The sequence below is a fragment of the Actinia tenebrosa genome, unplaced genomic scaffold, assembly GCF_029948245.1.
Source record: "Actinia tenebrosa isolate PJP-AT-01 unplaced genomic scaffold, QUT_ActTen_1.0 PGA_scaffold9__36_contigs__length_13948895, whole genome shotgun sequence".
NCBI classification, from domain to species: domain Eukaryota; kingdom Metazoa; phylum Cnidaria; class Anthozoa; order Actiniaria; family Actiniidae; genus Actinia; species Actinia tenebrosa.
In genome coordinates, this window is record NW_028292586.1 from 235,412 (window position 1) to 1,233,051 (window position 997,640).

Genomic DNA, 997,640 nt, shown 5'->3' on the forward strand with positions numbered 1-997,640 from the left:
CGAATGAACAATAAGAGAAATAAAACAATCATTAGCGATTTTTTATCTATTTTAGCCTTTAATTTCTTCGCCATTTATACATCGTGGCAAATACGTTTGCATATAACTGAATCACTGACCACATTTAGCGATAGTGATAGTTGCCACATTTCTCTGGAGCCCTTCCATTAGCAACTGCGTTCTATAGTGACAGAGCAATCCCTTGTCGTCTTGCCTCAGCCCGATCGTTCGTATGTTGTTGGATCTCTGGACGGCTGAGGTCGGCTTTGATTGCTGCTTTAAGTGAGCTAACTGCTATTCTCCTACGCAGCCGCTATTATGGAGGCAGTTACCTGAGTTTTTTTATACGTTTTAAAGTGATAAACAAAAATCGCTAATGATTGTTTTATTTCTCTTATTGTTCATTCGAATCATGCAAATGTTTGTCGAACCACGCTATAGAATATAACATTGACCCTCATGATTGTCCAAACGCATTATAGATTGTCAATGATTATGCTAATAGCACTAATGAATTTTCACTTTTGGGTAAATGATTGTCCATAAATGCAATTGTTTGTCATTTGGTGTTATTGAAGTTGAATTTCGCGCACAAGAAAATACAATCCGCGCATATGAATGTACAAACGCGCTATTGATTGTCCATTGATGCCTATGAATGTACACGCATATTCAAATATCGTTATTGAAAGTTGATCCGCGCTAATGATGTTACTTGTAGTGTTGATGAAAGTACATTACACGTTATTGATACAACTATTGGCACAAATGAATGTACATTTTCTGTTAATGAACAGCAAAAGGTGTAATATTTGATCGATACTTGAAATTTTCAAAATGGTTATTTGCACGTGTTTAGTTTACATTTGATATTTATTCGTAAACCATAACAATGTTGCCGTAATATTCCAAATTTGCTTGGATAAATGACCACGGAAGAATAATTTATAGCATTGTTGGTTAATATGTTTATTTTGTATTATTTAAGGTAAAGTAGGCCTCGAAGAATGGTTTATAGTATTGTTGAAAACATTGTTTATTTTTGTATTTTCAAAGAATGTGGAGCAGCTATGTGCCACAATAAATCCCTCGTGTGAAGATCCACCAAGTATGGAAACACCAGAGTTCTCTCCTGAACCACTTTGTAAGGAGATTGGTGTTCAGTGTTGCCTTGGTTGTAGATATGTTGTAACATCCACTGCATCAACTCAGACAGAGCCTGGATACTATAAAGATGCCGACACAACAACAGTTTACAATCCCTCCCCTTCACCAAACATCAGTAGAGATGAAATACTCAGTGTGAGCTTCCACGACCACAGCTACAGTACTAGCTATCACCCCTCACCAGTAAAGTCAATGCCAACAGTGTCTCCACAAAAGTCAGAAAAGTCTTTGTTTTCAGAGGAAGAGGGACTCCCACTAAGTGACGATGATGATGGTTTCATTGTTTCATCGCAAGAGACAGTTTCAACAACGGACAGTGAATTAGAGCCAGAAAACAAAGACTGCAATAAAACTCTTGAAAACCATATCAAAGAACCTAAATATTTGGTATTTAACTCTTGTTTGCAACAGTTATTCAAGTTTTGTAGAAGCTGTGGAGCACCTGTCGCTGATGTCAACTTTGTATGTCAAGGCAGCCTACTTATTGTGACAACTACATGTATGAAACATCATGCTTTGACATGGTACTCACAGCCAATGTTAAATCGCTTAGCTATTAGGAACTTGTTGATTTCCTCATCAATATTATTTACTGGTAATACTTTTACCAGACTTCAAAACTTTGCATCCTGTCTTGGCCTAAAATTTCTGAGTGAGAGGGTCTTTTACAGACATCAGGAACGTTACCTATTTCCTGTTGTTAATGATGCTTGGAAGAGAGAGGAGGCTGCTATAATTGAAGAGCTGTCAAATAAGGACATAGTAAATCTCAATGGTGATGGCCGAAGTGACAGTCCTGGCCATAGTGCTAAATATGGCACATATACTATGATGGAGACAAGCACAGGGAAAATTGCCACCTTCAGCATTGTTCAAGTCTCTGAAGTAACCAGCTCCAATGCTATGGAGAAAGAGGGGTTTCTAAGGTGTTTGAACACTTTAGAAGACACGGTCAGTATAAAATGTATCACAACTGACAGACACACATCCATCACCAGCACTATGGCAAAAGATTTTAGCCACATCAAACACCAGTATGATGTGTGGCATCTTTCCAAGTCGATTGTAAAAAAGCTGAACAAGAAAGCAAAATTGAAGAAAAACCAAGAGCTGGCACCCTGGATACAATCCATTTCAAACCATCTTTGGTGGTGTGCTGCTACATGTAATGGGGATGTACAACTTTTGAGAGAGAAGTGGAAATCTGTTGTTCACCATTGCGTGAACAAGCATTCCTGGAAGGATGCAGAGGTATTCAAAAAGTGTGCCCATCCTCCCCTAACCCACAGACAAGTGCGCACCACACACTGGATCAAGCCGGGGTCACCAGCTCATGTGGCCCTAGAAGAGGTTGTCCTTCAACCAAAGTTACTTAATGACTTGGCAAGATTGACCGACTTTTGTCACACAGGAGGGCTTGAAGTTTATCATTTGATGATGCTGAAGTATTGCTCAAAAAGAGAGCACTTCTCTTACAAGGGAATGGTTGCTCGTACTCAACTTGCTGCCATTGACAACAATTTCAATACAGCTAGAATTCAAGCAATTGTTCAAAAAGGCCCAAGGAGTGGAGAAGCTCGTTATCGCAAGTGCTTCCCTAAGATGCACAAGCGCTGGGTTGTTAAGCCAGTCTTACAAAGAAAAAGCTATGCTTTCCTTCCTGAGCTACAACTGAAAGTACTCGAAATTTGTGAGGGTGGCATGGAGGCTGCAGGGGTTGACCCAATTGAAGAGGTTGAATTACCAAGAAACATTGCTACGCCAGCGAGCCCGTTGTGCCCGCGGACATTTGTGCCTGTCATGCGCGCGCGCCCGCGCCAGTGACGCCTGTTCATTACTGTTGTTATTGGTCGGCCATCTTGCGACTACGTTTCATTATTAAAGCTTGTTCATTCGTTTACGTCGTTCGTCGTGTTTACTGGCGTGGTGGCAGCGATTAAAGGACCCACGAACAACAGTATAAATACAACGATCAATAGCAGAAGTCTCGTAACGAGCCAACCTGTACGGTGGTTGGAAAACGAACAGCAAGAAACGTACACAAGAGCTTACGAAACACATTCACACGGCCTCATCAACAATCACCCAAACCATCGACTCCAAAAATGACTTCAACAAGAGCACCAAAACAATGGACACTGACTAAAAACGAGACAATCACTTCCTTCGAAGCATGGAGACAAAACCTACAGTATACATTATCTCTCGACGTAAATTTCGCATCCTTCCTTGGTGATACCGTGACGTGGCTAAAGAAATCTTGAGGCCCTCTAAGAGGCTTTACTGATGACGGTGAAGCAGTCCCTGTCGCTAGACGTCGAACAGCACAGCAAAAGTGTACCCATCTGGAGTTGATGCTTGGCCAAATCGCTAATTATTGCCCAGTTATCTCTAGAAATTCAATTGTCAAGAACTCAACATCTATCAACTCCATCTGGCAAATGATTCGCATGCATTATGGGTTCCAGTCCACCGGAGCACACTTTATCGACTTTAATAACATTAAACTGGAACATGACGAACGCCCAGAAGACCTCTTTCAACGACTGATGTCCTTCGTCGAAGACAATCTCCTCATCGCTAATGGCAATATCACCCACCATGGCGAGATTATAACCGCCGACGAGGAATCAACACCCAGTCTTGAAAATATGATCGTTCTCACCTGGCTTAGACTAATCCACCCGGACTTACCAAACCTCGTAAAACAACGATATGGCACGGAACTTCGCTCCAGAACCCTCGCATCGATAAAACCAGAAATCTCCCAAGCGTTGGACTCACTGCTTGACGAACTACGCACAGCCGCTGATTCCAAGATACTACGCGCTACAGCGTCAAAATTTAGATTCCCTGCCTCACGTGAACCAAACAAATTGCCAAACAGTCGCCGCCCAACGACTTCCAGACGCCCCAGGTCATGCCCACTATGCAAAGAAGCAGGCCGCGCAGATCAACAGCATTTCCTAAGTAAGTGCCCTTACTTACCTCCTGAGGACAGACTCTTCCTCGCCAAGACTCGCTCGACAACCAACTATGAAGAGGAAGTAGAAGAAGACGACGATAACCTAGATCTGTACGCACCTGATCAAGTTGACAGTGAAGCGTCAGCCCTTCCGTCCGCACGTTCCATCTCCCGAAGGGTCAGCACCAGAAGGTCACCCCTACTCAACGCCTTCTATCGACAACACCCAGTGAGGCTGACCCTCGACACCGGCGCCGAAACCAGCATGATTAAAGCGTCCGTTGCCCAGACACTTGGTCTTACCGTCGAAAAGTCTTCCCAACAAGCATAGCAAGCCGATGGTACGACACCGCTGACCGTTATTGGCGAAGTACACGTCCTGCTCTCTCGTTCCAACAAGAAACTCGCGCTCGACGCCCTCGTAGTAGAGGACATAGATGTTGACATACTCGCTGGAATACCCTTCCTCATCGCGAACGACATCTCAGTTCGCCCAGCCACTCAACAGATAACTATACAAGGCTCCGAAACCATCTTGTACCACACCGATGAAAAACACAGCACTCAGGCTCACACCATACGCCACGCCACGTCGTATGTGTTACGTTCATCGTCGCCCACCACCGTTATCTGGCCTGGAGATTACCTAGAAGTTGACGTCCCCCCCGAGCTGGGAACTGACAACACTATCGCCATTGAACCCCGTAGTGATACGTCCCAACTCAAACGCCCTCCACCCAGCGAAAACCCATGGCCCCAACCACGAGTCATAGATACAGTCGGAGGTAAAGTGCGAATTACCAACACGTCCGACGAACCATACACCGTCCGACGCCACGACCACATCTGCTGGGCCCGCCCAACCGTCCCAGCGACTCCTCCCGAAGCGGCTCCACCCTCAACACTCCCCGTTACAGAAGTAAAGCCTACCCCGCCGTCCTCAGGCAGCGTAAGTCTAGATCCAGACAAGCTACTTACAAGTTCCATGCGTGACCAATTCCAGAAGGTCCTACAGAAATACGACAACGTCTTCAAACCGGACATTCCAGGGTACAACGGAGCAGCGGGCCATATAGAAGCCCGCGTAAACATGGGACCGGTACAGCCGCCCCAACGTAAAGGGCGCCTTCCTCAATACTCTCGAAACCAACTAATAGAGCTGCAAGAGAAGTTTGACGAACTGGAAAGAGACCAAGTCTTCCAAAAACCCGAAGATATCGACGTGGCAGTAGAATACCTGAACCCCTCCTTCCTCATAAAGAAACCCTCTGGCGGTCATCGCCTCGTCACTGCCTTTGCAGACGTGGGACGGTACAGCAAACCCCAACCATCACTCATGCCAGACGTTGACTCCACACTACGCACCATTGCACCATGGAAGTTCCTGATAAAGTCTGATCTCAGCCGCGCCTTCTACCAAATACCCCTTGCTAAAGAATCCAGGAAGTACTGCGGCGTAGCCACACCATTTCGTGGCGTACGCGTTTACTGCCGCTCCGCAATGGGAATGCCCGGCTCAGAAACAGCACTCGAAGAGATGATGTGTCGAGTACTTGGTGACTTCATCCAAGAAGGCTGCGTGGCAAAGATAGCAGACGACTTGTACTGCGGAGGAGCAAGCCCCGAAGACCTTCTACCTATCTGGGCACGGGTCCTGGAACAGCTTGACAGGTGCAACCTTAGACTCTCACCAACTAAAACGGTCATCTGTCCAAAGTCCACCACCATATTAGGATGGGTGTGGTCCCAAGGCAAACTATCTGCAAGTCCTCATCGCGTCGCGGTTCTTGCATCTTGTCCTCCTCCAACTACCGTCAAAGGCATGCGCTCTTTTATCGGGTCCTACAAAGTCCTTAGCCGCGTCCTACCAGAGTGTTCCTCCCTAATCGACCCCCTCGAAGGCGCAATCTCGGGTCTCCAGTCACAAGACAAACTTACGTTGAACGAAAGTCTTCTCCACAAGTTTAAAGCTGCTCAGCAGGCCCTCACGTCAACCAAAGCCATCGCTCTACCACGTCCATCCGACTCCTTATGGATCGTAACAGACGGCTCCGTAACCAAACGTGGCCTCGGAGCAACACTATATGTGTCCCGTGAGAACAACCTCTATCTTGCCGGATTTTTCAGCGCAAAACTCCGCAAACACCAAGTCAACTGGCTGCCCTGTGAAATTGAAGCACTGAGTATCGCCGCGGCCGTCAAGCACTTCAGCCCGTTTATAATACAGTCTGAACACCGTACTTGCGTACTCACTGACAGCAAACCATGCGTCCAAGCCATCAATAAACTCTGTCGCGGCGAATTTTCCGCAAGCCCTCGGGTAACATCATTCCTAACTACCGTTAGCCGATATCAAGTCACGTTGCAGCATTTGGCCGGTACGGCTAACCTCCCTTCAGACTTTACGAGCCGCAACGCTCCAGAGTGCCAAGAACCAACATGCCAGGTGTGCAGTTTCATCAAAGAAACAGAAGACTCTGTCGTCCGTGACGTGTCCGTTCAAGACATCATCGACAACACCAAGTCACTTCCATTCACCACGAGATCAGCCTGGCGAGAAATCCAAAACGGATGTCCCGACCTCCGCAGAGTCCATGCCCATCTGAAACAAGGAACTAGACCCTCGAAGAAACTGACTAACATAAAAGACATCAAACGCTATCTAAACGTAACGTCCATCTCCAAAGACGGCATTCTAGTAGTCAAACGCAACCAACCTTTCACCCCCTCATCTGAGGCAATAGTAGTACCACGGTCCGTACTTGATGGTCTTCTCACAGCTCTCCACGTTCGTCTAAACCATCCATCTCGCAACCAGCTTCAGATGGTTGTACTACGCCACTTCTTTGCGTTAGACATGAACAGTGCCCTAACCAGGGTATCCTCGTCATGCCACCCATGTGCCTCCTTACGGAAGTTTCCAAGTTCTCTCGTAAACCAATCATCTGAAGAACCACCCGACGTCGTCGGCATATCCTTCGCTGCTGACGTTATCAAACGACAACGACAAGCAATCTTACTACTCAGAGAGTGTTCGACATCCTACACCAACACTTGTTTAATACAAGACGAAAAGTACGACACCCTGCGCGACGCCCTTACACGCCTCATTGTGGAACTACACCCTTTGGACGGTCCAAGAGCAGTCATTCGAGTAGACCCTGCACCAAGCTTCTTATCTCTTAGCAACAACGACGGTCTAAAACACTTGAACATTTGGCTCGATGTTGGTCGCATAAAGAATAAGAATAAGAACCCAGTCGCCGAAAAGGCTATTCAAGAGCTAGAAGAAGAGCTTCTGCGACAGGAGCCCGGAGGTGGACCCATTACTTCTACTGGCCTCGCACTAGCAACAGCTCGTCTCAACTCTCGCCTACGCCATCAAGGTCTCTCCGCTCGTGAACTATGGACACAGCGCAGTCAATACACCTGTGACCAACTCCCACTATCTGACTACCAGAATATAGTAGCGCAGCACCAGAAGAGGTCCACTAACCATCCCCACAGCGAAAAGTCCAAAGACAAACACGGAGTTGCCGCACCTCAGCCACAGATTCGAGTGGGAGACATAGTTTATTTGATCGCTGACCGCGACAAACTACGTGCTCGTGACCGCTACATCGTTACAGAAGTGAGCGACCCTTGGTGTTACATTAAGAAGTTCACCGGATCCCAACTTCGCGCCACATCATACAAGGTCAAGCTATGTGAGTGCTATGCCGTTCCCGCTCCCCTCGCCTCCTCCCACACTAGTACTCAAGTAATCCACAACGATGCCGACGAAGACTTCGCCACCGTAGACCCAACGTTAGCGTCAGAAGAACCAAGTCCACCAACACCCCCATCGGAACTTATCCGCCCATACGAAGTTGACTTACCAAGCTGGTGTAAACCAAACAATCAAGACAACGCATCGGAAGAAGACACCAACACAACCCCAGAAACAACTGAGCAAGACCCACCACCCTCGCAAGTCACTCTCACCGTCCCACTGCCCATCAACAACGAACTCAGCAGCGAAGAATCTCCCTCGAGACCACAACGAACACGCAAACCCCCAGCCTACCTCAAGGACTACTTCCTATATTGAGACATTATGCGACCTGTAGATGTATGAACCATAATAACTTTGTTATCCAGTTAATTAACAGAAAATAAGGAAGAAGAAGATACTGCGCCAGCGAGCCCGTTGTGCCCGCGGACATTTGTGCCTGTCATGCGCGCGCGCCCGCGCCAGTGACGCCTGTTCATTACTGTTGTTATTGGTCGGCCATCTTGCGACTACGTTTCATTATTAAAGCTTGTTCATTCGTTTACGTCGTTCGTCGTGTTTACTGGCGCTAGTGTTCCTGCCCCAGACAAACAGGAATTGATTGAACGACACCGGTCAAGATTTTCTAGGTAATTAATTTAAATGGAATGTAGTAGAGACTACAAACACTAAAATGTGTAGTGTTAAGTGATGCCAATTCTAACCATTTCCTATTTTTAATTAACACTATCTAGTAGAAAATAATGCAAAGCATCATTGGCACTCTTTTAGTGATTGTACTCTAGTGAATAGCTGTTTTGAAAGAACTGTCAAGTAAGCCTGTCGTCCCAATCCCCCTCATCTTTGAACAGTTGTGTTCATTACTGGTAATAATTACAATGCTTCTACAAATGGGAAGGTACATGACAGACCCAAGTAAAACTGCTATAAACAAAATATGTAATTAATGTGAAGGGGACCTGATTAAAGTGGTAGATAAGTTTGCAGTTTTTAGATGTTCAGATGAAAATTTTATTAAAATATCATTACCACTTAGGAAACGATTGACTTTTAAATGAAATCTTAAAAGAGGTCTTTTCTTTAACTATCTACGCTCCATTATATATGAGGTCTCTCCCAGTATGATAGTATAGAAAAAATTCCAGCTGAATAGTGACTTTCGCTTTCACTCATGGGAATCAAGATGTTCATTCATTTGCTCTCAGTGAATTAATCAGCACATGATTACTGAGCTGCAAAGGGCCTATTTGCCTGGGGAAAAAATATATGAGCCATAAATGGCTGACAAGCCTGGATGCCAAGATTTCCTAGTGCCAATTTGTCTGACAATGAGACTAGTCAGTACCGAGATTCTAAGATGGGGTGGGATTCTATCACCAAGAGAATATTTTTTTCATTTAGCACAATTTTTGAATCCATTATAGCATGCTACTTCAAGGCAAATTCTTTATAAACAATACTGACTAGCCTTGTTTTCAGACAAATTGGTGCCCAGGAAATATTGGTTATCCATGTCTAGTATAACTGCAAAATTTGCTTGGTTAGCTCATGATTTTGTCCACTAGTGCTTTGTACACTAGGTTCTCTATTCAGCTGGACATTTTGTCTAGGTGTAGTTGTTTTTAAATAATAAAATTTGCAAAACCTACAAAACATTTATATAAACAACTTTCTATATGTATTTCATCTAAAAGTAAATTCATGACTACTCTTATACATTTTGGTCTCAGCCTTTCCATGTTTTCCTTTTCAATTTATCAATTCAGAAATCCTGATAGAAAAAAATCCACTCTGTGTATATGAAATGAAGTAAGGAATAAATAAAATGTATATAATAACTCCATGTAACTTTAGGCCAAGCTAATCATCTGCATAGTGAAAACCTTCAAATTCAAAGTCCTCCTCTAGTCCAGGGGGAGGGAAGTGTGCTCTGATGCACATGACAGCACAAGAGGGCAGAACAACCCTAACTTCCTTTCCAAGAACTCCCCAGCACCATCTTGCTAGTTGCCTATATGCAATGTGTCTGTACTGAGCCCATGCGGTTCGAAGAACATACTTATTGGCACAAACAGGTAAGAATCCAGGATGTTGAGTAATGCATGGTGGTGGTTCATCAGCATCTCCATCTTCAACAACAGACTGGCATGTTGCAACCACTTTTTCGATTTCTTGGCAACAAATGCATTCAGATATTGAATCCATAATTTGGCAGCTACCACAGGTACACCTATTTAACAGAAATAAAACAATTCTTAGTATCTTTGAACATTATCAACGATTGTCCCAAGTGAGAATATACATACACAACTTGTGACACAACTATATCCCTGTATCTATATCCTGCAGTATATAACTTATTGACTATCAAGCGATGTTTTTAAACATATTTTTAATTAAAATTGTGAAAGTTGGTATTGCTTTTGGTCGCAAACTGGATTCATGCATACCAATATCTAAAGAACAGATTGCAAGAACACGAGTGGCAAGATACGATTTTATATAAAATGGATATGTAGTTCAGTTTTGTGATAAGACAGAAGTACGACTTACCAATCTGAATTTGTAAGTCGATTGTTCTCTTGTTCATCGTCTTCAATAATGTCACTGTCAGATCCTTCTCTGAACTCTTCATCTGAGGAGATTTCTATTTCTGGTTCAAACTGATATTAGTCAGGTCTCTTATGGCAAAATATAGGTCCCATCGTTACAGAAGTGACAAAAGCGCCAAATTTGGCAGAGATGTTCCTTAGGATCCACTAAATAATGTTAGAGGGGGAGCCCAACGCAATTCTCACAATTAAGGGGGATTAAGGGGTTTTTAAAATTTACCTTAATTACGAATTGGGCTACCTGTGGTGGTTTGCAGTTTTCAAGTAAAACAGCTCACAAGAAATGCAGTAGTGACATTTATTGACTGAAACTATTATGCTTACTCATTTCTTCGCATATACATTACATAAGGCTTTTGGATATTTCTTCGCATATACATTACATAAGGCTTTTGGATATATACTAGTTCCCAGTCCCTTCTCGCCAAAGCTTATTGCAATTCACGTTCCCTTTCTCAAATTCGCATTTTGAACCTAAATTACTGCTGTTAGATCGATATATGTTCGCGAAACAAATGTACTTTTAAATAGCGCTAATAGAAACGCCAAGAGATAACTATATTATTTGAATTAAGTTAGGGCTACATAACGGAAACAATGTTCGATCGCTGAAACTCTTCAGATTGTTCCTTAAGCTTGATGCAATTACTTTGTTAGCATTGGCATCTACAAAGGGGGGTACATCCCAAGGAAGCCTTGGCACACTTGCATCTTGTACAGGCACGTTTGCAAGAGCACTTAATCAGTGCACTGCAAGCCTTGGATACTTCAGGAATAGTGATCCATTTCGGAACCCATTTGCCATCAACTTCAAACCACGAGAACTGCCCTGGTGATGGCACAGGTGGCTGTGGCTGATTGCTAACTGTCCAGATACCGGCCTGGTAAACGGTGCGCTGGACATGCTGCAAAAGGGCATGGCCTGCAAATAACAACATTGTCGATGTTATTAAGGATTATTTAGAAAAAGATTGATCCTAGTTTCATGGCAGCGGGTTAGTTCAAACTTGTCATTGCAAGTATGTGTCCTGTTAGCGTCCTGGCCCCCTGACTCTTCCTCTCATAAGTGAATTGGAGACAAATTGTGATAAAGAAAAAAGTAATATTTACCTGTGTAGGCGGGAGCTTGTCCATTGCTCTGCTGTTCTTGCAGAATAGCTCCATCCGGGTTAGATTGATGTCGGATAAGGGACTGAGCTTATCGTACAGGATTACCGTGTATCTCTCGATCTGTTTGAAGAGGGGCGAGTCTGTCGTAAGCTGCATAAATGGCGTTTTGGCAAGCATTTCGAATGTGGGCGTGACTTCTGGAAATCTCTCCCATGCCTGCCAGGCTGACTTCTTCCCTTTCCCAAAGAAGCAGGAGGTGGTATCGCATCCAGTTAATGCGTGGAATACAGGCAGGGAAGTAGATCGTGGTTTACCAAGTACAGCACAAATAGAGTTGACGCTGACGAAGCGAAAGTTTCGACCCATACCAAAGGCAAGCCACAGATCAAGTTCCGGCTGGACTTCTCTCAGGTCATGAAATTTTCCCACCAAGATGAGTAGGACATCGGTATCCACGGTTCGGACGAGGACAGTTTTCACCTCTTCAACTTGGATGGTGTGAAGGATATGGACCACAACCCTCGTATCTGCCTCCTCGTCAGTACAATCTGTCATAGCGGTTACAGAGCCAATGGAAATCACAGAAGTACCTGGAGAAAAATCATTTCGGTAGTTAACATTTTTTGTGTGATTCCAACATAGGTTATACACATTAGCATGATTGTTACCACTTTTCAATATGTCTTAGTAAGAACACTTAGGGGGGTCGCTTAGCCGAAAGATTTGTTAGTTAATTTCCTTTGTTGTATTACACATACAGCATTTTTTGTTTGAGTATCATAGCTGACATATGTGTTGCATGTTATCTGATGTAACGTAGATTGTCTTCGTTTCTGGCCAGTTATGTCCAGCAACCTTCAACGATAGGAACTGAAACAACTCTTGTTTGTTTAACGCAGGAATGACAACCAGTTGGATGGTAGTTCAGTACCAAACCACTCAGGATCGTAGAAATGAGCGACTTTAGACTTGCTGGGGTGGACATTTCTTGACAATCTGTAGTAAAACTTCCAGAAAAGTTGAAACCTTTATGCTCAAGTATGTCTTTTCTTACAATTGCGGAAGCCTTGGCCAGTATCGTGGCGTCCTCGGAGAAGTCCCTTTTAGTCTTGATTGTATCTTTAACCATGCCCTTCAATGCTTTCGTGAAAACTATGACAACATTTTTTCCATCATTTTGCTCTTGTGCATCATGAAACTGATCTAACAATGAATTCTTCAGTCGAGTCTTATTTACAGTCTTATAAACGCCCAAAGCTTCAAGACGACTTATATAAAGTGCATGCAATTCAGATAGCATAAAAAGAAGCTTGTTTTCCTTAACAGAAATCTCAATATACTCAACCAACTCAATGGATGCTTGAGATTCCATAATCCTCTCATCCTCTTCTTCACAAGATTCTTGCCGTTTTCTAGTGAGATGACTTCTATACCGATTTCTTAGATCAGTCAAACATTTAAGGTAATATTTGGCCTCAGCAGCTATGAGATTAACTCCCGAGATCTTTGGCATTAGCGTAGCATCGTTTATTTCAGTAATTATGCGACAGATATTCTGGTCAGTCGAAAAAGTTGTGACCTCATGTAGCTGTCCCCCCTTACCGCAGAAGATGCAGTCCACCTTATTGTGTGTTACTGATTGTCTGGGTGGTCTTCTTCTTTCTTCCTTTTCCTAGATACTCTTTCTTTGGCTTTTTGTAGCTTCGACAAATTGAATTTCAAATAGCAAGACTTGTGCCAAGCAGCAGTAAGGGGGACTCGCGATCACCATTCGGAATCGCCCGGGAATTACCCGTGTTTACGCACTAGCGTCCCCCGCGGGAATTACTCGTGTCCCGTTATATGTTGCGCGAATGTTAAGATATTTGTCTTATATATGCATGAATGTAAAAAGTTCACCAATGACTTCTGTATAATTTGCCTAAGATCCAAAGTTAACATACCTAAGCCCAAGGGTTTCTGGTGTTGTGGTAAGAAAATGCAAATAGAAGACGACACGTCAGCGCAGTGTTACGAATGTGGTAAGAATATTCGTAATGCCGTACCAAATGCTACCAGAGAGCAGTATTACGCCAATGGAGGTCGTAAGAAAACGCCATATAAGAGAATAAAATACTTCAGGGACTGGATGAGTCATATCCAAGGTTATCGACCGGTATATTTAAGCGACGAAGTAAAGAAGAAAATCATAGACCATTTAGAAGAGCCAACCCCACAAAGCCTACGGAAGACATTGAAAAAATTAAAACTAGGGAAATATTACAAAGCTATTCCCTATCTTTTGTCTGAAATTACCGGTAAGTCTATTCCTGAGGTTTCTGATATGACAAAAGCCGAGTGGATGTTTTGTCGGCTGGATAAGGATATTCCTTATTACCCTAACGTAATCTACGAAATATTTTATGAAATAGACCTCAGCCACCCCCTGTTAGGATGGATTCCGAGGCGACAATAACATATTACGCGTAATTCGTACGATGAATTTATATTACGCGTAATAATTTGCCAAATAAAGTCATGCAAATAATTTATATTACGCATAATAATTCGCTAAATGATTCATATTACGCGTAATAATTCGCCAAATAATTCGTATTACGCGTAATAATTCGCCAAATAATTCGCCAAATAATTCATATTACGCGTAATAATTCACTGAATTTATATTACGCGTAATAATTCACTGAATTTATATTACGCGTAATTTCTAGACTGACGTTCGATATGTAAATAGAATCCCGTCACGCTCTTTTCAAAGCAGATGTTTACTGAGCAAGCTTTCTTTGAAGCTCTTCTTTTGCCTCCTGGTAGATCTTTTTGCGAGATTCCTCGGAAAGATCTTTTACGACTGTTTTTTTATTCCTTATGTCCGACTTTAATTTCTCGTATTTGTCTTCTTCGGTCAGAATAAGCGAGAATTCTACGTCGTCTATCTTTCTGTCACGCAAAGCCTTTGAGACGAGGTCAGTGATAGTATTTACTTTAGCCCTTGACAGAGCTATTGTAGTGTCATGCTTGGATATTTTGCTTGACAACTGTTTCATAATACCCGTAGCAACAGCCGAAATAATACCACAGGCTGCCCCAACGCCGGCCAAAGGAACTCCAACGATTATTCCCGGCCCAGTAAGCGAAGTAGCAACGCCGGAGCCCGTTAACACGACAGATATGGATCCTGAAGTTATCGCAATCTTATGTAGCGTACTCCGGGCTCTGACGTACTTTTTTCGGACTTTTTCGTAGTGTTTTGCCTGCCCTTCCAAGTAAGCCAAGATTAAGTTCGCTTTATTCAGACGAAAGTTTTCGGCGTTTAGTTCGTTAGGCGTAGTATAGGGAACATCTGGGTACAACTTAGGTGCTGATGGTATAACATCCATTATATATACTAATGTACGACGCTTTTGGGAATGATATACAGGAGCAGCCGCATCACGACAACCGGGATTACTGGAACTGGAGGGCCTTTAGGAAGATGTTTCCGCATGCAGACCCTAGTAAGTTCGAAAGAAGACCCGATGGGATTTACTATAACGGCGAAAGAATGTATAGTAATGAGGATTTGAAACCTACGCTGGTTAATCAGATAGACAATCAGTTGAAGAATCCTGGTTACGTTAAACCAAAACCCACGCCTACGGTATCTGTGCAGCATCCCACGGTAACGCAAGGTTGGTCAAAGGAATTATTGCTTGGTACCAGTACTTATCCGATACCCGCAGTTTCATTTGATAAACACCCAAGCCTGGACTTAACGTTGAACATGCGGGTCTCTAACAACCATTCCTTTCCGTTAAAGGTGCGAGATATCTTCAAAGAAGTTCCCATTGTTCATACCACCGCTAAGGAATCTCATGAATGGTTAAGTGGTCCTAACATGCGTTATTGGCCGCAGCAACTAAACTTTGCAGTTTGGTGCGCCACCAGTGGCTGTGGGGTAAGCGCGAACTTGATGAAGAATTCAATATTTATGTTTCATTTTCACTTCACGGTTAGAAGAATACTGCATGAGATGGGCGTTACTGCATTGCCGGGAGATGCCACGTTTTATGCAAGAGATAATAAATACAACGTTCCGGCCTATAACAGGCTTTGTAAGGAGTTCGGTGTTGTAGGGAAGGATTTTAGATGTACTGCCAGTGCTAACAATGGTTTGGGACATATTTGGGCTTATTGGGGGATTGGTGGACACGAGCTAAGTGATAAGGAAGTTCATGCATTGAATCTACGATGGAACACTGGGTATCATAAAGAAACTCACGACAGTAGCACCTTCTTCGAACCAAATGCTAAGACCACTAAGGAAGTCAGAGACGGACCTCTGTTCAAAGACGAGGGTGGTAAGTATGCAGGGGCCAATCCACTGATTATTAAGATTACCAACGACGAGCAAACGAAGCAATATCTTAATTTCATACCCCCAGAAGGTAAAGGACTAACCAAAGCCGGCCTTGCCCGTTTGAACCGCAGCATAGAAGCTTACGTGTATTCTATCCTTGGAGCCCAAGTAAACACCCGATCAAATATAGTGGGGAATACCGGCGCCGCAGAAGAGACGCGAGCCGAAGCCTTGATCTTATTCGAAAGTTCGATCTTGGAGGGCGACATTAGCAAGGGCGTACAGCGTTACCAACTAGCTATACAAAATTCTAAGGCGAGGTTGGACTATGCAGTAGCCCCGGGTTGTTGGTTAATGCCTAGTAATTTATCTATAAATGCTGGTTCTGTAGTAGGATACAACAACAAACTTCAACGAGCTACTAAGGATATGAAGTTTGGGGTGAACGACGTGAACTCTGACACTCTTAGGAACATTCCTCACTTCGTAGAGAAGCCAAAAAAGTCACACGAAACGAAGCTACCCGTAGTTAAGAAACCATCAAAGAAGGTCCTGCCTGCGATACCTGAGGAATATGACCATAACTTACTAAAGGCCGGCTTAGCAGCTGCAAGCATTGGTCTGAGCTATTATGTATGGCGATGAACAACCCCTACGTAGCTGGAGTAGATTGTGTTTATACGACTTACACAGGTGAAAAAGTATATACCCTACCATCTTGGGTTGACGTCACGGGGATGTCCGTGGATTTGAACTACTCAGGAAAGAAGTTAATCCTTTGTAGCATTTGCATTGGTACGAGCGGTCATGTTAACGTGGGCTTTAGGTTCCTGGATGAGAATGGCATACTGCAGCCCATGCGTACGAAGACGAACAATAGGGAGCCTGCGCATTTTTCCGTAGAGCCCAACCCCAACAGCGACGAAAATCATTCCGTTTGGACTTTCCACATGGTCGCCGATTGCCATGGGAAGGTAAAGCTGCAAATGCGCGTAGATGACACCGGGAGCGTTTGCATGAATAGCATAGAAGATCAGAGAGATATGGCTTATAATCACGCCACCATTAGCACCCTTACGGTGGTGAGCCTTTAGGAGGAAATTTATTTCCCGTAATATATGAACCCACACTTAAAAGAAACATATTATACCTACTATTTAGATCAAAAGTCGTATGATGAAGGAAATAAGTGGCTTGATATCGGAATGTGGGTTAAAGTTGGGGGTTTAGCATTGATAATGTGTACTATTAGCATTAACACGGGATCGGGTGCAAACGCAGCGTTTAGGCTTGTTGACGAGAATAACCACCCATTACTACCCTACAGAAAAAAAGATAATGATAGGAACCCAGCTCATTTTTCGTTGGAGCCCCAACCGTTAAGCGGAGAAGACTTAACGCCGGCTACTTTTCATATGATAGCCAATTGTCAATATGCCAAGCTGCAAATTCTCCCCCACGATGGTGGCGTAAGGATAAATCATGTTGGCGGCACCGCTGTCGTTTCCAACGCGGTCTGGAATCATAAGCCCATTAGCACCATGACTGCTATACCCTTGATACCAAATTATCAAGGCGGTGCGAATACTATCTTTACTTATCCCCAGTCGAGGACGCCTCGGGCGCCTGACGACGATAAGCCTGACATAATATACAAGGATAAGATTAACCCCGCATCTTCTTCAGGAGTACCACGCCAATAGCGATGACTAATATCCAGATGTTATTCCCCACGAACTTCAACAGTTCGCCGCCGGCCCTAAGTGCCAGGCTAAGAACGCTACCCAGCAGCCCAGGAAGACCGGCTGCCATCTTTTTTCCCAAGTCCGTTAGTCCATTGCCTAATTTCTTTACGCCCGCGCCTGTAGCCTTAAGCGTGGATAGGATAACTCCTACTACGCTCGAAATAGCAACCGCAAATGCCAGCGGAATACCATACTTCACCAGAGCTCTTTTTATTTTTTCCTTGGTGGTAAGCCCCAGCTCTTTTTCCAGGTTGTCCTTTTGCGCCTGTAATTCCGCAAGGCGTACCTCGAGGGCCTCTACTTCCCTTTGGGCTGCCTCCCTTTCTTCTTCGGGGCGCGCCTGGTCATTGATTACTTCTTGCTGCCGCTCTATTTGCCCCTCCAGGTCTTCGATGGCCTGATCTCTTTGCCGGATTTGTTCCTCCTTAGTATTGATTTCAGCCATTAACCGTCGCCGTTCCACTAAAGAGCCGGCTATGGTGGTTTGCAGGTTATCGGTATCGTCTTTAATTAGATCCAACTCTTGCAGGGCGAGGTTAAGAGCCCTTTGAGCCTGATTTCTTTCACGTCGAATTCGGGTTCTTTGGTCTACCAACTCACTTATTTCTTGATTTTTAAATTCGACTTCCCTCCTATGCGCGTCGGCAAGCCGCTGGTTTTGCTTCATGTATTCTTCCTCCCTTTCTTCCAGCGTTTCCCGCAGTGCTTCCACTGAGGCGCCAGAGCTTTGGGCTTCTCCTAAGTCCTCCCGTGCTTTGTCTAATTCGCGCAGGGTTTTATCCAACTGGTTTCTCATTTCTACCATTCTTTCGTTGCCGAACTTCTTTTCAGCATCGACAATTAGCTGAGTTTGCTTTGCGTATTCTTCCTCCCTTTCTTTTAACGTTTCTTGTAGTTCCTCGACGCGTTTTTCTAGCGCAACCTTTTCATTCAGGGTTTGCAGCCTTTCTAACAGGCTTCTAGTAGCACGCTGAAAGCCTCTTAATCTCAAGACGTCACCCCTAACGTTGCCCTCCTCATCAAAGAGGTTTTGCGGTTTTGTCCAGCGGTCTTTGTCAGGAAATCTTAAGTCTTGGACGCTTATGAGGACTTTGTTTCCCTTTTCCGTGAGCTTTACGTCGTCAGCATCAAAGTTGTCGTAGCGCAGCTCTAGCTCCCGCGCTGCCCACTCTACGGTTTCCCGCGCGGCTGCTTCCGGCTCGCCCATGTTTTGAAGCTCTATGTGCTCACGCGGAAACGTGTACTCGCGTGCTTTGGGATGTCTTAGGGCCTTTGCAATCCTATCCCTTAGGGAATCGTCGACTTGTTGGGTGGGAAGCAGCGGTTCTTCATCACCGTCGTTAATGTCAGCCTGACCTTCCTCAGTGGTGGGATCGAAGTCGGGGTCTGTTCCTTCTACTTCCATTATATATGATAAGCTCAAAGTTAAATCCCAACGTATTACCTAAGCAGGTTGGCGGACTGAAAGCAGAACGCACCTTTCACCGGGTCACATTCACGCCATCCAGCGCAAAGCCAGGGGAAACCCTGTACGTAGGCGTGCCCCGCCTAACGGATAACCTAGTCTTAGTTCCTGGCACCTTGGCGTTAAGGTTCGACCTAGCGGTGCAGTCAAGCCCCACAGACGAAAGGATTATCGTTAACAACGTGGGTCGCAACATTGTTTCTAAGATGCGCGTAAAGTTCGCCGGGGAATCCTTGCTGGACTTAAATAGGTACGATCTGTATACCACGTACAAAGACTTATGGTTGACAGCCTTTGACCGCGCGCAAAGGATAGAACAAGGAATTGGTAGTGTCATTCTACGTAAGGTCCGCACACCTACGAAAACACAACCTACTGACGGCAGCGGAGAAACCGCAGTGGCAGACGCAAAGCGAATAAAGACCGCCTATGGTAGCAAGTATGTCATACCACTGGACTTTGAAGTAATCACGAATCACGGCGCGTATTACCCAAGACAGTTATCCGAACTGCAGTTTGAAGTAACTTTAGCAGATGCTAATAACATTATTGGTGGGCTAAGCAGTGCACTTACCACGACAACCCCATACTCTATTACCAACTTAGAGCTACAGTACGAAACGGTGTACAGCGAAGAGCTGGCCCGTAGCGCCGGTATGGAATATAGTGCCGGAAAGGCATTCCTTTACGACCACGTAGTGATGTATAAGACATTTAGCTTCTTGGATAAGACGGATGAGGTTATTAACCAAAGTATTAACCTCCCCCGAAGAAGTCTCACGGGGTTGATGTTGGTGTTTGCCAAACCCTACGAGGCTGGTAAGCGCGACTCCGAAGCCTTTCACAACCCTAACATTACTAACGTAGGGGTCAACATAAACGGAGTCCCAAACAAGGTCTACTCCCAGGGGATAAAGCCCGCAGACGTGTACAGAGAGGCCATGCGCAAGTTTGGCGACCAAATTAGCCCCGAGGAATTCTTTAAGGATAAGTATGCGCTGTGGATTGACATGCGCACCATTAACGACGAAGACCTACATGGCCAGGGTTTACGTCTAGTAAATACGCAGGATGGCATAACATTGGAGATCAAGCGCACCAAGAACACCGATGCCGGCGACGGCGACAAAATAAACTGCTACGTCTTCGTCGTGTCTGACGCGCAACTGAGCGTAGAAATGAATCAGCTAAAGAGCGTTGCCTATTGATCCACTCGCTCATCCTTTTGATAAAAAAATATCGTTGGTATATAATGCTTCGCGTATTCGAAAACAACGAAACCAAACTGCAATGCATAGTGCAAGGCGATAAACTATACTTCAAAGCAAAGGAAGTGGCGCTGGCGTTGGGTTACGAACGCCCAAAAGATGCAATTAAGGTGCATGTTCGTGAAAAGTATAAGGTAAAGCTTAGCGAACTTAGAGTGGAGGTGAATCGCCTCCCCTCGTATTCACAGCCTAATTCCCTGTACGTAACCGAATCTGGGTCGTATCAACTAATATTTAGCTCTAAGATGCCAACGGCAGAGACATTCCAGGATTGGGTTCTCGAGGACGTTCTTCCCGCATTGAGAAAGACAGGTAAGTATGAAATAGAAAGGCGGTTCGATAGTCCTAACAAGTTAGTCTTCAAAATGGAAAATGAGTTTGACCTGCATAAGAAAGTCGTGGACTACATACGCCGCTTCTACCCACAGATGCTCATAGCGCCCGGCTTAGGGGAATTGCAGGATTCTGACAGCAAACGCATAAAATGCTGGCAGAAGGGTTATCAAAGGGGTCAACCCGACCTCTTAATACTGAACGCGCATTTAAGGTATGAAGGGCTTTGCATCGAATTAAAGACGCCGAAAGGAAATGGCATACTCTCCGCAGACCAACGCAAGATAATTTCGCAGTATGACGCGAATGGTTACCTGACCATGGTTAGCAACGATTATGACGTCATCTGTCGTGCCCTTAGCAACTACGCGGAAGGCATCCGCATTCCCTGTCGGTGGTGCTGCAAACGCTTCAAGACTACGGAGACAAGGGCAACGCATTTAAGAATATTTCATAGATATAATGATCGTCAACCAAATACACTGGCGTGACCTGATTTGCGGTAAAGCATACGAAATAAAAAATTACGTCGTCTTCGAAGACATCGACCGTTTACGGTTAGTCCTCAAAGACTTAGAAGGCAAGGAATATTCCCTTTGGGCGCCGGATTGCGTGCGGTACGTAATTCAGGGCGAGGAATTCACCCACTTACGCAGCTATGGTAAGGTAAATGGCCGATGGAAGTTTGACATTGAAAGAAGAGTCACTCCATCTCCTCTTTGTAGTTAAGCGCGTCTGCTAAAGTCCGCTGCGCTTTAGGATCCGCGGAGCACCAATGCCCCACAAAGGATCCTTCGGAGAATACCCTGTCGCAATGAAGGCAGGTGTATTTTTTACGCGGTTTGGGTATCGGTGGCTTACGAGGGGTAATGCAGTCGGCAGGTAGTTCGCAAGTAATACAGTCCATATATTGAAAGGGCGATTAGGAATGCCTCCCAGAAAGGCAGCTGCGTAGGCTAGCATATACCTTTAAAAGGGGTCCTTATTTTCATTATGCAAGCGCCCTTAAAAGGGGTCTTTATTTTTATTTATTATTCATTATCCTTAATAATAATAAATAAAAATAAGAATGGGATTTGAGACTCTTTGCACAAACCCTACTTTACTATCTTAAGCCGCCTACTAATCCTTACGGGCTTTCCTGGCGGCCTCATTGCCGGCATGCCAAGCTTCGAAGCGATCTAAGTACTCCTTAAAGCCGCCTTGGCCGTCGTAGAGGCACTGCCAAATATGTTGACCGCTCCTTTGACAGCCGCAGCGCTCACAAGTTGCCTCCCAATGTTCTCTATCCTCCCACCTTACGCCTTCGACGCAGTCAAACTCCGCAAAGCGCTGGTCAATTTCCTTCTTCCGGCACGTTAACTTCCTTTGGGTTTCCTTTGGGCAACATCGTGCAGCAACGTCGCCGTGCTCCTCGCAAGCCACGCTCAGCAGGTCGTAATTGCCGCGGCACCGATGTCGATGCCATTCGTCGTTCTTGTCCTCCTCGCAGCGCTCACATACGTTCTTTAGGCAAACGCGGTTATCCACGTGGTAATCCAACATCTGCGCGCTGCTAAAGAGGCGATTACACTCCTTGCAACGCCTTTCGCGTGCCTTCTTAGCGCACACCTTTTTTTCAACGTGGTATTTTAACATTTGCTTGCTGCTGAACTCCTTGTTACACCGCTCACACTCCATATATGATAAGGATTTAATAACCACTATAAGGGATACCGCATGAAATCCTTAACGGCCAGAAACTATTTCAAAGAGTGTCTCAGAATGTTGACGTTTAGGTTAAATCTTTGTTAAGGATACCTGGAAACTATTTCAAAGAGTGTCTCAGAATGTTGACGTTTAGGTTAAATCTTTGTTAAGGATGCCTGGAAAGCCCGTAATGGTTAGTAGGCGGCTTAAAATAGTAAAGTTGGGTTTGTGCAAAGAGTCTCAAATCCCATTCTTATTTTTATTTATTATTATTAAGAATAATTAGGGATATTTAATAATAATAAATAAAAATAACAACCCCTTTGAAGGGCACGTCTTAACAAAGATTTAACCTAAACGTCAACATTCTGAGACACCTTTTAAATAGTTTCTGTGGTGTCTTAACAAAGATTTAACCTAAACGTCAACATTCTGAGACACTTTTGAAATAGTTTCCAGGCATCCTTAACAAAGATTTAACCTAAACGTCAACATTCTACAGGGGATATCGCATGAAGTCCTTAACGGACTCCTTAGCCCACGTTGCCATAGTTATCAGCGCGCCAAACCGTTCTGCGCGCTTCAGACCGCACATTTCATCGTACAACTCCTGCACGCGCTCTTTTAACCGGTCTATCTCCTCCCTTTGCATTTCTATGGTGTCTCTTTTATCTTTTGCGTCGGTGGCAATCCTTCTTACTGCGTCCACTGGGTCCATCGTATATATAATGGATCCGAACCATATTCCCTGCAATGCTCTGATAGTAGGACCCACCGGCTGCGGAAAGACCCAGTTCGTCGTGGAGCAGCTATTAGGACCCTTTAGATACCGCTTCGACTATATCGTGCTACTTTGTCCCACCTACGTGAATAACCGCACCTGGACGGGCATAGGAGTGAAAGACGACGACTTCTTCGTAGATATCTTAGACCCTAACGAGTTATCCAGCCATCTTAAGTTCTGGCACAAGCAATTCCCTAAAGATACACAGACTTTACTCATATTGGATGGCATTGCCTGTGGGGACGACGTAAAAAGACGCACTTCCGAGCTCGTTAAACTCGCCTTCAGCGGTAGGCATGACAATATCAGCGTTTGGTTGCTTTCCCAGCAGCTTACCAATGTCTCTAAACCCTTCAGGGAAAACATAGGCTCTCTCGTAGTATTTTATACGCCCAGTAAGTCTGACCTGGAAACCATCTTAAGCGACTACGGCGGTGAGATAAGCAAGGAACAGTTACACGAATACATGCGGCACCTAAAAACGCACCAACATTCCAAGATGATCTTCTCTTTGAGGTTTCCGTATTCCATAAAGATCTGCGATCTTTAAAGTCTTTGATTCCTAATGTATATGGATATTGAGCAGCTCTTAGATGAAGTCCCCACGCAGTTAGACGAAAGTAACCTTAAGGAACAACTTAACATCCTGGTGTCTTCGGGGAAGTGTAAAGAAATGATAGGCAAGGAACTTACCCATGAGCAGGTTAATAAGTTGTCAGAAGAGGAAGTTAAGAAGTTCCATAAGAGGTATGAGGCTGCCCTTGCAAGTAAGACCACGGACGCCGTAGCAGACTCAGCCATTAAGCTGGCCACCAAGCTTCTCGGACTTACGCTGCCCATAGACGACGTGGAGCAACTGCGGAAGGACATAAGCGAGAACTATGTCATCGCCCAAGAACTTAAGATAACCTGCGGGTGGTTGTCTTTGAAGTGCGGTAAGTTAATGGCAGTCGCCTCTGCGGCACTTCACGTAGCTCAGCACGTCGACTTGAAGGAGGTACTGGTGTCTTGGAAGGACTTCAAGAAGGACAGAGAAGTCGAAAAGGTCTTCCAGGCGGCACTTGCTGAGGTACCTGATCACTTAGTCAAGTCGTCCTCAGGAATTACCCAGGTCGCCTCAAGTACTTAGTCAAGTCGTCCTTAAGTACTTAGTCAAGTCGTCCTCAAGTACTTAGTCAAGTCGTCCTTAAGTACTTGCTCAGGTCCTATAAGTTACTTATCAAGTCCTTCAAGTCCTTAGATATAAATGGAACCAGAGTCGAAGGTAGAGCAGCCCCAAGAGGAGCAAAAGATTACCAAGGCTAAATCTCCGGGCAGAGTCGCTGCCGGTAAGAAGCTCGCGGAGATGAATAAAAAGAACAAAGCCAAAAAAGAAGAAAAGGTGGAGGAAAAAGAAGAGGAATCCTTCATTGATCCTGGGTACGTCATCGGCGCGTTAGGAGTTGCTATAGCAGCAGGCAGCCTTTACTTACAATGGCGGGCTACGAAAAAGGTAGAACCACCAACATATCACGCGCCCGTGCACGCACCTGTGGAACCAGCTGTTAGAAAAAGTAAGATCCCTGAAATGGAGTAATAACCTTCTCGCTCTGTAATATAATGTCGACCGCGTTGTTGAAAACTGTTGAAGAAGCAGCTATTATTACTTCCATCGTTGCGGGTATTGGTTGGGTAGGTAAGAAAGTGCTCAAAGAAGACTTTACTGAAGACCCAAGCAAGAGCTTCGCTAATTTTGCTAAGATGACCGCTGCCGTAGGCGGGGCTATCATGGTAAAGGATTACCTACGGAAGGAAAAGTACCTGCCAACGACATAACTCGCGAAAATCCCTGTGATTTTCTAATATATAATGGCTAGCGTGGTCGCAGGTGGAGTTATTGCAGCTTTAGCATTCACTGGAGCTAATTATGGTGGTCAGTATTTGGATAGATTAGTTAGAGGTGATCGCAGCGGAGATTTAGCCGCCGAAAGGAAGAGACACGACTTAGCGCTGGAGAAATATCAGCGAGACGTGGCGGCTTGGAATGAAAAAAGACAAGCTTACAGGGATTGGTTGGACAAGAATTACCAAGACAAAATGCAGGCGGATAAGAACTTTGAAAATACAGACTACGCCTTTAAGCTGTATGCGCAAGCACACCCCGCGGCATTAACGGGGTTAAAAAGGCCTCAGTTTAAGAATTACTACCAGCCTTCTAAGAAACAAAAAGATAGCGAGTTGGTCTTCGTAGGAGTTGCAGGGCTGGCAGGAGGCGTAGCTTTGGCGTATCTGCTCTAACGAAGGAAACTGTGTTTCCTGAAATATATGATCGTCTTTTTGGAAAGCGATAAAAATAACTTTACCACTTATCTGAATCCCCCCATCAAAGCCCATAAGGTTCGGCTGGTTAGTTGTTCTTTGTACAATTCTTGGTATAATCTAGTCAATGGTATGGTCACCGTGCATAAGGGGTCTAACAATTACCAAGGCGTAATGCTGCCCGATGGACATTACACGCCAATCACCCTTGCTAAGGAATTAGCAAAACACGGTTATACTCTCACCACGGGATTGCCGCACGAAATGACCTTCAAACATAATTTTCCTAACAATTTCTCGGTAACCCTAGGAAAAACTGATGCATTAGGATCTTTACTAGGTGTCTCAGGCAAGAAAATTACCAACACAGCCATACCTGTGAAATGGAAAGTCGCATCCTCTTACGAAGTCTATTGCGACTTGGTTCATAGTTACAACAATGGAGAAAAGTCTTCTCTTATGTCCAAGTTTCTACCCAAAGGTAATCCATTTGACTCAGAAGAATACACTCCCATTTCTTTAAGCTATGATTTGTCTAATTTGGTAGAAAGCATAAACATCACCATCAAAGTGGACGGAAAGACGGTGGATTTTAACGGACGTAAGATCAATCTTGTTTTGGAATTCATATAATGGGCCGCGTAGAGGACAAACTTAAAAGGATTTACTATGGACCTGAGGGCTATTGGAAAGGAGCGTCGGCCATCAAGAAACTCGCGACCGCGGCCAGGGTATCAGAAGAAACGGCTAAGAACTGCCTAAGAAAACAAACCCTCTGGCAGGTTTATCTTCCCGTGCCCAAGTACATTCCCAGGCCCAGCTTCACCGTAAATACCCCCAATGAAGTTCATCAGGCGGATTTGCTTTTCTTACCGCACGACAAGGTGAGAAGAAAGACCTATAGATACGCTTTGACCGTAGTTGATATCGCAAGCAGATACAAGGACGCCGAACCCATAACCAGCAAGGATTCTGGGGAAGTCGCAGAAGCCCTAGGTAGGATTTATAAGCGCGTTTTGAAATGGCCTAAGCTGCTGCAGGTGGATGCGGGGACGGAGTTCATGGGCGTGGTTACTAAGACCCTGAAAGACCACGACACTAAGATTAGGAGAGCCGAAGCTGAGTACCACAGGGGTCAGAGCATCGTTGAAAGATTCAATAAAACCCTGGCTGAGCGTCTCTTTGGATACCAGTATTGGAAAGAGCTGGAAGATCCCTCCAAACGCAACAGGGAATGGACTCAGAGGCTCCCCCAGGTCATCGTGGCTTTGAACAACGAGGCGGCCAGGGCTACGGGAATGAAACCCAAGGATGCCATAAAAAAGAAACACGTGGAACACAAGTCCTACGTCAGAAGTTCGAGGGCGGTCGGACTGAAGGAAAAAAAGCTCCCCCGCAACATAGTGGTCAGATACCTCTATCAGCCGGGGGAACTCGAAGGTGGCAGTAAGAGAGCAACGGATCCTAACTGGTCTTTGGAAACGTATGAGATTTCAAAGTCCGTCACCAAGGAAGGGCAACCTGTGTTGTATTACCTAAATGGCCCAAGTCGTGGATTTGTCAAGGAAGAGTTGCTCATAGTCCCCAAAGACTCAGAGTAGTGCTGCTCCACGCGCCCGATTACACTCTAGGCATGTCAGTCTTACGTTGCCTCTGCAATGCCCGCGTTTGTTATTTATACGATCCACGGAGAACTGCTGATCGTCATTTGGGTCAAACCTCCATAGTAAAGGTATGTTACATTTGGCACACCTTGCCCCTTTCTTATAGACGTCGTCCACGCATAGGTCGAATTTGACCCCCGCATAGCGGGGATCCGCACTCTTTTCTTCGTCGTGCCGCTTGTAGCGAAGGAGTTTCTTAGCAATGTTCTCCTTAGCTACGTCCTCTGGCGTCTTATCGTAACGCAGTTGCGGCCCCCAGGCTCTTTTCAACTGCTTGGCATATTCTACGCGGCTTACGGCGGTGTAGATAAGGTTGCTCCAACACAACCGCTGGTCTATGATCCATAAGGTTTCTCTTATGGTAAGCCCTTGCGCGCTGTGGACTGTCATGCAATAGCCCAAGCGCCAGTCCGGGTGGGAGGTTATTTTTTCCACCTTTTCTATAGGTACCCAGGCTTTATCGTGCGTTACTGCGTTCTGCAGTTGGATGTCAGTACCAGGTACCCAGACGTCTCTTTTTTGCATGCGGGTGTCGTGGGGTTTATAACAAACAGGTACGGGATGCGTAGGGAAGCGCTCTCGGTGTATATTTAGCAAATCCTTTTGTATGCGAGACTGTGCTGCGCGTTTGCTGCTCAGCACCAGATCCTTTGGATGCCATGTGTAAAGGAAATCCTCGTATTTCTTCGCTCGTACGCGTTTGCGCAGTGTTTTGCATTGGTCGGCGTCACTAAGGCCCCTTAATTCCGCTTTCAGGTTTCTTACTTGATCCTTACTGCGGTAGTCGGTGTTAATTTCCTCCGCATGGTCTACGAAATCTTTCAGCCATTCGTGGGGCATCTCTCCGGCTATTGGAGGAGGCTGGCAGGGATCTCCGGCGAATATTACTTGACACTTTCCACGGAGGAATTCTATGAATTCTTTGAGGATTTCAGAAGGTACGGTGCAAATCTCATCCCAAAGTATCACCGGAGGTATGTCGTGGATGGCTTCAGGTACCCACTTTTGGCCATTCCAACGGAAGAAGCTGTGGTACGTTTGAGCGTCGTGGCCCATTTCGCAGAGTTCTCTTTCCAAACGGTGCGTTGGCGTTAGCACCTTTATCTTAGGAAAGAGTTCTAACACACGCGTCGTCTTACCGCTGCCTCCCGTACCGTAAAGGTAAGAGAAGCGTTGGTAGGAAATAGGGTCGGCAACTGAGGGCAGTGGCTCTTCCGTCGGCGTAATGGAACCGCGGGTGTGTTCTCCGTGATATTCTACACGTGCCCTCCAGGCTTTTATTTCTTCATCTTTGACGCGCCATTGGCCACTTTCTGCAAGTTCATCGGCAGTGTAGAATTCCTTCATCTTTTCCAACACGTGCGGCTTCACATATAAGGAATCCGTGGCTACGCGTGGAATGTCTTCTTTGTCAAACCGCAGTAGCATCGCCAATAGGTTAATGTGCGCATATGCGAGCATGCTGGCACGCAGATGGTAATACTGCGGTCGATGGTCCTGGTAATAACACAGCGCATTCCATTCGTGTAGCTTATCGTCGACAATGTAGTCCCATTTCTCTACGGATACCATCGTTCCTTTGTCATGCGCACGTTTTATGAGGAAGCTTAACTCGCCGGCGTCCGTTATTAGGCGTCGCTTCATATGTTTTTCACCTTCTTTTGCGCCCTGCGTGAATTTACCTATGACCACACGCGCTGTGGGGTTATGCTCCGGTAACCATTGCGTGAAGGCGCTGTGACAAAGTATGGCTTCATGCGCTGTGTATTTTAAAAGTTTGCGCTCTTCAAAGAACTTCAATAAGGGTATGGGTATCCATTCTTTCTCCTGCAGGTGCTTCCCATACCACGCATAGATTATGGGGTGCAGACCCGCTGCTAATTTCCAGGTGGTCAACTGTACAAACCCCGTTGCTGGGGCGTCGTAGTGACCATCCAACGCAACACGAAAGAACTGTGAATCTGGATGTCCGTAACGGTCGTAATATTCCTTACAATCTCCTAGACCTTTAAAGCTTGCAGGGTAACAGTGTTTCATATCCAAAGACACGTATTGGTCTTCGTCGTATTCCATGTTCCACAGACCACCGTGACCGTGTTCTACACAGGCTTTGGCTATGTCTTTGAACTCCTCCGGCGTGGATTTCCAACCGTTTCTTTTCTTTGCGGCTAAGAAGTCCAAACTGCGACTGCTAAGCACTTCGTCGGAGAAGTCTTCTCCTAAAGTCTCACAGGCGCTTTGAATGCGCAGCTGTTCCACTTCAGGACGATACAAAGTACCATCTTGGGTCATAAATTGACTTCCCTCCGCATCCATTAACCAAATAGAATTCTCGTGCATTAGTTCTGCAAGCGGCGACTCCTTGTAAACGCGCGTCTCCTTCTTCTTTGGGAACCTTAACTCCCTCCACGCATGTGCGTTATGCTGGTAAATTACGATAGGCGCACCCCGGCCCCCATACTTGTGCGTCCCGGAGTAAATGAAGCCGTCGGTGATGTCTTTCACGTGTATGCGCCTTTCTAAAGCAACCTCTAACTTCTTGATGTTTTTAATGGTGGCTCCTGCCCTACGAGTAGCATGCTCCCATTTCCTGATGGCTTCTCTTCTCTTCAACGTAAGCTTACCTCCCCTAGAGGAATCCTCGAAGAACTCTCTAACTAACTTACCCACGCAGTTACCCGGATGCCGCATTGGTTTGAGCTTCTTAACGTCCGGGTTCTTAATTTCATACGCACCGTAAATAACCACGGTGACCGGGTAAGCAACTTCGTAGAACAACATGTCGATGCCCACCAGCGCCCCATGACGTGTGTCCTTGTTTAAAACGAACAGGTCCTTCTTGCCAGACGCCCGTATTGGATTCCTGCCCTTTTCTATTATCCACTCGCCGTCTAAATACTTTATAAACGTCAACTCCAGGCGGTAATTACCTTCGGGCATTAAGTCAATTATCCTTTCTGCTCTTTCCTCGCTCATCGTCTCATCTGTATCCCTCCATAAACGTTGTGAAGGCAAAGTCGGCGTCTAAGCGGTCCAGCACCTGAGTTCGCAGTCGGCGCACAGTCTTGTTACTAATGCTTTTGATGGTGTCCATCTATATCTAAGGAATATTTTATCCTCCGTTTGCGACACAAATATTTTAACCTTCGCAAACATAGCAGCAGTAAGGAAATCTTCGCGCAACATATAACAGAACACGGGTAATTCCCGCGGGGGACGCTAGTGCATAAACACGGGTAATTCCCGGGCGATTCCGAATGGTGACCGCGAGTCCCCCTTACTGCTGCTTGCCAAGACGTCTTGTTTTTAATTAAAACTTCAGTGTCTATATCAAGAGCGAAGGGAACATTGACTGGCAGGGCACCTAGTGAGCTAAACTCGAGAACATTCTGAAGAAAAGAGGCATAGACTGATGCAGGTTCATAACAGCAACCAGATGCTCTAAGAGGACATCTTAAATCTTCTGTTGTAGTTGTTTGGCATATGATGCATCGATTCCAAGATATTTCCATTTCCGATTCTGAAATAATTATATTTTCGATTAATTTTAGCTAATTAATTCGAAAAACAACTTAGAATTCAAAGAAAGCCTGTTAAACCAAACTTTTAGATATATTGCAATATAAAAATAGCAAGATTACGGCCTTTTAAGAGCAATATACTTACAGGTTTTGTAGGTAAGTCTGGGGGCCGCCATCTTGGATTTAGCCAATGGCCGAGTGGGACTGGCCACTAGTGTTTGAAAGAGATGCCGAAAAGTAGCTTTTTTGTTAACATTTGGGGTTGTAATCGATAGCCATGACAGATAATGCATTCCAATGGGTAGATAGCTGTTTTAAAATTTATTCAAAACGATTTTACATATTTAATGAATATATTCAAAAAAAGAAGCACAGGGAGCCCAATTCGTGAAATCTGAAAAAGTAAATCCTCCGTAATTCCCCTTAAAGGACAATTTACGTTGGGCTCCCCCTCTAACATTGATAGTACCACCATAAGCTACAACTATGCCAAGTTTGGTGCTTTTGTAAGCTCTGTAACGATCAAGACCATAAGAGACCTGACTATATGGCCGTAAACCAAATTCGTCGTCCATTCCGAAAAATTCTTGAGCGAAATCGTCTCCCGAGCTGTCCGAGCCTTCGGAAGAAGAATTAGATTCTGACATGCCTTTAATTTGATGACCAAGTTGTATTTTTTCGCAAAATATTGAGTAAAACGTATAAGAAACTGAGGAAGAAGTCAGGCAAACAACTGGAAGCTTGAACTCTTGTGACGTTGTGACGTCATTACGCTATTTTTCTGAGCCCGCGATAAAAGCGCAAGATGGCGGCCACCAGAGCGATATATGCGATGTTTTCAAAAAATTGTTTTAGAAAAATGGATGCTCTATCCCCTTTAAAAACTGGATTTTTGGACTTCTCAAATGATGTAGTTCCTCTTAAAAATGGGTCATTTTGGAGGGTCAGTTGTCTTTTAAATACCACTCAACGTTCACTGAGCTGTCTGTATTTTTGTTATTTTATTCATTCGAACTTGAGCTGGAATCAGAAATCGTATCTGCCCATTTTTAAATGGCCAGTCTTTTCGTCTGGCTGCATTATTTTAGTTAGGACATGAGTACGTGTTGCCAAGCCATCCGTACCACCTTGTGCATGTGACCAAGTGGATGTTGAACGGCAAAGATGATGAAACTCATTGCAGGTCTTTTCCAAGATAGGTCGCAGGAAAATAAGTGAAACTAAAGCTAAAACTTGGACTAAACAAAAACACAACTAAACAGCACAAAATCTGGAGCAGAACTGATTTATTTTTCAAATTACGAATACTGTTGCGTGATCACTTACATCCGGCATTCCAAATATGGCTAGTACAAACGTAACGCAACAAACTCGAATAAATCTTCAACCAGTATGTTATCAACCAGTTTTCAACTTGGTTACATGCATCAACAGAGAATCTCATATCGTTGCTGTCAATATCAAGACGAAGAGAAGCTGCGTTCTCATTGTCATTCCGTCTTCCGCGGAAGATTCAAGGTCGTCATCTGCTTGGCTTCTGTCACATTCTTCCTCTATATTCGTGTTCACGTTATTAGATTGATTCGGTTGACTGGATTATTGGTACCGCGATTGATTGAAACGAAGAAAAGGGCAGAAAAAATAATATATTATTTAACTACACAAACTATTAGCTAAACTTTATGTTTGATGGTGTCGTAGGTATAGTAACAGTAAGAGTAACAAAAATCTCAGCACAAAATTTTAAACCTTTCTTCATTTGTATAAAGTATTATAGTCTTTATCTTGATAATTACCTTTATGTCGAAACATTCTATAAATTTATTTAGACTAAAGTTAACTACCGTCCAAGCCTTGCATCGCGACGCACTAGTTTGCGAAAGAGAAGACAGGAGACATTGGTTTTGGAATAATTTTGGCCACGCTAGTGGCAAGTTTAATAATCAATAAACCTCTATAATCGTACAAAATACCAAAACCCAAAGAAGCTATGTCTTCGGCAAAGGTGGGGCGAGAATAAACACGCCACAAGCCACATACTGTGGCGGCCCCAGCAAGGCGCGATGCAAGGTGCGGACAAGGAAAGAGAGAGTTAAAATTAAACCATATAACTGGACCAGAGATTGACCTGTGAAGAAGTAGCCCCTGTCTAACCAACTTCACGAGCCAGAGATTTAGCGTATGCGTTCCTTGCCTGCTAAAGCAATCTACCTAAATATGATATAGTATATATAACACGAAATATCCGATACAGATAAACAGCCCTTGACTGACCCATTAAATTGTACAAGAGATTGACCCTTGAAGAAGTAGCCCATGTCTAACCAACTTCAAGAGCCAGAGATTTATCGTGTGCGTTAATTGCGTGCCAAATACTCTACTTAAATATAACATATGTAACACGATATATCCGGTGGCGATAACACAGATAAGCAGCCCCTGACTGACCCTACCTGTGTCATCAAGCGGACGCGTGAACATGTTTGAAATTCAATTGGTCTGAGCAGTAGGTGACCTAAGATAAATTTTAAAAGCGTCGGATTTCCAGCGGCCCAGAGTACGTATTTGGGCATCAGAGAAGCCATTGTCAGCAGCGTGGCAGGCGGCGCCGATGCGAAAGCTGTGGCTCTTGTACCGCTTTGGGTCGAGGCCACAGAATATCAAACACCTTTTAAGATCGGTGTTAAACTGTGACACCGTAACTGGACTTCCATCTTGATGGCAAAAAAGTGGCCCCGCCAGCCCTCCTCTAAGATGACAATATTGTGAAAGAGATTTGACGGGACAGAATGGCTGGGAATCTTCACGATCGATTAACACGTCAAAAGGCCGGCGCCTCGTGTTATGTTTGTAATCAATGATGGTAATCTTAGCTGAGTGGAGGTTACCTTGGGTCATCAGGAAAGATAAAGCATTAAATTGAACAACCGTGCCTCTAGACTGTGCACTCTTGGCAGCTAACTCTCCTACACGGAAAAACCCGTAAAAGGCTAGCAAAAACATAGCAGAATAGAGGACTCTTTGAAATGCAGAAGAGTTGGTATGTCTGAGGGCCTGTACTAAGTCGTGGAGCAGTGGGCGAGTGATTGGCAACCGTACATCAAACGGACGCCGACGATTTAAAGCTGTCACGAGCTTTTGAATTAAAAATGCTCTTGTCGGATCTTGAAGCCCTTGCAGCTTGTGTAAATATCCGATCGCGGATAAATATGATGAAATAGTGGAACAAGCCAATTTCTTAGCCGAAAGGTATGAAATAAACAAAGCTATTACATCGGGCTTTAGAGGTAAATTTGGTTGAGGAGATCCGTAGAATCTCTGGTGAAAAGTACTAAAAACCGACCAAGCTCGCCGATAAGAAGCACGAGAGCCCTTAGACAAAGCCGAGCGTAAGAGAACACCTAAGTTAGAGACCAACTCTCCGGCAGAAGGTTCGCGGGTATCGCCGTAGCGCACTCGTCCGCGTCGGGCATGAGCTGTTTGAATTTGTCTACCTGTAAGCGGGAAATTAAATCGGCACGACTATTACTTAAACCTGGCACATGTTGTGCTCGAAATAAGATATTATCGCGTAAACAACTTAATACGAAGTCACGTGTCAACATCATAATTATCTTATCTTTTGAGGTCTGTCGATTAATGATTTCAACCACTGCTGCGTTGTCAGTGAAAAACGTAACACACTTATTAGCCATATTTGACCCCCAGATATGTATGGCAATAACAATAGGAAAAAATTCTAGAAATGCGATGTTAAAGGATTTCCAAGAAGCCGGCCAAGCGCCGCAAAACCAATGCTTACCAAAGATAGCCCCGTAACCAAGTGATGCCGCGGCATCTGTGTATAGTTCGAGGGTAGAAGACGTCTCCCATTTTTCCCCCAGAAAAAACGATTTGCCGTTGTAGGCGTCTAGAAATTGACACCACGTTATAATATCTTTTTTGACTTCCTGAGTTAAACGAATATGATGATAGGGATTAAGGCGACCCTTGGTAAGATCAATCATGCGGCGCAGGAAAGCGCGACCTGGAACGATCACAGAGCAAGTAAAATTTAAAAGGCCTAGTAAGGATTGTAATTCCCTTAGCGTGACTGACCGCTTTTTATAAAACGAACGAAGAAGAGTGTGACATTTTTGAAGCTTATCATCAGGTAATCGGGTCTCGCCTTTGACAGAATCTAAAGTAATACCCGTGAATTGTAGAGCTGTCTCAGGGCCCACCGTTTTCTCTGGAGCTAATGGGACTCCAAGGTAATCGCACATGCCCATGAAATTATTGAGATCTGTACGACACTTATCCTCGGTAGGTGTAATGAATAAGAAATCGTCTAAAACATGTAACACAGCCGACGCACCGAGACGTGTCAACGAGAGCCATTCTAGAGATGTACTGAAAGCTTCAAAAATGGCACATGAAGAAGAGCAGCCCATAGATAGACATTTGTTAAAATAATACATGCCATCCCACTTGAGCCCCAGCAAAAGATAGTCAGTAGGATTAATTGGAATAATCCGAAAAGCTGACTTAATATCAGTTTTCGCCATAAAACAGCCTGCCCCCACACGTTTAATGGCAGAAATTGCCTGACCGATTGAAGCATATTGTACCGAGGAATAAAATTCGGGAATAAAATCATTAACTGAAGAGCCTTTAGGATATGATAAATGGTGTATTAAACGAAATTCCCCAGGAACTTTCTTGGGAACTACACCAAGGGGCGAAGTCCGAAAATTAGAGAATGAAGGCACCGAAAAAGGCCCAACAATTCTGCCGGCTTCGCATTCCTTACGCAACTTAGATAAGGTGACTTCCGGTTGCTCAAGAGCGCTCTTGAGATTCGGTGAGATGAAAGATAAGCGTTTACCCAGAAAATTAATACGAAAACCGAAACGAAAACCGTTGCACAAGTAAAACTTTAAAGGTCGTGGATATCCATCCAAGAGATTTTCAAGCCTTGCCACCTTTATTGGTGTTACTGGCTGGGTGTGAAGGAGAACGTTAGTCGTTGGTACAATTGCTGGCGGAGTGTTTTCCACCGCATCTGCAACAAACGTGCTCATACTGACACCCTTTACAAAATTTTCCGCTCTGAAATGCCCAACACGTTCCCTTGGGGAAAGGGGGGTTGGTATTGCGAAAACGATTTCGCTGAGCCGGCCCTTTCTCGGCGCCTTGTTGGGGTTTCCGAAAATTTGTGACCGCCCCAAGCCATAGCTCCCAATGGATTTGGTCCCAAGGAAAGGAGTCGGGGGCAGACTGTCGGAGATAGCGAAACTGCTCGTCGTAAAACGACCAATCACCCGACTTGTGAGCTATATCCCTAATAGTCTCACAGTATTTCATTAATGGCGCGGTTTGGTCCGAAAATTTTTTACAGAAAATGGCTACAAAAGTGTGGAAAGCCGTCAGCCATAAGTCAATACTAGTAACTTTCTTGGGCTGGTGACTGGGTAGACTTGCCCCAAGTCGACCTCTCTTGTTTTCTCGGCGTTTTTTTTAATTCGAGCGCAGCGAGCGAGCGACGAAGTCGCGAGAGGTCGACTTGTCGAACTTGCAGGATATTCAATTGCGTTTCCCGCCATTTCCGAATTTGATACGGGAGTGTCGGCTTTCGGGGGGGAAGCTAAAGAATTGTGGTTTTCATTTATTTGTTTCTTCATGTTATATCCGGAGCAGCAAAACATGGTTTATCAATAATAATGGTTGATGCTATAACTCCAACTAAAACTGTTGAAAGGATAGCGATATCTCCAGCGTCCAAACAAAAAATATGCTTTCTTTGCGCCAGTCAAGTTCCGAACAATGACTATAGACGGAAATTGTTTAGTCGTCTCCAACATAGGAAGCAGAGATCCAATTCGATTTCGAAATTTGATTTTAAAGACGTTACTTGGTCTTTCATTAAAGAAACCAAAGGGACAACAACAACAACAGTCTCGATTAAGTTTTTTTCACCGAACCTCATAAAATCTAAGGCGAATGGAGCGATCTCAAATGTCAGGCTTTTTCCCGCTCCTGTAGGTGCAGATATAAAAATATCTCTGTCTGAAAGATACGCTTCTATACTTTGTTTCTGGTATTCTCTTATAGTTTCGTATCCTAATTTACTTTTACCCTATGATATGGCTTCAGATATTGATCTCATGTTGTCAGACAGATGTTGTGTTGACAGATGCCGATGGGAATCGTAGAGATAATCTTACTAATATTACATTGTGACTGACAGCTTTGATTTCGAGCATTGTGATTGGCTATAATTTACCGACTGATTTTTGGGTCGGTAAATTTGGCGGGAAGCAAGGTCGAAAAGTCCGTCGTGCGCCCAGTAAAAAAAAACAAAGCGGGCGGCGGACTTTGCGAAAGTCTGGTGACTGGGCTCCAGCGTAATTTGTGGATCGCGTGAATTTTCGGAGGGTTTCCCTACTGAAAGCGAATATTTTTCGGGTGTAGGGGAGTTATTAAGAAGGGCGCCAAAATCGACATACTCGTTAGCCCAAATTTTGGATTTAATCTTAGAAGTTACGCGCGAGCCCAGAGTCACTGCAGCACTAGTAAAGACTTGGGATGGCCGCGGATCAGACCTCGTTGATATACCTGGTGTCTCATTATTCGTGCGAATATCAGCGACCTCGTCCTCTACAATTGGGGGGACGAGACCCTGTTCCTGTCCAACTCGTGGTTGCGACATGGCTGCCTGAACAGCATTGGTGACCGCTGTCGATAAAGAGGCAGTCAGGGCAGCCAGGTCCAAGGTGAGGGGCCCTGCAGGCCGATTACTAGGAACATCACGCGCTGGCACTTCTATTGCATCAGCTCTCGATGGCCTCGTGCGTCGAGTCGCTCGCTTGGTGGGAGGCATAACTTAACAAAGTGCACGATAAAAGTGTAAATACATAAACTATCTCGCAAAAACACGAACTAGATAAATTAAGCGCTTGTGCTTTTGCGAAAAGTAAAACATACAAAAGAGAAGGGCAACGCGTAAAAGCGAATACAGAAAGCGAGCCAAACGCCGTCCAGCATTATCTAAAAAACCCGACAAAGCCGTAATGTATGTAATACGATATTAAAAGCATCTGTACGCCGAGTGACAGTATAAATTAGAAAAAGGGCAGAATAGAAAACCGAGTGCAATGGACACACCGTAAGACGGCGATCAAGGGATTGTACACTCAAAATGGTTTCTGAACACCCACAGTTAGGCTAAGCATAAACAACAAAGCACGTATTGTGCCACTTGTAGACCGAGAAACTAAAAACCCCACATGCCACACCGCATGTAATTCTAATCTTGACATGCCACACCGCTGTCAAGATAAGGAGGGGTGTGGTCCCGGTCTAACATTTTTAGCTAGCCAACAAGACTGCACTCAAATAAGCGTAACAGATAAAATAAAAATAGTGACAAGAGATCACTCAATTACAAGCATGGAACGAACGAAGACTTTTAAGAATTGCCCCTCTCAAACTGCGATAAAATTTTGCGCTGTCCCCAAGCTATTTAGATGAACACCATCGTATGCGTAGAAATTAGCCTTTGTATGCCAGAAACCTCTATGACCCCAATAAATTGCATAAGGAATTGGCTCCAAAACTACGCGTAGATAGCGGGTTAAGATATCGACATTTTGGTTAAAAGCTGCTGACGCCTCCCTATAGAGTGTTTGGCAAACACAAACGCGCTCAACCCCATATTGGTCATGTAACAAACAAACTAGATCCTCAATACTAGAACCCACTAGAACAGGGGTAAGATTGGCACGGGTTAGGTCGTTTGTTCCAATTTGTAAGATAACAATGTGGGGTCGAAAAGACTTTACAACATGTAGGTCATAATGGACAAGTTTTTTGAGAGTTCTGCCCCCAACACCGTGCCACCTTACAATTACATTATTCTCGCAGTGAAAATAAGGGGTAAGATCGGAATTACGTTCGATGAAGTCGTGGAGACGACGAATAAAGGAATGTCCCAGAATAAGAATGCGCTTGTCAGCCATAATACAGTTAGGGTGTAAAAGTAAAATAACTTGCCTGATAATTTTACAGTGAACTTGCTCGACTGCTAGAATAATAGGAAAGAGGCCTCGTGGTAGTAAGGCGCGCCTTAAGTACTGCTACGTAATAACAGTAATCATATCCTATTGGTCGACTTGAGATATGCGGATTCATCTAGTTGGATTACCGGATCTTACAACAGTATAATGTTTCGACATAAATGTCATTATGCTGTCAGCATAATGTTCTGTTTTTCAACAGCAATTTTGCAGCTCTTTTTCGAACTCTTTCCGTGGCCTTTTTGAAACCAGAATCTCCCGCTTCAGAGTAAAGTTCCTTTAGACCCATAACTTCTCCATTTCTTTGGAGGAACAACACAACAGCTTTGAAATCTCTTTTGTAAAGCTCCATTCCTTTTGTTATCAACATATTTTCTACGGGAGTGGCTCATAGACGCGAACACTTTAGTTGGTTGAGACATCTCAATGCTAAATGCTAATAAAAACAGTTGTACAAAACATGCACATGGACACCTGAGCATTATGTGTACACAAGGCACGTGAATATTGTATTTTTCACGACTCAGCGTTTATTAGCAGAATGAATTAAAGTTCATCATAATGAAACGAGTTTTATAACGTGTATTTGAAGCCTGAAATTTGAACATTATAAAGGTTGCGAAAGAGAATTCGAAGCCTGCTACAATTCTTTGACGTCGATCAAATTTAGTTGTGCAAACTGCAACTGTCATTACATTTGAGTTTCCCATGACTGCACTTTGAATTTTATTATTAGTTTAAATATTTAAATTCGTGCAAAATTTGACATGCATCCAGCATTTCCTGACCGTGAAGACTAAGATCATCCTAAAGTAATTATGGTTCCTCCACCGTTTCCTTTATTTGCATATCTGACGATAACGGTTGTTGGTGTTTGATGATATCATATCACCTCCACCTTTTCCTACCTTTATTTGTAATCCTCTTGTGATAATAACAAGCCTGTTCAACATCGTGGAGCTATTGACTTTTCCCGGCTTTGATATTTTCAAAGAATAACGTTGCATTATATAATTTGTACTTAACTTTTCCATGGATACATGGCATGCTTAATATTTTTTGAAAATAATGATAAACACGAGCTACAAATAAAGCCATTTGACACATGACATGCAGTAACTAATATATAATGTTATGCCGACTAAAAATGATGATGCGTGATTTTAGAAAACCAGGATAAATCAGTAATTTTGAAACCATATCTCAAGGTTAAATAAAAATGGCATACTAAACTCTATTATTTACTGGTATTCGCATTACGAAATAAGTTGTGACTTTTAACTAAAACGTAACTTGAGGTTAAAGTTTTTTTGGTATTAAGTCTATGGAACTAATAGTGCCAAGGCCGGTAAATCGGAAAACTCTACTAGGTCCATACTTCACTACCATGTATGCTAAGACGTTATTCGTTTTCTTACTTTCCAACCATACACATTTGGTCCTACTTGTTGCATACTTCTCTACCATGTATGTTAAGACCATGTATGTTAAGACCTTATTCGTTTTCTTACTTTCCAACCATACACATTTGGTCCTACTTGTTGCATACTTCTCTACCATGTATGCTAAGACGTTATTCATTTTCTTACTTTCCAACCATACACATTTGGTCCTACTTGTTGCATACTTCACTACCATGTATGTTAAGACCTTATTCGTTTTCTTACTTTCCAACCATACACATTTGGTCCTACTTGGTCCATACTTCTCTACCATGTATGCTAAGACGTTATTCATTTTCTTACTTTCCAACCATACACATTTGGTTCTACTAGGTCCATACTTCTCTACCATGTATGCTATAACGTTATTCATTTTCTTACTTTCCAACCATACACATTTGGTCCATACTTCTCTACCATGCATGTGTGACGAAATAATTGAAGCCCCTCGAGAGTTAAAACATAATAATCTAATGGCAGCGCTTTAAAAGGATTAGTAAGGATTAGTATAAGAAGAAAGAAATGACATAATCCATTATATTTTAGGATTTTCTATTAAGTCTTTCTATTGTTAGAATTTCATTAAATATGGAACAATATTTCGTAAGCAAGTTCAGTTGGTTTGGAGTCAGTTGTTCTGTTCAAAGAAAGATCGTACAAGAACTGTGAGGAGCAGGAGCAGGATATTAAGGAACCTCGTCAACTATCCAAAGACAGGATAGTGGGTTAACAGATACAGAAGAAATTGTTGGTTAAAGTTTGGGTGAGCATGCAGTTATTGAACATTGAACATTGAACATTGAGTATTAAACCAGAACTCTGAATCAAACATAATAAGTTAGTATAATAAGTTTCATAGTTTAGCGCTTTATTTAAGTTTATCGTTTATCATTAAGGTTCGTTTTCTTATTAAATGCTGTCATTAGAATATCACTTCTGTGTTTCTCTTAGTTTCCCTGGGAAGGAAGGCGCAATACTTAGTAAAAACAGTACCGGTCTGAACAGCGTCACATTCATTTTCTTACTTTCCAACCATATACATTTGGTCCTACTAGGTCCATACTTCACTACCATGTATGTTAAGACCTTATTCGTTTTCTTACTTTCCAACCATACACATTTGGTCCTACTAGGTCCATACTTCACTACCATGTATGTTAAGACCTTATTCGTTTTCTTACTTTCCAACCATACACATTTGGTTCTACTAGGTCCATACTTCTCTACCATGTATGCTATAACGTTATTCATTTTCTTACTTTCCAACCATACACATTTGGTCCATACTTCTCTACCATGCATGTGTGACGAAATAATTGAAGCCCCTCGAGAGTTAAAACATAATAATCTAATGGCAGCGCTTTAAAAGGATTAGTAAGGATTAGTATAAGAAGAAAGAAATGACATAATCCATTATATTTTAGGATTTTCTATTAAGTCTTTCTATTGTTAGAATTTCATTAAATATGGAACAATATTTCGTAAGCAAGTTCAGTTGGTTTGGAGTCAGTTGTTCTGTTCAAAGAAAGATCGTACAAGAACTGTGAGGAGCAGGAGCAGGATATTAAGGAACCTCGTCAACTATCCAAAGACAGGATAGTGGGTTAACAGATACAGAAGAAATTGTTGGTTAAAGTTTGGGTGAGCATGCAGTTATTGAACATTGAACATTGAACATTGAGTATTAAACCAGAACTCTGAATCAAACATAATAAGTTAGTATAATAAGTTTCATAGTTTAGCGCTTTATTTAAGTTTATCGTTTATCATTAAGGTTCGTTTTCTTATTAAATGCTGTCATTAGAATATCACTTCTGTGTTTCTCTTAGTTTCCCTGGGAAGGAAGGCGCAATACTTAGTAAAAACAGTACCGGTCTGAACAGCGTCACATTCATTTTCTTACTTTCCAACCATATACATTTGGTCCTATTAGGTCCATACTTCACTACCATGTATGTTAAGACCTTATTCGTTTTCTTACTTTCCAACCATACACATTTGGTTCTACTAGGTCCATACTTCTCTACCATGTATGTTAAGACCTTATTCGTTTTCTTACTTTCCAACCATATACATTTGGTCCTACTAGGTCCATACTTCGCTACCATGTATGTTAAGACCTTATTCGTTTTCTTACTTTCCAACCATACACATTTGGTCCTACTTGGTCCATACTTCTCTACCATGTATGCTAAGACCTTATTCGTTTTCTTACTTTCCAACCATATACATTTGGTCCTACTAGGTCCATACTTCTCTACCATGTATGCTAAGACCTTATTCGTTTTCTTACTTTCCAACCATACACATTTGGTCCTATTATACTTGGTACACACATTTGGTCCTAATCAATCAAAGTATAGTAATGTCTTCAAAAATACATGCAATGTATGCTCTTCAAATACAATCCTTTTAAGGTATTTTCACTATATAATGTATAGACATGTGTCTCGATAACTCGTGTTACGTCGCGTGAAGTCGATACTTCGCTACGATCTTCCAGCAATGAGCGCGCGCGTTCTTAGGAAGTACACAAGTTGGTATATACTAATGTGATTATTGAACTATATAAACTATTTCATCTACGTCCGGTTTGACGTCATGTCTGCGTCATCCAGAACAGGAAAAACAATAGCGTTAAAGTGCTATGATATTAGTAATGATGAAAAGGTAAATTATACACCGTGAAAAGATGAAAAAACTTACTGACGTTTCGGACGCTAGTCTTTCGTCGGAGTAAAAGAGAAAGAAGTGGTAGAAAGGAGTGTATATATGATAGAATAAGACAAAAGAAACCAATGAGAGCAAGGTAGGCAAGGAAACAAAAACAAACAATCAAAAGACAAAAGAAAAGGTTAGTTGAAAATAAAGCGTTCATTAATCCTAAGAGTGCCAACGGGATTAATGAACGCTTTATTTTCAACTAACCTTTTCTTTTGTCTTTTGATTGTTTGTTTTTGTTTCCTTGCCTACCTTGCTCTCATTGGTTTCTTTTGTCTTATTCTATCATATATACACTCCTTTCTACCACTTCTTTCTCTTTTACTCCGACGAAGGACTAGCGTCCGAAACGTCAGTAAGTTTTTTCATCTTTTCACGGTGTATAATTTACCTTTTCATCATTACTGTTTCATTAGAAACACCGACGCAGCTCACACTAGTTTTTAGCTAGTTATATCTTTTTATTGCTATGATATTACTTAATTATCAAAAATGTCTGACGGCCTATTTTTTCCGCTTCACTTGTCCTTGGACGAAGTCAGGTCACGTAGCGTAAATATACTTGATCACATCATGGCAATTATTGGAACTGAACGAGCGGTTTTCTATAAACATAGATCAAAAATAATTTGTTCGTTCGACTAGAACTTGTTTAGTGAAAAAAAGTCATATCTCGTGCCTTCTGCTGATGAGGACGCGCAGTGCTAAAATTCCTCCAAATCATTTAACTCAGGCTTCACGTATCCGGATTTTTTTGAAAAAGTTTTTTTTTTCTTTGCGTCACACGTATCCGGTGAATACGCCACTTGAAAACGCAACTTTTCGAAAACTAATACGTAATGTTTTTAAAAAATCTATTAAAAAAATTAAAAAAAAACTGGTAGAACAATTTTTAAATAAAGAACAGATTATTATCAGTATTTTCCCCATATATTAGCTTATAATTTTAGTAATTTGTTCTTTTATAGAGTGAAGTGATTAAACCCGTGAAATAGATATTGATTATACACACTAGTAAACCCTAATTCCATTGTTTTCTTTTGTGTCTATTTGACTATTACACATTGACTAATAATTTTTATTTCACGGGTTAAATGCCTTCACTCTATTATCACTATTGTACTTTATTGTATATAGATAATCATTATTAGATTTTTATAGATTTTAAATTTGTAATTATTGTGTTGTTCACTGTGGGGAATGTTGAAGCAAGGCGAGGAAAAGAACAACTCATTAAAACACACAATGATGTCTCCGCAGGAAACTCAGGCACTGTCCACATGTATCCGGATATTTTTGAATTCGGAATTTTATCTTTAAATTTTCAAAATTATTCTCATCCACACGTAGCGTTTTCGAATCGTTTTTGCCCGTCCACACGTATCTCTCTTTCGAAAAGTGGCTCATCTTGCAGCGCCAAAAAAGACCCCGAAATGTTGCGTTTTCGAGGGCAATCTGAAAATTACGATTTCAAAAATATCCAGATACGTGGTCGAACGGGTCCTGAGTGGGCTATTAAAGTGCCAAAGTGAAATCCAGTACTCATACTATTTAATAAGTTAACCGTTATAAATCTAGCGTTCTAATTGGTTGGGAACGCGTGCTTTATGAGAGCACAGGTTTCAAGGTTTCAAGGTTTTTTTATTTCCCAGAATGAGAATTTTATACTTTACATCACTATGGGTGCGCACTTTCTATTGCGCCATCTCTCCAAATAGAAAATAAAAAAACCTGCTTGCTATACTTTGTGTAGTTTCAGTGTTACAAAGCACTTGGGAATTGGCAGAAGGTTCGGACTATGTTGGAATTTTTCTCAATGAATAATATGCCGGTTTAGAAATTAGCAGTTACCTTTGAATAAATAACACAAGAAAAATTATGATTCATTGCAAAAGTATTTTGAGTACGTCAAGGCTAGAGAAACAAGTTTTTCCGCATTTTCTGTAGGTCGACCCTTGAACACATCCCAAGTCATTTGAAGTCGACATCACGACTCACGATGGCTTCCAAAAGGAATGTCGTCGCTTACCTTGGGATTTTGCTCGTTTACGCTTTTTTGGCAATTGCCTCATCGAACGGTAAGTAAATAGAAAATTAGCAACAGTTACCTAACTAAAGTTTTAGTTAAAAATCGTGAGGAATTTTCAAAAAGTCTATATGTTATTCTTTTGAGGACCGAAATATTTATTTGTTAGTACATGATATTGGGCTTCAAAACAAAAGTTCGTGTAAAGCAATATTTTATTATCTAATTGAATGGTTAAGTGCTCTAAGTTTGGATACTATATATTGCTCTAGACTGACTAACGACTGACTACTCTCTCATACGTGAAAACGCTTTTATGTTTCCACGTGAACAAGAGGGTCAAGAGGGTTCAATGCTGAACAATAGTGATTGTAATTGTTCGCCAAGTTTCCATTCTGCGTATAAATTTCAGGCATAATAAAGCTCTATAAGAAAATAATATACAGCAAGAATAAGAAATAGAAATATATACATCTATACTTTTACTTAACGTCTGTTTGCTATAGTTCGATTGCACGTTACGTCGGTCATGTTGGTGCCATTTAACAAAAGATTTCTCATTAGCATCCTTTGTTATAACGACACCACAATGGCCGCCATGTTTTTGTATTTTGACTCGTTGGGAATGCTTTCAATCCATCAATAACGTCAGAGTCAAATGCATCTATTATCACGATATTCTTCGTTTGCGCGTTACGTCATCGCGGCCATGTTGGTACCATTTAACAAAAGATTTATCATTAGCATCCATTGTTAACGGTACCACAATGGCCGCCATGTTTTTGTCTTTTAACTCTCTTGGGAATGCTTGCAGCCCATCAATTGCCTATGAGGTTTATTGGAATGACTTTTAAAATGTTATGTAACAGTCTTTAGAATTCTACAAGTCCGGAATTACCTTAAGATCAAGAAAAAGAAAAAAAGTACTGCACCTCCAAAATAATCATTATAATCCAGTCAAAACCAAGGAACTAGCGTGAATTTGTTACTAATTGTTGGTGTTGGCAATAAAGTCATTTTCTAGAAGGAATTTGTGTCCTTGGAAACAAATCATACAGTGTTAAGGGTTTTCAATTTGACCCCCCAAAAACAAATAACCTATAAATGAAAGGAATATTCAAACTAAGCATTTTGAAAAAAACATTTCAGAGCGTTTGCGAGCCTCAATGCAGGAAAACCATCTCTATAAAGGTTTTGCACCATCACTTGCCGGCGCCATAATCCAGCTTGGACTGCCTGTGGTTAGATGGCAGAACAATAAAACCCTGTGCTCTCGAGATTCGAATTCTTTCTCATGTAAAACGATTGTATTGTTTCTGCCATCTAACATGACTGCCGTCACGCGATGTTGCAAAACCTCTATACACAGGGAACCCAAACAGCGCACTAGGCTTTTAAATACTACACATATCGTATCATACATATTTAGTTAATGGGTTATTAGACTAAAAGCATTCCATAAACGTTGAAATTACAAGATACAGTCGTGCTGTTTAGAATTAAACTATCAACCAACCGAATAAACCTTTTGATTATATTGGAACCAAAATGGCGGATGTGACGTCATAAAGTGGCCATTTACTGATCGAGTGCGTGAAACACGAAATTTATCTGAAAAAATAAAGTGAAAATTATATCGAAAAACAACTCTCAAATTATTAGCCTATTATCAATTAATCATTATTTCATATCTTAGCTTAATTTAATCTTAGTTCCATCAAGTATTAATCTATTAGGATTTTAGAAGAGAGGGCGTGCTTGTAATTTGGTAAATGTAAATAAATTCAATACTGAAGAACTGATTTGATTAAGCTATGAATCTAAAAACCAATTATTTCAATATTATTTAAAAACATCCCAATACATCTGACTAACACATCTGGCATGCAAGCGATAGTGCCTATTGTACGTGCTTAAGAGACTGTAATAATACTTAATGATGTATGGTTCGGGATTTATCGGTACTTAAAGATTACGAAAATAACAGGTTACGTTCGAGATAAAATTGTAGCATGATAACAGTCCAAAATGCATGAAACCCTAAGATCAATGGACTTTTTTCGAGTTCTAAATTACGGCTGTGTTCCTTGATTACAGACTCTATTACCCAGGGTTAGTCTCGAATCAGTGTCTGAATATTCATAAATACCAACGGTAAAATAAAAAATGCACAAATTCAACAATTTAAAAACTCAAAATTCCACGGACTTCACTGGAATAATGAATATTCTGCACAAAGTCGAGGTTAAACCTGAGCAACAGAGAACTTGAAACTGGAGTATAATGTTGTTGAGGAGTACAACTGACTAGCATTTCTACCAAAACAAATTCTGATAATTGTGTTCAAGTGGAACGAACAAAATGATTTTTCGAATTAGTAAAAATCAGAATCTTGCTCTCAATGATTTAAATCTTTTGAATTAACTGGCCCCCTAATGTGTTAAACAGTTTACTGACCGAACGCAATTGTTTTTAAAAGTACTATCAAAGTATGCTGCAAAAGATTGTAATTCTAAACACACCAAGAATTGTATAATCACGTGGGTTTACAAGAGTGATTTACCGTTAATCCAGTGAAAAGAGACGCAAAAGAAAATAATGCAATTAAGGTCTATTATAAAATAACTAAGATATAACTCAACATAGGTCGTGAGGAAATGACGTCAGCTGCGCGCGCGATGTTTTGCTTGTTTCCTATGTTTTTTATTATTCTTTTTGAGTTAATCGTTAGTTATATCTTAGTCATTTTATAAAAGAGATAGAAAACTCCCCTTGCTTGTGCTATGTTGAGTTATACAAGCACGCGGGAAATTGCGAGAGTCCGAGAGAAGCACGAGCCGTAGGCGAGTGTTTCTCGGCACTTCTCGAGGGCTCACGCAATTTCCCGCGTGCTTGTATAACTCGCAATTTCCCGCGTGCTTGTATAACTCAACGTAGCACAAGCAAGGGGAGTTTTCTATCTCTTCACTAACTTTTAAACGGGTTTTATAAAACCATTTTAATAGAACCCGCGGTCAAAAATGATTGGTTACATGTTTTTCCACATGGCAGATTCGGGGTAATGTGACATTTTGAGCAAGGCCAAAAATAAATCAATTCGTCCTGTCCTAGCATGGACTCTCGCACTCACTCCTACTGACGTTAATTTCTTATGACACTTAAGATGACAAAAAAATTTGTTCATTTATGATGGGAAATTTCTCTCATAGCTTTTGAACCCCTCTTGTTTTTCTATTCAAGGTATGCAAAGAACTTTCGAGTTATTATTAACAGGTTCACACTGTGTCGTATTCTTCGATTGCACGTTACGTCTTCGCGGCCTCTCGGGGGAGCGTTGGTGCCATTTAACAAAAGATTTCTTATCACCATCCATTGTTAACGGCACCACAATGACCGTCATGCTTTTGTCTTTTAATTCTCTCGGGAATGCTTGCAACTCATCAATTGGAACAAACTAGAGTATGTGATATTAAAAAGGTTGTTTACTAGTAAGGCGACTCCTACCTTAGGATGAACTCTTTTATCTATTGTGTTCAGTAAAAGTGAGTAAACATGAAAACGTCAAGGGAAAATATCTAGCGTCGAGTTGTAGCCAGATTTGGATGATGTTTTAGGATCATAAGATGGTAGTGGAATATGTTAGAATGTTGTTGCATGATATGGTATGATGTTGAGTGATGTTGTATGATGTTGAGTGACTGTTGTATCAATGTAAGATTTGGATGATGTTTTAGGATCATATGATGGTAGTGGAATATGTTAGAAAGTTGTTGCATGATATGGTATGATGTTGAGTGACTGTTGTATCAATGGTTAGATTTGAATAGTTTGACTGCAAAGCTATCGCTATTGCCGGACTATGATTTGAGTGTCTTCAAGGTCGGGTAAGTCAATACCGATAGCTTTGTAGTCAAGCGTTTAAAATTCGGAGTCGGAATCCTGTGACATTTTTAAGAAACTCTTTTGATCGATGTCCACCAAAACTCAATTTTTCGTTTGTGATGAAGGTCAAGTAGACTGGGAATCGCAGTAATGCACGAAAACTAACAAATTTTACAAATACAATTACATAAGGTCTTGTATTTGACTACAAAATGCAACTGAGGAGATAGCAACAGCATTTGTAGTTGCTTTTTTTCCGAATCCTTTTTCTCAATGACAGTATGTATTTATGAAAGACTGGAAAATCTGCTTTTTGTAGCCTGGGTCACATCCGCCGACTTTTTTCTCGGTTAAGTCCAATTTTTACTGAAAATTTCAGTAAAACAGCTCAGTGTTCCGACTTTGTTGTTTGTGATTCGTTTAAGATATCACGCCACCAGCTTTTGTTTTCACGTTCTGATCACGTGCACCGTTAAATTTGCCATTGGATAAACCGCATATGCATTATTGCTGCATGGGTGACCTAGATTCTGCGTGTTAAGCTCATCAGCTGCATAGGTTAGGTTAGGTTGGGTTAAGTTAGGTTATGATTGAGGTTTGGAATTTTTCGAAATTGAAATATTTTTAAGTAAGACAGACTTTTAGCGTGAAATATTTTAAAAAGGATTTTAGTCACGATCAAAAAATTTTAATTTAAAAAAAAATGCTTGCGTAAGTAAGTTGCAGTAGACCTGAACCTCACGTTTGTTATCAAGTGCATTGTCACATCTGAACGACTACTAACTTTAAGGGTGAGAACCATTTCGTGAATGTTGCCAAAGGCACGAAACTGTGATCATGGCAGCTACACAGAAATTTGCCGGCGAATTTCGAGTTGCGTTAAGTTTTGCCCTTTTTACGCTTGTCATTGGTAAGTAAAAATTAATGATTTCAAAGCATTATTGCAAAAAAATATTTAAAATAGCTTTGATTATTAGTAATAGAGCTTTTAGAATGTAAACGATAAATATATATGCGGACAACTTGGAAAGAGTATGATTGCGTGTGTATAGCAACTGAAGTGTTTTTTACCAACGGTTTTTTTTTTCTGATTAAGAATTTTAAAATATTTTCCATTTATTTCTTTTGACGAACATTTCAACGTAAGAATATTTCAACAGTTAGATATCTTGAAAGTTTTAAATAGCATATTTTCAAAGTTTCAGTCTCTAAATACTGAACTTTAAGATATAAATCAAACTGTTGATCTAATGACTGCTGCATTTGGTCACTCGGCAAAGCCTTTTTGGGGGGGGGGGGGGTCATTTTTGAAATAAAATCAATATAGATAAATCAAATTAGGTTAAAGAAAAACCTTGGCATAAAATCGCTTGAGAGATTACTACTACTATTACCCTTCTATTAACTATGTATTAGCAGAAAAACGTGAAACGTTTTCCACAACAACCATCAGTAATTATATTATTGCTTGTTGGATACATTTACACATGTTTTTTTAACGTGCTTATGAACAAAACACCAAGTAACTCGCCTAACACAGTTTTTCACAGCGGTATCTAAAATATTCATACTTTGAGTAACTTTTCGTATAAATATACGCCGCGATTAAACTATTATATAGATACCGCATTATTCTTTTACCTGCAACGAGATAACTCTGATAACTTAGTTACTCGAGAATATGGTCTCGTTCCCACATTATTCAATGACCCAAGATCTAGAGTAAGAAAAGCCTAAAACATCTTTAAGTTTTGAATCAAATTCAAACTATTTGAACTATTTATCAAATTCCTCTTCTGTTAGAAATTTCTTTTTCGTGGTTACATGCTCGACGAAATATTTAATTTAATTTGTAATTGAGTAACTTAAAAAATTCTAGATATGTATATGACGTTATGGTTATTCAAGCAGATATTCGACCAATAGCTTCAATATCAATTGAAAATAAATATTTAAAAATTAATTTCGTTTCAGAACATACTCTCTAATACGAGTGGAAGGTGCGTTATAGACGTTAATAGATGTTATTTCCATTTTTTCCCTGATTTGACTTTTACACATTATTGACAAGGAATTTTTATTTCAAAAGTTAAATAAAACCACTCTACACATGATCGCATTCCAAGATTAATGATTCATCACTTTTGATTTAAAATGGTCTCTGACTTGTGAAATTTCAAACACAAGTAAATCACAATCATTTAGAAGGATTGATTTCGTGTCTAAATTTAATCGATTTTTCACAGATTCGTTGGATAAGATTACTTATCAATCAAATGCAAATTCTGTTGTATGCCTATACGTCGCAGACTAATACTATTGTTTAGAGATAATAAGATCTTTTGTTCAATTTTTAATGAGAAAAAACATAACGTCAACTATCAAATTTTCCGTTTTGATTTTTGCCATATTTTTTTTATCTTTCTTTTTGGTTTTCCTTCTACGTTTGGCTATGTTATATATTTTCATTTTTATGTCTTTACTTTCGTTTTTTACGCTGTGTTATGCAATGTTATACAATGCTGTTGTGCATACCATATATTCGTGAAAAAGTTAACTGTTGCGTAAATTCGTGAAAAGTTTTATAGGTCTAAGGTCTACTAAACTTACTAATATTGTAAATTTGCGCAATTACTTTAAATTTTTTTAACGATATGGTATGCACTTCACTGTTAATTATGCTATTTTATACTATGTCTTTGATCAACCATTTTACTTTTCGTGTCATGAGTCAAGTCCATTGTTAACAACACTGACCGACACCGAAGGAGTGTTTATTTATGCATCTCTCTCCCTCGAACACTGGCCCCCTCCATCCCTAATTAATATCCCTTGCCAAAGCAAATGAGCCCGAGTCACTAACAATAAACCTTCGAATAAACTAGAACGTTATCGAACGTGCGTACGTGATTTCATTGCAATTTTTCATGAACCGTTACGTTACGTCAATCAATTAAACTCAGCTCACTTGAATTCAAGCACCGTAAATTCCATTCTTAAGTTCTTAGGTCATGATAATTTAGGGTACAATATTTTATAGGTCATGATAATTTAGGGTGCAATATTTTAGGAACGGGGGAAAGGGATTAATGGGGTTTTATATAGTTTTAATATATATTAGATACACGACCTCACCTCTCCGCTGTAATCATAATTTTACACGCTGTGTTTTAAATAAAAGCCATTATAAATAATAAGTGATTTATTTTAATTTAATTGACTCTTAACATTTAACTGGAAAGATTTCAATGATTTAGCAAGTAGAGTCTCCGCTGGTAGACTGTTCAACAAAGGTAATATCTTAGGAAAAAAAGAAAACTTATAGGTGTTTGAATGTGCATGAATATGTCTAAATTTGAAAGGATGATTTGCTCTAGTTTTGGAATGTGAAAATTGCACAGAACTTGGAAGATATAGATAAATTAAGTTATTTAACGACCTGTACATAGATCCTAAGTTTCTCTGTTTTTCAAGGCTGACCCAACCCAGGGAGTGTGTCATTGCTGTTATACTTGAATACTAAGGATAATCAGAAAATACAAATCTAGCAGCAGACCGATTGATGGACTCCAAGGAGTTAATATGCTGCTTTTCAATTGGTGACCAACAAGGTGAAGCATGTTCGACACTTGATCTTACTAATGAATTATACGCTTGCTCTTTACATATTTACTACAGCTAGATAAATTTCTACATAATAGTCCTAGTATCTTAGAAGCTTTAGAACGGACTTCTCTAACCTGTGTGTCCCATTACAGATCATTTTGAATAAAGATGCCAAGATATTTATGGAACGAAACTACCCCTATACGTTGTCTTGCCATTATATAATTATTATTGATAGCATGATCTGACCTAGATCTAGTTATAGTCATAATGTTACATTTATCTAAATTAAGGGTTTATCTGCCAGGCATTTGCCCATTGAGAGATAGAGTCAATGTCATTTTAAAAGATGACTTGATATTGAGGGCTCCGTATTTCACGGTACATGACAGCATCATCAGGAAAGAGCTTTATTTCCGAATTTAGGCCATTTACAATGTCATCGATGTAAGTGATGAATAAGAAGGGTCCCAGTTCAGATCCTTGAGGGACGCCTGATGTCGCGTCGGCCCAGTCTGATTTCTCACCTCCAACTTGATTATTAAATCATAAATATACAGGAGGCTGTGAAGGCCAACGTCCATTTTTAAGGTTGAGGGCACAGTTTTTCCCTATCTAGACCTACTTAAAACGGTAAATAACTTATTTTCATTTCGAACTTATTTTATTAACTTAACTTAATTTCAATATTTTCAGAATTGATTCTTTAAATAGTGGATAGTTGATTGTGAAAATATTTCGTCATTTGAATGTCGGGTCTTTAAGATATGAAGATTTATATTCCCAATATGTTAATGACTATGACGTAACATAAGGGATCATTTAATATACAATACTGCACTCGTTCTGGAATACAGTATTTTAAAAGCATCACCCTTTTATTCGTGACTCACGTAAAGGTTCTTACAAATTTGTTTTCAAAAAATGTCCAGCGTTCGATATTAAAAGTTGCCACAAAATGACTCAAATCCCTTGTTACGTCATAGTCGTTAACATATTGGAAATATAAACCTTCGTATCTTAAAGACCCGACATTCAAATGACGAATTATTTTCACAATCAACAATTCACTATTTGAAGACTGAATCAATTCTGAAAATATCGTGTAAAGGCTTATAAGCACTTTAACTTCGCCATGTAAAAAAAGACGAGTTAATTAACATAAGCATAGAGGTTTGGCAGGGATTCTGCAACAGCGTTAGCCAATTACTGCGGGCCCAGTTAGAAAAAAGTACTTTAACTGAAGAAAAATTAATGAGAAAAAGTAAAAATATATGTACAAAAATATAGTTATTGTAAAAAGTATAAGTTAAGTGCAGAAAGATACACTAGCATTCAAGCTGCGCGATGTTACATTTTAGACATATTGTCTTGAAAGTACGTGGATTTTCACAGTTATAATGATCCAGTGAATTAAAATAATATTTCAGTTTATTCAGTAGTTTTGAAAGAGTTCAGATTATGCATAGAGAGGTTTAGTTCATCAGCACGTCTGCACCATGCTCTTGTTGCTCTGATAAGAAAGGACTTCTGGTCTTGACGACTTTGCTACTTGATGATCTTGAGAAAATACCGCCCACCCAAACTGCCAATCAGAACGCACGATTTTTAGAATACCGGTTTGGAAATTATTATTTTTTTAATCGACAAGTGAGTCAAATTTACAAGAAGGATAATGCCTAATAAGTAAAATTTACAAAATGCCAAAGCTTAACATTAGGGCACGGATGTACGAAAGTTAGATAGCGCAATTCGACGGATAAGCCTTATTCAGTGCATAAATTTATTGGATAACAGCATCGACTTATCCAATGGATAAGGATTAATTCTTTGGATAGTGCTATGCAACGGGTCCAGTTCTTTAACTTAGACTATTTCTTTCAAAAACAGCTTAAATTTCTTTCATATGGTCTTTGTTAATAAAGTATCGCAAAAGTATATAATCACGAATTATTTTGGATATTCCGCGAAAATTAACATTTATTTGTTCATAAAAACTCTAAAACATGTTGAAATGCACTATCGTGCCTATAATACTCCACTTCAATGCATACCGCTGCTTTCGAGCACCACAGACTCACTTGTACACAATTAGCCTCGATCGGTTTTCAGTCAGCTATTGATAGATACCATTTGAATTCCATGGGATTTTGAAACATTGGTATTGTTCAAGCTGCATATTCTTTCAATTACAGTTGACTTTTTGAAAGATGATTTGTTCTTCAACGAGGCAAAAACCTAGACAAATGAATCTGTAGTCATACAACACAGCGGTATTTACTGAAAGAGAAAAATATATTTATATTTACGATTATCTTTTGTTTCTTTGGCAGCGTGTTCAGATGTTGATCCCTGTTTGAATGGTGGTACTTGTGCGAGCAGTAATAACACAAGTTTCTGTCAATGTCAACCAGAATTCACAGGCCCTCGCTGTGAAACACGTAAGTAATATAACTATAATAATGTCATCAACACGTTATCAATCTAGGAATTCAAAATCAAAACAAAATTAATAATAAAACTACTTATAAATACATATATGACTTAAAGCTTTGTACCCAACTACTCTACCCTGCACTTAATGGACCTCTATAGCTTAGGTGTAATGCTTTCCCGTTTACGAGAACATGTTCCATTATTTCTGAAAAGGCAAGAACATTTAGCGGTCGTGAATGAAAGGATAAATGAATATTCATTTTATACATCACACGTGGTCAGAAATGAAAAAACAATTCGTCCAAGACAAGAAGGTCCATTGTGCGTGCGTCTGTGTCCTCAACAACCGATATCAAATATAGAGTCAAAAATTTGGTAGCGGGTGTTTTGTTGTGATGTGTCGTCTTCTCAAACATTTTCAGACTATGGAGAGGGTAATTGTAGTTCTTTGACACGGAAGTTCTTACTCATTTTCACTTAAATGACCAAATCTGTTACACACTGTAATGTGACGTTATTCAAGCAAATCACTACTAATAGGTTATGTAACTCTTTTAATGAAGCAGCTGTTCGAAAATAAACCAATAAAATGTAAACAGTATTTGAATGTTTGCATGACTTTCATGGGAAACGGAAAAAATTTGCTCCACACTCAACCATCAAGTTATACTCGAAAAACAATAAATACCAGCGCACTAACGAGTTTGTTTTCTTGCAGTTGCGAACCCATGCGTCTCCAATCCCTGTCAAAACAATGGAACGTGTAACAACTACACAATTGGAAACTACACCTGTTCATGTACACCACCATACACGGGAAGCCAATGTGAATCCAGTAGGTCACAGGACCATTCTAGTTTTCTTACTTTCCCAACTCTTCACCACTGTTTGGCTAAACAACGAAAGCACTTCCTTGTTTATGTCATACATATTCCCATAACACCTCTTCAACATCTTCTCAATCTCCACCACCATAACTTCAAATATTAATATGCAACATTATTTTCACAGACAATCCTCCTACTACAACCACTGGTATTCCTATTACAACAACTAGTCCTTCTACTACAACCACTGGTCCTCCAACTACCACAACTGGTTCTCCAACTACAACCACTGGTCCTCCTAGTACGACCACTGGTCCTCTAACTACAACCACTGGTCCTACTACGACCACTGTCCCTCCTACTACCACAACTAGTCCTCCTACGACCACCACTGGTCCTCCTACTACAACCACTGGTCCTCCTGATATCACCACTGGTCCTCAAACTACAACCACTGGTCCTCCTAGTACGACCAATGGTCCTACTACGACCACTGGTCCACCTAGTACGACCACCGATCCTCCAATTACAACTACTGGTCCTCCTACTACGACCACTGGTTCTCCTACTACAACAACTGGACCTCCTACGACCACCACTGGTCCTCCTACTACCACAACTGATACTCCAACTACCACCACTGGTCCCCCTGCTACAACCACTGGTCCTCCAACTACAACCACTGGACCTCCTACGACCACCACTGGTCCTCCTACTAAAACCACTGGTCCTCCTGATATCACCACTGGTCCCCCTGCTACAACCACTGGTCCTCCAACTACAACCACTGGTCCTCCTAGTACGACCACCGATCCTCCAACTACAACTACTGGTCCTCCTACTACGACCACTGGTCCTCCTGCTACCACCACTGGACCTCCCACGACCACTACTGGTCCTCCTACTACAACCACTGGTCCTCTGACTACAACCACTGGTCCTCCTAGTACGACCACTGGTCCTCTAACTACAACCACTGGTCCTACTACGACCACTGTCCCTCCTACTACCACAACTAGTCCTCCTACGACCACCACTGGTCCTCCGACTACAACCACTGGTCCTCCTACTACAACCACTGGTCCTACTACTACGACCACTGGTCCTCCTACAACAACCACTGGTCCTCCTACTACAACCACTGGTCCTCCTTCTACGACCACTGGTCCTCCTACTACAACCACTGGTCCTCCTTCTACAACTACTGGTTCTCCTACTACAACCACCGGACCTCCTACTACAACCACTGGTCCTCCAACTACGACCACTGGACCTCCTACTACGACCACTGGTCCTCCTACTACGACCACTGGTCCTCCTACTACGACCACTGGACCTCCTACTACGACCACTGGACCTCCTACTACGACCACTGGTCCTCCTACTACGACCACTGGTCCTCCTACTACCACCACTGGTCCTCCTACTACGACCACTGGTTCTCCTACTACAACCACTGGTTCTCCTACGACCACTACTGGTCCTCCTACGACCACTACTGGTCCTCCTACTACCACCACTGGTCCTCCTACTACGACCACTGGTCCTACTACTACGACCACTGGTCCTCCTACTACCACCACTGGTCCTCCTACTACAACCACTGGTCCTCCTGCTACAACCACTGGTCCTCTTACTACCACTACTGGTCCTCCAACTACAACCACTGGTCCTCTTACGACAACTACTGGTCCTCCTACTACCACCACTGGACCTCCTACGACCACTACTGGTACTCCTACTACAACCACTGGTCCTCTGACTACAACCACTGGTCCTCCTACTACGACCACTGGACCTCCTTCTACAACCACTGGTCCTCCTACTACAACCACTGGTCCTCCTACTACGACCACTGGTCCTCCTACTACGACCACTGGTCCTCCTGCTACCACCACTGGACCTCCTACAACCACTACTGGTCCTCCTACTACAACCACTGGTCCTCCTACGACCACTACTGGTCCTCCTGCTACCACCACTGGACCTCCTACGACCACTACTGGTCCTCCTACTACCACCACTGGTCCTCCTACTTCAGGTTAGACTAAGGGATTATTAAATTGGGGCTTTACATGATATATCTAAATATCAAGGACAAGGTCCTGTGCCATAATAGATCAAACCCAAATCGTACTAAAGATACAAGAGTACGGTACTAAAAGATAAATACGTTTTTATCTAGCTTTCCTCGCTTCTAGTTTACATGAAAGGTGAGTTCTTATATAACGGGGTACATTTCACATCGTAGCCGCTATCTTATCGGTTGAAGATAACAAAGCATTCCTCATCAGCTTCTCTCGTAAGATCAACCAACATGGCGGCTGTTTTACTGTTATTTATATCTCGAGGGATTTTGAAATATATGTCTGTACTCTAAGAATAGAACACATTACCATCAACCATGAATGCCCTTTACATTTATAACAAGTGGAGGACTTTCACGGGCTGTATATTAAGGCGCTGTTAGCTGCCGTGTAGTTTACAATCATCAGTAAACGATTTTTTTACCTTTATCTTTTGCTCAGCTTGTTCAGAGAATGATCCATGCCTCTATTACGGTACTTGTTTGAGCAATAATGGCACAAGCTTCTGTCAATGCCAACCAGGATTTACAGGCCGTCGCTGTGAAACAAGTAAGAAATATAATAATATTAGTAGAGACTTTCCACCATCACGTTTGAAGCAATATCAATATCATGGTATATCTTGGTCAACCATGTTTGAAAGCAATATCAATATCATGGTCAACCACATTTGAAGCGAAATCAATACCATGGTAAACCATGTTTGAAGCAATATCAATGTCATGGTATATCATGGTAAACCATATTTGAAGCAATAGCAATATCATGGAATATCATGGTCAACCATGTTTGAAGCAATATCAATATCATGGAATATCATGGTAAACCATATTTGAAGCAATATCAATATCATGGTATATCATGGTCAACCATGTTTGAAGCAATATCAATATCATGGTATATCATGGTCAACCATGTTTGAAGCAATATCAATGTCATGGTATATCATGGTAAACCATATTTGAAGCAATATCAATATCATGGTATATCATGGTCAACCATGTTTGAAGCAATATCAATATCATGGTATATCAGGGTCAACCACATTTGAAGCATAATCAATACCATGGCATATCATGGTCAACCATGTTTGAAGCAAATATCAATACCATGGTATACCATGGTCAGCCATGTTTAAAAGCAACATTCTTGTGGCTCAGGTGCCCTGCAACATCAATAAAAAGACACATTTCCCAAGAAATATGTCCTGTTTGAGTAATCATTCACCAATCAAGTACTTTCAGAGGCACTTTCGATTCGATACTTTTTAATCTTGTATTTCCGTTTCATTTTTGCAAAAGTTCACCTTGTTCCCGCGGATCGAACATGGCATTTTTGGGGCCTAGGATCGAGAGGAGGGGGATTCTGGCACGAAAGCTTGGGTAGTGCATTACAGCAAACGATTCTTATTTGGGCCATAAACTTACTTGTTACTTCAGAAATAAATTCCTTTAAATATATCAGGGTTTTAACACTCGTTCTTTTTCAAGAAATACCGGGGAACGTTGTTTGTGGCAAATACACAAAAACTAATACTTCACTGAGTGGGGAAACAGTGGAACCGCTGAAGATCATTACTTGTCACTACGATCAAAGATGCATCAATCTGACATACGAGGGAGTATCATCATCTCCAAGCTACAGCATTAACGTAGCTACACGAAGATGCGTCAACGTATCATATTGCAGTCAGCTGTGTGCTCACTGGAAAGAACAGCAACAGCATGGTGTGAATATAACTACATGTGACGGTGCTTGCTGCGATGGTGATTTCTGCAACGTTGGGGATTTGTTGAACATTCCATTAGGTACGTCTACTTAGTGTTAACATATTGATGCGCCATCAAGTTAAGCCCAAGAATTCAAAACAAAAACAAAATAACGTAAAATTTCAAATTTGTGCCCAAGTTCGTTAGCTAGCAGTTAGTACCCCTTTTTTACGGTCTCGTTCAGTGAACACTAAAAATACTTCCAAGTTAAGGTTAAAGTTGCCGTGCATAGCAAAACTGTGGTTTATCCTGCACGGTAACTCCAACCTCGAATTGGAGCTGTTTTTAGTGGGGGAGTATGGACCTTTTTGGCTTGGGCGTGATGTTGTCCCATTTCAGACCATGTGTCATTTCTTAGCCGCATTTCTTTGTTTAACGGTTGAGAAGACACGTATGAATATAGATACAACTCATACAGAAGAATATTATTCTCAAGAGAATGACACGTGGTATGAAATGGAAAAACTTTACGCCCAAGTTAAAAAGGTCAACTTGTCCTTAAAAACCGACATTACCGAAGAGTGGTTAGTAGTGGGTCCTTAATTGCGATGTGTCTTCTCAAATTTTTTCAGCTTATTGAGGGTAATTACAGTTCTTGACAAGGAGGTTCTAACTCATTCTCACATAAAGCGCTCCATTCTGTTACAAACTGTCACGTCACGTTATTCAAGCAAATAGCTCATTAACAGTAATAGGTCACGTGACCTAACTTCCTTGATTGAGCAGCTGTTTGAAAATAAACCAATGAAATAGTAATCAGGCAAAAGTTAAACCCATTATGTAAAATATAAGGAAAATGGCAATAATTGAGAAAAATATTATAATTTTTATAGGCAATAGTCCCATTTACAGTTCCCTGCGCCATCTTGGAAGGTAGCCGTGCCTTTGCATCGAAGCGTAACGAACGGTGAGCTTACAATGGTAGAGAAATGTGAATAATTGTCCAAGGTGTTAAAAAAAAGGTCTCTATCATTGCAAGCTCACCGTTCGTCTCGCTTCGATGCAAAGGCACGGCTACCTTTCAAGATAGCGCAGGGAACTGTGAAAGGGACTATTCTGTTGAACACCAACAACCTGCGGAGTTGTGGTCGAACGCAATAATGAGCAACGCACTAACGAGATCGTTTCCTTGTAGTTTTGAACCCGTGCGACTCCAATCCATGTCAGAACAATGGAACGTGTACCTACACCAATAGAAACTACACCTGCTCCTGTACACCACAATACACAGGAAGCAACTGTGAAACAAGTAAGTTCCCAACACTAAAACCACGAAAATATTTATTTCTTTATGTCCTAAATATTCTCCAACAACCTCCTTCTGCAGCTACTCAATCTCTACCACCACAAATTCAAATATTATTCAAATATGTGACATTATTTTCACAGACATTCCTACTCCTACTACCACCACTGGTCCCCCTTCTACGACCACTGGTCCTCCAACTACGACCACTGGACCTCCTACGACCACCACTGGTCCTCCTACTACGACCACTGGTCCTCCTACTACAACCACTGGTTCTCCTACTACGACCACTGGTCCTCCAACCACGACCACTGGACCTCCTACGACCACCACTGGTCCTCCTACTACGACCACTGGTCCTTCTACTACAACTACTGGTCCTCCTACTACGACCACTAGTCCTCCTACGACCACTACTGGTCCTCCTACTACCACCACTGGTCCTCCTACTACGACCACTGGTCCTCCTACTACAACCACTGGTCCTCCTACTACGACCACTGGTCCTCCAACTACGACCACTGGACCTCCTACGACCACCACTGGTCCTCCTACTACAACCACTGGACCTCCTACTACAACCACTGGTCCTCCTACTACGACCACTGGTCCTCCTTCTACAACCACTGGACCTCCCACGACCACTACTGGTCCTCCTACTACGACCACTGGTCCTCCTACTACAACTACTGGTCCTCCTACTACGACCACTAGTCCTCCTACGACCACTACTGGTCCTCCTACTACCACCACTGGTCCTCCTACTACCACCACTGGTCCTCCTACTACAACCACTGGTCCTCCTACTACAACCACTGGTCCTCCTACTACGACCACTGGTCCTCCAACTACGACCACTGGACTTCCTACGACCACCACTGGTCCTCCTACTACAACCACTGGTCCTCCTACTACCACCACTGGTCCTCCTACTACGACCACTGGTCCTCCTACGACCACTACTGGTCCTTCTACTACAACTACTGGTCCTCCTACTACGACCACTAGTCCTCCTACGACCACTACTGGTCCTCCTACTACCACCACTGGTCCTCCTACTACCACCACTGGTCCTCCTACTACAACCACTGGTCCTCCTACTACAACCACTGGTCCTCCTACTACGACCACTGGTCCTCCAACTACGACCACTGGACTTCCTACTACCACCACTGGTCCTCCTACTACAACCACTGGTCCTTCTACTACAACTACTGGTCCTCCTACTACGACCACTTGTCCTCCTACGACCACTACTGGTCCTCCTACTACCACCACTGGTCCTCCTACTACGACCACTGGTCCTCCTACTACAACCACTGGTCCTCCTACTACGACCACTGGTCCTCCAACTACGACCACTGGTCCTCCTACGACCACCACTGGTCCTCCTACTACAACCACTGGACCTCCTACTACAACCACTGGTCCTCCTACTACGACCACTGGTCCTCCTTCTACAACCACTGGACCTCCCACGACCACTACTGGTCCTCCTACTACGACCACTGGTCCTTCTACTACAACTACTGGTCCTCCTACTACGACCACTAGTCCTCCTACGACCACTACTGGTCCTCCTACTACCACCACTGGTCCTCCTACTACCACCACTGGTCCTCCTACTACAACCACTGGTCCTCCTACTACAACCACTGGTCCTCCTACTACGACCACTGGTCCTCCAACTACGACCACTGGACTTCCTACGACCACCACTGGTCCTCCTACTACAACCACTGGTCCTCCTACTACAACCACTGGTCCTCCTACTACGACCACTGGTCCTCCTACGACCACTACTGGTCCTTCTACTACAACTACTGGTCCTCCTACTACGACCACTAGTCCTCCTACGACCACTACTGGTCCTCCTACTACCACCACTGGTCCTCCTACTACCACCACTGGTCCTCCTACTACAACCACTGGTCCTCCTACTACAACCACTGGTCCTCCTACTACGACCACTGGTCCTCCAACTACGACCACTGGACTTCCTACGACCACCACTGGTCCTCCTACTACAACCACTGGTCCTCCTACTACAACCACTGGTCCTCCTACTACGACCACTGGTCCTCCTACGACCACTACTGGTCCTCCTACTACCACTACTGGTCCTCCAACTACGACCACTGGTCCTCCGACTACAACCACTGGTCCTCCTACTACAACCACTGGTCCTACTACTACGACCACTGGTCCTCCTACAACAACCACTGGTCCTCCTACTACAACCACTGGTCCTCCTTCTACGACCACTGGTCCTCCTACTACAACCACTGGTCCTCCTTCTACAACTACTGGTTCTCCTACTACAACCACCGGACCTCCTACAACAACCACTGGTCCTCCAACTACGACCACTGGACCTCCTACTACGACCACTGGTCCTCCTACTACGACCACTGGTCCTCCTACTACGACCACTGGACCTCCTACTACGACCACTGGACCTCCTACTACGACCACTGGTCCTCCTACTACGACCACTGGTCCTCCTACTACGACCACTGGACCTCCTACTACGACCACTGGACCTCCTACTACGACCACTGGTTCTCCTACGACCACTGGTCCTCCTACGACCACTACTGGTCCTCCTACTACCACCACTGGTCCTCCTACTACGACCACTGGTCCTACTACTACGACCACTGGTCCTCCTAATACAACCACTGGTGCTACTACTACAACCACTAGACCTCGTATGTTTATTGCTGATATATATGTTTCTTAACCCGATATGATATTTGATTTATATATATATATATATTTATAATGTGTTTTGAATTGTTTACATTAATTTTTTTATCAATTGATCAGAAATTTGATATGGGTTTTTTTGCTGTTGTTGTTGGTAATGATTTTTAAATTTGATTGTCTTTGTCTTCTCTTTTGTGCGTTCTTGCAGGGGTTTTTTTTTCTGTTTTTTAATATTTTTTTTCAATATAGTGTGTTTGTTGTCTGTCTTGCAATTGTTTGTTTTCTTTTTTTCCGAAATGGTTGTCGATTTATATGGAAAGATTATTGCCTTCTTGGATCACCACTAAATAGATTTTAAGAACACTCAATACTAAAAGGTGTTAATAGCACACAAATTAAAAAGTAACACACAAGAAAATGAAAACTGTTCCATTCAAATCGTTTCTGGTCTTTTTCAGAGGTCAACGAGTGCATCAGCAGCCCATGTGATAACGGAGGGACGTGTAGTGATCGAGAGGTTGGTTTTAATTGTCAATGTCATCAAGCTTTCTTTGGCAGCACATGTCAGCATAGTAAGTATCGATTATATTTTTAATAAGCATAATAGTACTACATCAATTGTATTCTTAATAAGAAAAAATCTCGGTAAACATTTTGGTAGCAAGACTGCCTCTCACTGCTGAGATGAATCAGTGAACCCTAACAAGAGTACCCTGGTCACACACGGCTTACCGCCTTATCTCTCCTGAGAAGAGTACCCTGTTCCCAGAGGTTTCTTGTTTCTTGTTTCTTGCTTGTTTTTCTCGTTTTTCGTTTTCCGAGTTATTTTCTGGGTCACAACAAATGTAATTTAGGCAATAGGTTTATTTCTTAGCTCAGCTATGATATCTTACTCTCGTAAAACAAGCGTTATCAATGTATTTCGAAATTGGGGACAAACTTATCTTCCTGGACCCACAATCGTGCGAGCATAGACGGTTGCTTGTTAGTCCTTTTATGTCTTCCAAGAATTTGTATTCTAGAATTTTTCTGCTTTGCATTTTTTATGTAACCATAGCATCGTACTACGACATTTTTCTAGAAATACTGACCCCTGGAAAAAAAAACAATCTGAAAGATGATCTATTCAGTTTTGTGTTATTTTTTCCTTTTCGAACATTTAACTTACTATGGGAAAAACTAAAACATTTTATTTCATTTACTTCTATATTAACTTAAGTTCTGAATTTTCGACAAAGAAATAATACTCAAGAGAATATCAAGTGATTTAAATTGCGGGGAAAGCGAGAAAAAGAAGATAGAAAAGAGGTTTCTTCTGCTCTATAAAAACTCGCTAAAAAAGTTATTTCCAAACGGAATGAATGACACAGACTTTCCCCTCTTTTTCTAGTCAATCCCTGCTTTTTTAATCCATGCGAAAACAACGCAAGATGTGAGCCAAATGTCAGCCGTCCAGAGGAGTACAATTGTGTCTGTCAGCCTGGTTACAGCGGAGATCGATGCGAACAAGGTATGTATGTAACCATGATGTGACTAGCAGATTTTCTTATACCACGATACTAAACCTAACCAAACTATTAAGTGACCTCTATAAGACTATATCAAAAAATAGCCAATTTTCTTTTCTGCCTCAGACCAGACGAGTCGCTAAATGACGGGGGGCTGAGGGCTCACTTTTTAGGAGATTGACATGTTATATTGTCTTAGTTTAAGTTACGTTATGAAGAAGAATAGAGCCCCCTAGCTTTGAAAAAATGCTTCTTCGCCCCCCCCTCTCTCTCTCCGGTGTTCTATAAAACTTAGTTACCTTTACGTAAAAGCTCTCAGCGAGGCACAGGTTACCAATTGTCATTTATTTCCTCAGACGCTTCCTTTATGAACAACATGTATCCATTTGGAACGGGTGCAGGCGATATGTTGATGCCGGAGGACTTTGTGTACAACTATAGATGTCTGGAGCTTGGTATCCCTGAACCAGGGCTGGAATTCTTTGGAAGAAAACATGAAACATTTTCGGTTAGTAATAGAATCAACTGATCTACAATTCAAAAAGGGAATACCTTAGCATTCTAGTTTGTGCAGTGCATTGTTGGACTGTTTTTGGGGACGAAATATACGCCATCTCGGAAACTTGTCCCCTAATAGTCCCACAATGCAATGCAATGCCAACTCGACCCAGTTTTCTCCCCAATCTCAGAACAGCTAATCATTACAGCTGTGAAGTGGGCTGGTCACAGGGAGCCACTCCTTAGTTAAGACGTTTCGAACTGAAAATTTATTCATTTATCTATTGTTTACTTCTGGTTTAGATTTGCAGGAATGGCATGATATCGTTCGATGGAACCTACTCTCGTTACTGGCCGCGCAAATTCGGTCTCCGCTTTTGGGATCGTTTTCTGCCAACTATAGCACCGTACTGGTCTTTAGTTGAACACCAACTCTTTGACTCAACGACAGTGTTTCAATTCGAGGGGACTGTTGTTGATGAAATAATGAACAACAGAAACAGACGTTCGGCTCATTCAGGGTAAGTACTTCAAACATACGGGAAGCTTGGGTAGCGCGAGTGAATGATGTCGCTTGCTCCCTTTCCTCTTACCATTGCGACCTGGCATCAATAGCGAAATTGGAGGTCGTATGTGAGTTGAGCTGTTTGGTCTTAGTTTCATCCGGGACATCGATAAAACAACTTCTACATTTTAATAGACTCCTTCCTTGAGACACCAAAAGATTTATTAGAGATCCATGTCAGTTCTAGTCGCTAGACGGGCGACACTCATGCAAATTTATTGTACTTTGATATTCAGAAAGAGATACAGCATGCGTATTGATCCTAAGAGACAGTCCAAGGTATATTACCAACTGTACAGCAGATGGAAATACACTAACGCTGCTGCAGCTGTGTTGAGCAAGTCTTCTGATGACGTCAAAAAGTACACCAAAAGCAGCTTGTACAACGATTTTAGAGCTAGCTTTGTCGCTGTGGTAACCTGGGTCAATGTTTATCCTAACCGCTTACGAAACTTTCCGTACTTCGGATTGGTAAGTTCTTACTTCTGAATTTTATTTATTTAAAGTATCCCTTTGGGTATCACATTGGCATAGGACAATTCAGATCTCCTTTATATTTTTTATCGAGACTTTGAAACAGCCTCTGGGCTGATCAAAATTACAGCTAATTCAAAGATCAAATTAGAATCCGAAACACCATTCTATCGAGAGTTGAGATATCTTACGAGTGAGCACAGCAAGTAAGATATTCTCAACACGATAAGATAGAATCCTTATCTCCAAGCGCCCATATAATATTCTGTTTAATATATAATTATCGATGAAATACAATTTGAATAGATTTTTACTAATTCATGCGATTCCTAAGGATTCTTACCAATAGTGTTATCTTCACATGTGAAATTAACTTTTTTAGGAATAGAAAAATAATAGATAATTCATTGATGATTATATATTATTAAAAACATTTAGTATCATTTATTTTGTTTATTTTTATATCGTCCCTTTATTATCATTAGAGCAATACTTTTCAAACGGTCATCATTACGGATGGAGTCTATACATTCATCATGTTTAATTATCCCAGTGGGGGAATACAGTGGGCCGCACCACTAGATAGGTAAGTTGGGTACTCATCATTCTCAATTCTCGACTTTCACGTCCCCATAATCCTTTGCATCTTTGGGGGGTAACCAGAGGGTAAAAACTCACTTATTTTGCCGAAGGCTGATCAGACAATGTTGAAAATAACTTGTTTGGTATCCAAAGATAAAATGAAGAAGTAAAACACAGAAAAAGATAGAAGCTTGAAGACATTTAAGGTAAATTTTAAAAAAATTTTCGTAAGTCAATACATTTTCTGGAAGACCAAAACTCTTCATGATCTGTAAACGCAAAAATAACTTGGAATAAACTGATAATCAGTATTGTACAGATAAAAGCAGGTATAGTATAAATTCAATTAAGAAACCTGTCAATTTGGGATACTTTTTTGATTGATTACCCCCCAAAAACGCAAGGCATTATGGGGTTGTGAAAGTCGAGAATAGGTTATTATACAATCATTTACTACGAGACGCCATTGCGCACTTTCTTTTGTCCAGTTAATTAGCACCTATTATCTTATTATTCAGTGCAAATACACTTAGGTTCAGTCTAAACACAAATCCCACGTGACGAATCTGATGCAAATGAATTTCAACGATTTGCATTATTTTTGGCACATGTGAAATTCGAAATTCAAAAACTAGGCCTCAAATATTGTTCTTGCTTGATTTTTTATTCGTTCCAAAATTCAATATCCATTCTTTCTGTTTAATTACTTTACAGCTCTCAGTCTTCTAGGGTTAACTATTGGTATCGTCAAAGTGGTTTACCTGTGGCGGGATGGAACTCTGGCACCGATGACAAAAACCGCTACTTCAACATCAAGCAGTAAGTGCAATTGTCTTTTTGGTCTCTGTCAAGAAACGAATGCCTCAGGACCAATACTATACTCAAAATCAATATTTTAGCGGCGTCTACGTTTCTTCGAAGATACCAAAAGGAGCGCGGGGCCGCCTGGGAAGGAGAACACGGATAACGTCAAAAAAATGCGCGTGCGTGCGAATTGTTTATCGATGAGTATAGGCCTTTTTACATAAATCTCACAATGCTTTATATTCCGCGCTTTAAAACGTCTTATTTATTTTAAAATTTCATTTCTTTTAATTCAAAACAATTAATTTGATGTCAAACATAGAAAATAATGCATTGTCTATACCCTACTTTATTGCAATTCTTTGTTTGCACGTTACGTCGTGACAGCCATGTTGGGGGTATTTAACAAAACATTTTCATTAGTCTCATTTGTTAATACCACCAACATGGCCGCCATTTCTTTGTCTTTTGACTCTCTTGGGAATTGCTGTACGTTACGTCATCGCCGCCATGTTGGTGGTATGTAACGAAACTGATTTCAAAAGAATCCTCTGTTAATACCCCCAACATGGCCACCATGACTTTGCCTTTTGTGTCTCCTCAATGCATTGAATGACTACAAATCATCAATTTCACAGTTTGCATCGAACCAAATATATACTAGGGGCTAAATAACCTAACATTTTATTAAGGTCTTCAACATTGGTCATGGCGCAGCTCAGTCGGTTGCCAGGAAACACCCAAGAAACCGGCCGATGGTTCTTCCAATTAGACAAGTCTAACATGGTGCGGAAAGCAGAGACAAAGTGCTACACCTGGTATCTACAGCAACCCACATCACCCGTTTCATTTCTGCCACCATGTCCATGTTGGAGGCGCCAAGCATTCTTCGACAGAAGATTCAGGTACGACAGAACACTCCATCGTGAATTCTCTGTATCATCTCGTGGGGTGTGCTACATATCGAGATGGAGATTCCAAAGAATGCCTTACAATATTATTGACGAGAACACCAACTTGAGAAGACCTGTTGACAGAAGATGGTCGGCACAGCGTTGTTGCTATGGCACTGACTTTTTGGACTTCCTATTAGAAGGCCCAGAGAGAGGTGGTCATGCACGGCAGCTATTTTCCCCTCCTATTCCAGGTTTCCTGAGCGATGAAGAGGCTTACAGCGCCTGTTGCGTGGAATCCGAACTCTGTCGTCTTTTCTACGAAAAAAGACCTTCTGACGATTGCAGATCCTACCGTCCACCAAGAAGGAGTATGTTGAATTCTTGTATAAATTTGATAGGTCTTATTCCTTTTGGATCAGTTTTAAGCTTGCGAATGAGTGTTTTTTTAATGATGTCGTCTGTCATTAAGTCTATTATAACATTCATTCGGCTGATTGAAACAAAGCAATAGAAACCTCTCTGGTTGATAGCACATGACGGGCAGTGTTTCCCATGATATTCATTTAGATGTTTGATACCATGCACATGACGGGCAATGTTTACCCATGAGATTCATTCAGCTGATTGATAAAAGCAATTAAATACTCTCTGGTTGATAGCAACATGACTCCTAGACAATGTTTGCTTGTCATTTTGGGCTGTTATTGTAACGAAAATCATAACTCAAAATTTCTTGTCATTTTTTCTTTCAGGATGGTTCTGGGGTGATCCTCACATTGTCACAATGGACAACAAGAACTACACTTTCAACGGTCTCGGCGAATACATTATGGCTGATGTTCAGAACGGGTTTTTTCAGCTGCAAGCCAGAACTGCAAAAGCATTAGGAGACATAGCAACGGTCTTTTCTGCAGCCGTTGCTCAGGAGCAGAGTACAAGTAAAATTGAAGCTCGATTGAAGAGTTCAGGAGGTAAAAGACTATGGTTGTATCAAAGGGGCCAAGAATATTTAGCCGATTGCCGAAGGCCTTTCCCACGAAGAGATCCGAGTGGATCGTACGGACTCTGTATAATTTATCATTTATTTATGCAAAACCTGGTCGCTTTAGCATTACAAGAACACTCCAACACACATTTTATCGTCATCATCATCACCATCATTATCATGTCATTATCATTATATCATAATCATCATCATTATCATCATCACTATTATCATTATTATTATAGTTATCATTATTATTATTATCTCTAAATATCTCTCTTATTATTATCATTATCTCTAAATAAAGAGTTAACGACGGCGCTGTCACGACACGGATTTGAGCTACATGCTTTCATAGTAACAAGAAGTTTGCCTTCTTAATTCTGTACTTTATTTTTCTTGTAGATGGTCTAGACTTTTTTATCGATGGCTTAGCATCCGATTACAGCAGCATTACGAATGGCTCCCAAGATATCGGGAATTTGTCCATCTCTCGCGACGAAAACGATGGATTAACAGCCACCTTCCCATCAGGCATCTCTGTCTCGTTCAGCGAAGTTAAAGGGATGATGGTAATCGTAATCGCGGCACCTGAATCGTTTAAGAACAAGACGAGAGGACTTCTTGGGGTCTGGAATGATGATTCTAATGATGACTTTACTCTTCCTAATGGCACGATTATTCCCGAGTCCTCTAGCGACAGAGACATCCATCATAAGTTTGGTCTTAAATGTATGTATCGATAAAACTGCAGGTTATCTAAACCTTTCCATCTGAATGAAACCAGAATTAAGCTCCTCATTTCGATTAGTTTTTTTCTTTCTTCTTTCTTTCTTTTTTCTTTCTTTCTTTCTTTCTTTCTTTCTTTCACTCATCCATCCTTCCTTCTTGTTAGTGTTTTTCTACATTTCATACCATTTTTCAACCACTTAAATATTTTTACTTTCTTTACCAGTTACGCTGAAAAACACATGCTAATATGACTATGACTTGAGCACAACAATGTCACGCTCTAACATTTTATTGCCTTGACAGTTTAAAAACTCTAACGTTCGGAAAAGACACTGAGTACTAGTAAATCTCATACTTCATTGATACCTTTTTGCCTTATATTATTAATAGGGCAAATCACTGCTAATCAGTCGTTATTTACCTACGCGGCTGGTCAAGGTGTAGACACGTTCAAGAACACTTCATACACACCCCTATTTGCTGATGAGCTCAAATTCAATGACTCGGCACTTGAAGCCAAAGCAAGAGAAATATGTGGTTCTAACCTGGCCTGTTTGTTTGATATTGCTGCTACGAAAGATCTCTCTGTTGGACAAGCCACCTTGAAGACATCCCAGAACCTTGTTAATGAGTCAAATCAACTTGGTGAGTGCATGTCAATGTGCGAAATAGATCTTATTCGTCTTGGTGCAATGTTTTTCATTACTGAACACGTGTCATCCCCTAGAGTATCATTTCTTGTGCATGAGAAGACATGTGAATATGGATGCAACTCAAACGAAGAATCCTATTCTCAAGAGAATGACACGTAGTCTGTAATAGGAAAACATTGCACAAAGACGAATAAGGTCAAATACTTGTCATAGGCTTTTGATGGATTCAACAATAAAAGTACATTGTGGTCTAGCTTGGGTGCAAACAACAAGCCATAAGGCAATACCACAAAGCACCATGTTCGATATCTCAGAAAAAACCTACAAACAAGATTCCACAACAATGCACCCTTCTTAAAACTGTCTCGAAAGCGAGGCTAACATGGAAATACGAAAGAAAATGCCACAAATTCCATCAAGAAAAGTGTGATTTCTTTCGTATTTCCATGTTAGAAGAAGGTTCCATTTCAGACATGAATAACGGTTTATCCCTATACCTGGATCTATAATTCAAAACCAAATGGAAGTTTTAATCTTCAGGACATGATTATTTTTCAACGTTTCGAGTCATTTCACAGCTGATCTTGAGCTGACTGACCCTCGAGTTCGACTGTTTGATCGCCTTTTTCTTCTTTTATACTCATGGACTCAATACATGAATTTTTCTTGCAATTTCTTTCAGAAAATTTCCCTCCAACATTGGTGAATTCTAGCTCTACGATCATGCTGAAACTCGGAGAGACGAAGGAATTTGTCTTGGTTGCTAATGACACAAATGGAGATCCAATTGTTTTCCTGCCGCCATCTTTTCCTGGATTACAAACCTCCTTAGCGTCTGAAAACGCCTTGAATATCAAACTGAAATTATCCACTACAAATAAGGTATCTTTGCAATTACGGAAAAGACTATCTTGTTTTCTTTTCTTCGTTCATTGATTCTTGTCCATCATGTGTCCAAATAGACACAAAAGAAAACAACGGAATTAAGGAGTAACAACGTGTATTTGTTGAAGAAATAGGAAACGCGCGCGTGCGAGTGCTGTGTGCAGTTATAAAGCACGCTGGGGTTGGCAGAACACGAGAGAAGTGTTAGGAGAAGCACGACGACTAGCGGAGTGCTTCTCGACACTTCTCAAGTGTAATGCCAATCCCCAAGTGCTTTATATTTCCACACAGCACAGCGAGCAAAATTAAAATACAAATTACATTAACTGTTATTTTAGATAGGAATGACGCAACTGAAAGTGCGCGCCCCTGCTGTGTGCTCTCATAAAGCACGCGCTTCCAACCATTAAGAACGGAAGATTAATAACAGTTATTTTATAATTACTCTATAGTGTATCTTTCACCCTAAGACTAGATAAAACTTTTTAGTTTCTAACTAACTAAAATCACGAAGAATACAACGAAGAAAGCTACACACGAATCAAAAGTACTCCACTCAGTGCTGTTTTAAAAGTACTCAAAGAGGACCTTCTATGTCATTTTACTTATCATTTTTTCCTCTCTACAATCCTTAGGTTAATTTCACCATCGTGGTAAGGGACTCGAAAGGCGCATCACTGATCTGGAACCCGACTCTAACATTATGCGCATGTGAAAATGGGGCAAACTGCTCTCAACCAAACAATCTCAACGGTGATAAGTTCCTAGTGATGTCATGCAAATGTGCAAGTGGTTACACTGGCAAGTTTTGTGAAAGCGACCTCAACGCCTGTGATTTCAATAGTGGACCTTGCTATCCTGGAGTTAACTGTACCGATCTTCCTCCCCCTAGCGGCGTGCAGGGCTATACATGCGGACCTTGTCCCGGGGGATACTCAGGCAATGGTGCCAATTGCACAGGTAGACGAGGCACTAGACTAAGGTCAAGCGTCGAACATGACGTGAGCCGAACCTAATGGCATCATAGAAGACCGCCTTGTTATCCATTGATTTAATTAGGTTCGGCCCATGTGAAGTTCGACGTTTGACGTGAGCCCAACGCAATTCTTAACCAGTTTTCGATAATCAAAGAATCACTATTTTATCCGTGCAATTTGTTATTTAGTTTTCCATTAAACTTTCTTATTGACATTCTTTTACCCAGATATCGATGAATGTCTCGATTCTATAACGTGTTCACAACTGTGCATAAATACTCCGGGCTCATACTTATGTCAGTGCAAGGATGGATACAAACTCAACACAGACGGGAAAAAATGTGATAGTAAGTCTTCATCTGTTACGTCATTACAAAATTATTCTAATTCTTCCTTGATTCTGTTAGAACCAATAACCACGTGGAATTAAAAAACTGAGTTATTCTACATTTTTGGTGTGAGAGTGTCGCCATGGCCGCCATCTTGCCTGAGGCCAAAATGATTACTTTTGTAATTTCAGTTTTTATCTATGGTTTTATTTTATTTTATTTATTTATTTATTTTTCAAGTTCAATCCTTTTTTCTCCTCCACGCCCTTAACCCCAAAGTCTTATGAGTTTCGCAAGCGAGAAGAGGAAGAATTACAAAACCTAAACGTAATGGTGCAATATTCAATTTTCTTCCTATTTTAGACATCGACGAATGTCAAAGACCAGGGACATGCATGCAAAGATGTACCGATACTGTTGGGAGTTATATCTGCACGTGTGACCCTGCCTTCAAGGTGGATCCAGCCGATCCAAGTAAATGTGTTCGTAAGTATCAAGAAATTGAATGGATGGATGAGAAATGAAATTTTAAAATGCGAGAAAGAGAAAAATTGATGAACTGACTAAATGATGGAAAATGATTTCTTCCAAACTAACATGTGTTTTTCCAAAAATCGGAGCCAGAATTACAACCTTACTATACTATTGTTGTTCCTGTGCATTCGTGGGCTTATCATGTCTACACTCTGAAAAAACAAACATCAAACGTACCACTGAAAAAAAACTTCCTCACCTTTTTGGTATTTTTCTTGATGTCCTTAGCAAAGTCTCCGTGTTCTCCAAGAGATAATGGCTGCCAGCATGTCTGTTACATGGAAAATAATCAAAAGAAATGCTCTTGTAACAAGGGATACAAACTACAGGATGACGGAAAGAGTTGCAAAGGTACTTTTTAAAGTTTTGACACATTCAACATCTAAATAAATATTGACATCATTAAGAATCGGCTTCATCATCATCATATCCAGCATGTGCACCATTGCCAACAGCAGCAACAACATCATCATCAGTACCATAATCATCATCATCATCACCATGATCACCAACATCATTATTATCATTAATATCATCTGATTACCATTACCACCATAATCTAGATCCCCATCATCATTAACATAATCTGATTACCATGACCATCATCGTGATTACAATCATCACCATCTTCATCACCACCACCCCCATCATCATTATCACCATTTTGATCATCATCATCTGATCATCATCACGATTATCCTCATCATCGCCATCATCAGTACCACCTTCTTCATCACCAACTTGATCACCAATAACATCTGATTATCATTACGATCATCATCTCATCATTATCATCATCATCATCATCACCATCTCGATCACCAATATTATCAGATCATCATCACGATCATCCTCATCATCGCCATCATCAGTACCATCTTCTTCATCACCAACTTGATCACCAATAACATCTGATTATCATTACGATCATCATCTCATCATTACCATCATCATCACCATCTCGATCACCAATATTATCAGATCATCACGATCATCCTCATCATCGCCATCATCAGTACTATCATCATCCTCCCCATCACCATTATCAGCACCATAAGCAGCAGGTACATCATCACCTTCTTAATCATCATCATCATCAATCATCGTTATTAATTTTTTTCATTTGCACCACTATCAATAAACCCCCTTTAGCAACACTAACACCCTTCTTTCTCCCATGAACAGACATCGATGAATGCCTGGAGAAACCTTGTAGTCAGAAATGTGACAACACTGACGGCGGATATAAGTGTATCTGCATACAGGGATATAATCTCAAAGGAGACAACTATACTTGTGAAGGTAAGGTGAAATGGAAAAATTCCATTTCATAATTTTTCTTACAATTTTTTCACGAGTTCTATCCCTTAATTAGCATAAATACACACAATTCAATAAATAGCATTTTGTGTGTTTTTTAGATATCAACGAATGTGCTCAAGGCAATTACAGCTGCAGTGACCCCTTCCAGCAATGTATCAATATCAACGGTGGATACAAGTGTGAATGTGAACAAGGTTCTTACTGGTCTGGTAGCTCTTGCAAAGGTAAAAACGGATTTCATCAGCACCTTATGAAATCTAGAACGAGGGTAAGGCCGTTTATCATGCGTCACCACGCTCATTCAAATGAGAAAATCATTTGTCCTGAACACATGTAAACTCTCGGCCTGAAGCGCTTGAATGTAAAGCCACGTGGGAAAACAATTCACTGTTTCTTGGCTGTCCGTGAGAAAGGTCAATAGACCTCTACACCTTGGGCGTAATGTTTCCCATTACAGACCACGTGTCATTCCCTAGTATAATTTCTTTGTTTCGCGGTTGTGCATAAGAAGACACATGGATACGACCCAAACAAAGATTCTTATTCCCAAGAGAACGACACGTAATCTGAAATGGGAAAACATTATGCCCAAGCTAGAGGTCTATTGAAAAGAAAGTTTCAGAATTGCATTTTAATGAGGAGAGAGATCTGAAAACTGGAGTTACTTCTCGTCCTCTTGATCGACGTGAATAGCGTGAAATTGATGAATATCCCGTGTTTATGGGAACACATCGACTTTCGTTATCCACACATTGAGGATCTCGTTCTACATTTCTAGTTACACAATGTCCGTATTAAAGGAAGAAAGCACGTTCTTAAATAGCAATCGCAATGAGCCGAACCTAAGAACATAAAAGAAGACCGCCTTATTATCCATTGTTTTAATTAGGTTTGGCTCATGTGAAGGTCGGCATTTGACCTGAACCAAAATCTGTCTAAATCTTGAGATTTAACTGAAATAGGAGCTGTTTAGCCTCCTTAACAAGAGTTCACTCCAGCCGAATAAAATGCATAGATATTAGAACAATTAATAATTAAAATAAGAACGCGCGCCCTTGAATGGCAATCGCAATAGGGCTAAGACTAAGATCAAGCGTATAACTTCGCATGAGCCGAACCTAATGGCATCGAAGAAGATCGCTTGTTATCCATTGTTTCAATTAGGTTCGGCTCATGTAAAGTTCCTTTTAATTTGAGCCTAACGCAATTCTTAACCAATCTTCGATACTCAAAGAATCACTATGTTTTCCTGAGCCTAAATCTACTTGAGATTTAAACAGGAGCTGTTTAGCCTCCTCCACAAGTGTTCACTCCAGCCGAATAAAATGCATAGATATTAGAGCAATTAATAATCAATATTGTCGCTCTTAGATATTGGAAACCAAACGGAAGTGGAGTCTGAAGCACCAACGCCACGAAATGCAAGCCTAGAAGAAGAGGACCAAAGTGTGGAGATTCGAGTCAAGGACATGCCAAAGAATAAGGTATGACAACTTTTGGTAATATTTTCAATGGAACCGGCCATTTGGCAATTCATGATTCCAACTCCCCTTAGTTACTGTTGCTATAGAGTTGCTATAGACCAAACAATGTATAACAGATTACACCAGATTCCTGCTTCCTATCATGGCTGCCATCACGTGATTGTAAGACTACGGTACGAGAGGGATGTCTGCAGCGTTGAGTTCGTTTTATTGATCCCTAACGTAGAATCTACTTACAAGTCGAGAGTTTCGATCTAGCTACACTAACAAAGGCAAAGCCAGGCTGACCAGAAGGGCTTTCATTAGTCGGCTTGGCTGTCAGTCGGGATACCTTACTCGGCCACTCCTTACTCACGTCTGTACCCCCCAGCACGAGTACAACCCGAACTACAACCTTAGCCTTGTTCGCAACTGAGTACTCAAATACATAGTATCAGCTAAAACAAATTAATTTCCACTGGGAAAACTGCTGCAATTGTGATTGCTTCGCTATTGTTGGAGTTGGAACTATAAATTCTCAGCGTGCAACAATCCGAACTAAAAAATAAGTTCTAATCGCTTCTAATTCTACATATGAATCTGGTATTGAAAGGCTAGATAGCAATGGTAGCGCTGTCATACCTTATTATGCAACATACTCTCCCTGTGTCATTGGTTCGACCACTATTAATTGCCATCGATCTAATTGCATTGCAGTGGAAAGCTTCAAGAGACAAAGCATTCAAGAAAACTGTGGCTTCATTAGTCTCTGCACACTGCAAGATAAATCGAGAAAAATGCGGACTTCCAAAGGCAACCCCAAAAAGAACAAGGTAATACTACATTATAATACACTTGTTTAGCCACTTTGTCTGAGGGAAATTGAGAAGACATCCGTAAAATTGGTAGATTCACTACATCCATAAAACGGGGGCGTTGTATATTATAATGAATTTTAATTGATTAAGCTTCTTACCTGTGTGATTGGATTGGTTGTGCGCTTAAAAAATTCATGATTGGTCCAGAGTGGAAAGCGAGTCACACTGAGAGTCACTGACAGGAGATGTTGCGCAGCATTCTATTACTGTATTGGATCAGGCTTGCGCTTAAAGTTCATGATTGTGCGCTTAAAGTTCATGAGTGGAAACCATTTGAGAGTCACTGACGTAAGATGTTGCGCAGCATTCTATTACTGTGATGGGTGGGGCATGCCTTAACTAAACTACTTATTATTAACATCCCATAGTACAAAACGACATAGAAGTGCGACTTTAAACAATATATCATTATTTTTCATTATTTCAATATTTAATAATTTTTCAAAGGCGTGCAGTTGAAGAAGATTTGTATGCTCAATACACTGAAAACCAAGTTCACCTGTTGCCTGGATATCCAAAACAAGATGGCGTAGATTTGATCATTGTATTCTATGTTCAAAACCCTCCTGGTGTCATTGGGGCTACTGTGGTGGTACCAGCTAATGTCATGGTAGAAATCCTCAACAATAACAAAGGAAAGGTCGAGGATTCTTTGGAGGGCAGAACAGTGGCTTACATAAGGTCCTATAAGCAAACCAAAGCTCCTGATGAGACCACAAAGACCTGGGTCTGGATTGTGGTTGGTGTCTGTTGTGGTGTATTCGTTATCTTGGTTATTGTCTTGCTTTTCATTCTTATGTAAGTTATGAGTATTCTTATGTATGTTTTAGGTATTTTTATGAAAGTTATAAGTCTATTCAGCTTTGGTGTACTGTTGTACCGGTTTTAGACCATGTGCAAAGCCCTATCCCTGAATCAAACTTTTAATATTGATTGATGGCTTAGAGTGAATAAGGGTACATAAGGATACATAGCCCCCCTATATTCAAGACCTTCCTAATCCCCTTGAGGACAACACCCTCACTATTTATCAGGTGTAGACACATTGTATTCCCTTAGGTGTGTATGATAAGGGAGGAAGGGAAGGAGCCAATGTAATAACTATCATTGGTTGAACGTATTATTTTTCAAAAAATAAAATGAAAAATTTCACCCTTTCTTTTACAGAAAAAAGAAACGCAGAAAGACCAGGAAAATAAGTGTAGCATCATATAAAACTTCAAGTTTTGGACTAACCAACATAGGTTTGGTTAAAGACCATGACAGAAATGGAACAGAAATCAAGACTGCTAGTAGTGAAGACATTGAAATGGAAAATCAAAATGGTAAATACAGCTTTTAAAACACATTAAAAGCCATATTCCCACTCATTAACCTCAGCTAATTTAAAAAGCATTCTAATAGTTTTCTCCTTACCAAATTGGTTAGTTCTTCTATCTGCTATTTTGGCTGAAATGAAGAAAAGATTTCTCATAAGTATCTTTTGCTAAATCAACCCACCATATCAGTTTGTCATTTCAAACACTTGGGAATGATTTTGAGATTCAGGCCTTTCTAAGATAATATCCCATTCAGAACTAAGGCACGGGGATTAAAAGATGTTTGTGTCAGTACTAAGACCAGAATTTACCATGTTCAATGCCTCCAAAAACCTCTCCATTAAAGTACACCAAGCAAAAAAAAATGGGGATATAAAATTGAGTAATCAATCTCTCCACCTCCCAGATCATATTTCTCATAATTCAATGAGGGCTAGTTTGTTACCAGTCACTTTTACAAAGAAATCAAAATTAATTACTTAATGAAAGACCTTACATCATGTTTAAAAAACTTTCTAAAGAAAAAAATCAAAAGTAGCTTTCCTTTTTTACTGACTACCCTTATTTACAGTTGCTTTGTCCCACAAGCTCGACAAATCAGCTAGTATCTCAGAATTTAGAACTCTGATTAATTCATTATAAATTGTTTTTAATGGTTTACTGTCCTTTGAAAATGAAAAAATATATATTATATACCAATCAACTGAGCACAGCATTTATCTATAATCATATCGTTTTTAAGAAAAACATTAATATACATTGCACTTATTATATTGCATTTTCATGGAAAACTTGAAATTTGAAGTCTATATCTGTAAGTTTCTGAAAACATGTCTGAATTTCAAAGAGATTTTGTTATTGTGAGTCTTAACTTTAAACAGTTGTGCAATGGTCAAATGTTCTCAATTTTACCAGAACAAATCAATAATTGCTCCTGCTTAAAGTAACATCCCACCGTTCAAAAAGGTGTTGTTGATCGACACAAAATATTATAACTTTCTGCTGGTCTTAATCGCTGCAAAACATTATCATAAAATGTATGCAATATTCTGAAACCAATTCCATATTTCAGTAAAACATTTCACCTATTGAACTGTAATGAATTGGTTCTACAGAATCAATTATCTATAAATTAATCTAATAAACACTATAAGTAAATAAAAAATGTCTAAGGTTTGTTTTTGTTTTTCTAATTTGTTATGGTCTTTTTGAATTTTCTTTTGATTGTCCTAACTCATTATCAATATCATTCTTATTTACATTCCTCCATTTATTCCTATTTTTATTCTCATACCTTTATTTCACAGTAATATCCTCATTTTCAGTCTCATTCGCAATCCCTTTCTTTTTTATACATATTCTAATTCTTTCTCATTCACGTTCTCATGTTATCCCTTTTTTCTCAGTGCTATTTTCAATCTCATTCCTACTTGCATCCTTATTCTTATTTTCTATATCTGATCAATTTTAGATTTAGTCTGATAAATGCCTCTTTATTTCCAAATACTTGGTTCAAAATATCACAAGCTGCTGAGTTAGAAGGGGCTGGAATACTTTAGCCAATGACAGAGCTACAAGTCCTCTTGCCTCCCCATGCACAACATGTCCCCATGCACTTCATTTCCCTGGTATCCAACCAAGTCTAGCAACCCCCAACCCCACCCCCATTAATTGTGGTCAAAAGAGAACCATAAGCCCAAGGGTTTTATTAGTCTCTTACACAGCCACTATTAGTGTCGTCACGCAACGCTCACTTCAACTTAGGGGAGTGAGCGTTGCGTGACGACACTAATAGCAGCTAAGGTTTCATAGAAAAGGAAAATTATAAAGCAAGACAAACGCATGAGCAAAAAATATATATTCTAGCGACTTGTTATGGTTTTTTTTACTAGTTCGTATTTTGGAGGACATTATCTTTAACTTGAATGAAAATAAATTAATAAAGTCGATTTTTTACCTTTTTGTATATTTTATATCTTTTATATTTTTCTTTCTTCAAACATTTTGTATGTTTTCTCGAGACCTTGGTCATAAAGTTAATAAATAAATAAAATAAATAAAATAAATAAAATAAATAAACTAAAGTAACCTGAACTGAACTGAAAAGATCATGTCATTCACAAGAACTCTCTTCAAATCGGAGCTGCACTCGATCTACTGAAATAACGTAAGGATGATTTCTGGACTTTTTATGCCATAAATCACATGGAATGTATAATAAAGTGGTTAAAAAACAAAACTAATAAGGTTTCTCGTTGAAGGCGTAATGGTTTTAAGTCTTACCTGAACTTAAACATTGTGTTTTGAAGAGTTTCTGAAAACAGCTTCGTCCATCTTGTCATCATTCAAAATGTGCAAGCGCGGCGATGATGACGTCACTAAGGCGCGAAATTCCTCCCCTAGATCCCTAATCCCGATTAGTTTATCTACTACCCCTCCCCTTCACGTCCTCTTCCGGCTATTATTAATTTCGATAAATTCAACATCTTTAATTCAATCGATCGTAAAACTTTATTTAAGATAAGGTAGGTAAACACTTCTATTTACAACATATAGATACATTGATAATCCTGCTGTACATTTACTGGAAATGCTCAAAACGTGAATATTAGTAATATATCCTCACTGAAGCCATTATCACGTCGCAGTATGATTAAGTTATGGGGCGAGATCCGCTCCTTGTCCCCGACAATACAACGAGATGGTATATAGCCAAACTCCAGTCGTAGTAGTGCATAATAACTAATCCAGTAGTAATATATCAACCTTTAATCTTACTATGCTCAACCCCATATACCCAATACTCAAAAACCCACATCCAATACTCAAAACCCACCTCCAAAACTCAAAAACCACATCCAAACCCAAAAACCCACATCCAATACTCAAAACTTAAAGCATAAAGCATAAAGCCGGCTAATAATTCCACTATCCACTACTCAAATATCCTGTATAATCGGTGTGAAATAGGCGCTGGGACGTGTGACCAAAGGAACAAAGCCCAACGAAGTCCAAAGCAGTAAAAAGCAGGACCGAAACAAAACAAAATACCAAGAAACAAGTTTATACAGCACTCAGTAAATTATCAGGGTGAGAGACCGGGACGTCTGCCAATGCCTCCGCCCTGGACCAACAAAGGGTGGGGTTTCCTCGGTAATGCACCTCAAGGGGATCGCCCCTTCGGGGATTAGCTTTTGAGCAACGGGAAGTCTCGAAGCAAATGGGGAACCATTTACCTAGAACGCAACCAAAACCAAACAAGGGTGAGCGCGACTAGGTAACCCCGGAAACCCGACCCTCTGTTGCCCCCAGGCTCTGAACTAGGTCCGGAATTAGAGCACTGAGAAGGCCCCCCCCCAGGGCCAACGGAGGACGCGACAAGATAATCCCAGATGATGAACAGCGAGAAAGGGGAGAAAGAAATTTCAGGGTTTCAGGGAACCAGGAAACCAGGATTTCCAACAGCTCAACAGCTTCGTAACGGTCAAACAGCGACGCCGGCCTATTAAGGTGTCTCCTTAGTGCGACCGAGGCGTTCTCGCAGGACTCAACGACTTTTTCTCTTTCCAGAGCCTTAACCTTCTGCGGGCTGTAAGAATACGCAGAGAGGGATTAAGTCAGTACTCTTAAACTACGAGACAAACTTCCGGCCTAATTCTAAAAAACGCATTGTACAACCATGGCTTCCTAACCACGCGTGCCGAAAAGGGGGTTACGCTCCCGTGGCTCTCCGAGCCCTTTAACGTACTATAGTACAACACAAGTATTTGATACAAAACACCCTGCTCACGGCTCTCCAGGCAGCATTGGTTCTCCAGGCCAATCTAACTCAAAATATTACGCGACATACTCGCGGCTCTCCAGGCCGTTAGCTCTACTCACATTGGCTCTCCAGGCCAATCTAGATAACTCAAATTATTACGCGACAAACTTGTGGCTCTCCAGGCCGCTAGCCCTACTCGTATTGGCTCTCCAGGCCAATCTAACTCAAATTATTACGCGACATACTCGCGGCTCTCCAGGCCGTTAGCTCTACTCATATTGGCTCTCCAAGCCAATCTAACTCAAATTATTACGCGACATACTCGTGGCTCTCCAGGCCGTTAGCTCTACTCATATTGGCTCTCCAGGCCAATCTAACTCAAATTATTACACGACATACTCGTGGCTCTCCAGGCCGCTAGCCCTACTCGTATTGGCTCTCCAGGCCAATCTAACTCAAATTATTACGCGACAAACTCGTGGCTCTCCAGGCCGTTAGCTCTAATCGTATTGGCTCTCCAGGCCAAACTAACTCAAATTAATTACGCGGCATATTCGCTGTTCTTTAGGCCGACACAAAACTTACTTTAAGAAATAAGTAACCGGAATAATAGCCCCAAGAAACTGCACAAACTACGAAGATAAATATCACACAAAAGCACTAGGACCGCGTGAAATAAAAACGCTGAAGCAGATCCGTACACCAAAAGACTCCCCAGGGCAAAAAAGTGTAACCTACATAAAAGGCTAAAACCGATGAAACCAAGGGCGCTAAAGAACAAGCCGTGAACAAAGAACCAAACCAACCAAGTGTGACGAGGGTAGAAATAAATGCAAATCTGAAGGGTAAACTACTTGAGTAAAACTATAACTGCGCCCAAAAATACCATGTAATAACGCATAAAATAGTAGTAGCATGCCTTGGATGCAAATCTGAAGGGAAACTACTCGAGTAAAACTATAACTGCTCCCAAAAATACCACATAATAACGTATAAAATAGTAGTAGCGTGCATTAACAAAACCACGAGGTCCAGATAAACTGGCAGGCAAAAAATAGCGCCAACACGAAGGGAATAACAAACTCTCCCAGATAAAAGAACTGCAGCAAAATTACCTGCTGCTCGCCAACCGGTGGAACTACTGCTCCCGGCGCTTGCTGTTCAGGGTTTCGAACCCCATCTCCTGCTGCCGCTCCTTGCGCCACGTGAACTCTCAGTACAAATTATATCTTTGAAATTTTCTTTGCACTGGCAAAACGAAACAAATAGAATACAACAAACCTAAACTTTTTCCCACAATATACAAGCCGTCAGCATAAGCGCCTCAAGTCCCGTCTGTGTTTCATCAGCATGCATAGAGCACTAGAATGTTGGCTTATGGCTGGTGGCGGTGGTGGGGACAGCGAGAAAAATTCGTACCTCGAAGGTCCAAACGACGTTATGCAATGAGTCATGTGTGTTGACTTAATTTATACTGCTTGGTGATAATTTATTCAGTGAGAATAGTATAATTTTAGTCTTGAATATAGAGTTTCTCGAGCTGTGATTGGTCAAGCGACCATTGATTATGAGGTTTTTCAAAGTTTCCCAGAACGGAAGTAATACTTAAACGTTTTTTAATCCTGAATTTCGACTTTTCTCTGATATTCAAGTCTAAGATTATACTAAAACAATTATTCCCCGCAGTGATTTTAGTGATATGTATGTGACACATTTAAATATTTCACCGATAATCACTTCGCCTTCGGCAAATAATTGTTAAATATTAATCCGTCAAGCGGCTGCCATGTTTATTCTCAACCTTCGTTTCACCCGCATGAATTTCTTCTCAAGCACTTGAATGCGAGGCCACGTGTAGTGGAATATAAAAAGACAGAGAAGATTTCACTGTATGAAATCTAGCGGTGCATGTGACGTCATAGTCGCCATTTTGACAAAAGATTCTGAGTATGTCAACGAAAATCACGGCCACGTCTTTTGTCCTTTTATTTTCATGGAAAAGGATGCACACCACCAATAGGCGTGACCGTGACATGAATTTCAATTGTCACGAAATCTGCCGCATTACTTCCACGCACACTTCTTATTACTTAATCCACACTTAATCATTGGTCCTTATTCAGTGGTTCTTACTTTCCCACTATATACATTTGGTCCAGTATACTTGGTCCACACATTTGGTCCTACTTGTTTAAAGTATATTGAATGTCTTCGAAAATGCATGCAAGGTATATTCTTACGTGTTACGTCACATGAAGTCGATACTTCGCTACAATCTTCCAACAATTCGCTACGAAGCCATAGAGTTTATGCCATATATAGTAATGTTTTCAACAAAAAATGCAACCCATGGTCTTCAAATACATGTCCTTTTAAGGCACCGTTTACCATATAAGGTGTATTTGCCATTTTAGAGCAGTTTCCGTATGACTGTGATAAGCTCACGGCACAAGCGCGGTCGTGACACTGCAAGGCATACGCCAAACCAATCACATTGGCCGAGAATTTACTTCCGAAACACGGCACGAATACGGCGCGGACAAAATCACGCCAAAGTCACGACACAGCCAGACCAATCAAATTGCGCAATGAAAAAATCAGCCATTCAAAATGCTAAAAAACATCACGGTCGCGGCAAGGCACGCATACGGCACCAAGCTTTTCACAGGTACCAAAAATAAATCTATGTCTATGTCTATGTCTATGTCTATACGAAAACTGCTCTAAGGCATCTCGTTCTAAGAATCATAGTTATGAGTAATTACGATGGATTCGAGTTCAGAACCTGTACATTGATAACTTCCACTTTTTTCGTACTGGATTCACATCCTTCATTCTCCACGTCATGAGTGATTAATGTATTACCAGCTATTCTATCATCTGTCTCATCATTCCCTTGAGGTGATATCTTTTGCCTTCTGGATTTTTTACTCCTAGCAAAAGAAGGAGAACATGATTTGAGTGAGCAAATGGAGTACAACAATAAACCCCTTTGCTTTGGGTGAAATGTTTTTTTCCCATATGTTAGCTTAAGAAGCTGAATTCATATATATATAATACAAAAAGGAAGCTTCTTTCCAAAGCGTAATTTGGAATGGGAAAATGGAGAACGGTAGCAAGGAGAGAAAAGGAGAAAACATTAATGGGGGAAGGATAGATATCTCTTATTAGAGGTCACCCGAGGTCACCCGAGTAATTTTCATCCAATCCCATTCAAGATAGCAGATGCAACCTCTTTCCCAAGGCACTATAACTTATCTATATTTCTATATCTAGATGCAATCTCAATCGATCAGAATCAGTGTTTGCGTAGATCTTGTGGTCTCAGCCTATGGGAAGCTTTTTTTGGGGGTGGGGGGGGGGGGGGGAGGAGATTTTAGCCACAAAGCTAGTTGCCAGTTATTTTTCAGCCAGTCATTCAAAATAGCTGATGAAATCTCAATTGATCAGAATCCGTGTATACGTGGATCTAGTGGTGTCAGTGTATTGGGCGGCTGTTTTTTGGTTGTCCAGGTGACTATAGTTGATTCTCATGATGAGCTACTCATGTTGAAGCTAAAGGTACCTGATGCGGTGATCTCAATCCATCAGTGAGAATATTAACTACACTTACTTGACTATCTTCACGAAAATAGCGGTAATCACTATCGAGAAAAGAGCTCCAAAGAAAGTCCCAATTACAAGCTCCACAGTATTGTCTTTCTCCCCATCCGTATTAGTCCGCGGTTCTTCGAACGTGGACAACTTAGAAATCTTCTTTCCAGAGGCTTCTTCAATCTTTTGAATTGAATCCCGAATCGCCGATAAGATGGCCTCTTTCGGTATCGCCATTGCAACGTTCGTGGTGTTACCAGTCGGAAGTGCTGCTCCATTAGGTAACTCGACAAAGAAGGCAAGAACGAGCTGTCCGTTTACCTCCTTAGGGTACCCGGGTAAGAATTTTATGTTGTCCTTCGTAATATTAAAAGTACTTGTTGTTGGTGAAGCAGAACGTCTACAGCGAGAGAAAAAGGCAAAGAGAGTGGAAAAAAATTATTATTATTTACATAGCAGTGTCTCAACAGTGGCTTCTTTTCCACTTATTCCAAGTGGAGTTTTATCAAAAGATGAGTTTTTAAAGGGAGGAAAACCGGTGACACAGAGAAAAACCCTTGAAGCACTTACACCGACGTCAACTTTGATAATCAGATCATCTTTTATACGTTCATTGAATGAGCTATTCCGAGGTTGAGGGAAAAAACTGAATCAAGTTGGCATTGCAGTGCATTTTGGGGCTGTTTTAGAGGACATATTTCCATATTTATTTTTATATTGCATGACAGATGCATGAAAGTATTGCAGGTGTACTCGCCACATAATGGATTCTAGTTATGATATTATTCTTTGTAATGCATCGAAAATCAGATATCGCAACACCATGTTTATTTCCCACGAGAAATGTCTTATTCATGTCTCGGTAAGCTCATCATGAAGCACTCGATTGCGAAGCTAACAGGGGGGAATCTATATTCCATCCAACGCAAAATGACTGCCAAGGGCATTTGATATTTTTCTCTTATTCCCTCTACTTGACTGTCACATGCATGAGAAAAAGGAAAACTGTGCTCACCTTTTTCTTCTGTTTTCTTGTTTGGCTTTACATTTTGAAGCTGTGGACTCACTTCTGCAGTATTTCACAATACTATCAACTATCGCCTGTAAGACTTTGTCCTTCATCCCCTCGTTCCACTGTTAAAAACGAATTAAAATAAACATTCTAGTTAAAACGGAATTACAGTACAACACTGACAGAACAGGACAAGAGAACTGATTGACTTTCATTTATTCAATTCTTGTTTCATGAGAAGCAGACACCTTTTCATTCAAGATCGATTAAAACAATTATATATTCGGAATTAAAAGCAATATAGAAAGCAAATATACAGTCACCTGTACAGGATGAAAAGGAATTTTCTTAAGGTGTAATCCGATTTTAGAGCTTTTAGAGATTTGCTAGGGGCGGTTCTAATAGATGTATTGCAATATACAGCGAGTTATATTGTCTTTCATCTCCTCTTTTTGTAGACATTTTGTTGACACAAAGTGGCTTGTCATTTTCTCGGAAACATTAAAAGAACGTCCACTAATGGCCTCGTTCCTTGTAACGAAAATTTAATAAATTAGAATATGGCGTGATTTGTTGTGCATATGGGAAGACAAAAAAACTGTGGCAGAAGGTAAGATATGAACTTAAAATAACCTTTTTAAAACTTTGAGTTCCTAAAACTTTAAATACTAACTAACTGCTTAAAATATCGACGAAAACAATAATCATTTACATGATGTTGCTCAAACATTTCAGTGGAGTTTTGAAAGAGCATTGGCTTGTTGAGAACGTAATTCAAGATCATTTATATTCAAAACATTTAAAAACTTGTAAAATCGTACTAAAAGCCACCTTTTTGCAGGTGGAAAAAATTTGGGTTTTAAATTTATGCTACAAAATATTAAATTCTGTTTCTTATTTCACAGTTTCATTTCCACTTCATTTCCATTTCTATAAAACTCGATACATTTACGACCCTAACTGAACAGTTTCAGTAGTCAATCTCTAAAATTTGGCAATTTTGCCTTTCATTTTATTCTCGTCTGCCATCTAAATCAGGGTGAACCTCGGTCATGCATTCCAAAAATGGATTTTACATCAAAATACTACTAATAGTACTAATGCCTCGTTAGCATTTTCTAATAACAGAATGATTCGTGTCAAATTCAGTGGCTATTTCGTAATCTTATTAAACTCTATTGAAAGGGATAACAGCCACCAATATCGTCCCTTTCCCCTGAATATATTCCGCCGGCCTTAAAAATGGTAGTAGTTAACGTACCAGCTCTTTAAAATTCAGAATATCTGATTGATTGACATTTTTTTCAATATGCAGGGTCGTATTCATGGGGCTCATCCGGTTAAACTCCCTAAACCACGATCGAACCCCCTAAGTGACAAATGCGAATCCCCTAAATAGATCACTTTGGATAAAAGCTTTTTTCGTTTTGCTTCATCAAAATTACAGACGTTTTTTTCTTTTTTTTTTTTTTTTTTTTTGGCTAGGTCCACCAATTCAGTCGAACACGACTTGGATCCTCCCCTTGATATGGCTGCTATGTCTAGTTTACTTACGTTTGATAATGAAGTGTTCTGGAAGATTAGTTCTATCGCATCGGCTTTTTGCTCCTTGGTAACTGCGTTCAAGAAAATAACAGATCTAAACGGTCTCTTATTATGAATCTAATAACTTTGGGGTAAGCTGAGCATTCGAAACAGGTGCAGAGGGACTAGCTCCAGCCCCAAAATTGTGGCTAAAGGGAAAATGAGCGCTCGATTTGGAGCGGGTGTTCCAGCCAAATCCCCAGGACCTTTAGCATTATAAGCCAGGCAGAGAGAGCGCCATTTAATCATAAAAGGCTTTTCTATTATTCCGACATGAAGCAAACACAAATCAGTGGAAAGCTGAATTTTATGATGAGACGTTCGTCTGTTTCTTGTCTCTTGTTATGTGCATGCCAATAACCAGCGAAGTATGTGCGCTTCTGCCAGCAATATGTAAGATACATAATTTCACATATTTGGAGTTTACCTGTGTTGTTGACGGCTGTGTAAGGAACAACTGAACTCGAAGACAGGCTTGGTACAGCTGTAGTACTCGTAGGGTGAAGAATCGTTGAACTAAAACCATTTACTCTGGTTGCTAGTTGACTCGAAGAAGGCATGACGGTGGGTATAAAAGTCAATGACAAGGACCTTGAAGATGATAAACTTGCTTTCACTGACGTTGTAGACAAGAAAATTGGAGATGGTACTGTAGATGATGTAATTCCAGGTAATGTACTTGAAGATGGACTAATTGAAGGACTTGAAGATGATGAACTAACCACTTGTGATGATGTAGGCAAGGAACTCATTGATGAAGAAGATACAGCTTGTGGCACTGTGGATGATGTAATTCCAGGTAATGTACTTGAAGATGAACTGATGGAAGGACTTAGAAATGATGATGAACTGGCCACTTGTGATGTTGAAGGCAAGGAACTAATTGATAAAGAAGTTACAACTTTTGGCACTGTAGATGATGTAATTCCAGGTAATGTACTTGGATATCTACTTATTGAAGGACCTGGAGATGATCGAATGGCCATTTGTGAGGATGTAGCTACGGCACTCATTGATGAAGAAGGTAAAGCGTGTAGCTCTGTGGATGATGTTAGAGGTAATGCACTTGGTGATGTACTGATTAAAGGACTTGGAGATGATGAACTGGCCATTTGTGATGATGTAGCAAAGGTACTCATTGATGAAGAAGCTTCAGCTTGTGACACAGCGGATGAGGTTATTCCAGGTAACGCACTTGATGACGAAATGATGGAAGGACTTGGAGATAACAAACTGGACACTTGTGGTGATGTAGGCAAGGAAGAAGGTAAAGAAGAAGGTAAAGCTTGTGGTAATATACTTAATGACGAAATGATGGAAGGACTTGGAGATAATAAACTGGACACTTGTGATGTTGAAGGCAAGGGACTCAATGTTGAAGAAGTTTTAGGTTCTTGCACCATGGATGATATTATTCCAGATGATGTTGATTGCTCGTTGGAAAGACTTGAAGATGATGAACTAGCCACTCCTACCGCCGTAGGCAGGGAACTTAATGTTGAAGAAGGTGAAGTTAGTGACATTGTAGATGATAATACTCCAGATGTATTTGAACTTGCTATGACGGTCGACAATGAATTAGAGGATTCATTGAATGAAACGGTAGCCGATGTACTTAAAGACAGGTTGGAAGATGATGTTTGGCTTGAATATGATGAATTTTCCATGACGGATATCGTAGACAATGAAACGGTAGCCGATGTACTTAAAGACAGGTTGGAAGATGATGTTTGGCTTGAATATGATGAATTTTCCGTGACGGATATCGTAGACAATGAAACGGTAGCCGATGTACTTAAAGACAGGTTGGAAGATGGTGTTTGGCTTGAATATGATGAATTTTCCATGACGGATATCGTAGACAATGAAACGGTAGCCGATGTACTTGAAGACAGGTTGGAAGATGATGTTTGGCTTGAATATGATGAATTTTCCGTGACGGATATCGTAGACAATGAAACGGTAGCCGATGTACTTAAAGACAGGTTGGAAGATGGTGTTTGGCTTGAATATGATGAATTTTCCATGACGGATATCGTAGACAATGAAACGGTAGCCGATGTACTTGAAGACAGGTTGGAAGATGATGTTTGGCTTGAATATGGTAAACTAGCATCATCCGGCGTCTTCGGCGAGGAGGAGGTAAAGGTAGGTGTAATGTCTATAGATGTCAATCCAGCTGTTGAAAATGATGACGACATTGAACTTACAGCCAAGAAATGTGAAGAAGAAGTTTGAGTGGTCGGGTCTAGCGTTGAAGAGGTCGCCACTGAAAAAAAAAATCTTATCAGTCTAGACAATAGTTATCATTTTACATGACAATTCATTCGTAAGCATTCGTCGCCAAAATTAGATCATAATTTAGGAAATAAAAAAAATTAGCTTTAGAGAAAAAACCCGCAGTTCTATAGCTTGCCGCTTTATCCGAGCCGAAAAAAAGATATTGACTAAGCTGAATAATTTCGATTGAGCATGTAATATTTTCGACAAGATTACCTGATCATACAATTAGGACATCCTTCTCTACGAAATTCTCCTCAACTGAACGTCAATCGCCTATAAGAGTGCTCTGTCTCAGCCTACTCTAAAAGTTATGTTAAGTGCCTCCTGGCGAACACGAAAATAAATAAAAATCTGCCCTCCCAAATTCTCCAGTGTATGATAAGTATTTCGTTTATAGTATTGTATTTTCATCTTGGCTCCATTTCCAAAATAATTTTATATTGGTCGAGAAATATTTTATTTGAAGTGTATTCGACAAAAAATATGTCAAAATAAAAGGGCAAATCCAGAGTTTGGCTTTGTAATTGAAGGTGACAAGTCAAAGAGCAATGAAAACAATTTCAGCTTATTTCTGAGTCAAAATAAATTTAATATTATTATTATTACGGAATATTTCCATTGCGAGCCTGAAGCTTAGGCAATACCAACATGAAACAAGATAAATTAATAAATAATGTAAAACCCAATTAAAAAAATAAACTAATAAATAAATGCTATCAATATGTATTTATGTTTATATTATATTATAATTTTCGGTACCAATGTTTTGAACTACAAAGCAAGACGAAGTTCGTCATTCGTTAATCCGCGGTCGCACGTTTTCCTGAAATACTTGAGTGAGGAAAATAAATTTTAAGACAATATATAGACTAAGTCGAGGATGAATCGAGCTTAAACTCGATTTAGAGCTCCATTAAGGATTAGAATAATTGTCATAAAAATGCGGTATCAAATTTCGCTTTAAGGCAATTCATATTTAAAAGTTCTACCTTTAGAAACGGACGAAGTTTTATACTTTATTTATTCGGCATTGATTTTATCAGTTATTATTTCAGCCTTGATACGCAAAAATGATCCACGTTTTGTGAATTTTCGATGTTATTATTGCACTATAAAGCTCTGGGTGTAGTAGCTCAGTTAGCTATATCTCAAGCAATTCAGTGTTAAGTCTTGGAAAAAACAAAAACAGGAAAAAAAAAAAAAAAAACATCTGTCGTTTTCTCGAAGCCCCGTACACAAGAGTCCATTCGAAATATAAAGCAAAATATGCGACGGAAATTTATTTCAATATTCTAACAGAAATAGTAAACACGTAAATCTTACAGGAAAAGAAAAAAAATAGTTTAATATCTTGTAGCTTTAGGGAATTTGATTATCATCTTTTAAACTACGTTTGCAAGCATCATGCAAGAAAGGTTGCGAAAATTATTCTTGGAAACACAGAAACGGAATATCTTTCCCATGAGTCGCTTTTATATTTCTTCGCACACAACTGAAAAAAGGTTAATCTGTCTGAAATACGCTACTTAGCTTACAGGCGGATTTCAATCTGATTCGTGTAAGTTTAGGTATCACCCCGACGAAAATTGCATCATTGACGAGGCAGTTTTTTACCTTTCTCGTCGTTTCGCTGGCAACCCTTGTCAATTTTTTTCTTTTTTCTTTTTGTTTTTTGTTTTTGTTTTTGTTTTTGTTACGGTGTCAGTTTTGAGTTTTTGCATTTCTTCAATTTTGTTAAAACTAGCCCTTTACTGAAATTAAACTTTATAATCAGCTCTTAAAGGTTTCCTTCGCGTTTATTAATATTACGTCAGTTTATCGGCCAGCAAGCAGAACCATCAAGTCGAAAGGGATGTCTTTTCATCGACAATATCCAGCATCGTCCTTAAGTTTTAACTTTAAAAGTCGTCAATACGTCAAACGTTTTTACATTTTTTGAAAAGAATAGAATCCATATTTTCTTCTTCTTATATTAGCCAACCTTTAACAATATTTTTAATATTAAATTTAAAAGGAAAGACAGAAGTTTAGTTTGTGCTTACCGGTGGATTCTACTCGGTATAAGATCGCAGCGAAGTTAATAAATATGACAATCAGGGCCATTCTCTTTTTCTTACTCTTTTCCTATCTTGTGAAGGTAAGAGTACAGACAAGAGTCTAACAGAGTCTAACTTTCGATCATAATAGCAGTTTGGCTATGAAGAGAATCATTAGTTCAGCATGGTCGTGATTGGTCAAACGCGGGTAGCCACGTGATTGGGGAAAAGGTATTTTGACAACGCGTTAAAATCTGCGCGCGATCTCGCTCAGTAGTTTCCTTCATGAATAAAGGCAATGGAGAAGAATGTAATCTCGAGAAAAAGGAAAGTAAAAGGAATTTTAAAAGTTACAGCAAAATCTTATTAATGTTAGTAATGATGCTATTAACTTTTCTAAGAATTGGAAACGACATCCGGGTATTTTTTCTTTCGAGTGGTTTTCTCTTTTTTTTTTTTTATTAATGCAGACCGTCCAAAGTATTAAAAGAGTATAAAAACGTTTAAAAATGTCATAGATGAAATATATGTCTTCACAAAACATAGCATGTTACGTAGTAAAATAAATGAATTTGACAGCTCAAGAACGAAAAATATAGCACTTGGACAGAAGTGAAAAATGATTGCCTAAAATCATTGCAAGTTGATGACACAATTTCACGATTTCCTATAATGTCGCGTGACTGATTGCGCGAATCAAGATTAATTACGTAATCAGACGAACGCAATTGAATACGTGTCAGCGTTTATTTTTATTATTATTATTCTTTTTCTTCTTCTTCTTCTTCTTCTCATTTTGTTTAATTTATTTCCCTTCGGTAATACAAAATACTTTCAAAACTCGACAAAAATGCTACCTAAAAAGTTGCCTACCTCAGAACATTTTCTTACAGTAATTCTTTAAAATCTCATCTATTGATACGCTTGAAATGTGTTAGAAAACTTGTGGGTTTTTTTCCTTTTTTGTTTGTTTTTTGTTTTGTTTTCTTTTCTTTTTCTTTTTTCTTTTTTTCGTTTTTTGTTCTGTTTTGATCAGTTGTTTTGTTTTTTGTTGTTGTTGTTGTTGATGCTAACAAATATTTATTCACTTTCTATAAAAAAAAGGTTGCTAAGACGCTGGTCTATTTAAATTAAAAAGCCAAGGATAGACTACTGAATTTAGGGACTGTTCATGATCCATGGATTTGGGGAGGTGGAGGCTATAAGCATTTTGAGTGGTTGGCATCAATTTTTGTTCCAAAATTTAGAGGGGGCTATCAAAACATTGAAAGGCCCTTAAAATTCAAATTCCACATGAAAATTAATTCTTGCAAGACTTACTTCTGAAGAATGTTTCTTTGGATTAAACGTTATGACGGGAGAGTCGAAGGAGGAAGTAAGCTTAACTTAATACGGCGAATGCAAAAATTTTTAACGCGAGAGGGAGCCGAATACGTGCTTTTTTTTTTTTTGTTTTTTTTTTTTGTTTTTTTTGTTTGTTTTTTTTGTTTTTTGGAGGGGAGCCAAACAAAAAAAAAACAAAACGGAAAACTACTTTTACATGAAGAAAATTCAAAATTTTAAAATTCTTACTAAAGTTGAAACGCGGCAATTGAAATGTAAATCTTTGTATTTTTGAACAACTAATGCAATAGGTGCAAGCTAGTGAAATGTATATATTTGAGTGTATACCACATCATATCATAATGTCAAACAAATAAACCAACTTTAAAATATGATCACTAAAACTAATTTAATATTTACCTATACTTTGTGCTGTAGACAAATGGTTAATCAACGTTGCCAGAACACTTAGCACGATTCTACGACAATCATGCATGACTCGTTGGGGAATTTTCTTAAGACGTCGGTTAACTCAAAGAAATATAATTGTTACAAATTGCTAAAATTCTCGCTTGTCTCGGGTCTCCTAAACGACTCGCATACGTGTCTCTTAAGTCACTTAATGATCAATGATTTTCCATTTCTAAATTGTTTATGCACAGCAAGTTTTCTTTTTAATTTTATTTATAGAATGTTGTTCATGTTACTAAGACACTGAGCAAAACAAACGCTAACACATAATACCCTCAAGTTTGAAAAACAACTTTGGATTGAATTCACTACAAATAGTTATAAATAATTCATTGTTTAGTGATATCCTCCCCATTTGGTTCGCAGGGTAAGATTCTAGAAAATGAAAGAATCTTATAGAAAAATAAATAAACAAATCTTTTTGCCATGGCAATACTTAAGAGAAATTAAACGTCTGTTATTCAAAAGGAGATCCTTTTTGCTGAACGTAAATCGATTTTTAAGAGAAAAAAGAATTGCTCCAAAGGGGGGTAGGTTAAACTTCCTTGATCATTTGAGTGTAACGTTTTTTGAACATTCACTTTGAGATTATCAAAATCTTAAATCGACTTTTAAATTCCACTTTATTATACCAATTATTTTTGCTTTATCACATTTTGTTCTTTTTTTATTTTCCTTTCATATTTTATTTCATCTCATCTCATCTCATCCTATTTCATTTTCAATTCATTCAATTAAATCTTATGCCATATGCAATCGAGGCTAACCCTATACAACAGAGGATTCGAAACTGGAGTATTTCACAATCTGGAATGCCTAAATACTTGACTAAACATAAGAATTAGCTGATAGAACGTCTTTGTTAATTAGATACTTATAAATAATATCGTAACCAAACCGCTCAAATGGTGTACATGACGTTCTCGCTTTGTATTTCTCATGATTACGAAGATTTAAAAATAGACCTGCATGCATCAGCCAATCAGAAGAGAGCATATGTCCATAATAAGATTAGCCTCCAAGTTTGTGAAAGGATGCCTTGTTTAATTTTTTATTCCGTAACTATGGGATCATTGACAACAGTCACGAAAACTTAACTGAATACACTCTAAATCACGTAGAATACAATTATGAAGATCAAAATGCATAAATCAAAATAGTAGAAGAAAATACTTATATTACGACAGCAAAAAAAGTGAAAAAAGATTTTTTAGCCCTTATTAAATTAATAGAGTGTGTCTGGTATTTAATCATTCCCGGTAACATGAAATAACTAAAGACACGACGGCCATAATAATAATTAGTATATGTAATAGGACTCCATGCTGTCCAATTAAGAAATAATTGGACAAGGAAAATTCTGAGGACTGACAAAATTGGATGAGGCCGTAGGCCGAGTCCTATTTGGCAGTCAGAGGAATTTTTCAAGTCTAATTATTTCTTGATTGGGGAGCATGAAATCCCATTACCTATTAATTATATAGCTGCCTAATTAATCCCATATCAAAACAAGACCTGCCCAATTAAGAAAACAATTGGACAGTTACCTATATGGGATTAATGAGAAGCTGTATAATAATAATAATAATGATAATAATAATAATAATGATAATAATAATGAATAGCCTTTATCTATAGAGGGTAGCACCTAGTGGCCCTATGTTGGTTAATATAACAAAATATTTCATTGACGATTCTTTTGTTAAATTCAACCAAGATGGTGGCTATGACGTCATTTGCTAATGAAGAATACGATCGTAGATTTCGGCATGCCAACGAGGTCTCGACCTCGTTCCCAGGGCCCTCCCACACAGAGGAGAGAAGACCCTGGCGTTGGCTGGTCAAATAAAGGTTTGATTGGTTTACTTGATCCTGAATTTTGATAGGTTGTTGCTTCGTTAAAATTTTTTGGTGCGCCATGTCACGCCTGAGCGAGAAATAGGACAGATTCAAACAAGTTTATTCTAAGCCGCATAATGTACCGTATGAATGTGTAAAATATAAACTATGGTGAAATACACGTTCTATCAAGGCTTAATAAAAATATCACATATAAATATATATATATTGTGTTATCGTAAAATGATTCTTGACCTTCACCAAAAACGTTTTCGATAGGTTCGCAGTTTTCAGCAAGTTGTAGCACATCAGAGGATATATTCCTGTTTCTCAAAACTCTAAGCTGGTCCTCAATGATTGAGTTTAAAGGAAATATCACAATTACAATGTTTTTACTTTTTCTGAAAGGAATGATAGAAGTGGTAGTAAGTGAAAAAGCATGAACTTTCCAAAACCGGTTGGTAGGACACCAATGACATCCTGGCCTTTGACTATATTCAAAGAAGGAAAATTGTCTTTTTTTATAGCAAATTTCACACGACGAAGCACTGTTAAAAACTCCACCGGTTTATTCGATTTGACAGCCATATTCAATTTATGCTTATTCAACGTGCCCGCATTCCGTCCAGTTATTTCTTCAGCGGTATTTTCAAAACGCCCGAATATGCTGGGTGTCGGATTTGTCACGTGACCAGCCAACGCCAGGGTCTTCTCTCCTCTGCTTGAGAGGGCCCTGGGAACGAGGTTGACGAGGTCTGCTAATAATCTAACGAGCTGTGTGGAGCGAATATTTCGGACAAAAAAATTTCGGTGAACTAAAATCAAATCGCTCTTTGACGATAGTGGATATTATATTCAGTTATGCAGTGTACGAAAAAAAAAAGTATAGCTTGTATTGGCCATTTCAAAAACGAGCAAGAGAGCATGTCATTTGTGTGCTCAAAATCTTTTGAGATATGAATGATGAAACGGCCGCCATGTCAGTTGATCTAACAAGAGAAGTTAATTTTATGCTTTGTTATCGTCAACCAAGATTGCGGTTATGAAGTAACATGCACATGCTCTATTTTAGTAAGTCTATAGCAAATTTGAACATGTTTCAATGAAAAGAAATCAGAATGCACCGAATCTGGCTATGCTTGAGTGCCCACCCAAACAATGGGTAGTTTTCCCAATGGACTACAGCATGTCCGATCAACAAACTCGAATTCATAAGATTATTTATTAGTTATCGATTTTTTCTTAATTAAAGTACCTTTAGAATGCATTGATTCTAAGACAGACATTAACGATTATCAGTAATTATCAGTCTGTTCCATGCTGTATATCAAAAACAAATTTTAGTTTGTCCGACGTAGCAAAAGTAAATAGGGAGGTTGAACAATGAATGCGGGATCGGTGCAGTACACAAGCTTTCAACAGCGTCAAAAAAGTCACGTACTTCATTACCTCTGTTCAGACCTCTGTAAACATGGGGAGATTATTGAGCATCCGTCGGAAGTTTAAGTCAAATCATCTATAATCTGTTTGGGATGACTTGATAGATGACTGACGCCGTCCAATACATCTGTAGGTGGTAGGTTTCAGTTTTTTGAGTTTCTGACAAATAGAATAGCTAATGTAGTAAAATCATTAACTATGCATGTAACAGCCGACAGCCATATTGGTTTGCCTGCCAGGAGAATTTGACTAATAAAATGTCTTAAGTCTATCAGTTAATTTGCAATCTAGGCGCGCAATGCATTATTGGTCATAGCAAAAATTTCCAAGTATTCTCCATCGTATTTCCTCGTCACTACGAAACATACATTAATGGCAAATCTTTCTACGAACGAGTCTTGGATTTAGAAAAATAAAAATAAAATAAATTTAACAAATCTTATCCAATGGACAGACTTATTAATATAATAATAATGGAGACTATATTGAGTTTTTCCCCGTAACGCAATCGTAAATCTCGCTACGTATAGGTAATTTACAATTGGCTACTTGAATCGAATAGAAAATGTGACAAATGACAAAAAGAAAAGAAAAGAAGTAGAAGAAGTAAGAAAAAAGGATATAATAATAATAATAATAATAATAATAATAATAATGATAATAATAATAATAATGATAATAATAATAATAATAATAATAATATATGGCTTATATAGCGCTTGTACAAGTCTGTTCTAAGCGCTTAGTAACATACGTAAATAAATAAATAAATAAGATAGATAAAATGATTATAAAGAAAAAGCTAATTTAAATAAATGAGTCTTGAGTTTAGAGTTAAATAAAGATAAACTGGAAATATCTCTAATTAAAGAAGGTAACAGCATCGATTTATGGATAAGGACTGGATAAGGATTTAATTATTCGACGGATAGCGCTATCCACCCGTCGCACATGGGCACTGGTACCCATATAAACGCGGTGGAGAACTAAACTATAATCAAATTGTATAAGTTAAAGGTCGCTCAAATTTTAAGTAAGTAAGACTCCCTTCTGAATAAAAACTGGTCATTTAAAGAGAGTGAGAATTTCAAGAACGGAAACAGAAATAATCTTACCTCAACCATATCGAAAATACTGCAAACCAATCAGGACATGCTTTGTAGAAAACGTTTCAAATTAAGGGATTCCCGCGGGATTTCGCGGGATTTCGCGGGAAGCTTTACGCACCACTAGCTACTTGAATGAAACTGCGTTTCATTGCTCAAAATTTCGAGGCCGGAAGGTAAGCAGAAAACACGCCATAATTCAAGATAAATCAAGAACCATACAAGTATAGCTGATTTTAAATCGTAAGTTTTTAACTTAAACTAGGTTTTATGGCCCAGTTTTGAAAGTAGCTAGGTTTTACGTCCCAGTTTTGAAAGTGTAGTCATAAAGCTTAATAACTTTTTTTAAGTCAAAGCAAAACAAAACATATGATATTTAATTGAATAGATATAGAGAAGCTGGAAATACGTTTTCAATTATTATTCGCATTTGAATTTCAATATTCTACTAAACTAAAACACAACAAAATAAATAGTTTATAAAGCAAGTTGTTCAAGGCTTTTTGTTTTAAGTACGTAGAACTATAAAAGCCGTTCAATGCATCAATAATTCAAAAATTATCTTTGAAATACCTACATTAAGAATGAAGCAATATTTTCAAAATTTCTAGATCTTGTTTAAGAATTAAATACCGAAACATTATTTTTTGCTCGCTTATTTTTTTGTTTTTGTTTTTGGAAATATTTGACAGAGCATCTTCACGCCGGACTGTTCGCTTCAGATTCCACGCCGAAAAAAAATATCCGTTTAACTCACCAATACGTAGACGAATTCCTCTCTTCCAATAAGATAAATAGATAAAACGACCTACATGAGTCTTTTTGATAGATAGAAGTTCAAACATTTTCAAGCTATCTCTGTATTTTTATGTCAACTGGGAACATGCTCGACAGAAGTGATTGCAAACGCGCCACAAATTAGAGTGTTTGACATGATGTTTCGTAACGCGTTTGCACGGTTCACGCTTGCCACGATTCTATCACGAAAAAAATTCTTTATTTGCGCGAGCTGAATCTAGATAGAGTGCAAACAATTAATCCGTGAAACACTAATTAATAAATAGTGCTAGTTAAACAATAGAAACAATGGAATTTGCATGAAATTGTGCTATTTAATATTACTAAAGTTTCACGGTTATATTGTTTGCACTCTATTACTAATGCATCTTTTCAAAATCTTTCCCTAATTTTATCAATTTTATCTTTTATTTATTTATTTGTCAAAAGAATAAAGACCGACATGATAAAGTAAAGGGGATGAAATTTTAAAGCAAAATTTGCATCAGCTTTGCGGAAACGAATTTAAAGTTTTTTGTAGATGATGGCTAGTAAACACTAGCGTGGACTGCGTCGGTGTTCCTAATAAAACAGTTATCGTAAAATGATAAGTTATACACCGTAGTGAAAATAGTAACTGACGTTTCGGACGTTAGTCCTTCGTCGGAGTCAATAGCACGAAGTCAATAGACGAAGGACTAACGTCCGAAACGTCAGTTACAATTTTCACTACGGTGTATAACTTATCATTTTACGATAACTGTTTTAAAGTTTTTTGCTTGAACAAGAAACCATGAAGGGCAAAGGCCTTCATGTTCTTTTGTCGCGAACAAAGGAGGATATTTATGTCGTCCCACAATGCATCGTTCGAAAATTCGCACCTCCTATGCTTCAGAGAAACAAGATTGCGCCTGAAAAGGGCTGTTTTGGTGATCTTTTGGAATAAAGAAATCTTGTGCTTTGAAACTACTATGGTTAGTAGCCGGTTGTTTGTGTTTTCTTTGGTTATTGATCTTGGATTTTTTTTTTTTTTTTTCAACAAAAATATAGCAAAGAAAGGCTGATTTTAGATCAAAGCACTCGTAGGGGCGATTTAGTGGAAGTTGTTGTCGATTTAGTCAATTCCTAGAGTGGTAAAAAGGCAGAATTATATATATTATATATTTGAATGAGTACAGACTGCCTTCCATCGTAATGACTGCTTTTTCAGCGTGCGGACTATTTATCGACAACTAATGTTTTATAAAACTCTTAAAAGTTTGATAGAGTGAAGGCATTTAACCCGTGAAATAAAAATTATTAGTGAACGTGTAAATAGACACAAAAGAAAACAATTGAATTAGGGTCTACTAAAGTGTATTAGTCTAATATCTATTTCACGGGCTTAATGACTTCATTCTAATTATATTCAAAAAGGTTTAGCTTACCTCAATATGACAACAAGAAATTATGTCAATAACACAGGGCGATCTCTGTTGATTGAGTTCACGCACTTTTTCACCATTGGAAAAACAACAATTCGGCGTTCACGTAAATGCATAGAGACATCACTGGAAGATTTTTGAACTAAACTTCAAATTGGAAAAGGTTATCAACACAGTAAACATAGAGTAATTTGGATTGTGGAAGGAAATCCAGACTGCTAGCTTCGACAGTTATGGCACCATTTTGAATTTCGCGGCTCGTACCCGCGTAGCATTCTGGGACATATATATGACAATATGGTCGTGGCGCAATGCATTGTTGGACGACATAAATATCCTCTTTTGTTGCGAACTATTCCCAGTTTTCGAAGCCACCCAGCAGAGAGCCTAACGATTGGCGCTTTTTCTAGCTCTCTGATTGGTTAAAACATGGATGTGATTGTTATAGTTATATTTAGTTTTCGATCTGTAAACCAATCAGCCGAGGACGCTTTGGAAATAACGCTACGATTGGTGCTTATCCAAGCGTTCTGGTTGGTTCAAATGCAAAAGTGTTTGAAGAAGGTATTTGTTTATTTATTCATTTATTTTATTTATTTTATTTTTTTATTTATTTATCCCAAAAATATTCATACAGCGATGTATCATTTAGCAGAGCTAGTTCAAAGAGAGCCCTGTTAAACCAAAAAAATTCTGTAACAGATATACATGATGTCTTTTGTTCTCGAGAGACGAAACAATAGAAAAACAAAAGACACACACACATACATATATGTAAAGTTGCAGAATGTTTTGGTTGGGTATATATATATATACCTAACCATAAGAATTCTGCAACTTTACCTTTACATATGTCTTTTGTTTTTCTATTGTTTCGGCTCTCGAGAACAGAAGACATGAAGTTACAGAATTTTTTTGGTTAGGTGTGTGTATATATATATATATATATACACTTGATTGCAGAAAGGTTGTAGTATACATTTATACATATATCTAATGAGACGCAAGATATCAAATGAGATGCAGAACGTAAAAAGTAACTTATTTGGTCTTATTTATCTTCTATTGTATCATAGACATTATAGATATTGCACAAAGTCAAGTTAAAAAAGTATTTTCCACAAAATGTCGTGGTTAAGCAATCGTATTAACGCATGTTTTACATTCTGCATCTCATTTGATGTCTTGCATCTCATTAGATATATGTATAAATGTGTACTACAATCTTTTTGCAATCAAGTGTATATCCAAGAAACGCAGCCTATCAAATGTTGTTCAGTATTTCAAGGGAGGTTGATGTAAGTTTTGTCGTATAACAAGTTTATGTTAATGCAATCAGCGAAAGATCACTACAATATGTCAGTAATTTTGATGAACTTTTTCTGCACGTTTATCCCGACATATTTTCTTCTGTGTTTACATGTAATATATACAGTATGAATATAACACATTTCAAGCAACAGTAAGCAACATAATGATAATGATGATCATGTTGATGATGATGATAATGATGATTATGATGATAACGGTTTAATGATGGCACATCTACTATAGCAGCTTTACATTCATCATGCTAAAGTTAATGTAATAGTAAATATATTAAAACTGCTAAAGTATAAATAAAAATAAGATGAAATATATATGTATATAAATAAATATACATATGACCAAATATTTGATGGGGTTCCCCGTGGAGCCCAAACCGCAGAATGAACAGCAACATGAAACATGCCAGAAAGCATTCACCACTGAAATGTTTTTGAAACAGCTGTATATAGTCAATTCAAAAAACGTTGTCGTCGACCATCTCAAGCCTACGCGACTAAACCGAAAGGAACTCTGGGTAGCAATCTGACTAGTTATGCTTGGTTCACGAACCTTCGTAGGCGAGCGGATAGACTTGCCCCAAGTCGACCTCTCTTGTTTCCCGGTGTTCTTTTAGATTGCGAAGTCGAAGTCGCGCGCCAGTAAAAAGACAAAACAAAGCGGGCGGCGGACTTTTCGAAAGTCTAGCGAGCGAAGAGAGCGGGAAGTGTTGAAGTAGACGTTTTTTTAATGCCTTCATATTTTCGGAATTGTGAACTGAATCATAAGTACTTTGTTTTTGTTTCCCTAAACCCAAAGAGACATGCATTTGATGGATTGTTTCTCGCCATTATTATCTTATTACTAGCGGTAACAATTGATTCAGAACGAATATTTAACCGCTTCAGTAATTTTTACCCATATTCCTTTCGGTCCAGTCGCGTAGGTATGAGCCGGTCGACCATAACGTCTTTTGAATTGACTGTATATACACCTAATCGCAAGAACTTTGTCATGTAAAAATAAAAAATAAAAAATAAAAATTAGACATATCTTTTTATTTTGACTAATGGAACGACATGAAAAATATGAGATATTACTGAACAAAAAGTATTTGAAGCGCGTTTTATCACTAAGTCTTTACTGGGTTTCCAGTTCCTTGAAAGGTGCTGTTTAGGAAAACCTGTGTAAATTTTAACTGGTGTTTAGCGACGGAACCTTTTAAAACTTGCGTTTTGTTTACTTTTCCTAGTGTAAACACTTTTACCCTATAATTTTAAACGTAGTTTATATCTTTATGATCAGCCATATGTTTGTACGGATAAACTCAAAATATTTCCAATAATTTAGGAAATTGGTTTACAATTTTCAGGAAGGAACTTGCGCAACATTTTGTCTGACATTTTAAGTCTAGCTCGGACATTTTGAATATTAATGAGTAAGTGACGTCATCATTGTCATCTGACATCAATACGGACTATATAATAGTGTTCCGTTACTTTACCAGTCTTATTGAGTGATCTAGATGACTGTTCGATATAGATCGAGCTAGACTTATGAAGATTATATCTTTCAGGTGCTGACAATTATTGTTTAGAAATATTGGAACGAAAGAAAATACCTTTCACGACGACATCTTCAGCGAGAAAACATGAAAAGCAGGACTCAATTCATTCTGACGTTTTCAGTATTTGTGGTATGTATTTTTGAACATTTCAGTACGTATTTTTGTAGCATTTCAGAACGTAGATACTAAAGCCATTTTCAGTTACGACATACTAATTAGTGCGTAGCTGGTGCAGTATCATGCTTAATTTAAACTTCGCTCTACTGGCAGCATTTTGTTTGAAGAAAACATTAAAAATACAAAACCCGGCGTTTGGTTAAAAAATACTAAAAGTTCGAAATATATTTCGTGATGACAGTTTAAAAGACAAACCTTACTAAAAACGATGAGACGTTAATTCAAGAAATTCTTCAGTCATTTGTTTCGTAGATTATCTTTTAAAAAACTAATTGCAAATGAGGCACAAATTTTATCAATTGACGCAACACTTTCTTATGTAATTATCTATTTCAGTTGTACCTTTTTGGGCTGCATCTTTATCTTTATCTTTATCTCTGCATCCCTTCCTTCTCTCCTTTTTTCCTCCTTATTTTCTTTCGCTCTTTATTTCTTTCCCTATTTTTTGGCTTTCGATCTAACTTTTTTATTTCTCTATCCTTCTCATTTCTTTTTCTTTCTTAAAATTTTTGTTTACAACAAGTCGCATGCAAGAGAACTGTAAAACTGATTTCAGTAGAAAGAAGATAGTTAAAACGCAGTTGTCAGGGAAATATATCTCATGAACAAGAGTTTTAAATTTTCAAATTTTATATTAAAATTTCAACATTTCAAATTTTTGTTTACAACGAGTCGCGTGCAAGAAAATTGTAAAATTTCATTACAAAGAAGATAGTTAAAACGCAGTTGTCGGGAAAATATATCTTATAAACAAGTATAAACAAGAGTTTTTATTTTCAAAGCCCTTTCTTCGAGAAACTATTTTATTCAACCCAAAATACCTGTTGTGTGCAATTTTAATGTCGAGAACAGAGAACTTGTTAGTAGAGAACTTGTAGAGGAGAAAGTCAAATACTATCAAGATGACAAGCAATTTCACCAAAGAAAACATCATTTATTGAACCCAAAAAGCTGTTTGAGTTTTTCATCATCATTTATTGAACCCAAAAAGCTGTTTGAGTTTTTCATGTAAGACATAACAATTAGCAATGGTTGCTTTAGACAGGAACAAAGCAACTTGATTAATATACTTCTCGTTGGTATCGTCTATTCATGTTCCGGCCACGTTTGGGGCTGAGTATCAAATTCACCAGAACAATATGAAGATCTCTCGAGAAAGATCCCACGACCTACCTATTCAATAACTAAACACAACGTTTACAAATAAATTCATTTTCTAGTTTTAGTATTGACCGATTTATCTGTCGAGATATTTCGAGTAAAAAAATAATGTTTCAACCCTAAACACAAAAAGATGAGAAAAGATGGGAATCTGATATCAATTTCATTTCATTTCTAATTTATTATCATTGACAATAAAATTGTTACGAAGCATCTTTAAATCATTATATTTTAACATCGAAAAATAAAAACCCTTTAATTTTACTTCACTTGAAATCTATTGCCTTTATATGCTAACAAAAGGCAGTAATTTAGTACTGTTTAATAAACGAGCAGGAGTGTTTTATCGGGTATAAAACACGAGGCGTAGCCGAGTGGTTTTAGACCCGATAAAACACGATCTGCGAGTTTATTGAACGGCTTAGAAAACTCATGATGTATGTTCTCATACTGTACCGAATTCTTTAGGAAATGAACCAAGTTTGATAGAGAAAATCAAAGTTAAAGTTTATGCAAATGAAGACGAATCTATATCAGATATAAAACCTCCTTCATGGTCATGATTTCTATTGTGTTTCCTTCATGAATTATTAATGAGTTTTCTAATGAATATTTAATAGCTTATATTATTTCATAATGTAACAAGTATCTTTATTTAATTCTTTTATTTGACAACCACGAAGCAAAATAATGCCTCAAGGCTTAAACTCCATTAGTAATGTTTTTCTTGATTTATTAACATTTCAGTAATACTTTCATAATGTGAAATCTATCTCTCCATTCAAAACAGAGCCGTTACCAGGGGGGAGCACAGGGTGCAAGTGCACCCCCCATAAAAGCTTGATGTCCGCTCATCTATCTCCTTTTGCTTTAAAATTGCATGTAAATGTTTTTAGATTAAATAAAGGCCACTTGCAATCTGCATATTGTAGCATTGTGAAGAATCACTCACCCATTTTCCCTTTTTTTTTTGTTCTGCTTGTTTTTGGTTACTTTTATTTTTCTTCTTCTTCTTCTTTTTTTTTTTTTTTTTTTTCTTTTTTTTCTTTGTTTCTCCAAATCATTGCCTGTGCAACTCCCCTCCAAGATCCCTGGTCACGCCACTGTAAAAACCTTAAATTTTAAATTCATTTCTATTATTTTCTCTTTCACTTGAAAAAGCTAATTCATTATCATTGAGTTCACATTACAATCATTCAATTACTTTTTTCTAACGTCGACAAAAAAGTTTTCTTTCAGCTTCTAATTTTTTACCATTTAGTAGCTATCTATATTTTCCTCTCCATACACATCAGTAATACCTGACTCATCGCTCTTAATAGTTTGAGCAATTTCAGGGCAATTTATCTACAAAATATAACGTCAATATGCTCTCGACTTTCATAGAATATTGGTACTCTTGACTTTTACGATACCAAATCCAATATCGACGATTTCTCGTCTCATTTTCAATGACTTAACAGCTTCGAGGGGGTTTTCTCCGCTAAATTCAATCCAATTCGTCACGATCTATGAGTTAGCCGTGCTCTGACTTAGATCAGCCCAGAGGTTGTTTCAGAGTTTCATCTTTGAGTCAGCCGTGCCCGGCTGACGTAGACAAGCCCAGAAATGTTTTCAGAGTATTGATCAGTAAAAATTGATGTTTGATGCAAGTTTTAATTATTTATGATATGGTTGTTTTCAGGTGTCCATCTTGACTCAAGTTACAGATACATCACTCAAAGGTAAATAGCTATATCGTAGAAACTAATTAATTGTAAAGATCATGTCATGAATGAAGATCGAGGCAACTATTTTTTGTTCAAAGTGATAAAAAATCTTTCTCATGGGTTTTTTAGTCAATTTTTCTTTCTTCGTTTTTTTTTTTTTTTTTTTTTTTTTTTTCTTTCTTTCTTGTTTTTTCATATTTCTTATTATTTCATTCTTCTCATAAAATTTGGTTAAATTACTTTCTAAAATTAAAGTTGATAATTACAAAAATTACAAATTATCAGTATCAAATCTCAGAAAGAAAAGAAAAAAATACACAAAAAAACACAAATAAATTGACTAACTAAATTAACTAACTAAACAACCAAAAGAAAGAAAGAAGCGAAAAAAAAAAAACAAACTTGGTGATCATGAGCAAGTCTCTCTCTCTGCTTCCTTTTCTAAGGGCTAGAAACGTAAACCAATGAACGAGAATTTTTGTGTCCTCGACATTTTGGGCGTAGCGCCTTTCAGCAGATTTTCGAGTCGCCAAACTTTTAAAGTTTTATCAGTGTACTCCGAAATAAAGAAAATATGCAAAAGTCTAACTGCAAACACGATCCAATGTCTTTGTTGGAAGAAACACTAATAGAATGATTGGGGAATCAAGAGTGACATAGCTGTAGCACACTCACCTCTCACCTCTACGGTCTCAGGTTTGATTCCTGGACTCGGCGTTACATGTGTGTACAGCCTGTTTGCTCTCTCCCTTGATTCGAGGGTTTTTCTCCCTCCACAAAACCTAACAAGTTAAGAGAGAATTCTTTTCGTATTCAAGCAGTGAGCGCCAAAAAATATTTTCTTGAAGAAAGGCTGTTGTACAAGGCTAAAATCTTGTTATTCAGAAAGTTTAACTTGTTTGGAAGTGGAGATGACCGATGAAAGTGAAATCACAGTGTTGACCCAAAGCAAAAATTTTATTCGAAAATGAGATTTAGGCCTTCATTTGCTTATTTCCCCTATATTTTCTATAAAAAAGCCTGACAAAGCAACATTCTAACACAAATGCAACAAAACATCTTTGTACAATAATTGAAAATACCGCTTCAAACAGGCATTTTATCAAAGTACATCAGTTCCTAACTGTTTAAAAAAGATTTTGAGTGTTAACCCAAAACGAAAATTGGATCAAAACTCATACTAAAGTCTAGTTTTTGGCGCTTTTTGCCATTATTGCTCATTATTGAAAAAAATTTCCTCTTAATATCAATTCATTCAGGGAGTTACCCATGCCCTGACTTTGATCAGCCCAAAGATTGTTCAATTTCAGGATTCGATATGTGAGTTAGCCGTGCCCTGACTATTGTCAACCAAGAGGTCGTTTCAGAGTATTGAACAATTTTGAATACCCGGAATGTTTTCATTTTGAAAAACAATGCACTTCGCACTAAGATTCGGAATCGCCCGTAGCCAGAACAAAGACTCAGTCCTCAAAAGGACCCCTATAATTACGTCACATGATTGATTGCTTGGATGATCATATTGTGTTCTCAGTTTGTATTACGTTCGTTTCAAGGAGGCTAATTAAGAAAAGAAATCAAAATATAATAAATAATCTTTTTTTCTTTACCTAATGACGGAGGTGAGATGTTCTAGAACATGTATGGACTAACGTTGGTGGTCATATTTTTAGTTTTGCATACAAATTTCGTGTCGGATCCAAAATAAATGACTAGGATGTTTTGGCTGGCAATTATATTCAACCGTTGTTGTTTAAGACACTAAATCAAAAATATTTTGCTAAAAAATCTTTAATTTTTGCATAATGAGTCTTGATATCTTTAAGTTGACATGCAAGAAGTACAAGAATCAAAACGCATTTTGGAAAAAGACAAATCGATTCTAATTTTATATATTTTTTAACATAAAACTGGGTTGGAGAAATGACGAACAAATGCACAGCAAACATCACTCTTGGGAATTTAAATACATAAAAACAAATAAATAAAATAGAAATAGATAAAACATTTTGTCTAATTCTGGAAAAACCTTGCGAGTCACAAAGTTAAGTCTGGGGTCTTCTAGAGCGAGTTTGAGTGTGATTTAAAAGTAGTTAGGATCTAACCGCCAGTTTCGAAGACATATTGTTTTATAGCTATAATAGCTTTGACGTCAGTTTTAAGTAGGTTTTTCACTCATTAATGTAATTTGGCATTAGTTAATTAACTTCTTGATTTGGTTGAAAGGAAAACAAGCGAGCAGACCCTTTGAACTCAGGTTTTCTTAACTATTCTACTGAGTTTTCAACCAGATTGAAGAACTTTGATTTGAGATTTACTACATTTACTCACAAGAGTTCTATTGCAGTGGCCAAAAATTATTCATGTTGAACTAAAAATACTAGGATTGGCCGTATCGTTGATTCCAGTAAATCTATTGAATGACATTAGCCCTTCTGTAGTAACTCGATACTCGATAAATTTCGATACTGTTATATCAATTATTCGGTAAGGCGGTTTACGTATGAGATCGATGAAGCGTGGGGAGTGGGGAGTGGGTCGAGTTCTAGACGATGGTCTGAAATACCGTCAAGTTTTTTTAAAAAATTCAAAAGTTTAGTTTGAATTTTCTAATTTCACGGGTAGCCCAAGCTAGGCTAAGATTTCTTTAATTTTCACATTTTGACGATTTTATTGAGTAAGTATCGCCATACATTTTCTTATAACATGACACCACAGAAACCTAGCTTGGGCTACCTGTGAAAAATTCATAACAGGAATCGACTCGGATGGTGCAGCCAGATTTTACGATTCGTTAGTATCGCTCATAAAGAATTTTTTCGCCCCGTCCCGTACCATTCAAGTTTGGATGAACCCTTCCTCGCTTAGTCTCCCCGTCATAGGCGGGGTGGCGGAGGATCACAGGCACTCCCAATTTTTGGTCATGAATTTACAACGGCCTTTTCTGAGTTTGATAAACAGGATACATTGTGGTGTAGGTTCGGTACAAACAACTCCATATAAGGCATGATGAACAAAAGATGTTTGTACCGAAGCTAGACCACAATGCACCATGTTCGCTATCTCAGGAAAGGTCTATGTAACTTCGCATTTTGTGACGAAAATATAAACTTGTTCAGCATATATGACTAATCCAAGAAAGAGATTTCTGTATTTTTACGATCATTTTTTGAAAAAATTTCTAACTGGAACCAACATTCTGGACTGACAAAAGATAGACCTGGTTAAACCGGTAAAACTGGTTTCGATGTAATTAGACATGCATGGATAACGTAGACAAGAAAAAATGTAGTCAAAAAAATTCATCGAATTAGTGAACTCTGATGAAGGTTATATTTTTGGTCTTTCGACTAACATAGGGGTACACTGTTTACTACGAGGGAAGGAGAATGTTTCAGATAAATCTGAGAATGTCGTGATCAGGCACCCCCTCTTTTCAAACCGCTTTGCTGGCTTTGTCGTGCCGGGGTTGGGAATTCTGAAAATAGCAATTATTTCCGAAGCCTTTTTTATTGTAGAAAGAAATTAACCAATCTACTGTTCAAAGAAACCGACCTTACATTCTTTTGTGTTACGTTCAGGCAACATCCTTACGTCTTTAGGGCACGCACTTTAGCTCTAATACTTTCATTTCCCGTCTTAGTCTTAAAGAACTAAAAACTACTTGAAAATATCGACAAAATTTTTATCTTAAGATAAAAAAACTTTTGATCTTAAGATCTACTTTCCGACTTTCTCGAATCTTTAGAGAGGATTCATACGTAACTTCGATATCAATCAATCAACAAACTTTATTTTATGGGGGTAACACTAAATAGCAAAGCTGCAAACAAACAGTGTCCGTATTGATGTACGACTGCAGACGAGCCGCGGAAAAGGACCAAAATAGCTGAGTCCCCAACGTATTGGCCTATTGAAATAAATCTAAGTGCACCTGAAAGGTGTGCTCCGAATAAAAGATCTGGATTGCTGTCGCCTTATTATTTGCCTTGTCCATATGACGTCCCTAACTCAAGGATTTCTATTCTACTCCTAAGTATTTCTTGACTCGACATCAACAAGCACTCAAGCACGTCAGAGCTTTGGAAATCCCTAACAGGGCTTCTTCAAAACAAAATGTAATAATATAGAAATAAATTCGTTCACTTCCAATAAGATATAATTGAAGAGAATAGAGAGTTTTAGAATTACGTTCACGGCAAACGCGAAACGTCAGTTGACCATTCAAAAATTATTCCAAATAGCTTAAAAAGAATCGCAAAAAAGTCCAAATAGTAGAAAAACAAAAGAATATTTGTCTTTGGTGAGAAGGTTTGTAAAAGGTAAAGTAAAATACAGGAAAACGATAAAAACGTGGTCACGTTTGGCTTTTGCGGGGAGAAAAAAAGTCAATCTAAAACTCTCTAATGTTAGAAATTATCGCCAAGAAAAAGGTTTGCTACGATTGGCTATAGTTTGATCATTTACTTTAGGGCCGATATTTACAGAAGCGTTTCAAAGAGAACTCATTTGTTCGAGAGGCTCTTGCTTAGCTTGAACACAAGTAAATTAAACTCAAGCTGTTTATCTTTAGGAGGGGATTTTTTCGATGATATTCAAACGTTAGCGAAATCAGCCCCCGCTGGGATCCTCCACTAGTAACAATTGTAAATTTGAGCGGCATTCGCTAATGAGCTCCATTTCACTCGCCAATCGTTGATTCGAGTGAAATTTTTTTTGTACCATTTTAAAAACAAATGAACAAAACACCTCCCTGGCTAGAATAATAGCTTTTCACATATCTTTTTAAACGACCATTGTCTTTCTTTTTTAAAAATTGAATTGAATTACGTTTGAGGATTTCGCGTTACGTGGTTTTCATATCCTGTTCAAGGGAATAGAATTGAAACTGTGGTGGTTTAATTCATATAGTTTTCCTCTCCTTCTCTCAAAGCGTAGAGATCTTTCTACGCTCTATGAGTCTCGGCTAGACTCATTTTCTCATCTTTTAAGACTCACTAAGAAGAATGAGGTTCCTATGTTTAAAATTAGCTGTCAAATTGTTCTGTTTCTTCTGCCTTATCAAAATCGAAGTAGCTTCTCTTCAAGGAAAGGATCCAAACAACCAAGCAGCGTTAAGCGGTAAGAAAATGATTCCGACGAAGGACTAACGTCCGAAACGTCAGTCTATTATCTTTCGTATTTACGGTGATAAAATTATCTACTACGGCACATTTGTTTCAAAATGATACACTTACTTTAAGCGGCCTCAGTTCTTCTTCTCATTGATTTTTAGTTCTTCTAAAACAATTCTTATTTATCATTGGCTGAATTTGGCATCAAAAATGATAGGTTCCAAGAGTATTCTGAAACCTTTTTAGACTTCAGCCAGTTTGTGCAATCAGTGAAAAGTCTCTTTTTAAGTCTAAAAAGTTCCAATCTAGAATTTTTTATTAGAATTTGGATCAATATCCTATTTTTCTTCGCTTCTTCCTAAACTACTTTTTCATCCATAACACAAAAAAAAAAGATAAACAGCATATCAATTTACGCAATTTCGTCTTTAAAATATATCCTTAGAAATTAGCGTAACTAGTGTTTGGCTTGCGGCGATTAAAGACGGTAAACGAAGAAAAAAGATTAAAATAATTTGTTTAACATTAAAGTAAGTTTTAATGTAAAATTCAGACAGTCATTCAGATATTTACCGCAAAAAATGATACATAAAATCTTTCTGTATCGAATAAAGTGAAAATGTTTAATATTTTGCAATATTTTAAAGTTGAAAAGTACAGTATGTGATAAATAGCTTGTAAGAATTTCTATTAGAAAATACGATAATGTAATGTAGTATGAAAATGATAATTATAATGATCATGACTTTAATAGTTATTACATAGGTCTTTATATTTTTTCAACTATTCGAAACACCCTGTATGTTATCACTCTTCTAGCTGGGTCTGCATGAAAAGTGTCACGAAAAATCTTAGATGACGAGAAGTCAAAAAAATCGACAATTGAATGGTATTAGTGAAGAATTTGAATGCCTACAGAGTTTTCGCTGCGGGCTAACAAAGTTACTTCCTCGTTAAAGAAAAACACAATTTAATTAGATATGACTTTTTTTAGAGAGGATGTTGGTCTGTTCATTTATTGAATTTTTTTTTTTAAATTGCATGCGAAAGCTTTTTTTCTCAATTGAATCGTCTCACAGGATCTTTTGTTATTCAATATCATTCAAGAAAATTCTCAACTCTCTTGAAAGAAAAAAGGAATAGCAAAGTAGACACTTTAATTGCCGGAAAAAAGTATTTTTTAACATAAAAATATCGTCCAGTGACATGAAATTCGTAGACATTATTTCATGTATTTATATATATATAATATATATTGGAAGTATAAACCTTGATATCTCCAAGATGCATCACTCAAACCATATAAAGATATTTTACCATTCAACTTTTCATTTAGAATGAATACTGAAAATTTTAAGTTAGGTGTCATAGGCACTTCAAAGTGAAAATTCAACACTCTTTGTTATTCAATATACATATATCTGCAACACCAAAACCTCTTGATGTTCAAAACATGGAACTTTAATTAACTCAGAATGAACTGATAATCAGATAAAACCCGTGGAAGGGGGGGGGGGGTACTCGCATATATGGACTATACGGGGATGATCCGCTGAACAGAGTATGGTTTTTCGAGCTTCTTGTCATAAACAGGGTATGCAATTTCACTCAAGTTCCAAGTTCTTCCTGAGTTTTCTGTCATATTCAGGGTTTCTACTTTCGTATTGACCGAAACTGGTTATTATGGTCGTAAAAAAAAACAATACGCGAGATGACATGATAATTGAAACGGGAACTCAGTGCAATGAATTGTATCTTTTGTCATAAACAGGGACTACAAATATGGTTTTTTTTGTCATAAACAGGGTACCCCTTTCAGAATCCCACCTTTCAGAATCCCAGCGGAACACCCCTACCCAAATTCTGGCGGTGTACCCCCCCCCCCCCCCCCCCCGGGAGATAAAAGTAGGTACAATGTACATTTGATTGAAGAGCCTTTAGTTTTATGACAGTATTTTTAAACGGTTACTCCCGCTCCCGGCTCGCCTTCCTACAGGGTATGATCGCGAGGATGGAGAGAATGTTCTGGTATCTTCTTCACGCAGAATGAATGTACACGCGTACTTAATTACAACGAATGGAATGCTCTTTAAAATGTTTTCAATTAGCTAACTCTAAATGAACCACACTCTTCTATTAAGGGATCATTTCCACCGCTTAGAAGTAGAAAAAAAAACTCAACATCATTTTTCTTAATTTTACGATAGGTTTGGATGATTAATACCCGCTTGCAAAACTGTGGTCAGCACTTAATTTCATTTTCTGTCTCGTTTGTTTGATTGTCAACTAATTTTTTCACGTTTGTTGCATGCACTTGGGTTTTTAGTTCATATATATATATATATTTCATTTTTGTTGGTCATTTTCATACATTCATTAATTTGTAATTTCTTTGATATCAATTTGATTATAAAAAATTGCGACATTAAAGGCACGGACACAATGTTGCTGAAGTAGGAAAGTTTTCTACTTCAGCGCGCAATGTTGCGCCGTGTGTCCGTAGCTTAAGCTCTTTAAATTTGATTTTTTACCAAGTAAAATTTTAAGAACATAATTCAATCTTCAATCAAATTATTTTTCATATATTGTTTATATGGTTTTGTAATTCATTTGTTTGCGGTTTATTGGCATGCTTCATTAGTATAGCCCACACATTTGTTTACATGTTGTTGTGTGATTTATTGGCATGCTTTATTAGTATAGCCCACACATTTGTTTACATGTTGTTGTGTGATTTATTGGCATGCTTCATTAGTATAGCCCACACATTTGTTTACATGTTGTTGTGCGGATTATTGGCATGCTTTATTAGTATAGCCCACACATTTGTTTACATGTTGTTGTGTGATTTATTGGCATGCTTTATTAGTATAGCCCACACATTTGTTTACATTTTGTTGTGTGATTTATTGGCATGCTTCATTAGTATAGCCCACACATTTGTTTACATGTTGTTGTGCGGTTTATTGGCATGCTTTACTAGTATAGCCCACACATTTGTTTACATGTTGTTGTGCGGATTATTGTCATGCTTCATTAGTGTAGCCCACACATTTACAAACAAACATCAATAAATAATCACCACCATTGAATATAATTTTCCTTATTCCTAAGGTTGCGTGATCTTTAACTTCGAAAGTCCCCTCCAAGGATGGCTCTTATCAGGACAAGCCTTCAACAACCAACCAGTCTTCGGGGGCAACAGTACTGCCCCTGGTCACTATGGCAACTGGCTAATCGATACCAATAGTAATGCTACGTCACCATGTCAAAAAAGTAGGACGGTGATTGGAGGATCCCTTAAGGGGTTGATGACGTCACCTCCCTTTCAAATACGAGCTTCAAACTTGACTTTTTTGATTGGAGGTAAGACACTGAAGATTTCTTTCGCAAAGACTTTTCGATTTTTCAATCTTTTTCAATTTTTCAGGATGTCTATTCCAGTGTTGTATAGACCATTTTCGAGTTCCAAATTACCGCTGTGTTCCTTGATTACAGACTCTTTTACTCAGGATTAGCCTCGTATCAGTGTCTAAATATTCACAAATACCAACGGTACAGTAAAGAATCGGATAGACAACTTTAACAATACAACAAACACTTTAAAATGGTTTTCACAGCCGCCATGTTGGATGAGTTTAACAAAAGATTCGTCACTACGATTCCTATTAACAAATATTTTGACGCTGAAATAAGGTTAAGCCTGAGTGAACGAGTGGTATTTTAAGATCCAGATTTTTTATATTGAAAATGCTACCCAATTTAATCGTTATAATGTATTTTTTAGGAGGATGCAATGCTTCAAAAGTGAGGGTCGAGTTGCTTGTTGACAACAAAACGTTGTTTGAAGAAACGGGTAACTGTAAGGATTCCTTGGTCCGTAAATACTGGGACGTCAAGGGACACCAAGGGAAAGTTGCGCAAATCAGAATTGTGGATGACAGCCTTGATGACGTTTGGGGATATATTGCCTTTGACGACCTACGATTTGCTGCTGAATGTGAAGGTAACAATAATGAGAATAGCTCGATGAGATGGATGGATGGATGGATGGATGGATGGATGGATGGATGGATGGATGAAAGGATGGATGGATGGATGAATGGATGGAAGGATGGATGCATGGATGGATGGATGGATGCATGGATGCATGGATGCATGGATGGAGGGAGGGAGGGAGGGAGGGAGGGAAGGAGGGATGGATGGATGGATGGATGGATGGATGGATGGTAGAATGGGCGGATGGATGGATGGATAGATGCTTAATATAAAGGAATAGATGAATGGAAGGATGGGATGTAATGGATGGAAGGATGGAATGTAATGGATGGAAGGATGGGATGGTTAAATGTATAGCAATGAATAATAGATGGTATCGCGATTCATTAAACAGTCTCTTATATTTTTGAGACTACAATATTTTGAGGTATTGTCGTTTCAAAAGTAAGGTTTCCGATTGGCTAACGCGCGTGATTGCGCTATAGCGCGCGCCCGTAAGGAGAATTTCGCTTTTAATCAACGAAAATCGGTCAGTTTTTTTTCCTTTTTTTGTGTATGTTAAATTCTTTAGAATCGCGATACAAAACTGACTACGATTTTGAGACGACAATACCTTGAAATATTGACGGCGTTGGAAGAAAATATATTTGGTATTGGACGGAGTCGCGAAATACCGAATATATTTTCTTCCAACGCCGTCAATATATTTCGTGGTATTGTCGTCTCAAAATCGTAATCAGGTTATAAAATGATACACGATTCATTAGATAACTGGATATAAAGGAATATCTCAGTCTACATGTTTGTCTTTTTTTATCAGAACTACAGTCATGTTCAGTCAAACAATCTCTGTGTCTCGAGGGGAAAGAAATGTCAAAAGGCTTTGTTTGTCGGTGTCAGTCAAACCAACTCGAATCTTTACCATGTGAAAACGACAACTGTACTATTACCAATGGCAACTGTCAGACGTTTTGCACCACGAATGACTGCAAGTGCCAGCAGTGTACATGCTCCAGCGGCTACACATTCAACGCTAGTAAATTAGCATGTGATGACATCAACGAGTGCGCTAGGAATTCTGGTGGCTGTAAACACGCGTGTGTCAATACTCCAGGAAGCTACCGCTGTACGTGTCCGAGTGGGTATCGCCTGGACAATGATAACAAAGGTTGTGTTGATATCAATGAATGTGACTCTCCTAATCAAGGAGGATGTAAGAACGCAGAATGTGCTAACACTGAGGGCAGTTTCAACTGTATATGTAAAGATGGATATAAAAAAGAATCTAGCGACCCCTTAAGATGTAATGATATAGACGAATGCGCCGAGTACCAGCCATGTGATTCAAGTCAACAATGTGTCAACGTGCCAGGGTCCTTCCGGTGCGACTGTCCTGCTGGACTCCATTGGAGCTCAACCAAGTGCGTCGATACTAATGAGTGCGCCACGTCTAATGGCGGCTGCGAACAAGAATGCGTCAACATGGAAGCTTCATATCATTGCTCGTGCCGGGCGGGATATAAACTCAACCCGGACGGAAAAACCTGCCAGGACAAAAACGATTGTGAAACTAACAACGGCGGCTGCCAGCAAACGTGCCGAAAAATTAATGGAAGCTTAGAGTGTGACTGTGAAATTGGCTATCACCTTAGCAACGACAACGTCACGTGTCTTGACGTCAATGAGTGCGAAATCGACTCCAAATGTACTCACATCTGCAACAACACCGTTGGAGGCTATAGCTGCTCTTGTCACCATGGCTACCAACTCCAGCCTGACAATGTCACGTGCCTTGATATAGATGAATGCTTATTGGACAAAGGCAACTGTAGCCAACTGTGTGTGAATACTAACGGTAGCTATAGCTGTTCTTGTTACCAAGGTTACCGCCTGTCCAATGACGGCTTGACATGTGAAGGCGTTAAGGAGTGTCAGATTTCTAATGACTGTGAACAAATCTGCACCAACACAAACGGAAGTCATAAATGCTCTTGTTTGCCTGGGTATGAGTTAGAAAAGGACAACAAAAAATGTCGTGACATCGACGAATGTTCCACAAATCCCAAAGAACTGTGTGAATACGCATGCGTGAACTCCCCAGGAAGCTACGAGTGCGCATGTCCAGCGGGCCTTTTTCTAAATCCAGACAACCGAACGTGTAGTAGTGATATCGATGAGTGTAAAAGCAACAACAAGTGCCAACACAAATGCACCAATCTGACTGGTTCCTATAGCTGTAGTTGTTTCGAAGGATTCGCCCTGAAACCAGACAACCATTCTTGTGAGGATATCAACGAGTGTCTTCAAGACAATATTTGTGGATACAAATGCAGCAACACTCGGGGTGGCTATCAGTGCTTGTGCCCAAAGGGGTTCAAGTTGACTGATGATCGGCGGACGTGCGCGGACATCGATGAGTGTCAAGTGGAAGGCACGTGTGAGGAGAACTGTACGAACTTAGTGGGAAGTTACCAGTGCTTTTGTTCTAAAGGGAAGGCTCTTCAGTCAGATGGAAAGTCATGTGAAGGTACACACTGTAGAAATGGATTGGTTGAAACAACCAATATTAATGGTTATAACCATTTCAAATTGGTTGGAACTACCAATTATAATTCGATTGTATTTTTGACCATTGCAAATATGAAAAACTATACCAAAATAAAATGGTTATATATATACTCATTATTATTGGTTAATATGGCCGTTAATAAAATGGTTGATATTTTCACGGCAAGATCAACAGTTCAAAAGAATCAAAATAAATTGGTTAAAACATTCTTATTTCGACTCCGATTTAATGTTTCGATTTAATCAAGATTTGTTACTCAGGTGTTCTTAGTCAACGGTCGGAGGTGACTTTGTAAAGAATACTTCGCTGGAAAATCCAGTGGCTTCTCATGTTGAATACGTTGATCCATGGTAATTTTCCTGTTCGAAAACCAAATCACTTATCATAAGAGAGATGCTCTAAATACGATGGCGTTTAGCGTTTTCTTTGTGCCAACAGTGAAGCACTTGTAATTATTCAGATTCGCTCTAAAAAGCAACACGCGGGAATTATCGTGAACCTTGGACTTTTGAAAGTTTATCTGTTTAGCTTCTGCTGTACTTATGTCAACAAAGAAGCGTTCCTTGGGTTCTGATTCGTCGTTTTTGTGATTAACCTGGAATCAAAACCACGATAGCAAATAATCTTGGTCTCTTTCTTTTCAAGTCTCGGACGAGTTAGAAGCTATATTTGGATTAAATTTTTTGATTATTGTTAATTTAACCATTCGACCAATTCTTCGATTGCACGTTACGTCATCGCGGCCATGTTGGTGCCATTTAACAAAAGATTTCTTATTAGCACCCATTGTTAACGGCACCACAATGGTCGCCATGTTTTGTCTTTTGACTCTCTTTGGAGTGCTTGCAACCCATCAATTGCTTTTAACCAATTAACAATGGTTGGAACCGAAACAGCTCAACCATTTTAAATTGATTACCACAGATCCTCCCATGGTACAACAATTCTAAATAGGTTGAAATAATCTATTATGATGTGGTTGAAACTACCATGAATTGGTCATTATAGCCAAATATTAATGGTGTATTTTACCACCATAAATTGGTTATTATAGCCAAATATTAATGGTGTATTTTACCACCATAAATTGGTTATTATAGCCAAATATTAATGGTGTATTTTACCACCATAAATTGGTTATTATAGCCAAATATTAATGGTGTATTTTACCACCATAAATTGGTTATTATAGCCAAATATTAATGGTGTATTTTACCACCATAAATTGGTTATTATAGCCAAATATTAATGGTGTATTTTACCGTCATAGATTGCTTATTGTAACTAAATATTAATGGTGTATTTTACCACCATAAATTTATTCATTTATTCATAGGTGACGTAGTGGAAAAAACGTTTGCTTGGTGTGTGTTTACTGGGTCGATTCCTGCGGACGCAATATGTGAATGCAGTTCGTTTTATGTCTTGTTTTACCTAAGTAAACTGCAAAATACAACCGAGTTACTTCACTAACAAGTATTGATAATATTCTTTTCATTCTCCAGTACCGGCTGTTCTTGACAAAGCTTTGGATACAGCGAAGAACGAGATCAAGGTGGGTGCTACTAAGAATGAAGATTTTCTTCATGAAATCTTCACTAAAGTCCTTCAAACTTTCACAACCTTTGTATAGACAAGTCCTCATGTTGCACTTTGGAATACAACTCCATCTGGGGGGACAAAACAATAGGTTCCAATTCTCAGGAGATTGGAATTCTTTTGTTTTATCCTCCAGATCGGGCTGCTTTGACGTTACATTCAAGGAGTTTATATTGAAACAACCCCTGGGCTGAACATAGACAGGGTATGACAAACTCACAGATATCGAACCCTGAAACAACCTCTGGGCTGATCAAAGTCGCATGACTAACTCACAGATATCGAACCATGAAACAACCTCTGGTCTGATCAAAGTCGCATGACTAACTCACAGATATCGAACCATGAAACAACCTCTGGTTTGATCAAAGTCGCATGACTAACTCACAGATATCGAACCATGAAACAATCTCTGGGCTGATCAAAGTCGCATGACTAACTCACAGATATCAAACCCTTAAATGACCACTGGTTTGATCAAAGTCAGCGTAGGCTGACCCACAGATCGTACTAGACTAATTTGTTAGGTCTTGTAGGAAGAGAACCCGAAGACCCCGAAGAAATACCCTCTCTTCAAGGGATCAAGTTTTCGATACCTTACAAACTCTACTCACATGTGATGCCGAGTCCAGGAATCGAACCTGTGATGCCAGAGGATCAGAGGCGAGCGTACTACCGCTGCGCCAGCTGTGGACTGAAAAAAAAATCCAGTTAAAACAAATATGCAATCACATTTTCCCACCTAATTTTCAGGATGCCAGTAGTACAACAGATCTGGTAGAAATCACCAAAGCCTTGTCTGACTCGCTGACCGAAACAAAAAAGATCAGTAGCAAAGAACTAAAGGACACGGTACAAGTGCTGGACCAACTGCAGTCAAAAGTCATCAAGGAAAACATCAATTCTTCGGTAGTTTACGCCAAGTTGTTATTAACGGTGAGTCAAGAAAGAATATATAGGTTGTGACTGTAGGCTGGCGCGTATCCATATAAAAATCAAGCGCTTTTTTCATGTATCAGTAAATCACTTTTATTTCAGTGTCTAGTCGTTCTAGTCGTGTCTAGTCTAGAAGTAACCCTAGGCAGCATTTTTTACGCGACTTTGTTGTTAAAGGCCCATTGGCCCTCTTCTTCAGTCGTTTCATACAAGGCTCGTAATTTACCTATTGCGCATGTCTTGTATGATTTCCCATCCCATCCCACCTAGCTTACCGCCTCATCTCTCTAGGCAGCATCAGTAAACCTAAGGCTTACTTTGGAAAAAAAATCATACATAAATGTTAGAAACTAGCCTAGATTTGCGTCGGCTCAGTAGATGTCTTGGAGTTTGTGAATGGATTCCAGGGGAGGAAGTGTTAAAGTTAATCAATATGCATATTCTGTTGCGTGACAGTCTTTGTGTAACTCTTGTTGAGTGATTCAGCCTTTGCGCTTCTCTTATCGCGTGACTGCGATTGTGTCTCTTTTTGCGTGACTGTATATGCACATCCTGTTGCGTGTCTGTCTTTTGAAAACTAAATAATACCAATTAATAATAAGTAATAATGCTAAATGCTTTCATTTTCAGAATTATATGAAGATAGTGAGCAATGTTCTACAACCAGACAACAAGGAGTCGTGGCAAAACATATCTGGGGTATGTATTTGACAAACTTTAATCCAATATGGCTGCCACTTTTTACAAAACCACCTATAGTAAACATCACCCAACATGGCTGCCACTTACAAACCACCTATAGTGAACATCATCCCACATGGTTGCCACTTTTATTCCCTTAGGAATGATTACAAACCACCTATAGTGAACATCATCCAACATGGCTGCCACTTTTATTCCCTTAGGAATGATTACAAACCACCTATAGTGAACATCATCCAACATGGCTGCCACTTTTATTCCCTTAGGAATGATTACAAACCACCTATAGTGAACATCATCCAACATGGCTGCCACTTTTATTCCCTTAGGAATGATTACAAACCACCTATAGTGAACATCATCCAACATGGCTGCCACTTTTATTCCCTTAGGAATGATTACAAACCACCTATAGTGAACATCATCCAACATGGCTGCCACTTTTATTCCCTTAGGAATGATCATAAACCACCTATAGTGAACATCATCCAACATGGCTGCCACTTTTATTCCCTTAGGAATGATCATAAACCACCTATAGTGAACATCATCCAACATGGCTGCCACTTTTATTCCCTTAGGAATGATCATAAACCACCTATAGTGAACATCATCCAACATGGCTGCCACTTTTATTCCCTTAGGAATGATCATAAACCACCTATAGTGAACATCATCCAACATGGCTGCCACTTTTATTCCCTCAAAATAATTTTTGCAACATAAATCATTATCATTCGTAATGGTATCCTTTTTCTTGTTATTCATCCAGAAATCGTCTGGAGTCGCCAGCCTACCGGCAAAAGTTGAAAAAATGTCAAAGGCCATCTTCAAACTCGTCCAAAACAAGAACATGACAGCTCTCAATGTTACAGTTAACAATGAGAACATAGGTAAGCAATATCCATTGGTCACTTGTATAATACGGACATCTCTGTATTACGGACACTTTTTTTGGTCACTGTTGCACTTATTCTGGGCACTTTCTTTGTCTAGCATTAAGCTAATCTCATCTGTATTGTGAAGTGACGAATAGACCCCTTGCAGCACGTTGGAATGCAGCTCAATCTGGGGGACAAAACAATAGATTCCAATTCTCATGAGATTGGAATTCTTTTGTTTTGTCCTCCAGATCGAGTTGCTTTGACGTCACATGCAATGGGTCTAAACTAAACTGAAACCAAGCTAAAGAGGTCTATTTAGTATAAATACTTGATTTTCAGATCTTCAGTTTGAAGTGGCTAAAAGGAAAGATTTTCAAGGCTTGGCATACAGTGGTAAAACAACACGAGTGGAACTGGGCAAATCTCTCGTACACGACGACTCAAGAAACAATCAAGATGGTAAATTAGGATATTATTTAATTATTATTAATTATCTTCTATGATTTGTGAATTTTTTAACTGGGAGTTTTATCAGCTGGACACGATAAAATCTATACTAAAATCTGCGATTGAGAACCTAAAAGTATAAATATAAGAAAGGAGAAAATTAAGTATAATATATACATATATACACAGAAACACGAAAACCCCGCATCCACAAAACACATATATCCATTGTATATACATATTATATATACATTATTATTTTTGTCGTGTTTCATGTTTGTTTTTCCCTTTTTTTTTTCCTCTCAGTTTTATCGTTGGGATGTTATCTCTCGAAGCATACTTTTTATTTCATCTCTTATTTCGTTCATTCATTCATCCATTCATTTATTTATTTATTTTCTCACAGTCTCGTTTGTTCTCCTATGCAATCAGCTATTCACTCGTCCTTCCCCTTATTCCTTCGTTCATTCTCGAGTTAACTCATCCATTAATTGATTATTTAATTTGTTTCATCCAATATTTACATCACTTTGGCTGACAAACCATTTTTATTCGCTGTTGGAAAATTGATAGACTGTACAGCTTTCAGGATGTCTTTTTATATACTTTACGCTTTCCAATGAAAAGCACTGACATCTAAAAAGCAATTGAATTTGCTGGTACATAGTTGGAGTGAACAATATGCAAAACACCAAGACTTCAAATTATTTGCCACTCTATGCTTTCTAAATTTTCTACGTGTTTGCCCCCTCGGCATCCCATAATTCAAGATGGCCGCCGTACCAGTAAAAAGATCTATTACACTTTGAGAAGACACAAAAGGCTATCGATCTCGTAATCACTACCTATTAACCAATTATCATTTTATCTTACAGATTTCGTCGGGGTCACTATTGTCGTCTACAAGAACCTTGACGTACACATGGCCGCGAATGGTGTCCCTGCACAAATGTAAGTATGTTAAACAGTTGCTATGGCAACCAGAAAAGGTCACTGAAACCTTACATTTAATATTTGTTGGTTAATGGCTTTTCACAGGGTGACCGATGGTGAACCAGTGGTCAATTCTGATGTTATTTCAGTTAAAGTGATCAACGTGAACCAGGAATACCTAGCAACGTTACAAGATCCTGTAACGCTGCATTTTTCACACAAAAAGGTGAGACTTTAGAGCTTTTGAGTCGGTGACATCAAATCGAGTGGAAAAAAGAAAAGCAGTTGTATAAGGATTTTATTTTACTTTTTCTTCATGACAGCATTTGTTGTGAAAAGTTCTAATTGTTTCAGGTTAAGATTAAATCTATGAGAACTACATTTTTCCTTTATTTTAGTGATTTTCGTGAGCAGTTAGTTAGACCCCGAAATACGAAACAACTTAAAAGTTCTGTATCGACTGATTGAGGGTGACTGAACACCTCAAAGAAAAAATCCAAAAATGCAAGGTCATGATAGTCTTAATTTCGTTTCTTTCGTTGTAATCAGTTAAACATTGCGGTAGCGAACCCATGTTTGGTAAGCGATATACGCCATATTTGTTAACAAAAACTAAATAAAGTCATTTCCCCCCGAATATCTAGTTTCATTATATCAATTTTCATATAATTAAATCGAGTTTTGAATGGTTTTTTTTCTCAGTGGTCCAATGCGCAGCCATACTGCAACTTTATAAACGACACGGCTGCTTCTCTGTGAGTATAGTATTTAGTATTCTTGGAGTGGAACCTTGAACGAAAAATCCCTTGAGATATAAACAACAACGAAACAGCCGCCATCTTGGTTGATCTAACAAGAGAAGCTTAACGAGGAATGCTATGTTCTCGTCAACCAACATGGCGGCTATGACGTAACATGCACCCCAAGAATTCCCAATATTGTTAGAGAAAACCCAGGAAGAAGAAGGAAGGAGCCTTAGGAAGTGTTTCGATCATGGACTCATCATGTTAAAGAAATTCACCTTGAATTTCCCATTTCTCTCCGTTTAGAATCTCGAATGACAATATGCTGTGGGCTTCCGAGGGATGCTGGGTAAACAGTTCCCATGGCAACGTCACCGTCTGTCAATGTAACCACACAACCAGCTATGGGTTGTTGATGGACGTTCATCAAGTATATGTGAGTATGCTAAGCACGCAATGCATTGTTCGACATGCCAAAAAAAAAAAAAGAAAAAAAAATCAAGTGTTTTCTATTATCTCTTGTCAAAACAAAATACTTTTAGCAGCAACGAAAAACTTATTTGCAAACGAAGAAATATATTTGGTGAATCTTTACACGAATTAGTTCTACTTTCTTTATCTTCGAGTAAATGCTGTTGTTTATCGAGCCGCGGAAAACCTGGAACTAGGAAATAACAAACTGTTCGCTGATTGGTTAATTCATTTGGGCTGAAAGAGAAGCAAAATCAGTTGATAAAGAGACCAATCGGATCGTACTGTCATGGGTTGCTTACGTCATTCTCTTTTATCAGGATAATCTACACAATACACATAAAGAGGCCTTGAGGTACATCTCTCTGATTGGCTGCTCGATATCCATTATCTTCTGCTTTTTGACAGTCCTGGCTTTGACACTGGCAATGTAAGTACCTTTCAGTTGAAACCTTAGTTATTTAATCAACCTCTGACACAAACTGATTCTTTTAGTATATGTTTCAAGGAATGCTAACATAACACTTCACTTGTATGCAATCATCGGACAAAGTTTGGGGGCGACATTTGACAACAAATGCTTTTTATTGGACTCTACATAAAATGACCCACAATTCCATGCGAGAATAATCCATCTCGTCCCCAGTCTCCATGTTATTTGTTATTGTTATTTCTGTTGTTTTTAAACATTCCTTTAAACGTGTATCAAAATTTCAAATTTCTCCACGACTGATTATATTATTTCAGGCGTCGTCCACTGGAGAAAAAAGCGAGGTTCGAGACGTTCAAACTCCACATCAACCTTGTCATTGCGATAGGATTCGCGCAGATTTGGTTTGTCGTTGGATCCTTCTTAGTCGACGTTGAACTGGTAAAGATATATCACGATCTCTTGTTTGCTAAACATACTTTGATTCATAGAACTATCATTTGTGACGTCACTCGTTTTCATAACGGTTTTTTAATTTGCGTAGCGTTATAAGGAAGAAAATCCCGTTTTAAAACGTATTTTGGTTGCAACGTCGAAAGACCTCAACTATGTGGTGCAAACTGACTCACCCTCCCCTCCCTTCGCTTCCAGGTGGCATGTCGCGTCGTATCCGTCTTTACTCATTATTTCCTGACTGCATCGTTCTGTTGGATGTTGGCCGAGGGAATCAACGTCTACAACAAGATCGTTAAGGTCTTCAGTACCAAGAAATATGGAAAATTCTACTTCACTCTTGGATGGGGTAAGGACAGTTCTATTGCCTATTCTTGTCTAGCTTGGGTAGAAACAACACCATATAAGGCATGGTGAACTAAAGATGTTTGTACCCAAGCTGGTCCAGCATGCAATGTAATTGCTATATTAGATAAGGCTTAAGATATAAATCAGTGAATGATAACATAGGCACGGGTATGTAGAACACTTGTAAAGAAGTCGTTATGCTTCGTAATTCAAATAAACCCTGTCAAGTGAAGAAATGAGAAGGGGGGAAAAGGTCCTCGTATCGAATGTTCAACAATAATTACTGATCTTATCAAAATCCATTGTTTTCAGTCTGCATTATCCCAACGAATGCATAGAGGAAAATCAGACATTCATTATTGGCTTTGTTTCTATGATAAACAAGCTAGAAAGAAAACAATTGGATTTTGATAAGATCAATAATTATACTAGATAATCACTTCGGCACGCAGCATTCGTAGGTATAATGCAGTAATTATCTATTAAATAACTAGGTATATACTCTTGCTCTATTAATCAGGTGTTCCATTGGTCCTGGTTATAGTCACATCTGCGGCCGTGTTCAACAAGTACGGACCACAAAATATGTAAGTAATAGAGAGTTACCCGAAATCATGATGTGGTATCCCTGTGTTACAATGCATGGTTTGTTGCATGCCTTCTAAGTTAGTCTGAAGCTCAAATATCTGTTATAAAGATAGTTACATAAAGGACTACGCAAAGATACAAGCCATCAGGGGACAACTAACTTGTAACAGAAACTTATAAGTTTCTGCTAGTCCGACATTTGTTCTCCCACAATAGCCAATCTCGTACCAAAGCCTTACTTCTTACTGCGCATGCTCGACAAAATAATTTCATTGAGCATGCGCAGAAAAAAGGCCTTGCGAAAGATTGCGAAAGTAGATAGAGGATTTCAAACGTTGACATCACACTTGTCGCAGATCTAAATCTTGATTGCAATAATTCCTTTCTTTATCAGCTGTTGGCTACAAGAAGAGGTCATCTGGGTGTTTGCTGTCCCAGTCCTTGTCATCATAGTCGTGAGTATCAACTTTTAAGAAGTCACGTGATTATTGTCCACGATGACAGTCTGTCCTAGTCAGTTCTTTTTCTATATCCATGCACATACCGCTGTTCTTAATGACCTCAGACTTATTTATATTTAAATATGTCGCGGCTAGTTATTTCAATATCACATCCCACATGGAAAGGAGTAACTAGGTCATCAGCGATACAAGCGACTATTAACGACTATTGGGTCTGCTGGTCATAGCAAGGGGTTAATCATCCACGGTCTAGGGGCCGACTAACCTCTCCCTAAGGCTCCGGCCGAGCTTCCTGATCAGTCTGTAAATCCAGGGATAGCGGTGTCGGGGCCGAAATCTCCGGCGTAGCCGTAAATACTTCGCGCTGCCATACGACGGTTCAGCACTCGATGTCTGGAAGTATAGTCCTAAACTTATCACCAAAAAAAAACTAAAAAAAACCCTTAAACTAATCTTTGGTCGCTAACAAACAAACTTGTTTAAATATAAAGACAAAAATTTGGTTGAAAGAGTAGGGTCACTCTACCTTTACGTCAAAACTCTAAAAAGTCGACAACATACTCTTAACGATTTTCTTTTCTTTTTCAGGCCAATTTCTTCGTCCTCTTGTCAGTTGTCTATGTGTTGCTGCGAAAGACCATGGCATTCACTTCTCTTCCAAACAAAGCAAAAGAAAGTCCTAAAGTCAAGTAAGTATCAGATTCGTCTGTGAAACTTCAAAATGGTTTGTAATCTAGCCAAGTTCAGGCATTGAATCCCCCTGACCCTCTGACCACTCAAGTTTAGTACTCGGTGAGCTATCCTTACTTTTCTAGGAGTGTCCAGTATCTATAGACTATTCACTTTCCACATTGATGGTTTTCAACCATTCCCAAGAGAATTAAATAACTAGACATGCCTGCCATGTTGGAGGATATAACAAAAGAATTAATTGACAATTCTGAAAACCATCAATAGAATTTATCATATAGCGATATTCACGGTTCACAAACATTAGCATCAGGAATCTTTTCTCATTCAAATTTGCCAACCATTAAAACAAAAGATCTCTTTGTTTTAGTAACCAATAGAACTCCGGTTGGTACATTAACATCAATAGGTGACGTCAGCTTAAAGTATAGCTATCCAGTGCTTCGCGGTTAAAACCTACCGAAAAGAAATGAGGCGAGAGTCTCTAGAACCCAGGGTAACCAAATAGTGACCTAGCAACAGTCCCAGAGTTGGGAAATGTAGGGAGGGGGAGGGGGGGGGGTGCGAATTTTAGCCACGCCCTCTCATCCACCCTACCAACTAATTGACAGATATTGTTCTTTTCGTCCTTGTAGACGCACCTTCAAGGTTACGGTGGTTCTCCTTCCCCTTCTTGGTCTGACCTGGGTGTTTGGTTTCCTTGCCATTGACGAAAACTTCATCGTATTCCATTACCTCTTCGCCATCATCAACTCTCTTCAGGCAAGATGAATGTGTTATTGAAATTTGTATGGAAAATGCGCCACATCGTGAGAGGTTGTCGCTCAACATTTTTCCATTCAAGTCCTTATATCATGGTCAAGCGAGATTTAAAATCAAATATTTTTTCTTTAACCACAGGGCTTCTTCATATTCGTCGCTCATTGCTGGATCAACGACTCGGTAAGAAAATAATGTTTTATCACTTGAAATACGCCATTCTCACGAGAGAATGCTCCAGCATGGTGATTTTTAAGCAAGGAGGGAAAGATGCGATAAATGAGTAAATGAAATCTCAATCATTCACGAACGATAAGTAAATGGCATACATGAAAAAATCTGAATAATTCAAATTCGTAAAACTCTATGCCTAAACTACCTAAATGGACTCCTCTTTTATAACGAGAAAATCTTTTTCCCCCAGATAAGGGCAGCACTGCTGGAAAAATTGCCATCATTCCCAGACAAGTACAAAGGTGGAACCACGAGTGCTGAAGGCAGCCAAAAGGGTACAACAGTGGATTCAGCCACGTTCGACACACTCACTCAATCTGTTCCAATGCCTGTGCACATCACCATGTCAACTGTACAACTCCTGAACCTCGGTAAGAACGCCGATTGCAAAACCTCGAGCGAGGCTGTCAATGACTGCATGGATATGGAGGAAGACAATCAACTACCTGGACTTGCCCAGTAAGAACACCGCAAGAACTAATTATAATTGAAAGTTATAAAACGACTTTATGTTAGGTCCTTCCCCTTTGACCAAGGAACCAGTTAGCTCAATTTCGACTTCGAAATGGTTTTGCCAACTGTCCTTATAGTTTAACCTCAAACTCAAGTAACCTATTTACATTTGAGTGCTATTACCACTTAAATCTGGCATCCTCAATTGTGAACTAGGGACCAGGTAGTTCGACTAGTAGGATATTTTTTGATAGATATGGAAAGATATCTATTTCCGTCCCCATGTAAAGCTAGATAATTACTGGGATACCTGTGGTATCACAGTCGTAAAATGTCTTTTTTTTGTATTTTTACTAGATACATTAGGGTGTTTAGGGCAAGATATACCTGTTACATACATATACTCATTTCATCCAGTTGGGTCACTAAGCATTATTGCACATTATTGCATAAGCATTTTAAAAACTCGGTTAGGTTAGTCATTTTTATCTGCCGATAGTGTTCAAATGGACTTACTGCGGTATTCGATATTCTGTAAACTACAATATTTCAACGGCTTGTTGTAAAATTGGTTTTCACTACCGCCAGTCAAGAACATGAAAGGTACCGACTGATTATTTTTGATTGATGGCAGCGAAAAACCAAATTTCAGCGTGCAGCTTGTAACCACCGAGTTTGCAGAATACCGAAGAAACCTTTAATTTTTTGGGGTTGGTCTAAGTTAGAGCATGGCTAACACACAGATCAATTTAGTTAATTACTTACTTACAGATATTTACAGATAGTTAATTAACATACAGATGAATTTAGTTCGTGAAGTTTTTTGTAGCGATGAAAACCAGAGAAACTTAAGGAATGTCCACGGTTCGAGGGCGAGACCTAACGAACTGTACTCACAGGTCAAGCCGCGTCCAGGAATCGAACCAGAGACCAACAAGGTGCAAACCGAGTAACCAATCGAATAGGAAGCAAATGTAAATAATCGGTGTTTAATATAGTAATCTGTAAATTGTGGACGGTAATTATTGGATACTTACAGCGCTTCTTAATTCACAAGCTTGAAATCGTACAATTTGGGGTCGTCACGAAGTAGGTTTTTGTGGACGCAATGAAGGCGTTCCATGACATTCCATAGGTATGTACATTTGAAAACTGTTGAAAACACTTTGATTTGATTAACGTCTACCCGTCGCAACTGCCGGGAAGCTGTACTATTTCACGCGAGTGATTGGGAAGTGCTGTAAAGTATTACTTTTATAGCCTAAAAAAATAACCCCTTTTCGAATATGACGCCCTTTTGACATCTAACCACAGGCAGCCCAAGCTGTATTGTGGGCGTGGGAAAAATGGTGCAAAACCTCTATAGGAAAGCATGTTAGCTTAGTACATACCCGTCAAGAACTTTAAACAACTTTGTAAATAATATAATCAACTGTCACCGTCTAGTAAAAGTTTGAAGATGTAAGAAGTAAAAACAAAAAAGCTCCATAAATAAATGTTTGTAAAATTCACCTGGTTTGGTGATCGAATAGAATCAAATTCACGAATAGGATGTAGAAAAATGAGCAAATTCATGGGAGTATTTCGGTGTTTTGGGAAGAAAATTTCAAAATTTAAGGGAGTTTTCAGCCAGGTAGAAAAACGTAAAATGAGTTGCATAAATAAAATGTTTGTAAAATGTACGGATGTTTGTAAAATGTACGGATGGTTTCTAGGAGTCATTGACGATAATCCAGTTTGGAGTTCTCTGTTGCTCAGGTCAAGCCCCGATTTAAGAATATTCACCGGGGGCGGATTCAAGAATTTTAGGAGGGGTGGGGGGAGGGGGTGTGACCATTACAAAGGTTTTACCAGGAATCCGAGGAAAAGGGGGTGACTTTTATCAACAATATACTGTGAAATTTGAGCAATAGGAATATATAAATGAGCTTCCAGGTATAGGGGAAAAAAGGCAGTTTATGACTGCATGTATCTACGGGGTAACGAATTTGAAGTGGTATAGAACAGAGTGGCATGGTGACGACTGTTAAAAATGAGTTTGCTTTGAATAGTTCAGGTTAAAATTCTAATAATCAGAAAAAACGAATAGTTTAGGTTAAAAATCGAATAATCTGAAAAAAACGCATAGCTCAGGTTAAAAATCGAATAATCAGAAAAAACGAATAGTTCAGGTTAAAAATCGAATAATCAGAAAAAACCCACGATTGTTCTTGTATCCGTTACGAATACTTTCCGAAGATTTGTACTATCTACGACCTCCACAGGAATCCCGTAGATACAAAAATGTGCCAAGTGATTGATTGAATAACCTCCAGATTAAACAAGAACATTTTATTGTTTGACCAAACATGATAAAACTTCGTACACCAACATTTTGGTTGTAAAGTGATTTCCTTGGAACATACCTGAAGAATATAAACAAAATGTGAACACAATAGCAATAATAGGCAATTTGCAACAAACAGTCACATGCTGATATAGTCTTTTGACTTAACGTTGTCGTTTGATCGCCTTCATCCCTACGCGCCTAGACCGAAAAGGATCATGGGGATAATTAATTTACAGTTACTAGCTGCCGCATATGTTATCTAACACGTCTTGAGCTCGCTGTTTTCGATTCCATTTAATTTGCTTAAAACCATGCCTCGAGCATACGGCGAAGATTTAAACTGGCGAGCAGTTTGGATGACGCAAGTTCTGGGTAATTTACCCGTTATGCTTTTCGGTCTAGGCGGGAAGGGATGATCCGATCGACTACAACGTTTAGTCAAAGGACTGTATCACTTTGATAACGAATCAATTCAGCTCAAGGTCCCTTGGGGAAGGATCTGCTGGATGGCAAAAAACTTTAAACTACTTCGTATCTCGAAATCGAAAGTATCTTATAATGGAAAAAAAAGTATTTTTGAAAAGTTTTTGGATATGACATTAGTAAGGTAGGGACCATTAGATTTTTGAGGGGGGTGGTGTAGGGTTGGGTAAAAACCCAAAACAATTTCGAGCACAGCCTCAAAGAGTGAAAAAAACAATCGCGCATAAAAAAAATTGCCAGAAAAAAAATCAAAATCATATTAAAAAAAAAAATTCCTGCGCAGCCATGAGGCGTAAAAAAATTCCTGCACAAAATAAATTGCCCAACCACCCTCCCCTCAAAAATCTAATCGTACGTTCCTAATCCAGCCAAAAATCTTTAAATAAAGAACTTCAATTTTTTTTGCCATCCAGTAACAATCACGTTGTTTGTATTGTTACACCTGCAAGAAATCACAGGGTGGAACAGGGAAAATTCGCGCAGTCTCTGCAAAGGAATGTTATTATGTTTGTCTAAGTACAGTAGTACTTGTATTAAGCGGACACCTTCGGGACCTTTCCAGGTTTCCGTTGAAAAGAAGTTCATTTAACAGTAAATAGATGTGAAAATCTGTACTCGTTGCAGCTGTCCGTTTAATATAGGGGTCCGCTTAATAGAGGTTACAAGTCGTTTACGTTGCCCCTAATAAAGACCTTTAGATCCGATGAGTACGAGAATAAGTACGAGTTTTTAACTTTAAAAGAGAGGCACTATCTTTTTGTAGTCGTGATCGAGTACGTAGATCGAAACTTTGGATTGTAAAAAATCGTAAATCAACTACGATTCAGTGTTAACCACGTGCACAGGACCAATTTTAAAACTCGTACTCGTTCTCGTCGTCGGATCTGAAGGTCAATAATATTTCCCTAGACCAAACTTGATCAGTTCATCCATCCATCATTCTTCCCCCTCAAGTCTGCCTTACCTTTGACTGAGAGCACAATACTTTTCCTGCGAACAGACTGATTGATTAGTAGACACAAAATTAGTACAACGTACATAGAGTCGAGAGTAAACTTATCCAAAACAAACATCTATATTCTTGAGGTGCAACCATATGGCCCAAAATCCCTCGAGAAATGAATAATGAAACGGCCGCCATGTTGGTTGATCTAACAAGAGTGCTTTGTTATCGTCAACCAAGATGGCGGTTATAACGTAACGTGTACCCAAAGAATAAATGAACATTTGCGAACCAAATTTTATGGAACCTTAACCCATTACAGGCCAATTTTCAAGTGCGCACCAGTGGAAAGGGAGTGGGGTGGGGTTCTGGCGGTGCCGATAACCCAAGGCTAGGATAAAAGGTTCAACAAAAAAGAAAGGCAGAAATCCAAGAACTCGCTTCAAGTATTAACAAATATCAAGGTTCTTTTTTTGGGATCTAAAGACATTACACAGAAATGAAGAGATTATATACCACATTGCGCGATAATTTTCAATACAAACATTATTTCGTTGGTGAGCTCCACGCACAGGTAATCTTCTTCGACGATGAATGATTGGCAGCGCTTCGAACTTTAAGTTTATTTAGTAGTGATAAATTCATTAGTATCATGCAGAACACTCTTGCTGTGGCGGTCTGAACATCCAGTGATATACATCTCAGGCCACATTGGTGACAATGGATGTCCATTGGCGTTTATTAAGTACGCCAAGACATTCTGAATACAGTAATGTCGGGAGAATTCTGTGGCCAATGTAGAAGTACCGTGCTTCCAAGCGTTACTTTCCGAGGCCGCCAGTATTTTTTAGCAATTTTAGCAACGAAGAAACAGAGTTTGCGCGCTGTAAGGCAATCATTTTGGAACCGCTTTCATGAAGCGAGATTTTCTTTTCAGAATTGTGCTCGACTGCTGAGACTCCGTGGTTGCAGAACTAAGGTACTATATGCTAAGGATATTGAATCAGAACTTGCGCGCATTTTCAAGAATTCCTGAAGTGGTTCCAGCGCCATAAAGTCATGACATTATCTGACGACTGACTCTTTAATTCCAGCATTAAGGTAGACGGCGTCTACATTGGCGTCTACAAGGAAGCTAACACGCTCTAATCTTTATTCAATTAATAGGTTAGAATTACCCTACAAACGAGAAAAATAAGCAACGCGTGACTCTAATTAAAATGGATTTAAAAGGGAAAAGAAACCAAAGTTAAATTGCTAAGTTCTTAAAAATGTTCTTAAAGTTCACATCTAAGGCGTTTGATATTTGGTTGATTTTACAGTTGATCAGCAACTATGAGAGTCATGTTGACAATCTTGCAATGATCTGCATCATCCAGTCTTTTAACAAACCGTTCAAAACAAGTCTATTTGTTTAATATCTCCTCATTCCACTGCTCCTCTGAGCTGCAGCTTTGTATGGGTCGAAGCGGACATCAGTGCCTCCTCCAGAGTGTCTTCTATCAGGACCCGCACCAGCACCGTAGGTACCACGCACGTCAGCAACAGGCATCGAGCCTGCAACAGCCCACCCAGAGGGGACAGCTTCTCTTGGGAGGGCAGAACCACGTGATCTGTCGTCTATCATCCCTCGACCTGGAAGCGGAGGTCCCGAAGGGTGGAGGGAATCTCCTCCCCAGGCCCCGCGAACAGCACTAGAGTCACGTGACAAGACAGCACGGTCGCGTATCTCGTAGCCATGAGGGGTAGACTTTGAGTCCATTCCACGGGCTCTTGACCGAGTTCTGCTCGCAAGTAATTCCGCACTGGGTTCACCACGCCAATCGCGTGAGGTCACTTTGACTTGGTCAGCAGCTGCAGCTGAAGGGCGATGCGCATGCTCAATGGCACCATAACGAGAATCAACTCCACCAACAACAGGCACGTGTTGTCCTCGGTCTGCTGACATGACAGATGGTCTGCCATCTCGCAGATCTGCCTGACGCCAATCACCGCCACGGTGATCAGCTGACAGAGATCGTCCGATATCGAGATCCATGCCTTTACCAAGATCCCCTCTGACTCCAGGGGCATTCGCCCCCAGTATTCCACTGACACCAGCCCGTTCTAGGAGTATTGATAAGCTTTTCTGTGGATCAATGGGACCCATATTCCCAGCGTTAGCACTTGCTATTCTCTCAGACCAACCTTTGTCACGATCGCTCGGGTGACGAACATCTTTACGGGAGTCACGCACTTCACCTCGTCGACTGTGATCATCTTTTCTGCGCCTGTCGTCACTGCGGCTGAAGTCATCATCATGTCGGCCATCTCTGCTGCCAGATCTTGAGTGCCCTCGAGCATCATCACGATGGCCTTTACTATCACGCCGATCTATCTGTACCTTGTCCTCTGACCGCCTCGAGGAAACTGCATCATGTGACCCAAGACTACCGCCAAAAAACGCGCGAGTATCTGGTCTGCTTCCTTCAACAGCAGCACGTTTAGGATCTTGCCAAAATCCAGCTCTTTGAGAGGCAGAAGTGTCTCTTTCAAAAGGCGCTGCCGGACGCTTGATACCTGACCCACGACGTTCGCGATCCAGTCTCTCTAGTCGTTCACGATCTAAGCGCTCACGATCAGCTCGTTCACGTTCCAATCTCTGTCGTTCTAAACGTTCGCGTTCAATACGCTTCAGTCTATCGGTCTCGATTCGTTCACGATTTAGCCTTTCACGTTCCATTATTAGTTCACGTTCTCGGCGTTCACGCTCGAGACGTTCGCGTTCTTCACGCTCACGACGAAGTCGTTCCAGTTCACGACGTCGTTCAAGTTCACGTTGCAATCGCAGTCTCTCTTGTTCCTGCTTCTGTCTTTGTTCACGCAAAAATTGTTGTCTTCTTCTTTCTCGTTCTTTCTCGCGTTCCCGTTCTCGTTCCCTCTCGATTGCTCGTTCACGGGCGATACGTTCTCTCTCGCGTCGAAGCCTCAGCGCTCTTTCACGTTCACGTTGATCTCTCATTTCACGAGCACGATCTTGTCGCTGCTTCTCCACCCTCTGACGTCGGATCTCCTCCAAAGACTTGATGGGCGAGCCGGCACTTTTTTCCGAACTCTTGCTCTTTCGACCACGGGACTCTGACCTCGACTTGCCGTCTTCCTTTTGTTTGTTCGGCACTACCACTACGGGTTCGCCCTTGTTATCGTCCATCACCACCGTCCGCTCGCTCGCGTCTTCGGTCTTCTTCGCATCGCCTTGAGTGGTATCGTCCTTTTTGCTGGCGGATGGTGAGCTTCCTGTGGTTATTGTTAGTCACAAAACAGAAAAGTGAAACACTAAGCAAATGCAACAGAAACTAAACAACAGTTTTAACCATCTATGGAGAAGGCATTTAGAACGTCTACCGGGCACCCAAACAACTCACTGAGAACGTCTACCGGGCACCCAAACAACTCACTTAGAACGCCTACCGGGCACCCAAACAACTCACTGAGAACGTCTACCGGGCATCCAAACAACTTATTTCCCTGGCGTCACAAGAATGACAACAAAATGATGGAACACGTTCGCAAGGGCAAAAAACGTAGAGGTACTATCCCCTTGCTTACCGAGGACATATCTCATGAAGCGCAATAGCCTTGTTATATACATGGCATGCTGGTTCGCGCAGCAAACAAGGTGTGATGTGAGGAACTGCACATATTCCCAATCCTTGCGCACACACAACACAAACCCCACTCGTACATTGCACAACGATGAGGGATGGAGGGATGTGAAAGATACAGACGAAACCACCATTTCTACTGTATCTGACGAGCGCATCAGTAAGGGACTAGTGAAACAGGATTGCTTCATTTTGCACATAAATTACAGGTAGATTTTTAAAAGCATTCAACGTCTTTGAAGAAAACACCAACACACGCTTTTCAAATTAGATACATCTCCGCAAAATCAGGATGAGTGGGAGAGTTGGATGGGAAAGTTTATTTTTTTTATGCAAAATGGAACGAGTTTTGACCATTTAAAACATTTGCCAACATGTTATCTAAATTCCAGGCTCAGTCGCAATGTTTTCAGATGTGATTTTACAGTGACAACACAGGCTCGAACAAGTGAAAGGAAGCCAGGTCTGCAATAATACCACATTGGTAAAATTTACCCCTGGCTTGTTGATGGATAACCGAACTACCAAATATTGTGAAGTCATAATATGAGCATGATCTCGAAGATGCATTCATTTAGTGCCTCACTGTGGTGATTAACTTAACTATTGGAACACTAGAAATCTCAGAAAACTCATCGTAATATCATTCCATTATCATCATCATTAATATTGTACTTGGTTAAGTAAAGACAACTGGTCAAACAAGGTTGGACTTAGGTACATAAGGTTTTGTCATAATATGAGTCTTAAAGAGGATCTAATTGACCATTATTTAATAGAGGCTCTACAGAGGACTCCCTTTAGTAATGAATCAAATTAGGGTGTAAAGGGACAGATCAACGAATATTAATAGAGAGAGTCTTATTTGAAGGTGATGGTGACTATTGAGGTAATGATAATACGTTGTTTAGAGAGAGGTAGAGAGAGAGGGAGGAGGGGGGGGGGGGGGGGGGGGGGAGGTTGAGGGTATTTTAGGAATATTAAACATTTTAGCAAGAGAATGACCAACCACTTAGTCTGATTAGAAGCAACGAAAATAAGCACAAGCAGAAGAAGAAGAAGAGGAAGAAGGGAGAAGAAGAAGATGAAGAAGAAGGAAAAAAAATTAAAAGATAACCAAGTAAATTTTCATTTCTTGCTCAGGAGAAACTGTAACAATGGGCAAATAGGAAAAGAATATTTCTGAAAGGACTCATTACATCTAGACAAAATAGGAAGACATTAACAGAATATTCCAGGGGTTAAACACACAGGTATTAGCAAGCAAATAATCAATATTTTGGAGTGATACACCTTTCTCATATGACTGATAAGCACAATAAAACAAGGTCACCCAGTCATTAGTTCAATAAAAGATGTAAGAACACAATCATGAAATGTGTTTATAGAAGAAAAGTATGGAAATGGACCTTCTGTTTTGACCTGAAATTGTGCTATCCATCCTTATTTTGAATGGGCAGCCTTGCTATCAGCCTTGCAAGATGACTGACTGACCTTGCTTTCATGTACCAGTCAGCCATTATGAGAAGAGTGTATGAAGGTACTGTAGCAACAAACAACAGTATTGTCCCTTACCTGAAGACTGTTTACCAGAGGGTTTGGTGGTCTTTTCGTTTGTTTTTTTACCTTTGTCTGTTTGTTTCTTCTCATCAACCTTTCCCTTCTCTTGTGATTTGTCTGCTGCTAAGAAAAAAGAATTGCAAAATTAATGGTGATGTAAGGATGAGAATGGAGAAAATGATGATGGTGATGACAATGGTAAAAATAATGATGATAAATTTACATGAAAACATTGTGCGACAAACAATACAAGAGTAAGTATTAGGTGTTAATGTGCTTGGTAAATTATCAGAGATGTGGTTAGATGAACTGACAGAAGGTCATAGGTTCAACTCCTCCCTGAAACATTGAATTCTTTTTCCACAACGTTTGCTGAAAGTTTTTGATATCTGGGCATCAATATTACCTTTCTTATCAGCCTGTTTCTTGTCTGGCTGTTTCTTTGTTGCACTTGCTCCTCCCTGTGAAGGGATACGATCCCCCTTTGCCTATCAAAACAAGTAAATAAATATTGACATAAAATCACATGTAAGTAGAGTATGTTAAGTCTCCCTTGATTTCAGGTTTTTTCCTGATTTTACTCCCTCCACAAAGCCTAAGAAATAAATAAAATAAATAAAATGGGATTTAACAGTGTCATTTCTACAGAGTAGCTATTCATCCACTGTCATTCCAATTGGAATTTAGAAGTTAATTTTTGCGGAGGGAGGAAAGCCGGGGAACCCGGAAAACCCTCGAAGCACAGGAGAGAACCAACAAACAACTCTACTCACATACGACACCGAGCTCAGCAGGACTCGAACCTGGGTCGCATTGGTGGGAGGCGAGCGCTCTCACTGCTACACCACCCGTGCTTCCCAAGAAGCTAAATTCTAATTTGATCTGTGAGTTAGCCGTACCCTGACTTTGATAAGCTGAGAGGTTGTTTCAGAGTTTGATAAAGTTTGAAGGACTATTAAAGGTAATTTGGAATTGAATCTCTTATAAATAATTATTTGCAAAGGCTCATAAAATACATTGAAGAAAATTTCATTTTCCAAAAAATAGTGACCAAATGCCTAGCAAGGTGTAATTTCAAATAAACATTTCTTTACCCTGTCAACGGTTATCGTCCTTCCATGTAGTTCTGTCCTATGGAGATGAGATATACATTTGGCTGCCTCTTCACTGGTTGACATGGTAACAAGGCCAAAGCACTGTGCTCCTGGGGCTTTTGAATTTGTTACTATCTTTGCACCAACAACCTATATCGTTCAGAATCATTTTAGTGAGAAACATTTCAACTTAAATACCAATGAAGATTAAAATATCTCCAGGAAACACAGATTATATTGACATAAAATTCATGCATTTTTACGTGAAAAAAGGGCCAAAACATTAATTTTTTTCTGATGCACCCCATGGGCTACTTAAATATGGATTGGCACCCACAATACTATGCTTGGAACCAAAATGTGTCCCAGGACTCATTTCACTTGTGTTGACAAGGGCTTTTTAAATACTGATTGGTGGCCACAACACAATGTATTTCAGACCCCAAATGTAAGCAGTTACATGTCCCAGATCCAGGCTGAAAAATCCCCAGGACATTATACTTACTTTGCCGTGCTGACTGAATCTTGTCTTGAGGTCAGCGGCACGTGTAATAGATGACAGGTTGCTAACCCATAGACTTTTACCACTTTCTTTCTTCTCTTTGGCTGCAGCTGCACCCTTGGCTGTGGTGGATTTTTTAGCAGTGCTAGGTTTTTTATCTGGAGTTTTCTTTGCACTAGACTTGGATGTATCCTTGCTGTCAGTGCTGAAACATAGCATAAACATGATCAAGGTGGAGAAACCAATAGCGGCTTAGAAAAATTAAAACAAGGAAAATAAACCAATGTTTCGAAGGTAGAAAAACATTTGAAAAAATATTGTTTTTTGTTTGTGAAGGTTATATATTGTACTTCACAAGCCAGTGGCTCATGTTAAAGTGTTCAAAGGTGTGCCTAACAACAAGAGATAACTAGCTAAAAACTAGTGTGAGCTGTGTTGGTGTTTCTAATGAAACAGTAATGATAAAAAGGTAAATTATACACAGTGAAAAGATGAAAAAACTTACTGACATTTCGGACGCTAGTCCTTTGTCTGAGTAAAAGAGAAAGAGCACTCCGACGAAGGACTAGCGTCCAAAATGTCAGTAAGTTTTTTCATCTTTTCACGGTGTATAATTTACCTTTTAAGGTGTTGCCAATAAAACTCACATAATGCAATATAAATACCTTGATTTTCCTTCACTCTTAGAAGCTTTTTCAGATTTTTCTGATGTCTTTTCTTTTTTCTCCTCTTTCTTGTCAGTTTCCTTGGATTTATCCTCTTTACTCTTTTCCTCTTTTTCTTTCAGTTTTTCTAAAACATGAAATCAAAGACATGGTCAGTTGCTGATAACATCTTAAGAACCTGGCTTGGTTGCATACTGTTTGGCTTACAGTGCAGACACAGTGGGACCACTTGAACGAAATTTAAGATTTCAATAATATTAGCTAATCTGGAAAGAGCAAAATCTGTATCAAGTAGAACTAGCATGGACTGCATCAGTGTTTCTGAATAAAACGGTAGAAACTTGTAGATAAATTGGATCACCGTAAAAAGCTTTATGAAACTAAAAATCTGAAAATTGGTATCATATTAACCTAAACCAATCACAATCTCACATTCCCCAGGTAGTCAATAATATCTATTATTTGCTCAGATATCTAGGCTTCAATGCCTCCTCCTGATTGGTTCATGACTGATTCCCTTGTTTTCACTTTATGTTGTGATTGGGTAACTTTCATCAAGTGGTTAGTGTATCCACACAGTAAGTTGAAACGCTTTGTTTTCCCTTTATATCATCATTGGTTAATTTCGTAGAGTGGTAGTGGTAGAGTGTCTGCGCATTACGGTGAACCATCAGCAAGGACGCACATATGTTCACATACCTTGTTTTTGCTCTTCTTTTTTTTCTTTGGCAGCTTCCTCCTCTGCCTTCTCTGCAGCCTTCAATTCCTCATCAAGATCATCTTGGATGCCGTCTGTATGGACAATCAATGACACTGACCAACCATTTTCATTTTTGGACGAGTCTGCCTCAGAAACATCCATGGTTGATGTGTCTCCCTTGATGGAGTTGGCACTATTGTTGCCCAGGCTGATGGCATCTTTGTAGCTGGGTACCTCCTCAGAACCAACGGCAGCTGCATCTGTTAATATGATTATCGTCCATCATTAATCATAATGAACTGAAGCAATGTAACATTACTAATTTTCAATAACCAGGGATCCTTGTTGTAATGATCATAGTTTCACTTGGTGTCAATAAGTATTTCCATTGATTTACACAATGAAGAGAGGTATTACTTGGGAGGTATCAATGGAATCCCATGGAAACCTTTCAACATTCTACAATTCTGTACATGTTATTGAACATGAGTGAACCAGAGGTGACAACAAAGGCTAAATGTGGGAGGACAAAACATTTAAAAAAGGAGGGAAAATACAATAGGCTTTTCCTTTTCCCTTTTTAGCACTATAAACATAGACCTTGTGGGTGGTCTTGATATGACTTTAATCCTTTGTCCTGATAGATAAGTCCCCTACCTTTGTTTTTGTCATCTCCAACTTCATTGCCAGTCTAGAATAAAAAGCAGTGTATATCATCAGTACACTATTCATCAAAGAAACCCAGAACAGCTCCTAAATAAGTGTCCACTTTATAAACTTGAAAGTCTCAGTCTTTCATCAGACAATAAATTGTCCATTAATCGATTTGTAAATGCTTCTTCTGGCTAGAGAATGACTCATTATTTTGATACGATGAAGAAAGAATGGGTTCTTCAATCTGATGACACAGGCCTCTGGGTGGGTAAAAATACATGTCTGGTCTAACAAATGATTGTATATAGACAACTATTATTTTCACACTTACTAGTAGTAGGTACTGATAACTAGTTTATGCTTACCTCCATGTTTAAATCACTATCACCTAAACTGAGTCCAAGTTCATCTTTCCTTTCTTCTCCTTCCTCAGTCTTGGGATTCAAAGACTCATCCTTGAATAACTCGTCAACATCAGTAGAATCATTGACTTCCATTCCTTCAGGATGGTCACCCTGGTCATCTTGACATTCATCTATTATTTTCATTATAACTCCTTCACCATCAAAACTTTCTTGGAGCAAATCATCTTCACCATTATCTTTCTGATCTACTTTTTTTACCTGTGATTAATTTTAAAATATTTTAAGGTCAAAAGAAAAGAGTGGGAGAGTTTACTATAGCCTTTTACAAGATAAATAATAATCTAAAGACCATACTTTTTTATTACTTAATATTTTAGTGTAAATAAAATCTAATACCACATTTCTTCTAAAACTCATTTATGACGATACAGGGTTGCTATCAAAACAAAATATCAAGGGACTGTCAAGAATAGTTTTGAGTATAGACTGATCCAAGGTTAATGGATGCAAGCTTGCCGGGGGTGCAAAAGCATTGGGGCGAGCGCAGGGACACATTATGCCAAAACATGCTCCCTGTTGCGTTGGTTATTGTGATAATGACAAGTGGCTTCCCAATCTTTGGACTGTAAGATCGCATGTTAAAGACCTGAAGTTCCATAAGTGGCCGAGAACACCCGGCAAGATGGCGTCCATTAACCTTGGATCTGTCTATTAGGGACTATGGGGGAACTACCCTTCCTGTTCCCTCCCCCCTCATAATTTTGAAATCAAGGCTCTCAGAAATAAAATGTGGTTTCCAGTGTTTGGAGCCACAATTGCAACATATTTACTGTGTTAAAGCCAAGTCAAACTAACTTACTAACTAGGACACTAACAATTTTTGAACATGAAAGACATTCATAATGTAGAAAAAATAAAAAATAAACAACTTACTGGTGTTTCTTTTTCAGATGTTGCCTTCTTTTCTAAAAGATACATAACGAATCAAATAAGAAATGGAATAAAATGGGTTTTCCAAAAAGTGTTATATAATGCATATCCTGGAGTAGTCAATCGATAAAAATCGATATCGATTTTGCCAATCGATAAATCGATACCGCTGATTTGATTGATATGGATTGTATCTATCAATCGTTAAAAATCGAACTCACACTAAATTTTTGAATCAATTTTTATCGATTGATTGATTATATACATATCGATTTTTTTCGATTTATGTTCTTGAACAATTTCTATCGATGATCGTACGAGGGCCGTGTGGCTACGGATTTACTCCACCGGAAATTACTCTTTCGTAACCATAGCTTGGCACAAACTAGTGATCAGTGAACAGACAGCAAAAGTACTTGGATAATTAGCTGCCTGATCTACATATTATTACTCGTGAATTAATAGTTATAAAATCTATTGCACTATCATCGATATTTTAGAATACTTTCCATGAAATAAAGCTGATTATATGATTGTACTCATTATTGGATCGAATTAAAGCTGTCAAATCTTGATGGATAAAAATCGATTAAATCGATAAAAATCGAACTCACACCAATTTGTTTTATCGATTTTAAACGATTTCCCATAAAAATCGATACAAATCAGCTGATTTCTATCGATTTTTATCGATTGACTACTCCGGGTGCATATGTATGCAGACAATCCTAAATGTCAATATTTAATGAACTTCTTAGAATATCATTTCCTGGTGCTGTAAGATAAATTTTGACTATATTTTGCACTATCAAAATATAATAATAAACATCTAATAATGAAAAAATCTTTTTAGTACAACGATTTTAGACTTATAAATATAAATTGTGAGTATAAAGAATAATGCCCTATTGTCGCGTCCATCCCTACGGGATATCACCGATGGCGGCCAATTTTAACCATTTATATTTGAGCCAAAAGGGCGAAGAGATATTTAGGAAACTACATAGTGCTTACTCTGTGTTTTTTTCGAGGGTTTTACAGACGAACGCTTCGGTGGTGTAGGGACGACAGCGGTGTCTGGCTCCCCTGGTTCGCTTTTGGTTTCGCTTTTAGTAATCACTTCTGTGAAAGTTTCAGCCGATTCTTCCTGGTTGACATCTTCAGGCTCTTCATTAACTTCATCATTAGCCTCATCTTTTACTTCTATCGAGTCTTTTTCTTCGGCTGCTTGAGCTTCTAAAGCCTGTTGGTACAAGAACAACAACATGTTAGCGACACCATTGTTTTCTTCCGCTCTTCAAGTTTTTCAACATCGATTTGGAAACAAAATAAAGCGAAACAAACCTTTTGGAGACGCTCCACTAAAACAGCCTTTACTCCGCTTTTCTCTAAACCTCGATTTTCAAGCTCTTGTCTTAAATCAACGACTCTAAGCTCAGTTAACTTCTTCCCTCTTAAGGTTTGTACGTCCGCCATGTTTCTTCTCTTCGCAGCACATGTGCATGAAGCGTTCCCGGATGAAGATCAAACCCATGAAGCTACATGGGATAGGTTAGCAAAAAATTAGCATATTTTGATTCCCGCGAGATTCCCGCAACTTCGTGGTTCAATATACGATATACTGATCGACACTCTTGTGTTTTCATGTTTATTTCCTCGTCATATTTCCTATTGATAGATACTTCGGGCATCTACATGGCGTAAAAGGAATGGAATATCTTTCTAGTGAATCTTTTGGGCAATGATATGTTCACTCATATGGCAAAGCGACTTCCGGGTCCATTAACGGTAAGCAGAAGCTATTAAAGATTTTTCTTGTTTTCCTTCACGACATGATATTTTGTACCAAGTTATAATCGTTTCAGGTGAGGTGGAGGTTAACTCATTGAGAAATTTTTTTTCGCTTTATTTCAACTGTGTTTGTGAAGCCAAACGTTTGCAATATTTTTGGAGAACGACAAATCACTTTAAAAAATAACTTCTTCCTTCATATTTTTATGAAATTTTTTGAGCTTCTCGCGAGCTTCATGAAATTTCAATTTGAAAAGTATATTTTCTCGAATTCATTGTGTCAAGATGTCTTGTGTCAAATCATTTCCGGGTTTTCCTTAGTGAATGGGTTCCCTGTGGTAAAGTCGTTAAGCAAAAGCGGGAAGGCACGTCAAGATCAAGTATTCACTGTTGTTACTCATTCATTCATCTTCGTTCATGGCGTCCACCAAATGTTATGGAGGGGCCAGAACATCCCGTGTTCTTGTTTTATACACTGGAGGCACAATAGGGATGGAGAAGACAGAAGCAGGTAAGTTTTTTTTTTAATTCAGACGTTTTTATTCCAGCAACTTCCAGTTACGCATTAGTGTTTTCAACCATATCAAATTGAAATGAAGCTCAATCCAACAAATATTTTTGAAAATTTCGTATAGTTTAAGACCTGTTTCCATATCTCTAGGGTATCAGCCAAAGGTTGGGTTCTTGCAGAAGCAAATCAAGCGCCTGCCAATGCTTTATGATGAAGAATACTCCAAAAAGAACTCATCCATTGAGACAACTATTGACCCTCAAGAAGAAGATCAGGGCAGCTCAAACAGCAGCGCTCTCGAGGAACTAGCAATGCCGTAAGAATATAACCTAATTATCGTCTTGTCAAACAATAGACGTCAAACAATACACATAAACATTTCAATGTTTTCGGCACTTTTCAAGTAAATGGATACAAGAAAATATTAGAACAATTTCACATTGCAAGAGTCAATATATTTATTTACCCCAAGCTAAACTGTCTATCAATAATTCAGAGCGTTCAGTTTTGTTATGATGGAGAAATAATATTGCTGAAGGCTTTTAAAATACATTTTTTGATTCTCAAACCACGACGTGTTCAAACAGCTGAGTCTTAATATAAGATCATAAGTTGATTTCTTTGCATTTTATTGTATCATTCTCTTCTTATCTTTCATCACACTGCCACATGTACATCCATTATTTCCCAGAAAACTGCATATTTTTATGGCTGACTGACTCTTGGATTCAGTAGTTGTCCCTAGTTTCAGGCTCAAGAAAAATTTGAAGATAATTCTTACTATACTGTTAAACAAATGTCTGTTACAGATTTATTAGTTGCAAGAGAAAGAGTAGCATATCTCAAGAGTAGCTATCATTAAGATACCATGCCCATTTAATATTTTTTTGTGCTTTGGCTTCTGTCCATCAAGCTTATGATGGTCTCTAAATAGCACTGTCATTTGCATCAAGCCATGAATGCCAAACATCAAAACAATAATTATTGTTCTGATTAACTGCGTTTTACATTGACGTTTTAGCCAACAAACATATGAGTTTCAGAAGCCAGTAAGAACATGTTTTGATGTCTGGTATTTATGGCTAGATGCAAATGATAGTAAGTTGATTGATTGAAGCAAAAAAACACTGGAGTCATGTATATGTATAAGTTTAATGAGTAAGAAGGTAGTTTGAAGAGATTAAATAGACCTCCTCGGCTCTGACGTAATGTTGTCCCATTTCAGACCATGTGTCATTCCCTAGAGTATCAATATTTTGTTTAAGGTTTGTGCTCGGTTGCACATGAGAAGACACATGAATATGAATACAACTCAAGCAAAGAATATTATTCTCAAGGGAATGATACACATGGTCTGAAATGGGACAACATTACGCCGAGCTGAGGAGGTCTATTGTTGGTGCTAAATTATTGAAATTTTCTTTAGGATATCTCAACATGGAGTAAGGATCATATACTTCATAAAGGAATATGTACCTATTAAGGACTCTTCTAATTTGACGATTGAGGACTGGGTAACAATATCTCTGGATATTAAACAGCATTATGCAGATTACGAAGGCATTGTTGTCATTCATGGGACAGACACTATGGCATATACAGCATCAGCGCTGTCATTCATGCTGGAAAACTTGGGCAAAACTGTCATATTAACAGGATCACAGGTGAGAAAGCCTGACCGATTTTATTGAAACCTGTTCAAAACAAGCTCTCTGGGCTGAACTAAGTTAGGGCATGTATATGATTAGTCTCCTGTGCAGCCACTATTAGTGTCGTCACACTGCTAGAGTGCAAACAATATATCTGTGAAACACTAATTAATAAATTTTTCAAAATAGTGCTAGTTAAACAAAAGAAAACAATAGTATTAGTATGAAATAGTGTGAGTAAGTATTACTAATATTTCACGAACATATTGTTTGCACTCACTATTATTTTGCTAACTTAAGATCAAACCCTGAAACAACCTTTAGGCTAATCAAATCAAGGCATGGTTTACTCACAGTTTATGTGCTATTTTCTCTACAGGTTCCTATTTATGAACAGAGAAATGATGGACGTGATAATCTTCTTGGTGCACTCATGTTCGCAGGTCACTATGTTATACCAGAGGTAGAATATTAGTATTTACTTATATTGTGTGGTTCTAGAAAATATCCATACCCCCACCATGGAGGAAATTTGTAAAGAACCCCCCTACCCCCAGGAACTTCCAATTTTCTTCCATACAAACTCTGTAATTTTGTTCTTTCTCTGGCCCCCCTCCCCTCCAGAATTTCCAGTTTCCACCATGGGTGGATATGGACATTTCAATTTTGGACAAGCCATATTATATCTGTTCCTTTTTGCGGCCCATTTCTTCAATCCATTCTAGGACACAGGACCCCCTATTTCCTTCCCTTCCTTAAAAATTCTGTTATCAGCAAAAATGAATAAAATTATTCTTTCCAGGTTTGTGTTTTTTTCAATGGCAAATTATACAGAGGAAACAGAACAACCAAAGTGAATGCTGACAGCTTCAGTGCATTCAACTCTCCAAATCTCCCGCCATTGGCAACTATGACAGTCAAAATTGAAGGTATTCTTTCAACTCACATGTACTTCATCAATGCCCACCATCCACTTCCCTTTTAGGTTGTGGATAAATGGTGGCTCGACCAACTATATGGTGACCGGCCGGCCAGCCAGCCGACCGACTGACTGACTGACTGACTGACCAAATTTTTCATGCACGCACGCACGCACACAAATGTTAAACTTGGGTGACCACAACAACGACAGTGATTTGAACCTTTCTCGCCAACACCTGTTGCTTTTGCACCCAAGTTTTAGCAAGAAGTTTCACCCTGTAACAGAAACTAATGAAGATGATGAATGTGTAACAAAAGTTACACACTAGTGCAAATAGATTTCTCCTAACATTCTTTACCTTTCTGGAGTCAAAAATCTATCAGTTTCTGATGATTATACTAGAGGCTTTGCACCATCACGTGATGGCAGCCATGACACAGGAAGCAGGAACAATTGAATCTGGTCTAATATGATTTATATGAGAAAGAATTCAGTTTCCCAGGGGTCGAGAGTCTATTGTTGTGCCTCCTGTCATGGATACCATCAAAGTCTCTTTTGGCTGCTTTTTAACAATAAAAGGCTTTATGTTTTATTATCTTATTTCTCCTCAGTTCAATGGGATGCCATCTTCAGATGCAATAATAACACTAGATTCTGTGTTCACACCCAGATGAATCCTAATGTTGGGCTATTGAGGCTGTTTCCTGGCATCACGGCATATACTGTAAGTATAAACATGCATCAGTGCTAGCGCTAACAAGTTAAGGTTGCTATAGATTGCTGGGTTTCAATCAACTGAAAAAAGTCTTTAAATCTCATTACTCCATATGGCAGTCAAACATTAACCACCATGTGCTGTCAGTCAGAAAGAATCCTAAGAATCCTATTGAAAACTTGTGATTCAACCTATGAACATTTTGCAGACTGCAGAAATGTGCATACTGTAAGCTTGGAGGGCAGTGTTGTCACTTTGCTAAAGCCTGGTAATAAGATCCATTCAGCTGATCAATACTGATGATATGTTACTGATGTCATTGGTTTGATATATTTCCATGGTGTGTATTCTTTAGGTAAAAGCATTTCTTCAAGAACCAATGCAAGGAGTTGTTTTACAAACCTATGGTGCAGGGAATGCCCCTAATAATCGTGACGACCTCATTACCGAGATCAAGAAAGCCTCTGAAAGAGGTGTCATTATTGTTAACTGTACCCAATGTATCCATGGATCTGTTGCAGATGCTTATGCAACTGGAAGGGTAGGTTAATACCATTACACTGTGGGATAGCTGTGGTGACATATCTTCTTCAGCTTTATGGGTTTCCTGTGTCAAGTATCATACTGCCATTTTTGTTGCACAGTCCTATGTTGTGAATACATTGGTTTGAATGGATAACAGGTCAGATTCCTGTGAAGTGCTTTAAAAATTTGACACTAGAAGTTGAATATGTGTTTTTATTATTAATGAAGGATAACAACAACCATTCTATTCGTAGACATTATTGGAAGCTGGTGTTATTCCTGGATCTGACATGACGCCAGAGGCTGCTTTGACTAAGCTTTCTTATGTTCTCGGCAAAGAGCACATGACGAACAAAGAAAGAAGAGAGGTACATTTCAACACCTTCAAATTTAAATGATACATACCCTCTTACAACACCAGCTAAACAAACTCAGCTTTTACTTATTGCTGAGCTAAGGATGATTTTCTGAAATCTTTTGTACATCATTTTCAGCTCGTGAAACATAACTTACGTGGTGAGCTGACTGTAGCTCAGTCACAGGAACATTTTTCACTGAAGGACAGTGAGTTTATTGAAGCTGTTGCTGTTTCATTGCATGTTGGATCTAGTGAGGTAAGCTGGTCTTTGAACTCCTTGCTCAAGAACTGTTAGCTTGAAAACAGCTCACCCCTCCCCTTGCCTCTCTCCCATTGGCATCCTGACTACCAACAACTAGGCAATAGCAACTACTTGTAAACCACAAACACAAGCTTGATCTTCATCTTTATATGACTCAATTTGTAGGAAATGAAGTACATCAGGAAAGCTCTTCTACCAGTCTTAATGTGTTCCGCAGCCAGCTCTGGTAATGTTCCTACCCTTAAAAAACTACTGGAACAGGTTTGTATGTTACAATCATGATTGAATTCAGATTTGTATACCTTAATGTTAAAATATCCTACACATACCCCAACTTAGATCCACCTACAATTGGTTCAAGGTTCAATAAGATTAATCTTCAGTTTGTTATTTTCCAGGGTGCCGATCCAAATGGAACAGTAAACTATGATGGCAGACGGCCTCTCCATATTGCATGTCTTAATGGCAACCTTGAGGTAGTAAATTTTCTGCTGTCCCAAGGTGCATTTGTTCATGTGCAGGACATGTTCAATAATAGCCCTCTTGACGACACTATTAAATTCAGGCATAAAGAAGTGGTGAAAAGACTCATTGAAGCTGGAGCTATTCTTAACAAACAACAATCACAAGTTGCTGCTGAAGTTTGCTGTCTTGCTGCTAAGAACAGAGTGGATGATTTGTATCTGTGGTTACTGGCAGGGGCTGATTTAAATGTTAGTGACTATGATGGCAGAACACCATTGCATGTGGTAAGTACGCTGATAGTTACTGTTATGTTACTTTCTTGGACAAAAACCTAAAACCATAGGCCCTGTCTCCAAACCCTTCCTAACCTACAGTAAAAATGGGGGATATAAAAGAACCTGTTGAATTATTTGTATGAGAGTAGGGGATTGTCTCCTGGTTCAACAGCCTATCCCAATTTGGAGGCATAATACTAATCTACTAAAAATTCACACTTGTAATTGTAAGCTGCAAGGCTGCTAATAGCGCCTTAATATGCAGCCCGTAAAGTCCTACACTGGTCATAAATGTAAAGCATTTTGAGATATTGCGTTATATATTAAGAAAGTCCCATTATTATGGGTTGTCCTTGTTGGTTAAACTTGGGGTGTGGCTGGGGGCTGGTATATCAGCTTAACTCTAAGACGCATTGAACAACATTTTTTGAATATAGGCTGTGTGTCGCAACAACATCGAGACAATCAAGTTTTTGCTGAAGAATGGAGTAGACCGTACCCTCAAAGACATCTTTGGGCACACACCATTGGATAATGCAACTACTTATGGACTGGACAAGGTTGCGCAGCTATTGGATGAATGCACTGGCATTCGGATATAGAGACCTGTTGCTTCAAGTTAATAAGAAAAGAATTGGATGATGATATGCTAATTTGTATATAGGTGTATATTGATGTGGGGGAGAGTGGGTATACTAGGCTGCCTTGTTGGATGACACGCATAATGTTATCAGAATGAACCAATGACAATTGTTTTTATGACGGGATATTGTTAAAATTACTGAGTTTGCATGGAATAAAATTGGGATTTCTGGGGGGGGGGGGGGGGGGGGATTGAGAAATTCTGGAGCTACACAATAACTACACACAGTTAGCCTAGTCCTCCATATCTATCCACCACTTTTCATACATCAATGAACTGGTCACACATGAAGCATTACATCAAGGCTTTGAAAGATCATTCTAATTTGAACTTTGTGACCTTGATTTTATGCTTCGTGTTTGACCATTGAACAATGTATGAAAAGTGGCAGATAAAAGGAGAGAATTGAATTCTTTCATCTCTTTATATTATCATTATCACTAGTATTATTTTTTCTATTATTTATAATTTCTCTAAGTCTCTTCAGAGTTTGTAATTTTATAGCAAAAGTTTTGTTCAATGGTGTATACCTGCACTTTTGTTTATTTATTTAATTTTTTGGGACAATGGACTAAAGGATTTGTAAGATATTTACTTTATAACAGTCTTTATGACAAAAAACCTGGTATTTTATCAATAAATATTAAGAAATAATTTCTCTGTGTATTTATGAAACAGTTGGGGATGCACAAAGTACCTACACCCTCCCCATTGAAGTTAATAGTCAAAAGGTGAAATATTTCTCCATTTGAATGTTGCGTCTTTAAGTTATACTCGCAATATGTTATGTACTGTGGTGTCATAACAGGCTTTTGAGTGTAATTCGTTTTAATTTTTAATACTAAACACTAGCCATTATAAGACATCAGATTTAAATTCAAATCGTTGAACTTCTTCAGCTTCTTTTACAAGCTAGTTATTTGAGGCTGCTACAGAATTCAAGTAAGAGGGCTTTGACGGGTCTGGATACTCCTGCATGTACTGCCCCACCCACCCACCACCAGACAATCTCAAAATGACATAGAAATGACGTCACTGCAAAACTAAAGAAGCCTGCAAAAATTAAACAGAAAAATCTAAAACATCACACTCATCCATTTTGTATTAAAAAAGAAACATTGTGTCGATGTTATGAAGCACGTATTAGTAATGTTATTTTTTTCATTTAGTGGCTTTGAAATCCATGATAAGTAACACATCAGTTTTGCAAATTTTCTCGATTGTGATTGGCTAACATTTTCTCTCAGATAAACTGGCAGTAATGGGGCATTAACAGAAGTCCATGTATGTGGCAGAGTTTACCTTTATGTATAAATAACACATCAGTAGGCTATAAAACCTCGATCACCTGACTCCCATTGAGGTGTGCCCCAGAAGCTTGGGTTACCTGTGGTTACCCAGAATGCACCACCCTAAATATTCTGGTAACTGGTAGGGATGGTTCGTCTGATCAAAATATGAAACGTTTTTGTTCGTAAATAATTCATCTTTACATCATTTACTACTGATGAATGGATTAGAGGACTCTAGCATTGGTTCTGCGCTAAAATGATGCGAATCGAGTAAAAAATTGCAGCTCTGAAATCGACGTGAAGTTACGATAGATTTTCGAGCCAAAAAATCGAAGTTTACCGTGGAATTTGGAAGAGAATAATTAATATATTCAATGCAAGATATTTTAATTTAAATTTAAAGACAATGAGTGGAAGTCAGGACAATTATCCTGCGATACAAAAACAGATGGAAAAAATCGGGATCGGAGAAAACACTTCAAATCCACCCGCAAGTGAGTTTAAGACTGATGTCACAAAAGTACCTCACGCTACCCCTACTGGGGACACACCAGACTCCAAAACAACTTCTGCTGGTGGTCGTGTCAAAGATCCTTTGAAAAGACAGTTTTCTAGGAAACTTCTACGACATGTGTCTTTTAGTGGGGAGCTACCTAAGGACGCGAAGCCTCAGTTGAAGTCTAGTGGGAGAATGGGATCAATTTCTGGGGACCTCGATGAGGGCACTTCTAGAACCCTTGTCAGAAGGGTGAACGTTCTTCTGTTATATACTGGAGGTGCTCTGGGATGGAAGTTAATTCCAGGAGGTAGGAAAAGGAAGTGAATCAGTCTATATTATCTGTTACAGATTTGACAAGCATACTGTAGTACTACTGATAGCTTGTAGTCATATTTATACTTTCAAACTTACAGAGTATATTCTGATCACAACTCCATATATTTCTAACAAAGTGGCATAAAAACCACTTGGTCCCAATGTGAAGGACATACAAGCTGCTACGAAATTGAAAATACAATTCAAACACGTGATATTATTTGTATCATGTAACTTGAGTTTTAACAATTGCCAGAAAAGGTGTTAAGACTTTTTTATGAGTAAATTATATTGTATTCTTCAACCAATTTATTATTCATTGTCTACGTCTCTCAGCTTTAAGTGCTTCTTTGTGTTTCTCTTCTTGTAATTTTAGTCAATCTGTTATTTTTAAAGAATGATTTTAACAAATTGTAAAATAATAGATATTAGAGTTTTGCTTTTCTAACTCCAGGTGTTTATAAAAAGATACAAAGAGATAATTCTTCCTGTCGTAAGAACAATTTCTTAATTTATGCAAAGATCATTGTCATATTATTTCCATTTTTGAATATCATTTGCAAAAGTGAGAGAAATAAAGAAGATAAATTGCAATTAAAAATTTTTAAGAAAATAATGAGTAATCATTTGTTAAATTCGACCAACATGGAAAAAGAAATTTAGTAGTTCAATTTTGATACTGATATGAATTTAATCAACTGATTCTAACAGGTTTCCGAGTGGAGAAGAATTTAGTGTTAAATGAGTTGAGGAAGCTGCCGATGATGCATGATGCTGATTATGTCAACAAGATTGAAGAAAACCTGATGGATGATTTACCAGAGGAAGAGATTAGAGAGGACCAGATAATAATGCCGTGAGTCATGATGATGATGGTGATGATGATGATGATGATGGATGATGATGATGGTGATGATGGTGATGATGATGGTGATATACTGTATGATATATGACAATGATGATGATGACTGTTATGATGGTAATGATGGTGATGATAACATGATGGTGATGATGATGTATGATACATGATGATGATGATGATGCAGGGATGGCACAGACAGGAGCCCTACCACTTTTTAGTATTTTTATTTTGTCTAATTTTTGGGTGTGTGGTATAGGGAAGGGGAGGACTGCAGTCCCCCACTTTAAAACTGTCCTGCAATCCCTGTGATGATAGCATGAATGTGATGATGATATATATGATACATTATGATGGATGTGAATGATGATGCGATGGTGGTTGTGGTGATACTGATGATGATAATAGAATGATGGTGATGTTAATGGTAATGATGAAGTTGACTGATGGTGCTTAATGATGATAATAATGTTGACGATGGGTGTTATTGATGATTAAATCATTGATAATTAATAGTAATGTTGCTATTTTCTAGTTAGCATGTTACTTATGCAATTAATTGCCTGAAAAATTATTTCATTTATTTTACAGTGTCTCAAAATATAGTGTTCGTACATTTATCGACGTCAAAGAAATGACAGACGACATGGTTGGACATTCCCAAGACATGGACATGAATGGATGGATTCATATTGCCTTAAAAATCAAGGAAAACTATGACAAATACCATGGGTTTGTGATTCTCCACGGCACAGACACTCTCTGCTACACGGCTTCTGCTTTATCCTTCATGTTTGAGAACCTTGGAAAATCTGTCGTCGTCACTGGATCTTTGGTATGGAATGGGAGTGGTCATTATTTATAGGGGGTTCAGTTGGTACAAAAAGGGGGGGCAGGTAAACAACATTAATTATACAGGAAAAAAAGGGGGCCTGTATAAAGCTGGGGGAGGGAGGGAGGGAGGGGGGGTCTGAAGGGGGTCTGAGATTATTGTGGGGGGGTTCGGGTAAAAACGAAACATGGCATTCCTAATAGCCCCCTCTTAATAATGCAGGTCCAAAATTCTTTTTGGTATTCAACATCAAGTGTATGTTTACTGTACAGGCATTTGTAGATAGAGATTTTTTCCTTTTTATTACCTTTCATTCTTGTCTTTGTTGCATCTTTTTTTCTTTTGTTCAAAACCTAATATGAAAAAATTCAATTTATTTTAGCTGTGGCCTGACTTTGCTCAGCCCGGGATTTAAAGAATTTTCCATTCATTTCTCTAGTTATTGCATGATTTCTGTTCACTGTTTTTATTCATTTATTCTTAGAGCCCAATTAATGAGCATCTTAATGACGGCAGAGATAATATCCTTGGTGCAGTAATGCTTGCTGGGCATCATGTTATACCAGAAGTAAGTGATGTTGAACCAAACTGTGCCATACATGGTTGGGACTAAGGAAAGTCTATGGAAGCAAGGTCATAAAGGCCTCATTTCTCTACACAATGCATCATGGCGTCCAGTGCTAGTCTTTTATCAAGTATCCCGTAAAAAAGCAATAGACCTTGACAAAGATAACCGCACACATGTAGACTTATGTTGTTAACTAATGAGGAAATTATGACCTTTCTTGCATGTGCTTGTGTTCAGTCCCAACTGTTTTTGGTGACCATTATGGGAAAGTGCATCTCTACAGTAGGATGTAGCAAATCACAAGAGATATTATTGCAGTTATTAATATTTCTACCTTCACAATTGCAGGTGTCTGTTTACTTTCATGGCAAGCTTTACCGCGGCAACAGATGTCTAAAAGTGGATGCCAGAAGTTTTGGAGCTTTTGACTCTCCAAATTTCCCACCAATAGCAGCAGTTCAATCAGGATTAAAAGGTTAGTAGACAAACATTTTACTGGGGGAGGGGTGGGAGATCACTGACTACCCCCTCCCCCCCCCCCCCCCCCCCCCCAGGAGCATTTTGAAGTTTTTTTGATCTTTGATTTTATATTAAGGGCCTGCTTTTTTTTTTTGAGATTTGAATATTATTTCATTTCAGTTGAGTGGGACGAGGTGTTCAGGTGTAACCTAAGCAGTCGTTTCACTGTTAGGACAAATCTTGTACAACATGTCGGAGTATTAAGACTTTTTCCTGGAATAACCAATGCTACTGTGAGTATTGTTTGTGAGATTTGTTTGCTAGGTCGTGAGACGTGGTTGCATGGAGGAGCTTGTCATGTTACCTAAAGATGGTAATTTACGAGAGATGGCTCAACAGCATGTCCATTTTATTGCTCAACAGGTGCGGACCTTTCTTCAGCCTCCTATACAAGGTGTTGTCCTAGAGACCTACGGCAGTGGTAATGGACCAGATTCGAGGCAGGACCTGATGGATGAATTAAGAACTGCATCATCACGTGGTGTAATCTTTATTAACTGTACTCAATGTCTGTATGGTAGTGTGGTTGATTCGTATACTACCGGGAAGGTGAGTAATGACACTCCACATCCCCTCCCCTCTCAGTCCCAATACCCACCAAACCTTAAACACGGGGAACAAAAAATGCCATAAATGAAGAATATATTAAAATAAATTACCCACATGAAGAAAACCCAACTCACCTATATATAGTGCCGATCAAAGACAAAGGTGCAGCCCATGGCACCATAGAATAATGCCGATACTGTAGGCCGAATGTAACATGCCTATGCCATGGTTTCTTAGTTGCCATCTAGGTTAGACCTTTTACCTTGGGCCTAATATTTCTCATTTCAGCCCACGTGTCATTCTCTTGAGAATAAAATTCTTTGTTAGAGTTGTATCCCTATTCATGTGCCTTCTTGTGTGCAACCAAGCGCAAATGTTAAACAAAGAAATAATACTCTAGGGAATGAGGCATTGGTCTGTAATGGAAAAACATTACGCCCAAGGAAAAGTGACCTATTTTGACAAACAACTACGAAGTAAAGTGGTTAACAATGTGGCTGCATGTATTTGGTTATTTTTTTTCTTGTGAATACAGTCTGATGGTGAATTGTTTTTGTATCCTCAAGGCTCTTCTTGATACAGGGGTGATTCCTGGTGCTGACATGACAGTCGAGGCAGCTCTTACGAAACTCTCCTATGTACTTGGACTCGACATCTCAATAGAGGAGAAAAAACAGGTATTTTAAAATGTCTATTTCAATCCCTGCTTGGGCCCGGCACCAGCACAGTTTCTCACTGTCATATGAATTATGCTCTGATATTACAGACCCGGGAGGGGGGGGGGGGGGTACTCCCATAATTATATGGACTATACGGGGATGATCCGCTGAACAGGGTATGGTTTTTGGAGCTTCTTCTCATAAACAGGGTATGCAATTTCACTCGAGTTCAAAGTTCTTCCCCGAGTTTTCTGTCATATTCAGGGTTTCTACTTTCGTATTGACTGAAACTGGTCATTAGGGTTGTAAAAAAACGATACGCAAGATGACATACTTGAAACGGGAACTCAGTGCAATTAATTATATCTTTTGTCATGAACAGGGTCTACAAATTAGGGTTTTTTTGCCATAAACAGGGTACCCCTTTCAGAATCCCAGTGGAACACCCCTACCCAAATTCTGGCAGAGTACCCCCCCTGGGATTGCAAATGAGTATGAATGTCATCAACAGTTTTGGTCACTAATTCTTTATCGGGAATGAAAGTAGTAATAGAAAATAAGAGAATGAATTTTATGATCTTATGAATTATTTTCCTACTGGTAGTTAATGAGAACGAACCTTCGAGGTGAACTGACTGAGTACAGAAACCAAGATAAAGAACAGTTTTCCTTAAGAGATAATGAACTCATTGGACTTGTGGCGTCTAATCTAAAAGTCGCATCTTGTGAGGTAAGAATTCTGCACAACTGACCAACGGTGGTCAGTTTTGCCATGTTCTCAAACCATTGAGTCCCTCCTGAGACCTCAGATTATTGACCCACACTAATAGTGGCTGCAAAGAATAGCCAACTTTCAATATTCTGGTTGAGTGATCAAGTAACAAAACAATCCGGAGTCAAGGCTCTGAGGAAACAATAAGAGACCCCTTGCAGCTCTTTGGAATGCAACTCGATCTGGGGGACAAAACAATAGGTTCCACTTGAATCTCAGGAGATTGGAATTCTTTTGTTTTGTCCCCCAGATGAGCTGCTTTGACCTCACATGCAAGGGCTCTATAATCATAATATTATTATTAGTTTGTTTCCCTGGAGCCTTGACTCGGATTGTTTTGTGCTTGATCACTCAACCAGAATATCAAAAGTTGGCTATTCAAATAATATTTGCACTGTTTGAATATCCAGAGAAGACTCAGGGATATTGAAAAAGAGGTAGTGAAGATGTCAGAAAACCCTTCACTTTAATATAAGAAGTTTTAGCTGTCATCTGAAATTTCTTGCTTTTCTTTTTTAAATAACATTGTATTTTTTATTTCTGTAGGAGGTCAGGTATATCAAGCAAGCGTTATTTCCAGTGCTGATGTGTTCTGCTGCAGCGTCTGGTGATGTCAGTGCTATCGAAGATCTTTGTAAGCAGGTGAGACAATCAACCTTGATTCCCTTAACCCCAAGTCTCACACACCACAACAGCCACCCCCCCCCTCATCAATAGCCCTTTTAGCTAAATGGTTTCTAATTTCAGACAAACTCTTTGTGTTGTCCATATTTATGTGTCTTCTCATGCACAACCGTTAAAAAAAGTAAAGATACACTAGTTTTGAAATGATAAGAAGTTACCCCCAAGGTTGTCTTTAACCCCAAGTCTTTGTTTCTCAATAGGCTGGCAGCAGTCCAAATTGTGCCACAGACCATGATGGCCGCACCCCTCTACACATTGCATGCACTGAAGGCCATGTTGACGTAGTTAGATACTTATTACTACGCAGTGCCTCGCCTCATGTTCAAGACAAGTACGGCCAAAGACCAGTGGATGACGCGATAAGACAAGAACACGCAGAGATCATCGAGTTACTGATAGACAGTGGAGCACATGTAGGTTGTACAACTATGGATATGGCTCGTGGGCTGTGTGCACTGGCAGCCGGGAATAAGGTCTCTAAGCTGAGGGCCTGGCTCCTAGCTGGTGCGGATGTTAATGTTGGAGACTACGATGGGAGAACTCCATTACATGTGGTAGGTAATCAGTGCATACAGCTAAAAAACTGTACTACTATGCATGTTTGGAAGACCAGTTACTGCAGCTGTTGCATGCAATATTGGTGGTGAAGAGTTTTCGAAAGATGTTACATGTAGCAAGTTACTTTCTAAGAAAAGCTATCTGCAAATTTGCTGAGAGCAATATACAATTATCAGCAATGTTGTGATGAGAGATTCAATGCTTGCAACATTGTAGAAGTCCAATCTTGATTCTACCACTGTTTTTGTTTCAGTCGAATTAAGATACAATTTCATTAATGAAAAAAAGGCCCATTGACCAAAACACAAATGTTTTTTAGAAAGGATTTGTAGAATGAATACTAAAAAAATACTGAAAAAACCCTCAAAAATGCAAAAGTAAAAGGGTTAATATTTTCTCTGGAAAAGCAAGAGCATTGTCACTGATGCCAATAGCTTGGTCTATTACAGGACTTTTCAGACCCCTTTTTTACTTCTCAATTTTGTTTCATCTTCAGGCAGTGTGTAGAGGTAAAGTTGAGGCTGTTGAGTTTCTACTTGAAAGCGGAGCAGATACGAATATAACAGATGTGTATGGACAATCAGCTTTGGATAATGCAGAATTAATGCGAAATGAAGAAATCCTCCATCTGTTGAAGAGTGACTCCCCTTCCAGACATAATACTGACACGTAGTCTCATGTAAATACTTTCCCCACTCCTTCCCTTCTTGGAAAAAATTGGAAAGGTGGCACCAAATCTTTTCCGAGATAGCAAACATGGTGCATTGTGGTCTAGCTTGGGTACAAATATCTTTTTCCCTTATATGGTGTTACCTGAATCCAAGCTAGACCAGAATGCATCATATTTGTCAAACTCAGAAACAGTCTGAGAATGCCCTCCAAAAATGCCCTTAAACTATTTCTATCAAATGATAAAATTGTTTGACTCGTAATGATAAAATCACACTACAATTTTATTTTCTTATAGAATGGAAACATACTAGTACTTTTTACATACACCTTTTTCAATATAAAACGTGGTCATCGACAAAGCTGATAAACAAAAAGCAAAAGGAAATAAGTTATTCGAAGATCCAAGAACAGCTGGAATGACCTGTGTTTCTGCTTCTTATTCTCGTCAAAAACATGGACCTTTGTGTTGAGACTGATTCAATGTTCTTTTTCGCCTATAGTTTTCAGCAATGATAACATTTTTTGAAATAGGTGTATAATACTGTTCTAGTATCAATCATTGATTACAACACACTATTCAATAACCATGTTTTATCTTTATAACTAATTTAATTATATATTAAAAAAATAGGTGGAAGTTTGAAAAATCAAAAAAATGTATAGTATTGTTAATAGTATTGTTCATAAAATTATTTTATTTAGATAAACAGTCATTAACCATTAAGTTGTAGAGTACAAACACTAAAAGTGTGCAACACTTTGCACTATTTAGTAGCAAATAGTGCTAATTAAACAATAGGATTAGCATAATTTAGCAGTATTTAGTGGTATTTATGTTGCACACTTATAGTGTTTGTACTATAATTCTGTATTTTATTAGTGGCAAAAAAAGCTTGATTTAATTCTGATGCTGAAAATTATTAAATTATCATTTTTAATTTGCACTCAAACCTGGGATACAAAGTTAAAAGAGGAAAACTTCATGGTTATTTTACAGCGAAACTGCCAATTATTATCATGAAATGGGAGATTTATTCAGCATGTCACTGAAAGTACGGGAACCAGTTAAAAAATTCTCCGATGGGAATTGAGCACATCGCCTTGTGTTAATTCTAGATGGATGCTCTATTATCACAGAGAGTTATTCTACACCTTGACACAAATTATCAGAGCAATATTCTACATCTTGACAAAGATTATCACAAAGCATTATTCTATTACTTGATACAAATGATCACAGAGCATTAGAAAGAAGACATTTAACTGGTGAAATAAGAAATACTAGTAGACAAAGGGAAAAAATGGAATTAGAGTCTACCAATGGGTATTAGGCCTAGGGCAAACGTCGAAGATGCACTGAACTTAATTGCATCAAAGAATGCTGCCTCATTATCACCTGATATCCATTGTTTTTAATGAATTCGGTGCATGGAAAGTTCGACGTTTGCCCTAGGCCTTAGTGTAATAACAGGTTCGATGACTTCACTCTATTTTACATTTTGACAAAAATAATAAAATGTGAAAAAAATTCAAAGGAGCGAAATGGAAATTGGGAATAATTTCTACCGTATTAAGTGATTTTATTTGAAATGTACAACTAGGTAAAATGTGTTTAAATAATTATTGTAATGTACAACTAGTGCAATGAATTACAATGACCTGAATCCCATTATACCATAAGAGAAGAGAGATCATAAACCCAATCCTCTAGAGGATAATGTTCAGGCATGCCATTCCTTTGAGTATGAAATCCTGTTACTGACAAACAAAGTAATACTCAAGGGAATGACACATGATCTGAAAAGGCAAAACACTAGATTCATTTGATTTCATAGAGGATATTATGGCCTCTGTACCTGGTCTTTGTTTTGTGCCATTGATGAATGATAATGTATTATTTCATTTTGATTTCAGCTTTCGGGAGTATTTAAGTTGTAGGATATCACCAACTTCATCAATTGCTTCCAATGCCTATAATAATCATAAATAAGTCATTAAAAATTAAATGAAGGGAAGCATTGGGCTCGCTTTGATATCAGCATTGTCTGTGTCCATATAGATGATGGTTAAGAATTCATAAACTAAATAATATTCGTAAGTTTTACAACAGCAATAAATTTATAACCGATTGCTCACAAAACTGTTGCCCTCCCTATGATCAAATTGCGATTTGGAAATTGATTTTTGTAGAGGAAGAAAAACAATGGAAAATCCAGAATAACACCCTGTAAGGAAGAGAGAGAATCTACAAGGTTATTCCATTCACATATGGTGGTCTTGCAGTAATGGGCATCACCTTTGCAGGACCTCCACACACGTAGATGTACAAGTGGTGAGAAGATTGAGAAATATTCCAATATTCAGGGGTGAAAATGGCTGTGATAATTGTAATATCTAACCTTATCCAACATCTCTCTTGTGTGCGCTGCAGACAAACAGAACCTTGCTCTGGATTCTATGATAGGCGTGGCGGGAAAACCAACGACTACCACTCCTATATTTCTTTTTAACATCTCACGACCAAATGCACTGTTGAATGATTAAATCACAAGACAATTAGTCTCTACCAAGGCTGAAGAACGGTACTTTGTGCAGCATTTCATTTATTTGATTCTTAAAGTTCAATCCATTCCATAGAGTTCTGATCTGAGGGATAGTTGGTAAACTATCATTAAACATCTCAACATTGCCATAATAAAATAAATAAATAGGATTTGGTAGTGGCATTTCCACAGAATGGCTTTTCATCCACTGTCATTCCAATGGGAATTTAGAAGTTACTTTTTACAGAGGGAGGAAAGCCGGGGAACCCTCAAAGCACAGGAGAGAACCAACAAACAACTTTACTCACATACAAAACCGACCTCAGCAGGGCTTGAACCTGGGTCACATTGGTAAGAGGCGAGTGCTCTCTCTACTACGCCACGCATGCTTCCCTTAATCACATTGTATCACAAACATTACCATCATCAATCAACCATCATCATCATCATAATACTTGAATACAAACAAGGCTTACGCTATTTTAGCAGGCATGTATAGTAATAGCGGCACTACTGGAGAAGCATCATGACCATATATGATGAAACCCATCTCCTTTAAACGGCATCTGAAGTACCTAGAATCAAGATATTCTGTTAGACTAGTCATGTGGCCATTCATACATTATATATATATATTGTGTAGTTCCAGTAATTATCTATAGCCACTCCACAGAGGAATTTGGAATTTCCAAAGAGTGGGAGTGGGGGGGAATGGTTGGGGGTCAGAGAAAGCACAAAATTACATAATTTGTATGGAAGGAAATTGGAATTTCTGGGGGTGGGGAGGTGTCTTAAAAGAATTCCTCCGTAAAGGGTTGTACAGATAATTTTTGGAACTACACATTATTTATATACTGTATATATTGTTTCGTACACCATATTTATATTTCTGGGAGAAATTTGGAAGACTAATGCTGTTAACAAGACTGAAATAAGACTGGCTATATCATTTCATGTTTATCATCATCAGTCTCACATAGTGTTATATAGACTTACTTTGTGTTATCTGCCAATGTTTTAATTCTTTGCATTCCTAAAACCAAAAAAAAACAAATGTCAGCCTTTATGAGAATATCTACGGCCAATGATATCATTACTTTAGTGATAAATATCTAGAAATATTTGCCAACTGGCACTGTAGTTCAAAGCCTTGTTTTAATGTACAGAAATACTGACCTTTATTAGTACCATCTTCACCGAGAATGATTTTCATACTGGTGTAGATTTGTTGAACAACAGGAGGTGACATGGAGCAAGCATAAGCAGCACTGTGCGAACATGCTCTGATGTGACTTACAATGTCCTGAGGGGAATGAAACAACACTTCCTGGTTATTAGGAATATTGATTCCTTGAACATGATTGTCTGGTTCCTTAAAACATCCTTGTTAAGAGGGTTGAGGGGAATGAAACAACACTTCCTGGTTATTAGGAATATTGATTCCTTGAACATGATGGTCTGGTTCCTTAAAACATCCTTGTTAAGAGGGTTCCCTCAACACTTGAAATTCACTTGAAGTTCCCCTCCATTGGGGAGGCATGGATATTTTCCAGAACTATTTTATCACCTCCTCAGACCCTCCCCTCTCTGATTCTGACCCCACCCCTTGGAAACTTCTATCCCCCTCTATGGGGGAGGTATGAATATTTTCTGGAACTACACTATACCCTCCTCTGACCATCCCCATCCCTTGGAAATTTCAATCCCCCTCCATGGGGGAGGTATGGATGTTTTCTGTTACTACACAATATACCCTCCTCAGACCCTCCCCACCCCTTGGAAATTCCAATCCCCCTCCATGGGTGAGGTATGGATGTTTTCTGGTACTACACAATATACCCTCCTCAGACCCTCCCCACCCCTTGGATATTCCAATCCCCCTCCATGGGGGAGGTATTGATATTTTCTGCAACTAACCAATATACCCTCCCCACCCCTTGGAAATCCCAATCTCATCCACAGAGAAGGATGAATATATTCTGGAACTACACAATATATTCCCTCCTCATTCCATGAAGTTTCATCCCCTCCCCAAAACACAGTGAGAAAGCATGCACGTATATATTCTGATACATCATATTCTATGAGAAATCAACAGTAATAGTCACATTAGGAGTATTCACCTTTGAAGCAGCTATATAACCTCCAGCAGCTCCAAAACTCTTGGTAAAAGTACCCATCATGATATCAATATCGGCAGTGTTCACACCAAAATGTTCTGCCACTCCTCTTCCCGTGGGTCCTATAGCACCTATGCTATGAGCCTCATCCAGGTATAGATATGCTTTGTATTTCTTCTTCAGTTCTACTATCTCTGGCAGTCGCACAAGGGATCCTTCCATACTGGTTAACATGAAAAAACAATGGAAGTTTCAGTCAACAACACTTTCAACTTTTATTGAATTCGGTTAAGCAAAGATAAAGAAAAGAAATAATATTATTTAGACTGTAGCTTCATGACAATATTGTCAAAAATTAAATCAAAATTAACGGCAATGCAGTATGAATTCATTCGACAATATAAAACACAACAATATATCTATAATAAGATAGGAAGTAAATCTAGACTGGGTTCTTTAGCATGTGGCAGTAATATCATCGCTATCCCTCTATGAATAGTTGAAGTAATTTATTCTTACCTGTATACACCTTCTACGATAATCAATATTTTTTTCCATGGGCGATGAGTTCTGGGTTGACCCTGGACTACTGATGTCCTTAAAATATTTTCTAAGCTTTTCATATCTGATGATATATAAATATGAAATCAGTTATTTACATCATCACCACCATCATTATCATCACTACCACCATCATCATCATCTCTACCACCATCATTATCATCACTACCACCACCATCATCATCTCTACCACCATCATTATCATCACTACCACCACCATCATCATCTATACCACCATCATTATCATCACTACCACCACCATCACAGCTCTACCACCATCATTATCATCACTACCACCACCATCACATCCTCTACCACCATCATTATCATCACTACCACCCCATCTCTCTACACCACATATCATCATACCACCACCATCACCTATACACCACCATCAGATCACATACACCACAGCACCACCACACATACCATCAATACACCACCATCATCGCTACAACCATCATTATCATCAACCACCACCAGCATCATCCACCACCATCATTATCACACTACCACCACCATCATCACTCTACCACCACATTATCATCACTACCACCACCATCACACCATCTATACCACCATCATCATCATCACACCACCACCATCACATCATACCACCATCTTACACACTACCACCACACCATCAGCGAGACCACCATCCACACATCACCACCAGCATCACGCCACCACAATCACACACCACCACCATCCATCATCTCTACCAACCATCATATCATCACTACCACCACCCACCCCACCATCATCTCACTACACACCACACAACCCATCATTATCCACCACAAGCACAACGCACCACACCACCATCAGCTCAAGCAGCACGACCACCACCATCAATCATCACTACCAGCATCAGCACACCACCAGCATCATCAGCGCGACCACATCAGCACGACCACCATCACACTCACCATCACTCATCACTACCACCACCATCATCATCTCTACCACCACCACCATCATCTCTACCACCATCATTATTATCAATACCACCATCAATATCATCACCATCATCTTTACCATTATCTTTGTTATTATCAGCACCACCACCATCATCATCTCTACCATTATCTTCGTTATTATGAGCACCACCACCATCATCATCTCTACCACCATCATTATCATCAATACCACCACCATCATCATCTTTACCATTATCTTCGTTATTATCAGCACCACCATCATCATCATCTCTACCACCCTCATTATCATCACCACCACCAACATCATCATCTCTACCATTACAACCATCAACATTACTACAGTCATCCTCACAACCACCACCATCATCATCTCTACCATTACCACCATCAACATTACTACAGTCATCATCACAACCACCACCATCATCATCTCTACCATTATTACCACCATCAACATTACTACAGTCATCATCACAACCACCACCATCATCATCACCACCATTATTACCACCATCAACATTACTACAGTCATCATCACAACCACCACCATTATCATCACCACCATTATTACCACCATCAACATTACTACAGTCATCATCACAACCACCACCATCATCATCTCTACCATTATTACCACCATCAACATTACTACAGTCATCATCACAACCACCACCATCATCATCACCACCATTATTACCACCATCAACATTACTACAGTCATCATCACAACCACCAACATCATCATCTACCTACCATTATTACCACCATCAACATTACTACAGTCATCATCACAACCACCACCATCATCATCACCACCATTATTACCACCATCAACATTACTACAGTCATCATCACAACCACCACCATCATCATCACCACCATTATTACCACCATCAACATTACTACAGTCATCATCACAACCACCACCATCATCATCACCACCATTATTACCACCATCAACATTACTACAGTCATCATCACAACACCACACCATTATCATCACCACCATTATTACCACCATCAACATTACTACAGTCATCATCACAACCACCAACATCATCATCACTACCATTATTACCACCATCAACATTACTACAGTCATCATCACAACCACCACCATCATCATCACCACCATTATTACCACCATCAACATTACTACAGTCATCATCACAACCACCACCATCATCATCACCTACCATTATTACCACCATCAACATTACTACAGTCATCATCACAACCACCACCATCATCATCACCACCATTATTACCACCATCAACATTACTACAGTCATCATCACAACCACCACCATCATCATCACCACCATTATTACCACCATCAACATTACTACAGTCATCATCACAACCACCACCATCATCATCACCACCATTATTACCACCATCAACATTACTACAGTCATCATCACAACCGCCAACATCATCATCACCACCATTATTACCACCATCAACATTACTACAGTCATCATCACAACCGCCACCATCATCATCACCACCATTATTACCACCATCAACATTACTACAGTCATCATCACAACCACCACCATCATCACCACCACCAATATCATAGCCATCACATTCATTATCATTAAAATATTCTTCTAATAATTCAATTTAATACAGTATCTAACAATAATTACCATTATTAACTCACCATTGTGTCTAAATACTTTAATTTTTGCATTAGCAAGTCTGGCACCCAGTACAAGTGAGGAATGATTTAACTCATCACTGATAATAAGGTCACCAGGACCAACCAGGATGGGTATATTAGTGGAGTTGGTAGCAAAACCCATACCAAACACCATTGCTGATTCTTTTCCAACAAATCTGGCAACCATTTTCTCTAACTCAACATGAATATCAAGGGTACCTAGAACCAACATTGTCAAAAAAAGTTTTATCAATACCATGAAATAATGTCTGGGCTGATCAAAGTCTAGGAATGGAGAACTCACAGTTCAAATTAGAATTTATCTTGTTTTGTAGAAAGAGGACTGGAAAACACGGACTGAAAAAAACTCTTGAATCAAAAATGAGAACTAGCAAACTCTATTCACATGTGATGCAGAGTGTAGAAATTGAACCCGAGACCTTAGAGGTCATAGAGGCAAGTGTACTATCACTAAATGTACACCACCAACAAAATTAAAGTGCCTATCACCCTTCTGACAATATTCACAGTATTGATTCTACATTGGGTAAGATATTGAATAACCCGAAAACAATTATAGTTTGAGTGTGGCTTCTTGAAGTTATAAAGGTTTTTCCATGCCATGTGCTAATGAAGTGACGTATGAGGAGTAATCATTTCAAATACAAAACATTACTGGCACAGATAAATTAAATTTGAAATACGTCATTGTTTTCTACATTGCTCTTATAGAAATTATTGCAAGTTAGTTTTCACATAGAAGCCGGTGTTTCGAATTACAAGGAACAACAAACAACTATAAATGCCTCCTCATACGTCACAACATTAGCATATGGCATGGAAAAAGCTTTATAACTTCAAGAAGTCTCACTCAAACTTTGAAATATTTTTGGGTTATTCAACATCTTACCCCATGTAGGATCAATACTGAGAATATTGTCAGAAGGGTGATAGGCACTTTAACTAACTTTTTGATTCTCTGGGAATTTGATTCAGTCACATATCTCTTTTCTTTTCATTTCCAATAAGCACTAAAATATTATAATAGTGATATCTATTTAAATAGCACTCTTTTCCATATGCATATGTTCAAAGGCGCTTCGCAATGAGTTTTGAATGAGAGGTGGTTAGTATGAGGCGTGGGCACTGAGGATTGTCACTGCCAGGGTTTCTTTACGTCCTCAGTGGTTCTTTTACATCCCTCCTAAGTTAGTTAGTAATGATGAAGTGTGGAGAGACGAGACCGCCATTTAAAGTGGTCATCTGAGCCATTGGGGTCTAACCATTTGCAGATGTAATTATAAAGGCAGCACCTTCTTCTCATTTATATTAAGACCCTGAGTGTTGATCTGGTTGATGCTTTAATCACAGCCTACCACACAACAGACTGACGCTCTTACCAACTGAGCTAACCGGATGGCGGTTTATCCAAGGGAATGATAATAATGAAAGGTGTAAATGGGGAAACATTGGAGCCATTACTGTCTTCTTACCAAATTCATGTCTAGTACTGCAAGCAGCTATTCCATTCTCTTTAACTGCTGTTTCAGCAGAGTCTGCACACAGTCCTTCATTTTCAGCAAATCCCAAATAATTATACGAACCCAAATTCAAGGCCTTGGTTTGTGTACCAGGAAACCTGTTGACAGAAAAGTCTTCATCAAGCAAATGCAATAAATGTACAACAAAATAATGATGTCAATAGCTAATGGATGGAAGTCGTTTGCCTGGATAAAATACACTGGACATTATTGTTTGTTGTCTTTATGGAATGTTAAATCATTAGAAGATTATTCCAATAGTCCAGTTTAGAGTTCTTTTCAACCAATCAATTCAGCTTTTCAACCAAAACCTGTGGCATTTAAATCAACTTGTATTGTTCCATAGTACGTATACACCTAATTCAAAAAACGTTGTCATCACCAAAGGCGATAGGTGATAGGTCATTCGGACATGGAAATGGTTTCATTGAATACAAAGAACATTGAATCAGTCTCAACACGAAGGTCCATACTCTTGACGAGAAGAAGAAGAAGAAACACAAGTCATTCCAGCTATTCTTGGATCATGGAATGACATATAACCTATTGCCTATCGCCTTTGGCGATGATAGCGTTTTTTGAATTAGGTGTATTCCTTACTATACGATGGACCTTGATGAAAGAAAAGAACACCTAGTTATACACAATCGAGGCTAAGACCAAAGGCAAACTGGAGATGGGATTATTAGTTTACCTGAATGTCCATCCATAATTATCAGTTGCTCTGTCAACAATATCAATCTGTGCACCAGGAACACTTCCTATCGGCCTGTTCCAGCAATCTCTTATTCTTACGTATAAATTCCTTGTATAGAAGCTTTCAAAGTCTGAATATAAAGGAACAAATCCCTGAAAAAGAAAAAAAGGAATTTAAAATCAGAATGAGAAGGGCATGTAGCTTTGCACTGACGATATGGTTCTTTATGAAAAGTCTGGAGGGGAGGGGAGGGGGGATTAGGCACAAAAAGTCTGGAGGGGAGGGGGAATTAAGCAAAAAATGTCTGGAGAGGGGAGGGGAGGGGATTGGGATTAGGCACAAAATGTCTTGAGAGGAGAGGGGAGAAGGCAAAGAATGTCTGGAATTTGCTGTGTTGTTTATGACATGGATGGGTGCCTTGAAATTGTTTCAATTCACTGACTTCCAAAATATGTAAAGTCAAGAGCTTGATATTGATTTTATTCATGCATCTTCCATATCAGATTGCGAAGGATTGAATCTATGTCTATAGTGCGTAAATTGAATAAATCCTTAAATCCTGCAAACAAGTGAATGATAATGTGAAAAACAATGAATAAAACAATATCAAGCTCTTAACACACGATAATTTGTTTATTACACATTTAGGATTGATATAATAACAAATTTTCTAGCTTAACGAGAAGCAATATCATATCCCTTCATTAAATTGGTCTTTATTTGAGGCTGGTATTGACCCTAAATGACTGTATTAGCTATAAGTTAGATAACGTCACCCTCTTTAAATAAAGTACATTGTATCGTATCATATAGTGTGTATAATAAAACATTATTCATACAGCAAATAAATGCACTTTTGTTATTTAATTGACCACACAAAGAATAAAATATATTATTTCTGAATGTTTCATAAATTGAAAAAAGAAAAATACAAATGTTATATTTTGTCGAAAATAATACTGAAATACTACTGTTTTAGAGTTATTGTAAATATTATCGATACAATCTTGTATTAATTTGTAAGAATGTCGAATGACGACAACCATTTTGATTCAAAATTTCTTTTAAAAATTTCTTTGATTCTATGTAAAAAAAAATTTTTGATTTTTTTAAAATTTATAATATTAGCCATAAGTAGTTGTATTTATTTTAATTTATGAATCGTTCTTTAGATAAAATTTGAGGGACGTAAGTAAGTCTAAACGTTATGTCACACTGTTCGTGACAACATTACGAAACAATGATAAACACACACAACAAGCATGTGTTTATGTCGAAAAATATGTACAAAAAAGAATACCTTTTCCTCTAAAAAAATAAATAAAATCTCAAAAGAGTTTTATAATGAAAAATTCTACGACCCTGTTGCGTAGTATTTAGGTTTCTTTGATGTTAATTTTAGATGTTTTTAGTGGTTTGAGAGACGCGGACTTCAGGTCAACGCCTTCACAGGTTTGAACGAGACGTCAAATTTGAAAATACAAAAATGCGCATTTTAAAAATAGAATAATTGACTTTGAGGAAATATTGAGACTAGAAATGAGATAAAAAGATAAATACTTACCTCATTAGCGTATTCCTTGCTAGTTTTGGATTTTTCTATTCCGTAATTTCGCATAAAATCTCGAAGGTAACCGAAGACGACCAGGACGAAGTACCCAATGTACGTCAAAACTGCCACCAAAAGCGGAGTTTCTTCAAACTCTTCATGGAATTCGACAGCATCTTTCTTGACTTCACCGTTTCTTCTAGGTACATAGCCGTTTTCTTTAGTGTGATATCCATTAACAGGGCGTTTTTCAGGTGGTTTTTCTTCGAGTATTTTATTCCTTGATGCCATCTTGAAGCCCATCTTGAAGGTAGTATTGGTCACGTGGGGTGGGGCGATCGCTAGTGCTCAGTCTACTGTGACACTCTGTCACACTGGAACGTCACGGAGAAGATTGATGGAGGGGAAAAGGAACAGAAAAAGAGAGAGATTAAGTACAACGTGCAAATGCTTAAGAAAATGGATGGATAAATACTAGTAACGTCTAATTTACATAAAATGTTCCTCAAGTTAACAATTTATATAAAGTGAACCTCCAACTCTCACTCGCCGAAATCCTGAGGGAGGCAGGATGGATTGTTGAAGCGGTAAATAAAGCTAAAAAAGAAAAAAATGGAAAAGGAAATAAATGCAAAAATCCAAGACAACAAGAAAATGAGAGACCACATCTTGTATAAAAAGACTGAAGAAGAGGACCAATGAGCCTTTCACAACTTCAAGTCGTGTTAAAAATGAGCCAGCTCAACTAGAAACCGTGGACAGCTGTTTCAGCCTGTATTGGGCCTCGTCATCACAGTATATCTAGTGAGTTCTTAGATTCCCACCAAAAATTAGTACATGAGAGATCAGCCCATCCCACACGGCTTACCACCTCATCTCTCATAAACTCAATATTTATATATTTTTTGCAACATATAACGTAAAATATATCACAAAACTATTTCATTATCAAGAATAGCGACTGAATTCATCTCGATTTTAATTGAGCATATTTATGAATAACATCTTATGACAAAGCTATGTACATAAAGTTGATAGTAATATATCCTCACTGAAGCCATTATCACGTCGCAGTATGACTAAGTTATGGGGTGAGATCCGCGACGATGATGAGGCAAACAGCGAGAAATAGGGAAAACGAGAACACCACCGCCACCAGGCTTAGGGGTGGGTGGGTGGGGAAAAATTCGTACTTCGAAGGTCCAAACGACGTTATGCAATGAGTCATGTGTGTTGACTTAATTTATACTGCTTCGTGATAATTTATTCAGTGAGAATAGTATGAGAAAAGAATCACACTTGGGATGGGTCCGCCTGACCTAGAAGGCTCTTCGTCCTCTGTAGACTGGCGGATGACGTTTGATTTTCTAAATCATGACGTCATTTTTGGTTACATCAATTCCCCTGACACAAAAAAAAAACCCTGACACAAACACAAGTGATAGATAAATGTCGAACACAGACTTCAGTTAACACATAAAATCTTTTCGAAGTCAATAGGGCCGACATCATCCAATCTGTACTGCAAATTTCCTGAGTTAACACTGATAGTAGTTAACACTCTATTAGTAAAAGCTAATGCATTACGTATTATCTATTTCTAAAATCTGCTATATACATCAACACTGTTTTTATTTACAGAAATCTCAGGAGTCAGATTCGATTATAAATGTTTGTTTGTATGGCGCATGCGCATCACTGTTTGCCTTTTTATGCCGGAGGTGCCTCTCGTGCGCCCGCTTTCATATTGTCAGCGACTATCCCATAAACAGCAAGCCAAGCCTCTCTGGTCTCTGATGTAAACTTGTCTCCCAGGCCTTTTTCTAAGGCAAAGATCAGTGCTTCACCGACGGGCTGGAAATGATACAAACGCGTAAACTAGGTTAGCGTCAAATATGTAATAGGCCATTTGCAACAAACAGTCAACATGCTGATATATCACTTTGCTAACGAATCAATTCAGCCAAAGGTCTCTTTGGGCAGGCTCTGCTGGATAGCAAGCAAACTTTAAAAGCTTCGTGTCTTGAAATCGAAAGTATCTTATGAGGGGAAAAAGTATCTTGAAAAAAGGTTTTAGATATGACATTACTAATCCAGCAAAAGCTATTTAAATAAATGAAGTCCTTTTTGTTTTGTTATCCAGTAACGGTCATTTATTATTTCCCGCAAATGGCCTATTTATTAGGAATTAGCCGTTCCCCGGACTTTGATTAGCCAATAGGTTGCTCATAAGGCAGAATTGATCACGTGACCATTTGGTGCATACTGACATTTAGTAAAAATACACAGGTGATTACTGAAAATCTCGCGAGCCGATTGATCGAGAAACTCACACTATCACACGATAATCACCTCCAGCGATAATCCAAAATGGCGGCCAGCCGCTTTGTTGCTGTTACCGGAAAAATGTCTTTTATCTTCTTTTTTTTCCCCTCTTTTTTGAAAGGATTACCTGTGTATTTATACTAAAACAATTATTATAATCATCTTACCCCATAATGTTCTTCCTTGACATTATACTTGACGTGTGTAGAGCCCAGAGTCTTCAGAACGACAGCGAGAGCAGGAATGTCATCCAGTCCCTCCACGGCGCTCCCCACCATCTCCATGACGCGCCTGGCCTGGTTCTGGAAGCGTTCGTCATCTTTCAGTTTGTCGATTCCTTCGACATCTTTGAAGGAGAATAACTGCTGCATTTCGGGATGCTCGGTAAATAGCCTGAAACAAAATACGTCATTATATTAAAGTGGCTATGACCCCTAATTCAATGTTTTCAGCATTGATTCTACATGAAGATAAAAGTTAAATAATTAGCCCAGGAAGAATAAACCTTGATATCCCCAAGATGCATCACTCAAATCATATAATTTTTTTTTACTATTCAACTTTTTACTTCATGTAGAATCAATGCTGAAAACATTGAGTTAGGGGTCATAGACATAATTTACCATAATCAGCTTACCAAAGGGAACACAGAATCTAATAACGTTATTTTTTTAAATTGATAAATATAGGACCACACCTTCAGACGCAGTGCTGAAGCGTAGTATGGCAGCGCGAAGCATTTACGGCTATGCCGGAGATTTCGGCCCCGACACCGCTATCCCTGGATTTACAGACTGATCAGGAAGCTCGGCCGAAACCTAAGGGAGAGGTTAGTCGGCCCCTAGACCATAGATGATTAACCCCTTTTTGTTTTAGCTTCGCACCAGTGTCCCAAGATGTGCAAAAGGGACAGCATGGTGGTCTTTAGCAAGGGGGGGTCCTACATGGACGCCAGAGACACGCCGGGGTAATGAGCCCGCGCCCAGCATACCCAGTTTGTGTCTTGATTTAGGTGATGACTTTACACGCATTGTTACTCCTTTCAATGTGGGAGAGGAATATAGCCGTGAAGTAGCTCGTTGGCCTACAGCTCTAAGATATAACTGGCAAGTTTTATTTAGTTTTCACCTACAATATTTTTGAACCGCATCAATCTCGTACCAACAGCTCCTCTAACAAAATCAAGAACGAGATTGGTACTGCATTTTATCGGTTGCGCATGCGCAGCTATAACAACTGAAGCATATCAGTTACTTACTAGTCTGCCATCAAAGAATATAAGAACATGCGCAATAGGTAAATTACGAGCCTTGTATGAAACGACTGAAGAAGAGGGGGCCAATGGGCCTTTCACAACTTCAAGCCGCGTAAAAAATGAGCCAGCTCAGCTCAGCACAGCTGTCCACGGTTTTTTAGTTGAGCTGGCTCATTCTTTACGCGACTTGAAGTTGTGAAAGGCCCATTGGCCCTCTTCTTCAGTCGTTTCATACAAGGCTCGTAATTTACCTATTACGCATGTTCTTATAATTATGACTTCCAAGAAAAATTCCACACGGCTTAACGACTCATCTCTCATCAAAAGAATAATCTATTGATGAAAAACAACCTTTCCTTCCGTTTTAATATCTTTTTAATATGCGCAAACAGTTTCTATCATCACTTGTTTTGGAAAGTCATAGCTACTTTGGCCCAAACTGAGCCCTTCACTCATCCTCGTAGCAAGACTAGCAATGCCCTCCCGCCTAGTCCTTGATTTTTGTTTGAACTTGTTTAGTTCTATGTAGCTACTTAAAACACACTTAAATGATTGCTGAGGGTTATCTTATGACATTCTTAACCTGAAATCAAGACGTTAAGTCAAAGATTATCTCTGTTTTACGTCTTAGTGAGGTCCACCTACTGTAGTGAAGGTATCCAGTTCTACTTTGAATTCAATGGTCTTGACCTCATTGAGAATAGAAAACGAGTATACAAGCGTTCTAGAAAATTCGTTTCAGAAAATTTTGTAATACGGCAGCTTTAGAAGAAATAATTGCCCAGTGAACTTATAATATAAAGCAACAGTTTCTGTTTAGAGTGCACTCACTAAAACCGTGAACATTAAATAGTACTAATTAGTACTATTTCATACAGAATCCTTTGTTTTCTAATGTTTAATTATCACTATTTAGTGCTAAAAATTAGTATTTGTTTCACGGATTTTGTGTGAGCACTCTAGCAAAAAATAAACTAAATTGCAGAGATACGAAGCTCTGAGAAAGTTTTGCTTTGGCAAGACTGTAGAAAAGAAGTAGGTCAAATCTTTAATTCGAAATTATTCTCACGAACCTGGGCTAAGTCTTGACTGTTTTTGTAAGTTAGATTCAAGAACAAGGACTACGCGATGTAAACAGAAGCTATTATTACCAGTTTTCTGGTATCATTTATATATATATAGGTATATATGATTTGTAAATAGTTATCTTTATTTTTAAGATTGTAAAACGTCATGAGCACAGGATATGTGCACTATATAAATAAAATTATTATTGTTATTATTATTATTATTATTGGTTCTACAACACGCTTAAAACTGATAAGTTTGCAAGAAAGATTTAAGATGTCATCGTTAAAAAGAGTAAATTTTGCAGCTTGCATTTTATTGTAATACCGCAAAACGCAGTAAATAGGTCGTAAGCAACGAGACAGAAATATTTGCAAGGCTGGCCGAGTTCAATTCGTTGTCGAGTCAAATCGAGCTAAAACTTAATGCTAAATAAAAAGAGTCTGATTTAGTTAGAATTAAAAAACGCTATTGCTGGGACCGGTACTAACACTGGCATTCGTTGAATTGCGTTCAATATTTATTCGGCATGTGATTCGTTTTTATGGCAGGAAAAAAACTGAGAACACTATTGTGCGAGCTTCTTGTGGAAAGGTGAGTATTCCTGAACTGTTCCCGCTCGTTACTAAGTCATGCTCTAGTTTTTCTGATTCAGGAACAAGGTATTCTACTAACTTCCTTACCTTGTGTAAAACGTCATACCATGGTTACTGATGTCAGGCTTGACAAGCTCCCATGACTCTCTCACCAAATCAATCTGTCGCTTCTCGAGTGATCCAGAATTAGTAGTAGAATTCTTTGTTTTTACGCTCTTGCTTCCACCACATCCCATATTTTTCTTCCTTCGATGAACAGAGCAAGAAAACTATGATCATAAAGATTTAGGGTAAGCATAGGAAGCAAGTTGGTTTGGCCGCTGCAGTGTTCTTCACCGTTTGGTCAATAAATGTTGAAGAGCACTGATAGATTGCAAGATAAGTTGAGTGCTTACAGAAAAACACGTTAAAAGTGATTGCGCTGTTTACGAGTTGTAGAATTGTCCGATATAAGCAATATTATAGTGACAAATCCATCAGCAGTCGAGCAGTTGTGTTATTTGATAGTTCACGCCTGTAATAAGCACTTATCTCATGTAAGGTCAAAAAACGCGCGTAAGTGCAATACGCATACTAGTAAGGGAGCTTTCTTATTTTAGGAGGGGTGGTGGGCCGTATGAATCCAAAGGAGAGCCATTAAATTTATACTCAGTCAAAAAGGGGAGGTCATCAAATATTTCATACTTAAAGAAAGGGGAGGGGTAAGAATTCAACAAATTTCAGGGGGGGTCATTTTTTTATGCAGACAGAAGAGAGGGGGGCTAAAGATTTTACATTACTGTTTATAGGGATTCCTCCGGCCTACCTCCCCCTCCCCCGCTTCCTAAATAAATAAATGCTCCCTAAACGTATGTAAGGATACATCCCTTACGTAAAAGAAACCAAAACCAGTGCAACCCCCCTTCCAATATAATAAACAAAACAAAACAAACAAAAAAAAAAAAAGAAAAATAGCGCAAGAACTAGCGCATGCGCATTAGCATCCAGAATGCACTGTTCTTCCGTTCATTCTGATCAGTTTCTTTACTGACCAGGAGAAACGCAGGCTCATTGGACGAAGTTGTTACGGTCGTGTATTGAGCCAGCATCCCTACTGATAAGCAGGACACGAAGATAAAGAGTTTGAACTTTTTTCGATCAAGTCTCGTTTCCCCCCACATTTTCTATTATTTTAACGTAATTTGGCCTCGTAGTTAAAACACAACTTGTATTGCATGCAAATGAATTCTGCTAGTTAATTATAACCCCATCGTTCCCTTGTAAGCTCAGGTTTTTCAAGAAACAAAGTGCATCGCGCGCATGCCTTGCTGTAAAGGCCCACCTGCACCCAACTTCAACTCAAAGACGGCTTTGCAAACCAGAGCAAAGTCCTTCTGTTAAAATTTTGATAGAAATATGCCAAGTTTTAAATGATTGCGACAACTTTTTTTCTTGTTTGTACAACCAACACTCGATGTGCATGTAGTTGTTTATCAACCAAAGAATTACAAATGACAATAAGCTTTAAACAAACTCTTCCAAGACCATATCAACAAAAAAAGATCCTTATAACCAAACACTCACCTTCGTCCAAAAGTTTCCACGTTCGTGTTTTCCGAATGAAGTTCTAGTCTATTCGGCAATAGTTTTGATACGACGCTTGTTGCCTTAAAAATTATCAGATTTAATTCATTATTTACTATAAACAAACTTTTGAAGCCTTGGAAACGGTGAGATTACGACGACGGTTCTCCAAACCTATAAGCAATTCTTGAATTGTTACTTGTCAGGATGAATACAACGGTTGTCAATAAAGACATTAATTTTTGTTTCAATGCATAACCTCGTCCGAATTTGAATACCAAGATTATAGTAATGAAACTGAGGACAGTTTCGTTTTAATTAAATATTGTTATAAATCAAAGTTTGTCGTAACAGGGCGAAAAATAAAACAAGTTGTCATCTTTTAAATTTTCTGTTCTTCTTTATAAGAAAAATAAAATGATTTTCTCTGCAAAAGGTTCATTAAAACAAGTGGTTTAAGCCAGTTTAGTAGCTTTAATTTCATATTTATTGACTTTTCTAAAAACGTAATAAACGAGTAAAGAAAAAAGGTGTATTTTTCGATGACTTTAAACAATGGTTAGGTCATTGAACTGGGATTAATGTAAATCAAGTGATAAAAATACTGCAAAAGGAAAAAGTTTAAAAATAAATGCTTATCCAAGGCTCTCGGGAAATATAATAGTCTCTGCTTCTTTAGCTGAAATTTGCGAATGTTTTGCCGATCAGCTCGAGTGAAAAATATAATCTTTCCAAACTGCATATGTCAGCTAATGGACGTCAAGAATCTGGACATTCATAAAACCCTTCCAGCAACGATACAACGGATTTGAAGACATTTCCCCCGTAGTGTACGGCATCGTACCGCCGTCCCCTGTGCCACCGGGGTACGAGTTTGGCATCAAAAATCGGGCCCTCCATAAAACCTTTCCAGCAGTGAAATAACTGAATCAAAGACATTTCCCCTGTAGTGCACGGCATCGCGCCCACCGTGCCGGTCACCTGTTCCATCGGGGTACGAGTTTGATATCGGGTACACATCAAGGACCTTGATGCCCGCGCGACACATCGCCCATGTGGCGTATGAATTGAACAGAAGGATTCTCTATGAAAAAAAAAATTAGTATCACATTACATGACTCCAAAAAATGTACAAATGTTGATACATTGGTCGCCAAATAGAGCCAGCTGATCTGAAATAGTGACATAGCCGGAAATGACGTCAATGAAAAGCTGAGGTGTCATGAAGCCTGCCAAAATAGCCTGGATAAGATTTATCTTTCGGATAGCACTATCTACTCTTCGTACAACCTGCCCTTGTCGCTAAACTAAAGGCAATCCTTTCATTTTGTCGTAAACATTACGTTGCTATGGATACAAACCTGTTGTGTCATGAACCTCCTTCCCTGGTAAAACGGATTCTGTAGCTTATATCTATTTATAGCACTTGTTGATTTCCAAACCACGTTGCCTTGGAAACGCCGCCTTGAAATCCCGTCATCCTGCAGAGTCTCTGCTAGTAGATCAATCGTTTTGTTAACAAGCCTTTTGTAGCTTGTGAAGTTGATAGAAGCAACGAAGTGAAGACCGAAGTTTAAAACGAGTACACTTTTGCTTTCGTTCACTTCTGGTCTATAGAGAACAGTTTTAAGCTCTTGAATAATTCGTTCATGGTCAATGTCCATAAAGTTTCGCCTATTTTTTTCGATGGTCGAATTGTGGATGTTGTAAACCCAGTTGTACGTGAAGTTGCAATGCTTGAAGATTAGAGTACAAAGATGGCGGTATTGGATGGACTTGTAGAAGCGGACAGCATTGGAATCCCCGTAGATCCAAAGTACTCCTTCTCGCCTGCGAGGAACTGGATCACGAGGTATTGGTTCTATCGAGAGATACATAGTTACAATATAACGTGCGCTCTGATTGGGTGAATTAGATCCAATACAAACGTCGGACTTATGAGCCGAACCAAAAGGCATAAAAGAAGACCGCCTTATTACTATCTATTTGGCTCATGTGAAGTTCGACGTTTGCCCTGAGCTTTAATATACTCTACTTTAAGGCGTTTTGAGTCGAAAACAGCAATAGTACCCTTCAAAGTTCCCTGCGCCATCTTGAAAGGTAGCCGTGCCTTTACAGTGAAGCGAGACGAACAGTGAGCTTGCAATCATAGAGACTAATTCTTTGAGGTTTCGGATACCTGTGAAGACGGCGTATGGGAACAGTGAAGGGGACTATTGAATGATTTTTCAAACAGAAGGGAACCTGTCGGAAAGTTGCGGTGGACGCCAATCAAAATCATAAATTCTTCTTTTCCAAGTTACGTCATTTCCGCCAAGTTGGTGGTATTTAAGAAGATATTTTGCAAAAGCTTCCTTTTTTAGTACCACCAACATGGCCGCCATGTCTTCTCTGACTCTCTTGGAAATGATCGTTAACCATTAATATTATCAAATGAAGAACAATCCCCTTCACATCCCATCATCAACAAACCCCTCCCTCCCCTCCCTTACAATCACGATCCAAAAATATTTGTGATAAATACTAACCCGATATATAAGGAGCCCACGTTCCATTCGTCCAGCGTCCATAACCATCCCACAACAAAGCGCACTGATCGCCGCATGACACGTGGCTGTAACTGAGAAATTCTTTTAGGGGAAAAAAATGTATGAGAGGCTAGTCAGTGCAGAGCCGGTAGTGGTTATTCAAATTGGTCGCCATATTTCGATTCGATTTAAAAGTCAACAAATTTATCATTCTGTACTATGTACTCTTCTTATTCGTTTCTACTCACCATCCTTTCGCAGAGGTCCCCTCGCCTGTGGTACCTCTATAGCCAGGGGTATCCCTTGCCATAAAGGCTGATGGAGATAGTGACGCTCACTTCCCAGAATGCCTTGTTGCTGATTACTGCCGTGTTCATTTCCTGTAGAAAGAAAAATTGGTGAACTCTCGCACATGCGTGGTTTGTTTTCCCGCTTCTCGGGCATACGACAAGAAACAACAAATTCTGGGTATTCCACACTTCTACTGATTGTACGATTGGCTAATACAAGTACTAAGATTTGCCTTAAAAATTACGAAGCAGACTAAAGCTGGCTTCTGATTGACTTTACTACCCAGGCTTATTTCTCTTTCTTAATTTTCTTTGGCGCTCGGGATTTCTGTTTGCCTACCACAGGTAGCCCGACAATCATTCAAGAAATCCAGGTCTTAATTCCCCTTCTGATGATGGCCTTGATTTCGTCACACCATCCACTATTCTCACTGCATACATAATTAGCGTGTCACGTAGGAATTTAGCAACCCCCCATTATGGACATTGGAGTTTGCGCAGTGCGGGTGTAATGCTTTGCGACCCCTCCATATATAAGCGCCACACCCATATCCTTGAATCATTCCGTCGGAAGCTGCCTAAGGAGAGAGTATAAGATTTACCCCACCCACCTCCCCTGGTGGCGGTTGACGACGCATCGCATGCTTTTCGCATGCTCATTGCCAGCAGTCGCGGTCACCTTCCATATCTTAATTCCCGTGGCTCGGTAATGAGTATGCAGTGAGGATAAAATACTACTTCCCCCCCCCCCCCCCCCCCCCCCCCTTCGCCACCCCCCTTAAAAAAAACTTAACTAGAAGTTAATTAACTTACCCTTAGCAAACCAATAATCCGGCGGATCTTTATACCCATTACAGAGTGTATAATCAAGATATACATGGACCCAGTATTTCCCAGGTTCCATCACGAGGAACAATGCCTCGTAAGTCCCATTTCCATGGTCTATGACAGTCGGCGCAAGCGTGGAAGGTCCTCTGACGTGAACTACCCAAGAATCTCCTCCGATAGACTTAGGGTAGCCACTCGTGGTCTGGCTTTGAATACTGATTCGACTGAACTCGCCGGCAGGGTTAATGGTCATCAGAGAAATGTAACTCATGATGGGGTCTGTGCTGTTCTCCTCTGACCACCCCTCGAGTTGGTTACCCCACCTAGTGTTCCCGTCACAGGGCGACAGCAACGACAACCACTTGGTTCTTGCCTCACGAACACGACACCAGTCACCCCGAAATTCTTCTAGAGTATTTCGACTGACAGTACTGATCAAATAAAGAGGAAAATACAGCTTTAAATAGATGAGAAGCGAAACCACGATTATCCAGTATAAGCAGAATAATCGTCGAAGAAGAAAAAGTCTCGGGACGCCACGAATGGTTATCGATCGATGGATCCGTATTCGGATTTCCCTGCACATTTGACATACGTTGTTACGAAGTTCTTGCGGACAGCGGAGGTAAGACGACAAGCCACCTTCATCGTCGTTGGTTCCGCGACTTTGCGCGTTTCCCGCGGGACTCCTTGTGGTATCTACGTTTCTGTGTGCGTTACCCGCGGGACTTCGCGCATTACCAACGCGATCCCGTGCATCGTCTTCGGGATTGCGCTCGTTACGAGCTGCAGAGCTCAAATTCAACAAAGTTTCGAAATCATTTCCAGTGTTGTCATCTTCGTGTAAAACACTTGGCAGCGCGTTGCTTTCCACATAATAACTCATAGACCTGATTGCATTTAGTCTTGCTCCATTCGCAAATTTTCTTTTAAATTTAAATCTGGAAGAAAAAAAGTGTCAACCTGTGCTGAGCAATTTGCTTGCAAAAATATTATTAAACTTAGGACAAATCACATCGGATAATTAAGAATAACTGATGCATGTCCAGCTGTGAATTCCAGAGACATGACAGTTCTCTTTCACCATACTACACATTATGCCCTTATTATGCGTACTTTCTTGCGCATGCGCAAAGCCCACATTCCAAAGAAAACCATTGTTATGCAAATAGCAAACAGGTATATAATGTGAACGCCGGACAGACCAGGCCTCTCCTTTCTTTGTGCCAGCGCACAAGGTAAGCTCACGTTCCTTGCTCGTTTTACTTGATACAATTTTGTAAACGAGTTGACTATTAACGGGACTTTGTTCCTATGCCTTTATATTTCTCAGCAAATTTGCCTGAAGAAAAATGCCGAAGACTACCGAAGAGTCTCTCCATGCAGATAATACTGACGATTTGTCGCTTCTACAAGATGACGGTCCATCTTTGTCGACCGAGCTGTTCACAGGAGAGTCGCTGTCCTTCCTACAACAGAGATTAGGAATAGACTCCATTGTGTCGGCGATAGATGATTTGTCTAACCTCGTAAAGAGATCTCAAAACGTTAAGGTTGATGAACCATCGCCTAAACGTGCTCGACTGAGCTATGATCCGAGTGCCTCACTCGGCGATTTGGCAAGCGATATATTATCTGACGACGCCGAATTTGAACTCCCGCCCTCCATCTTCGATGATCAAGAGAATAAAGGTCCCAAAGTCAAAGAAGCTTTGGCGAAACGAGTAAACGAATCGTTTACTACTAAACCTATTGAAGACAAGATGAAGCCTCTGCTTCAGAAATATCACACGCCTGAGAATTGCGAACTCTTGTGCGTGCCACGGGTGAATTCACCTTTGTGGAACGAGCTTCCACACAAAGCAAAATCTGTGGACCTTGGCGTCCAAGAATTACAAAAGATGATTGTTAAAACTGGTCAAGTTTTAGTGTCTTTGGCTGAATCAGCCATAAAGGCCAAGAAGGAGAAAGAACTCCTTGAAACCACAAGAGCTCCTTGGAGCCCTTTCTGATGCTCTTGCATTCATTGGGAATGCTGGTTTTCAGACATCACTCAAGCGGCGAGATTTGCTCAAGGCTTCTCTCAGCAAAGACTACCAGTCTTTATGTTCCGCTTCTACTCCAGTTACAACTCATCTCTTCGGAGATGACTTGTCTAAGAAAGTAGACGATATTGCTAAGGCGAACAGAATTGCCGTCAACTCACCAAGAATCCTGATACTCGAGCAAGTGGTGGAAACAGAAACCGCAATCGTCAAGGACAAGGCTCTAAGGATCTTTTGTCCTCAAAGCCGGGCCCAGCCCGGCGCAACAACAATTACAACAGATTCAATCAGAACCGCTCGACGCCTCGTTACGAGAAAAAACAGTCGACAGAGTCAGACACTGCTGCTTAGAAACACAAGTAAATGATGTAAGTGTTTCTCCTTTTGCTGGTAATCTAGCTCATAAAGTCCATGAATGGTCTAAGATCACCACAGACCCTTGGATTCTACAATCTATTCAAGGTTATCGTCTTGAATTCGAGACAAAACCACGGCAATTTCGTCGTCCGGTCTCTCGACCTCTTTCTGACTCAGATCACGCTTTAATTGCCTCTGAGGTCGAAAAATTGCTCTCTAAACGAGCGATCGTTAAAACGAACCATCTTTCAGATGAGTTTATCTCGAATTTATTCTTGGTTCCCAAAAAGACAGGTGATCTTAGACCAGTCATCAATCTTAAACCACTCAATGAGTTTGTTCGTACTATCCATTTTAAGATGGAAAGTATAGATTATGTCAAGCATTTGTTGCAACCAGGCGAATTTATGGCAACAATTGACTTAAAAGATGCTTATTTTAGTATTCCTATTCATCCTAATGATCGGAAATATTTACGGTTTACTTGGGAAAATTCGCTTTACGAGTTTTCATGTCTCCCGTTTGGGTATAAACTAGCCCCTCGTACATTTACGAAAATTCTCAAACCCGTCTATGCAGCTTTGAGATTCCGAGGCATTAGGGTTGTATTCTATATTGACGACACTTTGGTGATCGGCAAAACAGCAGAACAATGCTCTATTCATTCGCAAGAAGTGTGTGAATTTTTGACACGCTTGGGATACACCATAAACATTGCTAAATCCCAGCTCAACCCTTCGAAAACAATAACATTTCTTGGGTTTGTTATCGATTCAAAATCCATGACTATATCGCTTCCTGAGAGTAAGATTGAAAAGATTGTCTCTCATTGTAAACGGCTTTTATTGAACTCCGCTCCTACTGTTCGCGAGGTCGCCCAAGTTTCGGGTCTCTTAGTTTCTGCTTTCCGAGCTGTAAAGTATATGAAACTGTTCTATCGCTCGACCGAAATGTGCAAATCTGAGCTTATTTCTCGTGGCGTTTCTTTTGAAGACCCATGTCCACTGAGTGTCCAAGCACGCGACGATCTACAGTGGGTAATCCATAACATTGCTGATCATAACGGTTTAGCCTTGATTGCATCCGCACCCGATATCACTATAGCATGTGACGCTAGTGGTGTGGGTTGGGGAGCGTGTTGTAATACACTCATCACATTAATTATCTCGAAACCTTAGCGGCGTTTTTCGCTCTGAAATGTTTCACTAAAGAATTGCGCAATGCTCATGTCCAGTTACAAATCGATAATGCGACGGCCGTTTATTATATTAACAACATGGGTGGAATTCACTCTCCCGCTATTAACCAGCTATCAAGAACTATCTGGGAATGGTGCATAGCTAGAAACCTAATGCTCAGTGCCGTCCATGTTTCGGGTATTCATAACGAAACTGCGGACTTTAACTCTCGCCACTTTAATGACAGAACGGAATGGAGCCTCCATCCCACTGTGTTTAAGTGGTTGTCGCAGGCAACGTTCGATCCTGATATAGATCTTTTTGCCTCGCGCCTGAACGCCAAAGTGCATCGTTTTGTGTCGTGGTCACCAGATCCGTCGACTTTTGCATGTGACGCATTTTCTCTAGTTTGGAAAGATTTTAATGCGTACGCCTTTCCTCCTTTTAGCCTTAATTGCTCTAGTTACTGCCCAAAGGTGCCAGTCACTTCATAATCTCAGCCTCGATAACATGTCGGTCTATGAAGACAAGATCGTATTTCTAATAAAGGACCGTATTAAGACATCTCGACCAGGAAAGACTTTTCCAAAGGTCGAGATTCCACGCTTTGCTGAAAACATTAATTTGTGCCCACGTGCACACCTCTTGCATTATATTGCTCAAACTGAATCCCTAAGAACTTTGGATGAGGGTTCAGTGAATCAGTTATTTATTTCATTTTGTAAGCCCCATAGGGCAGTTCGCTCGTGCACCATAGCTCGTTGGCTTAAGACTGTGCTTCAGCAAGCCTCTGTAGACATATCAATCTATAAGGCTCATAGTTTTCGTTCCGCAGCTAGCTCTGCAGCCCTACTTAAAGGAGCCTCCATTTCAGACATTTTGAAGCTAGCTGACTGGTCGGCTGCCAGCACGTTTAATAGGTTTTACAATAAACCTGTCGTTACTACAAGCAAATCTGTAGGTGCTATTGTCTTGTCATAATAATAAAGACTATGACCAGTACATTTTGATTGCATCTTCTTACTAATGTCATTTGGCATCATGTCTTTAAACACGCATAATAAGGGCATAATGTGTAGTATGGTGAAAGAGAATTGAAAATTAGACAAGAGGTAGACTTACCTTGAAGGATAATTGTAATTCTATGAGCCATATGGAACATTATGACCTTATTTTCCCACCCGGGTCGGAGCATGATATATGACTTCCCAACCCCTACTAGTGTTATGATACCAAATGTTCTTGTTTGTTTTAATCTGCACATAAGAAAAGGAGAGGCCTGGTCTGTCCGGCGTTCACATTATATACCTGTTTGCTATTTGCATAACAATGGTTTTCTTTGGAATGTGGGCTTTGCGCATGCGCAAGAAAGTACGCATAATAAGGTCATAATGTTCCATATGGCTCATAGAATTACAATTATCCTTCAAGGTAAGTCTACCTCTTGTCTAATTTTCAATTTTCCAGCAATACTCATGGTTTGATTTGCCTTTGGTAAAAATGAATTGTTTTTCGCAACTAATCACAATTTTAATCGAGAACAAATCTTTAAAATATAGATTATAACCCAAACATGCACTTAGATCTATTGAGTAGCTATGTCCTTACTTAGAACAAACCAGAGTCGAGGTTGTTCAGGGTATCGATAAAATTAAAATCCAAAAACTGCTTTGAAATTGTCTCTAGTTTACACTAGGATTTTATAATCAGATACCAACTTCCATCGTCCACTAATGGAGATCTAATGATTCGATTTAAATCGTATTTTACCCAGAGCGAAGAGAATCTGTTCTTCAATATATCAGTGCGCTAATTACACTTTACCTCGAAATCAAATAAAAAGCAACAGTTCTTTCTCAGCCATGCTCCTTGAACCTTGTATCACTTCTTGACGCACTCCTCGAAAAAAAGATAGCTATTTTAATTTAGGTTTCTTGCTTTCTTCTTTTTGAAATGTCTGGATTTCGTTTCCTTTGTTTAGTCTGTTGTTTTGATTCCTTGACAAGACAGGCTTAGTGGTCCGAGGTCGAACCGAGGTCACGTGATCCTGGTTACTAGCAAGGCCCCCTAGTGACCCCCTAACCTGCTTGTGATCTGGTGGTTCATTCATGGTGTTCAGGTGGAACTACACGGTCCAGAATGTTCGAACTCTAAAACAAGCAATGTGTAATATTATCACAAGTGGATCCCCAATAACGAAATTGTATAGCCTGGGTAATAAGTCTTTTTGGCCGCGTAGGACTAATAGAGGGAAGTTTCCCTTGTTGTCATGGAAACATAGGGTAAGACGTATTTAAAAAGCTTTAAATATTGAATTTTGGCGGGAATCAACTCCAAACATTGTAGCACGGTTTCATTCTAAACCAATAAAAAATAAATAAATAAAAATAAAATAATAATAATTAAAAAAAACCAACACGAAAACGTTAACATCGTTCAATAGGACGTTTGCAAGATGACGTCATTTTACTACCACTACCATAATGCTTCGCGAATTTTTCTCTTATTTAAATTTGTATTCTCTCATGAGGATAGTAAGATAATGAGTGCTAATGAACTGAACAAAAGAAAGTGTGCAAGGGAGTGTGGTAGTAGAGGTCAATGACGCCATCTTGCAAACGTCCAATTATTACATTGGATTGCAGGAGGACAGATAGCCCATAAACAGAAAAATACCAAAGAAAGAGAGAAATGTCTGCGGTGAAGGCTACCACAGGAAGTCCAACAAAGATAAAAATGATAAATACAAAATTCAATCGCATGATATACCACAGGTAGCCCAGTTCATAAAACGACATATACAATACTTAAGGGGACTCATATATTTTATTTTCATCTAAAACTTTTATCGAAATAGGGTTCCTTGGGATCAAACAAGTGAATTTTTTTTAAACTTAAATTTCTCGAATATCGCATAACATTCACTGCGCATGCGTTGTTATGAAAAATTCTTCCAGTAGTCTCTCCACGGACTCAAAGACAAAGTGTTGGTAGTGAACTGCGTCTTTAGGTCGTTCAGGTTTTCCTGTTCCGTGTGGGTACGAATCGGTCAGCGGAAACACATCAAGAACCTTGAATCCAGCGCGACACATGGCTTGAGTTGCGTATGCGTTGAATAACAGAACACGCTGCTGGCGAGAGACAAAAAATATTGAATGTCATAAAAAATGGAATCAAGAGTATTTGTAGTGCCCTTGCTTCCAGCTTCGGGGGTCTCAGGTTAAATGGACTTCGTCATACTGATCATATGTGCAAGTAGATGATAACTAGTAGAATACTAGCGTGGACTGCGTCGGTGTTTCTGAATAAAACAGTTTGGACTTGTACAGTAAATTGAATCACCGTGAAAAGGTTGATAAACTGACGTTTCGGACGTTAGTCCTTTGTAGGAGTAAATAACGAAGGACTAATGTCCGAAACGTCAGTGGTTCTATCAACCTTTTCACCAGTTTCGTATTCGATGCATACCGCTGTTTTTGAAGACCAAAGACTCATTTTTCGCACGCTTAGCCTCGTTTATAAGTCAGCTATTCACAGACACCATTAAAAGTCCATGCGATTTCAAAACATTGGTATTGTTCAAGGCTAAACCTGTGCAAAATAGTCTTCGTACATAAAAAAAAAGGCGGTATGCATCGAAAACTGGAGAATCAGGAAAATCAAGAAAGCCGGAGACCTACAAACTTAGTTTTTACATAGAATCTGCTCTAGTTAATAATAAGCAGTCGATGACCGACCTGTGAAGTGAGGAACCTTCTCGCTTGCAAATGTTTGCTGTCCAGTTTATCCTTGTATAACGATGTAGTAGTCTTCCAGATCATCTCTCCAGGAAACACCTTGACCTCGTGATCACCACCAGTAAGCTTATCTCTTTGAAACAACCGAATAATACTATCTACAACCTTCTTGTAGTTCGTAAAGTTCGAGCTCTCGAGGTAATGCAGCCCTGCGTTGACCAATATGGCGCTATTCTTGTCGAAAATTGAATTACTTATGACGTCATCGAGTTCATTGATGACTCTGACGTCATCAAAATCGAGATCGTCATCTTGGGATTTTGCCATGGTTAGGTTACCTTGGAAACGAAAAAAGGTCGTACTAAGTGGAAAGATGTGATAATAAAGGATTTAGCAGCAGAATTTTTAAGTACGCGAGTAGAGTTTATTAGGTCTCTCCCTTGATTCGATTGGTTTTCTCTAGGTTCTCCGGTTTTCCTCCCTCCGCAAAACCTAACAAGCTTAATTCCAATTCAACCTGTGAGTTAGCCATGCCCTTACTTAGATCAGCACAGAGGTTGTTTCAGGGTTTAATCTGTGAGTTACCCATGCCCTGACTTTGATCAGCGCAGAGGTTGTTTTAGGGGGTATGCATAAATTTTGAAGGTTTTTAGTTTTTTTTTTTAGAAAAGCCCAGTTTGTGTTTCTTGGCTTGTCACTCACCATTCAGTCTGTAGACCCAGTTATACGTATGGCCGCACCATCTGAACACTCTGCTACACAGTGGGTGCTGGCGGATTCCCGAGTAAAACTGCTCGGAAACTGAGTCACCATAGATCCATAAGATGCTGTTCTTGCGCACGCGATCTCCAAACCAGTTCGGGTTTGTTGTTTTATCTACGGTGAGTAAAGAACGACGTGTAAAGTCAGTGACTTTTTTCTAAGGACAATGCTCGATATATTATCGTTGGGTTTCCTATACACTTGAGAATGAAGGGCAGACAGACAAAGCGATACACGACAGAAAGAACGCAGGAAAGAAAGGAAGGAAAAAGTCAACGAACAAACGAACGAACGAACGAACGAGAAAGGGAAAGACAAAGAAGAAGTAAGGAAGCATAGGAGAAAAAAACTGGAAGCAAAATGAGGGAAAGGTAAATATAAAAATGGGATAAGTTGAAATAAAAAATTTATTTAAGGAAAAGATGAATAACAGGCAAAAACTGGGCATTCTGTGGTTGAGGTAGAGGAAAAAACTAGGTCGAGTTCACATTGCAGTGCATCATGAGACTATTCAGGGTACGAAATAGACCCCATCTTGGAAAACATGTCCTACAACAGTCTCACAATATCAACTCGACCCATGTTTTTCCTCAACCTCGGATTGGCTAAATCACTCTTACCGTCTCCTGGCACAAAGGGTTTCCACTGCATAGTGTTGCCAATAGCAACCCAGTTACCAAAGCCGTCCCAAAGCTTATCGCACTCAAATCCGCAGCCGAGGTCAAGATGATCTTTGTGAGCCATGACCGCTGGAAAACAAAATAAACGGAGCAGATTTCACCCAATTATCAGTGGTGCAGTCTAATGTGCTTTGTATCAAACAAAAAACCATTGCGATGCTGTGACTCTCAAAGTTTTTGTCTTTTAAAGGCTTTAGTGTCAACCCCTGTGATTGGATAATCAGAGTTTTCCAGCCCGATATTGGCGCAGAGTGGAAGCCTGTACAGTGGCGTGGCTCTCAAATGGGTTTTGTATCTGAAGCAATTTATTGTATGGCACGCCTTTCTTGCTCTTTAATTGGAGGGAAGAGGGCAGAGGGGAAGCCTACATAGTGCGGAAGATCGTTGCAAATTGATTAGATTCTCATCGCTATCCTACCCTTTGATTGATGCAGACTGAGAAAGCCTATACAGTGCCATGACTCTCAAATGGCTTCAGTATTTTTAAGCAATTTGATTGGATCATTATGAGCCTTACTGTATTCTGATTGGATCACAGTCGTTACCTGAGAGGACGCTCGGTTGTTTTGGAGCAGGATATGGAATGGTAATGGTGATTGGACTTCCGCCCCAGAGCTTCTTGAATAGGAATGGACGATTCTTTGTTGAACCAAGAATTCCTTCTTTCTGATATTTTCCCTGAGAATTGCCTGTAGTTCAATCAATCAATCAAGTTATAAATCCTAGGGGGAGGGGGAAGGGAACATACTCATGTGAGTGGGCGTGTGGACAAAAGTGTGCATGAGTAAGCGAATAAATGAATCCATTACCGCCGCCATGTTTGGATACATAACAACAGAAACCAACGACGCATCCCTTGTTGATTAAGTCCGATGCAACATGGCGGCAATGACGCCACACATACTTGGAAATAGAAATAGTATTACAGCTAATGCGGCGTGCGGACAAACCTGTTTTAAACCAGTTTGGCGGTGGGTCTGTATAGCCGTCACACAGTGAATACTCCAAGACCACGTCAACCGCGTACACCCCAGGCACGGTAACAAGGAACAAAACTTCATAGGTCCCATTGGTGTGGTCAAATGACGTCCCAGCGACGGAGCTTGGACCAATCAAGTGAACCCTCCACGAGTCGCCACCAATTCTCTTCACTTCCCCTTTGGCCGTTTTGGACTGGATGCTAAACTTGCTGAATTCACCTGCAGGGCGGATATCCCATAATGATATCAAACTCGAGTCGGGGTCAGTTCGTTGATCTTGTCTCAGCCCCTTGGCGTTTGTGTCCCAGGCGGTCATACCATCACATGGTCTAAGAATTCCTTCCCAGTCCACGCTCGCTTTTCTGACTCGACACCAGTCTCTCATGAAATTTTCGATTTTTGGATTGTCAGAATATTTTGGTAAAAAAAGTTTTCTAAAAATGGCTACAGTGATTACTAAAAATATTATAAAAACAAACAAATTTCTTCGTCTTCTTGTCCTTGATTTTGTGACATAAAAGCAATCTATTTCTCTTGCCATTTGAGCGGCTTTCAAGCAATCTCATAAACCAAAATTGACTGGATCAAAAGGATAAATCCACCAATGATAAACGTTCTTCTTTTGACCTTTTGCTGTTATAAGTTCCATATTCCTTGTCTTTTGCCTTCCAGGATCAATTCTCTTTTTACCATTTTAAATTATTTGAAAAGTATTTTTGAATGTGTCGGTGTTGAACAGGTTAGACTCAGAGACATCTTAGCAGGTAGCATGGTAAAACTACCAGTAATATATGATACAAATATACCACAGGAATCCCATATGAAAAGAAAACAAACTAGAGAGTTTGAAGTAAAAATAAAAAAAAAAAGAAAGAAAGAAGAATATAGACAAGAGAATAGAAAATGAATTTACAGGAAGGATGGAAGAAGGGTAAAGGAAGTAAGAAAGAGAGAGAGTTTTTTTTATTCAGTGCCAGTTTTGACTCAATTCATGTCATTTTTTCCGAATGATACCAAAGTCGAATTTTTCCGGGTTTAGAATCGAATATTCGACTTGAATTTGGCCTTTGCAACGCGTTTATGTCACGCGCCTTGATCGACAAAGCAGGAAGTACATTCCTATCATTTCTTCCGATAGTTAGGCAGTCAAAGTGAAAGGCTAGTCTCGTCCACAGACATCTCAACAACATTTTAGGGTCCAAAAATTATCTTTTAAATAAGGAATACGAAATTTCCTATGCAAGTACTGTTGCAAAAGAACTGTACGTTTCACGGTACGGCCACTTCCCCCGTCCCCTCCCCTCACCGTTCCCAAATTTTCATGGCACGGGAAGTTAAGGGCTGTAGACAGACCCAAAGTGTCTTCTAGTACAGTCCTCTCTAAGCTTCCATGTCATTCAATTAGCCTGCGTTTTGGGACCGTCCTAAAAATCCCTCGCCAAAGGACGTCTGCAAAGGAGGCTAGCGTTCAGCCAGTTTAATTTCTCTCGAAATGATATAATAATAATATTCCTACATTCAATACACAGTCTTTTTTTCCTCAATTTTTTTCCTCCAATTTGGAGCAAATAAGTAAGCATTTCACAAAATATGACTTCCGTTGCGTGAGCTCGTTGCATGAGATACTGGCTACTCCAATCACACGAAGGCTTATATCTTTGATAACTATGACATCATCAAGACTTGACCAAGCAGACCTTCATCAGTAACTAAGACTGTAGTCTCCCTCGCACCCGTTTTTAGTGTGAGCGTTGCGTGACGACCGACACTAAGAACGGATGCGAGGGAGACTACTAAGACTGCATCAGCTGCAGTAAATGATCATGAGTTCTATATATGTCGTGACTTTCTTAATTGAAATTTAACTCCGACCTCATAGGAAAGCGATATCAATGGATGTGCATTTGTTAAGGAAAGTTTAATTATATTTCTGATGTTCTTCAAACGGATCGCTCGGGTGTGAAGACCACGTTCTCTCGAGGTAAACCAAAACCAATCGATCTGCACTGTGTTTACAGACTACATAACATATTGCTCCACAAACTGCATATATTGAAACCTGTAAAGGTGTTAAATATCGCAGCTGTTAACAGTACAGTAATAATAGAAGTGCTAGAGGGATTCGGTTAAGGTATGAGACCTGAGTTGTGGCTGAAAAAAAATCCTCACTTTTTAGTAACTAGTTAGCTTGTTTACGATAATATGAATCCATATTCTCGATTTCTCGGAGTTTAGTTGTTCCGTTTTCTTAGAAAACGGTGCTAAACTTTGTATCGAAGGAAGCCATTTTGTTTACTTCGTGTGTAATGCGAGAGTATTTCACTGGTAATTGATCCTTTTGAACATGCGCTTTGAGATGAACAACACGGGGCCCACGCGGAGTAAGTAACATCGAAATTTGAGTCCGGCTAGCGGCTAAAATTGGTTCGAATTCGCTTGCGTTTGTTTCTTGTTCGATTAAGTATTGCCTCACCGCCTTCGATGAATAATAAAATTTTGCTTGAGTAACTGCAGTAAAATTAAAAACTTTGCCGGACCTTTCGACTTCCCAACCACGTTCTTGAAGCTCTTGGTTTGAGAAGGACAGACGCGAAGGGTTTCCAATACCATAAAACCATTTCTTGACCTTCGAACTTTATCCTAAGCAACGCTGCAAAACTTATTGCGTCTGAATATATACTTCTATTGTTATTATACCTTTCAGGCTCTTTTCTCTAATGCATATTTCTGTTACATTCATTAATAAGCTAAATAACATATACTTTCTATAACTACTGTATAAAATGCTACTATATATTATTAAAACACTCGAAGAAAGTCTGATGATAAGTATATTGCTGTTTGTCGTCAAATTTATGGTGTGGTTTCGTGTTTCACTGTCGAAATACGCATGCGTTCAGGCCGTTGCTATGGATGATGTCATTTGTTTGGGACGCGTTACTGGATTCGGATGAAGCGACGCGTGGGCGATATAAAACCGACGTTTTCCGATAGTTTTTGTGGCTCAATCGGCTTGATATTGTGAGTCATGACGTAGTTCAATGTCAGAAACAATATGGCGGCGAATTCTTTCGTTTGAATCCAAATTTGAAGAATTATAGCGACTTTAGCGCATTAAAGCACCACTCTCCCTCACGCGTTCTTCGATAAACTCTTTTGTATTTATCATGCTATCCTTAAATTTTTTTTGACACCTTAGGTGTGAAATTTCACACTTTTGACATGCAATTTGGAAAGAAATTTTATTTATATATTTATTACGAAATACTATTTTAGGTGTATTGGATACAGTGTAAATGAATTTTGTAGAAATGACAGCCACTTTACCCAGTTCTCATACCTTAATCTTGGAGATTAGACAAATTAGGAATTTTAACGAAAGATTCTGCAGTGAAATTGCAAATCATGAACAAGCAGCTTCCCTTAGCTTCCCTTCGACATGTTTACAGCTTGTTTACAGCCAGTTTATATTCATACCAATTATTGGCGTCATTAGTTTTAAAAGTTGGTTATTCCAAGTTATTCCAAAGAAAAAAAGTTTTTCTCTCCTAACTTCCTGTACCATTATTTGACACAAGAATTATAAGATGCCATTATCGAAAATGGTTCATGTAATGAAATATGTCGTAACGCATGACCAAGTATAAAATCGACTTAAATCACTATAAAAATAATTTTTTATCTGCTATTACAGTTTTCAAATATCAACAAAAAAAATAACTAAGAAGTTTACCTTGTCTTCTTCTTTTTTTTTTAGGTACGAAGCTTGTTTTATTACTAAAACTGTGGGATTGTTTTATATGTAAACAATATGATTTAAACACTGATGACATTACAGAGAACTTCCATTCCTGGACTTCATCAAGATCTTACTAGACCTTTTTATCCATTTTATTCCGGGTTGTAGTGGCAGGTTAGTGCAGGGATTTAAGAAGGAAGTTTCTAAGCAAATTACACGATTTTTTTTGTATATAATATTACAGTATGAGTGGCCGTGTCGTATCCGATATACAAACTCGAGGCGTAGCCGAATACTGTAGATTATTTGTGTTTCGCTAAAATTTTAATTCAAGATAAAAGTGAATCTGGCCAAGAAAATCCATCTTAAAGTTTATGCAAATGAACAGGATTCTGTATCTGATTTACAGAACTCTTCACGGTCGTGATTTCTGTTGTGTTTTCCTCATGAATTATTAATGAGTTTAATAAATATAACTTACGGACTTGTAATCGTTATTGACCCCACGGCTTAAGGTTTCCCTATATTAAACAGCGCTTCCAGACGAAAACTCTTCACTTTAAACAATTCAAGGAAGTAGGAAAGAATTCCACATTGAAACACCGTTCTCGCAAGTTACATTTCCTTGAAATTCATTTACAAAAATTGTAGAAATTTAGCGTTTAGTCTATCGAAGTTCGGTTTACTCATGTATGTATCACAGTGGGCCACGTATTTCTAAGCGGAACTTAACATGGAATCTCTCAAGCAAAACAACTCCAGACAAATATTCAGGATTGATGTTGTTTTGGGTAAAAAGCGTGAACAAAAGACAAGCAATATGAATTATATTCTTGTTCTATGTCGTTAGCAAAGAAAAGTAGCGAATATTATGTTGATCCATAACTTTGCGTTCCGCTTCAGTTGCTGACAAAATTGTCTGAAAACTATGGTAAGGGGCATTGCTGAAAAGCTTATCAAAGTCAAATGACTTTCCGTACTGAACTCGCCTATACCTGTCATTTTTACAGAGTCCATTTTTACTTGTTAGGGACGGACCATTAGATTTTTGAGGAGTGGAGTTTGGGCAAAAAAAAAAAAAAAAACAAAAAAAAAATCCTGCAAAGCCATGAGGCGTAAGAAAATATTCCTCCACAAAATAAATTGCCCAACTCCCCACCCCCCTCAAAAATCTAATGGTCCGTCCCTTATGCAAAAATGAGAAGGGATCGGAGATACAAGGGTCATGGTGTAGCAGTAGTAAACTCTCATCCGCGGCTAACCACTGGGGTCTAGGTTCGATTCCAGTGGATTCAGTGTCTTGTGTGAGTAGAGTTTGTTGGGTCTCCCCCTTGATTCAAGGGTTTTCTTCTCGACTCCGGGTTCTCGGGTTTTTCTCGCGTAATAATGTTATGCAAATCTGATTTTACTAATGTACGGCTGTTTCAAACATGGTTGATGAAGGTTGTGTTTCATAAGAAAGCGAAAGATTACAACTGACTGATGATATTACATTTTACCAAAGTTTTTCTGCACGTTTTTCCGGCGTATTTTTTTCTCGCATATCTGAATACAACACACTTCAATCTTGGTATGCAATGTGAAACAAAAACTTCACCAACCTCTTTTGAAATAGCTGTGCTAATATTCATTATTCCACTCCAGGCGCTTCATCGAGTCACAATGCAAGAGTCTTATCAGGAAGTCCAAAATTTTCTTTCAATGGCCAAAGAAGATGACGAAGGAGGCTTAGCTCTGGATTTGACCCAAGAATCCTATAAAGTCTTCCCCTTTGCCATCTTAGAACTGAAGGATCTTCGAACACTGAGGCTTAATTTTAGTAACTTATCTTCAATTCCAACCTCTATCAGTCGTCTCATAAATCTTAAAGTGCTGGAGTTAAAAAGTAATGACTTCAAGAAATTTCCACTTGCACTGTGCGAGTTAACAAATTTAGAGCTCTTAGATTTGTCCGACAATGAAATTGTCACGATTCCAAGTGAAATCACGAAGTTGAAATCCCTCAAGACGCTAAAACTTCGTAACACGAAGCTTAAAGGAATCTTGAGTGAGTATATATCTGCACTAACATCACTTGAGTATTTGGATGTGTCCAAAAATGCTCTGAATGCCTTCCCTGAATCTTTCGCAAACTTAAAGGAACTTGAACGTTTGAATATTTGGCAGAATTCATTCGCCAAAGCTCCTTCTATCCTGATTGGACTTACAAAATTGAAAATCCTGGATATTTCGTACAACAAGTTAGAAGTGTTCGACTTGGATCTCTTTACCTCAGGGATTAAGGTTGAGGATTTGGACTTGGAGGGAAACGAGTTGACCACCTTTCCCGAAAAGGTGTGCTCTTTGGATAGTCTTCAGAGACTGGACGTTGGACGGAATAAAATATCAGACATTCCTGAAGATATCAAAAATCTTCGAAAGCTCGAAGAGCTTTGGATCAACAACAACAACCTCAATGCTTTTCCGAAAGTAATCTGTAAGCTACTTTCACTTGAAACTTTCAGTATTTCGTACAATAACATTAAGGCTGTACCTAATGAGTTGGCCTATTTGAGCGAGTTGAAGAACTTGGAGTTGGACCATTGCGGTCTTGATGTAATGCCTCTTTCTATATGCATGCTCAAGAACTTAAAGAGGCTTTCTCTTGGAGGAAATAACATCCAGAAAATCCCAATCGTAGTGAATTCCTTGCACGAGCTTTTGTTTATCAATCTGATTGGTAACAAGGACTTAAAGATACCATCACAAATTCTCAAGAGAGGAATCAAGGCAATTTTCAATTACCTGAATGAGACTGAGGTCAAGAAGACAATATACCAGAAAGTCATCTTTCTAGGTAACGTCAGAGCCGGGAAGTCTAGTTTGTCCAACACATTGATCCAAGGATCCTCGCAGCTGAGTGATGATAGAAACAGGACCGTAGTGTTGGACGAAATGGCATGGACACCTGAGGAGAATTTGAGCCTACAAGTGTATGATTTTGGTGGCAGTGCTTGGTATGACATCGTGCAGCATTTCTTCATCGACAAGCATTCAATCATCTTTCTTGTCATCAACTTGGTTGATTATACGGAAGACAGTTACATTGAAAATGTGGAGAAATGGCTTCAAATCGTTCAAGCGAGAGCTCCTCGTGCCTATCTCTTCATAGCTGCAACTCATATCGATTTGTTGTCACAACAAGAAGTTGCTGCTAAGAAAGCAAGTATCTTGGAAATCATGAAAAGTAGAGAGGAAAGCCAAGTCGAGAACGTCGAAAAAGAAATTGAGAGGCTGAAAAACCTTGGAAATGAAGGCAAGACTGCGTTTGACCGCGTGAAGAATTCCCTAATGAATCGACTAATCCTTCCCACGAAGATTTACTCTGTGTCTTCCAAGACACTTCAGAACATGACAGAGCTGAAATATGATCTTTTGGAAAAGGCAAAAGAACTTGGTCGTGTTATCCCGCTGTCTTGGCAACGACTTTACCATAGCTTACACACGTCAGACCTGTCGAAATCCAAAAAGTTCCTTACATACAATGATGTGGCGAAGTTGAACTACGAAACGACGAACGCAACCAAGGCTGGGTTCGTGCACAGTCCTTTTATTACTCGAAAAGAAAACCAACACTCGCCTGAAACAGCAAAGCCCAAACTTTTGCGAACACCGACTGGAACCCAAATGGAATATTCAAAATTTAAGAAACCTCGGAAAAAGACTTCAGAATACAAGGCTCCACCTTCCAGTGCTTTCCGAAACCCGACCGAAAACGATGAAGATCGAGAAATCGGATCAATGACTCGATTCCGAGTTCAAATCCTCAAAGAAGATTTTCCACAATTGAGTTTCGACAAGGATAGAGTTCATGATATTTTGGCATTCTTTCACAGTATCGGAGATGTGCTCTGGTACGAAGGCAAACCAGAGATTAAGAACTTTGTATTTCACAATCAAAGTTTTCTGATCGATTTGTTGAAGCGTATTTTTTCAGAAAGGCCCGATGAGCTTGAAGTAAGAGGTGCTGTATTAATGAAACATGGACTAACGTCAAAGACACTTGAGGCAGCTCGACAAGAACTTCGTACCAAAGGCATCATGTCAATCAAGTATCTGAGGGGCCTTTTAGACGACTTAGACGTCGAGAGTAAAATGATCGATGCAATAATGCAGCTCCTAGTCCATTTCGATCTTTGCTACAAAGTGCAAGACGAGGTTCAAGAGAACCGCATAACAAAGCTGCATTTTCCTTGGTTTTTGAGTGACACTGTCGCCCAAGAAGCCACCATGATGTTGGAGCGTCCTCCAGCGTCTGGGAATTGGAGATTCATCTTGGAGTACGAGTTTCCACTTGGGTGTCCTCGAGCACTTTTTGAGTCAATGGCAGTACGTGTACATCAAGTGGTCCCTGACCATGAGAGCATCAAGCACTGGAAGAACGGAGTCTACGCTAGAATCCGGGATACCAAGATTATGCTTTATCGGACATTTGACGAGTTGGATACGATTACTATCAGTTTTCACGTGGAAGGCAAAGTGATACCTGATTTATGGAGTAATCTCGCCAGGCTGCATAGGGAATTTCGCATCTTGATGATCAGATGGCCTGGTATTCTGCACGAGATATGGCTGGTCTGTCCGCACTGTACTAACGAAGGGTCGACGAATCCTCATCGGTTTCAAGGAGAAAACATTGAAAGGTGTTGTCCAGAAAATGAAGAAAATTTTACCTGTCCTCACGCTGGTGAACAAGGGAGTATTCCTGGAAATTTAATCTTCCCACAACAAGGTATGTAAAAAACTTTATACTTTTGATAATCTCTTGCTGGTTAAAGTCAGGGCACTGTTAACTCACAGATCGCACCTTGAAACAGCCTCTGGGCTTATCTATGTCAAGGACGACTTACTCATAGTTAAAGCCCTGAAACAACCTCTAATAAAAGTCAGGGCATGGATAACTCACAGATCGAATTGTATGGCTTTACGGAGGGATAGCCGGCGGAGAACCCGGAAAACATTCCTCGTGAATCAATGGATCTGTGATGGGTCCCCCCTTTCATGGACTTAAATAAATGTAGATGTAGATGAGAGCAGGACTCAAAAAACTCTACTCACATGTAATTTCAAATCCAGGAATCAAACCGGAGACCTCAGAGGTGAGATTCAAGTGCTGGCTTCCACTACACCACCCTTGATTCCCAACAGGTCACCTGACCCGCTACCCCCCTAAGCAGCTGTGTCGAAATGAATTCCAAAATTTTTTCCAATAGCAACATGGGGCATATGGCAAAAAATATATTCAAAAATTTCTTATTCGCAAATATTTGAGCGGCCGACCTCTATATAACGACCACCTTATAAGCATAAAAGCCTCTATTTAGCGACCACATGACAAGCTTTATAGAAATTTTACCGCATTTATAATACACTCTACAAAATTACTCGATTCTGATTGGACAAGCGGAGCACAATTAAATCCCAAATTGTATTCTATAGAGTCCCAATAAAGTTGCTTAATTTTTTTGAGTGTATTATGAAAACAATCGCACAATCTTCTCGTACTGATTCGGAATTTATAGATACTCGTGATGTTTTGAAAGCTCTCAAATTGAACTCACTTAAAGACTCGTCTAATTTTGAAAGCTTTCAAAACATCACTCGTACCTATAAATTCCGAATTGTACTCGAGATTGTGCGATTTCCTATACAAATTAAAAAACACATTATAAGACTGGCACAATACCTTATTACCTAGAATTGTCTGAAATTATTTCAGCATCAAGCGACGTCCCAACCGATGCAGAGTTATCCAAAGTCGCTTACATGGTCGGAAGCGATTGGAAACTACTCGGCCGAGCACTGGGAGTAGATGACTACGAAATAGATCAGGTGAACACCGACTATGACCAGCTCTACGAAAAGGCGTATCAAATGCTGCAGCAGTGGAAGAGGGAAAGAGGATCCAAGGCGCATTGTGCACGTTTAATAATTTACCTTTTCATCATTACTGTTTCATTAGAAACACCGACGCAGCTCACACTAGTTTTTAGCTAGTTATATCTTGGTATAGTTCGTACCCAAGATAGATTCACAAAGCACTGAATTATCGATTTCAGGAAGGGTATCCAGCTGAGCGGTAAATTTTATTTCAGCCAATCACAGCGCATTTAGCTGTTTTGCCATCCGGCCCGCTAAGAAATAAATAAAATACACCTATTTCAGTCAACGTTGTCATCGCCAAAGGCGATAGGCGATAGGTCACTGACATGCGCCGCGTTCATCGCTCAGCTGGATAATTGAGAGTATTCAATGAAGAGCCTTCGTTCCTTTTGGTCACTAATATATACTTATCGAAAACGAAACCAACGTCCATCGAATTCCCAATAAAATGTTTACATTTAGTACTGTATGGGCGTAAAAATTCTAAATTTCAACGAAATTATAACTTTGGAGAAAAAAATAAGAGATGTAATCATTAGTTTTTCGAGTTCTTCTGATAAAGATATTGATATAATTCTGATTACTGTAATTTTTATCGCTACTTTTTAACGATCGTAAAAAGATTTCGTTAATTAATTTTGAACAATATCATTTCAGTGTTACTAAAATCTTTCTCAAGTTTGCTTAAAGTGGGGTAAGATGTGGGGTAAGATGTGGAATAACCCGAAAATATTTCAGTTTGAGTGCGGCTTCTTGAAGGCATTAATAGGTATTTGTTGTTCCTTGTAATTCGAAACACCGGCTTCTATGTGAAAATTAATTTCTATAAGAACAATGGGAAAAACAGCGACGTATTTCAATTTTTTTTTATTTATGTGTGCCAGTAATGTTTTGTATATTAAATGATTACTCCTCATACGTCACAGCATTAGCATATGGCATGGAAAAACCTTTTTAACTTCAAGAACCCGCACTCAAACTATATATATTTTTCGGGTTATTCCACATCTTACCCCATGTAGAATCAATACTGTGAATATTAGAATTAGAAGGTTGATAGGTACTAGCACCGTATAGCAGAGCAAGTCAGTCCACTATTTCCGAAGATGAACTTGATATTTTCTGTAGTTTATTTGTATTATACTTTCTTTAATTCCGCTTTATTTCAAAGGTAGAACAATAAACAAAATATGAAATAGCAAAACATTGTAATTTACTGAGGCAAAATTCATTTAATGAAGAATTCATCATTGAATACTAACTAACTACCTAGTAGGCCACTGTATTAAGTTTACATTCCAGTTTCGCCCCGAAGTTTCTACGTTAGTGAAACGCAGGGATAACCTACTTAAATAAATTAGACCAACTGGAAGCTAGTCTCATAAAGGAGTCAATATTGAACGAGTTAAGTATGTTACAACGGAAAACCCGTGAGAATAACAACAATTGTTTCGTGGTATTTCAAAAATATCTTGACTCGATGACATGGCAACCGTTGCCTGTCAAACTCGGCTATCAATGCTGCTATTTGCCTCATTAAATCCTTTGAAAACAGTACTAATAGTCCTTATTACCTTCAAAATCTACTTCAACAATTCAAATACGCCAACAATAGTATAGATCAAACAGCTGAATACAGAAAAGTAAATTTTGGGAGCTTATAATTTGAGTGAGACGCCGAAGACTTCATACTATCGACGAGTTCTTAAAGTCTTAACGAGCAAGTATGGCTCTAAATTTGTACTGTGGTATCCTAATGGCTATTAGCTTTGCTGTTTTGTGCAAAGGTTAGTTTATCTAGTATATGAGTGTTTTTTTCTTCCAGCTTTTAAATACTTTTTTGCTTCAAAAAAACAATAGTTCTTTTAAAGCTGGCCCCTTCACAACTTTTTAAAAAAAGAGTAAACGAAAAATATCGCAAAAGAACCAGTATTTTCTTTTTTTTTTAATGAAATCATAGCTTTTAACTTTCTTTTCGAATTGATCGATTTTAATGTGGTGAAAGAAAATCGGTTAAGTATACAATTTTTTTAATGACTTTTAATGAAGTTGATCTTCGGTCAAGTAACGATAAAATTATCAAAATCAATTAAAAAACTGATATAATTTTATCCCTTGCATTTTATTATCCAACTTTTGTTAAAAACGTTTTTTTTTTTTTACAATTTTTCTCGCCAAACTTTGATTCATAATACTTTTGGTGCGTCTTCCGTCGCTAAATGCAAATTGATCCCGCCTAAGGTGTTGGCACGTTTACCGAGCGCGAAGTGTTCTGAAAACGAAACAGCTCTGCTCCCCTTTTTGGTGGGAAAACTATTTAAATCACACTAATTTTGGGGCCAGCTTCGTCTAATAAATTAAGAATTCTAGAAGCGACGTCATCATTTACTTATTTAGTCTTACTTGTAGGTTGTCCTCATTAAAGGAAAAACGAAACTAACAAATCATTTTAATGCCATTTTTTTTGTCTTATAGGAAATGTGAGAAGGGATAGGCTAACAGGTAAAAAAACTTGGTGGTTGCTTCATGAATGAAAATTTTTCAAAATGTCATTTTCATATCAGCAAAAATATAAATACCTTTTATAAATGTGGAAAACGCCTAAAGAAATTTCAGAATGACAAAAAACCAAAAACACGAAAACAAATTGGCTGTTGTTTTTTTTTTTACCCCAATCAAAGTTATCAGGAATTTATTCATTTTTTAACAAGCGTTTTTATTATTGTTATTGGTTTCTGATTCCCTTAAAATAAGTGTCAGCTGTTTAAATATTATAATTTTCTTCATTTAAGTCACTTTTGGAAAATTTTCTCCGCTTCCTCTAACGGCAAGACAAGCAGTGCAGGAAGGATGGAAAGGTGACGCGAACTGTCGTAACGGTCAGTAAAGGTTTTGGTAGGGCTATTCTTAAGCTTTAAGATATCAGAAATAATGCCCAACTTCTACTATAATCAAGTGGATTTGAAAGGAGGAGAAAAAAAAAAAAAAAAAGAGAGAGAGAGAGAAAAGAGAGAGAGAGAGAAAGAAATTGAAATCCTTCTCTTTTTTCCCTCTTCACCCTCACTTTCTTTCTTTCTCCTCCTCTCTCTTTTTAGTCGTTTTCCTTTTTTCTTTTAATCCATTTTGTTTAATTATTCCGCCAACTTGGCTTTAGCCATTCATAACGAGTTCTTTTAATTTATGCCTTCATTATAGCACATATCTGTAGATATGTCATCATTAAACCGTTATTATTATTATTATTAATATTATTATTATTACATTCTATTTATCTAGTACGTAAGCGTTAAATGCGGATTATTTAGTTTTCCCGTCACCCTCCTCCTCTTTTCTCCTCTCCTTCCCAGAAACGTCGACTAATAGCGACAATCTTTTACTGAGAAAAGAAGCCACACCACCAGATACTAACTACCGTCTCCTAAAAATAAGATTTTGAAATTTTCCTCGCGGCGTTTAAAAAAACCTGAAAAAGTCTCCAAAATTTTAACAGCTGCTGTTTCAAAAGTGAATTTCATAAATAATAGTTGTTTTTACCACACGTAGTTTACTTGGCACTAATGTGTGGCACTAATCTGTAATTATCCCCCCTCCCCCGCTATAAAGTCAAAACGTACCGCGCATGTCCAAAAAATTGGCGGGAAAACGAGGAGCGCCTGTAAAAAAGCTATTTTTGAAACTTTAAGATTTTCCTGGTATATCTTAGTAGATGTACCTTGGGCAAAGGCGGATATAGGGAGGGGGTGGGGTGGGGGGTTTGACCGAATTTCGCTCGACTTGTAAGTAGCGGCTCATTTTACTGTAAATCCATTACTTTGATCGAATAAAACTATATATGGCTAGAGGCTTTACCCCTCCCTGGATCCACCCCTGCTGGGATGCCGAAATGATTTGTTAAATTAATCAACCAACAGGTCCTTCGGCAAACTTCTTTAGAGGAAACCGTTACGTGCGATATGATGATAACACGACAAAAATCTTGTACGACTGTTGGGGACGCGTCGCTGGGATACAAACTACGGTAAACACTAACATTGATTCATAACTCAACAGGGACCGGTTGTACAAAGGGTGGATAGTGCTATCCGTAGGATAAATCTGATCCAGTGCATAAGTCGATGTTGTTATCCAATACATTTATCCACTGGATAAGATTTGTCCAGTCGGATAGCACTATCTGCCCTCACGTTCTGCTAATAACAACAAACGCAAATTTTTGTTTTGGCTATCAGGTGTAAGGAACTCTGTTGCCATGGAAACAGACTGGGAGATGAATGATATTGTTGATAATGATGGTGGAAGTGTTGATGATGATGAAAGTGGTGATAATGCTGCTGCTGATGCTGGTGATGACAACGGTCGTTGATGATGGTGGTCGGATGATGGTGATGATGATAGTGATGTTAATGCCATGTGAACAAATGCCTAACTCAATATCTCCAGCCAACCTTTGCATAAAAACATCAAGATACAACAGAAACTCAAACCACCTGACTGATAACCCTATTTTTCAGATTGAACCTACATCAGATTTTCCCACACAGTACAACTATGGTCCTTGGCACAGGAATGCTGATGGTACAATAACAGCTACGGCTTATTTTCGCAACCCCAACAGGATTTGTTCTTGCAGATGTCATTCCAAGAAGGCTCCTCCAGTTGGTGACCGACTCTGGATTCAACTTGGTGACATAACCGGAAGGAAGAGCACAAACAAATTCATGGTAGTTCCGCTCAACAAAAAGAAAATAGCCAATACTCCATGGGTTGAGGGAAAGTGTGTTAGTGCTATGGGTGAGAATTAATTGTCTTACGGCAATGAAATTTTTTTCGTTCATTTACTGTTTCATGGTTTTAGGGTTAATTGGCACATAAGTTTAGAAAGTTTTGTGTTATTCATTTTTGTCTTCATTCATTTCATTTTTTGCTTGATCTCCTCTAAATAGAATAATCTTTCTTCCTTGTCAATAACCATTTTATTCATTCATAAATTTATGGTTCAGTTTAACTACTTCAATTCAGCCATCCTTCAATCATCTAACCATCCACCCATCCATCCATCCATCTATCCATCCATCCATTTATTCATCCACCCATCCATACATCAATAATACATCAATACATCAAATATATCCTTTCTTCCCTTTCCTTACCAACTTCTTTTTTATATTTAAATTTAATTTCAAATTTTAAAAATATTTTACACTTTTAAAATGTTTTATCTATCTAGTTATCTATAGTTATTTTAATAAATTATTTGCAATTATTTTCAATATTTAATTATATTATACATTTTCATCTCCTTATCCTTCCCGCAGGAGTACATTATCACTATAACATATCCAAGGACTTTGACTGTAACTATGCTTTTCCTGTTTTTCTGATTGCCAATAAATACAATGGAGATGTTCATGGATTTGGTTGGGGAGTACCAGTGGTCGTAAACAGTCCAAGATGGGAGCATCCAGCACCTGAGCTATTTGCGGTATTAAACGTTCTACTCAATATACCTATTTTCGTAACTGTACCTATCCTCCTTGCGCCTAAATGGCATATAAGGCCTTCACAAAGCTCTTCTGCCCTGTCTGTTTCCCTGTCAGCAGCCACAGTTTGTACCCAGCCCAAACAATTAGATCTAATTAACTACTTTGATAAAGTGATTATTTTCCAGTCTACCCCCATAAATAAGAAATGTGCCCTTCCTAACTTTAAATTTATTAAATTTCAGAGATCAATAAAGGAAGAAAACATACCATCTTGCATCTTGAAATACAAGGCCGTGTCTGTTCAGCACATCTATTTTGTTGATCCACTGAAGATTACCTGTTTTTAGTAGTGAAAATTAATGTGTCTTGTTTACAGCCAAAACAGCTCAAGCTTAGCCCCTCAGGTTCCATTAATGGTTTCATTATTTGAATATTGACTATATATTCCTCATATTACTCAAAGATTCATTGCAGTCTTCCTGTAAAGCATTACTATATAAAATACACTGATTGTGAAATAATCCAATCAGAATTCAAATTTTGAATTAGCTATTCAGTTTTGAATTCTGAGTCTTTGTTGATCTTTGTTTTTTAATATATTCTCAGAACTAGGAAATATAATAACTACAGTATTGGAATAATGAAAGCATTAATGGAAACTAGTGGGGTAAGCTTGAGTCATTTTGACTGCAAGAGAATCAATAATTTATCATGAAATAAATATTGAAATCCTATGATAACCTAATATCTGTATCAATAAATGCTAGATTATTTGAACATGAGGTGAACATTTAATTTGTGGAAACTGAATGTCAGAGTGAATAAATGATTAGAAAAATATGAAATCTTCCCTACATTAATACACACAATAATTTTGACTGAGCACTCTAGTACTAAACAGTGCAAAACCCTTTATTTTCTATTGTATTCAAGTCATAGAAAACACTAAAACAATATTATTGTTTATTATTATTTATTGTTATCTAAAGATAATGGTTTTGCTGTTTAACTCAATTTAGTATCACTGAGTTTTAGAATTTTTCAGAGGTTACTGGATTCTTTACTGAATAAATTGTCTAAAATTTCAATTTTAAAATACCATCCCAAATTGTGAAGAAAAATCATAAAATTTCATTTTTTTATAACCCATCTAGTTATCTATACATTTTCACTACCATACAAAACACCCCTTCGAAAAACATTCTTGATATTCTATTTAAAAATCCCTTACCACATAATCACTCTTTGCTTTTACCATGCGTTCTTCATGCTTCGCTTCAAAATTGGCGGGAAAACTATCTGCGCGCGCATTCATTTTATCTCGGCCTGAGCCCGCGACAATCAAACCAGCCCTAGTCCTTCTCGTTTTCTAATATTCAAGATGGCGGACGATGGACGAAGAACGTAAAGAAGACGAAGTTTTTCCAAACGTTTCGTCTCAGAAATTCTTATTTCCTATTTCCAGCAGTGGTTCTGCGAGTGTGGAATGTCTTTCAAGACCAGCAGCTTTGTTTCCTTGCGTCAGAGCAATAGAAAGCGATAAATCTCAAGGTAAAGATTGTAAAAAAAGTTGTACATAATTTTTGAGACAACTTTGTTTACTTCATGTTCAAAAAGTTACCATGTAAGAAATATGGAGATTACTATCTAATACCTACGAATATAGCTAAAATAATAGCAAGCAAGTGTTTACATATACTTACATGCTATTTTTTACAATTTGTGCTTCGGCGGAGAAAAAAATCTTTTTCTTTTTAGTATTTGCAGTACCCTGGTCCCAGAGGTTTCTCGTAGTTTTGTTTTTCTCTGTAAAATCGTTGTCGTCGCTTCGCGGCGATTTTACAGAGAAAAAAAAACTACAAGAAACCTCTGGAACCAGGGCATATTTGCAGTTATTTCAACAAACTTTATTTCATTTTTACTTCGTTTATATTTTTTGTCTTATTTTTGTCCACAGAAACAGACCTGAGCTGGCTGAAAAATGAAAGCTATATTCCAGAAAATTTCCAGGGGAAAACTGAAAATGAAAGTCTATCAGAGTCACCATCGGAAGGTGAAGAATGCTCAGAGAAGATACTAGAGGTAGAAGCGAAGAGGAATACTGCAAGAGAGAGAAGGATTGAAAAGGGTTATGGCCATGAAAAGAAAAAAAAGAAGCACACCAAGAAACGAAGATATAGCAATAGTGAAGGTAGCAGTTCTGAAGAAGATGTAAAAAAATCAAAGCACAGAAAAAAACACAAGAAACAAAAACACAAAAAGAAAGGAAAAGTTGAATTAAAATCAGAGGATGAAGAGACAATCAGCAAACCTGACACAATATGGCTTGAAGATTCTGGTTTGAGTACAGAAGAAGCTTTTAGGATTCATCGGAAACCTGATATGGAAAATTTAATGTATGGCTCTCTCTACAGACTTGATGTTGCACTGTTCAAAATTAGGAAAAATACTCATTGCCTTGGTCTTGGTAAACGATATATTGCAAATGGTGATAAGAAAAGGAACAAAAAGAAAACATTAGATTCAAGGTATTGTAGAAGTACAGACGTATTCTCAGAAATACCTGAATTTATAAAACCTTGTAGAAAATCCACCAAATTTTTTGTTGGTAATATTGAAAATTATTCCTATTTGCCAATTGATCTTCTGAGCAAAAGAGAAGAAGAGAATGAAAGTGAAATAAAGGGAAAAGAAAGAGAGAGAGATATTGAAAGCGCTGGTGGGTTTGAAGATGGTTTGATGACCCAGAAGACTGCGGAATTGAATAAGGTATTACGTGAAAATCCTCATGATGTGAAGAGATGGATCGAGCTGGTGAAATTTCAAACAGAGGCTATTAACAATGAGGATATTGCAAGAGCTGGTTATACTGTTTCTGGGAATGAAAGAAAAAAGAAAAACTCAAAGGTCATTAGAGAAAAACAAATATCTATTTTAGAAAAGGCTCTGGTAGTAAATCCTACTTCAATTGAGCTTGTTATGTATCATTTAGAATTATGTAGTGATGTATGGGAAGACATTCAACTCATGGAAAGATGGAGGAAAGTTGTCTTTGCATATCCCAACAAAACTGTGCTGTGGAGGAAATACCTTTCTTTTGTGCAGTCCAGATTTTCTACATTTACATTCAGGAAGGCACAGAGAGTTTACGACAAGTGCTTTAGTACGTTGCTGCCAATCAAGGAAGAAACTTTTGTGTCGCATCAAGCTGAGGAGGGAATCGAGGAAGACATGCTGGATCTTTTTGTTCAGCATTGTAAATTCATGAAACAATCAGGTGATTGCATTTGAATTTTATGCTTGGTAGACCTAGTTTGTCTTGGTACAATGTTTATCCATTTCAGACCATGTGTCATTCCCTAGAGCATTATTTCTTTGTTTAACGGTTGTGCTTGAGAAGATACATGAATATGGATAAGACTCAAACAAAAAATCTTATTCTCTTGGGAATAACATGTTAATTTTGTGAGCAAATTCCATGACATACAGATCAAGTGTGTGGACCACTAGCACCATTCTTATGAATTGAACCAATCATATTGTAAAATGGAAACAATATATAGCAGCATAGCCAATCAGAATTCAGTATTTGTGATAAACCACTGATATACCCATCACTACGAATTATAAACTGTTGAGCTGATCAAGATGCATTGTCTTTTTACTGTAGGTCACACAGAAAAGGCTGTTGCCTGCTTCCAAGCAATGATAGAGCTGAACTGTCTGTGCCCAAGTGAACTGAGTGAAAACACCCCAACCACTGGACAGTTAGCTTTTTTGGAGACATTTTGGGACAGTGGACATGCAAGGTATAGCAAAACATTCATATACATTGTCAAATCCAACCGATAGTCTTTAAACCCCTAGGAAAATTCAGATTATTACTCCGATGGCTATTTTCTGGAATTGCAAATCCTCCCCTGACCCTCCCCACCCCTTGGAAATTCCAATCCCCATCCATGGAGGAGGTATGGATATTTTCCTCAACTACAAAATATGCCCTACTCAGAGCCATCCCACCCCCCTGGAACTTTGGTCACAAAGGAATAAAAAACCAAACAAGATATTTTGTTTCGCAGGTTTGGTGAAACCGGTGCCGTGGGATGGACCACATGGATGAACAAGTCGCTAGTGGACAAGAAACCCCTGGGTTTAGAAAACCTAGATCTGAAGAAGATCTTTAAAGCTCTTGATCCCACTAAGAGGACAGACAATGAACTCCAAAGCACTGCAGAAAAAGAGGAACAGATGGTCAAAGGAATGCCAAAATGGAAAGCTTGGATCAAGGTTGAAATATCCCGTGACAACTCACAACTGAAACCATGGCAACCAGACACTGAGAAGGGAGAAACAGATGAAGACTGTGAGGATCCAGAAAGATTGGTGCTTTTTGACGACATTAGTTCTTATCTCTTTAAATTGGAAAAGGTGGACAACAGATTGAAACTTGTTTTACACTTTCTCGAGCTTCTTGGAGTTCCAATCATGCCAAGCTCTTCTTCTCAGAGCTTTGAGACACAGAGATACTTTGAGCTGTCAATTCATACTCCAGGACAGCTGATCAAAGGACAACAGCAGTTTCTCACTCCTGGTTTAGGATGGCAGATGTGTGAGTATTGGCAAACAGATGAAGATATACCAACCAATGCCAGACCCACTGACGAAAGGTTACAGTTAGTTCGCAACATATTTCTACAGTCTCTATCTCTTTTCCAGGGACGGAACAGAGATTATCTGATGATCACATGGTTGTGGTATGAGTTCAATTTATCTCAGGTGCTGGAATCAGTGAAAAGTAGAAAGCAAGCATTCAAAGAGGTTTACAAGTTGGCAAAAGGTCTTCTAAAGGAGCCTAGCAATAGGTAAGGGATTGTAGAACTATAAAGCATTGAGTGTACTGACTTACTAATAGACTGGCGGATGGACAGTTATAAAAGCTAATGGACAGATGGACAGGTGAACAGAGTGACTTACTGATGGACTGACTGACTAACGGACAGACGGATGGATGGACAGATAGACTAACTAAAGGACAGATTGACAGACTGACTCACCTTACTGACTTAATGACTGTCTGACAGATGGACAGACAGAAGAACAGACACAGGCTGACAGATAGACACTGTCTGACTGACTGAAAAAGTTTGTTATTCAATATCTTACAAATTATAGTCAATTCATTGGTTTCTATTATCCAGGAATAACCTCAGTCTCTGGCAAGTGTTTGCGAGCATCCTTTCAATGTCTGGAGATGTTGCTGAAGCTCGTCGTGTGTTTGATTCTACACTCTCAATGGCAAGCCAAGTGATGGAAACTGATAAGAAGGATTCCCTTGCATCGTTATATAGGTATATACAATATATCTACCAAGGGATAATTTCATAATTTATGAATTGGAATGGCTAACTATATATTCAGAATTTCTGAAGTTTAAAACAAAATGTTGTGGTAGCCCCCCCCCCCCCCCCCCCCCACTCTCTCTTTGCAAACCTAATATTTTTGTGCTCCTTACAGACCATTCATTGCATAATATCAATGGTCAAAAATAACATATAAAATAATAGTTTGGTTGGTAGTTCACAAATACTATTTAATAACCCCCCTCTAAGTATTGCTTTAAATAATTGCTTCACCCTAAAAATCCTTATAGCCCCCCATCCCCCCCCCCCCCCCCCCCAGAGATCGACACAGACAAACATAAATTATGAATGGTCTACATATACACTGTTTTTTTTACTACAGTAGAATTATACAAAGGTGCTTTCACCACTATTGTACATGTACATTCATGCATTAAGATCATTGTTCCTTGGAATACACTTCATTTGGTGCAGCACTGTCTTCTGCACAGCACAACCATATCAAAATTGTACAAAATCTGATCTTGCAAGCCTTTATATCAAGGTTGATTATTCCTCCCTTCCATTAATAGGGCATATGCTGAACTAGAGCTCAAAGAGTCAGACAAACCCCCCTGCGCATCTGACATCAAACCAACTCTCATGAGTCGCAACAAAGTCCTTCATTTGCTGATCAGTTTTACTGAAGACGGCAAATATGAACCAATAAATGAAGACGCTACGTCAAGCACCATTCCTCCTGCAAGGATCCTCAAAGCAAAAAAGAACTATGCTGAACTTTGTGAAAATATTATCCAAAGAATGAACAATAATTGCAGTGAAAGTGAAGATAAGGTCTTTCTTGATGTTGAGCCTAGCGTTCATACCCTAGTGTGCTGTGCTTTGTTTAGTTATGTGTCATCTGGTATTCAAGCTGCTTCTGTCATCTACGACAAGGTGCTGCCATCATTATCATTAGCAAATGATGCCTCAAATCTGAAACAAGAGCATATATATAACTTGTATTTGAATCTCTTGAATCTACATGCCAAAATAGAGCCAATTCCTTTGAAAAACATCCGCAGTGTTCTTCATAGAGCATTGAAAGAATTTCCAAACAATCCCTTCTTTTTGGATCACTTTCTCCAAGTAGAGTCCAAATCAAACCTAACAGGGGAGGTGAGGAGATTTTTTGACCACCTTACTAATGATGCCAGCAGCCCAGTGCCATGGATTTATGCCGTTCATTATGAAAATATGAGGTCTAAAGCACTAGTAACGACTATGGATTGTGCAGAATATATAACCACTTCTGCAAAGCAGCCATCTTCAGTCCTTGTTACATCACTGCCAGTCACTGGTATCAGTCATCGGCAGAGAGCCTTGTTGGACAGGGCAACATCCAGTGTGGCTGGACGGCAGTGTGTTGCTCTATGGAAAATGTACATGGAATTTGAGGTATGCAAACTTGTGTTTTCCAAAGGTATTCCCATCTGCACACTAAACAAATTTACTTAATTTCTTTCCACAGTTGCAGCAAGGGAACAATGAACAAGCGAAGGCCATCTTCTATCAGGCTCTACAGCACTGTCCTTGGGCAAAGGTATTTATCACATGTCCTTATACTGTATTCTCATGGGACCATACCATCTATATGTGACGCTAACATGGTGTGCTATTTTTATTTTTTTAGACCCTTTATCTTGACGCTATCAAGTCATTCCCTGATGATCTGCAGAGAACCATTGATTTGATGGATGAAAAGGAACTTAGAGTCAGGACACCTTTGGAAGAGATAGAAATTCTATTGGAAAGCGAATAGAACATCAGCTGGAACTACACAATATACCCTCCCCACCCCCCTTGGAAATTCCAATCCCTCTCCATTGGGGAGGTATGGAAAGTTTCTACTACTCCGATATACACAATTAATCAAAAATTAGTTACACTTTATATTCCAAGATTTTTTAAAAAGCATTGACAATTTTTCTTACAACCAAGTAAAATATGTTGAAAAGGAATAATATTATTACTTAGATAGCAACTTTTTCTTGTTATGACAAGTAGAGTAGTTTCTATATAGGTGGGAAATGTACATAACATGTGTAAGGTGTGATATGCCAAAACACTGAAATGTCTCGATGTTGTCTCCATGAAAGTCATTCAATCTCAACGCATTGTAGTTTTTTTTGGTGTTCAATCTCAACGCATTGTAGTTTTTTTTGGTGTTCAATCTCAACGCATTGCAGTGTTTTTTGGTGTTCAATCTCAACGCATTGTAGTTTTTTTTGGTGTTCAATCTCAACGCATTGTAGTTTTTTTCATGTTCATTTGCAATATATCTGCAAAATTTCCTTAGTTTATTACTAACTCATACAAAAAACTGCTCTACTTAAGATAACTGGGCCCGGTTGTACGAAGGGTGGATAGAGCCATCCGACTGATAAATCCTTCCCCAGTAGATAAATTTATTGGATAACGACATCAAGTTTATCTGCTGGATAAGGATTTATCCATCGGATAGTGCTATCAACCCTTTGTACGACCAGGCTCTGGGGATCATAACATTCACCATGCTGAAGACATGCTTTGATTTCAGGAAATAATTATTACGCATGACCTATAATAATCTATATATATCGGTATAGATGTAGATATCTGATATAGACAATAGAGTGATTTTACTTGGCCATAAAAAAATATTAAGTATTAACATAGTATAGGATATAATAGTGTCGTTGATTAGTGTTAGTTACCCAGATTATTGTACTACATGTGGTATGCCAACAGAAGACCGATAGAATAATAAAATTCATATCATATATAGTAGACAAATACTATTCCATTGGTTTCTTGTTTTACTTTTACTTTTAGTCATTATCTTATGTGTTATACATTTTATTTTTATGAATATGTTACATATACTGATTGTCATCAGTTATACCAAATGCTCTAAGGGAACTGTTCATTTTTGATCAGGGGATAAGCAGTGATTTTTTAAAGCATCCAAATAAAAATAAAAACTTTTCCTCCCTCTTCATAATAGTAAAAAATGTCCCCCTGACTTCAAAAAATATACCAACCTTGCCTATTAGAGCACCATATTTTTACCCCCACCCTTCCCCTGATGCAATATGAACAGGCCCTGAGAAAGGCAGCTTGTATAGATGAGTTGAGAAACACTCAATAATTGGAAACCAAATATTACTTGTGTAATATAAAATATACTTGGCCTCTTGTTTTAAAAACATTGCTTAGAAGCATTTGTTAAAGTATTCCCGTATATATATTTACATGTTTTAGTTAGGAGAAATAAATGTACTTATAATTTATCAGTTCTATACGTAACTTAAAGCAGTATAGGTCCTATTAGCTTCAGTATTTAGTTTTCTTTTTTGAGACCTTGGGACATTCTCACGAGAGTAAAAACTCTGCTCGAGATGTATCCATATTCATGTCTTCTTGTGTACAATGGTATAGTATCACGATTCTCCTATAAGTTTGATTGGGAGAGAGCTCCCAATTTGAACCTGTATTGTCAGCTCAAAACTACCTCGAGATAGGAGAATGGCTATATAAAAGTTATTTTGATTTTGATGTCAGTGGAAGAAAATATCCCATATTGGCCTTTGCTTTGCAACTACAGACAAGACTATATTTTTCCCCAACTAGTTTCCAATTAGACCCCTATTGGCAGCTCAAAATCACATGGCATATGGCATAAGGTGCAGGCCAGCCAGCAGTCCAGATGGAAATGTAGCAATCTGATTGGTTACTGGAAGCAGTCAATCTTTCATTCTGGACTAGCCTCCCAAATTTTAAGTTCTAAATTTCTTTTGTTTCTGCTGAACTATGATAAGCACTAATTGACCATACATATTCCTTTCAGATAGGGAAATATTGGTCATATTCATTTTTTAAAAGATTTTATAGGCAGGTTTGATGGCCTTTGGCTTGGTTCATAGAGACAAAACCTGACCAACCTCTATCTATAGCTCGCACTAGGTCTATAGTATTATTATAGTTTGCTCATTTAAGATTATAAAGATTTTAAGCTTTTTGACTCAGATTACAACAAACAATTTCTTTTTTTGAATCACAACGTGCGTCCTAAAGTGGAGCAAACTTTTCACACAAGAGTCTGTGTGGGAAAACCTCAAAATATACCTTTTTGCTACAAAGTGGCAATGAAATGATTCACTGCTCTCTCATACTTCATTCTGATTTTGAGAATTTGTCATTTCTTCTTTAGGCGATGTATCATCATTCATCGATGATTCATTCACCATATTGTGAACATCATCCGGAGCCTGTGTCCCACTATTTTCAGTGACGACATTTTGACCATGATAATTTGACGTCATGTGATCAGATGTGACATGAACACCTGAGAGTGACAAAGTCCCAGCGAGTGAGTGAGACACTTCAGATCCATCACCCTGCAACTGATGATTCTGAACTCCTGTGTGGTCGCCGTCACTTAGCTGTGAAACTGACATGATTCCTGACGATTGCCCAGTATAATACATGACTGGTATCTGACCGGCCTGGGTAGTGAGCATCATAGATGACGGCACTACATTAGCGAGTGATACAACTTGGGTACCTTCACCTTGGTGGGTAGCTATCGGCACCATTAGGGTGCCCAGTGATTGGACATGTGCTGGATTTCCTTGGATATTCTCAACAGCATGTTCTTGGGTGTTTTGTATCTGGCCGTCACTTCCTATGTGGACAGTTGTGATGGTTGGTGTTGAGTGACTTGATGTTGTTTGCACCTGTCCTCGCTGCAACTGCACCTGCTGGGTAAATAACTAACAAATTAAACAAAAATGAGAGAAAGTTATTAACTAAACGATATACTTGTCTACTAAACCTATGTAAATTGCTATGGTTTAACAGATCAAAAACTGTTTTTGATTCGTTTTATGAAATAACAAACGCACGAAAAGATGGAAGAAACCCAAAGCCTAAGTAAATTCTCCCTACGTGCCGTCTTTTCCAAACTATGACCTTTTATCTTACCTGCACACCATGTTGCTGTGTTCCTTGAGCTAACGAATGTGGTATCTGAATAGCTGTACCAGCAATATTAGATCCAGGGGTAAATATCGTAGTGAAGGACCCACCACCAGGCATTGCTTGCACAGAGTACGATGTCGAATTAGAAGACGATTTACTGACCGCTTGCTGTGGGATGTATGTTGTTATTGGGAAAGAATGGCCAGATGCGGGCATTGCTGTTATACCAGTCATTGATGTACTTGTCAAGCCCATTTGATGTTGTCCATCCAACTGTTGTGTAGTGTAAATACCACCTCTATCCTAGAAGGTAAATATAATTGAAATGATTAAATATTTAATGCGTAGTTCCTGAAAATATCCATATACCCCCACCACTGAGGGAATTTGTAAAAGGCACCCCCCCCCCCCCCACCCACAGGAAATTCCAATTTTCTTCCATACTAACTCTGTAATTTTGTTCTTTCTCTGACCCCTCTTCCCTCTGGAACAAAAAAAAACGTGGATGGGTCTACTAAGTTAGCCTTGAGGACAACCACAACAACAAAACAAAAATATAGTTATAACAGCTTATCTTGAACATGTTTCTAACATAATGACTATGTATGAATTTCCTATTTTGACAGCTGTTTGGCAAGGAAAAATTTGATATTCAATATCGGTGAATAATTAATCTCATGGGCAATACTATGCTACACCACTTCTTTCATGCTTGCTTTAACAAAGGAAAACATTGTTCTAGACATGCACTAGCAGAACCACTTGTCTAACACGAAAAATTAAGCGTCTGAATTATTAAAGATACCTTCAAAACTACAGCACAAGAAATTATAATTAAGGAAATGTAGTCTTTTTCAATCGAATCGAAAGATTGCAGGGTAAAATGATTTCAATAAATGAATAAAAATTTCAAAATATTTGGAACGATATCAAGATCTTTGGATAAAGAAGTGGAATTTTTCCCATGGAAGAAAGGCTAAGGATAAAACTATAACATACTGTATGTGTAAAAGGTCTAAAGATTTTCCTACATCGTAAGTATCTATTTGTTTGCCTTTCTATGTCCAAAATTGGAAGAAAAGCCGAGGTCCAAAAATAGTCAAGGCCGCCTTATTTGGATGGAATGTAAAAAATACACGTAATTTGAAATTCGAAAAGTCACTGGGATAAAAATCTTTAGAAGTATTAACTCTATCTTCCGTTTTGCCCACAAGAACAGAGAAAAATATTTAATTTTTTAGCTATAATGAGAATAATTTTAACTTGATGTCTTCGCGATGGCTCGATGACATCGAAAGGGTGATTTCAGAAGGATTGCAGTTTCATGTCGTAAGTCTTTGAATTCAACTCAACTTTTCTCTTTAAAATGCGCTATTTGTTTAAATAAAATAAGCTATAGAATAATAATAATAAGTTATATTTTTCATATCTGGGGAATAACGAGAATAAAGAGTTCGGAATTTAGAAATATAGGCGAAATACATCAATGCAATTAGTTAGCTTATGAATGAAATTCCATAACGTAGCTTTGAGGTATACCTTTTCTGCATCATTCTCGTTGACTGTGTACGTTAAATCTGTCTCTTCGTACCCTGTAGCAGACATTCTCTGATCAGGGTTAGGGATCTGAGACACTGGTGGATCAGGAGAGTTCAAACAAGTTTGGATTAAAGCTTTTCCACTGTCAGACGTTATCATTGGTTGTAGTTTTCTTGTGGCGAATGTATAAACGTGGCCCGTCTCTGAAGCTACGAGAAGCATGACTTGTGTTCCTGTTAACGTGCTAAGCTCATAAGCCTGGAAAGAAAATAAAGTTGTCAAAGTTTAGAAAAAATGATTTTGGAATATATTCAAAAGAATGAATGATCACGAACTGCAGTAGAGGTATGTTGATTTTCAGTCACCTTTTTCATAATACCCGTCTTTCTTTTACTAAACGTCGTATACCGCCGAAGTTTATTAGTTATAAACTTCATATCAATCTTAACCCTCCCTCGGGTCTTTTTAGTAGCTGGTTTAACAGAGTCAGCTGGGACCTGACCGGTCGAATCATCATCATCGTCGTCGTCGTCGTTCTCGAGAGGTCGTTTCAGTTCGCCCATTCCTTCTTGTGTAAAACTTTGGTTCTCTGAAAGGCTTGATCCGTCAAGAACAACTTGAGGTTGGCCTGAATAATGAAGGTTTTCGAGGGAATCCGTCGAGTTTTGAGTCCCCTCTGCTTGCATTGCACTTCGTTGTGTATAGTACGATTGCCTTTTATGGAGTCTCTAGTCGATAGAGGACGATTCCTTTTTAGTCGATCCTTCGCTTCCAAATAAAGGTATATGGAGAATGACCCAATATGGCGGACTTTCAAGCCTCAGTCTCGTGATGTCTGACATCACAGACACTCCTTCAAGTATTCGTTTCTCATTGGTTCATTCAAGGTTCCGTTTGAACGATACCAAAAATATTGCCCGCAGCTCAGGCACATTAACTCCGATTAAAATCCAAAAATTTGACCCCTTTACCTAAATTACAACCGAATGAAAAATATAATAATATTTATCATGGGTCATTAAGCAATAGAGCTGTCAACGAAATCATTTTTCTTAGATATTCGTGTATTTTTATAACCCGAATTTTACAGAACTCGTCGTCACAGATAAAATACCAGGGGTTTCCAGCTCAGGAGTTCTCTGAAAATATACTCCAACGATGTATTTCATAGTTTTATTGCTATATAAAATGCAATGATAATGAGATCTTTAATAATCTGTTCTAGATCAATATTTTTAATTTTTTCTGGGCGATTGGTTTAAGTGATTTTTCATTGTGATAATTCAGTATTATCAGATTCGTGATTAATCAATGAAAAGGGCTTTAACCTGTTGCTAAACTTACTACAGTCCTTAAGAATTAGATAATATTTAATATCTATCTTCGAATAAAATAGAATTCTTAATCTACGACTTTTTGTATGCAAAGGGCGTTTCTCAATATTTCACTTACGTTGACAATACAAAAATATATTTTCTATGTCACTTGAACTATAAATATCGATAACTTTGAACGTTTATAAGCATCGTAACTGTCATTTAACGACAACCATCGATACTTCAAAAAATAGACGAGTTTCACAATCAACACAAGACTAGACTTTTTTCCCTACAGTTTGGCCGTTTGACTCGCGTCTTACTCACAGCGTCTTCAAGTAAACGTATAGTTTTAATGCTTCCCCATACACTAGGAACTTAGCAAAGGACTTTTATATACGGTAGTTTAATACTTATAACTTTAATGAGAGAGAAAGAGTGATACAGAGAAAGAAAGAGGCCGAGAAAGGGAGAATAAGTTGTTGATTATTGTTCTACTCGGTTCTCGAACTACACAAGTTCCACCTGACAAAACTTTCTCACGGTCTAGACCAACACAATCAGCTGATTTACAGACTTTAATCGTCTATGACATAGTATGAAGACACTAACTCACAATTTAGAGCAATTATATGTGACGATGAATATCGGAGCATGCAACAAGTTAGAACTCGAGTGCCAAAATATAACGTTTGTGCTAGCGTTTCAGTTACAATAGTGATCATCAGTGATTTCGAAATTGTTGAGATTTCGTGACGAAAATTTATGTCAATATGGAGCCGGAGCGTTTTGATGTTTTGCTTTTTCATGCAAGACTCATTAATTGCCTCTTTGTCTAATTTCATGATTGCTCGCTACAGTAAGCTCTCATCTCTAGCTACCTCGAGTTACTGGGCTATCTGTGGCTATCCTGCTACAGGTAGCCCATTAGCTAGAGCCTATACAGAAGCAAGGCCGTGAGGTTACAGTTAAAGTTAGAACTTTTGTTTGGGCTGTGGCAAAAAGAAAAATCAATATAAACTTATTGTTCCTGCAAAATGGCGGGGAATATCACGTGACCAATTGGCTGGTTCTAAAATTAACCATTTCTGATTGAAAAATTCGGAAAGTTGAACCCTACAGTAAATACTGAGGAAATATTTTTTAATGCTCTACCACTTTCATTAGCGACCCAGAAACGTATTAGCGAGCGGTTCCGTAAGTTGAGAATCGGAAAGGGTGTTGGCAGGTCATCATACCAACATCTGCCCTCTAAAGCAAGATATAAGAAACATCGAGCTGATAGATCTGAGAACATCAATGCCTTATATGGTTGTGGGAAAAAAGTGTGCGATAAAATGTATCTACGTAGCTTCTCCATATGATTATAACGATCGAAACAGGTAAAATTGGCAGAATGTAGTTCACGAGTGTCAAAACATTTAAAGCATGATTTCCTACCATATCTTTTAAATAAATTTTTTTAAACATCCATATTCATGTGATGTCAGGCAGTTCCGGGAAACAAGGAAATGATACTCAAGCGAATGGCGTAGTGTGTCGGACTGTGGCATTATTCCCAAACTGACACGGTAATCATTGTTCATTACAATATTTCTCACACAAATTAACACAATAGAAAGAACTGGAGAAAAAAAGATTTTGTCCGATTCTCCATGTTTACTGACAGAAACCGGCAATGTGATGATGATATGTCAACCATTATCACAAAAGCTCTTTACAAGTTGCTTTGGGTCGCAAGCCAATCGATTCCTGGTTGGCACACGAATAACAAAGGCTTAGTATCGAAGTATCGCTGTTTCGATCTCTGAAGTATTTTTCTCATACTCATTAATAATTCATGAGTAAACCAGCCAATCAATGGGCTATTTTTGGGTCACATGATGTTACTTGAAACCTGGTAAAGTGCTGTGAAAGGAATGCATTCAGTCTGGAGTAACTGGAACAAAATTAATTCAGTCCTAGGATTGAATTAATTTTGTTCCAGTTACTCTAAGTCGAATAATTAATGAGATGAGAAGTCATTTCAAAGCCTCCAATATCGGACTGGACGGGATTTCAAGTCTAAGCAATTAGTTCCAGTCCTCGGTTGTGCCTCGGACTGGAACTAATTGCTTAGACTTGAAATCCCGTCCAGTCCTCATTGTCGGCTTTGAAATATTACTTCTCATCCCATTTAAACACATACACACTTTTCCCATCCCCCCTGCCCACGAGAAAACACGACTTTAAGAAAACTTCATAGAATTTAATTGTACTTTTGATTTCGTTTTCAAACATGGTCACCAACTAACCCAATGAATCTTATCAGCAAACCAACTAATTTGGTATCTATTATCTGGACTACCTGTGGTGTGGTGGATGCACGTATATTTTTATATAGTTCCGGCTTATTTTTACTTGCTTTGGTGGCTAATGTCTTATCAACCTAAATAGGCTCTAGAAAGAGAGAAACGTTATGGCAAATATGGAGTGGCACAGAGTTGCCAGGCCTCTACGATCCTCAGCCCTTGGGCTCACCCTGTGTTATAACGGCTGACAATGCGGGTTTTTTTTGTTTCGTTCAGATTAAATCTTGAACAATTATTCCAACAATGTGATATTAAGATAAACCTATGAACATATGGATTTCCCTATTTAAGGGGAGAAAAATATTAATTTTGATAGCATTCTATTTATAGCAATATAGTTCCAAAAATTGAACGACTGGATTGAAAGAATTGGAAGAGATGCATGGAGTTTACACTCAAATTAGTTTCCAGCTCCAGCTGGTCGCAACAACAAGTCTTCTTACAAATATTCGTAGCCACACACAGGATCTTTGTAAGTGTACTGGTCGTAATTCAGGAGTCTGCATACACGTAGTGGTCGCAAACCACAGGTCTTTGTACAGGTATTGGTCGTAAATCACAGGTCATCTAACACCATAGATTTTCAAAATAATCGAAGTGACTGCTCACTAAAGTCAGCGAGGCTTACTTATTTTTATCAGATTAGAAAATTCAATCCCACTTGTATTTACAAAATAATTACAAAAGAGAACTAAGTGTTCGATATGATTAACGGCTGTGATTCGTTGATTGATTGCTCGTCCTCAGAGACACTCAAATTCAATCCTTCCCGTGATGAAGTGGGATCAGATTCAACCAGGCTTTCCTCAGACGAAAGAGTATTCATCACAAAGCTTTCCTGTGGTTGTTCACTAGGGGTCTCCCCCTGATTAGCAACTTGACTAAGTAAGGATGTTCCCTCAGACGAATTCTCGTTCATAGGATTATTGACAATATTTATGTGCTGGTCAGCGGAGTTCTCATTTTGAGCATGCGCACTCGGATTATCTCTGTCATCTCTCCCTTCTGGATTCGAAGCAACACCAGTGATTGGCAAGACGGGCGAATTATTATTTGTAGGTCCCACTCCATTCGATTGGACCACGGTTTCAAAAGGCGGAGGATCCCGCTGCACCTGACTCATAGCTTCATCATAAGACGGCAGAGCAAAGTGCACGTCCTCCCGGCATGTGGCAATCAAAGTCACGTGGTCATCATCACTGTAGAAACGACTGCGTATCGAATGATTCCTGAACCTTCGACTGCGATGAAAACGACGCACAAACACCATGACGCTGAGCAAAATGACCAAGGCACCCAAAGTGGAGCCCGCGCTGGCAGTGACTATGGTCAGCGTGTCCAATTCTCTGTCGGCTTTCCTTTCACCTTTCAAGTGTGTCGCTGTTGTGGCTGAAAGATACAATAAAGATATTTTGATATGTTTCTTACCTGTCAGTTAGAGTTTTGATAGAATGGTTTTCATAAACCCGTGGAATACACACTAGTCTAATACAAAAGCTGGGCAACCACAACAGCATGACCAAGCACACTTCATTCAAAGCTCTATTTAAAACAAATGCATGAAAATGCATGCATAAACATGTTAACTGCTTTTAACTACTGAGTCGTGCGATAAAGCAGATATTCATTGACTGCAGGTACGAACGTGCTGTAATGCGACCATGATGTGCTGCGTCTGAGCTTTCTGATTGGATAATCGTTTATTTTCTGCACTATGATCGGTTAAATTGTCGAAATTTACTCTATTTTTTCAGTGTGCTCGTTTTATTTTTTCCTTTGTATAATAATAAAATTGTATTCCTGCGCTATACAATCGACATAATATCTTGTTATAAATTAAAGAAAAATTTAATTATTCCATCTCACAGGATTTAAGTGGAGAATGTTTAGTAAATGTCACAGGAGGGGTTAATGGTGTGCTAGAACTACCGTCTAGAATAAAAACAAATCATTGTTAGATTGAAAGTTCTTTAATTGGGTAGGGGTGTAGACAGGTGCGTAGAGCGTAGACAGGGGGGCCAAGGGTGCCAGCCTTCCCCCCTCCCCCCCTCATGGCAACCAAAATGGCGGCTTTTTAGAACTTATATGGCGGTAATTTTCGATTTGTCATTTGGCAAAAAAAAAAAAAAAAAATGCAAAACGTAATGCGGCAGGGTTTTTTCTTGGTTCGGGAGCTCAAACAAAATGGCGGATCTTTGAATTTGGGCCTTCCCTTTCGGACAATTCTGGCCACGCCCCTGAAAGTGCTTAAGTGCTGGGGTAGGTCAGGATCAAAGTTAGTGTTTTAATTTACAGACCCCATTTTTGGGCTTTTTCTCGTTCTCACAGCAAAAGTTTTAATTATGCAAAATTAGAATAAGTTTTACAAAGAGAATTGTTTTTGGATAGGTGGGGAGGGTGGAATATCAACCACGGCCACACCTATACCACAGGAAACCCATGGACCAAACAATTCACTCCCTGCACAAAACACTGCAAGTGAACTAAACAAGCTATGATATAGAGAAAAACACTGGTTTTAGAACCGCTTAACATACCTGGAAATAAACAAATAGGTCGGCCATGTTCCACTTTAAACTTTCCTTTCAGCCTGACACACTTCTCTTCAAAGCGAGGCAGAGTCAGACAACTTGGTATTGACCCTGACCAGTAGGTTAGGCCAGAGCTAACAGCTTGACAGGTTAATGTAGCATTCCCCCAGAGGTAATACCGAGAGTCGCATGAGTAACTAACTGAGGAACCATAGCTGTACTTGTCGGAATGCTTATCATGACTGCCGTAAAAAATGTTTCCTGGTTCTTCACAAAATAGAACTGTGATAGAAAGGAAAAAGATGACATAAATATTATACAAAACACCAAAATTACTATGAAAATATCAACAATAAAAATACCAAGAGTAACCACTACCATCACCTTCAATGAAAACTATAAACACTATTACCACCCACACCCATAACCATAAAAATCAAAAGAACCCACTACCATCACCTTCAATGATAACAACTACAAACAATAAATATTATTTTACCAGCTGATGTCCGCTTCACACATGCTACCACTGCACTTAGTATTTACAAACACTCAACTCACATCTTGATTTTTACAAAGGAAAGGAAACCGTGGAACCTGGAGAAAAACTTTCGTGGCAAGGAAGAAAACAACACATCCAACAATCTTAACTCACATATGTAGCTCAGCAGGAAATAGAATTCAGGTCTCCTAGCATGAACTACACAGCAGTTAGAGAGAGCACTGTAGCTGTGCATGGCATCCCACTCAACTACCACTTCCAACAACTACTAGAGCAGTTTTCACATAACTGTGTAAAGCTAATAGCCATAATGCCATGACTGTGATGTTTTCTAGAATTTTTGATTGGGTCATTTTTTCTCATGCAATATGTGAATGGTCTGGCTGTGCTGTGACCTCTGCAGGACCATGTCTGTGCCATATTTATGCTGTGTTCCAGGCATTCGATTGGATGGAGAGTAAATTCTTGGGAAATGTGATTGGTCTGGTGTATGCCTTGTCACTTACATGTTGGTGCCATGACCTTTTAACATTCATACAAAAAACTGCTCTAAGGCTGCATTCATATGTATGCCAAATGGGGGGGGGGGGGGGGGGGGGGGGGGGGTGTCAGGTGAAAATTTGAAATGTCCAGAATAATATTCTTAAGACTCCCCTTAAAGTCATGCAAAAAAATACGATCCCCCCTAAGCAAGGCTTGTAGCTTCTTCCAGCAATTGTGCATCCCCCCCATTTTTCTGACAAAAATTTGCCCATCCACCCCTTTTTCCTACCAAACTTTTCCTGATCCCCCTCAAATTCACCTGCCCCCCCCCCCCTGTCAAACGTTATGAATGCAGCCTAAAAAACTGCTCTAATGACAACACTGCTACACTACTCCCATCACCTCAGCACAAAAACAACAACAAAAATGTTAGGATTAAACCAAATACTAACTTTTACATGTTGGGTTCTGTATCCCAGTCCAGTGCCCATCGTGCATGCACGTTCTTCTACTCACATCACCAATTAACTTATAACCAGAATGACAGCTAAAGTTCACGACTGTTCCAATTATATAATTTGGAAGGCTGCTTGTCATGACCCCATTGGAAAACGGCCCAGGTGAGCCGCAGGTGTTTATTACTATAATAAAATGAAGGAAACAATGAAAAAGTAAGCACAGCTAGAAGCAAATAAGGGAAAAGTAGTTGTGTTTACGGGAATCAAGGGTGGAGTAGTAGTGTACTCACTTTTTACCTCAGGGTTCTCAGGTTCGATTCCTGGACTTAGCGTCACATAAGTGTTTGCAAGCTGTTCCTTTATTCAAGGGCTTTCTTTAGGTATATGTATACCCTTGACATCTGGGCTGATCTAAGTCAGGGCATGGCTGACTCACTGATCAAACCCTGAAACAACCTCTGGGCTGATCTAAGTCAGGGCATGGCTGACTCACAGATCGAACCCTGAAACAACCCCTGGGCTGATCTAAGTCAGGGCATGGCTGACTCACTGATCAAACCCTGAAACAACCTCTGGGCTGATCTAAGTCAGGGCATGGCTGACTCACAGATCGAACCCTGAAACAACCCCTGGGCTGATCTAAGTCAGGGCATGGCTGACTCACTGATCGAACCCTGAAACAACCCCTGGGCTGATCTAAGTCAGGGCATGGCTAACTCACAGATCAAACCCTGAAACAACCCCTGGGCTGATCTAAGTCAGGGCATGGCTAACTCACAGATCAAACCCTGAAACAACACCTGGGCTGATCTAAGTCAGGGCATGGCTGACTCATAGATCAAACCCTGAAACAACCCCTGGGTTGATCTAAGTCAGGGCATGGCTAACTCACTGATCGAACCCTGAAACAACACCTGGGCTGATCTAAGTCAGGGCATGGCTAACTCACTGATCGAACCCTGAAACAACCCCTGGGCTGATCTAAGTCAGGGCATGGCTAACTCATAGATCAAACCCTGAAACAACCCCTGGGCTGATCTAAGTCAGGGCATGGCTAACTCACAGATAGAACCCTGAAACAACCCCTGGGCTGATCTAAATCAGGGCATGGCTAACTCGCTGATCAAACCCTGAAATAACCTCTGGGCTGATCTAATTCATGACATGGCTAAATCACAGATCATATCCTGAAACAACCTCTGGGCTGATCTAAGTCATGGCATGACTAAATCACATGGAACCCTGAAACAACCTCTGGGCTGATAGAAGTCAGTGCACGGCTAACTCAGAGTATGAATTTAGAATGGCAGATTTTGTGGAGGGAGGGAAACCAGAGAACCATAAGTAATGCAAAGACCAGCATTAAAACTGGAGACCCCAAGCAAGTGGACGCACTGCTGCTACGCTACCCTTGATCTACTTACCACACTTTGGTTGCTGTCCTGACCACCTCCCATTAGCCTCACACGTCCTGAATTTATTGCCTCTCATTCTATAATTCGGGTTACATACAAATCTTATAGTAGCACCAACTTCACGAGATGCAAGGTAATCCACGAGGTTCTTGATGTAGCCATTGGTTGGTGCCGATAGCTGTGGACACAGCCTTACTAATAATCAAATATAAACAAGCTCTTTCAGTAACAGACATCGTGTTCTGACCAATCACATGCAACAGTTAATTACAAATGAATTCATTATCGCATGTGGTTGGACAAACACATACACAACTTGGTTAATAAGAGCTATGTATTGGGAAAAATGCACTGGTGGACAAAAGAAAACTAGTCTAGGTCAACTTACAGCACAGAGGAGTATTTCCAGACCAATGCCCACTTTTATCACATATTCTTATTGGCTGTCCATTCACAGCATAACCTTTATCACAGGTATAGTTGGCTACGCTGCCATAGCCTAATGAGCTATACGTTACATTACCATAGTTAATGGATGGTAGAGGACAGACAATGCCTGGGGAGGGAATATAGCATAAAGAGGATGTAAATATTGATGTTGGAGCCCTTCTCAGATCTACCTTTCTTTGTGGCAAAGGTATGGGTGTTTTTGAAACTACACAGTGCCATGACCTTCTCATGGCTGTGTCTGTGCCATGTTTGTGCCATGTTTTGGGTATTTTGGTACAAACAAAAATATGAATCTCAATTTGAATCTGTGTCTCCATTTTGATTGTTGAAATACCACTGACCAAGATTTTTGTTGGAAGGTAAAATCCTAAAACAAGGTTGATGATAATGATGACAACTGATGATAATGACGACAACTTACGATGATGACAACTTATGATGATGACAACTGATGATAATAATGAGGATGATGATGATGATCAAGATGATGCAACTGATGATGATGAATGAATGAATCTTTATTTATACAGGGTAGCCCTTTCAGTTACATAAAATAACTGTTATCAATAGGAGCCCTGATAAAATTCATAATAATATATATAATTTAAGTAAAATACTAAAATATGGTACTAATACTATGCTAATAAAATATATAATATAACGCTAATGACGATAATGATGCTGCTGCTGCTGATGATGATGACAACTGACTGTGACGATGATAATGATGATAACTGATGATGATAATGACATAATGATGCTGAGCACAGTATTTAAAACAAAACACATATTTGAACCAGTACCTACCCACACATGTCACATTTCCTTCCCAATACCCGTTCTTCTGGCATATCTTATTAGAGCTGCTAGAACCAAGCTTAAATCCTAAATTACATCTATAATTGATTCTATTTCCAAAGTTGTTGGTCCCCCCAGGGATTATAGTGGTCAGTAATTGAGCATTTGGAACAGATGGACCAACAGCTGGGCAGGCAGAAGCTGAGAAGAGAGAGAAAAAATTATCAAAATTATAGATAAATGTGTGGTTTCTGGGATAAAAGTATCGGGTATGCTCATCGGAAATTTCAAAAAAAATACCCCTAAAAAATCCCAAAAGTCTTTTAAGAGGGGCGTGGTTGGACGATTTGTAGCCCAAAAGATACCAAGACATATGCCGCAATTCTAAATTTCAATCTTCACACCCTAAAAGATACCAAATTGCTGATTTTTACCCATAAGAGATATGACGAACATACACAATTCTTTTACCCCAAGACCACGTGTCATTCTCTTGGGCATAGGCTTCTTTGTTTGAATAGTATTGATTACATATTCATGCGTCTTCTCGTGCTTAACCATTAAATAAAGAAATGGTAAAACTCTAGGGAATGACACTTGGCCTGAAATAGGAAAACATTACACCCAAGGTACTAAATGGTTTTATTGAAGTTCACAGAGCCACTAGAATTCATCAGACCTCCATTGACTTGGACCCCTAAAACTGTGATTTTATTACCAATAGGCCTGAAGCGAGATGACGTTTTACCCCTGACTCTATACCATAATAGTTTTTAAAATTCTTTCATATTAAAATTTTGATTCCTTAGAGAATACAGGAACAATAGTCATAATTAAAGAACAAAAGCAGTGTCAAAAGGATTATGGTCTAGAGACGGGGGTAAAACGCTTCAGGTTTATTGCTTGGTAATTTTTTTCATAAAAACTTACCAGCACATATTGGAATTTTGGAGCTCCAGGTTCCATCCTTTTGACACTCAATCTTTATTACTCCCTTTAGTTTATAGTATGGTTTTGTTGCACCACTACTTTCACAGTGAAATTTTAAGACATCGCCTGCACCAAACCATGTTGAAGAACCTACATGCCTTGCTTTCAATGGTAACTTGATTGAAAGAGTACTGCAAGTAGAAGCTAAAAAACAAAACAAGAAAAACATTTTAAAACCTTCACATTTTAACATTTTATCGATATCCCCAAAAACAACCTCTGGGATGATCAAAGTCAAGGAATGGCTAACTCACAGATCGAGCCCTGAAACAACCTCTGGGATGATCAAAGTCAGGGCATGGCTAACTCACAGATCAAGCCCTGAAACAACCTCTGGGCTGATCCAAGTCATGGCATGGCTAACTCACAGATTGAACCCTGAAGCAACCTCTGGGATGATCAAAGTCAGGGCACGGCTAACTCAGAGATGGAACTCTGAAACAATATCTGGGCTGATCTACGTCAGTGCAGTGCAGTTAGCTTCCCCCCATTGATTTGCAGGGGTTTTCTTGAAGTTCTCCATATTACTTGTCTATGCAAAACCTGACATTCTAAATTCTAATAGGTGGGCGTACGATGATGTCATTTGTTTTGATCAAGAACAAGAAATTCTTGGAAATTCAAGCAATAAACGAACAAAGTCAAGAGTAGCAAGATCGTATCCCTTTGGAAGATATCTGAGAATTTGAGGACAAATCTCTTGATGGTTTTCGAGTTAACGTTGTAAAATTTGACAGTAAATCTATGTTGGTTGGCAAAATGTTGGCCAACCAACCTGCATTTACTGCAAAATTTAGCAACTTTAATTTATTATATCTCCTGAACTAATGAAACAACTGCTCTCAAATTGATAAATATTATCACCAGTTATGACTTCTTTATTTAAGTCCAATCGTTTATGGCTAAAAAGTTGATTTTTGGAAACGTTAACAGTACGCCCACCCATGTGACGTGTGAGTTATAGCCATGCCCTGACTATGATCAGCCCAAATTTGAAGGTTTTTCAAAAGGTTTTCAAGACTAACCAAAATCCACTCTGTTGGAAATTATGAACAAGGTGTAAATGCATGTTCATAAAAACGTACAGTAAGATAGAAATAAGCCTATATTTCATCATATGTTGTTGTACATATTGTACAAACGTTTGAAGAAAATAAATTGAATTTTAAGAGATGAAAATTTTGTGAACAATTTCCTCAAGTGACTTAGTGTCTTTAGAAATTATTACTCTCAAGAAAATACCCTATACTTATAAATTAAGTTCGGTTCACATAAAATTGTACGTATTTTTAATCGAGTTGGAAAACAAAAGTAAACAAGCTTAGGTAGGCTTAATAGTCAATAATCGCGACCATCTTGCTAAAAAATTATATAAAATTCCAGAAGAAATGCCATTAGAGTCTATGAAAACAGACTATGATTTAGTAAGTAAAACATATACACTTTTTATAAAACGTTAGAATGTGTGAGAAGGACAAGATTCAAAGAATATACTTTTACACAACATTACACAATTTTTAGTTTCCTGAATATATTTATTGGAATATTTTTACGACTTACCGTCAGTTTTTGGCTTAAATAAAGCAAAAACGAAGACCATTAAAACAAGCACCTTTTCTTTCGTGAAGAGCATGCTTCTTGTAGACAATAAACTCGATAATTATGATTAAATCTCTTGAAGAACGAAACTTGATATTCTAGACTACCGTAAGATCACACCACTCGCTCGCCTTTGCGAAGTAAAAATTATTTCTTCTTGACGTTTATACTTCTCTATAACGACGAAATAATAAGCGAGAAGATAATGTAAGCTTTCGTCTTCGATTGGGCTGGTAAATCGAAGTTATTTGTGCCGTAAGATGGTTACAAAGTTGAGGTTTTCGTGGAAATGCTCAGATGACTTCCGCCATCTTTTCGTGCACGTAATGATGCCCAGCTCACATATTAAGCTTCACGGTCGCAGCATGGGCGTGTCCCGCGTGATTCCCGCGGGAACTCATCCAGTGAAACTCAAGTATCGTGAAACTCTGCATGAACGATCTTATATACAAATCCCTTATTTGGTATGGCCTATCTGGGTATGCATAAATTATACATGAAATGTCAAAAAAAATTTAAAACAATTTACAGTTTTTCTGTGAAAATCCCATTACGTCAGATCATTTTTAAGCATAAATTTACTGACTCGCTTAAAGAAAAAAGATATCGGATATGTAAGGAAAAGGTAATTTTATAAAGTCGTTCAAACATTAAATTAATTTATCTTGATTGGAATTTTTTTCATTTTTATCTCACGTAGGAGGATATTTTTTTAGGGAGGGGGTGGGTAGGGCTAAAATCTAAACTAGGTTGTTTAGCAAATTTGATTTGATTGATATATGCTAGCATAGCAAATGCTATAGCTACTAGCGTCTACATTTTCATTATTTTTGAACATAAGATTTTAGTTTCATATTTCTCAAAAATTGTGTGTATGGGGGGAGGGGGGGGGGGTTGCAATAGCCCCCCTAGCTCCTACGTCCCTGTTAATATTAGCTTTTAATGGATTTATTAGTTGGAAATTATTTTCGTAATTCCATGCAGGGGAATGGTAAAATTTGCAATATGTCAAACTTCAATGATTTTAACCAGCATTTAATTAACTTCTTTTTAGCTTGGGTGTAATGTTCTCCCATTACAGACCATGTGTCATTCCCTAGAGTATCATTTCTTTGTTTAACACACACAAATATGGATACAACTCACACAAAGAATTTTATTAAATGGTCTATTTAACACAAAAAATTAATCACCAAAATTCTTTTTACCTTTTATTAATGAAACTAATATTCAGGGCTCAAACTTAACCTTGTCCACTAGCAGATCATGTAGGAAACATTATTACTTGAAAACGTTTTCTCAGTAGCAGATTTTTTTAAATCGTAAAGCAAAGAAAAGTACTTGCACTTTTCTAATTATTGCTAGTGCTTACTACGGATCTCACCGAACTGTGGCGACATGCCAAACATTTGTCTCCTTACCACACCCTAATTGGTCTACTGACATGCCTACTTTTGTTACATGTATTACAGTGAATACCTTGCTGGCAATGTGCTAGATCCAAGACATTGACTAAAGTAGGTGTGTCAGTAGATAAATTAAGGTGTGGTAGCGAGACAAATTTTTGGTGTGTCGCCACAGTTCGGTGAGATCCATAGTATTTGAGCCCTAAATGTTGTATAATACTGAGTATGCTAATAAATATCTAACACTATAGATCTCTTGCCTCACATCCCAAACATGGAGTCAACATAAAAAATAGTACATCAAGGGGTCTTTTCTTTTCAAGAGAAGAAAAATCTTGTGAAAATATGAAAATAGAGGCAAGGAATTTTTTTGGGATTTCTCACAAAATACAAATTTATTTATTTTCCCTCAGCTCCTCAGGACAATCAGGCTGCCGAGAAGGATGAGCCTCCTTGAATGCATCAACTTGAGCTAAGGCATCATGAATCCTTGAAATGACTGGAAACTGTGCCATGTCTACTTTAAAACGGTTGGCATTATAGACCTGAGGGACGAGACACAGGTCTGCCATGGTGATCTGGAAAGAAGAACACATTTTATATTTGCAAATGCACAAGAAAAACTAATAAAAAACATTTCCATCATACCTCATCTCCAACGCAGTACTTTCCAGATGTTCCTTGTAGCACCTTTTCCAAACCTACAAAAATTATTGAGTTTGGGAGTAAGACTTAGAAGTTGAAAAAATGAAGGAGATACAATAAAGACCAAAGGTAAAAAAACTGGATAAAAGGAATAGAGTGGGAAATAAATGAGACAAAAGAAATGAGAAAAAGGACCAAAGCAAACAAAGAGATTAAAGAAATGAAACAAGAAAAAAGAGTAAATTGGATTTTGGGAAATAAATTTTGATCATCTTTTCTAACAAGATGGAAAAAGATTATGGGAGAAAATGAGGAAAAAGAGAGTTTAACAGAATAACTCATTGAAAGGAGCAGGGCTTAAAATATTGTCTGGAAACCAGACAATGTCCACCCAGAATTGGAACTTGTCCAGTCAAATCTTTGCCTTGCAAGTTATTTTGATTAGTAATTTTGAGCTAGAAATAAGGTATGACCAGCTAATACTAATTTGGACCATCATCTTGACTGGCAACTAACCGGCCATTATTTTAAGCCCTGAGGAGGTAAAAAAATGTTTTCAAATGAAATTTAACAAGAGACTCACTTTGGAAGCCTCTATCAATCCAGTAGTGGCCCCACTCCATCTTCTTCTCGGCACCAACATACTGAAGAACTTTCAAATTTTGAATGGGTTGTATCCCAGCAGCTATATGAAGACTTACTTGGCGCACCTAACAAACCAACCAAGAATATAATAATAGGGACTCAATGAAGTTCGTAATAACTCAGACAGCCCAAGTTCTGTTTATCATCATTAATATGATTTAAGAAAATACTACTTATTTATTAAATCTATAAGTTATGCTTACCAGTGCACGCTTGTGAGGGTCTCCCTTTGGAAGCAAGGGTGGTTCTGGTCTTGTCTCATCCAAATACTCAATTATTCCTAGCTGATGAACATCAAAACAATATGCTGATTTATATTTGTTGAGTTGATGATTGAAAAGCACAGAGACCTCATGAGGAGAGTTGGGAATGCATTATAGAAAAAATGTGGGGACCACCTAGTCAAGAAGTAAATATACATTTAACTGCTAAGCTACTAATAACTTGTTCTTAGCATTTTAGGAGATGATCAGTGCATTTGCACCCCTTTAAATTTCCTGATAACCAGATTACCACTGTTGTCATTGTTACAAAGCCATTGTTACATGCTGTATTCTAGAGACCTACAGACTGGGTTAAGGTGTGTCCATCAATGACTAGTATTGGTATTTGACTAGTGACTAGTGTTGGTATTGATGTGTAACAATGAAAACAGTGTGTGGTAAATGAATTAGAGAATGATTCATTCCATATTCTAGAGACCTACAGACTGGGTTAAGGTGTGTCCATCAATGACTAGTGTTGGTATTTCTCCAATAGGATTTAGTTTCTTGTAGTCGTCCGAGTGCTAAACAAAAATTGAAATTATTTGTATCAAAATAATAGAATAATACTGCATAGGTCCTGAAATAATCATGTATCAATATCTTCCATAGGGAATGATGTTACAGTAGATATTCCACCCCTCACTAGACCCATAGACTCACTGTGACCTATTCCTATTGGCAATTCATTTGTAACATCCATGTGTTGGGGGAGATGGGGGGGGAGGGGGGAGGGAAGGAAAAAATGATTTGTTGAGGTGAGTGGGGAGTGTCCCCTATCATGTAACATGCATGTGTTTTGGGGGAGGGGAGAGAGGAGTGATTTGTTGAGGGAGTGGGGAGTGTCCCTTATAATGTAACATGCATGTGTTTCGGGGGAGGGGAGAGAGGGATATTTTATTGAGGTGAGTATGGAGTGACGTCCTCATGGAAATTTATAAAATAAAAGTCCTTCTTCCTACTCGAAATTTAAATTAATTTTATCATCATATGAAACATAAAAATAAAACATAATACTAGTATAGACAGCCCAAATTATTATTTATATACCTGTTCTCCTCCATTTTTGATAAGGTTCACAGGATGGTATTCATATTCAATTCCCTTGAGAGCAAGTGCTAAATTAAAAAATGAAAAAGAAAAAAATGAATGGATTTTTGAGTACTAATAAGTAGACACTACTAAATCTCCCCTACCCCCACCCATCCCCCCATTGGGGAAGATATTTATTTACTATAACTGCACTAGATACCCTCCTCAGACACTCTCAAATCTGGGGATTTCACTGAAAGGCAAAGTTTAAGAAGGTTTTTGGAATTTAACAGAATGTTACCTGTCCTGACTCTCCATGAGCATGAACTTCTAAAGTACGAGTATAGAACTGGCTGAAATCAAAAAGACATATCATTCTATTTTTGTTTCATTTCCCTCTTAATCTTGCATTCAATGTTCAATATTTCAAGGCAAGTTTTTATTGTCTTTAATCTAATGCTGTCTTACAAACAAAACAACAACATTTTGCTGCCCGCATTAATAAACAATAATATTTCTACACGAAGGGTAAAAATAAAGAAGAATAGGTGTCAAAGAAGCCCGCAAAGAAGCTGTAAAACGAAATTGTTGGGAGCGATAATTTTTTACAACGTGTCAAGTGGAAAACACCCTGTTCTCTTTGTACTGTTTCAGACCAAAATAAATAACATCGTTATATTATGAACACTTATTATTATCAATTTTAAACATACCTTTGAAGACATGGCAAAATAATTAAATAAAATCCCTATAAATATATATATATATATATATATATATATATACGTGTTTTGTTTAGAAAATGGAATATTTCGACTAGTACCCAGACCTCCCCTGCGATGAATTATACAGGTAACCCAAGGATCGTTATCAAGCTCGGGGATAAATGAGTGGACGGGAGTGGAAGGGAAAAAATGTAGCCCGTCGGTACGGTAGCCCATGCTAGTGGTTATATAAATGAGCAAATGGGATGGTAGGATGAAATGTAAATAATAAAGCTTTTGGAGCTTTTTGGGATAATGAAAAATGAAAGATAACGGGTGGATTGGACAGGAGTGGAGGCTAAGTCAAAATAGCTGTGATTTCTGCGCAACTGGTACTATTTCGGAGCAACTACTGTGAAGCATGGTACGTTTGTCAGTTCTGTCACGCAAAGTATAATGCTATAAAGCAATCAATTGTTCCTCAAATTCTTCGATCGATTACCCGCCCCAAAGAGTAAAAGAAGGACAACAAAGACCAGCAGCAGACTATTGCTTGTTTTTAATTGAATTACGTAAACTTTGTCTGCTGGTACCTGAAGCCTAAATCTTTATGAAAGCTTTAAACGATTTCATAGCGGGATGGTTTGGAGGTTAGTTACTCGATATATACGTCTTGCAAACTTTTTAGTTGATCCTCACTTTTGGCATGTTTACTTGTAATCATTTTTCATGTCTTATTAATATTATTTTTTGTTTATTCAAGGGTAGAATAAGGTAATTCACCAAATAAATCATGCATTTCGCAAATTGTTTGTAAATTTAGATGGGGTCAAGACTCAAGCGTGCTTGTGAAATTCCTAGCCGGAAAAATGACGTTTGAGTTTTGGAAACCTTATCTGGTTTTCGTTCCTCCCGACTTTATCCATCGTTATGTGACGTTGACCTACCGTGCACAAAAATTTGTGTGTGATATTTAGTCTCAAAAAATCTTTATCTATAATTCTTCATTGTTTTAACAGGTTGCGCAGGTGTGGTAGTAGGTCAGCCATTGGACACAGTCAAGGTATAAAATGATGAATGGTGATGATGTGATAACACATGGAAATATCCAGGAATTTTTGAGAGGGGTATCCAAACATTGAGAAGGGGGTCCAAACGTATACTTCATGTAAAATTTACTTCAAACCTGTACATGTAGTCTCCTATGCAGCTGCTATTAGTTTGTCACGCCACGCTCACTCCCCTAAGTAGGGAGTGAGCATGGCGTGACAACACTAAAAACGGCTGTGTAGGAGACTACTGTACATGTGGCAAAACTAAATTTTAGGGTAAAACAATCGATTGAACCTCAGGAGGGGTTCAAACACCTTTGATTCCCACACCTGGATTCATCCTTGTGACAATGATGACGGTAATGGGGATGGTGGGGATGATAGTAATGATGATGATATCAAATGATGGTGATGATGATGATAATGATGTTTACGATGGTGGTGGTCAGGGGGGAATCTGGGGGTGGTTCTTTGGAATTAATATTTTCTAAATAAATTAAAGAGTACGACTTAATCTAGCTGTTAATAATGTCATTTAAAAACAAAAAAGATTCTCAGTTGTGTGGGGAGAGGGAGGGACGAGGGCAGCTGCATGCAGTTCCACAAAATACAAAATATCTATTTTGCTAAGAAATATTGAAAACATCAATGCAATAAACAAACAAACTAAAAACACAAAAATATTGCCCCATTAATACAAACTCCAATTTTTTTTACCCAACCCCCCCCCCCCCCCCCAGCATTATTTCCCTAGTTCCCAATCCCTTGGCCTTTCAATTATTATTATTTTTTAATTTATGTACATTTATTGTTCAGGTCAGAATGCAAGCTGCTTATGGAAAAGGCAAAGCTACAAAGACACTCGACTTCAAGACAGTTTTTTCTAGTACTATCAAGAATGAATCTGTAAGTATTGGTAGATTTAATTTTTTATGGGTGTTAAAATCAAATCTGGAGCTATGATTTGTCCATCTCGTGTCCATCTTCTAGCAGGGCCATGCTTGCAGAATTCTGATGTACTAACTGGAGAGTGCTTCTCTTAATCTGCATATTCTCAGATCAGGAGTGTCCATCTCCTATATTGATTCTGTCAGCCAGCATATTCTCAGATCAGGAGTTCATTAACAAGAGCATGCATCTCCTGGGTGGGGGGGAGGGTACTCCCATATAGAGATGGCGGGGATGATTGTTGAAAAAAATAAAATTAACCCCTAAAGAGAGAATGAAGGCCGTGCGTGTCCTGGGTTTAATCTTAGCACTTAAAGATACCACTTTGGAACACAAGAAAAATCCTAGGCGCTATACCTTTTTTGCCAATTAAACAGGGAGTGACTTAGGATTTTATCATCCTGCTTCATTATGTGAGATTTAAATACCCCCCCCCCCCCCCAACCCCACCCCCATCTGGATCCTTATGCTCTACTTGGTCTGTGAGCACCTCAAAGTCCCAGTTCCAGATCAAGAGCCCATATCTGGGAACATCCATTACCAGTCAGTAGGTCTGTGAGCCAGCAACACACTTTTTACCAGAAGTTGTTATTATTATGTAAGGTTTCAGGGTTATTCAAAGGAATGGTTCCTCCACTCACTGCTGTTGCCATTCAAAATGCCATTCTCTTCGGGATTTATGGTAACACCCTCAAGCTTTTCAAGAGCCAATCAGATGGAAGTTATTTTGCTGGGTCATTGGCTGGGCTAGCACAGTGCTTTATAATTTGTCCACTAGATCTTGTTAAAGTCAAACTTCAAATGCAAACTGAAGGTAAGCTGAAAACCATTTCTAGAAATACAATTGACCATTTTTCATCCATATTTTCTTTACTTGCCCTGGGCAACGTGCAAGAGATAATCAGTTATTCATCCCCCCTGAATTTTAAAACAAGCTGCAACTCAAGAGTGTAAAAAGTATTTTCTTTTATTTGAAATCCATTTGAAAAAGTCTAAAAAACTAATTATTAGAACTAAGTACAAAACAACTTTTAGAGGATTTTGAAGGAATTCGAACAAAAAAAATTTTTTTTTAAAGGGAGCTTTGCAACATTTTAGTAGCTTTAACGTTATACACAAAGATAAATTATTCATTCAATTTTGAAGCGAGTTCAAGAGCTCCAACTCAAAAGTGTAAAAAATGCCTTCCTTAGTTCCAAATGGTTTTGGAAACGTCTTTGAAAATTAGAACTTAGTTTTATAAAACAATTTCTAGAGGAATTTGGAAGATAAATAACGAATTTGCAACAAAAAAAAAATCTATTTATCTCTCGGAAGCGATCCTTGCAAGAGATAATTTCTTCATACTGCATGCATTTTGAAGGCAGTTCAAGAGCTTCAACCGAAGTGTAAAAAGTGCGTTAATTCTTTACAAATAGTTTTAAAATATCTTAGAAAATTAAAACTCAGTTTCGTAAAACAATTTCTAGAGGAATTTGAAGGTTTAATAACGAATTTTCTAAAAAGGTGAGCTTTGCAACATTTTATCGGCTTCAACGTCACTCACAGAGATAATTTATTCATCGCACATGAATTTTGAGGTGAGTTAATGAGGTCCATTGAATTCATTCATCATAGCAGCTTTATTTAATTGATTTCCTACCGCTGCATTTTGGATTAGATTAAATTTAAAGATAAAAGGAAATGATCATTGCACGTAAAGCTGTAAAGCGTTCTACCTTCGTGAAATAATTTATGCTTTTCACGTTTTTAAGCCGTCCAGGTAGGTGTGGTACGACAAAGGAAAAATGCAATAAATTCATATCTTTTTTCTGCTCTTCTTTGATTTCTTCCTTCCACGGGTGCGTTTCTTCTTCTCTCGTGATTCAGACACCGCATCGGTATACGTGGGCACTCTTCAGGTCAAGTAATCCTATCTCTATTTCAATTTTAGCAAAGAGAGTAAGCAGTTTATACCGAGGCTCACTAGACTGTCTTCAAAAGATCTTTAAAGCTCGAGGGCTTGCCGGATGCTTTCAAGGCTTTTCGGTCGTACTCCTCCGCGATGTTCCAGGATTTGGGGTCTATTTTGGTACCTATGAGTTATTTACGCATTGGTTGTCCAAAATAACGTCACAAAGTAGCGTACTAGTGCCTCTGATAGCCGGGGGTCTCTCCGGGGTCGTGTCTTGGGTATCTACTTTTCCGCTTGACGTCATCAAGTCACGTGTTCAAGCTGATGGTAACCGTGGTAACTACAGGTATTCTGGATTTGTGGATTGTGCGGTAAAGAGTTACCGTTCAGAAGGATTGGTTGTATTCACACGAGGGCTTTTGCCGACCATTTTAAGAGCGTTCCCTACAAATGCCGCAATTTTCTACGTTCATGGTCTTGTACTAAAGATTTTGCACAAAAAGGACCAAATTCCTTCTGATATTTCTCTAGTGGAAGAACAGTAATACTAATTTCAAAGAAAATACCAGCGTCCCATTGATCGTTAATATCGTTATCATTATTCAGTGCATGACAAATGTTTATATGTGGTCTCAGTATTTTGGACTGAAGGGTTTTCTATGGTTATTTTAATGAACCGAGAAAGAGAAAAACAATAGCAGTGAAGAATGGTCAAACTAGCAAGAATTGACGTCATCACGATGAGCGCGCGCTCACTAAATCCATGAGAAAGGATGAAGAAATAATAAATAAAGATGAAGATATAAGAAATAAATATTATTATCATAAGAATTGTTCGCAATATACTTTGATGAGTATATAGGCACATAATACCACATAAAATCGAATGAAAGTTCCTACAATTATATTTTCGTATTAATAAAAAAAATCATATTCTGTGAAATAAACAGACTAAATATAGTTCATAATCTTAGCTTGAAATATTTCCCCTTTTTTTCGGAAAACCGGTCAGGTTTTTTTAGGGCTTTTTAGCGCAAGGGGATTTCCCATGATTGAACACGAGGTCGAGCGCCTAAGCGCGGGAAGGGTGAAAACGGGACGGAACAAACGGGCTTTCGTCACAGAAAGTAATCAAAAACACGTTTTCAGAAACTTAAAAGATAGCGTTTTGACTTTCATTCAAACTTTATTATACGGGGCAGCCTTAAAACTTCTTATTTATTTTCTTCTACTTTTTTCGGCTCTATTCTTTATGACATTCAATCTTTGGCTGTTAAATAGTACTTGACAACGTGGTAGGTGGTAGATCAGTCTTTTGCCGACAAAGCAGGCGATCAGTATGAAGCATCCGTTGAACGTGTTTTCTTTGATGAAAAGGTACTTAAGGTCACTAAGGGGATCACACACACACACCGAAACCTACGATAACAAAGTGTTTTTTATCTGTAATATTATCGCTTAGATGCTGAGCTTAGAATTTCGTGAAGTTTGTAATGAAAATAGTGCAAGAAATCTGGTCTATGTTTTATCATAAATTTTAATTAAACGAATGAAAATAGATACTGATTAATAAGAGTAAACAAACAAAAAACAAATATATTAATACATGAATAAACAAATATATAAATGATCGTATCTGAATTTTATTTAAGATGAAAAAAGAAAACAAAATCATGAGTAAATTATGAATGATTTATTTATTCAAAAAAAAAAGTTGATGAGAAAATGAATAAATGATGAATGGATTGGAATTGAATGAATACTTATTGTCCAACGGTTTAGCTATTCCACATGGATTAAAGTTCATGGCTTTCACTTTGGATCAAAGCTCTAATTTGAATATGTTATATGCATATATATCAAAATACCTGAAGAACCTTTGAGTATCCTAGGAAACACTTGCTTTTGCCTCAAAATCATACGTTTTCGATTATTATCTATCCAAAAAGGATATATTTATAACTATTTCATTTTGGTACAATTTCTGTACAAATTTCTCTTACAGCAAGTGCTGAAAAGCTTGTTGAAAAAGCCTTCATTGTCCAATCAGATTTCAAGATATCGATGACGTAGTTTCCGGTTTCTATTATTATCTCTGGTGAAATACATAAACTTGGATTCACGAAAGGAAGTTCGGTAAAAAGTTGCGTAAAATTGCATGGATATCAGCTTTTTAGGATGTCATGGATTCGAAAAATGACAAGGAGCCACTAGTAAGGAGAAAGAAAGAGAAGGCTAGCTTGAAATGTGTAATAGTTGGAGATGGTGGTGTTGGGAAAACTTCTCTTCTAGTGAGCTACCTTATGGACGGATTTCCCAACGATTACATCCCGACCGCATTTGACAATTACCAAGGTAAAACTTCTTATAAACTCAATTGATCAATGATAAATTATTTCATTAATATAATTCTTTTCTTTGGTTTTAATAGTATCCGTTGAAGTCGATAAAAAAGTTTGCACTGTTGAATTTTGCGATACCGCGGGTCAGGTAGGTAAACATTGAAGAGCCAACGTGTCGAAACGCAACGATTTTTATCTATATTTTTCTTTGTCTTTGTTAATCGATTCTTTCACGTCCACAAGGGATTAGGGTATCTCAATTTGTGATAATTTATTTTAAAAGTGTTTCGATTCTGAATTAACCAATAAAATACGTTGATTCGGTGTTTATTTTGTATGTATATTACATGCGTGTTTGGTTTCGTGCGGTCACACGGGTTAAAAAAGTCTGCTATGCATGACATGACACGCTCACCACCCGACAAGAACACACTCTTGGATTCAAAACGTGCTTTTAAGCCATAATAAAGACAACTATTACTCTATCTACAATTTAATAATAAAAACTCTTACAAAGACTGGAATGTTCTTTTGCTAACATTTATCCGCCCAGCGATGAGAATTATTTATATTATTAAATTATGGATTTCATGCAAGTCAATTTTCTTATTTATTTATTTAAGCTTATCTATTTTAGTTCCGTTTGGAATAGTTTTAATTATAATATGAATTCCTTTTTTTCATTCGTTAACAGGAAGATTTCGACTCACTCAGACCGCTATGCTACTCCAGCACCGACGTCTTTATAGTTTGCTTCTCTGTAGTTTCTCCAACTTCGTTCTCCAACGTTGCATCAAAATGGATCCCAGAAATACGCGAATATAATCCCAAAGCTCCAATAATCTTAGTCGGCACTCACTCTGATATGAAAAATTGTCTGAAAGTATTACTAGAGCTGTCTGAAAAGAATAGAGAGCCAGTCACTATAAAAAAGGCCCAAGGACTGGCAAAAAAGACTCGCTGTATTTGCTATGTGGAAACTTCGTCTGTCACACAAAAGAATCTTAAGACTGTTTTTGATGAAGCGATAGCTAATGGCATGTGGCCTCCGAAAACTTCAAAGGCGTTTGATTTACGAGGCTGTGTTTGTGGAGTAATGTAGCTCTCGGCGTTTCCGGTCAATAGCTGATAGTTTTATAATTCATCTAGAGTGCATTCAGCCAAACTGTTGAATAGTTGACGTCACCTAAATTAGATGAGTTAGTTACTATTTTAGCTGACCTCACATAAATTTGAAACTACGAGTAATAAACCGCTACTGAGATCAGGGGGACAAACGATGATACAAATGAATGTCTATGCACTCATTCTCTGGTAAAACTACCCCCCGGATTAGCATGACCGTTATTTGGCGCGGTTTTACTATTTTAGGTGATGTCAACTAAATAGTTATCTAAGTTAGATACATTTATCTAACTATTCAACAGTTTGACTGAATGCACTCTATATAGTTAGGAAGACGTTATCATGTTACTGTGCGACTACACCAACCAAGGCCACCCAGACAAATTTTCATACAAATTAGCCAATCACGATTGAGTATTTAAATAATAGAATTTATACAAATATTCACATTTTCCTCTTTAAAGTGCCCCTTGGACGAAAAATGCTATCTTTTCGTACAAACTTGAAACTTCGTCCAAATAATCCATACTACCCTATTAATCACCTGTAGAAATTTTTTCTTCATATTCCGACGGGAAGTTTGAAAATTTTGCGTTTTTACTACCGGCCGCCATTAATTTTCTTGATCAATGATTTGGCTCAGAAGACTGGGGATGAGTGAGGGCTATGACGTCATTTACTCTACTCATTCCAAAACACTCGTGGCTAATCAGTATACAAACTCTGTCAAACTTTCGTGTTATAGTTACAAATAATTTCTAGAGAGCTCACGGCGAGTAAAATGCCAGCAAATCGCTGTGTGGTTTTTGGTTGTAATAATTTCGCCAACAAATCGAATGGTATATCGTTGCATTATTCGCCGAAAAACAAGCAAGACGGCGACAAATGGAAAAGGTTTGTGCGTCTTCACAGGGCGAACTTCAACCCGCCAGGAAGATTCGTTGTGTGCTCCCTACACTTTGAAGAAAAGGTTTTCGCAAGGGCACTACATATCGAGGGAATGCAAAGAAGTTTGCTTCCGAGAGCAACTCCAACGATCTGGCTTTCAGAGCAGCAACAAGAAACTTCTGTCAGTGACAGAAGCCGCCGCCACGTGAGTATAACTAAAACTTTGTTTTTCTTCTTTGCGTTATCAATTATCCGTAAATGAAAAATTTTTTTGACATGTCACAAAAGTAAAAAAAAGCATCTGCTTATTCGTCAAACCAATCAAAGCGTTACATGTGAACGACGGCCTTTACAAGAAAACTTGTTTCTAGACAAACATGTCGCGCGGCTGCTTCAAAAATTCACTAGTGCGGCATATCAAAGTAGCAATTATTCGTCGGCGTTTTTATTTTGATTGTGGAACAATTGCTTCAATGAATTGGCCTCGTTGAAAATGGAAGTATTTTTTGAATGTCTTTTTCAGGCCCTCAAAAACATCCTTCAGCCTGCTAAAAATGTTGAAGAAGAAGCTGAACAAATGGCTGCTAATAGTCACCTAGAAGTGGACGAAGTTGAAGACCGAAATGACCAGGAGTCGCCCCAAAATGAACAGCAACAAAACCTCGGGTTGGACTGCGAAAACAATACCAGAATTGAGAGTACACATGAAGAGGTAATGATCATATACATAACTTTTTTGATTTTGCAACAACAAAAAATGAAAACTACAGCGTAGGTATATTAAGGCTCAGCTACATTGTTACTCTGTTATAGTGATACTTATTATGAACGACCTGAATCAATTCTTGCTTATCATTTTTAGGAACTTCTGGTCCCAAGCACAACAAGCAAGTCCACATCGTGTGAGGAATGTGTGTACTTACAAACAGAAGTCTTGCAACTTAAAGCAGACTTAAAATCCATGAAGACACAGGTGAAAAAGTTGGAGAGAACAGAAAGTCAGCTGCTTGCTGCTCTTGAACAAGCAACTAAAAAGTCTACAGTGTTTTCACAAGGTAAGCTAGAGGTTATTGTCATAAAAAATATTAATAAATATTACATAATAATGATGATATAATGACAACGATGAAAGTATATCAAAGAAATATAAATTTATTTATCTTTTTTGCACAACATTTTAAAAATAGGATGTCAGACTGATAATTACAATCATGAACCTGAATCTGATGATGAAGAAATGGACATTGAGGAGGAGGATATCTGTGACCCTGAGTGGCAGGAAAAAGTACAGAGGGAAGTTGACAAAGTCTTCAACCAAGACAATGAAGTGGCCATGGAGGAGGAACCTCTCATTGCCAATGATGGCAAGTACAATGAGCTGGGTGAAGACAATCCAGAATATAGTAACCCCGAGAGTGACAATCTTGACCCCAGGTAACTACAAGCACAAACTGCGCTAAGCAAGGTTGATACACCACATCATTCATAATAATATAATATATAAAATGTATTAACTTTCATCAATCATACTCGAGTGCTTGCACTGATCCTGTGAATTTCACTTGTTGCTGAATGTTTTATGCAAGCACTCAAAGCAACACTCTATGGTAGCCCCAGAATGATTTCAGGGGGGGGGGGCAGGGCTTTTACCTTGAAAAGGCATCACAGTGTTTATATATATATATATATATATTTTATTTTTTTTCCACTTCAGATTGACCACAGAAGGAAAAGATTGTAGAGAGCAACCAAAGTGTATTGTGTTTCTATCTAACCTGCTCTTGTTATTTCAATTTTGCCACCTGTGTTGTCACCCCAAGCCATCAATTTCCACGAAACAGACTGGGACAATGATAACTGTCACTACACTTTGCAGTAAATGCAAAAAGACCAGCACTTGGCTTAGTCAGCCCTTAATATTGGGAAAATTCCCAGCCGTAAACATTCTTTTAAGTTTTGGCATTTTGACAGCTGGGGCCTCCATCAGGAAAGTGCTACTGGTGCTGAGGCACATCAACGTAATGGTCTATAATGAAACGACCTACTATTATCATCAGAGACATTTGTTAATACCAGCAATTGTCTCATTCTGGCGGCAGTACCAACAAGGTCTAATAGACAAATTAAATGGGGTAGAAGTGGATTTGGCAGGAGATGCTCGCCATGATAGCATGGGACACTCGGCCAAATATGGCACTTATACTATCTTCTGTTGTACGTTGGGCCTCATCATCAACATAGTTCTCATTCAGGTGAATTTTGATCACATTTATAATTTGTAACTACAGGGACAGATTGGGGGGAGGGGATATAGCTTATATTTTTTTTACTAAGTTCCACTTATTCTAATTCTTATTGTTGTTAATATTTTTACTATAACATTGCTATTATTATTAGTACAGCTAAATGTAATAACAACAATAGTAAAAATATAATAACAATATTAAAGGGAATATTTGTTTTCTGTTAGTGGCCATTTATTATTAGACTCATGATTTTATTCTTACAGGCAAATGAAGCTGGAAGCAGTTCCCAAATGGAATTCCTTGGCCACCAAAGGTCCATCATGTACCTCCTCACCACAGGAATGCTGATAAAACAGTTCATATCAGACCGTCACACATCTATCACCAAATGGATGAAAGAAGAATGTCCAAAATTATGCAAAGACAATGGAAAGCCTACAATCTGCCATTACTTTGATTTATGGCACATAGCAAAAAGTATGTGGTAGTGTATAGTACACATACCTATATTGTGTTGGCATTAACTGTTGTTTCCATTTCAAGCCAAATTTATTTCTTGTTCTTGTATTTATGAAAACTTGTTTTTTTAGAAATACAGAAAATCATCACCAAACTTGCCAAAGAAAAATCATGTGAAGTAATAGGTCGTTGGCGTAAAGCATGTGTTCGTCATTTTTATTGGGCAGTAATGTCAACACCAGCGCATTTAGGTGCAGTCAAGTTGGCAAAATTCCAAGCCTTCCTCTATCACATCATCAACAAACACACTGGCCTGCCAAACCAACTGTTCAATAAATGCACACATGGAATCCTAGCTACTCCTAGAGTGTGGCTCACTAAAAGTAAATATGACAATGCTATTTTTAATGTAACTTATGATGAAATTATCCATGCTATAATTTAAATAGACCTTATGATGAAATTATCCATGCTATAATTTGAATATCACTTCCATAGGTTCAGAGGCATATGAAAAGATATTTGAAAAACTCACCAAAGTCAGTCTAAGCAAAGCAATCAAAAATGCTTCTCCCATTGCACAAACAAGCTCCCTAGAAGGCTTTCACTCTGTGGTCAACCAGTTTGCGCCAAAGATGCTGTCATTCTCTTATTTGGGCATGTTTAGTAGGTAAGTTACTTGTTTGTTGACAGTATTTGTACATTGATGCTCCCTTACCAATGACTTGCACCTTGTTGCAAGAAGTTTGTCATATGAAAAATGAGCAGTAGCATGTATATTTAATTTAGTGAAAAGAAATAATGAAGAGATAAAAGACTTTTCATGTCTTTCTTTTATCATTTCATTCATGCTTCTGCAGGTAAGAATACATTTTCACATATGATGTTTTTCCAATATAGGTTTAAACGCACTCCACCAATACAAAACACTGAAGTTTGTCCTTCCTTTACAGCAATAGCTAAAAATAACAAAAGGAGAAACTAAAATGGTTAAATGTACTTCCTTTCAGGACAATACTAGCTGCCCTTCACTTTAACTATAATTGTGACAGAGAATCAAAAATTGATGATCATGGAGATAAGAAGTTGAAAGTAGTCTATGCCAAATACAAGAATGGGGAAGGGACAGTTCGTGAAGTGAGAGTACCCCAGAATTATGGTAAGTACAAAGTATTTTAAATCTGATTTTTCCCATGAACTAGAACAAGTGCAAAAAAAAAAACTTTTTTCTAGGAGGTCGCAGTGAGAAAAACAGAAATAGTTCAGTGGAAAAGTTCTATACCAACTCCACAAAAAGTAAATAACTCGTAATGCTCTATCAATGAAATAGTTCTTAGGAAAAAAAATGAAATAAGTAAACAAAGTTGTAAACTTTTTCAAAATCTGTACTATAAGAGAAAAAATGTCTCAAACTTTATTCATATTATTTCAGACTATGTGGACGATATATTCAAATGCCTGGTTGAAACACCTAGAGCTGATCTTAAACAGTTGAGAATAGAGCTGGAGGAGAGTGTGCCAGAACCTATGCATAGTATGTTGGAAAAAGAAACAAAGGAAGAGGCAATTAACAAGCATCAAAACAGAAAAGGAAAAGAAACACAACTTGTCCCACCCACATGTACAGGTAATATATTCGTATTTCTAGAATAACATGACTGTTCAATATTAAAAAAGGTGAAAATTTGCAAAGTTAGAATCACACTTGCATAAAAATGGTAATAGAATAGTACCTCACATGGAAGGTTTTGTAATTGTTGAATGAATAATGTCTCTGTATTCCCTAAGGTTCTTATATAATTTTATTTCAGAGGAACAATTGCAAAACTTGACACAAGAAAGAAATGCTGCACGAAATGACAGAAGAGCACCTCACTGCAGAAAATGCGGGCAACCAATGAAGGGCCATGACAAAGAGGAATGCAACCGTTTATATAACCAGTAGCATATGAAGTAATCGTAAAAAATCATCAAAAAAATGTTGAATACCATTATGAATTTGCTTATGGATGTCAGATGGTATAACATATTCTTGAAAGATTTATTACTCACTATCTTACTATTGTTCATAGGATTCGTTTTAGTTTCAGTTCATTCATCTGATTGTTCTTCACTTTCCGACTCTTCGTCTGACACTACTTGTCCTTCGTCTTCTTCCAGGAAGCCTTTATAACTTCCATCTTCAGATGGAAATGCTCTTCGTATGCTATTATAAACACAACAGGGCAGAGGTAGTCTTTTTGAATTGCCAGTGAAATCCCATATGAATCGAAAAAATTGTCTGTATGCAACAGATCGAAGAAATCTGAAAGATAAAGGAGTATTTATTAAACATTTTGATTTTTTCATAATCAATTCAATTACGATACAAATTTCAAAATAATTATATACTATGCTAGGTGTATTAGCATATTGAATGCAAGTATAGGTAGACCGAGTACAAAATCTAAGAAGTACTGGGCCAAAAAGTCTACTAGCTATTATTCATTTTCATATAATGCATATGCTGGATTAATTCAGTCCCAATGAAATAATTGGTTCTGGGTATGATTCGTATTATATTATTTGGGCTTTTGCCAGCTATTCTTATTACTGTATACATAGTATAACAAAATATCGGAAATATTCTGTTAATCCTGGAGCCTGAAGAGACCTCAATAAAGCTCAATCAATACTTACTCTGATTCTTTAGCAAAGCCCTTTTCTCTAAGAATAGTATAACTCCTGTTCCTTCTTGTCTTCAGTCCCACTGCAGCGGTTTCCAGAACATACTTGTCTAGACACACAGATTCAAAGCCAGGGTGACATGTAATACATTGAACTTGTTGATCCAGTTCATTCAGTTTGTCCATGCATCTCATGATGTCATTGCAACAAAAGCACTCTTCTTGCTTTGTTACTAGAGTTAGGCAACAATTATAACAAGTGCACCTAGGTAAATAAAACAAAGATCGTATCAAAACAAATGTACCTATATATCCTTATAGAAATATCACGAAACTCGGATTTTCTTCATCATAATTTGCACTTGTCCTTTGAATAAAAAATGTTCAAATGAGAGCAACATCACCTAACACAAACAAAGAACCCCACTAGTTTGTTTTTTAAACAACTCAAGAAAACTTAGAACATACAGATTGGCTCTTGTTTTTATACGCGTTCCTTAATCTTCCGATGAAAATTTGTTTGCTGCTTCTGCGTATTCTCGAAGACGTCTTAACTTCACTTGTGATTTGTCCTTGCTTAATTAAAGTTTTAAGTGTCTTACCATTGCCTGGACTCCCCACAAAATCTTCTTCTTAGCATCTCTTCTTCTTCGAGCTCGATTCTGGATTGCTCGTTGAACTCAGCGATCTCTTCTTCGTTGGCAATAGGTTCGAGCTCTTCACAGTCGTATATCTCGAAGCTGTTGACATTTTCCATGTTTTTGAAGCAACAGAAAGGTCGACAAGGAAAATATCGTACTCGGTCGCTGATATGAGCGTGAAAACTTTAAAAAAATCTACATTAAACTAGCTTCTAACTTCTCTAACTTTACGAAGAAACAAGAGGAAAGACGCCAGCGTTTTGGAATGAGTAGAGTAAATGACGTCACGAGAACACCGCTGACCGAAAATAATCCTTTTGGCCGTGTACTGAAAAATTAATGGCGGCCGGTAGTAAAAACGCAAAATTTTCAAACTTCCCGTCGGAATATGAAGAAAAAATTTCTACAGGTGATTAATAGGGTAGTATGGATTATTTGGACGAAGTTTCAAGTTTGTACGAAAAGATAGCATTTTTCGTCCAAGGGGCACTTTAAAATCATTTATTATATGACCGTGAATCTTAGAGCCAGGACACTAACAAATCAAGTAATCTGATTGGATAGATCGCATCGCGGACTGGTCTAGAGTCTCCGGTATATTAACCGGTCCGATCGCATATTAATCTTACGGCGAAAACATTTTGTCCTTTTCAATGAAAAGTGGTCATATAATAAAACTCTTATCAACCGAGCTTGGTCGGTCGTAGACCGACCAAGCTCGGTTAATAAGATCTAAATATTTTACGTGTGTGTGTGTGTGTGTGTGTGTGTGTATGATCAGGAGTGAACAAGAAACAGTCAAAATCCAGAATTCACTAATTCATCTTTTATGCAGCATTAAAAATGTAATTTGTGAATTTGATTTAAAAAATTTTTGGATGGCCTTGGTTGATGTGGCCGCCATGTGATGAATAGCAATTTATAAAAATAATTGTACATATAAGAGGAAGTTTTGAAAAGCGAAAAAAAAATGGAACTGGCTTATACTTATTCGTAATGGTTTTCGTGCTTGTAACCGGAAGGGCTTACATTCATGTGGGAAGAAACGGTTGTTTCTATTTTATTTTTCCCATTTTTTGTTTTATCACTGTAATGATGGCTAGAACTGGTCAGGGGTGGGCTTATAACCGGGAGCTTATAAATGGAAGGATATTTGTTCAAACCATAGTTAATAGAGGGGACAAGAAAGCTGTTGTTGATAGTATAAACGACTAAAACACGTACCATCAAAAGTGCTAAATTACAATTTGTAGTCAGCCCTCACTACGCCCCTATCATTGATGCATCATGACAATTTGTAAGTCCGTTAAACCAATGTCCAGTCGCTCCTGCAAATGGCCATCCACAAGACGTAGACGCATTCACGAAGAAGGCCAGTTGGAGGATCCGGTACACCAGGAGCTAATGGTTCTCCTGGTTCAAATATGCAACAAGACTTGAGACACTGACAGCAGACACAGTACTTCCACCAATGAAACAACCAAGCAAGGGCAGTGATCCAATCGACCACCAATGAAACCACAAGAGCACCATTACGAGGATTTCCTCGATCGGATGCGACGATAATCGTGTAGATAATGGAAAGAAGCACCACCATACACTCCAAAAGGGCAAACATACGAACAAGGAGGAGAACGAAAAGCGGTCTTCCCACTGTGGTTGGAGAAAGTGACAAATACACCCCACCACAAAAAGTCAATATTCCGAAAAATGCAGAAAGAAATGGAAGGACGAAAAGATCGGCTTCATCGCCATTAGCAATACAAAGAGTGCTGATGAGGGCGACGGCACCAGCCGAGAATAAGTGAGCTGAACTCCATATTCTAGCGCGAGTGAAGTTGACTCTTCCACGCTTGACACCAAAGTTACCATTCCTGTACGTGTCTCGATAGGCATTTCCTCCAAATCTTATGTTTCCGAACTCTATTTCTTCGACCAATATCGTTGGCTCAGGGTCTGTATCTTCATTTACTGTTGCCTGTGTTGATTTATCAGCGATTGTTTCTTCGCCACAGATTTGATCAGACTGGTTCTGATTTGATGCGTCGTTTTTTCCCTCTTTTTCCGCCATCGCGCAAAAACAACTTACCGACTTGAAAAAGACTAAAAGGTCACGGAGTAGGATTCTATTCCTATAACTCTTCTTTTCTCAATGTCGGCCTTTGTTATTTAATGAAGGAGTGAAACCTTTTCAGGAATAGACCGTGGCCGTTGAAGCTCCACTGGTTCTGCTCGATCCTATTTCTGAATATTTTCCAACACTAAACAAGTGGGTACGATGGATGACTGACACCGTTAGTAACTAACTCTTTAGTTAACGAGCCAATTCATCTCTTTCTAAAAGTCGCATCTTATTGGCCGCGAACATGCCATTACCAGAAATGTTGCAAATATGATTACACGCGGGTACAGGGACATCGTCCGCTGGAAACGACCACCATTAAAAAGAAAAATCAGTCTTTACTATTCCTATCATTCTCTAAGTCATGCAATGTCTTATCACTTAAAATGACCTAAGAATAGGTCACGGCACTATAGTATTCAAATAAAAACATTCCCTCTCGTATATGAATACAGCGTCTAATAGGAATTAACGCCACAGAATGAGTCTCAAAAGGGATGTGACAAGCTAGGATTGGACAAACACCCTCATATAAACAACTCACGCGAGCAAACGGCTGGCACGTCACTTTATACAGCTAAGGGGAGCACAACCACGAAGACACTGTGCAGCGCGACCGTTTCCTAAACTAAAGTCCAATCTTCCTATTTATTAACCAGCACACGTAGGCACATTCACGAAGAAAGCCAGTTGGAGGATCCCGTACACCAGGAGCTAATGGTTCTCCTGGTTCAAATATGCAGCAAGACTTGAGACACTGACAGCAGACACAGCACCTCCACCAATGAAACAACCAAGCAAGGGCAGTGATTACATCGACCACCATTGAAATCAAGAGATAAATGCAGAGTATGATAAAAGTCGTGAAGTTTCCTCCCCCGTAGCGACGATTGTGTTCTGTCGGTTCTGTTCCATCTTCCCTGGTGTCATTGATAACTTTTATTGTCAAAATAATTCCAACGCCGACCAGCGTACACTCCAGGACAGCTATGAGACGCACAGCGAAGAGAACAAGAAGAGGTCTTGGAGTGGTAGCGATAGAACCAAGCAAGTAAATACTACAACAAGCCATTACGAGCCCACAAATATCACAGAGTATCGCCACTGCTGAAAATCCGTAAGCTGATTGGCTGTCAACTCCATATTCGTTGTTATCCAGAAGCTGGATACAGGCAGCCGTGAAGCAAGTCATGATCGCAGCTGTCAAGAAGTGAGCAATACTCCATCTTTTAGCACGAGTGAAATTCATTCTTCCACGTCTAACGCCAAAGTTTCCATTTCTGTACGCTTCGTGGTAAGCATCGAGTTCAGACGAGATGTCTTCAGATATTGTATCTGCGGAATCTTCTACTTCCGCAAGGCTGGTAAACATAACTTCGATACTTGATTTTCCACTTCGTGCCTTTCCCTCAATGCTTTCTTTCGTGCCCGCCATCATTTTCTGTTGCGTTATCTTGTTATCCACAGGTAACCCAAATCTGTTGTTCAACCAGACAAACCTAACACCGAGGGCCGGCCACAAGATCGATTGCATCTTATTTTCATTCTCGTTTTCAGATCCTCCTCGGTTGTCGTTCCTTCACGTCAGAGGCTCTGGGAAACCCTACAAATTCTCGCAATTTGATTGGCTTTTAAGAAGAACAACAGATCTACTTTTTGATTGGATAATCGAAGACAAATAGATGTTTTGCTCGCCATTTGTAGATTTTACAAAACCAAAGGCTTGTCCATGCTTGTCCTGGCTTTTCTTGGAAAGAGTTCGAGCATGCGCCGTGAGGTCGTGATATATTTCTTGCTTCCGGCGTAGGGTTTCCCAGAGCCTCTGACGGGGAGGACGAAGGACAACCGAGGAGGATCTGGCAACGAGAATGATCTTATTTTTAAATGATCAAAAAACAAACAAACCAAACAAACAAAAACAAATTATAACCCAACTAACAAATTTTAGCCAACTTCTTAATTTTTTGGGGGGAGAAAAAAACTTTTTGCACCCCTCTCCTAGAAAGCCACTCTCGCTCTTCAACTCCCCTCCCTTCCCCTCCCCCCGTTGCTTGCCAGACGTTTGACAAAAGCAGTCGTGAAGCAAGTCATGATCGAACGCAGCCGCCAAGAAGTGAACAATACTCCACCTTTTAGCACGAGTGATTGAAATTCATTCTCTTCCACATCTAACGCCAAAGTTTCTGTACGCTTCGTGGTAGGCATCGAGTTCAGACGGGATGCCATCACATATAACGTATGGGGAATCTTCTGTTTGCGCAATAACTTCAACGCTCGATTCTCCAGGTTGTGCCTTTACATCGTTGCTTTTTTCCGTGTTCGCCAATCTACAGGTAACCCAATGGGTTGGACAACTGTGGCTGTGATTTCTTCAGCAAATACTTCACAATGAGACCGGGCAATAAATTTGACAGTGCGAAATTGATTGAACAGGAGCATTCGATACCATGTGGGATCAGCTAAAACATAATACTGAGCATGCGCGATGGTCCATCCAACCCGTATTTGAATGAAACTACCTCTGGGCTGGTCAGGGTACGGCAAAATTAAATCATAGTTAATCTATTAACTATGATTAAAATGGAATTGAGCACGTTATGTGGAGGGAGGAAATCATAGAAAAAAGACCTAGAATTAAAAGAGTCCCAAACTAATATGTGATGCCGGCCGAGTCCGGGAATCGAACCCGACAGTTTTAATGACTTCACGGGTGTTCTCTACAGTACAAAATTAATACACTTTACTTGTGAAGTAAGCACACGCAAATAACTTGAAAAATATGACTGAACATATTTTTAAAGAATTATATTACTACAACACGCTTGTACATGTCCAGCTGAAAGTATCTAGCACACCAGTCTTTGCAGGAATTGCAAGTATCAGTGGTTTAGTAGCGTTTGATTCATTCAACGTGTTGTTAATTTATCATCTCACGTTCACCTGCAAAAAAAAAAAAGATTTGGTGAACCATAATTAACCTCTACTTTGGCGTGATTTTTTCTCATTTCAGATTAAATGGTTATTCACTTGAGCATATTAGATTCTTTGTTTGAGTTGTACAATGTATTTGTATTTGTGTCTTCACACGTGCAACCGTTAAACAAAGAAATAATACTTTCGGGAATGACACGTGTTTTGAAATGGGAAAACATTTTCAAGGTGAAGAGGTCTTTACCACACATAATGACAGTACAGTTTCAATTACACGCATACAATACATACGCAGTCAGTAACATATCGGAAGTATAAACGTTCATGATTTAAAGATGCAACATTCAAATGAAGAAATATTTCACCATTCAACTATTCACTTTATGTAGACTCAATACTTAAAGTATTGTATCAGGGGTGAGGTGCACTTTAAAATTTCCAGCACCTGTCACTCTAAAAGAACACAACACATTTCTATGCATGACTTACGATATCATCAATCTTCAGAATACTTCGCACTGTCTCGGCTGCCAACTGAATCGCACTGGTTGATACCAGCAGAGGCTGAAGAACATTCTCTTCTAGGATGTTGGTAATAGTACCCTAAAGATGAAAAACTAGGAATTAAAAAAATAGTTTTTGTGCATCAAAACCTCACGAATTATATATATAATATATAAATATAATATATACACCTAATTGAAAAAACATTGTCGGGTTCAAAAAAAGGTTATATCATCAAAGCTAAGACAGAAGGGGAGCATGGGGAAACAAACGATTATGCTAATTTCATGCGTATTGCAGTTTTCCCTTCCTGTGCACATTTTATGCATAATGGCTTTGGCATGTTGTTAATCTAGGTCAACCGACTTTGTTCTAATGTGCATTTTTACATGTCTATATAATACACATTTCGGAGTACCCAAAATCCTTTTCGGTCTTGGCTTTGATGATATGACCTTCTCGAACCCGACTACATTTTTTCAATTAGCTGTATATATATATATGTTGTAAATACAGAATTTTTCAGTGTATATATAATTTTATCATATAATTATCCATAAAATATCTATATTTCTCCTTCTCCTTCACATGTTATTTTCATATGTGAAAATATCGTTACCATGTGTATTTAAGCTATTAGTTTATAAATAAAAACTTTTTATAATCATAAAAAAAAAATTGCGCGCGCAATTAATTCTCCCTTCGTAACATACGCGCTCCTAGCAACTGATACATTTAACTTTAGCACGTGCACATTGTTATGTTGCGTGTTTCTTGTAAAACTGTCACAACCGTTTGCCCTGATGAAGAGCAAGATGCTCGAAAGCTTGGCTTAATTTATAATTAAAAAGCTGATGAATCATAACTATCATGCATAAAAAGCTTGTTAAGTTGATTTTATGGATAATTATATGATAAACAGAATATTACATGCGTGCTTGGAGATACGAAATTTATCTTCTCGTGTTCAAAATCTCTCACTCGTTCGCTGCGCTCACCAGTGGGAGATCTTTTCAACACTCGAAGATAAATTTCGTATCTCCGTGCGCCCATGTAATATCCTCTATATTATTATTAGGTTGATTATTCATTCCCACTTTTTCTACCTTTTTACGTTTTCAGAATTCATTAATAATTAATATATAATTATCATAATGATAAATACATGTCAAAACATTTTAAAATATTAATGGTCTAGTCTTACTTTTCGAACATTAATACCAGCAGCGATCTCTCCCTGGGCATGTCTGTTTCGTAGCTCAGTCACAGTAGCGATTGAATTCAGGCCTGCATTCTCAGCGAGGGTGTAAGGGATGATTTCTAAGGCCTCGGCAAAAGCACGCACACAGTATGCATCTGTACTAGTTAGTGTCTGGGAATGCTGGGCTAGTCGTAAGGCAACTTCTATTTCAGGGGCTCCACCTCCAGCTATGAGTGCCCTTTAAGGTACAGATGTATCAATATCAGAATATTACAAGTTTCTATATACCCCTTAGGTGTCCCATGATGCATTTGGGTTACATGGGTCACATGAAATAATAAGAGTAACTATAGACCACTTGCATCAAACCACTAACTGGGGTCAACATAAAAAAAGATGTATCAAATTGAGCTGATCCTTGCAGTATATGAAGCAACTTATGAAGCCGCAATTTGAAAGACTCTGAGTCTTGAAAAATTCTGAGTCTTGAACGAGATTTGAACCCCTGCTCTGGCGACTCCGGCGCCATGCTCTAACCACTGAGCTTCCAAGTCTCATATGAGACTTCAAGGACACATTAGGTGGGTTTATCAGCCTGAGAGGAAATATATGTTCTCTTACACACACACAAAAAAAAAGACAGTCCTCAAAAGAAGGGAATTCTTTTGTTTTGAACCTCATTAGAAATTGATGCAAGTAAGGTCCATAGTTTATCGTTAAAAGAGGTTCTTACTTTTTCTTGACTAGACATCTAATGACGCACAGAGCATCATGAATTGATCTATCAGCTTCTTCCAACACAAGCTTGTTCGAACCTCTCACTAGTATGCTTACTGTTTTACCAGGGTTTGTTACTCCAGTTATCTGAAGGACAAAAAGGTATTTAACACCAATGGGACAAAAAATGTAGCATAACAGCAAAATTAGCAAAGATCCAAGAATAATCTAAGGTCTAGCTCAAGGGTGGCTGCCCGGTAGTTCACTAGCCTGCCATCTCTGGGATCTCAGGGTTTATTCCTGAATTCTGCATCACATATGACTAAAGTTTGTTAGGTCCTCCTTGATTAAAGGGTTCTTCTTTGGTTTTCCCCACTCCAAAAGCTACCAAGTTGCTAAACTTTGGTCCAATATGTGAATTATATTTAATTGTCCTGACTTTGATCAACCCAGAGAGTTTTTCATGAATCCAAAAAGTTTTGAAAGGTGTTTTTAACAACTAATGGAATTTACAGACTAGTCCTTTTAATTTTGCTCTCTCCTGATTGGCTCCAGTTTTCACTCAACATTGTGATTGGTTAACTTTGTGTCACAAGGTAAAAGCCCTGACAAACTAAGAAAATCAGAATCATCTTGTTTGCAAGCTGGTGTATTCTGCAAATAATTTAGGTTTAAATACCTTGACTACTTTGGTAGTTCCAACAGGAACCTCTTCAACTAGTTCAGCAGATGCTAGCATTTCAGGTGTGAAATGATCCAAACTAGCAACAGGTTTACACCCAATGCTCTAGAATTGACGAGAAAATATGAAGATTATGTAAAGTTATTTAGATTTGATGAGAAATTGTGGTAATCATAAATACCTAATGATGACAACGATGATGATGATGATAATGAGATAGTTAATATTAAAAAATTGATAGATGCGCTGAAAATGGTGATACTCCTAACAACTGATGAACCATTTATGTGGTAGTCAATCTCAAGAAAAAATCAGAGATTCAGATGTGTCAACCTTCATTACCTTGCAAATGAATTCTATTTCATCCCTCTCTATATCGCGGACAACAAGAATCTTCATTTTATTGAGGAAATGCAGCGCAAGATCATTCACAGCATCCCTGAAATCACAATTCAACTATATTCAAGAGAAATTTCATTTTGTTCCCTTCTTTGTGCCCTGCTGACAATTAAAAAAAATTAAGAATTTAATGACCATAAAAAAGCAGGGATAAGAGACATTGTTACTGATATCAAAGCAATAGTGAAATATGCAACCTCTGAAATCGTACAATAATTGATGTGTCAAGAAAATTTCATGTAATAATCTATTCAATTCAGATTTTTTTCTACATTTTTGTAGGTAAGCTTTCTGCAAATATTTTTATGCTGTACATGGTGCAGGTACTCAAATTAAAGCTATACCTGATTGTACCTTGTTACACAAGTTCAGAAAGAGTCTAGACAGTGTTACAAGGTTGACTACTAAAAATGTGCACAAATGTGAGAACAAAGATTAAAAAATTAGTAAAGAAATACCTCAATATAGACTTTTGAATAAGAAGCACATTGCATCCAGCCTTTTTGATCTTCTTGCAGATCTCCAGGATATATTGCCTTTCTTCTCTCAACACACGATCCATCTGAGTGTAGTCACTAACTATAACTTGGTTCTCCATCTGTTTAATCACAAGAAGAGGGAAAATAAGTATGGACTTTTCTTATGAGGCTGTCATGTTAGCTGAAACGTGTGCAAAGGTCATTAACGAATATTACCATATGCCCTGTACAACCCTGCTGACTTGCTCTAATAAAACCTTTGGAAAAATCCATGTGATGGGGGATGGATATTTTTCTGCCATCCCTTCCACTCGGTCAATAAGTACATAAGAAATAAGTTCTAGTTTTATCTGGGATATAATATTAATGGCTGCTTGATAGCCAAACATGATGACCGACCATATTGGACCGATCAAAATGTGACCAGTCAATGTTTCCAACCAAGAGTCTTTGTACGGTCAGACAAGTGCAGATGACCATCCATCATTTTTTATCCCTCTAAGATTAATGCAGATCTACGTACATCAGTTTTGGGTGGTGAGATACAGAACTGAATGAGACCAATCTTTGCTTTTTCTACTTGGGATATACCACCAGCCAAATGAGATATCTTCTGTTCCAGAACCAATCCTTCTATTAGCTCTGTGTCCTCTACAGTACCGCTGTTAAACAGATGAATAATTCAAATATCAGTCTTACAAACCAGACTCTAGCCTAGGGGGTTACACTTCAACTTTAACTTTGGTTAAGATGGTCTGTAAGAACAAATTGGCATACAGCCAATTATACATACTACTTGGACAATAATGCAGCCATCTTGGATCGCAAGGCATTATGTGGTGTCCAGGGATCCAATAAAGTTTTGTTACAGTAACGGCATTGATTGATTGTGAATACATGCTTGGGGTCCAGAACAGGGAAACTTTCGCTTTTCAGACCATCTTAATTCAGGCAAATGAGACTCTGGCATTGAATATTATGACAAATAAACAAACTTTTCGAAACAAATGTGGATTACTCATTTACTTACCCAAGTTTTTTGACAATTCTTATGTCCCTAAGGTCAACATTATCTGATATCTTAGGGTCCACTACTTTGAGTACAGCATCAACAGCGATTGGGGCCAGGAGATTTGAATTCTGTGACACAACCTTTAGATAAACAAAATAAAAGCAATGCAAAAAATATCTACCTTAGCACAGACAAGGAAAAGATAAATCGATTCAAGAGTAAATGTAGTTGCAGTTGTTGGTGATTACAATGTCTGAAGCCTAAATTAATGTCAAGTAAAACTTCAAGTTTCATTGATACCCTGATACCCTGAATTGAGCTTGAGCCCCTAGGGGTGAGAGCAGAATGCACTACTACTACTCCACCCTTGATTCACTAACTCTAGTAGGAAAAACGTAGCTTAATAACTAGAAGTCTTGGGGGTACTATTTTTAAAATTATAATGTACCTTGGAATTGAGTGCTGTGGTGGCACTCTTTAGTAATGATTCTCGGTCATTTAGACTAAGAGGAGTTGACATGTTGGTGAGGATCTCAACAGCTTTACATGAGGCTTTTTGGAAAGCTTCTGAGACTGTCGTGGGGTGGATACCTGGAAAAAATAAGAAGTTTATGTTATTGAGATGTTTCAGTTTGAGTGAAGAGTTCTTTATATATACTCGTATGCATTACCTTCCCAAATTTCATCATTAATTTATCTAGAAGGATTCTGAACTGAAACTGAAAATATTCAGACTAGAAGTGTGCAGGCTGTATGTCATAATGAAACCATCATAATTAAAGTCTTTTCTGTATTTCAATAGTAAAGCATCTGACCGGCATCCAGAAGGTCATGGGTCCGACTCCTATCAGTGGCAAATGATAGATTATTCTATACTTCCTTTCTAGTTTATAATAAAATTTTGTCATTAAAGAGTTCTTTAATTCAAATTCATACGGTAAACAATAGACCTTTCTAGCTTTGTATACAAATTGCCTATTTTAGATCACATAACATTCCCTTGAGAATTGCTCTTTTATGATGAACATGTTAAGATGTTTACACATGAAAGAATCAACTCCCAAGAGTGACATCACATGGTCTGAAATGTGCACAACAAACAACGAAGCTAATGAGGTCTATTTGGTACCTTTTTCTAACATCTTAGCAGCTGCACTAAGAAGACTTCCTGCGATAACAACAACAGTTGTTGTACCATCTCCTGCTTCTATGTCTTGTGCTTTAGATAGCTCAACAAGCTATAGGAATGAAGTAGAAAACGCAGTGTTAGAGGTGTGGAACTTCTTTTCTTAGCTATTATTCTGAACTACACCCCTTGAAAATTCAAATCCCACTCTATGAGGGAGGTATGGATATTTCCTGAAAATACACAATATATCCTCGTCAGACCCTCCCAACTCTTGAGGAAGGCTGACAAGCAGGTCATTTGTGAATGGCCAGTCAAATGTTCAGTCAAGCAGCCATTTTTCTGATTAATGGCATAAATTTGCAGCCCTTAATCAGGGCCGTAGCCACCAACTTTTGATTGGTTTAGTTTTCAAGGGAGGGGGAGGGGTAGGGGGATAGGAACAAGGAAAAGTATAGGGAAGACCTCCTACACTTAATATCTATTCAAACTCATCCCAAAGTACTCAGATTTTGAATGTTGCCGAAGTACTTTTTCTTGACTCTTTCTCGTTCTAATCATTTTTTTAAATCTTTTTTTCAATGATTTTTCTCATTGTTTTTTTTATCTTTTTATTTTTCTTAAATTAAAAATTTTTTTTTTAAAAAGTTGGTTCGGTTGAAACCAGAACAACCGTACCGGTGGCTACGGCCCTGTTAATGGGAGAGATCTGAACTGATAATGACAACTGTGATGATCAGTAATTATGATTTATTACAATGATTTATTTACCATTCTTGCAGCAGGGTGAAGGACTTGCATTTGTTTTAAGATTGTTGCCCCATCATTGGTTATAGTCACGTCCCCATTACTAGCCTGAATCTAAACATAGAAACAAAAATACTATAACAACTAACATCATAAAATTAAACCAAAATACCAACTTTAGTCAACTTTGAACACATAAAAATTAACCTAGCTTGGGGGGGGGGGGGGGGGGATTGAACAACACTTGCACTCAGAATATCCATTTTGATGAAAAATAAGTTGGTGCCTTGTTTATAACAATAAATCTGTCACATAGCACATCCTTGATTTTAAATTTAAAAGAAACTTGTCATCTCTAATCGCCACCATAAAGTACAGCAGTGGTGCAGCTCAATGGGGTCAAACTGAAAACATGTGAAGGTGTCTCTAGCAGCCGCTATACGGTCTATGTATGACCCCAGAGCACAGCTTTAATCAGTTTTAATTAGATAGGGTTGATTTGAAACAAAAAAAAAATTAATCAACCCTTTATAATGATATTTTTTGTAAAAAAAATATTCTTTTTCCAGTACACACCTTCAAAAGGGGATGGGCACAAAGCACTCTTTCCTATTTCTACACAAATTTCTAAATTTTTTTGATAAACTGGTATAAATAACATTAGATGTAACAAAATTTTCCTGATTTGTCAACTTATAGAAGTACAGTTTAATGTTGAAAGACCACGGTAAAATTTAGAATCACAGGTTGAAAGTGCCCCATGTGTGAAAGTACGTCTGACGACTACATCTCTCAAAACGATTACATCAAATCAAAATTTAGCCATTTTGCTAATAAATTGAAGGATATAGGGAGATGAATGGCTAAAGTAACAATCCATAGCACAACACTGTACAGAATATGAGTAAAATATCTCAGCTGTCAAATTATTGCAGTAACTTTGAAGTATTTACCATTTTATCCATTCCTTTTGGACCAAGACTCGTGCGAACAGCATCTGCAACAGCTAAAATAAAACGACGAACGTTAAAACCATATCTCGGTTTATTTGATATCTTAGGAAAAAGACAACAAATCTACCTTTTGCTGCAGTAATATTAGTCATACGAATCTCTGTTGGCTTCTCCTTGTCTTTGAAGGCACTCTTCTTCTGACCACCATTTGGCTTCGCGGCTTGCGTAGACTTAGCTTCTGGCATTGTACAACGTTAGTTCAAGGAGTAAGGATGATATATTCTAGCTAAAATTTTTAAAAACTCCTTTGATAACGAGGATGAATTTGGATTGCTGTACGAGTGTACCGGTATTTTCTTGTACACTTTACCAAAGATGGCTACCCTTACGAGCCCACAAACATTTCCAATTCAAGCAGCGGTTAAACTTTTAAGCGGGACTTTTGAGGGATTTTCGCGGGACTTGGAAGGGAACGCCTGGCTAACTCTGTTTTGCATGCTGTTGTAGGGTTGTATTCATTCACTCTTTTCTAAAACGTTTTCTTGAGAAGCTATGTGAAAGATGCCAGCAGAAGTATCAGAAAAGAAAGAGGTAATGTCATAAAAGCATAAGATGAAAGAATATTTTGAAAAAGTGTTCATTACATGCAGGCTTGCAAAAAAATTGCACCAGTCTAAAATCATTATGGTAATAAATTGTCGAAAAAGAAAAACAAAAGGGATTTGATAAAGCACGTTTTGAGGCATTTTTTATAATTATTATACACTGAAGATGATTGTTTTTGATTATTATTTATCTACGAGGTAAATCCTTTTTTGTTGGGCTTATTAATTGTTGAGAAGGTTTCACCTTTCACACATACCCTTCCCCTGTTCCCAATCAATAATCAATCGAATAAATAGGATGCAATCACATGATTAGATTCAATTGCATTCGGCAATCGAACGGAATAGAATGCTAAAAAAATTGTGAATTCTATTGCATTTGATCGAGCATAATTGAATGTTCGATTGTGTTCCATTTACTGATCCAATCAATCCTAAATAACAATTAAGCGTAATCAAAAATTAATGCTCGTTAGTGTTAATAATAATAATAATAAATAATTTATATAGCGTTGATATCCTTAAGTTCAAAGACGCTTTACAATATAAAAATGTGACTCAAAAAATAAAATTAAGAAAAGAATTACTTTTTCATGAATGTGTTTGATTGGCTCTAATTACGTGAATTTGATTTCATTCGATTTCTGAATGCCATCCAATCTTTCCATTGGATTCGATTGGATTCTATGGAACCAGACATTTGATTTTGTTTGATTAATTAGAATAGAAAGAACCACTGAGGACATAGAAAAATCCTCCCAGTGACCACTTTCATTGTCTGGCTTTTACTTATGATTTCTTAATGGTATATGGGGATTTTGTGCAATGCACCTTCGTTGTGTTCTAGGTTGTGCAGCACCAGCCTGTAGGAAAAATATAACTTGTAATCAAATTGATGTCTGTAAATTAAATCATTTATCGTATTTTTGTGTCAGATAGAGAAAACTACTTGGGAGAAGCTTCAGCTTCCATATGATCCAGACTGTGTTAGCTGCAAGGTTATTGGAATGTTAACCTTATATGGTGCAGGAATACTGGTCTTGAGCAATGTGAAAAGAGTGCCTGAAGCCAACAAAGCTGGGAAATTTGCTATGGGTCTCTTTGGATTAGGTATATTTATAGGAATCATACCCTTGAATTTATCAAACTTTGAAACAACCTTTGGCCTGATCTAAGTCAGTGCATGGTTAGTCATAGAGCACTGGAAAAATAAAACAATATGAATTTATATATTCTTGTTTATTTTGTAGGTTTACTTGGCACTGGAACGATGAGGCTCTTTGTATAAACACTTTGAGAAAATATCCATATTTCTCCTCAGAGGACTAAAATCTTAAAGGAGTGGGGAGGACCTTATACTTTATTTAAATGAAAGTTTTCAATAGAGCTGATTAACCAATTTCCCCCAGTTTTCTGTAGTATGTCCTTACTTACCACATTTTTCATCATCTAGCCGTCCAAATGTTGTGGAAGTGGTAAATGAGAGAAAAAAGAAAACTGGGGGAAATTGGTTTCTTACCACAGAAAATTTGCGATTTTACCACAAAAACAAGGGAAAAATTTGAAAGAAAAATGGTTTGAATGTGTGTGTGATTTGCTGGGGTAATTTATCAGTATGTCCTCCTATTTCTCTTGGCTCTAGACCAATCAGAAAGTGAGAAAACTCACAAATGTGGCAAAATAAAAAATTTGACATTTGTCCACACTTCTGGAGAAAGTATGGGTGTTTATTATCTACCCTGTTGGATTAAGAAAATAAATTTCACATATATTTTTGGAGCAAAACACTGAGGTAAAATACTTTTGTATGCTAGTTTTTGTATAAGATTTAAACACTTCAAATTTTAATTTATAGGATGAAGTTTTATTTTGATTCTTGGGCTTGATAAGAAAGTTATATCCGATTAAATGCAACAAATATTGTTTCAAATGTAAAACGAGAAAACTTTAATGTGATGGATACAAAGAAATAAAAGAAAACTATAGAAAAAAGGTAAAAATAAATGACATGATTTATTTTATTTTATTTTATTTTAATTCATTTTATTTATTTATTATTTTATTTTATTCTATTGTATTCTATTCTATTGTATTCTATTCTATTCTATTTTATATCTTCCTTTCTTTCTCTTTTTTTTTTTTGGCTTCTTCAAAAAAATGTAACTTTCATTTTTCTTTATTTCATTCCTCTATTTTTTCTTTCCATTCTTTAATTCATTTTAATAATTTTGAAGTTTACTTTTACTCAGATTTTCTTTTAAAATCATCTTTATTGTTGCTCTTACAAACAAAAGAACTGCAACTTGTCTAAAAAGTTCACGTTGAAAAAACCTCAAAAAATCAATATTTTTCAATTCATTACGTCATGACTAAAAATATACAAATCACATAATCTAACTATCGTTTTAAAGGGCCACTTGGACGAAAATTGTTCCAAAATTAAAACTCTTTGATTCGAGCTGGAACTTTGCTGAAATAATCTTGAACACATTAAGAACCTCTCACTGAAATATCTTTCTAATATTCGAAAGGGAAGGGCCAAAATTTTACGATTTATTTTCGTCCGCCATTAATTTCTTTGTGTCACGGCCAACGAGTCATTATGTACAGCAGTTTTACGCTGTGACGTCATTTACTCAACACTGTCATGTTAGCGTCGTTTTGACTATACATTTCTTGTTAAATTACCTGAAGTTTATTTGATGTTTTAAACGCGTTATCGTGAAAAGAATCTCTAAACAGACTTTTTTTAAACCTTTGATACCTCTTCAAATATGATGGAAACTCCTTTGGACGCTCGCTTTGTCAATCCTGAAGAGTTAGAACCATAAATTATAATGTATGAAGATGAAGCCGAACTAGAAGAAGAAGCAATGCTTGGGAAGAGGTTTTCATAAAAATTCCTTACGTTCATTTCATTATTTGTATTTGCTACCTACTGTCCATGATATAAAGATCTTAAATTTGAAGTTTCAATGTAATCTAATAGTGATTGATGTTATGAAAACAACCGATTGCCTTTTGAATTCTGCGTTGTGATATAAAGATTTGTGACAATATACTTAGATCTATGTGCCGAATAATTTAGAATGTGAGCTCGTAATTCTCCTAGCTGATTTACTACAGAACGGTTATTATTTGCTTCAAAATGTTTATTATGCATTGAATAGGTACAAACATACGATTATCTAATATCATCTTTGTAATAGAACATGTCAAAGGTTTCTTATTTATTACTCGCGCGACAGCGGCGTCTGTCACTCAGCTCGTAGATTTTTCTTTCATTGTGTCGGATGTCTCGCGGACCCAAATTGTGGGGTTGTTCTTTGCCCTTGTATGTAAATATACCTTGAAAAATTGTTATCCTTAAAATGATTCGAATCCCGAATATCTCAGTCACTTCGCGCGATGGAACCGCTAGAATCTCGTCCATGCGTCCTACTTTGTTGTGATTCTTGGCGTGCCGAGATGTATTGAAATTTTCGAATTATGATCGTCAGTATTATTGAAACTGAAAAATTTCAGCGCCTAGACATTGTTTGGCCATATAGTAGTTAGGAAACCGAATGAAACATTATATATTTTCTGAATAAACCAAATAAACCGAGTTTTACGAACATGGCACATACATTACCCACCAATGTTTTGGTTTGGGTTGAGTAAATGACGTCATAAGTACTCGTGCCAGTCTTCTTGAGTCGAATTCTGTGATTCAAAGAAATTAATGGCGGACGAAAATAAATCGTAAAATTTTGGCCCTTTCCTTTCGAATATCAGAAAGATATTCCAGTGGGTGGTTCTTAATGTATCCTAGATTATTTCAGCAAAGTTCCAGCTCGAATGAAAGAGTTTTAATTTTGGAGCGATTTTCGTCCAAGTGGCCCTTTAAGCTTCGTTGTCATGGAGACGGAACAGGGAAACACCCGGAATAATCTCGCCACTTTTTTTGATTGACACTTCCCTGCCCTATTGCCATATAAGGATAGGGTCGGGTGCAGCTGCCTCGGTCTCATATTTATGAATCTAATTTGGGTCCCTCCTCTTTACTGCAGCAACATGGCTGTCGAGTGAGACGCTCTCATTCCTCATCTTTAAACACCTCAAACAATCCTCTAAAACTCTCAAAATGCTCCGTGCTTCTGCAGACCCTTACCTTGTGCTTCGGTTTCAAAATTTCTGCGGGTTAAAAGAAAAAAAAGGAGAGGAAATACCCGGTGAGAAGGACGAGAAGGACGAGAACGGCGACCTCTCTCCCGCCAAATACAAGAACGGCCATGTTTCAAACGGATTTGTCAATGGATATGCTAAGAATGGACTCATAAAAAATGGCCACTGGAAGCCTGCGAGTGAAGAAAAGCTGCTAGACAGCCGAAAAATGGACTCCCCGAGGCTTCAGGACTACGAATACAACCCTCTATGGCATGCAGTCTTCACCTTCGGCTCCACTCTGGGCAACGAGATTTTCTACATAACCTTTTTTCCCTTTCTGTTTTGGAATATTGACGAGTATGTTGCTCGTAGAATGGTGTTTTTGTGGGCTTTATTCATGTACTGTGGACAAGCTGCTAAGGATATTATTCAGTGGCCTAGACCACCAAGTCCTCCTGTCATTTCTGTTGAGAAGCGATACCAATGGGAGTATGGAATGCCTTCAACTCATGCAATGGTTGGCGCTCTTATACCATTCTGTTTGGTTTATTATAGCTACGATCGTTATGAGGTAGTGTTTTCTTTCCTATCACACCTACAAATATACCTTTATTTTTAACCCCGCCATTATAAAGTCAAAATCAATTCACTGTCCCTCATACGTGCAGTAATTCATTTATTCCACCATTAATAACGGAAACTGTCCGATGACTAAACTTTATAAACTTTAAAAAATTATTTGCTCAAAAATCAAAAAAACAGGAAAAATTACCTGCCAGAACATAGCTATATCCCTAGTGTTAGAAGATATCATGTTTTCAGCATATCAATTTTCCTAAGCAAAACGAAAATTTAAGATGTATCTCATGTGACGTTTTGAATATTAATTCAATTATTGTCCAATTACATAACTTACACATTACATGTGTTTAAAACAATAGACGTCTTCAGAGCCGTATGAAAATCCAGAATTTTAGTACAAATTTGCTGTATGGGTTGTTAGATCTCCATTACATGTTATCTATACCATGGGATTTGATATATGAGATGGCTTGATCTGGATGTCTCTGACAATATATATGTTTGGTGTGCTGTTTCATGCTCTGCAGTTACATGTTTGTTCTAATCATTATGCTGTCCAATGACAAATCCTTAGGCATGTCACTACCCATATACCATTATGCCTAACTCAGTGTTTGATATTTTATTACATAATTTGCGTTAAATGTCCAAATGGTACTGTGATGTTTAAGGGTTTTCAGTAAATCTATGATTCTGTTATGGAAAGGAAATTATAACAAAAAATAAGAGCTCATTCATTGCAGGGGTTTGTAGCAGGGTTCAATGAAATGGATCTTTGCTTTTATATACAGTATTTGAAGTTAGTACGAAGTCTGTTCTATACTGATTTATTCCACCTTGTTTTGCAGTATCCTCTTCCCCTGGGTATTGCTTTCTTCACATGTTGGTGTCTTTTAGTGTGCAGCAGCAGGCTATACATGGGCATGCATAACTTACAGGTAAGTACAGAATGCAGATGGCCTTTCAGGGTTTTCATTAAAGGTCAGAGATCTGAGAAAGCTCCCGAAAAAGCAAACTTCTCTGGCTTAAACTACTATAATTTTCTATTATTCAAAAAGATATAAAAACCCTGGCCTTTACGCTGCAATAGAATCTGCCAAAAAGCCTGGAATTGACCTACATGTGAAAAATTTATGATGAATTGAGGCCATAGTGAGAATGATGGTGATGACAATGATAATGGTTGTGGTGATGATATATATTTTTGATGGTGGTCATCGTGATGAAAGGTGATGATGATTATTGGAGTGAAAATGGTTACTGACAGTAACGATGTTGATGTTGATTGATGATATCAATTACTGCTATTTTCTTAAACATGCGAACTTTGTTAATGAGCTGCACTCTGAAATTTGTTTTTTCGATGCCACTAGTCAAAGATATGAAAGTTGCCGACTTATTAGTTCCGATTAATATCAGCAAAAAACAAAATTTCAGATCGCAGCTAGCGAGTACACATGTTTATGAAAATAGAAGTAATAATGATGATGATGATCAATGATGAAATAATAAAGGCAAATAAATGCTTTCATTTTGCCTTGCTTTAGTTACTCAAATCTAAAGCTTTTTAATCTTTCTCTTTAGGATATAATTGCTGGCCTGTGCCTGACGGCCATATTGCTGATAATCGTCATTCCAGTGCTTGACTTACCAACAGAGACATGGGTACTAACTGCACCGAGCTCACCCATATTCATGGTTGCGATACCACTTGCAATGTGTGTGGTTTACCCAACACCACCCTTGCAAACAGAAACCCGTGCTGACACCACCATGGTCATTGGAACTTGTGTTGGAGTACTTCTTGCCTCATGGGCAAGATTCGCACCCACTAAAGTCCCAGACCCCTACATTGGCACACCTTTTGCAATCATCTTTCCAGGACCAGACAGGATAATGACCATGATTTGCAGATTTATTCTTGGAATTCTTGTATTAGCTCCATCGCGCAGCTTCATGAAGGCCTTAATACACAAAGTTCTACCAAGGGTTTTGCCAAAAAACTCAACAGACTCAATGAGTGATGAAGAATTCATAGAACTGGTCCACCGTTTTGTTACTTACTCATTTGTGGGCTTTAATGCTGTATTCGTGGTTCCAAAATGTTTCATTTACTTTGGGATCTGATTCTATTTAGTAAAAAAAATATTCTAGGCACAAAATAAGAGTTTGATCTTGGATCATGAAGGAGTCGTGAAGACAAGATGGGAAAAAAAATGTTCCCCCCACTTGTTGATCATTTATCAGAATGATTGGAATTATAAAAATCTGATAGAAATGGAGATGAAATCTCAAGCTCTGATCTTGAAGATCAAGACTAGTAATGAAGAAAAGGACAGAAAAATCCTAAACCTCATAAAATCTACTTATATTGCCATTCAAAAGTGATCTAATTTTAATATTGAGGGACGGTCGATTCAAAAGAAGAAAGCAATATTCAAAATCTGTGGGATGTTCCTTGATTTTGATGTTGGCTAGTTGAGACAATAATTATTGAACAATATTCATGAGGTCTACAATCTAAGATAACATTGTACATTAAGCACAGATGTGCTAGTACTCCAAATAAACATTTTTAAATTAAATATTGAGTGATTACTTACTGGATTCTAATGGAAAGGGTAATCCCTGCTGCTTGCTGAATTAAGGGTGGTCAAGTGAAATGCACTTTTCTCTCACCTCTAGGGTCTTGCGTTTGATTCCTTGACTCAGTTTCACAATGCGATAGGTCTCTCCCTTGATTTCTCCAGTATTCCTTCCTCAGTTCAAGCTGCCAATACACTCTGCAATTTTTTCTTGCACTGGCAATGCAATCTCAATTCTTTCGTTGCATTGCCAGCACGAGATACAATTTCAGCGTGTATCATGCACTGCGACTTTGACAGCAACGATGTCTCGCAACGCAAAAATCGAATCAAAAAGTTTGAACTTTTCTCTGCAACATTTTAGGAACTGCATGCCTAAAAATAGCGAAAATTGCAGCGTCTATCACCCATGTTTACTCGCAATGCAATAATCCTATTCAGACTAGCCAATCAGGATTTAATACTCATTTTGTTGCAATTTTTAGCTGCAACAAAAATGTGAAATTGTGTTGTCAGTGCAAAACAAAATTGCAGTGTGTATTAGCAGCTTTACCAAATCAAAATATGGTGACCAATTTGAATACCACTATTGTTCCGTACTGACTAGCCTCTCTTACATGTGAAAATGCTTTTGTATTTCCACATGAACATGAAGAAGCCAGTCAGTCCAGAACAGTTATTCAAATTGGTTGCCATATTTTGATTCCCTGTTTAAAACCTAACAAGCTAAATTCCAATTTAATCCATTAACTAGCTGTGCCCTGACTTTGAGCAGCCCAGAGAGTGTTTCAGGACATATCCCTAAGATTTAAAGTTTTTGTTTTAGGTAGAAGGAACCATGGTCAAAAAACAATCCACCTCTTTATGGCTATTTTATAATAAAGTTTTTTCTCATATCTGAGTTGTTAAAGTGCTTAACAAATATTTTCATCCATTTCAAAACAGTTGATTTAACAGCAGCTTTAAAATCTGTTTTCCTCATGACTCCCTCCAAAATTCAGTCAAGTTTTAATCACGTGGTGTAAAAAACTTGTCCTCGTGGTACAGCATTGGCATCACGTGGTCGATTTGAAATGTACTTGCGGATAACATAACAGATGCTACGAAGGCGATTAAAAAATCACAACTACCTCCGTCTACTGGGAAAAGTAGTATGAATACTGGGGGGATTGCTAATGATAATTATGTGACTTTTAAGAACTGCATGGTTGGATTAGTTTCTTGCAAATGATATGATCTGCTCCTAAAAAAAGAGAAAACGAAAGAGTCAAAATTCAACACAAAACAATGGATCCAAGTTAAGGTTGGACTTTATTTGTTCATACATTAACGTTAGTAAATATTGATTGCAATCTATTGAAAAACCGTCTTTTCCGTCTTTTAGTCTGGGATAGGGTGTACAATTCTTAGTTTTAGTCTGGGGTAGGGTATGTAAAATCAAAATTTTAGGTCTGTGATAGGGTCAGGCTTTTGAGGTCCTGGCGGCACACCCATACCCAAGTTGGGGTGGTAGTACCCCCAGACACACCTACGACCTAGAGCTCTCAATAGGATGCAAAGAATAATACGATTTGCTGTTGTGAAACAGAGCGTGGGTTTTGGTGGGTGTCAATCAAATATTGTTTCTGACACTTGGAAAACAAAGTTTTGAAGGGCACATGCTTAAGCAATGTCATGGAAACACCTCAATTATTGATGTCCACCAAAACCTACTTCTCTGTGCTGATTCATTGAGCATGATCTATACTATTATACTGACAGCATCGTCAAACTACACCTTTTGAAAGGAACTGACTTGAAAAGTTGTTGCCTAAGTAGTTGCTGTTAGTGTTGTCATCCTACATGATGACACTAATATCAGCTGTATAGACTCCTTGCAGTACATTAGAATGCAGCTCAAGTCTGCTGAGGTTGAAATTTCTTTTGTTTTGTCCTCCAAATTGGGCTGCTTTAAGGTCACATGCAAGGAGTCTATACGAGACTATATTGTCAATTACCTTTAGTGGCATTAATGCATTAGTTGCCAGAAGACCTGCAGTCCTTGCGGCAACAGGTAGAATGCTGGAGGTTGAAAACAGCCTATTCAACAGGTCTGTTGCAACGATCATAGGTACAACAGCCCTCTGCCGTTCTGTCTCGTACTCTTGTAGATGCGCAACATTGCCTATAATGTAATTTGGTAGAAAATTAAAATAATTAGACAAGTAATGTGTATGGATATATCTAGATGGTTATCTAGATGGTTGGTTTGATGGAGGGATGGATGAACTGAAAGATATGATTGATGAAATGAGATGGGATAAAATTAAATAAGATTGATGCATGAAATGGATAAATGGATAAATGGATGGATGGAGGGATGGATGGAGGGATGGATGGATGGATGGATGGAGGGATGGAGGGATGGATGGATGGACGGAGGGAGGGAGGGATGGATGGATGGACGGAGGGAGGAATGGATGGATGGAGGGATGGATGGGATGAATGGATGGGATGGGATGAATGGATGAGAGGGGGAGGGAGGGAGGGGGGATAAATGAATGGATGGATGGATAGATTGGATAGATGCCTATACATACCTATGTCCTGCCCATGGTCCACTGCCTGCAAGATCTTGTTTGTCAAACTTGTAACATCACCAAACCCTAGATTAACTCCCTGTCCTGCAAGAGGGTGAATACGATGGGCAGCATCCCTGCAAACAAACAACAAAGTAATACAGAAATATTTATCAATTAACTCCTGTAGCAGCTATGTATACTTTTGTCATGAAAGGACCTTCTTCAAATTCATAAAACATTCTCATTAACTCAGGGTTAGCATCATTTCAGTGTCAAAATATTCAAAAATACAAACAGGAATGTAAAGAATGCATAACTTTTACAATCCAAAAAAATCTAATGCATTTCCCACTCCTGGGTGTAAAGCATAATGTCAGGTTTTGCAACCCAAAATGATAAGGCAGCCAGTAGATCAAATTAGAATTTAGAAGTTGATTTTTGTGGAGTGAAGAAAAACTAGAGAACCCGGAGGAAAAACCCTTGAAGCACAGGAGAGAACCAACAAACAACTCTACCTGCATACGACACTGAGACAAGCAGGACTCAAACCTGGATAGCATTGGTGAGATGTGTATTAGCACTGCACGCCAACAGTGCTTCAACAATCAGGAGCATAAAATGTGGGCAAAACTCATAAGGGGTTGAAATGTGTAACACTATAGCCATGCTCCAGAATATTCAGATATGTAAATTAGGAGCTTTAATACCATATTATTGAAATTGTACGCTTGATTAAGGAAAGCCGCTTCTATCACATATCAATTTTTTTGCTGAATTTCTTGACTTTCAGAGAAAAATTACTGAATCTTTCAATCAAAAAAATCGGATTCTGTCTTTATTCAGTTTTGGTAATTTTTGAATCAATCAATCAATCAATCAATAAACTTTATTTAAAGAGGGTAAACACGTAACAGTACTAAAAACTGACAAACCTGTGGCCCTCTATAAAAGAAAAATCAATATCTAACACTCTCTCTCTCACACACACACTCTTACTCTAACTCACTCTCTATATATTAAATATTTATTTACATATATATATATATAAAAGTATTCTAAAATGGTAATAGAATCTAAATCTTAAAAATTGAAACCTAATAAAATTGAAACCTAATAAAATGCAAAACCCACACCAACACAAGGCTCAACCTGTGAACAAAGCGATCCGGCGCGATCTGTGACTTTAGCGCCGGAACCCTCCGTCCACAAGCCAAGCCCCACACCAGTGTGAGTTTTGCACTTGGTCTATACTAATCGTTAATTAGTTAATTACAATAATTATGAATGGAAAATTAGGTCTGTTTTCTGTTTCTTCATCAAACTGTTGAAAAGGCTCTTCTTAAAGGATTTAAAACTACTGGAGTCCTTTAAACTCTTATTATAACAATTCCAATCCTGAATTGACCTTACAGAAAAGTACGACCGCCTTCGGTCATTTCTTGAAAAGTGGGCAATTAAGATTAAGCTTACTAAATCTAGTATTACGATTATGAACGTCGGAATTGATTCTTAGAGTTTCATTAAGATATGGCGGCGTAAGGCCATTTACCCTTTTAAAAATTAATGCAAGACGATTTATATAAGAGTCAGCAAAAAATGGTATCCAGTTTAAAGAATTAAATATAGTTATTGAGCTACTATAGCGATCAGAACTAGTAATTATCCTAGCTGCCCTTTGAAGCAAGAGGACATGTAGCATTGTACAAAAGATATGCATAGCTGTTACATGTTTTAACCCTCCTATGTGTGTAGGTTACTATGGTTACCACAGTGCTTACCCAACTAAGGCTATTCTAGGCTGGACGTAGTGCGATGAATGTCCAAGACCCAATGGAAACATTGCTCTACTGCCCTCTACCAGTTTGGATGCACTTGGTGGTATCTGGGTACCAGACAGTGTTCCTAAGTAGACAATGTGATAGACCAGATAAACATATGAACAAAATAATGTGCACTACTGGGAAAAGCTATAAATGTTTTCTAAAAGCACATTATGCACTCCACAAACTCTCCCCATCCCTTGGAAACCATTAATAAACCACTGTAATTATTACAGTACCTCCTGGCTGAAATAACGAAGAAATGGCCTGTCCAATCTTGGATGCTGTTTCAACTAAAGGACTTCTATCCAAGTCTTCCCACTAGTATGTACAAAAATGCGTGATTAGAATCAATTTTTATTGGTAATTAATCAATTGATAATCATTTATTTTGATATTCTAATAATTATAAAATGTACATTTCATCAACCAAAATTTTTATCGAGACAATGCTTTCCAACAGAGTTAATTGAATAAATAAACCATACACATTTTTTTGCTGTTAACAATTTATGCATTTGTAAACCTAATGATAGGCCATCAGCCCGAAAACTTGATTAGTAAAAATCAGTAATTTTGGTTGAAGACATTCATTTTACAATCTCCATAACAACCAACAAATATTAGATTTAATCTAATGATATACTTATTATTATTAAACACAAATGACAATAGAATGCAAACACTAAAAGCAAGCAACATAAATATCACTAAATAGTGCTATGCTAATTCTATTGTTTTCTTTTGTTTAATTAGTGCTATTTAACTAAATAGCGATAACTATTGCACACATTTAGTGTTCGTACTCTTTTTTTTAATAACTAATATTAACATAATAAGAAGGACAATGATTCATTGGTGCTCACAAATCCATTGTTTACTGCATCAATGAAAGCGTCTTCTGGTAAATTGACTAGTGTCTTGGCATGCTCTGTGGTCGTGGTCCATACTAAGGAACTCATATTTTCAGACAACTGTAAATAAACAAATGAATCAATGAATAAATGAATGAATTAACAGGCTGATGGATTGAAAGACAGAAGGACCATTGGACAGACGGACAGATGGATGGAAGCCAGAATGGAGTGATGGATGGACGGACAGATGGACGGACAAATGGTCTTATGGATGGACAGATTTATGTTTGGTACATGAACAGACAGATAGACAGAGGGGGAGGAAGACAGACACACAGTTGGATATATGAAAATAAAAGCAGAGAAAATTAAGGAATGAAAGAAGGAAGGAAGGAAGGAAGGAAGGATGGAAGGAAGGAAGGAAGGAAGGATGGAAGTAAGGAAGGAAGGATGGAAGGAAGGAAGGAAGGATGGAAGGAAGGAAGGAAGGATGGATGGATGGAAGGAAGGAAGGAAGGAAGGAAGGAAGGGAGGAAGGAAGGAAGGAAGGAAGGATGGATGGATGGAAGGAAGGAAGGATGGAAGGTATGAAGGAAAATACTGAATCAAAACTCAATCATAAAACATAGATAGCACTTACAGGTAATAATGCCATTGGTCCTGTTGGTAAAAACTTTTGCCAAGCAACAATATTTTCTGTTATCTAGAATACAAAAAAAACGTCATTGTGCAAACAACGAAGAGACAACCTATCCAACGCCAACCAACCAACCAGCCATTTAGCCAGCCAGCCAGCCAGTCAACCACTTACATACTAATTTAAGATAATTTTAATTTATGTAAATCAACTTTTTAATCTATATACTACCTAATAAATATTGTCATTGTCATTATCATTACTTAACCATCTTATATTTCTTTAAAAAATAAATACAGATTTAAAAATGACTTCAAACACTCACCTCGCCAAGTTCCAAAGTAGCCACAACACCAAACTGTCCATAACTCCAAGTCAAATACTTTGTGTCCATTACTCCTCTCACTGTTGAGCGAACACCATCTGCACCAACCTGTACACCAGTATTCATAACATTAACTTTATACAGCTTTTCTGGGTTTGATAAACATGATGCATTGTGGTCTAGCTGGGGTACTAACAACATCATTTAACAAATGTATGATGAACAAGAGATGTTTGTACCCAAGCAAGACCACAATGCACCATGTTCCTTATGTCAGATTTGCTTTATAAATAGCATTATAAATAAAATATAAGCTACCCATGCACTGCCCTGGCAACCCTACTATACCACTGAGCTACTCAAAGTAAGATAACTCCTAAAATTGTGACGACCCCCCCCCCCCCCCCTGCATTCCCTAATAAATAAATACCTTGTAACTTTTTTAGGCACATTCAAAATTTATGCATGTGACAGTTGTTACACAGTCTGTTTGCTTACCAGTAGTCTGGAATAAATGACAGATCCATCGTCCAGCTCGACTCCTGCCCATGGATTATGTTCTGGTTTGTCCTGAAACCAATGCAATAAAACTTAAAGCCCATTATCAATTGTCATCATCACCTTTGAACATCATTATCATACTTCATCATCATCATAATTTTTATCATACTTTCATCACTATCATCATCACTAATCACATTAGCAACTCTGTCACCAAGATCCTCACTTTTGTTTGATAATCATCCTCATCTATTTTTCATCATCATCATCATCGTCATTATCAATATTGTCATCATCATCAATAAATAAATAAATAAATAAATGGGATTTAGCATAATAGGGATTTGGCTATTCATCCACTGTAATTCCAGTAGGAATTTAGAAGTTGATTTTTGCAGAGGAAGGAAAGCCGGAGAACCCGGAAAACCCTTGAAGCACAGGAGAGAACCAATAAACAGCTCCACTCACATACAGCACCGAGCTCGTCAGGACTCAAACTCGGGTCGCTTTGGTGAGAGGCGAGCACTCTCACCGCTATGCCACCCTTGCTTCTCAATAGATGGATGTCAACTTTGTCATTATCAACATTATTAATCAACATCAGCAACTCTGCCACCATCCTAACATAATTTTTGATTTTCCTAAATCATTATCATCATTACCATCCTCAGCATCCCCATTGCTTTTGCTGTTAGTGCAGTTTTCGTATGACTGTGAAAAGTTCACTGCACGAACACAGTCGTGACACGGCAAGGGATACGCCAGACCAAACACACTGCACAAGAATTTACTCTCCATCCAATCAAATACCCGGAACACAGCATAAACACGGCACAGACACGGTCACGCCAAGGCCACAGCAATGCAAGACCAATCATATTGCGTGTGAAAAAATTAGCCAATTAAAATTGTAGAAAGCATCATGGTCACGGCACGTCACACTTACAGAACTGAGCTTTTCACAGTCAAACGAAAACTGCTCTACTATAAATGAGTTCTTACTAACCATACTCCAAACAGGATCAGGTGGAATGACATTCTTTATTCTTGCATTATATTTAACCTCTACATTCTGATCTAACTGTTTCAATTGTTTATCAAGAGCAGCAGTAATCACAGAGTTTTCTATGATGTATGCCATTTCAGTCTTACTGCTGACATCTTGTGAGGTATCAAAAGCTATATGGCCATCACCACATGCATCCCACACCTTAAAGAGAAAAAATGGAATGGATGAATAAAATAAATGAATGAATGTGAGAATTGGATGGATGAGGTTGGGTATAATATATAATGAATAAATAAGATGAATAAACAAACTAACAAGCGAACAAACGAACAAATGAATGCATAAATTGATAAATGAGTGGCTGGGAGAAAGATAAATGGGATCAATAGAAAAATAGGATACAGATAAAATGAGATAGGATAAGACAAAATAAGATTTATGGTTAAAATGATAAATGAATGGACAAATGGATAAATAGATGGATGAGTGGATGGATGGATGGATGGATGGATGGATGGATGGGTGGGTGGGTGGGTGGATGGATGGATGGATGGATGGATGGGTGGGTGGGTGGGTGGGTAGGTGGGTGGGTGGATGGATGGATGGATGGATGGATGGATGGATGGATGGAGGAATGGATGGATGAATGGATGGATGGAGGGAGGGAGGGAGTGAGGGATGGATGGATATATGGATGGATGAATCAATGGATGGATGGGATGGGATAAATGGATGGGAGGAGAGAGGGAGGGAGGGGGGATGGATGCATGGATGAATGGATGGACTAGAGGATAGATGGATGGAAGGATGACATGGCATGAGACCAGCATAATGGGGGGAAGGGAGGGGGAGGGAATGCAAAATAATGCAAAGATACTCACATGCATCCTCTTATAAGGTTTCATTCTCATGTTACAAATATGATCCCAAGCACCCAAGCCTATCAACGAAAATAGGGTTTCATAATTAAAAAAAAAAAGATTCACATAGCAAGTGTAACCAAAGATGATCACCTTATTATTACAATAGGCCATTTATAGGACATAATCACATGACTGTTACTGGATGATGGAAACATTTAGACCTCCTTTATTTGAAGGGGGAGTAGTATGTAATTTGATAGAAAAACTGAAAATGAATAACATTATTTCAAACAACTTCTGTCAGAAAGTTTTTGCTTTAAATAAACTCTCCGTAACTTTTATTACATAAAATTTCACAAGAAAATTCCCATGAGCACACCCGAAACTTTTACCCCAAAGTCCCTCTCCCCTGGGTGGCTAGCCACCCAATTCAACCCTTTGGGTGCCCCAGGGGCATCTCCCCTATGTTCTCCCCTATATTTGCTATATGTGCCACCAAACAGGGTATGGTTTTCAGCGATATTACTCTGGAAGAGGGTATATAAAATCGCACTCCCTCTGGGACAGGGTGTATGAAATTACGCTCTCTCCTCTCTAGAACAGGGTATCCATTTTCGCAATACCGGAAAAGGGTATGATTTTCAGTGATCTTGCTCTGGAACAGGGTCAGGGTTCAGTGGGCTCAGCAGCTACATCCCTACCTTAAACGGGCAAGAGTACCCTCCCCCAGGTTGGATGCGCCCTTGTTACTGTATCTTGTTCAGTTCTGTGTGTTCAACTTACTTTCTAACAGACTTTTGGAGCCTGGTGTGATGGAGCTCACTCTATTTTCATATTTTGCCGGAAGAACATAATGTTTATCAGGGCCAGCTTCTAGAACTAAAACCTTGAGCTCTGACAGGGAACTCTCCATTCCTAAACAAGAAAATTCCCTTTATTTTAACAAGTAGTCACTCATTTATATCTCAAGTAATGTGGTTCACCCCAAGAATAACGTTGGCTAGTTGACTTTAAAAAAAATCTTAATAGGGTACTCAAGTGTGACGTCACGACAAATAAATTTTGACTTAATCATTTTTGATCTTCTATAGACATTTCTATAGACAACCAAAAAAGACATTTATTTGCATACCAAAATTGGTCAAATATCAGCTGAGATATAACCATTTGAATATATAATTATCCCACACAAATCACTGTTTTTTCAGCTTCATTCAAAACGTTTTGAACTAGCCGAAAATACAGTGACTTGTATGGGATAATTATATAGTCCATTGACCATATCTCAGCTGATGTTTGTCCGATTCTCGTTAAATTTGGTGTGCAAACGTCTTTTTGATTGTCTATCGAAATTGTTCCCTGCTAGCAGAGTCTCTCTTCTCTTTCTCTCCCTTCTTTCTCTCTCAACCAAAACAAAAGGAAAATGGGCTCTGCTAGCAGGGAATACGAAATTGTTGACCAAAAATATAATCAAGCGAAAAATAATTTTTGTGACGTCCTCACTTGAGTGCTCTATTTGTAGAAGATAAGCTTGTACAAACTGCATCTTTCAAAGTAATACAGTAATACCAATAATAACGATTTTAGAGGGGGTAGGGAGGGGTGTACTCTTACCAAGTGCACATGCCAGACTACCTCCTACCATTCCACCACCAACAATCGTTACGTCATAAAAATCATCCTTTCTTTTGCTCGCTGATGTACGTATTCTACGAATGCTGCAGCTCTGGATGCCAAAATTTCGTGCAGAGCGTCGCAAAACTGCAAACATTTTGGACAAAATTTTTTTAGGTATTTTTTTTGTTGCTCTGGAAATTTTTGTTATTGAGAAGCACTGCTGGGATTTAGTATTGCGGGCTTACGTATCACACCACAGGAACTCCAATTTTTTATACACTTTGCAAACCTTAATTTATTCGTCTAAATTTGACTATTAGACAGTTAAATTAGGTCCTAAATACAACAAAAATTAAATTACATGGGAAAGAAGATCATATTTGTTTTATAAGTTTAAGATGTTTGATGTTTTGATGCGGTAGGAAAAAATGCCAATGCGGGCTTCCTTTATATTGGTGACTTCCTTTCCAAGATGGCGGCCGCAGTGAGTGCAGACAAGAATGTTGTAGGCCTTCTTAACGGCCTCGCCAAGAGACAATTCTTCGGAGAATCCGAAATTACAGATAGTTTTCTTAAAGTAGAGCTCTTTCCCGACCTAACTGATGAAGAATTTGAAGCAATGCTAGGGAAATACGAGCTTCTTTTACGGAATATTGTTGCTTCTGACATGGACTTCAACCAACTTGAGGCGTTTCTCACCTCGCAGACGAAAAAACGCGAAGGCGCTCTAAAATTAGAACAAGCTGCTGCTTTCATGAAATTCTGGAAGTCCCAGAAGACTAAGATTCACGACAGTTTGGTGCAGAAAGCGTCTTGGAATAATAAATTGAAGGATGTTAGTTGGAGGATTGATTTGAAGACTCAGGCAAGAAGTATTGAGCAGATCAACACTCCTGTTGCTATAGTGGAAATGCAGGTTGAGAATGCTGCAACTAGACATAATGGGAAAAACGGCAACAAGGTGAGAATGGAAATAAGACAGTCTCATATTTTTTATCCTATATTAGATCATGGTTTCGTCCCATCTCAGATCATGATTTTGTCCCATTTTCAGATCGCATGATTTTGTCCCATTTGAGATCATGATTTTGTCCCATTCTCAGACCACATGATTTTGTCCCATTTCAGATCACATGATTTCATCCCATTTCAGATTATGATTTTGTCCCATCCAATTTTGACCCTATGAAGTTTGAAGACAACCATTCATCACAAAAGCTTGTAATGGATAGCATTGTTTCACCCGCCCTCAACTCATTATTGCATTTTCTATTTCTCAACAGGATGTGGACATATTCCAATTTGAAATGGATGAGAGCCAAATTAACAAGTTGGTTTCAAATATTGAAGACATTGAAAAGCAGCTTGCATCATATGCCCAGTCCTAAACATAACAGCTTATCTTACTAAAGATATTATGATTGCTGTCCATGAGGACTTAAATACTTTACTATGAGCCAGAAACAAGGCATAACCAAACTTACTGCGGTTTTCAATATTCTGCGAACTGGGACAGCTTGTGTTGAATTGGTTTTTACTGTCACTAGTCAAGAATATAAAAGCTATGCCTTTAATTTTTGATTGACTGAAGCGAAAGCCAAATTTCAGTGTGCAGCTCACAACGACCAAGTTCACAGGATATCTAAAACCACAGTGAACTAATTTGGCCAGTGAACATGAGGTAGTGACTGATTGGCAAATATTTTAACCCCTGCAGTCTTAACAGTTAATTTACTGACAATATAAAACTTGTCGCACAAAACTCTAACATCGTAAGTTGCCTGGCAGCTTTTCATGATTTTTTTTTGATTCTGAGAAACCTGCTAAATACCTGGATTTGTATTGAGATAAGATACCTGGAATTGTATTAGGCTAGTGATTTCAAAATTAAGGGTTGATAAATTGTAGTGGGACAACATACAGTGTAAAATGTGTATAATAGAAACAAACTAAAGAAATTGTACATCAAAATTATCATTTTTGTAAACAAAAAATTACTAAATTCTCCAAGGTTAGATAGATTTTTAATAGTACAAATAAATAAGAGAAGCAGTCTCTCAATAAAGTCCATAAAAAAACTCATGGTACAAGAGGTGCCCTGACGAAGACTCATGGCTAAAAATAACAGCTAGTCAGTTACCAGTCATGACGTCAAACCAAAATAGTTTTAGTTCAATCATACTATGTTTCTGGCTCTCAACTTTACTCGTCAAAATCAGCAAGGCAAAGATTTGACTGGACAAGTTCCAATTCTTGCCAGACATTGTCTGATGACTCGCTGTTATTTTTAGCCCTGGAGATGGTCTCGTGCTCAAGCTTTTTCATTGGATGGGTAGCCATCTCACACACCATGATTGGTTAATTTTAAGGATGTCATTGGTTCTGTACAGAAATCTTTTTTAAAATTTCGTCCAAGGGTTTCATAAAGTTTTGATATGATGGGAGAAGGTCATGAACTAGCCAAAGACTCTATAAAGTGAACATTTTATAAAATACTAATCTATAAATCATAATTAAAACAATTTTTACTGCAGCATTCTCTGACCCTTAGAGAAACCCCTTTTCACCTTTAAGGGCTTAGTACTGTCGTAACACAATGTAAGAGTTCAAGTTCATTATAATTTACAATATTATTTTGATTTTGCTTACTGTACCTAAATGTGGTCAGGTGGGAAAAGGAACAGCTTGCAATGCAATATAATGATTAATCCTTTAAACACATAGTTTATTGATGAAATTCTATGACTGCATACGTCCCTGTAATCATCCAGTCTTTATCTACTGCTTCGACAGCATCGTCCTTTCCTTCCTCTAAACCAACAACAACCTCAGCCTTGATTGTGCGCAAAGCACACAGCGGAGCTGGATAGAAGCCCCACAGCGCCTCAGCAAAGGGCATTGTGTGTGGCCACTTACGATCACCTACTAATTTACGGTAGCTCAAGTCACCTTTAAACAGCAACAACTTTGATTTGGCTAATTCATCATATAATTCACTGGCTGTTGATTTCATTTGGCTAAAATCATGACATAATGTCCAATAAAAGTGTTTCTTTAAAACAAATGAACCATTTTGGATGCGTTCTTCCCATCTGTGCCCCAGTTTGGAGAGAGATTCTACATCAGATTCTTTCAATTTCTTAAGTGTCCAGAAAAAATCCTCTTGGGTCGTGTCTGAGACAAACCAAGGAAAATCTTTCAGATGAAGGAAGATCACTTGTGCCTTATTCAAATTTAGCAAGGTTTCAGCTAGACAAAGGTCTGTGAAAAGTTCAAAGCCAGCATTATCTAAGATGAAGTCAATCCTCTGGTTGCTTTGATCTTGAAGTGTTTGCCAGATTCTACTAGTGTTGTTGACAAGTATATGTTTTCTCAGATCTTCAAGCTTTAATGACAGACCAGCGTTCTCAGCAACAACTTCTCCACCAGAAATTGAAAGATCACACTTGTTGCCCCAAAGTGAAAACTAAAAAGAAAACATTGGAATTGTTATTTAAGGCCCTGTCCACACGTATCCGGAAATCTTTGTATCCGCAAATTATTTTTTGCGGATACCAAAATGTTTGCGTCCACACTCAGCGTATTCAAATTGTTTTCACCGTCCACATGTATCCGTTTTCATAAAATTTGCGGATACGGAGACAAAAATTTGGGGACATGTGTTGAAGCAACCCATATCTGTAAAAAAAATTGTGGATACAAAAATTTGTGGATACGTGTGGATGGGGCCTAAAGCTTGAAGGCTCTCCTTGTCTACCTACATAAAAGCACTATAGTTACAGTTGAAATTAAAATGAAATTTCCCAATGGGACACACGGCACAATTTCAATTACCCCACCCCTTCCTTCCATCCTTCCCCTTACACTACACCCACACTGCCTTTCCCTACAAGTATTTGGTAATGCTTTGCTTTTTGGAAGCCACTAAAATAAAATGAGCAATTCATGGTTCCCCTTCAGGCAATAATGAACCAATCACCTTTGCAGCAGTTTTCCCAGTGAAATTAAAATCTTGTCCCACAAACTACGTAGTATTTGTTTTATAAAGTACTACACAAGGATTACAAGGCAAGTTTTATTTATTTTCAAAGGACAGTAAATAATTGAGGAACACTGTAGAACCCCTAAGATTTCATGAAAAATTCCATCATTATTCAGTGTTTTACTAGCTCTTCATAATCAACTATCTTCTATTCTAACGATAAAAGTTAATAGATTAAATAAATCTGCATTATTTACTTACCTGCAGGAACATTTCAAAGTGTAGTTCTTGTGTTTTAGAAATACTAGATTCTGAGAAAGCATCAAGACTAGCTACAAGAATATTGGCAAGGGAAGCTATGTTGTCCTGCTGCGACATGAAAGACGCTTGTTTCTGTTCCCTGAATGGGTCAAAATCTTGATGAAGTTTACTGCAATTGAACAACAAATATAAACAGATGATAAATAGCAAAGCACAAAGAGTCTGTGTTTTCAAGCTTTCCTGACAGTCATGTTGGCTGGAATCCCCATTGTTCTTTTGTGTGTTTAGCCTTGCACTTCATGTGCTTCAGAAAGTTGATTACGTGGGTTTGCTGTGTGATCAGGTCCATGTTGTCTTGAAATAAGCTTTTATCATGTGGTGGTATGTTTATTCCCATGCGAATAAAGATCTTGGTTTCTGCCTATGAAAACCCATTCTGAAGCACACAAATACAAGTCTATGTGGGTGAATTATTTACGAAGGAATTTAAGAGTGGCAAGAAACAAGAAATTTTTCAAAAAATTTGGGCTTCCTGTGTGATTCCACAGGGAGTCTACTATGAGTAAAACCTTGAGAAAGTAAAGATTAAGTGGAAATGAAATTAAAATAATAGTAAGCAATAGGAATGTATTCTTTTATGTATGGCAAAATTGATTCAATAATAAAGGTGAAATGTTTCAATTTTGGGCTTCCTGTGTAAAACCACAGGGAGTCCACTATGTGTAAAACCTTAAGAGAGAAAAAGAACAAAGGAAAAAGAAAAGAAAATTCTATACCTCAGTGCTAATGCCTCATATATTTTGCGATACATAAAACATTCACAAGTGAGCCAAGCTCCAGAAAACCAAGAAATCTTGCTTCCATCCACCAAGGATGTGGCGTTTTTTAAGAACTCATTCCAGAGATGAGCATCATTTTTAGTATCTTCAACCATTGACAGCTTCTTGTTAGTTTTCATTTCATAATTCAGTTTTGAAAGCCGACCTACAATATCTCTCGCATCTTGAGCATGTTCCTAAAAAGAAGAAGTATTTTTGAAAGATCAAAAGACCATAAAACAATAAGAATAATAAGTAGGGAGTTACAGTGGATTCCACAGAGTGGCTCTTCTTCCACTGGATTCCGATTGGAATTTAGAAGTTGATTTTTGTGGAGGGAGGAAATTCAGAAAACCCTTGAAGCACAAGAGAGAACCAACAAACAACTTTACTCACATATATGACACTGAGCCAGGTAGAACCCGAGCCTGGGTCCTATTGGTGAGAGGAAAGTGCTCTCATAGCTATGACGCCCATTTTTTCAATAAAAGAATTTACTTAACATTTTTCAATCATTTGTGGGGTGGGGTTTGGGGGGTGGGGGAGAGGGGAGGGGAGGATTTGCTGCCTAGGAATATCTGCAAAATCTGTACATAATCACCATCATGGCCTGAATGAATATGAGCTATGGAAAATATTATTCAATACTCTAGGACAGCAAAGTTTATTGGTTATAGCAAGTCTGTCATGAGAATGACAGATTTGAATGTGCAATCACAGGGAAAAGTCCTAAATTTATCCCAAGTGTTTTGATGGGTTGCGAGCAATCCCAAGAGAGTTAAGGGACATGGCGGCCATGTTGGTGCTGTTAACAATAAAAGTTTGATGAAAAATCTTTTTTGTTAAATACACCACCAACATGGCTGCGATGACTAAACGTAACTTGCAGTCCACCCTGTTGACAAATTACCTGTTTGTTTTCTCTGGTATACTCTGTTGCCTTACGGTGGATGCAATCTATCACCTTGGTAAGGATGGTTGGCATTCTGTCTCGAATCGTGAGGTAAGCATAGGACCTATACGACAATCATATCCTGATTCAGTATTAAATAAGTCATGCCTCTTTAAAAACCAGTCTTAGAGGTACAACTGATCAATACCACACATGTAAGGTCGACGGAGAGGGAGAAGGAGTGTGGGAACTCTGGCTTTCCAATTTTTCGCTGATATTCATTGAATTTTTGGCCCAATCAACTATAATGATTCTTGATTTTTTTGTGTGTAAATCTTCAGCTACAGTGCGTGGCCACGTTCAATGCCCGTCCATTGCTCACGAATGTTGATAAAAATAATGGTAATTTGTTTATGTCTTAAAAATATAGTATCTATTCTTACCCTTCGTCTTTTCCTGAGAGCGGTTCTGGTCTTTCAGACGACATCTTTTACACAGAAGAACAAGTTTAGGTTCAAATGTCAAGCACGAGACGATAATCAGGAGACATTAGGAGATCATGGGAAAACACAGGGAGCCCAAAACAGACTTTCACGAAGCTACGTCCAAATTCGAAAAAGAAAAATACGCAAAAAATAAAATGAAATAAAAAAGAAATAGAAATAAAACGTGTTCTCGTTTATGTTATTTGGACATTCTATATATATTCACTGGAAGAGCGGCTTCCAACGCATATATTATATAGCCTGAATAATCAATAAATTATTTATATAATATTTTATTACCACCACCTCTTTGTGAGAGTACATTAGTTTAAGTCTAATAACCTAAGATGCCTGTTGCTACCTTGGAAAATAGGACTACATACTACTCTTATTCTGATTGGCTAATTGCCTGTGCTCCATACCACGCGCGGTTACCACGGTATGACTTGACGCTCGCATCCGTGATGCGTTGGGATCTTTTTTTTCCTGTTAAGTAGTTTGAGCTGTCTATGTATATTACTATTCTTTATACTAAGAGATTGCTCCGGCAGTAATGCTTTGAGAGTCGACTAACTATTGAAAGATAAATGGCCTCGCATCTTACTCACTTCTAACGTGGATAGATGGATTCGTATCTTATGATTATATCTATGTGAAAGGTTTTTTTAATCAAAAGATTTAATAATAGTAATAATAATAATAATCAACTTTGTTTATAGAGGATAACACTTGACAGTAATTTGACTGATAAACTTGTGGTCCTCTGTTAACGTCTCTAGTTAATTAGGGACTGGACCGCCACAGACTCGTACCCAGTCGCTTCTCTTGTCTTATTGATCTCACGCTGTGGTTGATGGGAAGGATTTAGTAAGTTCCCGGTGCATCAGGGGAAGGACGGAAGAGAAAAGCGAAGTCACTTTTTCTCTCTCCTTCCCAAAAGCCACCGCGCGCAAAAAAGCCTGAAACAACTGGGACCGCCATTAACGTGATCATCCGAGCCACGTGAAGGTCTAACCATTTGCAGATGTAATTACAAAGGCAGCACCTTCTCCTCAGTTATTTTAAGACCCTGAGTGTTGGTCCGGCCGAGATTTGATTTATATCACAGGATTTTTAGGCATGGAGTGGTTGATTTCACCTAATTCTTCTTCCTTGGGTGGGATTCTCTTTCTGCGCAGCGCTCTGATCAAGCAACTTGCAAGAAAGTCCAAGAACTCGAGCCCCGTGAGGATACTAGTGCCGAGAAATAGACCAAGGGTTCCACCAACTGCACCTATGAAAGGAAACCATAGCAACACAATTAGGCTATACTCTAACCCTCCCGCCCTTTCCTGGGTAGGAGAGATAAAAGGATAGTACGATAATGAAGAAACGGAAATCAGTGATTACTTTTGTCGCAATCAATCAAACTGACAGGAATAACCTTCTTTCTTTCTTTTTCAATTTATAATAGTAATGATGAGAATGATGATGATGATGAAAATGGTTGTGGTGATGATGATGATGAAAGATAGTGAAGGATCATGAATGATGATGATTTTGATATGATGATGAATGATAATTATTTTGCATGATGGCGATGATAATGATTAATAATGACAAAAGATGATGATGGTAATGATGATGATGACGAAGATGATGAAGGATCAAATAATAACGACTATGATAACTTTAATTTAATAATAAAATAAAAATAAACCAATAACCATCATATCGAATTTAAGCCGTTATTTTCCATGACCAAGGGATGAGGGCAAAACAATTGTCATCTCACGGTACCCGATTTAGGGGGGAGGGGTGGTGTTACCCGGTACCCACCACCTCTGGAAGTGAAATCTTAGATTTTGTCTCCAAATATCTCCAAAACTAAAAGCCAAATCACATAAATGAATGGACTGTCTGTCTGCATGTGCTAAAAAACATATTTGTGTATAGAAATTGCCACTACAGACCCCCAGTATCGAGCATTTATCTCGGAGGGGGGAGAGGGTATGTACCGGTACCCACCACCTTAATTCATAAAATCGGGTCCCTATTTTCGACCACTGTTTTGACCTAGTCCCCAACTTATTAATTATAAGAGAGTACTGTGTTACCTATCAACGCCCAGTCGTCAAACACAGGTTTCTGTTCAATGACGTCATAACCAAGCGACTCAAAGAAAACGTCCAATGACACAACGTTGTTCCTGAATTAAAAATGCTCATTATTTCCAAGCTCAACCATTGGGTGGCTACGAGTTTTAAAAACAAGGGACAAAGAGTTATGTAAGATCTAAAAAAAGAGCTATATACTGGCGGGCTTTCTAGGTAATATTGAGCCACCCCCCTCCCTCCTCAAATCATCCTGGATCACTTTGAGTTTGCCTTTGATTAGTGTAGCGAGAGCACAAGAGTTGGAGGGACGAGCACACACGTTTTGGCGCGAAGATTCCCGCCAAATCCATAGGTAACCCAACAAAATAGGGAAATATTTTTATGATCGTGGATCCAGCACGAGAACTTCACGACCACAGAAGTAAGAGACAGCACAATAGCCGTTCACAAAACTTATCGTTTTCTCTATAGCTAGTGCATTTTCACCTTTACCTTATTACCTTATAAATTCTTGTTTGTCCTTTTCAGTCCTGTTCAGAAATGTTTTAAAAGACTCAGACGTTAGGTTGGTAATCAGCCGTGATGAAGAAAAGGCGCGAGAGAATGCGTTGTCTACAGGAGCAGCGTAGGATAGCTTGGCCTCGTACTTCGTGTATTCACATGGTTCTGGACAGGTATTGGAACATTTCACCACGTTGTCTGGAAAATCGTCTCAAAAGAAAATATCTATACATGTGAATGGCAACTCACTTTAATATCGTGCGTCGTTTCTCTTGACACCTAAATGGGTTTCTGATAGTAGCCAATTAAAACAGAGAAATAGCACGATCGAGCCAATCACGTCACAATGCTCGAATATAAAAGGTTGTGAAGTAAAGTAATAGGCAATGCTTAACGTGCGTATATCCATTCTCGTTCCCAGAGCCAGCGCTATTGCCAGCCAGCAGAGGGCAACGAGCTGACAATAGCGCAGGCTCTGGGAATGAGAATGGCGTATATCCAGTTCTGGATGCACGTGGAAGGTACTTAGTTGGTCGACGCTTTGGGACAGAAAATGACAGAAAATAAGATAAGACTCATATTTTACTTATATTTTACAACCATCACTCCCCGTACGGAGCTCTTCCGTGAGGTCCCCCCCCCCCCCCCCCACACACACACACGTGCGGCACATTACCACTACATTCGATATTTACTATAATGCTAAACCAAGAGAAAATGAACTAAAAGAAGGAATCCCCGTGCCCCATCATGTGCACACTTTGATGCTATTTTTAGAATCACTGATGCTATTTTTAACTCGTTACCATGCCTGCCCGATAATCATGCTTCCCTTTAATGCCTCGTTTTAGGACACGAAAAGCGCCATATTTCGCTACGTCCACGACAAAAGCACAGGCTTTTGTTTACTGCAAGACTGGAAGCCGCCTACCCTCAAGAAATCAACCAATCAGGTTCTTCGCTCAAAATATCTCCAAGCTAAAAATAGCATCAAACTGTGCACATGATGGTTACAAGGCTATATAGGTAGGATTCCTTCTCTTAGTTCATATTCTCTTGTCTAAACCTTTTAATAATCAACACAGATTCCAGGTGTTATAACGCTCTGTCTTACTTGGTATTGTAGGATATAAGCAATCAAAAGCATCTTTCACTGAACAAAGCTCGACTCCATCTGGAAGTAAAAAGAATGTAAAGATTTTAAACAACGGCCAAAGTCAATATTGGACTACTCACTTAACACTAAGAAAGTCAAAAACAAAACTCTGCAAGCTTTCCTGAGTTTTTTTAATTCGCAGGTTCAAAACACCAGCAAATAAGTCGAGTTCGGGCTAGCTGTGAATGAACTATTGCGTCCGCGACATTGCCGCCATCTTGACTATAACAAAGCATTCCTCATTAACTTCTCTTATTCTTGTGTCTTCTAATGCCCAACCGTTAAGCAGAAAATCAATTGGGCTGAATGAAAATAATACGTCCAAGGTAAAGAGGTACACTTACGAATGATGTTATCTAAAGCCTGACAGCCACATTTCCCGATAATATATTCGTGCATACATTGTTTGAAGCAGGCGTTGATCGAGTACGAGAAGCTAAAATACTTGTTGAACGGTTGATCGGGTGAGGCGCAATTGGTCTTGTATGGCGTGGGAAGATTCTTGAACTGAAAAACAAGGGCTACTTGTAAGGGATAAATCAGAAGGTTTTTGATAAAAACGGTTGGTAATGATGATGATGATGGTCACGATGATAGTGATGATGAAGATGATAATAATGATGAGATTAAGATGATAGTGGTGATGATAGTGGTGATGATATTGATGATGATGATGGTGCAGGTATGATGAAAATAATGATAACAATAATAATGATGATGATAATAACGATCGTGATGATGATGAATTACATTTAAAAAAATTATCCAACATGGCGGCTATGATGTCAAACATGCAGATATACAGTGGAGAAAGTAAACATCTCCCATTTACTGACGTCCTCTTAATAATGGTGTCTACTTAATAGATTTATCACTGTATTACCGATTGCCAATCAAAAACGTGATACCTAGTCTGCAGAGAAGGCGTTCTTGTGGTTGGTTTGAGGAAGAATCTGGGTTTTGGGGTTCCTGTTTCAACTACATGTCCGCGAGAAAAATGGGACCAAATTTCCAAAGTTCCCCCAAAACCCCGGTTTTTACTCAAACCCACAAGAACGCCTGCTTTGCATGCTATGTGATACCTAATCTCAGTAGCTGCCGACACGAGTGAAAAGCGTCTGCGCATGCTCTGAATCCGTATGCAAATTAGTCAAAACATAAGTAAATTCGACTTTCAAACATGCCTGATAAATTGGACTTCACAAAATGCAAAATAATGCAGTATCTTGGTCTGACAAAAGTATACTCTCGAACTTTTTTGTATACTTGGAGAAAACAAACATTTATTTTCTCACTCAAACTCTTCAAAATTCTTAGAAACGTTGCTGAAGCGCACGCATGCGCAAACGTTTTTCTCTTGTGTCTGCATGGCCGCCATGTTGGATGACGTCAGAAACCAACCCACTGCATAAGCTATGACGGCATAGCATTATTCTACTCACACAACGATTAAAACCCTGCATAATTTGGTCAACATTTACTAACGGTGCAGAACTGTTTTTTAAAGTTGCAATCAACCGCATCAAACGTGCCAAAAAGCAATAGATTGTTTATGCTTTTAAATAAATTACATCTAACGAACGTCAACAGTCTTCACCAGCAATGATAGACTCTAGTTTTTCTTTTGTAAACTGATAATCAATGATTTTGTAAGCGGTAAGGGTGGTAAAGTGTTGGCGTTTTGGATGATTTGCGCAGTTAAGTGTTTTACGTAAAAAAGCGCACGCAAGAACGCGAACGCCACAGCTCAAACATTTGGCAAGCTTTGTCGTGCTTTTGACCGCTTTTTACTTCGAACAAATTCACATTGCAAGTCTGGAATATAATAATTGGTTCTTTTGTGTATTTTTAAAAGATGTGTAATAGTTTGGAAATAAGCGAACCAATTTTAAATGTGTTCTCGATTTATTTATTTATGCGATACAGTAAGTAAAATTTTCGACGCTTTTACTTTTGGAAAGAAAAAAATTACGGTTTAAGACTTACTCTCTTTTCCCGAAGGGCAGCAAATGTGTGTGTCCCAGGCTGTAGAGCAAATCCTTCAGCCCCTTCAATCATTGGGTATTCATTCTGATCGTGTACGAGCACCTTAAACCCTGACTCCAGCACGTAATCATTGCTAACATGGTCCTCCTCTTCCAAGTTGAGTTTCAGTCGAAGTCCATTCGTAGGCCCAGAAACAACACTTTTTAACTTCGGCTGTCCCTTTTTGCCAGAATTAAACGTATAACACTGTCCCATTTTTAAGTTCACGAAAGATGTAAAGTTCAAAGGACTACAAGTCTTTCCTCGCCAAGTACAAGGGCTAAGCCAGTCTAGGGAAAGGATCCCTTCGATACCGTGAGAAAGTCCTTTCAAAAATTCCTTAAAATTCGGCCCTCGCTCTTCGAAAAGAGGGTTCGAGAAAACTTTTATTCGAAACTTTTGCAAATATTCTGCTTTGAATTCTCTGTGAGAAAATATAGACAACATCGCTTGGATTTCTTCTCGGAGCTGTTCTTTAGTTTGGTTTTGTGATCCAGGCAATTGCCACTCCTTTGCTGCTGTAGAATACTGCTTTTTACTTATCATATTCATGTTACATAACGTAACTGCAGGAAAATCCATCACCGAAGCTCTTTGTCTTGTAAGTGTCGTAGAAAATGGTCGTCCATAAAAAGCATGTAGTGTGTCATAAACCTGCTTGCCACACACGCCAATAGCTGCTCCTAAAGCCAAGAACCAAAAACACTTTCTAAAGACACTTTTCTCGTTGAAATATCTCACTCCGTGAAGACTTGTGTTACCGAAGAACTCGCGGACTTGGGAAACCTCTTCGGGGTTCTGTTGTTTACAAACTGGCTTTATTTCATTGTCCATTTTTACGATAAATCTAGACTGAAAGGTTGTGTTATTCACAGTACTTAAACTCACTGACTCATTCAATCGACTTCAAAGGCTATATTGAAGCGGAACTCACTTAGCGTGAACAAGTTTAGAGATAACTGTTCTTCCGAACTTGGATGCTAATGCAGAACAAATTAAACCATGGTTAATATTAATTATGATTAAACTGACGAATCGTAGATAAACTACTTTAATTTTATGAAATGTGTTTTTGAGACCCCAACTGAGGCAGGTTTTTTTAATCTGCTTATACACTCGATGTAGCATACACTTAACATATACTTTAATTTTATTTGCTTAGGACCAAGTTTGTTTTGTCATGACCAAGCTACTTATTTATAATTTAGCTTGAAATTTTTACTAGGGATTTACTAATAACCTTGTAATATATAAACGTGATAAATAACTCATTTTTGTAAAAGTAATTAATTGTAATAAGTGTGCAAAAATAAAATAGAATTGAATTTTAGAGCGTGCGTATATCATATAATTTGGGGGGGTAGGGTGGGGGGCAGAGAAAATATCTAGCAGCTCAAAGCAGAAATTCGTAAGGTTTTAGCATCTTTATTTACAGCCAAGTATCACTTTCCTTCAGTCTATTTTTTTATTTAATATTCCCCGCAATCAATCAATCAATCAATCAATCAATCAATCAATCATTTATTTAAACACGTATCGTCCAAGAGCTTATAAATCTCGTTCAAAATACGAACGTATATTAAAAACTATATTACACTATATATTAAGTATATAAATTATGGAGCTAATATCTAAACAAGGATTCTATACTATTGAAGAAATAATTACTATAGTAATTATTTCTTCAATAGTATAGAATCCTTGTTTAGATATTAGCTCCATAATTTATATACTTAATATATAGTGTAATATAGTTTTTAATATACGTTCGTATTTTGAACGAGATTTATAAGCTCTTGGACGATACGTGTTTAAATAAATGATTGATTGATTGATTGATTGATTGATTGATTGCGGGGAATATTAAATAAAAAAATAGACTGAAGGAAAGTGATACTTGGCTGTAAATAAAGATGCTAAAACCTTACGAATTTCTGCTTTGAGCTGCTAGATATATATATATATATATATATATATATAAGTAATTAAAGAGAAAAGAGAAAAGGACCCCCCTCCACCGGACCTTATTGCGCGAGCACCATGAGTAAAGAAGCCTAAAGAAGGGATAGAAAGGAAAGAGACTCTTCTCGCAACGAAAAGAGGATTCAGTGTATTGTAAATTTTAATTTCCCATTAAATTGGTCGAGAACTGTTCTTTACTATTGAACGCGCAATCGCGAGCGAAGCAAACTCTTTTGTTTTTTTCCCGGACGGAACTCGTATTCACGAAAAAGAAGTAGAAGATTTACTCAGATTAAGTGATTAACTGAGCTCGAGATCACAGGAAGAGTGCGAATATTCGCGTCTCGGTAAATTTTCACCAATAGAGAGTTTTAGATTTACGTTCACGGCAAACGTGAAACGTCAGTTGACCATTCAAAAATTATTCCAAATAGCTTAAAAAGAATCGCAAAAAAGTCCAAATAGTAGAAAAACAAAAGAATATTTGTCTTTGGTGAGAAGGTTTGTAAAAGGTAAAGTAAAATACAGGAAAACGATGAAAACGTGGTCACGTTTGCCGTTTGCGGGGAGAAAAAAAAGTCAATCTAAAACTCTCTAATAATCACTTCGCCTTCGGCGATGAATTAGCATATTGAAAGTATAAACTTTGATATCTTCAAGATGCGTCACTCAAATCATATGAAGGTTTTACCATTCAACTATTAACTTCATGAAAAATTAACACTGAAAATATTGAGCTAGGCGTCGTAGGCAGTTTAATTTAATCGTCATCCGTCAGACGACTTAAAAGCTTAATGTCGGGTACCATGGGCGGAGTGTTCTTAAAAGTGGGGCCTATAACCCAGGAAAGAGTGTAATTGTATTTAATTCTCGCGGTGAAAATCTTCATAAACGTTTCTTTGTTAGTTAACGCGCTAAAGTGCAGACTAAGTTTACAAACACTGCAGTCGAGGGCGGAAAAAGATTAAAACGAGTAAGAGAAAGATTACGGAGCATTAGGCATGATTTTAGTTGCCATTATTATACTACGAAGCTCAATAATATGAATAGGAATAGGAATATCCAGCAAACAGAAAAACACTTAATTAAGGAAGTGAAGATTTTTACTCAGTTCGAAAAACAAAAAATATATAAGAAACGAGGAAATCCCATCAGCGATTTAAACAGCGTTAGTCCCTTACATATAGCATTCTGGCAATAGCCGAGGTAAAAAGATCGTTGGGGCGTTGGTCCTTATTCGAGTCTCAGTCGATTTCCAATGATCATGATGGATTTGGGCACCAACAACTCCTTCCACAATTCAACAATTCAAAGAAAATATATTTTCTTACCTTTTGATGGTCGTGTGAAGATGGCCATGTTTATAGCGATGGGTGTTCTTTGTGTCTATGGGACCGCAGTTAATTCACTGGTCTTCTACCTCCAGAAGAAGAAGAGAGATCAGAGACGCAGATTTAACCCAGCGGAAAAGCCTTTCGATCGCAATATATTAAGAGTTTTTACTCAAAGTTTGTCGGTTTGTCACATTCTGTTCTGCAGCATAGCGTTCCTTGCACAAGTAATATTCAACTTTATCGACGTTAAGAGCAGCAACTGGCTGTGTAAACTGTCATGGTTCCTTCGCCTCGCTTTTCCAATTATAACTATAAACCATCTTTTGGTACTAGCCATTGAGATCTACTTGTCTATAGTCCATCCTTTCGTCGTGCTTTCTGCTCCTGCCGCCAAGAGAATAGCCGTTGCCACCTGGGTTGCTGGAGGTCTTGTCGTACTTATGCCAAGCGCTACGTTTACCTGGAAGCCCCAAACCACTGGACCTCACAGCTACACTCTGATGTGCCTCTTCGACAACACGGTCTTCTCATATAAGTTATTTGTCCTTCTTGTCATTGTAATTAATATAACATTGCCAGCCCTCGTTTTGATTTTTTTATCATATCGCATTATCACATTTTTGCGAAGAAGAAACTCGGCGGAAAAAAATCCCCTTTCACGGAGGAAAGTGCTGGCATCTAACAGTGCGAGAGGGATTGTAACTGTACTCATTATCTTTTTCTGGCCCTACGGTCTTTTTTCGGTTGCATCGATCTTGAAAATTGTACTCAAAAGCCAGGAAACGTTCGCTAGGGAGTACCTATTTCTGCTTGTAAATAGTATATTGGCGTATTCAAATGCGGCTGTTTGTCCCACCGTCCTGTTAATGCGAGAGTCTGACCTTCAAGAATTTTTCAAAAATAATGTAAAGTTCAAGTTATTTTCTCGAAAGAGCGAAGTCGGAGTGCAACCCAAATCTAGTGCGACTTTTCAAACCAATGGTACAAGCAGTAAGGAATATACTTCTAACCGTTTCAGAACAGAACAGAACAGAACAGAACAGAACAGAACAGAACAGAACAGAACAGAACAGAACAGAACAGAACAGAACAGAACAGAACAGAACAGAACAGAACGAATCCGGCGGAACGAATCGGAACGAAACATGTTACAAAAGTAATCAATCTTCCTGAATGTTTGCCAACCAACTAAGAAGAAAGTTTCATTTTTTTCGTAGTCTACATTATGCTTAGAAAAGGTTGAAATTATCGCCTTTTTATGCCGGATTGTTTTACGAAGAAAATTAGCTAGTCGAGACTGATTAAATAGAGAAGTGACCATTATTAAACCTTTTCTAAAGTGTTTTGCATAACGGAATTAAAACAGCCCAATATATGTTTTATTTAGAGAACCTCCATAGCACTCAGTTGATGTAATATATTCAGAAAATCTATTGTATTTGCATTTTTATTACATAAACCGCGTAGGGTCTCCCATGTTTTATTTTGGTCTACAAGCTGTAAAATTATTAATAATTTACTCGTCAAAACCAACCAAGAATAATATTCTCACAGAAGCTACAAAAAGACGAGGAAATACTTAGAATTTTTGGTTAAGCAAGTCTCAAGAAGAAAAGACAACCCAATATGGCAAGCTCTGAACTCACAGATCAAGAAAAAACACAGAGAAACGAAGCGAATGATAATACGGAGCCGAATGAAGGTGCAGAGAACATTATAAACCTTGTAGCTGCAAGAAAACTATGCGACTTGAAGCCTAAATTTATGTACAATTGTCTGTTGGTTGGAGTTTTAATTTCGTACGGCCTTGCTGGTGGATTCGTTTTCAAGACTTTTGAAGCAGCTCCGATTGATTTTGAAGAGAAAACTGAAGCTATTAAAGCTACTCCAAGCGCTGAAGACTTACTAAATGAATTGCTGAAGACCCAAAACAAAAACACGGAACCGTTTGACGAGGAATGGCGACGCTTCGCCATAGCAAAGATTGACGAGTTTGTCGACGTGAAAACAAAAGCTGGACAGGTCGAACTGAATCCAGTGGAATGGAGTTTTGCAGATTCATGGCTTTTTGCCTGTACCATTTTTACGACAATTGGTAAGAAAACCTTTGCAAATACTGTTATTTAATTTGAAAAACTATTCGTTTTTCACATATACAATACTCTACATAATTTGAGAATACGAATTTATTTTTGATAAAAAATCTCGGTGTAGAAATCACCGGATGTAGTTATTTCTTAAATTTCTGGAAAATTAATGAGAATGCCTTGAAACCTTTTAAATTTCGCCAAATTATTTTGATAAAACTGTAAATACAGAAATAGAGTTGTGTGAGCCAATTTTGAGGAAATTTAGAATTAAATTTAATACTGAGTTTACGCGCCTAAATTATATTCGAAAAAGGTTTTCATGGGAGAGGGGGAGGGGAGGGTGTCAAAACGTTTGGCCATACTGTTTTAAGAAACTCAAATTAAAAAAAAATAAAAAAATGAGGGGATAGGAAAGTTGTAGAAGGCATTCATTTTTTTATTTTATACAAACACGAGAACTGTGTACTGACCTTATTTGTTCTTGTAGGATATGGCAACATCGCCCCGTTGTCCATAAAAGGAAGGTTCTTTTGTATGCTGTTTGCTACTATTGGGATCCCTTTGTTTTCGGTAGTCGCGGGTAGTCTGGCTTCATTTATCATGGAGTAAGTTCAGACCTATTAAAGTTAAAAACAATGACAGACCATAAAATCAAAACTCGCAATTTTTGCACCTCCCTCTAAGTTACGGGACCCGACCCAAATATGAATCCAAAATCACATACGATTTAAAAATTTCTTGAATGTTGTATTTTGCAGTTTAACACGCACACTTCACGCAGAATACCACAGACGAAAAAGGCGCGCACAATCTGCGCAACAGAAGAAAGACGACACCTCGTCACCTGACGTTGAAGGCGAGGTTCCTGAGCTGGAGATAACTCTGAAACATGTTGCCATGGTTTGTTTTGGGTACCTTTGTCTTGGCTCCATGTTTTTCTCGCTGGGAGAAGGTTGGAGTTTGTTCGAGTCGTTTTATTACTGCTTCATTACGCTGAGCACTGTTGGTAAGTTGTCAAGTACTCTAGATTGCAGAATGGTCCCTTGATTTACTTACTTCGGGGGAGGCATTAATAATGAGGCTCGGTGGGGGGGGGGGGGGGGGGGGGGGGGGGAGCGCACACACTAAGAATTTGAGTTGAAAGGTGATCAATAAAAATACCCAACACTTTTACAAGAAACATAAATTTATCAACAATAGATTTCGGATAGCCATTTAGTAGGGAAAAAATAGAGGTTCAAAAAAGATTTACCAAGCGAATCCTAGCACCCCTTCCCTCCCCGATAAAAAATAAACGCTCCCCTACTTTTGTGGTACTGACTGCTGGAGAAGTCATCTCGTGCACTTTAACTGGTTATTCACCAGGTGTCGTAATTTGTTGTAGTATGACTAGCAAATATTATTTCTAAATCAAATAGTTCCTTGTTGGTTGTTGTTACATTCATGATAGTTTGTTTTATCAACCATTAATTTAATCAATATGATCCGAGCTTTCGGCCTACTCGGCATTCTCAGGGAAATGAAAAACGTTACAATTGACAAAGAAATTATTATCAAATTATTATTATTCATTAATTTTTTTATTCATTTTTAATTTATCAATTTATTTGTTTTATTTTTTCCTAAGCATGCGCGAATTTGTTTAATTTAATGCGCACGCACATATGCCATGGTTTGATCGCGTTTCTCTTTGTCAGTTGTAATGTTTTTTATTTCCCTGAGGATGGCCGAGTAGGCCGAAAGCTCGGATCATATTTATTAATTAATGGTTGATAAAACAAACTATTATGAATATTATTTCTATTTCCATCCACAGGGCTTGGAGACTACGTACCAGGTCATGTCCACCACACTTCCTTATTTGGCGTGTACATTTTGGTTGGCCTTGTCCTTCTCATCATGCTATTTGGTGCACTTGAAGAAGTTATCACCAAGCACTGCCAGAAAATCAAAGACAAGTTGAAAGTTGTTGACTGATGTGGTGTGCCTCTAGCTCAACATTTGGTCCTTTTTGTTCTTGCCATGCATGCATGCATGCAACAGTTCATAAAGAACAAGGATCAGTGGAATTCAAAAACTGATATGGGTTGCCTCAAGGATCACCCTTAGGTCCCAAAACAGTTTTTTTGTAATTTAATATCTTATGACTTACAAGTTTTAAATGTTTTCACAAAGTAATTAATAGTGCTGTTTTCTTGCTTACCTGTTTTATTTCGTCACCAAAGATGAATAGTTCATAAATAGAATAGATGAGCCACTTATCAACGCTTAGCTTAGATTGTAATCGTGATGGCTAGAAAGAAAAAAAATTATTACATTCCAAGTATTTTTATTAAAATTGTTAATTCATCTTTTACCCGTGATGTAATGTAACTTTAATAAATTTTATCTTAGTTTAAAAATAGACTAATTAAATAAAAATTTAGATCAAAAATTTTTATTTTAATTAATTAATTACAAAACAATGAAAGATAAACTCATACCTGTCAAAAGCCGAAGTGAAATCATAGCAAAGTTTTACATCTTAATCTAGGAACATCTGACATTTGTAAAACAGTAAAACTTCTCGATTTTTCAATTTATCTTTTTCCTTTAGCTTTCTTTTTTTTTTTACACAGCAAAAGTCATTATTTTTTTTATTTAAATTTTTTTATTTGTTCTTTATCTTTTTTTTACACAGTGAAAGGTCATGATTTTTTAAAAACACAGAATCTTTATTTCTAAGCAAATCTTATTTGTACAACATTATATTATTTTTTCTGTTATTTCTTTTTAAACTTTGCTTTGCTCTTTGACCCAGAGTCCTGGCCAAGTCCTGCAAGCGCACGAGGGTCTTTTGGGTGTATTCCAAGCCTCTTGGCTTCTAGCGACTTCAATGAAGATACTTTTCGCTCTTCTTTTCTCTTGGCTCTTAGCTCTCTCATTCTCTTTCTATATTCTTCAATTATTTTTGGCATGTTTTTCATATTTTCTTCAATTTTTGCCAACCTACAGATTATTATACGAAAAAGAAGTTAGTCAGAGTATTCAAATAAAGGCAATATGCATGGATAAAGTCTGTGCCAAAAAAAAAACAATGCCATGTTTAACAGTACACAAGACAAATTACAAACTTTCAAGATATGCTTTTCTTGTCACACACAAGTATGAGGCACTTTGCTAAATTAAATTAATTATTTTCTCCTGTCACTAATTACTGAGCATTGAAACTGTGCATGACAAGTGAAGCCATATCTTGGAAGTGGGCTATACCTGTAGGTATGCCCTGTAGGTATGCCCTGATCAGGACTAAAGCTGAAGCTAGTTAATCATATGAATGCACAATCCCACAGTTTCTAATTTGTACCTTTATGTACTGAAATAATATGTTTGATTGATGGTAGACTATTACTGATTACAGTCAACTCTTGCCTTACGGACACCCTAATATTACGGACACCTTGCTATTACAGACAGGAGAAAAATCCCCGACAAAAATATAGAGAAAGAAATGACCGTAATAAATTTCCGCTATTGCGAAAGAAGAAAGTGTATGCATGTCTAGGTGAGCTTTAAGGATGAACCACACCCACTTACTTCTCCTCTTTTTCCCTTTCATATTTGTGTCCCTTTGGAGTCTTGTCCATTTCTCTGTCCACTAGTGGTCTTTCTGGCCAAAAATATCCCTGAGCTACATACTTTTTTCTAAGTTCAGCAACTCGTCTTGCACTGAGTTTGGGCTTATGCCAGTTATTGCCCACTAATTTTGGTCTTGATTTTTCAAGAATTTCGACAATTTCTGGATGAGCTAAAAATAGCAAAAGCACAAAAATTAGGCAATGTGGTATGCATATTGTAGGTAAATGTCAGCTAGCTTTCTTGGCCTTAAATTTGGAGAACAACAATTATACCATAGATCCAATGGATCTCTCTAGTTTTGGCATGATATTTTCCCATTTCAGACCATGTGTCATTCCTATGAGAATAAGATTTTTTGTTTCATTGTATCCACACTCATGTGTCTTCTCATGTGCAACCGTTAAACAAAGAAATGATACTCAAGGAAAAAACATGTGATTCTAAAATGGAAAACAGTGATGCATGATATTTCCTACAGCTTCAAATTAATTTGATTCGTACTTGTGTTTTTGTAATCTGTAGGATCTTGTGACAGGGGGAGGGTGTCTGATTTCAAAGGCTTGATATTTTCTTGTGAAGGAAGGGATTCTCCGTTTGAAGTTGTGAGATATCTAAAATAAAAAGTGTTAAGGAATAAGTTACATCCTCAAGGGTTAAAATATCTAATATGAAATAAATAATATTGGTTAATAAACTGACCCATATACTATGGAGAAAGGAAAATTGGAGAAAACTCCCAATTTTCTTAAGGGCAAGATCCAACAAACTTTGCTCACATGTGGTTCTGAGTCCAGGAGTTGAACCACAGACACCAGAGGAGAGAGATGAAGGCACCACCCTTGATTCCAATTTTTGCAGCATTCTTATGTTATTGCAATTTTGAGATTGTTAAAGTTAAGTTGAAGTTAATTTTTGTGGAGGGAGGAAAACCAGAGAATCCAGAGCAAAAACCATCCAACCACAGGAGAGAATCAAAAAGCAACTCTACCTCAATTACGACACCGAAATAGAAGGACTCAAACATGGGTCACATAGGTGAAAGGTGTATAAGCATCATATGCGCCAGACAGATGCTTCACACAATACGGGTATATATTGGAGGCTAGTTGGGATGAAATATATCCCATATTGCCTGTTGGCCATAGTCACAAAGCGATGAAGGTCAATATGGGATACACTGGTATTTTCTTCCAGCGCCATCAATATAAACCTGTATTTGATGACTCAAAATTGCAAGTTTTTTATTTTGATTCTCCTATTGCGAAGTATTCTAAGCTGACCATAGATTTATAATGGCAGCTTTTTCCCAATCAACCTAATAAGAAAACCAGGATATTTTGTGAATAGCATTCCAGAAAATTGTCTTTTAAAATGAAATATTTCAAAACAAAATACAATAGTACAGTCACGTGCTGAAGCACAGGAGGTCAAGACAATCAAAGAGAATTTAAAAGTAAAATAGTTTCATTCCAAGACACCTTTCAGACACCTCTTTAATGTGATCAATTAACCTTGCATATTAAATTTGAAGAAGATCAATTACTCTTTGAGTTGACATTTTCAAGCTAGAATGAGCATGTGGTGTCTCGTGCTCTTACGATGACTCATAACTATCTCAATTCTCGGAATTCCAGCCCTAAAATTTTCCAGCGCCAAGCTAAGGAACCTACCTGAACAGATTTCGTTGTCCTAAAAGACTTCTACCGTTAAAAAGTCGTAAAGAATTAAGCAAAAGTTTGCTTCGCGCGAGACAACTCCAGCAAACTTCGGCCGCCATTTTGAAATGTTGTGCCAACTGCGCATGCGCACAAGGGGAAATGTTAAATTCGATTGACCTTATAAGGAGAGGATATCCTTATTTGGGAGAAGGCCTGCTCGTTAAAACATAGGTGACGGGTTTGGGCAGCAAGACATGATGGCTGCTGAAGGAGATCTTAACATTGACAGCATTATATCTCGCTTACTAGAAGGTTAGCACCCTAATATTTTATTGATTACTATTATTTGATCCCTCTACTAAGCCCTGAACTCATTTTTACAGCCCGGGGACGGCCAGGGAAGAGTGTGCAGCTCGCAGAATCCGAGGTGCGAGGACTTTGTTTGAAGTCTCGAGAAATCTTTCTCAACCAACCTATCTTGTTGGAGTTGGAAGCTCCGCTAAAAATATGCGGTGAGTAGATGGTTAATGAGGCCGTTGTTTATGCGTCGAGGTTTTCCAGCGTATTTTTGTACAAATGCATAGCTGTTATTGTGAGAATAGTTCAATCTCAAGCACAGTTCTGTCAAGGATCAGTGTTTTGTAGCAGCTAGTATAGCAGCCGGTGTTGACTTGAATTTTGCGTCAGGAATGTTGATCTCGAGCATCTGTTTTAACCCTTAGAAAATTCCCAACACGATAGCCAAACTTCTCACTTCCCTCGTCTTTAATTTATTGGAATCTATTGTCCATTTGATACCTCTTTATTTGTGTTTAGTGGTCGTTAAGAACAATATAAATTTTAAAAACGCTTTCTACAAAGCTGGTGTGAAAGCAAAATGGCAGGAAAAAGCAAGCATGATGTTTATTCTTCTCGACGCCCTCAAATGTTCCCTTTATATTCCACAAAAATTACACAAAACAAAATCAAATCCTACAAATTTAAGATCTTTTTTAACCCAACATAAAAGATTTGGTAATTTTTGCAAGCCATTTTGTTGCTTTCCTTAGAGGGTTTTTCTGATCAGCCATTTATTGCCGACCGTCGACAGCTCTTCCTTCATGTGGGAAAAACTCTTCCTATAACAAAACCCTGTTTACTTTAGTCAATTTAACATCTTGTAATCTTCAAATCCTTTTTTCTTTGGAGAAAAAAACCTAGTACTCAAATTTTACGTTGTTATTAATATGTTAAATAGGTGTGACATAAACTCTCCTTGGGCATAATAAAAAATATTTTCAAAAGCTATTGTACTTCGTACTAATCTCAGAGGGAGATTTCGCGTTTTTATTCCTTCATACATCAACTCCTGAAAGACAGATATCTTTAATTTTTTTAGCTTGAATAATTCCTAAAAATTAAAGAAATTTCGCAGACGTGTTGGCGTGTTTTTTTTTTCGGGATAAAAAGTTATTACAAATGTAACATAATATGATCGTTTACCAAAATTTATAAACTGGGTTTATATTATGTTTTTTAAGTTGTTGTTGTTGATGTTGTTGTGGTTGCTAATGTCCTTGCGCTGGTTTTGGAGTTTTTAAATATTTGCGCAAATTTAGCGTCATGCTTTCAAATGAACTTGTGTTTACATATAAATTTCAATAATGGCACGGATTTTGTAAAGATTTCACGAATTATTTCACACAGCACGCTTTTATTGTTATAGTCATCATAATTTCCCAAAGCTTATTCAAATAGTAAGTCATGATCTTTGCAAATAAATCCCACATGAAGTGTGTTCTAGACAAAACCAAGATGTCAACACAGCATTCATATTTATAGCAAGGTTTTTCCAAACCTAACTTCTCTATATAATACACTTTGTTATATTGGTTGTATAATAAATTGTTTTCTTGCTGAAACCATGATTATAAAACATTTTCATAGATACTAGAATTCAATGCTAGGAGGTGAGGTTATTAGATACCTCTATCTTATTTCTCTTCCTCGACATTAGTATTATTGACATTTCTGTAATTATAATGGACATTTAATTGAAAGATTTTAACATTCTAAAAGGTTTCATTTTTGTGATCAAGAACGAGGAGTACAAAGCACACTAGGAGATGGGGATTAATAATATTGAGCTGTTTCCCACAAACAACAGTATAAAACCATCAAAGTTTTAAATATAACAAGCTCTATCAAATTTATGCATTTTATCCTTATCTTAAATTCAATAAGCTATGAAATAATTATTGATTGTCAGACCAGTTCAATGTTTGTTTTTGAGTCACGTCCACAGAAATTTTTTTTTTTTTTCATTTAACTGAATAAGATTTTATGCAACTGAGAAGATATAGTATGATCATCTTTCAACTATATTATATTTTTATATAATGGAATACAGAATTTTTTTAGTTATAGTTATCTATATTTTTCTTAATGTACCTTTTGAATGCATTGATTCTAAGACAGACATTTACGATTTTCAGCAATTGGTGTCTGTTCCATGCTTTATATCAAAAACATGTTTTAGCTTGCAACAGTAACTAAGAAGGTAGAACAATGAATGCGGGATCAGTGTATTATTATTATTATTATTATTATTTTTACTACCATCTATATACACACAATTGAAAAATTGTTGTCGGGTTCAGAAACATAGGATGGCACATGGGAAGTATGTTAATGATTAGATGCATGCTGTGACCAGCGACCCGTGGCATCATCAACTATTTTTAATACTCATTTGGCATTCTAAAACCCTGTTTACACCAGCGATTTTTGCGGTGATTTTTGCTGCAATTTTTGTGGCAATTTTCAGAAATATAAAATCTTTTGTCTCATCCTTCAAAAGAGACATTTGTCTAGGAAAATCTTGGTATCCTGAAAAAAACTTTACAAGTAAATTCTTTACCATTATTTATTATGGACAAAATTGCAAAAAAACCGCAGCAAAAATCACTGCAAAAATCACTAGTGTAAACGGGGCTTAAACCAACTGCATGGATGGCGCTAATGAATAAATTATAATATAATTATATTATTTAACGTGTGCCATTTCGGTCTCAGCTTTTATATTCTATGTTTCTGAACCTGACAACAATTCTTCAATTGAGTGTATATATACTATAATATTATTATACCCTCATTTCAGGTGATATCCACGGACAGTACACAGACTTACTCAGACTCTTTGAGTATGGAGGATTCCCTCCTGAAGCAAATTATCTCTTCCTTGGAGATTATGTTGACCGTGGCAAACAGTCCCTAGAAAGTATCTGTTTACTGCTGGCATATAAGATTAAGTACCCAGAAAACTTCTTTTTATTAAGAGGAAACCACGAGTGTGCAAGTATCAACAGAATATATGGCTTTTATGATGAATGTAAGTCGCATATTGTAAATATGAGTTGTGGTGCATTCTGATCTAGCTTGGGTACAAGCAATACCATAAGACATAATACATACGTGTACTGAAGATTTTACTGAAGGCCATTGGTAAATGGTCGAAATGTCTAGTTATCATTAATTAAAATCAGAGACAAAACAAATATCATTGATATTTTGAATCCTGAATGCAAATTTAAGATATTTATGTACTGTGAATGCTTCACCCGAATTCACCCAAATTTCCCAGACTGACTTTTTGGAAAACACCTACAGCCAACTTAATAAAAATGGAGAGAGGATAGAAAGGAGAAAATAGGAAAATGCAACTTGCACAGATAACACATACTGTATTACCACAGCCTTTAAGTGGACAACATCCTTTGTACCAATGACAGTGCAAAAGAACATTAATTACCCAACCAAAATGCCCAATCACAGTGAAAACCTTGGTCAAGGCATGGCACAGCATATGTCTCTAACCATGAGTTTTTCCATTCGTACAAAATCCACCAAGGGTTTGACTTGTTATCACATTGACTTGATTTTACTCTTGAAATAGAAGAAGAATCCTAATGTTTTTTTTCCCATATGCCAGGCAAACGGCGGTACAACATCAAACTTTGGAAAACATTCACAGATTGCTTTAACTGTTTACCGATAGCAGCTATCGTCGATGAGAAGATCTTCTGTTGCCATGGAGGTGAGTTCAAGAGCAAAACATTTGATGCTCACGATTTTAAGCTTTTCAAAATGTGATCAACTAAATCTAAATTCCAATTGGATCTGAAGTACTACCCTCGTAAAACAAGGACTATTTACAATCTTATTCTATTTTATTTCAAATCATAGTACATCACTAACCTTGATATTCTTTGTATCATTGTTAGGCTTATCACCTGATCTACAATCAATGGAACAGATCAGAAGGATTATGAGACCAACAGATGTTCCTGATACAGGTACTACTTGGGGCACTCTTCCTGATCTCCACCCCTACAAAATGCCTTGCGTCTTTTCCCTTCACCATTTATTTTGAAAAATAATTCTCTACTGAAACCATTAGTAATTTTGATGGCAGGAAGACAAAATGCCATAAACTGTGTTTGGAGTTGTGTGGGTTCCAGAAATGTGGGGCTATAAATAGATAGTTTGTTGAATTTGGTGCTTAGTTGAAGTGGAATAGCCAGGATGGAATAGCCTCAACAAATTGTCAATGGACTCTCCCTCCCTCCCTCCCTCCCCTCCCTCCCCTCCTTCCCATCCCTCCTCCCCTCCACTACAAAGGCATGCACTAAACAATTAAATTGTCAGTGATGGGCAAAATAAGCATTGTACTATTCTTGTTTACATTGCTTTTTTTATATGGTAGGTTTATTATGTGACCTGCTATGGTCAGATCCTGACAAAGACACCAGTGGATGGGGAGAGAATGACCGAGGTGTCTCATTTACGTTTGGAGCAGATGTCGTCAGCAAATTCCTTAACAGACATGATCTGGATCTTATATGTAGGGCACATCAGGTTAGTTTGAACACACTCAATCGAGCTATGTGTTCAATGAATAAAAAATAAATCATGTTTATTTAAGTGTCTAGTCGTTCTAGCGCTTTCACACTAATTGGGGACACTTTTCACTCACACACACTACCACTACATTTAATATTCTATGCACACAACACTCAACTCACATGTTAATTTGTATGGAGGGAGGAAACTGGAGAACCCGGAGAAAACCCTCGTAGCATAGGAGATAACAACACATCAAACAAACTCAATTCACATGTGGCGACCGCAGGGCTCGAACCAGCGACTCGACCCGTTGGACTCACAGCAGTGAAAGACGACGCGAATGCCACCCATGCTACCCAATGAAAGTAGAAAGAGAGCTATAAGAGCAAGAAAAGAAAAAACAACATTGATTCTAAATTTCATTGACAGTAAATCTTCACTCATATATTTGCTTGCCTCTACAAGGTGTATTGTGGTCTAGCTTGGGTAAGACCATCAACAAAAAGATGTTTGTACCCAAACTAGACCACAATGCACCATACCAAAAAAGTCATATCCCTTGCATTACTAGTGGAATGAAAGAAATCTAAGGGAAGGGCAGCCTATGGTTACCTAACTTTGCCTTCATATATCTTTGTCAAAGGCTAACAATTGTGATATTTCATTAACATTCAGATATTTGTGTTTATTTGTTAGGTCGTAGAAGATGGTTATGAGTTCTTTGCTAAACGCCAGCTAGTGACCTTATTTTCTGCGCCCAACTACTGTGGAGAGTTTGACAATGCAGGAGGAATGATGAGTGTTGACGACACTTTGATGTGCTCATTTCAGGTATGTAACTACTAGAAAATGATATAGAATTGATGTGGGTTAGTCCAGAAAATATTTCTAATTCAATTTCTGCAAAGACAGTTAGGTCCTTGCCAAAATGCAGTTAGTAGTATCAATCGATAAACATAATATTGTGATGATTTATACAGATTTTGAAGCCCTCGGAAAAGAAAGCCAAATACCAGTACGGAGGCCTGAACTCTGGTAGACCTGTGACTCCACCCAGAGGGCCAGCAAACAAGAAGGGAACGAAGAACAAGTAAGAGTAAGATAGGAAGGTCTGTTAATCATCTTCACTTGCCATTATGGTCTTGCAACCCTTATCGGTAATCATGTACTAATGACTGTATGGCACATGTTGGTCGACAGTCACAGTACATGATTACCAGCCTTATCATTACTTTAGATCTAGGATGGATAAGTTGAGATCAAGTATCTTAACTCTGTATATTAATGTCTGATGGTTTAGAAAACTCTGCGAAGTTTTGGTTCTATAATATGCTTTGCGCACAAATTGTTCCTTCTGTTTAAGTGAAAGATTGTGGTTTCTGGATCTAACACATACATATACACTGAATTAGACAACGATAACTTTCTTATGGTTTTCCTCAATCAGGGAAGGCGTATGTCAATCCTCTTACCTAGTCTTGTTAAACTTGATAAAGTCTTTGATTGGCCAAATCAGCCAAAACATGTAGATGATTTAGAAACTCAAAGATGACGAGAGAGGCTAGAGCATTTTTGCTTATGTGACAAGGAAGCCATATTGGTGTACCAAACAATAGAAGATTCTGCACAGTTTTTGCATAAAAATAGAGTCCAAAAATACAGTTCCCCAAGGATAGAAAATGTATTGTTTTGGTACTCCAACATGGCCACTGTGACGTCATGTGAAAAGGCTCTATAGGAGATCAGCCATACTGAAATGGCTTTCTCTATAACCCACTGCTATTAAAACTGTCTAAACTGTTAGATATGGATTTGGTCAATGGTAGATCTTGTTTCTCAATTCTTGCAAACAATATAAACTTGGGAGCATTTTCTGTGAGTATGATTACATTTAAGCCATGAACAGAATTTTGGTTATTTCTAAAGATTGAATGAAAAGAAAAGAAAATTATTATTTTTGAGTTTATCTTATTATTAGCCATTATTATTAGCCTGCTTGTTTTATGGATTAAATGAAATCTAGTGAAAACTTAACAAAATTGCTCAAGGATTTGCTCCATCACAGTTGAGATACAAAATCTCCCAAGGTTTATAGGTGCTGTGAAGGTGTGTCCAGGATTTTCCATAAAGAGAGAGGGGGGGTCACTCCTTACTGATCTTTAACATAGCCTATCCCTTCCTCTGAATACATTAACTGCATACATGAATTGCCAGTGGGAAGAGGGATCTTTAGCACCCCCTGGACACACCCTTTAAGTACAATACAGACCAAAGAGGAAAGTTAAGAATGAACACCATACCGTTATAAATGCATCAACCAGTATTCATCAAGAAATGTATATATTCCATAGTCATTCATTCCAGCACTAAACAGAAGGGACAGGTTTTGCTATCTATAGGTTAGTAATGTGTACAATAGTCATATTATAAGTCTGAGGTGTAGTGGTGTTAGTCAGTGTATGGTATTGCCTTAGATGAAATTATGGTGACCCCAGTACTAGGCATAATAGACCATCACCTTGAGCGTAATGTTTTCCCATTTCAGATCACATGTCCAGTTCTCTACTCTAATTCTAGTCCACTATGGATTACTCTCCTGGGCTACTGAATTTATGGGCCTATTATTGAAAAAAGATAGTGTCCTTCCCTTAAGTATCATTTCTTTGTTTAATGGTCATGCAGGAGAAGACACATGAATGTGGATACAACTCGAACAAAGAAACATATTCTCAAGAGAATGACACTTGGTCTGAAAAATGTCTCGAAATGGGAAACAATACACCCAAGCTGAAAAGGTCTATTTACTGTCCTTCGGTCACCTTAATTTCATAAAAACAGGGCCCATAATAATAATAGCAACTATATAGTAGCTAAGTCTTGACGTACGAGTGAAAACTTAGGGTATTCAGAACTCGTGACCCAACACGATATAACTTTTTACAACTAGTTTCAAAATCAACTGAATGACAGTGCGTGAAGTATGTTGCTCCTTTCAACACAGTACAATAGCACATCAGAGTATTCCTAAACTTCAGTGACCAAAAATTAGTTTCAAGTCAGTGACTCCTAAATTAAAAAAATACATTATTGCAGAAAAACCTCAAGTACCTTGGTTTGAAAGAATATTTTATGGTTATTGATGCTAGTACGATGGCACCTTGGAGTATTCCATAACTCCAGTGACCAAAAATTATAGTTTCAAGTAAATTAGTAAATTAAAAAAGAAATACATTGCAGAAAAACTCAAGGACTTTGGTTTGAAACTATTTTTGGTTATTGATTTTCATTGGTGTCAGTTTAATTTTGGAGTTTAAAAATCACACAATTATTTCTTGCCCATCTCCAGAATGAAGAGAATAAGTGGTAGTGTAAATTAATGAAGCATTAAATAGCTTGGTTTCAATAGCTTAGTCATAAATATGAATATAGTGTACAATTTATTTTTTGCGTATTTGATGTGCATAAAAATGAAGGTTTGGTGAAACAATTCCTTGTAGTTTTGAGTTTTGTTGTTTGAAAATATGTTCATTTCTGCTGGTGTGGAGTTTGTGCAACTGAATTTTGTATTTAGAGCCATGGCCACTGAGGCAAGGGAGGCTTGGAAAAATGTCACAAATGCCCCTCAAAACTCTGTAAATCACCTTCCCAAGGGTCTCTATTTTAAACGCTTTGTAGATGTATGCCCCAACCCCCTAATCCTTCGCTGCCTGTTTGCCTGGGTAAACAATTTAGTCTAGCTATGGGACTGGTATTGGGCAAAAAGTTTCACATTGTGGAGTGAAACACCTCTAATGTCAACCCCTTTTCACAATGACATCGCAACACAAGTTTTAGCTTTACAGTATACTTATTATCATTAGAGTAAACTCTTGTTAGTTGTGTACAACATAAAAAATTTGTATAGCATAACACATGTACCTTTCCCAAATTTAATTGGGTGACCATGATACTATAGTTTCAATTCAAGGTTGGACTTAATAATAGAGTAAATGTATTAGTACATCAAACAGTCCAACCTCATCATTGTTTTGTGGTTACTTGAGCGAATCCAGGAAAGTTCTATTTCAACCAAAATAAAGAACCTCTCCCCTTACCATTTACACAATTAACTACTTTGATGATTGATAACCAAAATCTTGCTATTTACTCAGGATTTTATTCACAAATATACATAAAGGCTTGCCAAGTGCTTAAGTATTGTAATACAGTGTATCTCATCTGCAAAAAGGGTGACTTTAATATTATAATCAGACATTTTCTTGCTCAATAACAGTACTAGACAGATAGAGCTGTACACGAATATTATTTATCTTGAGCTGCTTCAAAATTTGCTATTTTATGTCCAAAATTGCACAAAAATGCAAGAATTCCTGGGGTCTTTATGATCATATACTTAGTGTTACCTCAAAACACAGAGTGAAGCAAAGAAGGTCAAGTTTGTTAAATTCCAATATCAAACAAGATACAAACTTATTACTTTTATCATGGACTTGGCCATGAATTTTGAAGGAAGCAAGCAAACGCAATATGCTACTAGAAATATAATTTCTTTAAGCTCTCTCTAAACATCAGACATAGTTATTTGCAAGATGGTTTAGTACCATATCCAGTTTTGCACTAAGCACTGAGTGCTACTTGACCAACGTGGTAACCTTGAATGATCATCGTACACGATAAAGGACCTTGCGCTGTAGTCTGTGTTCAACTTCACCTCTACGTAACATGAGATAGAGAACCATTTGGATAGCACGCTGGGAGTAGTTCTGTTGGAAAGAAAATTATCACAATGGTAATTAATTATTACAATTATAATAAATATTATTGCAATGGTAATCATTAACAGTTCATGAAAAGTACAATGAATAATCCAGAACTGACCTGTTTCAGAAAATCACCAATTATCCTTTGCTCAGAAACCTAAAAAAGATATTGAAATGCATGAATGAATGGAGAGAAGGAATGAATGAATGGGAATGGAGAAATGAATGACAAACATGTCACTTAGAAAGAATACTCGAGCGGAATTATTAATGAAACTTAAGAAAAATCAATTGAAAGAGGGAGTTTGGAAGTCATTGTGACACTATCATTATCAAGCTATGCTTTTCTAAATGTTTTGTAAAGAAGGAAGAGAATAATTGGAATTTAGCGTGGTGTAATGGAGGCAAGATCTTGATAAAAGACCAATAAAAAATTTGAATGAATGAGATGAACTTTAGGAAAGAAAATTAGGACATTTTTTGAGATATGCAAAAGCTGGGGAAGGGGAGGGTTGACGAAATGATGGATAGTGTCAAATAAGTAACAACAGTATTCCTTCCGGATCACATACCTGTGTTCCTATAGCAAATCTCCTCTTGATCTGTTTTTCTATTTGTCTGATTTCTTGCATGTCTTGTTCTGGTGTGAAATCTTGAGCACCTGTCAATCAAAAATGAAATGAATATATTGAGTGAATGAACAGAATGAATGGAATGGATAGAATAAATAAATAGAGTGATTGAGCTGAGTGAATGAAAAATGAATGAACGAATAAATAGGAAAAATGAATAGAAAAATGAATGGATGGATGGAAGAAAGGAATGAATGAATGAACAAAAAATGGAACCGAATAAAAAGCACTTACCTGCAAGACTTCCTGACATAGCAGCATCCAGGGTTGACACCTGAAACAACCTTAGAGCTTCATCAACATGAGCTTCAGTAGCAAACGGCTCTAAGCTCATCTTGGCTAGAGATTCAGATATGCGGATTATAGCCTCCAACTGCCTGTTGACACAATATACCCATCACGTTATATATAAGGTGGTCCAAAAAATGAATAGTACAATGTGATTGCTCCGTGGGTCTGAGGTAATAAGTAGACTGCTATCACCTGATAAAACACGCTGTTCAAACACTGACCACCATGTGTTGTGATATGCAAATTGCATCCTCATAATAAAATAAAAATAATAAAAATAATAAATGGGATTTAACAGTGGCATTAGAGGCGAGCGCTCTCACCACTATGCCACCTGTGCTTCCTGTAATAATTGCTGGTTTGCAAACCTTCAAATGCTGGTCAAACATTGAACAACATGTGCTGTCAACCAGAAAGAATCCTATTGAAAATTTGCGATTCAGCTGATGAATATTCCACACAAGACAGGAAATGACGTCAAGCAACACCCAGCAATAATATTTTATTAAAATTTACGACATCTTACCTGACAGTGATTGGTATATTAATCTTTTTCTCTGTATCTCTCTCGTGCTCTCTTGCTCCACTTCTCATCAGCACATAACGATTTTTTAACTTATCTGCTGCAGCCTCGGAAAGACGTGGTCCACATTTCCTATTGAACGAGTTTAATTCTTGGTAAATAACTTTACTTAGCAAGGGTGGATCCAGCCAAAAATTGGGGGAGGGGCTAATTGAGTTTCTTCCGTCAACAAAACAGAAAACAAAAAAAACATCTAATTCTTCAGTTTTGTTTTTTTCTTCTGCTGAAGGGGGGTTCAGCCCCCCTTTGCCCCCCTGGACCCGCCCTTGCTTAGAAAATCTAGAAACTTGAGTGGATACAGCGGCATTTAGATCAAGACATTTTGATACTATGCATCATGGGATATATCGGGTAAACAGTTACAACACATTTTGTGCGACTCAATTTACTCAGGAAAAGACTCTAAAATTAATAAAGTAAGAGACGTGTTGCTAATAAACTTAAAAGAAAAACTGCAAGGGATTCTGGTAGTGGTGGTATATGACACTATTGCTTTTAATAATATGCTTACAGTCGGCAGTATGTGATGTACTTCTTCAAGAAGTTCAAGCTCAGTTCTCCCTCTTGTGCTTGTGTTGTCTGAGCTGCATTCAAGTGTACTTGCATAACATGCTTGGCAAGATGCTGTAGAATGAAAAAAGATCATTGTGAGTGAAACTCTGAGATAAATTATTATAAATAAGTATTGAAAACCAGGGGCGTAGACAGAGGGGCCAAAGGGGCAAGGCCACCGATTTCAGAATTAATGCCGAAATTTTTTGTACAAAATAAAACGTGTAATTTGCTTCCTCCCACAGCTTTGTAATCCAAATATAATCCTTCATAACAAAAATAGCTTTGATCATTACCATATCTTTGGCTTGGTTGTGCTCATCTTTAACGATGAAAATTGTGTCAAAACGGGATAGAATTGTTGGCATGAAGTCAATATTCTGAAAGCATCAAAAATATTCTGTTAATCTGAGAAATGTCATTTAAAAATAGAGGACAAAAGTTCTCAATACCTCATCTCCTTTTGTGTCATCCCACCTCCCAAATACTGAGTTTGCAGCTGCAAGTACAGCACATCTTGAGTTAAGGGTGGTAGTTATGCCAGCCTGTGAAGAAATGGTAATTAATTTGATGTCTCATTCTCTCCATTGCACAAGTTTTTTTTCCCCTGCTCCTCCTGTTTTCCTCATCCCGTAAAAATCAACATGTGAGTTGAGTGTTTAGTGCAGTTTTCGTATGACTGTGAAAAGTTCACGGCACGAACACGGTTGTGACATGGCAAGGAATACGCCAGGCAAATCACATTGCACAAGAATTAACTCTCCATCCAATCAAATACCCGGAACATGGCATGAACATGGCACGGACAAAATCATGCCAAAGTCATGTCACTGCCAGACCAATCAAATTGTGTGAGAATAAAATCAGCCATTCAAAATGCTAGAAAACATCACGGTCGCAGCAAGGCACGCATATGGCAGCGAGCTTTTCACAGTCATACGAAAACTGCACTATAGTGAGAGTAGTGGTAGTGCATGTGGAGTAAACTGAACAGAAGATCCCATTACTGGGAGTCATGGTAGTAAAATGTATATATGGTGTATGCGGTGGAGAGAAAGTTCATCTGATTTAAGCTATGACATTTAATCATTTACTTACTTTAGCAATTGAAATAGTTTGTTGTTCCATGGCTTCATGGATTGCCACACGATCATCTTCCCTCATCTTCAAGAAATAAAATAATATTATTAATTTCACAGATTTTATTGATACAAGTTTAGTGTTATACTGTTGAAGAAAGGGCTTTATTGTCGGAGATATTCACAGAAATAGTAAAATAAAATAATGCTGGTACTCATGCACTTGAATCTCAGCCCCTCCCAGGGTCTTTAGGGAACAAAGGAACAGGAACATTTATTTTCATGGAACAGGGGGATATTGTCAAACTTTTTAGGGAACAAGGGAACAAATTTGTGAAAAATTATATTTTTAAGGAACAAATTGACAAAATTTGTATTTTGACTTGTAGGGAACTACAGGGAACAAACTGAAAATTATTGGGGAACAAGGGAACTTTGACCCCTCTGGGAGGGTCTCAAATCTACCTCATTAAAACAAGTACATTACCTTGTCAAATTCATCAATGCAAACAACTCCCCCATCGGCCAAAACCATGGCTCCGCCCTCCATCACAAAGTTCCTTGAGACAGGATCTTTCATTACTGATGCAGTTAGACCAGCAGCACTGCTGCCTTTACCAGATGTGTAAACACCAATTGGAGAAACTTTTTCAACAAATTTTAAGAGCTGACTCTTTGCTGTTCCAGGGTCACCGAGGAGCAATACATTGATATCCCCTCTCCTAGTCAAGCCATCAGGAAGCCTGTAAATCAAAGTGTCATTTGTAACATTAGATTTTTAAAGTATTAGTGTATGTATAGCTCATGTTAGATTGGATATTCTGAGGTTTTGGAAAAAAACTGGATAGGGTTGGAATTGCAGTGCATTGTGGGAATGTTTAAGAGGCCATATTTCAAAGATAGCATCTACATCATCCCTTTAAACAGTCCAACAATAGGCCCATTGCAGTTAACGGTCAAATGTCCGTACTGGTAAGCAATTTTTTAAAATTTATTCTAAATTGGTGATTCTTTTTAGCTACTTGTAAAGAACTAAATGAAACAATGTGTAACCAGTGTGTTACGAAATGAAGTTTTATGAAGTGTTTGCTCGCCAGTATATTTCACCCATGGGAATCAAAATGTTCATTCATTTGCTCTCAGTGAATTAATCAGCACGTGATTGCTTAGCTGCAAAGGGCCTATTCACTGCAATGCTAACTTAATACAGTTTCTTCCTCGTCTTCTAAATGGTTAATGAAGAAGTTACTAGACCATACTCCCTGGAGACCTCCTTTGTGGGGGAGGTATGGATATTTTCTGGTGCTACACGATATACCCTCCTTAGAATCCCCTACCCGAAACCCTTGGAAATTCCAATCTCCCTTCATGAGGTAATTATGGATATTTTCTGGAACTACAAATTCTCTCAACTACTAATGTTGTTAGCTTAATTCATCACACCTTTTCCTGGACCCTCCAAAGAGCAGACAAGCAATACACTTTTTGATGTCTTCAGAGCCATAAATGGAAGGTGCAATACTCTTCGCAATGACATCAAACACATCAAGTCTCTTCGCAAGTCTTCTGAACTCTTCCTCCTCTTCTGATGTCACTGAAGCACCACCTGTGCTACGTCCTGAACCATCTGTGTCTACCGTGATACCGACGACCCTGAGGTAGGGTTTCCTTATGCCGACACCTACACTGTCATTGGACTGTAACAAATATCAATTAAAATTGCAATCAGGTTCCAGTATTTGATAATTGTTGGACAAGGCTAAGCATAATATCCTAAGTTATCAAGACTGAGGTTGTGTTAACTACCAAAGCCGTAGGATAAAAATACCTCACTAACATACTTACCTTACTAGATTTTTGCATCACTTTTTTGATGGAGTATATCCCAATTACTGTCACTCTGTTGCCTGGGACAACCTTCTCTGTGAAGTATCTGTGGGAAAATAAAATAATTGTGGGCTCAACCCTCTCCTTGTACATCAAATTACATGTGTCTTACTCAAACAAAGATTGCTAGGTAATGGGAAAACATTGTATGCTAATAAAAATTGCCTATAGACCCCTTGCAGCATGTCGAAATGCAGATAAATTTGGAGGACCTAACAATAGGTTTTCAATCTTCAAGAGATTAAATTCTTTTGTTCTTTACTTCAAATTGAGCTGCTTTGACGTCACATGAAAGGGGTCTATATCTTTAGGGTGTTTTTTTGGGGGGGGAGGGGGTAAGCAGGTACTTGGTCTTCGTCCCAAAGATACCAACCTGTCACAGTACAACTGCATGTGCCTTGGCATTTCACCATTCGGTACGGCGTCAGGAGACTCCTGGAGTTTTAATACCTGGAAGTCGACACATTTGCACTTGTCCGGCATAATGTAGAATGGATCCAATGGGCAGGGCAACCTTCCTGTCTGATCGCTAAAAAAATAATCCAAAAAATTAAACCAATGACAACTATGTTTCCTGTTTGTTTACATGTGAGTAGAGTTTGTAATGTTCTCTGTTTGTAATTCCAATATAATCTGAGTTACCCATGCCCTGACTTAGATCAGCTCAGAAGTTGTTCCAGGGTTCTATCTGTGAGTTAGCCGTGCCCTGACATAGATCAGCCCAGAGGTTGTTTCAGGGTTCAATCTGTGAATTAGCCATGCCCTGACTTAGATCAGCTCAAAGGTTGTTTCAGGGTTCAATCTATGAGTTATCCATGCCCTGACTTAGATCAGCCCAGAGATTGTTTCATGGTTCAATCTGTGAGTTATCCATGTCCTGACTTAGATCAGCCCAGAGGTTGTTTCAGGGTTCTATCTGTGAGTTAGCCATGCCCTGACTTAGATCAGCCCATGGATTGTTTCAGGGTTTAATCTATGAGTTATCCATGCCCTGACTTAGATCAGCCCAGAGGTTGTTTCATGGTTCAATCTGTGAGTTAACCATGCCCTGACTTAGATCAGCTCAAAGGTTGTTTCAGGGTTTGATCTGTGAGATAGCCATGCCCTGATTTAGATCAGCCCAGAAGTTGTTCCAAGGTTTGATCTGTGAGTTAGCCATGCCCTGACTGAGATCAGCACAGAGGTCCTCTTAGGGTTTGACCTGTGATGCAAAAATTAAAGGATTGCTCTACATCCTTCTAACACTTTTCATGTTCTACCGGCCCCAACATGGTTTATGACTGCGCACAGCCCATTCCTGAATTTTTAATATTTTTGACAAACTAACCTTGGGCATCTCCGAGGCATAGCATATCCTTCAAGTCCTGGTTTAAGTGGAATATTGGAAATAGTATTCTTACAGGATCTGCATTGAATAGAAATACTAGTTGCCTTTGCACGAATCGCAGATGCACTGATGATTATGCCAGGGATTTTGACCAACTTTGCCATGTGCTCAGACTAAAGAGATAAATAAATTTGAGTAAGAAATTTTTGTTGGGGTCCGTAATCACCTCTTGCTCTCAGAGAGATGTTGAATTGCTCAATACTGGGTGTCCCTAGTTACTATACACAAATGTTTTTCGGCATACATGCAATCAACAGGGAGTAAATTCTTTTCTGAGGTCTGTATTTTAGTTTTAGAGTCATTTGAGGACAAAAAATCCCCTGCAAATAATAATAAAAAGAAACTTACCCTTAAGTCTCTGACTTGAAGAGGGTTTGACCCAGATCTTAACATGATCTGAATATCTTGGATTTCTTCTTCGCCATCAGGACGAGGGTGTGTCACTTCATCTGCGACCTCCTTTGCTGCCTCCTCAAACTGCATCATAAGATTGAGTTATCTCTGATTGCAGAGTGCAGTTTGCATGATAAATACATATGCAAGATGCAAGCAAAACTATAACTTGCGTAAATTTGAAAACGAAAATGCAAGGGTAAGAAATGTTTTTTATTTAAAAAATTTCCAATGCACATACTAAGTTTGCTTCCATTTTCATGTTGCGCATGCACACTGCTTGCATTTGCACTGCTTGTAAGAATCAAGCTATATAAAGGACGATTTAGATGGTACGATTTTCACCTACAACTATCGTATACAACACGCTCACTCCATCAACAACTCGAGTCATAGCGTGTAAATCAAGCCTACAACACCTACGACAGACGCGAGCGTGTTGTATACCATAGTTGTAGGCAAAAATTGTACTGTCTAATCCAGCCTAAGAATAGTTTTCTTATGAGTGGGAATCACAGGATGCTGATTTATAGCATGTACATGGTACATGCTGAAACATTGAAATGGCTCCTTATTTTCTTACACTAATGCATCCAATCACAAAGCATAGTTATGGTTACAGTATGACAATGATTGTGATGTATCATTCCCACTCAACCAAAAACTAGTCTAATGGTTTTAGCAGAATGCACTAAATGCAGTGCACTGTTGGGCTGCCATTTTTGCTTGCTGATAATAAAAAGTTATAGAAAACCTTAATCAAAGTGCGAACTCTAAAATTTCTTTCATTTCTTGATGTATAAAATGTCAAATGACTGACATAGCATCTCCAGATAGGCCAAATTTGCTGACTTAAAGTAAAATCAATTTTACATACCAGAGGAAGAAATTCTGCAGGATTCTTATTCAGTCTATCTGCAAGTGTTTCATCATAGCTACTGAGGTCCTCAAGATCAACCTCTAGACAATACTTTCCAAGGTTGTAATGCTGTTTGAGCTGGTCGCTGGTAACAAATAAAGACATTACTATCAATGGCAGCAATTGATTGTACATTCATGGGATACCTGTGGATGGCAGCCATGTTTGTCCTTCATATAATTTTGTGGAATTCGCATGACAAATTACTCCTGATTTGAGAAAAAACTAACTCCCCAGCAGTTCATTTCATAAGAATAAGGTTTATCGTTCTCAATTACTCATTCAAACGCTATCAACACTGTGGACAAATGCACATGGCTCACGATTGGAAACTCGACTCACTTTCCTCTCGTTTTGTTCTCTTTAAACGTAATTTACGCCAAAAAACCTTAATCGACATTGACTAGAAGTCAAATCTTAAGTATGAGCTTTAAATCTTTAACTTATATCAACCCAAAAAGCGCCAAACTTCAGGCTTATTTTGAAGATATGGCAGCTAAACCTACCGATACTTGTAAGCGAAAGTTCCCTCGTGGAATTCTCTCAAGAACTCCTTGAATTTCTTTCTCGCGGAGATTCTGTTCACGTCTCTCTCATCTTGCTGGTCTTCTGACCCAAAAGGATCACTAACGAATATTTCTCCTTGGTCAAAACCTGACATTTTTCGAGGATAATTGTGGATCCACAAAGTGAGACCTTCTTGTCCTTTTACTTCTTCCCGCGAAGAATGAAATTTGGCGCGAAAATTTCTACTTTGATTGATTTGATTGGCTAAGCACCAACACGTGAAATAGTCACATGTGATCATCTTTTTCAGGGGGGAGGGTAGGAACTTTAATAACATTTTATTCGAAAAACACAGTTATTTCAAAATATTGATTTTTTTGTTAAGACAAAAACTTAAGAAATACCGTAATAAAAATTGTCTTGGATTAAAATGATATAAATCGGTAGACCCGTTATTAAGGTTAATTTTTTAAATTAGAATGTCTTTCTGTCCTCCCCCCCCACAGGAATAGTTTTGCCACGCTTCGAGAAGATCCTTGTACAAGCTTTAGAAAGAAGCTCATTGTCAGGTGTTTTGTTCAGTTATTAAAATGGCTAGTGTGGATGCTAAACGGCTCAAGCTGGACATGGAAGAGAGAAGCACTCTTCTGCCAAGTCTTCGTAATGCAGGATGGTCAGAAGTCGAAGGAAGAGACGCCATTTACAAAGAATTCTTATTCAAGGATTTCAACGAGGCGTTTGGCTTCATGGCGCGAGTGGCGCTCAAAGCAGAAAAGATGGATCACCATCCCGAATGGTTTAACGTCTATAACAAGGTTCAAGTCACGCTAAGCACACACGAATGCAGTGGATTGTCTCCTAGAGATATTAAACTTGCTACTTTTATGGAAGAAGTCGTCAAGTCTCAGAAAGATTGAAGCTTGCATATTAAAGACACAGACTGGCCCTCTTTTAACCCTGGGCATAAAAGAACCTTTACTAAAAAAGAGACGTTAGTTTATCTAGCTGTTCGAGGTCGTGCATTCCTAGGTAAATCTCAAGTTTTCTAAAGTAAACGTCAAGAAAGATAGACAAAAAGAAAACCTTTTTTAAGTTTAAATATGGTGAATGGAAAAGTTAAAAGTTATCAAAAAATTTAAATTAAAGTAGCAATAAAAATTGATCTTTAAATCAGTCCATGTTTTTACTGCTTCTCACTTACCTATGATCGTTTCTGATAAATTATGAGCGACATTTTTTCGATTTTTCCGTTGAGGTGATGGGCTTCCTGTGGGCAGAGAAACACAGGCAACCCAGCAAAACTTTTTATGTACCAAGTAAAGCCGAGGGACGAACCAAATAGATGCGGTTTTTACGTTTTCCCCAGTTTTCTTCATCGAAGTATTAGCAAGCATATATTTGTGTTGTTTTGAAATAATTTCTATGACTTTATTCGAGTGATTTACAATTATTTTTGGTTATTTCCTCGAGTTATTTATTCACAATTCACAATTTAAAAAATATCCTATTAATCCTACATTTTTCATAAGAGATAATTTCCGATTTTCGTATTTTGAACTTAGTTTAAATATAAAAATAATATAGTCTATTGTATTCATAGTATAATATTCCATCATCGGTCATTTAGTTTACGATCACCAATATGGCGGCGATGACGTCACATGGAGGCAAAGGTCAGCGGTTGGTTGCCCAGCAACTTCAATAATTAACCAATCATCAGTGTTCTCCAATCATTAAAACTTAACTTTGCACTCAGTGGGGTTTCCCCTGCTTGAGAATTTTCCCAGCTCAAAAAATTTCACTAACTATAAATTTCACTACACTTTATCTTAGTTCTTAAACTGCAATCGTTCGGACTTTCCTTGATTTATTATTTGGCCTGACGTCGTTGCATCATGGGTGATCTCTCCTCAGTTTCCTCCTTTTTCTGGTGTTGCTCCAACCATTTCTTGCACAGACTAAGTGTCTTGGTTTGTCCTGTTTTCTGCGCCTCTTCTGCGATCATTTGGATGGCTTCCACTCGTTTTTCTTTCACGGCTATCAGGTACGCAGATTTGAGCTTGCCGCAAAGCAGATATGCGTCGATCTGATGAAAAAGAAAAAAAATATATCAGAAAAAAATTTCATGCTTCAGCTTCTGTGTTTTGACTTCCGTCCATCTAACGTACAGTGGTCTTGGCTTCTTGTGCTTACTGTATTTATCGCTTGTTACCATAAGATATCAGTGGCACAGCTCAATGTGGTCCAACTGAAAGCAATGAGTAGCCGCTATACAGTCCATACATGACCCTGGAGAGGTGCTTCAGCCAGTTTGAGTTAGTTTAGACAGGTTTAAGAGGAGTTTTTTCATGTATGGTCACACATAAAATAAACAACGGTAACTTAGCAAAAAGCATATCAGATATTGGATTTTGAGCCTACCATGTTAACGTCGCTTCTCAGAAGCTTGATTAAGTTATCAACATGTTTAGCCTGAAATGAAGGTGAATTAGCAGATTAAATGAATGCCTTAAAAAATAATATTAATAACTGGGCTTCAAGTGGTTTAGCGTGTTGGGTTTTGAGGAGGGAGAAAATCCCTCAAAACACGGGAGACCCAACACACTCTACTTAAATGTGACATCAAAACGAATTTCTCCCAGACTCACGCAGCAGGGTATAGTCGAAAGAGACCTGGAAAACAGAACCAAGTTCTCACCTGATTTTGATCAGCGGATGCGATGCGCACGCAGGCCAGTATGATGTCATCGTGGCATTTGTCAGTGACCAGTCCTACTTCACCAACACATTTCAGCAGCTGTTGGATGTGGTTAAACCTGTACTGACGAGCGAGAGCCCGACCAGCGTCCACATAAACGCGGGACGCGGGTAGGTTATAGTCCTAGACGAGGAAAATAAAAATAAACAGATACGTTTATTATTACTGTATCTCTATTTTGCGGGAGGTTATGGCGGGGCAGTCACTCAGGGTCTTCGAATATCCGAGTAAAAGGTGCTTCCTTTGCTCTATAAATATCAGCAAATGGTTAGACATTCGCCGTGTCTCGGATGACCACGTAAAAGGGCGGTCCCATCTCTTTCAACAGAGGACCACAAGTTTATCAGTTGCGACTGTCACGCATTACTCTTTCTAGAGTAAGTCGAATATTAATATAGTAGTATGAACGAATGAATGCTCTAATAAGAGGTAAAGGTACTAGTTGTCGGTGACATTTAGTGCGCGCGTTTGAAACAGGGTGATCCCTGACTGGTTCAGTTAAGCAATCAGGGAAGGCCCTGCATCAAACACGTGACAAAATTTCTTGTATTTTCTCTCCTGTGCGTCGAAGATGTCATGGATTTTCCTTGATTGAACAAATGATTATATTCTTGGGATCAATGACACGTGGTCTGTAAGTAGAAAACATCGCACTCAAGGTAAAGAGGTCTATTGGACAGAATACCTGGATGATGCGACACGCAAGAGAGAAACCATCTTGTATCGTAGAACCGGATAACAGAACCTGAAAGAAAAAAAGCCGACATCACCGCTGGTTTTCACAGCCGCCATCTTGGTTGAGTGTAACAAAAGATTCGTAATTAATATCAACCAACATGGCCGCCATGTGATTCGTTTTATTCCCTTGGGAATGATTGCAAACCACTGATAGGAAGAGCCTGAGCAATCCATTTGTTCTTATAAATTTGTAACAAGGATTTTCGGCACAAAGGCATCAAAGCATGTTGAAAAACATTCATGAAAAAAGTTTTCATTATATTGACCAGAAAAGATTTTATTATGAGGTCATAAACTAGTTATGACGACAATTGTGACGTAGATTCCACATGGAAACGCTTTGCCCAGTCCACGCGCAGCATATAGTACCCAACCTTCCGCTCGTTTCGTTAATTGTGAGACGTCATCAATCCAAATACTGACGTCAAAATATGAAGACTACTGCGAAAGAGGTCGTATCTCTTGTGTGTGTAGAAAACGAAAATGGCGAAAATTGAGTATAAAAACTACAATTTCAAACCTGGATAGCCAGTTCAGCTCTAGCATGACCATTTCCAAATAACGTCGGCAATCTGGTATCGTCATTCGACCTGAGACTAGAAGCACTCGTCCCCTCCACCAAACATTTATGAATAAAATTCGTCACTTCGAATTGCAGGTTGATGGTGTTCACGTGACTGTTGAGGTCTGACAACGTGACCGTCACGTGCTGCATCTCTTCTTGAGACTTCCTGCGCATGCTCCCATGGCTGCGAAGCCATGCGCCCGCGCTCAATGCCGAACCACGTGGGGATTTTTTCTCGATGATGACCGTCTCGAGATGACCACGTGCTTTGCTGAGGTATTCAAGGCGGGAAAACAGATTCTCGTAGGTTGACACATTGCCTCCAGCAGCACCCTCGAAGAAACGAATACACGTCTGAGCAGCACGAAAATAATCCTACGACAAAAACAAGATAATAGCTTGTAAAGCAGGTTTTTTGAGGAGGGTCGGTACTTCATTTTAGTGTTGCCTCTTCTATGGTTCTTCTCTTTATTTTTTCTGGCAGATGGGGTGCCTGTGTAGTGATTTGGCCGGGAGGGATGACGAAACTAGACGTGAAAGCTGCGCGTGGTCCCAGTCCTCTTTCCACCAATATACCACAAAGGAAACCCATGCACACCTCTAGTACACATAACTTACTTTCATGAAGAGCTGTAAATCATAGAGCAGATGGTGGTAGCCTCGCTTGTGAAAGTACCGACAAGCAGCTGTTAGATGCGTCATCCAGGACTGCAGTGTTGGGTCAGCTGTTTCCATTTGTTCTTTAAGCGCGGTCAGATTGCCTTTACTAACCAGACGCATGAGCAGACTCTCTACGAACACCTCTGGAGAGGGTTTCTGTTGAAATGTGAAAAACCGTATTTATGGTAGCTCTCCTTAAATATCTCATGCCTTATAGACTTGTTTAAAATTACAACTGTGGTCCTTGATCAAAGACTCATTTACTCAGGGTTAGCGTCATTTTAGTGTCACAAATACCAACGTTAAATATTAAAGAATATATTCATAATATGACAATATTTATAATATAATAATATCTAATAATATATTTATAATATGATAATTACCTAATATTTTTATACTATAATAATAAAATGTAATAAAATTTTTATAACATAATATAGTGCTCGCACTACACCCGTGAAACAAATTAGTACTAATTTTTAGTACTAAATAATGATAATCAAACAATAGGAAACAAAGGATTATGTATGAATTACTACTAATTAGTACTAAATATCATTCACGGGTTTAGTGCGTGCACTCTACCAATATCTAATAACATATTTATAATATAATAGCATCTGAGTATATAGAGGATATTACATGGGCGCTTGGAGATACGAAATTTATCTTCGAGTGTTGAAAAGATCTCTCACGAGTGAGCGCAGCGAACGAGTGAGAGATTTTCAACACGAGAAGATAAATTTCGTATCTCCAAGCGCCCATGTAATATTCTGTTTATTATATAATTATCAATGAAGTATGTTTTGGCTTTTTCAGGCAATTCTTTCCGATTATTTTTGAATAGCCATCGCAATGGTGTTATCTTCACACGTGAAAATAACATGTTATTTTCACGTGTGAAGATATCAATTTTTCGAAATAGAGAAAAATAGATATTTCATTGGTAATTATATAATAAATATTTATAATACCATGATAATATCTAATAATGCAATAATAGTATTACCTTTTCTAGTATGTATCTACAGGCTAATCTGATTTGCGCGTGGCGAACATAGAACGCTACAATAGAAGCATCATTGCCATAGGTGTGCAGATAATACAGACACTCGTCAAACCGCTTGCTGTCGAGAACGCTTCCATGGGATACATTCTGATTTATGAGAAAAGAAGTGTATCAGGTTGGTGGGGGTACTTAAAATGTCTTGTTTGTTGTTGTGGTTTTGTAGCAGCACAACGTGCGAGACAATGATCCATGGTGATGGTTATGGTGGTGATGATAATTACGAGATAACGATGGTGGTGATGATGCTATTGCTGACGATTCTTTATGATGACTGATGATGATGATAATGGTGGTGGTGGTGGTGATGAAGATGATGACGATGATTGTGATGATGATGGTGGTGGTGATAATGATAGTGGTGATAAATGATAGTGATGATGACGATGATCGTAATGATGATAATAACAATGATGGTGATACTGATGATGATGATGATGACAATGATTGTGATGATGACAACGATGATGGTGGTTATAGTAATGATGATGCTGTAGCTGAACGTCCTCATGACACATGATAACAAGGATGATGCTGATGATGGTGATGATAACAATGTTGATATTGATGATGGTGGTGCTGTTGCTCACAATGCATGATAATGATGGTGATGATAATAATGTGCACTTTCTGGGTTATCTATTCTGTTCCACTAACCTTGGCGTGTTCAGCAAGACAATGGAGTGGTGACAAAAGTTCGTTTGTCGTCTGAAAACATGTGGAAGATAACATTAAACATTGATTCTTATAGTACCGATAATACCTGGAAACATTACCTGAGGAAATGAGATGAGAGGAGAGTGTTGTAAAATATCCAATACTTTATCCAGGAACTGGGAGTTTTGTTGCTGCTTTCCTTCATTTGGCTGAAGAAGAACGAAAATTATAGCAACTCGATATTATGAACGCGACAGACAGATGGATATACAGACAGATTGACAGCTAGACAGACAGACAAACAGCGGTAATCTCTGTTAGCTATGTACTCTAGCTATGTAGTAATATGTAGCTATGTATTCATTCTATGCAGTTAAGTTTTTTTAATTTCATTTATTCCTCATTCGCTCGTTCATTCGTTTGTCCATTTCTTCTATTCCTTCCTTCCTTCCTTCCTTCCCTCCCTCCCTCCCTCCCTCCCTCCTTCCTTCTTTCTTACTTACCTTCATACATTTGGCAAACTTGTCTCTAGCAAAGGCCAGATCACCAGCCTTTAAACAGGCAAAGCCAGCAGCAGCCCAGACACCAGAGGGGTCCAGACCACATTTGGTTGATACCTCCATGGCAAGGGTGAGACGTTCATCTTCTATGAAACGATCACGAAGACGCCTAGGTTGACAGGAAGAATAAATGAATGGATGGGTTAGTTGATGGATGGATGGACGGTTGCACATGAAAAGACAAATGAATATGGAAAAAAATCCAAACCAAGAATCTTATTCAAGAGGATGACACGTGGTCTGCAATGGGAAAACATTACAGCCTAGGTAAAATGGTGTGTAGGTCCTTTACATCAAACAGTCAGACGCTGATATTGTTGAAATAGGATGGGATGGGATGGGATGGATGAGATGGGATAGGATGGGGTGGATGTATGGGATAAGATGGGATAAATAAATAAAACGGGATAGCATGAAATGGATGGATGGATGGATGGATGGAGGGAGGGATGGATGGAGGGAGGGATGGATGGGTGACTAGATAGATGGGTGGATGGATGGGATGGATGAATGGTAAGAGTGCATGGATTGAAGGATAAATAGATGGGATGGATGGGATTGAAGGATAGATGGATGGATGGGGATTGTTGATGGATGGATTGAGTGTAAAAATTACCTGGCAGAGTCAGGACGTATCAGGTCCTGTAACGAAGGAATGTCTCCACAATTTGATTCCGCAAGGAACTTCATCAGTTCCACGTGGCCGAGATACCTGAATCAACCAAAAAAAACACACAACCAAAATATCCAATCATATATAATTTTGAAGAGATAACTAGCTAAAACCTAGAGTGTGAGCTGCGTCGGTGTTTCTAATGAAACAGTAATGATAAAAAGGATAAATTACACACCGTGAAAAAATGAAAAAACTTACTGACGTTTTGGACGCTAGTCCTTCGTCGGAGTAAAAGAGGGTCATTCATTGTGATTACAGTACATTAAGACTTACGTGTCACACAACTCGACTCCTTGTGTCTCGCCTGCTTTGATCATTTTGAGTTTGGCGTTGAAGAGTAAATATCGAATCATGCTGTTCAAAATGAATATGAAAAAATAAAAATGTAATTTGACATCCCAAACAGTGGCTAGGGGAATCGCTGCAATGCACATTTCAAGTTACATTCCTGCGCTACCTCGAATAGTTTTACCAGAGTAACAGAACACTTTAGTTTTGGTGTATAAATGTTTTTCCATTTCGGACCACGTGTCATTCTCTTGAGAATAAGATTCTTTGTTTGAGTTTTATCCATATTCATGTGTCTTCTCATGCGCAACAGCAAACGAAGAAATGATACTTTAGAGATTGCAACGTGGTTTGAAATGGGAAAACATTACGCCGAAGGTAAAGATGTCTGTTAGCCATTCCGAGGTTGAGGAACAAGACTGGGTCGAGTTGGCATTGCAGTGCATCGTGGGACGGTTTCAGGGGACATCGACCGAGTCCCCCCCAACCCCCTAGAATTGCAGCAGGGAGCACGCGCTGATTCCAGAGGAACCCTATCAGTACTTTATTTGCAAAAACCTGATAAAAGTAAAACTACCTGAACATTAAATTACGAGTACATATTGCGCACGCGCGCCCAGTTACCTGATAATAAGATTATGGTCCACCTCTTCGTTCCTCACCCCTGGTCTTATAGCTACGAGTTTCTTCGATAACGTGTTGCAGAGATCCAGTAGAAGGCGACCACAGACCGAGTTATCGCTGTGAAGGTCTAGGATGGCGATACACAGAGACGAGCTGGGGGCCTGCGAAACAAAAAAGTTACTTAAAAATTGTTGGACGAGTTGCCATAAAAAATGTTTGACAATTTGTGCCGTGACAATGATGGTACCATGTTGAAGATTTCTGCTTAGGAGATAAGTGGTTTCTGAATCCTGGTGCGCCCCTGGTTGATTAGACGTTTAATAGCACGGTTATTGTATGGGTAGGAAACATACAGCACGTAGATTGTATGATATGGCATAACATCGAAATGGCTTCCCATAAAAATGGTTATCGTATGCGTGGGAAACATATGGTACTGACTTAAAGCATGTACATGGTACGATATAGCATAACATCGAAGTGGCTTCCCATAAGAATGGTTATCGTATGCGTGGGAAACATACGGTACTGACTTAAAGCATGTACATGGTACGATATGGCATAACATCGAAATGGCTTCCCATAAGAATGGTTATCGTATGCGTGGGAAACGTACTGTACTGACTTCAGCACGTACAAGTTACGTTATGCCGTACCATGCCGATGGCTTCCAATGGTCTTCCGGTATTTTATCCAGTCACAACGCATAGTTACAGCCGGTCAAGATAGGATGTCAAGATACCGTGCGGCTACACTACGGCTACCAATTTGTCCTATCTGTTGTGAATAACATAACATAAAAGATAGGTCCTAGTTCATGACGTCGTGTTTTATTGAGGATCGAGTCAGAATACGCTTGCGCGCGTTATGACAGTGTTAACAATGATCAATTAACATATTAGAACACAGGTAGCCCAAGCGAGCGATATTTATGACACTATCGTTTCCCGCTCATACGAAAACCCCTCTAAATGAATACCAAGATGACTGAGGTCGGAAATTAATTTTTCCAAATTTAATTCCAAAGGTCTTTCGCCCGGAATAACCTCGTTCCCAAGCACTATAACTTATCTATATTTCTATATCTAAATGAATACCGTATCGTTACCATTCCGTGCCGTGCCGTGGAAAGAAAGCATTCCACAGAGTGACGGCACTAACTTTATGTGAAAGAACATAGGAAATCGAAAGTGCAAGACATTTTCATCCAAGTTTTTTTACCTGTTCGTAGTAAAACTCGTCTCGTACGGACAGATTGTTCTCTGGCTCCAGAGTTAATTTCCATTTATTGACAACTATAGGGTCTGCTTGAGCCTCGGCGACGTAAGCACCGGTATAGCTACCAACCACGCTGTCCTGCGCCACGCTTCTCTCCAGGGAACCAACACCTCCTTATATGGGCATTAATCACAAATGATTTGTTAGTTAACATTAAGTGCCAAGTCTTAACTTGGATAAGAAGAATAATAACACAGGGAGCCCAGAAGTAAAGTGACTGGGACGTACCTGGACGCGCAGGGCTTTTGGAGGCTGGAGAAGTGTGGGCGGTTTCTACTTGTTCTTTATGCAGCCTTAGGAAAAAATTACATTGGATAATATTGATATCACTATAATCATCATCATTATTCATCATTAGCATCACATCCATGATCATCATCATTATGCATCTTAGTATCAACACCAACTTCAAGCATCATCATCATATCCATCCATCCATCATCACCATGATTCCCTAAAGCTTGGAAATCACTATCTTTATACACCATTATCGTATCCAAAAGCTGGGCAATTAAAAAAAATATGACATGGTTCAGACAGACTAGTAGTACCCTGGGTGCCAGAGGTTGTGTGGGGCTTGGGGGCGAGAGAGAGAGAGAGAGGGAGGAGGGGGCCGGCACCCAGGGTAGACTAGTAGCGTACGGTGTAGTTAATGACTTACTTCTTATCGTAGAAGTGTTCATAGCACGTGTTACACACGCGCACCGGTGTCTTACCAAAACCCTGTACAACACAACTATGCTTGGAGCACGTGCCACACACTACACGACCACAACGACGACAATGATGACGACGATTAAACTGGAAGAAACAACAGGAGAGGGGTGGGTGAGATTATTGATAACGAGCTATAGAATCAGTACTCTCTGGTTGTTAGCACATGACGGGCAGTGTTTGCCTGTCATTGTAGTCTGGTAATGAGATTCATGAGATTCATTCAGCTGATTGATACCAAGCAATAGAATACTCTCTGGTTGATAGCACATGACGGGCAGTGTTTGCTTGTCATTGTAGTCTGGTAATGAGATTCATGAGATTCATTCAGCTGATTGATACCAAGCAATAGAATACTCTCTGGTTGATAGCACATGACGGGGAGTGTTTGCCTGTCATTGTAGGCTGGTAATGAGATTTATTCAGTTGTTTGATAACGTCAAGCAATACAATAGAACTTTATATTTGTATTACAAATGAATATACACACTTTAAAATAAAAACTGCTAACTCACCATACCAAAGGGCTCCTTACATATGATACAGTCAAGAACTTGAGCGTCTGGCATCCATTCTTCCTTGCGCGGAGGAATGGCCGGAGGAACATACGATGGCTGACCAGTCCTTCTGAGGGTGTCCGCGGTAATCGACGATACCGATCGTTGCAAGCTGCCACGCCCATATTCTTGGTTCGCTATCTTGTCCTTCAAGATGTCTTTATTTGGATTTGGTGTCTCACGGCCTGAGATTGGTATTGGGGTGTGACGACCTCCGAAGCTTGTTGCGGAAGGCGTTGGCGATGAGGGAGGAGTGGGTTGAAACACTTGAGACCCGGTTGGGATTTCTGAAAAAACCAAAATAGATGGTTTATGTTAATGTTAAATAGTCACCATCATCAGAGATGGGTACACTTGAAAGTCGGTAAAACAGTGGTGAAAAAAGTCATTTTAGAAGGCAGAAAATTAGAAGCTCTTTACTCTGAGGAACTGATGTTTTTCTCTCGTTCAAAATGGAAGTCGGATGATCCAGCCATTCAGCATGGCCAACGTCACGAGATGGTCCAAAACTTCTATTGTGGGGAACCGTAACAAATAGTTTTCATTTAGGCGGGAAACATGCGATACTGACTTATAGCAGGTACATGGTACGACATGTCGTAACACTAAAATGGCTTCCCATACGAATGGTTGTCGCATGAGTGGGAAACATACGGTACTGACCTACAGCACGTACACGGTACGACGTGCCGTAACATTGAAATGGCTTCACATTGTTTTCAAGCAATTCATCCAATCACAAGACGTAGTTACGGCTACGCTAAGATACAGTGTAAATACAATTTTATCGTATCATTTCCCACTCGAAAACTGCTCTTAGGTTCATTGAAACTTGTTTACCTTGTCTATTCTCTGCTTGCACGACTTGAAACTCCAGCGCCTTTGCAGCGTATCGAGCAAGGAGGCCATCAAATACCTTAACAGTACACCCATGACGCCTTGCACCTTCATCGTCGTCATTTTCCTCTCCCATTAAAGCTAGGTCAACTTGAAGGCGGTTAAACACGCGCGCTGCCCACTCAACTTTCAGGTTCATGAGAAGCTGTTCGAGCAGTAAGTTGGGCCTGGAGAAATAACGAAAACAATGAGACTCGACAAGGAATGCGAACAAAGGCAATCCCTTTTACAGTTCCCGGCGCCATCTTGAAAGGTAGCCGTGCCTTTGCATCGAAGCGAGACGAACGTTCAGCTTGAAATGATTGAGACCTTTTTTTAACACTTTGGACAATTATTCACATGTCTCTATCATTGCAAGCTCACCGTTCGTCTCGCTTCGATGCAAAGGCACCTTTCAAGATGGCGCAGGCAACTGTGAAGGGGACTATTTGCACGATGGTGTCATTTTACTACCACTTCCAAAATGCTTCGGGACTTTTTTTCTTATTCAAATTTGTATTTTCTGGTGAGAATAGAACTCTATTTTTATGCAAAAAATTGTACAGAAAGTTTCTGTTGTTTGGTAGGCCAATATGGCTGCCTTATCACGTGAGCGAAAACGCTCTAAAATTCAGCCGACTACTAACCGAGACACTAGATGTTCATATGCTGGCCTAGCCATATCTGGTATACACAGTAGTGCCTTGGCACCCATCTTTGTCAGAAGTAGTTCTTCAATCCTGATGGGGGAGAGGTGGGGACGTAGATTGGTCAACATGAACTGGATGATGAAGAGGGTCTGACTGACGTGAAGGTTTTGTTGCAGTAAAGAATCACAGACTTCTAAGGCCATGTGCTGTTCCTGGATACCTTCGAGGATGCGGTACGCCTTCATGGTGTCTTCTGGGCTGCTTTCTAGTAGGTGTTTGAGATGGCTTTCTTTGATGGCCTGAAATACAACAAACAAACAAACCCAAATTTATCGCTAATCAACAACGAGAAAGTACATCAGTGGCGCACCTCAACGGGATCGAACTGAAAGCATGTGAAGGCGCCTCTAGCAGTCGCTATACAATCCATGTATGACTCCGGAGCACAGCTCTAGCCAGTTTGAATTAGTTAGAGGTGGTTAAACGTTGGGATAAGGTAAAAAAAGTTGTCATTTTGGATTTGTCCATGAGTAAGCGGCCTAGGAACACAGCGTTGAGTAAAAAAATAGAACACAGGAAAAAGGAGTTGAATCTACACATTAAGGTGAGAAGCTTATGCGCAATCTCCACCAACAGGACGCCCTAGAGTAGGGGTGTGTGGAAGTGAAATCCTGGATTTTGTCCTTAAATATCTTCAAAACTAATAGGCAAATAGCAAACAAGACTGCACTGTTTGTTCGTATGTTTGCTAAACAACGTGTTTGTGTATAGAAATCATGGTTACTACGAACAATTAACCAGTATCGAACATGTTCAGTATGTTGTGGGGCAAGACAATAGATAATTTTCTCCTTTAGGCCATGAAATGTCTTGTCCTACAACATGCCTGCTGTAAAACAACTTCTATTGATTTGACTGTGGAAGCTGTTGAGAACGATGGGCAAAAGAGGGTCCGAAGGGGGAGGTTAGGGGGTTTTTATTGTCTCTGTTTTATAATTCTAATTGTCGTTACCTTATGAAATTCGTGCGGCAGCGCATGCATCTCGGCCCAGTCCGCCGCCAGGTCGTACTGTTGTATAGACAACAAGAAATTCATCACGTGATCAGGTTCTTCAGGAGTAGCGACTGCCACGCCCTGCCACTGTGTCAAGAGCGCGAAGGAATTGGCGTTAGGTGTCTTGTACTGATGAGTCTTGGCACAACTAGCAATCTGAGTTAAGAATAAAAGACGCCATGTCATTGGTTAGTACTAATAAACTCTGTGATTGGTCAATATTTTGCCACGTGTTGGTTACCAGATTTAAAAAAGATAACAGTAAAAAAACCTGCTTTTTGATTGTCTAAAGCACCTCTTCTGTTAGGTAGGGTTTTGTTTTACTGTTTACTGCCTTTTCCCCCACATACCCCCGTGCGCCTTGTTGTTTTTTTTTTACATCATGTCCGCGCCGTGCGCCTTGTTTTTTTTTTTCACAGTCACATACCCCTACTCTAGGGCGTCCTGTTGGTGGAGGTTGCGCATAAGCTTCTCACCTTAATGTGTAGATTCAACTCCTTTTTCCTATGTTCTAATTCTTTTCTCAACGCGGTGTTCCTAGGTGACCGACTCATGGCCAAATTCAAAATGTCTGAAGCATCTTTAGCCTTATACTCTCTCATCTTGCTCAACACGAGCTGCGCCAAGTGATCACTATCCTTAATCTGCGCCAGCAGACTCCAAGGTTTCTTCTTCCACTTATGAGTAAACCCAATCGACGGCACGTTCAAATCACTTAACACCGCATCTATTCTCTTGACAAACATGCTACTCAGCCCTCCCCTGCTTAGAACCGCTGATGTCAATAAGAAATCTACCGGTTTCGACCCACTGCCGTCTCCATGGAAACACGAGGTGTTGATTAATTCAAGAAGAATGTCGAAGTTGCCTTGCCTAAGGTAGTAGTCACTAGACTCTTGACATGCGTACTGCTGCTCACACGCATCTTCGGCTGACAGCGCTAAAGAAGAGAGATAAATCTGCGGAGATGAATCATCGAGGTCCTCGCGGGAAACTCTCGAGTCAAGACGAACAAATTCATAGCTACCAGTCACAGAGTCGCTCTCTACTGCGGCTCCCACGAGTAGTTCAGATAAGCAGTAGAAGCGAGCGGCGAGATAACGCTGAAGAGTCGGGAACGATGCGGTTCGTTTAAGGATAGAGCTGAAAACCGATTCGTTTGAGATGTTGGGTTTGTCTTGAGCATCTGACTGCGCCTCGGGTGCTTTTTCTTTAGTGATTACTTCATGGCTTGGACTTCTGGACTTCGGCTCATTTCTCGACTCACAAACGAGTTCCACTAGCGTGAACATCAAAGGAGATGTCTTTTGAAGGTATTCTAATGTTGCTTTATTAGGACTGAATCGTCCCCTCGTATCTAAAGACTTCAAAGACGAAGTACTGTACTCCATACTAAGGTAAAGACTGTCAGGTACAGAGCTCGACCGCTGGAAATTCGAACTAGAATCAGAATGATCCAGAGATGAGATCTCGAATTTGTAACCAAAGGTCCAGCAATATGGTCGATAGGTGACCTCTTTGATCCCTGCGAGGACAGCATGGAGCTGATTGGCTGTGTTTGGGAGGAGAAATGGTTCTAATTGGAGGAGGAAGGTGATGTCTGGTTCCTGTGAGGATTGACTTTGGGTGAGGTCGAGTTCGTTGAGAGAACCTTGGTGGAAGTCATTCTTGTACCAAGAAAGGTATTCAGGTAGTAAGACCTAATGAAACATCAAAGAAAATTCCTTCATCTATTCATCCATCGATTTGTCCCATCCCATTTTATCTATCCCATCAGTTTTCCTTCACATCCCATCTCAACTATATCAGCATGTGACTGTTTGATGCAAAGGACCCATAGACCTCTTCGGCTTGGTGTAATGTTTTCTGATTTCAGACCACGTGTCATTCCCTTGAGAATAATATTCTTTATTTGAGTTGTATCTATTCACGTGCCTTCTCGTGTGTAACCGGGCGCAAGCGTTAAACAAAGAAATAATACTTTAGGGAATGAAACGTGCTCTGAAATATAAAAAAAATACACACAAGGCAAAAGGGTCCATTGAGATATTTTTACTCCACTTCCCATTTCTACTTCACTTCCCATTTTTACTCCAATTCCCATTTTTACTCCACTTCTCATTTATACCCACAATTATTCACTGTTCTTAACGGTGACGCGGTTACCTTTCCAGAAGCGACGTCGATTGTGATTCGAGGATTGATGTACGTCACCACGGCGTCGTTTAATTGGGCGTCCAAACCATTGACGTCATACACCTGCGAAAACGGAAATAATGTGACTAAAAGAGAATATCGTATGTTTTCTATCGGTATACTGATCTACCCCTTCCCCTCCCCACGTCAAAAAGCGACTTCGATACCCCGATTGACTACTGGGTGAGTTTGCAACATTAGGGCACACTGTGGAACTTCGGTACAAACCTGGAGATCTGGGGAGGAAATGCAGCCATCACAGATGGCAAATATCAGTCTTTTCTCGGGATTGGTCAGTTTGTACTTCCTTTTTGGGTCATCTGCGGGACGTTCTGTGTAGAAACGAAAATATTTGGTTGTCTTTGATGACTATGATGTATGATGATGATGATGATGATGATGTATGATGATGATGTATGATGATGATGATGTATGATGATGATGATGTATGATGATGCATGACGATGATGATGTATGATGATGATGATGTATGATGATGATGATGTATGATGATGTATGATGATGATGATGTATGATGATGCATGATGATGATGATGTATGATGATGATGTATGATGATGATGATGATGTATGATGATGAATGATGATGATGTTGTATGATGATGATGTATGATGATGATGATGTATGATGATGATGATGCATGATGATGATGATGCATGATGATGATGATGTATGATGATGATGTATGATGATGATGTATGATGATGATGATGCATGATGATGATGATGTATGATGATGCATGATGATGATGATGTATGATGATGCATGATGATGATGATGATGTATGATGATGATGATGATGTATGATGATGCATGATAATGATGATGTATGATGATGCATTATGATGATGATGATGATGTATGATGATGCATGATGATGATGATGATGTATGATGATGATGATCATGTATGATGATGATGTATGATAGTGATGATGATGATGTATTAGATGATGATGAAGTATGATGATGATAATGCATGACATAATGATGCATGTACGATGATAATACATGATAATGTATGATGATGATGTATAATGTTGATGAGGTATGATGATGATAATGTATGATAGTAAAGATGATGGTGAATGGTTAAAATACATGAATATTGCACAAATGATAATGGTATATTAATAAATGATAATGGCAGCGACCACTCACCGGGGTAGCACAACTGAATTGCTGGCCCGAACATTGCCGGTGGTTGCATGCCAGAGCGGAGAATCACGAAGAGTATGTCAAAAGCGCTGAAAAAGAAAAAGAGATTTAAAAAATCAGACATAGACCTCCTCGGGATTTTCTCCCATTTCAGAGCACTTGTCATTCCCTTGAGCATCATTTCTGTGTTTGACGGTCACGTATGAGAAGACACATGGATATGGATACGACTAAACTCTCAGAGAGTTCAGAGAAGGATTTCGTAGTAGACACCAACCTTGTGGGTCCAATCTGGCCAATATCATAACAGTTATGCTTGAGGAAAGAAATCCTATCCAGTGCTGAAACACGTCTTGGTTTGTCCAGGTCCTCGACATCACAGCTCAGACTAGTGATTGACAGCCGACTAAGTGACCCATGTCGGGTCAAGGTGAACTTTGGGTCCCAGTCTTCTCCATCGTCACTCTTGGAAAAGTGGACGAGAGAGGCATGGGCGAATAAGAGGTTGAGGACGTTAATGAAGAAACATATTTTAGATTCATTTGTTTGAAGAAGATCCAAGTCAATTTTTTTAAGTTCGCTTGTTCCTTGAATGACTGCATGAAATTCTGGGGATTTTGTTATTACAGCCGCTGACCGGGCGTCGACCAGTCCTTCATTGTTTTTTGCTACATCTGAAACGAAGAAATGTTTTAAGTAAAGTAAAAATCTTCGTATTAGAGGGAGCTTTGTATGACTGGAAAATATTGCAGTAACAAAGTGTCAGCTTGTGCTTCGTGATTGGCTCAACGGATGTCACTAGTACGCTTACTCCCACTCTCTTACGAAACGGATTTTAGCGTTGTCGTGGTAACCAGCACGGCTTACCTGTGAGTAGGTCGATCATTTTGGTCAGCAGCTCCTTGGCCACGAGGTTCGGCTCCCTTGCTTTCTCCAACCACTGACTCCCATGATTAAGTACTGTGGGCTCAGAAGAGGGCCAACGAAATACTGTCAATGAATAGAAAAGACATCAGTTATTACTTCGTATTTGTTGAAATGACAACCCCCAAGACGATAAGTGACTCTTTTTCCTTCCTCTGCAAAACCAACAAACTCGCCGATCTGTGAGTTAACTCAGCACTGACTTAGATCAGCCCAGAGGTTGTTTCAGGGTTCCATCTATGAGTTAGCCATGCCCTGACTTTGATCATCCCAGAGGTTGTTTCAGGGTTTAATCTGTGAGTTGGCCATGCCCCGACTTAGATCAGCCCAGAGGTTGTTTCAGGGTTCTATCTGTGAGTCAGCCGTGCCCTAACTTTGATCAGCCCAGAAGTTGTTTCAGGGTTTAATCTGTGAGTTAGCTGTGCCCTGACTTAGATCAGCCCAGAGGTTGTTTCAGGGTTCTATCGTCTATTCTATCCAATTCTCAGGAGATTGGAATTCCGTTTTATTTTGTCCATTAAATTGAGCTGCTTTGACGTCGCATGCAAGGGGTCTATTTGAGCCTACCTTTGCTGTTGCCCGACCCACTTGCTGGTATGTGCGGACAACAGTTGTGTACTATGACTTTCACAAGGTTAATATTTAACTGTTTACAGATTCCTTCCAGCCTAAAGAAAATGTAACCAAGGTCACGTTAAGACAATGGCAGTGCTAGAGTTTCCAGTTTTCCTCCCTCCATAAAAACCAACATCTGAGTTGAGTGTGGTGTGGTGTGGTGTAACGTGGAGTAATGTGGTGTGGTGTAATTTGGTGTGCTGTAATGTGGTGTGATGTGGTGTGGTTATTGTGGTGTGGAGTAATGTGGCGTGGTGTGGTGTAATTTGGTGTGCTGTAATGTGGTGTAATGTGGTGTGGTGTAATGTGGTGTGGTGTAATTTGGTGTGCTGTAATGTGGTGTGATGTGGTGTGGTTATTGTGGTGTGGAGTAATGTGGTGTGGTGTGGTGTAATTTGGTGTGCTGTAATGTGGTGTAATGTGGTGTGGTGTAATGTGGTGTGGTGTAATTTGGTGTGCTGTAATGTGGTGTGATGTGGTGTGGTTATTGTGTTGTGGAGTGATGCGGTGTGGTGTGCTGTAATTTGGTGTGCTGTAATGTGGCGTGGATAATGTGGTGTGGTGTAATGTGGTGTGGTGTAATTTGGTGTGCTGTAATGTGGTGTGATGTGGTGTGGTTATTGTGGTGTAGAGTAATGTGGTGTGGTGTGGTGTAATTTGGTGTGCTGTAATGTGGTGTGGATAATGTGGTGTGGTGTAATGTGGTGTGGTGTAATTTGGTGTTCTGTAATGTGGTGTGATGTGGTGTGGTTATTGTGGTGTGGAGTAATGTGGTGTGGTGTGGTGCGGTGCGGTGTGGTGAGGTGAGGTGTGGTATGGTGCGGTGTGATGTGGTATCGTGTCGTAAATAAAGTGAACGTAGAGGTAGTCCTTATGGAGTGAACCATACGGAAGAGTTGAACTTTCCCAAATTTGCTTGACTGATCACAAAACATTGGTGTCCTTACCTTTTAGGGGAGACGCTTCTCTCGAACATTGGTTTCCCCAGCGTCTCTGCTATGCCCTTGTTTAACACGACAAAAGGATTTGATGCCTTCATCAAGACGCCTCGATTCTTCTCAGGGCTGTCCATAACGCCTGGTAAGTCTGATCAAGAAAGAAGGAAATTGAAAAAGAGTGTGAATTTGGAGGGTTAGAAGCGGAGGTGAATTTCCACCATACATTTTTAATGTGTTATTTTTAGTGAAGTAGAATTTCTAAACTCTTTGGAGGTACGCCGGAGGATGGGGGATTGTGCTTGATTATCTCTGTAAGTGACATTGAAGCCGAATGTTGCAAAGTCCACATGAGATTTTTTTTTTCTTATGCAAACTCGCCATTTATCCCCCATATTAAGAAAAGAGAGAACGTTCTTTTAACACTTTTAAGTTAGACCTTATAGACGCGGTCACGTTCAAAATTCACGAGGGATGAAAAATGTATCTCTGAGTGACGTTATTGCGACTAGAATGTAGGAAAGCTCACTTCAGAGGACTTCAGAGAGATAAATTTATCCTAATGCAAATTCGTCATTTATTCTTAAAATTCCCCTAGAAAATAGTTTCATAAGACATTTCCAAAACTATTTGAGAAGAAAGAACGCGCTTTTTATACTTTTGAGTAGGAGCTCTTGAACTCGCTTCTAAAATTCATGTGGGATGAATAAATTATCTCTTTGAGTGACGTCGAAGCCAATAAAATGTTGCAAAGCTCACTTCAGAGAGATAAATATATTTTTTTCTCGTGCAAATTCGTCATTTATCCTTCAAATTGTTCTAGAAATGGTTTTTTAAATGTAAGTTCTTATTTTCTAAGTCATTTTTAAAACCATTTATAAGGAAAGAACGCACTTTTTACACTTTTTTGTTTGAGCTCTTGAACTCGCTTCTAAATTCATGTGGGATGAATAAATTATCTCTTTGAGTGACGTCGAAGCCAATAAAATGTTGTAAAGCTCACTTCAGAGAGATAAATATATTTTTTCCTCATGCAAATTCGTTTTTTATCCTCAACGAATGGTTTTTTAAAACTAAGTTGTAATTTTTGAGACATTTCCAAAACCATTTGTAGAGAAAGAACGCAATTTTTACACTTTTGAGTTGCAGCTTTGCAATTGTAACTCTTGAACTAGCTTCAAAATTCATGTAGAATAAATTATCTCCGTGAGTGACGTTAAAGCCAAAAAGTCTTGCAAAGCTCACTTGAGATAATATTAAAAAATTCTCATGCAAATTCGTTATTTATCCTTCAAATTGCTCTAGAATTTGGTTTATAAATGTTTCGGCGTGTAAAATATGTATTACGCTAACTTTTCCAATTAGTGTTTAATTTACGGTTTAAAAGTAACACTCACCATCTGGTTTGGTTTGCCAATGGAGTAAGAGAGTAGCAAGAGTGTCAACATGATATACCAAAGTTCTTAAATAATCTAATCTCTCCTGACTTCTAAAACTTTCCCCTCCTAAAACGTCATCAACACCAGTTGTACAGTCAAAAGACTTCTGTAATTCTGTTAAAGCAACGCGTACAGCAAGAGACTTCTCGACTAACTTGAACGACGTCAAAGAGCCAGAGCTTTTTACTTTAGTTTTTTTACGCCGAGTAGCAACCTCTTCTACTCGAGCGATAACAGTGTCGCCTTCTTCTAAAGCTTGTTCCATGTTCTTCAGCGATTCATTTTGTTCTTTTGTTCTCTTCCTAGATGTCTTTCTGGATTGGTACTGGATTGGTCGAGTGCTGGACAAAAGGTCGATGAGATTTGGCTTTTGTGAGAGTAGGATCGTGAGCTTTGTCTTTGGTTTATCGTCTGGTTGGAGCAAGAGCTGGGAAAGGTCTGAAAGCATACTGACTACACCAACTAGACAGCTATCGTGCTTGGATGAACCATCTTCTTCTGAAAATAAAGGAAAACTTTACAATGAGATAAGTGGTAAAAAAGAAATGTTTAATGAATTCCTTTTTTGATGTCAGTCCTAACAGAAGTGTCCGTAAAACCCGCACCACTTTTTTCATGAAAATTTATTTATCAACTTTTATTTACCGTTAAACAAAGGAATGATACTCTAGGGAATGAAACGTGGTCTGAAATTGGTACTACACCAAAGGCAAAGCGGCTTATTATGACGACCAAGTACATCACTCGTGAATCCTACCACGTGACCTTCTTACCTTGTACGAGTCTGCTATTCGCTGTTTCAACAAGACTTTTACACATCTCCCACGAGACATTGGCAGTGCAAGCCAAGTCCAAACAAACCATAACTGGAATTAACTGGGGAGACACGAATCTGTAAAACAAAGATTTCTTGATGGCTTCTTCCTCACAGTCAACATCTGGCAACAAAATGCAGGCAAGATTCGGTGACGTCAGTAACTCGTCAATCAGGTTTGACACAACCGATGACGTCACGCCTGAAGCTGCTGCCATGGCAACCGCGCCTAATGTTCGTGACGGGGCTGAGCTTCGGCGGGAGAGACTTTGGCGCGCTTTTGGTTGAAGCTTGGTGAGCTCTTTGAACGCACTGGAATATTTTTCAGCGAAGATGGCGGCTTGGGCACTGGGCTTGGAGTGCATTTCGAACATCTTGATGACTTGCTGAGCTCGGTCGTAGCTGTCTTTGCGCATACACATGAAGATGAGGGTTTCAGGAGAAGATAACATGCGTGCTACAGTGCTTTCATCCTTTACTACGAGGCCTGCTTCCGACACTGATCCTCTTCTGGTTTGTTTTGGTCTTTTGGAACGCTTTTGTCGAACCTTGGTTCTTCCGGTGTTGTCTTCAGTGCCTTCAAATGAAAAGAACAACAAAATGTTTAGGTTACTCAAAGCACTGTAGAGAGCTCCGAGTATCGAACCACAGCAGTGAACAGCGCACACAACACCGTGCTCACGGAGAGTGCTATGCACTTCAAAACTAAAATTAGCTGTTTTAATTTCAAGCAATTCAACCATCAGTAAATACCATTTCTTACCAGTTGTGAGTTCCTGGCTATGATACGAACTTGACTCCTCGGAGCGAGCATCCAAGTCCTCTTTCCGCTCAACATGATCGCCTTTTGGCTTCGCTGTAGACAAAATTGAAAATAATCCCACATTAGTTGATTCTATTAACATATGGATGATTCTTTCAAGTAAATTTGTAAAGAAAGCTTTAAAACCTTGAGCTCGTAGAGCGCGCTTAGAAAGAATAGGATTCAGTGGTCCTTGCTATTTTCCCGTCAATTTTCCAGGCATTTTCCAGGGGTTTGAGCACATACGCTATTGTTTTTACCTACATGTATAGTCAGCACCTTGTTACCAAAGGTGCTGCAGTGGCACATGTGTTTATGTACGTGTGTTTCTTGTCACGGGCCTTTTTGAAAGCAGGTGTATGTATAGTATATTTTATCTTAGATTTATAGTTAGATTTGTATTTATATTTAACTTTAAATCATATTGTAATTTGTATTTGTCAATGCTTCTGAAAAGCCCTGTAAAGGGATGAAGTAATAAAGTATGTAAAGTATGTAAAGTATATTAATAATAGCTATTTCTAAAAAACTAAAAGAAAACAGTGACAGAGTAAATGCATTTTCAAGCAAACTTACCATCTTTATCACCTTCTTCACCTGTACCTTCTTCATCTGATGCATACTCCGCCTTATCTTCCACTAGTTCTCTTCCTCGCTTCTGCTTGTACTTACGACTGACCTTCCTTGACTTTTCATTCCTTGGTACCTTGGTGGTATCTGTCCATGTAACGAGTTGATGCCTCCACTGGGCTTCTGTGATGTACTGGCCCAGCCTGGAAGCGCGTTGTTCTAAGGTACTGCTCGCTACAGATGAACGCAGCCAGTCTGGGCTGTCCCTGACGTCAGGTGTCCCTGTTACGTTAAAGAAAAATTGTAAACCATTTAGCAAACAAGGATGGTGTAAAGATGGCTTTTAAATTCCAATACATTTTTGGGAAAACCGCAAAAGGAAAGAAAGGAAATAGAAGGGAAATAACAAAGAGGAAAAATGAGGAAAGGAAGGAAAGGAGGTAGGTGGTAGGTAGGTAGGTGGGTAGGTAGGTGGGTAGGTAGGTGGTAGGTAGGTAGGTGGGTAGGTAAGTAGGTAGGTAGGTAGGAAGGTAGGTAGGAAGGTAGGTAGGAAGGTGGGTAGGTGGATGGGTGGGTAGGTAGGTAGGTAGGTGAGTAGAGAGGTAGGAGGGTGGGTGGGTAGGTGGGAAGGAATGAACAAAACCAATGAACAAAAGAAAGGACAAACAAAGGTGGTAAGAAAGAGGGAGAGAGAGAGAGAGGAAGGAAAGTGAAAGTAAGAAAGTTATATTGACATCAAAATATTACCTGATTTGTTTTGCTTTATTTTCGCAGTGTTCAGATCCATCAGACAATCTTTCAGCACATTCAAATACTCAGCTACTATCTCATCAGAAGCAATAAACCCTATCTTAGGCTCTTCATCATTCGTGTCTTCCCTATCCCCTGTCTGTGTGCATTTTACTTCTTTCTGCAAGCTCTCTTGTTTTCCTTCGTTCTTTTCCACAACAAGAGGAACCAAACCACGAATCCTCTGAACTCTATCAACACCAGAAATCTCGGTCATCCTCTTCACCCCTTCTTCTAAAGGAATTGGGTCTAAATCAGATTTATTACTCTGGAATAACTGCTTTTTACTCCCGCGAGAACCATGACGTGAATGTCCCTTGATCTTCGAGGGAGAATTTGGCGTAGAAGTTGAACCAGGAGGGATGAAGCTTCCTCGTTCTTGATCTTGAAAAGGGCTATAATGCCCAGAGTGCTCAGCAGCATTGAGATCTGGAGTGCTTGTAATACTAAGAAGACTTTCTACACTGCCTGTCAGACTAGTTGTTATGCTCTTCGTTTCATCATCTCCAGTGTCAAGATCATCACTGTCATGGTGTATCTTTTCCGAGTAAAGATCCTCGTACGTGGCAAACAGTAAGCTAAAAATATCTTCTAAAATCTCCACGCGGTAAGTCAAGGGATACACGTGTGTTAAATGTTCCCTGCCATCTTGTAGCTTCTTCAAAAGGACAGAGTTTTCGTTGGTTGTAGAGTCAGAGGAGTGGCAAATGTCAAGTTTGTTTGGCAAATGAAAAGCAACACCTTCCATAAAATTTTTTAAACCACAAAAACTGTGGTACAGAATAAGATCTCTTTGGACTTCCGGGTGAATGCACTTTGTTTCATCTTCACTTTGAACAAGAACAACCTCACTTCCAGTACAAGAGTCAGCTTCTGTTCCTTTGTAAGTAGCTCCTTGTGTTTTACATTTCCCTAAAATGGCCGGTGTGAAAACTGGTCTCTTTCTTAGAAGACTGAAAACCTCTTTCTCAGGCAGCTGTTCCAGGCTTATGGACTTGTGCAGAACGTGAAGAACAGAATGAGATTCAAGACCCTGGAACATATCACTTGCTTGTTGATGGTGAGTGGATCCTGACTCATTGGATGCAAGCAAAGTTCTAAATATGAAATCAATGTTTCATGTTATTTTGCTACAACTGTACCATATCAATGGGATTTCTATTTGCTTTGTTGTATGATGGCTCAGCACTTTCCTTTGTTCTAAGATATTTATTCTGATGTCTCCAGATACTGGACCATCTTTCCTGTAGTTGTTACTCATGTGATAACTAACCCCTTCCATAATCCAGTTGTAGTAATGACAAGACCACTCCTCCCCTTATCTGTCAAAATCAGTTCTATGATAATCCATCACATCCCTCCCCTACTGTATGTACCCATCCCCACCCCCTGGGGTTTACTGATATGTTAACCTACCCCTCCCATACTACTTACCCTGCTTTCTCCAAACACCACTTGACTAGTTGTACTTGATAAGCTAATTTTTGACAAGCTTGATACAGTAAAGGGTCACACAACTGGGCCTGGAAATATATAATCATGGCAGAATTAGTGACTGACAGATAAATATGTTTAATATGGGCTTAAAAGAATTACCTGACTATCCCAGAGAGCATCCAATAAGTGCCGAGCATTTTCACAGCTGTAACAATACGGCCACCCAAGAAGTAACACCAGGGGCTTTAGCAGCTTGAACTCTGGTGGATTCAACAGCTGAGTGACTTTATCAAAATCTCCATCTTTAATAAATAATAAAGCTGTTTCCTAAAAAAAAGATATGAAAAGACTCATCGGTAAACTACTGCTGGGAAAAGATTGTAATAAAGATGATAATAAAGATGATACAATAATGGTGATGCTGATATGATGATGATGTGAGGTTGATAAGGTGATGATAGCGAAGCTGGGTTATGACAATGATGCCGGCGTTGCAGCTGCTGCTGATGTTGATGATGATGGTCATGATGGTGATGAAGTTGATGATGATGATGCTGATGCTGACAATAATATTGAATTTCCATCAAGTTTTAAGAAAATAGGTAGGAGAACATCCTGAACTAAGCTGAAAGTCCTGGCAGGATTTTGAAATAATAGGAGATCATAGTATAACATTTTTTGTGTACCATTTAGTAGCTTTTCCAACGGAAGTGGAAACTGTCATAAAAGTCCATAAAAGATCAACATGCTACTGTACAATAAATGCCCATGTCCAAAATACAAGAAAGAAACAGAGGGAAGCCGCACCATAAGTGTCTGCTGTGCGAAAGAATGGAACAAATTAAATAAAAGTATCAAGGAATCCTCGTCGATCAGATTACAAATTTATATCTTAATTCAATTAAGTTTTATTACATTATTGAATACTAGTAGTATGATACTCTTAATATCTTATATTTCTTATACATTCATTATCTTTCATTTTTAAAATATTATATATATATATATTTATTTATTTATTCCTATCTATTAATTTAATATTTCTTTTTTATGCTTATTTCGAGGGCCACTAGTTTATCAGTACCTTGCGTATCTGTTATGTGTTTTACCCTCTTGAAATAAAGTTGATTATTATTATTATTGTTATTATTAATATTATTATAACTGCAATTTCAGATGACAATTATTATAAATAAAACTCCTTATTATTATCATTATTATTACTACTATTATTACTATTTTTTTGTATTATTATTACTATTATTATTACTATTATTAATATTATTACTATTATTATTACTATTTTTTAAATATTTTACAAATATGTTTTTATCGATAAATAAGTAATTTGTACATATATTTGTTATTTCATATTCATAATCTCTTTATTAACGTTATTATGAATTTTATTATTATTAAAAGTTAATTGGAAAAAAAATCTACAAAGCTTTTCGCTGTTGTATCACAGCGTGGGACAATCACAACAGAGCTAGGCTCCAAATTAAATGAAAGCCCAAATATCGAATTAGAATTTAGAAGTTGAATTTAGAAGGGAGGAAAACCGGAGAACCTGGAAAACCCTCAAAGCACAGGAGAGAACCAACAAACAACTCTACTCACATACGACATCGAGATTGCCAGGACTCAAACTCGGGCTGCATTGGTGAGAGGCGGCGCATTATATTATTATAGAAAATATATATATTTAAAAAAATTATTATTATTATTATTATTATTATTATTATTATTAAAAAAGAAAATAATTATAACTATCAAAGAGACTTTACTTACCACAATATTGCCCAGAATATGATTCTCATTCATACTATGAAAGTACAGAAACCTCCAAGCATCTGATCTGTCAGTGACGTAAGACTGGAACAAGCAAACATGAAGTGTAGGACAGCCAAGAGATGATTGTACGCCCAAGATCTCTTTACCAGCATCCAACACATTACAAAACTCTCCATCCAGCGGCAGTCTTAGCCTATTTTCAATGTCGCAGAACTTTTTAATAAGAAATGTTGACGGTCTGTGCATAAGGCAGCTGTATAATATACCTTTATCTAAACATGTTGAACCAGGTATTTTTGTTCTTTTGATAAGTTTTTCAAAGAGTGAATCAAGAGTAGCTGATAGTGTAGTCATTTCAGACGTAGGGTTAAGAAGAGAGAGTATAAGGTAAATGTGTTCTTTATGTTTTAAAAATGCAGTATCACTTTCTTTGCATTCCTTTCCTGACGATGATCTAGTTAGCGCTGCGGTACTACCATCTGTTGAATGTGAACAACCATTTTCCAATAAATCTAGACTTTTTGTAACGCAGTTCAAATACAACTGCTGTAGAATTTGGTTTGTTTCCAGCACATTTTTGTTTCGTCCAGTAAGTTTGGAAATAAGTGCATGACCAAAAGCTGGATCCTCATCAAGAAGTTTTTCCATGTAGTGTAGGCAAGAGCTTGAGAAAGTGACTACATCAGAAGTATGGTGTGATGTATCGCCATATACCATTTGACAGTGGTAGTTGTCTAATTCCTGGAAGAAAAAAGATCATTTAAGTGACATACTTGGATGCAGGATTTATACAAGGCATTTTTACTTTGTTTATCCCTTTGACTACTAAAAAGGCCAAATCAGGTCATTACAAAATCTGCTGAGTTTCCTGAGCTGGTCAGAACTAGGCCGAAAATTATCATCAATTTTCATCAGCCTGTGTCCACCCAAGAAAATACCCTACTGTAACCCATTGTTCAGTTGTCATACTTGAGGTATTATTCAATCAAAATCCAGAAACTTCACATAAATGATTGTGAGAACAACTTTTGGTCAACTTTCTGAATATCTCTAGGAACACAGGCAGAATAATGAGGTTAGACCTTAGTAGTCAAAGGGTTATTTTGATGTGCAGAATCTGAATCAATGAGGTGCAGACTGTGGCTGTTAACAGGAAAAGGTGAAAGAGCTCTGTGAATGCCCTATATGTGCTATTAGGCACAAGGGGGGATAGATAACAGGCAGAATTTGTGGTCCTGGTTGGCTGCCTATATATCTGTTTTGAAGCTGATGAGTGTACATGCACAGTACAAGTATTTGTATTCCTGAGTGACTAACCTGAATAATCTGTTTGGATGCCGTCTTGCATGTCAGATATAACAGGAAACGAAATTCAACGGTCTGAGCCACAGGAGCTGGGAGTTTGTCCTGTATTAGATGAAAACACAGGTAACAAAAAAATATTACTTATTGGTATGATTACAACTATATATCTTTTTTCAATGCCAATTCACTCAAAATTGTAGTTTTAGAAAAATACATATACATATATGTGCTGAGAGATAAATCTATAACTGCGATGGGCAGATAATTACTGTACTATATAACAATTGTGAGCGAATTAATCTAAAACTCAAAAATATTAATGACTAGTTGTAACTATTTGCAACATACTGCAAATATAAGAGAACTCAGCAGATGAGACTATGATTATGATTATGATTTATGATTTATATAGCGCCCTTTAATATGTGGATATAATCAAAGGCGCTTTACATGGAGTTGTGAATGACAGATTGCTTTATGCAATTTACAAGCATGAGAGATGGTTAGTATGAAGTGTAGGCACTGAGAGTGGTCACTGCCAGGGTTTCTTTTTACGTCCTCAGTGGTTCTTTTATGTCCCCCATTTTTACTGTAGGTTAGGAAGGGTTAGGAGACAGGACCTACAGTTTAAAGTCCTTGTCCGAGAAGACTTGAAGGCCTTACCATTTGCAGATATTATTACAAAGGCAGCACCTTCTCCTCAGTTATTTTAAGACCCTGAGTGTTGGTCCGGCCGAGGCTTGAACCACGACCTCCCACACAACAGACTGACGCTCTTACCAACTGAGCTAACCGGGTGGCGGTTAAGCTACCAAGTTCAAATAATATTGAAAATTGTTATTATAAGAGGGTGAACAACACTCACCTCCTGAGCAGTGAATAAACCGAGATATTCCACAAGACACAACCAGGAGAGGTGAAAGGGAGAAGTGACAGATGGAGAACCATTACTATTAGACATAAATAACCAGAACAATTAATGTTAACAAAAAACGTAATCCTTTAATAAATATCTACGAAATACCTAAAGTTAAAAAAATATAGACATTAACTTTGTACTGATTTAAGCATGGAGAGAAACGAGAAGTGCTGGGATTGAATAGTAAAAAGGAAGACTATTTTCTAGAGTTGAAAAATGGGAAGAAAGGGGCAGAAACTCCCAGAGAATAAACGGGAGAGAAAGGAAAATAGGAAGGTTGGAGAAGAATGAAAATGGAGGGGAATGGAATGAAAATAGACCCATTTTGAATTCCAAATTACCACTGTGTTTCTTGATTACAGACTCATTTGCACAGGGTTAGCCTCGAGTTTGTGCAGAATATTCAAGTGTTCCAGTCAAGGTCCGTCGAGTTTCAAAATGTTTGTATTGTTGAAGTTGTGCATTCTTTACTTTACTGTTGGTATTTGTGAATATTTAAACACTAACCCTGTGCAAATGAGTCTGTAATCAAGGAACAAAGTAGTAATTTGGAATTCGAAACTGGTCTATTGGACAGAGGGGAGGGGAAGGCATGAAATTTGGAAACAGGGGAGTAGGGAGAGGAACGAAAATTTGACACACGGGAAGAGAGGAATGACACAGAGGACTAGGGAGGGGAAGATCGGGCAATCAATGTATATACAGAGACAAATTAAAACAGGATACTACTGCAAGATTGAACACAATCTTCCTATTATGTAATGATCTTCCTCGTCTGAAATATAATTATCGACATTACTACTCTCACAAATAAATCACATTTAAACTTATTTAATTAATCAAGCTAAAGATAGATTACACAACATTTTTACTAGGACATTTGTACTCGTAATCTTTATACCTGACCAACGTCGGCTGATCTATAAGCGCTCGCAGTATCTCCTTCAAAGGTTTATCCAGGTGCTTTCTTCTCTCATACAATCCTCTAAGACAGACTCTAGCCAGCTCCCACTGTCCAAGCGTGACATGGTTGCAGAAGGAGGTGAAAAGTTTTTCTACACAGACTTCATTTTCTCGATCAAATTGATGGCTAACGTCTTCGAAGATTTTTATTTCACTCATCATATCCCCTCCAGCGGATTATCAGTAGTATGTGGCAGTAATCGGAGATGTCCTTTCATTTTATTTTAGCCTGTAGATTTTAGATTTGATGAAATTTTTTTCTTCGATCAGAACGTCGCTCCTCGTCCTCCATTTTTATTTTGTCATGTGATGGTGTGATGATCTTACTCAGCCTCCGAAGAATAAGCAATAGCACAGGAACCCCAAAAACTAAAACGAATTAACCTTTTTAAACGCGAAGGATCATGGTTGTCGGAGGGTCCGCCGGAGGGGGTCAAATCAACGCAAATTCACCGAAAATTGTTCTAAAACCCGTATCAATCCACGAAGAGAAGTAGAATAGCCAGCAAACGCTCAGAATATTTTTTAGTACATAATAACACATATTGTATCTGAAAACCAGGCCATTTTAGATTAAACTGTTTCGCTAGGAGCAAACTTTGTTGAATTTCCTATTGGATTATCCCCCACATACATAAAAGCAGTGACGTCATAGTGGATAGGGCAATTCTACTAATCGCTTTGAAAAGAAACTTCAAGCGTTTCTGCTTTCGGTTAAACAGAATGCAATGTTTTTCCGAATCTTTAAGCTATTTTTAGCACTGCGCTGCGCTATTCAAATGGTTTAGTCGTATAATACAGCTACTCAGTCGGCATTATCTTATTATTATCATTATCCTTTCAGTTTTTGGTTAATAAGGCATATACATGAAAAATATCGTTAAATTTTACCGCGGTAATCAGAGCTGCTAACTTTGGCCGTTAATACTTTTCACTAAGTTTTGAATCCTTTTACTAATCAGTTCCATTGTTTTCTTTTTCTTTCTTTTTTTTTCTTTTTTTTTTTCTTTTTTTTTTTACCTTGACTGTTAGTCGCCAGTTACCGTAAATCCTCTATTTAGCCCCCCTCTCTAATAAGCCCCCCTTTTTTAAAGGAAGAAATTTGTTAAGCCACCCTCTCTTTCTAGCCCCCACTCCCCTCCCCCTTCACAACTAATCACGTGTACTGATTAAAGGTGATTTACGGTATTAAAGTCTTGATATGGTAGTTCACTAACATAATCACAAGAGTTTGTTCCTCGTTTTCGGTTGCATGACCTCCAACTTCATATGCTTAAGTTTTTCTACTCTGTGATCTAGTTCTTTGTGAAGAATCATTTAAGTCTTCTTGTTAGTTAAAATGGCAGTGTAGCGGCGTTTCGACTAAATCAATAAGCCCCCCCCCCCCCCTCTCGATTAAGCCCCCTCTCTCCAATAAAGCCCTCCCTCAAACGTGCCTGAAATAAATAAGCTCCCCAGGGGGCTAAATAGAGGATTTAGCGGTATGCAACTTTGTTTCACGGGCCAAAAACAATAACTCTACCAATCAGTACCGATGTATTGCAATGTATAGCTATGTACACCAATGTACGCCTATGAACGCTTATGTATGGCTATGTACATGTAATGATGACCATGTATTGCTACTGACGTTTCCATATGGCCACGCAAGGCTACATGGACTACACACACGACAACCAACGTGCACACGTTCAACTATATGCATTATTATGTGGCATTCAGTCCTGAAGCAAGCACCTCAAGCACCTCAAGCAAGCCAAGCACACCAAGTAAGTAAAGTACGTCAAGTAAGTGAAGTACGTCAAGTAAGTCAAGCACATGAAGTAAGTCAAGCATAAATAAGTATAATATAAAACACAAATAAAACCTAATATAATAGTGCCACTTCATGAAGCCTTACATGAAGTAGCAACCTTGAGAGACGAGCATATTCCCCGGGATTTCGGATCTCTATGACTTCTAACTTTCCCTTCTTATAGAAGTTAAAAGATTTTTGAGAAGGTGAAAGGAGAATGCTCTGGCACGATACAAAACTGTAAGTAGCTTTTTACGTTTCGCTTCATAGTTATGTAAGTTTTTGATTACTTATTAAGCTTACTTATCACATGATAGGCACATTTTTTCTACAAAATTTAAATTAATGTCTTAACCTCAAAGGCATTATCTATTGTTTCTAATTTGGAATGGAGTTTGAGTTGATGCCCATAATGTAATTTGTGAATGGTGGTTGCATTGTATTTAATTGTACGAGGAACTCGATCAACTAATGAAATGGTGCATGTCCCAGTTATACAGGAAGTGTAAATAGGATGGAAAATTTATCGAGGTAATTAGCTTTAATTTATTACACATTTAGGAACTTATAATAAAACCATATAAGTGAAGTGATACGATATCACTTCACGGTGAACTGGAAATTGTAAATTTTGTCATTTTATAAACAAGTTAAAATATTACACGTTGAGCTTTATTTTTTAACAGATCAAAAACAGTTTTCCGTGTTTGATACTCTGATCAAAACACGCAGAATGTTGAGAGAACATGAGAGGAGCGTAGGAAACCACGACTCGTAGCGGTTTCCAGCTTCTCAAGTGTTTTCCCAACATCCCAAAAACTGTTTTTGATTTGTTTTATAAAATAAACGCGCCAAAAGATTGAAAAAAAAGTAAAGTTTAAGTAAATTCTCCCTACGTGCCGTCTTATTCAAACTGACCAATGAGCGTGCATGATAGATTAAAATCTGACAGTTGCAGACAGTTACTAAGGTGCGTGCTAAAATGATGATAGCATGTTTTGATACTCTCATTAAACATGGTTTTCGACCAATCATAGCGTGCGTAATATCCCGATTATTTTATAAATCGTTTTTATTCACTCGTTTTCCATATGATATCGCTCACACCCTCCGGGATTCGCTCGTTTGCGATATAATATGGAAAACTCGAGAATAAAAACAATATCAGGCTCTTATAACATGTGATAATTTATGTGTACCCATGACATTTAAGCAAAAGATGTCAAAACTCCAGTCCAGAGGGAATGGTGGTTCTAGGATTTCAAAAAGTTCCAGGGGGTTTCAAAAACGTTCTCCTGTTTCCTGTATATTAGTACAGACCCTAATTTTAATTCATTTTAATCTATTGAGCCTAAAGAGCATGATTAGGTTCACCAAGGGGAATTCCATGGAACCACTCTTTGATCCACTACTGCTTACACTGAATCGAAATATATGCAAACAATTTGAATAGCTGAATGTCTGCACAGAATAGCAACTGACTAGCCTCTCGTACATTTGAAAAGGCTTTTGTGTTTCCACTTGAATAATAATTCTTTGCATGCTTTGGTCCTTATATCTTTCGAGTCGGTGTATGGGAGGGCTAATAGTTTCCTAAATAGCTACTGCTAAGGTTGACATGCAGCACTCTCTAACAGGAGCCTAGCCTTTTTCTATACTAGTCCCCACCCCCACTTTTTCCCATACAAGTCTTTTATATTTTTCAATTTTAGTGCCCCTTTTTTCCCACGCTAGTCTCAATCTTAGCCCCCCCCCCATTTTTTAGGGTGCTCAGCAGCCCTTTTGAAAACTACTTTAAGCAATATGTTGATTAATTTTCAGGTAAATTAATAAGAACAAACTCAACCATGTCAGCTAGGCAACCAAGCACCCTACCATGGCTCAAAAACCCACGTCGAGCCATTACAGTAGAGGTTGTCATATTCCTATACATTGCCGCAGTTCTCCTGGAGAATCCTATAATGCAACAGTACCTGTACGAAAGAGCTAGGATGGATTCCCCTTTCAAAAATGATACAAATGAAACTGTCTGTGGTGGCCCAAAATATCTTAACGACACCAAAAGGTATATATGCCAAAATTGATACTGGGTATTAAGCATGTACTGTTCTCTTCCTTGACACGAGGGTTTTTCTCTGGGCTCTCTGGTTTTCCTCCTACCTTAAAAATCAACATGTGAGTTGAGTTTGTGTTGTAAGTAAAGAATTTTTTGATTGATTGATTGCAGACTTTATTTAATGAGGGTGACACATGACAGTAATTTTGTTAACTGATTAACTTGTGGCCCTCGAGTTTTTTTTTAGCATGGGCACTGAAGATGGTTGTCACCAGCGTCTTCAGTGGATCTTTTACGTGCACCTTATACAGGGTTATATAGTGAATACAGATGGGGCCTATGGTTTTAAGTCCTTGTCCAAGAAGACTTGAAGGTCTAACCAATTTGCATATGTAATTACATTACACCTTATACAGGGATATAGTGAAGACAGATATGACCTTATGGTTTTAAGTCCTTGTCTGAGAAGACTTGAAGGTCTAACCAATTTGCAGAATGTAATTACAAAGGCAGCACCTTCTCCTCAGTTATTTTAAGACCCTGAGTGTTGGTCCAGCTGAGGCTTGAACCACGGCCTTCCTCACAACAGACTGACGCTCTTACCAACTGAGCTAACTGGGTGGGTGTAGTAGTGTGTGGTGTGTGTGGAGCCCCTTAAGAAATGTGATGGCCAGTCGTAATTACGGTCAAGCTAAGAAAACCTTGAACACCTAAGATATATCTGGAATGTTAAACATCATATTCTGACCAATCGAGAATAAATTCATTTCTAATTAACTGTCACATGTGATTGGTCAAAACACTATATTTAACATTCCAGACATATCTTAGGTGTTCATGGATTTCTTAGTTTGACTGTAAAATAATTATAAGTTTACATTTATACGTTAATGGAGTTTGTTTGATGTGTTGTTACTTTTATTGCTACAAGGATTTTTCTCTGGGTAGTTACTTTGGTTTTCCACACTCCGTAAAAATCAACATGTGAGTTGAAAAAAAAGGCAAGACTAAGAGTTGCCTACAGAGGTGGCTGAGTCTATCTTCTATAATATGATGACTCTAGCTGAATTGATCTCTTCAATGTTGTACTATATGCAGCATGGAACAATCACAACAGAAATAAGTTGATTTTTGCATGAGGAGGGAGAAAAACCCTTGACGCACAGGAGAGAAATAACAAACAAACAACTTTATTTATTTATTTATTTGTTTGTTTTTTCTAAGCACGCACGATTTTGTTTAATTTATGTGCACGCATATATTGCCATGGTTTGATCGGTTTTCTTTGTCAATTGTAACGTTTTTCATTTCCCTGAGGATGGCTGAGTAGGGCGAAAGCTCAGATCATATTTATTAGAATTTATGGTTGATAAAACAAACTATTATGAATGTAACAACAACCAACAAGGAACTATTTGATTTAACTTTACTCAGGACTTAAACCCAGGCTGCATTGCTGAGAAGTGGCACATTAGCAGTGCAGGCCACCCATACTTCCCATAATTTTTGAGCCAAATCATTTTGACATCCACAGGGCAGCTTCAGACGTACCAATTCAACAGAAAGCATCTAAGTATATTCTTGGAGTAAATCTTGCACTGACACTCCCTGCCGTGGTCATGGCTTGCTTCTTGGGCCCATGGTCAGACACAAGGGGTCGCAAGCCACTCATGATTATTGTATCAGTGACGGCATCTTTAGATGCAGCTGTTGTCTTGATAACCATGTATATGAAGTGGCCGGTCTATGTCTTCATGATTGGTAATGGTTGAAAATGATAATTTATGACAATTAATGGTAATCATAGAAATTGATAATAGCAAATGCACTATTATTAAATAATGATGAAAATGAAAATGAATAATGATGTTGGTGAGGATGATGATGATGATGATGATTAGAGGTGATGGTGGTCATGATGTTTGATGATGATAGTCATGATGATAGATGATAATGACGATGGTGCTGATAGTTACTGACTAAAAAGGTGATGATAATTGATGATGATGATTGGTAAAGATGGTGGTGGTGATATTGATGGTGATGGTATTAACTGTTGATGGTGATAACATGGTGATGAAGATGATAGCAAAAATGATAATGGTAAGAAGTAATGATGATGGTGATAATTATAATTGTTGGTGGCAATGGTGATGAAATTATTGATTCTAATAAATATTATTATCAATTAGTCCCTATTAGGGGGATACCAATGAATTTTACAACTACCTGTCACAACTTAGAAACAATTTTGTATCGCTAATTTGAATTTACCCCTGCCAGGGCCTTGCTGTTGGTAATTCGTTAGAGCAGTCTGTCATTTGTTGCTAGTTTGTGGCTCGCATGTCCCTGTTTCAAGGTCATGCTGCTTGTCAGAATTCATGGGGCCTCACAAATTGACCTATAACATTATGACATCACAGCTTGTTTACATGGGCAAGAATGATAGGAATTTAGGCGAAATTTTCTTTCGTTCGGGATATTTAGTACAACATTTATCTGTTATCACCTTTCCCCGTCTAAATAACCATTTTTTATTGTGATTTAATTCGTTTTGCTGCTACTTTGACCCCTCTGGCAGCCATGATCCTTAGCGTTAAAACAATAGATTGTTTTGATGTGATGTCGTCATAGTGTTATAGGGGATTGATACTTCATTTTAAATTTGAATTCAGTTTTCACTTTATTTTCAGCTAGTGGTATTGGTGGATTAGGTGGTTACTACCCTACGATGGTGGCAGCATTACTAGCCTATGCAGCAGACACGACATCACCAGAATCAAGAGCAATAAAACTTGGCATCCTAGAAGCACTAGCCTTCCTTGGCGGCACTTTGAGTCAATTTGCTAGTGGATTCTGGGTAGAAAACCTTGGCTACACTGCTACATTTTGGATGATCCTGTCATTCCATGTCCTTAACCTTCTCTACATCATATTCCTTCTACCAGAGTCATTACTGACACCATCTGTGCCGAAACGCAAACCATGTTGCTTGAGTTTTGAAAACATCAAACCTGTGATAACTGTGTACACAAAAAAGAGAAAAGGACGTTGGATTCTTTTTACATTACTTCTACTCTCTGTTATATTCTTGCTTGCGCAGTTTATCATCACCACACTAGTTGTTTTGTACACCAAGAATTCTCCTCTTTGTTGGACTGCTACTCTCATCGGTTATTATCTAGGGACTCTTTTGTTTTCCAAGGCTTTTGGTGCAGTCGTTGGTATATGGGCATGTTCTAAGTTAAAGTTGTCAAACTACTCGTCAGCACAGTTTGGAACAGTTTTTCTCATTGGTAACCTCGTTATGCTTGGGTTTTCTAAAACTACACTTCTTATGTTTTTGTGTAAGTATCTGGAACTGCACAAATTGTGCCCTATACAATATATACTCCTCAGATCCTCCCCATCACTTGGAAATTCCAATCCCACTTCACTGATAATGTTTTTGTAATTTCTGGAACTATGCAATATATCGTCCTCAGATCCTTTGAAATTACCCCTCCATGGCATAGGTATGCATATTTTCTGGAACTAGACAATATACCCTAATCAGACCCTCTCCATCCCTCAAAAATTCCCATCCCCTCTATAAGCCTTTTCATAGTTTAAGAATCGATTCCACTGCGCATGCGATTTTATCCCGAATTTCTCACCTTCTTTTGTCTAAACCAGTCTTTTGTTCTTAATTAAACAAAAGAAGTTTAGAAATTCGGGATAAAATCACATGCGCATTGGAATCATTTCTTAAACTATGAAAAGGCTTATTGAGGAGGTATGGATATTTTTTTGAAAGTATATATACAATATACCCTTCTCAGACCCTCCCTACCCCTTGAAAATTTCATGCCCTGCTCTATGGGTATTTTTGGAACAACGTTTCCCCTTATATAAATATAATGTAACTTGTGTGGTTATATTTCTATGTCAGCCTGTATTGTTGGGGTATTTAGTGGCATTCCAAGGCCCTGTTTAGGAGCACAACTATCCCAAATGATTGATCAAGAAGAACAAGGTAAATTCCAATGATAAAATACCTGAAAAATCAATGTAGATTTAATTTTCTTTTTCTTTTTCTTTTTCTTTTTCCTAAAAACTCCAAAAACATTGTAATTATGTTCTGTGTAATCTCCCACGATGAGCTTAGCTCTTGGAGCAAACACAGGGAGTTGATATGTTTAAGTAAAAAATATAATTTAAAAATTTTTTTTATTTTCTTTCCTTCTGTTTCAGGTGCATTATTTTCTGTTTTTGCATCCCTGGAAAGCCTGTGCAATTTTAGCAGCCAGTTAATATTTAATCCTTTATATGCCTGGTCTATTGAAGCAGTACATTGGGAATATGCAGCAGGACTTCCGTTTATGATAAATGCCGGTCTTGCCATCATTCCTCTAGTATTATTAAGGTACTTATACCATTATCAATGTCCATTGTTACACTTTCAGTTTAGGCCTAATAGACCTATCCCAAATTCGCTTGACTGGTCACGAAAACAATGGTTTCAAGTCGAGGTTGAACTTAATAAATAAAAGAATCAAGTTCAGTCTCGACTTCAAATCATTGTTTCGTGGTCAGTCAAGCGAATTCGGGATAGGTCTATTCTTCCCATTGCAGACCACTTGTCATTCTCTAGAGTATAATTTCTTTGTTCAACAGTTGCACATGAGATGGCATATGAATATATTGATACAACTCAAACAAAGAATCTTATTCTCAAGGGCATGACATGTGGTTTGAAGTTGGGAGGAATTATGCTCAGAGTGAAATGGTCTATTCTTTATCTGTGAGCTAGCCGTGTCCTGACTTAGATCAGCCCAGAGGTTGTTTTAGGGCTCTCCCTTAAGAAATCTATGAGTTAGCCATTCCCTGACTTTGATCAGCCCAGAGGCTGTTTCAGGGTTTGATCTGTGAGTTATTCGTACACTGACTTTGATCATCCCAGATTTTTCATGTCAAACTAATCCAATCCCTTTTTATTTCAGTGTAATAAAACACTATGCAGACAAGTCCACAGGGGAACGTGAACCACTTCTACCAAAGGAAGATCCAGTTGCCTAAAACTGTGGGCCAAGACTTGAATAACTGATGGTAATTTTTTTTTCCGAAATAGGTGGCAGATTTTTACCAATTTCAATGATTTAATTAAGAAAATATCTGCTATCAGAGATTTCTCTTGATCTTTCTTGTATTCAATTAATGATGGTAATTGAGCTGAGTGGAGTGCAATTTTGTTTGAAATCAAACAAAATCGCACGACCGCGTAGCAGGAGTGCGATTTGTAATTGCAAGTTTGATTTCAGACGAAAATTGCACGAAACTCAATTCAATTACCACTTAATCATATCCTTTTTGTCATTATACACAAGAAAAAGACGCAATAAAGTGTGCAGAAAAATCAATTTAATGTGGTAGAAGAACTAAATGCGAACAAAAAAAACATCTAAAAAAAAATTATTTGGTTGATTTTTTTGTTTTATTTTGTTTTATTTTATTGTTTAAAAAAAATTATTTTTTAGGATGCAATTAAGAGCTCCTAAGGATGCAATTTGGGAATTAATCACACTCCTTTGAACCAATCAGATTGCAGGATTTGGTAGTGATTACAAAAAGGATATGATTAATATAGTTATTTATAGTATATGATTAAATCATACAAATTGTAATTGTACATATTTTCGATACGATGATTTTTAAAGTAAATAATTTAATGTTTTTTAAGCACCAAAAAGAACAAATTTAATGTTAATTTAATTGAGTGTGGGTTGGCAGGCACATCCCTCAAAAAACTCCATCAAGTATTATTGTATGAAATATGTTTTATTTGTTTATTTTAATTCAAACATTTCTTCGTAAAAGTACAAATATAAAATGGTTATTTATAACATTTTTCAATATTATGCCTTTTATTTTTTCTGCCGTCAATCAAATATCTAAACAGTCAAAACCTTTTACATTTTTGATTAACAGCAATAAAAAAACAAATTCTAATGGCCAACTAGCATGTACTGAGTTCTCATAATATTGAAAATTGAAGGAATCATAATTTTCTAGTCAAATATCAAGAAGTACTGTAGTATTTTTGAAAGTTTGAATATTTTTCTCAGGATGTTTTGTAAAACACAAATAACACAAATTTTGTAATAAAGTGAAAAATTCAAACAATTATTGATATCAATTTTACAGCATTACAATATTTAATATCATGCAACATTTGCTGTTTTAACTTTTATAATGCTTGCAAGCTTATTTACAAAACTTACTATGGATCTCACCAAACTGTGGCAACACGTCTCGCTACTACACCCTAATTTGTCCACTGACACCCCTACTTTTGTTACATGTACTACAGTAAATACCTTACTGGCAATGTGCTAGATCCGAGACAGTGAGAAAAGTAGGCGTGTCAGTAGACAAATGTTGGTAACAGTTTGGTGAGATCCGTAGTATTTACTAGGCGTAATCAGAGCTTAAAATAACGGCCAGTCATCAGACAATGTCCTGCCAGAATTGGATCTTGTCCAGTCAAATCTTTGCCTCGCTGGTCATTTTGACCAGTAACATTGAGAGCCAGAACAAGATATGACCAAGCTAAAACTAATTTCACCAGTGATCATGACTGGCAATTATCTTAAGCCCTGGGTGTAGTGTTATCACATTTTAGTCCATAAGACATTTCCATTATCTTGAATATTATTTCTGTACATTCCACTAAAACTTCCAAGGGCTGACTTTCCCATTTTGCCTAGACCCTGCTAGATGGCAATTTAAAGTCTTAAGTGATACATCATTGTTCTGCATCATCACATGTTACACAAAGACATACTTAAAGCAGATTTATTGTGTAATATGATACTTTTGTTTGACACACACAGCATCAATCGTTAGAATCACCAATACCATCAGCATTAATAGCAAACATTGCTTCTGACTCAGGCAAGCAAGGGGAGTCATAGATTTTACAAATTCTCGTCTCTCCTCTACCTTTTCTGAAATAGAGCCTGAGAAAAATTTAAGACAAAATAAAAATTAGTCAATCAAAATATTTAATGATAACGATGGTAACATATTAAACTGACAAGAATGAATTTGTGGGCTCCTTTAAACTAATAGTTGGAAGGCAGTGTAAAAGCCAGTAATGTCATTCAATCTACATGCAGGTCTAACTAATTTATAGATATACACCTACATATATTTCAAAAAGCATTGTCATTGCTAAAGGTGATAGGCGAAAAGCATTAGGTCATTTCAAGAATAGCTGGAATGAATCACCTGGCCCTATTCAGTCATTGCTTGAACTTGGTAGTAGTCTAGTAGTTAAATTTAGAGGAGATTATAGCTTCATGATAGTTATGATTCATCAGCTTTTTAATTATAAATCAAGCCAAGCTTTCGAGCATCTTGCTCTTCATCAGGGCAAACGGTTGTGACAGTTTTACAAGAATACGCAACATAACAATGTGCTCCTGCTATAGTTAAATGAGATTATAGCTGGTCGCACTTACCTAGTAGTTGAAGCATGAGCCATGATATTCCCTCCAATGGGCTTCTTGGGATCAGCTTGAAACATTGACGCACCATCCACCTGGGCGACCACTTGATTGGTGATCACTATGGCAACCCCATACTGAAAGTAATATGTGAAATAACATAAAGAACAATATATTTAATTGGTCTTTACTATGCCGACTACTTCGTCATACTAAGAAGTCATACTTTACTTGATACTCTGTGAAAGATCCACAGTATGCGCACACATATTCTATTTCATTATATAACAAGGCATAAAATAAGTTGCCGGTCATGATGACTGGCCAAATTAGTTTTAGCTTGGTCAAAATGACCAGCAAGGCAAAGATTTGATCAGAGAAGTTTTAATGCGGAGCAGACATTAACTGATGTCCGACAGTTATTTAACCCCAATGACAAGTGAGCTGAAGAAGATTTGATGTTTATTTACCTCATCTGCTCTTTTAAGTAAAGTTCTAAGGAACCGTGCCATGTGCATTTGACGAGCAGAAAGTTCTCCACGGCCTGAATAATCAGTACGGTACAGGGCAGTAGCACTGTCAACAATCATTAAGGCGAATCTAAGAAGTAAAAACAATATTGACTCAGTAAGTTTTTAACTCTAGACCCTATTGGTGAGAGTCAAATATGTGCTGTGCCACCTTTGATTCTCTGCTTATGGGGCAACATGTACTAAATTCCAAATGAATAAGTAAATCCAACTTGGATATTATAAATAATTTTTTCTGGTTTCTTTTTGCTGTACCTTGATTCGGACATCAATGCAGAAGCTTCCACGACTAAATCTTGTTGGTGGTCTGTGTTGAATGCCCTAGCGTACACTACATTATCTAACACTTCCTGGCCAGACAATCCATACCTGGAAACAGATGGTATTTAAAAGTGATTATTGGTAGAATATTTACTGAGCGGCAAGGTAAATATTCACCATGATCACTAAGCCTGAGTTTTCTCATTTTAGACAATGTGTCATTCCCTTGAGTATAAAATTCTTTGTTTGAGGTGTATCCATATTCATGTGTCTTCTCATAGGCAACTGTTAAGTATAGAAAATCTATAGATATGAGTGATGTTTTGAAAGTTTTCAAAATTGGCCAAGAAGAGACCTGACAAACTCTGCTCATATCTGATGCTGGGCCAAGGAACCAACCTCAGTACCACAATGCTGACAGGGGAGTGCACTACTGTTACTTCACACTATACACCTACATTGTATATTTGAGCAAGAAATGTTTACCTTTCTGCCACTGCTAGCAGCCTCTCTGGTCTGAATGTGCCTTCAGTATCGATGTACAAACATTTCCCTTCAGCACCACCACTATCAATTGGAAGCTAAACAAAAGGTTTGTGACAATAAAATAAACTGTCATGTCTAGTTTATTAATTCATAGCAAATGAATTCAATAATAACTTTCTGATCAGCCAAGGCTAAAAATACTAACAGCTTCTCAATGTCTGTGCATGATGAACAGCAACATTGGGCTGTTAAAAATGTGACCCGTCGTGATTGGCCAAAGAGGCACATTTGACCAGACAAGAGCCACTTTTGGCCAGACATTGTCCATTGACAGTCAATATTCTTAGCCCTGTTATCAATCAAATGCTTAGCATCTGTTGCACAATTCCTGTTACCTGACATGTGACAGCTAAAGTGTGGCACAACTGTGTTTTCCCCGTACGGAACTCCCCAAATAACTCAGTAATGCTACCAGTCTCAATCCCACCTGGAATTGATATTCAAAACATTTAAGAATCTTGATAGGAAAACACTGATTACACATGGCTTTCAGAATAAGATGGCAGCAGCCACAGGTTTCCATGGGCAGTTACTTCACAGTTAACTGCAGGCTACTTTTTCTTTTCTATCAAAAAAATTCATTAATCTATCGGATCACAACCAGCTACTTCACTTATGACCAACTACATGCCCAAGCTAAAAAAAGCCTATAAATACCTTGTAATAGTTTATCAAGCTCTTTAGATCCTGTGGTGATCATGACGAGCTCTGATCTTCGCATGTGAAACTCTGTGGCTGTCGTAAAACCCATCGGTACAAGCTTTGAAGCTTCCTTGATGATCTTGTCTGCTTTTGCCTCACTAATGCCTTTAATAGCAAGAAGGGCTTTCCTTGGGGTGTATGCTATGCATTCTATTGTATGATAGCCTGCGTCAACAAGTTTATTCACATCACTTGCACTTATTCCATGTTCCTTGAGAAAGAAATTGGATATGATTTGTATTTTCAAGGGATAGGGATGGTCTGGGGATATTATATTGTGTCGTTCCAGAAAACATCCATACAATTCCCACGGGTAGAGTTTGAGAAGATTAACATAATAACAAACTCAATCTCTTGGAACATTAGAGCGAATTCGTATATCACACTTTAGCATGCTAATGAGTCTGCTAATATTCAAATACAAAAACAATAATTAAAAAAGACACGAATTGGAAAGACTGCACAACTTTATGACGTTATAGGGAAATTAGAGCATTTTATATCCATTATTTTATTAACAAAACATGAAAGTTTCAATTCATTTAAATAAGTCATTCTACATTTGTTCGACGAATTTCTACAGTTTTTACTTGAAAAGTCTCTCTGTTTAGGGTTTTGTTCCGTTCTGATCACTGATGTTTTTGTCTACTTTCAGAAAAAGCTGATTGACATTCTCCATCGTGCTCATAGCTTTTTCGCACACCTTTGCATGTGCGAGGTTAGCTTCTTTCGCTTTGTCTACTTTCCTCTTCTTCTGAGCAGAAGGTTCGATACTCTCGTCTTTGCTAGGAGATGAATCAGTAAAAGGTTCGATACTCTCTTCTTCGCTAGGAGATGAATCAGCAAAATTCTGATCCAGCCTTACCTTGAGGGCTTCAGCCCTTCTCTCATCTGGTGGCATTTTTCTTGAATATCTTGTTTGATTTGAAACTAGAAATTGTTTCTCCGTTCCAATCTCTCCTGACTCGGGGCCATAGGGCTGCTGCATAGCACTTTTGCATGCGTCTGGTCAGGGACTCGTCTGTTTGGGTTTTAAAAATACAGGTTAACTACGTGTTGTGGCATGCTTGCTGCTATCTCTCCAATTTCCTGTCGTGCTGTCAAGACAACCTCTTTCCATCCTTTGCTGTTAATAGTGTTGTAATATTCGAGAACAACACTTTTTTCTTTCTTTCCAATTCCGACCCGACTTTTCTTGGAGGGAAATAAAATTCGTAATAAACAGCAAACTAAGTATGGTTGAGGGTTGATATCTAAAGCGCCAACACAAAAGTTATATGTATAGATACTGACCTGGCACGTTTGCTGAACAATTCATTTATTAGAAATTCGAAAGTAGTCAGCTGAGTGTAAATATGAATCCTCTTGGTCCGTACACAGCAAGCGCAAAATGTAAATTTATAGCGCCCGTGTGATGATTCACGTGCGAATGGCATGAAAAATGCCGTGTTTTATGTTGGAATGCGCATCTTCGCTCAGCAGTTCATGCAGCATGGATGCGCAGCAAGTCCGAGTAGTCCTTTTAAATATAGTCGCCTGGATATTGCTGTTTGCAAAACATAATAAAAAGTGCTATGCAGCAGCCCTATGCCCCCGAGTCAGGAGAGATAGGAACGGAGAAACAATTTCTAGTTTCAAATCAAACAAGATATTCAAGAAAAATGCCACCAGATGAGAGAAGGGCTGATGCCCTCAAGGTAAAGCTGGATCAGAATTTTGCTGATTCATCTCCTAGCGAAGACGAGAGTATCGAATCTTCTGCTAAGAAGAAGAAGCTAGACACAGCGAAAGAGGCTAACCTCGCACATGCAAAGATGTGCGAAAAAGCTATCAGCACGATGGAGAATGTTAATCAGCTTTTGCTGAAAGTAGACAAATACATCAGTGATCAGAACAGAACAAAACCCTAAACAGAGAGACTTTTCAAGTAAAAACTGTAGAAATTCGTCGAAGAAATGTAGAATGATTTATTTGAATGAATTGAAACTTTCATGTTTTGTTAATAAAATAATGGATATAAAATGCTCTAATTTCCCTATAACGTCAAACAGTTGTGCAGTGTTTCCAATTCGTGTCTTTTTTAATTAGTTTTTGTATTTGAATATTAGCAGACCTCATTAGCATGCTAAAGTGTGATATACGAATTCGCTCTATTGATAACACAATCTATCATATAAAGTAGCCTAGTAGAATTTGAAAGATTTTGAGAAGTAGGTTAAAAGGGAAACGCGATACAAGTTCGTATGCAAAGCTTTTTTTTAGTCTTCTGCAAAATCAGCCAAAAATATGTTGCATAATCTTGAATATTAAAAATAGCTCATAAAGACGAGCATTTCGTGTATTAAGAATAAGTACAGGTTAAAACCATACTTCTAATTTGTGGATCGACAAAGGACCGCTTTGTTCAGCATCAGCTTCCTCCATAGTTTCTTCTTGTTGCCGTGCTTGCTGTCGTCGTCGTTCTTGCATCGCCATTTTGCTTTTGAGTTTTCTTCAAAGTCCTGCTTCAAATCAACGACTTTTCGCAAAAAAATGATATGAAATGCTTCCTTTCTTCTCAATAGAACTATCAGAAGCTCAATGTGGGATACAGCTTATAAAAATAGCGTTATTTGTAGGCTAAATATCCGAACTTTTTCCTTGGTTGTTTTCTTCTTTTTTTCAAACGTGCGCGGGAAAAAAGGAGGGAAGATTTTGATTTGGATTCCGAATATCTTCCGAAGTAGTTCGACACCTCTTCGTTAAACCAATAAAAACTAGCGATAATTTTACGAAAGTGTTTCGAATGATTTATTCTGTGTACCGATTAAATATCGATTTCCATATCAGCAGGAAAGGTCACTTGGCAATCTTGCTTTTCTCTAAACAACATTTCTTTGAAAATGTTCGTGAATTTTGCGTGGTTTCGACTGGATTTTTATGGGATTTTGTTTATGTCTTGAAACAAAAATGAGGCCCAGTCTTACATAATTCCCATGGAATCGACGCTAAGTTAAAATAATTACCAGAAGTCTTTATTACCAAGAGTTTCTTAGGATCAAACATTACTTATTCACAGCAAGTCTAAGCCCGAAGATGCAGACGTTATTATTGAAGCTGTAGTTTTATGTTAAGAAATGTTAAGGACTGCGGATTCTAACGAAACAAGTCCATGGCAGAGTTGCGGTGTTTGTCCTGACAAGAGGATTTTCCGCTCCCCGAAGGATTTCAGCGCTCATTTACGACAATTTCATTGCACGAAGGAAGGTGGTTCCTTTGTTTGTAGATATGGGAGAAATGGCGTCTGTCCTTCTCTTCCAGTAGACGGAGTTAGCGATAAAGATTATGAATTACACGTGGAGAAAAACCACATCAGGTTGGACAAAGGTAACGGTTTTTCCTCTTTTCGTTTGTTTGTTTGTTTGTTTGTTCTACTTCCATGATCATACGATCATGGCGTGATATATTGTATTAGTGACAGACAAGTTGCTATGCTCGGGTGATTCAGTTAAAATCTTTACACGTAAAATCTAATTTATTTCGCTCGTTTTTTATAAATCATGTATTTAACCATCAATTATTTTTCTAGATCACCGTATTGTTTAATTTTAATGACACTCTAAATCGAACTGAAAATAGAATAGAATTTGTTACAATTTGTACAAAGTGTTATTTAAATTGAAGCAGATTTTTTATTCGATCTCTTTGGTATTCTCCTTTTCTTTGATTCCTACTAGTGTTTCTCAGCACATAATTACCATTTTCATAACTAAAAAATCTTGCTAAACCATAAATTTGAATTGAAATTTTATAAAGACTTGAAAAAGGGCTCTTGAGGCTGATCAAAGTCAGGGCTAACTCACAGATTGAATTAAAATTTAGCTGGTTGGGTTTAGTTGAGGGAAGAAAATCAGAGAACCTGGAGAAAAAAAACTCTAGAATTAACTCTACTCACATATGATACAAAGTCAAGGCATTAAACCTGATACCCTAATATTTTATACCATTTTCCTGTGATTCCTGAAAAAAATTAAAGCCCTTGACCAAAAAAAGAAGAAAAAGGATTTCCCTAACTAACACCTATGTTTTCTCAAAAAATCTTGTTATTTCAATACGTCATTCATTGTCATGAAAAGGCCTCAAAAAGTTCTTTTTATTGGAGATTTTTTCTAAACTAGGGCTGGTACGATGTTATCAAGGACCTTTAGTGCTAGAGGTCGTAGAGTTGCTCTTATAGCGGTTGAGGTGTTGTGTTTGGTGTCATCTTTTTCGACTTGACTGTCATTTTCTCCATTTTTTATAGTTTTACTGCATGCGATTAAATTTCTTGGCCTTTAAATGGAAAGGAAAGAAAAGGAAAAAGAAATCAGGGGAAGAAAAAATGAATGTGAAAATGCATATAAGAAATGGAAGAGCTAGAAGGATGGATAAGAAAGAAATAGAATGAAGAGTAGAATTGAGGGAAAGAGATGAGAAGAAAAGAAAAGAAATAGAAGGGATGGGAATGAGAAAGAAAAACTTACACGTAAGACAACTTATTTGATTAAAAAAAATCTGAACAAAAGAAAGGAAAGGGGAAAAATGTTCTTTCTTTTATGATCTTTTATTTTTACTTTTTCACACTTGAAAATTAATATAATAGATAAAAGGAAAGAAATCTCTATTTTTTCTTTAAATTATTTATATATATTTTCTTGATAATGTAGCCATTGAATTACCATCACCAAGAGAGGATCTACCATTTGCAAGACCAAGGATTCCACCAATCGTCTTCAAGGACACGGACAACTTTACAATATACTCTTCCACCCAGAATCTCCCAGCTGTTTTAAATGACCCTCGCTACAATAAACGACACGCAGACTTGTTCACCAGGACATGGGGAGAGGAGTTTGTACCCCATCCTGTACCACCTCTTACACTGCTGCATTCAGTTCCTTTTGCATACTTTGAAGATTACCTCAAAAGAATTGAAATGGTAATGTAATAATGCTAATGTATTGTAAGTGGACTGTTTGTGGAATGTTTATAAGTGTAAATGAAAATGGTCTTTACTAGAGTGCAAACAATTAATCCGTGAAACATTAGTAATACTAAATAGCACAATTTCATGCAAATTCCATTGTTTTCTATTGTTTAATTAGCACTATTTTGTACTATTTAGTAATTAGTGTTTCACGGATTAATTGTTTGCACTCTAATTGAGTCCTTTTTAGTGCACCAAAGATGTTTTTAAAAGGAATTTATAGCATCATAATCACAATCATGACAAAAATGTATTGATAATTACATCATAAAATCCTGATATCCGGTTATAAGTCCCATCTATGGTATAGATGACACATCAGAAGTTGACTGGGAAATATAACTGTTTACTCCTATTATAATATCCCCCAAATTCGCTTGACTTGTCACGAAACAATTCGGTTTCAAGTCGAGGTTGGACTTGATGAATAAAAGAATCAAGGTCAGTCTCAACTTCAAACCATTGTTTCAAGGTGTTTTTTACACCGTGAAAAGATGACATTTCGGACGCTAGTCCTTTGTCGGAGTAAAAGAGAAAGAGGTGGTAGAAAGGAGTGTTTATATAATGTAGTAGTAATAATCCAGTCATAAATATTTAGCATAATTCTTGACATTTCATGTGTTTTGTAGAGGTTAAAGCTACACCATAAACTGAAGAAAACATTGGAGCCAAGTTTATCAACTGCGCAACCTGGAGATACTGGTTTTAGTGCTGCCGCATTAGCTGCTGCCAGAAGACAAAGTGGTAAGGAATTCAGGAATAATATCCATGGAATTGGGTGTTATCAATAGTGGTCCTACAGTAGTCCCCAACGTTCATAGGCAAAAGATCCTATGCATTGTCAGATGTTTTTTTCAATTTTGCATGCTAAAACTACTTCATTCTAAAAATAAATTATTTGAAGGAAATAAAAAAGGGGGGTCAGCAACTTCTTTTAGCAGTCTGAATGTTTGGAAGTTAACCTTTTATACCGTAAAAACGTGTGAACAACGTAAACATTGCTGCTTAGCTGTGATATTATAAAGCATGGCTCGTGCAAAATTCAGATAAGTAGCAACTCCATAGGATAGGATCACTTTTTTTCCTAATTTGTAACTAGTTTTACCTTTTTTAGTTCAAGATAGAGCGGGGGACATCAACGTCATTCCAAAGGTAATGAATAATGAGGCTGAATTAAGGGGCTGCTTAATGCTGTTATTTGCAACTGGACTTGTACGCCAGACATTAAAACATTCTAAATGGCTCCTGGAAATTGTATGCTGGTTGATTTCAAATGAGATCACCCTTAAAATCAACAAATTTGTTAAAGTTTTAAGCTGAAAAACTTACAAATTTTAGGAGCCAGTTAGAACATGTTTTGATGTTTGGTGTTTGTGCCTATAAAATTCAAATGGCATTTAAATAGCAGGGCAATATGCATTTCAGACCACATGTCTTTTCCTAGATCCAGAGTATCATTTCTTTGTTTAGTGTTTGCTCATAAGAAGACACGTGGATAGAACTCAAACAAAGAATCTTATTCCCAAGGGAATGATATGTGGTCTATAATGGGAAAACATTATGCCCAGGCTAGAGAAATCATTTACTCAACTAAAGGACCATTGATTGTGTTTCTTCAGGTGTTTATGCAGCCTGGATTCAGTCTAGAAAACCCAGAAACCTTCCAGTCTGTTCTCCCTTGGTCTTTAGTGACAGCTGAGCCATCAAAGGCAGAACAAGATAGGGCCGGGCTGATGAACACAACCAGAAACTCTGCTAAACTTCTACAAGAAAAGGTAATTATGAAATAAACACTTCTTGGCATATTTTTGACTTTTAGATTTGTCCTCATAATATTTAAAGTATCTTCTTCCAATGGACATTACTTGTATAAAAGATTTCTCAGGGAAATGACAAATCGACAAAATGGTAAATTTGCACGTATGGGGATGACATATGCCTAAGCTAAAACTTTGAAGGTCATGTATTTTCAGTTAAGAAGAAAATAATTCTCAAGGGAATGGCATGCTATGAAGTTGAAAAACCTTGCACCCAAAGTAAAATGATCTGGAGCAATACCAGTGGTAACAGAAATGATACTAAAAGGAATGCACCTGAAATTGTAAAACTAATTTATTTGACCACCTCAGTGTCATGTTGACTTATTCTGATCCAGTCTTAGTAACGTCTGAAAGTTTTCCAGGTAATATCTGGCTAGTTTAGGATTCTTAAACTTGTTTTTTCAGCTTTCCCACTACCTGGACATTGTAGAAATGAACCTAGCATACCAGATATCCTTGAGATCAGAGGATTTCTTTAGCGCTATGGCTTCACAAGATCAACTACAGGATCATGTTGGACAAACAACCACAGAAATACAACACTTAAGGTAAACAACCTCTGGGCTGATCTAAGTCAGGGCATGGCTAACTCACAGATCAAACCCTGAAACAACCTCTAGGCCGATCAAGGTCAGGGCATGGGTAACTCACAGATCGAACCTTGAAACAACCTCTGGGCTGATCTAAGTCAGGGCACGGCTAACTCACAGATCAAACCCTGAAAACAACCTCTAGGCTGATCTAAATCAGGGCACAGCTAACTCACAGATTGAACCCTGAAACAACCTCTGGGCTGATCTAAGTCAGTGCTGAGTTAACTCACAGATTGAACCCTGAAACAACTTCTGGGCTGATCAAAATCAGGGCACGGCTAACTCACAGATTGAACCCTGAAACAACCTGGGCTGATCTAAGTCAGGGCACGGATAACTCACGGATTGAACCCTGAAACAACCTGGGCTGATCTAAGTCAGGGCACGGCTAACTCACAGATTGAACCCTGAAACAACCTGGGCTGATCTAAGTCAGGGCACGGCTAACTCACAGATTGAACCCTGAAACAACCTGGGCTGATCTAAGTCAGTGCCCAGCTCACTCACAGATTGAACCCTAAAATAACCTCTGGGTTTACCTAAATCAGTGCATGGCTTACTCATAGATTGAACCCTGAAACACCCTCTGGGCTGAACAAAGTCAGAGCACAGCTAACTCACAGATTGAACCCTGAAACAACCTGGGCTGATCTAAATGCTTTTTCCCAAATTAAATTTTAATTTAATTTAATTCAGAATTTTAAGCTTGTTAGGGAGTGGGTTGGGTCAGAAATTGGAAGAGAAAGAAAGTGATCTTTTTCAACCCCCCTTCACTATCTTTAGACCTTCACCTGTAATTTCAAGTCCCCTCCCTTAAATCCATAAGAATATTCCAGAGCCCCTCCTTTTGTATGTGAAAAATTTTCGAGGCCCCTCCTTTTCTCACCCACCTCTCCCCCAGTTAAATAATGAACGGTCCCTTAGGTTTTGTGTAGGGAAGGAAAACTAGAAAACCTAGTGAAATTAGACCCGATAAAACTCTATTCATATGTCTGGAAATTAAGCCATAGAGACCACAGAGGTGAGAGGCGAGTATTCTATTGCTATTCCACCCTTGATTTCCTTGGTTCTACCTTTCAACATTATCTCACTCATAACACATCTCCAGTCCCTCCTCTGCCCGTTTCTACCACAGGAAACCCACTTTGGAATACCAGTCCATGTAACAAAGTTTGCTTACTTTCATCAGGTTGAAAATCAAGAAAGTTTCAGAGGTCCTTTGTCGTGGTAATCTTGAGATGCTTAGATTGACAGCACTGAGGTCCAAGTACTCCACTGTTTATGAGAAGGTATATCAAGTGTCATTCCCTAGAGTATCATTTCTTTGTTTAACAGTCGTACATGAGAAGACACATGAATATGGATACAACTCAAACAAAGACTCTTATTCTCAAAAAATGACATGGAGTCTGAAATAAAAAAATATTATATCCAAGCTTAAAAGGTCAAATGATCAAAATTTGAGATAAAATTTTTGCCAATCAGAAGAGAAAAAATCAGTATCATATATTGACCTCAGCCAAACTCAGTCCTTCTTTTCCACGGCTGATAAGATCAATGTTTTTCTCTTCTCAGAAATCTATCCTTTGTTGTTTGCTCTGGATTGGTTAAGTTTGACCTTTGTTTTATGTGGTTATTGGTTAACTTCCTTCATGTATTCCCGGTAAGTGTGTCTGCACAGTAATATGTACTTATTTTTGTCGTTGCTTTTTTACTAGCTCAAGTTGATGTCCACAGTTCACCAGACACAGCCTACAATACAACTTTTACTTGCAACATCTGATTTTGTTGGGGCTCTGGATCTAATATCAACTACACAAGAGGTGTTACAACAAGAACTGGCCGGTATACAGAGTTTTAGGTAGGATTGTGCTACAATACAATATACAATACAATTTTATTTGGCACCTTATACTAATAGTACATGAGTGTTTGATTCCAAATATATTATAGGTATATATATATATACTTTGTATTAGATAATTTTCTTAATTCATTTTCACGTATCAGCATACATTGATGAATGTATGCTGATATGGCTCTTTGTAGAGACGCTGATTTTGAATTGATTAAGAACATAAAACGACTGTCAGCGCTCATATTGTTGAAATTAATGCTGGTGTTTTTTTCTATGAACTCTCTTAAGTCGTTTCTATGAGAGTTATATAGTGGACACCAAACTAGAAAGTGTTTTTCGTTTTCTACTCCCGACTTACACACTGGGCAAATCCTTTCATCGTAAATGAGATAAGGCCTCTTATACCTCCCCGTTTCTACTTCAAGCTTATGGTTACTAATTCTTAATTTTGTAAGCGCCACTCTGTGCTTAATATTGGTGACTTGACTTAAATATTCTTCAAAGTTATAATCCGTTTTGAACTGACGAAAGACTCTGAGTTTATTTTTATGTCTGTCGTCTTTCCTTTCATCATTGTGGAGATTACTCCATAAAATTTGCCTCTCAATGTCATATATTCTTTGGGTTATTATTTTTCCATATTCATACCATCTTGGAGAAAGTTCATTTTGTTTCATCCAAATTATCCCCAATCCGAGTTGTTCTAAAGTAGTTTTAATTTTTATGCTCCAAAAGGCTTTTTTAGTTTCATTTTTAATATCTTGGTAGACTTCGGCTGAAAGTTTTTTTGGGTGTAGTTCCGACTTTATAATTTTATGCCAGAATTTAAAGCTTCTACTGCATGCTTTGCATTTTAGCGGAAACCTTCCTAACTCAGCTCTGCATGCAAGGTTACTAGCATTCTTTGTCACCTTGAGGAGCATTTTGCAAAATTTCAAATGAACAAGTTCCATGGGCTCTTGGTCTTTGGTGCTTAATGTTTCGATACCCCATATCTCACTTGCGTATAGAAGTATTGGTGTAACAAGCGAGTCAAACAGTTTTATAGTTAATTTGATATTGGATGTGAAAAATTCACCCATTTGTTTTTTCATCTGAAATAGTGCCTTTAATGCAGCTTTTTTTAATTCTTGTTTTGCAAACGTAAAGTTTCCAAAGGTTGTAAAATTTAATCCTAAATATTTATATGATTTAACGTTTTCTAGTTTAGATTTGTTCAAATAGAATTGGAAGTTATTCATTGTCTTCCCTGTATTATTGAAAACCATCACTTTTGTCTTTGTTATATTAACTGTTAAGCCTGATTGTTCACAAAATGCCTCTAGCTTGTCGAGATATTTCTGAAGCCCTTTAGCAGATTTAGAGAACAGAACCAGGTCATCTGCATATAAAAGAGTACTAATCGGTTTGCCATTCAACATTACATCATTGTTGTTACACGAATTTAATGAGTCAGGCAGATCGTGAAGATATAAATTAAATAACGTAGGGCTCAGCATACAGCCTTGTTTAACACCCATATAACAGGAAAATGTCGGAGAAATGTGTCCATTTACTTTGATTGCTGATTGATCAGTGGAGTACATCGATTGTATCACTCTTAGAAAATTTCCACTTATACCAACATTTTCAAGTTTTGCCATTAATCTTTTCCTTGGGATGCAGTCAAACGCTTTTTGAAAATCTACAAAGCAGGAAAAAAGGAAATTATTTTTCTTCCGTGGCTTACTTTTAACATATTTATCGATTACGGATTTCAGAATAAAAATACTATCTGTTGTTCCGTGCTTTTTTCTAAACCCACCCTGTTCCTGTTTAATTATATTATTCGTAGTTAGGTAATCATAGAGCCGTTTGTTAAGTATTGCCGTAAAAACTTTGCCAATTGCAGAAAGGAGTGTTATTCCACGGTAATTTTCAGCTTTCGTTGGATCGTCCTTTTTATGCAATGGAACAATATATCCTAGATTCCATGAACAGGGAAACTTTCCGTTGTCTAGGATTTTATTGAAAATTACCGTTAGGTGTCCTTTTAGTGCTTCCTTTCCCGTTATCAATAGCTCATTTGGAATATTATCAGGGCCGGGAGCTTTATGTTTCTTTAGGTTACTTAGAACTTCATATACTTCTTGATCTGTAATGGAAAAATCTAATTCCCCTTGACTTTGCGACTGTTCTAAGGTCTCCGTAGTATTTACTGCAGATGTCTGGGAGCTATTAAGCGTCTTGAAGTGATTAAATAAGTCCTTTTCGTTTGCTCGACAGGAGTTTGCATTTTTTGCTTTGCCTACATTAAAAAGTTGTTTCAAAGACTTCCAGATGGATTTCGAATCTTTGAGGTCAAGGTTCATTAATTTTGAATTGAAATATTTGTTTTTCTTACGTCTACACATGCTTCGAAAGGACCTTTTATGGGTATGTATCAGGTAAATTAAGGTACTTACTGTCATCATCATTTATGTATTCCTGGATTTCCCCAGTTCGTGCATTAAAGTCGCCTTGTAGAATGACTTCACCTTTAGTTGAAAAATTAATTATATCTAGTTCTATATCCTGCAATATATCTTCATCATTCTCTTTTGCATAATTATTTGGGCTTAGGTAAATTGTGCCTACGTATATGTCATTTGTTAGATGGAAAAAGTCTTTACTTATTCTACACCAAATAACATTTTGGTTAGACGTCGGTATATAGGAAACGCCCTTGCTGATTCTATTGTTTATATATAGTGCTATTCCTCCAGCATGGCGGTTTCCTGTTTTGTCACGACATTTTGTATAGATTTGTGCTATCCTACATGTTAATTGGAAATCGGGGGGGGGGGGGGGGGTGCAGTGCCAGTGTACTTGTCATTTTCCTATAATATTCCCTTTCAAATTTCCCCAAGCCAACTTGAAAGGTAGCTGTGCCTTTCGAAGCAAGGTGAACCGTGGGCTTGCAATGATAAGACCTTTTTTAACGCCTTGGACAATTATTCAATTATTTCTCAATTCATTGCAAGCTCACCATTTTTCTTGTGTTTGTTTCATGTTTGTCTCTGACATTTGTGTCATGCCAACTTGAAAGTTAGCCGTGCCTTTACATCGAAGCAAGGTGAACTGTGGGCTTCGAATGATAAAACCTTTTTTTTTAATGTCTTGGACAATTATTCATATTTCTCTATCATTGCAAGCTCGCCATTTTACTTATGTTTGTTTCATTTTGTTGCAAAGGCTACTTTTAAAGATGGCGCAGAGAACGTCCTGTGAAGGGGACTATTTTTCTCTGGCTCTACCATTTTACATTCATCCTCTTTTTGTACTCAATGATTTCCTTATTATAGTACTTCTTTTTATCCCATTGTTTACTTTCTTGCCATCCATTTGTCCAAACCTGGTGTGTTATTTGAAATTATATTATATATATATTGTGTAGTTCCAGAAATTATCCATACCCACCGCACACAGGAATTTGGAATTTCTGAAGAGTGGGGGGGGGGGGGGGGGTCAGAGAAAAACAAGAATTACAGAGATTGTATGGAAGAAAATTGGAATTTCGGGGGTAGGGGGGGGGGGGGTAGGGGGTGTCTTTAAAAAATTCCTCCGTGAGGGGGGTATGGATAATTTTTGGAACTACACATTTTTCTAATTTTGACTTTATTAACTGTAATACAGACACCTGGGGTCACAGCTTGCTGAGATGGAGAGAGTCATAGAGAAAATGATGGAGGCAGAATTTATAGAGTTTGTGACGGCAAATCTAAACAGATCTGGTGATGAAGTGGATGACATATACAATGGTCACCTAATAGATGAGGTAGTCTGTTTATACCTGGCAAAGTTTAAGATTTTTTCATTTTTCTCATCTCATTTTCTGTGTTACAACATAGCCAATCCAGGTACAATGCCATTGCGGCCCTGGTGTCTGTGTTGCAACAAAGAAAACAAGACTAGACTAATGACATAGGTCTCAATTAACGTTTTGCAACTTTTTTCTGGATCAGCACTTGAAGTGATTAAATTTTAAAAAAAATTGTGGATGGGCCTTTATTTCGGGGGGTACTCCCCTATATTCGCTATGCGGGTACGTGCCGCCAAACAGGGTATGGTATTCAGCAATTCTACTCTGGAACAGGGTATGTAAAATCACGCTCGCTCTGGGACAGGGTATATGAAATCACACTCTCTCCTCTCTGGGACAGGGTATCTATTTTCGCAATACCGGAATAGGTTATGATTTTCAGCGATCTTGCTCTGGAACAGGGTATGAAAATCAGCGATTTTACTCTGGAACAGGGTCAGGGTTCAGTTGCTCAGCGGCACATCCCTACCCTAAATGGGCAAGAGTACCCCCCCCCCCCCCCACCCAGGGCCTTTATCTTGTGGTAGCCATGTTGAGTAGAACTATAAATTTCCCCAGTGTGGCCTTTCATTCATGCACTCCAGGATGAGGCTACACATGTTTAAACTAAGATCATTATTTGCATGGAAATAAACTTGGTGCCGAGGAATAAAGGTCCATTTATAAAATGCTTCTTATTTTGCATTGATATTAACGCAGGATCGTTTGGTGTCTGTGCTGTTTGGGCTTCTACGCAATCACAAGTTCCATTTCATTCACCTCTACCGAGATGAAGCTTATTCTACTATCAAGACCAGTATCAAACAGGTATTGAATCTGTGTTTGTTGAACAGGTGATGTGGTTGCACTCAACAATGCATCCATCCCTTCCCATCCACCCATCCATACAAATAACATAAATTATGCTTGCACGTTTTACTTCTTTTTAATTCCATCCCATTCATTTCATCCCATCCATCTACCCATTCATTCTATCCCATCCTCCCATTCATTCCATCCCATCCACCTACATTCATTCCATCCAATCCACCCTTTCATTCCATCCAATCCACCCATTCATTCCATCCAATCCACCCATTCCATCCAATCCACCAATTCATTCCATCCCATCACCCTTTCATTCTATCACATTCACCCTTTCTATATTACCTACCCATTTATTCATTATTGCACATTTTGTACTTATTATTCCTTCTATTCCATCCTTTTTCATCCTCGCATTCATTCCATCCCATCCTATTTTATTTATACTAATACTCTTTTTATTCCACCCATTTCATTCTATCCCATCCTCTCATTCATCCCATCCACTTTTATTTGTGCTTCTACACCTTTTACCTTTTATTCCACCAATTCCATTTTATTCCATCCACCTATTCGTCCCATTAATTCATGCTTGTAATCTTTTTACTCTTCAGTCCATCTATTACATCCCATCCATTACATTCCATCCATCTATCTATTCATTTATTCTTAGTCAACCTAATTTTTCATTCCAAACTCATTTTTATACAAATTTTTTCTCAATATTATGTAATCTCTTGGATGGAATAATAATTAAATGATGATGATGATGATGATGATGATTTTCTTCCCAGACTGTTCAAAGTGTCGTAGCAAGCCTCAAGACTGGCAACGAGGAGGAAAGGTTAAAAATAAAAAAGTCGAAAACATGGTCCAAAATAAGACCCAACTTTATTGATTTATGTGGTGTTTTCCCACTTCACACTACATATCATTCCCTAAAGTATCATTTCTTTGTTTAACAGTTCTGCATGAGAAATCACATCAATATGGATGCAACTCAAACAAAGAATCATATTTTCAAGAGAATGACACGTGGTTTGTAATATAATCAATAGTAATAACTGAATGGTTGTGTTTTTTAGCCAAAGCCTGAATGAAACTATGAGGGGACTAGACTACAAGCAGTGGCTGCGAATGCTGAAAGAAGTTTTTCATGCTTCACTGGATATCTTACACAAAATGAAGGTAAGGAACTGGGAAAAAAAATATTTTTCATGCTTATAACTTTCCAACTAAAATATATGATGTTCAATGAAAGGCAAGCACTGCCCAACATTCTTTAATTATCTTATGTACTAAACATTCTTTGCCCTCTTTTTTTTCCAGATATTACATAAAAGCATTGTCAGTGTTCTGGCTATTGCTGCTGGGAACTGTCAGTTGAAGTCTTCTGATGACCCAGATAATTATATAACAGAAAATATCCAAGAAGAGGCTGAAAATTTACAGCTAACTTGGTGAGTTGACAGTACTTACAGTAAGTAGGCAAATGTTATTGAAGGATCATTCGCCAGGTTTGCCAGGATTTCCTTCCTCTATGAAACCTAACCAGCTAAATTTGGATCTATTTTTTTGAACTGTGCTCTGACTTTGTTCAGCCCAGAGGGTGTTTCAGGGTTCAATCTATGAGTAAGCCATGCACTGATTTAGGTAAACCCAGAGGTTATTTTAGGGTTTGATCTGTGAGTGAGCTGGGCACTGACTTAGATCAGCCCAGAGGTTGTTTCAGGGTTTGATGTGTGAGTTAGCTTGTCATGACTATGATCAACCCACATTTCTTTTGCAAACTAAAAATATATCTTGTTTGTACATCAGTGATGTAGATGTGCTGATTACGAAGAGTGAGCGGAAGAAGCTCTCCCAGGAAAGCAAAGAACTGTTATGCGCAGCATGTGAAATGGCTCAATTGAGATGCGCCAAACTTATCAACATCAGAGCAAAGGTATGACAAGTATTAAAATATTGCAACCTTACGGATATAATAATCATGATGGAAAATATACTGTACTGTGATACTAAGATGGCTTTAGTTTTCAAGCTCTATGATTGGATTCTTTATGTCTTTCTGCCTTCTGATTGGCTCAAACTGTAAGCCATGACTCTCAAAGGGCTGATATAGTGGAATGCTTAAATATGAGTTTCTGCAAATGAAATAGAAAAAATTAAAAATGTTTAAAATCCGCACTTCTCAATTAATTACAGTAACCACAAAACCACAAATTATATCCCAAACCACAAATTACCACTGACCTTATCCAAAAAAAACTCTTAAACACTCCTTGTTGGATTGTCAGAATTTTCAAATACAGAAATCCCCACATTCACTCTCCTTAGAGATTTTTAAAAACAATTGTAAATTAAAGATTATACAAGTACTGTATAGTGCAGTAGAAATTAGTGAAAATTAGTGATCTGGTGTAAGTTGAACATGTGATGCTACTCATGTTTCAGAGTCATCATGATAGGACGACACTCTTTAGTTACACAGGATTTGTTAGTAAAACTAATTCATATCATAGGAGTTGCTGAGGGGGTGGGGCAGGGGGTCTACAGCCCCCCACTTTTTCCCTTTTCCCATACAAGTCTCTTACATTTTCCAGTCTTAGCCTCCCCACTTATTAAGGCGAGACCTGTATTACTATACCAAGGATACTAAAATCCCCTAACCTATTGCCAATATCTTACTGATTCTTTGCCGACAGTCTTTTGATGCACTACCAAAAACAAACTGTTGTTTGACTGTCACTTGACTTGTTTTTCCATTGCCTTAAGGCAAGGTGGGAACCAAGGTACAAAATAGGGAACCAATTTTCTTGATTTAGGGGCTACAAGACTTAGTGTACCAATACCTCCTCCCAGAGACCTGTTTGAATATACCTACAGCTGTATTTCAAGAAACTTTGTCGGTCGGAGATCTGAAATTTGAAAATTATCTCACACCAAGTATCTTGCTGAAAAATGTTATGTATTCAATGCCAAACGATGCTAATTCCCTTTTAAGTTGGAGTATGAAGTATAATGTTCAAGTTAGGAATGTGATTTTTCCTATCTTAGCCAGAAAACATAAAAGCACAAAATTTCTGTTCAGTCTCAGACAGCCGACTGACAATTTTTTGAAATACAAATATACAAATATGTTGTTTGTCTGACTCATAATGTGTTTACATTGTTATTAGTGAGTGGCTATTAGTTTTTGTTTTTTTTAAATATTTTTTTCTCATTAAATTTTTCCATTTAGGCTGGTTACCTTGACAGCCTTACGTCAACAGAATTTGTAACACTGACTCGCATGGTAGAAGGCTATGTCGTTGATTGCGAGGCAATATGTGGTAGACAAAGTCACAGTCTACGTGCCACACTGCTCTCACAAGCCAAAAAATTCATTGAAAGATTCCATGAGGAACGAAGAAATAAATTAGGGTAGGTCAGAGGTCATTGTAGTTGGGTTTCCTGTGTTTTTTTATCGAGACCATTTAGTAATCTTTTTTTTATGTGTGTCTTTTTAGTTTAATTTTAGACAACGAACGATGGAAACAGGCAGATGTTCCTGCTGAATTCCAAAGATTAGTGAACTCACTGACTGATGGTGAGTATGGCATTGTGATGCTGGATCCTCATGATCTGGCAATAATCATGATTTATATTGAAGACAATGATGAAGATGATAATGATGGTGATGATAATGTTTTTAATGAGGATAGTGATGATGGTAGCAATGACGATAGTGATGATGATGCTACTGATGATGTTGTTGATGTTGATGATGCTGGTGATGGAATTGATAATGATAATCAAGATGCTTCTGTCATTGATAATGATGATGATTTCAATATATCAAAATAATAACAATGTTAATGAAGCACAGGTGGCATAGCAGTGAGAGCGGGTTCGAGTGCCGCTGAGCTCGGTGTCGTATTTGAGTAGAGTTGCTTGTTGGTTCTCTCCTGTGTTTTGAGGGTGTTCCGGGTTCTCCGGCTTTCCTCCCTCTGCAAAAATCAACTCCTAAATTCCAATTGGAATTACAGTGGATGAATAGCTACTCTGTAGAAATGCCACTGTTAAATCCCATTAATTATTTCCATTTATTTATTTATTTTATTATAATGATAAAATAAACAAAAATAAACAATATCATGATACAGGTGCTGATGATTACCATGATTTTGACTTTGAGGATATTCAATGATGATGATGATGTTAATGATACAGTGCTGACAATGCTGTTGATAACAAATATGCTAGTAACCATGGCAATGATGAAGTTTTTCTTGTGTTGGTTTAGGTATCCATCCACGAGGAAAAGATCCCAAGTTTTCATTGGGTAACTCTTTAGACTAGCTACTCATATTCATACTGTTTATCCTCTGCATTTAATGACCAAACTTGATAAAAGGATAAAATTCAGGATGATAAAAAAATGCTTTAGTATTATTACTTCCACTCTGGCAAACTCCATATTTGCCAATCGACCAGACAATATCTTCTCATTATCAGTCACCCAACCAATCAGGGCACAAAGCTCTATATTCAAGTCCAAAACTGTGATCTATGCTTTTTATTCAATGATGCCTAATTTGAGAAAATTATATATTGTTCTTTTGATTCTTAGTCCCAAGCAAAAAATGTCCCAAACTTCCCATTCATGCATCTAATTTTTACATTTTCAGGTACGGCCCAAGAAGTAAGAGCCACAACGACATCCCACTTGATGATCAATGGCCAGAAATTCCCAGTAGTCGGGTAAGGCTCCTTTTGATTTGATGCAAAAAAAAGACACTTTACATTCTAAAGATAAAAACACAATACATCTCTAACATTAGTCTCAAGGACATAGTTCCAGTTCAGTCAAAAGTTTGCCGTGTCAAATCTAGTCGTTGCATTTTGTACACAACAAGTGTGATGTCTGAACCAATTGAATTTGGAAAAAAATTCATTTGACCAAGGCACTTGTAGCATGAAACGACAAGGACAAAGTATTTCCCAAAAAATATATTATTTTATCTCCTCATTAAAAGCAGAACATAATTTGGGCATTTTCTATTTTTCAGGACGGTGCTTTTGCTTCTAAAAATGGTGGTAGAATATTGCCAATGTGTAGATGATACGCCAATGTTAGCCACAGACATCATGAATAAGCTCTTTGAAATTCTTAAGGTGTGTATAACAGGAATGTCAGTATCCATTCCCTTGGTCATCGCATCATGGAATTTGCACCTTGAGCATTGTTTCTTTGTTTAAACATTTCCGTGTGAGAAGACAGAGGACAAAAGACAAAAGTTTAATGCAGTAACTTACTTCATTTTCTGTTTTTTAGTTATTTAATTCTCGAACATGCCAGCTGGTGTTGGGAGCTGGTGCTCTGCAGCTAGTAGGACTGAAGACAATTACAGTTAAACAATTAGGTATGGACTAAAGTAACATCTTCACTGTATTGTGTTTGTGTGCAACCTGGGACCCTTTACCGTGGGACCCTGGACCATGGAGCCTGTATCCTGTGACCCTGTACCCTGGGACCCTATACCATGGAGCCTGTATCCTGTGACCCTGTACCCTGGGACCTTGGACCATGGACCCTGTATCCTGAGTCCCTGTACAGGGACATTGGTTTTTTGTGTATATTTAAGTTTTGATTGGTTTATATTTTGCAGCATTGGCCTCAAGGTGTCTGCAGGTCATATCTATACATATACCAGTTTTTAAATCACACTTTGAAGAGCGACTTCCTCCAAAGCAATACGTGCTTCTGTCACAGTTTGACCAAATTCGAAAAGTAAGACAATCAGACTCGCAAAACAGTTGATGATGACTGATGAGGACGACGATGTATGATGATGATGGTGGTGTATGTTGATACTGTAAGGTGATGATGACTGTGTATGATGATTTTGGTGTTGGTGGGGATGATGATAATGGTGGTAAATGATGAATATAATATGGATGATGATGATGGTGATGATGATAATGATGATGGTAATGACAACGATGGTGATGGTGATGATGATGATAATAACCATGACGGTGATAAAAAAACAAATTGGAATTTAGGAGTTGATTTTTGCGGAGGGAGGAAAACTGGAGGACCCGGAGGAAAACCCTCAAAGTACAGGAGAGAACCAACAAACAACTCTACTCATATACTACACCAAACCCGGCAGGACTCAAACTCAGGTCACATTAATAAGAGGCAAGTGCCCACACTGCTACGCCACCTGTGCTTCCCTAAATGATGATGATGATGGTGATGGTGATGATGATGATGATGATGATGGTAATGATGATGGTGTATAATCATGATGGTGTATAATCATGATAACTTGTGACAATGGCAGCATTGTTGATGATGATGATTACCACTAAAGATGATGCTATTTCCATTAGGACTATGATAACCATCAATTAGAACTAAATGGCAAGATAGTTGGTTTGATGGAAGAAGCCTTCAGGTCCTATCTATCTCAGGTCAGTTAATCCCAATTTTATAGGAAATTTCACCATCTGAAGAAGAGTTAATAAAGTTATGCCAAGCTTATTTCTTGAAAATGGCTTAATACTATGAGTATAGCTGTCTTTTTCTCATGAAAAATTGCTTGAGCTCAGCCATAATAAGTCAAGCAGCAAAGTTTTTTTAGGTAGAAATACTACAGAAATGGATTGCTAATTGTTTCTTTAAAAAATGTCTAATAACCTATAGAATAATGTGTAAGTATTATTTAATATATACAATATGAGCGGTAGATCTGTATGAGGATTTAAAACAGCGAGCTGTAAGCTAGCTGTTTTAAACCTCATACAGATCTCATGCAAATATTATAAATGTCTAGATTAATGCTTCTTTTTTAGAGTAAAAATTTTAACATTAAAATGTAATTTGGCTGAGATATTTGAAAGTCAACCTTATGCAAAAATTAGGACGAATTCTGCGTCAGGGTTTGCGGATGCCTTCACGGTAGTGATTTTGTATTGTTCTAAGGTCATTAATTATTATTCATGATGTTTTAAAGAAAACATAAAAATAACTTTTAGCTTGAATTAAGCAAATTGCACAATAGTTCTAACACTTTAACTCTGTTCATTTTCGTTCAGTGGGAGGTAAAGCCTCCAATGCCTTCACAAGCAATGAGAAGTATTGTAAAGCAGACTGTTAAATTACATGAATCATTGTCTACTATATCTTCCTCAAACCAAATAGAGGTAAGCTGCGATGATGTACAAATGTCAAAGCTTCTCAAAAGCTGATTGGTCAGAAATATCATGTGCAGTGATGAGTGGTTGTGATAGAGTCTGTATTTTGATCTTGCTGTGTGCTAATTGATGTTGCTTCCATAACACGAGCATGCAGTAACTTTGCGCAGGGCTTAAAATGACAGCCAATCATTTGCCCATTATAACTAGCTTTAGCTTAGTCATACCTTATTTCTGGCAAAACGTTGGTGGTCAAAATGACAAGCAAGGCGAAGATTTGACCTGATAAGTCCAGATTCTGGCTGGATATTGTCCGATGTCTGGCTGTTACTTTAAGCCCTTGTGCCAATAATTGTGCCATTACTGTGCAGTGACTATGCTGCAACATGCCATTTCATTTAGCATGCAGTGAGGTTCAACAGTTGTTTTCTCTCACAGCTATCACTATGCATTTCATTTAGAGCCGTCATGAGTGAGGATTCATGATAGATATTGTCACTTTCATGCGGTGACCCTACCATTTCATTTAGCGTGCAGTGAGGTTTAACAGTTGTTTTCTCTCACAGCTATCACTATGCATTTCATTTAGAGCCCTGTCACGAGTGGTGATTCATTATAGATGTTGTCTCTCTCATGCAGTGACTATGCCATTTCATTAAGTGTGCAGCATGTATTGGTTGTGTGACATGACAGTGCAATGGTCTGTTATTTAACCCACTAGCCATGTAATGATCTTTTTTTTCTTTTCTTCAGATATTATTTAAAGAAATCAAAAGAGTATTTAAGAACTGCTTAGCAGAGAAATTGGAAGTTCTACGAGTATCAAATGATGGTGGACCACAACATGGGTAGGTTATCCTGTGGATTCTCACAAACCGCATGTCATTCCCTTGAGTATTATTTCTTTTCTTTCCAGAAGTGCTTGATGCTCTTATTTCTTGGCATAACATCAAAACCCCTCATTCCCTTAAGTATTTTTATTTTTACTGTTTTTTCCTGTCATTCCCTCGAGTACTATTTCTTACTTTACTTGTTAGTCTTGAGACCCTCTACTTAATTATGTCATAGTAATGATCTCCATAGTAACCAGAAGCATCATCTCCATAGTAACACATGGATGTTTCTCGTTATAGGCTGGTGACATCAGACTTAGCATTTTTCATAGAAAGTCTTCAATCTCTTCATGGAATGAGAGATATTGGTAAAGTACTTGACGATGTGTGGAAAGCAGTAAACGAATTGAGAAATGCAAAGAATTCTCCTGCAACAGGAAGGAAAGCAAGTCTACAAAAATAATCTAATTTCATTCAAGAAGGGTGCTTTAATTGATTTTTATGTTTGTGGATTATCTTGGGGGGAGGGGTGGGGTGGCACTTCATGATAATGTTGAACTATAAGAGCAATGGGTAAAACAGTGACCTATTTCAAATTCAAATTATCTGTGCCAGTAATGTTTTGTATAATAAATGATTACTTCTCATATGTCATAGAAAAACCTTTTTAACTTCAATAAGCCACACTCAAACTATGAAATGTTGTGGGGTCATTCAACAGCTTACCCCATGTAGAATCAATACTGAGAATATTGTCAGAAGGGTTATAGGCACATGATAGTATTATTTATCAAATGTGAACCACATTTCACCTGTGAAAGGAAATATTAATCTTGAATGAATTTAACAAGACGACAGGCTTTTTAACTATAAAATGTCGAATTAAAGAACCTTAAATAAAATGTACATAGACTTACACATGCAGACACAGAATGAAGTAAGAAATATATATATAGGAATATTGAAATAAAAGTGTAGAAAAAGTGAAAGAAGAGGAACTAATAAAAGAAAATTTGTAAAGGGAACCTGTCAGTATTTTTGTCCCTAAATTTTATTTTCACTGAAAACTTGTTCAAATCTGGCCAGTTTTGACTTGCTATACTAACTACCCCCAACATGGCAACTGCTTTAGACTTACAATCCTCCAACATATGTAGCTTACGTTGTAACTCACTATACTGGTCCTCCAACATGGGCACAACTTTAAAATACCACCCTCCAACATGGCTGACATTTTGAATCACAATATTGTCCTCCATTTAGACTTACCATCCTCCAACATCGCTGAATTTAGTTTAGTGGATAATAATAACAAATATTTATTTATTCTCACTAAATATGATAGCGCACAAGTGCTAGTTTGAGCGAGCTAAAGAATAAATAGCTATAAATAAAAAAAAGATGTAGAGGAAGAGTGTTTTGAAATCTAGCAACTCATAACATATTTTTAATGAATCTGAATTTATCGAGCTACACTCTTAATGCTGGCTCATGCTAACATTGGCTTGGGCTTCCTGTGGTGGCAAAAGTCTAATTCAAATTCGGGTTATTACCAACAAATGATTTAACTCTAACTGTCTCTCTAACTAAAAGGTCTTTTAGACTGTTTTACCTATCTATATCTATGAAAGCAATCCTTTCTAGCTTTAAATTGGGCTCCCACAGGCTCCTCAAATTCAGGTTATTACCAAATGATTTAACTCTGTCTCTCTAACTAAATGGTCTTTTAGACTGTTTTACCTATCTATATCTATGAAAACAATCCTTTCTAGCTTTAAATTGAGCTCCCTGTGGTAGTGTAAAATTTCTTGCTTTACCACAGGGTCCCCACAAAACAACAAAATGTTTTGGGTTTTTTTCCTACTAAGTTTTTGGAAGACTTTGAGGGATCCCCTAAACCTCTTCATGTTGCATTTCCACGGTTTCCATGGTTTCATTAGCTTGCTGTTCTTTTATTCCCATGACCTCCTTTTTATCTGTTTCTTGTTTTGAGAGGTTGTCTTCTTCCACTTCCATTTTGTCATCTCGCTTTTGCATTTTTTCATCTTGTTTGTTTTCCTCTGCATCTTGATTTGCCCGAGTTCCTTCTTCATTCATCTCTACATCTTGATGTCCTTTCGCTTCATCATCATCATTCTTATCCTGCTTCTGTTTCTTGGAAATTGGAGTTGGAACATCTTGCTTTTGCATTTTCTTTTCTTGTTTGTTTTCCTCTGTATTCTGTTCTTGTTTTGCCCGAGTTCCTTCTTCATTCATCTCCACATCTTGCTGTCCTTTTGTTTCACCATTGTCATTATTATCCTGCCTCTGTTTCTTAGGAATTGGAATTTTGACATCTTGCATTTTCTTTTCTCGTTTGTTTTCCTCTGTATTCTGTTCTTCTTTTGCCCGAGTTCCTTCTTCATTCATCTCCACATCTTGCTGTCCTTTTGTTTCACCATGGTCATTATTATCCTGCTTCTGTTTCTTGGGAATTGGAATTTCAACATAACCTTTCTCTTGGTCTTTTATCTTTCTCCCTCTTTGCGTTTTCTCAACTTTTTTCATTTCTTTATCTTTGATTTCTGTTTTTGCATCTTTTTTCTCTTCCTTCTCAGGTTCTTTCTCTGATTTTTCGTCACTGTTCTTTGTGTCATCTTTATCTTTGATTTCTGTTATTGCATCTTTTTTCTCTTCCTTCTCAGGTTCTTTCTCTGATTTTTCGTCACTGTTCTTTGTGTCATCTTTATCTTTGATTTCTGTTATTGCATCTTTTTTCTCTTCCTTCTCAGGTTCGTTTATCCCTGTTTTCTTATCTTTCTCAGAATTAGTATGTGTATTTGGGATTTCTTCTGATGTTTCAGTAGGTTTCTTGAGTTCTCCTGGTGGAAAATACTTGAGCATTAAAGTTTTATAGATGTCGATGTCTTTTTCCAAGAACAAACAAAAAATGATCCTGTCAACCTGGTAAAATAATTCAAAGATAAAATCAGCAAAGAAATGAAACAGAAAGGAAGGAGATGACGAGGAGAAAAAGAGCAATCTTGGGGGGGAAATCCAAAAGGCAAGGAGAAAAAGGGAGGGGAAAGAAAAGAAAGAGAAAGACTAAGAAAATGGAAAAATAGTAATATAGGCTAAGAAATAAAATGAAAAAGAAGTATATAACAAAAGGTGAAAAAGAAAAAAAGGAAAAGGAGAAGAATGAGGTGGAAGACTAAACTATGGAAAAATGGGAATAAATGGCAAAGGGTATTGAAATAATTGAAAATGGTCCAAGCACGAGTGAACGTGGGATTGGGTTGGACAGAAAGAACAGAACAAGGTGGAGTGGCAGAGGGATGGCAAAGCACATTAAGCAGGGCGGGGCAGAAATAAATGGAAGCCAGTACAATGAGGTAGGGCGGGATGAGAGAAGACAAGGTGGAGAGTAAAATAAAGAGGATACATTCTTAGCATTGAACCTACTGCATTCGCATTGCTTTGATCTCCTAGCCATTCACGAGTTGTTTTTAAGGCTACTTCAGCAGCATCTCTGTTAGGATAGCCTAGTTCATAAAAAATATTTAGTTATATACTATTATTATTATGTTATTACTTATAATATATGATATTATATAAATACTCCAATTTATAGTAAATCATGAATGACAGAAAGCCAACATATTCAAGATGTCATTTGACATTTAAATGGGTTCTGCTCTAAACCAATCAGAAAGCTTCAAAATACAGTCCATCCAAAGGCAATGCTCGTATCAGTCCTAAAAGCGTGTCTTAAGTGGGCAATGCAACACAGGCTTTCACAACAGTAATTAAACTCGTAATATTTGTACTGGGTAAAACATACTCACCAAAGATACCAGTTGAAACACAGCAAAAAGCCTGAAATGATAAAAATAAGAAATGAGTTCCAGAGCAGAGAATATTGCATAGTTCAAGAAAAATTCCTCACCACAGGCACCCCAAGACAATAACTACTCACCAGTGTTCTGACTTATTTTCTTTTGCAAGCCTTAGACAATTTTTGTAGCAGTTTTCCAAAGCTTTTTCATCTTTGTCCGATAGGACCAACAGTGTGGATGACATCTTTATATGAAAATACAGAGAAATACCGTGAAAATGAATTTAAAAAAACATTTATAAATGGGACTTAAAATGGGAATAAAAATAAATATTGTAAAACCAATTTTGATATTAGACAAAACCTATTATTATACTCACGTCTAGCTGGAAGCTTATGCCCTGATGAAGAAAGAACATTGAAAAGAATTTAATGCCATGTAATATATTATAACAGGTTGCTCAAGGCAGATGGATTGTGCTGGCTTGAAAATGACCTATCAAGACTATTGTCACTCTAATAGACCTCCTCAGCTCTGGCGTAATGTTTTTTCCATTTCAGGACTACTTGTCATTCCCTAGATTATCGTTTCTTTGTTTAATGGTTGCGCTCAGCTGCACATGATAAGACACATGAATATGGATACAACTAAACAAAGAATGAAATGTGGTATGAAATGAATGAATGAATTGATGGATGGATGGATGGATGGATGAATGGCTGGGTGGCTGGGTGGCTGGATGGATGGATGGATGAATAGATGAATGAATGGATAAATAAAGCTCTCTGTACACAGAACACAGTAAGTATAGAGAACACTGTTATTTTCACCTGACGTAATCTTGGCATCTCCAGTGTCACAACCGTTCAGTAATCTGCACTCTTCAAGAAGGGTAGGACCAGCAGCCCTGTGGATACAGCCATCAACTGAAATGATGAAAATAATAAATTACCAGTGTAAAAATAGTAAAAGCAACAATGATAATGATGATTATGAAGGTTATGATTAATGATGATAACGGTGGTAATGACAATAATCACAAGAATTGTAAATTATGACAATGACAGTGGTTAGATTTATGATGATGATGATAATACCAGATGATGATGGTTATAATTATATTACTAATTCATGATGCTGAATGATACTGATGTTACGTACATGGTGATTGGTTAATGATAATGAAATTAATGATTGTAATGATATTCATGATTCATGATAATGCTGGTAAAAAATGATGATGATGATGATGACTGACTGTGATAATGATTTATTCATGATGGTAGTAATGGTGATGATAATTATTAACAGAACACATCCATGTGTAAAATGCTTACCACCACCTCCACCACATAACCTACTGTTTGCTGAAACCAAATAAAAATGTTTTGTCAATTAAATTTCTCCTAGTATAGTGCTTTCCTTAGTGCTTGGTAGCGTGGATGTCAACGCTGTGAGTCCAACAGGTAGGTTCACAGGTTCGAGCCCTGTGGTTGCCACAGGTGAATTGAGTTTGTTTGATGTGTTGTTCTCTCCTATGCTAAAGGGTTTTCTCTGGTTTCCTCCCTCTGTAAAAATCAACATGTGAGTTGAGCGTTGTGTGCGTAGAACATTGAATGTAGTGGTAGCATGTGTGAGTGAAGTGTCTTTAATTAGTGCAAAAGTGCTAGGGCGACTAGACACTTAAATAAAGAGATCTATATAATTATGATTATTTTTATTATAGTGCGTTTTTTCAGGTTTTTACCTTTGGTACCGGTATCACCTTGGGGGCAGGGAGAGATAAGTGGTATTTTTACTCACCTGCATTGACAATAGCATCTATCTCCAGTGTTGTGATATCTCCTACCCACAGTGAGAGTTTGTCATTGATGTTCTTATCAACAGGATAACCTGTTTTTTCACTTTCATTTTCTGTTAACAAAACAGTACATTGACATGTAAATTGCTATAAAAAACATGTCACAAAAAATCTTTCCTATGCATTTTTTTTTTTTGTTGCCAAGTTTTCAGTGCTGTTTCAATGTTTATCGCCCTTGACTTCCACCAATATTCGACCCAGATTCAAGTCCCACCCGGATCAGTGTCATATATTAGTAGATCTAGAGTTGTTTGTTGGTTCTCTCCTGTGCTTTAAGAGATTTAATCTGTGTTTACCTCCCTCCACAAGTCAGTTGTCCTCTACAGCTGCTATAATGCTTTGTGATAAGGTAGTTGGATCACCCTTTCCCCTCCCTACACACCAAAGAAAGCTGAGCGAAGGGAGAAGAGGGAAGGGGGGGTTTGACATTCTTTCTAATGCCACGAAAATGATAAATACTTTTAGAGTCTGTTTGTCTCTTTTCCAGGCTGTGAGATATCTTACTTTTCTGGATTTTGGAGAAGTGATAGCCATCGCTTTGGTAAAATTCTGACCATTTTTCGATATCCTTAATCTGTACATAATCTTCACCACATTCGTAATACTTCCTCTTTTTCTCTAGTGGCATTTTTTGGTATTTTTTCCACTCAGGTTCTTTATTCCCGCTTGGCTCTTCTAAAACAACAACAAAAACAGGAGAAACTTGGAGTAAAAAAGCATGGAAATGTTAGTTCATTGAGAAAATAAAACATAATTTCTAGGAAACTTTTCAGACATACCAGTGAAGTTATCTTGTGCTTCCTCATTTTCTTTTTGAACCTTCGAGTACTTCGACGTATCTTCGTTCTGGTTCATTATCCAACCGGGTATCCAACGATATGAGAAGCTCCTTAAAGCTTCGAACGCCGACCAAATATTCCCAATTTTGATAACAATAAGTGTGGAAATGATATTCCACTAAACTTTTACAGCTGTACGCAACAAAGATATTAAATATTGTTTGAGTTCTCAAAGATGGGTTCTTGGAAAGAAGAAAACTGTCAGGCGTCCCTGTTCACGGAAGTACTATAAAACATCACTATAACGATGTTTTTGATTGGTTTTTTAAAGCTTTGGGAATAGGATCGCAGCGAAAGATTTAAATCCCATAAGGTTATTTTTTGATAATATAGAATGACCTTTTTTAAAATATAGTCGTCTTTTTTTACTAGTAATATCTATAGCAGAATATTCGTTTTCCTAGTATAAAGAATAATTATAACGCGGACCAATCAGAATTGAGGTTCTACATATTTTATGCGCCATTGCGAAGCAGTGTTTTGGCGCGCGAAGCATTTGAATGACTACAGATTTTTCTCCGTCAAAATGCGTTTTATTTTATCGTTTTTCATCACGTAGTTAGCAATGGATTTGGTAGAGTCGGGTGCTATATTCAACTTTAAACCTTTTAATCCTCAAACGAGTCGAGATAACGGAAAAGATGAGACTCTAAACTCGTCTTCAAGGTCTACGTCAAGATCTAACTCACGCTTCGAAGAACTGTTTTTAGCAAGTCCTAGAGCTCAGGTAAGCTTCTATTTTCTATTCTTTTGGGCATAAATACATTTTAGAAATATATTTTAAGGAATACGGTTCAATTAAAAATGAGTTGAAGGACTTACCAACCTAAAAAGTAAAGCTTTAATAAGTTTACTTGTAAGTCTAGTCTATGTCCACACATGCCTGTGAGAAATAAGCTTAAATACTTAAAAATATCTTATGATTTCACTTTTTCATTCATGTCAAGTCTAAGGTAGTTAACTCATTTATTTGATTTTAATTCTTCATAATAAAAGTACATAACAGTATGATCCGTGTTTGGGATTTATGTAAGTGACTAGCTGTTTACTGGGATTCCTGTGTTAGACTGTGAAAAAAAATCATTATTATTATTATTTATTATTATTATTATTATCATTAATTAGTTTAGATCATCTTTGAATTGGCTTTGGACTAATTTTAACAAATAATATTAGTCAAATACCACTGTGTTCCTTGGTTACAGACTTGTTTATATACACCTATTTCAGAAATCATTGTCGGACCAAAAGCCTCAAGTAACAAGCCAAGACCACAGAGAACACCAGTACTTTTAGCTGTAATTAGTTTATTCATGGTGCATTTTCATTTATTGACTTCACAAATTGCTCCAAGCAAGGCTGCTTGAGATGATAATTAGTGGAGATTTATAGCCACTTGCATGAACCAAGAATAAATAGATTATAATTAAAAGTACTGACGTTCTCTGGAGCCTTGGCTTGTTACTTGAGGCTCTAGGTGTGACAACGATCTTCAAAATAGGTGTATACAGAGTACTTCTCATTTTAGTGTCCATCCTTGAAACATTCATATACCAATGGTAACCAAAAAAATAGACCAATTCGGCTAATGCAATGTTTTACCCAATTCAAATCTACTGAAAAAACTTTTCTTTGTCTATTATATTTACATATCATACGCATATCAGTGCATCATTGACATGGAAATACAGTACATAATGGACAAGAAAAGTATTTCCAGTAGATTTGAATTGGGTAAAACATTGATTTAGCCATATTGGTTTGTGCACAACTTCAAAAATACAAAAACTTTGAAATTTCACAGACCTTGAATTTTAGAAAACACTACAGTTGCAACAAGGCATTCACACAGCACAAAACTTTTGAGTCATACTAAAACTACTTCATTATTACATGTACATTTTATTGCCAATCAATTCTAATGCTGCAATACTTTGCAACTGTTCTCAGGAGCTGGTCTCAACAGTAGACCAATCATTGTCCTTCACACACTCAAGATCCAGGATTATCTCTCCAAACAAGCAGCAAAGCTTTCTTCATGAGTCACTTGCACAAACCCCATCGTTATCCAGCAATCCTAGTAAAAACACTACCAACTTGATGAACTCTGGTCTTGTAAACATGCTGGAATTCTTTAAAAGTGGTCAAAAACCAAGGAGTCAAGACAGCCAATTCAAGCCAGCTTCGTGGTTTAGCCCATTAAAGGCTTCCAGTCATGAGGAAGATTCACTAAGAACTCAAGTCACAGACGTTATCAATAAATTAAGAACTCCTATAAATAGAAAAGAAAGTACGAGTAATGAAGATGGTCTGTGTATGTCCCTCAATGCTGACTCTGGTTATGACGATAGACAGATGCAAAGCTGTAGTGATGCGATCACTGACAGCATCGTCACAAGAAGTGGTCTTAGGAGCATAACATCGAACGGTCCTTGCCAGGTTTCACCAGGATTTATTTTAGAATTAAGAAAAGAAAATAATGATGAAGTTAGTGTTGGAGAACCTGATGTTGCCGAAGCAACAGTCCAAGATGAAGATGTCGACGTTGGAGAACATGACCAACAGAGTGAAGCAAGAACAGAACATATTGAATCAACACAAAAACAATCTCATGAATCAGCTGAGGAGTCAATGGATTGTAATATGGTTCCTGAATGTGATATTCCTGAGATTTCAGATACCCCAGAAAAAAAACCTGACAAAGATGAAACTAAAGAACCTGTCCCAGCTCAAGTAAGTGAAGAAATAGAAAACGCATGCTTGCTTTGTGCAAAGTCCTGATGAAATTAAATTTTAAAAAACCCTTTGGGGTCTTGGGTTTATTTCCTGGACTTGGCATCAAAATGTGACTTTTTCCTGGTTCTCTGGTTTTCGTCCTTCAGCAAAACCTAACAAACTAAATTCTATTCAATCCAAGACATGTACAGTAGTACTAAAAGAAAATATAGAAATATAGATAAGTTATAGTGCTTGGGAACGAGGTTATTCCGGGCAAAAGCCCTTGGAATTGAATTCGGAAAAATTAATTTCCGACCTCGCTGGGAATCGAACCCACGACCTTCGGAATCGTACTACCGATGCTCTACCATCTCATCTTTACAGTAGTACTACATTATTATGTGTATAACATTACTCTGTTTCTCTGCTTTAGTCACCATCTAAAGTCAAACCAAGCAAGAAAGCTCATCATCTTTTTGGATGGTACATTAAAGCCAACAAAGCAAAAAATGGCCCAAGTATTATTGTTGAAGGTCAAAGACGGTGAGTTAATAACTAATATCAAAAAAATTACTGGAATTGAAGAGTTTTGAGTTTGCTCAAACCCTGATCCATATTTAATTATTATTAATGATCACATGTAAGTACGTCATCTTTTCACTGTGTATAACTTACCTTTTTATCATTACTTTATTGTATTTAGTTGGTTTCAATTTGTACTTTGGAAGGGGGGGGGTTTAATAGTTGAGATTTTCGATGTGGGGTGGGGTTTCCCTGCCTAAGTTCATAAAATAAACTAAATCCAATAGATCTATTACTTTGCCAAAAAATTGTTTTTATAAGTGTTACTTGTGTTCACTTTTTGCCATAACGGTATTACATTTCAACCATCAGAATAGCATCCCAGGTAGGAACTTTGGTGGCGTAGCAGGGGTGTTGCCGACATATGGTAACCAGGGTTAATTTCATGAAAGGTCTATTGTGTAAAAGATTGAGGGGTTTTGTGTGTTTATTGCTTGTAGTGAAGATCCAGTAGGCAAACTGTGGCACAGCACTACAATAGTTAATAGGATATCTCCTTTCCTGGTTGAAACAAAGCCCAAGTCACAATATATACTCAAGGGAAAGATACTGGTTAAAGACACTATAGAACAAGGTGGGAATAAAAAAATATAATTAATATAGTAGATTATACTTATACATTTGTCTCATGATTGTGTCAGTTGGGAGGACTGTGATGCTTCGCCTGACAAAGACTAACAGTCTAAATGCTACAGTCCTCTCAACTGCCACAATCACAAGACTAATGAATAAGTATAATCTTTGATTTATATTCAAGGTGAATAGATGAATAATCTTTTTCATTTTATTAAATATAGTTGTAGTGATATATTCATAAGGAAGGATATACACAAAAAGAAGTTGACCATTTATTTTCAACAATTGTTATATCAAAACTAATTTATGGTCTTAGTGTTTATGGAGCATCACCTCCGGAGCTTACCACCGTACAAAACTTTTTAGATCGCTGTTACAAACGAAATTATACAACATACCATTATAATATCCAGGATCTTTTGAATAAATTTGACACAAGGCTATATAAGAAATCAGTTAGTAGTAGTGACCATCCTTTACGTAGCATAGCGCCTAAAATACAAACGTCCAAATATAATTTAAGGAAATCATATTTTATTAGACCTAGAGTTAATTCTCAACGTTTTAAAAACTCATTTGTAAATAGAATAATCTTTAGTAATTAGTATCTTTTAATCAGTTTTTTAGTTTTATGATTGTAATCACGTTAATGATATGTATTTTATCATTTCTTTAATAAAGACATTATTATTATTATGATGGATGACACTGATGATGATGATACATGTTGATGATTAAGATAATAAGTGTTTCAAGACATAATCTACAAAGCTTTTCGCTGTTGTATCACAGCATGGGACAATCACAACAGAGCTAGGCTTCAAACTAAGTGAAAGCCCAAAGATCGAATTAGAATTTAGGAGTTGATTTTTGAGGAGGGAGGACCCGGAGAAAAACCCTCGAAGCACAGGAGAGAACCAACAAACAACTCTACTCACATACAACATCAAGATCGGCAGGACTCGAACTCGGGCCGCATTGGTGAGAGGCGGCGCATTAGCAGCGCACGCCACCAGTGCTTCCATAAACTAGAATGGTCTGTGTACTATGGAGGCTATGTTTTTAAATCTGCCATATAGCATACTAGCACGTGCTTACAACATATGTGACGCAATCAGCTAAATCAATACAGGAAATGATTGTATATGGTAACAATAAGATGATGGTGTTTATTTATGAGATCGCTGTGATGTGTGATGTTATGGTGCATGATTTTGATGATGATTCGCAATAAAGGACTACCCTTTGAAAGAAGTCAAATTTTTTCCTTATTATTTCTTTGTATCACAGCATATGATCCTACATATTAAGTTTTATTACACATTTAAGCTCGATGTCCGTGAAATAAAGCCGTGAATAAAAACCATATCAGTGAAGTGATACGATATCACTTCACAGTAACCTGTCCAATCAAATCTTGCGATATATTTTACTTGAACCAATCACATTATCACATAAATCTCTATTTAGTGTTTATTTCTATCAAATTCAAGATGAATTTTGTGCTTCTTACATTTTTAATTAAGCTTTAATATCTTGAATGATATTGAATTGGAAACACATAATTCTTTAACATTTTGAAATGGTGTAAGTCAGTTAAGGATATTTAAGACAATAAAACATTTTGTGTGTGTTATATATCGAGCCTAAATGTGTAATAAACAAATTATTATATGTTAAGAACTTGATATCGTTTTTATTCACGAGTTTTTCCGTATCATATCGCTCACTCGCTCGAGTACTCGCTCGTTCGCGATATGATACGGAAAAACTCGTGAATAAAAACGATATCAAGTTCTTAACATGTGATAATCTCTATATATTTGTTATATTTGTAATGTTCAGGGTTTTCAAAGCAGTTTGTTGAGGCATTCACAAATGGGTTTCCTTCCAACTGGGAACAACTTGTAAAAGAACATTTTGATTCCATTTTAGATGCCAGGTATGAAATATATTTTGTGTATATTGAAAATCTGCTTAATCTCAAATCAGAATCATGTAAACTGTCCTTCTGTACCACCGTCATATTATTTCTAGCTCAACGCATTCTTCCTCCTTTAATCCTCCTATTCTTTTCTATATTTTATTTCATTTCTTCATCCTACTCTTCCCTTATTTTACTCCTTTTCTCTCTTCTCCCTATATTTTTTGACTAATCTCTACCTCTGTCATGATATTTTATCTAGCTCAACAAAAGGAAAACAACCACAGAAAGCAAAGAAATCATCTGAGAGACAAATATCTGTAATAAACAGAAAACCTACAACTAAAACACTAAAAACTCCTAAAAATGATGGTAGGGTGGAATATGTTATTAAAATTATTATTGTATTATTATTATTATTATTATTATTATTACTACTATTGCTATAGAATGAGCAGCAATTTACTGACACTAATTCACTTCTAATAGCTCACTAACAACAAACCCTCAAACTACGTACCAACAGTCTATTCATATGCTACATAATGATAATCTTAACAACCACACTACACAGTCACACACTACTGTCCACCTACCAGTTACACCCTATTTATATACTACCATCACCTTATCTTACCCTATTATCAGCTTACTGACACACTACTGACAACCTACCATCACTCTACTGACTCCCTAACAGTGCCCTACTGACAACCCACGAATGCTCTAGTGGTAAAATAAACTGTTTTTTGTTTTCCTTGACTTGTAAGCACACTTGTCATAATTCTTTATGTGTTTCAGGTTTTAAACCAATTGAAGTAGAGCTTAAGGTTAGAATCAAAATTAATGTTATAGAATGTTTTATACAAACTTACCTGACTCGGCCACTTTGACTCACTTTCATTTGCTCATTCACTCTCACCCACTTACAATACTCATGCTCACTCTTTCCATTATTTGTTGCCAGTTTCTTTATTGTTGCTAGTATGCTTTACAGTGCGAATCGAAAAACTGTGGGCAAGAGAAATATTTCAACGTTCATTAGCCAATCAGAAACGTTATTGTTATCTTTCCATTATCTTGTAGTTAGAAAGTCAATTTCAATTGGCCAAAGAAGAATAGGACATTGATTTCCTAGAATATTTCTAGGTGCCCACGGTTTTTTGATTCGCACTGTAATAATTGTGTTTTGAGTAACAGCGTACCAGTAGTGGTCGTCTGATCAAACCTCCTCTGGCCTGGTGGAGAGGACAAAGAATTTTGACAGACAGACAACATAACCTCACTGCCATTGACCCAGGAGGAGAAGAACACACCGCTTTGTCTGTTGGACTGTATGACTTTGATCTAAAGCTACCTAAGGTAATGTGAGTCTTATTTCATTTGACGATTAGCTAAGTTGGAAAGAACATTTGTCTGTTGTACGTGAGGTCGTAGTTTAAACAGCGGCCAGACCAACACTCAAGGTCTTAAAATAAATGAGAAGGTGCTGCCTTTGTAATTACAGCTGCAAATGGTAAGACCTTCGAGTCATCTCCCATACATGCTTGACCTGTAAATGAGGGACATAAAAGAACCCGTTGAATCATTTGTGTAAGATTAGGGGATTGTTTCACAGCTCAACAGCCTTATCCTAATCTGACATAATACTAATGTACTAACAATCCACTCATGATTTTAAGCTGCACGGCTGCTAATAGTACCTTAATATGCAGCCCGTAAAGTCCTTACCCTTTTTGTAAAATGTGCATTAAGAGGATGTGAAATGTACTATATAAGAACCTCCCAATTCATGTGCAGAATGTTTATTGAAACGTTTTCACAACCAAGGACTGTTATGACTCACACAGCACATAGTAACAGCACCCAATACTGTGGTATGCCTGAGGAAGTGCTTTGGGCCCCCTTGGAAGACTGTTTTCTCATAATTGGAATTAAGGCTTCCCCTTTCTTTAATTTTTCTTTATCCTTCTTTCCCCATTCAGAAGAAAAGTGCCACTTTGCTGAAATCAACAATTATGACACCCAAAGTTGCTAAATATAACATAACTAAAACTAGCAGTCCCCGAAAAAATCAGAGAACCATGCTGCAGGGGAACAAGGAAAAGTCACAAAAAAGAAATATGAAGAGCAAAGTGACAAGCTCACTTGATAGCACTGAAAGTGATTCAACAGACAGTACGTCTTACAGCAGCAGTAAGCAGACTAAAGACTCCAGTGAAAAACCTTGGACTTCACAAACTGAAAGTGATGCGTCTTCATTTCCATGGGTTTTGAGACCAAAACTTGTTCCATCCGAGGAGTCATGGAGGCCAAGTGACAGTGATAATACAGCTACGATTCCTAAGTCTAAGAAACCACAAACACAGAGTGACAGTGATAGTACAGCTAAGATTCCTAAGTCTAAGAGACCGCAAACACAGAGTAACACAAGACTAAAACGCACAAGAAAGCAGCATTCAGAGTTATCGACGGAAGAATCTGCCGATAATGAGGAGGACAAAGATGATCATGGTGTTGACATGGTCACAAAAGAAAATGTCAAAAGGAACATTTCTTTCAGTGATGATGATCTTAGCTCTAAATCTTCCCAACAAAAATTACCTCAGAAAAAAGGGAGCTTCACTAACTTGAACAGGATGGAAAAAAACGGAATTTCCTCAAACCCTTGTAAGCCTGTCAAAGTTGTCCTAGAAAAGAATCACCAGCTAGCCAGAAGTAGAAAGCAAATGAGGGATGCAGAAAATGATAGTGATGGCACTATTATTTATAGCCGTAATCCCAATGATATTGACGAAAGTGATGCTGTGAAATCTAGCAAAGATGTCTTAAGAACCAACACTCAGGTTAAGGATTCTTCAAAGTTTAGAAAACCTTTGGGATATGCCAGGGAATACAATAAAAATAATACCGAAGGTCAGAGCTATGCAGAATCAAGTAGTGAAGAAAATGGACAGCAAAGGAGATCCTTAAGAACAAGGAAAGAAAGAAATCAAGTTCAGAGAAATAATACCTCAAATTATATAAACAACAGCCGAGACCATAAGGAGTATGATTTGGGTCGTACAAGAAAAAGAAATGATTTTCGGAAGTACACTTCTGTTGTGGAAGAAGAAGAGGATAATTCGTCATCGTCTGATGGTGAAGAGGCTGAAGCAGTTGCTAATATGTTAAGCAATGTTAGACAGAGAAAGGTCATTGCAGAGAGACAAGTTACTAGTAGCGACACAACTTCTGATTCTGATTCAGATTCACCTAAAAATAAGACACACAACCCAGGAAAAACAAAGAAGAGGAGTAACCAAAGATCTAAACCTGGTAATGCTCAAGATAAAAATATCCAACAGAAGAATACAGGAAAGGGTGATGAAGATGATGTGGATGAGAGGGATTGGAACGAAGATGAAATCTTCAGATTGAGCGAGTAAGGAAACAACCTTAATATGAAATTTTGTTTTATTTTGAAACCAAAATAGGCCATTTCACGGATCCTGTTACTCAACCTCAGCCTCGTCAGCGTGTAATTATTCTTTAGAATTTGACTACAATCTGCAGTAATGAAAGGAATTTACACATCAACGAACAATTGAAACACTTAAAAATTTCACAGGTTGTAGGCAATTTCTAAAGAATATATTACACGCTGACGAGGCTGAGGTTGAGCCGCGGGATCTGTGAAATGGTCTATTGAGGAACCAATTATCTTTTAATTTTTAATTAATTATTATTTTTTAATCATTTTTTATTTCTTAATGACATTTTTTTCTTTTAACCTTGGAATCAAATTGTGTTCTATTTTTTAACCATAATTTGGGAACCAACCTTTTTGCGATTTTTTTCCCCCTAGGGCACTTCACTCAATTCCGCTCAGCACAGCGAGGTTTTGGCAAAAAGTTTCCAAGTCAGTTGAAACGAGAACTGCACAAGAGTGTCAGTTGAAGTATGATAAACAGTTGAACTTGAAACCAAGAAAAGTGGTGAAACCAAAAGAGAAACAGCCAAAGGCTAATCAGAAAGGTAAAGTGCAGATAGTAACAAATTAGAATTATTTCACAAAGAGGGGGGAGGGGGGGAAGAGAATGGATGGAATGATAAATGGATAGAGAGGCAAATAGCCTGCGTAGCAGCCCAAAGGGAAGGGGGACTGAGGAGAGGAAGGGAACTGGGGAGAGGAATGGGAGGGGGACTGGGAGGGCAAGGAGGTAAGGTAGGGCCTGCAATGAACCCCCTCGATTTTTCCTACCGCCTCCTAATTAATATGCAAACTCTCAACCAATCAAATGAGAGAAAGTATCTGAATCAACTCCACTGACATCTGATTGGTGTATCGACTTTATCAGCCAATCAAAATTAACATTCAGATTCTGAACACTCGTAGGAAAAATCGAGGGGATTCATTTTACGCCCTACCTTTCCTCTTTCATCTCCCCAGTCCCCTTCCCATTCCTCTCCCCAGTTCCCCTTCCCCTCCTTCCCCAGTCCCCAATCCCCTTCCCTTTGGGCCACTACGCAGGCTAAGAGGTAAATGGATGATGGATGTGTGGCTGGCTAATAAGACGTGGATGAATGAGAAAATAGATGGATGAAACATGACATTCTTATCTATCGATTACTTACCATCCACACCCCGTCTCCAACAAACTCCAGGCCAATTTAAGTATTATTCTATCTATCCATTTTTTTATATTCATCCACATCACCAGACAAACATAAATATTAATACTTCGATTAAGACGGACCACTGTGCTGTCTCCCTAGAAATAGATAGTTTAGTTGATCAAGCTCGGGGGTCATCATATTGGAAACTTTATAATAGTCTTTTGGAAAGAAGTGATTACACAGATTTTATGATAAGCATCTTTCGAGACTTAGGAGTAGAAATTAAAGATATTATGGATCCAAGGCTTCGATGGGATTGGATAAAATATAGAATTCGTCAGGAAACTATTTCTTTTAGTAAAAAATTAGCAAAACAGAAAAAAAATAAATTACTTGAAATTGACAAAAAATTAAAAACTTGCGAAAAGAATTATGAAGAGTCTCAAACGCAACAAAACTTAGAAGTTTTAGATTCTGTTAAGCAAGAGTTTGAACAAGAATACGACTATGTTATAAAAGGAGTGATTATTCGCTCCAGAGCCACGTGGTATGAAAATGGGGAAAAAAGTAATAAATACTTTTTAAATCTTGAAAATAGAAGAAATAAAAAAACTTGTATACGGCATATTCTGAGGTCAGATGGAAAGGAGACATGCAACCCAAATGAAATAATTAATGAAATTCACTCCTTTTTCCGTGTTCTATATGATAAAAAATCTTCAGTAAGCTCTGAGGTTTTTGAAGCGTGTTGTTTCTTAAATTATACAAATATTCCCAAATTGTCAGGTGAGTTAAAGAGGATTTGCGAAGGACAACTTAGTGTTGACGAATGTCTACAAGCGCTACTTCTATTTCAAAAAAACAAAACTCCGGGAAATGATGGCTTATCAGTAGAATTCTATAGAAAATTTTGGCCACAGGTAGGACATCTTTTAGTGGACAGTTTAAATTTTTCACATCAGCATGGAGAATTATCAACCACTCAGAAACAGGCAATAATCAAGCTAATTGAAAAAAGAAATAAAGATAGACGCTTTATCCAAAACTGGAGACCAATCTCGCTAATAAATGTAGATGCAAAAATTGGCTCTAAAGCACTTGCAAATAGATTAGAGAAAGTTTTACCATACATAATACACTTTAATCAATATGCTTATGTTAAAGGAAGGAATATATTCGACGCAATACGCTCGATTCAAGATACGATAGAATACGTTGAATCAAAAAAGCTTGGAAGTATCCTAACTACTATAGATTTTGAAAAAGCATTTGATTCTGTTTCCTGGGATTTCATGTTTAGAGTATTAAAAGTCTTTGATTTTGGAAGCTCCTTTATCGCTTGGATTAAAACTTTTTACACGAATATATCTAGCTGTGTTACAAATAATTGTTTTCATACGCCATACTTTAATATTAAAAGAGGAGTATGTCAGGGGGATCCGCTCTCTCCCTATTTGTTTATTATAGTCACTGAGTTGTTGATGATACAGATTAGACAAAATACATTGGTGAAGGGAATAAATATAGGTCATCACGAAGTAAAACTCATTGACTTTGCAGACGATATGACAACCTTTGTTAAAGATAAAACTTCGCTCTCGATTTTGTTTTCAGTAGTTGAACATTTTGAACTTTTTTCAGGTCTTACAATCAATCTTGACAAAACAGAAATTTTAATTCTGGGTACTACAAAGAAGTTAGAGATTGGGCCATGGAATAAGTATGTTAGGAATGATGTTAAGATATTAGGGATTTATTTCACTCCAAACCCCGTAATCTTTAAGCGGAAAAATATGGAATCGATTATTGAGTCATGTAAAGAAACTTTAAACAGGTGGAACTGGAGAAAGTTGACTTTATTAGGAAAAATTCAAATAATTAAATCGTTTTTGATACCCAAAATTTTATATCGTGTGATGATGTTCCCGTGTGATAAGGACATCATAAAAGAAATAAACAGTGTATTATATTCGTTCATTTGGCATGGAAAAGACAAAGTTAAGCGCCGATCTCTGATAAGCCCGATAGATCAGGGTGGCTTGAAGATGTCAGACATTGAGTCAATGTTAAAAGCACAAAGAATATTGTGTGTTAAAATGTACCTTACTGATCCGGTAATTGATTGGATAAAAATTTTAGATTATTATTTGAAAGGAGTAGGTGGAAAACTTTTATTCTATTGTGATTACGATTTCTCCAAACTACCACTGACAGTAACAGATTTTTATAGGGAATGCATTGAAGTTTGGTCTTCTTGTAACGGAAGTGAAACGAATCCATCCAATCTAGAACTTGTTGCAAATCAAATTCTTTGGAACAATAAATATATCTGTATCGATAAAAAATCAGTTTTTGAGGAAGGTCTGTTTGCAAAAGGCATACAAAAAGTTGGACATCTATTTGATGCCAATGGTGCTTTGAAATTGGAAAATAAAACATTTCAATTAAAGATTACAGCTTTGGAATTTTATATAATGTTAAGTCTGCAAAATGCAATGCCTCAGGAATGGCGAAAACTTTTGAAAATTAACTCATCCCAAGTACCATATATTACATACCCATTGAATCAAAATATGAAATATCTTATTTGTGATTCTGAAAAAATTGAACTTACAAAGTTAGAATCAAAGAAAATTTATGATTTCTTTGTTTCAAAAAAGGCTGAACCTCCAACAGCAAAATTTAAATATGACATTGAAAGTGAGGAATCCTTGAACTGGAAGAGCATATATACGTTACCTTTTATAGTTACTATAGAAACTAGGTTAAGAGAATTTCAATATAAGATCTTAAATAGAATAATACCTACAAACACTTTTTTGCATAAAATTGGAAAAATAGATTCTCCACTTTGTAATTTTTGTAAGGAAAAAGTGGATAGTCTTGAACATATATTTCTTAAATGTACAATTATAAAAGGTTTTTGGAATGATATAATTACTTTTTTAACTAAAAATAACATTCAACCTTTTACTTTAAATGTAAATAGCATTCTACTTGGTGTCTTTGAGAAAGATGATATATATTACAAGCTTTTAAATCATATCATCCTTGAGGCAAAGCATTATATATTTCTTTGCAAGCTTAAAGAACTCACACCAACTATAGATTCTTTTCAAAAAAAATTAAAGATTACCTTTATGTGTGAATCTATCATAGCGAGAGATTCAAGCAAATTAGGTAAACATGAAAAGAAATGGAAACCGTTATGGAAACTTTTCAACCCCCTTGAATAATTAACTGTATGTTTGTATCTTATTGCATTATCTGTAAAAAATAAATAAATAAAAAATTCACATTCTTTTCCATGTGAAATAAAATTGTATTACAACATGTAAAAATAAAAAAATAAAAAAAGGTAAAAAAAAAAAAAAAAACATCGCCAGCCACATTTCCTCAGAGCTCAGACAGGCTTACTCTTTTATCCACCCCCATTCATTTATTGTTCTTTTCATTTTTCATTCATTCACTCGTTTTTTTTGTCACCCAGTTGTTGCTATAACTGGTGGTGTTGGTACAATCAAAAGGAAGAGGGAGCTTAGACAGTTGATACAGCAAAACAATGATGGATATGAGGATGACATATTTGAGTCAACACCCTATAAAAACACAAAAAAGAAGTTCAAGGTAAAGCACATTTTATGATTATCCTTTTCTTACCATAAATTAGATATTTAAAAGAACTTAATTGGATGGAACTCAGTAAGCGCAGATACTACCATCGATGTTTACATATATTCAAATGTAAAAACAGATTATTATCATCAAATCTAAAGCTGAATAAGCTCAATGAGCATGGCTACAACACGAGGCATGGAAGCGAGTTTCGCTTACCACGACCCAAAACTAACTGGGGAAAACAAACAATGCAGTTTCAAGCCATGAAAGAATGGAACAATCTGAGTGACACTCTTAAACAGTGTTCTAATATTAACCATTTTAAATCGAATTTCTTTTAAACCTGTAAACCTAAATAATCTGAACTTTTCATCTTTTACAGTTTTACATACTAGTAATAATGATGTTGACTTTTTAGTAACGAGATGGTTTCGATATTCAACCTCCAAATTCTCTTTTTGCATATTATTGTAAAAATATCTTATTTATCAGGACCTTCTTGAAAATCACATTTATAAGTGAAGAAGCTTCCTGTTAAAATATGAATGTAAATTTTTTTAAATCTCTGTTGATGATAATATAAATACTATTCTTAAAATTTAGTTTTTCAATGAACAAAATGATGAAGGCAGTGATGCAGTGGAAAATGATGATGATGATGTTAATGTTGATGGTGATGATGAAGAGCGTAACCAAATGGATTTCAAAACTCCAAACAGTCGGACCCCAAGTAGTCGGTACAGACCCTTGGGACCTGTACGCAGCTCAGTGAATACTCCAGGTTCTGATTTGATAAGTCCAAGCCTTCTTCATCCAGTTAATAGGTATTTGTTCTGTTTTTAATTAGCCAACCTACCAACATCCTAATGACAGCCTGCCAACACCCTACTGACAACACACCAATACACTACTGATAACACGTAAACGCCCTATTGATAACACATCAACACCCTTTTGATAACACATCAACACCCTACTGACAACCTACTAACACCCTACTGACAACCTACCAACACCCTACTGACAACCTACTAACACCCTACTGACGACTTACTAACACCCTACTGACACCCTACCAACAAATGACACTCTGCAAGCGCCCTACCAACTCCCTACTGACACCCTACTGACGACTTACTAACACCCTACTGACACCCTACCAACAAATGACACTCTGCAAGCACCCTATCAACTCCCTACTGACACCTTACCTACAACCTACCAACACCCTCCTCACTGACACCCTACCAACACCCAACTCTCCACCTAACCACCAACACCATTTATTTTCATTCATTCATAATCATCATCAACTCATAGGGAAGGTATGGACCACTACATTCATCGTATGAAACAAAGTAAAAGAGGAGTTGGACAGTACAGAAAACAAGACAAGATGAAGGTAAGTATGAGAATTCTTACTTCATACAACATCAACTTATAAAGATATCTTATTTAACTAATATTTTTGTTTCCTTAGGTGGTAAAGACATCGACCCCCAAGAAAAAAATTACCACTTTGATTCCCAAGACCAATGCTTCAATATTCGATGTCCAGGAAGTACTAGAACAAGATTCTGATGGAAAAAATGATTACTATTGGTCTGATGAATAGAGACAGGCAAATGGCAGGCAAGCTATCTCTTCCTCTGCCTTCCGAGACATAACATGGCATTGAATTCTAGCGATTTGTAGCAGTAATGTAGTAGGGATCTTTGTTAAAATAGTGATAGGGGTATTTTTTATCTTCAGAAGAAAATCATCTCAAACTTACTGGGCCCCTTCCTGTTGCCAAGCTAAAATCCAGGCTTGATTTGCAATTTTAAAGAATCCTTTTCAACTACAAATGTGCATTGTGCCCCTGTGTTATTGTTTACATTGTTATGTGATTCACTTTGTGAAATTATGATTTTTTGGTAGTCCAACTATAAGACATCATACTGTAACTTTCGAAATCTACCTTAGATTGGTTGCCAAAATTTCTCAAATCTTGCAGAAAGCTTTAAGTGACTATGTACCATTATATCATGATGGTCATAACACATCTAGCGGGAATAACAAGACCAATGTAAATGGATTCCAAAACTTCACCTGAAAAACTGCCATTTTGCCTGGCAGAAAAAATGGTGCTTTGCTAAGCATTTCATTTTTTCCAGTGCACAATGCATAGTAGTTGACTATAGGATTCTTCAAGTAATATTTCAAACATGCGAGAGAGTTCTTACTCCGATTTCCAAACATTGAAAAGTGAGTTGAAAAAACGAGGCGCAGCCTGACTTTGAGGTGTTTGGAAATCGGAGGAAGAACTCTCTCAAGTGTTTGATATTACTTCTCAAACTAATGAATATTTCTTGGAGAAAATCAAAGAAAAAGTTTACGAAATTTAATGCAAATTAAGAACACATTTCCAAACCACCATCACAGTAGTGATTTGCTTTGTTTTCTCATTAAATATTCATGAGTATGAGAAAAATAGAGGAAACATATCTATGGCTCAACAAACAAAAACAAAACAAACACAAAAAAGACTGTCCATCTTAAAAAAAAAGAAATGCTTCAACACTTTCACTTGACCAATTTTCTTTCCTTGTCATCATAAACTTATTTAAAATCCAACCATGCTTAGTATACACTGATCAGCATTTCACATGTGGGTATTTTGTGGTGGAGTGTAGATAAGAATACTGTACAAAGACATAATAATTTGGACACAAGGGGTCTGTCTTGTATAGAGTTTTTACTTAAAATTTCAATTTATGGAGGAACCAAAGTGTCTGAAATCCTTTTATAAGCAACTTACTTTCCACGTGGCACAAGGGATGATGGTTAAATCTTGTATATTTGCATTTTTAACATTTTTTCAATGTATCAAAGAATGTGTTATTGTTAAATAAAACTTTTCACTCTCAAAATGGGTCAAGTTTCTGTTTTAGGATTCAGAATTCTTCACACAGGGCTATAGCCCAGTTCAGCATGGTCTTCATGCTTCCAAACAGTTCAGTCCAACCTTCAGTATCATTCCTTGGAGATTCTTTGCTTAACAACACTGGTAAACAAAGAAATAATACCAAAGGAAATGGTGTAGCAAGGGAAAGAAGAGAAGACCTTAGATAGGGTATAATTTTTTCCCATTTCTGGCTGCATTTACTACATGGTACTGGATGAATCTTCAACTGGTCAAAAAGTTGTGCATAGGAGTAATACCGTTCACATGAGACGAACGAAGATCGATGCCTAGCCATGCAAATTTGGAAAAAGGTTAAAGTAAGATTTGAAAGTGCTATGAAATCGTCAATTATTACACAATATAAAAATCCCTTTTCCAAGTTCAAAGTTCCATGAAAAAGATCATGGAAAAAAGCAGATTTTAAGTAATCCCTTGGGATTCCTGTGTTTTTGGCTGACCATATCCTTGATACATTAAGTCCTAAACTTCATCACCACTGCATTGTTTTTTGTACGTTTTACTTCACAAAAAATCCCATGGATTTGCATTCCTGTTTCTGTAATTCTTTCAAATTCGTCTGTCCACGTCTTAGTAGATATTCTATTCTCATTCCATCTGTTTTTGGTAGAGCAGCATTTTTACGGAATTCTCTTCTAATGTGTTCTGTAAAGCCATCTTTTCCTTTGCTTGCTTTAAGCAGTCCTCGATATAATTTCAACACTTCTTTCTGTAATCTGCTATATACCATGATGAGGATTCTATTCTTGACTTATGAATAGTATTATTTGTTTTCCCAGCTAAATAAAATAATTTTCTAAATGACTACAATGATGACATAACATTCACTCTGTCGACCATTGCTTTTGGCGCACTTCTGTTTTGCGCAGGCTCATTTAAGATATTATGGGAGGGGTGGGTTATATATATATAAATTGAAAATTATTAATGTTTTACTTAATAGCTCTAATTGACCCTATTTTTCTGTATTTTTTATCGTTGATGATATCGTGCCTTGGAAAGAATAGCAAAATAGTTAAATCTGTGGTTCTGAAGTTCACATTTTTAGCATTTTACAATTCTCGCCTTACTATACCCCCCCTTAAAACTATAACCGCTGACTTATTTACAAGGAAACATGCGACCGGACGAGCACAAGAAAAAGAAAAATGCAGAATATAAGAAAAAACATGGAATACAAGCTAAAAAAGAAAGCAAGAAGGAAGAAATAAAGAAAGATAAATCAGAGAAACCTCAAAATTCTGAAGAAAAGCAAGAAAACACTTCAAAAGACGCTGTTTGTGTGAGTAACAGATACCTTCTGTTGATCATTTCTGTTGTAGTTTTGCAAGGTGAGAGAGTTGTTTCAACTTTATAAGCATACTTCTTATTTGAATAAAGGAAACAAGACGTTTTTCAAGAAGGAAAGTAACTAGTAATTGGGACAGATATGAAGATTCAGAAGGTGAGTGTTTCTTTAATGATAAAAAAATATCAGCAAAAAATATCAGCAAAAATTATTAGTGTGCGTGTGGTGGTCGTGGTGGTGGGGGAGGAGGGGGGGTAATTAAAGATATATTCATATAAAATGCCTCACAGTCCACTATTTTTTACATCCCAACTTTATACTTAGATGCTTTTTCTTGCAAATCCTAGCTCCACTCAGTGAGATTTTTTGCTTTTGTTCAAAACTTAATTGGCTTGATTAGGTGGATCTGATGATGCTTACCAGACTATAGGGCGAAGAGGAGCTGACTTTACCACTTTGATAGAAAGAGCAGGTGAGTGGCTGTCTGGAAGTTTAGTGACTCAGTAAAGCCATGATCACACTACATCCAAAACTCTTTTACCGCCTGCCCCTGATATATATGGTATTGGATGCGGTATGTTCAGGAGGATCTATGAATTTTCCATGAACACAGTATAGGTCATAATGGACTGCTTCTTTTAGAAGCATCACCAGATAACACAAATCCCCATGAGCACAGTTAGGTGTACAGCCATGAAAGGGTGCTCATTTAGCCTCAGTTGGTATGTGTTCTCTTTAGGGTAGGGTAGACTCCTAGTCAATGAATCTAACAGTAGAAGATTATTAATTTCATTAACATGTGAGAAGATTATTCATCAGCTTGTGACTTGAGCATTGTACAATGCCATGCATAGAATATTGAGTGTGGTGGTAATGTGTGTGAGACAGTGAAAAGTGTCCCCAATTAGTACAAATTAAAGAACTGGAATGACAGTATAGACTCTTAAAAGAAAGAAATTTTAAAAATATACTTGATATCTTATTTCTTTGCTTAGGTGACTCCCATTCACAATTCAGATTTCAAGCTGAGAAGGAATGGGAAGAAGAATCAATTGGCATTGGCGTTCAGGTACATACCAATCAGGGTCTAGAAGTGAGGGCTCTTAACCGAATCACACACAATTTTATCCTGAAATCCTGTGTCCTGCAACATTTTGCCAACTTTTTTTGCATTCAAAATATTCAAAGGAGTTTCAATTTTTTATTTATTTATTAATGTTCTCATGTTTTTCCCGAAAATCTGAAAGCAAAGTCTCTCATCCCATCATTCCCAAAGTCACGGCCCATGCCAATATTCCAAATCACAAAGGATTTTTCTAGTTTGCCAGATTCCATTCTATATTTTATCCATTTCCCTGCTCCTGTGAATACTCTTCCAGACCCTGACCAGTGGTAAAGTAAAGGATAACTTCTGTGAACATTATACAAAAAGTTTAAACACTGTAAAATTCCATGGATTTTCACTGGAACACATAACTCTTATTCTACACAAATACAAGCCTTACGCAATCAAGAATTTGAAACTCATGTGTTATCAGGGACTAAGGAGCATTGTTTAGAGTGGGGGGCTAATCTAAAAAATAAATCTCTTTACTTAAGTGTCTAGTGTAATCTGAGGGGTCCTGGGGAATGCCTCACTCCCTCCGAAAATTTCAAAATTAAGGCCCTTGGAAATGTGATTTCTAGTGCTACAGTTTCAAGGGGCAATTAAAAATAGATATTTATCATGTTAAAGTCATGATGTCACAGCTTTAAGGTGACTGCCTACTTTTGGAAAAAATATTAAACTTTTTTAAAACTTCAATTTTCTGTATCGAAATTTAATGCTGATTCCAAATCTGGAAAGAAAAACATTGACTCATTGACTCCGACGAAGGACTAACGTCCGAAACGTCAGTTCCTATTTTCACTACGGTGTAAAACTTATCAATCTACGATAACTGGAAAGAAAAATAGGGTGTCCGAGCTTGTTTTCAAGATAATCAGCATTTAGTGGAAGCCTACGCAATATGTGCTTTTGGAGCAAATATTGCTCCACCGGAAGTGATTAGAAAAAAAATTAAGATTCATAAGATAATAATTATTTGCAGACTCTATGATTGCATGAATGAAGGCTAGTCAATCATTCAAAGAGATACGTTGATTTGTCATATTTTGTAGTTTTGGTGCTCTTAAAAAATCTCATAAAGTTGAACAAAATTCCCTACAAAAATCTATTTTTTCATGTGTTAGAATATTGAACTTATTCTAAAACTTTTAGAATAAGTTAAATATAACCTAGATTTTTAGGAGTTTGTTCAAATATACTATACATATATATATATATACTATATGTATAGAGAGTCCCGTGCAAAATTTGAAGGTTTTCCCCTGTTGAAGCTCAAAACGCGTATGGTTCTTCAATAAAATCTAGTAGATTTTTCAGTGGTTTTTGAGCACACACACATCCGTGGGTTCAAATCGAACATTCAAAAGTAGGCAGTCACCTTAAGCCACTCAATAGAAAATCTTTTTTGCCTATGAGGAGCTTATTAATTTTTGTTTCCTCACGGTTTGTTTCTCTTAGGAATCCCAAGATGTTCTGAAAATTAATTTTGAGGATTTAAGCCAGTCTCTCAATTCTCTGCCCTTGTACAAGAAACTGAACATTGAGGAAAATGTAATATATGTAAGTAAGATTGCTTGGTTTGGGTTGGAAGTCCAAGTATGTGTCCTGGAAAGTTCAATCCTTCTCTGTGAAGGGAGTTATCATCTGAAACTATCAGTAGATGGTATTCTACTCAAACCCTCCCCTGGAAACTAAAACCCCCATCTTGCCCTCTCTTGGGGATGTCTGGATATTTTCTGGAACTAAATTACCGTCTGGTTTAATAGCTCATTTGGTAAGAGCAATGGCCTTTGTGTGGAAAGTCGTACGCTATAGTTCAAGTCCTGGCCAGCCAAACATTCTGGGTTTTAAAATAACCGAGGAGAAGGTGCTGTCTTTGTAATTATGTCTGCATCTGCAAATGCTTTGACCTTCAAGTCTTCTCGGATATGGACTTAATACCATAGGCCACTTGTGTTCACTATAACCTTGGCTATAAAAGGTGGATGTAAAAGACCCACTGAAGATGCTGGTATTATGACCATCTTCAGTGCCAGTAATTATACTTCAGGGCCCACAGTAATTATACTTCAGGGCCCACAGTAATTGGTGAGATATCTGTCAATGTGACCCTGTCTTCAGAGGAAAGTTTAATGCAAGATAAATAAATATAGTTATGTCTTATATTTAAGGGTTATGATAATGATCAAATTTGACAATGTAACTTTTATTATATTATTAATATTATATTGACTTGAATTTGTGTTTATTCTACAGTCAGAGCATCAGGAAGTTGATTATGATCAAAGAGCAACTACAATAAAAGGGATGCTCAAAGGTATAGATATCCATGATGCACTAGAAAACATTGCAGAGGTCAATCAAAAAAGGTCATCAAACCTTTCACTGAATCAACAACCCAAGCCACAGTTGAACTTCAATTTTCTCCCTTCCCGAGCTGATTCTCCAACAACTCAAAATAAAAAAGTGACCACAAATTTAAGTCAGTCAATGAAAGATCTATCAAGTGAAACTTCTTATGGGCTGAATGCGAGTGCTGTTACTGGTACACTTCATTCTATGGGTGTCATAAAAAAGACTCATCAACAGGATGATGAAGAGTTGGATTTCTTGCTTTCGCTTGAGAATGGCCAACATCAGGAAAATTCCATTGAAGCACCACTCAATGCCAAAAAGGTACCTAACAACATTCCTCTTCAAATAGATTTTAAAATGCCAGATACACAAGCAACAGAAATTGATGCAACAAAAACCTCACTCCCTCTGGATAAAAACACCACATCACAGGACCATAGCTCTTCAGGTAAAAAATCAGAAACACCCTCAGATACTCAGAAACCCAAAGAAGACCTAGAGGACTGGCTAGATAGTGTTCTTGGTTAGATATACAGTATTTTATCCTTTAATAATGGAACAAAGTCAAGATAAACTATTGTATAACTATTTAGTATTACACTGCAGCATTAAATTATGAAAAATAAGGTTATGTTTGAATCAGCATGCCAGCTGACTGCCACACATCCCAAAATTAACCAAATTATTTTATGGAGTCACCAGCATGAGTATAGTCAGATAACTGGATAACTTCTTAGTATAAATACGTTGTACAGTAGCATTAAAGTATGAAAAGTAATTTTATGTTGTCATTTTATTTTATAATGAGGAATACACCACAGCAATATTATTTACCACAGACACGATTGCAAGTAAGTTAACAACTCATCCTCAATTGTATGAATTTTAAATTGGATTTTCTCATCAAAAATGGAAAAAAATCTTTAAGAGTTCAGTTAAACATAAAATTATACACCTAGCGAAGTGATATGAAATACAAAATATTTCCATCCAACTCTTATATACTACCAATGTTTTCAGTGCTATGAGCTAATTTGGAGACAGGGGCAGATCCTGGAATTTGTTGAGGGGGTGTTCCAAATAAACAATTATGCATTGTAAATGTTTCTTTTGCTTCAAAAAAGCTAAGAGTAATTACTGTGCTTGGGGAAGGGAAGGGGGTGTCCAGTGCACTGCAGGATACCTGGATCCACCCCTGACAGTAGTAACAGGGATAGCAGGCAATAGATTATACTACCAAAGAAATAAATACTGCGAGTACATACTGAAGGTACGGGGAACAACTCTAATGATGTACAATGAAAACAATGGTAAGATCTCCCACTCACACATTGTTTATTATTTTCAACACTAAACTAGTAAACTATGACCCTGAAAAGACCTCTAGCCTAGGGTCTAATGTTTTCCCTTTCAGACCACTGGTCATTCTCTTAAGAATTAGATTCTTCTTGATTGTTCCAAGTAAAAAAAACAACACATTTTAAAGTGCAGCTTGAAGCTGCCAAGCTCATATTTATATTGAAATCTGCTATAGGAGCTAGTTCTGAGGACTTCCAACAGTATTACCATGAAATACATTTGCCTTGCAGATTAAGGTTAAGGAGGTTTCTGCTTTTTGTGGGATAAGAATAGACCCTGTTATCTTCGTATGCAAATTGCCCATTTCAGACCTCACTTGACATTCTCTAAGAATTGTTCTTTTACAATGAATATTTAAAAATATTTACATATTAGAATCAAGTCCCAAGAGTGGCATCACATGGTCTGTAATAGGACAACAAACAAAGAAGGTAAACAGCTCTATTGGCGAATTACAAGAAATGTTAGAAATGGTATTACCAGATCTGACAACCACTTCTAATATCAAAAATATCACTAAAACTAAATCATACCAGAATTTCAAAAATTATCTTGACAACACTGACAAATATCATCCAAATCACTGACTCTTCCTTGACGTCACTCTCATCCTCCGGCGACAACCAGTGTTTGTTTTCCTGACTGCCGGAATAATGATCATAATCAATGACCACAGTCATGACATACTTTGAAATAGGAGAATGGATATGCCCAAACACTGCTATCCCAATTGGACGCTCAAAATGTTTTGGAATGGTTACAATGTCTCTACCACAAGTTATTGATTGCAGATCATAATTTTCAAAGTCAGGCTTTGCAACATGCTCAGAAACATAAATATCGGCATCACCCTCTGTACTGTCCAGTATTAGAGTTATTTCGCCTTCTCTTTGTAATGTAAAATATGTGTAATTGCCAGATCCCACTTCTCCTCTGAAAGTCTGAATAATTTGTTCACATTTGATGACATTAAAGCAAAGAATTATTCCAAAGAGTGCCGTAACTTTGAACACGTTACTTATTGATGTTTTCATGGTAAACTTGTGCCAAGCCAACAAAAAGGTCCTGAAAAAAAGAGGCAACAATTTCGTGACATTTGATAAAAATGTACAGATTCTTTAATAATATTCCTATATTTGGCAAAATTAAACTTAAGAAAAACTTAAATATGTTCGCAAATAATAATTGTTAATAAGCTAAATTATATATCTATCAATGTGGTTTCATGTTGAATTTGAATTTAGAAGTATTAATATAAGATCTTAAATTTCCAAAAAAAATCAATAAGTTCTTAATTCTGGAATAAGATTCTCAATGAAGAACCACAACAATTATAAAGGAACGTAAAGTAAGTGTATCCAAACATGACGTCCAAACTACTTGAAATTTGAATAAATTTAGAACGATAATCTACATAATTTTTACCTGTTAGGCTGTAAAGAGATGCATCAGTGAAGCTTTCTATCTTTTTGGGGCTAAATTCGCTGGAGAGATGGCTTTTTAAGGGGGGGAAATATGATATATTTGATAGTACAAATATTCAATTCAAACTTCGAACTAAATCACTCGATGTCAAATAATTTGACCCGACCCAGTGTTCACGGACGAGCCTCTATTTCAAACTACAAATCAGAATCGGCTAGGGGTAGGGTAAAAGAATTAATAGACAACTTAGTCGATCACACCTCAGTGACCACACTATGCCGGATAAATTTGAATCCGCAACTTTGACACCGAAACCGAAGAAAAAGACAAATAAAATGTTTCGCGTGCACACTAGTCCGATCAGAGGCGGCAAAACCGCTTCATTGCACATCTGAGCATGTGCATCGAAGTTGAAATTGAGCCCGTGGTGAATTTTTAGCCTTCCCGCCATGTTCCCATGACAATCATGACGTCATCGTATTCGAAAAAATTCGGATACGAAATGTTCTCCGTCCACACTCGAGACCGTATTCGAAAAAATTCGTTTTCGGTGAAGAATCATTCCGGATTCGCCCGGACTAGTGTGGACGGTAGGCCTAACCGAATAAATAAAAATTCGGATTTAAATTTATCCGGCATAGTGTGGACGGGTAATTTTAGAGGATTTTTTTTTGTCATCGCGGTTACTTGGAGCCAAAATTTCTAATCAATTAAAGCTTTTTTAATGGCAGCCTTTTTGGGCTTATAAGTTTATTTATGGGTCCTGTTGGCACACTTCTGGCAAGAAAACGCGGGAAAATGAGACGCGTGCGCGCACTCGAAGGAACGAAATCATAAGAAAAGCTTGAAACATCTTTTCTTGAGTCATCGTCTTCCTTTTTATCGTAGAAATGTCCGTCGTTGTCAACTGCAAGTCTCTTACCGATGGGGTAACATAATCTTTGAGCTATGAGCAAAATTGGAGGAACAAAAGAACTGTCTTTCCATTGCAAGTTCTGGATTTCATCGCCATAGAGTTCTGGGGTTTCATCTACTACCATAATTATCAAGATGGACAACGTGAAATACCAGTATCCAACGTTCGGTTTTACCCCGAGCAAAAAAGGTATGAATTACTACTCATATGCATTAATCGTAGCGGTTTATACCTAATCATTTATGATGCTAACACGGTTACCGTACGAAAATTTTATAACCGCATATTGAATTTCTGTAACTTTTGAAAACAACTTAGAACTGCTATCTTTCTTGACAAAGTTTGATGATTCACATCTTATGAGCTTTGTGCAGGGATATTACCGGGATATTAAGCCGGATACCTCTCCGTGGCTTTTATGAATAGCAACTGACTGGCCTTTTCCAACGCTTCTCTAAAACCTCTGCTCGATATTTAAACTAATTTACTTTAAAAAAATTATTCTAATCTATTGATTAAAATATTTTCACGAACAGATAGCATACAAATGGTGTTTTTGTTCGTTTTTGTTATCCGAGATTGAGAATATAGCAGAAAGAAGCATAGCAAATCAAAAGTTGTTTTTTTTTATGAATTCTTTACATACAAAAATGCAGGTGAAACGATGGCTTTGTCAGTTCAAACCTCAAAAAGAACAACCCAAATATTTCTAATCATTCTCAAAAGTGTCAAATTTTGTTAGCAACATTTTAAAATGTTCCCTCGACCTTTACTTTTCTATATGAAATTTGATATCTGGCTTCTAAATTCTAAAGTAAGAAATAATAAATCCCCATTTTATAATAAACTGTGGAACTGAAACTTTAGCATTTATTACTCATCTTTACCTCAGAGTTCAGAGTTATTTAGACACAAAAAAGGCCAACGCGTTTTATCAAAAGCACTTGTTCGAGTTTAAAATTTAGTCGTGTGCCGTTGGTGTTGAAAAGAAAACTTGTTAATAAAACAACCTGCGAACATTATCGAAAACAAGACAATACATTTGAATGACTCTTTGTGCACAAGCTGTACACCAAAGCAGAGAAAGTGAGGGACCTTTACGATGGACACATGGAAAAATCATTAGAGAAGTGTGCAAAGTATGGGTTGAATTATAAATCCAGCAGGTTATATATCTATATCTTACATCTGGTAACACCCCAAAATAACATAGGGCAAAGGCAGATTTTTTTGTTTTATTTTTTCGTTTGTCAAAACACAGAATATCTTTGTGGCGCTTCTTTAATAATAAGCAATCACGGAACTCTTTTAAACCCAGAAAGGGTATGTACGTATCTTTAGGACAGAGTTTCAGTAACTTATATAGTTCTGTCTGCATCGTCAAATCAAATCAATAAGATAGGCATTTAAATATTCAGTTTTTAAAAGATCATCGGTTATAGAATAATAGGCTTAAGATTCGTCGATTTAAACCGGTTTCTTTGTTGTACAAAACCGGCTGTTCAGCTCTTGTTTTGCAGACTTCAATATGAGCAATAATATATCAAAGAGGGTGAGAGATAAAGAAAAGGCTAAAGTTGACAATATTTTCGTTGTTGTTAGTTTAATAATGTGTGGATTTAGAGTTGTTCAAACTAACTAAGTTGTACACTATCTTGGTTTATTCTTACACACATACGTTAAAAAGGGAAGGGTTTCCCAGTAGATATAAGAACAGCTTCATGATTGCGTGCGCACTAGAATACGATAAATTTAATTAATTTTATTAAGTGTAGATTTAAGTAATTCATAGTATAGTTTTTGTACATTTTCTGTATTTAAGCTTCAGCCTTTGGCTGCATAAGTATATTTTTAATAAAGCATCTATCTATCTATCTATCTATCTATCTATCTATCTATCTATCTATCTATCTATCTATCTATCTATCTATCTATCTATCTACCTATCCATCTATCCAGCGTACAAACGAAAACCGGTAAAAAAAACCTCGTATCCAAATAACAACGGAACATTTAATCATATTTTATAAAACATTTTTGATTCGGTTTTTAAAAAAATTGTCTGCTCGAGAGTTGACTTTACTATATGCAGTATTGCTAAGTTATCTAAAGACAACCTTCATCTAAATGGGCGGATATAGATGAGATATCTCCTAACTTACATACTGGTAGTGTCCAGAGTAGTGTCTGGGTCGTGTCTAACTTTGTGTCCACTCCACAGAAATCAATAGATTAATCAGTTAATTGATTAATGTAAAATTTGAAATTCATCACATACAAAAATAAATTCAAAAAAATTCGAATACGGACTCCAATACTAGTATATACATTCTGTAGATGTACATTTAACCCTTTTAAACTTTTTCTTTATAATTTTATTCCTATAACGTTTTTAACCACCCGCAAGACAAACAAAAGGCACACTTTTAAATCCACACGTGTGCCGAGTAAAGAAATCCCCAAATCGTTCAATATTTGCGGTACATTTCCTCACACCCGTGACTTTATTAGCCTTTTTTTAATAAAAGTATTGTCTTCAGATTCAAAAACCTCACCAGTAACAAAAGGCTCGTGCACTATTAAGATACTAAACTGAATTATGTCATTGATTATAGTGCATACAAAAGAATCCATAAGTTTTATATATAAGGGAAAAATACAGTACTTAACGTTAGCATATACCAAGAACCATTGAGACGATCATAGTCAATTCTATCTGTTGTATATCTGAAGACAGTTTCATGGTCAATTGCTTGTTTACCTCTACCTACTAGTGCTGGATCAAGAATCAGATTGAATCATAACCATTTTGCTTCGTGATCTCAGTAAGTACAAATGTTTCATAGCAATTAATCCCCTTTTTCAGCTTCTTCTTTTATTTATTTACAAAATTGATGTTAGCTGTAAGTTCGCTCGGTCCTGCCATTAACCTTGCAGGAACCTATAAGGTCCTATAACTCCTAAGTATTCATACCATTTCATTCTACTTTGATTTCATGTATAAAAAAGCTGCTTAATTAAGTACTTAAGATTTCTATCGCTCTTGCTATTACAAGTTCTTTTAAGGTTTCGCTATTGGACGCCAGTAGTTTATCTAAAACCGGTATAAAATCCGGTAATACTCAAAGTAGTTAAAAGTAACCTTAGTTTAGATTCATATGAAAACCGAGTGTTGGTTTTTGAACAACGCTATTGATCAGCTGCCGAGGTGAACGCCTTTCATAAAAAAACGCTTTTACCAAAATTTTTGTGTATTATTTTGGGGCGTTATTCGTGATTGACCGCTAAGGTGACAAAGCTAGGAGATCACAGGTAAGAAAGCTTTCACTCCTAGCATGGATCTGTGGTTCCGTTCGTGATTGTCCCACTCTGTGATTACAGACAAAACTGGTAGATTTTTTTATTTAGATTTTTTATTATTACGATTGCTTTGGTACCACAAACCTATACAATTAGTTCTTTGAAAACAAAATACGTTTCATTCAAGCTGTTTTAGTAAAGCCCTGATGAGATTTGAAGGATTCATATCCAAATTAAACAAAACCACGATTCCTTAGCTGGCTTATTGCTCAATATGCAGATCCACGTACCAATAGCCGCGCCAGATTATCAGCCGATCGCTGTATTTTTTGGGTTTTAAATTGTTTTGTTCACACACATTGTTTCCTCCAAACACCTGCAGTAGTTATTCCTCTAACCTTAAATGAGTCTGACTATGAACAGAACGTAATGCGTATGCGACCACAAAATAATAAAAATTAAAAAATAAAATTCTATAGTAATCTACTTAAGCAACACCAGACTTGTAGGATCATGAAGCTATTGACTATTGACTGAAGGAAGATATCAATCACTACAGCAGTACGGCACTAAGGAGTCTTTCAAGAATCACCTTTTCTGATAACAGTACTACTTAAAAGGATTAAACGCATAACGGTTTATTGGTTCAAGTGCATCGAATTTTCCTTTTTATGAGTCAAGAAAATATTCTAAAATCAGTGTTCAATTTTAGACAGTCATATTTTAGGTGGTAACTTCAGCGGTATAATTATCAAAATGTACAATTTGCCACGTGGGACAAGCACTAACACTGCATTCTTGTTGCATACTTTAATATCTACAACTAAAAGATTTCTTTTTTTTAAAAAAAAAACATAGTAGCCGATACTTTGGGATTTTAAAATAAATATGGAATGAATAAGATACTAATCTAGCGTCAGCTTGCGTCGCACGTGCCTTACATAGGAGATTGAGCCAAAATCAATCGAACGTAAACTAAACTGTAATCGGTGGATGTTTTGGATACAAAGTCATTGTTCTACGGGAAACCCAAGATATTTGAGAGTTTAAGATTCTCGTTTACGGCAAACGTGAAACGTCATTTGACCATTAAAAAATTCTTTAAAATTAGTGAAAAGGAATTGCAAAAATCTCCAAGTAGTAGATAAAAATAAGAATACTTGTCTTTGTCGAGAAGGTTTGCAAGGTAAAGTGAAATGTAGGGAAACGATGAAAACATGGTCACGTTTGTCGTTTGCGGGAAGGAAAAACGGGAATCTTAATCTGCCTAGTAACTTCTACAACCCATTATACGCTTGAATTACGATAGTTGAAATTTGCAGTTAAATTTCAAAACTATTTTTCAGAACTTCTTCAGTTTGGTGTTTTGTTACCCTTGTACCCTTCAGTACAGTATATCGTTTTGGCCTGGAAATGTATTAGAATTAAAGTCAGTCAGTAGTTTTAGTTTTGGTTTTCCTACCTGCGATCAGGCTGAGCTAGTACCCACCCTATCCCCAGACTAAACATCACTGTACTACCCCATTTCGCTTTTTCTATAGGCTCTGTCAAAATAAACAAATACTTTAATATAGTTGTGTCAATCTAAGTAATAAAATTGTCAGCATGCTTATGAATAATGGAACGTCAAAAAACCTCTGTTCGTATAATGACGATCAGATAATGGTGATGCATATGATTGGGATACAGTATAGTGCGTCTGTCCGCCAGACGATTTCCTTCCAGAAACGTAAATCAAAAATCATGTTCTTTGCTTTTCATTGCGATTGTTTTCTCGATGGAACCTTTATCAAAGTTTTAAGTCCGAGTATATATTGCCTCCATTCTTCTGTAACAGTGACTTTGCAGTTAATTTTAAGATACAGAGACACTGTTCCACCCCGCGTCCCGTAAACTATGGGAGCAGTTTCATTCAGTAGGTAAAAGAACTTTTTTTTTTTAATTTGGTTCATGGGAATTTGAACGAAGAGTCCAGCTTTCAAAGTAGATTCTGTTTCTTCTGTTATAATGCAATAAATTAAAATGTATCAAAATAAAACAGTTTTAATTAATTCTATCAACTTAGCCAGGTTTTATATAAACACTGTGTTATTTGCAGCGACAGGGTGCGGGTACACACGCGGCTCTTTTGTCACGTCTGTCTTTATCTCCAGTAGTTTACAGTCTTAAAAAATTGACAAACGACTAACTAGGAAATTTTAACGAATAATATCTGAGCTTAGCCAGATAGACCCTTCCCATCTTTTGAATTTTGACATTAATTTTTTTAGTTCCGCTACTGAATCGTTTTGCTATTCTTTACAATGTGCACACTTGATTGTTCGTTGAATAATACAACAAGTACCTTTATTTATCATAAATTTTTTTGTCTCAAAATTGTCAGCAACTTAAATTTCTTTCTATATATTTTTACATATCCACAAATTGTTTTGGATACGAAAACGAAAACGCCCGTCATGTTATGGTTATATTGGAAAAATATGTCTAATTAGGATTATTAGTGATCTACAGATTACCAACCCGCAACCGTTCGTAAATGCATGTCGGACTGTGTCTGTAAAAATTAATTTTTCTTCTAAGGACACAAGCCGTTCAATCTTATTGACAGGCTCGAGAGATGACAATTGTCTTGTGCTGCTTAAACTAATAAACACCTTTATTTTCTTGAAGGCAAGGGTTATGACTGTCAATTAGTCCGTAGGAGAAACCGTTCCAACCTGCAGATCTACTGTGCACCTGCACCCCCATTTAATTTGCAAGTGAAATAAGGAATCCTCACATTGTATCATTGAATAAGATATTGTCTCTGAGCCCTACCAGAGTTTGTTCATGGTTCATGCCTTTATAAGCAGGGGGATTTGCGCTCTGTTGGATTTTGAATGCGATCTAGGAAATCTGTAGCTGATTGATTAGTTTTAAACCCATGATTAGCATGAAGAACACTTGAAACTGGTAAAGGAAACCTATGCTGACAATTTGAAACCTTTATTGGAACTGGGAACATCAAATACCAAAGTCAGCCTGAACTCGCAGAGGTAATCGCCATATACGCCATAAGTTGTTTTCTGATTGTATCAAAATATCATCCTTCTTCAACTCAAGGATTGTGTTTATCTTTATTACAACGACCTTCAATATTGTTTATCATATATAAACCGGTAAGCGTTCTTTCGATTGATTTTGCCTTCCCACTTATTGATCGTAATAAATCTTTATTTTAGGCAATCATAAATCATTTATCCTATTTGCAATATTATAATATTCCACTTGGAAGAGTTGTACATTTAATTTCATTTACGCTTTGATAAATTTAAGTTCTTCGTACTTTTAAATCGGAGGTTTATCTCATTGTTCGGAAAATCTGTTTACAAGAAAGTTTTCAATGTCGAAATGTTTGAAACTATAATATGCTCATCTCTCGTGATTCTGACAAAAGACTTTAAATTTGTAAAACGGTTACAGATTTGAGGTAAAGATTTGAAATTCATCAAAAGATCGCAATGTTTTTCTTGTTCTTAAACTTCAAACAATTTATGGTGACTTTTTACGTTTATTGCTGCGACACCCAGGTGAAGAGGAACTATCGATTCATAGAACACTGAAGCTGTTCCAAACACCAAGTCATATAGCTTGCACCTGCGCCACGCTTCAAACTAAAGTTGAAACAGAGATTTCGTAATTGGTTTGATTTTTTTTTAACTCTTCTTTGAGCATTTCTTTAGAAAAAAATAGGGATTCACCATAACATCACTCCATATCAATTCATATATCAAACGGCAACTTGGTAACGATCGAATACAAAATTGACGGACATTAAGAAAACTCTGTTATGTTCAAAGTAATATACAGTGTAAAATTGGGCGTTTTAATAGTTTGTTCAGAATTAATAAGGTTAATTTCAACGTGTCAAAGCTGCAAGGCGCACAAAGACTTTGCCTTCCTCCTAATTTTAAAGTGTGCAAACATTGATACGACATCGAGGATACTATGCCATGCACTAACGAATATCCTTATGGGACAATCCTCTTGTCGTCGCTACAAATTTGTGTTGCGTGCAGGTTTTCAAAATGATACATAGTACTAGTAGTTAATCTACTCGCAATATAGTAGGAATCTGCGCATAAATCAAAAATCATAACATTTAGTATTTAATGAAGTACTTCACTATCGAAGCCTGATGCTATTAGTCTAGCATGAAATTCCTCAGGACAGCCAAACACAGAAGTATACGTGAAGAGCACGACAGTTTTGATATATTAAAACGAAGGCTCTCTGCGGAAGTAATTCAAAGTTCCTCAATCAAAGACAATAATAATAATAATAATAATCTTTATTTCCATTCCATATTATAAATATTTACACACATATATATGTGTGTGTGTTTTTTTTTTTTCTTTCTAATTTAGTTTTACTTTACATTATCTATCATGGAAAAAAATGCTTTACATTCAAGGAAATGACTAGAGGCTAAAGACACAGAATTAACGAAACTCGTAATTGGTACACTTTGACTATTTGTTTGGATTATCTTTTTGAGAGTTATAAATGATAGGTTTTCCGATATATTTCAATATTTTTGTCCCATTTCGATATCATAGATAATCAAAACATGATGACCGCTGATTTTGATCTGTTTGTTAGCTTTGATTCTAATGCTGCAATAGGACAAGGAAAACAGGGGATCAAAATATCCTAAAAACATTCGATTAATAGCTCAAAACAGCCTCACTATGTTTGTTTAGACAATTATTTATATCCGAAAAAAAATTTATCGTAAAAATACATCGCACTGACTTTACAGAGTTTATTTTTATAGAATACCAATGGATCTTGACGTTCGTCTTTTTGAAATGGTGGACGTAAAGCATTACCTAGAGAGATATCCTGTAGTACTGACTGGGATATATGAATCAAGAACATCCCAATCACTTCCACGCGCGATTGTATCGTACCAGACACGTTGCCTAGGAGCATATGGTTCCCTTTATTGCTTGGGTATTACTCTCGTTATTAATCTACGCGCTTTTATCCATTGTAATATTGCATAGGGTAGCATGGGTGGTGTTCGCGGCTAACGCGTCGTCTTTCACCGCTGTGAGTCCAACGGGTCGGGTCGCTGGTTCGAGCCCTGCGGTCGCCACATGTGGATTGAGTTTGTTTGATGTGTTGTTCTCTCCTATGCTACGAGGGTTTTCTCCGGGTTCTCCGGTTTCCTCCCTCCGTAAAAATCAACATGTGAGTTGAGCGTTGTGTGCATAGAATATTAAATGTAGTGGTAGTGCGTGTGAGCGAAAAGTGTCCCCAATTAGTGCGAAAGCGCTAGAACGACTAGACACTTAAATAAAGTGATTTATTTTTTTATATTTTATATTCCTCAATTTTAACGTCCGACGTCCGGTGCATGAAAACGTCCTCATCGCACCCCTTATCACTTTTCTTCCATACATTTATAAAGTAAGAACTGTCTTTAAAAGACATTTTTTAATGTTCATATTAACTGGTCTGTAGCTTTAGATTTTAGATTATGGGTCTATAACGGGAGTTATTCCTGACAGACTGCAGCCTGATTAAGTGAATACGGGATTAAAATTGACAGAACATTTCAGTTCAAATAACACTGCTCATCGATGAAAGCCCTTTGTTGAAAAAGTAAACATCCTTAGCGTTCTTTTTGGAGAAGTCAGTCCTATATACAAAGCAAGTGCCGGCAAAATTTTACAAATTATAACAACTGGGTCTTAAAACTGAGTTCAACTGACCCAGATATCTAGATTGGTTGGTCTTCCTTTGCGAGGCTGTGAAGACTTCACCGGCATCAGTTTTTGACTGAGGAGGAATGTTAGTGCTCGGTCAACGCTTCTTTGAACATTAGAATAAATCCAACTGTTTTCCAAATTGCTAAGTTTGTTTTCTTCAAATGCTGAATTATACATTTTAACTATCATCTAAATGGAAAGTGCTTTCATTTAAAGACGTAATGAGTGGATTTGACACCAATAGCGTCCGTGTTTTATAGATTCCCATCAGGAAAATCGTTTTTTGTAAGAAGAGAAGTCTATTTTGACTTTCCTTTACTTTAGCTTTTGCGACCAGATCTTTTTTCCAGAAGTTTCCGATCATTTGTCATTACAAGGTTGACTAGCGCCAGAATAGATTAAAGTTGATCTAGTCATTATCAAGTACATTACGCACGAAATCTTCCACTTGCTTCAAGCATAAATAGTTGTCAACTCTTCAAAAAATAAAGGCGGAAACTAGAGAATGGAGTTCTCCTCATTTTTTAACTGTACAAATGGGATGTATCAAAAATATACTTAACTTAGTAAATACTATACTCTTGGTACTCTGTATAATTATTTTTCACAAATATAAAGCTTCATGCGCTTTATCGAAGTCAATCCCTAGAATGCGATTTTTTTTTCTTTAAAAGCCATGATTGATTTACCTACAAAGCTCAAGACGATTTGCTTTTCTTTTTGCGCGCACTGTTTTTAGGTTGACCGTCTTAAACTAACTCTTCATTTGGTCATTCGTTTTTTTTTTTGTTATTTTGTTCGTTACTGGTTCGTTTCAGTACTATATATTTCATACGGTTTCGATGCTCATGATTCAGGTCCAGCCGGAACCCATTCTAAGGTCACAATATACTCTAGCACAAACCGATATCAGTCATAATAGAATCTCGTACGGAAGCAATCATACTAATCAAATCATATCCATACCTAGCGAAAATTAAAAGGGCTTTGTTTTTGTAGAATCACAAGTTAATCAGCTTGCAGTGAAAATTGATTGAAATGAATTACGTTTTTTTAAAAATAAGTGATAATAACATTTGCGTCATAGAATTTCCAATCAAGTTCAAGTTCAACCTCTTTTATTGTCACAGAGAAAATTAATATAATTTTATAGAAAAGTTTTTTCCCAATAGTATTGGTGGCAGTATTTCAATTTGATTAACCAATGATAACGCTAGTCATAACCTATAATAATCAGTGCATTCGTCATAAGTAGCGGCCGTTAATTATATTATATGTAATAACCGTTCTCAGTTTTAGTTCAGTTTCTGAAACTTTTCGAGGAGTTTTTAGGATAGAGTTACTGCTGTGGTCACTTTAAAACAGGAATAAACTAACAACAATAACAATAACAACGACAAAAGAAGACAAAACTTATTGAAAAACAACGACAAACAACTAGGTCAGCCCACGTACACATTTTCATCTTAATAATATCCTAATAGTTAGATATAAAAACTAGTCAATGACAAAGTACTATGAAAAAAGTAGGTTTTGGTCCTACATTGACTTGTGTTAGGATTTCTTAAAAACGTTTTTTCTGTTTCGCGTTGACCTAACCGTGGCTCCAATTTAAGACTAATTCAGGCTACTGGTCGAGGTCGTCTGCTAGTAATTACATGGACCTTTCCAGCTGATATAATGCGATCCAGGCTTTACAAGTTATATTCAGTACTTTTTAAGGATTTCTACAGCACTAGATATATAAATATGTATGCACGCCCTCTCTTTAGGGTTACCGTGAATTTCATCAAAACTGACCACCCATGAACTAGAGATTTTGCCGATGGAACCAGGCCAGAGACTCTTAGTTTATAGCCTTTGCCATTAAAGGAGATAATACCGTAACAAGATATAAATACGTCTCTAATCTTAGCTTAAATTCCTGGTTCCTAAGTTTTAGATGCATTAGGGACAACGCATGGGGCAGGTCGACTGATTTCAACGGAATATCCTTAAATGGACCGCTCATTTGAATTTGTCAGGGACAGGTGTTCCAGTACCTTGCCTCATCAAATATTTATCCTTGTTTTCATAGTTAGTTTAAATGGGACAGTTACTTGCACAGACGATTTAAGTTAGTTTAAAAACCAAGGCGAATCCACTGTAGATTTATTGATTATGAGTAACGTGGGCGTAGTAAGGTGAACCAAGGTGAGATATGCGTGTACATTGAAGAGACTATAGTATGATTAACTTATAGAGTACTATACGCTGATTGATATATGATGTTCATTTAAGGAGTTCCTAAGTATCTTGATGTTCCTCTTGTTTTTGTTATGCAGCCTTTTAATCGTGTGTTTATATTATACTACTAGAAGCCTTTTTCCTAGAACTAGACGCTTTAACAACTTTATTCCCCACTTTGATGCTTAGTGTATATATAAGCAATTAGTGTTAACGTGAAAATATTTCGACGTGACTATAGAATATCTGAATCATCTACTATCCTTAGTCTTCATAGTGGTTGTCATTACTGACTGTTATTGTCGTCGTAATAACACCTTTGAACACTAAATACTGCATTAGAAGTGTATGCTGCCCTCTTACCCCTAATGGGATACGAGAAAGCGTATATTTACAACATTTTCATACATCACTCAGACCTTTCTGATAACCACCAGGCAAACTAACGGCTGAAAACCAATAAGATGAGGTAGACTTAGCCATCCTCATTATGCAGCTTTCAGATTTGACTAATGAACACGAAAGAGGAATCTTTTTTTTTACATTTTTAATTTTGTAATTTTTAGAATCAAGGAGCTGCAAAGGTTTGTTCGATGAAAATGAAGAGTGGATGGCCAAGCAGCGGAAAATCTATCACCATCGTTGCAATTATCGTCACGTTATTACTAACAGGTTTGTTCTTTGCATTGCCAGTCAAATCTAATTATTGTCAGGAAATATGGCTCTAAAAGGTTTTTTGCTAAGGGTCAGAGTTTGTGAGTCCTCTAAGTACTTAGCGTGAGAATGGTAGTCGTGCCTTACAAGAATCTCCATGAAAGGCACTGATGAAAAATGTGTACACTAAAATGGGTTTTGTATTTGCACTAGAATAGCTTCACGTTTGCACCAAATGGATTTACCTTTGCACTAAAATGGCTTTCACCATCAACACATGGAAATAATACTGTTTCAAACTTATAGAATTTGATAGTTTCCCACGCGCGGAAATGAGCCTTTCAATACTTTCGGGCTACTTTTCATATATTGACTCTATAGTTCTGGGCTTGTCAACTCTGACAGGGTTACGTTTTACTCAACCACGCGCAAAAATACGCAAAATAAATGAAGGGTTCCTTAAAATGTTAGACAGCTATATTTCAACTGGGACCATAGGGCAGTTTATACGTTCAGTTTCTAAAAAAAACGGCAAATTGCAATCAAACTCAGTCATTGCTACAGCACCACAAATGCAACTAAGATATTAAGTAACAAGCTGGTAAGTCAGTTCAAACTTTCAAACTAGCTAGTACCACCTGTGAATATGCAATATTATAGTCTTTCTTGACAGCAGTTTCAACTGCATTAACAATCAGTTAGTATTTTCTTTCTGTTTTCGTGTAATCTCCAAATTAAAGTGCATTTTTATTGAATGAAAATCCAACCTTTCACACTCCTTTCTTGTATACCATTTTCTATTTTTCTTCGTTGCAACCTGTTCAGTCGGTTCCACCTTGATTTAAACGACGTTATTTACAACTAAATGATAATTCATCGTGCTGCGCTGTCTTTTTCTCCAGGTTATTATCGCTACATTTTTATTTGCCTTTTTACTAATGTCTGTTATGTAACAGCCGGTGTAGCATTACACTTTCTTTCCGTACCTTTCCTTGCCGTTTCGTAAGCACGTGTAATGGGAGTCCATTCATTCGCTCTGCCTTCATTCTATTTACCATAGGTCCAAAATGTCTCAAGATATCTAGTTATTTAATCCATAATTGTTTTTTTAACCATTGCTGACTACCATGCATCATCTCAAAGGCAAAACACTGCACCAAGAACAAACACTGTTTTGAAATAATTTCTCCTTTGTTTATGTTTTCATTTGTATTTAAGATTACGCGTTCATTTAAAGCTCTTCCTCCAGGCCACCGGTCGTATCGATAAGTTTCTAGAACAAAATACAAAGGTAAACCGCTCGAATAGCACGACTAGCTCTACAAGTCCCTTGCCTGGTGGCGGTATTCACGTCTTACATGACGTACCAATAATGCTAAATACTGGGTCGTCTTTATAATATTACACACAAAAACTGTAACAACAAATGGTACGGCCTGTTGAAGTTAAGGCACGTGGATTGAGATAAACAACTGGTTCTTGCATTCTGGTTACTAGTGCTTTTCTTATTCCTACTACTACTAATGCTCCAAAGAAAAGAAGCGTGGCTATTGTCAGATTATGAATACGATTTTTTTGCTCTAAACAGTGTTTTACCTTACTGATCCACTGTATTCCGATTGCATTGGCAATGCAATCATAAATTCATTAGTAATAACCCAGGTATTAGGGACTTTAAGATTCGCAAAATCTGCGACGGCGACGTCAACCGGAAGTGTAAAATACTGCACTTTGGATTTCGAGTCCGTTTAAAATCTGTCTTCTCCCTGTGGATGAGTTGACTTTACTGACAATGTTTTGAATGAAATCTCAAATGAACAGAACTCCAAAGAGAAATTATTTACTCTTCCGGTTGACGTCGCCGTCGTAGATTTTGCAAATCTTAAAGTCCCTATTGCCGTTTGCCTCGGGTTCCGGTGCCTAATGAATTTTCGGTCCATCAGTTCATTCGGATGTTTTCCTTTTTTTCAATTTCCAGTGTTTATTAATGAACAAGGTGGTAACGGGCAATGCCGGCTAACAGGGCTCTGTGATGTGCATGGGGCCAGCAGCTCCATTGCATTATTTATTGCTACGGAAACTAATAAAAGGAGAAGTCCTTGGTGTCGGCCCTACGTGCCACCAGGGAGGTGGTGCCACACAGGCATCGGTAAAGGATAATGATGGTGACTGATTTACGACTAAAACATTACACCTCTCTCTTCCCCTCCTCCCTTGGTTGAACTCATGGGAGTTCCTCTAACATGCACTCGGCGGGGTTATCATTTGAGTATGACCTAGGGAAGTCAGTTTTTAGATGGATTTCCTAGGGAATCTTGTTTTTCTTCTGCAGATCCTCAACGAATTCGAAGTTCTCAAACTTCTAACATTGCAAAATGCAATGCTTAACCTCGAAGTTCCTAAACTTGACTATTAGTGTTAAAATATTATCATTATTTCTTTTACAGTCGCCGTACCCAGCACCAGTGTATCCAACAAAGGTCCTACCATGCAGGTATATGCTATTATTGAATTTGGAATATGAAGCGCGCACTGATTGGCTGGCGTTAAAATATTCTAAATATAACGCACGAGTTGATTCTCTGGCTACTGTGTTGATATCAGAGAACTGAGACACGTTTGCGCAAAATCGTTCAAAAACATTTTATGAAAGGAATATAACAATTAATCGAAATGTTAATAACTGGGTTCCCTGTGTAAATGTTTCTGTAACACAGGTAGCCCGTTAATTATACTGCATGATTGTTACTCTGTTAATATTTATTTCATAATAAGTGAATTTGCTGTTAACGTGACCGATTAATTGTACTTGATTGATACAAGAAGAAAGAGGTTCATCAAAATTATTTGGGATTCAAATTTAGTAGAGAGTTTTAACATAATGTAAGTATGATATAGTTGATGCATTTCACAACAAGAATCGTTAAGCAGCATCATTTTATGTGAATCATGCTAGTAAACGAGTAAATTGGCTTTAGTTTTCCACATAATTTCACGAAAGGTTGACCTTTCTGTCCTGAATATGGTCATTTTATGTACCCGCAGATTTGTTTTTTTAAAGCCTGAGATTTTTTACGGGTGTTTGAAGGAATCGTGATCTTGCTTAGGCTTCTCTATTACGTCGGAATGCTTGCTTTGCATCACAGATGAGGAGTGGGATGACGGAGTAGCCAGTCGTCATATAGCTAGCCAAACTACGAAGAGTTGTTGTTGTTGTTGCTGTATCCCGGGCTTCAGAGAGTTTCTATTTTGCTTCGGGGAGGTTTAGAAGAGCGCCGGCTTCCTTTCAAAATAGAAAACGCTGGAGCGAGAATAAATGACATAAGACCCCAGGGTATTGTTGTTACGATTGTTTATATCTGATTAGATTTTCGCCATATCCGACATCATACTATTATTAATTGCCGTAAACAGGCATAGGCTTATCATGTAATAATTCCTAGCGTTACAGCCAGTAGAAAATGCAAAGCAGGTCAGTGCTTTAATTTCTCAAATTGTGTCCTTTTGCTTGATGCAAAGGAGACTATCTAATCAATATAGACCTAATTAGATATAGTTAGAAAACTCATTAATAATTCATGAAGAAAACACAATAGAAATCATGACCATGAAGGTGATTTTATATCTGATAAAGATTCGTCTTCATTTGCATAAACTTTAACTTGGATTTTCTCTATCAAACTTGGTTCATTTCGTAAAAAAATCGGTACACAATGAGAACAAACATCATAAGTTTTCTAAGCCGTTCAATAATCTCGCAGATCGTGGTTTATCGGGTCTAAAACCACTCGGCTGCGCCTCGTGTTTTATACCCGATAAAACACTCCTGCTCGTTTATTAAACATTACTTCGACAGCTTGCAAAATTTTCATAGAGAAAGAAAATGTTTTTTTTAACGCTTACTCTTTGTATTACACCGATTATCATACACGACTAAAACAGCCCAAGACGTTTGGTTTTTGGCTTCTGTCAATCAAAAAAATAAAACATTTTTATTAGCCTTTCCGAGGGTTCAGGAGAATCCTGGGTCGAGTTGGTATTACAGTGCATTATGGGGCTATTTTAGGGTACGGCATATTTCCAAGATGGCGTCTATTTCTTCCCCTAGAAAACTCCCACGATGCACTGCATTGCCAAATTCGACCCATTTTTCCCCCTGGCTATTGAGCGGACAGTTTGGAACTTTATATGGTGTCTGCTGTATAGAGGTTCGTTTTACATTAAATATGAAGGAAATATTCATTGAATTAAATATTATCCGAAATAGTATTCGTTTAATGAATGGAGTCCGCTTTTAAAATAATTAGAGGTATCACTGTACTAATTCAGACCGTTGGAAATTTGACTGACATAAGCCAAAAACTCAGACGTTCGAATTATACTAGTTTACTGGGTCACCGTGATTAAGAAGTTGGTTATAAAATGTGATGACCGGTTTGGGTTATAGTAATAATGCTGACACTAGTATACCAAGGATTGGAGGTAGTAATATCTGTTCTATAGGGGAGGGTCAAGATGTATCTTCACCTATCGCTAAGGAGTTGGAAATTCAGTGAGTTTTGAACTTCTATTACCCCCCCCCCCCCCGCTTATTTATAACCAGACCCTTAGAGTAAAATTTTGAATTGTTCAACAGGGAAATAATAAACTGCATAACAGCACCAGTGAAGAAGAGTTCAATGCGGTAAGTAATGTTTTTCTTAAACAAATTAAGATTTTTTTTAGGAAATAAAGAAGTTGCACTTGATTATCTTAAAAAAAAAAAACAAATCATCTCATGAACCCTAATTTCAGTTTTATGCATAGTTAATAGTACATACATACATAGTTTACTCAAGATGCGTATTGCACAAGCAATACATTACATCAGCTATTTCAAAAACGGTTGGTAAAGGTTCTGTTGCATGCTGCATGTTGCATGTTGCATGTTGCATGTTGCAGGTTGTATGTTGCATGTTGCATGTTGCAGGTTGTATGTTGCATGTTGCATGTTGCATGTTGCATGTTGCGTGTTGCATGTTGCGTGTTTTATGTTGCATGTTGCGTGTTGTGTGTTGCTTACCATGTAAATAATGTCAGAAGAAGAAGAAGATATCAGTACTGAAAAAGACAAAGTTTAGGTTCGGGCGTGGTATGGAACATGCAACATGCAGAAAAACCTTCATCACCTTTTTTGAAATAGCTTTATAAACAGCATAAGATCGTAGACATCTTCAAAGGTACTGAGGTATATGATAGCCTGCAAAGCAGGCGTTCTTGTTGGTTTGGGGAAAAACCTGGGTTTTGGGGGAAATTTAGAAATTTGGAACGAGCGAGAATTGGAACCGAGCAAAAAAGAAGCGAAGGGGGAGGGAGCGGGAAGGGGAAGAAGGAAACGCGTTCCCTTTTTTGCCCTCCCCCTCCCCCCCACGTTCCCTTCTTTGCCCTCCCCCTCCCCCACGTTCCCTTTTTTTGCTAGGCCCCATTTTTCTCGCGGGCAGGTAGTTGAAACAGGAACCGCAAAACCCCGATTCTTCCTCAAACTCATCACAAAAACGCCTGCTGCTAAGTTATGAGGTTATGCGGCGCAGGTTCTTGGCTTTCTCTTAAAATACAATATTACGGATTTTGTTGGAACGAAACATTGCCAGAGTTTATCGATATGATTCCTACCGATGCGCGTGCATCTTTTAAAAAACTGGATGCATTCTAAAGTTAATATAATATTTTTGATGTGAATTTTCTAACGAATGATCTTCATTCCTCTTGTATGCTTTTGCGCTGACAAGACAACCAATCATATAGGTTAAATATAATTTATAATTAATATTTTCGTGGACAGTACCTGGTGAAATATTGAGATTTGAACGTTTTGGATTGAGAGCTGCATTAGTTTCTTTTTTGGGTTCAGCCGTGCATCTCTTTTTGAATCCCGAAACTCTTTAAATAAACTGTGACTTGATCGTTATGTAGTTTCTTTTACGGATGGAAAACTTGGTACAACTGCTTACAGCTCTAGTCACAACTCAGTGATAGCTAGTAAAGATTATGGTACAACTACTTTCACCTCTAGTCACAACTTAGTGATAGCTAGTAAAGATAATGGTACAACTGCTGTCACCTCTAGTCACAACTCAGTGATAAGGGACATGGCTTAACATTTTAGGGGTGCCGGTTTCACTGGATGCCTGTCTAAATTCCCTTCCTGCACAAGATTTTCTCCAAAGTCAAAGTTAAACACAGCATACTTGAGAATGTACTGAGAATTGATACATGCTTGTTCTGGGGCCCGGCAGTGAAGTTTTTGCCTGATAATGTCAGGAAAACGTTTGTAACCTTAACCTATATATATACCTATTTTAATAAACGTTGTCATCGCCAAAGGCGAAAGGCGAAAGGCAATAGGTCATTTCGAGACGGAAATGGTTTCGTCAACTACAAACAACATTGAATCAGTCCATATTCTTGACGAGAATAAGAAGCAGAAACACAATTCATTCCAGCTGTTCTTGGATCTTGGTATGACCTACCTCCTATCGCTTTTCGCCTATCGCCTACGGCCTATCACTTTTTAGCGTTGACAACGTTTATTGAAAAAGGTATATTCTAATGGTAATGCAATGTTTTTCAACATGCACTGAATAATTCGTGTACCTAAGAAACTAATTCGGAATACTTGAGATACATACCGGTATGGAGTAGTTTATTACGCATCGTGTTGCCTTATTTCACCTGATAGAAACATCTATCGAAGGATAAAAACTATGCCTATTACAAGCTTCTTTGCAATAGCATTTCCCCCCTTTAAAAAAATTATTAATTAATTAATTTTTAAAAACATTTCCCCCTTTTTCATGCTCTACAAGACTTTTTTACTAATTGTGGATCGCATCATTGTTGCCTATAGTTCAGTTTCACATTCAAAAAACTATTTTCCAAGTCTTATAAAGTTGCTTTTCTAGTATCAAACAGAATTTGCTTGTGCAACTAGTAGTTGATTGCAGGTCTTTTCGTACTCGTAGTTCCCGAAAATTCGTATTGTGAAAATAACTAAAAGAAATCGAAAAATATTTCAACAAACAAGAGTCTTGTTTACAAAGTGTTTGGGAAAATATGCGCTTCAAGACAGTTGTTGTCTTTATTTGTACCTAATTTCTTCAGCGTGTGACACTCTTTCACTGATAACTTCAAAGGTTTCTTCAGCTTCATATGAAATAGTAATTAGCAGGCATTTGTTCCAACGAGAGACATTGGCGCGCAGTTAAAAAAATTTGTTTAAACTAGGAATGAAGGATTGTCAACAAGGTGCTACGCTTTATTTTGCACTCCAAATCAAGTTCCAACGATCAGACTTTCAACACATGCCACCTTAGATTTCATGATTATATTTAATGGTTAGTTTTCAAAGTCGCCTCGCAGTCTTCTACTCACAGCATGAAGTGTAAAGCGACATTGTCTGGTACATTTATATTATTTTCCTTTGATCTACACCTATTGATGATACTGACATCCACCATATTGTCCTTGATACACTTTCTAGCCGCCAAAAACAAAACACCAGCAGGATTGCAATGATCGTGATTAACTTCTTGGCGGGAGACTTGTTATCTTGTAATGCACAATTCTTGTGGCCCCAAGCTGAGCTTTTTTTCCCCATTCAATTATTGCTGTGTGTGAACTTAATAATACTAGTGTTAATTTGGTGACTACTTTATGATATGGTCTAAATGAAAATAACGGAATTGAAAAATTAATCAAATCAAATACTTGGATTTATGTGAAGGTATTTCCATTAACGCATTCACACCCTAGGCAGATGGGATTCAGCCATAACGGCGCTTCATTGGCTTCCCGCACACTGTAACTAAGAGCAAAGCAAGGAAGCCATGCTCATGTTCTTTACAGTCCGTAGCAGTTATACGTTATTCGCAACCTTGTTGAGAATAAAGCGCGTTCATACTGGGTATCATAGTATATACAAAATTAACGTCATTCACTAGTGACTCCGCCTTTTGCAGGTGTTTGTCAGTTAAATTTCCTTTAGAATTGTCGTTAACAAGATGGCACGCGCCTACAATGGATTAGCTGTTTGCCCGCACGTGGTGCTAAGCCTAGAGTATAATGCTACTGAAATCCTTCCTTTGTTCCTACACGACGTACATTACTAAATCATATGTCAAACTCACACTGTTGTGCAACTGTTAGAAAAGACGTTGCTTTACCCTCATATTCTATTTATCATTCGTTGCACGACGCGTCACGCTCAATAGCATATCTTTTTTCTAGTATTCTTTCCTTGCCTCCCTGACGAGTGCTGCCCTACCAGCTCATTCTCCGCGGCACGCGCCAACTATCCAAAGTTAATCAAGTGTAAAGCACTAATGGACAAGTTCGTTCTTTCCACACTTCAATGACTTCACTTTATTAATACAATATTAATGCCAACGGTAATAGAGCCGATAATGGTTTTTGTTAGCTTCGCTTTTCAAGTCAGTTGAAGTGTGCTGTTTGCGTGTTAAAAGGCTGTACGTGTTGTTGGCTAATTTTGACGTTTATTTCTGCCATGTGGTCTATTGTGGTGTCATTTAGCGATAAACAAGGCCTCTTGAGTTTTTGTTTATAGCAACCAGCTTATGTCGTTGTCATTTTTAAATGAAACGAAAATAATAATCTTCGTGAAGGTAGTGACGGTTATTTATTTACAATAGCCCCCTTAAATTTGCTACAATTTCCCTCCAGTTTTTCCCTTCGATGGGTATCTTTTTCTCCGGCCGTCTTAACGACATTTTTAAAAGGCTTTTCATCAAAAATATAGGTGTCTTAGCAGTAACATTTTAATGTTTTATTTTTAGTATTTTTTCATAACAGTCACAGCATTTTTCATGTACAATAGAATTCGAAAACTTTTTGATTTATAATTAATAAAATTTTATCATTCAGTTAATTCTTCTACGTGCTCCACAATTTTTCCGATGGAGTCTTGTCCGCTGTCAAATTCTATACTAACTTTGATTGGCCATTGGAAATGAAATGTAAAATAATCTCATCGTTTTTTTTTAGGTTTCTGCATCGAACATTAGGGGGGAAATGAGGGGGAAAATCAACTAGTAAGCCGCGCAAAAATGCACAGAGCTCTTAACGTACCAAAGTGAAATGATAGTTTAAAGAAACAAAGCCATAGTGACTGTTATTTTATTTTTATTTTTCCTTTTATTTTCTACCTTAATTCTTCTGTTAGCAAAGCAGAGCATAGTTTGTCTATTAATTATGAAGAAAAATGTACAGAAGGACATAGAGTAAGCGTCCGTCAGATCTTGTGTTGTGTCCCTGTTCGTCTTGAGGCTAGTTTTGATTTTATTCAATATAATTTGACACGTCAGACTTCAAAAACACAAAGTGATCTTGGTCGAGATGATTAATTGAATGCTCCGACATATTCAAGCAAGTCAGACGGATACATACTTTTTCTTGTCTGAAAAAATTCTCGCTTTATTCTTCCTTTCAAATTAAAAAGCCACTATCCATTCTTGACGAACATAATCTTCTTTGTTTGTTTGATTATTTCTGATTTAAACCTTCGATTCTTTTTGTGAAGTTTGTTGGTGCAAAGCCGGTGGTTGGATTGTTCTGTCAAGAGTATTACCGTTTCCGACTAGAAGCCCATTAAGGACACGTGGTAAGGACTGAGCATATCAAACAGAGATTATTTGAAGCTATACGTCCTACACACCTTCAGGACGAAACGAATTTAGAATACTCTGTCAAAAGATTAACTATTCTCCAAGGTTTGAATTTATTCTACTTAAACTTTAATGCCTGAAAAAGCCATTACCTTTTTTTACTTTTGTTATTTTCCCGCCTTTTCTTTTGCTAGCTTAATGATATAATAGTAATTAATTCGTAAAGAGATTCGTAAAGAAACCTTGCTGTTAAATAATTCTGATTTTCGCGCTTCTAACATTCTCATCAGTTCATTAAAAAGCGAATGTTTTCGTCCGCATCTAGTTTTTGTTGTTGTTTTTTTCTTTCGTGAATCTTTCCATTTGGACGAAAGTCCCCTTAGGTGATAATAATGAAAGTTCTAGTTATTTGCATGGCTGGAATAATACCTTTAAGGTTGTTTTGACGTTAGTTTTTGTGTGAATAATCCGAAAATTGCATTATTGTGGCGTATCAAAGATAAATCTATGGATCAGACGTTATTCCTACGACCTCAAACACTGCTGGCTGTGCCAAGAAAAAGAAAACTAAAAAATTTCATATCTTTCACATCTTGTTTCTACTTTCATCTTGCAATTTGCTTCACTATCAATCCCGTAATCTAAAAACTCGTCTGGATTCCTAATAGTGAACGAGGATTCTTTATAGAATGCTATCATTTTCAATGAAAAATACCAAGAAATTCGTTTCTATAAGCTTTCTCGGGCATTAATTGAATACCTGGGGTATTAGAATTGATGAGTTTACGAGACTCACTGCATGGGTCTTGCGGCCAACATTTCCTAAATGCGACCGTAGTTTGGTACTAAGATCAAACGTCGACACCCGTTCATCAGGTTAAAAAACGTTTTTGTGGGTGGTCTCGTAAGGTTTCAACAGGTGTCGCTCTAGAATGTCTTTTCCCGCCTTTTTTAGTTCGTTCAGTTTAGGTTAAAAAACGAAAGATGTGGTTTGTTCGATCGCTGGAGTTTAGTTTCTCATGGTGCGCATTGTTGATCGCGCTGTCGGAGACGGCACGCGCAAACCTCTTTTGTCATAATCCTCATCTATTATTTCTACTTTGTTTAACGCGTGCCACTCGAGGCCACTACGCGTAGTTCTTTTCTTTGTATTAAATTAAAACCGTTAGAAATATTGCATTGGATCTGCTTGACTCAAGTGTGTATTATTTCAATTCTTTTTCTTTTTATGTCGTTTGATTTTTTTCTTCTTGTCGTATTTCTTGGAGGAATTTACTTTGTTTTCATAGAACCGGAGAATTTAATGCTACATACGTGATATAACCACCTAAGAAAGTTTTCTTTTTACATAGAATATATTTGGCTCGACCATACTAATTATAATCTAATGCAGAGGTTATTAAAATTAGAGACCTCTTCTGAAGAAATTAGGATAAAGAGCTTAAAAAACACCTGTCCTAAGTATTTTGCCTCTCACAAACAGCCTTGCCGAAACTTGATAAATGTCTAGGAACTTTAGTAAAATCTTTGAAATCCATGATAATTTTCAGTTGCAAACGTGTTTACAATACATCACACACCAAAAGCCAAAGAGCCAATCAAGACTTGAATTAACAAACGATAAGTTAGCTCGGGTATCAAGCTACGTCACCTAATTATCTGACGCATGCTCAATAGACACTTCACCGCACCCCATTACAAAAAGTTACTTTCCATCTGTCTGCATTAGTCTCACATTTACATTCGATATGTTAGTGAGAGCTCCGAACTCATTGGACAGAAACGTCGCTTTGAATACATGTTGCAATCGGATATTTTACGCTTGCTCTTCTTTCCAAATCAATCACTAAATTCGAGATAGTGATTTTTATCAATGGCTTCTGGGTTGTTGTTAAAATTCATTTTTTTCGAAGCTTTACTCCATTTCATTCATGTGCAGGTAAAAGAACGTGATTCCTCGTGTGCCCGTAGGTCAGGTGCAATATAGTGAAACTTGGTCGATCTCTCGCCTCAACGTCAACGTAGTACTTGATAATGTTATGTTTATTTCTTTCGTAGACCGCAGTCGGTGCTGGAAACTTCGAAATTCAGTTGGTTTCGTTTCAAAACATCGCAGGGAGGTTACGGAACGGCGATTGTTGTGATGGGAGTCCTACAATATATGGAAACCGTCGCCATTGCCAAGACCCTTGTGAAACGTTCTTCAAAATTTGCCTCAAACAATACGGACAGTCTGCAAAAGCAAATGAAGCCTGTTCCTTCGGACAGTACACGACTAAAGTTCTAGGAGGAAATTCATTTGCAAGCTCAAGCAGTGCAGAAAACATATTCTCTATCCGTTTCACGTTTTCATGGCTGGTAAGTACAACAATAATTCTATATTTTCGTGTTAAACTTTTGTAAACAGGGCTGTCAACTCAGTGATAGCGATTCCGTTATTTGAGACCACAGCAAAATGCCATTTTGTGTAGACAAAATTGATGCTGCCTTTTTACGGAAATGGGATATATTTTTCAATAATAACAGGTTTATGCAAACGCCATGATTCGCAGTCGCCTCGTTTAACCTTGAACTACAGAGTGGTAATAAGAGACATGACATTTCCCCAATATTTTAGAGAATTTCTTTACCGGATATTACCCTAATGTTTTATTATATGTTTATGTCTCCCGAGTTCTTACTAAGCGTACTTCAGTGCTCGAGATCTGTATGAACGGAAATTGAATTCGCTCCTGTGCTCTTAGAATCTATTTGGAACGGCACGTTCAATTTTGGTTAGAACGACAACAACGTCCAGATTCAAAATGCGGAATCAACACAGCTGCAGTTATTTAAACAGGCCCCACTCGGTCGAATCTTTTCACTAGAAAGATTTTCATTCAAGTGCATCCACCAAAAAGTCTTCAAATATTGTTTACCGTACCAAGCCACGTGTCTCATTGACAGTCTTTTGTGTAACTCGATGATAATTAATCCAAGTCTTGGAGTTGACAATACTAACAATTCTAATTCCAGAAACTTTCGAAAAAAACACTTCTTCGAAAAACGGTCGTATTGTTTTAAGTGCTCATTTCGTGATGCTAGAAAAACACTTATTTATATCTGATGTCTTACATAACTTGTTATTTATTACCACTAAATGATATGTCCTCTCATATGCACGCATCCGTCTCCGTCCATTTCGTTGAGTTTTAATGGCCAAACGGATTCCTTGTGGCATGAACACCGCGACTCTGAAAGAAAACATGAATATATCACCTAAATCACCTAGATCCGCTAGGCTTTAGTATTTCATTTATACAAAAATCATATTACAGACATGCTCCTCAGCCGGTTTCTGTTGCCGTGGTAGTTGTGTATCTATCACAAAAAAGTTCGATGTCAATTTCACAAGAGGTTAGGTTAATTTCACTTTGCAATATACGGGTTTTGTGAAGATCTCAGAGTAGCTAAGATGCGCAAAAAGTCTTATAATTTCTTAGCATTTTGTGCCATTGGAACAAAAAAATATTAAAATTTCTTGAATCCAAAAGTTATAAAAAAGCTCTCTTCAGTGTACTTGATCAACAAGCAGAGTTTTTCTCTAACTTACAAACAGGTACACTTACGCGCAAATCACTCGCAGGAAGCGTATGCTCTAAAAAAGCTCGTTAAAAGGCTTTAAGAGTCTTTAAATTTTAAGTTAAAGACAAAAAAATGTTTGGAGTAGAATGTTTTTTGTTTTGAAAAGACTCAATACTTATTGTGGAATCGTTGTGGCTGTAGAACAAACGAACAACCTGTTCTTAAAGAAGTTGTGTCTTTCAACGCAAACAATAGATCATTTTTAAAAAGAAATTATAAAGCAATTTCGGTGATCAAATATGCGTCAAAAACTTCTTAACAGAGGCTAAATATACGCTTCGCTTTAAATCATATTAGATATTAGATATTAGATATTATTTAAGATAGTTATACATAAGATAATACCGGAAATACTTGGTGATATTCAGACGACACATTTCTGCGTTCTTGGTGTCGACTTAGGGCAGCAAATGATGTAGTTTTGGCAATGTTAAAAGACTTCGTTGTATAACACAAACAAAGGAGTTCAATTTTATTTTATTTTATTTTATTTTTTTAAAGTTCAAATTATGAGCAAAAAGATTGTTTTTGATTCTACGTTTTACGATGTTACGTAAACGTATTCTGAAATGTTCTTAAAAACACCTTTTTAGATTTTTCGTACATTTTTCTGTCAGTAGTTCTTTTTTGGCGGTTTCTCTTTACATACTCTATCAATCGTTTATACTATTTGGAATCTACAAAGAATATTCCTTATAGCTATTCAATTGCGCTTGACCTATGAAAAGTTTTAAAGAATATTAGACCGCATATTATGTAACTGTTGGTTTACAAACTAAGAAATTGCCGTCTTTAGCGCCCCTATAGCGCATATGTTAAAACACGGTAGCAGTTTTGCGTTCTTTTTAAACTTTGATCTTTACTTCATTCATATGATATTTTAAGTACGAGTTCACCTAAAAATAGTTTTAAAAGAACGATTTGAATGATTTACGATCTTTTTAGTCTTTGGTTTTTCGATCTTCACAGTTTGAATTTAATGAGAAAAATATTGATTACTAAACGTGCTGAGGTTTGTCTTAAATATCTTACAAACTATCCCTACTGGTATACGGTAATCTTAACAATAGGCGATAGACCAAAGCATTTATGAAGCTCAATTTTATGCATAGCTAGTGTCATCTGTACTTTATCCATTGCAAAGGTCTCTATGACAGCCATACATTATGAATGATTTGGAAAAAAATATTGAAGGACTGATACTGAAAGGAATTCTGATTCATTGTAATTAAGAAAAAGAAAAAAGGATGAAAGGAAGGAAAGAGAGAAAGAGAAAAAAAAGTGAGGAGAAAATGAGAGAATGAGGGAAAGAGAGCAAGAGAAATAGAGAGAATGAATGAATGAATGAAAGAAAGAAAGAAAAGAAAAGAAAAAATGATTAGGAATAAAAACATGATACTGAATCTATTTTTAGTTTAATTTTCTGGGATTTGGTTAGGAAAACTAGAAAATCTCTGGTTTCCTTTCTTTTTACTTAATTTGGGTCAATACAAGGGTTTCAGAAATCTGGGGAGGGGGAGGGGCGGAAGGGGGATGGTGGATGGTGGCACCATGCCACCCAGAATAGAAAAGTAAAAAAAAACAGGATCAACAAAAAAAAAAGAAACAATCATTTTTATTCATTCAATCTTCATCATAAAATTTAAACATTTTTAATTGTTGAATCTAATTTCTAATAAAATTAAAAATGAAATAAACTAAATAAAATTTTGGAGGACACTGCCCTCCCCCTGTGCCCCAGTTGCTACACTACTGGGTCAATATATTGTTTAGATACATTGTGGCAGGCTAGTTCATATATTTTTAGATGCATTTAGCTCGGTTGTTGATCCATAGAACTAATCTCCAAGCTTAACAGACATAGTGCATGCTGGTCTAGCATTGTTATAAACAATGGTATAAAAATTTAAGCCTCAATGAACAAAAGATGTTTACTGAAGCTAGAACAGAATGCTTTATGTGTGCTATCTCTGAAAATGATTATATCATTCTTATCCATCTACATAATGTAATAACTTCCATAAAAAATTCAGGTATTAGATATTCTGATAATTATATCTATAGCTTAAGCCAATGTTTTTCCTAAACTTTAAAGCCCCAGGCAATCCAAGGTCAATGCTAGGTAATGTCACATGTACGTAACAGAGACAATGTCTTAGGCTTGGATCATAATGTTTATGTTAGGTACTAGTATAAGAAATGATGCTAGGTTTTTTTAAAGAATATTATAGCTTTGGATATTTACATATGGTTCATATTTTTACTTTTTGTTTTATTTGCTATACTGCTTATTTAGAAAAAAAAACTTTGAAATAAATCTCACTAATAATAATCACATACTTATAAGTAAAGCTCTATATCTTACAGTTTTATTTTTATAGTTAATTTCCTTTCAAGCAATCAATCAATCAAATACAAACCATTAACCTTGACAAACTAGGATATTTTGATTTGCAGTTAAAGATCATTTTTCACTTCTAATGTGAGATTTAACCAGCTTGCTAATCATAGACCCCACTAATGTATTTTCCCTATTATGGGGTCTATAGGTCAAGATATTTAACAAGAATCAAGTTACAGTAACTGAACACTGACTCTAAATGTGTGAAATCTTTAAAATAGTACATTAGATCAGACCTCCCTTATTAGATAACTTAATCGCATTTTCTAAACTTTTAGTTAGTGTAATGCATTTAATAATATCCCACCATCATATGATGTTTTAATTCTTCGCTTTAATTCAAATTTCTTCTTAAAAAGTACTCTTTGAAAAATTACTCTTTAAAAATTGTTACTTAGAATTTATTTTGATGTTATAGTCTTAATTGTAATGAATAATCTCTTTATCTTAACAGACTACATATCAACTGGTTTTGAGGGCGCATGATGCAGATAACTCAAGTAAGTTTTGTAATGCCTAAAGACGACAGATTTATAATATTAATGTTTTTTATCTTGACAATTCAAAAAAATGAAGCCACTTAACCTACTTTGCTATTATAAGACTTAGAATTTTTGTATAATAAATTCTCTTTTTATTTTCCCTTTTTTTTCTTTTTGTATTATCAAACTTCTCATTTTTACTTATAATTATTATTTGACCAAAGGAATGAATTTTTTCAAAACAGGCAATAGAATAAAATAATAATACTAGTAATTAGTTGATTCCTTTTATATTGCTCTTTTATTTTGTTAATTTCAATTTTTATAAAGTTCTTTGTTGATTATTATCAAACAGTTGATTTACTGATAAGAAAATAAAAATTTTTAATCCAAGATGTTTTCCAGTGTTGAGGGGTTACCATGGAAGCAAACACTGTCATCTTTTAACCTTGTCATATTAAAGTTACTTATTTTAATATATTGCATGTCCAATATATTCTTGTCAAAAAATATAAATCAATAGATTGATAATCAGTTAAGTCTAGATTACATTCATGGACAATATTTAAAACATTATTAGTTAATTTTCTCTGATGGTTTAATTGGTCATATCACATTGGGCAGTATTTTAGGCAGAATGTGAGAAAAGATGAATTATTTAAAAAAAATGCAAAAATCTTGGACATATCATTATAGTAAAATTGTTGAAATTTGGAGATATTTTGACCATAAGTCCCATAGTTTTCATCAGTCAAATGTGTTACATTTGTAAACCCTTGGGAGCTGATATCTTTGAATCATCCTAATTCAATGTGGGTTTTTCTATGTCTAATATCAATAGCCTCTAACTTTCCTCTTGTTGTATTGATTTCCAGCTGTTGTTTAATTTTATGCTCAGATGAAATATGTTTATTGATTATGTGTGAAATTATTTAATTTCTGGATCATCATTTACTCTTTTTTTCATTTATTTTGTTTTTTGAAAGTTTTAGAGTTTAATGGTAATATTCACAACATCCTTTCATATTTTATTAGGTAGTCAATTAATAGATCAAGCAACTCACCAAGGGGTTATTCTTCCAAATAAAACATGGGAAGCACACAGCTACAATGGTCCCACTGCAACCATAGAGTACAAGTTAAGAGTGGTGTGTGATACATTTTATTATGGACAAGGCTGCAACAAGCTATGCAAGCCTAGGGATGATAAATTTGGACATTATAAATGTGATAAACAGGGAAATAAAATTTGTATGGCAGGATGGAGAGGAGAGCTCTGCGACATAGGTAAGGTCTCCTTTATGGTGGAAGTTTCTTTCCTTAGCTCTAAGAAGGCTTTATAAAAAAAGAATCTTAAATATACCAGTATGATACTTTTTAAGCTTGAGTCCACAAATATTATTCATGGGTTTATCTGTATGATACCAGTACCATTCATCATCTTCATCACCATCATAGCTGTCATCTTCATCACCATCATCATCATCATTATCATCATCATCACTATCATCACCATTAAAGACCTCTTGCATTGAATTCCTAGAGGAATTGCTCTGGGGGACAAAACAATAGGCCGTCTTCCCCTGAAGCAATTCCCCTAGGGACTCAATGCAAGGGGTCTATTACCAGCACCATGACATCATCATCATCATTATCACCACCATCATCATCATCACCACCATTATCACCATCATCAACACCATGACCATTATCATCATGTACCATCATCATCATGTATCATCATCATCTTCATAATCATCTTTATAATCACCATCATTATCACTATGACCATCATTATCATCACCAATGACATTAACAGCATCATGTCATCTTGTCAACATGCTCATCTCATTATCCTAGCTTTTAGTTGGCTATAGTTATAACCTCAGGTTGTAATGTCTCACCCTTGATCTCTTTACACCAAAAAAAACAGCCATATGTAGAAAAGGATGTGATCCAGAACATGGAAAGTGTTCCACTCCTGGCACTTGCAAGTAAGTTGACTTATTTTACAATGTCCTGCTCTAAAACTTCATGAAGATATCAATTTATGTCTTATTGCATATATACTGTTAATACAAGGGTATAGCCAGGATTTTGCTAGGGGGGGGGGGGGGGGCTCCTCAGTTGTTTAGGTTTCTACAGCATAAGTATGGGGAGGGGGACCAGGGCCCAATTGGTCCCACTGGCTATGCCCTTGAAATAAATTCAATTGATGATCCTTTCAGATGTGATTATGGCTGGGAAGGACCTTTATGTGATCAATGCAAAATATACCCTGGCTGCGTACATGGAACATGCTCAATTCCATGGCAGTGCAACTGTAAGAATCGCTGGGGAGGCCTTCTTTGTGACAGAGGTGTGTATGGAGACTTGCTTCAGAAGTAATTTATAGTACATCTGCTTTTATCACATTTTGAGTTAGAATTGATTAATAAAGGTCAGTTGGTTTTGTCTATGATTTTCTATAGAGGTGACTTAATATCATTCAGCTTTTACCAATCTTGCTTATTATATTTTATGTGCTTGTTGTTTTTAATCTTTTTTCCTTTCTTATGTATATCATTTATAATATTTTGTTGCACCGGCTTGCTTTACAGATCTGGATTATTGCCGTAAGTTACCATGCAGAAATGGTGGCACATGTTTCAACATTGGGCCCGATAGACACAGATGTGAATGCCTACCAGGGTATACTGGACTCAACTGTGAAACAAGTACGTTCACTCACTCTATTCATTTCATTGTAATTCCTCTTTTAGAACAGACTGCTAACCATTACTACTGATGATCTCCTTAAAAGACCTTCAGATTTTATCAATACCCTGTAACAAGCCACAGCTAACACACATAACAAATTGGAATTTAGCTTGTTAGGGTTTGTGGAGGGAGAAAAACCCTTAAGGAAGAGAACCAACAAAGACCTCCTAATTCGCATTGTACTTTAATCAAGGCATTTTCTGCTCAATGTCAACCAAGGCTGTTTTTAAAGTTTAGATTAATAACCAATTCCATATTTTAAATGTCTTTTTTGTTTCTTTTCCTGTAGAGATTGACAGCTGTGCAACAAATCCTTGCCAGCATAATGGGACATGTACCAATGATGGCATTGGATTTCACTGTACTTGTACATCAGAGTGGGAAGGAAGAACTTGTCAAATAAGTAAGTTAAGCTGTGATAGTTCTTAGTATGTAGAAATTTTGCATATCGCTGCATAGTAATATGCTATCCATTTGAATTAATATAATAACATTTAGAAAAATCGAAGTATATATCAAATAGACTCATTCAGCTTGCTCATAATGTTTTCGCAAGATCAAATGTCATTCTTAAGAAACAAGATTTTTGTTTGAGCCTCATCCATATTTTTGATAGATTTTACGCATTACCGGTGAACAAAGAAAACAATGCTTGAGGGAAAGATGTGGTCTGAAATGGGAAAACACCCCACCCACGCTGAATGGGACAAATACTTGTTCTATAATGATTTTACTTGAAAACTTTGATTCATATAACATAATTTTCTTATCACTATATTTTTTCTTAAGGTAAAGACTGTAATAGCATGCCCTGCCAAAATGGAGGTACCTGCATTAATGCTCAGCCTGGTTTTCAGTGCAAGTGCAAATCAGGATGGGAGGGGTCTCAGTGCGAGAAAAGTAAGTCCAATTTATTTGTTTCAATGAACAGTTTATTTATCTGACGACATAAAATGGCTATGGAAGGCTAGAGGAAATATAATTTTTGAATGCAGAGCTGAACAATCACAAACATACAATACAACTTTCTCTTACACTAAATGTAAGAGAAATGTGTGAAAATGCCTTTTTGTCTTCACATGAACATGAGGCTAGTCAGTGCTTAACAATAGTTATTAAAACTGGTCACCATATTTTGATTGAGTGCATAGACTGAATGAGGCAGCACTGCTAATTCGCCGCCTCTCACCAATGCTGCTCAATTTTGAGTCCTGCTGATCTCGATGTCGTATGTGAGTAGAGTTGTTTGTTGGTTCTCTCCTAAGCTTCAAGGGTTTTTCTCCGGGTTCTCCAGTTTTCCTCCCTCCTCAAAAATCAACTTCTAAATTCTAATTCGATCTTTGGGCTTTCACTTAGTTTGAAGCCTAGCTCTGTTGTGATTGTCCCACGCTGTGATACAACGGCGAAAAGCTTTGTAGATATTGAGTGACCATGATCACCTTGTATTATAGATATCAATGAATGTGCTGCCTCACCATGTGTTAATGGAAGGAAGTGCATAGATTTGGTGAATGATTATGCATGTGAGTGTCAAACTGGATGGAAGGGAAGGAACTGTGATGAAAGTAAGTACTGGTAAATGGAATCTGATCTTGAGAAGAAATAACAAGGGATTACAACAAAATAATACTAGCTGTACTCATACATCAGGCCACATCATTTATCTGACAGATAAATCTTACCCAGTGTGGTTAAATTTATTGGATAACAGCATCGACTTATCCACTGGATAGGGTTTTATTCGTCGGATAGCGCTATCCAGTCCTTCGTACAATCGGGCCCAGATTGCAAAAGAGAAGAGAATAGAATAGAAACTAATTTGAAATAAAACGAAGTATGGGTGGGTTGTGTTGTTAATAGCAGCACCTTACTGCTGTTGTTGCGGATTCATTCATTCAGGACTAAGAAGTAATTTTATTACCTTTTGTTTTTTTTTATTTTTTACTAGACGTCAATGATTGTGCTGGGCAGTGCAAGAACAACGGCACATGCGTAGACAAAACTAACGATTACAGGTGTAACTGCCCAGAAGGTTTTACTGGAAAAAACTGTGAGGTCATTAAAGATTACTGCCAAAGCAACCCTTGCCTTAACGGTGGCATTTGTAAGGGCGTTGTCCATGATTATCAGTGCGTATGCCCTGTTGGCTTTCAAGGAACTAATTGTCAGTTCCGTGTCAACGAATGCTTTCCAAACCCCTGCAAACACGGACATTGCAGAGATCTTATCGGTGATTACAAGTGTATCTGCAGCTCTGGTTTCACAGGAAGAAATTGTACTGAAGTGTTATCCGGTGACAGTACTTGTAACCCAGACTCATGTTTTCATGGTGCAACCTGCATCAAGCTATCCAGTAAAAGCAGCCAGTGCAAATGTGCTCCTGGATACACTGGAGCCTTTTGTGAGACCAATATCAATGAGTGTTTATCATCACCTTGTAAAAACGGCGCTAATTGTATCGATATGGTCAATGGATTCAAGTGCGTCTGTCAACCAGGTTTCACTGGTCCGCTTTGTATCGACGATATCAACGAGTGCGCATCATCTCCCTGTCATTCCTCGGCAACGTGTATCGATAAGGTCAATGATTATCAGTGTCGGTGTGCACCGGGGTATACGGGAGTCAACTGTGATCATAATGTTGATGATTGTGGTCGTAATAACCCTTGCAGGAACGGAGGAACCTGTGTTGACGAGGTCAACGGATACATCTGTAAATGCAGGTAATTATTATAGCTTGTTATAATTGCAACGTGAACCCTGAGATTAAGCTAGGAATTGGACGTGTTAAAACCTGGATTATCAATAAATGTTCAAGAAAAGATTGGATACCTACCATCAAGAAGTGCGCAAACAATTTTTACGACATGAAGAAATTCATGTCATTTCTTCTTTTTTCTTTTTTTCTTTTTCTTTTCGTTTTCTAATGAAAATCGGGGTAATCGAAAAGGGGGAAGCTTAAATTAACGATATATTTCTTTTTGCTTAAAGACCTGAATTCAGCGGTACACAGTGCGAAGTTGCTGTTAATAAGTGTCAGAGCAACCCATGTCTTAACAATGGTAGCTGCATTCAAGGTCTTGGTATCTCTATATGTACATGCCCTTTGGGTTTTACTGGTCAGAGGTGCGAGATCGCACTAAATGCCTGTGACTCTGCTCCTTGCTATGGTGCTAGTACCTGCATCCCCGATGTCAATGATTACAAATGCGTGTGCCCTGTAGGATACACTGGAAGAAACTGCGAAGTCAGGATCAATCATTGCAGTAAAATCCGTTGTCAGAATGGAGGAACCTGCGCTAATGGTCCGTACAAAGCAACGTGTATATGTGAAGCAGGATACACTGGAGACAAGTGCGAGATAGATATCAACGAATGCGATTCACATCCTTGTCAACATGGTGGTAAATGCTTCGATCGGGTTAACAGTTTTTTTTGTAGCTGCCCTACCGGGACAAGAGGACATTTTTGCGAGCAAGGTAATATATTATCCGATTCAGTGTTAACAAACTTATGCAGGGCTCGGTTCTCCGAAGGGTCAATAGCGCTGTGCGACGGATAAATCTTATCCAGTGGATAATGTTATTGGATAAAAACATTAACTTATCCACTGGATAAGGATTTATCCGTTGCATAGTGCTATCCACCCATTTATAAAACCGGGCCAAGGTCTTCATTATCCTGTTCGAGCCTGGCGCTCTACCTTTAAGCTTGAATTTTGTTGGACATAGAAACACAAGAGAATTAAGTTATGGCAATCGACTGCTAAAAGAGAGATTTTCGTAGGATTCTGAAACCTTGCAGTACCTGCCTTGCAAGCGCAACGTGCGGTATCGGCCGTAAAATTAAACGTTTTTTTAAGTTAACATTTCGTTTGAATTGTCCCATCAAGACCCCACTTACTACAGTAATAGACAGATTCACGATAAACCAGTGAACACTTATATATGAAATCCGCTGTAGTATTCAGGTACCACGGAGACAGGGGGGGGGGGGGGGGGAGCTGAAGGGCTATTTAGCCCCTTATATTTTTCAATCTTAGCCCCCTCATCCTCCCTCCCTAACCTACGTTTTAGGGTCGTCCTTGGTCCTCGTTATTAATCTAGGGTTTTGTCTTTATTTCAGTGATGGACTCATGCAAGATCGCCGTTCTTAGAAACGGCACCTCAAGTGAGTTAGTTGACTCTAAAGTATGTGGTGACCATGGAACATGTCAGAACATCGATGGCGGCGATTTTAAATGCAACTGCGATCAAGGATTCACTGGCAACCATTGTCACATCAGTAAGTCAATCGTCAATTTTTCGAAAGAATTAACTACGTTACAACGGTTGCAAGAAGAGAATGAGCTTCATGAAGCAAATCTACAAAATAATTCAAACTCTAAGTTTTACTTAAGATTTCTCATTGGTTTGGATTTTATGGCTTAATAATGTGTCTCAACAAGCTGCAGCAAATTCGAGAAATATTTGTCAGCCAAGGTCTCTACGTTCCTCATACATGGTCAAGGATATTTACCATACTGAAGGCGTAGGAGGATCGCAGTTAATAACCACTGCGCGAACAGTTTTACTAGCAAGTTCTATATAGATCATGTTGGAAACTTGACTAATTACACCCATATGTTGTGTTTTCTTGTTATGTAGATGTTGATGACTGTGTAAATCACCAGTGTCGTAATGGAGGAACCTGCCTTGATGGAATTGGCTCTTATAAGTGTATTTGTAAGAACGGATGGGAAGGTCGCTTCTGCGAAACAAGTAGGTTTTAAATTAAGTAACTACGATTGTAGAGCAAATTTTGTGTGACTGTGAAAATCTAACGGTACGTACGTGCGTGCCGTGCTGTGCCATGCTGTGCTATAACGATGTATCATCGATGATTCAAAGTAATTTTATCTCGCTTGTGATTGGTTCAAAGGAGGTGGTCAATTTCTTTCCGTGATATTACCTCGTGCCATGCTATTCGTTGTATTGTATCAGAAACTATATATTCTTTTGCAGCACACGTGACTGTCCACGCCCACACATAACACCAATAATCCTACATAATTATTTCAAGTCGGTTACTAGTTTTAAAAGCATTATGTAATGTTTGTGTACAGATTTTGACGACTGCAAAAGTGCTCCTTGCAACAACAATGGAACGTGCACAGATCTTGTCAACGATTTTGTCTGCAGCTGCCCTCCACAGTGGAAAGGCAAAACGTGTAGCTCAAGTAAGCGTATGTTGTTTTTTCTTGTTATTTGAATGCTTATTAATAATGAAAGCCTGCCCGAGGCGATGCCTGAGGAGATACTTAATATGGAGATGGTCAATCTTTAAGATAATCAGCAGGTACTTTGGTCATGAAAAAATTGACGCCAGGGTCACGGAAATCCTAACTACGACAAGTCTTGAGGCTAATATAAGAAAACTAGTAAAAACGTTACAGGCAAAAAGTAGCTAAATCTTGCAGAATTTGCATTGCAGTTTTTAAGTATATCAATAATTACATAGATTATGATTTCAATTTCTTAACAAATGAATCTATACATAATTATTGTACTCGCCGCCGTCAACATACATCTTCCTACTGTTCGCACAAATTGCGGCAAACAATGTTTTAGTTTTCATGCGGCGAAGGAATGGAACAATCTAGATAATTCTGTAAGAAATGCCCCAAATTTAAAAGAATTTAGAAAATTACTTTGATTAGATTACATATACATAGTATACATAGAATTTATAATACATTTGTTAGATATACATCTACATAGCTATAATAATAACTATTTTAATTATTTATATATTTCTGTATTTCTGTATACTTATTTTATATTACTTCTAACTTTTTTAAACTTTTTAACCTATTTTCATATTTATTTAATAGTAATGATGAAAAGGTAAATTATACAGCGTGAAAAGATGAAAAAACTTACTGACGTTTCGGACGCTAGTCCTTCGTACTCCGACGAAGGACTAGCGTCCGAAACGTCAGTAAGTTTCTTCATCTTTTCACGGTGTATAATTTACCTTTTCATCATTACTGTTTCATTAGAAACACCGACGCAGCTCACACTAGTTTTTAGCTAGTTATATCTATTTATTTAATACTTTATTCATTTAGTTTTATTATGTTAGGGCATCTTTGAAAATCGCTTTTGTATCTTCTTCGCGATACTCCGCTTTGCGGTATACGTTGAAGATACAGAAAATTCGTGCAAACTCTTTGCGGCCGCAGCATTACGTTGGACTAATAATCTTGATGTGTTATGTTACTCTTACATTGAACACAATGTACTAACAAGAGAGGCTAAAAAAGTCCCGCAAATTTTTTGCCGCAATATTGCGTGCCACTTTTTTTTTTCTCAAACTAAATTTGCTTGAAGAAGAGATTATACCGTATTTTCGTTTTTAAGCATCGTCTATTACAAAAACTCTTTAAAGTAAGTCACATCTGAATAACCTCATGCAGAGAAATTGCTATTCTATTAACCTCCAAGCTTTACGCTGTACTCTAAAGACTCAAAGACGCCTAAAGACGTCGTAATGCGCTACGCCTAACCATACAATCCCCGCGTTTTTATTCAGCATAACATAGCCAAATAGAACCTACTTTCTTTTATGAAAATCAATAAGTTAAAGCTAAAACAAAAACAAGTTTGAAGTTTATTCTTATTAACACAGTATATTTTTAATAGGTAACTCCAGCTGTGAGGTGAATCCATGTAACAACGGTGGTACCTGTAAAGAGATCGGGAACAATTTCCACTGTTTGTGTCAAAAGGGATTCAGTGGGCGAACGTGTCAGCTAGGTAGGTTCGTCTTTTATCATTGACATTTAATAGTGTATTTGCATGTTTGTTTTCATCGATGACAAACTTCATTCCCTTTTGAAGCGTTTCTTCTTTCATTCTCATGTTCATTCTATTTCAACTTTCTTCAATCTCTATTCGTTAAGCCTGGTTTCCATTTGATCGCTTCGATCGCCCCAGAAACGGGTTTCGGCTTTCAGCTATCGCAGCGATCATATGGAAACACATCTTAGTCAGCGCTCGCAGCGTTATTATCAAACACGACACAAAGCTCTTTTCACCACAAGATCGCTTTTAATTGCTATCGTGTCTAAGGGTTCGGCGAGATCGATAATACACGTATACAATGCATCTGATATCTGCGAGGACAAAGGCGGACGAAGGGTTTTGCCTCTAAGCATGACCTTGATAATATATTAAACTAACTAATATCATGCATACATTTACCTACGAAGGTCAATGTGAATTAAAACTCAACAACAACTACAAAACAAAAACTGAGTGTTATCTCGAGTGTTTTCTCTTGACAAATGGGTAATTGCCTTAGCTTTCAGTAGCCTAAACAATTGTATTTGTGATTTAACTGGACTCGAAGAATTCATTGTTAATAAAGCAGGTGTTGTGCATGTATTTTTGATTTTAATAGAAATATACTACAGCACGCGGGATCGCGCAAATATTCGGTGAACTCGGAAACATTTAAATCATAGAAGATCTACTTCTATTTTGTATACTAGTACTATTTCTTTACTTGTTATGTTGCGGTTATACGGTTAAGAATGCATTGTATCTCTAGCGCGGCATGCGCAACTGAGTCTCTCACTTGAAAAAAAGGGAATAATTTGGACAACAACTGAGGTCCTTCAATTACATAACACTACCGCGAAACGAATAAAGAAAGTTGAACTCGATTGTTATGAGGCCTTTTCTTCTACTAACAGGCACGTTCTGCCTTCTGAGGCACGTTTTGGTGGTAGAAGCATGTCTATTTATTCTATAGTAACCATTATCTTGATTATGAGCAGATGTCTGCCTCTTGCTTACATCTCTATTCATTCTCTTTATATCACCATGAGTCAGTAGTGAAGTCCGGCTCTGCCTGTTGTTGCTTTAAGAAATAACACGAGCAAGTTATTACGCTTTTCCGAGCGAGAATCGAATTGTCAGAATAAACAAATCTCAACTGGGGATTGTCTAAGGGATTTTGAATGTATGATGCACGTTTCGCACCGATTTTTTGTCGAAAGAATTAGTTAAGTTTTGAGCGGATTTCAAGGCCCCGTCCACACGTACCCGCAAATTTTTGTATCCGCAATTCTTTTTTTACGGATACGGATTGCGTCCACACGTGTCCGCAAATTTTTGTGTCCATATCCTCAAATTTTACGAAAACGGATACGTGTGGACGGTGAAAACGATTCGAATACGCTGCGTGTGGACGCAAACATTTTCGTATCCGCAAAAAATAATTTGCGGATACAAAAATGTCCGGATACGTGTGGACGGGGCCCAAGAGTTAAAGTAAATGCAATAAAATTTTGTGTTTTGCCTTTTTGGCCCAGGTTCCTGTATTCCCTAAATACCCGTGAATTCCGTCGCTAAATAATATTGGATCACTTTAACTAAAAGTATAATTCATTTGTTTAGATTTTGGCAAGTGTTACTCAAGTCCTTGTAAGAATGGTGGAACCTGTATTGATATGGCTGGTGGTCAGGTGTCTTGTAGCTGTAAGAATGGCTGGGAAGGCTACTATTGTGAGAAAAGTAAGACTCAATAGAATGTTTTATGATTGGTTGGATTCTGTACAGTAGGTGTAGCCTTAAGGTTTCTCTATTCGATTGTCTTAGAGTTCTTTACAACCATCAGTGCCATTGTATTGTTGAGGATGCTACTAGAAAAAGAGAATGAGAGAATGAAACAGGAAATGGAAAGATTTTTTATTGTGCTGGAAAAAGAGAATGAAAAAGAGAATGAAAAAGAGAACGGAATGATTTTTGATAGTGTTACTACAAGTTGAATTAGAGAAATTAGAGAATAAGAGAAAAAAGGGGAAAATGGAAAGACTTTTGATTGTGCTACTAGAAAAAGAAAATGAGAGAACGAAAGAGAGAATGAAAAGGAACGTGCTGAAAATTGGAAAGCTCGCCTCTACAGAAAAAGGGACCACTAACTTACCAATAGAGAAAGAAATCAGTAACAATAGGAGATGGCACTTGCTCATAAATTGCAAAATTAAAATTTTTTAAAGAAATTAGGTACAAAGTAAAAGCGACCAGCAACTAAAGAAATAATAACATGACGATTTGAAATTGACGATTTGAAAAGCTACCTAAAATAGCTTTTCAGCTATTTTAGGTAGCTGTGCTCGTGTTTTTGCAATTTTAAATTTATGTTTCATGTAATTCTTTCCTCCTTTAGTGCAAATAAACTATTGTTGTTGTTGTTGTTGTTGTTGTTGTTGTTAATTGTAAAACATTTAACCCAGGGTAAAGAGCTCATATTACTGTCATCTACTAAGCTTAGGTAAAGTCCAATCATTTCCTGATTTGTTGTGTGTCTTGTCTAGATATTGATGACTGCGCAACAACCCCATGTTATAATGGTGGTACATGTGTGGATAAAGTTGGCTTCAGAGTGTGTTCCTGTGCTCCTGGTTTCTCGGGTCCTGACTGTAGGATCAACATAGATGAATGTGCATCCTCCCCTTGTTTAGCAGGTGCTAAGTGTATCGATCTGTTCGGTGGCTTCAAATGCCAGTGTCCGCCAGAGAAGATTGGCTTGAGATGTGAAGGTAAGAAAAGGGTGGTTCTTTATAACCTTTTTCAGCATTTGTTGTAGCAACACTGCTCAACTCTGCATTGTATATAGAAACACAAAAAATTGACTAATCAGTCTGCAGTATTCCCGCTTTGCATTATAGTCGGAGCATTAAGGCACTGACAAATGATCCAAATATTTGGCCCAACATTTAGCCAACATTGGTTGGGTCAAAGGTTGGGACTGTTTGTCATGGTCAAAATGTTGGGTCAAATTTTGGGTCAAAATACTGGGTCAAAACGTTGGTCATATTTTGGGTCAAATGTTGGGACCGTTTGTTAGGGCCTTTGTAGTCATCTGTGCGCTTCCTTGGTAGCTGTAAAGAGCGCCAAAACAATCAGCCTGTGCTTGGTACTTCCATGAAGTGTTCTTGTGGCTCTAAGTCCATAACTGTTTTAATATTTCAGCTGATGACCCTTACCTATGCAAGGAAGGTGATAAAACGTACTTACATAACACTACAACAAAAGAGGACTGCAATACATGTATATGCTACAAAGGAACGCGAACATGTACAAAGGTGGACTGTGGACCGCGGAATTGCAATAGTAGTAATCCTTTTGATACTTCGGCGTGTGACGACGGTGATGTCTGTAAACCCAAACAGACTAATTGTCTCAAGCCACCATGTGCTCAATATGGAGTCTGCTCGGGAGTCACCAGTACGTCTATTGGTGACGAGCGAGGGATTATAAGAGACGACTTTTGTTTGCCAAACTCCACTGATCTTAGTGGAGACTGCGCAAAGATTAACATCTTGTTTAACTTGCAGAAAATACCAGAGGTAATGTACCAGTACAGTTGTAATCTATTCCAATAAACATGACTAGTGTATCTTTTGTTGGAAAAAACTCGCGTTGACATGGCGGCTTTGGGGCGGATTCTGGGGTTGTAAAGAGGGTGCGTAGCAACCCTTCCTCACATCTCAATACAAATTCTGTTTAAAGATAATTAATTGAGCCCCAATAGTGAAGATTTTTGACATTTCGCTGTAAATCCCACCCCCAAAAACTCTGTCTCAGTATCTGGCCTTTCTGTTATGATGTCAAATATATGCAAAGGAACGCTTAGTCAAAGATTGTATAATTGTTTAAGAAGTGTTATTTTGCTTTCTTTTAAACATTTTCATGGTCTGATTCTAGGGTACGATAATGGAAGAGTTCTGTCGTCAATTGCGTTATCTGCCGTTATTACGAAAATATTCATTAAAGGCTCATATCCGTTTACTCTGTGGTGGAAAATGGCCAGAACAGCCTGTCATACAGCAGGACACTAAAACTGTTGTTGTTTCAGTGGTAAGCTTTCGATTTTTTATTTGTCACTTTCTCTTTTCTCTTCTCTTCTCTTCTCTTCTCCGAATAGCATCAGTGAAACTCAACGTTCTCTTTATAACTATTTCCAGGCTAGCTCTTCAAAATCGGGAGTGGCTGAGAAGGCAGCTGTTGATATCGCGAGGTTTATCCGATCGCCACCTAATGATCGTTCTGGAATCAACGTCACTCTGTACAAAGTATTAATAGCTGTAAGAGAAGTGTCCGTGGAACGATCTGTCACTCTTTCCTTTCACAAAGATAAAGGTAGGTCGTTGTTTCCGATCTCATACGTGTTTGTGTATGCCTTAGAGTTGATTAAATTTTGAACTTTTGTTTATCGTGCTATTATCCTTTTGTCAGAAACGGAAGCACCTACGTACTTAATCCCTGTGATAGCGTCTCTGGTTGTACTGGCTGCAATACTTTTACTTATATTATGCATACGAGGCAAATGGCGGGACAGAAAGCAAAGAGAAGATGGACTAACACTGCTGACCAAGAAACGAAATCGTCCCCTCGAAAAAGTCACGAGTAATGGTAGGAAATACTATAATCAAACATCATCAGATTCATCATCATCAGCTCACTCATCATCAACACACTCCACAGAATTAAGAAACTTTGATTACAACAGAGCAAGTTTACTCGAATCCACTTCGACTTGCTCTATCCCACCTGTTCTCTCCCCACCCCTATCCCCTAGGGAAGAAGGGGCTAAAGACGAATGGCGGAGATTTCAGGTTCGCCGAAATAGTACACAAATAGAAATAATTGTATAGTTTAATCTCATATAGAAAATATACTTACATAGAGTATACCATAGCAATTGTAGAAAGAATATTCGAGAATATTAATATTATGAACAAAGTAAATAATGACATTATGCAGAATTCAGATTTTTCTAAATATGAATCGAATTGCTCGACTTTTCGAAGGTGAGAGGAAGACTGGTAACAAACTCTTGCAACATTGAATTATGGGTAAAAAGGATGTCAGCCCCATAATTCCATTTGCTACGGGTCATCACCAGCGTCCTTTCAACTTTGGAAAAAGAAATCGTGCCTATTAATGTTGAGCTCCAAGGGTAGAAACAAGGGGGCAGACCCATAGTCAACTTTCGTTATTCTGGTTGAATGATCAAGCACAAAACAATCTGGGTCGAGGCTCCGGCGAAACAAAATTATCATAATTACGATTACATTGTTGTTTCCCTAAAAACTTGATTCGGATTGCTTTGTGCTTGAACACTCGACCAGAATGTCAAATTTCCCACCGTTAGAACCTCGCCAGCCCACCCCGGTAGTGACGTATTTAAGCCCCCCCCCCTCCTCCTCTCCCCCCAAACCTAGAGCTCAACATTGATAGGTACATTAGTATCTTGTCGTTAAGGTAAAGCATGGTTATTCGTTTATAGTCGTGGTTGCATAATTTGAATGTTATCTTTAAATTAGTAGTAATTTATTTGATAGCATGTATGGTGCGTGTCTCTCTCTAGGTTGTTTCTGCATGGTCAGTTAAATTTATTTATAAATGTTTTTTTTAAGAAATCTGTATATATGTAAATGTATTAATATTATTTAATATTTAAATGCCGTGTAGTTCACGTTGGACCACCAGACGTTCACGTACTTGTATGTACGATCACCACTTTACAGTTAAATTACCTTATTACAGAGGTCTACTTTTGTTCTCCTGACAAACGTCAGGACAATCTAACCTCGTTGGGTATTTTTAACAAATTTTAGGTATTTCAAAGATTTAATTAGGTTATATTTGATTACTGCTGTATTTGGAATCAAATACCTCACATCGAGGCTCGAAGGGTTTGTCATATGAACCTTAAACCTCGGTTTCAAGTAGAGAAGAAATGCTTCGTATCGAGGTTTAATTCATGTAATATGTACTTCTGGCCTTGGCATGACGTATTTCATTCTGCTATGAATCAACTCAAAATAGCGTAGAAAGACCTATATACACATATTCTGTATAACTTTAAACCTAAAAATCGTGTTAAAACTACTTAAAGTTCTGTTTAAGCCTTACCCGGTAGTCCTTGCATTAAACTGGGTCGTCATGGCCCCTATTTGGTGCGCGTAACCATAATTAATACCATCCTAGCTTTTGATGACGATAAAAAGATAAAAACAACCCGTACAGGTCTATATTTCCGGTAACCAATGTAACAATGAGATCCATTTTGTAAATTTCAATTTTGTAGCAATATAGTTTTGTAAAAAATATTCAATTAATAATTGAGCTGTAGAATCGAGACGGTCGTTCGTTTGACCGACTGAGGACGTATAATCCTTGTGAAGATTAGAAAAAAATCCTTAAAAAATATTATTTTCTATATGAACTTGTTAATCGCGATGTTAAACTTTTTTAAAGTTAAAATTTAAAATCTTAATGAAGTCAGATAGTTTTAGAGTATTTTTGTATACGAGTCCAGCTTTCGTGGCTGTTTTAATATGACGATTATTTCGTTTGGTTTCGTGTCCGTAACATATAATGCTAATAGTCGTTACTTTAGTTTATCATCGCGCAGCAAGCTTAACGTTGAGCTATTTTTATTACCAATGAAAGTAATGGAGAACAGAATTTTTACTTGGGTTGCCTGTGGCATACATCAAGTTTTTGCCACAGGGATCCCAACTTGATACCCCATACTCCTCGCACATGGGCATTTATTCAAGTAGGGGGTGTAATCCCCCTATTAATCTAGGTTAAGGTTACTAACGTCTGGTTTTGCATTCGATACCTCTTGTGTTTTACTCTCATTGAAAATGAAAATAGTGAATAAGCTCTATTAATTATGTACAGCGAGCTTACATGCATAATATTTAGAATACATTTAACGTGTAACAGACGATATGGAATAGCACGGCACTTGATCATTTTCCGCTAAATTTTTCAGATTGTTTACTTTGCTAGATTTCTTTTCAAATGGTCCAAATTTGTCGTTGTGGCGGGAAAATGGTCACGTGTCATGTGAGAAGCATATCGCTCATTCGCTGGCATCCCAAGCATGCTTTAGAAAAACTCGCTTTATATAACGTTTGTAGAATAGCCAGTTGTTGAAACACTTCTGGCGTTAGTTTATTGTAGGCAAACGGGTTCAGCTGCATATTTAAAGGTGCGGTATACAATTTTAAGTGTTTCTAACACATACGATTTGCATTGGTAAAGTCTGGCATCTAAAATGGTGCAAATTTAATGTTACTAGCAATATGGAACTAGGAATGCGTGCGTGCGCATCTTAAAGTGCATATGACACGAAAACATTTTAATGTTAAAAATGTGTATTCTATTGGCATGAATAAGAATATCACAGTTAAATTTGTTTCAAAAACGTATTTCTCTAGAAATTCAAGAAAATTTAGCACATGTTGTGACGTCATTTTGTTTACAAGTCTCCAGATTTAGTTGCAAATACACGAAATTTGTTTGAATGCAGAATCTTAATTTCGGGTAGTACACTTTTCAGTTTCCCACCATTTGAAGAGTATTTCGTAAGCTATCAAATGAAGCTGAATAGAATATGCCTTTTGTTGTTATTTTATAAGAATTACAATTTATGTTTAGTGCATTTCTACCGAATCTAGAGTACGTGTCAACAAAATGACGTCACAAATTGGGCTTAATTTTCTCAAATATCTCAAGAAATAAGCTTTTGAAACAAATTTTATTACGACATATTTATCATTATTAACAAACTATACATTTTAAACGATGAAATGTTTTCGTGTCATATACACTTTAAAGAGTGGTTGCAAAATCAAAGAAAGCTGTAATATAGCCCTTTACCTACAGTCTACACTTTGATTTTGTGTCCCCTCAATAGGCCATGTCCGAGATATTAAAATTCTAGCACGATACAGAGAGTCTCCTATTTTTAAAATAGCATTAAACATACAAAAAGATCAGTGCTAGATCAGATATTGTGCTGTATATTTCATTTCAACGTTACTGACTAGCATTTCTACCAAAATTTCGTGGGAACGCGGTATATGATTATTATTTTATTCCTACCAATAAATGAATTTGGTGACCCACGTGTTTATACCATACAAGAAGTATCTTAGGACTAAAGCCTCGCAATCAAAGCTGAATTTCAAGATATCAAACGTGGCCTATAGTTTAGATCCGAATGAGTGCGCATGCGCACGCAGCTCTGACTGAGAAAAAAGGTCAGTAATTAAAGACAGACACTGAAAATGTATTGGTACGTATTTAAAATCAAAGTTGGTAGCCCGGCATAAAAATGAATATTAAGTCATTGATGCCGGCGTTGTAGAGACCTTTTGCGCAAAATCACGGATATGAATATTAAGTTAGTCTCGCGTCGTAAAGACCTTTGGCGCGAAAACTCGGATTCTTCTCCAGAGGGTCAATAGTCAGTGCTATCGTAAGCATATAAATATAATATCTTAAATATAAGTATTTAACGAGAAGTTCTAATGTATGGTTATAAGAACAGGAGTGTTGTACAGGAGTCTGTAATATTATGCACAGCCAGCAGCTAACTGCGGGGCAAATGTGAAATGTAATGCACCATTAGTCCATCTGCATATCCAAATCCTTCACAGCCATAAAATATCGACAAATATTAAATAAACGAAAACAAATCTGTTATAAGAATATGTTTTTCTTTGCCATTTAGTCCTTGGTTTTACTTGATTCTAGAATCTTAAACCTGGTTCTCATCTAGCGACGCAAGCAGACGTATTCAACTCCATATTCTATGAAAAGGAGCGACGCATGCGCAACAGAACAGAAGATTACTTTTTTCTTATGTTATCTTCGCTTGTACCAAGCGAAGAAGTGACTTTGAGAGAAGTGAGAACCAGGCTTAAGTGCAAATGGTAGAGGGCCGGATTGACGGAAAAAGGGAAAAAATGAAATGTTCAATTGAAAAAACCTTTAATACCAGTTCATAATAGTCATCGTCATATATTAACGTTGCCTTCAAAATATTGCCTGAAAAACTTTACCGCGCTCAAATAGAGTAAAGTCATTCAAACCCGTGAAATAGATGTTAGACTAATCACATTTGACGGCCCTAATTCCATTGTCTTCTTTTGTGTCTATTTGATTATTACACGTTGACTAGTATTTTTTATTTCACGGGTTAAATGCCTTCACTCTATTATCATGCTTTTCTAGTCCTGACTAGATAAATACATCTATACCTTGATTTTTTTTTTTTTTTATAATTTTCTATCGGTCTCTGAAATCTCAAACCTTTTCGGTCCAGAAGGTTCTTCTTTGGAACGCCTTTTCAACATGTCTCTATCAGCAAAACTTACTTCGGAAGATTGTTCACCTCGTTTTAGTGTTTCCGTCCCGATCCCCTCCACTTCTTCCAGACATGTGAATATAGAACAAAATTTGAAAAGTATCCTAATCTTCTTCTGTATTTAGAAAGCCATCGTGACTATTATCAGGACAAAAATTCGTAGTCCATCGTATACAGTCGATGTTTCTACAAGCTTTGCAGAAATTCGAGTCACTCGAGTAGAGTAGAATAAATCCAGCCACAGTAAGTGTTATGAATAAAGATAACGCAATCCCTTTTGAGATCCAGTCACGCCAAAAGCGTTCTGTTGTCACAACATCTGGTTCTGGTACTTTTCGAGGTAGCAATACTATTGTCGCTAATAAGCCGAATATAAAGCCGCCGATATGGACGAAGTTACCTATATACGGCAAAGTCCCAATAGCTGTGGAGAGAATATATTATTAAATAATGAGAAACGATTTTCTGAATGAGATATGAACTATTAGGCGTGGTTCTCAAATGTAGCTCGGAATGCAGCTCAAGTTGGAGGACAATTCTCAGGAGATTGAAATTCTTTTGTTTTGTCCTCCAAATTGAGCTGCTTTGACGTCACATCAAGGGTCTATAGAGAGAGAGGGAGAAAAGAAAGCAATATTTAAAAATTCGAAGAAAATAGACTTTCCACGTTTTGTTACTTACCAAAGCTGATCAAAATAATAGTAATCAAAACACACAAATCACAGAAAGGTTTTTGGAGCAGCCTATAATAGCGGACATACCAGACCAAAATTATGGCTAAAAACCCAAAGAGCGCACCCGAAGCACCAACCTGTGTAAAAGAAATACAAAATGGAATTTCAGTCATGTGATGACCTCCCTTTTGAGCCTTTCCCTCGAACAAATCAAAACTCCTTAAAAACCTGCTTTTCTGGTTAATCAAGTTTTTACCTCAGGCAAGAGAGGAGTGAAAATTCCACTGACTAGATTCCCACCAAACCCACTGATAAGGTATATCAGGGCAGTGCGCACGGTTCTGCAATATAATAAAGAAGAGCTGAGTAATCTAGATATCGTAGATGTATTTGCTTAGAATCTGGCGATAGAAACTTCCCGCCCAATTTTCGAGCAATTTTTTGGTGATTTCTCTTCACGGCGCTTGCCATCCATACCCTCATTTCCCGGCCTGAAATTTTTGCGATCCCATTCCCAAATCTTAAATCAATTCCTTTTGCCATTTAGACATATTTAATAGAAAACAATGCCTAGGCAGCCCCTTAATGTACCATTTGTAATGTTTTTATGTCCTCGTTATAAGAACGTAACCCTAATATAGATGATGGCGCACAAAAAAAATCAAGCGTTCTAGCACACGTTGCTTTTATTACTTGGAAATTTCAAAGGGATCAAAGAAGATATCCTAAAAGCTACACTCTATCAAAATAATATGCTTATTACCCAATTTCTTTCTCGATTTTGCTACCAAAAATGAGTTGAAAGATGAGATTTGTAAGAAGATGAAGAATTCCTACGAGTACAGAAAACATCTTATTAGTAAAATATAACGTTACTTCAACCCTAAGTTTGACAATAATGTTTGCCAAAAGCTCAATTTGAAATGGGAAAACATAACACCAAAGCCAGGTCTATTGAGTGTTTCTTTTGGAGGGTGGAGGGTAAAGGACAGGGCAATAGACTAAAATGTATATTTTTTCTCACCTATGTGCAAGAAAATAGGAGTAAGAAGTCTGTAGCCCTGATTTCCATGCGTTTGCATGGCACCCGTCATTCCACAGATATGGTCCATGCAGTTAACCTCACTGCACAACAACTGAAATCAATACAATAGTTATTTAGTAATGCCACACAACATGAACTTGTTTCAAACACTCAAGACAGAAGATAGAACACTACAGTGGATTCCAATCATTTCAGTAAAGCAAAAATAATAGACTGACTTGTAGTATTAATAGCCAATGTTTGAAATGCTGGTTGAGTTGTCAAGACTGCAACAAACATTTCAAGTCAAGACTATGGAAAGAATAATGTAATCATTCTTCTTCTGTCTCCCTGTAGCCTCCAAATTGTTTTGCTTCATCACTCAACCAGAATATCAAAAGTTGGCATTTGGGAAACTGTATACCTAAGTAAAAAGATATACTGGTGAAGAAAGATATAATACTCAAGGGATATCAAGTAGACTTACTTTATCTTTGTGCCATTGACCTCTTATTAACTTGCATTTTTCTTCTGACATTATTTCACATTCAGTGTGTAGTCCCATGCAGCATGGTCTAAGCAAGACACCAAAACTACATTTTTTATTTGTTGAATTGCAGGTTGTTTTGTTTCCAATGATTTGACTAGGATCCACACATCTATAAATAATGAGGAGACAAAGTATTAAGGCAGCCTTGACCGATTGGGTGGGGGGAGGGGGTAGCTGGCTGGATGGGAAGGGTGATGGATAGATGGGAAGGGTGATGGATGGACTGACAGATGGATGGGCAGAAAGACAGACAGTCAGACAAATGAAGAGATGGATGGGTGGGTGGGTGGGTGGGTGGGTGGATGTATGGGTGCATGGATGGATGGAATGACAGACAGATGGGCAGAAAGACAGACAGACAGACAAATGACAAATGACAGACAGATGGATGGATGGAGGATGGATGGATGGATGGATGGAAAGACAAACAGACAGATGGATGTGCTGACATATGGACCGATGGGCAGAGAGACAGAGACAGACAGACAAATGGAGAGATGGATGGAGGGATGGGTGGGTATATGTTTGGATGTGTGGGTGGCTAACATGAGTGTATCTAACTGGCTGGCCCACCAGCTAGATGAATGGATGGACAGATGAACAAAAGAATGGACAGACAGATGGATAAATGAAATATTATGAATGGATAGATGGTAAGAAACCATTAAATGTAAAACATAACTTATATTTACCTAGACTTGTTCATCATTCCACATTCTTCATTCAAGGAACAGCATCGATAATTTTCTTCTTTCTTCTTTCTATTTTCAATGCTTTTGACAATAACTTTTTCTGTTCGCATACACTATATGGTCAAAAAATATATGATAAAAATTCTTCATCTTTTGAGTTATTTGTAAAAAATACACCTTGATTTACAGACATATACAGACGTAGAAAACTTGTGCGTGCAGGTATTATGTGCAATAACATGCATTCAGTCATTTCCTGCCAAGTTATTTTCTACCTAGTGATCGAAGAGAGAGTTGAATTAACCTCCAAATTTTTAAGCCACAAACCAGCATTTTTGAAGCTTTTTCACAGAAAAAGCACCTCAAAATCACATAATAATCTTTATTTCATTTTTTTGAAATAAACCAACTACTCAGAGGAGAGATTTCAGAAGCAAAATTTGAACTATATCGATTAACAGCAATTAATAGCTATTGCTACCTGAGAATTCCTAAACCACGAATATTTAGGGTGGTAAGCCTGTGATCAGCCCAGAGGTTATTTCAAGATTACATAAAATTGAAGATTCTTTGAAGTTGCAGTACATGTGGTAATGAACTGATAAGAGCAGTTTTACTTATATGAGTGGGAAGCATATGATAAAAACTTAAAGCACATACATGGTACAACATGCCATAACATTGAAATGGCTTTCCATCGTATTCCAGTAATTCATCCAATCGCAAAACATCGGCTATAGACCTCCTTGGCTTGGGCATAATTTCCCATATCAGACCATGTGTCATTCCCTAGAGAATCCTTTCTTTGTTTAACGGTTGTGCTCAGTTGCACATGAAAAGACACATGAATATGAATACAACTCCCAACAAAGAATCTAATTCTCAAGGGAATGACAAATGGGACAACTATTACACCCAACAAGCCAAAGAGGTCTATTGTAAGATAGGGTATGGTCATTAATTTAAGTACAGCTACGTATTTGCCATATCATTTCCCACTCATATGAAAAACACTCTATAACAAGTAACAAAATAACTCACCGGAGAAAACAAGGCTCCCATTTGTACTAAAAATGAAGCATTTGGTCCAATGAAGATATTTGCACCAGGAATAACACCAATGCTTTCCTTGATGGTCTCATTTTCATAATTGTGTATATAACCAAATACTGATACATCTTGATATTTAGTGTCTGATTTAAATCCAATAGGTTCAATACTGCCAGTGGCACACGAATACACCAAGATAACAACTTCAATCAAGCTAACTAAATAAATAAATATGGGCCACCTCCGATTTCGGTGGATTGTTTCTGGTATCTGTGTGCTTTCGGAACTTGATTCCTTATTCTCATTTGCTTTCTTGTCTTTTGATCCTCGAGGTGGTGTTATGATGCAATGGTAGTTATTCCCAAGGTATCCAACAACTGAAGTTGGAAGCTCATCATAACTTATGCTTGATCTCAAAGTAGGGCGCTGAATCCGTGGGTATGATCCTTTGTCATCTGTATTATGGCAATGAAATGTATAAACTGTGTGTGTGTGTGTGTTTGGAGGGAGGGGGGATGAAGATGGAAAATTTTTGCTTAATATACAATATTTTCATAATTAATTCTTTGGATAGTGCATATAGTTGATTGTAAAAAATATTCAAGTGACGCATCTCATACGAAGCATAGTTAATATTATCTATTAACTATGTAAGAAGGTATATTCCCCCAATATGACTATGATGTAACATTAAGGAATCATTTAATGTTCTGGAATACAGTAATTTAAAAGCATCACCCTCTTACTTATGACTCATATAGAGGTTCTTGCAAATTTGTTCTCAAAAAATGTCCAGCGTTCAATATATTTAAACGTTGCCACAATAGCTCAAACCTCTTAAGTTGGAAATATAAACCTTGAAGCTATAAAGCTAGAAATCCTTGTTAGGTACGAAATCAAAATCAATTTTGTACATTACGTAATTGTTAGACAAAACCGGAAATCGAATGTTAATTAAAAAGAAAGTCAAACAAAACGATAAAAAATAAAATCTCAAAACGTAAATTTGCTTTAGAGCTTTACTTTGGTAGACCTGCGATTTCTTTGCTTCATTTTTCTATTTGAGTTTATTTTGATCGACATTATACTGTCAAAGGAACATTTTAGTTTCACTTTGTTGCACATAAACGATTCCACATCACCGTGCGAATTGTACTCGAGATCGTGCGATTTCCTATACAAATTATACTCGAATTTTGCATCTTATAAATACTGCAGCTACTGTTATGGTAAAAATCTCAGAGAAAACACAATCATTATTTCAAAATATACCTTACATGCGTGCAGATAAAGTGTAAGCTATTATGAACTTTCAATGAAATCTTTTTGAAAATAATGATTACCTTCAATATAAGAATGTTCTGCTTTGTCTGGCAGCAAAGGTCTTCTCTCTTCTCTCTCCATCGCACTGATTTAACGCCAAAGTTTTCGAACAGGAACTACAGACGTTCAAAGTTTCGAAATCATAAGTAGTACTAAACGTTAGGAGAAAATAACTATAGATCTCAGCACCCTTCAAAAACTTTAAGGGAGGGGAGGGTACATTGACTATTACGAAGACTTACAATTATAAATATAAAATACATAAATAAAACTGTAAAAAATATGGCAATTTGACTTTGTTTATTCAATATTTTAAATTAAAGAAAGTATTTTGTTTTGAATATATTTTTTGAGGAGAACAAAGAAGTGCAAAATAGGATTAATATACCCTCCACGCTTAGACCCCAATCTCTTTTACCGGAGCCGTCGTCTTGAAAACCGCGTCTTCAAAAATATTCAGTTGTCATAAGTAAATAGTAACTTCAAAATACTTGAATGTTGAATGAAAAACCTCGTAAAAAGGGCGAGAAATAAGAAAATAGAAGCTGAATAGGGAGCTCTGTGAAAGTATTTGTGAACTGGTAAGGTTTTAAATTTGAGAAAACTTGGAAAAGTTTTGAATTTCATTTTGGTTATTTTGGTTCATGTTCAACATGGTTCTCAAGTGAAAGATTTGAAACACTTTTCAACTTTTTCGTCTTTTATCGTCTAATCTTTTATCTTCTTTTCAATGTACTTAAATAATGTATTGTACAATATCATATATATATGTACCTAGTTTATGAAACACTGAGTTAAAGGAATTAATTAACAGAAAGAAAACAAAAAAATCAGAAATTTTGAAGTAAATTTAAAGCTTATATATATAAATTCTGAATACAATAGTATTTGACACCTCATCTGTTTAATTCTTTATTCTTTTTTATTCCATTCTTTTTTATTTCATTTTATTAGGTTTTAGAAAACACCATTTTTTTTGTCAAACTGGGACTCAAATATTCTGCAGTGGCAACAGAAGAAAAAACGAAAACAGATCATCGAAAAAGTAAAAATGTTCAGTTTTCCAATATTGTGGGTTTCAAGATTATGAGGAAACTCTGGATTATCTTCTTGTGCACAGTGTATTTTAATTGTTTGCTTGCAAAGGTGAGTGGAGAATGCATGGCACCTATATTTTAAAATTACACCATTGATATTTTATGTTTCTTGAATATACAAATACTTTTTTGTTATCTTTGTAGTTGTTATCATCATTATCATTATTACCATTATCCTCCTCATCGTCATCACCCCCATCATCAAAATCACCATCATCATTATCACCACTACCATCATCATCACCATAATCGTCATCGTCATCATTACCATCATAATTATCATAATTATCACCATCATCATCACCATCACCATCGTCATCATCATCATTATCACCATCATCACCATAATACTGAATGATCATAATTATTTTTAGCTAATAATCTTTCTGCAACATGCATGTATCTTGATTGATATAAAAATATCTGCCAATTTTATCAGTTAATTGATGAATAGTTACTGATATTTCAATCCTTCATTCTTTAGGGAAAGTACTGCCAGTTTGATTCTTGCAAAAATGGTAGGTTTATATAATATAGTAGGGTGGAAAAAGGTTTATCAGTTATAATGATTCATAATGATTGATATAAAATGTGTACTCTTCAATTTTAGGGGGGCTTTTATTCGTTAGGTCTGATAATGGGGGTAAGGAAAATGTTAATTTTTTGAGGGGGAGGGGGGCTATTTTTTGGAGTTTTGAAGATTAATTAATGGAGGAGAAGGTTTCTGAATAGCTATAGTTGGGGTGGGTAAGATATTTTTGCCCACTACTGACCCCTTCCCCCTTCCCCCTACCCTCTCCCCCACCCCCCCCCCCAAAAATAAAGGGATTCTTGAATGATAAAGGATGACCCCCTGAGTTTTAGAGCACCCTTGATACTCAAAATGTTAATATTTTTGCTGAAATCCCAGTAAGCCAAACTCCTAACCTCCCAAATAGTGGCTCAAAAGACAGAGCAATAAATCCATGGGTTTGACAAAAAAATAAATTTAGCATCTTAGAAAGATATACCTCTCTTATCCCAAGCTTGCTTTGCTTCATTCTTAAATAAAACTGTCAATTGAATATCATTATTTTTCTCTGTTTTTTTTAGGTGGTTCTTGTAAGGAAGGAGTGAATAGTTTTACTTGTTCTTGTCCCAGTGGATTCAGGGGTATTGACTGTGCAGTCAATATTGATGAATGTGCTTTAGCACAATGTCACAATAATGGCACCTGTATTGACAAGGTGAGAATTTTCCTCACACCACCTAGCTCTGCCTCACCCCACCCTACCCACCCTCATTTTCACAGTTTGTAGAAATAATATAGATACGGTATTTTCTTGAACATGATGAACTGACTCTCCTCACTTATTGAACAATGCCCCACAATATTTTTTTTTCCTGAATTTTATAAGTATGGTGCATTGTGGACAAGCTTGGGTATGGACAACATCATATATTGCGTGAAGAAGAAAAGATGTTTTTACTCAAGCTAGTTTTTACCGCATACATGTATGTAACATTGTTGGCTTTCTCAGGCAGGGTGTTTGGAGAAAGGCTTTTTTTAGTTCAATCCACATGAAACTATAAATTATTTTTTTGATACTTGAACTTTGAACTTTTGTATATTTGCACACACACAAATGTTTACAAGTATGTATATATATATATATATATATATACAGCCATTTGCAAAAATTATGGCCACTTCCAATATATATACAAGTATATCAAAAGCATATCAAATGTTATGGGATATCCTCCATTATATTTTTTTCAAGTTGTTTATCATTAGGGCTTTCTGAAAAAAATATCAAGAAAGATATCCTGCCCCTGTCTGTTATACTTTTGATATACTTGTATTTATATTTGAAATGGCCATAACTTTTGCAAATGGCTGTATATATGTATATATGTATATATATATTTATATATTTTTTGAAATAAAATACGAGATTTTTTGAGGAAAAAAATTATCAGTGTTGTTCATGGTACAGTGTGTGTGGTTGTCGAAATAGTATAAACTTTCAAGCCGCAGCTGCTGATAAGTAATATCAAAACAATTTTGATGACCAATATTATTAGAACTCATTTATTATTATTATTTTTCTATAATTACAGGTGAATTCTTTCAGTTGTATATGTCCTGTTGGCTTCACAGGGACATTATGTGAAACAAACATAAATGATTGTCATGGCAACCTATGTCAAAACAATGGCACCTGTCGTGATGCAATTAATGACTACCACTGCACTTGTCCTTTGGGGTTTGCTGGTAAAAACTGTGAAATTGATATAGATGACTGTAAAAACACGCCCTGTCGACATGGAGGGACATGTATTGACCAGGTGAATGGATTCCAGTGTATGTGTGCCAAGGGTTATACTGGTACTAAATGTGAAATCAACATCAATGAATGCAGTAGTATTCCATGTAGGAATGGTGGAGTGTGCGCTGATGGTGTCGATGATTACAAGTGTGTCTGTCAGGCAGGGTACTCTGGTTTGAACTGTGAAATTAACATTGATGAATGTGCGTCATCACCTTGTAAGAATGGAGGTGAGTTAGATCAATTAGAAGCATCTGGTTTTACTAAAGCATTAAGGGAATCGAAGTTGGCAATGTGGCATGCACGTGTCTCTCACCTCTGGGGTCTTGGGGTTGGTTTCTGTACTCTACCATTGCATGTCTGGATCAGCCTAGAGGATGTGTCAGAGTTTGATACATTTAATCCAAGACTCTCTCAAGTTATCCATTTACAATAATTGCAGGTACTTGTAAAGACCTCATCAATGATTACCAGTGTAGCTGTCTGCCAGGATACAATGGAGAGAACTGCCAGATAAACATCAATGATTGCCTGGCCTCACCATGTGCTAATGGTAGTACCTGTCTTGATTTGGTCAATGACCACCACTGCGTCTGCCAGCCAGGGTTCACGGGAAGGAACTGCAGTGAAAACATTGATGATTGCCTGTCTAACAAATGCAAAAACAATGCGGCTTGTATTGATGGTATTGATTCTTACAAGTGCATTTGTGTAATGGGATATAGAGGAAGATACTGTGAAGTGAACATAAATGACTGCACACCTGTGAATCCTTGTGAGAATAAGGGTGTCTGTCTCGACGGAGTCAACGATTACCACTGTGTCTGTCCCACAGGGTTGACAGGTAAAAATTGTTCCATTAATATCGATGACTGTCAGACCGCACCCTGTCGACACGGGTCTACATGTACAGATCTTATCAATGATTACCAATGTAGCTGTCCTAGAGGATACACAGGCAAGGACTGTAATATTGATATCAATGAGTGCTCAAGTAACCCTTGTAGTAATGGCAGTACTTGTGTCAGCCTTGTGGATGGGTACGTATGTCATTGTGTTGATGGGTACAATGGGTCTCAATGTGAGCATGATATTGATGACTGCAAGAACAATCCATGCCATGGGGGTCAGTGTGTGGACTTGGTCAACAATTATAAATGCAGTTGTCATCAAGGAAGACTTGGAAGGACATGCTCAAACACTAACGACACCTGCATGGCCTTCCAGTGTCGCAATGGTGGAACTTGTCTGTCTCAGAATGTCACTCATTACTCATGTGTCTGTCTGGCTGGATACACAGGTGTTGACTGTGAGGTTAACATCAATGACTGTCTGTCACACCAGTGTCAGAATAACGCTACTTGTTTAGATGGTATTGGAAATTACTCCTGTGTTTGTCCAAGAGGATTTACGGGAACCCTGTGTCATATTAATGTAGACGAGTGTAGCAGGCGGCCTTGTAAAAATGGTGCCACTTGCATCGACCTTGTTAATGACTTCCGGTGCGATTGCGCCCCAGGTTACCAAGGCCGCACATGCGCAGTGGATATAAATGATTGTGCCTCGTTTCCTTGTCGAAATGACGGCTTCTGTACTGACATGGTCAATGGCTTCCGATGTTCTTGTAAAGCCGGTTTTACCGGTAAATACTGTGAGGTGAATTATGACGAATGTGTCTCGTCACCATGCCAGAACGGTGGTCTCTGTATGGACAAGGTGAACAGCTACGAGTGCTTGTGTCACCCTGGTTACGGGGGATCCAGCTGTGAAATCAACATCGACGACTGCGCCGGCAAACCATGCATGAATTCAGGCAACTGCACGGATGACATCGATGCCTTCTCTTGCTCGTGCGCAGTGGGCTATACCGGACGCAAGTGTGAAATCAACGTCGACGATTGTGTTGGCTCTCCCTGCAGACACGGAGGGACTTGCCAGGACTTGGTCAATGGTTATCGCTGCGTCTGTCCCCAGGGGTACACGGGAAGGAATTGTAGCATCAACATCGATGAATGTGCAAGTCAACCTTGTGTGAATGGGTCGTGCGTGGACCGTGTGGGTAGATATGAGTGTGTTTGTAAACCAGGTATGTATCCTACCAAACAGAGTGTCAAGGTTAAGTATTTCTTTCCAAATCCCGCGGATATTAATTGAGAATCAAAGATGATGTTAGTACTCTCACCTCCAAGGACCGCAGACCACCCTAAAAAAAGTGGGGGGGGGGGGGGCTTAGTTTGGAAGATATAAGACACTAGTATGGGAAAAAGTGGGGGAGGGGACTAAGATTAGGAAATATAAGAGACTAGTATGGGAAAAAGTGGGGGAGGGGGCTAAGATTGGGAAATATAAGAGACTAGTATGGGAAAAGATAAAGGGGGATACAGCCCCCCCCCCCCCCCCCCCCCCCCCCCGCCGTCTCCGCGGTCCCTGACCTCTGGGGTCTGGGGTTCGATTCCTGGACTTGGCATCACATGTGAGTAAAGTTTGTTAAGTCTCTCGGGGGGTTTTTCTCCTGTTTTTCTCCTTCCGTAAAACCTAACACGCTAAATTCCACTTCGATATTTGAGTTAACAACGCTCTGACTTTAAACGTTTTTAAGATATCGATAAAATTTGATGACGAAGAACCAGGTTCAGAACTCACAAGCATGAAGCAACTGGGAGTATCACTACTGCCCCTGAATGGAATACTACTCCATATTACCACCCCACGCCCTCTCCCTCCCCGCGTCTTACCAGGGGACCCGCCCAAAGTACTTCCTGAAACCCATTTATAGTAATTGAAGATATATATTGATAACTCGTAAATTTTATCCTTAGGTTTTACAGGTCTCAAATGTGAGTTAAATATCAACGACTGTGCCTCTTATCCTTGCGGCAACCATGGCACGTGCTTGGACATGGTCGACGACTTCGAGTGTTACTGCGCAGCGGGTTTCGAAGGTCAGACATGCGCAGTAAACATAGATGACTGCGTGTCACAACCGTGCCTTCATAATGGAAGCCGCTGCATTGACCAGGTTGATGGGTATATGTGCTTATGTGCACTGGGCTATACTGGTACTAATTGCACGGTGAATATCGATGAGTGTGCGAGTTCTCCGTGTTTGAATCACGCAACTTGCGTAGATGTTATCAACGGAGTGCAGTGTATTTGTCCTCCAGGATTCAAAGGTTTGTAATCTTAGAGTCATCTATGTTATCCATAAACGTTTCCCGAATATTCACTCAAATTACCACGAAACAATGGTTTCAAGGCAAGTTCGGACTTGATGTGTTTATACATTTACTGTATTCTATTGAGTCCAACCTCAACTTGAAACAATTGTTCCTTGTTCACTAAAACTAATTCAGGAAAGGTTTATGTTTTTGAACAGATGCTGTTACAAATATTAAGCGCGTGTAACAAAGCGATATGATAAAAGCCAATGAGTCTCTCTTACAAAGAAAAGGTATAAAACCAGCAAAGATTGAATCAAGGGTGTCGTGGAGATAGTTTACTTACCAGGGCTTCCCAGATGCTGAATCAAGCTTAGCTGAGCGGGGTTGTTACCTGAACGGGTAATCTAAACATGATGATGATGATGATGATGGTGATGATAATGATCATGACGGTGGCAGAAAATCATGATAATGGTGGTAATAATAATAAAGATGATAGTGGGAATGGTATTACTTATAAATATATGATGATAAATGAAGTATTCAAGCGTTTCTTCCATTTTTTCCCGCTTTTATTTTTCGAATTAAAAATATTTAGAGGAGAGGTAGTAGGTGAAATGTGTGATTATATGTACTGTTGGTAACTTCAGGTTCTTCTTGTGAGACAAATATCAACGAGTGTTCATCATCCCCGTGTACTAATGGCGCTACTTGTCAAGACCTTGTCAATGATTTCCACTGTCACTGTTACCCTGGTTACACAGGCAAGTCATGTAACATGTCAATAGACTTGTGCCAAACGGAACCTTGCCTTAATAATGGTACATGTGCATTGGATCTTCACATGGGATACATCTGTTCGTGCGCGCAAGGGCTCACGGGGAGAAATTGTGACGTCATCATCGACAGATGTCAAAACCATACCTGTGAGAACAATTCCACGTGTCTAGACACGCCCTCTGGGGTCCAGTGTCTTTGCTGCCAGGGTTTTACTGGAGATCGCTGCCAGATTAACGTCAACGATTGTGATGGGGTCACTTGTGAGCACGGCGGGACTTGTGTGGACCTCGTCCATGGTTATAGATGTAATTGCCTCCCGGGTTACTATGGCAACGGATGTCAAATGATTGACAGGTGCCATTCTTCACCCTGCTTGAACGGGGGCAAGTGCATTGATGATGGAGAGGCGTCTTACTGTAAATGCTCAACTGGATTCTTTGGTGTTCGCTGTGAAAAAGGTAAGGAGCTGAACTGTTACTGGGTGGCTACCTGTGGTTGTACAGGAAATCTTTTTTTGTAAGTACTTCCAAGAGACTGATGGAGACCATTTTGGTTCATATCACTATGGAAACCATGTTGGTTCATATCACTATGGAAACCACAGGAACAATCTTTTGTTAAATTCAACCAACAAGGTGAATATGATGAAGTCAATGAGAAAGAAATGAAGAGTTACTATCAAGAGAGCATAAATAAGAGAGGGAAACTTCTTATTGTGGCGCGCGCCATGTAATTCTTGAAACTATTCATTTTACTATTACTATTACATTTGCTCTCTCTTTTCTCCAGAGTTCAATCACTGCGTCGTGCGAGTTGCTAATACCAACACGACATTTCCTTCTAACATATGCGGTCAATATGGGTCTTGCTCCAGTAGACCCACGGGCTTCCTGTGTATTTGTCATCCGGGATACACTGGTCTTCTCTGTCAGACAGGTAAATCATTTCAATTTGTACTTGGGATCCCTGTGGCAAGGAGGAGAGGGGGATTGGAATCCCAGAACTGCTAGCCCAGAACTTAATGCTCAATAATATGAAGGGCGTAAGAAAAAAAGGAATTCACACGCGCAATTCAACAAAAATTGTACCCTCGTGCCGTGCAGTAACCGTGACTGTGTGATGTTCGAAAACGTTTGTTTCCAGCTGCTCTGGAAAAGCGATCTATAAATGACGTCACTGAAAAACTCTTATCTCTAAAGAAAAAATTATTCTCTTGTCTGCACAACTATATATGTAACATCTCATAATGGTAGTAATTTGTGTGATTTTTGTGTCTAGAAATCAACGAGTGTGATTCAAACCCTTGCCCGGCCAATACAACGTGTGTCGATGGAGAGACCTCTTTTACCTGTCATCTTATTAATCAATCATTGGGGACTCCAATCATTGATTCCTTCAAAAGTAAAAACATAGGTAGGTCTCTTGATCCTGTAAGGAATTGGCTTCAATAAACCATGAAGGATATACAATAAGTCCTTATAAATGGACATCGATATAATCATCATCATCATCTTCATCATCACTCATCATCATCATCATCTTCATTTTCACTCATCACTCATCATCATCATCATCTTCATCATCACTCATCATCATCATCATCTTCATTTTCACTCATCACTCATCATCACTCATCATCATCTTCATTTTCACTCATCACTCATCATCATCATCATCTTCATCATCACTCATCATCATCTTCTTCATCATCTTCATCGTCATCACTCATCATCATCTTATTGATGAATCACTGGAAAACATTTTTGAAAGTAATAACATATGTATAACGAACCAACCTGATTATTACTTGCGATACAGTTGAAACATCTCGTACAATCTATAATATTTTTTTGCATTCTATGAGAATTTAGATATTGATAACCTGATTCTTATTCATTCTCGTCATCACTGGTTCAGTACCATCTTCATCGCCACCATCATCATCATCTGTCACTACCATAATCATCAATCTTCGTCATCTTCATCTTCATCTTCATCTTCATACTATCATCACTAATCATCATCTACCACCAGAACTAGTCATCATCATCACCACCCATCATCATCACTGGTCATTATCAATACCATATTTATCACCATCCTCATCCAACTGGGACAGTATTACCTATACGATACAATAACTTTATTAGTGTATCCCAGCAGGGATTTTCAATACTAATTTCCAATACAAATAATTCTAAAATCCTAAGCACGAAAACTATACCTAAACATGAAAATCATAATATATAGTTTTAAATTCTTAGTATTCAAGGATTCCCAATAAACAAAATCTAAGGCAATGAGCAAAAACTATACGATAAAAAAAACGTTCTGTAGGAGCTGAAGTTTTCCAATATTCTGTTGTGTTGTTCCCATCATCATTGATCAATCGTCGTCATCTTCAAAATAACGTCATCACTAATCATCATCTCACCTTGTCAGAGTATATATACATAAGATCAACATCAGATACCATAGGGAAATTATACAGTATAGGAAAACAAAGGCGCGCGCGAAAAAAATGTTCTAGTGCATTTTTTAATGATTTTTTACTCTTTCGCATTACGGAGGACATTATCTTGATCTCGAATTTTAAAAAAATATTATTTTTAAAAATTTTCCGATTTTATTTTCACCATTCACTTTAATCTAAATTGGGCTCCCTGTGGATTAATTAGCAGCTTCAAGCAATAATAGCTATATCTTCTAAACTATGACTGTTGATCATTTCCAGGTGACGATAACAAGGAGTATATAGTTCCTGTAGTGGTTGTATTAGCTTGCCTGTTGATCATTCTTGTGGTAGTGGTAGTAGCTGTCGTAAGGAGTAAGATGCAACACGGTGGTTTTAAGGGTAGAATGAAGCTAACAACAAATCATGCTGAAACGCTATCCAATCCGTATCCTGAGGAAAGGACATTTGAAAACCCCATTTATCAGGTATGGTACATGTAAACTCAAATTCATATTAATTTAAATATAAAGGGGTGGGTGAAGGATCTTTTAGAAGAGGGGACTCCATCTTATGATCAGGAGAAACCGATGAGTCAGCACGTTGGACAATTCTTCATAAAAAGATCTTCAGCTGGAGGGAGGGGTGGGGGTAGGATGGGTTCGCATCCCCCTGAACGTACAAACCCCTCCACTATATCCCCCCTGATATCTTAGTTTCTTCTATAAAGATTGTTATGGTAGCTGTTTGGATGTTTATGGATGGAGAAAACCGAAAAATTCCTATTAAAAAAACGACATCTGAAACATGAATGAACTGGCAAGCGACTGTAGGCGGGAACATGGTACATTGCCCCTCCTCCCCCCCCAAAACACGCCCCTCTACTCACATATGGCAGCAGCTCCAGACATCGAACCCATGATCACAGCAATGAGAGACAGCACATTAGCAGGGCACATCCCCTGTGCTTCCCCTATAATTTGACAACAAGTATTGGGCAGAAAAACATGTTTCCTGTCGTTGGAGGGCTGCATGAACGACCTCTTTGATTGGTTCCGAGGGAAAAGCCATTTGAAAGTCGAATGATTGGCCTATATATTGTCGTTTACTTTGTATCTTCAAACGTTAATATTTTAGCCAAGCCACGAAGTAATCGCGTCGAATCTTCGTATCGAAATGGACGCCCTTGAAGCCATAGGCTACCAAATAGACCAAGACCTACACGACCTTGCAACGATGAAGAACAACAGCAACGCTACTTCCGGTCCCATAAGACGTACTTCCTCTGCGCCAGACCTCCTGGACGTTAACATGAATGCAACGTTCGTTGACCTGGATGCTAGTAGTCTATGCACGGTAGACGATCTATCACATGATACACCGCAAGCAACACGTTACTCGGAGTTTCAACACAGTAGTGGCCTGCATGATAGCTCGTGTAGCTCCGGCGATTGGTTGGATACTCGCTTGTAATTGTATGGATATTTCATATTTGAGTCTTGCAAATGTTGTTATTGTGGCTGTTGTTGCTCGTAAGGGGGGGGGGGGGGTTTGAGGAGGGGGAGGGGGAGGGGGGTGCTCGTGCGGTTGGGGTTAGGGTTGGGGTTGGTCTGTCTTTGAGGGAAGGGTACAGAAATGGTATGCAATGCCAGTGGCTATAATTTAATATTCTTTCACTACCCAATTTTTTTGTCTGCTGAGGGTGGGAGGGATGAATAAGGTTATCCCTTCCCTTTCAATTCTCTATGGCAACCAGTATATTTGAGACAAAAATGAGACAAAAATAGTTTTAAGATGGCAGGCAGCCAATCAAATTCATGCGAGTTGACACCTTTTTCAAATATGAATAGAAGGTAATGACGATGCATGTGGAAGTTATCTTATCATTATGGCCCTTAAGTTGGTTAGAAATAAATTATTTATTTGATATGCTGAATGGATAGAAATAGTTAACTGAACTTCGTCCTGTCAAGTTGGGCTTCCTGTGTTGTCTCGGTCAGTGAGTTGGGACTTGTTGAAAAAAGAAAACAAACAAACATGGCCGACTTTTGTGGCCAAGTTTTTTGTTTGGTTGTTTCCTCAAATTTTTTCTTGAGCTAACCCAACTAGTGTTTAAGAGTTGTTTAAAAGTAGCTACTAGTCTCAAAAATAGCGAAGAAGTTTAATTCATGGATGTAGATGTTCAAAAAAACACAAATACTCGTCTCCTCAGTGAAGACGTCTACCGTCCTTTGCGATCTAAAGGACAAAGCTATGCAGCTCCTTGTACTATCATCCAACATCTAAACCACACTCTTGGAAACCACCAAGGTCTATTAGTAAGCGCCTGCAATTTTGCAGTTCATGATGACTCCATCCTAATCACTCAAACGACATTTCCAGGTTCAAATACAGCCCACACTTTCAAGGCTGGCTTCGTTCAAAGTTGGGATTTGACGGAAGATTCCGAGACAGGACACGATGACAGTTTGTTCACCTACGCACCAAGACCTGAGTTTTCCTTGTCTCCAAACGAAGGGATAATATCCTCGATACTTAACAGTGGAAAAGGAGTTCTTATTCTGGCGGAGATTGATGACGATTCAACTCTAGAACCTTGCAAGTTTGAGTGCGTTTCGAAATTTGGGTCTGATAACTTGAGTGCAAAAATAATAAGTTGTGTTTTTTCTCCAGATGGTAGACTGGTAGTAACTATTAGTGTTGTGTTGTTTAATGCTCTGCTCGGTCAACAGTACCATGATATGTGCCTCTGGAGGCTCGGAAAGGCTAGGGTTTTGCAGAAATGCTCTAAAATTCGATGTGAAAACCATCTTTCTGGATTTTCTGGTGAGCCACAGAGTTGTATTTTCTCGCCTGATAGCTCGCTCCTTGCCTTGTCTACAACAGATAGTCAACTGTATGTTCTTAGAAGTAACAGGTTGGAGGTCTTTGCAGTTATTCGGAGCACAAGAACTCTTGGCAATAACTGTATGTGTGCATTTGACCCTTGTGAATCTCTTACAAAACTAAATATTGGTTTATCAGATGGCTTATTTCAAGTATGGAGATTGATTCCTGGGAATATTGACTGTGTATTTGAAGAGAGAATCTTGTCCTCGAGTGCCGACAGGCTTACTTCGATGGCATACACTCTTGATCACTCTTTATTAGCCTTTGGAACGACAGCTGGCGATATCATCATCTATGAAACAGAATTATACATCCAGCTATATAAATTAAATCCTAACGATGCTGTAGATGTAGACAATTTGCAGGTCTGCTCTATTGCTTTTGCTAAATCCTGTCAAGAACTTGCAGTGGGTTATGATGATGGGTGTGTTCGCTTATGGCAGCTGCCGGTGAAGATGAACTTACAACACATGTGTCGGCTGGAGATTATCCAACTATTGCCAGAAAACATGATTTATAGATTACCATTACCTGAACCCTTAAGGGCATATCTCATGTTTAAAGTGTCCTTTGCCGTTGACTCATCAGATGATTAAGGGATACCTCATAGAATTTAGGGACTGCCATAAAAATGGTTATTCATGTTTACCCATTCATAACTCATGGGGGGGAGGGGGGTCTATGTGGATTTGAGGGGGCCAGCAATTTTTGGAAGCAGCAAAATAATAGGTTTTCAAAGGGGGAGGAGTCTATGAAAGGTATTACATCAAGACTCAGAATTCAAGTAGCCCCTCACCCCACTCTATAAATTATGAATGTATGGATTGACTTTAAAGTATGGATTGAATCTAAAATGACTTGTATAATCAAAATTATAGTGGATATCTAAGTATTGAATGAAAACTAAAGCAAATAAAATGATGGTATCACATAACGAAGATCCAAACACTAATTGCCTTGCAGCATTACCATCACTAAGATGTCTATAGTAGAGGTAATAGCTTAGAAGGATTTTACTTGGCCGTTGAAACAAAATCATATAGATAGTGGCTAACAGTCAAAGTAAAATAATACAAAACAATGGAATTAGTGTCTACTAATTAGCAATTAGTCCCCTAATTGGCCTATAGCCCTTGAGACCAAAGGCCGAAGGTAAGGGTAAGTGGAATAATTGTTTTTGTCAAATCCAACTAGTCGGTCAAATAGATGCAAACAAGTTTTGAATTAAAATTGTGTTATTTAGTTTTCAAACTCTGGTACTTTTCGCTACTAGTAGGCTATAACTTATAGCCTAGTAGTAGCTCATCCAATCAGAGTGCAGCATTGATGACAGACCGTTAGTTGGATGACCATCTTATAATCATTACTCATGTGGCAGCCATGTTCATTCTCATGGTAATGAAAGCCTTTATTTAACCCACATAAATTTATTCTTGGGCACTTAAATGAGAAACTAGACAAGGAGAAATTTATGTTCCAGTCAACATGGTTGTTGCTTGAGCAAAATCCCTGCAAGATTTGTAGTCCAAAGCTGTTTTTGAGGAAAAGAGTACACAGGAAGCCCAACTTAGACAAGAACATTTGCTTGTTCAGTGTTGGTGTAAATATTAATGTATAGATTACTTGGAAAAAACATGTTTGTGATTTCTCATCACATAATAATCTTCATAAGGGTCAAGGTCAAAGTCGACCAATCACATTCAAGAATTCTCAGTACTCAGTACAAAATTTGTTTAAAAACTTCAAAATTTTATTCTCTTGGAAAATCGATTTTAGCTAAAGATATTTTCCAAAACTGGTTAATCGTCTTTGATTTTGCATAAAAAATTATAAAATTGATGACCCCTTAATTCCTTTTGAGATTCAAGATCAACTCGGCTGCACCTGCACTCTTCAATTTTGAAGGCACTTAAGTTTTCCCCAAGTACATTTATTGCAGAGTAATATTTCAAAGGAACCGTACTCTTATATCTAAGTAAACTTTAACTTTTGTTTTGTGAAGTGCCCATTTTTCTTTCACAAAAGAAGTAAAGGTACATCTTCTGACTACTTGCTAATTAGTATTCATATTTTCATTGGATCTTCTTTTTTTTTTCATTTTATAGAAAAATTTTAAATCCTAAAACAATTCTCTTGTGTAGAATATTACAATTCTGAGGGTGGTTTTAATTATTTTACTAAATACAGACTTCTCCCTTAAAATATCCGCAAGAAACTTTTCAACAGTCGTCAATAACTATGTTCTTCTGCTTCAGGCTATCTTTCGAAAAACATTTTAAATCGAGACTTGGTGACCGACTTCAGGCGAAAATATCCGGTTTGAAATTCGTGAACTGTCGCTTCTAATTTTCACAATTGTTATTAGAGGAAGGAAATGGAATTAAAGGCGAAACAAATGAACAATATCATTATGCTCCAAAATTAAATCTCTTTCATTCGAGCTGGAACTTTGCTGAAATAATCTAGAATACAGTAAGAACCACCCACTGGAATATCTTTTTGATATTCGAAAGGAAAGGGCCAAAATTTTACGATTTATTTTCGTCCGCCATTAATTTCTTTGAATCACAGAATTCGACTCAAGAAGACTGGCACGAGTACTTATGACGTCATTTACTCAACCCAAACCAAAACATTGGTGGGTAATGTATGTGCCATGTTCGTAAAACTCGGTTTATTTGGTTTATTCAGAAAATATATAATGTTTCATTCGGTTTCCTAACTACTATATGACCAAATAATGTCTAGGCGCTGAAAGTTTTCAGTTTCAATAATACTGACGATCATAATTCGAAAATTTCAATACATCTCGGCACGCCAAGAATCACAACAAAGTAGGACGCATGGACGAGATTCTAGCGGTTCCATCGCGCGAAGTGACTGAGATATTCGGGATTTATTCGAATCATTTTAAGGATAACAATTTTTCAAGGCATATTTACATACGAGGGCAAAGAGCAACCCCACAATTTGTGTCCGCGAGACATCCGACACAATGAAAGAAAAATCTACGAGCTGAGTGACAGACGCCGCTGTCGCGCGAGTAATAAATAAGAAACCTTTGACATGTTCTATTACAAAGATGATATTAGATAATCGTATGTTTGTACCTATTCAATGCATAATGAACATTTTGAAGCAAATAATAACCGTTCTGTAGTAAATCAGCTAGGAGAATTACGAGCTCACATTCTAAATTATTCGGCACGTAGATCTAAGTCTATTGTCACAAATCTTTATATCACAACGCAGAATTCAAAAGGCAATCGGTTGTTTTCATAACATCAATCACTATTAGATTACATTGAAACTTCAAATTTAAGATCTTTACATCATGGACAGTACGTAGCAAATACAAATAATGAAATGAACGTAAGGAATTTTTATGAAAACCTCTTCCCAAGCATTGCTTCTTCTTCTAGTTCGGCTTCATCTTCATACATTATAACTTATGGTTCTAACTCTTCAGGATTGACAAAGCGAGCGTCCAAAGGAGTTTCCATCATATTTGAAGAGGTATCAAAGGTTTAAAAAAAGTCTGTTTAGAGATTCTTTTCACGATAACGCGTTTAAAACATCAAATAAACTTCAGGTAATCTAACAAGAAATGTATAGTCAAAACGACGCTAACATGACGGTGTTGAGTAAATGACGTCACAGCGTAAAACTGCTGTACATAATGACTCGTTGGCCGTGACACAAAGAAATTAATGGCGGACGAAAATAAATCGTAAAATTTTGGCCCTTCCCTTTCGATTATTAGAAAGATATTTCAGTGAGAGGTTCTTAATGTGTTCAAGATTATTTCAGCAAAGTTCCAGCTCGAATGAAAGAGTTTTAATTTTGGAACGATTTTCGTCCAAGTGGCCCTTTAATGGCAAAAACTCAGGTTAATACTAATCTTGTAAAATTCAACTAAATATACACTAAAACATTTTGATATTTTTTAAGATAAATTTTTGTATCTGACTTTTCTTTCCTACGCCTTGTGCGTTGGCTTCGCCTTTTTTCTTTGCTTTTACATAGATGTATTATTTATTTTCGTATGTATTGCACGAAACAGTAAAATCTGTATCTAAAATATAATTAAGTTATAAACGATAAAGAGAAAAGATGCGACTTTTTGACCGGAACAAAAATAATTGCTTGATGAAACACAACTTCAATAACTTCAATAGCTTTTCAAAAAATAAATTGAAGCTGCGAGTATCAGGCCTCGGCGGAATGCCTAGGGGGGCAGGGCTATACTCAGGTTAAAAGAAACAAAACACGTTGAGAATAGTTTTTAAAATATTAAAAACGAAAAAAAAGGGCAAAAATCACGAGAAAAGTATTGGTAATTTTCTTACAGACAACTTATCGACTACAGTTCAATATCGGCTAGCCTAGTTTTGATTTTCAACTATCATTACTATTATCATATTTAATATCAAGAGAACCTTTCAAAAACTTTATTATAGAATATAGAATACAAAGTGTTATATTAAGTAAGACTTTGAAGTTCTTTAACAAATGAACTTAACTTGACAATAGACTACTAAGGTTTCTACTTCATGTAATATTACATATAATGGAATACCACGATCCATTATCTGTAACTTCACACGAATTACTGCCCTCTACTTGGCTATTTGCGCAAGACTCTTTTCTAAGTTGAGTTCAACTCATCTGTTATTTTCCTTTTCACCTGTCTGTTTGTATCCTCAGATCATTCCCCACGGAGACATCTGTAGTTCCCGTGTATTGTGGCACGTCTTTTTTCCTTTTCGTTCTACAGGAAGCAACGAAACCCGCTTACCTTGAATTTGCAGTCAATATTTATTTTACGTTACGAAAAACCTTGTCATAAGACACTCAAACCGCTTCAAGACCAGGCAATTTCCAGGTTAGTTGAAAACATTTACTTTACTCTTTCTCAGGATATTTGCTTGAGATTGTTGAACATTTATTCCCAAAAATAGCATTTATTTTCGTTATCTACTAACTAAAGATAACCGTGTTTTATTGATCACAATAACACTCAACGTTGAAAATTAGGCATCTCACATCTCGCCTGGGTATCGTCTCCTGAGTCTGTATAGGCATCCTCAATCACCTTTTTTTCTCGTATTGTACTGACAAACCCAGCCGGTGAGCAATTTTAAGCGGATTTCTATTTTCGACTTTATTTTTGTTTTACACCAAAACTTTATAATGGCTTAGAGTTTTGATTAAAAGTTGGATCTTATAACAAACAGTAAAAATAAAAAACATTTTTTCTGGTTTGAACTGGACCTGCAATTCGCTATGCAGTTCTCGATTTCCGCATTAAAAAAATTATTTAAAAAAACCTTTCTTTTAAATCTCGTTAAGTAGAAAGAATACTGAAAAAGAAAAAAAAACATTGCAAAATAGATCAAATTTTGCGTGCAAAATAAGTTTAAAATCTAAAATTTGTTATTATTTTATGATGGAAACGAACTCTAGTCTACTCGGTTTTTTCGCTAGCTGAAGTTTTTTTTAAAATTTTTGTTAACTTAGCGAGCGTAATACCAAGTTGTCTCTCAAATCTTTCTAAAATCCACAATACGAACGTCAAAATAAAGGATTTTTCACCAGTGAGGCTGTCGGCAATAAGGTGTTATTTGAGTTCTGTATAAGTGGACTCTAGAGCATAATTTCCATATATATTTAACCTGAATTGTCTTGTTTTAAAATAAAAAAATGTTAAAGCAAATAATAGGTATAAATGTTTGAATATACTAACGCAAAATAAATAAGTAAATAAAAAAATCACTCGGGTTTAAGTTACATTTTTTAATGCTAAAGAAGTCGAAAGTATGAAGTTGGAAGTCGTACATAATAAACCATTAGCTTGGGCGGTAGTTAATCTTCTTCTCAAGAGGGAATTAATTGATATACGTGGTCTGAAATAGGCGAAAACATTACGCCCGCGCGCAAAGGGTCTATTACATCGAGAAGCGAGTTTAATTGACTTTCCCAATTCGTGCCGGTTTGAATTAGGCTAATGGAAGACTGTAGCTTTTAAAGTCATTCAGTTTCATTCCTTTTTCAAAACAGTGAAGGAAAGAAAAAAAATGAAAATAACGGGAAATAGTGATATGGAATAGCTTTTCTGAGGCCCCGTCCACACTATGCCGGATAAATTTGAATCCGAATTTTTATTTATTCGGTTAGACCTACCGTCCACACTAGTCCCGGCGAATCCGGAACAACTCTTCACCGAAAACGACTTTTTTCGAATATGGTCTTCAGAGTGGAACAATTTGAAAACGCCGGCTAGCCGTATTAGTGTGGACGGAGAACATTTCGTATCCGAAATTTTTCGAATACGATGACGTCATGATTGTCATGGGAACATGGCGGGAAGGCTAAAAATTCACCGCAGGCTCAATTTCAGCTTCGATGCACATGCTCTGATGTGCAATGAAGCGTTTTTGCCGCCTCTGATCGGACTAGTGTGGACGCGAAACATTTTATCCGTTTTCATGTGTGGACGGAAATTTTTTTTTTCGGTTTCGGTGTGAAAGTTGCGGATTCAAATTTATCCGGCATAGTGTGGACGGGGCCTCTGAGATAGCGAACATATGGTGCATTTTGGCCTAGCTTGAGTACAAACACCTTTTTTTCATCATGCCTTATATGGTGTTGTTCGTACCCAAGCTAGACCACAATGCACCTTGTTTGCGGAACTCGGAAAAGATTTACGAGGCGAGCAAAATGGCCCAAAAAGAATTATAGAATAAGTTTAGAACTCTTTTCTTCATGGTAGTAATTTCTTGAAAAAGCATGGAAATTATCTTGAGAATGTTAAATTAAAAATTCCCTAAGGTTAGTCCCCATGGCGCTACGTGGAGCAATTTCTGAGATGATTCATCAAAGATAGCTTCAAATTATCAGAGAGGTCAATATGAAAGGAAACAAAAATGAAGATGAAGTTGGGACACCCGACGGTGATAACGCGTTTTGGACGATAATGATTCAGGATCAACACAAATCCATAACGTAGAGAACGAGCGATCTTTTAGTTTGCAAACAAAAAATGTTGTTCACGTAATATATCTTTAGATGAAACCATTCTAGTTTAAAAGCTTGGCGAAACGTTTTGCTAAAACACGAGCTCATATATGGCAACTGTTATGACCACTGCCATTACCATCACTATGGTGACTACTTACATTGCTATGGTGATCACTACAATCACTATGGTGCACACTAACATTACCATGGTGATCACTACAAACACTATGGTGACCTCTTCCATTACTATGGTGATCACTACAATCACTATGGTGACCACTAACATTACTATGGTGATCACTACAATCACTATGGTAACCACTAACATTACTATGAAGATCACAACAATCACTATGGTGACCACTAACATTACTATGAAGATCACAACAATCACTATGGTGACATTGCCTTATTCAGCCTAATTAAGACGGGGATTGCTCGTATAGTGAGCGGTCAATCTTAGCTAAATGACGATAAACCAATATGAATCTTAACGAATCTTTATGAACTGTGTTGTTATTAATACTAGAAAATTACCTCTTCCTTTTCATGTGCGAATGTTTTTTGGGACGGTGGGGCTGAGTTATAGGGTAAGCCTCATTCTAGAAGTCGTGCGTTTCGTATTTGTGTAAGGACGTAACAGTAAATCATACAATGCTGATCCCTCATTACTGACGTCATCAAAACCGGTAGATGTATTACACTGGACAAGCTGAATCAGCATGAGCACAGCAAATCAGGAAACAGTCAAAGCAATTCAGCTGATGTAATAAACTCTTCTTTTTTTTCTTGTTTCCCAAACAAACTCCACGACTCTGGCCGTGATTAGATAATTAAAACTAACTTCACGAAAATACATTGCGGGAATCAAGAAATTTTTAATTAATTGTCTTTTAAAGCCTCTCCGGTTTTTCTGTACTTGACTGAAATTTCCAACTCAGGTGAAGGACAATCGCTCTGTGGATCAATAAAGCACCCAATTTGTTTGAACAGACTCAAACAGGAAAATTATATACTCAGGCAATCAGGTAGTCGTCTTTTGATGGAGTGAGTGACGAGTGGGTTGAAATATTAAAAATTTCTATCACCAAACAAAACAATATATTGATATATAGGTTTATTGGTGTGGGTGACCGTACTTTATTTATTTCTTATTTATTAATCAAGTTTTTTCAGGCTAGTGGTAAATAGTAATTGCGACTTTCCATCTCAGTTTTGACTTGGAAACGATTCAACGCTTCGTGACCTAAAATTTCTGTGTGCGTGAGGTAGAATTGAATCATTTACGTGCGTAGTCTTGGATATTACTTTTGAACGCTCTTTTTATGCACTTCTTTAGACAATTCATTAAATTGCCGCATTTGATGAAAAATAGTCAACGAAGTGACCTCTAATGAGGTATTTTAACCAAGTCATCTTTTCTGTTTTGTGGTTTAATTGGGAGCATCTAAAGTCGGGACCAAGAGAATATAAACGTGTGTTCATATTCTCTTGTCGGGACTTCAGCCTAATAAGTTTGTGGTAAAACAAACTGAATTTCGTTTTTTCAATTTGCACTTGAAAGCTTACGGACTGATCCTTTGACAGGTTGTTGATGATTGGATTTCCATGGAAGCGGTTGCCTGGTGACGCTTTCTATAATCAAATATAAGTGCTGGCAATCTGTCAGATAACTTAATGGTCCACCCAAGTGCAATGGCAAATACAGAGTGCAAGGAAAACGAACCGGCCCTGACACTTGGATTCTATTTATTTATTCTTTAAAAGGAGTTGGTCATTGAAGAGTTTTTATGAAGAAAAAGGGCAAAATATTAGATTTTTACAGCGCCCACTTTTTTCCCTGGCTTTGGCAGCTTCAAACAGCGCCACAAGTGATTTGATTTCTAGCAACTAAGATTGCTCTTTTCAACGACATGATGAACTCATGGGCGCTTTTGAACGTAAGTATTCACGAAACTTGTAATAACTTCAGACCATAAATTCATTTACTTTGAAAAGAAAGTTATTCCTTTAACCATTTGATTTCAACTGAAAAATGATGTAACTAAACTTAGAATAAGTCAAATACTAAAACTGCTCATTTATTCTTACGAAATTCAAACTACTTAATCTAAAATGCACATTGATTCTTTTTGACGCCTAATTTTAATGCTTTCATCTTTGATTTTGATTTGAATTTAAAAAAAATTTTTTTTTAAATATGGCTTTTAAAATGAACCCGGACTCGAAGCCGACAAGGAAGTTGTCCCACGTCTTCCTGTAAATCTCTTGCTGCTATTCCTAGTATAATCTCTTTTTTTATCTCGAGAAAAACACTTAGTTTTAGCTTTCCTTCAAAGTACAATTTCCATAGAAGTTTGTACTAAAAACAACCTCATTATTCACTCATTTTAAGTTAATTTTTCATTAATTCTTTTTTTTTAAGTTCAGAGACATCAACTATTTAAAGGATGCATGAAAAATTGATTTAATCTTTCGCTTTTCTTGATATTGCTCAACAGTCGAATTCGCTAAAAAAATCATTTACTGTTTTGAAAACATGAGAATGACGGAAACAGTGATTCAAATTAATTCAGACGAAAGTGACGCCGCTATTTAGAATCTTCAATATGCGTTGCTAAACTTGCGTGTGTCCTCATCAAGCAAATATCGATTTGCTTTAAGATTTAAAGTTAATTACGAGTTCAAAAAAAGTTCAAACACTTTCAAAACAAGGTAACTTATTTCCATCCAATCCAATCCAATCCCATCTGATCATTTCATTTAGACCGCGATTAGATGCAACGGTTTCTATTATCGAGCTTGAATTGAATTGTTTATAATCAAAGAAGAGAATGAATCTTGTCTTTGAAATCTTGACAATTAACAGCTTTTACAATAAAAAGTTTATTGTTATTCTTATTTCAGTTCTGAGGGAATGAGATTAATGATTTAAGCCTTTCAACGAGCTGTCGTAGCTTCGCTACCGACAAAAGAAATCACTTCGTTTGATTTCTATTTCTCTTTCAAACTTACCTTAAGTTCTACTCTATATATACCGCCCTAGTCCCGTGATACCATATACAAGTTATACCTTAAAATAGATCATAAAAATGATCTGATTTTATCAGAAGGCAAACCAAGCGATTTTTGACTCCTAAACAAGCTATTTTTGAAGGGTTCGCAACGATTTTGAAGACAATATACAAAAGTGGACCGATACCATTTCTCACGGAAATATTTTATATTTTTCTCAACGAAATTTAGTTTCAACTTTACAACTTTTTTTTAGTAATCGGTTGTTCAGTTTCATGCAAATCATGTAATCGGAAAACTGTCGTGAAAGATAAAGTTAAAATTTGTAAAATGGTGATGTTTAAAAAATGAAATCGCACGATCTCGAGTAGAATTCGTAATTTAAAGGTACGAGTGATGTTTTGAAAGTGTTCGAAATTGGACGAGCCTTTTAGGCGAGTCCAATTCAAGACCTTTCAAAACATCACGAGTATATATAAATTCCGAATTGTACAAGAATATTTAGCGATTTTTTGTTTATAATAAATGTTTATAATTGAGGAATTTAATTGGGACTCTACAGAGTACAATTTGGGATTTAATTGTACTCCTTTTGTTTAATCAGAATCGAGTAATTTTGTTGAGTGTATCCTAATGTATGAAAACACTCGGTGGCTGTCTCTCGCCTCCAGCAAAGTTTTTCAGTTTTTACAAAATTCACACTTTCAAAAATGATATCTTCGCGAGTTTTAAACTTATTTCCTTCAAACTTCACAGTTTTACTGATTTTAACATGCTATTTCCAGTTATGTTAATTTATACATGATAAAAGCTCATTGCGTCTGGCAAAAGTTTTGTGTTTCCATAGCAACGGCAGCCAATTTGTAAAGTGCCTGTTTACGCATGCATCAGTAAAGCAAATATATCTAATCTCCCATTTTGAGGAGTAAATCTGAATGACAAGGCAGAAAAACGGTTTTTGGCCTTTCACCATGAGGACAGCTTTACGTATTTAAGCTCGATATTTTACAAACACGTTCTTTTGGAGCCAAATAGCAAAATATCAGATTTTTGTGGATTTTTTTAAAAAAAAATTAACGAATGCGTATTTGAGATATAAAGCCATGTATTTTGGGAGAGGTGATATTTTGATCAGCAGAAAAACTGACATTTTCGTGAATAGTATAAGTCAGGATTAACTCTAATTCGACAAAATTTCGTCACAAGTTTCGAGCAGCAGTGACACAAATGAAACGCTTATAAAATTGGAGTATTAAATTAAGTCAAATAAAAAAATCGTGAAAGTAGCGGGCTTGTCGTTTTTCTGCCCTGTCAATCTGAATGGCTTTGACGCATCAAAAGCAGTACGCTGCTATTGATTCTTGGTTTATACCTCTAATGGGACTTTTGTCATTTTTCATCTTTCTTTCAGTTGTTGCTATGCGTGTCAGTGTTCGCAGAAATCGCTGCTTTTTCATTGACAAGGCTAACAAGGATAAACAATCCCCGACACATCCCTACAGAGGGGGATGATTTTGTACCAGTTTCTCCAAGCTCAAGCGATCAAGGTAAGAGAAGCAATGGTTGAAATGGGATTTAGAAGTTGATTATTTTAGAAGGAGGAAAACCAGTAACCCGGATTAAAACTCACGGAGCACAGGAGAGAAACAAACAACTTAACTTACGGCGGCTCCGAGAGTTTGAACTGACCAACAGTGCATGTGTCATGGCCGCCATGTTGGTTTACTCGAACGAAAGATCTGGTATTAGTGTTTTTTGTTTCATCAACCAACATGGCGGACATGTTATAGTCTCGGCCTTCCCAGACCCCTCTCTGTCAAGTTTTAAAATTAAAAATGGGGTCTTAGCGCTGACGTTTAGACCAAAAGATGAATGCCTAAAACTCATTTTACGCTAATGAACATGCTAACCCAAATATGGTCAAACGCCATTTTGAATATTTCAAAGCTAATTAAGGCATTTTCCCAGACCATTCCTCATTCGTATGGTGGAGAGGGGTCTGGAAAATCGAAATGTATACATCAGTAAATGACATCAGTAAAAATGACGTCACCTCTATTATTCTAATAGCTCGTTATATTCTATTGAATAGCTTTGTCGTCTAAAGAGCAACAGCTTCCGGCTCTACGAAATCTCTTCATCAGTTCAGTACCTCGAGTTTCTACTTTGTTTGGATCGTCACCCTTGCCCGAAGAAGAAAAGGCACCCGAACCTGAATCCACTCAAGAACCTATTCCTGAGAGTGAAGGAACAAAGGGTCCGAAATCCGAAGCCGAGCCGAACGGGACGTCGGAATCCGAACCAGAACCGGAGGCTGAAACCTGGCCCGAACCAGGTCCTCTCTGGAGCGAAGCTTTCAAAACCTGGAAAAGCGCGTGGAGTATTCATATTTACCTGTCCGCCACCGCGTATCTTCTAATGGCATTCTACGCAGCTTACTACGTCGTGTTTAATGTTTATGATGGGCTGGATAAGAAATACCTTAGCGTCAGTCTCAACATCATGGTTCTCGTATTCTGTCTATCAAGATCCTTTATCATGTATCTGGACCCTTATCACCAAGGGGACATTATCCATGCTTTAAAAGTCATGCATCTATTATGGTCTATTGGGGGACCTTGTTTGACCGCTGCGGATTCGTTGATCATTTTAGCGCTGTTAGAAATGTGTCATTTGCGTATCACAATCCCAAGTCTCCAAAGGGCATCGGTGATTTCTGTAATCGTGACATTACACTTCTTTTTCGTCATAGTGACCGACTTTGTAGTTGCAGAGTATGTCTCTGCCAAAGGAATGATCTTGTTCTGCCAGATATTCTACTTGATTTGGGGGTTCGTCCTCGGAACGGGGTACATGAGGCTTGGCTATGTGCTAGATCGGCAGCTCTTTGGCCACAAACCGAAGAAGGACAAACAAGATAAGCTGTACATCTTTTTGATTTACGCCTCGGGGATCGCAAACTATGGGCTCGTACTTATAATGCTGTACACTGCAGTGGGGGTATTTGGTGTTTATTCTAATGTGAAATTCGTCGATGCTTGGCACTGGTATATTCTACAATCTTTATCCCGCTTTAGCGAAGTTATAACATGTGTTCTAATCTTCACTGTTAGTGCCAAGAGGACCCGCGTAAAACAAGCCATGGATGATATATCTGCTATTGAAAGTCGACAAGGATCTGAGATCCCTACCACGCGAGAGTCAGCAACGCCTAAACAACAGTGGAAACGAAAGGTCGGTTTGCTGCAAGCGAAAAAGGTCGTTGTGCAGCCTTTTGAATCGACCGAAGACATGATGTCGACCAACCTAATGCCTGGGGCACGTCGGGAAAGGAGAGTTAGTATGTTCACCGACATGGAAAGCACGAATAGAATCGTGATGAAGATGAAAAGCGCTAAAGCTGAAAGAGACCTTACGCTTGCGAGGGCCAAGGAGGCCGACCAAATGAAATCGATATTCTCTTGGAACAATGGCTTGATTTCTACCTTTGAGCAAAGTGATCTTGAAGTAGATGCGCCAGCCTCGAAAGGAGAAAATATGGAGAATGGTTACAATTTAAATGAGCTGCAAATAAGTACTGACGAAAAAGATTCTGATTTAAGACCTAATTTACAAAGCAGTTTCAACGGCTTCTTCAAAGATCCACGAAAGCGCTCAAGGTCTCATACAAACGAGGCCTACAGAGATAGAAATGTTCCTAAAATCGACGAAGAACCCGAGGACAAAGCATCGAAGCGTTCTGCTGTAAGGAAGATAAGTGCGCAGGTACTCAGGCGTCTGTCACAGCCTTTTAAGACAGGACATCATAAGGGGGATAATGATGTGGTCGTTCTGCAGGATGAACTTCAAGGAAGCCACACACATGATAATGCGGGGTTTCAACGTGATGAAAGAGAACTACAGGACATGCCTAATGTTCCGATATGACGGGTGTTCTTGCAAGCTCGTCTACATGATGCGTTGCACTCGTCAATAGATACTTTGCGCTCGTTACCACAATGCTTTGCGCTCTTCACCACAATGCTTTGCGCTTGTCACCATGATGCTTTGCAATCGTCACCACAATGCTTCGATCTCGTCACCACGATGCTTTAGGCGCGTAACCATAATGCATTTCGTCCGCCCCAATATGCTTTGTGTTTTTCATCAAAAAGCATTGCGCCTGTAATCACATGGGTTTTGCGCTCATAACTACAGTACTTTCCTATTAAAACCAGCAAGCTTTATTGTCAGCAGAATACTTTGCGCTTATTACAGTAATGAGTCAAAGGCGTAAAACTTCAACACTAAACTATGAATATGACTAGCATTTCAACAAGATATTTTAACTATTTTCATAAATAACTTTTTACAATTAAAATAAATGACAAAAGCCTATGGATGACAAGAACATTGCAAGCAGTTTTACTTTGTGATTAAACTACACTAAACCTTAAAGACCAAGGAAAGCAGCGAAAATATTTATTTATAATTATGAATTGGTGAACTATCTTTCTGTGATCGTAAAAAATATATTATTTAATATCTTTTTACCTGGAATTCAAACATACATTAATTACTTGCTAAATACCTTTAAACCGGAGTAAACTATAGTTAAAATCAATAATTTACACAAACAATAACCAAGTTGGAACCAGTTATTCTAAAAATGCGGCCAAAAATTGCATTTCGTTTTAAGACATAACTAAAAATTATTTTTAATATTAAACTTGTAAATAAACAAGCCAACCTTTCCCCCTAAACACATGTATAAAATTGAATTATTTAAGTAAACCATTTTAACGCATTTGGTTCACCTACTGTAAGGCTTTACCACTTGACCAACATGGTTGGGAAACCTGTGGTAAAAGGCAAGCCCCGCCCTTACGAAAGACTGAGAAGCTTTTCTAGCTTGGGCTTCCTGTGCCTACGACGACGCGCACACCAGGCCAGGTACAGTATTACCCAGACCAACACTCGGCCATTGAATTTTAAAAAAAAACGATATCTAGTGCAAAGAACACTATAGGAACTGAATTTCTCCCCTTCATTATTCTTTCTTCCTTTCATATCCGAAGTGTTTTACATATGACCAGTCTTAGCACTCAATTCAAAATCCCTTTCCATTCTCGCCGAGGAGCTCTGATTCCGTTCCTTCGTTTGACGCATGCGCAATGTATGCTAAATCGAAGCTTTGAAATTATTTTCCAAATATCTTTTTCTTTAGGCAAAACAGTGCTAATAAAGTCAAACCTTTCTTTTCAAGGGCATTTTTAAAGGTTTTCTAAAAAAACAGCCCTTTTAAAACATTCCTTTTACCATCCATCCATCCATCCATTAGCATCTCGTTCGTTCTCGTTACGCGTGTACTTCATTGCAATTATCTCTCAATCCTCTCCGGATTATGATACACAACAGACACAACCTGGCCTATTCCTTTGGCATGTCCTTCTCGGAAAAGCAGACGAGCACCTTCTCGAATGAACTCTGGCTGTTTGACGAACTCGAATTTAACTTTAGCACGTTGTCCTGTACGCAGATTTTCCTGTAGCGTGAGACAAACCAGAAAATCAAAGTTATTGCGAGTTGCAGAGGTGCTTTTTAGTGGATTTTTTGAAGAATGTCATGGTTCCCCTGCCTTTGGTGCCTAATTTTATGAACGTCCCCAAAAAAGTATGCCCCTTTTAAAACGTAATGATAATGATATATATATCTATATAGCGCTCTTTTCCATATGCATATGTTGAAAGGCGCTTCACGATGAGTTTTTGAACGAGAGGTAGTTAGTATGAGGTGTAGGAACTGAGGGTGGTCACTTTACGTCCTCAGTGGTTCTTTTACATCCCTCCGATATTGGTTAGTAATGATGAAGTGTGGAGAGACGGGACCGCCATTTAAAGTGGTCATCCGAGCCACTTGAAGGTCTAACCATTTGCAGATGTAATTACAAAGGCAGCACCTTCTCCTCAGTTATTTTAAGACCCCGAGTGTTGTCCTGGCCGAGGCTTGAACCACGACCTCCCGCACAACAGACCGACGTTCTTACAAAACAAAAGAATTCCCTTTCGAGGACTGAAATAAAATTTTTCATTGTTTTGAACCCCAGGTAGGGATTTAGAGCAAGAAGTACATATAGGTACCTTATTCATGTCTATAATTATGGCATTTTGAATGACGTTTCCAACATATACTGTAGCCTGGAATCTCTTTTTTATTGCAGCGTGGTGAAACAGTAAGTAGACTTCTGCCCAGAAGATTACACATGCGCGAGGATTGACTTTGGGGTCGGCCATTACCATTCCCTGAAGATATGAACGAATAATTGTTATTGGGCAATCGTTCTCTGGTAACCATGAATTATTCCAAATCGTGCTCTTCCAAATCCAGGAAAAACTCTGTGGGGGGGGGGGGGGGGGGGGGGGGGTACAACGCTGCAGGTTTGCACAGCGGCAGTATACTTCAGTTTTAGGGTTCAATCTGTGAGTTAGCCGTGCCCTGACTTTGATCTGCCCAGAGGTTGTTTCAGGGTTCAATCTGTGAGTAATCCATGCCCTGACTTAGATCAGCCCAGAGGTTGTTTCAGCTTGATCTGTGAGGTATCCATACCCTGACTCAGATCAGCCCTAAGGCTGTTTCAGGGTATTGATAAAATTGGAAGGTTCATTTTGTAATGGTGCGTTTCTGAGAGAATTATTTCAAGTCTTACCCTACGAAGCATGTGTCTTTCAATACCCTTCAACGCCACGGAAGCTGATTGGCCAGCTCGTACCACCCGACAAGACGCTCTGTTCCTCTTGAGTGACGCAACTTGCACAGTTTCAAATTCCCCTGAGCAGAGCGGACCAATCACAAGCTTATCTCCCTCACGAATGATTCCACTGCAACGAAATATTAAATTTTTCGTTCGTTGAAAATATATTAGCCAGAAAATACTAAAAACAAACATTTCGACGGTGCATTTGTTACAAAAACTTATGGTTTTTATGTATTTCCAACGACTAAACGACGTGAATTTTGTATGAAATGAAAAATGAAAAGCTTCACGGTGACTCTCAAAGGGCTTCCGCTCTAAACCTATCAAAAAGCGGGAAAATCCTTATCACCCAATCACATTGAAAGAACTCAGAACTCATTTGAGTTGACAGTGCTTTATTAGAGCAGCTTTCGTATGACTGTGAAAAGCTCAGTGCCGTGCCGTGACCGTGATGTTTTCTAGAATTTTAATTGGCTGATTTTTTTCCCGCGCAATGTGATTGGTCTGAAAGTGCCGTGACTTCGGCGTGACCGTGTCCGCGCCGTGTTTATGCCGTGTTCTAGGTATTTGATTGGATGGAGAGTGAATTCTCGAGCAATGTGATTGGTCTGGCGTATCCCTTGCCGTGTCACGACTGTGTTCGTGCCGTGAGCTTTGCCTAAGTCACATTAAACTTACCTTTTTAAAGTTCCCAACACGACAGGCCCTGTACCAGGAACATTGAAAGTCTCATCAATCTGAAAGAAAGGTAGAAAAAATATTATTATCGTAAACACTTAAACTAGTTGCCAGATGTTATCATTTTTATGGTCAGGCGATATCTTCAGAAAATGGTATTCAAGCAAACAAGGTTTTTTTTACACAGAACTTGAATCTTGACAAATTGTCAAAATTAAGAAAAATGGCGGCAACCAAGCTTCGTACAAAATAATTCGTATCTCGAAAATCAACTATGGAACACTATTTTCTAAAAATCTTAAACATAGGCAAAATACTATTAAATGCGCAATATTGAACAATATATTAAAGACCTAAAATTCTAACTATAAATACCGGTTAGAGACGTTCAGCAATTTACCTCGTATTGAGTTAAGGCTTGAGCAAGTCTTTCTTGATCGGCACTCGTTTTAGTCGGTTGTAACATGTTAAGAAATTTTTTTAGTAGATCTAGATTTTCTCCCGTGACACAAGAGACTGTGAATATTGGTGTAATTCTGAAAAAAGAGGGGGGAAATGTCTCTTAGCATTCAAATTTTGAATTTAAACTGTCCTCCCTCTTATAAAACTGGTTTTGTGAAACACCCTTAACCCTGCTTCCTTCTTAATAACCCCATTTAAAATCTCACTGCCCTTCTCCTATATCAATGATAAAGATGAATGGTCGCTTACTGGTGTGAAGCAAAGTTCTGTGCAGCAACAACAGCGTCATCTTCACCCTGTACTCTCAATGGGACCTTGTTACAACCAGGTGATTTAAGGATTCTTTCCACAATGCTGACAGTTCTTTGAACCATAGCCGGTGTACAGATATCCATCTTGGAGATTACTACAAATGTTGGGACATGCAGAGCCATGGCCAATCCCAAGTGCTCCCTAGTTGTACCAACTGAAGGAAAGCAAGAAATAATGTAAGTATGAGAATTGAACCTTCTCAAAATTGTCTTGAATGTGAGGCTAACACGGAAATACAATAAAATTGCCACAAATTCCCTCGAGAAAAAGTGTAATTTCTTTTGTATTTTCATATTAGCCTTGCATCCAAGTTTTCATCCAGCCTTGCGTTCTAGCTAGTTCACTCATATCAGGTATGCTTTGTTGTTACACCTAGATAGTTTGGTTATTATATATATCAGGCACAATTATTCAATCTGTGAGATAGCTGTACCCTAAGTTTGATCTGCCCAGGAGTTATTTCAGGGTTTGTTATAATTGATGTTTAGTTTGATTTGGTCATAGATAAATAATATCTAAAAATTAACTACAGAAGAGAGATGTGGCATGTCAGCTGAATCACAATTTTTTTTTCAATAGAATTCTTTCTGGTTAACAGCACATGGAGGTCAATGTTTGAATACCATTTGGATCAGATAATGAGAATCAAAGACTTTTATCAGCTAATCCAGAAATTTGTATAAATCATAATTTTATTTACCAATGCCTGAATTTCCAGCAATAACAAGCATGGCGAAGTCTGGTGTGTAGCCAGTCAGACCAAAGATGGTTGTTTTCATGTACTTGTGATGGCCAGCAAGATCTATAAAGGTTATCAACTTGCTTGACTGCTCACAAATGTCTTCTGCTGACCTGGAATCGCTGTAGTTGATGACCTGGGGGGAAAAAATCAAATAACTGTGAAGGCACTGTCCTCATAAAAGTACAGCAATTTTCTACACCAAGGCTTGAAATAGTAAAAATATGTAGGCAGACATTGTTTACCAAGAGAGGACTGAAAGAATAACAGTAAGCAACATTTTTGTTTTTGATATAATTTCAAAATTACTTTCACCTTCCATTAGAAATATTTGGCTTGTATTTTGGCCATTGGGAGCTGCTAATTTGAGCCCTGACTACGATGGTTTTAAAATGGTCTGTTCACTGCTCAATAGACCTCTTCGGCTTGGGTAATGTTTTCCCATTTCAGACCACCTGTCATTCCCTTGAGAATAAGATTCTCTGTTTGAGCTGTATCCATATTCATGTGTCTTCTCATGTGCAACCGAGTGCAAACCTTAAACAAAGAAATGATACTCTAGGGAATGACATGTGGTCTGAAATGGGAAAACATTACATCAGAGCCAAAGAGGACTATTCCAAAAATCATACAACGGTCACAATAATGATTATGCATCAATACCTCTCCCTTGCTGTTGAACCCTAAAATCTCATGGCTGATACTCGACGTCCTTCCAGATTGAATCTCATGCAAGTGTCTAAACAGGTTGAGTCTGGCACGGCCATGACCATTGTCCAGCTCATCATGTGTCAAGACACCTAGCAGAGTGCTCTTGCCTGTGTCGACATTACCAAGGACTGCCATTCGAATATCGATAAACTGAAACACAGTGAATTATACATTAATTTTATTCAATATTTATTACAGATGTCTGGTTCCAGAGTATTCCTATAATGGACATTGTAGATATGATGGTTCAAAGGGGAGGCATTCATTGATATTTTCTGGAACTCCACAATACCCTTGTCAGACCCTCCTCACACCTTAGAAATCTCAATCCCCCTCCATTAGGAAGGTATGGATATTTCCTGGAACTACACAGCGTACCCTCCTGGCACCCTCCCCACCCCTTGGAAATTCCAACCCCCTCCATGAGGGAGGTATAGATATTTTTTTGGAACTACACAATATACCCTACTCAGACCCTCCCCACCTCTTGCATAATCCTAATCCCCCAAGTAATAAATTCTGACATTTTCGGAAACTAATTTTTTTTCTCACATTAGGAATTTAAAATTAAAGAATCTTCAGTACCTGTTGGTCATCTGGAACTTGTCTCACTAACACCTCTGCTACTTGTCTGGATGGACAGTCATCAACAATGTCAACATACTGATGGCGTAATATACTTGTTGATGCCCCAAGTTTTGACGCCATAAGTTCCAAGGTCTTTAATGAAGATTGAAGTTCTTTCTCAGGTAACCCAATGACCAGACCATTGTCTTCCACACCGATCTCGTAAATCGCCTCTCCTTGCCCTTCTTGTAGCCTCCATTTCATTTGTGTGGTAAGATGAATCAATCTGCTATCCGATGGGTTTACCAGCTTCAACTGTTAAGTCAATTTTACAACAACATTGAAATTTCACGTAATTCTGACAAAAAACTTATACATTGACATGATGCAAATTTCTTAGAATTATCCATAGCTTTAAATCTGAACAAATTTACTGTAAGATCGAAAATCAAGTCATTTTGTCACGAAATTCCACCTGTATTTTGTAACAGTGGGAACCCTGTGCGTTCATAAAACCAAACAAGTTTTTCGTTTCAAACCAAACTTTTTTTGCATCAAGAAAATTTTCTAAGATTTTCATAAAGAGAAGAAGAAAACCCACTGATACGTAGAGAGATGTGTTGCATTCGCGAGAAATTCTGTAAGCTTAACCTCAGTGACGTGTAATAAAGAAAGAATATTTTAAAAATACGATATTTTTCGATATTTCGTTGTTGTTAACAACAAGTAAACAGAAAAAAGATATCAATTATGTTAGTTTTCTATCTAGCAATTTAATGTAATTTCACTCGAGTAGTAAGCGCAGAGAAGCGGATAATCAAACGTCTAAAATTTCGACTTATAACGAAAAGAGCGCACATAAACAATGACTGTCGTTTCGTGTTTACCTTGTACTCAACGTTCCCCTCTTCGACCTGCAAGGCACAATAACGACAGTTAAAAGGGTAAAGTAGATAAAAATAAAAAGCAATACTGGATCAGAAAGATCGTTGTATTTTTTACCTCAGGTGGAAGGCTCTGTGGCATCGGCTCTAAGCTGCTCGACTCATCTGTGGAGCCATTTCTAGTCGAATTCCCGAACAATCCAACGAATGTCTCCATGTTTCATATCTCTTGGTTAGATGGTAGTTTGAAGGATGGTTGTACTTCGTTATTCATAGAGATCGGGTGAGTATCTTGTGAGCTAGGTCGAGGGATTTGGATGTTTTTGTTGTCATTCTTGCTTAGACCGCCATTTTGATTGTCACCACTTGTCCACGGTGTTACATCAGAAGGAATCCCGGATGATGATGCAAACCAATTCTATGACGTCACAGATAACTTTTGTAAAGACGAGAGTTTATAAATTTCTCCACACTTTGGCTTTAATTAGAAAAATTAAAAATGGAAAGAAAAAAGAAAGAAAGAAAGCAAGAAACAAAAAATATACATACATACATAAATATAGAGAGATATTTTAAACATTTGTTCCTGGTATCTACGATATTTCTGCCGTTCCTTTTTTCGATTTTTACCTTCTATTTCTCCAGGCGAAACTTTCTGGAAAATGAAGTCTTCATTACGATTGTAAAACAGCTTATATTTTAGCAAAGAAAGAGTTACCGTAAGGAATTTACTACACTAGAATATTTTCGAAAAACTTTATTCTCCCCATCATCGCACTCTAACTTTAAAACAAACACCGATATGACGTCATAGTCATTATCTATCCTTGTAATACATGCCCAAACAAAGGACGTTTCCCTGGAGACCCAAAAAGATCATTGAATCCTTGACATTTGATATTTGACAGGATTCAAAACTGTTGACATATCTGAGTCGTTCCATGACAACCATCACAAATCATCTTCCTCCATTCCTTTGAACAAGATGTCTGGATTCTTCCAGCTTGCTTCTGCAGTCTTTACGAGAATTATATTTTTTGTTCATGGATTCATATCAGTTTATTTTGTCGTTCAAAGTGAGAAAAACGCCAAGTATTGGTGGCTTTGTACTGGATTAGTGTTCTTGGTTCTCGAGTCATTCTACACGATCATCATACGAAAAGGCCAAGAATACAAGTAGTGAGTACTAGAGTTCATAGCAACTGTATTAATCTAGAGTTTGGGTTTATAGTACTATACAATTACAATTACATGTCCAATTGATTACGGTGTCTAATTGTTATGGTGATTCTCGCTGCGTTTTGTTTTGTAATCCATTCGCGTCTCTCGAGGCTTTTTATCACGAAAGAAGGACATTACGACAGTACCAAATACATAAGAAAAGAATGGCTTGCTCTCTAACTTAGTTTTAAGGGATCCAGATGTGAAAATTCTCTGATTTTTCGAGGGTAAGATGACTGGTAAGGAGCGTGACGGTATTTCCGTTTTATGATCAAGCGCCAACGAATAAAAGGTTAAATCAGAAATTTACATCGCCATTGCCTATATCTATATCATATCCGGATAATTAAGTCCTTGAAGTATATTACTACCAAAAAAAATCACATACAATAAAAATTAAACTGCTTATTTGTTGGCTTAACTTTACGCTGGCCCGTGTAGTAAGCGGCATGGAGCAAGTTAAAAACTGCCGGGTATCTGTCGGGCATTTATTATACACCCAGTAGTCTAATCATGAGAAATTTTTCTGCCACAAAGAGTCATTCGTGTTCTGGATTTCCCGCCGAGGAAAAACAAATAGGTCAAATTAAAATCTATAGATCAGGGGAGAATCGCTTGAAGTGTCCCTACAGTTATGCGTGACGACCCCAAGAACGGCTGCGAAGGAGGCTACGGAAAGCAAAGCAATATAGAGAAAATACTGTGGAGTGTTGTCAGTCATTGTTCCTTAGCAGCTGTACGGGTTTAAATTCAATGAACAAATTAATGAAAAGAAAAAAAGAAAGAAAAAAAAAGGAAAGGAAAGGAAAAAAAAAGGGAAAAAAAAAAGAGAAAATCCTTTTTTAATAAGGTGGGATTTGAACCTGAGTGCACCGACAGAAATTCAAAAAAATCGATTCAATTGTGCCATACCCCCGAGACATCCGCAGAGCTGAGGCGTCGTATGGACTTCGGACTTGACGGCGATTAAATCCTTCTGCCCTTGGGTGTACGAATTACGCAAGAAAATGTTCTAGCCGAAGCATCAGGGGAGAGACCAGCCGGCCCCCAGACCATATCGGCTAATCCCTTGCATCTCTGCCACGCACGGAATCGGTTGAAAAACTAATGTTAAAAAGTCTAGTCTATTTGGTGCTTTGTTTTCACGGCTATTGTTATGCGCTGATTCACCTATATCCGTGGCGCAGTGGAGAAAAAGCTGTTCTCCAAAAATACTGTAAAAGTCAAGCCCGGTGCAGCGAGGTTTGTGTGTGGATGGGTGACCCCAAACTTATACTGACCTACGAAAGCTTTTGTTCCTGATTTTATTTCTTTTTTCTTCTCTTTTCTTTTCTTTTTCTTTTTTCTTTTCTTTTCTTTTTTTCCCCCCCTTTTTTCTTTCTTTTTTTTTTTTAAAGAATTTACCGGTATGAACGCACTTATGACACTCCTGTGACAACTAACATCTTCCCGAAAATACGGTTATTCGGAATTGCCTTTATTCTCTTCTCTTTGAAGTTATCTGTAGGTATAGGTTTATAGAAAGATCCCTTTGGCTCGATCAAAACTCGTCTTAGTCGAGAAAAAATTGCATTTCTCAAGGATTTTTAATCCATGTCGGTCGTTTATACAAGAGTACGTCGTGGTCGCTTAGTGAAGGATTTAGTTACAGAGTTCGTTGTGGTTTCTTAAGAGTGGTCGTAACTAGAGCTTGTCGTTTACGAGGGTGGTCGTTACATTTTGATGAGACCTAATGACGTCACCAGGGTGGGGAAGAGAAAGAATACCAAGATTACGTAGTATTTTTTCAAGTAAGATAGAGCAGTTTTCGTATGACTGGGAACGATTACGTAAGCGTGCCATGCCGTGCCGTGACCGTGACTGTGATGTTTTCTAGAATTTTAACTGGCATTGCCGTGACCTTGGCGTGATCGTGTCCACGTCGTGTTCATGACGAGTTTCGGGTATTTGATTGGATGCAGAGTAAAATCTCCCGCAATGTGATTGAACTGGCCGTGACTTTGGCGTGACTGGCATTTAATTGGATGCCGAGTAAATTATCGCGCGATGTGATTGGACTAGCGGTGGCCTTGCGTGACCGTGTCCATGCCGTGTTTTTGGCATTTGATTGGATGCAGAGTAAATTATCGCGCAATGAGACTGGTCTGGCTTATGCCTTAACGTGTCATGACCGTGTTTGTGCCGCGAGATCATCACAGGCATACGAAAAGTGCCCTAATGCATACTCAATCTCATCCAATAATTGTATACAGTAAACTGATAGTTATATTTCTATAAACTCAGTTTTTGGCCTGGTAGTTTTCTGTACATGTGCACTGTCTTGCCAGCCATCTGGGTCGCTGAGCTGAGCATCTTGGCTGAAAAAGAAAAGCAAGACCCCAAAGAGTGTATATTGGCTGAACAAAAGAATATACACTACTCAAGCATCTACGGAGTGGTTAGTTTGAAACTCTTATATTACTCACTTGTAAAATCATTGTTGGGTTCAAAAGTTAGAACATAGAAGCTGAGATCGAAATTGTACATGGAAAGTGTGTTAATATGCCGTGTATTATAAGTGATACAAGAAGTTGACTGACAGAAAGCATTGAGACTTTTAACACTTTTAACACATGTTTATTATCGACTGGGTATCTCAAAATCTGTTTGCGATCGGTCTCAGCCTTCTGACAACCTTTTTGTAATTGAGTGTAGAGAGCGAGATAGTGAGAGAAAAACACTTGAAGGAAAGGAAGGAAGGAAGGAAGGAAGGAAGGAAGGAAGGAAGGAAGGAAGGAAGGAAGGAAGGAAGGAAGGAAGGAAGGAAGGAAGGAAGGAAGGAAGGAAGGTAGGAAGGAAGGAAGGTAGGAAGGAAGGAAGGAAGGAAGGGAGGAAGGAAGGAAGGAAGGAAGGAAGGTAGGTAGGAAGGAAGGAAGGAAGGAACAGAGGAAGGAAGGAACAGAGGAAGAAAGGAAAGTCAGAAAGAAGAGAAAGGAAAAAGACAACATAGAATAAAAGAAGAAGAAGGAAAAAAAGAAAAGAAAAGAAAAAAGAAAAGGAAACTAAGAAGTAAAGAATGAAAGATAGAAAGAATTCATGCAATGAAAAAATTCCCTCAATTAAATATTCACATTTCTTGATGTAATTACTTTACAGATAAACATCAGAACAGATTCCAGTACACAAGCTCAAAAGTTCTCAAAACTCGGCCTTATTCTCGTTATTATCATTGGCCGTTGGCTATTACCACGTGGTTCATTAACACGTGATCAGCTGTCTGCGCTCCTATTGGTCTACGTTGCTAATGCTGCTGATATAATGGGTAAGAATTATTTTGCGCTGGTTATTCCACAGGTAACCCAAGTTGTGGCTTTGAAAAGTACAAGCATTATAAACTAAGCTAAAAACTAATTTCTGAGCTACAATTAGTATTAAGAGAAAACGAATAGACCGTTGTCTCAAGGATACGTGCGCATCCAACTTGACAGGCCACAAAAAACGCAAATTCAGTAAAATTGAGAAGACAGTTTCATATTCAAAGAGGAGGATAATCGATTTTATGAATTCTTATCGAAAAAATGTCATAGCAATGCAAGATAATACTCATCATAAAGCTTGTGTTCTGGTATCGTGGCCCGCGTCAAGTTCCTTAAATTTGGATGAGCACGCAACCTTGAGAAAACGGTTTATTAGTAAATTTTCCCTTGATACTAAGTACTAACGTATTTGGGGTCCCTGTGTTGTTTTTTTCGTAATGGGATCCCTGTGTTGTTTTTTTTCGTAATGGGATTTTGCATATTTTTCCAGAGTTGTTTGAGCTTTTCGACGTCAATCCAAGTCTATGGTGCCGTGATGGTGTAGCCAAGGCTGTGCTCGCCACTTATACCTGGTGCTTTATGCAATTCACTCTTGTGTTTACTGCCACTACTAGAACAGTGCCCGACGAAGCAAAGAAAAAGGTACGTCTCCCCTATGAGGACTGGGAACGAGGAGAGGGACAGTTTCACAAATTTCTTAACCCGGTCCCTTCCCGTGTAGTTCTGCTCCATTCTTTCTACTATTTTCCCTTAAGATTTACCCTCCCCTACCCCTTGGGGCTTGGTAACTCCGGAAGATTTATAGTACCATTTTTTATTTTTTATTTTTTCATTTTATTTTTAAGATGAGCGAAGCAATGTTCAAGACTCAAGAAAATACAGAAATGAGACCCGGTACGAAGTACAAAGGTCGGGAGAAAAAGCTCCCTCGATATATAAGAAAAATGATCAAACAAAAACAACTGGAACGGCTGACAAAATTCGAAGATGAGCTTAACCAAGTTTACGGTTCCCCAGTGGAAGCTCCGAAACCCAAGAAACAAAAACAAAAAGGTCGAAAATACGGAATTTACTCCATGCACGAGACTGTCAACGATGTAGTAACCGTACAACGAAAGATCAAAATCGAGGAAGAAATTATCGAAGAGGTCATCAAGGAGAAAGAGAAGCTTCGTCTCCATGGTGATTTGTATTCAATATTAACCTTAATGTTGATGCAAGACGGGCCGTTTCTCTGTGTTCGGCTCGTTATGACACTTTCTTATGATGTCGATGACGAAACGCATTTATTTTTCACGGGGAAAAATGCGATTGCATTATCGGTATTGATATATCGACTGATAGTCTTACTTTACGAAGGCAAGGATGAAAATGTCGATGATGAGGACGTCGAGTTTACTCAACGACCCAAGCCGTTTGCTATAAGTTTTGATCGTGAAACCGCTAACAGCAGACAAAGTGGGCGCAGAAAAATGGTTACGTCACCAGTATAGCATGCGCATGTGTCTTAAAAAGGTGGCTTCCATAGTTTCGTATAGCAATCCTCTAAGGTCTACGGGACGACTTATCTCTTCCTTAGGCTTCGGCTGAGCTTCCTGATCAGTCCGTAAATCTCCGGATAGCGGTATCAGGGCCGAAATCTCCAGCATTACCGTAAATGCTTCGAGCTGCCATACGACGGTTCAGGAACTCTATGTACCTAATTTCATCAACCAAGCAAATAATATTGATCTAAAACCATAAATTAGAAATGTGGTTAAAAAAATGCTTTGAGACACCTTATATTTATTCGTACTAAAGAAAACAAATTGATTCATGATTAAAGATTCGATAGAAATTACACATTGTGATCGAAGCTCATAAATGAATACCACAAAATCGTAACAAAATAGAAAATTTTCGCATTTTCGTAGCATTGTTTTTTGGTTGTTTTTTTTTAATTTACGAATTTTTTATATCATACTTGAAACACGTCTGCAATTTCGCGCCTTTTTATATATATATATATATATATATTTTTTCTCTTCGATTTCTTATGGAGGCCATGTTTGATGGACAATGGACCACTAATTTTTTATCCTGTTTTTACCAAAAAATTTAGTTCTTCGCGAGGTTAAAGCGCCTCAACATAAAAAAGCCGCTTTAATGCATTATATTTCCATCCTCAAGTCTCGTTTGAAATCAAAACAAAACTTCTGTTTTTCAGAAAAATACATTTGAGTAGGAGGGGATTGTCAAAACAAAATAGCGCTTTGGCTGTGACGTCATGAATATCGAGAAATGCTGTTGTAATAATATGATTATTTTTTAATTCATAGAAAAAAGCATGAGATGTAACACTATAACATTCGGTAACCCATATTTCTCGCGGCGTCAAATCTGCCAGTTATCATAAAAATATAATTGATGTAAAATTATTGAATATTCTCTAATTTTTAAAATAAATATTGTGAATTATTGTAAATTATTTTCCGAAGTTGTTTAATGGATTGCCATGAAGAAATTTTTTGAGTTGCTTGGTGTATTGAGACAATTTCTAACTTCTCTAAGGTATATTTATATTGCATACAGTACATAGCCGGCCATATATTTTACGTTGAAAAAGTCGAGAGGGCGAGAGTGATCTCACTGACTCTTTCTAAGTTTTGCCAAATTTCTTATTTCTCTAATATTGAAATAAAAGATTTTTTAAAAAGATGAATTGTTAATAACACGAACTAGGCGTAGGATAAGTAGGACTAAATACGAAAGGATAGGTGATAAACATTCAAAAATACTAAAAAAAACATCCAAGTTTTGAACGAATCAACGGAGATAAAAACAACTGTCGTACTTCACTGACGTAGGATTTGAATTATCCATGCTTGTTACAAAATTGAAAACCAATTTCCATACATTTTTCTTTAACTTCCTGCGGTTTATTCAATTTATTTCGTCTAGCTGCAAGAAAAGAAAAGAAAAAGAAAAAAAGCTGATTACTATGATAATTCTTTTTTACCGCGATAATTTTTTTAGCGACGCCATTCATTTGTAAAAATAACTGTTGCTTGACGTAGTTTCTTTTTCAAAGATGAGAACCTATGCATTTTGCTGATCTTTCTGTTTTGCGGTGTTGGAATTTCAGTCTCACCTTACATCTATATAACTCTCTAGGTTTCTCTCTGTGATACTCCAAATAAACCATTTATTCTAGGCCTAGGTCAGCAGGTGTGCTAGATAGAGTGAAGAGAACTAAAAATTGAAATTAATAATTGATAACGGTTCGCGATCCAAATTCACAAATGACAACTGATTAGTTGCCTGAAGAAAAAAAATAATTCACATATCTGTGTTTCCCGCTGCGAGAGTGACAACGAAAGTGCCTTACATTGTTTTCTGTTATGTTAACCCGACGTTAGTTCTCCATGGTCGGCTCGACCTTTTCAAAAAACATGGGAAGTTAATCTAGCCATTGCATCCGCTAAGATATAACCTTAAGGGTTGAAAATTAAAAGTAATGGAGGATTGTAAGACCTTGTAAGGTGAAGTAGGAACAATGAGATCGGCTCTACGAGCTACGGCGTGCCAGGACGAAGAGTCGAGTAAAAGACGAAATGTGATATCGAGAAAATACCAACAATTATCCTTAAAAACAGCGGAAAGAGGAAAAAGTTCGGAGAAGATATGGAACAGAGTTAAGATTAATATCAGTGGAATGATTTTTGAGACTTTTGAGTCAACGCTCGCACGTTTTCCTGACACCTTACTGGGATGCCCAGACAAAAGACGAAAATACTACGATACTCAACATGAAGAATATTTTTTCAACAGAAACCGTAATGCTTTTGATGCTATTTTATTTTTCTATCAATCGGAAGGAGTCCTTGTTCGGCCAGAAACCGTATCGCTTCAAAATTTCTACAACGAACTTGAATTTTTCCAGGTTGGAAAAGAAGTTGTGGAACAGTACATGAAGGACGAAGGGATACTCGTCGAAAAAGACCCTCGAGATAGAGTTCTGCCAGCCAGTCCTGCTATGAGAATTATCTGGCTGTGTTTTGAGTATCCACATAGTTCAGAATATGGAAAACTCCTTGCTTGTTGGTCTGTTTTGTTTATTTTTATTTCAATCTTTGTTCTCTGTGCCGAGACTTTACCGCCAAATGCCGACGAAAATATCGCAAGGGAAACCCGACTTTCGTACGAAGCAATCGAAATTGCATGTGTTGTCTGGTTCACCATCGAAATAATTATTCGTTTTATTTGTTGTCCTCAGAAACAGAGGTTTTTGAAGGACTTTTTGAACTATATTGATCTAGCAGCTGTTTTACCGTTCTATACCAAGCTTATCCTCGGTTCACCGGAATTTGACAGACTTGGAGTTATGAACGCTTTCCGCCTGTTACGAGTTTGCAGAATTTTTAAACTTTCTCGGCATCTCGAAGTACTGCAAGTCTTGGGCCGAACGGTCGTAGCAACTTGGAGAGAATTATTAATGATTCTGTTTTTCATTATAATAAGCATGATAATGTTTTCTGGTTTGACGTATTACGCTGAATACGAAGCTCAAAAAGACAAGTTTACAAGTATTCCTGACACGTCATGGTTTGTCATCGTGACTTTGACCAATGTTGGTTACGGAGATGCTGTACCCGTGACCGCTTTGGGGAAAATCCTCGGAACCGCTTGTGCGTTGGTTGGAGTCTTAGCAATAGCTTTACCAAGTCCAGTAATTGCAACACGTTTTAAGCAATTTTACAATCAAGAAAAGTTAGAAAGAAATCAGGGGATTTTGGTTGTTTCGTCATCTACAGCAACAGCAGATAGGACAGATATTACTGACATTTCTTTAGCTTGAGCATAATGTTATATTTACCGACATCAATCATAGGATACTACTTAACAAACACTCGTTTAAGGCAAACGTGAAACGTCAGTTGACCATTAAAAAATTCTCTAAAATTAGTGAAAAGGAATCGCAAAAATCTCCAAGTAGTAGATAAACAAAAAAATTACTAGTCTTTGTCGAGATTGAAGGTTTGCAAGGTAAAGTGAAATGTAGGGAAACGATGAAAACGTGGTCTGCACGTTTGCCGTTTGCGGGAAGGAAAAACGTAAATCTTAATCTGCCTACTAACACTTCATGGGCTACATAATAAAACTATTAGTATTGAAACACGTATCAGTTATTATGTGTATATATTTTGTAACGTCCGAGGATGAGCTTGTTACGAAATCCACAGTAACTACTTTCTCAAATACAGGTGCTTTTGAAATTTACTAAGCTTTACTACAATTTTCTGCAAAAAAAAAAACAAACTTTCTTTGGTAATTTTTTCTTCTTCTTTTTTTTGAAACGTGATGTTGAAGCCTGTATAATGCGAATAAAGATATTTAATCCATCAAATCTTTTGATAAATCCATCACTGAAATCAATAATGACTTTCACTACCTTTACAGCAAATCATCGGATCCCATCGGATATGTTTTAACGATGTTGTGACTATTTTACAGCTGGCATATCACGCTTTTTAGTATCCGCTTTCAGGGGGAATTCTTATAATTGTAGTTCTAAACATGTAGATAAAGCGTCGACTTTTAATGCTTCATGCTGTGTTTTGATGACAAAGTGCCATTTAAACGGTGACTGGAAGGACTTCCATTCAATTCCACGTAACTTCAACTAGTTATACTGGTTTCATTGATGAATTTTTGTGCAATCTTTCCGATAAATAAATACGAAGAACTGTTAACACTTGCGTGCCGTACTGCTGGGGGAAAAGCAAGAAAAATGAAATGTTATTCCTAAACCTAAGACCATGAATTTGAAAAACAATATTGTAAATCATTCACTTTTGAGTTTCGTTAATAAAACAATCTACTTAAAATTCTTTATTTTTATCTAAAAATCAGAAGCAAATCTCTTCAAAGAAAGAAATTACAGTAAAGTGCGGCTGCTTTCCAAGTCAAAATAAATAATTTACCCTTTTTCAGCTTGTTCCTATTTCCGCTGTATAACTTCATACAGCAGTGTTCATTATATCAGCTCATAAATAGAAATGGATCGAAAAGATCGCTGAATTGTTCTAACAATTTTTTATACAAAAATCCATTGACCATCTTTTTACAAATGCGTCAAATACGTCAGACTTTTCCTTCTTTAACTTAGATATTAAGTAGATTTTGTGTAAAGAGCGCAGTCGGCTTAGGATGGATAAGAAAGGACTTGGCTCACCATGCTCCGATATTATCTTCCAACAGCCTGAACGTTTAACTTGAAGTTCAGAAGTTTGGTTTTGATGTAATTTACTGATCACTTGGAACATATCGTCAGACGCGTAGGCTCGAATTTCAGCCGTGGTGGTTTCGGCGCGGTGCCGTTGAAACTCTGAGCCAGGACGGGTTGCCTAAAACACTATATTAGTACTATCAGTAGCGGCAAACCATAAGACGGAATAATAAATAACTGCTATATTTTTGGTGGCACTATGACGCGTGACTTTACGTTTTCATCGAAATGCTATCGACCCTTTCTTTCATCCACCCACCCATCCACCCACCCACCCATCCATCCATCCATCCATCCATCCATCCATCCATCCATCCATCCATCCATCCATCCATCCATCCATCCATCCATCCATCCATCCATCCATCCATCCATCCATCCATCCGTCCGTCCGTCCGTCCGTCCGTCCATCCATCCACCCATCCATTCCGTCATTCGTTTATTTATTGTCGCCCGTTCTTGAAGTAGTTTCGACGACCGGACCCTCATTTTAGAGTGAATGCCTTCCCGATTCTAGACCACCATTACCTTAAGTATTATTTCTTTATTGATGCCAAATATTGAGAAAAATATCATTTAGAGTTCAGCTCAAATACAGAATTTTAATTGCCCTATTTCACTATGACGTCACATGAAAACAATCTATTGTTTAAACGCAAAGGATCATGGAAATAATGGATCACCGAAAATTGTTCTAAAACCCGTATCAATCCACGAAGAAAAGTAGGATAGCCAGCAAACGCTCAGAATATTTTAAGTACATATTAACAATATTATATCGGGAAAACCAGGCCGCATTTTAGATTAAACTGTTTCGCTAGGAGCAAATCTTGTTGAAATTTCTATTGGATTTGGTGATTCTATCCCCCACATAAACAAGCAGTGACGTCATAGTGAAATAGGGCAATTCCAAAGAGGTCTGAACACACATTCAAAAATTCCACCATTTTTTAATTGTTTCCCACAATGCACCAATAAACGCCTATGCAAGAGCGGTTACCTAGCACTGGGTTCCTTCGTTCAAAACATCTGGTCTCTAATTTAATCTCTCCAACTTTACGATCCAAAATCCTCAATTTTCTTAAGGCTTTTCTTTCTCTTTCTACCGTAACAATGAACACAACACATCAAAGAATCTTCCTGCTTCTTTTAGTGGTTTTGTACTTGGTTTGTGCGACGTACTCGGCAAGTTTACAAGGTAAGAGTTTACTGACATTAAAAAGATTCTTTTTCGACGTTTTTATAAACCCCAAATCCTTCAAATTATTTAGTTAGAATTCAATATTTCTAACTAAGTTTACTTTTTTATACTTAAGATAAGATTGAGATAAGATCTGATAGTGTTTTCAGATTTTTAACTTGCAGAAAATGTTGTTGAAAATATATGAATAATATTTAATACTACGTACGTAAGACTTCCATATTCAAATAATTTATCTCAATCTTTCAAGGGTTAAATTTGAGTTTTTATTTAGGCTAGATTCTTATATCTAAATTGTATTTCTTACTGAAAATAATTCAAGATTCCAGAAATGTAAAATTTTTAGGATTTGTAATTCAGTATGAGTACAAAACATTAATATTTAAATACTTCAAATCTTTATGTTTATTAACTCTCTTGAGATTCCATACAGATACAAACAATATAAGCTTATTGTACACCAATGGAGGTATTTTCAGTTTTTCCATGGTTTACTCATTAATATATAATGAATTTTGTTCTTTCACAATGTTTATTTTATTGAAATCATAGTGACCAATCACTTTATGTTGATTATAATTTTGACCAGCGTTGAACAATCTGTTGTTTTATTTATAAATGTATTTGTTAGGTTATACAGTAGAATACCCAGAAAATCATATGCATACTTAAATAACATTGACTTCTATTGTTGTATGGCTTGTACGATGTCCTGAAAACAGTTTAGACAACTGCACTGAGTGGCATAATTTGGAGTGTATTTTTTAGGTATTCCTGTAATAGAAGATTTTCAATCAGCCTTGTTATAGTGTGAGACAATAGACAATATCAGTTCTAAATCTTTTTTACAGGTATACATGTGGTATCACTTCTTTAAATATCTTTGTCTTTTTCTTCTGATTCCTCAATCAAAAAATGGTGTTTGTGGTGTTTAAGTAGTGCATTCTTTACTTTTTGTTTTTTTTTAAATAAAATATCGACACTGATACAAGGCTAATCCTGAGTCAATGACTCTGTAATCAAGAAAACAGATAAGTTTTACTGATTTGAAAATGGTCTATTCATGTGTGATGCTGAGTCTGGGAAATAATGTGACGATGCTACGTGTCAAATCTGGAGGCTATAAGACACCCAATTCTCTTTTATAAACCAGTATGAACTCTGGATGATTCAAATATTTTAGTAGAAGTTATTTGAATATTTTTCAGTGGTCAAGAATGACAAATCCTTTAAAACCAAAGATGATAGTATGAACTCTGCAGGCCTCGAAATAGAAATTTTTATTAGCCTGCCATAGTAAAGGAGCATGGTAAAAGGAGGTCATTCCAGTAAATTTTGCATGGCCATTTTTTTATTCATCTAGCAGTGCATTGTTATTTTTGCCTGCCAAACAGGGTTGTCAATAAAATTTTTGGTAGGTGGTTATGAAATTAAAATAGGCGATAAACCGGAAATCACTGGAGCATGTAATCGAGGCATACTTGTCACCAGTCTCACTCTTCTCACAAAAATTCAAGATGACGGACAATGATCGTTGTAGTTGCATTGCAGTTTTCATAGTACAGCAAAATAGGATTGGGTTAAAATTTATTTTAACGAACTTTAAAGAACTTTAATCAAAAATTACAATTACATTGGGAAGTGGCTAAGTAGGCAGCCAAATTAGCAAGAGTAGACAGCGGAATCTGCTGGTTGCCGGCTTCTATTGAAAACTTTGGCCAAACCTGGAATTTGGCCATTGGCAGGCTGCTATTTTGAGCCCTGACTCTGGATGATTTAAAAATGTTACTAGAAGTTATTTAAATATTTTTCAGTGGTCAAGAAGGACAAAACCTTTAAAACCAGGGATGAAAAAGTTGAAGATGAAATAGCCAAGGATGAAAGTGAAGTGGAGGAAAATGTCGAGGAACACGATGAGGACACAAATCAAGAAAATGAAAGTAATGGCACCAAAAATGACAAAGAGGAATTGGAAATAAAAAAAGATGAAAAAGACAGTAAGTCAGATGATAAGAATGGTGCTGATGATACCGATGCTGATGTTGATGATGACGATGATGCTGCTCTTGAAGACACTAGTGACAATTATATTTCAGATCCTAGCAATGCAAATGGCGAAGAAACTGGTGGTAATGGAAAGGAGGATGTCGACAGCACATCAGAGTATGCTGATTTGACCAAGGTTAGATTTTTGGACAGGTTTTGTGGAAATGTATTTCAGTGCTTAGTTCAACTTTAAATATTGTTCAATTTAGTTGGAAGCATTTATTTTATCTCCTAAGTAAATGGTGAGGAGACTAGAGTATATTGTTGAATTCCCAAGGGGTGGGGAGGGTCTGAGGAGGGTATATTGTGTAGTACCAGAAAATATCCATACCACCACCATGGAAGGGGATTGGGGTCTTTAGGGAGTGGGGAGGGTATATTATTTAGTTCCAGAAAATATGTATACCTTCCCCATGGAGGGGAATAGAAGTTTCCAAGGGGTGGGGAGGGTCTGAGGAGGGTCTGAGGAGGGTATATTGTGTAGTACCAGAAAATATCCATACCACCACCATGGAAGGGGATTGGGGTCTTTAAGGAGTGGGGAGGGTATATTATTTAGTTCCAGAAAATATGCATACCTTCCCCATGGAGGGGGATAGAAGTTTCCAAGGGGTGGGGAGGGTCTGAGAAGGGTATATTGTGTAGTACAATATCCATGGTGGGGGGATTGGAATGCTCAAGAAAAGCTCTGGTGTTGAAAAGTGAACTTTTTGCTATACTTTACAAGTAGAATAACTTCATTTGTGCTCTGCTTCTAGAACTTTGCATAAAAAGACTAAGGAATTAAGGACAAGGGGAAAGTGAAACCATCTTGAAATGTGTCTTTGATCATTTTTATTATTGTTATCTTAGGGTATAGCTGATGCCAAGAAGGCAAATGAAGACCTTCAACAGAAAATCGATGCTTTGAGCAAGAAATTGGATGAGATTCTTGAAAAAAAGGTTAGTAGCAGAGATATTGATAACTGATGATGATGATTGATGATCAACTGATGACTGATAATGATAATAACTGATGATGGCTGATGAAGATGACGATGATGGCTGATAATGATGACTGATGATGATGACTGATGATGATGACTGATGATGATGACTGATGATGATGACTGATGATGACTGATGATGATGACTGATGATGATGACTGATGATGATGACTGATGATGATGATGACTGATGATGATGACTGATGATGATGACTGATGATGAGGACTGATGATGAGGACTGATGATGAGGACTGATGATGATGATGACTGATGATGACTGATGATGATGACTGATGATGACTGATAATGACTGATGATGATGACTGATGATGGTAATGATGTTATTGATGCTCACATCTTCTAAACTTGTTCCTTCTTATCTCAGGACATCAGCTCAGAGCCCATCAAAGTTAACAAAAAAGAAACAGAAGACAAAAAAGAAACAGAAAACAAAGACACCAACCCTAAAGATGAAGTAAAAAAGGACAAAAGTGAAGTAAAAACGGATGAGAAGAAAAATGAAGATAAAAAACAAGAAAAAGGAAGTTAAAGACAACGAAGCAGACGTTACCATACTATCACCAGGAGACAAGCAAGAAACACGTGACTCTGATGAAAGCAAAAAAGAATCCAATAACGAAGGAGGAGACATGGGAAGAAGATGCTGAAAACAAGGCAGATGAGGATTACTAATTAGGGATTACTAAATAATTGTTCTATTTCAATTGCCCTATTTCACTATGACATCACATCATAACAATCTATTGTTTAAACGCAAAGGATCATGGTCGTCAGAGGGGGTCAAATCAACGCAAGTTCAGCGAAAATTGTTCTAAAACCCATATCAATCCACGAAGAGAAATAGAATAGCCAGCAAACGCTCAGAATATTTTTTAGTACATATTAACACATATCATATCTGAAAAGCAGGCCACTTTAGATTAAACTGTTTCACTAGGAGCAAATTTTGTTGAATTTTCTATTGGATTTGGCGATTCTATCTCCCACATGAACAAGCAGTGACGTCATAGTGAAACAGGCTAATTGATGTAGAAGAATTTTGAAGTGCAGTCTAACAGGCACTGGGCTTAGATGTAAAATTTTTTTATTACCCACTACCCTTGTGCATGCATTTTTAATAATTCTATTTGATGATATTTTAATTTTTGGGTTAAGAATGCTCCAAATCAAAAAATGGAGACCAATAATTTAAATAACTATTGTTCTGCTGCTCTGACTAGCCTCTCATACATGAGAAAATGCTTGTGTTTCCATGTGAACACAACAAGTCAGTGCAGAACAATAGTTAGTCAAAGAGGTCGCCCTATTTGGATTGGATATATAGTCTAGGAAGTGCCAATGAATATTTTTCTCATGAAGAGACTATGGAGAACTCTTAAAACTAGTTGAGCTAAAGTTTGGCACTGTTGAAGGCACTGTTGTCATTTGAAAATATTCCTCGAGAAGCATGGTTGGTGTAGCGGTGAGAGTGCTCGCCTGTCACCAATGTGACCTGGGTTCAAGTCCCGCTGAGCTCGGTGTCGTATGTGAGTAGAGTTGTTTGTTGGTTCTCTCCTGTGCTTCAAGGGTTTTCCAGGTTCTTCGGCTTTCCTCCCTCCGCAAAAATCAACTCCTAAATTCCAATTGCAATTACAGTGGATGAATAGCTACTCTGTAGAAATGTCACTGTCAAATCCCATTTATTTATTATTTATTTTATTATTAGAGAGTAGTATCCTTCAAGACAGGTAAGTTGGTAGTACCCCCCTGACTTTCCTTCTCCACAGTCTTTGATATGAGAATAAGTATTGGTTATGCCTAGGCAAACTCAACATTTCTGATGTCCTTGAATGCAAGGCTAAGCATGCAAAACATGGTTTCCACTGACATGTAGTCCTAGAAAAATTCCATTTCTGTTAGTCTAATACCTCAAGATTGTTTTGTGAAGAACTTTTGGTGCTTTGTGGGTTGGACCCACAAGAACTTTAGAGAGAGACAGAGACTAAAAGACAAGCTCAAAAACTATTGTTACTTTACAGAACCCAATTTAGAGGAGTGGGACGGGCCCACTTGGTACCCACCACACATTTAGACCCATGACGGCTTTAGAGATAGACAGAGACTAAAAGATAAGCTCAAAACTATCATTATCTTACAGGACCCAATTTAGAGGAGTGGGATGAGCCCACTTGGTACCCACCACACATTTAGACCCATGACGGCTTTAGAGATAGACAGAGACTAAAAGATAAGCTCAAAACTATTGTTATCTTACAGGACCCAATTTAGAGGAGTGAGGTGAGGTAACCTTGTACCCACCATCTCAGGTAGTGAATTGCTGTAAGATTGCAGATATGAATGTACTGTCTGTTTGCATGTAAGCTAAAGAATGCGCATGCAGACTTAGCCACTACACACGACTTATACCAACTCTCTTAAGAGTTTTAAAAGAAGCTTGCCCTTTGGCTGCTTCTTACATTTTGTACAAAATTTCATTTCATTTTTTCCATTTTTTGTTTCGTTTGTCTTTATTTAATTTCAATTCTGGCGAAGACAAGTCTAAGACCCTTTTGATAAATCCCATACTGCCATATTTTTCACCTTTGAGGTCAAACTTATTTGTTTTAAATAATATTGAAAGAATAAATTTGACATCAAACTCTGGAAAATAATTCATTGTGGAATTTATTAAAAAGGTCCACCTATTGACAATAATGATATGCAGCTCTAAGTTGGAACTGTTCATATTTGCACTTGATATCTTTTTTACTTTTGTATTTGGGAATTGTACTGTAGTATGTGAATAAAATATCAAAGTTCTACCACCATATTAGAACAGAATGTTCCAGGTGGCTACAAGAGAGGCTGTCAAGCTAGATTGGTTAAGTACATTGTCAGATAGGCAAAAGATTTTCAATTCTCGTTTCAACTTTTTTTCCTGAATTATGTGGATAGTTTTATATATCTCTCCAATAATGTAAAAATTGCACCACAAATAATTCTTTTATTTATAATTCCCAATCTTATGATTTGAGTTTTCTCAAATATTTTTTTACATATTTTTATGGATTTCATTCTTTCTCCTTGTCCCCCCTGATCCCCCCCTGATTGTCACGACCTTCAATCTTGTCATTTCCTAAGGCCAGCTACAAAGACCTTTTCGAGATAGCACACATCACTCCATGTATGGTGTTGTTCGTACTGAAGCTAGACCACAATGCATCAGTTTAAAAGTTCTAACTTTCAAGTTAAAAGTTGTCGATACGCAATACAATTTCTTCTTGTGATGGCAACGCAATTTTACATTTAGTTGCAGCAAAAAAAAAACAAAACAAACAAACATGAATTTTCTGCTATCGTTAGCGCGCTGTTGTTGCAAGACATGGCTTACGCCGCAATTCCTCGCGCTTTAAATGCAACCAGGGAGGTGGTCTTTCACCTTCTTGATGCAAATGAAATCTTAACTGTTGCATTGCCGGCACGAGAGAAATTACAGAGTGTATCGTTAGAGGTAAGCTTCACGTGACCTTGAAGCCGATCCAGACAGTTTTCAGGTAAGTTTGATTTATGAACAAAACGATCTTACTGAGTCTAGAGGTTACTCTCAGTTTTTACGCACGACGTTTGCGCGAGACACTTCAAACAGGACATCACAGATATTTGGTGCGAGAAATTCCTGATTGGATGACTCTGGTTCAACTGGATGATGTCACCGCCGCGCCGCGCCGCCACCGCCGACCCTGTGGAAACACCACACATGTCAATCAAATCAGACGCTCATGAGTCGAGTCGATCCAGATCCCGAGACACTAGTGATCAAACGCCTTCGAAAAGGATTCAAGTATCTAACCAGCCCATACAACTTGCGACGAAATAGAATCACTAATAACACTAACGCCAGGACAGCTATAACTGTTTTGGTCCTAGAATCTATCTCCTGTCTTTCTTTCTTCCATTCTTGAAGTTCATCAACGTAAAGAAACTGGTTCCGGTAATCAGCGGGCAATTCAAACTGAGAGGGTATGGGGAAGAACGACTCATAGAAGTCGACCAGAAGCGCTCGCACTGTGCTAGCGTCTTGCGAGTGGTCGATGTTGTCGTTCAAGCAGATAAATTTTTTCTTGTTGGCGCGAATATTGTCGAGTTGTCGGAGAACGGCTGTAGCGTTGTTGCCGATCATTTTGAAGGCTATATCGTCGTCTCCCAGAGTCTCGTGCTTGTGTTTCTTCGATGTTTTTTTGGTGTCGTTTAAGAGGTTTAGTATTGGAGCGCATGCGCTGAGCAGTGATTCGGTGACCACAGGTAGGGCGGACGCGGAGGTCTTCTTGTCTAGAGGTTTGGTCATATTGAGTGAGCAGTCGATAAGTGTTTTTTCTAGCTTCTTCATCGTGGCTGAGTCAAGAGGGAGAGGGTATATTTTTGCGGCCAGAGTGCGTAACTCTCGATCGGAAAGTTGACCTGAAGGACGAGAAATAGAATCAATGAGCGAGGGGTAAGGAAGGATGGTAGGGAGGGAAGAAAGGGGAGGAAAAATAGATGGGAAGAAGTGGAGGAACGAAGGAAGGAAGGAGATTAAGGGAAGGAAGGTAGGAAAAGAAGAAGAGAAGATGAATGGATGAAGATTGAAAGAAAAGAGGTGAAAAGAAAAAGTTACAGTCTATTGCCTTCAAACAATTGTTGCACTTGGGTTAGTTTCTATACATTTCATTGTATTAACCCAAATGCCTCGACTTGCAACGATTGTTTGAAGGAAATAGAGTGTAACTCCGATATCTGCTATTTATCGATACTATTTGGGGTTATCGAGCTTATCGAATATCAAACACTTGTCGACACTGGAACTTTTCGCGAAGAACACTGATAAACGATGACAATTAAAAATTCTACTCACCTGAGTGATCCGAGTCAAGTTCGATAAAAAACTCAGGTGACGTTGATTGAAGACGGTTGACCAATCACAAAGTAGTTGTACGAAAACGCAAACTGCATGTCGTCAGAGCTGCGCAACCTATGCGATGACGTCACATCAAACTCCTCCGGAAACATATCCTGTAATTCGTTCATAATGTTGACGTCGATCATATGAGGCATGTGGGCGGGAACCTTACGCGCGATGTAACCAAACTTCCGGTTGTAGATACGATGAACGTGAAGGAGGGAATCAGCAAAAGTGTCTAAGATTTTCCGGCTACGATAACCAGTAGAAAAGGTGTATTCCTCTTGCTTTTGCCGGCGCTGTTCGCGTTTTGCTGAAAGCTGAAAAATCTGATGTCTTTCCCAGGGTAGGAAACTCGTGTCTGTAGCGCGCGTCTTTGGGTTCCAGTCCCCGTAACGTGACCTCCATTTTCGGTAGCTTCTTTCCATGTCTTCGTCGTAAGAAAGTTGTTTGCGCTTCGTGTCTGCGATCCAATTGGCAAGAAATAACTCGTCTTCACTTGGTCTTAGTGACTCTTCTTTCAGTTTTCCCTTTGTATTATCTGGTGCAAGGGAATTTAAATCTTCTTGAGCGTCATCCACCGATAGAAGACGGCGGTTAAAGTTCTGCTCTTTGTTTGAAGCCTTTGGATTTTCACTCTCTACTTCTCGTTTACTTTTGTCTTCTGTTTCCAGGTCCTTATATTCGCCCTAAAACAAAACAGTCATGTTAAATACTACTTTTCAGCTCGTGCGAAACTCTTTTCCATTTCATACCACGCGTCATTCTCTTGAGTATTATTTCCTTAATTGTAATGTTTTTACTATTTCAGACCATGTGTTATTCAGGGACCTTGGAAATAGAAGGGCATAAGTCCCCCCCCCCCCCCAACACACACACTTTTTAGGTTTCTCTGTGGCGCTTGTTATTCTCTTATGTATTATTTATTTATTTACTAGCAAGGATCGAAATGCATGAATGCCTAGCTAACAAAGAATCTTAATCTAAAGGTATAACACATGGTATGACATGAGGAAACATCACACCTAAGTCAAAAAGGTCTTGGTTGTTTTAAATGAATAATAAGTCATCGAATAAATTTTGTAGATTTTGTTGCTCCTTAATTTAAGGAGGCTAGTAAGGGAGTGGTCATTATTAAGAGGGTGAGGAGGATGGTGCAAATAGGGGATGCTTCACCAATTTTATGCAGAGAGAAAAGGGGGAACATATCTTGTATCCAGTGGGGGAGGGGGAGGGGGCTTTGAAAAAATATGCATAGCATATCTAACTTTGCACCAGCCCTCCCCCCCTTTAAATAATTCCTGATCCTTAATACTAAAATACTGGGAAAACATTTCATTTATTGATATTACCTTTCTTTTGTTTAGCTTCACATATTGTTCTTCAAACAAGCTTGAATCAATTGACACATTTGTCACCGTTGTCTTAACATTACCATGGTTATTTGTAGCACCGTTGTCATAGTAACTGGCATTATTGAAATATTCTCTCAGGAGCTTTGCCTTGCGCCTTCTGTAGCCCTTCTCTGTGAGATCTCCTTCGGCAAATTCCTCTTGAAGACTCTGCAGAGCCTTACTGACTTCTTGGGGAAGAATTGTATCATTTGATAGATGTGGAACATCATATTTTGAGCTGTCAATCACCATCCAAGTTGGTCTCGGAAAACTGCTATTGACAACATTCCAATAATTGATAGGCTTATTTGCATAAAGAATTCTAATTTCTTTGTAGCTTCTTTCCGTCACTACATTTAAAGTTGGGTTTAATGTTGATCTTTGAGTAATCGGCATGAAGGTTGGTGGCTCAGTTGTGGGAACATAAGTTCCAGTTGTTTCAACGCTGATGTTAAAGTTAAGCTCTACTTTCTTGGTCTGATTTGCATCAGGGACACCAGTTATTCTAAATGAGACTGGAGTACGGCTATAATTGGTTCGCAAAACAAGGGTAAGTATTTTATGTTTCTGAGCGACCACAGCTGATCTTATTATCGTCTCCTCGGTGTGCTCGGCATCTGTTATCTTACCATCTTGGAAAAAGTGTGACATGTTAAAGTACAATACTGTTAAGCCACTGGGTAATGAGAAATTCTGGTTGTTCTGTTTTATATCTACTTTGTACAGCATGTCAAACTTTGAGACACCACAATCACCTGCGTCAAACCCACATGCTTCAACATTGCAAGCTGTGTCGCAGTAACGGTCACCCACCCAAGTATCTGCACAACCAGTTCCGCAGAAATCTAATCGGAATCTGGATTGCTGTTGATGCCAGTTTTGATAAGAATGTCTTGATCCTTGCTTGACTCCAATGCAATCACCTCCATCATAATCACACTCAGATACATTACAAGCTTTGTCACAGTACTTATCAGATATCCAATTTGCTGGGCATCCATCATTACAATTTGGGACAGGCCATGTAAGAAATATTTTTTGACCTTTGGCATGAGTATAAAAGTCATCCGGCCACACATTATCACCAAACATAACATCATCGTTCATATAGATAAATTTCTGTGATAATCCTGGTATTCTATGAATATGGCTTTCAATAGCTGGAGAACTAAAGGTTGGCAAATGACTTTGGTTTTTAAATATATCTTTGTGTGGAACAACCTTGATTCTGGGGTTATCAAGGTTCAGCCATGACGGGATTTGTCCATTAGTGACAATATACACATTACGGACCCATGGTGCAAACTTCTCTATTGATCTAAGAGAGTATCTCAATTCCTGATTATCTGCAAACCGATTGGCTGATATATCATGTTCGTCACTATCCTCATAGGCACTTGTTGACTGTTCTTTTGGCTTCGGGAAAATGTTTGACCAAACTAAATATGCAGGGTGGATTTTCAGTGCGCCATCGTCAACCGTGAGATTCCCCTTAAATTGTTCAAGGACTCTTTGTGTTGAGCTTTCATCTCTAAAGTAAACTACAGCTACATGTTTACTTGGCTCATAACTTATATCTATCATTGATTTTCCATAATGCTCCTGTAATGTTTGCTGCAATTGGACTATATCAGTGTACTTGGTAAAACCAGTAACTATGACTTCATAATCAGAACTTATGCTTCTTGCATCTGAAGCATTTGTAGTAAAGTATCCTTGATAGCTATCAATACTTTGACCATTCCATTTTATACTTTCCTGCATTGAATTACGTGTGCTATCTGCATTTGGAAAATAAAGAATACTTATATACTCCTTTTCTGGTCCATTTAAGGTCGAATTTCGAACCTCAGAGACCAGTTTGAAGGAAGGATGTAGAGACTGTGCTTCTTTAAGAGTCAACCCACGTTGTTTAAGCACATTTTGAAGAACCAATATTCTTCCAGGTACACAATTTGCAAACGAACAGTCAAAACTTGACCTCACACCTTCATTGCTCTTTCTTCTCTTAGCGTTTGAGATTATCGCCTTTTTAAGTAGTTTCTCAGAGTTTCGAACATCGGAACCATTCTTAAATATCTCATTCTTCGTCCTGTTTTCTTGTGCTTCTAGCTCAAGCCTAAGTTTCTGAAGTTGTGAAATAAGTTTAGGTTCGCTTCCGTTTACCCAAGTATACACAACATCTATAGGTATAGGTAGGCAGAGACGATCCTGGAAGGATTTTCCAACTACGTTATCATGATAAATGTTGAAATTTAAGGAATATTTTTGCATGCTCCATTCCAGCACCACCTCCCCGAACTGAAATGCTGAGACAAGTAGAAGCAGGATACCACCGAAGCATAATATTATCCCATACCGCGTGGATAGACAGCTGTAGGTTTGCCTTTGAACGAGTTTGCATAGAATCTTGAACAGTACTCTACTCATTTGTGGAGATCGAGGGTAGTAGGCAAAATATTTCAGCTGTTTTTTCACCTGTAAGTACTGAAATCAAAACAACAAGCGTTCGTCCGCCATTACACAACACGTCATGATCGTCATGTGGTTCCATGACACAGGTAGCCCAATGCTAGCAACAGGTGAATTTATGGATGATTTTAGAGGGGAGGGGTGGGGATAACCGGTACCCTCCACCCCTGGAAGAGAAATCCATGGATTTTGTCCCCAAATATCTTCAAAATTGAAAGTCAAATCGTAGAAAAAAATGTACTTTCTGTTTTCCTGCTAAAAAGTTGTGAGGCATTTTGATGAAATTTGATTACTTAGATTGACCACTTAATTTTAATTTTCACGCCATGGGATTGTCTTTTTTCATTTATGCATTTTTTCATTTCTTATCATTTTATCAACCTTGAATACCAAGCCTGAATACTGAGAAAGTTTGTTTTTGGGCTTCCTGTGTTTGGTCTACACATGCGCAGTACGTAGATACGTGGCAAGCAAAGAAGCGTCGAGCTGAAAAGTTGTAAATAATTCGACCAAAAAATATGAATATTTAGCTGCTTCGTCACTGTAAACTCCACACATCCTTCCTAGTTTATCTCCTAAACAATTCACGACCCATAACTATAAACAGACGCTCAGTACTTCGCGAAAGGGATGAAATTTCGCAGGAGAAATTTCGTGGTTTTCGTCCTTTTATTTCTTTCAGCACAAAACAAAGGTTAATATTTTTTCATTTTTCATTTTTAAAAATCTTATTATTTTGAATTTAACTTATTTTGCTGCCATTCTCTTGCAGCTGAAGAAATTCCAGCTAAAGAGGAGGTAAAAGAAGCTCAGGTGCGTGTTATTTGAAAATTTGAGCTTATTTTTAGTTATTTTAGTTTGAAATGTGTTTGCAAGAACTTTGACATTTATATTTTAAATTAAATTATATATATTATTACAACCATTACTCCCTGAGAGGGGCTTCTCTGTGAGGTTTGCTCCACATACACTATCAATACACTCAATCTTTACAACACACAACACTATACTCACATGTGGATTTTTATGGAGTAAAGGAAGCCGGTGAACTTGGAGAAAAATTTTGAATATCTAGACAGAGGCATATACAAGTTTTTTTCAGCCGAGATTAGAGTTCTACTCAGTTTTTTCACTTCCTGATTGTAATAGACCTCTTTACCTTTGGTCTAATGTTTCCCCACGTGTCATTCCCTAGAGTATTATTTCTGTGTCTGATGGTTGTGTATGAGAAGACACATGAATATGGATACAACCTAAACAAAAATCTTATTCTCAGTAGTATGACACATTGTCTGAAATGGAGAAACAATGCATCCAAGGTAAAAAGTTTGTGGACCACTTGCATTACATCAAATGCAGCTCAATTTGGAGAAACAAACAATAGGTTTCCAATTCTCAGGAGACTGAAATCGTTTTGTTTTGTCCTCCAAATTGAGCTGCTTTGACGCCACATGCAAGGGGTCTATTAGCACAGTATATTCTTTGTCTTAAAACTCTTTATTATTTTGTTTTCAGGAGAGTAATGTAGAACAAACAGCTGATACCACCAAGAACCAACAACAAGCTACACACATTGAACCAAAGACACGTGAATCTAGTGAAAATAGTGAACATAGTGAAGATTCTAAAAGTAAATTTGAACATGATATGAAACAAAGTACAGAAAATAAAGTTGTTAGGGATGATGTAAGGACTAGTGAAAGTTCTGGAGAACAAGTTGTGCAAAATGATGACAACCAACAGCAAGAATCTAGTAATACACAAGTTAAATCTGAAACTGATACTTTTGGAAATATAAATCAGCAAGGTGATCAAAACAGTGGTGCAAATCTGCAGAGTGGGAATAGTGAAGTTGTTAATGGCAGAGAAGATGTCAGACCAGTGGAAGAGGGACATGACACAGAGAATCTGAGAGATCTAGGAGATAAGAATGTTGTGAATGACGAGAAAATGGGAAATGAAAAGGTTGATAATGTTGGGATACAGGATGGAGGTTCTGTCAGTGATAATCGAGAACAAGGTTCACAGCAAGACAATGATAACAGTGAACAACAAGTTGTGAATGACGAGAAAATGGGAATTGAGAAACCTGCTGATAATGTGAAATCTGTAGAAAAAGGTCAAGAAAATGATAACAGTGAACAACAAGTTGTGAATGACGAGAAAATGGGAATTGAGAAATCTACTGATAATGTGGAATCTGTAGAAAAAGGTCAAGAAAATGATAACAGTGAACAACAAGTTGTGAATGACAAGAAAATGGAAAATGGGAAATCTCACGATAATGTCAGATCAGTAGAAAAAGATTCTGGCAATGGGAACCTGGTAGATCAAAGAGTAGACTCACAGGAACCAGCTTTATCAGAACAAATGAACTTAAAAAAATTGAAAGAAAACTTGAAAGATGGTAAAGTTGGGGTCAAAAGTAAAAAGAAGAACAAGAAAAAGAAAAGCAAAAAATCCGGGGGGGAAAAGAAAAAGAGTAAGAAAGATTCCCAATTAGAATATGAAGATGAGGATTATGAAGATGAATATTATGATGAATATGAAGATGTTGATGATGCCGAGCAAGGTGGTTATGTCAAACATACTGATTATTATGATGACGAGGCTAAAGGCATGATGGGTCCAGAAGGCTATAGAGATGATGAAGATGAAGATGCTCCCCCAACTCAAGGAACAACAGAAGAGCCAACAAACCCCCCTTTTGATGAAGAAAAAGTCCAAGAAATTCATGAAGAAGTGTCTGAAGAAATCAAGGAAATGGGTAAAGTTTGAGATTGATATTTATATATTAATATTAAATATTAAATATTTGATTTATATCACTGTTTTTAAATTGTTATATCATCACCATCATTTTAGTCATCATCACCATTCGTCATCATCATCATCATCATCATCATTATCATCATCATCATCAAAACCATCATCATCATTATCAATATTATCATATTTTATTTTTTCTTTGTTTTCTTATGTTATGACATTGTGGGCATATTAGTTTTTGACAGATCTTTTGTGCTATGGCCAAGAAATCACTGAATAATTTCTATGACTTGAATTCATAAGATTTTTTAGCAGTTATCGATTTGTTTCTTAATGTACCTTTAGAATGCATTGATTGTAAGACAGACAATAATTGGTGTCTGTTCCAAGTGGTATATCAAAAACACATTTTAGCCTGTCTGACGTAGCAACAGTAACTAGGAAGGAAAGGAAGAACAATGAATGCGAGATCAGTGTATTATAGTTAGGGATTGCTCATTAATTATGCCTGGGGGGAGGGGGCTGGAGGAAAAATCGAAAAAAACCTTGGAAAAATTCTCAACCCCCACAATTTTATCTAAAAAAATTTTTTGACCCCCCCCCCTCCTTGTGACCTTTTAGACATACCTTAATCATTTGTTTTTAAGTCAGCAAATACTATTAAAGCCCCCCTTGTTTGTGTGATTTTTTTTCAAAGCCCCCCCTACTTTTCCTCCAGCCCCTCCCCCCCAAGGCATAATTAATGAACAGCCCCTTATTAGTCAAATAGGGTTGTATATTTAGCAGTGTACTAGCATTAATGAAGAAAGGTACATAGTAGTATGTTGCATTGTCATGATCATGTTACAGTTTGAAGAATCCACGCTAGGTTGACGTTGACATGATCCCTGCTGTACAGCTAGTACCATTGATCATGATGTTACTTACTGGCCGATTCTTACTGGCTGTTCATCTATTGGCGTATTTTATTCTCATCATTAGATAGTACAGCTCCTACCTCAGGGCAAAAGAAAGCACTACTCAAGGAAGAAATTATAAAACTCAGAGGTGGAAAAAAATATGATTTTGTTTGAAATGTTTATGAAGAACTTGCCGAGAACAATATTAACTAATTTTGCAAATGCTAATCATATGCTGATCAAAAAAAACCTTTGTAAAAATATAATCTTCCTTGACTCTTTATTAACGTACATGTACAGCTGTATACCTTGTTATGTGTGCAGTTAAACTGGAATGATAACTACTGTAATGCATAGTAGATCTGATAATAATGTTTAAAAGTTAATTTTCATTAATACCGCTATTGTCATTGCCACACTCTGATCCAGAAAAAAGTCACAACAGGGAAATTGGACAACACAATGCCGTCAATCAAATAAACTGTTCAGTACTTTTACGTGACCCCTTTATGTACACTGTTAACAGAGGACCACAAGATTATCAGTTGAAATATCGTCAAGTGCCATCCTCTATAAACAATGTTGATTTCATTTGATCTTAATTTGATTTAATTAATATACCAAGCCTAAAACACAATGCATTTGGTTAACTAATTCAGGAGTAAAGCTCTACGAAATTGAATAACAATAACATGGCATAATGGCTTTGATTTGCTAATGATAGTAATTTGAATGCTTAATATTGCTAAATAGATAATAAGAGCAATAAACTAGAGCACAAATATTATTCCACGAAATGTTATGATGGTGTAGTATCCAGGGAAGTGTCCACTAAACTCAACAAATCATTCCCCACTCCCCCCCTCCCCCCCACATTGGTTGGACACACCCCTTGGTGTCATACTGCATTTATTAAACAGACGCATTAGGGGGGAGGGGTGTTGAACCGCCAATATGAGTCCATATGGAAAAATGCTTTAGTAAAAACAAAAATTTAGGAAAATTATTTTGTATTGGATATTTTCTAATTAGGGGGTCCATATTATTGTAATTTAGGGGTTCATTGAACCAAGCTCCCTGCAAACTCCCTCTAGATCTGTCCCTGAGATATGAATCATAATCTATGAATATATATGGAATGCATATTTTAGAATTTTCTGAAATATGTTTTGATATTTTGCAGAGGAAAATGAAGCCATGAAAGCAAAAAATGAGAAACTGAAAGGTTAGAACTGTTAAATTTCCCATTTAATGCATACCATTACTTGAATCAATCCTCATTGACCTGATCATAGCTTGGGTGTAACATCTCAGACAAAGAGTTCTGTTTTGTTTGCCACAATTGAGTTCAAGAGGCCCTAATAATTTATTATTTATTATTTATTTAAATCAATTAATTATTATTAATTATTAGTGATACATACCATCTGATAAATGCAGATAAAATTGCTATCCAGCAATAGTATAAAATCCAATGAGTTTCATACTACCAAATCATGCCACGTGGGAAGTGATGTAATGACAATTATTATGGAAATTTGTGAGCAAAGCATGAGCAAGCAAGGAATGAGAAGAGAGAGAGTTAGAGAGAACACAAGTTGATTTGTAACACCTTTATAATGGGGTGGAAAATAAATGCAAGTTTTAAAACTACAGCCATTGGGTATCCCCTGGATAGTGTTCATCTGGGCCTGGTAAGGTGGATAGCACTATCTGATAAATAAACCCTTATTCCAGTGGATAAGTCAATGATGGTTATCCAATAAATTTATCCACTGGTAAGATTTATCCGTTGCATAACGCTATCCACCCTTTGTACAACCTGGCACTGGTGGATAAGAATTTATTCTGGGTTCGGTTGTATGAAGCCTGGATAGCGCTATCCGACGGATAAATCTTATCCAGCTGATAAATTTATTGGACAACAAGCATCGACTTATCCACTGGATAGCACTATCCAGGCTTTGTACAACTGAGCCCAGAATAATAATTCGGTAATGAATAATTTAAAAAAAATTGATGTTTAAACTTTGTACAGAACAAGCTGGATATCTGGAATACAATGAAGCACAGAATCTCCTCAATCAGACTAAACCAAGCTACAGAAAGTAAGCAATGAAAAAAGCATACATAGATATACATGTATATTACTTATAGAAAGGTTTCCATGGTTTTATTTAATTCAAATAACAATCAACAAACACAAATTACGTCATTGTATGTCCATTATTGACATATCTTTTGAAATCTCTTGGCCCATTCCTGAGCCCCAGGAGAGTTGTTGCTTTGGCTGCAATTAGTTTGTTTTTCCTGGTAGAGAAAAGAAGGTGGCTTGTTATCAACTTCCACTTTCCCAACCAAATCTACCCCTGAAATTCATTCCTAATATGTCTCATTTTCATTTCTCATTTTCCTATTTTATTTTTTTTTCAATCTCATTTTCTTAATTCATTCCTAATGTCTTAGTTTAATTTCTCATTTTCCTATTTTCATTTTTTTTCAATCTCATTTTCTTAATTCATTCCTTATGTCTTATTTTCATTTCTCATTTTCCTATTTTCTTTTTTTTTCAATCTCATTTTCTTAATTCATTCCTAATATGTCTCATTTTCATTTCTCATTTTCTTACTTTTCTTATCTTTTTTTATTTCAATCTCATTTTCTTATTTCATTTCTTCATTCCACCAGAGCTTACAAGCTTTTAGAAGAAGCAGCAGTGGTTCATAATTATACTAAAGCCAAGGAGATGGTTGTTTTTGCATACCTGGTAGGTTGATCATACTTATAGCAGGAGAAAAATCTTGGGGGAGGGGGGAGGGGGGGAGGGGGAGACGATGGTATATGCAGCAATTATAGTTATTAAAGCAGTATTTAAATTCAGATGGTCAAATGGAGTTAATGATATGAAGCTTATTGCTTTTGTCTTGCTGTTTAGTTTGGTGACTATCTTCCAAGAAATTTTTCTAAAGCACATGAAATATTTCAAGAATTAGCCAACATGGGGTCTCCAGTTGGACAACAGGTAAGAAGGAATGGATGGATGGGGGATGGATGGATAGAGGAATGGATGAATCGATGAAGGAGGGAAGGAAGGAAGGAAGGGAGGGAGAGAGGGAGAGAGGGAGGGAGGGAGGAAGGGAGGGAGAGGAAGGAAGGAAGGAAGGAAGGAAGGAAGGAAGGAAGGAAGGAAGGAAGGAAGGAAGGAAGGAAGGAAGGAGTAGAAGATATTGAAAATTATGATGCAATTTATTCACAACTTCTAATAAATTAAATAAACAAACCAACATATCTACTCTACTCTATTCTAGTCTAAACATTCAGGATTTACATTTATTTCAATCCCTACCTCTTGGAATTGTCCAGGTTCTCAACCAGGACAGAGGTTTTACCAAAAGGTTGAATTCAATGACTTATTAATTAATTCAAAAAAAAAATTGTTGTAGGGTCTTGGCTTCATGTATGCAGCTGGTGTACATGTCAACTCTAGTCAAGCCAAAGCCTTGGTCTACTACATGTTTGCGGCATTAGGTGGAGACGTTAAAGCACAAATGGCTCTGGTAAGTATTGGTTAATAACTGCCCTTGGACAGACAGACACCTATGAGAGAGACAGATACTGGCAAGACTGATGAACAGACTGATAGACAGACAGTGACAAAAGATGGGCATAATAATATGGATCATGGACAATAGAACCATCTCACAGAACTTAAATGGAGAAGAAAAAAGTGAACAGAAAAAATATTAACCATTTTAATGGTATCAAAAATCTTCTTGATCAAGTATGCTTACTTTTAATTTTGTTGTTATGTTAAAGGCATATCGCTACTGGTCTGGAGTTGGTGTTCAATCAGCTTGTGAAACAGCACTTACTCATTATAGGAAGGTCTCCAACAAAGGTATTCAAAGTCCTTCCATTTATCCCAACAATCCATCCATTTATCCATTGATTTGTCCATCCATTTACCCACCCATCCGTCCCATTAAAACCTGCCTCCATCTCATCCATCCATCCATCCATGCATTCTTACCATCCATCCATCCATCCATCCATTCATCCATCCATGCATCCATCCATCCATGCATCCATCCACCTACCCACCCACCCATCCATCCATCCATCCCATCCATTGATCCATCCATTGATCCACCCACTCATTCATTCCTGCCATCCCACTAGTCTTCCTTCCTTCCTTCAGTCATCCCATTCAATCCCATTTATTTATTCTTTATCACAGTTGCTGAGGATGTATCATTGACTGGTGGTCCAGCCGTACAGAGAATAAGACTAATAGATGAAGATGAACAGGTATTTGGCCTACAAGCCCTAGAGACCTAAGGGAACCTAACAAACAACAGATTTTATACAATTTCATGCTCACTGAACAAATGCTAGACTTTTCAATATGAAGTGAAATACTACAAATGTAGTGATCCAACAATTCTTTCTAGTATGCATACAAAATAGGATACAAACTTCCTCTCAATGCTGTAGTCATAGGTAATTTCCAAAAAATTGACTTGAGAGAGGGAGAGGGTGCTAATACACTGCATGCTGTTCTACGAGAATGCCCCATGTCATGTAAACTGCTAATGTACTGCTTCATGTGAGTAGAGTTGCTTGTTGGTTCTCTCCTGTGCTTTGAGGGTGTTATCGGAGGTCTCTAGTTTAGTTTCGAATATATTTCAATTTTGAATGTTTACTGTCTGTTTATTAGGGAGGAAATAATGCAGTGCTTGATGATGATTTGATTCAATACTATCAATTCCTGGCAGACAAAGGTGATGTTCAAGCCCAGGTAGGATTTCAGAATGTTCAGGGCCCTTTGTACGAAGGGTGGATAGTGCTATCCGTAGGATAAATCCTGATCCAGTGGATAAATTGATGCTGTTATCTAATAAATTTATCCACTGGATAAGGATTTATCCATCAGATAGCACTATCCAGGCTTCCTACAACTGGGCCCTGGTTAAAATCCTTTTTTTTTTCATGTACAGAATGTGTAGAGATAACTTTTTTTCCAATCAGTAGTTACACCATTACAGACTTGTTTACAAGTTTAGCCTTGTTCAAGAGCAAATCATTCCTAAAAGTCATTTGTAATGTATAGAAGTGCATATATATTTATATGGATAAATGAGTCTGTGGTCATCAAAATCAGCACTTATGCATTAAATGGGAAAGAGGATAAATATGCATTTTTCTATTAAGGGTAGATCTACCATTCATTCCTTACCGTCGTTTGCATTACTACGCGGCCACCCTAGACACAAATCGAGTCGTGTAGTTCGCAATAGACTGCCGTCAATCATTCATGTTGACGCCATTTATACACATTTGGATCAGTGAGTTGGCTTTTCTATCAAACTTTCTCAGTCAGAGTAAAATCCTGAAAGCGATTGCAAAGAGTTTGAGCACATCCAAGTAGAATGAGGTGACGTTTGATTGACGGCAGTCTATTGCAAACTACACGATGTGATTTGTGTCTGGGTTGGCCGTGTAGTAATGCAAACAGCAGTAATAAAATCATTCAAATAAAACCAACTGTTATTTTTAGGTTGGCTTGGGTCAGCTGCATTTTCAGGGAGGACGAGGAGTGGAAGTTGACCATGAGGTGTAATGTATTAAAAGAAGCCCATCCATAGAAGTATGCAGTGGTTTCCACTAGTTTTCCCTAAACTTGAATCTTTCATTAGCTAAGTCTGAGTGCAAACCATGAAATGTGTAGTTCGAAAAATTATCCATACCCCCCCTCCCCCCCCATGGAAGAATTTTTTTAAGACACCCCCCTACCGTCCGGAAATTCAAATTTTCTTCCATACAAACTCTGTAATTTTTGTTCTTTCTCTGACCCCCCTACTCTTCGGAAATTTCCAAATTCCTCAGTGGGGTGGGGTGGGTATGGATGATTTCTGGAACCTACACAATGTATTAAAAGAAGCCCATCCATAGAAGTATGCGAATACATTAAATGTGATCACACTTTTGCACGTCATGCTATAAGTCTTTACTTCCGAAGACTAACATATATTTTCTCTCTACTGAGTCGTGAAACTTTTAGAGACCATGCAGATATGCATGCATGCATATTAAGTGGTTTACACTAGTTTTCTCTAAAATTGAATCTTTCATTAGCTAAGAGTGCAAACCATATATACATGAAATAGCACAAAATAAATAGCATCAAACCCATGTATTTAAAGGTGATGGTAAAGTACCTATATTTAACGTCGGTAGTTCCTTCAGTTGAAATTCAACTGCTATCAATGGAAGCCGACGGTGCGCACTTTACCCCCTCTCTCCATCAATGCTCTGTTTAAAGAGTATTTAAAGCTGAAGCTACACGGATTAGAGAGAAGTCGAAACACACGTGGAGATCTTAAGTATTGAACCATGGACCTCAAGCTTTGATGGTCGCGCACTAACCAACTGAGCTACGCTTGCTCCTGCAGCTATGCCTGCTCATTTGTTATGCTTTATTTGTACTGATTAGTTAGTAGTATTTCATGGATATACCATTTCGTTTGTATGGTAATTGTAATCCTGTATTTAGTATGATAATAGTAATGATAATTCCGTGTTACTTGGACAGAGAGCACACAGGTATTTTCAACAAGCTGCAGATGCTGGGAACTCTAATGCTATGGCTTTTCTTGGCAAGGTAATAGTTGGTTATTGTCTGGCTGTTTTATTATATTTTTTATTATTATTATTACAGAAGGGGAACCTGGGGGAGGGGTGTTAAATACCACAAATCCATAGAGGAAAAAACACCAAAAATCAAGAATCTGTAAAGGAAATAGAAAAAAATCTCTCAGCCCACTCGTCATTCCCTTGAGGATCATTTCTTTGTTTACTTGAGAAGATATGTTTATAATAATATTAATATGATCTAAATGATCTTATTCTCAATAAAATTTCACATTGGTCTGAATTGGGAATAAAGATTGTTTTGTTTTTCATTTCATTTTATTTTGTTTTGGCAATGCTATGGGGTCCAAAAGGGAATATAGTATGAATTAGTTTTTCGGTTTATTCATTTTCCATTTCATTTCACTTCCAGATGTATTCAGAGGGGGGTCATGATATCAAGCAAGACAACGAGACAGCATTCAAGTGGTTTAAAAAGGCTGCAGACAAGGTAGGAGCAAGTGATGCTTTGTATGATAATCATATCTGTTAATTATTCAATTTATTGATCAAGGGTGAAAATCAAGGATGGTGTAGTGATAGTACACTCACCTCACACTTCTGGGTTCTTGGGTTCAATTCCTGGTCTTGCTGTCTCGTGAGTATGTAGTAGTAGGCAAAATGATGGTGTAGGCCAACTTCAATAGATGAAAAACAATACGTAGGTGAAACTGTTTCATCTCATGTGAGAGGATTTGGTTGGGTCTCTCTCGCTCCCTTGACTAAAGGCTTTTTCAAATCACCACTGAAATGCTTGATTGTTGTTGTTGTTGTTGTTGTTTTCAGGGGAATCCAATTGGTCAGAGTGGTCTTGGACTGATGTACATGTTGGGTAGAGGTGTAGAAAAGGTAATAAAATCCAAATCAATTCCAATAAAACTTAAAATAGGCAAAGAACCTGTTGAATTATTTGTTTCCCGGTTCAACCCTGTATGCTATCCTAATTTGAAGGCATTGTTTTTTTACACCGAATTTGCAGCTTTTATCCAATGGTTTTTATTTTATTATAAATGACTAGCGATTCTATTTCGAAGTTTTGCAACAACAAAAAAAAATATGCAAAATTAAAAAAAAAATGTTTTGGGTCGTGCGCTGGTTGAAGTCCTGTGAAGCCGGTCAACGACAAAGGTCTTTCAAAGGACTGTATACATCATGTGTCTATAGGTGACTCTGTGGATCGTCACAGATCTTTACGATTAATTTTCCTCCATTTAGATGGTATTAAGATAAATTGGATATTATTTGGATTTGACTGAAATGGATTGCAAGTGATTGGGCCTCAGTCAGTGACTGGATCTTGAATCACAAAAAAAGTTTTGAATTTTCACCTTTTGAATGGCCATGGATAATCTTAATGTATAGCAAAAACATGCTAAGCTTCTAAAACTTGTTTTCCTCTTGTAAAATGCCCGAATTTTGAGTGTTTTTTAAATTTGGAAAATCCGGAACCGTACATAGCTGGAATGGACTGGACATCGGTTGGCTGGATCGTACGGAACATAGACGTTTTTTTTTACGCCGAATTTGCAGCTGTTATCCTATGATTTTTATTTTATTATGAATAACTATTGATTCTATTCTGAAATTTTACAAAAAAAATGCAACTACTATGCTAGCAATTCATCTTAAATCATAAGCTGCATTGGTGATAGAGTAGAAATACTATAAGTGTGTAACATAAATACCACTAAATAGTAGAGCTAAATTATGCTAATCCTATTGTTTTCTCTTGTTTAATTAGCACTCTTTACTACTAAATAGTGCAAAGTGTTGCACACTTTTAGTGTTTGTACTCTAATAATTCTTTAATTAATATGTAGCTTGTAAAGTCCGGCTCTGGTTGTAATGTAAAGCACATTTGGAACAATGTGAAATGAGCTATAATAACTCCTTGGGGGGGGGGGGGGGGGGTTCATTTTACATTGTGGAAAAGAGAATGGATTCTGCCATCCCACCAAATCACTACTTACAGTGTACATGACGCTATCCCAGAATATTTGGGTAACAATTTGCACATTCATATTCATTTTTTCCCCATTCACCATGAAAAGGTTATTCATTATTTGTGTATTTTTTTGTCCAGAATTATGAGAAAGCTTTTCAGTATTTTAAGATGGCTGCTGAACAAGGTTGGGTGGATGGACATCTCCAGATAGGAACCATGTACTACCGTAAGTACACCGTCATAATCTTACAATAAGAACATGCGTATGAAACGACTGAAGATGAGGGCCAATGGGCCTTTTACAACTTCAAGTTGTGTAAAATGAACCAGCTCAACTAGAAGCGATGGACAGCTAGTTTCTAGTTGAACTGACTCATTTTTTACGCGACTTGAAGTTGTGAAAGGCCCATTGGCCCTCATCTTCAGTCATTCCATATAAGGCTCGTAATTTACCTATTACACATGTTCTTATACGATTTCCGAGCCATCCCACACGGCTTACAGCCTCATCTATCATAGTCTTACAATGGTATTGGTAATGGTCTGACTTTAGTTTTTGATTCAAAAAATCATTCCTTCATAAGTGGTTGGGTTATGAAGGGTGATGCAGTGGTATTGCACTTATCTCTCGCCTCTCGGGTCATTGAATTTTTGTTTAAAAGTTGTAGCCAATTGAAAGAGGGATTCTAAGGAGGTTTGAATGTAACACAGGGAAGACTGGGTTCTCATGTGTCATAGAGTTTGATAGGTCTCTTCTTTAGGGCAAGGGTTTTAATGTGTGCTAAAAATAAAAATCTAAGTTATTATGTGTTTCTTTCATTTGCTGCTTGCCACTTTGTCTTCCAATTTTTCTTTATTTTCTTCCTTCTCTGTCACTTCTGTCACTCTTATCAGTCTTGCTATTCCTTTTTTCTTACAGATGGTCTTGGTGTTAGGAGAGACTACAAAATGGCCATCAAGTTCTTCAATCTCGCTTCTCAGTCAGGTAAAACAACACTTAAATCTTCAGCCAATTCACTGAACCCTTAATGAAGTTTCTACCAGAGAATTATTTTGCAGAGAGCAGGCCTAAGGTGGCTTGGAAGGGCAGATTCAGGGGTGCATGGTCACTAGTCACCCCTACCCCATGAAACAAAATGCGTTTAACTGAAAAAACAACAACTGATAAACTCTCACTCATTTTACTTGAAGCACTCAATTTTATTTTACATCAATTTGAGATGACATATTTTTACCATTTTTCTGCCTTTTATGGGTTACCTGTGGTATTATTGCAAGGTACAGTCAACCCCCCTTGGAAAAGAGTGCTATATAAAATCATAAGTCATCGTATATACATGTACTGATTTTGTTTTCTCGTGTTCAGGTCATGTGTTGGCTTTCTATAACCTTGCTGTAATGCACGCCTCTGGCACAGGTGTCATGCGGTCTTGTCACACAGCTACAGAGGTAATGTACTGTTTAGTAATCATGTACTTTATGACATGACCAGTTTACCTGTGCTGGTCCGCGGTCATGGTTTATTGGGAAAACTGATATTTTGGGGTGCAACCTCCTACCTTGCCATGCCTGCACCATCGTCTACATAGCAACTTCAGTAAAGTTGTATATAGGGCTAACCTCAAGTTTCACCTTTCAAATATTAGTCGTGTATTTTTTTGATGTATTATTTGAATAAAGTATCATCATACGTCGTGCATCATCATCATCATGCATCATCATCATACTTCATCATGCATCATCATCATCATGCATCATCATCATCAGTCATCATCATACATCATCATCATACATCATCATACATCATCATCATCAGTCATCATCATACATCATCATCATACATCATCATCATGCATCATCATCATTATTATCATAAAATGTCTCAAACTACAATTTCTTAACAAGCACATCCATCATCATGTGTCACAATTTATGCAAGGATTGTAATTTTTTCCTCCATTGTTAGCTTTTTAAAAATGTAGCAGAGCGTGGCCGTACAGCTAAGTTACTAATGGAAGCGCATGAGGCATACAAACAAGGACAGGTTGATACAGCTCTCTTGAAGTACGCTATGCTGGCTGAACTGGGATATGAGGTGGCACAGAGTAATGTGGCTTACATCCTTGACCATGGTATATATTACTTTTATAATATAACTGTTATAAATCTCTTTTTCTGATTGAACTGGGAAATGAGGTGGCACAGAGTAATGTGGCTTACATCCTTGACCATGGTATATATTACTTTTATAAAATAACTGTTGTAAATCTCGTTTTCTGATAGGTGGGGGCGGGTTCTCAATGAGAGCACACGGTTTCAAGCATACAGAATGCGTCTCAAACAAACTCTCGTGAGAACTTTTTTTTCTACTAAAAAGGCTCACCATGATCTTTAACTAAAACTACTTTATGTTTGAAGGATTGTCTTCTATTTTGAACAAATCTGAAACAAACTCACGTGCCTTGCTTTATTGGACTAGAGCTGCAATACAAGGTAAGCCAAAGATATATAATATATTATTTACAAGACATTCAGGATTTTTTGAATGGTTATTAACCTTGAAGTAGCTCACTAAAGTCAGTGATTTTGACTTTTGGTACCATAATTGTTAGGGGATGAACAAAATCCTTACTGAGGAGGGGTTGGTTGGTTGGGTTAGCAACCTCCTGAACCCTCCCCCCCTCTCGAAATAGGACTAAAAAATTGAGGCCTAACTGCCAGAAGATGTTATTACACCATTTCTGAGTCAGTGATTGAAATTTCCATATTTTTATTGTAGGTAACACCCAGGCAAGAGTTAAGGTCGGTGATTACCATTACTATGGTTACGGCACGGAAGTAGACTATGAGATGGCTGCCTTCCATTACAGATTGGCCTCTGAACAGCAACATAGTGCCCAGGCCATGTTCAACTTGGGTTATATGCATGAGAGGGGATTGGGAATGAGACAGGTCAGTTTTAAGTGCTTCACATTTGGCTAAGTTCCAATTATTTTTCCTATTTGTAACCATTCCTTTGAGTATTATTTCTTTCTTTACTGAAAACTTTCAAATTAAGGCATTTTTTCCCATTCAAGACTGCATGAGATTCTAAGTAAATAAGAAGGAAAATTCTTATGCTATCTTGCTTGACATTTCCTTGAGTATTATTTCTTTATTCTATAGGATATTCATCTAGCCAAACGCTTTTACGACATGGCTGCACAAACCAATCCTGATGCCCAGGCTCCAGTTGCACTTGCTCTGCTGAAACTGGGCGTTCTTTTTTTCTGGGAATGGGCACGAGAGGTAAGAGAAGTAAGACAACTGTTGCTAAATAACCAAACAAAAGAAAGTGTGAAAGGGATTCTGGTAGCTGTAGTAAATGATGCTATTATGGGTTTCATAACAGCCATGTATGAGGGAAAAAACATTAGAATCTTTCTCTTTGGGGACATAAAATCTCTTATTAATTTGTGCTTTGATTTCAGAATTACGATTTCTGGAACAGAATTGACTTGAACAAGCAGTTTGGACAAGACTGGGATATTTATCTTGTGACAATCTTAGCACTTATATTCGGCATGGCGGTATTTATACGAAGACGATAAAAAAAATTGATGTCATTTTTATGTGCAGCTAAATCTTCCAGGCATTGACCACAACAACTCTTAGAAAGCTAACCAATCATGAGTGAAAACTGAAGCCAATCGAGAGAGAGCAGAATATTGAAGTGAGCCAATCACCTTGTTTCAATCCCACAAGCTGTCGACAACATCTAAATTGTCTGTTAGAAACAGCAATTCCTCTATTGAGAACGCACCCTTTTTAAAAACGTACAGCTGTACAGCACCACACATTTCTTAATATATAATTAAAATAAAATGAATTTCAGCGACGCTTTAAAAAAATCTTCAATTACTAAGAAAACTTTTTTCGTAAAAATAATTTTCAGAGAGGACCTTCATTGAGCAGACATCAGACAAGGCCCCGAAGGTGTACCTGTTTATTAGAGGTTCCCTCCTCATTGGCTTTAGTTGTTGTGCTTTGTTTCCACTGTATAAAATGATTGGTTAAGTTGCTGAGTGATCCTTGGTTAAAGTGTCCACACAGTTAAACATTGTATTGTACCACACATCGTTTTTACTCTCTTCCATTTCAAGAGTATATTTCATTTACGACAACACTCTTCCTAATTTAAGTAATTTTTAATAAAAATTATGTAGCTTGACTATTACATGTTAAACATTCTTATATTTATTGCAACTGAACAGTTTTTATTATACACCCACTCTGATTGGTGGAGAATCGTGCTGTATTAGCGAACAGAGCACAGCAAAGAAATGTAAAAAAACATTGAAAAAATACAACAGACTTTTGCTTTCTATATAATAAAAAGGTATAAAACAGATTTCCCCCTATTCTGAGTGGATAACCAAGAATAGGGGCCAACATCGGAAATGTTTTGAGAAGAGAGAGAAATTTTGAATGATCTTATTCAGGCTATTATTAAAAATAAATTTCTACAAAAATACAAAGTTCATTCAAACCTATAAATTTCTACAAAAATCCAAATTTCATTCCAAACCTGTGACAAAACTAAATTCTAGGATAAAAAAAATTACTTGAGCCTCCATGGGAGCCTTCCCCCCTTCCCTCCCTGATCTAAAACATTGAGCATTGGGAAACAGTGTTTACCTATGAACTATCAATAATGGATTCTACTACGTCATCGGTCTATGTCGCTAGTAAGTCACGTGAGATATGCGAGCGCACCTTCACATTCAGTTGCTTGCCACCCTTCGTTGCATTCGGATGAAAGAAAATGGCGCGCAAACGCCAACAGACCGAACTGGGGGAAAAACGAACAGAAAATGAAGAAGAAATTGAGCTGCTCGGAGAAGAAGAATCCTCAAAGGAAGAAGAGAATGAGGAGGGAAAGACACCAAAGAATACCAGCGACACGCTGGAAAACACACTGGGAAACCTAAACAAGAACATGGAAATCATGGCGGAGTCGATGACTTCGATGCACAAAGCCATGAAAAGAATGGCGGAAACTCAGGATAAAAGTTTACCAAAGAGGAGGAAAGTCGAAATGTCTGACTTAGACATCGATTCAAGCATAGAATCGGAAAATTCCGATGTAGACAGCGACTCGCTACTGAAAGAAAGCCCAGAGACCAAAAAGGGCGGGAAAAACGACCCAAAAGACGACCTACTAGATAGCATCGCGAATGAGCTTGATGCAGATGAAAAAATTGGACCTGATGTGTCTGATAAGCTTGCTAACATAGTAAACAAGCGATGGTCGGAAAAATTAAATTCAGAAAAGCTTTCTGATAAGCTTAAAAAACATGCCCGACCCGGGAATCTAAAAAATCTGGTGGTACCAAGAGTTAACCCAGAGATATGGTCAAACATGAATCACCATATTAAACGAGAGGACCTTAGGAGAGCCAATACTCAAAACACTGTCGCTAAGGTCGGATCTATTCTAGCAAAGTGCACCGACATTTTGCTGAAAGCTCGAAATGACAGCAAGAAAGAGCTAGACATCGATGAAATGATCGGATTACATACCGATGCGATAGCCATCTTGGGACACACACAATACGAACTGTCAATGGCACGAAGAGATGCCATAAAACCCAGCTTGAAAAAAGAATATGCTGGGCTATGTTCACAAAATATCCCTGTCACAAGCCTGCTTTTTGGAGACGAACTCCAACAACAACTAAACAACATAAAAGCATCAAACAGGATCACACAAACAGCGGCGGGCGAACACAGAGAACGAAACACGTTCCGAAGGGATAGCTGGAAGCAAAAGCAGTCAGACAATTATTTCAAAAGATCCTATCAGTCCCAATACAGAGGGAAATACCGAGGAAACCCAAAAAACTCGAGATTCCCCTCCTACAAGAGAAAGGAGGGGGGAAAGAACTAAGCATGGACGACATACAGGTCAGTAATTTTGAAATCAACCTTGATAATATAAAGCAGTACTTGAATACTAAAGTTGACCGCTTTAAAGTGGGAAGGATAAGAGAATCCTACCATTTGTGGGAAAAACTTACCTCAGACTCTGAGGTTCTGAATACCGTTAAAGGTCAGACTATTGAGTTCACCAGGACCCCTTATCAGGCCAGAGCGCCTACTCAGAAAAAATTCAGTGTTGAAGAGAGACATATTGCTGGGTCAGAGATTAAAAAATTACTAGATAAACAAGTTATCCAGCTATCAGATAATGAGATAATCAGATAATGAACCGTATGATACTTAACCTCAAAAAACTTAACGAGTCTGTTATGTATCATCATTTCAAAATGGATACATTATGGTCGGTTATCAGAATGATGAAACAGAATTGTTTCATGGCATCCATAGATATCAAGGATGCTTACTATTCAGTCCCTGTGAACCCTAACGACCAAAAATACCTAAAGTTTGAATTTGACGACCAGTTATATAAATATACATGCTTTCCTAATGGCTTAGCACTGTGCCCTAGAAAGTTCACAAAACTACTCAAACCAGTATACTGCCACTTGAGGGAGAAAGGACACCTTTCATCAGGAGATATTGATGATTCCTATCTACAAGGCGATAGTTATCAGGAATGTCTGGCCAATGTTGTAGACACCATAAAATTATTTGACGAATTAGGCTTCGTTGTGCACCCAGAAAAATCTGTGTTCATACCCAGTCAAGTCATTACATTCCTGGGTTTTGTTCTAGACTCTAGTAATATGACAATTAAGCTTACCCCTGAAAAAGCGGAAAAATTAAAGAACTGCTGTCAGGAGGTCATTAGCACAGCTAGACCTACCATCAGGACCATTGCAAAACTCTTGGGTCTTATGACAGCGAGCTTCCCTGGGGTTAGATATGGCCCACTTTACTACAGGAGACTAGACAGGGAAAAAACAAGGGCACTTTCAATGCACAGAGATTTTGATAGAAAAATGACTTTGTCATTGTATACTAAAGTTCACATTAAATGGTGGATAGACTCTATACACACCTCATTTAATATCATCAATCATGGGGACCCCCATATTACACTTTATACAGATGCCTCAAAAATTGGTTGGGGCTGTGATTGCCAAGGAATAGCTACAGGGGGACCATGGAGCCCAGAGGAGGCTGGAAAGCACATCAATTATCTAGAAATGTTAGCCATCAAACTGGCTCTAGAATCTTTTGAAAATAAAGTTAGTCACAAACATGTCAAACTGATGGTTGATAATATGACAGCTGTCACCATCCTTAGTAATATGGGCTCAAGTCATTCATGGGAACTGAATGAACTTAATATAGAGATATGGGAATGGTGCATTAAAAGAGAGATTTGGTTGACACTAGCACATGTTCCAGGTGTCAACAATGTAATAGCTGACCGAGAGTCCAGATTGAAGAGAAGAGAGATTGAATGGACTCTTAATCAAACGTTATTTGAGGAAGGCTCTAAAAGATTATCAGTAAAACCACAGAATCGACTTATTTGCCTCACGGCTTAATTATAGACTCAAACAATACGTCTCATACAAACCTGACCCAGGGGCAATAGCAGTAGATGCATTCACCATGCAGTGGTCCCAGTACTTATTTTATGCTTTCCCACCTTTCAGCATAATCATGAGGACTCTTCAAAAGATACAACAGGATCAAGCAACAGGACTACTCGTAGTACCATATTGGCCAACCCAAACTTGGTGGCCATTACTAACAAGAATGTTAATACAAGAACCATTAATACTACCCAAAAAGAAGGACACACTGTTCCTTCCTCAGGACCTCAAAGCTATCCATCCACTTCACAAGCACATGACGCTACTTATTTGCCACTTATCAGGGAACATTTACAGAGTCAAGGAGTTTCACCATCAGCTTCCGAAATCATTATGCAGTCCTGGAGAACTAGCACAAGGAATCAATACAAATCTTACATCAATAAATGGATTGCATACTGTAGTAAATGGGAAGTTAATCCAGTTTCACCACCTATAGCCAAAGGGATCAACTTTCTCACTGAATTGTACAATAATGGACTAGGCTATAGTGCACTAAACACTGCTAGAAGTGCAATGTCAACTATTATTATCCTAGAAGGAAACAAGTCATTTGGGGATCACCCACTTGTCACCAGACTGCTAAAAGGTGCATTCAATACCAGACCAACACTCCCCAAATACAAAGTAGTGTGGGATGTTAATGTAGTCCTGGACCACTTAAAGACTCTGCACCCCCCAAAGAGCCTGTCATTAAAGGCCTTGTCACTCAAATTAACCATGTTGTTGGCTTTATTATCAGGGCAACGCTGCCAGACACTTCATGCTTTAAACGCAAAGGACATGTACATCACTGAAAATAATGTTGAGTTTGTTATTTCTGACTTAAACAACTAAACCTGGAAAACAAAGAACCAAGCTAGAATTCCAGTCTTATGACAAAGACCCAAGTCTCTGTGTGGTCAGGTACCTGTCTGAATACCTGACTAGAACCAGCAACATAAGAAAGGACCAGAAGTTACTGATAAGTTACCAAAAACCACATAAAGCGATCTCAAAAGATACAGTTGGGAGATGGCTTAAGATGGTCTTAAAATGTGCAGGAATAGATACATCAATCTTTGGAGCTCATAGTACTCGAGCAGCATCAACCTCAGCAGCAGAGGTCCACAAGGTCCCAATTACAACCATTATGGAATGTGCTGGGTGGACCTCTGAAAATACCTTCATGATGTTTTACAAAAAGCCAATAATGGAAACAAAGGGGAACTTTGGGAAAGAACTTCTGGAAGCCTTGAATAGATGAAAAAGTACTTGTCCTCTATTACAATGAGAAATAAGATACAAATTGTTAAAGAACTGTTAAAGAACAATTAATATATTCAGAATCAGAATACATGTAGAATCAGATTCAGAATGTCTTCTTGCTAAGGGTTGATTGTAAGTATGAAAGAACTGTTAATGAACAATTGTTATAATCCAAATCAGATTCAGTATCAGAATGAGAATCAGATTCAAAATCTCTTCTTTCTAAGGGTCTCTGCTTGTAAGGATAGGCCATAATATTACACATCTTGCATTTCTGACCAGTTATAGCCCAATGTTGTTGATACATTTGACTATGTTTAGTAAACTGCTGTGGTTAAGAAAGTATATGCTTGCTTTAAAAGGAATACAGTTACAAGTTGCTGTAAAAATTGATACGATGGCACAGCAAATAAACTGTTACATTGTTACATTGACTCTGGTCACATGCTTTCAAGTCTCACGTGACTTACTAGCGACATAGACCGATGACGTAGTAGAATAGGAAAATTAAACGAGACTTACCTGGAAGTTGAAGTTTGATTGAGATTCTACAAGTCATCGGTCGGGAGCTAGGGAGTCACGTGCCCACCCTTACATGATAACATTGGTTAATACATTGGAGTAAAGTTACTTCTATACCCTACCCAATATATGTGACCAGTAAGTATTTTTAAAGTCTGAATGTGAAGGTGCGCTCGCATATCTCACGTGACTCCCTAGCTCCCGACCGATGACTTGTAGAATCTCAATCAAACTTCAACTTCCAGGTAAGTCTCGTTTAATTTTCCTATTATGAGAGAAAATTTGAACGTCCTACCTATCAGTCACTTGTCAGTCAATGACTCATTTTTTATTCTTTTCTGAGTACTTGTCCATCCATTCATAGCGTTCCTTCTGCCTGAACATTCCCATGTAACTTGGGTTGTTTGATGTCATGTTCCATTTTGAGATGTCTGCCCATCTGCCTGGCTCATTTCTCTCTACAAATTCATAACATTTCTTGACCAGCCTCGCACCACTATTCACTTCACTTTGGAGTGCACTTGGGACAGCTATATCAGATGTTATCACTGGATTGGGTGTGCTCCAACTCCAGTATACCCAGTCATTTGGATATTGGTGATTAGCCTGAGTAGTTTTTGGGATAGTAGCATATTTAATCTTGTGTCTGTTTTTCTTGACTTGATTTTTACTCAGACCGTCGTGGTCTTCCACATATAGCAGATTTTGCTGTGGAGGCATCTTGTGGTGAACAAGATTGATCCTTCCAACCTTGGAAGTATCATTCTTGGCAAAGTGTACGTGTGCACACACTGCAAAATTGGAGTCATTAGGATCTTCTAACAAAAATAATCCCATTGGATTACCAGCATATGGTCCTTCCTGTAATGTTTTTAGCTTGTAATCAAGAACAGTGAAGTTTAGTATTGTCATGAAATTCTGTGTTGTGGAGGTATCCAGTAATCTTGTTTTCATTAGTTCCTCTTCCTCGTGTTCGAAGATTGTTAGTGAGCAAAATTTGAAGAAGCCAGGATCAGGAAAGAGAGTCACTTGATGACCATTATTGAAGTGGAACTGAAGAGTTAGCGGGGTTATTTGCTCTTCACTCGTAGTTACCACTTTTGGGGACGGTTGAGGTAGTGTACGATAACACATCTTCAATTTCTCATCCATATTTTCCCATTCGTCCTTTAATTTCTCAAGCAATTTTTCGTCTTGGTTTAGAGTCAAAAAGCAAGGGGTAAAGTAGCCCCCATATGTAAGCTCGTTGTGCGCACAGGCAGTTTGGATAGTCACTGTGCAGCCATTTTGATTCCAAGGTCCTTCTTCTAGCTTGTTCAACGCTTGGAGATCTTGAGCTATGATTCCAGAGTAACAACTATCCAAGATAATGATAAGGTGCTTCTTTTTCTTCTCCCCTTGGCTGTTCGTTGACTTTGACTTTACGGCTGCAATCCATGGTCTCAACAAGCCATAAAGACCGCTGTAACCAAAGTGGTGAAGACATAGCTCTCCACCTTTGATAGGGACGTCTTGTAGTTTCTTGGCAAATTCATCTGCAATATTGTCACGTTGAGTATCGAAATTAAGGTTAGGTGTAGACGATTTTCCTGAGCTGTCACCTTTAGGGTCAAAACCATGTCCTGTGTAGTACCAAATCACATATTCTGGGAGCTCTGGTTTGAATGTGTTACGCATGGCAGCGAAGCTGTTGGAAAACGCTAACTTAATCAATGCTTCGTATTCAGTGTCCTTCAGGAATATTTCTCCATCAGTCTTGTAATAGGCATAGAATTCTTGGTTTAGTGCATTGATTTTCGCTAACCACTTGCGTACCAGATTAAAATCTGCTCTTGTGTTAGTATCATCTTTTCCAGGGTTGTCGAAGCCTAAGTCCAGTAGTTCAGGCGAAGGAAGAAGACCGCACCGTGGATGTTTTTCCATTTTTTCTGTCGACTCTTTGTCCTGCTTTTCACGTTCAGCTACCTTTTTTTGATATCTTTTATCCATGATTCACCAAGGAATTTGCTAGTATCGAAGCTTTCTTTCTCAAAAATGAGGCAGAACTTTTCGTGTGATACTGGAGACCTCGTGTCAACAGGGTGTAGAGGCTATTTCGCGAGACTCAAAACGACATCCCGAAAATGACGTCACCTTCGTGTTCCCGACGGATTCGTTCCGTCGTACCGACTCAACAAACAAGATGGCGCCGATCGATGTATTTCTACTACTTTTCTCTGTGCTTTTCCTAAAGCTTTTCTCTTTTTACATGAGGACTACCTCCAAGTTCCGTACAAAAATAAAGGTAAGATTTTAAAGCAAAGTATTTTAATAGCAATTGTTTGCAAAATCGTAACAATGTCTTATTATTGTGTCATTTTGGGGCTCACGAAATAGTTGTTTTAAACTTTGGACGTTACTTCGCGAGTTCCAAAATGACAGCGCATAATCATTGTGTCATTTTGGGACTCACGAAATAGTTGTTTTAAACTTTGGACGTTACTTCGCGAGTTCCAAAATGACAGCGCATAATCATTGTGTCATTTTGGGACTCACGAAATAGTTGTTTTAAACTTTGGACGTTACTTCGCGAGTTCCAAAATGACAAGCTTTTTTAAGCTCAAATTTTTCTCTTAAAATTCACAACTGTATGTCGAAACTGTATCCTTTTAGACTTATTTTTTTAAATCGATTTACATCTATTTTCATAAACATACGACCTCGGTGCTCTGAGTTGCACGCTGAAATTTTGTTTTTTTGCTGCCATCAATCAAAAATATGAAAGTTACCGACTGATTAGGTTTGATTGACAGCAGTGAAAACCCAAATTTTGTGCAACTCAGAGCACTGAGGTCGCATGTTTTTGAAAATAGACGTAAGGGGGGGGGGGGGGGGGGGGGGCGTACTCCCATAAATGGACTATATGGGGATGATCCGATGAACAGGGTATGGTTTTTAGAGCTTCTTGTCATAAACAGGGTGTGCAATTTCACTCCAGTTCCAAGTTCTTCCTGAGTTTCCAGTCATATTCAGGTTCCTATTGACCGAAACTGGTTTATATTATGGTTGTTAAAAAAAAAACAATACGCGAGCTGACATGATAATTGAAACAGGAACTCAATGCAATTAATTATATCTTTTGTCATAAACAGGGTGCGTAGGCACGTAGTCTTCTATTCTTGTAGACACATAGGCTTGTATTCTCATACTAGGCTTGTGGGTGCGTAGTAGGCTTGTCTTTACACAGATTTGCATTTCGAGCACACCCATTCCTGCTCTTCTTTAAAAACCTCTCCTGGAATTTCCTCGCAATCTTGGTGAAACCAATTAAGGCATCCTTCACACTCTGCCATTTTTTTAGATTTGTCTTTTGAATGTCCATTCCAAGGCATTCAACAGATACAAAATAACTGAACCTGGATGGTCTTCTCTATGCATTTTTTATTTAAGATTTTTGCAGGAAGTGTTGGAAAGGGGGACATCTTTTGTTCATCAAGACATTTTAGAAGATGAGGCCTGAGAGCCTCTTCATCATAGTTTACTGTGGCTGGATTTTGCTGAAATGCCAAGGTAGTTGCATAGGCAATAGCAAACATGCCGCAGTCTGTACCATTTGTTTGCTGCTGTACAGGGATGGTATTGATCTTCAGTTCAGGCTTGCTGCAGTATAGGAACTGAGCCATCTGTTGTTTGGTGTTTAGTGCTACAACACCACGAAAAAGACTATAACACTCTAATTTCTGGTGGCTCCCTTTCGTTACTATTTGAACAACAAACCTAGTGGGTTCTTCCAGTATGTAGTATCTGTAATAATGTCCATGAAACACAGAAAATCCTCCAACTGGGCCTAACGTCGAATTTTCGAGGCCTTGTAAAGCTGGAAATTGTGAGGCAAGGAGATTTTGTGCAATGTTTATTGCTTCATCTGACAACATTTTTGCCATTACTGATGGCACTTCTTTCTGTAGGTGACAGAACTAACTTTGGCCTTTTGTTCCTAGTGGATGGTGAACATTGTTCAGTTCCAACATATTGTATATCATCTTCTTCACATTCATCATTGTCTTTACAATCAGCATAATCATTATCATCTTTGTCATCATTATCAGATTTATAATCACCATTATTTTTATCATATTCATCCTTTCCCTCACCAATGATACCATCACTTTGATCATCATCCTTTTCCACACTATCAACAAATGAGTTGTCTGTGATATCATGGACTTCAAAATATTCTTCATTAAATCCATTCACTATTTCAGCAGGCACCTGTTCCTCAATTATGTTGCTGTTTGTTTTGGTTTCTTCTTTTTTGTTGGTGGCTCATTACTAGGCTCAGGTGTGCATGCATTCACATTGAATAGCCTTTTCATGGTCTGTGCTTTTTCACCAACTCTGCCAGAATAGGGATGTTTTTTCTTCATTGATTTGGGAATCTCTTTATACTTCTTTGTACTTCCAGCGGACTTGATGAGTGGTGGTTTCTTTTCAGTGCCAGTACTTCCTGTAGTCTCCAGTATCAGGTTGTTTGACTTGGGAGAAGAAGCCTTTGATTTGTCAAGACAAGTGAGTAACATTTCATTTACCTCTTCAACCACTTCCACATCTTCTGTCAGGTAAGTAATGTTTTTTAGCTGATTTAAGATGTCTCTACACTTTGTTGCAGCAGTCTTGAAAAACTTTTTACGTTGAGGAATGTCTTTATAATGTAAAGGTTTTGACTGTTGTTGTAGTTCAGCTGGTTGTTCAGAAGCAGAGCAGAGTTAATGTCATGACTTGAGACTAAGTCTTCATCAAGTCATGGCTTATAAGTATGGGTAGTACTGGTGCCAAACATAACATTCTCATCAAGGGTTAGAAATGGAGATTGTCTGTAATGTTCTGGAAGATCACTGAAGTTCCATTTTGGAATACACTTGAAGATTGCAAAAAAGTGTTTGCAAGGAAGTCTTGTTTTTTTTCCCAGTCAAGGCATTGACAACTTGGCAGAGACTCACTATTGCCAAACTGCACTTCATAAACATGAGGATGGCTCTTTACTTTGAAGGAGCATGTGTTGTTCTGCTGCTCTAATACCTGGATATCAGCCCTTGTGAAATCTTGTGCAGAAGTCATCCTATCTTGACAGTGTTTAACCACATATGTTGGTCTGTTGTGCAGGTATTCAGGAATGGCTCTGTTGTATTCTCTGAAACTACTAGAAAGCCTGCAGTTTCCCTCTACATATCTACAGGTATAAATATAAGAAATTTTGCATTATTTCCATGGTTTTTAATTTTTTGACATTACTTTGTTCAAAACCAACCTGTTAAATTTGTCTGGAAGGAAATCTTCTACGAGGACAGTTATCATTCGACTAAGTGTGGGTTTCAGCTTTCCAACAAGGTAGTCATATTTGAAGGTTTTGTTTTGACGCTCCACTCCATTATTTGTATTTATATTGACAAGAAGTCTTTCCTTTCTGTATGCCCAGACCCACCTCTGTTATAAAAAAAACAAATAATTGACAAATAGGATTGTTAGCCTTTAAGGCTTATACAATGGCTATATTAAACAATCACATTAATTAGTTAATTCATGTAATTATTTGCCTTTTTCTGTCTTAACCATGTGTTTTCAATCCAGTTTTTCAGGTTTTTACTTGTCTTCCACTCTGGAGTAGATTTCAGGTTGTCCATTGCTTTGCAAGAAGTAAGTCCTTTTTTTCTGTGAGTCCATTTGTTCCTTTTGAAAGCCATCTTTCCCAGGCCTGCTCTCTATGGAAATCACAGATGTATACTTGGCAGTCTTGTGGTAAATGTAAAGAATAATATGTATTATATATGTTACATATTAAATTTCCAATTTCAATGACCAGATTAAATTAGTTCCTGACCCTATCTATATATCTCAGATTAAACAGCAATTGATATAAATATTATTGAGTAAACCAATCAATGTGGCCCCATAAGTTATGAAATTTTATAAAGCTAACAAATTTCTCTAGTCTCTAAGAGCCCATTCGATGAACCACTACAAAATTGTAATTTTTTATCGTGACAATGATGAAATCTACTTCTGCAGAATAAAACCATGCAAAATTTAAAAATGCAAGATAATATTGATTTATTTACTGTTGAAAATTTCTTGAATTGCTGTTATTTCTTCTTCAGCACAATCCACCATGAAATAGAGTGGACTCCATTTGTTGTTTGACCAGTCTCTCAAAATGCCTAATGCCTCCTTTATTGCCTCTGATGTCTCACTTTGTATGACAAAGGAACCAACAACTTGGTAGTCAATGTTGGTTTTAACCACAACAAAGTACAAAGGTAAGGCATATTTAGTTGTTTTGTAGGTAGCATCCAACAATGTCAGTTCATTGCCATAGCGGAGCATCAGCTCCTGTTGCCATTTTGTTTGGTGGACAAAAAGTAGACCTCTCTTTCCAAGATCTATTTTGACATTATCGGCAACATCATCCTCTAGACCATCACATGCTGTAGTTGGATCTTTCTCTTCTTCTTCCACGTATGGTCTGAATTTGAATTTGTCATTTGCACTTTCTTTTTGCCAAATTTCAATTTTGTCTTCTAGATTTTTTTGGTCAATATTGGATAGTTGCTCCTTTATGAATGCTCTATACATATGGTTCTTAATTGTTGTCTTAGATGGAAAGAAGCGCCTGTTTAGAATTGATGGTGTGTCATCTTCCTGGAACAGCTCATGTTTTACAAAGGTATTGAGGTGTCTTTTCATCTCATTCACACTTGTTATGCCCTCAGAGGTAGCAAGCTTCTGGATTTTGTTTATAAGTCTTGGATCAATCTGTTGCAGGATACCACTTGCCTACAGAGAAATGATCAATACACGTAGAAGCATAAATAAAGTGAATGTGCATTGTACAGTGTAATGGCTTTGTTTTTTTTTCAGGTTGTACTTACTTCACCAGTGGGATGACCCTGATGGTCAGTCATTTTGGGGAATTCTATATAAACTCTTGTTTCTCCTTTAGCAAACCCTTTCTCGATATCCTTTCTCAGCTTCTCAGATACTGATCTCTTCCCTCTCTTTGTATTTTTATCTATCTGTTGCAATGCAAGATACCTGTATGTTATGTATGGTTCTTATTGTTACAAAAGTTGGGCAAATGATACAAGACTACATAATGTGTAGTTCGAGATATTAACCATCCCCCCCCCCCCCCACCCATAGAGGATTTTTTGCAGACCCCTCTCCTACCCCTTGGAAATTCCAATTTTCGTCCATACAAACTCTTTAATTTTTTTCTTTCATCCAGCCCCACCCCTCAGAAATTCAACATCCCTATGTGTGTGTGTGAGGAGGGGGGCATGGATAGTTTCTGGTACTACACAATGTTATTTTGTTAATTGTTCTGCATCATGACTAGTATCAAAACTACCTTATAGCCTGGGAATCGCATCACTTCACGCATGATAACTTGGGTAGAGCAGCCAAACTTTTTAGTATTTTGAACCAGAAATCTTCGCTTTTTAAATGAAAAATGATCACCAGTGTCCTGCAACAGAGTAGATAGATTTCTTTAAAGAAATAGTAGAGAGACATTGACTTGTTTCTATTCATAACTTAAGTACCTGCATCATTTCAAGATATCACCTTTTATCAGCCTTGTTTCTGTCAATACCATGATGACAGTCATAGACTTTTCTGCCATTTATCACGAATGGTATGCCATCAAACTCTATTCTGCTAGAAGTAGTTGATTTAGCATCTTCAAAGAACACTTTATGTTTTTTCCCATCATCTGTTTTGGTTTTATTTTTATAAAAAAAATATTTAATAAATATATATCACATGTAGATAGATTGATAAATCACTCAATTAATTCTATTTTTATTACTTGTTACAGATAAATATTACTATCGACTATGTCTCATTTTCTCATTGGACTCTGAAGATGACTTACACTCAGGTTGTGGAAACGTCAGTCACCACCAACAAGACTACACTCACCCGGACAATCACATTTCACACCAAATTCAACTTATTAATTTCATTTTTCTCTTTCTGTTCTTTGACTTTTGGTGTAATGCAAATTCTTTTAGAATTTTTCATTTCATTTTCCTGGTTAAGCAACATGCTATTAACAAATACTACAGAATGTCTCTGTGATCTGTGCCATGTGTATATAATGACATAACATCTTATAAAGAAAAAAAGTTAATACATATATACTATAAAAATCATTTATTACTACAGTTGTCATAGTTGTGACCTTATAAATTAGAATGATTGTTCTCTTGAATTTTTGTCTGGGGACTCTGGGAGGAGGAGGGTAGAGGGAAGGAGGAATGATCATGAAGAGAGCTTAATATTTTTTTATTAAAAATGTCAACATACCTTTTCTTGCAAAATTCTTGCAGTAAAACCCACAGAATTTACTTGACAATGTTGTAGCAGTTTCAAATTGTCTAAGGACCTCTAAGGCTTCAAGCTCATTTGAAACATAACCAAAATTTGCCTCCAGAGATGTGAAGTTATTCAAATGATTCAAAATATATTCCATCTCCATCGAGATTTTTACCACATTTCCCGGCAAATTTCTGAAATTCCCGCCAAAAGGACCCTCCATATTTACTTCCGGTTGTCAATTTCGTTCACGCGAAATAGTGTTCATAAGTTTGTTAACATTACTTCGCGTGAATCAGGCTGACATTGTTTCTTCTTTCAATTAATGGCTATAAAACGATTTTGATAACATAAGGCACAACATTATTGAGCGAATCTTATTTTTATTTTAAAATTAATCACGATTTACAAGTTCAAACACTCAACAAACGGCTTCAACACGACTTCAACACGGCATGATTTCCGGTAGCTTCACTATCGAGGCAATCCGTCGGGAGCACGAAGGTGACGTCATTTTCGGGATGTCGTTTGTAGCGTGGCGAAACGGACTTCCATGGCAGAACTGACCTAATACCTCTTAGCCAATAGAAGACGTGCTTTTATCTACCAATCAGAATGCATGGTGAAACCAACTCATTGAATATCCTCCCTTGGGGGAAGGGGAGACATAGTTGAGACCACGTTGACCACGTTTTTATCTTGCAGTTGAGTGCGTACAGTATTCACTATTGTGTCCTCAAGCGTTTCATCAAGAATTCTTTTTGTCTTACTCTTGAAGACAATACCATGGTTAGTATACATTAAAATTTTGTTTATAAATATAGGAACATATAAATGAATTTTCATTTAGCGTTAGAACGGATAATAATCAGCTTGTAATGTTAGCCGTTTCAGCTGAAGCTGACCATCCAAAAATTAAATGTTGTTAACTCACCTCTCGTTGTTTTATAAATTTCGAGTAATTCTTAATAGATTTGGAAAGAGGCTTTAACTAAAACTTATATGTCTGAATTCGGTCGAAGTGTTAAAACTTACTAAAGAAAGAAATCTTATGTTATAAAGACTTGGGATCGTTTTAACTTTGAACACCTCGCCGCTTTGTCTCAGAATTAAGCATGTCTTCTACGAACGAAGCAATGACAATAGAGGAACAATGGTTTAAAAGATTCCAAGGATTTTGAACGTTATAAAACGCTCGTATGTAATTTTGATAACCTGCTCATTCTCTAAATCAGCTATTGTTTGAAAGAAGTATATTTAGTAACCGAAGATCAGTACTGTTAAAGGAAGAATAGTCTAAGAATTTATGTCTTGTAATATTGGTAAACATACTAACTTCAAACTTTGAGCTAATTTTTCATTATTTAGAAGCCCATTCTGAAGCTATATGAAATGTTTTTGCTCTAAAGACAAATACATAAAAAAATGAAGCTTTTAATATTTTGTTATCAGATATAAGAATAAGTAAAGGAATTTCAGATAATTCATCAACTTCTACCTCATTAAACTTAGAATAAGATGCAAAGCAATCATAATGGAATTTTTTATCTTACCGTCGTAAATATATCATTTCAATTTATGAACCGACAATTTGAACTGACAATAATTATTCAGTCGAGTCGAAATATATTCTTGTCTCACAACTTGCAGAAGGAAGAAGCATGACTTGAAGTAGATGATATGGAAATCATTCCACTCTAAGCATTCGAGCTTGAGAATGTAGCCATTGGAATCTTAAGAATTTCAGAGAACACAAAAAACTATAAGATTCAAAGCAATACTTCTTTTTTACAGTTCCATTCAATGATCACGAATGTACCTGACATGCACAATAGTTGTGTCATCTATTATACAAACATTGCAATTTTAATGCATATTTTGATTGAATTGTGAATTGTTTTTTTACTAATAGGAAGAGGAGAATTTTTTAGACACATCTACTAGTGGTAAGTCAAAAGATAAAGTGTAATATCCACCTCTCTGTCTATATAGTGGTCATACATGTAAATGTATCCCAGTACCTCAAGGTGACATCAAGCTATTTGATGCAGAATTAAATGCTAATTCCAAAAATGAACCTGAAAATGGGGTTTCATCACAAGCTTGATTTTGAGATTGAATTTTGAATACCTACATAAGATTGGAAGAAAAATGGTGAAAATAATTTTATAAAAAAAAGTGAAAATGATAAGAGCAATGCTAATTCATGTGATGAGGATGATGATATCTTTATAACTATCAGAGCTTACCACCACTCTTTCCAGTAAATCTAGATTCAGAAAATGTCATTGCCACAGGTATTAATAATGCGTATTATAATTACAATTGAAATATATAGGAGCTTCTCATGTCTTTTTATTGTCTTTATATGTTGTGTTAATTGCAACTCAACTTTAAAATCCATTTAGCAGTACACTGTAATAGCTCTTAGTTGATTTGTTTACCTTAGTTTTGTTTACATTTTAAGAACAGTAATATACATTACTTTTTCCAATTCTGAATCATTGCTATTCTATTACCCTTCCAGCCATATCATCAGTTGCCAGAAATGAAGAAGAAACAGATTATCTTCTGCTGAATCTTTTGAAACCTCCTCAGGAAGCAACAGAAGAAGTAAGTGAAGCCTCGTCATTTCTTAAGGTATCATGGGACAAACGTTTTGAAGAATGTTTTTCTTTTCTTTTCTTCTTTTTTTAAATTTTATTTATTTATTTATTTTTATTTTGCCACACAATGTCAGTGTTAAATTTCATTTGCTTTATTCAGAAGTTATACAGTAATTGTCAATAATGTTGTCCATAAAATGCTTTTTGATTTTTTCATAAGTACCTTCAATTTGAGATGCATATTATATGCATAACACATTACAGTTTCGTGTCTGTCAAAAACTAAATTCCTTGTGATGAAATTGAAAATGTGATGAATTTAGACAACTCAAATGTCAAAATCCAAAATCTTTGTTTTTAAGAATTGAACTATTATATACTTTGATGGGAATGTCTTTCAAAAAGACAAATAGTTTTTTCCCATGATATCTTAATAATTGCTACACTGATACAGTTAAGTAAATATGCATTTGTGCTTGCTTGTTTTCCGTTTGAGATATCAGTATATTAGATTAAATATGTTATTGTCAATAATAAGATTTGCTTGAGAGCAAAGATCTAAGACTTTAATGAGTCCATTTTTAGACCAGGTGAAAATTGAACTCAACAGTCTGTTTGCCAATCATCATGTTTGGAAGTTAATTCCTTTGCTAACTTTTTCTCTTCGTCTCTTAGATTGAAACCCTTGAAGAAATGTACCCTGAACAGATCCAAAGTTCATGTTTTGTTGGCTTGAATACAGAAGTGAAAAGGTATCTTCAGGAAAGGCCTGCTAGAAGATACCCATCTGGGGATTACCATGTGCTAATGGGTTATCCTGAAGAATTTGATAAGCAAACAAACTGGAAAACAGCTCACAGAGTTAAAAATAGGAAAAGATGCACATTTTTTGAATGGAATGTGTCTCTCGAAAAATGGTTGGAATCATCAGACAGAAACAAGGAAGATGTCATGTGTCGAATGGATAAACATGGTTGGGTACCATTGGATGCAGAAGAGTCCCATTATTTCACCATGTGGTGTGACCTCACTTACAACTATCTGAAAAAACCAAGTATGAATAATGTCAATGACCTGTTTTAAAAAAGAGGTTTATCTGTGGCAAAAACACCCTGATGATAATATTTCATTTGCCAAAAAAAAAAGACATCAGATATGACACAAATAGGTGAAATCATCACGGTGCAGCGGTATCCCCACAAGTCACAAGATCATCACATTGCAGCAGTATCCCCACAAGTCACAAGATATTCACGGTGGAGCGGTATCCCCACAAGTCACAAGATCATCACAGTGCAGCGGTATCCCCACAAGTCACAAGATCATCACAGTGCAGCCGTATCCCCACAATTCACAAGATATTCACGGTGCAGCAGTATCCCCACAAGTCACAAGATCTTCAGGGTGCAGCAGTCTCCCCACAAGTCACAAGATCTTCACAGTGCAGCGGTATCCCCATAGTTATCCATTCCTCTTACCACCTCAGTGCAGTTATTCTGGCCTCCTTAATCAAGTACCACCTCAGTGCAGTTGTTCTCACCTCCTTAATCAAGTACCAACTCAGTGCAGTTGTTCAGTCTTTCTTAATCAAGTACCACCTCAGTGCAGTTATCCTGACCTCCTTAATCAAATATCACCTCAGTGCAGTTGTTCAGTCTTCCTTAATCAAGTACCACCTCAGTGCAGTTATCCTGTCTTCTCATATTGCAACAAGATCTTCCTTCTAGACCATGGGAAAAGTTAGGAACTGATATCTTTGAATTCAGCGGTTCAAAGTATCTAATGATTGTAGACTATTACTCAAGATTTCCTGTCGTAAGTCAAATTGCTAATATTACAGCCAATACCATAAATTATGTAGCCACTTCCAGCATGTGTTAACAGAATATGGATTACCATCACACATCCATGCTGACTTTGGTACGCAGTACATTAGCAAAGAGTTTCGTGAGTAATGTGAAAACAATGGGATCAAGTTAACATTCAGCTCACCCTACCATCACCAAGCAAACAGCGTCGCAGACAGAGCTATAGGAGCATGCAAATCCTTATGGAAGAAGGCCCTAAATGAAAAGAAGTGCCCTTACACAGCACTCTGGATCTACAAAATCACACCCCGAACAAGCACTATACCATCACCCTGTGAGTTTTTGTATGGATGTAAGCCCCGACTGCTTATTCCAAGCAGCAACCATGTCCTGCAATCCTCACATCCAGACAATGGTCACCACAAGGAAGCAATCAGACTCTCCCAAGTGAAACAAGCAGAGTACTATAACAGAAAGGCAAGTAAATCTGACACAAGACCATTACTTGTCGAGGAGCTGGTATATGTGTACAATACGCACAAAAGAATGTGGGACAAGGGTGAAATCACAAGGAAACCCAACCCTATAAGCGAACCAAGGACGTCGTTGTTGGGATGAATGGTAAGCTCTACTAGAGAACCAGAGAACATCTAAGACCGAGAACAAGCCAGCTTAAAGAACCAGAAAGAAGGGACTACCAAGAAACCCAACCTGCACTTGACATACATCATCCCCAAGACCTACTTGGTAAACCAGCGGTATTGGTACAAGAAAGACCACAGATGACTGAAGCTACCAAAAGCCGAGATGTACCTTTAAGTGATTATAAACCAAAGGAGCAGAACAATCAATCAGCAAGCTATACCACTAGATATGGGCGTACAATCAAAGCTCCTATTAGACTACGTTTGTAAAGAGTTGATACAAAAAAAAAGCATATAACCTGTCTATATAAGTTGACATTGAACATTTACATATATTGATCAACACCAATTAACCATAAGGTTGATAAACATTGAACAATTGAACACAAAGAGGGGGATGTCATAGCACCCCATATATGGACATCTGTATGATGTAAATTAGTTTCTAGGCAAGCCATGGCTCGAACCGAATGTGTTGATATGTACAACATGATTCCAGAATAAAAATACATCTAAACCAACCCAAGAGACTTCGACACACATATTTGCTGTTAGTCCCAGAGGTCAAGCACCAGGAGCACTTCAGCGAGATCCTTTGAAGGTTTGTTGCATATCACTACTTCTCCTGATAAATGGTGTTCATGCTTAGGGTCTCATTTTTTTTCTACTTGTCAGGCAAAAGTCAACATTGCTGAGCCCTGAGTGAGAACTGCAAAGAGTTGAAAATGAAATGAAAGCCATTTGGGATGATAGCTGTTGGTATGTAGTCATTTTATCATATTAGTTATATCTAAAAATGCAGATATCAGCTGTTAATACCTTTTGTTTGTACTTTGTAATTATCAGGATTTGTGACTGGTGAATTCAACTTGATATGGACACAAGGGACAAATAGGCCCGTGAACATAATACACATTATCATGGATGCAACATCAGAGGCCAAAAAAATTGCCAGTACACCAGATTGAATTGTATTTAAAACCCCTGCACATTGGTAAGTAGGATAAATTTTATGTTGTAAACAAAAGTATAGTTTTAAAAGATAATATCTATTGTATACATTGAGGTGGAGCCCTTCTCATAGAAGACATCCACTTTCTTGAAAACACTTTGGCAGCAAATTGGCTATCTTTTCAAGATGCACTTGTTTCTCTACAAAGAACCAAGTACCAACGATATTATAACCCTTATCCTCAGGTAGCTGGTGCTGGTAAGCTAATATTTTGTTAATTTTCATCTGACTATCAATCTTAATGTATGACAAATCTCTGACCTATGAAAGAAAGGGCGTACTTTTGTGTTGCTAAACTGGAAAAAAGATGTTTTTATTTCATTCATTCCCAAATGTACCTCACTCCTGATGTTTTGAGGTACCTCACTCCTGATGTTTTGAGGTACCTCACTCCTTATATCATAAGGAGTGAAAGGCACTTTGATACTTCATTGGTTTTTTTTTAGGTAAAACTGATAAAACTGAGACAAAAGCAGACTTGCTGAAATATTTGATGGCCATGTATTCTTAACACAATAAGATTAAGACATACACCCTACAAGGAATTAATTTAAGAGAACATCTGTATGTCCCTGAGCAAGTTGAGGATAATGAGGAACCACGACATAAAAAGGAAGACCATAACCATGTTCTTAGAGGAATAGCCATCAGTGTTAGAAATGGTGCTGTGCCTGATTTCAACCTAAGAGACCTTGTCCAATGTATGCATGATCCATGTACAGGCCTAACATGGGAAAAAGGAAACAGGATGAGCAGCAGGATGTTGAGAAAGTCTTATCAATAACAATAGCCAACTGACTGGAAAGAAATAACCATGCTTATGAGGGGAGGTTTGTACTTACTCTAAATGTGGCTAATTAGCACAAGGAGGGGCCTATCAGAAGATGTGAGATCAAGGTACAATCATGATATTGAATGCCCTAGTTTAGAAACAACCATGATTTCTCAACTATGGACATCGACAGGTATGTTTCTTTTGACAGGGGGAGCACAATAGTAGTGCAGAAACAATGACAGGGTATGTATCATTGGAATCTGAAGGTGTGATGAGAAATGCAATAGTCCTTTTTCATACCATGATGAGACTGGATACTGGAAATATGTTATATCCCTCACAACAACAACCGTTTTATTGTTTCTTGGGATACAAAATTAATTTGATGAGAAAGCATTTCATGAGGCCGTTCAAAAGTTCATGTTAGACTTCACAAAAAATTTGACCCAAACCTCCCCTTTTATCACTACACTAGTGTAAATAAGAGATACGATATATTGTTGTCCTATTTCAATGCTCCATCTGCTGGTGGTGTATGCAAGAGCTGACCCAGATGTTTTTGTGACAATTCGAGCTGTAATGCTGCAGCATGGTGAACTGACAACGTGCTCAGCTCATTTAAGCCCAGCTGAACGTTTACCTCCTCCACCACAGTAAAGTGGTCATAACACCAAGACAAAATCAAACAAAAATTTTTTTTCTAGATGTGCAGGTTGGTCTGAGAATGATGATACATAATTCCTTAGGCTAATGTAATTCATGTGAGCTGAAGTAATTTATGAAGGCTGACTCAGACCTAACCTGTTGTCTAAATGCAGCATATTGTGGGATAAAAAATCTACTCATTTGCAAACGACACTTGTACACTACTTACAAGCTATGCATACGCCACAAATCCTTGATTGTCGCACTTAGATTTTTCTAAGAGCTCTGGTTCGATTCCAGAAGGGATTGTTGTATGTATATGCTTCTCACAAGAACAACACATTTTCAATAATAGTTTTTTAATAATTTAAGTCTTCCATATCATTCTATATATAATGTATAGAAATATGTGTTTATCAGAATTATCTCTTTTATTTGTTGCTTTTTTCCCCCCGATATGTTTTGCCAGGTAACATTTGAAGTAGGCAAGAACTTCATAGTTCAAATAAATAGAAATCATGATAATAATAACTATATCATACCTTAGTGACGGTTACAAAACACCAAACTATTTCTTTCAAGAATGAAAGGCACTTTTTAAGCGCACATGGATACTACTAGTTATTGCTTTATTTGATAGTCATCTTTCTTGTTTGTAAAGAGATCGGATTTAAAATTTCTGGCAACCAACCACAGGAAACCCAAGCAAATAACCGTGATATACAAAAATTATTATAAATATTGAAGTTTGAAATGTTTTATTTTTTCATGTCATTTGGTTTTTACGGTGGTTTTTAAAAATCACCTCTCCATAGTAATATATAGCCAGACCCATTCAAGTTATTTGCTTGGATTCCCTGTACGGCGAACCCTCTGGCAACACACGGCTATGTACAGGTGATACAACCTAATTTCCCTAATATGATTTCCAATCTTCTAACATTGAAAAAAGGAAATAGTCCAAAAGTATAACTGAGGCACTTGCTTTACAGTAAGAGATACGTGATCCAATGTTAAAAGACGATGACTGAGAAAATATTTTTATTCATTTACTTGATACGGTTCATTTTCAAACTTCACTATTTTATTACTGAAAAAAACAATTAATGACACTTAAAAACATAGATGATGCAGTGAGCTGTGTGGGATGGGCTCAGATATCATGTAAAAACATGTGTAATAGGTAAATTAAGAGTGCCATAAAGCCTTTCACAATTTTAAGGCATGTAAAAAATGAACCAGCTCAACTAGAAACCTTGGACAGCTGTTTCGGCCTGTATTGGGCCTCGTCAGCACAGTGTATCTAGTGAGCTGATAGAGTCCCACGAAAAAGTAGTACTTGATAGATGAGGCAGTAAGCCTCATAGTGTGTTGTAAATTTAAGCTGTTTTTAATACGTTTCTTTATATGCTGACATGCAGTAAATAATGCACTAATAATGATATTATTAGTGAACACTAGTTTGAACTATGAAAAGAGCAAAATAAAGGTATTGAAAATTATTTTGTAGTACAAAGTGATACGCATGAGGTAAGGAAACTAATGTGCAGTGTTTAGTACTTCAAAGCTTCAGTTTCTTTCAGTTTTTGTTATCAATATTTATAACCACTCTTTCAATAAAAAATATAACTGTTTAAGGAACTAATCTTATTGAAAGAATCCGACATGTTCCATGTTCATTTCATTATTCCTGGTCATTGCCCAGAACTTTTTTCTTAAAAGTGTTTTGATGGAATATTTTACACCATTGAGTAGTGTGCAATAGTGGACTATCTTAATGTAAGAGTCTAGAGGTAGATGAAACTTATCTTGGGCCATCATCAGATTTATCATCTTACCGAGTCTACTGAAGTTTATTAGTAAGCTAATATATCTGATCATTGATGGTGGACAATTTTCAAAATATAATTTATTTCCACACTCTCTTCTCTATTTATTATCATATCATCAAGGCACCAAAAAAAGATATTTAAATATTTAAATTGTATTCTTTCCATTGAATCTTACCCATGCACGAAAAGAAAACCCTGTCCCAGGAGGGTTCCATTTGCCTTTTTGCACTGTTTATTCCGTACATATCATTTAACTTCACACCTTAGTGTCAAGATTTTTGCTTGTAAAGAAGACAGAAGAAAGCCTCGGGACAAGGGTAGAAAAGCAAAGGGTTTGATGAAGCATTTTTGACTGATGTCTTTCTAATAATTATTTATCAACTGTAAAATCTTCAACACTCACAGGTTTAACTTTTGCTACCTCATGCCAAAATAATATTTCCATAACTGTCAATAACTGATGTTATATAGACAAAAATTGTTTAATCTAATTTTTTATTGAATAGTGGGAATCATATATCATACTAAAATATATTGCAGTTTTGAAACATTCATTTACATTAAAGAAATTAGTAAGGAAACTTAGAGCATACAATTGCAGCTATTTGTTTTGAGCTGTATTTTGTTCACTTAAGTTACTAGTGAACAAAGGCAAGCTCAACATTATTTGAGTTTTAAAATTTGCAGAAAAATTAAAAATTATATAGAAAGAAAAAACATTTCTGAAAAGCTTAAAATTTTCACATGATCAAATCTACAAATCTACGCCATGTTTTGAAATAATGTTCCCTCTACCGAATTGTTTTGTGTTTTCTCTAAAATATATGATATTCTCTGTCTTAACTTCAGAACTGTCAAAAAATTATTCTAAAAAGTTATTTACTTTTTTGCTTTGTTGCAGTTTCAAACTTTTTATATGTTTAAGTTTTCTCCTGCTCAAAAAACAAGTTGACACCATATATCACATGGATTAAAACTCAGAACAATAGGTATAGAAATAACAATAGACTCGCATTTAGCGGCTTTAATCGATGGGATTAAATCTGAAACACCACCTAGAGAAACCAGGACAGCCTTCTAATTAATTCATTCCAAAGAAATCAGTCTCCCTTAAACAATGGCTAGCACTGGCGGCCGTACAATTCTACTGCCGTCTTTGTTGTCGTCCCCGTCTGCGTTGCTGTATTTTATGGTTATTCCATGATTCAAAATGCTTGTATTTACAAACTGTAATACTTTGCTTATATTTCAATCTATATATGATTTATATATGATATGGACATTTCTGAAAACGATCCAGAATTTCGTGCTTTTTTTTTTTTTTTTTTTTTTTTTTGTTTTCTTAATTTGTGAAAATTTGTGAATAAATGGGTTAAAGTTTGAATCCGTAAATTTTTTGAGCACATGCATTGTATTGGGGACAAATGTTGAGATCAAGAGGAATGTAAATAGTCCCTTTTCTATATTCACTTAGGTGATCACAAAACAATAATGGTTTCAATTAAGTGCTTTGCACTATCATAAATATGTCGTAAATGCCTCTTGCTTGAGGGTCTCAATTTGCCCTTGAACCCCCTAGTTGAGCCCCTCCCACAGGTATTTTGGGAACAAGGAAACAGGTGCCTTTATTTTCAGGGAAAACAAAATATTGTCAGAGTATTTTCATGCAACAAGTAAGACTTGAGGAACAACGACAATACATTCTTGTCAGTAATCTTCGGAACAGAATGAGAAACACTGATTTTGGGGAACAAGTCATTTAAAGGGAACAAAAATGTTAAGGGAACAAAGATCTTTTTTTTTTGGGAAGGACCCTAGGTACTGCCACATTACTCAGTTGTTAGCAAGCCCGATCACGGCTATGATTCAGTTACAAAATGGAACACGTGAGCACTGTTTCAGGTGTTCCGTTGACATGCGTAGGACTTGTCAGAAACATGCAGTTTTAATATATGGTCAGAGGCAAAGCTTTCAGTAACAGTTACAACCCCATGTGACTTAACTTTTCCTAACAATTCCTTAAAAAGTCATATATTGCGCTATCGCGAAATGTGGTGATTGTGTATTGTCATAGTTTGAATCATCGCGAAATGTGACTTATGCTTGAATGCCACATTTTGCGACGAGAATTTGTCGCAAACTGTGGTGTTGAAAATTGAACCACAGTTTGCGTTGACGCAATATATGGCCAACCCTAGATATGACCATGTTTTGCGATCAACGCAAACTATGGGTTTCGATTGCACACCACATTTTGCGATCGTCTTGAAACACATTTTGCGTTGACGCATACTGTGAGTTCCAGCCCATGGGCTATAGGCTTGACTTCAAACACCACAGATTGCGATGACGCAAACTATGGTTTTCGATTGCACACCACATTTTGCGATCGACTTGAACCATGATTTGCGTATTCATTGTACATAACTGTTTACAAATATTTTCACATAATACTATTCCATAGGTTATTAGACAATCGTGTAATGAAACAGAGAGCAATTCATTAATTTTTTTACAAAAAAAAAAAAGGAATTTTACGCTCGTACGGATTTCATAAAAGCAAGCTTGGACGAGAAAAGGGCTGGCTGCACTTTGATAGACACAATGAATAATTTTAGCTGATCACCTGCCTTAAAACAGTATATTATTTTTGTGACTGCCCCCCCCCCCCCTTATATAGGTTAATTCCTCCAAGTTTTGAGCGATCCTCCCTTTCGTAGTTCTTAAAAACAAGTGTTCCCCCACAAAAAAATAAACATCCTCCCTCCCCCCCTCCCCTCCCCCTCCCCCCCCCCCCCCCATAAATAACGATCGTTCCCCAACTCCTCAACAAGAACAGAAAGTTTAAATTTAATGTGGACTGGGTATTAAGATTTATTTTGTTCTGCTTGAAGTCTTAATGCCCAGTTCAATAAATCCAAATTTTGGAAACATCTAAAGGGATTCCTTTACTCATGATCAAGGCGAATCCTAAAGCCTAGTTTATAGCCCTGAACATGAAATGCCCTTTTTACTGGTTTTTTTTCATTGTCTTTTTTATATTTTTCAAATGGAAGTAACTAATATTCTTCTGGATACCCTCCACCCCCCCCCCCCCCCCCCTCTCAAAGCTCTGTGTGCCACATTTCCAGGCTTCCCTTTCCAATTTTATTCACTTTTTTCTCCCAGTGGAAAAGTCTCACCAGTGTAAATTAATTTTATATCGGTAACTTTTTCCCAGTTTCACCGCACATGCATGGTAATTTAGAACTTTAATTAGGCAAAGTTACCGTGTTCATTCAAGTCAAACGATTAAGTCAAACCACGATTACAGCCTTAGCGCATAATCAGGATTTCAGCTCGAGAGATGTCCAAAATTTCTGGCGCGCGCCGCCAACATTGATGGGTTGCAAGTTGCGAAAAACCCTGTTTTTCTGAGCGCTTACTTAATTGATGTCTCCCAATTTAGACATAAAAAGAAACATCGCATTTCGAAAGTTCAGAGAAACAAACAAACAAACAACAAAAATATGGTGAAGTTCTTCAATCAGCAAGAGGGCCCATGAATTTCCCATATTTATAACACATCTTTATGCAGCTGCTGCTAGCACCCTAGCCTTTTCGAATTCTTCCTTTTCTTATCCAAATGTTTTGGGGGCCTAAATAGCTACCACTTAGATGTTGATAATCACTAATCATTGAAATCCACATGTAAACGGGGTGGGCTCAACCCTATATAGACCCTCTTTATCGAACTATTCTTCAGTCTCGGCCGGAAGACATTAATTGAAAAAAGTATTTATGTTTGATTCCTTTTGCATTGTCGCAGGTTGGTTTTATATCGTAAAGCATCAATGTCAGGGACCGCTAAGCCAGAGAAACAGGTAAACTCCTACCAACTCTTTGCTTATGGTGGCGCGCAAATGCATGATATAAATGGCGAGACAGTGATCCCTAATGCTTGTTTGTCTTGGCCAAATTCTCAAGCCCTATACCACTCCATAATGGTCTGATCCGCGATCCCTGAATGGCTTTTTGATGAGAGACAGGAAAAATTGAATCCAAATTTCGAAAACAATCGGAATATTTCTAAATAGTGGGAGAAAAGTGGGAAAACCATAACCCAATGTTGGAATATTTCAAGTACTTTTAAAAACTATTTTTTTAATCCTCTGCAGCTATTTAGGAAGGGAACAGCATTTTTTCTCAACTGAAAATATAATGGGGATGTTTGAAGATTAAAAACCAACATTGGGAATTAAATGGGGTTCAAAAATGGAATCCAAACTTTCCAATAAGATAAGAATGTTATTGCCGATGAGATCTCAAGTTTGGAAGTTATTATGATTATGATATGGCGAATGATCCTAAATAAATTATCCTATGAAGGTTTTTGTCAGTGTAATAAGAATTGTGTTTCTTTAGTCGTAAAAAAGGGAGGGGCTTCAAAGGGAGGGGGTAGGGGGGCTTATCAAATAAGCCAGGGGAGCCTAAAGAGGAAAACGGTAGCATATAATGATGTGCTATGAAAAAAATTATCTGTTACTAACTGATTTATCGCATGGCGTGAATGTAGTATATTTATCACTCTGTCATTGTCGTTTAATATCAGCATGAGCCCAGTGGTTAATTTGGGCCTTTTTGGGTAGGTTTCTGCCCCAATCTTTTCAAAACCTTTACCATATCCAACACCAACAATTTTTATTTTCGAAACCAACCCCCCCCCCCCCCCCACAACAAAAAAAGACATCCCATTTTGACGTTACATCGAAAAAGTCTATTACTTGGACGTAATTTGTTCCCATTTCAGACCACATGTCATTCCCTTGAGAGTAATATTCATTGTTCTTGTCGTATCCATATTCATGTGTCTTCTCATGCACAACCATATTTAAACTAAAAAATTTTCCTCTATGGGACTGAATTGGGAAAACATGACTCCCTTATAAAAGTGGGGCGGGGGTCCTCGTCGGAAATTCCGAAAATGACCCCTAAAAGGGACCTGTATATTGGGATAATGGGTGTGGCAGTGATGAAATTTCACCCCTGAGAGGGACCAATCAATAACGCATTTTTTTGTTTAGTTTCTCGATTTTATTTGCATCAAACGCCGTCTGCTCTAACAAATTCATGATGACGTCGTCATATACAAATCGCTTGCTTTTTTGTAGACCTTATACCCTAAAAGGGACCACAACATTCAGTTGGTGCGCATTCTCGTCTTTATCACCCTAAGCGGGACCAAAACCCTGATTTCAAACCCTAAAAGGGATGACATGGACCCCGCGCCCCCTTTCATGAGGGAGTCCCCCCCCGTGGGTTAAAAGATGTTGCCCTAAATGAAATTGATACTCTGGCTGAATTAATATTTTCTCTTTGGTTAGGAGTATAAAATTCAAATTCTGTAATATATTTGTCGTCCCCATAACAAAACATAACGATTCATCAAGCAGCTGATAGGAGTGCCCTTCTCACTCTTTACCTGGTGGAATTCTTTTGCTCGTGGATCAGCCAACGACAACTTAACCGTTCGACATTTTCAGAATCATGTCTTCTTCTTTACTTGCTAATATTTTGGATTGCCTATTCAACATCTGTATTCATCTCTTTTTCTTCAAACGTTCCATACAGTAATTTTTTTTCAGGAGGAATGGTGTTATCGATTGTCGACAATTCAGTCTTTATACTTGACTAAACGGTCTTTATTTTGAAAATACTGTGTGGCAAATACATGCATCTTTATCACATCAATACTATGTACATAGAATAGAATAGATTAGAACGTGGACATAACGTTAGTTGGCGTCCCCTATCTAAATCTAAATTGAACATGACGTATGATGTTTTCGTGACAGTGGGTTATACGTATTCCCGACCAGAACGTACGGTATGAGTTTAGCGTGATGCCATAGGTCAGTAGCGTGACGCCCCGAGCTGTTGAAGGTCCTCTATCATTTCAAACGAATATTGCCATGACTTTTCCAGCATTAAAAAAAAAAACAAAAAAACAAAAAAACAAAACAAAACAAAACAAAACAAGCTAAAATTAATTCCAGTCTATTTTACGTGATATGAAATTAGGATGCTGGTTTATATCATAATATAACACTTGAGAGCCGGTTCCAAGTGCTATCAGTGAATCAGATACATAAATTAGTCTTCGGTTTCGAATTGAAAAGAGAGAGTGGAGGTGAGGTACAGCTACAATAAAGATAGCCGTATTTTGACATATCGTAGTCTACCGGCTTTAGAACTGAAGCACTTACAATTGAAGACCTTAGTGTTCGGCTTATATTAGGTGAATACATGTTTATTTTTGTTTATGTATTTTTATCAATATATAAATATTTTATTTTTTTATTTTTTTAGTTAACTCAATCCTAACTCAAACTCAATTCAACCTCTAACTCAGCAAATAGCCAATCCCACAACAGTCCAATAAATCTACGAGAGACTAAAGTGATCTTCATGGTTAGGCTTGTCATTAAACTTATTCCTTAAACTTATGGCGATTGCAAAAAGCCCATGAAGTAGTATATTATTAAACACAGTCCTTATTAGAAGTCTCTTATTCAGTTTTAGTTCACGAGTTTTTCACTCTATACTAATAACTTCGATCTCTTTAAAATCTCGAATATTGTAAAACGCCGATGCAAATAATACTTTAGTAACTATTATATTTTGCGGAGTGTCTAAATGTCCGCAGCCGGTCACATAACTCAAAATGCTAAATAGCCGGCAGTCCGAAACTTTTCATAAACTCATCCTAGTAGTATTATACAATGGATCCTAATGTATCCTACACGAATAATGATTTACTATAAAAACATTATGCAGCGAACACTTTCTTTTTATCATGTTATCACACTCTTTAATAACAGAGCTCACATAACTCAAAATATATTATTAAGCTAAATGGCTGGGAGACGAATATTTTAAATAAAAATCAAGGTTATATAAACCAAAATCCAAATCCAATGTTCCTATCTCGATAAAGAACCGTTTCGGACTGCCGGCAATTTAGTGTTTTGAGTTACGTGACCGTCAGTTGATTACCCTATGACCAAAAATATGGAAGTGCCATGAAAGGGAGCTTAAATATAGTATGCTTTTATATCGAGATAGGAACATTAGGTTTGGATTTTAGTTTATATAACGTAACCTTGATTTTTATAGAAATAAATTCGGACTGCTGCTCACTTAGCATTATGAGTTATGTGACCGGCTGCGGACATTTCAGACACTTCGTATATTTTATTTTGAGTCTTTTGAGTCTTCGCTCTATATTCGCTCTCTTCAACATACCTCAGACATTATAGAGTAAATCTAAGGTCGTAAACAAACAATACAGTTATTACCTATATATTTTTTAGTTCTTTTAAGTAAAAGGTTTCAATTTGTCTCGAGTATTTTTTACGAAGTTTATATATCTACAGAGATCTACAGACTTCAAGCAATTGGTGACTTTGAACGGAAATATGTAACGTAGAACGAAACCAAAAAACACAAATAAATTTACACTACCTCCCCGACGGGCTTATCTGTTAAGGTCGGTTCTGCCACAGAGATATTTGAAGCCATTTTTCAAGTATTCTATCGAGTGTTTTGATTGGCCATTTTATTTCGTCTACGTCATAGGTCAGTTCTGCCATGGAGGTCCGTTTCACCACGGCACATCCGAACACCTGTTACGACTTCTCGAATATCGTCCGAAGCGCCCCCGAACACTTTGTCTACGCTGTCTGGCCTTTATTGTTCGGGGGGCCCTGAGTATTTTATAGGGCTGACCTTCATTTTGAGCGTTCGTTTTAGTTCCGTTCAACGAGTGAGAAGATTTATCTTTGCAAAGGTATATTTATCCTACAAAATCTATCCCTTTTTTGACCCATCCGACTTTAAAATTATATCCCTTTCATTGTTTACGATGGCATCTCCATCGCCGTGTGATTTTCTTCTGCAAAGAAGAGCAATTCAACTAAGCTTCGATCTCTCCCGTCAAAGCGTTCCTGTGAAACTCATCCAAAATGGCCGAAGACGGAGATGCCGAAAACGAATTGTTGGACTACGAAGAAGAAGAGAACGAAGCACCCGCTGAGGGAGCCCAAGCCGTTAAAGACCAGGCAAAGAAAGACGTCAAAGGAACCTATGTGAGCATACACAGTTCTGGTTTCCGCGATTTCCTTCTCAAACCCGAACTTCTGAGAGCCATTGTCGACTGTGGTTTTGAACATCCTTCAGAAGGTAAGAAAAAAAGTAGTTTCTTTATAGTTATTTCTTTAATTTTCGATGTTCTTAAGTAGCACAAATATAGTTCTATCCTTCTGTCGAATCGGTAACCGGATTTGCTTTGTTTTGGAATTCAATTTGTCTCTATATTTGGTGTTCAAACAAAATTTAACGTGTCTTGTTAAAATATTCATAACGTATTTTGATTGTCTTAGTCGTTTCTTTATTAATTGATAACCGAGTTTTCCTCATCTTTGATTCAAAATATATATATTCGGAACTGTACTTGACAAGGATCTAGACTAAGTATTTTTGTTTTATTTTTCGCAGTTCAACATGAATGCATCCCACAAGCCATCCTTGGTATGGATATAATTTGTCAAGCAAAGAGTGGTATGGGCAAAACAGCCGTGTTTGTCCTTGCTACCCTTCAACAGCTTGAGCCAGTTGATGGCCAAGTCAGTGTGTTGGTAATGTGCCACACGCGAGAGTTGGCTTTCCAGATTCATAAGGAATATGAAAGGTTTTGTAAGTACATGAGTAATATCAAGATTGCAGTTTTCTTTGGAGGAATTAACATCAAGAAGGATCAGCAGGTTCTGAAGACCAACTGCCCCCACATTGTTGTCGGCACACCTGGAAGAATATTGGCACTGACGAGAGAAAAGTCCCTTAATCTGAAACATACGAAGCACTTCATTCTTGATGAATGTGACAAAATGCTTGAACAGCTCGGTAAGTTCCAGCAATACCTCTAATAATACTTACAGTTTGTACCAAAGTCTACACAGTTTGAAAAAAAAAACTATAAGGTGTATTGTTAAAGGTGAATTAGAAAACTTACCATCTCTTTACATTGACTCCGACAAAGGACTAACGTCTGAAACGTCAGTCTACTATCTTTTGTACCTACGGTGATAAAATTATCTACTATGACACATTTGATCTCTTTACTGGCATTTTCATAAGCATGCAAACTCAGTAGTTGCAAGCTGTACGCTGAAATTTGGTTTTTCGCTGCCATCAGTCAAAACTAATCTGTCAGTACCTTTCATATTTTTGACTGGCGGCAGCGAAAAACCAAATTTCAGCATGCAACTCGCAGCTACAGAGTAACAGTCTAACAGCGTTAGGTTTCCTTCTTATTGACTTCTTGAATTCAACACAATATCTCAGTCTCAACTAGTTATTGTATGTATCATTACAGAATGACCAAAAGTTTATTTGAATCTGCTTCCAAAATATTTGTCACACAAAATGCTTTACAGAATAAGTCTTTCGTGGTGGAACCATCCTGAACAAAGTTGTCATAAATAAAGTTTATTCCATATTTACTTTTCCTGTTTTTAGTGCTGACCTAATGATGTGTTTGTGTTATTATTGTAGACATGAGAAGAGATGTTCAAGAAGTATTTCGCATGACACCACATGAAAAGCAAGTCATGATGTTCAGTGCCACCCTTCCAAAAGATATACGACCTGTCTGCAAGAAGTTCATGCAAGATGTAATTATATCACTACCAATCTTTCCAAATAATCCAATCAATAATGCTCTCCTTGTGTGCTAAATGTTGCCGTGGCAAAGCACTCACCCACTATGATCAGAGCTCTTGAGAGAATCAATCTCTGTAAATGGCAGAAGATGAGAATACCACATTGCATTGTAAATGTCTTCAGTTATCTGTGCAGCACAGCTGTTGAGGTTGTGGAAGTGACCGGTATGTTGTTAAAGTCTTGATTAAGATGGAAAAGATTGAGTTATGATCTAAAGTGGGTTTTTCTGTTCACTTTGAGGAATAATCAGTTTGTTTTGCAAGGATGTAAGATGTGGAAAACTTGGAGTTATTGTTTGTGAGGATAGGTCAGGTCACTTCCAAATAGTTGTGTTGACAAGTAGAATCATTGATGCTGCCAGATTTCTGTTTGATGTTTACTTCCGCAACCTGTGTAACTGGATAATACCAACTATCCAATGAAGCAAGCTTTACATAAGATGTACCCAGATGCTTCTAAAGTGCATGGGAGTGTGGCTCTTAATCGTCAGCTGTGAAGCAGGAGCTTTACCGGCATGAACCACCAAGCTGTCTCCACAAAAGACCAGCCAATGGCTACACTTCTGCTGGAGTTTTCTGATGTGTGTTCGTAGTTGTATTTGTCAGTGCAATAATTTTGTTGTACCTGTAGTTGTTACAGTTATGTTTACAGTCCTTTTCATGTTTTGCTATTATATTTGGTGTCTTCATTTTGTTTGACTATACCTTTTAGATTACCTTTTCTTTATTGTTTTTTATCCATGTCAAATTCTATTTGACTCACAGTCTTTTGTCTCGTGTGTGTCTGTGCGTTGTAGTAATAATCTCTTCTCTTGTTTATGGTGTCTTTGTCCATGTAACTGAAATTTCATTGTGTTCCAACTTGAATTGTTGTTTAGTTTTATTTTTAAAGCATCTTGTATCTCTAATATTTATGTTAAAGAATAAGTGGCCATAATAATTCTCTCAGTTCAGAGCTTTTATTCGATATTTATCCAAGTAACCCTTCAATTATGTTGTTCATGAAAGGAAAGGAAAAAAAAAAAACAAATCCAGTTGTGTTGTGTGGGTTTGCATGGCTAGACATTGATATCGATAATAGCATTAGATGATGTAGATGCAAACCATGTACTGTGCTTACATCAACAGCCAATGGAAGTATATGTAGATGATGAGACAAAATTAACCCTCCATGGGTTACAACAGTACTACCTAAAACTACAGGATAGGGAAAAGAACAGAAAACTCTTGGATGCTCTTGATGCTTTAGAATTTAACCAGGTTGGATATTAAGTGATTTAAGTTAGCATTGCTTGAAAGTATAATGTGAAAAGATGAAATTGTTTCCATACCCGTTTATTATTTCCCTTTTTTAACTTAAATTTACATATCCCTACCCCCCCCCCCCCAAAAGTCTTCATTTACAGCCAGTAGCTGCTTTTCTCATGCTAGTAGTGTAACCAAGGCTGCAAAAAAATTCCCTATGAGGCTGTCATGTCAAGGGTTGTCTTGACATGCAGCTAGTCTAGTGAGGCAAAAGCCTCTATCAAATACTACAACTAAAGGCTATATGGGCTTGTGGTAATTCTGTCAGGTGAAACTGCTGAAACAACATAGCAGCTGCTATGTTTTGCCTTGTTACTTTTACTTGTCACTGGCAGCATATGATAGAAAGTTCTCCTTCGGAATTGGCAATCTGGAGTGAGAACATTTTTCCAAATCTAGAGTGAACATATTTTTTTATATTCCACATTCTAACAAGAGACCGGATCAGGGTATCTTGTCAGACTGAATGTTCTCGAGTCAAAACCACTAATTTATCAGACAATTGGTCAATGTCTTGCACTGATTTGCAGGCTTGTTAACCAATCGAAATTATCTATATATATTCAATAAACCAACTACCAGACAGGCATTTTCATCACGGCCTAAAATCTATATTGAAATTATGTAGGTGATTATTTTTGTGAAGACCGTACAAAGATGTGTTGCTCTTGCTAAGCTCTTGGTAAACCAGAACTTCCCAGCTATTGCTATCCACAGAGGAATGGCCCAAGAAGAACGGTATGTATGCCTTTTTCTGAATTCAAATTCAAATTTCTGATTTTTTAGCCAACTCTTATTGACAATCCCAATTATACAAGGGCCGCGAAGCGGCCTGAAAGTATAATTGAAATTATATTAACAAACGAAGTGAGAAATATATGAGAAAACAATAGGTAGAATCCTGCCATTTGTGCTTCGGACCACATTTTAACGCACTCCACTCCCCTAGAGTTTAAATATTGATGACGTAATCCCAGAATCCCGTGCTGCACTAAGTGCGAAGTCACATAGTACTTTTCATCTTTTTAACACCTGTGTGAAGAGACTCCACGATGAGAAATATATGATGGGAATGACTAGTCATTTGTTAATATTTGACAAGTACGAGGGCGGGAGGGTATCTCATATATTTCTCACTTCGTTTGTTAATATAATTTCAATTATACTTTCAGGCCGCTTCGCGGCCCTTGTATAATTGGGATTATATTTCACAAACTCCGTTCGAAATATATGAGAAAACAATAGGTAGATTTTAATGCCCTCAACAATATGTCTGAATAAATGCAGACATTAACACAGTGAGTTTGTGAAATTAATACATTTATTCGTAACTTGAACGTATTCAACAATATAAATGACTTTGGGTTAGAAGAACTAAGCTTTGTTTGTGTTCAAGACAGCGTTAGCATAGCTGCTGTTATGTACTGGCTTGTAGTAGAAGCGTTGGAAGGTACTGGGTGATGTCCAGTCTGCCATGTTCATAATGTCACCTATTGGGACATTGTTGTTTGCTGCAGCTGTTGTTGAAGCACCTCGTACAGAATGTGCCTTGAATATATCTGTGTTAATACCAGCGGCTTTTATTACTTCACGTAGCCAGCGGGCTAAAGTTGTCGAAGTAACAGGTTTATGGGGCTTGATGAATGAGATGAACACAATATCTGGTTTTGAAGAGGGAATCAGTGGTCTAACCTTTCTAGTGGCTTTCAAGTAACATTGAAAAGTGTTAACTGGGCAGAGCTTGCTGTCTGAATGAAATTTTGCAAAGAAGGCTTTGGCCATGTCCTCAGGAGATCCTCGCTTTCTCGGAGAAGTCAAGGTGAACGAGATGCCTTCTGGAAGTACTTGGCAGTATCGCAAGTCGAGTTTAGACAGGGAAGAGACTCGTTCTGGGCATGAGAGTGCAAATAACATGGCAAGTTTGAGTGATAATAGCTTTAATGACAATTTTCTGGAACTTCCCATGGATGACAAGTATTTTGTTACTCTTGTGACATCCCATGTGTGATTGTATCTTGGTTTGGGGGGTCGGATATTCACCATACCCTTTAACAGTTGTGTTACCAGTGGGTGCTGCCCAACTGGGTAACCGTCAATCTTATTGTGGCTAGACGATATAGCTGAACGAACAACATTAACGGTTCTGTAAGCAACTCCAGTGTTAAAATACTCTGACAGAAACACCAGAATTTGGTTTAATTTTGCTGAAACAGGATTAATCTTTGATTTATGACACCAGCTGCTCCAATGCCGCCATGCGGACTCATACGCCTTATGTGTGGAGGGTCGAGTGGCTGACAATAGTATCTTGGTAACGTTTTCAGGAAGGCCTTCTGTTTGTAAGTTTTCCCTGATATGTGAAAGACGGCTAGGTGTAGTCTCGGAAACAATGGGTGGACCCTTTCGATTGAGGCTGGGTCTTTCAGTAAGTTCCTCGTATTGGGAAGCATTATTGGATTCTTGATGAGAAGTCGGAGCAGTATCGGCCACCAAGTCTGGGCTTGCCAGATTGGGGCTACAAGTGTGAGGTCTGCTCTGTCTAGAGATACCTTGCGAAGGACTGCAGGGATCATGTTGAATGGTGGAAATGCATATCCCTTTAGGGGTCCCCAGTCTAATGTCATGGAGTCCGTGTGAAGGGCTTCTGGGTCGGGCCTCCAGCTCACAAACTGTGGCAGTTGGGTTGTCAGTCGTGTGGCAAATAGGTCGACGTTGCAATCTTTGAGGAAAGGCTGAATGACTTGGGAGCTTATTTTCCATTCGCTGGAATCGTGAAACTCTCTTGATTCCTTGTCTGCAATGTGATTGTCTTTCCCAGGGAGATGTTGTGCGCTTATCAGGATTTTCCTTTGTAGGCACCACTCCCATATTTCCAGCGTCAGGGAGACAAGTATGCTCGACCGGGTTCCTCCCTTGTTGTTTATGTGGGCAACTGCTGTAGAATTGTCCATTCTCAAGCAAATAGCCTTGTGATGTTGGTTCTTCATAAACGCTTTTAAGGCAAGGAATGCTGCATTCAGTTCTAGATAATTGATGTGCAGCTTTTTCTCCTCGCTGGACCACCGACCGTTTGTGGTGGTGCCCTCGCAAACTGCCCCCCAGCCCTTCTTGGAGGCGTCTGTTGTTATGACTAGGTCTGAGGTCGGAGGGTTGATTGGACTTCCGTTTACCTTTCTTATATTTGCTATCCACCACCTGAGCTCCTCTTGGGCATGGTGGTTTAGGGTGATTTGTGTCTCGTAGTTGTGTTCGTTGATTCGAAGGTGCTTTATAAGTTGAATCTGTAAACGTCGGAAGTGTAAGGGGGCCTGATGTATTGCCAGGCGAGTTGATTCCAGAGAGCCGAGTAGGCTTGCTACATCCTGTGCCATCATAGTTGGGTTGGTCAGGGCATTCTGGCATTTGTCCAGAACCTTCTGGACTTTTTCCTCTGGTAGGCTCAGAGTTAGTGTCTCTGAATTTACTATAAACCCTAGGAAGGTAATGGATTGGCTTGGTTTCAGCTGGGACTTTCCCCAATTGATAGTGAAACCTAGGTCTTGCAGCAGTTTCAATGCCATTGATGTGTTGGTCTCGGACTCTGTCATCGTGGACCCCAACAGGAGAAAATCGTCTAGATAAGCTAACATGCGTACACCTCTTTTTCGAAGAAACGAGACGACCGGTTTGGTCAGTTTTGTAAATATTCTTGGTGCTGTATTTAGACCAAAGGGGAGACCTTCGAATGCGTAGCATTTGTTGTCCCACAAAAATCTCAGGTATTTTTGAGAAGATTTGTGAACTTGTATTGATAGGTACGCGTCCTTCAGATCTATAGACGTCATAAAGTCCCCCTTCCTTAGGATTGTTTTTAAGCACGATATGTTTTCCATTTGAAAGTGGGAGTTCTGTATGAAATGATTGAGATGACTCAGATCTATGACTGGTCTGAAGGATCCTCCTTTTTTGGGCACCAAGAACAAGCGGCTGTAAAAGCCTGGTTCGTTTGGGGAGGGGTCCACATAGATTGCTCCCATATTCAGGAGTCTTTGAATCTCTGCGTCTAATAACGGTTTTGTTTGTTCTGTTGATTTTGTCACAACTGGAATTCTTTGAACTGGAACACAACGAAAGGGAATTTGATACCCTGTAACAATGTCTAGGATTTCTTGGTCTGAGGTTATTTCCCTCCATTTGTTTAGGAATCTGTTGATTCCCGATTTGTCCCCTTTGAGGGGCGAAAGGACCGGTAGTTTTTTGAGCGGCTACTTTGGTATTTGGAAAAACCGCGCGACTGGTTGGACTGCTTGGACCTTTGATTGTAATTAGATTTACGATTTGGTTGTTGGTTTTTAGTGGGGACTGAGAGATTTTTGGATAGACCCCTACTAAGTTCTGCCTGTTTAGAGGCTAAGGTGGGAAAATCTTCACCGAAAAGCATAGTTTTGGCATTAGGCAAAGGTTCATCTGCCAGGTTAATTTTTTCCTTGTTAACAGTCGCTAGGACCCTTTTCCTGCGAACAGTTGAAAGGAGATAATTTGAAGAGCCTAGTAAGCATAAGGCTTGTTCTAAAATACTCTTAACCTCGTCAGGTGACACTGCTTTCCCCGATGAGAGGGCATCGTGTAAGCAACAAAGTGGACCTGTGGTGTTTAGCAAAGCTCTTTGAGCCAAACATAGGTCTTTATCACGATTCTGGACAAATCTTTTTATTTGTGGATTGTTTATTTGGTTTACAACTGAGGTATCTAGAGTGGGTGCCCTTAGGCAATCAAGTGAGGGAACACTGAAGTTTTCAAGAATGTCTGACACCTGGTCATGGCTTAATTTCTTCCTAAAGTGCTTATCTAGGAAGGTTGATAGCCCCTTGGTTGGTTCCCAGGAGGATGGTGTGGCCCCAGGGTCATACATTTCATCATCTATTAGCGTATTCTCGCCTTTTGTTGAAGCAGTTTCAGTTCTTGGAGACTCGGAGCCTGGATTGAGTAGCTTATCAGTCGAGCTTGGTGGTCTATCCTCCGAGTTTGGTGGCTTGACAGCCGAGCTTGGTGGCTTATTAGCCGAGTTTGGTGGCTTAATAGCCGAGTTTGGTGGCTTAACAGCCGAGTTGGGTGGCTTTTCAGCCGAGTCTGATGGGGACTGTGTCCCTTCTTGATCTTCTGGGAGATCGTAGTCCAGGTCTGTGTCTTCTGCTTGGACTGAGAGCAGATCATTGTAATCTATCTCGGTGTGTTTTGGCGGGAAATATTCCATGTTAACTTCGAGAGTTGAGATACGCTTATTCGTCTTTGAAATCGCTTCTTGGATTTCCTTCAGTGTTGAGAAGACTGAATTTATATCCTTTTGGTCCACTTGGGATGTTTTTTGTCGTTTGCTATGCCTAGAGCTTGTTGATTCGGACGAACTGTCCGTGTGGCGGGAAGAATGTTTAGATCGTTTACGAGAAGACATTGTAGCAACTAGAGCTAAAAATTCAAAAATATTACAAGCAATTGTATCCCGAATGGGATTATTTATGATTCTGGGTATAGGAGTAGGCTAAAAGGTATAAAATAGAGGATAAAAACACGGTTAGTAACCACTTACCTTATCGTACGTCCGAAGCACAGCAGAAAAAGATGAAAAGTACTATGTGACTTCGCACTTAGTGCAGCACGGGATTCTGGGATTACGTCATCAATATTTAAACTCTAGGGGAGTGGAGTGCGTTAAAATGTGGTCCGAAGCACAAATGGCAGGATTCTACCTATTGTTTTCTCATATATTTCGAACGGAGTTTGTGAAATATAATTTATTTTTGGCTAACCTTTGAGCATACACATAACTGATATTATTTTAGAATTTCTTATCACCCACCCCTCCCCTAAGACTCACTTCATATACAATTCTTAATGCTGAAATTCTTTTCTTTTTTAGGTTATCAAAGTACCAGCAGTTCAAGAACTTTCAAAAGAGAATACTAGTGTCCACTGATTTATTTGGAAGAGGAATGGATATAGAGAGAGTCAACATAGTATTCAATTATGATATGCCAGAAGACTCTGATACCTACTTACACAGGGTATGTATGTACTATTTTACCCAAATCAGCTTGGTGGCTCATTATATAAAAATATAAAGCCTATAAATAATTTCTATCAATAGAGTGCAAACAATTAATCTGTGAAACACTAATTACTAAATAGTACAAAATAGTGCTGATTAAACAATAGAAAACAAAGGAATTTGCATGAAATTGTTCTATTTAGTATTACTAAAGTTTAATGGTTATATTGTTTGCACTCTAACCTAAAACAACCTCTATGCTGATAACTTATTCTAGGTCAAATTGGAATTAGCTTATTAGGTTTAAATTCAGGGAGGGTTTTTTTTTGGGGGGGGGGAGGGGGCTGTAGAACCCTTAGGGAAAAAAATCATAATAAAGAGACTGAACTAACTATACTCACAACTGATACCAAGTAGGAAGTTTTTGTTTCTATTTGCTAAATGTTCTACTCTGTTAGCAAAGCATAACAAATACAATATAATAGACTTTATTATATGAGGGAAAAGACGTATTAATCCTGAGAGTTATCTAACATATGGCCCTCAAACATGTTAGGGATTGCTTGTCAATAAACTTTTGATTATCTGGTGTTTTAAGGTTGCCCGTGCTGGTCGATTTGGTACCAAAGGTCTGGCCATTACCTTTGTATCAGATGAAAAGGATGCTAAAGTGTTGAATGAAGTACAGGATAGATTTGAGGTCAATGTAGGGGAACTACCAGAAGAAATTGATATTACATCATACAGTAAGTATTGTGAAACGCTTGTGTATTTAGTGACTAACAGTCCAAGTAAAACAAAAGAAAGCAATGGAATTAATATCTACTAGTCTTACTAGTCATTGGCCTAGAGTGAAGGCATTTAAACCCGTGAAATAAAAATTATTAGTCAACGTGTAATAGTCAAATAGGCACAAAAGAAAACAATGGAATTAGGGTCTAACTAACGTGTATTAGTCCAATATCTATTGCACAGGTTTAGTGACTTCACTCCAGCATAATCACTATTATAGACTATTTCCTAAACCAGTATTCAAATAAATGCAAGCTTTTGTAGTGGCCTTCAAGAGCAAACTTCCTATAACAAATGCATCTGCACATCTGCGTAGCTAATAACTATGGTAGTTCACATGTAATTGCGGATTCGTTACATTTTTTAACCATTGGGCGATTAAGATATATTAATTTTCATTAGGTTACTGTCCCTGATATGTATCTTTTTCCAGGATCAAATAGTTTTTTACTGATTCAGCAGATGCTGGGGGGGGGGGGGGGGGGGGGGGGGCGCAAACTTGGGAATTTATTAAAAAAGCATAGTGTGGCAGGATTGTATTTCATTTACATCCATGTCTTGATAAAACAATAGAATACTAGATGGGCGGCATATGTTTGAAAAGATCTATGCTATTTTTAGTACTGCTAATGCAATATTTTTGCTTAATCTTTTTCAGTTGAACAAGCACGCTAAGATGAATGAATGCACTTCGCGAAAGACCAGATACCAAAACTGTCAATACTTTTGTACAAATTTGTCATCGTATTCTTCAACCAAGGCTGAAATCTAGATTAGATTATGCACTCGTCATAAGTAGCAGTTAGACTGCTACAGAACCATTTCATTTTTAAAGAACTTTTTATAATACTTGTATTTCCAGCAAACTATGTTTCCTGTTACATACAGAAGTCTGTTCTCTGGGCTGAAATAGTTGATGTTTAGTAAGATTTTTTGCTATTTTAAGTTTTAGTCATATTAACTTGTAATAAAGTCGGTTTTACCTAAACTTTCATCGTATCTTATTGTATTTGAACTTATTGATTTTTTAAATAATTAATTCCTAGTTTAATATTATAGTGGCAAATGGGGGTCTTTAGAGTGAAGGCATTTAACCCGTGAAATAAAAAATACTAGTCAACGTGTAATAGTCAAATAGACACAAAAGAAAACAATGGAATTAGGGTCTACCAAAGTGTATTAGTCTAATATCTATTTCACGGGTTTAATGACTTCACTCTACCAACAAAAACAATCTCCGACTGGCATTTTTCCCATCAACAGAAATCCTAGCTTTAAAATAAGTGTAGATGACAAGAATGTTTTGTTAGTAATTGTGCAAATGTTATTAGTATTATATATCGTGTGTACGGCCAATCTGTGTAGGCATTTTACACTGGTGAGAGTATTATTACATGTTTTACTAGAAATTTTTGTTTGAACGAGAAAATCTTTATCAAAGTTGAATACAAATGAGAGGGAATCGGATAATCCAATAGCGCAGCGCAGCCGTGACGTCATAAAAACGAAGACAAAGGCGAAATTCGGACAAACAAACTTACAAATTTACTTTCAGCAGATAATTTTCACAGCCGATCGCAGTTGATCTTAGTTTACATGGGTTATTATTGTAACTTTAAGTAAAAATAATAAAATCGGTTCGTATAATCCTCGTAGCGGTTAAACAGAATGCAATGTTTGTCCGAATCTTAAAGCTATTTTTAGAATCAGCGCGCTGCGCTATTCGATTACAGGCGTCAACCATTTTTGTTGCGTGAGGTAGATTTCTCTTGGTGTGTGGGACATGTGATATGTCCCATTGCATTCTTTGCTACTGCCATTCGGAAATGAAACTGAAAATACCACCCATTTTTGTGGCAACCCTAAATATGGTCTAAAGCCACTAAGTTAACTCGCCCAAATTTCATGCTTTTCTTCCAGTTTGTAACGATATTGTCAAAAATACGATACGGTATTTTACATTTGCCTCGTGTTAATGCGCCTCAAATGCAACCAGATACAGATCTAGCTTGTTTTTGAGCTTAAACTGTGTCGGAAATTTGACCTTGTAAAAACACATTCCAGCAAGTCACGAAGAAAGCTTTTTGAAAACTTTTATTTCCGGCATCAGAGTATTCTTGTAAAAATAGGCGGTCGTAAAACGCGCATGTGTCTACTGCCACTCTAGATTTTAATTGTTCAAACTTTCAAAGAAGTTATACAGATTATATAAGTTAAAACTTGCAATGTGTCTAAAACTGAACCTTCAGTAAATTTGGTTAAAATTAAATTTATAAATTGTAAATTTCAAGGCACTGAAATTTGGCGATGCACAAAAGTGTTGAATAAATGAAGATTTTTGCGCTGCGGGTGAAGAGCAGTGTGTCTTCACCTCGATTTGCGGCGACGCAAATGCCAAGATCCATGAGCGAAAATGAATCCAAACGCTCCAGTGCTTGTCTAGGCAAGTTGGGAAAAGGCGTTTTTGCAGCAAAAAAGGAAGTCACAATCAAGTTGGGTCACTCTTCGTGTCAATGTACTTGAGGAAAAGCTGAAACCAGTTCAAGTAATTGTTTTAAGGATAACTTCCTGTCTTATTGGTCTCAACTTTTTGCTATAAATTTAAGCGATTTTATGCTTTGCGAACTAATTCTGCTCCGGTATCCACCGCCGCCGAGGTCCAAAGTTTATCTACATACACTCTTCTAGCTACTCTCATCTAAGGAACATGTAAGTTGCTTTCCGACTCATCATTCACTTCCTTGTCGCTTAGCTAAAATCAACTAATCAATTATTTAATTAATTTATCTCAGTTATAAATCAGACACAGCTCAAACTAACATTTATTTTCTTCTTCGGTTAGATTTTGTACCTGTACGCTCAACTGAACATTTGCAAAAGCAATGTTTCCAGATCGAGTAATTTTGCTGAACCTCTTGGCCATAGTAGCCTTGATCACTATGCAGCTTGAAGCAGGTGAATAAGCTTGTCCATTATTTGTTTTCCTCCGTTTTTCGTTTAATCCTCTGTAGAGTAGATACGTATGGCCTAGAAACGCTACCGCAGTTATCCAATCAAAATTTTTTTGGTGATTAATTACGTGGTTTAGTCTTATTTCTTCGTTTCATGCTATTTTGTCTTTCATACTTCTGCCGCCTGGTTTAGTCAGCGGGTCAATTAGTTGAATTGAGTTACATTTTTTACAGTACTTTTATTTCTTAATTTCATGCTATTTTGCCTCATCCTTATTTAGTGCAAAGCAGTGTCCCTGACTATCCTCAGTTTGCGGATCGAGTTCAGCTGAGTTGTAAAACTGGTTACAGACAGACAGGAACAAAGACCTTAAGCTGCACGGGTCGAAGATGTCAACCATTAGTGGCATCCTTGATTGGGTGTAGTGACTGGAGTATTACTGTGCCGGTATGTCAACCAGTAGGTGCTTCTAGTGGAGGTATGTTATATCAGGTTGAATCATTTGTATAGTAAGACCAAACTCCACTTCTGATATAATTTGGGAAGGGCTGAAATTCCCGTCTCCAAATAAAGATTAAAACGCTAGGGCGAGGGTTTGCATTGGATTTCAATGCAAACCCAAGCATGTGTGTTTTAACTGGTTTAAAAAAACCAACCACGCCCTATTTCTATTGTTTGATGTAGGGTTGGAATTTCGATGGCAAACATCTCCCGGGTTTTGAATTGAGCCCCACTCTCCCCTGTCAATATCAAAGTTTTCCATCGAAATCCAAACCCTAGATCAAACAATAGAAATGGGGCGTGGTTGGTTCTTAAATGCATTTAAAAAAATGTAATCGGATTTACCACTCAGTTAGCCATGCCGAGATTTAGGGAAAGACTGGTTCGAGTTCGCATTGCAGTGCATTTTGGGGCGGTTTTAGGCAACATATTTCCCAGATGGCGTCAACTGTGTCCCCTAAAACACTCCCACAATGCACTGCAATGCACTGTGTCATCAGGGATGCCCTACGTATGTTTGGGGTTGATATTAGTATTTTACTTAAAAGTATCTTTTAAGGTATTGAAATTGAAACCTAGAGCTAAAATACTACTTTGGTATCTTTGAGCCAGAGTTTTAATAAGTCCCCACCCCCTCCCCCTCGATTTGTGATGACATTACCAATCGATTCTAGATGAACTATCTTTAGAGTTTAAAAAAGCTGGTTTACATACCCTTTATAAAACTTCCAGCATCTTATAGGGATATTTTTTGAAATCTGTGCTTGAATATAGTTTTTAATATCATTGTTTTTCTTTTCTTTTCTTCATTTCAAGCGAGTTGTCCGAATCCAGGTTTTCCATTACATTGGGGTGCAGCAAAAGCCTCTTATCCTCATGGTCATGTTAAAAATATCTTTTGTAAAACCTCAAACATGGATATGGACATGTCTCCCATCTTAAAATGCGTCAATGGAAGGTGGTCTGGTCCTGTTCCAACTTGTAGAGGTAAGAAAAATGATTTTTGACTTTTCAATGGATGTTAAAAATGCTTCCAAGACAGTAAGAAAAATCAGTATTAGCATTTTCAGATTCTGAACACACCTTCGGCAGAAATAAAGTAATTCGTTTAAAAACAATTTTCAAATTTTATTCTTCTTTTTGAATTTGATAACAATTTCTAAGAGACATGTATATCATGTGCCTTTATTCTATAGATATACGAATTTCAATCACCAAGTCAAGTGGGTGTGGCAACACATACGAGTCGTCCAACCCCCCTGGAGGCGAGATCATGTCACCCGGATATCCATCTCAAGACTACGGCAACGATAAGCAGTGCCATTGGAAAATATCCTCCAATTCTAGGATTGGCCTTTGGTTCAAGACCTTCAGAACCGAGTCAGTATTAGACACGGTAAAAGTCTATGATGGTGGCTCAGCATCTGCTCCGTTACTTGGTACATTCAGTGGAAGTAGGTTACCTCCCTACATTACCAGCAAGTCTAATCAGCTGTACATAACCTTCACCACCGATGGATCACTAGGTTACAAGGGCTTTGCAGCTTCATATCGAGGTATGTCGACAAGAAAATCATTATTTAACTTATCTAAGGATATGTTTGTAGGATTGAATTTTAGTTATTAGTTTCTTGCATAATTTCATTGCGTCTTCCTTTTCGCTTTTCTTTCTTTTTTATGTTATTCTTTTCTTATTTCTAATCTTTCCTTCTTCTGTCTTTCTCTCTTTTTCTGTCCGCTTACTTTCTTTGTTTGTTTCTTTTCCTCCTTCCCTCTCTTTCTCACTCTCTCTTTTTATTTCTCGGCACAATGAATCAAGGCAGTATGTGAAATGTTGTTTCTTTCCTCTCGCAGCTCTAGGTATAGGAACTCTTCGTCTTGTCAATGGTACTTCAAGGTCCGGTAGAGTGGAAGTCTACATGAACAAGGAATGGGGTACGATCTGTGACGATGCTTGGGACATCACAGACGCAGGAGTATTCTGCAGGCACCTGGGTTTCCCAGGAGCAGTTAGTGCCTATACAAATCTCGAATTTGGTGCAGGCACTGGCAAGATTTGGCTCGATGACCACGTTTGTACAGGTGCAGAAACCCATTTTCTTAAGTGCAATAGCAGAAACTGGGGCGAGCACGACTGCGGCCACAGCGAAGATGCAGGAGTCAAGTGCCAAAAGAGAGTCAAGCTGGTCAATGGTGGTGCTAGCTATGGCCGTGTTGAAGTGTACCATGCAGGTCAGTGGGGGACGGTTTGCGATGATGCCTGGGACATGGACGATGCTAATGTGGTCTGCCGTGAGCTTGGCTTCTCAAGAGCAACTAATGCCTATACTGATGCCCACTATGGTCAGGGAACTGGACCGATATGGATAGACGAGACGTCCTGTCTTGGGACAGAGGATTCGTTGTTGTCCTGTGGGTTTCGTGGATGGATAAGTAACAACCAAGGCTGCAGCCATAGCGAAGATGTTGGGGTGAAGTGCGTTTGAAACGCTCAGTTGTTGCCTAATTTAATCAACCAATTTCAAATGAAACTAGTTTGATTTTCTGCTGTGTGCCTTCACTACAGATATAAAAATTCCACCTTGATCAAAATCATGCTTAAGCTTTCAAACTGATTTTCAATTAGTCTTTGAAACTGCTAAATAATCTGTATGGTAGACAAATTTTTTTTTGTTCAAGCTTTGCCTGAAGAAGTGACTTACATTTTGTACCCAAAAAAATATGAATAGTTTAAAAAAAATCTACGATCGACGCTAACATACATAAGCATTTACGATGAAATTACCATGATGTTTGTTAAAAATTGAACAAATAAATTAAAGAGGTGAAAGCTGACACATCATTTGAGAAGCGACGTAAGGATTAAAATAAGGACATTAAAAAGATATCATAAAAGACAGGTACCTCTAGTTGATGACATGGGAAAATCCAACTTACCGACTTCACTTAAAAATTTCACATCCAATCCAAATTTTCTATCTCGCTTCCCCTCGCCTTTCAAGGATGGGTTTGTAAGTTTTCCATCCCTATGTTTCCCTGTCAAGTTAATGCTAACACACACGCACACACATATACAGCTATTTCAGAAATCGTCGCACCAAAAGCCTCAAGCAACAAGCCAAGACCGCAGAGAACGCCGACACTTTTAGCTGTAATTAGTTTATTCATGGTGCATTTTCATTTATTGACTTCACAAATTGCTCCAAGCAAGGCTGCTTGAGATGATAATTAGTGGAGAGCTATAGCCACTTGCATGAACCATGAATAGATCAATTATAATTAAAAGTACCGACGTTCTCTGGAGCCTTGTCTTGTTACTCGAGGCTCTTGGTGCGACGATTTTCGAAATAGGTGTATACTCAGTAAGTCATGTACCACATATTTCTACCCAAACTGGTGATGCTTATTCATGAAACATCCACCACGGTCACGTAGACTGGCGAGTAGTTTTGTCTCCAAGGAACAAAGCGTGAATGACAATTAACGCAGTGTAAAACATTAAAGATTTTTTTAAATGTGGTGAACGGCCTTGAATTGTGGAGCCATTGTTTGGTGGTCACTCAAGTAAGTTCGGAAAAAGTTTATCAATGGTTCCTTGAATCAACCAATAATCATTAAAAGTAACGAGGTCAGTAGAAGCCGAGCCTAATTCCTCATTACTTTATTCGCTATTTGGGCTTTTTACTTGATTGATACAGAAGGTTTAGCTTTAACGGAATCTTTGTGAATTGCTTCGTACTTCTAATTTCAAGATCATTTTTATTACATATTTGGACGCTCACACGAAAACATTCCTCAACTTTAGTACAAGGACAACAATCAACCAAGTGGAAGCCGCATGGACGGTTGTGTGCGTTGCTAATGTGCCAACTCTAGCTCCTCACCTCGCCAATCATATGCGAGTAGAGTAAGGTTTTTCTTAGGTTTCCCTCCCTATGCAAAATCAGTTTCTAAATTGTAAACAATTTGATCTCTTGGGTACCTTGTCAGTTGGTTGCAAAACCTTTTACTAGGTTTCCCATGCATTAACACAAAAAGTGGCAATCGAAAAGATTCAGAGTCTCTATGTTCGGTTACCCACTTTCTTTTCTGTGTGCATTTGTCTTCTTTTTCCGCGTTTATGATCTTTTAGGTTTTGTTACTCTGTGCTCTTTGAATTCTTTTCCAAGACTTGCATGACATCGCATGCCAAGCAAACAAGACATCACTAAACTCCTCCAATTGCACTTCTTCCCAATTACCCTCGAAGCTCGTGTTGACATTCATCAATACTCTACTAGGTTTCCTTGCAGCTATTTTGACCATTTCTGATGTGTCCACTGCGAGTGGATGAATAACGTTATCACGATCTGTGCCTAGAAAACCACTGGGTGATCTACCACAGCTAATGACCATTGGTGGCTGAGTATCTGGAGACGACACCATATGCGCCACTGCTTCAGTGTACGGTTGAAAACTGGTTATAATTTGACGTGTATTGATATCTAGGATAACGATAGCACCAGTGAATAGCCCCAGCCATAATGTATCATTTGCAGGCAACAAACACGTGACATGGCTTTGAACCGACAACTCTATTGTTTGACTCGGGAACAAGTCTTGGACCTCAAATAAACACAGTATTTGAGCTTCCGCGTTTAACTTCAAAACTGAGTCCTCGGTAAGTATCCATATTGTATCTTCTTCCAGTTGCGCGTGCGCTAACGGATAGATTCCCTTGATAAAGCGGTCTTTGTGATCGTAGAATGGTACAAACTGAGAATCCTCCAAAAGTGAATACACAGTGACAGAAGACTTATCACACATCCATAGCTTACTGTTTGTGACCAATATCGATTCAACAGGTTTCTGTGTCAAATGATTTGCAGTCAATGTTCCATTTGTTTGCCTATCGATGTCTGTTACAAAGCATCCTAAGTCCGTACCAATGAAAATATGAGTTATCGTTGCAGCCATGCTGTTTATTGCCGGCAATGAATCGCAGGCCATAGTTGTAAGAAGGGATGACTCGGTTAATGAATAAATCTTGAAGATCCTCGTCAGATTTGTCATTTTCTTCAAGGTAACGACCATTGTGTCCAAATGCGTGCAAATGGCTTCTATTTCCTGATCTTGATTCCGACAAATTTCAAAGCACTGCGTAGAGTTCAAGCCGAAACTTCCAGTAAAAACAGATAAAAAAGTAAAGCCATTGATGGTATGAACGACCCAGAGGTCTTCATTACAGGGGAAAAAGTGGAGGAAGACAACTATATTTGCTGAAGGAAACGCCAGCTTTGACATCAACGCCTGAAATCCTGGATTTTCGAGTTGTTTTTGACATTGAACAGCTGTTGGTCGGTCCTGTGAACTTTGGTTCCAGGAAACGCACATTAGACGTGTTAAGTTAACGAGTACATCCATAGCACCTTCTGCGTGTCTCCAAGATGGCCTCTTTTGCTCTAGAATGCAAGACCTTATATCATTGGATGGTACGTCATTGAATGCCCTTTCCCGAGTGATCATGGCAAATAAGAGTATTCCAAAAGAGTATATGTCGACCTCAACGCTGTATTCTTCTTTTAGGGCGAATTCTAACACCTCTGGTGCCCTGATATGGGTACGTGTGACCAGTGCTCGCATACCATACGGACCGGTGAAATTCGCTGTCCCAAAATCAGATACTTTAACATGAACTGTGTCGTCTTCCTTCAGAGAATAGACCAGCACATTCGATGGTTTTAAATCGCGATGAATTATCTTATGCCAATGCAAGACAGCTAAAGCGTTAGCAATTTCCTTTGCAATGGCAATAAGAACTAAACGCGGGATTTTCTCTGAATCCTTATCAAACAAAACCCCTTCTAAAGATCCCTCGGCAAGTTCCAACGCCATGCATCTTGGTTTACTAGCTACTCCGACCATTTGCACAAGATTAGGATGAACAACACGCCTTAGGACATTTATTTCTTTGCGCAGTTCCCTGAACGATGTCAATTCGTCTCCTTTGAATTCTTTGATTGCCACGAGCTTCTCAGATCCTGTTGATTTTTTGAGAACCGCGCAGTAAACCTGAAAAAAAAAAAAAAGAAAAAAAGAAAACGTTACCTACTTTGTGGGAGTGATAAAATTGCGTGACAAAGTTACGGTGCAGTAATGCCGACATTCGTTCATAACTAATCAGCATGAGCTTGTGAGATGCATAGCGTTGTCACGGTCACGGCACGGTACAGCATGCAAGCAACATTATGAAACTGTGTGCTAGAAACTCAAAAATATATAACCTTGAGATTAATTCAATATATGAGATACTTTTTCAAGGAAAAACTGGTAATGATCCCGCATGTACCCGTTGCAAAGATCCCGTATGTACCCGTTATAAACATCCCGTACGTATCCGTTATGAAGATCCCGTATGTACCCGTAAAGATCCCGTATGTATCCGTAAAGAAGATCCCGTATTTACCCGTGATGAAGATCCCGTATTTATCCGTGATGAAGATCCCGTATGTACCCGTGATGAAGATCCCGTTATACGTACCTTCGTGACAGTGCGATGACGAAATCAATGCGAGATCAAAACGTACGTGCGTTGATTAACCCTTTTGTGACGGGGTGCCATGGACACTTAAGGTTAAATAGTTTTGACCGTTGTGATGTCATTCTAAGGTTAAGTTGGTACATCGTGGCACAACCAAGAATTCATTCCCAAACCAAATTCATTCAAATTCATCCTTGAACTATTGAATTTAAATTCATCCTTGAACTATTGAATTTAAATAACCTTACCTTGCCGAAACTGCCTTCCTTGATGTTACTACTTTCGTCGTAATGGAGCTGATGACGTTGAAAGAGCAGATCAGGGTGAACGTCATGAAGAGATATATCAGGAGCAATATCACTTATTGGTACCGGAGCATCTTTATGTTTGGGGCACTCAATACAGTCCGAATTGTTGGATGCTCTAAGACAGTCTCCTAGAGTAAAGACATTGGAATCCTCCAAGCCTTTGTCCTCACAAACCACGCAGGGAACAAACTGAGAAACTCTGCCCTCTCTCAAGCCATGAAACCATTCTGTGATCAATGCTTCGACATGCTCGATGGTGAACACGAGTAGCCTTTTTCCTGGTACTGACCGTGAAGCCTTGATTACGATACGAGGTGATTTATTGGCTTCTTGTTGAAGAGTGACTTCAAGGAAGGCATCGGGTAGGTTTAGCTGTATGCCGTTGCGCCACCAGTGAAGTATGTCTGCTTCTCTTAAATTTGTTACTGTTGTTACTTCTGGGAATGATGAATGTGGATTTACACGAGGCCTTGGTGAGAAAGACGTTTGGTTTGGTTGGGGTGGTGATACTAGTTTAGTTGCTGGTAGTGGTGATAATGATGTTACTATGGGTTCTGGTTTTGATAGTGATGGTGATACTGATGACGATGATGATTCTGATCCTGGTGGTGATGGTGTTGCTGTTGCGGCTCTTGAAGTTCCTATTTCTGACACTGTTGATGCTGTTGTTGTTGCCGTTGAAGGCGTTCTTACACGTGGAGGATGTGATGGCCAGGGCGGAGAAAGTTGTTGATGTTGTTTAGTTAGTGTTGTCGGGTTTTGTTGAACGCTAAACCTTGGCGTTGGCCTTGTCGTTGGCGTTGGTATTTGATTTGAAGATAATGGTGATGATGGTGATGGTGATGGTGATGGTGATGATGACGATGTTGATGTTAATGGTGATGATGATGATGATGGCATCACCTCTTGGTCTTTAAAAGCTTCAACAATCATCGAGTTTAAATAGTGCAACAGTCTTGCAATAAGCCGACTAAAAAACCCGTGAGGAAGGTATTCCATCTTGTAGATACGTCGCAAACGCTTTTTCCCTTTCATTTTTTTCTCTGGTCCAATCTTCGAAAACTTCGATGGAATAAGGAGAGTATCTTGATCAAGGATGTGAACAACATAAAAACGGCTCAACAGTAGAATTCCTCGCTCACGTGATTTCTCCGTAAAACTTGCTTCTTCGTTTTCGACAAAAAGAGAGTCTTTCCTGACGAGTCCATCTTTGCTACTTTGGCTAGTAATGGCTCGTGTCATCAAGGTAAAGAGCCATCCTGGATCAATGAAGTAAAGCTCGCGCAAGTCTTGGTTAGGGTCATCGAAGTGTAGAATAACTCCTGGAAAAAGATGGTGGTGCTTATGATGATGGTGATGATGATGGTGATGATGACATTGATCAATGACGATGATTGCGGTGAGAGGGGGGGGGGGGTACGGGGAGGGGGGGTACGGGGAGAGGGGGGGTAGGGGGAGACAAGAAATGGAAAAAGCAAGAGAAAATGTTCTAATTCGACTACCTCGATTCTTCAAGAACTCAACAGCTTCCTTAAATTCATCTTCTGGAAACCTCTTCTCCTTGAAGCCAAGAGTCTCCTTCACTAATGACCACAGCTGATCAAGGTTTAGTATCGGCAATTCCTTATTCATCCACATCTTATTTCTCATCTTTTCAATCTTGGTCACCAATTCATGGAAGGATATCGGAACTGGCTGATCCAGCACTCGTACATTCTTATCTTTTACCATCTCTTTGGCAGCTTTTAGAATCCTGTCACGAAGGTTTTCCAATCCTATGGAAAAATTAAGTTGGAAAAGTTTGTATTGAAAGTATATATGAAAATGACGAAAGATACTGTGTGTGTGCAAATGCTGCTTTCTTCTGCTGCTGGTAATGATGATCATGATCAAAATGGCGGTGATGATGATGGTGATGGTGATGATGGGGTTGTATAATAGAGGCTCAAAATTTGAAACGTAGTCATGGTGATGATGATGATGGTGGTGGTGATGAAAAAGAACAGAGATTGTGAGAGAAAGAAACGCATGAAAAGACAATCATACAATCACAAGTATAAACAAATAATCATATAACTTGGATCCCGCTGAACTATAGTTTAATCTACGTCATCCATCAAGTGTCAATATTTCTTCAGTGAATTTGGTTTACCTTGGCATCGCTGAGGGTGACTACTGACTTCAACAACACAAGCTACGTGGATTTTATCTCTTGGTCTTCTCTCTATCATGTTGTTAACGAGTTCTCTCATGCGCTCTGTGTAGTCTTTGGCTTGATTTCCCGGGATGCAATCCAAATGAGTACCAACAATGATAACAGTGGTGGGGTACACTGCCTTACATGCTATGTTGTCCAACCATGTCTTCAGTTCCTGAAGTTGTTTATTGATATTATGATAATGAGTTCATTACGGGATGACTAACTTACACAAGTTTATTATGTTACTTAATATTAATAGACTCTTGTATTGTTCTCGTATAATTGAATGGAACCCTCAATATTAGCAGACTCTTGTATTATTCTTGTATTAGTAAAAATATACAGGTGATTATTGAAAATCTCGCGCGCTGATTGGTCGAGAAACTCACACTATGTAAGAGTTAATTACCTCCAGCGATAATCCAAAATGGCGGCCAGCCGCTTTGTTGCTGTTACCGAAGAGGAATTAGAAATAATGAAGGAAAATGCTGTCCCAAAAGGATTAAAGAGGTTAACAAATTTGCACTAACTTTGTTCAAAGGTAAAAAGGACTTAAAACAATCAAATAAGCTCAAACAAACTGTTTTGATTTGCAAAGTCGGAGTTCGCCTGTGTTGTAATCGCGTTTGCCCCTTCAATTAAAATTTCTCCTGATTTTAAATGTGTCTTTTATCTTCTTCTTTTTTTTATTTATTTCTTTTTTTTAAAGGTTCACCTGTGTAAAACAATTATTTGCCTCAGCCCCAGTGAATATCGGAGAATATTTACCTCGCCTCTCGAAGACTCGCGTCTCGGTAAATATTCCCCGATATTCACTTCGCCTTCGGCGAATAATTGTTAATTATTGAATGGCATCCTCTAGGAAGAAGGAGAAAGGTGGGGAGGCTAATACAGTTATGGAGGACGTCATGCATGGCAGAACTGAAGAACGCAAACACCACATGGGAAGAGGCAAAAAAAACAGCTGAGAACAGAATGAGGTGAAGGACAATGATAAATGGCCAAGCTAAGTCAAGTAAATCTCGTATTGTTTAAATGCGCTTGCCATTTCGTAACACACACCATTCAGTCTCAACCAACGCCTGATGAAGGCTTGCAGTTTGCAGTCGAAACGTCGCGGTCCTTCTTCAAATGACCCTCAATAATCGTGAGACAAATAGATAGGTATCATAATGGTTTATTATTATACCTTTTTTTATACGTAATTTTTGAGATTCCCAAGAGGTGTGCAAAAATTAATAACGTAGCATTGCATTCAAGTTATTCCAGTTTTCCTCCCTCCACATCAACATGTGCCTTGTGAATTATGTGCTTAGAACATTAAAAAAGTGGTAGTGAGTTGGGAGTGTATCTTATACATGATCATTAGTCTCTGGCTAGAAAGATCCGAATCACGACGTAAAATAAAGAATTTATTTATTTTAATATGAATTGAATGAAAGTTTGTAAAACGTGCACACACAAAAACGTTTTTTTACCTCTATTCCAATCTCTCCATCCTGTAGGTCCCAGACCAACAAATAAAGCGCAACAGATGACAAAAAACACATGTGCATTAGGTAGAAGTCTTCTTGGCCAGCAAAATCCCAAACCTGGAATTTCACCTTTGGGCCAGTAGGTACCACAACCATCATCTTTTGTTGCATGCGAAACTCACTCATCTCAACTCCTGTTACAAGTTTCAAAACTATTTTCACTTAGAAAGTCTTCTGAAAGACTGAACTCAACTAACACCAAATATTCAAACTGCAGGTCTAACATCGCTAGTGATTGGAAGCAAGAGATGATGTGTAGTATGTAGACAATAAGGGTATACCCTAAGGCTTGCTTTTGGGGCCATTTAATTTGACAGTTCTCATTATAACCAGCGTAAAGGAGTTCAGTAATTATTTTTTCCGTATAATGTTTAGTATGTCTAAACCAACATAGAGATCAACGTGGTATGTAGACATTATCGGTGTACCCCAGAGCTTGCTTTTTGGGCCACTAATTTGACAAGTGTCACAACCATCTTATAAAGGAATTCTTTAAGTAATCCTTCCCGTATAAGATGTTCGGTTGATATCTAAACTAAAGAGAGATGAACGTGACATTGCCGGTGTACCCCAGAGCTTGCTTTTGGAGCCATTAATTTGGCACTTGTCATAATAATCGTATAAAGAAATTCAGTAAGTACTCTTTTATACGATTGTTATGACAATTAAACACACCTCTCACGATCACAACTATCTTACTACACTATTACATTTCTTGGTCACAACCTTTTCAATAGTGTGTTTAGATTTTATTTACCTTGAGTGACTTCTCTTTCGAAGTATTTGAAGTCACCTTCCAGTCTATGCACCAATGTTGTCTTTCCTTTATCTTGCCATCCGACTACTAGAAGCTTCACCGTGGTGTATGGTTTCATTTTTACTAACAAAGAACGTAGCCATGTTACCAGTTCTTTGGTAGTCTCTACTCTGAATTTAGAGATACCTTGGGGGCTGACAACCTAAGTTGAATAATAAATTAAATTTTGACTGTAAAGGACGCCGATATTATGTGACCCACTCAAAACGCCATTAAACCATCATAATTTTCATATCATCATGATCATCACTATCATCACCATCATCACCAACACCATCACCATCATCATCATCACCTTCATCATCATCATCATCACCATCACCACCATCATCATCATCATCACCATCATCATCACCATCATCATCATCATCATCATCATCATCATCAACAACACCATCACCATCATCATCACCATCACCTTCATCATCATCATCATCAACACCATCATCATCACCATCATCACCATCATCACCATCATCATCATCATCATCATCATCATCACCATCACCATCACCATCACCATCATTATCACCACCATCATCATCATCACCATCACCATCACCATCATCGTCATCATCATGACCGTGACGGTATCAAATCTGATAGATTCTGCTGGCTAAGCAGTGGTCTCCATCTGATTGGTTATTGTTCACATAGAAAATGGAGGGGTACAAACACATTATAGGTGATTTGGTCGCCCTCCCCTTGCCCACGAAAGGCTATATAGCACAACTATACCTTATTAGGATCAAAGTGAAAACTTGTAAGTTTGGAGAGTAATCCAATTTCCAGAGGAATCCATTCCAGTTGGTTTTCAATGATGTCAAGGGTTTCGAGTCCAGCAATTTTGCAGACACATTCAGGGATAGATCTAAACATATTATTGTCCAGGTAGAGAGTTCGAAGATTCGATGATCCCAAAACACTGGGTAGGTGACTTAGTTGGTTATGCGATAGGTAAAGACGGTTCAACGAGTCAGAGATCCATTTGGCGTTAGGCAAGTCCACTAGCTTGTTGTTGTCGAGATAGAGTGTTCCAAGGAGAGGAAGGTGGAAAATCATCGATGGGATTGTCTCCAGGTTATTGCGTCGAAGATCTAACAGGGTAATATTATTCCACTTACAAACACCCAATGGTCCTCTATGAAGAATGGCCTTGAATATCTGTGCAGTGAGGGTGGGAATTCCTAGGCATTGCCAACGTACTTCACACATTTTTTCGTGCATAGATCCATGGCCTAACAGCATCTGGCAGGCCTTTGTGTGCTTGCAAGCCATGGCGATGTTTATAGCGGGAGAAAAATCCTTGCACTTCTTTCTCTTTAACATCTCCCTGTTGAATTAATGAGCACAACATATTGACTGTTGAACCTTTGCATTACGGACACTGCCCGCATTACGAAGGTGTATCTACATTAAAAACCACTGTAATACGACTATCGCAGGCCTGCAATACAAAAGATGGACCGCGTATCCGTTTTACAGAGGTCTCCAGTTTTCATTAGGTTTTGGACACAAACCTCTGTAATACGAACAACTGCAGATCTGCAATACAAAGATGAACCGTGTGCCCGTTTTACAGAGGTGTCCAGTTTTCATAAGGGTTTGGACCCAATGACCTCTTTAATACGGATAACTGCAGGTCTTCAATACAAAGATGAGCCATGTGCCCGTTTTACAGAGGTGTCCATTTTTCATAAGGTTTTGGACTTGAACAAACATCTAAGAGACCGAGAGCCGAGACGCCCCCATCTTACCTGATCTCGTGAAATTTGTGATGATGAATCACTTCCAGCTGATCTAATGTCGCATCATGTGACTGGTCCTGCAGCCAATCATCTGCGCTTATCCCGAGGAAGAAGTTAAGCTGCCAAATCTCTCCCTCGACAGACGCCAGCCAACAGAGAACTAACAGTGCTGTGATTTCAACATTGAAATTGTCTTGAGCGAACACCAGTTGAATGCAGTCCAATAGTTCAAGATCCGAAAAACAGGAATTATCAGCTGCAAATGACAGAATCTTGAAGATTATTTCAGTCTTAACTTGGTTATTACACACAGCTACCTTCAATGCTCTGGAGAAACAGACTTCAGTGAAGGTATTCTTCTGGGCACCGCAAAGCGCTACCTCGAGTCGTTCGACATTATTTCTTTGGACTGCCTTGATGACCTCTGAAATGAAATGAAAACAAGGACAGCCTGAGTTCCTTGTCACTTGTCACCATGGACACGGAAGCCAGTACAGATGAATGAGTACTTTTTCAAGTCGACGCCCGCAGTTCAAAGGATTCTTGAGCTGTTGGGTCGCGCGATGGCGGAGTTTTTTTAATCTTGCAGGACTTAACTAATTTTTTTTTTTAACATCAGAGACCTAAATCTAAAACAACTGTTAACCCTTACCTTTACTTTTTATAAGCTTTGCAATTGTTTCGTTTTTCGAACCCTTTAAAGGAGTATTTTTGAAGTCATCTTTTGGACTTAGAACGATATCTTGCTGTTCTAGAAGTATTCGCACGCATTCTGTCTGCCCTGTTGATGCCGCTAGATGCAAAGGAGTGTACTTCCCTGCTCCAGTAGTCAAGTTAACACACGCTCCGTGTCTTAACAACAACTTTACGATTCGTGAACGGCCATTAATGACAGCTATATGGAGGAGAGTGTTTTGAGAAATATCAAAGTATTTCCTTAACAACTTGGATTTGGAGGTTTCATCTTCTTGTAGTAATCTCGCTTCTACTTCATCGTAATTTCCTTTTTCGCAGGCATTGTAAAGTCTATTATTATTTGTAGCCATGCTTCCTTAAGCAAGTTTTGATTAATAAAAGATTTTGAGGATCGACAATGATGATGACGATGATGATGATGACGCTGATGATCGACGATGGTTTTAGTGCAATGTCATGCTCGATCAATTCTTTGGCCAAGGCAGATTTCTTCAATTTCTTCTATTTTACTATTTTTCCATTTCTCTAAAACGCAATGAAAAAAAATCACAATCGATGGATTCGATGGGATGGGTTACCTTTGTCCACAGGGATCCCACTTTATAATTTCATCGAATTCCTTCACAAAAATTCCCTTCATTTACAACAAATAAACAGACCTAGTCAGGATATTTTCAAGAATATTAACACAAAATTAACTTGAAAGCCTTTGGTTATAAATTTTAGCTGTACTTAGTCAAAGACAAAATGCATTCACGCTAAACTAAGCATGAAAGAGAAGCACATGGTATTAACCAAACTTATTTAAAACTGAAATTTTGTGCGATGCAAAATCTATGGAGTAATTTAATTGCAGCCAAGGCTTGCAAGATAGCCTAAAATTCAATGAAGTTAGAATAATCGATTAATATTCTGGGGGGGGGGGGGGGGGGGGGGGGGAATGAATAACATTGCCACATTCATGAAGAATCCTCATGAGATTAACCACTTCCGGTTTGGTGGAAAAGCTAAAGTTCAGTAATTTTACCTATAATCGTTTCTCACTATAGTCAGGAATAGGCTTCTTTAAGACGGTAGAAGACTATAGGATGGTTTATGAGGAATTAGAAGAAAGAATGAGCGCTTTTGACTCAGGAAAAACAGGTAAAAACAGCTTGCATTCCATCAATCGATTACCTTTTTTCAGGACATGTTCATTTTCATGTTAGTCGTAATTCCGTATTACCTGGCTTCAAAGACAACAATTCACCAGCAGTTTTATGCGAAGTCGTCGGTTTATCATATCGGATTGCTTAATTGAAGTTAATTAAAGCATTCTATCGTAACAATAAGTTCACTTTGTCGATGATACGTGAACCGTAATGGAGTTGCTTTTCCCATGAAGCGGAACCCCCTGGCACGCCACAGGAACCCCAAGGCAAAATTTCAGGCCGAATTGGCGACTTACCAATCTCGTACCCAGAGCCCACGTTCCTCATGGTCAGCACCGAGAAACGAGAGGCTCAGAGCTCTGGGTACGAGATTGGCGACTTACTGGCTATTTGAGAGAATGTGTTTTACAAATAGCGAAAGCTACTCCTTGTCACCAAAACCCTGAATTGCAAAAGCAAAAGCTACATCTAACAACGACAACAGCAGCAATCACAGTATCATTTAGCAGCAATAGTCAACCGACGACAACTAATGGTTTATTACATAGAACCGTTTCTAGTGAATGAATTATCGTTGTTTTAGTCGATCTCAGCTCGGGATGAATGGGGTCTGGGTACGAGAATGGGGCTAAATAGCCCATTTTGTAAATATGCTTCGCTTGTCACGCACAAATGTTTCAATGCGAGGCTTCGTGCATAATGCTCAGAGATTAGTGAAAGGAGAAAAGAAGAACTGTAATTCAGCACGTAGCCTTGCGCTAAAACCTTTGTGTGTGACAAGGAAGCATACATATCTTGGAAGTGGACTATTCGTTACCTGGGATGGGTCTCATGCAAGTACGTGCCTACCGACGCGGATGTGATGAAGACCTCAATTGTTGTGATTGCTAACAAAAAGCGAAACAAGACTTCTTGATTAAGTTAAAGATTTTATTTAAAAAATAGCCAATAGAAAGAAAACATGACAAGCGATAATAATAATAATTAATAATGATGATGATGATGATGATGATGACGATGACGATAATAATAATAATACTGAAATCGACCTTTCGTTGCTCGTCGCGAGCGGAATGTGGTCGTTCCCCCTTGGTGTAACAGTACCTTATGTGCAACAGTTAGTACACGAAACTCGAAGACAACCTAATCCAAAGGAGGGTGTAAGTGCAAGTACGTAAATACATTCGAATTGAGGCAAAGGTTTTTAATGCGAAATAACTTTTACTGACACTTTAGTAAGTAAGCTGTTAGTTAATGAAGCTGTAAAACTGAGGGTAAATTCAACGAATAGTTTCTCATAAATATTTTAAGGTATCATTGATGTGTATTACACCATTTCACTACAATGTATCTGTTTATCTAAATTATAGGAATTATTTCTTGCACGCTTCGCAGCAAATGTCAAATTAAATAAAAGCAGAATTTCGATCATATTAATATAATTAATGTTAAACTACTATGATATTGCCCTGGAGCTGACACCCATTCTTATGCATTACTGCGCATATATATGATATTGCACTTAGAAGCCTGTGCTTTACTTAAATTTGCCGGCTCTATAAACAACTTTGCTGTAGTCGAAATATCTTTTTCAATACCCTTACTACAGAGTTAACTGACCGGGAATGACATGATATACGTTTCAAAGCTATAAAATGCTCTTAGTTTTTAAGTTTTGGAGAATTACATAATAGGCGATAAGCATAAAAGGCTTCTCACCCAACCAACTGGCATGGCAGACTGACGAAGACTTAGCTCGCACAATTCCGTCCACGATCAAATGTATTGCCTAGAATACCTTGATCAATGTTTTTTTAAATCTAGCTCTGTATAACCCTAAAGTTTCTTATCGGCATATACTTTTGGCTCAGCTACTAAGGAAAGTTCCAGCGCCCCACCACTGCTTGATTGCGTAGCCATCTTGTTATTCCCAAAGACCCCGTTGTCTGAAGTAGTAGAATAGTTGTCCCGACCACTAAAGGTTTTGCAGAAGACATTGCGGCAAGCACGACGGATTTCTTTGATCTTCCACCAGTATAGAGGAGGGTTTAAACACGAGTTGGCGAGAACAAACGGATTGGCGAGGTTTTTGGCTGCTCTTGTTGCGCTGTTCAGTCCCGTGGCTGATATGGCGATGAAGACGCAGAAATGAGGGACATAGCAGAGTAGTATAAGGCCTAGGATGTACAACACGGCATACAAAGTCCTCCTGAATTTTTCGATGCGGATTTTGGACATATAGGATTGGCTGGCATTGGATGCCATTTGTGACTGGTGTTGCTTGAGAGCTCTGAATGCCTTGATATACGCGAAACACATGATTGCGAGGAACAAGGCCATCAACAATGATGCGACCCTGGAAAACATCTTAGGGGCAAGAAAAAGCTGTAACGAACTTAGTAAAATCCCAAACAGCCACAGCAATACCAATGTTTTTGCCACCCGAGACGGCGTGACAACTAAACGGTAACGCATTCCCAGATGAATCGCAAGATATCGATCTATACTCATCACAGTCAGTGTAGCAAAGGAAACTGCAGCCAGGAAATAAATGAAAAAAAGCGCAACCACTTGTATTCCTATTTCGCAATATTCATCAAATTTATCGTTAATCTCAGAGGCCTTATACGCCACGTAGAAAGGCTCAGTTATCGCCCCAATAAGAAAATCCGACAAGGCAAGGCTGAAGATTAGCATGTTGGAAGGAGTATGTAATGAAGTTGTCTTCCAGATCGCGCCAAGGACGATGAAGTTGAAGATTATAGTCGGTAGAGCCAGACTGCTATTTAGCACGATATTTGCGATGTAGCTTGCGTACGCGTCTTGTACTGCAGCCTTGTCGAGTTGAACGAACATGCATACTTTGATGTTCGTTCTATTTTCCATCTCTTCGAAAGAATTGGATCAAAAAGATGAAGTGCGTGATCGACTGACAAACTATGAGTATAAAAACTGAAAGCTCTGATTTAATCAGAAATTTCACACAAGGCTGCTTAGCCGAATAATACGTAACCCTGACAAATAAGGAATCGTTGCGTCAATATCTCAGCCATGCGGAAGTTATACGAGTTTCAACAAGTCATTAGTTATGGTTCACTTCACGCCTCTCAGCTCAGCAATGCTTGTGCTTTTCCCAGTTAAGATGCCAAGTGGCTGAAGCGTTTCGATCAGGTGGTACGGGGGGGGGGGGGGGGGGGGGGGAGTATGTGGTATATCAGAAGGGGGGCACCTTTCATGATGATCATATAATGATGTTGGTTAGAGTCAGGAGGCATTCAAAACGAAACGCACATGTGGCTGGACCAAAACAGGGTGCCTAACGGAGATCATTTCTGATAGTTTCAGGAAGAGTGTTCATCGTTATTGAAGGAACTCGCTATCTTGATTTATTCCCTTGAGAGGGTGGACGGAAAGTCAATCAATAGTTTACAAAAGGGGCAAAAAAAATTTTTTTTTCCAGTTTTTTTTTTCAGTTTTTTTTTTGTCGTTGTTTTGTTTCACTACTGAGACCGCATGACTTCTCTTCTTTCTCGGTAAAGTTAGACGAATCACATGCGGAAGTAACTTCAATAAATAGGTACAATACCGCCTTACTGACACTGACTTGAAAGCGGAAAACATTATTGTATAGCAACATGCCAAACACAGAAAGTCATATCTAAATTAAAATATGTATATGGATTATTCTGTGTTAATATTGTTAATCTTTAACCTGCCTTTCGGTCTAGTGGCCATCTCAGGATTAATAATAATAATAAATAAAACTCTAAAAAATAAATAAAAAATAAAAATATTAACTCTTTATTGGGTTGAAATTTTTTCCAGTCCGGGTTGTGTAAGTACAATAATCAATAATACAGAAAAAGCCCTGCATATTCAGATATAGCTATATATAGTAATTCATATATTCATACGATCTTTAAGTATATATACGAAACCAATAACTCATATTTCACCTTCATTTTAAAAGAATATCAGTGACTGACACAGGTTGGGGAAAATCACAGGCAGCCCAAACAAGGTTCCTGTGTATGGTTTATATGAAGGGAATGTATGGGAGTTATGATAAAGTTATGAAAATAAAATGTTTCACTCAAAAATTTGCCTCAGTCTTCTGGCGAAGTTTCAGCGCAATTTCAGGCCGTTTAGTGGGGTTTTTCAAAATCCGCTCTTCTCTACCTAAATAATTATTTATGAAAAAAATTAATTAAAAATTAATTAAAATAAGACCACATAGACCACTCTTGCTACCAGATGAACTAAAACAGATCAATTCAGAGCAGATTGAGAAAATTAATTCAGTTCAGAAGCATGGACAAAAATTTAATGTTACCCTCTCCTCCCTATATGATTATTTTGGACTCGTTTCTAGTCCCCATCATGCTATCGAGGCTCATTTGAGCACGTGGTCTGTTTGAATGGACCCTTGATAATATTGCAAAATATAAAATAGGTTGGAGGTCAAGAAAAACAGAATATTTACTGAATGAAGCCTTGAATACTGTTGATGCTAAGAGCAGCTAGGTTTAGAAACTTTCCTGCCAGTCTGAGATCTTGTTCTAACGTGTCATTTGCTCGAGCAGTGATGGAGAATCGAACCTATGAGGTATAGACTTACAATGCATGAGCATTGTGCATTGTATAATTTCTGTATTTAGCTGCAAAAGACAGAATATTGGATTGCCTATTACTCTTGTCTAGGCCATCTTAAGTCTTTAATTATTAGTTCTACGTTTATTTGTGTGATTGGATCAGCTTCCAACATCTTTTCAGTTTGTTTACTTCATCTATTGTCTATAAATTCGCTACAGGATGCAGTCAAAGCACTCAACACTCTGCAGACAAATGCTCAAGTTCTACAGCAAATACGAAAGACTCGAGGGCGTTTGATGCAGGACAACTTAGAAGAGATGAGGACTTTCACTAAAAGAGCTGGCGTTACGGTTCGTATATTCAATAATATTATAAATTATACAATGCTTAGTCATGTCTATGTTTAAAATAATTATATGTAACTTAAATACGAAGGTTATGTACGATTATTATATACTAGACCAACTTCTTTTCATACGTAGCTTATTTTCATCTTCTATCATCCAACTAAAGATGAGAAGAACATAGAATAGTGGCTGCATTAGGTGCAGATGACCATTATTTATTTATTTATTTATTTAGATATTTATGTTAAGTTTATTTTTTAATTAGATTATTTATAACACATTACGTGTGACTCACGAATAGAAACTGTTCTCCATACTTTGAAATTGGTCAATATTGGTCACCAGACATCAAAATATCTTCTAACTGGCTTTCTGAAACTTGCATGTTTTCAATAGTGTCGTTATTTACAGGTTAATGAAGTATATCACAGGTTTCTGAACACAAAAGTGGGAATCTTTCAAAGATTTTGGTTCTCCTCACTTAGAAAAAAAAATAATTGAAGACACCAAGAATCGAACTCTGAACCTTTGGCGCAAAGAACTACTCCACTACAATGCAAACCCCAGCCCTAAACCTAACCACTCGACCACGAAGCGAATTCGCTTGGGTGGTCTCATTTAGTCATATATCAGTAAACGATGTATCATTAGCATGTGCACATAAATATTAATTGTCGCTTAATTCATACTACCCTGAGGTATAACTACTAGCTGACTACTGGAAATTTGAATTTGAATAGTATTCACCTGGACCACAAGTGAAAACGTCTGCATATGCTCTGAATCCATATGCAAATTATATAGTCAAAACATAAATAAATTTGACTTTCAAACATGCCTGATAAATTGGACTTCACAAAATGCCAAACTTAGTGTCCATGCTTGAAACTTCAGAGTAATTCTTTCATATTGTGTTTGTTAATACAATATCTTGGTTTGACAAAAGTATACTCTCGAACTTTCTTGTATACTTGGAGAAAACAAACATTTATTTTCTCAATCAAGCTCTTCAAAATATTCTTAGAAAACGTGCAAACATTTTCCCCTGGTGTCATTCCTCTGACAATTCCTGTACACAGCAATATAGCCATGCTTTCTTAGCTAAAATGTCAACATTAAATGATAATGGGAGGGGGATTTTTAGATTCTGGTAATAAATTTTAGAGCAAAGTCCTACTAATATACATACATACATACATAAACTTTATTAACGTGTCAAACTTCTAGCATGTCACAAGTAGCACACTAATCGGGAACATGGGATTAGAAATTAAGCATAGTGGTCTCATTATTGTATCATTTGATGAACACTTCTGTTTACATATATAGATGGAAAGGCTTGACCAGTTGTCTGTCATTCATGTCAGTGGCACAAAGGGCAAGGTAATCTAGAACATAAGCTTAGTAAATGATTATGCTGGCTGTTTGCCTGTGGCCCTCATTTAATATGATCAAATTGAAATGTAGAAGTTGATTTTTGTGTGTGGGAACTGATTGTTGATCTATGTATAAGAGACTTTTTGCTAAAATGGCAGCCATAAATTGAAATGAGTTAAAATTAAACTGAGAAAAAAAGAACAATACCAATACTCCCAGAAAACTTTTTTTTTTACATTTTCAACTAAAGTTTTCTCAGCCTATGTAACTCCTAAAATAATGAATCTTCATAGAGTTACTAGAGTACAAACACTATAAGTGTGCAACATAAATACCACTAAATACTGCTAAATTATGCTAATCCTATTGTTTTCTATTGTTTAATTAGCACTATTTACTACTAAATAGTGCAAAGTGTTGCACACTTTTAATGTTTGTACTCTAAACTAAAGGTGCTGTTTCTAGTACTGGTATTGGTTTTTGATTTATTTAAACTCATTCCAGAGTTTATTAGACTTATGACCACAGTGGTGAAACATAAACAGCTCACATGAAATTAAAGTACAGAAAGGATCATTTATTAGTTATGGGGTGGGGGGTTATGGGGTATCGGTTGGGGGCTACGGGGTATCGGTTGGGAGCTATGGGGTATCTGGAGGGGGCTATGGGGTACCATTTGGGGTCTATGGGGTAGCGGGTGGGGGCTACGGGGTATCGGTTGGGAGCTATGGGGTATCTGGTGGGGGGCTATGGGGTACCATTTGGGGTCTATGGGGTATCGGGTGGGGGCTATGTGGTATCTGGTGGGGGGCTATGGGGTACCATTTGGGGTCTATGGGGTATCGGGTAGGGGCTATGTGGTATCTGGTGGGGGGCTATGGGGTACCATTTGGGGTCTATGGGGTACCATTTGGGGGCTATGGGCTATGGGGTGGAGGGGTATGAGGTATGGGGTCGGGGGCTATGGCGATATTCTATGGAGAGGGGGCCAGCCATTCAGTTTATAGCGATCTGCAGTGAGAACAATTAAAAGAATCAAAATTGAAAATTTTTAAAACCTACCTTTGTTATCCTCCTTTCTCAAAAAATAGGGTTCAACATGTGCTTTTTCAGAAAGTATTTTACAAAGCAGTGGTTACAAAACTGGATTTTACAGGTATTGATATTGATGTCATCACATTATGATATATACCAAGGTATTTAAACCATGAAGGTCTGGAGGATTGTATGATAATATTTGAATTAGCTTGCACAAAAATCCATTGACATATACGATACAGTGTACACCTATTTCAAAAAAGTTTGTTTCGCCAAAAGTGATAGGCGATTAGACTTGCTCTCTGTTTTTCCTGGAGTTTTTTAATTCGAGCGAAGCGAGCGAACAAGGGACAAAGTTGCGAGAGGTCGACTTGTCAAACTTGCAGGATATTCAATTGTGTTTCCCGCCATTTCTGAATTTGATACAGGACTATCGGCTTTCGGGGGCGTCTATGAAGACTGCTTTGACATTGTTTTTCAGTCGGCAAAATGAGGATTGATGACTGTTTAACAGTGCTTCTGGGCTACCAAAAACAATGTTGAACTTGCCATGCAAGATGTGTTGTAGCTGTTCTTTCGAGCAGTCGTCTCCAACATAGGAAGCAGAGATCCCCTTCGATTTTAAAGACGTTACTTGGTCTTTCATTAAAGAGACCAAAGGGACAACAACAACAACAACAACAGTCTCGATGAAGTTTTTCTCAACGAACCTCAGAAAATCTAAGACGAATGGAGCGATCTCAAATGTCAGGCTTTTTCCAGCTCCTGTTGGTGCAGATATAAAAACATCTCTGTCTGAAAGATACGCTTCTATACTTTGTTTTTGGTAATCTCTTATAATTTGGTATCCTAATTTACTTTTACCCTATGATATGGCCTCAGATATTGATCTCATGTTGTCAGACAGATGTTGTGTTGACAGATGCCGATGGGAATCGTAGAGATAATCTTACTAATCTTACATTGTGATTGACAGCTTGGATTTCGAGCATTGTGATTGGCTATAATTTACCGACTGATTTTTGGGTCGGTAAATTTGGCGGGAAGCAAGGTCGAAAAGTCCGTCGTGCGCCCAGTAAAAAAAATCAAAGCGGGCGGCAGACTTTGCGAAAGTCTAATAGGCGATAGGCAAAAAGCAATAGGAGCTAGATAATTCCAAAATTCAAGAATAATTGGACTGACTTGTGTTTCTGTTTCTTATTCACGCCAAGAACATGGACCTTAGTGTTGAGATTGATTCAATGTTGTTTGTAGTAGACGAAACCATTTCTATCTCAGAATGACCTAACGCCTATTGCCTCTGGCGATGACCGTGTTTTTTTAAATAGATGTATATATGTCTAAAGTTCATCTGATTGGAGCTAATATCAAGAATTTGTTTTTTGAATCCCAAACCTTTTTTTGCATGCAGTTCACCTCATCTTATTGAAGTCCGTGAAAGGATAAGGATAAACGGCAAAGCTTTAAGTAAGGACCTGTTTACTAAGTATTTCTTTGACTGCTGGGACAACCTACAAGAAACTAAGGTAGAAATTACCTGTAACATTTACAGCGCTTCTCAATCACATGGATTGCGTGAAATCATACAATTTGCCATCAGGACAAATTAGGTTTTGGACTTCAATCAATGCATTGCCATGGCATTCCATACTGTAGACACGTGCCCTTAAAAGCTTTGTGTTTTCAGACAATGCTGGGAAATACTTTAATTGGTGTCCACAAAAAAAAAATGTCTCAAAAACGTTTTTCACGATTTCGTACATGTGATCGTGAAGCGCTCTAATGCTGGCATTTCACATTTAGAAGGGATGTAAATGTAGAGTGAGGGGGAAAAAACGAAAATACTGACAAAATGTGTTGTCGTCCAGTTCTGTGGAAGGTCGTGGTTGAAGCCTTGGCCAAACCAATACTCAGGGTCTTAAAATAATTGAGGAGAAGGTGCTGTCTTTGTAATTAGATCTTCAAATGGTTAGCTTTTTGGTTTAGAATTGTGCAAAAGAAAATATGAAAAACCTGTAAAAAATACCTGGGAATATTTTGAAATTTCACATGATTTTCACAGGTATTTTTCATGCTACAATTTTTTTCACCCTCTTTAGTAGTATTATTCAACACACATTTGGCGAATACAGATGTAATTATTATAATTACTGTACAATTCTAATAATTATTAGAATTTATATCTTAAACATTAATTTGTTAATATTTTTGCAGGAAAGTCATGATGGCAAAATGCCTGCTTACTTCAGGTTCCTGACTTTAATGTCGTTTTATGTCTTCCTTGAGGAAAAGGTACGACAAGTTTTGATCCTTCTCTTTTTATATTAGGCTATCCCATTAATGTTAACAAAACCTGACAGAAGCAATATTGGTGGAGGCAGTGACAATCCAGTATAGCTTCCTCTTTAGATTTTACATTACTCTTTAAGGGGTTTGGTGGATACAGGATGATTTCAGGGGGGTGGCTGTTACCTAGAATGCCAGTGTGTAGCTTCCTCTTTAAATTTTACATCTGCCTTCACCCCCATGGTCCATGCACCCTTGATCACATGAGAAATCTATAGTCCCTAACTGGTCCTGATCACATCTGGGAAATATTCAAGTTTGAAGACTTTGTAGACACCACTAAAATACACCTAAACTTCATGTGTAATTGTAAACTTTACTTCATGTTTGACGTACATAAAATGTATCTATTAACCCCTCCTCCACAGGGAGCCCAAAGTCCACTACAACTTGAAGCAAGAGACAAGTCTTCTATTAACTAGAGATTTGCCACCGTTATTCAAACACTGCTCTTATTCATATCTTGTTTTATAATATTTTATCATAGGTAGATGTTGCTATAGTTGAAGTAGGCATTGGTGGAGCTTATGATTCAACTAACATCTTAAGGTGGGTTGAGTTTTCTTTTGCTCTGCTCAATAATTATTAGTCCCTCTGTCCAACCCCACCCCCCCTGCTCCCTTCACCCACCCCACCCCTACACACATAAACACAAACATAGACTATCCCACTGGACCAGAGTTTTCATTAAGTTTTAAAATAATAGGAGAAGATCATGAACTGAATTAGCCAGAGAATTTTGTTCAGTTAACGGCACATTCTCTGATTGCCAACCATTAAAAAAAACTGGAAGCTTAACACGAGATCAATCTCGTACCCAGAGCCCATGTTCCTCATGATCAGCACTGAGAAACGAGAGGCTCTGGTTGTAACCAATTTTTTGAGCATTCCTATTGGTCCAGGGAAAACAATAGAAAGAGTCGTTCCGGAAATAAAATGGCTAACAGACTCGAATATATCAGGAAATAAGTGGATTTTTCAAGCACTAAATTGGCTTGGATCAAACTCAAAATTTGGTAGAATGTGGTACGATAATCAATCTTTCGCATAGCCGAAGTAGATGAGAAGGAGACTGGAATTTAAGCAAATTTTCATGAGGATTAGTGTGAGTCGAGTTGGCGGCCAATTGCTCTTGCATTTGTCGTGATGATTTGAACTAAAAAAACCTTAAAAACTCACAAAATGGCACAAGCAATTAGTACCTGGGGGAAAAATGTACTAAATAAACTATAAGAAGGCAAAGGATAAATAATTTAACTACTATATTCAAGCTAAAAAGGTCAAAAATTGATTACCGTTTGTTCGAAACAATTTGAATCCCTGAGGATCAAAGGTAACCCAAACATCAGCTTACCTGTGACTAAGGCGCAGTTGAAACTTCCGGTCCGAAATTCACGGACCGGAAGCCAACTGAAAATCGGTTACAACCAGAGCCTCTCGTTTCTCGGTGCTGACCATGAAGAACGTGGGCTCTGGGTACGAGATTGAACACGAGATTTATAAAGTTGTATTTGAATACAGGAAGCCTGTGGTTTGTGGAGTGACGTCCCTAGGTATGGATCATGTAGAAACCCTTGGAGGATCTCTGGAGAGTATTGCTTGGCAAAAAGCTGGGATATTCAAGGTTGAAAAATTAAGCCTGTTATTTGTTTCCTTTTTATTTAAGTTAGATTCTTGTGTTTGCTATATGCTTAATCTTTAATTATAATTTTGATATATATGCATATAATAATTTATATGTTTAAGAATTTTTTCACTCTGTTCATTCATTGATCTATTTTTTATCATTCAATGATTGATTCATTTTGTTCATTCAACTATTTCATCCACTCATCCATGCATCCATTCACCCATCCATCCTACCATCGATTCATCCATCCATCCATCCATCCATCCATCCATCCGCACATCCGCCCATCCATCCATCCATCCATCCATCCATCCATCCGCCCATCCAACAAGACATGCATCCATTTACTTCAAATAGCAGTTTTTAGAGTTACTTCAAATTGTTTCAAGTCAAGGCATATGAGTCAATACAATGAAATGTACAGAACCTGACTGAAATGCAACAATATTGCTTGAAGGCAACAGAGTGTAATGCTGATATCTAATATTGTGCATATTTTTAGCCTGGAGTTCCAGCATTTACTGTAGAACAAGAAGAAAGTGCTCTTCAGACAGTATATAAAAGAGCAAAAGAAGTAAAGGTAAGTCTATTTGTAGCACAGGCTTATCAGGCTCATGTTGGGTTTCCTGTGTTATTGTTGGTCTCCTGACAATGTTGTATGAAGGGTAGATAGTGCTATCAGACAGATAAAGCCTTATCCAGCAAATATTTCAATGTTATCCAATAAATGTTTCTGCTGGATAAGATTTAACTTTTAGATAGCACTATCTACTATAACTCGTACAACTGGCCCAATAGTGGTGTAAGTTCAGTATGATTTTGAATTATCTAGTGATTAACAGCTTCAAAAAAATAAAGTTTTTGAAAGTGTTTTTGAAATAAAAGGATGTCAAAATAATTTATCCAATGAAGAAATAGAAAATGTGCGTGCATGCTGTGTGCTGTCGTAAAGCACGCCGGGGTTGGCAGAACACGAAAGAAGTGTTAGAAGAAGCACGACACTTCTCGAGTGTTCTGCCAATCCCCAAGTGCTTTATGACTGCACACAGCACAGCAAGCAAGTTTTTTATTTCTTTTATAAAATACAAATTACAATAATAGGTAGGAATGAAGCAACGGAAAGTGCGCGATTGTGCAATGCATTCTCATAAAGCATGTGCTTCAAACCAATCAGAATGCGACATTCATAACAGTTATTTAATGCATTTTATTTTATTTTATTTTATTTTATTTTATCTTATCTTATTTTATTTTATTTATTTATTTATTTATTTATTTATTTTTTGAGGTTTGTTGTGTTATGCTTGCTGTCACCAATGTAGGGAGGGGTGCAACCCCAGAAACTTTATTTTTGTGATGCTGGAAATCACTAGATAGTTTAAAATCATAACAAACTTATGCCACCATAGGAGACCACAATCATGATAACACGGCTGGCATGCATGAACCTGGCAAGCCTGTGCTTGTACTAACTTTTTTTAAATTTATTTTATTCTATTCTATTATTTTTAATTTTTAATTATTTAAACCAGCTATGCTGAACTGCTTAAATATTGTCCATAAATTAATAAATATTATTTCATTAATTTTTTCTAATTAATTCATGTTACCTAGATAGATAGATAGATTAGTTTGCATTTGTATAGGTCTTAAAAATTATTGTATAGAGCATAGAGACTCGTTTTATGCGCTTTTAAGAATCTATAATTATTATTATTTATTTATTTCATCCATTTTGTTGATTTACCTTTTTGTTCTATGCTTAGATTCCACTGTACCTTGTACCCAAACTCAAAGACTACCCAGGGGACCTACCAGGTATGCATGCTGACTCATTCTCTTTAGTATTATTACTTTTATTGTTAAAAACATTTATTTGGAATCAAGAGTAGTATAGTGGTAGTGCACTCGCCACTCACCTCTGGGGTCCTGAGTTTGGTTCCTGGGCATCACATGTGAGTGAAGTTTGGTAGGTCTTTCCCTTGATTTTCTCCAGGTTCCAGGTTTTCCAGATTTTGAAAAACTTAACAACCTAAATTCCAATTTGATCTGTGAGTTAGCCATGCCCTGACTTAGATCAGTCCAGAGTTATGTTCTGGGTTTGATCTGTGAGTTAGCCATGCCCTGACTTAGATCAGCCCAGAGGTCGTTTCAGGATTTGATATGTGAGTTAGCCGTGCCCTGACTCAGATCAGCCCAAAGGTTGTTTCAGGGCTCTATATGTGAGTTAGCCATGCCCTGACTTACAGCCCAGAGTTTGTTTCAGGGTTTAATAATATTTGCAGGTTTTAGAGTTATTAGGGTTTATTGATTTACTTTCCTATTTTTTCTAGAACTTTCCTTGGCTGGTGAACATCAGCACACCAATGCTTCCATGGCCTTGCAGCTCTGTAAGACATGGTTACACAAGAGAATGGAAGAGAATCAATCTAAAGGTAATGTACTGTCACACAGTGATAAAGGTCATCTCAGTGGAAATCATTATCGTCACCATGATCATCATCACCATGATCATCATCACCATGATCATCATCACCATGATCATCACCATGATCATCACCATGATCATCACCATGATCATCAATCATAATCACCATCATCATCACCATCATCATCACCATCATCTTTATCATCATCACCATCATCATCATCAGAATCATCACCACCATCTCAAATACTACCTTCTTCTACACCACCACCATCTCTAATATCGCCATCATCATAATCATCATTATCATTACCACCATCATCATCACCATTATCATCATTATCACCATCATCACCACCATCATCACCATCATCACCATAATTATCACCATCGTCATCATCACTATGATCATCATCATCATCACCACCATCATCACAATCATTATCATCACCATCATCATCATCATCATCATTGTTTTGGTGTCATGACTCATTACTGCATTGTCATAACTAGAAAGCTACTTGTCCATTCTTTTTCATTGTCTTAGTTTGTTGTGCATTTTGTTTTAGATTCTTTAAAATCGGCAACAGACCTGGACATTGATGACTATGAACCAGACAGGAAGAAACTAAAAAGTGGGATACCTGTGGCATCCACCTTTGAAATCACAGGCAACCTTAGAAAAGGTAAAGTTGCTCCAGAAATTTTCTTCACATCTGTTTTCCTGCCAATTTGTTGCTGAATTTTAACGGTCTTGCTTCAGAATGCATATTGAGAACTCCAAAAAAACTCTGAAAATCTCCCACTCCTTACTTCAATTTTTGCATCAGGAAACAATCTCACAATCTGGGCATGGTAACTCAAGGGTTTTCCAGAGGGAGGAAAACAAGAGAACCCCTAGAAAAACCATTGAATCAAGAGAGAGACCCAACAAACTCTACTCACATGCGATGTTGAGTCCAGGAATTGAGCTGGAGAACAATTTTCTTTTCCAGACCAAGCGACATTCCTTTGATTATTATTTCTTTCCTTTAGTTGTAATGTGCAAAAAGATTTTAAAACAAAGGACTTTATTCCAAATAGATTTAAAATTTAAAAACATAAATAAAAAAAATGAAATTAAGATGTCAAAACTTTAAAGATTTTTGATTTTTTTCCACGCAGGTCTGGTAAGTGCACGATGGAATGGTCGTTGCCAGAAGATAGTTCGACCAAATATAACATTCTACCTTGATGGAGCACACACGCCTAAAAGTGTTGAGGTAATAATACTACAGAATTACTGGTTGGTGACCACAAGAAACAGAAACCAAGTTTTAATGTGTTTGTTTTTTGATTTAGGCTTGTGCCAAGTGGTTCAAACAAACAGCTGAACAAGAAGCAAAAGATACAGAGTAAGTTATTTTATTATATAATTACCTATGAAATATCTATTTTTCTCTATTTCGAAAAATTGATATCTTCACACGTGAAAATAACATGTTATTTTCACGTGTGAAGATAACACCATTGTGATGGCTATTCAAAAATACACGGAAAGAATTGCCTGAAAAAGCCAAAACATACTTCATTGATAATTATATAATAAACAGAATATTACATGGGCGCTTGGAGATACGCAATTTATCTTCTCGTGTTGAAAATCTCTCACTCGTTCGCTACGCTCACTTGTGAGATATCTTTTCAACACTCGAAGATAAAATTCGTATCTCCGCGCGCCCATGTAATATCCTCTATATGCGTTAGGGAATACAACGACAGCATCACCAACAACAGAAAAACAGGGGGCTTCAAAAGTTTGACAAAATATCATACATTTTTTCTTTTCCTATTTTTTGGGCTACCTGTAGATTTGGCGGGAGTTTTCGCGGCAAACCTCGTGTGGCTGGTACTCTTGTTACGCCACTGCAGCAAGAACAACTTTAGTCGTTCTAGTTGTTGAATATTTGAATATTAATATCAATAGCAGCTGCATCAATGGCAACAGCCAAAGCAACTGCAACAGCAATAGACCCCTTGCATTAACTAATTCAGTTATCTAGGGGTAAAAGTATTGAAAAAAATATTAATATCAAAAAAGATTGCAATCCTCAAGAGAAAGGAATTGTTTTCTTTTGATCCCCAGATCAGTAGTTTCTGCAATGGGTCTATAGCATTCGTAGTAGTATCGTCAGCAATAATATCGACAACAAGAAGTATATCAGTATTAGTATTAGCCACACTAAACGCGTTATGGCCTTAGTCAAATGCAATAATAATTTGATTCATTTGTCTTATCAGTGGTAAAGTGGCTCGTGTTCTTTTGTTCAATCTCACTGGAGACAGAGATCCTCATGGACTGCTTAGACCACTTGTGGTGAGTAGATAATCAACCCAGCGCACGCGCGTTTTTGGCGCGAAAAAAGTTCTTGACAAGTCCACAGGAACTCCATTACGGTTTTCCCACTTGGAATAAGATGAAATTCCCAAACGTTTTGAAAATCAATTATAAAATAATTGGGATAGTACGCGCCCTACGATTGGTCGAAAACCATGTTTGATGAGGGTATCAAAACACACTCGTGTCATCCTTTATAAATGCATCAAAATTATACGATATTTTTTTCGTTTTTTTGGCGTGCTTGTTATTTTATAAAACAGATCAAAAAACAGTTTTCTGTGTTTGATACTCTGATCAAAACACTTGGGATGCTGGGAGAACACTCGAGAAGCTGGAAACAACTCCGCTACGCGTCGTGGTTTCCTACGCTCCTCTCGTGTTCTCTCAACATGTTTTGATCAGAGTATCAAACACGGAAAACTGTTTTTGATCTCTTAACCCCTTATTGTTTTTGTCCTGTCCTGAACCCTGCTCTCCGTTACGCAACTGCTAAGCTCGCTTCTTACCTCTTTAAAACTAGGATACTGACAAAACTAAAAACTTATCAGCGGTAGGCGACGAGTCTGCGATGTCCTGAGGTCTGCGGTAATCTCGTAATCAGAGACATTATTTCTTACTAAGCATGCTGATTTCTTATCGAGCATGCGAAGTAAGAATGAGGGCTCAGGGTACGACATTGGATCAGCGGTTGTTGAAACAAAAAAACAACCGCCGACCGCCAATTTTAAGCGCAGGTTAGCATCGTGTATGTCTGTCTCTTTCAGTCTTCGTTAATGTTGGTTGCATATCCTCCCAATAGATTACGACGTACCGACCTGAAAATAGCTGTAAAGGTGACCTTGGTATTTCAGGTTTACATTGCTATCTTCTTTATCCGCAGAATCTGAAGTTTGATCACGTTGTATTTTCTCCCAACACGGTCAACATAGAAATGATTGATAATTCAGGTAAGGAAATCATTACATTGATCAAATCATCATCTTACGTAATCAAAGTATGAGAACTAAGAGATTTTTTAACGAGAAACAAAACCACAACCCAAAGAAAACCCGCCCACCAACCCTCTACAGGAAACTCGGATTTGTTACTAGAAAAAATGAAGAGATAACTAGCTAAAAACTAGTGTGAGCTGCGTCGGTGTTTCTAATGAAACAGTAATAATAAAGGGGTAAATTTTACACCGTGAAAAGATGGAAAAACTGACGTTCGGACGCTAGTCCTTCGTCAGAGTAAAAGAGAAAAAGGTGGTAGAAAGGAGTGTTTATATACTGAGCACAAGACAAAAGAAACCAAAATTTACCCTTTTATCATTACTAGAAAAAATGCCCGACTATGACACAAATATGATGCTGAAATTCCCTCAAATTGTTTGTCATTGTTGGTCGTGTTCAAACGTCCCCAAACACGTCCCAACGATATAAGCAATGTGGTGTTATTGCAATGAATTCTGGGGCAGAATTTTACCCAGAATACTTTGCATACTCCCATTTTGTGTGAAATATCCATGGATACCGCGCGAGTCAATCTTATTGGGCTACGCTCCAACGAAGACACGTGTGTATACACCTATTGCAATAAAGGTTTTCGGAGCCATACGAGATAGATGATAAGCAATAGGTCATTCCAAGACCGAAAGGGATTGTGGGCATACATCTAAACATGAATAACCGTGGTGTTTTAATGGTTTTGTCGACTTCAAACAACTCTGGATATCTCAACTCTAACCTCTGTGTTACTTACAAGAATTATAAAGAAGAATTCCAACAATTCTTGGATTTTGGAAGTATCTATTTACTATCGCCTATTACATATCGCTTTTGGCTCCGACAACTTTTTTTGATATAATATAGGTGTATAGATAAAAAATTCTCTCTCTTAATATGAGATTTCGCTTCCGGTCACTTCCGGTTCATTATCAATATCAATTTCTTTTTTAAAGATTTAGCCAACTTCACCGTCACGCGTGACAGTCAGTTGCGCTGGTGTGTCGAAAATCAGCGGGTATGGATGGCGTTACGAGGGGCAGGTTACCAAGCGCATCCAATAGCATCGCTAGATGACGATCACTTGATTCAAAACGGACAAGACGACGGACCATACTCGACCATATTCCCTTGTGTAGCGCAGGCCATTCGGTGGATAACCGCTGGTCGGGATCCGTTGATAACACCAATTCAAAATAATGATCTTGAACATCCAGAATCAATCGCCAAAGCTTCGCGGATTCAACTCTTAATCACTGGAAGCTTACACTTAGTAGGGACAGCAATGAAAGTGCTCGGCACAGAAATCACGGGAGAAATGTGATCACTTCCCCACCCATACCCCCAATGTATTTTTTGAAGAATATATATATCTCTATTTATACTCGTATGCTGCTTCGTAACATATACCAATGGGATAGACAGAAAGACAAACAGACAGACATTATACTTGGTATCAGAAGCCAATAGGACAGACAGACAGAGACAGACAGACAGATTTGGAGACGACTCTCTTGCTCTTGCCAGAGTAGAGGAATCCTTGCCTTTGCCTTCTTCTCTGTCCCCTCCATCTCATTCAATCGCAACTCACTTGCCCAAAGAACAATCTCACATTGTTTACGACTCTTATTAACTACATGATCTATAAACTTTGCTGGGAATATTTCACTCATAACAAATATAATATTCCATGGATACTCTTGGTAATTGTTTTTGGAGCTCGACGTTACACTTTATATACACTGAAAATGGACGAGAAAATATATCATTTATAACTGATAAAATAACAAGTAGTAACAATAGTAGTAGCAGCAGCTGCGGTAGTTTAAGAACGAGGAGACCTGTGCCCTGTCTTTAATCAAGCCTCCCTTTATAAATGTTAATAGTAAGACGACTAACGACTTTTGCAAAGCTCAGAGAAAGACTAGTTGCGCAAAGGATTGTGGGTCTCAGTGAGGCTAGGTGGCTGAGCTTTTTGATCTCGCAAAATGTATTTTAGAGATGAAATAAAATAGGTTCTGAACGACATCAGTGAAATTTAACCCCCTCTGAAAGACTATCTAGTGTTAATTTTACTCGTACCATGCTATTTCTCAAAGAAATTCGCATTCTATCAAATAGCCGAAGTATGAATTTTTTACTACGAGTTTTACAATGTACTTTCATACTTTATTTCCATAAATCCTGTGAATCACGCCAGATCCCTTTGTTCACAACTAAGCCTCACATCGGTGCAAGTTTTGCATTTGGTCTATCAACAGGTAGCCCAGGCTTACCGTTAGGGTTGAATAACTGAATCGATCGAGAGACAGACAGACAGACAAAGATTATATGGGTATCATATGGGTATTTTTGAATCCTCATTTTTACGCTTTAAAATAATTAAAATCAAATAAAACTCCCGCCGTGTGTTGTTGATATATTGAACAGCCCCATGGTTTAATTACAGCTCATTTCGTTCGGGTTTAGATGACGCGTCTCGATCGATTCAGTTATTCAATACTAACGGTAAGCCTGGGCTACCTGTGGTCTATCTTTGGAAGTGGTGAACATTGTGAATAAATGGTAACGCTTCGATGAACGATCCCGATACACATCATTAATTACTTACCAAAGAAGCCTTTTCTACTCTATCTGAACACTTTTTTCTCATTTTCTTCCAGAAATAGTGGATGGCCTATTTTATTCTCGTTTTCTTCGCAAAACTATTGCGTCCATTTAACTGTATTTTTCATATAATGTGCTTGGATTATCCTAGATTCTAACAGTGTATTGTATTTTAAGATTTTTTAAATGTTTAGCCTATTACGGCCGAAAATCAAACAGTGCTATTTTTAGTTTTTGGCTTTTTTCTCCTCATCCTCAGGTACGATTTTTCTGACATTTTCAGAATCTTATCTAGTCTTATTTATCTTATCTTGTGCAGGAAAAAAGACATCGCGCTGTAGAAACATTACTATTGAATGATCGTAATTTACTTATTACGCATGTTCTTACTATTGAATGGATTGTCTTGAAGTTTTCACATATCTATTTCCAAGTATTGCAGATGAGCTTTACGAAAAATCAGCAACAAATCTTAAAAAATCATCGAATAATTGTTTTTTTTTACACAACCTTTTGCTGTTCATTAACCGCAAAGGAATATTCATTGAAGCGAAGAAGCATTGTCATTAGAGCGAACAGGCATACAATAAGTCGAACGGAGTCTCAAGAGTGCGATGGAACTTTCATTAAGAAATTTAGCATTGAATTTGACAATCATGAATATGTTTGCGTGGGTTCATTAACGTTTTCAAACTTTCATTAGCGTTTTGGTGCAGACAATAAACCACAACACACATTCAATACAGCGTTTTGGACTTTTTTCAAAACGGCTCCAAGTTTTTTCTTTAAACTACCTATATCAATAGACCAGAGCTTTATCTAGATGGTAGTGAAATTTCTACAGCTCGTCCTATCCAAATTTTGGAGAAAACATTTTTTAAAGTGAGGGTACCTAAAGAGCTCACCTCATCGATCGACAACAACGCTCTCGGTCGTTCCACACGGTTAAGTTCGTGAGAATATTTGCATAACGTTATCTTCAATGTCATTGTGTTTATGCACATATTCTGCCAAATATGCCCCGAAGCTAACAATTGTGGAATGTCCGAGAGCGTTGTTGTCGACTGATATTGAATTAATTATTTCTAGCCCAAGCGTCTTTTGAGGGCCTATGAAGATCCACAGAAATGCATAAAATGGTACAACCACATGCAAACGTAACGTCCAAGATGTTTAAATAGAGAACACATTCAAGGATAAATTCACTTTTTTGCTTTTGAAAATCTACAATCGTAAAAGCACAATATTCTTATATTGTATTGCGTAGCAGCAGTAAGGGGGAACCGCGATTACTTACGGGAATTACGCGGGTATTCCCCGTCCTCACGTACGTGCGTCGTCAGCGGGTATTACCCACGCGATGATTCCCTTACTGCTGCTGTGTTTGCGAAATCTATGTATTAAGTTAAAATATTCGTCTTATATACGATGCACGAATGTAAAGAGTTTGTTTGTCCGAGGTGTAATGGGAGTTTCATAAAGTGTGGCCTGATTTCCCATCTACGCAGGAAGGATCCCTGTGAGATTGTTATAAGAGCATATTTTTGCCTATTGTTTCGGCAACCATTTTCGGCTACCTTTTCTACTCCCACACGGGCTTTCCTGGTAGACACATATTTGTGTCCGCTGTTTTGGTAGCAAGCACCAGGAATGTCCGTAGTAGCAATTTCCAGATCCCCGAAACAGTGCCCTCGTAGCAAGGGAGGCGATTCACCTCCCTTCTACTATCTACGTCGCGGTAGTTGCGCCAAAGTGGCTACGTAGCCTGGTATGCGAAGTCTGTAGAGACCTTCCAAGATCTCCAAAAGTATTTGTGTTGTTCTTTGCTTTCCTAGCATGTATGCGACCATACCCGCAGCTATGTAGAGATACATCTATATACCTATGGACCCACGGAATACCCCTATGGATCCATAGGTACCTAGCTATGTTCGAACCGTATTCGTAGATATATATGGCAACACCCAAAATACTATCCGAGGAAGAAATCGCAGGATTGTTGGAAGATAGGAGAAATGGAGTAGGACTGCAAAAGGTAGCCAAAAAGTACGGCATAGGCATACCAAAGATACGCAGGATAGAGCGAGAGAATGGTTTGGAGGTAGCGATTCCCGAGAAACCACCTACTACGGATTTGCAGAAACATTTCCTAGAAGTGCAGGATTCCTTTGCTATAGTCCTGGACGATCTCCAAAAAGCTAGAGAAGAACTCCGAGACGCAAAGGAGGAATTGCTAGCCAAAATGGAGCAAAAAGAGGAAGAAGATTCGTTCGAGAAAATAGACGTGGAAGAAATAGAGAACGAAGTAGAGGAAGTATCCACGAAAATAGACTGGCAAATAGCCGGCAATGTACTATTTACAGTCGCAGGCATTGCTGCTGTCGTTTGGGCGCGCATGCAACCACCCAAAGTTGTCTACTACAGACATCCAGCGGAGGATACGAAACCGCAGAGAAATTCTAGGATTCCGGAGATGGAGTAGAGACGTGCACTAGCCGGTCTTTCTTCTTTGCTTTGGTTGTCTTTTCTCTGCCTATCTTGCAGTACAGCGGCGGCTGCGATGTCCAGTCTATCTTTTGCTCGTCCAAGAAGTGTCCCCAAACCGGAGTAGTAGCATGTTCTACCGTGCAGCCCTCCAAAACACACTCCGGACATTTCTCCGAAAGGAATAGGATCGTCCTTTCTTTTTTTCTGTAGGTGGTTTTGGCGTATCTCCAACATTGGTATTCGCCTGGATGCATATGTAGCGCCTGTACACATTCTTTGTTGGGCGGCGCAGGCACTTCTAGTAGTCTTTCCGGGTGTGTGGGATGTTCTACTTTCCTAGCCAATTCGTAGTACGTATCCAAACCAGGTCCTTCGGGCACGAAGGCAGTGGCTATGTTGTTCTGCCACTCCACCAATATTTCTTCTCCTGGTATGGCAGTGCGTATGTTGCCGTTCGCTTCGAACTTCCCAGCCGCGCACGCTTCCAATAGGGCTTCCGTGGCCCATGCTACAGAAGTTTCTCTATTCCTTCGCAATACTACGCGGTGCCCTCTTGCCAACCAGTTGGCGTCCAAGTCTCTGGGGATCGCATATCCTAGTATCTTGTAGTCTCCTGCAGGTATTTGGTCCATCCTATGCACTTTGGCCCTAGGCGTCTCTGGGCCAAACGGGCTTTCCTCTCCAAAGAACAATCTACGCAGATTGTCTGTTCTTCTGGAAATCCTATCCAATAGTTTCCTGTACTTTTCCAATTCTTTTTCTATTCTTTTTCTGTCCTCTTCTTTTTGCCGCAGGATGGACTGCCTTTGTTCCGACAGTTCTGCGTGGTATCTTCTTGTGGCTTCTACCCACTCGTCTCCTTCCAAATCGTCCCGTATGTCTTCCAATCGCTGCTGTCGTTTTCTCTTGGACAGAAAGGATATCCTGCGGTCCGTAGGCACTTCTAGTATTCCGAAGAGACTCTTTTCCACTCCTATCTTTTGTGCCTTCTTCGTGCGCCAAACCCACTCCACGTGTTCCGTAGTTGGGAGAAAATCTGCGATAGTAGGAGGATCTTTGTGCACGCGGGTTGGCTTGTTAGACTCTGCCAACACCGTGGGAGAATCCTTTGTGTAGCATCGCAGCGGTAGTATTTCCACTGGGTCCAATCCACGCACGTCTATGCGGAATATGGGGCATTTGCGCAGGCCAAACTCTGCTATGGTCCAAAGTACGCACTGTTCCCACTTGTCGTTGCCCCGTACGCGTACGCGGGCTATGCGCCCTGTTGTCGCGTGGCAGTACCACGCCAGGAAAATCTCTTTCGTTTCCTCGCAGCAAATACACAAACATCTGTCCAAGTGTTCCGCGAGCGCCAACCACATGTTTTTGGGTGGTTGTACTACGAATATGTCTGCTAGAGGTTCTATAGTCTCCGCAATGGCATTGGTGTTTTCTTTGGAGAAATCCCTGCCGTAGATGGATATTTCCACTCTGCTGCATCCTCTTTTCTGCACGTCTGGATGCAGGAATGTCCTACGCAGGTGGTCGTTCGGACAATCCACATACTCTGCCAACTTTGCTCCTACTGGGTTTTGCACTTCGCCGGCTTCGAAGTTCGATACTATTTTGTTGTATATCTTAGTCCTTTTCCCGTCTTCCATCCAAGTGCAAACGTGGCTGCCTACTTGGTGTGTGTTGTCCAAAATAGTACCTTTGCGTCCACCTAGTTCTCCTTGCATTTCGTAGCCCATCTGCAACAATCTGCGCACCAAAGCTTTTCTATCCAAGGTTCCGGAGAAATCCTGTGTGTAGTCTACGGAATAGATACCATATCCGTGCGCATCTAGCAAAGTAGCAAACTTGGGTATCTTTTCCTCTACGGTTTCTATGGACAATTCCGAGGTGTCTACTTTGGCTACGAATACCGCTGCGGGTTCTCCATGCAAGCTGGACCACTTGGCTGCCATGTGGGAGACGCGATCTACTATTTTTCCTTGCCTGCAGCTGTGTACTATTTGGACATGTAGGAACGTACCAAAGGCTTCCTGGGTCGCCGTGGATATTTTGGATACCAGCGTTTTTGCGTTTCTGCATATGCGTCCATACATGTCGTTCTCTGCGACAAATCCATAGACAAACACATCGTCTACAAACGGTGGCAGCCCGGATAGCGGCTGCAGGCTGGTAGTACCTTCGTTTCCGTGCAAATAGTCGCACTTGGATATGTCGGGCAGTAGATTTCCATCGTACGCATTGTCTAACAGCAAATGTGCTAGCACCCTATTCTTCGCACGTATACCCATCTCTTGCAATGTTGCCGAAATACTCTTTTGCTCTTCCATGTATATATAGAGGGCAGAAGGTTTTTGGCTACTAAGAGCGGCGTTTCGCAGCCCTTGCAAGGTAGCGGTGTCTCGTTTTGGGGTCCATACGAAAAGAAGAGGTGTTTCGCCTCTACCTACTTCCCTACGGACATTCCTGGTGCTTGCTACCAAAACAGTGGTCTCTCTTGTAAATCACCTTATGGTGACAGCGATAACCTCAATAAAGATTATTTATTATTATTATTATTAAAAAAAATACTACTTTGTGCAAAAATGTGTCTACGAGAGTAGAAAAGGTAGCCGAAAATGGTTGCCGAAACAATGGGCAAAAATATGCTCTTATAATAGATTTCGCAAACACAGCAGCAGTAAGGGAATCATCGCGTGGGTAATACCCGCTGCCGACGCATACATTTAGAGGGGCCTGAAACGCAGGTAATACCCGTGAAATTCGATGCTTAGTGATTCGGATTTCGCGAGTCCCCCTTACTGCTGCTTGCGTAAATAAATGTCCACCCCTAAAAACCATTGGAGCACAAAACTGAGAAAACATTAAAAAATGTGTTGGTATGCACTATTTTTTGTTAAATGTCCAGTTTCAAATTCAAATTTATTCAAGGAAAACCGAAAACAGTGAAATTAATAGATATATAGATCAAAACGTTAGAGAAAATCCTAGTTGTGATAAAAGCTAAAGTTAGTGTGTGTGGCTGCTCAAACAGTCATACTTTCAATGTAGGCTAGCAAATTTATAGCAATATATACGAATGATTCTATACACCTATACAACTCAACAAATTGCAGCTATTAAAGTATTCGTTCAGTATAATATTATAAAAATTATTATTGTTAAACCTGAGTAGATGAATTTTCGCCAACGGTTGTAAAACCTGTAGAGTTTATTTTCACTTTTCTCATCAAACCTTTCCAATTCGATTATCCGACATCCTTTCGAAGGCAAAATCTCAGTGGGATCAAGAAGATGATTCCTCCCTGGTGGGATAAAGCGCGGTTGGTTATCACATACTTTCAACTGCAGCATATATATTTTCAACATGACATCAGCGAGTATCATTGCAACACATCTCTGTGATCAAGGGAATAACCTCATATTTATTCAAATATTTATATTCTTTATTTTATCTTTATATTCTTTACTGTCATAAACACACTGTCTAAAGCTCATTAATGAAAAAAAACACGAAATTATGTTTCACAAACGAAGACACAACCAATACCTTGGGATCTATTTTAGCCTGTTGTGTGATCACGTGATGTTTGACCAATCAGAGTCGATATAATTGCAATGGATGGCGAAGGAGCTTTTAAAAACAATCATTTGTTTTTATAAATAAGCAACTAAGCTTACACTCAATTGAAGAATCGTTTTCGGGTTCAGAAACATAGAACATAGCAGCTGAGACCGAAATGGCACATGGGAAATGACATAATTATATTATAAGCGAACAAAAGTGCCTTGTAAAGCGTTGTTTTGTCTGAAAGAAGCGAATTCTACAAAGTTCGTGATGGGCCAGCGCCAGCGAGCCCGTTGTGCCCGCGGACATTTGTGCCTGTCATGCGCGCGCGCCCGCGCCAGTGACGCCTGTTCATTACTGTTGTTATTGGTCGGCCATCTTGCGACTACGTTTCATTATTAAAGCTTGTTCATTCGTTTACGTCGTTCGTCGTGTTTACTGGCGTGGTGGCAGCGATTAAAGGACCCACGAACAACAGTATAAATACAACGATCAATAACAGAAGTCTCGTAACGAGCCAACCTGTACGGTGGTTGGAAAACGAACAGCAAGAAACGTACACAAGAGCTTACGAAACACATTCACACGGCCTCATCAACAATCACCCAAACCATCGACTCCAAAAATGACTTCAACAAGAGCACCAAAACAATGGACACTGACTAAAAACGAGACAATCACTTCCTTCGAAGCATGGAGACAAAACCTACAGTATACATTATCTCTCGACGTAAATTTCGCATCCTTCCTTGGTGATACCGTGACGTGGCTAAAGAAATCTCGAGGCCCTCTAAGAGGCTTTACTGATGACGGTGAAGCAGTCCCTGTCGCTAGACGTCGAACAGCACAGCAAAAGTGTACCCATCTGGAGTTGATGCTTGGCCAAATCGCTAATTATTGCCCAGTTATCTCTAGAAATTCAATTGTCAAGAACTCAACATCTATCAACTCCATCTGGCAAATGATTCGCATGCATTATGGGTTCCAGTCCACCGGAGCACACTTTATCGACTTTAATAACATTAAACTGGAACATGACGAACGCCCAGAAGACCTCTTTCAACGACTGATGTCCTTCGTCGAAGACAATCTCCTCATCGCTAATGGCAATATCACCCACCATGGCGAGATTATAACCGCCGACGAGGAATCAACACCCAGTCTTGAAAATATGATCGTTCTCACCTGGCTTAGACTAATCCACCCGGACTTACCAAACCTCGTAAAACAACGATATGGCACGGAACTTCGCTCCAGAACCCTCGCATCGATAAAACCAGAAATCTCCCAAGCGTTGGACTCACTGCTTGACGAACTACGCACAGCCGCTGATTCCAAGATACTACGCGCTACAGCGTCAAAATTTAGATTCCCTGCCTCACGTGAACCAAACAAATTGCCAAACAGTCGCCGCCCAACGACTTCCAGACGCCCCAGGTCATGCCCACTATGCAAAGAAGCAGGCCGCGCAGATCAACAGCATTTCCTAAGTAAGTGCCCTTACTTACCTCCTGAGGACAGACTCTTCCTCGCCAAGACTCGCTCGACAACCAACTATGAAGAGGAAGTAGAAGAAGACGACGATAACCTAGATCTGTACGCACCTGATCAAGTTGACAGTGAAGCGTCAGCCCTTCCGTCCGCACGTTCCATCTCCCGAAGGGTCAGCACCAGAAGGTCACCCCTACTCAACGCCTTCTATCGACAACACCCAGTGAGGCTGACCCTCGACACCGGCGCCGAAACCAGCATGATTAAAGCGTCCGTTGCCCAGACACTTGGTCTTACCGTCGAAAAGTCTTCCCAACAAGCATTGCAAGCCGATGGTACGACACCGCTGACCGTTATTGGCGAAGTACACGTCCTGCTCTCTCGTTCCAACAAGAAACTCGCGCTCGACGCCCTCGTAGTAGAGGACATAGATGTTGACATACTCGCTGGAATACCCTTCCTCATCGCGAACGACATCTCAGTTCGCCCAGCCACTCAACAGATAACTATACAAGGCTCCGAAACCATCTTGTACCACACCGATGAAAAACACAGCACTCAGGCTCACACCATACGCCACGCCACGTCGTATGTGTTACGTTCATCGTCGCCCACCACCGTTATCTGGCCTGGAGATTACCTAGAAGTTGACGTCCCCCCCGAGCTGGGAACTGACAACACTATCGCCATTGAACCCCGTAGTGATACGTCCCAACTCAAACGCCCTCCACCCAGCGAAAACCCATGGCCCCAACCACGAGTCATAGATACAGTCGGAGGTAAAGTGCGAATTACCAACACGTCCGACGAACCATACACCGTCCGACGCCACGACCACATCTGCTGGGCCCGCCCAACCGTCCCAGCGACTCCTCCCGAAGCGGCTCCACCCTCAACACTCCCCGTTACAGAAGTAAAGCCTACCCCGCCGTCCTCAGGCAGCGTAAGTCTAGATCCAGACAAGCTACTTACAAGTTCCATGCGTGACCAATTCCAGAAGGTCCTACAGAAATACGACAACGTCTTCAAACCGGACATTCCAGGGTACAACGGAGCAGCGGGCCATATAGAAGCCCGCGTAAACATGGGACCGGTACAGCCGCCCCAACGTAAAGGGCGCCTTCCTCAATACTCTCGAAACCAACTAATAGAGCTGCAAGAGAAGTTTGACGAACTGGAAAGAGACCAAGTCTTCCAAAAACCCGAAGATATCGACGTGGCAGTAGAATACCTGAACCCCTCCTTCCTCATAAAGAAACCCTCTGGCGGTCATCGCCTCGTCACTGCCTTTGCAGACGTGGGACGGTACAGCAAACCCCAACCATCACTCATGCCAGACGTTGACTCCACACTACGCACCATTGCACCATGGAAGTTCCTGATAAAGTCTGATCTCAGCCGCGCCTTCTACCAAATACCCCTTGCTAAAGAATCCAGGAAGTACTGCGGCGTAGCCACACCATTTCGTGGCGTACGCGTTTACTGCCGCTCCGCAATGGGAATGCCCGGCTCAGAAACAGCACTCGAAGAGATGATGTGTCGAGTACTTGGTGACTTCATCCAAGAAGGCTGCGTGGCAAAGATAGCAGACGACTTGTACTGCGGAGGAGCAAGCCCCGAAGACCTTCTACCTATCTGGGCACGGGTCCTGGAACAGCTTGACAGGTGCAACCTTAGACTCTCACCAACTAAAACGGTCATCTGTCCAAAGTCCACCACCATATTAGGATGGGTGTGGTCCCAAGGCAAACTATCTGCAAGTCCTCATCGCGTCGCGGTTCTTGCATCTTGTCCTCCTCCAACTACCGTCAAAGGCATGCGCTCTTTTATCGGGTCCTACAAAGTCCTTAGCCGCGTCCTACCAGAGTGTTCCTCCCTAATCGACCCCCTCGAAGGCGCAATCTCGGGTCTCCAGTCACAAGACAAACTTACGTTGAACGAAAGTCTTCTCCACAAGTTTAAAGCTGCTCAGCAGGCCCTCACGTCAACCAAAGCCATCGCTCTACCACGTCCATCCGACTCCTTATGGATCGTAACAGACGGCTCCGTAACCAAACGTGGCCTCGGAGCAACACTATATGTGTCCCGTGAGAACAACCTCTATCTTGCCGGATTTTTCAGCGCAAAACTCCGCAAACACCAAGTCAACTGGCTGCCCTGTGAAATTGAAGCACTGAGTATCGCCGCGGCCGTCAAGCACTTCAGCCCGTTTATAATACAGTCTGAACACCGTACTTGCGTACTCACTGACAGCAAACCATGCGTCCAAGCCATCAATAAACTCTGTCGCGGCGAATTTTCCGCAAGCCCTCGGGTAACATCATTCCTAACTACCGTTAGCCGATATCAAGTCACGTTGCAGCATTTGGCCGGTACGGCTAACCTCCCTTCAGACTTTACGAGCCGCAACGCTCCAGAGTGCCAAGAACCAACATGCCAGGTGTGCAGTTTCATCAAAGAAACAGAAGACTCTGTCGTCCGTGACGTGTCCGTTCAAGACATCATCGACAACACCAAGTCACTTCCATTCACCACGAGATCAGCCTGGCGAGAAATCCAAAACGGATGTCCCGACCTCCGCAGAGTCCATGCCCATCTGAAACAAGGAACTAGACCCTCGAAGAAACTGACTAACATAAAAGACATCAAACGCTATCTAAACGTAACGTCCATCTCCAAAGACGGCATTCTAGTAGTCAAACGCAACCAACCTTTCACCCCCTCATCTGAGGCAATAGTAGTACCACGGTCCGTACTTGATGGTCTTCTCACAGCTCTCCACGTTCGTCTAAACCATCCATCTCGCAACCAGCTTCAGATGGTTGTACTACGCCACTTCTTTGCGTTAGACATGAACAGTGCCCTAACCAGGGTATCCTCGTCATGCCACCCATGTGCCTCCTTACGGAAGTTTCCAAGTTCTCTCGTAAACCAATCATCTGAAGAACCACCCGACGTCGTCGGCATATCCTTCGCTGCTGACGTTATCAAACGACAACGACAAGCAATCTTACTACTCAGAGAGTGTTCGACATCCTACACCAACACTTGTTTAATACAAGACGAAAAGTACGACACCCTGCGCGACGCCCTTACACGCCTCATTGTGGAACTACACCCTTTGGACGGTCCAAGAGCAGTCATTCGAGTAGACCCTGCACCAAGCTTCTTATCTCTTAGCAACAACGACGGTCTAAAACACTTGAACATTTGGCTCGATGTTGGTCGCATAAAGAATAAGAATAAGAACCCAGTCGCCGAAAAGGCTATTCAAGAGCTAGAAGAAGAGCTTCTGCGACAGGAGCCCGGAGGTGGACCCATTACTTCTACTGGCCTCGCACTAGCAACAGCTCGTCTCAACTCTCGCCTACGCCATCAAGGTCTCTCCGCTCGTGAACTATGGACACAGCGCAGTCAATACACCTGTGACCAACTCCCACTATCTGACTACCAGAATATAGTAGCGCAGCACCAGAAGAGGTCCACTAACCATCCCCACAGCGAAAAGTCCAAAGACAAACACGGAGTTGCCGCACCTCAGCCACAGATTCGAGTGGGAGACATAGTTTATTTGATCGCTGACCGCGACAAACTACGTGCTCGTGACCGCTACATCGTTACAGAAGTGAGCGACCCTTGGTGTTACATTAAGAAGTTCACCGGATCCCAACTTCGCGCCACATCATACAAGGTCAAGCTATGTGAGTGCTATGCCGTTCCCGCTCCCCTCGCCTCCTCCCACACTAGTACTCAAGTAATCCACAACGATGCCGACGAAGACTTCGCCACCGTAGACCCAACGTTAGCGTCAGAAGAACCAAGTCCACCAACACCCCCATCGGAACTTATCCGCCCATACGAAGTTGACTTACCAAGCTGGTGTAAACCAAACAATCAAGACAACGCATCGGAAGAAGACACCAACACAACCCCAGAAACAACTGAGCAAGACCCACCACCCTCGCAAGTCACTCTCACCGTCCCACTGCCCATCAACAACGAACTCAGCAGCGAAGAATCTCCCTCGAGACCACAACGAACACGCAAACCCCCAGCCTACCTCAAGGACTACTTCCTATATTGAGACATTATGCGACCTGTAGATGTATGAACCATAATAACTTTGTTATCCAGTTAATTAACAGAAAATAAGGAAGAAGAAGATACTGCGCCAGCGAGCCCGTTGTGCCCGCGGACATTTGTGCCTGTCATGCGCGCGCGCCCGCGCCAGTGACGCCTGTTCATTACTGTTGTTATTGGTCGGCCATCTTGCGACTACGTTTCATTATTAAAGCTTGTTCATTCGTTTACGTCGTTCGTCGTGTTTACTGGCGCAGTGTTTTCACCCAGACTGCAACCACACATCTCAGAGCCACTGCTGCAGATTCTTTACATTTCCAGACAAGAAAAAGCACAAATCTCTCTTCGATAAATGGATATCATTTGTTAGGTGAGTTTATTGCTAAGATTATTATGTTTTGACAAGAGATTTCGATTAGCCTTACACCGAAACAAACGCAAAACTGAACAGAGATATGTCGCTCTTGTATGCTCCGACCGTATCTTATTCAAAATAAGTTGAGGTTGGCAAACATTAAAATGTTTAAAATTCTTTAAACAGATTCTACAGTTTGGTTGTCCAGATATAATAGAATTTCACATGTAAACATTGGCTTTGCTTTATATACCCGAGCATAGTGTTCCAGTTTTGGTTTTGACCGGATCCGGTACAGCACAATAACTCACAAACTTTGACTTCTGTTTTTGTCTTTGTTATTTATAGGAGAGGAGACAGGGAGCCTAGTAAGCATTCAAGAATCTGCAGTTGTCATTTCAAAGATGGCCGAAAAGAAAATATGCCAACTATAAACGAAAGAAACAAGCATAAACTTTTTAACAACTTAGACTTGCTACCAGGCAGTCAGCCCAAGCCTACACCTCCACCGAAGAAAAAACTAAAAATGTCTGCATCTCCAACATTACCAACGGTAGCATCTGTACTTGAAGAAATAAAAGAAAACACTGAACCAGAATCCCCTGATTGCCTGAACGAGGGAAGGAGTGTAAGCTTCAATGAAACGTTGTTGGAAATAGAGCTTGATATGACTTCAAGAGAACTCAAAAAACATAAGGAAATGTCAAGCTACTTTAGTGCACATTACTCTGTAAAGAACTTGAGCCCAGAGGTTGTGAGGATGGAGACAGGTCTTCCAACAAAGGAGGTTTTCAACATTATTGTAGGATATGTTTCAAGATTCAGGGGTGCAATAAATTATTATGCTGGATGGAAAGTTGAGGCAATAACAATTGAGGATCAGATATTTATTACTCTAATGAAACTGAAACAAAATTACACTAATCTGCATTTAGCACAGTTGTTTTCATGCAGCGTTGCAACTATTGCTAATATAGTATTGACATTTGTCCACGTGCTGCACTCCCTCTTGTTCAAAGATATCATGACAAGTGTACCATCAAGGGAAAAGAACAAGATGTGCTCCCTTTCCTCTTTTGCTGAGTACACCAGTTGCAAGATTGTAATTGACTGTACAGACATTGAGATAGCTGCACCTAAATTGATGTCACAACAAAGTGCAACATATTCCACATACAGAGGATACAACTCCTTTAAGGTCATAATTGGGGTTGCCCCAAATGGGGTGATAACCTATGTCAGTGATCTATTTCCAGGCTCAGTAAGTGACAAGGTTATGGTTCAAAAGTCTGGACTCTGTAAACATTTGTGTGTCGGTGACCTGATTCTGGCTGACAAGGGATTTCTGATTAGTGATATTGTTCCACGAGGAGTATCAGTGAACATTCCCCCCTTCCTTAACAATGGCAAGTTCACTGAGAGTGAGGCAAGAGCAACTAAATCCATTGCCCAGTGTCGTATCCACGTGGAGCGTGCAAATGCAAGGTTAAAAAGCTTCCGCATTCTGGCCTTTATCCCAGCCTTTTTGAGGTTTCATGCAGACAAACTAGTCCAACTATGTTCAGCACTGGTCAATTTGCAATTCCCACTGATTAAGGATGGCTGTGAAGATTTTGAATTTGACTAAACTTTTTTGTGAGGCTGTAAACTGTTTTTTTCTGTGTTATCAGTTAAACTTGGGCACCCATGGTGTTGTCGATGGAAGTTCTTACATCCAAAGATAATGGCACCCAAAGCTTGATTTGATAGGCCAGTAAGGTTGAACTTGAATTGAATATAAAATAAAGAAAAAAATAGTGACTTTGTATTCATACTGCATCTTTAAAGTAAACTATCAACCTTGGGAATAGGGAGGGGATGCTGCATACATAAAGGGTGTGAATTAGTCTAACTTTTAATTACTCAGTTGATTACAAATACAAATCTTAAATATTGAATAATCAATATTTATAATAATCAATATTTCTTGAGTTTTTGTGAGTGTTTATCTTATCTATGTTTTCAGATGAAAATTAGCATCTGTCTTTTATCTAATAAATTTAGAGCACTTTTTACATGTGCCATTTTGCTGATCTGTTACAATGCAAGCAAAAAAAAAAAAAAAAATGCAAAGACAGGAACTGTTTTATTTTGCTAAGGTTTCCTGTCATTGTCAATTTTAGCACATCAGGCTACAGAGCCAAAAAGTCAATAGGAAGCTTTTACTTTGCAAGATTTTTTTGCTTAACTTGTATGACTGAACATTGGGCTCATTACCTCAAAGTTCTCCATCTACAATTTTTGGAAAAAGTTGGTGAAAATAAAAGTCACTCAGGATAGCAATATTTTGCCTCCATGAATCGTCTCTCCTAATCTTAATGACCACAGTGTCTTTAGTGGTCCACACTAAAAAGTAACAATACTGGCGCTTTGTTAGAAACATCTGGCCTTGGCACTGATGCCAGTAGATGTGAGTTGTGCTCAGGGTGTACTGACCATTGTCCGTCTCCTTCAAATAAAAGTCTTTGTGTTTACATGCTTCTTTAATGGTCTCATTCCGATGCGTGTAAGGACACTTGCACTCAATTACTGAGTCATCTCCAACAAGTCCATCTGGGGAAGCACCCAGAACCCCAGACTCATGCAACCATAGGCCTGTCTGTACAGGTGTCAGACCAGTTATCTTCTCAAAGGCTTTCAGAGCCTCAGTCGCATTGTCCTGTCTCCATGCAATTGCTTTTACTCCACTTAAATTGTAGTCTCCAAGAAGACGCTTTATGAGGGATGCAGTGATTCTCTTTGCATGGAGAACAGAGCCAAAATTGCTGGCTGTTAGACGATTCCTTCGGTCTAGGTGCCATGTAGGATTGTTCCTTTGTCCAGCTGTGAGAGAGCTCACCAGATTGATTACATTCTCATCAATTTTAGCATTCTCTATCAGCACTTTTAGTTGTTCTTCAGTCGTAGAGGCCATAAGAAATCTCTCTGAGAAAATAATATCATCGATGGTATTGATTGGAAGCGGAGCAGGAGCCTGTGGTTCGGGACTCAAGATCCAGCATGTGCCAGTAAATTTGCCGTAGCGTTTCGGTTCGTTGTACAGCCACATTCGATCTTCTCCGCTCGGATCACGCGCTAAAGGTCTATAGTCTTTCTTTTTCGGTGGCATAGGAAACAGTTCATCAACAGATTGCACAGTTTCTGCTTGTCGTTTTCGCTTCCATTGACACTCCACATCGGTTCTACTGAGATTGTGTATGCCATACATAAACATGGCCGCCGCGTGACTGCACTTAAACTCGCCGCGAGGACATTCGCACTCCGTGCTTGTTATTTTCAGGTTTTCATCGAGATAAATCTGATAAAGAGAGAACGTTAATAATTAAATTCCTCAACATAAACAACGCAATACAGCAGAGATTGACCTTCGAGTGACCTTCGAGGGCACGTGTAGTGATTCAAAAGAACAACTTACTGTGACTTTGTAGATCTTATCTTTCATGCTTGCTTTAACTTCACCTTTGATAATTCCACCTGAATAGATAAAGCTTTCCACGTGGTTTGATTTCAAGTGGTTTTCTCCTCGATTTATCGATTTCTGTTCTCCAGAAAAGAAAGAAAAGAGCGAGGATATCGATAAAGACGCCATGTTTTGATAAGTGTCTTAGGTTTGTTTAGACCGCAAATTTCCGAAGTCATGGCAACGTGACGTCACGCTTGAGGACTCTATAAAAGTCCTAGAACAACATAACCTCCCATCAGACTTGCAGCTCTTCCAAGATATACTTGAGCTAAATCTGAGTCGTCAGACATGAAGGCGTTTTTCTTCTTGGTTGGCGTCCTGCTCGTTGTGTTCTTTGCTGGTGAAGTTCAGTCATCAGGTATAGTCATTTATATAATCACCCTATTATGAGTTTCTAATCTCCTTCAAGCCAAAAATCATAATATTTTTTTGGTCAATTCAAAGACAATCGTCGGTGATCGAATTGAAATGATAAATGTTTCCCTCCAGTTTTCAAGCAACCGTACCGAACATTTTGCAATGGCCGTTTAACTAACTTTCCTTCAGTTGGATTATTAGGAAATTCACATAAATATTTTACTGAGGTTGACGTTTATGATGATGTAAAATTTAGATAAATTCACGTTAAGATAGCGGCAAGACAATAAACAATTTTGGGCTTTAACGCGATGTTATAACAAAATAAATTCCAAAGCCATTCACTTCAAAAACCTGTTATAAGAAAAGCTTTACCAAAATAATTCTGTATTTTCGATGTTTGGTTTTAGGCCATGACTACAGTGTTCTTTTAAAAATAGTCAAAATTTGAGGGTTTTGCCCTGTTGAAGCTCAAAACGTACATGGTTCTTCAAAAAAAAAAAAAAAAACTTGTAGATTTTTTGGCGGTTTTGAGCGCGCGCAAATCGTGAGCTCAAATCGAACGTTCAAAAGTAGGCAGCCACCTTAATTAATTTCTAAACAATCCTTCAGTATTTAACATACCTAACATTCCACCAGTCATCGCCATAACCTCCAACTAGACACTGTAGGCAGCGTTGACTGGGATACCTGGAAGCGGGAAGTGGAGGACCTGGTTTCAACATGCATGGAGTATTTAGTTGGTTGAGCTTCCAAAAATACTGATAAAGTACACCTTTTGCTGTTCATTAACCGCAAAGGAATATTCATTCAAGCGAAAAAGCATTATCATTAGCGCGAAGAGGCACACAATAACGCGAACGGAGTTTCAAGAGCGCGATGGAACTTCGAAAACGCTAATGAACCTGCACAAACATATTCATGATTGTCCAATGTTATGCTAAATTCCTTAATGAATGTTCCATCGCGCTCTTGAAACTCCGTTCGCGTTATTGTGTGCCTCTTCGCGCTAATGATAATGCTTTTTCGCTTGAATGAATATTCCTTTGCGGTTAATGAACAGCAAAAGGTGTAGTAGTGATAAATAACTCAATTTGGAACTGCAATCCCAGTTCCGGTCCGGATTTTGGCATACGTAATTAGGTTGTTGTTCGAGCGTAAACGTGCACATTTGCACGGGCATTGTATAGCTTGCTTCAAAATCAAAATGCTTCATTTAAAACGTAAATACGGGCTAATATTTGCTCCAGACCTCTCTCATAATTGCTTTACATTTTTTAATTTTATGATTTATCGATATTTTTTGATGAATCCCATGACACTATTCAATCTCGCGCGCTGATTGGCTACCGAGAGTGGGTATTTAGCGTGGAATACCATGGTTTGAAAAGCTGAATACCACGATATATAGGGATCCCGCGATTTGTTGTTGTTGTTCTCGCATTCACCTCAAAATACAAAGATTTTCGCCTGTCACACTATCTTTGTTTTGTTTAGTTTGAAAGTTGCAAAAATTGAGTTCCCAAATTTTAGTATTCAGCTAGACGCTGAGATACAAAAGTTGAGAAAACCATTAACGCTTGCAACAACAAGAAAAAAGAGAAAAGTTGCTAATATGGAGGCAGCATCAACTTCATCCTGGAAAGAAAAGACAATAAGCGAAAACATTGTCAGGGATACCGAGAAAAGTACCGAAAAGTCTGTCTGCCCCAAGTCAACCGATGAAAATTCTACTATTGTCGAGTACACAGATGAAGAAATCCTGGAGTTTAAAGAGAATTTGGTCGCGGCAAACACGAAGAAAAGCACAACTACATCTGTACGCCGTTTTCAGTCATGGTACAGAGAAAAATATAAGAAAGAAGTCGACTTAAACCAGATATCAAAGAAAGAAGCACCTTACCTTTTGAAGCATTTCTTTCTAGAAATACGCCAGACAACCAAAGATAACAAGGGCAAAGAATATGAGCCAGGTTCTCTTCAGTCGTATCGCAACGGTCTGCGAAGGTTTTTCCTTGAGCGGCCATGTCCTCCATCCCCCGACAACTTCGACATCGATAAAGAAACAGATGTAGAGTTTGAAGAGGTCGCAACAATGCTGTCAATGAAGAAAAAAGATCTCAAGAAGAAAGGCTTAGGGACAAAGCCAAATGCTGCCAGGTCGTTAGAAGACAATGAAGTCGAGAAAATGTGGTCTTCAGGTGCTTTAGGCTTGCACACTTCAAGATCTCTCCTCCATCTTGTTTGGTGGAATAATGTCACTCATCTGGGAATGAGGGCTTTCCAAGAGCAGTACGACTGTACGATTGATGATTTTACCATCACAGAGTACTTCATAGAGTACAAAGAGCGCCAAACCAAGAACCGCCAAGGAGACGAGAATAGCAGGAAAAGAACAAGAAAGTACAACAATAAAATATGGAGGACCAATGGCGGCGAACGCGCTCCATACCGTGCTTTCGTTGAGTACTTGGAGCATCGACCAAAAGGTGAACAAGTCCCAAAAAATCTGTTCTTAAGTCCAATTGACAAGCCAACAACTGAAGTGTGGTATAAAATGTCACCGGTTGGAATAAACACCTTGTCTAAGATGATGAAGAAGATTGCCGACATAGCTTCCCTAGAAGGCAAATGTACGAATTCGTGTGGCCGTAAAACAGCAATCCAAGAGAAGATTTCGACCCGCTTGAAATTTCAGAATTGACTGGCCATGCTAATCCAGAATCGATATCGAGTTACAGCCATAACCCATTGGAAAAACAACGCAAAATGTCCCACAAGCTGGCTGGATTTTCTCCTTGCAGTCAAAGTAGTAGTACGGTCAGTACGTCAGTAGTTGAAAGTTCAAGATCACCAGCAAGAAATACTTTGAATGAAATATCTGCCAATGTAGAAGGTCATCAGGCGAACCAAACAAGTAAAGCTGCCGAAGCCCCTTATAATGGTCTTGGGTTGAGTGGAGCCGTAAGTGGACTGTTTACCGGAGTCACATTTAACAACTCAACGGCGAATATTTCCATCAATCTACAGGCTGGTGTCCATCGCTAGCTCTTTCTTCATCCAACACTAACTGAGCTACACAACAGTAAAAAAGAAAGAAAAAAAAGAAAAAGAAGAAGAAAAAGGAATTTGCTTATTTTGATTTCATTTAGTCTATTTAGTAATTGATTGTGCATGTAATTCAGAGAAAAGTCTTAAAAGTTTTGTGTACTCACCAGTTAGCTTCTTTGTTTTGCATGACATTTTCGCACATTTAGACTGCTGAACTGCCTTAGATTTCGATCAAGACGAGAAAAAGTCATTATTGTTGTAACAGATTAAACGAAGTATTTCAGCGAAGGCGATTTTTGAGAATAAACAGTTAGTTTTTCCCACAGTAGCAAATATTATTCTGCTCGCCACGAGGTTCAAACCAAAAGATCAAACGCTCACCTTTGAGCGGAACTCCTATTGGTTGGGAAGATGGCATCAGAAAGGTTTCCTTCGTGGGCCAAGGTTTTCTTGAACTCGCACGATTTTTTTCTTTTTTCTTCTTTATATTCGCTTAGATTGAATAGTGTCATGGGATTCAAGGAAAATTCATTGGCTTGACTCGGGAATTCCAAGTTGAATTCACTCGAAAAGGCGATATCGCCTTTTCTCGTGAATTCAACTTGGAATTCCCTCGTCAGCCAATGAATTTTCCTATAGAATTGAAAAAAAATTAAAGGAGATCATAACGCTTCGAACGGCAAAGATCAAACTCTGGAATGTGCTTAGCAAATTATTTATTTTATAAATAGAATCTTAAAATAAATATTGCTATGTACCTCATGTTCCTTTGTGAATAGACTTTGAAGCCAAAACAGTTGTTATAAATATATAAATGTAGGCTATAAGAATATCTATATTGTCATGCTGAATGAATTTGCAGTATCGCTTATCGTATAAATTCTGACTTTTGAAACTCTGTTCTCCTCAAAAAAATAAATAAATAAAAGAAATACTGCTCGAGTAGATGAATCATTAAGAATAAGCCAAAACAAGCTATTGCTCATGAAGTTCATTGAAAACTCTTAGAAACAATCGCTTCGAAACCATTGGTATTTTCTTGCCTTCCAATCCTGGTTTAGGAAATTGATAAATGAATATTTCTAGTTCGGCTGTCTTGAATTACAGCAGTCAACAAAATAGAGCATGCGTAGACATAAACCTCTGCCACGTGATATGCTAGCTCCGCCCACTCATAATCACTTGACAACATAGTGACATTGATTGACATCTGGTACATGATAATTGATTGGACTATGGATGTGAACCCCACAGCAGATGCCCGCAAAGGTCTCTTGGGTAAGTTCCTGAAGACCACTGGGTACTATTGCGCAACTTTCCCATTTTGTCGTGGAGAAGACAGAAACTAGACCCTGGTTCCAGGGTAAGCTGGGATACCTGGAGGACCTGGAGGACCTGGTTTCAACATGCATGGAGTATTTAGTTGGTTTAGCTTCCAAATCAAGATAACACGTGAACAGCACCTTTGCCCTGATTGGACAGTTGCTTGTCATGGTGTCGAGGGCGCAATGTTGACGTAATGAATTATTGCGCAACTTGTTTATTTTGTCGGACGGGAACCAGCAGGAATCAGAAAAAAACAGACGTGTTTTACAACTTACTGGTAAGCCACAGTTATCCCAGTAAAAAAGACGCTAGGACGGGTACGGGGTCGTGGGGAGTGGAGGGATGATGGGGTCTTAACCTGGCATTTTTTGCCAGAGGTAGGTGTGTGTAGACTGTTTGTTTTAAACCATAGGATCATTAGAACAACAAATTTTTTCACAGGAAGTTACTTCTAGATGAAATATGGGTCTGTGCAGAAATGCTGTTGTTTTGACATGGATCTGAACAATAATAGAGTGAAAATATTTTATTTTTATTAAAGCTTCAAAGAGATCAAAGTAGTGAAAATCATTTTGGATAAAAATCGTATGCCAAGAATTAAAGGTATGGATAAAAATCAGTCCAAATTCCAGTTCCGTCATGTCCATTCCATTCCTATTTTTAGCATACGTAATTAAGTCGTGCCTGTGGTCACGCGCTTTGCAAAGAGTGTCTCACACGGGAATTTTCTAACTCGTTATTTGTGAATCGAAATTCTTTACTTAAGACGGTAAAAATCAAAGATTTACCTCACAGTTGCTTTAATTTTAAAGTTTTTTATGTTTACAGATATTTCTAAATCTGAATGGACATATTCTTAAAGTTTAACGAGTTAGAAGTTGAATGACTAAGGTCAAGAAGATAGGCGAAATATATTCGTTTATTTAAATTATTCTTATTACTTCATATTAAACAAAATATTAAAAGGCCGAATAAACTTCTCTGTACTTTAAGTTTATTCGTAGTAGTCTTTGGAGCCAAAACAATTCATATAACTTGACAATCAGCTTGAGGAATCTGCAAAAATAGTACGAAAGTCGAATGAAATACGCTCAGTTTGTTTAGATCAAGAAGGCATAATTCTTTATCCTTGGCTTGTTTTTGAAGCGCTGTTTTCCTTCCTTAGCATTGATCTTCGGTTACAGAGAATACTGCTTTCAGTAGTTGAACCAAAGCATGTGTAGTTCGTAAAAATAAGCTACGGCCCATTACATTAAGAGTACATGTCAGCAAAAATCAAACAAAATCGAAATTTGCTGGCAACCAGTCAAAAAATCGATTTCGCTTATATTCAAGTATAAGGTAGACATATAGCCAAAACAAATCGTGGTATACTTCGTTTTTTGAAATATGGCTTTATTTCCGAGAAAAACGAGGAAAACCAATTTGTGCATAATTGACCCTCTGAGAGAGCCAAAATAATCATCCAACTTCGAGTGCCTCGCGTGCCTTTGCAAAAATGTGTATGGACTTGGGGGGAAAAAAAAGACATTTTATGACTGTGATATCACAGGTATCCCAGTAATAAAGCTAAAATTGCCATAAACCTCACTCCAGTCTTCTTGGATGTTGAAGTCACTACAATAGAGACTCACCCATTTACTAGTAAAGCCCCAGTTAGATGATCCGTTGTACCTCGTGACTGTCCTGGATATTGAATAAGAAGGGTATCTGTTTGCGACTCTACTTTCGTCACAATACGTAGAACTTCGACGGATTGAAATCCTGACTGTAAAGTCCACCTGGCCAATAAAGAATCCATGAATTAGTTAGTACATGTTGCGTTCACCAATCGGTAGTTGAATAAATTACATTCACGTTTGAATAATAACTAAAAAGGTTTCGCCGATTTATATACAATCAACGTTTTTTTTGCAGATCTGTTATTAATAGGAAATACGACCGTTCGTGGATCTGCAGTTTGCAGTACACGTGGTCAACCCAACAGGCAAAGTGCAGATCACGTAAATACGTGTACCTTTAGTTAACCAGAGTGATCAGTCACTATAAGATTAACCTACGCGTATTTTGAATAAGCTATCATGGAAGGGGTAAGCACAACAGTGCTTGGCTCCAATTTAAGTAAATATTAAACCGGACTCCATTCCAAAAAATAGGAAGGGGGTTTATAATGACTCAATTTCTCTCAAAACTCGTCACAAACATTATGAATGGACAAACAAAGACGCCTTGGAAGAAAGGTAAATTTTATTGAAATTTTTCCATTGCGCGGTGTTTTAAAAATCTTCACACATTGCCTTATGAATATGTGACACAGAGCTTTGGCTACCTGTGAGGAAACTGATATCTAGCTTTACAACTAATAATCTGATGATGCTATCAAATTGGAATGGAATTTCGCGTTACGTGAAGGCTACAAGTCCACGCTATTTTTGTAATATTCAACATTAGGTTTAAATGCTAAGAAATTATATTGGGTCATTTTCTAGAGTTCTGTGAAAATTGTGGGTCGATCAATATATTTTTCAGAGATAAAACTATGACTTTTTTTGACAGCTGTAAACTTTTGCGTTGTTTGTGGAGGGTGAACTTCCACGCGCGATCTGATCATGGCTAAGAGTTTGTGGCCCTCATTATTATTATTATTATTATTATTATTATTATTATTATTATTATTATCATCATCATCATCATCATCATTATTATTATTATTATCATTATTATTATTATCATTATTATTATTATTATTATTATTATTTTGTTCATTTCATTTCTAGTATCATTTCTTTTCATATTGCATGAAATTTTTTTCTAACTTTGAAAATGGGACCTTTTTGCCCAAGTTAGTGTTAAGGGACGACAGCTCTTGGTAGAAGCTTCGGGATCTTTATTCTACTCTACTCTGCTGAACGGATTACATGAACTATATTTATAATGATTCTATGACAGGTGTCAATCTCCAAACAATGTGATATAACCGTCAAATCATGATTGGCTGAAAGGATAATTAAATTCCTCAGTGCGATATTCTAATGACGAGTACGAGTGAAAATCTAAGAATTAAGCATAGCTAAAACTAGTGCTAATATATGGATATATCGATCGTAAATGTATAGAAAAGATTACAAGGAACATTTCTAACATAAGACTCTAAAGAATAATCCTAAAATAACTGAGCAAAAAGGTAAAAACTGTGTAGGGCGTAACAAGAGGTACAAATGCTAATGGGAGGAGCTAAGAGGTTTACTTGTGAATTCAATGCATATCAATACCTAAACTTGTGCGTTATGGCAGCCTTACTGAAATATAATATCAGCATTTTATATAGCTAATATTGGTAATTCTTTATCTTGTTTTCATAAGATAAGAAATTTGGAGACTGATGTATCATTTTGTTAGTCTGTAAAAACATTCATTTTCTCTCTCATAACAGTCCAAAAATTCGTTCAATGAGGGCCCGGTACCTTTGACTATTGGTTCGAAAGCTATAATGCTATCAATTAGGTAATTAAAAAAAAATTATCAGGCGCGCACATTTAAGGGGAAGGATCTTCTGGGTGATTACAATTTCTTACATTTTAAATTAAGTCGAATTGATAAGGATAAGGATAATGTTTGTGGCGGATTAAAAGACAATCTTCGGCAAGGAGTTCTTCAGAAATAAATTTGTTGATTGGTGTTCCTGTGGTATTCACGTGTGTTCACGAATACGGTTTTCCACAAAAGATAGCGTAGGCTCACGTAAATATCAAAAATAGCGGCGTACATGAAACTTATTTGTATCGCCCGCCATATTTGTTGACTTATGAGTCTGCGCGATTTAAAAAAAACGGGCATACGCGTCCATACCACAGGAAGACCAATTAAATAGTTTATTTCTGCCATGCTCCTTTGTCTTCAGTGATCATCTTTGTGAGAGATTTTTATAAGTAGCAAATGACTTACTGTGCTACGTAATAAACCCTTGTTTTAAACAGTGACGATGTTATAGCCTATAGAGTTCAATTATGTTAAAGCAATCTATCGGAAGCCAATTTTAAAAAGCATTGCTTATTTTGCTAATCGAATATTTTATTAGAGTGCAGTAACTACAACGTGTTAAACTCAAGAGATTGTTTTCAAGGAGCACCCAGCGGTAACACATCCAAGTGTGTATGCTTATGAAATAAGAGAGGGACTTCTGCTCGAAGGTATCTGTAATTTAGATGATTTACCTTCTTCATCACGAGTCGAACAATGAACTGAATTTTCATTTAAATATTGCAATATTGCATTATTCCGGTTCGTACGTATAAAAGGAATAATTGACTAATGATTTCATTAATCGAATCTAGGGGTCAACGCTTGAGCTTGTTTGACTGTAAATGAAACGAAGTTTTTAAAGCCTGGCATATACAAAAGCCAAGCATATATTCAACTTTTTTTTTGCAGGAATATGTAATATTAATGACTTGCCTTCTGTTTCCAGTGGCGGATCTAGGGGTGGGTTTTGGGGGTTACAACCCCCCCTATGAGAGCCATCGTGATTTATTTATTTATTTTTTTCATGACAACACCAACAGCATGGCGAGTTTTATTAAAACAGGGGTGCCGAACACATTTCGCTCGCTTATTAGCAACGTTTTTTATGAATTCTTTGGTTAGTAAGTTGGCCTTTGAAAAATTGCAAAATGAAGTACAATGGCCATTATATCTTTAATTGCTTTTCATTTTTCTTTCTTTTATTAATCTTTTTTTGACAATGAAAAAGTCGGGTGCTCAAAGTGCATGTTTGCAATGCTACAACCCCCCCCCCCCCCCCCCCCCCCTTTGAAAAAATCCTGGATTCGTGCCTGGTTTCCACTATAAACAAGAGCCTACGAGCCAAGTTAATCGAATTTTCAAACTTCTTTATTTTTGGAATATTGAAAACTTCGTTTCAATTAACAATTATTCGCCGAAGGCGAAGTGAATACACAGGTAGCCCAAGCTTGGTTTCTGTGATGTCATGTCAAAGGAAATGTATGGGGATTCATCAAAAATTTCAATAAAATCATTGAAACGTGAAATAAAGCCTCGAAATTTTACCCGATCATTGAGAAATAACACTTCTTTCGCTCTGTGTGGTTATTATTTGAATTTAGCCCGTTTTAAGGATTTTTTCCCCCACCAGTAAGAAATAAGAGAAGGTTGGAGACTCGAGTCCAAAAAGCGAACCATCACGAGTCTTTGAAACCTCGTACGTCTTCGAATTTTCTTTCCAGCGCCAAATTTTAGTCTCTCACGTTCCTATAGAACCGAGAAAGTCGCATTAGAGATTAGTCTTCACGTCTTTAAAGCCATGAAATTTGCTTGTATTCACATACTACCTCTCTTGTTCTGACCCGTACTTGCAGCTCACTGTAACTAGTTCAACGGATTTCTTTCGGCAACCGACCCGAGGTCACGCCGGAAGTCTTCGTATCGTAAATGCGGATTGGATTTGGATATAGTCTTTCTTCGAAATTATAAGTTAAATACTTTTGTATCTTAGGCCGTTAAAAAATACACTCACCATAATTTCGAAGAAAGACTATATACGAATCCACATGAGTTTCTCGACCAATCAGCGCGCGAGATTTTCAATAATCGCCTGTGTATTTATACTAATAGTATATATTCCACGCTAATGAAGTTTATTATGGCGTTCTGAAAGTATGTCCACCTTATTGATGCAACAATCGACATAAATGAAAGTATATTTTCTGTTATTGAACATCAAAAAGTGTAATTGTTTTAAAAAATATACAAAATGCATACGTGTTTTCCGAATTGTACTAAAAGTACTTCTAATACGAACAACACATGCGCAAGTAGTCCTTGTCGTAATAATGGCACGTGTATTATTACAGTAAATGGTCACAGGTGCTATTGTCCATCTGGTTACACCGGGGCACAATGTGAAACAAGTGAGTTGTATTAAAACATTCCTAGATTTATGTTGTACTTACTGGGTCTTTGTGAGACACTCTTATGACGGGTCATAAGAAACAGGTGAACGAATGAAAAGTAGTATGGCCAGAAAATATAGTCATGTGATGAGCAATACACTTCTTCACCTTGGGCGTAATGTTTTCCCATTTCAGACCACGTGTCACTCTCTAGAGAATAAGATTCTTTGTTTGAGTTGTTTCCATATTTATGTGTCTTCTCATGCGCAACCGTCAAACGAAGAAATGATACTAGGGACCTTTTCAAAGCGGGACGACGACGACGACGGCAAACATACAATAGCACTAATTGCGCTATTCAATAGATACTCGTTGGAATGTGCGAAATACTATGCATCATTGCCGTCTTATGCTGAAAGTAAGACGTGAAATGTCCTATTTTTACGTACTAAAGAGAACGGCTCCCAAGCGCTCCCAAAAGACGACATTTCACTCTAAAACGGGGATGCTTGGTTGAGTAAAATACTAGGTAAACAGTAAATAATAATACAATAGAAGGTTGAAGCGCTTCAATTTCCACCTCGAAAATAATAGCTCACCACTTGCCCATCATTTTATGATAGAAGAGTTGCTAAGTTTAGAAACTGGATCGACATGCACACATTAGGAGGTAAGCACCGAAACCCTTTAGAAGAGTTTCTTTCCAATCAAGAAAGAAGAATTATCAATACAAGATTTTCTTTTAAAAGTACTGCACAAAGACTGTGTTACCCTGTGCCGGTTTAGCACCACTCTAACAGCGTTATCTTCATATTCTATTCCTAGTTTAATAACTGTAATTAGAAAAACTTAACATGTAGCTTTTCGTTTCAAAGGCACTCAACCACCAACACAGCCGCCTACCCCACCATCAATCCAAGGTAAGCTAACATTTTACTTTGACAAAGAGACTTTTTTTCATATTTCTTTTCTTGAATATTTTTTTTCCAAATCGCTATGCACTTCTCGTATTCACAACAAAGAGTAAACCTTTTCATTTAGACATGAACACCGATTTCAACAATTGGGGGGCCTGGAGACAAGCAACAAATGACCAATTTAATTGGACACTTCATTCTGGATGTACGCCATCAACAGCAACAGGACCATGCGATGACCATACTGGATCAGGTGAGTACTGAGAATAAGCTGAGCCATAAATTTGTATTTTTATTTTTATTTATTAATAACATTAAAAAATAGCATGTGCAATGATGATGAGGCTAAAGCCAGGAGGCTTATGGGGTATTACAGGACGTATAAAATTAATATATAGTCAGCAAGTATAAAATTAATAGATTAACAAGGAAAAATGAAAAAAATAAAAGTGAATGGTAATAATATATATACATACATTTATATTTAGATAGACACATAATGAGCAAGAAAAAACCCAAATGGACCCTAAGTGGCCTCTAGGTCTAAAGATAGGAAATGTTTATTTAGGGTTAAAAGATTTTAGGATTTAAAAACGACGAGATATAATTGACTTAATTGAGCTTAGTTTGTTAGTCTTCATTGACTTAATTGAGCTGAAGTCAACAGTGTTTGATTTTTCACAAAACGTTTATTAATCACCTGAATGTTTATTTTAGGAAGGTATGCATACATCGAGGCTTCCACTCCTCGTGTAACAGGAGACACGGCAAGACTTACTTTCAATGGAAATTATGATGGAGACTTGTGTATGACATTCTACTATCACATGTATGGTAGCTCGATTGGATCACTTAAGGTTCACGACAATGGTGTTGTGGTGCTGAGTAAAGAAGGTGAACATGGAAACCAATGGATGAAGGAATATGTAGACCTTGGCAACAACAGAAATGTAAGGAATTCCATATTTAGATGTTGTACATAACCAATGTTTTGAAATTGTAATGACAATGAATGTCGGCTGCCATAAAAGCTTCTCAGCAAGAATAAGTCAGAGTTTCGGTTGTTAATCAGCCTTTGCTTTACGACATAGCAAAAGTATGTATTATCAAAAACTAGCCATGACGAGACATTGATAATGGACAAACTTTCAAACTATAGTTGTTTTATTTTCAGGTGACAATAGATGGTGTAAGAGGATCAACTTTTGAGGGAGACATTGCTATTGACGATATATCTGTCTCCAAAGAACGATGTCCCAGCACAGGTTAGGAAACATCCGTACAAGTCTTTTTTCTGCTCACACTAAAAATAAGTTCACTTCTTTTGGTATATTTTCGTAGCTCCACCGACCGCTCCAGCGTGACGTATTAGAAAATAATTAAATCCACACCGCAAAATACTCGAAGCCACCTCAAAAATTAGCAAATCCACCTCGAAGGTCCAGCCCGTGCGGTCCCTACTACTTGTGTCAAAAGCAATAACTTTACTAATTTGAAAATATTTTAATAAAGAATGCAGAAACTACACCGTGCTGAACACAACAGACCGAGCAGCAAGCTATCGTGGATCACCGTACTATTGTGATAGGTACAACATCACCCCTGGATCTGGATGGTATCGCTTCATGGGAGATGCTGGGACTACCATAGCAACATCATGTGTTGATATGAACCACTGCGGAACTTATGTCCCAGGATGGATGCAAGGTTCTCATCCCACCAAAGCAGAGGGTATCGTGAATCGTACGGTGTGCTATCACTATAGTGGTAACTGCTGTTACCGGAACAACAATATTCGTGTCAGCAACTGTGGAGGATTCTACGTGTACGAGCTTGGCAGCCCACCATCTTGTAACTATCGTTACTGTGGCAGCGGAAATAGTAAGTTTAGCTTTTTGTTGCTTATCATTCATTAGGTATAGTTCAAGGCTAAACCTTTTGATAATGAAACGTATAGAGTGATCATAAATTACCCACGAAATTGTTTAGTAGACTACCAAAGGTAGCAATACTGTTAGGCATTACAGTCAAATTACCTCAAGCGTAGAGGACGTCATTAATGACATTATTTTTGGATTATTGATTTCATTATTATTCGATTCGAACATTCATAGATGAAACGAAGTTTTTGAAGCCTGGCATACACCTAATTCAAAAAACGTTGACATCGCGAAAGGCGATAGGTCATTCAGACATGTAAATGGTTTAAATAACATGTTATTTTCACGTGTGAAAATAACACCATTGCGATGGCTATTCAAAAATACACGGAAAGAATTGCCTGAAAAAGCCAAAACATACTTCATTGATAATTATATAATAAACAGAATATTACATGGGCGCTTGGAGATACGAAATTTATCTTCTCGTGTTGAAAATCTCTCACTCGTTCGCTGCGCTCACTTGTGAGAGATCTTTTCAACACTCGAAGATAAATTTCGTATCTCCGCGCGCCCATGTAATATCCTCTATATATCCTATCGCTTTTCACCTATCTCCTATTGCCTATCGCCTTTGGCGATGACAACGTTTTTTGAATTAGGTGTATACGAAAGCCAAGCATATATTCAGCTGAAATGCAAGATGAACTTTTTTTGCAGGAATATATAATATTAATGACTTACCTTCTGTTTCCGCTATGAACAAGAGCCTACGAGCCAAGTTAATCGAATTTTCAAACTATTCTTTATTTTTCGAATATCATTCGAATTCCAGGCTAATGAAGTTTATTATGGTGTTAATGAAAGTATGTCCAACAATCGACATAAATGAAAGTATATTTTCTGTTATTGAACGTCGAAAATTGTAATTGTTTTAAAAAATATACAAAGTACATACGTGTTTTCCGAATTGTTCTAAAAGTACTTCTAATACTGTTTGATATTTCTTCTTCAGGTACGAATAACACATGCGCAAGTAGTCCTTGTCGTAATAATGGCACGTGTGCTACTACCTACTATGGCTACAGGTGCTATTGTCCATTTGGTTACAGCGGGGCACAATGTGAAACAAGTGAGTCGCGCGTATTAAAACATTCCTAGATTTATGTAGTAGTTACTGGGTCTTTGTGAGACACTCTTATAACGGGTCACATAAAATATAGTCACGTGATGAGCAATCGACTTCTTTACCTTGGGCGTAATGTTTTCCCATTTCAGACCAGGTGTCCTTCTCTTGGGAATGAGATTCTTTGTTTGAGTTGCATCCATATTGAGGTGTCTTATCATGCGCAGCGTTTAAAAACGGAAATGATACTCAAGGGAATGACACGTGTTCTGAAATCAGTATAAGTATCAGTTTCTTTCCATTATGTAATAAAATTCATTGATCAGCGTGGACTTTAGATATGTTAAAGTTAAGAACCAAAGGTCTGTCTTATTAGTCCTAAGAAGGAGATCCCGTTCTGTGTTGAGCGTTTGACTTGGTCTTGATCGACGTTCAAGAGATTGCTGATCTTTATCTTTGATTACATGTTCCTCGATGTCATCACTAGAAAAACATTATGATGCTGAAATACCATATTTTTCAAATCAATTTATTCAATTTGGCTTAATGTTTTCCAATTCCAGCTGATTCCATGAAACTCAGAGAAAAGACTTTTATTTCCATGTGCTCTGAGATGGAAAACCGCTGACTTTTCGGCCGTACTTTATATATTTTTTTCTTCTATTATTAGAAATCACACATTCATTTTTAATCTAGACATGTACCCGTGTAACAGTAGTAACCCTTGTCGTAATAATGGTACTTGTAATAATGGTAATAATGGCACGTACACCTGTTCCTGTCCTTTTGGATACACTGGTCAAGAATGTCAGACTTGTAAGTAACAGTCAAGCAATAGACCATTGTATTTTACGCTGTTACTTATGCACAAAGTCGTTAGACCAGTTTAAAGGAAATGCTACTATTTTAATATGAGTAATCCTATTCATCTTGAATCTAGACATGGCGTGTAACAGTAATCCCTGTCGTAACGGAGGCACTTGTCACAATGGTAATAATAGCACGTACAACTGTTCCTGTTCTTCCGGATACACTGGACATCAGTGTGAAACGAGTAAGTAACAGTCAAGCAATAGATCATTGTATTTTACGCTGCTACTGATCCCCAAAATTGTAAGCCCAGTTCAAAGGGAATGCTGCTATTCTCATATGAGAAATCCTATTTCTTTTGAATCTAGACTTGTACCCGTGTAACAGTAGTAACTCTTGTCGTAACGGAGGCACTTGTTACAATGGTAATAATGGCACGTACACCTGTTCGTGTTCTTCTGGATACACTGGACAACAATGTGAAACGAGTAAGTATTAAATTCACAAAGACAAAGACACAGACACAGACACAGACACAGACACAGACACAGACACAGACACAGACACAGACACAGACACAGACACAGACACAGACACAGACACAGACACAGACACAGACACAGACACAGACACAGACACAGACACAGACACAGACACAGACACAGACACAGACACAGACACAGACATAGATTTTATTTAATATCATCTAATGGTAATATTAAGTATATTTATCATATAATTATCCATAAAATACCTATATTTCTCCTTTTTGAAAAACTGATATTTTCACATGTGAAAATAACATGACATGTGAAAATATCGTTACCATGTGTATTTAAGCTATTAGTTTATAAATAAAAACTTTTTATAATAAAAAAAAGCTTTTTAAGTTGATTTTATGGATAATTATATAATAAGCAGAATATTACATGGGCGCTTAGAGATACGAAATTTATCTTCTCGTGTTGAAAATCTCTCACGAGTGAGCGTAGCGAAGATCTTTTCAACACTCGAAGATAAATTTCGTATCTCCGCACGCCAATGCAATATCCTCTATATATAAAAGGCATTTTCGTTATGTACACATATAGATACAATATACCATAGTTGAACTATGAATATACATCCCTCTATATATATACATGTATATCACTTAATGATTTTCTAATGAAATGACAAAAAATATTAATTAACTATATAATGTTAAATATAGAGGATATTACATGGGCGTGGGAAGATATTTTCAAAACGAGAAAATAAATTTCGTATTTCCAAGCGCCGGAATGTACAATATTCTGTTTATTATATACTTATCCAAAAGATTAACTTAATAAGATTTTATTATTATAAAAAGTTTTTATTTTTATAAACTAATAGCTTAAAGGGTCACTTGGACGAAAATCGTTCCAAAATTCAAACTCTTTCATTCGAGCTGAAACTTTGCTGAAATAATCTTGAACACATTAAGAACCTCTCACTGAAATATATTTCTAATGTTCGAAAGGGAAGGGCCAAAATTTTACGACTTATTTTCGTCCGCCATTAATTTCTTTGTGTCACGGCCAACGAGTCATTATGTACAGCAGTTTTACGCTGTGACGTCATTTACTCAACACCGTCATGTTAGCGTCGTTTTGACTATACATTTCTTGTTGGATTACCTGAAGTTTATTTGATGTTTTAAACGCGTAATCGTGAAAAGAATCTCTAAACAGACTTTTTTTAAACCTTTGATACCTCTTCAAATATGATGGAAACTCCTTTGGACGCTCGCTTTGTCAATCCTGAAGAGTTAGAACCATAAGTTATAATGTATGAAGATGAAGCCGAACTAGAAGAGGAAGCAATGCTTGGGAAGAGGTTTTCATAAAAATTCCTTACGTTCATTTCATTATTTGTATTTGCTACGTACTGTCCATGATATAAAGATCTTAAATCTGAAGTTTCAATGTAATCTAATAGTGATTGATGTTATGAAAAAAACCGATTGCCTTTTGAATTATGCGTTGTGATATAAAGATTCGTGACAATATACTTAGATCTATGTGCCGAATAATTTAGAATGTGAGCTCGTAATTCTCCTAGCTGATTTACTACAGAACGGTTATTATTTGCTTCAAAATGTTTATTATGCATTGAATAGGTACAAACATACGATTATCTAATATCATCTTTGTAAAAGAACATGTCAAAGGTTTCTTATTTATTACTCGCGCGACAGCGGCGTCTGTCACTCAGCTCGTAGATTTTTCTTTCATTGTGTCGGATGTCTCGGGGTCGCGGTAAAAAGCTGAAACGGAAACAGCGGAAAGCTGAAAGAGCTGAAATAGCTGAAAAGTGCAGAAATGTCATAAATTCAACCTATTTCTGTACTTGAATTACTTTCATCACTCTTATTATCATGAAATAGCTGAAAGAGCTTTGATTTTTTCCTTTATATACTATGCCGAGGAAAGCCAAAAAAAACAAAACAACAACAACAAAAAACAACAACAACAACAACAACAACAGCAACAACAGCAATAGCGATACATCTAGTAGCTCAGTCCGAGAAGCGCTTGACAATGTTTTCATGAAATTATCGATGGCGACAATTTGGAAGATTCTTTTTCAGTCTTCGGTACACTAAGTATCACGATTTTAGTAGTTTCTTTGTAGAAAAAAACAAACAAAAACAAAAACAAAACAAAACAATAAAAACGAAAACAAAAACAAAAAATAAAAAAAATAAATAAATAAAACAAAACAAAACACACGACCACATCAACAATGCTGTAAATATAATATCGTCTCTAAATAAATATCATCATCATCATCATTATTATTTTTATTATTATATATTATTATTATTATTATTCGTTTCATGTTAGATTCAAGTAGATGATTGTAAACTACCTGCAGTGAGGTTTATGATTGTATATTGCAAAAAAAAAAAGAAGCTATAATAAAGTTTCCATTATTAATTATTATTTCGTTCCCGAGAAGGGTCTGACATTCTAAACAAAGATATAGCGGTTGATTCGGCTTTTTCATAAAAGTATTGGCCAAAGTTTGGATAGCCAAAGATTTTGCCTATTTGAGACCGCGACCAGCTGCCTGCACGGCCATATGATGACGGTTCATACCTATAGTACCACAATCTTTTTCAAATTATCTTTTTATATACAAATGTCAAACCTCCTTTCTTTGAGAACTTGAAGACAAAAATAAAAGTAAAGCTACTAGAATAAACGAAGCTACTGAAAGGGACTGTGGTATTTGAGGTGCCTAACTTCATCATGCAAAGGGTTTTGTACACTCAACTAAAATACTTACGACATGTACACATGTCAAAATACCTTCCATTTAGATAAGCAAACAGTTTTTTTGAAAACGGCGAATGTAGAAGGTGAAGGCAGTGCCATTTTATGTAAAAAATATGTTCCGTGAAAGAGTCCCAGTATAATGACATGGCTTTAAACTGTCTTCGCAGTAGGCGAGCGACGTTATGTTGACCAATGAGCAGCTCGTTGCTAAGAAAAGGTGCTTGGTCTTCCAGAAAAAGTAACTTGATCAACGTCACGATATAAAATTGGACTTCTTAGTGGCTGTTCAGTATCAAAGAAATATTTTCAAAGCTGACCATTCACCGAGCGGTCCGGCACTGAAGCTCTTCTAGCCAGGATCAAAATCTGAGCAGCACGATAGAAGGCTTAACAAGAAATCTCTTTGCATGGACTTTATTTAATTTTATTTATCTTCTAATACTATGTAGAAATTTTATTTTTTGGTAAAGAGAATGCGTGACATTGACCTTGCTGGTCGGTCCATTTGCTGGTATCTCTGCAGTTAACATATTTTTCATATTTTTTATTTTTGTTTAGTTTGACATTATTTATATTATATCATCTTTCATAATATTTGTCTACTGATTATTATCTATGATAATAAGAAGTTCTGCGCTTTTCTGCACTTTTCAGCTCTTTCAGCTCTTTCAGCTGTTTCCGTTTCAGCTTTTTACCGCGACCCGATGTCTCGCGGACCAAAATTGTGGGGTTGCTCTTTGCCCTTGTATGTAAATATACCTTGAAAAGTCGTTATCCTTAAAATGATTCGAATAAATCCCGAATATCTCAGTCACTTCGCGCGATGGAACCGCTAGAACCTCGTCCATGCGTCCTACTTTGTTGTGATTCTTTTCGTGCCGAGATGTATTGAAATGTTCGAATTATGATCGTCAGTATTATTGAAACTGAAAAATTTCAGCGCCTAGACATTGTTTGGTCATATAGGTAGTTAGGAAACCGAATGAAACATTATATATTTTCTGAATAAACCAAATAAACCGAGTTTTACGAACATGGCACATACATTACCCACCAATGTTTTGGTTTGGGTTGGATCTATGACGTCATACGTTACTCGTGCCAGTCTTCTTGAGCCGAATTCTGTGAGTCAAAGAAATTAATGGCGGACGAAAATAAATCGTAAAATTTTGGCCCTTTCCTTTCGAATATCAGAAAGATACTCCAGTGGGTGGTTCTTAATGTATTCAAGATTATTTCAGCAAAGTTCCAGCTTGAATGAAAGAGTTTTAATTTTGGAGCGATTTTCGTCCAAGTGGCCCTTTAAATATACATGGTAACGATATGACACTAGGTGTTACCCTCTAGATGTTTACATACATATTATTTACAGTATAGGAGCGTAACACTAGGGTAACACTACTATGATGCGATTCTAGTTGGCTGAAGAATATGAGGGCTAAACAAACAAGATTCAAGGGTGTGAAGAAAGTCATCAGTATCTGTATGATAATCTGACTTTAACAAATCAATGTTGAAATCCACCATTATTATGCAATACTTATATTCTCATTATTCATTTTGTTCACTATATTGTCTAAATAATCAAGAAAAGCATCAATGTTATCGTGTGGATGTCGATAGATTACACCACATATAATAATATATATATTTAGGCACTGCCTAAAAGCGGAGCTCCCGATACGGAAGTCACTAGGAGAACAATTTAAATGAAACTGAAAGGTGAAAATAAGATCGGGGGAAAAATCTTCAATCATTTCTTATTCGAAATGATAATAATTTCTCCCATAATAAAAACCATGCAGTGAAATCGAATCGAAATGCACTACATCGTTTTTTGTTTTTTTTGTTTTTTTGCGCGAGTATACTCTTCCACTTAGGAATTTTGTACACAACTTACCACCACCCCCAGGGGCTAGTTTTTTTCTTGGAAGATTTTAAGGCCTACAGTTTTAGGCTTTGAATCTCTTTTACTTAAAGAAAAACGAAAGCTAATTACAGATAATCCAATACAATATCAAGTTTAGTGAAATTTATCTCGGATGTCTTTCATTGAAATCGAAAATCTGGAGATTTAGGACAAATCAAGACCAAAAACCAGACTTGAAAACCGGTTAAGGTGAGCAGAAAATAGTCTTACTTTATTACGTAAAGGAGCATGGCGGAAATGAATTAGTTAGGGTTAGGGTTAGGGTTTTCCAAGGCCTACAGTTTTAGGCTTTGAATCTCTTTTACTTAAAGAAAAACGAAAGCTAACTACAGATAATCCAATACAATATCAAGTTTAGTGAAATTTATCTCGGATGACTTTCATTGAAATCGAAAATCTGGAGATTTAGGACAAATCAAGACCAAAAAACAGACTTGAAAACTGGTTAAGGAGAGCAGAAAATGAGGTTTACTTATTAGGTCTTTTACAGTTTTCCAAAAACAGAGCTTAGGCCCGATTCATACGTCGCGCTTTTCATATGCCGAACCTAATAGTATCTATTTGGCACATAAAAGGCTCGACGTATGAATCAATTAAGTTCGGCACGACAGGATTAGGTTCGACACTATGGCAAGCCATACCATTCAAAAGTGATTGAGTTTGCAACTGCCTGTTGGGAAATCGACTGATGATTGAGAATGACGGATTGCTAGGATTAAGAAAGAAGACTGATGATTGAGAATCACGATTGATGATTGAGAGTCACGATTGAGGAACGAGAATCACGACCGAGGAACGAGAATTACGACTGAGGAACGAGAATTACGACTGAGGAACGAGAATTACGACTGAGGAACGAGAATCACGTGATCTTACCTTGGAGATCTGGGTACGAGAATTTTTCCCGCCAAAAGGAAAAGACCAAAACAACAAACATGGCGTCTAATGCTGGTGTCCAAGAAGAATTAGAGGAATTCTTTTATTCTTTGATTCGCTGCATTGAAAAGGTCCAGGAATGTCTTAGTAACCGAGGCAGCATCCCAATTGAATACATAGAGCATAATTTAGAGGGGCATTTCCAGATCGTCTCGGCCATTTTTGTTACTTTACGCGAAAACAATGTGGACCAAGAAAACGACCTTTTTATGTTATTTCAAAACCTTCTTGGGGTGCTTGAGGAGCTCATAAAAGAAAAAGACAAGGAAAAAGAACAGAGGCAGCATTGTGAAAGAAAGGTAAAATCTGTGGTGCCCAATACATTGAGCAGTAGTGGCGGAAGACCTATGTACGACATCAGTAAGGAGATGATTGAAAACTTTAGAGAAACTGGAATGAACTGGAAAGAAATATCTGTTTGCCTTGGTATAAGCGAGAGCACTCTTTATCGTCGAAGACAATGTTATGGATTGCAAGAAAGCTATGCAGATATTTCTAACGAAGAGTTGATGTCAACAGTAACAGACATACTTCGGCAGACCCCTTATGCAGGAGAATCGTATATTAGTGGCGCTCTACGATCTAAAGGTGTTTTTGTTCAAAGATGCAGAATAAGAGCTATATTGCGACAGGCTGATCCTATTAGTAGAGCACTGAGAAGAAGCACTGTAATCCAAAGGCGCCGTTACAATGTTGAGGCCCCTAATCACTTGTGGCACATTGATGGTAATCATAAGATCATTGCTTGGAGATTTGTTATCCATGGTTGTATAGATGGATACAGTAGGACAGTTATTTATCTAAAATGTGCTACCAATAATTTGGCATCCACAGTACTTGATTTCTTTATTCAGGGTGTAAGAGATTTTGGACTGCCTCTTCGAGTTAGAGGGGATCATGGAGGGGAGAATGTGGATGTTGCACGATACATGGTTCATAACAGGGGTGAAAACAGAGGAAGTTTCATTGCAGGCAGGAGTGTGCATAATGTTCGGATAGAAAGACTTTGGAGAGAAATGAACAGAGTGGTCATAAGGTATTACAAAGACCTGTTTTGCTTCCTCGAAGAGCTGAACCTGCTGGATTCCAACAGTGAGCAAGATCTTTTTGCCCTGCATTACATCTATCTTCATAGAATACAGCGCTCACTGCACCAATTTGTGGGTCAGTAAAACTACCATGGATTACGCACTGAAAACTTCCACTCGCCAATGGCCTTGTGGCAGACAGGTATGATGAATAACCCTGAATGTTTACAGGAATGTACACCTGAGTTGTATGGAATTGATTTTGATTCAGGGTTATCTGGGATGAACCTTGATGACAGTGTTGTAGTTCCTGACAATGAAATGCACCTCACAGTTCAAGAAATGACCTTATTGCAAAACCTTGTTCCAGACCCTTTGATGGATGATGGTAATTCAGGAATAGACATGTTTGTCAAAGTTTGTGATTTTCTCAAAACAATATCAAATTAATTAATGAAAGACAATGTTATATACTGACATCACTTTGTTTTATTTAACATGTCAAACAATTTTTAACAAGTGAAAGAACATTACCTGTAGTCCAATCATCTAGGTATAAGCAGTGTTAAAATTCTGCTCTGCTTTCACATACTATTTTACCTATGAAGTTTATATTTGTTCATAGGTTTGCTAAACTGGAACAAAAAGTCATACTGATATAATTTGTTTCAAAATTGAAAGCAACAATGGATATATATGCTAAAAGTATAGTACAAGCAGTGTTGTAATATTGCTTCACATACTGTGCATGTTACCAATGATTCTTAGTGTCTGTTCTTTTTACTAAAATGTCAACCCTTTACACATACTTTTATATTGAACTACAGCAGGTACCCTTTCCACTATTGAACAAACCTATAAAAGGCATTAGAAATGACATGCAGTGAACAACACTGACAAGGGTTTGCCTTATTCTAAACATATCCCTTAAAAAAAGCTATAACTATTATTACTTGTTATTAACAGGTATAAACTGTCAACATAACTTCTATAACTTCTCAACAGTCAATTAATTTTAAATGCAACATAATTAATGGAGTCGCATGGCCAACTGAAAGGAACCCAACATTTTGTGCTAAAGGATTTGGTATCAAACTGTTTATTTTTTTACTTTAGAAGGGCAGGATTTGATGGAGTCAGCAAAAAATTAAATACAGCAGGGTACACAAAAATTCATGTCACACAGTACTTACAAAATGAAAAGCATCAAAACAAGTAAAAAGTTGACAATGAAGAGGGGGTGGTCAGCTTTTTTCTGCTGAAAATCCAAATATCGCCTTCCTGAGAAAAAAATATACAGTCTCTAAAAAGGAAATACCACCTTTGTTATTAAGAAACTATAGTGAAAAAGAACATGATGATGTTTAATAGGCCACTTTGAGGACATTAAAATGGTATTTCTTATTGATTCTTTGATAATAAAGTGGTAATTTCCTATATTACTAAAGCTTACTTTAAAATATATATATATATATAGAAGCAACAACATTACACTGAGTAGTGCTCACCCTGAAATGGTCTATGAAAAGAGTTTCCTGAGGGAGATGAAAACATCAAGGTTTTTAGAAACAAAAAGCAGTAATAATACTTTGAAAACTAATTATTGTTTAAAGCTAATGGCAGTCTACATAATGTCTATCTCCCAGTTGTTTCGGTTGAGGATGTTAGTAAATTCCTCTCTGAGTTCCACAAAATTATTGTATGTTGATGGAAGCTCTAGTAATGGAGTGCATGTATGTGCCACTGGTCTGGAACTAAAACCCTCTGTCTTAACAAATGCTACCTGTAGCTTGTGTCCCCCCATTACATCCATTGCTGTGGTGAATCTCAGGAACTGTACCAACTTAGTAGTGTCGAGACCTCTAATAAAACGAAGTAAGAACTTGAAAACATCTCTCTCTGCATCAGTGGTTGGGTTGCATGACAGGCTGTCAAGGACTTTTTTGGGTGTAGGATTAAGTGCTTCATAAAGTTCTAAAACTGCTGCTATTGATTGAAACTGCTTGTATGGCTTCAATCCTTGCTGCAGAATTGGCTGCCATGCTGCAACCATAAGGTGGGGCTTTTGGACAAGCTCCTGCCTTGCGATTTCAAGGATAACTCTGATGACATTTTCTTTTTTGACGTGGGACCTGCAATTAAACCTTTCTAGGAAATCTTGAAATTCTTCCTCTTCACCAGGGAGGTCATTATTCCTGAGGACACTTTCAACCAGATCCTCTTCTAGTTGTGATAAATAACGCTTGAAGGAACCAATAAATAAATCATCAGTAACCTCTGTGCCAAATAGGCAAAAGCAAATAAATGCTTTGGAAAAGAATGTAGGAAAATAGGACACAGAGTTATACCCTTTCACTAAAATGCGACCTATTGCCTCCCATTCTTCAATGAAGTGGTCATGCCTGATGAATGGTACCCTTTCCCGTTCACCTATTGTCATACTAATGGAAAATTCATTCCAGAATAGTGTGTAAACTTCACGAGCAATACCAACACCAATCCCTGCTTCAAGATCACCCCTTTCATTAATAATTTTAAATTCTATCTCTCTATGCAAAATGCCTGGATCTTTAAATTCCTTGATAAGATCTGCTTTTATACTGATACGATGAATTTTCAGGACCTGTGGTGCTGGTTCCTGCACTTCTGGTGGATCACTCAGGATTTCATATCCAGGGTGATTTGTATGCTCCTGGACAGCTGAAGTATTCTCAACACCCATTAGGTGAGCAAGGCGAAAATTCCTCAATTGTGCAACATCAGGCTCAGCATAGACTTCTTCTTCTGGAACTGAGGGTGGGGATGCATCTTTAGCCAATGACATTTCAAACTCCTCATTCTGTATGCAACGTATGCATTGTTCCCCCAAAGGGAATGTACAGCTACATTTCTCACAAATCACTCTGGGTGTAGCCGAGCAGTTCATGTGGGGATTGCTAATGTTGGCCTCTGTAAAACGAAAAGAGAATGACAAAATTAGGGTACAGAGGGCCATAGGAATAAAATAATAAAACGAAATGGATCTAACAATTCATAAATTGGTTACTTGTGCTTTCATTGGGCTGTTCACTGCTTCTGCTGCTAGAGGATGGTGGGTCCACTACACTGATAGAAGATGTACTTATAGAAGATGTTAGCACAGTGGGTTGAGGTGCAGATAGACCATTGGTACTTTGGGCTGCCTCAGTTATAGACTGTTGAACACTTACGCTATCAGCAAACTCAATCATTTGCTGTAACTCTTCCTCATCATCATCACCAAGATCATCTATGTCTATCTATTAAATATATCAACATGAACAACAAGTGTCCATTAGATGATCGTGTTTCAAGGTCGTGGAGGGGGGAGGGGGGGGGGGGTGCATAGATTGAAAAAATAAAGTTTATCTTACCTTAAGGACCTTCTTTAAAGATTCACCAACAAATGGACTTTCATCACACAATACCTCATTTGGCAAAATGTAAATAGGCTTTTCTTTGAAGATCTTATGAACCATTATGCCGTTCAAAGTCTGCCCTGCTGCAACTGGTGGCTTTACTAATGAACTGTGAACAGGCATATATATTTGGATGTCTACATCTCTTGGAAGCTTGCTGTCGAATGCCTCCCTCAAATTCATTTCAACTTCACATTCTGCCCATTCTTTCATCAGTTTGAATGCTGAAATAACATAGCCGTTTTCCATTAGCCATACTCTCTTACTTTGCCTTGGTACGCTAGACACATCTGGACATGGAAGGAGAATAATATCTCTCATAAATGGTCCTGATATTGCCTTTTTAGCGGGCCCTCTGTAAAACTTTCCTCGACCTGATTGACGTGACGAGTTTCCACTAAATAACCGTCTCTGAAATCTTGGAGGTTCTCTAGGTGTACTCTGCTGTGTAGTACTAGTACTTGAACTTTGGTTTCCTCCAAGTAAGGAAGAAAGTTCTGAAGCTTTTCCTAAAATTTCCTCCACAATCTTCTTACCATTATCAGCAGCCATTTAAGTCTTGGAAGGCTATTTCCATATGGCGCATGCGCAGAGTAAACTAGCCTTTTGGCGGGAAAAATTATCGTACCCAGATCTCCAAGGTAAGATCACGTGATTCTCGTTCCTCAGTCGTAATTCTCGTTCCTCGGTCGTGATTCTCGTTCCTCAATCGTGACTCTCAATCATCAATCGTGATTCTCAATCATCAGTCTTCTTTCTTAATCCTAGCAATCCGTCATTCTCAATCATCAGTCGATTTCTCAACAGGCAGTTGCAAACTCAATCACTTTTGAATGGTATGGCTTGCCATACGACACAGTACTGAGCTCGACCGCGCCAGTCGAGCCGCACGGCAAAAGTTCGACACTGATTCAAACGTCGAGCTCCTGTTGTGCCGAATCAAATGCATACATTAAAATAAGGTGAGCCCGGACCTAAAAAGCGGCGGTATTTGGTAATGAGTATGCGCGATACGGTCTTGAGAGATCCAAGATGGCGGATGATATGTGTTCTTCGTGCTTTAAGGGCACGAAGTATTTTTGTTTATCGTGCGCTATGCCCTTCTGCTGTGAATGTACATTATTCGAGAATGATGAAAACACACCCGGTTGGACAATGGGAAAGTCGGTAGGGTACTGTCAGGTCTGTTTTGAGGAGAAAAGGAAAGACAAACCTGAAGTTGGAAGGTAAGCACTGCCAAAACGAGTCGTGTTATTTATTTACTTATTAAACTTCCATGCAGATAAATCAAGGAAACTTATTAAACATGAACTTTTTCTGGAGTCGGGAGAATCAAAACTAATGAATGAAATTGTCAGTGAAAATATTTTACATGGCCATCCAAAATGAAACAAAATAAATACTATAACTAATCTAAAGGATATCTGTGCTCAAGAGCCGATTAAACGACATGTGTGTAAATCTAGAAAGTTTTGTTACGCTTGACAACATTAATATTGTAAACATATATCAATAACTTAAGTCTCTGATTTCTTTTTTTTTCTTCTTCTTCTTCTAGGATAATCTCCACAATAGCTCAACATCATAGTATACTTCAATGATAATGGTTATAATTAGGTTAAATTTAAGTTTAGATTGGGATACTTTTAGTTCAGGCAGGTCCAAATGAGCTTTTAAAGTTGCCAAATTATAATCTGCATTATCAAATGAGTATAAATTGCAAAAAAAAAATCACTTGCATAACTGCCAGTTTTCTTCTTTTGTATACCACTTACACATGTGTAAAAGGTGCAATGTTGATACATTAACATTTCATTGAAGTGATACTTTAAACTACAATGGTTGATAATCATATTTGGTCACTTACAGTACCACTCACTATATATAACTACATTTTGGGATGATTTGTTAATGCCTAATGGGAGACATACTTCCCTCTTGTTCATCACACTGTAGTAGAGTGCAATTATTATACGACTTTTACATCATTTTACCATATATGGTCAAAGTAGAGTGCAAATACCCAGCCGTATTACACCTTTTGACAGCACTACATTTGCTTCCTTAAAATTTTTTTCTTAAAAAAGCATTCACTCTTCTCTATTTATTTGTAATAAAATCTTGAAGAAAACTTTGTTGTATAATAAATAGCTCATAAGATTTTTTTTCGTGTAATACAGGTGTATATTTTGCAAGTTGCGAATGTAATGTAACATCTTTATGAGATCTATATACTAAAATCAACTTCTAATTAGCACTCATTCATAAAGAGACTGTTGTATGGGTTTAGTTAGTACAATACAATATTCTCATGGTTTTTTTGATTACTCCATATGACATATGTCTAACAAACCACTTTTCTATACTGTTATGTTTCCTTAGCAGTTCTGTGACTGAAGTAAATGATGAGGTAGATTACGAGTTAGATCAGCTATCAGAAGAAGAAAAAGAAACAGATGATCCTGAGTTTGACAGTAAATGAGTAGGGAATAAGAAGCCAGGGCGAAAGTCAGTGTGGTCTGCTGCCTCTATGGATGACCTCATTGATATCATCGTCAACAGTGAGAACTACAAGAGGAACCTCATCTTTGTCAATGTAAAAAACCAGAAGAATAGCAAAGTATATGAGGCAGTCCTGAGGGAGCTCAAGAGGAGAGCTTTGGAGCGAGATGAAAACATTTCCTTTAACATCACTCAAATAAGAAACAAAATTAAGAAATGTATTGCTGAGTGTAAGAAGGCTGCACTCACAATTAAAACAGCCACAGGAGTCAAGCGATTTGCTGATTCCAAAGGTTATGGTAAGTGGTTTGACCAGCTCTACCCGATTGTGAGGTCTAGGGACTCATGCCAGCCGGAAATGGCCAGGGAACCATCAGCTACAATTGAGAGCGAATCTAAAGAACAAAATGGAGCCAAGCAATTTATTCCAGTAAAGTCAGGTAGGAAGAGGAAGGCAACAGCAGAAGATACCAACCAACAAGTGCTAAGCATGTTAAAGAAGGTCATTACCAATGATCCAACAAAACATTTGTTGGACTTTATGAAAGATGAAATGGAAAGGCAGCGCCAACATGAAGCACAGCTCTTTAGTATGTTGTCCCAAAGTTCAATATTCAATCCAGGGGCTTCAAGTTACCACCAGCAGCAGCCAAGACCATCCTTTATACAAGAAATGCAAGGATGTCCAAGTGTGCCATTCCCTTCCTTGCCCCCAAATCCACAGCAGGCTACCAGCACGTTTAATAAATATCCACCTTCAACATCTGGTTTGTAAGATTAATGGCTGACTTCAAAGATTCCTTTATTATTTTGTCAAAATATATTTCTTAAGGAGGAATTCAAATATTTAAGTAGACATTTAAGTATAAAATTTATTCGAGAAAATTATTTCTTCTAATAGTTGCACTTAAGGACAGTATAATGATGTAGTAATATTATTTTACTTTGAAAGTACAATGAATATATTTTGCAACATGCTTATACTTTTTACAGTAACTCTATTTGTATTGCAAAGTAAACCAATTTAGCCACCTCCTTATAAAGCACAAGACAGCAGTAGGTCAAATTGCATACAAATCATAATATATTTATTTTAAAAATATTTATAAGGCATATTTATTGCAAAAACAAATGTATTTATCTATTTATACAAAAAAAATGTTTCATTATAAAACTTGTGATGTATTTATCATGTATCTTTTATATGGTTGTATAATTCTTAGAGGGCGGGCTAATAAGAAAAAATAGGGACTAAAAAAGGAAAAAAATATGAATACATATTTGATTAATAAAGATTGAACAATTAAGTTAGCAAAATGAAGTTGAATACAAGAAAACCACAATGTTTTGGTGTCATAGCTATGCCATTGTCAAGTGACAGAATAACATAAATGTAAAGAGTTTAATTATATCTTTAAGATGTGATAAATGACAAAGATACATATTCAAAAGGGATACATATTCAAAAGGAAATCATTGAGGCCAGCTACAGGCCTGTACACACTTGGACCTTATAACTTAGTACAACAATGTTCTATGAAATCAAAGAGCTCCCTTGTAAGAAAAACCCATTCACAAAAATGGTCCATCAACAAACATTTCCAGTTATTTTTTCTTGCCAAAGTTTTTGGCACAGGACATTCCTGACCTTGTTTGCCTCTGCAGGTGAGTCCCTAACTTTCTGGCATTCTCTCATCTGCAGTAGCTGCCTGACTTCCTGGCAGTCTCTTCTACCTTGGGTTTGTGGATTGACAGTAATATCTAATTTCTTAGATAGACTATCCCCCTTCTCGATGCATACATTGTGCAAAACCATGCACGCGAGGGTAGTCGTTCTCAATTCCTCTCTACTGCTCTCGCATTTTCTCAATAATACATGCCATCGCCCTTTCAGTTGCCCATATGCTCCTTCTGTAACCATCCGGGCTCTGCTTAACCTATGTTATCATGATAATGATAAAATAAACTTTACTTTATGATGGATTTCATTGAATATTATTATGGTTGAGACGGCCTTTATTTATAATAATCATTATAACCTTTAATTATTGATTGATTTATCATTTCTCTGATGTTGAAACAAAATACAACAAATATCAATATCCCATGGTCAATATCCCATGAGGGTGAGAGGTATAATTGTTGTCTTAGAAAAAACCTAGTAGCTGGTCCAAATAAAAAAGTCAAAACATGTTGAAATTCCTGTGAAATATTTATTTTTGGTTCTCAAAACTGGCACTTTTTGCTAACAGAGGTCTATTAATATAATAATAGACCCCTAGTTATTCAGCCAATCAGAGGGCTGCATTGCAGTGATATAACATAAAATAAATATCCAACCCTTGGGGAAAAAGTAAATAGTTTTTTAGGCAATCAGAGCATATGTTAGAGTGAAGTTATATTCATATAAAATTAAAAACTGCATAGTACCTGTAATTGAAATATCTTTGCTGTGGTGTTAACGTTGCTTGGGTGTATGGTTTCATAAGCCAGGTACATAGAGGGAATGCCGAGTCACCAATAATGAGTGGAGGTATTTTAATCTCACTTTCTTTCTTGCCAATTTGGGGAATGTACTCTCCTGACTGAATCTTCTCCCATATATTAGTAGATTGAAATATCACTGCATCATGTGAATTGCCAGGAAATCCACAGGAGCCCCACACAAACCGATAGTTTGAGTCTACCATCCCCATCAGCACTATTGAATAAAAATTTTTGAAGTTGTGGTACTCTTTGCAGGACTCCAGGCCTCCTGGTGGGCACTTGATCGGGATGTGACAGCCATCAATTGCTGCCCAGCAACAGGGGAATTGCCACATTGTTTCCATGTCGATCATCTTTGTTTTAAAGTCTTCATCTGACTTCGGCATGTGCTTTGTTATACTCGAGTCCCACATTTCTTCTACGATCACCGCCGTAACTTCCTGTACTATGCTACAGACCGCCGAAACGCCCAAACCAACCATTTCTGCGATAGTATAGTAATAATCGCCTCTGCCAAGCCTATTCTCGGTTTTCACCCACGTGACTTGGTGCATGACAACGGTTGCTAACCGCCATATTGGTGCACAACATAGTGTAAACAAAAGAGATTCATCACAATCGAGCGACTAAAAGTCAATATTTTCAGCACATTTTCTATAATGGTTCTTTGTTTAATGGTAAATTGTCATACCAGGAGTGTTCGTGATAAGGGAATTTCCCTCTTTCGTGTTCCATCGGTTAGAAAAAGTCAAGGAGAGGAGGCAGAAGAGCTGTCGATTGAACGACGTAGAAAGTGGTTGGCCGCCATTAGTAGGGTTGGGTTATCCGAAGAAATCATCAACAGTGGGAGAATTTGCAGCCGTCACTTCGTTTCTGGAAAACCTGCTGCCAATTGGGATAAGTTTAACGTCGATTGGGTGCCTACATTAAATTTGGGACACAACAAAACAGTAGTAAGTGAGAAAAACTCTGATCTTCAAGCCGCGCGAAGTGAACGTGCAAAAGTGAGAAGGAAGAGACAACAGGAAAGAGCATTGTTCGAGTCAGCTGCAAAGGTAGCGAAACTGGATGAAGAAGGCGCTACAATCGACAATATTTCTTTTGACTCTCCTTCTTTAACTGAGGAAATCAGCCAGATCGCAAATGACCTTCAATCAGCGAGTGATAAATCAAAGTTGCACTGCCAAGATGGCGATTTATTGGACGGGATTACTTCGAAGCTGGAGGAACTTTGTAAGATCACTGACTCTAGCACACAAACAAACGAAGTTAATCCAGAAATGACCGAGTCAAGCACACAAACTGAGGAGTTAGATTATATGTTTTCTCAGCCAAAGAAAGCCCCTTTCGATCGCGAAGATATGCTGGAAGATGGGAAGGTACTATTTTACACTGGATTGCCTTCAGCTACTATTTTACAAGCTGTATATGAACATGTAGCCCCTCATGTGGCAAGAAAGTCGTTGAGCTTAACGAAGTTCCAGGAACTTGTCATGGTCTTGATGAAACTCCGACTTAATGTGCCATACTTGGATCTTGCATACCGTTTTGAAGTGTCTGCACCAACTGTCTCCAGGATATTTTTTACCTGGATAACAATCATGGACATACGACTCTCTCAACTAATATATTGGCCTGAGCGGGATGAACTATGGAGAACAATGCCTCAATGCTTCGAGTTTTCGTTTGGAAAGAAGACAACAGTGATTATTGATTGTTTTGAGGTCTTCATAGAAAGGCCTACCAACCTGCTGGCAAGAGCCCAGACCTTCAGCTCCTACAAACACCACAACACTGTAAAGGTATTAATTGGAATCACTCCACAAGGCACCATTTCCTTTGTATCAAAGGCCTGGGGTGGCAGAACATCTGATAAGCTCCTCACTGAAAACTGTGGTATTTTAAATAAACTTGTGCCTGGTGATCTAGTAATGGCCGACAGGGGATTTACAGTTCATGAAAGTGTGGCATTCAAGAGAGCAGAGCTTGTTATACCAGCGTTTACTAAGGGGAAGAGCCAGCTGGACCCCATCGATGTTGAGAACACCCGAGGAATTGCAAATGTCAGAATTCATGTGGAGAGGGTAATCGGTTTGCTGAGGTGCAAGTACACAATTCTGAAAGGGACACTGAGCACTGACTTTCTCATGAGCAATAAGGAACAGGTACCAGTCATTGATATCATTTTAAGGGTGTGTTCTGGTCTTGTTAACCTTTGTCCACCAATCATTCCATTTGACTAGATTATAAACATACTAATTATTACCAAAATTTAAGAATTTGAATTTATTTATAAAGATAAAAATGAAATACCAGGATATTCTTGTATTCAAAATGTCATAATGTATTGGTGACACAAGAAATATTTTTCTGCTTTGTTCCTGTCAGAGTAGCTATTTTATTTTTGGACATTGCTGATGAAAACTAGTGTATCTTAATTGTTTATTATTAATTCTCAAATTTACTACTATTTTGTTGCATTTAAAGCACAATAGAATATAGTGGTCTTTTGTATCACCTATTTCAAAAAAACAGTTGTCACTGCCAAAGGCAATAGTCGATTCGAAGGTGTAATATATGAAAATAAACGCAAATAATCAAAGCCTTTAAAGTTCTTTCAGGCTACAAACAACACTGGATATCTCAAAACTCATTAAAAAAAAACAAAAAAAAAACAAGTGATTGTTGGAACTATGAATAACCTATCACCTTTCTCCTTTAGCGATGACAACCTTTCTTAAATGAAATAGGTGTATAGATATGTTTTTGTGTAATGAATATTCTAGTGGATCGAAACCAACTGTTATTTGCTAAATAGCTACTATGATTATTAACAACTTTGTATTTCTTTCATGGTATTAATGCATTTGCTCTTCTAAAACAACATTACTGTTTCAAATAAAGAGTAGATGATGGCTAGTGAACACTAGCGTGTTCTAAACACATATTCTAAACTGATGGAAACATTGTAATTTTACCAATTTCCAAACACTGAGCCAGATGTGGGCGCATTTTGGGTATGTCAAATGTAAAGTCTCGTGGGCTGAAACCATAAACCAGACACGTAGCAAATGCTATGGCAAAGATTCCACAGTCACTCCCATTCAGTTGTTGCTGGACTGTTACATTTTCTATGCCTACATAGCTGTCTGCCATTAAACTCTCTACCTGTTCTTCAACCTCTTTGGCAATGATATCATGGTAGAGACTATCATAAAGGTTGACCATGCCTGGTCTACATCCAATAGAGCTTATACAGACCCAGTGCATATGTCCTGTATGTAATATTTGAACAAATTCTGAAGTGACAACATCAAAGTTCCTAATGGGGCCAAGGGTTGTTTTTTGAAAGCTCTCTATCAGAGGATTGACTTTCTGTAGATGTACTTGTGCTTTCTGAATTATTGTACAGTCCAGCCATCCAGTAGGTGAATTAATGATGTCAAAATGACTGTCATTGAGGCTACCAAGGGAAGCCCTCTTGTCTAAAACCCCTTTAGTCACTTGTGTTATTTTGACATCCGATTCATCATCACTGGAATCAATAATTGATGAATAACTAGTAGATACAGCACTAGCATTATTACCAATGATTGTACTTTCCTTTTTGTCCAATTTAGCTGCTTGCATTTGTGGAATACTGTTTTCACATTTTAATTGGCTTGTTGATGCAGCACTAACAGTGTTGGCTTTTGAAGAAGAAGAACAAGTGGTAGGACCAATAGAACTAGATGCAGTTACTTTGGCTGCTTGAGACACCTTGCAATTGCAGCACACCCACGTAGTTTGACTATTGTTAGGCATTCTTTTATAGTCCAGACACTGGAGATGGAAAAACTTTCCATTTTGGCAATTTTCACTGTGACATTTGAGAAGCCTTTCATTCATCATTGGTGATGAGCCACATACACAAATACTGTCCAGTTTCAAAGCTTGATCATTATGTGTGCACTTAGTAGAACTTGGCTTTGATGCTTTTCTTGGCTTTTTGCATTGAAATTCTGCTAGCAAGCGGCAGTTAGGACAGTACCAAACATCAGGGACTGAATCTGATAAATGCAAACATGTCTGGTGAAATTTCTTTATTAGGCACTTTGGGTTACTGCAGTGAATAGTTCTTCCTTGAGAAGGCATTCCACAGTAACAAATACCAGAGGACTTGTTTGCTGGTTTTATTTCAGGTAAGTGCTGTTTTCTTGTATACCATCGAGCAAGAATCTCAGGTAGTATGCATGTCTGCCATACTTTTGTAACTTTGGGAACGATAGCTTCCCAGTGACTTGTTTCTGGGAGAATTCTTTCAATGAAGACTTGAGGTTTGTTTTCGCTGAATGCACACACGACAAAGTCACAAAATTGGCGACCAGTTATAGACAATTGTTGCTGCACTTGGTAATAATACTGGTGCTTTCTCTTTAGTCGAAATATTCCATTCACTTTCTCTAGGCAAGAACTTTTCTTAAGCACATAACTTTCAAAGTCCCAGTTTTCAATAATGTAAGGGCACTTTACTTCTCCACACCCATCACCACAACAGGAGCAGGAACAGAGGAAATCAGGTGTTGCATGCATCCAGGGATGTTGCTTATCAATGAAAACTCCACACTTTATCAGTACAAAATCTTTGTGGTTTGCAGACATGAGATGGTTGTAAGTCTCTATGGCTTTGCCTTCATTTTTGATTCCATGATTGATTGCTTTAGATTGCACACTAAACAACTGTGGATAGCAAATGTTTTTAATAAGTGAGATAGATGGTTGGTCAGGATTTGTATTGGCAACAGAATAACTCATTGAAGCCCCAACACGACCAGCTCTATGTTTAAAAAACGCAGTTCCTTTTGATTGATCCCTTGTTTCCTGTTCTATTAATTCTATCTCGGAATCAGAAAGAGATAGTTCGACTTTGCAGCACTTTTGTAACAGCTCTGGGTAGTTCAGCTTCAGATTCTCATGATTGTAAAGGGATGGTATCGTTAGAACACGCCGACTTTTTAGTACAAATTGATCAGCATAAGGAGCCACTAGAGAAAGAATGACAGGCTTTTTTTGGCTCTCATTTAGTTTTGCAAAGAAGGTTTTCATATCCGTTTCTGTAGGGGTGACATTTGGGACGGACTTCGTTTTCCCTACCGGAGTGCTAGTCGAAGGTTGTACACCATCAATTTTAACGTCTAATTCATCTTTCAACTTTCGAGCTGATTTAAAATTGATGTCTTCAACTTGAGCGTACGGTACTTCGTTTACGTAAGTTGGGAGTAGCCACGTACATTTCACTTCTGTGCAGGCCAACTTTCCATGTATACGATTCCACGCCTCAATATAGAACAGTACGCTCCCTACATGAGAGCAGCACTCTGCTAGACCTGCTTTGCAACCAAGGCAGTGGGCAGATATTATCGTTCCTTCTCCATTAGCGATAATCCAAATTGGTATTGGCGGTTCATTCATTCGCTGCGAATGACGAACTTTTCCTAACACCACGAACTTATTTCCAATGGCTTTTCCTTGAACGCTCGTTATGAAGCCCGATACCATTTGATTGTAACTCTCTAGACTCTTGAAAGCCTTGAACTGCCTTAAAGTATAGAAGCTGGTTTCCAGCACAAGATAAGAGAGAAGATCGGTGGCTTCGATCGGTGGCAGACATTCTGCATCTAACTTCTCGCCTTGTAAACACGCGGGGTCGACTCCAATACCTTCGATTTTTTTTAAATATCTCGTTCGAATGTGATTTTCAAGCTTTTTGGCGTATTCAGATAAGACAATTGAAGAGGTATCTTCAATTCTTTTCTGTTCTTGGGTTTCGTTTTTTGAAATATCGACGAGTAAATCCTCGGACATCGCATAATTCGAATCAAAACATAAGCGCACGTGTGTGATTTGACATATGCTAATGAGCTTCCTGTGCACCAATATGGCGGACACTAAGTTTTAATCCGCTCGTGACGTCACGTGAAAACCGAGAATACAAACATATGGCGAGTCTCAACTCGGGGCTTACAGGGTCTTCTGCTTTCGTTTCTTTGACAAGGCGATGATGGATTTTTCCAAGAATGAATTGGAATGTTTCTCGAGAAACCCGGAATGTTTTTTTGAATCTTCTGTTGGTGTACTGAGTCCAAACCGTCTCCCACCACCCGGCATTTCTTGAGAGGCGGCGACACGATCTCGCAACGGTCCCCGAAGTGTAAACACCATTTTGTAAGGAAAGAAGCAACAGCATTACAGCGAAACTGACTATATGTCTTCTTCTGCTAACAAGTAACAGCATAGACTGCATGATGTTTTGCCTTCTTGCCCTTGCATGTCGAATAGCACGGAGAAAAAGTAGTCTTTTTTGATCGTCCGCCATGTTTGTTTTGATTTGAATTGTTTCAATTTAACGTAATTCCGCTGGCTGATTTTACCGCTTACTCATGCTCAGAGTTTTTGGCTCAACACATTAGGTGCGACGTATGAATCAACGTCGATCCTATTGTAATTGTGTCGACCCAAATAGGATATTAGGTTCGGCACATGAAAAGCGCGACGTATGAATCGGGCCTTACATTCATTTAAACTTGACAAGAACAACTGAGACATTGGCGCTTGTAAATGTTTTTGAATCTTTTTTAGCTTTTTAGAGTGAAAGTCTAGTAGGTCTTTATACAATAACATCTTTCAACAACACAAATTTAAGCTCATTTTTATAGTCATACCTGTACGAACAGCTTAATAAACAGTTGAATATTGGGTAAAAATTTACATTTCATTTAAAAATAAGTTATCTGTAGAAAGAAATAAAATTATTGAATGAAAGTCTTCTTTGTTTTGCCGATTGGACCCCGCGATAGGAGGCGAACAAAGCTTTTTCTTGAACGAAAAACATACGATAGCTGGTTAAAAACAACCGAATTGTTAAAGATTTACAAAGCTAAATAAAGGACGAATATTTGTTGTAATATGCTCTTCATGTTATATTTCCTCCAGCATTAAAATAAATTAAGCTTATCGATAGAAATATAAAAAGTTTTGAGAGAAAGTCTTTGATTTGTCGATTCGTCGAGAAAAATGCTTGTCAAAAAAAAAATTATATATATATATATATATACGATTGTTTGCTAAAAAACACACACCTGAATTCTTGAAGAACACTTCTTGATCCATCTTTGACTACATGAAAGTTTTTTAAAAATTGTTTTTGGTCTATAACTTGTCCTAAAGCGATTTTTTTCTGTGTATTTGAGAGCCGCATTTGTGAGTAGTTTTGCTTTGACATCAAGCGGGATTCCTGTGTTGTGTAAAGGGACGGACGGACGGACGGACCGACGGACGGACGGAACTGACGTCAGCCAAGCCATGAAAAATCAACTCGATGGTTTACCATTTTTTCTTAAGTATGAAGCTCCGCTATAATGTTGAAGATTATTTTTGAATTCAAACCATAAAGCTTCAGAATCAGAAGTGGTATCTTTCTCCGAACCACGCGCGGTCCTGCCTGGGAAATATTGATCACGTTTAAACTATAATTTATGATAAACCTCATGATTTAGATATCTGCAGATTTTAATTTTGATATACACTCAATTGAAGAATCGTTGTCGGGTTCAGAAAAATAGAACATAGAAGCTGAGACCGAAACGGCACATGGGAAATACATTAATTAGATACATGCTGTCATGAGGAGCCCCGTGCCATTCATTTTGGTCACAGCAGGGGCACAGCGCGATTGCTTGCTAAGGCAATCCAGGTGTTAATTAGCTTACGTCTGATCCAATAGCAAGGACCGTAGTGATTGATGGGTATTAGACTCTTGTGTTAAAAACAAAATGGCGGAGTTGTACACTGTATAATATCTGTCATTAGTTTTCTTTTCGTAGTAACTGGATTATACTTTATTTGGAATATGGCTTTTTTCGGCGGGCTTTACGAAATGTGCTACCAGTACTTCACTGATCACTCCTTCCAGCGCGTAGAGCTCGTAAGAGCTCACAATGTAATGCGTTATGGCTCGATCATCGATCATTTTTCGTCAAGTTTTCTCAGCAAAGCTGGATTCATCGACAGCTTGGTATGCTCTAACTACTGAGAACTGTATTGGCTCTCCAAGAAAGGCATCCTTATCGAGTTTCTTTCGAGTATTTCCCAATGAAATATCGAAAATTAAGCTCTGTGATCTGGTCACTCGTGATGGAAGCGCGGTACAATCTTGCTGGTTCTTCCATGAGAATGCCAACAAAGTCAGAGTCGACGAAGTTTACGTCGCTACTGCATTTGGCATTATCGGAAATCTTTTTAATCGAAGGCAGATAACCGAAGTAAATACGATCCTTCATCCAAAAATCCAGGCAGCGATACGATCTATCGATCTTGAGGACTCGATTCTCCCGCCAGAAGTTGTCCCGCCAAAAGTTATCCCGCCAAACGTTATCCCGCCAAAAGTTATCCCTCCAAGTTCAAAATATACCTCGTCTAGCCTGTCATATGCAGAACAGCACAGTCTTCCCTTTTTCAATGAATCTTTCGAAGAGGTAGAAAACTCAGAGGTGACAGGACGTGTGAAACGAAGGAAAACTCGAGCAAAGTCAAACTTCATTATGAAGAAGGTTTCTGATCTCTGCTCGAGTCAGAAGGAATCCCTGGCGTCAGTGCTGGCTAGATGCTGCACTGACGATCCCCAGTCAAGGCCGTCCTTTGCAAGAGAAACCATTTGCCAGGTAATGGACGAGGTTGCTGAGAAAAAGGGAGTAAAAAGAGCATTCGAAGAGCTCATCTCGGACGACCTCTGGGACCAGCGAGTTGCCGAGATGAGAATGCCAGATTGGCAGTTATTGTTTTTAAAAGTCCAGGCGAAAATTTCAGATGCAAACTGGCAATCTATAATCAATTTTACGAAATTGGGAAGGAAAGTAAGTACTGATGCCTTATGATCATGTGGATTTTTGATGTGTTATTTATTTTGTTATCATAATATTGTGTTCTTCACACCCCTAAACTGTTTTCAAAGTCATTACTGCTTTCTCATTATTAGGAAAGAAATTAAAGTCCTGGTAAGAGACATTAACAGGCAAAAAGATGTGATCAAGAGAAATGGCATTGTGAAACAGCTCACACTAGTTTTTAGCTAGTTATATCTTCTTATATCTTGTATTATTTTGCTTCGAATTTTGTTTTTGGTTTAATTTGTCCAATTGCTTTACTTTGTTTTTATTTACTTTGTGTTGTCTTTTTACCCTTTTTTTGCTTTTGCCTATTTCCAAACTTTCCCCTCTTAAATGCTTTTTTTAACCAATTTACTGCTAACCTTTGTTAAAATAAACTTGTTTTGAATTTTTTATTGTATCTAAATTGCATATAGGTAAAGATCAAGTAAGTGTTGGCATTGTACCTGGCAACCATCCTTACCTTTCTTCTCAAAGTGCCCTGACAGTCCGCCCATTAGCCATAGCCAATATTGAAGAAAGCAGGTACGATATTATTAATATGGACTTTTAATTTAATATTGAAGGAGTGTACTCAAAGTCATTACTGCTTTCTCATTATTAGGAAAGAAATTAAAGTCCTGGTAAGAGACATTAACAGGCAAAAAGATGTGATCAAGAGAAATGGCATTGTTGTTGATGGGAAACTTTTGCAAGTTAAATTTAAAGGTAAATTTTTTGTTAATTATTATTATTCGTGCTTTTGATATAAATTTATTTCGTGTTAATTTGGTTCCTAAAAGACAACAACAGAAACCCTATACCGACGCTGTGTTTTGCTAGAATCATGTGCCTACAAATTCAGTCTTTTAGTAATTTGAAAATTAGCTTTGAACTCATAATCATTAAAAGAATGTGTTAAAATCTTTAAGTAGTCTGATTTGTAAAAGCAAGGGCCATGTACAATGTGTCTTTGTATGTGATTAAGTGATTCTTATAATACTTATAGTACATGTTTCCTTATATCTCCCAACAGTGATTATTGACTATAAAGCATTTTGCCTGTTGCTGTGCAAGAAAGATGATGAAAACTTTCGACTTGGTAGCAAAGGATTTGGTGAATTCTGCATGTTTTGTCATGCACTAAGGGTATGTGAAGTATAAATATTCTAGTACATTATATTATTAACAATGTACCCTAGTAGAATAGGTTTAATCATTGAATCACTGAAATCTGAAAGTATTTTGGATATTCCACATAATTGGTTAAAGCTAGCAAATGAAAGTATACACCGTTGTGGCCTTTTATCTAATGCTCGGGATTGTTCATTCTTTAGTTGACTTAGAATATGATAACACCCATGAGTGATTTGTACTATTGTTTCATTTTGGAATTTAATACACACTTATGCTAATCTTAAGTATTTAGAATTATGATAAAGAAGTATCTACAAGTGGTTTTAAATGTTTTTAATTTTTCTAGCTTCACAGGGATTAGAGATGACCTCACCCTTTTATTGGACGAAAACATGACAGCTGTTAATATTTGTGCATTACACTGTGAACTATGAAATATGGAACAGCTTCTTGCTTCCCTTGGTTTATTCTGTCACAAGATTGGTTCATTAGCTGAGTGCAATGCTGCCCTTAAAGAATATGGTCCTCAAACCATGAAAAAATGAAATGTGTTTATACAAATGATGCAATTTATAGCAAATATATATAGGCATCTTAGAATGTACATATGTAAATACCATTGGTACTTTAAAATAATATTTTCAGGTAACTTTTTCAAAGCCTAAGTTTAATATCTGATAAATATTTGTCATTGAAAATTGTCATGATACTGTTGTCCTAAGTGCTGTTTGGCAACGGAAACACTTGGGTGACACGCCTGTGATTCTGTGATACAGATTTCATGACATGCTTCCATGAAATAATATTTTCAGGTTTTTCAAAGCCTAAGTTTAATATCTGATAAATATTTGTCATTGAAAATTGTCATGATACTGTTGTCCTAAGTGCTGTTTGGCAACGGAAACACTTGGGTGACACGCCTGTGATTCTGTGATACAGATTTCATGACATGCTTCCACGAAATAATATTTTCAGGTTTTTCAAAGTCTAAGTTTAATATCTGATAAACATTTGTCATTGAAAATTGTCATGATACTGTTGTCCTAAGTGCTGTTTGGCAATGGAAACACTTGGGTGACACGCCTGTGATTCTGTGATACAGATTTCATGACATGCTTCCATGAAATAATATTTTCAGGTTTTTCAAAGTCTAAGTTTAATATCTGATAAATATTTGTCATTGAAAATTGTCATGATACTGTTGTCCTAAGTGCTGTTTGGCAACGGAAACACTTGGGTGACACGCCTGTGATTCTGTGATACAGATTTCATGACATGCTTCCATGAAATAATATTTTTTTCAGCGATTATGAAAAAAGGGCCTTATAAAAAGTCTTCAGGATCTAACTACCAACCATTGCATAGGAAGTAGGCATATACAGCAATCTATGGGTGCAAAAAAGTAAAAGAGCCACAAGGCTAAATATTTAGTCAATTTAGACTTATAAATAATAACCTACTGAGCATGATTTCTCAGTGGATACTAAATAATTTACCATAATAATTTCAATAAAGGTTGCCATTGCCAAAAGTAAAAAGCTGAAAACTACAAAATCTCAGCTGCCAGGGCTTCAGACCAGACAACCTATTTCAGTATGCAGTACATGTATAAGAACCATTTTAGCTCGACTTGAAAAAAAGGTAGTTCTTTTATGTGGGTTCCAAACATATGTAGCAATTATGTATTTTAAAAGTCACTTTTTTCAATGAACATTCTGACAATTAGTCTTCCATGGCTCGTAAAACTGTACAGATTTGGCCACCAGATTAATTCTATTTCTCTGGTGGCTCTGCCCTGACCATAGCCGACCACCAGAGACGACTTAGAAGAAGCTCTTTTTCTTAGTACTCTTGGAATACTTGCTTTCGCTTTAGCTTGCTTGATTAAATCATCAGCAGTGAGCTCAATACTGCTTTCATGACATTCACTGTTCCCAGAAAAAATCACTTTGTCTTTAACTTCAACAAGGCCTTGTTCTTCCAATGCAATAAAAAAAGAATCTGAATCGAAGAGCTTGTATGAAATTTTCTGAGAGGCTGTCTTGTATGCGGGCTGTCCACAGTGCGACCTGTTTTGAACAGAGTTGACCTGTGCATTTAAGGTAAAAATCAAGTGCTGGAAGAAAGGCGTTGGAACTTGATGCGAGTCGATTCTGACCCATCGCCCTGAAATTAAAGACAAGTGTAAATCAGCCAAAGCTAACAATAATAAATAAGTTTATATGTTTTATAGTAATATAGCGAAGGTATGGTGGCTATTAAGATATCGGGAAATTATAAATATGAAACTTAAAAGCACCGTGCAGCATTCGCGTCCTTGTGTTATCAGATTTCCAACAGAGTCAAGTAAATACTTATTCAATGCTTGGGTGGTTTTATTGAATCTGAATAACCGTTGGGCTTTACTGAGACAACCCAAGACTAGCTGTATTTGATATCAAAATAAGTCTATTAGCGAAACCGTGACGTCGTCGTTGACAATCCCGTTTTTTTCATTTAAACATATTTTATCGATACAATCCCGTTTTGCTTAGTGACCTTTTACGCTTTAGGAAATAACCTTTGAAATTAAAAGAAGTATAGCCTACCTGGTAGACGGGGATGAAATAAGGAGTTCATTCTCTCCACTAAACCAGCAAGCCAAACTTTGTAGTTTTCAAAATTACCACTTGCCGACAAATCTTTGGACTCCGGAAGTGAAGCAATCGTGGAATCCTTGCAGTCTTTAAATACTGGCACAATGTTTTCCCACTCGGTTCCTGGGTGTTTAAGAACGAAGTGTTTCTTTAAGGTGGAGAAACTCTTGAAATTCTTAAGGCAAAAACCACACTCAATTACATACGTTGTGGCCATAACTTCTACAGTGAGTACAAATCAGCAGTATGCAATGGCAATAGTGTATCATGTCACATTCCGTCATATCCGCAACACAATTTTTCTGAGTGGGGGAGGGGTAGGCCAATGATTATCATAACGTCAGATTTAAAATTTTTGGAGCAAACCTACTTTTCAAGAACTTTTCTCTCCTTTAGCTTATAATTCTATTTGATTTTTATTAATTGATTGCATATTGGTATTTATTGTTTGATTCCTTTTATTTTTGGCTTGGTTCTTTCGTACTCGTAGGGAGGGGGGAGAGGAATATTCAGACTCAGTTACCACGCATTTCATTCCGTCAGTGGTATATCGTTGGATCATTTAATTATAATTCGCGGGCCATGCCTTAGCCATGTCTGAAACAAGCTCTCGAAAATCCTCACGATATTATTCAAGACCGCACACGAAAGAAGAAAGGAAGAAGCAGAAAAGGGAGAGACAGAAGAAGATAAATACAGAATTACGTCTTAAGAAGAGAGAAGAGCGACGACACAAGAGGATCAAATTGGATTGTCTATTAGACGGCGAATTTGAAGAGGGCCCTTTAACAAACCGTCGTGAAAAGCCCATTTCTGTACCCACATTGATTGCCAACGTTAATGAAAGTCATGTTGCTAATGAACATAAACAAGGGAAGGTCGATAGACCGAAAACGTCAGATCAAGCCACCACGTGCTCAAATAAACATTCCAAGAAAGATAGTACAAGTAGAGCAAAAAGTGAAGGATCGAGTTTGGAATCAAAGTTTGGAAATTACGGCAGAGGGAAACAAATGGTGACGCTGGCAAAAAAAATAGGGGGAAACTCATCTATTGAATCTGCTGCCTTTCAAAAACCTTCAGGTTGTATATACTTAGCGCGACAGCATTGCCCTTCGTATAATAAACGCCTTAGGAAGGACAATATTTCGGTGACAATACCAGTAAGAGAAGTTGATTATCGATTGATCTCGAAATGTTCAGATATCCCTGTAGGAAGTGGAAGTTTTGGAACCTGTTATCTTGCTCATTATCGCAACATAAAAGTGGCAGTAAAAGAAATGAAAAAGCGAAACCATTCTTTAACAGAAAAAGAGCGGTGCAGAAAGGAAGTGCTGCATGAGGCCAAAGTACTACATGCACTTGGGGATCATCCCAATTTGCCTCTTCTTTTGGGAATTTGCTCGGTCAAAGAGCCTTATTGCCTGGTACTGCAATTTCACGGAACCGAGAGGGAAAACCTAACTCTGGAGAAAGCCATTTATAACAAACTTATGAAGAAGACTCAAGTTGTTCAAGTGTTTCGCGATATTTGTCGCGCTCTTCAATATGTGCACGGAAGGGAATACCTCCACAACGATATCAAATCTAACAATGTTCTTCTCCAGCCCATTGGTGAAACATATCAACCAATTTTAATTGACTTCGGTAAAAGTAAGCTAATTGAGCAGGGAGAGAAACGTATCAGAAGTCAAAATGCAAGTTATTTGGCACCGGAAGTTGTGCAAGGACAAAGAGAAACCATTGCAAGCGATATTTTTTCATTTGGTAAAATGCTGCAGTTAGCTGTCTCTCGCCGAAGTTTTAGAGCGTCCTTTGAAAACCTAGTGACAAAAATAACATCAAATAACCCAAATGAAAGACCCTCAACGGAAGAAATAAATGTTTCGCTGGGCAGTCTTACAGAATAGGAGTAATTCTAGATACTGAGTACTCATTTCGTTATTCGTTTGTAAGTACAATGTTTAATCAATATTATATGCTGGTTTATATGCAGGATGTAGTATCGGGTTCACAAAAAGATATGTAAGTGCTGACATTTAATAAACATATTTCATTGAGATACCCTGTCGGGCTTTATTAAGTTTGCAACACCTTCAAACCACAAGAATGCGAACTTGCGGTCGATTTGCGAGGCCTTCAAATCCTTGCAAAACCAGATTGAACGGGCCGGGGCTCGTCATGACCGACGACCCGTGGCATCATCCATTGTTTTTAATACGCGTTTGGCTTTCTAAACCGACTGCATTGATGGCGCAAATGAATAAATTATAATAGAATTATGTCATTTCCCATGTGCCATTTCGGTCTCAGCCTTTATGTTCTATGTTTCTGAACCCGACAACGATTCTTCAATTGTGTGTATGTTAAGCCTGGTTCACACTAGTAGCATCGTAATTGGAATAGGAACTGAGCAAAATACGCAGACTCAGACTCAGTATATACGTATAACATTTATCACTTCGGTGTGAAAAACGACAAGCACTGTTAATGACCAGTACTCTACTGAGTCTGCGTATGTTGCTTCTGACTCCGATTACGACGCTAGTGTGAAACAGGCTTAACGTCTAAGTTTCATAATATTCGTTTCATTAGCGGCCATGTTCGGTTTTTCCTTTTATTGTCGTGGGAAGTGATACGTATTCTTTAGTCATATCTTTAATCAACAAGCTCTTTTTTACTCAGGACAGAAAGGAACTGCCAAACAGCAGGACGGAGAAGGTAAGCCCACTTTCATCGAAAAATATATATATTGGAAACAATTCCTAAGGACGTTCAGGGCAAATGCGAAGGAACTATTTGTAGCTAATAATCTGTGTTCATAACGACGTAGTAGTAATGATAAAAAGGTAAATTTTACACCGTGAAAAGATGAAAAAACTTACTGACGTTTCGGACGCTAGTCCTTCGTCAGAGTAAAAGAACTATTACTCCGACGAAGGACTAGCGTCCGAAACGTTAGTAACGTCAGTTTTTTCATCTTTTCACGGTGTATAATTTAAATTTTTATCATTACTGTTTCATTAGAAACGCCGACGCAGCTCACACTAGTTTTTAGCTACTGAGTTATTATCTGTGTTCATAACGGTTTTTTTCTTTGAGGCATTAAGATTAATATTCTTTTTTTAATGGGAAAAGCAAATTACATCATTACTGTCACTTTTTACGTCGTTCTTTTAAGGTCGAGATGAAACAGAAAATGTTATCACGATGAGCGGGCGCACACTAAATGTCCAAAGGGGGGGGGGGGGGGGGGTCTTAACTTGACCAAGGAATGATTTTAGTTCTAATCTATTTTTTTTATTCCCCAGAAATATCGAGTTCCCTCATAGTTATCCTTGGTGTAACCGTAGCTCTTGTTGCAGTCACACTGTTAGTGCTCATTCTCATCGGTGTCGTTGGTTATGAGGCTCCATTTATCTTCTTGACGAGGAACGTCCTCCGCAATATATTTCCCTCCTGGCAATAAAATACATCATATTTTTGCCCGAAAAATGAAAGCAAAACTGGTATACCGTGTAAAAAAGATGCAGCTTGATAGACTGACCGTTTATTACGTCATAGGAGGGGGAGGGGGGACGGGTGGTAATTTTTAGAGGGGGTACACTTTTTGCAATTTCAAAATACTGGCTCTGAACTGCGTTTTCTAAATAAGGAAGAAGAGAGGGTATATTTTAAATTGAGATATATAGGGTGTACAAATTGTACGGTTTCTTTTTTTCAGAAAACCGCCGACCCCCTGCCCCCTGCGACACAATAAACGATCGGTCCCTTAACGCTTAAAGATAATGATCTATTTTGCATCTTTCATAAATGTTGCATAGTAATTAGGTGTGAAAATTAAATGGTCCAAAATCGACCAATACCATAGGTTGTAGTCCAAGCTTTTGCACAAAAATAACCTTATTTTGCACTCTCTATAATTTAATTTAATTTTTGTAGTATTTTAGGTTTTTTACAATAATACAATAATTTAGTAATAATAATAATTTAATACAATAATTGCCAAATTTTACTCCTTGGAAAAACAATAAATTTGTCAATTATCGTATTCTTATTTGTAATACATTTATAACTTCACTATTATTGCTAATATTTTTTACTTTAATTCATTGCACATTTGATGACATTATTGCATGGAATTTGCGCTATACAAGAAATAAAGTTAAAAGGTTAAAAGGTTCAAAATCGACCAAAACTATGGGGTATAGTTCATGCCGTTGTTGCTCCAAAATGACAAATGATGATGGTGAGTGATGATGACCATGGTGGTGATGTTGATGATGATAATGATGATGATGATGGTGGTGGTGATGATGATGATGATGGTGAGTGATGATGACCATGGTGGTGGTGCTGATAATGATGTTGGTGGTAATGTTGTTGATAATGATGATAATAGTGATAATGTTGATGCGTGATGGCCATGGTCAAGATGCTGCTCATGGTCATAATGATGGTGATGAAAATGCACAATAAGACTTTGCAAGTGCAGCTTCCCCCAGTTTCAAACCAGAAGAGAAACAGGGTGATAAAAATGCTCATGAGGTATATTTAGAGCGTTTTTCATTCGAATAGAGGTTCGCCATCACGTGATGGCAGCCATGATGCCGTGATGGCTGCCTCCTGTCATGGCTGCCATCACTTGATGGTGCAAAGCCTCTATTTCTTTTTAAAATCTAGACTTGTACCCGTGTAACAGTGGTAACCCTTGTTATAACGGAGGCACCTGTTACAATGGTAATAATGGCACGTATACGTATGGATACACTGGGCAACAATGTAAAACGAGTAAGTAACAGTGAAGCAAAAGACCATTGCATAAGCCTGGCGAACCTTAGCCTGACAAGCCTGTGCTTGTACTTACTTTTATTGATTTTGTTCATCCATTTTGCTGCTTTGCCATTTTGTTCTATGCTTAGATTCCACTGTACCTTGTACCCAAACTCAAAGACTACACAAGGGATCCACCAGGTATACATGCTGGCTCATTCTCTTTAGTATTATTACTTTTATCATTAAGAACATTTATTTGGAATCAAGAGTAGTATAGTGGTAGTGCACTCGCCACTCACCTCTGGGGTCCTGGCTTTGATTCCTGGACTCGGCATCACATGTGAGTAAAGTTTGGTAGGTCCTTGATTTTTCTGTTGCACGAGGCTAAAATCTTGTTATTCAGAAAGTTTAACTTTTTTGGAAGTGGAGATGGCCGATGAAAGTGGAATCAAAATGTTAACCCAAAGCAAAAATGTTATTCGAAAATGAGGTTTAGGCCTTCATTTGCTTATTTTCCATATATTTTCTATAAAAAAAAGCCTGACAAAGCAACATTCTAACACAAATGCAACAAAACATCTTTGTACAATTGAAAATACCGCTTCAAACAGGCATTTTATCATAGTACATCAGTTTCTAACTGTTTAAAAAAGGTTTTGAGTGTTAACCCAAAACGAAAATTGGGATCAAAACTCATACGAAAGTCTAGTTTTTGGCGATTTTTGCCAATATTGCTCATTATTGAAAATTTTTTCTCTTAATAGTAAGATTGTTTCTATGCAATCGAGTCGATTAGTTATAAGCTCAAGTGCGAGTCTCCTTGAATCTTGGACGGGAAATTCCCAGATCTATGCAGATAGTTTAGGTGTGGATTGCTGTGTTTGTTTTGCCTGTCAACTCATCCATCAATCTAATATTGTACACGTTTTCCACAAATTTCTATCAAATATTCGAAGTATAAATTTTTTACTACAAGCTATGCGATGTACTTTCATACTTCCTTAAATCCTGTAGGTATAGGCCAAATGCAAAACTCAAACCGATGTGAGGCTTAAGGTGGCTGGACCTCACGCTTGACCGCTACCTTCCACATTAATTCAATCTTTATGTGACTTATGTGTAAAAAAGATTTGCAATTAGATAAAATACGTTTATGCACCAGCGTTCCAAACGTGGAAGGTAGCGGTCAAGGGAGGGAGAGGGGGGTTCAGCCACCTTAAGTTGTGAACAAAGGGATCTGGCGTGATTCAAAGCAATCTGGCGTAATTCAAAAGTCACGAATCACGCCAGATCCCTTTGTTCACAGCTAAGCCTCACATCGGTGCAAGTTTTGCATTTGGTCTATCTTAGGAAGTGGCAAAAATTTTGAAATGGAAACGCTTCGATGAACGATCCCGATACACATCATTTATGACTTACCCAATGAAGCCTTTTCTACTCTATCTGAACACTTTTTTCTCATTTTCTTCCAGAAATAGTAGATTACCAATGAGCAAATCTTGTGACTTGCTGTTTTATTTTGGCATAATTTTTCCTTAGAGTAATTTTTATCTCAAAATGATCAAGACAAGTTGAATCGGTCTATTTGGTCTACATAAAAAAAAAATGTCTTCTTGAACAATCTTGATATTCAGGTTTATGTCTCTATAAATATAAATATGTGTACAAATATTATAAAACACTTTGATTGAAAAGACACTGACATTGACATTGAGCAGCGTTTTTTGTGGGAGGACGTCGCGGTTAAAGCCTCGGCAGGACCAACACTCAAGGTTTTAAAATATCTGAGGAGAAGGTGCTGCCTTTGTAATTACATCTACAAATGGTTAGACCTTCAAGTGGCTCGGATGAAAACTTAAGGTATTAGGATACGAAAAATGACGAATTGCTCGAAAAAAAATTTTTTTTTCTTATTTCGTAACTTTAAACTTTTGTCTTTCATATGTTAGTGAAACTTCTTGCAATTTTTGATTGGAAAAGCCAGAATGTTGAGACAAATCGAAATCGTGACTTTATCAAACCGAAAATGTCCCGTCGCTTGCAATAACGTTGAGTCCAAATGCTCCTTTGTCCTTGCAAAACAGAAACATAGGCCCCGTTTACACCATAGTTAATAGTTAATATTAACTACATTTACACGGAGCCGGATATTTTTGTAAACGCATATTTTTTTATCCGTTTAGGCCTACCGTTTATACGGAGACGGTCTTTAGCCGGCTATTTCCGAAAACGCTTTTCAAAGCGAATATTTTGCAAAACGCTGGCTATGCGTTTCCGTGTAAACACTCGAAGCCGGATATTTTCGTAAACGCTGACGTCACTAAACAAAGGAAATCGCATGCTCATTTAGCTCCTATGAGCGCTTTCGAGTCGATGGAGCGTTTATATCTATATTCTTTATTCTGTTTACATTCTTTACTGGCACACTGTCTAAAGCTCGTCAATGAAAAAAAAAATTACGAAATTATATTTCACAAACAAAGACACAACCGAAACCTTGAAACCTGTTTTGACCTGTTCATGTGGTTGACGAATGAAAATGAACCTTTGAAAGATGTGACGATCAATAAAAGTTCTGGAACAACATAACCTCCCATCAGACTTGCAGCTCTTCCAAGAGGTGTACAGCATATACTTGAGCTAAATCTGAGTCGTCAGACATGAAGGCATTTTTCTTCTTGGTTGGCGTCCTGCTCGTTGTGTTCTTTGCTGGTGAAGTTCAGTCATCAGGTATAGTCATTTATATAATCACCCTATTATGATTTTCTAGTCTACTTCAAGCCAAAAGTCATGATAATATTTTTTGTGAATTCAAAGACAATCATCAGTGATCATTTGAAATGATAAATGTTTTCCTCCAGTTTTCAAGCAACCGTACCGAACATTTTGCGATGGCCGTTTAACTAATTTTCCTTCAGTTGGATTATTATGAAATTCACATAAATATTTTACTGAGGTTGACGTTTATGATGATGTAAAATTTAAATAAATTCACGTTAAGATAGCGGCAACACAATAAACAAATTTTGGCTTTAACGTGGTGTCATAAAAAAAAAAAATTCAAAAAACTGTTATAAGAAAAGCTCTTTACCAAAATAATTTTGTATTTTCGATGTTTGGTTTTAGGCCATGTCCACACTATGCTTTTAAAAAATAGAGTCAAAATTTGAGGGTTTTGCCCTGTTGAAGCTCAAAATGTATATGGTTCTTCAATAAAATCTTGTAGATTTTTCAGCGGTTTTGAGCGCGCGCAAATCGTGGGCTCAAATCGAACGTTCAAAAGTAGGCAGCCACCTTAATTAATTTCTAAACAATCCTTCAGAATATTTGACATACCTAACATTCCACCAGTCATCGCCATAACCTCCAACTAGACGATGTAGGCAGCGTTGACTGGGATACCTGGAAGGGGGGAGTGGAGGACCCGGTTTCAACATGCATGGAGTATTTAGTTGGTTGAGCTTCCACAAATACTGATAAAGTAGTAGTGATAAATAACTCAATTTGGAACTGCAATCCCAGTTCCGGTCCGGATTTTGGCATACGTAATTAGGTTGTTGTTCGAGCGTAAACGTGCACATTTGCACGGGCATTGTATGGCTCGCTTAAAAATCAAAATGCTTCATTTAAAACGTAAATGCGGGCTAATATTTGCTCCAGACCTCTCTCATAATTGCTTTACATTTTTTAATTTTATGATTTATCGATATTTTTTGATGAATTTTTTTGAAAAAAAATTAAAGGAGATCATAACGCTTCGAACGGCAAAGATCTTGGACCCTGGAATGTGCTTAGCAAATTATTTATTTTGCTTCTTAAATCAAATAGAATCTTAAGATAACTATTTCTATGTACCTCATGTTCCTTTGTGAGTAGACTTTGAAGCCAAAACAGTTAATATAAATACATAAATGTAGGCTATAAGAATATCTATGTCATGCTGAATGAATTTGCAGTATCGCTTATCATATAAATTCTGACTTTTGAAACCGTGTTCTCCTTATCGATCTTCGCTCGTTCGTGCAGAAAATACTGCTCGAGTAGATGAATCATGAAGAGTAAACCAAAACAAGCTATTGCTCATGAAGTTCATTGAAAATTCTTAGAAACAATCGCTTCGAAACCATTGACAACAGATCTGCAAAAAACACGTTGATTATATATAAATCGGCGAAACGTTTTTGGTTATTACTCAAACGCGAATGTAATTTATTACTTAAATATACAGAGTAACAGAAAATTGACCGCCAATCAACCAATTAGCAAATAAAATAGTGACAAGTATTTTTGTAGATGTGTTATTGACATGGCCATTGCGCGTGCGCAATCCTTTCTGCGCGCGCGTTCTAATGCTGATGACGTCATTCAATGTATGGACATTTTTTAAACACCGTCACCCCGGGCTTCATTAAATATACAAATTTTGTGTTTGACTGGTTCATACAAACAGTTTTTAAAAAGAATTATTATTATACTCAAGGTTTCCACATTGTTTATTGTAAATCTGATGTCTCATAATGGCTAGTGTTTGGTATCAAAAATTAAAACAAATACACTCAAAAGCCTGCGGTGACGTCACAGTCAGCAATGTAATGGAAGTATAAACCTTCATAACTTAAAGACGCAACATTCAAATGAAGAAATATTTCACCATTCCACTATTCACTTTATGCAGAATCAAATACGGGGCTAGGTGCACTTTAATTTGGCTTAATATTTTCCAAGTCCAGCTGATTCCATGAAACTCAAGAAAAGAATTTTATTTCCATGTGCTCTGAGATGGAAAACCGCTGACTTTTCGATAGTACTTTATATACTTTTTCTATCATTAGAAATCACACATTCATTTTTAATCTAGACATGTACCCGTGTAACAGTCGTAACCCTTGTCGTAATAATGGTACTTGTAGCAATGGTTGTAATGGAAGATATTACTGCTCCTGTCCTAATGGATACAGCGGTAGTCATTGTGAAATAGGTATGTAACAGTCAAGTAATAGACCATTGTGTTTAATACCAAAGCAAATGACGAAATGACGAATCTGAAAATGAGATCTTTTGATTCAACATTCTTTCAATGAAAGCCCGACTATAATGCTTTCAATACCTATATTGTTTTAAACTTTTAAATAGAATAGAATAGATGCTTTATTTAAACACGGTAGACTCTTCAGGATTTACAATTAGTATAATACTTTTATATATTTTTATGTTAGGTGAGGTGCGCATTCAAGGAGGAGGGTCCTCAGGTCGATTACAAGTTCTTCATGATGGACAATGGGGTACAGTGTGTGATGATTACTGGTCCATGACCAACACCCACGTGGTTTGCCGCCAGCTTGGATTTGATGATGCCCTTTCTTATCATATCAGTGGAGGAGGAACAGGACCGATATGGCTTGATAATGTACAATGTTCTGGCAGCGAGAGTGCTATTCATCAGTGTATACATAATGGGTGGGGAAATAGCAACTGTGGTCATGGTGAAGACGTCTTTGTATCCTGCTATCGTGATGGTAAACAATAACCTATTGAAACATTATTGTTACAGCTTTAATAAGAGGAATTGCATGATAAGGATGTTGATGATGTTTTATTTGATTAATAATGATAAACTATATTTCAATAGGGAACATTTAACAATTTACACTGATAAACTTATAGTCCTCAATGATGATTAAAATTAGATAAGATCCATTACATACATGGTGTACTATATATACATTAAAAACCAATCATCAGTGATACGTTGAAATTAAGCAGGTTTATCGTGGACTATTAAGCGTCTTTTAACGTATTTCTAGGAATCTTTCTTAGCATTCGACAACATCGTAGACTGCGTGACGTTATAAACCTGTTTTTACATTAAACATGTAACGATCGAATATTAAAGCTTTTTAAAATCATTTATGTGTCAAAAGCAATAACTTTACTAATTTGAAAATATTTTAACAAAGAATGCAGAAACTACACCGTGCTGAACACAGCAAACCGAGCAGCAAGTTTTCGTGCTGAGTTTTGTTGCGTTGAGCATTTGACTTGGTCTTGATCGACGTTCAAGAGATTGCTGATCTTTATCTTTGATGACATTTTCCTCGATGTCATCATTAGAAAAACATTATGATGCTGAAATACCATATTTTTCAAATCAATTTATTCAATTTGGCTTAATATTTTCCAATTCCAGCTGATTCCATGAAACTCAGAGAAAAGACTTTTATTTCCATATGCTCTGAGATGGAAAACCGCTGACTTTTCGGCCGTACTTTATATATATTTTTCTTCTATCATTAGAAATCACACATTCATTTTTAATCTAGACATGTACCCGTGTAACAGTCGTAACCCTTGTCGTAATAATGGTACTTGTAACAATGGTAATAATGGCACGTACACCTGTTCCTGTCCTTTTGGATACACTGGTCAAGAATGTCAGACTTGTAAGTAACAGTCAAGCAATAGACCATTTTACGCTGCTATTGATCCCTAACATCATTAGACCAACTTAAAGGGAATGCTACTATTTTAACATGAGAAATCCTATTCATCTTGAATCTAGACATGTCGTGTAGCAGTAGCCCTTGTCGTAACGGAGGCACTTGTTTCAATGGTAATAATAGCACGTACACCTGTTCCTGTCCTTCTGGATACACTGGACAACAATGTCAGACTTGTAAGTAACAGTACAAGCAATAGAACATTGTATTTTACGCTGCTACTGATCCCAAAAATCATTAGACCAGTTTAAAGGGAATGCTACTATTTTAACATGAGTAATCCTATTCCTTTTGAATCTAGACATGCCGTGTAATAGTAACCCTTGTCGTAACGGAGGCACTTGTTACAATGGTAATAATGGCACTGTAGCTGCAGAATACTTGTGACACTCGCCTTTATTTCCCAAAATACACGTTGATTACACTTCGTTTAACTGATTGAACTCTCCGATCTTAACGCAGCGATTGAAATTATTCTTTAACAGTTCTAGCATGAATAAACCGTAAAATGAGATGATAAGCGACGGTTCACAACTAGAAATAGAAAAGAAACATATTAATTGGCGATATTCCGTGATATGAAGAAATGAAATGCAATAAACTTACAATTTTGTTCTTCTGCTATAGCTACACGGCTCTGTAACATAAAACTATAGGACGCGTGTGTGGATCTCCGCCCTAGTCCTCCTCCGTGGCTTTTGGCCGCGACAGGCACGTACAACTGTTCCTGTTCTTCTGGATACACTGGGCAACAATGTGAAACGAGTAAGTAACAGTCAAGCAATAGACCATTGTATTTTACGCTATTACTTATGCACAATATCATTAGACCAGTTTAAAGTGAATGCTACTATTTTGATATGAGTAATCCTATTCCTTTTGAATCTAGACATGGCGTGTAGCAGTAGCCCTTGTCGTAACGGAGGCACTTGCTACAATGGTAAGAATAGCACGTACAACTGTTCCTGTTCTTCTGGATACACTGGGCAACAATGTGAAACGAGTAAGTAACAGTCAAGCAGTAGACCATTGTATTTTACGCTGTTACTTATGCACAATATCATTAGACCAGTTTAAAGTGAATGCTACTATTTTGATATGAGTAATCCTATTCCTTTTGAATCTAGACATGGCGTGTAGCAGTAGCCCTTGTCGTAACGGAGGCACTTGCTACAATGGTAAGAATAGCACGTACAACTGTTCCTGTTCTTCTGGATACACTGTGCATCAATGTGAAACGAGTAAGTAACAGTCAAGGAATAGACCATTGTATTTTACGCTGATACTGATCCCCAAAATTGTAAGCCCAGTTTAAAGGGAATGCTGCTATTCTCATATGAGAAATCTTATTCCTTTTGAATCTAGACATGTACCCGTGTAACAGTAGTAACTCTTGTCGTAACGGAGGCACTTGTTACAATGGTAATAATGGCACGTACACCTGTTCCTGTTCTTCTGGATACACTGGTCAACAATGTGAAACGAGTAAGTAATTCACACAGACACAGACACAGACACAGACACAGACACAGACACAGACACAGACACAGACACAGACACAGACACAGACACAGACACAGACACAGACACAGACACAGACACAGACACAGACACAGACACAGACACAGACACAGACACAGACACAGACACAGACACAGACACAGACACAGACACAGACACAGACACAGACACAGACATAATTTAATACCATCTAATGGTAATATTAATCATATATATAAATGGCATCTTCGTTATGTATACATATAGATACAATATACCATAGTTAAACTATGAATATACATCCCTCTATATATATACATGTATATCACTTACTGATTTTCTAATTAAATAACAAAAAATATTAATTAACTATATAATGTTAAATATAGAGGATATTACATGGGCGTGGGGAGATATTTTCAAGATAAACTTAATAAGATTTTATTATTATAAAAAGTTTTTTTATTATAAACTAATAGCTTAAATACACATAGTAACGATACGACATTAGGTGTTACCCTCTAGATGTTTACATACATATTACTTACAGTATAGGAGGGTAACACTAGGGTAACACTACTATGATGAGATTTATACGGTTTCTATAGAATTTAAACTTGTCATAGTAATAGCTAGATTTATTTTTCATGAATTTTCTATAAGGATTATTTTTTATCCTAATGGAAGTTCTGATACCTTTGGTTATCCAAGGTTTTGATTGCTGATTAATTTCCCTTTTACTAAGCCTTTTCAGTGGAAGGTGTTGGGCAACTACATTTGATATTTTTTGGTAAAAACTATCAAACATGTCGGATACACTATCACAGTGTGATAAATTATCCCAATTAATAGATGCTATCTTCAATTAGGCTACGTTAGCTATAGTTGGAATAATTTCTTTTAACAAATTCAATATTCTTAGGTACATAATGTAGCTTTTTTATTATAAGGAAATTTGGTAAGTGGTGAGTGAAATCATAACAAATGTTACCACTTATGGTATGATGAGATAATGAATTAAAGAAAAGGTTATCTATGAGAGTTGCAAAGTGATCAGTAATTCTAGTAGGCTGAAGAATATGAGGGCTAAAGAATCAAGATTCAAGGGTGTGAAGAAAGTCATCAGTATCTGTATGATAATCTGACTTTAACAAATCAATGTTGAAATCGCCCATTATTATGCAATACTTATATTCTCATTATTCATTTTTTTCACTATATTGTCTAAATAATCAAGAAAAGCATCAATGTTACCGTGTGGATGTCGATAGATTACACCACATATAATGATATATATATTTAGGCACTGCCTTAAAGCGGAGCTCCCGATACGGAAGTCACAGGGAGAACAATTTGAATGAAACTGAAAGGTGAAAATAAGATCGGGGAAAAAATCTTCAATTATTTTTTATTCGAAATGATGATAATTTCTCCCATAATAAAAACCATGCAGTGAAATCGAATCGAAATGCACTACATCGTTTTTTGTTTTTTTTTTTGTTTTTTTGCGCGAGTATACTCTCCAACTTAGGAATTTTGTACACAACTTACCACCACCCCCAGGGGCTAGTTTTGTTCTTGGAAGATTCTTCGACAAAAAGTTTTCCAAGGCCTACAGTTTTAGGCTTTGAATCTCTTTTACTTAAAGAAAAACGAAAGCTAACTACAGATAATCCAATACAATATCAAGTTTAGTGAAATTTACCTCGGAAGTCTTTCATTGAAATCGAAAATCTGGAGATTTAGGACAAATCAAGACCAAAAAACAGACTTGAAAACTGGTTAAGGTGAGCAAAAAATGAGGTTTACTTAATAGGTCTTTTACAGTTTTCAAAAACCAGAGCTTACATTCATTTAAACAATTGACAAGAACAACTGAGACAAAATAAAAAATAATGCAAAAGGCAATGCAAAATACAAAATGACTCATTTCTTTGGCAGTAAATTGGCGTTTGTAAATGTTTTTGAATATTTTTTAGCTTTTTAGAGTGAAAGTCTAGTAGGTCTTTATACAATAACATCTTTCAACAACACAAATTTAAGCTCATTTTTATAATCATACTTGCTCGAACAGCTTAATAAACAGTTGAATATTGGGTAAAAATTTACATTTCATTTAATGATTAAATAAATTATCTGTAGAAAGAAATAAAATTATTGAATGAAAGTCTTCTTTGTTTTGCCGATTGGACCCCGCGATAGGAGGCGAACAAAGCCTTTTCTTGAACGAAAAACATACGATAGCTGGTTAAAAACAACCGAATTGTTAAAGATTTACAAAGCTAAATAAAGGACGAATATTTGTTGTAATATGCTCTTCATGTTATATTTCCTCCAGCATTAAAATAAATTAAGCTTATCTATATAAATATAAAAAGTTTTGAGAGAAAGTCTTTTATTTGTCGATTCGTCGAGAAAAATGCTTGTCAAAAAAAAAAAAATATATATATATATATATATACGATTGTTTGCTAAAAAACACACACCTGAATTCTTGAAGAACACTTCTTGATCCATCTTTGACTACATGAAAGTTTTTTTTAAATTGTTTTTGGTCTATAATTTGTCCTAAAGCGATTTTTTTCTGTGCATTTGAGAGCCGCATTTGTGAGTAGTTTTGCTTTGACATCAAGCGGGATTCCTGTGTTGTGTACAGGGACGGACGGACGGACGGACGGAAGTGACGTCAGCCAAGCCATGAAAAATCAACTCGATGGTTTACCTTTTTTTTTAAGTATGGGGCTCCGCTATAATGTTGAAGATTATTTTTGAATTCAAACCATAAAGCTTCAGAATCAGAAGTGGTATCTTTCTCCGAACCACGCGCGGTCCTGCCTGGGAAATATTCACCACGTTTAAACTATAATTTATGATAAACCTCATGATTTTAGATATCTGCAGATTTTAATTTTGATATACACTCAATTGAAGAATCGTTGTCGGGTTTAGAAACATAGAACATAGGAGCTGAGACCGAAATGGCACATGGCAAGTACGTTAATTAGATGCATGCTGTGACCGGCGACCCGTGGCATCATCCACTATTTTTAATACGCGTTTGGCATTCTGAACCGACTGCATTGATGGCGCAAATGAATAAATTATAATAGAATTATGTCATTTCCAATGTGCCATTTTGGTCTCAGCTTTTATGTTCTATGTTTCTGAACGCGACAACGATTCTTCAATTGAGTGTATGTTAAGCCTGGTTCAAACTAGTAGCATCTTAATTGGAATAGAAAGCGAAATACGCAGGCTCAGTATAACATTTATCACTTCGGTGTGAAAAACGACAAGCACTGTTAATGACCAGTACTCTACTGAGTCTGCTTATGTTGCTTCTGACTCCGATTACGACGCTAGTGTGAAACAGGCTTAACATCTAAGTTTCGTAATATTGGTTTCATTAGCGGCCATGTTCGGTTTTTCCTTTTATTCTTGTGGGAAGTGATACGTATTCTTTAGTCATATCTTTAATCAACAAGCTCTTTTTTACTCAGGACAGACAGGAGCTGCCAAACAGCAGGACGGAGAAGGTAAGCACACTTTCATCGAAAAATATATATATTGGAAACAATTCCTAAGGACGTTCAAGGGCAAATGCGAAGGAACTATTTGTAGCTAATAATCTGTGTTCATAACGACGTAGTAGTAATGATAAAAAGGTAAATTATACACCGTGAAAAGATGAAAAAACTTACTGACGTTTCGGACGCTAGTCCTTCGTCAGAGTAAAAGAACTATTACTCCGACGAAGGACTAGCGTCCGAAACGTTAGTAACGTTAGTTTTTTCATCTTTTCACGGTGTATAATTTAACTTTTTATCATTACTGTTTCACTAGTTTTTAGCTAGTTATTATCTGTGTTCATAACGGTTTTTTTCTTTGAGGCATTAAGATTAATATTCTTTTTTTAATGGGAAAAGCAAATTACATCATTACTGTCACTTTTTACGTCGTTCTTTTAAGGTCGAGATGAAACAGAAAATGTCATCACGATGAGCGGGCGCACACTAAGTGTCCAAGGGGGGGGTCTTAACTTGACCAAGGAATGATTTTAGTTCTAATCGATTTTTCATTCCCCAGAAATATCGAGTTCTCTCATAGTTATCCTTGGTGTAGCCGTAGCTCTTGTTGCAGTCACACTGTTAGTGCTCATTCTCATCGTTGTGTTGTTGGTTATGAGGCTCCATTTATCTTCTTGACGAGGAACGTCCTCCGCAATATATTTCCCTCCTGGCATAAACGTAAAATACATCATATTCTTGCCTAAAAAATGAAAGCAAAACTGGTATACCGTGTAAAAAAGATGCAGCTTGATAGACTGACCGTTTATTACGTCATAGGAGGGGGAGGGGGGACGGGTGGTAATTTTAGAGGGGGTACACTTTTTGCAATTTCAAAATACTGGCTCTGAACTGAGTTTTCTAAATAAGGAAGAAGAGAGGGTATATTTTAAATTGAGATATATAGGGGGTACAAATTGTACGGTTTCTTTTTTTCAGAAAACCGCCGACCCCCTGCCCCCTGCGACACAATAAACGATCGGTCCTTTAACGCTTAAAGATAATGATCTATTTTGCATCTTTCATAAATGTTGCGTAGTAATTAGGTGTGAAAATTAAATGGTCCAAAATCGACCAATACCATAGGTTGTAGTCCAAGCTTTTGCACAAAAATAACCTTATTTTGCACTCTTTATAATTTAATTTAATTTTTGTAGTATTTTAGGTTTTTTACAATAATACAATAATTTAATAATAATTTAATGAGTATATGTAATAGGACTCCATGCTGTCCAATTAAGAAATAATTGGACGAGAAAAATTCCGAGGACTTCCAAAATTGGATGAGGCCGTAGGCCAATTTGGCAGTCTGAGGAATTTTTCGAGTCTAATTATTTCTTGATTGGGGAGCATGAAATCCTATAGCTGCCTAACTAATCCCATATTAACAAGACCTGTCCAATTAAGAAAATAATTGGAGAGTTACCTATATGAGATTAATGACAAGCTGTATAATAATACTAATAATTTAATACAATAATTGCTAAATTTTACTCCTTGGAAAAATTAACATTAAATTTGGCAATTATCGTATTCTTATTTGTAATACATTTATAACTTCACTATTATTTCTAATATTTTTTACTTTAATTCATTGCACATTTGATGACATTATTGCATGGAATTTGCGCTATATAAGAAATAAAGTTTATTTCAAAAGGTGCTAAAAAGGTTCAAAATCGACCAAAACTATGAGGTATAGTTCATGCCGTTGTTGCTCCAAAATGACAAATGATGATGGTGAGTGATGATGACCATGGTGGTGATGTTGATGATGATAATGATGATGATGGTGGTGGTGATGATGATGATGGTGATGATGGTGAGTGATGATGACCATGGTGGTGATGTTGATGATGATAATGATGATGATGGTGGTGGTGATGATGATGATGATGGTGAGTGATGATGACCATGGTGGTGGTGCTGATAATGATGTTGGTGGTAATGTTGTTGATAATGATGATAATAGTGATAATGTTGATGCGTGATGGCCATGGTCAAGATGCTGCTCATGGTCATAATGATGGTGATGAAAATGCACAATAAGACTTTGCAAGTGCAGCTTCCCCCAGTTTCAAACCAGAAGAGAAACAGGGTGATAAAAATGCTCATGAGGTATATTTAGAGCGTTTTTCATTCGAATAGAGGTTCGCCATCACGTGATGGCAGCCATGATGCCGTGATGGCTGCCTCCTGTCATGGCTGCCATCACTTGATGGTGCAAAGCCTCTATTTCTTTTTAAAATCTAGACTTGTACCCGTGTAACAGTGGTAACCCTTGTTATAACGGAGGCACCTGTTACAATGGTAATAATGGCACGTATACGTATGGATACACTGGGCAACAATGTAAAACGAGTAAGTAACAGTGAAGCAAAAGACCATTGCATAAGCCTGGCGAACCTTAGCCTGACAAGCCTGTGCTTGTACTTACTTTTATTGATTTTGTTCATCCATTTTGCTGCTTTGCCATTTTGTTCTATGCTTAGATTCCACTGTACCTTGTACCCAAACTCAAAGACTACACAAGGGATCCACCAGGTATACATGCTGGCTCATTCTCTTTAGTATTATTACTTTTATCATTAAGAACATTTATTTGGAATCAAGAGTAGTATAGTGGTAGTGCACTCGCCACTCACCTCTGGGGTCCTGGCTTTGATTCCTGGACTCGGCATCACATGTGAGTAAAGTTTGGTAGGTCCTTGATTTTTCTGTTGCACGAGGCTAAAATCTTGTTATTCAGAAAGTTTAACTTTTTTGGAAGTGGAGATGGCCGATGAAAGTGGAATCAAAATGTTAACCCAAAGCAAAAATGTTATTCGAAAATGAGGTTTAGGCCTTCATTTGCTTATTTTCCATATATTTTCTATAAAAAAAAGCCTGACAAAGCAACATTCTAACACAAATGCAACAAAACATCTTTGTACAATTGAAAATACCGCTTCAAACAGGCATTTTATCATAGTACATCAGTTTCTAACTGTTTAAAAAAGGTTTTGAGTGTTAACCCAAAACGAAAATTGGGATCAAAACTCATACGAAAGTCTAGTTTTTGGCGATTTTTGCCAATATTGCTCATTATTGAAAATTTTTTCTCTTAATAGTAAGATTGTTTCTATGCAATCGAGTCGATTAGTTATAAGCTCAAGTGCGAGTCTCCTTGAATCTTGGACGGGAAATTCCCAGATCTATGCAGATAGTTTAGGTGTGGATTGCTGTGTTTGTTTTGCCTGTCAACTCATCCATCAATCTAATATTGTACACGTTTTCCACAAATTTCTATCAAATATTCGAAGTATAAATTTTTTACTACAAGCTATGCGATGTACTTTCATACTTCCTTAAATCCTGTAGGTATAGGCCAAATGCAAAACTCAAACCGATGTGAGGCTTAAGGTGGCTGGACCTCACGCTTGACCGCTACCTTCCACATTAATTCAATCTTTATGTGACTTATGTGTAAAAAAGATTTGCAATTAGATAAAATACGTTTATGCACCAGCGTTCCAAACGTGGAAGGTAGCGGTCAAGGGAGGGAGAGGGGGGTTCAGCCACCTTAAGTTGTGAACAAAGGGATCTGGCGTGATTCAAAGCAATCTGGCGTAATTCAAAAGTCACGAATCACGCCAGATCCCTTTGTTCACAGCTAAGCCTCACATCGGTGCAAGTTTTGCATTTGGTCTATCTTAGGAAGTGGCAAAAATTTTGAAATGGAAACGCTTCGATGAACGATCCCGATACACATCATTTATGACTTACCCAATGAAGCCTTTTCTACTCTATCTGAACACTTTTTTCTCATTTTCTTCCAGAAATAGTAGATTACCAATGAGCAAATCTTGTGACTTGCTGTTTTATTTTGGCATAATTTTTCCTTAGAGTAATTTTTATCTCAAAATGATCAAGACAAGTTGAATCGGTCTATTTGGTCTACATAAAAAAAAAATGTCTTCTTGAACAATCTTGATATTCAGGTTTATGTCTCTATAAATATAAATATGTGTACAAATATTATAAAACACTTTGATTGAAAAGACACTGACATTGACATTGAGCAGCGTTTTTTGTGGGAGGACGTCGCGGTTAAAGCCTCGGCAGGACCAACACTCAAGGTTTTAAAATATCTGAGGAGAAGGTGCTGCCTTTGTAATTACATCTACAAATGGTTAGACCTTCAAGTGGCTCGGATGAAAACTTAAGGTATTAGGATACGAAAAATGACGAATTGCTCGAAAAAAAATTTTTTTTTCTTATTTCGTAACTTTAAACTTTTGTCTTTCATATGTTAGTGAAACTTCTTGCAATTTTTGATTGGAAAAGCCAGAATGTTGAGACAAATCGAAATCGTGACTTTATCAAACCGAAAATGTCCCGTCGCTTGCAATAACGTTGAGTCCAAATGCTCCTTTGTCCTTGCAAAACAGAAACATAGGCCCCGTTTACACCATAGTTAATAGTTAATATTAACTACATTTACACGGAGCCGGATATTTTTGTAAACGCATATTTTTTTATCCGTTTAGGCCTACCGTTTATACGGAGACGGTCTTTAGCCGGCTATTTCCGAAAACGCTTTTCAAAGCGAATATTTTGCAAAACGCTGGCTATGCGTTTCCGTGTAAACACTCGAAGCCGGATATTTTCGTAAACGCTGACGTCACTAAACAAAGGAAATCGCATGCTCATTTAGCTCCTATGAGCGCTTTCGAGTCGATGGAGCGTTTATATCTATATTCTTTATTCTGTTTACATTCTTTACTGGCACACTGTCTAAAGCTCGTCAATGAAAAAAAAAATTACGAAATTATATTTCACAAACAAAGACACAACCGAAACCTTGAAACCTGTTTTGACCTGTTCATGTGGTTGACGAATGAAAATGAACCTTTGAAAGATGTGACGATCAATAAAAGTTCTGGAACAACATAACCTCCCATCAGACTTGCAGCTCTTCCAAGAGGTGTACAGCATATACTTGAGCTAAATCTGAGTCGTCAGACATGAAGGCATTTTTCTTCTTGGTTGGCGTCCTGCTCGTTGTGTTCTTTGCTGGTGAAGTTCAGTCATCAGGTATAGTCATTTATATAATCACCCTATTATGATTTTCTAGTCTACTTCAAGCCAAAAGTCATGATAATATTTTTTGTGAATTCAAAGACAATCATCAGTGATCATTTGAAATGATAAATGTTTTCCTCCAGTTTTCAAGCAACCGTACCGAACATTTTGCGATGGCCGTTTAACTAATTTTCCTTCAGTTGGATTATTATGAAATTCACATAAATATTTTACTGAGGTTGACGTTTATGATGATGTAAAATTTAAATAAATTCACGTTAAGATAGCGGCAACACAATAAACAAATTTTGGCTTTAACGTGGTGTCATAAAAAAAAAAAAATTCAAAAAACTGTTATAAGAAAAGCTCTTTACCAAAATAATTTTGTATTTTCGATGTTTGGTTTTAGGCCATGTCCACACTATGCTTTTAAAAAATAGAGTCAAAATTTGAGGGTTTTGCCCTGTTGAAGCTCAAAATGTATATGGTTCTTCAATAAAATCTTGTAGATTTTTCAGCGGTTTTGAGCGCGCGCAAATCGTGGGCTCAAATCGAACGTTCAAAAGTAGGCAGCCACCTTAATTAATTTCTAAACAATCCTTCAGAATATTTGACATACCTAACATTCCACCAGTCATCGCCATAACCTCCAACTAGACGATGTAGGCAGCGTTGACTGGGATACCTGGAAGGGGGGAGTGGAGGACCCGGTTTCAACATGCATGGAGTATTTAGTTGGTTGAGCTTCCACAAATACTGATAAAGTAGTAGTGATAAATAACTCAATTTGGAACTGCAATCCCAGTTCCGGTCCGGATTTTGGCATACGTAATTAGGTTGTTGTTCGAGCGTAAACGTGCACATTTGCACGGGCATTGTATGGCTCGCTTAAAAATCAAAATGCTTCATTTAAAACGTAAATGCGGGCTAATATTTGCTCCAGACCTCTCTCATAATAGTAGTATAGGGAATGGGGGTTCCAGCGCAATCTCAACACGGGCAAGACCCGTGTCAAAAATCCACCTACGGAAACAACCCACTCCAAGTGTGGTTGGGGGCAACAGCGCAAATATGTTAGTCTATATATGGAGTGCGAAGAATGTAAGAGAACTTTTAAGAAAGAAGCGGATTTGAAAAAGCATTTGAAAATGAAGACGAAGTGTATGAGCAGTTATGATTGTGGATGTGGTAAGAAGTTTGAGACTAAGGTTAAATTGTTTTGGCATTGTCAGGACTGTGAGTACGACTACGACGACTTAAAAAGTGCTTGGTATTAGGTATAAAATATTTCCTATTATATAGATGGAATCCCAAAGCAACTTCAGCACGGTGTCAATACCCGGTAACGGTGAGATTGACGTTAGACAGTTTTGGCGTCAGTCAGAAAGGAAGGTTAAAAGGACTCTCCGAAAAGGTATAGAAGAATTAGGAGCCCTGAAAGCGAGCATAATGGTAGAAGTAAGTTTGTCAAAAGACGAGGTAATGACGACAGCAATGTTGCGATCAAAGTCGTTAGTGATATTAGAATCCACGAATCTGGATAGGTCACTCAGTGAAGCCTTAGAAGCGATAATGGAGTCGCTATCTAACTACACGAAAGAAGGATCGGGTTGGACAGTAGAGGAGGTTGAAGGAATAGAGATAAGTATAGCCAGGTACGTACCCATACGAGGGGGGAGTTACGTACCGCTACCAACGTGGGTAGAAAGGAAGAAGGCTATTGTAAACGTGAAGAATGAAGACAATCGATGCTTTATGTGGGCAATCAGGTCTGCACTGTATCCAGCAGAGAAGGATCCCTGTAGGACAAGTAAGTATCCCACAGACGATTTAGAGTGGGATGGTGTGGAATTTCCCATGCAGTTGATAGACATCCCCATATTTGAGGAAATAAACGATCTAGCAATTAACGTTTACGGAGTCAGAGAGCAGACGATAGTACCGTTAGTTCTGTCAAAAAGTAAAGGAGAGCGCGTACATTTATTCTACCACGGCGGACACTACTCATGGGTTAAACACATTAGCAGACTATTCTACAGACATACTAAGCACAAAGGTAAAAAGTACTTCTGCGACTGCTGCTTGCTGTCATTTACATCCTTAAATACCCTAAAGAAACACGATGAGATCTGCCGCGGAGTCGAAGAAGTGGCGCAACGGATCCAGATGCCCACCAACAAAGAGCTTTCATACGCAGACCATCAAAAGCAGATGCAAGTGCCTTACGTGATATATGCAGACTTCGAAGCGTTGATAACTAAGGAAGAGCAGAAACGTGGCGCCACGAATAAGGTAGGATTACACGAGATCTGCTCCTTTGGTTACATAGTAGTCAGATCAGACGGTAAAGCAAACCCTCCTGTGATTTACCGAGGTAAGAACGCAGCTAATGAGTTTCTAGAAGCATTGCGAGAAGAGGAGGGGGAGATTAGAGAACAATTAAGACGTCCAAAGAAGATGGAATTTACCAAAGAGAACCAGGAGGCTTTTAACAAGGCAAAAAAATGCCACATTTGTCAACATACGCTTCTTCAGTTTGGAAGACGAGCCAAGAAAGCGTGGGATGAAGATGGAAAGTATCTAGGAGAAGCTCATTTTAAATGCGGGAAGTATGCTAAGAAAGGTGAGAAGCCGGGAAAGCCCTCCACGCACTGCATTCACTGCCACAAAGCATTTGTTGAGGATTTCTATATGGATAAGGTTAGAGATCACTGCCACATCACGGGTAAATACAGAGGAGCGGCTCATTGGAAATGTAATATAAACTTCAAAGTAAATCCAGACATGGAGATTCCGGTGTTCTTTCACAACCTCCGCGGTTACGACTCCCATTTGCTACTACAAGGAACAGACGGCTCCGACGTCAAATGCATACCCAACAACAAAGAAAGGTACATGTCCGTAACTGTGGGCAAGCTAAAGTTCTTAGATTCGCAGCAGTTTATGGCGGACTCCTTAGCAAACCTCGTAAAGTATAACACCAACTTTCCCATTTCCAGTCAATACGGCGCGGAAAGGAAAGGAGTCTACCCATACGAATACATGGACTCCTGGGATCGATTCAAAGAACCCCTACCACCCAAAGATCGCTTCTACAGCACCCTAAACGAGTCTGGTATAAAGGATGAGGAGTACCAGCATGCGTTAGACGTGTGGGAAAAGTACTCCTGTGAGAACATGGGTGACTACCACGACATCTACCTAAGGTCTGACGTAGTGCTGCTCGCAGATGTTTTCCAAAGCTTCAGAAAGATGGCTATGGAATATTACGGATTGGATCCCGCTAATTTCTACACGGCTCCTGGGCTCAGCTGGAGTGCTTTGTTAAAGAAGACAAATGCGCAGTTGGATCTCCTAACGGAGTACGACATGTATCGGTTTATGGAAGACGGTATTCGTGGCGGCGTATGCGGACCCAGCCGACGTTACGCCCGCGCAAACAACCCCTTAGTAGAGCACGACCCAGAGAAACCAACCACATACATTTACTACCTGGATGCGAATAACCTTTATGGTTGGGCAATGTCACAGTACCTACCTGTGAGAGACTTCGAATGGGATCCAGTGAAGCCGATAGACTTCTACATGCAGGTAGGAAAGGAGGAAGACAAGGGTTACGTCTTAGAAGTGGATCTGGAGTACCCAGAGCACTTACACGACGCACACAATGAGTTCCCATTAGCACCAGAAGCGATAGAGATACCATTTAAGCAGCTAAGTCCGCTGCAAAAGCAAATGTGCCCTGGTTACAAACCGTACAGGAAACTAACTATGAACCTGATGGATAAGAAGAAGTATGTGGTACATTACCGCAACCTGCAGTTCTACGTGCGACACGGAATGCGCGTAGAGAAGATCCACAGAGCCCTAAAATTCACGCAGGAACCCTGGATGCGCCCCTACATTGACTTTAACACGCAAAAGCGTACCGCAGCGAAAAATGACTTCGAGAAAAACCTCTTCAAACTGATGAACAACAGCGTGTTCGGAAAGACAATGGAGAACATCCGCAAGCGCGTAAGCGTAAAAATAGTCAGCACCAAAGAGGAAGCAGAAGCATACGTGTCACAGCCAGGCTTCGTTAGATACGTAGAAATGCTGAACTTCTACGTGATTCACATGAAAAGGGCAAACCTCTTACTAAACAAGCCCGTTTACACAGGCTTTACGGTGCTGGATCTATCGAAGCTGCTTATGTACGAGTTCTACTACGATAAGCTTAAGCCAAAGTACGGAGACCGCTGTCGCCTCCTGTACACAGACACCGACTCCCTAATTCTAGAAGTGCAAACGGAAGACGTTTACAAAGACTGCCTCCCCGACATAGACGAGTACGACACCAGCGGTTACCCGAAGGAGCACTTCCTTTACTCTGCGAAGAATAAGAAGGTAATTGGGAAGATGAAAGACGAAATGTTAGGAAAACCCATAGTAGAGTACGTGGGTCTGAAACCAAAGATGTACAGCGTGCTAAAGTTAGACGGCGTAGAAAAGAAAGCTAAAGGCGTAAAAAAGTACGTGGTTAAGAAGGACATTACGCACGAGTCCTACCTCAACGTATTACGAACACGCAAGGAACAGCGGCATAAGATGAACAGCCTGCGCAGCTATGGTCATCAGATACATAACGTCACGCAGGAGAAGGTGTCACTGTCTGCATTTGACGGTAAGCGATGGATGTGTGATGACGGAGTGCATACGATAGCATTCGGACATCACACGATAAGCAGTTCTTCTTTGACGAACCCACGCGTGGGACCATCATGAAGATAATACAAGATGGGCTGACCCTTCTTAGCTATCGCACTTCGGATCTGGTAAGTTTCCAAAGACCAATTAGGATCCGTAGCTCTTTTGGATCCTCCTTCTAATTCACCCGGCTCATAGAGATATCGAACCGTGACATTACCTAATTTCTTTTCATGGGGGAAGACCGCCCTCGAACTTCTGACGTAGGACTTGTGTTCCACGTGTTTCTTTTTTATGGCATCCTTGGGTTTTATTCCCGTAGCCCTGGCCGCCTCGTTGTTCAAAGCCACGATGACCTGGGGGAGCCTCTGAGTCCATTCCCTGTTGCGTTTGGAGGGATCTTCCAGCTCTTTCCAATACTGGTACCCAAAGAGGCGCTCGGCCAAGGTCTTGTTGAATCTTTCGACGATGCTCTGACCCCTGTGGTACTCTGCTTTAGCTCTCCTAATCTTAGTGCTGTGGTCTTTCATGGTCTTAGTAACCACGCCCATGAACTCTGTCCCCGCATCCACTTGCAGCAGCTTAGGCCATTTCAAGACGCGCTTATAAATCCTACCTAGGGCTTCTGCGACTTCCCCAGAATCCTTGCTGGTTATAGGTTCGGCGTCCTTGTATCTGCTTGCGATATCGACTACGGTCAAAGCGTACCTATAGGTCTTCTTTCTCACCTTATCGTGCGGCAAGAAAAGCAAATCCGCCTGATGAACTTCATTGGGGGTATTTACGGTGAAGCTGGGCCTGGGAATGTACTTAGGCACGGGAAGATAAACCTGCCAGAGGGTTTGTTTTTTCAACCAGTTCTTAGCCGTTTCGTCTGATACCCTGGCCGCGGTCGCGAGTTTCTTGATAGCTGACACTCCTCTCCAATAGCCTTCCGGCCCATAGTAAATCCTTTTAAGTTTGTCCTCTACGCGGCCCATTATATGAATTCCAAAACAAGATTGATCTTACGTCCGTTAAAATCCACCGTCTTTCCGTCCACTTTAATGGTAATGTTTATGCTTTCTACCAAATTAGATAAGTCATAGCTCAAAGAAATGGGAGTGTATTCTACTGGGTCAAATGGATTACCTTTGGGTAGAAACTTGGACATAAGAGAAGACTTTTCTCCATTGTTGTAACTATGGACCAAGTCGCAATAGACTTCATAAGAGGATGCGACTTTCCATTTCACATCATATGTACTGCCGCTATTTATCGTGGTACTAGTAAGGCCCAGGAGTTCTACCAATGAACTGTCCTTTAGATTGGCGCTCCCATTATTTTTCTTGAATGTCATTTCATGGGGCAATCCTGTGGTAAGAGTATATCCATGCTTTGCTAGCTCCTTAGCCAGTGTTATGGGGGTGTAATGGGAATCTGGTATTTTTGGTTTGGTACCGGAAGTTCCGATGACAAAGCCATTAATTAAATTATACCAAGAATTGTACAAAGAGCAACTAACCAGCCGAACCCTTTCCGCGCGGATGGGAGGATTCAGATAAGTAGTAAAGTTATTCTTGTCGCTTTCCAAAAAGACGATCATTATATTAGATACGCCAAGGCCACGCCTCCCGCCAGCCCTGCGACTCCTACAAAGACCAATTCATTGTCTTTTTGTTTCTTAGAAGGCTGGTAGTAATTCTTGAACTGAGGCTTTTTCATTCTAAAGTCGGGGTGTGCTTGCGCATAAAGTTTGAAGGCGTAGTCTGTGTTTTCGAAGTTCTTGTCTGCCTGCATCTTGTCTTGGTAGTTCTTATCCAACCAATCCCTGTAAGCTTGTCTTTTTTCATTCCAAGCTGCCACGTCCCGCTGATATTTCTCCAGCGCTAAGTCGTGTCTCTTCCTTTCGGCGGCACCGCTTTTGTCGCCTCTGACTAATCTATCCAAATATTGACCGCCATAATTAGCTCCAGTGAATGCTAAAGCTGCAATGACTCCACCTGCGACTAAGCTAACCATTTATATTACAGGGGACAAGTCCCCTTCTAGAAGTAAGCTACGCTTACTGAGGAATGTACTTTTCCTTCCGTAGGTAATCCTTTAGCATGATAGCCCCGCCTACGGCAGCGGTCATCTTAGCAAAGTTAGCGAAGCTCTTGCTTGGGTCTTCAGTAAAGTCTTCTTTGAGCACTTTCTTACCTACCCAACCAATACCCGCAACAATAGAAGTAATGATAGCTGCCTCTTCAACAGTTTTCAACAACGCGGTCGACATTATATTACAGAGCGAGAAGGTTATTACTCCATTACGGGTATTTTGCTTCTAGGCTCCTGCGGTACATGCACGGCCTCCCACTTTACTTCTGGCTTCGTAGCCCGCCATTGTAAGTAGAGGCTGCCTGCTGCTATAGCGACTCCTAACGCGCCAATGACGTACCCAGGATTCCAAAAGGATTCCTCTTCTCTTTCCTCCACCTTTTCTTCTTTTTTGGCTTTGTTCTTCCTATTCATCTCCGCGAGCTTCTTCCCCGCGGCAACTCTGCCTGGAGATTTAGCCTTGGTAATCTTTTGCTCCTCTTGGGGCTGCTCTACCTTCGACTCTGATTCCATTTATATCTAAGGACTTGAAGGACTTGATAAGTAACTTAATAGGACCTGAGCAAGTACTTAAGGTCGACTTGACTAAGTACTTGAGGACGACTTGACTAAGTACTTACGAATGACTTAACTAGGTACTTGAGGCGACTTGATCAGGTACCTCAGTAAGTGCTGCCTGGAAGACCTTTTCGACTTCTCTATCCTTCTTGAAGTCCTTCCAAGATGTTCCGAAGGAACCTAGTACCTCCTTCAAGTCGACGTGCTGAGCTACGTGCAAAGCCGCAGAGGCGACTGCCATTAACTTACCGCACTTCAAAGACAACCAGCCGCAGGTTATCTTAAGTTCTTGGGATATGACATAGTCATCTCTTATGTCCTTCCGCAGTTGCTCCACGTCGTCTATAGGCAGTGCAAGTCCAAGCAATTTAGTTGCAAGTCGGATAGCGGAGTCTGCGACGGCGTCTGTGGTCTTGCTTGCAAGGGCAGCCTCGTACCTCTTATGGAACTTTTTGACTTCCTCTTCCGACAGCTTATTAACCTGCTCATGGGTAAGTTCCTTGCCTATCATTTCTTTGCACTTCCCAGAAGACACAAGGATGTTAAGTTGTTCCTTGAGGTTACTTTCATCTAACTGTGTGGGGACTTCATCTATGAGCTGCTCAATGTCCATATATGTTAACGTCATACGGAAACCTCAAAGAGAAGATCATTTTGGAATGTTGGTGCGTTTTTAAATGCCGCATGTATTCGTGCAGCTGTTCCTTGCTTATCTCGCCGCCGTAGTCGCTTAAGATGGTTTCCAGGTCAGACTTGCTCGGAGTATAAAATACTACGAGAGAGCCTATGTTTTCCCTAAAGGGCTTAGAGACACTGGTAAGCTGCTGGGAAAGCAACCAAACGCTGATATTGTCATGCCTACCGCTAAAGGCGAGTTTAACGAGCTCGGAAGTGCGTCTTTTTACGTCGTCCCCACAGGCAATGTCATCCAATATGAGGAGCGTCTGTGTATCTTTAGGGAATTGCTTATGCCAGAACTTCAAATGGCTGGATAACTCGTTAGGGTCTAAGATATCTACAAAGAAGTCGTCATCTTTCACTCCTATGCCCGTCCAGGTGCGGTTGTTCACGTAGGTGGGGCATAATAGCACTATGTAGTCGAAGCGGTATCTAAAGGGTCCTAATAGCTGCTCTACCACGAACTGGGTCTTTCCGCAGCCGGTGGGTCCTACTATCAGAGCGTTACAAGGCATGTGATCTGGGTTCATATATAGATGGAACCAGTGGAAGCAGTGCAAAAGATCATCGCCGACGCAAAGGATAAAAAAGACACCATAGAAATGCAAAGGGAGGAGATAGACCGGTTAAAAGAGCGCGTACAGGAATTGTACGATGAAATGTGTGGTCTGAAGCGCGCGGAACGGCTTGGTGCGCTTTTGACAATGGCGACGTGGGCTAAGGAGTCCATTAAGGACTTCATTCGATATCCCCCATAGATATATGGACTGCATTACGTGCGAACTACCTGCTGACTGCATAATCCCCCCCAAAACACCGATACCCAAACCGTGTAAAAAATACACCTGCCGTCACTGTAATAAGGTATTCTCTGAAGAAGACTTCGTTGGACATTGGTGTCCCGCGGATACTAAAGCACAAAGGACTTTAGACGACGCTCGAGAAGAGTAAGAGGTCGCAAAGAAGATCTTACTAAGCCCCGGCAAGGGGAATTAGCATAGGTCTTTCTTTTTTATTGTTATTTTGTTAAATGCTGCAAAGAGGTCTCAAGTAAGGACCTATTTTTTATTGTTATTTTGTTAAATCATCGTAATCGAAGAATGGTTAACATGATTATCTTTTTGCTGGTTTCAACGATGAGAAAGAATGATACCTCATCTTTTAATGGGGGCTTAACAAAATAACAAGAAATAATAGACCTTATCCTAAAACCCTCTTACAGGGTTTAACAATTTAACAATAAAAAATAAGGTATATATAATGAAGTGCATGCAATGCGATAGAGCTTTTAGTAGCAAGCAGCGACTGCAATACCATCTTTCCAAGAAAGTCTGTCAGAAGACCATCAGCACTGTTTGCGGTGACTGCGGTAAGGAACTGTCCACAGTACAGGCCCTACGATATCACCGCGAGCATAGAGTCTGCCTTAAAGGTCATTGCCGCCGATGCGATGAACCCCTCTTCGAAGAAAACTGGCATAAATACCGCTGCCGACGTTACCACCTCGAAGAAGTCGTCTGTGAAACCCACGGCGATTTAGCAGAGCGATGTTGCCCCCTTGAAACCAGCCGGGCTTTAGTGCTGCGTAAAAAAGAAATAGACCAAGATTTCGTATGCTTTGACGACTACGAAGGAGTAAGATGGGAGAACCGAGAACACTGGGACGGCATCTGCGATAAATGTGGTTGTCAACGCAGCGGTCAACATATTTGGTGTTGCCTGTACGAAGGTCCCAAGCCTTTAGACCATTACCTTGCAATACGAAAAGAATGGTCTAATATATGATGTTACCTTACATCGCAGCGTTCACAGGAGGAGCCTTGATTACGATATCGATCGATTTCATGTCGGAAAAAATGAGGTCCGACGTAGCAGACCAATACCTAGAAGCCCATGAGGACGACTAATCACACAATGGATTAGCCTCCGCCTTTCTTTCAACGTCGAACTTCCATCGACCGTTGACTTTACCATAGCTACGTACGTGAGTGTACTCTTCGCCTTGCAGTACGTACCGTACGCAGTCAGGAGCCCATAAACTGTACTCTTGGCTGCCGTCTAAGAGGACCAACCTTAAACGGTTAATGTCCTCGAAGACGACGTAATTTTTTATTTTGTATGAAATGCCTTGTATTAATTCGCGCCAGTGAGTTTGTTCAACTATCATTATATTTATGAAATATCTTTCGGTGCGTTTGTAGCGTCTCCTGTGACTTGAAAGCCTTACCGCAGCCAGGACAAGGTATGCGAATGCCGTCGACGTAACGGTCGATTTCCCTGCAGATCAGATCGTAATCGTTGCAAACCATCGTAAGATAACCATTCATTTCATATTGCGTCAATACCGCTTTTTGTTTGTCGGACAATACGCCGTTACCCTTTGGCGTCTTCAGTTCCAGACATAACCCATTGTATTTTTTATGGGAGTTAAGAATTAGGATGTCGGGTTGACCTGCCTGGTAGCCCTTTTGCCAGCACGTTATCCTTTTACTGGTGGTATCTTGCAATTCCCCGAGTCCAGGTGCTAATAACAGCGTAGGGTGAAACCGGCGTATGTAATCGATGACCTTCTTATGTAAGTCAAACTCATTCTCGATCTTGAAGACCAACTTATTTGGACCATCCAACGAGTACTTTCCTGTCTTCCTTAACGTTGGTAGGACATCCTCGAAGACCCAATCTTGAAATGCCTCTGCTGTCGGTAGCTTGGAGCTAAATATTAACTGATACAAACCAGATTCCGTCACGTACAGGGATTGTGGGTGTGAACCAGAAGGGAGGCGATTCACCTCTATTCTAAATTCGCTAAGCCTCTTCTTATGCTTATCCCGCACGTGGACTTTAATAGCATCTTTGGTGTCTGCGTAACCTAATGCCTTTGCTACCTCTTTCGCCTTAAAGTACAGCTTATCGCTTTGCACTATGCATTGCAGTTTAGTTTCGTTGTTTTCGAATACGCGGAGCATATTATACGTAAGGAATATTTTAATATGCAACGCTTTTTAGCTGATTCATTTCTACACTCAGTTGCGCGTCTGAGACTACGAAGATATATGCGTTGATCTTAGTAGCGTCGCTGGCGTCTTTGGTGCGCTTGATCTCCAACGTAATGCCGTCCTGGGTATTTACCAGGCGTAATCCCTGCCCATGTAGGTCTTCGTCGTTCGTCGTGCGCATGTCGATCCACAGCGCATACTTATCCTTAAAGAATTCCTTTGGGCTAATTTGGTCGCCAAACTTACGTGCGACTTCCCGGTACATATCCGCGGGCTTTATCCCTTGTGAGTAAACCTTATTAGGCACTCCGTTGATGCTAACACCTACGTTGGTAATGTTAGGATTAAAGAACGCCTCAGAGTCACGCAATCCTGCCGTGTATGTCTTTGCGAACAGCAACATTATCCCTGTAAGGCTGCGCCTGGGAAGGTTAATGCTTTGGTTGATGACCTCTTCGACGTTGTTCGTAAAGCTGAACGTCTTGTACATCACGACGTGATCGTAAAGGAAAGCCTTCCCGGCGCTGTATTCCATGCCAGCGCTACGAGCCAGCTCTTCGCTGTATACCGTTTCATACTGCAGCTCTAAGTTCTTGATGAAATAAGGATCCACGGCTGAGGAACTTACGTCCTTTCCCTGCAGGACGTTCGTAGTGTCTGCTAGGGTCACTTCGAACTGCAGCTCGCTTAGCTGCCTTGGGTAGTATGCACCGTGGTTCGTGATAATTTCGAAATCTAATGGAACGACATATTTAGTACCATAAGCCGTCTTTATTTCGTCTTCTCCTGAGGCGCCAGAGGTTGCGCTCCTTACCTTGCGTATGGCGGCACTGGCGATTCCCTGCTCTATCCTTTGTGCACGGTCAAATGCAGTCAACCATAAGTCTTTGTACGTGGTATACAAATCATACCTGTTTAAGTCCAGCAAGGATTCCCCGGCGAACTTTACACGCATTTTGGAAACGAGGTTTCTACCCGCATTATTGACGACGTGACGCGCGTCTGCGGTATCTGGCTGCATTGCTAGGTCAAACCTTAGTGCTAGGGTGCCAGGAACCAACACTAGGTTATCCGTTAGGCGGGGTACGCCTACGTACAGCGTCTCCCCCGGCTTTGCGCTAGAAGGTGTGAATGTAACCCGGTGAAAGGTGCGTTCTGCTTTCAGTCCGCCAACCTGCTTAGGTAATACGTTGGGGTTTAACTTTGAGCTTATCATATATAATGGAAGTAGAAGGAACGGATTTTGGCCCCCTTACTGAGGAAGGTCAAGCAGATATTAACGACGACGAATACGACGCATGGACTAAAGGCGCGGAAACCGACCCCCTAATCTACGACATGGCTCTAGAAAACAAGTATGGTAATAGATGGAAAAGCTTCAAGGCCGCCTTGAATCGCATGTGGCAATCAAAAAACCACGGCAGCCCCGTCCCTGAGTACTTGGAGCTTCAAAACATAGAGCAGCCTGAGGCAGCCGCGCGGGAAACTGTAGAGTGGGCAACGCAAGAGCTAACGCAGCGCTATTCCCACTTCGAGGCCGACGACGTAAGGCTCACAGAACGCGGAAACAAAGTCCTCATAAGCGTCCAAGACTTGAGATTTCCTGACAAAGACCGCTGGACGAAACCGCAACCCCTTTTCGACGACAATGGTGAAGTTAGGGGTGACGTGGCAAGATTAAAAGGCTTTCAACTAGCTACCCGAAGCGCGTTAGAAAGGTTGGCAGCCTTGAATGAAAAGGTTGCGTTAGAAAAACGCGTCGAGGAACTGCAAGAAACGTTGGAAGAAAGGGAGGCAGAATACATGAGGCAAAACCGACTACTTCTCGATGCTCAAAAGAGAGAAGTTGATGCCAAAACCCAAAGAATAATAGAAATTAGAGGACAAAGAGACAATGCCCTACGCGATAGAGACCAAGCCCAAAGGGCTTTCGACCTCACCTTACAGGAGCTAGACCTGACAAAAGAGGAAGCTAAAAACTTGCATATCACCATATCCGGCTCTTTGGAGGAACGGCGGCAGTTGGTTGCCGAAATCAACACTAAAGAGGAGCAAATCCGGCAAAGAGATCAGGCCATCGAAGACCTGGAGGGGCAAATAGAGCGGCAGCAAGAAGTAATCGAGGACCAAACTCGTACCGAGGAAGAAAGGGAAGCAGCTCAAAAGGAAGTGGAGGCCCTCGAAATACGCCTTGCGGAATTGCGGGCTCAAAAGGAAAACCTGGAAAAAGAGCTGGGGCTTACCACCAAGGAAAAGGTAAAAAGAGCCCTTTTGAAGTATGGCGTTCCGCTGGCATTCGCGGTCGCTATTTCGAGCGTAGTAGGAGTTATCCTATCCGCGCTTAAGGCTACAGGCGCGGGCGTAAAGAAATTAGGCAATGGACTAACGGACTTGGGAAAAAAGATGGCAGCCGGTCTTCCTGGGCTGCTGGGTTCGGTTGTTTCCTTGGCACTTAGGGCCGGCGGAGAACTGCTAAAGTTTGTGGGGAATAACATTTGGATCTTGGTCGTCGCTATTGGGGTGGTACTCCTGAAGAAGATGAGGGGTTGATCTTATCCTTATGTATTATGTCGGGCTTATCATCGTCGTCAGACGCCCCTCGGGGTGTTCTCAACTGCGGATAAGTAAAGATAGTATTCGCGCCGCCCTGATAATGCGGAACTAGCGGCAGCACGCTCATGGTGCTAATGGGCTTATGACTCCAAGCTGCATCGTCAATGCCAGTAGAAATCGACGTCGTGCCATTTATGGTGGCCCTACCATTTTTTGTTCCATCGCTACTGCCGCCATCGGGGTAAATTTGTAACTTAGCATGCTTACAATTGACCACCATATGAAACGTAGTCGGATAAAGTGCCTCACCGCTAAATGTAAATGGCTGCGCCGAGAAATGAGCAACCCTCCTATTATTAGTCGAAGTTCTATAAGGAAATAAAGGTTCATCATTCTCATCAACCAACCTAAACCCTACGTTTGCGGCCACCCCCGTAGCAATCTCAATAGTAAGAACAATTAACGCAATGCCCCCAACTTCGACCCATATCCCAGTATCAAACCAACCGGGATCTGCATATATTTTTTCCTCTAAGTAGTGAGCATAATGGGTTTCCTTTCGATGCGGATTCATATATTTCAGGTCTAGAGACTTATTACCGTCAAAGTGCTTATGGTCATGTGGTTATAATCCTTATTCCTTTGATCCTCCGTGCTATTCACGCAAACGCTTCCGGTGTCGTCTACGCGTATTTGCAGCTTTACCTTCCCATGGCAATCGGCCACCATGTGGAAAGTCCAAACCGATAGATTCTCGGCGCTATTCGTTGGCGGCTCTGTGGAAAAATGCACAGGCTCTCTGTTGTTCGTCTTCGTACGCATAGGCTGCAGTATGCCATTCGCATCCAGGAACCTAAAGCCCACGTTGGCATGGCTGCTTGTGCCAATGCAAATAGTACAAAGGATTAACTTCTTTCCTGAGTAGTTCAAATTCACGGACATTCCGGCGACATCAACCCAAGCGGCTTGGGTGTATTTTTTCTCGCCTGTGTAAGTCGTATAAACGCAATCTACTCCAGCTACGTAGGGGTTGTTCATCGCCATATATAATAGCTCAGACCAATGCTTGCAGCGGTTAAGCCGACCTTTAGTAAGTTATGGTCATATTCCTCAGATATCGTAGGCAAAACCTTCTTTGATGGTTTCTTAACTGCGGGTAGCTTCGTTTCGTGTGACTTTTTTGGTTTCTCTACAAAGTGAGAAATGCCCTTGGTCATGTCAGAGTTCACGTCATTCACCCCAAACTTCATATCCTTAGTAGCTCGCTGCAATTCGTTGTTATAACCCACAACGGAATTGGCGTTGATGACCAAATTACTCGGCATTAACCAACAACCAGGCGACAAAGCGTAATCCAGTCGCACTTTAGACTGCTGCACCGCTAATTGATATCTCTGCACCGATTTAGATATGTCATTTTCTATTATTGCAGACTCAAATAAAGTTAGGAATTCTTGTTGCGTTTCCTGTGAAGCGCCTTGGGATCCAACAATGGGGTTGCGGGTATTTACCTGCGCTCCCAGGATGCAGTACACGAATGCTTCAATGCTACGGTTAATCCTGGCTAGGTTCCTTAAACCTTTTCCTTTCATTAACACGAACGGATCCCAAGTGCCGGGGTAGTTTGTTTGAATTCTAGTAATTAATGAATTATTACCCTTATCGCCGCCCATATCACCGAACTCTAACTCATTACTTGGGTATTCCTGATGTCCGTAGTCAGCCGGCTTCTCACCATTGGCACCCCAAACGTAAACTATACCCAGCCCATGCGTCTTACCCTCCTTATAACGAAAGTCTTTTTGCTGTGGTTTGAACTCATTAATTAACCTTTCCAGGGCTGCGGCGTCATATCGGTTATTCATTGGATTAAATGCCTTATCTCCCGGTAGGGGTACGTTAAGCTCCTTCAACAACCTCCTTACCGTAAAGGCAACGTGAAACTGCATAATTGGAATGTGAAACATGTCCGCGGCAACACCACAACCTTTAGTGGCAGCCCAAATAGCAAAGTCTAACTGCTGCGGCCAATACCGCATATTGGGCCCTGCTAACCATTCCCTGGCCTCTTTACCCGACGTATGCTTCAACATCGTATTCTTATAGATATTTCTCAGCATTACGTTAAATGATTGTTTACCCACTGAAATCTTCAGGTGCGTTACCAGCTTTTCGAAGTTGTTTACACCACCTTCAGCATCGTAAAATGGGTAATCTTCCGTGGTTAACAATAAGTTTCTAGGAAAATTAGGTGCTTTATGCTCGGGTTTTGGTGGCCTTTCTTTATGAACGGGGCGTACAATCGTCAATCGCTGCACCTGATCACCTACTTGCTCCAGCTTTGAATGTTCCAAGTCTGCATTGCTGTACATCCTGGAGCCGTTAAAGTAAATCCCATCGGGTCTTCTTTCGAACTTACTAGGGTCTGCATGTGGAAACATCTTCCTAAAGACCCTCCAGTTCCAGTAATCCCGGTTGTCGTGATGTGGCTGCTCCTCAATATCATTCCCAAAAGCGTCGTACATTAGTATATATAATGGATGTCATACCATCAGCGCCTCCACTCTATCCTGATTTACCTACAAAACCCAATGAATTGAATGCCGAGAACTTCCGCTTGAATAAGGCAAATCTAATCCTCGCTTACTTAGAGGGTCAAACGAAGCACTATGAGGAGGTCAGGAAAAAGTATGCTAGAGCCCGAAGCATATTACATAAAATCGCGATAACTTCCGGGTCCATGTCCGTGGCGTTAACAGGCACTGGCGTTGCTACTTCGCTTACTGGACCGGGAATAATCGTTGGAGTTCCTTTGGCTAGCGTCGGCGCCGTCTGCGGTATTATTTCGGCTGTTACAACAGGCGTTATGAAACAGTTGTCAAGCAAAATATCAAAACACGACACGACAATAGCTCTGTCAAGGGCTAAAGTAAATACGATCACTGACCTTGTCTCAAAGGCTTTGCGTGACAGAAAGATAGACGACGTAGAATTCTCGCTTATCTTAGCCGAAGAGGAAAAGTATGAGAAATTAAAGTCGGACATAAGGAATAAAAAAACAGTCGTAAAAGATCTTTCCGAGGAATCTCGCAAAAAGATCTACCAGGAGGCAAAAGAAGAGCTTCAAAGAAAGCTTGCTCAGTAAACATCTGCTTCGAAAAGAGCGTGACGGGATTCTATTTACATATTGAACGTCAGTCTAGAAATTACGCGTAATATAAATTCGGTGAATTATTACGCGTAATATGAATTATTTGGCGAATTATTACGCGTAATACGAATTATTTGGCGAATTATTACGCGTAATATGAATCATTTAGCGAATTATTATGCGTAATATGAATTATTTGCATGACTTTATTTGGCAAATTATTACGCGTAATATAAATTCATCGTACGAATTACGCGTAATATGTTATTGTCGCCTCGGAATCCATCCTAACAGGGGGTGGCTGGGGTCTATTTCATAAAATATTTCGTAGATTATGTTAGGGTAATAAGGAATATCCTTATCCAGCCGACAAAACATCCACTCGGCTCTGCTCATATCAGAAACCTCGGGAATAGACTTACCGGTAATTTCAGACAAAAGATAGGGAATAGCTTTGTAATATTTCCCTAGTTTTAATTTTTTCAGCGTTTTCCGTAGACTTTGCGGGGTTGGCTCTTCTAAATGGTTCATAATTCTTTCCATTACTTCGTCGTCTAAATATACCGGCCGATGACCTTGAATGTGACTCATCCAGTCTCTGAAGTATTTTATTCTTTTGTATGGGGTCTTCTTACGGCCTCCATTAGCGTAATACTGCTCTTTGGTAGCATTTGGTACGGCATTACGAATATTCTTACCACATTCGTAACACTGTGCTGACGTGTCGTCTTCTATTTGCATTTTCTTGTCACAACAAATATACTTATTTGGTTTAGTAGGTACAAACTTGGGTTTCAAGCACTTTACACAGAAATCATAAACAAACTCTTTACATTCTTCGCACTCCATATATAGACTAACATATTTGCGCTGTTGCCCCCAACCACACTTGGAGTGGGTTGTTTCCGTAGGTGGATTTTTGACACGGGTCTTGCCCGTGTTGAGATTGCGCTGGAACCCCCATTCCCTATACTACTCATAATTGCTTTACATTTTTTAATTTTATGATTTATCGATATTTTTTGATGAATTTTTTTGAAAAAAAATTAAAGGAGATCATAACGCTTCGAACGGCAAAGATCTTGGACCCTGGAATGTGCTTAGCAAATTATTTATTTTGCTTCTTAAATCAAATAGAATCTTAAGATAACTATTTCTATGTACCTCATGTTCCTTTGTGAGTAGACTTTGAAGCCAAAACAGTTAATATAAATACATAAATGTAGGCTATAAGAATATCTATGTCATGCTGAATGAATTTGCAGTATCGCTTATCATATAAATTCTGACTTTTGAAACCGTGTTCTCCTTATCGATCTTCGCTCGTTCGTGCAGAAAATACTGCTCGAGTAGATGAATCATGAAGAGTAAACCAAAACAAGCTATTGCTCATGAAGTTCATTGAAAATTCTTAGAAACAATCGCTTCGAAACCATTGACAACAGATCTGCAAAAAACACGTTGATTATATATAAATCGGCGAAACGTTTTTGGTTATTACTCAAACGCGAATGTAATTTATTACTTAAATATACAGAGTAACAGAAAATTGACCGCCAATCAACCAATTAGCAAATAAAATAGTGACAAGTATTTTTGTAGATGTGTTATTGACATGGCCATTGCGCGTGCGCAATCCTTTCTGCGCGCGCGTTCTAATGCTGATGACGTCATTCAATGTATGGACATTTTTTAAACACCGTCACCCCGGGCTTCATTAAATATACAAATTTTGTGTTTGACTGGTTCATACAAACAGTTTTTAAAAAGAATTATTATTATACTCAAGGTTTCCACATTGTTTATTGTAAATCTGATGTCTCATAATGGCTAGTGTTTGGTATCAAAAATTAAAACAAATACACTCAAAAGCCTGCGGTGACGTCACAGTCAGCAATGTAATGGAAGTATAAACCTTCATAACTTAAAGACGCAACATTCAAATGAAGAAATATTTCACCATTCCACTATTCACTTTATGCAGAATCAAATACGGGGCTAGGTGCACTTTAATTTGGCTTAATATTTTCCAAGTCCAGCTGATTCCATGAAACTCAAGAAAAGAATTTTATTTCCATGTGCTCTGAGATGGAAAACCGCTGACTTTTCGATAGTACTTTATATACTTTTTCTATCATTAGAAATCACACATTCATTTTTAATCTAGACATGTACCCGTGTAACAGTCGTAACCCTTGTCGTAATAATGGTACTTGTAGCAATGGTTGTAATGGAAGATATTACTGCTCCTGTCCTAATGGATACAGCGGTAGTCATTGTGAAATAGGTATGTAACAGTCAAGTAATAGACCATTGTGTTTAATACCAAAGCAAATGACGAAATGACGAATCTGAAAATGAGATCTTTTGATTCAACATTCTTTCAATGAAAGCCCGACTATAATGCTTTCAATACCTATATTGTTTTAAACTTTTAAATAGAATAGAATAGATGCTTTATTTAAACACGGTAGACTCTTCAGGATTTACAATTAGTATAATACTTTTATATATTTTTATGTTAGGTGAGGTGCGCATTCAAGGAGGAGGGTCCTCAGGTCGATTACAAGTTCTTCATGATGGACAATGGGGTACAGTGTGTGATGATTACTGGTCCATGACCAACACCCACGTGGTTTGCCGCCAGCTTGGATTTGATGATGCCCTTTCTTATCATATCAGTGGAGGAGGAACAGGACCGATATGGCTTGATAATGTACAATGTTCTGGCAGCGAGAGTGCTATTCATCAGTGTATACATAATGGGTGGGGAAATAGCAACTGTGGTCATGGTGAAGACGTCTTTGTATCCTGCTATCGTGATGGTAAACAATAACCTATTGAAACATTATTGTTACAGCTTTAATAAGAGGAATTGCATGATAAGGATGTTGATGATGTTTTATTTGATTAATAATGATAAACTATATTTCAATAGGGAACATTTAACAATTTACACTGATAAACTTATAGTCCTCAATGATGATTAAAATTAGATAAGATCCATTACATACATGGTGTACTATATATACATTAAAAACCAATCATCAGTGATACGTTGAAATTAAGCAGGTTTATCGTGGACTATTAAGCGTCTTTTAACGTATTTCTAGGAATCTTTCTTAGCATTCGACAACATCGTAGACTGCGTGACGTTATAAACCTGTTTTTACATTAAACATGTAACGATCGAATATTAAAGCTTTTTAAAATCATTTATGTGTCAAAAGCAATAACTTTACTAATTTGAAAATATTTTAACAAAGAATGCAGAAACTACACCGTGCTGAACACAGCAAACCGAGCAGCAAGTTTTCGTGCTGAGTTTTGTTGCGTTGAGCATTTGACTTGGTCTTGATCGACGTTCAAGAGATTGCTGATCTTTATCTTTGATGACATTTTCCTCGATGTCATCATTAGAAAAACATTATGATGCTGAAATACCATATTTTTCAAATCAATTTATTCAATTTGGCTTAATATTTTCCAATTCCAGCTGATTCCATGAAACTCAGAGAAAAGACTTTTATTTCCATATGCTCTGAGATGGAAAACCGCTGACTTTTCGGCCGTACTTTATATATATTTTTCTTCTATCATTAGAAATCACACATTCATTTTTAATCTAGACATGTACCCGTGTAACAGTCGTAACCCTTGTCGTAATAATGGTACTTGTAACAATGGTAATAATGGCACGTACACCTGTTCCTGTCCTTTTGGATACACTGGTCAAGAATGTCAGACTTGTAAGTAACAGTCAAGCAATAGACCATTTTACGCTGCTATTGATCCCTAACATCATTAGACCAACTTAAAGGGAATGCTACTATTTTAACATGAGAAATCCTATTCATCTTGAATCTAGACATGTCGTGTAGCAGTAGCCCTTGTCGTAACGGAGGCACTTGTTTCAATGGTAATAATAGCACGTACACCTGTTCCTGTCCTTCTGGATACACTGGACAACAATGTCAGACTTGTAAGTAACAGTACAAGCAATAGAACATTGTATTTTACGCTGCTACTGATCCCAAAAATCATTAGACCAGTTTAAAGGGAATGCTACTATTTTAACATGAGTAATCCTATTCCTTTTGAATCTAGACATGCCGTGTAATAGTAACCCTTGTCGTAACGGAGGCACTTGTTACAATGGTAATAATGGCACTGTAGCTGCAGAATACTTGTGACACTCGCCTTTATTTCCCAAAATACACGTTGATTACACTTCGTTTAACTGATTGAACTCTCCGATCTTAACGCAGCGATTGAAATTATTCTTTAACAGTTCTAGCATGAATAAACCGTAAAATGAGATGATAAGCGACGGTTCACAACTAGAAATAGAAAAGAAACATATTAATTGGCGATATTCCGTGATATGAAGAAATGAAATGCAATAAACTTACAATTTTGTTCTTCTGCTATAGCTACACGGCTCTGTAACATAAAACTATAGGACGCGTGTGTGGATCTCCGCCCTAGTCCTCCTCCGTGGCTTTTGGCCGCGACAGGCACGTACAACTGTTCCTGTTCTTCTGGATACACTGGGCAACAATGTGAAACGAGTAAGTAACAGTCAAGCAATAGACCATTGTATTTTACGCTATTACTTATGCACAATATCATTAGACCAGTTTAAAGTGAATGCTACTATTTTGATATGAGTAATCCTATTCCTTTTGAATCTAGACATGGCGTGTAGCAGTAGCCCTTGTCGTAACGGAGGCACTTGCTACAATGGTAAGAATAGCACGTACAACTGTTCCTGTTCTTCTGGATACACTGGGCAACAATGTGAAACGAGTAAGTAACAGTCAAGCAGTAGACCATTGTATTTTACGCTGTTACTTATGCACAATATCATTAGACCAGTTTAAAGTGAATGCTACTATTTTGATATGAGTAATCCTATTCCTTTTGAATCTAGACATGGCGTGTAGCAGTAGCCCTTGTCGTAACGGAGGCACTTGCTACAATGGTAAGAATAGCACGTACAACTGTTCCTGTTCTTCTGGATACACTGTGCATCAATGTGAAACGAGTAAGTAACAGTCAAGGAATAGACCATTGTATTTTACGCTGATACTGATCCCCAAAATTGTAAGCCCAGTTTAAAGGGAATGCTGCTATTCTCATATGAGAAATCTTATTCCTTTTGAATCTAGACATGTACCCGTGTAACAGTAGTAACTCTTGTCGTAACGGAGGCACTTGTTACAATGGTAATAATGGCACGTACACCTGTTCCTGTTCTTCTGGATACACTGGTCAACAATGTGAAACGAGTAAGTAATTCACACAGACACAGACACAGACACAGACACAGACACAGACACAGACACAGACACAGACACAGACACAGACACAGACACAGACACAGACACAGACACAGACACAGACACAGACACAGACACAGACACAGACACAGACACAGACACAGACACAGACACAGACACAGACACAGACATAATTTAATACCATCTAATGGTAATATTAATCATATATATAAATGGCATCTTCGTTATGTATACATATAGATACAATATACCATAGTTAAACTATGAATATACATCCCTCTATATATATACATGTATATCACTTACTGATTTTCTAATTAAATAACAAAAAATATTAATTAACTATATAATGTTAAATATAGAGGATATTACATGGGCGTGGGGAGATATTTTCAAGATAAACTTAATAAGATTTTATTATTATAAAAAGTTTTTTTATTATAAACTAATAGCTTAAATACACATAGTAACGATACGACATTAGGTGTTACCCTCTAGATGTTTACATACATATTACTTACAGTATAGGAGGGTAACACTAGGGTAACACTACTATGATGAGATTTATACGGTTTCTATAGAATTTAAACTTGTCATAGTAATAGCTAGATTTATTTTTCATGAATTTTCTATAAGGATTATTTTTTATCCTAATGGAAGTTCTGATACCTTTGGTTATCCAAGGTTTTGATTGCTGATTAATTTCCCTTTTACTAAGCCTTTTCAGTGGAAGGTGTTGGGCAACTACATTTGATATTTTTTGGTAAAAACTATCAAACATGTCGGATACACTATCACAGTGTGATAAATTATCCCAATTAATAGATGCTATCTTCAATTAGGCTACGTTAGCTATAGTTGGAATAATTTCTTTTAACAAATTCAATATTCTTAGGTACATAATGTAGCTTTTTTATTATAAGGAAATTTGGTAAGTGGTGAGTGAAATCATAACAAATGTTACCACTTATGGTATGATGAGATAATGAATTAAAGAAAAGGTTATCTATGAGAGTTGCAAAGTGATCAGTAATTCTAGTAGGCTGAAGAATATGAGGGCTAAAGAATCAAGATTCAAGGGTGTGAAGAAAGTCATCAGTATCTGTATGATAATCTGACTTTAACAAATCAATGTTGAAATCGCCCATTATTATGCAATACTTATATTCTCATTATTCATTTTTTTCACTATATTGTCTAAATAATCAAGAAAAGCATCAATGTTACCGTGTGGATGTCGATAGATTACACCACATATAATGATATATATATTTAGGCACTGCCTTAAAGCGGAGCTCCCGATACGGAAGTCACAGGGAGAACAATTTGAATGAAACTGAAAGGTGAAAATAAGATCGGGGAAAAAATCTTCAATTATTTTTTATTCGAAATGATGATAATTTCTCCCATAATAAAAACCATGCAGTGAAATCGAATCGAAATGCACTACATCGTTTTTTGTTTTTTTTTTTGTTTTTTTGCGCGAGTATACTCTCCAACTTAGGAATTTTGTACACAACTTACCACCACCCCCAGGGGCTAGTTTTGTTCTTGGAAGATTCTTCGACAAAAAGTTTTCCAAGGCCTACAGTTTTAGGCTTTGAATCTCTTTTACTTAAAGAAAAACGAAAGCTAACTACAGATAATCCAATACAATATCAAGTTTAGTGAAATTTACCTCGGAAGTCTTTCATTGAAATCGAAAATCTGGAGATTTAGGACAAATCAAGACCAAAAAACAGACTTGAAAACTGGTTAAGGTGAGCAAAAAATGAGGTTTACTTAATAGGTCTTTTACAGTTTTCAAAAACCAGAGCTTACATTCATTTAAACAATTGACAAGAACAACTGAGACAAAATAAAAAATAATGCAAAAGGCAATGCAAAATACAAAATGACTCATTTCTTTGGCAGTAAATTGGCGTTTGTAAATGTTTTTGAATATTTTTTAGCTTTTTAGAGTGAAAGTCTAGTAGGTCTTTATACAATAACATCTTTCAACAACACAAATTTAAGCTCATTTTTATAATCATACTTGCTCGAACAGCTTAATAAACAGTTGAATATTGGGTAAAAATTTACATTTCATTTAATGATTAAATAAATTATCTGTAGAAAGAAATAAAATTATTGAATGAAAGTCTTCTTTGTTTTGCCGATTGGACCCCGCGATAGGAGGCGAACAAAGCCTTTTCTTGAACGAAAAACATACGATAGCTGGTTAAAAACAACCGAATTGTTAAAGATTTACAAAGCTAAATAAAGGACGAATATTTGTTGTAATATGCTCTTCATGTTATATTTCCTCCAGCATTAAAATAAATTAAGCTTATCTATATAAATATAAAAAGTTTTGAGAGAAAGTCTTTTATTTGTCGATTCGTCGAGAAAAATGCTTGTCAAAAAAAAAAAAAAATATATATATATATATATATACGATTGTTTGCTAAAAAACACACACCTGAATTCTTGAAGAACACTTCTTGATCCATCTTTGACTACATGAAAGTTTTTTTTAAATTTTTTTTGGTCTATAATTTGTCCTAAAGCGATTTTTTTTCTGTGCATTTGAGAGCCGCATTTGTGAGTAGTTTTGCTTTGTCATCAAGCGGGATTCCTGTGTTGTGTACAGGGACGGACGGACGGACGGACGGAAGTGACGTCAGCCAAGCCATGAAAAATCAACTCGATGGTTTACCTTTTTTTTTAAGTATGGGGCTCCGCTATAATGTTGAAGATTATTTTTGAATTCAAACCATAAAGCTTCAGAATCAGAAGTGGTATCTTTCTCCGAACCACGCGCGGTCCTGCCTGGGAAATATTCACCACGTTTAAACTATAATTTATGATAAACCTCATGATTTTAGATATCTGCAGATTTTAATTTTGATATACACTCAATTGAAGAATCGTTGTCGGGTTTAGAAACATAGAACATAGGAGCTGAGACCGAAATGGCACATGGCAAGTACGTTAATTAGATGCATGCTGTGACCGGCGACCCGTGGCATCATCCACTATTTTTAATACGCGTTTGGCATTCTGAACCGACTGCATTGATGGCGCAAATGAATAAATTATAATAGAATTATGTCATTTCCAATGTGCCATTTTGGTCTCAGCTTTTATGTTCTATGTTTCTGAACGCGACAACGATTCTTCAATTGAGTGTATGTTAAGCCTGGTTCAAACTAGTAGCATCTTAATTGGAATAGAAAGCGAAATACGCAGGCTCAGTATAACATTTATCACTTCGGTGTGAAAAACGACAAGCACTGTTAATGACCAGTACTCTACTGAGTCTGCTTATGTTGCTTCTGACTCCGATTACGACGCTAGTGTGAAACAGGCTTAACATCTAAGTTTCGTAATATTGGTTTCATTAGCGGCCATGTTCGGTTTTTCCTTTTATTCTTGTGGGAAGTGATACGTATTCTTTAGTCATATCTTTAATCAACAAGCTCTTTTTTACTCAGGACAGACAGGAGCTGCCAAACAGCAGGACGGAGAAGGTAAGCACACTTTCATCGAAAAATATATATATTGGAAACAATTCCTAAGGACGTTCAAGGGCAAATGCGAAGGAACTATTTGTAGCTAATAATCTGTGTTCATAACGACGTAGTAGTAATGATAAAAAGGTAAATTATACACCGTGAAAAGATGAAAAAACTTACTGACGTTTCGGACGCTAGTCCTTCGTCAGAGTAAAAGAACTATTACTCCGACGAAGGACTAGCGTCCGAAACGTTAGTAACGTTAGTTTTTTCATCTTTTCACGGTGTATAATTTAACTTTTTATCATTACTGTTTCACTAGTTTTTAGCTAGTTATTATCTGTGTTCATAACGGTTTTTTTCTTTGAGGCATTAAGATTAATATTCTTTTTTTAATGGGAAAAGCAAATTACATCATTACTGTCACTTTTTACGTCGTTCTTTTAAGGTCGAGATGAAACAGAAAATGTCATCACGATGAGCGGGCGCACACTAAGTGTCCAAGGGGGGGGTCTTAACTTGACCAAGGAATGATTTTAGTTCTAATCGATTTTTCATTCCCCAGAAATATCGAGTTCTCTCATAGTTATCCTTGGTGTAGCCGTAGCTCTTGTTGCAGTCACACTGTTAGTGCTCATTCTCATCGTTGTGTTGTTGGTTATGAGGCTCCATTTATCTTCTTGACGAGGAACGTCCTCCGCAATATATTTCCCTCCTGGCATAAACGTAAAATACATCATATTCTTGCCTAAAAAATGAAAGCAAAACTGGTATACCGTGTAAAAAAGATGCAGCTTGATAGACTGACCGTTTATTACGTCATAGGAGGGGGAGGGGGGACGGGTGGTAATTTTAGAGGGGGTACACTTTTTGCAATTTCAAAATACTGGCTCTGAACTGAGTTTTCTAAATAAGGAAGAAGAGAGGGTATATTTTAAATTGAGATATATAGGGGGTACAAATTGTACGGTTTCTTTTTTTCAGAAAACCGCCGACCCCCTGCCCCCTGCGACACAATAAACGATCGGTCCTTTAACGCTTAAAGATAATGATCTATTTTGCATCTTTCATAAATGTTGCGTAGTAATTAGGTGTGAAAATTAAATGGTCCAAAATCGACCAATACCATAGGTTGTAGTCCAAGCTTTTGCACAAAAATAACCTTATTTTGCACTCTTTATAATTTAATTTAATTTTTGTAGTATTTTAGGTTTTTTACAATAATACAATAATTTAATAATAATTTAATGAGTATATGTAATAGGACTCCATGCTGTCCAATTAAGAAATAATTGGACGAGAAAAATTCCGAGGACTTCCAAAATTGGATGAGGCCGTAGGCCAATTTGGCAGTCTGAGGAATTTTTCGAGTCTAATTATTTCTTGATTGGGGAGCATGAAATCCTATAGCTGCCTAACTAATCCCATATTAACAAGACCTGTCCAATTAAGAAAATAATTGGAGAGTTACCTATATGAGATTAATGACAAGCTGTATAATAATACTAATAATTTAATACAATAATTGCTAAATTTTACTCCTTGGAAAAATTAACATTAAATTTGGCAATTATCGTATTCTTATTTGTAATACATTTATAACTTCACTATTATTTCTAATATTTTTTACTTTAATTCATTGCACATTTGATGACATTATTGCATGGAATTTGCGCTATATAAGAAATAAAGTTTATTTCAAAAGGTGCTAAAAAGGTTCAAAATCGACCAAAACTATGAGGTATAGTTCATGCCGTTGTTGCTCCAAAATGACAAATGATGATGGTGAGTGATGATGACCATGGTGGTGATGTTGATGATGATAATGATGATGATGGTGGTGGTGATGATGATGATGGTGATGATGGTGAGTGATGATGACCATGGTGGTGATGTTGATGATGATAATGATGATGATGGTGGTGGTGATGATGATGATGATGGTGAGTGATGATGACCATGGTGGTGGTGGTGCTGATAATGATGTTGGTGGTAATGTTGTTGATAATGATGATAATAGTGATAATGTTGATGCGTCATGGTCATGGTCATGATGCTGCTCATGGTCATAATGATGGTGATGAAAATGCACAATAAGACTTTGCAAGTGTAGCTTCCCCCAGTTTCAAACCAGAAGAGAAACAGGGTGATAAAAATGCTCATGAGGTATATTTAGAGCGTTTTTCATTCGAATAGAGGTTCACCATCACGTGATGGCAGCCATGATGCCGTGATGGCTGCCTCCTGTCATGGCTGCCATCACTTGATGGTGCAAAGCCTCTATTTCTTTTTAAAATCTAGACTTGTAACCGTGTAACAGTGGTAACCCTTGTTGTAACGGAGGCACCTGTTACAATGGTAATAATGGCACGTATACGTATGGATACACTGGGCAACAATGTGAAACGAGTAAGTAACAGTGAAGCAAAAGACCATTGCATAAGCCTGGCAAACCTTAGCCTGACAAGCCTGTGCTTGTACTAACTTTTATTGATTTTGTTCATCCATTTTGCTGCTTTGCCATTTTGTTCTATGCTTAGGTTCCACTGTACCTTGTACCCAAATTCAAAGACTACCCAGGGGACCTACCAGGTATGCATGCTGACTCATTTCATTTAGTATTATTACTTTTATCATTGAGAACATTTATTTGGAATCAAGAGTAGTATAGTGGTAGTGGACTCGCCACTCACCTTTGGGTTCCTGGGTTTGATTCCTGGACTGTGTGAGTAAAGTTTGGTAGGTCCTTGATTTTTCTGTTGCACGAGGCTAAAATCTTGTTATTCAGAAAGTTTAACTTTTTTGGAAGTGGAGATGACCGATGAAAATGGAATCAAAGTGTTACTCCAAACCAAAAATGTTATTCGAAAATGAGGTTTAGGCCTTCATTTGCTTATTTTCCATATATTTTCTATAAAAAATCCTGACAAAGCAACATTCTAACACAAATGCAACAAAACAACTTTGTACAATTGAAAATACCGCTTCAAACAAGCATTTTATCATAGTACATCAGTTTCTAACTGTCATGAAAAGGTTTCGAGTGTTAACCCAAAACGAAAATTGGGAACAAAACTCATACGAGACTAACGACTTTTGCAAAGCTCAGAGAAAGACTAGTTGCGCAATCAGTGGCGGATCTAGGGGTGGGTTTTGGGGGTTGCAACCCCCCCCCCCCCCCCATGAGAGCCATCGCAATTTATTATTATTATTATTATTTCATGACAACACCAACAGCATCGCGAGTTTTATTAAAACAGGGGTGCCGAACACATTTCGCTCGCTTTATTTCTATACGCCGTGTGTGGGACCTGAAACAACCATGCTCGCCAGCAGCAAATAATCGTCTCCCTAACCTTTTGGTCTGCTATATCTCTCAACCACCTCAATCAATGCTACAACCCCCCCCCCCCCCCCCCCCCCATTAAAAAAAATCCTGAATCCGCCCCTGGCAATTGATTGTGGGGCTCAGTGAGGCTAGTTGGCTGAGCTTTTTGATCTCGCAAAATGTATTTTAGAGATGAAATAAACTAGTTTCTGAAAGACATCAGTGAAATTTAACCCCCTCTGAAAGACTATCTAGTGTTAATTTTACTCGTACCATGCTATTTCTTAAATGTCTATCAAATGGCCGAAGTATAATTTTTTTGCTACAAGTTTTACAATGTACTTTCATACTTTATTTCCATAAATCCTGTAGGTATAGACCAAATGCAAAACTCAAACCGATGTGAGGCTTAAGTTGTGAACAAAGGGATTTAGCGTGATTCAAAGCAATCTGGCGTGATTCAAAAGTCACGAACCACGCCAGATCCCTTTGTTCACAACTAAGCCTCACGTGCACATCGGTGCAAGTTTTGCATTTGGTCTATCTCAGGAAGTGGCGAACATTGTGAATAAAATGGTAACGCTTCGATGCACATCATTAATAACTTACCCCAAGAAGCCTTTTCTACTCTATCTGAGCACTTTTTTCTCATTATCTTCCCGAAATAAAGGATGGCCTATGAGCAATTCTTGTGACTTGCTGTTTTATTTTGGCATAATAATTTAATCTCAAAATGTGCAATTTGAATCGGTCTATAGGTGGTCGTACGATGACGTCATTTGTTTTGATCAGGAACATGAAATTCTTGGAAATTCAAGCAATTAACAAACAAACTTCAAAAAGGGCAAGATCCTATCGCTTTGGAAGATATCTGAGAATTTGAGGACAAATCTCTTGATGGTTTTCAAGATAACGTTGTGAAATTTGACAGTAAATGTATGTTGGTTGGCAAGATGTTGCCAACCAACCTACATTTACTGCAAAATTTAGCAACTTTAATTTATTGTATCTCCTGAAGTAATGAAGCAACTGCTCTCAAATTGATAAATATTATCAACAGTTATGACTTCTTTATATTTCTTAAGTTCAATCGTTTATAGCTCAAAAGTCGATTTTTGGAAATGTAGACAATACGCCCACCTATTTGGTCTACATAAGAAAATTGCTTCTCTAACAATCTTGATATTCAGGGTTCTGTCTCATAACGAACCAAGCAACGTACCAGATCCCGTACTATCAGTTTTCCAGTATAGATATTAGACATTCAGACGTCAAAGAAAAAACTGAGTGGAGATGGCGTAGGCAGTGCATTGTGAGACTGTTTTAGGAAACCTATTTCCAAGATGGCGGCTATTTCTGCCCTGGCTATTCATGAGCCGATGATCATTGCGGGTTTTTAATTTGTAATTTTCGTTCAATCTTAGATAACAATGTTGGAATATCACGGGAAAGCCAGGCTCTAATTAAGTCAAATATAAAAAACATTTGATCTGCTGAGAAGAAGCACTGAAGCACAAATTCGGAGAAAATTTATTTCGTATTGCATATATTCTTTTATTCAGTTTTAGCGATGGTGAAGGAAAATCGCAAGAAACCCAGGCTCTAACTAAGTCCGAAACAGAATCCGATCTTCGAATTTTTTAATACAAAATTTCGCAATCGCGCTTATATGAACAACATCTTCGAAAAAATAAGAGTGCATCTGGAAAGCATCGAAGCACAAATTTTGAGAAAGTATGACCTTATTTGTAAACATTTCTGCCAGAATGTGCTGATATGCACTTTTTTTAGAATGCTAATTGCTTGGAGCCTACGTTTATTAAATTGATAATGACTTTCACTCTAGGCTAGCAAATTTAGCTTGTTACCGCCAGCCAGTATTATTAGTTGGCACAAAGGTGCTGCCTTTGTAATTACATCTACAAATGGTTAGACCTTCAAGTGGCTCGGATGAAAACTTAATGGCGGTCCAGTCTTTCCAGCCACTCTTTATCGTTACCTGCTATTGCTTCAATTAAAAGAAGAGTGTGGCAAGATTTTTGTATTAAGGAAGTGGGTGTGTTGTATTTCACATTTTCGATAGATTCACTATCTGATTGTGAATGTTGAAGCAGCACTGATGATATATACACTTTAATTTGGACAGGAAAGAGAATTAGAAAATAATACAATAGTTACTTATATGGGATTATAGAGTGATGATACAATTAACTGTTTTATAAATAGCTGTGCACTTCAGAAATTTCAGAATGATATTAAGACAAGTTGAGACAAGTTGAATCGGTCTATTTGGTCTACATAAACAAATGTCTTCTTGAACAATCTTGATAAATCAGGCATCCGACTCAAACAATTAGCACACCACGTACCAGCAGTTTTCCAGTATAAACATATAAAGAACTTTTAATTAGCCGAGAATGATCTTAATAGATCTTAATATTCATGAGTATAATAAAAAGTTTTTTCAATGTAAATATAGGAATATCACAAGAAACCCAGGCTCTAATCAGGTCAAGAAATTTCGGAAGTCTGGATTTTTTTATCAAAACAAGTTTTAATTGGTCCACCCCTAAAAAGCATTGGAGCACAAAACTGAGAAAACATCAAAGAATGTGTTTTCACTCTGCTTTTTACTCTCAAATCCATTCGCTATGATATTAATGTTAAACCTGAGTAGATGAATTTTCGCGTTTGTAAAACCTGTAGAGTTTATTTTCACTTTTCTCATCAAACCTTTCCAAACTCGATTATCCGACATCCTTTTGAAGGCAAAATCTCAGTGGGACCAAGAAGATGATTCCTCCCTGGTGGGATAAAGCGCGGTTGGTTATCACATACTTTCAACTGCAGCATGAAGCGGATCCAATGAATTGTGTTAACTACATAGGCATACATATTTTCAACATTACATCAGCAAGTATCATTGCAGCACATCTCTGCGATCAAGGGAATTAACCTTATATTTAATTCAAATATTTATATTCTTTATTTTATCTTTATATTCTTTTATTGGCATAAACACACTGTTTAAAACTCAATGAAAAAAAAACTACGAAATTATATTTCACAAACAAAGACACAATTGAGTGCTTGGGGCCTGTCTTGACCTGTTGTGTGATCACGTGACGTTTGACCAATCAGAGTCGATATAATTGCAATGGATGGTAAAGGAGCTTTCATAAACAATCATATGTTTTTATAAATAACAAACTAAGCCTTCATTTCCGGGGTTCTTTCCTGGTCCATTTTGATACCACGTGACACTTATTGACGAATGACAATGAACCTTTCAAAGGTGTGACAATCAATAAAGGTTCTAGAACAAGATAAACTCCCATCAGACTTGAAGCTGTTTGAAAGAGATGGACAGAGTATACTTCAGTTAGTGTCTGAATTCAACATACAATATTATTAGAAACCTCTCCAAGCCAGAAATGAAGCCGTTTGTCTTGTTGGTTGGCGTCATGCTTGGTTGTTTGTTCTTTGCTGGTGGAGTTCAATCATCGCATTACAGAGGAGGTACAATCACCTACAAGCCAAACGCAGCCTCGCCATACTCGGTAATGTCAAAATTCTATCCAGTAGACTTATTTTATTAGAGTGAGTTTACTTGGCCGTGAAACAAATTTGTATATTTAGCGACTAACAGTCAAAGTAAAACAAAAGAAAACAATAGAATATTTTCCTCTACTCCCATGTATCACGTTGACTGTTCTTTCACGGGCGGAAGTAAAATCACTCTAACTACTACCGATCGTTTAAGCAAGTGCTGGCTAACAAAACATATAATGACAATCACTAACAAATTCATGTGGATTCCTTATTTCATAGGTGGACTTCACATTCAGGCTTTCATTCCGTCGAGGTTCTGTATATTGTGACGAAAGTAGAGTCGCAAGCAGAAGTCTTGCATCCACGTCGTTTTCCAATACCTGGAAAGTAACAAGTTATGGTTCATATTACTCAAGTTCTTCTAGTGGAAGTGCAAACATGTATTGCAGTAACTTTAACGCTGAAGAAGACTGGAGCGAAGGAAATAATACATTTACATATGTAGGAAGCTATAGAGATGACTGGTGGAATGTAAGGTATGTCATATGTAAAGAGTTATTCAAAAATGAATTAAGGAGCATTGTTTGCGCGTATCCTTTCTATGTATGAGTTTAGTGTGCGCGCTCATCGTGATGACTTCATTCAAAAGTTTTGATAAGCTAAATATCAAGAAAACAAGTTTCACTTCTTCAAACTGCTTCATCTCGACCCGCGAGAACGACGTAAAAAGTTACAGTTTTGTTAAAGATGTACTTTGTTCTTCCATCAAAAAATGTTTTAGTTTTCATCCCTCAAAAAAAAAAAAAAAACCTTTTGAAAACAATTTATTAATGACAAATACATTCTAATACCTTTTTCCCCTGTAAAATTTTTTTGCCGGAATGATTTTTCGTTTTCATCATTGATTACTCGTTGTTTTATTTACTGGCAATCAGAAAATTGACGTTGTTTACGCATTTGCCCTCGAGCGTCCTTAATGATCACGATCAGACGAAAACATCTCCAAACCGCAGCTAGAAAACACAAGAAGCGGGAGATTCATTTGTTTGATATTCTTCGCCCCTTCTAATCTAATTCTTCCTCAGAGTATACATGCTTTTGCTTCTGCCACCTACAATTTAGATCACTGAACCAAATAATCCTTAAAATTGGATAGACCTTAATAACCAAAGTGGTTGACCTTTTGACTAAAACATTACCTGAGACCCGACTATGGCTGCCTGTTTGTAGCAATATTTAATCCTCTTGATGTGCCTTTGATTTAAACTTTATAACTGTGAATTTGAACATTATTTTCTGTGAATTTAAACTTGTTGATTTGAATCCAAACCGATTTTATTTGTGAATTTAAACTTTTGGGTTTGAATTTAAACTTTTGGATTTGAATTTAAACTTTTGGACTTGAATTTAAACTTTTGGATTTGAATTTAAACTTTTGGATTATTTAATCTTACTGGGGCGAGCTGCTCGGCCAGAGCACTGCCTCGTTGTCAAGTAGAGTTCCCGCTATCTTGGATTTTTATACCACGTTCATTATGGCTCATGATGTTGAGCACCTTTTGAGGTCTATATTAGACCGATCTGAGGCATTGATCAATCAAAGTGGAAGTAAAAATGATTCTTTTCTGAGTGACTTGTTGGTTCATGTGGAATTAGTTGGAAAGGCAGTGGAATTTCTGCATGAAATACGTCATCTTTCTGGACGATTTAATCTCCTGCACAAACCAGAAGAAGAACTTGCACGAAGCATGCTACTAGCTCGTCTCAAAATTTCTTGAATTGTTGACGAAGTGGGTCTAGGAGTAGATGGGTCGGTACGTTGCGTGGACGTTTCAGAGTTATTTGAAAGTAGGGCTGAAGCTTCGTTCAGTAGCTTGGAAACTTTCTTCTTTACTTCATCCTCCATATTCCTTTTTAATCATGAAAAGCAGCCGTATTATAAAAGCAAAGCAATACGAAATGAACGTGGTATAAAAATCCAAGATGGCGGGAACTCTACTTGACAACGAGGCAGTGCTCTGGCCGAGCAGCTCGCCCCAGTAAGATTAAATAATCCAAAAGTTTAAAATCAAATCCAAAAGTTTAAATTCAAATCCAAAAGTTTAAATTCAAATCCAAATGTTTAAATTCACAAATAAAATCGGTTTGGATTCAAATCAACAAGTTTAAATTCACAGAAAATAATGTTCAAATTCACAGTTATAAAGTTTAAATCAAAGGCACATCAAGAGGATTAAATATTGCTACAAACAGGCAGCCATACCCGAAGGGTGAAAAAGAAAAGCTGTTGGTTTTAGCACGTGCGGTATATATTAGGGTACTTGATCGGTAGCCCTAAGCACTAAACTTGATATCACTTTTAACTATCACCCCACCAAAGCGGTGGTTAAGGCCAAAGTAAGATGAAAAGTTTTTCTCTTATTTCAATACTGTGGTATTTAAAAAATTTTTTTTTTGCTAACACGTCTTCCCTTCATTTGTTTATCTCTTTTATTAAGGATAACTGACCGTGGAAATTGGATTGGTAAAATCACACATTCCAATTCTTACAACTACATGCAACTGGAAGCAAGGGTCAACAGAACCGTCGGCGGTGTCTTCAATAACTCTTCGCCAGTCTCCAGTCTTCCACTAACGGTCTACGTGGTTCAAGGTATCCCATCAATCATCAGAATACCTGTTGAAGATCCTGATGGTGACATAGTGCGTTGTCGTTATGCAAGCTACCAGGAATGTTACAGAGGAATGTGTACTTACTTTCCTCATGGAGTACTAGACGAGGTAAGCTACCAGGAATGTTACAGAGGAATGTGTACTTATTTTTCTCATGGAGTACTAGACGAGGTAAGCTACCAGGAATGTTACAAAGGAATGTGTACTTACTTTCCTTATGGAGTACTAGACGAGGTAAGCTAACAGGAATGTTACAGAGGAATGTGTACTTACTTTCCTCATGGAGTACTAGACGAGGTAAGCTACCAGGAACGTTACAGAGGAAAGCGTATTTACTTTCCTCATGGAGTACTAAACGAGGTAAGCTACCAGGAATGTTGCAGAGGAATGTGTACTTACTTTCTTTGTCATCATTTTCAGGGAAATTGTAGTCTCAGCTATAATGGCGGTGGTTATGTAAATCAACTCTTCCCAGTCATTTTGAAGCTTGAAGATTTTCCTTCAGGGACAACGCAGTTTGATTCGTCTAACAGTTTGGGCTCAGTGGATCTGCAGTTTGTAGTGCACGTTGTCACCTTAACAGGTAATATGCAGATCACGTAAATACATTTCCCTTTAGTTATCCACAGTGATCAGTCACCATCATGTTAGAATAGAAAATACCACCGTTTGAGAAGAATTAACCAACGCAATTACCCGTACGCGCGCATATTTCATGAAATAGGCATATTTACAGCTTGTGCGTAACACCATAGTTAATAGTTCAATATTAACTATGGTAACACGAATGGTATTAAGTCACTTTCATCAATTACGAATGATATTTTTCATTAATTCTTCGAGAGCTAAGGTGGTATTTCCTATTAATAACAGATCTGCAATGAAAAACGCGTTGATTATAAAATATAAATCGTCGAGATGTTTTTTTGTAATCATTCGAACCATGCGTGCAATATATGAATTAAATGAACACAGTAACAAAATTGACAGTGAATCAACCATTTGCAATCAGAAACAAGTATTTTTGTAGATGTGTTATTAACAAGGCCATTGCGCGCGTACTTGCGGAATCCTTTCTCTACGCCCGCAATCCTTTCTAGGCGCACAATCCTTTCTAGGCGCACAATCCTTTCTACGCGCACAATCCTTTCTACGCGTACAATCCTATCACGCGCACAATCCTTTCTACGCGCGCAATCCTTTCTACGCGCGCAATCCTTTCTACGCGCGCAATCCTTTCTCTACGCGCGCAATCCTTTCTCTACGCGCGCAATCCTTTCTCTACGCGCGCAATCCTTTCTACGCGCGCGAGGAAAATATAAAGAAACATGTAAGATTTTACTGATGCAGACTTTTATAGATATAAAAGAAAGTCGCACGCCGTTGAGCCATCTTTATATTTAGCTTTGTGAAAGTACTTTATTATATCTCCTTACAACTATAAATCTGACGATGCGATCAAATCGAAATCACATATTTTGTGCATAATCAGTTTTCTTTTCGTGTTTAATAAGGTGCGCATTAAAATATTTTTCTGACAGCTTTCAATTTTTGCGAAAGGTGAACTTCCACTATTATAATTGGCTAAACGGCGTCAATGTCTATTTTATTAATTTGCTCATGCTACTTCTAATATCACGTACCTTCATCATGCAAAATTTAAATGGTGCGAAAGATATGATACTTTCTTATTTTTTCCTTTCAATCTAAAAACCTAAAGAAACTAACCTTTCTTTTTCTGATGTCAGATACGGTTCGCATTCAAGGGGGAGGGTCCTCTGGTCGATTGCAAGTTCTTCATAATGGAGTATGGGGTACAGTGTGTCATGATAGATGGTCCATGGCCAACACCCACGTGGTTTGCCGTCAGCTTGGCTTTGCTGGTGCCCTTTCTTATCATAACAGTGGAGGAGGAACAGGACAGATATGGCTTGATGAAGTACGATGTTCTGGCAACGAGAGTGCTATTCAACAGTGTAGACATGGTGGATGGGGAAGTCACGACTGTAGTCATGGTGAAGACGTCATCGTATCCTGCTATCATACTGGTAAACAATAACCTATTGAAATATTAGTGTTACAGTTTTAATAAGAGGAATTGCATGATAAGGATGATGATAATGTTTTATTTGATTAATAATGATAAACTATATTTCAATAGGGAACATTTAACAATTTACGATGATGAACTTATTACGTAGGGTCTTCAGACAATAATTATTAAAATGAAATAAAATCTATTACATACATGGTGTACTATATATACATTAAAAACCAATCATCAGTGATACATTGAAATTAAGCAGGTTTATCGTGGACTATTAAGCGTCTTTTAACATATATTTAGGAATCTTTCTTAGCATTCGACAACATCGTAGACTGCGTGACGTTATAAACCTGTTTTTACATTAAGCATGTAACGAATATTAAAGCTTTTAAGCACTTATAGGGTCAAAAGCAATAACTTTACTAATTTGAAAATATTTAAATAAAGAATGCCGTTACTACACTGTGCTGAACACAACAGACCGAGCCGCAAGCTATAGTGGAATAACGAACAAGTGTGATAGGTACGACATCATCCCTGGATGGTATCGCTTCATGGGAGATGCTGGAACTGCCATAGCGAAATCATGTGTTGATATGAACCACTGCGGAACTTATGTCCCAGGATGGATGCGAGGTTCTCATCCCACCCAAGCAGAGGGTATCGTGACTCGTATGGTGTGCTATCACTGGAATAGTAACTGCTGTAAGTTGAGCAACAGTATTCGTGTGAGAAACTGTGTAGGGTTCTACGTGTACGAGCTTGGCAGACCCCCATCTTGTAACTATCGTTACTGTGGCAGCGGAAATAGTAAGTATAGTTTTTTTTCCTTATCATTCATTAGGTATAGTTCAAGTCTAAACCTTTTGATAAAGAAACGTATAGAGTGATCATAAATTACTCACGAAATTGTTTAGTAGACAGTCCTATTTTGACAAAATGTCTGAAAGGTTCATATCTTCCGGTAAACCTGTCTACGTATTGGGAGATTTCAACATAGATCTTCTTAAATCAGAATTTTCTACCTTTAGCAATAATTTCTTACTATCTTTACAAAGTTATTATTTATTTCCTACTATTGAAAAAACGAACTCGAGTCACTTCTAGTTTGGCCACCTTGATGGATAACATTCTTACTAACAATCCTAAAGTAATTGTTAGTGGCAACATAATATATGATATGAGTGATCATTTTGCACAACTCTGCATTAATTTCAACTCACTCAATAAGAACGTACGCAAACCTCATGCAACCAAATTACGTGATTTTTCACGATTTTCTGCTGATCGCTTTAATGATGCGCTTAAACAAATTAACTGGGCTTCCGTTTTCTGCTGATAAAGTTTTTTCTTCTTTTTACAAGAAAATCAATAACCTTGTAAATAAGCATGCACCTATGGTAAAACTTTCGCGCCATAAAGCTAAACAATTTTCTAAGCCTTGGATTACAAAGGGATTAAAAACTTCAATCAAGATTTAAAAATTTTAAATAAGATTTTAAATCTTTTTCATTCAGGGGATCAAGAAAAATATAGGCTGTATAGAAACAAATTATCAAGGTTAACTCGAATTAGTAAGCAGCTTTATTACCAACCTTATTTCGCAGCCTTTATCAGCAGAAAACGGAAGCCCAGTTATTTTGTTAAATATTAAGAAAACTTGGCAGGGAATTAATAGCATAATAAATCACAAAAAGAAAAAGTTAAAATCTGTATGTGCTATTAAGGATGCTTTGTGGAAATGGAATAGTACGTGACTCTGTGAGAATTCCTAACATTCTTAATAAGCATTTTGCATCTGTTGGTTTCAACCTAGCAGCTAAATTACCTCCATCAACAAATGATTATTCCGACTATCTTCCCACCGTCCAAAATTCAGATTCCTTAATTTTTCTTTAAAATACAGCTACACCTGAAGAGGTCGAGTATGAAATTATATTGCTTTCTAACAACAAATCACATGGTCTATGCTCTTGTCCTACAAGAATTTTGAAGTGTGCAAAGAGTTTCTTCGGCAATGTCTTAGCAAAAATAATAAATATTTCAATTCAGTCAGGAAAATACCCCAAAAAACTCAAAATTGCCAAGATTGTACCTGTATATAAAGATGATGATGAAACTGATCCCAACAATTACCGGCCCATCTCGTTATTATCAAATTTTTAATAAGATTATTGAAAAAGTTATGTATAAAAGATTGATAAATTTTATTCGAATCGCAATATGGCTTTCGTGAAGCTCATTCTACTCAACATGCTTCTCTTTACATCATAAATGCCATACAGAGTAATATGGATAACAAACTGTTTTCTTGTGGTATTTTCATCGACTTAAAAAAGGCATTTGAAACTGTTGATCCTTCGATACTTTTAAATAAGCTTTATCATTATGGGATTAGAGGTATTATTAATGATTGGTTTGCATCTTACTTGAAAGACCGATTTCAAACAACACAGATCGGAACCGTAACTTCAAATAAACTAAACCACCTTATGCGGTGTCCCTCAAGGTTCTATTCTAGGTCCATTATTAATTTTGCTATATATAAATGATATCTATAAATGTTCTAACAAATTTAAAATCTCTATGATGATGACACTAACCTATTATATGCCAATAAAAGCTTAAAAACTCTTGTATTAACTGTTAATATTGAACTTGACAAGTTAAGTAGCTGGTTAATTGCAAATAAGTTAACCCTTAATATCAAAAAATCCAATTATGTAATTTTTCGTCCGTATCAAAAGAAACTCCCTTTTGAAGCTATTGTAAAGATTCTAGATAGCAATCTAAATAGATTCCTTCCTTTGGAGCGAAAAGATTTTGTTAAATACCTCGGAATTCTGATAGATGACAACCTTTCTTGGAATCATCATATAGATCATATTGCACTAAAAATCAGTAAAGCTGTAGGAATAATTGCAAAACTAAGACATTTCGTTCCTCTCCATACTCTCCATAATATTTATCGATCTCTGATTCACCCTTATCTTACTTATGGCTTAACTTTATGGGGACAAGCTGCACAAATTCACCTAAACAAAGTTCTTCTTCTACAAAAAAGAGTTCTTAGATTAATGTACTTCACTGATAGATCCCAACATGCCATTCCTCTTTTTATCAGAGCTAATACACTACCAATTAATTTCCTCTACTATGAATCGGTCGCCCAGTTAATGCATGATATCAAAAATAAGCTTGCACCTCTTAATATTCTAAATCAATTTACCCTTCCTTCGAGTGTTCACTCATACAACACAAGATTCTCATCATCAGGAAATTTCTATATGAAAAAATCTCAACTTGTAGTGCAAAAAAATTCATTTTCAAGATTTGGAGCTAGGTTATGGAATAGGATACCGAGCGATTTGCGTAAATCAAAAAAGAAGAAGTTTAAGTTAATATTACGTAAAAACTATCTGATTTTCTCCTAAGAGAAGATAGCTATGTTGACACTTCCACTATTGTAGACAGACTAGATTATACTTTGAACGTCTCAGACTGAGTCTTTATATAATGCAGCTATTTATAAATTATTATTTCTTGATCTTCAATCATTGGTTAGTATAATTTTTCCTTTTTCTCCTTTTTTACCTTTTCGTTTCTTTATCGTAATTAAACTGTTAGTTTTTCATTTATTTATCGTCATATTTTATTTGTAAATCTTCCTATATTTATTTAATGTAATATATCGCCTCCCGCCTAGATTAGCTTAGTGCTATTTGCGGGAGGGTGATAATTTGTGTAAATATAGACATTCTTTTGTAAAAAATAAACTTGAAACTTGAACTTGAAACTTGTAGACTACCAAAGGTAGCAACACTGTTGGACATTACAGTCAAATTACTTCAAGCGTAGAGGTCATTAATGACATTATTTTTGGATTATTGACTTCATCATTATTCGATTCGAACATTCATAAATGAAACGAAGTTTTTAAAGCCTGGCATATACGAAAGCCAAGCATATATTCAGCTGAAATGCAAGGTAAACTTTTTGTGCAAGGAATATGTAATATTAATGACTTACCTTCTGTTTCCGCTATAAACAAGAGCCTACGAGCCAAGTTAATCGAATTTTCCAACTATTCTTTATTTTTCGAATATTGAAGACTTCGTTTCAATATTAGAGAGTTTTAGATTGACTTTTTTCTCTCCCCGCAAACGGCAAACGTGACCACGTTTTCATAGTTGTCCTGTATTTTACTTTACCTTTTACAAACCTTCTCACCAAACGCAAATACTCTTTTGTTTTTCTACTACTTGGACTTTTTTGCGATTCTTTTTCAGCAATTTAAAAGAATTTTTTACTGGTCAACTGACGTTTCACGTTTGCCGTAGACGAGAATCTTAAACTCTCTATTAACAATTATTCGCCCAAGGCGAAGTGCATATCGGGAAATAATAACCGAAACGAAGTTGAGGTCATTATTCCCGATATTCACTGAGCCTGAGGTGAATAATTGTTTTAGTGTAAATACACAGGTGATTCTTTCATATAAAAAAAAAAAGGAAAAAAAAAAGAAGATAAAAGACACATTTTTTCCAGTAACAGCAATAAAGCGGCTGGCCGCCATTTTGGGATTATCGCTGGAGGCGATTATCGTGTGATAATCTGAGTTTCTCGACCAATCAGCGTGCGAGGTTTTCAATAATCACCTGTGTATTTATACTAATAGTACATATTCAACGCCAATGAAGTTTATTATGGCGTTAATGAAAGTATGTCTAACAATCGACATAAATGAAAGTATATTTTCTGTTATTGAACATCGAAAATTCTAATTGTTTTAAAAAATATACAAAATACATACGTGTTTTCCGAATTGTACTAAAAGTACTTCTAATACTGTTTGATATTTCTTCTTCAGGTACGAACAACATATGCGCAAGTAGTCCTTGTCGTAATAAAGGCACGTGTGCTACTACCTACTATGGCTACAGGTGCTATTGTCCATATGGTTACAACGGGACACAATGTGAAACAAGTGAGTCGCTCGTATTAAAACATTTCTAGATTTATCTAGTACTTACTGGGTCTTTGTAAGACATTCTTATGACGGGTCATATAAAATACAGTCACGTGATGAGCAATAGACTTCTTCATCTTGGGTGTAATGTTTTCCCATTTCAGACCAAGTGTCATTCTCTTGGAAATAAGATTCTTTGTTTGAGTTGTATCCATGTTGAGGTGTCTTGTCATGCGCAACCGTTAAAAAAGGAAATGATACTCTTGGGAATGACACGTGTTCTGAAATCAGTATAAGTATCAGTTTCTTTTCACTATGTAATAAAATTCATTGAACCAAAGTTCCGTCTTATTAGTCCTATGAAGGTGTTCTTGTCTTGTGTTGAGCGTTTGACTTGGCCTTGATCGACGTTCAAGAGATTGCTGATCTTTATCTTTGATGACATTTACCCCGATGTCATTGCTGGGAAAACATTATGATGTTAAATACCATATTTTTCAAATCAATTTACTTAATTTGGCTTAATATTTTCTAAGTCCAACTGATTCCATGAAACTCAAGAAAATAATTATATTTTCATGTGCTCTGAGATGGAAAACCGCTGACTTTTCGATCGTACGTTATATGTTTTTTCTATCATTAGAAATCATGCATTCATTTTTAATCTAGACATGTACCCGTGTAACAGTGGCCCTTGTCATAATAATGGTACTTGTAGGAATGGTTATAATGGAAGATATTACTGCTCCTGTCCTAATGGATACAGCGGTAGTCAATGTGAAGCAGGTAAGTAACAGTCAAGTAATAGACCATTGTATTTAATACCAAAGCAAATGACGAAATGACGAATCTGAAAATGAGATCTTTTGATTCAACATTCTTTCAATGAAGGCCCGACTATAATACTTTCAATTACCTATATTGTTTTAAACTTTCATATTTTTCTATGTTAGGTGAGGTGCGCATTCAAGGAGGAGGGTCCACTGGTCGATTACAAGTTCGTCATAATGGAGTATGGGGTACAGTGTGTGATGATGGCTGGTCCATGACCAATACCCACGTGGTTTGCCGTCAGCTTGGATTTGATGATGCCCTTTCTTATCATAACAGTGGAGGAGGAACAGGACAGATATGGCTTGATGATGTACGATGTTCTGGCAGCGAGAGTGCTATTCAACTGTGTAGACATGGTGGATGGGGAAGTCACAACTGTGGTCATAGTGAAGACGTCTTTGTAACCTGCTATCCCACTGGTAAACAATAACCTATTGAAATATTAGTGTTACAGCTCAATTAAGAGGAATTGCATGATAAGGATGATGATAATGTTTTTGTTTGATTAAAAGACAATCATCAGTGATACATTGAAATTAAGCAGCTTTATCATGGACCCAGTTTAATCGTCATATAGAATAAATTTAGGAATCTTTCTCAGCATTCGACAACTGTGTAGACTGCGTGACGTAATAAACCTGTTTTTACATTAAGCATGTAACGAATATTAAAGCTTTTAAGCACCTATGTGTCAAAAGCAATAACTTTACTAACTTGAAAATATTTTAATAAAGCATGCAGAAACTACACCATGCTGAACACAACAGACCGAGCAGCAAGCTATCGTGGATCAACGTACTATTGTGATAGGTACGACATCACCCCTGGATGGTATCGCTTCATGGGAGATGCTGGGACTGCCATAGCGACATCATGTGTTGATAAGTACCACTGCGGTACATATTCCCCAGGATGGATGAATGGTTCTCATCCCACCCAAGCAGAGGGTATCGTGACTCGTACGGTGTGCTATCACTATAGTAGTAACTGCTGTAACTTGAACAACAATATTCGTGTCATAAACTGTAAAGGGTTCTACGTGTACGAGCTTGGCAGACCCCCGTCTTGTAACTATCGTTACTGTGGCAGCGGAAATAGTAAGTATAGGCTTTTGTTGCTTATCATTCATTAGGTATAGTTCAAGTCTAAACCTTTTGATAATGAAACGTATAGAGTGATCATAAATTACTCACGAAATTGTTTAGTAGACTACCAAAGGTGGGAAAATACATTTTTTTTCTTTTGTGTCTTTAATACTGTTGGACATTACAGTCAAATTACTTCAAGCGTAGAGGTCATTAATGACTTTCTTTTTGGATTATTGATTTAATTATTATTCCATTCGAACTTCATAAATGAAAGAAAATTTTAAAGCCTGGCATATACAAAAGCCAAGCATATATTCAACTGAAATGCAAGATGAACTTTCTGTGCAAGGAATATGTAATAATGTGTAAATAAGTGGTATAGCTTTCTGAATTCCGTTTGAAATAAAGTTCTTATTATCATTATCATTATTATTATTATTATTGTTGTTATTATTATTATTGTAATTATTATGTTATTATCATTATCATTATTATTATTATTATTATCATTATCATTATTTTTATTGTAATTGTTATTATTATTATTATTTATTATTTTTATTATTATTATTATGTTATTATCATTATGTTATTATTATTATTATTAATGACTTACCTTCTGTTTCAACTATGAACAAGACCCTACGAGCAAAGTTAATCGAATTTTCCAACTATTCTTTATTTTTTGAATATTGAAGACTTCGTTTCAATAGTATATATTCCAAGCTAATGAAGTTTGTTATGGCGTTAATATGAAAGTATGTCCACCTTATAGATGCAAAGTATGTTTTCTGTTATTGAACATCAAAAAGTGTAATTGTTTTGTAGAATATACAAAATACATACGTGTTTTCCGAATAGTATTAAAAGTAGTTCTAATGGTGTTTGACATTTCGTCTTCAGGTACGAAAAACACATGCGCAAGTAGTCCTTGTCGTAATAAAGGCACGTGTATTATTACAGTAAATGGTCACAGGTGCTATTGTCCATCTGGTTACAGCGGGACACAATGTGAAACAAGTGAGTCGCGCGTATTAAAATATTCCTAGATTTATGTTGTACTTACTGGGTCTTTGTAAGACATTCTGAGGTGTCTTATCATGCGCAGCCTTTAAAAAGGAAATGATACTCTTGGGAATGACACGTGTTCTGAAATCAGTATAAGTATCAGTTTCTTTCCACTATGTAATAAAATTCATTGATCAGCGTGGACTTGAGATATAAGTTAAGAACCAAAGTTCTGTCTTATTAGTCCTATGAAGGTGTTCTTGTCTTGTGTTGAGCGTTTGACTTGGTCTTGATCGGTGTTCAAGAGATTGCTGATCTTTATCTTTGATGACATTTACCCCGATGTCATTGCTGGGAAAACATTATGATGTTAAATACCATATTTTTCAAATCAATTTACTTAATTTGGCTTAATAGTTTCCAAGTCCAGCTGATTCCATGAAACTCAAGAAAAGAATTTTATTTCCATGTGCTCTGAGATGGAAAGCCGCTGACTTTTCGATCGTACTTTATATATTTTTCTATCATTAGAAATCATGCATTCATTTTTAATCTAGACATGTACCCGTGTAACAGTGGCCCTTGTCATAATGATGGTACTTGTAGCAATGGTTATAATGGAAGATATTACTGCTCCTGTCCTAATGGATACAACGGTAGTCAATGTGAAATAGGTATGTGACAGTAAGTAATAGACCATTGTATTTAATACCAAAGCAAATGACGAAATGACGAATCTGAAAAGGAGATCTTTTGATTCAACATTCTTTCAATGAAGGCCCAACCATAATACTTTTAATTATACCTATATTGTTTTAAACTTTCATATTTTTCTATGTTAGGTGAGGTGCGCATTCAAGGAGGAGGGTCCGCTGGTCGATTACAAGTTCGTCATAATGGAGTATGGGGTACAGTGTGTGACGATGGCTGGTCCATGACCAACACCCACGTGGTTTGTCGTCAGCTTGGATTTGATGATGCCCTTTCTTATCATAACAGTGGAGGAGGAACAGGACAGATATGGCTTGATGATGTACGATGTTCTGGCAGCGAGAGTGCTATTCAACTGTGTAGACATGGTGGATGGGGAAGTCACAACTGTGGTCATGGTGAAGACGTCTTTGTAACCTGCTATCCCACTGGTAAACAATAACCTATTGAAATATTAGTGTTACAGCTCAATTAAGAGGAATTGCATGATAAGGATGATGATATTGTTTTTGTTTGATTAAAAGACAATCATCAGTGATACATTGAAATTAAGCAGCTTTATCATGGACCCAGTTTAATCGTCATATAGAATAAATTTAGGAATCTTTCTCAGCATTCGACAACTGTGTAGACTGCGTGACGTAATAAACCTGTTTTTATATTAAACATGTAACGAATATTAAAGCTTTTAAGCACTTATAGGGTCAAAAGCAACGCAACAACTTTACTAACTTGAAAACATTTTAATAAAGCATGCAGTAACTACACCGTGCTGAACACAACAGACCGAGCAGCAAGCTATCGTGGAATAACGAACAAGTGTGATAGGTACGACATCACCCCTGGATGGTATCGCTTCATGGGAGATGCTGGGACTGCCATAGCGACATCATGTGTTGATAAGTACCACTGCGGTACATATTCCCCAGGATGGATGAATGGTTCTCATCCCACCCAAGCAGAGGGTATCGTGACTCGTACGGTGTGCTATCACTATAGTAGTAACTGCTGTAACTTGAACAACAATATTCGTGTCATAAACTGTAAAGGGTTCTACGTGTACGAGCTTGGCAGACCCCCATCTTGTAACTATCGTTACTGTGGCAGCGGAAATAGTAAGTATAGGCTTTTGTTGCTTATCATTCATTAGGTATAGTTCAAGTCTAAACCTTTTGATAATGAAACGTATAGAGTGATCATAAATTACTCACGAAATTGTTTAGTAGACTACCAAAGGTGGGAAAATACATTTTTTTCTTTTGTGTCTTTAATACTGTTGGACATTACAGTCAAATTACTTCAAGCGTAGAGGTCATTAATGACTTTCTTTTTGGATTATTGATTTAATTATTATTCCATTCGAACTTCATAAATGAAAGAAAATTTTAAAGCCTGGCATATACAAAAGCCAAGCATATATTCAGCTGAAATGCAAGATGAACTTTTTGTGCAAGGAATATGTAATAATGTGTAAATAAGTGGTATAGCTTTCTGAATTCCGTTTGAAATAAAGTTCTTATTATCATTATCATTATTATTATTATTATTGTTGTTATTATTATTATTATTGTAATTATTATGTTATTATCATTATCATTATCATTATCATTATCATTATCATTATCATTATCATTATCATTATCATTATCATTATCATTATCATTATCATTATCATTATCATTATCATTATCATTATCATTATCATTATCATTATTTTTATTGTAATTTAGGCGCGATTACACCGAGAAAATTTTGTAAACGTTCGCTTGGGCATATCTAAATTAATTGAGCACGGACATTTTTACCAAATCAACTAAAATCTTGGATTTCGTCATATTAAAATCACTTGTTTTGAACTAAGTTGTTCATTTCGTCGTGGTAGATAAATTGCGTTTTGATTATCTCCCTTAGTTTGGGCCGTTTAAGAAGATCAGATATATTAAAATAGATGCTTTTTGACAAGTTTTAAAATTATTTCAAGACAATAAGAGAAAAAAAATAGTTTTGAAAAATATAATTTAGAAAAATTAGTTTACATTATCAATAAGTAATTTGCATAAACTTCAAAACAGTTCATATACCGCGTCAAACGCCATCATAACGTATTTTTTGGAGACGATTTTACTTCAAAGTAGTTTAAAATGGAAAATAAGATCATATTTAGTGTGTTAACACCGGATATAGTAAAATTCAAGCAAGTAATAATGGTTAGTTATAGTTTAGTTCAGTACTTAATTTGCATATTTCATGAGACATTTTGGTAAAAACACGAAAAAGTCCGAGGTTGCTGTGAAGAAGATACATAAAAAGCGCAAAATATTTTCATGAATCCACTTTTATCAACCTTTGATCAGTAGATTGAAGTAAAAAACTTCAGTAACCCGTTCTGGACTTGGGAGAAAAAAGCTTTTTAGTGAGGGGGGGTTTGTCTTGATTTCAAAAAGCCGTCAAATGGGTATGAATACTTATTTTTGTCCTTTTTTCCCCATTTGCTTAACATTCAAAATTTTGCTTATTTTTGACACTAGGAATGAATGTGAAAGTCAGGAAAAATAATAGTTTGTTCAAGCGTTTAATGTTTTGCGAGCAGTGACGACTTGAATATGGGCAATTTTCAATTGATAATAAATGCAAATTTAGCGATAACGGTGGTCCAGGATTTATGCGCTGTAAAAAAATCATTTTGATGAATTTCGAGAAAATAAAGTCATTTTCATTACTTACTAGTAATTACCTTTCTATGGTAAAAGTTTGAGGGAAAACTATTTTCTGACCCGAAATGCAGTGGGCCGCTTTTACAGAGACTGCCTCTTAACAAGCTATTATTGTTTCACAAGTTAAGTAAAGCCACTTTAGTTTAAGTTTTTTTTTTTTTTTTATATACAAAAAAAAAAATAAAACGTGTCCTCCTAATTGACGTTTCGGGCGCTAGTGCTTCGTCATTTACTCTGACGAAGGACTAGCGTCCGAAACGTCAGTAATTTTTTTCACCTTTTTACGGTGAAAAATTTACCCTTTCATTATTGCTGTTTCGTTACAAAATGCAAAAACCGACGCAGCTCACACTAGTTTTTAGCTAGTTACCTCTTCTGTCCTCCTAATTGTACTAAAAGTGCTTCTAATAATGTTTGATATTTCTTCTTCAGGTACGAACAACATATGCGCAAGTAGTCCTTGTCGTAATAAAGGCACGTGTGCTACTACCTACTATGGCTACAGGTGCTATTGTCCATATGGTTACAGCGGGACACAATGTGAAACAAGTGAGTCGCGCGTATTAAAACATTCCTAGATTTATGTTGTACTACTGGGTCTTTGTAAGACACTCTTATGACGGGTAATAAAAAACAAGTGAACGAATGAAAAATACTATGGACAGAAAATATAGTCACGTGATGAGCAATATACTTCTTTACCGTGAGCGAAATGTTTTCCCATTTCAGACCACGTGTCATTCTCTTGAGAATAAGATTCTTTGTTTGAATTGCATCCATATTGAGGTGTCTTATCATGTGCAACCGTTAAACATAGAAATGTTACTAAGTCGAATGTTTTCTGAAATGAAAAAAAAAAAGTGATGCTAAAACAGTATATTTTCCAAATCATTCTAGTTCATTTGGGAGTTAGTATTTGACAATTATTATATGACCGTATATCTTAGAGCCTGGACACTAGCAAATCGAGCAATCTGATTGGATAGATCGCATCGCGGACTGGTCTAGATTTTCCGGTATTAACCGGTCCGATCGCATATTAATCTTACGGCGAAAACATTTTGTCCTTTTCAATGAAAATTGGTCATATAATAAAACTCTTATCAACCGAGCTTGGTCGGTCTCGCTGCGCTCGGTCTGTACATTCCGACCTCGGTCAAGATTACCCCGTACAGACCTCCCGCTCGGGTAATAAGATCTAATTCCTGATTACGTAAAACTCAAGAAAAGAATTTTATTTCCATGTGCTCTGAGATGGAAAAATCGCTGACTATGTCGGTCGTACTATATACTCAAATCACACATTTTTTTAAAATCTAGACATGTTCCCGTGTAACAGTGGTCCTTGCCGTAACGGGGGTACTTGCCATAATTATTATTGGCTTAATAGAGGATATCACTGTTCGTGTCCTAGAGGATACACTGGACAACAATGTCAGACACGTAAGTAACAGTCAAGCAACAGAGCATTTTATTTGATGCTACAGTTGATCCCCAACTGAAATCATCAGACCAGTTTATCGGGAATGCTTCTATTCTAACTGAGATAACCTTAATTTTGGATCTAGACATGCCGTGTACTAGTAACCCTTGTCGTAACGGAGGTACTTGTCAGGGTGGAGTTGGCTGGTACAGATGTTCGTGTCCTTATGGATACACTGGACAACAATGTCAGACTTGTAAGTAACATTCAAACAATATATAGACCAATGTTGTATTTGACGCTACAGTTGATGCGCAACTGAAATCATTAGACTAGTTTAACTGAAAAAATGCTATTATGATATGAGAAAATCTGATTCATTTTGAATCTAGACATGTACCCGTGTAACAGTCGTCCTTGCCGTAACGGGGGTACTTGCCATAATAATTATTGGTATAATGGAGGATACTACTGTTCGTGTCCTAGAGGATACACTGGACAACAATGTCAGACATGTAAGTAACACTCAAGCAACAGAGCATTTTATTTGACGCTACAGTTGATCCCCAACTGAAATCATCAGACCAGTTTAACGGGAATGCTGCTATTCTAACAGGATGGCGTGGTGGTAAAACGCTCGCCTCTCACCTCTGAGGTCCGGGGTTCGTATCCCAGTCACCCCATGTGAGCTGAGTTGGTTGGTTCTCTTTCTGGCTCCGAGGGTTTTTCCTTCCTCCTCTCAAATCAACCCTAACTAATTCAAACTGGTTAGAGCTGTGCTCCGGGGTCATACATGGAAAGTATAGCGGCTGCCAGAGGCGCCTTCACATGTTTTCAGTTCGACCCCGTTGAGCTGCGCCACTGCTGTACTTGCGGTGGTGATAAGCGATGAGAAATTATTTTTTGATAACCTTTTTATTTTGGATCTAGACATGCCGTGTACTAGTAACCCTTGTCGTAACGGAGGTACTTGTCAGGGTGGCGTTGGCTGGTACAGATGTTCTTGTCCTTCTGGATACACTGGACAACAATGTCAGACTCGTAAGTAACACTCAAGCAACAGAGCATTTTATTTGACGCTACAGTTGATCCCCAACTGAAATCATCAGACCAGCCTAACGGGAATACTTCTATTCTAACTGAGATAACCTTTTTTTTTTGGATCTAGACATGGCGTGTACTAGTAACCCTTGTCGTAACGGAGGAACTTGTAGGAATGGTTATTATGGAGGTTATTACTGTTCTTGTCCTTCTGGATACACTGGGCAACAATGTCAGACTAGTAAGTAACACTCAAGCAACAGAGCATTTTATTTGACGCTACAGTTGATCCCCAGACCAGTTTAACGGGAATGCTGCTATTCTAACTGATATAACCTATTTAATTTTGGATCTAGACATGCCGTGTAACAGTGACCCTTGTCGTAACGGAGGTACTTGTAGGAATGGTTATTATTGGTATAATGGAGGGTATTACTGTTCTTGTCCTTCTGGATACACTGGGCAACAATGTCAGACTTGTAAGTAACAGTCAATCAATAGAACATTGTATTTTATACCAAAGCAAATGACGAAATCCCTTTAGACCAATCAGAAACAGGGTAGAGATGCATAAGACTAGCGTTTTAAAAATGAACAGCTCGGTAACGGTACAGGAATAACAACCTTATTTAACCAATCATAGCGCGCTATTAATCAGTATCAGATCCACTGGGAATGCTGGTATATTGCATCATGAAGGTCATGGCAAGGCTCGTCATTTCCGTACCTACAATTATCATAGTCTGCTCGACAGTCTGTTCTATTTAATGTGACAAGTTAATGTATGTTATAGTGTGCACTTTCCGTAGATTTTTTTGGTTCATAACGGAAGCCACTTGAATTTCTGCACTGTAATATAAGTTCCCCAATGCAGTCACAAGGAGTCTCCCCGTGAACAATGCATGACCCTTACTAGATGTCTTATTCGTTTTATCCAAACCTAAAGAAGCAAGATCCAAGTTAGTGTACAAACCATATATCCTTGAAATAGCACAAAATCTAAACAGCACTAAAACATGCTTATTTTTGTTTACAATTGTTTCATTGGTGCTGTTTTGTACTAATTAGTCGTTACTATTTCACGGATATATAGTTTGCACTCTAATAAACGTTACTTGTTGTTCTTCGTTTCTCAGACATAAACTGGTGCGCCAGTGGGCCTTGTCGTAATGGAGGCACGTGTAACAATTCTTAATATAATAGATATCAGTGTTCCTGTCCATATGGATTCACCGCCGGCAAACAATATGAAGCGAGTAATTACTCCACACACTCGAACCTTTCGGGTGAATATTGGTGAATATGTCAACCACTCGACAGTGTTGCAAGACTATTGCAAAGTGCGCAGAGACCTACTGGGAAATATTTCGAAGATAATACTAAGGTCATAAAAGCGTATGAAATGGCGAAAAAGTTTATTACCTAATACACCTGATGTAAGCGGTGTAAGCGATTTTGGTTATCCAATCAAAAGGCACTGAAAGACAGAAGAAATAGTTAGCTTAACCTTTCTTAATATTTTTCAACAGCCCTTAAAACAAGCGTTACCTGTGGAGAAAACTTTATGCAGATTGACTTGAGAGATCAGTACTTTCCCGGGCTGAACTGGCGAAGTCTGCACCTCAAGAACACCTCGTGTACAGCAACAAAGACAGCCTACACCATGAGACTACGTGCTCCTCTAGATGGCTGTGGTGTGACTTACGTAGAACATGACAAGAAAATTACATTCTGGAACGAGGTAATTCAAATTTCAAAGTTTCAGTATTGCTTGATTTCACTCAGCTGATAGAAGTCTTTGAATCTCATTATCTGCTTCAAATGGTGGTCAAACACTGACCACCATGTGCTGTCAACCAGAAAGAATTCTATTGAAACTTATGATTCAGCTGCTGAACATTCCGCACGAGACAGGAAATGATGTCTAGTGAAACCCAGCAATAGATACCCAGAAGCAACCTCTGGGCTTATTAATGTCAGGATTCGGCCGAGGCACAGATGAAACCCTGCTACAATTACCTCGTATTGTTATCGAGGGTTTTGACCGGGTTTTCCACCATTCTCCTTCCCCAAACATCCACAGTTCTAGTTAACTTTATTGGATTTAGTGGATGAAGTATTCACACAATCCATATGGTTTTCTTTCCAGGTAAGAAATGAGCAGAGTGTGTGGCCAAGCTGGGGTGGAAATCTTTCTGCCATAACGCGAGGTGAAAACCTTCTTATTCCATTTTACTGCGAGTACGAACGAGAAAAGATTGTCAGTACGAGTTTCAGTCCATCGAGGAAATTAGTCTACGCTTCTGAAGGTGAGTATCAAAAACAACCTCTAGCATGTGGCCGCGTTAGATGCACCTAACTCCTGATACGATACTTTCAGACTTGATTCTACATAAAGTTAATAGTTGAATGGTGAAATATTTCTTCATTTGAATGTGGCGTCTTTAAGTTATGAAGGTTTATATTTGCAATAGGCTTTTTAGCGTAATTCGTTTTAATTTTTAATACTAAACACTAGCCATTATGAGACATCAAATTTACAATTAATATTGTGGAAACCTTGCGTATGATGAGTGATGCTTTTTAAATCCTGTTTGTGTGAACCAGTCAAAATTTGTATATTTATTGAAGCCTGTGGTGACGTCACAGTCATTACCACATTGCAAGTATAAAGCTTTATAACTTAAAGACGCAACATTTAAATGAAGAAATATTTCATCATTAAATTATTTACTTTATGTAGAATCAATCCTGAAAGTATCGTATCTGGGGCTAGGGGCACTTTAACCAATATGTCAGCATGGGAAATGATGCGCATCCTTCATAACTGTAATTAATGAAAACTTTATTGACAATCTATAAAAAACTATATAAGCTGCATATTGAATAATTCTATTAATAAATTTTGATGAAAATAAGAAAATAAAAAGCTGGACACACACGAATGATGGGTGGTATATGTATATGGCTAAAAAAATCTAATAAATAACTATTCAATTCTATAAAAACTATTTACAATACGTGGATTGTCTATGTCATCTTATCAAATTAATGGAAAGTTTTACCGGCTGAGCCAATCATGAATTAATGTGTTGTACTCAAGTTGTTTTTCTTAGATAGTTTTGATGCAAGTTCTGAAATAAAGCGTTCTGCTTCCTTGTAATTAATTCAAAGTAAATATCTTCTTTCCACAGGATCTTATGGCAACTTCACGTTCACCATGGATCTCTACCAGACTTCTAGATATTCAACACCTTACTCCCCTTTCGCTTACCCAGTGGTTGTCTACCCAAACCAGCCTCTGTGGGTTCAGTATGAAGTCAAGAATACCAACGCTGATCTTGTCGTGTTTGCTGAGAATTGTCGTGCTACCACTTCAACTAACCCAGACTCATTTCCACAACATGTGTTTCTGGAGAGAGGGTGAGAAATCCTCTTGGCGTACAATTTTCTAATTATAAACTATGGAAATACAGCCATAAGACATCTTGTCATAGTAGGATTACTCGTTTCAAAGTTTGTCTGGCCTTATGATTTTATTCCTTAAGTTCCTTTTTCTTTCTTTAAAGATGCACTCGCGACCCAACCATGGTCTACTGGTACAACCCGTACAGCAATGTCCAACGGTTCTCCATCAGATCATTCAGTTTCGTGTACTCCAACAGCTTCCTGGTGTATCTACACTGTGAGCTGATTGTTTGCCATCGTAACTCAACTAACTCACGGTGCGCACAAGGTTGTATCAGTTCCAGAAGACGTCGAGAGGCCGTTGATGGCTCAAATATACATGACTTGTCTGTTGGACCACTGAAAGGATCAGACGCACAGACGGGAACTGACGAACAGGGTGGAGAAGGTAAGACCACGTCAAGAGAATAAGCTTAAAAATGATTCTATTATATCCACAAACATCGATGCGCTGAACGTTTCACAGTGCGATAAGTGTTTTTAAAATTTGAGAAAAATTTAAACTGATCCACCCCAGTTCCTTGCTCGTCTTTGAAATGCCCGGTTTGTTAGAGTCGTTTAACTTCTCTCCACTGAATGCTTCGAGGACTTTTCTCCAAAAGTAAGCTTCCAAATTCCAGTTGTTTTCAGTGAAAAAATGTGATTTACATGGATTGTTTTAGAATCATTTTGCTTTTTTAATCTCCAGAAACATCGAGCGCCAACACAGCAACCATTGGTTCAGTTTCGGTTGTTGGTGCAGTTGCACTTCTAGTGGCCATTCTCCTGTCGGTCAAAATGTTCCACAATCGTCGCAATCTCGTTCCTCCGAAGGAAACTCCACCGCCAGCCATCGTCATGAACCAAACCGTGAACTCGTATGAACAACACGTGATGGAAGACGGCGAAAGAACGGAGATTGAAATATAGTATGTAGTGACACTGCACGGTAGAAACACGATATGAAATATATTTTAAGCAATCACTCTTGTATAGACCTTATTCGAGTTGCAAATTACCGCTGTGTTCCTTGATAGCAGACTCGTTTACACAGGGTTAGCCTCGAATCAGTGTCTTATTATTCAAAAATACCAACGGTAAAGTAAAGAATGCACAACTTTAACAATACAAACACTTTGTAATTCCACGGGCCTTGACTGAGACACGTGGATATTCTGCACAAAATCATAGCTATCGCTGAGCAACAGATAACTTGAAACTGAAGTTTTGTATTACGAGCCCCTTTAATTCATTGTTTAAATCGGAGGGGGAGGAGAAAATGGTTTTGATGCAGAACGTTTCCAGACCCCAACCTAATAGCATTTTTGTTTTTCGGGTACCCTCCCTTCAAAATTGTTTAAAAAGTCCTCCCAATCCTCCCAATCCTCCTTTTGACCTGTCAAGCATCCCATGTTCACTAAAAAAAAATTGAGTGCACCACATTTTCTCCTGCGCCCCCTTCCCTCCGACTTCAATAATGACTGGTCCCTAAGGATAACCACATAGGGAAAGTTAAGTGTGCTGCAAACAAAATGCCAAAAAAACATGGACGACTTCACCTACAGTGGCGACTGCAGTTTGTTAATACCAAATAAAATGCAGCCAAAATGCTTTAAGGAGCTAGCCGCTCCCCAGGCTGCTACGCACTGCGACTAAATGATATTAACCTAGATTGGAAAAGATCGCTCATCTTGGATATAAATAAAAGATCTCTTTGTGCCGGTCTCACAATTGCTGTAGACTGGAAGGTGGTTTCTAATATACCGTCAGTCTGACTATTAATCTAGTATATTAATAGAATATTAATCTAGTCATTATATCCTCTATATCCAGTTATGATTTGATTTAAACTAACATGATTGTCGGCTTTTTAGTCAGGGAGCTACGACAGGTTGACCAGAATTAATCTCCTTATTCTCAGGAACCCAGGGATAAATGACTCTCCCGGGACGCCCTCTCCTTGGCTATTTAATCATCAAATGTAATTTCCACGAAATTAAGATCACATCTTTATTCAGAAGTTTTTAAACCATGATTGAACCTCCTCAATTACCACTACGAATACCCCATATAGTTAAAAGCCTGGCTATGCCATTGTTATTTGTGCACAAAATGAGTGATCAAATTAAACAGAATCAAAGCAGGTGTTCAATTGTTTTTCCTTATGGTGTTGTTGATGGCGATGATGAAAACAATGGTGGTGAGATAATTATGATGATAATGATGGTCGTGATGACGATGATGATAATGATGATGAAGGTGGTGGTGATGGCGATGATGATGATGATGATGGTGATGATGGTGGTGGTGATAATGATGATGGAGATGGTGGTGGTGGTGATGATAGTGACTGATAGATGAGTAGATGATGATGATGAAGAGTATGATGCTAATAATGATAAGGATGATGATAATGATGATGTTTATGATGAGGACGGTGGTGGTGGTGATGGTGGCGATGATGATAATGATGCCAACAGATGTAATGATAATGATGATGCAGTTGGTGATGATGATGGTTGTGGTGATGATGATAATGGTATTGATAATGATGATAAAGATGATGATGTTGTTGGCTGTGATGATGGTGATCATGATGATGGTATAGATGGTGGTGATTATGGTGATAAGGTTGATGATGATGATAATATAGTTTTCATTTTTAAGACCCAAGAAACAACGTAACATAAAATTAAAAAAATACCAGCATTGGTTATATAAAACTTCCGTTTTCGCTTTCAAACAACCAACGTCAGGAAAGATACGTACCTTGGTTATTTTACCTTCATTTTTGGGCATCGAAATAACCAAGGAAAGAAAAAAGACGATCGTGGTTATTTTAGCTTCATTTTTGGCTTCGAAATAGACCATGCTTTGTGGTCAGAAACGGCCCAAAATGACCTATTTTGCACCCTTCATAAATAATGCATAATTTTGGAAAAGGTGTGAAAATGGTCCAAACTCGATCAAAACCATGGGCTATAGTCCATGCTTTTTGGTCAGAAATGGAATAAGTCGACCTATATTTCGTCCTTTATAAATAATGCATAATTCTTAATCAAACCGCCCTTTTGGCGAACTCGTGGATGCTAGTTGAACTTTTCAGAGATTGGGCTCCCTGTGTCCTTATACTTGTTGACATTTCAAGGTTTCAAAGTATTTCGTTCGATTTCATATTTTAAATGCTCAATTTAGCTGGTAAGATGATTAGTCGTCCTTATATTTTCCTTTTAACACCTACTTTGTTTACTTCTTTGTTATTTTGTTGATCTGTGATGAATTGGAAAAACGTTGCGTTATGCGTTACTACTTATTGTAGAGTATTGGGATTCCTGTGTTATCACCTGTCAATAGTAATAAGAATATGGTTCCGCCATCTTGTCGTAAAAGTCCGCGCTAAAACTCAACAAATTGGCGACGAGGACGGGATCTTTTCAACGCTTAAACTCAGGAAAACAATCCTAGAGAGTCCCTCGAGTGGAAAATTGGCTTAAAGCTTCCAGGATATAAGCTGTGTGTAAGGAAAAAAAGGAGAAAATGCCGGATGAAGCGAGTCCAATACAAGCCGTTGGGAAAGTCCAGAAGTATGTTGTTGGAAGCGACTGGGAGTCGTATGCTGAACAGCTAGACTTTTACTTCTAAGGACGCAAATAGGAAGAAAGCTATCCTCCTAACAAATATTCCGACGGAAACATACCAGCTTATAAATGATTTAGTGGCTCCAGAAACACTAAGAAGCGATTCAGTTACGTACGATGTTATCATCGAGCGGCTTGCGGGTCAGCTAAAACCACAAGAGTCTGCCTTGGTAGCCAGGTATGAATTCGACAATCGAGCGAGGAAACTGGGTGAGTCAGTCAATGAATATGTCGCAGTTCTGAAGCATTTAGCTACCGAGTGCAGGTTTAATGAAGCGATGCGAGCCGAACGTCTTCGCGATAGATTGGTCTCGGGAATTCGCGACGCCAAGATGATAAGCGAGCTGCTCAAGGTCAAGCTCTCAGACCTCACGTTTGATGTTGCAGTGCGAAAATGCTTGGCGATCGAACAAGCGAATAAAGACGTCAGTGCATTGAGGGGCGATGCAAACGGGTCTGTTGACCCCAGAGAGCAAGTAAATAAATTACATGCAAAGAAACCTGGAAGGAAAACCTAGCTCAAAGGAGGATGTTTACCTAACATGCTTTGCGCGCCTCGACCAACTATATTATCACTCTGAAAAGTCACGTGATCTACTCATTTTCGCTTTGATTGCAATGCAGAAACATCGACTATGGACTCGACTACGGAGATTATAGAGGGAAATCGTGAGCCTTTTTCTACTTCAGATCTTCTCTGTTTCTACTGTATTGTCCACAAAAAGGATCAATTAGACTGAATTTGCTGGTATTACGTGTTTTAAATTTGTGACAGTTATCAGCCATCTTCCCAGGCATTTTCATTGGTATTCAAAAAAGAAAGAAGACTTGTATCGTTTTGAATAATGACAATCTCGATTTTCCGGAAGAAAATCGCTAGTGAATAAAGTTTCATCTAGCAGCTGTCGTTCGAGGTAATATACAAAAGCCATGTATTAAGTTTGTTGTTGTTTATCTACCCTTGAGAAAAATATATAATCTACTTTCTTCGATCGAGTATTTTCTTCGAATGTCTTGCCTTTGCATTTGAACTTTTAAGCTTTTTCTAAATTTGAGTTTTTAAAGAAAATTATACTATCTGCACTATGGAATACTATAGGTTTGGCTTTCTTGAGTTGAAATAAGTTGCTAGTGGTTTGACTATTTATTCGTTTATAGTTTGTTAGATTAAGGAAATTCTTGAATTCTTTGTTGGGCTTGTGACACGTACTGGAAATAAAAGTAGGCTTACTCTTTTTCCTCTTTAATAAAACTACCTTCGATTGACTTAGGTAAATAAAAAAGTACATTGTTGTTGTTATTATACGAAGTATATGTTTGAATCTTGAAATCAAAATTATCAGAATTGTATAAGATACTCAAAAATACAATTTTTGGCGTCTCCTAGCCGGTCACGTCAAATCAAGGACGTAAGACAAGAGAAGCGATCTCGAAATACATGGCGAATTTTAGTGGAAATTGTAATGGCCGTATCTCACTCAAACGTGGAGACTTAAGGAGACTTAAGGGATATAGCATAGTATGAAGACTATACTTTGTGTAGGTGTGTCCTTTTTTAAATTTTCTTCGTCTAAATTTGACTTATTCCCACATAATTCAAAGCCTACAAACACTTCGCTTGTCAAAACAATTTTTATCTTTTTCTATCCATTCATTGATACGGCATATTTTGATTTTTCCTATGGCAAGAATTACAAAAAATACTGAACTAGGTCCCAGATAAATGTCCAGACTTTCTACTTTTTGTCAGTATGGATGCAGAAAATATCTAATAAGCAAACAGCTGCTGTTTTTGTTTGGCGAAATAATCGAGGAAAATCGCCGTCGAGAGGAAGTTTTTCAAACAAACGCTAAAGACAGATGCATAATGAGTACGGCGCGCAAAGCATGTTAGTGAAACATCCTCTTTTACCCAGCCCAAAGCCAACGCAAGCAAACAACCCAACCCGGCATCCGCGCCCAGCGAAGCGAGCTGCTATCGCTGTGATGGGTAGCCTGCCCCAAAACGTTACCCTTTCCGTAACGAAAAGTGTCACTACTGTAAGAAGGTGGGGCACATCAAAAAGGTCAGTAGGAAAAGGAGGGGTGAAGAGAAAGGCAACACCCCTGTGAACATCATGCAGGATGATGGGAAGGGAGAAGAGACGGATAGTGATTTGGAGACATGAAACACGTGTCTTCAAAAGGGGATAGATCACCCATTATTGTCACGGTACTTGTGGAAAGTCTAGAGTTATCAATGGAGCTTGATACCGGGTCAGCCGTGTCGGTGATAAGTAAAGAAACCTTCCACAGGTACCTAAAGGGCGTGTCCACCAAGAGTACCACCCTCCAGTTACGCACTTATACAGGGGAGGTAGTAAAACCCGTTGGGGTCTCCCATGTAAGTACAGTATCAGGAACAGATACATGTTCTCCCTTTGTATGTTGTTGAAAAGGGAGGACCCACCTTGTTTGGCCTGAACTGGCTAAAGTGCATTCGCTTGAATTGAAAGACGGCAGTGTGAGGGTATGCGGGGATTTTAGAGTAACAATTAACCCGCAACTAGAAATCGACGAATACCCCCTTCCACGCATAGAAGACATCTACGCCAGTCTTAGTGGGGGTAAACAGTTCAGCACTCTTGATTTGCGCCAGGCCTACCTCCAAAGGGAGGTTGATGAACAGTCCAAGCATTAACTTACCGTCAATACTCACCGAGGGCTGTTCCAATACCAACGCTTACCGTACGGTGTGGCCTCGGCACCTGCCATCTGGCAGAGAGCGATGGATCAGGTATTACAGTGACTCCCAGGAGTACAGTGTTACCTAGATGATATCGTAGTGACCGGTAAGTCTGAAAGAGAACACCTGGATGTGCTGGACAAGGTGTTGCAGAGGCTGCGCCGCATGCCACTACCGGTATAAGTCCAGCGCAGTTGCTGTTCCAGAGGAATCCAAGGACCAGGTTAGATCTCCTTAAACCAAGTTTCAAGAGCACTGTAGACGGAAAGAACCTACAAGATGAAACTAGGCCTTTCTCGGTTTTCCGCGAGGGTGACCGAGTCTGGATTCGGAACTATCGAGATGGTCCCAAGTGGGTTCATGGTACTGTTCTGGAGCAGGTGGGGCCGGTGTTATACAAAGTCCAGAGCGCCATCGACCGCTGATCCTACCATGGATGTCAGTCAAACCAGTCAACCCTTGATGCTCCTAGGCCGCAGCAGAGACAAGCAGCTGAAGGTTTAAAGACTACTCGCTCTGGTCGGGTTATTAGGACCCCAGCAAGGTTCAAGGACTTTGACTGTTCTGGACGTTTTTCATGTATTGTTTTCGCTAGGAAACCATTGTTATGTAGCTAAGGGGAAAGGAGTTGTAAAGTATTGGGATACCTGTGTTATCACGTGTCAATAGTAATAAGAATAAACACTTCTTTTGACTTCATTCAAGTCTAATTAAATAACTGCGGTACGCAGTTTAGCTGTTATTTATTTTCTGCACGTTTCGTAAGGAATTTATCAAGTGTGTGTATTAGCGTAAGTACAATGATGTAGTACAATAGCGTGAGTACAATAGTGTATATTACGCTGATTGTATAAATAGCGTGGTTGTTTTAGTGTTCGTCCTTCGGGTCGAAACGTAAGCGACGACTCACTTCACTAAATTTATTTTAAGTTCAATTCTAAGCCGTTTTAATTTTGTTTTTTCCGCTTTATTTTTTAGTGCGGAGAATTTGGTCACCTGAGTGCATTTTGTACAAAGACTTCCACTTCGTCTTCCTCTTCTGCTTTAACATCCAAAGCCGGAAGCTCCAAATGACTAGCCGGTGCTGATGACCTTGGAATTGATGATGAAGTTGAGTATGGCCCAATCATTGATTTGAGTAATTTACAATCCGGCGAATTTACCGCTGGTAGTGGGAGTAGTAAGGTTAAAAGCCGCATTAGAGGCGCCGTGGAATTTTGGTCCAATGTCTTGAATGCTTCTGATTTTGTTTTAAGCATGATAAAGCAGGGATACAGATTGCCTTTTGCTGCATATCCTTCGCGTTGTTTTTTGCGCAATAATTTATCAGCCCTGACACACAAGGATTTTGTTGCTGAGGCGATTTCTGAGTTGTTACAAAATGAGTGTATTTTTGAGCACGAGTCTCCACCATTTTGTGTTAATCCATTGACCGTTGCTGAAGGTAAAAAGCTTCGTTTAGTAATAGACCTCAGGCATGTCAATCCATTTTTGGTTAAGCCCAAATTTAAATATGAGGATTTGCGCTCTCTTTCTCATGTCGTTGGAGAAGGCTACTGGTTTTTCACTTGGGATTGAAAATCCGGATACCATCATGTAGAAATCTGCGAAGATCATCAGCAGTATCTAGGATTTTCATGGGTGTTTGAAGGCGGTGTGCGCCGATATTTTACATTTTCGGTTTTGCCATTTGGCTTAAGTAGCGCTTGTTTCTGTTTTACAAAGTTATTGCGCCCTTTGGTTAAGAGGTGGCGCTCCTTGGGCCATCTTAGTTTTCTGTACTTAGATGACGGTTTTGGCGGTCAACCTAATAAAGTCTCGGCTACTGCGACTAGTATTATCCAGCGCAAGGAGCTCAGTGCATCTGGTTTGTTGTGTAACGAAGAGAAGTCTCACTGGTCTCCCATGCAAGTCGGGGAATGGCTAGGATTTGTGATCAATACAATAGCGATGAAATTTTTTCTGCCTGAAAAGAAAGTATCCAAGTTGAAAGGTTTGCTCGATTCAGCTATCTCGGACGGAAATTGCACCTACAGGTTTCTGGCTAAGATTGCAGGCTCAGTTATATCTAGTGCTTTGGCTGTTGGTCCAGTTGCGCGACTCTTAACCCGTCAGATGTATTTAACTATCGAAGCGAGATCTTCGTGGGACTCTATCGTTTATTTCACCCCAGCTCTACTCGAGGAGCTTAAGTTCTGGTACACTAATATAGACTGTTTTAATGGTTACCGTATTTCATCCCCTCCCGCATCGTGTACTGTTCTTTTTAGCGATGCTAGTGAATTGGCGTTTGGGGGTTATGCCGCGACCCTTGACGGTGCATCAGTTAGTGGTATGTGGACCGACGAAGAAATCGGCCGTAGCTCCACGTACCGTGAACTCAAGGCCATTTATTATATTTGTTTTTCCTACGTAGAACAGCTCAAACATAAGAAGGTTAAAATTTTTACAGACAATCAAGCCGCAGCAAGAATTGTTTCTATTGGCAGCTCTAAACTCGAGTTACAGCAGATCGCCTTGTCTATCTTTAGTTTGTGTTTTGAGAGCGATATTTGTTTGGAAGCCGAGTGGATTCCTCGCGAACGTAATCAGCAAGCAGATATGTTAAGTCGCTTCATCGATAGAGATGACTGGTCTGTCAATCATTCCGTCTTCAGAACTCTAGATGCTATGTGGGGTCCTCATTCCTGCGACAGATTCGCATCCTATTACAATGCTCAGATATCTGCCTATAATTCCAGATTTGCATCCCCCGGTAGTTTGGGCGTAGATGCTTTCGCGCAAGATTGGAGCAAGGGTATTAACTGGTTGTGTCCACCTGTCCACCTGATTGTCCCAGTTGTCCGGAAACTGCAAAATTGTCATGGGTGCGGGACTTTAATAATCCCGGAGTGGCCTTCTAGTATGTTTTGGCCCTATTTACATTTATCCGCTTTTCAGTTTAAGCCGTATGTTAAAGAGGTCTTCAGGCTACTTAGGTTAGCCAACCTTTTGATTGAGGGTCCTGGCCAGAGAGCCATTTACAAAACTAAGAAATCCGTGTTTTTGGGTTGTCCAGCGTTTGATATGCTAGCTCTCCGTTTAGATTTTGCATTGTAATTCCAGCGGTATCCAATCCGCAGTGCGCAAGTGTACCTTTTGGTGAGTCCATTTGAGATTTTTTTTGGTGTTTTTCAGTGCTGAATTAGCGTCATTTTTTGTTCCATTTGAAAGTGAGCCGCTAAGTATGCTCAACACCATTTGGTGATATGAATAATGATCATGATTCGCCATTGAGCGATTGTTCCCCCATTTGTGGTGAGATTGGCCGCGCATGAAAGCGGTGCGCAAACACCTTTTGGTGAGGGTTTCCGCTGTTTGAAAGCGGTGCGCTAATGCGCGCCTGCTACGATTCCCAGTGCGTAGTGTGTAACAGTTTGACTAATGACTCACTTGTCGTCAGTTGTTTTTAGACGCCTTTTCCTCGAGTCCTTGGCGTTCTGCGCTCAACACAGTAAAGGACCCTTCTCTTCAGTGCTTGGTCCCCGATTTGACTGATTTACAGTTTGGTTCTAAAGCTACAACAACAGTCCGCAAGTACCAGTCAGGCTGGGCTCGATGGCGTAAGTGGGCTCTCTCCAAAGATGATGTTCCAGTCATTCCTGCTGAACCATTGCATGTGGCGCTGTTCTTGACGGAGTTGACGAGTAATGCCCAAGATAGAGGGCTTAGCGTCTCTAGTTTACAAGGCGTGGTGTACAGTATTGCTTGGGCTCACAAGATTGGTGGGTTTCATACGCCCCCTACGGATCATCCATTCGTACGGAATACATTGGAAGGAGCTAAGCGCTGTTTGGCTAGACCTGTCATGCCGAAAGAGCCTGTGTCTTTGGAACTATTGCAAGACATTGCTGCTCATTATAATTCCAATAGCGATTTTGCAGTTATCCGTTTTCTATTTATATTATTAGTTGGTTACGCTGGTTTTCTTCGCGCAGACGAATTGCTAAACATGAGTATTTCTGATATCACTATTTCTCCTGAGCATATGCAAATCATAGTCCCTAAGAGAAAAAATGATCAGTTTAGAGAGGGGCATTCCTTGTACCTTAATAGATCGGGCAAGGTAACCTGTCCCGTAGCTATCGCCGAAAAACTGTTAGCTCTTTTACCAAAGAATGACGCTAGTTTGCCTGTAATTCGAAGAATAGCTCAATCCAATTCTAAACAGAGGTTCCATGACAAAAAAGGCGTCTCATATACTACTATAAAAGATGACTTTAAGAAATTTCTGAAACCTTTTGTCTCGGACATTAAAGCGTATGGCCTCCACAGTATTAAATCTGGAGCTGCATCTAATCCTGGTTGTAGGTCCCTTAACGATAGTCTACTAGACAGGCACGCTGGATGGAAAAGTTCGGCTTCGAAGCATAGATATATTAAGTATTCATCATCTGATTTACTTCAAGTAACCAACGGTTTAGGAATTTAATAGAATCTTTCGCTGGGGAAGATGACAACGTGCCTTGGCCCCAGTCCAGATTTCCTCCCATGTGGGGGTTTTTTCTGGCCTCCCTGGCACCTGTTTCGTTTTCATAGAGCATTGTAATGAGCAGTAGTTCAAAAACGAAATGTAATTCAAGTGTTATACTATATATTACTGTGTGTATATATATATTACTGTCGCTTACTCGACTAATATACCAACATTCTCAATGCATATTGTGTGTTGTGTGTTAAATCTCGAAGATTAGGGCAGAATGTAAATTACTAATTTTTTATTGGAGCGAATTCTCGTTAGTCTCGAGCGACATCTATTGAGTAGATTCAGTAGATTTGTACCTTCGCAGTTAGATACAAGAACATTGCTTCGGCTGTTTGTGATGTCCGACGATCGATCTACTTTTAATTCAGAACGGCTTATTTGGATGACAAAACTAGCCGAACTTTCTTCAAGACTCCATGACTCTCGTTTGGAAATCTAATGAAAAGTTCTTTTTTCGATGCATCCGGCTCTACCTACGAGTCTTCTGAGGGGATCTAAATATGTTGACGATTGTACATAAGCGTTTCTGTTTACTTTATCGCATCAGCAAAAAAAGGTTTGACTCATTGAAACTTTAGTTTTAGGCGTTAATCGTATTATTTTACTTCAAGTTGCATCTTTCCTTGGTTCTTTTGATATAAATGATCCGAAGATGAAACTAAGTGCGAGTGTGCGCATGTGCAGAGTGGGTCCACAGTGCTAGAAGTATCCCACATGAAACATCAACAGTTCATTTCCTCATATAAATAGCGAAAGTAGTCTATACTGAATAATAGCTTTGTACTTGTCAGTGTCGTGTAACGTTCGTAATCAGATGACGTAAGACGATCGTTATACGTTTAATTATCGATCTCCTAACATCTTGGTAAGTGAGCAAGCGAGTGACACATTAGCATATTCAGACCCCTGACAATAACTCGTTTCTACGCTTCGCGTATCCACAAGTTAAAAAGGGGTGAAAATGGGGCAAAATCGATCAAAACCATGGGCTATAGTCCATGCTTTTTGGTCTGAAACGGCCCAAAATGACCTATTTTGCATTCTTCATAAAAAAATGCATAATTTTTAAAAAGGTGTGAAAATGGTCCAAAATCGATCAAATCCATGGGCTACAGCAGAAGTTCATAACTAGAAGTGTCCATCTTCCTATATATAAAACGTCCGATGTGTTTTACGTCTGAGCTATTTTTAGTAAAATTGACTTCAGCTAGTTATGAACTGTTGTTGTTGCTGTTGCTGTTGCTCTGTTGCTGATTAATTTCCCTTTTACTAAGGCTTTTCAGTGGAAGGTGTTGGGCAACTACATTTGATATTGTTTGGAAAAAATTATCAAACATTTCGGATACAGCTGTGACAAACGTCCCACGTTTGAATAAAAAAAACTGTGTATTACCATGCTTCGGGAGTAAATCGGAAAGCGGCCAAGCGAGATCAGATCGTGCATGGTGCGAAATTATTTGGTGTTATGGTCATTAGCAAACAACAGAATTCCCAGAGCATCAAATCGTTGGGAAACGATCAATTTTTTCCGCTGTATTTCTCATTCGCTTTAGATCGCTTTAAATGAGTTCAATAGTCTTGCAATTTTATGTAATATTAGTTTAAGTTCTAATTTGTATCCTGACGTAGTTTTGAGAGAAATGATCAGCGAATTTTAGAATAATGGAAGATCTAGTAAGATTGACTAGAAAACTGCGATGAAAAGTGCGCATCAACTGTTTGCCCCGTCTTCTGCACTATACGTTTTCACAAAATCGCATAAGTCGATTACCTTCAAAATGTTCCTTTTGAAACTAAATACAGAGTAAAACTAGATGTAGTTTTCACGGGCTAAATCAATTGGCGAGATAATGAATTAAAGAAGATGTTATCTATGAGAGTTGCAGAGTGATCAGTAATTCTAGTAGGCTGAAGAATATGAGGGCTAAATTAAGAAACAAGATTCCAGGAAAAAAGTACCGGGGATGCTCGTCGTATATCTTAGGGGTTAAAAATCATTCAGCCACGCCCTTTATTAAAGACTTCCGGTATCTTTTAGGGGTCTTTTTGAAAATTTCCGACGAGCATCCCGGGTACTATTTTCCCGGAGTCCCCCCCCCCCCCCCCCGGGTGTATGCAACAGGACCATCACCATCTTTACTTTACTAAATATAAGTTGCCATAGCGAGTCCATATGAATTTGAGCTTTAACTCTTTCTCCAAATCACGCGCGAACGGTCCTGCCTGGGAAATATTTCATCACGTTTAAACTATAATTTATGGATAAACTTTATGAGTTTAGATATCTGCAGATTTTAATTTTGATATATGTTAAGCCTGGTTCACACTAGTAAAGTATCGTAATTGGAATAGGAAGCAAAATACGCAGACTCATTATATACGTATAACGATTAATCACTTCGGTGTGAAAAACGACAAGCACTGTTAATGACCAGTACACTACTGAGACTGCGTATGTTGCTTCTGACTCCGATTACGACGCTAGTGTGAAACAGGCTTAACATCTAAGTTTCGTAATATTGGTTTCATTAGCGGCCATGTTCGGTTTTTCCTTTTATTCTTGTGGGAAGTGATACGTATTCTTTAGTCATATCTTAGATCAACAAGCTCTTTTTTACTCAGGACAGACAGGAGATGCCAAGCAGCAGGACGGAGAAGGTAAGCACACTTTCATCGAAAAATATATATATTGGAAACAATTCCTAAGGACGTTCAGGGCAAATGCGAAGGAACTATTTGTAGCTAATAATCTGTGTTTATAACGACGTAGTAGTAATGATAAAAGAGGACGTCCGCAATACATTTCCCTCCTGGCATAAACGTAAAATACATCATATTCTTGCCCGAAAAATGAAAGCAAAACTGGTATACCGTGTAAAAAAGATGCAGCTTGATAGACAGACCGTTTATTACGTCGTAGGAGGGGGAGGGGGGACGGGTGGTAATTTTAGAGGGGGTACACTTTTTGGAATTTCAAAATAATGGCTCTGAACTGAGTTTTCTAAATGAGGGAGAAGGGGGGGGGGGTATATTTTAAATTGAGATATATAGGGGGTACAAATTGTGCGGTTTCTTTTTTTCAGAAAACCGCCGACCCCCTGACCCCTGCGACACAATAAACGATCGGTCCCTTAACGCTTAAAGATAATGACCTATTTTGCATCTTTCATAAATGTTGCATGGTAATTAGGTATGAAAATTAAACTGTCCAAAATCGACCAATACCATAGGTTGTAGTCCAAGCACAAAAATAACCCTATTTTGCACTTATTTGTGTAGTATTTTAGGTTTTTTACAGTAATACAATAATTTAGTAATAATAATGATCTAATACAATAATTGCCAAATTTTACTCCTTGGAAAAACATTAAATTTGGCAATTATCGTATTCTTATTTGTAATACATTTATAACTTCACTATTATTTCTAATATTTTTTACTTTAATTCATTGCACATTTGATGACATTATTGCATGGAGTTTGCGCTATACAAGAAATAAAGTTTTTTTCAAATGTGCAATGATGCGCTCAATTGGGTTGCTTATGATTAGCTCTCTAGATGTTTTCCATTTTTTGACTACGATTCTAACATTTTTACTGATTTTTATATTTGTTTAACATTTTATAGCGGAGTTCACTTCGGGCCGCGCGAGCGGAGTCCCATACTTAAGAAAAAATGGTAAACCATCGAGTTGATTTTTCATGGTTTGGCTGACGTCACTTCCGTCTGTCCGTCCGTCTGTCCGTCCGGGCTTGTACACAACACAGGAATCCCGCTTGATGTCAAAGCAAAACTACTCACAAATGCGGCTCTCAAATGCACAGAAAAAATCGCTTTAGGACAAGTTATAGACCAAAAACAATTTTAAAAAAAACTTTCATGTAGTCAAAGATGGATCAAGAAGTGTTCTTCAGGAATTCAGGTGTGTGTTTTTAGCAAATAATCGTAAATATATATATTTTGACAAGCATTTTTCTCGACGAATCGAGAAATCAAAGACTTTCTCTCAAAACTTTTTATATTTCTATCGATAAGATTATTTTATTTTAATGCTGGAGGAAATATAACATGAAGAGCATATTACAACAAATATTCGTCCTTTCATAGCTTTGTAAATCTTTAACAATTCAGTTGTTTTTAACCAGCTATCGTATGTTTTTCGTTCAAGAAAAAGCTTTGTTCGCCTCCTATCGCGGGGTCCAGTCGGCAAAACAAAGAAGACTTTCATTCAATAATTTTATGGCAGGTTTCATGGAATCTTTTTTTTGACGTCACATCCGCTCGTGCATTTCGAAGCTGGCCGTCAAATTCGGACTCATACGCGCGGTGGAATTTTTGACGGCTGGGGAAAGCCGTCTCTTGGCTATGGCTAAGGACACTAAGAATTCGTTTTCTTTATATGTAATGGGTATGCCATCAGAAGCAAAAGAACGGTACCGGAAAAAAATAAGTTTTGGTGTATCTGGAACTATTTTACCGGACCCATACATCATAAAAGATGAAAATTGGTCGACCGACCCTACTCTTTGGCCGGACCTGGACTTTGGACAGATTTACACGTACCTAGTAGAAACACCGTCTATTTTTGACAAAAAATCAATGAAAGCATACAAGAGCTTAGAGGCATATAGGTAAGTTTATAATACTAAATACTTTTTTGTTGGTATTACTGCAAAAGACTGTTTTACCAGTACATAAGCTTTTAAAGAAAAGACTAGTTGTTTTGTACAAATATCAACCCCATCAACGTACGCCTCTAGTCTATAGATGGCTTTTTATACCGAGCATTGAATGAATTTTATGGAGTCGTAAATTAATCAACCTCTATGGCAAACCTAAAAGCTTTATTTAAAATTTATCTCAACTTTAAAAAAGTTTTCAAAATATTGCTTTTCGGTCATTTTTGTCGTGAACTTGTCAAGCGACTTGAACAATATGGCGGTCGCTAATTGGCTGTTTATGACACTTATATTGTGATAATATTATTTGCATATGTAAACACAAGATTGTTGTCTTGAAGCTGCGTTACTTTTTACAGCACAAGTCAACTGAACTAGGTTCTTTAAATGAATTACACTGTGTCACGTTTGGAATTTAAAAGATTGCTTTGACTTTCAAAATCCTATACTTTTCGTGATAAATTTCGGTTTGTAGATATGTCGAAAGTGGCCACGTCGAGGAAGTCAAAGCGTTTGATGTTAAAGAAGCACCCTACTGTTTTTTAAAAGCCGGAGTTCTTCCCTCCATGAGAACGAAGGAAAAAGCTCATCAGCCGTGGGTCTGTTTACACAAAACCAGTGCAGACATATTTTGTGCCCATTGTACATGTGCTGCAGGGTAAGTAGTAATTTGTAAGTGAATAATATTATAAATGTCTTTTATGCAATTTATGACATGATTTTAATTATATTTCTTCCAGGTTAGGGGAAGCTTGTAGTCATATTGCAGCCCTGCTGTTTAAGGTAGAACTGGGCGTTAGATATGGAATCAATAAAACATCTGTGACCAGTGAAGCTTGCAAATGGAATAAAGTTTTCAAAAAAGAGGTATACATGGTATTTACACACACACAGTTTTGTACAAATCTAATCAAAAAAAAAGCAAATTGGAGTATCTAATCCATTCAATTTGGAAGGAAGGAAGCTTCTTTATTTTACCCTGGTAAAAACATCAATCGATTGCCTAAAATATTTAGAAGTAAAGATTTACGATTAAGCTAGGACACTGTACATGTTGTAAGAATTTTTGTTGTATTTTGTTTCAGATTAAGCCAACCACTGTCGATAACATCCAAGGGTTAGTCAACAGTAACAGAAAGAAAAAAGTGGAATCTTTTACACCATCCAGCAGGGATCCACTTCCAGATAGCTCTGCACTTACTTCTTTTCACAAAATCTGCCCTTATGCCGCCTTTTTTAACCTCATTCCTCCATTGCCTGGTGTTTGTCAACAAAGTACAACATCTGAGAAACTGTCTGAGAATAATTTTCCTGTCACACTAACAAGCCTTTATAATGAAGAAAACAAGTCCCTTACTGATCATCAACTGTCAAATATAGTACAAGAAACCTTTCTAGCATATTCTGTTACTGAACATCAAATTGACAATCTTTTTGAATTCACCAAATGTCAGAATGTGAGCCCCTTATGGTTTGATCACCGCAAGGGAAGGATCACAGGTACTAAAGCTCATGATGTATTGGTCCGAAAAGAGACAACACCCCCTGACCACCTCATTACAAGAATAATGAGCTACAAGTCATATGATCTTAGCAGAAAGGATGCTGTGAAATGGGGGCTAGACAATGAAAGCATCGCATTTCAAGAATATTTACAAGAAATGCAATCCAGCAACCACAAGAACTTCACATGTAATAAATCTGGGTTCAGAATCAGCACCGCAAATTCATTCATGTGGGCAACAGCAGATGGCGTACTATCTTGTGACTGTTGCGGAGAGGGCACACTTGAAATAAAGTGCCCTTACAAATATAGGGCTCTAACTGTTGAAGAAGCTGCACATCACTCAGATTTTTGTTTAGATGAAAATCTTGAGCTTCCTAGAAATCACAGATACTACACACAAATTCAATTTCAAATGCTTGTATTTAATTGTAATTATTGTGATTTTGTTGTAATGACATTTCCCAGTCCAGATGAAGTTTCTATGGTAATTGTTAGATTGCCTAAGGATATAGATTTTTGTAAATTGTTGCTTGAGCGCTGTTCATTGTTTTTACTTGAACATGTTATTCCAGAGATTCTTACAAGGAACATAATGGACAAACATTTGGAAAACAGACATGACAAGAAGGATGAGACCAAATGGTGTCTGTGTGAGGAACCAGAGTATGGAAAGATGATATTTTGTGACAACGAGGAATGTAAGATTGGGTGGTTTCACTATCAATGTGTAAATGTTAAGAGGAAGCCTGTTGGCAAATGGTTCTGTCCTAGTTGTAAGAAGAAAAAGGAATGACATTATAGACATACGATGCTGTGAAGATGAATCTGCAATGATACATACTTTAATAGGTGTTTTGCTTTACAAAAATGTTTTTCTTATCACATGTATCAACATATTCTTGGCTCTAGCTCATAATAACTTTCTTCTATTTATTACACATGGAAAACGTATTATTTGGTTTAGCATTGGCATTGCTCACACATATTATACATACAGTATGTGTAAGAGTAAAAACAGTTAAAGCTGTTTGCAATACTTTCAATATCTAATAACTCATAGAAGACATTATTAGAATTTATATGGTTAAGCAGCATTTAGTACTATGTTGCACACTTATAGAGTACAAACACTATAAGTGTGCAACATAAATACCACTAAATACTGCTAAATAATGCTAACCCTATTGTTTTCTATTGTTTAATTAGCACTATTTACTACTAAATAATGCAAAGTGTTGCACACTTTTAGTGTTTGTACTCTAGTGTTTGTACTGTATCATAAGAAATCCACTATACAGCATAACTGTTGTGCTAACAGTTTTCTTATTCAGTTCACTAGCCTTGGATGCATATTCATAATTGCAGCACAAATGGTCATTATACTGTCAGCATGAGGAACCATGTTCAAGCTCATTTTTCCAGATAGAATTCGAAAGTTCTTTAGTCTTTCCATTGCTCTCTCGACATGTATCCTAATGTGAGCAATTCTCCTACTCTTCTCCACCTCTCTTGCACTAAGCTGCTCCTTTCCTTTCTGATATGCAGGAATGACGGGTTTTGCCCCTCTAGACAACACTTCATCCACAATCAAAAAACCTCTATCAGCTAAGATAGTGTCTCCATGCTGAATAAAATCTAAATATCCTGACTCTAAACTGATGACTTTATCTGAAGCCCTCCCCCCATATGCACGTGATATGAATGATACACCACCAGATGGTGCAATGCTAACCAAGAACTTTATTGTATTAGCATGCTTATAGTTACTGTAGGTGGCAGATCTTGCATTGAAGTTTGCTGGGCATTCTATAAAAACTTCAGTGCAGTCAACTATAGAAATGCAGCTAGGGTAGGTATCTTTGATACACTGCGGCTGATATCGTCTTGCTTCCTCTCTTGTTGGCCAGTGAATGAAGAAACAGATTTGCTTTGCAAACACAGGAAGAGCACTGTCTAATAGAGAACTTACCAGAGATGGAGAAATGTCAAAGCGGTAGGATAAATCCCTATGAGGTGCATTTAGCCTAAGTTTCATTAGAACCAAAAGAAGAATATCAGCTGAAGCAAGAATATTTGATGACGGGAAGGAATCTGCAAGGAAACTACTTAACCAGAGAAAGCAATCATGAGATGGTAGGCCAGTATAGAAAAGAGTAGATTCATTTGGATTGGTGGAGAGATTCACGAGTGTTGAGGCCCTCATTTTTGGTGTGTTGTTAATAGTCAAGGAGTGTATCTGTTCTTGAAGACGTGCCAACTCCCTTAAAATTTCCCTCTTTTCCATATTCAACTCTGCTAATCTTTTCAAGCAAATATTATGTATAAATCGATCTGAAAAAATAAATATAATATATGTAAATAAAAATATACTATATATTATTTTTACTGAATTTTAATATAAACAACTTTAAAATATATAAACCTTTTTACAACTTTTTCTACAAAGAAATTGTATAGAAAAAAAATGTATTTTAACAATATAAGCTAAGATATCATTTTCCTACCTTTGTTGTTCTCTTTATTTTCTGACAAATCCAATAAAGCGCCTGCTGCCATTTCTGTATCTGTACGTGTCACATCATCATCATACCGTCGTTTGCTGGCTTCTGTCGATCTTGATCGTTCAGCAAAGAAATCTTCAAGTGACTTTTTATAATTTCGCTTAGAAATTCTAGAAAATCTTCTGCTGGCAGTTTCTGAACCTTTACAATATCCCATGTTCATCGTTGGTTTATAGTCTGGGCTCTCTGGATTATCACTCTTTCCTAGTACACAAAAAAAATTATTGCAAATTGTTTACATCGATAATGAACGCACTTAGGAGATTTTGAGCGATATTTAAACAAAAATATTTTGAATGTAGATATTTTTAATCCCTTTTTAAATATTTCCTGAGAGAAACGTGTTCACTCATACAAAAACAAAAAACAAAACAAAACAAAAACATAAGACTTTGTTTTCGTAAACTGTACACGAAATAAATAGACATAGATACACATTTCTATACTATTTTTGCGTACTCTGTATCACAAATACACGGGGAAAATTACGATTTAAGATCAGCTTACCTTTAACGAAATGTTCACTACAAATTCTGTCGTTGTCTGAAGAAGGAATCCATAAGTTTCCGTTGTTTTCTTCTCGTCTGTTCATAGCTTTTATCCACATGCTTCGCCTGGGCTCCTCTTTTGGTATCCGATGAAACTTCACATTTTCTTTCCTATGTTTCCCCGAATCTTTGTTCGTACAACCCAATACAATACACGTTTTACCCATCGTGACAAAACTTCAAAAATTTAGCTTAAGGTGACTGCCTACTTTTGGAAATTGATTTAAGCTTTTTTTAAAACTTCGATTTTCCGAATTGAAATTTAATGCTGATTCCAAATCTGGAAAGAAAAATAGGGTGTCCCGAGCTCGTTTTCGAGATAATCAGCATTTAATGGAAGCCTACGCACGAGCTTTTGGAGTAGAAATTGCGCCAAGTGATTAGAAAAAAATTAAGATGAATAAGATAATAGTTATTTGCAGACTATATGATTGCATGAATGAAGGCTAGTCAATCATTCTACAATAATACATGGATATTTTCGACAAAAAGACGGAGAGATACATTGATTTGTCATATTTTGTAGTTTCGGTGCTCTTAAAAAATCTCATAAAGTCGAACAAAAATCTATTTTTTCACGCGTTCCTGATTTAAACTTTTCCTAAAATGTTGATATAACTTAGATTTTTAGGAGTTTTTTCGAATGAGCTATCAAAAAATATAGAGTCCCGTGCAAAATTTGAGGGTTTTGCCCTGTTGAAGCTCAAAACGCGTATGGTTCTTCAATAAAATCTTGTAGATTTTTCAGCGGTTTTTGAGCGCGTGCTCATCGTGGGCTCAATTCGAACGTTCAAAAGTAGGCAGCCACCTTAATTATATCAAGATACACTTTTTAAAGGGCAACAGTTTGTTTACAAAATGATGGCTAAACTGACGGCCGCGTGACGGCCAGCTTCGTTTTCAGGGTGGTCACGTCACCGGAAATACGTCAACAATGAAACCTGCCATATCTTTCTACACGGATGATTTATTTAATCATTAAATGAAATATAAATTTTTACCCAATATTCAACTGTTTATTAAGCTTTTCGAGCAAGTATGATTGTAAAAATGAGTTGAAAGATGTTATTGTATAAAGACCTACTAGACTCTAAAAAGCTAAAAAAGATTCAAAAACATTTACAAACGCCAATTTACTGCCAAAGAAATGAGTCATTTTGTATTTTTCATTACCTTTTGCATTATTTTCTATTTTGTCTCAGTTGTTCTTGTCAACTGTTTAAATAAATGTAAGCTCTATTTTTGGAAAACTGTAAAAGACCTATTAAGTAAACCTCATTTTTTGCTCACCTTAACTAGTTTTCAAGTCTGTTTTTTGGTCTTGATTTGTCCTAAATCTCCAGATTTTCGATTTCAATGAAAGACATCCGAGGTAAATTTCACTAAACTTGATTTTGTATTGGATTATCTGTAGTTAGCTTTCGTTTTTCTTTAAGTAAAAGAGATTCAAAGCCTAAAACTGTAGGCCTTGGAAAACTTTTTGTCGAAGAATCTTCCAAGAACAAAACTAGCCCACTGGGGGGTGGTGGTAAGTTGTGTACAAAATTCCTAAGTGGGAGAGTATGCTGGCGCAAAAAAAAAAAAAACACAAAAAAACAAAAAACGATGTAGTTCAGTTTCATTCAAATTGTTCTCCCTGTGACTTCCGTATCGGGAGCTCCGCTTTTAGGCAGTGCCTAAATATACATATTAAGTGCACATTTAATCGTATTATGACTTCTTATTCGAGGAATTTTATGTTGTCACGCTGTTTTTGGTGGAAATCGGTGGATAATAATGGATTTCAAACTTCCCGCCATTGTTCGAACTTATGTCATCGAGCAAAAGGATTTCCATTGGATTCTTCTACTTGGAATACTCTTAAATCGCTTTTACTGCTTCGTCGTTACAGGGGCAAACGAGCCAGGCGTGAATCATCAACAGATGGACACCAAAGACCTATAAAATCAAGGATTTCGACTTTGCCTTCTAATGAATTAGATATGCAAAACCAAAGCTCTTGTTCCACCTCAGTGGCGGCTACTGTCAACACATCTCGGAGGCAAGCTGGAGTAAACTTTCTCAATCTCTCGATTCCTCCGCGTATTCCTTTCACCCCTCAGGTTGGTAAATCATCTAAATTTTGTCTATTAAATGCAAGATCTATATGCAATAAAGCATCAATATTAAATGATTTTGTTGTTGAAAATGATATTAAAATATTATGTATTACTGAAACATGGTTAAAATCAAGTGATAATATGTTAAATAATCAACTTATAGTAAACGAAATTACACCGACAGGCTATTTATTCGAACATACTGCTAGAGGAAGTAGAGGTGGGGGTGTTGGTTTATTGTATAAGAAGTCCCTTACCTATTTTAACCAATCTAAATCAATATATTGTTATTTGAATTTTTTTTTTAATGTGTAATTTATATATTGAAATGAAATGCATTTTATTTGAAATATGTTGATAATGATATGTATTATGTGCATGTTTTATTACTCACTCTTATTCATGAAATAGCAATTCTTTTTATTTTTTGAGTCACATTTTTATGTTGTAAAGCGTCTTTGAACTTACGGATATCGACGCTATATAAATTATTCATTATTATTACTATTATTATTATTATTATTATTATTATTATTATTAAAGGTGTGAAAAAGGTTCAAAATCGACCAAAACTATGGGGTATAGTTCATGCCGTTGTTGCTCCAAAATGACAAATGATGATGGTCAGTGATGATGACCATGGTGGTGATGATGATGGTGGTGGTAATGATGGTGGTGAGTGATGATGATAATGATGGTCAGTGATGATGACCATAATGATGATGACCATGGTGGTGGTGATGATGGTGGTGGTGATGATGATGATGATGGTGAGTGATGATGGTGGTGAGTGATGATGACCATGATGATGATGATGATGGTGGTGGTGGTGAGTGATGATGACCATGATGATGATGACCATGATGGTGATGGTGGTGATGATGATGGTGAGAGATGATGACCATGGTGGTGATGATGTTGGTAATAATGATAACAGTGTTAATGTTGATGCGTCATGGTCATGGTCATGATGCTGCTCATGGTCATAATGATGATGGTGATGAAAATGCACATCAGAACTTTGCAAGCGTAGCTTCCCCCAGTTTCAAACCAGAAGAGAAGCAGGGTGATAAAAATGCTCAGGAGGTATATTTAGAGCGTTTTTCATTCGAATAGAGGTTTCACCATCACGTGATTGCAGCCATGACAGGGGGCATAACAATAGAGTCTTTTCCCCCTGGGAAACTGAATCCTTTCTCATGTCAATCAGATTAGACCAGAATAAATTGTTGCTGCCTCCTGTCATGGCTGCCATCCTGTGATAAGCAAAGCCTCTATTTCTTTTTAAAATCTAGACTTGTATCCGTGTAACAGTAGTAACCCTTGTAGTAACGGAGGCACCTGTTACAATGGTAATAATGGCACGTGTACGTATGGATACACTGGGCAACAATGTGAAACAAGGCCTTCATTTGCTTATTTTCCATAAATTTTCTATAAAAAAAAGCCTGACAAAGAAACATTCTCACACAAATGCAACAAAACATCTTTGTACCATTGAAAATACCGCTTCAAACAGTTATTTTATCATAGTACATCTATTTCTAACTGTTTAAAAAAGGTTTTGAGTGTTAACCTAAAACGAAAATTGGGATCAAAACTCATACGAAAGTCTAGTTTTTGGCGATTTTTGCCATTATTGCTCATTATTGAAAAAAAAATTTCTTAATAGTAAGATTGTTCAGTTCTATGCAATCGAGTCGATCAGTTATAAGCTCAAGTGCGAGTCTCCTTGAATCTTGGACGGAAAATTCCCAGATCTATGCAGATAGTATGCATGGATTGCTGTGTTGGTTTTGCCTGTCAACTCATCCATCAATCTAATATTGTACACGTTTTCCACACGAGAATGGTGAAAACAAAAAACTAAGGTTATGTCAAAATCATACGTACGTCGATGAGACGACTAACGACTTTTGCAAAGCTCAGAGAAAGACTAGTTGCGCAAAGGATTGTGGGGCTCAGTGAGGCTAGGTGGCGGAGCTTTTTGATCTCGCAAAGTGTATTTTAGAGATAGAATAAAATAGGTTCTGAACGACATCGGTGAAATTTAACCCCCTCTTAAAGACTGTCTAGTGTTAATTTTACTCGTACCATGCTATTTGTCAAAGAAATGCGCTTTCTATCAAATAGCCGAAGTATGAATTTTTTACTACAAGTTTAACAATTTACTTTCATACTTTATTTCCATAAATGCTGTAGGTATCTCAGGAAAAGGCGAAAATTTTGAAATGGTAACGCTTTGATGAACGATCCCGATACACATCATTAATAACTTGCATTAGTAGTAGGGAAATGAAAGTTCACCAACAAAGGACCTATTGTTCTTTTGGGACCGGACCCATTTTCAGGGTAGGGGGAGGGGTGATCTACATCCAACCATCATGGGAAGACCGGCCGGCCGCCCGAGTAGAGGTTCTGATCGAAATCGGGGCCTGGAAAGGTTTGGGGAAGGTGTTTTAACACACATTTCAAAATCCTTTATTTAAAAAACGAAGTTTTTGAATTAATGAGCTGAACTCTTTTGTTAGAATGACATGTTTAATTAGCAGACTTAAATAAGAAGCTGTACTCATGGACATGATACGAGACGTTTGTACAAATCTCGTCAAACTGGTCGAAGTGCCAATGTCCAGAGAATGGGAAGCTTTTCTTTTTAACTTACCAAATATGAACTCTAGTGTGGCAATGATGATAGCAAGTGATATGTCCTTCCCTGAGAGATACGAGAGACCAATTGTAAACTTCGTCAACGATATGTGTGATGTGAAGGAAAATGATGGTCATGAGTTATCATCAGAAATATTTAACGAGTTTGTAATTGCCATTTTAAATTGAATAATTTCAGGGTTTCTTTTTATTGAGATTCAGTGATCATTTGACTGCGAAGGGTGAAGATATGGGTTGTGGGTGCTTGAGCTCTATTCCCAACTTAACTTTTCGAGATATTTTCCGAAAAGTTCGTTGCATTCTTGCCTGCTGTGGTGGTAAGGTGGTGATTGAAAACTCTCAAATTGATGGACAACCACAAGCTGTTGGAAAAGTTGTATTACAACCTGAACCAGGGAGAAGGTTTCGGAGGCGTAGATGCCTTGTTCCATGCTGCCAAAAAGAAGAACAAAAAGATCACTAAGAAACAAGTTCGAGAATGGTTGAGAGGACAGCGTGTGTACTCCATTCATCGACCGGTTCAAAAGCACTTTCGCAGAAATCGTGTTATCGATGGATGATGTGTGGGAAATAGACTTGATTGACATGCAATCGCTGAAGAAATACAATAGCCATTACAGATACATACTCACCTGCATTGACGTCTTATCCAAGTACGCATGGGTGGTTCCAATCAAAGACAAATCTGGACCGTCTTTAGTAAAGGCCTTCAAACAAGTATTAGATGAGTCTGACCGAAAACCCAAAAAGATTCACTCTGACCGTGGAAGCGAATTTACAAACAAGAATTTTCAGACCTTTCTGAAAGAAAGGAACATTGGATTTTATCACACTTTTAATGAAACGAAAGCCAGTATCATCGAGCGTTTTAACAGAACTCTGAAACAACGAATGTATCGGTACTTTACATGGAAAGGGACATTGAAATATTTAGACGTCCTACCTGAGATTATTAATGCATACAATAATTCATATCACCGAAGTATCCAGACAACTCCAAGGTCAGTCAATAAGAGTAATGAAAGTGAAGTGTGGCAAACTCTTTATGGAGACACATTGATGTGGAGACCTCCCTATAAGTTCCAGGTGGGAGACCATGTACGAATTTCCAAGGCAAAGAAACTGTTTGAAAAGGGATATCTGCCCAAATGGAGTGAAGAGATTTTTACCATTTCCAAAGAATCCCTCGAAACCCACCTGTCTATAAGGCTAAAGAGTTTGATGGAGAGGCGTTAGAAGGAACCTTTTACGAACAGGAATTGCAGAGAGTGCAGACTAAAGGGGATGAGGAAGTGTACAAGATAGAAAAGATCTTGAGAACACGTAAAAACGGTAAACAAAAGGAATACTTTGTAAAATGGTTTGGGTACCCAGATAAATATAACAGTTGGGTGTCAAGCACTGATTTTGAATAAAGTTTATTAAACGACTGTTTTGTGTCCATTTTCTCTTGGACCACCATGACGGCTAGTCAGTTTTACATCACTCTTCCCAGCAATAGCTCTATGGCTATATTTGCTAATAACACTCTTGCGGAATACAAAGTCAAACTCCCTGAACGGCTGAATTTGGTGGGGGATTGGGAAGTGGGACTGGCATCCATCACCTTTCCCCGGACGTGGTTTCACATTAGGATGGAAAACCGGAAGTTTTATTATGACAGTGGTGACGGAGTATGGACGGTAGGAATCATTCCAATGGGATACTACAAGTCAATCCAAGAAGTCACCGACGCAATGGAGACTGCCCTATCTAACGATGGAGTGAACGATATTTCTTTTACGCAGGATGGTTTATCGCAAAAAGTCACCGTGACCTTGAATGCGGGAGGGCGACTCAGTTTTCAGAACGACCTGGGAGTGATGCTCGGATTTGGCAATGATATTATTCTTACCAAAACTACGACTGCGTCCTACGTGTCGGATCTGAATATTGGCCTCCAGTCTCTGTTTGTCTACTTGGACGTACTGGATATGCAAGTCGTGGGAGATGCGAGAGCTCCACTTTTGCGCATTGTTCCTGCAGGCGGTAAGGATGGGGAAGTCGTTACCAAGGATTATGAGCACCCCCAGTACATGCCGCTAGCTACGCGAGAATTTGAGACTTTACAAGTCCTTATAACCGACGACTCGGGAAGTAGAGTACCATTTGAACGTGGACGTGTGGTGGTAACGTTACACTTTAGACTTCGTCAATCCCCATATTTTCGATAAGATGAAAAACCAACGAGGAGCTGGACACATGATGGTCTTTCACGGTGGGCGTTTTCAAAAAGGATACGGACAAGTGGGTTATGGCCTGGGATCCTTTTTCCAATCTCTAGCAAGAAATGCCATGCCATTTTTGCAGAAAGGAGCCCAATCGTTGGGCAAAGCAACTCTTGATGCAGGTGTGAATATTGCAAAAGATGTTTTAGCAGGAAACAACCTGAAAGATTCGGCTCAAGCTAGATTACAACAGACTGCAAAGACCATAAAAGACCAGGCCCTGAACCACATCACTTCTCAAGTGGGAAGCGGGAGCTCGAGACGCAAACAGGGTTCAAAAAGAAAGACTCCACAGAAAAAGATCAGTCTACCACAGACGGGCAAAGCGAAAAGAGCTAGGATTACTCTTGAAGATACAGATATTCTTGGACGTTAAGATGGCCTTTGTACACCCTCATTCCACTCCATGCATGAAAAGTGAACTGGATTTATTTACCATACCACCCACCCAAGTTGTGATTGACAGCAGTCAATGGATAGAATACCAGCCCATTTCTACCATTTCTTCTACAGCACCTATAGAATTTCAAATAACGGGATCGGAAAATTATCTCGATTTGACAAAAAGTATGCTATTTATCAAGCTAAAAATCACCAAAGCCAATGGTGGGAACCTGACCCCAGATGAAAAAATAGCCCCTGTCAACAATTTTTTACAAAGTCTGTTTAAGCAAGTGGATGTATTTCTCAATGGAATTCAAGTGACGCAATCCACCGGCACCTACAGTTACAAAAGCATGCTGGAGACCCTCTTGAATTATGGCTTCTCAGCCAAAAAGTCACACCTCACAGCGGGGCTTTATTACAAGGACACAGCAGGAGCCATGGACGAAACAGATTGCACCGATGAGGGAGACAATAAAGGACTTCAAACCCGCTATTCGTTCACCAAGGAAAGTTATATCGTGGACTTATGGGGTCCCCTACACTGTGACATGCTGTTCAGTGACCGTCTTCTTCTAAATCACGTGGACGTCACCATCAAATTAAACCCAAACAGCTCAGCCTTTGCGTTAATGTCTGGGGAAGCATCTCCCAATTACAAGATTGCCATTCAAAGTGCTAATTTAAAGGTCCGTGCGGTGAAAATAAGTCCCACCCTCCAACTCCAACACTTGACCGAGTTGAAGAAGGGTGTGAATGCCATCTAGCCCGTGAGGAGAACCGATTGCAAGACCTACACTATACCCTTAGGAAATCCATCCATTCATAAAGGGGATCTATTTAATGGACAAGTCCCTAAACGAGTAGTGTTGGCCATGGTCGATTCAGACGCGTTTAATGGGAGTTACACCAAAAACCCATATAACTTTCAATTGTATGGAGCCACGTCCATCAGCCTTACTATCGATGGCGAACAGCGCCCCTTCAAACCCATTGCTCTAAAGCTGGCACAAGCCAGGGAAAGAAATTTTATGGAAGCTTATCAGACCTTATTCTCGGGAACCGGTCGACTCTATACAGATTCTGGAATCGATATCGCGCGAGAGGATTACAATCAAGGCTACTCCATTCTCGTCTTTGATTTAACCCCCGATCTATGCAGTTCTTCCACTCATTTGAACCAGAAACAGAAAGGAAACGTATCTCTGGAGGTTCAGTTTAGTACAGGCCTACCCAACGCGGTCAACCTTATTGTTTACGGAGAGTTTGAATCCACGGTGGAGATTGACTTTGCTCGTCACGTAACTTTCGACTATTCAGGATGAACACCAAACAGATAGAGGAGGTTATCAAGAGAGACCGTGTGACTAGGATTAAATTTGGAGGAGTATTTGCTGAAAACTGTTTACCCCGTCAAGTTAAAGACTACCCCTGTGGTTTCATCGCCAACACAGACCCTGATTCCAAGCCTGGAAAACATTGGATAGCTTTTTATTTCACCACGCCAGAACAAGGAGAGTTTTTTGATAGCTATGGACATCCACCTCATTTTTATAGCAGACGCTTTTTGAGCTTTCTTAATCAAAATAGTCAAAACTGGATTTGTAATCTGAAAGATCTACAAAGTCTCGGTACAGCTGTTTGTGGAGAGTATTCTATTTTCTATGTAATGCATCGAGCACGTGGTGTAAGCATGAATTCCATTGTCAATCTGTTTGGTTCTAATAAGCTCTGGAATGATGAAAGCGTTTATTTTTTTATCTCTAAGTATATATGAGAATGTAATATTGTGTATGTGATAAACAAAGAGCATTACAACAAATCTATCTTTAATTATTATCTTCTTTATTGATTGACTTGACTCAGTAACAATATACAAATTTAATAAGGCAACCATCTAATGTCGTTCCTCCTTCCCTGTGGGGAAGCCGGTCTTAGCCCTCGTTTCCTAGTAAGGGGGGATATCGATTCCTTTCTAGGTGTAGGAGGTGGGGTAGGTAGAAAAGTGCTAATTCTATTCTCTGGCGTATTAGGGGGTAGTCTTCCTCCAGCCTTGAAAATTCCCATCAGTTGTCGGCGGTCCACGTTTCTTACAAAATCCTCAGGCGTGTTTAAGCTTGCCAGAACCTTTGTAAACGCATCTCTTCCATGGGGTTCGAAATTTTTTCGTTTTCTAAGGGAATCGTTGATGAGATCTGAAATGCTGGATCCTTGCAGAGGCTGACCCTCCAATAAAACCTCGCCTTTATCATTCCATTGAACCGCTTCCGGTGTTTTTTTGATCCAACGCAGTAAACCTTCCGCTTGAGTTTTGAACTTTTTCGGAACGGTTTCTAATATCTCAGAATCCGTGATAGGTTGTGGTTGTTGTTGGTCTTGGGGTTCCTGTGGTGGTTGGGATTCCTGTGGTGGTTGTTTTCCTTGTGGTATTATCGCCTCTGGTTGCAGTTTCACTGTAGGAACGTGATTTTCTCTCTGCTCTTGTAAACCCAAGTAGCGTTGAAATAACTGTTCGTGGTTCTTGATTTTTATTTCATCGGGCTGGTTTGTCTCGGTGAGCGAGTGGTTCATTTGCTGGTTGAGAGAGGTCATGGATTTCACCAGTGGTGACGTCTGAATGTCGTTTCGCTGCTGCACCAGAGCCATGACTTCTTCGGGAACCAAATACATTTTCCTGTTGTGTTTCATAGTTTCTTCGATAAGAAGCTGGCCAGAACAGACAACACGGGCGGTATGAGAAATGGAAGAAAGTTGCCCCCCGTCTGATTCAAATGCTCTCTTTTTTCCTTGACAGATACTATTTTATCCACTAAAATACGCAATACTCTCTTGTAACGTCTGAGTTTCTTTTTCTGTTGTTCGTTGATGGGAACCACGCCTTTCAGCACGTTCAACGTCACTTCACAGATAGCTTTGATCAGTTCGTTATTACAGCACTTGATAACAGCACGTCTCAGTTTGGGGTTGGATTTAGCCAGTACTCGTAACAAGTCTGCGTTCTCGCTTAGTCGACGAGACATCCTCTAATGATTCAACTAGGAGACGACAACAGATTATATACGCTTGACATAAACCACTGGTTGCTCTCCTGGGAAGATAGAGGTTTGTAATCGATATGGATTCGTCGTGGTGGGATGAAGGTCAAACAGCAAATAACCATAACGTTGTTGGGTCGCATCTTCATAAGCTTCCATCACACGAGTTACTTTACCGGGAAAAGCCTGTTTTGCTAACGTAGAGACCCCCAGGGAATCTCGAGGATTTTTGAAGGCTACAATGTAATGGGTATTAAGACTTATGGTTCTTGAAAACTTTCCTGGGGGAAAAAGATTTTGTACTAGAGTCATGGTGTTGATCTGTCGATGGTGTGAACCGCGGGTAATTAATTCCACCATGGCGTCGTTTTTCATGCTCTCATTCATCAAATCATCTAGGACTAGTAGACCTGGGGTTAGATCAAAGAGGCTGTAGATATCCTCTGGAAATCCCTCGATGAACTGAATGTTTGGAATTTCTTTTTCCATCATGAGAAACCGAGGTTGAAATTCGCCATAGCAATAGACAATCTTTTGGATTGGTTGGTCAAACATGTCATTCACACAGCGCAACAGCTTTTCCGTCCAACTTGTCTTTCCGCTAGAAGTTGCACCATAAACTATAAGGGATGTCGGACTTTTAAATCGAACATCCATACTGCGTGATAGTTGATCGACAACTAAATCGTCTTTTGGTGGTATGGGATTTATGTTTATTACTCTCGCTTGCTCTAACCAAGGCTTTCGTTCATCAGAATTCAATAAATGTACACCTGCTAAATGGTTAGAGAGTTGAAGTAAACGAGTTTTACTACACCCAGGAATGGGACAGTCTTTTCGCTTTCGCCTCACCATGGTGAATGATTAATTTACAAAAATAAAGTTCTCTTTAAATCAATCACTCACAATAAAAATACTAGTTAGAACAGAAGGGAGGGGCAGAAGGGGCAGTAGGGGCACATTGCAGAATCAAGTGGAAAAGCACATTTACCACTTTCTCGGGAGTCTAGGGAGGGGCAGTAGGGGCACTCTAATCACACTTTGCACTTTGGAAATGAAAACAGTCAGACATAGAAAAGATCATTTTTGAACATTCAAAGTTTTTATTATCATAAAACCATACAATTTACAAGGTCTTCTTTTTTTTTTTTTTTTTTTTCTCCTGGAGTGAGAGCTGTTATTATCATAAAATCATACATACTACTTTTTCCTACCATTATTTACAAGGTATTATTCTTTTTTTTTTTTTTTTTTTTTTTTTTTTTTGAAGCCGACCTCCTCCACTTATTACATTGAATGTTACAAACTTTTACTATTTTTCATTCTAAACCGACCCACAAATTCTTTAATGGGAATCCCATTAGTCTCATCCTTCATCTTACCAAACACTTTTTTATTTCGTGTGCTGTGCAAGGGGTGCTCTGGAGTGTATCCTGAAGTGTCAAACAAATCAATACTCCTTCCCATATCCACATATACATCCTCTGTCTTAATGTCATACAGTAAACTATCTGTGTCTGTGAAACATAGAGTTGCTTTGTTTCCATACTTCTGCTTGATAAAATTGTAGTGAAAATCATACATTAATACCTTAGATAGGTCCAAAATGCTGAATCCCACATAGATGGGACGATTTAAATATAGGGAGGGTTTTTTCATATTCACAGCTGCCAGGTCGTTATTAAAAATGCGAAAGGAATCAAAGAGGGGTGAGGCTGTGAGCTTTTGCAATTTCTTGGAAGTATTCACCAGCTTTACATTGACTCTTTTGCGTAAGTTCTCCATTGTTTTGCCGAAAATCGAATTATTCATCAGCTTAAAAAAGTCTTTCTCAAAATCGTTGATGGCATGTTTCCTCTTTATCGTGTTGAAGTCAATGTATGGTTTCAACCAAGGCGTTTGGCGAAATCCTAAGACCTTATGAACTTTCACTAATTTCATCCCCAGAGAAAGGCACTGTTTCAAATTTCTATAGTGCATAACATACTGGGATTTGTTGTTCAAGTTAGGAACTAGTTTGGTGACAGAGGTGTGACAATTCATTTCCAGTTCATGGAAAAGTTTTTGTGAATATGGGGAAAGCATATCGTTTGACACTTTCATTTGCTCTGGAGCGAGAGGATAGTCGTTATGAAGGTCATGAAGTTCACTGGGGTATTCGAGGTCCACTTCTAAAATGTATCCTTTCTCTCCATCATCACTAATATTTCGTACATCTAAATGCTCAATTTCCTGAGCTGTTAGCCAGCTGAACTCTTTATAGGGCAAGCTTTGGGACATCCCCCAGCCATATAAATTATTCGCATCTAAATATAAAAGATAATTGGTGTCTTGTTGTGGGTTATATCCCTCAATGTACGGATTGTTTGCCCTAGCATATCGATTGGAGATGACACTAATTCCACCCCTCATTCCTTTCTCTATGAAAAGTAATATGTCTGGGTCTGTCAGAAGTTCGAGCTTCACCCCCGTCATTTTCAAACAGGCTTGCCAAGAGAGACCGGGGCTGGTGTAGAAATGACAGGGATCTAACTCATAGTACTGTAAGCAGATGCACCTAAAGTTTTCAAATACGTCAGCGAGTAGTAACACATCAGATTGCAAATATAAATCATGATAGTCACCCAAACTTTGACATTGAAAGGCTTGGTAAACTTGTTGCGCGTGAGTGTAATCTTGATCACTAATTCCCTCCCCCCTTAAACTACTAAAAAATGCCTCCTTGGTAGGAAGTGCCCCTTCATTGAATCTACTAAAGCTATCAATATATTCGTAAGGGTATACTCCCTTTCTAAGCAAATACGGAACTTTATCAACCACTGTGTATCTCTTCAATATCTGAAACTTATCGCGACCCTCTTTTGCTAAATTAGAAACAAGACTTTCAAGAGATGAATTCATGAACTGCAAGGAATCAATAAACTCGAGGTTTCCTACAGAGAATGCAATGTATTTTTCCGCGTTGTTGGGAATACAATTGATTTTGTGTTCCTTGAGTTTACCAAGACCCTGCATAAGAAGGTGGGAATCAAATCCGCGAGAGTTGTGAAAAATCACTGGAATTTTACCTGTAAATTTATAATTTATATTACACTCGTTGTGAGCAGCCCCCCGAAAATCCCCCGTTAAATGATTGTGGTCGCGGACTCTATCTACACCCAACTCACCTTTACATATGTGACATAGTGTCGCCTCTTGAAAAGCCTGTTCTTCTTCTGCGGCAATATTCATGGGTACGGCATGCTTCAGTGTTTCTGAAATACGCTTTTCTTCTTCTATAAGACACTCCAAAAACTTATCCACACAATTCTCACCCCGATAAAGAACGGGGGCCTTACAGTACTCTTCTAGATCCGAAACAATACAGTAGCAAAAACCACTGGGTTGGTGATGCTGGGTTTTTAAAGTATAACTAGAATTCGAGTCTACCTGGTCTTGATCACAAGGAACCAGTAATGTCTCAAAATCAGCGTAAATTACAACTGGAACTCTAAGCTGTTTTTGTATATCCTTAAACCTTAAAATCTTATTATCCTCACAAGGTAATTTGATTTTCTGAGGCCCATGTTTTGAACATAAAAGTTCATGCTCTTGCAATAAATCTTCCCGAACAAAACCGTGAAAACAATAACTGCAATAATATGTTTGACCATTGTGCTTGGTCCGGTCACCTAGTAGCCGACTTAGATTGTTAACTAAGCAATAATGACTCTGATCTCCATCAGAAAATAATAACAAATTAACATGAAATACCTTCTTATTTTCTGTAATATAAAGCGGGGACAGTTCTCCGTCTCCATACCCAACAACATTAATGCTGGTGGTTGGGTTCTGTTTTTCAAATTTACGTACTTGATTGACTTTTACAGGAAACTCTATCCCCGAAACGTTGAACTCTTCTTTATACTGCTGGTAGTGACTCGGACGGTGAGGTTGATTTCGCCAATGAACGGGGTGTTTGGCGGCTAGTACAGACCAAAGAAAGCACTTTTGATCGTTGTTTTTGATGTTCAGCACCGCCTTCTTATCCCTTAGTATCTTAGGCAGTTCGAGGTAGCTGGAGCCGATTAACGGTTTGTAGCTCGCCACATTCAAAGTGAGATTTAATACTTGATCAAACCGCCATCCACTTCCCTCTCTCTGATACTCTAAGAAACTTTTCTTGATTTTTTCAGTGGCCTGGTCAAACTGCTTTTCAATCTGGTCTGGTCTAAGAGCGATCATGGTGGAGCTTCGAAAGTGGGGGTTTGTAGTAACTTCTTCTAAATCCGAGGAGGTTTTTGTCATTCGAACTTGAATGCATTAAAACCATTTTACGCTTCGCTTCCTCACTAGCTCTCTTCGTAATCTTCCGAGTATAGTTTTCTTTTTTCCTCGTAGTGTAAGGGAGAGATCATATTTTTCCGTCTTGTTCGGTTTCAGTGTATATGCTTTTAGGTGGTCGTCAATGGCGGACTCAACATGTTCTTGATTATCCTCATTCTCGATATCTCCTCCTCCACTTTGAATTTTTCGCTTTTTAGGCTTCGAAAAAGCTTCTTCATCGCTTAACCTTCTCGAACTACCTCCTTGACAAATCCTATGGTGGTCGGCGAATGTTTCTGAACTTGAGAACTGTTGAGAACAGCTTTGACATACGAAATCGGTGTGTTTCTGCCTCCTATGGCGGTTCAGATGTTTCCTATGTTTATACTTTTTAGAACAAAAAGGACAACGATGAAGGTTCTCCGCCAGAGACCATGTTTCTGGTTGAATGTTCTCCTGTTCTTGTTGTAAATTCATCACATCGACTGCTTCTTTGTTGAGATTCGAAAAAAGAGCGGCGATTTCAGCATCGCTCCTCTGCCATTCTTCTTCGGGAATATCCAACAAGTCATCTTGGGAGTTCATGATCCCGACGTTCAATGAGCTTCTCTCGCTACTTCAGCTGTTTTTATACGTCTAATGACGTATTTCGATTTAGAATAGAAGGTGATGTAACTTTTGGCGGGAAAAAGCTTTCTCAAATTAGAAAGTTAAGTAAAAAATACAGTGCCAGCAAATGTGCAACTTTTCTTAACCGGTTAATGTAGTGAATTTTAGTAAAAGATCCTAGTACAAAAATCAAACAACAACAAAGCTACAACTCATTATTCATAAAACCCCATATCCCATTTCAAACACACTTGCTACCAAAACAAAAGATCCTTTCGAGTATTTACCAGTTCTTGTTATTTATTGTTGTTCAGTTATTTCAACACGTCCTTCAAACACTTTCAGATTCAAAGTAAGCCAATCATAATTCTTATTTAACGTCTTTGCTAATTAAACACATCATCCTAACAAAAAGGCTTCAAAAGTAGGCCCAATCAGAACGCTCGTCCGACGTCTTTTGACTTGAAGGCTAGACTCATTAATTCATAACTCCTAACCACTAGTCGCCGAAACAAAGGATTTAATCCTCTCCAACAAAAGCTTCCTGCCAATTAAACATTAGTCAGTGATTCCGACAAAGGCGGTTTAGGCGATATAAACCAATTAAAACATGAGTACAGCTTCTTATTTAAGTCTGCTAATTAAACATGTCATTCTAACAAAAGAGTTCAGCTCATTAATTCAAAAACTTCGTTTTTTAAATAAAGGATTTTGAAATGTGTTTTAAAACACCTTCCCCAAACCTTTCCAGGCCCCGATTTCGATCAGAACCTCTACTCGGGCGGCCGGCCGGTCTTCCCATGATGGTTGGATGTAGATCACCCCTCCCCCTACCCTAAAAATGGGTCCGGTCCCAAAAGAACAATAGGTCCTTTGTTGGTGAACTCTCATTTCCCTACTACTTGCATTGCACAAAGAAGTCTTTTCTACTCTGTCTGAGCACTTCCAGAAATAGTAGATGGCGTATGAGCAATTCTTGTGACTTGCTGTTTTATTTTGGCATAATCTTTTCTTAGAGTAATTTTTATCTCAAAATGTTCAAGTTGAATCGGTCTATAGGTGGGCGTACGATGACGTCATTTGTTTTGAATCAGGATGCCTTGCGGCCAACCTGACTGGAATCAGAAATCAGGAATTGTACAAGAGTTATTTTAGATTTCTGTTTCAGAAATCAGAAAACTGACTTTTAGGCACTGCCTGGGTATATTGCATAAAACCTGGCTTTTTAAACAAGCTTTTCTTAATTAATTATATAATCATATTATTTTAATTGAAGTTTATATCAATTTATACTATTTTATGTTTGCAATTTGAATGCTTATAATATGCAGTGAAATGTTTAATATTATTGTTGAGTATGTTTATATCAGTGTTTTAAATAAATAAATAAATAAATTTTGCAATGTTTTTAAAATCATGTTTTTTCAGAATATTCATGTATTGTTATATCTCATAACATTAGGATAGCGTTAAATCTTAAAATATTTTTGAGTGTTAAATGTTTGTAAGGCGCTGTTGAACTAAAAGAATTAGCGCTATATAAAATATAATTTATTTTTATTATTATTATTATTAATATGACTGATGAGGAGGTGCTGCCTTTGTAATTACATCTACACATGGTTAGACCTTCAAGTGGCTCGGATGAAAACTTAATGGCGGTCCAGTCTCTCCGGCCACACTTTATCGTTACCTGCTATTGCTCCAATTAAATAAAGAGTGTGGCAAGATTTTTGTATTAAGGGAGTGGGTGTGTTGTATTTCACATTTTCGATAGATTCACTATCTGATTGTGAATGTTGAAGCAGCATGATTGGAATTATTGCGATGTCCGCAAACATTTGACTGACTGGCATAATTAACTGTGTTATACATAGCTGTGTACTTCAAAATGATCTTAAGACAACTTGAGACAATTTGAATCGGTCTATTTGGTCTACATAAAAACGTGTCTTCTCGAACAATATTGATATTCAGGGTTCCGATTCAAACAATTAGCACACAACGTAATTATCTTAATAGTCATGAGCATAATAACAGGTTTTTGCAATTCCAATATAGGAATATCACAAGGATATAATTTGATTTGTAATTTTCATTCAAGTTTTAGATAAAAATGTTGGAACATCACGAGAAAGCCAGGCTCTAATTAAGGCAAATATCAAAAAATATATCCAAAGAAATCTCCAGAATTTTTTAATTGAGAAGAAGCATTGAAGCACAAATTCCGAGAAAATGTATTTTGTAATTGTATATATTTTTTATTCAGTTTTAGCGATGGTGAAGGAACATCGCAAGAAACCCAGGCTCTAACTAAGTCCGAAACAGAATCCGATTTTCGAATTTTTTAATACAAAATTTCGCAATCGTGCATCTGGAAAGCATTGAAGCACAAATTTTGAGAAAGTATGACCTTATTTGTAAATATTTCTGCAAGAATGCGCTGATATGCACTTTTTTTAGAATGCTAATTGCTTTGAGCCTACGTTTTTTAAATCGATAATGACTTTCACTCTAGGCTAGCAAATTTAAGCTAATTTAGCTTGTTACCGCCAGCCAGTATTATTAGTTAACACAGATGTTTGAGGATCGCTTTTTATGGCAGGTCGTTGGTTCAAGCCTCGGCCGGACCAACACTCAGGGACTTAATATAATTGAGGAGAAGGTGCTGCCTTTGTAATTACATCTGCAAATGGTTAGACCTAGCTTCAAGTGGCTCGGATGATAACTTAATGGCGGTCCAGCCTCTCCGGCCACACTTTATCATTACCTGCTATTGCTTGAATTAAAAGAAGAGTGTGGCAAGATTTTTGTATTAAGGGAGTGGGTACGTTGTATGTATTTCACATTTTCAATAGATTCACTATCTGATTGTGAATGTTGAAGCAGCGTGATTGAAATTATTGCGATGTCCGCAAAAATTTGACTGACTGGCATAATTAGTAAAGGGAATAGGACTCCATGCTGTTCAATTTAAAAAATAATTGGATGAAAAAAATTCCGAGGACTGACAAAATTGGAAGAGGCCAATAGGCCGAGTCGAATTTGGCAGTCAGAGGAAATTTTTTGAATTCAATTACTTCCAAATTGGACAGACATGTAGTCCTATTGCAGATTAATTATATCATTCCAAACTATACTAGACTGATTCCATAAGTCATAGTTTTCCCTCGAAAAAAATGCGAATGGAAACGATTCAAATTAATGTTTAAAGTGTATATCAAGGATTTTTTTCTTTCAAAATCACTTATATGTGAATATTGTAGTAGTATGACTGCAGTATTTTTGTTTGTCAAATTTTGTTTTAGGAGATACAAACATCTGAAATATCAATATACAAATGAGATTACGTAAATTTAAGGCTAATTTATTATACAAAAATGCTGTTGTGGAAAGTACTGCTTTGTTTCCATTTGCAAATCATCCTTATAACTGAAATATATGACTTTGTACACTTTTAGGTTATTTCACTTCAGAACACTTGTCATAAATTACACTTCAAAATCTAACACATTCTTGAATTTACGTCATCTCATCTCAAGTCCACATACAAAAATACTTCAACCATGCTACTACACTGTTCACATATGTGATTTTGAAAATAAATTTTTTTCCTTGATATACACTTTAATTTGGACAGGAAAGAGAATTAAAAAATAATACAATAGTTACTTATATGGAATTATAGAGTGATGATACAATTAACTGTGTTATACATAGCTGTGCATTTCAGAAATTTCAAAATGATCTTAAGTCAAGTTGAGACAAGTTGAATCGGTCTATTTGGTCTACATAAACAAATGTCTTCTTGAACAATCTTGATAACAATCTAGCAGTTTTCCAGTATAAACATATAAAGAACTTTTAATTAGCCGAGAATGATCTTAATAGATCTTAATATTCATGAGTATAATAAAAAGTTTTTGCAATGTAAATATAGGAATATCACAAGAAACCCAGGCTCTAATCAGGTCAAGAAATTTCGGAAGTCTGGATTTTTTTATCAAAACAAGTTTTAATTGATCCACCCCTAAAAAGCATTGGAGCACAAAACTGAGAAAACATCAAAGAATGTGTTTTCACTCTGCTTTTTACTCTCAAATCCATTCGCTATGATATTAATGTTAAACCTGAATAGATGAATTTTCGCCAACGTTTGTAAAACCTGTAGAGTTTATTTTCATTTTTCTCATCAAACCTTTCCAAACTCGATAATCCGACATCCTTTTGAAGGCAAAATCTCAGTGGGACCAAGAAGATGATCCCTCCCTGTTGGGATAAAGCGCGGTTGGTTATCACACACTTTCAACTGCAGCATGAAGCGGATCCAATGAATTGTGTTAACTACACAGGCATACATATTTTCAACATGACAACAGCGAGTATCATTGCAGCACATCTCTGCGATCAAGAGAATAACCTTATATTTAATTCAAATATTTATATTCTTTATCTTATTTTTATATTATTTACTGGCATAAACACACTGTTTAAAACTCAATGAAAACAAAACTACGAAATTATATTTCACAAACAAAGACACAATTGAGTGCTTGGGGCCTGTCTTGACCTGTTGTGTGATCACGTGACGTTTGACCAATCAGAGTCGATATAATTGCAATGGATGGTAAAGGAGCTTTCATAAACAATCATATGTTTTTATAAATAACAAACTAAGCATTCATTTCCGGGGTTCTTTCCCGGTCCATTTTGATACCACGTGACACTTATTGACGAATGACAATGAACCTTTCAAAGGTGTGACAATCAATAAAGGTTCTAGAACAAGATAAACTCCCATCAGACTTGAAGCTGTTTGAAAGAGATGGACAGAGTATACTTCAGTTAGTGTCTGAATTCAACATACAATATTATTAGAAACCTCTCCAAGCCAGAAATGAAGCCGTTTGTCTTGTTGGTTGGCGTCATGCTTGGTTGTTTGTTCTTTGCTGGTGGAGTTCAATCATCGCATTACAGAGGAGGTACAATCACCTACAAGCCAAACGCAGCCTCGCCATACTCGGTAATGTCAAAATTCTATCCAGTAGACTTATTTTATTAGAGTGATTTTACTTGGCCGTAAAACAAATTTGTATATTTAGCGACTAACAGTCAAAGTAAAACAAAAGAAAACAATATAATATTTTCCTCTACTCCCATGTATTACATTGACTGTTCTTTCACGGGCGGAAGTAAAATCACTCTAACTACCGATCGTTTAAGCAAGTGCTGGCTAACAAAACATATAATGACAATCACTAACAAATTCATGTGGATTCCTTATTTCATAGGTGGACTTCACATTCAGGCTTTCATTCCGTCGAGGTTCTGTATATTGTGACGAAAGTAGAGTCGCAAGCAGAAGTCTTGCATCCACGTCGTTTTCCAATACCTGGCAAGTAACAAGATATGGTTCATATTACTCAAGTTCTTCTAGTGGAAGTGCAAACATGTATTGTAGTAACTTTAACGCTGAAGAAGACTGGAGCGAAGGAAATAATACATTTACATATGTAGGAAGCCATAGAGATGACTGGTGGAATGTAAGGTATGTCATAGGTCAAGAGTTATTCAAAAATGAATTAAGGAGCATTGTTTGCGCGTATCCTTTCTATGCATGAGTTTAGTGTGCGCGCTCATCGTGATGACTTCATTCAAAAGTTTTGATAAGCTAAATATCAAGAAAACAAGTTTCACTTCTTCAAACTGCTTCATCTCGACCCGCGAAAACGACGTAAAAAGTTACAGTTTTGTTAAAGATGTACTTTTTCTTCCATCAAAAAATGTTTTAGTTTTCATGCCTCATAAAAAGAACTGTTTGAACAGATTATTAATGACAAATACATTCTAATACCGTTTTTCCATGTAAAACATTTTTGCCGGAATTTTTTTTAGTTTTCCCCACTTTATGACTCGTTGTTTTATTTACTGGCAATCAGAAAATTGACGTTGTCTACGCATTTTTCCTAGAGCGTCCTTAATGATCACGATCAGACGAAAACATCTCCAAACACAACTAGAAAACACAAGTAGCGGGAAATTCATTTGTTTGATATTCTTCGCCCCTTCTAATCTAATTCTTCCTCAGAGTATACATGCTTTTGCTTCTGCCACCTACAATTTAGATCACTGAACCAAATAATCCTTAAAATTGGATAGACCTTAATAACCAAAGTGGTTGACCTTTTGACTAAAACATTACCTGAGACCCGACGTTATTAATAAATGCATGTTTAAGAACATTCCACAAAATTTAGAAAATCCTTCATACGTCCATAAAGAAAGGAAAATGCTAGCCTGTGTGTCTTCCACATTAAGATGCCCGGGGGGTTGGGGGGGGGGGGGGGGGGTTGAAATCATAAGGCATTCCCACTTTTAAGGGTGAAAAAGAAAAGCTGTTGGTTTTAGCACGTGCGGTATATAATAGGGTACTTGATCGGTAGCCCTAAGCACTAAACTTGATATCACTTTTAACTATCACCCCACCAAAGCGGTGGTTAAGGCCAAAGTAAGATGAAAAGTTTTTCTCTTATTTCATTACTGTATTTTTTTAAAAATTTTTTGCTAACACGTCTTCCCTTCATTTGTTTATCTCTTTTACTAAGGATAACTGACAATGGAAATTGGATTGGTAAAATCACACATTCCAATTCTTACGACAACATGCAACTGGAAGCAAGGGTCAACAGAACCGTCAACGGTGCCTTCAATAACTCTTCACCAGTCACCAGTCTTCCACTGACGGTCTACGTGGTTAAAGGTATCCCATCAATCATCATAATACCTGTTGAAGATCCTGATGGTGACATAGTGCGTTGTCGTTATGCCAGCTACCAGGAATGTTACAGAGGAATGTGTACTTACTTTCCTCATGGAGTACTAGACGAGGTAAGCTAATAGGAATATTACAGAGGAATGTGTACTTACTTTCCTTATGGAGTACTAAATGAGGTAAGCTAACATGTATGTTACAGAGGAATGTGTACTTACTTTCTTTGTGACCATTTTCAGGGAAATTGTATTCTCAGTTATAATGGCGGTGGTTATTTAAATCAACTCTTCCCAATCATTTTGAAGCTTGAAGATTTTCCTTCAGGGACGACGCAGTTTGATTCGTCTAACAGTTTGGGCTCAGTGGATCTGCAGTTTGTAGTACACCTGGTCAACTCAACAGGTAAAGTGCAGATCGCGTAAATACGCGTACCTTTAGTTTACCACAGTGATCAGTCACTATAAGATTAATCTACGCGTATTTTGAGCTTGGCTCTAAATTAAGTAAATAAAAGAGACTTATCAATACCACTTGTGCATATTGCGAGTGATTAAGCCACTTTCATCAAATACTTATACGTTTGGTCCTTTCCGTTAACTGTTTCTCGAACGATCGTATTTCCTATTGATAACAAATCTGCCAAAAACACGTTGATCATTATATATAAATGGGCGAAACCTTTTTGGTTATTATTCAAACGCAAATGTAATTTATTACTTAAATGTACAGAGTAACAGAAAATTGACCACCAATCAACCAATTGTGAAAGTACTTTATAATATCTAGCTTTACAACTAATAATCTGATGATGCGATCAAATCGAAATGACATTTCGTGCACTTTTGGAATAGAATTTCGCGTTACGGGAAGGCTACGATTAGTCCACACTATTTTTCTAGTATTCAACATTAGGTTTAAATGCTAAGAAAATATATTGGGTCATTTTCTAGAGTTCTGTGAAAATTTTTGGTCGATCAATATATTTTTCAGAAATAAAACTATGACTTTTTTGACAGCTATAGTTTTGCGATGTTTGTGAAGGGTGAACTTCCACGCGCGATCTTATCATGGCTTAATGGAGTTTGTGGCCCTCATTTTTTCTTTAATTTGTTCATTTCACTTCTAGTATTATTTCTTTTCATATTGCATTAAAATTTTTTCTAACTTTGAAAATGGGATTTTTTAGCCCAAGTAAGTGTTAAGGGACGACAGCTCTCGGTAGAAGCTTCGGAATTCTACTCTAATCTGCTGAACTGATTACATGAACTATATTTATAATGATTCTATGACATCGAACATTTCATTTGGCGTCCCTCAAGGGTCAGTATTAGGCCCTCTACTCTTTTTATTATATCTTAATGACTTCCATAACTCGTCAAAGATACTTGAATTTCATCTCTTTGCTGATGATGCAAACCTCTTTTATACTAACAATAATCTTTAAGAGTTAGAAGAAAAAGTAAACAGGGAGTTAATTCATGTTCAAAATTGGTTATGTGCCAACAAACTCACACTCAATATCGGAAAATCAAATTTCCTTATTTTTCATCCACCTCAGAAAAAACTTACTAACAATATTAAACTCTGCATTAATGGTAAGCTACTGAAACAAGAAAAATATTTTAAATATCTTGGCGTCATGATTGATAGCCATTTGAATTGGAAGGCACACATTAATTTTGTCGCCAAAAAAGTAAAACGTAGCATTGGTATTTTATCTAGAATTAGGCATTTCACTAATCTTAGTATCTTGATTAATCTTTATTACACCTTGATCTACCCTTTTCTGACCTATGGACTTTTAGTATGGGGCAACACCTATCACTCCACTATCAACCCCATCTTCATCTTACAAAAAAAAAAAGCTCTGCGTATACTAACATTTTCTGGCTACAGGGACCACTCCAATCCTCTTTTCATTAAGCATAACATAATTAAGTTCCATGATCTTGTCTTTTATCACAATGCAATATTTGTTTATAATTTCAAAGCAGGTAACCAACCTAGGTTATTCAATAATTTCTTTGAATCTGTTAGCAAAAGACATAATTATAATACCAGACTTGCCTCCAAAGTGTCACTTTCTCTTCCCAAAATTAGAACAAATTACGGAAAATTTAATATTAGATTTGCTGGTGTTAAAGCTTGGAACTCATTGGACGAGGAAATTAAAAAAGCCTCCAGCATTTCAAAATTCAAAGAGTTATTAAAAGACTCAATTATCAAGTCTTATAGTACTTAACGTTATTCCTCCAATATTCTTCATCCTATATTTTTCTATAACTTAAATTTATGACACAATAATGTTCGTTAATCTTATATCCCATATATTTTTCTTGTATTGTTTACTTTCGAATACATTTTTTCATTGCACTACTATTACATTACAATTATTTAACTTAAGTATATTTATTGTTTTATTTTTGCATACTTACATTATATATATATTTATATTTTTCTTGTGTTTTGTCTCTTCCTATTTAATTTAGATGTAAATGACCTAAATACTTGTTATTATCTAAGATAGTAAAGCTAACTGGCCTAGTATAGCCCATATAGGTTAATTCCAGTTAGCTTGCACCTAAATATATGGCAATTTATCTCTTTGTCCTAACTTATCTTATGTGATATTTATGGTGCTAAATAAAAGATTGTCATTGTCATTGTCACAGGTGTCAATCTCTAATCAATGTGATATAATCGTCAAATCATGATTGGCTAAAAGGATAATTAGATTCCTAAGTGCGATATTCTAACGACGAGTGTTACCTACGAGTGAAAATCTAAGAATTGATGGGTTGCAAGCATTCTCTAGAGAGTCAAAAGACAAAAGCATGGCGGCCATTGTGGTGCCGTAAATGACGCGATGACGTAACGTGCAATCAAAGAATTAAGCATAGCTGAAACTAAAGCTAATATATGAATATATCGATCGTAAATGTATAGAAAAGATTACAAGGAACATTTCTAACATAAGACTCTAAAGAATAATCCTAAAATAACTGAGCAAAAAGGTAAATACTGTGTAGGGCGCAACAAGAGGTACAAATGCTAATGGGAGGAGCTTAGAGGTTTAGGCCCCGTCCACACGTATCCGTAAATTTTTATATTCGCAAAATATTTTTTGCGGATACGAAAATGTTTGCGTCCACACGCAGCGTATTCGAATCGTTTTCACCGTCCACACGTATCCGTTTTCGTAAAATTTGCGGATACCGATACAAAAATTTACGGATACGTGTGGACGGGGCCTCACTTTTGAATTCAATGCATAGCAATATCTAAACTTGTGCGTGATGGCAGCCTTGCTGAAATATAATATCAGCAATTTATATAGCTAATATTGGTAATTCTTTATCTTGTTTTCATAAGATAAGAAATTTGGAGACTGATGTATCATTTTGTAAGTCTGTAAAAACATACATTTTCTCTCTCATAACAGTCCAAAAATTCGTTCAATGAGGGCCCGGTACCTTTGACTATTGGTTCGAAAGCTATAATGCTATCAATTAGGTAGTTAAAAAAAAATTATCAGGCGCGCACATTTAAGGGGAAGGATCTTCTGGTTGATTACAATTTCTTACATTTTGAATTAAGAGGAATTGATAAGGATAAGGGTAATGTTTGTGGTGGATTAAAAGACAATCTTCGGCAAGGAGTTCTTCAGAAATAAATTTGTTGATTGGTGTTCCTGTGGTATTCACGTGTGTTCACGAATCCGGTTTTCCACAAAAGATAGCGTAGGCTCACGTAAATATCAAAAATAGCGGCGTACATGAAACTTATTTGTATCGCCCGCCATATTTGTTGACTTATGAGTCTGCGCGATTAAAAAAAACACGGCATACGCGTCCATACCAAAAAGCATTGCTTATTTTGCTGATCAAATATTTTATTAGAGTGCCGTTACTACAGCGTGTTAAACTCAAGAGATCGTGCTCAAGGATTACACAGAGGTAACACATTGAAGTGCGACAACACTCTCGTTAAAGGCTGGTACCGCTTCATGGGAGATGCTGGGACAGCTATGCCGACATCATGCACCCGTGAAAACTACTGCGGAACTCATGCCTCTGGGTGGATGCAAGGTTCTCATCCCACCCAGGCAGAGGGTATCGTGAATCGTGCGGTGTGCTATCATTGGAGTAGTAGATGCTGTAACTGGAATAACAATATTCGTGTCAGAAACTGTGGAGGGTTCTACGTGTACGAGCTTGTCAAACCGACAGCGGGGTGTTACCTTCGTTACTGTGGTAGCGGAAATAGTAAGTATAGTTTTTTTTACTCGGGCTACCTGTGGTAGACCGAGTCTAGGTTTCGGTTTTCTATCAGTCTATCTATCGACGCTGTCGAAAGTGTTTAAGCCTGAACTGCTCGGCGGTCTGATGAGAGAGACAACAGAGAAAATATCCCAAACAACATGGACGCCATATTGGAATCTCTGTAGATAACAAATGCGTTTCCAGAATCGAGAATTCTTGGACTTACATCAATAGCAGTGAGGATAAGCTTTTTGTTTATTATTTTGTTTGCAATTTTGAACAGTTTCTTCAGCAGTTTATCGTTCGTTCAGCTATCATTAACGAGTGTGTTGATCGTTGCCTTGTGCATGGTTTTGGTTGTACAACAGATCATAAATGTGTCAACAAAGACTTTGGCAAACTCTCTACAGCATAACTGAGATATTCAAAAAGCTGTACAATTAACTGTATTTGTTCATCCCAATAAAGAGTTATATTTATCAAAGGAATGCAGGTCTCGTTATGCTAAATTCCTTACTCATGTTGAGCACAAGGCTCGTGAAATATTTCCCATGATCGAGAACCAAGTAGAGTTCCAGTTCACAAGTCTTTTGCCTAAAAGCAGAAAAATACGAAAAGGGTTCGCAATTATGTCGTGAAAAACGTGCGTATGTCATCTAGAATGCATTGCTTTGTGAATAACTGTAATTTTGATCACGAAGAAGTGAAGTATCCCAAAAGTGATCATCGAAAGTTTAAGAGAAACTCAGCTTCTTTTCCCAGACGAAGAAAACCATTTGGGTCTAGAAAATCACTTCTTAAATTTCATAAGAGAGCAATGAAGGCCAAGCTTATATATTATCTTCTACTTTTGACAAATCCAAGTTCACAAAAATGTAATTCATGTAGTTTATTACATGTTTATCCCAATTTCTGCTCCACAACTTAAGGTAATATTGCATTATTTGGGCCAAATGCTGGTCATCATTGTGTAGCCATGTCACTGTTTGCATTGCTATATAAACATAGGAACTCAGTAAGTTCTTCAGCAGATTTAGTAAGCATTATGTATACTGGGAATGAGTTATATTCTGTCCTGTCAAGATTGCACAACCAAGACTTTTTACTTTTGACAAAGTTACCTCGGATAGTAACAGTATTAGAAACTAATTACCAGATGGAATACAGCCCAAGTTACACTGGTAATATACATGATATTTCAACTACTGTCGATTTCCTTTACTCTAGTGCATGCCCTTTAGGTAATGCTTTGCAAATTTTAATTGGAGAAAATTACCAGTCATTCCTGTTAACTATTCAATGTAATACAGTACAGCGGCGGCGGAAGCTGAAAAAGTTTTGGGGGGGGGCACTGCAAAAAATCTGTGGGGGAGCACTGGAAAAAATCACAACAATAACTTAAGCAGTGTTTTCACTGCATAATTAATGATTCCGACGGGATCATGCTTATAATCGATAACCATGATCCTTTGCGTCTCTGTCATATAAATATACGCTCCCATCTAGAGCGTGGTCACTTCAACAGATCAGACTCCGTGGAAGGTTACATTTTTGAACCCACCCACCTCCCCTGGTGGCGGTGACATACCACACGATACCCCCGGTTCCGCCGCCCCTGCAGTAGCTATTTGCTGTAATCGCGGCGATGGGAGATTTAGGATATTTGACTCTCATGCTCGTAATCCATCAGGTCTCCCCCATCCTCAAGGTACATGTTTACTCCTTGATGTTGATGACTTTAATGCTATAATAAATTACTTCCAAAGCGACAACAGAAACAACAGTGATATTGCAAATATAAATGCCAATAATACCAATGGTATTCCTTTGTGGAGTTGTTGTTTGCCAACTTTGTGCAAACCAAACACCAAAAAACTTGACGGCTGGGGCTCCAAGTGCTTATACTTCGTCAAATACACTACGGTAGCCCGAGTTCACGCCACGAAGGGCGTCCAGTTTCTTATCATATACTCTTAAGCTATAGTTCAAGTCTAAACCTATTGATAATGAAACGTATAGAGTGATCATAAAACACCCACCAAATTCTTTAGTACACTACCAAAGGTGGGGAAATATGTTTTCAAAGGTGGAAAAATGTTTTTTCAAAGGTTGTTAGATATTTTTTCAAAGGTAGGGAAGTATTTTTTAAAAGGCGGGAAAATATTTTCCCTTTTGTAGTTTTATACTGTAAGACATTAAGAGGCTATGTCTGTAAAAATCAAACATCTAGCGGCCAAGTTGAAAAAATCGATTTTTTTCATATTTGGTCCAAAGATGTAGAATATCATCCCAATAAACGTACTGATGTTCATTTTGAATAATTTCACTTTTATTTTGAGAAAATCGTGAAAATCGATTTTGGCCGTCGGTGCCCTCATTTCAGCCTAAATCCGAGGTGAAAATGGTAGGTCTGAGAAAGGCGATCGCGTTTAAAAATGAAGCAAACTAGAGAAGATCTGTTTTTGAAATAAAGTAAAGGAAAGATTAATGATTATTTTAAGCTAAAAAATGAATGGGGAAACGCGTTCTAATAAGCGAACAGGAACGTTTTGTAAACTACATTTTTCGGGTTCTCAAATATTTAAATTTCACCCTTAGTTTGCAAAGCGCATTTTCATGTGCACCGGGTGTTCGGATTTATCTGAAATTCCAGCCATAATACCTTCGAATGTTCAGCAAAATGATATGTAAAATTCAGCTTGGGTTATTCAATGAGCGCTTTATACGAAACTCTCGAATTCAGAGAAATTTGCGTTGTTTGAGCTCGGCATCCGACGAAACCTTTTCGAGGCAGACATAAATATATCCTTAATATATTTTCTTGCTGTTCAGTTCTGACATTTGTTTTGATATTATTATTTGTCGATTGAATATTGAGCAATAAATTGTATTTTTTTGCTCTTTTTCGACATTAGTTTAAAATGCTGTTACTTATTAAAAATTATAATTTGAAACAAGCATGTAAACACACGCGTCGGCACGATCTATATGACACTTATAAACAAGCCCATATAACTTCAGAGTTCTAAAAAGAGTTACATTTATGTCCAGATTTAGGACATTTAGACTAAAAAACACCGGGAGATCCTACCTAAAAGATAAATTGCTTGATTATTGTTCATACCTAGTACTGAATTTCGGCTTCTATAGTTTTTGCTCGTCGTATAATACTTAGACAGTAATGCGTAATTTACCTTTAATCCAACTAGCATTTCAGCAGAGGCCGGGTGACTTCATTTTACGTACAGTTCCTTGCTGAGGAGTAGAAAATTGTCTAATTTTGCAAAGTATTTTCTTTAGATTCATAAATTTCATTTCGAGGAAGCCCAAGATCAATTTTAACGGCTCTTCATTTTGCTTATGGACCTCAGCTCCAGACTTCATCCGTAAAAATACTAGCTGGTTCAGTTATGAAATGTAGTAATGGCGTAAATGGAATATCTATTCTCTTGAAAATTCCTGCTGTCATAATCGGTTTTATAAATGAAAATCCAAATAATGAGAAAGCAGTAAAAAGAAAATTAATGTTCTTACTAGTCAAGCGGGTGTTGGTAATCATTGCAAGGGCCGTAACGAGCCTTTAGTCTCTTTAGTCAAACTTTTGGATCGCCACTCTCCCCCTCCCCCTCCCCCTCCCCCTCCCCCTCCCCTCCCCTCCCCCCCCCCCCCCCCCCCCCCCCCTCGCTACGTCCCTTGCTATGATTACCAACATAGCATTACTGTCTAAGTATACGACGAGCAAAAACTATAGAAGCCGAAATTCAGTACTAGGTATGAACAATAATCAAGTAATTTATCTTTTAGGTAGGATCTCCCGGTGTTTTTTAGTCTAAATGTCCTAAATCTGGACATAAATGTAACTCTTTTTAGAACTCTGAAGCTATATGGGCTTGTTTATAAGTGTCATATAGATCGTGCCGACGCGTGTGTTTACATGCTTGTTTCAAATTATAATTTTTAATAAGTAACAGCATTTTAAACTAATGTCGAAAAAGAGCAAAAAAATACAATTTATTGCTCAATATTCAATCGACAAATAATAATATCAAAACAAATGTCAGAACTGAACAGCAAGAAAATATATTAAGGATATATTTATGTCTGCCTCGAAAAGGTTTCGTCGGATGCCGAGCTCAAACAACGCAAATTTCTCTGAATTCGAGAGTTTCGTATAAAGCGCTCATTGAATAACCCAAGCTGAATTTTACATATCATTTTGCTGAACATTCGAAGGTATTATGGCTGGAATTTCAGATAAATCCGAACACCCGGTGCACATGAAAATGCGCTTTGCAAACTAAGGGTGAAATTTAAATATTTGAGAACCCGAAAAATGTAGTTTACAAAACGTTCCTGTTCGCTTATTAGAACGCGTTTCCCCATTCATTTTTTAGCTTAAAATAATCATTAATCTTTCCTTTACTTTATTTCAAAAACAGATCTTCTCTAGTTTGCTTCATTTTTAAACGCGATCGCCTTTCTCAGACCTACCATTTTCACCTCGGATTTAGGCTGAAATGAGGGCACCGACGGCCAAAATCGATTTTCACGATTTTCTCAAAATAAAAGTGAAATTATTCAAAATGAACATCAGTACGTTTATTGGGATGATATTCTACATCTTTGGACCAAATATGAAAAAAATCGATTTTTTCAACTTGGCCACGTATTTTCGATTATGTTTGATTTTTACAGACATTGCCTCTTAACAAGTAATTGTTGTTTCACAAATTAAGATAATTGTTAAAAATATACAAAATACTTACGTGTCCTCCTAATTGTACTAAAAGTGCTTCTAATACTGTTTGACATTTCGTCTTCCGGTACGAACAACACATGCGCAAGTAGTCCTTGTCGTAATAAAGGCACGTGTGCTACTACCTACTATGGCTACAGGTGCTATTGTCCATCTGGTTACGGCGGTACACAATGTGAAACAAGTGAGTCACGCGTATTAAAACATTCCTAGATTTATTTAGTACTTACTGGGTCTTTGTAAGACACTCTTATGACGGGTCATAATAACAAGTGAACAAATGAAAAATACTATGGACAGAAAATATAGCATATCAAGTTTTGCTCCATAAATTAGTGTCAAAGTTGGAGTTGAGAAAGGTCACTCCATATATAGATTCATATAATGTAATATAATATAATATAATATAATATAATATAATATAATATAATATAATATGATATGATATGATATGATATGATATGATATGTTGATATGATCTGATGATTTGCTATGCTATTGCTCTGCTTGCTATGCTATGCTCTGCTCTGCTGCTCTGCTCTGCTCTGCTCTGCTTGCTATTCTGATATGCCTGCTTGCTTGATTGATCTGATCTGCTCTGTCTGCTCTGCTCGCTGCTTGCTTGCTTCTGCTTCTATGTTGCTCTGCTCTGCTTGTCTCTTGTCTGATTGTGCTTGTTGATATGATATGATTGTATGTTGCTTGATATGTATGTATGTTCTATGATGATCTGATATGTTGAATGCTTGTTGCTCTGATTGAATGTTATGCTATGCTATGATATGTATGCTATGCCTGTATGACTATGCTCTGATTGTATGTATGATATTGATTGATATGTTGATTGATATGATCTGATTTGATATGATATGATATGATTTTCTGATCTGTATTATGATATGATATGATATTGATTGATATGATATGATTGATATGATATAATATCTGTATGTCATGTATACGATTACGATACTATACGATACGATACGATACGATACGATACGATCGATCGATACGATACGATTACGATCGACGATGCATGATGCCATGCCATGCCATGCCATGCCATGCCATAGGATTCTTTGTTTGAGTTGTGTCCATATTGGGTTGTCTTCTCATGCGCAACCGTTAAACAAAGAAATGTTACTAAGGGGAATGTTCTCTGAAATGGGAAAACATTATGATGCTAAACAGCATATTTTTCAAATCATTCTAGTTCATTTGAGCTTAGTATTTGATAATTCCTGATTACATAAAAGTCAAGAAAAGAATTTTATTTCCATGTGTTCTGAGATGGAAAAATTGCTGACTTTGTCGGTCGTACTATATACTCTTTTTTCTATCATTAGAAATCACACATTCTTTTTTAATCTAGGCCTGTACTCGTGTAACAGTAACCCTTGTCGTAACAGAGGTACTTGTTACAATGGTAATAATGGAACGTACATCTGTTCGTGTCCTAGAGGATACACTGGGCAACAATGTCAGACTAGTAAGTAACACTCAAGCAACAGAGCATTTTATTTGACGCTACAGTTGATCCCCAACTGAAATCATCAGACCAGTTTAACGGGAATGCTGTTATTCTAACCTTAATTTTGGATCTAGACATGCCGTGTACTAGTGACCCTTGCCGTAACGGAGCTACTTGCCATAATTACTATTGGTATAATGGAGGGTATTACTGTTCGTGTCCTTATGGATACACTGGACAACAATGTCAGACATGTAAGTAACATTCAGACACTACACCAATGTCGTATTTTAGAACATAGCAAATGACGAAATCCCTTTAGACCAATCAGAAACAGGGTAGAGATGCACAAGATTAGGATTTTAAAAATGAATAACCCGTTAACGGTACAGGAATAACAACCTGATTTAACCAATCATAGCGCGCTATTAATCAGTATCAGGTCCATTGGGAATAATGCTGGTACATTGCATTATGAAGGTCATGGCAAGGCACGTCACTTCCGTACCTACAATTATCATAGTCTGCTCGACAGTCTGCTCTATTTAATGTGACAAGTTAATGTATGTTAAAGTGTGCACTTTCCGTGGATTTTTTTGGTTCATAACGGAAGCCACTTGAATTTCGGCACTGCTGTAAAATAAGTTTCCCAATGCAGTCACAAGGAGTTTCATCGTGAACAATGTATGACCCTTACTAGAAATGTAATGTCTTATTCGTTTTATCCAAGAACACTAAGCAAACACGATCCAAGTTAGTGTGCAAACCATATATCCGTGAAAAAGCACAAAATCTAAACAGCACTAAAACATGCTTATTTTTGTTTACAATTGTTTCATTGGTGCTATTTTGTACTAATTAGTCGTTACTATTTCACGGTTATATAGTTTGCACTCTAATAAACGTTACTTGTTGTTCTCTGTTTCCCAGACTTGAACTGGTGCGCCAGTGGGCCTTGTCGTAATGGAGGCACGTGTAATAATGCTTATTATAGATATCAGTGTTCCTGTTCATATGGATTCACCGGCAGACAATGTGAAACCAGTAAGTACTCCACACACCCGAACCCTTCGGGTGAATATTATTGAATATGTCAAACGCTTGACGGTGATGCAAGACCATTGCAAAGTGCGCAGAGACCTACTAGGAAATATAAAAACTAAGGTCATAAAATGTATAAAATGGCGGAAAATGTTTATTACGTAATACACCTGATGTAAGCGGTGTAAGCCATCGCAATGCGCGGACAGACCACCGATCAATTTTGGTTATCCAATCAAAAGGCACTGAAAGACAGCAGAAATAGTTAGCTCAACCTTTCTTACGATTTTTCAACAGACCTTAAAACAAGCGTTACATGTGGAGAAAACTTTATGCAGATTGACTTGAGAGATCAGTACTTTCCCGGCCTGAACTGGCGCAGTCTGCACCTCAAGAACACATCGTGTACAGCAACAAAGACAGCCTACACCATGAGACTACGTGCTCCTCTAGATGGCTGTGGTGTGACTTACGTAGAACATGACAAGAAAATTACATTCTGGAACGAGGTAATTCAAATTTCAAAGTTTCAGTATTGCTTGATTTCACTCATCTGATAGAAGTCTTTGAATCTCATTATCTGCTCCAAATGCTGGTCAAACACTGACCACCATGTGCTGTCAACCAGAAAGAATTCTATTGAAACTTATGATTCAGCTGATGAACATTCCGCACGAGACAGGAAATGATGTCTAGTGAAACCCAGCAATAGATACCCAGAAGTAACCTCTGGGCTTATTAATGTCAGGATTCGGCCGAGGCACAGATGAAACCCTGCTACAATTACCTCGAATTGTTATCGAGGGTTTTGACCGGGTTTTCCACCGGTTTTCCTTCTTCCCAAAACATCCACAGTTCTAGTTAACTTTATTGGATTTAGTGGATGAAGTATTCACGCAATCCATATGGTTTTCCTTCCAGGTAAGAAATGAGCAGAGTCTGTGGCCAAGTTGGGGTGGAAATCTTTCTGCCATAACGCGAGGTGAAAACCTTCTTATTCCATTTTACTGCGAGTACGGACGAGAAAAGATTGTCAGTACGAGTTTCAGTCCATCGAGGAAATTAGTCTACGCTTCTGAAGGTGAGTATCAAAAACAACCTCTAAAAGGCGGTCGTATTAGATGCACCTAACTCCTGATACGATACTTTCAGACTTGATTCTACATAAAGTTAATAGTTGAATGGTGAAATATTTCTTCATTTGAATGTTGCGTCTTCAAGTTATGAAGGTTTATACTTGCAATAGGCTTTTGAGCGTAATTCGTTTTAATTTTTAATACTAAACACTAGCCATTATGAGACATCAAATTTACAATTAATATTGTGGAAACCTTGCGTATAATGAGTGATGCTTTTTAAATCCTGTTTGTGTGAACCAGTCAAAATTTGTATATTTATTGAAGCCTGTGGTGACGTCACAGTCATTACCACATTGCAAGTATAAAGCTTTATAACTTAAAGACGCAACATTCAAATGAAATAATACTTCACCATTCAACTATTTACTTTATGTAGAATCGATCCTGAAAGTATTGTATCTGGGGCTAGGTGCACTTTAACCAATATGACAGTCATGTCTTTCGTCCTTTTATTCTCATGGGAAATGATGCGCATCCTTCATAACTGTAATTCATGAAAACGTTATTGCCAATATATAAAACTATATAAGCTGCATATAGAATAAATTAATTAACAAATTTTGATAAAAATAAGAAAATAAAAAACTGGACACCCGAATGATTGGTGGTAAATGTTTATGACTGAAAAAACTAATAAACAACTATTCAATTCTATAAAAACTATTTACAATTTGTGCATTGTCTATGTCATAATTTGGTATCTTAATAGTTCTCGTTCCTCGTATACACAGTACTGCGGACCTTATTAAATTTATGGAAAGTTTTACTCTGAGCAAATCAATGAATTAATAAGTTGTACTCAAGCTGTTTCTTTTTAGATAGTTTTGATGCAAGTTCTGGAATAAAGCGTTCTGCTTCCTTGTAATTAATTCAAAGTAAATATCTTCTTTCCACAGGATCTTATGGCAACTTCACGTTCACCATGGATCTCTACCAGACTTTTAGATATTCAACACCTTACTCCCCTTTTGCTTACCCAGTGGTTGTCTACCCAAACCAGCCTCTGTGGGTTCAGTATGAAGTCAAGAATACCAACGCTGATCTGGTCGTGTTTGCTGAGAATTGTCGTGCTACCACTTCAACTAACCCAGACTCATTTCCACAACATGTGTTTCTGGAGAGAGGGTGAGAAATCCTCTTGGCAATCCTACAATTTTCTAATTATAAACTATGGAAATACAGCCATAAGACATCTTGTCATATTAGGATTACTCGTTTCAAAGTTTGTCTGGCCTTATGATTTTATTCCTTAAGTTCCTTTTTCTTTCTTTAAAGATGCACTCGCGACCCAACCATGGTCTACTGGTACAACCCGTACAGCAATGCCCAACGGTTCTCCATCAGATCATTCAGCTTCGTGTACTCCAACAGCTTCCTGGTGTATCTACACTGTGAGCTGATTGTTTGTCATCGTAACTCAACTAACTCACGGTGCGCACAAGATTGTATCAGTTCCAGAAGACGTCGAGAGGCCGTTGATGGCTCGAATAAACATGATTTGTCTGTTGGACCACTGAAAGGACCAAACGCACAGACGGGAACTGACGAACAGGGCGGAGAAGGTAAGACCACGTCAAGCGAATAAGCTTAAAAACGATTCTATTATATCCACAAATATCAATGCGCTGAACGTTTCACAGTGCGATAAGTGTTTTTAAAATTTGAAAAAATTCAAACTGATCCACCCCAGTTCCTTGCTCGTCTTTGAAATGCCCGGTTTGTTAGAGCCGTTTAACTTCTCTCCACTGAATGCTTCGAATGTAAGCTTCCAAATTCCAGTTGTTTTCAGTGAAAAAAATGTGATTTACATGGATTGTTTTAGAATCATTTTGCTTTTTTAATCTCCAGAAACATCGAGCGCCAACACAGCAACCATTGGTTCAGTTTCGGTTGTTGGTGCAGTTGCACTTCTAGTGGCCATTCTCCTGTCGGTCAAAATGTTCCACAATCGTCGCAATCGCGTTCCTCCGAGGGAAACTCCACCGCCAGCCATCGTCATGAACCAAACCGTGAACTCGTATGAACAACACGTGATGGAAGACGGCGAAAGAACGGAGATTGAAATATAGTATGTAGTGACACTGCACGGTAGAAACACGATGTGAAATATATTTTAAGCAATCACTCTTGTATAGACCTCATTCGAGTTGCAAATTACCGCTGTGTTCCTTGATAGCAGCCTCGTTTACACAGGGCTAGCCTCGAATCAGTGTCTTAATATTCACAAATACCAACGGTAAAGTAAAGAATGCACAATTTTTTGAAACAATGCAAACACTTTGAAATTCTACGGACCTTCACTGGAACACATGAATATTCTGCACAAAATAGAGACAAACGCGTAGCAACAGATAACTTGAAACTGAAGTTTTGTATCACGAGCCCCCAAGGGACCAGTCATTATTTAAATCGGAAGGGGAGGAGAAAATGGTTGTGATGCAAAACCTTTTCCAGACCCCAACCTAATAGCATTTGTAGCATTTTTGTTTTTCGGGTACCCTCCCTTCAAAATTGTTTAAAAAGTCCTCCCAATCCTCCTTTTGACCTGTCAAGCCTCCCATGTTCCACTCAAAAAAATTTGAGTGCACCACATTTTCTCCTGCAATCCCTTCCCTCCGACTTAAATACTGACTGGTCCCTAAGGATTGTCACATAGGGAGAGCTAAGCGTGTCCCACTGGAAACTAAATGCCAAAGAAACATGGACGACGTCACCTACAGTGGCGACTGCAGTTTGTTAATACCAAACAAAATGCAGCTAAAATGCCTTAAGGAGCTAGCCGCTCCCCAGGCTGCTACGCACTGCGACTAAATAATATTAATCTAGATTGGAAAAGATCATTCATCTTGGATATAAATAAAAGATTTTTTGTCTCACAATTGCTGTAGACTGGAAGGTGGCTTCAAATACAGTGATTTTCATATGACCGTGAAAGAAAATAGACCATTTAGTTTGTAATACTTGATAAAGAACAAAAGAAAATCATTGGTTTAGAGTCTACTACTAACTATTAGTTTGACTATTCTTTCACGATCATATGAAAATCACTCTATACCGTCAGTCTGACTATTAACCTAGTATATTAATAGAATATTAATCTGGTATATCTTCTATATCAAGTTATGATTTAATTTATACTAACATGATTGTCGGCTTTCTAGTCAGGGAGCTACGACAGGTTGAACAGAATCTCCTTATTCTCAGGAACCCAGGGATAAATGACTCTCCCGGGACGCCCTCTCCTTGGCTATTTTATCATCAAATGTAATTTCCCAGGAATTAAAAACACATAGCTTTATTCAGAAGTTTTTAAAACCATGATTGAACCTCCTCAATTACCACTACGAATACCCTGATAATATCATCAAAATGTTATCAAAACCCCTAATGGAAAAGTACGCACACCCTGAATTAGAAACCAGAAGCTGGGTTTTGGTGGTTTTCCAATCTCCAGTTCTTTAGGTTTGATTAACCAGTAGAACCCCATATAGTTAAAAGCCTGGTTATGCCATTGTTATTTGTGCACAAAATGAGTGATCAAATTAAACAGAATCAAAGCAGGTATTCAATTGTTTTTCCTTATGGTGTTGTTGATGGCGATGATGAAAACAATGGTGGTGAGATAATTATGATGATAATGATGGTGATGGTGATGACGATGATGATAATGATGGTGATGATGATGGTGATGATGGTGATGGTGATGATGATGGTGATGGTGATGGTGATGATGGTGTGGTGGTGGTGGTGCTGATGATAGTGACTGATAGATGAGTAGATGGTGATGATGATGAGTATGATGCTAATAATGATAAGGATGATGATAATGATGATGTTTATGATGAGGATGGTGGTGGTGGTGTGGTGATGATAATAATGATGCCAACAAATGTAATGATAATGATGATGCAGTTGGTGATGATGATGGTTGTGGTGATGATGATAATGGTATCGATAATGATGATAAAGATGATGATGTTGTTGGCTGTGATGATGGTGATGATGATGATGGTATAGATGGTGGTGATTATGGTGATAAGGTTGATGATGATGATAATATAGTTTTAATTTTTAAGACCCAAGAAACAAGGTAACATAAAATTAAAAAAATACCAGCATTGGTTATATTAAACTTCCGTTTTCGCTTCAAAACAACCAACGTCAGGAAAGATATGTACCTTGGTTATTTTACCTTCATTTTTGGGCATCGAAATAACCAGGGTAAGAAAAAAGACGATCATGGTTATTTTAGCTTCGTTTTTGGGTGCGAAATAACCACGGTAAGAAAAAAGACGATCATGGTTATTTTAGCTTCATTTTCGTGGTTATTTTAGCTTCGTTTTTGGGTGCGAAGTAATCAGTGTAAGAAAAAAGACGATCATGGTTATTTTAGTTTCGTTTTTGGCTTCGAAATAACCACGGTAAGAAAAGAGACGAACGTGGTTATTTTGGCTTCATTTTTGGAATCGAAATAACCACGGTAAGAAAAGAGACGAACGTGGTTATTTTACCTTCATTTTTGGACTCGAAATAACCACGGTAAGAAAAGAGACGAACGTGGTTATTTTACCTTCATTTTTGGACTCGAAATAACCACGGTAAGAAAAGAGACGAACGTGGTTATTTTACCTTCATTTTTGGACTCGAAATAACCACGGTAAGAAAAGAGACGAACGTGGTTATTTTACCTTCATTTTTGGACTCGAAATAACCACGGTAAGAAAAGAGACGAACGTGGTTATTTTACCTTCATTTTTGGACTCGAAATAACCACGGTAAGAAAAGAGACGAACGTGGTTATTTTACCTTCATTTTTGGACTCGAAATAACCACGGTAAGAAAAGAGACGAACGTGGTTATTTTACCTTCATTTTTGGACTCGAAATAACCACGGTAAGAAAAGAGACGAACGTGGTTATTTTACCTTCATTTTTGGACTCGAAATAACCACGGTAAGAAAAGAGACGAACGTGGTTATTTTACCTTCATTTTTGGACTCGAAATAACCACGGTAAGAAAAGAGACGAACGTGGTTATTTTACCTTCATTTTTGGACTCGAAATAACCACGGTAAGAAAAGAGACGAACGTGGTTATTTTACCTTCATTTTTGGACTCGAAATAACCACGGTAAGAAAAGAGACGAACGTGGTTATTTTACCTTCATTTTTGGACTCGAAATAACCACGGTAAGAAAAGAGACGAACGTGGTTATTTTACCTTCATTTTTGGACTCGAAATAACCACGGTAAGAAAAGAGACGAACGTGGTTATTTTATCTTCATTTTTGGACTCGAAATAACCACGGTAAGAAAAGAGACGATCGTGGTTATTTTACCTTCATTTTTGGAATCGAAATAACCACGGTAAGAAAAGAGACGAGCGTGGTTATTTTACCTTCATTTTTGGACTCGAATTAACCACGGTAAGAAAAGAGACGATCGTGGTTATTTTAGCTTCGTTTTTGGGTGCGAAATAACCGCGGTAAGAGAAAAGACGATCATGGTTATTTTAGTTTCATTTTTGGCTTCGAAATAACAAAGGTAACAAAAAAATCACCGTTGGTTATCTTAGCTTCACTTTCTGCTTCGAAATAACCAAGGTAACAAAAAAATCACCGTTGGTTATTTTAGCTTCATTTTTGGCTTCGAAATAACCAATGTAAGAAAAAAATCACCGTTGGTTATTTCAGCTTCGTTTTCGGCTTTGAAATAACCAAGGTAACAAAAAAATCACCGTTGGTTATTTTAGCTTTATTTTCGGCTTCGAAATAACCAAAGTAACAAAAAAATCACCGTTGGTTATTTTAGCCTTATTCTCGGCTTCGAAATTTTGGGAAAGGTGTGAAAATGGTCCAAAATTGAACAAAACCATGGACTATAGTCCATGCTTTTTGGTCAGAAACGGCCCAAATTGACCTATTTTGCATTCTTTGCAAATAATGCATAATTTTGGGAAAGGTGTGAAAATGGTCCAAAATTGAACAAAACCATGGACTATAGTCGATGCTTTTTGGTCAGAAATGGCCCAATTTGACCTATTTTTCGATCTTCATAATGATAATGCATAACTTTGGAAAAGGTGTGAAAATGATGCAAAATCGTTCAAAACCATGGGCTATAGTTCATGTTTTTTGGTCAGAAATGGCCCAAATTGAACTATTTTGCATTCTTCATAAATAATGCATAATTTTGGAAAAGTTATGATAATAAGACAAAATTGAACAAAACCATGGACTATTGTCAGTGCTTTTTGGTCAGAAATAGCCAAAATTGACCTATTTTGCATTCTTCATAAATAATGCATAACTTTGGAAAAGGTGTGAAAATGGTGCAAAATCGTTCAAAACCATGGGCTATAGTCCATGCTTTTTGACCTATTTTGCGTTCTTCATAAATAAAGAAATTTTTTTAAAAAGGTGTGAAAATGGTCCAAAATTGAACAAAACCATGGACTATAGTCCATGCTTTTTGGTCAGAAATAGCCAAAATTGACCTATTTTGCATTCTTCATTAATAATGCATAACTTTGGAAAAGGTGTGAAAATGGACCAACATCGATGGTGGTTTGGTGAGTCGGATGTGTCTAGATGTGAAGGTGGTTTGGTGAGTCGGATGTGTCTAGATGTGAAGGTGGTCTGGTGAGACGGATGTGTCTGGATGTGAAGGTGTTTTGGTGAGACGGATGTGTCTAGATGTGAAGGTGGTTTGGTGAGACGGATGTGTCTTGATGTGAAGGTGGTTTGGTGAGACGGATGTGTCTAGATGTGAAGGTGGTCTGGTGAGACGGATGTGTCTGGATGTGAAGGTGTTTTGGTGAGACGGATGTGTCTAGATGTGAAGGTGGTTTGGTGAGACGGATGTGTCTTGATGTGAAGGTGGTTTGGTGAGACGGATGTGTCTAGATGTGAAGGGTTTTCACGTCTTTTATCGTTAAACATCTTTAAAAGATACATTATTATCATTGTGTCCCAACAAAACCATGAAACGAGTAAGTAATAGTCCCCTTCACAGTTGCCTGCGCCATCTTGAAAGGTAGCCGTGCCTTTGCGTCGTAGCGAGACGAACGGTGAGCTTGCAATGATAGAGACATGTGAATAATTGTCCAAGGTGTTAAAAAAGGTCTCTATCATTGCAAGCTCACCGTTCGTCTCGCTACGATGTAAAGGCACGGCTACCTTTCAAGATGGCGCAGGCAACTGTGAAGGGGAACTATTAGAGTTTTTATTACTGTTTATTCATCCTTTCTTTATAACAGTTATATTTCTTGTTTATCTCACGATTTGCTTACTTGCATGCATCAAAATAATTCTCGTTTGGAAACTAATTTTTAAGTCAGAAAAATAGTTTGAAAAATTACAATCATTGCAATTTAGTTTACAGAGTTTATCGTTCTTCAGACAAATCCTTACTAAGTAAGGGTACTTGAAATCTTGCTTATCTTTAGACATCATTTTTTAAGACTTTTCAAGCTTCTAGTATTCTGGTTTAACTTAGAGAAAACGCGTCACGCGTACACGATATAAGGGTGATTCGTGGACAAACACTTTAGTTAAAAGCCAAATTAACAATAATAAATTATTTACAGTCTTTTTAGCTAGCCAATGACATAGCTAATGTCTTAAGTAATATTAGGTCTATTTGTTTAAGATATTTTGACATTCCAGTTTTGGTCTGCCATTACTAACTTCTATAGCATTAACGGAAATTCATAGGAAGTCTGAAAAAGAAAAATGGTTAAAAACGAAGTTATGTCTGAACTTTCTACCTTTGCAGTCGCACTGTTTTTGTCAACTCTGGTATTTCAATCTGGTAAGTTACTGAAAAAATAGCGTTTCATTTTCTTTAACTAAAGGTTTTCATTACAAATGTTCTTACAAAACCGAAAATTCTGGTGAAACTTAGTAATTGGTCTTAATTAAGGCGGCATAAAAGTTTAGTATTACGAAAAAGAATTTGAAATGCTTTTTCATAAGAAATTTTTGATAATGATTATAAAAAGTATCTACTTTTTAAAATTTGTATGTGAAGTTTTGACTAAAGAGATTATTTTTCTGGCAATAAAGATTATTCTTGTGAGAAAGTTTCATGAAAAATATACAGTTTCTTCATACAAAATTTACTCTGATAAAAACCATATTTTACCACTTTTCTAGCTTTTTATTGTACAGTAGAAATGCTGAGTTTCAACTTGAGAAAAACAAAAATTCCGTCGAAAGTATAACAGGTTTCTTAAAATTATGTTTTGCTTCTCTGTCGTACACGAGTTATAGATAAACATTTTACCGTATAACAGTGTTGTTATTAATTCTTATAAACTCACACTGAAAATTTCAAAGCATTTGGAGTGCATTTTATCATTAATTTACCAAATCAAATATTCCAAGGTGCTGAAACACTAGGCGAATTTAAGACTAGAGGAGTGAAATCTTACTCAAACACTCGAGATCTTTTAAGTTTTTTTGTACAAATGTTTTCGCTCAAGATGTATTTTTTTAAAACGAGCTTTATAAAATTCTGTTATTCTAGATAAGATTGTGAAAAATAATCAATGTATTTTTCATTTTAAATGTCCTTTTTGGAAAATATAACACCGAAGAGTCATATTGAATCTTCCAGTCCACTCTCTAGATCTTTCTTTACTAAAATAAAGAGAAATGTTGCTAATAGCAGATATATGGATACATGAAAATGAAATGCAAATCCTCACTCGTATGATTCTTAGAGCGAAAGAATATTTCATTTCGGGCTAAACTGTAATAACAGCTATTAGTCTTCAATGGTGGCATGTAGAATAAAAGTTTATTTGAATTCCTAATTCTTCAAGAAAGGGAGTAACATAAAGAAAGTTGAACGATTTGTTATTTTTTTTTAGCGGTTCAAAAAAAGTCAAACAGCCACTGGATAAACAATCTGTGTGGTTTGGTATACTAGAAGACCTCTAGCAGAGATATTACGCACAAAGAAAAGCATTTTTACATATTTTGAGGAAATCCTGAATGACTCTTTTCAACTTTACAAAAGAATAAAAGTATAAATTATTAAATCACTAGTTTTCAACAACATCTCGACGAGAGTCCGAGTGAACGAAGCCAAAACTTATCTTCGATGTATATAGTTGATACGACTTTTCAAATAAAATGCAAACTGCACCAGTCCAAAGAAATTGTAGAACATATTAAATTCAAAAATTGTAAATTTAGCTTTAAACTTCATGATTCAAAACACGAGAAAAATAAATAAATTCATCATAAAATGTTATCATTTCTATCGTCATCATTTTTTATTATGATTAAAAAGCTTTGAGCTACGTTTGGGAGTCGTCATGACACCATTATAAGCTACTGAGAACAAAAGAAGAGACTATTATAAACAAAAGAATGTTTGAATTATAGTACCTTATTTTCCCTTGAAAAGCAACGGCTTTTTTGTTTCTATCAATATTCTAGATGCTGATTGCAAGGCTAGTTACGCCTTTAAACGCCTCTACAAAACACACATAGATGCTACACTCTCCGGTGGAGGTTTCGTGGCATCGTTCACAGCTAGAGATCAAGAGGACTGCGAAAACAAGTGTTTTCTTACTGAGAAAGATAACTGTTATAAGTTCAACTATAATAACGGGACAAGGCTGTGTGGACTGATGAACCGTGGGGTGACGGGATCCTACAGGATCTTAGAATCTCAAAACAGTATTGTTAGAATACGCAAGGTGAGTTATACTAATGTAAAACTTCGAACTTCACATGAGCCGAACCCAATGACATGAAAGAAGACCACCTTATTATCAATTGTTTTGAAGCGTATGGCTTCTGTGAAGTTGGACGTTTGTCCTTAGTTAAATCTCTTTCTTTCTTTTACCACTCTTTTCTTACTTAGTTTTTTTTAATTGTTTTAGTGCAGAGGCAGAGATTGTTACAAGTCTACCCAATGTTTCCTGCTCGGCCATAGCAACACAATCTGCCAGTGCCCTCCCCCCTTGAACATCACACTTTGCACAAGTAAGTCTTGACTTTTTTCTTAGCATTAATTTTAAAGAACAAATTTTTACGCTTCAAACATTTAAGACAAAGAACCAAGCCAATATGATTAGGAGCTCTGTCTCTCTCTCATTTTTCACACCGTTTATTAAAAAACGTTTTTTGATACCTTTTGAATTTTAAACGTTTAAGGCAGCGAAATACCGAGAAAAACGCAAGAATGCCACGATTTAACTCGGAACACTCAAATAGCTTTCACTCGAACACTCAAATGGCTTTCACTCGAACACTCAAATAGCTTTCACTCGAACACTCAAATGGCTTTTATTCGAACACTCAAATAGCTTTCACTCGAACACTCAAATAGCTTTCACTCGAAAACTCAAATGGCTTTCATTCGAACACTCCAATGGCTTTCACTCGAACACTCCAATGGCTTTCACTCGAACATTCCAATGGCTTTCACTCGAACATTCCAATGGCTTTCTTTACAGGTGACGGATGGTTGAAAGTGAACAATCACTCTGTTTGTTTTGGCGCCAAAGACAACAGCTTCGGAAGAGTTAAGATCCCGTTTGACGGTAAAATAACCGGCTTAAAGCTAAAGTACCTGTCTGGTGGGATCAAGACGGTAGCTTCTGAGGCTAAAGGGTATTGGGGTACAGCAGGAGGCAGGGTACATCAAATCGAAACCGTTGTGACGGACGAAGCAAATAATACTATAACTCCACCAGTGGGCTACACTTTTCACCCCTGGAAACAAAACCTATGGCATTACAGATTACACAAATGTGTCACCGGAAATCCCCCTCCCGGAGTTTAAATTGTGGGTAAAAAATCAAAATGTTCGTGAGCTGGCAGTTTGGATTATTGAGGACTTGCGCAATGTTGGTGAAGATGATAACAGCGGGGAAACATGCACTGATGTCTACCTCAAGTATGAATATTGAAAAAATATTGCTGAACAATTATTAGCAATTTTAATTGCATATAATCAAAAGCTCAAATGTTTAGCTTTCCTTTAGACTTCCTTAACTTTGATTGGATGAGTAGTACTAGTTTTTAATTGGATAGTTTGAGAAGTGTCTTTATAAAATTTGATTGAATTATATTCCCTCATTTTGATTGGATTATCTGATAGTTTGATGAGCACATTTAAATTTGATTGGACGACAACATTATATTCCCTAATTTTGATTGGATATTCGGATATTTTGAGAAGAGTCTTACATTTGATTGGACGACAACATAATAATTCCCTAATTTTGATTGGATATTTGGATATTTTGAGAAGAGTCTTACATTTGATTGGACAAGATTATGTTCCCTCATTTTGATTGGATATTCGGATATTTTGAGAAGAGTCTCATATTTGATTGGACAACATTATATTCCCTCATTTTGATTGGATATTTGGATATTTTGAGAAGAGTCTTACATTTGATTGGACAACATTATATTCCCTCATTTTGATTGGATATTTGGATATTTTGAGAAGAGTCTTATATTTGATTGGACAAGATTATGTTCCCTCATTTTGATTGGATATTTGGATATTTTGAGAAGAGTCTTACATTTGATTGGACAACATTATGTTCCCTCATTTTGATTGGATATTTGGATATTTTGAGAAGAGTCTTACATTTGATTGGACAACATTATATTCCCTCATTTTGATTGGATATTTGGATATTTTGAGAAGAGTCTTACATTTGATTGGACAAGATTATGTTCCCTCATTTTGATTGGATATTTGGATATTTTGAGAAGAGTCTTACATTTGATTGGACAACATTATATTCCCTCATTTTGATTGGATATTTGGATATTTTGAGAAGAGTCTTACATTTGATTGGACAACATTATATTCCCTCATTTTGATTGGATATTCGGATATTTTGAGAAGAGTCTAATATTTGATTGGACAACATTATTTTCCCTCATTTTGATTGGATATTCGGATATTTTGAGAAGAGTCTTACATTTGATTGGACAACATTATATTCCCTCATTCTGATTGGATGTTCGGATATTTTGTAGTCTCCCTCGCATCCATTTTTAGTGTCGGTCGTCACGCAACGCTCCCTGGGAGCGTTGCGTGACGACCGACACTAAAAACGGATGCGAGGGAGACTAGATATTTTGAGAAGAGTCTTATATTTAATTGGACAAGCAAAAATTATATTGATTGGATAATTTAAAGTTTTTTTGAATTATGATTGGACCTTGTCGCTTCCTGATTGGCTAAATGTACTCTCATGAGACTCGTGATTGAAATAAAAAAGCATCTATTGACGACAATCTTTGATGAAGTCTTTTAATCAAAGCATTTTATTCATTTTTTCTACTGATTACAATTTTACTCTTTGTTTTTTGACAAACATTTCAATACGATAAAAATAGTTATAATCTAGTAAAATATTTTTTCCGCTGTTCTTTCGGCGTTTTCAAAGCATCTCCACCTTCACCATAGCTGCCATCATTTGCTGTAAGTCCCTGTAACGTAGAGTACAACACATTCAATGTGATTCACAACAAAACTTCGTTCGTTCGTTGTTCGTTCGTTCGTTCGTTCGTTCGTTCGTTCGTTCGTTCGTTCGTTCGTTCGTTCGTTCGTTCGTTCGTTCGTTCGTTCGTTCGTTCGTTCGTTCGTTCGTTCGTTCATTTACAATGATATTTTAACAGGATGCTTCTTTACTATAATGATTTTCAAGAAAGTTTTAAAAAAAACTAATATGTAACAAAATTATCAAAAAATCTAAAGTGCCTATCAAACCTACAGTATCTCTTCCTTCAAAGCCATTATAAAATAAATAAAAATGGCCTTTACTTTCCTTTTGATATCTCTTTTCGTTGCAAAGATATTCAATATAGAAATGAAATCACGAAATGATGACGTCAACCCAGGATCCGTGTAAAGAGTCTAATCATCTAATAGAGAATATTTCGCGAGAATCGACTCAAAATGCCTGAATCTTATTTTGGTTATGCCACGCTATATAATATATAAGACCTTTGAAATCAGAAAGAGATCACGAAGGCTTGATAGGCAATTTAAAGACGAAGTATAGGAACAAATTGATAAATACCCGATAACAAATGTAGATTTTTAAAATTGAAAAAACTTTAAAACAAACTAGATTTACTGGGAAATTTTTTAGTATTGTTTAATGCAATCAATTAGATTGCTCTATTTTCGAATGGTTTGGTAAGATATCCTGCGTTTTCCGCAATTTGTTATACAAAATATGTGGGCGCTGAAAGAGAAGAGAAGAGAAGAGAAGAGAAGAGAAGAGAAGAGAAGAGAAGAAGAGAGAAGAGAGAGAAGAAAGAGCAAGAGAAGAAAGAGACCGAGAAGACGAAGAGACACCTCATCCAGATGACTTCCCCCTCCCCTACCTGCCTTTACCGCACCCCCTTTCCCTTCTTCCTCCCCTGCCTCTCCTCTCTCTCCCTCCCCCTCTCCCTCTCTCCTCCCCTCTCCTCCTCCCCCCCCCCGAAAGGTGATAAAGTAAGAGGAAGGCTGACAGTTGTTCAAGAAAACATAACAGAGGTTTAAAAGGAAGTTCAAATCAATCTAACAAAAAAGAAATCAATTTCTAAAAACACCTCATAACCAAATAATTCACGTCATCAAATTACCTTGGTTTAACGTCTACGTCCAAAAGGGAACGGAGGAGCTTCTCCTTTCTGACCATATTCTTTCAGCCGATCTTCTTGGTAATCGTCGTTTGCTGCGTCCCACATTCGACGTCTTTCGTTAACTCTATCCCGTAAACTAGCCCCGAAACTATTACTCTCTTTCCTCTTCAATAGAAAATCATCACTAGAAAAGCCAGGCGAAAAAGCCAAAATAGATAGCAAAAGGCCTAGAAATACGATAGATTTAGAATCCATTCTGATATGCGGCAACGTCTAAACACAGGTCCGAAATGTGTCGAAGAGTTTGCTACTAGCGCTTAAATAGAACTCGAGTGATATTTATGATAATGTGTTTGATATTAACCGGATAATTAGGTGAGATTTTATTGTCATTATCATGATATGAGGGAAGTTTATGGATGTTTAATGTCCGATTAGCAGGGAATGCTTCTAATTACATGGTAATTGCATCAGGATCTCAGCGGGGTTGTTTGACATAATTAACTGGTTCCGATAAATGTTGGTCATTGTTAGAATCAAATATATTAAATAAGAATACTATAACAACGAATTATTTGCTCTTTCCGTCTCTCCTTTCGTTTCTTTTCTTTTCCTTTCTTTTCCTTTCAATTCCCTTCTCTTTTCTTTAAATGCTCTCGGTTCTTTTCTAATTTAATCTTTTTAGCCTTCTATAGAGTTTATTTCTCTAGGCGTTCATTTTTCCTTCTCACTTTTGTTCTGATTGAAATTTTTTAGCTTATTCTGCATTTTCTTTCTTTTTACTTTCGTAGATAGTAAATGAATGAGAGAGAACATGGTAGAGCGGACGTTGCAGACACGTCGAAAAATCGAGATAAAATATGTTCAAAATATTGCGCTTATTATCAGAGTACCGTACTCAAGGGATCAAACTCTTCAAACCCACGTGTTCTTTCAATTCCTTCTAAGTTGGTCAAAGCTATTTCTTTCTTTCCTTTCTCTTTTCTTTAGACTACTCTAGGCTCTTTTCTTATTTCTTGTTTAGTCTTCTTAATAGAGTTTATTTTTCTTCATGTTCATTTTTCCTTCTCTCTCTTGATTTGTTTCCCATTCTTTCAGCCTATTCTACATTTTCTTTCTTTTTAATTTCAATTCCGTACTGTACAGGTGATCAAATTCATATTTGGTTATATTTCCAAAGATTAAGACTGTACATGAGTCTGTTCTGTTTCTCATTCTTTTATACCGTGCTAAGAAATCAAGAAAGATTTCCAAGCGAAATTCAAAAAAAAAAAAAAAAAAAAAATTAATTTCTTAAGCCTTCTACTACTACTCACAATAAATAATAATAATTATAATAATTAAATTTAAAATATCAAATTTAAAGTTTGCGAAAACCCCTAACACAAAACTACTTCATGTTTTGACTGCAGATCTTTCATTAGTTCCTGATTACTGAATGTTCTCGTAAAAAAGATAGCAATCAACGCATGCGCTCTAGACGTGTTGCCGCAGGTGATACGACATACTCAATGGACGCGGCAGGATTGACAAATTCTTACAAAGGGCAACTCAAAAAAACTATGAACAGCAGTGGAGCGAGTGATCGACTTATTTTGCCTCGGGGAAGTCAATTTTACGTTAAAAATGCCACTAGTTTTAACTGCATGATTGGCTACTTGTTCACCAACTGAAAAAGTGGTCTATAAATTTGACGTACAGCAGAAATAAGTCTTTATCCCCGATAGAAAATATTCAAAAACGGGCGGAGGATTTTAGAGCGTCTACACGAACACATGCTACGAATACACTCCCGCATTCACTGTTCTACTTCCCTAGTTACTGTTGCTACGTCGCACAAGCTAAGCTGTGTTTTTGATATACAGCATGGAACAGACATTTTAAATGTGTGTCTTAGAATTAATGCACTCTAGAGGTACATTAAGAAACAAATCAATAAAAACTAAAATTTTTATGAATTCGAGTTCGTTGGTCGGACATTCTGGATTCCATTGGGAAAACTACCCATTGCTTGGGTGGAAACTCAACCGGATCGCTCTTTTCAATATAAGAAATCTAGATATGATAAGTATCAGTATTAATTTGTCAGTTTTATAAGCGGAAACACATTATCGCTTCTCAAGACTTCCGCGTTTTTTCGTGAAGAACGAGCTCATTTCTTTCCCCGCATAGTCAGCGAATAACTCACAATCATTAGATCAGTAAAGACTAAAAAAAAGCGTGTTAAGCATGTTGATATCCCACTGGCTTGGTTCGGTAGAGAGATATATTCCATGGGAAATGAAGACTGATAAAGTACAAGTTAGTACCGGTGAACTAGTTTTCCGTCGACCAGAACGCGTGTGGGAAGTTTTGACAAAACCAAACGTAGTTTTTTCATTCTTTATTTCATCATTTCTCTACTGTATCTATACGATGCTTTGAAAACGCTCTTTATAATATATTGAATTCTAATTCTAATCAAGAGAATATGAAGTAAGCTTACTTAATATTTCACGGATCAAAAGCTCGTATATGGGCGGAATAAAACAAACGATTTATAAAATTAATTAACTTCGTAACCAAAAGATATTTTGAAAATTCATAACTTTTATCCAGTCGGCCATTCTGCTTGAAAAGACTAGACTAATCATCGCGTACTGGAGGAAAGCAATTCAAGTTCACGTGTTGCATTTGATATTAAAATTAAGATCTATAATTTCTGTGGCTTTTTGACGTGGTGTTTTGCCTCACTTCATCTGCAACGGATCAGAAAAACGAACGCTAACTCCCAGAATATATCAAGAGATGATTTTCGACTGGTTCTGCGAGGAATGCATTTCAGTGTCACGGCACTATACGTTTCTAATTCATACGACTTGTCCTTGGCTGGTCAGTTTGTGTGAGTCTGCTTGTATGTTTTATAATAGCGTTGGGTGAGATGAGAAAACAAATAAGCGACGTTAAGACTGAATACCTCTACTTTATGTGGGTCATTGATTTATAAGTTGACATGTAACGCAGTGATCGGTCAAATGGTCTGCGAAGGGAGAAAGGCATATATATATATATTTGAATGCTCGACGCATTATACTTTAGGAAATAATATATAGTAGTGGAGGGAAATCAGACGAAAGAATGAAAGAATGGATCAAACAATCAAAAGAGAAGAAAAGGAAAGAAAAAGGAAGAAAAAGGAAAGGAATGGAAAGGAAAGGAGTGGAAAGGAGTGGAAGGGAAGGGAAAGGAAAGGAAAGGAATGGAAAGGAAAGGAGTTGAAAGGAAAGAAAAGAAGGGTTGAAAGGAGAAAGGCCGGAAGGAATGCCGAAGAAAGGAAAGGGTTGAAGGAAGGGAGGGTTGAGGCCCGGCGCCGGCCCGGCCCGGCGTTCCGCCCCCCGGGCCTTGGGCCTGGCCTGCCGGCCCGGAAAGGAAAGGAAAGGAAGAAGGAAAGCAAAGGAAAGGAAAGGAAAGGAAAGGAAAGGAAAGGAAAGGAAAGGAAAGGAAAGGAAAGGAAAGGAAAGGAAAGGAAAGGAAAGGAAAGGAAAGGAAAGGAAAGAAAAGAGAGGAAGGTTCTACATTTCAAACAATCTTAGAATCAGTAGTGAAAGCTATTCACAGATGCCTGCACATGTGTTATTTTCAAGATCTTGACACCTCATTACCTCGGGGTTTAATTGATCAAATACACATTAGTATATTCCGGCGAAACATTAAAACTGAACACGAGTCACTAGCTTATTAAACTTATTGACCAATTATCAAAATATACACTTAAAGCACCGGGTCATCTGCTTAGTAGAGCCACGCATGTTTTCTCCCAATGACTTGATATTAAATGGCAGTTTTAACATATCTAGTCTTACGACTCCAAACATAGTTAATGAATTAACTATGCTCCAAGTAGCCATTTTGATATCAAAAGAGCTAATGCTTTTTCTAACCGATAATGGCTAGGGGGATGTTGAATTTTACGGAGGAAGGAAAATGAGGGAAGAAAGATATCTTAACGAGAATACTTAAGTCACATGTTGATTTTTACGGAGGAAGGAAATCCAGACAACTCGGAGGAAAGAGAAATCAGAGATCTCACAGAAAGAAACGGCTTTTTGAAAAGAAATTAAGAAGAACAAGTGGGTTTGAAGAGTTTGATCCGATTTTCCCCCTTGAATACCGTACTCTGATATGAGAGCGAATATTTTGAACATTTTTCTCGTTATTTCGACGTGTCTGCAATTCCTCCCTACCGCGCTCTCTAATATATCTACTTTTTTATAACTAAAAAGACTTTAATTGCTGCTTAAAGTCAAGATAAATGATTAAATTAGCGGTAAAAGACAGTAATTAAAGCCTATGATTCGTGACTTTCTTTTGTTTTACCCTGGAAAGGTCTTGATCCAGCTGATGATAAATGCCGGGCGGATGTTCCGGTTGCTTAGCTAACACCTGGTAAAGCGTGGAATCCAAAATATGACGGAATAAAGAGATTCCCTATTTATCTAAGGGAAATGGGAACAATTACACCTGAGGCCAAAAATATATGAATAGATTTGAAGAACGAAACTATTTTTTGAATACAAACCTTGAAATGTAATTAAACTTAAAAAACGACCAGACTGAGCTGATCTAAAACAGGGCACGGCTAACCTAACTCACAGACTCAAAGTCAGTAACACTGTTTTGAAGGAATAAAATATAGCCATGACTAAAACATTTAAACGACACTTTTGACAAAAAATCGCTTTAAACGACGGGGTATTTAAAAAAGTTAACACAGCGAAAAATACGCGTAAAGGAAAAGTGTCATGTATAAGGAAAAGAAAATTTATAAAAAAATGAGATCCTGAAAGGTACACTAACACTGAAAATAGTTCTCACGATGGTATGTTTGGCCGCCATACTAGTTGATAAGCCAAAGCTAACCAAGGCTTTCATTTAACACGAAGAGTTCGCAAAAATGACAATTCCCGATGTCTTTTTTATCCCAAAAGTTGTTAATTTTGAGCATAACTTGCTTCTTCTTCATTCGAAGCTAAAAAGAGTTCAAGAAACGTCGGTGCGCAGGCTCAAATGAAGACAACGCTAGTCAAAGCAAAACATGCTTGGTTTTTAAATTGAATTTATTTCGGTTATTGCATATAAATAAATGTTTTCTCTTTTATTTAAAGTGTTTTGTTTTAAATAAATACATAAAAGGGTGTTTAGTTTCTGATAAGCAAAATATTTAACACCTCAGTAATACGAATTACTTGAATAAATGCGCCAATATCTATCGAGAACTATAAACAATTACCTACAAAATATATTTTCTCTTTTCTAACAATAAAATATAATCATTTGAGCTAAGAAATTGTACATTTTATTTTTTCTCGAAAATCAACGATAATGCTGAAATTATTTATGAAGTATTCCACAAATACTCCTTAGTTTTCGTTATTGCATCGTCAGTTAAACTAACTCTTGTAACTAGTTATTCCCCATAGAGCTTCTAATTCACGATAGCCTCCGAGTGTAAAATAATATTCATAATAAATAAATGTCAAGCTTGTAATCTATTTTACTTCGAACCTTCAGGGAATGGTTGCCCAATTCTCCCAAGCCAGGGGTTCGTGTTAAAGCCTTTGAAGGCGTTCCGTCATTTACCCCTCAAACTGTCAGTACTCCTATTATCGTGAGTATTTAAAGCTAAAGCTTCACAGAACAGAGAGAAGTCGAAACAGGAGAGGAGGTCCTGAGGATCGAACCGTGAACCTCTGGCTCCGAAGGTCAGTGAATCCCGAGTAAAATGAAATAGTTCTGTCAATCAAAACTCTAGTTTTGCGGTTGAATATGTCCGGCTCTAATAGAAACGAACAGAAGCTACAAACTAAAGCAGTTGTATTTACATTTAATTGCTCACAGGGGTCCTCACAGGGATTTTGCTTTGTCTGACATTCAACTTTGTTGCGCTGTTAATGTCAAATTCTAAGATCGTGCCACAATGCAATTACTCGGGCTACTTTTAACAAACTTATGGCAAGTCATATCTAAATAAACCGTGTTTGACTAATTAATTTGCTGAGGCAAATTAATATCAAATATTTGCACAAGACTATTAGCTTACTCGGGCTACGTAACGGACTAACCTGTTCAACTTATTTCACTCCTCAAGATTACTTACTCGGGCTACCTAACACTTTAACATGATCCACTTATCTGGTTTACTCGGGCTATTCATGACGTTATATCTTCGACAAGCTTTGCACAGTTGATTCCTCGACAAGATGCTCGGCTTGGTCGCACCATCAGTCCATAGCTTGGTTTACTGTGGAAATTAATGTGTTGGGGAAATGTTTTACTGGTAGAAGGATGAGAGCTCGAAATTAAAATCCAGCGCTTACTTACCATGTGAAGTATCTCTTTTCGTTGACAGAGCCATCGTTCTTTCCAACTAGAAAAGCAAGAATATATTGACAACTTATTCTTTCTTTCATCCATCGTTCCATCCAACCACTCATCAATGCATTCATCCCATTTAACCATCCATCCATACAAGCATCTATCCATGCATTCATCCATCCATCCATCCATCCACCCATCCACCCATCCACCCATCGATCCATCGATCGATCCATCGATCGATCCATCGATCGATCGATCCATCCATCCATCCATCCATCCATCCATCCATCCATCCATCCATCCATCCATCCATCCATCCATCCATCCATCCATCCATCCATCCATCCATCCATCCATCCATCCATCCATCCATCCATCCATCCATCCAACCACTCATCCATGCATTCATCCCATCCATCCATCAATCCAACATCCATCCATCCAAACATCCATCAATCCATCCATACAAGCATCTATCCATCTCTCCATGCATGCATGCATGCATCCATCCATTAAAGCATCCATTCATGCAAATTCTGGGTAGCAAAATACGATTCAGAAACACGAAGAAAAGATTCCGGACGGATAAATCAAAGAGAATGTCATCGAAAATGATAACGACTTATAAGTTTAACAAATCATTACCTGGTTTCCTCATTTCTACGCCCAGCCATAGACCATCAGCAAAGTCGACTGTACCGATATATCTGACCACACCCAGTTCACTGTTCACTAGTATACTCATACCCTAGTGGAAATATAAGGTGTCATAAATTGTTTAACACACTAGAAATATAACCAATACAACACACGGGAATCCTTCTCTTCCTTCATTTTCTCTTGGCGCTATTTTATAGATCTCTACTAATTCCCTGTTCTGAGGCTCTAAACAACAGTCTTCTTCTCCTGAGATTTGAAAACATTACTCGTGTAAATGTTTTTTCGTCGTTTCCGTTGCCAGATTGACACACAAGGAGTCTGTATTCACTGTGAAAGCCCTGATAGCGTGCGTTGTGCCTCACCTCAGTTAACTTGAACTCATAATTCTGAGCCTTTCTTGATCCAAGACTGGCCTTTTTTATGCTAAAAAAGGAAGAAAAAAAAAACAATTCTTCTTATGGCTTCAACTCAGTTTTTCTCAAGACAGGGAACCTACAACATAACGTACCTGTCTGCGCTGCCTCGGCGGGAGTTTGAGTTCGAGTTGGCCGGCGTTTTTTTCAGCGAATTGATTTGTTTATGTCCAGCAAGGTCAGAGTTCGAGCCTGATAAATCATTCTGTGATCCTTTTGAACTTGTCTCGTGTAATGAACCATGGGAATTATGGTGTGTCTTTGGCGCAGGCGCAGTAGGTACAGCAAAACTGTCTTCGGCAGTCAGGCTGATAAAAAAAAATAGAAAACAAAGCAGATTATTAGAAATGAACTTGTAACGCGGCAGCCCTCTTGGCTTGAACAATAGATTTTCCACGCGTAGCCTCTATTCAAGAGCTCTAGAATGACGCTGCCTGGTTAAAACCCTCCCCACCCACTCTGCGTGAGTCTCACGCGTGAGTCTATGATACAGATCCAGAGATTCCATTTCTTTTTCCTCGCATGGGCGTTAGGCGCCGGGTGTGAGTTAGTCGGCCGTGCCTTGACTTTCTTAGCCCAGAGAAGATTTCAGAGTATCGATAAATTTGAAGATCAATGTCTCCGAGGGGGTTTGGTAGCTAACCAAATTGCACCAAGGGGGAGGGGGTGGGATAGGGAGTTGCTCATCTATCTGGGGTTTTATGACATGTCCGTAATTTTCGCTTAGTGTCAACAAAAAATACGGCGTGATCAAGAAACAATAGTCGGATGGTAAAGAAGATGTGTAAACCTACTTTTTAACTTTTGTAACGGGAGCAAATACGCCATATCTTGGCTTGCACGTGAAGTACCTCACACCGCCTACAGAACCGTCATTCTTCCCAACAGGCTGGTCTAGCTCCACACCCAGCCACCACCTTGGTATAAAAAAAATAACACAATGAGACTTAGATACATCTGGAAAGATGCGGGAAGCGTGGGTTGGGGGGGGGGGGGGGGGCGATCAAGCTTCACAACAAGCCACCACCTTGGTTATAAAAGCAATTAACCGCGTTAATGAGACATAGTTACATCTGGAGAGGTGCGAGGAGTGTTGGTGTGAGGGGATTTGGGGGGGGGGGGGGAGGGGCAAGCTCCAATCCCATTCATCACCTTCTTCCTAAAACCTTGGAATAATGGAAGATCTACGTACCCAGAGGCAAACTGTGTCTGACCTATGTACTGTACACGCCCTGATTTCTGTCCCGCAACAACCACGCGGTCATTGAGCTGAAATATTAAAGATTAAAACATTTTCTACATTTTCTCTTTAAGTTAATGTAAAACTAAAAAGAAAAGCAAAGACTTTTTGAAACTGATTCTGGAGTCATTTATTGAAAAATGAAAAAAGCTGACAAAAGCGCAAAACTGACCGTTCTAACACTTGCATATCGGTACAAACCTCAAATTTTTCTGCTATCTCAGCCTCATTGACGTCATGAGGAGAAGGTGCAGGAGAACTTGACCTGGAATGGTCCCGAGAACTCGGCCCTGAAGTCCTGGAGTGTGGTAATGAGGCTGCCTGGGAAGACTGGTTCGGGGTTTGTTGCACGGTCGGGGTTGGCAGACTACTGGGTCGAGCTATTGATTGAGGTTGACTTGGTTCCTTGGCGATTTTTGAAGACGGAGCGAAGATTCCTAAAACATAATCAATTTTCAAGAAATGGAAAATTGCAATTCATAGCAAAATGGTTTACACTCAATTGAAGAATCGTTGTCGGGTTCAGAAACATAGAACATAGAAGCTGAGATTGAAATGGCACATGGGAAGTACGTTAATTAGATGCATGCTGTGACCGGCGACCCGTGGCATCATCCTCTTTTTTCATACGTGTTTGGCATTCTAAACCGACTGCATGGATGGCGCAAATGAATAAATTATAATATAATTATGTCATTTCCCATGTGCCATTTCGGTCTCAGCTTTTATGTTCAATGTTTTTGAACCCAACAACGATTCTTCAATTAAGTGTATATGAGAGAGTGAACATGGTGAATTCAGGTTTAGCTTGGCTACAAACAACGTCATATGTATATAAGGCATGAAGATCCAAAAGATGTTGGTTCCCAAGCTATACCAGAATGCACCATGTTAACAAGCTATGAAGCGGAATATGTTAAAGAAACTGGGATCAAGGGCTTCCTGTGGGAAAAGAGAATAGGAGATTGGGAAGAGAAGTGAAAGGCAGGATGGATTTGGCAAGGCTTGAAAATAGATGTTATGGTGTTTTCTTTGCTCTCTGCTCCAAATCTTGATCATTGTTTCTGCAGGAGTCCACTAGTAGAAAGAGGTTCCAAAAAAAACCAGATGTATTCATGTGAACCAATTTACATACCATGATTAGGACGGCAATGGAAGTACGCCACTCCACCAACAGATCCATCGTTCTTGCCAACTGGCTCGTCCAATTCTATCCCGGCCCACTCCCCTGCGGCAAACTCTGTCACGCCACAAAACCTTAGAACACCTTCCTGAAGATTCCAAAATAAAAAAAATTTAAAATGGTCGCGTAAAATAATTGAACTGTTGATACTGTTACGTTTATTGTGGTATTGTTTAAAAAAAGTGTATGTGAAAACTCAGTACACACCACCACAGGGAACCTAATTAAGAAAGAATTCAGGGTGAATGTCATTTACTTACTTTTATTATTATAGTTTTTCAATTGAGGCCAAGAAAGTGTACTATGTAAGTGTACTAAACTACTCAGCCGCCAGGGCGAGCATGGGCCACATGCCTAACTTTTACCTAGGCCTCGCTCTTATCATATTACACAGGATACCCAACATAATTATACTGTCCGGCATAAATGACACTAAATACTTCAATATTTTTTCATTATTTGAAAAGATTTATTAGTCTATTCGAAAACTGCAAACAGTATGAGTATCAAACAGATAAAATTCCCTGACTTTTCCCTGACTGTGTTTTTCCCTGACCCCTGGGAACCCTGATCTAAATTGGGTTCCCTGAGGTGGCACTGTAACGGTCACAGCACAGTACAGCATGTCCTTTAATAGCAAAGGTTTTTCAAGTAAAATCAAATTAATAATATCATAATAATGATAGGAACCTACCTTAGTGCCACCAACCCAAACACGATCACCAATCTTGATGCCCAAAGACAATGATGTAGTGTCAAGGTTCTAAAAAATGTCAATGTCAAAGTAAATTATTGTACTTTGATCATGCAGTGAGTGGCTATCTTGGGCAAATCTTGGCTCTTTAAACTCAAGGTGTCATTGGCTCTTGTAATGAAAATAGATAAAAAATTCTGGAGCAAGAATTGATTACCGGTACCATGGCTATTTCATAATTAAAAGTTAATGGAGCGAAAGATGAAAAGGTCAGCGGTCATTTTTGATGGTCATTTGCACACCCATGTTTGTTTAACCCTTTGTGCTGGCTGTACCTACCATGCACATTTCTAGTTTTCAACAAGTTAAAAGATGCTTAGATAACTCAATGTCTAACCTCTTTATCATGTGATGTGGTAGGAGGTTCAGCTTCTGATAGTAGCTGCGTCAGGGAGGCTGCAACAACTGCAGGTTCAGAATCTGGTTCATATGCAGCAACTAGATGTGAATAAACAAACAAACATGTTTATTTACTGGTGTATATTGTATACAGGGAATGAAATAAAGTAAATTAATAGTATATCCTATGGTAGAAAATGGAAGGAAGGAGTTATGGCATGTTGTCATGGAGATAAAATCAACACCGTGCAGTCATCTTGATGGTTGTGTCTGTGCACATACTGTACTGTGATTGAATTGGATGAAAAAAATAAAATAAAATAAAAACTGCAATAAACTGGAAAGGGAATCTTGCAAATTCCTAGTCCTGTACTGTATGTGGGGGCAGATCCAAGGGGGTATCATGAGGTGCTCTGGTCACCTGCAATATTACTCTTATACGTTTGTAAAGCATGACTCATGAAAGGCCTGTTAAAAGAGTAACATTTAAGATGCATAATATTTCTATATAAATTTCTTCATTGGGCCCCCCTAACAAATTATTGGATCCGCCCCTGGAACGGTATGATTATCATTGTCTGAGAATCTCACTGGTGGTTGCCTACACTGCGTGAATAAATCCACTAGAACTGATTCCACATGATGTACTCAGTGTTAAGACTTACCATTTGGTACACAGTCAAGTGCTATTCTGTTTAGCTTGTCTCTAGTGGATACATCAGCACCATGATCAAGCTAGGAGAGCAAATATTAAACTAAGATAAATAGAGTAAAGGTAAATAGAGAGAGCAAAGGCACCTAGCTGGCTGACCATAGGGTAGATTTTGTACAACTAAGAATCAACCAACATATATTGACCATAATTTTTGAACCAATTATAGTGACTGCGAGAAGTGTTCCAGTGTATAGCTCTAATATCCGCTATTAAAATACATGTGAATGCACACCAAGCAATCAGAATGCTTGTAATCGGAAGTCTGCTTTGTTACGATCAAACTCAGTTGGATGGATTCATATTTGAGAAAATTAGAGTCTATTATTATATTAGCATTCTACGAAGGCCTTTCTCTTCTTTTACTTTCTTTGAGATTGGGATCCCTTGGGATCCCTGTTTGTTAAAGTAGTTAGGAGGCACGCCACAATTAGCCCACTAAACAAACAAATAAGCAAACCCAAAGCAAAGTGAAACATGAATGTCTTATCGAACCCTTAGTTGCAGACATACCAGGGATTTTACTGCTTCAATACAAAGGTTACTTGAAGCGATGTGCAGAGCTGTGCCATTATCAAACTCCTTGCACCGAGCATTTACATCTGAAAGGAAAAGCAACAGCAATTAAGATGTTTTTCAGTTCTGAGATGATAATATGGGATAAATATTGCTATCCACAGCTTAAACTGACTGCAATTAATACACTTTTTTAGGTGGAAAAAAAATAGACTTTATTACCTTGGGCATAATGTTTTCCCATTTCAGACCACGTTGCATTCCCTAGAGTATCATTTCTTTGTTTAAGGGTTGCACATGAGAAGACACATGAACATGGATACAACTCAAACAAAGAATCTTATTCTCAAGACCATGTGTCATTCCCTTGAGTATCATTTCTTTGTTTAACAGTTGAGTATGAGAAGACACATGAATATGGATACAACTCAAACAAAGAATCTTATTCTCAAGACCATGTGTCATTCCCTTGAGTATCATTTCTTTGTTTAACAGTTGAGTATGAGAAGACACATAAATATGGATACAACTCAAACAAAGAATCCTATTCTCAAGGGAATAAGATGTGGTCTGAAATTAAAAAACATTAGGCCAAGCTAAAGAGGTCTGTTTACAACTGCCAAAATACCCAAACATGGGCAGCCTGTGGTTAGCCAGCATCCTATGTCTAAGTTCACCACTTTATGTCACTAACATATATTTATAAAATAACTGTTATATATATCTCGCATTCTGATTGGTTGGGAGCCCATGCTTTATGAGAGCACAGAGCGCGCAAGGGCCCTTTGCCTTTTATAAAAGAAATAAAAAACTTGCTTGCCGTGCTGTGTGGTGTTATAAAGCTCTTGAAGAATTGGGAGAACGGATTCAGCAGAACACTTGAGAAGTGTCAAGTTCCTAAGCACCCCACTATGTGTCGTCCTTCTCCTAACACTTCTCTCATGTTCTGCCAATCCCATCTTGCTTTATAACTGCACAGAGCACGTGCCCACATTTTCTGTTTCTTCAGTGTATCAGTGTCCAGCGTGATTGTATTCTAATGTGAATCTGTTGTTTCCTTATATTTGCTTGCATTATGAGGTGTCTTACATGAAGAATTATAAATTGTTAAACCTACCTTTGCTCTTTGATGCTTTTAAGAGGATATCGATGACTGGAGCGATATCAAAGAATGCTGCATAGTGAAGTGGTAACATGTCTGTCCATCGACACCTCTGTGAGACATCCACTCCCTATTACAACAAATTAAAGTGTTAAGGATTTTATCCATGATCCAGAATACATCCATACCTCCCCCATGGAGTGGGATTGGAATTTCTTAGGGGTGGGGTGGGTCTGAGGGGATATATTGTGTAGTACAAGAAAATATCTATACCTCCTCCATGGAGTGGGATTGGAATTTGCAAGGGATGGGGAGGGTCTGTGGGGGGTATATCATGTAGTTTTAGAAAATTTCCATACCTTCCCCATTAAGTGGGATTGGAATTCCCAAGGGGTGGGGAGGGCCTGAGGAGGGTATATCATGTAGTTTCAGAAAATATCCATGCCTTCTCATGGAGGGGGATTGGAATTCCCAAGGGGTGGGGAAGGTCTGACGAGGGTATGTCGTGTAGTTTCAGAAAATATCCATACCTCCCCTATGGAGTGGGATTGGAATTTCCAAAGGGTGGGGAGGGTCTGAGGAAAGTATCAATTTATGCAGTTTCCAAAAATACTCAATGCATACGTCCCCTATTGTGGGGGATTGGAATTTCCAAGGGGTGGGGAGGGTCTGTGGGGGGTATATTTTGTTGCTCCAAAAACAATACCTTACCTCCCCCATGGGGGGAGATTCAAATTTCCAAGGGGTGAAGAGGGCCTGAGGGGGGGGGGGGGGGGGTATTTTAACACTCTCCTTGAATAAAATAAGGTGGATAGACATATCCCAATCTCAAACTATCTATACACTCAAAATTGGTAGTGGATGAGAGATCATAGTGGGGACTTTAGCTAAGAACAACACTATAGGGCGTTTTCACTCATGTGAGAAGGCAGCCATAAACAATAGAAACTTTCTGCACAGTATTTGCAGTTCAATTACCGGAGGATAGAAAATATATTGTTTTGGTACCCCATAATGGCTGCTATGACGTCATGTGAAGATGCTCTATACTTTTTTTCTGTTACCTTAGTGATTAGCTCTCTGACGACGTTAGTAGAACTAGTTACATCTCCAACACCAACTAAAATATATTTTAAATTAGTATTCCATTCATGCGTGAAACCCCACAGATAACCCCTGGCTCAACATAGAGTCTCCAGTGGCTCAGTGGTTGGAGCATCGAACTAGTATTCAAGGGGCTCAGAATTTTGTCTGACTTCCCTATCTCTATTCCATAAGTTTTCATTATTCAATTTAAGATCAAAACTATGTAAATTAAACAAGTTAAGTGAAATATATCGAATTCAACCAGAAACACCATATACCTGCACCAGCTTTACAAGCATAGTGCAACATGCTCATGTCTGTTAGTCCATCTCTGTCATTCACATTAGCACCTCTTCTAAGAATCTAAAAAATACAACAAAGTAGATATGTCAATCTATTGATGATAAAATAGGAGTCAGAGTAATTGGTGTGCATGTGTGTTCTTGGGTAGGGGAGTAGTGAAGGGGTCGAGCTAATGATTGGCGATAGAGTTGTAGACAATAGACCAGGCTTATGACTTCAGTTAAAGAGCAACTTCAGATGGTCTTTGTATTATGAACAAGGCTTATTAATAAGTTAAGTTCACAGCTAAAGGAAAGTTTTATTACACATTGTCCAAACAAGTTAATTAGTTCTTTTCATGGTTTCCTGCACCATCTTGAGAGGTGGCCATGACTGCAGGTCCATCGATACAAGAATGGTGGTGACCTTGCAATGATTAAAAGAGACATGTGAATATTTCCCTAGTATGCAATAAAAAAGGTCTCTATCGTTGCAAGGGCACAGCCACCATTCTCACTATGATGCACAGTCTTGGTTACCTCTCAAGATGGGTAGTTTGTTTCTTCCAGACAAAGATATAATCAGACACATTTAGATCTTATCACCATGTTTTTATGCGACAGCACGTTTATATTCGACAACAAAGGTGCCGGCAGTCTTCTCAGCTGTGTAAACCCATGAATATTTGTCCGATTTGAAGCAATTCTATTGTTCATATTCCTACTTTTGATTGGCAAATTTTAGAAAATTTGTCAAGGTGGCTTTGGTTGAAGTAGTCGCACTGTAAAAATCTATCAGTCTTGTCTGTAATCACAGAGTGGGACAATCACGAATGAAACCCTCAGATCCATGCTAGGTAAAAGCCCAAGATCAAATTGGAATTTAGAAGTTGGTTTTTGGAGAAAAACCCTCAAAGCACAGGAGAGAACCAATGAACAACTCTACTCAAATACAACACCGAGCACGGCGGGGCTTGAACTCGGGTCGCATTGGTGAGAAACGACGCATAAGAAGCGCATGTCACCTGTGCTTCCCTAAGATAATCATCTTAGTCATACATACCTCTTTGACAAGAAGTCCTATATTCTGTTGTACTTGGGGAACCCACTGTCTCATAATTGCAAACAGCTGAGGGATAGTTGTCTTTGGCCTGTGGGAAAACAAAACCATACATATGTCAACACACTTAGAATGACTGCGTTCCATAGACCATTTTCTCGAGTTTGCATGCGCATCCAAATTTCAGGAGGTTGACGGGCCACGATACCAGAACAGGAGCTTTATAATCGGAGAATTATCATACATTTCTTTTAGATTTTTCAATAAAAATATATCAAACCGATTATTCTCATCTTTAAATATAAAACTGTCTTCTCAATTTTACTGAATTTGCATTTTTCAGTTTCGTGGCCCGTCAAGTTAGATGAGCATGCAACCTTGAAAAAAACGTTCTATTAAATCTTCTAGAATTAAATAATGACATGCTTTACTTACTCTAGTAAGAGATCTAGACATCCTGGACAATTTGGATCAAAAAATGTCAATTCAAGCTTCTGACACTGAAAAAAAAGACATCACATACAGGTATCTGTTAAAACTAATAAAGATCTAAACTAAACATTGAAACTGGGACTTTTCAATGCATGTGTTGCTCTTTTATGTACCTCTGACAAAAATGTTTTCCCTGTACTACAGTTTAACTCTTTCTATAAGAATCAACGTGCAAGTCCAGTGTTGTGTGCTGTAAATAGTGAATGCAGTGTAGCAAACGTCATGGAAGAGATAGCCCATCACAGGGTGTCACCTCTCACCTTTGGGGTCTAGGCCCGGTCGTACGAAGCCTGGATAGCGCTATCTGGCAGATAAATCCTTATCAGTAGATAAGTCAATGTTGTTATCCAATAAATTTATCCACTGGATACAGTAAGATTTATCCATCAGATAGTGCTATCCAGGCTTCATATGTACAACTGGGCCCTGGTTGATTCTCAGACTTTGTAGTATCACTAAGTAGAGTTAGTTTGTCAGGTCAATTGATTCAGTGTTGTTGTTGTTTTTCTAGTGGATTCTTCAGTTTTTTCTCACAACTTCAAAACCTAACAAGCTATTAAATTCCAATTTGAGCTGTGATCTGGCCATCATGACTTGGGTCAGCCCATTTCAAGGCTGTTTCAGGGTGTCAATAAATTTTTTAATTTTCAAAAAATATTCTTCAAAATCATTCCAAGCAGTTTTAAGTATGAGGTAAGAATTATTTCTTCCCATGGTCAAAAAGCATTTAGTAATACATAAAAGGTTTCCTGTGGATGTCAGAAATGAAAAATTTATTAGATCTATGTCACAGGAAAAAAACTTGATTCCTAAATTGGGAATTTGTTGGGAATTTCCTTGAATTCCCAACGAATTCCTATCCATTTCCCAGAGAGAACGAAATTGGGAATGTGGCACTGATTCCCAATGCTAGTTTGTTGGGAATTTTGTTTTTCTATTGGGTATTAGAAGGAAATTCCCAACAATAAATCCCAACGTTGGTGTTCGAATTGGGAATTCAAGGAAATTCCCAACAATTCCCAATTTCAGAATCCGGTTTTTTTCCTCTGTGTTTTCCACATGTTTGCAAATTCTATGACTGGAAATATTAACCCAAGTGAATGCAGTCTTGCATCTAGTTTCCTTAATGATGAATACGTGATATTCATTGTGGTTTTTTTTCTAACCCATCATATGGTTGACATATTTAACAAAAAATACCCATCATATTATGTAATGTTTTGAAGTCAGCTTTGTTTCGCACAATGGAAGTATATAACTCAGTTCTCTCAACAGTATCAAAAGTGCTGTGAATTTGTGGATGAAACACAAACTAACTTTCCAGGTGGCGAGAGAGAATGAATAGTGTCACCATCAACTTATTGAAAATAATGACATCACACCTTGATTTCAAAGTCTTTTGTCAGTGATTCACAGCTTGAAAATCCAAAAACAAGACTGCTTTCAAAACCAACTCTCAGAGAAATGACTTCATTTTTAGATGCCGAGGAACAGCCAAGTATCTAATGATATTAAATCTTGCTCACTTAACATCGATGGTTTTTATTTATGATAACAAATTTTTACTGTTGCGTGTAGGTATATCGATCTTGTCTTTTTAATATTCTTTAAATGGCAAGTAAACAGTTGTAAAAATTAAGACAAAGATTCAAAAGGCCACTGAACAAAAATTGCACAAATTTACAACAAAAAAATCCTAAATTTAACTGAAATTAAAATTAAAGGCGATTAAGAACTTCTTATATCTTGATATCATAGCATGTATAAAATATATCAAAGAAGGTAATAATTTATTATCCAATTCAACACTCTTCTTGATTGCCCTTTTAATATATATTGATTGAATCAATGACTTACATTTTCACATAGTATTGCATCAGATGCCGGATGAATCATAGGCTTGTCCCTAGTTGGCATTATAAAATCACTGACAGTAAAACCAGGCTCTGGAGCAGTGTCCTGAACCTGAATAAAAAAAGATTAAATTAAGGTCATATTTATGGTGTGAGCTATTAAGTTTATTTATCACTACAAAAAAAATTTACGACTCATTTACACCCCTAGAATAAACGGAAATTAGTCACCCCTTTTCCTTGTAAAATCAATAGAAAAATAATTAAACTATAAGCTTGTAAGGTATAGAAAAAATAGGTTAAATGTACGCTTAGAAATTTTTAAGATTCTATAAAGAAGAGGTTTGATCATTTGATTGAAGGTTGTTCAAGTACTTGTATTTAGCTAGGTTAGTCTTGTACCTGTTTCTTGAGTGTTTAACTTCAATATTTAGCGTAATTTCACGTCTTTTTGGTAAACCGTAACCTAGTTAGTCAAGAATGAGAGACTTTCCAAGCAACGGCGAGTTTTTAAGTACAAAATAAGGAGTGTTGTTCAAGTGAAGTCAAAACAAAATCGAAAGGCCATTACGACATTATTCCAAAACCCACTCGCTTGAATAAGTGATTCTTCTTCATAATATAACCTTATCTCACCTCGCCTGGCATCTTGTAAAGGCTTTCAGCAACCTTCAGTATGTATCTATCACTTCCATTTAGTCTTCTTAAGCCACGTTTAAACTAAAACCAATTGTTTTTATCTCAAAAACTTGAGCGCGAAATGTTTTCAGTTGAACTGAACGGTGAGCTCATCTACCGTGACATCACGTGCTAATCTTTGCGTGACGTGAAAAAGTGTGACCGTGTGAGCGCGTGTCAAAACATTTATTTTCAAGCACTTGTTGTTGTTAGCTTTTTAACCTGTTTTGATTCGGGAGAGTGAAAAACTTTGTTTCAAACTGTAGATGAAGTAAGTTGTTGGTTTGGAGGGCGAAATGCGTACGAGCTGTATGAGGTAATCAAGAATTTAGTTCGCGATCATGAGAACGACGTCGAGTTTCTAAAGCGCGCCATTATTTATTGAATGTTGATATTATAATATTGCATCTGAGTCATTCGTTTTCCTTCACATAATAATGTATATGATTTCATCGCTGTTAGACCTTGCTCATCGCACAGTTAGCTTGTCATTTCATCATTTCAAAGAACATCGCAACAAATGTGACAGAAAAGAATGTTGGTCTGTCTGTCTTTCCCTCTTTCATTCTCTCATTCCTTTATCCATCCATTCAATCGTTCTGTCTGTCTGTCTTTCTTTATGTCTGCCTGCCTGTCCATCTGTCTGTGTTTCTATCTCTGACTTACTTGTGTTTGTTCATCAGGAATCAATGGATGCACCCATCGACTTTCCCCAGTCTCTCTATTGAAGTAATACATTCTTCCATGTTTTCTGGATTCGCTTAGAATCCATCCGTCTGGCAGACTCTTTTCGAATTCTTTTTGTACATCGGCTTCTACCTCAAGAAACGTCATTTCCTCTTCGCTCTCCATAATATTTTAGGGAACTGGGAAATAAATGAATGGATAAAATATGAGAACGAAAACAAGTTAGGATCAGAACCACAGGAAGCCCACTTTAGACAAAACAGCCATAAAACCTCTTTTTTGCACAAAACAATGCATGCAGCATGTGAGTTGAAGCGGTGCTCAATCCATGCTACGCAATACTGTCAAATTCTTCGCTAGAGCCTCTTGAGAGGGTACATGTAGACTTACTGCTAAAACCAAACACCATATGCACTAGTTTGAGATGCTCAAGCAAATACTGTTAATGGCTATACACATGGTAGATTATACGTGTACAGTACAGACGTAGCGCACAGCGGAAGTATACAGGAAGAATCCTTAGTATTATCGTTATAAACAAATGAAATAGTGATGCTACTGTAAGACAACAAAAAATATTTTTCCGAGGGTCACTTACCAGCATGCAACTGCAGGTTGCTTGTTGACTACAGCAGGTAAGTCAATAAAACGCCTGGCAAATTAAAATGAAGTGAATCATAGAAATGTAGAAGAGGGAGTGATTATTGGAGGGTTTATTGAGTTGGCAATAATGGAATCACAAAAAGGATAAAGGAAGCTTGATACTCCATGAGAGAGCGAATATCCAGATTGAAATCGGTTAAGACAGAATTATAGGCAGGTTTCCGTTTCAACCACAGACAAAGTCGAACAGCGTCATGTGACTTTTATGAGACCGTGACTCAAGTTCAACAACAGAGTTACATTAATAGTAGTAACAGAGACCTTATTATTCATAGTAAAGAGGTGTTTATGGTTCATCTAGTTCAGGAGCTTGAGCTACACTAAACCACCAACACTGGAATGTTTTGCTAAGCAGCTTATATCTTACCTGTCAACAACTTTGTAGAGGATCAAGTTCTTCTGATTTTCTGACCCACTAAGCAGCAATCATAGTAATATCCGTTTCCTTATAAAAATCTATAGGCTTGGGTTTCTTGTTTGAGCGAGAAGTAAAGCAATTTATCAGTGTATCACGGTACTACTCTTGTTAGACGTTTACTAACTGAATAATAAAGTCAAATTTCACTAAACAAACAAATCCACAGGGCGACGCTGAAGCTGACATTTGCTTTTTGTTTGTGGTGACAGCTTGAGTCACCTAAGCCCACTTAGGAGAATAAAAGTATATTTGCAAATAGGTTAATATATCAGGATTTTATCTTAGTCTCAGTCTAAAAAACAAATGCAATAAGAAAGTAGCTGGCAAACTGAATATACTTGGTCACTCTCTACCTCCGTTTTCATCTAAGAAGCGCACATTGCTCAGGCATGGCAGTAGAGTAAAGCATCATAAAAGAGTGGTGTCGACGTGTGTGACGTAAAGCTCCTTGTTGGTCATGGTTCTTTTCTATGCTTCGAGGTTTTTTCTCGCGCCGCAAAACAGACGTGGCCACTGCTTAAAAACAACGCGGTTTGCCTTGGTCATGGGTAAGGTGGTAAGTCCCCCCTCCCCCACAACCACCATTCGTAAAACAATCGATACAGGGGGTCGGGTAGTGACCACTTCTATAGAGGGATATTTCATAAAAGCCATGTTGTAGAGCAGGAACAATAGAATGTTTTCAGTCTTGCACGGGCAATAGATTTATATAAACAAGGTGGCGAAAACAAACTATAAGATCAGAACATCACTCGATTCACTTTAATGGAGGGAACTTAAAGAACTAGTGCCAGCCAGTTGCCGCTCAGTTGGTTAAGCATCGTTCGATTTCGTGCTAGACGGTCATGGTTTCAAGCTTCGGTCAGACCAACACTTAGGGTCTAAAAATGACTGAGGAGAAAGTGCTGCCTTTGTAATTTCGGATGACCACTTTAAATGGAGCAAGGCCCTGGCATTGACCACGTTCGACAGTGCCTACACCTCATACTAACCACCTCTCATGGTTGTAAGCGCCTCTGATTATATCCATAGAAAGGACCCTAATATAATTCATTAATCATTATCTAAAAGGTATCCAAATACCAAGACTCTGTAATTTCTTGTTTCACTTGATTGTGTTATTTCTGTACGTATTCGGTAGCCTATTTACTTTTTTTACAATTATTCTTTTTCCTATTTATCTAAAACTCCGCTGTTAGAAATAAATTTGTCAAACTTGTCAAAGTTACGAGTGTAATAAAAAGCTGGTAAAAAAGGGTGTTCAATTTAAAAAAAAATTTTTTTCTTCCGCCAAACAATTGTAAGCGCGAAACTTCCACCATACAGTCCTTTGACTAAACGTTGTCGTTGATCGGATCATCCCTAAGCGCCTAGACCGAAAAGGATAACGGGTAAATTAGCCAGAACTTGCGTCATCCAAACTGCTCGCCAGTTTAAATCTTAGCCGTATGCTCGAGGCATGGTTTTAGCAAGTTAAATGGGATCGAAAACAGCGAGCTCAAGACGTGTTAGATAACATATGCGGCAGCTAGTAACTGTGAATTAATTATCCCCATGATCCTGTTCGGTCTAGGCGCGTAGGGATGAAGCCGATCAAACAACTAGTCAAAGGACTGTATTAAGAGGCCGGATACCACTAGCGGCCTAGCACTAAACCGAAGGGGGGGAGGGGAAGGAGGGGTGATGGGGGATGGGGGGGGGGGGGTTCATTCATTCACTCAATCAATCAATCAATTAACTTTATTTATCCACGGTAAACGGCTCATTAAGCTGATTTTCAGACTTGCCGTGCTTACAAAAGATACAAGTAAAAATAGAAACAATAAATGAAAGACATCTAGACAATTATTATTAACAAATAAAACAGCTCTTTCCGTTCTCCGTTCAGTAATAAAGCACGCAGGGAGTGGTGCAAGCACGAAAGATGCTTTTTCTGAATCTTTGAATTTGCAGCTGCATGAGTTGCTTCATATACTGCGAGGATCAGCTCCATTTGATATATTACAACCGCAGTACAAATATATATTTCATATATATACACGAGAAAGAAGCGCACCTTTTGAGTGCTTTGTTACTGAATGGAGCAAAGAAAAAGCTGTTTTATTCGTTTTATCGTATATATATCGGTATTTAATTTATTTCCGCAAGAAGAAAAACGGTCATGTGATCTAGCAGCACTTCGCGCGCGCGGATGGCGTCAGCACTGTGCTCCATTCACTAATAAAGCCCCAGCTTTCGACTAATCAGCGCGCGCGTACTATCCTAACTATATAATAAATATTATAATGCTAAGAAATCTAATTATATATATATGTGTGTGTGTATGTGATATATATATATATTCTAATGTTGTAGATATCTTAAAGTTAAAAATTGAACTAAAAATTGAACTTTCTAAATGAAATTGTAATATCCGATATTTACGTGCTTCAATCAGTAGACAAATGTCATCATTTTAGTTGGGTCCGAGCAAGAGAAAATGAACCAAGAGAAGGAATACCCGTGCCCCATCATGTGCACACTTTGATGCTATTTTTAGAATCATTGTTGCTATTTTTAACTCGTTATCATACCCGCGCGATAATCATGCTTCCCTTTAATGCCTCGTTTTTGAACACGAAAAGCGCCATATTTCGTTTCGTCCACGACAAAAACACAGGCTTTTGTTTACTGCAAGACTGGAAGCCGCCTACCCTCAAGAAATCAACCAATCAGGTTCTTCGCTCAAAATATCTCCAAGCTAAAAATAGCATCAAACTGTGCACATGATGGTTACAAGGCTATATAGGTAGGATTCCTTCTCTTAGTCCATATTCTCTTGGTCCGAGAGATTTCTTAAAATTTGTTAAACTATTCTTTAAAAAAAATCTACTAGCTTTAGCTGTTGTATCACAGCGTGGGACAATCACAACAGAGCTAGCCTCCAAACTAGGTGAAAGCCCAAAGATCGAATTATCTTATCCCAGTACCAGTACAACCTTCATTAAATCATGATAATCGCAAGATTCCAGTGAGGGTTACTATTCATCGCCAGAATTCTCTGAAGACTACTCCTTTTGTTCATGCAAATAATTTCTCGACACCTGCCCGTTCCACTTCTGCTCTGGATTTTAAGCGTAATTCTTTTGAACTTTGTTTGCTGAATGCAAGATCTGTCAGAAACAAAACTTTGTGTATAAATGATTTCACCACTGATCATAACATTGATATTATGGCTATTACTGAGACGTGGCTCAACCCGACTGGAGATGAAGCTAGTATTGCTGAGCTCTGCCCTGAAGGATTTCAGTTTATACACTCTCCAAGGGACAGCAACAAGCGCGGTGGAGGTATTGGTTTGCTTTATAAGAACAATCTCCAAATTAAGAAACAACACTGTGACACTTTTTCTTCATTTGAATACCTTGATACTTTATTATTTAATTTAACTAATGTAAGGATTTTTGTTATCTATCGCCCTCCTCCTTCACAAGTTAATGGTTTGACAATTTCATTATTTTTTACTGAATTTTCTGATTTTCTTGAGAAAGTTGTTATTTTACCTGAAACTGTCCTTCTCGTTGGGGATTTCAACTTCCACATCGATGATGCCAATGATTCCACTGGGAAGAGGTTTCTTGACCTCCTTGAGTCTTTTAACCTCAAGCAGCACGTCCTTTGCCCTACGTCTAATGGTGGTCATACTCTTGATCTTATGGTTACTCGTACTGATGACGATCTGGTATCTGACACCCGTGTGTCGGATTTGATTATCTCTGATCATTTTCCTGTTCTTTGTCACCTAAATCTTGTGAAACCTCTAAGCAAGAAAAAAATTGTCTCGCTTAGAAATTTAAAGTCTGTCTGTCTTGAATCATTTAAATGTGATATCAGTGATTCCTTTGTTCTTGAGGACAATTCAGACCTGTCAATGCTGGTATCGCAGTATCATGAGGTACTTTCTTCTACACTTGACTCTCATGCTCCGCTTAAGCGTAGAGCTGTTACTATCCGCGTCAAGAAGGCGCCTTGGTATACCCCTGAGATTGATTCTCAGAAGAAATTGAGACGAAGGTGTGAGCGTCGTTGGAGGTCGACTGGACTTGCTTCTGACAAGGAGCGTTTTTCTGGGCAATGCGTAGTTGTCAATAGAATATTGTTTTTATCCAAACAACAGTATTTCAGCAGTGTGATCGCTGATAATGAGAATGACCAGCGCTCTCTCTTCAAGATCGTCTCTAACCTACTTCGGCCGAAGCAGAACTTACACTATCCACCTAGTTCTGATGACACATGTCTGGCTAACTCTTTCATTCAGTTCTTCTCTGATAAGATAGAACGCATCAAACTGGGTATTTCTAAAACTCTATCTGGTCAAACTCAGTTGCAACTAGAGACTGTTACTTGCTCCTCTACTTTTCGATGTTCTGAAGCTTTAAGCCATGACGATGTCTCACGCTTGGTTGGGTCTACTGCGAAGTCATGTAGCCTTGACCCAATACCTGCCTCTCTCCTGATGGAGTGTCTTGATCTTCTAATACCAGTTTTCACAAATATTATCAACCTCTCTCTTTCCCAAGGTGTGTTTCCTGATTCTCTGAAAATTGCTAAACTTACGCCTATTCTCAAAAAGCCAAATGCAGACCATGATGATTTTTCCAATTTCCGTCCTGTTTCTAATCTACCGTTTATCTCTAAACTAATTGAAAAGGCTGTTGCATCTCAGTTAAACAGTTATCTAATGGACCATAATCTTCACGATTCATTCCAGTCGGCTTATAAAGCTATGCACAGCACTGAGACTGCTTTGGTGTGTGTCTATAACGACATTCTTCAATCAGTTGATGCTGGCAACTGTGTTATTCTTATTTTCCTTGATATGTCAGCTGCCTTTGACACAGTTGTTCATAATACTCTACTTGATAGACTTGCTTATCGGTTTGGAATTGGTGATGTTGTGTTAAGCTGGTTTAGATCCTACCTTTCTAACAGGAAGCAATTTGTTGATATCAATGACTGCTCATTCTGCCTTGTTAATCTCGATGTTGGAGTTCCGCAAGGCTCCGTACTGGGCCCTATTCTTTACTTGCTTTACACCTCTCCACTGGCTGACATTGTTAAGCGACACAATCTTAACTATCATTTCTATGCTGATGATTCTCAGCTCTATATATCTTTTAAGGGCAATGTCAAACTTGTGCAATCTAGACAATCGTTAGAGGAATGTCTAACCGACATCTCTAGGTGGATGCTTTCCAATGGCTTAAAGTTAAACCATAATAAGACTGAACTTATGTGCATCCACTCTAGATTTCAAGATCGTCCTTCCTTGAGGGAAATTCTTGTCTGTGGCGACACCATTGTCCCTTGTATGTCAGCCGTTAATCTTGGAGTTGTTTTTGACCAATGTATGACCGGGGAGCTCCAAGTTAACAATATCTGTAAATCATCTTACTTTCATTTGAGGAATCTGTCAACTATCAGGAAATACTTAACCTCTCATGCTGCTCAGTCGGTTATCCATGCTCTTATTTCTTCTAAACTAGACTACTGTAATGCTCTACTTTATGGACTTCCTAAATATGTCGTGGAGAGGCTGCAACGCATTCAGAACTCTGCTGCTCGTGTTGTCACCTTCACCAGGAAATTTGACCACATCACTCCTGTGTTGGTTGACCTGCACTGGTTGCCAGTATACTACAGAGTAATTTTCAAGATGCTGTTGCTGACCTACAAGGCCTTACATGGCCTTGCCCCAACATATCTGTCTGATCTTCTGTGCTATCGTTCTTCTTCTTATGCTCTCCGATCTATCTCCAACAAACTTCTGGTTGAACCTAAAGCTAGGCGTATTACGTATGGTTTCAGGTCATTTTCCTTTGCTGCTCCCAGATTATGGAATAGGCTCCCTTTTGAGATTCGCTCTTGTACTACTGTTGCTTCCTTTAAAAGTAAGCTTAAAACTTATTTATTTACTTTATTCCTTAATAATAGGAAATATATTTAGATCTCTTTTGTTTGATTCATTTCCTGTTTTTATGCATATTGCCTTTAGGCTTTTAAGATAAGTTTTTCCTTTTATAATTAGATTTACTTATTAATATTTTAATACGTAGCATTGTAAATATTGTAAATACATATATATAATTTATGCATATATTCCTGTTGTAAAGCGCCTTGGACATGCTCATGGATATGAGCGCTATATAAATAAAATTTATTATTACTTTATTATCTCTAAGCAACAGCTCAACCATAAGAAAAAGGACCGTGTCATAAAATTTCTGTTAGGCAAAAAAGGATGAGAGTCAAAATTGCTGCCTCTAAGATTATAACTATAAGGGCATTACCATTAGACGATTTCGAATATTTTTGTTCAAATTTTTGAGTTTATCAGAATATCTTTTTGCTTAGTCTTGATGCTGTCCTAGATCACGCTGACTGGCTCCCATTTCATTTAGCGTAGTAGCTAAACGTGGATCATCGTTAACATACGCCTTCTCTTGGACAGCCAATGCTGTCTCAAAACACTTCATGGCTTCTTGATGCTGATTTTGAAAACCGTGACAGAATCCCAGTTCATTTAGCGTAGTAGCTAAACGTGGATCATCGTGACCATACGCCTTCTCTTGTATAGCCAATGCTCTTTCAAAACACTTCATGCCTTCTTGATGCTGATTTTGAACACGGTGACTGACTCCCAGTCCATTTAACGTAGTAGCTAAACGTGGATCATCGTGACCATACGCCTTCTCTTGGATAGCCAATGCTCTCTCAAAACACCTCATGACTTCTTGATGCTGATTTCGATCACGGTGACAGAATCCCATTTCATTCAGCGTAGTAGCTAAACGTGGATCATCGTGACCATACGCCTTCTCTTGTATAGCCAATGCTCTCTCGAAACATCTCATGGCTTCTTGATGCTGATTTTGATCACGGTGACAGAATCCCATTTCATTCAGCGTAGTACCTAAACGTGGATCATCGTGACCATACGCCTTCTCTTGTATAGCCAATGCTCTTTCAAAACACTTCATGGCTTCTTGATGCTGATTTTGAACACGGTGACTGACTTCCAGTCCATTTAGCGTAGTAGCTAAACGTGGATCATCGTGACCATACGCCTTCTCTTGGATGGCCAATGCTCTCTCAAAACACTTCATGGCTTCTTGATGCAGATTTTGAACACGGTGACTGACTCCCATTTCATTTAGCGTAGTAGCTAAACGTGGATCATCGTGACCATACGCCTTCTCTTGTATAGCCAATGCTCTCTCGAAACATCTCATGGCTTCTTGATGCTGATTTTGATCACGGTGACAGAATCCCATTTCATTTAGCGTAGTAGCCAAACGTGGATCATCGTGACCATACGCCTTCTCTTGGATAGCCAATGCTCTCTCGAAACACTTCATGGTTTCTTGATGCTGATTTTGATCACGGTGACAGAATCCCATTTCATTCAGCGTAGTAGCTAAACTTGGATCATCGTGACCATACGCCTTCTCTTGTATAGCCAATGCTCTTTCAAAACACTTCATGGCTTCTTGATGCTGATTTTGAACACGGTGACTGACTCCAATTTCATTTAGCGTAGTAGCTAAACGTAGATCATCGTGACCATACGCCTTCTCTTGGATAGCCAATGCTCTTCCAAAACACTTCATGGCTTCTTGATGCTGATTTTGAACACGGTGACTGACTCCCATTTCATTTAGCGTAGTAGCTAAACGTGGATCATCGTGACCATACTCCTTCTCTTGGATACCCAATGCTCTTCCAAAACACTTCATGGCTTCTTGATGCTGATTTTGAACACGGTGACTGACTCCCAGTCCATTTAGCGTAGTAGCTAAACGTGGATCATCGTGACCATACGCCTTCTCTTGTATAGCCAATGCTCTCTCGAAACATCTCATGGCTTCTTGATGCTGATTTTGATCACGGTGACAGAATCCCATTTCATTTAGCGTAGTAGCTAAACGTGGATCATCGTGACCATACTCCTTCTCTTCGATAGCCAATGCTCTTTCAAAACACTTCATGGCTTCTTGATGCTGATTTTTAACACGGTGACTGACTCCCAGTCCATTCAGCGTAGTAGCTAAACGTGGATCATCGTGACCATACGCCTTCTCGTGAATAGCCAATGCTCTTCCAAAACACTTCATGGCTTCTTGATGCTGATTTTGAACACCGTGACTGACTCCCATTTCATTTAGCGTAGTAGCTAAACGTGGATCATCGTGACCATACTCCTTCTCTTGGATAGCCAATGCTCTTTCAAAACACTTCATGGCTTCTTGATGCTGATTTTGAACACGGTGCCTGACTCCCATTTCATTTAGCGTAGTAGCTAAACGTGGATCATCGTGACCATACTCCTTCTCTTGGATAGCCAATGCTCTTTCAAAACACTTCATGGCTTCTTGATGCTGATTTTGAACACGGTGACTGACTCCCATTTCATTTAGCGTAGTAGCTAGACGTGGATCATCGTGACCATACTCCTTCTCTAGGATACCCAATGCTCCTCCAAAACACTTCATGGCTTCTTGATGCTGATTTTGAACACGGTGACTGACTCCCAGTCAATTTAGCGTAGTAGCTAAACGTGGATCATCGTGAGCATACGCCTTCTCTTGTATAGCCAATGCTCTCTCGAAACTTCTCATGGCTTCTTGATGCTGATTTTGATCACGGTGACAGAATCCCATTTCATTTAACGTAGTAGCTAAACGTGGATCATCGTGACCATACGCCTTCTCTTGGATAGCCAATGCTCTTTCAAAACACTTCATGGCTTCTTGATGCGGATTTTGAACACGGTGACTGACTCCCAGTCCATTAAGCATACTAGCTAAACGTGGATCATCGTGACCATACGCCTTCTCGTGAATAGCCAATGCTCTTCCAAAACACTTCATGGCTTCTTGATGCTGATTTTGAACACCGTGACTGACTCCCATTTCATTTAGTGTAGTAGCTAAACGTGGATCATCGTGACCATACTCCTTCTCTTGGATAGCCAATGCTCTTTCAAAACACTTCATGGCTTCTTGATGCTGATTTTGAACACGGTGCCGGACTCCCATTTCATTTAGCGTAGTAGCTAAACGTGGATCATCGTGAACATACTCCTTCTCTTGGATAGCCAATGCTCTTTCAAAACACTTCATGGCTTCTTGATGCCGATTTTGAACACGGTGACTGACTCCCATTTCATTTAGCGTAGTAGCTAAACGTGGATCATCGTGACCATACTCCTTCTCTAGGATACCCAATGCTCTTCCAAAACACTTCATGGCTTCTTGATGCTGATTTTGAACACGGTGACTGACTCCCAGTCCAATTAGCGTAGTAGCTAAACGTGGATCATCGTGATCATACGCCTTCTCTTGTATAGCCAATGCTCTTTCAAAACACTTCATGGCTTCTTGATGCTGATTTTGAACACCGTGACTGACTCCCAGTCCAATTAGCGTAGTAGCTAAACGTGGATCATCGTGACCATACTCCTTCTCTTGGATAGCCAATGCTCTTTCAAAACACTTCATGGCTTCTTGATGCTGATTTTGAACACGGTGACTGACTCCAATTTCATTTAGCGTAGTAGCTAAACGTAGATCATCGTGACCATACGCCTTCTCTTGGATAGCCAATGCTCTTTCAAAACACTTCATGGCTTCTTGATGCTGATTTTGAACACGGTGACTGACTCCCATTTCATTTAGCGTAGTAGCTAGACGTGGATCATCGTGACCATACTCCTTCTCTAGGATACCCAATGCTCCTCCAAAACACTTCATGGCTTCTTGATGCTGATTTTGAACACGGTGACTGACTCCCAGTCAATTTAGCGTAGTAGCTAAACGTGGATCATCGTGAGCATACGCCTTCTCTTGTATAGCCAATGCTCTCTCGAAACTTCTCATGGCTTCTTGATGCTGATTTTGATCACAGTGACAGAATCCCATTTCATTTAACGTAGTAGCTAAACGTGGATCATCGTGACCATACGCCTTCTCTTGGATAGCCAATGCTCTTTCAAAACACTTCATGGCTTCTTGATGCGGATTTTGAACACGGTGACTGACTCCCAGTTCATTTAGCATACTAGCTAAACGTGGATCATCGTGACCATACGCCTTCTCGTGAATAGCCAATGCTCTTCCAAAACACTTCATGGCTTCTTGATGCTGATTTTGAACACCGTGACTGACTCCCATTTCATTTAGTGTAGTAGCTAAACGTGGATCATCGTGACCATACTCCTTCTCTTGGATAGCCAATGCTCTTTCAAAACACTTCATGGCTTCTTGATGCTGATTTTGAACACGGTGCCGGACTCCCATTTCATTTAGCGTAGTAGCTAAACGTGGATCATCGTGACCATACTCCTTCTCTTGGATAGCCAATGCTCTTTCAAAACACTTCATGGCTTCTTGATGCCGATTTTGAACACGGTGACTGACTCCAATTTCATTTAGCGTAGTAGCTAAACGTAGATCATCGTGACCATACGCCTTCTCTTGGATAGCCAATGCTCTTTCAAAACACTTCATGGCTTCTTGATGCTGATTTTGAACACGGTGACTGACTCCCATTTCATTTAGCGTAGTAGCTAGACGTGGATCATCGTGACCATACTCCTTCTCTAGGATACCCAATGCTCCTCCAAAACACTTCATGGCTTCTTGATGCTGATTTTGAACACGGTGACTGACTCCCAGTCAATTTAGCGTAGTAGCTAAACGTGGATCATCGTGAGCATACGCCTTCTCTTGTATAGCCAATGCTCTCTCGAAACTTCTCATGGCTTCTTGATGCTGATTTTGATCACGGTGACAGAATCCCATTTCATTTAACGTAGTAGCTAAACGTGGATCATCGTGACCATACGCCTTCTCTTGGATAGCCAATGCTCTTTCAAAACACTTCATGGCTTCTTGATGCGGATTTTGAACACGGTGACTGACTCCCAGTCCATTCAGCATACTAGCTAAACGTGGATCATCGTGACCATACGCCTTCTCGTGAATAGCCAATGCTCTTCCAAAACACTTCATGGCTTCTTGATGCTGATTTTGAACACCGTGACTGACTCCCATTTCATTTAGTGTAGTAGCTAAACGTGGATCATCGTGACCATACTCCTTCTCTTGGATAGCCAATGCTCTTTCAAAACACTTCATGGCTTCTTGATGCTGATTTTGAACACGGTGCCGGACTCCCATTTCATTTAGCGTAGTAGCTAAACGTGGATCATCGTGACCATACTCCTTCTCTTGGATAGCCAATGCTCTTTCAAAACACTTCATGGCTTCTTGATGCCGATTTTGAACACGGTGACTGACTCCCATTTCATTTAGCGTAGTAGCTAGACGTGGATCATCGTGACCATACTCCTTCTCTAGGATACCCAATGCTCCTCCAAAACACTTCATGGCTTCTTGATGCTGATTTTGAACACGGTGACTGACTCCCAGTCAATTTAGCGTAGTAGCTAAACGTGGATCATCGTGAGCATACGCCTTCTCTTGTATAGCCAATGCTCTCTCGAAACTTCTCATGGCTTCTTGATGCTGATTTTGATCACGGTGACAGAATCCCATTTCATTTAACGTAGTAGCTAAACGTGGATCATCGTGACCATACGCCTTCTCTTGGATAGCCAATGCTCTTTCAAAACACTTCATGGCTTCTTGATGCTGATTTTGAACACCGGTGACTGACTCCCAGTCCATTCAGCATACTAGCTAAACGTGGATCATCGTGACCATACGCCTTCTCATGAATAGCCAATGCTCTTTCAAAACACTTCATGGCTTCTTGATGCTGATTTTGAACACCGTGACTGACTCCCATTTCATTTAGTGTAGTAGCTAAACGTGGATCATCGTGACCATACTCCTTCTCTTGGATAGCCAATGCTCTTTCAAAACACTTCATGGCTTCTTGATGCTGATTTTGAACACGGTGCCGGACTCCCATTTCATTTAGCGTAGTAGCTAAACGTGGATCATCGTGACCATACTCCTTCTCTTGGATAGCCAATGCTCTTTCAAAACACTTCATGGCTTCTTGATGCCGATTTTGAACACGGTGACTGACTCCCATTTCATTTAGCGTAGTAGCTAAACGTGGATCATCGTGACCATACTCCTTCTCTAGGATACCCAATGCTCTTCCAAAACACTTCATGGCTTCTTGATGCTGATTTTGAACACGGTGACTGACTCCCAGTCCAATTAGCGTAGTAGCTAAACGTGGATCATCGTGACCATACGCCTTCTCTTGTATAGCCAATGCTCTTTCAAAACACTTCATGGCTTCTTGATGCTGATTTTGAACACCGTGACTGACTCCCAGTCCAATTAGCGTAGTAGCTAAACGTGGATCATCGTGACCATACTCCTTCTCTTGGATAGCCAATGCTCTTTCAAAACACTTCATGGCTTCTTGATGCTGATTTTGAACACGGTGACTGACTCCAATTTCATTTAGCGTAGTAGCTAAACGTAGATCATCGTGACCATACGCCTTCTCTTGGATAGCCAATGCTCTTTCAAAACACTTCATGGCTTCTTGATGCTGATTTTGAACACGGTGACTGACTTCCAGTCCATTTAGCGTAGTAGCTAAACGTGGATCATCGTGACCATACGCCTTCTCTTGGATAGCCAATGCTCTTTCAAAACACTTCATGGCTTCTGGATGCTGATTTTGAACACCGTGACTGACTCCCATTTCATTTAGCGTAGTAGCTAAACGTGGATCATCGTGACCATACTCCTTCTCTTGGATAGCCAATGCTCTTTCAAAACACTTCATGGCTTCTTGATGCTGATTTTGAACACGGTGCCTGACTCCCATTTCATTTAGCGTAGTAGCTAAACGTGGATCATCGTGACCATACGCCTTCTCTTGGATAGCCAATGCTCTTTCAAAACACTTCATGGCTTCTTGATGCTGATTTTGAACACGGTGACTGACTCCCATTTTATTTAGCGTGGTAGCTAGACGTGGATCATCGTGACCATACTCCTTCTCTTGGATACCCAATGCTCTTCCAAAACACTTCATGGCTTCTTGATGCTGATTTTGAACACGGTGACTGACTCCCAGTCAATTTAGCGTAGTAGCTAAACGTGGATCATCGTAACCATACGCCTTCTCTTGTATAGCCAATGCTCTCTCGAAACTTCTCATGGCTTCTTGATGCTGATTTTGATCACGGTGACAGAATCCCATTTCATTTAACGTAGTAGCTAAACGTGGATCATCGTGACCATACGCCTTCTCTTGGATAGCCAATGCTCTTTCAAAACACTTCATGGCTTCTTGATGCTGATTTTGAACACGGTGACTGACTCCCAGTCCATTCATCATACTAGCTAAACGTGGATCATCGTGACCATACGCCTTCTCTTGTATAGCCAATGCTCTTCCAAAAAACTTCATGGCTTCTTGATGCTGATTTTGAACACCGTGACTGACTCCCATTTCATTTAGTGTAGTAGCTAAACGTGGATCATCGTGACCATACTCCTTCTCTAGGATATCCAATGCTCCTCCAAAACACTTCATGGCTTCTTGATGCTGATTTTGAACACGGTGACTGACTCCCAGTCAATTTAGCGTAGTAGCTAAACGTGGATCATCGTGACCATACTCCTTCTCTTGGATAGCCAATGCTCTCTCAAAACACTTCATGGCTTCTTGATGCTGATTTTGAACACGGTGACTGACTCCCATTTCATTTAGCGTAGTAGCTAAACGTGGATCATCGTGACCATACGCCTTCTCTTGTATAGCCAATGCTCTTTCTAAACATCTCATGGCTTCTTGATGCTGATTTTGATCACGGTGACTGAATCCCATTTCATTTAGCGTAGTAGCTAAACGTGGATCATCGTGACCATACTCCTTCTCTTGGATAGCCAATGCTCTTTCAAAACACTTCATGGCTTCTTGATGCTGATTTTGAACACGGTGACAGAATCCCATTTCATTTAGCGTAGTAGCTAAACGTGGATCATCGTGACCATACGCCTTCTCTTGGATAGCCAATGCTCTCTCGAAACACCTCATGGCTTCTTGATGCTGATTTTGAACACCGTGACTGACTCTTAGTCCATTTAACGTAGTAGCTAAACGTGGATCATCGTGACCATACGCCTTCTCTTGGATAGCCAATGCTCTTTCAAAACACTTCATGGCTTCTTGATGCTGATTTTGAACACCGTGACTGACTCTCATTTCATTTAGCGTAGTAGCTAAACGTGGATCATCGTGACCATACGCCTTCTCTTGGATAGCCAATGCTCTCTCAAAACACTTCATGGCTTCTTGATGCTGATTTTGAACACGGTGACTGACTCCCATTTCATTTAGCGTAGTAGCTAAACGTGGATCATCGTGACCATACGTCTTCTCTTGTATAGCCAATGCTCTTTCGAAACATCTCATGGCTTCTTGATGCTGATTTTGATCACGGTGACAAAATCCCATTTCATTTAGCGTAGTAGCTAAACGTGGATCATCGTGACCATTCGCCTTCTCTTGGATAGCCAATGCTCTCTCGAAACACTTCATGGCTTCTTGATGCTGATTTTGAACACCGTGACTGACTCTCAGTCCATTTAACGTAGTAGCTAAACGTGGATCATCGTGACCATACGCCTTCTCTTGGATAGCCAATGCTCTTTCAAAACACTTCATGGCTTCTTGATGCTGATTTTGAACACCGTGACTGACTCCCATTTCATTTAGCGTAGTAGCTAAACGTGGATCATCGTGACCATACTCCTTCTCTTGGATAGCCAATGCTCTTTCAAAACACTTCATGGCTTCTTGATGCTGATTTTGAACACGGTGACTGACTCCCAGTCCATTTAGCGTAGTAGCTAAACGTGGATCATCGTGACCATACGCCTTCTCTTGGATAGCCAATGCTCTTTCGAAACATCTCATGGCTTCTTGATGCTGATTTTGAACACGGTGACTGACTCCCATTTCATTTAGCGTAGTAGCTAAACGTGGATCATCGTGACCATACGCCTTCTCTTGGATAGCCAATGCTCTCTCGAAACATCTCATGGCTTCTTGATGCTGATTTTGAACACGGTGACAGAATCCCAGTCCATTCAGCGTAGTAGCTAAACGTGGATCATCGTGACCATACGCCTTCTCTTGGATAGCCAATGCTCTTTCAAAACACTTCATGGCTTCTTGATGCTGATTTTGAACACGGTGACTGACTCCCAGTCCATTTAACGTAGTAGCTAAACGTGGATCATCGTGACCATACGCCTTCTCTTGGATAGGCAATGCTCTTTCAAAACACCTCATTGCTTCTTGATGCTGATTTTGAAGGCCGTGATAGAATCCCATTTCATTCAGCGTAGTAGCTAAAAGTGGATCATCGTGATCATACGCCTTCTCTTGGATAGCCAATGCTCTCTCGAAACATCTCATGGCTTCTTGATGCTGATTGTGATCACGGTGACAGAATCCCATTTCATTCAGCGTAGTAGCTAAACGTGGATCATCGTGACCATACGCCTTCTCTTGGATAGCCAATGCTCTCTCGAAACACTACATGGCTTCCTGATGCTGTCCTAGGCCAAGGTGACAAAATGCCATTTCATGCGAAGGTCTATATATAATAAACATAATTAGAATGCATTCTTCTCGGTGAGAAACTGAATCCGGCAAGCTAGCTAGACCATGAAGCGAACTTGATTTTCTAGTAGTAGTATTTCTATAAAAACTAGGCAATAATTAAGTTAGAATGGTAGCGAAGACCTGAAAATTATGTGATATTTTATATCCTATGACGAAGTTATCTATAACTTTAAATTCTGATTAATGATTGATTTGAATATCTTGTAATCAGTAGACTATGAAGGTATATATTAAACTGATCGAAATGTACTCGATATTTTTCATATCACTCTTATGCGGTGGCCGAGAGCGGACATAAAAAAGTCAAAGTCAAAAATGTCAAGAGATCAAAAGTCAAAGTGATTTAGGGCCATATTACAAAGTGAGTTTGTCTTTTTGATCAATTTCCTCGCTATTTTGTCACAGGACATTTGACATTTCGTCTCAAGCGACTTTGTATTGTACACGGAAGTCAAGCCGAACGCTAAGTATAGTCGAGCACAAAGTTATGTTATAGAGCGACCACAGTAAATCCGTGAAACACTAATTACTAATTAGTACAAAATAGTGCTAGTTAAACAATAGAAAAAATGGAAAATTGCATGAAATTGTGCTATTTAGTATTACTAAAGTTTCACGGATTTACTGTGGTCACTCTATATGTCAAACACAAAGTCAAGCACAAAGTTACATATGTGTACCGTAGTTTAGTTGCCTATAACTATAAATGAAAAGGCTGCTTTAGTTTACAGTATTTCTTACCTTAAAACGTGATTTGATGTGTTTTTTTTTTCTTTCTCACTTGTAATCAAACTTGATAGAAGCCATCGAATAGACACAAACAAGCGATCACAAGACGTTAACCACTCATGCAAAGAACCAAGACCTTTTATATGGGCGTGGAGAAGAGATGCACGTCACGCAGAGAAAGCGCCTATCATTTGTGTTTATACTCACGACTGCATCACATAGGTAGCGAGAATTTTCCATTTTCGGATTCCGGCGTTCGTGGTTTAGGTTTTTCGACGCGGTTCACTCCCGGCCGGCTGCACCGTTGAGTTTGACTAAATCATACATTTAATAAACACAAAAACAACATCAAACAAACAAAACGAAAAACAAAAAACATACAAAAGCACCCCAAAGAGTCTCACGAGGTATGTCTACACATGATTTTTAGTGCCCTAGCGCTCATAAAAATGCATGTTTTGAAAAAAAAAAAACTACGCCAACAAAAGGAGTTTTTTTAAAAAAAAAGATTGATATTTATATGTCAAAAGATTTGAGCATTTGATATTCCAGAAGACCTATATAAAAATTTTCTATAAAGTGGTAAAAAGAACTTCCAGGAGACCTACTTACGACAAAGCTTTGAAAAAACTCCTCGCAAAACTTTGAAACCTCGAAATTAAGGAGGAAATTATTTGCACTTGTAAACACATATCTTGGCAGCATCGTAGCGGCATTTTTCTTGATATTCAAGTCAAAAAATTCCACAGCTCTTTTAATCCTTCTAGCAGTTTGTCTAGTTTTAATTTCTTCTACCGGGTTCTAGTCTCGAAGAACTTCTCTTTATACTGACATTTTGGCGGGGGGAAAAACGCACCCGCGTCTAGCTTTGAGCGTAATACGCATGCGTATAATTATGATTTACAAAAAAAAAAATAATAATAATACTGGAAAGTAAATAAAACTAAAAGAAAAGAAACAAAAAGAAAAGAAAGCAAATAAAAATAAAATAAATAAAACTAGAAAGTTTTAAATTGAAAGAATATTTAATAAAATATTGACTTGCTTCGACGTTTGATTCCAAGCTTGACAAAATGAATCATTTTATAGATATGATATAAATTATAAGTATAAATAAATCAACTTTCGTTAATAAAATGAAATGCTTCTTAGAAATCTATTCATATTACTAATATTTTTCTATATACTAGAGTGCAGCTGAGCGCAGTTAGCTAAAAATTCTTCGAAGAAAACTTTGGTTTTTGGAGAAAGTTAAAGTGCTTTAGCTATAGCCTTCGATTCTTAAAATGCTCCAATGCAAAACGAAAGTCATCGAGATAAAAAGTTAGAAATAATATTTTTCCAATGAAAAATAATGTCTCGGGTATTGAATCAATATAAAGAAATAATCATAATAATAAAATTATATATAGTATTTAAGTGTTGCTGGCTTTGCTCCTATATCCACACCGAATTTTACAATCGCGGGACCGCCTTACTTAACCTCTCATTCACTAGTATTTGAGAGGACCCGTAAGCGATGATCCCTAGAACCTTCCTCAGATGTAGATGGATGAGTAATGGGAAATAGTCTGTGTGCCGAACGCTATCATCCTTGGCATATTTTTTACAAGTGAGATTTCATCAATGTAACTCTCTATCTAATTATCCTCGGCTGCAACAATCTCTGACTTGGTAATGATGTGTTTCCGGAACGGTGGTTTATAATCTGGGAAGTCGATGTCTGTGCCAAAACGAACTCTTTGGATTTCTTTAGCACGAAGTAATTCCTCCTGGTAGGAAAAACAAGGCAGAGAAAATTATTGAGAAACTAGTTTAAAAGGAATTATTTGCCCTTATTAGTATTATCAGGGGAGGATCCGGGATTTGGTTCAGGGAGGGGTGCCGCACACAATGTTAACCCTCTGAGGGGTGCACCCCTTAGAATCAAAGGGAAAAAACAGTTTTGGTTATCTTCGAAGTAGGGGCACAAAGTGGAACCAGGGAGGGGTGCGCACCCCCTGATCCGCCCCTGATTATTATATAACAAAATATTGCATCAATATTGAAGGGGATTGAAGTCTTACCGTGTTTGGCTGTGGTACCCAAGCTCGTTTAGGGCTATAAACTATGGACTTGGGTCTTTCATTTATGATTCCTAGGGCCGATGCTGCTCGTAAGACTGATGACTTACGAGTGCTTTGTATTGCAGAATGAATACTAGTGTTTGACATCTAAGTACAAAAACAAACAGCGATCATGATTCATAATAAAATATTCCTTGTACATCAGTATACAAGGAAACCCAGAGAAAATGAACTAGAACTGGAGGAAAGGGAATGTGGATAAGGAAAACTATAATTTATTTAACATTAATAACACAGGGAGTGGTAGGCTAGCCCAATCTTCCGAGTCTGGGCCCGGTTGCATAAAGCTCTATTAAGATAAGAGCATCCGTAAGTATTGTTCCAAAACAATAGGCCATAGGACTAAGACAATACTTACGAGTGTTTTTAAGCTTTTTCATCTTAAGAGAGCTTTATGCAACTGGGCCCTGGGGCTCTTGTTAAAAGTGCTTCACAACAAAGAAGACGAAAAGATGGATGTTAGCGTGAAGAATTCAGGGGAGAAGGGTAATAACGTTGGGCAAAGGAGGATGGGTGGGGACGGACAATTAGCCCGGGTTTTTCATAGGCATCATGAGGGGCCAAGCGAGACATATGCGTCTTGGAATGAGTTAGTGCCGACTTGGCTTCTTAAGTATTTACCACATTCCCCTCCTTCAATGACTACCCTTCTAGACCTATACCTCTTCTTTTGGTTCCGGGGCGGTTTTTAACGCTTGGCATATGCGTTTTAGATTGACCCGGTGCTGACTTAGCTGTTCGTTTACGTGGGCTTCCACCTCCTATGATACAATAAAACACGCAGAACTTGAGGTCTGAAAATATTCTCAAGATAAAGAGAAAAAAAGACATACATACATACATGGAATACATACATACTTTATTGAATGCTCCTAAAAAGGCTTTTTAGCAATAATTTACGATAAAATGGTGAAAATAGATTACAATAAAATGGCATAGCGCGGTCAAAAGGCAGTGACATGGCCAAGCCTATGTTAGTGATACTAACAAAGAAAGGAAATAAGACATCGTTTGTTAATACCACTTCTTCTGTTGGTTTCACAACATGAGAGAATTGATATATATAATGAGGTGACTGAATGATGCACAGATTGTCGCAGAGCGGAAGAAAGCACGAAAATTGGCCGGTTTACTTAGGTTACTTGAAGCAAATTTAGAAGGGATGCCAGTCAATTATATATTAGGAGGGTAAAACAATTTTGGATCGCGAGGGATGATCATTGCTTTCGAATAAATACCCCAACGTGACACCAGATTTCGTGGTCTACAGGGTGCTTCCAGGCCATGTTTTTTCAAATCCTGGCACTCAGCAGAGTCCAAGGTTTTTGCACTGAGAAGCTTATCTGTCATGCGCAGAACAGGTAAAATCCCTTTAATGAGAGATTGCTGTATCTTGAAAAACTGGAGGTCTCGTTTCTTCGTGGCATCTGAGTTTTCGCCAAATTCCAGGGTTTTGGCTGCTTCACAGTTGGCTGGCCTCTCTTGGCGCTCTAAGCGTTCCGTTAAAGTTTTGTCGGCCAGCTTACAGCGGAACATCTTGTTGACAAATTTAGCAAGCTGTTCACTTTTGAGCTTTTCGCCTACAATGTCATCAGACTCGTATTCTTTGACGAGATCTGAAAGGATTTCATCCTCGGTTTCATCGCTACGAGCGACTTCATTGCCATTTTCATCTTGGCCTGAACTCTGATTTAAAACAGAGTCATAAAGATCATCAACGGCGGCCCCGGCACTCACGGAGTGCGTTTCTTGGCCTTGTGATGTGGAGGGTTTGTTGTTGTCCCTCTTGGGAATTTTGGCGGGAATTAAGTCTTCATCCCTCCTGACCTCACTTACAGGTCGTTTCCCACTGCCAGACTCCTTTCTGGCCAGAGGCGAGTCCACATCAGATAGTTTTCTGGTTAATTCCAGAATCGCATTGGTAAGTAGGGCCATATCAGGCATGGAACTTGATCCTTGCGCCATTAGCGAGGCGCCATCTTGGACGGTTGAACTTGTTTTTACAGCTTTCTCGGAATTTCCCACTTTTTCATCGTCTAGGTTTTCCAAAGACATTTTGCACAGATTGTGAAACTTGAGGGAAAGGTATTCTAGCTTGAAAATGAACGACTGAACTCTCGAAGGTCAAAACTCGCACTGAGCTCATGGTCTCGTGACTTGCTATCTCACGTGATCTCTGATTGTATGCAAATGCGAGGTAGAATCTGGGGCAAGAAGTTGTAATTACAACCACAGTTCCTTGCGTGCCAAAATATTTCCAAATGGCGAATGTTATACTGTTTTGTGAATGGCTTTTCGGATGGTTTGTTTTCTTTGAATTTCACAGCGCATTACAATAGTGTAATAACACCACTAAAATGGAGGAGATGACTAGCTATAAACTAGGGTGAGCTGCATGCGAATGTGAAAGTGATTGGAATGAAGGGACTTTAATTCCTATGGCTGCATGGCGTTAGCTCGCAAGTGAGTAGATAATGTTCTAGAATGTTCTCGATCTGCCTGTAAAGTACGTCTTATTTATCAAACATAGTAAAAGCTTTCATTAATAAAGTCAAATGTGTCTAGGTATACAAGTGTATGTGTATTTCTAGGCCTTTAAAAAGTTCCAGCATTATTCATATACATATGCTTACTTAGCTAAATTTTCTGAGCCAAATTCAAAGATGAGTTGCAAAAAATATAAGTTTAAATCAAATGCACGTAAAGAGGAATCAGTGCTTTATATAGTTTGTATAATTTTGGAGTAGTGATGACGTGGTCTGCGATAAAAACTTTCTAAGAACCTCAGTAATCTCAGTCAAAAAAGTATTGGTTGGAAAATCAAATATTCTTATTTACCAAAAACCACATATTTTAGCAAGACTGACTTCAAAATACATTAAGACTTATAGAATTTCAAAACATTATCCATTATTTAAAAATTATCTAACATCAAATGACCCAACAGAGATAAATAAAACTTAGTATAGCAGCTTATATCGGTGAGGTATTCTGGCTGCTCATATATAGCATATGTCTTAATATTATTTACATATTATATCTGATTATTTTCATATTATGAGTATATATCAGTTTGTCATGAAATGAGTATAGAGTACAAACACTAAAAGTGTGCAACACTTGATGATGATTATGATGATGATGATTTAGCTTTATTACCATAATTTTTCAAAGTTATTTACAATATAATATTGAAACAGGTCAGTGGTAATAGCTACTCAGTAGTAAATATAGTTAATTAAACAATAGAAAACAATAGGATTAGCATAATTTAGTATTTAGTGGTATTTATGTTACACACTTATAGTGTTTGTACTCTAAGTGACATGTCTTAAATATTTACATAATATTATATGTCGAGTTTATGCCAGTTTTTGATTATTTATATGACTATGAGTGCTCTGCTATAATAGCTAGGACATTTGCATTGTGGTGTCATGAACCTCTGCTACCAGAATTCCTTTGTTTTGTTCATTTCATCAATTTTCTTATTTTTCTCATGAGGGAATTTGCAAAGCATTCCGGTAATGGTTGTCAAATAATGCATGAATGCATGAATGATAGAAGTAATGAAAACAAAAATGCAAAAAATAAGTCTGAAAAGATCAAACTTAAGGCATTTTAAGGCGACTTTAGGGGATTTAAGGCAATTTAAGGCGATTTAAGGTACGGTCTCATCTCGCTTGGCTGCTTTCCGATTTACTCCCGAAGTATGGTTCTTTATTTAAACTCAAAAGTCTTGCTCGCTTCTTTCTTGAAGTTTTAATTTGAGGCATGTTCGCCGATTCTATTCACTCACACTGGCAAAGTACATCATGACAAACGTCCCACGTTTGAATAAAAAAAAAAAAACTGTTTGTTACCAAACTTCGGGAGTAAATCGGAAAGCAAGATGAGACCGTGCATGGTGCGAAAGAATTTGATGTTATGATCATTAGCAAACAATAGAATTCCCAGAGCATCAAATCGTTGGGAAACGATCAATGTTTTCTGTATTTCTCGTTCGCTTTAGATCGCTTTAAATGAGTTCAATAGTCTTGCAATTTTGTGTAATATGAGTTTAAGCTCAAATTTGTATCCTGACGTAATTTTGAGAGAAATGATCAGCGAATTTTAGAATAATGGAAGATCTAGTAAGATTGACTAGAAAACTGCGATGAAAAGTGCGCATCAAATGTTTACCCCGTCTTCTGCACTATACGTTTTCACAAAATCGCATAAGTCGATTAACTTCAAAATGTTCCTTTTAAAACTAGATACAGAGTAAAACTAAATGAGCAATGACTTTTGTGAATATATAGCTCTGAAATATTAATTTCGGCCGTATGAAATCCATTGTTTAGTTTTGAAGTAGATTATGCACTATATTTCAATAATCTCAAATATCTCATAATTAGCTAGATAGATTTTTTCAAAAATCCCCACAAATGGAGGCATCTAATATATAATTATGTGGTACGAAGCATTTTAGTGTTGAACGCTCTGCAAGGCTAAAATTATTTTCTAAACGAAATCAAATATTTCATCATAATCACGTGTTATGACGTCCGATCTCATAAAAAACTGCATCAAACATTAATTCAATCTTTATGTGACTTATGTGCAAAAAAGATTTGCAATCGGATAAAAGACGTTTATGCACTAGCGTTCCAAAAGTGGAAGGTAGCGGTCAAGCGTGAGGGGGTCGAGCCACCTTAAGGCGATTTAAGGCGACTTAATGACCCGGGGTAGGCCTGATCATCGTGACCATACGCCTTCTCTTGGATAGCCAATGCTCTTTCAAAACACTTCATGGCTTCTTGATGCTGATTTTGAACACGGTGACTGACTCCCAGTCCATTCATCATACTAGCTAAACGTGGATCATCGTGACCATACGCCTTCTCGTGAATAGCCAATGCTCTTCCAAAAAACTTCATGGCTTCTTGATGCTGATTTTGAACACCGTGACTGACTCCCATTTCATTTAGTGTAGTAGCTAAACGTGGATCATCGTGACCATACTCCTTCTCTAGGATATCCAATGCTCCTCCAAAACACTTCATGGCTTCTTGATGCTGATTTTGAACACGGTGACTGACTCCCAGTCAATTTAGCGTAGTAGCTAAACGTGGATCATCGTGACCATACTCCTTCTCTTGGATAGCCAATGCTCTCTCAAAACACTTCATGGCTTCTTGATGCTGATTTTGAACACGGTGACTGACTCCCATTTCATTTAGCGTAGTAGCTAAACGTGGATCATCGTGACCATACGCCTTCTCTTGTATAGCCAATGCTCTCTCGAAACATCTCATGGCTTCTTGATGCTGATTTTGATCACGGTGACAGAATCCCATTTCATTTAGCGTAGTAGCTAAACGTGGATCATCGTGACCATACGCCTTCTCTTGGATAGCCAATGCTCTTTCAAAACACTTCATGGCTTCTTGATGCTGATTTTGAACACGGTGACAGAATCCCATTTCATTTAGCGTAGTAGCTAAACGTGGATCATCGTGACCATACGCCTTCTCTTGGATAGCCAATGCTCTCTCGAAACACCTCATGGCTTCTTGATGCTGATTTTGAACACCGTGACTGACTCTTAGTCCATTTAACGTAGTAGCTAAACGTGGATCATCGTGACCATACGCCTTCTCTTGGATAGCCAATGCTCTTTCAAAACACTTCATGGCTTCTTGATGCTGATTTTGAACACCGTGACTGACTCTCATTTCATTTAGCGTAGTAGCTAAACGTGGATCATCGTGACCATACGCCTTCTCTTGGATAGCCAATGCTCTCTCAAAACACTTCATGGCTTCTTGATGCTGATTTTGAACACGGTGACTGACTCCCATTTCATTTAGCGTAGTAGCTAAACGTGGATCATCGTGACCATACGTCTTCTCTTGTATAGCCAATGCTCTTTCGAAACATCTCATGGCTTCTTGATGCTGATTTTGATCACGGTGACAAAATCCCATTTCATTTAGCGTAGTAGCTAAACGTGGATCATCGTGACCATTCGCCTTCTCTTGGATAGCCAATGCTCTCTCGAAACACTTCATGGCTTCTTGATGCTGATTTTGAACACCGTGACTGACTCTCAGTCCATTTAACGTAGTAGCTAAACGTGGATCATCGTGACCATACGCCTTCTCTTGGATAGCCAATGCTCTTTCAAAACACTTCATGGCTTCTTGATGCTGATTTTGAACACCGTGACTGACTCCCATTTCATTTAGCGTAGTAGCTAAACGTGGATCATCGTGACCATACTCCTTCTCTTGGATAGCCAATGCTCTTTCAAAACACTTCATGGCTTCTTGATGCTGATTTTGAACACGGTGACTGACTCCCAGTCCATTTAGCGTAGTAGCTAAACGTGGATCATCGTGACCATACGCCTTCTCTTGGATAGCCAATGCTCTTTCGAAACATCTCATGGCTTCTTGATGCTGATTTTGAACACGGTGACTGACTCCCATTTCATTTAGCGTAGTAGCTAAACGTGGATCATCGTGACCATACGCCTTCTCTTGGATAGCCAATGCTCTCTCGAAACATCTCATGGCTTCTTGATGCTGATTTTGAACACGGTGACAGAATCCCAGTCCATTCAGCGTAGTAGCTAAACGTGGATCATCGTGACCATACGCCTTCTCTTGGATAGCCAATGCTCTTTCAAAACACTTCATGGCTTCTTGATGCTGATTTTGAACACGGTGACTGACTCCCAGTCCATTTAACGTAGTAGCTAAACGTGGATCATCGTGACCATACGCCTTCTCTTGGATAGGCAATGCTCTTTCAAAACACCTCATTGCTTCTTGATGCTGATTTTGAAGGCCGTGATAGAATCCCATTTCATTCAGCGTAGTAGCTAAAAGTGGATCATCGTGATCATACGCCTTCTCTTGGATAGCCAATGCTCTCTCGAAACATCTCATGGCTTCTTGATGCTGATTGTGATCACGGTGACAGAATCCCATTTCATTCAGCGTAGTAGCTAAACGTGGATCATCGTGACCATACGCCTTCTCTTGGATAGCCAATGCTCTCTCGAAACACTACATGGCTTCCTGATGCTGTCCTAGGCCAAGGTGACAAAATGCCATTTCATGCGAAGGTCTATATATAATAAACATAATTAGAATGCATTCTTCTCGGTGAGAAACTGAATCCGGCAAGCTAGCTAGACCATGAAGCGAACTTGATTTTCTAGTAGTAGTATTTCTATAAAAACTAGGCAATAATTAAGTTAGAATGGTAGCGAAGACCTGAAAATTATGTGATATTTTATATCCTATGACGAAGTTATCTATAACTTTAAATTCTGATTAATGATTGATTTGAATATCTTGTAATCAGTAGACTATGAAGGTATATATTAAACTGATCGAAATGTACTCGATATTTTTCATATCACTCTTATGCGGTGGCCGAGAGCGGACATAAAAAAGTCAAAGTCAAAAATGTCAAGAGATCAAAAGTCAAAGTGATTTAGGGCCATATTACAAAGTGAGTTTGTCTTTTTGATCAATTTCCTCGCTATTTTGTCACAGGACATTTGACATTTCGTCTCAAGCGACTTTGTATTGTACACGGAAGTCAAGCCGAACGCTAAGTATAGTCGAGCACAAAGTTATGTTATAGAGCGACCACAGTAAATCCGTGAAACACTAATTACTAATTAGTACAAAATAGTGCTAGTTAAACAATAGAAAAAATGGAAAATTGCATGAAATTGTGCTATTTAGTATTACTAAAGTTTCACGGATTTACTGTGGTCACTCTATATGTCAAACACAAAGTCAAGCACAAAGTTACATATGTGTACCGTAGTTTAGTTGCCTATAACTATAAATGAAAAGGCTGCTTTAGTTTACAGTATTTCTTACCTTAAAACGTGATTTGATGTGTTTTTTTTTTCTTTCTCACTTGTAATCAAACTTGATAGAAGCCATCGAATAGACACAAACAAGCGATCACAAGACGTTAACCACTCATGCAAAGAACCAAGACCTTTTATATGGGCGTGGAGAAGAGATGCACGTCACGCAGAGAAAGCGCCTATCATTTGTGTTTATACTCACGACTGCATCACATAGGTAGCGAGAATTTTCCATTTTCGGATTCCGGCGTTCGTGGTTTAGGTTTTTCGACGCGGTTCACTCCCGGCCGGCTGCACCGTTGAGTTTGACTAAATCATACATTTAATAAACACAAAAACAACATCAAACAAACAAAACGAAAAACAAAAAACATACAAAAGCACCCCAAAGAGTCTCACGAGGTATGTCTACACATGATTTTTAGTGCCCTAGCGCTCATAAAAATGCATGTTTTGAAAAAAAAAAAACTACGCCAACAAAAGGAGTTTTTTTAAAAAAAAAGATTGATATTTATATGTCAAAAGATTTGAGCATTTGATATTCCAGAAGACCTATATAAAAATTTTCTATAAAGTGGTAAAAAGAACTTCCAGGAGACCTACTTACGACAAAGCTTTGAAAAAACTCCTCGCAAAACTTTGAAACCTCGAAATTAAGGAGGAAATTATTTGCACTTGTAAACACATATCTTGGCAGCATCGTAGCGGCATTTTTCTTGATATTCAAGTCAAAAAATTCCACAGCTCTTTTAATCCTTCTAGCAGTTTGTCTAGTTTTAATTTCTTCTACCGGGTTCTAGTCTCGAAGAACTTCTCTTTATACTGACATTTTGGCGGGGGGAAAAACGCACCCGCGTCTAGCTTTGAGCGTAATACGCATGCGTATAATTATGATTTACAAAAAAAAAAAATAATAATAATACTGGAAAGTAAATAAAACTAAAAGAAAAGAAACAAAAAGAAAAGAAAGCAAATAAAAATAAAATAAATAAAACTAGAAAGTTTTAAATTGAAAGAATATTTAATAAAATATTGACTTGCTTCGACGTTTGATTCCAAGCTTGACAAAATGAATCATTTTATAGATATGATATAAATTATAAGTATAAATAAATCAACTTTCGTTAATAAAATGAAATGCTTCTTAGAAATCTATTCATATTACTAATATTTTTCTATATACTAGAGTGCAGCTGAGCGCAGTTAGCTAAAAATTCTTCGAAGAAAACTTTGGTTTTTGGAGAAAGTTAAAGTGCTTTAGCTATAGCCTTCGATTCTTAAAATGCTCCAATGCAAAACGAAAGTCATCGAGATAAAAAGTTAGAAATAATATTTTTCCAATGAAAAATAATGTCTCGGGTATTGAATCAATATAAAGAAATAATCATAATAATAAAATTATATATAGTATTTAAGTGTTGCTGGCTTTGCTCCTATATCCACACCGAATTTTACAATCGCGGGACCGCCTTACTTAACCTCTCATTCACTAGTATTTGAGAGGACCCGTAAGCGATGATCCCTAGAACCTTCCTCAGATGTAGATGGATGAGTAATGGGAAATAGTCTGTGTGCCGAACGCTATCATCCTTGGCATATTTTTTACAAGTGAGATTTCATCAATGTAACTCTCTATCTAATTATCCTCGGCTGCAACAATCTCTGACTTGGTAATGATGTGTTTCCGGAACGGTGGTTTATAATCTGGGAAGTCGATGTCTGTGCCAAAACGAACTCTTTGGATTTCTTTAGCACGAAGTAATTCCTCCTGGTAGGAAAAACAAGGCAGAGAAAATTATTGAGAAACTAGTTTAAAAGGAATTATTTGCCCTTATTAGTATTATCAGGGGAGGATCCGGGATTTGGTTCAGGGAGGGGTGCCGCACACAATGTTAACCCTCTGAGGGGTGCACCCCTTAGAATCAAAGGGAAAAAACAGTTTTGGTTATCTTCGAAGTAGGGGCACAAAGTGGAACCAGGGAGGGGTGCGCACCCCCTGATCCGCCCCTGATTATTATATAACAAAATATTGCATCAATATTGAAGGGGATTGAAGTCTTACCGTGTTTGGCTGTGGTACCCAAGCTCGTTTAGGGCTATAAACTATGGACTTGGGTCTTTCATTTATGATTCCTAGGGCCGATGCTGCTCGTAAGACTGATGACTTACGAGTGCTTTGTATTGCAGAATGAATACTAGTGTTTGACATCTAAGTACAAAAACAAACAGCGATCATGATTCATAATAAAATATTCCTTGTACATCAGTATACAAGGAAACCCAGAGAAAATGAACTAGAACTGGAGGAAAGGGAATGTGGATAAGGAAAACTATAATTTATTTAACATTAATAACACAGGGAGTGGTAGGCTAGCCCAATCTTCCGAGTCTGGGCCCGGTTGCATAAAGCTCTATTAAGATAAGAGCATCCGTAAGTATTGTTCCAAAACAATAGGCCATAGGACTAAGACAATACTTACGAGTGTTTTTAAGCTTTTTCATCTTAAGAGAGCTTTATGCAACTGGGCCCTGGGGCTCTTGTTAAAAGTGCTTCACAACAAAGAAGACGAAAAGATGGATGTTAGCGTGAAGAATTCAGGGGAGAAGGGTAATAACGTTGGGCAAAGGAGGATGGGTGGGGACGGACAATTAGCCCGGGTTTTTCATAGGCATCATGAGGGGCCAAGCGAGACATATGCGTCTTGGAATGAGTTAGTGCCGACTTGGCTTCTTAAGTATTTACCACATTCCCCTCCTTCAATGACTACCCTTCTAGACCTATACCTCTTCTTTTGGTTCCGGGGCGGTTTTAACGCTTGGCATATGCGTTTTAGATTGACCCGGTGCTGACTTAGCTGTTCGTTTACGTGGGCTTCCACCTCCTATGATACAATAAAACACGCAGAACTTGAGGTCTGAAAATATTCTCAAGATAAAGAGAAAAAAAGACATACATACATACATGGAATACATACATACTTTATTGAATGCTCCTAAAAAGGCTTTTTAGCAATAATTTACGATAAAATGGTGAAAATAGATTACAATAAAATGGCATAGCGCGGTCAAAAGGCAGTGACATGGCCAAGCCTATGTTAGTGATACTAACAAAGAAAGGAAATAAGACATCGTTTGTTAATACCACTTCTTCTGTTGGTTTCACAACATGAGAGAATTGATATATATAATGAGGTGACTGAATGATGCACAGATTGTCGCAGAGCGGAAGAAAGCACGAAAATTGGCCGGTTTACTTAGGTTACTTGAAGCAAATTTAGAAGGGATGCCAGTCAATTATATATTAGGAGGGTAAAACAATTTTGGATCGCGAGGGATGATCATTGCTTTCGAATAAATACCCCAACGTGACACCAGATTTCGTGGTCTACAGGGTGCTTCCAGGCCATGTTTTTTCAAATCCTGGCACTCAGCAGAGTCCAAGGTTTTTGCACTGAGAAGCTTATCTGTCATGCGCAGAACAGGTAAAATCCCTTTAATGAGAGATTGCTGTATCTTGAAAAACTGGAGGTCTCGTTTCTTCGTGGCATCTGAGTTTTCGCCAAATTCCAGGGTTTTGGCTGCTTCACAGTTGGCTGGCCTCTCTTGGCGCTCTAAGCGTTCCGTTAAAGTTTTGTCGGCCAGCTTACAGCGGAACATCTTGTTGACAAATTTAGCAAGCTGTTCACTTTTGAGCTTTTCGCCTACAATGTCATCAGACTCGTATTCTTTGACGAGATCTGAAAGGATTTCATCCTCGGTTTCATCGCTACGAGCGACTTCATTGCCATTTTCATCTTGGCCTGAACTCTGATTTAAAACAGAGTCATAAAGATCATCAACGGCGGCCCCGGCACTCACGGAGTGCGTTTCTTGGCCTTGTGATGTGGAGGGTTTGTTGTTGTCCCTCTTGGGAATTTTGGCGGGAATTAAGTCTTCATCCCTCCTGACCTCACTTACAGGTCGTTTCCCACTGCCAGACTCCTTTCTGGCCAGAGGCGAGTCCACATCAGATAGTTTTCTGGTTAATTCCAGAATCGCATTGGTAAGTAGGGCCATATCAGGCATGGAACTTGATCCTTGCGCCATTAGCGAGGCGCCATCTTGGACGGTTGAACTTGTTTTTACAGCTTTCTCGGAATTTCCCACTTTTTCATCGTCTAGGTTTTCCAAAGACATTTTGCACAGATTGTGAAACTTGAGGGAAAGGTATTCTAGCTTGAAAATGAACGACTGAACTCTCGAAGGTCAAAACTCGCACTGAGCTCATGGTCTCGTGACTTGCTATCTCACGTGATCTCTGATTGTATGCAAATGCGAGGTAGAATCTGGGGCAAGAAGTTGTAATTACAACCACAGTTCCTTGCGTGCCAAAATATTTCCAAATGGCGAATGTTATACTGTTTTGTGAATGGCTTTTCGGATGGTTTGTTTTCTTTGAATTTCACAGCGCATTACAATAGTGTAATAACACCACTAAAATGGAGGAGATGACTAGCTATAAACTAGGGTGAGCTGCATGCGAATGTGAAAGTGATTGGAATGAAGGGACTTTAATTCCTATGGCTGCATGGCGTTAGCTCGCAAGTGAGTAGATAATGTTCTAGAATGTTCTCGATCTGCCTGTAAAGTACGTCTTATTTATCAAACATAGTAAAAGCTTTCATTAATAAAGTCAAATGTGTCTAGGTATACAAGTGTATGTGTATTTCTAGGCCTTTAAAAAGTTCCAGCATTATTCATATACATATGCTTACTTAGCTAAATTTTCTGAGCCAAATTCAAAGATGAGTTGCAAAAAATATAAGTTTAAATCAAATGCACGTAAAGAGGAATCAGTGCTTTATATAGTTTGTATAATTTTGGAGTAGTGATGACGTGGTCTGCGATAAAAACTTTCTAAGAACCTCAGTAATCTCAGTCAAAAAAGTATTGGTTGGAAAATCAAATATTCTTATTTACCAAAAACCACATATTTTAGCAAGACTGACTTCAAAATACATTAAGACTTATAGAATTTCAAAACATTATCCATTATTTAAAAATTATCTAACATCAAATGACCCAACAGAGATAAATAAAACTTAGTATAGCAGCTTATATCGGTGAGGTATTCTGGCTGCTCATATATAGCATATGTCTTAATATTATTTACATATTATATCTGATTATTTTCATATTATGAGTATATATCAGTTTGTCATGAAATGAGTATAGAGTACAAACACTAAAAGTGTGCAACACTTGATGATGATTATGATGATGATGATTTAGCTTTATTACCATAATTTTTCAAAGTTATTTACAATATAATATTGAAACAGGTCAGTGGTAATAGCTACTCAGTAGTAAATATAGTTAATTAAACAATAGAAAACAATAGGATTAGCATAATTTAGTATTTAGTGGTATTTATGTTACACACTTATAGTGTTTGTACTCTAAGTGACATGTCTTAAATATTTACATAATATTATATGTCGAGTTTATGCCAGTTTTTGATTATTTATATGACTATGAGTGCTCTGCTATAATAGCTAGGACATTTGCATTGTGGTGTCATGAACCTCTGCTACCAGAATTCCTTTGTTTTGTTCATTTCATCAATTTTCTTATTTTTCTCATGAGGGAATTTGCAAAGCATTCCGGTAATGGTTGTCAAATAATGCATGAATGCATGAATGATAGAAGTAATGAAAACAAAAATGCAAAAAATAAGTCTGAAAAGATCAAACTTAAGGCATTTTAAGGCGACTTTAGGGGATTTAAGGCAATTTAAGGCGATTTAAGGTACGGTCTCATCTCGCTTGGCTGCTTTCCGATTTACTCCCGAAGTATGGTTCTTTATTTAAACTCAAAAGTCTTGCTCGCTTCTTTCTTGAAGTTTTAATTTGAGGCATGTTCGCCGATTCTATTCACTCACACTGGCAAAGTACATCATGACAAACGTCCCACGTTTGAATAAAAAAAAAAAAACTGTTTGTTACCAAACTTCGGGAGTAAATCGGAAAGCAAGATGAGACCGTGCATGGTGCGAAAGAATTTGATGTTATGATCATTAGCAAACAATAGAATTCCCAGAGCATCAAATCGTTGGGAAACGATCAATGTTTTCTGTATTTCTCGTTCGCTTTAGATCGCTTTAAATGAGTTCAATAGTCTTGCAATTTTGTGTAATATGAGTTTAAGCTCAAATTTGTATCCTGACGTAATTTTGAGAGAAATGATCAGCGAATTTTAGAATAATGGAAGATCTAGTAAGATTGACTAGAAAACTGCGATGAAAAGTGCGCATCAAATGTTTACCCCGTCTTCTGCACTATACGTTTTCACAAAATCGCATAAGTCGATTAACTTCAAAATGTTCCTTTTAAAACTAGATACAGAGTAAAACTAAATGAGCAATGACTTTTGTGAATATATAGCTCTGAAATATTAATTTCGGCCGTATGAAATCCATTGTTTAGTTTTGAAGTAGATTATGCACTATATTTCAATAATCTCAAATATCTCATAATTAGCTAGATAGATTTTTTCAAAAATCCCCACAAATGGAGGCATCTAATATATAATTATGTGGTACGAAGCATTTTAGTGTTGAACGCTCTGCAAGGCTAAAATTATTTTCTAAACGAAATCAAATATTTCATCATAATCACGTGTTATGACGTCCGATCTCATAAAAAACTGCATCAAACATTAATTCAATCTTTATGTGACTTATGTGCAAAAAAGATTTGCAATCGGATAAAAGACGTTTATGCACTAGCGTTCCAAAAGTGGAAGGTAGCGGTCAAGCGTGAGGGGGTCGAGCCACCTTAAGGCGATTTAAGGCGACTTAATGACCCGGGGTAGGCCTGATCATCGTGACCATACGCCTTCTCTTGGATAGCCAATGCTCTCTCGAAACACTTCATGGCTTCTTGATGCTGATTTTGAAGACGGTGACAGAATCCCATTTCATTCAGCGTAGTAGCTAAACGTGGATCATCGTGACCATACGCCTTCTTTTGGATAGCCAATGTTCTCTCGAAACACTTCATGGCTTCTTGATGCTGATTTTGATCACGGTGACAGAATCCCAGTCCATTTATTATCGTAGTAGCTAAAAGTGGATCATCGTGACCATACGTCCTCTCTTGGATAGCCAATGCTCTCTCGAAACACTTCATGGTTTCTTGATGCTGATTTTGATCACGGTGACAGAATCCCATTTCATTCAGCGTAGTAGCTAAACTTGGATCATCGTGACCATACGCCTTCTCTTGTATAGCCAATGCTCTTTCAAAACACTTCATGGCTTCTTTATGCTGATTTTGAACAAGGTGACAGACTCCCAGTCCATTTAGCGTAGTAGCCAAACATGGATCATCGTGAACATACGCCTTCTCTTGTATAGCCAATGCTCTCTCGAAACACTTCGTGGCTTCTTGATGCTGTCCTAGGCCAAGGTGACAGAATCCCATTTCATTCAGCGTAGTAGCTAAACGTGGATCATCGTGAACATACGCCTTCTCTTGTATAGCCAATGCTCTCTCGAAACACTTCATGGCTTCTTGATGCCGATTTTGATCACGGTGACAGAATCCCAGTCCATTCAGCGTAGTAAATAAACATGGATCATCGTGAACATACGCCTTCTCTTGGATAGCCAATGCTCTCTCGAAACATTTCATAGCTTCTTGATGCTGTCCTAGATCACGGTGACAGAATCCCATTTCATTCAGCGTAGTAGCTAAACGTGGATCATCGTGACCATACGCCTTCTCTTGGATAGCCAATGCTCTCTCGAAACACTTCATGGCTTCTTGATGCTGATTTTGATCACGGTGACAGAATCCCATTTCATTCAGCGTAGTAGCTAAACGTGGATCATCGTGAACATACGCCTTCTCTTGGATAGCCAATGCTCTCTCGAAACACTTCATAGCTTCTTGATGCTGATTTTGAACACGGTGACTGACTCCCAGTCCATTTAGCGTAGTAGCTAAACGTGGATCATCGTGACCATACGCCTTCTCTTGTATAGCCAATGCTCTTTCAAAACACTTCATGGCTTCTTGATGCTGATTTTGAACAAGGTGACAGAATCCCAGTCCATTTAGCGTAGTAGCTAAACGTGGATCATCGTGACCACACGCCTTCTCTTGGATAGCCAATGCTCTCTCGAAACACTTCATGGCTTCTTGATGCTGTCCTAGGCCAAGGTGACAAAATCCCATTTCATTCAGTGTAGTAGCTAAACGTGGATCATCGTGACCATACGCCTTCTCTTGGATAGCCAATGCTCTCTCAAAACACTTCATGGCTTCTTCATGCCGATTTTGATCACGGTGACAGAATCCCAGTCCATTCAGCGTAGTAGCTAAACGTGGATCATGGTGAACATACGCCTTCTCTTGGATAGCCAATGCTCTCTCGAAACATTTCATAGCTTTTTGATGCTGTCCTAGATCACGGTGACAGAATCCCAGTCCATTCAGCGTAGTAAATAAACATGGATCATCGTGAACATACGCCTTCTCTTGGATAGCCAATGCTCTCTCGAAACACTTCATGGCTTCTTGATGCCGATTTTGATCACGGTGACAGAATCCCATTTCATTCAGTGTAGTAGCTAAACGTGGATCATCGTGACCATACGCCTTCTCTTGGATAGCCAATGCTCTCTCGAAACACCTCATGGCTTCTTGATGCTGATTTTGAACACGGTGACTGACTCCCAGTCCATTTAGCGTAGTAGCTAAACGTGGATCATCGTGACCATACGCCTTCTCTTGTATAGCCAATGCTCTTTCAAAACACTTCATGGCTTCTTGATGCTGATGTTGAACACCGTGACTGACTCCCATTTCATTTAGCGTAGTAGCTAAACGTGGATCATCGTGACCATACGCCTTCTCTTGTATAGCCAATGCTCTCTCGAAACATTTCATGGCTTCTTGATGCCGTCCTAGATCACGGTGACTGACTCCCAGTTCATTTAGCTTAGTAGCTAAATGTGAATCATCATGACCATATGCTTTTTCTTGGATAGCCAATGCCTTTTCCAAATACTTCTCGCCTTGTTGATGTTTTTTCGTCTTAAGGTTGATGAGACCGAGTTTTTTCATGGTCTCAGCTAGACGTGGATCATTTTCATCCGACATGCCTTCCTGGATAGTTTCAGATATCTCTTTGCATATTTCAGAGGCAATATAGTGACCATAAGTGTAAATAATGTCACTGACTAGGAATAAGGAGTTAGCTGTGTCCTTGTCCTCCGAAGGTATTTTTAATAAGATTTCACTACTCAAAGATCTTTCAACTAAATGCTCCAGTCTTCTTATAAATGTCAAGAAATGAATCAAAAGTGAACTTGTTGTAAAAATGTGTTCGATGTCTTCAGTGTTGTAAGATCTAAGCAGTGGAAAGGCCTTCAACATTTTCAGCAACTCTAGCAACTCAATATTAATTTCTTTGTGTTGTGACATAACTGTTTGTAGACAGTCATGAATGACTTGATGTACACTTACTGTTGAACCGTCTGCAGGAATGCGCACGAGGGAAGAAGAACGCACCATGGCAGCCACTACTTGATCATTAGTATCAGGTTTACAAGCTTTCACATACTGAACGACGTACTCAAGGGAAATAGGCTCCGGAGCCATTACTGACAAGAACTGGAACGCGTGCATCAAGATACTATCGCCGATTTCTTTTTCTAAAGCCATCATAACGGCTGCCCTCATAGATTCTGGGTAAGTTACGCCGGTCTTAACATCAGTTCCTGTAGCTGCCTTCGTATGCTCCTCGAGAAACGTTGTCCAAGTTATGGGAGATTCTTTTGTTCTGAAGGCATTTCGCATGTAAATTGCAGCGCAGGCAAGAGACAATGGTTGAAAGTTAAGCGCTTTGGCCACTTCAGATATTTCCTCTTGTTCTTTAGAAAGCGTAGATATCTCTTTAAGTGTTTTTATTGCATCAATGATCTTCATGCCAGTGTTAATTGACAAAAAGAAAGTGCAATTCGAATCAAGTGCCATTTCTCGACTATATTGAGTCGTCACAAGAACATAACCATTCCCACTCGTATTCTCATTCTTGCGAGGAAAATATGTGGAAACCAGCTCCAGGTCTGTCACGTTATCGACAATCATCATCCACGAAGAATACTTCTCCAGTTTGGGTGATGCAAGACCTCTTAACTGCATTATCTTCTTTTCCAGACACGCATCTTTTGCTGTTACGACCATTGCTATTGATTGTTTTGGACATCCTAATATTCTTGTAAATTCAATATATGAATGGATCAGAGTTTCAATGCTCGATGCATTGAAGGTGAACACGAACTTTACTTCTGTTTGGTCTTCAATACTGGTGTAGAATTTTTCTCCAACTTGCCTTGCCATTTCACTTTTCCCACAGCCAGGTTTTCCAGATAGATATGCAATTGTGATCTCATCAGTTTTTTTGAGTTCTATCTCCTCTAACAATCCTTCTACTTCATCTAACCTGTTAATGATTTGATGCGATGGTTTGGGAGGTAGCACACAAAAAGACTTCAATGATGTTTTACTGGCTTCCTCTTCCACTAGGAGATTACGAATTTCCATGATTTTTTCTTTATTTATATCTACACTCAGCTCGACACGCTCACCATTCGCTAGATTCTTCAATTCTTCTGTTATCAATATTTTCTCAAAATCATCTTTCAGTTGACCAGTTTCGTACCTGTGATAAAGGATAGTTCAATGTAAGCATAATTGATCAGTCATGGCAAGAACGTAAAAAAGTCGTAAACCTAAGACAAACAAAGGACATACCTCCTCCAAAACTCATCGAGTGCGTCTAAGGTCTCGGCTTTGAAAGTCATTTTGATGCATCCAAACGCAACACTGTAAACCAAAATACCAGTGGCGGGAAAGATATACTTAACGTAATCTATGAGGAGATCTGGATGGTCTATTAAACGATGAAATATGTAAATATTTCCCCCAAGCCATGCACCAAAAGTTGTTGTTCTCGCGACGAACTTTGCACTGAAAACTAAAATGAGAGAGAAATTATTAAAAATAAGACTATGCAAAGTTATATTTTAAATTAATGTCCTCTTTGCAACTGTTACTAGTTTCGGGTCGTAATCTCCGTAGGGCCCCAGATATTATGGAACCGACATTAAGACGACCCCAAGTCTCAGTCAAAGGAGTGTAGTTCTGCTTTTCCAAATGGATTTTTAAAGAACCTGATCCAACGACAAGAGCATGCTAACCTTTTCTGTCATTTTTTGAACTTTCAAGTAGTAATCTTATATGGTCCACCATTTCTTTCAACTCTCTTTCATCCAAGTACCACGATTTCAATTCGTCTACGTTCTTTCTGTCATCCTCAGTCAGGGGATCAGTCAGTAATCCATAAATAGCCGTCTCCCAGCTTCTGATCTGACTTTGGCGGATCCACTAGTCGCATAATACCCAACAATACGCACCAAGGAGTCTTTGATTTCGTTCCAGTAATCCCTGAAATCCTGTTCACTGAGTTCCATTTTTTCATCACCATGAGCGATGCCGTTTCGGTAGTATTTGATTCTCGCCATGTCTGCAGGCAAAGATAAGTCACCGATGCTTGGTAGTTCATCCCATCCCTTACTCGGCGGTGACAAACCAGATATTCGATTCTCTCTCAACAGTTTAAAAAGCAAGGTGATATCGAAGGATGTGGATTGGATCCCCGCACCTGATGGAGGGTACAGTTTTTGCCACTGAGGAGAAGTTAATATCCTCTTACGTTTCATGTCTGTTAGTCTCATTTTCACAGGAGAGCTTGATAATACTGCCGCAAGGTTTCCTGGTGGGATGATATAATCAAACAACTCTCTCATAACCGTAGTTCCTCCACATACCAGCAATCTTGCCAGTCGAACAAAACGAGTCTTGCCCTCAGATGCTTGCAGCACTTCATTTGGACAAGAAGCGGTGGCCATTACTCTACTCTGCAGTTACATTCGATTTTTCATTTCACAGTTTTTAATGTTTTATAAATGTTGTCTGAAGCCTGATGCACTATGACCTCAGTTACCTGAGAATACAAAACGTTTGCAAAGAACGTCTTAGTATTTTTTCAGTAGCAAGAAAATCGAATATAGTATTTACTTCTTACCTGTAACGGACATCTTTTTTTTAACCTGTCTTCTAATTTTCTGCTTAACAGTTAAACCCTAAAAATCGAGATCCATGCTAAGCTCATCATGCGAGGTCTCTATATAATATACATAATCAGAATGCATTCTTCTCAGTGAGAAACTGAATCCGGCTATAGATTTTATGACTGTTTTGGCCGCCATTTTGACGAGTAGGGAAAAGCCTAGAAGGCGCGGTTACCAAGTCCCATACATTCTTTGTAAATTTTTATCGAGTGATAATGTAATAATTAAGTTGATAGAGTAAACCATAGGTGGCATCAAACTCTTTGTGGAGAAGCAGGTAGGAAAAATTTTTCCCAAGATCCATGGATGGCCATTTCGTCATGGCATCTTACCAGCAGACAATCTTGGGTCACTGATCCCATACTTTGACAGCCGACTACATACATATTTAGAGAGAGAATAAAGTCTATTGTTATTATTCGTGTGTGTTTTGATTTGCACGCATCCACCCACGTGGACTCGGTGCCAGACGATTCACAAGAATCGGCTCGAATCGATGAAAATATTGATCCCATGAGCTTGGCTCTCCTGCTACGATTAAAACGTGTCCTTACCTTGAAAAATCGAGAGTATTTTTGCCCACAATAAAGAGAAAAGCAAGAACTGATAGTTTTTAACACTGTTTCGCCGTCACTCGATAAAAATTTACAAAGAATGTATGGGACTTGGTAACCGCGCCTTCTAGTCTTTTCCCTACTCGTCAAAATGGCGGCCAAAAACGTCATAAAATCTATTGTCACGCTAGCTAGACTATGAAGCGAACTTGATTTTTTAGTAAAATTGTTTTAGCCGAGACTTCAAAAGATTTTGTAATCATAGTAAGTTGTTTTCATTAGGTATAAACCCCTAACTAGTAATCTTTTATACGTACGCCAAAACGACAAATAAATATTCACTGAATATTTATGTCGTTTTGGCGTACGTATTAAAGATTACTAGTTAGGGGTTTATAAATAATGAAAACAACTTACTATGATTTTTTAGTAGTAGTATTTCTATAAAAAATAATCAATAATTAAGTTAGAATGGTAGCGAAGACCTGAAAATTATGTGATATTTTATATCCTATGCCGAAGTTATCAATAACTTTAAATTCTGATTAATGATTGATTTGAATATCATGTAATCAGTAGGCTATGAAGGTATAAATCGAAATTACTTGATATTTTTTTCATATCACTCTCAAACTTGGTAAACTTAATACTAATTTTGAGGTGCTTTTTCCAACATAGTATCGATGGATTGTTTGCTAACTAGTCCAAGTAAAAAGTAACTAGTCTTTTACACGGAAGTCAAGCCGATCGCTAAGTATAGTTCAAGCACAGAGTTATAAATGTGTACCGTAGTTAAGTTGCCTATAACTAATGAAAAGGCTGCTTTAGTTTACAGTATTTCTTACCTTAAAATGTGATGTGATGTGCTTTGTTTCTTTCTCACTTGTAATCAAATTATCACCGCGATAGAAGCCATCGAATGGACACAAAAAGCAATCAGAAGATCTTGCCTTAAAATGTGCTGTGATGTGCTTTGTTTCTTTCTCACTTGTAATCAAATTATCACCGCGATAGAAGCCATTGAATGGACACAAAAAGCGATCGGAAGACAACGCTAACCACTCATGGCAACCAAGACATTTAATATGGGCGTGGAAAAGATACGTCACGCAGAGAAAACGCCAATCATTTGTCACTCATGACTGCATCACAGGTAGCCCAAGCTTTGTTCCAGCTTTCTCTAAATGTTTAATTAAAAAATTCTATAGTGTATCGATTCTTGGCTTGCTTTTTGTGTCGATGGAATTTCAACGCTTATCATTATTGATAGATTAAAACTCATCGTCTAGATAAGTTTGGGGTTAGGTACCATGGTGCGAGCTGTGCGCATCAATCAGACTACGCCCTACCACGGAGGTAACCATGGCGACCGGGCCACAGCTCACCACCTGGTACCTGTCACACTGACCACTCAGTGGAATAATACTCACCTTGCTCCCACCAATAGAGGAGTGGGCGGGCGGGATAAAAATTTTTTGCTGCACGCTCACAGCCAAAGCTACCAAGACTGCTGGCAAAGCTGCCACTAAGTCCTTAGCAAAAACGCGCCCCACCCCCACCGCATATTATTGGGGTGGGTAGCCGCTGGCCGCTACGACTCGGTTTTAACTTGCCTGAATTTCATTCATGCTCATTTAAAACTCATCATCTAGATAAGTTTGGGGTTAGGTACCATGGTGCGAGCTGTGCGCATCAATCAGACTACGCCCTACCACGGAGGTAACCATGGCGACCGGGCCACAGCTCACCAACTATAGTCCAAGGTGCTTGGGAGAGGAACGATGGCCCGGGGGCCATGGTACCTACGACCCCCAACTACCACAAGCACCTAACCCATGCAAGCAGAGAGCCTCAGCAAATCGCAGTAGAAAAAGAAAGGCACTATCCGACGACAAAGACAGTACTTTATTTCGATAAACGTGCCGAGGCTGAAGCCAATACCTCCACTGGGGATCTGATATATCGCTGGTAGGCGTTGCTGGACCACCGGCCCATCGACTGTATCAGGTGATCGGGAACTCCGTTTCGGGCTGCTACCGTAGCCGCGCCTATTCTAAAACTATGGCTGGAATAGTTCCCTGGGATATTCGCCAATAACAAGAGTTTTCTAAGCCAGTTGGTAAGAAGAGGGCGTGTCAACGGTTGACCAGATTGCAACAAAAACAATGGCCCTGGGGAATCTCCTCTGATCTTCAGATACGCTAATAGAGAATGGACTGCGCACAAAGGAGGGGTGGCCCTACCCACGTAAACTCGACAACCCTTTCGGAATGGGTCAGTCTTAGACGCTTTAATATGCACACAAAGACACGACGGCGCGTCTATAGAGTCTACTGCTATATCTTGCACGCTCAAGTGAATAGCTGAAGAATAACCGCTTAATTTAGGTACAGTAAACTCCGCAGAACGCATGAAACCAAAGTAAGCTAGGCAACAGGCTGCCCAAAACATTAAGTGATCCACCTGGGACATGTCCAAATGTCCGTGAATCGACCACATAATGTCATCAGTGATGGGTAAACGATCCGTGGCTTTGGTCCCCTGGACGCGTTTAATGCCTCTTATCACTCTCTGTAGTCTTGGCCGGTCAAGCAAGGGGTCAGGAAAGCCTTGCTCTACGTGAAGCGCACGGACTGCCGAAAGGTAGGCCTTAATCGACGCATGGTTCAAGGACTGAGACAAGAATGACGCGAACAGGCACAAAGTCCATTCATCTGCTGGACAGACAGAGCCGTCCGCGTGGGCTTTTCCAAACTGCAAGCAAAAGGCTGTAAATCTGTTCTGGGCGCTTGCGTAGGATCGTCGGGTGCTCGGAGCTAATCCCTCTTTCATCAGCTCTCGGCAACGGGCTTCTAGAGCTGAGATGTGAGGTCCTCCAACACGTGACCCGGGATCTGAGTGGGCACGGGCCTGGCCCATGGGGCTAACTTCCGAAAGTCCTGCCAACGGAAGCGGGAAAGTGCGTCAGCAATTGGGTTCTGTACACCGGGGACATGAACAGCAGAGAAGGTAAAGCTGAACTGCGCTGCTGCTAGCAGAAGACTACGAAGTAGATGCATTATGCACGGGACTTTAGACGTTCTCGAATTAAGGATAGACACCACCGCCTCATTGTCAGACCTGAACCTGATATGAAGCAGCCGCCAATGTCTTCCCCAAACGTGTGCCGCAACAGCAATGGGGAAAAGCTCTTTGTATGCAATTGAGAGGGGCTTCTGGGTGGCAAACCAAATGCCATTGAACCACTCTTCCTTGAAAAAGGCGCCGTATCCCAGTGAGCCAGCGGCGTCGGACGTAACTTCGATTTGCGCCGGTGTCGTCATACCAGGATGCAGCCAAAAGCCAACACCGTTCCACGTTTCCAGGAACTGACGCCACCACTGGAGATCCAGATGAAACTCGGCGTTTAAACGAATCGGGTGGTTAGCATTCCTGAAGCAGCAAAGCAGATTTATCATGCGCCTGATAAACGTTCTCCCTGGCCAAACCACCTTAGCTGCATGGTGGAGGAGGCCAATAAGAGATTCGAGTTCGGTCTTACGACACCATTGGCGGTTTGCCCAAGAGTTAACTAATGCACGCACTTTGCCCAATTTATGTTCTGGGAGACGCGCAATTTGCCTAATGGAGTCCAGTTCGATGCCCAGGACAACTAGGGTCGTCGCCGGGCCTTCACATTTTTCAGGGTGAAGAGGGATTCCAAGACTTGCGCAGACACTGATAGCCGTGCCGAGATTGCGGCCGCAAACTCCGGAACCTGGAAGACCCGCGGTAATGAAGTCATCCAGGTAATGAAGCAAATCTGACACCTGATAGTTGTTGGTCAAGATCCATTCCACCACCGCCGCAATTGAATCAAAGATGCAAGGGGCAGAGCGTAGCCCAAACGGGAGAGCTAAATCGACGTAAAACATGCCGCGCCACTTCATGCCGAGAAGATAACGGTCCGATGGGTGAACCGCAACGTTACGGTAAGCCGACTGCACGTCAAACTTAGCCATCATCGCCCCCATGCCCAATCTACTAACCATTCTGATAATGTCGTCCACTTTGATGTATTGCAATGAAAATTGGTCCGCATTAATTCCATCGTTAACGCTGGAGCCCTCGGGTGACGATAAGTCCACGATCAAACGCCATTTACCTGGCTGCCCGCTCTTGGGGATGACCCCGAAACTACTGATGTGCAAATCTGGTAGGGGGGAGTGGGAAAAAGGGCCCGACACCCTGCCTAATGCCACTTCGTTGGCCAAGTACTCGTCGATTACGACTGGGTGCTCCTCGGCTGATTTTTTATTTCGCCTTGCAGATCGCAGCTGTGGCACATTGCTGAAGCCTAGGCGAAACCCCTCCTGAATACCGTTTAGAATATAAGAAACTCGGTCTTGGTCAGGGTGGTGTCTTAATTCCATAGCGAACCTTTCAACCCTGAGCGGGGTGACACTGGAAACTGGAGGGAGCGCGACGGCGGCTGAAACGAAATTAATTAGGGGTAAGCTGGAAGCGGGGCAATACTCGAACAGCTATAACAAACGGACCACGAGGAGGGGGAGGGGGGGGGGGGGGGGGGGGTTGGGGAGGCGGCTCAATTCGATGGACGCAGCACACAACACAGTCAACTGTAACACCAGAACCCTCGACATTGATATCAGCTTATTGAAGGGGTCTAACCTGGCTAACTACTGGTAAATAGATAAATCAATATATAACTAAATAATAATAGGAGAACTTTAATCGGCCAGCCCAACAGTACCAACCCAAATAAACAAACGAGGGGTAGTATGGCAGCAGTTAATTGCAGCGTCAAACTGTTTTTCGTTACGTGTTTCGTTACGCTGCGAAAACCGTAGGTATAACGGGTTAACTCTGTCTTGAAGTGGGACAGACGACGCCGGGGGGTAACCTCCAATCGAGCTAAGAACGGAAAGCAGCAACAGCGGGAACGATATAACGACAGCGAGTGGCGAGACTCGCGGCAAACGGTAACGACAATATACGAAGGGGAGGCAGCTTCGCTCCCACTCCGACGGCACAACAGCAGAGTCAACGTCTACGCTCTCTCGCACGAGACAGCACAGGCGACGCGGAACGTTCCCTCAGCTTAAGCGACGAGGATTGCGACTCAGGGCACTGTGGCTCCCGGTGCGAGCCCGAGCACTTAGCACAACAGTGAGCGTACCGACAGGGAGAATAAGGGGAGGTGCAGCGACCACGGTTCCACGACAAGCATACCGTTGTAGATGAGGGCCTTGCAGTAGAGCCAGCCGTGTGAAAATTATAAAGTTGCACGTTTAGCTGAGACCAATCAGTTAGTTGTAACGCGGCTGCATATTCGCGGAAAGCCTGATCGTAGCCCATCCAAGCTCGTCCATTGAACAAACGGTAGGTGCGAAGGATCAACAACTTGTACTGAAGCAAATCCCTCCAGCGAAGCGGGTTAAAGGCTGTGACCACGAGTGTGTAGACAGAAAAAGCTTCTGACCAACTAACAATGTCGTCAAACCGACGCTTTGGCTTTTTAGGCTGGCTAGTGAGTACTAGCCTACCATCTAGCATGAGCTGGGGCTCGTCAGAATCCGAGCTAGGGACCAAATTAGCTGGTACGAGGTCGTTCAAATCAATAAACCTCCCTGTGACGATCTGAGCCACCAGTTTTGAAGGTATTGGGGAATATCCCGGACCCACAACAAACGGTTGGTGCAAAATAACAGGCAGTGGGCTCTGGGAACCCGTGGAAGCGGGGACTGAACTCGTTGCACCGAGACTACTGGTAGTTGAAGTTAAAGTTGATGTACTCGAGGCGGCAGGAAAAGAGAAAGTGTTCAAAAAAGACGGGGCAACCATTGAGGACCTACCTCCAAGAGTTCCGGGCTGATTTAGTAGAATCCCCGCTCCTGTCTGCAATAATTGGCTGGTCCTTTGGGCAAGGGAAGAGGGCGGCAACCCAACATTATTATTCGCCTGACTCGAAGCTCTGCTGGCCATTGAACGGTCGACTGCTCGCTGGATGGCTTCAACAATCTGTGAAGAAAGCTCTACAGGTACCTGGGAGACCGTCACCACACTCGGCGAAGAGCTAGTAGACTCTCCCGATGATGCAGCCTCGTTATTCATGTTGTATGACGGTGTAAACACCCCAAAACAGGCAAAAAGTGATGATAATAAAAATTTTTTGCTGCACGCTCACAGCCAAAGCTACCAAGACTGCTGGCAAAGCTGCCACTAAGTCCTTAGCAAAAACGCGCCCCACCCCCCCCCCCCCCACCCCCACCGCATATTATTGGGGTGGGTAGCCGCTGGCCGCTACGACTCGGTTTTAACTTGCCTGAATTTCATTCATGCTCATGAAAAATATGGTGGGCTGCCTGTGGGCTAATCGTACATTTGATATAAAAGGTTTTGTCAACACAAACAATAACATCAATACAAACAAACAAACAAAAGAACACACATCCCAAAGATTTTCGCAAAGTATATCTACACATGCTTTTTAGTGCCCTAGCGGTAACAAAAATTAACCTGGTTCGAAAAGTAAAACTACGCCAGCAAATAGAGTTTAAAATTTGATATTTATATCGTCAAAAGAATTGAGCATTTGATATTCCTGAAGACTTTTATTTCGATAAAGTGAGAAAAAGAACTTCCAGGAGGCCTTTCCAGGATCAAACTCATGAAAAAATTATTTACGTTATCTCTACTATCTTCGACTTACTTACGACAATGCTTTGACGAAACTCCTCGCAAAACGTTGAAACCTCCTCGAAATTAAGGAGGAAACTATTTGCACTTGTAAACACATATCTTGGCAGCATCGTAGGGGCATTTTTCTTGATATTCTAAGCCAAATCCGAACCAAATTCCACAGGTCTTTTAATCCTTCTAGCAGCTTGTCTTGCTTTAATTTTTTCTACCGGGTTCTAGTCTCGAAGACTTCTCTTTCCGTTATACTGACATTTTGGCGGGGGGAAAAACGCACCCGCGTCTAGCTTTGAGCGTAATACGCATGCGTATAATTATGATTTACAAAAAAAAATTAAAAAATAATACTAGAAAGTAAATAAAACTAAAAGAAAAGAAACGAAAAGAAAAGAAAGCAAATAAAAATAAATAAATAAAACTAGAAAGTTTTAAATTGAAAGAATATTTAATAAAATATTGACTTGCTTCGACGTTTGATTCCAAGCTTGACAAAATGAATCATTTTATAGATATGATATAAATTATAAGTATAAATAAATCAAATTTGGTTAATAAAATGAAATGCTTCTTAGAAATCTATTCATATTACTAATATTTTTCTATATAGTAGAGTCCAGCTGAGCGCAGTTAGCTAAAAATTCTTCGAAGAAAACTTTGGTTTTTGGAGAAAGTTAAAGTGCTTTAGCTATAGCCTTCGATTCTTAAAATGCTCCAATGCAAAACGAAAGTCATCGAGATAAAAAGTTAGAAATAATATTTTTCCAATGAAAAATAATGTCTCGGGTATTGAATCAATATAAAGAAATAATCATAATAATAAAATTATATATAGTATTTAAGTGTTGCTGGCTTTGCTCCTATATCCACACCGAATTTTACAATCGCGGGACCGCCTTACTTAACCTCTCATTCACTAGTATTTGAGAGGACCCGTAAGCGATGATCCCTAGAACCTTCCTCAGATGTAGATGGATGAGTAATGGGAAATAGTCTGTGTGCCGAACGCTATCATCCTTGGCATATTTTTTACAAGTGAGATTTCATCAATGTAACTCTCTATCTAATTATCCTCGGCTGCAACAATCTCTGACTTGGTAATGATGTGTTTCCGGAACGGTGGTTTATAATCTGGGAAGTCGATGTCTGTGCCAAAACGAACTCTTTGGATTTCTTTAGCACGAAGTAATTCCTCCTGGTAGGAAAATCAAGGCAGAGAAAATTCTTGAGAAACTAGGTTAAAAGGAATTATTTGCCCTTATTAGTATTATCAGGGGAGGATCCGGGATTTTGTTTAGGAAGGGGTGAGGTGCCGCACACAATGTTAACCCTCTGAGGGGTGCACCCCTTAGAATCAAAGGGAAAAAACAGTTTTGGTTATCTTCGAAGTAGGGGCACAAAGTGGAACCAGGGAGGGGTGCGCACCCCCTGCACCCCTCCCCTGGATCCGCCCCTGACTATCATATTAAAAAAACAACATTGCATCAATATTGAAGAGGATTGAAGTCTTACCGTGGTTGGCTGTGGTACCCAAGCTCGTTTAGGGCTATAAACTATGGACTTGGGTCTTTCATTTATGATTCCTAGGGCCGATGCTGCTCGTAAGACTGATGACTTACGAGTGCTTTGTATTGCAGAATGAATACTAGTGTTTGACATCTAAGTACAAAAGCAAACAGCGATCTTGATTCATAATAAAATATTCCTTGTACATCAGGATACAAGGAAACCAAGAGAAAATGAACTAGAACTGGAGGAAAGGGAATGCGGATAAGGCAAACTATAATTTATTTAACGTTAATAACACAGGGAGTGGTAGGCTAGCCCAATCTTCCGAGTCTGGGCCCGGTTGCATAAAGCTCTCTTAAGATAAGAGCATCCGTAAGTATTGTTCCAAAACAATAGGCCATTGTACTAAGACAATACTTACGAGTGTTTTTAAGCTTTTTCATCTTAAGAAAACTTTATGCAACTGGGCCCTGGGGCTCTTGTTAAAAGTGCTTCACAACAAAGAAGACGAAGGGATGGATGTTAGCGTGAAGAATTCAGGGGAGAAGGGTAATAACGTTGGGTAAAGTAGGATGGCTGGGGACGGACAATTAGCCCGGGTTTTACATAGGCATCATGAGGGGCCAAGCGAGGTATGTCCGTCTTGGAATGAATTAGTGCCGACTTGTCTTTTTCAGTATTTACCATATTCCCCTCCTTCAATGACTACCCTTCTAGACCTATACCTCTTCTTTTGGTTCCGGGGCGGTTTTAACACTTGGCATATGCGTTTTGGATTGACCCGGTGCTGACTTAGCTGCTCGTTTACGTGGGCTTCCACCTCCTATGATACAATAAAACACGCAGAACTTGAGGTCTGAAAGTATTCTTAAGAAAAAGAAAGACTGTGACATGGCGACAAAAGACTGTGACGTGGCGTCAGATGGCAATACATACATACTTTATTGAATGCTCCTAAAAAGGCTTTTCAGCAACAATTTACGATAAAATGGTGAAAATAGATTACAATAAAATGGCATAGCGCGGTCAAAAGGCAGTGACATGACTAAGTCTATGTTGGTGATACTAACAAAGAAAGGAAATAAGACATCGTTTGTTAATACCACTTCTTCTGTTGGTTTCGCAACATGAAAGAATTGATACGAACACCAAGTTATATATATAATGAGGTGACTGAATGATGCACAGATCGTCGCAGAGCGGAAGAAAGCACAAAAATTGGCACAGTTTACTTAGGTTACTTGAAGCAAATTTAGAAGGGATGCCAGTCAATTATATATTAGGAGGGTAAAACAATTTTGGATCGCGAGGGATGATCATTGCTTTCGAATAAATACCCCAACGTGACACCAGATTTCGTGGTCTACAGAGCCTAAGTTAAATCCGAGCCAAATGTTATGCTTTACTCCTGCAGTCTGTAAAGATATCGTTCTCATACTGATAAACCACCTCACTAACACGCAGGGACGCAGTCCCGAATTATGATGGGGCTAGCTGACATAAATTACATATTTCTGGCTGACAAGGGGTAACCGACAAAACAGATGACACTCATACTATCTGGTATTGCTACATTTATTGATAAAAAACTTGAAATCTTGTATCATGATTACTTTATTGAGATTACTGTAAACTTATAATACTACTAAGAAACTCGTAATGATATAGAATTATATTATATTAAGAGCGACTGTCCACTAATATCGAGCAATGTGCGGCAACAGCAAAAAATCGATTTTCTTTATTTTTGGTCCAGAGTTAGGTATTAGTGAGTAAGTAAACGTGGTGGGTTTTATTTCTTCAAAAAAAATGTTATCGCTGAGAAAAATCGAAAAAACGGTCCGTCCGATATAGGGCCCAAGACGGCACGAAATGAAAGCCATTTTAGGGGTCTCTTTAACGTTATCCTGTAAAGTCGCAACACATTTTCCAGCCTTTTTAAATTGAGATATTCGTTCTTCAACTATTCTTGAACATTTTCATGCAATTTTAGGCTCATGGGTTTATTTATTATTTTTTTAGAGGTCCGTCAAACTCGCTATAATTTGAGTCTGCAAAAACTTCGCTCCGGCACACAAATTCAAAAAATAAATTCTACATGTGGTATAATTCAGAATCTTTCAAAACTTCGGATTCTAAGCAAGTTAATATGGATCTTAAAAGTTCCATCAAAATTAGTTTGGGGAAATTTCCACAGCGGTCCAAACAAGCGAGTGAATAATGCTGGTTTTTAGAAGAAACCGCCCCGTGACTTGAAAACATTGTGTTTGGAGCCTTTGAAATTAGGACGAAAATCAGTCTATAATTTTGCTAAAACGGACAGGTTTTAATTTCCAACGACTTTCTTAGTGTTTCTTTGAGTTAACTTCAAAATATCAAAGCTTAAGAATCGAGTTTTCCTTTTATTTACTTTGAGTAAGAACTACCCAGTTTCTAATTAGCATAGTGCTTTCAACGAGTAGATTTCAAAATATGTTTTTTGGTCTGAAAACACTCCTACAATTCGACTAATGTCAAAGCAATGTTACAGAAAGACGTTTCCTACTTGCTTTACATGTTTTCTTGCTAATTCTGTACAGTTTTACTTCCATTTTCAGAATTAGTTGTGATACGTTTATCGGAACTTGGGATCAGTACTATTGATTGCGTGACCTAACGTCCCGTGGGGGAAGGGGGGCGGGGGGTGAAAAGCCGAATGTAGCGGGCTTCCAGGTTTTGATACGAGGGAAGTCTCGAATCATTTCTTATTTTCTCGATTTGCGAAGCAATAACAAACTGGCTCCTTGCTGGCCTGACAACTATATTGAACAAAAATGTACCAAAGGATTTTACTGTAGTTACTTAACTACCTCGCTGATACCTGAGGCTAATTTCTAATTTGAAGATCTTGCTTACGTGAATCATGGCAAAAGATAAACCCAAGAATGGGAAACATTAAGAAAAAATACTGAAATTGTCAATTCCTACTTGTCATGATGTGCTCATAAATACTTGGACAAGCGTTCAACCACGTGACATGGGGAAATGACATTTACTAGCACTTCCTAATAAAGCGGCTTTCGTTCATGAAGGATTAGGAATGGAAGTCAGCTGTTCATTTAAGAAAATCGTAGGCGGAAATTGCGGTTATGATCCCAGAGATCGAAACAAGAAGATGGTCGTGATACCACTTAGTTCATGTGAATTGGATATATCCGGGCATAAGAAAGCTTTTGGTATACAGGATGTCGATTCTGAGGTTGAACTACTTTTGGCTCGAGCTTCGATATTCTCGGTTCCAGACAATATTGCAGAGTTGACAATTTGTCCAGGTCATCGTTCATTGTTAGGTATAGGCTGGCGCAGAAGTTCCCAGCGCTGCCGAGTTCCTCAGGAGCTGTCAAGGCATGGCGAAAAGAAAGCAAAATGGCCCAAAGCTGATCGCGGGATCGGCAAAGAAAAATCGAATACTATCTTGCAGATGACGGGTGTCTTTGTTCCCGTAGGTTCAGGTTAGTATATATGTTACTCTTTTTGTGTACTAAGGAATGAAATAAAGCCAATTCAGTATGAAAATAAATGTATTTCCCGCTAAATTGCATGCTGCAATAGCTGCATGTGAAAATTCAAGCAATGTCAAATGAAGACGTTAACTTGACGCCATAAAGTCTGATATACTGAAATCATGCCATGTGAATATTTCATTGTTATACAGCAATATGCCGGGAATGCAGGGTCCTTCTAGACGATTACACTGTTCAAGCAAAGATGAAGTGTATGTCCTTGGTGAGTCGATGTCTTTCGTAGCATTAAATAAAGGCGTGGTTTTAGCACATATCCTGAGGGTCTGGTCCAGGGGTGGCGAGGGAATGCATTACTAGTGTTTATGTCAGAAAACATTTTAGACTGGCAACGGCATTGGTTACCCTGTAAGAATTACTCCCCTTAAAACATTCTGGATCCGCCCCTTCTATTAAATGATTATAACTCCCATGCGTTTTCTTGTCTTTCAGGAAATAAAATTAACTTTTCATATGTATGTACTTGTATTTTATAGGAGACTGACAAAGAGGTAACAATGAATACCCCAACCGCCCACAGCACCCCGTTGACTGCAAAAAGTACCGGTCAACCACATCTAAACCCAGTAACACCTGGTGGGAGCCTTTTTTTGCCCTCTGATGATAGCAGCTTGGAGGAATCATCTGGAAATCCTTTACAAGAACTGAATAGCTTTTTGCGTTCCAGAGATGTCAGTCCAGTCAGACACACCCTAACTACGCCTTGGTCTAATGCTAGTGACAGGACCAAGCGATATTATACACGCAAAGCATACCAAGGAGTAACAGCCGTTCTTGAAGAAATTGCCCCGTGTGATGCTGATTTTCTCTGGCAGTCAGTCTCTTCTTCGACAGCCCCTTGCCAGCGGTTTTCTGATGATGTAGCAAACTTTAAAGACATGGATACCATTCTTTTGGATGCGCTGACCGAATGTTACAATACTGCAGGTAGTTGGGGTACTCGAAGACAAATTCTCTCTATCATGGCGGACAAGGTCAGTCTAAACAATCTTCGTAAATGGATTCCAGATCTTACAAAGTATCGATATACTGAGGCCAAACGTCACTGCCTACTTTACGGAAGAGGAGAACCTGTCCCACTGTCACCTCAGTCAAGAATTTCCGTGTCAACAAGCAAGATCGACCACTTTATTAACTTCGTTACCAGTCCACACATCATCCAGGACTTACCTTTTGGAGAGAAAACCATAAAATTATCTTCTGATCAGCTAGTCAAGGTCCCAAACGTAATTCGTACGATCATTCCCGAAAAGGTAATTCAACAGTACCAGGAATTCTGTCGGGAGTCAGCCTTTACGCCCTTGAGTCGCAGTACTTTGCTTCGTATCCTTATGGTCTGTCCTGCTTCTTTAAGAACTTCGCTTCAGGGTTTGGACTACATAAGTTCTACAGGTGCAGAGGCATTTGACGATCTAGAAAGCGTTACAGAAATACTAGGAGACATCGGTTTAGGAATGGCCTGGGCAAAACAACAACAAGATCGCCTTAAAGCAGGAAAACGCTACCTGAAAACTGACTACAAGGTAACCGCTATAACATCACATTACGGTACGAAGACCGCGTAGGCCGATTAGGGAGTCTCTCCGCGGTCAAAGCAGATGTTTTAAAATAGCGCAATTCACGCGGATTCACGTACTTAGAGTAACCTTACACACAATACTGAAACTCTAATATAGCGGACCTTCGCTGTCCAGTACAAATAAAATCAACAACAGAGAATCAAAGCTAGAGCATTAAAGATAAACCAAACATCCCCTCGGTTAGTTTTATTTAAAGGCTAATTTAAATTAATTCAGTGATGGATATTTTTAAATATAAATTGCAGGTGCACATATCTGAGAGTTCGACGGTGGCTGATCATTGTAGGCGGTATGCCTTGAGTGACCCTGGTGATTCAGATTATCAGTCAGAGTGTAATCACCAGCACGATAGCTCATGTGATCGGTGTACTATGCTAACCGACACCGTCATGTGCATAGAGGAAGCTTTAAAAGAGCAGTCGAGAAATCTCTCTGAAGATACAAAGGAAGAGCTGACTTTCCGTGTGCGACAGGCCAAAACAAACATTGGAGCATGGAAATCACATCTTTTGCGCTATGTTAACCAAGATGAGGCTAGAGTAGACATCTTAGAAGTCCTCGATGAGACGCCCGTTTTTCTAACCCAAGACTGGGCCATGAAATTCATTCCAAGAAAGTTTAGAGAGAGTCAGAAAGACTGGTTTGCCAAACGTGGCATGTCTTGGCACATCACAGTAGCGACTAAACGAGGCAAAGATGGTCAATTAGAAATGTTAACATTTGTTCACATCTTTGAGTCATGTAGTCAGGAATACGTCGTCATTCTGGCTATAATGTCAGATGTCATTGAAAGGCTTAAAGTCATCACGCCCAAACTACGCTCAGTTTTTTACCGTCAGGACAACGCTGGATGCTATCGCAACGGTCCGAACATTTTTTATGCAAAGTTATTAGGTCATTGTCATGGTGTTGCAATCAAGCGCATGGACTTCTCAGATCCACAGGGAGGAAAGGGAGCCTGTGATAGAAAGGCTGCTACCATCAAGTCCCATATGAGAATCCACCTCAATGAAGGCAATGATATCATTTCTCATGAGCACATGAAAAAAGCAATCTTATCGTCAGGCGGAGTTCCTGCTGTGGGCGTCATCCTCTCTGGATCCCCCGTCATCCCAGATATGCCAACATTGAAACTGGATGGTGTCAGTCAAGTATCTAATGTAGAGTATTGTGAAGATGGGATTCGTATCTGGAAGGCATACAAAATTGGACCAGGTAAACTTCTATTATCCAAAGATCTACAACTACCTACCGACTCACAGATACCATCCCTGACGTTGATTGAAACCAGCGATAGTCAATTTACACAGATCAAATCTAAAACTCCCAAATCCGTTGAATCAGTAATAACGACCACAGAGAAAACACTCAGTGCTCCATCAGAAGCTAGAGAGCCAAGTGCACTGTTTACCTGTCCTGAAGAAGGGTGTACGATGACGTTCTTGAGACATTCTTCCCTCGAACAGCATCTAGATTGTGGAAAACACCATTTTGCTTTGGAGCGGGAGACCATTTTTGACAAAGCGACACTTTGTTACGCAGAAAAATTAGAAGGACAGTTCATTGGGATCCCCCATTTAGATGCGAGCTACAGAAGAACGACAGCACAAAACAAGAAAGAAACCTTGCCAATGGGATGGGCCCTAAGATCTTCACTAGGAGGTAAAAAAAGATTCTCCCAAAAGCAGAAAGACTACCTTTTGAAGAAATTCCAGATAGGAGAAACTACTGGACAGAAAGCAAATTCCTTGTCAGTTGCTAGAGCCATGATGACAGCAAAGGACATCAACGGCAATCGACTGTTCAACAGCGACGAATTCTTGACAAGCAAGCAGATTACCAGTTTTTTTTCACGCGTAGCTAAAAAGAAGAAGCTTCCGAGTCCAGATCCAAAGGAAGATGTCGATGATTATACCGCTGACGAACTGGAAAACGCCATTCATCAGCATGAGATTGAAGAATTCGCAGCCAAGGCAAAAAGCGAACTGTCCGTAAAGCACCCACTGGTTTTCGACACATATAACATTTGTGATTTGGCATCAAAGTCAAAACTGGAGACTTTTGCCATCGCAATGTTGAAGCAAATATGCCTCCATTTTGGTATTGACACCACAGATGTTCAAGTCAAGCGCAAGAAGCCATATACAGACAAGATTATGGCCCTTTATGCAAACTGCGAATGTCAGGTTTAATGGCAGAAAGTCGCACCGATTCGGTTTAAACTTATATGTAGAACTCAAAAGTTAAGTCTTTCTGACTGAAACGCCTTTTCGTTGATTTTACCTGAGCGCAAGTACAAAAATAAATCAAAAACTAAAACTAAAAAAAAAAAGGCAACAAAAAAGAAAAAAAAGGAAAACGAAAGAAAAAAAAAAAAAAGAAACGCTTGTCCAGGTATTTATGAGCACATCATGACAAGTAGGAATTGACAATTTCAGTATTTTTTCTTAATGTTTCCCATTCTTGGGTTTATCTTTTGCCATGATTCACGTAAGCAAGATCTTCAAATTAGAAATTAGCCTCAGGTATCAGCGAGGTAGTTAAGTAACTACAGTAAAATCCTTTGGTACATTTTTGTTCAATATAGTTGTCAGGCCAGCAAGGAGCCAGTTTGTTATTGCTTCGCAAATCGAGAAAATAAGAAATGATTCGAGACTTCCCTCGTATCAAAACCTGGAAGCCCGCTACATTCAGCTTTTCACCCCCCGCCCCCCTTCCCCCACGGGACGTTAGGTCACGCAATCAATAGTACTGATCCCAAGTTCCGATAAACGTATCACAACTAATTCTGAAAATGGAAGTAAAACTGTACAGAATTAGCAAGAAAACATGTAAAGCAAGTAGGAAACGTCTTTCTGTAACATTGCTTTGACATTAGTCGAATTGTAGGAGTGTTTTCAGACCAAAAAACATATTTTGAAATCTACTCGTTGAAAGCACTATGCTAATTAGAAACTGGGTAGTTCTTACTCAAAGTAAATAAAAGGAAAACTCGATTCTTAAGCTTTGATATTTTGAAGTTAACTCAAAGAAACACTAAGAAAGTCGTTGGAAATTAAAACCTGTCCGTTTTAGCAAAATTATAGACTGATTTTCGTCCTAATTTCAAAGGCTCCAAACACAATGTTTTCAAGTCACGGGGCGGTTTCTTCTAAAAACCAGCATTATTCACTCGCTTGTTTGGACCGCTGTGGAAATTTCCCCAAACTAATTTTGATGGAACTTTTAAGATCCATATTAACTTGCTTAGAATCCGAAGTTTTGAAAGATTCTGAATTATACCACATGTAGAATTTATTTTTTGAATTTGTGTGCCGGAGCGAAGTTTTTGCAGACTCAAATTATAGCGAGTTTGACGGACCTCTAAAAAAATAATAAATAAACCCATGAGCCTAAAATTGCATGAAAATGTTCAAGAATAGTTGAAGAACGAATATCTCAATTTAAAAAGGCTGGAAAATGTGTTGCGACTTTACAGGATAACGTTAAAGAGACCCCTAAAATGGCTTTCATTTCGTGCCGTCTTGGGCCCTATATCGGACGGACCGTTTTTTCGATTTTTCTCAGCGATAACATTTTTTTTGAAGAAATAAAACCCACCACGTTTACTTACTCACTAATACCTAACTCTGGACCAAAAATAAAGAAAATCGATTTTTTCACTGTTGCCGCCGATTCTTGATTTGGCTCGATATTAGTGGACAGTCGCTCTTAAATACTTTAAAGATGAAAACTTTTTTTTTCAAGGGCTGTTCATTATCATGTTGGGTGGGTGAGTATAGCAAGTTTGTTTTCAAATTTCTTTTCCGCTTTGCAATTCAATTTTACCAAAAAAAAGAAGCTTGCCAATGAAGAAAGGAAGATTAAATTGCTGAAAAGTGAGAGGTCCTATGGATGCGAGGAAAGCCTGCAGAGTTAAGGGCTTGGGATAACTAAATGAAGTAGCGAGAAAGTGACATACGAATGGAAATGATCCTACTTATAGAGGTAGCGATGCTTGTAAAAACACTATATACTGTACATATAGGAACAATCAAGCATCTCATTCCGCGACAGAATAATTACTGCCCTTTTTAGACGTTTTGTTTTTGTCCACATATTTCAATTCCCTGTAAAATTAACCAAACAACGGGTTGGATTACTCCACCGAAATAACTCTAACTCTCCAACTCTCTCACTTTCTCCCCTATCACCAAAACAAATGATCAAAACCGTGCAAATATCTATTGTTTCACATAACTCGACACTCTTAAACTTAACTCTTTTAAATTTCCGTATCAGTATTTGTCAAAAGTAGTCTGAACATGAAGTCCTGTTGTTGAACTTGTTTTTCGTCCCATCTTGATGTTCATTTCTGTCCTTTTCTCTTTGGTTTTTGAACTTTTAGTCAATTTAATTTTAGTCTTCGTCACCACCATCGCCCTCCTCGTCAGCAGCTTCTCCACCACCATCACCGTCCGCACTTGACTGCGCAACCGATTTGGGCCTGGGAGCTGCCTTTCCTGATGAGTCAGAAGAGCGCACGTAAGAGTACTCTTCACATAGATGTTTGTTGTTCACCTGGCTGGCCGTCGTTTAGAGGGTTTTTCACTGTGATGTTGCCTTACGCTATTTCTTCTCTTCTGTTTACTGAGTCAATAATGTTCATGTGTTTGATGAAGTTAAATTAAGAAATCGATGGAGCATTTTAAAAGTAGCTTAATCTAAGTGTACTTTGATGAAAACAGAGAAAGACATCATCACAAAAATCCTCTCTTACCCACCCACCTATTAGGACACCCACCTATTAGAACACCCACCTATTAGGACACCCACCTATTAGAACACCCACCTCCTACCCTCTAACACAGCAGCCAGCCAGCCAAACACACTATACATTACAGTACAGTACCTATTAGGACACCCATCCTCCTACCCTCTAACACAGAAGCCAGCCAGCCAAACACACTATACAGTACAGTACAGTACCTATTAGGACACCCATCCTCCTACTCTCTAACACAGCAGTCAGCCAGCCAAACACACTATACAGTACAATACAGTACGTATTAGGCTCTATTACCCTCTAACACAGCAGCCAGCCAGACACACATGAACACACTATACAGTACACTATACTCACCCATCATCACTCTAGCCCACACCCACACACAATATGTATGTAATGATAAAAATAAACATAAATACAAAAATGACATGAATTAGAAGAAAATTAGTTAATGGTTTTTGTACCTCATTAGCATGCAGGGGAATAAAGTGGAGGGTTTTGTATTAATTTCTTGAATCTATTTTCTAATCAACAAAGGTCTAGACCAAAAGGAATGGATGCCTTAGGGTTAGGAGAATGTTGGTAGGGATAAAAGAACGTTGGTAACGATTTGTGTGACAAAAAGTAAGGCTGCGTTTATAATGTATGGCAGGAGGGGGGGGCAGGTGAAATTTAGGGGGGATCGGAAAAAATTTTACCAGTAAAATGGGGGGGGTTTGAAATTTTTTTTCATAGAATTGGGGGGGGGGGGGTGGGGATGCAAAAGTTTTAGAAGAAGCTACAAGAGATTGTCCAGGAGCATAGTTATTTTTGGGGGGACTTCAAGGGAGGGTCTTAGGAATTTTGTCATTTAAAGATTTCACCTGTCCCCCCCCCCCCCCCCCTCTCTGCCATACATTATGAACTCAGCCTAACTTACAATGTAATGTGTAAGACTTGAGTAAACATTAGAGATGAAATAGCTGTCAAGGCTAACATCTTCAGCAGTTTTGTTCCTAGTTGTTCCCTATCTACATCCATCCTCAGGAACAGGATGAAGACAATGACAAATGACCTGAGGAGCTGTCAAGGCTAACATCTACAGCAGTTCTGTTTCTTGGTGTTCCTCACGTGCGTCCATCTTCTCTGACGCCAACAAGATGAAGACGATGACAAATGAAGGAGCTGTTAAGGCTAACATCTTCAGCAGTCCTGTTTCTTGTTGTTCCTCATGTGCGTCCATCTTCTCTGACACCAACAAGATGAAGACGATGACAAATAAGGACAATATTTTCCTTTAAAAATTGCTCTTTCTTGCTGTTACCTAGCAACTAATCAACTAGACGAAGCAGATGGTAAAAAGAAGCAGATGATAAAAAGAGATCCATATCTGCTGGGAAACCTGTGTTTCTAGCCGTCACATGCAGGGACACTACTACCTATCCACGAAGGGATGAATATCTGTACAATGAGAACCCTGTGTTTCTAGCTGTCATGTGGACACTACGTACTACCTCACTACTACCTATCCGTGAAGGGATAAATATCTGTACAATGGGAACCCTGTGTTTCTAGCTGTCACATGGACACTACGTACTAGGGGATGAATATCTGTACAATGGGATCCCTGTTTATAGATTGTATAGTGTTTATAGATGCCATCTGGCAGTCGGATGAAGCGCCTCTTAAAATTAGACCCATTCATATCTGTTCGTATGTGTTCATAGTTGTCCTTTAGAAATCAGATAAATCAGAGGACGATGTGATATCCATATCCGTACGTTGGGATCCCTGTGTTGCATCTATCTCATTGCATTCACTGTTCTCCATATCTTCCACAGACTCGTTAAAGTAGCGCTCAAACCACACCCTCCTCTTGGAGGTACTGGAAAGACCACGGTATTGCAGATACGACAGGGTTGAAGAAGAATCAATAGTGGAAAGGGACGCTGCGGGACTTTCTGAAAAATGCTCGTGTTCTCTGCTTGTGTTTTCCCTTCTCGCTTTATCTTCCTCGTTGACTGAGTTAGGTTTTAGCATTGGGCGAATTTTAGCTTTAACAGAAGAGAAAGAGAGAGAGAAAGATAGCAAGTTAGTTGTAAGAAAGAGAAGACGTAAGAGCAGTATCCGTAATAATGACGGACAAAGATAAGAGAATATTTCAGCCTTAAAGTAGACTAAAAGAACTCTACTCCTTTCTCTGATTAGTGCTTTGTTTTCAGAGTGTTTGAAACTTTAAACCAGAGGGGAGATAGAGGAGAGGTTGAAATTGGGCGGTCAATTACGACCTATCATGGCTTTACAGCTGCAAGCCAGAACAATTTATGATTCTTTCAAAGAGAATGTGAAAAGAGAAAAGACCTGGAGAATGAGAGTGTATTTGGTATTGCTGCGTTCAATCAGCTATTAAAGTCTTTGAATCTCATATCTGCCATGAATGGTGGCCAAACACTGACCACCATGTGCTGTCAGCCAGAAAGAATATTATTATATTGAAACTTGCCATTGATTCAGCTGATGATCATTTTGCATGAGAGGAAATGACGTCAAGTGAATTCCAGCGATAAAATTTATAGTGAGTACGACTGGAGATTACATAACTCACTTCTGACCCCTTATCTATGAACGTAACGCACCAAGAAAAGTAATTTCGAAAGTGAAAGAAACCATAAGAGAAAGAAAGCAATATAATTTTTTGTGACACTAGTATGTAAGGCTGTCCAGAAGCACTAAACCTGATGTCACTAGCTTGATTTACTGGCTTGACAAAATAACCCCTTTAGGGGAAGAACCCTTCCTGTCATTAGATGGATGAGAAAAGAAAAGAAAGTCATTGTCGTGGTCACTACTGTGCACAGCAACAACTGGCAAGTACATTTGAACTTTCCAATTCAGGCTTCAAGTAACAAGCAAATCAAATCTCTCAATAAATTTTTTTCCATCTTAATGAGGGATTGCTGCATACTCCATCCAGGAAATATATGTAACTAGCGAATTGTACGCTTAATACGATGTTAAAAAAAAGTTAAAATACCCTTTTTCATAATTTAAGGTTAACATTCCATTATAAAACAGTATTTTTAAAGAACATTTCTTGCCTGGATGAATCTGAAATATGCCACTGATATCAAAGATAATATTTATATGTATCAAATTATAGAGTAATTTTATCAACAAATAATCAAGGTCATAAAAGTACGATTCTCTTAACCAAAAAAGCCATGACAAAATCTGAAGCATTAGAATACGCCAGTTCGACAAGGTTCAAGTAACTCATACAGATTTTGAAAGCAAGGCACTTCAAATTCTTGAACAAATTTAAAATGATTTCTTGACTTTTAAGGTCGAATGTGTTATCATCGATGACCATTCAACATGCCATGACCAGTTAATATATGTATAATTTATATAAATATACCATGCACATACAGAATAACAAGTGTATTACTTACGTTTTTTCTTGTCGACTGGTGGAGGTATCTCATCCCAACGTTTCTGCACCATAGCAACCACACGTGGATCTGCATAAGCCTTAGCAACGTCTAGAGCAGTGTGGCCTTTCTTATTGGGTAACTGTATCTTCGCTCTAAAAAAATGTTAACAATCACTTTAATAGTTACCACTTCCTTTTGTCCCTGCCGCTTTCAAAATCACATCTAAGTTGGATCTACATTGTTTTCAAGAATACTGACCCTTTAGCTATAAGGAACTCTACCGCTTCTTCTTTAGAACTCTCTATTGCCCTCATCACTGGGGTGCCACCATTAATGGTCTGTGCGTCAAGCTCGGCACCTCTTTCTAAGAGTAGCTTGATGACATCGAGTTGTCCTGCATGGCACGCATGGTGCAGTGGAGTCCACTTGAAGTTATCTCGTCCAATGACATCTGCCCTGTTGATATTATTATCCATTATTAATGATATTTTTTATTTTTTCACTTTTATCTTGTTTTTCAACTTTTTTGTTGTTTAGCAACTGTTATCCAAATATATGCACCACAAGTAAACTGCAGTCAGAGATACTGCCCATTATAGCCCATCAGGGGCCAGCTGTAGGAAGTGTGAATAGCATTATCTGATGGATAGAGCTATCCATCCTAGCACGACCAGGCCCAAAATGCATAATTTTTAGAATAATGGACTGGAAAAAAGAACAAGCAGTTTTTGCTTACCCTAAGTCAAGTAGGAACTTAGCCATATCTAGGTTTCCATGAGAACAAGCAGCCATCAGGGGTGTCTTGTAGTACTTATCTCGTTGGTCTACAGGAGTACCCTTGATGAACGCTGCTTTAAGAGTCTCTAAATCGCCTAATTTAGCAGCGTCACTAATATTCAAATATGAAGTTTCTGTAATCAAGAGAAATCATATAATAATCATATAATAACTTCAATATTGCATATTAGTAAAATAAATATGGTACATATATCTATCTTGCTTGGGGTAACCTGATTGTTTGTAGCAGATGTCTGGGTTACATTGCTTGGGTTACATTATGCAGGAATTAGTCCCACTTAGGTAACCACTGGGAAATTTGGGTAATTTGTTTTGGACACTTTATTTAGTCAAATAGGTGTACGTTTTCTGGGGTACCTTGTTTGGGTACTTCGTTTGGGGGTTATTTGTTGTGGTTAAATATCATCATATCAGTAGTTGCATAACCTGTTTTCAAAGTGCCACTTAATATTCGCCATTTTGGGTGTACATTTTGGGTTTATGTATTTTGGGTGTATGTATTTTGGGTGTATGTATTTTGGGTGTATATATTTTGGGTGTATATTTTGGGTGTACATTTTGGGTGTACATTTTGGGTGTTGTATTGGGTGGTAATTTGGGATTAGTACTATAATGATTGGGGTACCCCCTGGTACCAGCTCACCTGGGAAATTAAGATACCATGCTGAATCATCTTGTATAGGATGAGATGGTGGATTATCACGGTCAAATCTAGAATTATCTGTAAAATGCTGCAAAGAAATGAAACTATTGAACACGAAGGTCGATCAAAACAGGTGATTGATTTTAGAGATTACAGCGATTTTCTACATTTGGATAATATTTATCTGTGATTTAAAAGACTCAGAATGATGATAGCTTGTTTTGACTCACCACATATCTTTCTATCAAATCCTGTGGTGGCCCTCCGTGCTTTGTTCTGGGGCCATCAGGAGCTGTACATATTGGAAGAGGAACTTTCGTTTTACCCTGTGGAATAAGAAAGTGTAATAAAGCTATTACAACAAATTCATGAATAAAAAAATGCAAGTTTTTTTAGATTGACACATCTTTTCTTTTCTTATCAGTGCTATTGATCTTATTACAGTCATTTCTCTGACAATGAGTCTTTGTAAGGATTTTGGTAATATTGTTATGATAGCTGCATGTATATTTAGACAATAAAATGCAATAATTTAATTAATTTAGTCTTATAAATACTTGCCTTCTTTTTCTTTCCTTTTTTGCCTCCTTTCTTCTTCTTTTTCTGTATTAAAAAAGTTTTAAATGCAATCAAATTTAAATTAGCACCTAATCTCATTTCATGTCATCCAATTTTGTTCACTTACCTTTCCAAGGGTTACCATAAATTGCTATAAAATAACAAAAAAAGATATGTCAGTTAAACTGTGTCTAAGCTTTGTTCATTCTCAAAAAGGCTTGCAGTTGTAGTGCAAAAGGAGATAAGAGAATATCTCCTAAGATCAAATTTGAAAGGAAAACAGCAGTCGATTTAGCACTAAATATTAATATGACAAAAGTATCAGTCTTGTTTGTTGTAATACACTGTCATATCTCACCTTGCCAATAATTTTCTTACAGCTAATAAACAATCCATAATCTACTTTATCTTCCTTGCTTGGATCATGTACGACTGCTATTTTCTCCAAGTCTGAAACTTCTACAGGACAATCTAAAAACAAATACACAAATCAATAGCTGGCAGATTATATGATTCCTATAGCACTCTTATTCCATATGTACATCGATCAAATGTGCCTTACAATGAGTGTATGAATATAAGAGGTAGGTTAGTAGGAGGAGTAGGCAATGCAGGTGGTCACTGCAAAGGTTTCTTTACGTCCTCAGTGGTTTCTTATACATCCCTCCAATATTGACAAGTGATGTGAATCCATTTAGTGGGCCTTTCATTTTATTAGCACAGGAAGGGGAGGGGGTGGGGGTGCAAAATCACATGGAAAGCTTTACAAATATAACCCAAAACCCCTTCATGGTAGAGGCAACAATAATTGCATAGCCCCCCTATTCACTATTCATCATCCTTCAATAGTTCTCAACCCCCCCCCCCCCCCCCCCCCCCATCCTCAATATGTGATAACCACTTTCTCAAAATGTATGTAACCCCTCTCCCCTCCCCCATGTGCTAATAAATGAAAGCCTCCTTGAAATGGTCGTCTCAGGGCTAAGTGATAATTTTTAATGGTTTGATGAGGAGTTATAAATCATCATAATCATGATGACTCATCATGCCAGGAAGCAAACGAGGCCTGATACTAGGAACAAGCAATCTACTCTACTTACTCAGTGTCTGTAGACACACTACAAAACTCTCTTTACTAATATATCCTTTTCTATTGCCTATATATTCTATTATTCTATGATGATGGTGATACTAGACACAAGCAATCTACTTTACTTATCAGTGTCTGTAGACACACTACAAAACTCTCTTTACTAATATATCCTTTTCTATTGCCTATATATTCTATTATTCTATGATGATGGTGATACTAGGAACAAGCAAGCTACTCTACTTACTCAGTGTCTGTAGACACACTACAAAATTCTCTTTATTAATATATCCTTTTCTATTGCCGTCATCATCTTCAGGGTCAAACTGTTGAAACATTGCCAGCACCTTTGCCTCATGTTCTTGTAACCAGTCATAAAGCTATAAATACATAACATGAAGAAAAAGTACAGAAGTACGCATAAAGTTGTTCACTTGAGATTACGTGGAAGTTTGATTGTGAAGTTAGAAACTAAGAATGATGGGTGGTCAATGAGCAACTTAGTTTCATTGTGTGCATCAGAAACCTTGACTTAATGAGGCTCTTATATCAATTATATATCAATTATTGTTTTCCTATGGGTATTAATTATCACCTGAGTAACAGAGAAAAAGTATTAAATAAATATGGATTTAAATCCAATTCTCAAGGGAATGATGGTATTTGGTCTGAGATGAGAAAACCTTACGCCCAGAGAAAATGTTATTAGAAGATGAAAAACTCCATATCATCTAAGTTAGATTATATTTATGAAAAGTTCTGCATGATTGCAAAAATTGATAAGGTCCATGAGTTTTGTTAAACACCATTAATCACTCAAATAACTACACCTTAAGCTTTGGACATGATCAAACTTAATGTTTGTTACTTACTCTAATAGAATATGGTTCTCCAGCTTTTCCTCCGCCTTTACTAAGTCTTGCAGATTGTTTCTCAGCCTTACGACATTCCTTTATTGCCTCTTTGTGTTCATTATCTTTAGCCAATAGTCTAGGTGTCTTCCCTTCTTTATTCTTCAGACTAGCTGGACAGCCTCTTTGTGCCAGAAATTTACATATTGGTCCATACCCTTGGGTTGCGGCATGATGTAGAGGGGTATTCCCATCCAAGGAGACTTTACCCAGGTCACTACCATATGCTGCTAATACTCTTATTACTTCAAAGTGTCCATTCAGTGCAGCTTTGTGAGCTGCATGTACATTTTCATGATCCAATACATCATGGTCGGCACCGGCCTCTAGTAAGTGACGCACACAACCAACACTACCTGAAGCTGCCGCACAATGCAGAGCAGACTGACCTGTTTTCTAGAATTAACATTTATAAAATGATATATATGTTAAATAATAATAAAAATAATAATAATGATAATGTTTATACGGAAAGCTCTCATCATGAAGGTGTTTTTCAGAGAGGTCCTGCACTATGTAGGACCTTTAGTAGAGGTAAGTGCATTATGGCGATGTCTGATATAACTGCAATAATTTACAATAAATATCCACAACTCATCTATTGATTGGGGTGGATTCTAAAATCCCCTCAATTAACCCAAAGAAAATTCATAAAGAAAGTGTTATTTTAATGTTGGTGGTAAGTTACACTTAGCTTGTCCACGGTATCCCAATTCAAAAAAAACTTGCAACCAAAGCATGGCAAATTTTAAGTCCCTTAAATTAGCCACGTTAAAATATTACAATGAAAAACTTTTTTTTTGCATATCAAAACAACACCATTTTAGCCCATTTGGATAACATTGTCAGTAACTCATGTGTAAACAGGGAGTACAAGCAAAGCTCATGAACATCTTTAACACCAATAGAATCCATACCTTGTGTTTGCCATCAGGATCAGTGCCTGCTTTAAGCAAATCCCTAACTATATCATCTAAGCCTTCTGTTGCAGCAACGTGTAATAATGGCAGGCCTTCTAAACTCTGGCAGAGATAATATGGAAAATGCAGATTATTACTTCAGTAATTCTTTACTCAATATTAGCCAAAAATTGAAAGCTTTGCAAAGTTGAAGCTTTCCAATTTTATTCAAGTCCCAAAATTATTATTTGGCCAACATTGCAGCGATTCGGCATTCTCATTGTCTGAATCATCTCAATAAGCCTGAAGCGAGATGACGTTTTACCCCCGTCTCTAGACCATAATCCTTCTCAAACTGCTTTTGTTCTTTAATTATGACTATTGTTCCTGTATTCTGTAAGGAATCAAAAATTTTAATATGAAAGAATTTAAAAAAAACTTTTATGGTATAAAGTTGGGGGTAAAATGTCATCTTGCTTCAGGCTTATTCAATTTCTATACCTTGTGACATAAAATTATCACAACTTACCACATTATTTACATCGGCACCATTCTTAATGACAATCTTCAGGCATTCCAAATGACGCTTGGTTGGTTGTATACAGTTAAATATAATCCCCTTTCCTTCCTTGTCTGTTACTAAAAAGGGAAGAAGAAAATCATTTTTTTTAATGAACCTGCCTATCCACAGAAAGCCCAACTATCGAAGTTGGAATCCCTGTTTGAAGTGCACAATAAATAGAAATTCTCAAACAATATCTGGTCAGGGAGGTGGGAAAATAGTAACTTAGATATAACATAAAGGTACTTAGACAGCTAGCTGGCTGCCGTACCTATGCCAGCAAGAGCAGATCCAGGATTTTTTTTGATAGGGGGGGGGGGGGGGGAGTACAAAACCTACTTTCATTATGTGGCCTCATTTTTGATGCCATACTAATATATACATACACCATATAGGCTTTTCAATTTGTGTTACTATTGGTATACATTTGACATTCGAATGATAGACATGCATAAGCCAATCATGACTTTCAGTTTAAAGGATATTACAGTATTAAGATTCTTTGTTATATATCGTATGGTTGAGAAAGGGGGGCGGGGGCAGGACCCCTCCCCTGGAACCACCCTTGGCTAGAGAACAAAGCATACACAAACAATTTATTGGGAATCAAGGGTGGTGTTAGTGGTAGTCTATTCACTTCTTGGGTCTCAGATTGATTCCCGGAGCAGAGCAGAGCATAGTTTGGAGTGAGAGGAGGGAGGGGGGGTCTAATCAGGGAGAGTCTAATCTGAGGGGTCTAATACTAGGCTCCTGGAGAAATTGAGGCTCCTAAGGAAATAGATTTCAAGTGCCATGGTTTTGAGGGGCAATCCTTACATATTGGTGATTGATCCTGAAGATGTTTGGTAAAATTGCAGTTTCTGAGGGTCTAACTTACTTGTCAAATTAGTACCAGCATCAGTCAGGAGCAACAGAGCTTGTGTGTGACCAAACTCTGCAGCACACATTGCAGGGGTCTGTCCTTTGAAGTTAATAACGTTAGGGCTTGCACCCAATGATAGCAGAAGAGATATCATTTTCTCATTATTCTTACAGGCAGCAATGTGTAACCCTGTTTCTCCATGCTCTGGCTCTGTAATGATTTCAAATACAAATGAGTCAATATTTTAAACCTTAATAGCTTTTTCGCGGCTAGCACAGCACAAATTTTTTTGAATAAACCAAAATATCCTTGAAGAGAGAGAAAACGAGTCAGGAAGCTTCACTCCAATATATTATAATTAAATCCGTTCTGAAGGGATTAAACTTTGAAAATTTATACGATTAAAATTGTGTATACAAGAGACCTTGATAAGCTCAACAGCGCGATAAGAGTTTTAGATTACTGTTTTTTTTGTTAAATACAGTTATATTCTTTGAATCAATTTTTGCCTATATATTCTCAAGCAGTAAACTTTTCAACGGCTTTTGCATTAAACTACTTTGGTGTTAAGTAATAACACTAAAATTATCATAATTACATGGTTATCAAGCTTGATAATCACAGCTTGCAAGTAGCGTTTCTTCCAAGAATAATAATTTTGGGAATTTTGGCGGTCTCAAAAAATTTTTTCTTGAGGAGAAGAATCATTATTTTTCCTTACCAGATAAATTAATTAGGTCAGGTACTCCATTAGCTACGAGTTTTTCGATTTGTTCGACGTCTTCATTTCGTACTGATTGAAGGAACTTCAAGAGTTGAAGGTATTCTAAACGCTCAATGGCAATCGGCATTTTTCACCGGACAAATTTCCCCGGCCACGAGAATGGCTTTTAAGCTCGCCTTCAGCCACCAAAACTCTTTGAGACTTTCCTTGCTTGTAGAATAATGATTCTTGATGGGACTTTTTGAAGATTTCATTGAAAAAGTTTAAGAAATCCCAAATTCCATTGGTGTAATTGTGTCAGAGTGAAGTCCTTCGAGACCACAGCGCGTTCATGTCGTCAAGATAACATTGACAGGACATCATCCTGCGCGCTGATTGGTTCCAAATACAATGGACCTCATCCACTATTAGTACCTTATTCGTATCAACCAAAGATATCCTATCGATATTGAACCTCTACGTCCCTTCTATTCCTCTAAAAGCGTTTTGCCAAAAAGCATATTTATTTATTTATTTTCTAGTTAATTTGATAATTTCTTTCATTACGACAATTAATGGTAATTGATTATTCCCTAGAAATTTTGAATCATTTCAGACGTCTCAGTGCACGCACAAATTCGTGAAAGAGTTTTTAAAGAAATAATAAAATAATTTCAGTATTTTATATATACAAAAGATAAAATAACCCTCTATTAAGGAATATGAAATGAAGTTTGAAGCGATTAGATTTTTTTAACATTTCGGAAAGACACAGGAAGACCGCGCAACGGCTTTAAAGATTTTCCCACAATTCCTTTCTGTCCTCATTGATATCCAAGATGGCGGACGAAAGCGCGTCTGTTTATGTTGAGACGTCTATGGTAAATATCTAGTAAATACTAAACTTTTCAACCAGTTTGGAGTCAATCATAGTTCAATCTAGCTAGATTTAAGTCTTTGGTTAAAATTTCTTTAAAAATCAATTTGCATTAAGACGATGAAACATGACAGTTTGCCATGTGTTTGATACTTGCACGCGGTTTGTAACTAGTCTAGTATGTAGAGAGAGAAACTTTGTCTTTCTGACTAATTTCATTTTTGAATATGTTGGTTATCTATAAAAGATATTCAGGGCTTATAACATTAATCAGAAAAAACCTCATTTCAAGCTTTTTTGTTTTTCAGGGCAGATTTGAAGTTGAGTTGTATTGGAGACATGCTCCAAAGACATGCAAGAATTTCTTAGAACTGGTAAGTAGACCTATCTACCTTGGGCGTAATGTTACTCCAAAGGTAAGGAGGTCTATTGTTGTTCTCCCACCCCTCTGTAGAATTTGCCCCCCCTCCCTCCCAGAAAACGTGACCTACCCCTGTCTCTAAAACATTCTAGCATCTAGCATTAATCAACTAATGGCCTTTCTTAATTGTTCTATGTAGGCAAAACGAGGCTACTACAACAACTGCAAGTTTCACAGGGTAATAAAGGTAAGTTACAGATATTGATGATAATTAGAATTGAATGTTTTATATATTTTTATAGCCTTGACTGTAGATATATAGAGAAGGATAAATGTTTTTAAATGTAGTGGTTTTCAATGGTCTTTGATTAGGATTTCATGATTCAAACTGGTGACCCAACTGGAACTGGTCGTGGTGGAGCTTCTATATATGGGTATGCTTGCTATGCTTAAATCTGATTCATACACTGAATTGAAAATAGAGTTCAATTTGCAATGGTATTGTTCACGACTGATTAGACTAGACTTATGTTCAAGTTAAAACACATAAAAGCATTTTCAGTCTAGTCTAGTCAGTCCAGAACAATAGGTACATTCAAATTGGCAGCCATATTCTGATTTGATGTAAAGGAAATAGTATTATAGACATTACATGACATACTCTACTGAGCAACAGTAACCTATTCCTTTGATTCACTCATGCCTCACAGAATGGTTTTCAATAATCAATTATTAACTTCGGCAATCAAGGGTAGTGTAGCAGTGGTGTACTCACCATTCACCTCTGGGGTCTCGGGTTTGATTTCTGTAATTGGCATATAACATGTGAGTAGAAGTTTGTTAGGTCTTTCTCTTGATTCAAGGGGTTTTCCTCCAGGTTCTCTGGTTTTCCTCCTCTCACAATGTTCACCTAACTTTTTAGTTTAACAAAGCTTCTTACTGTGATTCAATTTATCCATAAACTCCTACTGTTTATTCAGAAACACCATCACAGTCTACACTAGTTCTCTACTAGTTATCATCCACTCGTTCACCTAACAAGCTAAATTTCAATTCAATCTGTGAATTAGCAGAGGTTATTTCAGGGTATTGATAAAATTTGAAGGGAAAGCACAAGTTATTGATTATACCTTGGCCACAGTTTGTTTAATTTTTTTCTGCTTGATTTACTCCACAGTCCAACATTTGAAGATGAAATCACAAGAGAACTTAAGCACACAGGAGCAGGCATTATATCAATGGCTAATAGGTAAGAAGGCCACTTATAATTTTGAAATTTATTTCAGCAAATCATATAATCATTCATGTAATATATTTTTTGTTTCCTTGCTTTCTAGTGGTCCTAACACAAATGGTAGTCAGTTTTTCGTAACTCTAGCTCCAGTACAGTGGTTAGATGGTAAGACGTTCATGTAATTTATTTTATAATAATCAATCTTTATTCAGGAAGCCTACTTCACATGTGTTTTACAATAGGGTCCTGCCGTATAAATAAAACTAATTTAATAATAAATCAATCTAAAGGACTAAGAAAATCTAGATATAAATATAAAAATTTATAAAAATACCCCCTCAAATCAACCATGCTAGCAGCAGGAAAACACTATTAAAGGTCAAAATGATTCAAAAACTCTTAATATGAAAACTATCTTACAATAATTAAATCCCCTACCCCTTTATAAGCTTCTTAAAAGTTGTAATAATAATAATAATAATAACGGAACTTATATAGCGCACATATCAAAATTCATGGCGCTTCACAATAAGAAATAAAATAAATACCAGACGTATATTACAATATTAATGAAATGTCATAGTTCATTGATGTTCACTTTGAACCAGAGGAGACAAAGTTCTTGAACAAATGAGTTTTCAGTTCATTTTTAAATAATTGGATTGAAGAACTTTTCCTAATTTGAAGTGGGATGTCATTCCACAGTTTAGGGCCAGCAACGTAAAAAGATCTGTCACCATAGGTCACCAGACGAGATCTTTTTTCTTCTAGATACTCCATGGTTGTAGATCTGAGAGTGCGCAAATTTTTCCTCGGTTTTATAGCATCAGCCAGGTATGGGGGAGCCATATCATGCAAGCACTTGTACACAATGAGCAATATCTTGAATATAATTCGGAAACGGACAGGAAGCCAGTGCAATTTTATCAAAACTGGAGTGACATGATCAAATTTACTCGCTTGAACTACTAATCTAGCTGCACAGTTCTGAATATACTGAAGCCTTTTCAAAAGATATTTCGGGAGACCATAGTAGAGTGAGTTACAATAGTCCAACTTGGAGGTAATAAATGCATGAATCACACTCTCTGTAGAAGAATCAGTAAGAAACTTTCTAATTCTAGCAATGTTCCGGATGAAATAGAATGAGGACTTACAGACTTGCTTGATTTGTTCATGGCTACACAGGAACTTATCAAATTTAAAACCAAGGTTTGTGGCAGTTGAGGAAACATCAATCACATCATCACCAATTTGAATGATCGGTGGGTCAATGTAGGCTTTAAATTTAGAGTGAATTAGCATAATTTCAGTTTTATCCCGATTCAACTTCAGATCATTTGCTTGCATCCACCTTTGAATATCTGCAACACACTTCTCAATGCATTCCTTTGCGTCCAAAAGCTGTTGATGCGACTTATGACTGAAGGCAATGTAAAGTTGGGAATCATCTGCATAGAAATGATAACTCAGCCCATAGCTCCTGATGATGTCAGCTACCGGGGACGTATACAAAACATACAGAACCGGACCAAGCACTGATCCTTGAGGTACTCCAACATTTAGATCCCAAACAGAAGAGACAGCATTATTGATTGCGACAAACTGTTTCCTATTTGTCAGATATGAATTGAACCACTTCAATACCATTGACAGTAAGATAATATCCCTAGCTTCCCTTATTTCATGCTTCAGATCATTCCAGTCATGTCATTTTATGCCAATAAGAGTAATAGTTCGGACTGTTTCTCAAAAAGTTCATGGTCAAAGCACTTGATGCCAAAAATCCAGATGCCAGCAAGGTTGCAACACTGGCTACACAATACTGACCCACACAGGGTGTTCTTATAATGTCAAGTAAATGTAAAGTGATATTACTATCTTTTTGTTTAGGAAAACACACAATATTTGGACGCATAAAGAAAGGTATTGGAGTCGTAAAGAGAATAGGTTTGGTGGACACTGATACCTCTGATAGGTAAGTGCTATATGTATGTCTTCAATATTTTGTAGTTCCAAAATTAAATATACATATATACTTCTGTTGATATCAGATCTCTCTACTCCAGCATGTTTTGTACCATTCTGATGATGTCAAAATAGTTAAAAAAAACCTCCTCTCTCCAGTGCAACCCAGGTTCGATTTCCAGGCTTGGTACCAGTGTTGCATGTAGATAAATTGTGTTACTGGATCTATCTTTTGTTTCAACAGTTTTTCCAGAGTTCTCATTCCTCACCCAAAATCAACTTCTAAATTACAATTTACATGTAGATCTGCATCCTGCTGCTTAAATATGAGCCTCAGGAGACTAAGCAATCACTCCTTAAACATTGTTCAAAATTAAATAATATTTGTATTTATCCTTTAGGCCAATACATGATGTGTACATCATCAACTGCAAAGCACCATAAACTTCACACTACTAGAAAAATCCCCAAGTTCTCTCTGTGTACAATACTTACTTACTGTCTACAAGTATTGGACCACCAGTAGCTCTGTCAAGGATGAAATGAAACAACTTTATGTTATTAATCCCATTATACTTTCAAAGGCCTTTTCTAAGTTTGATAAACAGGATGCATCATGGTCTAGATTTGGTACAAGCAACACCATATGAGGTATGATGAACCAAAGATGTTTGTACCCAAGTTTTGCACCATAATGCACCATGTTCTCCAACTTAGAAAAGTTATACTGATAAAATAGGACAAAAATGTATGAAATCAGCAAGTCAAACCTTGAGATGAAAATGTAGTAACAATTCAATTCAGGACAGGCAAGTTAGTCTGCCAATAAAGAATAAAGAATATCCATAGTTCTACCTCCTACGTATATAGCGATCTCCACCCATCCCTCACAAAAGGAGTCAAGGCTTTTTTCTGTTCTCCTGTTTTATATATTTTCATTTTTGGGATATTATTTATTTATTTCATTTTATTTTATTCTAAACAGACAGGTCTAATTATTTTGCTTACAGAGAAAAAATTTAGGTGCAAAAAAATATGACCAGAGATAATGTAATATTGTGTACTTTTATGCTTTGCCTTTTGTACTTTATGTCAAACTGACACATTTCAATGCGAAGCTGGCTGGTGTTACCCAATAAAGCATATAAAACTTCATTTGGCAGCAAAAAGCCTCTGCAGCAAAGTATGCGAATACATTAAAAGTGGTCATACATTTTCACATTTTTGTAATAAAATAGAGAATTTTGTCACAGTTTTGCCTGAGTTTAGAACAAGTTTGAAGTGTCAGGTAATGGATTTTGAAGCTCAAAACTGAAATTGAATTCATTTTACATGCAGGGGAAAATGAATGGCTTTAAATAAATACCTCTGTCTCTGGAGCTCTTTATCCAGTGATCTTAAAGTACTTATAAGCCTTTACACAATATTTTCAGAATTGAGTCTTTAAGATATGAAGGTTTATATTTCCAATATGTTAATGACTATGACGTAACATAAGGGATTTGAGTTATTTTGTGGCAACTTTTAATATTGAACGCTGGACATTTTTTGAAAACAAATTTGTAAGAACCTTTACGTGAGTCACGAGTAAAAGGCTGATGCTCCAGATGATTCCAGAACGAGTGCAGTGTTGTTTATTAAATGATCCCTTATGTTACGTCATAGTCATTAACATATTGGGAATATAAACCTTTGTATCTTAAAGACCCGACATTCAAATCAACTGTCCACTATCTAAAGAATCAATTCTGAAAATATTGTGCAAAGGCTTATAAGCACTTTAAGAATATCAAAACTTTGGCTTCTTTCAAAATAATAATCTTTCTATTTACGTTTTTATACTTAATCCCTTAAAAATCCTTTTATATTAAGAGCCCCAAGATTTTTATGGGGCATTGCTTTAAAAGCATTTTATTATTAATAGACCTTTAATGAATAGACCTTTTTACCTTCGTATGCAAATTACCCATTTAATACCACAAGGGCATTCACCTGAAAATTGTTCTTTTATGATGAACATTTTAAAATATTTATTGAACTTGATTCTTTATTCATCAACTCCAACCTTGACTTGAAACCATTGTTTTGTAATCAGTCAAGTGAATTTGGGAAAGGTCTATTGCCTCTCATTTTTATTGCATTGAAATGGAAGGATTTTGCTGCTTACCTCAGTTACGATTGTTATTCATCACAACATAACTAGCATTTATAAATCCTTGCATATTTCATGTTAAGAGGTGTCTCCTAGTAATGTCAAAACGACAACACCTAATTGGCTAGACATCTCATTCAAATCTCATTCATTGTCATGCTTTTAACCATTTTTTAAAATTACTTTCAATAATTTATTTGTGAATCAAATTGAATCGTGTTCTTTGAAAATTTGGGGATTTTTTGAATCGAAATTTACCAATATTGATACTTCATATTCATAAACTTTTAAATCTGGCATAATCTTTCCCCCCATTCAAATCTATACTGAATAATATTCTCTGCTTGAGTTCAATATTTATCCTTGACGAATGACTATCAGAAATATCGAAAATAGTTCTCAAGGAAACGACAATTAGTTAAAAAAAAGAAACTATTCGCTTCAAAGTTAAAAGAGTTTGTACAATGTTAAAATCCTTTAAGAATCCACCCTTCAAAGACATATTTGTCTAAAGGGATTATCAATCGTAAATTTTCTTTGAATTAATTAGCTCCGAACGTCTGTTGTCTTTCATTCATTTATATAATGAATAAAGTTATTTTTCTAATTTGAAAATATGATTTAGAATACAAATTAATAAAAGGAACAGAAAAACGTGGCAATATTGAGTACGGAAAAGTATATTTTATAATTGAACTAGAAGTCTATTTCGAATTATTACATTTTCACCATTTATCGTTTATTTTTAAATTGAAATTCGTTTGAACTAATTGGTAATTTCCAAGGGGTCTTTTTCACCATTTTACACAAAGATCATATTCAATATGCTAAAAGCTAGGAGTGAATTTTTGGTCGTTAAGAACTCGAATCGAAAACGATTTATTTTGAAAATTACTAAAATTATGCTAAAAGGAAGCCAAAAAGCAAACAATCTTACTTTTCATCGTACTCAATAGTCGCCTGTTAACTTTATCACGATTATATTGCAGCAATATTTTTTCTTTTTTCTTTTGTCTGACTTTCTAAAAGAAATCCCGTTTTTCAATGTGTTCTGGTGGGCTAGCACTTACAGTAATATATTTTCAAGGTCATTTGTATTACAGGTGATATTTTTGCGAATTAATAAAGCATTATCCTTTTGTCTGCTTCCTTGTGACTAAGATTGGCGATAGAATCCATAGATCTTTTATGATAGCTTGAGGCATTGATGAAAATCGTAACGAAGGAAAATAGAATGAAATGGACTTATCGTTCAGCCATTTTTGTCTTCAAAAAGGAGAATTTCGTAATCATGTGTATCAGAAGGCGTCTAAAAAACTAAAAATACAACCAAATATTACTTAATTTTCTCATCCCTCGTAGCTAACCCCATTAGACTTCGATTCAGCAAAATGATTTGTAGATTCATAATTCTTTACCACGCGAACCAGTACCATAGATACCACGGGAATATCTCCACAAATAATCGATAAACCCAATCGACGACTAGAACATACGGCCCAAGTTTCATACATTTATTTTATGAGCGAAAATGTTTATTATTTTAAGGCTAGATTTGTCTATCCACACGTCCACATCAACCGCGTAACTTGTACTATCGCACACTAAGGTAACTCCTTGTTGAAGAGGCAAAATGGTCAACGTTCGTGTACTAGTTAGGAACACTCCCATACGAGGTTAGGTAATCCAAATACCAATGATTATAAGTACGATAAGATAGTTTCCATAGTAGAAAGCAGTTAATGCCACCACTAGCATAAATATTATTATTATGGCGATTTGAGTAAATTCTGAATGTCGAGGCTTGTACTCTGTGTCACTGGAAGAGCGGCTTCGAAGTCGTTTATTTCTCATTACAGTGTAAATTTAGCGAGGTTCATGTCCTTGATGTCGAAGATACAATGAACCATCGAAGATGAATCCCTTGATAGATACTCGTAGATGAAATTTGTCTGAATAAAGCAGGCGATCAAAGACGAATAAACAATTCCATGATCACCGAGCAGCCATGTAAACAAGCTTGCGATTTCGAACACTTGATCAGAGTCACTGAGATGCAATCGGATATGGGAATCCCCAGTTGATCTCCGCTGACCGGAAATAAAATGTAGCTATTGTAGCGTGAACTGCACAAAAGCACAAAAATAGCCTCAAGAGTGTAAAACAAAGCACTTCCTTTTACTTTTAAATCCTTTTGATGTTTATATAAAAGGACAAATACTGAAAAGTACGGCACCACAGGAATCCCAATTTAAATTGACTTTCAATCTTGTGAGCTAGCGAACTATCTTGTGCGAGCCCACTTATCCATCGGAAACAAGATGTTTTACTCTTAAGAGAACATTAACAGTCTCAAAAACAGTGCACAAAGCACTCATCTTGGAAGCGTAGAGGTCTATGATAGAATTACTGAAGGATCTTTCTATTGGTCCATTCCTGGTGAAAGATGATTGGCCGGTAACACTTAAGTCAAAATCACTTCCCATAATGCACCATTCTCCTTCAAATTCATCACGTGACGTAAGCCCGCACACACAAGACGGGATTGATGTAGTATTTGGGTCAGAGCCCGGTGGAATGATCCAATGATGGTGATTGGAGGAATCGTACACGTGATCGCCCCCGTCGTGTTCCAGGCTTTTGGAGACCGTTTCCAGGCAACGGGCAATGTTGTTCATGACAGTTAGGTACTGAGCTAAATAGGATTTTTAATATAAATCACCTTGAGAAAGTCGTAATTAGGGATGAGGGCAAAACAATTGTCATCTCACGGGACCCGATTTAGGTGGGAGGGGTGGTGTTACCCGGTACCCACCACCTCTGGAAGTGAAATCTTAGATTTTGTCCCCAAATATCTCCAAAACTAAAAGCCGAATCACGGAAATGAATAGACTGTCTGTCTGCATGTATGCTAAAAAACATATTTGCATATAGAAATTGCCACTACCCACCCCCAGTATCAAGCATTTGAACAGGTCTCTGAGGGGGAGGGCGGGGAGTATGTACCGGTACCCACCACCTTATATCATAAAATCGGGTCCCTATCTTGGACGATTGTTTTGACCTCGTCCCTTATTTTGTTAGTGTAGCGGAAGACCGTTGGGCCGGGAGCCCATCTCCTGGCTTTTCTTCAAGAACGCTCTGGGGAAGTTTCTTGGAAGAGCCCTATCGTTTAGTTTCCCTTATATGACCCTCATGTGCTCGTTAATTTACCAGCCATAACTAACCTTTAGTAGCGCCTATTCTTTCTAGGCTTTTAGGAGTACATTGGCGCGCCCTGGATCGCAGGTACCAGGCTAAATGGGTGTCCAGACACCCACCTCCTGGGACGACATATGGACTGGAGAGTACACCGTGTAAAACGCTTATGGCTGACTGACAGACGATTTTTAACTCGCTGAGAGAAGTTTCGTCAGGCGAACACAAAACGACGGTAGAGACGGGATGCCAAGATGAAGGAGGCTGTTCACTCGGTATAAGATGCAAGTAACTGTTCCGAAAGAGAGAAAGAAAGAAAGAATGAAGGAATAAAAAACATAATATTGACTTGAAAACCCTTTGCTCAATACCCTTGTAGGAGAAATGTTAGCTCAACTTGAAGCAAGCACAACCCAAGTTCAAGTGAAAGAAAGGAAACGAGCGAAAAAGACGCATTATATTCATTCTCGTACGCAGACCTTCTCAGCAAAAAATGATTTTTCGTTAGGAAGCTGGTAAGGGTTTGGGTACGAGAATGGAATTATATTTTGGCAACGAAAACAGCGGTCATTTGGGAACTCGAGAAAGGAAGCAACCAATCAGACACTAACCTTTTGCTTCCCATCACCAGATGTTCTATTTTCCCCACGTGACCAAACCAATCACGTGGTACATCTGAGGTAAAGGTGCTGAGGATCTTTGCTCCAGTCAATTGTTGGACTGAACCAATGTGTAGTATTGACAAACGCTCGATAACATATACTCCCTTGAAAGAAGAACGAAACCATCATCTACGAACCTACTGGGCAGGCTATTAGATGAACGTTGTGTTACCATATTGGTATCTTATATTCTCTTTAAATCTTTTCAATTGAGCAAATTTTATTTCCTATATTTGTGAGTCACGACGTGGATTGGTGCCGTACCGTGACCGTGCTACTCATGTCCCAACATTTTTATTGGATAATCAGCATTAGTACAAACCTAATAATGGTCTATCTCGAATTCTGCGCTCTGATTGGTTACTAGTGGTCTATAGTGAACCTTCGGCCTCATGGGCTATTGACTCGAAGACCATTCGGGCTGCGGGTGTAATTGTAATTAAATATAGGTCAAAGCCCTATTGGTATCCACTCAGTCAAGGAAGGAACAGTGGTATAGAAATCCCTGAAGCATGGATACCGACAATTAGAAAACTTTCAGGACGGTGACAGCCAAACAGCCAACCACTACATAAACTGACCAACCAATCACAGCACAGATAGTTCGATGAGCGGTATATAGCAAACACACCATCCAGGCTATAGCTACACTAACGTCTGATGAACCATTCTACAAATATAATGACCCTTTGTAATCTCGCGCGATGTGATTGGTTCAAAGGATGTCGCCAATTTCGTAACGTGAATATGCCGCTTGTCGTGCCGTTTCTCTTTTATTCGAAATCTGTTCTAACACGCGAGGAATCGTACAGTTTGTCGTCGCGCAAAACTGGTTGCTATTAGTGCAGTTTTCGTATGACTGTGAAAAGCTCAGTGCCGTAAGCGTGACGTGCGGTGACCGTGATACTTTCTAGAATTTTAATTGACTGATTTTTTTCAAGCGCAATATGATTGGTCTAAAAGTGCCGTGATCTTGGCGTGTCCGTGTCCGCGCCGTGTTTATGCCGTGTTCCGGGTATTTGATTGGATGGAGAGTAAATTCTCGTGCAATGTGATTTGTCTGGCGTATCCCTTGCTGTGTCACGACCGTGTTCGTACCGTGAGCTTTTTACAGTCATAAGAAAACTGTACTATCTCCGGGCGTAAATACGCGTGAATACAAGAAATACTTTCCTACCCATGCAAAATACGATGAATCAGACTTACAAAGGAGAATAAAGATACTGTTTTTAGAACAAACGTACCTTTTCTTTCAGGAATTCCTTGAGGGTTGGATGTATACATTTCTGACATGCGACTAGACCAACCCCTGCTTGTACCAATGCAGACGCCACGCCCTTCATGTGCTTGACAACACCTTCACTCATTTCAGCCTGCTCCATTTCACCACTAACAACGTGAGACACACCTTCGAACCACTCATCAGTGTCTCCTGCCATGGAAACGTTGTACAGAGCCACCTTAAGGTTGCTTAGTTTTGGTGTATTTTTAGAGTAGGTAGGGATTTCTGGAGCTTGCAGGACGACACCTTGGAAAACTTTAGTCTCACTGACTGGACTTCCTTCGCAGTAGAGAAATTGAATAGCATCTGATAAAATTTTTAGTGACTCTTTGTCTTTTGATATTGATGGTATTGTTTGAAGAAATGCCTAAAAATTCAGAATTTTCAAAGTCAGTGCCAGATATAATAACTGTTTGTGGGTCATTTTATTGACCCCTTAGCCTCAATCAAAGATAAGAAAACATGTAACTGCAGCCTGAGTTGCTATGGCATCTGCAGTGTGGTACCTTTCCTGTTAGTAAGGTGGCTGGAAGTGATTTTTTTGGCAATATCACATTACAATAGCAAATATTATGTACATGACAAAGAGACTTATTAAAACCTATTATCAAACTAATTAATAATTCATGAGGAAAACACAACAGAAATCACGACTGCGAAGAGTGTTGTAAATCTGATACAAATTTGTGTTCATTTACATAAACTTAAAGTTGGATTTTCTTGGCCAGATTCACTTTAATTTTGAAAATTTTAGTGAAACACAAAGGAACTAACCTAGACATTTGATAAGTAATATACAGTGTAGACGACAACTATTTGATTTCCTAATTAGCGTAGGTTATTAATATTCATAAGTTGAAATTATGGGATGTAAGCCGGGACAGGCAGCAAGACGATCGTAATACGTACACCATATGGTATGTCAAGATTATATTTGATTTTCCGTAAGATATAGGCTTTTAATTTGTAACTTTTTATTTCTAGTGAACCTCGTAATTATAAATCTGTCTATTGTGAATGAAATAACTGAAGAACATCAAGATTATCGAGAATTAAATCGCTGATATAATCGACGAGCGTTTTGCGTTGTGTACCCATTACTGAATTAGATGTCCCCACTGAACGAAAGAAGATGTCCGCTACATTATTGTTCACATATGTCATTCACCGACTGATGGACATTTATTAAGCTTGATTCTGCAGTTATCCAGCGTTTATTTCATCTCCGAAGAGTGTTTACAAGAATCGTACGGCTTGTGAATTCCTCGAATTTCCATGTGCAGCGATGGATGATGACACAGGAAGCCCGCCGGCAAGACGCAAGAAGCCCGCTGATCGTGAAAGTTGTGACGGAGTAAGAGAAGAGAGAGCTGAAGCTCTAAGACGCTCAAGATCGGGATATATTGGCCAATTGACAAAGAATTATCGAAATATAAAAGAAGTGATGAAATCAGAGAATTTCAATGATATTGATACCGTTCTGAGGATAAGGCAGAAAATATTGAACACATTTGATAACTTCGAACGGTGTTGTCAACAGCACTTAGAATGCTTGAAGGAACAGTTGGATATTGAAGAAGCTGAAGGCATTTACAGTAGAGAGCTAGAAGCTAAAAAAGACATTGAGGGAGAAATTGATGCGTGGACCCACCGGAACAAAAGACCGTTCATTGACTTTGATCTGCCTCTTGTCGAACCCTGCGATTCTAGTAGCCAAGCAGGCTCTAACGAAAGTTCCCAATCAAGTACAGCAACGAAGTTAAAGTTGAAAGCGAGGGCAGATCAATCTGTTGCCGAGCTTAAGATTAGACAGTTGAAGGAAGAGCAAGAATTGCAAGAAAGAATTGAAGAGATGACGATGAAATTGCGGTTAGAGGAGGCAATTCAAGTCAATAAAATAAAACGTCGACACACATTACTAAAAGCTCAACACGAAATGGAACAAAGAAACACTGAACTAAAAATCTATGAAAGGGCCGAACGAGTTGAGCTATACAATTTTTACGACGACGACGACGACGTGTTACCTGGTTCAAACCCCTTTGGCTCCACACCAAGAAGTGCCCCAAAGGAATCGACTAGAGTTGCAGACTTTAGACAGCGCCTCCCTGTGAACCCGTTTGCAACTCCGATAACACCGATCTCCACTAACCCATTCGCAGCCCCGATGGCCCAGACGCCTGGCAGTTCGTTAGCAACACCGACAAGGGGAAGCTCAAGTAACCCGTTTACGACGACAGAATGGCCTGATGTAGTACACAGGAAGCCCAAACCGAAGTTTGTTCATGCTGCGCATGCACCGACACCACAGGCATGGCTGGACCTGAACACACCCGAGTTCTACGTCGCTGATTATGATAACCGTCTAAGCGACACTGCCAATAACGATGAACCACCTAAGCCAGCAGTCCATGAGAAGGTCCTCAGTCAACTGATAAGGCAGCAAGAAAGGATCACCAGCGCCATGACCAACGCTTTAATGCTTCCTAAACCAGAGCTATTAACCTTTGATGGAAACCCATTATACTACTGGAGGTTTATTCGCAACTACGAACAGAACATTGAAGCAAAGACTGAGGATAACGGAGAACGATTGAATTATTTACTGCAATATTGTACGGGCAAGGCTAAAGAAGTGATCAAGAACTGTGTAGTATTGGACTCTACCGACGGCTACCTCACAGCACGAACGTTATTGCTTGAAAGATTCGGCGAACCTTATGTCATAGCCACGGCCTACATTGATCTTGTAACTGAGGGACCCCCGCTGAGGGCGTCTGATAGAGAAGGCCTGCAAGTTTTCGCCGATAAGTTAAAGGACTGTGAATTAACTCTACGTGCCGTTGGATATTATGACGACTTGAACAATGCTGACAACTTGAAGAAAATAGCAGAACGTTTCCCTGTCCACCTAAAGGCTAGGTGGCTCGAGAAGGCTAGAGTGATACGAAGCGGAGGAGGAAAACCCAGCATAGACCATATGTCCGAATTTTTGTCTGAGAGAGCAAAGGCCGCAAATGATCCTGTTTTCGGACAGATTATGGACTCAAAGGACACGTCCAGGGACAGAATGCGACCCCGAAGTAAACCGTTTCAGAACACGCCAAGGCCGCCAAGAGCTACCACCCTAGCGACACACCAAGCAGAAACGCCGAAAGTGACGGCAACAACAAAGGATTCACAATTAGCTTCGAGGGCCGCATATACTTTAAACGACCAGGTAAAGTGTGGTCTTTGTGCCCAAGCACATCTTCTCACAAGCTGCGATGAATTTAAGAAGAAGACGCAAGGTGAAAGAATGAAGTTTGTTCGAGACAAAGGGTTATGTGACAACTGCCTTAAGCGAGGACATAGAGCAAAGAATTGCTATCAGAAAAAACAGTGTGAAGTGGATTCCTGTGAGGGAAAACATCACACGTTGCTGCATCCACCGAACAGCTCTAACCTTAATCAACAGCCGAGCCAGGATTCAAGTAACAATACGAACAGTGCTAAAAATTATAATGTCGTCAAGGCTGATAGCGTAAACAGCGTCGATGTTCTTGCCAAGGAGAAAAGAGTATGTCTTCCAATCGTGCCCGTAAAGGTTCGTGGAAAGAAAGGTCAGAGATCTGTTGTCACCTACGCTCTTTTGGACCAAGGATCCGACACGACATTGTGCGAGAAACGCCTAATAGAACAGCTGGGAATCGAAGGCGCCGAACGAACATTCTCGTTGACAACTATCGAAAAGGCAAACGTTCAGCGAAAGGGATTAACCGCGAGTTTGGAAGTTACAGCTCTTGACTCAGACAATGTCGTCGAGATACCGACCGTATGGACAGTCAAAAAATTGCACATCACTACAGAAGGTGCACCCAGAGATGAAGACATTCGTAGGTGGCCACATCTAGCAGAAATACAAATACCTGAAATAGACACTGATGAAGTTACTTTACTCATCGGCAATGATACGCCTGAAGCCTTTTGGGCGTTAGAAGAGAAACGAGGACAACGGAAGGAACCGTATGCGGTCAAGACACTCCTTGGATGGACCATCGTAGGACCGATGACTGAGTCTACGCATCAACAAAGCTTGAACGCACACTACATAACTTCCCACGGTGATGAGCTTAAGGCTCAAGTTGAAAGATTCTGGAGGACCGATTTCGGAGATGCAGTACTAAGTTCCGAAGAATGCATGTCAGCAGAAGATAAAAGAGCGTTGTCTATCATGCAGGAAAGCACGGTTTTATCTGAGGGTCACTACCAAATGGCCCTGCCGTGGAGAAACAGCAGTTATTGTACATTGAACAATCGACCGATGGCTGAGTTTAGACTTGCAACATTAAAACAAAGATTCCTGAACGATCCTGGACTTTATGAGAAATACAAAGAAGTTATAGATGACCATCTGACTAAGGGCTATGCCCGTCGCCTTCCCAACGAGAATTTTGACCAGAAGAGAGTGTGGTACCTACCCCACCATGCTGTGATTACCCCCAAGAAGCTACGCGTGGTATTCGACTGCGCCGCCAAATGGAAAGGCATGTCATTAAATGACCAACTATTGCAAGGACCTGATCAAACGAACAATCTCGTAGGCGTCCTTACTAGATTTCGCGAAGAGCCCATAGCACTAGCAGCAGATATCGAAGCTATGTTTTTGCAAGTCAAGGTTGAGCCCAAGGACTGTGACATGCTTAGATTCCTTTGGTGGCCTGATGGAGATCTTAGTCAACAGCCAGCAAATTTTCAAATGCTAGTCCACATTTTCGGTGCAACGTCTTCGCCAAGTTGTGCGAATTTTGCACTCAGAAAAACAGCTGACGACAATCAAACCGAATTTGATGATGAGATTGTGAACATCGTGCATAGGAACTTCTATGTGGATGATATGCTGAAGTCGACAAGTACTGTTGAAGGCGCTATACGAACTGCATCTGAAGTGACTGAAATGCTACGACGAGGAGGATTTCGTCTCACAAAGTGGATGAGCAATAGTAAAGAAGTCCTCAAGTCGATACCTGAATCTGAAAGAGCTAAGGCTGTAAAGGAACTAGACTTTGAACGATTTCCGACGGAAAGAGCCTTAGGAGTTGAATGGGATGTCGAGAAAGATTGCATCGGATTTAAGACACAGGTAAAGGAAAGGTCTCTTACAAGACGTGGGATGTTATCCATAACGAGTTCTGTGTATGATCCATTGGGTATCGCTGCTCCATTCGTCCTGTTAGCCAAGCTAATCTTGCAAGAACTTTGTAGACAGCAACTAAAATGGGATGACCCAATCCCTGAACATAACCTCGTTGAGTGGAAGAGATGGCTAGAAGACCTACCAAGACTGTCAAATATGAAGCTACCGAGATGCTTGAAGTCACCTGACCTTGGAGACATCGTCACCTATGAATTGCACCATTTCGCAGATGCTTCCCAGTCAGCTTATGGCACCGTATCGTACCTGCGGATGGTTGACATTAATGGGGAAGTACATTGTTCGTTCCTGAACGGGAAGTCAAGGCTCGCTCCTGTAAAACCAGTGACCATTCCTCGCTTAGAACTATCGGCGGCCGTTGTAGCAGTCAAAGTTGATAAGATGTTAACAGCCGAGCTAGATCTGCCGCTGACTGAGTCGACGTTCTGGACTGACTCTACAACAGTGCTTCAATACATCAACAACTTCTCAAGACGATTCAACATCTTCGTGGCACATCGGATTGCTATCATTCACGAATTTTCTACCCCCAAGCAGTGGAGATATGTGAATACCAAAGACAATCCTGCGGATGATGCGTCCAGAGGTTTGACCGCGGAGAAAATTACAGGAGACGAAGGAAGGCGATGGTTGTGCGGCCCTGAGTTTTTATGGAAAGGCCAAGATTCGTGGCCAGCACCAGTTCTCAAGATATCTGAGGTACCAAGTGACGACCCAGAAGTGAAGAGAGAGAGACAGGTCTATATGGCACAGCAAAGGGACTCAAAGAACTTCCTGCAACGAATGTACGAGCATTACTCTGATTGGTATCGCTTAAAGGTGGCCATTGCCTGGATGCTGAGATTCAGAAACTACTTCGTAAACAAGTTAAGAAGTTCAAAGCATGATATTGAAGTTAAGCCTGCTACAAGAGGAAGAATAACTGTGAAAGAGATTCGAGAAGCAGAAGTTGCAATTATCAAGGATGTACAAGGCCAAGGCTTCACAAGGGAAGTGAATATCTTGAGCAAACAGATTGAGAAGTCGAAAGTCAAAGTTTCCACAAGAGAGAAACCCCTACCAAAGGCAAGTTGCATTTTCAAGCTAGCCCCCGTGCTTAAAGGAGGAGTTTTATTAGTTGGAGGCCGCTTAGAGAACGCCCCAATTTCTGATGCAGCCAAACATCCACCAATTCTACCGAAGAACCACCCTGTCTGCGAGCTTGTTATTAGACATTATCACCAACTGTACGGCCACGCTGGAAGAGAACACCTACTGGCCCTTGTAAGACAGCGATATTGGATAGTAAGCGCAAGATCCCTAATTAGACGTGTGCTGACGACATGCTTTGACTGCCGAAGACGTAAGGCCCCGCCTATATCCCAACAGATGACAAACTTGCCAGTTGACAGGCTCACCCCTGACGAACCACCATTTTCATTTGTTGGAACAGACTTCTTTGGTCCATTCTTAGTGAAAAGAGGTCGGAGCACAGAGAAACGGTATGGATGCATTTTCACTTGTTTAACATCACGAGCCGTACATCTAGAGGTTGCTCATAGCTTGGAAGCAGATTCCTTCATCAATGCGTTGCAGCGGTTCATGAATCGCAGAGGAAGACCCATCGAAATCAGAAGCGACAATGGCACTAACTATAAGGGTGGTGAGAGAGAGCTACGCAAATCTTTACAAGAATGGAATGTTCAGAAGATCGAGAGTTTCCTAAAACAGAGAGAAATCGTCTGGAAGTTTAATCCCCCAGGAGCCAGCAGCATGGGTGGAATATGGGAGAGAATCATAAGATCTGTAAGGTCCATTTTAAGGGCCCTGTTGAGGGAGCAAGTTACTACAGACGAAGTCCTGTTGACTTTAATGACGCAAGTGGAGGCCATTCTTAACAGTAGGCCGTTGACAACTTGCAGTGATGATCCCAAGGACGACTCCCCTTTAACGCCTAACCATATCCTGTTACTGCGTCCAGGAGCGAGTATGCCTCTAGGTGTATTCACGGCTTCTGATAACTATGGCAGACGTCGATGGAGACAGTGTCAATATCTAGCCAATCTGTTCTGGCGCCGTTGGCTCAAAGAGTACCTACCAACTTTACAATTGAGGCAGAAATGGATCTCCCCACAAAGGAACCTAGCGAAAGGTGATGTTGTTTTGGTGGTGGACGAGACCGTTAAACGGGGCCAGTGGCCTCTGGCATGTGTACTAGAAGTTTACAAGGCAAGGGAGGGACTTGTACGCTCCGCAAGAGTCAAGACGTCTAAGACAGAGTTGGTCCGTCCCATTCACAAATTGTGCTTGCTGGAAGGAGTTGATTAAAGCCTCAAGAATCAAGGAAGCACTGTTAGCGAATTACACAAGAACATTGTTGAGTTAATTGATAATTGTGCTATGAAACCAAATTAATTTCTTATTGTCGTCAGGACAATGATTTAAGAAATGATCCATAAGAAATGCCTCATTTGGGGCCAGTAATGTAGACGACAACTATTTGATTTCCTAATTAGCGTAGGTTATTAATATTCATAAGTTGAAATTATGGGATGTAAGCCGGGACAGGCAGCAAGACGATCGTAATACGTACACCATATGGTATGTCAAGATTATATTTGATTTTCCGTAAGATATAGGCTTTTAATTTGTAACTTTTTATTTCTAGTGAACCTCGTAATTATAAATCTGTCTATTGTGAATGAAATAACTGAAGAACATCAAGATTATCGAGAATTAAATCGCTGATATAATCGACGAGCGTTTTGCGTTGTGTACCCATTACTGAATTAGATGTCCCCACTGAACGAAAGAAGATGTCCGCTACATACAGTATTCGTGTCTGTGTTGTATCGGCTACGCTTTGAGTTTGTATATCGGATACAACACGGCCACTCATACTGTATATATTACTTAAAAGTGATTTATTACATTACACTAATAGCAAGTATAATGGATGAATACAAATGAGACAACATGCATGCATTGTACCAGAAGCCCCACTTGTATGATTCTTAAAACAAAAGAATATCTCATTGCGGGCTCAACTGTGAAAACAGCTATTTTATTTAAGATGAATTTTCTACCAATTTTTCTGTGAAGAATTAACAGAAATGGTTCTGCAAAATTATTTGAGAGGATAAAAGATTATCTTATTCTGACCTCTAGCAAAACAGTGCACAGTGACTCTTGTTCATCCTCACTTATTCGGCAAGCTGGTTTTGTCCCAATGACAGTTCTAACCAAACATATCATACTCTTCATATCACTGATATTAATCTTCATCTTCCATGGGCAGGTTTCTGATGCTAGGTAATTCTTTATCTCATCTTGTGCTTCAGTGTTTACCTCTAAGATTACAGCTCTTGGGACATCAAGATCAAGAGAAGATTCAACAAGCCTGTGGAAAAATAACTTGATGTGAAAAATTGCCCTAACCTAAATCAGCCCAGAGGTTGTTTCAGGGTTCAATCTGTGAGTTAGCCATGCCATGACTTTGATCACCTTCAGCTTAGACTTGTTAAAATAATTATTATCTCTTAGTACCTTGTAATAAGTATTGCTATAGCAAGTCCACCATCCTTATATAACTCTAGGTGGCCTTTGATGGCCATCATTATAAGCCGAAGCACAGGATGTGAGACACCCACTAAATGATGGATAATTGAACTACAACAAGAGGTGACTGTCACATGTCCTCCAGCAGACGTCTGCAGGAACTTTAACCTGAAAATAACAATTCAAAATTCCTAAGATATGAATTCAAGGGTATTATACATAACATTTTTACACAACAATAACACAACAAGATATTAATAAACAGTGTTTACCTTCCAGTTGGCCCATAAGATGTTTCTGCAAGTTGTCCAAATTTTCTAATGATGTCAAGAACTTTGCAATCATAAAGTATATTGTTGTGAACCTAGAAATGATTCATAGAATCAAATTCAGTAGATAGGAAGTAGTAATTAAGTCTTTCTGACAACACTAACATCATCATAGTCTTCATCACCATCATCACCACCATCAGCACCACCATCAGCACCAGCACCAGCACCAGCACCAGCAGCATCACCATCATTATCAAAACCAATACATGACAACAATCTCATTATCATCAGAATTGACATTATCATCATTGCTACTGGTTTAGCATTGAAGAATGGCAGGACTTTGGAGAAGGAAGTGTAACATTTTTCATCACCATTATTATCAACATCGCCATCATTATCATGAACCACCATAATCATTAGCAGCATCATCATCATCATCATCATCTGACATCATCATTGCAATCATCATCCACATCCAAAGAGTATTCTAAACTCATTAACATCAACAAGTAGTGCTTCTAACATCTTAACTTCATTCAATAATGATCTTAGTAAGTCAAAATACCTGTCTTTTCTCAGAGCTTTTCGCAGGCGTCAAACGCCCTGGTTTGTTTCTCCTCATACTTTGTTGTTGTTTTTTTTCGTCATTCCTAAACCACTTTGGACAGGAAAACACTCGTTTCAGCACTAATATAAGGCATTTTGATGAGAGCGAAGCATCTGTTTAGGCTTCTTTATGATAATAACAATTATTTCGACCTCATAACGGCAAAAACTTGTTAAAAAATTAGGTGAAAAGTCAAGAGAATTTTTTCGTGTGTTTTGAATGTTCCGCCATTTTGAAAGAGTTTCGGAGAGCGATCGGTAAAAAGTCGGCATCCATTCGTTTATCCGGTTTATCTATCGTTCCAGTCCTCTGCGCATCTTTGTGTGAAACGCCTGATAAAAACTGCGTTGAGCTGAATTTTGTCTCGTGTACTCATGTGTTTGATGTTTATTATTTTGTAAACTTACCATGAAAAAGTCACTTATTGCACTACGATTAGCTCTATATGGTTGCAAGAATAGACCGTTTTTCTGTATAGTGGCTACACACAGAAGAAAAGCGAGAAATCGTGGCTATTTTGAGCAGGTAACATTACGAGTTGTCAGCTCGTTCTTCAGATTAAAATCTTAATCTAAATTTATGTAGCATTTCTTACAAATAATGTCTGTTTTTCATTCGACAGATTGGAACCTTTGACCCGATGCCAAATGATAGAAATGAGAAACTAGTCAGTTTGAATGTTGATAGAATAAAGTAAGTAATTCAAGTCATATTTATAATCAACTAAGCCAAAGTTTAGTGAGTCCAATTGCTCTTTCTTTTAGGTATTGGTTATCAGTTGGAGCAGAGCCTTCAAGACCAGTCGGCATGCTTCTTGGTTTGGTAAGAAAACCGTTACCTCCCCCCCTGGGGTTTTTAATGCATACTTGTAGCCAGCCCATCAGATAAATCCTAACATTATAGAATTTGATTTTCAGGCTGGTATCCTTCCTGTACAACCACACAGTATTGAAATCGCCAGAAGAAACAGAGAGGCCAAGACCGAACAAGAAACTAGTGTGACTGAAGAAGAAAAGGTTGAAGAACAAGAATAATACAATTTGCAATTCCATTAAAACATCACACATGAACTATCAGATAGAGAAGGAGTATGGTTAAGGAGAATATATTTTTTATTCTATCATGGTTGGGGAAAGTCTATTATAGTTGAGCTAGCAATCAGACATTCTTTTTACCTTAGTCAAAAAACCAATGAATGTGAATGAGTCAGTGCAAAAAAATTGGCCCATTTGCCTCACTGTAATAGTTTCCTTCGTCATACTGAATAAACTATGTTAATAGCAACGGCGCTAACAGCGAGTTGTTTCTTGATCTGTTGATTATAAGACATTGCACTGTCTTTTTTCATCTTTACAGATGTTATGAAATGCTTTGTTTTCCTTTTCCACTTTTCTGATCATTTAGTTTAGATTGTATCTTGTTTCAATGTAAATTGATTATCATAATTTCTTCACTATGGCAGAAGAAACGCATTCCAAAAAATGTTTAAAAATCAACAACTTGTGTACATTATTTTTTAACCTTTATATTAAATTCATGTATAAGAAGCATTTGTAGTGTTATAAATAATTTATTATACATCAATAAAAATGTTACCCACATTTCAAGTAATAGTTATAATTTTAGATCTAGAAGGTTTTTTCTTTTTGATTTAAAACTTTTACTTGATTTGGTTGGTGTCTTAGTACCATCATCAAAATTGTATCCGATTCTCTTAAGGATCTTATATTACAGTAGTTTATGCTTCAATTTTCTCATTTTAAACTGTTGCCATTCTAGAACATAAGGGTTTTCATTTTGTAGGGCAGACACTGCACAATGCAATGTGTTTTACATGACAATAGATTTCATTTCCCAAAGGAAACGTTTGTGTCATCCCACAAGTTACACGGCTGCTGTGAAACCTCTTTATTACTTGATTTCATCTCCAACTGTTTAGTTATGCTTGATGTTTTTACTCAAGGCATTCTTGTTTGCTTCACCTCCCCAAACTGTAGAAAAAAAAGACCTACAAATGACAGAAGTTATAAGTTTTTTGAAGTACATTTTATAGTAAATATTAAATTCTAAAGAACCACATTTCAATGTCCTAAAGAGGACATAAAATGACAATAACTGAATAGCTGTTATTACAGTTGAGCCTGTGATGCAATACTCTTTTGTTTTAAGAATCATACAAGTGAAGCTATCAGGTCAATACAATGCTTGTTGTCTCATTTGCATTCCATTTAAATGCATCCATAATATCTGATATTCGAAGCTTCTTCTTAAATTACAGTCACCAAACCAAATCAAATTTGACTAAACCAGCAAGTTCAAAATTTTTTTTGAACAACTGACTTCTGCCTGTGCTATTTCAACATACACATCCTTGCATGGCTAATATTTTTTCTATTTACCTTTCAACTGTTAAGGCTTCATCCATTGGCAGGTCATCAGCTGCGGCTACTACACCTTTTATTGCCCTAATCACTGATGAATGATCTCTTACATATGGAGCCAGCCAATCAGCAGCTGTCTCTAAAGCATCCTGAATATAAAGAAAGACACATGCTATCTATTTAATTACTTCATCTGTGGTATGCAGCAATGAAGCTAAAATGTGTTTATGGGGTCCCTGTGTATTTTCAACAGAAAAGACCAAAGACTCTTATGAAGCCCATGCATGTGCACACAGTAATCAAAGATGCAACAAAAAAGTAAATGGCAGTTACATTTACTGTAGTTTAACAGCCAAATCCTTGTTGTCTGGGTAACCTGTGTTACATTAGCCACAGGAAGCCCAAAGAAAGTCATCAGAATTACTTTACATAACAAAGAGATACTAACCTTAGATTCCAATAGTTCTGCATCCACTAAACCACACTTAAGAGATTCTTCCAGATCCATTCTTTTGCATTGTAGTAGGATTTCTAATGCTTTATGTCGTCCAACAATCTTTACTAGTCTTGATCCCCCACCCCACCCTGGAGACAATCCCATTTTTGCATGAACAAACCTCATTTCTGTAAGAACAAAATTAACAGGTACCCTAAATTTTACTTGTTAAGGATTTTTATTTTATTTACCTGCATTAAAATTATAAATAAACTAATATAATATAAATTATTAAATTTTTTGTGATAAAGGTACCTGCATCTTTTGACATGATTCTGAAATCGCATGCAGTTGTCAGCTGAAACAAAGGACATGCTTTAGGATTTTTTCATATCTTCATTAATTTTGAAAAGAAAAGGCAGGTGATAATAATTTCAATTTACTTTGACCCGGACTAAAAGTATGGTCGTTTTCAGTGTCATCGTGAAGACATGTATAATGGCTAAAGGGGGGCCAGGCTAAAACCAACAGCTGCTCAAAAGCAAACAAAAAAACAAAAAAAAAAGAAAGAAAAAAAACAGGACAAATCTGACTGGTCATCCGACAAATGTTTAGGCCAGGCAAGTGCCAAATTTGGCCAGACTTGACTTTGAAAACAACTTCTACACAGGTTAACAGGTTAAGGAGAATCAAATATGGCATAACAGTAGTGCGTTCATATATCTGCTGCCTTGGGTTCAGATTGAGGGTTTTTCTCCAGGATATCCACACCGTGTATGTGTAAAACCGGACCTAACAAGCTAAATTCCAACTCCATGGTTGAGTTAACCATACCCTGATTTTGATTAGCCAGAGGATGTTTGGAAAATATAAACGTTTGAAGATTGTCGAAATGCCAGTCACAATAACAACAACAGCCTTTCTGAAGACTACACAACTTACCACCACACTCAACAAAGAATTTTATTTATCACTCTTTTTATTGCTACATGCTGATCGAGACAACAGTCACGACAGGGAAATTGGCAATACATTCAGGGACGGCAGAACAGCTTTAAAAATGTCCTCCCCTCCCTATCCCACACACCAAAAAATCAGACAAAATAAAAATGTAATTCTTGCAAAAAGTAGGGGGGGGGCTTCACTTCCCTGACACTTCTGTCAATCAAACAAATTGGTCAGTACCTTTATATTGTTTCTATTTCCCTGTTGCACCCTGTTGTCTTGATCAGCGCGTATAGCAGTGAACAGAGTGGTAACTCACCTCCGCTCCTCCTCCCACAGCTTTTCCCTGCACAACAGCCAAACTAACCAAAGGCAGTCGCCTCAAACATGTCAGAGTCCTCTGCATAAAGAAGCACATCTCTGCCCCCTCCTCTGGGGTAAGGATCGCTTTTGCTACACTTAAATCCGCACCTGATGCAAAAGTTCCCTCAGCACCTTGCAAAATAACACCCTCTCCTGAATCCCAAGTCTCTAACTCGTCTATAATCTCAGCCAGCTGGACCATCATATGCCCTGTTAAAGCATTTTTACGGCTAGGATTATCAATGGTTATCGATGCAATGTCTTTTGCGTTTTTAACTCCATAGCTCAACAAAATATCGCCGCCTGACCCTATTAATGGCTTAAGTTTTGCCCGTATTTTATCTTCCTCGAATGATGGAGTATTTGATATAGTAGAAGCGTAGAATAGTCTCGTAAAAGATCGTAATATTTGGGCATTATTTCGTAAACAACTGACACTATTCATTGTTTAGTGTAGTTCTCAAGTTTTTTAGTCCGAAATGCTAATATATTCCAGGCGTTGCTGCATGGCAGCATGGAAACTGGTGCCCTATGTAACCAAAAAGGTATAGGGTACTGGGCTACCTGTGCAGATTAAGATTATTCCGCATGAACGAAGTCCCTCCATATTTCCATCCGGCTTTAGGCGTGTCTTCACATGGTTGTCGAAAATAATGCGAAATCTTGTGTTTGCTAAATATCTATTTTTCCATAGTACGGAATCTCATTTTTTCCGGTCATATGAAAGATAGCTTAAAATTCACCGCGAAAAACTAGACGGTTTCTGGTGTTTTTTTTCTTCTTAATAAAAAAATGGTCTTGAGTTCGTAGCTTGATGGTGCTATAGTAACATTGTACGCGGTCTGTCAGCATAATAAGAAAATCAATATTGACACATGATCTTTGATGTGACATGCGTATAGTGTATCAGCAATAAAATTCCAAGACCTTTAAAACTATGGATCTGCGTTAATTCCTAAGATTCTCTGCCATTTTCGAGTTTCTTTTAGCATTTGAGGAACCAATTGAGAGATCTTTAAAGAGTTCTGCTATTAAGAAACGACACCTAGTGATTTCATAAGACTTTGAAAGAAGGGTAAGTCGTCGATCTATGCGTTAAAACATAATTTCAGTACAGTCTATTGATAATTTTATAGCTAAGGTTCTTGTATTATTCATAGTTAGATTATATTGAGTGCTTGCTCTCTACTGAGTATTCTGTGGGTCTGTACATTTATGATGATGATATAAGTTGAAAATTTCTTCAAAACGCTTCCCTTTTTAAAGAAAATATTGATGGCTTCTAGTCATAAACTAGTGATTAGCTTCGATCAAAACGCGGCTTGTTATAGATTTTTTTACTCCTACTAGCCATAAGCTAGTGGTTTAGCTTCGTGGTTGTTGATTAAAAACATAACGATTAAGAATGAAAAGGCGCCAGCTTTTATAGTCTTATGGTCGTAAGAAGATGAAGATCACTTCGCGGAAGAAACACAACACCATTGAGTCAGGGTCTGAATGGGGTTAACTGTTAACTGAGAAACGGCTAAAAAATTAACTGTTAACTGAGAATTCCGTATTTTTTTAGCTGATAACTGAGATCGACGATATAACTGATAACTGTTTATTTTTGATTCATAAATTTTTTTTTTTTAAATGGTTTTTTATTCAAAAGCTATTTGAGGCCATTCACCATCATGTTGCCTTGTGTCAGTTGATACTCTGTTACGTATTTATCGTTGATGTAATAGAGTTGAGTTGATCTTTGATCACTTTTCCGTCGATTTGCTGGACGCTTTGGTCAGTATGAATAGTGGTATCGTTAAAGTTCTTGTTAGCTATTATAGAAAGGACGAGGAAGCTCCGTTCGAGCGCCACTGAAGTCGAGTACCCATTGACTTTGCTTTACGATTGTCTGTGCCAAAATTAAAACAGCATTTAGGCGAATTTCTTCAGCTTGCGTGACCCGTTCAGGAAGGGCTGTACGAGCATTAATGAAAGTTAAGATCATGTTCAGACGGTAAAAAGGTACAGTAAAATGTTTAAATTGACAATAAACGCGTAACAAAAGATTCATTTATATTTTCTTAAAATTTAAGGTTCAGTCTTTCCACAATTAAAGCCATAGTTAGGATTTTTATTGGCTCTAGCCATTGTTTAACAGTTCATCTCTTCGTATTTTCTCCTGTGAAAATTATGTTTGCTTGGTTTCACTTTGGTTTCACAGACTAATAGTTGTTTCACTTTTTGGGACATTTCACTGCAAAATTTCAGCATGCCAAGCGATATCGTGAAAAAAGTCTGCAAATAAATATCTCTAAAATGTCTTGCGATGTCTTGCCAAAACAAGACCAGCCAGCCAACAAGACTAACCAGCATACAGAACAACAGTTTTACTACCATATGTAGATGGTGTATCCCAAACTTTGCGTAGATGCCTTAAGACCATGGTATTCGCACTGTTTTCAGATCCGAAACAACTCGCTGCTGAAACAACTAATAAGACCCAGCTCCACCTTAACACATAAGTAGGGATTGCAGTATTGACTTACCGGAAGTGATGGGAGACAAATTAATAAGTCATCCTTTTAAAAACATATTTCACATGTGAATTTGAGGTAAAAAGTACTTTAAAATAGACTTCACCCAGTTGTTTGTTATTTATTAAGCATAAGAATTAATTATTAATGTTTGACTTAACTGAGAATCGAAAAATTTAACTGATAACTGAGAAAATCTATAAAATTTAGCTGCTAACTGATACTGGGACCCCCCCATTCAGACCCTGTTGAGTCCTCGAGCCCGAATGGGGCTATTGACTCATAGGACACGTCAGGGCGAGATGACAAATTGTTTTAGTGAAATTCAACTAGTCGGTCAAATATAAAGATACAAGTTTACAAGTTTTGAATTAAAGTTAAATTTAATGTTTTGGTTTTCGAAGTTGGCACGTTTATGGCTATAACTTAAGGCCTAGACGTAATAGCTCATCCAATCAGAACGCAGTATTTATTTTTATACGTACTTGTGCTAAAAAAAATCCTTAAAAATTATACGAGTACAGTATATGACCTTAGTCAATTTAGATCAGTTGAACGCGGCGTGTTTTATTTTACTTCTACTCTTTTTAGGAATTATATCAAAATGGCTGAGGCAATTGTTCCAGAGGACGGGAGTGACTATTTATGGGAAAAGGCGAGCTTTCCCGAGGGTGTCCCGAAGACTGACTGGAATTTCAACATCTACATCATGCATGCCGTCATCAAGCACATAGTCCGCGGGTCGTTCAAAAGTTCTTTGGACGCTGTACTTCAGAGCAGTTCGCAATGTCAAACAAACATGTTGTTAGGAAAAGCTAACTATCTTCAGCTCGAGGAGTGTTTTTTAACGAACCAGAAATACACTGAGCCACTGCAAGTTGGAAGCGTAGCAGAAGATGTACCCATTGTGCAGATATTTCGACAAGCATGCGAAGACACAAATGAAGATGGAAATATGGACGCACTTCATGCGGATTAATCGTTTGAGTGTGACTTTAATCTCTGTTTTAAAGATATAACAGTATCGGAGGTCCCATACGAACAAACTACTGAAGAGTCCAGTAACATGCCACTTCAATTAATGGTCATTCCATCGCTGTCTCTTCCTGGTCAAGCCCGGCTGGTACTACCTCCGGATATCAACCGTTTTATTGTTCCGGGCCTTAGTAAGCTGTGCGTACGAGAAGGTGAAGGTATGTCTGTCATGTCATCAGAATTATTAGTAAATGAGCTGTATTGTCTCTTAAACTTGAATACAGTCATAATGAACGTAGTAAAATGTCAACAAGGCCAAGCTTCAAACTCAGAACAACACGACGAAAACGAATCTGCTTATGCCACAAGCCTTCAATACGTTGGACAAGCGGGGCCTGCCGTCCATATAGTCACGTGTATCGTGGCGGGTAAAACAAACAGAAAACATCTTTTCTTAACTGAGGACGTCAGCATTTCTGTCCCCTGTAAAACATGGCCCAGTTGTGCATCGAAATGGTCCGTCAGAGACAAACCCTCTGGATGGCCCCCTAGGGAACTTATTCAGCGGGTGATTCAAGCTGGATGTCATTTAGTGCCCAAGTATGACCCTTTGGGACGAAAAGATTCCTCAGAAGGTGCCGCTGGTGGAGATGTAGCTCCATCGACGTCATGGAGGTACTCCTTTTCACTGGCCGAGAAAACACTCATGAATTCTATCACCGATGACCAAAGAATGTGTTACCTCATCTTCAAGTACCTGTTCGCTCGCTTTGTCAAGTTGGCCTCCATCATCACTACCTACACTGCCAAAACGCTTTTTCTCTGGGAACTAGAAACCGTGCCACATGATCAATGGTGCTTCTCTAAGATCGGAGATCGAGTGAAAAACTTGATCGAAAAATTAAGAAGTTGCGTTAAAAACATGTCCTGCCAACACTTCTTTATCGATGGGTGTAATACACTCCAGCAAATGGATGACAAAAGTCGAAAAGTAACCCTGGAAAATGGTTTTCGAATGCTAGATGAGGAGATGGCCGAAGGACCAGATCTTGAGACAGGAACTCTGGAAGTAACTTCTGATTTCCCATTTCATTTCATGACGACGTACAAATCGTTTTATCCTGTCAACGTTTGGCTAGAATCATTAAGTGCTCAAATGAAGGTTAAATTGGACACAACAAGCAAAGTCCCCAGTAAACAGAGCATCTTAGATATCTTAGATAACACCAAAGTTAACCCCATTGAGATGCCTGAGGTTCTCATCCATCTTGCTTTGGCTGAAAAAGTCTATGGCCAACCTCTTTCCGTGCCGAATTCTCTTCTACAACAGCAGAATGTCCTCCAAATTGTTCAGTTTCTGAAAAGATCCACCACAGATGCAAACTTCGAAAACTGCATGAAGGATCTTGACGTTGAGATAAAGTTTCTTCATTTGCAGTACAAAATAATCGACGAAATTGAACAATTCCTAACAGACAACCCTTCTTTTGTGTACAGCTTTGACAGCGGCTCAGATGAAAACGAGGAGAATGAAAACTAGTCCTCAGAAAAAAATGATTTAAAAAAAGTCAAAATTGAATGATTATGAGTCATCGGTGTCCCTGTTTAAAATGCTTTTAAAATTTTATACTTAGCAGAATCCTAAATTCATACTTTTGTGTAATAGAGTTATACTGATATATTGATGCTGTTCAAATTCAGTCAAGTTTATCATCATGGCGTTTCGACCCCAGACCCCTGTGACGAAATTCCCACAACACGTGCTCCACGAAATATGGTTCAAGGCATAACATGGTTCAAGGCAACCTGAGTGTCAGTAAAATCCCCTTTTTCGTTTTCAGAGCCGTTATTGCGAATCTTACCGCGCGCCGTGCTCGACATGAGAGTCTATAGATGTGGTTTTTAGTACTAAGCTTGCGATGTCAAATTTGAGCTTATCTGAATCGATTAAGTTCGTATCCATACTAATTTCATAATATTTCATTGTCAGTTAAATTTAAAAGGATTGTGGACAGGAAAGTTAGCATTTTTCACTGTTCAGAACTACAGTTGAAAGTTTGACTTACTAGTTGTGCATAAGGCTGGCTTACTTCAAAACGTCGAAACGTGACGAGAAAAGCAAACTGGGTGATTTACTTTCGGTAAAAGCATTTTAGAAATCTTTAAATTAACTATTCAAAAAGCCCTCACTTTCTGCGTGACTCAAACATGCATGACTTGTAGCGCGTACAGGAAGCCCTTCCAGTGCAGTTCTTGTTTGGCATGCGTCCGGTCAATTTTGCTACTTTTTGTTCCTCCGCCTCTATTGTATCGTCGTGGCTAGATAGGATACAAAACTCGTAATCTAGTTAGCTTCGTTTGCTTGATCCGTATGTTATAGATAATAACTGAAAATAGTTGATACGTGTTATTTCTCTTGAAATAAAGGCATCCTAATCGTCATCGTCTGTACTATAAGTCTTTCAATCAACAGTTTACCATGGTTTTTCGTTATTTCATTGTCTTCTTGTAGAATTACAATTTCAAATCAAACTTTGACTGCATACCGCGACATTTTCCTTCTATCCCACGTCATTTCACGAATTTCAAAGATCAATTAAAATCTACAATTGTATTGATCCTGCCATCTATACAATGCATGATGGGAGTTCGATTTTGCTAATAAAGAAATGTGGGTGTAGACGAACCTTGGTTAGGCACATTGCCATCACATGCCTATAACATTCGATCCATTAAACACACGTGTTTCCGATCGATTCGATGACGCGGGCGCGTGAGGAACAGAGGAACTGACACGTGAGGAGGAGAATTTCCCGCCTTTGATGTTGTGATTCGATACTTTAACTGTCCAATCAGAATTTAGGAAGTTGTGTTCTTTTCTACATAAACGCTGCACTGAGAAAAAACGGAGTTGAATGAACTTCCTCGGCTTTGTAGACACATCTAAACACCAAGTAAGGTCAAAAAAGAAGAAGAAATATGGAATATAGGTCTCACAAAAGAAGACATTCACGTCGCGAGCCTCTTTCTATGACAGAACTCTGCGATGTCTTCCAGAAAAGGAACGATGAAATTTTCCTCAGAAATTCAGAACATTCTGGACAGCCGTCGACTTCAAGCAAGCCCCCTACAACTGACCGTTTCGAGAAAGAGCGAAATCGTTCGGTTGGTACTTATGCAGTGAACGAAATGCAGAAAAGGTTAGATTGCAACTCTTCTCAAGAGCTGACGGAAGGTAAGAGAGTTAATCTAGTGAAACAAGAAAGTTCCCAGTATCAGAGAAATGTCAAGCGGGGCATGTCACAGGAAGTGCAGAGAAAAATCCCAGAAAATCTACAAGGGTTACCACACGAACAGAAACATGAAGAAAGGCAAAAAGTTATTGACGGTCGCAGGTTATCCCCAATAGTAGATATGATACCACAAAATCAGCGATATTCCGTCAAGGAGACGTCCCAGATTGAAGGCCAGCACCAAAGAGTACCGAAAGAGGAGAAAGCCAACGAAGAAAGAAAAAAAAGTGAAGGTCGGAGAGTTTCTCAAGTAGCGCAAGAAATGCCTAAACAGCAGAGATTGGTAGTAAATTGCCCGAAACAGTCCCAACATCATAAAAAAGAGCCGAGCCGAAGAATTAGGAAAAGTAATGAATATCAAGGTAGCGCCAAAAAAGAAATGTCTCAGGACGAATGGAAGAGAATGACGGCTCCAACACCAAGTAAAACGCATCAAAAGGAAGGCCGACCTAAAGAGGAAATCGCCGAGAAAACGACACAAGGGGGTACATCCGAAAAACATCACTGGATGGCAAAACAGGAAATGTTCAAGAAAGCTAAGGAATTCAACGAGATTGCACGAAAATTGTCTCAAAGATTCAATCAGCAAGATGAAAAAGAACGCCTTGGCTCAAGTTTTCAAGAAGACGAAAAAAGAAGTAACGCTAAAGTCATGGTTGTAATTGATGACGAAAAGCAATCAGTGGAGTTCTTCATTGAAATGTAACCTAGCTATTATATATAGGTTTTACTTAAAGCAGTAGATAGATATGTTAAGGTGAGTTGTAGCACTAAGTAAACTTAGCGGACGCAGTGGCTTTTGGGACACCCCAAATGGCTGCTTTCACTGTGTTTTACATCTATTGATCTGTCACCCAGTTAGAATTACAGGTAAAGTAGAATCTAGATATCTCGAACCTTCAAGAGAAATAAAAGACCTTCGAGTTACTGTGAGTTCGAGTTAACGAGAAAAGAGATAATATAGAATAAACGGGAAAAAACGAGCAAACTATGTCAGGTACACGTACTTTCACAAGATAATTGACCATCACGCACCAGCGGCCATGTTAGATAGCAGAACAATAAAATCCCTATATTTTTGGGAATTGATTTTCTTTCTTATGTAAAATCTACAATAGTATTGATCCTGGCATCTATACAATGCATGATGGGAATTCGATTTTGCTAATAAAGAAATGTGGGTGTAGACGAACCTTGGTTAGGCACATTGCCATCACATGTCTATACAATTCGATCAATTAAAGACACGTGTTTCCGATCGATTCCATGACGCGGGCGCGTGAGGAACAATTACTAAGAGAATTTCCCGCCTTTGATGGTGTGATTCGGTACTTGACTGAACTAACTCGTTTTGTGTAGGCGCAAAACCCAGAAACTATAGAGATCTTAAGACAAAGAGAAAATTCATGGCTCCCACTCCCCTTAGTTACCGTTGCTATGTTCCACAAGATTTACAATTTTTTTAGAATATTTCTGATTTAAAACTAGGCTGAGCGCAAAAAATTAATTATAAATTATTTCAATGGTTCAGAATGTCCTGCATAAAGACGGACAGAAGAAGCCCGAGTTATCATGGGTAAAATTTTTACCAAGGGTAGGTTCGAGTATCCGGGATTCTTTTTACAGTTATAAGTCAATATGTAACGATATAAAGTTATGTATTATGTTATATAAATGTCAAAGTATCTTTTAACGGTTTGTCTACGCTAATGATTTTTTTGGTTCAATAAAACTTAATTTTTCGCTTATGAAATTTTGAAGCTTTTAAAAGATTTCGTTTTGCGATTCTTTATCTAGATGAAACGAAACTTTAAGGGCGAATATTGCTGTTTAAAAAGTGAAATAGGATCTTCGAAGCGGTCCTTTAACTGGGTGTGAACAACATGTACGCGAAAAACATTTGAATGTTTTTTAAGAAGGGGTAAAGAGGCCAGTCCAATGGCATTCTTCAATAATTATGAAGTCGCAATGATCTGCTTTCTGAGCTGAATAAGAACAATCAAAGCAAAAAGATTGGGCTCCCTGTGGTATCTTTGACTTTCGTCACATTCACCAAAGGCAGTCCATACTTTTAAATACAATAATTTATAAATACACACATGTATATTTTTCAAACACCCATAACAATTACTACTCACTTTTCCTGTTTTCACTTGAATAGCATCGATGCAGGGATACTGTACAGAATATCCATTCCTTTGAAATAAAAACTTTCTTTTTACCTTTCAAGTGCGGTACCTGAAGGTAACTTTACGCCGCTCTATTTTCTTTCTTAGCTTGTAATCTGGCATGGCAACAAGGGAGGAATTGTCAAACATTTCTTTTCCTTTCTGGTTTGATAAAATTAAAAAGAAATGGGAAAATTAGAACAATAAATTCACAGATTCTCACAGAGTACATTTAACCGTTTTCTAGTCATAAAAGCCATATTTTTCATTAATTTCTAAAAATAAAACCGCCAAAGTATTTTCGTAAGTCTTGCTACACATTTAACATTGATTTTAAGTGAAAATACTAAAGAAAAAAAAATTCGATCCCACACTCCACTTAGAAAAAGTCCAGTCCAAAGAGTAAATCCAGTTCCTGAATTTCCACAATTTTGGAATTTAAGGTCAAAACCGTAATATTCTAAAAGAGCAAGTGAAATAGGTATCAATGGTGTCATTTGTTTGGTTTTTGTCGTAAAAAGTAATAGTTTTACGAGCATCAAAAGTATCAACCCGCAAGGCACTTGTACGCCATTACTCACACCTTCCCCTCCTCTAAGGGATTGGGTACTACAATTGGACTTTTGGCGGCAAAATTTATATTTTTATAAGGGTTACTCCAATAATTATATGTTTAACACAGATAAAAAAGTGTTACTCACGTTTTATTGGATTTTTCCATTAGATCCTTTGAATAGATGTGGAATAGCGGCTCATTGCTCGTGGTCTATTGTTAGTTCACATCCACTGAAAGGACCTTTGAAGTTGGTGATCAATTCCTAAACCACATTCCTCCTTTAAGTTTCTTTTTATTCGGATAGAGAAGCAGATACATATATACATTCTAATTATATTTTAAGCACAGAAAAAAAATTTACTCACGTTTTTCCGGCTATACTTTTATTACGTCCTTTGAATGGATGTGGAATAGCGGCTCATTGCTCGTGGTCTCATGTTAGTTCACATCCAGTGAAAGGACCTTTGAGGTTGGTGATCAATTCCTTAACCATATTCGTGTATCAAGTTTCCTTTTATCTAGAGAGAGAACCATGTATACAAATCAACATTACAAGTATATTTTAAACACACATAAAATATACTCCCGTAATATTGGGTATTGTTATTAGGTCCTTTGAAGGGATTTGAAATAGTCGTTCCTCCTTCGTGGTCTCTTGTTAGTTCACATCCAGTGAAAGGACCTAATAAAAACTTTCAATATTACGGGAGTATATTTTATGTTTGTTTAAAATATACTTGTAAGTTTTCGACTGAAAAGTTCATTAAAATGCCACCAAAAAATTGTACTACTCTTCACATCACTCGCAGAGTAGTTTCCTCGTGCAGTGCAGTATTGTAAACTTTGATCGTAAATTAGTTCAACCGTAAAATTAGGCATGAATATTTTCACTTGCATGAAGACATAAAATCATGTGTGCGGTCGTGCCTGTGCACTTTCAAAATGTCTCTTGTGCATTTCTAGTCTATCTGTCAGGAAAAATAGTTTGTTTATATTATTATTGTTTGTTTTAGCCAGGACCATACTTCCAGAAATCGAGTGCTGAACCGTCGTATGGACTTTCGGCTACGCTGGAGATTTCGGACTCAACACCGCTATCCCGGGAGGAACTACAGAATCATCAGGAAGCTTGGGGGAAGCCTAAAGGAGTCCTGATATTTCTCTTGCTTCACCGAGGTGTAATTCTCCATGGTTACTCTTTTCCATGTGGGATGCGTTTTGGAAAACGCGCATATTCAAAGGCAACGAAAATCAAATTCGAGGTAATAACTGTTCATCCTTTCAAGAACATTAGGAAGCATTAACAACAAATTCCCATTGAAAGGATAGTCAGTTTTGAAAAACAAGCCGCCACGCTTGCGCACAATCAAACGCTATTGATCCATACAGGAATATACATTCTTTTTCGTTAACCACAATTTAAGGTACATCGTTTGTTATCATCTACGCACTCATCCAATACATTTACAATTGCGTATTCCTATCTTATTTTATTTTTACTTCTTGTTCTGCGTTGACCAAAGCATACAACTTTTCGATTATGATAAAGGTCCTTTCAATGGATGTGAAAACGTAACCCCCTCGTGGTCTCATAATTAGTTCACATCCACTGAAAGGACCTCCTAAGTATTAAAGTCTATATTAAGGGAAAAAAATTATTTTCAAAATCACTTATATGGGAACAGTGTAGTAGTATGGTTGCAGTATTTTTGTATGTGGACCTCTCTTTTCAGAGATATAAACATTTGAAATATCAATATGCAAATGAGATGACGTAAATTCAAGAATGGGTTACATTTAGCAGTGTAATTTACGACAAGTGTTCTGAAGTAAAATAACCTAAAAATGTACAAAGCCATAAATGTCAGTCATAAGGATGATTTGCAAATGAAAAAAACAGCAGTACTTTCCACAAAAGCATTTTTGTATAATAAATTAGTCTTGAATTTGCGTCATCTCATTTGCATATTGAAATTTCAAATATCTATAAACCCTAAAAACATTTTTACATACAAAAATACTGCAACCATACTGCTACAATATTCACATATAAGTGACTTAAAAAGAAAAAAAATTTTCCTTGATATACACTTTAAAATATATTCGTCCATTAAGTTTTTTTATCTATTCTATTAATTTTTTGTTTGTTTGACCAAAACATTCAATTTTCCGATTTTCCAATTTTCCAGGCAGTCCATACTTTTAAATACTCAATAATTAACAGATATAAACATGAATATTTTTTAAACACACATGAAATATCACTACTCACTTTTCCTGTTTTCACTTGAATAACATCGATTCAGGGATACTGTAGAATATACATTCCATTGAAATTTAAAACTTTCTTTTTAACCATTGCGGTATGAAGGTTACTGTACGCCACTCTATTTTCTATTTTAGCTTGTAATCTGGCATGGAAACAAGGAAGGAATTGTCAAACATCTATTTTCATTTCTGGTTTAATAAAAACAAAAAGTAATGGCAAAATTAGAACAATAAATTTACAGATTCTCAAAGAGTATCCTTAATCGTTTCCTATTTATAAAAGCCATGTTTTTCATTGATTTCTAAAAATAACACCGCCAAAGTATTTTCGTAATTCTTGCTAGACAATTTGCATTGATTTTGAGTCAAAATACTAAAGGAAAAAATTTTTCGATCCCACACTCCACTTAGAAAAAGTCCAGTCCAAAGAGTAAGTCCAGTTCCTGAATTTCCACAATTTTGGAATTTGAGGTCAAAGCCGTAATATTCTAAAAGAGCAAGTGAAATAGGTATCAATGGTGTCATTTGTTCTGACTTTGTCGTAAAAAAGTAATAGTTTTACGAGCATCAAAAGTATCAACCCGCAAGGCACTTGTACGCCATTACTCACACACCTCTGGTTCTCCTCCTCTAAGGGACTTGGTACTACAATTGGACTTTTGGCGGCAAAATTTATATTTTTATGAGGGTTACTCCAATAATTATATATTAAACGCAGTTAAAAAAGTGTACTCACGTTTTTTTGGGTTTTTCCATTAGATCCTTTTGAATGGATTTGGAATAGCGGCTCATTGCTCGTGGTCTCATGTTAGTTCACATCCAGTGAAAGGACCTTTGAGGTTGTTAATCAATTCATAAACCATATTCGTGTATCAAGTTTCCTTTTATCTAGAGAGGGAACCATGTATACATATCAACATTACAAGTATATTTTAAACACAGAAAAAAATTGTACTCGTGTTTCCGATCGGCCATTTTCATTACGTCCTTTGAATAGATGTGGAATAGCGGCTCATTGCTCGTGGTCTCATGTTAGTTCACATCCAGTGAAAGTACCTTTGAAGTTGGTGATCAATTCCTAAACCACATTCCTCGTTTAAGTTTTTTTTATTCGGATAGAAAACCAGATACATATATACATTCTAATTATATTTTAAACACAGAAAAAAAATTGTACTCACGTTTTATCGGCTATTTTCATTACGTCCTTTGAAGGGATGTGAAATAGCCGCACACTCTTGGGTGTCATGTTAGTTCACATCCACTGAAAGGACCTTTGAGGTTGGTGATCAATTCATTAACCCATTTCGTGTATCAGGTTTCTTTTGATCTAGAGAGAGAACCATGTATACATATCAACATTACAAGTATATTTTAAACAAACATAAAATTATTCCCGCAATATTGGATGTTTTTATTAGGTCCTTTGAAGGGATGTGAAATAGCCGTTCCTCCTTCGTGGTCTCTCGTTAGTTCACATCCAGTGAAAGGACCTAATAAAAACACCCAATATTGCGTTAGTATATTTTATGTTTGTTTAAAATATACTTGTATTGTTGATATGTATACATAGACAATGAAAGGGAATGCTTTAAAAGAATGAAGTTTTTGACTGAAAGGTTCTTTAAGATGCCACCAAAAAATTGTAAATACTCTTCCCATCACTCGCAGGGTAGTTTGCTCGTGCAGTGCAGTATTGCAAACTTTGACCGTAGATTCATAATAGTCCAATTGTAAAATTAGGTATGAATATTTACACTTGCATGAAGACATAAAATTATGTGTGGTCTCGCGTGTGCACTTCCAAAATGTCTCTCGTGTCAGAAAAATGGTTTGTTTATATTATTATTGATTGTTTCATAACCAGTACCATATTTCCAGACATCGAGTGCTGAACCGTCGTATGGACTTTCGGCTACGCTGGAGATTTCGGCCTCAACACCGCTATCCCGGGAGGAACTACAGAGTCATCAGGAAGCTCGGGGGTAGCCTAAAGGAGAGTTAAGTCGGCCCCTAAACCGTAGATAATTAACCCCTTGCTATGACCAGCAGAACCGAAATGTCTCTTGCTTCACCGAGGTGTAATTCTCCATGGTTACTCTTTTCCATGTGGGATGCGTTTTGGAAAACGCGCATACAAGGCAACGAAAATCAAATTCGAACTTTTCATCCTTTCAACAACATTAGGAAGCATTAAAAACAAATTCCCATTGAAAAAATAATCAGTTTTGAAAAACAAGCTGCCACGCTTGCGCACAATCACACGCTATTGATCCATACAGGAATATACATTCTTTTTCGTTAACAACAATTTAAGGTACATCGTTTGTTATCGTCTACGCACTCATCCAATACATTTACAATTGCGTATTCCTATCTTATTTTAGTTTTACTTTTTGTTCTGCGTTGACCAAAGCATACAACTTTTCAATTATGATAAAGGTCCTTTCAATGGATGTGAAAACGTTACCCCCTCGTGATCTCATAATTAGTTCACATCCACTGAAAGGACCTCTGAACCTCTTAACTATTAAAGTCTATATCAAGGGAAAATAAATTATTTTCAAAATCACTTATATGGGAACAGTGTAGTAGTATGGTTGCAGTATTTTTGTATGTGGACTTCTATTTTCAGAGATATAAACATTTGAAATATCAATATGGGTTACATTTAGCAGTGTAATTTATGACAAGTGTTCTGAAGTGAAATAACCTAAAAGTGTAAAAAACCATATAACAAACTAGTCTTGAATTTGCGTCATCTCATTTGAATATTGAAATTTCAAATGTCTATAAACCCTAAAAAAACTTTTTACATACGAAAATACTGCAACCATAGTAGCTGCTACAATATTCACGTACAAGTGATTTAAAAGGAAATTTTTATCCTTGATATACACTTTAAACTATATTCGTCCATTAAGTTTTTTATCTATTCTATTGACTTTTTGTTTGTTTGACCAAAACATTCAATTTTCCGATTATAAAAATTATTCTGAGCTGAAGTTGAAAAAGGGTTGGGCTGCCTGTGGTATCTTTGACCTTCGTCACACCACAGGAAGTCCATACTTTTAAATACTCAATAATTAACAAATACACACATGCATATTTTTTAAACACACATGAAATATCACTACTCACTTATCTTGTTTTCACTTGAATGGCATCGATGCAGGGATACTGTACAGAATATCCATCCCTTGGAAATAAAAACTTTCTTTTTACCCTTTGCGGTATGAAGGTAACTGTACGCCGCTCTATTTTCTGTGTTTGCTTGTAATCTGGCATGGCAACAATGGAGGAATTGTCAAACATCTCTTTTCATTTCTGGTTTGAGAAAAAGGAAAAGAAATGGCAAAATTAGAACAATAAATTCACAGATTCTCAAAGAGTACCCTTAATCGTTTCCTTTTCATAAAAGCCATATTTTTCATTAATTTCTAAAAATAACACCGCCAAAGTATTTTCTTAAGTCTTTCTAGACATTTAACATTGATTTTGAGTCAAAATACTAAAGGAAAAAATTTTTCGATCCCACACTCCACTTAGAAAAAGTCCAGTCCAAAGAGTAAATCCAGTTCCTGAATTTCCACAATTTTGGAATTTAAGGTCAAAACCGTGATATTCTAAAAGAGCAAGTGAAATAGGTATCAAGGATGTCATTTGTTTTGCTTTTGTCGTAAAAAAGTAATAGTTTTACGAGCATCAAAAGTATCAACCCTCAAGGCACTTGTACGCCATTACTCACACCTTCCCCTCCTCTAAGGGATTGGGTACTACAATTGGACTTTTGGCGGCAAAATTTATATTTTTATGAGGGTTACTTCAATAATTATATGTTAAACGCAGTTAAAAAAGTGTACTCACGTTTTATTGGGTTTTTCCATTAGATCCTTTGAATGGATTTGGAATAGCGGCTCATCGCTCGTGGTCTCATGTTAGTTCACATCCAGTGAAAGGACCTTTGAGGTTGGTGATCAATTCCTTAACCATATTCGTGTATCAAGTTTCCTTTTATCTAGAGAGAGAACCATGTATACAAATCAACATTACAAGTATATTTTAAACGCAGGGGGAAAAAAGTACTCGTGTTTTATCGGCCATTTTAATTACGTCCTTTGAAGAGATGTGAAATAGCCGCACACTCGTGGGTCTTATGTTAGTTCACATCCACTGAAAGGACCTTTGAGGTTGGTGATCAACTCCTAAAGGCACATTCCTCCTTTAAGTTTCTTTTTATTCGGATAGAGAAGCAGATACATATATACATTTTGATTATATTTTAAACACAGAAAAAAATTGTACTCACGTTTTATCGGCTATTTTAATTACGTCCTTTGAAGGGATGTGAAATAGCCGCACGCTCATGGGTCTTATGTTAGTTCACATCCAGTGAAAGGACCTTTGAGGTTGGTGATCAATTCATTAACCCATTTCGTGTATCAGATTTCTTTTCATCTAGAGAGAGAACCATGTATACATATCAACATTACAAGTATATTTTAAACACACATAAAATGTATTCCCGTAATATTGGATGTTTTTATTAGGTCCTTACTAGGGATGTGAAATAGCCGTTCCTCCTTCGTGGTCTCTCGTTAGTTCACATCCAGTGAAAGGACCTAATAAAAACACCCAATATTGCGGGAGTATATTTCATGTTTGTTTAAAATATACTTGTATTGTTGATATGTATACATAGACAATGAAAGGGAATGCTTTAAAAGAATGAAGTTTTTGACGTGAAAAGTGCTTTAAGATGCAACCAAAAATTGTAATCAGGAAGCTCGGGGGAAGCCTAAAGGAGAGTTAAGTCGGCCCCTAAACCGTAGATAATTAACCCCTTGCTATGACCAGCAGAACCGATTTGTCTCTTGCTTCACCGAGGTGAATTTCTCCATGGTTACTCTTTTCCATGTGGGATGTGTTTTGGAAAACGCGCATATTCAAAAGCAACGAATATCAAATTCGAGGTAATAACTGTTCATCCTTTCAACAACATTAGGAAGCATTAACAACAAATTCCCATTGAAAGGATAGTCAGTTGTGAAAAACAAGCCGCCACGCTTGCGCACAATCTCACGTTATTGATCCATACAGGAATATAATTCTTTTTCGTTAACAGCAATTTAAGGTACATCGTTTGTTATCGTCTACGCACCCATCCAATGCGTTTACAATTGCGTAATATTTTATTTTATTTTTACTTTTTGTTCTGCGTTGACTAAAACATACAACTTTTCGATTATAATAAAGGTCCTTTCAATGGAAGTGAAAACGTCACCCTCTCGTGGTCTCATAATTAGTTCACATCCAGTGAAAGGACCTCTGAAACACTTAGCTATTAAAGTCTATTAAAGTCTATATCAAATTTTTTCCCTTGATATACACTTTAAACTATATTCGTGCGTTAAGTTTTTTTATCTATTCTATTGATTTTTTGTTTGTTTGACCAAAACATTCAATTTTCCGATTATAAAAATTATTCTGAGCTGAATTAGAACAATTGTAGAAAAAGGGTTGGGCTCCCTGTGGTATCTTTGACCTTCGTCACACCACAGGAAGTCCATACTTTTAAATACTCAATAATTAACAAATACTCACATGCATATTTTTTAAACACCCATGAAATATCACTACTCACTTTTCCTGTTTTCACTTGAATGGCATCGATGCAGGGATACTGTACAGAATATCCATTCCTTTGAAATATAAAACTTTCTTTTTACCCTTTGCGGTATGAAGGTAACTGTACGCCACTCTATTTTCTGTGTTTGCTTGTAATCTGCCATGGCAACTATGGAGGAATTGTCAAACATCTCTTTTCATTTCTGGTTTGAGAAAAAGGAAAAGAAATGGCAAAATTAGAACAATAAATTCACAGATTCTCACAGAGTACATTTAACCGTTTCCTATTCATAAAAGCCACATTTTTCATTAATTTCTAAAAATAACACCGCCAAAGCATTTTCTTAAGTCTTTCTAGACATTTAACATTGATTTTAAGTCAAAATACTAAAGGAAAAAAAATTTCGATCCCACACTCCACTTAGAAAAAGTCCAGTCCAAAGAGTAAATCCAGTTCCTGAATTTCCACAATTTTGGAATTTAAGGTCAAAACCGTGATATTCTAAAAGAGCAAGTGAAATAGGTATCAATGGTGTCATTTGTTTTGCTTTTGTCGTAAAAAGTAATGGTTTTACGAGCATCAAAAGTATCAACATACCAACCACATGTACGCCATTACTCACACCTTCTCCTCCTCTAAGGGATTGGTTACTACAATTGGACTTTTGGCGGCAAAATTTATATTTTTATAAGAGTTACTCCAATAATTATATGTTAAACACAGATAAAAAAGTGTACTCACGTTTTATTGGGTTTTTCCATTAGATCCTTTGAATAGATGTGGAATAGCGGCTCATTGCTCGTGGTCTCATGTTAGTTCACATCCAGTGAAAGGACCTTTGAGGTTGGTGATCAATTCCTAAACCATATTCGTGTATCAAGTTTCCTTTTATCTAGAGAGAGAACCATGTATACTAATCAACATTACAAGTATATTTTAAACACAGGAAAAAAAAAGTACTCGTGTTTTATCGGCCATTTTAATTACGTCCTTTGAAGGGATGTGAAATAGCCGCACACTCGTGGTCTCATGTTAATTCACATCCAGTGAAAGGACCTTTGAGGTTGGTAATCACTTCCTAAACCACATTCCTCCTTTAAGTTCCTTTTATTCGGATAGAGAAGCAGATACATATATACATTTTGATTATATTTTAAACACAGAAAAAAAATTGTACTCACGTTTTATCGGCTATTATTACGTCCTTTGAAGGGATGTGAAATAGCCGCACACTCGTGGGTCTTGTGTTAGTTCACATCCACTGAAAGGATTCGTGTATCAGGTTTCTTTTTATCTAGAGCTGAGAACCATGTGTACAAATCAACATTACAAGTATATTTTAAACACAGAAAAAATTGTACTCGTGTTTTATCGGATATTTTTATTAGGTCCTTTGAAGGGATGTGAAATAGCCGTTCCTCCTTCGTGGTCTCTTGTTAGTTCACATCCAGTGAAAGGACCTTTAAAGCTCCATAACTTTGTTTTGTTTCTTTTTATCAAGATAGAGAATGAAAGGGACTGCTTTATAAGAATGAAATTTTCTGAAGAGTTTTCTAAAATGCCACCAAAAAATTGTAAATACTCTTCACGTCACTCACAGGGTAGTTTCCTCATGCAGTGCAGTATTGTAAACTTTGATCGTAAATTAGTTCAACCGTAAAATTAGGCATGAATATTTTCACTTGCATGAAGACATAAAATCATGTGTGCGGTCGTGCCTGTGCACTTTCAAAATGTCTCTTGTGCATTTCTAGTCTATCTGTCAGGAAAAATAGTTTGTTTATATTATTATTGTTTGTTTTAGCCAGGACCATACTTCCAGAAATCGAGTGCTGAACCGTCGTATGGACTTTCGGCTACGCTGGAGATTTCGGACTCAACACCGCTATCCCGGGAGGAACTACAGAATCATCAGGAAGCTTGGGGGAAGCCTAAAGGAGACCTGATATTTCTCTTGCTTCACCGAGGTGTAATTCTCCATGGTTACTCTTTTCCATGTGGGATGCGTTTTGGAAAACGCGCATATTCAAAGGCAACGAAAATCAAATTCGAGGTAATAACTGTTCATCCTTTCAAGAACATTAGGAAGCATTAACAACAAATTCCCATTGAAAGGATAGTCAGTTTTGAAAAACAAGCCGCCACGCTTGCGCACAACCACACGCTATTGATCCATACAGGAATATACATTCTTTTTCGTTAACCACAATTTAAGGTACATCGTTTGTTATCGTCTACGCACTCATCCAATACATTTACAAATGCGTATTCCTATCTTATTTTATTTTTACTTCTTGTTCTGCGTTGACCAAAGCATACAACTTTTCGATTATGATAAAGGTCCTTTCAATGGATGTGAAAACGTAATCCCCTCGTGATCTCATAATTAGTTCACATCCAGTGAAAGGACCTCTGAACCTCTTAACTATTAAAGTCTATATCAAGGAAAAAAAATTATTTTCAAAATCACTTATATGGGAACAGTGTAGTAGTATGGTTGCAATATTTTTGTATGTGGACTATTTTCAGAGATATAAACATTTGAAATATCAATATGCAAATGAGATGACGTAAATTCCAGAATGGGTTACATTTTGCAGTGTAATTTACAACAAGTTTTATGAAGTGTAATAGCTTAAAAGTGTACAAAACCATATATTTCAGTCATAAGGTTGATTTGCAAATGAAAAAACAGTAGTACTTTCCACAACAGCATTTTTGTATAATAAATTAGTCTTGAATTTACGTCATCTCATTTGCATATTGAAATTTCAAATGTCTATAAACCCTAAAAACATTTTTACATAAAAAAATACTACAACCATACTGCTACAATATTCACACATAAGTGATCTAATTGTTTGTTTGACCAAAACATTCAATTTTCTGATTATAAAAAAGGAAAGTTAGAAAAGATTTCATTTTGCGATTCTCTATCTAGATAAAAAGAAACTTAAAGGGCGAATATGTGATGTTTAATAAACGAGCAGGAGTGTTTTATCGGGTATAAAACACGAGGCGCAGCCGAGTGGTTTTAGACCCGATAAAACACGATCTGCGAGATTATTGAACGGCTTAGAAAACTTATGATGTTTGTTCTCATTGTGTACCGATTTTTTTACGAAATGAACCAATTTTGATAGAGAAAATCCAAGTTAAAGTTTATGCAAATGAAGACGAATCTTTATCCGATATAAAATCACCTTCATGGTCATGATTTCTATTGTGTTTTCTTCATGAATTATTAATGAGTTTTCTAATGCTGTTTAAAAAGGGAATTAGGATCTCGAGTCGAAGGTCCTTTCAATGGATGTGAACACCATTTACGTGCGAAAAACAATTGAATGTTTTTTAAGAAGGGGTAAAGAGGCCAGTCCAATGGCATACTTCAATAATTATTAAGTCGCAATGATCTGCTTTCTGAGCTGAATTAGAACAATTAAAGAAAAAAGGTTGGGCTCCCTGTGGTATCTTTGACCTTCGTCACACAACAGGCAGTCCATACTTTTAAATACAATAATTTACAAATACACACATGTATATTTTTTAAACACACATGAAATATCACTACTCACTTATCTTGTTTTCACTTGAATGGCATCGATGCAGGGATACTGTACAGAATATCCATTCCATTGACATTTAAAACTTTCTTTTTACCCTTTGCGGTATGAAGGTAACTGTACGCCACTCTATTTTCTATTTTAGCTTGTAATCTGGCATGACCACGAGGAAGAAATTGTCAAACATCTCTTTTTATTTCTGGTTTGAGAAAAAGGAAAAGAAATGGCAAAATTAGAACAATAAATTTACAGATTCTCACAGAGTACATTTAACCGTTTCCTAGTCATAAAAGCCATATTTTTCATTAATTTCTAAATATAACACCGCCAAAGTATTTTCTTAAGTCTTTCTAGACATTTAACATTGATTTTAAGTCGAAATACTAAAGGAAAAAAAAATTCGATCCCACACTCCACTTAGAAAAAGTCCAGTCCAAAGAGTAAATCCAGTTCCTGAATTTCCACAATTTTGGAATTTAAGGTCAAAACCGTAATATTCTAAAAGAGCAAGTGAAATAGGTATCAATGGTGTCATTTGTTTGGTTTTTGTCGTAAAAAGTAATAGTTTTACGAGCATCAAAAGTATCAACCCGCAAGGCACTTGTACGCCATTACTCACACCTTCCCCTCCTCTAAGGGATTGGGTACTACAATTGGACTTTTGGCGGCAAAATTTATATTATTATAAGAGTTTCTCCATTAATTATATGTTAAACACAGATAAAAAAGTGTTACTCACGTTTTATTGGATTTTTCCATTAGATCCTTTGAATGGATGTGGAATAGCGGCTCATTGCTCGTGGTCTCATGATTAGTTCACATAGTCCAGTGAAAGGACCTTTGAGGTTGGTGATCAATAAACCACATTCCTCTTTTAAGTTTCCTTTTATTCGGATAGAGAAGCAGATAGATATATACAATCTTATTATATTTTAAACACAGAAAAAAAATTGTACTCACGTTTTATCGGCTATTTTCATTACGTCCTTTGAAGGGATGTGAAATACCGCACACTCGTGGGTGTCATGTTAGTTCACATCCAGTGAAAGGACCTTTGAGGTTGGTGATCAATTCCTAAACCATATTCGTGTATCAGGTTTCTTTTGATCTAGAGAGAGAACCATGTATACAAATCAACATTACAAGTATATTTTAAACAAACATAAAATGTATTCCCGCAATATTGGATGTTTTTATTAGGTCTTTACTAGGGATGTGAAATAGCCGTTCCTCCTTCGTGGTCTCTCGTTAGTTCACATCCAGTGAAAGGACCTAATAAAAACACCCAATATTGCGTTAGTATATTTTATGTTTGTTTAAAATATACTTGTATTGTAGATGTGTATACATAGACAATGAAAGGGAATGCTTTAAAAGAATGAAGTTTTCGACTGAAAAGTTCTTTAAAATGCCAACAAAAAATTGTAAATACTCTTCACATCACTCGCAGGGTAGTCTCCTCGTGCAGTGCAGTATTGCAATCTTTGACCGTAGATTCATAATAGTCCAATTGTAAAATTAGGTATGAATATTTACACTTGCATGAAGACATAAAATTATGTGTGGTCTCGCGTGTGCACATCCAAAATGTCTCTCGTGTCAGAAAAATGGTTTGTTTATATTATTATTGATTGTTTCATAGCCAGGACCATATTTCCAGAAATCGAGTGCTGAACCGTCGTATGGACTTTCGGCTACGCTGGAGATTTCGGACTCAACACCGCTATCCCGGGAGGAACTACAGAATCATCAGGAAGCTTGGGGGAAGCCTAAAGGAGTCCTGATATTTCTCTTGCTTCACCGAGGTGTAATTCTCCATGGTTACTCTTTTCCATGTGGGATGCGTTTTGGAAAACGCGCATATTCAAAGGCAACGAAAATCAAATTCGAGGTAATAACTGTTCATCCTTTCAAGAACATTAGGAAGCATTAACAACAAATTCCCATTGAAAGGATAGTCAGTTTTGAAAAACAAGCCGCCACGCTTGCGCACAATCACACGCTATTGATCCATACAGGAATATACATTCTTTTTGTTAACCACAATTTAAGGTACATCGTTTGTTATCGTCTACGCACTCATCCAATACATTTGCAATTGCGTATTCCTATCGTATTTTATTTTTACTTTTTGTTCTGCGTTGACTAAAACATACAACCTTTCGATTATGAAAAAGGTCCTTTCAATGGATGTGAAAACGTTACCCCCTCGTGATCTCATAATTAGTTCACATCCACTGAAAGGACCTCTGAACCTCCTAACTATTAAAGTCTATATCAAGGGAAAAAAATTATTTTCAAAATCACTTATATGGGAACAGTGTAGTAGTATGGTTGCAGTAGTTTTGTATGTGGACTTCTATTTTCAGAGATACAAGCATTGGAAATATCAATATGCAAATGAGATGACGTAAATTCAAGAATGGGTTTCATTTAGCAGTGTAATTTACGACAAGTGTTCTGAAGTAAAATAACCTAAAAATGTACAAAGCCATAAATGTCAGTCATAAGGTTGATTTGCAAATGAAAAAAACAGCAGTACTTTCCACAACAGCATTTTTGTATAATACATTAGTCTTGAATTTGCGTCATCTCATTTGCATATTGATATTTCAAATGTCTATAAACCCTAAAAACATTTTTACATTCAAAAATACTGCAATCATACTGCTACAATATTCACATATAAGTGATTTAAAAAGAAAAATTTTTTTCCTTGATATACACTTTAAACTATATTCGTCCATTAAGTTTTTTTATCTATTCTATTAATTTTTTGTTTGTTTGACCAAAACATTCAATTTTCCGATTTTCCAATTTTCCAGGCAGTCCATACTTTTAAATACTCAACAATTAACAAATACACACATGCATATTTGTTTAAACACCCATAAGTATTACTACTCACTTTTCCTGTTTTCACTTGAATGGCATCGATGCAGGGATACTGTACAGAATATGCATTCCTTTGAAATTTAAAACTTTCTTTTTAACCATTGCGGTATGAAGGTAACTGTACGCCGCTCTATTTTCTATTTTAGCTTGTAATCTGGCATGGAAACAAGGGAGGAATTGTCAAACATCTATTTTCATTTCTGATTTAATAAAAACAAAAAGTAATGGCAAAATTAGAACAATAAATTTACAGATTCTCAAAGAGTACCCTTAATCGTTTCCTATTTATAAAAGCCATGTTTTTCATTGATTTCTAAAAAATAACACCGCCAAAGCATTTTCGTAATTCTTGCTAGACATTTTGCATTGATTTTGAGTCAAAATACTAAAGGAAAAAATTTTTCGATCCCACACTCCACTTAGAAAAAGTCCAGTCCAAAGAGTAAGTCCAGTTCCTGAATTTCCACAATTTTGGAATTTGAGGTCAAAACCGTAATATTCTAAAAGAGCAAGTTAAATAGGTATCAATGGTGTCATTTGTTTTGACTTTGTCGTAAAAAAGTAATGGTTTTACGAGCATCAAAAGTATCAACCCTCAAGGCACTTGTACGCCATTACTCACACCTTCTCCTCCTCTAAGGGATTGGGTACTACAATTGGATATTTGGCTGCAAAACCTGTCGTTAACTATGCAGATTGAAAGGAAATATATTTTTATCATTTCCCTATAATCATATCCGTCCATTATTAATTTCTTTTCATCTTCTTTACTTTGATATTTTCGTTCGTTTTACTCCCCTATATTCTCTATATGGCGGGTACGTGCCGCCAAACAGGGTATGGTTTTCAGCGATTCTACTCTGGAGCAGGGTATATAAAATCGCGCTCGCACTGGAACAGGGTATATGAAATCACGCTCTCTCCTCTCTGGAACAGGGTATCTATTTTCGAACTACCGGAAAAGGTTATGGTTTTCAGCGATCTTGCTCTGGAACAGGGTATGAACATCAGCAATTTAAAATATAACCGTTAGAAGATCGTACCTGAAATACCTAACGTGTATTCTTAATAAAACAAACTGTTCTAGTGCAATTTCTTACTGCGATACCTTGAAGGTGTCGCTAAACGCAACATGAAACCACTTTATGTCAATCAAAGTTTAAACTTTTTTAACCAAAGCTCCTCATGTTTCTATAAGCATTCTTTCCTCTGGTACCAGACTCTTACACCGGCCGCGGTATAAAGAGGCAGAGAACACTGGAGCTAGACAGCATTTCCAATATGGCGGCTTCCACAAACAAGATGGACTACTTGAATGAAATGCGAAAATACTTCGAAAATAACGGCAAAACGAAAGATTTTACAGCCCACAACTCAAAGGTATAGTATAGATGTTATTAACATTAGGCATGCTGCTCCATTTTGTTGCATAATGCTTGAACGTTTTAGTTTTGTTGAATGATTTCTACGCGCTTTTTGTCGAAAATTTGAAGCTTTTTGTATTTGTTTATTTTATGATATAGTTGAGCAGTTTTTTATCCACTTTTAAATGATACAACATATAAGAATGACTTACCTTAGCCATGTTTAAATAGAATAAACAGATAGCCGAGCCGTAAATTTTTAAACTTTTAAAAACATGTGTTTTAGTTATGCAAATATATGTTGACATCATATGTTTTTAATCAACCTACCCTAGTGGGGGACTCCAAGAAACCCTTTGGGGAGGGTGTGGGGAAAATCGAATGGAAGTCTTGAGGGAAGGGCAAGGAAATCAATAACATTTGTGCATGCTACATATATATATGTATATATATATATATGGAGTTACCTGGAATAGAGAAGCATAAAGAGTTATCTGGAGTTATCTGGAATACAGAAGCATAAAGAGTGCTCCCATGAAAAGCACATTGATGACCAAAGTATTACCAAACATTTAATTTTTTTTTCTTTTTTTCTACTTATTCATCTTAGGTTCATTCAGTGTCCTGGAGTTGTGATGGAAGAAGGTTGGCTTCCGGGTCTTTTGACAGAACAGCTAGTGTTTTTGTTTTGGATAAAGATCATTTGGTAAGACCAAAATAATAATTGGAAGCTTTTTAATCAAAAGGTTTCCCTCCAAAATCATAAAGATTTCACTGTGATTACAGCTTTTTCCTTTTAAAAAACTATAAAATTCTTCGGCCATAAAGTTTTCCACTCTACAGTTTAAATGTTTAAGACTGTTCAAATGATAGTGATTTTTCCTGAGATATTTTTTTAGGCTTGTTCAACAGTTTATAATTATTATTAATATCATTCTTTCAAATATTTTATAAAAGTGAGAAGATTGTTTATTGTTTTTCAGACCCTTGACAACAAATACAAGGGACATAACGAGAGCGTCGATCAACTCTGTTGGCATCCAACCAATCCTGATCTCTTTGTGACGGCTTCTGGGGACAAAACTATTCGTATTTGGGATGCAAGAAGTAAGCTTAGCCCAAAGGCAGTTTTTGTTCAATGAGAAAAGATATATCAAGAAGTTGGCAGTTTTCAATGTTTGCATGAACTGTTCACTTTTGTTTTCTAAGTTAGCCAGCCAATCATAGCGGAGGTTATATCATTGCTAGCCAACCAATAAAATTGCATGTTATGTTATAGTCAGCCAATCAGAATGCTTGTCACAACTGTAAATCAAAGTTATTTTCTAGCCAGCAATCAAGAGTACATGTTATGTTATACTGTAGTATACACATAAGTCATAGTTAGATAGCCAATCTCAGTTAAATATATCATAGTGAGCGAGCCAATCAGGTTGCCTGTTATATTATGACTGTCTACATCTTTGATATTCATTGTATAAGCTTTATTATTTTTTAAGGTACCAAATGTGTCCATGTCGTGAATACTAAAGGAGAGAATATCAACATCTGTTGGAGTCCAGATGGTAACACAATAGCTGTTGGGAATAAGGTAAATTACCTTGGGATGTCATGATGAGGATGATAGTTGATGATAGTTGATGGTGATGATATTAATGATGAAAATGATTGTGATGATGGTGGTGTTGATGATTATTATGGGTGAGATGATAGGTTATGATGGTGATGAAGAGAGTGTTGGATGATAATGATTTTTACAATGTTGTGTGATGCTGATAGTGTTGTTGATGATGATGATTGATGATGGTGGTGGTGTTGATGATGGTGAATGATGATAGTGACGATGGATGGTGGTGATAATAATATTGACAAACTTAATTTATAAGCAGAGGTTAACACTCGATATTCAATTGATCAAAATGTGCCTCTATGTTGTTTTAATGTAATTATGTCTCAAAATAAGATAGGACCATGGACCATACAGCAAAGGTTTAACCATTTGCATATATCTAAGGAACTTTTCAGTGACAAAATTAACATTAATATTGAATATTTTATGTTTCCAGGATGACCTTATAACATTTGTAGATGCCAAGAGCTTTAAAGCAAGACACGATGAACAGTTTAAATTTGAGGTAAGTTTCTGATTCATCTCTTGAATTTGCGTAAGCACAAAGAACGTTTGAGTACCTTTGCCACTTCCTAAGTGCTTTATTACCTAACAGAGCATGAAAAAAAGCTGCTTTGTTAATGTTTTTATATGATATAGAAAAAAATGTCATAAATTTCAATGCTGTTTTCTCACACTTCTTTGCAAAGTTTGCTGTCTACATGTCACCATGCTACGTTCACTAATAAAGCACAGTTCTCAACCAATCAGAGTGCATGCACATACCTTTACTACCTAAGCTATATAATAAAAAAAACAAACAGACAGCACACACGCTGTCACCTTCTCAGACTATTCTAATTTGTTTTCCATAAAAGAAATGTATTACCAATTTTGCAATGCCTGCTGTTCTGTCTGCATCTGCAGAATTTACTACTCTTGGAAATACCACAATTTCAAGAATTTGCAGGCTTTAGTAATAATAATAAGTAACGTTCTTATGGCTTATTTAAAAATCTCAATGCGCTTACAAACGGTAAGCCTCGAATCAAGGAGTTTCTTGTTTTATTATCCTAATTTCTGCTATGCCCACATATTCTAGAAGTTATGGTACTTTTAAGAGTAGTGAATTTTCATGTAGTGTTGAGAAGCACTTAACCATGAATAACTTATGCTTCTCCCATTGAAATGTCGTGCGTAGTAATTTAAATGCTCACAGATATGTTAGAATTAATATCCTTTTTTTCTTGGTTTAGGTGAATGAAATCTCATGGAATAACACAAATGATCTGTTCTTTTTAACCAATGGCCATGGTTGTATTAATATATTAAGGTAAGCTTTATGTATTCATAATGTAAAAAAATACATCGGTATATAAAAGTCCCTACAAAGTGATGTTCCAAGTTTACAATGGTGTGCCATTTACTTTATGCTGTCAATCAATCATGGAACCAAGAGTGGTACAACTAAGTCCTTATGCAGCGGATAAATTGATGCTGTTATCCAAAAATTCAAACGCTGGTTATAAGCATTTATCCTTCAGATAGTGCTATCTTGGCACCTTCACACAACCAATGGACCCCTATTTTGAAGGTTTTGAAATTTACGTGGATTAGAGAAGCTTGCGTGCAACCAGTCTTTAACTCTGATTAATATGGTATGGACCTAAACCTCTGTTACGTTGGGCTGCACGCAGGCTAGGATAAGAGAAGTAAAAACAATCTTTTTCCTACTGCTTGCCCCTTGCTTTGCTAACAGCTAAACTGAGCCGTACCTCCTCTGACAAAGACTTTCATGTGCTATCTTTTAAATGAAAGCCATGAAGTAAGATTGGGGACCGGAGCTGCCTTTATTAATCTAAATTACTATGTAAAAATGTATTGTCTTTTCAGTTATCCAGAACTGAAGCCTCTACAAACATTGAATGCTCATCCTGCTAACTGCATCTGCATCAAGTTTGATCCTACTGGAAAGTATGTTTAACACATATTTTGAAACCATCACTCCCCTTAGGGATCTCTTTCATAAGGTTATTGTCCCCCCCCCCACACACTACCATTTCTATACAACACATACCAACACAGTCCCAACTAATAAACACTAGTCATTATAGTGCAGTTTTTGTATGACTGTAAAAAATTCACGGCACGAACACAGCCATGACACGGCAAGGGATACACCAGACCAACCACATTGCACAAGAATTTACTCTCCATCCAATCAAATACCCGGAACACAGCGCAGACATGGCCACACCAAGGTTACGGCAATGCTAGACCTATTACATTGTGCGTGAAAAAATCAGCCAATTAAAATTCTAGAAAGCATCACGGTCTCACGCTTACGGCACTGAGCTTTTCACAGTGATACCAAAACTGCACTATGTTGCAAGTTTCCATGGCAGTGTATACTCAGGCTGTTTTAGGGGATAAACTATACGCCATCCTTGAAAATTTGTCCCCCAAAACAGTCCCTGTTTTAGTAATGCACTGCAATACCAACTTGACCCAGTTTTTTCCTCAGCCTCAGAATGGGTAATAATGTGTTATGATAGATCCTCCTATCATGGGGTTGGTCCACAATATCAGCTTGATTCAGATATTACCTTGTTATTGCAGGTATTTTGCAACAGGGAGTGCAGATGCGTTAGTCAGCTTGTGGGACGTTGATGAGCTGGTTTGTGTTCGAACATTCTCACGACTTGAGTAAGTCATTTAATCTTACACATTGTCTATGAAACTAATAGCCTGTTTTGTTCGGAGGTTCCCCCCAAAAAAAACTTTAAAAAAAAACAACAATAATTTGAGTAATATAAAATTTAAACTAATTTATCTGTAGTTGGCCTGTTCGCACGCTTAGCTTCAGTCATGATGGGCAAATGCTGGCTTCTGGATCAGAGGACCTTGTCATCGACATTGTAAGTAAAACAATTAGACTTTGGTGTAGTCATGTCAAAATATGATATTAACAGTTATCACTGTTCTTTCTTTCTTCCTTCCTTCCTTCCTTTTTTTCTATCTTTCTTCCTTTTATTTATTTATTTATTATTCAATTATTCATTCTTTTATATCTTTCTAACATTTTTTATTCTATCACTCATTCATTCCTTCATTCATATTCATTCATTCATTCATTCATTCATACATTTTCTTTTTTTTTTTTCCTTTCAGGCAATGGTAGAAACAGGAGAGCGCATCTGTGAGGTTCAATGTCATTCTCCTACTTTTACTGTTGCATGGCACCCTAATAAACCTTTACTCGCCTTTGCTTGTGATGATAAGGTATATATAGCATGCTTGCTGTTTATTGTCAACATTTTTAAAAAATCTGACATGAATCAAGGGTGCGTCTGCCTTCTCACCTCAGGGTTTGGTCTCTCCCTTGATTTGTTTCTCTTTTTTTTTAATTTATTTATCCTGGTTCTCTGGTTTTCCTCTCAGCAAAACCTTATGAGCTATATTCCATTTTGATCTGCAAGTAATCTTATGTCAGCACTGATGTTGTTTCAGGGTTTGATCTGTGAGTTAGCCATGCTCTGACTTAGATCAGCCCAGAGGTTGTTTCAGGGTTCTATCTGTGTGAGTTAACTATGCCCTGACTTAGATCAGCCTAGAGGTTGTTTCAGGGTTCTATCAGTGAGTTAGCCATGCCCTGACTTTGATAAGCCCAGAGGTTGCTTCAGGGTTAAATCTGTGAGTTAGCCATTCCCTGACTTAGGTCAGCCCTGAAGTTGTTTCAGGGTTTGATCTGTGAGTTAGCCATGCCCTGACTTAGATCAGCCCAGAGACTGTTTCAGGGTTCTATCTGTGAGTTAGCCATGCCCTGACTTAGGTCAGCTCTGAGGTTGTTTCAGGGTTCAATCTGTGAGTTAGCCATTCCCTGACATAGATCAGCCCAGAGGTTGTTTTAGGGTTCAATCTGTGACCTAGCCATGCCCTGACTTAGATCAGCCCAGAGGTTGTTTCAGGGTTTAATAAAATGGGAAGCTTTTTTCGACACTGGTTTTCTAGTCCAACTCACATTTGTTGCATCTTTTTAGGATAAACACGAACGTGATGCTGGCACAGTCAGGCTCTTTGGATTGCCCAACAACTCTTCTTCGTGATAATACCTTTTACCTTGTACATAATACCAGAAGTTAGTGGTGGAAGCTTCCCATGTGGGATGGAAATGGGCTGAACAGAGCATTGCACATGCTCAAACATGATCTCTACGGGGCATCCTCCAGGACAATACCTTGAGATCTATCCTAAACAACGAAGGTTTTCGGGGGATGAAAAAAGACAAAATTTCGCAGAGTGAAGTTCTTGTCTTAAAACAAAATGCTTAGAAAAATAATGGAACAAAGTTGCGCACATTTTAGTATCGTCTCTTCATACAAACCATTGTGATTGGCTGGTTTTGTTGTCCTCGCATTTTGATTGGTTCACGGTGGAAACCATTTCAGAGTCATGGAACTCAACATCTGCCTTCACAGAATGTTCGAGAACAGAGTTAGAAATATTTTTATAGTAGTTTTTTTTTGTTTTTGTTTTTTTGAGCGTGTAGAGTAAATATCAATGCTGACTGAAGTGTACAGCAACTCTTGACCTCACGTACACTTTCTCTCCACATCAAAGGAGATTTAACGCTGCAGCGCACGTGACGAGGGGAAAATAAAACAACTCACTTACAACCGTGCCGTGGTTGAATGCTTTTGCGCTCGTAACTAGAGATCGGAAGGTTTTTCCATACCTTAATTTTGTAAGAAAATTATGATGCAAATAAATTTGTTGATGTTGACACTGTTGTTGCTATTGCTGTTGTTGTTGTTGCTGCTTTTGTTGTTGCTGCTGTTGTCGCTGTTGCTGTTGTCGCTGTTGCTGTTGTTGCCTCTGCAGTTGTTGCTGCTGATGTTGCAGCTGATAATTTTAGTTTCCGAAAGCAGTGAAATTAAACACGACAAGCGAGCGACAAAAAATATTTGAGAAGCGGGAAAATATCGTTTGTAAGTTGTTACTCCATAAATACAACTTAGCAAGGGAAGTACCAGATATGATGATCGCATAAAAATGCCCCTCGAAACACTTCTCGTCCAACGGAATACAAGGATATACAAGAAGCAGTTAGCGTAGTTCTGTCACGACATGTCTTTACCCCGCCATAATAAGATATACGAACTTTGCCCAACGAGCTATGACAAAGTAAACATCGTTAAAACATTAAGCTGATGTATGTACTAAAGTTGGTCTGATATTCGCGTCATAGGCTCATTAGTAGCTATTATTGGCTGATCGATCGAGTAGTCGCTTCCTGGCCAGACTACAAATCGCTGGCTTTGGCATATTAAACAGGATTAGGTGCAGATTATAGAACAATCTTGGTGGACTTAAAGGGGTTTTAAAGGTGATATAAGCCTGTTTATCTAACCTTAATAATACACTTTCATCGCCGAACTGCGCCGCAAAGGATGCGCAGATGGATTTTCTACCCCCTTTATAAAACCCAATAATGCTAAATTCCATTCGATCTGTGATCATAAGTTAGCCGTGCCCTGACTTATATCAGCCCCGAGAGGTTGTTTCAGGGTTCGATCGGTGAGTTGGCCATGGCAGCGCTCTGCATCAAAAATTGGGGTGATTCAGAGAATAATTTGTCTCGACCAGCTGGTCGCTAACTTGTAATGGCCAATTCAACGAGACGTTTTGGGAGGAATTCCCATAAGTACCACGAGAGACCGGTCGGTTTAAGTAGGTAGTGGTCGTAGCAGACAGGTGCATGCTCAACAAATAGTTATGAACAGTATTTAAAAATCAAATCGATATGTCAGATGAACGTTATGAAGAAACTGAACAAGTCGCTTCTTCTGTGCATTTTCTCACAAGATCTGCTGATTTTTAGAACGCGTTCGAATACGACAGGTCGCAATCGGCGCTCAATATTAGCGTTCGCATAAAATGGTTTCCTATTATGACTGTATATAACAGTTAAGAGGGCGTAACCAAACCGGTTTCTCGTATCACAAAAATTGAAAACACGATACACGCGCAACTCATCTCTTTTTTTTATCCTTATCAACGTTCAGTATACGAATCTTATCTTTCCTGATGAAAGGAAAAACCACACTGGAATACGCGGGAAAAATTGTCAGAAAGATCTTAGCGATTTATGCAATGCTTTTATAAGGTTCTATCCTTTGTTTGAATATTATATTGACTTCAGCTTACGCGTAATTTGTTGGGTAAATATGAGAGTTGTTATTGTGCTTTGCCTTTGTGTGGTTCTTATTGGATTCTATTATCACAACGGCGCGCCAAATCCACTTTTTGTCTACTGCCCAACGATTAACACTTCACCTATTAGACCTCCCTAATGTACGTTTTGAATTGTGCAGTTCTCAAGGACGTAGACTGTCATCACTAATCCCAATGTCACGCGTCAAAGCCCTACTTGTAAGCTTGCAAATTTTCCAGAACTCGAGATATCATGAAGCTCTCAAGAAATGAGACTTTAGTCCTGACGTCTTTTCGTGTCGGTGTGAACTATGAACAGACGTAGAATTCACCGCTCTTTTCTCCGTCTCTTGGTTAGTTTTGGGTCGATTACTCTGTTCTGTTCGCTTTTTGTTTTCTATGGAAACTACCATGTAATTAAAGGCTTACACGAGACAAGGGACTCCTACATCGGACTACCGCGAAGGATTCCGAGCAGAGAAAAACACAGTTTGAGTAATCCATTATCTCAGAGAGCCATTATATTCTCGTCTAAAGACAAAAGGAGAGCGTTGCAGGGATTTTTCGAGCTGAAAAATGGAAGCCCTGAGCTTAAAATAACTGACTTGACGACAGCAGTGCAGGCGAATGTTTACATTGGATGTGAAGATATACGGGAAACAAAGATTTTAGGAGAAGTAGGCCATGGTTATACTAAGTCTGTACAAAAAGGATTCATAAAAGAAGCAGAGGTTGCTGTCAAAAGTGTCTTAGAATCAAGCAAAGATGTCCAACGCTGTCTTAACAGTGAAGTAAACTACACCAAAGCTGAATGTTATAACCTTATCAAGTACAAGCTGGCAAAAGAAATATTACTCCTACAACAACTCAAACATATCAATATTATATCGGTAAGGTTCTTATAAACAAAGCAGTGATTTCTAACACCAAAGCTTGGATATCTCGATCGCCGAAATTTTGCATTTTTAGTTCGGAATCGATTTTCCGAGTTTTGAATATTAAAGCATTAAAGTCTGTGCTATATGTTAGGGTCTCTCCACTTTTAGGAATTTCCGCTGAGATAAAAGTCTTCCTGTTAGGCTAAAATCCCGCCTTTTTAATCACTCGTTGGTTATTAATTCATACAAGATCGTTCATAAATTATTAGCAGTGAAAGCATTTCAAGGAGAAAGCCTTTTCATTGGTTTGATATTTTTAGTTTTTTTGACTTAGTTGTCGGTTTTTGTGACATCAATGTCAACTATCCACGCTGAACTCTCAGACTCATTGGATCCACACTTGGAAAACACTTTGAAAGATTTCAAGTGCTTAAAAGAATAGAAGTACAGAGTGCTTTTGGTCTCCATTTAGCCGGAAATCTTTTGTCATTTTTGGAACTGTTAGGCATATTTGACAAGAATGTCAGATAATAGTGCTCAGAAACTAGAGATGTGTAGCCAAACGCGCCTCAATTTGTAAGCATTTGTAAGACAATTTTTTAGCTGCCCTTATCTGATAGGAAAAATATTTGCATCAATGTTTTTGAAGAAACGCGAATAGGAATAATTGTCACTTCCTCAAGGTGTACTTATCTTTGATAGAACGAGATTAGACTTTTGAATTAATTTGTAAACATTTGCAAAACTACTTTGTTTCTTAGTATACTCTTTTTTAGAATCCGTGATGGACATTACGAGTTTATAAACAGATTTTAATTGGTTATTTGATCCTCAGCTTGACGTGTATAAAAATATCTTTCTTCGCACAAACCAACTCCCATTTTAGCCAAATTTCGAAAAAAAAAAAAAAAAAAAAAACTAGTTACGCGCACTTTTGCAAACACTTTTAAACGTGTGAATTTTCGCATCATTCTTTAATTTGTCTAAAGCTAAAATCACTTACTTAAGTGTTAAACTGAAAATAGACTGAGCAATTTTAGCGAATTACATTTATGGAGTTTGGACTGTCTTATTTTATCAAAAACGGATTTTTCCATAATATAGATAAACTTCTCCTTACTTTTCCTGGTTCATATTCTGTAATCAAATATTTTCCATTTACTTTATAGTCGCTTACTTGCTAAAAGAAGCATTGTTAATTAAGAGTACAATTCCTTAGGGCTTGAACGTTTCTTCCTAAATTGTTCATTAATTATAACTCGAATATTTCAATTTTTTTGTACAGTTAGTGGTTTTCTTCGTATATTTAGCAACTTTTCTTATATTACGTTTCCAAATTTTATATATATGTCAATGCAAACGTCTTTCTTAACTATTAACCATTATTTTTTTGTCTAATCTGTTTTTATTTCAACAGCTTCTAGGGTTTTGTTGGCAAAATGAAGTGAATTCAAACAATATCAAAGAACGTGGTCTAACAATGATAACAGAATTAGGTCAACCTATCGATGTACTTTCTTTGCTGCAGCTCCCATGGCAAGAACGCCTAAGAGTAAGTAAAAATCCTCCTTAACTGTCCTTACTACATTATTCTTTGTGTCTACAATTCAACCATGAGTTTAAATGTTTTTTTTCCTGGCTGAAAGCTCCTAGTGAGAAACCCTCGGCTTGAAAGCTTGGATGAATAATTCGAGGTCGCGCCTTATGTCTGTCAAGAGTCTAATAGCCGTGACTAAATCATTAAGGCACGCTATGACTGACTGATTTGAGCATAACATTCACGGAACACTGAATTGATTTTTGCTACAGGAATTAGTTTTTTTCTGGTTCAAATATGCGTTTCGTTTTTGACTATGAAAGGGTTTTGTAGTTCCCAAACAACTGGCAAGTGCATAAAAAGTCTCAGAATTTTGATCACCATTTTGAACCTTTTCAATAATGAAATTCGCCGAAAAAGGCCCAGATTTTAAATAAAGTTTTAGAAAGATTTAACCTAAAATACGTTTAGAAAAGTTACATAATAAACAGCTTATAATTTTCGCCGGAAAATTACCCGGAAAAATTCTAGTTTATTAATTTTGAAGTTGTAAGTAAAGAATTTAGTTGGGCAAGACGTTTTTCTTTTAGTATTTTCATCGGGAATCGCGTCGTCGCATGTGGTACGTTAGTTTCAAAGTACGTATCTATCGTTAGCACCGCCTCGGGGCATGGAAGACTAAATTCACGAGTTATTACCATTTGACCTGATTCTAATACTTTCAATCTGCAAAGAATTATCGGGTTTAATTGCGATGACAATAAGAGAATAGTTCAGTTACATGCATATGGAATTGTTTAATAGGTTCAAAACGTCATTCAAATACTTCCAAGAGCTCACATCATTGTATACGTAGTTGCATTTAAGTCCAAGTATTATCCGAGCAAAGATTTGAGTAAAAATCGAAAAGTTGACAGGACTGAAATCAAACCCGTAGGTAGAAACAAGAATGACATACAAATACTGATCCCTGCATCCCATTCCTCTGACGCGAATGGCTTTTAACAAGTTATAGATTTTCCCTTAATTTTTTGATATCATTGTGATTGGCTGATGACAGAAAGGACAAGATTTTGACAAGACGAGTCTCGGCAAGATATATTGATGAGAGATGTAAAGTAACGCGAATGTTCCCGTAGCTAGCAAAAAACGTAACAAGGGACGTTTTTAGTTTCAATCCTACTTTACTTAGACTTTGGTAAATGATCGCCAAAACGACGGAATTGGTGTATCCTTGGACGATTAGACTGATTCCATGACTCGGTCCCAGTTCGCTCTCTAACGAATTTTTTTCCCCGCTCCCCCAAGCGCGAAGGAGCGAAAACTGAAATCGGTTTGTCCAAACTTCGACATATTCATGAAACGCTGACAACCTTGTTCACAAGCTCCGGCATATTTATAAAACCGCTGACAAACTTGTTCATAGACTCATATCCATGTTTTTTTGTCTTACAGATTTGTTTGGGTCTAGCGCGACTCATTCTTTACTTGGAACACTCTCCAGTTGGTTCCCTCATCATCCGAGACTTCAAACACAATCAGTTTGTACTAGTCAGCGGCGAAATTAAACTAACAGACTTGGACGATCTCGACAACGAGGAACGCCCATGCGTATCGAGTGAACAATGCATTGTGGGTACACAGACAGTGAATTGGACCGCGTTACCGTGCGTTAGCGGTAAATGCCTTGGATTCAACCCTGCATTCAATATGTTTAATATACGGAGATATTTTCTAGATCACATTCTTGTGCCCGAAGCACCTGGAAAAGTGAGAATTGATTTACAAGATATTTTGATTCAAGCACAGAATTCGCGATGGAGTAGTAGGTTGCTAGTGAAGCGCTTGGAAGATGTTGTGAGGACACTCCGCACGGGAAACCATATGACTTTTGGTAGGTACAACTCTATGTTTTCTAGATCTTCTACTTGCTTAGTTATAACGAGTAAATCGACCCACACTAATTCGAAAGCGCGCATACACACGCTCAGGCGACGTGGCCGCATTTGATCTTGTTTTCTATTTCCTGCGACATTCTTTCAAGTTTGCAGTGGTGGACCAAAGAGTGATTTACTCGTCTGCACAACCACGAGGTAACGCAAATACAATAGACTTTGATTGGCTCTCATTAAAGGCCTTTCTATCTTGAACTGTCATTGGATGAGACGTCTCATCCAATCATGTATCGCTTATTCATTTATCTATTTAATTTCTTTATCAGACCCTGCTGTTCATACGCATGACTATAACATCATCCCAGAAGCTGATTTTCCCGCGCTACACGACTACGCGTGCGGTGAAACACGATCTATGACGTCATGCGAGTTGGCCGTGTATAGTCTTGAGGAGGCTAAGTACGAGTGTAATCAAGACCCACGATGTAAAGCGTTTGTCGTGACGCGATTTAAGACCTGGGTTGGTGAGTTGATTACCTTTATCCAAGAGATCATGGTGTCTTGCTTCATCCTCTTGCTTCAATCGTTTTTATCTTTCTCGAAAAAGATCAATCATCCTTCGCCGGTTTTAATGGCCTGCGTCAGCCATAAATCTAAATTCAATAATGGTTATTGTGACGTCATTAATCGCTTTCAATAATGGTTATTGTGACGTCATTACTCGCTTTCAATAATGGTTATTGTGACGTCATTACTCGCTTTCAATAATGGTTATTGTGACCTCATTACTCGCTTTCAATAATGGTTATTGACGTCATTAATCGTTTTCAATAATGGTTATTGTGACATCATTAATCGCTTTCAATAATGGTTATTGTGACGTCATTAATCGCTTTCAATAATGGCTATTGTGACGTCATTAATCATTGTCAATCATGACTAAACTAAAAAGACGTCATCAATCATTGTCAATAATGGCTAAAGTGACGGCATTTATTATTGTCAATAATGGCTATTGTTATATCATTAATCATTTTCAACCATGGCTTTTGTAACGCTATTATCCGATTAACTTGTATTTTGCATTCTTTTTTCAAGGTTTCACTATCATCTACCTCAAGAATGACAGTACAGGAGTTCGCTACAGCAAGGATACATCGGTGTTCCTCAAGATACAGCGGTGATAGTCGGGGTGCATTTGTTCTCAAGTAATGAGAATTGATCGACACCTTTACGAGAAACCCGTACGTGGTTTGAGTACCGTGTGCAGTAGAGACACAAGTCGTTTTACAAATGTATAAGAAAGGAATACAGAAAAAAGTTCAAAGAGAAAGTTTTTCCAAACAAATCTTCAGAGACACCTTCACGAGAAACCCGTACATGGTTTGATCACCATCTTCTTTTGCCATGATATCATCAAACTCTTCGGGAAGAGCAGAAAACTGATACGTCTGCTCATTCGAAAGCTCAGAATACAGAAGAGAAATTATTTTCTAGCAAATCTTCAGAGACACCTTTAACATCATAAAAAAAAAGGTTTTTGTCGGGTCTATTTGGACGAAAGGGCGTCTAAAAAACTAACATCACGAAGAATAAATCCTTCAAAACGGTTTTTGTCGGGTCTATTTGGATGAAAGGGCGTCTACAAAACAAACATCACAAAGAATAAATCCTTCAAAACGACAGGATGTAAGAGAAGAAACAAAAATACATTTTAGAGTCAAAAAAACACTTGACTCTCGATAATCCGCATAGAAAACCCTTAACGTGGTGAGACCTCTGATCCCTCTCAATGAGTTTGGCCGGAATTGAACACTTGATAAAAATTTTGAGGAATCCTGGAATAATCGAAATATCAAACCTAAGATGTTCTCTTGAGTTTGATTTTACGATCAAGTGGCTTTAGATTACTGGCAATGTTAGTCAAAATACCCTTGGTGTTATTTTTATAGCAGAAAGTAAGGAATAATCGAAATACTGAGCGAAACCAAGATATTTTCTTGAGTTCGATCTTACAAAGAAGTGGCCTGTAGATTACTAGGAATCTTAGTAAAAATAGCCTTTTCAGAATTCATTTATAAAAAATATGAATGATTATCTTTAAGGTTAATAAACAAGAAGCATACACGCAAAACCATACGAAGATTAGAAATATGATTGTATTTTTTTCAAGCATTAAATAACGAAGGGACGAACTATAATTTCTTTTTAAAATATACATCCAAGATGGCGGCTATGACGTCAGATAGGGTAAAGGCGTCGAGCATTGAAAAGGTTTACTTGTAATGAATGGAATGAAGGATAGAAGAACGGGAAGTCCTTTTAGTGTCTAAGGGACAATAGCAATAGAGCAAAATTGTACAAGGAATAGATTGTAGACTAAATAAGAAACGAAAGATATAGTAAGGAAGAATAGAAAGAAGTCTAGAAGAAGGCATAGAGCATTGAAGAGGTTTACTTGTAATGAATGGAATGAAGGATAAAAGAACAGGAAGCCCTTTTAGTGTCTAAGGGACAATAACCATAGAGGAAAATTGTGCCAGGGATAGATTGTAGACTAAATAAGAAACGAAAGATATAGTAAGGAAGAATAGAAAGAAGTCTAGAAGAAGGCATAGAGCATTGAAGAGGTTTACTTGTAATGAATTGAATGAAGGATAAAAGAACGGGAAGCCCTTTTAGTGTCCAAGGGACAATAACAATAGAGCAAAATTGTACAAGGAATAGATTGTAGACTAAATAAGAAACGAAAGATATAGTAAGGAAGAACAGAAAGAAGTCTTCTGATAACCTAAAAACGTACGCATACAAATACCCATTCATTTACTTACAAAACATGAAAAATAAATCTAGACTTCAAGTCCTGTTTTGACTCAATTCTTAAGGTACACCTACTTGCAAGAGGGTTGTCATACCAGAATGGAACATTTGTAATTTATTAGCAAATTAGTGATTTAGTAAATGTACCGATTAGGAATAAATCATCACTGACGTCAGACTCGAATTCATCAGTAAGAAAAAAATATTTTTGGACGACATGATGTAACAGGCATGCAGATGAAGATGTACTTTCAAAGATAAAACGAAAATGAATAGATAAAAAATAAGATCAGTATTTGTTTTTGTACTTTTCTGCTCTTGTAACATTGTGGCTATCATGGAGTAAATAAATAGGTTAATAAATAATATCAATAATAAAAGAATTTACTTCAGACTGGGAAAACTATAACGTAACTAAAACTACGAATTCTAGCGCTGCCTGGCGTTTCTGATATGTTAGTAGTTAGTCTGACGTCAGTGATAATTTATTCCTAATCGCTAAATTTACTAAATCACTAATTTACTAAATTACAAATGTTCTATAATCGTATGACAACCTTCTTGCAAGTAGGTGTAAATGGAAAACCGATATTTAGAGATTTCCCGAGGATGAATGAAAGGGTGTTAAATGGGAATGAAAAAAACGAGAAGATTGATTTGGATTGTGACTGACAACCAATACTTTGCTAAATTTGGCTTCTAATTTTATGCTTCCTACGCAACAGTGGTCGACTGGTTTTTCAAGTAAAGAATTAGGTAAATGTTTGTGTTAACTCTTCAGAAGTGACACCACCCCATCGACTCAGAAATTAGTATCGTTACCATGGCAACGAACGAACGAACGATTAAGAAAATAATGAGGACAAATTTCTAAACGAACAATATTTAAACAAACTTGATAAAAATCGTGAATCAATTTAAAATATTTTAATAAATGAAGTAAATATTTGTACAACATATATTTCTATTTTCAGTTCATCGAAAAAATGAAAAAATGGTTTTCCTAAAGATAATATGCTAATGCAATCGAAGTAAAACATTGACTGTATAATACAATAACGTCGCTTCGTACCCAGGCTCATTCGTCTGAAGAGATTGAGAGAGTATGGGAACGAGACTATAGTAAAATACTAATATGAGAGAATCAATAATCAGAGTAATGAATGTAAGGACATATAATAAAGTTAATAGGTTTTATCGTTCATGTTTTTTTGTGGATCAGAAGTCATTCTTGTAACTAAAGCTCCTCGGGGGGCTCTGGGTACGAGAAGGAATCGGAAGTCTGATCATGCGCACTAAGTCGAAAAAGTTATCAAGAGCTTGGTAACCTCTCCAGAGGCGTAAAGAAGGTGAAATCGACTGGAAAAAGCTCCCGTGCCCGCGGGAAAAGAAGACGGTATGATTGTCTAATGGTGACGTCTGCTACGCCAGCGATATCGCCAATATCTGAAAAATGCAATTTATAAGAAATTTCGTCACAAAATGTTTGGCGTTAATTCATCACGCAATCTGTCACGCAATCCGATGTCCTTGTCACTTGCATAGTGAGCGCAGGCTAAAATTTAAGATTCATGTTTTGCATGATCACTGGGAATCGCAAGGACTAAGGAATATCCTGGTTCGAGCGGTTCTCAGTAAAAAGAAAAAGAAGGGCAAGAGATTTTTCAAAGGCAAGAATATTGTAGCTCTAGAGATTTTAATTTTTAATTTTTTTTATTAAAATAAAATGCATACCTTTTTGAGATCGCTTTTCTTCTGATGCTTGTGACGCCATGTAAATAGCCGCCGCTGCTATCGAGATGGGACTGCGACTACGGAATAGAAAATAGTACTCAGAATGATGTTGCTATAGCAATTAAATAGAGTGCGCATCAATCAGGCAGTGATCTTGTGTAGTGTTGAAGTATTTAATCGAAGTTCGCCTATTAAACAATCAATGTGCTCCTTACATGAAAACAGCGAGACAGTAAAAAGCGACTATTAACTTATGAGTTTGCACCATATAATCATTATTGTTCATAATAATAATCGCAGGTCTACCAACTAATCAGAGGACGCCTTATTATCATTTTCATTGGCAACTTAGTATTTATCCTTATATCTCCCTTGCAACAAGGAGTTTAAACAAGCGTCGAGTGCGTGTAGAGCGAACCTTACGGGGAGTGATAGTTGTAAATTATACGTTTTTTCCTTACCCTGGTACTAAATCTAAATCCACTGCTTTGCGTGCTATGTGTGTTGCTGCTCTTTGAACGACTGTCGGAAGAGTAAGATTTGAACAGAATCGAGACTGAAAAAAAATCAACAATTGTGTTAAATAGATTGCGGTGGCACTTAACGGCAAAAGCCAAGAACCGCGCCCAGAAGGCTATATTTACGTACGTACCACAGTAGTAACACGAACACAGAAAATCTGCATTCGTTTAGTTTGCGTGAGAGTGAAAATAAAGGAACGGCAAGGTCAAGACCCTAATGCCGGTACCCGTAGATTAAACCACAATGTTCGAGCTAACTGCTCGTTCATGCGTTATACCGGCTTAACAAGCCACGACGAGGGTCGACAGGTGAGATTTTTTCATAGGTAAATATTTTTGAATAACTCTAGAAAACCTTACGCCACGGCAGTACTGTGCCGTTACCGTGACGGTCCGGCCGTGTCCAAGCATTTTCTTTTGATGAGCAGTACCTTGCTAAAGGTTTTCCCGCTCCGTGACTATGTCGTGACCTTTACAGTCACGCAACATCTACTATGCTCCTTGGATAATTTACTTACCATAAAATCGCCGGATGTAATAAGATCTACACTGGTTTCGAGATGTTTTAAGATAAGCTTGAAGCATCGGCCGATTTCTTTCTTGGAGGTTTTACTTATAGCACATATTTCTGTGAAGAGAAAATATCGCACCATGATGAGTGAAATTTAAAGAGCGGGAAACAATATAGGCCTTTTTCGAGAAACATGATGCACTCTGGTCTAGCTTGGATACAACAAACGCCATATACGGAAAATGAACAAAACATGTTTGTACCCAAACTAGATCAAAATGCAACGTGTTTGCTATAAGGTCTATCGAAATAACGTGAATTTTGAAGTTACGAGTATCAAACAAATAGTGGGCTTCCTGAAGAAGATGAACGGAGAGACACTGGAGCGACTATCTGGAACGGTTATCTCAAAAAAATTCCAAAGAAATTAGACATTAATTAGACATTGGGGGTAGATAGCCTCTTCCGCAGGCTACCCCATATATTTTCTGTTGGGATCCCTGTGTTAAATTTTATGGTAGAGAAGAACTAGGAACGAGAGATGAGGAGGAGTATCTTTCTTCCTCGCCACAGGAAGTCGAAAGAGCAAAAAAGAGCCAAGGAGATGCCTGCGGAGGATGGTGGGGGGTAGAGTCCTCACCTTTTAATGTTCTGGGAACGCCCTCTTGCCTACAAGCTATATATAGACACGCTGCTGCTATGGCGTCATTACTTCGGCCTTTAAGACTCCTTTGTTCGTGTACTTGTTTAAATAACTGATTAGCTCGGTCCTAGAATAAAAATAAATACTATTTGTAAATACAAAAATACATCCACAGGCAGCCTAAACTCAAGGTAACCATCGAACTTCGAGACCACAGGCAACCTACACTAAAGGCAACTATCAAAAAGCTTAACCACAGGCAACCCACACTAAACGTTACCATCGAACATCGAGACCACAGACAACCCACATTAAAGATCAAGACCACAGGCAACCCTTAAACATTAGAGGGGAGCATGAAGTGAGGTTCAAGAACACAGGAATCCAAAAGCTAAGTGATTTGGAAGTCCTTCTGATTAAAACAAAAAGAAAAAAAAAACAAAAAACAATGAGACGCTCTTCTGAGACTCAGAGAATAAACGAACGTAGAGATAGAGCATAGAGGTTTGTTTATTATTTTTATACTTACCACAATTTTTCTAGGTAGGTTTATTCTATCGGCCATAACACTTATTTCTCTGAAAGCATTCATTAAGCTTCTATCAGCTCCACTGATCTTTAAAGCAAAAACAAATTTCAATAAGAAACTAATCTAGTTTGCGCACAGACTGTGAGTCTTCCAGGGATTGTCGCACAACATTCTGTCCGTGCCTTCAATCAGTATTGTCGAGACTTTACGCAAATTTGCGCCTTGCCAACCAAAATGTTAGGATTTGAATAAGTTTCAGCTGCGTTAACAAAACATCGCATTTGTTGTTTTTTTTTACGAGTCGGAGTGACAACTAACGGCGATCTAGTTAATTAGACTTTTGGCACACAGCATATCGGACGCTGTAACTTACCCCACTTCGACTGTTATGATTCCTAGCAAAACCATCCATTTCGTAATTCCCAGGAACAGGTTTTTCTATTAACGTTGACAAATCCCCTCCACTAAGTAACGGATTCTGCAAGAAAAGGAACGATTATTATAAATGAACTTCCGATTTCAGTACTAAAGAAAAAAAAAACTCAAAGAATTATACTTCTGAGGGCGATGGAAGACGGTAAGATATATTATTTTTAAGTTGACAAAAAAAATTAAACATTTTTCCTTGAAGTTTCCGATTTCTTAGCATGTCTTGGGCGAAGGGCGTCTTCGACCGATACAAATGCCTTGAAAATATATTAGATGGGTGGATATATAATACCATTAGTTATCATTAAATAACACCGCGCCGCGGCCAGATATAAATCATAAACATTACGACAACATACTCAAACACGAGACGCGTAGGTTTTCAATTATCAAATTTATCATAATCATTATTATTATTTTTTTTTTTTTCAGAAGGGAAAATTAGGTCTGAAAATATATAAATTTTAGCTTTTCAGGAATAAATTCCCTTAAAAATTGCTTGAAAGTACAGTACTGTCCATAACATTATTTGAATGGTTATGTTCTTTGCTTAATGATAGGCAAAAATTGCTTTTGGGTAAAAAACGGCCGTTTTGCGATAAAAGTGGCAAGTATCTTTTTTAAGATGGTTATAATAAACTCCCTTTTTATCACGTTTTTTAGAATACTTTGAGAAATAGTCGATTATGCGCTGTACTGAACTGCAAGAAAAATCGCTTGAAATAAAAACCATGGACTGAGAATTTTTCGACCAACTCTTCATTGTCAGTATTTTCTTGCCAATGTAAGCTAGTAAACGAAAATAAGAGGCACGGGGAGGGGGGGGGGGGGGGGGGGGGCTATCTATCTAAACAGAAAATAAAAGGAGTTTGCGGCGGTTGCTTTAAACAAAATTCCTCTAGATTTGTACAATTATTTTTACAACTAAAAATAAGGTATCTAGTACAACACTAGTGAAAGTCGTAGTCTTAATTGGAGCTGAATAAAAATTGTGTTGAAAATCCAAGCCAATCAACGCGAAAAAATCTTGAATTAGGACTTTTTTTTGATGGTAAAAAAACATAAAAACTCTGAAATACAAACATTAACGTCAGTTATCTGCGTGTAAATTGCTCAACATTTCCCCAAAATATGTAAAAAAAAATCTTATCACTGAATATGGTTCCCTTTTGGTTTAATTTAATTTATCAGTAGACAAACAGGAAACAAATTTCAAGGAATTCCAATTAATGCTGGATTATTCACTAACTAATTAAGTAATTAAGATATTGCAAGATATATTGTGCATAAAAATAACCTCATTAGACCCAGGAAACTTTTTAAAGGACCATTTCCTTACGGCTTAATTGTCTGATTTAAATTTTGTCATTTCAGTTTGTGTTCATTAAGAATACAATACATGCTTCTGTAATCTGAGTTTTCTTCATATTAGACCCATTTATGGCTCAAATTGAATTTATCAACTGTGAGATTGCTACTTCCTACTGACAGGTATTTTTTAGTCTGCTTTAATGTTTAGTTTATTGAAATTTTCAGAAATCAAATACTAGGTTTTTGGCTACATCTGGTCGTTTTGAGCTCAGACACAGAGAAAAAGGTTAAAATGCCTTTTAATGAATGAAATCCCATCGTCAACATATGGAATTTCTGTGAAAGTAGTCCCACTTTTGAATTCATTAACAAAAGGATGGGTGGATGGAAAGATGGAATGAGATGAAAAGATGGGCTGATAAAAGGGATAGATGGATTGATAGATGGATAGAATGGATGGAATAGGAAGCACTGATGGAGGTGACACGTGTTGATTGGGATGGATAGAGGATGGAATGGAGTGACATAGTTGGAATAGGAGGGATTAAATTTTATAACCAACATTTTAAAATCATGTTAAAGGTATCTCACTACTGAACTTCAATATGGGCAAATTTGATTGCTTATAAAGAACCAGGGAGGATGAGCAAGGGGAAGGGGGAGGCCAATGTAGGGAGGAAGGCAATTCATAGAGAAAAAATAGTTTCAATGATGAAGGGAAGGAAATATTTTCCCATTTCTCCATTCATTTAAAAATGGGCTAATGGGCTATGCATATATTTTTGGTAGTATACCCATTTTTTTCTTCTACTGGTTAAATGAAGTATGAAGCACATTACCTTTAATCCACAACAATCCAAAGTCAAGCCCTCCCCTCCCCTCCCCTCCCCTAAGAAAAAATGTCTTACCTGAGCTGAACCAACACGGGAAGGATCACTAGTAGCTTTTTCATTACTAAATGTACGCCACTCCGAGCCAACGTCAACGACTCTGAAACAAAATGTACAGAATTAAAGGTAATGTTGAGGGCCAAATGAATGACGAAATGTTATTTTTGGGTTTTCACATGAGGCATTGATTAGGGGTAGCACTTTTTTGAGGAGCCTATAAATAATTCTGGTCTTAGGTGCACTGCTTAGGGGCAGTGGTTAAACCAGTAAATATGGTAACCTTGGGTGTAGCTAGCCCTCGGCTAGCCCTTGTGGTTATTATAGATAGCATGTAACTTTATTTAGGTTTTTAATACATTGTATTTATTTTCACTTGTAAGTATTATATAGCACAGCAGGTACTAAATAAACACGATTGTTGTTGTTGTTGTGCACAAGATAGATCTTAATCCTGGTTATAAGCTCCACTAATTATAAGCCCTTCCCGGTTATAGGCACCCTCCATCGATGGAGTACTCATGTGCAGCCACATAGCAAAACGGCAATTTGCTCTAATTATAGTTCTTATGAGTATATCCATGTTTTAAAGCTTTTAATATTATTTCTGCTTAGACATTGTTGTTCAATACTCAACATTTGATATTCTTGCTAAGTGGTCAAACACAAAACAATTTCTGAGCAAACAATAGTTTATGTATGCACGTATGTATGTAGCATGGACTTGGATTCTTTTGTGCTGGATCACTCAACCATAAAATAGAAAGTTGGCTCTTGAAAAAAACACTGCCAGACGTTGCCCCCCTCCTCCCCACCCACATCCCTTTTATCAACCCCATGCTTAATACCCTCACTAATAATTACAAGCCCACCTAAAAACTCTTATAAAGTTGTATAGGCTCTGACAAACATGTTATTCACAATCTTTGATTTTTTAAGATCACTCATCTCAAAGCATAAATACCCTTGATCATGTTTCACGCAACACCCCCAATTAAAGCACCTGTTCAATAATATACATATTCTGCTTGGCTTCTGCAGGCCTCGGTGATCTCATACCCAGAACCCCTCGCTCGAGTTTGCGCAGATTTTACTATAAGCCTTTATGAAGCCTTTCCTATCCCAAATTTCGTGAATTTAGTTAAATATATACAGGAATTTAAGGCTTATTATCTAGGCAGAAGGAACAGATGGGTAGAAATTCAGTGAAATTTGTCTTCTAAAAGGTGAGTTAAATATTGAATAAACATGAATGTACGTGGCAAATCAGCCTCGTCAGCCACGACAACTACGTACAGTAAACTGCCCTTAGATATTATAAACCTATGTCAGTTATAGCTTAATGAAATTATATGTAAGTGTATACCAAGGTATTAGAGCTAGAAAGTGTATATATGTAGTGTATTGTTTATAAAAACGAGCTAAGATGCTCGTGTTTACAGATTGTGGTCCACAACAATGGAGACACAAGAAAACATTGATGAAAAGGATGGATTTTTTATGCTTTTTTGTTAGTCGTTCCAGCATCCCAATACAGACATAATAATAAATACATATCATGTAAAAGATTAGGGTTTAAACTAACCTATCTCCGACTACGAGGCCACATTCAGAGCAGATCATATCGCCTGCTCTGTAGTCTTCTATCAAAGGTGCATCTGGATGATGTCGACAAGACACAGAACATTTCTGTCCGGAAGAGCTGAAAAATTCATTCAAAAAGGACATCATCACACATTATAATAGCATACATTGCAGCCTAGATCATTGGTTGAGGGATATCTAAGGTTGTTATTGGGATTTTAGCTGATTATTGCTTCGTAATTTTGCATGAAGTCAGCATACCTTGCCATGACCAACACGTTTCTTGAACTGAGAGAAAACATGTCCGTCTGCGTTTTTATGCTCTTCGAACCGGAAATAGCCTCGATCTCATACGCGTTCAAACCGGAAATGGTTTTGTTTAGTTATTTATAGACGATCATACAAGGGGAAATTTTTTCTAAGAATTTTGCTGTTTTTCCCCTATTCTTATTTCCTGGAATTTTGAACGCTGACGTCTATTCTACTAACCAGCTGACTACCTGAATTGACGTGTGAAACTTGTGGCAGTTATTTAAATTTTAAACGAAAAATAATAAAAAAAAAAAAAAAAATCAATGTTTTCCCCGAGTCATGTCTAGGATTCATGCGTTTTAAATTTCAAATAATTATCTTGGATTTAAGTTTCAATTTTTTTGTAAAAAATGATCTTATAGGGGTTTCAAGTGTTTGGAACTTTTCTTTCGGATGAGTTTGAACGCTAGAATATTATCATAAAGTATTATTGCTGTAGCCTGGGACATTTCCCTCGCCGTATTCTAACATATTCAAACATTAACAATAAACAAAGGTGGGAAAAATCAAGCTTATATAGTCTATAAAGATAGTAAATTAAGATGATAACCTCAAAAAACAAAAAAACAAAAACAAAAAAAACAAAAAAAAAAAACAAAACAAAACAAAAAACACGTAAATTCGGATTTTTTAGACAGATTTATTCGTGCAAAATATCAGATTGTTTAATAAATAAATAATATTGGTCACTACTCTTAAGATATCTGTTATCTTCGTTTGTGAACAAAAGTTCTTTATCTTACATCAAACATGTAATATCCTTGATATGTCCTGAACAGGATCAAACAGTACCGCAGAGATTTTTAGAATATTGAAATTAACGGCGAATTTAACAATGATCACCGACAATTTGGATAATTCTTTTGTTAATGAAATCCGGAATTCCATTTTGAATTTTAAAAATCTCAACTTTGATTATTCTAGATTTTCATGGCTGTCTAGTAAATTCTAGGTTTTTGTACTGAAATGAATTTTGAACTGCATAGAGAGCGTACGCCCAAATGGCTTTCCATTTTTGTTTTGAAATGGTTTCCCGGCTCCGCAATGCGTCATTCCATAACGCTGCAATGGCTTCCTATTGCTTCCGTGCTTCTTGTCTGGCTTCCGATAACCCAAATGAGGGTCAAACTCCGTAAGTTACTCATGTTTTTTCACATTCGCCTCCCCCTCTAAGGATTGGTTTCACGTCATGCGTGCCGAACAAAAGACAGGTTTAAGGTTGCTGAAAGCCTGTGGGCGGGGAGGTACGGCGAGAGGGATATTCCGGCCTTTTTACTAAGCCTCCGCTTCTATCTTCACCTCAGATAACTAAACAAATATGATAAACTAGTATTTTTTCTTTCCTTCGACAGAGCTATCGCTTGTTTGTGAGCACACAAGATTTACGAGACGGTCACAGCCATCACTCATGGTAGCGGTAAAGAAATACTAAGTAAACGTCAAAAATGGCCGACGAGTTGGATAAAAGTTCGCTTCATTTCTTCAAATACCAAGGCGCTGGAAATGACTTCATTTTAGTCGATAACCGCAAGAACATCTGGAAGAAAATGAGCCTGGAGCAAAGTGTTTCTCGGCTGTGTCACCGACATTATGGGATCGGCGCAGATGGAATTATTTTAATTCAGAACCACCATGATTTTGATTTCCAGATGGTGTATTTTAACGCCGATGGTAGCGAAGCGGAAATGTGCGGCAACGGTGCCCGGTGCGCTGTTGCATTAGCAAAACACCTTGGGATTATAAAAAATACTGCTGTTTTCTTAGCAAAAGATGGCGTTCATGAAGGACGTATTGACCCAGACAACAACTTTGTAGAGATCAAAATGCTGGATGTTGTCCACAAGATAGAGGTTGAGCCTGATGGCAGTTGTATACTTCATACAGGCGTGCCTCACTATGTGCAGTTTGTTTGCGGTCTGAATAAGATTAATATCGTCTCCGAGGCAAGAAAGATACGATATAATGAGAAATTTAATGACATAGGTATCAACGTTAATTTTGTAAGCACAGAAGATGTTGTAGAAGAATAGCAAACACTAGTCACGCAAGATAGTGTCACGCGAATTAACGCATCACAAAACGACACATCCAATTATCGTATAAAAGTTTTTACATACGAAAGAGGTGTTGATGCCGAGACTCTTGCATGTGGAACGGGAGCAACAGCTTCGGCTATTGCTTTTTTCTTTCGAAAGAAAAAGAAAGAACGCACTTTAGTAGTAGCCGAGAGAGGCGTATCGATAGTCGTTTCAATGAAGGGGGGTGAACTCGTTGTGTCATTCGATTATGTTAACAGTACTTTTGCTAACGTTTTTCTAAGCGGACCGGCAAAATTTGTTTTTGAAGGTAAAATAAGATAATAAAAGAGTATATTTCATGGGGAATGGACTGGTAAGATAGGGAGGGAAAGTAGTTAGTATGTTTATTTATTTTAGTCGCTGTCGCTAGATATTAAACAATTATTCGCCAAAGGCTAAGTGATTATCGGTGAATCAACCGAGTCCACAAGTTCTTCAAGCGGTGATACATACCATAATCGATCACGGAGCGAGCCTAAGGCGAATAATTGTTTTAGTATGATTTTAGTTTTTAATATATTAGAGAAAAGACGAGAAACTTCAAGTGAATCTTTTCAGCAAAATAGATTCAAGTTTGCCTTTCCTCGGCGCAGAAAAACAAGCTCATTTCGCAGCACTGCGAGAAAAAATCAGGTTCCTGGGATGACGTCACTGAGGGACTGGTGACCCTATCATAACAAACAAGATGGCTGAAGGTTCTCGACTCTGACATGTACATCACGTTTAACACCGAATGTTGCTTCAATTGACAACAAAAAGATACAAAACTGTGCTGAAATCATGGCACAAAAAACACGTTTACCTAGTATGACTTCTGAACAGATTAAACGTAAGTAGATCGGCAAAATGTAAAGGTTTTTTGATATCACAAAAATGTGACTTTCACGAACAAAAGATAATTGTTACAATCTAAAGGAAACTTTTCTGTTCTTAAATGTTCATTTTAAAGAAAAGGAATATCTTCTCCAACTAATCAGTTTTTATTTTATCCTTTTCAAGATGAGATGGCTTGTTTTGATGAATCTTACTCTTTTCATACCATTCTACTCAACACTGTTCACTTCGCTATAATAATTTATGGACCCTCCTGTAGACGTTTGAATTCTCGATATTTTTTTCTTGAATATTTCCCTACTGTTTGAAATAGTTTGACCTGTCTTGTCAAAATTCATGATTGGGCAATGCCATGAATTTATAAGTGAGGAATCTGAGCTCAGTCAAATGGTAAATATAGTTTGGGGATCATAGCTGTACATGGACTGTGAAGATTCCCACCCCCTAATGGCTGATTAATAATTTACCCTAATGTTAGTACAGCGCACCCCATAAATCTGTGACAACTACTAGCTGTGTAGTGTGCTTAAGAGTTTTTATTTATCAACTAACTAAGGGCAATTTCTATTAAGTTAAACCCATCAGTCTGATAGGCCAGTTCTGTAATGGTAGTCGCATCAGTTCTTAGAAAAGGTTTGGGCCACATTGGTCCAGTCCTAAGAACTGACACATATAATGTCTCAGAACTAGCAGCTCAATCCGATAGGTTCGACTTATGGAAAGCACACAATGAATTCACTTAAACAAGAACCAAAAAAAGATGTTTAAACATATTTGCATTTGTTCCCAAAGTTGTACTCCAGTAATATCCGCTATTTTGTACATTATTCGTCAGTTTTTCTCCCCACTGATATACGGTGCACATTCCACTTTTTTATATATCTTTAATACGTTTATATATTTTACCTTTTAGTTATCCTAAAAGAAGTGCTTAGTGCTTTTGATACACCAGGGAATAAACTAAGATTGTCCATGATCCAAGAAAATGCTGGAGATGATCTGGTCGACATGATGCAGCACATCATACCTGCTGCAGCAAGTATACAACAACAAGTAATCAAGAACCATGGCTTCAATACTACAGAAGGTACCCCACCCCAACCCCCCTACCCCAAATGCTCCTTGTTATTCAGTAATACTATGCAGGAGTTGTTTTACTGTGTTGGGGTTGTGCTGAAGTGGCTGTGGCTGCTTTACTGTTGCAAGGGATTCTTTTCTATTGAATGTCATGGACGAATTTAGGTATGGGCCCAAGGAGCTGCCACCTGCTTTTATTTCGGTTAGTCGTAAAGGCTCACTCCCCTCAAAAGTTTTTCACTTCCCTTTCTCTAATACCAGGATACACCTCTGAACATTACCCCGACCTACCCTAAGTTATTGTGGTTGTTTCTTTGTCTCTGTTTAAAGGCTGGTTTAGACGGTATGATTTTCACCTACAACTGTCGTAGACAACATGCTCGCGCCATCCTACAACTCGAGTTGTAGCATGTAAATCAAGCCTACAACTCTCCTATGACAGACGCAAGTGTGTTGTATACGATTAGTTGTAGGTGAAATCGTACTGTCTAAACCAGCCTTAATTAATAAAATGTTTCCTTGCCTAAAGTTTTGACATTATCTTCGAGTAAATAAAAAATAATACTCAAGAGAATGACATGTTCTCTAAAATGGACAAACATTGTAGAACTTTGACATTAAAGTGGCTTAGTCTGGTAGTGAATGATTTGGTTCCATCTTTTAGGAGTGCTAAAGTTCACCCAAATGGTCCAGTTCTTTGCAAAAGATGACCCAGAAATGGCAGAAATGGCTGATAAACTCAGAATCAAGTTTATTCCACCAATGCCAAAGCTCCCTTTCCTTGTAGCTGGTACTGACCCCACGTAATGAAATATTATCATAACTAAAAGAATGCAAAATGTATAGGATAAAATTATATTGAAAAATTGTGAAAAGTATGATCATAGATCCATTATTTGTTTGAATAAAATTGTCTTCATTTTTGACTCATTTGTGAAAATTATTTTGTTCCATATCAATGTATATCTTTTCAAATATTTCTAATGATTCTAATTTTTATTGGCCATAGTAATTCATATGCCTATGTGCTTATACAAACTTTATTCTCACTATGGAAACACGAAGTTTTTCACATTAATGCTTTCGGGCATGAACCTAGTAGGGTGCTTGTGTCATGCATTCTCGCATTCCGCTTCCTACATAAGCGTTCCTGTTCTCTCTGGACTTGCACATTTTAGCTGGTTTGCAGGAAGCAAGAAGTCAAGGAAAAATACTCCCACCCCCCTCCTCGCAGAGATGAATGATGAATGACTTTAGATT

At 38.1% G+C, this 997,640-nt stretch overlaps 109 protein-coding genes, 3 long non-coding RNA genes and 3 pseudogenes across 165 annotated transcripts; 59 read left to right on the forward strand and 56 right to left on the reverse strand.

Moving 5' to 3' along the window:
* Positions 1-2,959: 2,959 nt before the first annotated feature.
* On the forward strand, positions 2,960-8,944 carry LOC148904421 (uncharacterized; annotated as a pseudogene).
* Positions 4,500-8,944, forward strand: LOC148904422 (uncharacterized). Its single transcript, XM_089025083.1, has one exon. It carries the CDS (start codon positions 5,118-5,120, stop codon positions 8,220-8,222), a length of 3,105 nt encoding a protein of 1,034 aa, XP_088881209.1. The 5' UTR covers positions 4,500-5,117; the 3' UTR covers positions 8,223-8,944.
* Positions 8,945-9,609: 665 nt separating this feature from the next.
* Positions 9,610-10,568, reverse strand: LOC148904423 (uncharacterized). Its single transcript, XM_089025139.1, has 2 exons — positions 10,458-10,568; positions 9,610-10,134 (listed from the first exon to the last, which is right to left on the reverse strand). The coding sequence occupies exon 2, from the start codon at positions 10,107-10,109 to the stop codon at positions 9,765-9,767; it is 345 nt and encodes a 114-aa protein (XP_088881265.1). The 5' UTR covers positions 10,110-10,134; positions 10,458-10,568; the 3' UTR covers positions 9,610-9,764.
* Positions 10,569-10,788: 220 nt separating this feature from the next.
* On the reverse strand, positions 10,789-38,805 carry LOC148904424 (uncharacterized). 3 transcript variants are annotated; one of them, XM_089025115.1, is made up of 3 exons: positions 38,764-38,805; positions 11,627-12,216; positions 10,789-11,438 (listed from the first exon to the last, which is right to left on the reverse strand). In XM_089025115.1, the coding sequence occupies exons 2-3, from the start codon at positions 12,179-12,181 to the stop codon at positions 11,259-11,261; spliced, it is 735 nt and encodes a 244-aa protein (XP_088881241.1). In that variant the 5' UTR covers positions 12,182-12,216; positions 38,764-38,805; the 3' UTR covers positions 10,789-11,258. The 3 variants fall into 3 exon arrangements, with proteins under 3 accessions (XP_088881241.1, XP_088881242.1, XP_088881243.1); XM_089025116.1 differs by lacking the exon at positions 38,764-38,805 and adding an exon at positions 13,922-14,125; XM_089025117.1 differs by lacking the exon at positions 38,764-38,805 and adding an exon at positions 13,570-13,908.
* On the reverse strand, positions 33,181-37,761 carry LOC148904425 (uncharacterized). Its single transcript, XM_089024957.1, has 2 exons — positions 36,995-37,761; positions 33,181-34,251 (listed from the first exon to the last, which is right to left on the reverse strand). The coding sequence occupies exons 1-2, from the start codon at positions 37,589-37,591 to the stop codon at positions 33,220-33,222; spliced, it is 1,629 nt and encodes a 542-aa protein (XP_088881083.1). The 5' UTR covers positions 37,592-37,761; the 3' UTR covers positions 33,181-33,219.
* Positions 38,806-44,896: 6,091 nt separating the features above from the next.
* On the forward strand, positions 44,897-80,122 carry LOC116296400 (uncharacterized). 2 transcript variants are annotated; one of them, XM_089025069.1, is made up of 30 exons: positions 44,897-45,027; positions 54,797-54,904; positions 55,618-55,734; positions 55,911-57,767; positions 58,255-58,362; positions 59,304-59,621; positions 60,718-60,831; positions 60,972-63,542; positions 63,999-64,112; positions 64,931-65,050; positions 65,405-65,556; positions 65,850-66,067; positions 66,348-66,582; positions 67,071-67,171; positions 67,882-67,986; positions 68,664-69,235; positions 69,620-69,838; positions 70,258-70,584; positions 70,975-71,229; positions 71,920-72,119; positions 72,758-73,082; positions 73,327-73,446; positions 73,792-73,914; positions 74,191-74,313; positions 75,148-75,264; positions 75,384-75,509; positions 76,657-76,769; positions 77,466-77,581; positions 78,074-78,424; positions 78,794-80,122. In XM_089025069.1, the coding sequence occupies exons 1-30, from the start codon at positions 44,949-44,951 to the stop codon at positions 78,966-78,968; spliced, it is 9,579 nt and encodes a 3,192-aa protein (XP_088881195.1). In that variant the 5' UTR covers positions 44,897-44,948; the 3' UTR covers positions 78,969-80,122. The 2 variants fall into 2 exon arrangements, with proteins under 2 accessions (XP_088881195.1, XP_088881196.1); XM_089025070.1 differs by lacking the exon at positions 44,897-45,027 and adding an exon at positions 49,602-49,767.
* Positions 80,123-84,677: 4,555 nt separating this feature from the next.
* LOC116296391 (uncharacterized) lies at positions 84,678-100,282 on the reverse strand. Of its 2 annotated transcripts, none has more exons than XM_031704403.1 (6): positions 100,154-100,282; positions 89,326-91,167; positions 88,869-88,930; positions 87,318-87,436; positions 86,322-86,702; positions 84,678-85,641 (listed from the first exon to the last, which is right to left on the reverse strand). In XM_031704403.1, exons 1-6 carry the CDS (start codon positions 100,239-100,241, stop codon positions 85,470-85,472), a joined length of 2,664 nt encoding a protein of 887 aa, XP_031560263.1. In that variant the 5' UTR covers positions 100,242-100,282; the 3' UTR covers positions 84,678-85,469. The 2 variants fall into 2 exon arrangements, with proteins under 2 accessions (XP_031560263.1, XP_031560264.1); XM_031704404.1 differs by lacking the exon at positions 100,154-100,282 and adding an exon at positions 93,224-93,354.
* LOC116296389 (uncharacterized) lies at positions 99,515-132,011 on the forward strand. Of its 2 annotated transcripts, XM_089025076.1 has the most exons (24): positions 99,515-99,639; positions 104,479-104,598; positions 107,492-107,531; positions 115,745-115,996; positions 116,418-116,636; positions 117,450-119,156; positions 120,704-120,753; positions 121,551-121,733; positions 122,364-122,432; positions 123,208-123,328; positions 123,659-123,778; positions 124,642-124,717; positions 124,805-124,925; positions 125,402-125,454; positions 125,749-125,878; positions 126,234-126,343; positions 126,661-126,784; positions 126,995-127,145; positions 127,665-127,731; positions 128,127-128,187; positions 128,782-128,882; positions 129,519-129,645; positions 129,784-129,825; positions 130,067-132,011. In XM_089025076.1, the coding sequence occupies exons 2-24, from the start codon at positions 104,554-104,556 to the stop codon at positions 130,337-130,339; spliced, it is 4,242 nt and encodes a 1,413-aa protein (XP_088881202.1). In that variant the 5' UTR covers positions 99,515-99,639; positions 104,479-104,553; the 3' UTR covers positions 130,340-132,011. The 2 variants fall into 2 exon arrangements, with proteins under 2 accessions (XP_088881202.1, XP_088881201.1); XM_089025075.1 differs by lacking the exons at positions 99,515-99,639; positions 104,479-104,598; positions 107,492-107,531 and adding an exon at positions 112,433-112,637.
* Positions 132,012-132,645: 634 nt separating this feature from the next.
* On the reverse strand, positions 132,646-145,701 carry LOC116296390 (uncharacterized). Of its 3 annotated transcripts, XR_016118869.1 has the most exons (13): positions 145,543-145,701; positions 145,213-145,441; positions 144,202-144,233; positions 143,269-143,526; positions 142,907-142,940; positions 142,249-142,509; positions 141,550-141,676; positions 140,888-141,089; positions 140,383-140,532; positions 139,695-139,776; positions 139,304-139,411; positions 134,106-137,360; positions 132,646-132,734 (listed from the first exon to the last, which is right to left on the reverse strand). XR_016118869.1 is itself a non-coding variant. In XM_031704401.2 (12 exons), exons 1-12 carry the CDS (start codon positions 145,672-145,674, stop codon positions 135,499-135,501), a joined length of 3,474 nt encoding a protein of 1,157 aa, XP_031560261.1. In that variant the 5' UTR covers positions 145,675-145,701; the 3' UTR covers positions 132,646-135,498. The 3 variants fall into 3 exon arrangements, 2 of the variants coding, with proteins under 2 accessions (XP_031560261.1, XP_088881206.1); XM_031704401.2 differs by having other exon boundaries at positions 132,646-137,360; positions 139,304-139,408; XM_089025080.1 differs by having other exon boundaries at positions 132,646-137,360.
* Positions 145,702-145,773: 72 nt separating this feature from the next.
* Positions 145,774-152,498, forward strand: LOC116296396 (uncharacterized). Its single transcript, XM_031704414.2, has 13 exons — positions 145,774-145,986; positions 146,311-146,500; positions 146,651-146,816; positions 147,927-148,164; positions 148,529-148,612; positions 148,952-149,078; positions 149,683-149,795; positions 150,142-150,327; positions 150,566-150,679; positions 150,806-150,925; positions 151,097-151,192; positions 151,330-151,680; positions 152,109-152,498. Exons 2-13 carry the CDS (start codon positions 146,407-146,409, stop codon positions 152,271-152,273), a joined length of 1,854 nt encoding a protein of 617 aa, XP_031560274.2. The 5' UTR covers positions 145,774-145,986; positions 146,311-146,406; the 3' UTR covers positions 152,274-152,498.
* A 1,236-nt stretch (positions 152,499-153,734) lies between these two features.
* LOC148904426 (L-asparaginase-like) lies at positions 153,735-163,107 on the forward strand. The gene is made up of 12 exons (XM_089025093.1): positions 153,735-154,412; positions 155,132-155,276; positions 155,871-156,114; positions 156,596-156,679; positions 157,028-157,154; positions 157,319-157,431; positions 157,562-157,747; positions 158,314-158,424; positions 159,011-159,136; positions 159,725-159,820; positions 160,063-160,416; positions 160,917-163,107. The coding sequence occupies exons 1-12, from the start codon at positions 154,013-154,015 to the stop codon at positions 161,091-161,093; spliced, it is 2,163 nt and encodes a 720-aa protein (XP_088881219.1). The 5' UTR covers positions 153,735-154,012; the 3' UTR covers positions 161,094-163,107.
* LOC116296392 (serine palmitoyltransferase 2) lies at positions 161,353-173,052 on the reverse strand. Its single transcript, XM_031704406.2, has 11 exons — positions 172,729-173,052; positions 171,162-171,316; positions 170,420-170,565; positions 168,927-169,145; positions 166,275-166,380; positions 165,759-165,978; positions 164,812-164,938; positions 164,632-164,668; positions 164,112-164,210; positions 163,492-163,621; positions 161,353-163,063 (listed from the first exon to the last, which is right to left on the reverse strand). The coding sequence occupies exons 1-11, from the start codon at positions 173,014-173,016 to the stop codon at positions 162,992-162,994; spliced, it is 1,599 nt and encodes a 532-aa protein (XP_031560266.1). The 5' UTR covers positions 173,017-173,052; the 3' UTR covers positions 161,353-162,991.
* Positions 173,053-173,672: 620 nt separating this feature from the next.
* On the reverse strand, positions 173,673-179,643 carry LOC116296393 (neuroglobin). Of its 3 annotated transcripts, none has more exons than XM_031704408.2 (4): positions 179,521-179,643; positions 178,045-178,226; positions 175,206-175,431; positions 173,673-174,567 (listed from the first exon to the last, which is right to left on the reverse strand). In XM_031704408.2, the coding sequence occupies exons 2-4, from the start codon at positions 178,191-178,193 to the stop codon at positions 174,424-174,426; spliced, it is 519 nt and encodes a 172-aa protein (XP_031560268.1). In that variant the 5' UTR covers positions 178,194-178,226; positions 179,521-179,643; the 3' UTR covers positions 173,673-174,423. The 3 variants fall into 3 exon arrangements, with proteins under 3 accessions (XP_031560268.1, XP_031560269.1, XP_031560271.1); XM_031704409.2 differs by having other exon boundaries at positions 178,045-178,203; positions 179,521-179,607; XM_031704411.2 differs by lacking the exon at positions 179,521-179,643 and adding an exon at positions 178,353-178,453 and having other exon boundaries at positions 178,045-178,203.
* A 441-nt stretch (positions 179,644-180,084) lies between these two features.
* Positions 180,085-188,772, reverse strand: LOC116296382 (uncharacterized). The gene is made up of 6 exons (XM_031704390.2): positions 188,571-188,772; positions 183,152-184,107; positions 182,297-182,428; positions 182,049-182,150; positions 180,882-181,381; positions 180,085-180,604 (listed from the first exon to the last, which is right to left on the reverse strand). The coding sequence occupies exons 2-6, from the start codon at positions 184,050-184,052 to the stop codon at positions 180,401-180,403; spliced, it is 1,839 nt and encodes a 612-aa protein (XP_031560250.1). The 5' UTR covers positions 184,053-184,107; positions 188,571-188,772; the 3' UTR covers positions 180,085-180,400.
* Positions 184,248-185,178, forward strand: LOC148904427 (uncharacterized). Its single transcript, XM_089024959.1, has 2 exons — positions 184,248-184,404; positions 184,500-185,178. The coding sequence occupies exon 2, from the start codon at positions 184,519-184,521 to the stop codon at positions 185,176-185,178; it is 660 nt and encodes a 219-aa protein (XP_088881085.1). The 5' UTR covers positions 184,248-184,404; positions 184,500-184,518.
* Positions 188,773-189,553: 781 nt separating the features above from the next.
* On the reverse strand, positions 189,554-194,626 carry LOC116296381 (uncharacterized). 2 transcript variants are annotated; one of them, XM_031704389.2, is made up of 6 exons: positions 192,876-194,626; positions 192,471-192,614; positions 191,866-191,994; positions 191,186-191,359; positions 190,484-190,821; positions 189,554-189,874 (listed from the first exon to the last, which is right to left on the reverse strand). In XM_031704389.2, exons 1-6 carry the CDS (start codon positions 193,444-193,446, stop codon positions 189,668-189,670), a joined length of 1,563 nt encoding a protein of 520 aa, XP_031560249.1. In that variant the 5' UTR covers positions 193,447-194,626; the 3' UTR covers positions 189,554-189,667. The 2 variants fall into 2 exon arrangements, with proteins under 2 accessions (XP_031560249.1, XP_031560248.1); XM_031704388.2 differs by having other exon boundaries at positions 189,554-189,877.
* Positions 194,627-198,306: 3,680 nt separating this feature from the next.
* On the forward strand, positions 198,307-203,770 carry LOC116296383 (malignant fibrous histiocytoma-amplified sequence 1 homolog). Its single transcript, XM_031704393.2, has 2 exons — positions 198,307-201,415; positions 202,403-203,770. Exons 1-2 carry the CDS (start codon positions 198,307-198,309, stop codon positions 202,678-202,680), a joined length of 3,387 nt encoding a protein of 1,128 aa, XP_031560253.1. The 3' UTR covers positions 202,681-203,770.
* A 389-nt stretch (positions 203,771-204,159) lies between these two features.
* Positions 204,160-208,826, forward strand: LOC116296384 (uncharacterized). Its single transcript, XM_031704394.1, has 7 exons — positions 204,160-204,353; positions 205,042-205,068; positions 205,359-205,445; positions 206,478-206,584; positions 207,078-207,357; positions 207,882-208,048; positions 208,292-208,826. The coding sequence occupies exons 1-7, from the start codon at positions 204,293-204,295 to the stop codon at positions 208,394-208,396; spliced, it is 834 nt and encodes a 277-aa protein (XP_031560254.1). The 5' UTR covers positions 204,160-204,292; the 3' UTR covers positions 208,397-208,826.
* Positions 208,827-209,439: 613 nt separating this feature from the next.
* Positions 209,440-216,212, forward strand: LOC116296386 (nuclear exosome regulator NRDE2). Its single transcript, XM_031704395.2, has 8 exons — positions 209,440-209,600; positions 210,007-211,326; positions 211,720-211,858; positions 212,129-212,911; positions 213,248-213,397; positions 213,982-214,846; positions 214,920-214,991; positions 215,082-216,212. The coding sequence occupies exons 1-8, from the start codon at positions 209,441-209,443 to the stop codon at positions 215,208-215,210; spliced, it is 3,618 nt and encodes a 1,205-aa protein (XP_031560255.1). The 5' UTR covers position 209,440; the 3' UTR covers positions 215,211-216,212.
* LOC116296387 (uncharacterized) lies at positions 216,048-220,747 on the reverse strand. Of its 3 annotated transcripts, none has more exons than XM_031704398.2 (4): positions 220,315-220,747; positions 219,950-220,207; positions 218,414-218,713; positions 216,048-218,187 (listed from the first exon to the last, which is right to left on the reverse strand). In XM_031704398.2, exons 1-4 carry the CDS (start codon positions 220,633-220,635, stop codon positions 217,597-217,599), a joined length of 1,470 nt encoding a protein of 489 aa, XP_031560258.1. In that variant the 5' UTR covers positions 220,636-220,747; the 3' UTR covers positions 216,048-217,596. The 3 variants fall into 3 exon arrangements, with proteins under 3 accessions (XP_031560258.1, XP_031560257.1, XP_031560256.1); XM_031704397.2 differs by having other exon boundaries at positions 216,048-218,190; XM_031704396.2 differs by having other exon boundaries at positions 216,048-218,202.
* Positions 220,748-223,492: 2,745 nt separating this feature from the next.
* On the reverse strand, positions 223,493-233,170 carry LOC116296394 (complement component receptor 1-like protein). Of its 2 annotated transcripts, XM_031704412.1 has the most exons (9): positions 232,804-233,170; positions 231,184-231,387; positions 230,263-230,454; positions 229,394-229,561; positions 229,015-229,200; positions 227,585-227,773; positions 226,154-226,429; positions 225,483-225,548; positions 223,493-225,005 (listed from the first exon to the last, which is right to left on the reverse strand). In XM_031704412.1, exons 1-9 carry the CDS (start codon positions 232,874-232,876, stop codon positions 224,308-224,310), a joined length of 2,052 nt encoding a protein of 683 aa, XP_031560272.1. In that variant the 5' UTR covers positions 232,877-233,170; the 3' UTR covers positions 223,493-224,307. The 2 variants fall into 2 exon arrangements, with proteins under 2 accessions (XP_031560272.1, XP_031560273.1); XM_031704413.1 differs by lacking the exon at positions 225,483-225,548.
* Positions 233,171-233,984: 814 nt separating this feature from the next.
* Positions 233,985-237,633, reverse strand: LOC116296398 (maleylacetoacetate isomerase). The gene is made up of 8 exons (XM_031704417.2): positions 237,547-237,633; positions 237,135-237,186; positions 236,852-236,919; positions 236,245-236,325; positions 235,742-235,822; positions 235,477-235,603; positions 234,897-234,949; positions 233,985-234,826 (listed from the first exon to the last, which is right to left on the reverse strand). The coding sequence occupies exons 1-8, from the start codon at positions 237,556-237,558 to the stop codon at positions 234,644-234,646; spliced, it is 657 nt and encodes a 218-aa protein (XP_031560277.1). The 5' UTR covers positions 237,559-237,633; the 3' UTR covers positions 233,985-234,643.
* Positions 237,634-237,945: 312 nt separating this feature from the next.
* LOC116296397 (mitochondrial basic amino acids transporter) lies at positions 237,946-242,262 on the forward strand. Its single transcript, XM_031704415.1, has 5 exons — positions 237,946-238,187; positions 238,557-238,600; positions 239,406-239,495; positions 240,141-240,351; positions 241,471-242,262. Exons 1-5 carry the CDS (start codon positions 238,148-238,150, stop codon positions 241,974-241,976), a joined length of 891 nt encoding a protein of 296 aa, XP_031560275.1. The 5' UTR covers positions 237,946-238,147; the 3' UTR covers positions 241,977-242,262.
* Positions 242,263-243,514: 1,252 nt separating this feature from the next.
* LOC116296399 (uncharacterized) lies at positions 243,515-245,692 on the forward strand. The gene is made up of 3 exons (XM_031704418.2): positions 243,515-243,786; positions 243,863-243,921; positions 244,468-245,692. The coding sequence occupies exons 1-3, from the start codon at positions 243,615-243,617 to the stop codon at positions 244,873-244,875; spliced, it is 639 nt and encodes a 212-aa protein (XP_031560278.1). The 5' UTR covers positions 243,515-243,614; the 3' UTR covers positions 244,876-245,692.
* On the forward strand, positions 245,680-251,169 carry LOC116304317 (uncharacterized). Its single transcript, XM_089025091.1, has 11 exons — positions 245,680-245,991; positions 246,310-246,498; positions 246,649-246,841; positions 246,974-247,220; positions 247,501-248,038; positions 248,296-248,509; positions 248,623-248,874; positions 248,990-249,161; positions 249,502-249,650; positions 249,924-250,118; positions 250,303-251,169. Exons 1-11 carry the CDS (start codon positions 245,680-245,682, stop codon positions 250,434-250,436), a joined length of 2,595 nt encoding a protein of 864 aa, XP_088881217.1. The 3' UTR covers positions 250,437-251,169.
* Positions 246,919-251,914, reverse strand: LOC148904428 (uncharacterized). 4 transcript variants are annotated; one of them, XR_016118870.1, is made up of 5 exons: positions 251,760-251,914; positions 251,171-251,422; positions 250,544-250,796; positions 249,027-249,450; positions 246,919-248,410 (listed from the first exon to the last, which is right to left on the reverse strand). XR_016118870.1 is itself a non-coding variant. In XM_089025120.1 (4 exons), exons 1-3 carry the CDS (start codon positions 251,912-251,914, stop codon positions 250,583-250,585), a joined length of 621 nt encoding a protein of 206 aa, XP_088881246.1. In that variant the 3' UTR covers positions 246,919-249,450; positions 250,552-250,582. The 4 variants fall into 4 exon arrangements, 2 of the variants coding, with proteins under 2 accessions (XP_088881246.1, XP_088881245.1); XR_016118871.1 differs by having other exon boundaries at positions 246,919-247,812; positions 248,294-249,450; XM_089025120.1 differs by having other exon boundaries at positions 246,919-249,450; positions 250,552-250,796.
* A 695-nt stretch (positions 251,915-252,609) lies between these two features.
* On the reverse strand, positions 252,610-254,097 carry LOC116287568 (uncharacterized). Its single transcript, XM_031694254.2, has one exon. The coding sequence runs from the start codon at positions 253,867-253,869 to the stop codon at positions 253,105-253,107; it is 765 nt and encodes a 254-aa protein (XP_031550114.1). The 5' UTR covers positions 253,870-254,097; the 3' UTR covers positions 252,610-253,104.
* A 2,479-nt stretch (positions 254,098-256,576) lies between these two features.
* On the reverse strand, positions 256,577-265,089 carry LOC116287567 (T-complex protein 1 subunit delta). Its single transcript, XM_031694252.1, has 14 exons — positions 264,799-265,089; positions 264,672-264,724; positions 263,743-263,832; positions 262,975-263,083; positions 262,294-262,436; positions 261,864-261,985; positions 261,357-261,495; positions 260,813-260,952; positions 260,298-260,394; positions 259,953-260,060; positions 259,290-259,420; positions 258,560-258,794; positions 257,341-257,454; positions 256,577-256,860 (listed from the first exon to the last, which is right to left on the reverse strand). Exons 1-14 carry the CDS (start codon positions 264,914-264,916, stop codon positions 256,846-256,848), a joined length of 1,614 nt encoding a protein of 537 aa, XP_031550112.1. The 5' UTR covers positions 264,917-265,089; the 3' UTR covers positions 256,577-256,845.
* Positions 265,090-265,145: 56 nt separating this feature from the next.
* Positions 265,146-267,302, forward strand: LOC116287566 (uncharacterized). Its single transcript, XM_031694251.2, has 3 exons — positions 265,146-265,262; positions 266,212-266,386; positions 266,527-267,302. The coding sequence occupies exons 1-3, from the start codon at positions 265,233-265,235 to the stop codon at positions 266,562-266,564; spliced, it is 243 nt and encodes an 80-aa protein (XP_031550111.1). The 5' UTR covers positions 265,146-265,232; the 3' UTR covers positions 266,565-267,302.
* Positions 267,303-269,295: 1,993 nt separating this feature from the next.
* On the forward strand, positions 269,296-272,592 carry LOC116287559 (sphingosine-1-phosphate phosphatase 2). The gene is made up of 3 exons (XM_031694243.2): positions 269,296-269,996; positions 270,856-270,945; positions 271,592-272,592. The coding sequence occupies exons 1-3, from the start codon at positions 269,403-269,405 to the stop codon at positions 272,132-272,134; spliced, it is 1,227 nt and encodes a 408-aa protein (XP_031550103.1). The 5' UTR covers positions 269,296-269,402; the 3' UTR covers positions 272,135-272,592.
* On the reverse strand, positions 272,455-282,965 carry LOC116287572 (ubiquinone biosynthesis monooxygenase COQ6, mitochondrial). Its single transcript, XM_089025110.1, has 13 exons — positions 282,780-282,965; positions 281,949-282,080; positions 281,184-281,242; positions 280,300-280,503; positions 279,291-279,362; positions 278,793-278,900; positions 278,471-278,533; positions 277,840-277,947; positions 277,213-277,294; positions 276,932-277,055; positions 275,172-275,287; positions 274,590-274,756; positions 272,455-273,835 (listed from the first exon to the last, which is right to left on the reverse strand). Exons 1-13 carry the CDS (start codon positions 282,934-282,936, stop codon positions 273,806-273,808), a joined length of 1,422 nt encoding a protein of 473 aa, XP_088881236.1. The 5' UTR covers positions 282,937-282,965; the 3' UTR covers positions 272,455-273,805.
* Positions 282,966-283,246: 281 nt separating this feature from the next.
* Positions 283,247-285,315, forward strand: LOC116287584 (COMM domain-containing protein 1). Its single transcript, XM_031694275.2, has 2 exons — positions 283,247-283,743; positions 284,066-285,315. Exons 1-2 carry the CDS (start codon positions 283,255-283,257, stop codon positions 284,168-284,170), a joined length of 594 nt encoding a protein of 197 aa, XP_031550135.1. The 5' UTR covers positions 283,247-283,254; the 3' UTR covers positions 284,171-285,315.
* On the reverse strand, positions 285,290-289,320 carry LOC116287579 (damage-control phosphatase 1). The gene is made up of 5 exons (XM_031694270.2): positions 289,179-289,320; positions 288,754-288,859; positions 287,802-288,040; positions 287,026-287,194; positions 285,290-286,248 (listed from the first exon to the last, which is right to left on the reverse strand). Exons 1-5 carry the CDS (start codon positions 289,220-289,222, stop codon positions 285,508-285,510), a joined length of 1,299 nt encoding a protein of 432 aa, XP_031550130.1. The 5' UTR covers positions 289,223-289,320; the 3' UTR covers positions 285,290-285,507.
* A 177-nt stretch (positions 289,321-289,497) lies between these two features.
* On the reverse strand, positions 289,498-300,909 carry LOC116287578 (acid-sensing ion channel 1A). Of its 2 annotated transcripts, XM_089025108.1 has the most exons (7): positions 300,855-300,909; positions 294,960-295,681; positions 293,318-293,480; positions 292,932-292,991; positions 291,817-292,027; positions 291,317-291,408; positions 289,498-290,493 (listed from the first exon to the last, which is right to left on the reverse strand). In XM_089025108.1, the coding sequence occupies exons 2-7, from the start codon at positions 295,578-295,580 to the stop codon at positions 290,318-290,320; spliced, it is 1,323 nt and encodes a 440-aa protein (XP_088881234.1). In that variant the 5' UTR covers positions 295,581-295,681; positions 300,855-300,909; the 3' UTR covers positions 289,498-290,317. The 2 variants fall into 2 exon arrangements, with proteins under 2 accessions (XP_088881234.1, XP_031550127.1); XM_031694267.1 differs by lacking the exon at positions 300,855-300,909 and having other exon boundaries at positions 294,960-296,197.
* LOC116287581 (potassium channel, subfamily K, member 16) lies at positions 299,762-302,786 on the forward strand. Its single transcript, XM_031694271.2, has 4 exons — positions 299,762-300,389; positions 300,872-300,989; positions 301,143-301,390; positions 302,201-302,786. Exons 1-4 carry the CDS (start codon positions 299,921-299,923, stop codon positions 302,359-302,361), a joined length of 996 nt encoding a protein of 331 aa, XP_031550131.1. The 5' UTR covers positions 299,762-299,920; the 3' UTR covers positions 302,362-302,786.
* A 228-nt stretch (positions 302,787-303,014) lies between these two features.
* LOC116287583 (uncharacterized) lies at positions 303,015-305,796 on the reverse strand. The gene is made up of 4 exons (XM_031694273.2): positions 305,673-305,796; positions 304,504-304,613; positions 303,961-304,171; positions 303,015-303,372 (listed from the first exon to the last, which is right to left on the reverse strand). Exons 1-4 carry the CDS (start codon positions 305,777-305,779, stop codon positions 303,147-303,149), a joined length of 654 nt encoding a protein of 217 aa, XP_031550133.2. The 5' UTR covers positions 305,780-305,796; the 3' UTR covers positions 303,015-303,146.
* Positions 305,797-305,812: 16 nt separating this feature from the next.
* Positions 305,813-314,031, forward strand: LOC116287582 (serine/threonine-protein phosphatase PP1-beta catalytic subunit). Its single transcript, XM_031694272.2, has 8 exons — positions 305,813-305,972; positions 306,044-306,172; positions 308,800-309,030; positions 309,631-309,735; positions 309,923-309,994; positions 310,405-310,556; positions 311,241-311,375; positions 311,525-314,031. The coding sequence occupies exons 1-8, from the start codon at positions 305,915-305,917 to the stop codon at positions 311,636-311,638; spliced, it is 996 nt and encodes a 331-aa protein (XP_031550132.2). The 5' UTR covers positions 305,813-305,914; the 3' UTR covers positions 311,639-314,031.
* A 634-nt stretch (positions 314,032-314,665) lies between these two features.
* On the reverse strand, positions 314,666-323,918 carry LOC116287577 (DNA replication licensing factor mcm5-A). Its single transcript, XM_089025092.1, has 17 exons — positions 323,534-323,918; positions 322,986-323,112; positions 322,064-322,192; positions 321,656-321,828; positions 320,702-320,857; positions 320,287-320,374; positions 319,885-320,138; positions 318,929-319,184; positions 318,461-318,526; positions 317,815-317,907; positions 317,659-317,742; positions 317,322-317,434; positions 316,754-316,882; positions 316,171-316,313; positions 315,877-315,965; positions 315,423-315,461; positions 314,666-315,307 (listed from the first exon to the last, which is right to left on the reverse strand). The coding sequence occupies exons 1-17, from the start codon at positions 323,869-323,871 to the stop codon at positions 315,206-315,208; spliced, it is 2,379 nt and encodes a 792-aa protein (XP_088881218.1). The 5' UTR covers positions 323,872-323,918; the 3' UTR covers positions 314,666-315,205.
* A 133-nt stretch (positions 323,919-324,051) lies between these two features.
* On the forward strand, positions 324,052-324,704 carry LOC116287585 (pterin-4-alpha-carbinolamine dehydratase-like). Its single transcript, XM_031694276.2, has one exon. The coding sequence runs from the start codon at positions 324,125-324,127 to the stop codon at positions 324,449-324,451; it is 327 nt and encodes a 108-aa protein (XP_031550136.1). The 5' UTR covers positions 324,052-324,124; the 3' UTR covers positions 324,452-324,704.
* A 244-nt stretch (positions 324,705-324,948) lies between these two features.
* LOC116287576 (zinc finger FYVE domain-containing protein 26) lies at positions 324,949-354,230 on the reverse strand. The gene is made up of 39 exons (XM_031694265.2): positions 353,878-354,230; positions 352,923-353,007; positions 352,070-352,159; positions 350,750-351,493; positions 349,118-349,285; positions 348,956-349,044; positions 347,480-348,618; positions 346,739-347,014; positions 346,124-346,216; positions 345,320-345,937; positions 344,505-345,044; positions 343,120-343,258; positions 342,125-342,225; positions 341,501-341,623; positions 340,911-341,307; positions 340,637-340,722; positions 339,683-339,786; positions 339,425-339,517; positions 337,735-338,958; positions 337,217-337,414; positions 336,202-336,503; positions 335,519-335,742; positions 334,637-334,965; positions 334,069-334,208; positions 333,636-333,700; positions 333,351-333,520; positions 332,130-332,290; positions 331,491-331,571; positions 331,158-331,253; positions 330,485-330,650; positions 330,101-330,190; positions 329,982-330,032; positions 329,268-329,414; positions 328,214-328,411; positions 327,551-327,970; positions 326,978-327,037; positions 326,233-326,415; positions 325,956-326,006; positions 324,949-325,620 (listed from the first exon to the last, which is right to left on the reverse strand). Exons 1-39 carry the CDS (start codon positions 354,099-354,101, stop codon positions 325,405-325,407), a joined length of 9,681 nt encoding a protein of 3,226 aa, XP_031550125.2. The 5' UTR covers positions 354,102-354,230; the 3' UTR covers positions 324,949-325,404.
* Positions 354,231-355,838: 1,608 nt separating this feature from the next.
* On the forward strand, positions 355,839-362,968 carry LOC116287548 (lysosomal proton-coupled steroid conjugate and bile acid symporter SLC46A3). The gene is made up of 7 exons (XM_031694232.2): positions 355,839-355,974; positions 357,556-357,799; positions 359,325-359,551; positions 360,484-361,137; positions 361,722-361,805; positions 362,024-362,195; positions 362,773-362,968. The coding sequence occupies exons 2-7, from the start codon at positions 357,582-357,584 to the stop codon at positions 362,846-362,848; spliced, it is 1,431 nt and encodes a 476-aa protein (XP_031550092.2). The 5' UTR covers positions 355,839-355,974; positions 357,556-357,581; the 3' UTR covers positions 362,849-362,968.
* A 633-nt stretch (positions 362,969-363,601) lies between these two features.
* LOC116287549 (DNA repair protein RAD51 homolog A) lies at positions 363,602-369,993 on the reverse strand. Its single transcript, XM_031694233.2, has 8 exons — positions 369,687-369,993; positions 367,272-367,527; positions 366,950-367,041; positions 366,555-366,649; positions 366,063-366,176; positions 365,748-365,877; positions 365,293-365,414; positions 363,602-364,788 (listed from the first exon to the last, which is right to left on the reverse strand). The coding sequence occupies exons 1-8, from the start codon at positions 369,789-369,791 to the stop codon at positions 364,665-364,667; spliced, it is 1,038 nt and encodes a 345-aa protein (XP_031550093.1). The 5' UTR covers positions 369,792-369,993; the 3' UTR covers positions 363,602-364,664.
* Positions 367,888-368,758, reverse strand: LOC148904429 (uncharacterized). 3 transcript variants are annotated; one of them, XM_089025137.1, is made up of 3 exons: positions 368,610-368,758; positions 368,182-368,337; positions 367,888-368,101 (listed from the first exon to the last, which is right to left on the reverse strand). In XM_089025137.1, the coding sequence occupies exons 2-3, from the start codon at positions 368,205-368,207 to the stop codon at positions 367,924-367,926; spliced, it is 204 nt and encodes a 67-aa protein (XP_088881263.1). In that variant the 5' UTR covers positions 368,208-368,337; positions 368,610-368,758; the 3' UTR covers positions 367,888-367,923. The 3 variants fall into 3 exon arrangements, with proteins under 3 accessions (XP_088881263.1, XP_088881262.1, XP_088881264.1); XM_089025136.1 differs by having other exon boundaries at positions 367,888-368,337; positions 368,610-368,739; XM_089025138.1 differs by lacking the exon at positions 368,610-368,758 and having other exon boundaries at positions 368,182-368,575.
* A 178-nt stretch (positions 369,994-370,171) lies between the features above and the next one.
* On the forward strand, positions 370,172-390,173 carry LOC116287570 (vacuolar protein sorting-associated protein 54). Its single transcript, XM_089025084.1, has 25 exons — positions 370,172-370,682; positions 372,002-372,273; positions 372,951-373,065; positions 373,436-373,473; positions 373,941-374,096; positions 374,547-374,689; positions 375,924-376,023; positions 376,453-376,595; positions 380,247-380,388; positions 381,133-381,240; positions 382,032-382,081; positions 382,323-382,425; positions 382,567-382,697; positions 383,056-383,182; positions 384,479-384,660; positions 384,747-384,826; positions 385,523-385,561; positions 385,908-385,980; positions 386,289-386,394; positions 386,555-386,642; positions 386,889-387,010; positions 387,619-387,699; positions 388,324-388,431; positions 389,176-389,270; positions 389,556-390,173. Exons 1-25 carry the CDS (start codon positions 370,433-370,435, stop codon positions 389,716-389,718), a joined length of 3,015 nt encoding a protein of 1,004 aa, XP_088881210.1. The 5' UTR covers positions 370,172-370,432; the 3' UTR covers positions 389,719-390,173.
* Positions 390,174-390,290: 117 nt separating this feature from the next.
* LOC116287547 (uncharacterized) lies at positions 390,291-395,971 on the reverse strand. The gene is given in 11 exon segments (XM_089025141.1): positions 390,291-392,198; positions 392,700-392,779; positions 393,083-393,113; positions 393,207-393,287; positions 393,289-393,317; positions 393,453-393,473; positions 393,904-393,999; positions 394,411-394,440; positions 394,877-394,987; positions 395,439-395,609; positions 395,714-395,971. Coding segments are annotated over 11 exon segments (1,776 nt in total). The 5' UTR covers positions 395,790-395,971; the 3' UTR covers positions 390,291-391,148.
* Positions 395,972-396,251: 280 nt separating this feature from the next.
* Positions 396,252-412,702, forward strand: LOC116287569 (uncharacterized). Of its 2 annotated transcripts, XM_089025078.1 has the most exons (14): positions 396,252-396,500; positions 397,724-398,506; positions 398,925-399,034; positions 399,514-399,647; positions 401,495-401,591; positions 401,836-401,945; positions 402,375-402,403; positions 402,774-402,935; positions 403,559-404,997; positions 405,421-405,590; positions 409,663-409,799; positions 410,394-410,614; positions 411,111-411,192; positions 411,271-412,702. In XM_089025078.1, the coding sequence occupies exons 1-14, from the start codon at positions 396,339-396,341 to the stop codon at positions 411,403-411,405; spliced, it is 3,771 nt and encodes a 1,256-aa protein (XP_088881204.1). In that variant the 5' UTR covers positions 396,252-396,338; the 3' UTR covers positions 411,406-412,702. The 2 variants fall into 2 exon arrangements, with proteins under 2 accessions (XP_088881204.1, XP_088881205.1); XM_089025079.1 differs by lacking the exon at positions 396,252-396,500 and having other exon boundaries at positions 398,118-398,506; positions 399,519-399,647.
* Positions 412,703-413,872: 1,170 nt separating this feature from the next.
* Positions 413,873-418,608, forward strand: LOC116287574 (uncharacterized). Its single transcript, XM_031694260.2, has 6 exons — positions 413,873-414,037; positions 414,136-414,199; positions 414,444-414,515; positions 415,039-415,112; positions 416,610-416,711; positions 417,408-418,608. Exons 1-6 carry the CDS (start codon positions 413,873-413,875, stop codon positions 418,032-418,034), a joined length of 1,104 nt encoding a protein of 367 aa, XP_031550120.2. The 3' UTR covers positions 418,035-418,608.
* A 432-nt stretch (positions 418,609-419,040) lies between these two features.
* Positions 419,041-420,428, reverse strand: LOC148904430 (UPF0669 protein v1g209471-like). Its single transcript, XM_089025123.1, has 2 exons — positions 420,291-420,428; positions 419,041-419,930 (listed from the first exon to the last, which is right to left on the reverse strand). The coding sequence occupies exon 2, from the start codon at positions 419,897-419,899 to the stop codon at positions 419,393-419,395; it is 507 nt and encodes a 168-aa protein (XP_088881249.1). The 5' UTR covers positions 419,900-419,930; positions 420,291-420,428; the 3' UTR covers positions 419,041-419,392.
* An 11,920-nt stretch (positions 420,429-432,348) lies between these two features.
* Positions 432,349-467,634, forward strand: LOC116287550 (uncharacterized). 2 transcript variants are annotated; one of them, XM_031694234.2, is made up of 25 exons: positions 432,349-432,455; positions 433,055-433,160; positions 435,590-435,636; positions 437,779-437,826; positions 444,860-445,159; positions 449,281-449,326; positions 450,344-450,595; positions 451,242-451,302; positions 451,537-451,667; positions 451,909-452,025; positions 452,358-452,471; positions 452,858-452,968; positions 453,520-453,633; positions 454,017-454,791; positions 455,060-455,547; positions 456,194-456,352; positions 456,715-456,828; positions 457,173-457,286; positions 458,752-458,865; positions 460,513-460,629; positions 461,433-461,657; positions 462,091-462,467; positions 462,826-462,978; positions 463,086-463,260; positions 463,357-467,634. In XM_031694234.2, exons 2-25 carry the CDS (start codon positions 433,082-433,084, stop codon positions 463,773-463,775), a joined length of 4,650 nt encoding a protein of 1,549 aa, XP_031550094.2. In that variant the 5' UTR covers positions 432,349-432,455; positions 433,055-433,081; the 3' UTR covers positions 463,776-467,634. The 2 variants fall into 2 exon arrangements, with proteins under 2 accessions (XP_031550094.2, XP_031550096.2); XM_031694236.2 differs by lacking the exons at positions 432,349-432,455; positions 433,055-433,160; positions 435,590-435,636; positions 437,779-437,826 and adding an exon at positions 444,552-444,740.
* Positions 467,635-467,899: 265 nt separating this feature from the next.
* Positions 467,900-473,770, reverse strand: LOC116287552 (inactive rhomboid protein 1). Its single transcript, XM_031694237.2, has 9 exons — positions 473,626-473,770; positions 472,274-472,737; positions 471,233-471,345; positions 470,478-470,649; positions 469,991-470,102; positions 469,730-469,799; positions 469,223-469,307; positions 468,974-469,103; positions 467,900-468,716 (listed from the first exon to the last, which is right to left on the reverse strand). Exons 1-9 carry the CDS (start codon positions 473,684-473,686, stop codon positions 468,397-468,399), a joined length of 1,527 nt encoding a protein of 508 aa, XP_031550097.2. The 5' UTR covers positions 473,687-473,770; the 3' UTR covers positions 467,900-468,396.
* Positions 473,771-474,058: 288 nt separating this feature from the next.
* On the forward strand, positions 474,059-484,934 carry LOC116287558 (uncharacterized). Its single transcript, XM_089025077.1, has 12 exons — positions 474,059-474,186; positions 474,560-474,751; positions 475,187-475,220; positions 475,795-475,928; positions 476,806-477,244; positions 477,457-479,100; positions 479,834-480,187; positions 480,826-481,413; positions 481,745-481,891; positions 482,234-482,368; positions 483,690-483,895; positions 484,545-484,934. Exons 2-12 carry the CDS (start codon positions 474,692-474,694, stop codon positions 484,878-484,880), a joined length of 4,077 nt encoding a protein of 1,358 aa, XP_088881203.1. The 5' UTR covers positions 474,059-474,186; positions 474,560-474,691; the 3' UTR covers positions 484,881-484,934.
* A 76-nt stretch (positions 484,935-485,010) lies between these two features.
* LOC116287575 (uncharacterized) lies at positions 485,011-487,230 on the forward strand. Its single transcript, XM_031694263.2, has one exon. The coding sequence runs from the start codon at positions 485,576-485,578 to the stop codon at positions 486,890-486,892; it is 1,317 nt and encodes a 438-aa protein (XP_031550123.1). The 5' UTR covers positions 485,011-485,575; the 3' UTR covers positions 486,893-487,230.
* A 7,685-nt stretch (positions 487,231-494,915) lies between these two features.
* Positions 494,916-500,489, forward strand: LOC116287563 (uncharacterized). Its single transcript, XM_031694247.2, has 3 exons — positions 494,916-495,256; positions 497,743-497,878; positions 498,424-500,489. Exons 1-3 carry the CDS (start codon positions 495,230-495,232, stop codon positions 500,256-500,258), a joined length of 1,998 nt encoding a protein of 665 aa, XP_031550107.1. The 5' UTR covers positions 494,916-495,229; the 3' UTR covers positions 500,259-500,489.
* A 42-nt stretch (positions 500,490-500,531) lies between these two features.
* Positions 500,532-507,810, reverse strand: LOC116287564 (GTP-binding protein 2). The gene is made up of 11 exons (XM_031694248.2): positions 507,536-507,810; positions 507,421-507,447; positions 506,552-506,848; positions 505,919-506,116; positions 505,217-505,391; positions 504,454-504,670; positions 504,143-504,278; positions 503,743-503,801; positions 503,017-503,188; positions 502,451-502,612; positions 500,532-501,855 (listed from the first exon to the last, which is right to left on the reverse strand). Exons 1-11 carry the CDS (start codon positions 507,632-507,634, stop codon positions 501,691-501,693), a joined length of 1,707 nt encoding a protein of 568 aa, XP_031550108.1. The 5' UTR covers positions 507,635-507,810; the 3' UTR covers positions 500,532-501,690.
* Positions 507,811-508,340: 530 nt separating this feature from the next.
* On the forward strand, positions 508,341-514,401 carry LOC116287565 (uncharacterized). The gene is made up of 5 exons (XM_031694250.2): positions 508,341-508,596; positions 510,922-511,075; positions 511,774-511,939; positions 512,425-512,576; positions 512,780-514,401. Exons 1-5 carry the CDS (start codon positions 508,403-508,405, stop codon positions 513,425-513,427), a joined length of 1,314 nt encoding a protein of 437 aa, XP_031550110.1. The 5' UTR covers positions 508,341-508,402; the 3' UTR covers positions 513,428-514,401.
* A 615-nt stretch (positions 514,402-515,016) lies between these two features.
* Positions 515,017-517,211, forward strand: LOC116287573 (potassium voltage-gated channel subfamily A member 1-like). The gene has a single exon (XM_031694258.2). The coding sequence runs from the start codon at positions 515,470-515,472 to the stop codon at positions 516,769-516,771; it is 1,302 nt and encodes a 433-aa protein (XP_031550118.1). The 5' UTR covers positions 515,017-515,469; the 3' UTR covers positions 516,772-517,211.
* A 1,984-nt stretch (positions 517,212-519,195) lies between these two features.
* On the forward strand, positions 519,196-525,265 carry LOC116287561 (uncharacterized). Of its 2 annotated transcripts, XM_031694246.2 has the most exons (5): positions 519,196-519,400; positions 521,218-521,400; positions 521,500-521,585; positions 522,302-522,391; positions 522,823-525,265. In XM_031694246.2, exons 1-5 carry the CDS (start codon positions 519,316-519,318, stop codon positions 522,985-522,987), a joined length of 609 nt encoding a protein of 202 aa, XP_031550106.2. In that variant the 5' UTR covers positions 519,196-519,315; the 3' UTR covers positions 522,988-525,265. The 2 variants fall into 2 exon arrangements, with proteins under 2 accessions (XP_031550106.2, XP_031550105.2); XM_031694245.2 differs by having other exon boundaries at positions 521,218-521,585.
* A 156-nt stretch (positions 525,266-525,421) lies between these two features.
* On the reverse strand, positions 525,422-531,286 carry LOC116287560 (N-acetylglucosamine-1-phosphotransferase subunits alpha/beta). The gene is given in 4 exon segments (XM_031694244.2): positions 525,422-526,895; positions 527,329-527,362; positions 527,364-528,062; positions 528,726-531,286. Coding segments are annotated over 4 exon segments (3,894 nt in total). The 5' UTR covers positions 531,198-531,286; the 3' UTR covers positions 525,422-526,206.
* A 413-nt stretch (positions 531,287-531,699) lies between these two features.
* LOC116287554 (protein sel-1 homolog 1) lies at positions 531,700-547,752 on the forward strand. Of its 2 annotated transcripts, XM_089025081.1 has the most exons (24): positions 531,700-531,933; positions 532,012-532,052; positions 532,755-534,006; positions 534,990-535,055; positions 536,091-536,132; positions 536,946-537,015; positions 537,596-537,674; positions 537,843-537,929; positions 538,351-538,464; positions 538,724-538,805; positions 539,145-539,215; positions 539,625-539,705; positions 540,465-540,521; positions 541,500-541,568; positions 541,971-542,048; positions 542,384-542,446; positions 543,681-543,768; positions 544,462-544,527; positions 544,909-544,991; positions 545,509-545,674; positions 545,961-546,035; positions 546,322-546,494; positions 546,708-546,830; positions 547,013-547,752. In XM_089025081.1, exons 1-24 carry the CDS (start codon positions 531,870-531,872, stop codon positions 547,130-547,132), a joined length of 3,210 nt encoding a protein of 1,069 aa, XP_088881207.1. In that variant the 5' UTR covers positions 531,700-531,869; the 3' UTR covers positions 547,133-547,752. The 2 variants fall into 2 exon arrangements, with proteins under 2 accessions (XP_088881207.1, XP_088881208.1); XM_089025082.1 differs by lacking the exon at positions 534,990-535,055.
* LOC116287555 (uncharacterized) lies at positions 546,717-554,941 on the reverse strand. 2 transcript variants are annotated; one of them, XM_089025101.1, is made up of 2 exons: positions 553,161-554,941; positions 546,717-546,854 (listed from the first exon to the last, which is right to left on the reverse strand). In XM_089025101.1, the coding sequence occupies exon 1, from the start codon at positions 554,852-554,854 to the stop codon at positions 553,187-553,189; it is 1,668 nt and encodes a 555-aa protein (XP_088881227.1). In that variant the 5' UTR covers positions 554,855-554,941; the 3' UTR covers positions 546,717-546,854; positions 553,161-553,186. The 2 variants fall into 2 exon arrangements, with proteins under 2 accessions (XP_088881227.1, XP_088881226.1); XM_089025100.1 differs by lacking the exon at positions 546,717-546,854 and adding an exon at positions 547,711-552,356.
* Positions 548,347-549,550, forward strand: LOC148904431 (uncharacterized). The gene has a single exon (XM_089024960.1). The coding sequence runs from the start codon at positions 548,347-548,349 to the stop codon at positions 549,469-549,471; it is 1,125 nt and encodes a 374-aa protein (XP_088881086.1). The 3' UTR covers positions 549,472-549,550.
* On the forward strand, positions 549,851-552,341 carry LOC148904432 (uncharacterized). Its single transcript, XM_089024961.1, has 3 exons — positions 549,851-551,005; positions 551,156-551,904; positions 552,002-552,341. Exons 1-3 carry the CDS (start codon positions 549,851-549,853, stop codon positions 552,339-552,341), a joined length of 2,244 nt encoding a protein of 747 aa, XP_088881087.1.
* A 94-nt stretch (positions 554,942-555,035) lies between the features above and the next one.
* On the forward strand, positions 555,036-561,064 carry LOC148904433 (uncharacterized). 13 transcript variants are annotated; one of them, XM_089025127.1, is made up of 8 exons: positions 555,036-555,149; positions 556,295-557,463; positions 558,008-558,080; positions 558,173-558,640; positions 559,000-559,158; positions 559,498-559,565; positions 559,760-559,794; positions 560,718-561,064. In XM_089025127.1, the coding sequence occupies exons 2-4, from the start codon at positions 557,318-557,320 to the stop codon at positions 558,335-558,337; spliced, it is 384 nt and encodes a 127-aa protein (XP_088881253.1). In that variant the 5' UTR covers positions 555,036-555,149; positions 556,295-557,317; the 3' UTR covers positions 558,338-558,640; positions 559,000-559,158; positions 559,498-559,565; positions 559,760-559,794; positions 560,718-561,064. The 13 variants fall into 13 exon arrangements, 10 of the variants coding, with proteins under 10 accessions (XP_088881253.1, XP_088881257.1, XP_088881258.1 ...); XR_016118873.1 differs by having other exon boundaries at positions 557,310-558,080; XR_016118874.1 differs by having other exon boundaries at positions 557,310-558,080; positions 558,173-558,538.
* Positions 560,180-560,637, reverse strand: LOC148904434 (uncharacterized; the record flags this gene model as incomplete). The annotated part of the gene is made up of 2 exons (XM_089024628.1): positions 560,180-560,388; positions 560,465-560,637. Coding segments are annotated over 2 exons (348 nt in total), but the record flags the coding sequence as incomplete, so codon positions are not given.
* An 861-nt stretch (positions 561,065-561,925) lies between the features above and the next one.
* On the forward strand, positions 561,926-568,957 carry LOC148904435 (uncharacterized). Its single transcript, XM_089025122.1, has 7 exons — positions 561,926-562,006; positions 563,130-563,163; positions 563,745-563,830; positions 564,499-566,876; positions 566,951-567,034; positions 567,122-567,269; positions 567,734-568,957. Exons 1-4 carry the CDS (start codon positions 562,004-562,006, stop codon positions 564,904-564,906), a joined length of 531 nt encoding a protein of 176 aa, XP_088881248.1. The 5' UTR covers positions 561,926-562,003; the 3' UTR covers positions 564,907-566,876; positions 566,951-567,034; positions 567,122-567,269; positions 567,734-568,957.
* A 9,346-nt stretch (positions 568,958-578,303) lies between these two features.
* LOC116303995 (spliceosome RNA helicase Ddx39b) lies at positions 578,304-589,407 on the forward strand. The gene is made up of 9 exons (XM_031713644.1): positions 578,304-578,367; positions 578,520-578,759; positions 579,075-579,479; positions 580,131-580,249; positions 581,426-581,557; positions 582,231-582,340; positions 587,499-587,643; positions 588,226-588,373; positions 589,078-589,407. The coding sequence occupies exons 2-9, from the start codon at positions 578,543-578,545 to the stop codon at positions 589,092-589,094; spliced, it is 1,293 nt and encodes a 430-aa protein (XP_031569504.1). The 5' UTR covers positions 578,304-578,367; positions 578,520-578,542; the 3' UTR covers positions 589,095-589,407.
* Positions 582,866-586,068, reverse strand: LOC148904436 (uncharacterized). Its single transcript, XM_089025087.1, has one exon. The coding sequence runs from the start codon at positions 585,773-585,775 to the stop codon at positions 582,977-582,979; it is 2,799 nt and encodes a 932-aa protein (XP_088881213.1). The 5' UTR covers positions 585,776-586,068; the 3' UTR covers positions 582,866-582,976.
* On the reverse strand, positions 585,780-587,387 carry LOC148904437 (uncharacterized). The gene is made up of 2 exons (XM_089024915.1): positions 587,169-587,387; positions 585,780-587,047 (listed from the first exon to the last, which is right to left on the reverse strand). The coding sequence occupies exon 2, from the start codon at positions 587,031-587,033 to the stop codon at positions 585,780-585,782; it is 1,254 nt and encodes a 417-aa protein (XP_088881041.1). The 5' UTR covers positions 587,034-587,047; positions 587,169-587,387.
* A 1,582-nt stretch (positions 589,408-590,989) lies between the features above and the next one.
* On the forward strand, positions 590,990-594,771 carry LOC116304028 (uncharacterized). Its single transcript, XM_031713678.1, has 6 exons — positions 590,990-591,128; positions 591,262-591,374; positions 591,652-591,849; positions 592,689-592,859; positions 593,069-593,428; positions 593,727-594,771. The coding sequence occupies exons 2-6, from the start codon at positions 591,302-591,304 to the stop codon at positions 594,356-594,358; spliced, it is 1,434 nt and encodes a 477-aa protein (XP_031569538.1). The 5' UTR covers positions 590,990-591,128; positions 591,262-591,301; the 3' UTR covers positions 594,359-594,771.
* A 746-nt stretch (positions 594,772-595,517) lies between these two features.
* On the reverse strand, positions 595,518-607,086 carry LOC116304006 (leucine-rich repeat serine/threonine-protein kinase 1). 2 transcript variants are annotated; one of them, XM_089025071.1, is made up of 10 exons: positions 606,922-607,086; positions 605,653-606,221; positions 605,010-605,424; positions 603,991-604,585; positions 603,193-603,394; positions 602,379-602,569; positions 600,853-601,072; positions 600,203-600,475; positions 598,641-600,022; positions 595,518-597,923 (listed from the first exon to the last, which is right to left on the reverse strand). In XM_089025071.1, the coding sequence occupies exons 2-10, from the start codon at positions 606,044-606,046 to the stop codon at positions 596,001-596,003; spliced, it is 5,595 nt and encodes a 1,864-aa protein (XP_088881197.1). In that variant the 5' UTR covers positions 606,047-606,221; positions 606,922-607,086; the 3' UTR covers positions 595,518-596,000. The 2 variants fall into 2 exon arrangements, with proteins under 2 accessions (XP_088881197.1, XP_031569530.1); XM_031713670.1 differs by having other exon boundaries at positions 606,873-607,086.
* Positions 607,087-608,036: 950 nt separating this feature from the next.
* On the reverse strand, positions 608,037-609,820 carry LOC116304049 (histamine H2 receptor). The gene has a single exon (XM_031713701.2). The coding sequence runs from the start codon at positions 609,731-609,733 to the stop codon at positions 608,684-608,686; it is 1,050 nt and encodes a 349-aa protein (XP_031569561.1). The 5' UTR covers positions 609,734-609,820; the 3' UTR covers positions 608,037-608,683.
* A 1,426-nt stretch (positions 609,821-611,246) lies between these two features.
* On the forward strand, positions 611,247-625,995 carry LOC116304038 (folylpolyglutamate synthase, mitochondrial). Its single transcript, XM_031713690.2, has 17 exons — positions 611,247-611,453; positions 611,659-611,790; positions 613,117-613,170; positions 614,256-614,320; positions 615,614-615,728; positions 616,417-616,494; positions 617,036-617,097; positions 618,070-618,172; positions 618,681-618,758; positions 619,945-619,996; positions 620,512-620,613; positions 621,176-621,292; positions 621,771-621,868; positions 621,948-622,000; positions 622,887-622,962; positions 623,867-623,933; positions 624,926-625,995. The coding sequence occupies exons 1-17, from the start codon at positions 611,355-611,357 to the stop codon at positions 625,291-625,293; spliced, it is 1,719 nt and encodes a 572-aa protein (XP_031569550.1). The 5' UTR covers positions 611,247-611,354; the 3' UTR covers positions 625,294-625,995.
* A 7,135-nt stretch (positions 625,996-633,130) lies between these two features.
* Positions 633,131-638,426, forward strand: LOC148904438 (uncharacterized). The gene has a single exon (XM_089025074.1). The coding sequence runs from the start codon at positions 633,251-633,253 to the stop codon at positions 638,198-638,200; it is 4,950 nt and encodes a 1,649-aa protein (XP_088881200.1). The 5' UTR covers positions 633,131-633,250; the 3' UTR covers positions 638,201-638,426.
* Positions 638,427-638,432: 6 nt separating this feature from the next.
* LOC116309089 (uncharacterized) lies at positions 638,433-640,351 on the forward strand. Its single transcript, XM_031719638.2, has 2 exons — positions 638,433-638,566; positions 638,900-640,351. Exon 2 carries the CDS (start codon positions 638,973-638,975, stop codon positions 640,176-640,178), a length of 1,206 nt encoding a protein of 401 aa, XP_031575498.2. The 5' UTR covers positions 638,433-638,566; positions 638,900-638,972; the 3' UTR covers positions 640,179-640,351.
* A 277-nt stretch (positions 640,352-640,628) lies between these two features.
* On the reverse strand, positions 640,629-642,202 carry LOC116290913 (uncharacterized). Its single transcript, XM_031698031.2, has 2 exons — positions 642,006-642,202; positions 640,629-641,888 (listed from the first exon to the last, which is right to left on the reverse strand). The coding sequence occupies exons 1-2, from the start codon at positions 642,177-642,179 to the stop codon at positions 640,809-640,811; spliced, it is 1,254 nt and encodes a 417-aa protein (XP_031553891.2). The 5' UTR covers positions 642,180-642,202; the 3' UTR covers positions 640,629-640,808.
* Positions 642,203-642,258: 56 nt separating this feature from the next.
* On the forward strand, positions 642,259-689,446 carry LOC116290914 (uncharacterized). 5 transcript variants are annotated; one of them, XM_089025102.1, is made up of 12 exons: positions 642,265-642,411; positions 653,572-653,616; positions 653,738-653,866; positions 654,331-654,563; positions 654,788-654,878; positions 655,126-655,494; positions 656,509-656,625; positions 657,316-657,435; positions 657,560-657,673; positions 657,798-657,917; positions 688,416-688,451; positions 689,042-689,446. In XM_089025102.1, the coding sequence occupies exons 1-12, from the start codon at positions 642,342-642,344 to the stop codon at positions 689,197-689,199; spliced, it is 1,602 nt and encodes a 533-aa protein (XP_088881228.1). In that variant the 5' UTR covers positions 642,265-642,341; the 3' UTR covers positions 689,200-689,446. The 5 variants fall into 5 exon arrangements, with proteins under 5 accessions (XP_088881232.1, XP_088881231.1, XP_088881228.1 ...); XM_089025103.1 differs by lacking the exon at positions 642,265-642,411 and adding an exon at positions 653,325-653,366; XM_089025106.1 differs by lacking the exons at positions 688,416-688,451; positions 689,042-689,446 and adding an exon at positions 662,107-662,292 and having other exon boundaries at positions 642,259-642,411.
* LOC148904439 (uncharacterized) lies at positions 666,253-668,636 on the reverse strand. 2 transcript variants are annotated; one of them, XM_089025096.1, is made up of 3 exons: positions 668,075-668,636; positions 667,675-667,906; positions 666,253-667,577 (listed from the first exon to the last, which is right to left on the reverse strand). In XM_089025096.1, the coding sequence occupies exons 1-3, from the start codon at positions 668,615-668,617 to the stop codon at positions 666,253-666,255; spliced, it is 2,100 nt and encodes a 699-aa protein (XP_088881222.1). In that variant the 5' UTR covers positions 668,618-668,636. The 2 variants fall into 2 exon arrangements, with proteins under 2 accessions (XP_088881222.1, XP_088881221.1); XM_089025095.1 differs by having other exon boundaries at positions 668,021-668,635.
* Positions 673,623-676,008, forward strand: LOC148904440 (uncharacterized). The gene has a single exon (XM_089025107.1). The coding sequence runs from the start codon at positions 673,714-673,716 to the stop codon at positions 675,295-675,297; it is 1,584 nt and encodes a 527-aa protein (XP_088881233.1). The 5' UTR covers positions 673,623-673,713; the 3' UTR covers positions 675,298-676,008.
* On the reverse strand, positions 675,326-679,021 carry LOC148904441 (uncharacterized). Its single transcript, XM_089025086.1, has one exon. It carries the CDS (start codon positions 678,896-678,898, stop codon positions 676,004-676,006), a length of 2,895 nt encoding a protein of 964 aa, XP_088881212.1. The 5' UTR covers positions 678,899-679,021; the 3' UTR covers positions 675,326-676,003.
* Positions 683,154-686,146, reverse strand: LOC148904442 (uncharacterized). Its single transcript, XM_089025114.1, has 2 exons — positions 685,683-686,146; positions 683,154-685,260 (listed from the first exon to the last, which is right to left on the reverse strand). The coding sequence occupies exons 1-2, from the start codon at positions 685,945-685,947 to the stop codon at positions 684,782-684,784; spliced, it is 744 nt and encodes a 247-aa protein (XP_088881240.1). The 5' UTR covers positions 685,948-686,146; the 3' UTR covers positions 683,154-684,781.
* On the forward strand, positions 686,227-687,790 carry LOC116294225 (putative serine/threonine-protein kinase drkA). Its single transcript, XM_031701779.2, has one exon. The coding sequence runs from the start codon at positions 686,324-686,326 to the stop codon at positions 687,638-687,640; it is 1,317 nt and encodes a 438-aa protein (XP_031557639.2). The 5' UTR covers positions 686,227-686,323; the 3' UTR covers positions 687,641-687,790.
* Positions 689,447-689,838: 392 nt separating the features above from the next.
* On the forward strand, positions 689,839-704,859 carry LOC148904443 (uncharacterized). Its single transcript, XM_089025111.1, has 10 exons — positions 689,839-690,521; positions 690,653-690,704; positions 695,365-695,484; positions 695,723-696,022; positions 696,827-696,946; positions 697,066-697,179; positions 698,369-698,488; positions 702,004-702,039; positions 702,590-704,430; positions 704,562-704,859. The coding sequence occupies exons 1-9, from the start codon at positions 690,468-690,470 to the stop codon at positions 702,706-702,708; spliced, it is 1,035 nt and encodes a 344-aa protein (XP_088881237.1). The 5' UTR covers positions 689,839-690,467; the 3' UTR covers positions 702,709-704,430; positions 704,562-704,859.
* On the reverse strand, positions 697,382-697,704 carry LOC148904444 (uncharacterized). Its single transcript, XR_016118876.1, has 2 exons — positions 697,610-697,704; positions 697,382-697,537 (listed from the first exon to the last, which is right to left on the reverse strand). It is a non-coding gene; the product is annotated as an uncharacterized LOC148904444 (long non-coding RNA).
* Positions 704,860-725,793: 20,934 nt separating the features above from the next.
* LOC116295390 (uncharacterized) lies at positions 725,794-735,253 on the forward strand. Its single transcript, XM_089025112.1, has 7 exons — positions 725,794-726,124; positions 726,363-726,662; positions 727,467-727,586; positions 727,706-727,819; positions 729,009-729,128; positions 732,617-732,652; positions 733,203-735,253. Exons 1-7 carry the CDS (start codon positions 726,007-726,009, stop codon positions 733,319-733,321), a joined length of 927 nt encoding a protein of 308 aa, XP_088881238.1. The 5' UTR covers positions 725,794-726,006; the 3' UTR covers positions 733,322-735,253.
* On the reverse strand, positions 728,022-728,344 carry LOC148904445 (uncharacterized). Its single transcript, XR_016118877.1, has 2 exons — positions 728,250-728,344; positions 728,022-728,177 (listed from the first exon to the last, which is right to left on the reverse strand). It is a non-coding gene; the product is annotated as an uncharacterized LOC148904445 (long non-coding RNA).
* Positions 735,254-739,285: 4,032 nt separating the features above from the next.
* On the forward strand, positions 739,286-763,615 carry LOC116287751 (uncharacterized). Of its 2 annotated transcripts, XM_089025072.1 has the most exons (26): positions 739,286-739,525; positions 739,797-740,053; positions 742,016-742,298; positions 742,611-742,773; positions 743,939-744,238; positions 744,685-745,047; positions 749,108-749,224; positions 749,876-749,992; positions 750,160-750,459; positions 750,775-751,137; positions 752,032-752,148; positions 752,694-752,810; positions 752,979-753,278; positions 753,600-753,962; positions 755,994-756,110; positions 756,882-757,004; positions 757,130-757,240; positions 757,377-757,499; positions 757,915-758,025; positions 758,153-758,266; positions 758,382-758,504; positions 759,555-759,766; positions 760,175-760,334; positions 761,220-761,448; positions 761,595-761,881; positions 762,182-763,615. In XM_089025072.1, the coding sequence occupies exons 1-26, from the start codon at positions 739,400-739,402 to the stop codon at positions 762,400-762,402; spliced, it is 5,217 nt and encodes a 1,738-aa protein (XP_088881198.1). In that variant the 5' UTR covers positions 739,286-739,399; the 3' UTR covers positions 762,403-763,615. The 2 variants fall into 2 exon arrangements, with proteins under 2 accessions (XP_088881198.1, XP_088881199.1); XM_089025073.1 differs by lacking the exons at positions 739,286-739,525; positions 739,797-740,053; positions 742,016-742,298 and adding an exon at positions 742,406-742,487.
* A 1,726-nt stretch (positions 763,616-765,341) lies between these two features.
* Positions 765,342-771,265, forward strand: LOC116296676 (retrovirus-related Pol polyprotein from transposon 297). The gene is given in 2 exon segments (XM_089025097.1): positions 765,342-765,586; positions 768,814-771,265. A coding segment is annotated over 1 exon segment (1,842 nt). The 5' UTR covers positions 765,342-765,586; positions 768,814-769,092; the 3' UTR covers positions 770,935-771,265.
* Positions 771,266-776,627: 5,362 nt separating this feature from the next.
* Positions 776,628-779,479, forward strand: LOC148904446 (uncharacterized). Its single transcript, XM_089025098.1, has 4 exons — positions 776,628-776,992; positions 777,516-777,698; positions 777,781-777,907; positions 778,126-779,479. Exons 1-4 carry the CDS (start codon positions 776,727-776,729, stop codon positions 779,338-779,340), a joined length of 1,791 nt encoding a protein of 596 aa, XP_088881224.1. The 5' UTR covers positions 776,628-776,726; the 3' UTR covers positions 779,341-779,479.
* Positions 779,480-779,874: 395 nt separating this feature from the next.
* Positions 779,875-782,606, reverse strand: LOC148904447 (uncharacterized). Its single transcript, XM_089024963.1, has 4 exons — positions 782,465-782,606; positions 781,616-781,847; positions 781,052-781,312; positions 779,875-780,878 (listed from the first exon to the last, which is right to left on the reverse strand). The coding sequence occupies exons 2-4, from the start codon at positions 781,821-781,823 to the stop codon at positions 779,875-779,877; spliced, it is 1,473 nt and encodes a 490-aa protein (XP_088881089.1). The 5' UTR covers positions 781,824-781,847; positions 782,465-782,606.
* A 6,463-nt stretch (positions 782,607-789,069) lies between these two features.
* On the forward strand, positions 789,070-789,843 carry LOC116303012 (uncharacterized protein F54H12.2-like). The gene has a single exon (XM_089024964.1). It carries the CDS (start codon positions 789,070-789,072, stop codon positions 789,841-789,843), a length of 774 nt encoding a protein of 257 aa, XP_088881090.1.
* Positions 789,844-793,276: 3,433 nt separating this feature from the next.
* LOC148904448 (uncharacterized) lies at positions 793,277-796,398 on the reverse strand. The gene has a single exon (XM_089025085.1). It carries the CDS (start codon positions 796,396-796,398, stop codon positions 793,411-793,413), a length of 2,988 nt encoding a protein of 995 aa, XP_088881211.1. The 3' UTR covers positions 793,277-793,410.
* A 5,372-nt stretch (positions 796,399-801,770) lies between these two features.
* On the forward strand, positions 801,771-820,029 carry LOC116292218 (oncoprotein-induced transcript 3 protein-like). Of its 2 annotated transcripts, XM_089025089.1 has the most exons (13): positions 801,771-802,048; positions 802,317-802,573; positions 803,631-803,913; positions 804,037-804,199; positions 807,697-808,062; positions 814,191-814,307; positions 814,424-814,543; positions 815,220-815,333; positions 815,628-815,839; positions 816,252-816,411; positions 817,366-817,594; positions 817,745-818,031; positions 818,318-820,029. In XM_089025089.1, exons 1-13 carry the CDS (start codon positions 801,923-801,925, stop codon positions 818,536-818,538), a joined length of 2,655 nt encoding a protein of 884 aa, XP_088881215.1. In that variant the 5' UTR covers positions 801,771-801,922; the 3' UTR covers positions 818,539-820,029. The 2 variants fall into 2 exon arrangements, with proteins under 2 accessions (XP_088881215.1, XP_088881216.1); XM_089025090.1 differs by lacking the exon at positions 807,697-808,062 and having other exon boundaries at positions 801,773-802,048.
* A 4,119-nt stretch (positions 820,030-824,148) lies between these two features.
* LOC116294437 (uncharacterized) lies at positions 824,149-827,556 on the forward strand. The gene is made up of 4 exons (XM_031702032.2): positions 824,149-824,279; positions 825,917-826,179; positions 826,366-826,468; positions 826,942-827,556. The coding sequence occupies exons 1-4, from the start codon at positions 824,201-824,203 to the stop codon at positions 827,268-827,270; spliced, it is 774 nt and encodes a 257-aa protein (XP_031557892.2). The 5' UTR covers positions 824,149-824,200; the 3' UTR covers positions 827,271-827,556.
* Positions 827,557-828,750: 1,194 nt separating this feature from the next.
* LOC116294416 (uncharacterized) lies at positions 828,751-831,127 on the reverse strand. The gene is made up of 2 exons (XR_004196921.2): positions 830,090-831,127; positions 828,751-828,943 (listed from the first exon to the last, which is right to left on the reverse strand). It is a non-coding gene; the product is annotated as an uncharacterized LOC116294416 (long non-coding RNA).
* Positions 831,128-835,167: 4,040 nt separating this feature from the next.
* Positions 835,168-850,702, reverse strand: LOC116294425 (CAP-Gly domain-containing linker protein 3). Of its 3 annotated transcripts, XM_089024819.1 has the most exons (22): positions 850,533-850,702; positions 850,101-850,154; positions 849,482-849,681; positions 848,142-848,249; positions 846,228-846,292; positions 845,796-845,883; positions 844,730-844,814; positions 844,430-844,485; positions 843,381-843,495; positions 842,261-842,349; positions 841,701-841,770; positions 841,034-841,134; positions 840,637-840,705; positions 839,895-840,030; positions 838,961-839,196; positions 838,712-838,788; positions 838,314-838,436; positions 837,615-837,827; positions 837,469-837,529; positions 837,092-837,194; positions 836,450-836,495; positions 835,168-836,369 (listed from the first exon to the last, which is right to left on the reverse strand). In XM_089024819.1, the coding sequence occupies exons 3-22, from the start codon at positions 849,665-849,667 to the stop codon at positions 836,279-836,281; spliced, it is 2,118 nt and encodes a 705-aa protein (XP_088880945.1). In that variant the 5' UTR covers positions 849,668-849,681; positions 850,101-850,154; positions 850,533-850,702; the 3' UTR covers positions 835,168-836,278. The 3 variants fall into 3 exon arrangements, with proteins under 3 accessions (XP_088880945.1, XP_088880946.1, XP_088880947.1); XM_089024820.1 differs by lacking the exons at positions 849,482-849,681; positions 850,101-850,154; positions 850,533-850,702 and adding an exon at positions 848,774-849,128; XM_089024821.1 differs by lacking the exons at positions 849,482-849,681; positions 850,101-850,154; positions 850,533-850,702 and adding an exon at positions 848,540-848,709.
* A 1,605-nt stretch (positions 850,703-852,307) lies between these two features.
* LOC148904449 (uncharacterized) lies at positions 852,308-854,747 on the reverse strand. Its single transcript, XM_089024587.1, has 2 exons — positions 854,126-854,747; positions 852,308-853,735 (listed from the first exon to the last, which is right to left on the reverse strand). The coding sequence occupies exons 1-2, from the start codon at positions 854,344-854,346 to the stop codon at positions 853,567-853,569; spliced, it is 390 nt and encodes a 129-aa protein (XP_088880713.1). The 5' UTR covers positions 854,347-854,747; the 3' UTR covers positions 852,308-853,566.
* On the reverse strand, positions 853,968-861,256 carry LOC116294424 (uncharacterized; annotated as a pseudogene).
* A 994-nt stretch (positions 861,257-862,250) lies between these two features.
* Positions 862,251-887,841, reverse strand: LOC116294419 (uncharacterized). The gene is made up of 8 exons (XM_089024965.1): positions 887,792-887,841; positions 883,863-887,699; positions 879,774-879,915; positions 879,052-879,198; positions 874,201-876,156; positions 864,318-866,156; positions 863,737-864,167; positions 862,251-863,691 (listed from the first exon to the last, which is right to left on the reverse strand). Exons 1-8 carry the CDS (start codon positions 887,839-887,841, stop codon positions 862,251-862,253), a joined length of 9,843 nt encoding a protein of 3,280 aa, XP_088881091.1.
* On the reverse strand, positions 869,989-871,283 carry LOC148904450 (uncharacterized). Its single transcript, XM_089024586.1, has one exon. The coding sequence runs from the start codon at positions 871,163-871,165 to the stop codon at positions 870,284-870,286; it is 882 nt and encodes a 293-aa protein (XP_088880712.1). The 5' UTR covers positions 871,166-871,283; the 3' UTR covers positions 869,989-870,283.
* Positions 879,989-881,283, reverse strand: LOC148904451 (uncharacterized). The gene has a single exon (XM_089024585.1). It carries the CDS (start codon positions 881,163-881,165, stop codon positions 880,284-880,286), a length of 882 nt encoding a protein of 293 aa, XP_088880711.1. The 5' UTR covers positions 881,166-881,283; the 3' UTR covers positions 879,989-880,283.
* Positions 887,842-888,369: 528 nt separating the features above from the next.
* On the reverse strand, positions 888,370-888,948 carry LOC148904452 (E3 ubiquitin-protein ligase DZIP3-like). The gene has a single exon (XM_089024966.1). The coding sequence runs from the start codon at positions 888,946-888,948 to the stop codon at positions 888,370-888,372; it is 579 nt and encodes a 192-aa protein (XP_088881092.1).
* A 2,663-nt stretch (positions 888,949-891,611) lies between these two features.
* LOC116306659 (uncharacterized) lies at positions 891,612-892,746 on the reverse strand. The gene has a single exon (XM_031716738.2). It carries the CDS (start codon positions 892,641-892,643, stop codon positions 891,630-891,632), a length of 1,014 nt encoding a protein of 337 aa, XP_031572598.2. The 5' UTR covers positions 892,644-892,746; the 3' UTR covers positions 891,612-891,629.
* LOC148904453 (uncharacterized) lies at positions 892,689-894,136 on the reverse strand. The gene is made up of 2 exons (XM_089024967.1): positions 892,886-894,136; positions 892,689-892,766 (listed from the first exon to the last, which is right to left on the reverse strand). The coding sequence occupies exons 1-2, from the start codon at positions 894,134-894,136 to the stop codon at positions 892,689-892,691; spliced, it is 1,329 nt and encodes a 442-aa protein (XP_088881093.1).
* A 2,182-nt stretch (positions 894,137-896,318) lies between these two features.
* Positions 896,319-918,633, reverse strand: LOC116294434 (ankyrin repeat and EF-hand domain-containing protein 1). Of its 2 annotated transcripts, XM_031702029.2 has the most exons (17): positions 918,295-918,633; positions 917,589-917,783; positions 916,679-916,788; positions 916,168-916,272; positions 915,212-915,646; positions 914,587-914,719; positions 913,608-913,720; positions 913,377-913,400; positions 913,253-913,294; positions 912,922-913,017; positions 912,692-912,779; positions 911,987-912,161; positions 911,509-911,706; positions 911,269-911,402; positions 898,655-898,752; positions 897,933-898,079; positions 896,319-897,615 (listed from the first exon to the last, which is right to left on the reverse strand). In XM_031702029.2, the coding sequence occupies exons 1-17, from the start codon at positions 918,422-918,424 to the stop codon at positions 897,484-897,486; spliced, it is 2,355 nt and encodes a 784-aa protein (XP_031557889.2). In that variant the 5' UTR covers positions 918,425-918,633; the 3' UTR covers positions 896,319-897,483. The 2 variants fall into 2 exon arrangements, with proteins under 2 accessions (XP_031557889.2, XP_031557891.2); XM_031702031.2 differs by lacking the exons at positions 896,319-897,615; positions 897,933-898,079; positions 898,655-898,752 and adding an exon at positions 905,886-907,571.
* LOC148904454 (uncharacterized) lies at positions 900,635-905,261 on the forward strand. Its single transcript, XM_089024916.1, has 4 exons — positions 900,635-901,420; positions 901,624-901,694; positions 901,966-903,012; positions 903,315-905,261. The coding sequence occupies exons 1-4, from the start codon at positions 901,009-901,011 to the stop codon at positions 905,259-905,261; spliced, it is 3,477 nt and encodes a 1,158-aa protein (XP_088881042.1). The 5' UTR covers positions 900,635-901,008.
* Positions 918,634-919,097: 464 nt separating the features above from the next.
* Positions 919,098-923,570, forward strand: LOC116294422 (peptidyl-prolyl cis-trans isomerase-like 1). Its single transcript, XM_031702015.2, has 8 exons — positions 919,098-919,157; positions 919,462-919,527; positions 919,714-919,761; positions 919,887-919,948; positions 920,692-920,763; positions 920,852-920,913; positions 922,642-922,726; positions 923,118-923,570. Exons 1-8 carry the CDS (start codon positions 919,116-919,118, stop codon positions 923,158-923,160), a joined length of 480 nt encoding a protein of 159 aa, XP_031557875.2. The 5' UTR covers positions 919,098-919,115; the 3' UTR covers positions 923,161-923,570.
* Positions 923,571-926,367: 2,797 nt separating this feature from the next.
* LOC116294420 (molecular chaperone MKKS) lies at positions 926,368-939,860 on the reverse strand. The gene is made up of 8 exons (XM_031702012.2): positions 939,582-939,860; positions 939,014-939,105; positions 938,730-938,909; positions 938,346-938,583; positions 929,973-930,377; positions 928,678-928,832; positions 928,096-928,358; positions 926,368-927,563 (listed from the first exon to the last, which is right to left on the reverse strand). Exons 1-8 carry the CDS (start codon positions 939,636-939,638, stop codon positions 927,172-927,174), a joined length of 1,782 nt encoding a protein of 593 aa, XP_031557872.2. The 5' UTR covers positions 939,639-939,860; the 3' UTR covers positions 926,368-927,171.
* LOC148904455 (uncharacterized) lies at positions 930,804-939,019 on the forward strand. 4 transcript variants are annotated; one of them, XR_016118880.1, is made up of 2 exons: positions 930,804-937,784; positions 938,482-939,019. XR_016118880.1 is itself a non-coding variant. In XM_089025155.1 (2 exons), exon 2 carries the CDS (start codon positions 931,296-931,298, stop codon positions 937,509-937,511), a length of 6,216 nt encoding a protein of 2,071 aa, XP_088881281.1. In that variant the 5' UTR covers positions 930,804-930,927; positions 930,995-931,295; the 3' UTR covers positions 937,512-937,941. The 4 variants fall into 4 exon arrangements, 1 of the variants encoding a protein (XP_088881281.1); XR_016118881.1 differs by having other exon boundaries at positions 938,525-939,019; XR_016118879.1 differs by lacking the exon at positions 938,482-939,019 and adding an exon at positions 937,852-937,941.
* LOC116294423 (small ribosomal subunit protein bS16m) lies at positions 939,845-940,922 on the forward strand. Its single transcript, XM_031702016.2, has 4 exons — positions 939,845-940,148; positions 940,246-940,316; positions 940,388-940,445; positions 940,541-940,922. Exons 1-4 carry the CDS (start codon positions 940,032-940,034, stop codon positions 940,655-940,657), a joined length of 363 nt encoding a protein of 120 aa, XP_031557876.1. The 5' UTR covers positions 939,845-940,031; the 3' UTR covers positions 940,658-940,922.
* Positions 940,923-941,173: 251 nt separating this feature from the next.
* Positions 941,174-944,214, reverse strand: LOC116294421 (ethylmalonyl-CoA decarboxylase). 2 transcript variants are annotated; one of them, XM_031702014.2, is made up of 5 exons: positions 943,705-944,214; positions 942,756-942,798; positions 942,453-942,628; positions 942,023-942,153; positions 941,174-941,614 (listed from the first exon to the last, which is right to left on the reverse strand). In XM_031702014.2, the coding sequence occupies exons 1-5, from the start codon at positions 944,191-944,193 to the stop codon at positions 941,602-941,604; spliced, it is 852 nt and encodes a 283-aa protein (XP_031557874.2). In that variant the 5' UTR covers positions 944,194-944,214; the 3' UTR covers positions 941,174-941,601. The 2 variants fall into 2 exon arrangements, with proteins under 2 accessions (XP_031557874.2, XP_031557873.2); XM_031702013.2 differs by having other exon boundaries at positions 941,174-941,631.
* A 444-nt stretch (positions 944,215-944,658) lies between these two features.
* LOC116294436 (uncharacterized) lies at positions 944,659-949,684 on the forward strand (annotated as a pseudogene). The gene is made up of 2 exons (XR_016118866.1): positions 944,659-944,823; positions 946,859-949,684. The product of XR_016118866.1 is annotated as an uncharacterized LOC116294436 (transcript).
* Positions 949,685-966,378: 16,694 nt separating this feature from the next.
* Positions 966,379-975,370, forward strand: LOC116294440 (THO complex subunit 3). Its single transcript, XM_089025176.1, has 12 exons — positions 966,379-966,610; positions 968,834-968,994; positions 969,589-969,684; positions 969,962-970,085; positions 970,478-970,569; positions 971,045-971,113; positions 971,844-971,920; positions 972,481-972,561; positions 973,207-973,293; positions 973,427-973,505; positions 973,759-973,869; positions 974,628-975,370. The coding sequence occupies exons 1-12, from the start codon at positions 966,553-966,555 to the stop codon at positions 974,691-974,693; spliced, it is 1,101 nt and encodes a 366-aa protein (XP_088881302.1). The 5' UTR covers positions 966,379-966,552; the 3' UTR covers positions 974,694-975,370.
* Positions 975,371-976,969: 1,599 nt separating this feature from the next.
* On the forward strand, positions 976,970-983,970 carry LOC116294439 (extracellular tyrosine-protein kinase PKDCC). The gene is made up of 5 exons (XM_089025154.1): positions 976,970-977,690; positions 979,096-979,230; positions 980,671-981,109; positions 981,437-981,634; positions 982,209-983,970. The coding sequence occupies exons 1-5, from the start codon at positions 977,112-977,114 to the stop codon at positions 982,292-982,294; spliced, it is 1,437 nt and encodes a 478-aa protein (XP_088881280.1). The 5' UTR covers positions 976,970-977,111; the 3' UTR covers positions 982,295-983,970.
* An 872-nt stretch (positions 983,971-984,842) lies between these two features.
* Positions 984,843-992,494, reverse strand: LOC116294431 (transcription initiation factor IIB). Its single transcript, XM_031702026.2, has 10 exons — positions 992,341-992,494; positions 992,081-992,197; positions 990,517-990,598; positions 988,242-988,346; positions 987,869-987,955; positions 987,337-987,466; positions 986,704-986,813; positions 986,126-986,220; positions 985,665-985,741; positions 984,843-985,376 (listed from the first exon to the last, which is right to left on the reverse strand). The coding sequence occupies exons 1-10, from the start codon at positions 992,379-992,381 to the stop codon at positions 985,243-985,245; spliced, it is 978 nt and encodes a 325-aa protein (XP_031557886.2). The 5' UTR covers positions 992,382-992,494; the 3' UTR covers positions 984,843-985,242.
* LOC116294433 (uncharacterized) lies at positions 991,579-997,306 on the forward strand. 2 transcript variants are annotated; one of them, XM_031702028.2, is made up of 4 exons: positions 991,579-991,721; positions 993,744-995,298; positions 996,217-996,390; positions 997,045-997,306. In XM_031702028.2, exons 2-4 carry the CDS (start codon positions 995,250-995,252, stop codon positions 997,185-997,187), a joined length of 366 nt encoding a protein of 121 aa, XP_031557888.2. In that variant the 5' UTR covers positions 991,579-991,721; positions 993,744-995,249; the 3' UTR covers positions 997,188-997,306. The 2 variants fall into 2 exon arrangements, with proteins under 2 accessions (XP_031557888.2, XP_088880875.1); XM_089024749.1 differs by lacking the exons at positions 996,217-996,390; positions 997,045-997,306 and having other exon boundaries at positions 993,744-994,775.
* Positions 997,307-997,640: the final 334 nt, after the last annotated feature.

What these genes read in the sequence shown, in the direction of transcription:
- LOC116294437 (XM_031702032.2), top strand. Translation starts at nt 824,201, where the DNA reads ATGGTTAAAAACGAAGTTATGTCTGAACTTTCTACCTTTGCAGTCGCA. An exon ending in AACTCTGGTATTTCAATCTG is followed by an intron (nt 824,280 to 825,916) that starts GTAAGTTACTGA and finishes TCAATATTCTAG; the next exon opens with ATGCTGATTGCAAGGCTAGT. An exon ending in GAACATCACACTTTGCACAA is followed by an intron (nt 826,469 to 826,941) that starts GTAAGTCTTGAC and finishes CTTTCTTTACAG; the next exon opens with GTGACGGATGGTTGAAAGTG.
- LOC148904453 (XM_089024967.1), bottom strand. Translation starts at nt 894,136, where the DNA reads ATGGAATTAAGACACCACCCTGACCAAGACCGAGTTTCTTATATTCTA. An exon ending in CCATTGCTGTTGCGGCACAC is followed by an intron (nt 892,767 to 892,885) that starts GTTTGGGGAAGA and finishes TCTACTTCGTAG; the next exon opens with TCTTCTGCTAGCAGCAGCGC.
- LOC116296400 (XM_089025069.1), top strand. Translation starts at nt 44,949, where the DNA reads ATGGCTTCCAAAAGGAATGTCGTCGCTTACCTTGGGATTTTGCTCGTT. An exon ending in TTTGTTGAACATTCCATTAG is followed by an intron (nt 59,622 to 60,717) that starts GTACGTCTACTT and finishes GTTTCCTTGTAG; the next exon opens with TTTTGAACCCGTGCGACTCC. An exon ending in TCATAAGTTTGGTCTTAAAT is followed by an intron (nt 70,585 to 70,974) that starts GTATGTATCGAT and finishes TATTATTAATAG; the next exon opens with GGCAAATCACTGCTAATCAG.
- LOC116287581 (XM_031694271.2), top strand. Translation starts at nt 299,921, where the DNA reads ATGGCAAGCTCTGAACTCACAGATCAAGAAAAAACACAGAGAAACGAA. An exon ending in TACCATTTTTACGACAATTG is followed by an intron (nt 300,390 to 300,871) that starts GTAAGAAAACCT and finishes TTGTTCTTGTAG; the next exon opens with GATATGGCAACATCGCCCCG. An exon ending in CTGGCTTCATTTATCATGGA is followed by an intron (nt 300,990 to 301,142) that starts GTAAGTTCAGAC and finishes TGTATTTTGCAG; the next exon opens with TTTAACACGCACACTTCACG.
- LOC116287576 (XM_031694265.2), bottom strand. Translation starts at nt 354,101, where the DNA reads ATGATGAGTGAAATAAAAATCTTCGAAGACGTTAGCCATCAATTTGAT. An exon ending in AGTTGAATCTACACATTAAG is followed by an intron (nt 337,415 to 337,734) that starts GTGAGAAGCTTA and finishes TTCTTAACTCAG; the next exon opens with ATTGCTAGTTGTGCCAAGAC. An exon ending in GACCATAATCTTATTATCAG is followed by an intron (nt 331,572 to 332,129) that starts GTAACTGGGCGC and finishes CATTTTGAACAG; the next exon opens with CATGATTCGATATTTACTCT.
- LOC116287572 (XM_089025110.1), bottom strand. Translation starts at nt 282,936, where the DNA reads ATGTTTGCAGTTTTGCGACGCTCTGCACGAAATTTTGGCATCCAGAGC. An exon ending in CTGATCCTGTTTGGAGTATG is followed by an intron (nt 279,363 to 280,299) that starts GTTAGTAAGAAC and finishes CATTGGTTTCAG; the next exon opens with GACAAACCAGAACATAATCC. An exon ending in ATGCAGTAAACAATGGATTT is followed by an intron (nt 277,295 to 277,839) that starts GTGAGCACCAAT and finishes TGTACATACTAG; the next exon opens with TGGGAAGACTTGGATAGAAG.
- LOC116296390 (XM_089025080.1), bottom strand. Translation starts at nt 145,674, where the DNA reads ATGGCGGACGTACAAACCTTAAGAGGGAAGAAGTTAACTGAGCTTAGA. An exon ending in AAAAGAAGAGCAAAAACAAG is followed by an intron (nt 141,677 to 142,248) that starts GTATGTGAACAT and finishes TTCATGTTTTAG; the next exon opens with AAAAACTGAAAGAAAAAGAG. An exon ending in GGACGATAACCGTTGACAGG is followed by an intron (nt 139,777 to 140,382) that starts GTAAAGAAATGT and finishes TTGTTTTGATAG; the next exon opens with GCAAAGGGGGATCGTATCCC.
- LOC116304038 (XM_031713690.2), top strand. Translation starts at nt 611,355, where the DNA reads ATGCTAAGAGCAGCTAGGTTTAGAAACTTTCCTGCCAGTCTGAGATCT. An exon ending in ATGTCTTCCTTGAGGAAAAG is followed by an intron (nt 616,495 to 617,035) that starts GTACGACAAGTT and finishes ATTTTATCATAG; the next exon opens with GTAGATGTTGCTATAGTTGA. An exon ending in GATTCAACTAACATCTTAAG is followed by an intron (nt 617,098 to 618,069) that starts GTGGGTTGAGTT and finishes ATTTGAATACAG; the next exon opens with GAAGCCTGTGGTTTGTGGAG.
- LOC116287548 (XM_031694232.2), top strand. Translation starts at nt 357,582, where the DNA reads ATGTCAGCTAGGCAACCAAGCACCCTACCATGGCTCAAAAACCCACGT. An exon ending in TATCTTAACGACACCAAAAG is followed by an intron (nt 357,800 to 359,324) that starts GTATATATGCCA and finishes TGACATCCACAG; the next exon opens with GGCAGCTTCAGACGTACCAA. An exon ending in TACACTTCTTATGTTTTTGT is followed by an intron (nt 361,138 to 361,721) that starts GTAAGTATCTGG and finishes TTTCTATGTCAG; the next exon opens with CCTGTATTGTTGGGGTATTT.
- LOC148904429 (XM_089025136.1), bottom strand. Translation starts at nt 368,304, where the DNA reads ATGCAGCAGCCCTATGGCCCCGAGTCAGGAGAGATTGGAACGGAGAAA.
- LOC116287583 (XM_031694273.2), bottom strand. Translation starts at nt 305,779, where the DNA reads ATGGCGGCCGAAGTTTGCTGGAGTTGTCTCGCGCGAAGCAAACTTTTG. An exon ending in GGACAACGAAATCTGTTCAG is followed by an intron (nt 304,614 to 305,672) that starts GTAGGTTCCTTA and finishes TTTTTATTTTAG; the next exon opens with ATATCTCACAACTTCAAACG. An exon ending in GAAAGGGAAAAAGAGGAGAA is followed by an intron (nt 303,373 to 303,960) that starts GTAAGTGGGTGT and finishes AATAATCTGTAG; the next exon opens with GTTGGCAAAAATTGAAGAAA.
- LOC116295390 (XM_089025112.1), top strand. Translation starts at nt 726,007, where the DNA reads ATGTACCCGTGTAACAGTCGTAACCCTTGTCGTAATAATGGTACTTGT. An exon ending in CGGTAGTCATTGTGAAATAG is followed by an intron (nt 726,125 to 726,362) that starts GTATGTAACAGT and finishes TTTTTATGTTAG; the next exon opens with GTGAGGTGCGCATTCAAGGA. An exon ending in TGTATCCTGCTATCGTGATG is followed by an intron (nt 726,663 to 727,466) that starts GTAAACAATAAC and finishes TTTTTAATCTAG; the next exon opens with ACATGTACCCGTGTAACAGT.
- LOC116296393 (XM_031704408.2), bottom strand. Translation starts at nt 178,193, where the DNA reads ATGGGATGTGGTGGAAGCAAGAGCGTAAAAACAAAGAATTCTACTACT. An exon ending in GGTATGACGTTTTACACAAG is followed by an intron (nt 175,432 to 178,044) that starts GTAAGGAAGTTA and finishes ATTTTGTTTCAG; the next exon opens with GCTATTTACCGAGCATCCCG. An exon ending in TCAAGGAAGAACATTATGGG is followed by an intron (nt 174,568 to 175,205) that starts GTAAGATGATTA and finishes TATCATTTCCAG; the next exon opens with CCCGTCGGTGAAGCACTGAT.
- LOC148904452 (XM_089024966.1), bottom strand. Translation starts at nt 888,948, where the DNA reads ATGGCCACCGCTTCTTGTCCAAATGAAGTGCTGCAAGCATCTGAGGGC.
- LOC116304006 (XM_089025071.1), bottom strand. Translation starts at nt 606,046, where the DNA reads ATGGCTACAAATAATAATAGACTTTACAATGCCTGCGAAAAAGGAAAT. An exon ending in AAAGCTTATAAAAAGTAAAG is followed by an intron (nt 605,425 to 605,652) that starts GTAAGGGTTAAC and finishes ATTTCATTTCAG; the next exon opens with AGGTCATCAAGGCAGTCCAA. An exon ending in CACAAATTTCACGAGATCAG is followed by an intron (nt 604,586 to 605,009) that starts GTAAGATGGGGG and finishes TTAATTCAACAG; the next exon opens with GGAGATGTTAAAGAGAAAGA.
- LOC116303012 (XM_089024964.1), top strand. Translation starts at nt 789,070, where the DNA reads ATGGCCTTTGTACACCCTCATTCCACTCCATGCATGAAAAGTGAACTG.
- LOC116294419 (XM_089024965.1), bottom strand. Translation starts at nt 887,841, where the DNA reads ATGACTTTCAAAGCCGAGACCTTAGACGCACTCGATGAGTTTTGGAGG. An exon ending in CTCGATGAGTTTTGGAGGAG is followed by an intron (nt 887,700 to 887,791) that starts GTATGTCCTTTG and finishes CCTTTATCACAG; the next exon opens with GTACGAAACTGGTCAACTGA. An exon ending in TTGGCTATACAAGAGAAGGC is followed by an intron (nt 863,692 to 863,736) that starts GTATGGTTACGA and finishes GCTAAATTGACT; the next exon opens with GGGAGTCAGTCACCGTGTTC.
- LOC116292218 (XM_089025089.1), top strand. Translation starts at nt 801,923, where the DNA reads ATGAAGCCGTTTGTCTTGTTGGTTGGCGTCATGCTTGGTTGTTTGTTC. An exon ending in CTCATGGAGTACTAGACGAG is followed by an intron (nt 803,914 to 804,036) that starts GTAAGCTAATAG and finishes GACCATTTTCAG; the next exon opens with GGAAATTGTATTCTCAGTTA. An exon ending in TGACGAACAGGGCGGAGAAG is followed by an intron (nt 818,032 to 818,317) that starts GTAAGACCACGT and finishes TTTAATCTCCAG; the next exon opens with AAACATCGAGCGCCAACACA.
- LOC116303995 (XM_031713644.1), top strand. Translation starts at nt 578,543, where the DNA reads ATGGCCGAAGACGGAGATGCCGAAAACGAATTGTTGGACTACGAAGAA. An exon ending in GCAAGAAGTTCATGCAAGAT is followed by an intron (nt 580,250 to 581,425) that starts GTAATTATATCA and finishes TTACATCAACAG; the next exon opens with CCAATGGAAGTATATGTAGA. An exon ending in ATGCTTTAGAATTTAACCAG is followed by an intron (nt 581,558 to 582,230) that starts GTTGGATATTAA and finishes GAAATTATGTAG; the next exon opens with GTGATTATTTTTGTGAAGAC.
- LOC116287566 (XM_031694251.2), top strand. Translation starts at nt 265,233, where the DNA reads ATGCCAGCAGAAGTATCAGAAAAGAAAGAG. An exon ending in AAGTATCAGAAAAGAAAGAG is followed by an intron (nt 265,263 to 266,211) that starts GTAATGTCATAA and finishes TTTTTGTGTCAG; the next exon opens with ATAGAGAAAACTACTTGGGA. An exon ending in TATGGGTCTCTTTGGATTAG is followed by an intron (nt 266,387 to 266,526) that starts GTATATTTATAG and finishes TTTATTTTGTAG; the next exon opens with GTTTACTTGGCACTGGAACG.
- LOC116287550 (XM_031694234.2), top strand. Translation starts at nt 433,082, where the DNA reads ATGAAAATGAAGAGTGGATGGCCAAGCAGCGGAAAATCTATCACCATC. An exon ending in TGGACTCAACTGTGAAACAA is followed by an intron (nt 452,026 to 452,357) that starts GTACGTTCACTC and finishes CTTTTCCTGTAG; the next exon opens with AGATTGACAGCTGTGCAACA. An exon ending in TGGCAACCATTGTCACATCA is followed by an intron (nt 456,353 to 456,714) that starts GTAAGTCAATCG and finishes CTTGTTATGTAG; the next exon opens with ATGTTGATGACTGTGTAAAT.
- LOC148904432 (XM_089024961.1), top strand. Translation starts at nt 549,851, where the DNA reads ATGGATACATTATGGTCGGTTATCAGAATGATGAAACAGAATTGTTTC. An exon ending in AAGGCTCTAAAAGATTATCA is followed by an intron (nt 551,006 to 551,155) that starts GTAAAACCACAG and finishes CCCACCTTTCAG; the next exon opens with CATAATCATGAGGACTCTTC. An exon ending in ATCACTGAAAATAATGTTGA is followed by an intron (nt 551,905 to 552,001) that starts GTTTGTTATTTC and finishes CTGTGTGGTCAG; the next exon opens with GTACCTGTCTGAATACCTGA.
- LOC116296387 (XM_031704396.2), bottom strand. Translation starts at nt 220,635, where the DNA reads ATGCAAGCAGAGGGGACTCAAAACTCGACGGATTCCCTCGAAAACCTT. An exon ending in AGACGGGTATTATGAAAAAG is followed by an intron (nt 220,208 to 220,314) that starts GTGACTGAAAAT and finishes TTTTCTTTCCAG; the next exon opens with GCTTATGAGCTTAGCACGTT. An exon ending in CACAGCAACATGGTGTGCAG is followed by an intron (nt 218,203 to 218,413) that starts GTAAGATAAAAG and finishes TTAATTTGTTAG; the next exon opens with TTATTTACCCAGCAGGTGCA.
- LOC116287585 (XM_031694276.2), top strand. Translation starts at nt 324,125, where the DNA reads ATGGCTAGTGTGGATGCTAAACGGCTCAAGCTGGACATGGAAGAGAGA.
- LOC116294433 (XM_089024749.1), top strand. Translation starts at nt 993,837, where the DNA reads ATGGCCGACGAGTTGGATAAAAGTTCGCTTCATTTCTTCAAATACCAA.
- LOC116287552 (XM_031694237.2), bottom strand. Translation starts at nt 473,686, where the DNA reads ATGGAGAGAGAAGAGAGAAGACCTTTGCTGCCAGACAAAGCAGAACAT. An exon ending in GGAATGATGAACAAGTCTAG is followed by an intron (nt 470,650 to 471,232) that starts GTAAATATAAGT and finishes CATTATTTATAG; the next exon opens with ATGTGTGGATCCTAGTCAAA. An exon ending in GTCAATGGCACAAAGATAAA is followed by an intron (nt 470,103 to 470,477) that starts GTAAGTCTACTT and finishes TATTGATTTCAG; the next exon opens with TTGTTGTGCAGTGAGGTTAA.
- LOC116296382 (XM_031704390.2), bottom strand. Translation starts at nt 184,052, where the DNA reads ATGAGTTATTATGTGGAAAGCAACGCGCTGCCAAGTGTTTTACACGAA. An exon ending in GGATTATTGGTTTGCTAAGG is followed by an intron (nt 182,429 to 183,151) that starts GTAAGTTAATTA and finishes TTCTTTCTACAG; the next exon opens with GAAATGAACACGGCAGTAAT. An exon ending in GGAGGTTCATGACACAACAG is followed by an intron (nt 180,605 to 180,881) that starts GTTTGTATCCAT and finishes TTTTTTTCATAG; the next exon opens with AGAATCCTTCTGTTCAATTC.
- LOC116290914 (XM_089025102.1), top strand. Translation starts at nt 642,342, where the DNA reads ATGAAGGCGTTTTTCTTCTTGGTTGGCGTCCTGCTCGTTGTGTTCTTT. An exon ending in TGGTCAAGAATGTCAGACTT is followed by an intron (nt 657,436 to 657,559) that starts GTAAGTAACAGT and finishes TCTTGAATCTAG; the next exon opens with ACATGGCGTGTAACAGTAAT. An exon ending in CAAACAGCAGGACGGAGAAG is followed by an intron (nt 688,452 to 689,041) that starts GTAAGCCCACTT and finishes TTTATTCCCCAG; the next exon opens with AAATATCGAGTTCCCTCATA.
- LOC148904430 (XM_089025123.1), bottom strand. Translation starts at nt 419,899, where the DNA reads ATGAAAACATCAATAAGTAACGTGTTCAAAGTTACGGCACTCTTTGGA.
- LOC148904439 (XM_089025095.1), bottom strand. Translation starts at nt 668,617, where the DNA reads ATGGCTGCTGATAATGGTAAGAAGATTGTGGAGGAAATTTTAGGAAAA. An exon ending in CTTTAAAGAAGGTCCTTAAG is followed by an intron (nt 667,907 to 668,020) that starts GTAAGATAAACT and finishes TATATTTAATAG; the next exon opens with ATAGACATAGATGATCTTGG. An exon ending in ACAGCCCAATGAAAGCACAA is followed by an intron (nt 667,578 to 667,674) that starts GTAACCAATTTA and finishes TTCGTTTTACAG; the next exon opens with AGGCCAACATTAGCAATCCC.
- LOC148904447 (XM_089024963.1), bottom strand. Translation starts at nt 781,823, where the DNA reads ATGGGTAAAACGTGTATTGTATTGGGTTGTACGAACAAAGATTCGGGG. An exon ending in TAGTGAACATTTCGTTAAAG is followed by an intron (nt 781,313 to 781,615) that starts GTAAGCTGATCT and finishes TTTGTGTACTAG; the next exon opens with GAAAGAGTGATAATCCAGAG. An exon ending in AAATAAAGAGAACAACAAAG is followed by an intron (nt 780,879 to 781,051) that starts GTAGGAAAATGA and finishes TTATTTTTTCAG; the next exon opens with ATCGATTTATACATAATATT.
- LOC116287579 (XM_031694270.2), bottom strand. Translation starts at nt 289,222, where the DNA reads ATGTCGTCTGAAAGACCAGAACCGCTCTCAGGAAAAGACGAAGG. An exon ending in ATACCAGAGAAAACAAACAG is followed by an intron (nt 288,041 to 288,753) that starts GTAATTTGTCAA and finishes TCTTCTTTTTAG; the next exon opens with GAACATGCTCAAGATGCGAG. An exon ending in ACTTTGAAATGTTCCTGCAG is followed by an intron (nt 286,249 to 287,025) that starts GTAAGTAAATAA and finishes TTTTCTTTTTAG; the next exon opens with TTTTCACTTTGGGGCAACAA.
- LOC116294425 (XM_089024819.1), bottom strand. Translation starts at nt 849,667, where the DNA reads ATGGAGAGCGAAGAGGAAATGACGTTTCTTGAGGTAGAAGCCGATGTA. An exon ending in TTCCTGATGAACAAACACAA is followed by an intron (nt 848,250 to 849,481) that starts GTAAGTCAGAGA and finishes TTTTTTATTCAG; the next exon opens with GTTCAGGACACTGCTCCAGA. An exon ending in TTGAAGCAGTAAAATCCCTG is followed by an intron (nt 841,771 to 842,260) that starts GTATGTCTGCAA and finishes TTGCTCTCCTAG; the next exon opens with CTTGATCATGGTGCTGATGT.
- LOC148904436 (XM_089025087.1), bottom strand. Translation starts at nt 585,775, where the DNA reads ATGGAGGGAAATAACCTCAGACCAAGAAATCCTAGACATTGTTACAGG.
- LOC116296399 (XM_031704418.2), top strand. Translation starts at nt 243,615, where the DNA reads ATGGATTCGAAAAATGACAAGGAGCCACTAGTAAGGAGAAAGAAAGAG. An exon ending in CGCATTTGACAATTACCAAG is followed by an intron (nt 243,787 to 243,862) that starts GTAAAACTTCTT and finishes TGGTTTTAATAG; the next exon opens with TATCCGTTGAAGTCGATAAA. An exon ending in TTTGCGATACCGCGGGTCAG is followed by an intron (nt 243,922 to 244,467) that starts GTAGGTAAACAT and finishes ATTCGTTAACAG; the next exon opens with GAAGATTTCGACTCACTCAG.
- LOC116296394 (XM_031704412.1), bottom strand. Translation starts at nt 232,876, where the DNA reads ATGCTCTTCACGAAAGAAAAGGTGCTTGTTTTAATGGTCTTCGTTTTT. An exon ending in ACAGAACCCAACATGTAAAA is followed by an intron (nt 226,430 to 227,584) that starts GTTAGTATTTGG and finishes TTTCTATCACAG; the next exon opens with TTCTATTTTGTGAAGAACCA. An exon ending in ACCTATTTGTTTATTTCCAG is followed by an intron (nt 225,549 to 226,153) that starts GTATGTTAAGCG and finishes TTTTTATTCTAG; the next exon opens with ACGGTAGTTCTAGCACACCA.
- LOC116287559 (XM_031694243.2), top strand. Translation starts at nt 269,403, where the DNA reads ATGCTCCGTGCTTCTGCAGACCCTTACCTTGTGCTTCGGTTTCAAAAT. An exon ending in ATAGCTACGATCGTTATGAG is followed by an intron (nt 269,997 to 270,855) that starts GTAGTGTTTTCT and finishes CTTGTTTTGCAG; the next exon opens with TATCCTCTTCCCCTGGGTAT. An exon ending in TGGGCATGCATAACTTACAG is followed by an intron (nt 270,946 to 271,591) that starts GTAAGTACAGAA and finishes CTTTCTCTTTAG; the next exon opens with GATATAATTGCTGGCCTGTG.
- LOC116287570 (XM_089025084.1), top strand. Translation starts at nt 370,433, where the DNA reads ATGTTAAGGACTGCGGATTCTAACGAAACAAGTCCATGGCAGAGTTGC. An exon ending in ACCTCAAAAGAATTGAAATG is followed by an intron (nt 372,274 to 372,950) that starts GTAATGTAATAA and finishes TGTGTTTTGTAG; the next exon opens with AGGTTAAAGCTACACCATAA. An exon ending in AGCTCTTTGAAATTCTTAAG is followed by an intron (nt 386,395 to 386,554) that starts GTGTGTATAACA and finishes TCTGTTTTTTAG; the next exon opens with TTATTTAATTCTCGAACATG.
- LOC148904435 (XM_089025122.1), top strand. An exon ending in TTTAGACACATCTACTAGTG is followed by an intron (nt 563,164 to 563,744) that starts GTAAGTCAAAAG and finishes TTACCCTTCCAG; the next exon opens with CCATATCATCAGTTGCCAGA. An exon ending in CTCAGGAAGCAACAGAAGAA is followed by an intron (nt 563,831 to 564,498) that starts GTAAGTGAAGCC and finishes TTCGTCTCTTAG; the next exon opens with ATTGAAACCCTTGAAGAAAT.
- LOC116287569 (XM_089025078.1), top strand. Translation starts at nt 396,339, where the DNA reads ATGGATTTGGTAGAGTCGGGTGCTATATTCAACTTTAAACCTTTTAAT. An exon ending in TTGATCTAAAGCTACCTAAG is followed by an intron (nt 402,936 to 403,558) that starts GTAATGTGAGTC and finishes TTCCCCATTCAG; the next exon opens with AAGAAAAGTGCCACTTTGCT. An exon ending in GAAATCTTCAGATTGAGCGA is followed by an intron (nt 404,998 to 405,420) that starts GTAAGGAAACAA and finishes TTTTCCCCCTAG; the next exon opens with GGCACTTCACTCAATTCCGC.
- LOC116296381 (XM_031704388.2), bottom strand. Translation starts at nt 193,446, where the DNA reads ATGGCAAGAGAAATAGATTGCTTTTATGTCACAAAATCAAGGACAAGA. An exon ending in GCCAAACTGGTTTAAAACAG is followed by an intron (nt 192,615 to 192,875) that starts GTTTGTCCGCAC and finishes ATTGAACTACAG; the next exon opens with GCAATTCTCAGGGAAAATAT. An exon ending in CTGGGTCTACAGACTGAATG is followed by an intron (nt 190,822 to 191,185) that starts GTGAGTGACAAG and finishes TTCGTTTCCAAG; the next exon opens with GTAACCTAACCATGGCAAAA.
- LOC116296389 (XM_089025075.1), top strand. Translation starts at nt 112,523, where the DNA reads ATGAGGTTCCTATGTTTAAAATTAGCTGTCAAATTGTTCTGTTTCTTC. An exon ending in CAACCAAGCAGCGTTAAGCG is followed by an intron (nt 112,638 to 115,744) that starts GTAAGAAAATGA and finishes CTTATTCCTAAG; the next exon opens with GTTGCGTGATCTTTAACTTC. An exon ending in AGATGGAAAGTCATGTGAAG is followed by an intron (nt 119,157 to 120,703) that starts GTACACACTGTA and finishes TTCATTCTCCAG; the next exon opens with TACCGGCTGTTCTTGACAAA.
- LOC116287567 (XM_031694252.1), bottom strand. Translation starts at nt 264,916, where the DNA reads ATGCCAGAAGCTAAGTCTACGCAAGCCGCGAAGCCAAATGGTGGTCAG. An exon ending in TTCACCCTGCTGCAAGAATG is followed by an intron (nt 263,084 to 263,742) that starts GTAAATAAATCA and finishes TCATTCCTATAG; the next exon opens with CTTGTTGAGCTATCTAAAGC. An exon ending in AGAATTGTCAAAAAACTTGG is followed by an intron (nt 261,496 to 261,863) that starts GTAAGTAAATGA and finishes TCTGTTTAACAG; the next exon opens with CGGTACTGTAGAGGACACAG.
- LOC148904449 (XM_089024587.1), bottom strand. Translation starts at nt 854,346, where the DNA reads ATGATCAGAGATAATCAAATCCGACACACGGGTGTCAGATACCAGATC. An exon ending in AACGAGAAGGACAGTTTCAG is followed by an intron (nt 853,736 to 854,125) that starts GTAAAATAACAA and finishes TGTTTCTGACAG; the next exon opens with ATCTTGCATTCAGCAAACAA.
- LOC116287564 (XM_031694248.2), bottom strand. Translation starts at nt 507,634, where the DNA reads ATGGAGACATTCGTTGGATTGTTCGGGAATTCGACTAGAAATGGCTCC. An exon ending in AGGGGAACGTTGAGTACAAG is followed by an intron (nt 506,849 to 507,420) that starts GTAAACACGAAA and finishes TTGACTTAACAG; the next exon opens with TTGAAGCTGGTAAACCCATC. An exon ending in AAAGACACATGCTTCGTAGG is followed by an intron (nt 502,613 to 503,016) that starts GTAAGACTTGAA and finishes TCATATCTTCAG; the next exon opens with GGAATGGTAATGGCCGACCC.
- LOC148904455 (XM_089025155.1), top strand. Translation starts at nt 931,296, where the DNA reads ATGGATGATGACACAGGAAGCCCGCCGGCAAGACGCAAGAAGCCCGCT.
- LOC116287573 (XM_031694258.2), top strand. Translation starts at nt 515,470, where the DNA reads ATGAGATCGGCTCTACGAGCTACGGCGTGCCAGGACGAAGAGTCGAGT.
- LOC148904427 (XM_089024959.1), top strand. Translation starts at nt 184,519, where the DNA reads ATGCCGAAGACTACCGAAGAGTCTCTCCATGCAGATAATACTGACGAT.
- LOC116287563 (XM_031694247.2), top strand. Translation starts at nt 495,230, where the DNA reads ATGATGAACTCATGGGCGCTTTTGAAC. An exon ending in ACTCATGGGCGCTTTTGAAC is followed by an intron (nt 495,257 to 497,742) that starts GTAAGTATTCAC and finishes TCTTTCTTTCAG; the next exon opens with TTGTTGCTATGCGTGTCAGT. An exon ending in TCCAAGCTCAAGCGATCAAG is followed by an intron (nt 497,879 to 498,423) that starts GTAAGAGAAGCA and finishes TCTATTGAATAG; the next exon opens with CTTTGTCGTCTAAAGAGCAA.
- LOC116296392 (XM_031704406.2), bottom strand. Translation starts at nt 173,016, where the DNA reads ATGGGCTTCAAGATGGCATCAAGGAATAAAATACTCGAAGAAAAACCA. An exon ending in TAAAGTATTTAGACACAATG is followed by an intron (nt 166,381 to 168,926) that starts GTGAGTTAATAA and finishes ATATATCATCAG; the next exon opens with ATATGAAAAGCTTAGAAAAT. An exon ending in GTTATATAGCTGCTTCAAAG is followed by an intron (nt 164,939 to 165,758) that starts GTGAATACTCCT and finishes CATTCCCCTCAG; the next exon opens with GACATTGTAAGTCACATCAG.
- LOC116287565 (XM_031694250.2), top strand. Translation starts at nt 508,403, where the DNA reads ATGTCTGGATTCTTCCAGCTTGCTTCTGCAGTCTTTACGAGAATTATA. An exon ending in ACTCAAGCATCTACGGAGTG is followed by an intron (nt 511,076 to 511,773) that starts GTTAGTTTGAAA and finishes ATTACTTTACAG; the next exon opens with ATAAACATCAGAACAGATTC. An exon ending in TAATGCTGCTGATATAATGG is followed by an intron (nt 511,940 to 512,424) that starts GTAAGAATTATT and finishes ATATTTTTCCAG; the next exon opens with AGTTGTTTGAGCTTTTCGAC.
- LOC116287574 (XM_031694260.2), top strand. Translation starts at nt 413,873, where the DNA reads ATGCGACCGGACGAGCACAAGAAAAAGAAAAATGCAGAATATAAGAAA. An exon ending in CTTCAAAAGACGCTGTTTGT is followed by an intron (nt 414,038 to 414,135) that starts GTGAGTAACAGA and finishes ATTTGAATAAAG; the next exon opens with GAAACAAGACGTTTTTCAAG. An exon ending in CAGATATGAAGATTCAGAAG is followed by an intron (nt 414,200 to 414,443) that starts GTGAGTGTTTCT and finishes TGGCTTGATTAG; the next exon opens with GTGGATCTGATGATGCTTAC.
- LOC116296391 (XM_031704403.1), bottom strand. Translation starts at nt 100,241, where the DNA reads ATGTTTGAACTTCTATCTATCAAAAAGACTCATGTAGGTCGTTTTATC. An exon ending in CACAGCCGTCAACAACACAG is followed by an intron (nt 88,931 to 89,325) that starts GTAAACTCCAAA and finishes TCTTGAACGCAG; the next exon opens with TTACCAAGGAGCAAAAAGCC. An exon ending in ATTTTCGTGAAGATAGTCAA is followed by an intron (nt 85,642 to 86,321) that starts GTAAGTGTAGTT and finishes TTCTTTTGCTAG; the next exon opens with GAGTAAAAAATCCAGAAGGC.
- LOC148904426 (XM_089025093.1), top strand. Translation starts at nt 154,013, where the DNA reads ATGAGTGGAAGTCAGGACAATTATCCTGCGATACAAAAACAGATGGAA. An exon ending in GGCATCATGTTATACCAGAA is followed by an intron (nt 156,680 to 157,027) that starts GTAAGTGATGTT and finishes TCACAATTGCAG; the next exon opens with GTGTCTGTTTACTTTCATGG. An exon ending in TCGAAGATCTTTGTAAGCAG is followed by an intron (nt 159,821 to 160,062) that starts GTGAGACAATCA and finishes GTTTCTCAATAG; the next exon opens with GCTGGCAGCAGTCCAAATTG.
- LOC116294439 (XM_089025154.1), top strand. Translation starts at nt 977,112, where the DNA reads ATGAACAGACGTAGAATTCACCGCTCTTTTCTCCGTCTCTTGGTTAGT. An exon ending in CATGGCAAGAACGCCTAAGA is followed by an intron (nt 979,231 to 980,670) that starts GTAAGTAAAAAT and finishes TTTGTCTTACAG; the next exon opens with ATTTGTTTGGGTCTAGCGCG. An exon ending in GGGAAACCATATGACTTTTG is followed by an intron (nt 981,110 to 981,436) that starts GTAGGTACAACT and finishes TTTCTTTATCAG; the next exon opens with ACCCTGCTGTTCATACGCAT.
- LOC148904451 (XM_089024585.1), bottom strand. Translation starts at nt 881,165, where the DNA reads ATGTCTTTGGAAAACCTAGACGATGAAAAAGTGGGAAATTCCGAGAAA.
- LOC116304028 (XM_031713678.1), top strand. Translation starts at nt 591,302, where the DNA reads ATGTTTCCAGATCGAGTAATTTTGCTGAACCTCTTGGCCATAGTAGCC. An exon ending in AGTAGGTGCTTCTAGTGGAG is followed by an intron (nt 591,850 to 592,688) that starts GTATGTTATATC and finishes CTTCATTTCAAG; the next exon opens with CGAGTTGTCCGAATCCAGGT. An exon ending in TCCTGTTCCAACTTGTAGAG is followed by an intron (nt 592,860 to 593,068) that starts GTAAGAAAAATG and finishes TTTATTCTATAG; the next exon opens with ATATACGAATTTCAATCACC.
- LOC116296396 (XM_031704414.2), top strand. Translation starts at nt 146,407, where the DNA reads ATGGCGTCCACCAAATGTTATGGAGGGGCCAGAACATCCCGTGTTCTT. An exon ending in TCATATTAACAGGATCACAG is followed by an intron (nt 148,165 to 148,528) that starts GTGAGAAAGCCT and finishes TTTTCTCTACAG; the next exon opens with GTTCCTATTTATGAACAGAG. An exon ending in CGAACAAAGAAAGAAGAGAG is followed by an intron (nt 150,680 to 150,805) that starts GTACATTTCAAC and finishes CATCATTTTCAG; the next exon opens with CTCGTGAAACATAACTTACG.
- LOC116287584 (XM_031694275.2), top strand. Translation starts at nt 283,255, where the DNA reads ATGGCGGCCGCAGTGAGTGCAGACAAGAATGTTGTAGGCCTTCTTAAC. An exon ending in ATGGGAAAAACGGCAACAAG is followed by an intron (nt 283,744 to 284,065) that starts GTGAGAATGGAA and finishes ATTTCTCAACAG; the next exon opens with GATGTGGACATATTCCAATT.
- LOC116304317 (XM_089025091.1), top strand. Translation starts at nt 245,680, where the DNA reads ATGCCAGCAAATCGCTGTGTGGTTTTTGGTTGTAATAATTTCGCCAAC. An exon ending in GTGACAGAAGCCGCCGCCAC is followed by an intron (nt 245,992 to 246,309) that starts GTGAGTATAACT and finishes TGTCTTTTTCAG; the next exon opens with GCCCTCAAAAACATCCTTCA. An exon ending in TGTCCCACCCACATGTACAG is followed by an intron (nt 250,119 to 250,302) that starts GTAATATATTCG and finishes ATTTTATTTCAG; the next exon opens with AGGAACAATTGCAAAACTTG.
- LOC116287549 (XM_031694233.2), bottom strand. Translation starts at nt 369,791, where the DNA reads ATGGCGATGCAAGAACGACGACGACAGCAAGCACGGCAACAAGAAGAA. An exon ending in CTTTAGCTGTCACATGTCAG is followed by an intron (nt 366,650 to 366,949) that starts GTAACAGGAATT and finishes CCTTTTGTTTAG; the next exon opens with CTTCCAATTGATAGTGGTGG. An exon ending in GCTCATGCTTCAACTACTAG is followed by an intron (nt 364,789 to 365,292) that starts GTAAGTGCGACC and finishes AATTTTTCTCAG; the next exon opens with GCTCTATTTCAGAAAAGGTA.
- LOC116287568 (XM_031694254.2), bottom strand. Translation starts at nt 253,869, where the DNA reads ATGGCGGAAAAAGAGGGAAAAAACGACGCATCAAATCAGAACCAGTCT.
- LOC148904437 (XM_089024915.1), bottom strand. Translation starts at nt 587,033, where the DNA reads ATGTCTTCTCGTAAACGATCTAAACATTCTTCCCGCCACACGGACAGT.
- LOC116287558 (XM_089025077.1), top strand. Translation starts at nt 474,692, where the DNA reads ATGAGGAAACTCTGGATTATCTTCTTGTGCACAGTGTATTTTAATTGT. An exon ending in ATGGCACCTGTATTGACAAG is followed by an intron (nt 475,929 to 476,805) that starts GTGAGAATTTTC and finishes CTATAATTACAG; the next exon opens with GTGAATTCTTTCAGTTGTAT. An exon ending in TTGTCCTCCAGGATTCAAAG is followed by an intron (nt 480,188 to 480,825) that starts GTTTGTAATCTT and finishes TGGTAACTTCAG; the next exon opens with GTTCTTCTTGTGAGACAAAT.
- LOC116296386 (XM_031704395.2), top strand. Translation starts at nt 209,441, where the DNA reads ATGGACGAAGAACGTAAAGAAGACGAAGTTTTTCCAAACGTTTCGTCT. An exon ending in CTAAAGGAGCCTAGCAATAG is followed by an intron (nt 212,912 to 213,247) that starts GTAAGGGATTGT and finishes TCTATTATCCAG; the next exon opens with GAATAACCTCAGTCTCTGGC. An exon ending in TCCCTTGCATCGTTATATAG is followed by an intron (nt 213,398 to 213,981) that starts GTATATACAATA and finishes TTCCATTAATAG; the next exon opens with GGCATATGCTGAACTAGAGC.
- LOC148904424 (XM_089025115.1), bottom strand. Translation starts at nt 12,181, where the DNA reads ATGACAGATTGTACTGACGAGGAGGCAGATACGAGGGTTGTGGTCCAT. An exon ending in ACAAGCTCCCGCCTACACAG is followed by an intron (nt 11,439 to 11,626) that starts GTAAATATTACT and finishes TGTTATTTGCAG; the next exon opens with GCCATGCCCTTTTGCAGCAT.
- LOC116287578 (XM_031694267.1), bottom strand. Translation starts at nt 295,832, where the DNA reads ATGGACAATGAAATAAAGCCAGTTTGTAAACAACAGAACCCCGAAGAG. An exon ending in CTGCCCTTCGGGAAAAGAGA is followed by an intron (nt 293,481 to 294,959) that starts GTAAGTCTTAAA and finishes CTTGTTTTTCAG; the next exon opens with TTCAAGAATCTTCCCACGCC. An exon ending in TGACGACTGGGCGTTGATAG is followed by an intron (nt 290,494 to 291,316) that starts GTAACACAGTAC and finishes TTCCTTTCATAG; the next exon opens with GTGCAGTTGGTGGAACCCTT.
- LOC116294431 (XM_031702026.2), bottom strand. Translation starts at nt 992,381, where the DNA reads ATGTTTTCTCTCAGTTCAAGAAACGTGTTGGTCATGGCAAG. An exon ending in AACGTGTTGGTCATGGCAAG is followed by an intron (nt 992,198 to 992,340) that starts GTATGCTGACTT and finishes TGAATTTTTCAG; the next exon opens with CTCTTCCGGACAGAAATGTT. An exon ending in AGAAAAGCGATCTCAAAAAG is followed by an intron (nt 985,377 to 985,664) that starts GTATGCATTTTA and finishes TGCATTTTTCAG; the next exon opens with ATATTGGCGATATCGCTGGC.
- LOC148904431 (XM_089024960.1), top strand. Translation starts at nt 548,347, where the DNA reads ATGGCGCGCAAACGCCAACAGACCGAACTGGGGGAAAAACGAACAGAA.
- LOC116296384 (XM_031704394.1), top strand. Translation starts at nt 204,293, where the DNA reads ATGGCTCTAAATTTGTACTGTGGTATCCTAATGGCTATTAGCTTTGCT. An exon ending in TGACGCGAACTGTCGTAACG is followed by an intron (nt 205,446 to 206,477) that starts GTCAGTAAAGGT and finishes ATCAACCAACAG; the next exon opens with GTCCTTCGGCAAACTTCTTT. An exon ending in AAAGTGTGTTAGTGCTATGG is followed by an intron (nt 207,358 to 207,881) that starts GTGAGAATTAAT and finishes TCCTTCCCGCAG; the next exon opens with GAGTACATTATCACTATAAC.
- LOC148904422 (XM_089025083.1), top strand. Translation starts at nt 5,118, where the DNA reads ATGCGTGACCAATTCCAGAAGGTCCTACAGAAATACGACAACGTCTTC.
- LOC116294422 (XM_031702015.2), top strand. Translation starts at nt 919,116, where the DNA reads ATGGCGGACGAAAGCGCGTCTGTTTATGTTGAGACGTCTATG. An exon ending in GGTGGAGCTTCTATATATGG is followed by an intron (nt 919,949 to 920,691) that starts GTATGCTTGCTA and finishes TTTACTCCACAG; the next exon opens with TCCAACATTTGAAGATGAAA. An exon ending in ATTATATCAATGGCTAATAG is followed by an intron (nt 920,764 to 920,851) that starts GTAAGAAGGCCA and finishes CTTGCTTTCTAG; the next exon opens with TGGTCCTAACACAAATGGTA.
- LOC116294423 (XM_031702016.2), top strand. Translation starts at nt 940,032, where the DNA reads ATGAAAAAGTCACTTATTGCACTACGATTAGCTCTATATGGTTGCAAG. An exon ending in TTGAATGTTGATAGAATAAA is followed by an intron (nt 940,317 to 940,387) that starts GTAAGTAATTCA and finishes TCTTTCTTTTAG; the next exon opens with GTATTGGTTATCAGTTGGAG. An exon ending in TCGGCATGCTTCTTGGTTTG is followed by an intron (nt 940,446 to 940,540) that starts GTAAGAAAACCG and finishes TTTGATTTTCAG; the next exon opens with GCTGGTATCCTTCCTGTACA.
- LOC148904448 (XM_089025085.1), bottom strand. Translation starts at nt 796,398, where the DNA reads ATGACAAAAACCTCCTCGGATTTAGAAGAAGTTACTACAAACCCCCAC.
- LOC116296397 (XM_031704415.1), top strand. Translation starts at nt 238,148, where the DNA reads ATGAAAGCTTTAAACGATTTCATAGCGGGATGGTTTGGAG. An exon ending in AGCCATTGGACACAGTCAAG is followed by an intron (nt 238,601 to 239,405) that starts GTATAAAATGAT and finishes TTTATTGTTCAG; the next exon opens with GTCAGAATGCAAGCTGCTTA. An exon ending in GTACTATCAAGAATGAATCT is followed by an intron (nt 239,496 to 240,140) that starts GTAAGTATTGGT and finishes TTATTATGTAAG; the next exon opens with GTTTCAGGGTTATTCAAAGG.
- LOC148904428 (XM_089025120.1), bottom strand. Translation starts at nt 251,914, where the DNA reads ATGGAAAATGTCAACAGCTTCGAGATATACGACTGTGAAGAGCTCGAA. An exon ending in TGTGGGGAGTCCAGGCAATG is followed by an intron (nt 251,423 to 251,759) that starts GTAAGACACTTA and finishes TTATTTACCTAG; the next exon opens with GTGCACTTGTTATAATTGTT. An exon ending in GGCTTTGCTAAAGAATCAGA is followed by an intron (nt 250,797 to 251,170) that starts GTAAGTATTGAT and finishes TTTATCTTTCAG; the next exon opens with ATTTCTTCGATCTGTTGCAT.
- LOC116296383 (XM_031704393.2), top strand. Translation starts at nt 198,307, where the DNA reads ATGCAAGAGTCTTATCAGGAAGTCCAAAATTTTCTTTCAATGGCCAAA. An exon ending in TTTAATCTTCCCACAACAAG is followed by an intron (nt 201,416 to 202,402) that starts GTATGTAAAAAA and finishes AAATTATTTCAG; the next exon opens with CATCAAGCGACGTCCCAACC.
- LOC116294421 (XM_031702013.2), bottom strand. Translation starts at nt 944,193, where the DNA reads ATGAATAGTGTCAGTTGTTTACGAAATAATGCCCAAATATTACGATCT. An exon ending in AATCATGTCAAAAGATGCAG is followed by an intron (nt 942,629 to 942,755) that starts GTACCTTTATCA and finishes TTGTTCTTACAG; the next exon opens with AAATGAGGTTTGTTCATGCA. An exon ending in CAGAACTATTGGAATCTAAG is followed by an intron (nt 942,154 to 942,452) that starts GTTAGTATCTCT and finishes CTTTATATTCAG; the next exon opens with GATGCTTTAGAGACAGCTGC.
- LOC116287555 (XM_089025101.1), bottom strand. Translation starts at nt 554,854, where the DNA reads ATGGATAAAAGATATCAAAAAAAGGTAGCTGAACGTGAAAAGCAGGAC.
- LOC148904423 (XM_089025139.1), bottom strand. Translation starts at nt 10,109, where the DNA reads ATGGATTCAATATCTGAATGCATTTGTTGCCAAGAAATCGAAAAAGTG.
- LOC116304049 (XM_031713701.2), bottom strand. Translation starts at nt 609,733, where the DNA reads ATGGAAAATAGAACGAACATCAAAGTATGCATGTTCGTTCAACTCGAC.
- LOC116287577 (XM_089025092.1), bottom strand. Translation starts at nt 323,871, where the DNA reads ATGTTATTAAAGTTCCTACCCTCCCCCCTGAAAAAGATGATCACATGT. An exon ending in ATGCCTCGGAGATGCCCAAG is followed by an intron (nt 320,858 to 321,655) that starts GTTAGTTTGTCA and finishes TTATTTTTTTAG; the next exon opens with CGATCAGACAGGAAGGTTGC. An exon ending in GCATTGATGAATTTGACAAG is followed by an intron (nt 318,527 to 318,928) that starts GTAATGTACTTG and finishes TATTTCTTGAAG; the next exon opens with ATGAGGGAAGATGATCGTGT.
- LOC148904433 (XM_089025125.1), top strand. Translation starts at nt 559,128, where the DNA reads ATGTTGGTTTTAACCACAACAAAGTACAAAG. An exon ending in AACCACAACAAAGTACAAAG is followed by an intron (nt 559,159 to 559,497) that starts GTAAGGCATATT and finishes TTGTTGTCTTAG; the next exon opens with ATGGAAAGAAGCGCCTGTTT. An exon ending in ACAGCTCATGTTTTACAAAG is followed by an intron (nt 559,566 to 560,717) that starts GTATTGAGGTGT and finishes TACTTGTTACAG; the next exon opens with ATAAATATTACTATCGACTA.
- LOC116294225 (XM_031701779.2), top strand. Translation starts at nt 686,324, where the DNA reads ATGTCTGAAACAAGCTCTCGAAAATCCTCACGATATTATTCAAGACCG.
- LOC148904440 (XM_089025107.1), top strand. Translation starts at nt 673,714, where the DNA reads ATGGTTCTTTGTTTAATGGTAAATTGTCATACCAGGAGTGTTCGTGAT.
- LOC116296398 (XM_031704417.2), bottom strand. An exon ending in GACACACCTTAACCCAGTCT is followed by an intron (nt 235,823 to 236,244) that starts GTAGGTCTCTAG and finishes GATGTTCATCAG; the next exon opens with CTAGGAATAATTGAGTATTT. An exon ending in ACCCTCACAAGCGTGCACTG is followed by an intron (nt 235,604 to 235,741) that starts GTAAGCATAACT and finishes TTGGTTTGTTAG; the next exon opens with GTGCGCCAAGTAAGTCTTCA.
- LOC148904425 (XM_089024957.1), bottom strand. Translation starts at nt 37,591, where the DNA reads ATGCCTCCCACCAAGCGAGCGACTCGACGCACGAGGCCATCGAGAGCT. An exon ending in ACCGACCCAAAAATCAGTCG is followed by an intron (nt 34,252 to 36,994) that starts GTAAATTATAGC and finishes TTTAAGTAATAG; the next exon opens with TCGTGCCGATTTAATTTCCC.
- LOC148904450 (XM_089024586.1), bottom strand. Translation starts at nt 871,165, where the DNA reads ATGTCTTTGGAAAACCTAGACGATGAAAAAGTGGGAAATTCCGAGAAA.
- LOC116294434 (XM_031702029.2), bottom strand. Translation starts at nt 918,424, where the DNA reads ATGCCGATTGCCATTGAGCGTTTAGAATACCTTCAACTCTTGAAGTTC. An exon ending in AAAAAGGAAAGAAAAAGAAG is followed by an intron (nt 913,018 to 913,252) that starts GCAAGTATTTAT and finishes CTTATTCCACAG; the next exon opens with GGTAAAACGAAAGTTCCTCT. An exon ending in CCCCGGAACCAAAAGAAGAG is followed by an intron (nt 898,080 to 898,654) that starts GTATAGGTCTAG and finishes TTTTGTACTTAG; the next exon opens with ATGTCAAACACTAGTATTCA.
- LOC116287751 (XM_089025072.1), top strand. Translation starts at nt 739,400, where the DNA reads ATGAAGCCGTTTGTCTTGTTGGTTGGCGTCATGCTTGGTTGTTTGTTC. An exon ending in ACGCAGCCTCGCCATACTCG is followed by an intron (nt 739,526 to 739,796) that starts GTAATGTCAAAA and finishes CTTATTTCATAG; the next exon opens with GTGGACTTCACATTCAGGCT. An exon ending in GCACGTTGTCACCTTAACAG is followed by an intron (nt 742,774 to 743,938) that starts GTAATATGCAGA and finishes TTCTGATGTCAG; the next exon opens with ATACGGTTCGCATTCAAGGG.
- LOC116287575 (XM_031694263.2), top strand. Translation starts at nt 485,576, where the DNA reads ATGGATGTAGATGTTCAAAAAAACACAAATACTCGTCTCCTCAGTGAA.
- LOC116309089 (XM_031719638.2), top strand. Translation starts at nt 638,973, where the DNA reads ATGCCAACTATAAACGAAAGAAACAAGCATAAACTTTTTAACAACTTA.
- LOC148904441 (XM_089025086.1), bottom strand. Translation starts at nt 678,898, where the DNA reads ATGTCCGAGGATTTACTCGTCGATATTTCAAAAAACGAAACCCAAGAA.
- LOC116306659 (XM_031716738.2), bottom strand. Translation starts at nt 892,643, where the DNA reads ATGGGCCAGGCCCGTGCCCACTCAGATCCCGGGTCACGTGTTGGAGGA.
- LOC148904438 (XM_089025074.1), top strand. Translation starts at nt 633,251, where the DNA reads ATGACTTCAACAAGAGCACCAAAACAATGGACACTGACTAAAAACGAG.
- LOC148904446 (XM_089025098.1), top strand. Translation starts at nt 776,727, where the DNA reads ATGGCTAAGGACACTAAGAATTCGTTTTCTTTATATGTAATGGGTATG. An exon ending in CATTGTACATGTGCTGCAGG is followed by an intron (nt 777,699 to 777,780) that starts GTAAGTAGTAAT and finishes TATTTCTTCCAG; the next exon opens with GTTAGGGGAAGCTTGTAGTC. An exon ending in ATAAAGTTTTCAAAAAAGAG is followed by an intron (nt 777,908 to 778,125) that starts GTATACATGGTA and finishes ATTTTGTTTCAG; the next exon opens with ATTAAGCCAACCACTGTCGA.
- LOC148904454 (XM_089024916.1), top strand. Translation starts at nt 901,009, where the DNA reads ATGGAAGTCAGCTGTTCATTTAAGAAAATCGTAGGCGGAAATTGCGGT. An exon ending in CTTTGTTCCCGTAGGTTCAG is followed by an intron (nt 901,421 to 901,623) that starts GTTAGTATATAT and finishes ATTGTTATACAG; the next exon opens with CAATATGCCGGGAATGCAGG. An exon ending in ACCTGAAAACTGACTACAAG is followed by an intron (nt 903,013 to 903,314) that starts GTAACCGCTATA and finishes TATAAATTGCAG; the next exon opens with GTGCACATATCTGAGAGTTC.
- LOC116294440 (XM_089025176.1), top strand. Translation starts at nt 966,553, where the DNA reads ATGTGGGATGCGTTTTGGAAAACGCGCATATTCAAAGGCAACGAAAAT. An exon ending in CAACGAAAATCAAATTCGAG is followed by an intron (nt 966,611 to 968,833) that starts GTAATAACTGTT and finishes CTCTGGTACCAG; the next exon opens with ACTCTTACACCGGCCGCGGT. An exon ending in ATGAACAGTTTAAATTTGAG is followed by an intron (nt 971,114 to 971,843) that starts GTAAGTTTCTGA and finishes TTCTTGGTTTAG; the next exon opens with GTGAATGAAATCTCATGGAA.
- LOC116294420 (XM_031702012.2), bottom strand. Translation starts at nt 939,638, where the DNA reads ATGAGGAGAAACAAACCAGGGCGTTTGACGCCTGCGAAAAGCTCTGAG. An exon ending in AGGAATTCCTGAAAGAAAAG is followed by an intron (nt 928,833 to 929,972) that starts GTACGTTTGTTC and finishes TCTTCTTTCAAG; the next exon opens with GGAGTATATGTTATCGAGCG. An exon ending in AAGAATAGGCGCTACTAAAG is followed by an intron (nt 927,564 to 928,095) that starts GTTAGTTATGGC and finishes AATCCTATTTAG; the next exon opens with CTCAGTACCTAACTGTCATG.
- LOC116287582 (XM_031694272.2), top strand. Translation starts at nt 305,915, where the DNA reads ATGATGGCTGCTGAAGGAGATCTTAACATTGACAGCATTATATCTCGC. An exon ending in TATATCTCGCTTACTAGAAG is followed by an intron (nt 305,973 to 306,043) that starts GTTAGCACCCTA and finishes TCATTTTTACAG; the next exon opens with CCCGGGGACGGCCAGGGAAG. An exon ending in ATATGGCTTTTATGATGAAT is followed by an intron (nt 309,031 to 309,630) that starts GTAAGTCGCATA and finishes CCCATATGCCAG; the next exon opens with GCAAACGGCGGTACAACATC.
- LOC116287554 (XM_089025081.1), top strand. Translation starts at nt 531,870, where the DNA reads ATGAAATTTCGCAGGAGAAATTTCGTGGTTTTCGTCCTTTTATTTCTT. An exon ending in AAGGTGATGTTCAAGCCCAG is followed by an intron (nt 539,706 to 540,464) that starts GTAGGATTTCAG and finishes TGTTATTTTTAG; the next exon opens with GTTGGCTTGGGTCAGCTGCA. An exon ending in GGGGATTGGGAATGAGACAG is followed by an intron (nt 546,495 to 546,707) that starts GTCAGTTTTAAG and finishes TTTATTCTATAG; the next exon opens with GATATTCATCTAGCCAAACG.
- LOC148904442 (XM_089025114.1), bottom strand. Translation starts at nt 685,947, where the DNA reads ATGGCCACAACGTATGTAATTGAGTGTGGTTTTTGCCTTAAGAATTTC. An exon ending in ATTTCATCCCCGTCTACCAG is followed by an intron (nt 685,261 to 685,682) that starts GTAGGCTATACT and finishes CTTTAATTTCAG; the next exon opens with GGCGATGGGTCAGAATCGAC.
- LOC148904443 (XM_089025111.1), top strand. Translation starts at nt 690,468, where the DNA reads ATGGTAATAATGGCACGTATACGTATGGATACACTGGGCAACAATGTA. An exon ending in TGTATCCTGCTATCGTGATG is followed by an intron (nt 696,023 to 696,826) that starts GTAAACAATAAC and finishes TTTTTAATCTAG; the next exon opens with ACATGTACCCGTGTAACAGT. An exon ending in TGGTCAAGAATGTCAGACTT is followed by an intron (nt 696,947 to 697,065) that starts GTAAGTAACAGT and finishes TCTTGAATCTAG; the next exon opens with ACATGTCGTGTAGCAGTAGC.
- LOC116287561 (XM_031694245.2), top strand. Translation starts at nt 519,316, where the DNA reads ATGAACACAACACATCAAAGAATCTTCCTGCTTCTTTTAGTGGTTTTG. An exon ending in AGTATGCTGATTTGACCAAG is followed by an intron (nt 521,586 to 522,301) that starts GTTAGATTTTTG and finishes TTGTTATCTTAG; the next exon opens with GGTATAGCTGATGCCAAGAA. An exon ending in ATGAGATTCTTGAAAAAAAG is followed by an intron (nt 522,392 to 522,822) that starts GTTAGTAGCAGA and finishes TTCTTATCTCAG; the next exon opens with GACATCAGCTCAGAGCCCAT.
- LOC116290913 (XM_031698031.2), bottom strand. Translation starts at nt 642,179, where the DNA reads ATGGCGTCTTTATCGATATCCTCGCTCTTTTCTTTCTTTTCTGGAGAA. An exon ending in ATAAGATCTACAAAGTCACA is followed by an intron (nt 641,889 to 642,005) that starts GTAAGTTGTTCT and finishes TCTCTTTATCAG; the next exon opens with ATTTATCTCGATGAAAACCT.